This window comes from Panthera onca, chromosome A2 (genome assembly GCF_046562875.1).
Source record: "Panthera onca isolate mPanOnc1 chromosome A2, mPanOnc1 haplotype 2, whole genome shotgun sequence".
NCBI classification, from domain to species: Eukaryota; Metazoa; Chordata; class Mammalia; order Carnivora; family Felidae; genus Panthera; species Panthera onca.
In genome coordinates this window covers 137,477,823-138,385,365 of record NC_138340.1, presented here as the reverse complement: position 1 = coordinate 138,385,365, position 907,543 = coordinate 137,477,823, and the positions used below count along the sequence as shown (strand labels likewise).

Below are 907,543 nucleotides of genomic sequence, written 5' to 3'. Positions count from 1 at the left end.
TTTTCAGATTGGAGTTGAAACATTTTATGCATTTAAGTTTCCTGCTTTCCCCCTCCTTTACATTTTCTTATACTCAAGATTTTCACCGCTCTTAATCAGGATACTTACCTGTCATTTTGATGAATGTCAAAGGAAACTTACCTCAGTTCTAATAATTAACTAGTTTACTTTCTGTACTTTTATCTAAAATCTGGTGCTTTCAGTCTTCTTCCCTCCCACATTCCTTCCCTTCCTTCCTTCCTTCCTTCCTTCCTTCCTTCCTTCCTTCCTTCCTAACTTCCTTCCTTCCGGCTGCTTTTAAGATCTCTTAGATATTTTTGCAGATATTTTTGCGGTTTCTCAGGGGTGAATCTAGGTTTGTAGTTTCTTTCTTTCTTTCTTTCTTTCTTTCTTTCTTTCTTTCTTTCTTTTCTTCTTACCGTTCAAAAAAATTTTAAGCCATGCTTGGATTTGAAAGGATTGCTGAATCTCAAGATTAATGTCCTGTAATGATTGTAGGAAAATTCTCAACCATTTTCTCTTATGTGTTGCTTGTTTTCCATGTTCTCCATTATCTTTTAGAACATCTATGAGACACCTCTAAGACCTTCTCACTTTATCCTCCATTTTTTGGTCTTTATTTTATATGGTCCATCTCAATATTTTCAGATAACTTTTAATTTTTACAAATTCTATTTGATTCTTTTTGAGCCATTTTCTAATTTCTTATACATATTAAACATCACATGAACATAAAACAATCTATATTCTGTATCTGTTACATCCCAAACTGGACGTTTTATGGATCTTTTGTGCTGTTTCTTCTAGCTTTTGCTCATGGTGCCTATTTCTTTGTGGATTGTGATTTTGGATTCTGCACTCATGTTTCTGGGGTTGTAACTGTCAGAATTATCAGAGGCCAGAGTTAAAATTGAGTTTTCCTAGACAGTATTGGAATTTGCTTCTGCAAAAACCTAGGACCAGATTAAACTTTTCACTTAAAGTGTATTGGACTGCACAGATAGATTTCATTTGGCCTCAGATCCAAATGGCTTGGATTTGATTCTCAGAGGACATTCCCAGAAGAGATTTTGTCTTTCTTTCCTAGATTCCAAGGTCAAGTCAGCCATCAGATTTCTGACAAGTCAGAAATCTGACTTATGCATCAGATTTCTTCCTCATTCACCCTTACACTGGGAATGTAGTCCTTTAGGGCTTCAGATATTTGCCCCTGTTAGATTCCTTCTTTTAGATGGGTTCTTGGCTTTATTTCCTGACATTGGCATGCTGCACAGCTATAAAAGCAGGAGCTGTAGGTGTCCAGAATTTGACAGATAATCTCTTGACAAAATCCCACTTTGGCCCTCACTTATTTTTCAGGATACTCTCATTTTTCTTCTTTTTTTTCTTTTGTTCCTTTCTGAGTATTCCTTCATTTCCTACCCGTTCATCAATGTATTTGATATTTTTTTTTAACCTAGCAGTTTTCAGCAGGTGTTTTTTCAGAATAGCTAAAATAGCATGCTATGAGAAACAAGAGAAATAGAAACTGAAGTCTTTCATTTCAGTGAAAACTGAGCTTCTTCAGGGAGTTTTCCATTTTAGGGAAAAATGAAATAATAGGAGGATCCCAGTTCATTCAATATACATATATACTTCAGAAAAACCAAAACATAATAAAACTTACATGGTATGTATTTTAGTTAACGAATGTAATCCTCATTTATGGACCATGTATCACATGCAGAAAATTATACATGTACACACATACGATAGTTTCTTACATCATTAGACTGTATAGTAGGTGCTACTTGGGGTGCCTGCCCACTCACAACCACTACCGTGTTTTTTGGCAGTGCTCCTTATATACAGGGGTGATGGTATCAGGACTACGTTATTGTGCTCTCTGATCCTTGCTCATTAATTTACAGGGATGGACCAAAGCTGGACCTATTAGATGCACTCTCTTGGGATCTGAAATTGGGAGTGAAGAGACTTGGAGACTGAAGGCATCGTGGCAGATCTGCAGCACAATAAATACATGGTCCACAAGCTTCTGCTGCTTCTCCTTGCTTTCTCCCCCTCTTTCTCTGTCACTTTCTCACTAGTCACTAGTTGTATAACCTTGAGAAAGTTATTTTAACACTCTGTCTCCAATTCCTCATTTGTAAATGGAAATAGCAATAGTAGCTAGTGTTAGAGGGAAATAATACTGTCTATGCAAAGCACTTAGGTTGATGCCCAGTGAATGGTATGATGCAATAAATGTCAGCTTCTATTACCGTCCTCAATGAGTCCCCACCTAAGTTACTCAGGTTGTAGATGCTCCTTTGTGCTTCTCTGAATTTTGCCTCGTGCCCCTGTTTATTTTGTGGCTGGGCACCACCTAGAACTCTAGGATTGTCCCACCTCCAACTGTTGTAATGTCACTGTCATGTGAAATTCAAAGGAGAAGTGATGTGGGGAGGGTTATATCAGAGTACTACTTAAAAATGGATGCAAAATACGACTGTTACGGAGTCTAAGAGAAAGGAAATTTTAAAGCCTTCATATAGCATGTTTTCAGGCAGACCTTTGCCTTACGTCTTAAGATTCTGCTGCTTCTGTATCTTATAAAGAAAACTCGATCCTCAAATCTTCATAGTAAAACTTTGAAATAAAATATTTTCTTAGCTTTGGGCCAAGTAGTGTATCCTCTCTGACAGACTTCTGTAATATGGGAAGAAAGCAACTAAAATTCTGTCTTTACATGAATGACTCTAATTTTACATCTTTTAAAATCCATTGAGTCACTCACTGGATCAGTTATAAGCAGCAGGATAATAGCCTTCACTTTGAGTATCTCTGGATGTTTCCAGCCTTTCCTACTCAAAATACCCACTAAAAAAACTTCTAGGGAAGGTTCTAGTTTCCTGACCTTGTTTGTGGGTGTTTGCAATAGAGAATCTGGAGAAGAAGGGAGAAGGGAAGAAGACAACAGGGGATTAATGGGAGAGTGGGGGTTCAATGGATGGGAGAAGGAAGATATCGAACAGGGTGACAGAGAGATAGATATGAAGCTGTTATAAAACCATTCCCTCCAAACAAAGGGAAATTTGAGATAAAAAAATAAGAAAAAGCTTGAAACTAAGAGAATGAAATCCTCAGATGCCAGAAGTGAAAAGTAAACTCAAAGTCGCAGTAGTGAACAGGAGTTGGAGCTGAAGGAGTAGAGGGTTTATAGGCCTTAACTGTTGGGTCTTGGGTTCTGACTATAGCAGAATGAAGACACTGCAAATTTTGAAATGAACTTCTAGACCCAGGGTGGAGCTGGGGTGCCGTGTTAGCAAACTGAAACTCAGATGATAATTGTCACATCCCTGTAAATGTTGCTCTTGATCAGAAATGCATTATCTTCCAATCAGCCAATCCCCAGATGCCAAGTTAATTCTAGGCTTTATACTTACTTTCTTATTCTTTCTCATGTGAAGGAAGGTTGACTCCTTCCTTCCTGAAGGAAGGTGTGGCTCCAGCTACTCAGATATTTTTATTGTTTTCTTCTTTATTCTTTATTCTTTATCCTATAAAATCTTCCTGCTTTCTACCCCATTTTGCAGTTCTCTGAAAGGAGACTGTCCACTTTGTTGAAGTGTTACAGTTTTTTTGCTTTTTGATTTTTGTTTTGTATCATCTAAATTACCTTCTTTAATCTTTTTGTAAACACAAGCCTGGGGTCATATACTTGTAGGGAAACTAAAGATAACCATCTTGCAAAAAGCCAGCAATCTCAACAGACTGCTTCAGCGAAACTGACTGGGGAAACATCAAAGAAGCCACCCACCCATCTAAAATCAAGGGAGAGAAGGCAGCCCAGAGGAATTTAGACCTCAGACCTGCACCGTGCCTGAATGTCGAGTCCAAATTCATACTCCTCACAAGGTACAGAGACCCTTTACCAAGATAGTAAACATCGGTCTGGCCCATTTGAACCATGAGGGGGCCCATATAGGAGACAAATACGATACCCATTAGGATTGTGCCTCAAGCTAGGACACAAAGAACAACAACTTGTGTTGGAAATAAGCACACGTTCAAATATTACAAACCACTTAGGAAACAAAGACTCTGAGAGACTTCAGCAGCTAGAATAAACAGGGAATTCTAAATGTAAGTATCAGAAGTTATCATTGATGAAATCAACCCAGAAAGTAGAACAAACGAGCAAAGAGAAAATCAAAAAGATATAAAAATTGGAGGGTCAATCTTGAAGTTCCAATATCTGATTAATAGGAGTTCCTGAAAGAGAGAACAGAAAAAAAAATGGAGACACTAAAGACTATATGCTCTATCATGACATTGAGATGAAGTTTCTGAATAGATAAAACTAATCCATGGTGATAGAAGAGAGTGGCCACCTCTGGGGAAATCGGGTGCTTGACTAATCTCAGAACCCTTACTGACAAGAACTGTTTCTTATGCACTGCTCTACTGATAGCTTGCAGAAGGCCCTCAATTCGTACTTGTTGCATGAATAAATAGAAGCGGGACTGGCTGGATGAAGCCTTTCAAATCAGACAAACCTGAGTTTGAACACAGTCTCTGTTGTTTGTTCATGTGACCTGAACCAAGTTACTTAATGTCCCTAACATAGTTTCCTCATCCGTGAAATGAGAGGAAGGAAGGGTACCTGGCACTGTCAGAATATGGGGAGGCTCAAAGAAAATAATGAATAAGAGTATCTAGCACCGTGACCTGTGCAGAAATGTAATCATGAAACAATGTTATTTGTAGAAGTGACAGCACCATTAGGTAAATGGTCTAGTAAGTACCGGTCCAAGGGCATCGCGATGGGAATGTTTGCCCCAGAGCAGACAAATAAGGGAAATCGTTGTCTTTGGGATTTAAAAACAATAATAAAACTGACTTTTACAGTCTGCTTTTATTTTTACTATGTGCCAGCAATTCTAAATAATGTCAGTGATAAAATATTTCTCCCTGAAAAAAAATATTTTGTTGGTTTAAGTTCTAAACTATCTCTGAAGTTATGGTTGAAGTTAATAAGTGGCACTACATATTCCTGTTAAATAATGGCTTGGACAGAAACGTTGAAAGCACAGTGATTATAAAGACAAAGACATGGAACTTGAGTTATTTCAATTATAGAATACTATATGATCACTTGTTGGAGTTTTTCTTTGTATTTAAATTTTAAAACAGTAAAACGGACTATAAACTACCAAGTATGATATTTTTGCTCATCAAATGCAAATTTTAGTTCATACATGAAACATATTACTGAATTTAATATCTTGAAAATACAAAATGTATTATTTTCAAATTGTTATTCTTGTTTAACTGGTACTTAATTGCTATTATATTTTAATGTTATTAGTGCAACAAGCCCGTATGTTTTTCCTTTTTCAAAAAAATGCTTGAATATAATTAAAAGGAATTAATCTATTACTTTTTTCCTTTTCACTGTAAAATTAATTAATTAATTATTCATTGTAAGCATGATTATGTAATGAAGTTTAACAAAAGAAATTTTATACTGTCTGAGTTTCTTTTCTGGCCATTATCATCATTTATTTCATGTAATGATTATTTTTGAAAATAACTTTCTTGTTAAGGAAAGGGGTATATTGGGGCACCTGGGTGAGTCAGTCGGTCGATTAACCCACTCGACTTCAGCTCAGGTCATGATCTTACGGGTTCGTGAGTTCGAGCCCCATGTCATGTTCTGTGCTGACAGCTAGGAGCCTGGAGCCTGCTTCAGATTCTCTGTCTCACCCTCTCTATGCCCCTCCCCCACTCGCATTCTGTCTCTTTCTCTCTCTCAAATAAACATCAAAAAAATTTTTTTAGAAGAGAAAAATTTAGAAAGAAGAAAAGGGGTATATTAGGGAAATGATTTGCTTCATGTGTCAGATATGTTAGGTATGCTTATTAAAGGCTTCTCACAGAAAGCAAGTGTAAGTTTATTTGTACACAATGGTATCATTGTAACTATTTCCTGTGTTTGATATTGAAAGCCTTAGGCTCACTAACATTCATTTTCATGAGATTAGTAATTAAAGATAAATTATCTTTAAATAAAAAGATGAAAAACTTAAAGATATCTTCGTTTTATGACACGGTATGAAAATATTTCAGTGAGTGGGAGGAATTTTAACATTGCTGGAAAACATTTAAAGATTCTTCTTTTCTTTTTCTTTTGTCCTTTAATCAGTCAGGTGCTTGATGATATTGACAAGAAGTGGTATTTGGAAAATTCAAGCTTTTAAAAATTTTTATTTAAAACTTCATTTTTAATAAATCCAAATCATTAAGGGCCGAGGAAGCTTTATTTTGCTAGTAGAGGTACAGTGCTTTTCTAAACTTGGTTGAGGACATAAGAGTGTGAGAATATGACAATACAAGGCATTTTTACACTCTGTGTATAAATATCTTATGAGACTTACTACATTGTAGAATAGAACCTGCCTCCCCCATTAATTTGGAATTCTTCAAAGGTAGAGACTATGTTTTATTTATCTGTTGATCCACAGATCTGGCAGGTAATATGAGTTCAATAAAGATATAATGAATTATTGAATGAACGAATGCATGAACATCAAGCACAAGTTCCTAAGTTTCCAAGTTCAGATCAGAGGGGGCAAGATGAAGTTATCCTGATTGTTAACTACTGAGCTCTGTGAATAAAATAGGTTTCCAGTGGTCATTCAAACAACTGGACTGGAATGCTGAGAAGAATTTTCTAAACAGAAGCCTTTGAAAAACTCTAAAATTCAGGAGTAGATTGACTTCCAAAGTGGTTTTTAATTAGGCTTGCCTAGAGGAGGAAGCAGAGGGAAAATGAAAGTAATATGATAATTCATGGTAGTTTATATTTTAAAAAACCCTTTGAAAGCTAGATGTTAATCAAGGCCAATACATAGGCTCCTAGGGGACATGAGTAAGAATATTACTACAGTTCATTTCAGTAAACATTTATTGAACAGGACCTACCACCATTTCAAACATGAGCAAGACACAGTCCCTGTTCTTGCAGGATGCACAGCTTGGTAAGAGAAGCAGACGTTAGGGATATTATTCAAATACAATGTAGTACGTGCTATATAAGATGATCAAATTTTGAGGAAGGGACTAAGAGGAATTTACATAAACTTAATGAAGAAATGATGATTTCTTGGGGTGCCTGGGTGGGTCAGTCAGCGGAGTGTCCAACTTCGCTCAGGTCATGATCTCACAGCTCATGAGTCTGACCCCACGTAGGGCTCTGTGCTGACAGCTCAGACCCTGGAGCCTGCTTCAGATTCTGTGTCTCCTTCTCTCTCTGCCCCTCCCCTGCTGGCACTCTTTCTTTCTCTCAAAAATAAATAAACATTAAAAAAAAAAAAAAAGAAATGATGATTTCTTTGATGAAGAGCTAACTACAGATTAAACAAATATATAAAGTGCTGGAGACCAATATAAAGATGCAGTGGATAAAATATCCACATATGTAAGTACTTTGAAGCCATTAAATATTAGATTTTTGATGACTATCTGAGTAGATATTAAAGTACAACATATTCAGGAATTCTAAGCAGCTGACTTTCACTGATACAACCCTAATTGGTTATTTAAAAATTTAGATAATGTAGATAAAAATTTAAAAATTCGGATAAAATTTAGACACCTTATGTCATCAGGAAGCATGGAAATTGAAAGGAGATACCACTACCTACCTAACAGAACGGCCACAATCTGGAACACTGAGAACACCAAATGCTGGCTGGGACGTGGAACAAGAACTCTCACTCGTTGGTAATGCAGAACAATACAACCACTGTGGACAATGGAATATTACTCGGTGCTAAAAAGAAATGAACTATGAAGGCATAAAAAGACATGGAGGAACTTTAAATGCATATTACTAAGTGAAAGAAGCCGATCTGAAAAGACGGCATAGTTAACTCCAACTACATGTCGTTCTGGAAAAGCCAAAACTGTGGAGGCGATAACAAGACCAGTGGTTGCCAGGGGTGGGGAGGGGGATTGGAGGTATTTTAGAGCAGTGAGACTACTCTGTATGATGTTATAATGGTGGGTTCATGTCATTATATATTAGTCCAAACCCACAGAGTGTACAACACCAAACACGAACCATAGTTTAACTATGGAGTTAGGGTGATAATGGTGTGTCAACGTTAAGTTCATCAACTGTGACAAAAGTACCTATCGGTGGAGGGTAGTGATAGTGGGAGAGGCTGTGCATGTGTGGAGGCAGGGATTATGGGGAATCTCTGATCTTCCCCCTCAATTTTACTTAACTGCTCTAAAAAATAAAGTCTTAATAAAAAAAATAAATAAAACAAAAACTGAGATACGTCCACTCGTTGGTATATAGAAGCTTCTCTGAGTAACCAGAGCGTCTCATACCACCCTGGCTTCCCTGGTCCTTTCTATGGGATTATCTGGGGCTCTTCCATTATGTAACTACTATGGAGTTGAGACATAGCACCAGGACCCTGCTCCAGTCATGTCAGCCTCTGGGTTATTAGTTATTTTAAATACCGCTCCTGTAGCCATTATAAAGTGAAAAAAAAAAAAAAAAAAAAGATTACAAATACTGTGTGGAACATGATAGCACTTTGTAAAAAAAATGTGTATGTAGATAGATACTTATTTACATACAGATACATTTCTACTTAGACTGGAAAGTTAACCATAGTTACTTCTGAACAATCACAGAATTATAGGTGACTATTTTCTCTTTACAAATTTCTATCTTTTCCAAGCTTCAAAATTATTTTATAATCAGAAATATATATGTGGAAACAGAGAGAGAAAGAGAGAGACAGAGAATGAGAAATGAAAGCAATCATATTGGTAACCTATGTAGTGAATTATGTCTGTGCCCCCAAACTGTTCCAAGTTCTATAAAACTGGGCAAATATGTCGTAACTCTTCTTAGAATAATCAATTTTGTTCTCAAAAGTGTTTCATGCTGAGCTAATATTGCTGTCAGGATCAAAGTAGTGTCCAACTTTCAAAATACCAAGCCAAGTCATTAAGCAAAATAAGCATTCAGGATTCTAAGTCTCATTATCTAGTCCCATTACCGGCTGTGGGTCAGACACATAAAGGTCAGGATCTGGGGGAAGCAGATACACAAATAGGAAATGAGGTTAAGAACACAAGGAGGAAAGGATTATTTGCCAAGTTAAATCTCAGAACACAGGACAACATACAAAATGTTAAGTTGAGGTCAGCTGAGGTAGTAGAAATGACATGATTTGCATTTTTGGAGCTAAGTAATAAAAAGAGTCTGTTCTGAATGGCAACTTAAGTCCTGCTTCTGCGCCTATTTTCACTGTGCTGATGGCTGGAGGGGAAGATACCAAGAGGAAAAGTACCATCAGCGTCATTGGGTTGCTTTCTCATCTAGCTCAACATGTGAGTGTGTTTTTAGGACGGAAATGATGGAGTAAACAAGTACGTCTATATGCCATCCAGACACAGGTTATAAGTGGATCCTTGAGAACAGGTAACATTCATCGTTCTGTCCCTCGGGCCTTCATTCCTAATCAGACCACATTACAGACATGATTGCTAACCTATGCACCAGTGGTTCTCAACCAGGAGCGATTTTTGCCCCCTTGGGGATATTTGGAAATAACTGGAGACATTTTTAGTAGTCACGACTTGAATACGTACTACTGGCATCTAGTGGATAGAAGCCAGGGCTGCCTTTAAACATCCTGAGATACTCAGGACAGCCCCCTGCAGCAAATAGTTATTGGGTCCAAAATGTCAATAATGCCAAGGTTGAGAACACCTGCTGCAGACCGACGTTGTGGTTGAAGAGTACCCCAACATTCTTGGGTCAGTGTTCCATGCCTGTTAGTGACATTATCCCCCCTTAACGAAGTAGTGTTGGCCTAAGAAAATTGTACAGCAGAGGGCAGTGATAGACACATTTTTAGGTTATATTATCATTTGTCCTCCAATGGTTTTCTTTCTTTTTCTACTTCTCTAATCCTGAAAACAAAAATAATAATAGAAGCAGAATGAAACCAAAGAAAATAAGTGTATTTTTTGAGAAAAAAAGTCACCACATTTTATGCAAAGATGTACTAGAAATTTCAAAATAGAAGTTCCACAGATACAAGAACCATGACTTTTAAATTTTCTTAGTGTATATCCTGAGCACTGAATCTGCAACTTTTACTCATTTAAAAAAATTGCAGAGGCACCCGGGTGGCTCAGTCTGCTTAACATCTGACTCTTGATTTCTGCTCAGGTCACCACCCGCTCATGTCACAGTCCTGAGAGCGAGCTCCGCCCAGCATGGATTGTCTCCCCCCCCCCCCCCCCCCGCTCCCTCCCCTTCCCCAGTCATGTTTGTGCTCTCTTTCTCTCAGTCTGAAAAATAATTAGCAAACGCACCTAAATATTAGTAAATAAAACATATCACTGAATACCATCGTATAATTGATTGTACTTTTTTTTGGTAGACTATTCTATTATTTAATAACTCTTATTTTGTTGAACTACTAAACCAGTGCTCTTTACTATAAATATATGTTCTCTTACAGTTCATTTAATGAAACTCAGAGACGTTTACTGTCCTTACATCAAACTCTACCTGCTCAAGAAACTTTCAAAATATATGCTTAGCTTTTTTCCAAACTAAATAAATAATCATGGGGATATAATGTACAGCATGTTGGCCATAATTAATAATACTGCATTGCATATTTGAAAGTTGCTAAGAGTAGATCTCAAAAGTTCTCATCACAAGAAAAAAAAATCTGTAACTATGTGTGGTGACAAATGTTCACTACATTTATCATGATGACCATTTAGTAATACAAATATTGAATCACTATGTTGTATACCTGAAACTAATATAAGGCTATATGTCAATTATACTTCAGTAAGGAAAAAAGAAAAAGAAAACTACAGACCAATAAAACTCATGAACATAGACACTAAGAGCCCTTAAAATATTAGTAAATCAAATCTACCAATATATAAAAATTATTACTATAGTATAACCAGGTGAGGTTTATATCAGGAATGTAAAATTAGTTTAATCTTCAAAAATTAATCAGTGGAATTCACCATTTATCAGAATACAGGAAAAAAATCATACCTAATACCACAGGTTTAAATAAAACCTGCATAATAAATAAAATAAAATAAATATAAATAAATAAATAAAATAAAATAAAATCTGCAAAATTCAACACCAATTCAGGATTTTGAAAAAACAACCTTCAACAAACTTGAATAAATAAAAGGGATCTTTCTCAATTGGATAAATGCTATTTTCAACAGTCTTATAGCTGTCATCATATTTAATGATGAACTATTGAACACTTTCTCCCTAGGGCTAGGAATAAAACTGGAAAAATTTCCTTACTACCACTTTTCAACATTATTTTAGAGGTTCTACCCAGTGTAATTGGATACAAAATAGAAAAGAAGCGGTAAAATTGTCCATTTCAGTTTGCTAGGGCTTCTGTAACATAGCTCCACAGCAGAGAGGCTTAAACAATAGCTCTAGCCTTTTTTTTTTTTTTTTTTTTTTAATGTTTATTTATTTTTGAGAGAGAGAAAAAGACAGAGACAGAGCACCAGCTGGGGAAGGGCAGAGACGGATGGAGGCACAGAATGGAAAGCAGGCTCCAGGCTCTGAGCTGTTAGCACAGAGCCCAATGTGGGGTTCAAACTCAGGGACCTGAGCTTAAGTCAGACGCTTAACTGAATGAGCCACCAGGGCTCCCTGCTCTAGCTTTTGATTTAGCATTTTGGATGTTTTTCTGCTGACATATCAAATATAAGACATAATGTTTCCTATGAGTACTCCCAGCTAAATTTTCTGCATGGAAGAAACTGCTTTCTAGGTTGTCATGAGGATTTTCTCTCTCCCATTCACAACGCCTTCTACTTTAAAGCCATGTAGTGTCATCTGGTAGAAAGAGTTCATGATGATCTATGTGTGTCCACAATGTTTAGAACTATCTTTTCCTAGTTTATCTGTCATGACTTTGTTATTATTGTCAATATAATAAGTATTAGTATTATTACCAAGGGGAAGAATAATAGCACTGAATCTTGAAAAATGGCTCATCTCAAACTCTCTGACTTTTTTTATGTTGTTTTGGATTTTTGTTGACTTCTTACTTGACTGCCTTGTGGTCACATAATGTGTTCTGTGTTGTTTCTGTATTTTAGAATTTATTGAATTTTTGTGGCTTACTAGGTGATAAATTTTTGTAAGTGCTTACAGGGATTTTTAAAAAGTTGTTTTTGTTTTCGAGGATATTGAATTCAATATCTGTCTATAGGTTCTGAGGTATTGTTATTTAGGGCCTTATAGTCTTACTTGTTTTTCTATCTACTTGATCTATCATGTGCTGACTTAGGTATTGTTGTTTTTCTATGTCTACTTGTATTTTCTGCAGCTTTGGTTTTTTGAATTTAGAGCTGTTATTTGGTGCATAAAAATCCTCGAGAGATATGATGAATTGCATTCTTAATTGTTTGAAAGTGTTCATTTTTTAACACCTTTTGCTTTGCCTTAATAGTTTTCTAGTTCTAATATTGCAAATCCTACTTTTTCCAACATGATTTGTATTTGTTTGCTCTTTTGCTTTCAACCTTCCTGTCTTTTTATTTCAAATAAGTTTTTCACATCTGGTTGGTTGTTATTTTACAGCCAATCTAATAGATTAATGTACTCTATTACACTTAGAATTTGTTAGAAAAAGAGTTCATGATGATCTATATGTGTCCCTAATTTTTAGAGCTATCTCTTCCTAGTTGTCTGTTTTTTTTAAGAGTCACTTGCTTAAATGAATCTTCCCTCCCATTCTTTTATTTATTTAAAATTTTTAAAATTGTTTATTTGTTTTTAAGAGAGAGAGAGAGAGGTGAGGAAAGGCAGAGAGAGAGAGAGAGACACAGAATCTGAAGCGGGCCCCAGGCTCTGAGCTGTTGATGTGGGGCTTGAACTCATGAACCGTGACTTTATGACCTCAGCCATAGTCAGCTGCTTAACCAACTGAGCCACCCAGGCTCCCACCTCCCACTCTTGTAAGGCTCCGAGCTTAAAGTCAAGGTTTATTGAATTATTTAGGAAAATCTTCACTTCTCTTAAGTCTTACCGCTTACATAAACTTACCTCTAATGGGGACTGTGACTCTTTTTTTCTCTCCCCACATTCCCTTTCCAGTCTATGGTATAAACACACACTCATACACAACTTGGTTTTTAGGATTATGCAATCATACCTTCTTCCCTCAACAGTAAGCGTGAGTGTTATCCATCTTCATTATAAACTCTTAGAGATAGCGATGTCAGTAAATACCATTTGATGATAATAAATACTGAATACATAGTGCTGTACCACAAACATGTCATTCTTGTGAAAAAGTATTTTCTTTAAATTATTTGTATATTTTCAACTGAAGGAATAAATTTGGGGTGGGAACTTATCTATTTTAAGATCAAGATGATTAATTACTTGACTTATCAACAGGAAAATGGAATTTCCGTATATCTTCAAACTTGACTTTTAGCCCAGATTTGGACAAATACATACCTTCTCTTTTTAGTTCATTTCATTTACAGCTGAATTAGTCACAGCTTCCTCACAGTCTGCAAAAACATCAGCAGCTATTAACCATTTTATTTCCATTTTGTCAAAAATTTGTTTGAATTAATTTATGTCCTCATTACCTATTCCTCTGTCAGCACGAAGATCTCACATCTTTCAAAGTGATTAATCCTTAGACAAATGAAAGTTAAAAAATCTACTTTAACTTAACATTTTATTTGTGTGTGAAGTAAAAACTACAAGTTCTGAAGACCCATCTTTGTAATTGTTTTATATAAATTAAGACATACTAGAATTTCGAAAGGTTGCTTTTTGATCATTAAAACGGTGAAATATCTCTAAGACTGACTCTTATTCAAAGTGGTAGATTAGAGATGGTTTATTGCTTTTAATGCTACAGCAATATTAGAACATTTGTCAACATTAGTCAAAAATACATTTTGACTTTAATTTTTCTTAAACTTTTTATATTGCATTGTCTTAAAAATATACTGTGCTTTTCAAAAATTAATTGTTAATGTATTGATTAGTAGCATGCGTTTAAGAGTTGGACAGAATGGAATTAAATGCCTTCTTTATAACTCACTGCCTGTTACTTAAACTTTCCTTACCTTAGTTTACTTTATAAAATGAGGATAATAACACTTCCTACTTCATAAGGTTGTTGTAAAGATTAAAAGAGTAAATACATGTAAAGTTCTTAAACGAAGGCCTGACATTTATAAGCACTACAATAATGTTAGCTATATTTTTTCCCAACATATAGTTTAGTAATTAAAATCATGGGCACCGGAGCTGGGAAAACCTGGGGACCAATCCCAGTTTTACCACATGTCAGCATGACACTTATTTGTCTCTCTTTCAAGCTTGCATCTTGAGGGTAATAACTTACCCTCAAGTAAGGGTTACCTTGCTACAGTAGAAGAAAGTGTAAGCATAATGCCTACCATGAGTTCAGCACTCAATTAATGGCCCAGAAATTCCCAATATGTGTTAGAAAGTCTTTTACATTTTTTTTTTTTTCTGACAGAAACCAAAGAGCATCTTTTAATGTTAAGGTAAAGAGAGGCCAAAAGAACAAAAAGAAAAAGATCAGGGAGGAAGAGAGAAAAGAAAAGAAAAAAGACAGGAAAGGAAAAGAATGGAAAGGAAAGGAAAGAGAAAAGAAAATAATAGAAACTTATATTCCATGCTATTTTTAGGTGTATAGAGAATATTATTCCCTTCGATGCCAGTCTGTGGAAGCAGACAGAATGAAAATCCCTTTGACTCTAGTGAACATAACTCTGTGTTCCTCTTTCCTTATTCCAAAGCCCATTTAGCCTATGTCCTCGTTTATCCACATACAAATTCCGTGCTGATCCTGAGTTTTTGCAGGATTAACAAATGTCTATGTGGGGATGTGCAACATCCCCAAGGTAGTTTTTCAACAGACAAGCCACCATTGAAAGTATTGTTCTTTATAAAAATGCCTATTCCTTGGGAATTGTCCTAAAGGATTCTATTTTGTGAAATGGCTTACTTACTATCTTTTACAGCTAAGTGAGGAGTAGGGCACTATAGAATAAAGTTTGAATGAGGTACATGATGAAGACTATTTTAAAAATCCAGTTGATTTTCTGGAGGGTATGATCTGTTTAGCAGACCCTTGGAAGTTCAGAAAGTAACCACCTTTGAAGAATATTAGATGTAATTTTCTTTAAGTCTAAAATACAAAATAAAAATTATTGTTTTTGTAAATGCCTCTGTTTTGTAAGCACAGAAGAAACTCAATTAAACACTCCTTTAGAATTTTTGTAAATTTTTGTTAATTTATTGATCAAGAAATCATAACTTTAAAATAGTTCTCATTTTACAATGGCTAAAAATAAACTCTTGGGGAAAAAAGCCCAAATTCAGGACTAGAGGTCAGTACAAATAGGACCATGACTCACAGAAATCACATTAATGTTCCATCTGAAAAACAGGAGGAATAATTTGTATTTATATTTATACTATGCACATATTAGATATAGTAAGACTAATTCAGAGCATTAGATTTCTTCTCTCTCCAAAATTGGGCCACTTGTTTTTCAATCGTAGAGTCCCTTCGCTGTAGTGCCTTAGTTGGAGTGCAGTCTATGTGGGATGTATTTAGGCATTTCTTTCTCAAAGGACTCGCTGTTAATCGAACTCTGACACTACTAAGCCACGGATCTGAGTCACTGTCATGGCAACCCTTGTGCTTTGAATATTGAATGTTCCTGATTTATTGTTATTGTTCTGCCTGCCTCTTTACTGTCTTAATAATGATTGCAGTATGAATTATATATCTGTTGTGTCACAACAAATTAAAACTTAGTGACTTAAAACACCAATAAACTTTTATCATCTCTCATAGTTTCCATGTTGGAATTTGGGAGCTGCATGGCTGGGCAGCAATCCTGACTCAAGGTCTCACAAAAGGATGTAGTCAAAATGCCTGCCAGGACTACAGTCATCTGAAGGATTGACTGGGACCGGAATATCTGCTTCCCAGATGGCTCTTTCATGAGGATGGTAAATCGGCACCAGCTTTTAGCAGCAAGCCTCCACTCCTCTCCACATAGATCTTTCCATAAACCTGCTTGAGTGTCCACACTGCACAGTGGCTAGCTTCCCTCAGCACAAGTAATCCAAGAGCAAAACAGAAGCCACAGGGCCTTTTATGACCCAACATCAGTCTTCACAATTCAGCTGATCTAGGACCCAAGAAATCCAAGTCCTACTAGATACACACTTCTCAAAATTAAATTATCCAGGCATTAGTAACCATTTTCACTCCCATCGAACCAGTAGCCAATAAACTCTGGGTATCTTTTCCCTTCTCGGGCTTAATAGCATTATACTAAGCAGGCTAAACCTTTTTTTCTTTTGTCAGCTGGAGTTTTACACAATTTCCTTCTCTTGAATAAAGTATGTATGGAAATAGTAGAAAGAATATTAACTTCATTGAAGCATGCATTGTCTGGCTAACCGTAAATATGGAACTTTTTGTTTTTCCTAACTGTACCACTGCACTTGTTTTCCTGAAAATTATTATTTGTTTGGATCATAGGTTGTGACTCTCTATCCCAAGTTTACTCTAGAGAATAAGATTTTCATGGAGGAAGTTATTGCTTGCTTTTATTAAATTTAAGTTTTCTAGTACCCATTGATTCAAATATAAGTTTTCTTGATAAGAAACAATTTTACCTAACACTAGAATGATTAATGACATATAGCTCTGTAAATCAAGGCACTTATACAAGAATGTAGCAAAATGATAATCCTATAGCTGATTTAATCAGAGTGCCGTTATTACTGACAGAATTCTATAAGCCTAGAATTCTATAAAAGCAAAGATATTTATACAGAGAATTTGATAACTCATACACTACCATTAGAACAAAACATTGCTTTATTTTGTTTAATTCTCTAAAATAAGAATTACAATGCAATGCAAGTTATGTAAACTAATTATATTGGATTTAGATTTACAGATTTATTGAGCAGATATTAAATTTTCAAACCTGATGAAAGAGTAATCAATGGCCTAAATTTTTTCTAAATGTATATTTTGGAATAAATGTGTGATAGCTAGTATAAGTTAATTGATTCTTATTATTAATTTTATTTACTGTAATTTCAACTAAAATTTATTACTACACATTATAATGTAGCAAAACAAATTTCTTTAGGAAGTAGTTCCTTGCTTTCAAGTTGGAATCCTTAGAAGATATTATTAAACTATATATCAGTGACACAGTGAAATTCACAGGAGACAGCATTTCCCATTAAAAATTCCTGAAACAGCTCATTGAGCAAGCTATAGGAGTTAACTTCTGGTAATTTTTAGAAAGTATTCTTGAAGCTCATAGAATTAAAAATTGAAAATACTGGGGGAAAGGAACTGAAATACTTTCCCCTTCACTTCCACTAGTCCTAAGCTTTCAGTTTGCATCCTGCTGATCTTTTACCCATTTACCCTTTACAGTTAGGAAGGGATAAACAACAACAACAACAAAATCATATGAAAAGGTGAACAATAAAAGGAAGTGAAGAAGGAGAAGGCAAGAGGCTCTCTTAGAGTAATTAGGACTTGCTTAGAAGCTGTGCTATGGATTGAATGTTTGTGCCCCTCAAAATTCATATGTTGACGCTTTATTCCCCAATGTGATATTTGGAGGTGAGGCTTTGGGGTGGTACTCAGGTTTAGATGAGGTAATGAGAGTGGGACCCCATGATAGGATTAATACCTGTATAAGAAGAGGAGACCAGAGGCTCCTAGATGGCTCAGTTGGTTGAGCATCTAATTTTGGCTCAGGTCATGATCTCACGGTTTGTGGGTTGGAGCCCTGGGCCGGGGCTCTCTGCTGTCAGCACAGAGACTGCTTCAGATCCTCTGTCTTCCTCTCTCTCTTCCCCTCCCCAACTCATGCTTGCTCTCTCTCTCTCTCTCTCTCTCTCTCTCAAAAATAAACATTAAAAAAAATACTTATATATATAAAAAAAGAAGAGACAAGAGGCTTGTTTCTCCACCATATGTGGACACAGTGAGAAAGTAACCATCTGCATATTAATAACAAAACTCTCACCAGACGCAGAATCTGTAGACACTGACCTCAGACCTCCTAGGCTCCAGAACTGTGAGAAAAAAATGTTTGTTGTTTAAGATTTCCAGTCTATGGTATTTTTGATATAGTAGCCTAAACTGACTGATATAGGCAGATATCTCGAGGAAGAATGTTCTAGGCAGAGGGAACAAATAGTAAAAATCCCTGAGGGAAGAGCATGCCTGTTGTGTTACAGAAACAGAAAGGAGCCTGGTATGAATATAACAGGGTAGAAAAAAGGAGGATACATCAACCAATAAGATATCCTTAAACTTAATCAACCAAAGCGGCATCATTTAATCTATTAAGCCTATTGGCTTAGCATAAACCTATAACCAAGCAAGGGTGTGGCTGTCACTCTGGCAGTAGGAGATTTGGGGATTATCAGGAAAACTCTATCCACACCATTCCAAGACACTTTCCCTAGAGGACATTATATCTTAATAACAACCGCAGTAATTTTAACCTTAGAAGTTACTCTGTTTGTGTAATGTCCTACTCATTCTGAGACTCAACCTCCCCTCTTTTCTCTAGAAGAAGAAATCAATCTCCATAATAGTCCAAACAACATACCATGTATGTAGTTATGAGCTCAACAAACTAATAATATCCGTGTGCTTTACTTTCCCTGGACACACATACTGCGGCCACTTTAAAATACACTATCAGCACTCATTGGTATTCCTTTAAATAACTCCAAGTTGGCCAACCCATCACAAGTTAGCATAAATGCCATGATCGGTTTGCTTTGTGACTTGATATACCTAGAGTAAATCTCTTGATTGCTTCTTGAACATAACCTGCACATCTAGCGAGTCCCATTAGGGAAGTGAGGTTTGTAGAGAGTCTAGTTGAACTTGTGCGTGTCTCTCTCATTCTTGCATCCTTGTCAGTGACAAAGTCCAACTGTAAAATTTGAGTCTGTCATCTTATTTTCCCTGATAATTTGGTGAAGACTTGGGAGGATCATCAGATCCTGAGAGGAGCAGAGGAAACCTTAGGTCGAGGATCAGTGTGAAAAGTAAAACTCCCTGCTTTTTCACTTCCATTTCTACCTCCTAGCTTCCCCTTTACCACCCTGGGCTGTTGAAGCTATTTCCATCCAAGATCTGTTTCTTATTCGATTTAAAGTTTCTGAGCCAAAGCAGGTAAAGAAAAATGACAGAGAAGGAAACGCTCTTTTTTTAAATTATCAGATTTTTAAATATAATTTTATTTAAATCCAAGTTAGTTAACATACAGTGTAATAATAGTTTCAGGAGTAGAATTTAGTGATTCATCACTTACATATAACACCCAGAACTCATCCCAACAAATGGCCTCCTTAATGCCCATCACCCATTTTAGCCCATTGCCTCACCCAACACCCCTCCAGCAACACTCTAGATTTTGTTAAAAGTTTATTTATTTATTTTGAGAGAGAGAGAGAGAGAGTATGCACATGCACATGCAAGTGGGGGAGGGGCAGAGACAGAAGGAGAGAGAATCCTGAGCTGTCTTTGTGCTGCCAGCAGGGCTCAATCTTAAGAACTGTGAGATCATGACCTGAGCCAAAATCAAGAGTTGGAGGCTTAACCGACTGGGGTTAACCCAGGCACCCCTAGATTTTATTTTTTTAATGTTTATTTATTTATTTGAGGGGGAGAGGCAGAGGGACAGGGAGAGAGAGAATCCCAAGCAGGCTCCATGTTGTCAGCATGAGATCATGACCTTAGCCAAAATCAAGAGCTGACACTTAACTGACTGAGCCACCCAAGCATCCAAGGAGGAAAAACTCTTTTGTTTTGTTTTGTTTGTTTGTTTGTTTATTAAATTTACACCCATGTTAGTTAGCATATAGTGCAATAATGATTTCAGGAGTAGAATCCAGTGATTCATCCCCTATGTTTGGATTTCTACTCTAATCTTTATTATTTCTCATCTTATGCTGGTTTTAGGTTTTATTTCCTGTTCTTTTTCCAGCTCTTTTAGGCTTAAGATTAGGTTGTATAACTGAGACCTTTCTTCCTTCTTTAGGAAGGCCTGGATTGCTATATACTTCCCTCTTATGACCACCTTAGCTGCGTCCCAGATTTTGGGCTGTGGCGTTATTATTTTCATTGGCTTCCATGTACTTTCTAACTTCCTCTTTAACTTCTTGGTTAACCCATTCATTCTTTAGTAGGATGTTCTTGTTGTCTTTCCAAATTTTTTCTTGTGGTTGATTTTGAGTTTCATAGTGTTGTGGTCTGAAAATATGCACAGTATGATCTTGATTTTTTTGTACCTGTTGAGGGCTGATATGTGTCCCAGTATGTGGCCCCTTACATTCAAACTGAAAGTGTCTTTAGATCTAAAATGGGTCTCTTGTAAACAGTATATGGATGGATCTTGTTTTTTTATCCATTCTGTTACCCTATGTCTTTTGATTGGTGCTTTTAGTCCACTGACATTTAGAGTGAGTACTGAAAGATATGAACTTATTGCCATTGTGTTGCCTGTAGAGTTGGAGTTTCTGGTGGTGTTCTCTGGTCCTTCCTAGTATTTGCTACTTTTGGGGTTTTTTTGTTTTGTTTTGTCTTTTCTCCCCTCAGAGAGACCGCTTAAAATTTTTTGCAGGACTGGTTTGGTGGTTATAAACTCCTTTAGTTTTTGTTTGCCTGGGAAATTCTTTATCTCTCCTTCTCTTTTGAATGACAGCCTTGCTGGATAAAGAATTCTTGGCTGCATATTCTTCCAGTTCAGCACATTGAATATATGCTGCCACTCCTTTCTGGCCTGCCAGGTTTCTGTGGATAGGTCTGCTGTGAACCTGAACTGTCCTCCCTTGTAGGTTAAGGACTCTTTTTCCCTTGCTGGTTTTGTAATTCTTTCCTTGTCTGTGTATTTTGTGAATTTGACTTTGATATGCCTGTTGATGGTCATTTTTTGTTGACTCTAATGGGAGTTTTCTGTTCTTCCTGGATTTTGATGTCTGTGTCTTTCTCCGGGTTAGGAAAGTTTTCTACTATGATTTGCTCATATAAACATTCTACTCCTTTTTCTCTCTTTTCTTCTGGGTCCCTTATGATTCAGATATTATTCTTTTTTAATGAGTCCCTGAGTTCTCTAATTCTTATATTCTGATCTTTTGCCTTAGTTTCCCTCTTTTGTCTACTTTGTTATTCTCCGTAAGTTTGTCTCTATACTGCTGAATCGCTGCTCTGCTTCACCCACCCTTGCCACCATGGCATCATTTGAGATTGCATCTCGGTTATAGCATTTTTAATTTTGTCCCGACTAGATTTTACTTCTTTTATCTATGTAGAAAGGGATTCTATGCTTTTTCCAACCCCAGATAGTATTCTTATTATCATGATCCTAAATTCTGGTTCAGACATCTTGCTTGTATCTGGGTTGATTAAGTCCCTGGCTGTTATTACTTTCTGTTCTTTCTTTTGGGGTGAATTCCTTCATTTCATCATTTTGGAGGAAGAAAAACAATTAATAAAAAAATAAAATTAAAAAAATAATCAAATAAAGGAAGCTAGACTCTAGGTGTGTTTTGGTCTGGTTGTTTGAAGAAGCTTGATAGAATACAGAAAAAAGGAAAAGAAAAGAAAACTTAAAAAAGGAAACAAAAGTAGGAAAATGTTAAAAATTTTAAAAGATGTATACAATAAAACAGAATAAAACAAAATGAAGAAACTAAAATAGACCTAAAATTTACAAAAAATAAATAGTAGAAAAAATTAAAGAAAATTTTTTTTATAAAAAGGGAAGATAAAAATAAATTTTTTCTTTGGGTACCTGGGTGGCTCAGTTGATTAAGTGTCCAACATTGGCTCAGGTCATGATCTCATGGTTTGTGAGTTCAAGCCCCGTGTTGGGCTCTGTGCTGACAGCTCAGAGCCTGGAGCCTGCTTCAGAATCTGTGTCTCCCCCTCTCTCTGTCCCTCCAATGCTCATGCTCTGTTTCTCTCTCTCAATAATAAATAAACGTTAAAAAAATAAAAAATAATAATTTTTTTCTCTTTTTGTATCCAAGAATAAGAAAAGGAAAAAAAAAAATGAATAGATGGACCAGTGAGCAGAATGAAATCTGAACATTACATCCAGTTTCCCCTACAAGTCAAACTAGGAAGCACTTTATAGTACAAAAACTAAGCACTTTATAGTCTGTAAACTAAGAGACTTGTCATGGTCCTCCAGGACTTGATTAGCGTAGTTGGATGGGGCTTGGTGTAATGGCTCTGTTATTTACTAGGTGGTGCTGCTTAGCTTACTGGGGTGGATTGTTGTGGTTCGTGAACACGTGTATGTGCATGTGTGGGAGAGGTGAAAATGGTGTCACCCAGCTTCCCAGTCTCTAGCATCAGAGCTCTGCACTCTCGCCCAGCGCAATCAAGCGCCTCTCCTTTGTCTCCGGCTCTGTCCACTCCCTGCTTCTACACTGTCAGTGATCCAGGCTGTCAGCCTGCCAAGCGGCACCTCTCTCCTGAATTTTATCTCAGATGGGCCTGTGTTTCCAAATCCCTCACATCTTATTTTTTTTAAGTGCACTTTTTTTTTTTTGAGACAGAGAGAGAGAGAGACAGAGCTCAAGTGGGGGGAGGGCAGAGAGAGGGAGACACAGAATCCAGAGTAGGCTCCAGGCTCTGAACTGTCCGCACAGAGCCCAACACGGAGCTTGAACTCATGAACTGCGAGATCATGACCTGAGCTGAAGTTGGATGTCTAACCAAATGAGCCACCCAGGCTCCCCGAAATCCCTCACTTCTGAGGGCCTTGTGGCTTGGACCTGCTCCAATCCTCTGGGGGAAAGTTTTGCAGAGCAACGGCAGGGTGCTGCCCGCCCCAGGGGATGCCCATGCTACCACACTACTGTAGAGGCCCAGAGACTGTGGCCAGGTGCCAGTTTGCCCCAGAAAAATTTTGAGTGATCGTGTAGCAGCAGTGGTTCAAGGACTATGATAAATTACAACATGCATCTGGTGCCTTAGCGTCCTTATTCCAACACTAGCAAACGTAGCTGTAATCTGGGGTCCACTGGGACCTCTGCCTTTGGGGAGGTTTCACAGCCTCTACCAGATGTCCTCCCAGAAAGGGAACTACTTTTCCCTGTGTGGCCCAAGGACCCCTCAGATCCTGCTGTCTGCTCCTGGGGATTCAGCCTTCCCACCAGAGCACTGCCAGGTTTCAACTCTGCAGAGTTTCCGACTCTGCATTCCCCTGTTTATAGAGTCTTAATGGTACTGAAACCCTCTCCTTTTTCCTTTCTCTTTTCTCCCTTTCTTGTTCAGTTCCTTGTGGGTGTTTCCACTATTTCTCTTTCTCCTCAGCTGATTCTGGGGTGGACTGGTTTTCCCTCCTGTCTCCATCCTCTCTCCACAAAAAAATACAGCTTCCTACCCTCTGTGGCTTCTCTTTCCCTCAGGTAACCTCTCTGCGGTGTGTACCTGCTGAGTTCTGTGGCTCAAGTTATGCAGATTATTGTGTTAGTCCTCAGATAAATTTTCTAGGTGTTGAAAATGGTTTGGTGCTGATCTAGCTGCAATTCAAGAATGAGAGAAGCAGTGAACTTCCATGCCGCTCTGCCATCTTGGCCCCACCTCAGGAGGAAAAACTCTTAAGTAGACTAGCAACTATTAAATGTTGAAATAATGATGGAGTTTTAATGTAACTATTTGGCCACAATCAGTTCAGGCAAGAATCATCAAGTGGGTACAAGTGTAATGAGAACTAAGATACAGTATTTACATAGTCTCAAAATATCTCCCCCATAGTACTTATTAGTTAAAAGGGAAATATATAATTTTACAATGGAAAAATCTTGCAGATATTACCTAAACACAAGTGATTAATGCTAATATCAACAGAAATGAGGCAAACCAATATCACGTGTCTCCTGACCTGATGCTTTGTAAGAACTCAACATTAATTTTGTAGTATTCTTGCAAAAAATGTAGAACCTGAATCTAATCATGGAGGAATATCAGACAAGTCCAAATTAAGAATATTCTACAAAATAACTGGCCTGTAGTCTTCAAAAATTGTCTAGATCATGCCAGACAGAAGAAAAATAGCACAGACATTGTTCCATATTAAAAAAGACTAATACATAACAGCTACACAAAACATATGATCCTTGATTACGTTTTTGACTGGAATTTTTTCCTTACAGATGTTATTAGGACAACTGGGAAAAATGAAAAGGATCTTTTGATAATGTTATTGAATCATTGTTAATTTTCTGATTTTCATAATTGTACTGTAGACATGTAAGAGTGATGTTTTTTTTCCGGAAAATAAAGATATCCTGAAGTATTTGGGGCAGAGGGATTCATATCTGTAACTACTTTTAAATTGTTCAAAAAGTATATATATGTATGGTAAGATGTTATCAAATATTAACAATTAGGAAGTCTGAGTGAAGGATAAACTTGAAATATTTCAAAACATAAAGTTATACACAGAAAGTTTGGCTGTCCTATTTTTATTCAAGGCAGAGGAAATTTATTGTCTTGTGGGACCTCTTCGAAGGCCCCAGAAAAGGCTCTTGTGCTGGAATGGTGTGCCATAACAAATTACCAAAATCTTGGTGACTTAAAACCAGAGAAATTTATTGTCTCACCGTCCTGGAGGCCAGAAGTCTGAAATCGAGGTGTTGGCAGGGCCACACTCCCTCGGAGCCTCTTGGGGAGAACGCTTCCTGCCTCTCTGGCTGCCGGTGGATGTCAGCGTCCTCTGCGGCTGCATCCTTCCAGTCTCTGCCTCTCTCTTCACATCGTTTTCTTCTCTGTGTCTGGGTCTTCTCTACTCTTAGAAAGATGCTTGTCAGTTGTTTTAGGGCCCACCAGAGTAATCCAGGATGATCTCATCTCAAGATCCTTAATTACATCTGCAAAGACTCTTTTCCCCAGATGAGGTCATATTCACAAGTTTGGGGTTTAGGACACAGCTATATTTTTGGGGAGCCACTAGATGTGGTTACACATTATTTAATAAAATTTGCAAAAAAAAAAAGTTGTTTCAAATGCACTTGGTTAAGACTTATGTCTCTTCCATTTCAGTGTTTGTCATATTTTTTCACGTGTTAGGTGGCTTTGGAGTTGTAAGCAATTCAAGGATCTGATGGGAATTTGAGCTGGACATATATTTAATGTGAATCTAGGAGGATATATTTATGTATTTTGTCACTTTTTAAAAGTTTTTTTATAATTTTTTTAATGTTTTAGTTTATTTTTGAGAGTGAGAGAGACAAAGGGCAAGTGGGGGAGGGGCAGAGAGGAGAGACACAGGACCCGAAGCAGGCTCCAGGCCCCAGAGCTGTCAGCACAGAGCCAGAAGCGCAGTTTGAACTCACAGACCCTGAGATCGTGACCCGAACTAAAGTCAGATGCTTAACCCGCTGAGCCACCCAGGAGCCCCCTTTTGTCACTTGTAAGTACAGTTAAGTTATTGCAAGCATCCAGGTGTAGGGATGGCTTGTGGGAATTCTTTTGTGCCCACTATAGTGACTCACATAGCGTCATGGTACCAAGGTGCAGGGCCATAAGTATGTCACATATGAATGTGTCCGAGAGCAACCAGCACTGGAAGTATGTAAGTCAAGTAAAAGAGGTGGAGTCTTAAATTTGCGAAACAAGAAGTTAATATGTGGAAACTCCTTCCAATCATTGTAGGCAAAAGATTAAGCTCTCATCAAGGCCTTGTCAAAAAAATTTTTTTATTATCAGGAATATACTTAATAATGCAAAGTTCAGAATTATAAATGAACAATGTATATTTTTCAACATGGAAATTAAGCTTTTACTTATCAGAATGCCTCTGTATTTAGAGCACCCAATTTTAGTAGTACTATATGTGAAGTTACCCATTTTATACTTTCCAACATATTAGATTGTGTTGTCACATTAAGTAAATGTGTGCAGTATTAGAGTAATTTGATTACATATTATATAGCTCTGTACGTGGCAAGTTTAAAATATGCATTTCATTTAATTTCAGGTTAATTTTTTTTCCAGATTTATTGATTCCAGCAAAATTCAAATATGATTGTCAGGAAGTATTCTAGTTGAAGCAAAAAATATAAATAAATAAATGTAAATTTAAACAAAGAAGAATAGAAGTTTCAAAATGCTAAAAACTCTTTTATTGTCTTACAGTAAGAATCCTGATGGTAAATAAAGGGGATTAAGAGCACACTTATCTTGATGAGCACTGAGAAATTAACAGAATTGTTGAATCATTATCCGGTATACCTGAAATTAATACAACACTGTACATTAATTAACTGAAATTAAAAAAATCCTAATGTTTGAAATCACAAAGATAAGGAAAAGAATCAGAAAAATCTTAGAAAATATGGAAAATGAATAACATTGAAAAGACAAATGATGAGAAACAGTAAATGTTTAAATAGGAACTTAAAACATTGATTTGAGGAATAATGAAAAAGCAATTTGTATAAACATTAGTGACAAACTGGTTAATGAGTATTGTCAATATAAATAGCATTTAAGATTAGGAACTACACAGGAAAACATGAACTTCCCTAAAATCATCAGCTCATTTATGAAATTATTAGCTTGACAGAGGTTTTCTCAAATTTTACAAAAATCCTAAACATTTATATGACATTAGAAATAAAGTGAAGCTATAAGATGTCTATCCATATTAATATTTAAAAAAATAAATTTTGATCAACTTTTGAGAAGAGATGAAATTATCTTCCTCTTCTTTCTATGGAAACAATATTATAAAATTATCATCGTATAAAAAGTCAATTAGAACCATATGCAGCCAAAGATATAGAGAATAGAGAATAATTCAAAGACAGGTCAGACAAATCAATAGAACACATTAGCCCATCTTTTTGGATTTTGTAATATTTGTGATATTTGTCACTTTTTTAAGAATGTAAACTTAAGACTCTTTATTATGAATAAATACTGATTTTTGTATTGAATTTTTATATGTCTATTATTTTTCTTAATGAGGGCCTCCAAACTGTATATACCAGCCCAACTGCTCTCAGGGGTATTGAATAGCCACTGACATTTGAAGACGTATAAATGTTAGCGATTCCGGTTTAACACATAAAGTTATCTTTATTTTATAGATGCAGGACTTAATCTCTCAAAAGAGCACTCATACAGTATGATTCTTTTTTTTTAATTTATTTTTTAATGTTTATTTTTGAGAGAGAGAGAGAGAGAGAGAGAGAGAGAGAGAAACATGAGCAACGGAGGTGCAGAGAGAGAGAGAGAGGGAGACACAGTATCCAAAGCAGACTCCAGGCTCTGAGTTGTCAGCACAGACCGCTCGATCATGACATGGCTCGAATTCACAGACCGCAAGATCATGACATGGGCCAAAGTCAGCTGCTTAACTGAACAACCCAGGAGCCCCCTGCACAGTATGATTCTTAAACCATATTTTTAAAATTAAAATGTTCAGAAATTTCGATTTCTCTAATTGTAATTAATTGAAAATATGCCCTCCAATCAAGCAATTAAAAAGTACTTGATGTTTGGGATGCACGGGAGACTTAGTCAGTTAAGCGCCCAACTCTTCATTTCAGCTGCGGTCATGATCTCACGGTGGTGGGATTAAGCCCTGTGTCCAATCTGTGCTGGGCTTGGGGCCTGCTTGACATTCTCTCTCTCCCTCTCCCACTGCCCCTTCCCCAAGCATGTGCACAGGCACAGGCACGTGCTCTCTCTCTCAAAAAAAAAAAAAAGTACTTGATTTTTTAAAATGAAACACCTACTTGTAAAAATATAAAAAACTTGACTTTGAATTATTTTTCCTAAATGACCACATGTATACATTTATATGTAGTTAAAATATATATGAATTAAACAGTTTTGATTAAGAACCATATTTTCCAGCATAGTCTTAGCCTCAAAAATAAGATTTAATTTTTGGTTTGATTAAGAACAGGCCACAGGCTAAAGAATAAATGAGTAGCTTAATTATCACAAGTTTTTTTAATCCAAGTATTTTTTTAAAGATGGCAGTTTTAAATCTTGCCTAATAGCAAAAGCTTTGTATATAAAACAGTAAAAATTACGGGCAGGAGGTTATTCAAACCAACCTTACACCCTTCTTTCCGGCTCCTCTTTATTTTACATAACATTTTGGATGCACTTAATGCTCCTAAATTGTACCCTTAAAAATGGTTAAAACAGTAAATTTCGGGTTATGGATATTTACCATAAAAATGCATGGTTAGTATGTAAATACTTCATTTTAAAAAGCTTAAGAGATTTCTCCAAGTTTTTTATATGTTTGGAAAAATCTTTTCATAAGTCAGTATCAAAGATGGTGCCATGATCAACATGCTTTATGACATAAAATCCATCATCTTTTTGGTGGATATAAATCATAATCCCTAGGAAAGCCAGTCAAAGAACCTCACTTTATGGCTGCCTCCTTATTCCTTCCTACTTGTAGCCGTAGTAAATGGCAAGGTCTTTTTTGAAATCTTACTGTGTGTGATTTCATTCTCCCTAATGTTTTGTTCCCATTACTTCTGTTACATGGATGTCTGCTTGTATTTTTTTTTTTTTTTTTTTTTTACTAACTGCAGCCTCTTTGTTGCATTCACATTCTCAAAAAGGGAGTCATATGATCACAGTTAGTCTCTTTCCAAATCACAGCTTCTCTAATTAGTAGAGTTCTTAGAATTTGCTGGGCCACATGTCTCCTTTGGGTCAGGAAATGATCTATTCACCATCCAAAATGCTTTGAACAGGTTTCCAGGCACATTTGACACATGCTATATGATTGAGCATTAACCAACAATTTTGGAAGTTTAGTGTAGTAGTATACATTGGATACACAGATACATTGCATGTGCTGAACATTTGTATCAGCCACATTAAAATTAAGGCTATCACTAGACACATGCTTAGGCACACATTGTGAAATAATGCACTAACTGAAATAGTCAATCAAAATCCGGTGGGTTGGAAGACAGAGCAGTTTATGATATTGGCTAATATCATATGGCTATGATATTAGATTAGATTCCTAATCCAACTAAAGGCTTGAAGAACGGTGGCAAATTGTGGCCTATCGCATATTTGTGGGATCTCATCTGTCATAATGACTATATCTTATTCTTAATATATTTCATCACCATCAGTTGGAGTCATACTTTATCTAAAATGACCAGATAATATCACCACTACCAAGACCCTGGACCATAGCCAGTCTTCTGGCGTTTCAGTGATCCTTGATGCAACCCAACACCACTGTGAACGGGATGTTGAAGCAGCTGTTACAGTAAAGCTGAAAGGGGGTATTTGCAATCACTGAGCAGAAAAAACACACAGCAAATTGTACAAAGCAAGTTCAAGTAATGCAATAATGCCTTGAACAAAACATAATCTTCTTGGTTAAGAGTTAGCTTGTATAAGCTAAAGCAGAGTTGGAAATATAGTAGTCATTCCCCAATAAAAGTTCCTCCCTTGGTAAAATTAGAGAATTTGTTAATTTATGTGTGTATACGTTTGTGTCAAAAAGTACCCAACTCAGGATTTTAGCGCATGTGCTTTCTCAAAACACTCTTGTCGATTAAAGAAGAAAGAACTAAGCTTAGGAGTAGAAAAGGAAAGTAAATCAAGCAAGAGGGAGACCACTTTTCTTTCTCAGTTAAGGCTTGGAAAGATAAAGAATGTTAAAAGTAGGAAAACCTCATCCTTAGAAGAGGACTGAGTGAGCTGGGTCATGTACAAAATAAAGCTGATGGAGATGAACTGGGAAGATGAGGCATGAAAGCAGGGGGAGGGGTTGGCATGCAGATGTCAGCATCTATAAGTCATTAAATCAGAAAGGCGTTAAGCAAAAAATGTCTTCTGGATGTGAGATGGCAAATTTATTAAACACTGAATGGTGCTGGCCTTTCTCCTCCCCCTGATATACTAAAATAAATTCTGGCTTCATCTCGTCAGTTCCTCGCACCCCCACCCCCTATCCCCACTGATCTCCAAAAAAGGTCCTGTCTTGTTCCACTTGTCTTGGGGCTTTTGTGATGAACTATTAGATGAAGGAATGTGGACTGAATTTGAGTATAAAATGGTTTGAGGATTAAAACTTTCATGGAAGTTTTTCAGAGGAATTTTGAAGAGAGTAGCCCAGAATATGAGAGGAGCTGATGAGTGAGGAAAGAGTTCTAAATATTACATTAGAAATACGCCTCCCTCATGGACTTTAAGAAATACATGTGAAGGACTTAAATTTTTAAAAATTATCTCTTTGGTTGCATTCTGACGATATTGTGGATCTGAGCCTGGACCTCATGGTCTATGACTCTAGAAACATCCAACAGCTGTGTATATGTCTTGTTAAGGCTGCAGCGAAGAGAAGGAGCCTCTATAGTGACTTAGGTGGTAAATCAAAAATAATAGTAGAGAACAAATTATTAATTGCTTTCATGAGTCAATATTGATCTTATCTTTAACGATAAGAGTTTATTTTCTGCTTTGTGTAGTGAACATAAAGGTGTAACAACTTTAATTGGTTAATTCCTGACTTCAGTTATTCTATTTTTCTCAACTAAATTCTCCCCCACAGGAGTTTTTAAAGACATGACCTCTACAGTTAGCGAGCTACTCTTATAGTTTCAAACCTTTCATTTTTTATACGTTTTATTGCTTACCCAACCATATAGCTTTGTCTCTCCTTCCACGCATAAATTTCAGATATACCATCAACATACAAATAGGTATGTATATAGATGTGCCTTCATGCCCCAGTCTCTCCCTTTCCCCCCACCACCATCTCTGTTTTTCTCTCTCTTACACACACACACTTCACTTATTTGTTGGCACAGTTAAAAAGGTGGAAATAAGAAAGGATTAATAATGCATGTCCCTTGGCCAAAGTCAAATAATTGATGACAGTCTGTAAGCCTCATAATTTTAGCCATTATAAAAAGCCTCCTGTGGTTTAAAATATAGTTAGTGAAGGCCTAGATGTCCTGGCAAGATGTGACTTGAATATTGCTGTAATCTGAGTTAAGTAAGTTTGACAAGACACCTAGCTATAGCTAAAGAGCCTAGCTTCCAATGCTCTATTTATGGCTACATGGATCTCAAATATATAAAGACGATGAATGCCATAAAATGCTGCCAGGGAACCACAGCATTGAGTTAGCATTGGCTGAGCCCTGCCAGAGAAGCAACCTTTTGGAGGAGCCTGATCAGGTTCGACCCAGAGTTATTTACAAATTCTGTTCTACAATATCAACGTCTAGTGTAAAACAGCCTTCTCATTAACTAGGTGGTCTTACCAGAGGTAGGATTGTCAAGGAAAAACCAGACTTGGACAATACTTACAGCAGTGAAAGCAGATTTTATTCAGAAAAATTATTGCAATAGGGGAAAGACCTCAGTATAGAACTAGGCTCAATTCTGAGTGTAACAAGAGAAAGCGAGAATTTTACCCAAGGAGCCAGGCTGAGGGTTGATGCATGGATAATTACCGAAGGAAAGTATCAGGAGTAAGAGAGAATTCGGGCTAAACTGACCTAGTAGGGCTGTTGGTGAAGGCAGACCAGGGTGATCAGATGTCACTTGTGGAGTGGGTATCAGAGGATAAGGAAACTGATTAGATATTGAAGTCACATGATCAGATATCAAGGATGGGGGGCTCTGGCTAAAACAACTTAACAGAAATCTTGCTAAAATTGGACAATGCAGAGATGAACACAAAAACCCAAAAGTCAAGGATGTGTTGAAAAAGGGCTCAGAAGAGCCTGACTGAGGTTTAGACAAGGGCAGAATCTTTCATCGGGATGAACTGGTTGGGTCGTCTGTATCTGCACCCGTGTTCTGTGACTCAAGGGTTCAGAAAGGGTCAATATCAAGGGCAGCTTCAAAGCTTGCCCTTTCCATGGTCCCAGACATAATGTCAACCTCTATGAAGTTTTTTTTTTAGCTTTTGATAATAGATATAAAATTTTACTCATATTCTACCTCTAATATATTTATGAACATATAATTTGCTATTTTGAATTGTTGTTTCTTCAATCCTCTAATGAAACAGAACCTAACTAAAGATGGTGAGTCTAATTGATTTTCACTATGAGAAGTACCAGGAAAACCTATTCCCCTCAAGTTTTTGTTTTTCTACAAGTGTAAACTAGTCAACTAAGATGAACTCTTTACTCTCCCTGACTATAGTCTTTCTTTACACTCAAATTCCTGCTTCTCCCTGGGAAGTCCTGCAGTAGCCTCCATCAGTGAGCCTCCCCGAGGAAACGCTACAAGTTCAGTTCAATTTTACTCTTCACACACCTTCAAAAATACAATCTTTCGCCTCAGCCTTATTTGTAATGAAAAATCACTTCCAGTAAGGGACATCTGGGTGGCTCAGTCAGTTGAGCGTCTGACCCTTGGTTTCAGCTCAGGTCATGATCTCACAGGTTCATGGGTTCCAGCTCCCCATGGGGCTCTGTCCTGACAGCATGGAACCTGCCTGGGATTCCCTCTCTCTGGCCCTCTTGCACTGGTGCTCTCTCCTCTCTCAAAATAAATGAATAAATACATTAAAAAATCACTTTGAGGAGGATGATATTCTATCTTGAGAATTAAGGACTAGTGGAATCACTTTAGACAGAGGTCTAGTTTTCCAACCTCGGGCAGAGACACAGGACTGACCCCTGTAATGTGCTTGAAGTACCACTCCAGCACTGCCACAGTTTTGAAACCTTTGATGAGGAAGTGATATAGTATCACAAAGGCTCCTTTCCTTCCCTCCTAAGAGTACACAGTTCAAACCCTAGAGGCTTTAGTTTCTCCCAAAAAACCACTTGTTGCACTGTGTGCACCTTTGTCTAGCTAAACTAGAAGCATAATCTCTGATTCTTTGGTCATTTCTCTAAGAATGTGCGTGTGTCTGGCTTCCCTTCTGAAGGCCACTTCAGCTTTCCATCAGCCTTCTCATTTCCTTCTGTATGTGATATTTCTAGGAAGAAAAAGTAAATGCCACCGTGACATTTAACTGTGACTCCCATACCTCCATCCATTAGGGAGCCATGCCACTCAGAGGTTCATAGTGTTATCTTACACTGAATTTTGCTGGCCCGCATCGGTATTCTCCAGCTCTTGCAAGGATGCAAGGCCATGATATTCTACTTAAGTGGAGTGGGGCTGAAGTATGAGGGCTAGATCTGATGCATGTGTGTATCTTCCCTGCACCTCTTGCGTTGAGGCAAAGGCCTTCAGACTTTCTCTGCTGTATTAGGACTCCCAAACACTGAGAGACTGAGACATTCCATAGATCTTATCTCCTCAAGTGAGCCAGGAATTACTCAGGCCTAAATTTCAGTCACCACTGAGTAAGAGACTGTCTTTTCTGTGATTAACATGGCGTTGATGAGTCACTTACATATATCCTGTTTTCACTACCGTTGTTAAAACAGTTGCGCAGAAAAGAATATCTGGATCAGCACATTCTCCACTGTCTCCTTAAGAATCATTTCTTAATATTTGACATACCATCCTGTCTTCTCTGCAAAGATTGTTACTAAACAAAGATAACTGAATGTAGGCTCAAAAAGTCCAAAAATGAGAATTAACATTCTTTACAAATTTTTTTAGAGAAAATGAAAATCTCATGAAGTAACTCAATTTATATAAGACATTTTGTTTTATCACATAGGCTAGGATTTGGTGCAGTTCCCTTGCAATCAACGTGCTAATGGACAAACATTCATAATAATTTAACTTGATCTATATTTATTTGAAATGGAATATAAAATTTTTGAAAAATCACAATCAGAAAAAATAAATAAATAAATAAATAAATAAATAAAACTGCATGCCAGCAATATTTTATTTCATTTACCAAGTTAACTCATCGGTAAATTTTTTAAGAACATACACAGAAAAAAAAAAAGATAAATGCATGCCTACGTGAATATCACTATGAGAAGTCATTAAAGTATTTTTAAGGGTTCTTTGCTAGAAAAAAATTATGCAGGATAGAATTTGTTATTAACTGCTCTGTATTTGTAAGGATAGAGGCCCTGGCTAGCAAGGGATCACACAATCAGTTTAAGAAGGAGAGTAACTAGGGGCGCCTGGGTGGCGCAGTCGGTTAAGCGTCCGACTTCAGCCAGGTCACGATCTCGCGGTCCGTGAGTTCGAGCCCCGCGTCAGGCTCTGGGCTGATGGCTCGGAGCCTGGAGCCTGTTTCCGATTCTGTGTCTCCCTCTCTCTCTGCCCCTCCCCCGTTCATGCTCTGTCTCTCTCTGTCCCAAAAATAAAAAAATTAAAAACGTTGAAAAAAAAAAATTTAAAAAAAAAAAAGGAGAGTAACTAGTCAAAAATTCCAGAAATCTAATGAATGTCTATTCTTGATAGCCTCCTTCTATGTTATCTCTTTTTTCTACAGTAATCCTTATATTTTCTTAACAGATTCATTGAACTGGTGCCTTTTATGTATATATCTTTTGCATTGTGTAGCAATTATTTGTATTTTATAATAATTTCTCCTGAAAGATTTATTTTTATGTCACTAAAATTGACATATATACTTATTTTGAAAACAATTTTTAATTAATTCCCTTATTTTAAAAACCATGACACAACTTATCTTGGTCTTTCTAGTTTCAAAAATATCACTTAAACTAATTATTTAATGGGGTGCCTGGGTGGCTCAATTGGTTAAGCAGCCAACTTTGGCTCAGGTCATGATCTCATAGTTCGTGAGTTTGAGCCCCGTGTCAGGCTCTGTGCTGACAGCTCGGAGCCTGGAGCCTGCTTCGGATTCTCTGTCTCTCTCTGCCCCTCCCCACTCATGCTCTGTCTGTCTCTCTCTCTCTGAAAAATAAACATTAAAAAAATAATAATTATTTAATAAAACTGAAAACTTTTTGCTTCTTCTGACAAAAGAATAGATTTATTTCCCATGTACATCAAATAATGAAAATGGCACAAATGCTAACAGCTGCAAAGCCATTAACTTTCTGCTTATGCCACATAAAACATACATTTTTAAAGAGGCAGACATGTGTATATATAGGCATTTGTGAATTAAATGCCAAAGGAAGTTCTGTGCCAAACTATAGTCATCTCTTTCACCTCAGGGAAATCCATAGAAGTTAATGCATCAGGTTTTGTCAGCTATATATTTCTTTTAACCATAGTATGTTTGTAGTTACTAGAAAATATGTTCCTTTTTGTTAGCGGTGGTGTTTTTAAATTGATGTATAGTTTACATAGAATGCAAGTCATTCTTTCTGTATTTTGAAAAATGCACCACAATCAAGGTATAGTACAATTTCATTGATTCTCCCAAATTTACTTATGTCTCTTTTGTCATTATCCTTACTCCTACTCATTATCATACTCAGTCCCTGACATACAAAACCCCTGACTGCATTGTTTCCCATCCTTATAGTTTGCCACTTTCACAAAGTCACACAAACAGAACCGGACACAATGTAACTCTTTGAGTTGGCTGAGCAAATTCTTTTTACTCAGCATAATGCATTTGAGATTCACCAGTGTTGCTGCGTGTTATCAGCAGTGTATTCCTTTGAATGGTTAAGTAGTATTCCACTGATGGATGTACAACTGAAGGTCATGTAACTTGTTCCAATTTTTGGCAATTAGATAAAACTGCTAAAAATAAAATTTTTATTTTATTCTTACTGTATTCTTAAATCCCATTTAAAGTGAGGATAAATTCATGGCAATGAATTGCTTATGGAATGGTGTAACAATTCATTCCTATCAAAGCATTAAATATATTTTGGGGGAGATATTTTCCAGACAAAGCAATATATTACCTTGGATCAAGGTATAGGTAAGCATTTCTTTGTCATCTAGGAATTTTTTACCACTGAGGTTTAGGCCTAGAGTGTAATCCTCATCCATTTCGGACTCTGTTGTCCTCAGATTACATGTATATAAATTACTAAAACGTGAAGTAGTGTATCTTCCTTTATCTTTGTGTAATTTTTGCTTCAGTCAGTTGCTATCATTAGCATGTGTTAGTGTTCTAATTTATAGACATTTATCAAAATTAAGATCTTAAATTGTTCTCTGGGGAAATATCAGCTTACTTATCCCTGCATCTATAGCTCTTCTCCCTGCAGCAAATTCATGATTAATCAGGCAAATGTTCTTAATAACTGTCTGCCTTTGATAACTTAAGGATCCCCCCTATCTAAAGACACGGAATGAACTAGATGTCCTCTCATGTTCTTTTTGACTCTGTGCATATACTTATGTTCATATATTTACTCATCCATATTAAATTATATAAAACTGTGTGACACATTTTAGCCCCCAAAATTGTTCTCCCATATAACTCTTTCTCTGTAGCAATAGAGAATATTTTACAATGGAATCAAGTGAATGACAGATTTTCAAGATGTTTCAATTAGAAAAGTCTTATGAACTCATTTATGCACAAATTGAGAATCCTTCATACATATATGTATGCATATATGTTCAAATATCAGAAATATATATATACAATTGATGTAGAGATAAAGATGATGTAAGAAAATCACATTTTACCATCTTAAAATGCAGTTACCATTTTAAAGCAATATTGTTTGCTAATCTAGCAAACCATATTTATAACTATTCAATTGCTCTTTGATCTTATCCTTCTGTTCTTTCGGTTATTACATGTAATATTTCCTTTCTACCTCAGAACTTCTAAAGGATTCTAAGCAGCCTCTTTACACTAAAAAATTAATGCTGAGGAAATTAATGGGTTGAGTAATGAATGTCTTCTCTTTCTTTCCTCCTCAGAATGGAATGAGAACAGAAGGCACTAGAGATAATTTTCCATAGCAGTTTTAATTAACTTAAATATGGAATGAAATTAAAATATACAAAGAAAACTAGAGTTGTGTTCTTCTCTTCTCCATTGTACCAGGTGACCATAGCTATACAACAACAACAAAAATCTAGCATATCTTTCAACCATTTTCCCTTCCAAAACTGAGTTTGGAGAGGCAAGGATCAAATCTCTGTATTTCATAAATATTCCTAGTATACTGTCTTCTATACAACCATATTCAATAATCCAATAAATATGAGTTAAAATACCTCCTTGTAAATGTTTTCTGTAAATAATCCAAGAGTTTAATAAACAAATAATTGCTACTTGAGCCCCGAATGACAAAGAGAAAACAAAAGCACCCCCCTCTTCTTCCATTCTTTGATTTCCAGGAAATTTACTGAAACACATATTCTCTATATGTGATATTTTTATATGTACATGTGGGCAATCCATTCATTATGGAGGAATGTGGGATGTGGTCAGTTATTTAGTAGGGATTGAAGGATGGAGCTTGGCATATAAGAAATCAACATAGAACAATCCTGCTAATATACCTCTATAACCACACGACTTAGTAAATTACAGAATGACTTTATGGGCAACACCAATATTGTGATATGGGTACTAGGAATTGGTTAAGGGTGTGGACTTTGCAGTCAAACTTCTTGGGCACCTGTCCTGCTCCACTCATTAGTAGCTAGGGATGTTGATGAGTTAGTTCCTCTAAACTCGGCTTTATCATTCTTGATTGCAGTGTCTACTTCATAGGATCATGAAGATTACATAAAGCTTTGCTTGCCAAATGCTTGGCAAAGTGCCTGGCACATAGTCAGTAGTCTATATATGTTAATAATATTATTTTCTGGGCCATTTCTTGCATTCACGGAACCAGAAAAAGTATTTTCTTTGTATATTTCTGTTATGCTTTCATTTTCCAGGTACTGCAGTAAATTAAAAAACAAACAAATAAACAAAAACATTCAATATAGACCAAGATAAGATAAACAGAAATGTAGCTATTCACAGACCAAGTAAGCCAAGGGAAATTGTGACACTGAAGTAAATGTAATGGAAAATACTCTTTGGAACTGCCATGGATCTTGGAAAGTACTTAAAAGTAACAGCATCAGAGGAAGACAATCCAGAGAAGACTACCTTTGCAGCTTCTGGAGGACAAAAATAGCAATTTCAGGTGATCTAACCAATCTTTAAATTCTTTCTTGAGGGGTGCCAGGGTGGCTCAGTAAGTTGAGTGTCTGACTCTTGATTTCGGCTCAGCTCATGACCCCAGGGTCAAGGGATCAAGCCCTGCGTGGGGCTCCATGCTGAGCCTGGAGCCTGCTTGAGATTCTCTCTCTCTCTCTCTCTCTCTCTCTCTCTCTCTCTCTCTCTTTCTCTCTGTCTCTCTGCCCCTCTCCCCTGTGCATGTGCTCTCTTTGTCTAAAATAAGAAAAAAAGTTCTCTTTCTTGATATTACCACTATGAGGAGTGTGGAAATTTTTATAAAATATATGTATATATTTTTACTTCTGCCTGTAATAGCTGGTTGCTGTGACCCAGGGAAAGAGGCAGGAGAGGTGAAAAGATAATAGGAAAGGATGGAAGGGATGAGGAGAAAACTATTACCTTTATATTATTGTAAGCTTATGATAGCATGTTCACTTTTTTAAAAGTGGACAAGATTAGAGCAAAAGATAAGGAAAAGAACCAGCATTTATGAATCAACTGATATGTGCTAAGCACTCAGCTAGGTGTCTTATTTATATGATTTTACTTAATCCTTTCATTAATTTCACAGGGATATTCCGTCAGAACAGGCAACAACTGTGGTAACAACTCTCAGTGCTTAAAACAGCAAGATTTTATTTCTTTATTTTTTTAATGCTTATTTATTTTTGAGAGAGAGACAGAACATGAGTGGGGGAAGGCAGAGAGAAAGAGAGAGACACAGAATCTGAAGCAGGCTCCAGGCTCTGAGCTGTCAGCACAGATATGGGGCCCGAACTTACCAACCATGAGATCATGACCTGAGCTGAAGCCAGATGCTTAACTGACTGAGCCACCCAGTTGCCCCCCCTCCCCCCAAACAGCAAGATTTTAGATTTAACTAATTCTCAAAGGCAGCTCTTCTCCATGTGGTGGCTCAGACTTGCAACTCCATATCATATCCATACATATTTCCAAAATTGTCCCAGAAAAGAAATATACTTCTGTAAAGTCTCAGAATGTCAAACAATACTTTTTCCCAGAAATGACATATTACTTCCCCTCATATTTCTTTGGCCAAAGCAAGTTACAGCACCATGCATAATAACCTCAATGGGTGAGAGAATACAACTCCCTCTTGTGCCCCACAAAATTAAAGCCAGAAATTCTGGTGAGGAGCATTGCTGTCTATCAAAAAAGAAGTCTTCTTATTTTGAAGATGAGGAATTTGAGGTTCAGAGAGATTAACAACTTTGGCAAAATCACTCTGTTCTTGTAATGGAGTATTAGAATGTAAGACTCTTAAATCTATATTCTTTCAACTGCATGATGTTGCTTCACATATATTCACATTCATATTTACATTAATATGACACACAGAACATATTTTCCACTTAAATCAATGTAGAAGTGAGCATTGTAAGTTATTAGATAGCCAGCTACATGCTAATTACTGCATCTATTATTATAAACTACTAATACCATAATCATGTACTTCGGAGTGAGTTATTTTTACCCACTGATAATGAAATAAAATAGTTTCAATTTTGCAGCGTTGGTATATTTTTTAGTTGTTTTGTTTTTTTGTTTTCTAAAGTATTTTAGCACTCATGTGTCCTGAAGAAACCTCTGTTGTGCACTTACAGCATAATAAAATCCATGGCATGCAGTTCAAAGAAAGTGCACCAATTAGGCTAAGAACATTTTCCAGATTCAAGGAAGCCTTCTCCACATTTGAGCATGGTCTATGGATCAGTGAAGATATTAGTTCAAAGGCACTAGTCAGTTTAGTAAAATAAGTACCTTGGTTACCCATTAAATTTGCCTTTGTAAATAAAGTACAGCGAGTTTCCCTTTGATCTAATGAAGATAGTTCAGCCTGCTATACATAGCACAGACATGAAAGTAGACAAACCTGCTTTAAATGAAATATGCCACCGAGTGATATAAAGCTTTCAAACTCTTTTGAGCAGAAGCAGAAGTAATCCTGTAAGTAATGTCCTTTCTTTGCAATATTTTCTGAGGGCATTTGGCACTAATTTCAGGTTATTTTTGATAAATATGAATCAACAATAGGCACTGCATGGAAAATGTTACAAAACATTAGGCAGAACTATGATCAATGATTTATGATAGACTTCATGTATCTGTTTCCATTTCTTGAAAATTACATCTACCTCTCATATTATTTCATCAAGAATCCCTTGTCACTGTCCTCTCTGGCCAGAACATCAAATGTTTTAAATTTAATAAAAATGCCTCTATAACCTTATATTTTATTTTCCCCTGGCTGGTTGGTATGACTTGTCATTATTGATACAGGATGATGCATTTAAAAAATAGACAATCGGAAAAGTTAGATTGTTGTATTTTCCATTTCAATGAGCCATTCCTAGTTTCTAGTGGAGTTCTGATGCACTTCCTCTTCAAATGTCAAGTTTTACCCTAGTTTTTAACAAGCTGAGGCCAAGATTTTCACCAATATTTAGCTTATATTCTGAGAGCTGGCATTATAATAGAGGACTTGAACCCAAAGGAATAAGTCCTTCCTAGAAGAATTTTTAGTAAAGGTCATACATGAGGTGCAAAAAGAGGCCTGAATAGCGTGCAGTAAATGGCTCCCACTGGGATTATTTTTTAATTTAATTTAATTTTTTATTTTTTTAAGAGATCTCTACACCTAATGTGGGACTTGCACTCACAGCTCAGAGATCAAGAGTCATGAGCTCTACAGACTGAGCCAGCCAGGTTCCCCTCCCACTGACATTCTTGACACCTGTTTGGGAAGCTGACCCTGGTTGAGATATATATATATATATATATATATATATATATATATATATATATGAGATGATTCCTACTCCTGCTTTGTGGCAGTCTGATTTTATAATCTTTTTAAAAACTTGTTGAAGATACCTTATTTTTTGAAACCCTAAATTATTTATAAGGTTTGGGCTTTCAGTATTTACACGACTGCATTTTTATTTGACATTTTATAAATGTACCTATTTTTCAACTGAATCATTATCATAAACAATGTTTTCCAGTTTTCGTTCAGAAGTTATTTTCAATAAATTAAAATTACATTCATATTTGACAATGTGTTTTTTGAAGATTGAAATGAATTTTCTTCTGTATTTTTTAGAGAAAAATTACATATGGACAAACACAGATTTGTATTTTTGTATCTTTAAGCCAGACATAGTAGGCGGAATAATAGCCACCCCAAAATGTTTCTGTCCTAATTCTTAGAACCTCTGAACATATTATCTTACATGAATAAAGAGACTTTGAAGATATGGTTAATCTTAAAGACTTTGAAATGGGGAAATTAACCTAATCATATGAGTCCTTAAAAGAACCTTCCCAGCGGAGGAGAGAATCAGAAGGAAGAATGGATAGAGAGATAGAAGAAGGGGGCTTTAAGCCTACAAGTATGGATGACCTCTAGAAGCTGTGAAAGACAAACACACCATCCCCTAGAGGCTCTGGAAAGGAAGCAGTCCTGCAAGCCTCTTGATTTGAACCTAGGGAGACCCATGCTGGACTTATGAGCTTCAGAACTGTGACAAATGTGTGCCGTTTTAAGTTGCTTCATTTGTGGCAATTTGTTACAGCAGCAATAGAAAAATAGTGCTGATTTTGGTACCAGCAGTAAGGTTTGAACCCATGCGGCGCACAGTATACTAGTACCACCTTTCCATTAATTAGAGAAAAATAAGTGCGTAGAAATGCAATTGAATAACGAGTTCAAAACACAAAGCTACATATATAATTTCATTTAATAACTTCTTGTGTGCAGCAGTTCTGTTTCTTTTTGGTTTTCAATGAAAATAGCTTTATTGATTTTTCTAATTACATTCATAACATAAGAACATTAATGCCGAAAAAAAAAACCCTCAAACACAAACTAACCAAAATAATCTGAAATCTCATTATCTTGAGAAATCTTCCATTAACATTTTTATGATTGTCATTTCACACGTCTCTATTTTTATACATACATACACACGCATAAAATTTTACATAAATAGAATCATTACACTTGCCATTTTTATCATGGATGAATTATTTTTTTCTTTGAAATGTATCACTTGTATACAAACATATGAAGACACATAATTAATGTATATGTGGTAATAATAAACACCTGTGTCCTCACTACTCAGATTAAGGAATAGAATATTCATAGTACTTAGAAAGGCCCTGTGCTCCTTCCCAATTGCATTTCCCTTCCTCTCTTCCCAGTAGGAACTTCACTTTTTACTTTTATACTAAGCTTCCCTTGCTGAAAAAATAGATTCAGCATCTATGTATTCATTCTTAAGCAATTATTTGTTAGTTTTGAAAAACTGAGCAGCAAACCAGACGTATCCGTAAAAAGAAATCAATTACTGCCATTAAGTGAAGGTTCCCGGGAGGATGTAAACAGAAGAACATCTCTCCATCTCACAGAGTAGTGTTAGCTCCACAGAATCTATTATGACTTTCCTGGGGACTGGGTCATCTTTCACGAATTTGGAAGAGAGAATTAAGATTGAGGAATAATGGATCATGGCACAGACATGCAAAGAGTGTTTAGAAAGGCAGAATAGCTTCCAGGCCCATGGAACTTGACATCAACCTGATTTAATACGTTAACAGAATTTTTAAAAAACCACACACACACACACACACACACACACACACACACGCACGCGCATACCACACCTACCCACAAATGAGAAAAAGGATTGATCTGCAATGGAACCAGAGGGAGATGAGCATTCCAGGAGCAGATCCTGGCAGTGCCTTTCTTGTCTCCAACAGGGGCTGAAGCGGTCCTGGTCCACGTACGCAAACAACCCTTTCCTGGCACTGTGGCACATCAGATCTCTCCTTCCTGCAGAGATGGTTATCACCAAGGCTCAGGGAGCATTCATTCCCCGGTCTTTATGTGGAAGGATTCCCTAAGGGAAACACTCCTGGCCTCTCTTTCCCCAGTTTACCCCTTTTGGCAGAAGAGATGTCTTATCTAATAAGTGAAATGTGGAAGAGAGAGATGGCACTCTCTCAATCTCTCCCCTCTTTGGAAACCAGTCTTCCCACAGGATGCATGCATTTTGGTCTCTCTCCTTCCCTGTAGTCAGGAGTCTGTCTGCAAGGGTAACTGGGATTGAGCAGTTGTACTTGTGACAAAGTCAGTTGGTCTAATTCAGTGAAGAAATAGCGCCAAGCGCACTTAGTTGTGTAGCTAAAGCTGTGTCTCTAGCCTTCATTAGTAATAAAGCTGACATTTTGAGCTGTATCTGTTTGACTCCATATTTGCTTTTTAGTTAGTACCAAACTTCTGGGGCAGGAAAGGATGCTATCTATTACGCTCCTTCAAACCCTGGTAGGTAGAAATTATGTCATGCTGATGTTGTTAATTATCCAAGTCATATTTTTAATTTCTCTTATTCTGATTCATATTCACCAGGCAATCTTCAGGTAATAACTCACCTCTTTATGAGCCTTGATTAAAGGAAGATAATGTGTGCACCAGAAGATATTAAGGGCCTGGCTTCCTTACCAATCCTACTTCTCCTTGTAATTAACACATTGGCATTTTGTTTTGATAATTTACTTTTGTGAGCCTGGTTAGTGTGCATCTGCCCTTAAAAGATGGGTCTGTCAACAGAGTGATGTTAGAAGTTGTGAGCAAAATTGTCAGACAAAGCTCCAAGACATTTCAGAATTCAATCCAATACGGTTTTAATACCAGGAAGAGTTGGGTAGTTTGATTAGTGTGAGAAAATTCAGGACCTCCTTACATTCAAATGTCTTTATACCTAGATGTGAATATATTTACTTGTCTTAAGAACTAAGGAAAGCAAAATCCAATTAAGAGGCATGGCCACCTGGGTAGGACTCTAACCTGACTTGAAAATTAGATAATGATGTGATTCATTTCTAATGGTTATGAGCCCCATGAAGTTTTCTTCTTTCACTTAAAGTCCTTATTATTGTCAGCTATATTCTAAAGGGTTCAGTATGTTCCATCCCTGTCAAAGACAGGATCCAGTCTTATCAGGGGACTGGTCTCAATTCATTGAGAAGCTAAGAAGGCAGTTTCAAAAGTTGTATAGTGATATAACCCCTAAAATTTTGTGAGATGGTATATGTTTCCTTCGTGGAAAAGAATGTTACACATCTAGGAAGATTTAGAATTAATTGTAGAAATGTTTTAGAGATCCAGAAGCTATTATTAATCTTTTTACATTAATTAATGTATGCATACTTGCTTTATTAAATATTTGTAAAGTAGGGGCACCAGGGTGGCTCAGGTGGTTAAGTGGTAGACTCTTGATTTTGGCTCAGGTCATGATCTCATGGGTTCATGAGTTCCAGCTCTGCATTGGGTTCCTTGCACTGACAGTGTGGAGACTTCTTGGGATTCTCTCTCTCTCTCTCTCTTTCTCGAATTCTTTCTGCCCCTCCCATGCAATACTGTCTCAAAACAAATAAACTTTAAAAAAAATCTGTAATGGGGGCACCTGGGTGGCTCAGTCGGTTAAGCATCCCACTTCGGCTCGGGTCACGATCTCGCGGTTTGTGAGTTCGAGCCCCGCGTCGGGCTCTGTGCTGACAGCTCAGAGCCTGGAGCCTGCTTCTGATTCTGTGTCTCCCTCTCTCTGACCCTCCCCTGTTCATGCTCTGTCTCTCCCTGTCTCAAAAACAAATAAAACATTAAAAAAAATCTGTAATGTATAGGACACTTTTACACCATTTTAAAATGGCTAATTAAAAACTGATTTGTATATGTGCATCTAGACTGAATATAATTAATTTCATATACAGTATTTGAGCATTTAAGAAAACTTAAAGGAAACCATTTTCAAAGTTTTATTTGTTAATTTTCTAAGTATTGATTAAATACTTGAAAAGTGTGTTAGATAATTTATGTATGTGTTGAAAGAATTTGAGTGTGCTAAACGTATTAATGCAGTTTACAATGTTAAAAGTAGTTTAATTAACAAGGTTTATAACCCCTTTTAGATAGTAATTAAAGGCCTCTTTTAAAGTGTGAAAATTTGCTAGCCCTGTACATGGGATAATAAGGTTTATAAAGTGAACTGACAACTGTAAAGAAGAACTAATCTTTTTTTTCCTTATAATGATAATAAATTGAATATTTAAAAAACTAACAACCTATTAATAATTTTTTTCCCCATGTAAAAACCAGTCTGGAGGAATAAAAACTCTCATTTAACAGAAATAACTTCTAGTATCAGACACAAATCAACCTCCTGATATCAAAAAGTTAAAGCCAGTGCCTCAGTTAGGCCATGGTAAATTCACTAGAGAAGGCCAACCTCAGATGTCCCTTTGGGAGATGGGCAACTGACCTCTCCCATATGGCATTCTGACCACATTATTGGTAATTCCTTTCCTTTTTTGAAACTTCAACTTTTGTAGTGCTTTATTAAAGTGAGTTATTTCTTTAGAATAACGAATATCTTTTTATATATTTTTAATTTTTTAAATGTTTTATTGATTTTTGAGAGAGGGAGCACAAGCAGGGGAAGGGCAGAGAGACAGGGGGACAAAGGATCCAAAGTGGGCTCCACGTTGACAGCAGTGGCCCAATGTGGGGCTCAAGCCCACAAACCGTGAAATCATGACCTGAGCCAAAGTCAGATGCTCAACCAACTGAGCCACCCAGATGCCCCTAGAATATGAATATTTAAAATACAATGTATCATTGAGATTAAAGCACACACTTTAAAGTAATCACAGGTTCTTGTGGTTCTCAAGCAAGTCAGCTCTGATAATAAGGAAGATAGGCTTGTAATTTTAATAATAGAATTTACCTAACTTCTTAATGCTTTTTCATGACTTTTCACCTCAAAAGAGCTTTTGTTCTCTCTCCAGGTCCTCTCGTGATGCATGAATAGATCACTAGTTTTTAATGGAAAGAGGGTTTGGGAACCAGACAAATCTTGGTTTGAAATCAGTTAAGCCTTCCACTAGTTCTGAAAAATTGAGCAGATATTCAACCTCTAAGTTCTCATCTGTCCATTGGGAATAGTAATACCTACCTTAGAGGATTGTCGTGAAGCTTAGAGACATTACATGGGAAGAGTTGGCACACAACTGGCCCTCAATGAGTAAGACATGATTCTTATGGGTAGTGTGAAGTCAGGGTATGAATGTATTATTAGGTGAGAAAGGGTTAATTTCTGCAGTGGGTTGAGTGTGTGTGTGTGTGTGTGTGTGTGTGTGTGTGTCTACACAGAGGACCAGCTGCCTCAAAAACATGCTGCTGCAGTGAATCATGGCTGGCTGCCAGAGGCTCCAAAGACCCTTGTACAATGTTAGGCAATGATCTTCTTAGTGTAAATGATACCCTGCAGGAACTCTAACTTCAGACTTCATGGGGTTGAAACTCTGGCCTCATACAATCTCCCAGAGATCACATATCCTATATCCATTGGAGTGAGAAGAATCCCTAGGCCCAACAATTACCATACACTAGATTTGGGGCTGCCTACTTAAGTCCTTAAGGTCTCCTTCATTCACCAGCCAAATACCCTGGTGTTAGTTTTGTTCATCTAACCAATGGATGCTTGAGTTCTTCTTCTTTTTTTAACCATGATTATTTGCTGCAAAATATGAGACTTTGAAACTCTTGTGGAAACTGTAAAAAATGGTTGTTGTCAACATACTGTTGTGGTTGATGAAATTCTGAAAGTGTCATTTTATATCAGGCACCAACGCTAAACAACATTAAAAGAATCGAATACAATGATCTAGGATTCAGAGAGAGAGAGCTTGCAAAGATGTTGACAATACTTGGATAACAAAAAGTGAGACTTTTTTAGAGAGCTGTATGAAAGGGAAACAATCCCCTCTATTTTAGCCTTTGCTGAAATTCATTATTCTTCAATGAAGTCTTTGTACATCTAAAGACACCTTCTAAATGGAATAACAGAGATGAGATCTAGTGAATTACAGAAGAAAACTGAGGACCAACTCCGTGAACTAAAGAACATTGAAATTAAATACTTTGCCATCATCTGAATACACTTTGTTGACATTTTCTCTTTGGTGTGCCAAGAGCCAAAATTTTCCAACTGATAAACTGTATCCTTAAACCCTTCCCAGTCTGGTCCAGAGGAAACTGAATCTTTTAGGCATTGAAATATATGTTGATTGACTAACTTTAAATTGCCTTCAAGAGTTAATTATCATGTAGATTTTGATTGGGTGAAACTATTTTTATTATACTATTTTAAAGATGTTCATTAATTTAATTTGAAAAAAAATGTTGACAAAATCCCTACAGACAATTTTTAGACACTGAGGAGATGAACGAGAGAGACTGCCTTTAAGGAGGTTACAATCTAGTGGAGAACATAGACTAACAGGTAATTACGACACACAAGTTATGTGTTAAAAGAAGTTTCACAGGGTGTTATGGAAGCGTCAATGAGGGGCACTTAATTCAGCCTGGAGCTGTCAACAAGTTCAGTTTTAGGTGTATGTTGTTGAAAATGCCAGAGTTGTCAATAGAAGATGGACGTACGATGTTGCAATTTTGGAGCAAGTAAAGGTTATAGGTGGAACTCTTGGGACCATTCACAATTATAAAAACAATCAAAGGGCTCTAAGAAGCACTTGTATGTAAACGCTATGCTATTCCTTATGATTACTTCCAAGTGTACGTGAATATGCCTTTCACCTGTAAGTATTTAGAATGGCTTAAGAATTAAAAGAGAAAGACATTTGATGATAGATTTGGTCAGGAAAATACAGGAAGGAAGCAAAGTCTTAAAAAATTATAATTTCTCATTTCAATTGCAAAGAATCTTTTGACCAATCTGTACAATACAATTTATAAAATTAATAAAAATTAATGAAGTCATAAAATTATGAAAGTAATGAAAATTTGGTCACAAAGTTAATATAAACAGGTCAGATGTTTCAGTTTAATTTAGTTTACTTAAAATCTATATTTTGGTTATATCCAGACCTATTTAAAGCTTTATGGTGATTTTCTGATTATAACAGGTATATGTTATTAGCAGGAAATTTGGGACAATGTAGAAGTAGAAAATTATGAAGAAAATTAATTAATCACAATTTCACCTCTCTGTTACTCCCTTCTTAACATCTCTTAACGTTTTGATATTTTCTACAATATATGTATACACACCACACACACACACACACACACACACACACACACGTGACTTTCCTGGTCCATTTTAATTTGGGAGCCATAAAAAGGAGTCACTACTCCTTTAAAAACAGAGTAACAGTATAACTTAGTAAAAAGAACCCAAATTTGAACTAGCTAGATCCAGTTTGTAGTTATATGAAATTGAATAAATTGTTGAACCTTGAGCTGGTTCACCTGGCTTAAAATTCTAATGCTATCCTTCACTGCCATGTAAACTTGGGCAAATTTATTTACCATCAGAGACTTCAGTTTTCTTATTTGTAACAATAGGACAAGAATTCCTACTGTTTATGGAGAATGAATTGAGAGCAAATATTAATGTGACAAAGGCTGACAAAGTAGTTCAGTTGAGAGCTTGCCATTTTCTTGACTAGTCTGTTGGCGATGGAGACAGAGAATAAGATGGATTTGAGGTATATTTTGCAATAGAATTAATAGAACTTTCCATCAGAGTGAATTCAATATACGGATAAGAGAGAAATTTGAATCAAGGATAAAATTTAGGTCTCTGGTTGAAAAATGAATGAATGGTGATTCCACTAATACTTATTGAGAAGTGGTATGGTGTTCCATCACTGGGAGCTCCATTTTGCACACATGAAGCTTGAGATATTCTGCAGCTGGTTGAATACTGGCATCTGGAGTTCCCAGTAGAGACAGTCTGGGCTAGGGAGGTACTTTTAGGTGTCATCAAGGTATAAATGTAATTTAAAGCTTGAGAACTAATTGAGATTGTATATGGGAAGGGAGAGACTGTGGAGGGCAAGAAAAGGCAGAAAAATAACTAGAAGGGACAGAATGGCTCAGGAAATGCAGCTGCTTCTCATTCCATCATCTCCCAGTGCCCTGCAGGGAGAAAGAGCTCTTGAAATGAATCCCACTGTCTCTTTCTCGGGTTAATTTGGCTGGGTAGGGAGGGGACAGTAAAGACATATATGAAAGTCTTAAATAGAAGCAGCTGTTGACTTTTCTGGGTAGTAATTTGATGACTATTTATTTAGCTTCAGTGAAATAATTTTGTTGGGTAGATAAAACAGTTTAAAATATTCTTATGCTGATTGTATATACCTATATGTCTTACCAATTTTTTAATTGCACCAGTAGATTTACAGCAGGACATTCAGATGTTTTTAAGGTGCAAAAAACTTAGATATGCCATACGTTAAGTTTGAGTTAGCTGAATGAACAACATTTTTGCTAAAATTCTAAAGTACTACTTATCTGTTAATGAATGCTCATTTTTAGTTTTGCCTTCCACATTGTAATTACATAAAATGAAAATATATTGGCAATTTACAAATACTGTGTTGGTGATAGTAAGTGATTTTGGGTTCATATTTAATGAAAACTAGTAATTTAATAAGCCAAAGAGAGTTTAAAATTATTATTTTATGAACTAAGAAACTTTTCTTCATTGAACTTGTAAAACTGGGGACTTTTTCCTCCCCCTTTCTTTTTTTTTTCCCCCTGAGGAATGAAAGAGATGAAAATCTAAAGCATCCCTGTTATGGTTCACACCGAAGTTATTCAGGTAAAAAACAAGTTCAGCAAGTTTTAAAGAAAAGACCTGTTAGTTAAGTAGAAGGCAAATATTTTCATTAGTGCTGAGCGGAAAAGAGAAAGTTTCATGTGACACGTTCAATGTTCGATCACTTCTCACCTGAAGCCCTTTTAACTCTGAGAAAAGGCAGAAAACAAAATAATGAAGTTGAAACGAGGAGAGTTTACGTCAGCAAAATATTTTCTTCTCACAAAATGCAGAAAGAAGAGATGGTGCTCTTTTATTTAGCAATTCTGTAGTTTTTCACGTGAAATAGAAACACCCAATTATTTTGGATATGTCTTTGACTAGCATGGAACAATTAAAGATAATAACTAAAAAGAAGATGTTAAATGTAGTAAGGAAGATTGGGAAAGGAAGGACATTCTTATAGCCCACTGTGTGTGTGTGTGTGTGTGTGTGTGTGTGTGTGGTGAAGATCCAGACAACATTTTATCTCACGAACCTCATCTCACACCAATGTGGCGCCCAGAAGGTTTCATTTACCTCCTGGAAGAGATGTGAAGTCTGGACATGCCAGCGCTGAAATAAGACTTTTGGGATGAGCCTCTAGAGCAGAGAGGGATTTCTCTCAACAGTGGTCCTAGTCCTGGGGAGCTCAATTTGAAAAAGAGAAAAGTAAAGGTGTTTCATTTTAGACCTGCGAATGTAATTATTAGTGAGAAGAGTTGATTTCTTTTGGTTGTGGTACCCACAACCCAGCTCCAAAGGAAGCTTGCCCCACAAAGATAAATCAAGAACTCGCATAAAAAATTTGTACAGGAAAAGCCTGGGGTCCCAAACAACTGTGATCATGAACCTATTAAAAGATCTGTTATGCTGGCTGGAGAAAGACTAGCTCACTCCTCCACATACATATCCTTTTCCTCCTTCACCCAAGAGGGGAGTGGAAAAGACTGTGGGAAGAAAGGAGACACAATGGCAATGCAGTCATGCCATGATTTGCCTACATCTCTAGGGTAGAAATGGGTACTGAAATGGAGATCAACATTGGCAATGGAAGTTGAGCCACTGTATTGGCACCTGTGTCTGTAGAATAAAGTTCTAATGATATCCACAGACTGGGTGAAATAGGCTGGACCATTTCAAAGGAGAGAAGCGTATACAAGCTTACAGTTTAAAAACACAGTAAAAAAAAAAAAAAAAAAACCCTATGGTAATTATATTACTCCTTCCCCCTGAAAACTTAATTCTCTCATTAGACAAAAACTGGCAACACACATTCCATTCAGAGGTTATATATAAAATATCGAATACCATTATGGTTCAGATACAAACAAAGTAGCATGGATGTTGTATAGCCTTGAGACAGAACCTAGAGAGCACATGCTTCCCCAACCTTAATGCTGTATTTTCTAGACAGTGCAAAGATAATGAGAGAGTGGACAGGGTGGTTGGGGAGTCAAAGGCTCAGAGCTGCAGCTATTTACCAAGTAGTTCAGAGCTTTTAATATGTTAATGACCAGTATGGCCATATCAATGCTTTCCAGATGAATATAAGCTGATGAAATTAAATAACGGTTCTCAAAAGCTTCTCTCCTCTTAAAAACTTGAATCAATGGTATACAGCATATTTTTTTGTTTTATTTCAGTGAATGAATCTGAGCATGCTTTCTTAATTATTCATCAAGTATTTATTCTAGTAAACATCAATTTTGATGATAGAAAAGATTTTAGAGCCACTTATTCTGAAACTTTCCTTATACATCAGATCTATAATCAAAGCTGAGTATTACCAGATGGCTTTTATAGGCCCAAATCAAGATTTCACTCATGTATTGAAACGTTTTAATGTATACATGCATTTGAAATATCTCAGGACCATTACACATAAAGATTTGGGAAGAACTCATTTAGCACAGTCTTTCCAAGCATGGTTTTTAAAAATTTAATCAGCATAGTAAACAAGCTTTACTGATCATAAATTATAAAAGAAATTACTAGTAGGAAAGATGATTTTTTTTCTTCCACTGATACAAATAGGGGAAGAAACTGACTTGGATACAACTCAATCCTGCCAGCATGTCTAGGTGTAGTGCTGCCTTGCCTATCCACAAAGAGGCATGCACATTAGGTTGCTTTCCATCACTGAACTGAAGTTTGTTCCTATTGTCTTAGGAGCTCTCTGTTGATTAAGGGGGCAGCAAGAACTTGTGATCCTAAGAATCAAGACTGACTTGGTCCATTTAAGTGGCTGAAAGTTTTTTGGTTATGGAAGAAATGGAAAAATGTTATTAGGGAACTTGGAGAATTTTCTTTTTTGGAGAATCATAGGCAGAATGTAGTCTTCTCTTCCTATGCTTTTTCCCAGAGAAAGAAGGATTTTTTTTTAAACCATTGCCAAGTAGAGATAGATAGATAGATAGATAGATGATAGATAGATAGATAGATAGATGATAGATAGATAGATGATAGATGATAGGTAGGTAGATAGATATATAGATAGATAGATAGATAGATAGATAGATAGATAGACAGGTAATTTTTAAAAATCACAATGTGATCACCAATGAGTGATGAGTTCAGTCTTTGTCTTCTTGCTTCTATTTCAGCCACCTCGTTAACTCTCCCTTTTCTGGATCATCCTTCCTTCTTTATTTCTAACTTCTTCCCTCCCCTTTCCTGGTCTTCCTCCTTTGTCAAAATCTCTCCTCCATCTTATCCCTTCCCTTTCCTGCTTTCTCCCCCACTTCATTCTTTCTGCTCCAACTCTAGCCACACAATGCTTCCTTAATCCTTCCCCTCCTCCTGTAGCCCTTCAGCACAAATAACCAAGCACAATGTTGGAAATTTGTCTGAGGAAGTTTTGTGGAGTGTACAAGAAACATTTTATGATGTGCATATTGTAAAAAGTTTAAAGTGGTAGGGTATTCAGCTTTTCTGTAGTTAAGATCCTTGGAACAAAGTATATAAAAAGGATACAGATTAAACTAAATGTGCCTTAGTGCTGCTAACTAATTAAACTAAGTGAATACTCATGATTTGTTTTATCATTTTTGCATTAAGAAAATTTCTCAAATGGAGGATAATTACAGCAAGAGCCTAATTAGATGCTAACAGACCATACTCTTCTGTTCTGATGCATTAATGATTTCTTTTGTGTTATAATTGTTGCATTCATCAGGGCGAGTGAAGTGTTTCTTTTTCAGTATTCATGTAGAGGATGCCTGGTGCAAAGTGGGGAGTCTGACTTCAGAACAAGCCAGTTATATGAAATGAGTTTGATATTTCTAGTCCAATTCACTGCAGTTTTATTATCTGCATTGCAAAAATTTCTAAAACACTTGGCACTACTCTTAGTTTTAGCAGAAAACATGTCTTTTGAAAACCACCTTTCCCCCCATTCTATTCAATTGAGAATCTCAACTGTACTTGTACTGAGCTATCACTGATTACTAATGTACTAATTATTTTGTGATGACTGTCAAGTCATAAAAATTATATCACATTGTCATTTTTATCCTATAAATGAAAGAATGGTAGGTTAAATGCATCATGATTTAAGGTCTTGAATCTGAATTAACAGAGGAAATTAGTAGCTACCAATTAACACAGATTTATAAAGTACAATTATGTCTACTATGAATGTCCAATGAACAAAACATTACAGGACTAAGTATGAATTTGGATACATAATACAACTGTATGGTTCAATCACAGCCATCTTCCAAGTTGAAAGACAAAAGAAGAATAAGAAAGAAAGCAAATTTAACATCCTTAAAGCCTAAATACACCTAGAGGAGACGTGAGTATTTGGTTTATATAACACAAAGACTGTTTCTAAAGATCTCTTACAAACAGGAGATTATTTCTGTTTTTTTTTTTTTTAATTAAAAATAGTATGTAAACTAATATCGTAAACCTAACTTTGAATCTTAACAACTAGGATGCGATTTGTCATAATAATATCAAATTGCTCAACAATTGTTATCAATAGAATTGAGGGACATCCACCCATATCAGCACTTAGTGTTTAGATTTAAGAAAGGGATGTAAGGTCATGAATGTTTTGCCTCTAAAAAATTTACTATTTTTAGAGGGTAGTAACTTTTGTAAGAAGTAGGAAGGACAGAAATGTGGTTGAATTGTTCAAAGTTGGAACTATGACATTAAAATTAACTAGGTTAAATTTTTTTTTATCTCTCTAGATGGAGAACCATTAAACAACTCTAGGTTTCCTGGCTCAGGAAGAATCTGGATTTGAACCTCAGTCTTCTACTTCCCAGTTCAGTGGTCATTTCACTCACTACATAAGTGTGTAGTAAGCTCAGATACAAAATTAGACTCAGAAATATTGTAATCTGCTAAAAGTAAAATTCCCTTCACATATTTTCCCAGAGTCTTTTTTTTCCCAAAAAGTTAATGTAGTAGTAATCTCATGACCAGAAGCCACTGATCTTAGAACCTTAACTGTACAGAACACAGATGAGTAAAAACATGAAAATACACAACCATACATACAATGCTTGCATTAAGTCCTCATGCAAACACAGACATCACAAAATCCTTACACTTAAGCTCTCAGGGACTTTTCTAGAGTCTCATTGGAGTATATTTCCTCTGATTCTGAGTTCGGTTGCATCATTTTGGTTCTTCTGATTTTCTGCCCAGAGTAAATTAGAAAATTTGTTCCTTTGCTTTTGGTAAGAAAGAGAGCAGGGGATGGGCGGGAGGGAGGGAGGGCTATGCAGCTTGTTGCAGGCACACATTGACTAGCAAAAAATAACAAAGGAACCAGCAAAAACCAGTCTGACAGTGAGGCGACAGGAAGTTATGTTATAAACTCACCTAGCAGAGAAGCTAATAACCTGCTTATTTACATAAGCTGTGACATCAGCGCTGAGGACACTTTAGTGCATTCACTGTTAAAAGTCAAAGGTGTTTAGGCAAAACAAATACAGACACAAAAACCATAGCAATCCCTACAGGCCAGTATAGGAAAGGGCTGAGACAGTGCCCCAGCTCTTGGACTTGAGGTACATGTCTGAAGGGTCAGGCAGGAAACTTGCTTCCTGCTGGTTTTTGTAACTAAGAAGCTCCAACATCTTGTGTGTGTGTGTGTGTGTGTGTGTGTGTGTGTGTGTGTGTGTATGTGTATAAGTATGGAGGGGGGGGCTGATGGTGCACAACATCAAGAAAACCCCAAGTTAAGCAGGATGTAACACTGTGATGGTTTAAGGGTCCGATCCCAACAGGTCCCAGAAAAGTAAGAAAGCAAATGAAACATAGGGAGCAAGATCTAGCCTCTGGAAGGAGAGGTTAAGAAAAGTACTAAGGCCTAACCAAGAAGATGGGGTTTGGGGAAGGATTTCTGATTCTAAATATAATTCTAAATTGCAATGTCAGGTAGGAAACGCAGAAGCCGGAACCCGTAGTTAGTACTGGAGCAATAGAGCCAATAAGGATAGGCTGCAACTGGGGGACAGAGGGACTCTTGGAAGCCCTGGCAGCAAATAGGCTCTCCTGTCTTGTTACGGCATCTGGATCGCAATATCGGGGTTGTCTCTGCACCGGACTGGGGTTGAGCCTGCAGAAGAGGGGCATCAGGCATATAGCAAGCATCTGCTAAAGAAGATAGGAGTTGGCATCATTATCTTTGATGAGGCAGATGGGGAATTCTCTTCTCCCTCTCTCTTTCCCCCCCTTCCCTCCCTCCCTCCTTCCTTCCTTCCTTCCTTCCTTCCTTCCTTCCTTCCTTCTTTCCTTCCCTCCTCCCTTTCTTTCTTTCTCTTCCTTTTTCTATTTTATATAATTATTACTTTATCACCTATAGTCATTTTCTGTAGCCCATTATAACTTTGCTCCTACCCACCTCCTTTGTGCTGTCATTGACCAGTGTATTACAATTATATGACATTTCTGTGTGTTCTAGGCCCAACAATACACTTTACACACATATAATTATACATACTGAATGATTTTATATATATACATACATACATATAACTGTTTATATAAAATGCTCTTATAAATATAAATTGTGTTATTGGGTCTAGCACCTACAGCAACATTGGGTTATTTTTTATAATTTGGATCTTTTTACTCATATTATCTATGTGATGTGATACTGCCATCATGCCTTCCTTTTCTTTTTCGGTCATCTTTCTTTGGTGCTGTGAACATATTTATAAGGTCTACTTTGAACTCTTTTTCTGTGAGATCCGGCATCAGGTCACTGTCACAGGCTGCTGCTGTTGTCTGCTTTTTTTTTCTGGTATGTGAGTCATACCTTCCGGTTTCTTTTCAGGCCTCAATTTTTTTGGTCGGAAACCAGACATTTTAGATAATATATTGGAGCAACTCTAGGTACCGGCTGCTCCCTCCCACTTTGGGGCATGTTATTGTTATTCGGTTGTTTATTTGTTTAGTGATCAGCTGGATTATTTTGGTGAAATCCCATTTCCCCCACTTGGTGTTAAGCCTCCGATATTATTCCTCAAGGAGGCACAGTGTGGGGTGTGCCACAGCCACCCTGGGGTGACTGTGGCACTGGTAGAGTTGTCTTCTACCCTCCCTGACCGCAGCCAGCTGGTAAATTCCACTAAGTGCCTGCCAGTTCTGGTATTGTTTTCAACAATGTCCCTGGGCATACATTCCTCTACAAAGTCATCCAATCAAAATGTGATTTCTTGAAAGGAATAGTTTCTGAGGTCAGTGTTTGATATTTGTTCCGATCCCAAAATGACTCCCCAAAACTGTCATCATCCCAGGTTCTCTTCTGAAAACTAGCTGTCCACAGTCCACTGTATCTTCATTAGATCCATGAATCTCTTCACACTTGCCTCACACCAGAATGTCGCTCAGGGAGAGAATTGTGTGAAAGCTGAGACATCTGGGGCATAGTTTCAAAGTCGACTGTAAAACAAAATAGATAGCTTTGTCGTCTGCATGAGAAGTTACCAGGAATTTGAGGCTGGAGTATAAGCAGTGAGAGAGAAGAACAGGTAAGAGGAGTATCAGTCAACGTGAAAACTTCAGAGAAAGGCAACAAGGAACAAATAAGTGGTTCTAGAGTAACCAGACAATTGCTAATATTTGTTTTTGAGTTGTACGTGGTGCTCCTACAGAAATCCCTTCCCACTCTCTGAGATTTCAGTCAAAGGCAACTACGAGTGTAGACTTATGCTGGCCATACTTTGAGAGGGAAACAATCTTTTCTTGAAGGCTGCCGTCCTTCAGAGAAAAGAATAGCATGCATGGGATGACGAGATGATCCATAAATTGATCCAGAACTCTAGAAGAAGTGTGTCCCCTTCTTTTTCATCCAAATAATCCTCAGAGGGATTGCACGAGGAGAACAAGTTTATCCACTGCATGTGGGAAGGAGGCTCAACCTATTCTACTTAAACATCAAAGGACAGTGTGACCCCGGCTAAATTTAGGTCACTCACACCTTACATAATGCTCATGACCATTTTAAGAGGAAGGTACACAGATAAGGAAACTGAGACTTATGGAGGTAAGGACATCTGCTCATTATCACATTACCAGCATACGGTGAAGGGAGCATTCAAATCCAGGGCTGACTTCAAAACCCCTGAGGTAGGTTCCTTCTGTTCTTCTGCCCATATCAAAATCCTTTTGTGGCTGTCATTGCTTCCGAATTAAGTGCAAACTCCTCTGCCCAGCATTTAGGATCTTCCTTAATCTGGAAACCACAAACTTTTCTAATCTTAACATGATGACTCTTCAAACTAGGGACTAGAGGCATTTCTCTGGGACTGTGGTTCTTGCTCTCGAATCTTGCATTTCTAAGAACTGCATTCATCAGCCTGGACCAGCCTCCCTGCCGGGGCCTTGGCAGAGAAGGATTAAATCACCTTGACAGGGAGGGCAGCTTTCCTTGATTTTGTGAAGCTTTCCATGCTGTTTTGCTGCCCAACTCCTGTGCCCCTGACTTCCGTTTGTCTGCCAGGGCACCTGCCTCTTCCCATTTGCTGGGCTTCTCCGATGCTGCCATCTGTATTCCTGCTAGATTTCCACCTCGCGCTTGCCAGCACATTCCGCTCATACTTAGTTCCGCTCGGCTGCCTGAATTTACATTGCCTTTTGATGGGTCTTCACTCCAGTTCCAGTCACACCCTAATTGATTGCTCTAGTTTTTAGGTTCTGGCCATCCCTGCCCACTCCCATAACTGAATGAGGCACGTTTGTAAGACTGTGGATGTGTAACAAACATGATCAGTTCATGGGATAGCTAGCAACACTAGCCTGAATAGGGAGGTTGTGGAAGGGAGGGAAGAGGGGACGTGATTTATGATGCTGCTGGTATATGTGCAAGTTGGGAACAGTAAAAGAAAGTAAAGATCAAGAAACAGAGCACACCTAAGTAATGTAAGGTTTTGGCTGCTATGGACTCAGCTTTTACGTCTGATCCAAGGAATGGCTGTTGGGACCTAGTTAATTAAGTTAACATATGGTCACCCTTGCAGCCTACGTTGGCTGCTGCTATGTTTTAGGCCACCTTCCCTGGAGAGGGAACCAACTTGTCTCCACGTTGGCAGGCCTAGAAAGATTCTTCCCCATGACCCAGTGTTAATGTGATGGTGGATCATAAAACACCATCAATGTAAAACTTACACCAAAAAACCCCATATAATTTCCTGCAAGTCATTTGGGAAAATACATCTAAGTTTGCTGAATCGAACATATTATCTTCCGAATCTTTTTTTTTAAGTCAGTTGTGATGATAGACTAAGAAAGGCATTAAAATGATAGAGATGCTTGTATGTTTACAAAACTAACTGTATATGTTACACATGGATGTTTTATGTCTCTGACATGGTATCTCTTCCTTTATTATTACCATGAATAGAAATCATTTAATACTGCTTCTTAAGAAAGAATACTGACAATGCAAATACAATAAAACATAATGGCAATTGTCAGTTCTTTGCAATGAACAAAATGGATCATCATCGAAGCAGAGACATTAGTTTGTTTTTATTATTCGTTGGTCAATCCTCTGTGCGTTCATGCTATTAAATATGAAATGAAAAATTACTACATCTCTAGTGTGCCGTATACAGTTATACCCAATACACATACATACAAATAATAACATAGGAATAGAAAGTCCTAGTTGCAATGTAAACCTTTTGTAAAAGCTGAATTCTAACCACAAAATCACATTTTTTTTTTTTTTTTGGTTACATAAAATGGTTGGTCTATACATGGTAGGATGAGGTCATTAGTGAGTTTGGATTAGCTCATTATTTTAGAAAATAATTTCTAAAATTAAACATTTTTACCTAGTGTAAATAAATAAAGGTTTTATTAATGCACTTTTGGGCAAACCTGAAAGTTTTAAAGCACCGCCAGTGGATTAGAAGGGGCAGCAGATGAAGACAAATGTCTAATATTCATGGTAACTATCTTCCTCCTAGTCGTTACATTGTGGGCATTGCCAGGAGCTAATGTGGAATAATAGAATATTTCCTGGGGGATCTTTGTAAGAAAGGTAGGCTTTAGCAGCTGTTTGTAAATGGAACCTGTACAGCGTGTTTCAAAGAACTGTGAATTAAGACTTTCTGCAAAGGGAAAGAGTTCTTAAATTGTATAAATTCTGCTTTCTGAACAGGAAGTATGCTAATGAAGTTGTAAATTCTTTGAGAGTCAAAATTACATTAGAACTCCCATCAGAGTTCTGAGTTTGCAGTAACAATTCAATAAATATTTATCGAATAGGAATGGATTCTTTGCACCAATGCTGGCTGGTGAAATGTATCCAAATCTCTGAACTTTGTACAGAGGCTGGGTTTGGATAAACTTTCAGAGGAAAGTCTTCTAGGGGTTTTTATGAGGGTTCTGACTGAGGCAATCCTTTAATCAATAGTGTGGTGTACAAAGGCAAGTATGGGTGCAGGATGTAAGATTTCGTCATGAGATGGAAATGATGCGATGGAGTTTTCTTAAGATCCTTTGCCGTTGCCGATATGTTCCTGCTTCAGTGGTTCTCTCAGTAACCAAGGGCTTTGCCGAGTAGTGCCAAGAAACAGTTGGCTGACAGCTGGGTTGTTTTAGTACTGAACAGGAAAGAAGATGGTAGCATCCATTCTTTTCTCCACTCAAAGTTCAGGCAGAAATCTGCCTATGTTCAGTTATCTGTCCTCTGTTTGGCCATGTGCTTCCGAGAAGAGTTGCCCCAGACACAGGGAGTGCATTGCGACTGCTTTAAATCAGCCACAGCAGATTCATAGACCTTGCCAATAATTGATGCATACATGAGTATGACACGGGGTTCTAGGCAATGAATCACCAGGGATGACCTCCTACAAAATATTTGGGAGAGGATTTCTTGATCCTAAGGGAGACCCATGGAAGGGAATAGTTTCTTCCTCCTCTAGAAGAAGTAGTAACTGAATACAATGCCTGGATTTGCATAGCCATCTTGCAATCATGAGAAAAGGAAGCCAAAGGACAGGAGCTCACACCTTGCGTGGATCAGAAGAGCAAGGTGGAAAAAGAATTTATTCTTTGATATCATTGTCGAGTGGACAATGCTACTTTTGGTCTTATTGTTACGTGAAATAATGAATTTACTTATATCCTTACTCTTGTGGCACTTTTGGTTGAATTTTCTAGCTTGCAGAGGGTTGCCAGTTAGCAAATAAAAATGTACCTTGCAGAGTTAAGTTTGAATTTCAGATAAATGATGAATAATTTTTCAGTATATATATGGTTAATGTGGTATTTGTCCCATGCAATATTTGGGACATCCTTTGTCATGATTTGTTGTTTATCTGAAATTCTGATCTAACTGGACACCTTGTATTTTATTTGTCAACATTAAACTTGTTGCTGAGAGCAGTTTACCTGGTTCGGTGATGAAAGGCTTTCCTCGGGTCCTATTGGCTATGCTCTTTCAGAGGTAAAAATGTGAAATAGAGTGACGAGTTATACTTTGAGTATACATATTTGGAATTCAGGCTCATATTCTCTAGAACTGGTAAAAATGTCTAAAATACTTTTTTCTTGAGTCTTGTCAATGAAACCTTACCATGATTTGAAATATTATTTTAATGCAGATTAACTGTAGAAAGAGATCCTAAAGTCTCCATTTCTTTACTTACCACCTATTTGGGGCAATAGAAATCTACCACCTGAGTCTCAGTATTTCAGTATGTAGTTATGAAGAATTAATATACATTTTGAGAAGCACCATTCATGTCAGGTACATATTACTTCAAACATATTAACTCTCTTTCTTGTATTGATTGCTAAGAACTCTCTTAGGTGCACTTGTAAGAATATTATACTAAGAAGCAATAGAAACTCATTCATCCAAACAAGTACAGATGCTGCTTCTTCCCTCTGCACAAACCTGAGCAGAGTGAGTGCAGTAAGATGTGGACAAATGAGATGCTTTGTGGTGTGAGAACCTTGTACTGCATTACTGTATAGGTGAGTGGTTTTCTTCAATATACTTTTTAAAAATTTTAATGTTTATTTTTGAGACAGAGAGAGACAGACAGACAGACAGAATGTGAGCAGGGGAGGGACAGAGGGAGAAGGAGACACAGAATCCGAAGCAGACTGCAAGCTCTGAGCTGTCAGCATAGAGCCCAATGCGGGGCTTGAACCCACACATCCTGATATCATGACCTGAGCCAAAGTCGGACGCTTAACTGACTGAGCTACCCAGGCGCTGTTAAAATTCTTTTTAAATACTTGTTTTTTTGAGAGAGAGAGAGAGAGAGAGAGAGCACACGCGTGCGCACACACACACACACACACACACACGCAGGGATGCGCACAACTGGGAGAGGGGCAAAGAAAGAGGGAAACAGAGGATCTGAAGCAGGCTCTGTGCTGACAGCAGAGAGCCCAATGTGGGGCTCTAACTAACGCACTGTGAAATCATAACCTGGGCCGAAGTTGAAAGTCAGATGCTTAACAGACTGAGCCACCCAGCTACCCCTAGCTGAGTTTTACTCCTGACTCTGAAACTGGCACATATTAGATTGTTCATAAATTATAGCTGTTGTTAGTACCTAAACTAAGAAGAATAATTTTGCCTTTCCTTGGAGGATAGAGACCCATCTCTTTTTTAGTATCTTCAGCATGTGGCACAGTGCATTCCACACACCCACAAGGTATACAATGAGCATAAATGGCCACGGAATTGGGTTCCTACCTCATGGGCAATGCATAGACCATACAATCTTTCTAATGGGTTATTCTGTATTCAAGTCATCATGCCATTTTGATACTTTTTCTATCTTCCTTTTCGTGCGCAAAAGAAGTTATTCTCACAGAGAAAAATATAGAGCCCACAGAATGGCAGCTGTGATGTCAAGTCTTACCGTGCTCCTATAATCCTGATGAAGAAAATATTTGGAGAAGGAGGGAAGAGCCGCTGCCCTTAAGAAGCTGACGGCTGCCAGATGGGAGGACTGCTCATGCTGTGGACACTACAAAGCAGAACTAAAGTTGAGGGATATAAGATAAAGGGAGGTGGGGTCAGGTTTAAACAGTCAGAACTGCCTAGTACCGCAATGCCTCAAAGGTATTGAGGACTCCTCTCCTGAAGTATTGACTCCCAGACTGATGACCATTTACCAGGAATATTATAGCAGCTCTGTTTTCTACCTAACATGAAAAATGGGGATATTAATCCCAATTTATCAGCTCACAGATGAGGGATTTGGTCCAACGAAACCTGAAGAGACTCCTTTGCTGGTTTTCAGGCATCTGTAAATCACTAGTCGCAATGGTTTTCAAACTTGACTGCAGAGTAAAATTAACTTGGGAACTTTGAAAAGTCTAGATGCTTAGGCCACATCTGCAGAGATTCTGATTTAATTGGTATGGGGTAAGGCTTAAGCATTAAGGATTTTTTCAAAACTCTCCAACTGATTCAAAGGTACAGCACTTTTGAGAATCACTGAACTAGCGTGCTCAAAAATTATGACTCTGGATTGTAGTTTGGAATTTGATTTAGCCTGAGGTGTAACACTAAGCAGCTTCCTTAACTTCTCTTGGTTCCATATTCCTTATTTATCAAAAGGAGGTGGGGTGTATATACTTCTAAGGCACTGTCCTCCAAAATTTTATTATTCTAGGGCCCTTAAAAGTTTATGAATTATGAAAAGGCAACCTTACTGCTTTCTCAAAATAGAGGGGGAGCTGTGTTCAGTGACATGGGAATTCTTTGCACTCCTTTTTGTTAGTTATAATGGCACTCATAGACGCCCCTCAACATGGGGATGGTTCTGCCTCTCACAGGAACGTGTGACACCAACAGTGTTCGGATGGCAAGATTCTCAGTAGTCCCCTGCTGAGGACTGGGGTCCATCCTAATTTGCACAGAAACTGCTAGAGGATAAAAAAATAGGTTACTTTCCTCTTATCCACGATTCTAGGAGATACTTTATTGCCAGAGTAGAGTCATCTGATGGACTACTGCATGTTTTTCTTGGTCTTTTGTGTGGATGGCTATTTTGTGCTCTTTTGGGCTTGCTACCTTACATTTGGCTTAGTGACTTGCTTACCAAGAATTTTCCTGACCCTAACCTGGAACTCTCAGCTTCTCTTTTAGTCTTGGTTTTACTTCTACCCAAATGAGAGCGTGTGTCTCGTCACTCTGGTCATGCGGCTACTGACTCCAGACAGGAGATGATAGACACAGCACTGCAAACTTCTTCTTTTTCCCCTAAAGAAATTTAAGAAGGACTTCCATTATGAGGTTTTCCCCAAAGATGTTGCTTATGTTTCATGGAGTTTGTATTTGTTAGTCTAGTTTTATTTGCCACACGACGTGCACAAAAGTAATCATAGAAATGTGAACTATCATGGGGCACAAAACATCAACGTTTTATATGGAAACTATGATTGAGTGATTTTTTTTTTTTTTAAGTGTGAAACTTCTTACTTCCCAAAGGAAAGGTACTTTGGAAAGACAGTCTCCTATTGTTACTTTAATACTTCCTGAATTTCTAGTTTAAAAACAAATTTAAAGACCCGTTACTCTGCACACAATTCAAGATAAATCACCCAGGGGCTCCTGGGTGGCTCTGTGGGTTAAGCATCCCACTTCAGCTCAGGTCATGATCTCACAGTCCATGGGTTCAAGCCCGGCATCGGGCTCTGTGCTGACAGCTCTGAGCCTGGATCCTGCTTCAGATTCTGTTTCCCTCTCTCTCTGCCCCTCCCCTGCTCATGCTCTGTTTCTCTCTGTCTCAAAAATAAATAAAAACATTAAAAAAGTAAATAAAAAGATAAAACACCCAGTTAAAACTCAGACAATCTTATTGGGAGAAAATTTTGGAACCTTTGGGTTACTTGTGAAAGAGTTAAAAATGTTCTTTCTTTCTATTCTGGATATCAGATCCGGACACGTTTACTCTGGTGTTTACATAAATGCTGTCAGTGCACCATGGAAGTTGGAAAGAACTCTTTTTATTTTTGTCAATTTTATTTTTATTTTTTAAATTTTAAATCAGGAGGGCAACAAAGCAATAAAAAGGATCATAGGGCACCATGTTAGTGACAAATCACAGGAGGTGGTTCCAGAAAGGTTGTGAAAACTAGTTTCTCATTGCAGGAATTGGGTTGGGCCACTCCTTCGCCCCCCCTTCTCAAACACAAATATTTTCATATAATAAAAGCCTGTTTCCCTATGGTTATAACCCAGCCTCCCCTCCTCGGACACCACCATTTTAAAGGGGGTTACTGCGCGGACTTCCCCGCAGTGCATAGGTTTTCTCTCTTTCTGGGCCGCGTCTCATAGAGGTGAGGCGTCCCTTCGAGGGGCTCACGCCGGGTGAAGGGACAAGAAACACCCACTCGGATCCAACCCGGGCAGCCAGCGGCCGGAGCATGCGCTGAGAGTTTGTGCAGCTGGCCCTGGCTGCCGCCGCTGCCTCGTCCGGACTTGGCGAGGACTTGGGAGGGACAGAGGCGCTGGGAGGTGGCTTAACAGAGACTTTCCAGCAACTGCTGCCCAGGACTCTTTTTTTTTTTTTTTTTTTTTTTTTTTTTTTTTTCTTTTTCCCAGGAGGCGGCGACGGCGGCGGCGGGGGAGAGGAAGAGAAGGAAGCGTCTCCTCCTTGAGCCAATGCAGCCCTCTGGCTCTCCGGGAGGAGCGTCCCTGCCCCGATGAGCCCCCGCAGTGCGTCCGCGACCGTCCCCCGGCGGGAGTGGGGCGCGGAGCCCAGCGCCGACGGTGAGTGGCCGCACGTCTCCCGTCTCCCCAGCCGGCCGTCCCGCCAGCCCGCCGGCGGCTGTCCCCGGCGCTGTGTGCTAAACTACTTAGAGGCTGGCGGTGGGGCTCCCCCGCCGCCGGCGCTCCCCCCCCGCCCCCCCCACCGCGCCCTGCCGGGGGCGCGCGGACGCGGTGGCGGGGCGGGGGACCGCGCTCTGCTTTGTGCTGCTCCGGCGGCGCGGGGTCGCGGCCGCGGCCGGGGGAGGGGGCCGTGAGTGACTAACCCGGCGTCTGCACAGCTGCACCGGCCCTAATTCCCCCGCGCCCCTCCCCGCCCCCGCCCCAGGCTAATCCATCATTCCGGGCCGGAGCACCATTTCTCACGTTCTCCCCGAGAAACCCTAGTCGCGGGGCGGAATCCCAGCTCAGCGCCTCGCCCCCCCCCCCCCCCAGTGCCCCCTGTTGACACTTGCGCGGCGGGGTGGGGTGGGGGGTGCGGAGAGCTGGGGGGCCCGGGAGCTGTCCTAATGCGGGGGACGCTCGCACCCGCGGACTCGCCGGCGGCGCCGGTGACGTCTCCCAGGGGTAGTGCGGTTTCCAACCTTCGGGACGGTTCCGAGCTGAGCTGTCCCCCCCGGGGGGGGGGCGTGGACTGAGGGACGTTTTCCAGAGCGTCTCATCAGAATGCAGAGGACACCGCCGCGCGTCCCCCGAGAACGGGAGTTTACTGTGTGCCTTCATTCATCCGGGAGTCAATCTTTTCTCTTCTCAGCAGGTGTTATCTGAAGCCGGTTTGGAACTTTAGGGGAGTTGAGGTTACAGTTACAACTTTAACAAATGATTTTCGATGAAGCGATGTCTCAAATGACCTAGGCTTCGGGCCGGACCCGGGACCCAGCTGAGAGCTGCAGAGGAGGGGTGGGCTGCGGGGCGGGGGGGCGGGGGCGAGGAGCGCGGTGATGAGAAGTGCCCTGTTCTCCCCGCCCCCTGCAGACCGCAGCTACTTTGCCGGTGAGAGTAGGATGTGGTGAAAGGATGGGGCTTCTCCCATACGGGGCTCACAATGGCCAGAGAAGATTCCGTGAAGTGCCTGCGCTGCCTTCTCTATGCCCTCAATCTGCTCTTTTGGGTAAGTCGAACAGTTCCACTGCACCAACAGGTGGGGACGGCTGGACTCGGTCTCCTCCAGCCACACTTAATGCGCCAAAGGGCATGGCTAAACATTAATTAATTACAGAGGATCACACACTCTCTTTTTCAGAGAAGTCCATTTTGACCTTAAAATGCCTTTGATCTAGCTGAAGTGCCATTTGTAATTAGAAAAAAGAAATCGACGCCTGGATACTGGTGGCAGTAAAATTAGACTTGAAGTTAAGCTGGGGATATAAATAAATGCACGTGCTTGTGCTTGTAGATAAGAAAATTATGGCACACTACTTAGGGAACTGCTTGTTTTCAGGAATTTCAGATAACTGTCCAAGCCATAAATTGTTTCCTTACGTCATCCTAGCCTATAAAATCTGGTTGGCGTAAAGCAGTCTTACTATGTTTTCGTGAGAATTCATACATAGATAGCCTATCGAAAGACTGGGTAGATTTTTCTACCGGTAGAGATTCCATCCAGGCTGCAAAGGTGGTTTTCATGTAACTATTTCTAAGTTGGCAAAGTTTTAAGGAATTTTGTGTATGCTTTTGGAAAATCCCATAACCATTTAAGGAAATAAAATACATAAAATTTAACAAGCTCATGGAAATCTTTATGCTGTATGAGCTAGTGACTTTCTATGCTTTGCACCCAGGCATAAATTTTCATTAAGTGTTATTAATAAATCACATTATTATTTATAAAATTTATGAGGAAAATATAAAAATTAAAACTTTTAATGTTGCTTCAAGAAGTTGTCATCCTTAAGCAAGTAAATTTTTGCCAATTTTGTATTCTATTAATAACTTATATTCAAAATTTTCTGTTAGAATTTTAATGTGTGGTTTATTTATCTGGCCAACTGGCTGGCATTGACCAGCCTCCTTTCATAAGGCTAGAGCAAGTGGTCTCTAGAGGATGACATTTTGGTTTCAACTAGTCCCTATGGGTGGCTCCATTTTGAAGTGACAAATTAAGCCTTCCTTCCGTGAGTAATCTGAAAAGACATCTAAATTGGCAACTTTTTTTTTTCTACATGAGAATTAGAAATCATTGCATAGTTAAATTCACCACTTGGAAACGTAAAATCACTAATTGATCTCATTGCAGATGTTAATTCTAAATATGTACGTTTTTTCAATGGATCATTAAATCACCTACTTAGCTATAAAGTTACTAAGATTTTGAACTTTGTGGTTTTTTTTTTTAATGTGTGGTAATTATCACTTCAATTTACTGGTTTTTCACTTTTCTACTTTATGCTTTTTAATTATAGAATCATCATACTTTTATAACTAAAAAGGAATTTAAAGATGACTTGGTTGAACTTCCTTACTTTGTGAATGAGAAAACTAAGGGTAGGTTAGTGACTGGTCAGAGGTCAGATGGCCTGATGGTGACAGTTCCTGTAGCAGAACTCAGCTTTCTCGCTCCCGGAGAGTGCCTTTACGTGAATGATTACTGTGTTCTCAGTCTTGAAATTACTAGGACTTTTGTTGTTGTCCAAAGAACAATGATTTGGAAATTTTCTTAATAATCTGTATTATGTGGGAGGAAAGAAACCTCAATCTTTGAACAAAAATATTGCTCTTCTGACTACTGAATTTGCTTCAAAAAACCTATTTCTTAAATTCCTCCAGGGCTCTTTCTATTGCCCCAAAATGTAAAATGTCATGTCTTTGCTGTTATCCTGTACCTCAGCCTTCTCATTTTCTGTGGGTGTATTTTATTTATTTATTGAGATCCCTTCCCCCTTTCTCCAGCCCTCTTCTTCTGCCAACTTCCCCTCCAACAAAATAATCCGTGTTAACCTCTGTATCTTTTAAAATTGTGTACAAAGATGTATTTACTCATACCTGTCCACATATACCCATTCGTGTACATTTATATGTATATTCACAATATATTTTTGTTAAAATGGTTTTTTTCTCATGTGGGTTCAAGTGGCAGGAGTGGGATTGCTTTGTGGGAGGATATGTGATACAGACGACAACAAAAGAGCTAATCTTTATACAGTTCTTCTTCCATTTGCCAGTCACATTTAGTGCTTCAGTCTCCTAGCCTGTGAAATAGGAATGATAGTTCCTCTTTTCTAGCATTGTCCTGAGGATTAGAGTTAATGTACACAAGGGGTTTGAACAGTGGTGCCTAAATGTGCTATGTGGTGGCAGTAACAGTAGGTAGTAGTACTTGTGTTTGTTACCGCTGTTGCTACAGTAATGACGCTCAAGTAGATTATCAGGAGGTGGAGTGCTCACTCAAAGGAACCCCCGTGGTGGTAATAGCAGCAGTTGTTATTCCTGGGATTAATACTGCTACCACTGCTACATTTCCTTGACCCAGAAATCCCGCCCGGGGAATTTGTTCCCTAGAAAGAAGAACACCGATACACCCCATTATATGCACACAAATATTTCTTGCCATCTTGTTGGTGTTAGGGCACTTTGAAATTTTTGTCGGCTTGAAAGGTTTAAAGTGTTATTTTACTGTTGCTTTGTTTTTTATTTCCTCTCTTCTCCAATGAGCATGAGCATCATTTTCTTTAGACACGTATATATTTCATATATGTTATTTCATTTTATAATTCATATTCAGTAAGTATGTCATATTTACCATTTACGTTTGTCTTATTGTTTGTCCATTGATTTCATTTATGCTGTTACTATACAACAGTTCAACAAATTTTTATAGGCTGTTTTAAATAAGAGTTTATATACTCTTTCTTCTGTTCTTTCTGTTCTTATGTACTCTTTCTTCTGTTCTTCTGTTCTTTCAAAGCACCTGCCTTTCTTGTTTTAGTCAGGGTTTCTTTTTCCCAGTGGACTTTAAGCTTATTTGATATAATTAAAATTATCTGTTGGGATTTTTGTTGGAATTGTATGCGATGTATATCAACTTTGGAGAATCGGCATTATTCTTTCAGTGCTAAAACAATGTTTGCAGACCTTGTGTTTTCTTACTGAGTCAGATGTAGTTTTCAGCCTTGTGCTGGGCACATTCCTGGGCATTCTTGCACTACTGTCTCATCTAATTCTCACAACGGCCTTGGAAAATTGTTTGTTTCTTTTTTTTGGGTAGAGAGAGGTTGTTCAGAGAAGTTCAATAACTTGCTAGTGAGTGGCAGAACAGGCACTCAAAGTTCAAACTTCTTCTCCAAGTGTGATAGAAGTTGTAGGACTGGAAATGGGGGTGAATGTATTTGCAGTGGAGAGGTAAACACCCTCAGTAGGAAGGGATAAGCTACCCAACTCCTAACAAGTCCTCCAGAGCAGCGTTTCTCACCTGCGTGTGCCTACGAATTCCCCCCCCCCCCCACCGGCGTCTTGTTAGAATACAGAGTCTGATTGAGTGTGGCAGGGGCTTCACGTATTGAGGAGCAAGGCTTTAGTCCTTGTGTTCAGCTCTCATTGAGATTAGAAGCAGAACAAACCAGTGTAGCGTATGAGCCCAACTTCTTACATCACACTTCACATCCTGAGTATGGAGAGGGGATTATTCTTGCCTCTAGTTTTGCAGGATTGAGAAACCTGCCCTCTTTACCTCTGGGCTCAAAGCTGAAGCCTTTTACTCCTCATTTTGCATTTTAAATAGTCCCCCCACGCCCCACCTTCCCTATTTCTACTATGTTGCTACCATCTTTCCTTCTGTATCCAGAAGGATTTTAGGGAAAAGAAAACTAAAATCTTAACTGAGGACGTATCGAATTTTGCTTTGCTGTTCTGAGAGTTGGAAATCAGAGTGCTTTGTGTGTGTGTGTTTTAAAGTACATCCTGAGTATTTTTCTAAATGTGAGGCAGAGATATGTCTAAGAGGAAACAATTCAAGATCACAAATGCACTGCTTCTCTCCCTTGCCATGGATCCAGTCACTTTGATGTGTCATCTGTTAAGTGGCCCTTCCACATTCTGAAGAAGCGCAATCCCGGTATAGCTGTAGGGGAGCTGGCACACAGATATTGGACCTTCTAGGTTTGTCATGAGTGTTGTGGGTTTGTAATGGGAGAGGTCACATGGGACACGGTGCACGTGGGTGAACTGCCCCAAGAGCTCTTTTGTAACCATGATTCACATTCTGGCCACAAAGGAGCAAGGAAATGAGCTATTTTCACTTCAGTTTTATCCCACTTTTACTATTTAAATGGCATATTATTTGAGTAAATGAAAGCTTTCCTCCATTTTAAAGACAACTTCTGTGGCTTTATGATATGAATGCTTGCCATTCATAGATGATAATTTTCTGCTATTACAACTATGGATAAATATGGTTGTCTTTGGAAGTTCTTGAAGTTGGAGAGCACTTAACATTTATCAAATTTGTTTGCTTATTATTTTCTAAAAATATAATTTCCCATCTGTAGTTTTTAAGCCCCATTCTCACTGGCAGATAAGAGCCATTGTTTTTCACCTACCATTACTAAAGATAGTAGCAACAGAGAGGAACTACTCTAGTGAACTAAGAAAAGAAACTTATAAAAGAAAACCTTAAAAGTGGACAGGGAATCCAGTTCATACTTTTGGGATATATGCAGGGCAAATGAAATAACAGAAGGTTAATGTCCTGTTTCTTTTTCCTTGGCCATATGTAGTGAACCTTAGGTGTTTGACCCGTGGCAGACCCTACAGAGATTCTTGGCAAGTAGACATTTGTATTCACATGACATTTATGTAGTCATATAAAAATACAACTTTTTAAATTGTTACTCCTAACTTTATACTCTGAAAGTCCTTGAAGTTTTCTTTAATTCTAGTGACTAGGGGAGAGCTTTCCGACAAACGTTAGTTCTTTTTAAAAATAAATATTAAATAAGCTTTGGTCTCAGGGGCAAAGCTGGTACATGTTTTTCATACAGTGTGGCCCCAACTGAGCAAAGATGAGCCATCGCATGGTTCATAAGGACCACACTTTGGAGAGGGGTGGGGGGGATTTTTCGGGACATGTCCTTGTGGCAGAGCAGAATAGTACTGACCTTGGCCTGCCAGCCTCCAAATAATCAAGACTTGATTTAACTTCATGTTTCAGTAAATAACTATTTCAAACCTTTTTTTAAGACTAAGGCAATTAAAAAAAAATTTAGTGTTTATTTATGTTTGAGAGAGAGAGAGAGAGACAGAGTGCAAGCAGGTGAGGGGCAGAGGGAAAGGAGACACAGAATCCGAAGCAGGCCCCAGGCTCCGAGCTGTCAGCACAGAGCCCAACGCGGAACTTGAACCCACAAACTGTGAAATCATGACCTGAGCTGAAGTTGGACACTTAACCCACCGGCTGAGCCACCCAGATGCCCCAAGACAAAGGGAATTTTAAAAGCACCTAGTTCAATTCTCCATTTTCAGGATAAACAAAGGTTCCAGAAGTTTGAATTACTTGTCCAAGTTCTCTGCAGAGATAGAACTGTAACTAAATTCCCCATCTCTCTCCTGCATTCTGCTCTTTGCTACCAGATTTGACATAAAAAGTAAAGTTAAGGTAGATGGTTTTAAACATCTGTCAGCCTTAAACTTCTGCAAGAGAGCCTTGAACCGCTCTCTTATATGAGACTATAGATTATGGATGGCAGACAGTTGAAGGAATTAGTCTGTCTTATGACTAGGCCCTTATTATTTGGTGGAAACCAAAGGCACACATTTCATAAGTTTAGGGACTCTGCATACATGTAAAATTCTGATTGAGAAAACAACTTGATTCAATACTTATTTTTACATAATTAGATTTGAACAAACCCAGAATATATCTCCAGCAATAGCAAATTTCATATGTACAAGTATTTGTTGAGAGCTAGAATTTTCTAAATGTTTTTCAAGACAGAATGTGGCAAATGTCCTGCTAAGTAGTAGATCAAGCATATTTCTCTAGAGTAATATTTGGGTTATTTTCTAAGCATTTTCTTCAACTACAAATGATATTTTGCAATATTGGAGAAAATGTAAGGAGCTATATGCCTAGTTACATATGATAATTATAGTGCTCCTAGGAATTTAATCATAATGAATGACAGTTGAAGAATTATTTTATTTTTATTTGGAAACCTAGTGGAAAATGCTGTTTTTAGGAAGGGGTCCTGAATTGCTCGCACTATTTGTGCTTGTAGATTTAATAGCACGATTTGTATTGAGGTGACCTCATCTCCTTTTAGCTTTGTTCCTTGCTACAGCATGCACTCTATGTTGTTCACTGCTATGATTTTCTCAACCCCAGTGAGTAAAATCACTCTTTGAGAATGAAACTGTTTCCAGACATTTAATGCAGCTAGAAATAATGTCATAATAAAAAGCAGTTTTATTCTCAGAGTTGCTTGTTCGCCATAAGATAGGGCTTTGTATTGATATTATTTATTTTGACTAATGTTCTGGGCACAGCTGCAATGCTTGGGTAACTACTGTGCAAAAGAACAGTAGAGTCAAGTAGAAGCTTGTAGTTTAAAGGACGCTTGAGAACACTTAAACCAGCTTCTGACCTGATATATAAATCTTTGATCTTGTAATTCAGCAGGCATCTCTCTACTGGAAAACTTCCAGTGGTAGAAAGCTTAGTTCTTCTTGAAGCATCTCCTAATTTTGCTTAGCTCATCTAGCAAGTTGAAATTGCCTCCCTTTAGTTTAATCATTGTCGCATTCATTTCATCTAATATCTGTTGGGCCTCACTGTTGGGCCTGGTACTCTGCTGTGTGGTTGGGCTGTAGTCAGTGGTCTGTGGAATGAGATGGGTGGGTGAAAATAGGAAATAATAGATAATTTCTCTGTGAAGTCTGTCCCAGAGGGTAAGGAGGGAGTTGGGAGAACATCTTTATATGCTAGCTGTTTGAGCTGGTCTCAAAGGGTAAGGTTGAGTTGCTCTGCTGGGGAGGTTGGGAAGACTGGGGCAGGGTGCATTGGGAGGGAACTTCATGGGCAAAGACATAGAGGCTTGGGGGGATCTGCATGGTGCATTGCTGGAGAAGTACAGGCAGCTTTTTGTATCTGAGTACAGAATGTGTGTGGGAAGGAGCAGGCAGAGAACGGATTGAAGAGATCCTTTAAAGGTGACTGAAGAGGGCCTCTGTGCCCTGCTGAAGCGTTTAAACTTGACTCTCCGGAAAGAGTTGGGGGTAGTGGAAGCCAGAGCTGGGAAGGCCCCCCTCAGGGCAGCTGTGGGAGCTGTATAAGCAGAAGAACTCAATCTGTGTTTCCTAAAGCTAACTGAAGGATGAGTATGAGGTGGACTCTGTGAGCTGGAAAGTTCATTAGAAGGCGATTGTAATTACCTGGCAAGAGAATGAGGCCCTGAACTAGCCAGAAGTGGCAGGAAGGGGGGAGGAATTCACCAGCCGTGGTGCAGGAACTATCTGTAGGACTTGAAAATAATTAGATGGAGAACTGAGGAGGAGGGAGAGGTTCAGGCTGTCTGCCCAGTTGCCAGTTTATGTGATTGAAGCGTTGATTATACCATTTACTGAGATAGGAAACACAGTGGGAGGGACACGCAGGTTTCGAGAGGAATGGAAATGAGTACCTTCTCAGAGGTGTCAAAACTGGGAATGGCCATGCAATGCAATAGATAGCTATATCACAGAGCTTTCTTCCTTATCCGTGTGCCAGACCTTCAAATATCTGAAGATTCCATTTCTGAACTAATCTAGGCGTTGCCTTTTCTCTTAAGCTGACTGAGAAAGATTAAGAGAAAGCCCTGAGGTCAAAAGTGACTTGAGATAGTAGTAGGTAATATATATAAGAATCCTAGTCTGTCTTTTCATTGCATAAATCCTCTGTGAAGTCGGTCTTATTTTCCTAACAGTTTGTATGTGAGGAAATAGGCTTAGGAAAGATTCAGGGACACCCAAAGTCTTATAACTGAAAAGGAGCACAGGTGGAATTCAAACCAAAGCTTTTTGATTCAATGGCTTCTTATAGCCATTATGGCCAAGACTATATGCCTTAAATGGCCTCTGAGACCATGTGTTCTGGTCCCTGCTTGGCTTTCCATTCTTACCACATGCCAGTTTCCCTTCCTTGAACATGTCATGCAGCCTTCCATCCTGGGATCTTCGCTGTTCCTTCTGGCTGGAATGTACTTTCCAACTGCTCTTTCTGTAATGAACTTGTGTAATTCTCCTTCAGATCTCAGCTTTCTTAGAGAAGTCCCTTTGACTCCACGGGATAGGTCAGGCACTACAAATAGGATTCTTATAGGAACCAGTATTATTCCTTCCCAGAATTTATTACAGTTTGCAGCTACACATTTATGTCTTTGATGGGTTGATTAAGGTGTGTTCTCTTAGTAAATTTCACCACAGAATAGAGATGATGGCTTTTCCTGCCCATCCATGTGTCTCTACCACATCACAAAGGACCTGGCCAAGAGCAGTTGATCAATATGTATTTGTGAATGGAAGAATTACTTCAAAACCCATGCACTTAACCAAATCTACCCTGTTAGAAATGTTTTGGAATATGCCACTTAAAAGATATACACATTTTTTGTTATAAATGGAAGAATGTGTATGATGACAACCACTGATGATACACTATACCAAAATGAAGAATCTGATAATTTATTGACACCTGTCTCAGAGCTTAGATACTGAAAATTGGCTAAACAAGCCAGTAAGAAATTCGAAGATGGGGAAACCAAGATCAGTTATTACTTTAAAGAATGATAAAGAGAGGAGAGAATTATTTGTAATTGCACAAGAATTTGATGTAAATAAACTATCACATTAATAGAATTTTCTGGCTCCCGTGAAACTTACAAGGTATTTAAAAGGCCACATACAAGTCAAGTAGAGGAAGAGCATGCAGCCTTAGATATAATCAAGTAGTCCATGGTGCTCTGCTAGCCCTGTGTGTTTTAATAGGTTCTATTATTATTTAGCTATGGAGAAGTCAAAAGATCAGATGACTAGCACTGAAAAGATAGTTTATTATACTTACAGATCCTGAGAGAGAGAGTACATGCCTCATCACGAGGGCCAAGGGGGAAGTACTGGGGTCCATCACAAGGCAGAAACAAAGGGACTGGGCAAGTACTTTCATTGTGGCTACATCAAGAAGAAATGGGCAAGACAAAGTAAGTAGGGTCTGGATTGGCTACTTTAATTTCAGCAGCCTCTGGAGTATAGGGGCTGTCTCTGGTTGTCTGGCACCTGGACCTTGGCATGTTTATGGCAGGTGTAGAGTGGCCTAGAGTGAGAGAGAGAGCAATAAAAGAGGTGTTTGGGGTGTGGGGTCTGGAATGGTTGGTTTTTATTTGAAAATGACAAGTGTGAACCTGGGAGAAGACCTCTTCTCAAGGGTGGTGGAGGGCAGGAGGCCGAGGCAAGGTGGCTCAGGCACATTATCAGTTTGTTCCGACCAAGGTGTGTCTGGCTTGAACACGTAGAACAGATGTTAAAGCATCAAATTCACAGAAGCTAGAAGCATGATTAATAAACTGTGGCTGACCCATGGGGTAACTTTTATTAGTTTTTACTTTTACAGTCTTTTTATTCCTAACAGAAAAGAGGATAGTAATAACTAGCCTCATTCTTTGCTGAGCTGTGGTCCCAGGGTTCATAATCTGTTTTAGGCCATGACTCCTGAGACTCTATTCCCCAAAGGATATAGTTAAGACATTCAGACTTAGCCTGGCAAGTACAGACTGACCCCCATGTTATCCCTCCCTTTAAAAAAAAAGATCCCTGCATGCTGTGCAGGCTAGTCTCCTCACTGTGGAAATAGATACATTCATTTTTAAATGTTTATTTATTTTTGAGAGAGAGAGAGAGAGAGAGAGAGAGAGAGTGAGAGAGAGAGAGAGTGAGCGCACACACACCAGTAAGGAAGGGGCAGAGAGAGAGAAGGAGACAGAGAATCTGAAGCAGCCTCGGGCTGGAACTCAAGAACCGTGAGATCATGACCTGAGCCTGTTGGACGCTGAACCCACTGAGCCACCCGGGTGCCCTGATATGGTCATTTCTAAATTTGGAAGGCAGTTGGTGACTAAGCCGTAAGTTCCAAAGACCAATGGCTTGAATTTGAATCTTGGTTCTGTCACTGAGAACCTGTAAGACCTTGAACAGATTACTTCATTTTTCTGTGCTTCATGGTACTCTTTATAGTCTGTAATTATCTGCTTTATCTGTTTATTCCTTGTGTCCCACAAGAAGCTTCACAAAGGCTGGGATCTCGCATCTCTTATTTATTGTGGGGTCTCTAAATCTAGCACAAATAGTATGAGGCAGATAGTAGGTGTTGAGTCAGTGTTCAGTCACTGAATGTATTCAGTCACTGAATGAAGAATGAGCAAATTCATTACCTGATTTTCCGAGCCGGCAGCCATACTTCCCTGTACCAGAGGTCATAGAGCTCTACATGTTCTGTTTGCCTTTGAGCCTTTATCCAGAAAGCATTTTTCATGACCACTGCTTGACTCAGTCAGTACAGACTCATTCCTGTCTTGTATATTCATTATTTAATGAATTTAAAGCTAAATCTATGATGTATAATGGTAATCGATGTTCACTAAGATGACAGAAATTATTAAAAATCAAATTAAGTTAATTTTCACTATATGGTGCTTAAGAACATAAGTAGAAGGCACACTTTAGAAAAAGAAATCCATCTAAATAGGAGAGGGTTAGGGGTTAACCTTCAACTTTTTGAAAAGTTGAAGACTTTTCCTAGGAAGACTCGTTTCGAACATGTTTTATATAGTTGCTTTAAAAAAAAACCTGTGGGCAATTTAAAATATAGACAAAAGTTGAAAACACAATATAAGTAATCCTTAATTACCTATTACCCAATTGTCAACATAATCTCCACTTCCCAACTAAATCCTATGCATTATGATTATTTATTTAACCATTCAGCATATATCTCTAAAAGATAAGGATCCTTTAAAAAATCTTCATACCACTGTCATATCTAAAACAATAATTTCTTAACATTTTCAAATATCCAGTCAGTGAAAATATCCCCAGCCATCTCATGAATGTCTCTCTGTGATTGTTTTGTTTGAATCAGGATCAGGTCAACATATTGCATTGGGTAATCCCTTAAATTTCTTTCAATTTATAATAGTTTCTCCTTCCTTCTTTTTTTCCACTTGGCCAGTTTTTTTTAATTGAAGAAATTGGATCATTTGTCCTGTGAAATTTCTCATATTCTCAATTTTGCTGATTGCATCCCCATGGTGGTGTTTAACAAATTTAAATCTAGTCCCTGTATTTCCTAGAAACTGATAATTAGAGCTGGAGGCTGGGTTAGATTCAGGTTGACTTTTCGGTAAAAATACTTCAAAGTCATCTCTGTGTGCTTCCGATCGTATCACGTTGGGGGACACATTGTCTTTTCTTTATGACACTAAAACTAAGCAGTGGGTATGGCATTTTTTTCTTCCACTTGATTTCTCCTTTCTAGAAGCTAGCCTTTCACGTGTCACAGTTTGCACTCCTAACTACATATTAGAACGTTTGTGGAACCTTAACACATTTCTCGTGCCTCCGCCCCACTTTCAAGAATTTTTCCAGGGTGGTTCTGGGCTCAGTACTTTTTTTTTTTTTTTTTTTTTTTTAAGAGTCTTAAGTGATTTTGATGTACAGACAGGACTGAGAACTACTAACCTGATAATTTGGGCAGTTGCTGAGGATCTTTGCCTGGAGATCCATTATTTCAGTGAGGTTGTTAAATAGTGATACTCTATTATGCTTTCTGCATGTATTAGCAGAAATTCTTCTATAAGAACTTTCATGAAGTCTTCAGTTCTTTCCTTTGTACAGGAAAGGTAGGATAAATGTTTAATTCTTACCAGTTTTCTGAATAATGAGTATCCACCATCTTTACAAAGGTGACAGGTGAGTTTTAAGTATTATATGAATTCATAGATTTTAGCATGTGATATTTCAAAGCATTGCATTTATCATTATTATTATTATTATTATATTATTATTATTATTATTATTATTATTTTGGTGCTCAAATTGTTCGACTTTAGCTAATGGAAGCCCTTTCAAGTTAGCTCCTGTGACTTTCTTGGCAATATCGGTCATATGGATTTCATTGCTTCCTTGCTATTGCATATGACGTGTTTTAGGCTCATCTTGTACATCTGATAGTTTAGTCATTCAGTGGCCTCTTCATCCTGTGCAAATCCTGTCTTGAACCCAGAATCAGCCATGTAGGGAAAAAAGCATAATGGTTATGTAACAAAAAATCCTTAATTTTTAAAATTTTTAATCTTGCAGAGAATGTTGCATAAATCCTTGGTAACCAATTTGGTTTTTTTTTCTTTCCAGTTAATGTCCATCAGTGTGTTGGCAGTTTCTGCTTGGATGAGGGACTACCTAAATAATGTTCTGACGTTAACTGCAGAAACAAGGTAAGCTTTATAATTAATGATTGATTTCTTTCATCAGGTTTTCTTAGACCCTAGTTTCTAAGTAACTTTGCCCCTGTTTAGACGGTAGTACTCTTCCACAATCAATAAGCTTTGTTACATCTTCTAGCATTCTCATTAAGGTATGCCACTTGTCCCAGAGAAAACTTCTGGGTATGCTAATATCAGTTTGCTGTCCTCTGGAGAGTGGGTCAGCTGTGTCACATTTGCATGAAAAGGACAGCATAGCTATTTTTCTGTGGGAAAATCACTGCCAACATCTTCCTACCTTCATATCCCTCAGCTAAGGAAAACCAAACTCAGCATTGCCATTGTCTTCTCAAATTTCAAAAGGTTGATCCAGTAACATCACAAAAAGCAAGTTACTTAACCTCTCCCAGTCTCCATTTCTTCATCTCTGAATGGGGACTGTCGTGTATACCACTCTGAAATGTCAGAAGGATTAACTGAGATAGATTTTGTGAAGTCCTAAACGAAGTGGAGCTTAGTATACAGTAATGTCTAATTTTTTGTTATTATTACTCTTACTAGTATGGTTCTAGTTAATGATTTTTTCATAGCAATAAAGTTTTCTACCAAAATCATCTTCCTTCCTCTTTCTTTTAATATAGATTAATTTCCTTTCACGTAGCAGTGTTTCACATTGGGGGGAAAGATTAGTTGCTGAGCAGAGAAAGTGCTGCATGCGGATTTCCAGATCAGAGAAGAGGAGGGAGATCCTTCTCAGTGGGGCCTGTGTGTTTTGCTCAGGCTAAAGCTTCAGAGCAAATAATAGATTGACTTCTTATTGGGGACCTCTTTTTTCTTTTTTTTTTTTTTTTTTTTAAGTAGGCTTCATGCCCACTATAGAACCCAGTGCAAGACTTGAACTCATTACCCTGAGATCAAGACCTGAGCTGAGATCAAGAGTCAGATGCTTAACTGGCTGAGCCAACCAAGTGCCCCTGGGGACCCCTATCTTATATTTTAAATGAGTGGAGGTAGAAGTGCTACCACTTGTATAAAAAACTAAACAAAACATAACAAAAATAAGACAAGCAAGCAAGTCAGTGGTAGTGCAGTGATTTTGAAAATAGCGATACAGTCATCAGCTTTGAGACATGATGATTTAAAGGATTATTAACACGAATCTCAGTTGTGTCTTGTACTATGTCTTGGGTGCATTTTGGTTCTATTTTATGTATAACGTGACATTATCGTTCTTCTTTCAGGGTAGAGGAGGCTGTCATCTTGACTTATTTTCCTGTGGTTCATCCAGTCATGATTGCTGTTTGCTGTTTCCTTATCATTGTGGGGATGTTAGGATACTGTGGAACGGTGAAAAGAAATCTGTTGCTTCTTGCATGGGTATGGTGTTTATATCTTCTCTTTATTATGGGTAAAAAGACCAACCAGGACTGCATTATTTTTTCATCAGTGTACAAGATTACGTGCTTAGGGAACCGTGATAGCAGTACTCTAATCTGTGGTAATTGTTCAACATCCTGTGAGAAAGGAAGCGTTCTTTCCATGGGGGATGACTTCAGCACAAGTATTTGTTGTCCTCAAATGATGAGGTATGGAAATTTGGATGCTATTTAATTATTTCTCTCAGGCTAGGTGTTGACATTTTCATTTGAAAGTACGAGCTTTTTTCTTGTGTCATGAGCCTTATTACCACCCAAACAGGCTCCTTGGGACTAGAATGAAGAAGACATGACAAAACTTTGTTTCTCTCTCTCTTCCTTTTTTAAAAACAAACCTGTCAAAAAACCTATGTGGAAATGCAGGTGATGAAGTAGCAGACAGATATTAAAATCCCAGCACCGCCTTTACAGAGGTTAGTGGATAAAAATAAGTCTTCGTTTCCATAATCTTAGTGGCTTTTGTTTTGTTTTGTTTTGATTCTGAAAGAGTTGGACTAGGCGACTTCTCAAATTCCCTTCAGCACGCAAAATCTATGATTCTAAAATCTATGATTAGACTTTTAATTCAAAAAGTTAGTCAACTCTCTTTTAACATTAAAAATTTGAGTCAGTTTAAACTATAGCATACACACACACACACGCACACACACAGCTTTTTTTTGAAGCACGTTGCATGTATAAAATATTGCTTGTTAGTGGCACTAGGTAGTGAGGCTGCTAACATGTAATTGCAGACATCTCAGATTTTGGAAGAATTAATTCATTGGATATATGCCCTTCTTTGCAGTAGGATTCAGTATTAGCTGTGCATTGATTTCTTGTAGGGAACTTAAAAAAAAAAGTTTTAATGGTGTGTTGATACGCCAGATATCTGAGGAGAAAAAAGTCCTGATTTGTAGCATTTGAAGATCTCCATGGGTTGAATACTTGCAGCATCGTGGATTTCAGGCCACCAGAGTGGTGTCCCTGAATGCAGAGAGGGGAGAGATGAGCACAAGTGGCTGTCAGGAGCCACTCCCGCACGCCAGGGCTCGACCGGATCCCATCCCAAGCCAATTAAAACAGAATCTTAGTGCAAAACTGAACTAAAGCTTTGAATTTCACAGGAACAACCTGTGTTGATGTATTAGATAACTCTTGGCTTCATGGATTCTTCAGGTCCATGATTGGAAAAGAGAAAACGCTGCAGAAAATAAATTACACTCAGAGAAGGGAAACATGCCCATTACCTTACTTTTCTCCCCTTTCGTATATAGTGAGGAGAATGGTAGAAGGGTTTGGAATCTAACTTTGTCACTTAAGACATTTGGACAATAGTTTAAACATAAATTCAAGGACTTACTTTATATGAAACTCATAGCTTAAAGGACGGAGGAGGTATTTTGAACTTAAAAAAAAAATCTCAGAATCCTTTTTTAAAACCACAATCTTAGAATGATGTCCCATTACACAACAATTTAAGAATGACTAGTCTTCCCCCTGTCTCCAACTTGTGTGACTCTGGGTGGTCCCTGGACTGTGTGTTTGGGGAGGGTGGGATAGCATATTTCATGGAACCTCAAAGACTTTTAGGAACCCATTTTGAAAACCATTTATGCATTCCATTAGGCTGTTTGAGTGCTCATAAAGCAAGTTGACAAAGAACCAAGTAATTTGGTCGCTACTTGAGGCAGGATGAGTCACAGAGAATTGTGATGAGAGGCTGGAAAGAACCTTATGATGCAAAGGTGACACGGAGGACTGGAATCATAATAATGACAAAGATGCTGATGTTAAAGTAGTTAACATTTCTCAGGTGCTTACAGATGTTGTAGAGGTTTACGTGAATTTTTTTTACATGAAGAGTTTTACATGAATTAATCAATGTCGTCCTCTCCACAATTCTAATGAAATGGATACTGTTATTTCTATAATATGGATGAGGAAATGAGGCACAGATTGGCTGATTTGTCTAGGTTTGCTAGTAAATGGAGAATCTGCTGTATTCAGACCATAGCTGTCCAGTACGACATATATGTGACAACTTCACTATATTACTCTGCTGCCTTTTCCTAAGTGCTTATAAATGTTTCTCACATTCTATAAAATACTTTCTCTATGATCTTTCACTTCTTCAACTTGACAACAATCGTCTAAGGTAGAGAATTATAAATGAGGTTCAGAGTCCAAAGTCACTCAACAATAATGGGTGTTGCTTTGATTCAAACCTCAATATTTCTGGCTGCCAAGCCCATTCTCATTGGGTCTTTACTGATGTCTCTAGTAGATGTGTCTCAACCTTTGAAGCCCGGCACATTTACCTCATTATAAATTTCCTTGTTTTATAACCAGCCCAAACTACCAGACTACAAACAGCTTGATAATATGAACTGTTCACTTTGCCTATAGCTTCAGTAAATGTTTATCAAATTGAATAATGGACAGGACATCATTAGAACAGCGCAAGTAGGAGCGGTCAGCACCTCAGAAGGAAGATGGAACCAGGAAGGCAATGAGGAGAGTGAGATTTTAAAGGAGGAGTCTGACCCACTAAACTGTAATGATGCTGGAATTGAATCAAAGCAGATCTTCATTTGGGGGCAGCAAATAAACTGCCATCCTCGCCACCTTATCTTTGGATGTTATTTGAACATTGGGGTTGATTCCAAGCAGGTTTATTGCTTAAACTTATATTGTGAAATTGTTAAAGCGCCGTATAAAATGATCATCTTTAAAAAGCAATAATAAAATAAGATAAAATAAAGAAAGAGCCTATTAGATAGGATTCTACTACAAGGGGAATGGCTTCTTAAAGGAGGGGAGGGGTACTAATGCAAAATAGGACAGGATGTTAGGTCTTTGGCAAATATTTGCAAGGCAACTCTCATGTTTTCTTCCTTTGTGCCCTTTAGCTTTTTATCCTAATTAGTATTTAAAGAAGTTGAACGCATTCAACCCAACTCATTCATTTCCCTGTATTCAAAATCTTGTTTCACTTTTAAGAACTGTAAATGAGATTAGTAGGAAGAGGCTTTTTGTTTTTATTTATTTATTATTTATTTATTTTAAGACAACCAGTATCTCTGAGAGCTGCCATATCTTTTGAATGATTATCAAAAGAGAAACAAAAAAACAAAAACCAAAAAGAGCTGGCAACTGGGCTACGGTGCTGTTAAGCAAAAGTCAGAATGCCATTACTTATCAGACTGATCAAGAAAAAACGGGAGACTCTCAAAACAGGTCTTTATAACCAACCTGCCCTCTCCTTACACCACCCCCCTAAAATACCAACAACTGGGCAGGCTAAGAGGCCACCCATAGGAAAACATTTCTGGTGAACTTTGGTCATGAATTTCACCCTTCTATTGAGTTATAGATACGAGTTGTTAAAATACCCTAATTTAGGGTTCCTGTATAAAGTGTAGGACAGCTAAGTAAATTTGGATTTCAGATAAGCAACAAATAATATTTTAGTATAAGTATGTCCCATGCAATATTTGGGATATACATCCACAAAGCATTATTCATTGTTTATCTGGAACTCAGATTTAAATGGGCATCCTGTAATTTCATTTGCTAAATCTGGCAACCCTACTCTAACTAGATTTGTTCTTAATACATGTGAGATTGTCATAGAACAGAAACTTTTATATCTTTGTAAGAATATATTTTGTATATTTATAAAAATAAATTCTAATTATGTTAGGAAAACAAACCAAAAACGACTAGGAAAATAAACTTGCATATGCCATGACTTTCAAAGTGATTTTAGTAACAGAAATTCCTTCTCGTTTTTAAAGAGAAATTGCAGCTACATGGAAATCGGTTTTAAGCCTTAGATGGGTACTCCCAAGGCTTTTAGTTGTAGACTAAATGAAATTCATTTGTTATTGCAATTCTACCTTGCTATTAACACAGGCATTAGGAAAGCTGTGCCCTCTCAGGGGAATGTAAACAGATTGAGCGGACATGTTTACAGTATCGACAACAGCTGAATGTCACCATCAGGAGATCGTCACTTGTCAGAGCATGATGCTAATATACATCCAACCACCAGCAAATCACAAGTAGTCAGGCACTGGTCAGAACTGAAGTTGGATGCACCTAACAAGTTCAAGACCAAGTACCTTGTGTTTCAAATGGAAGGTTTTCTTTTTTTTTTTTTTTCCATTTTTATTACTCCAGAGAATTTGCATAAAGCTAGTGATTATATGGAAGCGCTTGTAAAGCTTTCTTAAAATATACAGTGATTGAACCGGATTTTTAATGATGCTCTTAATGGAAATCAAGTAAATTTCAATGGCCACAAGGACATTAACCATCCTTGAGTATTTTGTTGGTTGAAATCATAATGCAAAACCAGAATATCTTAAATGGTAATTTTCTACAGACTCTCTGTTTAAGGCCTGCTTTCAAGCAGTTATAAATTTTATAATTATATAGCTAGTCATAAGCCATTAAGTTAAAATTAAACTATTGAGTTAAATATCTTTATTATTTTCTGTTTATGATTTTGGTTGGTAGCCTAGCATCTATGTTTCTCAATTAAGGTCCATCATATTATTGACCACGTATTCAGCATCTGCCCAGTGTTTTACTTTGTTTCCTCAGAAAATACAGCAAATTTTTGTGGTTTGATTTATTGTACAGATGAGGGAAGGAAGGGTGCCCAAAGATTCAGGGCTGCTAGTTGCCATCATTAGCCTTCAAATAGAGTCCTTGCTCAAGCCCATGCCGGGTTCACTAACTACACCACACTACTGTTAAAATACATTAATAAATTATTGGCATTATTTCTCTAAGACTTAAATGTGCTTCATTTATAATTCCAAGGCATTCAGTGGTCATTTAGCCTTTAAAAATATACTCTTTTAATATCCTTATCATAAAAGTTCTACCATAGTTCCCTCTTCTTTTATCACAGAATCCAGCCATTTATCCTTTCCTCTTTCCTCCTTTCCTTCCCACTCCCTGTTTCTTTCCTTTTTCCCTCTTTAGACAGATGTCCTTTGGCCAGCGTGTAGTAGACACTTGAGATACAAAGATGAAAGGGGGGAATAGAAAGAAAATAACAAAATTTAATACAATATTAAAGTTAGAGGTAAATAAGTGTGGGAACACAGAATAAGGAGCGACTGGAGACTTATGACAGGTTTCGAAGGAGGGTCTTTATCTGAGCTATTGAAAAGATATTGAATGCATCAGAGTTTTCTGGTGGAGAAGGGGAGGGAGGGGCTCTAGAACAACATGAAAAGTGTGCAAAGACACAGAGGAGTAACTTAGAAATTTTGTGTGGCTGTAGTGTCACTGCACTGAGAAAAACACCTGAAGTAGCCCAGTTGTGAAGGTCTTTGTAGGAGAGAGTCTGATGTTGTCCCTTGGGCTATGAAGAGCCAGTGGATTTTTCTAGTACTTAGGGTTGGAGGCATTGGGAAGCCCCGTTAGTGATCACACAGTAGTCTTCAAAGCCATGGCTGGGGTCAGAACTAAGACTTTGGGGATGGAAGGTAGATGAATTCAGTAGACCTTGCTGAAGTGGAATTATGAATAAAGAATTGTACATGACTGTACAATTTGTATTACTTGACATCAGGAAGTAGGTATTATTCTACACTGATGCACTTTTCATATGATCAAAACACATCTCTGCAATACAGGCATATTATTGTGACCTTTCAACTAGAACTCTTTAAAAGCTATAGTTTTCAAACTTAGTTGTTAAACTCACAAAGGGTCTCAGGTCTTTGGAGGAAACTGAAGATGATGTAGGCATTTCTGGATTCAGAGGCTCTCAGTTTGCACAACTTGCTTTTGTATGCACAAAAGCCCAGCACAGAGTTCCATGACCTCTTCTGTTTCTTAAGTCATGTTGGTTTGACTACCTCTGATTATGCCCCAGAAAAGCACATAAGCAGATGTCTTTAAAAGTAAATGTGTCCAAGACAGGGGCTTGGGACAATTGTGTGATATTCATGCCCTTAGTGTTGGGTCTTTGTGACGGGATTTTGAGTGCTCATTGGACTTTCTGCTTACTTTGGGGTTTGAAGTGCGAATAGTTTTTATATTTCTGACCTTTGCATAATTTAGGTGTACTCTATCATAGTAAACATTTTAAGCTTTATTGTGTGTTGTTTCTTAATATATACGATGAGATAGCTTTGACTAAATATAAGCCATGTAAATCTATATCCATTAATTTGGTGAACGTCTTTAGTCTGCGTAGCATTTAAAGCCAGGTATTTCTCTGCCAGCATGTTCCATTGAAAGGTTCGTTCCAGCTGTGAATGCTGGTTACCGGTTCAGCAAATGCTCCCTTGAGGTCAGTTCAGCAATTGTGCTGTGGTTTTGCTTTGTCCTCTGCTTCCACATTGCCAGTCTGTTGGCTTCCTTTGGCAAATGTAAAACAGTAGGCATTTATGTAAAATCATATAGCTGTAAGACTGACTCAGGAATCAGTGTCCCTAGAGTACAGAGTTCAAGCAAGAGGGCAAATGACACACGTAAAAGGTGAGAGAATTAAGTCATTTCAACCATTGAGGAAATAGCTTTCAGATAAACTTTTTAGAAAATGATGTTTAATATTTACTCTCTATGCAGTGTCTCATGAAGTTAATGATGAAATAATAGCTTATTAATTAAATTTAAGTTTTTTCCCTTGAAATTTCATAAATTCAAAACCCTTTGTGATCCATAGAATTTTCCCTTTTTTCAGATAAAGGGTGATAACGGGTCCTGGTTATGTGCTCAGATTAAGATGTATCTTCTCAGTTCATATGACAAACACTGCTTTAAATTTTGTTTGAAATGTATAAGCATTGTTATATCACTATTTCTGTTGAGCAATATATTTGGGTTATTCTAAAATAAGTGGTTATCCCTGAATTTTCTTTAGATTACCATTCTTTTAGTTTTAGAACTTTAAAATTTTGAAACTACACATTTCATCAAAGTGATCACAGCTATAAAGACATTGTAGAAATATTGTCCTTAAGAAGATAGCATTTATGAAATGATATTTGCCAGTGTAACAGTTACTTCTCATTAAGTACAAAGATGATTTTTTTCAGCGTCTCTTCAAGGAAACTAGCATTGAAAATATTTTTGGATTTCATGTTCTGTGCAGGCTTTACAAACTGAGTTGAAGGCATGGGCTGACGTTTGTCTTTTATAATTAGAATATTTTAATTCTGTACGTTTTCTCTTTGTGTTATTAAAGTACTTTTCTAAAAGAGCTCTAAGGAACAATAACCTTGTTCTGTTGAGACCGTTTAATACACGTTTAATACACGGACAGGAAAAGGAGATGATGGGAGAATCGGGGGCAGAGGTGGGAGGTGGCTTACAGAAAGGTCCTTGCTGAGGGGGAAGGTACTCTGGAGGAACTGAAAGGCTGGTGGATAGAGCAATTGTAGTAAAACATTTGGAAGCTCCTGGTGTGTGTGGAGAAAGGCATGTGTCAATCATATGGGAAATGTGGGCCAGATATGCAGGGTAGAGAGGTGGCTCTGTGAGCTTTCAAGCCACATTATGGAGAGTCTTGATGTGTGCTTACTCTGCAGTTGGAAGTTCTGTGAGCCTAAGAGTCATGTGATCTATCTTTTGCAGTGTCCTTTCCTGCTTGCCCTGGGCTTTCTGCTCATTTACCCGGGAGAAAATAGTACCTGGTTTTGCCACTCTGGGATAAGGGGGCTTCACATTTTTAAATGATGAGCCTTCTTTAATGATACAAGAGAGAATGGAAGACAAACTTTATTCTAACAATGTGCCTTTACTGATGAAGAAATGAAGGTACTGAGGTGGGGAAGTCTAATGTCTTAGAATTTTCTTTTCAGATGTACATTATAAAAAAATTACGTGAATCTGGGTGTGTTTAGTTCAGGTGTCACAGCAAAAATATGGTTATCAGGTTAAAGTAGTAACCAGGAAACTGGGTGCAGGGCTAAGGTGTTCTTAGGGAGACAAGCCAGGTTCAAGGACTCTTGTGGAAGGGTCAGAACAGTAGTTCTTTGAAGTGCTGCAGCAATTTTCCAGCTTCAGGGGGAAAAAAAAACAGTTCCATAAATAACTAACTGGTGTCAGAGGATTATTGTAGAACTGCTTAACTTGTTGGAGAATAAACTTTCCAAGCGTGTTAGAAGCATTTACCCATAGATAATGGATATACTCCATTCAAATGATTGTTGGTCTGTTGATAAAAGCAGGTCTTGGAGGATTTCTACTTTTCAACGTTGGTGTAGCTCAAATATTTGTTGTGACAAGGGTGCATTTCTTTAAAATAGTTCTGTAATTCATGCTGTTTAAATTTTTTTTTTAACGTTTATTTTTGAGACAGAGAGAGACAGAGCATGAATGGGGGGAGGGTCAGAGAGAGAGGGAGACACAGAGTCTGAAACAGGCTCCAGGATCTGAGCCATCAGCACAGGGCCTGATGTGGGGCTCGAACTCACGGACCGCGAGATCACAACCTCAGCCGAAGTCGGACGCTTAACCAACTGAGCCACCCAGGCGCCCCTCATGCTGTTTAATTTACACGATTCCTTCTATCACTTAGGCTGAAATATTGATGTTTGAACAACTTTGGTGAGAATTTGATGATTTTTCTCTCCCTGAACATTAAGCATGACTTTCTTCTTTTAAGGAAGAAAGTATATTTTTGGCTTAGGAAGAATGTTTTTTTGCTTGAATAGATTTATCAAAACAAGAAAGAAAGAAAGAAAAAGAAAGAAAGAAAGAAAGAAAACAACCCTCTGTACTTATAATAAATATTTGTAGGTGTAGATGTGTACAATTGAAGGAAACATTTTATTATAATACTCTTTTTAACAAATAGGGTTTGTGGTGTTCTGGAGAATATACAAAAATAAGTTAAAGTGCATATATCTTGTCTCAAAATAAGCGTCAAATAATTAAAATAATGTGATTTAGAAGAAGATAACTTTCGCAGACATAGAGATACAAATAGGTTCAAAAGTTACTGACTGAGGTTAGAGTGTAAGTTCTCTTCCTGCCCAATAAAACATCTTTTAAAATTTCCAGTTTCTTAACCTGTTGTCTCATAAAAGATGCTGTCATAAAAGTGCCTGTGATAATGAACTCCTGCCCCTCGTATGTTCGGGAGGGATCTGACCACCTTTGGATGGGTCTATGTGAGAGGAGCAGTCTGGATACGAAGCAGGTCTGGCTTCGTATTTTGGCTATTGTTGCTTAGAATATTTCTAAAGCTCCTTCCTGTTTGCACTTTTCTGCCCGGGGTCTGGTAATGGGAACCCCTGTCTCAAATTCTGAGAAACGGCCCAATTATATGTAAAGATAGCCTCTTCAGAGACCAGTAACACCCTGTAAATCTTTGGAGATAGGGCTGAGCAGGCAGACTTTAGCTGACCTAGCTTACAAAGCAACAGAAGCTATATATGTGGTAACCTGTCTAGCATGTCCAGCTGCTTTATTGCCTCACCCTTAATGGTTTACTTCTCATGATATAGATCATTGACCCTGAGAACTCGTAGCCCTTGGCTAAGTCCCTCAGATTCTGGTGTAACACATTTCTCAAATAGTTTGAACAGCACATGAAGCAAACACGTACTAATTTGAACTTCACCAACATCCTTGATAAAGAAATCAGCCCAGCAATTACTGGAGAAGATAAAATTGAAAGGGAACATGAATTTAGATGTGCTATTAGAAATATTCCTCTATATTTATTTGAACATAAGCATGAACAAAGGACCGTATCATGCCCATATTTTCTTACCTTACCCTGAACTTTTGTATGGGCTCAGGAGTTACAAGATTATGTTTCTTCAAAAATTGGTTTATAGTTCTGGTTTTTTCCTAAATTAGACTGATCTCACTCCATTTGTGATTCTTAAAGGATATTTAACGTTGCCTTTTCTTTGAAGAATTTGTAGAGAGACATAGAATGTGGTGAATAATTAGCCATCAGAAAGTACCAAGCCTATGACATCGTTTTGAGACTAGGCTAACACAGAGGCTTTGTCTGGGTGTATATTTTAAGCAGCAAGTACTCTTGGACTGTTAGTAGTTTAGTCCCAGTGGATTCTTAACAAAATGTCGGCTGTTCCATTATCTTGTACAAATATTTGGCACTGGAATTCTCTTATTTACTAACTATAAGTAATATAATATTTTTAAACCTCCAATCACCAGGAAAGGAAAAATAAACAACTGACATAGAGATACTTAGCACTGAAAGCTTGCAGAGTTTAGTATTTGACAGGGTAGAGACTGGAGTTTATCATTTATCATTTCATGAATGTAGGCTTTTAATCAAACTTTTTGTTTGTTATAAGTGCTGGATATGTAGTGTGTAGATAGGAGTCAGAAGGCACCGTGTTTTAAAAATATTAAGATGTCCAGTAAAGTATGTTATATTTTGAAATTGTTTTCATTTGCAGGGAGGTGAATCTCAGGTTGTACTAATTTTCCAAGATAAGCGAATCTGACTTTTCTGGTTTTCAATATTTTGAATGTTTCTTAAGATAAAACGGCCTGAGTTTTTAGTTATAATTTTTTTTAGCTATAAATTAAGAGCGTAGCAGGTTAAAATAATTTTTACAGTGTCTATAATTTTTACTTTTCTCTCAGTGAAATATATTCTTACTGAAAGTGTTCTGTGATACTTGGCTGATTATCCTCTTGCTTGCACAGAGAAACTTATATGACAGTGTTCAAGGAAAACATTAGAATTTTGTTTTAATGTAAAAGTTATTTTCTAGTTGGTATTTATGTAGAAAAACAGTTTGGAAAATAAGTGCCTGGTTTATTTGTGGTAGGTTGGATCTAGGGCTTTTGGTTTCCTTTAGATACTGTATATCTCAGAGTCTTCTCTCTAAAGGTGGAAGGAATGAAGATAGAAGTTTTGCAGTAATAGAATATATTTTCTATAAGATGCTCTTAGTAATCAAAAATATTTTTTCCTCTATTTCTCACTGCTTATAAAACTTAAAACTCCCCAGGGGTGCCTGGGTGGCTCAGTTGGTTGAGCGCCGACTTTGTCTCAGGTCATGATCTCGCGGTCTGTGAGTTGGAGACCCGCGTCGGGCTCTGTGCTGACAGCTCAGAGCCTGGATGGAGCCTGCTTCGGATTTTGTGTCTCCCTCTCTCTCTGCCCCTCCCCCACTCATGCTCTGTCTCTCTCTGTCTCTCAAAAATAAATAAACGTTAGAATAAAATAAAATAAAATAAAATGTAATACTCTTCACATTTAAACACTCAATACATTGATTGCTTTTATGTTTTCATTAGACTGATCAAAGCTGGAAATGAAAATCTAAACATTACTCTCTTTTCCCAAAAGTGAAAATTATTTGGTATTTTATACAAAAATAAATACTACTTTCTTAGAAATTTTATTATTATTGATTGTTAACAGTAAAGAATTAAAGGTACAAAAATCACTTTCATTTATTAGTGCTTTCATAAAAGTTCCATTTAATGAACAGTTAAGCACTCATTGCCTACATGACTCGAGACTTCATTATAAAATTGTAAAATGTGAATAAGAATAAAAATTAATTTTACTATTGGAAAGAAGCTGATCTGACTGACTTAATAGAAGTTCAAAACATAAAAATAAGAGATGGAATTTCTGATATAACTTGTCAAGGATTTTACATAGCCAGTAAAACAGCATTTGTACCTTTAACTAGCCATTATAGATGGACAAAAAAAGGACATCTTTTTTTTTTTGCCATCTTTAAAATTTTGAAATTATTGGCAGTCTTTTTTTTTCCAGCTGGGAAAGGTCAAAGATGGGAACATAAGGTTTTTAGGTCATTCCCCATCAGTTCAAAGATAAGAAAAGTTTTATATAAACATATGTGAACATGTCCCTGTGTGCATGTATGTTCATAAGTTGGGGGTCTATTAAATGGTAGATTGTGAGATATCGCTAACACCACCACCAATATCCCTAATATAATAACATGCTATGTGCCAGCCAGTATTGTATGTAAATTCTCCCAACCATACCATGAGGCTTCACTATTGTTATCTGCATTTTACAGATGAGGACATTGAGATCTAGAAAAGTGATTTGCCCAACTATTAAGTAGTAAAGCTGGGATCTGAATCTAGGATGTTTGACTTCAGAACCTGGGCTCTGAAAAACTTAGTGTTCTATTGCCTCTCACTTATGTGAGAATGTGCCTAGCTCCATTTTCTCTTTTTAAAAATAGTGTAATGATGCTCTTGCAATATTTTTTGAGAAGTAAATTATATAGTATAGCATTATATAATTGTATATTACATATCATATAATTATATAAATTATATAGCATGTAAATCTCTGGCACAGTAAATTATTTATGCATGCATATGTGTGTGTGTATTCACTCACATACACATATTTGCATAGCTATATTAGTATACTTGATTTTTTTACACACATTTAATATACTTTTGTGCACTTACAATGTTATATACTCATGTGACTTGAGTATACAAATATCTCTCTCTCTCCAGCAAGTTAACTAAAACCAGGCCCCTCTCATTGAATGAAATTGCCCACAAAATAGAATTCTAAGCTTCATAATTTTTTGACTGAAATGAAATATCATGGAAAATAATCCAACTCACACTAATCTGAGAAGACTGTATGTGTGGTTTTAATGAGCAATGTTCCAGGAGAGATCCGAATTGCCAAACAGGATCTAGTAATACAGAGAGACCCCTGGGTTGGGTCTATAAATCACATTTAAGTATACACTTTTGTATTTTGTTGTAGCACTCCTATTTTAAGCTACTGAAGGTTCATTTAGCAAAAAGATGACAGCACCTGAGCATGAAGTTTCCATTTGCCACCCACCGCCTTTAGTTCCAGTAACCGTGAAGTATAATTGGGCCACTTAAAATTCGCCGCCTGTTTGAAAAACGTTTTCTATGTAGAACATAGAAAATCCTGTCTCCAAGCTTCTTCTCTTTGGTGTCAGGGCTTCAGGGGGACTATTGTTTGTTTTAATTTTGCTTTTATTTGTATCAGAGTGCTTCATGCACATAACTTACAGTTAATTTCATTCTCAAGGCCTTATTACAAGAAATAGTAGTCTTACGCCATCTTCCACTCCTAAGTGGCAGCTGCTCTCAATTTTGTTTTCACAGATTCCCTTGGAATTTACTTCCCCATCTCTAAATCTCATATTTATGTAAATTCTCATTTTTAAAAACTTTTAGCTGTAAGCACTACCCACTGACTTCTTATGCTCAAGAACTTATTAAGATGGAGAACTGGTGCCCTTTCCTGCCCTCATGCCCCAACCTTTCATGCATACTTCCTATCATATCTCAACACGGACGTGTCATAACTCTGGATAGATCAGTGCTTAGGATTAGGACTATGTAAATACTATTCACAGCTGGGCCAGGAAAGTACTGGGCTTAATTTTTCTTTCTGGAATAATACTTTGTTTTTCTTGGAATTAATAACTCTATTTTCTATGTATTTCTGTGTAATTCAACTCTAAACTCCCTCTGGTATAACTGTTCTCTTTATATGTCCAAATATTTGGGGCATTCTATCAATTTTTTTTTTTTAAGAAATCTCTCTCAGAACATTCTAGACATGCTCCAGTCTAGGCCCACTGAAGCTTTTGCATCATGGGCTATCCCTTTACTACCATTCTGGGATTTACTTTGTCTCTCTCTTATTTTAGATCCCTGTTTTTTGGATTCCAAGTCATTGCCATTTTCTGTTCAGTCTCTCATTTTAGGAAGCACATCTTTCAGTTGTTTGCTGAAGAGGAGACAATTTTTTGAAGCCTATACGGCTAAAAATGGCTTTATTTGCCTTTTCATGATAATTTTGATTGCTATGGAATTATAGGTTAGAAATCATTTTTTCCCTAGAATGTTGAGGACATTCCTCCACTGCCCTTTTGCTTCCGGTATTCTACTGAGAAAGCCAATGCTTATTTTGGTTCGACTGGAGTTTTGAACCTTTGTGGAAAAGGTGTGTAAATTTGAACTTCAATTCTTTTTTTTAGTACGGTACTTTATCCTCTACTGTATCCAGTGTCCCTAGTCCTGACACTCTGTTTTACTGTCTCCAGACATGAATGAATATCCCCAACTTCCGTATGGGTGGGGTTGGGTAGTCACCCAGCTACCTGGTGTGGGGAAAGGGACCTGAGGGGTCTCACTTCTTCCTAAACAGGTTTGCAACAAGTCATTCTTTAGCTCTACCTTCATCCACTTTCAGTGGTATCCCAGCTGCCAATATCTGAGCATTTGGGGGACCCTGTTGTTTTCAAATTTCTCCACTAGGTTACGACTCAGCTTTTGGGGGACTGTTGATAAATTTTTACATTTCCAAACTATGCTTGTTGCTATCTCCTTTTCCTTTACCTCTGGGAATATACCTTTTTTAAAAAAAAATGCCCCTCCCCTTTTTTTTAGTGAAATTTCAGGAGGGAGAAGGGATAGGGACATGTATTTATTAATCTGCTTTCTTTAGGGGGAAATCCTGGGGTGGATGGTATCAGGGAACCAAATCATTTTTATAAATAAATGTTTTTTTAGGAAAGGACTTCCTTGAGATTTTACTATTTTGTCTGTATACATATAATGAGATGAAATAACCTTTAATAGGGAGGAATAACTCTCCTTTGTTTCTCTTGGGGGATGCATTTACCCACAAGTCACCAAGGGCTTAAATAGGAAGGTGGGATTTGATGTCCTTCTCTTCCTCCTCAAATATTTCCAGTGGACAAAGGGAGTGGTTAACCCTATGCCATTCTTCCCATATTGTGGATATTGTGGCCAATCTTAGTTTAAAATAACAACTTGATTTCAGTCCTTTTTAAAGAGAAGTTGGGTTCCCCACCCACTACTTCCTCCTTGGCTTCCTAATAGAGATGTTTGGAAAAATACCAGCTATATTCGCATTAGATAGGGATTTCAGTAAAGATTTTGTCAAATAGCTTGTAGGATTAGACATCCTTTAGTGGGAGTGCCGCTGATAGAAGGAAATGAATCATGTTATTCACCATCCTCCTCTGATCCTAGCACATCTACTCAAGAAATAGGCCTTGAGTACGTGCACTATCCCAGTCAGTATGTTAAGTATTTAAGCCAGAATGATACGTCTTGTCCTCATTGAGTTTATACTCTACTAGGTGCTATGGTACGGTTACTAATAGCTGCTATTTAGGGAGTGTTTACAACCCAAGAACACTTTACCTGATTGAATCCTTAGCACAACACCGCAAGGTTATTTTTAACATTCTCATTTTACAAATGAGGAAACTGAGGCTTAGTGGTTTGCCCACATTCATCCAATTGATACGTACATGAGCCAGAATCTGGAGGCCAAGTCTATTTTATTTCAGATCCCATGTTCTTCTCATTTGTCTCGTTTAGAAAGAGTCAACAAAGCAACTTCACATACAGTGTTTTATTTGATCTTCTTTTATCTAACCTAGGGAGGGCTCTCAGTTCTTAGCTGACAGTAATTACCCTCAGCCTGAGAGATTTGGTTAAAAAAAGTCACTAATTAATTGCATATTTTGGGGGTGCGTGTCCTATTGCCCGCTTGCCTTATTTGATGCAGTTTTCTTTTTTTCATGAACATATGCTGAGAGATAAAGCTTATCCATAGAACACAAATTTTGGTTGAGTTACAGTAGATGAACTTAGCTATTTTAAGGAACTCTGTATTGGATCAGGTTTAAAGCAAATAAAATAGTTTGTCATGCAAATGATCGCATTCTGAATTTTTTTTTTTTTTTTTTTTTTTTTTTGTATAAACACACAGCTTCACATTCTTCATTTGTCGAAAATGTTCAGTTGTTGGTAGCTGAGGAAAGCTCCTCTCATTTAGCTTCATTAAATCGTCCCAATTGTTTAAAGGCACACCGGATTATCATATAGTAACCCACAAAAAAAGACCATAGTAAAACAGAAAGGCAACATTTAAAATTTCTTTAAATGTGTAAGCAGAAGTCAAGGGGAGTCAAACGTCAACAGGAAACAGTTCGAATTAGAGAATCTCAAGGAAATCTGAAATTGGTCTTTTTCATTGGTAAACTATTATTCCCACCAAACATTTATTGACTAGTTGCTGTGTGACAGGTACTGCTCAGGTACGGGGCATAAGATAATGTTTAAGAACAAGATCCCTGCCAGGGGCGCTTGGCTGACTCTGTCCATTAAGCGTCCAACGCTTGGTTTCTGCTCAGGTAATGATCTGAAGGTTCGTGGGTTCGAGCCCCATGTTGGGCTCCTTGCTGACAGTGCGGGGCCTGCTTGAGATTCTCTTTTTCCCTCTCTCTCTATCCCTCACCTGCTTGTGCTCTATCTCTCTCTCTCAAAATAAACAAACTTAAAAAAAAAAAGAACTAGATCCCTGCCAGGCAGAACCAATAATCAAATAGTTAATGAGCACTGTGTCTTATGTGTGAAGCACCTCACTGGTTTAAAAGCCAAAGCCTCTGAGGCCTGATGTACCACAGTGGGAACCCTGCCATACATGGAGGGAAGGAGAAAAGCAAAGTGGTAAAGAACGAGAGAGGAAATACTGGAGAACCATAATGAGGAAAAAAACGGGTCACGTTGTAGGTAATGCACTTCCTCTACGGCAAGGAAGGACAAGTCAATATTGGATTGCATTTCACACACTGGTTCAGAATAACATTTGTATAATGTTTTGCAAATTTAAAATTAAGACATTTTTCAAACCACCCTCCCATCAACCTTGATGATAATAGCAAAGAAGGCTTTATTTCATCTTGACCATACAGATGAGCAAACTGAAGTCAGGCCAGTTTAATGATTTGCCAGAGGTCACAGAGTGTGTTCAGATCTGGGTTTGAACTTCAGTCTTCCGACTCCAAATTCTGAGCTCTTCTCAAGTTTCAGGAAGGAGATGAGAGTAGCTGGTTGGTCTGCAAACTAGATTGGCGCAGACCACCTCACCCAGGCATGTGCAGGGGGATGGTAGATGTAGACGTGCAGGAGAGACACAGGCTAACGCCGTCAGGGGAGATATGCACATGTTCCCAATACTGTCGAGGACAATGGAGGGCTTTTTAGTGAAATGTGACACGTATGTGCACTTCATACCATAGCAAAGGTCAGCAGGAGCCATTGCTTTATTCTTTGCTACCTTTGTTCTGTTGAAATTATGGATTAGCAGATGCCTCACTCAGGTCCAGCCCTTAAACAAAATACTGGCAGAGGGATTCTCTGGTCAATAGTCAATCTGAGGATGACCATCTAAGACTCAGAGCTCACCGAAAAAGAAAAAGTAGGAGTAAATGGGGTTGATCTCTCTTTGTTGTGTTCACAATGGATTTGGCATTTAACATTTTCCTTGGAATTAGAAGACTAGATGTGTGAGGCCAATACAATGACAACAAAGCAAAGACATCTGACCATGAGGCTGCAACGTTGTTTGTAAAAAAAAAAACCAACAACATATATATGTATAATTTGAATTAAATTTTAGATTTAATTTAGTTCAAGGAGGTTTTACAATGTTGATGAAATGTGCGTTTTCAATCTGAAGCTGAAATAAATCTGTGCTCCCGAGTATAAGTAGAATAAAGACAGAAGTATTGTTTTATATGAAAGAACTTGCATCCAGTGACATCATTGGAAATCTGAAAAGATAAAATAATTTTAGAGTTTTCCCAGAGTTAAAGCAGTGTCCAACTTATGTGGACTTCTTCTTTCTCATGATAGATAATCTCAGTTTTGAGTTTTTAATAAGCAATTGTTTTAGTTATATAGGCTTTATTTATGTATTCCTGGAGATGCTTAGGTCATCATGTTGCTAGCCCATTGTAATGCTCACCATAAGAAATCAGAGGTGCTGGCGTGTGAGTAGTTACTACACTGTTTGGATCCATAGGCCTGGCACAGTTACCCAGGTATTACAAGTATTGCTTACATCTGGGCACTTTGCCCTGGGTTCTGTGCTTGGGGCCCTTCTGCTGGCCCTTCACTGGCCAGTGACTCCAGGAGGCAAGAAACAAGAGAAGCGACTCAAATGGAATTTAAAAGGATATAAAATCAATCCAGAAATCTGCCTGGTGATCTGCAAGGCAAAGTAAGGTTATCTCCTGACAAGCAACAGTGTCCATGTCTATGTTTTATTTTAGAGATGTCTTGCTTTTCAGGGCTGCTTTGGTCTTCATTGTAACCTAACATCAATTTTGAAAAGAGTTTATTAGATTACAGATTTGAGAAAACAAGAATATCCCATGGTATAATTTTTCTCTAGAGTCTTACTCTCTTGCAGGGTCTTCTCAAACGTAGAAAAAATTGATCTAGTATACAATTATTGAATATTTGCTCTTTGTAACATAAGGGGAAAATGTAGTATTGTTCGTGTCTAGAAATCTCTTAAGTAAGCCATGAAAGAGAGTTTACAGAAAAACTGACTTAGAGTACTGTGTTCACAAACTTTCTTCTGATCATCATTGTAAGGCTAAAATCTTTAAAGTAAGGCAATGAGATTTGAGTAGATTGATGCTGACCAGGAGTACTGCATATATTGAAAACAAAAGTGCTAAAATGGAATACCTTAACAAATATCACTTTATCTTTTGAACCAATTTTTATTTTCAAACCATGTTATGATCTACGAGATTACGCAGCTACATATTCTTTATTTTTTTATATGAAAGAAGCAAATTAAAACTAGTAGCAGTGACTGATGTCTTTAAATAACAGGGATATATCCTGGAAGTAGTAGAAAATCAGCTCAGTTTTCGAGATTTCTTATTTCCTCCTCCCCTTTCTTGGCAAAAATGATGAGCAAAGAAGCTCAGTGCTCAAGTGTTGATGGCTCACAATCCTGTATCAGCCCATCCCTGCTACCATGCTAGCTCAGCAATTGTTTTATTTAGCAATTTTTTTTGTTATCACACCTTTGCTTTCCTGCAGGTCGTTTTTTACAAAACAGCCAGAATTATGTTTTTATAATGTACGTCAGATCTTGTCACATGCCGCTGGATTTTGATTCCACTTTGAATAAAAGCCAAAATCCTTTTTACTGCCCATGAAGATCTGGCTCTTTACGCTCCTCATCGTGGTCTACTTACACTCCCTGTACCCACCCTGCCTCCTTCTGTACTCCAGTTACCAGGGAATTTTTAACGAAGTAGCGTGCTCAGAAAGGTGACCTTGCTCTTAATAGTTCCCCTTCCTGGATTGCTTTTCCACGAATCTTATCAGCATTGCCTTCTTGTCATTACTGACTCTTCCTAAAAATCACCTTCGTAGAGATCACCCAGTCCAAGGCAGCTCCCAGTCTCTTACAGTGATATCACTCTGCTTTGTTTTCATTTATTCTATTATATAACAAATCTTTATTGAGCACCTGCTTTGTAACAAGGGACACAGTAAAGTTCCTGCCCGTAAGGGAAATGTCATTCTAGTAATGGGGGTTAATCACTAATCATCACTGCCAGGGACCCCCCACCCTGACCCAGTGACGTAAGATGCAGAAAGCGCTGGTATTGTTTTATTTCTGCTGGAATTTAGTGAAGAGAGCTTTTAGATAGCCCTTTCTTTCTCACACTCTTACCTCCTATTTCTGCAACGGTACCTCCACAATGGGAGAGGTGTCGAGGTATGGCTTAAGGGACACAACTGCGAGGGTCTTAGCCCTCCAGAATTCGCTGTACACATTCTTGAGCAAATCGCACTGCCTACTTTCTGCATTATTTTCTCACTTATAAAATGAGGTAGTCCTATCCATTTCACAAGGTGTTTGAGTGAATTCATCATGAAAGTACTTGATAAAATAGAGCACCAGCCAAACGGCCCATGTACGTGAGTTGTTGGACGTTGTCTGCAGATTTCTCTAAATTTGCTGACACGTCTCCCATCTACTCCCAAGGGAGCTTCTTGACTATATGCCTCTGTTTTCTTGTCCACTGGATAAACAATGCTGAATAATATTTAGCTTGTGTCTAATGACTGCATCTCGTTTTGATTCTATCCTAACAGCATTAACTGTTTGTTCTCCTACAGTACTTTGGAAGTTTGCTCGTCATTTTCTGTGTGGAACTGGCTTGCGGTGTTTGGACGTATGAACAGGAGATTATGGTGAGTTCAAAGTGGGATACAGTTACAATCTGGACAATCTCTAGTGCAGACTTCTAAATCACATACTTTGGAGTTATTTAGGCACATGATTATTAATTTGAATGTTTATACTATATGATAACAATGATGGTCCCCATACCTCTGAAAATTAACATTTTCTTGTCTGTGTCTAAAGCATAGTTCCAAATCATAATTTGTAATGTTTTATTTGCTGTACTATATGTCTTTAATTCCACAGGTTGCTTAAACATGGATACAACAGACTACAAATAATAGGTGTCCTAAAATAATTGTGCCAACTTCTGAGTGTGTAATAGGAAAGATTTGTGTTTGCAACAGGATCTGGGAGAGCTTGGAAATCTACATGTAAGCCTCAGAAAATGCCCACTGCAGCTGTATGCTGATGAATAGGAAGCATGCAGCTTCTATTCGCAACAAGCTGAGCCATCTTCTACTTTAAGAATTATATTTGAGGAGTTGCTGTGTGTTTACTTCAGCCTAGAAACTCTCTGCTAGTTTGAGACTTGGCTACCTGAAAATAGCTCTGAAGCATTTTTTTTCTTTCATTTTATCAACTGAAACAAACTTTTATAGCTATGAATGAGAGAAGGAACAAGGGTCAGAGTCTCTGTCTTCAGATTTTACCAGTCTTGCTTGGTTAATCACTTGCTCCTCACCCTTGCACAACACTAGGCATTATTACTTTTTTAACGTTTGCCCACGTCATTGATGAAAATTGGTGCGTTTATCGCCAATGAGGTTGAACATCTCTGCATATTTGATTGCTGGCTGTTTTCATGGTGGCAGGCCAGATTTTTCCACTGCGAGCATCTTGGAGTAATTCTGTTTCAGGAAGATGATGTTTTTCAACAAGTAGTCCTTGGACTGTCTACAGCAGGAGTCACCCAGGGCAGTCTTTAAAATGCACATTATAGGGCACTAGGCCAGAATAGAGGGGAAAGCAGAGGAAGAAACGGCAGGCACCAGGCATCCACATTTGTGACAAGTTCCCCAGGTGAATCCTCAACATTTTAACATTTAAGAGCTTTTAAAAAGAGAGAGGTTATTTTGTATTTATTTCAGAGAGGCATTTCAGCAGTTGTGTAATAAAATAGACGTGTTTTGGTACCGATACAGTTGTTGAAGATTCTGTGGTGAATCTGTTACTGTCCTGTGAGACTGTTTTGAATCCTAAGCGGTAATTAGAGACTAATGGGTCCTTTGCATATGCTAATTTGCATGTAAACGATGCTTTGGCACAACCGCCTCTCTGAACCCCTCCGAAAACAGTAGTGCTTCCCCTGTCTGACAGCTCTTAGTAAGAAGAGAGAATTTACGATGATTTTTTTTTTCTGTTAAAAATTGAAAAGTCAGGGCAGGTTCTAACTAATTTTAAGAAAGTTAAAAACTTTCTTTAAAACGAAATCTCCTATTAAAATAGGAATGTTCTTGCTGTCTTTGAGAATCACGTTTTCACTCCATCCCTAGAAACATTGTATATTTAGGGGAGTGAAAGAGTAGTTCTTCCAGACTCAGTTTCTATGCTTTATTGATAAAGAGATGTTCTCTTCCAATTTTTTTCTTTCTTCCCAAGATACATATATCTTCTTGACATTCAAGCAATAGATAGTAGTTGTATAATTAACCTCTGATCCCGTCAGCTCAGCTTTTGATCATGTTCTTTTTGATAATTAAAGGTTTTTAGAAATAAGTTTGCTCTCTATGGATTTTAAAATGGTTTGTATAGTTTTTATGTCATACTGATATTTGATAAATCTCCCAAGTTATAACAAATATGAAATGAATTAATTTAAGGTATGTGAAAGTAACTGTTTTGATTCTAATATAATCTAATTCTAGAAGATACTTTCTTCTGTTGTGTTAAGGGACAGTCGCCACATACCTTCTTGGTGTCATAGTGGTACTATATGGATGCACACCGCCATTTCAGTTGAGTGCGTACATCACTGTTTGCTTATTCAAATCTTCCCCACTAAGTCATCAGGATAGAGCAGGGGCTGTTTGGGCTGTTTAAAAGAGAAACGTGGAAAATGGTTCTTTGGAAAAAAAGTTTGTCAGAATTTTTTTTATTGCTTTTGCTCTAATAGCAGTGTGAAAGAAAAGTGCCATTAAAGTTTATTAGCTGCCAAATTTTGCAGAACCCAGCCTTTGCATAGAATGGGCTTTGTGCTCTTAGCTGTTCCATGCAAGGAGCCAATAACTGTGTGTTTTCCTTTATGGCCAAATCACGGTATGTTGTGCCAGAACCTCAGTGATCTCTGTTTCTTGCCATATTTGGTCTCAGATTGATTGTGGTCACAAGAGGGAAACAACTTATATTTATTTTGTAAAATAAAATTTAAAATAAGACTATTCTGATAACCAAATCAAGAGATTTGACGTCAGTCTGTTTCCCTGTTATTTCTGTTGCTTATACATAGTTACCTCCTATTCGTTCTTTCTCTAGAAAAATCAATAATATTAACTGTTTCAGATTACAAATTTCTAGAGAATTTATTTCCTTTCTATGTATATTATGTTCAAAAGCATATGAAATAATAACTTATAGTGAGTAGCCTGAGTTTTGGTTTAGTTACCTGAAATATGTCGAAACCGTGCGAACATGGAGTATACCTGGTCAGACCATTTTTCGGGGGGAACAGAGTTGTGTGCCCCAGTGTTGGCATGTTTCCTTTTATATGCACATTTCCAAGTATTAAAAAAGAAAAGTAACAAAGGAAAACAATGAAGAATTTCTGTGGTCAGGAATTTTGAAACTACTTCTATTGGTATTACTGTCTTTTAAAAATAAGATTTCAAAACAGTCCTAATCTTGAGTTAGCGTCAAGCTCGTTTGGCTAAGTTTGGCCTGTATTACCCGATAGATCGGATATGGATATCTGTCCAGTTTCCCAGTTACGTATTGTAAACCTAATACCACATGTGTGGTGAGGCTATGATGTGTATGCATCAGTTTCTCCTCTGGCATTGTAGATAAAGCACTGCATGATATGCTGACTAGGTTTCTGGCCAACTGTTGGGTTGTGTACCTGAAGCTGTCATGATTAAACACTCTGTTAAGGGAGACTGTGCTAGGTGACTGGGGGCAAGAAGCACAAAAAGCGCTTTAATCTGAGAGGTTTTCTTTCTAAAATTCTAGCATGCACCCGAAACCCAATGTTTGGAAAGATAGTTACACACTTAATCCATAGTGAAGCTTGACTTGAACTGAATTCTTTTCCTTCTTAATTCTTATCCCATTATTTTAGTGCTATAATCTGCAGTCACTTCAAAGACCAACTCCATAGCATTCTGAAATCAAATCAGAGGACTTTTCTGGGCAAAGATCATTTGTTATGAGGAGCTCTTTAGCTGGATCTGTAGGATATACAGTAAACTGCTTGTTTTGTGACTTTCTAATGCTTGATATTAGCATTAAATGATTTTGCTTTTCTTTCCTTTGCTTAATGTAAAGAACTTCCTCATTTACTGCAAACATCTACACATAGAGATTGTTTAATATGTAGCTAATAACCTTGAGCTTAATTTAGGCCACAAATATAAGTTTAAAATAGCATCTGTTAATTGCAATACATTCCAAGTGTGTGTATGAGTCTGTGAGTGATTGTATTTATGAATATGTGAACGTTTGTGTTCCTGTATGTGTGTGTTTGTGTGTTCCAGCTGTTGATATTTTGTTTGTTATCTCCAGGTTCCAGTACAGTGGTCAGACATGGTCACTTTGAAAGCCAGAATGACAAATTATGGCTTACCTAGATACCGGTGGCTTACCCACGCTTGGAATTTTTTCCAGAGAGAGGTAAGTGCTACAGTGTCTGAGGCAGAGGGTATGGAATAAATGGCACACTTTCAAAACAAATGTTCAAAGCTTTGGCTTTGGTCATTTTCTCTGTGCTGAAAAGTGAAGCCTATGATTCAGTTACCCTGGGTGGAATTCTTTACTGAGAAATACCTTAAGTAACTCCATGCCCTTCTTTTCTTCCTGTGTGTACCATTTTTCCCTTCATTTCACATGCTTCACATATATTTTAAGAATTTCTTAAGAGCCATGTTGCTAACCTACTGTGAAGTTTTATGAGAGTTTCTTGATATATATCCAAGTTTTATTTGAATACATAATTTTTCACAACCTTTAGGGCTGTCTTTATTTTTAAACAGTTAATTTTTAAAAAAATAATGGTTCTTATTGGGGAATTAAGCATCAGTATATCATTGAGAACATAAGCTTTGGGGCACCTGGGTGGCTCAGCCGGTTAATTGAACGTCTCTTGATTTCAGCTCAGGTCATGATGTTGCAGTTCATGGGAAGGAGCCCTGTGTCAGGCTGTGTGCTGACAGCATGGAGTCTGCTTGGGATTCTCTCTCTCTCTCTCTCTCTCTCTCTCTCTCTCTCTCTTTCCCCCTCCCTCATGCTCTCTCTCTCTCAAAATAAAGAAATAAACATTTTTTTTTAAGAAGCATGAGCTTTCTAGTCAGATCTTGGTTCAGATTCTGGCTCTGCTCCTTAATATTACATGAGCTTCTCTCATTTACTTAACTTCTTTAGCCTCAGTCTCCTCACCTGTAAAATAGGGATAATAAAATGACCTGCCTCCTTGGATTGTTGAGAAGAATAAATGGGATCTTAAGCTTGATCTCATTTAGCTCAAGGTTATTAACTATAGCATTACAAAGCACAGACGCTTTCAGCTTTTCTTACCCAACTTCCATAAAGCCCCATGGATATCATCTTCTCAAACACAGACTATATTTAGATGCTTAAAATTCGGTGACTTGAAGTTAACCGCTGATCTTGCTTCAAACCAAGCTCTCTGCCCACGCAGTTTTCTTGTGATTGGAGATGCTGGGGTGACCAAGTATACCTGTTTCCTTTCGTTTCCTTTAGAGCTGGGCCACAACTCATGTGAGAGGCAGCGTCTTCCATGATAGATATCCAGCTTTCTGCTCAGTTCCTCTGTCTGGAATATGGGCAGAGGTTCAAGTACAGGATAATCTCCAAATTTGGCTCCTTGTGTCACAGTTGTCGAGATGGTGAAAATTATCATAGTGACACAGATTTCCTATTTATTTAAATGCTTCCTGACTTTGTTTGTTTACTGTTCATTTGTACTAAAGGCAACGTGAAGGGAAAAAAGGTGAGGCCTTAGGGAATTTATGTTAAGATGTGTTCAGCTACTGCCCTGGGTGGAAGCTGTCCAGAGCTCCTTATGTTCTGGGATTTCTGATGTAGACCAAGATAAAACAGGCTAGAAAGCAAGGTGAGTTTTTTCCCAGTGGCACAAAGAGGGGCTTTACTTAGGTAGACGAAGTAATGATAGTACATGTTTTTAGCTTTGTTGCCTGGTAAGTTCCCTCCTCTGTATCATAGGCCCAGTTCACCCGAAAGGAGAAGGCAAAGATCTCTGGGCACCCCGAAAGAGTCTTTTAAAGCCCCTATGTGTTAGTTTGCTAGGGCTATGGCCATAATAAGTTACCACTGGGGGCTTGAATAACAGAAATGCGTCGTCTCACCGTTTGGAAGGCTGGAAGTCTGAGATCGAGGGGTGCAGGGGTGACTTCTTCTGAGGCCTCTCTCCCAGGCTTGTAGACAGCAGTCTTTTCCCTGTGTCTTCACGTCGTCTTCCTTCTGTATGTATCTGTGTTCAGATTTCCCCTTCTTATATGGATGTAAGTCATATGGGAGTAGATGCCACCTTTATGACCTTCTTTTAATTTAATTACACCTGTAAAGGTCCTATCTCCAAATGTGGTCACATTTTGGGGTGAATTTTGGGAAGGGAGAACACATTTCAGCCCATAACACCCCTCTCCCAAAATAAATTGTAGAGCTAAAAGTGACCTGGTGGGGCCCCAGTTTTTCTGACCCTCATTCAGTGCAGTTCTATGCATGTACCTCATTTTAGTGGACTCTCACTCAAGCCTTAGTGATCTTTATTTCATATATTTTTTAAAAACTCATTTTTAAAGGTGTATTTACTTATTTATTTTAACTTAATGGTTGGAGTACAGGCTTTGGAATAAATAGGCTCCTGCCACATACTGGTCTCTGCAAGTTACTTGGCCCGTCAGAACCTTTCTTTATATGTAAAGTGGTGGTGGTATTTTCCAGTTTCACAGGATGCTAGCAAGAGTGGCCCTCTCTCAATAATGCGGTTTTAAAGGTGGTGAGAAAACCATGAGAAGAGGTAGACCAGTCATGCCTAGTGTCGTGGAGGGACCACTTAGGGGAGTTCTCAGGGAAAATTTCATTACCGATTTAGTATCTCCTGTTGACAAAGAAAAACAACTATGTAAAAAGAAAAAAAAATGACTCAGTGACTTATTAATATTAAAAAATATATCTGGCACTGAACATGGTATGCTTCAGTTATTTGGAAAAGTCATTTCTGTGGAGCACCTCATTTCCTGACCAGGCCAGATAAATGGGCTGTTCTATTGTGGACAGAGCTTGAGTTCCAAGAACTGTACTTCTGTCGTCAACATAGAAAAACACATGTCCTTAGGAAACGAGAGAAGTGGGTTTTCTCTGAGTGCAAGAATTGAAAAAGCCTGCCTTGGAAATATAGTAGTTTATGATTTTTAGAAAGTGAAGTCTTTTTACTACGTATGTTTTTTATGGCTACTCAAGGCCTTTTGTAAAATATATGATGTCAAATTATGTTTGACTTAATTTATGATGTTTATGGTATATCTGTAGCTTTTAGAACAAGTTTATAAAAGGAAAGTACTAAAAATATAAAAAATGTTTCTCAGAAAATTTTAGTATTACTCGTGGCATCAGTAATTCATCATTTACAATAGTCTGAAGATTTTTTTTTAATTAGTTACTTAGGCAAAAGGAAAAGTGTGAAATGGTTTTTAGTATTTTCCTTGTTTCATTTTACATGAGAAGTTCAAAATTCCTCATAGATGATTTTAGTTGGATTTTGAATGCTGGATGGTGCTAGTTTATGATACGGTGTTAATCCTGCACACAGATTGGTCTGTTGGGCTACATAATTTGCAGAGCCAGTCACTCTTGGCAAAGTTCTTTTCAGTGATTGCCAGGAGTCCTTGTTTTTGACCGTAGGGAAGAGTAACTCCCTCTATCCAAGGGCAGAAAATTATCATAGTTAATTATTCTGAATCTAATCTACATATATCCTTAAGCAGTGTTTCTAAACTTTCACCAGAAAAAGTTTTTGCTAATCCTTGGTGAAATCAGATAAAAAGACACAAAAGACAACAGTAATTTTCCTTCAATCCAATTTTATTCAAGCTAAAGGCATATCGTTTCTTCTGAGATCATGGTGCTAGAATATGATACTTTATTTCAAGATTCTCATTCAGTTAAATAAAAATTTGTTGTCCAAACCTGTGTTTATGTTTTGAACAATTTTTGAAAATTTAGTGGTTAATCAATCCAAGTTGGGTAATCTTTGCGATGTGGACTTTTGGTCAACAACTCTTTCTACAGAGATAATGGAAACTTGTAATTTAATGTCTGAAAATATTAAGCAGTTATATTAGTTAAACCAGGTGATATGCAAATAGATGGATCAACTGTTCTTTAGTAGCTAAAGTTTTAATGGTAAATATAGGATTCTTGCTAATGATTTTGTTACTGTGAATGTTCAGTCTGCTGCTGAATGATCACTTATGGAGGGCCATACAGTTGTGGAGAGATTCAGCCATGCCTGATCTGTCTGCATGTGTTATGAGCATTATTGTTCGAAGTGTTCCATTATAGGGTCCTTGGCCGCATTTTTGTCATCAACGTAGAATGTACACACATCGTTAGGTAATGAGAGAGGTGAGTTTGGCTCTGGGTACAAAAATTTAAGAAATCTAACGTTTAATCTTCTGTAAGTTAAGAAAATATTTTTGTAGTTGCTGAGCCTGACCAGTCATTCTTTTGCAGTTTAAATGCTGTGGGGTGGTGTACTTCACCGACTGGCTGGAAATGACAGAGATGGACTGGCCCCCAGATTCCTGTTGTGTTAGGGAATTCCCAGGATGTTCCAAACAGGCCCACCAGGAAGATCTCAGTGACCTTTATCAAGAGGTAAGGCCATATGTTGTGAACTTATCATGCATACAAGATTTCTTATAATGACTTTTAGGTAAAGAATCAACAATTTGCCAATGAAATTTTCCTCTTCTATCTAAATATAAAGGCCCTTAAAATTATTCTCTAATTTGTGGAGAAACAGGATAGCACTAAAAATCAGTATAAAATCATCATGTGTTAACAAAGGAAATCGGTGGGGGGGTAGGGGGTGCCTGGGTGGCTCAATCAGTTAAGCGTCCAACTTCGGCTTAGATCATGATCTCGTGGTTTGTGAATTCAAGCCCTGCACCAGGCTCTGCGTTGACAGCTCAGAGCCTGGACCCAGCTTCAGATTCTGTGTCTTCCTCTCTCTCTGCCCCTCCCCTGCTCACACTCTGTCTCTCTCAAAAATAAATAAACATTAAAAAAGAAGTTAAACAAAAAAGGAATTGGGGAAGACTAGATTTAGAATCAATTGGATTTTAAACCGTATTGTCTAGAACCAAGTTCTCTTGCCTCCTAGGGATCCTTTGGAAACAGGTGCATGCGGAGTGTATAAAGAACTCTGAATATTTCAGAAGACAAGGTTCGGAGTTCTTGAACAGACTATGTATTTTAGGGCCTCCACAGAGACGAAAACATATGTAGGGAAAAAAAATCCCACTCTCCAGGGAAAACGTTGTCCTCTACTCTTCAGTTCCCCCTACTGGCTAATGATCAGCGATATTAGTTTTAGTTAGCTGATTTAAAGAAATTAGATGCTCACTGGGTTTAAAATCAATCCTCACATGCCCAAGAAAGTTGCCTATCTGCGTTTTCTGGGAAAAATTTTCAGAATAACCAGTTATTCCTTTGTTAGCAGAAGCTTTCCTATTCCTTCCTTTGTAGTGGTGATTTTCAAACTTTGTTAGCAGCAGAATCTTAATTCAAATTAAAATCTAGAACTATACCATCCAGTACAGTCACCAATAGCTACATGTGGCTATTAAAATTAAAATTAAATTAAATTAAAATTTCATTTCGTTAGTTCAAATAGCTACATTTCAAATGCTTAAAAGCCACTTGAGACTTGCAGCTTCAGTATTAGACAATGCAGATATAAGACATTTCCACATTACAGAAAATTTTATTGCAGTCTTGATCTAGAGTGGAAACTCAAAATGTAAATCAGATGGCAGGGAGGGTGCTCAGGCTGAGGGGCTGGGATTATTTCCCAATAACATCTCCAGTCAAGCATCTGGGTATCCAAAAGCACCATTGAAAACCTCCGGCTTACCATAAAGCATGGTGATAAAGAGCAAAACTTTTTTTAAAACAGAACATCCAGATTTATATATATATTTATGTATTTCAAAACAGTAATCTCAAGAGGCTATATGTCTTTCCCTAAAAATCCTATTGTTCAAAACATCTTTTAGGCTGCCAAAGTCAATTGTAGAGATGCACAAAAATCAGTTTCATTAGTTTATGGTGTAAATTAACTTATTTGAGAAAAATGGCAGATTACCTCCACAAATGATCCATTGTATTTATAGCTTACGTATAAGTAGCTTTTGGCTGTTAAAGAATTCATCTCAGAGGACAAGACTATGCCACATTAAGCATATCCAAAATAAAGTGCTTTGGGCCCTGAAGTGCCACAAAGAAGTGTGCCAAGGATTTTTTAAGGGATTTAGAATTGTATTTGTTTCCTAGGGCTGCTGTAATAAAGTACCTCAAAGTGAGTGGCTTAAACAGGAGATACTTATTGTTTCATGGTTCTGAAAGCTAGAAAGCTTGAGATCAAGGTGTCAGGAAGGTTGGTTCCTTCTGAGGGGTGTGAGGAAGAATCTGTTCTATGTCCTTCCCTCAGCTTCCGGCAGTTGGATGACAATCTTTCGTGTTCCTTGGTTGTAGAAGCATCACCCCAATCCCTGCCTTCATATTGACATGGAACTCTCCCTGTTTGTGTAGATCTCCAGATTTCACCTTGTTCATAAAGACACAAGTCATGTTGGAGTAGGGGCCCATCCTCTTTCGGTATGACTTCATCTTAACTAATTACATCGGCAATGACTCTATTTCAAAATAAGACCACATTTGAGGTTCTGGGGATTAGGACCTCAACATATGCTTTTGTGGGGAACACAACTCAACTCATAACAAGAATTGTTGAAACCACTGAATTATCTAGGTTGCCTGTTTTATTAATTTATTTTTTTTTAACGTTTATTTATTTTTGAGACAGAGAGAGACAGAGCATGAATGGGGGAGGGTTAGAGAGAGGGAGACACAGAATCTGAAACAGGCTCCAGGCTCTGAGCTGTCAGCACAGAGCCCGACGCGGGGCTCGAACTCACAGACCGCGAGATCATGACCTGAGCCAAAGTCGGCTGCTTAACCGACTGAGCCACCCAGGCACCCCTAGGTTGCCTGTTTTAAAAGATAATCAAAGAATCATTCGCTCAGTGTCTCTGAGTTCTTTAGTGATTATGCTACATCTTTTTTTTCCAGGTGAAAGTCTGAAATAAGGATGGCCAGCTAACAAGTTCAATAGCTAAGGTCCTGTTCGTGCCATAGAACAGAAAACAATGCTTAATATTTCTAAGATATTATTAAATGCAAACATAACTGTGGATATTCAGATACATTATAACTTACCACTAGGTTTTAAAAACACAGATGATTACAGTATAGGTATTAAGTGTATATGTGAGTTGAAACCTATCAACTTTCCTAGTGTGAACTTAATCCATTTGTTAGTTTTTAGGAGTGGCAAGTCAGTATGGGAAAATATTGGGCTACAACACTATATATAATCTCTACCCTTTTTAGTGATTAATACTGATAATATGATTATAACCAATGTTGATCATAAGAATGACAAAACACAAATCAATTTGCCAGATCTTCCCATAAAGTCTGAATATGGACAGATTCACTTCACTTGTGCTTTGTTTAGTTGAAAAGCTTTCAATTAAACATTTGATAAGTTTTGTTGGTTTTTTTTTTCTGCTGTAAGAATGCCATTCATTTTTACTAGTTTATCTTAGATTATTTCCGCTGGTAGTATTTACAATGGAATACCTTACATTCAGGCTGTCTATAATTACTTATTCTATGGATTTTGAGATTGATAGAAGCCATATTATTGTGCATGTGCAAGTTGAGAAGCCAGATTATTTTAAAAGCTTTTTCATATTTTCATCAAAAGATTTTCAGCAGCAAGCCGACATTGCCAGTGACAAGATATTCTTTAGATAGACTTCCAGCAGAGATGGAGGTTCATTATATCAGAGTAGCTCTGCTTTTCCACTTTATAATTAATAACAGATGCTGGTATTGGTAATGATACAGTGCATAATTATATGCATAGTTGACTTACAAAAGTGGATCACTTAGTAGCTTTATGGTACAAGTACAATTAAACCCATCATTAAAAATAAGACTCAATTCCACTTTGCCCTGGAGAACATGTTTCCTAATTGAAGAGTGCCCAGAGACCATCCACCTGGAAGACGGAGGGGTCTAACAGGGAGGAACAAGTGAGGGACAGCTGGAGGTATTTATGTTACTTATTCTGAAGTAGCAGATACTAAGGGGGAGATATTTTAGATGTCTTCAAATATTTCAAAGTTCATCATTCAGAACAGGAACTAGACTTGCTCATTGTTGCTCCAAGGGCCAGACATTACAGGAAGGAAATTTTGAATCAATAGAAGGAAGACCTTGCTCATCAAAATCCGTCCAGTTGTGACACAGGTTCTCTTACAAAATAATGAGTGGCTCATCACTAAAAATATTAAAGTCAAGGTCAGATAACCATGTCATTGGCAGATAGAATGGGTTTTTAAATTAAGAGTGGATCTGGACTAGATGAACTTCAAGGTCCCTTTTATCTTTCATATTCTGTAAGCTCAGAGATAAGAACTGGCTTTCTTCCTGCAATCTTTCTTCAGGAGTCTGAAATCAAGGAAATAAATCATTCTCAACCATCTGGTGGCCTGCATGGTCCCTGACCCAATAATGTTTTATGACACGTTTGAAACCTGTGAAAAATGACAGAGCAGAAATAAAGCAACAATTGCACATTTTAGAAACATTCCCATCGGAAGTATTGTTGGATTTGGCACACAGCTCCTCCAATACCTGTAATGAGCTACGCACTTGTATACAAGTACAGATGCAAAAATCACAGATGAAAATGTTTCTGACCATCAACCTGGTTCCATCACATTCATCAACTCACAATGTTTCGTGAGTGCCAGATGCTATTGGAAATGCTGAGGATATAACAGAGAAAGTTGCAGACAAAATCTCTCCTCCTGTGTAACTTACATTCTAGTTAGGTATATAGACATTTAGCAAGAAAAAAGCAACAATAAAAATCATCTCAGGTAACGGTAAGCATTTTGAAGACTCTTAAGTAGGGTTGTGTGCTGGAGAATGGCTTTATTGGTGAGGGAGCTACTTTGGATGGTTAGGAACCCACTCTTTTAGGAAGTGACATTTGAATGATGAGCAGTCGGTGAGAAGGCTGCAGCCACGCAAAGATCCACCGAAGGGGCACCTGGGTGGCTCAGTCACTTAAGCATCCGACTCCTGATTTAGGCTCAAGTCATGATCTCGCAATTCATGAGTTCGAGCCCCACATCAGGCTCCATGCTGACAGTGTGTTGACAGTGCAGTGCCTGCTTGGGATTCTCTCTCTCTGCCCCTACCCCATGCATGGAACACCCGTTCCCCGCCCCAAATAAATAAATAAACTTAGAAAAAACAAAAAGATCCACTGGGACACCTGGATGGCTCAGTCGGTTGAGTGTCTGACTTCAGCTCCGGTCATTATCTCATGGTTCGTGGGTTCAAGCCCCGCGTCGGGCTCTGTGCTGACAGCTCAGAACCTGGAGCCTGTTGCAGATTCCGTCTCCCTCTCTCTCTGCCCCGACCCCACTTGTGCTCTGTATCTCTGTCTCTAAAATAAATAAACATTAAAAAAAAAAAAAAAAAGATCCACTGAAGAATTTTTTTTAGCCTGTGAAACTGTGAGTGCAAAAACTCACCCACAGGTAGACTAGTCAGTGATTACTGACTGCTTACTACCCTGTTCTTTGGGATTATTTGTGTAACCACACTCTCTAAATACCAGGTGTTAGACTTGGCCTCAGCAGAACATCAGACTCAGGGTGTATGTCGGTAGAATACAGGACTGAAATGTCTCTTCCTTCTCTCATCTGCTGAGTTTTCCACCATGTCGTTACTAAAGTTCTCTGTCTAGACTTGATCTGGAGAAGAAAAACAGAAAGACTGAGAAAGAAAGCTAGCAGAGAAAAGTGGGGACTGTCAACCTCTTGCCCATGGACCTGTGCTCTTCTTGGATGGGCTTCAAGGGAAAGGTGATAGTGCTGAAATTTTTTTCAATATTTTATATGCATTTTTTTCAATGACTAGTATCCTTAGCTTTCATCAGCTTTTCTTGGGGTTTCATACCAAAAAGTGTGAAGAACCACAGTTGTAGAGATAGTTGCAGTGTTTGCTACCCCTGTTAGGAAATGAAGAATAAACATCTTTTCAGAGGGATTGGAATGCAATTTTCTTCCTCCGTATGCCGCCTCAAGAAAAATGAATGCAAGTAAACAAGTTCACAACAGGCCCTCCTTCAAATGGACCAACTCAAAATGTAAAACAAAGAGGAACAGAGAGTAAAGTAAAATGTACCTCCAAAGATACATGCCTTCGTTTTGTAGTTGGGAGAAAGACCACTGTTAAAAGATATTGTTGGCTTCTTCGGAAAAGTAGTATTCACAGCAGTTTATGTGAGGGCTGGATAGAGAGATGGTTTCCACACAGCTGGGTGCCTTTGAAACACTTTCCCTCTATTTTACTTATCTTATTTATTTTTAATTTTTTTATGTTTATTTATTTTTGAGAGAGAGAGACAGAGTGAGAGCAGGTGAAGGGCAGAGAGAGAGAGGGAGACACAGAATCCTAAGCAAGCTCCAGGCTCTGAGCTGACAGTACAGAGCCTGATGCGAGCCTGACCCACAAGCCATGAGATCATGACCTGAGCTGAATTCAGATGCTTAACCAACTGAGCTACTCAGGCACCCTTATTTTATTTTATTTTTTTAAGTTTATTTATTTATTTTGAAAGAGAGAGAGCAAGTAGGGGAGGGGCAGAGAGAGAGAGAGAGAGAGAGAGAATCCCAGGTAGGCCCCACACTGTTGGTGTAGAATCTGATGTGGGGCTCGAACTCACAAACCATGAGATCATGAGCTGAGCCAAAGTCAGATGCTTAACCGACTGAGCCACCCAGGTGCCCCTGGAATACTTTCCCTTTAGACCCTTAGTCTTTATATGTTCCATGTGATGTTGGGTTTGAATAGCAAATATTCTTTATAATTCCCCAAGGAATTTTGCCCCAAACCACTTCTGCCTCTGAGTAACAGAAAACTTGTACGGATAGGGTGATAGGGAAGGCCAGGAAGCATGGAAGTGAAGGGATGTGATCTCTCTGAGCCTCCATTTACAGCACGAAGAACCCAGATGGTGACAAGCATCTAGAGGTCCATGGTACTCCCAGAAGGTACATGGACATATTAGGGATGCTCCCCCAGGTTAAAGGTGGGCCAGCTCATGATGAACCCATGTGGGATGGTTCGTTCTAAGTTTTTGTTCTCTCTGTTGTGTGTTCTCTTCCGTGTGAGCTGAGTCATGAACTCATGCTGTCGTCCCTCACAGATTGGAGGTCCTGTTCCTCCTTATCTCCTTTGTACCCTGTCGTGGTCAGCAAATGGTATTTGCTTCATAATCTGTGCATATGTACTTTTCTGGGCAGCATCTTAGCCTTCAACACCTTTGACAAACACTCTTCTATTAACAGTTAGAAAAGTGAGTCAACTCTGTATATAGTCTGCTTTGACTAATAGAAACAACTTTGATTTTATAATTTTCAGACACAACATCCTAAACACAGAAATATTTCCTTAGCAATTCTTTGTGGTGGAGACACGACATACATTGTAGATCCAAGAGGAGATGGTAGGGAATAGGGGTATGGCTTTCTGGCAAGTTCTACATAGTTATGAGATTGATTATTTTTCTCCCAGGTAACCCTGCTCTTAAATTACTAGTAGTAGGATTCTACTTAGGACCAAGTACATCACCACACACAAAAAACAACATGAGGGGCTAATGTTGAAAGATAAGTGTAAGACCAGAAGCCCGAGGTAACAGTTTAGACCCCTGGCTAGGGACTGGCCAGTTGCATTAACATGAAGTTAACCAAGTCTGCATAGTAATGATCCTCATACCAGTGGTTATAATAAGAGATAGGAATTAGTGACTTTAAACTGGAGCATAAGAAGGATCCAGACATGGGTAGGTAATCTTTAATTACCATTTTGTTTATATTTGTGAGATATGCATCGGGAACACAGAGGGGCTAGTCTTTCCCTGAGATAAGCAGGTGTTAGCCACGTGGAGAAAATATTTGGGTGGCACGGCCGGAAAGGGGCAAGCAAAGAGGCAATCGTGCCAAGTTAGAGCTGGAGCCTGGGGCGAGAGGGCCTTCCTGGCTTGCTGGCCAGGGCAGGCGCTGGATTACGCTGGATTACGAAGAGCCCCATAAATCCTGCTACCGCATGAATTTTATGCTAAAGTCTGTGAGTAGTTGCCAAGCAGAAAGGCAAGCACATTCACAAATTTGAGCCATTATTATGACAGGAAAGCTTAACGCTGAGTAGTCATGGGATTCTGATTTATTAATAATGAAGCTCCATTCTCAGATAAACACACACAGAACCTCCTGCACAGATAGTAATCGGTAGGCAGCTTTCAGGCTCAGTGGTTATTTAGATGGAATATCCCCAAGAAGTTCCATTCACAGCGTTCTTTTATATGAAGTCAAAGACACTCCCTCCTGCCTCTCTGCTGACTTCATTATCTCCTCAGCAACTGCCCGCAGGGGTCAGGTTTACTCTGACTTGGGTGATACCTGTTTTATCATTCAGAGCCCTGCAGGACCAGTTTGTGCTTGGTGGGGGGAACATCCCTTTTATCTTCAGGCTTTGCTTTATCTAATGGGGCCTTGAACTGTTCTGCTGATTTTGCCTAAGGTATACAAATGCGTTCTTCTTTTCTTTCCCTCTCTTTCTGGCACAGTTCACTTGTAGGTTTCCCGTTACCTAGTCACCGTTCAAATGACTTTTCTTCTTTTGCTTTGTTAATGAAGACTTGCAAGGTTTACCTTTACAATTTACTCATAAGAAAGCCATTTTAATATTTTGACCTGAAAGAAGTACTTCACAAAGTAACAATTTTAGATTTGTGCCTTGAAATTATTGTGTCGCCCTTGTGAAGAGGAGTGGAGCTAAGGACTAGGCCTTGAGGCCTGGAAGAGAGGTAGGAAACTGTTGCAGGTGATTCATGTGAGTGATGATAAGGCCTGGGATTCAGGTTGTGCCATTGAGGACAGAGGGAAGGGATGAATGTGAGTGATTTGAGGGGGAATAAACAAAATGATGAATTGGTTGTGCAGAGCGAATGACAGGGAAGCTGTAAGGACACTAGCCTTGGACTCGGATCCTGGTTGGATAAAGAAGCCATTTACTGAGGAGATAGGTTGGATTTGATTGGGTCCTTCTTGGAAATGCTGGGTTTAAGGTTCCTGTCAGGTACTTGGTGTGCAGAAACCAGTAGAAAATATAAAGCTCAGTAGACCTAATTCAGTCAGAGATGTGGATTTTGTGCGGACCGATCAGGGAAAGAGCTAATTCCATATGCAATGAGTTGAATAAGGTGGGAGTCTATTTTTCTCCCATAAACCAGTCAGGTGGGCCAGACTGCCAGACAGCTCTGCTGCCTTCATCCAGGGACCCAGGATAGTGAGACAATTCCACCTTTTTTTAATACCTGCCTTCCAAACTTGCTCCTGTTTTTCTCCAATTCCGGTCAGAGGGAAGGAAGACATGGGAAGGAGAACATCCGGTGTGTGCAGCTCTACACTCATCACCTCTGCTCACATTCCATTGGCAAGGGCTCACTTGGCCCTGCTTAGTTGCAAGGGAGGCTGGGAAATGTGGCCTCTGGCTAGGAGACTGCATTCCCATAGACAACACTGATTACTATGAAGAAGTAGAAAACAGCCTGGAGCAGGTGGGGGGGACTAACAGTTTACAGGTGTTATCAGTGTAGATGAGGCAATGAATGCATGGGGAGGAGATCAGGTCCCACAAAGACATGGTGTGACATATGCGACAGAGGACAAAATTTAGGGAGTGGCACCACTTGGGCAGAGGAGGAGCCCCACCTATTGTAGGCAGAGGAGAAATGGAAAGCGGTGTCCTGGAAGTCAAGGAAGGAGAGGGTTTTAGGAATGAGTTTTCTTGAGTCAGGAAGCAAGGCTCAGAGGTGAAGATCAGGCTCTGAAGTCAGACTCTTGAGGTTAAGTCTTCACTCTGCGCCTTAACTAGCTGTGTGATCGCGAGCAAGGTGTTCCTGTCTCTGTGTTTCATTCTTTTCGCCTGCAAAATGAGGATAACCAAAGTACCCATCTCACGGTTGTCTGGAGAGTGAATGAACATATTAAAGCCATTAGAACAGTTCCTGTTTGTAGTAAATCCTACCAGTCATAGCTAAGAGTTAAGGTAAATTAGGGATTGGAAAGTCCACCTAGGAATTTTTAAATAAGACACACATTTATATAGCTCTGTAAACATGCATTACCTCATTAAAGCCCTAAAATAGTTCCATTAAGGTGCGGTATTATTACCTCCATTTTACAGATGAGAAAAGTGAGACACAAAGAGGCTAAGTGACGTAGTCCTGTGTCATAGCTAGTCAGTGACTGAGCTTAGATCTATTTGATTCCAAAGCCCAGATTTTAGACACTAAAATTTTGAGATATGGAATACATGGTGAGGAATAAGCTGAATGTTTGTAGATTTTTTTTCACTTGTAAACCTCAATGACTTAATTTTTATAATGAGATAATAATACTACCTACCTCACTCTTGTATTACAAAGATAAATCAAGCTTTGTAATGAGAAACCCTTAGCAAACCACTTGGCATATAATAAACACAAATCTCCAATGCATGGCGGTAGCAAATGACAGTAATGACAATAATAGCTGTTAATTATTAACATTTATTAAAGTAAATAGAATAATTAACGATCTATAATTAGATCTTTAGCTAGCCAAATTGCACCCGGTTTTGCTAGTTAAAGACAGGAAGGGTAAGCATTTTCTGGTTCTATATATCTGTGCTGGCTGAAGGTAGATTTTGAGGTCAAGATTTTGGGGCCTTCATGTGGTTTCTGACTTCACTGGTTTTAACACCTCCCCTCTTCTTATAGATGAAATTTAGGCGGCCAAAGGGCCCAATGAGAGATAACGTTTGAATGAGCAGCTCGTAAATGTGCTTCTGCTCAGTCAATCAGGGAGTGCCTGCTGCAGGAGCCGGCCTCACAAGGGAGAACAGCACTGTCTGGGTTTTCTGACTCTATCGTCTCTTTACAACCACATCTTTCTGCAAAAATTGAAAAATATTCAGTAGATGCAGTCTTTTAAATTTGGTGATTCTGTCTATCCAATGGGGATATTGTGAGAATTAATAGAGATACCAGGGACCGTCATTAAGAAATAGGAAGACTTTTTCTACTGCATTTCCGATGCACGGGTTTGGTTAGCCTTACCCTTAACGAGAACAGAAAGTCCTATGGTGAATTTTATTACTTGCTATTTAATTTTTTTAAAGGAAGGATTCATTTCCCTGCAGCACTTATGATTATCAGTGGAGAACATTTGGTCCAACCTGTGTAAAGTTCACAGACGCACGAAGCACGTTCACTTTTTTAATTTTAGAAGAAATAAGGCTGAAGATTATATATTTGTACGTGATAATTAACACAGTCATTTCAAACTTGAGAGCCACGTTTATTACCAAACATCAATTAGAAAAATATCAATACTGGCATGTATTGGCACCTAGACTTAATTCATACTTTATCTTCATAAGCTGATTAGAAGTCTGCCTATTTTTTTTCTCTGTTGCTTGTGAATATTGAATAACAAAAAGCCATGGGGTGCTTCCAGTTTTAGAAAATCATTTTGGAGATAGATCAGAGCATAATTTCAAGTGTATCATTTCCTCAAGTAAAATGAGGCATCCTGACATGCCTTCCAATAGATTCTAGGAAACGTAGGGATTAGTGATTTTTTTCTCTAATAAAAAGTTAGTGTTATTATTTATAGTTAATAGTTGACCAGGATTTTAATACTGCAGCAAGTAAAGTAGGTTAGACCACATGCATATTCATACCTTTGAGTTTTCTGAAGTTATTAATGTAGGACTAACATAGCTTTATGTAGGAAGAAAACACATTCAAGGTGAATCAACTTAGAGTATTTTATTTTGAGAAAAGCAAATAAGTGTAATTGAGTTCTTTCCAATTCTGAATAAAACACCCTTTGTGAAATGGAATGCGGTTTTGAACTCTAACATTTCTGTTTCCTCTTTGACTCACTCAACAGAAATGTTTGTTTATGCAACTAAATCTCTGTGAATAGTACAATAGAGTGTATAGAGACACATCTGTATTTTTTTTTCTTCTCTAGACTTGGTGTCTTGGTTTTCAGCAAAAGTGTCCAAGTTTGCACTGAAAAGTGTAAACCTTATGCATGATTATCTGACTGACTGAAAATAAGCTCACAACTTGTGTTCAGACTGATTTTATTCAATGGCACGGAATGGAAGAGAGTGGCTAAGGGGACAATGCTTATATAGAAATCCAGAAAAATATTGTCCTCAAGAAGAGGACTATTCTTTTGGAAAATTAATCCTTAACTTTAAGTAATTGTGTAAATGATTCACAAATATTCAGCACGATGCCTGATATACTGCAAATTTCTACAATGCCCTCTGAATCATCAAAAAAATATCAAATTGTGTGCAGTATGGAGAGATTTGTATTTAATGAATTCTAATGACAAACTTAAGTATTAAAATTCTGTCTTGTTTGAGGGGTTATCTGTATGCCTTATAAACTAAATGAGGTAGTGATAAGGCTGACCTATTGTTACATAAATTGAGGAATCTAAGACCTTTGCCTTGAATAAACAGCTGTTGCCCACCTTGACGTGGAAATAATCTTTAGCGTCCCCAAGATCCAGAAGGAGGCCAGGTCCTTACTGTGTGTCATATGATACGATCCCATGTCCACACTTCTGGGGAACCTGACAAAGCTTTTTGCCCAGGATCCAAACTCATTCAAACAGTCTTGGTTGTCCTAATGTAGTAGTGAGTCACAGAGTCGGGACACCAAGGTTTTTCTTTCCAGGAAGCTGCTTTGTTCGTGTCAGCACGGGCTCAGAGGGCTAAGACCCAAAAGGCTGAGCCCTGGACGCAGTAGGGGGTTGCCTCTTGTACAATTTTTGCTCCTTTGTCTCCCATATATGGTGACATACAGTCTGAATGTGCAGTCTGTGTTACAGAGCCATGAGGAATGTCATGCATGCACACATAGCCAGGTTGCCTTCCCATGTCTTGAGATGTTCACCACATTCCTTAGGGAGGTGTTCTGGCACACTAATATTTTACTGCATTTTCTAGTTTTTAAAGTTAAAAATCAGTGTTATTTTCAAAGAAACATGGACCAAATTAGCACAATCCAAAAAGAGCTCAGTAGGCTGACGACATGTATATATCTGGAAAACTTGAGGGAATTGGGAATATTTAGTTTGGAGAAGAGAATAGTTCAAGGGAAAGTGATGGCTCTTCAAATATGACTCTCTACCTTATAGAAGAGTTTGAGAGCAGACCCAGGACCAATGCATCTTATTAAGAAGATAGGTTCCAATAAGGAAAAGCTTAAGTATTAATGTTGCTCAAGCGTGGACAAAACTGTCTAGTGGGGCAATGAATTCCTCTCATTCGAAGTGCATTTTCGTTGAAGACTTTTTTTTTGTTTGTATGGGAGTCATTCTTTCCTGTATCTTTGCGCACCTTGTAATTTTTGTTATTGTTGTTGAGAACTGGACATTGTAAATAATATAATGGGCAACTCTGGAAATCAGATTCTCCTCCCTCCCCAGAGTTTGTTGTTGCTTGTTTATTCATTAGTGACCTTCCTGAATCAATTCTGTAAAATCTGTATTCTTTGTCATGTGTGGCCACTAAAGTCTGCCCTGTTAACTTAGGGACAGTTAATGAATGATCAGAGATTTCCTTAAGATGCCTGGAACCAATAAGCCTCCCGGTCTTTGTCAAGGGTGCGCAGAGCCTCAAAGTTAGCCAGAGGTAAGATTGCAGGGCCTTCTTAGGTCTTCCCTTAGCATGCACATGGCCCTGAACATAAGCACTGCCCTGTTCTTGTGTGTAACTTTGGAAAGTTCCACAAGTATCCCAGAGCTTTGCCAAGGCCCCTGTGGACTTCTCATTCCCCCAGATTTTCTTTTTAAGCTTTTTGACCAGCTCATTGTGTGCAGTTATTATGCACTGCCTCAGGCAGCCTCAGTGTTCCTCTGGGTGCTTTTGACAAATACCCCCCAGGGAAAAGGCTGTTTGAGCTCCAACTCAGGTTCAAATAAAAACAACCTTGCAAATGAGGTCTTCCAGGGTACCGCCAGATAGGACAAATAATGACAGTTATCTGAGACTGGGGCTTTGAAGGAGCTCCAGTCATATTCTGTTGCCTCTGGCTTCCAGGCCACTGGTTTTCACCATAATTATGGGCTGTTGATTTTCAAGGCTGCTGCAGAGCTGGGGAGAGGGGATGGGAGAGGGCTAATTACAATGTGACAGAGCTTGCTGTTCTTACTGAGACTCAGGTACTTCTGAATAATGCTCCTCAGGTGGCTACAAGCTTTGGTTAATTTTCAGAGTTCTAAAAAAGTTGATTGTGACAATTTTTGCTAATGCTTTCATTACTTATGTGGAAGAGAAACTATATAGAGGTCCTTTCTCTGCCAGTTTTGTTGATGTTGTTCTGGAAGTGGTTTTTAGCCATATTTTTAAAGGTTAAAACTTGAACTTATTAACTTACAAGGTCTCCTCCCACTCTAGAACATTCAGTGTTAGCTAGTATATCACATCCCCCAAGCCATCCCAGAAGATATAGTTTACTATACCTTTTTTTACAAATGTGGTTGTTTAAAATATAATTAGGACAGACTTTCCCCAAAGCCAAAATATGAAACACAATAGACTGTAGTTTGGTTATCAGTCTCTGCTTGATTTTACTCACTGATTTAAACAAGAAATGTTACCTTTCCTGCACAGTTTTTCAAGTTAGAATGAGTTAGTCAAAAGGGGTGGGAGATCTTATGACAATAAGAACTATATATCATGATAATGCTACCCCATTCATAACATGGTGCCACAAAAGAAGAAGAAGAAGAAGAAGAACTACACAGGTAAAATTTGAGTACCAGTGACAACTGAAAAAGTAAAACTCAAATGATAATTGACTTATGGTATTTCACAGGATTGAATCATTAGCATATGTATTTCTTGAATGGTTTACATTTAATTCTGAAGTTTATTTTAATTATTATTACCAAATTATTGATTTATCTATTCTAACTGATCCTTTATTTACTTATTAAACATCCATTTTTATTCTAAGTACTGATGAATATAGGTAAGGAATTAACTAAACATAATCCGCTGCCATTTTATATCCATTTCCTTTTTCTAAAGATGGATGTGGTGATCTGGTACTGCCTTACTTAGCAATGATGTTAAATAATGTAGCTATATAAATTAATTTCCTGTTGTTTGAAGCTAAAGTTTTTAAATTTAACTATCTTTAATGTGACCCTTTCCAAACTATATAAAATGGCTTTTGGGGCGCCTGGGTGGCTCAGTTGGTTAAGCTTCCGACTCTCGATTTCAGCTCAGGTCATGATCTCATGGTTCGCGGTTCGTGGGTTTGCGCCCCACATCGGGCTGTGCTGATGGTGCAGATCCTGCTTGGGATTCTCTCTGTTCCTTCTCCACTTGTGCATGCTCTCTCTCTCTCAAAAGAAATAAATAAACCAAAAAGAAATTAATACTTCTCTGCTCCATGAGAAGGCTAGTGATCTAATGTATCAGTGGCAAATAATCATTTTAGATAGTTACTTCACTGCCCTGAAAAACAGCATCAGCCACTTTGGCTCCTGTGAGCAAGGGCTGTTGCATCAATACTCAGAGATGGCACAATGGTGTGATTTGGTATTTTCATTCTCTTTTAAAAAATGTTGTACCTTCCTTGTACCTGTTTATTCATACTTGCTTTTTATAGATTTTCTATCATTTTATTTTTTGATTTTTAATTAAATTTTAATTAAATTAAATTTATTTTTATTTTTACTTATTTATTTATTTATTTATTTTTTTGAGAAAGAGAGAGTGCCATTGGGGGAGTGCACAGAGAGAGGGAGACACAGAATTCTAAGCAGGCTCCAGGATCAAAGCTGTAAGCACAGAGCCCAACATGGGACTCCAACTCCCCAAACCAAGATCACGACCTGAGAAATGCTTAACTGACTGAGCCACCCAGGTGCCCTAATTTTTTATCTATTTTAATTTGAACTTTCTAATCCTTAGTGGGCCTGGTGTGGGAAACAAAGACAGAAGGAAATGGCAGATAGAATTTAATTTCCTTATAACCTGCAGCCCATTGACAAATACTTGAGGCTGGCAGAGTAAAGTGTTTCTCCAGGAACTCCCTGCTGTCTTAATGTTAATGCTTTGCTAGAGGGAAAAACAACCTTAGCTTGACAATAGCTAGGCCTCCAGTATCCTGGGAGTCTTCTTTAGCATAGGAAAATCTCACTGGAAACTTCCTCTGGACTTTACTTCCCCCAACCCCATAGTATAAACCAGTCTCTCCTCATGGTCCCGGGTAGCTTTTTCTGCCCACCAGTCCTGTCCCCGTGCTTTAATAAAATCACCCTTTTGCACTGAAGACATCTTCAAGAATTCTTTCTTGGCCATTGGCTCCAGACCCCCCCCAATCACCCCAAAAAACCTCATCAGGTTAGATGAGAAAACTGAAGCACAGAGAGATTAAGTAACTTGTCTAAAGTCACATAGCTTGTAAGTGGAGCAGGGATATGAAACTCAGAATTCTGGCTCTGCGGTTCATGGTCTTAACTATTATTCTATACTGTGTCATGCAAGGATACTTGTTAGAATTACACATAAACATAAGGGTGAGAGGGCTCTGATGAACTAGCTCAGTGAAATTCTTTGAAAAGTATTTGAACTTCGGTGAATTTTCTCTGTGACAGCTATTTTGGTTTCCCACAGACTGTGTGTGCATGTGTGTGCATACATGCATTTTGTGTGTGTATTAAAAAGGTAAGATGGCCAAAGAAGTGATTTTATTAAACCCATGTTAAGTAGTATTAAATTATAAATATTTTAAGTTCATTTTTGGTGAAATTGATGAAGTTTAGCTAATCTTTGGCTGTTAATTTGCATTACATGATTTACCAGAAAAAGTTCTTGAAGCATGTCTAGGACTCGTTTTACATGATTTTGTATTCCTTTGAACATAATGACTTATTGAAGTAAAGTTACTGATCAATGCCTTTGGAAATCTAAGAATTATGTATTGTTCATTCTTCTTCTCCAACATAATGCACAGATTCACAACTGATTCAGTAGTCTTGCTTCCCTTGATTTAGTTGAGTTCTTTGTGAAATCTAGAGAAGAAAACAAGGAGGCAATTTTTTAAAAAGTTTTTGTTTTGTTTATTTTTGAGAGAGAGAAACAACACGAGCAGGGGAGGGACAGAGAGAGAGAGGGAGACACAGAATCCGAAGCAGGCTCCAGGTTCTGAGCTGTCAGCACAGAGCCCGATGTGGGGCTCGAACTCATGAACCATGAGATCATGACCCGAGCTGAAGTTGGACGCTTATCCAACTTATCCCCAAGGAGGAAATTTTCAATGTAATTATCAATTTCTTTTTATTCAAGTAGCTGCCTCAATAGGGTAAGCAGAATGAATCACTGCACAAACTCAGAACAAAAGTTTGAAAAGTCAAGTTCTTCTTGTTGGGAGATAATTTCACATGGGTCTCTTGCATTTCTTCATGTCTTGTATGCAGAAGCAATGGATGCCTTTGTTCTGGACTATCTTTTCAAGGGCTTTTGCACAGAAACAGCCTTGAAGATAGAGATGGTGTCTCCCTTCAAAGGAAAGGGCAGGTTTATTTACTGTCCAGTATAATAAAGATGATATCTTTCTCCGATGCAAAGGACATTTATACTTACTGCCCATTATGAAAGATTAGGGTTCCCTAAACTTCAGGTTTCTCTTTCATAATGCAGTCCACTGTGTGCAGGCATTATCTGGTTGTCTCCATGTTGCACTTGGATCTCGAGGAACTGGCACATACTCTGGCTGTTGCTATTGCTATGAGTAATAAAGTCCTTGGCCTCTGTCTTCTGCCAAAGTCCATGAAACTGTGGCAGGCAAATTTGTTCTCTTCCAAGTAGAGCAAAGACTCAGAATCTTCCAAGTCCTTGAAATTTATTATTATAAAATTCTTTCCTAGATTTTCACCTTCATTTAGAATCAGCTTCCCTTTGGAAGAGGGAATTATCATTTCTTTGTCGTGGATTCAATAGAGACTTGGCAGGTTCGCTCTGCTTTGTTCACTGGAGAAGTGACTCGGACAATTGTTAGTTGCATTCTCCCTCCTTTCCTTTGCGCCTCCTGCCCCCGCCATTATCTTTAGTCATAGTTTTTCTTTCCCTTTTTTCCCTCTTCTCTTTTTCTTTCAGAATTCTCTTCTGTCTACCACAAGCACTCCTTAGCCTTTTATACTTTAAATACAAACAGAAACTTTGCTAATCCTTTTAAGTCAGGTGTCTTTAGCGTGTAGGGAAACTAAAGATACTTTTCAAACCCTTCCTTGGGGCACCTGGGTGGGTCAGTTAGTTAAGCGTCCAACTCTTGATTTTGGGTCAGATCAAGATCTCAAAATTGTGAGATTGAGGCCTGTGTCCGGCTCCATGCTGGGTGTGGAGCCTGCTTAAGATTCCTTCTCTCCCTCTCCATCTTCCCCTCCCTGGTTTGCTCACATATGCACTCTCTCTGTCTATATACAAATAAATAAATAAATCCAACTAAGACTCGATGCCATGCCAGGAACACCCCCCCCCCCCTCCATTTTGTATTTCTTCTCAGACAGTGGACAAAAGTGTGTGATGGTAGGTGAAAGGGAATAGATTAATTTCCACCTATCAGCAAGTTTCAGCAGCAGATTGGGCAAACGTTCCTGATCCTTGGGAAAAGTCTCTGACCAAATGAGCTGCCGGAGTCCAGCTCCAGCAGGTCCAGGGGTTCCCGAAGGATGAACGGCGTCGGCGAAAAAGTGAAAATAAAACAAAACAAAAATAAAAATGGACACAGACAACAGCAGTGTGCTGAACTGGCCGATTTATTGCAGTAAACGTGTCATTATATATGCTAGTGATTTCCTTGTAACATACGTCATCTATGTTTTTCTAACATTATCTAATTTTGAAAACGTTCCTTTGTATAATTACCCCATAAGGAATAACATGATTGTTTTGTCATAACGTTCCCTCCTGCCCTTTGCTTATTGATTAATTTCTTTTATTGTTTTTATTATGTATCTATGTTTATAATCTATAAAGTGCTTTGCTGTTTTCACGAAAGGTCATTTATCTCTCACCTCAAGTGGAACAGTTACAGGGACATGACCTATTAGTTGTTTCCCTGAACCATTCGTGGTTTTGAAGAACAAAAGTGTTCGCCTGTGTCCGAGGTGCCAGGAAGGGGGCCAAGAGGGCCTTAGAAACCCACGCCTTATACATTCTCAGACAATGCACCTAGGAACCAATGAACCATTCTGTACTTTAACCGACTAGGTTCAATCATCATCTGGAATGCCTCCGGGGGGCCAGGTGGGCCTAGGGGTCAGAGTGACCTGTGTCCATAGATACACTCCTTAGTTACCGGAGTGGGGCTTTCGGATCCATATGTCTCTCCTTCGTTGGCCGCCTTTGCTGGCAACTGCACGAGGCTATCCTTCCTGCAAGTAGGGGAGTCTCCATAGGGAATGGCAAGGGCTAAACGTAAGGCCGCACAATTTCTTGCGGAACCTTATCTTCTTCCCTAATGGTTCTTTTCCCAGGGGGCCTGCCGAGGGCAATTCCCCAACAGACAATACCCCAGGTACTTTCAAGGCCGAATTACCTAAAAGCGGGAGGACAAGAAGCTTCGCTGTCGGCGGGCCACCCTGCAGTCACCAGTCCGTCCACAGCCGGGGCTCTGCCACTCAGGCTGGGTAGCTGGGCTTCCAGCAATGAGCTATAATCTAACAGTGAATACCAACAATAATAAGGAAACATTTTTGCAAAATCTGGATCAGTCTATATCAGCGGTCAGCAATCTATGGCCTGTGCCCCAAATGTGGCCTACTGCTTTTTTGGTTCATGAGGTTTCACTGGAAGGCAGCCAGCCATATGCATTCATTTCCATATTGTCTATGGTGGCTTGCTTGTTACAGTGGCAGAGATGAGTGATTGCAATAGAGACCATATGGCCGGCAAAGATTTGCTTCAAGATTTACTATCTGACCCTTTACAAACAAAGACACAAACAAAAGGTTACCAACCCTGCTCTAGTTGTGTTTTGTGCTGGTGATTCTCAATGTCAGGTGGTGAGGAAGACAGAAAAAGGAGTAAGCTCATCAGAGTCACCTGGGCAGGCTTTTCAAAAAGTGCTCCTCTCCATCTCCCCTCCAGTTTCTCATAGGCGTTCCCTGCTGAGAGTCACTGTGTTAAACTGTTAAGATTCAAGTTGTTTGGTTCCATTAACTGGCACAGATTGTTTGTTTTCACTATTTGACCCTCCGTGACATACCCAAAGTAATACTGACTGTGTTATTTCTTTTACAGGGTTGTGGGAAGAAAATGTATTCCTTTTTGAGGGGAACCAAACAACTGCAGGTGCTAAGGTTTCTGGGGATCTCCATTGGAGTGACACAGATCCTGGCCATGATTCTCACCATTACTCTGCTCTGGGCTCTCTATTATGATCGAAGGGAGCCTGGGACAGACCAAATGATGTCCCTGAAGAATGACACGACTCAGCACCTGTCATGTCACTCAGTAGAACTGTTGAAACCAAGCCTGTCGAGGATCTTTGAACACACATCTATGGCAAACAGCTTTACTACACACTTCGAGATGGAGGAATTATAGAGGATGTCAAAGAAGGAAACTACAAATTTATTTTATTGGACTCGTGCATTCTTGAGCACACACTTATCTGTTTCAGAAATGTGTAGAAATAAAAATGTTGCCATAAGGAATGCCGGAGCATGTAATTTTCTACCCTTTAAAGTGAAGAGGGAAAAATTCCATTTTGTAAGTCACCACCTGGACAACGGTTGATGCCCTTTATAATGCTGAGGACAGATCCAATACCCACTTTATAGCCTGTGTAAGATTTTTACTGAACACAGTTATTCTTTGAGGCTCATGCTTTGGCCTAGTTTGACCAGCATTTCCGCATCCATGTAAACAAGCCATGCTCTGGTGGCATTGGAGCCACAGTAAAGTTTGATTTACTTTCATAAGCTTGCTCGTATATCAAGTACCAATGAACTGCTAACACAGGAAGTTAGGCAGTATTAATGAATTGTATTACTTGGTGACATAGTTTTTGGAGAGTGGGTTGATTATACATAAGAAAACTCTGAAGATTGGTGACTATCTAAATGTGATTTTTTTTCTGGTTACTAAAATATTCTTGTTACTTAACAAGAGCAAATTAACACATTGTCTTAAACTGATCAGAGATCTATGTGTATATAAGAGTCTGTGGTAAGTCTGTATAATTCAGTAGATTTCAGTTCTTACGATGTTAAGAATAACAATTGTGAGTGGAAAGGATAAATTTGTCCTGTATAGCACCATTATTGTTAACCTTTTCTGTAATAGAGCTTTAAAAATCCGTCTTGGGCTTATATTACGTACGTAACTGTTAATTTAAATACTTAACCACTAATTTTGAAAGATTGCCAGTGTGATGCATAGGAATCATTTTAAGTCAGAATGTCGTCTGGTCTCTAGGAAATATTCCAAGGAAGTTTGCACATAACGGTAGTTCATTTAGCAAAATCTTGGATGCTGCCTTTCTCCCAAACTAAGGCTCTTTTTGACACTCAACACTTTTTAAAGCCTTTGTCTTCTCCCAACAATAGGCAATAGTCCACAAGTTTGAATACAGCTCCACAGAGAATACTGTTCCTTCTCTCCAGCAAAATGCCAAGAGAATCGTTAAAATAAGTGACAATTTAGAGATTTTCTTCGCTTTGTTTCACTGATTAAGATACTGTGGTGAATTACACAGATTATTAAATTTTTTACAAGAGTAAAATATATTTATTTGAAATGGGGAGAGTGCATTTTACTGTATTTTGTGTATAATGTTTATTTCTCAGAAAATGAAAAGAAAATTAAAATGTGTCAATAAACATTTTCTAGAGAGTAATAATTTGTGTCTAATTTTTATACACGATGAACACTTTTACTTCTCACGATGATTGGCAAGGGGAGAGAAATATAAGAAGAAATGATTCAGTAAAGTAACAATAATGATTGCCAAACTCTGGAACTAATCTATAAGAGGATGTATCCTCAGTGAGAAAAGACAAAAAGAGGCCCACTTACTTTTCAGGTTCGTTTTTGAGCTAAATGATAAATAATGTAGTTGTTTGCTAGAACCTAAAAATATGCACATTCACGCTGATTCATCTTCTCAATGTTTTCACATCCCAGTTTCTTCAAGTAACTTTTAGAAGCAAATGAGTCTAAGAAATGCAACATTTGAAATTAACTGCCAGATTTTATCTCTCCCATAGATCCAAATAAAAACTGAGTAAATTCCTTGCTCAGTCAGAACCAAAAGTGTCCTTTTTTATAATTTCCTCAACATCCAGCTCCCCATAACTTCACCTAAAATGCCCATGGAATTGAGACAGCTATGACTATTATTTGAATTATTTGGATAATGGTCAAATTATCTAAATGGCTGCTTTTTGGTTGATGTGTCTCAGTCACAGGAAGAACAAGTACATATTGTGTTGACCTCAGTTGAAAATCTGCAAATTTTAAATAAAAGCCAATTTCCACATTTTTAGACTTTAGATTTTTTGATATATTACCTGACTTAGTACTCCAGAAGACTCAACATAAATTTAGACAGACATCTTATATATACTACACTTGCTTAATGGGAACAAATGACATTTATAGCCGTGGCCTCCACGGGCCTCTTACGGTGGCAGTGCACCTGGAAAAATAAACTGCAAGAGACTTTAAAAAGTGTACTTATGGTAGAGCTGAGGGAGTTCACTGTTTGGGTGTACTGCAAAAAAAAAAAAAAAAAAAAAAAAAAAAAATTGCTATTTCTTTGGAAGTTTTTAAAAGGTTTTCTTTTATAAAAAAAATCGCCACTTTTGGTGAAAATTTAAGATTATTTTCAGCCTAGTTAATAGTCCATTCAAAGTGCCCTGGAGATTCAGAAATGACAGTAGGAGATAGAGTCTGTCCTCAAGCACTGTAAAATGTGGTGGAGAGACCCTTGTGCTAGCCACAGATAAAACTCTTAGGAGAACATGCAGTGAGTGGGTTCATGCCGAGGAATGAGAGACTAAGGAGAGTGGAATTGAGGCAGCTACGCCAAAAAAAAAGGCCTTCAAGCTGAGTCAGGAAGGAAAGTAGAGTTCAGCTAACTCATGGAGAACATTCCGTGACTCTGAAGTTAATAAGTATGTATTATTTTGGGGGCAGAGCATGTCCTTTGATGTGGTTAGAGCACAGGATGCTTGAAGAGATACCATGAGAAAGGAAATGAGTGAAATTTAGGTTTTGAAATTCATTTTGTAAGCTAAATGGGAAGTCATTGAAGTACTCTCAGAAAGGATTTGCCTCTCAGAAACTTAACTGGATTAGCCAGTGAGCAGTGAGACAGGTATAGTTACTACACATCCCTGTGGGGCGGCCATTCTTTACCTCGTGTAGCTACCAGGTGTCCAGAGTTCTAGAACACCGGAGACTCTGACTCTGGAGGGGGGCTGGGTAGATTGCTGTTGCTGTGGTCCTGGAGAGGGAAGGAGCCTCACTAGGGCAATGGAAGTAAATAATAATAATAATAACAAATAAGGAAAGCATAAAACAGATTACAACAGGGTGAATCCACAAAAATGGGCAGCAAATTGAGTGTGGGTTGAGAAGCAAAAGACCTGAAATGTCTAGAGTTTGTAGCTAGTAAATTGGCAATGGCATTAGCCTAGATAAAGACTGGAGGGGGAGCCGGTGTGTGGGAGGGTAATCAATTTGGTTTGGGACATACCAAGTGGGCCAGGCCTGAAGGACGTGCAGACGGAGATGTCTACAGGCAGCTGTAAACTCCAGTCTGGAGCTCAGAGAGTTCACTGGGAGCCTGAGAATTTTTATGCATTGCTTTCCCATCTCAGGAGGCCTGACAGAAAATGGGCTGAGAACCAAACCTAATATGAGGAGAATCTTAAGTAGGATGCTACAAGAGCTTCCTTTTGTCTGAACTCCCACTCCTGTGGATGAGTCAAGCGAGGTAAAGAAAGGAGAAACGAATAAACCACTGAATCTTCTGTGGCAAAAGGAGCCACCCCTTTTAAAACAATACTGCCAAGAGCTATGTTGCTCATCCAACCCCACTTCCTGTTATCATCCTGTGATTTACAAGCAGATTCCTCTTTCCTATTAACCGAATTATTTCCTCGCCTCCACGCACCTCCTAGAAACATGTTGGGGAGAGTCTCTCGTGCCATTTGATAGTCATTTATTTTCTCTTAGAATGTTACTGCAATCACTCATCTCGTGCATTCGTGGGTGCCCATGAGGTGCCAGGCCACAGGGTGCGAGGTATATTACACATATTTTCTCTGCTTTCTACAACCGTTTTGCAATCCATAGGCATCATGATCCCTGTGATACAAATGAAGGAGAGAGACCCGGAGATATTGAAGAAATACATCTAACTAGGTAAAGTGGCAGTGCTCTACCCTCCCTGCCTCACCACTTTGTGACACGGTGTCTTCATCAGCCTGGGGTGAAGTGCAGCTGTTGCCTTACACAGAAAAGTCAAGTCCTCCTCCATGGCCATCAGTATCTCTAGGCCCAATTTGCCTCCAAATTCTGTTACTTCTTCCTTCAAAATGAGCCTCTTTTCTGATTTCATTCGTCCTACAATTTCCCAGAACAAGTTCAAATTATCTAAAACTTCGATTGAAGTGCTACATTTCTCTCTTCTCTCTTCTCCCATCTCTGGTCTCCTTCCACTGATCTATCTTGCACATATACACAGCCAAATTAATTTCTTTAATCAACTTTATTGAGGTGGTAAACTATATATATTTGTATTAGTCTTGACAAATCTATAGACTCATGTAACTACAACCACAATCAAGATACGGAACGTTTCATCATCTCAAAAATTCCACTACATGCCTTTGCTGTAAATCCCTTACAATCCCCACTCCTAGCCCCAGGTGACACTGTTTACGTCACTCAATTTTTATAAAACACAATTCCTGTCATGTCATTTCTTCGTTCAAACCCTCCCAGGAGTTCTTGGCTTTGATTAAGACAGAGGTGGGGGCACCTGGGTGGCTCAGTGGGTTAAGCGTCCGACTTCGGCTCAGGTCATGATCTCGCGGTCCGTGAGTTCGAGCCCCGCGTCGGGCTCTGTGCTGACAGCTCAGAGCCTGGAGCCTGCTTCAGATTCTGTGTCTCCCTCTCTCTGACCCTCCCCCGTTCATGCTCTGTCTCTGTCTCAAAAATAAATAAACGTTAAAAAAAAAAAATTAAAAAAAGACAGAGGTGTCCAGCTCATCTGTGTATATGGCAATTATGTGGCGCGTTGGGATAAATGAAGCCAGAGGGGACTGGCCATCCTAGGTTTGCCCTAATAAGTGAGGGCTGCAGGAAAGTGATAGCTCAGCACGTAGGTCTGGCTGCAGTCCAGTGCTTTAAACAAAATGGAAGTGATTTTATATTTCATAAAATGTACCTGTGTGAGTAGCCCAAGGTACAGTTGCCTGAAGGAGTCAGGGACTCAAGCCCTTTTCTCCTGCCGCTCTGCTGCGTTAAGGCATTTCCCACGCTCACATGGCCCCAAATGGCACACTCTACTCTCACATATATGGCAGCAGGAGGGAGAAAGTGGAAAGTGGATGGGAGGAGACGTGCTTCTTCCCTTTCAGGGCATACCCAGAAACACACATAGCTTCCATTCACGTCTCACAGCTATAAGGGGGCTGGGGGAACAGTCTTTATTCCAGGCACCCATGTATCCAGTTGAACCAGGAAGTTCTATGACCATAGAAAGAGGGGAAACTGGTATAGGCGTCACTTAGCAATCTCTGCCACATTCCTCAGTACTTGCAGACTAAGATCTTCCGCATGAATTTATTTTTCCAAACCCGTCCCCTTGCACTTTCCCACAGGTCAATACACACGAGCCACACAGGCCAACCAGGGTCTACTAGTTGCCGCTAACATTGTGGGATATATCTGAGGCCTCCTTGATTTTGCTCACATCAGGGTGTTCCTCTAACATGCCTTCATGTCCACCAGCTCACCCTGCACTCAGCCCTTAGGTCCCAGCTCAGCAGCTACTTCCTATGTGCAGCTTCCTCTGACAACTCCAGCCCACAGAAAAGCTTCCCTCTGTGAGCTCAGCATTTGTTGCCATGATATCTAGTTTGATCCTTGTGTTTTCTGTTTTATAACACTATTTTTCTTTTTTTAATTTTTTTTAACGTTTATTTTTATTTTTGAGACAGAGAGAGACAGAGCATGAACGGGGGAGGGTCAGAGAGAGAATGAGACACAGAATCTGAAACAGGCTCCAGGCTCTGAGCTGTCAGCACACAGCCCGACGCAGGGCTCGAACCCACGGACCATGAGATCATGACCTGAGCCAAAGTCGGACGCTTAGCCAACTGAGCCACCCAGGCTCCCCAACACTATTTTTCATTTATATTATTATTTTCTCTTTGTATGTCTGGTGTCTCTTGAGAACAAATATGCTCTTTTCTATCCCACTCAACACTGCCCAGGACTGGGTAGTGTTTCTTAGGTATCAGTGCATATCTCTTCACTATGTGTATGAATTAATACATTCATGAATTATGAGTTAGTTTAATGAATCAAAAGCTATTATCCAAAATGATTTCAATAAGGAGAAAGTACTCTAAAGGAGGCCATCTGTTCTTGACTGGGGTTTACACTGGGTTCTCATGGGCTAAGTACTCATTTAGCTGTAAGTGGATGTAGATTAGATCTGTAGAATGCGGTTAGAGCTCAGTCAAAGTCTTATGAATGTCTGAGTGAACTATCAAGTTGTATTTGTGGTCTAATACAATAATAGAGTCTCACATTTATAAAATGCTTTTATGCCTACCCGCAAACCCTTTAACTTTTGAATCTACACTTGTTAAACTAGAAGTGTACACAGTAAAATCTGAGTTCACATACAGCACTGAGAAAAATCTCTGGAGAATTAATGATTATAGTAGATCACCACTAATTTTGCAATTTTCATGCAATTCTAGAAAGCAACTTAAAAAAAATGTGTGGTGGGGGCATCTGGGCAGCTCAATTGGTTAAGCGTCTGACTCTTGATTTTGGCTCAGATCATGATCTCACAGTTCCTAAGATTGAGCCCAGAGTCGGGCTCTACACTAACAGTGCCTGCTTGAGATTCTATCTTTCTCTTTTTCTTTCTCTTTCTCTTTTTCTCTCTCTCTCTCTCTGCCCCTCCCTTGCTTGTGCATGAGTGCACCCTCTCTACCTCTCTCTCAAAGTAAATAAACAAACATTTAAATAATACATGGCAACCAAAAGTTCTGTGCTGAGTGCCTCAAATACAGTTTTCTATTTACTCTTCTCATAATACCAATGATGTAGGTTTTATAATAAAGAAAAAGGTACCTATGGATCAGAGATCTTAAGGAACATACCCCAAATTACACAGTGTGATTTTAACCAGGTTTGTCTAAATTCAAAGTCTTTGCTCTTAACTACTTTACAAGAGAGCTAGTATATTAACAGATTTCCTAGATTATTCTTAATTTCTTGGTCATGACATATTATTTTAATATATTGCTGAATTTTGCTAATTAATGTTTCTTTAGGAATTTTTTTATGTATTCACAAGTTATATTCATTTATTTTGTTGTTAACTCATTTATCTTTGATAGATATTATATCAAGGACAAGCTAGAGCCTTATAAATGTATTTATTTTAAATTTCATTTTAGTCTAAGAATTTGGAAGGTATAAATACTGTATTTAATTTGTGAGATAAAATTTTGTTTAATATATCTATTATCAACATTAAGAATGCAAAATGAGACTTCTACTTCCAGCCAAGATGGAATAATGGGGATCAAATGTATCTTTATGCCTGAAATATGACAATAAGAAAAAAATGTTTGAAACAATGATTTTTGTTTAAGATACTGGATATTAGGCAGTAAAGACCATGATGTGTAAGAGGCTGGTAACAAATGAGGTGAGTCTAGTGGTTTCTCCAACTTCCTTAAGAGAGCTTCCAGTATGTGGTGAAGGAGGGAGAATCTAAGTAGAGCCTGGATTTCATATTTAGAGGAGATTAAGCTCAGAATACAGGGAGACCAAGGCAGTTGAGTTTGAGAGTGATGGAGAAAAGAAATGCATGGATCAAGAGCTCAGCAGATATGTAGAATGGGTATTCAGAAGAGTATCGATCAGCACATTCAAAAGGACTAGAGAAAATGGTACCTAGTGTCCCTAGAGGGCTGGCAATAGTGCTATTCTCTCCAGCCAGACCAGAAAACCCATAATTCATAGGGCGGTGAGTGGAGTACAGAAAGTCCCACCTCAGTAGTGAGAAATCATTAATCTTTGAATAAATAGGGCTCTACTGGCACCAAACAAATCATAAAAGCAAGACCATAGATTATTATACTTCTTCCATGTAATATAACTGAATCCAGTACAAAACTGAAGAATATTTAATGATATAAAGAAATAACCAACCCTCAACAAGGGAAAATTTACAATGTTTGACAACCAATCAAAGATTACCAGTTATGCTAAAAAGCAAGAAAACATGACCCATAACGAGGAAAACATCAGTTGAAATAGATCCAGAACTGGCACAGATACATTAGCAGGCAAAGAATTAAAAGAGCAATTACCTTGGTATTCATGTGTTAGAAAAATTAAATGGAGATAGGGAAGAAATTTTGAAAACAATCAAATTGAAATTTGAGAGATAAAAACTTCAAAGCTTGACATGAAAAATATGCTGCTTATAACTAACAGCAAGTAAGCCATTGTGGAAGAAAAGATTAACAAGTTTCAAGACATAGCAATATCAATTATACAAAAGAAACCTGAAACAGAAAAATAAATTAGAACCAGTGAAAAATACATCACTGAACTGTGACAATGTCAAGTGGTCTAATACACATGTAATTAGAGTCCTCAAGCAAGAGCAGCAAAAGAAAGATTTGAATAAGTAATGCTAGAAAATTTTCCAAGCTTGATTTTCAAACGTCCAGGAATATAAAAGGACCCCAACCACAAAAAACTTGAAGAAAATGACACCAAGTCACAGTATAATCACTTTAGTTAAAACCAGCAATATATAGGAAATCTTTAAAGCAGCCAGAGGGGGGTAGGGGGGAAAGTCATGTTATACAGACAAACAAGCATCAAGATAACCACTGGAAATGGTTACTGGAAAAAGTAATGCATGCAAGATGACAGTGGGATAATATCTTGAACTGAAAGAAAAAAATTGTCAAATTAGGATTTTCTACCCAGTGAAAATATCTTTTCAATGAAGGTAACATGAAGATTTTTCAAACATACAAAAGCTGAAAAGCACTCCTTGCCAGCAGACTACACTACAGGAAATGTTAAAGGAAAATGGAGGGTCTGCTATGTGGTTAAATATATAAGGCTTTTTTTCCCCCTCATCATATAAGGCAGGGAAAAGAAATAAAAGGCATCCAGTCTGTCTGCCTGTCTTTTTTGCAGAAAGTCCAGTAGAATTTACAAAAGTACTACTAGAACTAGTAAGTGATTTTAGTAAAAATGAAAAATACAAAGTCAGTATGAAAAAACAAATTGTTTTCTAGCAAAGAACAATCAGAAATTGAAATTACACAGCACCATTTACAATTACATTAAAAATACTAAATACTGAAGGATGTATCCAAGGGGAAAAAAGATGTGCAAGACCTATACATTGAAAATTATAAAATATGGCTGAGAGAGATTAAAGAATACATAAGTAAATGAAGACTTACAGCATGTTCATGGATCAGAATGCTTAATATTGTTAAGATGATAATTCACCCCAAACTGACTTTTGGGTTCAAATTCCAATCAAAATCCCAGCAGAAGTTTTTGTTGAAATTGGCAAGCTAATTCTAAAATTCATTTGAAAATGCAAAAAACCTCTGGTAGTTTTAAAAAGCTGAAAAATAAGAACAAAGTCAGAGGGCTAACAATACTACTGGGTTTTAAGACCGTGTGGTACTGATTCAATAGAATAGAGAGTCCAGAAATAAACCAACATATATGGACAACTGATTTCTGACAAAGATGCAAAGACAATGCAGTGGTAAAAGGATAGTCTTTTCATCAAATAGTACTGGAACAATAAGATATCTATATGCAAAACCAAAAAAACAAAACAAAATAAAACCCCAAAACTTGTTCTATATTTTGCACCATTAAGTAAATGGTACAAGACAATTACATGAAGATAAAATGGTGTAATCCAAAGTGAATCACAGGCCTAAAGGTGGAACTAAAATAAACTTCTAGAAAAAAAAAAAAAGAAAATCTTGGGTTGCCTGGGTGGCTCAGTTGGTTAAGCATCTGACTTCAGCTCAGGTCATGATCTCATGGTTGGTGAGTTTGAGCCTCGTGTAGGGTTCTGTGCTGACAGCTCAGAGCCTGAAACCTGCTTCGGATTCTGTGTCTTCCTCACTCTATGTCCCTCCCCTGCCCGTGCTCTGTCTCTCTCTGTCTCTCAAAAATAAATAAACGGTGAAAAAAAAAACCCCAGAAAATCTTTACGACCTCAGATTAAACAAAGATTTCTTAGATATGATAGCAAAACATAATCTTCAAAATAATAAATTAATAAATTGGAATGGTGAAAATTAAAAACACAGCTCATTGAAAGACACCATCAGCAGAATAAAAAGACAAAGAACTGACTGGGAGAAAATATTTACAAAACATATATATGATAAAGATCTTGTATCCTGAATATATAAAAACTCTGAAAACTTAGTAATATGAAAACAAACTCCATTTAAAATGGGTAAAATATTCGAACATTAACTTCACAAAGAACATTTGCAGATGGAGAATAAGCATATGAAAAAAATACTAAATCACATTATTCATTAGGAAACTGTTAGTTAAAACCACAATGTATCACTTGCGAGAAAGGCTAAAATGAAAAGTTTGACAATACTAAGTGTTGTTGAAGATGTGGAGGAACTAGATCTCTCATACATTGAAGGTACAAATGTAAAATGGCAGAATCACAATAGAAAACAGTTTGACATGGGGCACCTGAGTGGCTCAGTCAGTTGAGCTCCTGACTCTTGCTTTTGACTCAGGTCATGATTCCAGGGTCATGGAATCAAGACTCCTGTTGGACTCTGCGTTGAGCATGGAGCCTACTTAATATTCTTTCTCTTTCCCTCTGCCTCTCTCCCCTGTTTGCTTGCTCTCTCTGTCTCTCTCTTAAAAAACAAAAACAAAAACAAAAAAACACACATTAGTAAACAGTTTGACAGTTTCTTAAATTGCGAAACATACACTTAGTATATGACTTAGCTGTTCCTCTCCTAGGTACTTATTTATTGAAGAGAGAACAAAGCATATTTCTATACAAAGACTCACACATGAATGTTTATGGCAGCTTTATCAGCAATAGCCCCAAACTGGAAACAAGCCGAATGTCCATGAGCAGGTGAATGGACAAATTGCATTAAACCCATATAATGGAATATCACTCAATAATAATATAAAAAGAATGGTCTATTGATACCTGCAACAACATAGGTAAATCACAAAGTAATTATGCTTAGAGAAGGGAGCTTAGCAAAAAAAAAAAAAAAAAAAAAAAGGAATGACCTATTGATATATACAACAACATGGGTAAAAATCAAAAGAAATGTGCTGAGTGAGAGAAGCCAAACAATAAATAATGCATATTACATGATTCCATTTATATAAAACTCTAGAAAATTCAAATTAATTGACAATGACGAAAGCAGATCGGTGGTTGCCTCAAGAAAGAAAGGGAGGGAGAAAAAATTAAAATAGTCATGGAGATGATAAGTAATTGAAGATGTGTCCCAACCTCTGAGCATGTAGAGGATTGGTTAGGTCCCTACTTGCCTATTGGGGCTTTCGTCACCTCTGACCTTTCTCTTGCTTGAACTGGAGTTCTCAGGCCTGGCCTGAGCTTTGCTGATATCCATTCTTCACTAACCATTTGGGCAATTTATAAATTTAGTGTTTAGTAGCTGATACTTTATGAGGATGTGGCTAAATTTCTCCTGTTTAGTGTAAGAAAATTTCACCTGGACAGAGATGAACACATTGAGTATTGAGCCTGCTCTTAAAAATGATCCTTTAGAGCCTTGTAACGATTCAGCAAGATAGGCAGTCAGATACAGCATCTCTTCCATTTCTCAGGGACTTCATTCTACTCCAACGCAGGGTATCGCTACTCTGCTTCCAGGACATATTTTTTTCCTATTCTTAAAAGAAGTTTTAACAAAATAGGCCTATAAATAATGACCTTTGATTGATCTAGCAACAAAGATGGAAGGCATCTGTAACTGAGGCAGGAGAGACTTCCCTTTGTTTTATAATTTGTAGTTCAAATGCTTGTCAAAGGGCAGGTTCCTGAAGCTAGAACAGTTAAACAGGGAAAAAAGTTGCATTTTCCAGAATTAAAAACCACACCTCAGACTATTACCTCTTATGGAGAAAGTGTGTGAGAATTTAACTGCCCTTGTGTTGTTAAGTTCTTCACACATGCAAAACTTAAAAATCTATTCCCCTCTGGAAAGCTGTGCTCTGGCAAAATTGGAGAAGAAAATTGCTGTGACGAAGGTATAATGTGCTATATGATTCTGCTTATGGTTCAATATGAACCAATCTGACAATCGGATTTCTAATGATGGCTCCTAATTCCCTTCTATTCTCTCTTAGTTTTCCTTGGAATTCATCTTATTTTCTCTTGCCAAGTTTGAGACCAATTCAATTCAACTTAGTAAGATTCATTGAACATCTGCTATGTAGAATAGGTTGGGCTGGACACTGTGAAGAGCAGCAAATAAATAAATAAGTAAATAAACTAAACTATAATCGCGGCCTCAAGAAACTCATAGTGTAATTGGAGAGATCAGGCAAGTGGACATGGAACAGTTAACCAGTGCCTGGTACAGTTTCTGGCAACTGAAGGTACTCATTAATGTGTGAATTGAATCAACAATACTGAAAATTTGTACAAGGCTGAAAGCAAAAGTATGTGGTACAGATATGGATTTCAGAGAAAGCAAGACATCAAAGCGGGCTGGAGTTTTGGCACATCATGGGAAAATTATACTTGTGGTGGGGCAGATTTTAATGAGAAAAAAATGAGAAGCATATTTCAGGTTAGGGTCATTATAAATAAGCCAAAGAGACAGGCGTTAGCCGGGTGTGTGTTCACAGCAGGAAGGAGCCCGTTATGGTTGGAGAAGGTAGGACAGGGTCAGATAGAGGAGGGCTTTCTATGAATTTTGGACTTTATTCTGAGGCTATGGAGAGCCCCACGTGGGTTTTTATCAGCAGGGCCTATTTCTGAAGTCTACATTTGCATAGCATGGAGAAGAGACTGAACAATTAAAATACTTGAAGACAGAACTGAACATAGCAATATGAAGAACTGGATCACGACAACTTGAAGTACTATGTTTGCAGCATTGTTGGGAAGAAAGAAACCAAGCATGGAAGGTAAAAAAAACAATGAGGTTCACAGATTACAAAGAGGAAATAAAATCTGACTCCCTGATTTCTAAGTCAGAAAGACCATTAAGAATACAGTGCCAGAGACAGAAGAGAAAACTAGAAAGGATAACTGTTGTAAAGAAGATTTTGTTTTGGATTCAAGTTTGACATTATCATGGCAAATTCAGGATGCTATAAGTTTTTAAAGGAAAAGCTCAGGTTCAAGACAGTTGTTTGAAAACAGTTGGATTGTTTTCAGTCAACTCAGCAGTATTTTGTATCCTCACTGTCCTATGTTACTTAGGAAAAGAGTCTTCAGAATTTCCTTCTTATATGGTTTCAGGGTAGATCATTCCATTGAGAGCCACTTTCATATGTTCAGAAGGCTCAGTCCTTACTTCTTCCTATAGCAGCTGTCATCTGGCTTCTCATTGGTGGCCTCACGACTGGGAGAAATCACTTGTAGATTTCTGGCCATCTCCCAGACTCCTTCTGATTCTTCCAGCTCTAAGGATGTGTATGCTTGTAATTACCTATATTTCAAAATTTCTACACTGGAGACCTCTTTCCTCATGAATCGTAACACAAAAGCGTATTCTGGGTACAGAGATTATGGGCAATGACTTGACTGAGCCTTATTTGTGTGTGTGTTGAAGAAATAGAGTCAGTGAAAGACACAGAGAAGGAATGGTCAGAAAACTAAAAAAAAAAAGAGCACACCTTGTAAGAGAGGCTACATAAGGGAAAATTGAGACATGATTTTTTTTACCAGGTAAAGGGGCAAAACAAAGACAGTGAGATTGCACAAAGAGAAAAAAGTGTAACGTTTGTCAAGGTGAGGGGTGACATGCAGAAATTCAGCTTCAGTGTAATAGTATTCCCACACATTTCATTCCAGGGCCAGCTGGAACTGTGCTACCAAAATAGTGGGCCAGCGTGATGTTTGGTGGGTTGGTAAGATGATGAAGATCCCTAGAACTTGGTTACCACAAGAGCCAGAGTCTTCAAACCACAGGGTTAATACAGGGCATCTATAGTACTGCCCCTGCAACAGAAAAGTAAATTGTTTGCTAGTTGGTCTAGAGGAGAAAGTTTTGCCAGATTTAATGATGGCATACTATTAACCACAGCTTGAACAACCATGCAAGTGGCAATGCTACCTGATTACATTTATGATAATCCACATAAATCTACAAACCCATCTGTCCTTGGCATAGACTACATAGGTGAATTAATTGGGAGAGGTGACAGAAACACCCACCCCCCCATCTCTGAAATTTGATCGCGGCACAAATTTCTGAAGTATTATTGGTGATTTTCGATTTTTGAAGGGAGGGAGTATTCCAGCCATTTTCATTTGATCCTTCCTGCCTTATTGTCTTTACTACATAGATAAAAGAGCCGAAGTAGGTAAACTTCCTGTTGTTGAATGTATGATTTGTATTCAGAAACTATGTGTTAAGCACAAGTGAGTTGATAGACCCACTCAGTCCACTGTGAGATAGACTCTGACTTTCATTCCTTCCTCTGCATTGTAAGAAAGAATTTCTGGCTTCTCAACTCCATTTAATGTAGGTCACTGACTTCTTGTGTCCTTATTCTGACTACCGGGCCACTGACTTAGAGAATTTCCCTGAATTTGTGTTAGCTCCTCGTCAGTCCAATAGTCTCTGAAAAGTCTAAATATTTCACTTTCTCCACTACACAGCCACACTAGTAAATGATTGCTGGTGCCTTTGGGCAACTCAAGAAGATTTACACAACCTCTAATGGTACTGTGGCAGAAACATGCTAGCTAAACTGGAAGGAATCTGGTCCTTTCATTTAAGGAGCTCATGTTTACAAACTGGCTCAAGAATGGGGGTTATGTGACACATTGTGGCTCCATTGAGTTAATTAAAGTCAAGACCGTTCATAAGAATTAAAGATTAATGTGTTTTCCTTAGAGTGTAGCCCGTGCAAATATATTTCTTTGAGGAGTACCATAATCAATTAGCTACTACCGAAGATCTCCTTAGTTTAAACTCTTGATTACAGCTCTAATCCTGCCGTCCATGTTGACAATCACCTCCAGCTGTGCCAAAGGACCCCAGCATCAGGGAGCTCATTTCAGAGGGAGCATCTCTCAACATCATTACGGGCTTGAAGTACCTTGAGCTTTTTAGGACGTAGGCCCTAAATGTAGGTCCATTCTTTACCAGTGTATTTTTCAATGTAAAAGTGAAGGTAGTGTATTCTGGGTAATTCCTTAAGACAGAGTTCGTGGGTGGGTGAGTGGTTCACACATGATAAAACCATTCCAAATTCCTGTCTCCCAGCCTTTGAATCCATTCATCTATAATAAACCAAAGACATTCTGGTATCTGAACTTTATTGACTTAATCTGCATACTCACATATATAGAACAATGATTAAAACACAAATGAACACTGTAAGGTTTAAATAAATCTCAGGGTAAGGTTTGTGTATGGAAAAGCAAGGGTGGAATTGGAATCTGGAAAGTTTTACCTGTTATTTTAATTCTTCATTTTCAAAAATAGTAGAAATATCTGAAACAAACAAGTCAAAATATGAACATTTGTTGGATCTTAGTGGTGAGAATGTAGTGTTTGTTTATTTTTCCTACTTTTCAGTATTTTCAAAATATTTCATATTAAAAATATTTTAACATCTGAAACACTTGAGATGAAGCCAAAAGTGGCAAGCAAACATGTTGTAGTATAGATTGCATTGCAAAACATTTGCTAAAGTTCAGAAAAGTGATTCTTAAAATAAAGGCCCTTAAAAAGAATTGATCACAAAAAAATTAACTTCTAAGAAGACAAAGACAAAAATAGATGAAATTTACGTTCTAATTTGAAATTTTTTTATGAAGAGATGCTAATTCTGCATGTTTCTTTGACTGGTTAGGTAGATCAAACTTGTCATTAGGATGGTTTTCTTCATTCACTCCTAGAGACCAGAAGTTTTCCCTAGGAATGCCTTCTCCTTTATATTAAAGGCTAGGAAAGGCTAAAGCTAAAATAATAGTAATAACAATAAGTCTGATGCCACAGTTCCCTGAAGAACCAACTAGGAGCACATATATTTTGTTTATACACATTTCATCTGTGATGATTTTTCAGAGTGTAGGTTTTATTTATAAATGAACTTTAATATGATTATCTGCTTACATTCAACTGCCATGATTAGTGTGATTCTCTTTAATGATTTCAACTCAGAGAAATAAGTGTAGAAAATTGATGCTAAAAACGCCAGCTAATCCACAGCTATTCCCTGAGATTTTCTGTCTTTAATCTAGATAAAATAGCTCGTAAAGAATAATCAAAAAGGAGAAGGAATAAGCTCCTAATGATCACTTACAGCGGTAAAACAGGAGAATAGCTGAATAGAGTGTATAGGGCTATCTAGGGATACTCAGGTAGAATTGTGTGCTTTGGAGTAAAATGTGCTGAGCTCATACAACATATGAACAATTTGAGAGGAACATTCAGGGTCACCTGAATGTATTCTATCCTCAAACAAACCATTGTCCTCTATCCAGCTATTCCTATCCACATACCAATAGCAGAGGGAGTAGACAGGGATGGCCTGTGTGATCAATCTAAAACCTTGTCATTTAAAAAGTCTTTTCACACATATTATTTTATTTAACTCTTCATCCGTCTGTGAAGTGGGCAGAACTTCGTTTCAGAGATGCAGACATGAGGCTCAAAAGGCTGGATACATTTCCAAAGCCCACAGCCAGGTGTGGGGAGAGCCTGGCCTTCTGTTCTTTCCTTTAGATCTCACTGACTCTTCATTCTCCTTACTCTCTGTATGTGGTCTTGACCTTTCAATTTCAGGGTGATTGGGGAGGGTTTAAAGTAATTCCTGTTGGGAATACTTTACAAAACCCATAGCATGTTGACACCAACCTCTAGAGATTGTGTTTCATTACCAGGAATACTATTGGAGGTAGACAATTCTTTGACCCAAATAGATGAATATGGAAGATGTTAACCAGATGGGAGTCCATGCCACATGTTCTCACTTCTTTGTGGAGAAAAGATGATATCGACTCTGGTCTCTCCAAACACATTTAACATGTTTGATTTCTTTTTTTTCCCCCTTAGGAATAAAGTAACAAAACTATTGTAGGGGAAGCTTATTATTCATAGCTATATAGCATTTGTTGTCTCCATTATGCTGATGAATTAATTATCTATTGCTTCTTAACATTTTACCCCAAAACTTGGTGGTTTAAAACAACAGACAATTATTATCTCATAGTTTTCGAGAGCTGCTCTTCCGGGTGGTTCTGGCTCAGGGTCTCTCGTGAAGGCATGAGATGAGGCTTCGGTCATCTGAAGCCTCAGATGTGGAGGCTACATCCAGATGTGGAGGTGTGACTGGCAACACAGGATCTGCTTCCCAGTTGGTTCTCTCACATGCCTGGCAAGTTGATACTAGCTTTTGACTGGAGTCTCAGTTCTTCTCTGGGCCACTTCGCAATGTGGTAGCCAGCTTGCCTCAGCAGCCGGTGATCCAAGAGAAAGTGAGAAAAAGCAAGAGAGAGCACCCAAGATTAAAGCTGCAATCTTTTTATAATCTCATCTTGAAGTGATAGCCCATCACCATCACGAATTCAATTAATTAGAAGTGAGTCATTAAATGCAGCCCACACACAAGGGGAGGGAAAGTCAGCCCCACTTTTTAGAGAGAGAAGTATCAAAGAACTCATGGACACATCTTCAAACACCACTGCAATGCCTCACTCTAATTCTTAGCTTTGCAGAAGAAAGCACATAAAATAGATTTATTTTTTTCAGCTGGTTCACATGCTGGTAAAACTGATATAAAACTCTCTTGCTATTTCTGACCCTTCAATGATAGTCTCTTTTCTTTGCTGCCCCTCATCCTCTGCCTGAAAATGTTGGCGAGTCCCAGCTGTTCACGTCTTCTTCATGTATGTGCTTACCTGCTAAGTACCATGGTGTATGAAGCACATTTGTCTGCAGCCTTGACCTCTCTCTGCAATTCCAGGGATGCTCCTCGACATCTCCACATGGCTCCACAGGCATTCAATATACCGTGGCTAAGAGAATTTTGATTCCCTGCTTTACTCCTGGGCTTCTCTTTCTTAGTGAGTCCACCCAGTTGTCCCAGCTCTTCCTTGTCTTATGTCTAGTCCACCAGCAGGTCCTGTTGTACTTTCTTCATGATCTTTCCTGCACCTACGAAATTTTCTTCATCCCCTTGGTTAACCATCTAGGTCAGGCTATGTGTCTTCCCATCTGGACTGCTCCAATAGCTATTAATGGGTTTTCTTACCTTTTCTCTGCCCTTGAGAGTATTCTCTGCAGTACAGAGAATATATGGTGGCACTGTGAAAATGAAATCAGTTCCTGTCACTCCTCTGTTTAAAACTCACTGTGGCTTTCTATTTCATTTAGAATAATAAACCCAAACTCTTTGCTCTTATAATTTTTTACAGATTTCTGCCCCTGCCCACTAGCCAGGCACACTGATTACACACACACACTCACACACACTCACACACACACACATACACTCCAACACACTCACTCACATGTAATATATGATTTGGTTAAAAAAGCATGTAACTGGAAATTCTACCTTATTTCAATTGTAACTAAAAATAACACATGGTTTGAGTAGTAATTATGGGAAAGAATTGAACGAAATAACCCAAAGTTAGGAGTATCACTATAAAAGTGAAAGAGATTTTCTATTTGTGCATGTTATATCAAAAAACCCAAAACCAAACAGAAACAAAAGAACCCTCCCCTCCCCAAGAAAAAAACCATGAGGAGGAAGATTGGGATCAGTAAGCTGGGCATACCAGTAGGAAGCTCTAATTCAGTGAACGATAAGCTGATCAAGATGGTAATATAAGGGTTATTAATAAAGGTATATTCCATGTTAAAAATACACAGTACTTAGGTATATTAACACACATTGTATGCACATGTGTAGATACATTTTGAACGTGTGTGTGTATGTGCATGCTGTGTGGGTGTGTATAATGTACATGTGTCTCAATGTGTTACTGTATTTGACTATATGCACATGTGTGTCTGTGTGTGCAGGCTTGTATGTGTATCTTGGTATGTCTCTGTGTAAGCAGGGACACCCTGATTGATAGGTAGATTGGGTAAAAGAGCGTTTTTGAGAATACTCAGGGGCCACAGATATTGTCTCTCTCAATATGGATGTTTCTCCAGAGATTCATTAAGTTGAAGTGAGCTCTTTGCAATTGCAAATATCCTGGGAGTTGCATCTGTCATCTGTATCTTCCTACAAGTTATTGCAATTAGACTGTGTTCCTCCTAGCATAGACTGACAATAATCAGAGGTAGGAAGGAGTGCAAAGGGCTCCAAAAAGGACACCCAGGGGGCACTTTGCTGTGTACACAGAGTTGTGTACAGCCGTATCTAACTGTATGCTTAAAGGGACGTGAGAGGTCCCTGGATGTTGAGGTATCAGGCTTTGGAGTCAATACCTGGAGATCAATCCCAATTTTGCAACTTATTTGTTGAGTGACCCTATGTACGTTATGTAACATTTCTGTGCCTCTGCTTCTTTATAAAGTGGAGAAGCTGAGTATATATTTTATAGGGTTTTCCTGATGATAAATGAAGTAATACATTTAAAGCACTTAAAAGCTATGTCTGGCATATAGTCGGCATTTAATCAATATTTGCTAATTCTTCATATTGTTGTTATTTTCCCTCTCCTCTGGGATGATTCATGGACATGTTCAAGCAGAACATCTGATCTCCTTGGCAAATGACACTTTCCTCCGCTCACCTTGTATCAGAAATTGACAGCTTTCCTAGAATTTTCTCATGCTGCTATCAATCATTATCGAGTCTCCTAGACTTTAACTCTATGTTCTTTAGGTCATCCAGTCCTTTCAGGTGCCTCTCTCACTCAGCCATACCTTGTTGCTCACTTGAGTTACTGAAAAGGTTCCCTACTTGTTCTCCCAGCTTCCTTTTGTGCTTTTTTTCCAACTCATTCTTCAGCCTAAAGCAACTAGAGTAATTTTTTTAAAAGTTTATTTACTTATTTTGAGAGAGAGAGAGAGAGAGAGAGAGAGAGAATCCCAAGCAGGCTCTGTGCTTTCCACGCACAGCCCGACACGGAGCTCAATCACAAATTGTGAGATCATGACCTGAGCTGAACTCAGGAGTCAGGTGCTTAACTGACTGAGCCACACAGGCGTCCCTTAAGTAGGGTGATCTTTAAAAAAAATTTTAATGTTTATTTATTATTGAGACACAGAGAGAGACAGACTGTGAGCAGGGGAGGGGCAGAGAGAGAGGGAGACACAGAATCTGAAGCAGGCTCCAGGCTCTGAGCTGTCAGCACAGAGCCCGAGGCAGGGCTCAAACCCACAAACTGAGAGATCATGACCTGAGCCAAAGTCGGACGCTTAACCGACTTAGCCACATAGGCGCCCCAAGTAGGGTGATCTTTAAAAAGTGTAAATTTCAGGGCACCTGGGTGGCTCAGTTGGTTGGGCAGCCGACTTCGGCTCAGGTCATGATCTCACGGTCTGTGAGTTTGAGCCCTGCGTCAGGCTCTGTGCTGACAGCTCAGAACCTGGAGCCTGTTTCAGATTCTGTGTCTCCCTCTCTCTGACCCTCCCCTGTTCATGCTCTGTCTCTCCCTCTCTTAAAAATAAAATATTAAAAAAAATTTTTTTAAAAACTTGTAAATTTGATCATGTCACTCCTCTGCTCAAAATTCCTCATGGTTTCTCGTACTGAGGACAAAATCCAAAGCCCTTAAGTAGAAGGGTCTCTGAATTCATCCATATCTGCCACATCCATCTTCCCTCTGCAGTCACCCCACCACTCACTCACCAGGGCTCAACCACTCAGGCCTCACAGGTTTCCAAAAGCTGCAAGAGCTGTTTTATATTGTGGGATGCAATTTTGCTTCTAGGAATGTTTTTCTCCCCTTTGTAGATAATTCCCACTTCTCTGTTGGGCCCCCATAAATGTCACTTCCTCAAAGAGAACTTTGCTGAATTTTGAATCTTGACTGAGGACCTCTCTGTTAGCCCGTTTTTAGTGCCCCATTATTTCCCGTTGCGGCACTAATTTCAATGCTACCTTATCTGTGTGTTTATTTGCTTAATGGTAGTCTTATCAACTAGATGCAAACACTGTAATGACAGGGATCATATTTGTCATCTCAGTGATGAAAACACAATAACACAAATGTAAGCAAGTCACAAGATGTTCCTAAACTTCTTACCTCGAAATCCAGAGTTGCATGCTATGCTCAGATTTAGTACTATTCAATATTATTGTTAACAAATGGGAGATTCTGTTGGGCTAAATGCCCAGGCTTTGCAGTCAAACGTGGGTCTGAATTCCATCTTAATCGTTTACCAGTCCTGTGGCCTTGGGCAAGTTGCTTAACTTCCCTTGACCTACGTTTCCTCACTTGGAAAGTGGTTATCTTAACAACTCTAAAGTTGTTACAGAGAAATTGAAAGGAAGTGAATGGCTCAGCTTGTGTTGATTGCTTAATGAGTAAACGTTAGCGGTCATTTTCACAACAAGATGTTTATTCTGGCACTCAGTTATGAAAGGGAAAGGAATAGGAATTAATAGTGATAAACTGTTAATTTCTTTAAAATATCCAGAAAAATGTGGCCCCAAATCATATAGAGACCTGAGATAACAGACACTAGAAGGGAAAAATTAAAACCCATGAAGTTTTCTGAAATCCAACTGATTGGCTCTTTACATTCCCAGGGCAAATGTACATGTGCTTCCCAGCCTGGAATGCTCTTCAAATTACTCTTCCTTCTACAGGGTCACACATGTCTTTTCCTACAGACTCTTCCTTTACCATCATATTGAGCATTTCCCCTGCTCACCTCCTCTATCATCACCGTGTCTTTGCTGATCTGAACCCTGTATATTTTTTCCTAGAATACATGTCACTATGAACTTCATATGCTTAATTATATTTCTACCTGTTTTGGAGTCCAAGTCAACAAGTAGACTATGAACACTGAAGGGTAGCAGAGCCCATCTCCCCAAAATACAGCGGTAGGAGTTCAGGACCCCCCAAATATGCCACTTTGGTATTTTGATTACTTTGAGCTGTAGGTATGTGAACAATAGCAAATGCAGAGAGCCTTCCTCTGATTTCCCCTTATGTGCCTAGAACATCCAGGCAAACTTTGTCACAAATGATCATACTTTCTATCTATTCTTCTTTCCTCAATATCATTTACTGTCTGCTAAGAGACCTATATCACCTTTCTTTTTTCCTATAAGGTGGTTGTTTAGTCCTGAATTCTAGGCCACCTCGGATGGTTATTCACTTTCCCTGGTATCTCTCGCGTATATTTGAGGTATACATGTGAACGAACATGTTTGCTTTTCTCTTCGTAATCTGTTTTTGTTACAGGGGGTCTCAGACAAGAACTCAGAAGAATGGAAAATGTTTCTTTCCTCCCTTACAGGACCACCAAGGGCAGGATTTTGTTTTCAGTTTGTCCCCAGCACCCAGCATTATATGCCTAGAGCATATAATGTGCTCACAAGGAAAATGAATGAGAAGAACGGCCATCTCCACAGCCCGAGTTTCATTATGCCCCTTTGCAGTCCTGTTTTCATCATAGGCGAGGTATAATGCAAAATCATTCCTTAAAAATGTCTCTTATTAGAAGCTTTTTTGAAATTTGTGTAATCTTAAACTCTGGGCAGGTTGCCTGGGTGGCTCAGTCGGTTGAGCGTCCGACTTTGGCTCAGGTCATGATCTTGCAGATTGTGAGTTCAAGCCCCACGTCGGGCTCTGTGCTGACAGTTCAGAGCCTGGAGCCTGCTTTGGATTCTGTGTCTCCCTCTCTCTCTGCCCCTCTCCTGCTTGTGTTCTGTCTCTCTCTCAAAAATATATAAACATCAAAACCTAACAAACTGTGGACATTATTATACAGTCCATTAAGGGAGCTTCAAACAACTTTCTGGAATTGCAACACACTGTTTAATATTCAGGATGCATTAACATCCCCCTTGAATGAGAGAACTTGCTTCCTTCCTCTTGGTGTCCCCAGTTCTCCACAGAGCGTCACATACAATGATTAACGTGACCCAGAGAACATAGGCATATGTATACTCTGTGATCCTTACAATTTACGGAATCCAGAGAAAGTGGTTTAGCCGCTTAAAATGTAGGAGGAGACAGGGTAGAAGTTCACAGATACATCTTGAAAGCAAGAATTTCAAACTCTTGGTGTCCTTTCTAATGTCATGGCAATAAAATATGGTAGTTTTCCATAATTCCACTATTGGATATAATGACCTTCAAATTTAAAACAACTTTAGCCAAGAAATGGGTTAAATTTTAAGGAAACCTGTGTATTGTTTACTTAAAAGTCACCTAAAAGGCACAGATCCTTCCTCCATACATTTGCAAATTTCACGTGTGCTCTCCAGCTCACTCCTAACTTATTTCTTCCCTGTGCTAACTAACGCAGGTTCAGGCAATCACATTAAACTTTAAACATAGGTAATGCTGTTTGGTAATCCTAAGAATGCTGGTTTGTTTTTTTTTTTTTTTAAAGCTTATTTATTGACGTTGAGAGACAGAGAATGTGTGAGCACATGTGAGGAAGGGGCAGAGAGAGAGAGAGAGAGAGAATCTCAAGCTGACTTTGTGCCCGGTGCAGAGCCTGATGAGGGCCCCAAGCAAACAAATTGTGAGATCACGTCCTGAGCCAAATCAAGAGTTGGAGGCTTAACCAACTGAGCCACCTGGACACCCCCTAAAAATGCTATTTTTGATCCATCTTTTCAGAAAAATTTATTTAAAAAACTAGATGGCTACATTATAATTTTCTACAGAGGAAGAAAAACAGGCCCCAGAAGATACAATGTTACTGGCAAGAAAGTGTCCTTTAAGAAGTTCCTCTGTTTCATTAGGTAGTGACATAAATGGGACTCCACATTCCGCCTGTTTCCCTGGGTGTGTACCCCACCCTCCAACATTTTTCTTCTGAGTTTTATCTGAGACATGAAAGACATTTCATAATAGAACCATTACATAAATTATAGAGTAATCTATGATTAAACACAGAAATGTACATACAAGACATTTTTAAGAAATATTTCTATTTTATAGTAACATTTTATATTACTTACATGTTTCTATTATGAAGAATGCATTGGACGCTTACATTCACTTATTTCTTTGGCTTTCTCTCTCTCTTTTAAATGTATTTATTTTTATTTTTTAGAGAGACAGAGAAAGAGAGAGACAGCATGAACAGGGGAGGAGAGTAGAGGGTGGGAGAGGGAGAGAACCTTAAGCAGGCTCCACATTTGGCACAGAGCCAAAACAGGCTCGCCCATGCCCCTGGGGTCATGACTTGAGCCCAAGTCAAGAGTTTGATGCTCAACGGGCAACTGACTGAGTCACCCAGGAGCCCATTGTTTGACTCTCTCTGATATTGTAAAAGCCATTTGTTGAGGCTATGCTATAACACATTTTGGATATCAAGTATTTTTTTCTGCTATAGGAAGGGAAATGCAACTATTTAAAAACAAACAATAGTACTTTTAAAGATCATCTGTATTTAAATTTTGACTAGAGTAAGGAATTGTTATAGAAATATATTTAATTAGAATCAGAGATACTCGGACACATAAACTGAGGCATTTATACCCTCACTTTTTGACTGACGGCCTTAACCTTATTCTCCTAAATTGAGTTTATTATAATCATTTTAGCATTCAGTCTACACGTATGTTGAGATACTTATAATTGGAGGCTCTAAGTGATGGGGGAAATGACTTGAATTAATTTCAGATAATCCTAGAAAATTCATAATCTATGTCTTATTAGACAGTAAATAACTGCGGTGTAATCGAACTAAATTCTCAGGATCTTTGCCAGGGAACCGAACAGTAGGTATGATAGCCAGAGAAACAGAGATGCTGTTAAATTTGGTTTTTCAAACTCTGTATCTTCCAAACTCTGTATCAGGTTTCTCTGGTCACAAATGGATCCATTTCTTTTAGTCTCTCATTAATGGGCTCATATATCCTTGGATGAATAAAATATTTTGTTTTGGACACTAGTTGAGCCATCTGATATTATATATATGTCTCTTTTTCAAAATATACTGTGATTTTTTTTTTTTTATATTAGGGTTTACCTGATGTATATTCCTACTTTGGAAAAAAAACAGACATGCGAATTTTTACCCTTCATTATCATCTTCAGTAGGATTTGACCATGATTAACCATATGTAATATTAAATTTTCATTACATTTCTTTTTAATCTTAATTTTGACCTAAGTTTTCATGGAAAAGAATGGGCACAATGTTAATACTTATGATGACTAACACATTTACCTATGGAGAAGTAGGAAAGGAAAGAGTGAGATGGACGGTAAAGAGATATTATTAATAGCCCAATGTTATTTTGGAACATAAAACAAGCAAACGATGAAGCCCAAAGAAGAAGTTTTATGACAAGTAGTTATATCCCAAGTACCATTTTAAAAGGTACATTAAATTTTCTACAGTTCTATATAAATCAAATGTCTGTGTTTACACCTTTATTGAAGCTCTGTATTTTATTAGGAGCAAATAAAAACTATCAACGACCTGCAGAAAAATTTTGGAATTCTTTGTGAAGATGTGAAACTCCAAGGATATTTTAAGTTATATCATCTTAATTTGGGATACTGAATTATACAGTTATGTTGCCAATCCAAATCTCTCTGCACCTTATTTCACATGCCAATGGGCACTTCATAGCCATCCTCTGGGATTTTTGCCTACAAGAATCTGAGGAAAATATAAAAGATAATGAAAGATGGGAACTGTGGTTATTGACCTGAATTCCAAAACATTTCTGTTCCATTATTATATGCCTCCAGGAGATGAGTTATGAGCCAATGAGATGCCACAGTCATCACCACAGCCCTGATCAACAACCTTGAACATTTTGGCAGGCCTTGTTCAAAAAGGGAAGCAAGTGAGAGATAATGGATGTCCTAACACATCATTATTTTTGTTACTGGAAAATTATCTCAGTGTGTATGCCACGCTATGGGGTTGTTGGAAAAATCTTTGTCAACTAGGACACTGGTATATTTCCCAGCTAGGTTTCATTTTTATTTTAATTCACCAATAGTCAATCAGGAATAGCTATTAGTAGCATGCTTTTCAAGATAAGAGAAATTTAGAACAATGAAAATGGGAAGAAACAGTGATTGTCTTTGATAATGACATTGCAACCAACACAGCATGGTTATAACCAGGCTTCTTCCTGCCCCCATTTTCTTTAAGTTCTATTTTACACTAGAAAAACAAATGTCATCTATATTTCTACAAAAGGGAACTTTATCCAGAAATACATCATTTAATTCAAAAATTTATATTATCTGAATAGGAATTTTCAGAGCCATCATTTTTCAGTGTTAAAGTTTTCTCAACAGAAATTCGGATAATATAATTACTTAATGGACTGATACATATAAAGTCATGAGCATAGTGCCTGGTATATATTCAGAACACAGTAGAAGTTCGCAGTCATTATTACTGTTGTTATCTTTTCATGGTGGCTATAATCATAATTGTTTACTGTTCACTGTGAACTTACAGAAGAAAGAAACTGTGTATTAGAAAGGGCAGCTTCAGGTTTAACTTCTGTGGCTTGTCCATTGGTTCCTTACCAGGTGGCTGGGAATAAAAATAATGCTCATGAAGTCCAGATAAGTCGTATGGAAACATGTGATGAGCATGACATTTTTACTTTTTAAAATTTTATATCCAGTGCCTCTGATTCGGAAATTTAACAGATTCATCTTGCCAAGGTCAAGGTTCATGCTTTGGCTCTTTCAAATCTCTTTCCCATTTCTCAGTACCAGTTCTATATTCTGCTCTTTTAGGGTTTTGTTCTCTGTTGTACAGGGAGCCCAGGAGATCTCTGAGCAATTTGTCTATGCCTGAATAGTAAAAACTGATAATAGATTAAGATAATACCTTTTGGTGTTACGATTTGTAGCTCTAACAAAGCTCTAACTTGATTAAAGTCAAAAAGGCTTTGAATTTAGAATCAAAGCCCAAAGATGCCTCTCTACCACCTTGAGCCCGTGTCAACACCCACATCTTTGTTCTAGGGTTCCTCTAAATCTCTTTCCACATCTTTGATACTCTTCCTTCAATACCCTTCTTCAGCCCGGCTCATTCCTTGGAACTGACACAGACCACCTGGGCCCACCTTTTTGGTGAGTGCTGCTAATTACAAACTCACCTTCCTTTCTAGACCTGCTGCTCTTATTGTCAGAGTGTCTCTCAGATATTTCAAGGGGATTAAGCAGATGAATGAATTTGGGGAGGGGCAGTAGGATTCACAGCAGTGTTATGTGAGACTCTTCCTGCAAAGCTATTTCAATAGTTTTCTTTATAATCTGGGGCGCTGGTAGGAAGGGCAGAGTGCAAACTTGGGGAAGTCTAGTTTTTTACCATGCTCACATCATAAATGTGAAGTTCGGCCTCTTTTCTTGTTTTGTTTTGCCTTGCCTTGTTTTCTGATCTCTCTCCAAGCAGGCAGGTGGGGATTCATGTGCCCTTTCCTGCATCCCCATAGAAAGAGGACCATGGCCCACACAAAGATTTTAATCATATGATGGGAGGGTTTTAGAAAGTACTTTGAAGAACATTATCTCAATGTAGCCTCCTTCAAAGACATGTTTTCAGCAGATTGAAGCAGAAAAAATTATTATGGCAGAAAGAAAAATACTTGCAGTATAAGACTATGCCTAGCAGCGTAAAGCAGAGAGCATGTTAAGCTGTTTTCCAGTATATAACTCCTTGAGGAGAGGATTTGGTTTGGATTTTTAATCTCTATTTCCCCAACACCTATCACAATGTCTGACCCATGTGATGCACTCAAGAATTTGAATTATATATAGAATGGGCAGTAGTTACCTAGTGGATTTCCATAGAAAAAAAGCAGGGGAAAATGATTAGGGGAAGGGAGAGAATAATCTAGTAAAAGAATGGCTTGAAGAGAAAGGAGGGAAAAGGTAAAGTGGACAGTAAAGAACAAAGAATTAGAAGATAGTGATGTAATATTATTTCCACTGAAAACTTTTGCAATAAATACATTTTATAATTCTCTTAAGCAAATACGCTGTTGTTCAAAAGTAATAATTCCTCACATGTAAAATATCTTACTCTTTTGAGAATGTTTTGCTACCCTAAACGCAACCAGCTGATGTATATCTAACTTAAGCTCTTATTTTTTTTTAAAGTACAGTGTGCCTATGCAATTGTGCTGAAAATTCTGATGAAATTTACACAGTGCAGAGCAATCATTTTTGTACCTGTGAGTTAATAAAACAAACACCTAATAACACTCCAGGGAAGAGGAGATGCCTTTCTTATGAAACTCTGAGGAGTCATGTATTTGATATGAAGAACCCTTTTTATTCTTTTGAGTAATGGTGCCGGCAGCCACTGATATAACTCCCTGGAGGCTATTTCCAAGCCAACACTGTAACTCAGTTGAAGGAATAGGGAGGTGTGTTAAACCTTTTTAACGCAGGATTGGGATCTCAACAAATCAAAGACTATAAAAGAAAAGAATTAACAGGAACAAAAAGAGACTATCCACCAAGAGCATCACTAGTTATCACTATTCAGAATCACTGTCTGTGATTTACTCTGAATTTTCCCCTCTTCTGATAATCTCTTAAAATTTCCTTGTTTTTTGTTTCCTCCTGAAGAGAAACCGTCAGATGTGCATTAAAAAAAAAGGAATAAAAATCTATGTGTAGGTATATGAATAAATACATATAAATATACATATACACACACATATAGCTAGACAAATATAACACTTTGTTTCCTAAATTGAAAAGAGTCTTTGGCTGGGAATCTGATTGAGTTCTCACCAATGTCATCAACTCAGAGCTTCACTTTGTTTAAGTAGTGGTAGTCAAGAAGTATGTAAGGTTCAGGCACCAGCCTTACTTCTCTGTGGACCACGCTGTCCAAGAGGCATGTGGGATGTAGGGTACTGGCTAATAAACTGGGTCATACATTGCAGAAAGCATTCTAAAAATATCACATATACAAAAACAACTGATTTTAAACATACTACCCTTTTTTGGTAATGACCAACAAAACCTTGTAATATACTTAAATTAGTAGCTATGGAGTTGTACTTGCCAACATATTTCCAAAAACTATCATCTAAAGCAGTGACACTCTTTAGGTGATATTAACTTTTTTGTTTCTTAAAGTCTCTTCCTCAGTTCCCATTGTTGGCAGAAATCTACTATCTCCACTGTTCAGATTTAAGTGTTACTCACAATTGACGGGTTCTTTGAGTTTGTACATGTTACAAGGTTCCCCCAAATATGAGTATGATGTAGCCTAGATTTTGGAAAGGGAGGGAGTGTAAGAAAAAAGAGCAACAGTCAACCATGTTGTCCTGTTCAAGCATGCACATGTTTTATTTAAGTATTCTCCAAAGGTCTATTTTTTTCCAGCATAATGCAGGTATTATGCTATCCTTTGAAATAAGATATATGAATTTCAAACAAAATTGCCAAAAACAATGACCTTGGTTACTCCATATGGTACACAGAAATAATTACATTTCACTTACGATACAGATGCACTTAACACAGTCATCAATAGTCATTCACCACCAACACAGTAGATTTTTAAATCACCTAAAACACCAAAAATTTTTTTTTCTTTTCCAAAAATCTAAAGAAATTAATAGTTTGGGATAAACGATAAGTTGAAAAGGAGGCAGAATTGTCAACTGAAATCATCTAACTTCGTTTTTTTTAAATGTAGTATTAAGAACATGAAAATAGAACTTTTCATTGGGAATCAAAAGACCTAAGTATTCCTGATTGTGGTTTCCTTAGTCTACTTTTTAGGAAGTTTTTCAACCACTGCCATCAAAGAAGTTTCACTATATATTTTCTCTAGAAGCATAAAGTGACATGAGGCAGGTGTTAATATAATTGTTAATATTCACGCTCCAGGAAGATTAGTAACTTTTTAAAAGACATACTAGGTATAAAGCCAGTTCTTCCCGAGAGATAGTAGAGTTTGCCTTACTTTTATGAAGCAAATGTTTATTAATATCTACTGTGTGCACAGCACTGTTCTAGAAGCTATTCTAGAAATGGGAAGCAAGAATTTCTGGCTTTACTCGAAAATGGTTGGATTAAGTCTTTTTTATGATAAATTATGATAAGCATTTTAAAATCTCTATAGTAGAGGGATAATTATTAATTCTTTCCATGTACAGAAGCTAAACTTTATTTCTTACAGTGGTGGTTTGGAATGAACGAAACTTTTCATTTGACATACAACTTTTTTACACTGTCACGTGCAGACATGTCTGCTGATATAGTTTAAAGGTGAAAAGGTATAAAGACTTTTCACTTCAATGTACATAGAGATCAACTTTGCATCGTCAAACTCCTATCCTCCTGATTTAGTGGAGAAAATTGCTCCTTGCAGTCTACAGGAGCCTTCCTCAGATAAATTTGTGCTGCCTTCTCCAACGGCATAGAAAGCGTGCTTTCAACAAATATTGCTACATAAAGCACTCTAGTTTATCTCTGCATTTCAATTCACATTAGTTATTCTCAAAATGTATTCGAGATCTAAAGTAAAATAAATAATACATCAAGTGAGACTCTGGGATCACCGATTTTGTGATATTCATCCCAGCCTACTCTTTGCCTGAAACACAGAACGATATATCCAGTGTCTGGGCTTTTCCCTAACAGCAAAGAAGTTAGAGATCATTCATAGATGTCAACTCCTTTTTCCTAATTTTTGACAAGGGGATTGATGATGGTAATCTACTTACAAGCTAATATGTGGGGGAATACAAAAGTAGGAAAGTCATTTGAGCTACAAAACGTTAGTCCAGTTGATGACGATAAACCCACGAAAAGGTGCTATAGAAATACAAGAACAGATAATGCACTGTCACACGAATACAGAGGACCAAAGAATATTACTGAAAAACATTTATGGCACAATAGTTTTGGATTAAAAAGTTATCTAAAATCTGGCCACACCAGAAGTTTCTCTATGTATGTGGCTCTTACTGTATCTATGAGGATCTGGAAAGTACAACAACAACAAAAATCCTGATTCCTGATACAACAGGTGTACAATGAATTATTGCAGTTGTAACAGTATCTAGGTGCAAGGTAAAATGATAATTAATACTGAACTATCCGAACGCTTTAGATTTACTAATGAGCATCCCCATGAGAAATACCGCAGCTCTGAAAGGAGTTAATTTGCACAGCCCACCATGGAACATGAGCAATCAGCTTGTTGTAAGTGCACAGAAAGTCCCCCTTTCTACAATTATAATTTATCATGCCTATTCTGAAGACAACATAAGGACACTGAGATCACTGCTCCAAAGAATTCTAGCATGCATTATGATGGTTTCCTTCAGTCAATACAAATGTGTTGTATGAGTTTTTTTTTAATACGTAATAATCTTCATCATAGCCAATGTTCATGGTTTTAACAGGAAAAATTTTTATCAAAATGTTTTCCATATTTTTTTGTTTTGCATTCAACTGGAACATTATGTTCAAAGATTTATTTTATTTATTTTATTAAAAAAGAGTTCAGATCATAAGAAGCATCGCTAGGCGGCATTTCATTGTGCTCAATCACAAAGTCAAAGGGTCACAGACTACTTCTCTGTAGAACAGGTCAGACTCTGTCTAGAAATGCCATTTGGTGGTTTTATTTCCATCCTCAAGTTTGGAAGCTTTGTTTTTATTTCACTGCCAACCTTCTTGCCTTGCTGTTTTCATCTGCAAAAGGTTTATTGTTTCTTCTTTCTTCCACATTGGAATTCTTTCCACAGCCAGAGCTCAAATTCTCTTAGACCTGGTTCCAATTGTCTTACAAAGCAGATACTCTGACAATATTTCCTCCTGAGTACTCAGGAGATTCTGGCCTGTCATCTCCTTCGGGGGTGGTTACTGGAGGTGTTGGGATGCTTATTATTGCTGTAGTCACATAAGGTTGTTCACAGTTTAGTTTAACACACTCTTCCATTTTGGCATTTAAACTGGATCGGCTGATGAGGAGAAAATAGATTTAAAAAAGTAAGTTGTTTACTTAAAAAAATTTCCCTGCAACTGAGGAATGTATTTTGTCAGTAACATTTCAAATATCTAATTACAGTCACCATGATTTTTAAAACATGAAGCCCTAAACCTTAATATATGTTGAAATGAACATTGGTCAGGTCATTAATATTAAATGAGTGTCTAACAGCCAGCTCAATTTGGCTCAGGCAGTGTTTATCAAAGTGTTTCCTACGAAAATGCAAGAAAGAGACTCAGGCCAGTTTTGGAAAGCCAGGGTCAGGCAAAGTAAAATCGTCTTCTTTAAGACAGGACCTCTGAGAGCTTTGAGATGCTCCAATGAAAGGGATGTACCTCAATTACCTGTGAATGTGTCTCAATTCTTTTGACCACAGAATCATTTTACTATCTTGTCTCTGGGAAAGACGATGCCCTTTAAGCTCTCAAGTTACTGACAGCCAATGTTAAGAACCCTAAAATGTTAGCCATTACCAATAATTCAAGATTTTCCTAAGTAGTATTCTTGCATGACTTTTATACTCTACGTGGATAGAGGGAAAAGGAGAAAGGAACAAGAAGGGTATACATGATATACTTAAATCTAATTATTTTCATGGAAATCTTACTTAAAATGTTTATGTCCTAAAATTTTCTTTCTAAGTACTTCTCTGCTTGCTACTTAATTTTGCAACGCAGAGGTGGAACATTTAGAGACAGAAATCTTTCATTGTTCTAAAATTTAATATTCTGGTCCCAGAGACATCTGATTTATGTAAATCAACACAGCCTGAATTCAGAATCTCATCCAGGTTTTTCACAAAGATTGTTGAATGAGAACAAAGAAGCAGTGCTGAATTAATGGATTGTTAATATAAAAACATAGCTATTTAATCTGAAGAACAAAGCAAAATTATTTTGGCAGGAATTGATCATTTTAATGAGTTGTAGAGTTTAAATGGATTACTTTGTGTTGCACTTACATGTTTGTGGGAAAAACAGAAAGCAAATAAAGACAAGCAAAGGAAAATACCATCAGAAAAATTTCACTGAAGTTGTCCATAAACTAACCACAGGTGAACAATTGTAGCATATCACTTATCTTTTTTTTGTGTTGGATTGATTTTTGTGCTTCTGGCAACTCAAAATATCTTTATGATCAAAATTATATATTGGTTCAAGAGACTTGTATAGGCATAGTTTTATTTTTCACTGTTACGTTGAAGGTGTTGATTTATTTTAGGTGCTGCTGAGTACTTTCCAATGATACCAGTGTCAATCTAATTGGTCTCCTTTAGTAAGTGTTGAACATCTATCATTTAAGGCTATTTGCATTTACATAAGGGGCTCCTGAGTATAAAGGAGTATAAAGAAAAAGTTGTGGAGGTAAGGAGGGAGAAGTACACTTGTTTGTGCCTGACCATCTTGTCTTCTTTCTAGTTTTCACACTGTACAACTGCTACTTTTGACTCAAATGAATATTACAGCATACTTATTACGGCATTAGCTTGTCTCATACTAAACCCTAGGAACTAGGATTTAGATGCCACAGGACTTCTGAGGTGTATTTATTAAAAATAAATAAAAATTATTTGCTCCCCCACCGCGCCCGCCCCAATACCAAAAAATGCCAAATACACCAAGATAGCGACATGCCTGCAGGTGGAGATACGCTCTGGGAACAGGCACAGGTGTGTGCACCCACACAGATTAACCTCGGGTACCTGTTAGACAGCGGGGTTCTCTCCACACATCTGATCTGGATCGTACTGAGTTCCTGCACACTGCCTCGGTGGCTTCCTGATACATTGGCATTAGGGATGCGGAAGGTTTTTTTGTGTCGTCGTGAACAGCAAGTGCTGGTGACTCCTTGTTGTGACGAGAGAGAAGGGCTGTGACTTGAAGGACGGTTTCCAGTTGCAACTTCCATGCAGCTTTCTTCAAAGACTTGCTCATCCACAAACTCGTGATTCTGTTCCGTAGTCGTGAGAACATGCGAAAAAGGCAACAAACACATTGTGATTTTAAGAAAGGAAATGAATGGCTTTATTTTTAAAACCCAAATAGGCCCATACACTTAGACTATCCAATGGGCAACTAGCCGCTTTCATAAATACTGGAATATCAAAGCCAACTCACGCTGGCATTTGTGTGAAAATAAAATCTCCCTGTTAGACTTTGAGATGGACAACTGCAGGCTGATTTAGTGTCTCTTTATGGACTAACCTTATCCTGAAATATCATTTATTAATTTAAGCATCATTTCTGGAAGTTCAGAGGCAAAGAAAAAAATGGTTGAAAATGCATGTAAAATAGTACCCACAGTGAATGTGTAAATTCACATTGACTTTTACTTTTTAAACAGTTTGGAATTAAGAGGCTATTAAGAGGCTATTTTAATAGAATGTCCCAAATTATATTGTCTGTTTTCCATTAGCAAATATTTTCACATGAGATTGAAAACATTTTTTAATTAGAAAATGAGATACTTAAAACATTTTCTATTTCTTTTTTCTCTTTTCTTTTCTTTTCCTTTCTTTCTTTTTTCTTTTTCTTTTTCTTTCTTTCCTTCTTTCTTTTTCTTTCTTTCTTTCTTTCTTTCTTTCTTTCTTTCTTTCTTTCTTTTGAGAGAGTGCCAGCAGAGGAGAGGGGCAGAGGGAGAGGGAGGCAGAGAATCTTAAACAGGCTCCCCATTCAGTGCAGAGCCTGATGTGGCGCTCAACTTGGGGCTTCACCTCATGACCCTGAGATCATGACCTGAACCAAAATCAAGAGTTAGACTCTTAACCAACTGAGCCACCCAGGTGCCTCTATACTTTCTATTTCTTCAGATGTTCCTCTAAAATTTCCAAGTATAGAAAATGACCCATTAGTTAAATAAATAAAATACTGCAAAATGTGCCACTTTATGTTTGATTCAGAAGAGGTTAGCACTGAACTCTGAGGTCTCCTTTCTTACTTTTGTGATGCATCACTGGCTGTACTCCTCTTAGCTCTGCTTGTATTCATGGTTCTTCTGGCCAAGAGGCAAACAGTGATGGGCATCATTTTGTATGCCGCATTTTAGACAAAACACAGTGCAAATTTTGTGTTTATAGTATTTAATAAAGAATCGCTTCCTAAAATGCCTATGTAAGATTTTACCTCATAAATGTAAGAGAAAAAATTTTGGTCCGAACTGCTGGAGAATGACTTCAATTACTATTTTTTTTCATTGTGTAGGTGGGAATAATCTTATAATGGAAGGCTTTGCACATGCCAAGTTCCACATAACCATCTCTCATCCTAAAATATTAGTGAAACGATTGAAGCAATTCACTGGCCAATAGCAAATAGATTGTTTTAGTTACTCATTTTGTTATTTCTTTGCTGAGACAAGCATTTTGAGGTAACTGAAATTTAAGAATCTACTGTTTAAAGTCCAGAGAATAATATGACCAGATAAGATGGAATTTCATTAAGAAGTGAATTTCGATGTCAAATTTTATAGAAAAAATATAGCTCACGAAGGAGTCACAATCTGTTTTTTTCTTTTACCATGCACAATTCTCACACAAAATACAAGTATATAATGCATGAGATTCTAATTTTTCACATCAGTGATTGGAAGTGAAGAAGTCATTCTGTTGCTGGTTATTTTTGTAGGTAGCTCGATTTAAACTATGTTAATTGACGCTAGACAATTTTTATTTGAAAGGTAAAATAGTAAAAATAAAAGGTAAGATAGTAAAAAATGAAAATAAAAGAGAAGAGCATGGGGATAAATAGATTTGATTATTAATGTTACCATTTACCTTTGAAAGAGTATCCTAACAGCTATAGACCTTATCCTGTAAGTTATGGATCTTCAGTTAAAAACGCAAATATAGGGGTGCCTAGGTGGCTCAGTAGGTTGAGCGGCTGACTTCAGCTCAGGTCATGATTTCATGCTTCTTTGGATTCTCTATCTTCCTCTGTCTCTGTCCCTTCCCCTCTCGCTTACTCTCTTGCATATATATATGCAAATATAATCATGTAACTACCCTGTTTAAAGTCCTCAAGCAATTTTTCATTTATTATGAGATAAAGATCAAAATTACTCACATGCCTCCAAAGCCTCCATTATCTAGACTTTCTCTGTCTCTGCTTGAGTCTCTGTATGCTCTATCTTCTGATCACCCTCAAGTTCTTTCAGTTCCTCTTAGGCCAACTTCCAGCCGCCACCCCCCACCCTGCCCCCGGGTGCTCACATCACCCCTTAGCTCCTTCATTTCTTTGCCTAACTAGCTCCTAGGCATCCTGTGGGTCTCAATGCAAGTTCTTCCAGGAAAGCCCCTAGCGACTCCGCCCTCTGTGGCACTGCACTGTGGCCTCGTTTTTCCTCTGCAACTCATGACCCTTCTTCCGGTAACATCTGTGTTTTATCCCATATGTGGAAGCTTGATGGAGGCAGAAGCCACACCTGACTTCATGGTGTATCCAGGGTCTGGCTCACTGTCTGCCACATGATAGCCAAGTAATACAAATTTGTTGAATGACTGCATAAGGAAGTGAATAAATGCATGGGGAATATGTTGGAAATGAGAATACAAGTATGTACCTCTGGGGAGTGAGGCAGTAGACTTGATTCAAATATGGTGAAAGTTTTGTTTTGCCTTGTGGTCAAAGACTGTGACCCCTTTTGACAAGCCAGCTAGGGATAGGGAAAGGGTACATTTGCTAAAGTGGAGATCCGAATGAAAGCTTCTAAGCGAAGAAGTGCTGGCTCAATCGTCAGTTCCAACGGGCTTCAGCGATTAAATGTGTCATTTTTCTTATGGGAACACATAGTTTTTATTACCCATCTTGTTTATTACAACTTGTTTATGGAAAGATGCTTATATTCAGTTACTCTCTTTTTTTGTTGTTGTTATTGCTATTGTTTTTCCCTTTACCTAGATGTCAGTAATACATGAACTACATTGTTTTTTGTTTAATTAACATTTTAATGATCCGAGGAAAAATAATATTTTACAGGACCTGCAGTCAGCTGTTGGGAAATGACTTTCCATTGGCATTAAGCTGATATTTTAGACTAGAGTTAAGATAATCCCTGAAGATAAAAACATTTTAAATAATTCTCTAAAATACTTTTCAAGTTGAAATGTCACTAGAGTCTTTCAAAGCAATTTCAAATATTGTGGGTTTCTTTCTTTCTTTTTTCATTTTTAGTATATTTTCCAGCAATGTAGACAGTGAAATCATACTTGGAAACGCTCAGTATCCACAAAAGCAAATGGTATTACTGTCTCCGTACAGGGGCGGACAGTCATGCCTTTTCCTTACCGTGGTTTTTTCCAGACAGTGAAGCAGGTGGTGGTGCTGGGTTTCAAAGCTGGAGCCGGATTTGCTCATGAAGGTCTGCTCATCCTCTGAGGACTGTTAACACACAGAAGACAGAAGTACTTTCTATTTCATTTGCAAACAATGAGAACCTCAGCTACACATTTCCAGAGAGAGAGCTAGCCTATTTCCCGAGATTAAATGGCAGCATTTTAATTTTCTTTTAACCAAAAAGGGACAAATGTGCAGTTGCTTTTAATTTTGGTAATCAGCATTTATATTTCTGTCAAATTAGTGGTCTGAGCTTTTAGACTTGCCTCCCTGAATTGAAAATTTAAATCGGTTTTACTCATTCAACTACCAGCTACCTTTGAAAGCCTGGGAGCTATTCTTTTTGGATAATAAATTTTAATCTAGTACTTAGATAATCCTGAAATCATGATCGTGCTCACCTACATAAAAGCTATTTTGATTGCAAGATGATTGGAATCCTAAATATTAAAGGAAAGTTTTGAGGTAAAAGTGAAGTTTCTCTTGTATTTGCTACTAGTGAGCTTTAGAACACTGAATGGTGTTCCCCTCCATTAAGAAGTAAAACAAGACATCATAACCCCACACAAATGAATTTTAAGGAACATAAATAATTTTGAAATAAAAATAGGTACTTGAGTCGTTGAGAATTTTTTACCTTTCCCATGTTTCAATAAGGCAGTGAAGAAATATTGCCCAATCGTGAATGGGAGTCATGATTCACTGGCAATATTTCATAGCCCAGGTTCTAATCTGCTACATACAGCCAATGAGACTGTCCAGGGCAAGGTTATTTAAAAATGACACTTTTGTTGTTTCAGTAGCCATTTTCATAATTGCCCACAATAAAATTATATGGTTAAATAGAACTAAATCAATATTACACTAATAAATTGAACATTAAAAAAAGTGAAATGCTTGACTGTACCTGTAGTTGATTACTGAGTAAGCCGTTCCGTTTGCTCTGCATGTAAGCATTGGCACTTCCGCTTTTGGCTGCCCGGATCCTGGCGAGTCTGGCTTTCTATAAGCCAGAAGAGAAATAAATGTTAATACTCATGAGTTGTTTTCTTAAAACAGCGAAGGCACTCTGGTGTAATGCTAATGTCAGCATATATATTTTTTTCGTGAACTTTTCCAGTAAGATCAATTAACTACTTTGGAGTCGGTGCATTTAAGATTTGTAATTAAGTCGTTTTAGTAAGATCAAGTTATTTCATTGTTGTTTCTGTCAACTGTGTTAAGAGAAAGATGACAGTATTCCTTTATTTATATTTTCACTGATCTCAATCTGAGTAACTTAATGAAATCAAGACTTAACATACGACCTTCCAAGTCATTTTCATTTAAACTAATGTCTTTATAAATATTAGTAAATATATTCCAGGAATCAATTGCCTGCTTGCCTCTCTTCCTTTGTTTTTTCTCCTTCTCTCCTTCTTTCCTTCCTTACTTTTTAAAGTTTTTTTTTAAAGGTTTTTATAAAAATGTATTTTAAAAATACATTTATGCTTTGAATTAAACAATGGAGGGTAAATAATAATGCAGTGTATCTCCATTCTCAAATATCAAAAAGCATTTTTTGGAATTATTTTGTTAATTGGGCAATGTAGACCCCATGCCGAATAACATGTAGTCTCAAAAAAAATCCCTAATTCATCCACTTTTTCTATTGACACTGGCCCCTACTGCAGCATGCTTATCTGATTTCTATTTCTCTCTGGAATTTGTTGAGATGAGAACATAATGAGTCCCTCCAAGGAGCTTTATAAAATTATTTTTTAATTTTAAAACATTTATGTGTAGAGAATGTTCTCCAGTTTAGAGACTGAGGGTGGTTACTTCAATTGTTCACAGTTACAGTGATATCACCAAAGTATATTACTAAGCAAACTAACTATTTAGCCGGATATCTGGTATTCCATTCTACTTTAGAACTGATGCTTGTGTATGGAATGAGTCATGGAATGAGTCTGGTTTTCACTTCCTGGAGGGCACTTTTTGATGAACATTCTGTTTGTAAGATGTGTATCTAGCAAGTGTATATAAGAAAGCAACTGGGATGGCTTCCTCAAGTTCTTATAAAATTACCCCATAAAGACTCCTTCTTTTCCCTTTCTTTTTTTTTTTTTTTTAAATTTTTTTTCAACATTTTAAATTTATTTTTGGGACAGAGAGAGACAGAGCATGAACGGGGGAGGGGCAGAGAGAGAGGGAGACACAGAATCGGAAACAGGCTCCAGGCTCCGAGCCATCAGCCCAGAGCCTGACGCGGGGCTCGAACTCACGGACCGCGAGATCGTGACCTGGCTGAAGTCGGACACTTAACCAACTGCGCCACCCAGGCGCCCCCTTCTTTTCCCTTTCTAAACAACCCAGATGAATACTATCTGTAGTCTTGAACCCTGAGATTTTTTTAAAATAAAAATTTAAAAATTATCTAGCTTTTTAAAAATGAAAAATGATGGGGCGCCTGGGTGGCTCAGTCGGTTAAGCGGCCGACTTCGGCTCAGGTCATGATCTCACGGTCCGTGAGTTTGAGCCCCGCGTCGGGCTCTGTGCTGACAGCTCAGAGCCTGGAGCCCGTTTCAGATTCTGTGTCTCCCTCTCTCTCTGACCCTCCCCTGCTCATGCTCTGTCTCTCTCTGTCTCAAAAATACATAAATGTTAAAAAAAATTTAAAAAAAAAATGAAAAATGAATACATACATATGACAAAGATTTTATTAATACAAAAGTACATCAAAAACAAGTTAAGTCTCTCTGGACCCTGGAGCTACCCTACTGCTATGCTTCAGAGGCAACCACTGGCAATATTTCTAGTGAGTCTTGCCAGAAATTTTCTAGGGAGATAAAAGCATGTATGTGTGTGTGTGTGTGTGTGTATTCATACATTTATACACACATATTTTTACTCATTTGGGACAATACGCCTCACACTCCTTTGCACTCAGCTGTTTCCATTTATTACATACTGGAACTCCTTCCATATCTACATATATAGATCCACCTCATTCATTATAAATATATAATATACCAATGAATAAAGCACCATTTATTTAACCAGCCAACTACTATTAATTTTTTAAAGCATCTTTTGCTACTACAAGCAATGGGTCCTGCCTTGAACATCATGATGTGCTTTTCGGCAAGACAGTTTCTAGAAGCAGCAGTATTCCTAGATCAAAGGGTGTCTGTGTGTGTGTGTGTTTTACCAAACTTCCCTCCAAAGTTGTACCAAGATGCCCTTTCACTCACAGCATTTAAGAGTAGCACTGAGACATCTGAAGCTCTCAAAATAGCATTAAGATATCATCTGGCTTCAACTCTACCCCTTCTCTCTTCCTCTCTGAATTTATTCTTCCTGTTTGTTGATTCCAACTTAAAATAATACTTTGTACAAAGATCATATTTATAAATGATGGGAAAAATAGACACATTTCACTCTTTGTTGGCAGCATACTGTTTAGATCACTCAAAGCACTAGAGAATGAAGTGGGAAGGTAGGAAATTTTTAACTTCAAAAGCTGTGCTGCCCAGACAGGATTTCAGGCCAGAGTTGATAAAACAATGGGAAATGACAAGCATATTTGGAAATGACTTTGAATAGATGTAATAATTCAGAAATAACTAATTTAAATATACATTTGGTTTCCAGAAAGGGATTATTGTGGAAATTTAAGTCCTAAAGTCTTCTTGGTCTCCTGAAACAGTCAATGCCTTTTTTTGGGGGGGGGTCTCCCTCTCCCCCCACCTTTTCTCTCTCCCTCCTCCTTCCCCCCTCCCTTCTTTCTTACACCTCTCCTTCCTTCCCTCCTTCCTTCTGCAATTAATGCATGCAATTACATTGCCTGTATCTTAGTTCCTAGTCTCACATATGTTATTCTCCAAGCATTCAGCAGCAGTATTAGAAAACATTTTTTTTTCACAAATGAGACATTTATTTACATTAGCCAAAAATACTGTCCAGCAAAGGAAAATGACACATATTTTCCACATTGGGAAAGCCTACATACGGTGGCATCCACTACTACAGAAGTAGTTCTAAGCTTAGGGGAAAAGAAGCAGTTGTTGCAGGGACAGAATGGCCATTTTGCTAGGCCGCGTACTATGTTAGAAAAAGCCTCCCGTCTCAAATTTCAATCACGACTTGTCTTTCATTTTACAACAATAGTATATGAGTTAATTGGTTTAATCGGTCTTGTGGAGCACCACACCAAATGCCTGTTGAATAATGCCAGCTTTTATGACCTGTGATTACATCTTTGCTTTCAGTAGGTAATTGAGGAAATTTCTTTTATGAAGATATTTTAGAAAATCACTTTACTTCTGACCCACTCAGTATGACGATCTTGGCAACTGTGGCTTTGTAGATGAGAGGTTAAAAGAAAATCACCGGCTAGTAAGAGGAAATGTATTCCTTGCAGCCCCCACCCCTATTTTGTAGGAAATACAACTTCTTGGCACAGTCAAGTACCAGCAAATACTATGGCGTGAAAGTAAAGTCTCACTAAATACTGTAGCCTATTTGGAAAATAGGAGGAGGCTTTCAGATTTTTAATTAAACAAAAAGCTTATATTGTCTATGTAAAAACAAACAAACATAGCTTTGAAGTTATTTTCAAATTCTTGAGAAACACCGATGGTGTTGGTAAAAATAAATTGTCTCATAAACACATTTCCCCCCAAGCATCTCAATTCTTCATAAATTCAGTTTTCATCTAAATTCTCTAAATTCAGCAGGATTTCTCAAAGTTGGGGTCCAAGGAACTAGTAAGTGTTATGGGTAAAATCCAAACCAACCAAATGAACAAACAACAGGTTCTGTGGTCAAGAGAAGTTTGGAAATGCCCAGAAGTCAAATAGGTTTCTTTGCTGTTGGATTCCTTACAACATATTGTGGATGTTCACTGTGAAGTCAAAAGGGGGATATGGTATATAATTTTTCTCAAACTAATTTGACATGGAACCCTTTTATTGTAGAGTTTTCAGAGGCTAGAATGCAGTGGTTTTTAGCAAGTGGATTGTTTTTTAATTGTACCAAATGACATTAAATAAACTTTACAATGTATTTCCTGAGACAGCAGGGGACCCAATCAGAGATGGTATAAGCCAAAAACCACTGAGATAGCAATTTTCTTATATGTGATCTATCTTCTAAATGAAGTGGGAGGTAGATTGTGAGGAGTTATTGGACCATGTTGTTGTCAAATCACAAAATGTTTTCAATACCTTTGAAAAATAAAGGTATCCTAGGTAGCTTTACAAGTCAGGTAGAGAAGACCTTTCTCCTTTGTAATGTGAGGCAATTCCTTACTCTTCAAATACCAGCCGGCATGCTGCATGTACCTTTTATTCTGGAAATTTTACTTAGACTTGTTTCTTTCATTTAAGACTTAGTAAAATGCCTCATGTGGAGGTAGCAGAGTAAGCGTTAACACCTTTTACAGATTTAAGGATTTATTGGAACCTTTCCATTTGTTAAGGTAAATAGCTCCCCTAGAAATGAGACAAGTTAGTGCCAAATACTAATAAAAACAGAGAGAGAAGAAATCAGTTGAAGATAGTGCAAAACTGTCAGCTCTAGAGCTTGGTTAATCCTGGTAATTGCAGGGCTGGGCAGAAACAATGCCGGCAATTGGGTCAGTGGAAGGGACCCTGAAAGAAAGGGTCAGTGAAAGAGAGGGCCACGAGAGTTCTCTAGGTGGGAAGAGGTAAGAACTGAAAGAAGATGTGGGAGGGTACCAAAGACAAAACTCATGCTTCCCAATATTGTTTTCAACTGGTCCTAGGACTGTCCACCCAACCTTAGGAATGGAGGACACTGTCAAGGTGAACAAGAGTTCACTGTTCATTCTTTCACTCATTTCACTAATTGTTAAGTGCCTATTTTACGCTGGGCACCACACTCAGACAAATGGAGGAGAGGGAGAATATGTATAATACATGATAGTAGAGTCCGCGTAATGTTGTAGAAGGGAAGGTGGAGCAATTAATGGTGTCCACATCATTTAGAGAAATCTTCATAAAATGGGTAATATTTGAGCTGAGTATTGCACCCCGAGTAGGGGTTTGCCAGGTGGTATGAAGATGGAATGGAGACTTAAGAGCAGAACTCAGTAATTCAATAAGACTGAAACATAGAGTGGATATCAAGAAGTATATAACCTCCAGACTCTTACATGTGTTGCTAATGGGGGTTCTTAAACTATAGATAAACATCTAGTTATCCACAGAGATGTGGGGTAGGGCCTGAGTGATACTTTTTAATATTGGATAATCTAAGAGAGATCATACTCAGGCTGTATTTATTGTTATTTATTGTATTTATTCTAGAATTGTATAAAAATTATTTGATTTGGACATTAATTAATGTACTAGACAATCGTTCTCAAAGTATGGTTTCCAGACCAACAGTATCGCCATCACTTAGGAAATTTTCAGACTGTAATCCCACACTATTGAATCAAATGCTACAGGGGTGGGTCTAACAATCTATATTTTATATTCTATTTCAGATGATTCCAATGAATCTAAAGTTTGGCAACCACCAGAGTAAAGTATGATAAAAGACTGAGTATTGGTAACTTCTTTCTGTATCAGTGCCAACATTTTTATGTGACAAGTAAAAAATTGTACTTACATTGTCCATTGGCTGTACATGGGCTCATTGATTCAAAACTTCTCATTGTATTTAGAATTATCTATAGGAAAATCCCTAAAATACATAACTCTAATGATGCCAGAATTTCTTTGTCTTAGACTTTAATCAGTAGGTGTGCATGCATAAGACAGTCATCTGTAAAATGGAAATAATAACACTTCTGTGTGAGTTGATTGTGAAAATAAAAATAACAGTTATAAAGAACCTGGGATATACTAGAAACTCTGGAGAGGGTTGTTGTTTTTGCTATTAGTACTATTAAATTATAATTATAATTATGATTACTATTATACATGAAAATTACTTACAATTAGCCTTGTAATCACACCTTGATTGACTGGTGTGATTTGTATCTTAAAGCAAGGTAGGCTCCCTACTTCAAAATATCAACCCTACCATCTGTCATTGTATCAATTTAGCTTTATTTTGGCAACTACTTTCTTTTTAAACAATTTTTATGTGTATTTATTTATTTTGAGGGGGAGAGAGAGAGAGAAAGAGCTCATGCAGGAGAACAGGGGAGGGGCAGACAGAGAGGGAGAGAGAGAGAATCTCAAGCAGGCTCCATGTTGTCAGTGCAGAGCCCAACAGAGGGCTCAAACTCAGTAACCTCACGAACCATGAGATCATGACCTGAGCGGCAATCAAGAGACTGATGCTAACCGACTGAGCCACCCAGATGCCCTGGCAAATATTTTCTAATCAATAAATACCACTGGATAACTGAAATACTATTGAATAAATACATCTATTAAAATACAATTACTAGTGGTGGGGGTGAAAGGAGACATGCTCCAGTTTAAGTCTATATTGACCCACAGGTCGGTGTTTAGTTAAGAAATGATCAAGGATGGAGTGCCTGGGTGGTTCAGTCGGTTAAGTGACCAACTTTTCATTTTGGCTTAGGTCATGATCTCATTGTTCATGAGTTCAAGCCCTGAGTTGGGCTCCTCGCTGACAGTACAGAGCCTGCTTGGGATTCTTCTCTCCCCCTCTCTCTTTACCCCTCGTCCGTACTCTCTCTCTCTCAAAATAAATAAACTTAAAAAAAATGATCAAGGGTGGCTAGAAATGTGCATTTCTTTTAAGAGTGGAGATAGGTAGTGAAAGCAGGAAGAGTACTTGCTGGGGGGAAGAGCCTAGAAGAAGGAAAGTATCCTTATGTGCCAAGGAGAGTGTTCTTAAATGTATATTTAAAATTTTTTTAATGTTTATTTATTTCTAAGAGAGAGAGAGAGACAGTGTGAGCAAGGAGGGGCGGAGAGAGAAGGAGACAGAGAATCTGAAGCAGGCTCCAAGGTCTGAGTTCTCAGCACAGAACCTGATGTGGGGCCTGAACTCATGAATTGTGAGATCATGACCTGAGCTGAAGTCGGATGCTTAACTGATGGAGCCACCCAGGCACCCCTCAGATGCATATTGGATATATTTCACACTTTTGCTTGAGCTTAGAGTTGAAAAAAGGACCAAACGCCGAAAAACAGGGACTAAAAAAGTGTTTTGTAATATTCCTTATTATTCAGCTTGACTGATGTTTTTACTAAATGGACTGTTTGCTTGACTGAATTAGTGGCTAATTTTTCATAACTTCGATACTTGTCAAATCACCTCATTCCAGATAAACCTAAACTTTCTTTAACTAAGGAATAAATTCTATATTTATTTATGCAAAAAGCCTTCTAAATTATTCTAAGACTTTCTTTACTGATCTGATTGTTGCAGATGACAAAGTTTGAAGAAAATACAGATATTTTGGTGTTCAATTTATCTGAAAATCAGATTTGTACTTCCTACGTTTTCCATATAGGTAGTCCCCCCGCCCCCCCCAACCTCCTCCACTGGGAAAATGAATTATAGGTAGCTCTTATGCTCTTATATCAAGGAAGGGATTTCTAGAATGAAGATGGATGGGTCCTGGGCATCTAAGATTTTTGTAGGATTTTGTCCTTTTAAACAATGTACATGTGTGCCCAGTTAGAAGGATTGTAACGTGTGGGCAGAGCCACAGTTGTGAGCATGAAAGTCCTGGGGGAGGGGCCAACGGTGGTCACAATTTCTCCATCTCCAAAGATATACCTTACGTGAGACTACAAAACTGCTCAGAAGGTGCCTTTTGCTAGCCTCTGTTTATTGAATTATCAGTTCCAAAGTTCATATTAATTGGACTACTCTATTCTTTACAATAATTAAAGGCTAGGTACCTGTCCAAACTTGGGGGAGTCTATAAAGCAAGAAAGGACAAGGCTGAAAAAGTGACTCTTTGCAAAAGGTAGAGGATCTGTGATGTTAGACTTGAACATGTTCTTTGGACAGTATGCTCTGTGACCACACTGATTACCCTGAACTTTCCCGAGAGTTACTTTTTGAGATTTTATACTCGACTAAAAGACCAACATTGTTCAAAAGCATACTTAAAATCCTGTTCTGGAATTAGCTACAAAGCCAGTAGCTTTGAACTGCACCCAAATGTCTCATGATAGTTTAGAGTTATACTACCTTACCGGCATTGTGGATCCATTTTAGTCATGGTTGTGGATATTAAAAACTATCTATCCATAAAGGACAACGATGGAGTATCCATGAGGAATACTGGAAATCTAGTGCCATGGTCTTAAAGAAACTACACAAGAGATTTCCAAAATTCTTTCTTTTTTTTTTTTTTAATGTTTTTATTTATTTTTGAGACAGAGAGAGACAGAGCATGAGCAGGGGAGGGGCCAGAGAGAGAGGGTGACACAGAATCTGAAGCAGGCTCCAGGCTCTGAGCTGTCAGCACAGAGCCCGACGTGGGGCTCGAACCCATGGACTGTGAGATCATGACCTGAGTTGAAGTCGGACGCTCAACTGACTGAGCCACCCAGGCGCCCCTCCAAAATTGTTTCTAAGCAGCAAGGGCCCTGACTCTAAAGGTGACTATTTTGACAAAAATTGGAGAAGGGAAGTGTGTTAACATTTAGTCGGGTTTTCTGAGAGGCAGTCTACCATAATGTTTATGTGTATGAACCTGGGTGTCAGGTTGGCTTAGATTGAATTTCTCAATTTCTGCGTACTTTAGGATCCTTATCTAAAAAATAGGAATAATAATGTTGACTCACTCCTAGACTCATGAAAACAATATGAATTATTTAAAAAAAACACCAAACCAGTACCCGGCACATAGTAAAGCCAGAAATAAATGTTAAATATTGTTACTATTATGATATACTCATATAGATTTATATAAATTTTTGAGGTAGGTACATTTTCCCCATCTTACAGTTGTGTATACACCCTTACTCTTAGAGGGATTAATAACTGGCACGAAGTTCAGAGAAACAGTAAACTGGGCCAGGAATAAAACTCAGCTATTAATGATCAGATTTCTCCTACTTCCTGGGTCAACTATTTAAAATATCTGAGACATATCTTAGTTCCTTTTAATAGTCCTTGCTTACTGGAACCAGCTTGATCCCTGATGGGCAAAGACGAAATGAATTAGATCTAGAAATCTGATTCTGATAAAATTTGCCAAGAATCTATCTTTGATTTTACTACTATCATTAGTGCTGTTTACTAGATAATTCTTTCTCTCTGCCTCTGATTGCACAGTAGGATTATATTCCCCTGCCCACTTTGAAGTTACACACGGCTATGTGACTTACTTTGGCTAGTGCAATAGAAATGGAAGTGACCTGGCCCACTTCCAGGAGGAGGTTTTAGGAGTCAGTGTGATTCATCATGTCCTGTTACCCCGGCTTGAATGATTGCAGAATACCTTGTCAAGATGGAGTTTCTATCACTGGACCAGTAATGGACCCGCAGCATGACTGAGAAATATTCCTTGTTGTTTTAAGCCACTGAGATATTAAGGTTCCTTTTTTACTGTAGTATAACCTAGCCTGTGCTGACTTATGCAACTATTGACCAAAACTGGAACACTGAATAGCCAGTAAGGGATTTTTAAAGCTCACTATAAAAAGGGGGAGATGTTAAATCATGATTGCACAGAGCTGAATACACACCTTCTGTGCTCTCCGTTTGTCTGCTCGTTGATTTTGGTGGTAGATCCGACTGAAGTTAGATACGATCACTGGAACAGGTAGAGCAATGACCAAGACCCCACTCAGTGAACAGATGGAACCAAATATCTTCCCTGCTATGGTTTTTGGTACCATGTCACCATACCTGGGTTAGAGAAAAAAACATGGTTTTAAGTCACAGAAATTTATTTTCACCTGCTACAAATAGCTTTTTACCCAAAGTCAAATGATTTTTTAGACCAATCTATCTCTACTTCATGACTACCATACACATGGGTTAAGACCTTAATAAACCAGAAATTATGAATATCTGAATATGAAAAAATTATCTTTCAATATTGCAGGAATTGATTCCAATATTTAGATATCTCTTTGATTGGAAAATGTTCTAAGCCAGATGATGTAATGATAGCTCTTCAGTTTGTCCTTTATATAATATGGCAAAATTCTTCACATTTATTTAAAAAAATTTTTTTTAACATTTATTTATTTTTGAAACAAAGAGAGACAGAGCATGAATGTGGGAGGGTCAGAGAGAGAGAGAGGTAGACACAGAATCCAAAGCAGGCTCCAGGCTCTGAGCTGTCAGCACAGAGCCCAAAGTGGGGCTCGAACTCAGGGACCGTGAGATCATGAACTGAACCAAAGTCAGACGCTTAACGGACTGAGTCACCCAGGCGCCCCTCTTTACATTTATTTATAGTTAGTATTTCCATGCTGAATTTCATAGTCTAGATAACATCTCTTTCCACTTAATTTTTTCAGCATTAGATTGGTTATGAAATTTAAGTAGAAAAAGTGTTATATCACATTCTTTTTATCAGATATAATCACTTAAAAAAAGCTTTCCAAGGTCTCACTAACTTCCACTTGTTAAATACAATGGTTATTTCTTCATGGTCATCTTATTCAATCTCTCATTTGTACTTGATTAGTTTTCTCTCTTCTTGGAACACTTTCCATTGGCTTCAGTATTAGAAAATTCCCTTCGCGGTCCTCCTAACTCAATGGCTGTTCCTCTATCTTCTTTTCTGGCTCCCCGCTGCCCCTTATCTGATTTTTAAATCTTGGAGTAATTTAGCTCTCAGACTCTTACTGTCTCCATATAAACCCTTTCCTATGTGATATCATCCAATCTCATAGCTTGCAGTTGTTGCTGATACCCTAATTTATGTTGACAACCCTGATGTCTACCTAGAAAATCAGACTCATGTCTTCAGTGGTCTCGTCTGATTTTTCCTACCCCTGGATTTTTAAGAACCAATTAAGAGCCAATTAAAACAAATTAGGCAATAAGGAACTTTTATTTCCCTAGCTTCCTCTGCCACCCTCAAATCTGTTCCTCCCAGTCTGTCACCTCCAGTTCCATGGAACTGCAAACCACTCAATTGCTCACATCAAAATTGAAAGAGTTACCTCAATTCTCAGTCACGCATCTCATTTTTGAGCTAGTCTTATTATCTCTGACCAAACTGAATTATGTCCTATTATGGTCTCTTTTCTCAACCTCCATTTTGTCACAACAACCCAAGCAATCATCATTTCTTGCCAGAGTGATGGATAGATATAGCTTCTTACCCTAACTCTCTCCTCCATATTTACCACTTTACAATTCATGCCAACATAGCAGTTGGAGTTATGGTTTTAGAATGGAGAGTGCACTGGTGCCACTTCGCTTAAACCTTCTAATAGACTTGGAACTAAAATAGATCCAAACTCTTCAGTTTTATCTCCAAGGGCCTATATCATTTAATTACCACCTGTATCTCATACCACCTTGCACCAAGTCCACTGTCTTCCAGCTATGCTGGCCATCTGGCTTTTTGTCCACAATGTGCAGCCCCCAGATCATCATTATTCAGGTTGAGACTTAAATGTCTCCATTCCAGAAGTTATTTTCTGGCCACCTTATCCATAGTGGTCTTATTCTCTCCCCTAGTCATTCTCTTTAACATTTTCCCATTTAATGACCTTCACAGTACTATTAACACATGATATTTTATAACTTATTAACATATTTATTTTTTGACCACCCACCTGCCCTGCTGACATTAGAATATAACCTTGACAAAGCAAGATCTGCTCTATTTAGTCCGACTAGCACAAAGCTGCCTCAATAAATATTAGTCAAAGAATCCATTTTCTCTACCTTATTCTAAGAATTCATTTCTGGAGAGGGGGCAAGAAGGATGTCTTTTGATCGTATTACTGCAGAGGCTGCCCGGCTGTGCCTGTAGAGCCCCAAACTCTCCATGTTCACTTGAGGGGTCTGGGGTGCTCAGCACTCTGAGAGGAGCTCAGGTTTTGGAATCCAGACTCAAGGAGGTTTAGGAGGACATGGGGATGCATTACATCTTGAAGGGTGGCCCAGGAAACGATCACTCTGATTTTGTTTTGTGGGAAAACATTTGTGTGTCAATGTGGGAGAGGGAAGTTGCAGGGTAATTGGCCCAGGAAAGGCTGGTGGTGACAGCCTATTCGATAACCCATTCCAGGCTCTGGTCCCAGTTACTCATTCTTGTCAGTGTTTGTGGGTGATCAGCTGTTGAGCTAATTCACTGTAACTAAAATTCCCACAGGTTTTGGCATCAGAATGGCGGTATTAATTAATAGTGAGACAAACAGACAGACAAAAGAATAGAATAAATCCAGGAACTGGAATGCTGTGTCCATATGAAACAGGGTATTTTTCTGTAGTCCATCAGGGAAGTTAAGTTATAATCTGAAGTTTATGTTAGTAAGGAAACAGTCACACATAGAAGAATTTATAAGGTGAACGATCAAGTCTTGAGGACTTTTGTCCTATAGAGATCTGTCAGTGCAATTGGAAGATCAATGTTTTATACAATGCTGTGAACACATGAGCCGATTTCTATGTTTGCCACAGTTTACATTGAGTGCCCAGCCATATTTTAAAGACATCTTTTTTCTCTTTGCACTGATTGTACAGTAGGTCCTGGATAAGTCTGAAACACACAAGCAGCTTTTCAAAAAAAAACAAAAACGGTGAGGGGTTGATTTTAATGTCTATCAATCAGGATCTAGAAAGATTTTCTAAAAGGGGAAAATAAATAAAGCTCAACTATGTTTGTTGTGGCCAGAATAGATAAGCATTGAGTCCATGCAAATAAAATAAACCTTGTAAGATATAAATACATAAAATAAAATAAATAAAATAGCTAAATGAACACAAAATAAAGTTTTTCCTGTCTTTCTCTAAGAGATTTTTAAAAATTAGTATTTATCAGCTATTTTTGTATCCTAGGCTCACTATATAATAGAGTAGGCAAGGCTAGCACTCTTGTAATTATTAGAGGAACTTAAGGGCTAAACTGTGTGGTATGGACCCAAAGCTCAGTAAGACTTTAAGAAGACAGAAGGTTTGTAAGTTCAAGTAGCAGGCTGTGGTGGTGGTAGGGATGGAGGCTAATCATATGTTCGGAAAGACCTTACCTCAGAGAAGAGGAGAGAAAATAGACTCTGAGGGACTCAGTCAAAGGAATTCTGAGCCAATTGATAAAGCACGTTTTCCTGGGAAAGCGATTTTTGACAAAGTGCCCAGGATTCAACTAGAGAAATAATCACTGCAAATCCTTTTTGAATATAAACAGAGATTATAATATAAATAAATACATAAAGCAGAAAGTGAACTTGGTACTCAGAGGGGAAAAAATGGGCAAAGTGAAATTTCTTGTACAGTTTGTAACAAAAGGGTAGAAAGTAAAGATATGAGCCAGCTTGCTGAAAGGCAGAAAATTCATAGTCTAGAAGGATCCATAAGAAAAAAGAGATAACAGATAGAATAGGGGTACTTTAATGTCATGAAATTGTGCTAATCTGCATCAAATGCAATTACATTTATTATTTACCTCCACCGTATTTTTTTTACAATCCAAATTTTCTTCTCAATCAAAAGCAAAGTTGACCCTTGAGGTGACTGGCCAGGACTGCAGTGATCACGACGGGAAGCAGAAGGGACAACAAAGTGCTCGTTGGAAGGGGCATCTTCTCCATCTTTTACTCTTGAGTCAAAGGACAGATCTTTCTCAAGATACAGAAAATGAGGATGGGCCCCAAGTCTCCGCTGTTGTGAAACTAGGGTAGAGGGAGATGGGAGGAGGGCACAGGGAGCAGAGAGGGCAGGGTGCTGCCGTTGGGGCCGGGGGGAGGTGCGGGCTGCCCCTGATTGCTTGCTAGGACACCCTCAGGCTGATTTGCCAAGAAGCACCTGCCATCTCCTTCCACAATCCCCTTGGAACTGTATCGATTGCCCTTACTGCTCTTCTTCCTGTTCCCCACTTCTTTTCAAGATTGGACTGCTGTTGATATTTGCAATATTTTAAGCATATTTCACTTGTTTGAATATGCTGGAGAATCACCACAAATACACAGTGTGATTTGTATCTATTCTTACATTGTCCGTTGTGTCTCTCTTCTCACTTAGGATAACCTTGAGAATGGAAGTTTTATCTGCAAACTTATAATTGGGCACAGAATCTACTGGGGATAGGAAATAGCTCTCTGGCAAAACCCTCTGCTTTCCTTTGTTTAACAAAAGATCTTTTCACTAGTATTCATACTTGTAGTAAGAAGCAAAATAGCATTATACACCTCAGGAATCATACCTCAAACTCGGTGGAGGAAAGGCTTAGAATAGAAAGCTTCATAATGAGAGGTGACACTCTAGCTAACTGATCATGTAGTTTAAGTATTGCCTACAATACTGCCATCTTTTAATGATTATTTCTATCCAAGGCAAGTTGTTTACTGGTTGGTATTTTATTCTTTTTGTTCCATATAAAAGCACGCCTCATTTTTCCTGACTCCCTACTCTTAAATTTATGCTAAGCCCAGCAATATTATATATTCTAGTCTTTCTGTTTTTCTTCAGAATTTAATATTATTTCTCAAGTCTTCAAAAATCCATTTCCCAAGAAGATTTACACTAAAACTTTATGTAGATGTGGTTTTGTTTTCATAGAGACATTTTTTCCTATATTTAAATAAAATTTATTAAAAGATTACAAGGGGCTTCTAAGGTCTGCTAAGATAAATATTGAATTCCTAAAAGATAGAAGAAAACGGGAGAAGATAGCATGATATAAAAGGAATCACTCTCCAAAAGTTTTGCATAATAAAAATAAGTAGACTTGACCTCTGTTCATTGAAAGGAAGCTTTCCCCATCTTTCTACTTTCTTCCATTTCTCACTTCCTTCCACTTTTTCCTACATTTACCATGTAGAGCCAGTCCTGTTTCATTCTGCTTTTTTTTTTTACCCTGGACATCTGCCAAACCTGATATTTACTGCTCCTTTCCCTCCTCATATCAGTTAAAAAGGTACAACATGGAATTGTTATTCACGTAAAAATATTAATTCTAAATTTTCACATACTGCCCCAAATACTTGTTTAAAATTATATCATTTGTCATGTGTTAAAGACTATATTGAATGGAAGACCAATTCCCCAGAAAAGATTCAGTTATTGGTTCTTGAACATTTTACTCTTAAATATCATTGAAAAGTTTCTGCAAAGTACTTAAATTGTGCCATGCACTCAATGATAGAGAAGGGGCTAAATTAGGTTAATTCAGACAAACAGGTAGAATGCATATATCTTCCATCCATCCATCCATCCATCCATCCACCCATCCATCCATCTATGTATCTTTAAACATAATATATTGCAAAGCAAATTTTATTAATTTCCACACAATTTTTCCCTTTTTGGCATTTGTCCAGAAATCCTATGACTAAAGTATGCTTGTCTTTAGATCTCAAATGGAGAAATAGTTCCTGGAATTTTCTTATGCAGTGTTCAAACACAATACTGTTAGCTTCCTAGTCCTATTCATATAGTTTCTATTTTTTCTTCTCTTTTTATTTGAAGAGTATAAATGTAGGCTCATTTTATAAAAGAGAAATGTTATATAAGCAAACCTCCCCAGCTAAGGAATGACTTTTCATCTGTTAAGCTATTTCCCATGGATACTAAGAAAGAAAACAAAAGCTGTGTGTTTTATAAACACTCATGAAGGTAGGAAAGATCTTCAAATAACAGGAAGGAAATACTTATTTAAATATAAACCTCAATGCTTACTGTAACTCAATCTCTCACTCTCCCTCTTTCTTTTTCACAATGAAAAGGTCTTAAATTGCTAGGTATAAGGACTCGAGTGAATGGATCCTATGCAGCTGCACAGAACTCTGGGAGCACCCTGTACATTGTGTAGGGCAGGTGCTGGTTCAATAAAGCTGTGCTTCAACTACTACATTAGGGGGAAAAAAATCCCACAGCTTCATAGGGGACATGAATCTGTATTTGGAAATGTAAGTATTCGAAAAATAGGTATCTGCTATTATATGTCTGAATGTGTCTCCCCCAGATTCATACCTTGACATCCTAATGCTTAATATGATGGTATTAGGAGGTGGGGGTTTGGGGAGGTGATTAGATCATGAAAGCAGAGCCCAAACAAATGGCATTCTTATAAAAAGAGGCCCTACAGAGCTATCTAGCCCCTTTTACTGTGAGTTCACAGCAAGAAGGGCAGTCTATGAACCAGGAAACAACACCTCACCACCACACTGAATCTGTTGGTGACATAATCTTGAACTTCTCAGCCTCCAGAGCTGTGAGAAATACATGTCTGCTCTTTATAAAGTACCAAGTCTGTGGTATTTTGTTACAGCAGCCTGAATGGACTAAGACAGTATCCTTAAGAAATTAGATGAAAGTGATATGTATAATAATAACCTGGTAAAAGCTATGAACTGTCCGTGTGTGTGTGTGTGTGTGTGTGTGTGTGTGCATGTGTGTGAGTGAGTGTGTGTGTGTGTGTGTGTGTGTATTTTACCTACTGATTTTGTGTTTGAATTTTCTCCTAGACATGACCACTGGTCAGAGAAGTCTGTGAACTCTTTTCTTCTGACCTGAAATCTGGATCACTTCTCAACTAATCATTCTATCCTTTAGGGTCTTAGTGGCTAGTTATTTATGGATTTTCTGATATCAGTTTGGCATCCTAGAAGGATCATAGTTTGATGGCTAATTTTTTTATAGTAGCTGCAATGTTTGCAAATAGCAAATGACTTTTCTTTAAGTGTTGCTGTATAACACCTGCTTGTGGTATGCAAACTGTTTGCCAGAGAGGCCCTCATATTACTTTAACAATAGACAGATTTCTCTTTGACATTTTAAAAATCAATATTTGCCTAAAAAGCTGCTTTGATTTTGTTTCCACCTCCCTTGCCTGTAGGATTAATCCTACACTATCCTAGCTGCGTTGAAAACTTGAGAAGCTTTTGGATTATCTCAGGTATCTAGTTATTTAAGATACTCTGTGTTCTCTCCTATTTCTTTAAGTCTAAGCCAAATTTTTAGCTACTGTTCTTTTAAAAATGTATGTTTCCTTTTCCTGTTGTTCAAAACGTTAACAATTTTAGCATCTACTAAAAAAGGGGGGCAGCTAGAGGACACCTCAGCTTCATTAGAGGTTCTTAACCAGGAATCAATGGACTCTTAAGGAATTCATGGATAAAATTCAAGTGGTTAGAGAACTCCATGACAGTGTGTCTTCATAGGCATTTTCCTAAAAGTTTTCAGAGCTTTTATTAAATTATCAAAAGTTTATGGCTCAAATAATGTTAAACACTTTGGTTTGACTATTTAAGGGCTTATCAGTCAATGTCCTATATTGTTGAGATAAATGTTTGAACACATATGGCACAAAGGAAATGCTGTAAAAATATTATTTTACAACTGCATAAATCCCAAATACCCACTAGAGGGCATAAAAACCTAAATGAAAGTTGGGAAGCCAACCAGGATCTTTTTTGGTTTTCCTAAGCTGAGAGAAAAGTATTTCCAGTAAATTGCCTGTACCAATTCCTTATCTTTGCCTACACACATCCAATATTTAGGATATAGTTTGGGCATCTTATACCTCTGGAAATAGTTTAACAGGACAAAACCTCACCAATTTCATAGATTATCTATTTTCATGGTGTTTCCAAAAAGATGCAAAATAATTCTGACAGCTTTTTCTACTTCTTTCAGAGAGACAGGGACATTTCTGTAATGTGAGATATCACTAAAGCATAATTTTAAACACGGAGCCCTTTAACCAAGACCCTCAGTGTGAAAATTAGGGTAAATTAAAGGATTGAGTTTGCATGTAGAAAAGGGGAAAATTGAGGAAAGGGCCAAAATGCTTTTAGCACATCTATGCACATTTATACTCTGAGCTCTCTCAACGTTAGATTTCAGTCGGGCTTGCTAACTGTGTGCCTCTGGCTTGTGCCTTTTTCTAAAGCAAATTCTTTTCTGACTCCTGATTTTTGTCTTTGCTTTTAGCCTATTATATGATCACATGAAGCTTTAAAGGTTATAAATGAAACATATGATTATGACCGAATATCCTAATAAAGTGCTTTTTACCAAATGAATTATCATCAGTAAAAGTCTTTATAGCCTCCTTTAAAGAGTGTTTTCTTATTTTCAAAGCATGCTAATCAGAGCCTAGATTTGTAACATTTACTTTATTCTTCATTTTTAACAAAGCTATAAAAATGCATGTACGACTGATTACTGTGAGGCACACATTATAGAAACACTGGGGGTTGGCTTCCCCAGCTGTAGGACCACCGGAAATGTATTCTCCCGCTTTGGGTTTTGAGTCTTTGTTGCCTGGAGCTATCCTGTCACCCTCACAGAGCTCAGAGTCTGATCCTGTCATTCTCTCTCATGAAAGCCTTCATTGTTGCTCTATCACCTGCAGGAAAAAGCTCCAGCTTTTTAGCATGACACACACAGCTCCTCATGACTTGCTCATCCCATCCTCCACTGCTCACCCACACACACCCTATGTTCCAGTTGGAACAAATCACTTCCAATTACTGGCATGACTTTCCATTCCTGTGTCTTTGTATATGTTGTTCTTTCTAGAATATTCCCCCCTCTCATAAATCCTTTGGGTAAACTCCTAACTTACAGTGATAAAACTCAAGGATCAGTTCTTATTTGGAGAACTTCTTGACTACGTTACCTCTGTCCAACCAGAGTAATGTTTTCCCTCTCCAGTGCCTCCAACGCTGCCTGCAACTAATGGAGTACAATTAGTTTCGTACAAGTCTGTTTGCTCCTGCTAAACTAGGAGGTCCAGGAGGTCAAGGATCATGTCATCATTATAAACCCAAGTCTAGCACAGACCTTGTCCAGAGCTGAGCAAACAGTTGAAGCCCAATAAATGTTTATTGCTTAAATAAATCCTCCAGGGAGAGGTCTGATGGTAAACAATAAATATGGGAAGGAGTGAAGGGGAATACACATCCACTGCTCTTTTTCTTTTAACCAGAGTTCCTTTCTTTCTCCAAGCCTGGCACCATCTCATTTCCTCAATATGTCTAAATTCCTCTTTGGATACTTAGATGATATGCCCAGAATAACCTAGTTCTACACTGTCAATTAATCTCACTTTTTATACCCAGAGAAATCATTTTTAACCTACATGATTTTAAATGAACAGAAAAGCCGAGAGAACTGACAGTTTTCCAATGCCTACTTGTTTTTCATTGTCATATGCTTAGCCAACACGTACCCTGCTAGAATTTCAAACTACAAATTCTCCCAAATTTGACAGATTTTGCAATCCTCAGATGCCCAGCAACTTGAAGGAACAGGACTTGTGGTTCTCTGAATCTCACATATCATTCTGGGAAATGGCTGGGTCTTCCCATTTCTCTCTAATCTGCTCGAAGATGATGCTAATCTTAGATAGTGAACACTAGCAATTCTCTGAAAATTCCATTGTTTGGTATCCATTTTCTTAACAAGATCCTTTCTGGTTATGCCTTGGGAGTTTATTGGAGGAGGTATGCTTGTCTTCCCTCAAATGAAAGTTAATTCATCAAGCATATCAAGGTCCCAGCAAATGTCTGGCCATGTTGGCTTTGGGCTGATTGCACCAGCTTCCAGAGGATGCCTATCTTGGTTTCACATCCCAGGGGTTTCCTCTTCATCACTATCAGAGCTGCTCTCACACCGGGGGCTTTCTTTAGTTAGCTGCTGCTGTTGCTTCCTCTCTTCCTGTCCTTTGAAAAGTAACTGTTGGAGGAAGCTCCCCACCGTGTGTGAGTCCGGGTCACTGCTTCTGCACTACAGGCGGTCACACAAGGAGCCAAATCCCAGTGCCATTTAGACAGTTCTGTTTATAAGTTTGTTTTTTTATAACCAGACACCCAGCTCACTTGCTGATACCACCAAAATTATTCATTGCCTACGACCCATTCAAAGACTCTTAAGTGCCTTTGCCATGGGAAGAAGGGGGAGCTGGTCCCAAGGGTTACGCTTGCAGGGCCAGTCTTATGGGAGAATTCAGCTTGCAGCTGACAAGCATGAAGTGGAGATGTTTATCCTGAAAGTTTTCATTTCTTTCCACCTGAGTTTACACAGTCTCAAACCTATTAGCTATTACAGGCCTCATGACACCCTTAAGATGTCTTTAAGTATTTACCTATTTTATTTTGGACTGCACTTTTAAAATTACTTATAGATTATCTAGTAATGACCTAAGATATCTCTTGTTTCTAATTCTGCTCAGGAAGGCCTGATAATTTTGCCACCTCTTGTCTACTTGAGCTTTACTGAAAAGAATGCACAAAATTCTAACTGTACTGGAGGTTAACACTTGACTCTCTATTAGGGCAGGGAATATGGCTCTGTTTTGATAGCGGCAGTGTCTGACTGAGACTCAAAAGCAGGTTGTGTCCCTCCTGCAGATCTGGAGATTGGGAAGTCCAAGGTTAAGGCATTGATAGAGTTAGTGTCTGATGAGAAGTTACTTCCTAGTTCATACAGGGTTGTCTTTTCACTGCATTCGCACATGGTGGCAAGGGGAGGAAGCTCTCCAGACATTAATCCCACTCATGAGGCCTCCACCTCATGACCTGATCTCCCCCAAAGGCCCCATTTCCAAATATGATCACATTGAGTGTTAGGATTTAACGTAAGAATTTAGGGGAGATACAAACATTCAGTCTGTAGCATGATCTAATGGCATGAATGTCCCATGAATGTCCTAACACCCTTCACTCAACTGACCACCCTGGGCAGAACCTGGACTTTTCCTGTCTTGTGGTAGAGGTGAGGATCTGGTCTGTAACTCATCATCAAGGGCAGTTTCTCACAAGTCATACAGCCAGGTGGTAGACCTACCTTGTTCCTTCCTCATCTATGCATGGTTCTGCCCAGTCACTGACTAGGGACTTCTTTCCTGCTGAAAGTTCCAAAATTCTTTAGGCATAAATAATTTAATATGATTATCTTCATGTAAAGAATCACAGCTGTTTAAATACAAAAGGAAGGGAGAGCAGAGAAGCTGTGATTTAACTTCCCAAAGACAGCCAGGTATTTCTACTAAAATTCAAGTCTTCAATTTAACCTAGGAAGTTTCTATATCCTTAAACAAACTTTGTTTTTGATGAGAATTCAAGGGACTGTATTTACAGTAGAGATGCTTTTGGAGAACAATTCTATTTTGTTCAATGTGAGACAAAATTATTTCCTAAAATTAAATGAAGGTATTATATGCATTTTATATTTAGATTCTTTTGCCTTTTCTTAGGCAATTAAAACATTGATTGAATGGTCATTCTTTCTATGAACTATGTAAATTAGGGTATATCCCAAATAAGCATAAATGAAGAGGGTCTTAAATGAATTCATATCTCTACCTCTATAGCTCTAACTGGCCAGATTTCTATATGAAAATGCTCCTGTGGTTGCATTCTGATTGTATCTAATTAAAATATAGTAATAATAAAATAAAATAAATTAAATGAAATAAAAAAGTCCACCTGGTTAAACATAAATGAACTGGGGCACCTGGGTGACTCAGTCAGTTAAGCGTCCAACTTTGGCGCAGGTCACGATCTCATGGTTCGTGAGTTCGAGCCCTGCATTAGGCTCTGTGCTAACAGCTCAGAGCCTGGGGCCTGCTTCAGATTCTGTCGCCTCTCTCTCTGCCCATCTCCAGTTTGTGCTGTGTCTCTCTCTCTCAAATATAACTAAACATTAAAAAAAATAAACATAAATGAATTAAAAAGAACCTGCTATAAAAAATTATTTTGGGGGTGTCTGGCTGGCTCAGCCAGTAGACCATATGATTCTCGATCTCCAGGTTGTAAGTTTGAGCCTCACGTTGAGTGTAGAGATTATTTAAAAATTAAATTTTTTAAAAAACATTATTTTCCTGATGTATCATTTTAAGGAAAAAGAGGAAACATAGTACTTGAAAACAAGTTGAAAATTAGAAATTAAATTTAGAAAATTGCAGAATATATCCCACACTCCAAGCACATAAAATACATAATTTCTTACCTCTCTCTCTATGTTCCTATCTACCTGTAATTTTTCTGGAAGTGAGATTAGATTATAGAAACAATACCTCACTTTTAAAATAGTATTGTCTGAATTCAGGGTCTAAGCAGGAAAACAGAAAGCACCCCAATTATTTACAGCAGCATGAATTTAATGAAAGGAATGAAGGGGGCTTGGTGTGGTAATGGAGTTGCTGAGAAACCATCACAAGGCTAGAGATGAAGCAGGAGACAGTAGCCCCCACAACCACTGTGGGGCTGGAGAGGCAAAGGAGGAGACAGCTTTCTGAGCCCAAGGCAGAGTTCCAGGTAGAATCTGGATCTTTACCAGATCTTTAGGGAAGGAACTAGAGCCATCGAAGAGGGTCAGCTGCTGCCTTAGAAGATGCAAAGAAGGACAAATACCCTGGCTACTCCTTCCCACCCCTATCCTCCAATTTCCTGCCAATGATTCCATTGTCCAAACTGGCAGAAAATCAGATGACAGGCCAGCCTGGGAAACGCAGCCCATAACCAAACTGGGACCCAGGGATTTCCCCCCAAAGCTGGGCTCTAACTACCTCACTGTAGTTCATTGCTAAGATACGTTCTGGCCTAAGATGTTATGACCTAGATTCAGAGCTGTTATTTTGTTGACTGACTCCAGTCCTCCCCCTAAAAGCAGAAAATTACATTTGATCAGAATTAGAATCCCAGTAGTGAGACTGATGGGTCCTCTCTGGGTGGTTGCACCGTGTGTCACGTCACCCTGTATTTTGAAACATCACAAGCATATCAACCTTCCTACCTTAAGGATGGAAGGAAAGTTGGATCTTCTTCTAGGGCAGGCTCAAGGCTTTTCAGTTTCTGTGCATTTCAATCCATTGTTCATTGAAAATAAGTTAAAGAACTAAAATATCGGTTTTGTCAGAGTGAGGGAAAAATGCTAAATATGAAGCTACATTATAAAGATGTCCAATTAGATTCGATGATTGTAAAATGTTCCACTTGTATGAAATGGGCACAGAGTGTAATAAAAGCTGGTCCCTGGGGCTTCTAAGCCTCGTGGTAACTAAGTGCTAGCGAGAGGCTCTTAATTAGAATAAATCATTTCAGAGTTGTATCCTTCAACAGATCATTGAGAATACCATTAGTAATAAATTAAAGCATATTTTAAGGGCAGGTGAGTATATGTAAAACCAAGTTGCCTTTAAAAATGAACATGGCTCCACAATTAGTGCAGTTGCTCATGACCCTCTAGTTGCAGGAGTTTTTCTTTGTTTCTGTTTTTTGTTGTTGTTTTGTTCTTTGTTTTTTTTATTACAGTAATGAAAGTCTATAGCTAAACATGTCGGAGCCTGGCTGCTAGTTATAAATTTAAATAGAGAAAAAAATTCTTATGTTTAAAGGGGAATATAAGATGGCAGATGAGGATTTGGCAATAAAATGAAAATATACAATGTGTGCTTTGAATTAAACACAAGAAAGAACATAGTCGTACCATTATGGATGTCATTAACATGGATAGTTAGACTACTCTTTTAAAATTTGTTTGACAACTTGATGTCCCTAGCACTAATGAGAGCTTATGATAATGGTGTATTTACAGTTGTAGGGTAAAGCCTTCACAACACAGTGTCTTACCCTCTGAGAGCAGTCAGTATGGGATCAATGGGGGTTGGTTTTCATTATGAGAAACAAGGCTTAGACGTGAAAGAGCTGAAGAAACATTCCTTGAAATAGCCCTCAAAACATTTGCTGGTTTCATAAATACAAATAAAATTGTCTGCAGGAATAAAGGTAAAGTCAATGACAAAAGCTGAAAGCAAAAATTAGTCTTAAATATATTTTCCTTTCTTCTCGTCTCCATTCCTTCTTTCTTTCCTCAAAATTTTATCTAGTTCTTCTATTGAGTGAGGTGGTTTCACACTGGGAATAGATTTAATACTTGGTTCTTTTTTCCTCCAAAAAGATCTCACAGTTAAGGAAGGAAGTTAGAGTAATAAAGAAATAACTGAACTCTCAGGATCTCAGGTTTCTATATATTTATGTATTTTTCCCCCTATTTTCAAGATGCCTAAGGTTATCGCTTGTATTGTGCTTTATCTGATCTAACTGCTAGTATAAATAAGTGTTAATTCTCTTGGTCACACCTGTGCTATTCACACTAAGGAGGAACACACCAATGGCTTACTCTCTTCAACCATAAGTGAATCTCCTTTCCTCAGGCTTAATTCTTTCTGAACTATGTCCTAAATTATTTTAAATTTATATACTTTTGAGAGAGAAAGAGAGAGTGTGTGCGTGACAGAGAGCAAGCAGGGAAAGGGGCAGAGAGAGGGAGAGAGAGAATCCCAAGCAGGGTTTGTATTGTCAGCATGGAGGCAGAAGCAAGACCTAAACCCATGAACTGAGAGATCACGGCCTGAGATGAAACCAAGAATCTAATGCTCAACCGTCTGAGCCACCCACACGCCCGTCTGAACTATTTTTTTAAGGAGATATAAACAATGTCATTGGGTTACTTTGTTCCTAAAATGCTCATTTAGAGCACTCTTTTTTTAAAATTTTTAAATCTTTATTTATTTTTGAGAGACTGAGAGAGACCGAGCATGGACAGGGAGGAGGCAGAGAGAGAGGGAGTCAGAATCCAAAGCAGACTACAGGCTCTGAGCTGTCAGCACAGAGCACCTACACAAGGCTCCAACTCAAAAACCTCGAGATCATGACTCAAGCCCAAGTCGGATGCTTAACCAACTGAGCCACCCAGATGCCCCCCCTTTTTAACATTTATTTATTTTGAGAGAGAGAGAACATGAGCAAGGGTGGGGCAGGGAGAGAGGGAGAGAGAGAATCCCAGGCACTGACAGCACAGAGCTGGATGCAGGGCTCAATCCCAGGAACTGTGAGATCATGACCTGAGCTGAAATCAGAAGTTGGATGATTAACTGAGTGAGCCACCCAGGCGCCCCTAGAGCATTCTTTTTATAAAAGGCAAGATGGTAATATTTTAGGCTTTGCAGGACATATGGCTTCTGGTACAACCACTCGACTTCGTTGTTGTAGTGAAAAAACAGCCCTAGATAATCCAAAATGAATAAAATGACTATAATCCCACAAAAATTCAGTGTTCATAAATAAATAAAAATTATTTATGGACACTGAAATTTGAATTTCATAGAATGTTATTTGTTGAGAAACATTCTTATTTTTTTTTCCTAACCATTTGAACATGTAAATATTCTTTTAAGATCTCAAAAAATATACAAACAGGAGATGCTGTATTTGACCTGTGGGTAATAGTTTGCCAGAGACCATTCAGAGGGACCATTCTTTGTGTAATCAACTCACAGTGTTAACCATTGTTTCCCTGTGGAAGAGTTTGAAGCCATTACCAACACTTTAAAAACAAAACATTACCTCAATACCGTTAAACATATTTCATCACACATTTTGTACTTCTTGACTGTGGGAAATGTACATCCTGGGAAAAAGAGAAGAGGGGAACCTCTGTATCCCAGCTCATCTACCTCTATTTCACTACTGTCCTCTCCACCATTACCAGTTGCCTGGTGTCAGTGGGCATCTAATAGATGGAAGGGGGAGTGAGCTGATTGCCCTGGTTATTGTCTACTATTTACATAATTTTGGAACAGGGGGTGGGAGAAGGATGTATAACATGCCAAACACTGTGCTAAATGTGGGAAGGCAGAGATTAAAGGCAGCGGTCCTTGCTCTTAGTGACTTCTAGGAGGGAGAGAGAAAACACAGGACATAACAATGAAGTGTTATAACTACCATGATAGATACGATTGTGGGATTCCTCGAGAGTTGAGTGTACTTGAGAAATAGTTCCAAAAGGAGGCAAGATTTGAACTGAATCTAGGAGATTAAAAAGGAGTTCACCAAACAATAAAGAGAAAGAATGTGTTGTGAGGAAGCTTTCAGGCAACTCCCAGCACAGGAGTGTTCTTACGAGTAGGTGGGGCCAAGTCCCTGTCTATGATGATATTGGAATAACATTCTGATAAATGTCTCTCATGCTCTTTGAATGACTTAAATCCCAAATTAGAGGCTAATTCCGCCTAAGAATTCTTGTCTTTGCTAAAATACAACTATTCTTGAGAGTGATAACACATTAAGCCTTTGAACTCATGAGTATCTCTTTGGGATTGAATTTATACATCAAATTATTTTCTTGAAGGCAGGTTTTAATGGGGAGAGGTTGGCAAAGTCACATTCAAAGCAGGGAAGAGGGCCCAGAAATGAAGCCTGCAGCACTGAAATGCAAACTTGGACCGTTTAAAAGTTTTACTCAGGGCTAGGTTGTGCCTAGAAAAAGCTTTCCTCGTGAACTGACTTTTAAAAGGGCATTTGTTTGTCTAGCAAGAGTGAATGGAGCCAGCCATTATGCCTTAGAGACCCTGTATTGATCTTCACAGACAAGCCACTAAATAGGACTTGACTGCTACACCATGGAGGATTAATTCTCTTTTCCACATAAGCCTACAGTGGGCATGTCAATGCGCATTTATGAAACCTTCCTCTGTGTGGAGAAGGGAGCACAGAATCTAATAAGCAAATTAATGTAGGGAAGTCAAAAGGGGAATGTGACCAACAGGTTTTGTTTTTCTTACATTAAACTCTATTAAATGAAGTCAGAAGAAAAACAAGTTTTTATACAACTTTCTAACTTTATTCACGTTTTTATTTACTGTGTATGCATAGTATGTTGCTAATTATTTTATATTTTAGAAAGAATAAAACGTAAAAAAAAAACACTTTTTTTTTGCCTGCGTGAACTTTCTTGTTGAAACAACTCAAAAGATTCTAGATTTGAAATGAGTGAATCATTTCAAATGTGAGCTCTCTCTATCCTAGAAACATGTTAATTTTGAGTGGAAATTTGCTTAGTCTTACTAAAGTGAGAAAGTAAGAAATTTCTCTTAGCTAATTATTTTTCTGAATGAACACAAACAAATTTCACATTTAAAAAAAAGTAGAGCTTTTTTTTTTTTAAAACTAGACTGAACTGATTAGGTATGAATACAAGTTTAGCTCCCTAATTATTAATTAATGACAAAAGTCAAATGAATCTACAAGTGGTTTTTAGGAAAGATAGCAAGTAGAGAACATAGAAAGTTACATGTTGAGGGTGCCTGGGTGGCTCAGTTGGTTAAGCGTCTGACTTCAGCTCAGGTCATGATCCACGGTTCCTGAGTTCGAGCCTTGCGTGGGGTTCTGTGCTGACCGCTCAGAGCCTGGAGCCTGCTTCGGATTCTGTGTCTCCCTCTCTCTCTACCCCTCCCCCACTTGCACTCTCTCTCTCAAAAATAAATAAACATTAAAAAAAGAAAGTTACATGTTGAATTTAATATAAAGTCAGAATATTTTGGTTGCTATGAAGCACTGTCACTCTACACCTACTGAAATATGGTGCCATTAATGAAAGAGGATTTTAAGTCCTATCATCAGGGCACCTGGGTGGCTCAGTTGGTTAAGCGTTGACTTCGACTCAGGTCATGATCTTGCGGTCCGTGAGTTTGAGCCCCGCGTCGGGCTCTGTGCAGACAGCTCAGAGCCTGGAGCTTGTTTCAGATTCTGTGTCTCCCTCTCTCTCTGCCCCTCCCCTGCTCATGCTCTGTCTCTCTCTCTGTCTCAGAAATAAATAAACGCTAAAAAATTAAAAAAAAAAGTCCTATGATAATTATCATGATGTGTGCTGTGCTGTTTTAATTTGTTTTCCTTCTCAAAAGCAAAAGTAATCTTGCACTGTAATTATAAATCTAGGGTACTAACATTGTAAGTAAGTGACTTTGAGGATAATTTAAGAAAGTTTGTTTTCGCTGTTTTGCACCTTTGTATATAGAACATCCATCCTTCACCTGGCAATGTCTTCTACTGATAGCAGGAACATCTCACTCTCACAGAGTAAGGGATTCAGATAAGAAATGCAGCCAGCAGTTAAGGTTATTAACTGGAAGCAAAGACAGAAGTATAGAAATATTTTCTATGCTTTCATAACTTAGGTATGTAAAGTCTGAGTAGTTTTAAAGAAGCAAAATCACTCTTCAACAAGTTTGCCCGTTATACAATTATCAGTTTTCTTTTTTTTTTTTTTTTTTCAAAACTAATCTTAACATCTCTAAAACAGAATAAAACAAAACAAACCTTGGGGACATCAGAGATGATCTTATTTTAGGCACCCTGCCAAATCCCTGCCATGTGCAAGCCAAGAGATGTGTGTCACCCACAGCAACCCCTCTACCAACAAAGATCCTTTTTAATAAGTCAAGTTTGATCACCAGTGATAGTGTCCTATCTCCAATGCCTCAGAGGATGAATGCCAAGGAAAGGCAGGGAAATGTATGGAGGTATATTGGGTATATTTGGTCTGCACTATCTTCAGGCTCTAAACTCTTGGTTCACAATGATCAATTGCTAGTATCTCAATAAGTCTCTGATTATCTTAAGGGCTATTTACTATTTCCAAAAAGCTTTTTCATGATCTAATTTATATTTAATTCACTTGAAAAGTATGTGTGTGTGTGTGTGTGTGTGTGTGTGTGTATATATATATATGGAATTCTCCTCTCTAATTAAAAATGTGTGCATGTTATAAAATCAAAACATCAAGAGAAGGACGTCTCAATTCCCAAAAGCTAGGGATGGCTACTGTAATGAGATTTTCCATTCTTATGCTCTATTTCATTATGCCGTATTGCCCCCCATGGGAAGGTAAATGTCATAAATATTAAATGTGAGGAAACAGGATGATACAGAAAGAATAGACAAAATGTATCTGAACATTGCTAAATTCTTATGATACCAGATTAATATACAATTCTGGGAACAAGAGTTCAAAGATCAGAAATAACAACTGGTAAACGACACCCACGTGATCAGTTGTATCTACGGATAGTTATTTGTAAGCACAATGTTGGCTCATCCTGTGTTGTAGTACAAACAAATCTATGAATTCTAGGCGAACACTTTTTATATGTTAATTACACTGCGTTCTATAACCAACATGTTTTTACTTACATAATCAGATAAAAACAGTAATTTATTTTCTTTGTCAGAACTTCCTTATCACCTAAAGAAAGCTTTATCTTATCAACTTAAAAGGTAAATTAAAATTCTCAATGATTGAACATGTTAGTACCATTCTCAATGGGAGCATGTATGGGAGGAAATGACTTTTTTTAAGGATGAGAACAAGTAAGCTTGTTTAGGGAAACTGAAGGACCATAGGGCTCAGAATTACATATTAAATGTTTCATTTTCTTGTGTTAATTACATATCTATTACCATTAGAGATTAAATAATAATTGATGTGCTCAAGAGAACAGTATAACAGATGTACCACCCCCCCCCCTCCCCCAAATATGAGCAAAAACCTCTTTTTATTCTATAGCTTTCCCGGAATAAGCTACTGCACAGACAGAAATCCTTGCCATCGAGCCACTATTATTACTGCTATGTCAGAATTTGCTTCTGATTTTCCCAAAACACTAAACCAAACCCAAACAAGAATAGTATGTAACACAATCCAGACCTTCCGAAGTCCTTATCCTCACATTTAAAACTGTGCAGTTCAGATAATTAATAGCATGACAGCAAAACCTCCCAATGACAATGAGGTCTGCAAATCCCCGTGGCACATTAGTGGGTTTCAGAAAAAAAAATTGATGCAACTAAATTTCCGATTAGCAAGAGATGACAGGATCATTTGAATGAGGGCTTTATGTGGAGGCACTTGTCACGACTCACGTCCATCTTTGATGGCACATTTGCCCAGATTTGTGACCTGCTTAAATAAAAAAAGGCTACTGTTAGTGATTGTCAAATGCTAATGTATTATACCCCTTGTTACTGTTTGCTGGTTGATGGCATAATATCTGCATCAACATGATTGTGAGTTATTTCATTTTAATCTTGGCAAGACATGAAGTCAGAACACCTGCCGTCAAGTTCAGCTCTATGTCCTACCAGCCTTGTGATGTTGAGTAAAGAATCTAACCTGAGACTGTTTACTTATGTATCAAATATGGGATGAGCATAGCCATTCTTTCTACTTCCCAGTTTACCAGGGAGGTTTTTACTCCTAATTGTTTTATTCAGGTGGACTCCTTGCTGTTGAGATGAGTTGGTGCCTGGAGTCCCCATAGACTCCCAAGGAACTTCCCTTACAAGGGTCTGAGTGTCCATGAGCCTGGTCATTTCTAGTCTACCTTGGCTAAAATAGTAAATTCATTTACTAGACACTATTGTAAGAAACTCATATGGAAAAACACACTTATAGTGAGCTCATAACCCCACAATGAGGTAGATACCGTGACCCCATCTATTTTACAAATAGGAGAAAGGAGTCTTCATGGGACTAAGTGCCTGGAAGGACAATCACAGGAGAGGCAAGAAGGGCTAGGTGGGCCGAACCTCACATTCTTCAAAGGGTTCACACGTAGTCAAAAGATTTACAAATGATACTGTACAGACAGATGCTGTGCATGATTAACGTCAGAGCCAAAATCTGAGCCCAGGCATTCAGGGCCTTGCAGATGAAATACAAGTCTTCCAAAGAACAAACAGGGATCAATCCTCAATCTTTTCAGGAAATTTAGGTTCAGCCCTCACTTCAGGGACCTGTAGCTGGTTTTTGAACTTCCAATTTAAGATGACTATTTCTTTTAGTTTCCTTCTGTTTTAAAATCAAATTAAATTTATTTTCTTAGATGGAAATGCTTTCCTCTTTTCATTATGGACTTCTGTTAGCTATCCTTACCTAATACTTCTTTTATTCATTTATATTCTTCTTAGACTATAAAGCTAAGTTAAAAAATTCAGAAATCAAAAATTCAAAAGGAAACCACAAAACTGAAGCGTTAAAAAAAATAAAAAGGCTTCATGGATACGAGTACAAATTAGCCCTACCAGACCAAAAAGATACAGTTTTCTTATCTCATTTGTTTTAAGGTCCATGTTGACAAGGAGGAGAGCCAAGAAGCATCAGCTGAGCCTGTTCACATCAACTTTTAATCTTTTAAATTGGAAGTATCTGAGACATCAACTATCACTCAGAGCATAGATACTCAGTCTTCTTAATTTTCCTTAACATTATTTAGAGTCTCTGTTACACAATAAGGTCTTTTACTGTCCACTCGTGTATTTTGATTTGTTCATTTATTGAGTTGCCTCATTATAACCTGGAACTTAAAGAGAATTATGATCCTAACCATAAATACAGACTTTGATGTACCCTCATATTAACATGAACCCAAATAAAAAATAATCTCACTCCTACAAATCTGTACCAAGCTGCTTTTGCTGAGAAACCAAAGCCTCAAGGAATAAAACTAGCATATTCTCTGCGCTAACTTTGAACAGAATTTGTACAAAACATAAACACCGTTTGAAATCTTTTACTTATTCCAGAAATACAAAGAATTCATGTCAAATCCTCAGTGACAAGAACGGCTATTTCCTTGGGGCACCTGGGTGGCTCGGTCAGTTAAGTGTCTGACTTTGGCTCAGGTTATGATTTCACAGGTCATGAGTTTGAGCCCCATATTGGACTCTGCTGTCAGCACAGAGCTCACTTCATTTTGGATCCTCTGTCCCCCTCTCTCTGGCCTCCCCTTTCTCTTTCAAAATAAATAAATAAACTTAAAAAAAAAAGGATGGCTATTTCCTTAATGTGGTCTAACTTAGGGAACACTACTGGGCTCCTTTTCACGGCATGACCCTCTCTCCACAGCCTATCTGGCTCTGGTTGTTTTCATAAGAGAACATGATTTCCTCCAGTGCAGGTGTTTGATGCCTTTCAAGTTATGTTTGACAAAGAACATCTTCATAACCATCAGACATTGAACTGTTTTACGCATCCCAGTAAAGCGAATGTAAGTCCTTCAAATACAATGTTGAATTCACTGCTTTGCGTATACTAACCTTTGATTATATCGAGTAAGTAGTAAATGTTATACAGAATGTGGAACATAAACTTAGAGATCTAAATGTACCTTTGGCAATATAATGGTGAGATCATTGTCTTTGAGTCTTTAATCAAATGCCAAAATCAGTATTTTCTTTTCTTTTTTTTGTTTTTTTAAAAAAAAGTTTATTTATTTTGAGAGAGAGAGACAACACGCATGAGCTAGCAGGGGAGGGGCAGAGAGAGAAGGAGAAAATCCCAAGCAGGGTGGGCACTGTTAGCATGCAGCCTGACGTGGGGCTCGATCTCACAAACCCTTGAGATCATGACCTGAGCTGAAATCAAGAGTCAGATGTTATAAGACTGAGCCACCCAGAAGTCCCTAAAATCAGTATTTTCGGTGAGAGGGTATGATATCTCTCACACAATTAAGGACTCTACTTTGTCATTTACATTGAATCATTTGTAAATCATATGTAATATATATTAATGCATATAAAATGTGATATATATTCTACATTTTAATATATTTTTGTATCACATATATGAATGACTAAGGAAAAAGTTTAGTACAAAATTTTCGAATTGTAGTGAGATTTAAGGAGATATTCTGTGTATTTATATCTTCAGATAAATAGTGGCAGAAATGTTTAAAAAATGTGCGAGAAACAGTGTAGACAGACAAAAAATGTGTACCTCAGGGCATAAGAACGTAACAAAGCTAAGTGATGAATGTAAATGTAAACAGTCAGACAGAGTGGGGGAAAAGGATACAATAGCTCTAGCTCAGGAGAAGCACACAGGTATTATCATCCCGGTATCTCTGATTTTAGTGAGCTTTCTGAGAATGAATGGGCTAAGAACGCATGCTCTGCTAGCCCTGGGTACAGATTCTAATGCTGCCATTTACTAGCTGTGTCAATTACTCGACTTTTCTGAGACTACATTTTCTCATCTGCTGAACAGATCAGATAACCTCAGTTTGTTAATTTTCTTGATACGGTCTGAGTAATGGCTCCTTAATCCAGGGCAGTCTCAAGTCATGATGGCAAATATGAAAAACTGTCTTTGGTAGGGTTGCTAGAGCACATGGGCTCAGAGCTAGGGTTCATGGCAGGGAAAACTGGGGAAAAATGCAAAATCAGCCCAGACACAAAGAACTGTGAGGATGGCTGACCTTGTCTGTAATTGGCTCTCTCTTCAACAAGTGCTAAAGAGTACCATGTCCTCCTGGCTCAAATACTTGCAATTGCATTATTGTATAATTTAACTTTTATTCAATTTTAATAATGAAGCAGAGGAGAAAATATTGCTGCACTAAATTACCTGCTCCCTGCTCAGATTTGAATATTTAATAGCTCAGTCAATGGCAAAGCAATTATAAATGTCTGCAAATAAAAATAATTCCTTATTCCTGGTGTGCAAGCATATGTATCTGCCTCCTTTACTAGTTACAACAGAAGTCTGAAAAAAGACTTGGGAGCTATTTGTCATCCTTCGTTGTCCTCACAGTGTACTGAAATCAGGTATCTTTATCTTATTATTATATGTTTCATTGCTGTGAATTTGGAGTTTGTACATGGCACCATCAGGTACAGAGCGGTGACACACAGTACATTAAGACAGTATACAGGGCAGCCTCATCGGAGTGTGACCTGTGCAGCAGCACAAGGCCAAGTGCTCACCGGGGCCCCTTGCCTGTTTTAACGCTCTGCTACTTAAGTTCTTAATAATTCTGTCTTCGATTTTTGTTTTGCAAGTGGAATCCTGTGGGACAATGGTGCACGTGTGTGAGCGGAGGAGACGCACACAACATTTGGGTCAGCTGTTCCTTGCTGCTGCATTTGCATATGGCGCTCCACATGTCATCCGCACACAGAATTCTGGGGGCTTCTCCATACGCGAGAATTCTGTATACAAGGTGAATGTTCATATTTGAATATAAGGCTGTTACTACACCATATAAAGATAACAGTAAAATTCATGGTAATAATTTAAAGTTTCAAGTTTTCTTTACTTAGAATCACATTCGGTAGCAAATAAAAATTATGTCAAGTGAAAGGGAGCTGTGGAAGAAAGGCTAAAGCTTTACAGTTTAATACCATTAATGACACTTCTCTACTGCTTTTTTAATAAGGGATTGCATTAAAAAATTGTTTGAGAAAGAGAGAGAGACCGAGTGAGAGGGGTAGAGGGAGAGGGAGGATCTCAAGCAGGCTCCCAGCTCAGCACAGAGCCCCATGTGGGGCTTGATCTCACTATGTTGAGATCAGTACCTGAGCCGAAATCAAGAGTCGGACGCTTAACTGACTGAGCCACCTACACCTAGGTGTCCCAGGGCTTGCATTTTAATTTTGCATTGAGCCCTGAAAATAATGCAGCCTGGCTGGCTGGATAGGGTAACGCATTGGTTGATTCCGAAGGCTTTGAAGGTCCTGAGAGCTTGATTGGAATCATATTCTGCTTCTTAGCCATGGCTCCACTTTTCTCATCATTTGGTTATGTAGTCAACTTACATTCACTGAGCCCACTGAGTATACTCTGAGGAACACAACAGACTCTCTGCACCATCATGGACCTTACATGGTAAAGTGGAAGATGGAAAGTAAACCAATAAACAAAAAATAATTGCACGATTCCACATTATGATAAGTGCTGTGAAGAAAGTCCAGGATATTTGGGGAAAAAAAAGTTGGGGAGGGTGTTGAGACAATGTATTTTGGGTGGTGAAATATTTAAGTTGAGACACAGAAGATGAGTAGGAGATAACTGGGAAGAGAATCGGGAACGGGAAGAAGTGAAAATACCTACCTCACAAGAAGTCTGTGAAGCCTACGTGATCCATATGGAAAACAGCACAGTCCTGGCTAATAATGAATGCGTGAGCAGCTTTTGTCATTACTAGAGGGCTGATATTAGTCAGTCGTAAAGTGAATTTTAGCCTTATCCTCACCATTGTTTCATATTAGGCAATGTGTGTGTAAATATTTTTCTAGAAGGTTCATTAGCAACATAATCACTCATTTAATGGTATTAGCAACAAAATCACTCATTTAATGATATTTAGCTGACCTTTAAGTACCTAATACAATTGCATTCTGTTAGTTCTCTTTCCTTGGAAGAGGTCCTTCGTGGACACATACATCAGTTTCTAATAAATTTACCTAGGAAGCCTGTAGTTCATGGTGTGAATGTATATGTTGTCAGACTCAGTCTTATTTCAGTGTATTGTGATCGCACACTTCCCCTTCCTTGGGCATAATAGCATTTCACTTAAAAAAGCTAATGAAGAAGGTCTTTGCTTCTCATCTTTAGTTTTTTCTTACTTGTCATTGATTTTTAACAACTGTTATGAAAATGAAAAAAAAATGTCTTTCTTCTCTATGAGTTGTCACTTTCGTCTCCCCCTTTCTGCCAGTCATGGAATTGGTGTCTCCCATAGGCCTCCTTTCTCTGAAAACAGCCTCTTTTGTCATCTTAACTGATGGAATCCCAGGCCTGAGGTCAAGTTAACTAGTTTCTTGCTAGAGCAGAGGCATGTGGGAGATGCTAGCAAATGTAAATCGACCCCTGGGGAAAGTACTGTAATCAGTGAAGTTGGTCTTTGCTGTAACTTCATCTACCTCGTCACGAGCTTTCTTACAGCCTTCTTTCCTTGAACACCCAGACCCCTTAAGGTGACTGAATAGTGTCCTTCTACATCAGCCTGGCTTGTTTTCTCCCATAGCATCCAAATGCTTGATAATCCCTTGTTTATCCTAACAAAGCATCAACTTCAGGCGCTGAGAGGATGTCTGCTAATGTGTTCACAGAGTCATGCATATATATGTTTAATTCTCCAAAGTAAGGTATTGTAACCAGTCCAGATTAATGCTGCTGTCTCTTTCCATTTCAACTTTCTCTCTTTCATACACACACACACACACACACACACACACACAATTCCATTCATCAGTGGACACTTGTGCCGCTTCTTTATCTTGGCTATTGTAAATATTGCTGCTATAAACATCAGGGTGCATGTATCTTTTTGAATTAGTGTTTTTGTATTTTTGAGTAAATACCCAGTAGTGTAATAACTGGATCATAGGGTATTCTGGATTTAGTTCTATTTTTAACTTAAAAATTTTTTAATGTTTATTTATTTTTGAGACAGAGAGAGAGAGAGCACAAGTGAGGGAGGGGCAGAGTGATAGGGAGACAGAAGCCGAAACAGGCTCCAGGCTCTGAGCTGTCAGCACAGAGCCTGACATGGGGCTCGAACCCACAAGCTGTGAGATCATGACTTGAGCTGAAGTCAGAAGCTTAACCGACTGAGCCCCCCAGGCGCCACTATTTTTAACTTTTTGAGGAACCGCCATACTGTTTTTCACAGTGGCTGCACAAGTTTGCATTCCCACCAACAGTGCAAGAGGGTTCCTTTTTCTCCACATCCTTGCCAACACTTGTTGTTTCTTGTAAATAATTATTATTGTTATAGCTTTCCTGGTGTAGGGACTATTTCCAAGAATACACCTATCACCCTCTGTGCCTGTCTCCCTGTACCTGACACAAAGGCACAAGGTTAGAATCTGTATCGATATATAAATGTGTTGGAAATCACCTGGCACTGGAGGTAGGTAGGTTTCTCCCAGACTAGTCAGAAGCTCGTCTGAGGAAAATTCTTGCAATCCTTATCTGTGTAAACTAGTAAGCAAAAAACTTCAGTTCTAATTAATGCCAGGTCAAAAGACAAATTCTCTCCTGTCAGGGATAGAATTGATAATTCAGGGTTCACTGCATCATTCACTTTTAATAGAAAATTTAAAGTAGAATTAAACTTAAATACATTCTAGAAAGACAGAATACTTTGTCTTTTAGGAAACAAACCTGTAATTGCACAACAAAAAAATATGTCTGTTATATGCATCTCAACTATCAATGAGATAAAACCAAATTTCGGTCAACCTTGCAATAGGAAAACTGTTTACATTGTCTCTGAAGAAATGTTCCAAATGTTATTACACAAAGAAGTGATATAAGTAAGTATGCAACCTAAATATGTAGGGAAAAAGTACTAGATATGTGTGATAAGCAACGAATTCATAGAAATATCTTCTGAACTTTGTGACATCTTTGTTACTGTTCAACTTCCTTAAAGTGTATAATTTGTTGTACTTTCTTTTCTAATTCTAAAAAAATTACTTTTCGATACAATTTTGCATTCATAGCTTTGCTTTTTTGTCTTAAAGACAGGCCTCATAATGATATTGGCTTCAGGATCCATAAAAGCTATACCCATCCCCAGCTCTAGCTCTGTACATCTTATCAGCAGAAAACAAATGTTAGGGTGGCAATAAGCATTTATGTTGTCCTTTGTGCTAGTGCTACGTTGGGGTACTAGCCTCTGCTATGTACCCATTCCAAAGGGTCTTCCTACAACCTAACTCTGTGAAGTGGACAGGGGACTACATGTCTCCACCCTCTGGTTGTAGCACCTCTCCCAGAGCTGAAAGCGAAGTAGAAGTTAGTAAATCAGGGACCCCGTGTGGGGATGAGAGAGATGGAGGGGGAAGTTCCAGGCAGCTGTGAGCATTAAAGCTGGGAAGAGAAAAATGATCTCCCAGAAGAATATACATCACATGAGCAGAGGGAACTTTATTTCTGTTTGATTCCCACTTCCACACCTTCTGTCTTGAGATCCATGGAACGATCTATAACCTTGTAACCCCATGATTTACATCTTCCATTTATTGGGATTTTAGTGACTCTCTATTCATGGCAATCAAAAATGTCCTGAAAAGTCAACATTCCCAATGATGTTGCATTTTACTGGAGGATTCTGGAAAATAGCTATGATTAATTGAATGCTGGCCAAATTACCTGAATAGCTACACCATCTCTAATCTTTACAACATTGCCAGCAGGTAGCTAACATCAACATTTTGTAAGTGAGAAGACAGCCTCAGTGAAGGTGAGTGGCTTACTAAAGGTCATGTAACTGGAAAACCAACCTGGATTGGAATTCAGTTTTGTCTGATTCCAAAATGTGCATTGTTTCTATTATACCATACTGCCTGCCAATGTCTAAAACCAAAGGAATTAATTTCTGCTGATGGAACTTTATACATGATTTTGAACACATGGTTGTTGGATGTTAGAAGCCGTACGGATAATCTAATCTAATCCCTCAGTTTTGCCTTAAGGTCACTAAGGTTTTATATGCGATGTCGCTCAAGGTTCCAGAGTTAAGTGTCCAAGCTGAACCAAGAACAGGAATCTTGTGGATTCCTTCCATTAAAATTGACCTATTCCAAAAATGAATGAGAATAGTCTAATACTATTTCTGCTTGAATAAAACTATTTGCCTTTGGTAGATTCACACCTAATAATTTACATTTTTTTATTTCAAAAAAGAACCCTAATAGGCAATATTAAAGGAACTGAAATACTAATTCCTTTAAAAAGGGTTTAAGTTTTATTCCACATGTTTATTCATATTGAAGGCTTTACTCTATATGTCATCTAGTTTATTTAAAAACTAGAACAATGGCAATAATATTTGCTATCTATAGCACCTGCTGTATCAATACCTCATAGTGTAGTATTGTAATAAACTTAGATAAATTAACTAATACAGGGCCACCCAAATGGTAAGAGGCAAAAGAGGATTTAACCCAGGTCTTAGTTGACTACAAATAACAAATATTTTACCGATTTGTTAAAGTTTAACATATGTAAAATTAAAAATATGGGCATTTGGACATGGCTTATAGTATGCCCTTATTATTTTGTGTTTCTTTTCTTACTATCTGTGAAATGATTATGGCTTGGCATTGAAATCAATGATCTGGTCAATGGCTTTTAAATATTCCTACCACAGAAACCTTGGTGCATAAATATTCAGGGCTGTGAATTTTCTCATTGAGCAGGAATAGCCTTTGCAAAAAAAGATACTTTATAAGAAAAATAACTCACCTGACCAGGGTTTTAAGATTTAAGAATCATTTCTATATTTTAAACTGAAGTTCAAGGATTTAGAAGATTTACTTAAGCCCCTTGAAAAAAATGTGTTGGGAATTCTACTGTCCTGCATAATGCAGCCTCCCAAAATAAATCAGAATTTATTATGAAATTCTGATATTTTAGAAATGCCTCTTCTAAAATTTGCTTCTTGGGTATGTTATGGGTGATTACACTGATATTGATTTTTGTTTTTCTTGAATAAACAGATAGAGGTTATGAAAGGTAATATTCCTTATGTAGACATTTTCACTCAGGATTCTATTAGAAGGAAAGTAGATAGAACTGGATAGTATTCGGCCAATAGCCATTATAATGTGAGATGAAATGAAAATAAATTTAGCATAGTGCCTGGCATACAGTAAAAGCTCAATAAGTGCTAGCTATTGCTATTTTTATTATTGGCTATAGAAAGATGCCAGGGAAACCATCAGAGATGTGGATGACTTCCTAAAACGAACATAGCATTTTGTCAAATGTTTCATGAGACATCTGAGTGTGCTAGGCTAGTGGTGAAATAAAGGGCTTTATGTAGCTACAAGATGGGATTTGGTTTGTACCTGGCTTTGTGCCAGCCACGTCAGAGCCCTTGTTGATTACTGTGGAAGTTTGACCTGACCTGCTGATGTGACATTGCTGACACCACAGTGCGGCCAGTGCCACCTGCAATGTATCAGCAATTTTCCTCCAGAAAGTGCCACAGACCTCTAATAAATATCCAATTTCCCAATTGGATATATTTCCCAAAAATTCCAATCTGCCTCTTCTTGAACTGAGGGCCCCCATTTCGGTTCTAACATGACAACTGTTCTGAATGTTACAGCAGATGAGCAGGCTCATGTCATTTTCCACATGTAGTTATATCAAAGGAGAAACTGGCAGCCAAATACACTCTGTCAACATAGCTCACAATTGCTCTCAACTGCTTTAACTATGAAGGGTGAAAAAATCAGTTCAACATCCAGGTAATTATTCACTACTAGGATTCACAACCTTTGACAAGCAGTTTGCCAAAGGTCTTGAATATCACCATCTGGAGGGTGATGGCTAAATGCTGACTCCTGTCATGAGAAGTAAGAATGGATGAGCACTGACCTTGGATAATTCCTGAAGGAAGTTGCTAATGAAGGGTAGGGGAAGCTGTGATTTTGTTGTTAATTTAATAGGCAGTTAGTTGCAGCGACGTATCCAGTTGTAGTTGGATCCAGTTAACATGCCAGTGAAAATTGGCATGAGTGAAATTTTGACTCATGTTCGGATACCTTCTGTCTTTTGACAGCAGCCATTTAAGTGTTCCTCAATAATGCCAATTTAGCCCCCCCATATCACTAGACAGATTAGGACATCTAGATTATATATTCCACATTTGAGGCTAAGTTTTCTACTCTTTTCATGGACATATTGGAATTGTATAAATGGAGCGAAGACATTGAACAATCACGAAGTGAACTAATGCAACTTCCTAGGCAGCTGATTTAGGAAGATGAACTGTCCTTTCAGTCCCTTAGGACATGACCAATAAGTCATCCTAGTTTCCATCCTAAATTCATCTAGAACCTATTTCACTTCTTTTTCCATTCCCTACCAGGCAGAAAGGGAGCTTGGGAAACTTTAAATCTTCATGGTGAATGGAACCCTGTGGCGGAAATTGCTACCATATCTCATAAATTGCTATATACTTGATATAGCAAATATATGTTTTCCTTAGGCTAGAACTAGAACCCTAATTTTTAGCTAAACATTGCAGTCATCCATCTAGGTATTAATTCAGCTAGGTATTACCATGTGACTAAGATCTGGCCAGTGAAATATACACAGAAATGTTGGAAAGAACTTTGGGAACTTTCCTTAAAAAGGAAAGGTAACATCTTTATTTCCCCCCTTTCTACCATCCATTGCCTGGAACATAAATGTAGTAGGTGGGAGGAACTCTGTCAGCCTTCTTTGTCATGAGGAGAAGGGCCACATTCTAAGGATAGGAGAGCAATGATCTGGAAGGAGTCTAGGTCCCTCAACACTTTGTGAAATGTTCATATTTTAGAGAGAGAGCACGAGCAGGGGAGAAGGGCAGAGGGAGAGAGAGACAGAATCTTAAGCAAGGTCCACGTTCAGTGCAGAGCCTGACGCAGGGCTGGATCCCATGACTCTGGGATCATAACCTGATCTGAAATCAAGAGTTGGACACTCAACTGACTAAACCACCCAGGAACCCCTGTTGTCTTAACTTTTAAAACAAAAATTTTTCTATTTTAAGTGCTCAAAAGTTTGCATGTTGACAGGGATCATAATGTGTTAATTATGATTTATATCATGGTAGTAAGATCACATCTAAATGGAATAGTGACTTGATGTGAAGAAAAAAAAAACAAGAAACAGCTTATTTATCATGTCATAGTTTCATCTGATGGTCACAAATAAAAATGTGGCTTTGTAAATTGAATAGGCTATCACTCATTTTGAGATAATGTCTCATATAGCTTCAGTAAGGCACAGTGATACTAGGTGGAAACTTAATATGGATACAGGTAACATTGCAGGTGTTCTTTTCTAAAGTATAATTTGCCTTATATGAATTAGCCATTTCTTTTATTTTTTTAAATTTACTTATTTAGGGCCACATGGGTGGCTCAATCGGTTAAGCGTCCAACTTTGGCTCAGGTCATGACCTCACGGTTGGTGGGGTTGGTGGGTTTGAGCCCTGCGTCAGTGCTGTCCGGACAGCTCAGAGCCTGGAGCCTGATTGGGATTCTGAGTCTCCCTCTCTCTCTGCACCTCCTCCTCCCCCGCCGTGTCTCTCTGTCTCTCTCTTTCAAGAATAAATAACATTAAAAAATTAAAAAAGAAGTGTACTTATTTATTTTAAAAGAGAGAGGAAATGTGAGTGTGGGAGAGGAAAAGAGAGGGGAGAGAGAGGGAATCTCTGCACTGTCATTGCAGAGCCCAAATGTCGTGCTCAAACTCACCAACCACAAGATCATGACCTGAGCTGAAATCAAGAGTCGGATGCTTCTATCCGGGTGCCCCAAAGTTTCTCCCTATCTACTGGCTCATTATCTGCAGGAAATATACATGATTAAATTATTTTCATTAAAAAATGACCCTCTTATTATTAGTCAATATCTATCTATTTTACTGTCCTATTTATCTCCTTTTCTTTAGAGATAAACTTCAGCAAAGATTAGTCTAAACTCACTCTATATTCTCACTTTCATGAAGCTTTTCTGATCTGTTTTTTCTTGACCAACCTTTGGCATTTGCTACTGTTTCACACATCATCACTGAAACTGTCTTGATTCTCAGCTTCCATGGGATTTCTTGTCCTGGATCTCTCAGTTTAGTAGCCACCCCTCATTCTCATTCACTTGTGTCTTTTCTTCCACGATGCCTAAAATATTGGTTTTTTGTTTTCTGTTTTTTTAGGATTCTATCTTGAGTTTCTTTCTTTCTCACTTCAAATACCACCTATTTTCTGATGACTCATGAGTGTACGTTTTATTTCCTGAAATTTAGAGTTGTATTTCTGTAATCGTTAAAAAGAAATCCACAAATCCAAGACTGAATTCACCCACCTTAAATGTCAAGCTGTTGCCTCCACCTTCTCATCCAACAGTATTTTCTTTTGGGTGATGGCATCATCGTTTTCCTTGTCTATCTCTCTTTGCCTTGGAAAGCTCATTCATCTTTTAAGATTAATTTCAAGTCTCGTCTCTGCTTGGAAATGTCCCCGACCTTAATGAGAGTTTTTCCTCTTTTGTGCTCCTGCTCTTTGTCCCTGTAACACCAAGGTCTTGCTTCTGTTTAATATTTTCACCCTGAGTTGTCATTTTTTTTAAAAATAATTTAATGTTTATTTATTTTTGAGAGAGAGACAGAGCGTGAGCAGGGGAGGGGCAGAGAGAGAAGAAGACACAGCATCCAAAGCAGGCTCCAGGCTCTGAGCTGTCCACACAGAGACCGATGTGGAGCTTGAACTCATGAGCCATGAGATCATAATGTGAGCAAAGTCAGATGCTTAACCGACTGAGCCACCCAGGTGCCCCTGAGTTGTCATTTTTAAATTACTTATAAATCAACCTCACTTCACTGTTAGTTCCTTTTGAGCTGAGCTTTGAGTTGTTTATCTCTGTGTCTTTAGGATCTACTATAGTGATTCATAAACGAGCTCAAAAAATCCTTTTAAATAAATAAATGAATGTTTCCTCAACCTTTGCAAGTAGAGCCATAATTTGGATCCGTTATTCACTGATTTCATCCCATTTTTCATTTGTGAGACTTTAACCATCTCTCATCCCAACTAGTCTTCTTTTTATTTTTTATAAATTAAGTCCTATTAATTTACAGACATTTTTACATAAAAAAAAATACCTACGTGTGTAGGAAAGAACTGCAAAAGGATGGTAGTTGGTTTTTTTTTTGCTTCCTCATCTTTTGAACCCAGAGAACACGGCCATTTTCTTGGTCGTAAGGGAGAAATACATGTCAGATTCCAATCCCAAATTCCTTCTACAGGGTAATAATTGTGATTAGAAACCTGGCCTACTGGTGGAGTCTGACATTGGGATTTACTCTAAACTCTTGTCAATCTATAGCTTGGTACTCACTAATATTTGTTGAATGATTTTATGCACAAATAACTTTATCCACTTTTCAAGTTGAGATATGATATGCACATGGGCTCATACCTCATGTTGATCACGAAAATTTGACGTTTACTGAGAACACAATATGTGCCAGGCACTCTTTCTTACGTTTTTTTTTAATGTACTATCTCATTTAATCCTCATAACTGCCTTATTAGATAGATTTATTATTATTTTATCCTTTAATAAATTGGGAGAGTGAGCTACAGAAAGGTTTAGTAAATTGTTTAGAATATTACCAATAACAAATGGTGGAATTGAAACTAAGCCCAGCAGTGTGGTTGGTTCCAGCTTGCATGCTCTTAAGTATTCTGTAATAGCTGTTCTGCAAAAGACAAAGGGGCTCCAAATATATATTTAAAGTAAATTTATATAGCCAGATATGCTTCCCTAAAATATGAGGATTATGGGTAATCTGAATAATTATTCCTTGACATTTTTTCAGGGTATAAATATAACGATATTTAAAAATCCACAACCACAATTGGGTGAACAATAAATAAAGGCTCCTTATTATTTTCTAAAATGTCCAGTAATTTTATTTGAGAGCAGCTGATGTAGGATGTTAAAAATATTTCTTCCATTTGAGGCCCTGCTGAGTGTATTTCATTGTTTAGTGGCAGGCTACTTTCACTTTAACTGTATTTCACAGCTTTGTTGATTGTTGTTCTTGCCATTATCCTGTCATTAGCCTCTCAGCTTCTAGTTTTCACTCTCTTACAGTTGGTCCACTGGGGTAAATCTACTGCTTCCTCACTCTTTTGAATTTTACATGCTCTCACGTTTTTATGAAACCTCTCTGAAGGATAATCTGTATATCCCTGCATGCATGACTTACATATTAGAATATACAGAAAAATTTATACTCTGCAAAAGCTCTTAAAACCTGTTTAGCATATCAGACTGGGGACTCTTTATTATGAGGTATCTTGGTGTTCTTTTTAAATATCCTCAAGCTCTTCTTTAGCTTCAAAAACAAATAATTATAATAAAAAATTCCTCTCACACCCAGATAAATCTAAAAGGGAATTATTTTACCCATCTAAGCAGAAAAAATATTAACTTTTTAGGGGTTGGCATTCTAAAAATCAACACTAGAAAGATGCTTGGTTAAGTAATGTGAAAATTATCAGCTGCAGTATAAAAAGTTATCCACTGATTACTTTACCTCTTACTAATCTCATTTGAAAGGAGAAAACACATAAACCATATCTGTAATTAGAATGCTAACTCACTCATTTATCAGTGTTTAGGGAAGACTGATCCCCACAATACACTCTCTTCTTAGGTGAAAATGGTAACACTTTCACTGACTTAGCAGTTCAAAGCTGTATAAAATAGAATGTATTCAAGATTTTAAAAAGGATAATGTCATTATTTTCAAATGTATGTAACTCTTAGTTTTTCAAACATTTAAGTAATTACATTTGCTTGATAATCTGTAAGGATTTTACTTATTTGGTCAAACAAGGTAATTTAGGGTTTAGGTTCAATTCACACAGTGTTGTAATATGACCACTTAAATACGGAAAGATGACCCAAGAGGTCACAATATACTTCCATCGAAGTAGTACATTTTGGGTGGGGTCCTAGCAGGCCACTCCTAATTAGTGATGGGAATGGCTAAATTAAACTTGGCTCTGGCATTCTTACAAAATGCCAACGTGGCCTTCAGTTCAGCAAAAATGTTTCTCAGTTAAGAAAAAAATATATATAGTGAAATGATTTCCTTTTACCCATTCAGTACCAACAAAGAATATCTGTAACCTATATGTAAAATAACTTCATATTGGATTGTCCAGGAAAATAAAACCAGATTTTTCTCAAAGTAAATTACAATTGGAGTTAGGTAGCTTTACGCAACAGAAATGTTGCTTGGGATAATGACATTTCTGGCTGGTTGCCTTGTGTGATGCTCCCAGAAGTGGTTTCCATTGAGACTATTAAATAAAAGGATTGATGTGATATGGAACTCCAGTCAGTGGTGCCCCTTGTATGAGGATTAGTTGACTCTTTGATTTATTCTGGCATTTCATTTTACACCTCTTTTTGAAATCAACTAATGGCAGTGTGGCCAATCAATCAACTTCCATCTGCAAACTACTCAGTGTACTTCTACTTTGAGATACTTTATATGTATTCTGATTAGTCTTATATCATCTCAAACTTTACTAAAAATAAATGAATCAAGGGTTCTAAATGCAGAGGGGAAAAAGTGGAGGGCTGTGTGGGTAAGCAGAGGAAAATGAAATTTCCATTTCTACTGTTGTCATCATCATCATCATCATCATCATCATCAATAAATATATTTATTAAGTTCACACATGCACTTGTCATTTTCTGTTTTTTCTTCATTATAGTTTCACTTGAAGGCATACACATTTGAGAATTATTAAAACATGTTAATTTAGAGAGTGTCATCAATAAATGGCACTGGGAAAATTGGATATTCACATGCAGAAGAATGAAACAAGACCTCTATCTTTTACCACTCAACAAAAATTAACTCAAATGTAAAATTTAACTCAAATGTAGAAAAAAACCTTAACAAGCATCTTGGCAGTGATCTTTTTGGATACGACACCTAAAGCGTAAGTCACAAAATTAAAAAAAAAAAAGAAACCAAAACAAGTGGGAGTACATAACATTGAAAGCTTCTGCACAGAAAAATAAATAATGGGCAAAATAAAGAGGCAACCTATGGAATGAGAGAAAATATTTGCAAACTACACATCTGATAAGGGATTAATATCCAGAATATATAAGGAACTCTTACAACTCAATAGCTCAAAAACAAATAATGCAATTAAAAATGGGCAAAGGACCCGAATAGACGTTTTTTTCCAAAAATGACAGTCAAATGGCTACCAGGTATATGAAAAGATGCTCAACATCACTAATCACTAAGGACATATAAATCAAAGCCACAAGCTATCACTTCATAACTGTTAGAATGGTTATCATCAAAAAGACAAGATAACAAGTGTTGGTGAAGATGGAGAAGAGGAAACTCCTGTGCTGTGTTGGTTAGAAGGTAGATTGGTACAGCCATGATGGAAAATGGTATAGACGTTCCTCAAAGAACTCAAAATAGAACTATCATATGATCCATCAATTCCACTTCCGAGTGTATAGCCAAAGAAAAGTGAACTCACTATGTCCAAGAGATATCTGCACCCTCATGTTCACTATAGCATTATTTACAATAGCCAGGGTATGGAAATAACTTAAGTGTCCATTTATGGATAAATGGATAAAGAAAATGTTATATATATATATATATATATATATATATATATATATATACACACATATATATATATACACACACACACACATATACACATACATATAACAAATATTATATTTATTTTATATAATATTATAATATACAATGTTACTCATATCTATAGTTGAGTACTGTTCAGCCATAATAAAGAAGGAAATCCTGCCATTTGTGACAACATGGATGAAACGTGAGGGAATTATGCAAAATTAAACAAGTCAGAGAAAGACAAATATTGTATGATCTCATTACATGTGGAATCTAAAAAAACCCAAAACTCTTAGAAGCAGAGATCATATTGGTGGTTGCAAGAATCAGGGTATGTGGGTTGGGGATTTGGTTCCAGTTATAAGATAATTTCAGGGATATATTGTACTGCATGATGATTATAGTTAACAATACTGTATTATATCTTTGAAAGTTACTAAGAGTAGATCTTAAAAGCTCTTATCACAAGGGAAACTTTTGGTAACTATGTGAGATGATGGATGTTAACTAAACATCGTGGTAATCATTTCACAATATATACCTATTATCAAATCATTATATTGTACACCTTAAATGTACACAAGGTCATATGTCAATTATACATCAAGAATTCTAGAAAAAGAATTGTTCTTTTTATTACAAATAACTTTAAATGTAAGTATTCAAGAGTATTGTATTTTACCCCTTCCCAGTTATTTCTACCTATAAATGAATATGTACTATCTTCACCACTTTTTATCACTCTGATATCACCAACTTTGAGAGATTTGGATTTCTAGGCAACATATTTTAATTAAACAATCTTCACCGGAAAAGAATGTGCTAATTTAAATCTAGCCTGATTTCTCTCCTAGTTAAGAAGTAGCAGATAGTGTGGTAGACGACACTGTCACTCTCTCATAAAAGATGTGACATAAAGTGGGAAATCTCATTGTCTCATCAACAAAGAAAATAAAAAAAAACATTAAATTTAGCATGTTTTCTATTGTCAAATGTTCTTGTCTTTATAATTAGAGTGGAACATACTTTTTCTGCATATGCTTGCTGTTTCTTGAAATCAAAGTAAACCAATAAGGCAGAAAACTTCTAGGATATGTATGGTTTGAACTGATCTTTTTTTCCCCTGTTTTTATTGCTATAAAACAAAATTATGCTTTATCATGTGTTCAGCATCATGGCACTCAATAATAGGTTAGGACTAAATCCCTGAGGAATTTGTAAACACTGTTGAGAAGCAAGAATCTGGTCATCAACCCAGTTTACAATAAATGCTAAGATGTGTTGGGGAGACCAAAAGTGTTATAGAAAATTAGTGGAAAGAAATCAGATTTAGAGTAGGCCTTGAAGGTTAAGTAGGGTTTGAGAATGATGACAGAGATCCTAAATGGTATTCTATCCTGGAGGAAAATCTTGAACAAAGGTAGAGAAACACAGTGGAACACAGGCCAGTTGGTATAATTGCAGAAACAGGTGGTTTCGGAGCATTGGTAATCTAGGTCATATATTAAAGCTGTATTTTGTAGAGACTTTCTTACTTGGAACAGTAAGTTATGTGACTTCAGAGCATGCCCAATACTGAGGATTAACTATATGTCATCAATTAACCAGCACAGGGCAAGGGCAAACATCTCAGAGCATTGTAGCCATCACAGTGGATAGTAATACCAACATGAAATAGAATTGCAGTGGCACATTTAACTCAGTTTAGATTTAATACTTTTTATAATTGGAGGCTGCACAACATGGTTAAGGAAAAATTACCCATAGTTCCATGGGAGCAGAGGGCAGCTGAATTTGAACTTGTCATTGTTTGAAAGAATTTGTCATTCTTGAGATAGTTGTCCTTGAGATAGTTGTCCTCCAACTTAAGTATGTATCTGGCCATTTCCAGTAGAAGAAAGGATTTCAAAGTCATACTTAGTTACTTCTAGATTGTGCCTGACTTAACTAACCACAAACACCAGACTGTGTAGCCCATGTGAACATGACAATGCTTTGTAAAGGTCACTTGTGAGTAATAGATGTCCAACGTGAAGGGCTGTTCCCGAAAATAACAAGCTGGGATGGGCCTGCCCCACAAATGTGTAGAGATGGGAAATGGAGACAACGTTTTTAAAGAAATGTAGACAATAACTGCATCAAGCTGGAGGCACTAGCACAAATGGGCTTGGGAAAGGAAGCGTCAACATGGGTGGCAAGAGTTGGTTCTGAGTCTACATCCTAGAAAGAAAAATATTTTTCTTCTATTTTAAAATGTTTATATTTTTCATCTTCTTTCAGGCCTTTCTCCACCATAATTGCTACTCCTATTGTCCCAGCATAGTAGGAGGGAAAGGTACAGATACACTGGATATTCAGACGGGATGATGTTCTAGCTGCAATTTGCCAGTTGTATGACCTTAACCTCTCTGAGTGTCATTTGTTTCTTCTGTAAAATAGGAATGATAATACTTAGTTTTTTGGTGAGGATTAATTGAAACAGCAAATATGAAATAGCTAACACAAAGATAGACAGGACATAATCACATACTGGAAGTTATTTTAGTTCCCTACTTCTCTCCTTCATTCCCTCTTCCATTTTCTCTCCTTCTCCCCATCCCTCCTTTTTTGCCTCCTTCCTCTCATTCTTTAGTGAATATTTATTGAAAATATTTTAACCACTTTCCATTTGCTAAATATTATGTATGACACTGAGGATAAGTTGGAAAACAATCCCTGTTCTCATCAGCTTACAATCTAATAAGAGAGACAAACATTAATCAAAGTAGGACATAGTGAATATAAAAAAATATAACTGTATAAAACAGAAGTATATGGCGCTATGAGAGTGAATAATTGTAATGTTAATATCTTTTCCTTTTCCCCTTCTACTAGGGGAGATTGGAACACAGAAAATGAATAGCTAATATAAACGTCTAGATGTTGATGGATTGATCTTGAAAATGTATGACTGTTGGTACTTCTGTATTTTGATATTCTGGAATAAGGAAGGTAAATAAGAGAGAGCACAACCTAAAATATTTCTATTTCATGTTTGCATCTTATGCTTCTTTTGTTCTTTTTATTTTTGGATGAGTAGTTGTTTTAGTGAACTTCCATAGGTTTATTCTTCCTTTGATTAAATGAGTAGGAATTCCTTTGTTCTTAGGGAGAAAAATGAACTTTGGAATTCAAAACAGTGGGTTTCTCCAAAACTCTATGTTCAATCACATTACAACCACTCAATAGAAAAAAAAGCTTCTTTCCTCATAGGAGTTTGATCATAATGAATAGAGCTGAGACAGCTTCACAGTATGGAATGCCCTGTAGGGCTAAAGCCTCTCCCAAGCCCTGTGGCTTGGACAGAATAGAGAACTCAAAGTCCCCATCTACGTAAGAACTCTTGCCATGAAGAGACAAAAGTCAGCAGTCACAAACAGCAAGATACTCTCTTATTGGATAATAATTCTTTTTCTTGTTAATCCTAGAAGGGATGGGTTCTTTGCAGGGGGCCTTGGAGTCTGGGATAAAATTAACTTTTTATTAAAGGACTTTGCCTGGGAAATCTCCTTTCTTCTCTTGTCCTGCCTGCCAAGGCGGCAGGATTTGGGCCCTGTCAGTGTGTTTATGTCATATAAATATAATCTAGTGTAACATTTCCTGTCATTATAGTAAGTGACTATTTTATGGACAAAACCAGAAGAGAAAAATAGAAGATAGTTACCAACAGTCTGTAATAGAGAATTTGGAGTTAAATGATCCATGAAGTACCATAGTCAAGGACTGTCATTTCAGAAGTGCCAATCAGCGATGGTGATTGTTGCACTTGGAGATGGCCTTCATGTAATGTACTACACCACCTGCACGCGCATGCACATGCATGTGCACGCACACACACACACACACACACACACACTTGTTATTTCTCCTCCCACTACGCATCACCAAATAAATAAAAACTTTTGATTCCACTTCCTTCTCCAGCTACCTCCTCATTTCTTTCCTCTTCACAGCAACATTCCTCAAAAGAATTGCCATCTTGATCACCTTTCATTGTGTCTCTATCATGTTCCAATTGGAAACTTCACCAAAACTGCTCCTTTGAAGGGCCTCTAAATTGCTATATCTGAAGGTCAATTCACGGTGTTTATGTTACTTGGCCCATTTGACATACCCGACAACAAGCTCCTCTTTTACACATTTTCTTCACTTGGCTTTAGGATCCTGCCTTCCTTGGTGTTCCTCCTACCTAATTGGCCTCTGCTTCTTACTCTCCAGGCTACATCATCCCCTTTGCACTGGAGCCACACAGTTCTCACTCCCTTGGTGATCATATTCAGTGACTGGCTTTCTAACATTTATACTCAGGTCACACCCAGATGTGTCGCTCCAGGCTAGATCTTTGCCTTGGATTTCAAATTCACATATCCAACTTCCCATGGGTCATGTCCATTCAATGTCTAGTAAGCATCTCAGCATTAACATCACCCAAACTCCACTCCTAATCCTCCCCTCCAGCTCTGTTGCCCCCTACCTCCCTGCAGTTTATTTAAGGGTTCATCATTCCTCAAGTTGTTCAGGCCAAAAACCTCTGAGCCATCGTAGACTTCTTTCTCCTACATTCTCTGCCCAATCTGTCAGAAAACTGTGTCAGCTCAACATCTGAGATATACTGTCTGTCCAATCTCTTGTCTACATTTCCTCTGCCAACACCATGGGTCCAGCCACAATCTTCTCCTCCTGGATTACTGTAATGGCTTTCTGATTCATCTCCCTGCTTGTCTTTGTCCCTCACAGACCCATTTAGTCTAGTAAGAGATCCTAATAAAGCAGACATTAGAAATGTGGTATAGTTGTTACTTCTTTGCTTAATATCCTGCGTTGGCTTCTAATATGACTGTGGATAAAACCATAGTCACTGAAGTGGTCCACAAGGCCATGCACTATCTGATACCCAGCTAACTCCCTCACCTCATTCCATACTAGCACCAATCACAGGCCTCCTTGGTACCCCTCACAGACCCCAGACATGCTCCTGCCTCTGTGCTTTTGTACTTGCCTGGAGTTCTCTTTCCCAAGAAATTTCCCAAGACCTCTAGGTCTTCATTTAAATGTCATCTTCTCAGTGTGGAATTTCCTGATGCCACTACTTAACATTTCAACATCCACACTTCTTTCCAACACTCTTCATATTCATTCGTTTTCTTTTTCTCTATAGCCTGCATCATCCTTTAACATGCCTCATATTTTCCTTATTTATTTTGCCTAGATCTGCCTTCACCACCCCCTCCTCCTACTAAAATGTAAGTTCCATGAAGGCAAAGGATTTTGTTTCTTTTATTCACTGCTGTATTCTCATTGCTCATAACAGTGCTTGACCAATACAAGTAGTCAACAAATATTTCTTAATTGGACAAATGTGATTGTCAGAAATAGGATTTATTATTTATGACTCTAACATTCATCATTACCCTGTTTAATGTGTTTGCACTTTCCTATTCTTATCTACTTCTCATGTACTGTTTCAATGACCGCACCCTCACTGGCTAGATGGGTAGGCAAAAGTGATGGTGTGAATGATGCAAACAGGATTATGTCACTGTATGGGGTAGTAGATCTGGTGTCTCTGCATGTCTGTGCAAGCACATGGTTCTCTCTCTACTACCCTGAGGCCACCTTTCAATGATACCTGGAAACAATAAATGTTATGTGTCACAAATTCGAAAAGATACACACATCCTTAGATTATTGGATCATTATTTACAACAGCCAAGATATGAAAGCAATCTGTGTCCATCAATAGATGAATGATAAGGAAAGTGTGAGACACACACACACAAACACACACACACACACACACACACACACACACACTAGAATATTATACAGCATTAAAAAGATGAGATCATGTCGTTTGAGACAACATGGATGGACCTAGAAGGTATTATGCTAAGTGAAATAAGTCAGATTGAGAAACACAAATACCATCTGATTTCACTTATATGTGGAGCTAAAAAAAAGAACATGAATAAACAAACAAAAAGCAGAATCAGACCTATACAGGCAGAGAACAAATTCCTGGTTGCCAGAGGAGAGGGGGTTGAGGAGAAGGGAAAAATAGCTGAAGGGGAGAGAGAGATACAGACTTTTAGTTATGGAGTGAATAAATTAGGGCAGTAAAAGGCACAGCATAAGGAATACAGTCAATGATACCTTAATAGTGATGTAATGGGATAGATGGTAGCTGTATTGTGGTGAACATAACATAGTGTATAAACTTGTCAAATCACTAAGCTGTACACCTGAAACTAATGTGACATTGTGTGTCAACTATACTCAAATAGAAACAAACAAATAAATAAATGCTGAGTGTCAAGATCTCTCAAAGTTATTTGTGGATTTTTTTCCATTACAATAAGTACTACATGCAAAGGTAATAGAACTATCTTTGTGAGTATACATGATTTATTTTTACTTTTTAAGTATTATTCATTTTTTGAAAGAGAGAGAGAGAGATAGAGTGCTAGTGGAGGAGGGGCAGAGAGAGAGGGAGACACAGAATCCAAAGCAGTCTCCAGGCTCTGAGCTTTCAGCACAGAGCCCGATGTGGGACTAAACCCACGAACCATGAGATCATAACCGGAATTGAAGTCAGATGCTTAACTGAATAAAAAAAGAATAAAAGGAATTTATTCTTTTTAACAATTTTTTTTTAACGTTTATTTATTTTTGGGACAGAGAGAGACAGAGCATGAACGGGGGAGGGGCAGAGAGAGAGGGAGACACAGAATCGGAAGCAGGCTCCAGGCTCTGAGCCATCAGCCCAGAGCCCGACGCGGGGCTGGAACTCACGAACTGCGAGATCGTGACCTGAGCCGAAGTCGGACGCTCAACCGACTGAGCCACCCAGGCGCCCCAAATTTATTCTTTTTAAAAAAGAATAAATCATCTTTCAAAGTCATTTTATTTAAAAAAGAATAAAAAATCTTTCAAAGTCATTTTAAAGAAGGTCCATGCCTTATACCTGCATAATACATTAGCTCTTCATGGGCAAGTTCCAAGGCACATATTTGTTTATTGAATATCTATCACTGACATCATATTTCCATTTTTTACTGAAAAATTATCATTGGAAAAAGAAACCTTTTCTAATGCCAGAATCACATAGAAAGATTTGTGGTATAATTTATAAGGTGCCAAAGAGAAGATGAGGAAGTATCGAGCAGTATTGTTGGTTTGATTAGAACTACACACCCCATGGCAGATGGTTAAAAGGGTTTAAGAGATGAGTACTCATAAATACCCTCTCAGCTCTCCCACTTTCCTCCACTGCTGCAGAGGCCCAATAACCCTGCTGGTAACCAGAGGATGCTCTGGGGTGTTATGTAATGGAGAATATTCCCAAGACACAAAGTTTTTTAGTCTCCTACCCTCATTTTATTTATTTGTCTCTGAGGAGAAAAAAATAGAATTGCAAAATGAAGTCGACCTACACAAACTCCATGCTACAAAGAAGCACATTATTGCAATTTTCAAGTGTATTATGCAAGTAGTTTTTGAAAGAAGCCTAGGGATGATTTATGACCAAGTTTTTATATAAATCATAATTACTAAAACAGAATATTGATCCAAAAATAAAATGAGGGACAATGTGCATCATAAATTTTATGATTTTGGATTTATTATATATATTTCAAGTAAATATTAGGTCCAAATGATACAGATGGTGACTTTAAGTCACTTTTTTTTTTAAACTTACTCTTTATAAACAAAAATCTAGCAAACTACGAAATTGGATTACTGAGCTGGAAACATTTCAGTTCAAAGAAAAAATTAAACCCCTATTTCAATGTATGTATCTGAAGCATAAACATTTAAAAAATTATTTGCAGTATTATTCACTGTGACTCAAAATTGGTGACAAGAAAAAAGCAAAGAATGCCAATGTTTCCTGGTATTCTGAATGGTGCTTGTTCAGTATTTTACTTTTGTGTCCTGTGTTGCATTTTTCTCTCCCAGAAAGTGAAAATTCAGTGTGATATTGCAAGTTAGGCCATGAGTTAGGCCCACTACTGTGCATTTTTCAACCCATGGTATTATTTTTCATAAAACTGCAACATAGTGACACTATGTATGTATTGTAAGTATGTTAAGGTTCTCTAAAACATCTCGAGGGATGGTGAAACAGAGGGGGGCACCAGTTGGAAGAGAGGATTGATTACGTGGAGTCTGCTTTTGGATACATTACTGAGTTATCCCATCTGCAAAAAAAAAAAAAAAAAAAAAAAAAAACCTTCTTTTCCCCTTCATATTCAGAAGCTAGCTATTGGCATACAGGAGGCAAGACTTCCCTTCCTTGTGTTCAGTCATATATAAAAGATCTTTTTTGAGAGCAGTAACACTGGGAAATAGGGACAAAAGTATTTTCAGAGCAGTGCAGGTAGCTTTATTTTTAAAACCATAACAGGCCTGAGTCTTAGTCTTCAATTTTTTTTTCTTCAAGGATTATGTTCCAGAATCAAGATGGAGTCTTAAAACAAAGAATGAGGAAGAAAAACATGGTTTTCAGAAGCTCAAAGATGAGGACAATGAATTATTCATTGCTGTGTGTAGCATCTTCAGGATCTAGGAAGACCTCCATCTATACAGCAAGGTTGGGCAAATTGCAGCCCATGGGCAAATTTGGTCTGCCTCATGTTCTTGCCTAGCTTGGAAGCTAAGAATAACTCTTAAAATTTTAAATGGCTGAAAAAATCAAAAGGATATTTTATGACACATAAAAATGGTATGAAATTCAAATTTCAGTACCTATAAAGAAAGTTTTATTGGAACTCACACATGTTCGTTTGTTTGTATATTTTCTGTGATTGCTTTCACATTACAACAGCAGAGCTGAATAGACAGACAGCCCGTGGACTGCAAAGCTGGAAATATTTACCCTCTGGTGCTTTACAGAAAAAGGCTTGTGGACTTCTGGTACAAGTTATACAACTCTTCCCTAAACTGACATGTAGATCATTTGCAATTTTTTACATTAGATATAAACTCAGGGATAAATATATCTGTTACATAGTATATAGCTTTAGTTTTTGCAGTCCTAACTGTTAAGAAAGCCACATTCATCCACATACTTGATTGAATCTGAGATCCAGGAACGTGTTCTCCAGATTACAGTAGGGCTTCAGACGCATAGTCCAGACTAGATGCCGAATGTGTTCCATACTTGCAATATTGCCTTGTCTACCCTTGTCTTCCTATTAAAAGTACAATGAAATAGCTGAACCTCAATAACAAAAGAGATACTTTTGAAAGAAATGAGCTTTTTAAAAGGTAGAATGTTTTAAAAGGCAAATTTCAATCCCTATTTCACTAACTGTAAGGATTATGTATTTATGCACCCTTAATCTCACAGGAAACCTTGATTAGAATATGGCTAATTGTGATTCACTATTTAATCTTAATTTAGAATCAAGATATTCCTAAGTGAGGCTCCAGAAATGCAAGCAAGTTTGATGTAAAGATCCTCCATATATCCCTCAGGGACCAATGTCCTGACATCTTCTAGAGTTTTCTAATTGCTTTCTGCTTAATGTACAGAAGAGCATGTGGAGAGAAGGGGAATGATTAATCTTTTCAGTCTCTTGAATATGCTCCCTGAGACCTAGGAATTCTTGCTTCTTTTCCCTATAAAAGATTCAGTGGAGAAGCAGAAACAGATTCTAGTAAAACAACTCCTGATCACCAGGGGAGTGGGGGGAAGCACGAGGTTTTCGTCTCATCGGAATGCTATCAGTTTCTACTTTTTCTTAGTGAGAGAGACTTCTTTAAAAACTGCCTTGACCAGAATGTTCCTTCGAAACTGCTTTTTCAAAGAGCTTTCTCTCTTATGCAGAACAAAACCTACTTTATCAGGATTCAAATAAAGCTGTAGCGTAGAAATTTAACTGCTTTTGTGACAGCAGATATGGAGTTGACACTGAAATGCTGAATGGAAACTAGATTCTGCAATGACAAACGGCTCATAGAACAGGTGTTGGCTATGCTTGAATTCGGGTATTTCTGTCTTCAGCTGTGTGATCCTGCATTTATCTCAGAATTCCAAATTCTGCCAACCGACACCGTGGCATCTGATATCATCCTATCAACTTGCTAGTAGCACCGTGTTCCTCACACATTGTCAGATGGTTGTCCCTATACAGGTATTCTGATGGGAAAGAAGTATTTGTGAGAACCTGGGCGGATTCCTGGGCCACGACAGGTCTAACAACTCTGTAGAATCCTTGGAGTTTATATGACCTGGGTGCTTAGATAACTACCAAGTCTGTAGGGGGAATCCTCTTTCTCCTAGTCTTGGTGGAGACATACACGGAGACACTACCTTTATGCACTCATCGACGTCGCCACCTCTGGGCCTTGCTGTAAACTTCTTCTGACTCTGAAGGTCTGCCATGTTGTCTATAGGAGTCTACCCAGGGTAATTGCCCTGGGGCACTTGGTCTAACCAGGGTGTGTAACTTCCTTTGTATCTGAAAAAATAGTCTTGGAGTGCAGACTGACTTAAAATACAAGCTGGGGAGAATAAGATGAACAATATTAACCAATCTGCCATAGTCCTTATTATCTAAGAAGAAATTCACATACCCTATTATCATATTCCAGGAGTGCTTCTTGTAATTTTTTTTATTATTAATCTTGCCTCCTTGAAAATAACTTCTACTTACATGGAGTTGCTTAAGCCATGAGGCCTGAGGCATTGAAATGCACTGTGCTAACTTGAACTTCATGAAATGTATTTTAGCAAAGATGAACTTGCTATTTTTGAAGGCCCCAGGTGTAAGGCTACTCCACGCTAGCATGCACACAGAGTTCAATCCTTTGTACAAAATTAGGCCTTGTCTTGGGAGAGGCTTTCTAGTTGATGAGCAGCATCCCTTTTGCTTTTAGGTGATGATGAAGTACTCCATTTTCTTATTACAACTATTTTACTACATAAAGGCTCTATTTGGAGATGGCCCCTATTATCCCAATGGCTCATGTAGGAAGCCAGAAAAACATTAAAAAGAGAGAGAGAGAGCGAGAGAGAGCGAGAGAGAACAAGATGATTTTATACAAGCTTCAGTGGAATCATCTGTGTTTACTCCACCATACCTACCATTACTCTATCCGTATTTAAGCTCTCAGACCTCAAGTCTTCCGAGTCTCTGAAGCACTATTTCCACTTCTGATTTATTTTTCTTCTTAAGGAAACATGAAAGGGATTTAACTTTTTGATTATTTAGAATTCTCTTCCTCTATTTTACTTAAGTTTCTGAGCTAGAACTTGCTTTTGTCATAACTATGCCAATCTGATCTGGTCATTGATTCTAGTGCTGTTTTCATTCTCCCTGATTTTCTTTTTTTCCTGAGCATGAAATGTCCTAATTGTGTTACAATATTCAAGTTGTACATATATTAAATGCTAGTGTAATATTATTTTAATAATTATTCCTTTTGCTAAATATCTTAGAGAATAGAACTTTCACATTTGTTTTGGGTGTTTGCTTCTTGCACTGACTATAAAGATGTGACCAATATCTTTCCAATTAGTTCTTTTGATGTTATCCTTTTTCACAGAGGATAAAGCATTTCTGAGTTTCACTGACAACTTCCAACACTGTACCCTACAGAGTCTCCAGGAAACTCATTATTAGTGTGTCCTCTTTCTGACTTGTTTAAGAAATGTCAACCAGTACGTCACTGTGGACTAAAGTTCCTCCTCCATCTCTCCTCACAGTGTCACCATCAGAGAAAGCAAATCAATAATTGTAGGACTTCTTCATTTATTCATCAAACATGCACTGGATGACAGGCACCATGCTTGGTGCTTGGCATAGAGGTTGGCTCCGATGGCTAGGAGGAAGAAATAATTAACTCTGGATGGCTTCTCTACTATCAGGATTGGTAAAAAGTCAGGATTTAACCCCCAGATTGTTTTGGTGAAAAATTGCACTCCTATTAAATTTTGGGTGTAGTTATTGGTGTTTTCTTTTCCCACAGTCATACTCCTTTTTTCTTTCCTAAAAGAAGTCCAATTTTGCTCAGGTGTGGGCTAGTGTTTTCCTCTGAAAAAAATAAGATCCACCCAGTGTTTTGTGAGATAAACCATATGTTGTCCAAGTCCATCATGGCAATCCCATTTGTCTTTGCCAAGGGTTGGTTTGACAACGACTGGACATAATGAAGCAGTTTTTGCCAACAGGCCAGTTGAGTAGTCTGCAGGAAGTCCCTGACACAAGGGAAAGCTGACACTCCTTTATTCATTTGGAAGTCGTTCTGTGAAGATATGATACAGCTGCCGTAGTCATCCTAAAGCCCAAAGTGGGGATACTACCAACACACCAAATGAAGACAGAGCAGAAAAAATGGAACAAACATTATTAAGCTACTGAATCAACCATGAAACTGCCTAACTCCAGATTTCTTGTTAAGAGAGATAATAAATGACTATTTCTTAAAGTACTTTTAGCTGAGCATTGTGTTATATACAGCTAAAGAATCTTAACTGATATATGTTACCACCATGTTTAGCATTCAAATAATCCCGAGTCATTGCTTCCTTTCTGAAGCCTTCCCTCAGCTTTAGCTGTGTAATGCTGTTATAATAGAGAGAGTGCTGTCTTTCAACAATAATTAGAATGGCTGATCAGTAGGATGGGTTTTCAATACTATTAGTGAAGCCCTGGGGTAATTTTTGGCCGGTTCCATGGAGTCTTTGTGCTTTTTGGATATATTGGTGTCTTATGGAAAGAATAGCGCACCATATGAATCTTAACTCATTTTACATTCTATTTTATTTTATTTTATTTTTTTTATTTATTTTTTTTTTTTATTTATTTTTGGGACAGAGAGAGACAGAGCATGAACGGGGGAGGGGCAGAGAGAGAGGGAGACACAGAATCGGAAACAGGCTCCAGGCTCCGAGCCATCAGCCCAGAGCCTGACGCGGGGCTCGAACTCACGGACCGCGAGATCGTGACCTGGCTGAAGTCGGACGCTTAACCGACTGCGCCACCCAGGCGCCCCTTTACATTCTATTTTAATTCACAGTCCTAGACTTTAATTTACTCTGTATTCTATCAATTAGGAAAAGTGACCATTACTGAAAATGTATTGAAAAGATTGTTGATTTTAATTTTTAAATATTCCAATAATATAATTTATTGTGTGCATCAACAGATGTATTATTGCTCTAATATTTGTTAATATTATCTTTTATTCTTCCACATATCTCTGAGGGAAATAACTGATATAATGAAAACAACCTTCACTTAGAGAAAACATACAGAAATTTTGTGAAATTGTGTTTATGTCCTTAATTTGGAAAAAGGAAAACCAGGAAAGGTTACTATTGCATTGATGAAATGAATTGCTTGAAGTTATGATAACTTATGTTCTAGCAGAGTTTGAGGTTGTGTTTTTGAAAATGAGACGATAAACTACAATTAAAGTTAATTTATATTCATTACATTATGTTGGATTTTATCATTTGCTTTTAAGCAGAGTCTTTTCTATTGCACTATTATCTACTTAAAGTTTAACTGTGCCTTTTTGGGAGTTTCATTTAATTATCTCTAAGTCAGTATTAGCTGCTTAGTTATTCTAATTATGTTATTATGTGATAAATAAAATGCTTGTATATGGACATTCAGCATAGGATATTTCTATGTATGCTATTAAAAATAGCTCAATCTTTGATATGAAACCAGCATTCACATACTCTGTTTTTTCTTAGAAATATTGCTGACAAGTAGGCTTCTTGATATTCAACAATGAAAATATGAATAATTATGACCAAAAGATAGAGGGAAATTATGAAGCCCAAAACTCATTTACGTAGGCACTCTAGTTTGAATGCAAGTAAATGGAAAGAAGGTTTGTAGCTTTCTACCAAAATCATAATGCTTACTCCTTCATTTTATAGAGATGGATATAGAAATTATTTGTTACTGATGCATTTTAAATATTTCTAACAGAAATGTCACCAGATGTCAGCGCAGGTGAAGAATGATGCTTGCAGAATGAATGTGTTTAGTTAGAACATGTTCGTCTTATTTTTTCCTTCATCTTCCCCATTCCTCTCACTACCAAAACCTTCCTCACTGACGATCATAGAATCTGGAAGCATTACAGCTGGAAGGGATTTTATAATCCATGTACACCACCTCTATACCCCCCATACCTCTATCCAGGGAGGAAGAAACTGAGACACATAAATCCAAGGCTCCTAAATTATTTGGTAGCAGCAGAGGTCCTGAACTCCTAATTTCAGTCCAGTTCTCTGAAATAAATATTCTTGGGCAGTTTCAACTCCTTAGGGGCCACGTATCCCATCCAAATGCCAGTGTGAAATGTCTCCTTTGGATAATTGCTTGTTTATACAGCTTGAGACGCACTACGTATGAGTAAGTTGTTCAAAACAACTCAGTGCTTGGATATGAACTATGGGATATCACCTGAAAACACTAATTAGCATGGTATTACTGATAGTCCAATAGCTACACCAACATGTAGGACCACATTAGCCTGTCAGTCAGGGCCCTCAGGACCATAGGAGACTTGCCCCTTTTGATCTGGTGTTGGGTGTTTATTAACTCTACCTGGATGACTTGTCAGTGCCTAAATCCTTTTTATCTAAAATTAAAGTCGTTACCATTTCCTACAACTGTGTTTCTTCATTTCTTTATTCAACAAGTATTTATTGAGTACTTCTTTGTGTTAGGTAGTGCTCTAAAATGAAGGATTTTCACAGCACTGAATAAAATAAACAAATTCCCTTTTCCTTCTTCTAGGGAGCTTACCTAATATTGGATTAGACTAAAAATAAATCAATATTTAATATAATAAAAGGTAGCAATAAAAACTTTGCCCATGAAGAAGTGTGAGTGGTCAGACAGGTGGTGGGCTAGGGAAAAATATGCACTGGGTGGCCAGAGAAGGCCTCTCTAGTATGACAGTTAATTGAAGATCCTATGTATGTGGCACTTGGCATGTGTTGTTTTGCCTTGTAATTTGTTTTATCCCTTCATTATTAGGTACCTTTTTGTTGTGAGGCAAGCTGCCTGGTATTACACTGGATGAAACAGTCACAGGTTGTTGAACTCACAGGGATCATACTCTAGAATCAGAGATATCACATGTGTACACAGGAATAGCTAAAACAGGGAAGATAATGGTAAACGAAGGAGATAAATATTGGTAAAGTGCCAGGGGGTTCAGAAGATGGAAAGAAAATGGAGAGAGAGCTTATCTGTATTAATCTTGTCTTCCCAAACACATATTAAGGAGGTGGGCATGATACATTTTTCTTCTTTTTACTTCACCTTCCTAGCACAGTACCTTCCCCGTTTGTGCTTTGTTTGGACTATAGAAGTTTGTTGTAGATGATGAGTATTGTTTTAGTGGCTGCTCTCATTTAAATTGTCCTATAGGAGGCAAGTATTCACATGTAAATGAATCATGTCTAAAACGAAAGGCAGCTTTTTCTTTTAACTCTCTTATCTGAGTCTACTCAAATTTAAACCATCTCCTGACTTCTTCCTCTGTCTTAACCTATCAGTAGGTGCAGTGTGAAGAGACTTCTCTGTGTCCTGTCAATCTACGCAGGTATTAGGGGCACATGCGCAACACATGTATAAGTGAATAAATGAAAGGACTTCTTTTTGGGAATTGAGTTCGGCATTATTCAAATAACTTATAAAATGGACTTTTTATGACTGAAGGGAACAGAGAAATGGAGAAAATTTTAAGTCTAAAAAGAAGCTCTTAAAGGCGATACACAACTTGGACTCCATGGTTATTTTTATTGGAGCAATAGACATCCGCTTCTAGTATTTGATTAGGTCACCATTTTTTAAGCAGGTAATCATAATAATAATTAAAAGAACATAAGTAAGTATATGCATAAAATATGTTGCCTGTGCATTTAAAGACAGCAGGACTGTCTCTTTTGTGATCTCTTTCGAATCCCAAGTGTCTCATTTTAAGAAGAATCATTTTAGTTCCTTTTTCAGTCAAAAAATTAAACTGTTTTAATTTTCTGAGGGAAGAAGCCCCCAAAGCCACATAGAAGTTTTTAATCCTGCCCTAATGTAAGCTGAATTCTCCAAAATGCCTGCCTCTGAGGTAAACAGAATCCATTAAAAAGTAGTTATTAAGCCCTGTGAACAGAAAACAATATTAGAAGCCTAAAAATGATAGCTTTGGGGCAATGAAACTCATTGGAAGTAGAGTACAAAGGCAGGAACAGGAAAGGGAGAGGGATCCTTCAGTATAAAAAAAGATTATGATGAAAAATATAACTAATTTGCATTTTCATTGTTTCTTTCAATAAAAATCTCAAGAAACTTTACAGGACAAGTAGGGTGATAAAATGAAGCCTCAGGGTAGGCTACCAGATGGAATAATATAGACAGGAGGGAAATGTATACAAATCTGGAAACTTCACTGCTTATGTAAGCTATGTAACTGCTTAAGCATGTTTTCTGTCTATATTCCCTAGCACATTTAGTGCTTTTAAAGGGCTACTGTTTAACAACAATATACATATTTTAGAAAGAACTGTTACCTTAGAAGTGTAACTCAAAAGTCAAGTACAATTGGGTCAAGTTTCTATGTTGTGAACTAAAACTTACACACATACCAAAAGCTGGACTTTTGTTTCAGAGTATGTCCTTGTTGAGAGAAAATATAAATATATATAAAATATATAAAATAAGTATGAGAAAATGAAATATATGTATTATACAAACACATACACATATGTATGTGTGTCTTAAGAGTTCTAGGAAATAATATATATATATGTACACACATATATATACATACACATATATATATATACACACACATATATATACACACACATATATATATATACACACACATATATATATATACACACACACACATATATATATATACACACACATATATACACGTTTTTTTTTTTTTTTTTGTGGTACTAAGTCCTATGCAATTGAATACAATACAGAATCAGAAATTCACAATTCTTATTTAGCTTCTGGTATAAATGTAGGTGATGTTCTTGCTAAGGTTAGATTCCCCTGTCTTACAGTTAATATTCAGAAATCATAATGAAGTTAAATGTAACCCATGCTAACACAGTGCATGTGTTCTGTTCAGATAAGGCTTATTTTCAATAAATGGCATAAAGGATCAGCCTCAGTCTCAATTCATTAAAACCCTCTATTGCACTGACAATTCAACAAAAATGGCTCATAAATTAATGATTATATTTCCAATAAAATATATAGATGGAACACAGATTAAGCTATATGGACTACTGATTAGTTTCATGAACCCTAAAATAACACTTGCTATACATATTCTTACTGACCCAGAAAATAAGCTTTAATCTCCTTTTAAAACATAAGCCAAACTTAGTCAACTTAGAAATTAAAGGACTCATTCATATTGCAATCTTTTTCTACTGAAACTAGTCTTTGGAGTATCTTAGCATTTAGAAAGCAAAAATGAAAGTACTAACATCACATCTAACAATCGGAGATGATGTTCCAAGGACTAAAGAACCTCATCTAATTTATGCTCTTAATGTCTCTGAAAGTAAGTGTTCCAACATCCTATCTTCTAGATATTAAAATTTTTGTTACATTTAGATCAGCATTGGATCTTTTATATATACTTGGTGTTCTCACCACCAATTATAGATGGTCATGGAAGTTCAACTCAATAGCAGACCCACCTCTGTCCTTAACTATTTCACAAAAATTAGCTGAATAGGGAGTTTGGGGGGACTGGCAAATGGTCTCTCTCATCTTATTTTCATCAGTCTTTCCTAGATCTTATGAGTTTCTTGGCTTATTGGCTTACTCTTCCTTGGAACTAATTCATTCCAAGGTGACTGACTACCCACAGGCACTCTGATGTCACTCATGTAAATGTTGTATATTCCCATTTACTCATAGTATCTTTATGGTAGCTCTGTCTCTATTGCCATCAATTCTTTAAAAAGGAATAGGCCCATTACCTATAATTTCTGCCTTTAGTCAGTTTCAAGGGCTTTGTTATAGTCATCCTCTGATCCTGACAGTCTGATGGCTGCCAGGGTCTCCAAGATATGAATAACAGTTTTCATCTTACTGTGATCATGCACTTGTTTGATTTTTCCATAGTGATTGGCCACTGAATCAACAGAATGCTTATTTAATCAGGACCGAACTGCACTATTTATGATATTATGATCTCAGGTTTCTGTCTTTCAACAACAGAGCAAATTTGATTGCTTCACGTAAGTCTTTTTAAAAAGATACTATTCTTAGTTCTTATGTAGACTGTAGTCACCCAGATTTCTTTTCTCCTTTCTATCCTGAATCATCAAACAATTGGATTTGTACGCATTTTAGTCATTGAATTTTGAAACAGCCAGAGACACAGGGGAAGAAATATTGTAAGAAAACTGGAAAATAAGTCTGGTACCATGGTAAATATATGTACAGTATTTCTCAAGAGAGATGTAAATCATTGATCAGGATTTTTGCTCACTTCTTAACTCATCTTTGTTATCTTGAAGTATATCTATCTTCAAATGAATCAGATTATAGTATTCAATGCATTATTAAAGAAATATGAGTTTGTGACCAATATAGAATTCCTGTATTCTAAAATGCATGAATGTAGTGGTAAACCAGAGATGGAAAATATTCCAGGTAATGCTACAACCCATACAATTTAAAGTCATCCAGAAACTAAAATTAGTGCAGTTAAATTCAATGATGCAGAGCTGATCATAGTAGGACTACATGATGCCTAAACTGCAATTCAACAGAGTGAAATTCATTAAAAATGCATTTTCAGTTAATGATAAAATTCTCTTTAACTGCAAAAAAGAAAGGGAAGCATTTTTAAAAAGACCACACACACACAATCGTAGAAAATCCTTTCAACATTGGCAATTGAAATCTATCTAGCCAAAACAATTCAATACAACAACCATTTATTGAGCATCTCTAAGAGCTAGTGCTTTGGTGCTGGGAATAAAAAAAAATGAGTCAGTGGATACAAAGTAGCCAAGGGGTCCACAGCCATATAGCTCATTATTATACTATGATAAGTGAGATCATTGAGGAATAAGCAAAGTGTCATGAGAGCATAATAACATTTGGGGTCATTCTCATTCCTGACATCCACGTTCTAGCTGAATGCATATAGGCCTGAGATGGAAATAGGTATGTGGCAGATGGGTAGTCTCTCTACGATTCATTCTTATACATATTCCAGAAACTCAGACATATGCTGCACATAAGCATGCATTCACCATATAAAAACAGGGGAAACTCAATAAAGAATCATAAAGTTAAAAACCCACAGAGTTACTAAACTTCAGTAGTGTGAACAGAGTTCAACAATTTGTATTGATTCTAAATAACTAGATAGATGAATAAGTTGTCATTTGATGAAAGGCTTATAGGAAGAACAGGTAAATAAAGCCATATTTCCGAAAAAAAAGCTTCAGATGAGAAAAGTTTGTTTTGTTGTTTTTTTTAACTTTTTTTAAAACAAATTTTATTTTTTTAAGTATTTTTAAAATATTTATTTATTTTTGAGAGAGACACAGAGTGCGAGCAGGGGAGAGGCAGAGAGAGAGGGAGACACAGAATCTGAAGCAGGCTCCAGGCTCTGAGCTGTCAGCACAGAACCCAACATGGGGCTTGAACCCACAAATAGTGAGATCGTGACCTGAGCCAAAGTCAGATGCTTAACCGACTGAGCCACCCAGGCACCCTGTTTTTTTTAACTTTTAATCAAGGCTGGGATAAGATGAAGTTTTAGTAAACGGTCATCATAAAAATTCTGTAAAAATCAAGGAATTACTTTATAAAGCAATGTACACTGAAGGTATATTTATTTTGAAGTCAGTTTTGTTTTAAAGGCATACTTTACTATTTAACTTTTTTTGAGAAAAGAACACTCCCCCAACACATATACTCTGGGTGAAATACAAGTAGAATGCAGCAATATTAATTTGAGGGCCTTGGGCCTTATGGGCATATGTGGTTGACCATGAAGCCAGAAGGTTTAGGAAACTGTAGAACTGGGAAGACATACCAATAAATTACTTTTAGAATGTGGCTCTAATTTTTTAATTGGAGAAGGGAAAATTTAATAACTGGAAGGATTAGGGTATTTATCTGAAAATATTTATCTACAAAAATTCTCAGACACATAGAATATAACCGGGTCTACTAATGGCTTTCCCTCAGGAAATTCTAGATACAATTTAACATGTCTAAACCTACACTCATTCCTCAATTTATTCTTCCATCAATTTACATTTATTGAACTCATATGAGACCCTTAGGATGCAAAGACAAGGCTTTTCAAAGACGTTAAATCTAGTGCCTTAGATCCATAGGTAAAGTATCTATTATTGGACTAATGTATATAAAATGCTGTTGGGACTCATTAGAGGTGCACGTAGATTAGGCTGGCCTGCAGTAGGCCATTTAAGTAAGGCTTTTTACAAGGGTCATCTGTGTTGACTTTTGAAAAAAAAATAGAGTTAGGTAGGTGAAGAAGGGACAAAGGCATGGAAGGAGGAGCAGTTAACATGCAAACACTCCATGTTGTTTAGGAAGTCTGGAGTGCAGACTAGGGAGGCCAGTGACACTGATGTGTCCCTAGGTCATGGAGGGCATTTTACGCCATAATGAGAACTTGGATTTTATTTTGTAGGCTATGAGGAAGCATCAGAAGATTTATAGCAAGGTCACGACGTAATAAGATTTGCATATTGGTAAGCTCATTCTGGCTGCAGTGCAAAGGATTGATTAGAGCAGGGCAAGACCAGACAGGAGACCAGTTAAGAGTCTGTTGAAGCATTTAAGTGAAAAGTAACGGCATGGATAAGGAGGATGGGCTTGACATCTGTAGGATTAACATGATCTGGTAACTGAATAGGAATGGTGGTGAAGAAACTGAATGTACCAAAGAAGACTCCCAGATTTCTGGTTCAGCAACTGGTTAGATGTAGATGCCTACCATCAGTGTGGGACTAAAAGAAGAGAAGCAGATTTTGAGAGAGATAAAGTGAATTTAATTTTAAACATGTTAGGTTTGGGGAAGTTATGAAGCATACAGTTTGAGATAACTAGAATGCTGTTATATTTATGGATCTGGAGCTGAAGAGAAGAATCTTGTACTAGTTTGCTAGGGTTACCATAACAAAATGCCACAGAGTGGATAATTTAAAGAACACAAATTTGTTTCTCGTAGTTCTGGAGGCTAGAAGTCCAAGATCAAGGGGTTGACAGATTTGGTTTCTTCTGAGGCCAATTCAGCCCATAACAGATCTGATCTACAGATAGATTTGAGACTCACTGACAATTGCTGCTAATTTAAGAACCATAACAATAGATGGATCACCCAGGGAGAATGTAAAAATTATATTTGGCTCTCAGGATTGACCTGGAAGATGAAGTCCAGGGAACTCTATATATAGATCATGAAAAATGATACAATAGTCTGGATGGAAGAGCAAATTGGAAATTTTTATGTCAAAATGCAATTTTATCTATGACTTTCAAAGCTCCAGAGGCCTATGGCTCTACAGAAATCCTTATATACTATTAACCTATCTTCATTTTTATAGACAGTAGAGTCATCTTTTGAAACAAATTTCATTGAGAGTGTATGTGAACTTTTTCCTTCATATTTCATTATCGTTGCTGTTATTACATGTGTTAGTGTATATGAGACTGGTTACTATGGAAAAACAGATGATTAAAAGGAGACTTAGTATGGGATAAGTATGGGATAAGATCTGAAAGGTTTCTCTTAGCTTCTTATCAGTGCTGTAGACTTCTTAACTCATGCAAGCCACTGGTGAAAAGACTTTGCTTCTGGCAGTTGCCATTTCTATATTCTAGTTAAGAGAGGCTCAGGGTTTGGGAAATCGTGGAATTTTTTTTGTCCTTTTCAAGTTGGAGACAGCAGTCCTAGACAGCGTTCCAGTGGGGTGTCTCATGGTATCTCTTTACCTATGCAGAAGCCTAGTAACCAAGATGGGGTCAAATTGCTTGTTTTCCTTTAGCAGGAGTTCTAAGTTAGCAAACTGTAGAAACAGTGTTTCATCATATCCATTATTTTCTCTTCTAGTTCTCTGAATTTATCTAAAGTCCATTGGCAATGACATTCTAGGAGGTTAGGAAAAAAATCACAGAGTTACTTCAGAAGCCAAATAAATGTAAGTTCTATACTCCTGTTTGTATGATACTTTGGGTGACCTTGGAAAAGGACATGGTTGAAACTCAAGAGATTTGTTTGTACCCTATATAGAATACTACTCTTGGATAATTTGTTGCTATTTGGACCTCAGTTTTACACATGGGAGATAATGAGGCTAGACCATCATTATTTTTTTCCTCATGGAAATAAAACTCTGTTTATTAAATCCTGTTCACTTGGTTCTGCTAAGATCCATTTTCAACGTCTTAATATTTTACAATTATTATGGCTTCCCTAAAAGGAAAGAGATTTACCAATCCATTTATGCACTGAATTAGGAAGAATGGACTGTTAAAGTTCCCTGAGAACAGCTGTTTAGAAACAAGATCATCATAAAATACTTTTAGAAGAAACCAATCAAATTTGCAACTGGCCCTGGATAACAAAGAAAAACGTCAATGTAGTGAAAGATAAAAATGAAATGATTTGGTACCTCTATCATCATAAATATCAATGAGCACTGTAATTTTATGTTGCTGAAATTGGCACTAGGGCATTATTGATTTTCTGTATCATCTAATGGTTTCCTGCAAATATCTTTTATAAAAGTGCATTATATGTCTTCTTAATAATCTTTTCTTGAGTCATATACTATCAAATCTTGCAGAATACTATTCATTCAGCAGTAAGTTAAAGCCATCAAACACATTTCTATTAACATTTTATTAGACTTGAACTAATACCCTGAAACTGATACAATGTAATTTTACTATTCATCCAGCCATCTTGATTATTTTATGTAAGAAACATTTTAAAAATCAGAAACACTTTTTAAAAGGACTATTCAAATTTATTATAATTTTACTTTTTGGCATTTTTAGTGCAGGGATAATTATTTTAAAGGCCTATTATGACACCTTTCCTTTCTCAGGAAAGCCCTCTTCTCTTCCCCCACCGCCCCCAGGGCTTTCACTTGGGCAAAGAAGATATTCTCAGATCATGACCAAAGTGAAATGTATGTGTTAATTTTGTTCAATCCCCTGCTTTATATCTTGACATAGAAGAATCACTGCATCACACAATGTTAGAAATATAGAAGATAGAAGATAATTACTGAACTTTATGTTACCATTGATGTGTGAAATTTTTCAAGGAAGAAAATCCATTCATTTGGATAACAGGCACACTGGTTAAATGCACAACTTTCTCCCATGAAAAATTTATTCTTAACACTTTTTTTTTCTCTAGTAAGCCATTGTTTGAGAGTGCTTCAGTGAATTTTGATTTCATTTGGAGGATATGAGACACTCATATTTTAATATGTATATTTTTTCGGTCTCTCAGAAATGGTAATAAACTTTTTAGTTGCCGAAGTATTTAAAGGTGCCTTGTGCTTCTATTTGGGGCAGTCAGTGTGCAATCAGTTTACTCTGGTCTTACATGTCGTCTTTACCTTCTTACTCTTGGGAAGAGGATTTGTGTTACTTGTGAGGGAAAGAAGCTGAGGTCAAGTGGAGGGATGTGTCTGGCCCAGTTGTCTCTTTCTTCACTTTTTCTTTCTTTCTCCTTTTTCTGAAGTTCAAGAAAGAGACAAGTTTGGGTATATTCACGTCTGCTGAGTGGAGACAGAAATTGGATTACTAAGAGGAGGTTAGATATATTTAGTTGAAGAACTCTAATATTTTTAGATAAAATGAGAATCATGAGGTATTTCTCATGCTCTCCAGTTTTTCTTAAGACCACTTGGAAACTGAATTTGGGGCTGCAGTCCCATTAATCTCATCCATTGTGTAGTTTCTTCCATTCTTATTACATACATGAGTTACTCTGGCCCAGAATATGTTGCTTCTTAGTTTTTGATCTACATACAGCATAAAGTTCATATTTTTCTTCGTCATTACTATAATTAACTAGCAATGCAACTAAGACAATGTGTTAACCCAAACTTGGATTTATGGATGGCTGCATGGATTCTGGGACCACCTCGAAGTTGTATGCAAACGATTTTGTATGCATGCACATCCACACTTTTCTGGGGGGAGGTACAGAGCCTTTACTAGAATTTTAAATGTCTCCCCAAATTAAGAATCTTTGTAAATGGATCACACTGCTCTAACTAAAAGCCATGCCAGGTTTCCCTTATCAAATTTAAAATGAGAAATCATAGCCTATTCTCTTTGCTATAGTAAGTCTTGCTCTACTAGGGAGAAAAGAGTCTAAGTTTATAGTCTGCTGCTTTCTGCCTAAACCATAGATTGTAGATTGATGTCCAGTTTGCGATATATTTTCTTTTATACAGTCTTTTGTAGGACTTACATAGTCTTCTCTCTTTTTCTCTATTTCTTTCTGTTTTTTCCTCCCTCTCCTCCCACTCTTCCCTCACTTGTCCTTTGTCTCTTCTTCTGTGTAGCAGAAAAGGACAAATTAGAGAACTGAGACCTAGTGTGTAAAAATTTGGCCCTAAAATTTCTTTACTGCTAATGTCTTAAGTGTTGAGGGATTCCCCTCACCCCCTTGAATTGCCTAGAGAACTACCTGTCAGTGGTAGGTAAAAAGGGACAGGTTGAAGCATTATCCTTTGCTGCAGTTTGGTTTTGGGTGTAGTGGAGGAACCTAGTGGTTAAGGCTAGGCTATCTGTGGTGACTTAGCTTAGCAAACTCTGGGGTGGGTCCAGATGGTATGCATTGGAGATGCTTCTACAAGAACTTACACATATCTCACAATTGGACAAAAAACAAGAAAATGGGGACATTCTCACTTGCACATATGTTAATTTATCCTTGAATAAATACGGATGCAAAACTCCAATCTGAATTTCCTAAGAGTAACCTACGATAACACGTACATTTCATGGCCTGGTTTTATCAGAATTGCACTATTCTAGTGTGTACTAGATTGTACATTCTTTAAGTCAAATAACTTCATCTTTTACAGTAGTATTTTTAGAAACTAGTTGGCGTGGGCACCTGGGTGGCTCAGTTTTTTAAGCATCCAACTCCTGATTTGTGCTCAGGTCATGATCTCGTGGTTCCTGAGTTTGAACCCCGCTGATCTCCCAGTTCATGACTTCGAGCCCCACATTGGGTTCTGCACTGACAGTGCAGAGCCTGCTTGGGATTCTCTTTCTTCTTTTCTCTCTGCCCCTCCCCCTCTTGCATGCATGTGTTCCCTCTCTCTCTATCTCTCTCTTTCTCAAAAATAAATAAATAAACTTAAAAAAGAAAAAAAACAAAAAGAAACTATTTGCATACCTGGCACATATTAGGTATTAAAACCTGACTACTTTCTTTTTTGTTTTTATTTTTTTATTAACATTTATTTATTTTTTTGAGAGTCAGAGAGAGACAGAGCACAAGCAGGGGAGGTGCAGAGAGAGGGAGACAGAATCGGAAGCAGGCTCCAGGCTCTGAGCTGTCAGCACAGAGCCCGATGCGGGGCTTGAATCCACAAGCCATGAGATCATGACCCAAGCCGAAGTCGGTCACCCAACGGACTGAGCCACCCAGGTGCCCCTACATTTCTTAATCCTATGTGGTAGGAATTCACTTTTTCTCCTTGCTGATTATGGTTTTTCTGTTCATTCCTGATTTTCAAGGTCATGAATCACAACGTTCTTTAAATCTCATTTGTCCCTCCCCTTTCCCCAAAACTGTTATACTTAGAACAATGGCTGACAATTTATCAGATTGTTCCAATTAGAAATATTTTACAATATAATGTGGGATGGCATGATGAACTCACGTGTGAACACTTATCAAACCTGCTTGAGTTTTTATTTTTATTTTTTTAATGTTTATCTTTGAGAGAGAGAGAGAGAGAGAGAGAGAGAGAACGAATAGGGGAGGGGCAGAGAGAGAGGGAGACACGGAATCTGAAGCAGGCTCCAGGCTCTGAACTGTCAGCACAGAGCCCCTACATGGGGCTCCAACTCATAAACTGAGATCATGACTTAAGCTGAAGTTGGATGCTTAACTGACTGAGCCACCCAGGCGCCCCAAACCTGCTTGAATTTTTAAAATAAAATCCTTTCAAATTTCTGGAAGACTTGTACTCAATCATAGTTTTCTTAATAATTCTGTTCTCCCCTCCGATATTATCTTCTGATTGATTTGAAATTCTGTCCAATCAAGAGCTTAACATTTAGTATGTTCAGGTATTCACAAAAATATGGACCATAATTGAAATACTACCTGTAATTACTAATGGAGCAATTGTAGATTTATCCTTGATTGGGTGTGCATGCTTATGGATAACTTTCCCATTTGTTATCTGAATAACTGTACTTGTAAAAGAAAAGATACAACCACAGAAAGATCCAATCTAGTTTGATCATTGCAAAACTATTTGAAGAAAAAGAGATGGGTTGTGTGAGTCAATTATCGTAAAGAGAATGGAAAGTAAATGACTCCAGCGATTTCTTTTAGATTAGTAAAAGCAGTACAGAAAGCCTCCCAATTCCCCGTCTTCCTCCTTAACTAATTTTATGTTGGCTTTATTGCTAGCTAGTTCACAGGCATACACAACACCTCTCCTCCATACCCTGAAGGAATTAAAGCTGTTGACAATATTTGGAAGAAAACAGAGAACTTGAATCTCTTTTGGTGCTATACAGGCATGCGACTCAGTAAAATAAAACTAGCTAATGAGGAATTAACTCAATTTAAGATAATGAAAAGTGCACTGATCTATCAAGGAAAGGTGTGCATGTAAAACACATTGAGCTTGGGATTGCCTAAGAGAGAAGTAGATGTGTCTTATTCAACTTAAATATCCGGTGTGGTTTTTAAATGTAGAGCTACAAAAAGACATGAATGATTATCAACTCGTCAACCAACTAACTCATAAAATCAGATTATTTCAGCAATTTCTCAATAGTTTGTTTTATAATGATGTTACACAAAGATTATTTCCCTCCACCTATCATCCCCTTACATATCTACTTGTTTGCATTATAACCAAGTGGCAATAAGTAATTAAGTTTATAAACTGGAGTGCCACTGCCATCCACACAAAACTCAACTTTTCTGGAAATATTATCAGTATTTGAGTCCCTGGGTTTTAAAATATGGATAATTAAAACAAACATGGCTTCATGGATCTTGTAAAATAAAAAGTAATAATCCAGAACAAATTACATGAAATAGTATATTCAGTTTCTCTGTAGACAGATACCCTTTTATTTTTCTGGGTATGAGGCCTGGGACTGTAAGACGAAAATTTGGTAAATATTCTGATACTATTTGGTTTGAAAGTTATGGCAGAGTTTACCTATTTCCAAATACCCTTTATGGATATCAGATTCTAGTGTTGCTACTTATCTTTGAGGTTTTGTTTTCTATGTGTAAATCAACTTGATTCTGAATTCTAGTTTCCTTGGGTACAACTCTCCAAACTTCCAATTTTTTATGACTTTTGACTCGGAATAACTAAGAAAAAAAATTGTCCTTTTCCCGAAGTCCTGCAAACTTACTGTGAATGACTTGATATAAACATCAGAGAAATTGCCACAATAACTCATGTTTAGACAATCTTCATGCCTGTTGCTATGTGGGCTACTCAGAGAATTTGCCTGAATCTTGATGATATTATCAGAGACATTCAAACCACAAAAGATGCTTCAACCCTGATATATAGAAATCTTCACTGGCTGCTCCCTGGGCTCAAAAACTAATTTATGATTTGTTCCAACAATTAACCATCCTTTCCTTCTGTTTTTGTAGAAATGCTTTATTAAATACTTGACTTCTTGTACAATAGAAGCCTAACTTGAAAGGCCAGGTTCATCACCACCTCCTAAAATAAGACACAACTCTTAACTGAACTGACCTATTTTCAAGACTAGCAGACTAATCAGTGAAATAATGGAGCAATCTACCAGCTCAGGTTTTACTATATGAAACTTCCAGGGAAGTTTCAAAGAAGGGAACTGATGGGGTTCAGAGCAGGCTGCCCCATTGCTTGACACTTTGGCATGTGGATTATTTTGAGCTGAAGATAATCAAGGCCAGAAAGACCCAGGAAGAGCTTTTCAGCTCCCCTTCAAGTGCCTAAAAGAATTTAGGTAAAGGGCCTGATCTTGGAAGAGAGCTATCACCAGAGACAGCTACAAACAGTAGGGGCTAGGTGTGGTAAGCTGGGGGAGTTCAGCCTATTTATTCAAATTCCTCTCTGTGTCCAGTTGTCTCTGCATGGCATGCCAAACATTTGCTTACCAAACATTTGGTCTTCCCATCTTCCTGTGATTTATCCTCCTTCCTTTTGATGTCCCAGATTCCTACCTTCTTCTTAGCTCAAGATGGCATACACACTTCAATTGCCTGACTCAAATTTGCTTTTCTTTGGTTAATCCGTCCTATGTCAGTTTAATTAATAGACTAGCCAAAAGAACCTAAAAAGGTAGAGAAAACTTTTTTTCTCCCCTAATATGTAAACATATTTTTGTGAGCATAGAAAAAAGTGAGGAAATATAAATAATACATAGATTAGTATCAGTTACATCAGGGAAATGAAATTGGAGAATGTTAGGGGTAAATGATTACACTGTTTTCTTTATTCTTTATTGTAATTTTATTGTTATAGCTAGCTGTTTTGCTCTTAGAATAAAAAAACTGAATAAGAAAGCAAAAGTTTATAAAAATTTGCAGTCATTCTTAAAGTTTCATTCATCATAAATTAGCAAAATCATTATGAAATTGGAAGACTATCATGGAGTTGTCATCTTTTAAACTGTCCCATTATTTCATAAAATAAAAACATTTAAATATCAAGCATGTAGGGAAGGCATAAAGTCACTTAATCAAAAATCACATTTTTATTTTGCATTTCTTATTGCTGATTGATGAAATCTGATCAAAAACTGACCTCGTTTGTATCCTCTCCTTTTTGTTAAAATGGTCAATGTGGACTGAAAGTGGATTCCAATATTAAGAAAAGTGATGTTATTATTTCCCTAAGACAAGTAGTTAGAAAGTTCTCTAAGAAATTAGAAGAGGAAATTAAATTACTTTCAATATACCGTGTACCATCATATGTACAAATTTATCTTCCCCAGTCATTTTACGTATTAGGTATCCTCTAGAGGAACCTGCTCTTTCACAAACTGAGGTTCGGCCCAGATTGGAGCACTCCAAAGGATTTCTGATACACTAAAATAGTTCTAGTTATATACCTGGGTAGTCATCCTTATAAACAAACAAAGCTGGGCCACATGTTAAAAGTTCTTCCTAGCCTAAAAGCATTCGGATAAATCAGTCAAGGTGTTGGCAGTCACTGCAAGCTAAAAGTCTTTGGAATCCATTGATGAAAATGAATAGGTGTCAGAAATCAGGATCAGGTTCAGATCTTTATTGTACCCTTATCTTCTGGTCTCATATCTTTTCTTGTGGGTCTTTTGTTTTAGTGGATCATCTGGTGCATAGGTGCATTTTATTTAGATGGTTGAGTTATTTGGAGCAGGAAGGTTAAGAGAATTTGAAGGATAATTTCGTCTTCATTTAAGAACAAAATAAAAGAACACAGGGTGTCTGGGTGGCTCAGTTGGTTAAGCGTCCAACTCTTCATTTCAGCTCAGGTCATGATCTCACGGTTCATAAGATAGAGCTCTGTGCTAACACCATCTCTGAATTTTAGATTTTCCTAGAGCTCTCTCTCTGCCCTTTCCCTGCTTGTGCTCTCTCTCTCTCTCTCTTTGTCTCTCTACCTCAAATTTCTCAAAATAAGAAATAAACATTTTTTAAAAAAGAGAACAAAAGAACAAATATTTCTATTTTATATGTCAGCTCAGTTTGCCTCCACTGACATGTTATAAATAGCATCCTTTTTTTGTAAAGCAATAGAAAAAGCCAACAACAGTAAGAGAGAGAGAGAGAGAGAGAGAAAGAGAGAGAGAGAGAGAGAGAGAGAGAGAGAGAGAGAGAAAGCCATTACAAATTGTATTGTAAGGAAAGCAATATAATCAGGTCACTGAATCATTCTTTGGGAGGTATGCTGGCATATAGATATAGCTTAGTTATACAGAATTTTCTGATACCCCAAATAATAATTGTTATAACAAGACTTTTACATGACTAAAAGCAACACTCTTTAAAATGCTTAAAGATATTTAGAAGATTATAATGCTTATTCGATTAAATTTAATGAAAACAATGTATGAAGTACCCACCAATTCTGTCTAGAGCAAACACTGTAGTAACACAGAATGAACACTCTATAGAAAGTGTCCAAACAACAGGCAAAAGCTTAAAGCCCAGTCATGGGATAGGTTGGCATTAAGAAGCCTTTCATCACATTATTTTACTTTCTCAGGTATCATTCATTATAATAATTGGAAGCACCATCCACCAACAGCTTGTGTAGATCCATAGACCCTGCTTCCCTCTTTTCTTTTACTTTTACTGCTTTGTGTTCTTCACTCCAAGCCTCAGCCCCCTGTGCCCATGAGTATCACTACTAATGGCACCTTAGAATATTGTGTGTTTAAAAGAATAACAAACTGCTTCTTGACAGCAAATGTTTAGACACAAGAGAGGTTTATGCCTCGGCTTCTAGAAGCAGCACAGATGACTCATTTTGGGGTTTAGGAGAGTCAGTCCCTCCCCAGTCTTACCATTCAGGTTCAGGTATTTTGAGCCCACTTGCGTTTATAAACTATATTAAGGTTAAAAAGCCTTATCTAAATATCATTTGAGAAAGTTTCCATATAAAATAGGATTTACAGAAAATGATACTCAACCCTCTCAGTTTCTAGGAAAAAGGCTTGTGGGATGGTTCCTTTTTAAATGCTGGGTGGAAAAAAGCTATATGATATGAATACATTTTTTTTTATAAATACATCATTAAATCAAACTCAAGAGCACTCTAAGTTCTTCATTGGAACTACAAGCCTGTTACAACATACTCTTCCTAAAAATCTTTAATGACTATACTAATACCATTGACACTTTGGTATGCAAGCAAGCCTTAGTTCATATTATAACGATCTGTGTTTGCACATTTGCATATAATGGTTTTCCAAGGCCACGCTGGCAGTCTTATTCTAATCAATAATAATGGCACAGTTTGTGTTTTCATAGCAAATTAAGGTTAAACAAACTTAACATAACAGTTATTTCCATTGAAATCCAACCAACTGGAAAGAAATAGGAGGTCATGATGTATAGGGAAAATAAATGATCCGTTCTTAATTGAAGATTCCTTTTTACATTTACTTTTGTTTTATTTCAGGAAAAGACATTTTTCTTGATTAGGAGCTTTCTTCACATGACCAGTGATTGTTTCCCCTTTGAAAATTAAAAAAAGAAAGGATGTATACATTTTACTCAGAAGACTGAATGTACAATGGTCAGTGCTTTTAATTGGAAGAAAGACTTCGGAACTGATATCAAAACTTGCTTTCCTCTTGCATACCAGTTACCAAGTTTTTAAAAAGTTAATTGAATCTGAATAATGTAAGTAAAGTTATGACATACTCATATGTTGCAGTAGGGGTAAGTATCTATAACAACAGGTTATATTCCTTATAACAGACCAAGAATGACCACCCATAATATCTCACTCACATGTAAACCTACAGAATTCTGAAGGGTGGTAATTTTTCCTTGTGATCTCTGAAGGAACTAGAAAATCTCAAAGTAATCTTTCTTGCTATATTTGCCTTGTGGAAATTAGTTTTCTGTTTAAATATAAATGACTCATTGGATTGACGTGTAAGGACAGTTGCAAATTTACTTACTATTTTCTCCTCATGGTATGCAATCAAAACTACAACATCTTAATCAAAGAAAAGTTTCACAATTGCAATTTAAATATATGAGGCAACCATGCATTTGCCAGTCATTTTCCACCATTGTATATATAGAATTTGAATATGTCACATAATCCCGCACACAAATACTTCTTTGCAGGTGGTGTCTTTGATATTATTGCCATGTGCGTTGGACTAAGGTCTCTGATCAAGGAAACCACGTGGTTATGTCATCTATATCAGTAGTTGTGACTCAGATTCAAGGTAGTATAGAGTTTTTAAGAGGGAGTTGGCTCGTATCAGCTCTAGTGTAGGATATATGGTAGTTCAGATCCACTCATGCTAGAGCTATAGTCCAAAGATATACCGTCTACATACCTTTGCACAGATGAAGACATGACAAATTCAGAGTGAAACTGTGAAATCTCTAAAATTTGAATGATCATTTTTCTTTGCTCCCCTTTCCTCCAGGTGGCATATTTTTTTCTCCCTTTCCACAATCTAAATTCACCATCTCTGAATTTTAGGTCTTCCTAGGGTTTTCCTGTTTTATAAAAATCCAATCCTGGTAAGAACTATTGCAAGAGAATGAATGTTTATGTCCGCCCAAAATTCATATGTGGAAACCTAATACCCCATGTGATGGATGGTATTTGGAAGTGGGGCCTGGATGGGGTGATTAGGTTATAAGGGTAAAATCCTCATGAATGGGATTAGTGTTATGACAGAAGACACCCCAGAGAGCTCCCCAGTCTCTTCTGCCATATATGGCAACAGGAAAAGATGGCCATCTATGAAAGAGGAAGGAGCTCTCAGCAGACACCAAATCTGCTGGTGCCTTGATCTTGGACTTCTCAGCCTCCAGAACTGCAAGAAATAAATTTCTATTGTTTAGAAGCCATCCAATTTACTGTATTTTTATTATAGCAGCCTAAATGGACTAAGACACTACTCATTCTGTTAGTCACGCATGTAGGATTTTTTCATACAAAGTCAGGAAGGTTTCAATCCATGCATATATTTTAACTCTCTTACTGGTATTTAGTTTGAAGGAAGGGTTCAGTTGTATTCATCTTTGTATTTTTCTAATACTCGACACATTCTTGCTGGGTCTTATAGACCCATCCCACAATGCCTATCAAGTGCTCTACGACTGTGGAAGGAATGTGTATAAGAAGCATACCTTAAGTTAAAGCATTTTAGTGAGTAGTTGGACAGGATTTTAATGTGAAGCAGTAAAAAGATTATAATAATGATGAAAAAGAGTGAATACCAGAGCAAAGCCCCTGGGGCTAGGACCCTGTCAAGTAACCACTCTCTGTTTGGAGGTAAGAAATCAGGACTTTTTCTTTTAAAATTTGAATATTGGGATGCATGATGGTGCTACTGATATGGATAAGGGTATCTTTTTTATACCACATTAGGAAATAAAGCCAAAGTTGAAAAACTCCCCAAAACAGGTCAAAATGAGGGGAAGAATAACACCAAGAAAAAAAACCTGAGATGCTTGTTGAAAATAATGCTAATTTCAATCACATATGTGATGAACTGTTTATTACTTATGCCTATCAGCCTGCAGACATTATGCATATGGTAAGTATTAGACAGATTAAATTTGTTCGAATAAAATAATAACATCACTTTTACGATGAGCACTGGGTGTTATATGTAAGTGATGAATCATTAAATTCTACTCCTGAAACCAATATTATACTACATGTTAACTAACTAGAATCTAAATAATAATTTGAAACAAACAAACAAACGCACGAAATAATGAAGTCACTCATATGGCTTCATGTTTTGGGGACCATTCTGCATAGTGGTTGCATCTAAACTGTGAAAGAGTACAAATACAGGAAATATTCTAGATGTTGGGAATATAGCAGGAACAGAACAAACTCAATTTCTGGCCTGTTTGGAGCTTACATATATCACTACTGATAACTCTTCCTCTTGAAAAAAATTTGTCCCTGTCTAAAATATCAAGAACACATGTGCAATTTCTTTGAGGTTGATTAGGGAGATTGATCCCATTCTGATGGAAATATGGATTAGGTATGAGGTTAACCAGTGTCCAGGCCAGTTATCTTTCTTAGTTCTATAACAAGCTTAAGCATGAATATTAGTAAAATCCTTCAGAATGTGTTTTACTGCTTAGGAGCAAACCCAAGTAACATAAGCCTACATAAATCTGTCCACTACTGAAAATCAGCCACAAGGCAAACACATGCCTGAAGAACATAAATTAAGAATAAAATCTTCCTACCTACCAAGTCAGCTATAGACTCAAATGAGGGACACTATCATAATAGCAGAGAAAATTTGATATATGTGTTTATCAACACCTGTTTGGTATCTGTTATGGGTAGAAACAATCTAATAACATAAGCTCAAATTATTTACTCTTTTTGATGGCAGCTTACTCAATTTTTTCAATGGCCTTTGTATATCAGAATTGGACAATCTTCCCAGAATTAGCACTAAGAATACATGGAATTGAACTCCATCCCTAAGCATATTTGGTCCAGAAAAAATAACTCTCTTGTCACATGGCTATAGCTGCTTATTTCTCTGACATGACAAACTCCCGGAAAACACAATGTTATTTCCCTCTGTGCAAGCTCTGTTAAAGAGCTATTTCCCTCTGCCTTTTTGGCAGAAAGTTTTCTCGGGATGTGAGTTTGCTGCATTTGCATGTGTGGCCCAGAGGTCCCATACAGTCTCAGCTGGATAGGTCCCTTGGAAAGGGAAATAGCTAACATATCACATTTTATGATGAGGCTGCCAGATTGTTGTTCCTCTGTATACACCTCCTAGTTGTTCTGCACGAGAGACTCCCTAGGGTGGATGGGAGAGATAAATGAGGTGTTGAGGGGAATAATAATTTTGCACAAGGTGAAAGGATAAAGGAAAAGTGAAAAACATTCCTGCTTAGCCACAGGATAAGTCATATTAATTAGTCTGCATAGGACACAACTCTACAAGTGGAAATGAAATTTATGAAAAGAGAACTATTAAATGGATACACCTCATAGATAAATATCACTTGAATGTTACACTTCACAGCTTTTCCACATTGTGTAAAATTACTTCATTATTCATGACCTTATTAAAACACATTATAGATACACTTGGATATGAATTCTAAATACTTAATCTCAGTATGCTCTGTGTATTTAAAAATATAATAAACGATCCATTTCTACCATTTCAGATTTAGACATTCGCTTTACAGTGACAAATTATGAAAGGAAATAGTTTTCTATGGTTCATTTGGTTAAATACCTATGAGTCAAGTCTAGTCCACAGTAATGTAAAGAGTCAGTGATGTGCATAATCTAAAAAGCACGAACACACATTTGCCTCTAGAATATACCCTTAAGTACTTTCTGCATGTTCACCTTCTGAATTTTGTTTGGCTTAGGATATTACTAAAATCTGTATTTATAAATGTACCTCAACTGATGACCAGGAAAGCCAGACCATGAAAAGAGATACAGGTGAGTATGGAATGCCATTTAGTATTAAATACATGATACAGATAATCCATAAGAATATTAAAAGTTCTCTTTCTTTATTAGCAAAAGCATGAACTAAATATAATTTTAAACAGAAAACCAAGAAAGTTTCTGGTTTTTAAAAGTTTTTTAATGTTCTTATTTATTTTTTGGCGGGGGGAGAGTGAACATGAGGGGGGGAAGGGCAGAGAGAGACAGAGACACAGAATCTGAAGCAGGCTCCAGCCTCTGAGCTTCAGCACAGAGCCTGACTCGGGGTTTGATCCCAAGGACCTGTAAGATCATGACCTGAGCTGAAGTCCAACATGTAACCGAAGGAGTCACCAGGCAACGAGGAAAGTTTCAGATTTTAAGTATATGCAATCAAGACATAGCCTTGCTTCATTAATATTGTTTTGTATAATTATATTGATTAGATTAGATTGACATACCTTTATAGATAACCCCAATTGTAATTGTAGGCAAATAATAATGCTTATGTTTTCAACTTTTTGTAAGTAGAATGTAGATAATTATTCACATTAAAGAGGCAGATTTTTCCTTGCCTTTTTCTTTCTCCTAACCCTCCATTAGTTATTTTTTTAATATTGTGGTTAAAAAACTAACACAAAATTTACTATCTTAATCATTTTTAAGTGTATAGTTCAGTAGTGTCTTCTCCACCAGTTTGTAAGGAATGTTTGTAAGAAAGCTGATAGGTCATTAACAACCTAGAATTTATTATTAAATTGACTTTATTTATCCACATTTTTCTAGAAATACTTGAGGACAAGTTTACTGGAGATCTGAACGCTCCTTTAAGAGATGTGTTTGGCTATTAATATATTCCCCTTAAAATATTGTATATAAATAAATTTTTCAACAGACTAAAGTTATATTTCTTTAAGATGTGCCTATATCAGCATTGTTTCTCTTGTATGATGAAAGGAGTAATCACTATCGTATAATAATTACCTTTTTTTTTCCAAGCAGTAATTAGGAATGCAACCCTGAATAAGTAATGGTGTGTAAATTACTGCTGGTGTCCCAAGGATACAGTAGCTCACACATTCTTCTTTTCAGAAGTTTTTTCTTTGATTATTATGCCTCATTTATGCTATTAAATATAGGATTCATCCCTTTTTTTATAGCTGATGCTGCTTGTTTTGGAGTAAAGTAATTGAAGTTTATTGACTTCCTGGGGGGGAAAAGTAATTTAAAGATTTAAAAAAATATTTTCCCTCCAGAAAAAATTCAAACTTTCCTCTACATAAATATAAAGGTGGATTAACAAGTATAACTCTTGTGAATTTACAGAAAAAATTTCCAACATGACAGTTATTACAAACATGGTTTGAAGACCTTCTGTGTTTTAGGCATTTTTGTTAACTCATTTAATGCATTTTTAAAAATTGAGGGACAGCTGATGTACAATGTTCTCTTAATTTTCAGGTGTACAACATAGTGATTCAACAATTCTATACACTACACTATGCTCACCACAATTAAGTGTAGCTACCATCTGTCACCACATAACATCATCACAATACAATTAACTATGTTCCCTATGTTGTACTTCTCATCCCTGCGATCTATTTATTTTACAAATGGAAGTTTGTACTTCTTAATCCCCTTCACTTATTTTGCCCAGCCCTGCAACCCCCTCCCCTCTAGCAAGAACCGGTTTATTTTCTGTATTTATGAATGTTTCTGTTCGTTTGTTCATTGGCTTGTTTTATTTTTTAGATTTCACATATAAGTGAAATCAAAGGATATTTGTCTTTCTCTAACTTGTTTTACTTAGCATAATACTGTTGGGTACTTAGGTTGCTTCCATATCTTATATATTGTAAATAATGCTGCAATAACATAGGGTTGCATGTATCTTTCCAAATTAGAGTTTTTATTTTCTTTGAGTAAATACTCAAAAATGGAATTATTGGGTTGTATGGTACTTATATTTTTAATGTTTTGAGGAAACTCCATACTGTTTTCCACAGTGGTTGCACCAATCTACGTTCTCACCAACAGTGCATGAGGGTTCGCTTTTCTCTACATCCTCACCAATACTTGTTGTTTCTTGCCTTTTTGATACTAGCCATTATGACAAGTGTAAGGTGATATCTCATTGGGGTTTTGATCTACTTTTCCCTGATGGTTAGTGATGTTGAGCATCTTTTCATGTGTCTTTGGCTTGTTTAGTATATTTTTAATAGGAATCCCACATAATATCATGTTCAAAAAGGACAAAGGTATATGTAATAATAAGTGGATATTTCTATTTCACCTCTTTCCCCTGTAACCATTGTGACTATTTCTTGTATATCCTCTTAGGGATATTCATACACAAGATTATATAAATGTATGTGTGTGTATCCATATCCACATCCGAAGCTACATTTATATTTACAACCATAAGCCTACCTCTTTTTGCACTAATGACTTTATACTACACTTGCAATAGGGAACGTGGCAGTTTTGCTTATTATATTAGTATATATTGTGCTGTCTCTTTCTTTTTAACCATTGCATAGTATTCCATTGTATAAAACTGTTTGAATATATATTACATACAATACCTGAAATTATCTAATAATTCATTAAGCCAGTCCCTACTTTGTTGAACATTTATGTGGTTTCTGATCTTTTGCTATTATAGCCACTACAGTAAATATCCCTTTACATATGTCACTTCATAAATGGTCAATATGTCTGCAGAAAACATTCCTAGAATTAGTGTTGTTGAAATATAAACCATGATTGCTATTTTTAAATCACTCTCCATATTAATTGTACCATTTAACATACCAACCAGCAAAGAATAGGAGTGTCTAATACTCCTCACATTCACTAACAGAGTGTTTTATGCTGGAAGTACAACAAATACCTTCTTAATTCGACATGAATATGATGTTTTGCATTCTGTAAAAAAACTTCTTTCTTATTAAAAATATCAAATATCTTGAATTCTTGGGGTGATCCTAGGATATGGAAGAAACAATCAAGCACAACTTACTATTGAACCCAACTAAAGAGTCATGTGACAGATTTCAACCACCCCTGCCTTCTCTGTAATACAACAATATAATTCAATGTAATGGAAAAGGAAATTAAAATAATTTTTAATAATAAACATCTGTTGAGCACTAACCATACAAGAAGTACTGTAAACAGAACCCAGACTTGGACATGATCTGCATACACTTAAGCCACAATTTAAAGATGGTAGAGAGAATGTATACAAAAACACGTCTTTTGTTTGTTTGCTTGCTTCAAGCTTTTATGTAAATTCCAGTTAGTTAACATGCAGTGTAAGATTAGTTTCAGGTGTAGAATTTAGTTTTTGAACACTTACATGTGATACTCGGTGCTCATCACAACAAGTGCTCCCCTTAATCTTCCTCATCTATTTCCCCCATGTCCTACCCACCTCCCCTCTGGGAACCATCAATTTGTTCTCTATAGCTAAGAGTCTGTTTCTTGGTTCTCCTCTCTCTTTTTTTTTTTTTTTACCCCCTACAAAAACATGTCTTTTTAAAGTCTATTGCTGGGGCGTCTGGGTGGCTCAGTCGGTTAAGTGTCTGACTTCAGCTCAGGTCACGATCTCACGGTCCGTGAATTCGAGCCCAGCGTCGGGCTCTGGGCTGATGGCTCGGAGCCTGGAGCCTGCTTCCAATTCTGTGTCTCCCTCTTTCTCTGCCTCTCTCCCATTCATGCTCTGTCTCTCTCTGTTTCAAAAATAAATAAAAACGTTAAAAAAAAAATTTAAAGTCTATTGCTTGTTAACTTGCCTCAAGCAAAGTTAATGGCTTCTTCATCTATATTCTGATTGTGTTGTATTTATATGGCTCCTCTTCTCACTGTGTATTGATTGTATTTGTCCATTGACTTCTCAGCACCCTTTCTGGACTCTGAGACATTGAGGTCAGGAATGTGAGTTTTTGTGTATCCTCAATATTTTGTGTAACAGTTGGTACATAGCAGGCCTCTAACTATGGTTTGTTTTATGACTACATAGGCATTGAGCAACATCTCTTTTTATTCTCACAATAAATCTATGATATAAATAATATTCTTGTTTTAGACGAGCTAATTGACATCTATAAAGAATAGCTTGGGGCGCCTGGGTGGCGCAGTCGGTTAAGCGTCCGACTTCAGCCAGGTCACGATCTCGCGGTCCGTGAGTTCGAGCCCCGCGTCAGGTTCTGGGCTGATGGCTCGGAGCCTGGAGCCTGTTTCCGATTCTGTGTCTCCCTCTCTCTCTGCCCCTCCCCCGTTCATGCTCTGTCTCTCTCTGTCCCAAAAATAAATAAAAAACATTGAAAAAAAAAATTTAAAAGAATAGCTTGTTCTATGTTACATATTAGGTAGTTGCAAAGGCAGAACCCATGTCTTAAGACTTTCCGATACTAAATTCAGACTTTGGATGAAAGGTGAGATACAGCCTGCTCGGGAACAAATGAATTAATGAAGGCATCTCTTGGGCCAAATTTAGATCACTAAGTGGACTGTTATTTAGGTTTTACAAAGTCACTGAGATTTGGTCTCAAGTCTTTCCTCTAATGAGCTTTGGCTATTCCACTGTCCCTGGGGGTTCTTTTCTATGAAGGAGGATTGTAGAGAAAGTGAGTTTCTCCAGCCATCTCTGTTCTTGCTATCATCAAAAATATATCCTCTATATACTAAAAGTTTTCCTGCTTATCACCAAGAGATAAAAGATGGGGTAAACAACATAATAACAAAATGAAGAAATTATGAAAGATCTGAAAACCTTAAAAGTTACTTTTCTTTTATGGTATCTAGATATCTCAGGTTCTTTTTTTCTCCAAACTCAACCCATGGCAGATTTCCTCTCTCCAACAGAAAGAACCAAAGTTAGAGCTATGATGGACAAAGGTTTTAAAGAGGTGAGCCTTCCAAGCATCAACTTAAGAGGTAGCTCATGGAACAACAGAGAGAAAGTTCATCTCCATTTACTGCCACCGTAATCCATTTAAGATCATTTTCAGAAGTCTTCATAGTTTTCAAGGGCCATACTCCCAGACTACACAAGGAAACCTGAGCTTCTGATCAGTTATGTCCACTCTCACAGTCTCTGCGTTAAAGTTAATTATGGGTCCCTCCATTATTTTTTAGTTTTTATTTTTTTTAATCACTGAAACATACAGAGAGCTGAAGTCAAGAAGCATGAAGGCATCTAAAGCAGAATCACATTCTTTCTTTTTTCATATTTTTTAAAATGTTTATTTGTTTTTGAGAGAGAGAAAGAGGGTGCGAGTGGGGGAGGGGCAGAGTGAGATGGAGACACAGACTGAAGCAGGCTCCAGGCTCTGAGCTGTCAGCACAGAGCTAGATGTGGGGCTCGAACCCACAGCAGTGAGATCATGACCTGAACTGAAGTCGGATGCTTAACTTCCCGACTGAAACACCCAGGTGCCCCACATTGTCTTTCTACTCTTTTAGTTCTTCTTTTTTCTACTCTGACCCATGTCCCATTACATTTATTGTACTATCTGCGATAGAGGGCTTTTGGATAATTTGGGTGCAGCCAGGCGATTCCCCTTACACTAAAATGAACAGATTTCCATTAGCTTTGATAAGCTGGATTGAAACATATTATTCACCAAAAATAGGTAGAATTGTTAGTATATTGATAAAGTCAGAAATGTGTAAGGTGTTCGTGGGGGACTAAATGCTTTCCTTTTGGGAAGACAAACAAAGATATGCTTGTTTATTTTAAGGTGGAGGATAATGTGCTTTGAATAATTATCTTAAAATGATTTATGAACTCAAATTTAAAATTTAGAAAAAGGAAATGGGATAACAATGAGAAGAAGAATGATGTAAATTTGTCACTCATTAATTCAACAAGAACTTTTTAAATACCTACAATGTGCCCAGCAGTTTGGTGGAGATATAGAAGTAATCAAATCAGACAAAAATTCCTGTCATCTTGGGATATATTTTCTTGAGGATGAAAGAAGATCTAAGCTAGGAATTAGGTTAACTGGATTCTAATCATAACTTCAAGACAGACTCACTATATGAATTTAAGCAAATCACTTCACCTATGTCTAACCTAATTTTAAAACCTGAGATTTATTCTACTTGTCTCACACATTATTGTATAAAAATAGATAGTGAATGTGAAAGCACCATATAAAGCCTATCAAGCTATACCAAAGTAACTGAATGATACTTATTTTGTATTATTCATTATAGGCCTGTACATCACAGCACTATGAGATATTTGAATCAACTACTGATTTGGAATTCTTACCCACATTGGTAATCCATTTTGATCAAAATGTCTAGTTGAGTGACCATCAAAATAATCAAGAAGCCAGATCCACTATGAAATGGTGGTTTTCATCACTCTTTGTAAAATTCATACTCAATGTATGAAACCTTAGGTGTAGTTCTGGTGATCTATTTCTATTTGATTTTTACGAACTCATAAACATGAGACTTAATTCAATCTAAGTCCAGTGTTAATTAATTTCCTTTATTTCTCAATAAAATATTCTTGCCCTGTGGAGAAAAGATAGTTTATTAGGTCTCTCTCTCTCTTTCTCTCCCTGTCTCATTGTCTCTGTCTCTCTCCTCCTGCCACTTCTTTCTATTTACTTAAAGCAGACATTCTTTAAATATGCTAGTTTTCATCCATGGAACATTATTGTTTTACTTATCTTAGACGATTCTTTTTTCTTCTCTGTAATGAATTTCAATTTTTCACTATCTCCATATCATAAAAATAGGCCGTAGGATTAAAAAAATTCTATCAGTGCTAATGTGCAAGTAATGATGCATTTCTTAGATAATAATATAGACCTACATGAAAAAAAAAACCCACAAGACTACAGATCTGGATTATAACTGGGAAAAGAACTGTTATTTTGAATTCTTGTCCATAATTCTGCCACTAATTACTTATATGTCCTTGGGAGAGTCCCTTAACAATTGTAGGCTCACATTCCTCAACATTTAGATGAGAGGTTAGGATTAGTCTATCTTTAAGATCTTTACTTCCAGTGTCAACCAGTCTATGAAATGACTTGTTTTTGTAATAGGTGCATTTCAATTTGCTAAGCAAAACCTTCATTAATGTGATTAGATGGCTTATGAGTTTTTAATTACATTAATGTCATATAATAAAAATTGACTTCTGAGAAATCAGAATATAATTTGCAGTGACTTTGTAGTATTACTAAGAGTTATAAGTTATAAGAACCACAGTAACCATTTATAAGAAATGCTATTCCATTTGGAATACACGGAGTGAGTTATGTTTTGGGGGTTCCATAGTAGACTGTATATACAGTCTGCATGGAAGTCTAATTCTTCAGGGTTTTCAAGTGTCTTGTTTTGTTTGTTTGTTTGTTTTTGAGAGGGGGGGGTGGGGAGCGCTAGTGGAGGAGAGGCAGAAGGAGAGGGAGAGAGAGAATCTTCAGGCTCCACACTCAGCACTGAGCCTGATTCAGGGCTCAGTTCCACGCCAGTGAGATCACAACCTGAGCAGAAATCAAGAATCGGACACTCAAGTGACTGAGCCATCCAGGAGCCCCAGGGTTATCAAGTCTTCTAATCTACATGGATTATTATTTTAAAAAGCTTAAGGAAAATTTAAATTTGAAATTCAAAATCAACCAAAATTCATTAATGCATATGGAGGCACAGAGCTAATACAGTGGTCCAGCTCACCTCCTCTTGCATTGAGATGTTCCTTCCATTTTCCCACTGTTCAGATCCCTCCCTGCCTATGTCTGCTAACCTGTGCTGCTGGGCCTTACCTGCTCTTTTCAGGATCCCTCTTCTTTCTCTTACATCTCGCTACAACTGTGCTCTTCCTTTTTACCTCCTTGTCTATCTTCTCATACTGTTCTTCTCTAGTTTGATGTCTTTATATTAACATATATTCCTTCATTTTATTCTCTTTTTCTTCCATTTGCTTACTCTGCATTTACTTTTCACTTCCATTTCTATGACACCCCAGAGTTGGGCCCCTATTTTCCTATTACTACCTTTTTAAAAAAAAATTTTTTTTAAGATTTATTTATTTTGAGAGAGAGACAGAGTGTGAGCAGGGGAAGAGCTGAGGGGAGAGAGACACAGAATCTGAAGCAGGCTCCATGCCCTGAGCTGTCAGCACAGAGCCCAACATGGGGCTCGAACCCACAAACTGTGAGATCATGACCTGAGCTGAAGTCAGACGCTTAACCAACTGAGCCACCCAGGCGCCCCCTATTACTATCTTTTTTTTTAATTCTTCTTCTGTCTTCTACTTTTTTTTAATTTGCACTATATAAAACTCATTCATCCCAATCTGTGATTATCATTACCTTTACTTATTCATTCGTTTACAAAATTTTTTTTAATTTTAATTTTTTTTTTAATTTTGTGAGACAGAGAGAGCAAGAGCAGAGAAAGAGTCTCAAGCAGGCTCCACACTGTGGAGCCCAGTGCAGAGCTTCATCTCATGACTGAGATCATGACCTGAGCGGAAACCAAGAGTCGGACACTTAACTGAGGCACCCCTACTTACTCATTCTTTTAATCAAATACTTACTGGGTCTCTGCTATGTGCCGTTAGGCTTTTATGTCTCTCTCCATAGGACTAAATATTAGAGAATAAGACAAGTATTTGTGAGGAAAAAAAAGAGATTAAAAAAATCATATCCTTTGTTATAAGTATGAAACCATTCATCCACTAACTCATTCGGTAAAAAATAAAAAGCAATTTCCATTGCTAATATTAAAGCTGAATATTCAAACAAGCGTGGATGTGACTTCATAAGCAAGGCAATACTTTTGTAAGCACCTATATATAAACACACACAAAAGAACCATATCCATATCTATGTGCATAGCTAAGTCTATAAATATGCCATATATGCAACAATAAAATCTATATTTTCTGATCAATGTTATCACTAAATTTATTAAAAGTTGTGAGTATATTTCCACATTAAGTAAGCATAAAACTATGAATGCCATATAGTGTACATGCATACACATACACAAATAAACAAACATGAATGTCAAAACTAATGAAAACTTACAACAAAGTTAACCTGACAGATATTTAATGAAGTACATTAATGTATTATACTAAACAACAATTAGACGTAAATGGTAAGCTATTCACGTAAACGAAATGGTTATCTTTCTGGGGCGCCTGAGTGGCTCAGTCGGTTAAGCAGCCGACTCTGGCTTATGTCATGATCTCACGGTTCATGAGTTGGAGCCTGCATTGGGTTCTGTGCTGCCAGTTCAGAGCCTGGAACCTACTTTGGATTCTGTGTCTCCAGCTTTCTCTGCCCATCTCCTTCTCATGTTATGTCTGTCTCTCTCTCAAAAATAAACATTAAAAAAATTAAAAAGAAATAAAATGATTATCTTTTTTCCCATACCCAAATCTGTCAACAGTTCTTGCCTTCTTAACTTGACTAGAAACAAAAAAAGTATATTTTCAAAGTGGCAATAAAATAATTACTTTCCTAAAACAATTAATGTGTTTATACAGGAAGAGAGGAAGATGAGAAGAATCTCAGAGTGTAGGATACACAGAAGACAAACGGTTTTATCAGCCATGAAATAAAAATAATGGCATGTGGTCACTGAGTTGCTGTAGAATAGTAGCATAGACAGGGGATGTCCATGGTGATGCATCCTCTACCTCTGCTAAAAGCCATGGCAGCTGTGAATTAACTCTTTGAAGGTACTATCCCCTTACCTCACCAGCCACAGACAGCTGTGTTTAAGGGCAGTCAGGCAGCCTGGGGCTGATCCAGTGAAAGTAAAGTCTATGCTCTGAAGGTTGATATGATGTTTAATGTAAGGCAAATGATGATCACAAGTCTTTGATTCTGGAAATATTTGATCACTGGGGAGAGTCACTGTACACAAGGGTAGAGCTGAAAACAGAAGAAACTTAAATCACACTGGAAGCCAAGTTCAAGTTGCAGTAGTATAGAGACTATTACTTCATAATGTTTCAGATGAAATAAATACTCTCAACCTAACATCTTTTTCAGTGAACACTTTATCATTTAGGCTGTCTCTTAAAACTTCGTGTATCTGAGAAAAGGAACTGAAACTTTAAGAAAAATATGGCCTTTTGAGTCGTTTTTCCGTAAGATCAAACACACGAGTAAATGCAATCACAAGGAAATGTTCAAAACCCAAAGTGAGGCTTGTATTTTGGTTAACAGAAAGTGTATATTTCTTATCGCTGCCTTTTTAAAGGAATGTGAGTAGCCCTAATTCAGTATTGAATCTCTTTGCTAAGATGAAAACAAAATTACTTAATTCTTTTCCCACTGGTAAGATATCTGTAAATTCCCCTGCATTTTGCTTAAAATAGCTTCTTTGTTTAGAAACTGAGCTCTAGGGTTTTTTTCCCTTTTTGCCCTCCCACCTCCCATAAAATGAAAGCTCTGTGGCTCTTTATATAATCTCGGAACGGGAAAGGTCTTTCACTGCATGTTGGTTTGGGCAGAAATCAGAAAGAAGGCATCTGAGACATCTGACTACCTACAAAACAAAGGTAAAGATGAGAGTTGAGACAGAAAACAAATCACAAATAACAAGACTGCAAGACAGATATCTAATTTTAGATAAATAACTATCAACAAAATCACTAACAGAATTTCTGTTTTTCAATGTCTTTGGGCATGATTATATCTAAGAGTAGAACAAGTCCAAGCTGTGGGAAAGGGAATAGAGGGAGCCATCGTCACTGGAAGGAGAGGAATAGACAGGAAACAGGCCCAGGGGAGATCAAGAATGCCAAGGCTGTAGCATGGCTTTTGGGAATGCTTTTCAAGTTTTTTCTCATTGCTCATTCAGAAGGAGTGAGCCACTTCCTGGCCTGTGTTAAATGCATCACATATGGTTGGAGGAAGAAAACCTTGGGTCAGATCATCAGAGGGAAATGTCTGAATTGCAAAATAATTCCAGCAGATCTCAGTTTTTAATTTCCTAGTGTCACATTGTCATCCTTCTTAAGTGATCTCATGGTCCAGATCTGCACAAAACATAACAGAGCTACATCCTGGTGGTGGATGCTTACACGATGGTATCTATTTTCTCACCTCACTAAATGTGAAGGCTTCCAATTCTCCCTAAAAGAGAGGGAAAATGGAACTTCATGGCTTTATACAAATGAATCTTAAGATGTCTGGCCATTGGACACATAATCCTAGATTAGCATGCCATTTATCACGTGGCCATCCACTGGAAAGGTAACCCTCTGTAACGTGCCATTTATCTCGTGGCCAGCTGATAGGCAGACTTTTATAGCAATGGAGCCCAAGGCTACAGTTCTGTACAATCTCTTCATTTAGTTGTGAGGACTAGAACTATTTCTAAACTTGTATCTGTTTTACTAAACCAATTTCCTGAGTCATTTAACAACGTATAACAAATGCCCTACTGAATGGGGATCATTGCAGTAGGCACAAAGAAAGATTAAAGGCAGATAAAAGGACACATACAAAGTTTGCAGAAAGGCAGAACTTCACAGGAAAAAACCCCAGCAACACATTAAAAATAGAATATTTATTCATTGTCTATTACAGTTCAGATACTGTTAGCAACCATCAGTAAAACATGGCCAAAATACAGTCTGATTCTAGCCTATACACTTAGACAGGATCAAATCCCAACCAGAAAACACAACTATGAGAGTTTAGAAGAATTACTAAGAAAGATTATTTTGAGTTCAGAAGATATTAGGAGAAGGGATAAATATTATACACATACATAATTTCTGTAGAAGGCCTTGCTCTTAAGTAAAAGTGTTCTTAATTAACTTCCAAAGAGAGGACCCGGCTTCTGATAGTGTTGAGCATTCACCAATAAACAGAACTTAAAGTTATCATGAAATTATTAAGTGAATTTTTGTGATGTGCACTTCCTTATCTTTGTGGAAAAGACAGACATTTTCTACCCACGAGGAACATTTAATCTAGTTGAGATGAAACTGGATGCTGTCATCTTGACCAGAAATAAAATCTTTGCTAATGATTTCTTTGCTTTGATATATTTTATGCTAACATTATTTAGTATTATAGAAATTAAATATGGCCATTTCCTGGTACTCATTCTTTTCTAGAGGTTTGGAAATTGATTTTTAAATCATTTATCCTAGCAGTTTCCTTGGTGGAGTTAACAGGTCTATCATTTATAGTGTTTACCTCTCTAGAATCATCAGATTTTATTTGGTAATATTGTCTGGCTGGAATCTCTAGGCCTCAGAAATGGAACTAGGTTCAAGTATGTGGCTAATATATTTTCCAGTAGACTTGAAAATAGGAATGTCCCTGAAATGGATGGCTCTCCCAAATATAATGATTATTATTTGACACTCTTCTATTTTCTTTCTCTTTATGGAATATTCTGAAATTCCTGTCCTAGTCTTTAAATATTACCCTAAATTCTCAACTGTGGGAGGTTGCATCCCAATAGAGATTTCATTCAGTTTCTTAAGAACTAGGATGTTAACCTTTAAACATATTTCACTTTAAAAACATATATACTTTCACCAAAGTTCATTTTGAGAAGGTTTTTTAGTGAGATAGCATGAGGAAATAAGTCTAGATTACTTGTAGTTTTTGGATGATCTGCCTTAAAATAGCTAATAATGAAATAACATATAAAGCTAATAACATTATATTAAAAACCATACAATTATTTTATTATAAATATCAAAATAAATTTTTTAAAAAAGATTATTATGATCCTTATTTGCCAGTCTCCAAGCAAAATTGGTCTTTAAAAGGACACTGGCTTCCAAAGTATTGAAATGATTTCCCCAAAGTCTGAAATAGCGTTGAGTCATTTATTTTCCTAGAACCCTCCATGAAAATTAAAAATGAAACACTATATAGTTTGAGATATAAATATCTATAATTGTGATCAAATCATATGCACTTGGGGCACAGAATATGCTTTTACAATTGAGTATTATATATTTCTAAGTGAATGGTTTTGAGAAATATATGGAAGTTTCAATAGTGAGTGATTAAGTTAACTTCACAAATTAGAGTATTTCTTATTCTATGTTGACCCTCAACAACTGCAGCCTATCACAGGAAGTCTGCTTTTACATTTTATTCTTATTATGTTAATGTGACTCAAAAGATTAAAACTGCATTTCCCTCGGCTAATACTCTTATTTCTTGACTTAAGCCAAAAAAAATATTTATATGTGGAATAAAGAATGGCTTTAGAAGATAGAACCTTACTCCATCAGAGATTTCATTATATGCTGCTCTGAATTTGTCATTCATTTAATTAGTGAACACTTTTTCATGTGTACTATGTGCAAAGCTAGGTGTAGTTGCATCTGGAAGAATTTTTGTGATCGATTTTATAGAATAACATGCTTTGGAAGTTGGAGAGTGCCGTGTAATGGAAAGTATTATTATTGCAGAGTTGAAACTTTTTTTAGAGAAATTCTGATCCATACTGTAGAAAAAAGCATGTGACTTTGGTATGACAACATGATTAAAATCCTAGTTATTTTGTTTTCTAGACATGTAATCTTAGCAAATAGCGTGAAGTACTACTTTTTAAATCTACAATGACTAGTTCAGAGACAATGTTAGATTTAAATAGACAAAGTATGTGAAAATGTTTTGTAAATTCTGATGTAGTTTATAAATGTTCATTAATATGATAAAACATAGTTCTTGCCATAAAGAAGTGGACTTTCTACCGAAAGGGAAAAAAAGTCTGTTAAACTACACTGAAGCATCCTTATTTTTCTTTAAAGTATTTCATTATAGCTATGAGGTATATTTTATATAATAAGAAATGTATATAAAAGACACTTTATATATCGAGTAGATAGTAAAAATTTGTGTAACATTATATTTTTTATTATATAAAAAGGCAGATCTGGATATGGATTTCTCTTTGAGGCCAAGGTCAATATCTTTGATCCTGCGATGTATTTGTGATGTAAATAGGGAAAAGATAAAAAAAAATGTGGCGATAGCTCTCATAAGGACATAGAGAAAATGAAGCACCTTACAAAGAGAATCTCAATAGCAAACATCCAGAAATATTTTAATTATATTCTGATTCAATAATATTTTTATTGTCTAAACTTAAACTAGGTATCAAAATCCCAGCAACCGTGAGGTCAAAGGTGCTTATCTCATCAGGAAATGACAATGGCTGGTTTTTCAGGCTACGTGTTAGTAGGTGGGTATGAGAGTGCTGTGCTTTTCTTTCTTTTTCATTATCTTTTATCTTTATGCTCCATAACACAGAATACTGGTTACTATTCCCAGGAACTTTTTATGATTGGATTTTTAAGTATCAAATATGAAAAAAAGGAAACTGCTCAGAAAAGTTTTAATAAGATTCTCACTTTAAAAGGAATATCCAATTGAGTGATGTAATAATGACATTAATAATGTCTTATTTCATTTCATGTCATTGCATGGATATTAAGCAGAGACACTTTGAAGTTTTATCCATCAGCCCATTGCATCTGGGGGGCATTTCTCCTGGGGTGCCCACGTAGAAGTCCAATTAAAGCCAGTGGGAGTCAGGTACCCAGAGGAAAAGAGAGGCAGGCACTTGGAGAAAATGTCCATTATCAGTGTGATTTACACAAGGTCATGGATTATTTTGGTCTCTAAAAGCATGCCAGTGGGGGGAAAGCTTGGCTGGAAATCTTCTTGCCTGCCTGTCTCCAGGGAATCTGGAGGGCACAGGGTGTTTTTGAGTAGCCATTCCAGAAAGACTATCTCGTTTCATTTTCCCCATGTGTTCTTCTTAGGTTCAACATTACAGGATTAGCTGGGGGCTGCCCAAATGACAGCCCCTGAATGAGCTGATGCCCCATCTACACGGAGTCTAGGTAATTGGAACTGCTGGGTTAACTAAGTAGCTAGCCTAGATGAAGCCCCGAGGACTTCAATCAGATTCCATTTTAATTCTCTGGATAATTAGACAGCCCACACTGGTTTTGGAAATAGCATTCCTCAGCTATCTCTCTTTCCCTTGTCTTCCTTCGGTAATCCTCCTATGAGAAATGTATCCCATGTAGCAAAAAATGCAAATCGTATCACCAACTTGGTCCTCAGCTAGATTTCTCCAACAGTTGAACAATAACTTTTGGAGCAAAAAACCAAATGAAGGATTTACACCACGAGCTATTGGTAATAACCAAATTCACAGAACAACTAACATAAAAATTTTCCTCTTATAAGACATTTTTGAAGAATTTGCATTATGATATTAGGCTGTTCTCAATGGAAATATACATTTATACAAATATAGATCATTTAAATATATGGAACTACATAATGCTGATAAACGAGATTTACAATGCCTCTTATGTTTAGGATGTATTTTTATGCAACACAACCATTTAATGGAAGGGTTCAAAAAGCCTATTGACATTTACTTTTCTTCTTACCATATATTTATTAAGCCTGAATATAACATTCACATTAACATCAAACACACGTAAAATATGAAATTGCTGGAGAGGAATGATGACATATTTTAGCACTTTGATGGTGGTGCCAACATTTCATTTAGGATATTTATATGTGTCATCTAAAAAGGACAATAAATTTCAGTGAAGGCTCAATATATTACAAGACTTTTCATCAACACACGCCACAGGGTAGGCTAAAACCACAGAGGGAAAGAAGAAATACTGCTGAATAATCAATCTTTGAAAGCATTCAATGTTATTAAAAAAGCTACATTTAAACTATCCATAAGTCTAAAAAATGGATGTGTCGGAAGTAGTGTGATGCATGTGTGTGGATGTGAGGGTTGTAGGGAGCACCTACCTTCCTTTCTATTTTTCAGTATTAAGATTATTGGGTAAACGAAAATATTTTTTTTTAATAAATGGGATATTGGTGATGCTAAGGCTTTGACACAAACCCCACCCTTGGGGGGTAGAAGAAATCTCTTTGTGTGAAGTGTTTGTCAGTTTCCAGCACCACCTGCGCTTCCTAGCTGGCACAGAACGATTCCCCACATGACCCAAACGCGTAACAAAACAAGGCCGACAAACTTCTCACTTTTAAGAACGGATGAGTTGGATCAGATACATTCATTACTTATATGTGCTGCCTACATTTTCTGTATCCTAAATTTGCACTGACTTTGTGGCTAATATCCCAGTATGATAGGCAAGTACTGACAGGAATCCATAAAAATCCACTATGCCCATGCTGCGGTATGTGACCAACAGCAATGGGAAGAATGGGAGAAATACAGCTTTTCTCCCCAGGGGTGGAGTTACACTGTTCCCTGCTGGAACTGGGAGTATCATATTTTAAAGTGAAGAAGAGGCCCGTGGGTGTGCCCCTCGTATCCTTTGGAAGGAATCATTTTACTCACTATAAAAAGACCAGCTTTACTGTTTCCTAGGCTTTATTCTCTGGTGCTTACAAATCTATCATATTGAAAGGAGAAATTCCCTAAAATCCCACAGCAAAGAAGACCTGATTTCTGTTCTCTTCTGGAGTTATTCTTTTTCACTTGTATTTGCTCTGTGAATAAAGTCTCAAAAGTTGATAAGATTTTCCCTCTTCTAATGCCAAGAAGATCTCTTCCCCATGATCTCTCCAATACTATCAAAGCCGTTGTGGTATGTCCTTCTCCAGGCTTTAGTCAGTAACACCAAAGTGTGTGTGCCTGCTAGCATCTGAAGCTCTCTCGGGCATATGTGAAGCACCAAAGGAAGACCATCCCAAAAGTCACTCAAGAGGAACCTGGCAAAGGGACAACCTACAAATTTTTGTTTTTCACTTTTATAAGCCTCTCCCCCTCCACACGCACCCGTGCACGTACAGACACACACACACACACGCACACACACACACACGCCCTCTCTCTCAATGATAGTATGATTTTAAATAATTTATGCATCTTCAACACTTTTAATGGTCTCTTTCATGTCTATACAAGCCCAAAGCATGTATGAAGCACCTGCTGGGTACAAACACACTTTTGTGATTTCCAGAGAGAACTTTCCATTTTGAAGTAGAGGGAGGTATGTAAGCTTTCTCAGTATGACAGCACTATTTACAAATAGGACTTTTTATTCTCAAAATCTTAAAAAGGAAATTATTTGTCATCAAACTGAGAACCATACATATATCATTTCTACTCCTCTCCTACAGGGTAATATCATATTCTATTCAGAGGACTCTTTTAGGATGAAATTTAATACTCAAGAAAATAAACTTAAGAGTTGGTAAATATCTAGTTATTAATTAGGTAGGGTATCTAAATCCCTCCCCAAAATCATCTCTTTTGCAACTTAGTTTTCTATGACATCTATTATGGTACTGGCTACATCCCTAGAGGTGCCCTTAGGGGTTCTCTTAAATTTATGATACTGAATATGTCTGTCCTTCAGTCAGATTGTGGTTCAATGTGTCTTACAGATGCCAAATCTCTTGAAGAGTGCTAGTCATGGAAAGCCCACACCGAAGATGTTTTACAACTCTCCATTACTTTGTATTGGGCTTCACGCTGGGAAAGATAAAAACAGCTCATGAGCATGAAGGAAATAGCTTCTTTAGCAGCACACAGCTAAGAAATTCTGAGGGAAGACCCTAATCCAAATTTACCTGCTAAACTTTTTGCTCTGACCTTGAATTGACTGCAGCCACTTTCTTTCTCTTCTGCTGTGTGAGCCAACACAATCTACCATCTCAATTTTAATGCATTTCTTTGGTTTATCTTTAATGTTTCCCATATCAGTTGTGTTTGTGTCTTTGAAGAATGATTATCTTCCAGTGTCTGCTTTTTATACTTTATTTTAGCTCTGAAGCAGACATTCCGCTGGGTCTTCATTTTCAAACTCTCAGCAAAAGCTACCCAGGAGCTAATCTCTTCGAACTGGGTCTGAGAACTCTGTGATAGCTATCGGACTCTTCAGACTATTGATAGGGATAAAACACTTCAAGCACTGCAATCATCTTAAGAAATTTGGAGAATATATTTCCCAACTCTGACTTCATAAAAATTCACCATAGATAGATTTCTTTTGCACCTAAACAGTGATTAAATCAAGTTAAGCTCCTTATCCACATACAAAATAAGCACTGGAATGGTGAGAGAAATTGTGGCCTTAGGTTAATGCTTATATCAGAAACGGAGAGAAATCGGATCTTCTCTGTGCTTATAGACTATTGTTGATGCTCAATTAAAGTATTACACTACTGTTGTTTCTTATTCCTTAAGTGGACAATTACCCTGAATACACGAGAGATGCAAAACTTTTGAAGAAAAAATTAAGAAAGAATAGTACTTTCTCAAGCCATTACCTATTTTGAGTCTAAGCACAACCTTTTGCCTTGGCAGGACAGGTATTATTATAATCCACGTAATCGGGACTCAAAGTTTTGGATTTATCCGGCAAGTAAGAAGCAGAGGATAAACGTGGTCTTCAGACTTAATGCTGGGATTCTTTTTCTTATGTTCATCAATTTATTTAATACTACTTTTCTTTAGAAGTCTATGAAAAAAAGCTAGATTCCAAGTTCTAGAGATCCGATTAGAGAACTCCTGAGACTCAAAATTTGGCAAACATTTATTGGCATTTATTACGTATTTTGAAATGTGATGTAACTATGACTCAAAATTAGTTACTCACTTAGTCTAGACTGTATGTTCTTCAAGGGCAGACACCACTTCTTACTCGTCTTTGGCTCAGAGAGTAAAGTGCTGGCACAGAATGATACACAATGAATGGCTATTGAATGAAATTACACAGTGGACCTTGTGTTCGGATGAACTGCCTTCTCTCTCGGGTTGGTTTCCATGATGGAGCCACAAAGATGGACTTTGTAAGTGCCAGTTTTCCTGCTTAGAGTTCTGCAAGTCCCTAACTGTAGAGTATTTGCTTGTCGATTTGTCAGAGGGGAGATAGGCATAGGGTAGAAGGACTGAGCTACGATAGATTTGGTGGGTGGTGGAAAAAGAAGTTGCCAATTTAGGGATCCTGCAAAATGCTTATTCTTCTACGTGTGTTTTTAAACCTAAACGGCAGTCTTAATAGTTTACTTCACAAGTTTTCATAGCCAGCTCCTCAGCACGTGCTTTCATGTCACCAAGACATTTTGTTAAGACTCATCTCATTATATTATTATATGCGCGAAACTTCAGATATGAAGGGAGCTCCATTTCTTCATGGTGAAAAGAATGCAACTTCATTTAGTAAGGAGAATATTGGCAAACACAGAAAAAATCCTAGTTAATCACAAATTTTAACCACTATCTAGTTGACATGTGCCTGCTGTGCTAATTGCTTCATTACTTAATTATGCAAAAAATAATAACATCCACAGCAAATACAGTCCATGAAGCATTATTAAAATACAAAGAAACATGCTCTAGACTCTTTAGTGCAAACATAAATATTTTATAATAAGGAAGAGTGCTTATATAACAGTAATAGGAAATTTGAAGCTAATTTGAGTTCTTCCTTTCAGTAAACCTGAAATACTCTTATGCATTATGACTTCTGCTGTTTGTGGTTATAATTTTGGATCTTGCTTTGACTCCAACCTCACAAGGTAAAATTTTTTTTGACACTGTTAAATATTCCTTCTCTAACACATAATTTCTGATCACTGTGTATTTGTTAAATAAAAGAATAAATGAATACACAAGTGCATCAGTCAGCGAACAAATAAACCAATCAATCAAGAGAATTAGCTGTGGAATTAGAGCTGAAGCCCAGGAAGCACTTAACTCAGACACAAGGTAGTAGTTTCTAGAGTAGGAAGGCCTCAGCTGTGTTTTAGAGTTTAGCAATAGTGTTCTTGGTCTAGGGATTGTTTAAAAAAAAAAAAAAAAAGCTAATTAATGTTGTCATTTGAGATCTCCCTAATCCATTGCTTTAAATGTTTTGGAAATTCTGGGGCTTCTGGGTGGCTCAGTCAGTTGAGTGTCTGACTTCAGCTCAGGTCATGATTTCGTGGTTTGTGAGTTTGAGCCCCATGTCGGGCTCTGTGCTGACAGCTCAGAGCCTGGAGCCTGCTTCGGATTCTGTGTCTCCCCCTTTCTCTGCCCCTCCCATGTTCATGTTCTGTCTCTCTCTGTCTCTCAATAATAAATAAAAAAACTTAACAAAAATGTAAATGTTTTGGAAATTCTTTAAGAATTTTTTCCTAGAGAGCTTAAAACTCACCCAAGAAATTTGGTTTCATTATTTTTCTACTTTCTCCCCTCAAACTCTACAACAATATTTTTTCCCTGAAATGATCCTTACCATATGTAGCTTTTAAATTTGGATGGCTTAAGAATTCAAAATTCAAAGGTACACTTGAAAGTCAAACATTTGCAATTGGTGAAGGCATTCCAAATAAGTTTTATGACCCTGAATATAATTTTTAGGAAAGGATTATCACATATCATAAAGCACAGAGCACCCCCAGAATAAATATATGTGCTGCAAGGAGTCTGTTCTGAAGGAAGTAACAAACATTCATCTGATGACCTCTGTTGTATTTTCAATCTTCTACATTTTAGTAAACAAATTTCAGTCCTTCCCTTATAACTACTAACATTTGTGTAGTTCTTACCATGCTTTCATCATTTTTACTAGGTCTCCAGGCAGAAAAAAGGTAGTAAGGTATTGTCCCTGCTCTCAAACTTTATATGAAACACTAAAATATTTGACAAGTTACAGTAGCAACCACAGCCAATGCTTAGTTCTACCAAGAGGTCTCAAGATGAAATAGATTCCTATCCTAGTCAACTGAATGGTCAGTACTGTTATTTTATTCATTCACTCACCAGTCACATCAGACAATTTTTGAACATCCATATATGTATGATGACCTGTTATAGATTCTAGGACTACAGCTGTGAAAAGGACAGACAAACTTCTAATATAAGAAACTTAAGTGTCATGACTGTTTTCAGAAGGAAAGTGAAAGGCATTAGATTCTCAGCAACAGGCTGATGGAACTTGGTGAGAAGAACTGGGAAAGACCTTTTTAAGGAAGTGGTGTCGACAAGTAGATTTTGAGGATCAACAGGAATCACCCAAGGGAAGAAGGGCTAAAAATACTTCAGAAAAAAGGGAGCAGCATGTGATTGCGATATGAAGAAGAGATGGTGTGAGATAGTTCCTCAGCAATTTCAAAATTGCTGATGTCTAGTCCTGTAAAGTAGGAGATAGGAGAGTAGCCTGAGATGAGGATGGAGTAGAGGGAGGCAGAGTCACGCAGCACTTGGGCATTACCTTAAGGCTAATGAGAAGAAATTACGGGATCTTGGGTAGGGAGGTAACACAGTCACATCTATAATTCTACAACTTTGGCCCCAGAGTGGAGAATAAAGAAGTGGTGGGCAAGAGAAAATGGGATGGGTCGTTCAGAAGTTACTGCAAGTGCCAGGTGAGAGATGACAGTGGCAGTAGTCATGGCAAGAAATGGGTGGCTTTGAGAGCTAACTGGGGTATAATTAACAGACCTGGTGATGGCCAGGATATGGCAGGTGAGTTGAGGGAGGTCACAAGTCTAACACCCAGGATTCTGGATTGAATATTGAGTGCATAGTAGCACCAATTCTTTTGCTAGGCAACACGGTGAATGGACCTAGCATTGGTCTTATTAAATATGAGACATATGCATGGAGACCACAGGGAGCAGGATCTGGAGTTGTCAAATGATACTATCCGATCCTTGGATAGAATTTTAATGTGCTCACAGCACGTTTTCTCACTTAAAACTATAAACCAAATGTTGATGTCAGAAGGTATTATATTAGTTATCATTATTAAATTAATATTTGTTGCCTGTTGAATATCCCCGTTTTATGAATAAAGCGATTGAAGCTCAGAGAATTGCAAAGTATTTCTTGGCCAAGTTTGGGATACAAGCTTAGACTTTGTAGCTTCAAATTTTATAGACTATTAGATCAATATTACACTGTCTAAAACGAAAAGATTTTACAAATATAAGGATCAGGGTGATATTAGATAGTACTCAGCTGACTTGACTTTTATAACCATAGTTTTCATACATTTAACACAATTTGTTTTCTTGAACTCAAATAGCTTCAAAATACCTCCAAGATGTTCATATTTGAAATCCTTGCTATTTTATTGAATTTAAAACCTGATGTATTCGCTAAATGACATAAGGTCAGGCTTATGTATTTAGTTAAGTATAATGCAAAGGTTGCCATTTTGTGATAAGAAACTACTAATCTTTCTCATTTTATACCACGTGATGAATTCAGAGTGGCAAAATAGTTGAGAATATGGCTATGAAAATGAATTCTCTGAGTTCTCATGTTTGGTCCACAGTTTGCAAATAATTTTGATAAAGCTCCTAAACTTTCTTTTTCTTTTTTTTTTTTTTAATTTTTTTTTTTTTCAACGTTTATTTATTTTTGGGACAGAGAGAGACAGAGCATGAACAGGGGAGGGACAGAGAGAGAGGGAGACACAGAATCGGAAACAGGCTCCAGGCTCTGAGCCATCAGCCCAGAGCCTGACGCGGGGCTCAAACTCACGGACCGTGAGATCGTGACCTGGCTGAAGTCGGACGCTTAACCGACTGCGCCACCCAGGCGCCCCGCTCCTAAACTTTCTTAACTCTAGCTTTCTCATCTGTAATATGGGAAATAAGAACACTCATGAGCCTTTTTTTTTTAAGGAGAATTAAATGAAATAATCTTGATAAACATGTGTTTACTTAAGTTTGGCTCTCATTACAATCGGGACGGGTCAGCATTGCCATAGGAAATGTTCTCTTTCTTCCAAATGTATTGTTCTTTCTTAACCATCCATCAAATTCCAGCATTAGGCTTGATTTCTCTCTCTGCAATTCTATTGTAGATTCAGTTCATGCCTCAATATTGTGATCCACATTTGAAAAGTGATTTTCTCTGTATTGATAAATAGCTACCCCAAATGGACTAATCTCTTTGGACTCACCTGCTAAGCTTGCCCTAATGGAAACTTTATAACCAGTAGCACTGTTCTTCTTTAAACAGTTCTAGTGAAACGTAACCAGTTGTAAAAGCAACATTGAACAAATAGACAATTAATTTAAAATGAAAGGCAGACATTGTTAACCCTACCTCCTCTCAATTCCTCTTTCCTCTGAGAAGGAAAAGAGACCTTTCTCTCAAGGTTCTATTTGTGTGTTTTACAATGGTTAATAAAACCTAGAACTGCGCTGTTACCAATGGAATTATTTTAGTTTGACTACCAGTGTGAGAATTGTTGCAGGGTTTAAAGTCTCTACTTATGCTAAGATTGGAGATTCCACCCTAATCTAGGTTCTTGCTGTCTCTTTGCAAATAGGCTATAGACAGTCAGGTAGATGTTGGCCTAGATAACAGTGAGTCCTAAGTTCAAAGGCTATCTCTAATGGTAGCAGAGCAGGGTATTAACCCCAGCTCTTCGCTCTTCACTCTGGGGGCAGGCTGCTTCACCTCTCCAGGCCCATTTTCTCACCTGTGAAATGGTAAAGAACACCTCGTGATGTTTTAAGGATGTTGGGTTAATAATCTATGTAGTGTGTACAGCATTTAGTAAAACTCATGGTTATTATTATTTAGTAAAATCACATGAATAAAATAAAACAAATATAGTATGAGAAATTGTGGTCAAGTATGTTTTTTCTCATTTTGTAATGAAAAGGAAAGACCTCCATATATCAGTAGCAAAAGATATATTCCGAATGCTCTTCTCACAAGTCAAATAATTCCAGAGAGAGCCCTTCTCTTTTTCTGTATGCTGTGTACTACTCTTCTCCAAAGAAAGTAAACTGTCATTTACAGGTTGTAGTCTCTGGCTTTAAAAATTCTTTTCTTTTAACTACTTCCAATTTCTTAGATGTAAGGTGTATACAAATGTAAGACAGAATTACTTATTTTTTGGAAGCATGCCCTTGTTTTCCACTGTTCAGCATGTGTGCATATATACTGCTGAAATTACATCCTAATGATAGCAAATTGCAGAATTATGAGATATTCTGTACCATCTTTTTTTTAGAAATAGAAAATTGAGAGACTTTAATAGCAGATGCTGTATTATGAATACAATTTACTGGAATTGCTCTTCTCTAATCATATAGAAACCATGTTATGTCCCAGAGAGGTTATAAAAATATACAGATATCCATTTATCCTCCAAGAAATTGGGGTCTTAGTTAGAGTAATGACAAGAACCTGAAATCGAGTTGGGAGCCCTGACATCATGAATTGAGACAGTGTCCTAATGATTTTATTCTGTGAAGCTACAACATACTGAATACATAAATAAAATAAGGACAATTCTTGCTACATAGGATATCGATCATTTTAATCTTTGTCTGTTGTTCCTTAGTAAGAATTTCTCCAACTAGAGTTTGTGCATTTGTACAATGAAGAGCTTATAATCCCCATTTCTAGGCTAAATTGAGAATAATGAAGTACTTGATGCTCTTATGGGCTGATAAAATAAATTATGCATACATAAAATTACTTTCCCATATTTTCTATTTATAGAAATAAAATCCAATCTATGCAATGTAATATGTGGCCCAAACAATACTCATTCCTTTCCTATATTGTACAACATTCTAACTCCATAAACTAGTTAAATATGCTGTTTTAGAAAGCATTGCATCAAGTAAACTATGCAATTTTATTTCCTATCAGAGGAAAACTCTAACGCTGATTTCTGTTTATCCTCCTAAAGAGTAAAAAATACCCATATAAAGCTTGATTTTTAATGTTGTCTTTTACATTATTTAATGTTGTCTTTTACATTATTTTAAGTCTTTATTTTAAGCAAAGTAGTAACTTTTAATAACTTTGGACATGTTTTGATTTTAAAAATCACTGAGTCTCAAATAGAAACGCTGTTACTATCTGAATACTGGGATGCTTCATATGGCATATTCACTTTTTTTTTTAATTTCTAGACAAATACAGAAGCATCTCAGAAAAAAAGAGTTGTATAGGTAATGCCTTAATAGGTAAAGACTGTAAGAATATCATTTATACTTGCAAAACCTGTATTTCATGAAACCCTATGTTTCATTTAATGCCATATGAATTAACAAAGGATCAAAATATTACCTTGGTAAAATTTTCAGACATTTCTCAAGATAATAGGCATTCATTTCCTTTTCTATCAACAGCTTTGGAAGCAGTTGTTAGAAATACATCTAAGCTCTTAAACTGCACTTCCTTAAGGCTGATGTGATCACTAAACCAATGATTTTCTAATTTACAGATTTACTTAGCAGATGTAGTTAGCACTATTCTCATAACATTAGCAGGCATATATACCTAATTTCAATTTCTTCCTTAAAATATTGTTGTAGTCTGCTTCTGGCAAAAATAATTTTCATATTAGCACAACAACAAATGAAAATGCAAAACTTTAACTAGGATGTTTTAAAATTGAAGTGATTTATCCTAGAAAACCATACTGTGAAAAGTACATATGACTTAATAGCCTTTAAGTGAGATGCCACAGTTATTCTTCTAGTAGCTCGGGAATTCCCTAAATGACATAAACAATAAAAAGAGATTTTGTTAGTATTGGATGAGTATTTTTATTTGCCATGTTTTCCTAACAGTTCATTTATAAAAATATTTATAAGTTGCTATGAACTAAAAAGATCTGAGCTTTTGTTATAACAGTTCCTACCATTCATGTCTGAAAGAATGGACTTGATGAGCTCATGGCTAGATATTTCTATAAGTAGAATAATGGAAATTGACACCTAAAATTTTGGGTAGTTTGGAAAAAAAACCTTTCTGCACATTACAGAAATGCAATGGCAACTCTGACAATTTGGATCACTGTCTATGCACTAACATTTTGTCTCACATGTCTTTTTTTTTAAGATATCAGAGTGCCTTGATCATTTCCAAAATGTTAATGAATTTGTACTGGTCAGAGAGTAACTGACATTATTGAGGTCAATAATGCATGGGTCTGCCACATCCTAATGAAAGCGACTTGCTAATTGCCTATCTATGAATGGTTCAATGCTGAGCGCTGCAAGAAAACTAGTTTACTGTCTCTTGAGTTCTTCCCCCTAATGAGAGAAATGCCAAGACTGTCTGCTCATCTTCTTTATTTTCCTTAAATGTCAGTGCTGGGACTTCTTTCCTTTGGCATATTCACTCTTAGGTCTTTAATTATGATATCTATACTAATGACTCCCAAATTTATAATGCCGGCCTCAACTTCTCCCCTAAACTCCAGTCTTGTATATATATCTGCCTACTTAATATTTCCATTTAGATACTCCACTGGCATCTCAAACTTTGACCTCATTTGCTTCATGTCTTCTCCTTTAACTCAATTCATCCTGTTTTCCTTGCTTTCCCTCCACCAACCACCTGAAACTTCTTTCTGATACTTCTTGCCTCAGAGATCCTTAAACTTATTTTTCTGCCTTGACAATTCTTTTCACAGATATGCACATGGTTCTTTCTTTAGTTTATTTAAACTATTTCTGAAATGACACCTTATCAGGCAACTCTTACATAAGCTCCTGTATAACTCACTTCCTTACCCTGCCCATTTTTCTTAATAGCTTCATCAAATTATTCATCACATACTTGTTGTCTTCATCCTCTGATTAGAATATAAGCCCCTGAGTTCTGGATCTTTCTGTTTTCATAGTGGTTTCATCAGCACATAATAACGGCACAAAGCACAAAGTAGGAATGCAATAAAAATTTATTGAATTAATTCAGAAAAGCTGCATGAAGTGATGCTGAGAAGAATGTGGTAAATATGGATTTAATTATAGAAGTTTCCTGGAGTGCTATCCATTTATGTGTGGTTGGAACTGGGCACTTGGGCTTAAAGGATATACTCTTTCTATAGCCTTTAGAATTCCTAGGCACATAAGGGAAAAAAATGTTTCCCCCCTAGAGGCACGGTTAGTGCTGTTTCATTAATGTATTTTTATTCATGACAGATCTCTGCCAAGGGAAATGGCATTCTTAGCCCGTTCAGTTTACAGACCTGCAGGTGTACTTTGTCTCCAAATTTGACTTATTCACCTGAAGAAACTATCATTAAAATCTCCTCAGAGGAGATTTCCTGTGGGACAGTCACAGTCATTGGCAGCATCATAGTTAGCATTGCCTCAGTGTCTGGTAATGTACACATTCCTTTGATATTCGGACTGTGGAAAATTTACACTGCTTTGCTCACTCTGTGCTTGATGCGGTAACTCTAAGAGTACCTGGGCTCCACCTCTCAGGTGACCTTATTGCTGAGAAAATAGCGTAGATTTTGATTGGCAGATTTGTTTGGTTTGACACCTTTAGTTTTTTTTTCATCATCGTTTATCATGGTTCCTTATGAAAGGAAACAATCCAGTCATCTTAATTATTTGGGGTCTTTATTTATTTCTTTATAATGAATCAATACCTTATAATCTGGCTTTTCTCCTTCCAATTATCTTGGTGCATTTGCTGCCTTCAGTTCTTCTTAGATTAAAAAAAAATATGCTCCCGTATTTCCTCAGTGCCAAAGATTCCTGGAACCACCTTGTGCATTTTTTACGTCAAACTTCCTGTGCTAGCTTACTTTTTTAATTTCTTAAATTACTAATTATTACAGATTAATTGAAATCTTAACTTTGGATTCTTTAAGGACTCCCTAGCAAAGGCAATAAAAACAGCATTTATTATGTGTCTGCAAATAATTAGATGCTTGCCCTACCTGTTTATAATAAATTAATATATAGTTTTTAATATCATATGTAATCTATTATAAATGTATCTGCACAGCGACTATGTAAAATTCTATAAGCATGAAAATCTTTGATTAAACTATATCAGCAAGGCTGTAATCTTCCCACTTTAAATGGTGAAATAGTCCAAAACATCACTTAAATTCAATAGAAGGGGTTAGCTCACCAAGAATATTATAAATTTCACTACTAGTAGGACATTGACAAGAAAGTCAAATTATAGAACAATCCCTTTAGAACTAAAACAAACTATAGTGGGTAACATTTAGGATGAACTTTACTTTTCAAAATAGGTATTTATTTGAAAAATTGACATAAATCAACATTATGAATTGTATTGTAACTTCTTAAGTCAAATAACCTCATTCCTAAAGTAAATAAAAATGTCTCAGTTATCCATTTTTAAACAATCATATTGAAAGTAGGATGGCTATTATATGTTCATTTGTCTTTCTCTTCAACTAGATGAAACTCCCTGGAAGGTTAGGAACTGTCTTCTCTCTGTTCCAGTGATGAGCACTATGCTGGACACATTGAAGATGCTTAATAAGGGTTTGTGGAAAAGTAAATTCATTTCCAGTTCCATCTAGGTTGCTGCTGTACTGGATACTTGAAGTTATATTGGAATATAATGGCCTTGTCGTGTGTGATGAAAATCGTACCGTGCACAAATGGGAGTCAATGTTGACCAACTCTAGATAAAATATTACACAAACTCAACGAGACTGAGACTTTGGTGCGTGTCACAGCACTGGAAGGGAACATGGGGATCATGAAAAAACAAGCATGATTTTCTTCAGGAGTTTCTTTGTAGCAATATTTCTTTAGTGTACTATGCTTTTCAGAGCATATTTTCTGTGAGCTTTATTTGAACTTCCAAATAACATTATGAGTTGCACTGGGCAGAACCAAAATCTCCTTTTTAGAAAATAGGAAGAAAATCTTGCAAACAGAAAGGCGGTGATTTGCCCACCTGAATCAGCTTTCAAATCTTGAATACAATTGCGTCTTAATGTATAGTGCAGGCTACTGTAACATTTATTTTCAGATAAGTTCCAGTATTCCAGAAAAGATTGGTACCATTAATTATGGACTGACTTAAGCATGTGCTATATATTTTTTTGTTACTACTGGTGGAATCAAATAGCATTGATCGATGATGGACTTAAACTACAACCACCCATCATGTATTCTATGCAAAACATTAACCTCAGGAATCACCTTGATCAGCACCACCAATGATTACTCTTTTAACTCACATTTCATTAGAAATATATACACTAATTTACACAATGATAATTGGCATCTACTTTTATAAATCCTTGCTATATCTCAAATTGATTATATGATACTTGAAAAAAGAGGCCATGCCCTTTCCTTTACATATCCTCCACTATAATGCTTAATAGCAAAATGTGTTTTCAATAAATTTTTATTACATGTCTAGAACATTAACTTACTCTTCTTAGAGTCCAGTTTTCTATGTAGAAACAAAAATGAATCAGGCAAATTTATAAACTATTTATTTATGAAGCAATAAAACAGAAAATGCAAGAAAAGTAAGTGATTAAATATTAATGCAGATGACACATTCTTAGTACTGATATTAAATTTAAAATAAAAACTATTCGGGGCGCCTGGGTGGCGCAGTCGGTTAAGCGTCCGACTTCAGCCAGGTCACGATCTCACGGTCCGTGAGTTCGAGCCCCGCGTCAGGCTCTGGGCTGATGGCTCAGAGCCTGGAGCCTGTTTCCGATTCTGTGTCTCCCTCTCTCTCTGTCCCTCCCCCGTTCATGCTCTGTCTCTCTCTGTCCCAAAAATAAATAAACGTTGAAAAAAAAAAAATTAAAAAAAAAAAAAAACAAAAAAAACCTATAAGGAGTATAAACAGTGTTAGAACAACTGAAAATAGGTTCTCGTTTTGGATTGTAAGATGTCACAAATTTTAGAGCACCTTATCTATATATGAAGAATTATATTCTCCCAGAGCTATATTATACAGGCAATTTAAAACTTCTCTTTTTCAACTTGCAAAGTTAGGACAAAATATTGATGATTTTATCATAATCAGTGATAGTAAACTGTAAAACTGGAATCACTAATGAATCCAAAAAGTTTTGTCTGAGACCATAATTCCCTCAACTTTTCCATAAGAAAGTTATTCTCGTGAATTTCTCATTCAGATTTCACAATTTGAAAAACTGACGTATGCTTCTGAATATGCTTTATTACAATAATCTTTGGAGTTCTTCATGATTCCTATTGAGTCTCCCACAAGTAAAATAGGTTCTTCTACCTTATATACAGTATGAATTAATGGACCCTTACCTGAGGACTTTTCTTTCTGAATTAAATAAATTACTTTACCTCAGTTTAGAAGAGAGAGGGGAAACAAGAAATCAATCAAAATACTGATATTGGACATGGAATAAGACAACCTAAGTATGAAACCTATAATAAAGTTCTAAAACATATTTCTATTTTACATTTGAATTACAGTTACAATTATGTGATAGTAGATAATATTTTTGCAAAGCCAAGAGAAAAATTCAGAGATGTGAAAACTGAAATGGAGACTGCACGCAATGTCTTTAATGAGATCATTACATTTTTCTCTTAATGGCAGTTGCCTTGCTTTGCTATTTTACTATGGTTTTTCTTTTTTCCTGCCAATTACTTACTCTGCTTCATTGGTTCTAAGTGATACAACACACTAAATCACTTGATCTTAGACATCACTTATGAGGGCCACTCCTCGGTTAATTTTATGGCAGCCGTATACTATAGTTAGATGTTAATACCATCCAAGATGGGCCAAGTCTCATTCTATTCCCCACCCCTCCCACCCCCCGGAAATGAATCACATAATAGGCAAAATTACAATTAGATGCTTTCAGATATACATTAGTGAGTGATTTTCTCAGCTGTGAACTTCAGAGATTTGATCAAAACTTGTGTTGATTCTTTTACAATATAATCAAAATTGCTTTCCAAAAACATGACTGTTGGCTCCTTCAATCATTAAATGTATTATTAGATAATTGCATATTCTATTTTTGTATTTTAATTTTTAGGAAGGATAAATGATTGGCCTACTTCTTCCCTCATGGGTTATTAATAATTTCATGCATTAACTGTTTAATAGCAATATTACTAAATATGGGGAAATAATGACAATACACACTAAATGCAAGTCTCCCAATAGAATGCAATAAGTTATTTTTGTGGTTTTTTTCTTTCTGGTGGTAAAGTTGCTAGAGATCTCAAAAGTCTGGAGATGCTCAAATTCAGGAAAGCTGCACCATAATTAATGTGTTGTATTGGTAGAAGAATCCACGAAGCAAATTTATCTTGAGACCAAAATATACTCCTGTCTAACTGCTTTCAGGCTTAGTTAGAATATGATTTGACATAGCCACAGGAATAATATGTATGTTTGTTTTATATTTGATGTCAAATTAAAATCTTGGAAGCTTAACTGAATACACGGCCAGAAGCTAAAGTTAAGAGCTTATTGCGCCTCCCACCTTCTCTTCACCATCAACCACTTTACACGCCACCACCCAGGATAACTTTCCTAAAACCAGAGTGATCACTTTGCAGATTGCTCAGAAATTCTATGTTTGTTCATTGCTTGTTAGACACACATATGCATCAACCAACATTTTCTAACTTACTTAAGTCTTATGCTTTGGACACACCAGTTGTACTAATCCCTGAATATTCCTTATGTTTTGCTCTTTCCACAATTTGCCTCATGTTCTTCTACAAGTCTAGAATTGTTTGTCATCCACTCTGACCATTCACATCTTTGTAATTCTTCAGGACCTGAGTAAATTCTCACTTGTTCCCTAAAGTTTTCTGTAATTCCTTCCTCTGAACGCCTTAAAAAATGTTTGCTTTTGTATTTAATTTGGCACTCTATGTGTTTCATGTTACCTTTTAAGCTCAAAAGATATTATTGAATGTATAAATGCTGTAGGGCCTTGATCAGAGGAACCAAAAGCGTTGTTGAAAATGCAGAATCTGAGAACCCTGCCTAGACCTTCTAAGGCAGGATTGAAACACTATGTAACGAGATCTCCAGGCAATTAAAGGTGGAAAAGCACTGCTGGGGAGGATACACACAGGAGCAAATCATAATACTTGCCCTCGTACAGTTTACTAATAGCACAGCATTAAATAATCAGGGCAGAGTGAAAGTAAGGGTCAGGGGAGAAGCATAAACAAGGTTTCCAGAGCAGGGCAATACTGTAGGGAGAAAAGATCACAACCAAATACAATTATAACTATTAATGCCATGAAGTACTATTAATAATAATTAATACTTATTTGCTGACTCTAGGGTCCAATGCTAGGCTTTTAACATCCTCTGCTTCTCATCATAGTGATGATGTTACAGATGTTCTCATTTCACATCTAAACAAAGGGTTCAAGAGGTGTTATGCTAGCCAACTACTGTCTTGGTCAGGATTCCGATCCACCTCTATTTTCTCCATTCTTTTGGGTGTTTTTTTTTGACATTTCCCTGCTTACACTTATTTATATCATTACACATATTTTGCCTTTCAACTGAATATGTGTTATTTCCCACAGAATTGATTGCAAAGACTTTTAAGTCTTTGTTTATTTATTTATTTTGAGAGAGAGCACAAGCAGGTGAGGTCCAGAGAGAGAGGGACAGAGGATCTGAAGCCAGCTCCACGCTGACAGCAGAGAGCCCAATGAGGGGCTCGAATTCATGAACTGTGAGATCATGACCTGAGCCAAAGTGGACACTTAAATGACTGAGACACCCTGACACCCTTGAGTCTTCCTTATGCTTCTTTGCTTCTATATAGTGATTAAAGGTACTGAATAAATATTTCATTGATATCTGAAAATAATTCTCGTAAGGAAAATTTTTTTCAGTTTTGGTAATATAGGGTATATACTGGAATGGTTTGCCCAAACGTGTCTAGATGTAAAGGAAGGAGGTCTACAGTGTGTGTGTGTGTGTGTGTTAGGAAAAGGATGAGTTATTTTAAAGCCTGAGGGAATAAAATGGCAGTTGTGTGAGTGTCCCAACATTCTGTAAATCCCAGAATATGGTGGGAATTTAGGATATGTTTTATATATTTACTTACTTAAGTAAGTTAATATATTTACTTACTTAAGTAAGTAAATATATTACTTAATATATTTAATATATATACTTAATATATTTACTTACTTAAGTAAGTATCATTGCTTACTTGCTTAAGTAAGCAATGATAAGACTGTATATGTAATAATTTTGTGTGGATTATTTTATTATTAATTAATTTTTTAAGTTACCTAACAACCTTGGTAAATAATCTTTGGGTAAAAGCTCCCCTTCCCCGACTCATAGAGAACCTGACATACCTATTTTGAAGTAGCATCAGGCTCGCTTTCTTAAAAAAGAATCCTATAAACACAAATATATTGGTCTTCATGCATCTCTAAACTTTGACGTTGATGTCTTAATAATTAAACCATTCTTCTAAGAAAGCTTAACATATGTTGAGCTTTCTTAAAACAAACTCAGACACATCAGTTCTAGGTTATTTAAAATCCAATATAACATGACAATAAGCCATTTGTGTAACTGGAGGATTATTTATTTTTGAGTGAGTGACATTTTTCTTTTGCTTATAATCCAGTATAACATATATAGTGTGTTGTAAGACTTTTAGCGATCATTTCATTGGTTAAGTCATAATAAGTTAATGAAAAAAAAAAAAAGAACCTTGGAGAAAAGATTCATTGTTTCATTCCACACCCCAAAAAAGATATCCCTTCATTTTTAATATACTTGAATGCCATTCTTCACAGAAGTATCAAGAGTAGCTGAACTCTTTCAGAAATGATGCACAAAAGAGGAAAAACCCTATTCATACCACTCCTAGACTTTGTGCCTTCATCAGTCAATAGTGGTTGAAAATAAAGATACTGAAATCTACTCTTTTAATCTTGTTTTCTTCTTGCATTAGGCCATGCAGTGTTTTCCATTTTCTTCTTTTCATTCAGTCACAGAATGTGTTTTTCTATTACCAACTGTCTACCTGTTTTGAATTATTCGTACTTGGTGGCAGCAAAGTTTAGCAACTTCATTTTGTTATTAGGAAAAACAGCCTCACATTTAATATCACCAATATTTTATAAAAGAGATAACATTTTGTAATAAGGAGATCTTAAAATTAAAAAAAAACATTTTAATGAAAAGCTCACTTCACCGTCTGTATCGTTTAATTTTGTCCCTGTGATAATTAAAGCAGTTACCATAGACTTCAGAATATATTGACCTGTATTTGGGAGTCTCTGAGTTAAATGATACAGGCAGGTGCATTGTCCCCAGAGTCACTGCAAAAATCAGCACCTCATCCTACAATGTGTTTAACAGAAACACAAATGAAAGGTTAAGGGATAACTTGGAAGAACGGGAGAAAGGCCCAAGGTGACAAGATACCTTCAAGGTATGTTAAAAATCATTTTTTAAAAAATTTTACCCAGGATGAGTCTGGGTTTTCCCAGGATCCAGACCTTTACACATTATGGTTTTTACTTGCCCAGTATCATCTAACTTATTTGGATCAAGACCTTACAACTTAGCAAATCAATTCTTGGTCTTCCTATCAGCAGGAAGAAGTAGATTAATTCTTAAAATTATGAGTTTTTACAAACTCCTGAACAATAAGTTGATAAAAATTCACTTAGTTTCCCCAAGAAATCCAAAGTCCTTTGTATTAGGACATTACAGGAAAAAAAAAATGCCTGGTAGAACTGTTCCCATGCATTAAAAAGACAAATGACTTTATCATGTTTAGTTTTCCTGAATTTAGTTTTGTTCCTTCATTTATTCAAAATATAGGAACAAAACATATTAACTCCACTCCCCCTACTAGTCCTATCACTAGGTATTGTGCTACAGATACAACAGTGAATAAGATTAACATGTTCCCTGCCCTCCACATTTACTCTGACTCCAAAGTCTACTCTTTCATGGACCACACGTTATGGATGTAAATGAATAAATGACGGAGGGCCCCTTAAGAGTAAGAGAGTTTTTCTGCAGTTAGAATTCTGTCAGTTTTCATATGAGAGAGTGAATGACAGCATTTAAATGAAAATCTCATGATATTAATTTTTAAGTACTGCTTAATTGAGATTATTTATATTTTATAATTAACAAACCTATTCTGTATTTATGAAATCATTCTTAAGAACCTCATCATTTGAGTCAATGTAAATAGTTTTTCATAAGTAATTTTTCATGTAATAAGATAGAAAGTGTTCATTTCTGAGACATTAGAAGGATACTCATATTGCCTGAATATTACCTATATGAATCAAGCTCCCACTTGATTAAATTTATTCACAAAACAAATCCTTTTCAGCTTCCTCTTTACCACATACTATCTTGAATAGGGCAGATATAAATCCTGCCTTTGTCCTTCTGTTTCACAAATTCATAACTTGATGTTCAGTTTTCAAAAGATCAATAATAGGCCAAGAATAGTCATGACAATAAGAAAAATAAAATTAAGGCTTCCTGACTGGTGGGCTAATGCTTTTCAAGGAACCATATCATAAGACTATCTTCTGATTGTTTACTTTCAGTTGCCATTGTTACAAATTCTATTTCATGATTGTAAATTATATTTTCTAAGTTTGCATGCATAAAATACTATTTATTACACCAGTGGTTGTTTTTCTGGTTTCTTAAATTCATGCATAAACTGCTAGCTGTTTCATCTCAACTATTCACATTATATATATGAAGTTATGCATCTTAAACATTTATATTTTGAAGCTTGTTAAAGATGTTTACCTTCATGAAAGATCCATATATATCTAGTCAATAGGCCAGGTAAATTAGAGTAAAAAGCCAACTTATGTTTTTGTTTCGTAATATGATAATTATTTCATTCCTCAGTAATTCAACAAATATTTAAGATAAGAGAAAGTAAATAATGACTTTCAACTTCTGCAATTCCCTTGGCAAATCTTCCTAAAGTCTCTAATGTGAGAACAGAGGACATCATAAAGACATACTTTGTTTATGTGTTTTTTTTAACTGATATGTCTAGCCATATGTCCATATGTCTAACTATATTAATTATTGATAAACTTCTATAATAAATAAGACATTTATAATTAGAGACCATAAAGTTAATGCAATTGTAATTCAGTTTAGAGACTCACTTAGAAATTCTCCATTTTAAAGAGACACTATTTGAGGAAGAAGACAATTAGATCAAATATTGAGCAGAGAATTTTGATAATTGTCTACATCATCTACAGATTTTGAGGCTTATGTGAATATAATCTTTGGTTTTTAAAATTCAGATAGAAAATGTTTTAAAGGCAGGATGAAATTATCTTTTATACAAGAGTCACTTGACTCATGCAGGACCTATATTCTGATTCTGGTTTTAAGGTAAGAAAATGGATACGTTGGCTTAAAGCAGTTTCATTATGGAAATCTGGAACACACATTTATTATAATTTCAGTATAAGAGGGGCGCCTGGGTGGCTCAGTCAGTTAAGCAGTATAAGACATCATGTGATAGCACAAAGTCTGGCATGGAATTGGTACTTTGGATATTTTCCAGAAGAATGTAATTACTAGAAGCACTTGGCTCTACCTGTTTCATGTATAACATGCTCCAGGTCATAGCCAAAGGGCAGTATGACAACGAAACTCTGGAATATAAGTCATCCACATGGCACATCTGGAATTCAGATGCATACATCTTGTCTTCTGAACGTGACATTTATGTTGCTGGTGGGGTTAATATGCAATGATTAATGTGATCATCAGAGTTACTTAGTTCATTTTTTTAATGATTAACCCTGTGGTCTGTTGCATGTGCAAACATTGCTGTTGTGCCCAAATGTTTGGGAAACCAAGCAGACAAGGTAGAATTAAAACCAGAAAGGGCTGAGAATCAAAGACACTGGGTAGAACTAAAAACGGGAAGGGCTAAGGAGACAACGAGGCATTAGGTTCTGAAGGATGCTCAAGTGTGACCCATCTTGAGAAAGGTAAGTTACAGTATAACCTAACACACATGTATGCATGAAATAAAGTTTCACAAAACTTCTACCTTTAATAACCCTAATTAAATGAGATGAAAGGTGTATTCAATTTTCTATTTTGTTCTATTCTTTTTCATTAAAAAATATTACCAGTCCCTACAAAACTAAGTAGATTTCACTTCACTAATAATGAGTTGTGATGTGTAGCTGGAGGGAAAAGTGACTAATTTTAGTGAATGGTTCTTAATATGCTGTACATGGATAGGTTTCAAGAGCTTACTTATTAAAGACATAAAATTATTTGAGGCGAGAGTCCATTTCCATCAAATTCTCAAATGGATTCATGATATCCTCACAAGATAATAAATAAAAGCTAAAATATATAGAGCTATTTATAGTTCAAATAGTACATAATACACAAATATTATACTAACACCTTTGTATGTGTTATTTGGTCCTTACAAACAGCCTTTTAAACATTTTTGTTTTGTTCTGTATTTTGTTTTTGTTTTTGTTTTTTTTTTTTGAGAGAGAGAGAGAGAGAGCATGGGCATGGGAGAGGCAGAGAGAGAGGGAGAGAGAGAATCTTAGGCAGGCTCCACACTCAGTGTGGAGCCCAATGTGGGGCTCCATCCCATGACCATAGGATCCTGACCCGAGCCGAAATCAAGAGCCAGATGCTTAACCAACTGAGCCACCCAGGCACCCCCAAAACAGCCTTTTTATATTGGTACAAATTTGTATCCAGATTTTCTAGTTGAGGAAATTAATGCTTAATGGGAGAAAATAATTTTCCTTACATTATTAGTAAATGTCAAAGAGGACTTTAATACCATTACCATCAATTTGACTCCAGATCGTATTTTTAAGCCTGTGAAATCCAGTAAATTTTCCTTCCTTCCTCCTACCCTTCTTTCCCTCCTCCCTCCCTCCCTTCTTCTCTTCTCTTCTCTTCTCTTCTCTTCTCTTCTCTTCTCTTCTCTTCTCTTCTCTTCTCTTCTCCTCTCCTCTCCTCTCCTCTCCTCTCCTCTCCTCTCCCCTCCCCTCCCCTCCCCTCCCCTCCTCTTCCTTCTTTCCTTCCTTCCTTCCTTCCTTCCAACAAAAAGATTTATTTATGACTTGCTCTGTACCATACACCGAGAACATATAAGTAGTTGACTTCCCTGATACCCCTTATAGTCAAGTGAAAGATAAACGGAAGTCAAGTCTGAGGGACATTTTACACCTACAGTAAGAGACAGAAAAGCAGAAATAGACACAGGTTGACCATGAGATGAAGGCAATTTTTTCTTTAGACAAGAAGTTTTTTGTAAACTTCATGATAGAGCAGGAAATAAGGCTAGATTTGTCAGTTTCAAAATATGCAATCTATGAACCTGCCACATTTTTCTTATCTCAAAATTTTTGGTATTAGGCTGTACATGGCATACTGGGTCACTCTGGACTGTCCTTGGTTGGGACTAAGGTTCATTCCTTGAGCATTCACATGTTCATTCTAGAGTTACTGTTTGCAGTCGTTGCAACCCATGCTGAAAACTGAACGAACAGTCACTGGTAGTTATCTTAGTTGTGGGGAAAGGGCTCAGGTGGTGAACTGCTGCAATTCTTTACGATGGAACTAGTTCTAACAAAGGTCAAGTTCTCCAGGTCTGAATGTAGCTTGTGAAATTCATAATGTGCCTGCTGACTTCTCTGACAATATGTTTAATATAGTTTCATAATTATGGAAAAACAGAACTCTACACAGAGTCATTCAAGGTTAAATTGCTTATTACAATGGACAAGAAAACTCAACCTATTAGCTAAAGACTTATCTTCCATTATCCATTTCCCATAAATTTAAATGGAAACATTTTTTGCAGTAGACGGTGGTTAACACTGGTGGTAACTGTTAGGAACACATGGAATGTAGGTAAAGAATCTCACAGTAATTGATTCAAATTGGTGTTATCTGTTGAACATTTGGTGTGATTTTAAAGTTTTAAGATGGTAAGAACATGTCCAATGTGAAAAATGTCCAATGTAGAAATCAAGAGTCAATTTGGGAAGCTACAACTAGTTTCAATCATTCTGTAATTATTCTTTAAGGATTATTTTTTTAGCCAGTGATGAGTCATATGGGAAAATACATCTACTTGGTTTATAGTCCCTCTGTAACCTTTGTCTAATTTTGATCCTCAATAAAATCACTATACTTTGCTTACTGAAAATTTGGTTAGTTATGAAAAATAATTAATCTTCAGGGAAGAAAACTTTTCATCATTTAAAAATATCCTATAAACTCTGGAAGGTAATTCCAAGAGAAGTTTCCAAAAGCACTGTCAATAAAGCTAGCATTTCTGGAGAAAATATGCAGTCTCCTAGGGGGATTGTTTTGAATGGAAAAAGCACTTGTTTGGACATGTAAGTTCTGATAATGTTGATAAAATTTCTGCTATGAAAACATTACAGTGTAAAAACACTTAACAGTAACAGTAACTTAAAGGAAAGAAAGAAACCTTCATACCCCTTGGGATATATTCCTAATGCTTCTGTACTGTTCATTTTCGCAGAGTTGATATGACATTTAAAATAGTATCTAAACGTCCAGTGGGCCCCCAGGTGTGAACACTTCTGTCACACCGAACAGAGGAACAGAGAGAATTGTTTGGGTGAAGGTTTGGATGACTGTCTACCAACTCTGAGATTGGGATGGGATCTCTTAGCCCCTTGGTCATCACATGAGTGATGATGCTTCTCATACTATGGGTATCTTCAGACACCTCAAATTTGATATGGGCAAAGCATAATCTTAAACTTATCTTTCCCATTCTTTTTCTTTTCAGTAAGTATACCCAGTTGCTGAAGCCAGAAATCTGAGATTACTCCCTTTTTCTAACCATAGAACTCTGAATTGTCAGAAATTTCTCTATAAAATATAATCTTAAATCCAGCAATTTCTTTCCATGTCTATTTTTAGCAGCCTACATCAGATCATACATCAGTTACCTCCTAGCCATTTCTCCTTTTCCCTCTCCTTTCCACAAACCATTCTTTACACAGCAAAAAGATCCTCTTAACAGACAAATCTAAGCATGGGGTTCTCTTTCTGCTGAAGTTTATTTCACTCAGAACAAACTCTGGTCTTTGTCATGCCTTATATAGCTGTGAATGATTCTCTCCAACCCTCTCATCCCATTCTTGTTTTTCTCTCCACATCATTTGAGTCCCAATTGCACTGGTCTTCTCTGAGTTCTTTGAACCAGCAATGCTTCTTGATCCTTTGAATGTGCTCTTTTCATTGGTTGTGTTGAGATTCCCACTCTTCACATTAGCTGAAATACCAACTTCTTAGAAAGCCCATTCTTTACCAACCTATTGAAGGTATATTCTCCTAGGTTACCCTGTATCCTGTTTGTTTATTTTCTTTCCAGCATTTATTAGATTTTCTTTGTTATATATTCTTCAGGAGCAGAAAGTAAACTTCATTAGGACAAGCATCATACGAGTCTATTTTATCATGCTATAACCCAAACACAGAATCTGACATGATATCAGATTGGATACCAGTTGGATATGAAAATTGGATATTGAATGAATATCATTGTTTCTTGGTGATATTATTGTAGTGGCTAAATGTCCCCCTCTTCTGTGCTACTGCAACCCCTCCACCCTTTTCCTGTCACCAGGCTCATCTTCATGAAGCCGACTAGAGAGTATTACAACTTTGTTTTCTCCAAAATATTTATGGTTCTCCTAACTTATAGAATAAAATCAGAGGTACTTAGATAAGAGTGACATTCAAGATTCTCCAAAATTCCCTGGGACTGTCTCCATTATATTGTATCTCCTCAACAATCATGCACCTTGTGTTCCAGCCCTACTGACCTACCTAACTCACTTGTTATCCAGTATAATAATAATGTCCCAGGTATTTCTCACCAGTAACCCTGAATGTGTTTTTATTTCAACTCAGTGGAAAATACAACCTACCTGATTGACGTAGAACCAAATTCTATGAAATAAGAACTCCCTGAATTTTTCAAGTCAGTGTGATGCCAGTCATTCTAATATGTCATCACCGAACATCAAGTAGCTCCAAGGCAAAGCATTCAGTCTTGAAAGCGGGAGATGTTCCTTCAGAAAAGGAGCCCATACAGTTTGATGCAGTTCCAGATCATGTGTTGAAACTATAATATGAGGAAACCCAAGCCCTGGAGAAGCAATTATTTGTTACATTTTACTCTCCTATTTTCTAGTACAAATAGCAGGCAGTTAAAACAGTGATTTATATAGAACTAAATTCTGGTAACCACAGGCAGGATTTACAGGAGAAATGCTGAAGGAAACAGCAATAAACAACATGGAAGAGATCTTGACTATGGGGAAGAAACAGCAGCACTTTAACATCTTGTCACTCTGAGACAGGGTTGCCCCTTGTCAAATAAGAATGCACCCAGGAAAGCTACAACAAGTGTCAGCCTCCAGGAAGACAATGGGCACATTACCTTGGAAGGGAGCATGTCTCGTTATTTATTTGTCCTTTAAAAGAGTAACACATTGGACCTCTACACTAATATTACCTTCCCAGGATAGGCTAGCCAATTCTCTCCGCATAAGAACATCTTATAATGAGACCATTTGGCCTTCAGAAACTGAGCCCCTCTCAGTGGGGTTTGTAACCTTTCTGCCAACTCAAATTTTGTTCGTAAATAATCTTGGAGCCAGGCTCCAGGCGATGATTATCAATGGCAATGCCACTTTCTATCAATATTGTTGATTCTGGTAAGTCCTCCTTCTGTTTATAGATTTCTGAAGCAGAATCAAAGAACAATGAACATGTCCAAGTTTTTAGGGCCTCCAATTCTTCATGTGCACATGAAGTCTTATTTACATATCACACATGTTCTTTCTTGTTCTGAATTCTATGAGTCTATGGTCAAGCATCTAAATTTTTAGTGTGTGCCATTTGAAAAGAAAAAGTCAAGGTATAGCATGATGAACCTAACACTTATTAAAGGTTTCTACTCTGTTTTCTCCTAGACAAAGAATGGTAAATATCTCCCTCTGAAAATTTCTTTGAAGTCCCTTGTTTCATCCTAAAAGTTATGCAACATTGTATTCTACTCCTACCTTATCCTTGTTCATTTTAATACAAAGTAATAAATATAAGTAGGAAAACATCAGGACAAAAACATTTGCACCATGCCTGTCTTGTGACATTGACTATCCCCTTGGCACACATCAGGTGAGCAAATGAAGTTTCAATCCAATGTTCATCACATTTTAATTGAGTTTAGCTGGGGAACATGTAAATATAAGTGGGAAAGGAAGATGTGTGTATGGGGAGAGAGTGTCGGGAGGTGAAATCCAGATTTTTGGCAAAGGAATTGAATGAAGCAGTGTACTTCTACAAATGCAGATAAAACTGGAAGAGGTAAATTTTTAGGTCTATAGACTTTATTACACATGAAGGGGCCCTGAGGTTCAAATCAAGCAAACATCAACATGATTCCCTATTGGAGCACTTTGTGCTGACTGTTTTCAGCACTGAGCTCTGCGTGTAATCTTTTCAAATGATTCCAACAAAGGTTAAAATGCTTTATTAGAGATTTGTCTAAAGGGCATTTTATATACAAATGATATTTAGACTCCAACAACAACAAAAAAAGTAGCATACCTCTTATAGTTTAAATGTACTAGGATGTGAAATGTGGAATTCAATTTTGGTTAGTTTCTTGATAGGGATGTAGGAGGTGACTTTTAGGAATTTTAACCATCAAGAAAATATAGTGAGGGCTGTAATTCTAGCCCTGAAAATGACAAAGGACCTCATAAGGAAAATGAAGGACCTCCTTCCTCAGCCAGAATTTCCCTTCCACATCAGGGATAAAATTACACCATGGTATAATTCAAGGAACAATTCAAGGAACAGGAATTTGTTCATTGTGGAGGAGAAAAAGAAACAAATGCTGAATCATAACTGTCTTTAATTATGTAAATGGTTGCCATCTTTTTTCTTGAGGTTTTTAGTGGTCCAGCTGTCTGCAGGCACAGAGTTAGACCAATTGACCTTTTGAGTGTCTGTAGTATGCTGTTTTTCTGAATCACTGTATAATAGCTGGTAGATGTCCCCCAAGCCCAGCCCATTCCAGAAAAAAAAGGAACATCCAGTTTTCTACTGTACAGAGTGCTGAATACCTCTCTCTACTTTTGTGGCTATCTTTGCACCTTTCCTAAATTCATATGCATACTATTCTATAATAAAGTTTATTTGAAAAAGTTTTTACTTTATAATTTGAATTTATAAAATGATTTATGATACAAGGTCTGAGAACAACATGCCATCCTTTTCAATAAATCAATTGGAATTCAGTTATTTTAATATCTTTCTTCAAATGCTTAAAAGAGTAACTGAATGACACCCATGTAATGGTAATACTCATGAGTTTATCAAACTTGTTATATATAAGAAAGGATAAGGGCTAGTTACTAGAATAATTAAGGATACAAGAAGAAGAGCCTCATTCTTTTCAAAATTAACCTATAGGATCAAAATGCATGTTCTTTAGGTTTATAGATCACCCATGAACTACGGATGACTGGAATCTTGGTGAGTCCATACAGTAAATATTCTGAGTATTCAGAGCCACACTATAAAAAGGGCCAAACTTAGTTATTTGAAAAATAATGTGAAAGAATGTAAAAGAAATATGCATGTCTCCCATGAAATGCAGCAAAACAGACGTGGCTGTATTACTTTTCAACATATTCCACCATAATTTATTTAGTACCTTAGCAGCACACCTTATGTGTTATTACCTCCACTGCTGAATAATTCTTAATCACTTTATTTAATGGGAAACACTACTTTACACAAAATAAGTGTTGTGAGGGGACGTAGCTATGGAACCAAAGTGCAACATTAGCATTTTATTTCGTGAACTAGAAGTTTAAGTGTTTGGGCAGAGGGGATTTGAAAGACGAGTTACATTTTTTTTTCAGATACAGTTGCTTGTTCAAATTCAGCCTGAGATGTTTATCAATGCTTTATATACAAATTCAGGGACAAATTAGCAACTGTGCAACAGCTCTCTATCTGCTCATTAGTAGTAAACAATTCACGAAAGACACATCTCGGGTAGAGAGAGCTGTTGGCTAAATGTGCTGTCGAGTGGATGGGGAAAGCCATAAGAACCAAGTTTCTGCATTCGCTGTGAATAAGGCACATTTAAGAGTTTAGAGAACCCGCATTGGTTGTGCATAAACATACTTTTGCTGGTAAAAGAAAATTGCACAGAGCTATTACTGCACAGCTCTACCTATGGAGTCTACAACCATGGGCCAAAGACTTCTTCCTATAAAACATCCTTTTTCTCTTCTAATCTCTTTTAATGGTCTTTCCCAAGGAAGCACAGGCAGCAGTCCTGTGATGATCCCAGGGTTTTGTGACCTTTGATGAAATTTTAATATGATTACAAGGATGTCCAGAAAGGTCATTTGATCAGGAGACTTGCCTTGGAACAGAGTCTGTTTTGCTTTTTGTTGTGGAGAACAGGAAACGAAATCTTTTTAGATTGGTATCTCTCAGGTTTTAGTCTCCACCTCCTTACTCATCTGTTTCTTTCTAATCGCACCAGCTCAGTTAGGGTTTTCTGGACAGAGTAGAGCCGTAAGAACAATTCTCTCCCACTGCCCCTTTAACATCCTTTACCCCAACTCTAATCAAATTAATATCACAAAACCCACTCAGCTCCTTTCATCAAAAGTTCATTTCTGTGCTAACCTACACCCCCAGAAAACAGGGGGCACCAAATCACAAATCTTCTATGGCTGGGCCAGAGGAAGTCTACAGCCTGCTGCGAGTTACCAGTGAGAGGTCATGTCCAATTATTGTAGCTTTCTTTAGGATTCTATTTCTTAATACAAACTTTTGCATTTATAACAGAACTGCTTTCAGCTTCACATTTTAGGAAAGCACAAGATATGATGACAAACGACGTATATAATAATTAAGCACTATCTGCAAACTGTCCAGAGTTTGCTAAATAACAGCAGAGAGGAACCAGGCATTAGTCATCAGGGCGGTCTCGTCTATTACTAACTTTTATTTAATGGCCTGGTTCAGTACTTGTAGAGGGCTGCTGTAGGCTGTAGGACATTGTATTTAGTAAGCAATTATCCTCCCTTAATGATGGAAGAAAGACTTAGATCATTTGTGACTTCTTTGGCGTAGCAAGATGGGCGTTTTCAGAACTGATGTGAGGGATGACTTTTGATAGATGCGAGGGTGGAGTTGTTCTAAGAACAACAGCTGAGTGGGTGAAGAGACTAAAAGGGCAGAGTAGTTCGTAATCCTGAAAATACACATTTGCCCACATAACCGAGTGATAAAACAAGGTCAGCAGATGAGCAGCACGCTGTTAATGTTCCTCTTCAGTATGAAGGTACACATTTTTTTAAGAAGAGAGAATGCACCTTCTTTAAAGATGATATAACCGTGGAATGACTATACAAAGCTCTGAAAGTAATTAGTTTCCTCATGAATAGTGATTACATAGTGTATCTATGCTGTGTTTATTTCAGGCAGGTGATTGAATGTTTCCTCTAGAGCCTTGCCTCTCAAGCATGGTCTGCAGACCCTCAGTACAGGCGCCTCTCGAAACCTTGTTTGGAAATTCAGAATCTCTAGTCTTAACACACAGTGGAATCAGATTCTGCATTTTATTGAGCTCCTCAGTGATTCATGTGCATGTTAGAGTAGGACAAACACTCATTCAGGAGATTCTTTACTTCTCCTTCACTTGGGGATGGAGGTGGTTAAACCCAGCTGCCCTGCATAAAACACTTGGCTCCAAGACTGTGAGCTTTTCAGTTATTGTGGAGGGATCTGGCTTCTTGCTTTTAAAATGTTTCAAAGATGGTTCTGTAATCCTCAGGGAGCCCAAGAAGTGCAGCTGGTTCACCTAAGAGGTGGCTACTGAAGCCTGCCTCACTTACTTTCAATATTTCTGTACCTTCAAGTTAAAGGCATTACAGTTAGACCTCTGTAGTTTAATCACACATGCCATTGAGTATTTGGGGGTTTTATAAGGAGTAAATATGATAACATATCTGAAAGCACTCGGCACCTAGTAGGCACTGCAATAGATATGTGTTATTTGTGGGATAATACTGTATTCTTTCCAAATTACTGCCAAATAGAATTGCATACTTAAATACTCAGTGTTTCTGCTTATATGAGCAGGATGTGAACTTCATTAAGTCCAAGAAGGATGACGTTCATACTGTTCTTCATTTATAGTTATTGAAAGAAGAGCGGCTCTCTGGAGGTGGGACCTGTGCACCTGTGCAGGGCCCTGTGCTTAGAAAAGCCCCACATGTCTTCTGCCCATTTCTTCACTGCATTATTTGTTTTTCAGGTGTGAAGTTTGGTGGGATCTTTATAGATTTTGGATACTAGCCCTTTGTCAGATATGTCATTTGCAAATATCTTTTCCCATTCCGTCGGTTGTCTTTTAGTTTTGCTGATTGTTTCCTTTGCAGCTTTTTATCTTCATGAGGTCCCAATAGTTCATTTTTGCTTTTACTTCCTTTGCCTTTGGAGATGTGTCAAGTAAGAAATTGCTGCAGCTGAGGTCAGAGAGGTTTTTTCCTGCTTTCTCCTCTAGGGTTTTGATGGTTTCCTGTCTCACATTCAGGTCCTTTATCCATTTTGAGTTTATTTTTGTGAATGGTGTAAGAAAGTGGTCTAGTTTCATTCTTCTGTATGTTACTGTCCAGTTTTCCCAGCACCATTTGTTAAACAGACTGTCTTTTTTCCATTGGATATTCTTTCCTGCTTTGTCAAAGATGAGTTGGCCATACTTTTGTGGGTCCAATTCTGGAGTCTCTGTTCTATTCCATTGGTCTATGTGTCTGTTTTTGTGCCAATACCATGCTGTCTTGAATAGACACTTCTCTAAAGAAGACATCCAGATGGCCAACAGGCACATGAAAAGATGCTCAACATCACTCCTCATCAGGGAAATACAAATCAAAACCACACTGAGATATCACCTCACACCAGTCAGAGTGACTAAAATGAACAAATCAGGAAACTATAGATGCTGGAGAGGATGTGGAGAAATGGGAACCCTCTTGCACTATTGGTGGGAATGCAAACTGGTGCAGCTGCTCTGGAAAACAGTGTGGAAGTTCCTCAAAAAATTAAAAATAGATCTACCCTATGACCCAGCAATAGCACTGCTAGGAACTTACCCAAGGGAAACAGGAGTGCTGATGCATAGGGGCACTTGTACCCCAATGTTTATAGCAACACTTTCAACAATAGCCAAGTTATGGAAAGAGCCTACATGTCCATCAACTGATGAATGGATAAAGAAGTTGTGGTTTATATATACAATGGAATACTACGTGGCAATGAGAAAGAATGAAATACGGCCTTTTGTAGCAACGTGGATGGAACTGGAGAGTGTTATGCTAAGTGAAATAAGTCATACAGAGAAAGACAGATGCCATATGTTTTCACTCTTATGTGGATCCTGAGAAACTTAACAGAAGACTATGGGGGAGGGGAAGGGGAAAAATGTTACAGAGAGGGAAGGAGCCAAACCATAAGAGACTCTTAAATACTGATAATAAACGGAGGATTGATGGAGGGTGGGGGAGAGGGGAAAGTGGGTGATGGGCATTGAGGAGGGTACCTGTTGGGATGATCACTGGGTGTTGTATGGAAACCAATTTGACAATAAATTTCGTACTAAACAAAAGAAAAAGAAAAGCTCCACAGTTGGTTTAAAGCTCAACTGTAGGGGTGCCTGGGTGGCTTAGTCGGTTGAGTGTCTGACTTTGGCTTAGGTCATGATCTCACGGCTCGTTAGTTCAAGCCCCGCGTAGGGCTCTGTGCTGCCAGCTCAGAGCCTGGAGCCTACTTTGGACTCCATATCTGCCTCTCTCTCTGCCCCTCCCCCACTCTCCTCTCTCTCTCTCTCTCTCTCTCTCTCTCTCTCTCTCTCTCTCTTTCTCTTTAAAATAAACAAACATTAAAAAAAATTAAGACTCAACTGTGGCGACCTTGAAATTTTCAAATAATTTTTGTAAAATGGGAACTGCATTTTCATTTTGAAAACTATGCAGCTAGACTTGTGTGGAAGAGAGCTAGTGGTAAGCAGAGCCAGCTTCTAAAATTCAAACCACATATTCTGTCCTTAAATTCTCTCGCTGCAAACACTTTAGATGGGAGCATTCTTCAAAAATGGTTTTTGTCCTACAAAATCAGCATCACCTTTAAGTTTCAAAAGTTCACAAAACTCCAACACAAAATGTTTTTTGCTTTCCATGACAATTGTAGGCAAATAGTGGGTAAGGTCAAAATATCCATACTACTGCTGACCTTGAACAATATGGATTTAAACTGTGTGGATCCACATAGATGCAGATTTGTTCAATAAATACAGTACTGTAATGTATTTTCTCTTATGATTTTCTTTTCTCTGACTTATTTATAAGAAGATAGTATGCAATACATATAATGTGCAGGATATGTGTTAATTGGTTGTTTTTATGTTGTTGGTAAGGCTTCTAGTTAACAGTAGGCTATTGGTAGTTAAGTTTTGGGGGATTCAAAAGTTATCTGTGGGTTTTTCACTGCGTGGTGGGTTGGTGACCCTCACCTCCACATTGTTCAAGGGTCAGCTGTATATGCACGCGTCTCTAATTCACCATATATTGATGCATACACAGCAATGGGTCAGTTTCTGGCCAAGTCTCAGTAACTCTTATTGCTAAGAAATATTTAGTCAGTGCCCAGGACTGCTTCAAACTAGTGTGAACAGTTATGTCAGAGTTGACAGAGTGCTATGCCACCCTCTCCCTCTCATCAACGAAGTGAAAAATGTTGGTTAGCAATTTCAGCCAATCTATGTTCTAAGATATCACAGGGGAAATGGAAGCTTTTTTAATTACACGATCTTAGTCTCCCTCAACTTAATAGGCTATGGACATTATCAAAGTTCTCAAGACAGTGATTTAGTAGCTGCTGCAGTATTGCATTCTTAACTGTGCAAGAAAAAAGTCCAGAATATTATGAACGGCCTGACACTACCAGTGCTGTGAAAGATGATTCACCTACTGAAAACCAAGGTCATATCCCAGCCTAAGTAGGAAACAAATCCCACAAAGACCCAGATGTTCTTTGTGTAACAGGCAACTGAGCCGTGTAAGTGTGACTCCTTAGAAGGCACCACATCTAAATGGTCAGTTACTTTTTTTTTTTTTTTTTCCTTTTTGAAAGGAGGCAATTTAATCAAGAAAGCCAACCGGGCCTTTGGAAGTCTGGCAGATTGACTGTGCTGTATCAGCCACTAGTTCAAACTGGGAAGGATTTTCTCAACTTCAGGTGTTTTGAGGAATTGGTAGCCATATTTAACTTTAACTGTTAAAGATTACTAGTCCTCCCGATGCTGTGGTAGAGTGAATAAGGTACTGGAAATCATGTAATTCTGGAGACCTGAGAGTAAAGAATAGATGACTGTGGGAAGCTCAAACAGGTGAAGTGAGACGACAGAGGAAAACAAAGAAAAAGGACTTTGAAGACTACAGTGGAGCTCAATTTTGAACTTCTGGAAACAGAACAAGGAGAGGCAAATTAGTCCACTGTGCTGGGATTAGAGGTATTAGAAGTTAGGCTTTAAAACCAGAAGGCACCATAACCAAGGACTCTGTGAATAAATAACATGGTAACACCATTAATAACCCTTTTATATACTTGCAAATGGAAGACATAGCTGGATACTTTTATGTCTGCCATGGTATCCTATTGCCTGGGACTTTCACTTGTGCTCGCACATGCAATATATGATTACTGGTGCTAAGAACCTCTGAAAAGCAAATAAATCTAAAACAAAAAAAGTCATAAAATAATCAGAAGGCTCATGCCTCCATCCCTTCTTCATCCTGCATTCCATGCTATTGCTATTTTGGATTTCAATGTATAATTCTCCATCTTTTTTATACTGCTATCTTTTACCCTGATGCTGGATTGCATTGATCACAGTATATCCTTCAACTACATTTCTCAAATATTTATATGAAAATTAATTTTTCTGGAGTATAGGTCTAATCATGGGATCTTCAACAATTCTATGCCTCCTGCAGAAAAAAAAAAAAAAAAAACATACCCACACTCATTAGACTGGCATTAAATGTACTCTTTAGTCTAGGCTTAATCTTTATGTAACCATTATTTGTCACTACTCTTTCAAGACAGTTACAGCAGAACAGACTTACTTCCCCCTTCCTTGTTAGAACTAGAGTTTTCTTCATATCCATGCCATTGTTTCTACTATTTCCTCTGCCTGAAGCTCTCTTCCTCCGTTTTGCATATTCCCAATCCTACTCATGCTTTTTCCAAAACAAATGGGCCCAGACTCTGTGTAGCCTCTCACACTTAAGGAGAGCAATTATTCTCTAAAAATAGAGCAATATTCCTTTATTCTTTTTTTTGAAAATTCATTATCTGTCTCTTTTTTTGTATATATCATGTTTAACATGTATTTTAGTTACACACATGTCTTACTTCATCCCCTTGGGAATAATTTGTATTTGTTAATTTTGTATCCACTGAAAAGTTTATCACTGTGCCTTAAGCTTAGAAGGCACTGCATAAATATTTGAAGCAGTGAATATAATGAATGACTATTTGGCTGGGATAAAGGGATAAACAGAGGCAAATAGTAATATGAGAATAGATAGCACCAGAAAATAAAATTGAGAGCGTGTAGGTTCCTTTCCCTACAAATGTGTTAAACTGAATATTCAGGACCATTCAGCGTCATCCTTAAGACTGCTTTAACGGACTGACGTCAGTGGAATGGCAAAGTAGGACCTCTGAAACCTTATCTCCTTAAAAGCAACAATTACACTGATACAAACTGCCAAAATACATTTTTCAAAAGTCTGGAAATTAAGCAAAGGCTTGCAACAACCTAGGAAGCATTTATTACAAAAATATGACTGAATCTCCATAAGAAAAGTGAGCTTTGTCATATTTTAACCAGCCCTATTCTCATTTCCTTCTTCCTGGCTCCATAGGACTCTTTAAAACCATTAGCTCTATAACCACAATGAAAGCTAACAGCCTGACAGGAATACAGGGTCAGTTTAATATCTGAAAACCAATCACTATAACACAATATTAATAAATAAGGGATAAAAACACACAATCATCTCAATATACGCAGAAAAACTTCTGACAAAATCCGACACTATTTCATGGTAAAAACACTCACCAAACCAGGAATAATAGAAGGGAATTTGCTCAGCTTAATAAAGGGAACTTATGAAAAACCCACAGCTCACATCATCCTTAACAGTGGAATATTGAAAGCTTCCTCCTAAGGTCAGGAAGAAGACATTTTACTGGAGTTTCTAGCCAGGGCAATTAGATAGGAAAAAGAAATAAAAGACATCCAAGGTTGGAAAGGAAGAAGCAAAGCTATCTCTATGTGCAGATGACATAATTCTACATATGGAAAACCCTAAGTAATACACACACACACACACACACACACAATTAAAGCCAATAAAAAGCTCAGTATGATCACAAAAAACAAAATCAATAGACAAAAATCAATTATATTCCTATATAATAACAGTAAACAATCCAAAACCAAAATTAAGAAAGCAATCTCATTTACAATAGCTTCAAAAAGAATAAAATGCTTAGGAATAAATTTAACAAAAGAAGTGCAAGCCTCGTATACTGAAAACTACAAAACATCATAGAAAGAAATTAAATACCTATGTGAATGGAAAAACCTCCTGTGTTTGAATAGCTATGGCCATACTCCCCAAATCTATAGATTCAACAAACTCTCTCTCAAAATCCCCACTGTCTTCTTTGCAGAAACTGACAAGATACCCTAAATTTCACTTGGAAATTCAAGAGACCTGGAATAGCCAAAAGAGTCTTGAAAATGAAAAACAAAGTAGTAGGACTCACACTTTCTGATTTCAAAGCTTACTACAAATCTACACTAATCAAGACAGTTTGATGCTGGCATAAAGATAAATATACGTAGATCAATGGAATAGAATTAAGAGTTCAGAAATAAACCCTCACATTTACAGTCAATTGATTTTCTATAAGAACACCACATGGCAATTTAACTGAAAAATAATAGTTTTTTTCAATGAATAGTACTACTTTTCAACTAGTAGTAATAGGACAGCTATGTATCCTATGCAAAGGTGGACCCTGTGCACATTACATACAAAACTTAACTCAATATGCATAATATCTAAATGGAAGAGTTAGAAGTACAAAATTCACAGAAAAAAGATTTAAGTGTAGATCTTCATGATCTTAGATTAAGTAAAAGATTTTTCTAGATACAACACCAAAAGCACAGGCAATAACAACGATAGATAAATTAGATTTCATCAAAGTTAAAATTTTTGTGCTTCACTGTCAAGCAAGTGAAAATATAGCTATGTAATGGGAGAAAAAAATTACAAGTCATATATCTGAACAGGAACGTGCGTCTGGAATATATGAAGAACTCTTACAATCCAATATAAGACAAATAACTCAATTGACAATACACAAAGGATGTGTATAGACATTTCTTTAAGAAAGACACACAAATGGCCAGTAAGTATGTAAAAAAGATGCTCAACATCATTAACCATAGGAAAATGAAAATCAAAACCACAACACTACTTCACATCTACTAGGATGGGTATAATAAAAAAGATAAATAAGTGTTAGAGAGGTTTCGTGGATTTGGAACTCTTACACATTGCTAGTAAAAATGTAAAATATTGCAGCCAGTTTGAAAAATAATTTGGCAGTCCCTCAAAAAGCTTAACATTAAGTTACCATATGACACATCAATTCTACTCCTAGTTAAATACCCAAGAGAACTGAAAAGATATGTTCACACAAAACCTTATATGTGAATATTAGTTAGTAGCAGAATTAATCATAAAAGCCAAAATGTGGAAACAAGCCAAATGTCTATCAACTGATGAATGGATAAACAGAATGCAGTATATCCACATAATAGAATATTATTCAGCCACAAAGCTGACTGATACATTAATATATGCTAAAATATGGATAAACCTTGAAAACATTATGCTGGTTGAAAGATGCTGGATACAAAAGGCCACATATGGTATGACTCCATTAACATGAAATGTCCAGGATAGGAAAATTCACAGAGACAGAAAGTAGAAGATTAGTTGCCAGGAACTTGGGGAAGGGAAGAGTAAGGAGTGACTGCTAATGCATATGGGGTTTCTTTTTGGGGTGATGAAGACATTCTGGAACCAGATAGTGTCACGGTTGTGTAACTGTTCCAGACACTGCCAAATATAGCGTGTGGGTCAAATTTGCCCTACTGAGAACCACTGAACAGACCTATACATATTGATGTGGAAAGATGTCAGAGTTGTGTTATTAGATAATTATAATAATAACAAATGTAAAACAACAAAAGACTGTATTAATGTTCATTTCAAAGTTAGATCGCACTTCAGGAAAGAAGCAAATTTCAACTGGATAGGATAGGGGTAATGTGAAAAATAATTTTCTTATATATATAATAGGTATTAATATTCTGACCACATCAAAGGTATGCCATAATGATTAAGATGTCACATGTATGAGTATTTTTCTTTTTATAATTGTCAGATGAAAGATGATTGCATCATAAAAAATATTTTTTCTTGTTACATTCTGTACTTAACACAGTTTTGCAAAATATTCAGTCTGTTTTCCACAATGATTAAAGTATAATTATATAAAGAAAAATAAATCAGGCATTTGCATATTTGAGACAAGAGAATGCAAGGAGCACCTGTTTTCAACTTTAATTGCCAGAGAGAACATTGACTCTAAATTGGCTTCTCTAAAAGAAGAGACATCACCTTAGTTTAAAAATACTAAGGCAAAAAGAGAGAAAACCCAGAGCTTCTTTATCAAAGTTGACCTAATAAGAATAATAATAGAGAATATAGGAATCACTAACACTGAATAGTGCAGAATAATAGTAATCATCTACATTTTAGAATTCATTGGAGGGCTTTGATCATGTACTGCTTATATTAAATTACATTTAATTTCATGATCCTATTAAGTATGGCTCAAGGGATCATTCCCATTTTATAGCTAAGGACACTGAGGTTTATAAGATTCAGGACACACAGGCAACAAGTGGCGAGACTGGGTCTTGAATTTCAAAGCCCCTATATTATACCAACCTCCCATTATTTTTTTAAAAAGATGTTCTTAAATCTTATGAAGAATTATTGAAGGGGATTGACAGTACACTTATCATGATGAGCACTGAGTAATTATAGAATTGTTGAATCACTATATTGTTTAACCAACCGAGCCACCCAGGCACCCCTTGAATCACTATATTGTACACCTGAAACTAATATAACACTGTAGACTATACTGGAATTAGAAGAAGAAGAAGAAGAAGAAGAAGAAGAAGAAGAAGAAGAAGAAGAAGAAGAAGAAGAAAAGAAGAAGCAGAAGAAGCAGGAGGAGGAGGAGGAGGAGGAGGAGGAGGAGGAGGAGGAGGGGGAGGAGGGGGAGGAGGGGGAGGAGGGGGAGGAGGGGGAGGAGGAGGGGGAGGAGGGGGAGGAGAAGGAGGAGAAGGAGGAGGAGAAGGAGGAGGAGAAGGAGAAGGAGAAGGAGAATCATTAGTATAGGAAAAAGTATATAACTTATATTGCATTCTTATTACATAGAGCTGAATTTTCATGCTACCTTTGCCAGTAGAGATAAAAATCACTATGGTAAGCATCTTGCAAATATATTTTCATGAAACAAGGACCAAAGACAATTTCAACACAGGAATTGTGGTGGGCCCAGAGAAGCTCAGGATATGATAGCTGGCTTAATTCAAAGAGTCAGAGCAGGAAGTCAAAGCCAGAGATGCTTAATAAGTGTGGGGCCGAGATTGAAACCTAGGTCTTTCTCACTATTGACCTTGTGCTCTTTCTCTAGCACCATGCTGCTTCCCATAATCCCGCAAAGCAGATAATACACATCAAACACAGGGCTCGGCACCAGCCCCAGACCCCAACTGTGCACACAGAGTACAGGCAGAGAACTCAGCACCGCATTTACCCACTGCTCAGAAAAGCTGAAAGCCTCGCTCCAGGAAATGATCTGGTCTGGGGCCCTGATACACGTGCAGCCCACTTGGGACACTTGAGAAGTTACTCTTTGGAAGGAGGAATCATAGATTCCTTCTAGGTGGAGGAGCTATACACGGTGTGTCTATATTTATTATTATATTTGAGCTTTACACCAACCCATTAAACAGTAATCAAGAGTCTATTATGGTTTTATTTTATATATGAAGGGATGGAGAGTCAGAGAATTTAAGTGACTTCTAGTAGGTCACATGTCAATGAATGGGGAAACATGCATCTTTTCATTCCATAGGTAGTGTTCTTTTTATTACACCAGGCTCCTTATGTAGTCCTCATAATTTTTTCCTAGAACATGTTTTGCTCGAATAAAGTATACCAGTCTAGGCTAATAATATGTGCATCCTTCACACAATTTGTGTTGAGTTCCTTCTTGTCTTTCTCTTAGGAGTAGAAAGGAACATTTCAATAGATTTCTAAAAGCAATATTTACTCTCACAAACTGCTTCTGAATTGGAGTCTTTATTTCTGTCTGCTCTACTCTATTTCGAGAATTCCTTTAAAATGTTTCCATAGAAACACCTGGAGAAGAAAATGATGAGCTATATAACATTCTCAGTGGATGTCTTTCTGAATTTGGACATTCATTCCTCAAGAGAGTTGAGGTGGGTTTTTTTGACACAAAATACATTTCTAAAGGGGATTCTCTTCACATGTCTCCTGAACACTTTAGGTTATAGACTCATACTCTATCATTTTAATGAAGTATTCTAAAAGTTGAGAAACATTCAAGTTTTATTAGGGTAGCTGAAGGAGGTGACCTCACCCATGTTACCTGCATTAATGACTCTCTGCTTAGCATCTCCACAACTCCCTAACGACCCTTCCTAACAACCTTAGGGTTGGGTCATGGAGCACTGCAAAGCACGTAGCTCTGCCCAGGCCTATTGGACAGATGACTGCGGGAAACCTATGCGGCTGAGCTGGATGACAAAGAAGAAAACAAACAAGAAAAATGTGCACTAGAGCTCAGTGGTGTACTTGTAGAAGAAAAGAAGAAACAGACAGATTAATCTTGATACTGGGAATTTTGCCACACTTACAAATCCTTGAGACCCAACATTTTCCTTTAATAACACATTTAACACCCAATGAATTCTCTAAAATGAGGAAATCCGATAAATGTAGAGGATTTGAAATTTCACTTATTGCTGTTTACATGACTTTATTATTTACATCTGTACCACAAAAGGCTTGAAGTGGAGGTCATAATTCTGTCAGTAGGTATGGAACTCTCAGCTTTTGTTCAGCGTATAGGGAAGAGCAATAACTAATGCTGTCTACTGCTGCATGTCCTAAATTATATGCTCTTATCTTCACTGGACAGTTTTATATTTGAAGATTTCCCTTATCCCCCTCTCGAGCTGATCAAATTGCAAAAATCACTGAATGGAATTCTATGTTGGCCTCTCACATGACTAGGCAGACCTATAAATTAGCTAAGTGAGGAGGGGTTATGTATTCCAAGGGATACTATAGCTCACTGCTGGTGAGAAGCTTTAACGCTTTTAGTCGTGGACTCTTACAGGGACTGTTTGTGAAGAAAGGTAAAAGGACTGAACAGGGTGGTTTTGCAGCACAAAGGACTGTTCTACAACTCTTGAACTGCACGTTACTAGCTTAACATGTTGCATGCTATACAACATAATGCAGAGTTACATTTCTTTAGCTGTCACGTGTATTTCCTACAGAGAAATGGATCCTAAGCAAGACAGCTAAATCTCTGTTCCCTGTCCTTAGATTACCTCTTATTAACAAGAGCCAGTTTCTGCAACCATTGTACTACATGGTAGAGTCATCTGTCTCTTGGAAACCACTTTATCTAGCACCAGGGCACCTTTGCTTATGCTGTTCCGCTTTGAACTCTCTTTCTCTGTCCCTTCCTCTTCCCCTCCCCCTCTCCCTTCCTCCCTCCCTCCTTCCCTCCGTTCCATCCTCCTTCCCTCTATTCCTTCCTTCCTTCCTTCCTTCCTTCCTTCCTTCCTTCCTTCCTCTTTCTTTCTATGTGATTCAGTTCAAATGTCATCTCCTTAAACAGACTGCTCTAGGAAGAACTGGTCAGTGGATCCTCTGTGCCCCTTCCACATTTTTTTTAGAGTTCTACTACTGCAGTATCAGGCATGTAAATGCATCTTATGTGGCAAACATTGTTTTAACACAATGGCCACAAATATGAGTAAATACAATGTATTCCTACTCTGGGATTCATAAGATTTGCATACTAGCTATGCATCTGATTCACCCAGTAGAAAAGCATATAAACTGGAGAAGGTAGACATTGTGTTTCATTGATGTTTGCAATCTCAGCACCTCACACAAGGATTTGCACAGGAAAAAAAAATGTTTAAACTGCTTATTGACTGAATTTATAGTACCAAAAACATATATTTTATCAGATAAAAGGTGAATCTTAATAAAAATGTACAAATACAAAAACTTAAATAAAATTGGACCAAAATTAGGGAATTATACATGACAGACTATTTAAATTTTTAGTGAAAAATAATACATGACTCATTGATCCATTGATTCATTCAGTTGTTCAGTTAACTTTCATTGAGATAATACACAAACCGCATTAAGATATTTTCCCATTTCTGCATATTATATTGAATTTGAAAATCACATAGTAAGTTTTTTAGAATTAGGAATAAAGAGAATTTTGAAAATCACATAGTAAGTTTTTTAGAATTAGGAATAAAGAGAATTTAGAATCAATTTTCCCAAATGTCTAATAAATAATGGAAAATAATGTCTTAATATAAGCAATGGCACTCATCTGGTTATTAGACATATTATTATTGTTAGTCCCTTCTATTTTGAAAAATTAGTTTACAATTTACTTTCATAGTCTGTTGGTTTTCTTTTGAATGAACACTTAGTGGATTATATGAAATTAAAAGCTGATGAACTTTGAGCTCCACTTGCAAATGTTGGCATTATTAAGTAGCTACCACTCTGTCCACAGAAGAACTCAGTAGAAGTGCCAATGGCCTGGGGTTGATGCATTCTTTCTGGAGGAAAATTAGCTTGTTGTTCTGGATGGGGCAGGGTGGGGCTAAATATTTTTGTGGAGGCAGTTTTTAGCATCTGTAAACAAATCTCCCACACCAAGTGCAGATGGTCCTCTGGACTAAAAGAAGAGTCCTCTAGAGACAGAGGCTGATACTTTCTTACTTAAATCACAGTTTATGGCAATTTAGCACAGACTGTCTTCTAAGACAAAAAGGCAACTCATGAAACAAGAATGACTAGGCACTGACTCTCATGAAATTTAAAAGTATTTACATTTCCCAAATAGCCTTCTTCAGCATGGAAATGTAAAAGAAATAGAATGTTTAGCTTTGGGGATACTCTCCCAGGATCTTTAGGACAGAAATTGTTTATGTTGTCTCACTTTCCCAGAAGACGGTTCCCAGGTCTTTGTCAGTCAGGGTGTAATGAAAACTGCAAAGCTCTTTAAGGTCGAGAATGTGCTGCACCCCCAAGAGTGTAAGACCCCAGTAAGGAATGGACTTGACTGTGAGATGTGGTTTAATTAAGGGACACTAAACAACACGTGAGTCTTTTCATACATGATAAATAGCATTTTTATCAGCTGACTTTCCGCCATGAATGTTTTTTGAGTCATTTTTATTCCTAAGTCTTAACTGATTAGAAACCTTATTACACCTATGAAATCTCTTCCTTAAACTCAACATGTCAAAACTTAAACCCATTTCTCCTCCTCACAAATCTCTCTCGATTCTATATTTTCTACTTTTGTTAAAGATATATATCATTCTTCTCTTCATCTGGGCCAGAGCCCTTGATCTTTGACCCCTCCTTGTATCTTATCAACACTCCTCCTGCCTCCTCTACCTCTGATCAGGCATCAAGTGCCCTCATTTCTCTCTATCAAGTATCTCCTGTGTACTTCCTTCCCAATTCCCCTGCTGCCATGCTAGTTCAGGTCCTTAACATCTTTCATGTGGATTACTGCAGTGACCTAACTGATCTCTCTTATTCCAGTCTCTCCTTCACTTTCTAACCTGAGAAAAATATAGAATAGTAATTAAATGTAAGAGTGCCAGAAGTAGACTGCCTGATTTGAACTTCATTCCTGGATAAGTTACTTTGTGTCTCTAAGCTTCCACTTTTAGGGTTTCCTGTGAGGCTGACATATAATTGGTGCAGTTGCTAGACACAGGTTAACTATGATTATTTACCTCCTTTTCAGGTCTTAACACAAAATAGTATGATCGCTTGTGCACTGTTTTACCCTTCCGTGGAGGCCATGAACTTCTTTAGGGTGGATGTCAGATCCTACTGGGTTTTGATTAAGCAACAATTGCATGTGAGCTAACACACAGTAAACATAGTAGGATGGATTTTATTTATCAGGCATATGAAAATCCTGATCCAGATTATAATAATATTTACCTGAAAAGAATGTAAGCTTTGATGTCAAACACACTGAGTTCAAAATCTGACAACATACAGAGACTTCTTGAAGATTCAGGACCTTTCTGTGCCTCCTTCTTTACGAGAAAAAAAAATGGCGTGACATTCTCTGCAACATAGCTTTTTGTCATTTTTACTAACATAAAATGTTATTTTCTCTCTTAATATATAAATCCCTACTACAAATATGCATATAAATCCCTAATATTTTAGGAACCAATGCATTTCTGCTTTATTACTCTCTAAGCATATATTGGTTGGTATCATCATTTCCATACATGAACAGCAATCTGGCAATAGTTTGGCTAAATGCTTAATTCATTAAAAAGTCCAAAAATTAACATAATTATAAAAGAGTTCTCCAGGGAAAGGTGGATGGATACATCTTGCCTTGCATTCTTGAGAAATACAGCAAATCCAAGTAAATAAAATAGAGACATTGTTATACCTATGAAAAAAGAGACTATCTGGAAAAATTCACTGAACATCGTAATAACGAAGAGGGTAAAATATTTTACCTTCTCATTTCATCATTCATTCATTCATTCATTCATTCATTCATTTATACACTGACTTAACTTATTCCCTCTGTCCCTCAGTCCCTCCAACTCCCTGCCTCCTTTCTTTCCTTCCTTCCAGATTACATGATTTGAGTGCCTTTTATGTGTTAAAAATGCTATAAATACAAAGCTTTACCTTTTAAGGAACTCAGACTGTAGTTTTAAGGGAAACTTACTTGATCATTTTAAGTAACCTCTACACCCAACATTGGTTCCAACTTAAGACTCCAAGATCAAGAGTTGCATACTCTACTGGCTGAGCCAGTCTGATGCCCCTACATTTGATCATTTTAAAATTCAGTTCTTTTTACACTGTGGCCTCTCAAAAGTGGGATAAAGAAGTATCATTAATACTGCTTTTACTTAGCTATTTCTAAGATCAAATGTATTCTTTGAGATATTGGCAATGACAGGACAATTTCTTTAAGAGGGATTCTTTTAAGCACTGATTTCTATTATGGGTTTTAGTGGGGATTGAAGAGGGACTGTTACAGTTGGAATACAGGAGACTCAGGCAACATCTCTCTGAAGAGGGACACTGTATACTTCTGACATATGACCTCCTGTCTGTTACTGAATGTTAAAGGACCTCTTTAACTGTCTCTCTATGTTCGAAGCAATGAAGTAGGTGTTCTACCACAGGAAGAGAAGGACTGTGGTGTAAACTCTGATTTCTAAATGCTAATCTGTGTATTAGGGTTCTATATCTGCCTAGGAAGTAATTCAATAACTATTTTTTGCACCTTTACTATATGCTTTTATTGTGGGGAACTTCTTGAAAGTACAGATTTCATGAGATCTACTCCTAGAACTTCACATTAGGTTGGTCAGAGATGATACCTCCAGGTAGGGTTTACCAGATAATTCTGATGTTCCATGAGGTTTGGGACTCCCTGAGAGGGTTTGTGGGTTCCACATAACTTTATGGACCAGAGCTGCCCGGTGTGGGCAGCCGGTTCAGAGGCAGCAGGCAATGGTGCCCAATGGAACATTCAAGTAAGGGGGCTACACTGCTCTAATGATATGTGAGAAAGTGTTCCCTTCTCTCTCCTTGAGGAATATTTGGTTTGAGAGGCAAGACTACAGGCAGGGTTTCATTTCCTTCCAATGAACTAGGCAAGGGATCAGAGAACCAACATTTGGTTTCTGTTGGTGTCACATTTTTCCTTTGGGTGTGGCTAATGGTCTGGTTACACCTTTGCTAACTTATATCTGGTCATTTGTATATATTTCAGCATTCTTTTCTATTACTTTTCTATTACTATAACTCTATTGCTACAGAATACCATTAACATGGCCCATAAGAGAAAGATCTTTTGCTCCCAAAATTGTTTGGATGAATTTTTCCTACCTGGTTGTTGGTGAGGATATTTGTGACTAGGAAGTGGCTTTCCTATCACAATCAACTGCTTGGTCTGGTTGTGATAACAGTGGGAAGTGACAGGGAGTTTATATTTGAAAAGATTCTGTGACATTCTGCTCAGTATATAAAAGGACAGTGCCTATGGACCTCATTTGGTAGAGAAATTTACTTAGCTCCTTGCTTGTGCATTTTAAGTTAATTCTGTTTGGAGAATCAATCAGAAGGTTGTTCTATCCCAAATCAAGTATTCCTTAGGAACAATGAGGAGATAAATTAGTATGTGAGTGGATCAGCTGTCAGGTATTACATCTTATGTGGGTTCCAGTGCGTGCTCTGGGAAGGAATATTTGAGAAGTTTGAGTTCTTCTTTCATTTCATCTTAGTACTAAACTAAACAAGGTTTTCACAGGATTTTTTGAAACAATGTTATGTTTGTTCTTACACTGTCAAACTGTTTTTGCTGGTATTTGCGATGGTGAATTTTCTGTGAACATTTGAACAAAAACTGTTTGCTTGTAATGTTTGATATTTCTCGGTGCATACTGGCAACAAATAACTTCACTCTCCCAGAGAATATGAGCATCAAGAGCGTTTATCAGGATCACGTTGTAATCCAAGCAGACATTTCCTTCTCCTTTTAAAATGCATAAATATACAGCGTACATTGATAGGACATGGACTCTAGTGAATAAATTTTGAGTAGCCCTTCAAGGAGTCTAATGATTTTGCATCTTAATTTTCTTCAGATCAGATTGAACTTATTTTTATTAGACTAGGACTCACTAATATTTTCTAGTCATTGCAATTTGTGTAATTGTTTCCAACTAGATTTAATGTATAATAAAGGGATTGTGAGCAAAGGCTCACCTGTGGCGCGCCTACTGAATCGGATGTTACCAACATGTCCTTGTGATTTTCCAAGGAAATTTGGTCACTCTCTGAAATTGTGTATGCAACTAAAACCGTAACACAGCATTCTATTCCGTTTGCTTCTGTAGGTAAGGAGGGGACTCTGGCTCTGTTTCTGCAGGGCTGTGTTTTGTCAGAGTTGTATACAGCTGGACTACGTGCTTGGGGACTGAACACACCTGACGGCACAATCATGTTAGCAGCTGCCTCATTAAAGTCCCTCCACTGTACCCATTGCCATTAAACTAAAATTGGGTGACTGGGATACTCTGAACAGCAATTGTTAAATTAAAACTTTTTCCATTACATTTTAGTGCCTAAAATCTCATTAATTATTGTTTATAAAATCTCCTCAGTCACCAATTGCTGTAATAGGGAACAATTTACACATATATATCTTAGCTTAATAAAACGGCTTGAAATTTCATTTTGTAATGCCTACTAACTAAGGACAAAGCAAAGGAATTACATGTTAATAACAAGGGCTAATGTCTATTGAATTTCACATATAGAGGCAAATACTGAACTAAAGGGTTTTACTGGTATTATCTCATTTATTCCTTTTGACAACCTGCGAGAAGTCTGAGGGACAAGCACGCTCCAAAACTTGCCCAAGATCATGCAACGAATAGGTGGTGAAGGCAGACTAAATAATAGACTAAATAAATTTATGACTTGAAAACTTTATAGCCACAGGTTCAAAGTACAAGGTTGAGCATGGCTCCGACTCTATTAAGCAGGGTAGTTGGGGAAATCGACTTTTTCGTTCTCTTTCTCTTTCACTCTCACTTCTCTCTCTGTGATCAGGGCTCCCTCCCCATCAGCAGCACCTGCAGCTCTTTTCTCCCCCAAATCGTCTCTCTGCATTTCCTACCTTCCAGCTCTTTTCTTCCCCAAATCAACTCCTGCAACGCCTACCTTCCATCGTATGACCATTTTTCTATCTCTACATGTGCACTTTGTTCTCTCAGTCCTCAATTCGATCTCTTGGGTGTTCAGAGTGATTTGACATTTATCTAGCTGTGTTCGAGGGATGAGGCAAGCCTATGGTTCCCCTACTCTTCTGCCATCTTAACTCCTCTTATCTAAGTCAACTTTTTCAAAGTGTGGGTTTTGTCAATACTTTGTATTTCTATACCATTTTCCACTGTACTATTTACCCTAGCACCCCAATATTATGAGGTATATAGGTATAGTAGTATTGTCTCCTACTTATGGAAAGGACTTCTGCCTGAAGCTGCTGAGTGTGGACTAGAATCAATCTTCTAACTCCATGAGTTGGGGAGGGGAGGGGCACTTTCTATTGAATCATATTGTCTCCCTCTGTAAGCCAATCCAGTCTTTTGCTAACTATGATATTCAGTGGGCAATAATTCAGAAAAAAGCAAGCTACCAAGAGTACATTTTAATACCGCTACATGTTAACCCCAAATTTCCAAATATCTCATAAGCGTTCACTAAATTTGTAAAGAAATGTCTTATTTGTAATCATAACCAAATGGGTGGACATTTGAGATGTAACCTTTTAAAATTATTTTTTAATGTTTATTTCTTTATTTTTAGGGAGAGGGGGAGAGAGAGGGAATCCCAAGCAGGCCTGACATGTGGATGGGTGGAGTGGTGGTGGGGGGAACCCTCGAGATATGTCATGAGCTGAAATCAAGAGTTGCACGCTTAACCAACTGAGTCGCCCGGGCGTTTGAGATGTAACTTTACTGAAAGACACTGAACATGAGTGGTGGTATACACTGGGAAAAGTATGTTCTGTTTTTACTGTTTCAAATAAAATATGTGAGAAACCCAGATAAAGCAAAACCATCATAGCAAAACACTCAATCCATAGTAAAATTTTCTATGTATATGAATTGTATATGAATTGCAGTATAGATATTCTAGCAGTCCAAAGAAAAAACGTTTACCTGTCTATAAGGTAAACACAACCCTTCAGAACTTTTCATGACACTAAGGTATAAGTAAAATTTATTTTGTCAAGTCCTCACAACAAGACTATTGTAAAACGTATTGTAAAGGTAGTGCTAGACAATGACCTACGAAAGAAACCAGATGGCAATGAAATGGTGCCAAAACTTCATTCAGTAAAAAATTCTACCACAAGGAACACCGCTACGGTTCCCATATACAATTTTACGAAGGCCTGAATTGATCTGAATATTAGAAGACTCAGAAAATCGCACCACAAATGTGTCTGTGGGGCCACCTATACTTTTGAGAATCAGATGACAGCTATGATTGGAAGTTCTCTCTCTAAAACAGACACAAAATTACAGCTGCAATATATTTAATGAAAAAAAATTACATGTAGAACTAAACACTTAGTGGCATTCTTTATTCCCAGAAACCCATTCCTCACATCCCTCCAATAAATAAATGGAGAGTTTAATGTCCCATTAATATTTGCCACAAGCAGGCTTTTGGTAAGAATTAATAAGGATTTGAAGGCTGAAATCTGACAAAACTCTGTATTTTTTTGGTGACTGATCAAAGGAAGATAGAATCCACTGTGAAGGGGACGAAGTTAAGAGCCTTTATGAAAATTAAGGAGCACAACCAACACATGAACTTTGGGCCTCTCTCAGACTACAAGTGTATGAAATGGCAGTAATAAGAAGAACAATAATACCATTATTGAACACTTAGATGCTCCCAACTCAGGTTTCCATTCAACTTCATAACATTAATTATTAGCTACTAACATATTCATTCTACATAGAAATAAACTGGAGAACAGTGAGGGCAAGTAACTCGCCCAAGGTCTGACTCCAGATATGATACCTGAATTAACACAATTCATTTTGAAAGATTTCAGATCTACATTTAACAAAATGTGGTATTTATTCTCCCTAGAGAATAAATTGTTTTAAAACAGATTGAACTCATAAAAGACAAACTTTTGTATTAAAATGGATGTCAAAATAAAAAAGTAACAATCATAAAATTTATTTTACTGCCTGCTGCCTTGTCCTACTACTCAAGGATTTTTAGGCTCAGTGAGCTGGAAAGCACTTCAATAGTGACTCTGTCCCCTTGCAAATGCTTTGACTTAGAGTAAATGGTTGTCAAACGTTCTTGGTCCCATGGTTTTAAAAAATCTATAGCCTTATCTCACAAAACAGTCTACCAAGTTCTTCAATATATTTATGTATATTGTATATTATATGTACATTTTGGTGACAGTGGTAATTAAAATTTAAAGTCTAAGTTTCTATTTATTCATGTGCTATGCATATTCATCATTCATGTCAGATACTTATTTTGTGCCATGAATTTATCATATCCTAGTGAGTATTTATTCCAGTATGTACTTATGATTCTATTATTCATTATTTATGTTAAATAATTAAATTCTAATCTCAGAAAGAAGATTCTCTAACTATTGTGTGACTGAGTTCAGCTTTGTTCAAATAAGCATTGCCTGCACACCTGTGCTAGCTCCTAATTTTAGGGTTCAATACTATGTGTCAGTTTGGGCCTGTGTCCTCAGAAGAATGCTTCCGGGCTGGCTTATGAGAAGGTGTCTTTTGATGAATGTTTTATTGCCTTGCTTTATGATAGCACACATTTTGTTTTTCTTTAAGATAGCACACATTTCAATTTTGGTTTTTCAAACTTAGCACAAGAGATAATGCTCTGAAACCCGAGGCATTGCTATGTGAAGCATTATTGAGTAAAATACTGCCAGACAGGCAGGTGGATAATTATGTCCCAAACCCAAAGAAATTAAATAAGGAAAATGTTAAAATATACATTAGGCAACGGTATAAAATTAATTCAGCCCTCTTCCTGTTCCTGTTTCTTTTGTCACTCCTTCTTCCACCCCCTTATAAAGTTTTCATTGTAATTGGGGAGTGAGTGCAGTTTTCTTTACAAGCTTGCGTTCCTGTGGCCCATGTTGTCAGGAGGAGGTGGGAGCAGATGCAGCTGTGAAACAGAATCAAGTCCCATCTTCCCCAATAAATAGTGGGGTGAACAGTGCTCTGCTTTCTATAAGCAGCTTCCTTTTAGATTCAGTTTTAAGATAATGGGCCCAAACCAAGTTTCGATCCTGGATTCTAGTCTGAGAGACACGCTGAGGAGAAAGACGCTCATCATTGTTGCCACAAGGGCCCTGGGTATAAATCCTGGGGCATCCAAGAACTAAACTAGCCCCTGAGGACCTTCGCCTCTAGATGTAGAATCCAGTCCCTTGCCATACAGGCTTCATCTGGACCACTTTAGGTTTTTTTCATTTTTATTTTTCTTAATTTTTTTAAATTTATTTTTTGAGAGACGAAGCCACAGCATGAGCGGGAATGGGGCGGAGAGAGACACAGAATGGACCACTTTGTTTTTAACATACTGACAGATCAGGAATCAGAGGGCGCCATTCCCAACAACCCTGCTGTGTCCCCTCCTGGTCGTCTCCATCCATCCAAGGAAAATCACTGCCTGATTCCTAATCTCAAACATTCAAACCTGAAGTTAAAAAAAAGTTTTTGAAACACATACATCAAGAAATCTGCATTTCTGCCATCTTTTGAGAATCAACTGGGGCAACTCTGAACACTGGGTGTGTGTTCTCTGGAGGCAGCAGCCGCTAAAGGTGGGGAGGCTGTCCCTTGGAGAGGCCTGGACTCTCCTGGTCCACCTGCTCCACACCCTTATGTTGTCACCTGCCCGGCCCACTGGTAGAACATCTCCCAACATTTGCCTTTTTCCATCTTTCAATCCCAATTTCAATGTCTTTGTAGTTTTGGCCACTCTGAGCCTTCTGTACAAAAGGTGGTATTAGATAAATAAATAAGGAAATCAAAAAGAAGAAAAATATAACACACACACACACACACACACTTGCATAGTTATTTCCCTTTATTTTTATTCCTAGATGCAATAAAAATAAACTATCACTGTATATGTCCTTCAAAGGGATGCAATTCATTCATAACATTTTAATTCTGGTATTTAGGATTACAAAATGTGAGTTATAATGAGACAGGGACTTTTAAATTACCTTCCATACACCTGTTAGAATATAATGAAATAATAGTAACATCACTTAAAGTCAGAAATGCCACTAATTCCTCACTTTACTTGGGTAAAAGTCTAATTAATTTTAATGTGAATTTTTATTACATAAAGAGCATAGGATCATGTAAATCATAACTGTATAAACATTCAGCTGAGGAGAGGGGAGCGTTGATAAATAAAAATAGATAGTTCTGCTATTTACTGGGCAAAGAGGTGGAGAGGTTGTCCTTTCTCTGACTGACATTTTTGTACTCATAAATGAACAGAAGTACAAACATACATTGTAAAAGTATATGCTACATACCCTTAGCTTCTAAACACAGGTCTTGGCCTTCAGGATCTATCACAAAATCTATAGGAGGTATCTATAGATTAGCGTTTGTGAATCTTACTAAATTATTTTTCCTATTATTTGAAACACTAAAAAATTAAAGTGACAAGAATAAATGGGACCTGTAGTTTGGACCACACGCATAATTATAAAGGCAGGGTTATGCTTCATGAAAAGGGGGCCTGGTGAAGATAGAAGCTTTATAAAACTGAAAGTGGTTGTTTTTCATCATTACATAGCAAGCACAGAGTGACTGATGTTACAAAAAGAAATGTTGAAAGAGAAAGGTTATCTCATCTCTGATTCACTTAATTTTCTTCCTTTCTCTCTTTCTTTCTTTCTCTTTCTTTATTTCCTTTTCTCCCTTCCTTCCTTCCTTCCTTCCTTCCTTCCTTCCTTCCTTTCCTTTCCTTTCCTTTCCTTTCCTTTCGATTCCTTTCCTTTCCTTTCCTTTCCTTTCCTTTCCTTTCCTTTCCTTTCCTTTCCTTTCTTTCATCCAAAAGACAGATATGTCTGTTAAGAAATCTGTTCACCTGGAAAAAAATCCTGTAAGTCATTAGAATATGCATTTCCTTGTCACTTATAACCACATGAATAAACCATTGTTACTGATCGTGAAACAGATCAAGAAGAATAGTATATAGCTGCCTTCAGGCTAAAATTTTGAAAAATTATGACACCTTTGAAAAAAATTAGTATTCTTGGTGTCTACTTGGCTAGGTTAGAAATGGAATCTGGGAAAGATTTCTATTTCCGGTTTTCCCTTTCTGAATCTCTGACTCAATATATTTCCCAGCTAGATTTGGTGCATTTTAAAGAAATATCTGTGGCCTGAATTAGAGGTCTTGGAAACTTTAAGAAAAATACCATACTCATCACTAGTCTTTTAAAAGATGTTTGACTAAAATTGCAAAAATAGATGCCGGCTTCCTGTTTGCCCTTGTAGAAAATGTTTACAGCAGTCAGGCATCAAACATGCTTAATTTATAGAACTAAAATAGTGGATATATTATATATATGTATGCAGATAATATCCCCTTATCTCCTGAAAAAAACTATTAATAATCCATGTTTGTATTTCAAGTAGAAATGTAAAGTTAATTTAATAATGTGGTATAATATTGGATCTATTCCAAAAACAAAGAAATCATCTATATTTAGTTACTTTGGGGGCCTGCTTAGGAAGTTGTGCCTGCTTCTTTAATGAAAACAGAGTGTTATTTCACCATGATAAAGATCTTGAAGAAACTTGAAAAGTAAGGGTAGGCCTAGTCTAAATGAAACCATTCAAGCAGGGCTATGAATGTGCCTTTGGCAGAGATTTATAACATCTACTTAAAATGCTACCCTGGTAGGAAATGAGAAGAAAAAGAAGAAAAAAAAATCCTCTGAAAGTCAGGAAACCATTGAGAAAGCACTGAAAATCTTAACAATAAAATACTGCAAATCACTAATAATTTATCTTTAGCTGTTTGACAGTTGGTCTGCAAAATGCACAATTGTGTAGACTTTTACAGAGTAGAAAAGAGAGAATTATTAAAAGTAACAGAGTAATTTTATGCCTTACAAGTTCTGATATTGGTTCAGTTTATAGTAATTTTGATAATAACACTATATCTTACAAGTTCAATTGTGGATAAGGATTTTGGTGAATGTCAAGTGTAACTAAAAATCTCTTTTTTCCTTTGACAAAAACAAAGGCCAAAAAAAAAATAATGGTGAGAATTTCAGGATTTAAATAGAAAAAAATGAGAATTGAAAAGCCTTCAGTAAAAAATAATGAGGGTCTGTATCACTAGTTTAACTTCAGAATATTTTTCTTTTAAAAAAAATTTTACGTGAGTATGGCTGACACAGAGATATTATATTCGTTTCAGGTATACAGCATAGTGATTCAACATCTTGATACATTAAGCTATGCTTACAAGTGTAGTTATCTACATATGTGTGATTTTCATAGGAAATGAGTACAATGTCTTTATTTTGTAATTACCTGGATTTTATGCACGTGCACATACATGTTTGTATGTACTTGTTTATAGGCAGTGTAGGTTTTGTATTGTATGATATATAAAATATTTAGGATTCTGATAGTATAATACTTACAATGGAAAAATAAATTCATATAGACATCAAAAAGAATAGTCCTGGCATTTTTCTTAAGAAAGGATTATAAGAGTGAGTTCAGAATTTATAGACTCAGCTGGACTGAGCCATATGACTATTAAAAGATCAATCTTAAAACACTACCAATTCAACCCAGTGAAACCTGAGTAATTTTCTCATTAATGTGGAAGAAATGAATAGACAGTGATGGCTCATAGACAACAGGAAAGATGATCTATTTTACCAGAGATGAATTTACAAGAGATTAAGACACATTCCTATTGCTTTCAAACATCACTTTTGGTACATGGGTCCAAATATAGCTTCATGTATCACTGACTATGTTTTGTCTATAGTCCCCTGATCCAGCTTCTTCATTCCCTGCCTTACTTCCTGTAATTCATTCTTTATCTACTTGTAAGGATGGCACCTGCCCTCTATTTGTTTCCTACCTTCCACTCTCCTCTTAGTCCCTAGTGTGTGATTTCTTCTCTCCTTAATATATGGTGCAAACAAATCCTCCTCCAGTCTACCTGAATTTCAGGCCTTGGCTTCCTCTACAAAGTCCTGACATGGTATATTTCTCTGCATTCTTTCCTCTATTTATTCTGTCTGCCCAAGGCGTGCCTGCCAAGTGAACAAACTCACAAACTTCCACTTTCACATGTTTTAAGAGTTTCAGGGGTGCCTGGGTGACTCAGATGGTTAAGCATCCAACTCTTGGTTTTGGAGCAGGTCCTGATCTCATGGTCATGAGATCGAGCCCTGAGGCAGGCTCCACACTGGGCATAGAACCTGCTTAACATTCTTTCTCTCCCCCCTTCCACTCTGGCCCCCCTCTCCCTGTTGCTCCCTCTCTCTCTCAAAATAAATTCAAATTGGACCACATTAACCCCGTGTTAACTATGATGCCTTTCTTTACCTTTCACCTGTTGTCCCCCCTTCTCTGCCTGTGCTCTTCCATCAGTGTTTCCCTGTGAATCCAAGGGACAGATAGGTGAATTTTATACTACCATACTATTTCCCAGCATGTTTTCTTTTTTATGTCCCCACACTTCACGTACACAAAAAGCAAGCATTAGTAATGTCACTATTATACTTGACCATTCCCAAGAAGGAGAGGCACACCATGTAGGTATCAGGAACTCAGAAGTAAATTTATAGTTTGACAAAGCCCTGTCTAACACAAATTTTCTCACTTGCTGTCATCCGAAAGAGGGTATGCTCACCTAGGTGAAAAAAGTCATTGCTCTCATTCATACAAATATACAAAAAAAAATCCTGTCTCCGTATAATTTCCTTCTCTTTCTACCATTGAATGTTTTTCATTTCAGTGATGAGCATTACAATAAGTGTTTTTAACAAGCCCAATACAAATGCACATTTTCAGCTTTTTGTTTGTTCATCTCTTGTAGCTAATATTTCATCTTTTACCCAAAGTGTGCATGTGCATGTGCATGTTAAACACGGAGATGTGCAAAAAAGTGAGTCCATGTACTTAGGATTCCCAGTAAGGGTTAGAATTGCTGAGAGTCATATTGTGTTTCTGTAATTTGGGGAAAACTGGGGGAGTGTCTTTCCAACACAAGGATGTTTTGCAGGCAGCTAATGTCTAAATGGGTCCCTTTATATTGCTCCCAATATACTTGTTTCAAATACTAACATGTTCAGTTTTTTTCACTGATAGTTTAGAATGGCACCGAACATAAAATCCATCTTAGTGGGGTGAATGCTTTTCTTCTTACTGTTAAGAGAGTCGGTTTGGAAAATTACAACATGAGTCATCTAAGAAATAACAGCAGGGATACCAGCAAGGAAACTTTAAAATGTGCTGAAAGAGCCACCAAAATGTGAGACTAAAAATGATCAGTAAAAGCCATGACCGAACACAATCAATAAATGACCCAGGTCCAGGGACAGTTTTGGGAAATGGATCTGCATGGAATGCTAAACTAGTGATACACAAGGGCAGCATATGTGCTATGAGGTAATTCAAAACATAACTTATGCTCCCGAAGAGGATAGAAAGCTTATTTATATTATTAAAGCATGCACTCCATATGTCTCTGTCGATTGTGCATTCCAGATATTTACCTCAGTTTCACAAGAATTTCTCAAGGGAATAAAAATTGATATGATTAACACCTTCTGAAATTCTACTGGGAATATTAGCTGCTTCCTTTTCCTTCCCAAGACAGTGTTGGATCCAACGACCTCCCTGATGTCCTGTGGTTTCTTCCCAGTTGAATTCTTCAGACATTAGCCTGAATGGTTAACTAAATTTTTGCATGGTTCTTTTTCTTCTGCAAAGCTTAATGTATTCCTATAGTTTCTTGTCTTTAAGAAGGTATTTTTTCGTGGGGGGGGGGGTGGCGCCTGGGTGGCTCAGTTGTTTAAGTGTCCGTCTTTGGCTCCCAGGTAATGATCTCCCAGTTCATGGGTTTGAGCCCCGCGTCGGTTGCTGTGCTGACAGCTCAGAGCCTGGATGGAGCCTGCTTCGGATTCTGTGTCTCCCTCTCTCTCTCTGCCCCTCCCCCATTCATGGTCTGTGTCTCTCTGTCTCTCAAAAATGAATAAACATTAAAAAAAATGTTAAGGTTTTTTTTTACTTGATTTTCTTTCACCACACACACACACACACACACACACACGGTGATTATGGACTGAACTCTATTCTCAGTATTTCAGAATGTGACCATTCGGAGACAGGGTCTATAAAAAAGTAATTCATTTAAAATGAAGCAGTTATGGTGGGCCCTAATCCAATATGACTGTTGTCCTTATAAGAAGAAATCTGGACACAGTGAGGTACAGAAGGAAGACCATTTGAAAACATAGGAAGAAGACAGTTACCTACAAGCCAAGGACAGAGACGTCAGAAAAAATTAACACTGCCAACACCTTGACCTTGGACTTCTAACCTCCAGAATTGTGAGAAAATAAATTTCTGGTGTTCAAGCCATTCAGTCTCTAGTACTTTGTTATGGTACAACTAGCAAAATTATACAATATATAACACACACATGTAACTGTGTGTGGGTTTGCTCCAAATCAAAGATCTGTAGTTCAGTTTCAAAAATTAAATAACATTATTACATACTATAAAACTCAGAAGGAAAAATATTTTTATTACATCTGTGGGAAATTTGTGAAAATAATCAAGAAGATGAGAAAATGTTGGTGAACATGGAAAGGATTCTGCATTGTGGAGCATATTGGTCAGAGTAGGGTCTGAAATAAGGCAGGAAAATGTACACTATATTCCTTTATCCATGCTCCTAACATGGATTGAGTTCTTATCAATTACCATCATGATTACTAGTATCTATTCAACAGTGACTATGGGTAAGTCACTCTTCTGGGTCTATAAACAAATATGTTATATGTTTTCTGCCTTGCAGCAGTATACAGTGAAGCTAGGAAGAAGATATGCACATGTTACACACGCACACAGATACAGAGAGAGCTCCAGCGATGGAAACCAGGTAAGAGAGATTAGAGTTAAAAGCTAAGAAAACTATAGGAAGCCATTTGAAAGTTCCCTGGGTTATATAGTGGCTGAAAGCGAACTTGGAAAGGAAGGAAAGAAAATGAACACTATAGAGAACAAAACACCTGCCAGGCCAGCACTGAGGCCAAAGATAAGACAAAAGTTGGCCAAAAGATGAAGAGATGTTTTCAGGGAAAAATTATTTACTTACATATATTTTTATTATTCTTTAAAGATTTGCCGGCCCATCAATTTAGTCCTTGGGAGTCTGGAAGTGGATAGGGTCTCTGAGGATGAAGGTGAAAGGGAAAAAATGAGGACAAAAGTAAAGGTCTTTAGGGAAAAGCACACTTTATGGAATGGGTAGGTAGAGAAATACTCATGAGAGACACAGAGGAGAAGCAGTCTGAAAGCCTAGAAGAGAATCAAGACCTTGGGTGTGACAGCGGAGCCTGGGTGGCTCAGTCGATTGAGCATCTGACTTTGGTTGAAGTTGTGAACTCACAGTATATGAGTTCAAGCCCCATATCTGTTCATGAGTTTGAGCCCCTTATCGGTTTGTGAGTTCAATCCCTGTATCAATCAGGCTCTTGTTGTCAGTGCAGAGCCCACTTTAGATCCTCTGTCCTCCCCTCGCCCATCTCTCTCTCTCTCAAAAAACAAACAAACAAACCATAAACATTAAGGAAAAAAAACACCTTAGATGTGACAGAATCTAAGGCATGGGAGAAGCCAGGAGTGGCTAAGAATAGAAAATGCAGTCAAAAGTGAAGGAAACCACAGACTACTTTAAGGAGCAGGTGATCACTTTAAGAGCAGGTGATCATTTGTGACTTTAAAACAATATTAATACAGGATGAGGACAGAAACATAACTGCAGAATATTAGAATGTGGGGGTCAATGTGATAGTAAAAAAACAAAAGTTTAGGTCTGCTAGAATTAAAAAATGGAAGAGGAGCTATTAGGAGAAGGGTCACATGATTTTTTTTATCACGATGGAGAGGTGTTTGGATCTCTGAGGGGGTAGCCAGGAGGAAGTGATGAACACAGTTGCAGTACTGGGGCTAGAAGAGGTCATGGACAAAGGTTTCGAAAAATCCAATGAGAAAAGGTCAGGAGCAATGACACTGCATTTTCCAGATGAAGAGTGATGTATATTATCCTTAAATATTAAGAGGGTCAAGGGCTTCTTTTCTTTTTCTGTTACATTTTGGTAAGTTGTAAAGATCTACCAATTTTGGATTCCAGGCCAATAGTTTGCTGCTTCTCCACCTTACCCACTCTCTGTTTCAGCAGAATACTAAAGTTACAGGCCACATTTTTCTTCTGTGAGGAAAAAATGTAGGTGGAGGATTGCTTCTCTCTACACAGAAAGGAACTGAATTGCTACTATTTCTATTTCTGGTCCTTATTGTATTTTATTCGTCTTTTACGGTCTAATTAGATCTCCATCAGGATACATTTTTTACTCCTCAGCACAAAATAAGACATTTTAAGGTAGGATTGGATAAGGACTTTCTGTCTTAAGCTCTTCAATTCAATCCATACCCTTCTGTGTAGTACCTACTGGGTGCAAGGCACTGTCTGTGTTAAGGGCTGACTATGATAGAACTTTACAAGAGCCAGAAATTAAGTATTTTCTATGGGGCTTCTATAGGCAAGTGAGAAACAAACTATAAACTTGCTTTTAGAAAAAGGAACATTATACTGGCTCTAAAAACTACAATCTGCTGACACTGCCACTAACTTAGAAATCTGGTCAGAACAGAATGGATAAGTGAGTATTCCTTACTATTTCATTTTCTAATTAAGCATTACATTAGGAATCATTTAATCTTGAGTTCCCAGAAGTTTCAGTTTCAAATTCCAGTTCAGCAGACTTATATATTTTATTTATGTCATCTCAATAATTTGGGAAATAGTTGTCATATATGAATTCTTAGAGTTGAAATGCAATGTAGACATTATTTCATCCAGTCTTCTACTGAATTTAGGAATCCATGCTCAACCATCCTCACATGAAGGTCAATTCGCCTTTTATGTGTGTGTGTGTGCGTTTAGAGATGGGGAGCTCACTACCTTTTCAGGTTGATCATTGTGTCAGAATAAAAACAAGCCCACATACTAGAGTGATACAAGTTATTTTGGGCTGCATATTACAAAGCAGAGAGTATAAGATATTAAAGTACTTTGTCAGACATAAAAAAAAATGGCTTCCTATTAGTTGACCATGTCTTTCTCATTAGTAGAACACAAGTTGTAAGAAAAGGTGAATTTTGTAAATGCGTTCAAGAATCAAAAGAAACCATTAGACATTTGAAACAGGGGTAGGTGTTCATCAACAACACAGGACGGTCTGCATAACTATCATTTTGGGGATTCAGTGTCCTAATTCTGATTAGTGGGTTCTGCTAGGTCCCAATTTTGGGTCTGCTTTGCTGACTACATGGGGATCAGAAGGAGGGCGAGGGGAGGGGAAGGGGTAAAAAGGGTGACAATGAGAAGGGACAGTTCATCTGTCTTCTGTATCATCTCACCCTCTCTTCCTCTTCTCTTTAGGTTTGCCTTGCCCTACTGAGAAGGGTTAAGCTCTATTGAAACGCAAACCCTGATGGAGATAGTAGGACTGCCTAGTATCTGTGAGAAGTGGGATTTTCATGTGAAATGTTATCCATGGGCATGACTATAATCAAGGGAACACTGGCATATCTAAGACTCAGTCCTAAACCACATACTTCTCAGTATCCAAGATGGAGCCAGGATGTCCAGCCTTCGGTCACCTTGCTGGCATAGCGCATATGTAGGTCCTCTCCTCCATTCTCTCAGTGATTAACTTGTCTTCAGCTTTAGCGTACTTAGCCACAGGGAAACTTGCCCAGTTTTACACTATACTCTTTCTATAGTTTATTGTTGGTATATAATGGTTAAAACAAATGCTTTTTATTTAACTTGAAGTAAAATTAGAAATATATGAACACTGTACATCTTTGGAAAAACATCTTTATTAAAGTGCTCATTTAGGAGTGGATCTCTAGGGGTAGTTTTCATTTTATAAGAAGAATAAATGTAGACTTTATAAACTTTATTTCTTGAGTGGTATATCTTATTACTCACCTTGTTCAGGATAGAAAATAATTATGAAGCAATTATTGGCTAACAGTAGGCCTGTGGGGCTACCATAAGTGATAAGATTTAATGTGTTAGATTATCATTTTTTATGGCAATATAAAACGTGTTGAATTTTAAGTTGGTGCTTCGTTGCTTTGCAAGAGGATATTTTTTGAATGAATAAAATTTTAACTGGATTGTTTTTTTCTTAAAAATACCAATTTTTTTTTAAGTCCAGGAAGGCATAGTTAACTTAGTGTTGCTTAACACAGGCTGTAATGGCGGGCAAGTGGGTCTCCATTCTTATTTCTGCAGCCATGAGAAAGTCACTTAACGGAATTGTAGAAATGATGTATGTTCCAGGGAAGACATATTTCACAATTGGCACTTTCATAATAACTTATGAACAAAAAACTTGTATAAATCAAAAGGGAAAAATCTGATGACCTTCCAGCTTTACTATTTCTGCTCTTTTTTACCTTCTCAGGTTTATCATTCGGTTTTTCTTAAACTGCGAAATTGATCATTTAAGATCTCCAAATGTTAAAATAAAAAAAAAACATTCTTTTGTTTATTCTTCATAAGTATATTGGGACCAAAGCCCTTTAAGAAATAGTAAGACATTATGCCATAAGCACATCTTTATTTGGCTGTAATCATCTGTGGTTTCTTCTCAGCTTCTACTGCTGGCCTGACTGGAGGAGACTATTTCTTGGGAGAATGAAGAAAACAGGTTTAGAAGTAAATCTTTCATTCATGTATACAATTGAACAAAAAAGTGATACCATTTTAGTGAGAGTGTGGCACGTAAGGCTCTTTCGCGTGCTGTTAGAGGAAGTTTAAATATATTAAAAAAAAAACCCACAACCTGAAAACTAGTTTGGCAATATGAACAAAGAACTCCAAAATATTCATACTCTTTGAACTCACAAACCCAAAACTCTAGCCCAAGGAAATAGTTAGAGGTAATTAAAGGCACACAGTTGTTTCTTATAACATTATTTATGGCTACAAAAGCATTGAAAGCACCTGAAATGTTTAAGAGTAGGGTAAGAACTAAGTAAATTTATAAGATGGAACATTTTGCATTTGTTAAAATATAGTATTGTAAAATTGCAGGGTACTGGAAAATATTTTTGTTATAACTATTAAAGAAGAAAGAAGTCCTCAAAATATTTGATTGTTAGTGGTAAGATTATTTGTGATTTATCAATTTCAGTCAATTTTTTAATGCAACCTTATATTATGAATATTAATTTTTGTACCTACAACTATATACACACAATCTAGATAATTCTTTGAGAAATGATTGGATGCTCCTCATCAGGGAAATACAAATTAAAACCACACTCAGATATCACCTCACGTCAGTCAGAGTGGCCAAAATGAACAAATCAGGAGACTATAGATGCTGGAGAGGATGTGGAGAAACGGGAACCCTCTTGCACTGTTGGTAGGAATGCAAACTGGTGCAGCCACTCTGGAAAACAGTGTGGAGGTTCCTCAAAAAATTAAAAATAGATCTATCCTATGACCCAGCAATAGCACTGCTAGGAATTTCCCCAAGGGATACAGGAGTACTGATGCATAGGGGCACTTGTACCCCAATGTTTATAGCAGCACTCTTAACAATAGCCAAATCATGGAAAGAGCCTACATGTCCATCCACTGATGAGTGGATAAAGAAATTGTGGTTTATATACACAATGGAGTACTACGTGGCAATGAGAAAGAATGAAATATGGCCCTTTGTAGCAACGTGGGTGGAACTGGACAGTGTGATGCTAAGTGAAATAAGCCATACAGAGAAAGACAGATACCATATGTGTTCACTCTTATGTGGATCCTGAGAAACTTAACAGAAACCCATGGAGGAGGGGAAGGAAAAAAAAAAAAAAGAGGTTAGAGTGGGAGAGAGCCAAAGCATAAGAGACTCTTAAAAACTGAGAACAAACTGAGGATTGATGAGGGGGGTGGGAGGGAGGGGAGAGTAGGTGATGGGCATTGAAGAGGGCATCTTTTGGGATGAGCACTGGGTGTTGTATGGAAACTAATTTGACAACAAATTTCATATAATGAAAAAAAAGAAAAATGATTGGAAAAGAGTATGCTAAAATGTTGGTGGTGAAACAAAAGACATCATTGACTTTTTCAATAACTTTTTCTATTCTCCACAATGAGAATGATGTGTTCACCATCAGCCAAAGATGTGAAAAGAAAATGGAATGGACAATCTGAGCATTGTTAAAAACATTAATTCTGACTTTGTCAAAGCTCATTTATTTTAGAGATGAGAAACCTGAAGTAAGAGATGAAAACATTCTTCCAAGGGCATGTGAATTAGAAGTGCACTTGCCCATTTAGTGATGCCAGGGTCACCAGCTTGCTTCTGGTCCCACCAAACACAGCTTGAGAATCAGGGCTGAATAAAAGCAGCTTCTCCTGGTTTGTAAGCCTCCAAAACTCTCAGCACCAGAGCCAGGTGTACAGACTCGAGGTAGCCAGAACCGTTTTGTAAGGAAACTATTATATGAGTAGTTGTTTATTCATTTGTTTTTTATGTTTATTATTTTTATTTTTTGAGAGAGAGAGACAGGAGTGTGAGTGGGAGAGTGGCAGAGACAGAGGGAGACACAGAACCCCAAGCAGGATCCAGGCTCCGGGCTGTCAGCACAGAGCCCGACGCGGGGCTCAAATTCACAAACCGTGAGATCATGACCTGAGCCAAAGTCAGATGCTTAAGCGACTGAGCCACCCAGGCGTCCCTCCTTTGTTTAATACATCTCTTTGTAAAGAGCGGAGAGTGGAATTCAAGTTCATAGTATGGGTCGGATTTATTTATGGGTAAGGAAATTCTGGACACTTCAGAGGAAACAGCTACAGAAAACCATCATATAGTTCCCCCAAAGGCCAAACTACTGCTCTTTGTTTTGTTGAAGTCGCAATAGAACAGTCCAATAAGAACAATCTCTGAGAGTAGAACTCAGGCACTGTTATTTGTTATTTTTTTAATGCTCCCCAGGTGATTTTAAATTTCAGCCAAGTTTGAGAACCACCAGTCTAGTAGCTTCTGACAATGTCTTTCAATTCTTTGATACTTTGTCTTTTGCAGCAATAGCCTCTCACTAAACACCCAGGTTCTCTCTTTTAAACGTTTGGGTCCTTTGTCAGATAGTGTAACCAAGGGCACATTTACTACTATTTTTACTTTCATTTCTTTCTCCTCAAGTATTGTCATTGCTGTTTTTAATCATTTTTTATTTTTATTTTCACATATGACATGTGGAACTTGACTAGTGGCAAGAATTTCTGTTCGTATGCATGGTCACAAGACTCTCGGCAGTGACTGAGTTCAAGCTACCCCAGTCAATTTATACCTAAAATCAACGCCTTTTGGAGGCAATTAAAAGGATGTCCTTCAGCTTTTCAAACTGAGTACATTTAACCACATTATTATAACTAACTGTCAGCAGTGTCATTTCTATTCACATTCCGGATTAAACTCTGTGATGGAAAAATACAAATACGATCTTCTTTTTGTGTGTGTGTGTGTGAAAGGGCAAAAACAGAGATCTTACACCTTAATGTTTCCTAGGATTCACTTAAGTTCATTCTATTATTTCTTCATTCTATAAAGATCTTTAACTTAACCTCTCTTCAAGTAACTAATACTAGCACAAGAATAAAAGTGCAGAGATTTTTAAGTGTTAAACAACATACATATATTTGTAATGCCCAAATTTAAGTTCTTTGAAGATGAGAACGGTTTACAGAACAGTGGAGATAGACAGGAATTGCTACAGGATTCTAAATGCCAACTGATAATGCATTTTCCATTCCCTTTATTTCTTAGGAAAAATGTCGTTAGGTGCCTTGGAGTAGTAGGAGAAGCAGTCCACACATGGTGAGGAGAAGACAATAATTGTGAAATAAGCTGAAGGGGGAGAAAAGCAAGTTGCAGAACAATTGTTCCAGGAAAAACCTCGTTTCAGTTTGTAGTGCTGTGGTAACTTCAGATGGGCTAAATTTGGAACTGTGTTTCTGCATTTCTGGTAGAGATGTTCAACATTTTAGTCAAACCTTGAGGGCAATAATTGCTGATAGCTTCCAGTGTGCTCTGTACAATTGCATCTGAAGTCTGACTGATAATGTGTAACGAAGAACAAAAAAAAAAAAAAGGAAAAAAGCGAAGCATTACAACATGTGTTACAGTTATTTTTCTCATATATGCAATGTAAGTGTTGTGAGAGATTAAAGCACTCCAGTTTTGCTGATCTAGTAGAAATTTTTTTTAACTTAAAATTTTTTTTTAGCGTTTATTCATTTTTGAGAGACAGAGCATGAGTAGGGGAGGGATATAGAGAAAAGAGAGGGAGACACAGAATTTGAAGCAGGCTCCAGGCTCTGAACTGTCAGCACAGAGCCCGACGAGGGGCTCAAACTCACTGTGAGATCATGACCTGAGCTGGTCGGACACTTAACCAACTGAGCCACCCAGAAGCCCCTTAATTTTTTTTAATGTTTATTTATTTTTGAGAGAGAGAGAGAGAGAGAGAGAGAGAGAGAGAGAATGAGTGGGGGAAGGGCAGAGAGAGAGGGAGACACAGAATCCCAAGCAGGCTCCAGGATCTGATTTGTCAGCACAGAGCCCGACTCGGGGCTTGAACCCATGAGCCATGATATCATGACCTGAGCTGAAGTCAGATGCTTAACCAACTGAGCCACCCAGGTGCCTCTCTAGTAGAGTTTTTAAAGGTAAAAGATAAAATTTAAAGAACTATAACTGAGAAGAAAATACCATAATATTTCAGATAGAATATTTTGAGGGATGCATAATCTGAAAAGAATTCTTACAGTCTAATAAATCGTTTCGCATCAAAACCTGGAAGTATTTCATGTTAAACATGTAAATGTTTTATAAATCAAAAGGATAATAGTATTTTAAAAAACAAAAGACCTCGTGTGTTTGGTGTTTGTGTTTATGTGTGTGTGTATGTGAATGTGTATATGTTATATAATTGTTAATCTATGTCTCCTTAGTTCTCATTTGAGACTACTTTATTAGACTGGTTGATAGATTATGTTCACATTTTCCTAAACTGCCAAACTGTAATAAACCATCTCAAAATGTCATACTGATTGACGCAATGTATTACCTGATATATACATAAAGCATTTGAGTAAGGAATAAACCATATAGAAATTATATATGTAGAAAAATTATGGAAAATTATATATATTATAATATTATATATATAGAAAATTATATTCGGAGTACATGTATCTAACTTTGAGGAAGACCAGGCAGGTGAACCATATTATTGGCAAATCCTGGTTTAGTTTTTAATAGTATAATGGGTTTCATTTAGCCAGATGTTTAGTGATGTATATTGTACAAGGTGGTTCATTGAGAAAGACTTACATAGTTTTTAAAGGGAAGACAGATGTTGAACATGTGAAGGGACCCTCAGGAGTAATTTCTTGCCATGATGTTTTAGCAAACCTAAATTGTTTCCTGCACATTTTTTAAGGACATAGTGAGAGAGGCATGAATATCTAGTCTATCCTCAGTCCAGGAACCGATTCCAAGAATAGCCAGGCTGTCTTACTTTTCACTGTTTTCTTTCTCTCCTTCCCTCCTTCCCTTCCACAAACCCACTATATAGAATAACTTTTGTGCAATACTTAGAGCTTAAAGACTGTGCCCAAGTTAGGCCAAGATTCTTGGCATATTACTTTTTCTGATTTAAGTTTTAATTCATTTATTAAACCTAATAAGGTTTTCCTTATAAATCCTTTTCTCTCTCTCTTTTTTAAGTAGGCTTCATGCCAAGTGCATATTTCATTGTGGAGGCTTGAACTCACGGCCCTGAGATCAAGACCTGAGCTGAGATCAAGATAGACGCTTAACCCACTGAGGCACCCAAGTGCCCCTATCCTTTTTCCTCTTTTATTCATATTTCAGCTTCTCTCTTTAATTCAAAGCTATAAAGCTAGCTACATATATTAATCACAAATAAAGGCTAAATATAGTAAATGCTGAGCTAGGAAAAAGATGGTTGGGGACACATAGTCCATATATCAACTATGTCATAAATACCTGAATGTGGGTAGCCTCGGAGAAGAACTCAGAAGCTCTGTTTTGGTGAATGGTGGGGTGCAGGCAGTGGCTATAAACACAGGAAAAGAAAAGAGGTAAAGATATGAAGAGTATGGCCAAAGTCCTGTGAATTGACAAAATTGCAGTGGTATTTGTATCCTGGTGACACTTTTTATTTTTCAGACCTTCTTAACATGACCAATTTAGGACATATGTAAGAAATAACAACTGTTTATACCACTTCAGATATTAGCCGGGAAAGGAAAAACCACACTTAGTTTTAAGAACAAGACTGGTGTTTTTATATTTGTGAAAGAAATACTGCTTTGTGATTGGAATTTTAAGAAATGTGAAGATGAAGGTAACACTGGAAGAAAACTGTAATAGAAATAAAACTAAAATAAAAGAATGGTCAAATCCTTCATGATAAGCATCGTTAGTGAGAAAGGTAGTATTTATACATGGATATAGCAGAGAATAGCCAGAGAGTTAGTAAAAATTAACTGTTTTTGAGAGAACAAAAGAGAAAAATGCAAGGTTTACACAAAGATTATCTGAAATAGAAAAATTTAAAAAAAGGGGAATCTCAAATATCACTAGAATTCAATTGTTAATTTCCAAGAATCTGATTTCCTTATAGTATGCAGATATCCTGAAATAATGTTCTAACAAACACAAATTATTTACAAAACGTTAAGAGGTAAGAGGAACATCATTTAAAACAAGTAGTATTTACACAAACAGATTGACACTTCTGTAAATACCCTTAATGCATTACCTAACAGGGACAAGGCTCGGACCATTTCAGGTATCTTTTTTCAACCATCATTAGCATTTGTCAAATAAAAATCAATCCCCATCTGAAAGGTCCCCTGTCACTATTACAGCTCAATCAACCTGTCACTCTTGTGGCCCTGTGAAGGCTGCTCTCCAATAACAAATCAACCTCAACTGTCCTCTATCTTAGAATCTCAATTTATAAACAAGGCTTCACAGAATCATCTTACAGAGATATTATACTATGTTTTACAGAAAAAATAATTTAAGCTAAAAATTATTTTTCTATTTTCCAAACTAGATTTTCTTTAAGCAACACCTGCTAAGTATATAGTTGGCAAACATAGGGAAACTTTCCCTTATGACAATGTTTTATATTTATTGATGCAAAGTCAGTTTTGTTTTTTTAGAATATTGATTGGATTTCTTTTTGGTGATGCAAGAGCATTATGTGTGGGGGTGAGCAGGAAGGTGGCAGACTGGCTTGTAATACAATAAGCAGAAGACCAAAGGCTTTTTTACTCCAGTCTGAGTTCTTAATTTTGTTCTTATTGAAGTATAGTTGACATACAATAATATATTAACTTCAGGCATACAATATAGTGAGTCAGCATTTATATAAATAATGAAATATTCACAATAAGTCTTGTTATCACCTGTCACCATACAAAGTTATTCCAATATTATTGACTACATTCTCTAGTGCTGTATTTTACATCCCTATGACTTATTTTACAATTGGAAATTTGCACATTTTAATTCCTTTCACCTATTTTGCCCAGCCCCCAGCCCCCTCTGGCAACCACCTGTTTTTGTATTCATGAACCTCCCTTTTATTTTGTCTGTTCATTTGTTTTGTTTCTTAGATTCCACACATAAGTGAAATCAAAGGGTATTTGTCTTTCTCTTTCTGACTTATTTCATTTAGCATAATACCCTCTGGGGCCATCCATATTGTCACAAATAGGAAGATCTCATTCATTTTCAATAGCTGGTTAATATTCTATTGTATATATATGTACATACATACATACATATATATACATAGAATGCATATATATTCTATTGTATATATATATGCATATATATATATCATATTTTTATCTATTGATGGACATTTAGGTTGCTTCCATATCTTGGCCATTGTAAATAACACTGCAGTGAACATTATAAGGTGCAGATATCTTTTCAAGTTAGTGTACTTGTTTTCTTCAGGCAAATATCCAGAAGTGGAATTACTGGGTAGTATGGTATTTTAATTTTTAATTTTTTGAGAAATCTCCATACTGTTTTCCACAGTGGTTGCACCCATCAACTGTGCATGATGGTTCTCTTTCTGTCACATCCTTGTTAACACTAGTTATTTCTTCTCTTTTTCACACTAGCCATCTGACAAGTGTAAGATAATATCTCATGGCGGTTTTGATTTGTATTTTTCTGATGATTAGTGTTAAGCATCTTTTCATGTGTCTGTGGCCCTCTGTATGTTTTCTTTGGAAAAATGTCTATTTGGGTTCTTTGCCCATTTTTATTTTTTTTTTTTTATTTATTTTTTTTTTAAAATTTTTTTTTCAACGTTTTTTATTTATTTTTGGGACAGAGAGAGACACAGCATGAACGGGGGAGGGGCAGAGAGAGAGGGAGACACAGAATTGGAAACAGGCTCCAGGCTCCCGGCCATCAGCCCAGAGCCCAACGCGGGGCTCGAACTCACGGACCGCGAGATCGTGACCTGGCTGAAGTCGGACGCTTAACCGACTGCGCCACCCAGGCGCCCCACTTTGCCCATTTTTAAATCAAGTTGTTGTTGTTGTTGTTGTTGTTGTTGTTGAGTCTTAAGAGTTTTTTATAAATTTTGGATATTAACCCCTTATTAGATTTATCATTTGCAAGTATCTTCTCCCATTCAGTAAGCTGACTTTTGACTTTGTTGATGGTTTCCTTAGCTGATGGCAAATAAAAAAAAAAGTAGTCCAGTTTCAGTCTTTCTACATGTTTTTCCAATTTTTCTAACAACCATTTATTGAAGATACTGTCTTCCCCCCCATTGTATATTCTTGTGTCCTTTGCTGTAGATTAATTGACCATATGAACTGTGAGTTTATTTCTGGGCTCACTGTTCCATTAATCTATGTGTCTGTTTTTGTAATTTGTACTACTAATAATATGCCCCAAAGTTAAATAAATAATTTGGGATATTAAGTTTTATTTATAAATAAGGGGTTGCAATCAGGAAATAATTAGGTAAATAATTCTCAGAGTTAACAATTAACAGTTAAAAATTGTGCTGTTAGGGATATAGCACTTGGAGAGTATTTTGATTCTCTTATCATTAATTGAGGAATGAGATTAATCAAGGAATTAAGTCTGGACTTAGAGCATTCACTTATTGGTAAAGATTTTTTTGTAATGCTGTGGTTAAAAAGATACTACCTAGGACATACATACAGTATGGTCACCTCAGAAATATCTTTATGTGGATGGGATGAGCACAGCATCAGTAAATTGAAAAATAAATGTACGTATTAATGCAATCTTCCTTCTGGTTCAACTTGAAATCAGAACTACGCCCAAAGTTAACATTTTATTTGTTATACTACTCCTATGTGCTCTCCCTTTCCATCTGCTGGTGGTGCTAGTGAGAAATAGGGTGACTGCAGGTGAAAGGATCTTCTACTTACTCAGCCAAAGCTATTAAGCATTGATCTAGAAAGTGTGAGGGAAAACAATTTTAAAAATCAGATAGGTCCCACCCACAGATAGATGAATGCTCAATTCCAAAATACCAAATAATTCATAGTGATCCTTATCATCTTTATCATAGCCAACACTTTCACAGCCTGTACTAAATTAACTCATTTGGTCCTCATAAAAACCCTAAGAAGTGGATCCTCTTACTATCTTCATTTTCCTGATTAGAGAACTGACGATACAGAGAGGTTTAGTAACAGTGCTGAAGGTAACAAAGAAATATTAGAGACCAAGCAGTCTGGCCCAGAATCCATGCGCTAATTTCTCTCTCAATACCAAGTGTAATCCTGATTGTTCTAATCCTGATCGTTAATTGTACTTCAAAATCATATTTCAATGATTGGAACATTTGCCACATAATCTTAAGGAACTCTTTTGAAAGTCCTGGGGTTTCATTTTAATAAAATCTTTGCCCTAGAGTAAGGCAGAAATGTGTTTTGAAAAGAAGTGTAATCCCTTAATTTTTCATTCATTTACAGTCATTTGAGTTATTTGAAGTTCAGTAAGCCTTTTTCTTTGATTAGTATTTTATCCCAATCCTGGGAATGTACATTTTGGTAACAATAAATAGGAATCTGTTAGAAACTTGTTAGAAATCTTGTTAGAAACTCACTAGCTCTAGAGTCAAATGATTTTTAATTCATCACAAAATATTTACAGAGATTTAGACCTGAGATTTTTAGTTTAATATATAGCAGTCTTATGCAACCCCACTGAATTTTCTACATTAATCTTCAGGGTTAGAAAAGGGTTTATTTGCTGCCTGCCTCAAAGTCATTAAACTTAGTTCCTCCACTTATGTTGAGAAAAAGACTTATGTAAATGCTCCTGGATATTTTTGCAATGCTTTAAATTGAAAACTGATTTGTGTCAACCATTTTTCTTGTAGGTCTATTACCAAAAACATACATAAGAAAGTGCTAAATTAATCCTTTATGCATATGTTGGCTAAATTCAAAAGTACTCCACGCATCATTGATGCAACATACACATAACTACAAAGGTACAAAAAAAAAAAAAGCGCTTACCTAGTTTAGTGCTACAGATTGTGATCTTATCTACAAATATTTACTTTTATTCCCTAAAACTTGGTTTTCTTTACTAGCACAAAGGCATGCATGATGTTGGGGTGCAAGGTTTAAAATCTGCGGATTTTCTGCAGGCAGAAATATAAATCTTAATGAAAATGTTATACTGCATAAATATCATGTTGGGAAGCAATTATAAGCCAGGCTTTATATTGGTAAGAGAAAGGCATTTATTCATGTAGGATATTTGTGTTTCTCTGAAACTGTTTGCATATAAAAAAAAAGTGATGCAGAAGTTTATGAGATGTTCTCACCTTGGGAGCTGAAATTCTGCAAGTTCTCCACCATACTGCTCTCTGAAATAGAGAATTGGAGCTCAAGATTCCTAGGTATACCTGAGTGAGAATTAGCTTCTGAGTTCTAAAGCATGGCAGATGTATTTTCTTCTCAGATCCTGGGCTATTTTCAGATGACAGATACATGGATTTCAAAACAATGAATATACCTGAGGCAGTGATGTGTATCAAGTGGAGGGAATAATATAACAAATATAAACTGAATAACATTTGTATTGCAATTTTGGATTACCAGGGAATTATATTAAGTATACACAATTATATATGGCTGTTCATGAATTGAGTAGCTAGAGCAGAGCACAGTTATGTTTATTATAGAATTTTTCAAAAGGAGAACATTCATATTGTATGCAAAATGTGGCAATCATTGCAGTTACTGAAGAGATAATAAAAGGGTTGATTCCTAGGTTTTTGAACCTAGTTCAGTACAACCGGAGCAAGAACATGGGGATTCTTTTGTAGGATATTTTCCCCATAGAAGTAAGTCTGAAATGGGTGTTCTGATGAAAGATAATTTCTTATTTCTAAAATGCAAAGCAGGTTTATATACGAACAAAATGGTATTCTTCAATGCTCTCTTTAGTAAGCATAATCATAAACTTTGTAAGTGAGCCAGCAACTTAGCTTATTGCTTAAGATTTAGGTATGAATGTAAATATATTTAAATTTATTTGGGGTGCCTGGGTGGCTGAGTTGGGCATTCCACCCTTGGTTTTGGCTGTCATGATCTTGCAGTTCATGAGTTTGAGCCTGGTGTCAGGTTCTGCACGGACAGTACAGAGCCTGCTTGGGCTCTGTACTTCTCTCTCTGCCCCTCCCATGCTCCTGCTCTTGTGCTCTCTCTCTCAAGACAAAATGAAATTAAATTAAATTAAAAAAAATTTTAAAATAAATATTAAATAAATTTATTTCTATAAGGTTCTCTATGAAAATCATGTATGAAGAAAGATATAAACATTAAGAATAGGCACTATCTTAATATATGTATATAAATATATATTTATATATATATGTATATACTTTTATATATATATGTATATATGTATATATACATATATATGTACACATATATGTACACATATATATGTATATATATGTATATATACATATTCTGCTGTTATGCTGATTTTTTGGACTTCTATGAGCCTCATTATGTCTGATAAAATAGTAAATGGAAATTCTTGCTAAGGAGGTAACAAATAGTTTAAAGATATATTAATATCTAGACTATTTTACCTCAAGTTTCCCCTAGTTTTTCTCCTTTACCCTAATCTATGCATTGCTCTGCTCTTTCAGCATGGAAAAATACAAATGCGAAAGTGGCTCTTTCAACATGCATGTCAGTAAGAAAAAACATGGTAAGTTCCTGAGCAAGAGCAACTTTTAATAGGACCAGAAATTCTCAGGGTCTCTTCCTATCCACGACAACCATCTGTCATCCCCTGTGGATAGCTGTTATGGTCTGTGCGCCCTCAATATTAGGTCCCTTAAGTTTGCTTTGATGAATAGGATGACGTGTACACTCAGGAATTAGAGAATAATTGTGTAATCTTTGTGTTAGATCACTGGGAAATAGACTAATCATTCTCACTTTGACGGAACTTCTGAAAGTTAAAATATTTGTCAACAATGCAGACTTTGATTTCCTAACTAGGACAGATGCAGAGTCTTGCAAATTTCCTCTCAGGTATTCTACAAGGATAGACAGCTATAATTTTATCTCTCAAAGAAGAAACACCGTAGGAAGAGAATCCCAAACCTCTTTTTCCTGACATAACAGACCTATACTTCATTTTAAAAATCATGGAATCTCAGGAACCCTCATTCTTATCCAGAGAACCCTCTGTCACATCACACCTGTGCAGAAAAATTTTTACAAACATAATTCCCTAAACCAACGGTGTTAGGACTTACTGGATGTGTAATGCAGCGGTACTTTTGAAAATATCCTATATTTCCTCCTGAAATTCCAATTAGCAACCACTCTCAGATGTAAAAAATTTGCTTCTGTAAATTAAAATGATTTAATATGCAAGAGAATGTCATAGCCTTCCATCTGGAAAGCATTTGGAGCAGTATTTAGTACAGGCTCCTTGCCCCAATATGGACCTCGATGTCTACAACCATTAGATACCCTGTCTGAGGTCACAGAAGTGGCAGGACAGATCTCCTCAAGTCCACTGCAGATCTCTGCTCTCCATTTTCCAATATAATGCCAGTAATAAAAAATAGCCACACAGAAACAATATTATCTTTGTCTATTATGTGGGTACCTATTCATAATATATAGAGTCCTATTTAGAACGTAAGAGAAATATATTATTTATATTATTGTACTTGAGTATGAGTGAATACAAGATTTGAAAACGAGACTCACCCCCATTACAAACGTCTACAAATGTTACTTCACGTGAACAGACATGTTCAGTAATCTATTAAATATGATTTAAAAATACAGTATCTTTTGTAAGAAAATAAGAACGAAGACAGGCACATTTCGTAGAGAGGATTCTAAAGAGTGAACTGATTAAAACCTGTATCAGAATCATTTGAGGTTCTCATTAAAATGCAAATTCCTCAGCCCTGAACTAGAGTACTGAATCAGAATTTCCGGCAGTGGGAACATTAATTATATATTTTATTATCAGTCTTAGGTGAGAATTAGGCTCAGAAAAATTGCGAATCAGATGTTTAAGGCTTGTATGACTACATAAGGATTATTAGAGACAATTCTTGACATTTCTCATGCTTCACAGAAAACAAATTTGTTCCCTTGATTTTCATATATTTTTCTCGAGTGTATGTAAAACCTTCCAAGTTAAAACTTCTAACCCACTGTAATTCTATGGAGAAAACCCCAAAGAGTTAATTAATTCTCATGGTTTTGAGGTTAAGTCTGATTTTATTACACTCTTTTAAGAACTGTATTGCAGAAGTATATGCATTTATATCCTTGTTGAGTAATGTCTTTATTAACCAAACAGCTGTAATTTATTGAAGCAAATGCTTAGTAACCCGTCATTAATTCGTGGGCTACTATTGTGGTTTTCTCCAGGGAATCCTTTGACTGATAGACTGCCAAAATGTGGATGGGAGAGCCCAGATCTGCAGTATGGAGTTCTGCACAAGAAGAATAGAGCCGGATCAGGCTGCTTGAAAAGCGGCTGTATCTATGGCACCATTTCACAAGGAATCATGAACAAGAACAAAAACTACAACAATATAACATATATTATATATTAGCATCATTATTAATAGGTTCTAGCTTGCTTATCCCTTTTGATCTTTTCAGTAATCCTCTGCTTTTATGCATGACAAAAATAGAGTATCACAGAAAGTTGTTTATCCAAATGTTTTGTGTATTATACACAAAGGTAAGGTTTTCCCCCATTCGTTTATTCATTTATTTTTTTTCCTGCTAGGTAACACACCTAATGTAAGGAAAGACACACTCTTGATCCTTAAGCAGCTTCAAATAGGAACATAGAGGCAATGTCAGTGTAGTCTTATAAATGTTCAGATGTGGTAAGTATAGGCTGTAATGTGTGCATATGATAGATACCTAACTCATCTTCGGGGCACTGCAGGGGGAGGCCTGAAGGAGAAGATACCTATGTAGACAAATTAAAGAGTAACAACCCGGTAAAAAAGTGGGAAAAACAAAGTTAGGGTATTCCAGGTGGAGGGAACACTGTATGTTCACTACAGCCTGGACGTAGTGGTGGAGAAAACCATGAGTCAGATCATTAAGGATCATGCACATCAGGTTGAGATATTTGGACTTCAATCTGCTGGTGAGCACAAGACATTGAAGATATTAGATTTACATTTTGGAATGATCCCTGTGAAATGTGGAAAAGGGACTGGGAAGGAGCAGAATTGAAAGCAATGTGACCAGTTTGAGGGCTTAAAAAATAACTCAAATCTAGGTAAGGACAGTGGGGCTACAGGTGACAAATAGGTTTAACATATAGAAAGGGAGTAGAATTGAAAGGGCTTAGTGATAGATGTGGGTGACAGGGAAATAAAGAGTACAGAAAGGTATCTCATATGCTGGGTGATTAAATGAACAGTTTTGCAATCTGAGATAGGAAATACAAGAGGCAAGGCTTTCATGGTAAGAATAAAGTCCTTCACTACTTCAATATTTTTCTTCTAAATTATTCTTGAACTTTGTATGTGCATATTCTTCCTAACAGTGGAAAAGGTGGAAAGTTTAATTCCATTTCTAAGGGTGATCTGACTGTAACATGTTATAGCATTCTTCAGCCAGCTCTTGATTGAACGCATCGAACCAGACAAGCACTCCTTTTATTTCTTTATCACAACACATATATCCTTAAAGAATAATGTTCAACTTTTAAGAGATTGCATTTTCTTACAAAGGAGAGTGGTGTAACATCCTTTGGTTACTAGGGAAAATAGTTATATTGAGCCTTCTAATAGATACGCCAGGATTCTATTTTAGAAGAAACACTAATTACAACCTCTAATTATGGTAAACAATAAATGGTTTGATCGGGATCTAAGATAAACCAAGGATATAAAAATTTCATATTGTTTGACATTTGAAATTCAAATTTGTTTGTATCACAGACAGTTGAAGGTTTTTCCTGAACATTATCATAGCTTTCAAATAACTCTACACAGATCTACTTTATCTCATAGAATTTATTAATGGCATATAGTATCTTTCATTACTATACATATTGGCTCATTACTGATGTACATATTTGCTCATTACTGGTGTTTAGAGTGAAGTGTAGTTCATGGTATTAAGTACATTTACTATAATACATCTGAGTTTTATTTTATGCAATTATCTTAGTTTGCAGCACATTTTTTTATGTCTCAAATGATGGCAAAGTCGTCTTTTCAAAAACAATTTCATTTTGGGAAAGTAGCTCACCCTTTCTGGGTCTGTTTCCTCATCTGTCAAATAAAGATGGGACTAGTTCTACTTTATAGTGTTGGTTTGAGGGTAAATTTTTATAAATGCTTAGAACAGTGCCTGACATGGTATATATCAGTGATTATTCATCTTCACCCTTTCCACCTTCTCTTGCGTGCCTTAAATCCAATCTTGCAATTTTATTAATTGTGTTTCCTATTCACCCTTCCTTTTGTCCATCTTCGTGTCTACTGCTATCCCTGAGAGCAAGGACATAGTGGCTTTTACTTCTTTCCTTGCAGTGCCCTACCCATAGTAGGCTCTCAGTCACTATTAAGTAATAACTAAGTCAATGCATCTACGTTGCAAAATCTGACTCTGAACCAGGGGCCCCAAAACTCTTTTTGTCAATCACTGGACTGTTGGTAGATCCTCTTAAAGTAATTGCTTAGAAAGATTGATCATTTGGACATAAGCACATTGGCGTATTTGTTAATAGTCCTGCCGTTTGTAAAACTGCTACGATGTCACAGTACTAATGGCCAGTTCACCGGCTAATCAACATTTAGGGTAGCAACTGAACATTTTGCTCCCTATTTCTGTGGCATTGGGCAAGTCACATACAGCTTCTCTTGAGTTCCATTTTCTTTTCCTCTAAAGTTAGTAGTTGGACTAGAATTATCTTCATGATCCTTTAACATTTATGATTTCAGTGGATTTGAGCAATTATTCAACATTTGAAATATAAGACACTGAGAAAAACACATCATGTAGAACATTTCAGGCAGGGGGATATTAAACTAATGACCTTGATTTCTCAGCCTGTTGCTCAGTTCAATGAGACAGGCTGGTAGACAGGATTTTCTAAAAGACAGTTTTTAAATTTAATTCTGCAAGATCTCCCCTGTCTTAGCATTCATTTACATCTCTTTCAAACACCAAACCCTTCTCTCCAAAAACTGCAAAAGATTTTAGCTTAAGCTGGTTACCACATTAAAGTTTTGACCTTGAGTCCAGAAAGGGCTCTATAGAAACTGAATCCCTATCATTTAAGATTATATTGGCTCTTAAAAATGACTAGTTCCAATATTTTATTGTCACTTTTCTCCTCGATTATTTGATTGGAGGTTTTTCAAAAGACAAAATATTTTAAATCAAATTTGATTCATCATTCCACTTCAAGGAGCAAGTCTTAAATGTAGTCTTTAAAAACTACCGAATATCTAAAATTTCTTCTGCTGATTAATGTATGGGAAGCTTTCTGTGTAGGAAAAATGGACTGCAAAAATGGTTTCTGGGACCTGGGAAAAAGATTTTCCTAGGGAACCAGCAGTGTTTATATCAATGTTGAATTATTTATGAGTCAGTCATATTAATGCTAAATTTTAACTGAGAACAACCCAACAATTTTGGCCCACATGCACTGTTTGCTTAAAATTGTTATTTTATGAAAGGCAGTCACGTTATGATTTCAGTAGAGAAATAAGAAAGTCATTCCAATTCTATCATGGTCCATAGAAAGTTGTTTTGAATGCACCATTAAATCATTAATTTTACGTGAGTGTTGTCCTTCATCTGACAACGTTCTGCTCCAAAGGACTGTGGATATTTCACAATGCATCCTGAGGAGATCAGCGTTACTATTTATTAAGGCCTTGATTAATCATCTGATGGCTATCATTAGGAAATTAATTCGTGAACTCATATTTTGATGTGAAAGATGAACATATCGAGTTTCACAAGCACACTTAACTAGAGCCCGATGCTGATGTAGGGCAGCTCAGCTGCATCATGGACCAGACTGAATGGCATACTCTAAAACACAAGCTATATCACAGCGATAACTTTCCAACAGAGGCTCAAGTTCAAACATACTGCCCTGCTTTCTCCTGAATATACTTTTTTGTTCCTATCAGACTGTTTGCCTAAATGTTTTCATTTAGAAAATGTTGCCATAACTAGATAGATAATAATGAAATGGTAACCTCTAGAGTAAATCTTTAAGGGTGGTGGCTAATATTTAGCCTTGTGTCCCTGGTCTTCCCCTTTCTACTTTGATGATCTTGAGAAGATTCTGTTGTCTGCCTAAGCCTTTGTGCCCTCACTGTAAAATGGGAGAACTTGATTACTCTTCATTACTGCTTACCATTTGGGATTGTTTGTCAGATCAAATGTGAGAAGGTATGTGCAGGATGCCTGGCAAGTAAAAAGCAGGCAGATAATTCTAGTTAATATCATTAGTAGTAGTACTACTATGGTTATTATCATGAAATTGAATTTAAAAATATCAGAAAATATGTAATTTTGTTAATGGTAGCACTATGGCTATCATTTAATCAAGGACTAAAGTTATGCAATTAAGGTTAATGATGTTCTCATAAAAGGTGACTCGATTTCTGAGGAATATATTAACATTTACAGTTTTAAACCAATATTTATGTCTACATGTCAGTAATGCAAAAAAAAATGTGTTTACTCTGTGAACTCTGGCTATCTCACTTATCAATCATTCATCTACTCAGAGAATTTATAAACCAAAGGGTCTTGGCATGATGTTTTGGACTACCTACCTCCTTCTGTCCTATTGTGCCCTGTTGGATATAATGATTTTCTAGATATTTGCATTTGTTTCTTGCCAGACTAGGCTGAGTCTACATAGACAAAAGGAATAGATATTTCGAGGGAACAGACAATTATAAAAAAAATAGGAATTTAAGATCCAAATTATCCTGCAAATAAAGGATAAATTCATCCGCTCATCACTTGAAAAGCTCAGGGAACAGCTGACTCAATCTGTTTCACCATAGGACACAGACCATTATTTTCAATGAAAGAATCATTCAAGTGAAGATATTATAAGAAACAGGGTGGCTAATTAGTTGTTCACATATATCCTACAGATCCCATTTAGTTCTTCCCAGAATCCCAAGCTATGCACAGATAAAATTAATTTAATTCTGAGCTGAAAAGAAGGTGTTAATGTCCCCCCTCTATCTCTGAGGGTGAGCAGTTAGGGGGAGGGTGTGTCTGTGTGGGGGAGGAATAGGTTTCCAGAGCTGTTAATGTCACCAAGTAAGCTATAATTTAAGGGTGTGATGGTTGTCCTTCTCTGACTGTCTTATCCCAATACCTCTGATTGCAATGCCCCTCCTTTTGTGATTCATCAGGGCCATTTATATTCTCTCCCTTGTACAGTTTTCTAGCTACTTTTATTATTTAAGTCTGGAATAAAATCTTCCCTTATGAGAATCAGATCATAATTTTTTAGAGGTGTACCCTTTTGTTGAGTTCTAAACTATATGGAAACATAATTAAATATGCTTTGAAAATCTATGTGATAATTTTCTAAAGGCCTCTGGATATTTTGTAGAGTTACGAAAAGAAAATTAATAATAAAGGCATCAGGGGGAAACATTAGTAAAATTTTAAGAGGCCTATATTGTTAATTTTCTCAGCCAGTTCACAGGAAGTTAGCCAATTAAGGCATTTGTGAATATTCAAATCTTCTATTTCTTCAGTAGTTTGGTACTTGAAAACCACAATACAAGAATGATTCTTTTTTAATTGCTCATTATTTCTTAGGTGTCTCTACAACTGCCACAAAACTAGGATTAAGCTGGGCATTGATACGAAATTTAATACAAATGATTTTTACTGAGCACTTATTAAGTGTATTAATATTCATTAAGTGAAATTCAGGAACAATAGAAAACAAAATCCTGAACTTCTATGCAAACCAACTAAAATATGGATATGTTTTAGTAGGAAACCTGGAAGTATGTTATTAGTATACTAAGTGGGTTATTAGTCATAAAAATGTAGAAAAATTATAGAAAAAATGTAGGTGTTGAGGAGTTAGGAAGCACTACTTGGAAAGGTGGGCTTTGTACTGGAAGAGGGAAATAAAGGGGTATTTCAGGTGGGCCCAACAGCATGATTAAAGTCATGGAAGAGAATCTGAGATATTACTTATACAAATTGTTTTCCACCATCATTTATTATGTTTTCAAGATATGTGTATACAATCTTTTTAAGGTGACACAAAATATTCTGGAAAGTATTTCTCATTGGTAGGAGCAAGTGCTATGTTATCTCACATAGGCAAAAGGAAACGCCAGCAGCTAGATGTCAAGATTCAGAAATGAAAGTCTGGATTACAAACCTCAAGAGGTGGGACCCCTTACAGATTAACACACTTGTTTTAACAATGTGCATGGTAACACCTGTAAAATGTTAGTGCAAAATGTCCACCTAGGATGAAGGTAATAGAGAGATTCCCTACCCATGATAACTCTGCGCTATGCAATGTTAATATGTCACAAATTCCTTAGAGTGATTTATATTACATGTCTATTATACAGGTAAATCTGTTTTATTAATATTGTAAGTCTAGGTCGTTTGCCAGCACATATTTTTTTTCAGGTAATACTGTTTCTCTGTGCATGTGTGCAATAAATCTTCTCTCTTCCAAATCTGGGCTTTAGTAGCAAGTCCTCATTCTGCATCCCAATAAAATGAAATGTCATAGTGAATAAAGTACTATAGCTACATTTCTGATGAGATCCTAAAAGAACCTGCCAGAAAAAGACTTTGAAATAGTGATAAAAAAAAAAAAAAGCAAATTCCTAGCTAGTGATCTGTCTGTTCTAAGGAGAGAGGCTTCAATGTGGAAACAGTGTCCACACAGTGGGACCTTGTGCTCTCCTTGAGCAGACTTCTGTGCTTCTTGAAGAGAGTATCCTCATTCTATTGTCTTCTTCTTTCTAGTAATACATACAGAATAGCTGGGTCACCTTAATCTGGTTGAAATCAGAGGCTTTCTGTATATGCACTCTGGGCAGTTAGGCTTGCAGTTGATTTAAAGATTATTCACTGTGAAGAAGATTCCTTCTCAATGGCTCACCAGAAGAATTTATCCATTTTAGTGTTCTTTATATCCTTCACTTTTGAAGCATTGAGGGATAGAAAGACAACAGTGTTGGAGGTTTTTGGGATTTTTTTGTCATTGTTTTTCACTTAATATCAATCTTTTTTTTTTCTTTTAATGTTTTAAATGTTTATTTGAGAGAGACAGAGAGACAGAGAGAGAGAGAGAGAAAACGAGCTGGGGAGGGACAGAGAGAGAAGGAGACACAGAATTCTGAAGCAGGCTCCAGGCTCTGAGCTGTCAGCACAGAGCCCGACATGGGGCTCATACGCATGAACTGCGAGATCATGAGCTGAGCCGAATTCGGACACTTAAACGACTGAGTCACCCAGGTGCCCCTATCAATCTCTTTGGAGGCAGCTTCAAGATGATGGTGTAAAAGAGTTTGTATAAGTAATCAATACTCTACTGTATCTCATGCATGCTAATTCAAGTTTGCCTTTAATTCACAAATTGCTGAAGAGCCAGTAATTTCTAATACTGTTCTCAGTTTTAAACTCCCCCTTGTTTAAACATCAAGAACTACAATCCTTTAATACAAACAATATAGTATATTTAATGTATTTTAATCTATTTTCTTTGAATCATTTTGGTCCGTAAGGAAAAGCATCTCTGAATTTTGTTTATGGATATACTGATTTAGCAACTACATACTGTACTAAAGCCAGAAAGTTTTCTGGTGGATCTGCTCATATTCAGGGACATTGAGCAACTCAATTGGAAACTTAATCTGACTTAAATGTTCCCTGAAATAACTGTCATTACCTTCGCATTTGATTTACACTGTATACCTGTTTAAATATATCTTTAAATTACAATTCTTTGGAACCACAGACAGCCTCCTTTACACCCAGATTTTAATCTCTACAGTTATATGACACTAAATCCTGGGCAAACAGCTGGATTTGGTAGGGAGCTCTCTGTCTTAAATTTGTAAGAAGTTGGCCTGATAGATCTGATTTTCATGGAGAAGACTTTGCCAATCATTTTACTTTTTTCCAAGAAAGTACAAAAGAGGAAAAAAAATTGTATGTCTATGTTTGCCCCCCAATTTGAAAATGATGGTCAGTATCATGAATTATTCATTATTACCATCTCTCCAACCCTAAATCCTCCCTTAGTTTACAGTTTGTAAAAATCGACATAGGAGTAGGGGATGGCATCTCGAGCCACTAGGGGTCAGCAGACACCAGGAATGTGTGGCATCATTGTCACTGTGAGGGAATCAGAAGATAAAGGACCTACAGATTTCTCGGTGGGGGTACGGCCATGTCCTTCCCTGGCACACACTTCAATTTTAATTCAGATAGATATAATGAAAGAAAGGTACCACACATCTTAATGTGGGATCTATCAGAACTTTATAGATTCTCAATGTTCCATCCTTAGATTTACTGCCTTTGATTATGTAAATGAATAAATGGAGGAAGAAGATTAGAAGAAATCAAGAAAACCAGGCAACTGCAAAAAAAGAAAGGTGGAACCTGCTATATTGGAAGCACAGCTAGCTACGTTTCATTCTGCACCTAACTCCAAAGATCTATGGGATCTTCTTTTGTAATCCAGAGGATCTCAATGTGTGGTACCAGGACCCGAAGCATCAGTATCTCCTGGATAGGTAAGAAATGTAAATTCTTGGCATCACCCCAAAAGTACTAAGCCAGAGACTGGGGGACTAAATACTGGCAATCTGTGATGAATGAGACCTCCAAGTGATTCTGTTGCCAGTTAATGTTTGAGAACCACGACTCAAATTTATAAGTTGAGATGATATGAAACTGGCCAGGAGTAGCAGGAAGGACATATTGTATTTACTTTAAAAGATCTAATTGAGTTGATTCTTTTAACTACTATGTGAGTGACTGCTTCTTGGGTCCTAAGTGACTCTTTACTATTTGATATGCACTTGTGGCCAAGATGGATATATGAATTATTTCCAGTTCAGCTGGAAAGTCGGCTAACCCTGTTGGGAGTAGTAACAAAATACTAGTCATTCCCACATGAAGCACATTAAATGTAAAGGCCTATGGGGATGTGAGCTGCTTATCAAGGTCAGTAAGTCACAGAATGAGATGGTCCCAGAAGACCTCCAGCTTTTGCCTAAGCAGTCTGCTTAATAATTTTTTTTTTTTTTCTTGAGGGAAGAGCAGAGAAATTAGCAATGCCCAGGATGGGAGCCTCAAGGATAGCAAGCCCAGGATGGTTCACACCTGTTCTGAACCACGTGACGCAAGTCCAAAAAGCTGCCAGACTCTTGTTTTCTCCTGTACTTAATTCCAGCCCATCTCTTTAAAATCTCACTCTGGCCAATATGCCCAGTGATCTAATCTCTGTGCTCGCAGGTTGGCCTAAAATCATCCCGAACAGATGCAGACCGTTTCTCTATTTAGAGATGGATCAAGATGATAATTTATCAACCTTATCATTAGCAGCTGTAGCAGCAGGAATGGCATACTGAATACCCAGTATGCGGAATATTTTGTATGAGTGCAGGAGCCAAAAAATTTAGGGACCTACTACGGAGTTGTAAAAGCAAAGCAGCACTTAAAAAAATTTACAGACAGCAGTGTAATGTGTTCAAAGGAATGGTAAATGGCAGGAATAGGTGGCATGTACTTGTAAAAAGTGTGGATTTTAACAATTTTCTCCCACCATGAGTTACTCCTTCACAGCCAATACATAAACAAACTGCCCATTCTCTTAATCCAATAGAAAGTAACTTCTGTGAATTCTTTTGGTCCAGTATAATTGGAATTTTAATACACTCGGGTCTCACTGTAATTTACATACATGCTATTATAAGAAAACATTCCATTCTAGGATTTGCATATCCTTATAGGAAACTTTAATTTCTCTTGCGAGGGGACAGTTACCGCAATCTATAGTCTTAGAGTCTATATGCCATTTGGTTTCTGGTATCCTGTGTCTCAATCCCTGAAGAAGGTAGATGGCAATGCATTATAACCAGTACTAGCATTCTGTCTCTGGCTATCCATTATCTTCCAGGAAGTGCTATAACTCGAGAGGCTACTTGAGCACAAGGCTTTTGTCTCATTCACCTTCATTTTTTCAGTACCTGAGAACACAGTGAGTGTCTGGCTCATAGTAATCCATGAATATTAGATGAATGAATGGATCCACAGATTATGCACAATGGCTATCATACAGTGCTATCTTTTTTAGAGTAGACACAGTGTGATAGGAGGAAAAGTAAGAATGCCTTTAAAAATCTGGATTTCTTACAGTTTAGCTAATGAGGAATCATGTGGCTTTTACAAGAATATTCTGCAGCAAATTTTTTTAAGTGTGAAAGCAAGCTAACTTTCAATAAAACAAATGTGATGGCATGTCCTTCTGTGCACTGAGAAGATGCGATGAGCTCTCTCCAGTGAAAAACCTGACTCACAGGTACAATGTTATCACCAGATAGAAATGCAATTTCACCTTGCATCATTCCACTTTCTATCTCCAACACCGAGTACTGTGCCTGGCACAGGAAGGTACATAATAACTACTGATGAATGAGTAAATATATATGAACAAATAAAGGAAACTCAGGAGGTATGTGCCCATGTGTTGAATATTTTTACTACTAGGGGCTCTCGGGGATCTGCCTTTAATAGATAAGAATGATTTATAATTATGTCGTAATTTATTTTAGTGGATTTTTTATATGCTTACAGACAGTGGGAATAATTTTTTTTCTTAAATTGTTCCAATATTTCCAAGTAACAATCTGTTCCCTTTCTTTCTTAGAGTCCATCTTTTAAAAATAGTATGAAGAAGAACTCTATTAGAGTCCTAAAAGTTTATTAAAAATTCTGAATGAATATAAGAGACACTTAGGAGCTTTCATTGTACTTAAATGTTGATTGACATTTTTCAATTTTCGGTTCTCTACAATAAAGAATTGCAAAGTCTCTTTATTCTTTGCTCCTCTTTCCTTGTGGGTTTCCAACATAACACAATCCTCTTCTGGGGCTGGCCAACCCCGTGCTGATCATAATGCCCCAATTTAATCTTTTTAAATGAGGTATTTCCATTTGAGAACTGCAATGTAAAGTTTGCTCCTCCACCTCCATTCATATGTTTATTTGACCGGGAAAGTCCATAAGAAGATGACTTATTACTTTGCCTCTTTCCTCAAAATTTGTTCTCTCTCAAACTGATAGGAAGATTCCACAAACATCAAGGTAAATCGTTCTTACTCTAGAGGCAGGGAGTTAAGGCATGTTTTATCCTCAAAGGGCTCCCTGGAGATCTTGAAGAGCATGTGTGAATACAAACAGCACGAGCTTCCTGTGGTTGACTACAAAGTGCTTGGTGGCGAAACCATTTCCTGTTTCTTAACATAAAATGGAATCAAGTACAGTCAAGTACCATTTGGAAATTCTGCAGATACATCAGCCCACAGTGAGATTTGGTCAACTGAATATTATTTACTCTGTGTCTTTAGTTTGGCCACATCTTGCGGGTCTCCCAGTTTTAAGTAAAATATGAAATAGACTGATGGGGCAATTCTAACCGTTTCATTCTGATCACTGGGCTATGACATAACAATCTCTGGTCAACGTGTCATTGAATCTTGTGTTACCTCATTTTTTTTTCCATTTGTAAAACGGGAATAATAATCCTATTAGTTGTATGTCTTCACTAAATCATCTTGATAACATACTTTACTTTTTAGAGGTATTTAAATTTTAAAGAAGAGAAAAAATTAACTCCAATTTTAACACATCCCCACCCAAAGGCAATAGAGCAAGAAGAAGCTGTGAGCACTGTGTCTGGGGGGGCGCCGAGCAGACCTCAATTCCCTGCGCAGAGGCATCTTCTGACTCCAGCTATGTGTGAGATTGGCTCTCACTCAGGGGAGATTGCTAAATTATCCATGCTTTGATCTATTCCTCCCAACTATCCTTTATTGTCTTTATGCCCTTTATTATAATCGCTTTGGATATGGCTAGCTTCATTTTGTTTTGCCAATACGATATGGAAAAAAACCCCAAACCTGACAGTACGACAAATGATGTGACACTTAGAATAGCTGAGGTCAAGAAAAGAATTCTCTCTGAAAGAAAATATTTCCCCCAAAAGCAGCCCGAGAAGATGATATTCGCACTACTTCATGGAGTACTTGTTCAGGCAACTCCCATTAATGATAATGGGAGCTAATCGGTGAGAGAATAAACACCTTATAACACATTACATTTAAAACTCAGCATGAACCGAAAAACAGCTATTTTACTCAGTTAGCAGGATGGATGCTTTTAGAGTAAAGGGAAAACCTGCTGTTGAGTTCACAATTCCTCTAGGTATCCAGGAAAGAAATTATTTTAAATGTTATTTGTATCTGTAACCCACAACAGCGCTCCAGCTATAATTTGCAGCAACACGTCAGTTAAGTAATAACAGATACACTATAACGCTGTTAATCAACACGCAAACACCAAATGTGCCAAGGCTGACGCCGCGGCAGGGGCACACCATTCCTGAGAGAAAACGACTCTATTCTCCATCTCTTTGCTTTCTCTTACGCCCTCTCCCCATTTAACTTTTCTCCACATCTCGCTGTGTCCTCAATAGAAGACGGCTAATTTCTGCAAATCGTGACTGATCTGTAGAAGAGACAGGCATGTTTTATTCAATGACCTAGCAGGATAGAGGTTCCCTTTAAAATGGCATGCCTTCTGATTTCCACCCTTTCCCAATTACGGTGTAGTATGAAGATGCCCTCCCTTCTGGATCTCCATGTCTAAAGTTGATGTGCTGCTTCTGATTCCGCTTCAAAAGGACCACCCTTTGCTCTCTGGCTTTTTTGACCTCTTAATGGATGTCAGATCAGTTTTTCCTGAGATACTAACCTTGTTAAAGTTCAATGCCTGCAATTGAAGTACGTCTTTTGAGTCTAAAATCTAGTGAAAAGATCACATAAGAATGCCCCAACCGAACAAAAATGGTCACTGAAACAAAATGTTGCCCTAGGGTCCATGAACTCAAAGCCCTTTTGGGGCAGAGCTCTGCGGTGGATCCCTCACTTACCCTCCTGTCCTGTGCTCAACACTTCCCTTGCCAGCTTTTCTGGTTCCCCCTTTTTACAGTCTTCATCAGCAACATGTAGCCATGGAACTGGTACTGATATAATCCCCTGCTTCTTCCCCAACTCACTGCACCATAACCTCTGTACCAGAGCACCTCCATCAGGCTCTGCTTCCTTCCTGAGGGAAAGCTACAAGAGCCCCATTCTTTCTTTTTAATTCATTCACTCAACACATATTTAATGAGCATGCACTGCTAAGGTACTGTTGTGGAACCTTCCTTACACACTAAGAGCTTTATGGAGGCAAGACCTCCCTTGTTTGATTGAGAAAAAAAAAAAATGAGTCTCTTGGAGGGATATGGGCTTGCCAAGAGGAGAAAGAATCTGGAAGGGAAGCAATTTTAGAGGAAATAGGGCTTTCACATTCTCCTAGTTCAACCCGCACAGACACTGAAGACACCATTTTAAACTAAGGAAAAATCCTGTTTACTGTCCTAGTAAAATAAAGGAAGCAGGGTTCAGCAGTACTTTTAATTAGTTCATTTAGTTATAGATAAAATTACCTCCTCCCTCCATTCCTTCTTCTCCACCTAACACTGATTTGGGCTGGTTTCATTCTGACACAATATAAGGCAGACTATGAAGACTTTACAAATGAGGCAGACTTCAACAAAAGTGAGAGCTTGGCTGTTCTGAATGAGTCTCCAGACTCCTCCTATGGTTCCTGAAGTGGGTCTTGATTACCCAGGTAAATGCGTGCTCTGTTGGAAAACCTACCAGCTACTTCTTTCAGACAATTCTCTGGAGCACCCAGTTCCTAGCTAGGGAAACACTTTTTTTTTCTTTATAGCACTGAGGGAACTACAAAATGCTTTAAGGTCATATAGTAGGAAAAACTGTTTCAATATACAAATGTGGAAACTGAGTCCCCAAGAGTTTAGATCTCTTAGTTGCTGTCACCTAACTTATTTGTGACAGAGTCTGAGGCCAAAGCTCTGTCTGAAATACTATTGCTTCCCTTCATCCTGGATAAGGCTGAATCTAAAAATCTCTAGGGCACATAAAGGTGAACAAAGCTGACTGCCTCACATTCTCAGTATATTACTCAAGTCCGAAGTCACTATTAATGTAGCATCAATCATGTGATGATACTCTACACCACTGACAATGCAAACAGCATTCAGGAAGCACCTGTTAGTCCTCTTTGCACTTAAAATTAAACATAGAAGAACAGCATAATTCTTAGTTGCCTAGAGTTATTTTAAGTAAAGTACTTTTTTAAGATGAGTGAATAATTTATTCACATCCTCAGGCTGACTGTGAAATCCATATCACCCCTAGATGTACTGGACCCTTTAATAGTAACAACAGAGAGAGCAGAGGTAACTGTGAGTTCTAATAGCTTCTACAGAACTGCAACAAACATACCCTTGAGTCTCTGCTTGTCATTTTGCCAAGCAATAGGGGAAGAAAAAATTCTTTTGCAGTAAGAAATGAAAAGAAAATGGAGGCTCAGGGACAACATGACCCACAAAAATCCACTTCCCTAGAAAGGGAAATTGGAGGCAGAACTTCTTCAGTTACCATTAGAAATAGAGAATGATTTCAGTCACTGGGCTCTTATTGAAGGTCATGATGCAAGCTCAAGGGATTTGGGCCAAGTAATTCCAAGGCTGGCCAGACTTGAGTCATTCACAATTTGCCTGTCTTGGACATTCTAATAGTCATTTTAATTGAACAGAATGAAGACTCGAATATAAGTAACTAGTGGGGACTCAAGTGAATTTCTTGTAACTCTGTGTATACTATGTACTTTATTTTCAATTAATTGTTTTGATAATAGTGCCAGTGCTTATAGTTTATAGTTGGTAAAGGACAGTGATTCTAAGATGGTTGTTAACATTTCTGATTTTGATCACAAAATCTAGATTTCATGAGAAGAATGAGTTAGAGGATACAGATGGAAAAATATAAATATTATTTTATTTTGACTGAGAATCCATAACATGAAGGTGTGAACAATTAAAGCATGATATTTACACTTAAGAGTACATCATAGATTGCATGAAATACATATTATACGAGATTCTAATGTACAGAAGGGATAATTTCTCTTAAGTGGTAAATATAGCTTAAAATCTGTATTGCATTCCTAGCCACATAGACAATTACTTTTTGAGCATTCAACGAATTATTTATCGTTCAAGAGTTATCAACCCAACTCTCCCACTCATAATTTGGATTCATTTGTGGAAGATGTTTTCTAGGAAGCAGAATAATTTAAAACAAAAGGCCATTAACTTACAGTCAGAAGTTCTGGTGGATTCTAGCTTTGCTTCTCCGACTTAATAGTCATATGATTTGGAGAAAATCATTCAAACGTTGTGAGTTTTGGAATTATAATTTTAAAAACAGTAATAGATAGATCTTCTTTCTCTTAACTCACAGGGTCATTAGGAGGACTATGTAAAATAATAGGATATAAACCACTTTGAAAATTGCATGTAACATGATTTCTCTCAAATGGCTATATATATCCCTTCTCTGAAATTGAAAGAAAGATGAATGTTATTGTTGATGTCCTTATTCTACGTATCTTCTCCTTTTCAACCCACACACACTGTTGCATTGAAAGGGCTAGAACTGTATTCAATAAACAAGTATTGAGACCCACCAATAAATTCGATTTTCAAAATAGAGAAGATAATTACTTTCCTGAGTTATTGGGCCCCATTGGGCCAGAGACAGAGGTCAGATGATCACCATTTGATGTTTATCTCGCCAAAATATTGGGAGGAAAATCAAACATTTACATTTATTGTGCATAAGCTATTATATATTTTTAGCTTTGCATGTTTTCCTTTAAATTTCTTAAGCAATCTCTCCTTGTAGACTATGATCTTCCCCCTTTGTTTTAGTATATTTCTTAGTATATGGTCAACTCGAAGTCAAGAAGCTAACCCTGGATTTGAATTCCATGATCTTTGAGCTCTAACAGCTTGCTAAGAAAGGTTTATTTCAAATTTGACTTTTACTTATTTTTTGTTTTTTTGATAAAAAGAGTTCCTGAATGAGAGGTTAGAACGTGTTCATCATTTATTTTCAGGATGATATTTTTCTGTAACTCTATTTTTTTAAAACTGCTTTGACAACAATTATTTCTATCTTGTTTTCAAAGTCATGCTTGCTAAACCCTACATTTCATTTCATAGTGTATCAGTCCTATATTGGCTGTTGATCTATTATTTGCAAACTGCAGGTACAAAGAGACTCTACACAGCTTATACCTGAAGTTTAAATTAGATCAACGAGAAAAATTAAAAACAGAAAAACAAATTTCTGCCTAAAAGGTTAATTTATCATAGAAATTGTTCTGATTCTTTCCTTTAATAACTTTCAAAGATGACTTGGTAAATAGTAGAGTAAAGCTTTATGGAATCAGGAAAGGATGTTTTGCTCATGTAATTTACATAATTAAAGTCTTTCTGCAGGTATTTACTCCCCATTTTCTTATTTATGTAACACCTGTAAGACATAATTTAGTACTAAATGTGCAAATAATCTTATATTAATCCACTTTTTTCTATGAGACCTGGTTTATCTTCAGTGAAGGTAGATTAGGAAAATGGACATCTGCCTTGTTATTTGATTGTACTCATTCTCAGTGCCTAACTACTGCAGTGGTAGAAATGCAGAGACGTATGGGTGGGAAGTAGAAGTAATTTCCACATATAATGACAACATGAATCAAGTTACACTTGCAAGACATTTTTCCTTTCAAAGATGTGTCTAGGACTAGAATCTAAATATTTAGTTTACACCTATGGCAATGTTTGGTTTGATATACATGGGAGGGAAGGAGGGAATACGTTTATAGAAATATGAAAAGATCTCTAAAATAGGTTGCAAAGCCATGAAAGGACTACTAGTATTGACTATTTTAGGAGGCTTTCTCTTAAGTAGGAGTTATCTAGATTTTCTTACATTCAGGCTTGTTCTTATTTTCAAGGTAACTTATGGAATTCTCAGCAAACTTAGACCCAGTTGCTCTTATCTCTTATCACCTGACTTCCCAAGATAACTAGATGATTTTGAACTCCTACTTTGCTTAATGAATTAGCTTTAGCAGTCATTGAGGAATTAAGCGAAGGTCATTAAAAATGACTTTTTTGTGGGTACAGGTATAATTCTTATTAAGGACAGAAATGCAGAAGAACAAAAATCTCTCCTGAGGATCTGATCCTGCTATTGTTGAATTGATGTTTGCAGGTGCAGCCATGATTCCTAGATTTTTTTTTTTTTTTGTAAGGATCAACCAATGGCAAAGCTAAAGTCAAGATACCACTGCTAACTTTAGGTTGATTATAATCTTTCATGACATTGTTTCCAGAATCTTGTGAATGGTAACAAATTTTAAAATGTTTCCTTAGATAAATTTCACTTCGGGATAAAACAAATAAGATATTTTAATGATGATCCTACTTTTTATAATTCTATCATTAAGAAAAATATTAAAGCATACATGTAAATTAAATTACATCATTGCTCTCAATTGTGCATGAGATAAGGTTTGTGCCTATATTATACAACAGAATCCAAGCATGAACCGTTTCTTAGAATTCCTGCTAATCCTCCCAGCTGTATCCTGCTTTGTTTCCTACTGCTCATAACCTATTATAATTTGCCTTAACATAGAACATTATTCCTTTCATGAAATTGATTTTCCACAATATACTCTTGCCTCAATTAAAACCTACCTTTTTTGGGAGTAGCCAGTTCAGGGAGGAATAAACATTTCCATATGAATTCTAATCTTTTGTAATTGTCAAACCCATAATTCAAATTTGTCATGGATAGAAGCATGCTTTCTTGGGAGTCATGTGATCATCACTTCCTTGTTTATACTTTGTCAGTTTCTCTGAATGACTGGTAAGTGTGGTGGTCTATTCCAACTACACGTTATAACCAGGAAGCTCCTATAAAGCGACACTTTTTTAAGGAGATTATAGTTGCCTAAAATGCAGGCGTCCATCAGAAATGGATAAGAGTTGGCTGCATTCAATATTATCTATCATTCAGAGGGCAGATTGGCTGAGAAAAAAAATTCCAAGCTTCTTTGCAAATTAGATGTTCAGATGGGCAATGCAACATTTGCTTAAAAAGAAAGATAAAATACAAGGGATAGATAGATTTTTGAGAATCAATAGGAGTTTCAAATAAAAAGACACATCCTGTATGTAAGACAACTATCTTTGACTCTTAAATTTCACTGATTTAGATGTAATTTCTACCACAATAAGATGATGTTACATAGTGGGAAAAAACATATAATTAAAAAAAATTAACCACTTTATTCAAATGCTTATTAAAATACCCACTAATACTACTAAAATGGTTAGTAGTATTTTAACACATACTTAGTAGTATTTTAACTACGTAAGCACCTGAACAAGCTACCTCACCTATCAGAACCTCATTTTTAACTTCATTTTTCTTATCTGTGATATGGCAATGTGACAAAGAATTTTAGAAGAGAAGAGTTTGCATCCTCTCCTTCTTCTCCTATCTTTGAAGCAGAAAGTTGCCAGTCCTTTGTTGAATTGGAAAGGGATAGGAAAGGCTTGCTCTCCTCGGGAAAACTGAGGAAATCCTGGAGGGTATGAAAGTGGACTGAGGAGGAGACGGTGGAAGCAGCCAGAGAGGGTAGTGGACAGAACAGAGCAAAGCCAGAGGGACTGATGCTGGAAAAATAAAGAAAGAGCCTGGAAGTTTTGGAGATAAAATTGGTTAGATTTTTTTAGAAGAATTTTTGTGACACAGTGCATTGGAAATATCTATAATCTGCACAAAAACTATAATAAACATCTACACTATTTTTCAATACTTTTAGAGACCAGGATGAGTGGTGTGCATGTGTGTGTGTGTGTGTGTGTGTGTGTGTGTGTGTGTGTGTGTGCGCGCACACAAGCATGGGTATATTATCTTTTATCAGATGCAAAATTGTCAAAGTTGACTTTGTGAAGTGCAAGTAGGATCAAACGGTCAGTTAACAGGGATAACCCTTCCCTTGCAGGACTGTTATAACAACTAGAATTATTTATTACATTGCCTGACACATTGCAAGTGAGCAATAAATAGTAGCTATTTACTGCAACCTAATGCAAAGAGTTGTTACAACAGACATCATTTCAATATTAGTCATGCTTCCCAAGCCATGTGCTCAGGCTTCCAAATTGTATAGGATGCTATCAATAGATTATCAGAAAGGTCAAGACGTCACTCCTCTTACTTAGGAATACATTCCACTGGGTTTTGGAGGGGTCAGACACTTACAGGATGTATTTCATTAAACAACAACAACAAAAAAGGAAAGATGCTGAAGTGAAAAGAATAGAACATGGAGGAAATGGTTAGGACATTTCAACTAGAACGATGTTAGCATTAGGTCTGATTCACTAAATGCTGTTGCTGTGCTGGAAGTTGGGACTCTCATCAGGGTAATTTTATTATTTTCCTCATACTATGCAGAAGCAGTACATTAGAAATCCTGTGTTATTTGGGAAGAAATAAAATGAGTAAATTTCTTTTAAAACCGTGTTATCCTAATAACACAACGTGATCATTAGCCAAGTGAACAGTGTCAAGTGCTGTGACTGTTTCTCCCAAAGCCAGTTATAAAACTGATTTTAAAACACTTAAAAGGTGTTGACCTTTGAAAATGAAATAAAATTACCCAGTGTATGGTAAGTGCTTACTGTAATGAATTTGAGTCTAATCCAATATATTGATATTGTTGTTTGATGGCTGAGACTGACACGGTTTTTGATTTATTTATTACCTTTCAAACTGGAGAGCGGAGTCTTGAGGATTTGAAATTTTGGGATCTATTTCTAGCTCCATTAATTCACCAAGTTGTATTAAGCAAATAATTACCCACGTTCCTGATACTAAAGCATTAAAAAAGTATTTAATAAATAGTCATGGAAACATTACATTGAACAAATAAATGATTGTAAAATGGTATATGTGTTTAAGGAAAACTTTATAATGATCTATTTCTTCATCATAAAGAAAGATGCTAAAAAAAAGACCTAATGTGACATTGATTATTAAATATTTTCTGGGGCGCCTGGGTGGCTCAGTCGGTTAAGCGGCCGACTTCGGCTCAGGTCACGATCTCGCGGTCCATGAGTTCGAGCCCCGCGTCGGGCTCTGTGCTGACAGCTCGGAGCCTGGAGCCTGTTTCGGATTCTGTGTCTCCCTCTCTCTGACCCTCCCCCGTTCATGCTCTGTCTCTCTCTGTCTCAAAAATAAATAAACGTTAAAAAAATTTTTTTTTAAATAAATAAATATTTTCTAAAAAATTTCTCTGGATGCATGTGGATTTATTTTCAATTATACACATGTACATAAAATTTTCATGATTAATGATATAATATGGTTCATTTCTCTTTCTTCCTGATCAGAAGAATTATTACAAAATGTTTATGCAGCCCACTAAAGCCAAGATCCTCCTCCTGCTCTCATATCATCTCGTTCTTCCAGGCTTGTGGCCAAAGACAGCTGGAAAGTAAGCGGACAACGACCTGTCTTGGTGACCGCCAAATGAAAGGACTTATATGCTTAGATGATGCAAGTCTCATTCATGAGTGCAGAAAAAACTCTTCCAGACTGAGGATTCTGGAATTTGGACTTTTGAGCTCTGTGATCTTCCTATACTTCAAGAGGTATTATTGCAGCTACTTTTGGTGTGGGTAGATGCATTCCCCACCCTAGTCTATAAGGGAAATTATTCCAATCTCTTCTACCTTCTGAATAAATTTTCTCAGTCAGAATATCTCTTTCTTAGAAAGCTTCCCAGTGGTGATTCTGCTGTTCGGCCAGATTTGAGAACAATGAATCTACTCTCTATCAGTGGTACTCAAAGGAGCTAGGGTTCTCCCCTTCTCTTCCATTTAAGTTGAGAAAAGGATAGAAATGGAGATACAGGTTTAAACATTTAATAGCACTTTGATGAATGCTTTTATGATTATTGAATCTAATAATTGGTAGCATTCTAGATGTCTTTGTTTATTTTTCTAGTAATTTTTTCACTACGTTTAAAAACGTATTGGGGGAAAATACTGAAATAGAGCATACGCCAGGGTAGAGAGAAGTTAAATGAACAATATTGTTGTAAGTTCTGTCATCCCAAATTATTTTAATAAAAAATAATTTTCAATAAATTGGACATGTTACAAAGGAATAGTCAGACCAATTTGAAACTATCAAGTTGGTAAATTAACCATTTTTCTCCTACAGAATATTTTTGAGCTATGTGGACAGAGACTAACCCATTCAGCCATTCATCAGTGAAAGCTGTTAATGTTTCTTTTCTGGTGAAGCAGAACCAATCCCATTGAGGGAAATCATTCAAGAAACTCAACATATTCTTTTGATGACTTTGATCATTATTTTGACTGACTTATCTACTACAGTAGTTGAGAACCACTTGTGTAGATAAGTCATCCTCCTAGAAGGCAGCTTTACTGGGTATAACTTCTTCTGTAGTTGTCCTACGTGTGTGAAATTTGAGCATTACTCTGTATATGAGTATTTACCTAAGTCTTTGGCATCATTCAAATGTCTGAGACTCTAATTAAGAAAAATTGTGGGGCTCCTGGCTGGCTCAGTCAGTTAAGTGTCCGACTTTGGCTCAGGTCTATGATCTCAGAGCTTGTGGGTTCGAGCCCCACATTGGGCTCTGTACTGACAGCTCAGAGCTTAGATCCCGCTTCAGATTCTGTGTCTCCCTCTCGCTCTCTGCGCCTCCCACACTCATTCTCTCTTTCTCTCTCTCTCTCTCAAATAAATAAACATGTTAAAAAATTTAAAAAATAAAAATTGTAATGTCACTCTTAAATTTTGACATGTTTTAAAACACAGTCAGAACTAGTGTTATCAACAAGGTATGACAAAAAGTTTCTATATATGGCTCTTTTCAAACCAGATAGAGAATATTTAAGTAACTATATTAGGACATGATACTAAGCCTATATGAAAAATACATCATAAATTTGTAGATCTATCAAGGTCTGTAAACTCATATTAAAATTTTGATAAAAATTTATACCGAAAGCCTTAAAGAGACTGACGATTTTGTATCACAAGGTAAGGTTAAATAGCATTTTACTTGTTACAGAACATCTAATACCTACTGCTAAAACATTTTAAAAGCACATCTTATTTTATTTGATGTCTTAGCTGTTTCATTTTCTAATTCTCATACTATCGGGTTCACCATGGTGAAGGCTTGCCCTTCTTGTAGAAGAAAATTTTCTTCAAGAAAGAAGTAACCTTTTCTTATTTTCATCTCTGTAGTGCTACATATCATTGCAGTTGTGATACTAAGACTTCAGAGTTAAAGGGATGTCTAGCTGCTTTAGATATTATCTCAGGTTAAGACGTAACACCCAAAGCTGGTTTCTATGTCTCCATCAGTGGGCTCCATTTTGGGTGATGCTTCAGTCATATCCTCAGGAAATACATGGGGGATACCGCTTAGTGTCTCTAAGAGCCTCTTTTTCCAATCTTCCTTCCATGGTTCTGCTGCCCTGTGCTCACTGTTCCTTAGCAAACTCAGAGTGAGCACCCTGCTTTTTTTATCAAATGCACTGCAGACATTGATACCCCTGTGAGGAATCAGCAAACTGATCATAAGTCCCAAAGCTTTCTTCAGAGCTTTCTCTTCAGTGACTTCGGTTCCATGACTTTGAAAGCTTTTGGCAACCAAATCCAGAGAGTTGTCATAAATGTCCCTGAACTCCTAAGGCAAATATGCAAATTAACTGAAACAGACAGTGATGCTAGGATTTAATTGCTTCTGAGGAAGACTAAAGATAAAAGTATATGTATATGCATCTGTAATATATATCAATTGATAATCTGTTTATTTTACTTTTTGGTAATAATCTCCCCTTTTGTTCTTGCCTATAAGATATATTATGTATTGATTTATATACCTATAATGTATAACTAATATGTATTATATTAATATATTAATATACAATGCATAATTAATATATATAATTATTTTCTGTTAAAAAATAATTTAAATGGATGACTACTTAACTAGTGACCACATTACCTGGAGGTTTCTAGCACAAAAATGAATAAAAGACAAGAATTCATAGACTATATTTTCTTTTCGATTATCTTTCAGCTGTGCCACACATACACACACACACACACACACACACACACACACACACATTCACCCACACATAAGTAATTCAGCACTACAGACCATGCTGAAGGGCCTTGTGGGGATCATGGACTATCCTCCAGTTGGATCCCTTTATCCTGCTACAGATAGTACATTAATTTCCTTCTTACTATCATCCACAAATGATACAGTATAATTTTAAGATGGTTGCTCCATTTGTCAAAACATTAACACCAAATATTCTGTTGGAAATTATGAGAGTTAGAAATCCAAATAATTTTTCTGAAATCCAAAACATTGGGAAAATAATTCTTGTAAACACTACTTTGTGAGAAGTGTGTTAGATTAGTCAGAGTCAGGTGCCCAGGACCTGCTTTGCAATTAATGTGTGCTCTTACGTAAATGATTTAACTCTCTCTGCTTCAGTTTCTTCCTTTGAAGAATGAAGATTTTGTAGCAGGTGAAGTCTACATTACCTTCCAGCTCCAAAATAAACTTCACTAGTAATAAAATGTCCTCATCTAGTTGTTGCACAAAACACTCATTAAATAAAAGTCTGTACAATAGTCTACAATAGTTTTTTTTTTTTAAAAGAAATCAGAAACTGTAATGTAACAGTAGAGAGGAAGATAATATTAAACAGTTGATGACTAAACTGTGGGTTCGAGTACCACAGTTGTACTCACAGATTTGTGTGTACAAATCAACAGAAGCAAACTTGCATTGTTGATCTGTGTACATCAAATGAGAAAAGCCCACAGAATGTGTATATATTGTTATTTGTGAAAGAGAATAATAACAGAAGTAAGTCATACTTTAGCTACAGCAGAACGAAGACATCCAAAGGATATAGAATAGCCCATAATTCTCCAGAAGATTACTATAATAGTAAGGTTTTACTGAGATTCATCCACTTTCCCTCTTATTTATTGAGACATGTATTTCAACTGTATTTGTAGCAGTTACAGCTCTTTAAAACCAAAGACTATACATAAAACACAATCTTGCTGGAATGATAGAATGACTTTCTAGAATACATTCTTCTTTAACCAGCACACTGTTCATTTAAAGAATATTACATATCAAAGATCAAAAATTATTTCTTTTGCCACTCTATTTGATGTGGTATGTGGAGTATTTTTTATAAATGTTAAAATATTATTTTATACTGGACAGTATAAGAGACCTTTTAAATTTAAATAACTCTTAGATTTTGATTTAAAATAGATTTAGATTTATAGAAAGTTGCAATGATAGCACAGAGTTCCTATCTACCCCTTACCCAGTGTCTACTGTTGTTAACACCCTACATTACTATAGTACGTTGTCACAATTAAGAAACCAACCTTCGTGCATCGCTAGTAACTAAAATCCACACCTTGTTCAGATATAATCAGTTTTCCCCTAATGTCTGTTTTATGTTCCAGAATATACCACCTCACACGTAGTCATCATGTATCCTTAGGCTCCTCCAGGCAGGAGCACGTGCTCAGATTTTCCTTGTTTGGATGACCTTGACAGTTTTGAGGAATATTAACTGAGTATTTAGTAGAGTGCCCCTCAATTTGGGTTTGTCTGTTGTTTTTCTTGTGGTTAGACTGAAGTTAGGGTTTTTGGGAATAAGACCACTGAGGTAAAATGCCATCCTTACCTCATCATAAAATGGCACAGGCTATCGGTAGGACCTATATTGATGATGTTAACCTTGATCACATAGCCGAAGCAGTGTTTTTCAGGTTTCTCCGAATGTAGTTATTCCCTGCTTCTTCTGCTCCTTCCACAGTCTAGGCCAGATAATAGCTCATCAAACACAGCTACACTCAAGGAGTGGGAGTTATATTTCACTTTTTGTGTAGAGAGTGTCTACATAAATTATTTGGTCATCTTCTGTACAGGAGATTCACACAATAGACATTTATAATATCCATTTTCCAGACTACCATGAAATGCTATAAAACAAAACAAAGATTTATTTTCAAAATCCTTGAGCTATGGTTAACATAGTGAATCAGGGAGTTGGAGAATTTTTCTTGGTCTTATCATTCCACTTTTATTACTGGGGAACTGTCAATTCTTTAAACTGGTCACTTTCATTGCTTATTCTGTACCAATTATTATTCATCCAGAGTCATATTATGTAATTGATATTCAAGGTATTAACTCCCTTTACTTACTGTGGCTAAAAGAGCACAAAGAGAGGTCTGTGAAAACATTTATATGTCAAGATGGAGGGAACCATGGACAGATCTTGGCAAGATGAAGTAGGAGTGGGATATTGTAGATCCAGTTATCCAATTCATATGAGCTATGCTAATTTTCCCACTAACCAACATATTTCTCATTAATCTGAGATTAAACATATACATGACTTAGTTGAACAGAAATTATTTTCAAATATTAGTAATGGATTTATATTAGTTCATATATATGCCATCATTACTAAGAGCAATACCAAAATTTGTTAAGGACCTTTGTAGGTAGAGCTCTGAGTTAGATGCAGGTATTTTCCATTTTTAAAACCATAGCTCTTATACTTAGGAAAAAAAAATTACTGAAATTAAAAACTAGGCCAGAAATACTTTGTAAAAGTGTGAGATGACCGATACAGAAAGTGTGATGAGAATCTATGGAAAGAGAAATCTCCAAAAGGTAGGCTGATTTCAAAGACCTCCTGGAGGAAATAAGATGTGAGCAGCGGGGCGCCTGGGTGGCGCAGTCGGTTAAGCGTCCGACTTCAGCCAGGTCACGATCTCGCAGTCTGTGAGTTCGAGCCCCGCGTCAGGCTCTGGGCTGATGGCTCGGAGCCTGGAGCCTGTTTCCGATTCTGTGTCTCCCTGTCTCTCTGCCCCTCCCCCGTTCATGCTCTGTCTCTCTCTGTCCCAAAAATAAATAAAAAACGTTGAAAAAAAAAAAAAAAAAAAAAAAAAAAAAAAAAAAAAAGATGTGAGCAGGACCCTGAGGGCTTTGGCTAAAGGTAAGAATGTGCACAGTGCCTAAATATCAGAAGGTAGACCTCTTTGGTTGGAATAGTTTTAAGAAAACAGAGAGGGCAGAAAAATGATTGAAAAGTTGGTAAGTGGAATAGACGTCAGAAGTTTTTAAATTCAAGGTGAAATAAGTTGTAAAAGGGTTGAGACTAAAGGTTGTAAAGATAACTGGTGATTTATTTAAATAATATATTGACATTAACTTTTGCTGATATTAAAATCAAGAATACTGACTGAAAAAAATATAAAAGATGGAGAAGCATGGAGAAGAGAGTAAAATCACTTGTCAACTTTCCATCACAGAACTACTGAAAACATTTACCTTATATCTTCCCAGGGGAGTGTGTGTGTATGCTGTGTGTGTTTACATATGCATATATTCGTAACACATTGTAATGTGACTATATAGTACTTTATCCTATGTCTTCGTTTTATATTGCCCTGTGAGCATTTTCCTCTGTCATGACTCCTTATAATTAAAGTTATTTTGTCTTAAATAAGACTTGTGTAAAAGGTATATATTTTCAGTTGGGCATTTTATTCTATTTGTTTATTTCATAGCTGATATAGTCCATTTTACTTTGTCGTCTTGTTTTTTCCTATCCTACTGCATCTCTGTATCATTCCTCCATTAAGCTTTAGTACTTTTACTTACCTTTTGTTTTGCAGTGTATTAAGAGGAACATATGATTTTTTTTTTTTTTTTATTTCAGGCTGGGGATACTTTCATTTTCTGTAGTTAGGACTTAATCCTGATTTTCTCAAATCGTGTATGTCACAATTAACTTTGTGAATATCTTTTAAACTAAAATACAGGATTTTAGAATCAGGATATAACAATTTTAATACTATATCATTTATTTTATTAGAATATTAAAAACAACTATTTACCTTAGGTTTAAGTAATTTTGAGGTTTACTGCCTATACTTTAAAACTCGTTTAGCTGTGAACTTATTTATTGATTTACTTCTCTGTAGCCTTGTCACATGTTCACAGGTATTGATACTTGATATTTTTAAAGAATATTGGCATAGATTTAATTTTTAACTTAAAAGAAATAATGATGATGGATTCAAATCACAGGGAAAATTTCAGCATATAATCGATATGGTATAACCACTGCATACATTTAACAAGAGTCAACTTTTTCTTTGATTTGGTTTTTAAAAATCAAATTTAAAATTATGACTTAATCCCCACACATCATACATACATCAAGAGTTCTGTTTGATATGCCTACTGGACAGCAGAGCAGAAGTCAGAGGAGAATTTGAAGCTGGAGGCCTGAACATTTATGCAATATTTAAAGCCATAAGACTGGATAAGATCACCTACAGAGTAAGTGTAGATTAAAGAGAGATGAGGACCAAGGTCATACAGCTGCAGAACTCCAACATTTCTTGGAAATAGGAAAAAAAAGAACCAAGAAACAAGATTAAAAGAGAAGCTATTCAAATAGAATGAAAACCGGAAAGGTGTTGTGGCATGGAAGCCATGTATAAAAAGTCTTCTGTAAAGAAGGTGGTAATTAACTGTGTCAAAAGGAGCCATCAAGTAAAATGGAGCCTGAGATTTGGCCTTGATGTCACTGGTGACCCAGAGAAGAGACCTTTCAAGAGGATAGTGGGCTTGAAAGCCTGATTGTAAAAAACTGTCAAGAAAGAACGTGACAGAAACAACTCTTTTGACAAGTTTTTTTCCATAAAGGGTGACGGCTGGAGAGGAATATAGAAAAAAGAGGTTTTTTTTTTCTAAGGTGGGGATATTACAGAAAGTGTATATGCTGATAGGAATGATCAATCAGCACAGAAGAAAGATAAAATTAATTACAAGAGCAAGGGCTGAGTGCATGAGAAAGGGTGGGATGCCATTTAAGTGACAATTAAATCAAGACAGCTCATCCATTGAAACAGGAGTAAAAAGAAGTATACGGGTAAAGGTAAAGTGGGTTGGTAGATTTGGTGGTGAAAGAATTAGAAAGTTATCATCTGATTTTTTTAAAAATCAAGGTAATCAGCTGAGAGAGTCAGGATGGGGGAGGAAACACTTCAAGTTTGAGGACATAAGAGAAGGTATCAAATAGTTATTTGAGTATGAGAGCATGAGTTGACCACAGAATTCCAGTAGGATTTCTGGGCAATGCGGAGTCAAAAATCTGTGGCCATAAATGTAACATCAGTCAGTATGACCGTTAGTTTCCTCCAACTTGGTCAGGGTTAGATGTAGGCTGGTAGTAGGAGGAGAGCTCCATTTGTAATCAAAGCTGGGGTCTGACAAGTGAGTTTGATAAGGGAAAAACAGGCAAAGAACATGAAGAAGTATGCAAAGGAGTGATAATTATAATGATGAATCATGTAATCCAAGTTATGTAAAAGGGCAGTGACTGAGGTGAAATGGGGTGAGGGGTAGTAAAAAAAATGGTAGCATCCATGAATTGCAGGACCTGTGGAATCAAATAATATTTGAAATTGGGCTAGTGGAAGTGAGGTGGTGGGGTAAATAGGTGGTGATCGGAATGGAATATTTGAAACTGAGATCTTAGAGATGTTGGCTCTGATGACAGGTATTGACCAAGTCTGGGGAGACCCTGGGAATGGGTGTAGAATGTGGGATGGAAGACAAGTTAGTTACAAGAGATGACTTAGTATCTAAGCATTAGATGGAAGACCTTCATGGACTCACCAAGCATGATGAAAAAGTAGAGCAGCTATTAGCTTTTCAAAGAGCTGCCTTTGTACGTGGAAACTATGTCACCTAGCTACCACACACCAGGGTGGGGGGTGTAGTCATCAGCCACCACATGCTTGGAATAATCTGCTTCAGAAGAGAAAGGCATGCATTTCTGAGTGAAGCCGAAGTAATCAAGGATATATGACATGGTAGATTTAGTCCTGATCACTTGTTAGGAATAGTCTCCTTTTTGAGGCTAGTCTCCAGCAGTTCATAGTGCTGAATACAGTAGTGTTGGTCATACTGGAAGCAGAAGGAATCTGCTCCTTAACGGCTGCTGTGAACTGTGCCCGGTCCAAGGAGACAGGCGGGTCATTTAAACTGAGTTTCAATTTGAATTAAACACTGAACGCCTATGCACAAGAAAATGACTGTATTCATTAAAACGGACTATGAAATAATCCTGGTGGTAGGGTGTCTCTTCTCATATTGGGGGTGAGCAGTCTATTTATTTAGGAAAGGCACTTTTGCTACTAGCTTGATTTGCTCTTTGGGATTTTACTGACATAGTTGAAATTTAGCCAAGGTAATAGAGCATTTCAAATTCAACTGGAAGAAAAGCAGCTGGAGGGCTGCCATGAAAAGCTTTCTAGAATAGAAGAGGGTGAAGGTGAAATGGCCCAAGTTATATCTGAAATCCTGGCATCTTTTACATTCTAATAATTCAGATACTTAGTTTCATCGCTGAAAAAGCCACTAGGAGAGTATCTTTCTCATTTAAACTTAGACACTTGCATAATGTCAAACCTTAATACAACTGGCATTATGGGAAACTAAGAGGGACAGGGAAGAAAGGAAACAGGACCTTGGTTTCAAAATGGGTCCAGTTCTCCCAGATAAGCATTCACCACACACATTTTCTGTATGCTACCTTCACTAGAGTTCCTTAGTAGTGAAAGATACCAACAACCACAGAGGAAAAATATAAAGTAGAAAAGTTTTCCAAATGTTGTTTTTAGGAGACATCAACTCATAATATCTACCTTTCCTATATTGAATCCTGTATTAGTTGGTAGTAGAAAAAAATTATAGGAAGTAATTAGTTATAGAGGTTTATAAACAGGTTTGTTAATTTGGAAGTTCCCCAAATGCCACGGCTTTAGTGCCCCATAGGTCAATGCATTGGAGTTAAGAGACAGTGAAGCTGAGAACAGTGGTCAAATTGACTGGTGGTATGACTAGGAAAGAGTTAACTTCAGGATGGAGTTGAAAATTATTTTTTTAATTTCTAAAAATTTATGTATTTATTTTGATAGAGACAGCAAGTGGGGGAGGAGCAGATAGAGAGGGAGAGAGAGAATTACACTAAGAGTGTGGAACCTGACGCAGGGATCAAACTCAGAACTGTGAGATCGTGAACTGAGCTGAAACCAAGAGTCGGACGCTTAACCGACTGAGCCACCCAGGTACCCCTGGAGTTGAGAAAATATTGTGATACTATAACCATGGTTATAAAGAGTGTAATCGTTGCAGTGAAGTTTGTCTCACCTTTGTGTTTCATTTACTTATTGTGGGTTATTTCTGTAAGTTAGTCAATTTCTGTCCCATGATCTGGAAGGTGCTGGCCAGTCCGTGTATATTAAGATGGAGAGAGTCCAAAACTATGGAAAATATTTTACTGCTGTCTTCATTTAGTTTACTTTAAATGATATATAATACCTTACATAACCATGAATTAACATTTTGTCTAAATTGTATATTTAATTAGATTGATTCAAGAACCTCAAACTAGAATAGCTCATTGCAAAGTGACCTTCTAAAATGTCATCAATTTAGTTTTTTTTTTTAATAATGAATCACTTTCAAAACCTCTTCTACACATGTAACAACTTCTCCTTTGCAATCTAACCTCTAAATCATTCCCCACAGCAAGAAAAACTGAAAATTTAATTTTATATTGCAATTGAGAGTCTAAATTCTATGACTGCTGTCATTTTTAAAGAAGCTTTCTTGATCCAATTTAAAAAGCAGTGTTTGTATAAACTACTGTGAAAATCATTCTTCTTTCCCTGAGGGTCTGAGAGTATCAGAACAATGTTTGTCTTAGTAGCAGAAAAGTAATAAAATCACAGGGAAAAAGTTAGTATATCAGAATTGTTGTAATACATTATTGTGTAGCACAATAACAAAAATCACAGCTACATTCAAAAAATGTATTTATCACTTTCCACAATTAGGTCACAGAAACTCTTTGTGATCAAAACAGATGGATAAGTATCCCTACTCTACAACCTGTCTGCCCTTCATCCATTAATTCACTTAATACATATTTCCTTATACTTCCTGTGTGCATATATTTCCATATAAAGATGGATTAGTCATTGTCCTGATCTTTAATTAAACAAGGGTTCAGTGTGGGGAAAAGACACATTATAAACAATGCAGGCTACAATAAATGCTGTGTAGAAGTTTAAGCAAAGAACTATGGGAACACAAAGGAAAAAGTAAATATGACCTGGAGGAATATTAAAAAGTACCTTAGCGGCAGGTGACTGGCTTCCTAAACTGGGTCTTAAAGGATGCATAGAATCCTTTAAATTTTTATAGCTTATATTGATTATAAAGGTAATACAAGCTACCGGTTCAAGATGGCTGATTGAACATCTTTCCTTTCAAAATCTCTGAAGCGGCAGAAGAAATATAAAAGTAAGTCCATAGAAGAACTGTTATGGTTTATCTTTGTTATGTTGGCTAATTTTTTCTTAATTTCTGTTAGGATGGGGAAGATGTGCTTTCAACAAGGGAGTCTGTGAGGGATTTCTGGAAGACACCATACCGGTGGGAAGAAATGGACTACTAAGTTCATCAGAGTTAAGAAACCTGCAGCTCCATACAGAGGAAAATCAAGACTCTCAACATTTTGAGTTCCCTTGAAGAAACTGAAGTTCATTGCCTGGAGGAGGGGGTTGGGCGCCGTTGACAGAAAAAGAAAGTGAATGGACTATGGGCTTTTTAAATGTGTTAAAATACTGAAGTAGGCTAATGCCAAGACAACCTCATTGCATACACGAAAAATGTCTGTTAAAAAATGTAAACTTAGGATAATCTATACTAAGGAATTATAGATAAATTATGTACCATCTTGGGATTTAAAAAAATAATGAAACCATTCACCAAAAACAGTGGTTAAATACACTAGTGTATTCATTCTAGGCCACAAAATGGAACTTTCATAAGAATGTGGTCTATATATATTTAAATTAAAAAAGACCCATCAGAATAATAAGTATAATAGAATCCCAGAAAATGGTGAATACATATGTGGTGGCATAGAATATGTATACATTCTCTCTCTACATAAGTCAACAGACATATTTCTAGAAGAACACATAATAAACTGTAAACAGTAATTACCTGAGAGGGTAGAGTTGAAAAAGGAGGTTGGGGGAGCGTGGGAGCAGTGAAGACATTACATTTGAGTTTTTGCTTTGCTTAAAATGTGCATGAATTTATTTTGTAATGGCAATTAGAAACATACAGTTGTTTTAGAAATTGATAAAATACATAAATGTTTATTATTTAGGGAACACAAAAGGTTTCCAGAGTTTGACCACTCCGCATGCATTTCCTACCAATGATATGTTAAATTCACATCACTGGCTGTAAAGCTTTCTCAGGACCAAGTTAATATATAGGGCTAATGCATACGGAGCAACCTCATTAGAAATGTGATGTCCCTGAAGTCAGGAGTCTTCAGGTGTTTGGCAGTTTTAGGGATGCCCTTGAGCCGAGTCCAACTAACATGCAAGAAGTTATAAAAAATATGACCCTTCAAATGTTTTATTGATTTCCAGGAATGAGGTCCCTAATCACCACTATACTTCGCTTGCAACATGTTTTATAGATGTTTTTATTAAAGTTGATTTAATTTCCCTCAGTTCACGTGTTCTTGCTAATTGAATCATTTCCCTCAGTTCCCAGAAGACCATAAAATAGAGAATTTATTATATACTGTTCAACAGTATACATTAGGGTAAATATATCGATGTGACTCCACAGCCAGCACATTGTACCGATCTGATAAAGTGCCACCATAATTACTCCGTGAATCTGATGTACTTCATTATATTATCATGAGCTCTATTGGTTGCAAAAGTTAAAATGATCCATTGTTGTTATTATTGAATTCAAGTCAAATATTTCATGTGCTCTCAGGTACAGGAAAGACATATTATCCTCTTCTCAAAATTGATACTGGGTGCTTATTTGGGGGTTCAGCTTATGGTCCTTCAGATAATGAATAAAATATCAATAGAAATTGCAAGATTGAAAAACATCAGAATTCTCTATATTGAAAACAGGTATATCCAGTATGAATATCCTGACATTTAAAAAATAAGTATTAGAACAATTACAAATTTTAGATCAATGTTTCATATAATGGTTAATTACCAAACCTTGATATTTAAGGATCAAATTAATTTCTCCCCATAAGTTTCATTTATCAGTTATTTTGTTGGATTATTAGACACTTGATATGTGTCAAAAATGAACAAATCAACAAAATATCAGGCTCCAACGAATGCAGTCTGTTTTCTTTGGGGGTACATGGGTTACTGAGTACTATCTTTGAAGTTTTGGCTAGGTACAACTGGAACAAAAAAAGGTAATAAACTTCCTTAAGACATGTATTGTAAGTAGCACTTACATCCTTACATTTTTACCTTCAAGTATAATCTTACTTCTCAATATGAGGAGACAACCTCAGGAAAGTTTAATGGAATTATTTCCCCCTAAAGCCACATAAATTTTCATACTTGGGTTTCATCCCAAACCGTTTGATTTAAGATCCATTTCTCCTTCTTCTACACTCTACCATCTTTCCAAAATGTTCAATTGATATCGATTAGTTAAATTCTGAATTGAGTCAGGATCAAAAAGTAATGTCTGATGAATTGTACATAAAAATTCATAAAAGAGAATGTGCAGAACACTCTCCTATGTCAGCATGGTAAAAGAATGTGATTGGCAAGAATGCTTTGCATCAAAGTAAAAGGCAGTGACTTCCATCCTCCTGTAGAGAAGATTTTAGAGAAGGAGGGAAATCCCATGATTATGGAGGGAAATTATCATTTGTTAAAGGAAAAGAGAAACATGCTTGGCCAGGCTGTGAGCATTAGAGATACACATTAAACATTTAGGCTACAATGTGGTTATTACTATGGGGAAATTGAATATATTTCTAAAGGAGAATTCAGACAGGACTGTGTGCATAGTAACAAATACAAGAAGTCCCAGTTCGGCCTTGCTGAGGTAGTGTGAGTCAACTGGGCATTTATGATAGGTTTTCTTTTTTCACTCATTAATTTTGCAAATGATTACTGAATGAATAAATAGCATTACAGAGGCATATGGTATTCCCTTGCATTGCTGAGTAAAAGACTGTATAATGTTAAATTTTGGAAAGTTATATGAAGGGTGTAGAAAGATTTGTGAGTCCTTTCCATTCTTGTAAAGGCATGAATTCACCAAGTATGTAGCCACCTGGGGAAAGACTGGGATTTCCTGCTAGATACTTTAATTGTGCCCTCAGAATAGTAAGCAGGAAGTCTGAATTTATTTCACTTACACCCGCTTCTATTATGCTGATTTAAGACTATACAGTCATAGCATTCTGAATATAAGTTAGTGCCCCAAAATAAAATAAAAACATTCCCAGAAAGCAGTAATGTAAGTATTCAGAAACTAAAATTCCAGAGACTCAGAGGGGGTACATTTCATGCCTCAGTACATTTTATGACTCAGGTTCAGAATCTAAAAATCTCAGTCTTCATTCTGGAGCTCTAAATTTTAAAATTTCTTCCTCAAATCATCGTTTGTAGATATAAGTAAAAAAAATTTTTTTCCAAGTGGTTGACACCTTGAATTTGTACAGAATAGAAAAGCAACATTTGGGGAAAGAATGAGTGGACACCACAGACTCTGGGAATCTATCCTGAAACTAACAGTAATAATAACAGTAACTAATATAAGATAGAAGCCGTTTAGCCTAAAGCATAGTTCAAGATCAATTATAATACTTCATTAACTTGGAATGACTAAAGAAAGGAATCAGGAATAAATGAAGATTGTTAAGTATTTAAAAAGGAATACAACGTTCAAGTCACACTGTACAGGTAGAGCGCACAACAGCTTTGCTATCCTAATGTTGAATACACTCCCAAGAAAGTAAACCTTATTAATTATCCCTTAGGATAATTTGGTATTCTAAACTAGCTAACCCAAGCAATTTGTTGGCAAAAAAGCATCTCTTGTGAGTATTTTAAGTTTCACAGAATATGCATTAGGATATTGACTAGTCCCAGCATTATCAGAATAATTAAGAGCTAAACTAAAATTGTCAAAATAAATGAATAAAGTACATCCTGAGATAAAATATCCGTGACTTTTATTGTATTTGTTCACATACTTAGTAATTTGCAAAATTCAGCAATTGTCTCCCTGTCATTAGCGTGAATTAACAAAGCCCTACCGTAATAGCAGTTAGGATGGTAATTATGGAAAATGAAATTACATTTCTAAACAAATGAAGGTTATGTTCATATTTAGTGCTGCCTGAAGACTAAGTGCCAAAGGAAAAGCATTTTAGGTTATATTTTAAAAGCTAGCATGAAATTAAAGCAAAAACTTTAAAAAGCAATGTAATAGTTGCACATTTTATTTTACTCTCAGGCTCTATTCCTATTTCTCAGCCCCTATTCCCTTCTTATTCTTAATACAAGTCATTAGTTCTTTCTGACTCTGGCCTTTTTAGGACATTAGCTGACTCTCAGGTTTGTAATTCAAGAAGTATTGATTGTCAGAAATTCTCTCATGAAATGTCTATACTTCTGATATTTCACTTCTCTTGATTCAGCAGTTTTTGTTTTGTTTTGTTTTGTTTTGTTTTGTTTTGTTTTGTTTGTTTGTTTGGCTTGCCAAGAATTGCAATATTTCTACTTCTCATTGAGATATTACAAAATGCTGAATTGGTACATTCTGGCTTATGATTACTTTTGTGTACAAATCATGTCAACCAAAAAAAATTTGTTTTAATGTTTATTTACTTTTGAGAGAGACAGAGTGTGTGTGGGTGAAAGGGGCAGACAGAGAGGGAGACACGGAATCTGAAGCAGGCTCCAGGCTCTGAGTTGTCAGAGGGGCTGGAACTCAAGAACCATGAGATCACGACCTGAGACTCAGTCAGACGCTTAACCGACTGAGCCACCCAGGCACCCCGTATCACGTCAGCGTTAAAAAGAAATCCATGTAAACCCTAAGTTGCTTGTCCATGTAAAGACATATAAACATACACAGACTGCTACACATAAATAAAATCGTAAGCAGTGTAAATATTCATTTACTTTATAAAATGACAAAACTAAAAACTGAGAACTGAGGGTTGATGGGGGTGGGAGGGAGGGGTGGGTGGATGATGGGTATTGAGGAGGGCACCTGTTGGGATGGGCACCTGGGTGTTGTATGGAAACCAATTTGACAATAAATTTCATATTAAAAAATAAAATAAAATAAAATAAAACAAAATGATAAAACTAACTTGTTCTGCAATGTCTGGAAGTTTGCTTCATTATTTAGGGCACACATAGATTTTTGTCTCCATGGATTTTTATACAACACCTTTTCATGCCAGGAAGCACAGTTAGAATAGAGTGGTCATGTTAAAGAACATATAGCTTCCAGTAATCGAAGGTAGAACCTAAATGGGGATAGTAGAAACAACACAATCACAATACTGTTTACCACACCTGAAATGTGAAGGTGCTCTACCACATGCTTTACCAACTGAGCCAGGCAGGTGCCCCACATTGCTTGTCTTTTAATTATTAAACATTATTGGTGAGTCAAGATATAAAAGTCATGCATTGGTCACTTTTTTTAAATTTTTGTTGCTTTTGGTTTTGTTTGTATTTTGTTTTGTTTTGTTTTGTTTTTTGGTCACTTTGAAAACAGAAAATTTGAAGCCAGATTTGATGCCATATAATTTTATGTTCTGGTTCTGTGTTCAGACCAGAATGTAATGTTTGGGCTCAGTTTGGATTAGTTACTCTTCCAAAATAATTCTTTCATTGAACACCTTAATTAGTTATATACTTACAATAAACCAAGTACTTTTTTGAGAAAAAAAAAAATGATCAGAACCTGCACATAATCCTGCAGGGCTGAGGTTTTCTTTCTCTGAATGTTGAAGAAAGGATTATGGAGAACTGCTCTTTCGGCTGAGATTTGGGCAGAGTTTTAGACATGAAGGAAATTGTCACACTTGTGGGTACTTCAAATAATTTAGCCTGGCTAATTTAGCTCAGTGTGGGTAGGAGGGCCTGATGGAAAGTGAGGCTGGAAACTGAGGCAATGGTCAAATCATGACAAGTCTGTGTAAGTGTAAAAACTATACATTCCAGTTTGCCTAGGACAATAGCTGTCTATGCCTATTGTCACAAAAGTAATTAGCAACAGTGCCTTACTTTACTCTAAAGGGTAAGATAATTACTCTGTCCTCTCTACTTAGTAGCTGTAGACTTGGTTGTTATCCTATATAGAGTAGGAAGCAAAATTCTGGTTTCTGAGTCAGAGATGAATAAATCATAACACTGAACTTTTAGAACCTTGTACACCAGTGGAAGATTAGATACATACACAATAACTGTAACAGGAAATGGGAAGTCGGTTGTTTCATAGGAGAATTATAGCAGTTCTAAGCAAGCCATTTCTTCCCCTGGATGAATCAGGGACATCTTTATTCGAGATCTGGCATTTGAGGTGATCTTCAATGAGAGCTAGGGGGTTAGACCTACAGTCTCTTTGTACCCAGGGGTGCAGCCAGGTCAAATTTACATATAGGGCTAACTTACTAATCCTCTTGGTTACTTATTATAAACGTTTAAATATCAGTATAAAACTAGAAGGCATAGAGTGAATTAGTATCCTGAAAGATTTAAGAGCTGAAAATAAAGAAGACTTTAAAGCTGTACTTTAACCATAGTATCCTTGATTAGACAGTCAGATCTGTGAAATCCACACATACCCAAATCACTTTCAGTGTCAAGACTTAGAAAAGTGCAGCTGTGTAGGCAGGGGAAGTAAATTAGCATAAATGATTAGGTTTATGATCCCCCCCAACCTAGCTGATGAAGAGGGGAGAAACAGATAGTAGCAAACCTTCTGAACTGTGTATCTGTTGCAAGATTTACAAGTGTTCTTGACATCCCCAAGGTAATGAGGGGTTGTTCTCCACCCTTTGTACTGTCCCTGCCAATAAATTATGTTTTCATAGTCCAGTCTGATATTGTACGTGAAAATGTTCCAGGTTTAGCTGATGGTTTGTAGCACCATGACTCTAAGGCTTGCCAGATCACGGTAGGGACAATTTGGCTTCCCTCAGCTTTGCATGTGGCTTTATGTTTTAAATTCATTTATGCACACAGCCTGCATTTAGAAAGCATTTCCTCATACTACAGAATCTGATGGATTGAAGACACTGTTTCATTCATATACTCAGGCTCTGGGTTTGCTATCTCTGGTGCTACAATTTAGGAAGAATCCAGTGGAAAAAAAAGTCTATGAATTCAAAATAAGAGTAAAAAAGACAGGTATGTCTAAGTAAAAAGGGAGGAAGCATTATGGAAATTGGCAGAATACAAGGATTCCCTATGTTATTTAGTATTTCCATAAAATGAGCACTTTACAGAGATTTGCTTTATTATTCATGAAACCAGCACTAAATTTATCAGCTTTTGGAGACACAGACCCTGAGACCTGTCACATTGTGATTTTCCTAACATTATTAAAAAACTCTATCAAATTGAGTATTTAAAACATAAAGAATCTAAATATTCACGACTTTTATTTACCCTTTCTGGTCCATCTGGGATGATTCTTAGTATTGTTGTTATAACATGCTGAAGGATCCTTTTTCCAGGATTTGTAGCAGTATTTGAAAGTGAACAACTCACCTGGTGATCATAACAAAGCATATTAGAATGGCTCATTTCTAAAAGCAAGGAGAGAATGTGAAGAAGTCTTGTTTACCCTTCTGCTTCCTTCCAAAGACCACTTTGCATATATTATCCCATTGATCTTTCAATATCTCTATCTTGGAGTGAGTAACTAATGTAATTCCCTTAGCTAAAGCCTGATGAGATTAAGCGCTTCACTCAGGGTCATGCCATAAGTCCTTGGTTGAGAAGTCAGTCTTTGTGTATCCTGTTTTAATGCTGTACTCTGTGTCCAACTGGGTAGATTAACTTAGATTTTTGAATAGTGCTTACACAAGGCCTATTCTAGAAAGCCCAAATGAAAGCTAATATGGAGAACCACAGCAAAAAAAATAATTTCACTTCTCAACAAAAGGCTGAGGACAAGAAAGGCAAATGTAGGTATACAAGAGAATGATTAGGAAGAGATGCAGGGAACATAAACGGAGGTGCAGAACCAAGGCTGAAGAAATAGAAGCTGAGACTAGAAAGGGTGAGTTGCAGCGTTGTGTGTGAAATGCAATTCCCTATCATTTTGATTGTACTTTTACACCAAATAATAGAGGTCGATGGCACTCTGAGAGATCACCGGGTGCAATACTTGCCTTTAGGCAACTACACAGCTGATGATACAGAACAGAGGGATGTCAAGACTCAGAAAAAAAAGGCCTTTCTTCCAATTTACCTAATAGATTCTTCTGCTAGTTTTCATTATAGGTACTTTTGGTATGCCTGTGGTGTGTTTGTGTATGTATACAAACTCCACACACACACACACATGCACACACACACACACACACACACACACACACACACCCCAACACAGATGGATGACAGATAGATATTGTATTTACAAAGCATTTTCTAAGTAAATCCTCTGTCCAGGGTGGGGTTCGAACTCATGACCCTGAGATCAAGAGTCACATGCTCTACTGACTCAGCCTGCCAGGTGTCCCTGAAGTATTTTTAATGTCCTAACAACTCGCATATCTTTCCCTTCATTTGAATCTTGCAACAAAAACCCTATGAGATAAGTAAGGTGTATATTATTATTATGCTCAGTTTAGAAGTTGGAGAATAAATTCCCCCCAAGTGTTAACTGAATATACTTAAAAATTCAATTTTATCTATTCCTTTGCTAAATGTTACCCAGTATCCAGATTTAAATATTGTCAATGTTTAATCAAAACCAATGCATTGATGTTTTTGAAAGTCCAGAGATGATAAAAATATTCTACATATTTAAGATGATCTGATTATGCTTATAAAATAAATCTGATACAGTAAAAGATGCTTGCTCTATTGATTTAGAAATGACTCCCTTGATTTGTAATTTAGAGTTCCAAGTCAAAATTAAAAGAAACATTTGAGGGGCACCTGGGTGGCTCAGTCAGTTTAAGTGTCTGACTCTTGATTTTGGCTCAGGTCATGATCTCACAGTTCATGAGATTGAGCCCTGCAGTGGGCTCTGTGCTGGTGGTACAGAACTGCTTTGGATTCTCTCTCTCTCTCTCTCTCTCTCTGCCCTTGCCCTGCGCTCTCTCTCTCTCTCAAAATAAATAAATAAACCTTAAAAAAACATAAGTGACTATCCATTGTTTGGAAATGACCGGTTGACCATCCTCAATAAGAAGGTGGTGTAAGTTACCTTTGTTCAGTAAATTTTTCACCAATTTACATAGGTAAATTCAGAAAACCCCAAAACTTAATTTTGTCACAATTTTGAAAGGGCCACACCTCTTAAGGTTATATTCACAGTAACTAACATATATTATACATATATATGTATATATACAATCAGAGTACTAACAGTAGCTTACATGATGAACTGCCAAACTAACAGTTGAGAGCCAGCATATTCATATTTTTATAGCCATTACATTTTCTTCCTATAAACCTAGTCACTTCAAAAGTTAACTTGGAATCAAAAGGTTTATTGAAAGAACATGAAAAGTAACAACTTGTTAATTCAAATATTTAATGGATTAGACTAAGGTAACCTGATGAACCCAATTATGCAACAATGCTAACCCTACCAGTGAAGTCCACTAGTACCTCATTTGCCATATTGTACTAGGAATTTGATTTTTATATAAAGGAGCTTTTGTTTTTATGTGTGAGTTAATTTATAGTATAACTTTCCTTCCCTTATCCACTCATTCATTCATTCATCCAAAAATATTTATTAAATTCCTATTAAATTACCTGTTTAATATTTATCCAAAAATATAAATAAATATATATAATAATATATATAAATAAATTTATAAATAAACAAATTTATATAAATAATTTATATTATATATAATATATATATTATATAAATAAATAAATAAATAATTTATATAAATATATAAATAAATATATAAATAAATTTAATATTTATCCAAAAATATTTATTAAATTCCTATTAAATCACCTGTGTTAGGAATTTAATACTTATTAAATTCCTAACACAGGTAACAAAGACAGAGCTGTCTTCCCAAGGTTTGCAATACATTAATTATCATGTTAATCAAATAATCACAAACATGAAAGTATAATTACAGACTGATTTAAATAAGTGCCCCTAAGGAATGAGCATTATGTGAGTGAACATCCAACACAGTAGATCCTGAACTATAACAAAGGTGTCAAGCTGCCATCTGAAGGATAACTGGGTCCTAACGTGACAGATGCAGCAGTGGTGCAGAGAGAACAGCGAGAGCAACAGCATGCCATGTTCGAGACACTGATCGAAGGACGATGAAGCTGAAGAAAAGAGAGTGAGAATGTGAGAGCCCTGAAAAGCAGCTGGAAAGTCTGGTGGGGTATGTAGGTCATGCCCAACCTTGTTAGCCAAGTTAAGAATTTTATCCTCTAACCTCAGAGCTAAATAGAGCTATTAGAAGGTTTAAGCAAGGCAATGTGGGCAGATCTCCTACTGAAATCCGTCATTCTGACCACAGTGGGATGTGAGGAATGGACTGGAGGGAAAGGGGGTGACTGTTGCTGTCATGCAGAAGAGAACTGAAGCAGCTTGGATGAGCGCTGGTAAAATGAACTGCAGAGAATGGATCTTTTAGTGATTTCTATGAGCACAATCTCAAAGGCGAGTGCTTTCTTCCTCACTTTCAAGGTTTTTTTTGTTTGTTTGTTTTTTATATTTTACTGTGAGCATAATGCAACACCTATTCCTGTCCAAGCTTAGACTCCATCAAGTTACCGAATTACGTGAGTTGAAAGACTATAATAAAAAAATTTTTTCAAATGTTTATTATTTTTGAGAGAGAGAGAGAGAGAGAGAGAAAGAAACAGAGAGCAAGCAGGGGAGGGGCAGAGAGAGAGGGAGGTACAGAATCCGAAGCAGGCTCCAGGCTCTGGGCTGTCAGCACAGTGCCCGACTCGAGGCTTGAACTCAAGAACCGTGAGATCATGACCTGAGCCAAAGTCAGACACTTAACTGACTGAGCCACCCAGGCACCCCAAAAGATGGCAATCAGACTTAAAGGGTTTAAGAAATAGTCATGATGATGAGATATTTATTTTTATTGCCTCTCAAATAAAATCATACAAATTATATAACTACAAATTATTTGAAGACACAAACAGAAGAGCAATCACCATAATTCCAATATTCAAAAGAACTATTAATATGTGTATATATTCTCTTCCTTTTCAAATCTTAAATATTTAAAATAATTATAACCTTAATAAACTGTATTTTTATATATTTTCACTAAGATCATAATCTTATGAGTTGCTATATACTCCCAACAATCTTTTATGTAGGTGCATTATATTTTCTTGAGTCTGTATCCCAGGACTTGGGTAAGCATTTCCCTATTGTCTAGTTTATTTCAGTATTTTTGTTACCATAAATGACACTGCAATGAATATCCTTATGCATAAGTTCTTCATATTCAGAAGTGTTTCATTCAAGTAGGTTCTCAGAATTAGGATTATTGAAATAACAATGTTCATTACGTACCACATCCTCTGCTAATTCATATTATGCATAAATAACAGACAAAACTATTTAAAACAGGACATTTTCCACCCATATTTTAATTATTTTTATTCTTATATGGTAATTATTATTTATTCATTAGAAAGAACTATTATTAATATATTCATTGTGGAAGTGTGCTCGCTCACTAAATTAATGAGAACAACCATTAGTTTTGAAAAAATAGTTTCACCATGCAAATATTGTGATCTTAAATAATTATGATAATTTGTAATTTATATTCATGGCTTACCTGATAAAATCATTATATGTCTTAACATTAACTTTGATTGCATAAATAATACATTAACTTCAATCACATAAGAATTTTAGAAACTATTTTAAATAAGTATGAAGGTAACGAGTCAGGCTTGAGTGTAAAAACCCTAACTATGCAAGAGTAGATTTTTTTTTTTAAGTTTTATTTTGCCTGATGATTTTGTTAATGAAGTAACACTTTCATATGAAAGAGAACTGAGGAAAGATACATACTCGTTTTCTATTGATTCCATTGTAAATTAGCACCAATTAAGTGGCTTAAAATAGCATAAATGTATTATTTCAGTATTCTAGCTCAGAAGTCCCCGTAGAAGTTGCTGGTTTCTCTGCTCCTGGTCTCACAAAATTGAAATCAGAGTGTCAGTTGGTGGAGGTTCTTATGTGGGATCATGAAGTAAAATTCTCGAGAAGAAACCATTTCCAAGCTTATCCAGGTAATTGGCTCAATTTAATTCCTGGTTGCAGGGCTGAGGTCCCTCCTTCCTTGCTGGCTGTCGGCCAAGAGCCACACTCAGTTCCTTAAGGCCACCTGTATTCCTTGTCACCTTTTTTTTGAGTATACGTGCTACTGAAACAAACACTGTTTGTCACCTTATCTCTGTTTTCAAACTAGCATGTCCAGCCCTGGTCAGGCTTCAAATTTCTAAGACACTCTCTTCTGTGGCATTTCTTCTTCCAGTCAGAGAACGTTCTTTGCTTTAAAAAGGTCATGTGAGTAAACTGGAACTACATGGAAAATCCATGATATTTAATACTCCTACTCTTAATGACATCTGCAAAATCCCTTTTGCCAGGTTAAGAAATGTATTTACAAGTTCCAGGGATTAGGGCGCTGACATCTTTGGGAACCATTACCCGTTCTATGGCAAAACGCTATCATATTGAAACAAATTGTTGTTTCAGTGCTTCAGTTCTCATCTATTTACTAATTTAGCTCAGATTCCATATTTCTTACCTATATAACAAATATAATGAAATTTAGATTCATTCCAAAAATATTTTCTACATCATATCCACATGTTTATAGAATGAATTAATATAATCTGTGTATATGTCTTCATTTTTAAACTTTATTCTAGCAGATGGTTTAGTGTATTGATGAGTTTTAGGGATAAAATTGGATTCCAGTGAAGTTAAGAATTGTGATGGGGTGCCTGGGTGGCTTAGTCGGTTAAGCGTCTGACTTTGGCTCGGGTCATTATCTTGCAGTCTGTGAATTCGAGCTCTGTGTCGGCCTCTGTGCTAACAGCTCAGGTTCTGCTTCAAATTCTGTGTCTCCCTCCCTCTCTCTGCCCCTTTCCCTCTTGCACTCTGTCTTTCTCTCTCTCAAAAATAAGTAAACATTAAGAAAATTTGAGAAGAATTGTGATAATTTTCCAGATGACTCAAAGGGAAAAATCGTAAGAAGTTACTTGTTGATTTAACATATTATCCTTTGTCTGATACCTAAGATATTTGCTTCATTTTGTTCCTTAGTTTATTTTTTTATGTTTATATATTCATTTTGAGAGAGAGATAGAGAGAGCGTGCACAAGTAGGGGAGGGGCAGAGAGAGAGAATCCCAACCAGGCTCTGCACTGTCAGTGTGGAGCCAGATGGGGGGCTTGAACTCATGAGCCACGTGATTATGACCTGAGCTGAAATCGAACGCTTAATTGACTGAGCCACCCAGGCGCCCCAGTTCTTTAGGTTATTTTAAAGTAGTGAACATTTGTCTCAACGTCTCAACTGAATTTTTTAAAAAATGTTTTTATAATGAAAACCATTGAGAGTCGACACTATATACTCAAATTTCTTTTGCTAGGAAAGACTCCTTAGATAGACAGAATAAGGATAGATTTGCCTTAGAAAAATGTTACAGCAGAATCTTTCTGACTATGAGGTCACACATAAAGGGTCAAGTATGTTACACAGGTGCAATTTCCCATCCATTTTTTTAAAATTTCCAGACCTGATGCTTCTTTTTTATAGAAACAAAACCACAGATCCCTATTTAACACATCTTTCTTCAGGCACAGATGACTGTATAGTCTCTAGCCATGAAGAAGCTATACAATATGCTGCTAATACATGGCTGAAATTAGTATACCCCAGAGAAGAACTGTATAGGAGATGCAGGGGACAAAATGGTTTCTTGCGTCTTTTAAGAAGGCCTGTGGCAACAGTAGTGTAAAAAATTTAAATCTGTGCTATTTAACTAGCACAAGAGGTTTTAGATTAAGAGTAGTATGAGATTGAAAACTGGTTATGATATGCAAGAGGATTTCTATTTAAATGACTCCTGAAATGAACATACTTATAAGTTATTCACATTACATATATATCGAAGACAGATAGAAATGATTAAACTTGACAGGCATAGTGTATTCATAATAACTACCCTTCACTGAAGGTATGTGCTAAGCATTTGACCTCTTAGTTTTTTAATAGACATAACAAATTTAAGAGGTGGATATTAGTCTCCTAATTTTGTATATTGACAGGTTTGGAGAAGTTAAATAATTTGTCTAAGGTTACATAGCTAGTATGTTAAGGAGACTGTAATCTTTAACCCAAATCCTGTGCTTTTTTACTGTTAGGCTACACTGCTTCTTTTAGAAATCAGACACTAAATAATGACTGTGGTGACACTTCACAGCTTACTGATATTAATTATAACTTGAACTTCAGCTACGGATAGTATTAATAAGCAACAGTTACAAAAATAGTTACAGAAGATGCGATTCTGACTCAACAACTATACTGAGAATAACATTCTCCCTACTTTCTTCAAAAAGGATATTGAATACATCATTAACAAAGTCTAACTCTCATCAGTTTTAACTATGATTGTGCCTCATGCAATACAGATCAATTCACACACCAAAAATCATTACTTGTAAAATTGTGTGCAAATCCAATTGTGATAAGTGGAATTGCTTTTTAAATATGCAGTGGGGTTACTTTAATAAAAGCAATCGTGTTGTCAATAACTTGTAAAATGAATAATCAATTCCTAGTTTACCTCTGTTTCATTGATTAGAACCTGACATGCTATACATAAAATTATTTCACTGGAACAAATGATTTCCTTTGGAGCAAATGAAATTTTGACAAGTTATAATGCTGATTTCATACTTTTCAGAAAAATCTCTAGAGTTTTATTTAGAATTCTAGGCAACACTGTTTAGGGCCTATCCAAATTAGTTGTTGGAGAAAGACCACACTGTGAAACCTTTCCATCCATTAAAAAGTCTTCCTATAGCTCTGAAATGTAGCAAAAAAGGCCCTCCCTGTTTGAATCTATACATGTGTATTCTGTATGTATGGCTATGTATTTGTGGGTCCCATCTTCTGTCAAGCTAAACACAGGCTATTTATATTAATGAAGTTCAGCTGATTCACCCTCATGAGCTCAACTTACAGCACTTGGAGAGTCAGGCAGTACATACACTGGCTTGTGCCAGTAAATCACTTCTGGATGTGAGCAGCATAAACATCTTCATCCTGAACCTCAGTTTCTTCCCCAGCTTTTGCTTGCACTGGCCTACACAACTGCTTCCTTCAGGGGGCTCAGCTTTGGAATACCATCAGGGGCTCTTTTCTGGGATTCTGTTCTCACTTCCCCTTAGTGAAGAAAAGGGTAAACCTGGCTAAGAAATAATAAATCTTCAAAAAATTGAAGCAAAATTTGCATAATTATATAGACTACTAAAAGATTAATTTTAAGAACACTCTTCTGTGTGTATTTGTTTGGATACATGTGTTATCATAAGCATACTCAATAAAATCCCAGAAAAATTATTTGAAGTGTCAAGTAAAAGAGAAACTAATTTTCTAATGATCTTCTTTGATAATAAAATATTCAGTCCTTATAATTGAAAAGGAAAGGGCTTTGATTTGGGGGAACTTATATATTCATTTATTCAACAATATTAATTGAAATTTGGATCACATGAATCATATCCAGAGATTATTCTCAAGGATCGTAGAGACTGATAGAAGATAAGATAATACAGAACACTACATTAGAAGGAAGAAAATGCTAAGTACCTGAAAAAGGCTTAATTAAAATGCTAAGGTGCTGGTTATTAAGTTATCATCTCTCAGCGTCGCACGCACCCTTCTATGGTGTTTTGCGATGCTGGAGTTGGCTTCTCTTCCGCCATCTGGCTCCCTCTTAGTTTTTGCCCACCAAAAGAGTAGGCGGTTGAAGGGGAGAGAAGGCATGTGCCCCTCTACCGTTCTGCTTCTTGCTCCTATCAATGTCACCCCAGCAATGGACTCTTCACCTTCACGTCATCAGTTAGTTCCATCTGCCATTTCCCTCGCGGTCCCTGAAGCAGATAATAGCCCCAGAGAGCCGGGATGCCTCATTCTCAGAATTCCAAGTCCCCATTCTGTGGGGGGACCTCCTCTGGGTTCCTGCAGCAGCAGCACAGGGATGGGACATGTTCCTTTCTAGACGTGGAAATCCCAGCCCCACAGGGACCTTCCTCCGAGCTGCTAGGTTCTTATAATCCCAACCTCTTTCCTGGCTGTTCTCCCAGCCCTAGAGATAATATCTCCTTCCATGTGATTATTGTCTTCTTATAACCTCAAGGTTCCCCTCTCCTTTTGCCCTAATATACCTGTTTAATTCTTAATTAAATTCTCTCCGGTAAGCAAGTGGCATGCGTTGTTATTCTGCCTGGATCCGGAGTGACACGGCCATAAAAACTCAGAAAGGAGGGGCGCCTGGGTGGCTCAGTCGGTTGAGCGGCCGACTTCGGCTCAGGTCATGATCTCGCGGTCTGTGAGTTCAAGCCCGCGTCGGGCTCTGTGCTGACAGCTCAGAGCCTAGAGCCTTGTTTCGGATTCTGTGTCTCCCTCTCTCTCTGCCCCTCCCCCGTTCATGCTCTGTCTCTCTCTGTCTCAAAAATAAATAAACATTAAACAACAGAAATTTGTTAAAAAAAAAAAAAACAGAAAGGAATGCACACTTCGGGATGCAGCGATCAGGAAAGGCTTTACAAAATATCTGCATTTCCACTGGGCTGTGACAGATAACTGATGTTTGCAGTGAGATTGAAGGTCAGGAAAATAGAAGAGGAGATGGCAGAGGCAGGAAAGCAGGAGTGCACAGAGGGATGATCAGCAGGTCAACCGGGCTGCGGGGAGGGTACATGAACAGGAAGAGTAAGAACAATTCAGAACTACTTATGGTTTTTGGTGTGCAAATAACACAAAGTACAGGTTGGAGACCTTTTCATCTTATAAAATAATACGAATAGGTTTAAAAATGGAATAAAATAAAAAAGGAATTTAAGTAGGAGTGAACTTCCTGATTTCCAAATTCATTCGGAAGTACACATTCCCTATCTAATTTGTTGCAATAAAAAAAAAAAAAAAACAAAAAACACTGTATAAACAAGAACAAAACAAAACAAAAAAAAGAAAGCAAATAAGAAAAAAACCCACAATTTTACGTGATTGCATACTGGAATGTCCTGTTTAAATATACTTTATAAGCATTTATATTAGATAAGGATATACATTGTAATTGAATAAATGTGATGTTTGATTTAATCCATAAGAACTAGATATGAATCCTCTGGGCATAGTGTGACATATATTTGTAGGGTGCTTATAACATGGGCGTTTGCAATTTATATACTGTCTTTGAAAAAACTGAACCATGACTTCTGCTTCACAACTGATTTCATGTTCTTTTGGCAGTTTTTTCATATTTTTGACAGTTACAAAGCATTCTTTGCCTTCTGGGTTTTTGGTGTGGACAGGTAAGAATATGAGCAGGTCATTGGTCGTGAGCTAAACCTTCAATCATACCAGTTTTTTAATGTGAGAATCAGATTTAACTTATATCATTTATATTTGCAACATCTCTTCCAGGAAACTGTAGGTATGAGTACACTGTAGATTAAAAAATAAATCATTATGTCAATTGCCTAGTCCTTCCAGTGTATGTTTCATTGACCTAAATGGAAGCAACATGTACACATCCAAGCCCAGAATTTGGGCCATTACTGTTAACAAATTCACATTTAAATGCTCATTAGTACGTTTAAATTCTTATTAATAACACATTGAATGTTAGTCTGTGTGTTTTGTTAAACATGGTTTAAATCACACTGTCTTCAAAACAATTATTCAAGTATACAGTAATTTTAAGACCTTTGGTTGGATATTTTAAATCACATTATTAGTTTCTTAAAATAAATCTTTTCACATTAAATGTGATCTTTATCGTAATGATATATTTTGCTACACTTACATATGCAAACAGATAAACAAATGATTGGCAATTAGGAAAAAAAAATAACACCAAGTGTTACAACTATTTAAAATAGAACAAGGTTCGGGGCCCCTGGGTGGCTCAGTCAGTTGAGCGGCCGACTTCGGCTCAGGTAACAATCTCGCACTCCGTGAGTTTGAGCCCCGCGTCGGGCTCTGTGCTGACAGCTCGGAGCCTGGAGCCTGTTTCGGATTCTGTGTCTCCCCCTCTCTCTGACCCTCCCCTGTTCATGCTCTCTCTCTGTCTCAAAAATAAACGTTAAAAAAAAAATTTAAAATAGAACAAGGTTTTTCTGTATCTTTATCCGCATCTATTTACATGTATCTATCTAAACCAAAGCAACTGGTTAATTCCATTAATTTAATATAATGAGAAGATCACTTCAGTGAAAAATATCAGTCCAATAATTTGTTTTTAAAAATGGAGTACCTTAGTCAATGAAAATGTTAACCTCACACAGATACAACCTAAATCTGTATCATAAGTAGCAAAGAGAATTTAAAAGCTAAATGAATAGATAATAAAAAAAAATTTTTTTGTGAAAAGAAAAGAAAAATAGTGATGTAACGTGACTATTGATTGCCTATACTGGTTGGCCTCAAAGTCTTAAGAGGTTAAACCTTACAAATGTACATTTCTCAAAACATGCTTCAGAATGTGTGTGCATAGTCATTAGAAATTTGTGAGTTGCTCAGGTTAATAGATTAAGATATCTCCATTGGGTTTCATTAGAAAATTGCTCTATTTATCCATTTTGAAGAAACTTCGAGCACATCTCAAAATTGCAATTCTTAGTTGTTTTAGAAAGTCTCTATCTTTCCTCCCTTTATAAAAAAGGACAAAAAAACTCCCCTCTAATTTGTTATAATTGATCCTAACATGCATGTATTATATACAAATAACCTCATCAACATTCAGAAAGGACTATCTAAATGAACCTGTCTACATATTGCTCCTTATAATGAGACCCCACAAGACTAATGACTTATTAGTGTCATGGGCAATGAATGATTAATTAGTTGATTCTAAAAATATATCTAAAATTAGTTGATACTCTAAACAATTAGCGAATTGTTAAGAGTATAATTGCTACCTTTTCTTAATTTCTGAAGGTTAGAAGAAATTAATGTGATGCTAATAATATAGCCCAATAGATTCAACGAAATTTTTTATCAGCAAACTCAAAAAATCATTTGAAAAACTAACCCCAATATAATAAGAACTTTAATATTTATATTGAATTAATATTAATTAATAATGTTCAATATTTAGTATTTATTAAAAATAAAGTATATATTCAAAATATTTCTTACTATTGTATCAGTTATTTCTTTTTAATATATATTTTTCATCAATATCATTAACAATTTTCAATGTAGATGTATTTTTGTACTTGCATTGTATTTTTTGAAATGGATTAATTCTTCTTTATTCTTTTGAAGGTTGGCAAATTCTGTGCTTTGAAAAGTGAATTGAACCACGGATTGTTGATCTTCCTAAACACAATCAACTCTCAATTATTCAATGTCAATGAAGGGAAGCATTGGTATGAATAAATAATACAGGTTGGTAATTCACAAAATCTGGACTCAGGCAAAGGCAATTTATCTCAGGTTGCTCGAATCATCTGAATGAAACAGAAGCGTAACTGGAGAAACTCCATTTGTGCCAGGTTTGGGAAGTGGTAGACAGGGGGGGTTGTTATCATATAATACAAATGGGCTGGTCTGGGATCCTATTCTGTCAGGGGCATGCATGCTCTCAGTGATGAAAGTTGTATATTAGCCTGACATTTCCTATAACTTTAATTTAATATCTTCAAGGTATTGCTCTTCACCGAAATCTGCAAGATATGTGTTATCATCCCCACGTTACAGTTGAGAACACAATCTCAAAAGGTAAAGAAAAAAAAAACACAACAAAACCCTCACACATAGTCCCACAGATAAAAAAAAAATGACACTATCAGAATTTAAAGCCAACTGCTTCTGCAGTGCACAAAATGAGATAGTAACAATTTACTGCATTCAAACAATGTAGAAATCTTTCTTGGGATGAATAAATTACCAAGGAAGAAAGGAAGTATTATTGATAAATGTATCCCAGTACACACTTCATAAGTTATACAACACTTTTTAGATTCACTTATTCATTCAACAAATACCTATTGAATGCCTGTACTGAACCAAGTGCTAGAAATACGCATTAAACAAAACTAGTCTCTGCCCTCAAGAAGATCACATACTTGGGGAACAGGACAAAGAAAAATTAAAGTACTAAGAGCATAATAATTTCAAATGGTGATACGTTTTTTGGGGGGAAACAAAGCATGGTAACAAGGGTTTGTGTTTATAGGGTCAAGGAAGATCGGTGGAGGTATCCTGGATTAGGTGATTTTTTCAGAAGAGGTGTGGAAAAAGTGAGAATGAACCATTGGAGCGCTCTAGGTGAAAGCATGCTCCAGAGAGACTAACTGTAATGCTCTGAGTTGGAGTGTTCTTGACATGTTCATGGAACAGTAAGGAGACTACAGTAGGTGGGAACGAGTGTACAAGGGAGTCAGTAGTTAGAAAAGAATTCAGTGCTCATTAGGTATTTTCAAAACCTATGGAGGACTGTTAAAAGACACATGTCAAATAATTCCCACCCCCTTGACAATCTTCAGGAAACTGGAATCTAGAAAAATTGTACACTTTTATTAATGAATAACTTGAGACGCAGTGCCGTGAGGACTTCTGGCTAAAGGTGGGCTGGAACTTAAGTCTTCAAGTTCCCCAAGCAACGCTTTCCTTGATATGTTCACACATGGACAAGCTTCTGGGAGGCAATGTATGATGAGAATTTGGATCCACACTACCTGGATTCAAAACCTGGCCCCAACACTTAGTCGGTTATCTTGGACAAGTGAATTAAAATTCTGGCCTCAGTTTCCTCTTCTTTACAATCAAGTTAATAACGATGCTAGCCTCAGAGGGTTTGTTAAACATGAACTTTAATACTTGTAAAGTACTTATAACCTTAGCTGGATGCCTCTGACAACTAGAACATGCTGCATTTCATATGCTGCCATCAACCTGTTTCAGTGACAAGCGGTCTTTGAGGTTAGCCTGAACATTAGTGCTGGCGATGCATGCAGTAGGAAATTTGTGTCACGTAGGAAAAGCATAAACATTACTTTGAATACTAAAGCTCAAAACTCATAGGGTGAAAGGGACTGATTTCCCATAGGATTTAATGATTCAATGGTTCAACACAGGAGAGAGTATTTTCACTGCACCAGTTACCATAAAGCTCCTGTTATCTGGCAAGTGTTTGGCTAGAAAGAAGAAGCAAAACTTACCCTACATCAAATCAAAACATTGAGTCCTAAGTATTTTATATCTTACTGATGGAATTGTGGGACTTATTTTCTTAATTAGAGGTAAAATCCATTCCAAGTATATGACCGTAAGTTGGCAAATATTTTTGCAACTAGATTGTCTTATGTCGCATTGAAATAAACAATAAAATTATTGCCATTGTAGCGACCTGTCAGTACGTTAGGGTGCACTCTCCATTCCATGAACAGATAGAACATGAAAACATCAAGATGCCGTTTGACTGTTAACAAGCTACCCGGTTCTTCTAGCACGTTGCCAAACGAGGTAGAAAGCTTGATCTTTGTGAAGCTTGTGAACTGAAGTGACCATTCCAACCCTGGATAAGAGATTATTTATGAATATTTAACTCTGGGTAACAAATGTTAACGTATTTTTTTAAATGTACTTTTCATTGTGGAACTGTTTTAAATCTCCAGAAAAACTTTAGAGACCATAGAATTCCCAAATACCCCATGCTCAATTTCCCCTGTTATTAATATCTTACATTAGTGTGGCACATTTGTTATAATTAATGAAGCAATATTGATACATTATTAACTAAAGTCCATCATTTATTCAGATTTCCGTAGTTTTTATTTAATGTCCTTTTTCTGTTCCAGGATCCCATTTAGGATACCACATTATATTTGGTAGTCATTTTTTCTTAGACTCTTCTTGGCTGTGACAGTTACCATAATATTTTTACATTAAAATATAATTACCAGTAAAATAAAAATCTTAATTGATACATTCCGTATGCTGATTTGAAAACTTCTTGGCAGAAATATCGCTTCCCTGTTTGCCAGTTTATGTCACATGCATATTCACAAATGTGTTTTGTTTCTAATATTTTATCAGTGGGTTGTATTTCATCAGTATCCCGTATTTCATTTACGATTTAATCTGTGCCAGTCTCTGGAAACAGTGGGGCTGGGGGCAAAGCCAGGGGAACTACTGAAGGAAAAAATAAACCATAAAAGGCAATTTCTAAACTGAGAGTGTGTACTTGGAGGAGGGTAAAAGTAGATTCACCTATTTTGCTTCGGTGATAGATAACATAAGTGGATGCCATAAGGTCGGCAGAAAAGATACATAATTCCTCTGACAGAATAGGATTTCTATCATTCAGAACAACGGTATGTACTGTTGGGGCCAATTTTTAAGGTGATTAATAGAATCTAGGGAACAGCGAAAATATGCATTTTTGAAACTTGCATTTGTGTTTTTTTCACATTGATTTGACTTTGGCTTCCTTTTAGACCGTTGGTGAAAGACCATTAGAAAAGGATTACTAGAGCAATCATTTTGGAAGACATAATTTAATTTTTAAAATAGCACTTGCTTTCTTTACACCTTGCTGTGAATAAGTAGTGTATTGTAGCCAGAGGGTAGAATGAGTGGATGAATCATATTCACAGCTACCTTCCTTGAAACCATTTTCCTAACCACTTCCTTTGAGCATGGAATCTTCAAAATCTCTCAGTTCATTTTAGACGTTATAAACAATAATAGAGTTCTTGTTTAGAGTTTCAAATAATGTTTAAATACTCTTTTCTGACTGAAATTCTCAGACCCCCAGATAACAGAAATATACTAAATTTTTTTAACAGTCCAGCTTTCTATGTAAAACTGGATATCAGCAGAGGACATGATAGTCATAACAGAGAAAGTGATTTTTAGATTATAAATAACAATTTTTGATTTGTTCTAAAAATATTAAAAAATCAATTTTAAACAAAGGAAAAAAAAAAACCCAACCAATTCTTCCTGTTTATATTTTTTTTAATGTTTATTTATTTTTTGGAGACAGAATCCGAAGCAGGCTCCAGGCTCCAACCTGTCAGCACAGAGCCGGACACAGGGCTCGAACCCATGAAGCACGGGATCACAACCTGGGCTGAAGTCAGACACTCAACCAACTGAGCCACCCAAGTGCCCCAGATAATTTTTGTTTTTTAATAAAAGATCAATTAAAATTTTGTAAATGTGCCTTAGTTTGAAATGGTGGCTAATAATGAACAAAACTCCAAATTTCATTCAAACGATCAAAGTGGCAATATAGACTCCTGATACCTCTTAACAACTCTAAAGAGAACAAGCTTATCATTAAACTAAGGACAATATAGTTTCAAAATAAACTTTCAAATATTTCACATTTACCACCAGTGGGCTTATTTTTATGAAATGTTACCATGAAAATCAATTTACAGATATATAATCCTACTACCATGTCATATCAAATGTGCTTTTTTATATGTTGCTTAAGTATAATTTGGAATGAACATTAAAAGAATCTTAAAAAAAAACAGTGACTTATGTAAGATAAAAGCACATTTCTTTTTTATCAGAAAGTCCACAATTAAGTAGTGTAGGGCTGATAGGAGTCCCAGGATCTAAGGGACCCAGACACATTCTATCCTGATATTCCATAACACCTAGGCTCCCCTTCTCAAGGTCACTTCATATTTCAAGACAACTCATGAAGTGTTAGTCATCAGGTATGCATTCCAACCTACAGGGAAGAGGAAAGAGAATGAACATGCCCTCTCCTATAAGGGAAATTTCATATAAAATGCACACTCAAGCATTCTTACATCTCATTGGCCAGACTTCATCTTTTGGTCACACTTAACTGCGAGAAAGGTTGAAAGACATAGTCTTTATCGTATGTGATCATATACCCAGCAAAAAATTAGGGCAATAGCAGTAATGAAGAAGGAAAGGACAGATATCCTGAGGATAACTAGAAATCTCTGCTACATCTGTTAGTACAGAGAGATCAACAAATACCCCCATTCTCAACAAATTTGATAAGTGACCATAAATCCTGTTCATAAAAGATCTGTTATAGATACAACATCTCCATGCTGCTATCCTTTTCAAGTCCCTGTTCTTGAAGAACAAAACCAAGAAAAACTATTTTTCTAAAATGTTTAATATAATTGATTAAAAGATGAAGGCAATGGTCTATGATCACATACGTGCTTACTAAATAATGTAAAATAACTAGTTTGGGGGCACCTGGCTGGCTCAGTCAGTTGAGCGTCCAACTTCGGCTCAGGTCATGATCAGAAAGGTCCTGAGTTCGAGCCCTGCGTCAGGCTCTGTGCTGACAGCTCAGAGCCTGGAGCCTGCTTCGGATTCTGTGTCTCCCTTTCTCTCTGCCCCTAACCCACCTGTATTCTGTCTGTCTCTCTCAAAAATAAATAAACATTAAAAAATTTTTTTAAGTAACCGGTTTGTTTAACTGAACCAATTAAATCAACTGGTTAATTTATCATTATAAAACAATGCATGTGCCATATATATTATAGATATAAATACATAAACACAGCTTACGATATTTAGTCGGAAATGCGATCCTTAGTTTCTTATTGTTTATTTCCCCAGAAAATGAATAAATAAAATGATGATTATGAATCTGACACCAATTAAAGGCTTATGCAAATAACATAGATAGTAATTAAATAAGAAACTTAAAGAGGACTTAACTGATAATTTTACGGTGGGAAATTTTGTCTACAGATAGTTCAGCTGCCACCAAGGAATCTCTCTACTGCACAAATTATTATCTTTGTATATTTGTGTCTTTTATTCTAAATCTAAATTCTATATTTAGAGCATGATTTCTAATAAATGCATTAGGGACTTTATTAAATTTCCTTATGCTATTAAAATCATTTTACAGTTTTAAATATTTTCCACATTACTGAATTAATCAGCAATTTTGTTTTCAATGAGTTTCATAGGCTTAATACAAATAAACTTTTTGAATGTTTGAATGGTCTTATGACATACAGTCTCAAAAAACCTTTTCCATTATCTTCCACTGAGTTTTTGTACTCTATAGATCTTTGCTGTATGCTCGTTCAAATTCCTTTTGGCAAGAGATAGAGTACAAACGCACAAACCCATGAAAGTATCTAATCTGTATGCAATCTATGGCTATAGAACAAAGACGAACTAATTGGTCCATAAGTGGAATCTATGATCTTGGCATCATTTAGTATGCTGCTCTAATCCAATTAACCAGGCACTGCCCTTGTCTATATGCAGCTCAAGGGTATGAATCATATTATTTTTGTGTACCCAGCATCTAGCACATCTCTTGGCACAAGAAGTGAAACTCAGTATTTATTAAATAAAACTGTAATGCCATACTATCCACTTTAAAAACTGTCTGCTGTTTTCACGTATTTCTTCTTATTTCCAAATTTTAGGGGGGAGGAAATTAAAAAACAGAAAGAGAAGGCAAGATTGCCATTTTTCCTTGTGAGGGCATCAAATCAACAATTAGCTCACATTACTGAATGCAAATATAATGTAGAAATGACTTTTAAAATTCTCTTATTAATATCAAAGAATGAAAATATCAAAAATATTTTATTTGCTTTCCTTGATAGGAAGATAAATTCAAATGTCAGATGTGCTTTTTTTCATTACAAGGTCAAACAAGGAGTTAGAGGTATGGGCAAGTAGCACCTAAATACTGAACGGTGGGTAAAATCAGATGGGAGTAAGTAGGTCTGGTCCTTGTGACCCTACTGTTCTTTATCAGTTCTTTTGTCTCCTTTATCTTTTGTATGGACTCTGAGTGGAGAATTTTTCCCACTGCACTAGCTATTTGTGCATCATTCTAATATCTTTCTGGGTTTAGGTAAGCCCAGGGAGAGCCGCCAAAGCTAGAAAGTGTGTAAGCTGACATCGGTCCAGGGGCAAGAGACTTCACTGAAAGTGAGATTTTTGATTGACTTGATAAAATTTGATTTTAGAAAAAAAATATTGTTTTATTTGGTTATTTTATTATAAACATGCAGCTTCTCTGTATTTTCCTAATTTTTACACTATAAGAATATTGGTCTGGGGGTGCTTGAGTAGCTCAGTCACTTAAGCCTCTGACTTTGGCTCAGGTCATGATCTCCCAGTCCGTGAGTTCGAGCCCCACATCAGGCTCTGTGCTGACAGCTCAGAGCCTGGAGCCTGCTTCAGATTCTGTGTCTCCCCCTCTGTCTCTCTAACCCTCCCCCAGGCTCAATCTCTCTCTCTCTCTCTCTCTCTCAAAAATAAATAAACATTAAGAAAAAAGAATATTGCTTTGCCATAACACTAAAATAAAAACAATTGATTTTGTTTTTTAGAGTTGTATTTGCAGCTGAAAGCTTTACTTTAGCAGATACAAAGTTCCATTTTTGTCTTGGTTTGTTTCTTTTGCTCTCTGCCCTGAGATTCGTTTTTGAAGATTCCTAAGATAGACGTCAAAGGGAAGAAGGAGAGAGAAGACAGGTCTTTTATTTCAAAAGGGTGCATAGTTTTTTTTGTTTTTGTTTTTGTTTTCTCTTTTGCCAGTTCACGCTCATCTTTGCTTGACATATTTTTACTGAATTTCAAAAATAAAAGAATAAAAATAAGATAATGCTTAATGATGTTACTCAATGGTAGCTAGCAGAGCAGTTGTTTTATATTCTGTAAGAATGAATTTATGACTCTAAATACTGCCCAAGCATTTTTTATTATTTTTTAAATTGGGTAAAATGTTATCTTTAAGTGAAGAAAATATTAACCAGAATTTGGGCCCTTTATTTTAAAAGCTAAAGTGCTTTATATTGTGTAATAGGACAATATTTCTTAACGTCTCATCCAATATCCAGATGCTAACAATATTTACCCACCAACTCATCTGCTAATAAAGAGTATATCAATATTAATGAGTGATCTAGAATTCTACCAGCAGAAGAAGGATTCATCAAAGTCCTACCACAGGTACACAAAGTATACCTGTGTATTGTAATGATATTTAGAAATTAGGCCTTTGGCTGAACTCAAACTTTAGTAATACTTTGCAGAGCCTTCCATAATTTATACAACTACCACCCATCTTTAATTCAAACGTGTATACCAATATTTTTCTAATTTTAATGACAATTGTACCACATGGTCTTTCAGTATGGCAGGCTGCCTAGAAACTGTTTCAGTAAATTACACACCAAGATGATCTACTCTTTGGATTGTCTCCAGAACAAAGACTATGATGTATAATGAAAACCAACTAACAATTAACTGTCATCAAAGATAACATGAGGGACAAGCATTATAAATTTAGTTATTTACGGGGGGGGGGGGGGGGGGGGTTCCGGAAGATGGCGGCGTAGGAGGACGCGGGGCTCACAGCGCGTCCGGCCGATCACTTAGATTCCACCTACACCTGCCTAAAGAACCCAGAAAACCGCCAGAGGATTAGCAGAAGGGAGTCTCCGGAGTCTAGCGCAGACTAGAGGCCCACGGAAGAGGGTAGGAAGGGCAGCGAGGCGGTGCGCGCTCCACGGACTGGCGGGAGGGAGCCGGGGCGGAGGGGCGGCTCGCCGGCCAAGCGGAGCCCCCGAGTCTGGCTGGCAAAAGCCGAGGGGCCGGACGGACTGTGTTCCGACAGCAAGCACGACTTAGCGTCTGGGAGGTCATAAGTTAACAGCTCTGCTCAGAAAGCGGGAAGGCTGGAGGACAAAGGGAGGGAGAGCTGCTGAGCCCCCGGACGGCAGAGCTCAGCTTGGCGGGGAACAAAGGCGCCAGCGCCATCTCCCCCGCCCATCCCCCAACCAAAATCCCAAAGGGAACCAGTTCCTGCCAGGGAACTTGCTCGCTCCGCGCAAACACCCAACTCTGTGCTTCTGCGGAGCCAAACCTCCGGCAGCGGATCTGACTCCCTCCCGCTGCCACAGGGCTCCTCCTGAAGTGGATCACCTAAGGAGAAGCGAGCTAAGCCTGCCCCTCCAGCCCCCGTGCACCTTGCCTACCCACCCCAGCTAATACGCCAGATCCCCAGCAACACAAGCCTGGCAGTGTGCAAGTAGCCCAGACGGGACACGCCACCCCACAGTGAATCCCGCCCCTAGGAGAGGGGAAGAGAAGGCACACACCAGTCTGACTGTGGCCCCAGCAGTGGGCTGGGGGCAGACATCGGGTCGGACTGCGGCCCCGCCCACTAACTCCAGTTATACACCACAGCACAGGGGAAGTGCACTGCAGGTCCTCACCACGCCAGGGACTCTCCAAAATGACCAAACGGAAGAATTCCCCTCAGAAGAATCTCCAGGAAATAACAACAGCTAATGAACTGATCAAAAAGGATTTAAATAATATAACAGAAAGTGAATTTAGAATAATAGTCATAAAATTAATCGCTGGGCTTGAAAACAGTATACAGGACAGCAGAGAATCTCTTGCCACAAAGATCGAGGGACTAAGGAACAGTCACGAGGAGTTGAAAAACGCTTTAAACGAAATGCAAAACAAAATGGAAACCACAATGGCTCGGCTTGAAGAGGCAGAGGAGAGAATAGGTGAACTAGAAGATAAAGTTATGGAGAAAGAGGAAGCTGAAAGAAAGAGAGATAAAAAAATCCAGGAGTATGAGGGGAAAATTAGAGAACTAAGTGATACACTAAAAAAAAATAATATACGCATAATTGGTATCCCAGAGGAGGAAGAGAGAGGGAAAGGTGCTGAAGGGGTGCTTGAACAAATTATAGCTGAGAACTTCCCTGAACTGGGGAAGGAAAAAGGCATTGAAATCCAAGAGGCACAGAGAACTCCCTTCAGACGTAACTTGAATCGATCTTCTGCACGACATATCATAGTGAAACTGGCAAAATACAAGGATAAAGAGAAAATTCTGAAAGCAGCAAGGGATAAATGTGCCCTCACATATAAAGGGAGACCTATAAGACTCGTGACTGATCTCTCCTTTGAAACTTGGCAGGCCAGAAAGGCTTGGCACGATATCTACAGTGTGCTAAACAGAAAAAATATGCAGCCGAGAATCCTTTATCCAGCAAGTCTGTCATTTAGAATAGAAGGAGAGATAAAGGTCTTCCCAAACAAACAAAAACTGAAGGAATTTGTCACTACGAAACCAGCCCTACAAGAGATCCTAAGGGGGATCCTGTGAGACAAAGTACCAGAGACATCACTACAAGCATAAAACATACAGACATCACAATGACTCTAAACCCATATCTTTCTATAATAACACTGAATGTAAATGGATTAAATGCGCCAACCAAAAGACATAGGGTATCAGAATGGATAAAAAAACAAGACCCATCTATTTGCTGTCTACAAGAGACTCATTTTAGATCTGAGGACACCTTTAGATTGAGAGTGAGGGGATGGAGAACTATTTATCATGCTCCTGGAAGCCAAAAGAAAGCTGGAGTAGCCATACTTATATCAGACAAACTAGACTTTAAATTAAAGGCTGTAACAAGAGATGAAGAAGGGCATTATATAATAATCACAGGGTCTATCCACCAGGAAGAGCTAACTATTATAAATGTCTATGCGCCAAATACCGGAGCCCCCAGATATATAAAACAATTACTCATAAACATAAGCAACCTTATTGATAAGAATGTGGTCATTGCAGGGGACTTTAACACCCCACTTACAGAAATGGATAGATCATCTAGACACACAGTCAATAAAGAAACAAGGGCCCTGAATGATACATTGGATCAGATGGACTTGACAGATATCTTTAGAACTCTGCATCCCAAAGCAACAGAATATACTTTCTTCTCGAGTGCACATGGAACATTCTCCAAGATAGATCATATACTGGGTCACAAAACAGCCCTTCATAAGTTTACAAGAATTGAAATTATACCATGCATACTTTCAGACCACAATGCTATGAAGCTTGAAATCAACCACAGGAAAAAGTCTGGAAAACCTCCAAAAGCATGGAGGTTAAAGAACACCCTACTAACGAATGAGTGGGTCAACCAGGCAATTAGAGAAGAAATTAAAATATACATGGAAACAAACGAAAATGAAAATACAACAATCCAAACGCTTTGGGATGCAGCGAAGGCAGTCCTGAGAGGAAAATACATTGCAATCCAGGCCTATCTCAAGAAACAAGAAAAATCCCAAATACAAAACCTAACAGCACACCTAAAGGAAATAGAAGCAGAACAGCAAAGGCAGCCTAAACCCAGCAGAAGAAGAGAAATAATAAAGATCAGAGCAGAAATAAACAATATAGAATCTAAAAAAACTGTAGAGCAGATCAACGAAACCAAGAGTTGGTTTTTTGAAAAAATAAACAAAATTGACAAACCTCTAGCCAGGCTTCTCAAAAAGAAAAGGGAGATGACCCAAATAGATAAAATCATGAATGAAAATGGAATGATTACAACCAATCCCTCAGAGATACAAACAATTATCAGGGAATACTATGAAAAATTATATGCCAGCAAATTGGACAACCTGGAAGAAATGGACAAATTTCTAAACACCCACACTCTTCCAAAACTCAATCAGGAGGAAATAGAAAGCTTGAACAGACCCATAACCAGCGAAGAAATTGAATCGGTTATCAAAAATCTCCCAACAAATAAGAGTCCAGGACCAGATGGCTTCCCAGGGGAGTTCTACCAGACATTTAAAGCAGAGATAATACCTATCCTTCTCAAGCTATTCCAAGAAATAGAAAGGGAAGGAAAACTTCCAGACTCATTCTATGAAGCCAGTATTACTTTGATTCCTAAACCAGACAGAGACCCAGTAAAAAAAGAGAACTACAGGCCAATATCCCTGATGAATATGGATGCAAAAATTCTTAATAAGATACTAGCAAATCGAATTCAACAGCATATAAAAAGAATTATTCACCATGATCAAGTGGGATTCATTCCTGGGATGCAGGGCTGGTTCAACATTCGCAAATCGATCAACGTGATACATCACATTAACAAAAAAAAAGAGAAGAACCATATGATCCTGTCAATCGATGCAGAAAAGGCCTTTGACAAAATCCAGCACCCTTTCTTAATAAAAACCCTTGAGAAAGTCGGGATAGAAGGAACATACTTAAAGATCATAAAGGCCATTTATGAAAAGCCCACAGCTAACATCATCCTCAACGGGGAAAAACTGAGAGCTTTTTCCCTGAGATCAGGAACACGACAGGGATGCCCACTGTCACCGCTGTTGTTTAATATAGTGCTGGAAGTTCTAGCATCAGCAATCAGACAACAAAAGGAAATCAAAGGCATCAAAATTGGCAAAGATGAAGTCAAGCTTTCGCTTTTTGCAGATGACATGATATTATACATGGAAAATCCGATAGACTCCACCAAAAGTCTGCTAGAACTGATACATGAATTCAGCAAAGTTGCAGGATACAAAATCAATGTGCAGAAATCAGTTGCATTCTTATACACTAACAATGAAGCAACAGAAAGACAAATGAAGAAACTGATCCCATTCACAATTGCACCAAGAAGCATAAAATACCTAGGAATAAATCTAACCAAAGATGTAAAAGATCTGTATGCTGAAAACTATAGAAAGCTTATGCAGGTAATTGAAGAAGATATAAAGAAATGGAAAGACATTCCCTGCTCATGGATTGGAAGAATAAATATTGTCAAAATGTCAATACTACCCAAAGCTATCTACACATTCAATGCAATCCCAATCAAAATTGCACCAGCATTCTTCTCGAAACTAGAACAAGCAATCCTAAAATTCATATGGAACCACAAAAGGCCCCGAATAGCCAAAGTAATTTTGAAGAAGAAGACCAAAGCAGGAGGCATCACAATCCCAGACTTTAGCCTCTACTACAAAGCTGTCATCATCAAGACAGCATGGTATTGGCATAAAAACAGACACATAGACCAATGGAATAGAATAGAAACCCCAGAACTAGACCCACAAACGTATGGCCAACTCATCTTTGACAAAGCAGGAAAGAACATCCAATGGAAAAAAGACAGTCTCTTTAACAAATGGTGCTGGGAGAACTGGACAGCAACATGCAGAAGGTTGAAACTAGACCACTTTCTCACACCATTCACAAAAATAAACTCAAAATGGATAAAGGACCTGAATGTGAGACAGGAAACCATCAAAACCTTAGAGGAGAAAGCAGGAAAAGACCTCTCTGACCTCAGCCGTAGCAATCTCTTACTCGGCACATCCCCAAAGGCAAGGGAATTAAAAGCAAAAGTGAATTACTGGGACCTTATGAAGATAAAAAGCTTCTGCACAGCAAAGGAAACAACCAACAAAACTAAAAGGCAACCAACGGAATGGGAAAAGATACTTGCAAATGACACATCGGACAAAGGGCTAGTATCCAAAATCTATAAAGAGCTCATCAAACTCCACACCCGAAAAACAAATAACCCAGTGAAGAAATGGGCAGAAAACATGAATAGACACTTCTCTAAAGAAGACATCCGGATGGCCAACAGGCACATGAAAAGATGTTCAACGTCGCTCCTTATCAGGGAAATACAAATCAAAACCACACTCAGATACCACCTCACGCCAGTCAGAGTGGCCAAAATGAAGAAATCAGGAGACTATAGATGCTGGAGAGGATGTGGAGAAACAGGAACCCTCTTGCACTGTTGGTGGGAATGCAAATTGGTGCAGCCGCTCTGGAAAGCAGTGTGGAGGTTCCTCAGAAAATTAAAAATAGACCTACCCTATGACCCAGCAATAGCACTGCTAGGAATTTATCCAAGGGATACAGGAGTACTGATGCATAGGGGCACCTGTACCCCAATGTTTATAGCGGCACTCTCAACAATAGCCAAATTATGGAAAGAGCCTAAATGTCCATCCACTGATGAATGGATAAAGAAATTGTGGTTTATATACACAATGGAATACTACGTGGCAATGAGAAAAAATGAAATATGGCCTTTTGTAGCAACATGGATGGAACTGGAGAGTGTGATGCTAAGTGAAATAAGCCATACAGAGAAAGACAGATACCATATGGTTTCACTCTTATGTGGATCCTGAGAAACATAACAGAAACCCATGGGGGAGGGGAAGGAAAAAAAAAAAAAAAAAGAGGTTAGAGTGAGACAGAGCCAAAGCATAAGAGACTGTTAAAAACTGAGAACAAACTGAGGGTTGATGGGGGGTGGGAGGGAGGGCAGGGTGGGTGATGGGTATTGAGGAGGGCACCTTTTGGGATGAGCACTGGGTGTTGTATGGAAACCAATTTGACAGTAAATTTCATATATTAAAAAATAAAAAAAAAAATAAATTTAGTTATTTACAATAAGAACAAACATAAAGCCTTTCAATGAATGATAAAAGTAGATCCATATTCTTGAAGTTACAATTTTAAGGTTTATATAAAATAATAATGAAACAATAGAAAGCTAGTGTTCCACATTTCATTGTGTTGAAGTAATTTTGTTAGCATAATAAGGAACTGTCTAAGAACTCAAAAATTATTCTATTTATTGCATGTTTTGAACTAAAGCATTATTTTAAGAGACATAGTAATATTACTTTGGCATCATTATTAGTTATATAAGTGCGAGGATGGTGAATGAGCCAAAATTCTGTTTTTGTACACTATATCTGTGCATACCAAAAAGAGTTACTTAATTACTGTGATGTAGCTTTTATATTTAACACCCACTTAAGAATCAGATCTTGAAGATCTGAACTAACAAGCTTCTTTCATTATTTATTCTTATATAACCTAGGGGAAAGACATAGAGAAGCAGCTCTCTAATTATGACTGTTTTAGAAAGATAGAAGAGAGGAGTAAAACATTTTTCAAAGCTTTTTATATGTGGATGCAGAGGCGGATTTGCTGGGGAGCTCATGAAGCTTCAGTGCCCCTGTCTTGCAAGGGTCCCTTCCAAGGTCTTGAACTTAATTTTATATTCATTAATTCGTATTCTATTTCTATTGCTTAACATGTTTTCCTCCCCTGCACCACACTCTTCAAGTTGTATAAGGCTGCAGGCTTCATACCAAGTGGACCCACCAGCATGTATGCATGAACATCTGAAGGTCTTTTGCAGTCTTGAATCATTGGGGACCTCAGGATTGAGAAGGGACTAAATACAGAAAATACTGAAGAATTAGGAGAATTGTCGGCAGGTTTTCATTGTTGTCAGAAAAAATAAAGAAGAGGAACAAAGGAAAGAATGCAGGAAGTTGAAGGAAATGGAAGGAATGGTGGAGGAAAGGAAAGAGTAAGAGAGAGGATTTTCTGCAGAAAGAGCAGAAAATCTGACACACATATGTGAGTCTTAGGGACTAAGAGTCCCCAGTCTCACATGTAGTTCTTGTCCACAGCTTCCAGCTCTCTCACTTAAGACATGAATTTGTAATCTCCAGCTTTAAATCATAACCTTTGTACTATTTTTACATGGGTTATTGTTACTTTTATCCTGGATATGCCATTTGATTTTATTTCATAAATAAAATATGAATTGATGAGAAATCACACATTATGCAGTCAACATCTGACCCTCATCTTCCTCCTCCTTCTTTTTCTCTTTAAATTTCATCCATTTGAGGATGCTTGCAAGAAAACTAAGTGACTGAAAAGAAGTAGATTAGATGAACTTTAACAAGATGTTAAAATAGAGTTCAGCCTAGACCCTAAAGCAATAGGTAGCAGATAAGTAAGGGGGTATATACCCTGTAAGAATTTCAAAAAAATCAGCAGAACCTGAAAAACCAGCTTTGCCTTGCCTACTTCGAGCCTGCAATTTGGTTGGGAAAGTAGATAGGAAATGTGAGATTTGCACAGTAGATTTCCTTTTATTTTTTTTTTAATTTATTTACTTATGAGAGAGAGAGAGAGAGCATGCGCGTGCAAGTGGAGGAGGGGCAGAGAAAGGGAGAGAAAGAATCCCAACAGGCTCTGAGCTGTCAGTACAAAGCCCAGCACAGGCCTTGATCCCAAGAGCTGGGAGATCACGACCTAAGCCTAAATCAAGAGTCAGATACTCAACTGATTGAGCCACCCAGGCACCCCAGCAGAGCAGATTTCTTGGAGACAGCTCTGCTGGGAGCCTTCCCGTTTCCACCTAGAGGGAAGGGATTGTGTTTCTACTGTACTGCATGTTGGGAGACAACATTTAATGGGACCACTTGGAAAACCTTTATACATTTCCCTGCTTTGGGAGACCCAGAGAACCAGAGTCCAACTTCTACTCAGGAAACCTAACAGGAAAGAAACTTGCTGTTTTGGTGCTGAACTGAAGGAGAGTGGCTGCTCTGTTGGGATTAGCTTGCATTCAAGAAAAAGAACAGAGTCCTGATTGATAAGGCCACCTGAGGGGGCAATGGACACTCAGCAGACCAAAACTGGAAGGGGACTGGTGAATTTCTAGTTCTGCTGAAGCAGTTAGCAGCCAGCTAGGGTAAAGAAACTTTCATCCAGACTGAGGGAATTTTAGGTGACAGACCCTCATTAAGTGGCCCATGAGAGAGCTTAACTATCTGCTAGGCTCAGGGAAGGCAAAGCCATCCTAGCAGTTGGCGCTCCTTACTGTTTTCTCCGTGTGCCTCTCTCCATCTTTCTGCAAGTATTTGGGGTCGGAAATCTTAGTTCACATGATGATGGAAGAGGGGGTAAAAGCTTGGGACAGGGTAAAGAGATAGGAAAGGCAATACCTAAATTATCTGAGTTAGTAGCCAGCCTTTTGCAAGCCCCAGCTCTGGAAGCTTTGGAAGCTTTGAAGGTGAAAAAATTGACCCTTAAATCAGAGTTTTGATTGTTATATGGAACGGAATGTTACATGGGACTGTTTGCTACTAAACAAGGTAGCAGCTATGGTCTTCCTACATTTTTAACCCTTGGCTAGAGAACTACCACCCCCCATGAGGAAATTTTAAACGGGTTGTAGGGACAAAAATAAAAATGTTTTTGGATTACATCACATTTGTCCAGCTTATTTGGAGTACGGCTTACACTTTATAGTTTTACAGATTGTTTTCTGTGAATATGCTTTCCTTAATTTCCTTGATAAAAACATTTTTAAAGTATATGTTCCTGAAAAACTTTAACTGTGTCAAGACATTCTACTTCTAGCCACCCAAAAGCAAATGTTTAATGGCAAATTAAATCTTAAAAGTGATTTTTTTTTAAAAATCTGAAACACCTCAGGAAATACAGAAAGTCATGGAAGGAAATATATGGTCTCATGAACCAACAGTTGGGATTCTCTAAAGCAGAATTGTTAGTATAGGCTGAATTTCTTATGTTTGTGTGTCTACATAGGTCTGCAATTCCCAGACTGGAAATATATCAGAGAATGTGTTCAGTTTAGAATCTCAATAATTCAAGTAGATCTTTATTTAAATATATTCTTCACCTTTTCAATAATTACTTTCCTTCAAAATCATATATATATGTATATGTATTTTTACATATATATAAATATGTATATCTATCTATATACGTATGTATGTATGTATGTATGTATGTATGTATGTATTTATTTGCAAAGGTAATCCTCTGAAAAAGCAGAGGATATTTCCTTCAGTGGCATTTGTTTCTATTGCATGGGCAAATGCGCAGGTTTTAGCCTGGGCATGAAAGAAATATGATAATTAAGTTCATTGCTCAAGAACCTGAATCACAACTCGTTTCTTTTCTGTAGGCAGTTATTCTCTCCTACAATGTACAAAACCTTAAGGGACCTGTCATATAAATATTTCTAAAGATCAGTCAATACCTGCAGCATTGTCATCCATCATTGCTGAACAAGTTCTGTTTTACACAGTAATCACATAAATCGAGTTATAAGAGATTATAATTCTTTAAGACACACCTCTTGGTCCTTGGCAAGGTCATTACTGTGCTGTGGGTCTGTTCCCCAATATGACATATGTCAAAGTATATACAATGGTGCAACTAAGAAACAAAGAGTATGAATTAACAGATTCTAGAATCAGTAATCTACTTACAAAAAAACAAAAACAAAAACAAAAACAAAAACCAAAAAAACTCAAAACATGGCTTTAGGGTTTAAGCTAACACTCAATGAGTTCTTATAAAACCTAGTGAATTTAGCATTGCACAGCTCACACAAAAAGAACAAACTCTAGCCAGAAGTCAAATACAAGATTTAACCATCATTTGTGGTACAACAGAATGGAAAGTGAATCAAAAGTCATATTATTTATTCTCAGGCTTTGGCATTTGGCATTATAGGTAGAAAAATTATCAATAATGATACCTAAACCCATATCAATCATAACTGTGGAGGTATATGTGTTTTAGAAAAGCAACGTTTAGGGTGCTTGGGTGGTCCAGTCATCTCACCTAATTTTGGCTCAGGTTATGATCCTAGGGTTGTGGGATCGAGCCTGTATTAGGCTCTGCCCTGAGTGTGGAGCCTGCCAAAGTTTTTCCCCCATCTCTCTCCCTTTGCTCCCTCCCCCTTCTCACACACTCTCCCTCTCTAAAATGAATTTATAAAAAGAAAGAAAGAAAAGTTTATCCTTGAAACAAGGGAAATATCAAGTTATGTAACTGGATGAAATTTTGCTTCCCTTTGGAAAGTTGCATAACATAAATAGTTTCAGGTTATTTTGCTGTTGTTATTGTTTGTTGGATTGGATGGTTTTGTTGGTGGTATTTATTTATTTTGGGGTTGAATTACCCCCCAGGTATTGCAGTTTTAAACACCTTGTCCCGAAAGTGTTTATTTGGAAGAATTTCAAAAATGTGTAAGTACCTGGGACTCTGTAACATGGAGATTGTGAAGACCCTCACAAATTTTGTAAGAACGCTTCAATAGTGAGGGCTCAAGTTAGATGGCCTCAGGATACACGATGCACTTTATTATCAGATAGGAGAGAAAGTAATAAGCACTATTAAAATAGTTATGGAAATCCAAAGTGCTTAGGGGACAAGAAGCATTCACTTATGTTTAAGATGACTGGTGAAGACGATGGGGACCGCACCTATCTGGGCCCTTCTGTGTGGGGGTTTAGTAAACCATAGAATTATCAGTCACTTCTCATCTCCGGATTGTGTCGTTGGTCCAAATAACATCTTCTTGACTCACACCAGAAGCTGCCAAAAATTCAAGTTAGAGACCTTTTCCGATCTCTGAGAGCAGTTTCTAATTTAGTAAAATGATTATAAGTGAACATAGTGCAAATCGGCTCTTTGGAACTAAGAAAGACCACTTACAAAACATAATGTTATGAATATGCCAACATAATCTAGGATGTCTTTAAATGTTGCTCTCTTTTGTATCCATCACTTTTGCATTTTTTGAAGGTTCACTATGTGTTGGGTACCCTGTGCTACATGGGGGCCGTGGTGGTACGAAAATTAATCAGATGGGGGTTTGTGCTCAACAAGTAAGTCATCTAGTGCTGGAAATAAGATGAAGGCAAAGCACTGTGACAAAACAGTATGAGCTGTATGGTATCAGATAATTACATGTGTAACGGAAAAGAGGAAGCCTTGGCTTCCAGATGGGGACAGCACCAAACATTTCCGTGACCACGTGTAAGCTGGGTCTTGAAAGTTAAGTAAAATTTGCTCTAAAAGAAGCATATGTGATGGGGAGGATACATGGGCAGAGGGGAGTGGAGCAAGTTGATGAACCTTCTAGATAAAAAGAACAATACAATTAAAAGCACCACACCATTTATAAGATTTTCTGTGATGAAAATTATTTTGTTTAATGGTTTTAAGTTCCTGGAAAGTAAGGCTGTACCTCTTTTAATGTGCTTTGTATAGATTCCAAATACAGCCTACAAAAATCAGAAACAAAATGTCTTTTTGCTACCAATGGTGAAAATAAGGAAATATGTGTAGTTTTTCCTTTATTTTGGAAATTTAAATATAAAATAAATGGGCTGATAAAGATTATTTTGTATTTGTTTTTTTAGTTGTTATAACTTATTTACAATAAAATATACAAACATATTTTGAACACTCATTAATTTCCATAAGCCTGTAGAAGCTGGCTTTGTAAAATTTCCCTTATCAGAGAATCCATTTAAATACAGCGCAGTATATAATGAGGTTTTCTTCCCTTTGCTTCAGCTGAATATTTAGCAGTATAGAAACTTGACAGGTTAGGCAATTAGAATATAATTTATGATATAAGGCTCATGCGGATGAACTGTTTCCTGCCTATAATTTTGAATGCAAGGCAAATCACAGATTTCTTATGTTAGTCTCAAAGAAAAATTTTCCTATGAACTGAATTGTATAATATATTAATAGTTTTACTTATATCTTAAGTGACTATGCTGGAACAGTATCTAGTACAATTCATTTGGCTTCTTTAAAAGAAATAAAAAAAAAAGATAAAAAATGTACACTAAGCCTCAGGCTAAGCCTCATGGACAACATTTATTTCCCATGGGTAGAGCTAATATGCTCAGGTTTCTATGGTGCTTTTTAATATCTTGTTCTCACTTGGTTTATCAAATGCTGTTCTAACAGCCCTTGTGAGCTACTGTGCCTTATGATGTGCCTATCTCGATGAAAGTGACATCTGATACTTAAAAATTGTTGGTAAATGGGGATCTGTTTGAAGAGAGATTAAATAAGGACCACTATGGCAAATTGGAAAAATTATTAAGACCTTGTTTCTTCCTCTACTCTTGTTTCATTAATTTATTTCTCTAAATACCTCCATGGTGATCTGTATTGTTTTGTAGCAGAGGCTCATAGGTGTTTTCTAGTACCCATAATCCTCTTTATCTACCATAGAAAAACATCTGAGTTTTACCCGAGTACATATACTCATCTGAAGTAAAACTATTCTCCCAGGCTCTTTTAAGACTATGTGAGTAATTTAGGTCAATAAAATCCAACTCGAAATGTCCTATGCCTCTGGGCTTCTGGAACACTTCTTAAAACACACTAGTGCTCTAACCTTTGCCATTTTTTCCATCATCGTGGATCTTGAATGTAATAGCTCCATTTGCCATCTTGGATCATGAGACCAATGGCTACATCCTTGGATGGTTGGAAGGTACCTGGGTCTCTGAGGACTTGTGAAGCAGAGCCACACTTACTTATGACATGAAGGAAATATAAATCTATCTTTTTAAAAAAAAAAAAACTATTAACATAATCCTAATTTAAATAACATGTAAACCTAATCTTATAAATTACCACTCTCTCTTATCTTTTTAAGCATTCTGAGAACTCACTTCCTTCAAAGGGTTTTCCAAGATTAAGGAAATTCACATACATGCCCTTATGAATATTTCACTTTCCATGTGGCTATACTGATTCTCCAAAGGATCTGTAAGGGCAAGATGAGCTCTTAAAATATATGTCACATGAAGGGGATCTGGGATCTTTCTGGCAACTGATAATAATACAATTAAAGAGCTCTTGGTAGCATTGGATGCTGTTACATGCTTGTTATTTTTATCTCTAAATGTTAGCAGCATCCTTTATTTTTCAGTCTAGTTAACAAAGAGAATGATTAATCAGTATTTTTACATGCTACACATAACACTTAGTAGAGAAAGGATATTATTATAGTCTCAGATATATGACAGTTCTTGTAAATTATCTTTATCTTAAAAAGAACCTAGACAAATTCAAATGCCATCATCATCATCATTAAGCCAGATTAATATCTTTTCATGGGGTTGGGTAATAAAATTTGTTCAGCTCAACAAGTGATTGTACTAGGGAGTACATGGTTTGTATACAAATTACCCATAAATCCAACTCTTAGGGAGGTTAGTCTCTTACAGGAAAAGTAAGACAAAAATAATTATTACACGAAGTACAGCATGATACCTGCTGTAAATTACAACAGAGATCTGTAAAAGAGAAAGGTCACAGTGAAAGAACAGGGATTAGGAAAAGCATCAAGAAGCAGGTGGCAGTAACACATTGTGCAAATAGCTGCATGTCCATTTACAATAAAATACATGGCCTTCTCATCTGACACTAACTGTGGCCTCAACCAAAACCAACAGTGACACAAAAGGGCTACAGAAAGAGGTTAGAATCCACCAAGTCAGTCTGAGGCCTGGAGATCTAAGTTCTCCAACCTCAGAGTCTATCAAGGCAACTTCCTCAGGTGGACTGATATAGGTTCATGGGACAGCTTTTGCCCAAGGAGATTTCAGAGCTAGAGCAGATCCCTTTTCCTGTTCTTAAACTTTTTCTTCAAACAGCCACTGGTCTTGTCCCTTTGATTTCCATAACTTTTAATCATTAATTTTGAAGCTACCCGTCTACATCAACCTGTTTTTTATTTGATTTTGCCTGTTTCTTGTATTAATTCAACCTCCTTCTAGCATTTCTTGGCTATGTCACATGCCTGCTGCCTGCCACTGATATGCTTCCTGTTACCAATATGGTAAATGAATATTTTACTTTTCCAGAGCCTAAGAAATATTTATCCTTCTTTTTGCTTTAAAGACACAATTATTGTTGGAGCACGTGGGTTGCTCAGTTAAGTGTCCAACTTTTCATTTTGGCTCAGGTCATGATCTCATGGTTCCTGGGATCTAGTGCCACATCAGCCTCTGTGCTGACAGCGTGGAGCCTGCTTGGATTCTCTCTCTCCCTCTCTCTCTGCTCCTCCCCCACTCGTGCTCTCTCTCTCTCTCTCTCTTCCTCTCTCAAAATAAATAAATAAACTTAAAAAAAAAAGGCAGAGTTACCATTTTAACACATTGCATTTGTCTAAACTCAGAGATTAGCCTTAAGGTGTGCAGAATAGAGCAGAGGTAGAATACTTTAATTGTTGTCTTCACTTTTCTTTCTAGTAATCCACTTTTCAGTCTTGACCTCCACCAGAATAAGTGAATGTAGTTTCTCTATAAATGACTTTTAGCGTATGAAATTTAGGAAAAAAGAATCTCAACTGAAGGTCTACATTTTCTTTGTTTTCTGGGTATGGGGAAAAGTTAATGGCATTAAAATGCATTAAGTTGATTGGCCATTATGCTAATACACAATCTGTATAGTTCTGGGTCAATAACACTACAGCTCCAACTATCCTGATTGAAAGGGACACAGTGACCTGGGCAAGTTGGTTTGACAGGCTTGTTTCTTATCACACAATGATAAAGTAGGTCTCATTGAAGAGCTGAATCAATTGAACTGGGTTCAAAAAAAAAAAAGTTGTCATTCTCTCCTGCTTTAAAATATCAAAGAGTGGGCTGCTGATATCTTTGGTTCTTTTTAATGAAATGTTTGATCTCATTAATCTTCAAAACAACACTAACACTGTGCTTAAAAACAACCCACATTATCTACTGCTTGTAGAATAGCTTTGAATGTTAGCTTTTATAAAGCATAAACATGAAGGGTTTCCAGGTTAGTATGCTAGTGAGAAAAAATAAATTAAAAAAACTAACATGTTTCAAAGATTTGATTATATTTCCAAAGCACCTATTTATTTCAGCAGCTTTATTATTACTAATGCACATGATTTCAGGGGAGTAGAAAGAAGCTGAATTTAAATAACTACTTGTGGCAACACAGCACCAATTATACACTCCATGGCTATTTATGTCCTCTGGTGATCAACTAGCAGTGGGAAATAAAATTGACAACACACTGTTACAATCACAATTATGGGTCAAACTTCAACAAGCCTGTTTAAATGGTTCCATTAGGTCCTACTTGAAATACTGATTTACATATATTTTGACAATTTTCAGACATGTTATCCACTTTAACATGCAGTGATATAATCATTTCCTATAAGGATGCATTCGTCTAGAGCCCTGGAAAATAAAATAGCATGTCATGCACACAAATTTCTGTAGAACTTAAATTGTATTAGAATACATCCCCAACCATAGTTTAGAAGATTAAAATATCATTTGAATTCCACAGCAGGCCTATTTAGTAGGGGATTCGGATATTCTTAGAATTGTTTAAATGGGCTTTTTCTTAGAGCACAAATGTATTTCTAAGGTAAACAAAAACTGTCCAAAAGACAGGAGATGTCTTCTTATGAAGACACATGACTTACCTAATTTTTATTATCTTTTACATTAGTCTGATGTAAACATAGCTCTTCAAAGTGATTTTTTCCTCCATTACAAATGCAACTTCTCTGCAATGCTTTCTAAATATTGCTTTTTTATTTTTATTTATTTTTCTAAATGCCTGTTTACTTATTTTAAGAGAAAGAGAGAGTGCACGTGCAAGCAGGGAAGGGGCAGAGAGACGGGGAGAGAGAATTCGCAAGGAGGTTCCGTGCTGTCAGCGAAAACCCCGATGCGGGACTCGAACCCAGGAACTGTGAGATCATGACCTGAGCCCAAATCAAGAGCCGGATACTCAACTGACTGAGCCATCCAGGCGCCCCTTAATAGTGCTCTTTTAGAAACACGTTTTAATGTACCACAGATATCTTGCTTATTTCCTTTTACATACAATGCCATAATATATAGAAAAAAATACTGTTTTACATATGTACATTTGTATGTAATGCATACAAAATTTTACGCATAGAAAACTATAGGGAAAATGATGAAAGGTACAAAGTAAAATCCATTAATTAACTTCTTATCTAGATATTACTGCTATTGAAACTATCTGATTGCTCCTTCTGGATTCCAACTTTATTATTATTTTTTAAATGTTTATTTATTTCTGAGAAGGAGAGAGGCAGAGCATTAGTTGGGAAGGGGCAGAGAGAGAGGGAGACACAGAATCCAAAGCAGGCTCCAGGGTCTGGGCTGTCAGCTCAAAGCCCAACATGGGGTTTGAACTCAAGAACTGCAAGATCATGACCTGAGCTGAAGTCAGACACTTAACCGACTGAACCACCCAGGTGCCCCTGGATGCCATCTTCCATGTTACTCCACTCCCAAAAGAAACGTGCTAAGCTTTTCCTTATGATTTTATTTCTTTAAAATATAGTTTGTACCCCACATACATGTTTTCCTAATAGTATATTTTTCAGTTTGGCGATTCTAAAATTTTCTAAAAATGATATTGTTCTATATAGAGTCAAATGACATTTTTTGCTTATTTACATTTTTACTATTTTATGATTCATTCATTTTGAATGTAATTACTTGTGGGTCAGTAATTTTTACTGCTTACTTAATATTCCAATGTATTAACACATCATGATTTATTTACCAATTGGATATTTGAGATATTTCCAGTTTAACACTATTCTGGGTTGTGCTCCTGTGAACACTCTGAATCATTTCTCATGATACAAACATGCAAGAATTTTAAAAGTGCTCGTATCAATATCTACTCCCATGAGGAATATATGAATTTGCATTGTTTCACATCTTCACCAACACTTGGACTTGTTAAAATTCTTAATTTTTGCAAATATAGTGGGTGTGAAATGTTATCCTGTTACAGTTTTAATTTGTATTCTTATTACTTATAATATTGAGAATATTTTTATTATTTCTGGTGTTTTTGTGTTTGCTTTGCTCTGAAAAGGAAATGCCTGTTTATATCCTTTATCAATTTTCTATTTGGCCATTTGCTTTTTTCTTTTGTATTTGCAAGAATTCTTTATGAAACCATACATTGTTTCTTCAGATGTGTGTGTCCATCGATTAAACTTAAAATCCTGGAGGGGAAGGACTGCACCTTCTTTATTCTTATCTCTCCAGGGATCAGCATTGTGATTCAATTAGGTAGTTTGGTCTTTTGCAGATAGTAACATGGTACTTTTGCTAAAAAATTCTTCTTAAATCATTAAGAAAAGAAGGAAAGTATTAATCATTGGTCTATAAGATACTTCTGAGATGATAGAATAGGACAGAGTTGTAGGAAGGAAACACAAGTTTCATACACACACACACACACACACACACACACACACACAAAATGATTCAGTGGAACGATAGCATCAAATGTTGGTGTAATAAAAAAGCTTGTCTACAAAGTGACTTCAAGAAATCCACCTACCTTAAGACTTTCTTTATATATCACACATTTTGTTACAGTTTTAGGTTACAGATTTTTTTGTGTGTGTGCATCTTTTACTTTTTACTAGATTCTCATTCCACAAGAATGACTAGAGATGGGAATTGAAGTCTTCCAAGATCTAGGAAAATAAATTACTTCTTATTTGATTGATAGCTATGAAATAGTGTGGTCAGGAAAATTCTAATGTCTGGAATAAATTTATGAAGGCATAAAGAAGACATTTTTTCACTTGAAAACATGAAATTGTAACTGCTATTTTGCACAGTATTAATAAAAAGTGTGATTAGACATGATTTAAATGGCCAAAGATTTAAATTAAAATTTCTACTGTTACATGAAATCTTTCAACGTTATAGATATTTTATTAAAAGATAACAAATCATAATTGCTAGGTTGCAATTATTTACATTAATTACATAATTGCACTAATCACACAAATGGGTAGTAGTAGCACTTTCAAGCAGCCCCTAATTGCTTCTAAAATTTCAAATGCATGAAATGAGATTTAAAGCTAAAATGAAAATGAAGAGATGGAAGAATTCTGAGAATTTATTTTTTTAAAAAGTAAGTTGATGTGTTTTCAGTACTTAAAACAAATCCACACATATTTTGCTAAGATCGCTATTATTCCTACGTCATTAACCCTGAAAGACATGCCTATTTCCTAGGGATCTCTGCACAGAACTTGCTCTGCTATATACTAGGAATCTAGACTCCTATTCCCACCTGTCTTGGGTCAGACTTTTTACCATAGTTCCAAGAAACTTGAAAAATAGTTACCTTTAATTATTAGTGATATGCTACCAAATATGTTAGGAAGGAAAGCCTTCCTATAGGAAGCCTTCAGTAGGAAGGAAAGCCTCTTTATACTATTAGAAAACCCTTCCTCGTGATTCCAGAATAATCATACATCTGTTCTGTTGCTGTAGGAATGACACAGCACCTCATCCATAGTGGGCACCCGGTAATGACTTGTCTCATTATTAACTGATATACGTATATTTCAGGGAACATAGTCTTACCCAATAAAAAACTTTCTTTCTCCTCTGTGGTATCTTCAACCCAGCGAACTCAACACAATGTACATGTTCATGTTTCTTAAATGCGATTTAGAATCTGATTGTGATAAAGCTGTATCATAAAAATTATCTGCTTATTTTTGAGTGTTGGGAGGTACTGCATCACTCCTGTATTAGAAGTGCAAATGGTAGTCTTCTTTCCTACGTCTTATCAACGTGAAAGCCCAGGACAGGTTGCTTAGTCATTTGGTCTCTAGCATCCATTAAGCATTCACTAAGTCCCTCCTCTTGGCTTGTTTGTAAGTGTGGCCTGTGGGGCAGGTACTTTATCCAACCATCCTCTGAATTTCAGTATCATTTCAGCAATGAGATGACAGATTTACTTGCTTGAGCAGAAATTTTATACCAGATGGTGATGACTAATGCTGAATATGGAGAAAAATATTATTTTCCGAGCTATCCATATTTTTTTGGTAAAGAATTCTTTTGTTCACTCACTCCAAATCCCTTTGTGACTATTTAGCACTTTTGCAATGTCCCAGGGAGTGCTTGAATATAGACGAGAGCCACGCAGGCATGGCATAAAGATCACTCTACACCTTAGACTTGTAGTATGATGCCACTGCTTAACCTGTACTCTGCATCCTGATCATTCTTAGCGATTTATGCGTCGTGAGCTCCTTTGGCATTTTGGTGAAATATATGGATTCCTTTTCTGAATAGATTTCTAAAATGCATGAAATGAAATGTATTAAAATAAAAACCATTAACACTAAAGTTCAGTTAGAAATTTATTAAAAACCCAAATGATGATATCTTTTTTATCAAGAAATCATATAAAATAATAGCTAGGATTGAGTCTAATAACTACTTAGATCACAAAGCTATGATGAGTTGAAATGTATATGAGAGCAACTACTATAACACAATAAGATACCACGACAGGATAGTGATATTACTTACTGGGTCTATTTCTTATATTCATCACTAAGAGAAAAGCTAAATAAATACCAGTGAGATTTGGGGGAAAATTAGGTTGCAATTTTGTTTCCTCCCAAGTTCACAGACACTAGATATTATTGAAATCTCGGATTCTTGTGAGTAATATACTTCAGGCCAGTCAGATTGCCCTCTGTCCAAGTGAGCTGAGGAAACAGTCATTCCCCTTGGTATTCACCCCCAGGATTTTTAGTCTTCCAAGTCACCCTGGGAAAGCCTACATTTTACACCTAGTTTAACTTAAGTGCTTCTTTGTTTAGAGTGACATGACTCTCCTGGTTCTCCCTTTTCTCTTTGTTCATCTGGCTGACCCACCTGTGGGGGTGGGTTATGGACTGAGTTACCATCTGAAGTGTTTTCAGATAGCCTCTGTATTTCTGCAAAAATTATCATAGAGCATTCATAATAGATATGTAGGTAATCTTTACTAATTTCTTAAATTTACAGGATCCACAGTATTTACTACTTCAGATCTCAGATGGTCCTTCTATGTCCCTTTGGGATGGGACATGAAGCCTAGTGCTTTCTTTAAGTACATAAAATGCCACTGCAAGATTAACACTGCTTCTGATAAGGCTGTGACTGAGTGAATAGTAGCAATTGAAATGAAAGCATTTTCATCTCTGTTGGAATCACTGTGAATGTAACATGGAAAAATAACTGTAGAATATGCTTCCGTCAGCATGTTGAATGATCCATCAGGGAGAGAGGGAGAGGAACTTTGTAATGGATGTGTAAAATTCTTGTGAAAATTATTTATTTAGAGAGTATTATGATGACTTTTCTTTCAGTTGGAGGTTTGTACCTTAAGTTGCATAACTGCGTCAATTGAATGGATGTTTATCTTTCACCAGGAAAAAAGAGAAATTCGCTAATCAAATAATAGAACTAATTTTCTATTAAAGTTACTTATATTTAATTTCTATACTATATATGTAAAATATGTACATTTATATCTGTACCTGACTCATTCACATACAGTTGAATAGAACTAACTTGCACAGAGTTATCATAATAACAGAATGATCTATAGATACATAGGTCATTTATATATGAATTAATTACTACTTATGCTAAATGTTTTAGATATGATGTATTAGTTACACAAATATAAACTATTCTAGATGGAAATATAGGATTATTTTGGCTTATGTTTAATATACAGAATATGAATATATACATATAAAGATTGAATTTATTTCTAGCAGGGTGGTAATTTTAATCAGGATACTTGTTAACATTTAGCTATAATTGTCAATTTATCTGACTGATCTAACATTCTATACTTTCAAATGGTAGAGGAAAATTGGACAGATTATTTAGAGGAGCTTATTGAATATGTGCTTATTTTTTTAAGTCTGGAAAATATACTTGCATTTAATTAGCATGCTAGATACTCAAAATAAATCACAATTCATTATGTTGGTTTTCCTATGTATATATTACTTCTATTTAAAGGATAATAATAAGGTTTTTAAAAATTTGTTTGCAAGTACAGATAAATGGACCAAGATGACAATTCATAAAAGGTGATACAAAATTCATGAATGAACATGAAATAAATTAAATAAAAACAATGAGAGTAACATTTTTTCCAAGTAAAAAAATTTATTTTACATTAACAAATGTTATTTTAATTTTTAAATAAGTAAATGATAAAATATACTCTTAAAACTTCTCAGAAAATAAAGCCACTGGTATATTACTTTCCTGACTCCCCCTCCTTTTTCAATTGCACATCATTTGCATGGGGTTCCCAAAATCAATAATTTCCAACCTGTTTTTTACATCTTGTGTAAAATCTTGAGATTCTTTCTATATTATTTGAAATAAGGTCTTACATAAGGTGAAGTGTAGGCATTTGAGGTGAGGTGTGGTTCCAATATTTCATTGTTATGCCCTTCCAAGAAGTGATAGTGATGCTGTCCAAACATGGAGTCTTTCTACACAACCCCAAGGAAGGGGAGAGTTTGGAGAGACCACACAGAGCGCTGCAATTGGGCCTCTTGTGTAAGTTCTTTGTAATTCACTGACTTTGGGGATAGTTGATGACATTCTTTTTTTTTTTCCTCTCTCTTTTCTGTATTCTGCCTCATTGTTTCCACTTCCTTCATTTTCCCCAATATTCCATATTTTAAGTAGTGTTCAATTTCCTCTACCTTGGGCTTCGGTGTGTAATTGTACCTGGAAGAGTGTCTTAGCTGTTTCTGATACTGAGAGCTAAATTGTTGCTTGCTCTAGTATTAAGGGCATCTTTTTTTCCTCCCCCTTTACTTAAAGAACATGCCTTATTTCTAGTAAAAGCTGTAAGCCTATTTGGCGAGAAAGCCAAACCTGTTGAAATTTAATTTATAGAATTGTGATGCCAGGCGTTGGTGGGAGCCAGACTGGATCACTGGAGTACTCCTGTGCTGTGCTTCTCACATTGGCTTCCAGTAGCTTAGCATATTGATTTTACAATTTATGGCTTTCAAAGCCATTTGCAGTCTTGATCCTTCTCATAGTTCCAATTTGCTTATGTCAGTCAAGAACACTGAAATTGTTCCGTGGCAGCATGTTTCCTTTGTAGCTCTGATTTTTTAATAGTTCAATTCATTTAAATTGGGATTGAAAGTTAACATTGATTTTCTTTTTTAATGTCTAGCATTCCTCAAGTTCTTGTCCCATATATTTCGGGCTTATTATATATATGCTTAAAAGGACAGCATTTGTAGGTAGTAGTACTTTACAAATTCCCTTTGCATTGTCTCAATTACTATAACTGACTCAGATAATTGGTGAGCTACACAAACCAGGATAAGGACAAAAAATAAATGAGCCAGACACAGGAAGAATCCCGGACTTTCTTACCATTCAGCATGGAAATTTTCACTCATTCTTTTTGTTTGAATTTTGATGCACTACCTGCATCCAGAATCCATGAATCCACATATAAGTTTTCTGGTTTTTTGTTTTTGTTTTTGTTTTATTTTGTTTTAAGTAGGCTCCATACCCAATGTAGGGCTTGGACTCACGATCTTGAGATCAAGAATCACATTCTCTACCAACTGAGGCAGCCAGGTGCCCCTCCATACTGCTTTTCTTATTCTACTTTTGTAGAAAGCAAACCTCTGGCCCTTTCTTCATACCTTGGTTGGCTGGCTAACCACTCCCTATCTTAACCTGCTATCAATCTCCCTTACCTTCCCCCTTCACCTTCAGAAAAATTTCGTCCCTGCAATTCCTAAGTGTTTCTAGAGTTCTGCAGCATTAATTACCATACATCCTCTTGGCTTCTATACCTTACAGGCTCAAGTTCCATTCTTTTCTGGTCTGCTAAGTCAATTACCACTCCTCCATTTGTTCTTGGTTTCCAAAATTTCTATGATATTCCTCAATCAGCATTTTTCCTATCACTAAAACTAATTTGAAAGGATATAGGTGCTTTTATATTTATTGCAGAATTATTTATAATAAGCCAGATATGGAATCAACCTAAGTGTCCATCAATAATAGATGAACAGATAAAGATGTGTAGCACATCTATAAAATGGAATATTACTCAGCCATAAAAAAGAATGAGATCTTTCCGTTTACAACAACATGGATAGAGTCAAGAGGATATTATGCTAAATGAAATAAGTCAGATAGAGAAAGACAAATATTGTGTGTTTTCACATTTATGTGGAAAAAAAATGAGCAAGCAAACAAAAAAACAGAAACAGACTCATAAATACTAAGAACTGGTGGTTGCCACAGGGAAGGGGGTGGGAAATTGACAAAATATAGGTGAAGGGGATTAAGAGGTACAAATTTCCAGTTATAAAATAAAATCCACAGAGATGGAAAGTACAACATAAGGAATATAATCAATATTGCAATAATGTCACACAGTGAACATTAAGTAATGTATAGAATTGTTGAATCACTATGTTGTACACATGAAACTAACATAACATTGTATGTCAACTATACTCCAATTTTTAAAAATACATTAATTCTTGAGTGAATGAGTTCTAATAGCTCAGTTCTGTTCATTAATTAATTTATGCATTAAAAATTATATATTGGACACATATACACATTAGGTGCTCATCATACATACAGGAACACCAACAAGCTCCTTTTTCTCACATAGCTTACTTTCTAGAAAAGGGAGATAGAAAATACAAAAACAAAAAAAGTACGTGTGGTGTTAACAAATGCTAGGAAAAATAATAAAACATTGTAAAGGGTCTGCAAGTTATTCTTTTTTAAAAAAAATTTTAGGGGCCCCTGGGTGGCTCAGTCAGTTAAGCATCCAACTCTTGGTTTCAGCTTAGGTCATGATCTCACGGTTCATAGGGTCAAGCCCCACATCGAGCCCCACATTGGGCCCTGCACTGACAGTGAGTCCCTGCTTGGGATTCTCTCTCTCCCTCTCTCTCTGCCCATTCCCTGCTTGAGCTCTAAATAAATAAGTAAATAAATAAATAAATAAATATTATTGAGAAGTGGGCAGAGAGAACAGGGGAGAGAGAATCCCAAGCAGGCTCCGTGCTGCCAGTGCAGAGCCCAACACAGGGCTCAAACTCACAAACTGTGAGATCATGACCTGAACCAAAATCAAGTCAAACGTTTAACCAACTTAAACACCTAGGTACCCCTGCAAATTACTCTTTTAGAAAGAATGGTCAGGGCAGCCTCTTGGAGGAGGTAGCAATTGTTCTGAATTTTCTTTTATATTTCCTGTTTCATACAAAAAAATTCTCTAGTGTCTTTCACATATATAGTACATGGTTTTATCCATAGAGAATCCAGTGGATGTAGGACTTCTGTGAAACATCTCAAGGTCAATCTTTTTTTGAGCAAATCGAGGACTTCTGTTATCCTCTTTTGTGTTTTTCAAAAAGCTATCGTCATATCTTTGTCCTTTTTCTTGGGCAGGCACTGTATTTCCATTCCCACACTTTGATATTTCATGTTGCCATGGAGTCAAGTCCTTCTTGCCATTATTTGAGGGGACAATAGAGATTTTCTTACCCTTGGATAATAAACTATTGGCATTTTAAGATTTGATATTTAGATGAGAGCTTTATAAGCTGAAGAAATAATGTCTAAAATACAACCTCGGTAATTTCATCATTAATATAATACCAACATACCAGTTAATGTTAATGGTTGTATTACATTAAATAAAAGATTACATTCTAGTTCAACCTAAGTTAAAAATAAGAACATTGACAAATTAGAAGTTTTCACAATATTGATTAAAATGCTAGTAAAACTTATGAAAAGATCCTCAATATCACTCATCATCAGGGAAATACAGATCAAAACCACAATGAGATACCACCTCATACCTCAGAATGGCTAAAATTAACAACTCAGGCAACAACAAATGTTGGCAAGGATGTGGAGAAAGAGTACTGCTTTTGCACTGCTGGTGGGAATGCAAACTGGTTCAGCCATTCTCGAATAAGGTATAGAGGTTCCTCAAAAAGTTAAAAATAGAACTTCTCTGTAACCCAGCAATTGCAGTACTAGGTATTTATCCAAAGGATACAAAAATGCTGATTTGAAGGGGCATATGTTTATAGCAGCACTATCAACAATAGCCAAAGTATGGAAAGAGCCCAAATGTCCATCGACTGATGAATGGATAAAGAAGATGTGGTATGTATGTGTGTATACACACACACACACACACACACACACACACACACACACACACTCAATGGAATACTACTCAGAGATCAAAAAGAATGAAATCTTGCCATTTGTAACAATATGGATGGAACTAGAGTGTATTATGCTAGGCAAGTAAGTCAGTCGGAGAAAGACAAATATCATATGATTTCACTCATATGTGGAATTTCAGAAACAAAACAGATGAACATAGGGGAAGGTAAGCAAAAATAAGATAAAAACAGAGAGGGAGACAAGCCATAAGACCCTCTTAAATACAGAAAACGGGCCCTGTGTTTCTGGTGGGGTGTTGAGTCTGGGGATGGGCTAATTGGGTGATGGGCATTAAGGAGTGCACTTGTTGGGATGAACACTTGGTGTTATATGTAAGTGATGAATCACTAAATTCTATTCCTGAAATTATTGTTACACTATATGTTAACTAACTTGGATTTAAATCTTAAAAAAAATGTTAGTAAAACTTATTTTAATTTTTTGCATATATAAAAATGTGTATGATATATTGTATAAACATATGTGTGTGTGTATATAATGCATATAAGCCTAGATCTTAGAAATAGGGTATGTATATGTGTGTGTATAATTTATTTTATTACAAAGAAAAAAAAAACAAAGTTATAAAGCCCTCATCTTGGCAGATTTTTTTTGTTGAACACTAAAAACTTGATAAATTTTTAAAATAAAATGAAGGGTTTCATAAATGGTAGATTCCATCTCTTAATTGGAGGTTCTGCAAGAACTTTGTATTATATATTTGATAGGTTACATAAATAGCAGTTAACAAAAATAAAAATACTCAGAATAGAAACAGTATTAAAAGGTATAATAAGCAAGTTTAAGTGGGAATGTCGAAAACAACCCTTTTAATCTTAGGAAAAAAGTGTATTTGTTAAAATGTATTTCAGTGTTTGTTGAAATACATTCCACATGAGAAATTTGTTGCTTTTTGGAAATGTATATTCCTCCTCTTATCTGTGTAATGAAATAAATTCCATAGCTGCATAACAGAAAGTAGATGTAATGCCTTTATATAATTACAGAAAATAACTCCAAAATGGGAGACATCAAGAATCAAGAAGACAAGACACCTGTCCACCACCCTGAAATCTTGCGTTAGCTATTTCTGAAGCCCTTTCTAAACCGGGAAGAAGAAATGAAGGATTAGGTGACAGTAACAATAGCTACTCAATAGGAAGTAGATTTGTTAGGGTCACATCAATGTGTCCTTCACACTTACTTACCCTGCTTCATTTCCTGTCTCCAAGGCAGTATTTCCTTCCCATTTCTAAAACTCATCTCTCCTAATGTTTACTAAAAGGTTTTCTTTTCCTATGTCTCTCTCCTAGGATCTTATTCTCATGAATCTCTTATTTGTCTTTATCTTCACATTCCTTTTTTTTTTTTTTTTTGCCTAGTTTTATTTCTCTTCTGCTATCACATACTCAAGTTTTGCCACGTTAAATTTTATGAAGCGAAGCAAAACAACAACAAAAGAATCTTCTCTGATTCTTCCCACTCAGGTACCTGCACATACCCATTCTCCCCTCCCCTGTCAAACTTCTAGAAACAATATTTTATACTCGGTGTGTCTAATTCTTCATCTCATATTTACTTATAAATCTAACACAGCCAGTCTTTCATTATGTTAGTTGTCTGAAATTGCTTTCTTCAGGGTTAGCATCCCTTTCTAATTTTCAATTTCTGGATCCTTGCCCTATCAAATATATCTGTAACATTTTTCTACTACTGCTTCTTTCTTCCGTTTCTAACCGTTGCTTGCCTTAACACTGCAGGCTCCTGGTTTTCCTCTCTCACTGGGATGAATCTTCTCAATTACCACTGCTACATTCTTTATTTCCCCCTCTCACTAAATGCAGATATTTTCAAGAATCCTTCACTGGTCTTATTTTTTAGCTTCCCATTTCTCTTTTCAGATAATATCACCTATTTCTGTTTTACCTATCACTTCCATGCAAATAACTTGCAAATCTCTGTGTCTAGTTCTGCCTTTTTAAAAAGCTGAAGGATCCAGACCTGTGTTCCAGTTGTCTGTTGAGTATGTCCTCCTGGTTATCATACTGGCCTCTCAAACACAATAGTGCAAATTCTAAATCATCATATTTGCTTTTCTTGTGTTTCTCTCCTCAACACTCCCTTTGTTGAAAACCACACACCTTTTAAGACATGGTACTAACACTACATTCTTCTTAAACTCTCTGATAATGTCAGTAAAAAAGGCTAATTAAGTATTTTTTTAATCAATCCTTAAGGTATACGGCCTTACAGCCCAGTGGTTAAGAATCTAAGCTTTCATATTAGGCAATCCTAGGCTTGCATCTCAGGTCTACGTGAACTTTCTCAAGCCACTTAACCTTACCAACCCTTGTTGTTTTGTTGTTTTTCACCTATTAAATGAAGATAACAAATATTCAATAAATGCCAACAAATATTATTATTATAAATAAAGTATAATTCTTATAGTATAGTATATGATCCTTGATGGCAGTTGGAGCTGGAAGCATCTGGTCTATCTTCTAAGCAGCAGGAAAAGAATAAAGAGAAGAGCACCCTCTCTCTCTTTAAAAATACTTCCTGGATGTTGCCTAACTTTTGTTTCTCAAAACACAGCTGCAAGGGAGTCTGTGAAAGGTATTCTTTACTTGGGTATAAGGCCATTGTGAATAAGGTAAGGAGAAAGAATGGATTTTCAAGTAGGCAACTAAGCTTGACTGCCCCAAGGACTATGGTAGTTTCAAGTTTAGCAAGATTAACTGATTAGACTTAATTATACTAGCTGTATAGCATAATTAATGCAATTAATTTATCCAGTGATTACTTCTGGGAGAAGAGCAGTTACAGGTAAGTTTTTAGATAAACACGAAAAATATGATGAGAGTCTGATTTCAAGGCTCCCTAGACTCACATTTGAACTAATTTGAGTAGAGTATGGACTGCAAGTTTAGATGCTGTGAGGAATGGGAAATGTATGTGAATGTGAAAAAAAAAACATCAATTTGGCCTTTAAAAGTAAGAAGAAAAGATTTTCACCTTATAGATTTCTAAGAGCTTTCAAGACAATTTTTCAGGCATCTAAAAAATGTCACAAAAAGTTTATTTTAATGACCAGAAAGAACTCAAGACATATTTTCCTCATATAATTCTGGAGCTAGTAATATTAGAAATAGCACAGAGATAAGAGAATTAAATCTGATGTAAAATATGACAAATGCTTGTATGTTATCAATTTATGAATTTTAATGGCAACTTAAAATATATCTTCTCAAAAAACTTTATTATGAAAAAAAACTAAACATAGAAATGGAGAGAGAAAAATAAACCAAACCCTCTTAAAATCATCAAATTCAACAGTTTTTATGATTTTGCCCCATTTGCTTTAACCACTCTCTCCCAATTTTTCTTAAGTATTTTATAGTAACCACTTAGATTTTTTTTTCTATAATGATTATTTATTTTTGAGAGAGGGAGAGAAAGAGTGCACATTCACGCATGCGTGCAAGTTGGGGAGGGGCCCAGAGAGATGGAGACCAAGACTCCAAAGCTGGCTCCCACAGACAACAGACAGCAGACAGCAGGATGTGATGCGGGGCTCAAACTGAGGAGCTGAACTATGAGATCATGACCTGAGCTGGACCAATTGAGCCACCCAGGCGCCCCTGAAGTATTTTAAAACAAATTCCTAGATCATGTCATTTTACCAAAAGCTATCTTTTAAAAGAGCTATTCAATCATTATTCAATCATTCATTGACAAACAATGTGTTTCTACCCTATGACTCTTTGAAGTTTGGCAACTTATGTCCAAAGTTCTCAAATGATGCCTTTATCAGAAAGGTAGAACATTTTGCATTTACAAATGCTTTGTAATCTCTATTATGTAGCTTTTCCTGTATTGCAGTTATCCACAGATCATGGTGTTAAAATACTATTCCTTCTGGACAGTGGAAGAAGAGAATTTAGCATATGCACAGACGCAGTTACAGTCAATATTCAACTTATTCTAATTGCCATATGAAAGCTGATCTATATGGTCAAAGAAGAGTCTAACAGAAGATGGCTAATTGTATCATTTTAAACCTTAAAGTCTTTTTTATGAATAAAACTCTTGATCACTGAACACAGAAGTTAATGTTTTTAAAAAGTTTTTTTTCAATGTTTATTTCTTTTTGAGAGAAAGAGAGAGAGACAGCATGAGCAGGGGAGGGGTAGAGAGGGAGTGGGCACAGAATCCAAAGCAGGCTCCAGGCTCTGAGCTGTCAGCACACAGCCCAACCTGGCGCTCAAACCCACGAACTGGGAGATCATGACCTGAGCTGAAGTCGGACGCTTAACCAACTGAGCCACCCAGGCACCCCAGAAGTTTATGCTTTGAGCAGGTATCAGCCTTCATCACCATTCTGTCACTACCATGTAATAGTGGGATACATCCCTTCTATATTTGAGTATTCTGATTCTTTCTCCCTTTAGAGAAGTATTTAAACATATCAGACAGAAAATACATGCTGTGAATTACCAGAATAAACATTTTAGAAATCTCTGGAAAAACACCAGAATGTATTTTTTAAATATTTCTTGAAATTCTTCTCCCATAAAAAGAAACTACTGTTGAAAATAATGATATATATTTTGAAGTTCATTACAGGTTCATTTTAAGGAGTACAATGTGGTTATAAACACTTCTTCTAGTCCTTTTGTAACTCCAAATGCTTACACTCCTTTCTTGTCTTTTCAGTTCACAAGTTAGTAAAAGTAAAAAGTATTTCAAAGTCAAGCTTTAAAACACAGTTTTTTCATTAGTTGATAAAACAGAGATTTGGATGTCTGATAACATACCTCTTTTAAAAATATTAGGTTAGTCTTATTATACAAGAGAGCTGATATTTTATGAATACCCAGTATAATTTTTGCCTTACCCTTATTGTTATACAGATGATTATGATCAAAATATTCTATTCAAATACATATGTTGGTAAAATTTGAGTAGATCGACTAAATCTGTATTTAAAATTGAAGTATTACTTTATTTCACATGAGTATGTTCTGTGTTTGAAATGAAAGCAAACAGGGATCTGTCATACATATCTTTCTCATAAACAAACACCAATATAGCTTCACATTGGATGTAGCTTAAGCTTCTTAGAAAAAAAGTTATGAGGTCTTGCTTTTCTTTTGTTTCTCCTTGATGAAATTGTATGCAAGAAACCTCATGACACATCTGCAACACTACAACCTTGAATTTTAAGTTGATATTGCCTGTAGTCAAGTGTGAGTCATGAATTTCAATACATTTGTTTCAATTGTTCCCTACAGCTAAGATGCAGAAAATACTTATTTCCCTGGTTAGTATCAAATTCAAATGAATTTTATCATTTGAACCATGGAGAAGACTCTAAGGTACTATCCTTCTTACAAAAAAATGCATAATGAGAAAGAAAAATATTAATGGTTTAATACATTATTAAATTAGAGAGGATCAAGTTTCCTTCTATTTTACTTGGATATAATTATAAAATCTCCAGTATGGTTATTTTCCCCGCTCGTCTGAGAAAGAGATAAAAGATTCTGTCTCTCGAGTCTGATAGAAAACATGATAGCCAGAGGCCAGTACAAGAAATTGTTATTGAGTCAGAAATATGAATTGTTAGTAAAGCTTTTTTAATTCAGTTATTTTCTTACAGCTATAATTATACTATTCAAAAACATTTAAACCAATCTTCACCGAGATCATTAGAGAGTTAAATTTTTTTTAGCAGTTCTTTATTTTTCATATTACATCAGGAAAGTATATTTTTTTCATGATTCATTATCTAAGTTGAGGATAAATTAATTTCCACTCTTTCCATGGGCCTCTGGCATAAAGAAAAAATGAAGACAGTAGCAGAACTTCGTTCTAGTGACAACCTTATTGTAAAGTGAAAATGTTACTGCACTTATTGGTAAGTTTTTTTTCCCCCTGAAAAATCATCAGAACTTATTGATATCAATGGGGGCTTGCTAGTGTGTCCCAGTGAGAATTTATGAGTGATGTAAGATCATTTAAATGTGTAACAGAGTGAAAATCCATGAGTGACAAGAGCACAGTTAAGAAGTGCCATATGGGCAAGCCCCAAGATGGAGGGCAGCTTCCTCCTTGCTGCTCAGGGCCCGCACCTGCTGACCCAGAAGCTGTTGACTTCCCCGCCACCCCGCTCTGCCTCTACCACAGGAAGACTGTTAATCATTATGAAAATCCTAGAAATGTGGGGACTCTTGACAAGACATAAAAAATGTTGGCACTGGATTGGTGGGGGCTCCAGCTTGGGGTGACGTAATGAAATGCTGGGTTCAAGTGGATGGAAAGGAGAAGACTGTGGTTGCCAGGTTTAAAACATTTTTTTTTTTTTTTTTTTTATGATTTGCCCAAAGTCATATGGGCTTTTTTTTTTTTTTAAGTTTATTTATTTTTGAGACAGAGAGAGACAGAGCATGAACGGGGGAGGGGCAGAGAGAGAGGGAGACACAGAATCGGAAGCAGGCTCCAGGCTCTGAGCCATCAGCCCAGAGCCCGACGCGGGGCTCGACGCGGGGCTCGAACTCACGGACCGAGAGATCGTGACCTGAGCTGAAGTCGGATGCTTAACCGACTGAGCCACCCAGGTGCCCCTAAAACATTTGGCTGTGGTTCTGCAAGTGCCTCTAGCTTGTTAGCCACTGGGACAACCATGGAGGAAACCCTGACCATCAAGAACACACATAACGCCAAGGAAATTTGCCTCCTCCACCCCCGTGAAACTGCACTTCTCCATGCTGACTGAAGATGCAATCAAGGCCGCCCTGGCTGATTACAAACTGAAACAAGAACCCAAGAAAGAAGTAGGGAAGAAGACATGAAGCCTCTGCCAAGCGTCCAGTAGGCCGTATCACTGTTTGCTCACTCGCCATCCAATCACCATAGATGTTTATTTAGAAGCTCCTCACACTACAATAAAAGAACTCGGAGACAAGCAGCTTTTGTTGGTCACGTTGCAGCTCTAATGCAAGCAAAATACAATTTACTTGTTCCAAATCCCGTCCTTTCTTTCAGCCCACTTTTATCGCCTTAACCCAGTTGGTGTGTATGTTGAATTGTGTGCATGGCCTCCAGACTGAAATCAATAACGAAGTCTCAAGTGTGGTAGTCCACAAAGTGCACAAATATTTACTTTCACCTAATTCTATTTTGGGGAAGATTACAAGTAGAAAGCCCTGCTATGATTACTTGACAGAAGCAATTATTATATCATAAATAAAAGATAGGAAGACCAAAAAAAAAAAAAAAGCTATATATAATAGGACTGTATCTTTTATGTTTGTAGCATGCTTTTTTTAATTTTAAAATTTTTATATTCTTAGAACATTTTTTAAAGTAATCTCTACACCCAACATGGTCCTCAAACTCACCATCCAGGGGTCAAGAATCACATGGGCTACTTACTAAAACAGCCAGGCACCCCTGTAGCATCCTTTAAGTAGTACAAGTGCTTTAGGACATATTTTCCATTTGGGCTACATTTAAGGGTGATCCTAAGAGTTAGCATAAAGATTATAATGTAATTGACTTTATAAGGTCAGTTTCTTATTAATTTTTGCTACAAATTGTTGACAAATTAATGTGATGCATGATGAATGAGTGATTAAAAGATTATTATTATTATTATTATTATTATTATTATTATTATATTGTTAGCATATAAAAGAGAGTCTACTCTGAGTACTTGAAAGGAAAAGCTGGTGATGTGAGATAAAATTGAGAGCTTTGTGACCTATATTTTGAAAAAGAAAGCAACTCATTAGTTTTAGCTCCAATTTGTGTGTCTTGTAATAATTATAGGTGTTCATGCTGATCTTAAAATATGGAATCCAAACATCCACCAACTGTTGCTGAATTATTCCGTTGGCCCTATATGACTCTAATTTACTCAACTCCATATAAACCCCCAATTTGTCTAGCATGCTTGACTACAATGCCTTACTCAGACCACCTGCCTTAGCAGACAGTTCTGTGCAATTCTATGCTTCCTCTTAAAATTATATATTTCAGTGCTTCACTGTTCAAAATGCCCATCTCAGATTCTTAGTACATAGTAAGATTGTCAGCATATACTAAGCTAGGTAGCTTACAGTAAAGCGGCTATATATAATAAGAGCTCTTCTAAACATATTTAAGCTATTCTGTTGCTGCTGTTACATCTGTATCTTAACTTCAGATACTTGATGCTAAGCCAGAGGGAGAAATATGCTAGGGTCATGGAACAATCTAACTACTTCTCAAAAATGTCCTGTGGTGATAGCTACCTAATTTAACACTTCAGTCATGAGATGAGGCCAGCCTTGCTGGTTGGCATTCGGAAAGGTTAAGGGCTGTGCAAAAATGTAGAGCCCCTTGTGATGCTCAAACCCAGCAATTACTCTTATGGTTTAGATATTGCTTTCTTTTCCTTTTATTGGTTGTAACTTTCTATTTCTATTTTATTAGGTTGTATTGTCCTCTAACAAGTCAGCACATACCTCTTTTGAAAAGAGAGAGGGCATAATGGATTTTTTGAAAGGCGTAAATATAAAATTAGTGAGGTCATGTACAAAAGCACTATTTCCTACCTACCCCCTCTCTTTCTTCCCACACAGACACACATGCAAACACACCATATAGCAGAAAAACACAATTTAATATGAATAAGGACAGCTCAAGCCTAAAGTATTAATTGAGTTAGAGGGCTTATTAGATGAATAGAGTGAGGTGGGCTGGTTGGCTTCATGTTGTCTAGTTTGCTTATTTGGTTAAATAGTAAGTATTCAATTAGTTGACATGTATTTGAAAGTAGCTTTCTAGGTCAAGGGATGATATAGACTCTGGAATTATAATAGTGAAGAAAACAGACAAGAATCTCTTGTTTCAGGAGCTTACACTCTAGTAATGCTTGGAAATTTCTTGCTCCATACCAGACACTGGGTAAGTTGGCTTATGTGTTTTAAGCCTCACAACAACCCCATCAGATAGGAACGATTTACACAGTGAGAAAACAGAGGTACTGAAGGTTAAGTGGCTTGCCTGTGGTCATGCAAATGGGAAATGGTACTGGGATTTGAACTGGGTTACTATCTCTCCAGGGTCTGTGCAGTCATAACCAAGGCCTCATGGAAGCTTTAAAAGGTTACCATTAATAAAGCAACTGTTTCCTCAAAATGAATACATTCTTCTCTAATGGAATGAAGAAGCATTTCTTAGGATTGTTTACAATGATGAGCATTCACCTTTGAAACCTGGTGCACTTTCCATCTTCCCATTACCATTTTCTGGCAATTTTCAGTATATGATTTGAGGCACCGCGGTTTGATTTAGCGGGAACTTTATCAGATTTTGCCTCTTTGTCCTTAATTTTAACCAAATTTAACTGAATCAGCCAGATTTCTGTTAACACAGCATTCAGCATTGTCACAGCTTACACAATTTACTGTAATGCTATGTGGCCATATGATCATTGTTAACATGAGGAAACCCGGAAGAGTAGAGCATAGTGACATTTCCTCCATGCATGTTATTTGTCCCTTCACCATGCTTTTTTATTTGACCCTGTAGCCAGTCATTTGAGCTCTGGGAACTTCAGTTTCCACCTCTAAAATAGTTACTAATGACCTTCCTCCACAACAACAGGGCTGGTATGATGATCTGATATAGAAAATGTAAATAAAAAGGCTTTGTAATTTTGAAAAATTATGCAAATTTTAAGTTGCAAATAGTATGAAGGAAAAGGATACAGCATTTAGCCTTCTGCATAGCAAGCATTATGCAAGATCATTACGAAGATCCTTATTTAAGGGAGGAGGAAATAAAATGATAAAGAGAAGTACTTTGCACATAGCAGTCACTCCACAACTGTTAGTTGACTTTATCTTTTCCCTTGATATAAACTGGAACATATTCCTATATATTTATCTATCCCAACTTTAAGAGCTAAATTAAAGGAGAAAAACTGAATTACCTCCAGCTTCTTGAGGGTATAATGTTTAAAAATATTAAATCCCCTTTTTCTCCTTTGCCTTTCTGAATGTAAGAGTTTCCTGAACAAAAATGTCTAAAAGGGATTGGCATTTATTATAGCAACAGTTCCCCTGAAGTGCAACGCACAATACTCAGTTTTGATATCTAAATCTAGGTCCTCAGTGGTCAAAAACAAGTCTTGAGGAGAACAGATAGATGATTGAGGTCCTGCTTCTCAAAGACTAGAATGAGAATATGGTGAGAAACACATGCCCTCAACATCCTCTACCCTCCTTTCCTGGAGAAACTAGATGAAGATCATGGGTGTTGAGGTGGGGAGATCGTGGTCAGGGCGGTAGGAAAGCTGAGGAAAGCAGCAAGGACAGAGAACGCTCCTGTTTCTATTCCTCATCAAGGATTCTGAAAAGAAGTCACCATTCATGATCCCACGTGCACCTCTGATGTCTTCCCATGAACTTGGCAGAGCAGAATGGCCAGGCACTGGGGAACTTGAGTTCCCATGTGGATGGAGTCCATGACCCCCATCTAGAAGCTGTGGCTAGGGAATTTCTGAGAGGTGGTCACTACAGAAAAGAGTTGGGGTAGGTGGCTTTGTAAAAAGGATTGTGCATTGCTCAAGCTGACAAGAAAATGTGGCAATCATGGAGTGACACAGGATTAAGGCCACATCACAAGTTATATGACTTCAGATTTCAGTCAAGAAGAACAACGGGACAAGTAGCAACTGGTTGGATAAACAGTACTACCCTATACTCCCAAGGGGGCAGAGGACACCTCCCAGGGATCCTGAATCTCCCTTCTCAGCAAAAGGTTGCACAGCCTCTTCCCTCCCCCAATATACTAGGTGACTAACGTAGGGAGGGAAAGAAGATGAGAGGAAAATAGCTGAGAGAGTACACATTTCATCCATGGAAGCTAAATATTCCTCCACACTGTTAAAATTATTAAATTAAAAAAAAAACACTTTTGATTGAATTAAAAGTTTTCATTTTTTCTTGTTAACCAGTGCACAGAGTGTACACGAAGGAGGCTGGGCTAATTATAGACATAATAAAGAAGTTATTTTACCTCCAAGCATGAGTTGGTGTTTGAGTGACATGTGCTGTCCTGATACAAACATAACAGGGCAGAAGAAAGTAGAAGTACTGGATGGGTGATGGGAGGAGGCCTTTTTGAAGACATGGTACTTGAGCGGCATTCTCAACAATTAGAAAGACTCAGCCAAATGATCACAGTGGAAAGTCTTTCAGTTGGAAAATGTGCAGAGCCCCTGAGTGATGAAACCTGACCTGGATGCCTTCCCATAATGATGCTTTCTGTTGCTGTCACCAGACACTTTAGAGTGGCCATGTGCATTGAAGTTAAGTCCTTTAAATTAAGTATAACCCATGGTTGCCCTGGATCACATTCCATCAACCACCAGTGTGACCACAAGCTCCATACCCAGCTCTCTCACATGGACCTCAGAACCAGGGACACTTCCATCTCTGGGTACTGCAGCTGATCCTCAGCATTTCCTCCACACCTAACGCTGTGGCTGTGTGCTGGCCCTGTGCAGACTCCCAGGGCTGGTCATGACCAGAAGACTCCATATTCTGGGATTAGTCTGCAGCCATCCTGGCTATTAGTACACTCCTAACCATCATTGTCCATCACAGCTGGATTTCATGTTGGTTTTGTTTCTGAATCCTGATTTATTAACTATTCACAACTCTTTGTCATCTCTTACCAACCTTTTTGTGGTTTTCAGCTTTGTGCAGATTCCCAGGTCCATGGCTACAGCTGTTCCTAAATATCTTCCCAAGTGTCACCACTTGTCCTTACAAATCTACCATTATTGTCAGTTTTTCCCCATTGTTCACAGCATTCTGTATCTGAGTAATTTCTGTTTTAAGAGTCTAGTTCAGTAAGTCTAATTATGGCCACTCCAAAGCTTGAACTTTTCACAAGACTGCAGGTTCCCTCTATAAAGTTAAAAAACCAACTAACTAACCAATCAACCAATCTACCAACTAAAATAACCCCAAACAAATTGTGTGTGTGTGTGTGTGTGTGTGTGTGTGTGTGTGTGTGCATGTGTTTGTAATTCAAGCCTCACAACAATATTAGGAAAACAATATTGCATCACTATTTTACATGAACTTGAGGGTAGGTAAATTGCCATAATCATGAGCTGATGACAAGGATTTGGTACTAACACAATGTTATTCTAAAGCCCATGCGCTTTCCACTGTGGTACAATAAAGGTTTCTACTCCAGCTACTCTTCCAGCATTTTCTTAGTTTGCTGTTCACTCATTCCAGAGTTTACACTATCTTGGCATATTCCTTGTAGTAAGCCCCCCCATGCCCTCATCACTTGGTAGCAATATAACCTCAGATAAATTGCATCATTTTCTTGAATTTTGTTTACCTTATATCTAATATGGAGATAATAACAGCAATAGTTATAGGGAGGTAATACTAGGCACATTAACAATGTTTACTTTTATAGTCTCGTTGTTGTTTTATCATTGGGCACATGTTCTTTGAAGATTTTACCATCCATGATGCCCCTACATCTCTAAAGGTATGTGATTCCTTTCCCTATTTGCTTTATTGAATGTTACCTTATTATTACAGTTCACTCCAACACTTTACGCTACTCAATAAGTACTGCAAAGAACAGTGGATGTTCACTCTGATATTTTGTAACTGAGGGTAGAATTGAGTGTCCTGTCCAACAGGGTTAATTTTCAAAGGAATAATGTTGTCTTGTCATCATCAGTCTCCTCATAACATAGATCCTGATGGCGGTGATTGTGAGGTGATAGCAAATTAAAGTGTTAGATTAAATAGCTTGACTATGAGTGAAGCAGATAGATAGTGACAGTAAAGAGGTCAAGTTTCTGGACACCCATTATGGGAATGCTACTCAAGTCAATAAACGTATACTTTGCAGTATCAAATGTGAGTGATTCCAGATCCATGGTGTCAACATTTCATCATGTATTTTCTATTTAGGGATAATTTGGAGATATTTGTAAAATAATCTTTTCTTCAATTACACATTTGGAGGAATGTATAATTCTAGTCAAAATAACCATAAATTGCTACTATTTATACATCTGTCACAATTAATTATCTTTGTTTAAGGATTTATAATATGAAACCATTAATGACATCTTTAATTTGAGGACACATAGGCAATAAAGATAGTGACTTTACATTTGATTCTCAAGAAGTAATACTAATAAAGAAGAAATGTAATCTATTCTGTCATATTAAAGCACAGTAGCTGACTCAAAAACATCCTTATTAACATTTTATATAATGGTTAGGTATGGTTTGCATATAATTTGGTGTGATGGCTGATTACATGGAATCTCAATCAACACGTTAACTCCAGTATCTTCCATGTCTATTAATGGTTCACTTATAATTTCTAGTGGTTTTAATATTACACACATACAAACACATTTTTTTCTTTTTTCTTATTTAAGTTAATGGGATGTATATGGGGAATTATTAAGCTCTATGACCAATTCACACACTGGCTTAACTGTGGAGCCCTACCAAGAACATCATTCAATAAATGGATATTGGATGCATTTGCCGATATTATATATTACATATATAATGTCAAATAATAATGCATGTATAATATTATGACAAATGTATTGAATTACAGGGGGTATTTATCTAGTCCTCTCTATTCCCCTTTGTCTACTATGATAGTGTCCATTCTATGCCTTTCTAGACTGGTTTTAATTCTTACAGAATTATAAACTCTTTAAGCTTTGAAAGGGAAGTTAAAGGTCACCTAGTTCCTTCTCATTTAAATTTATCATTTTTTTCCTGAAAACAAAACCAACCAAATAACAACAGCAACAAAAGCATATCCTCTAGCTAAAAGTTTATGGAAATTGGATGAGGAATTGGGGGAGGGGGAGTCTATGAAGGGAACAATAGTCTTTGCATGGTTACCTTTGAAAAATGTTATTAAGGTTTGTGATCTGGGACATAAAGCATCTGATCTGCATAAAAAAAAAAAGAGGTTGACATTAGCTGACCTAGAGAAGAGATAAATAGGCAGGGCACATATAATTACTTATGTTAAAGTGCTTGATGGTAGAGTGGAAGATGAAGTAGGAGTCTGCAGAAATACATGTCCCAGACTTATGGACATTACTAGTTGGAAAATAACAGTGCACAATTCATTTAACAAAGTGAGTACGTTTCATCCCTTTCTTCTGAACAGATACAGCTCATGGCTTTAGTAGTGGTGCCTGGTGTTCTGTAAAACTTGAACTTTCTTAATTTGTTATATCATCAGTGTTTCTTAGGAAGAGAGGTACTCTGTGTACTGATTTTCATACACAAATTTGGAAGAAATGTTAATATTGTTATTATTAAAAGGAAAACAATTTTAGATCTTATGCCACTCTAGAATTCTATGCTTAATATTAAGTAAGAATACGAAATGAAATTCTACTATATACCCCTACTATCAAAGGTAAATTACTAGCCATAATCTCAAATATCAAAATATAACTCAAACAATATTCTTAACTTGTGTAAGGAGCCAATAAACCAAGTGTGACATTTTATGCTACTAATAGGACTTTAAAATTCAGTCTTCTTATTTTTTTTCCTTATGAACCAAAAGATAGATTTTGAGTCCCTAATTTGAGTAACACCAATGCTAGTATCACGTAATTAGTTGGGTAGTTTTCAACTGAGCAGACTCATATCAGATTTATAATTATTTCAATCAGAAAAACACTCACAATTGGTGTAACAGAAAAGATGGGGGAAATTTGTGCTGATCTGTATTTCACCCCTGTTCATGGCCACAGTCCAGGGCTGCTAATTTGGCTTTTCACTCTGTCATATTCCACTTGAACCTTTCTGAGGGAATATCCTATGCATCTGGCAGATAAAAACAGACAGGGACGAAACTAGGACTTGAACTCCCAGTTCTCCACTACTGAAACAGAGCATTGGCTGATAATGACTTTCTAACAATATTAGTGTTGTTAGACTCTCCTGCATCCTTTTGTTGAAGTTTTCTGGCACCAGGGAGCTAAGAATGAACACACAGGACACATTTAATGCTAAAAAGCTATGCCTCCACTAAAGATATTTAAAATTCCAAATTGGAATTATATGTTGTACTTCACAGTGAAACAGAATTTAAATATGCCACTCATGGACAAAATCATGAATTCCATTTTACTTTCAAATACACATCTTTATAAAATTACATTCGGCTAATAACTAAACCTCTTCCATTACAGAGGTATGAAAAAGATGAAGTGCTGGGCTTCACGAATGAGAGGATCCAATTCATCTATGTTTTGTGAATTACTCATGCTTGACATTTGAGGAATTTATACCAATAAAATGCATAATGGATCAAAAGTTAGTAAGTTTTCAATTTAATTTTTAAATACAGGGGTTTTAAAGTGGGGAGTGGCACTTTGAGGATGAGAGGCATTCTGTGTGTGTGTGTGTGTGTGTGTGTGTGTGTGTGTGTGTGTGTGTATTATATCCATAAAGATCTTTCTAGAATCTGCTATTATTATCCAGGACCATGCTCCCTTAGTAAGTTCTAACATGGAAACAAGTGGGATTTCATGGTCAGAAGCATCCCTGTTTTCAGTCAGGGATCAATGAAGAATAAGCCTGAAGCTGGGCCTATATCCTGGGCAATCTCATTATGACATGTTTCTAGGAAATCAATCTGTCTGCTGTTTATTGCACATTTCCCAGATAGATCACATTGAAATTCAGCCCTAAAGTTCTTCAACCCTCATTCCATAGAAAACAGCAACACTGGAACCAATTCCCTGTTAAAAAAATACATAAATATGTAAATAAAACTGTAGCATATAGATAGGCTTGTTGTTGCTATGGATTCTAAAATATCCATAGAAGAATTCAATTTTCTAAAAATCTGTTATGGAAAATTAAGTTCCTAACTAGAAGTCACTTTATTTTTCTCCAAAAAAGAATGTTACAAGTATAAATTTGGCAGGTTTTGTGCAAATTATCAGCAGAAAGAACCATTACTGCAGTACTGTCTGAAGGATGCCACAGATCTGTACTGTGGATAACATAATGACATTAAGGACACTCCTTACGACAGTGTTCAGACAAAGCCATCCTCATTTCCCTATCTGCTTTAGAGAAAATCATATTACAGCAAAGGGACTCCAATTGTTATTTACTTTAAAGCTGCAAATAAATACTAATGCTCTATCTCTTATTCATATGTCTGTGAAACGAGAATGCAAGAGAGAGTTAAGTAAAGTACTTAGTTAATATTTACGAGGGATTTAAATGGAAAACAAAGAGAAAAGTCCTAATATATGAATGCTGTTTTCTGCACTTAAAATACTTAAAAATGTGGAATTAAAAACTTTCACATCCCATTTACTAAACCAGCTGCATGCATTCTCCCAGATACGGATTACTTTAGGGTATGCTTTTTCTTTAACAGAGGCCTGAAGCTTCTAGAGCCTACCTTGATGAATGCAAGTTTGTATATATATGCATAATTGTCATTTATCAACACTAATGTTAACAGTGAACTTCGTAAGTGGCCATTAAAAATTCTCAGTAAGGCCTGATTTTTCATTGCAAAAATACTACCAAAGTACCTTTATGGATTTATGTTCCAGATGGTAGTACCATCTGGGAGCTAACTTTCATTGTCTAATAGTTTCTTGCTACATTTACATGTATTAGGCATCAACACCCACTTCTGGTTACAATTGTTTTCTTTCCTGAATCAGAGCTTAGTAGAATGTATTGTGTATAGCTTATTATGCACTGATCTCAGGTGACAAAAAGAAGTAAACAGACTGGAAATTTCATATTGCTAATAATAGAATGCACAGCAATAAAGCGACCTCCATTGACCATTTCCAGACTTGAGATCAGTAGCATTTGTGCCTCACATATTTGCATGAAATGTGTATCCTAAGCAGGTTGGGTCTGCCACTCTGTTCCCTTGTGAATGTAGGCTTGCCAGATGGTTCTGGTGAAACTTTATTTTCTTGAGAGGCTGCATTTAAAGAACACCTGATGGCCTCCAAATGTACCAGAAATTAAACTGCTAGATTTTCTAGTAGATTGATAAAAACGAGAATAAAATGGAGTGAACAGGAACTGCCACAGTGCATTACCCTTTTCTTAGGAACACTGACCCTATTCTAGTTCAGTCTCGAGAATTAAGAAACTGATGGGTAGGCCTAGCTCTCTTATTCCACGTATCATGACTAAAGTTTGACTTATTTTTAGTCAAAATGTCTATTAGATGTAACTTTTCCCCCCGGTCCAATGGATCTAACTTCCATAATTCTCATCATATTGTCATAGTCTGCCTTTTACAATACTATGGTAGCCACCAACCCCCCTCCCCCAAGAGATGTCCACATTGCATTCCTTGGAACCTCTTTTTTATGTTTATTTACTTATTTTGAGAGAGAGAGGGAGAGCGTGTGTGTGCTAGTGGGGGAGGGGCAAAGAGAGAGAGAGAGAGAGAGAGAGAGAGAGAGAGAATGAATCCCAAGCAGGCTCTATACTGTCAGCACAAAGCTGGACACAGGGCTCCACGCCACAAACTGTGAGAGTGAGATCATGACCTGAGCCAAAATCAAGTGTCAGACACTTAACTGACTGAGTCACTTAGGTGCCCCTCCTTGGTACCTCTTCATTTGTTACGTTATATGGCAAACAGGAATTTGGAGATGTGATAGAGTAATCACAATGGTCATTCTAAGATGAAGACAAAAAAGTCAAAGTCATGAAAAGGAAACAGGATGATGGAAGCTGAAGTTGGAGCTGTGTGCTTTAAAGATGGACAAGGGACCACGAGCCAAGGGGTGTGGGCAGACTCAAGAAGTTGGAAATGACAAGGGGATGGATTCTCTCCCGGAGCCTCAGAAGGAAAACAGTACTGCAGGCAGCTTGATTCCAGATACTTAAGAATCATTTGGGACTTCTGGCCTCTAGAACTGTGAGGCAGTAAGTTTGTGTTATTTTAAGCCCAAAGTTTGGGGTAATTTGTCACAACGGCAACAGGAAAGTAAGGCACATAACCTTAGAGTCTGTGGGCTTGAGCACTGTTTTCACAGAATTATTGAATCATTTTACTATAGGAATACTCTCTAGAGAGGGACAATTTGTTACTGAGGGAGAGTAAAGGGAACATTGCCAGAATAATAATCTTGGGAAAGTAAGAACGGCTGGAAGCCAGGACACAAGTGGGAGGACTGTATTCAGCTAGGAACAGAGACAGTTGGCTTCATTTTTTTTTATCTCTAATGATAAGAATATCATAGACTGTGATATCATTGGCTGACAAGCTCTCTTAGTTTTCTTCCAAGCCCTCAGAATGGTACTACTCTCCATCTTTTTCCTAGGTTCATTTTCCTCCATCTTTGAATGTTTCCTATTCCCAATGATCCCATCAACAGACTGCTTCTCCTTCCTCATTAGATGTCTCAATACTCAGTCTTACCCTCTTCTAATTGCAGTTACCTTTGTTGATTGCTTAATTAAAATGAACACCTTCTACAGCAGTGGTTCTCCACTGGGGACAATTCTGCTCCGCAGAAGGCATTGGGCAATGCTTGGAGACATTCTGGTTGTCACAGCTTGCAGGGGGTAGGGGGGAGTGGGGGGGTGGGGGGTGGAAAGGAGGTGTGCTGCTGGCATCCAGTGGGTAGGACTCAGGGATGGCTGCTAAATATCTTATAATGCACAGAACAGTCCTCCAAGCAAAGAATTATCCAGGCCCGAATGCTAATCATGCCACACGGTTGGCTGTTGCAAAACCCTGTTTTAGACAATACACTATTCTTTATGCTATAGCATGGATTTTCCTTTAAGTCAAGCTTCTGGAAAGGGTAGACTCCACCCATACTGTCTGCTCTCCTTACTTCCTATTGTCCCTTTACTATACCACACTGATTTCAACTGCTATATCCTTATGCTCTCATTTGGGACGACTTTTTCATGCTCATGAGTTTAAAATATATTGCCAATATGCAAATTATGCTCACATCTTCTTATTTGTTCCAGTGTAACCTCCAAACCTTAGACAAATGGGTCTGTCTGACTGCTAGGCACCCCTACTTCTTTGTTTCAAACACCCTGATGAACGTATACAAACTGATCTCATCAGTTATCACTGAAACTTATTCTTCCTCCTGCATTTGCCACTTTCTTCCCCTCTAAATTTGATAGTGTTTTTCTTTTTGTGCTCCACTCATTGCCCCATTCAGTCACTTGCCAAATATGCTTATTCTTTAAAATTCTGTTCAAGTTTCTTTGTGTAAACCCCTCCTGACCTCTCCAATTACTAAGAGCTGAATCAGATATCTCTTCCTCTGCTCCTTCTTTATGGTCTTGTAGCATCCTCCTGTGATACATCATCTACACAATTTGCCATATGGTATTAGCAATTAGCCACACAGAAATAAAAAGTCTATGAAATTGCATAATATTTCCCCATAAGAACCCAAATTGGATATCTCTTGCTTGTTTTGATACAACCATGTGGGACTTCCCCAACTTCCTTCACAATGTGACCTAAACTTTAATGCCTCACTGTCTCTGTAACTTTATCTCCAAAATACTGAGGTTCAACCTTAGCTCTGTTAAAAACATAAAACAAAAAACAAAACAAAACAAAACAAAAAACCTCCTTAAGTGTACTGTGTAAAATTCCAAAGAGACCCCTATGACCTTTGCTCCCTGGTGTTACTCCTGTGATTATGTTACCTTACTTAGCAAAAGGGATTTTGCAGTTGCAGTTAAGATTACTAATTAGTTAATTTTAAAATAAAAAGATTACCTAAGTAGACTTAATCTAATCATGTGAGCTCTTAAAAAGTGCCAAGTTTTCTCTGGCTGATAGCAGAAGGAGATGTCAGAGACGAAGCATGAGGGCTTCAAGTGCCATTGATGAAGGAGTGAGGAGGGACCAAGAGAAAGAAGGCAGGTGGCCTCTAAGAGAAGACAGTGGCCCCCAGCCCCCAAGGAAACTGGGACCTCAGACCTATGGCCACAAAGAACTGGATTCTGCGAAGGACCTGGATGAGTGTGAAAGATTCTTCCCCAGAGCCTCTAGACAAGACCTGAACTTTGCTGACATCTTGATTTCAGCCTTGAGTGACCCAGTCAAATTCAGACTTCTGATCTAGAGAACTGTGAGATAATAAATGGTTGTTGCTGTAAATTGCTAATTTTGTGGTAATTTGATAGGGAGCACTAAAAAAAAAAAAAACAAGGAAGGCCCGTCTCCCTCCTCCTCAGCAAACGAATCAGTTCTTTTTCTATACTGTCGTTCAAATAGCTATTATGATTTTGACACAGACTTCTTTAATCTCTAGCTTTTAAGTCCCCTAAAGGTAGGCAGTGTGTATTATTTACATAACATCTAAGGAATAAGTAAACAAATGAGATTAAAAGAATTCATGTGACAAATAATTAGTCATACTTTGGTTTGGCTCTCTGGATATAAATGTTTTATAACCTTTAGCAGTCAAATCAAACTATCCAACTAGCCTGCAAGAATGGACTCAGCCAGAGGCAGGACCCCTGACAACCTACTTTGATATAGCAGTATAGTCTAATTGGCAGCTAGGGGAAAACCAGGCATTTCTATAATATGCCATGGGGTACATGCTCTTCTTGAAAGAAAAAAATCTCAACTACAAGAGAAAGATGAGAAATGTTTGCCTTATCTAAAGCATTCAGTCAGGACATTCTACTGCAATATATGTACCAGAATTCTTATCCTTCAAGAATGGACTGTATTGTTTTCTATATGTGAAGATTTTGCTTGTGTGGTAAAGAGCCCAATCCATGATCAGCAGTCCACTTCTAAGAGTAATATAATTTGCAGTGTCCCCTTCAGTTTTGATACCCCAGGATATAAATTGTAAAAGATGTAGGAATCAAAGATGCCTCCTTTATTTCTTTCTGCGTATCAAATACTCTGGCTACTAGTCAATTCAACCTGTAATTTACAACTCAATAGTGAAAACAAAAGACTAACAGCTGAATGATTTTGTTTTAACTACACAGATTCAGCACATTAAAGAATCTCTCATTCTACAGTAGGTCATAGCAAAATGTGAAAGAACCAGATGGAGTGACCCAAGTGTATAGAAGAATTCTGCTGGACACAGTGTATTACTTGCAATTCTTTATAATACAACGTGATTTGCAAAATAAAAATAAAAGCTTAATGTTCGGTTACACACCTATGTGTCTGACTCTATAGCTTACAAATGTGAAAAACCAAACTTGTTAAAATAACTTTAAAGGAAAGCACTTTAAGAATAGCATTGATTGCACTTACTTTGAGAGATCTAATTATTATATTCTTCCAAATTATATGAGTAAAGTTGAAAGAGAAAGGCATAATTCCTCTGTCTTGAAGGGTACAATATATGTGCCAAAGTTTAAAGTTAACTCATGATTTAATTATCTTAGCCTATGTAAGAGGAAGATTACGTTAAAAAAAAAAGTAGATATCACAACAAACCAGGAAGTTATATGCTTCCTTTACCAATCTCCACAGGATTTCACAAGAGCATAAATAAGCTTATGTTGTGCTAAGCTTTGAGATTTGGTGATTTGTTACTTGTAGCAGCATGCTTGATCTAAAGATGGTTGAGAAAGTAATCATGAGTAAACAAGTAAATGAAAAAGATGAAAGCAGAACAACAAACTAGTGCTCTCACTATTGCTCTTGTTTTTTGTATTTGGTATTTGTGTACTCCATTGAAAATATGAAAATCAATGGCAGTGCTATGGTTTTGTCTCCTGGTTCTTATTTGAAAAGTTCATTTCTTCATCTCTGGTGCCTTTCTAGTAGCTATATTCTTGTTTTATTTCTTTACGTAGAAAGGGGATGTACCTCTTCTGATGAAATACTTAACAAATGACAAAGTAACAAAGTAGATGATTATTTTGGCTCAGGGCAGAGTGTGTACATTTTCTTTAAAGGCATATCTTCAAAACCATTTTAAGGGTTTATATACTTGTAAGTATTATTCTATTAAAAGAACATTATTTGAAATAGTAATATTTCTTCCTGGCCAGAGACCCATTACCATTTGGTCTTCACTCTTTAAAATACACTTACCTGCAAATTGAATCTCAACAAGGCAAAGCTAAATGAATCTCAGAATCTAGAATTTAAACAAGAGAGTGGCAAATAAACCTTCTTTTAAATCTTCTTTTAAAAGGTTGATACTCTATTTGTATTAGTTTTCTCAAGTTTAATAACCTTGTTTATTGGATGCTATTTCAGATATCGAGTTGTAAGTATCTGTGGAAGGCCCTAACTCTTTAGACTCTTTAGAAGGCATACCACCACCACCAACAACAAAAATCCATTTTTTTTCCTTGGGCTGCTTTGGACAATACATTTTGAAGTCCGCTAAGGAAACAACAATAAAATTACTTACATAGAGAGCAATCAATACTAAAAATCTTATACATCCTATGGTATTGTGAAAATAATTTAACCTGATCATTCTTTCTGACATATCTTATATCTAAGTGACTTAATTCCCATTCAGATCGATGAAAATGATTGTCTTTTTGGTTATTTTTAAAGACGACACATGTTAAGGATTCAACTTTCTCGAGTATATTTTAAAATTCCTTGAATTTACTAAGCGTACCCACTGATTTGTTAGATCTGCAATGGAAAGCTACAAGTACAGGAGTGGGCAGATTATGATTTTAGAAAGGTGACAAAAGCAGAATTAAATGAGGGCAGAAATCTGTTTTTTTTTTTAAAGCAAAAATAGCATTATATATTGCAAAAATAACACAATTTCCATTAATCTACATACATATTTATAGTCTTCTTTGAAAAAGCATGCTGCACACACCTCTTAGAAAACTCTGACGGCAGAAGACTGTCAATTATGTAATTTCAAATAGCAGCTCAAATATTTTGCAACCTAAAGCCATATGCATGGTGAAAAGAATAACATGAATGAAAAGGAAACTAGAAAACAGAGCCATGTAGGTTTGAACAGGGCAGTGATGTAAGAATCTGTGGGTCTTCAAATAAAATGGAGAGGGGGGCAAAATATGTGAAATAGCAGTTGTATCCACCTGCTTGAAGACACAGTAGTGATGGAAGAAATGTTTTGTTGATATGGGGAAGAAAAAAAAAAGTAATTATAATTTGCTCTAGGAACCCTAGTGAAAACGTGCCTGCTTTTGTGAATATTTTCTATGAAGAGGACAGAAGCAGAGTGACCTCAGTGGCAGCCCTGACAAGTCACCAAGGCTAATTAGCTGCTATCCTGTCAATAGGTACAAATCATAGCAGGAGCTGGGGGCTACAATAGAAAGTTCCTTCAGCCAGGGTGCCTGGGGCAGAAGGTGCTAATGACACCATAACCACATCCAAGGAGGCCTTCAAACAGCACATGGTCTCATGAGAATTTTGGCATCCAGGAACAAGGAAGGTGCTGGGTGACAGCAGAATAAAAATTACACAGTAGGTTTAACAATAAAGCATGAAGTAGAAACAAGGGACACATTTTCCCTTTTGTGCAAGTCATATATCAAAGAAGCAGGAAAAAAAAGGCTTTCTTAACTATCTGGAAGGTATTCATTTTTTCTAATAGTCTATACAAAGAATTACTTATCTTGGTTGAATTTGTAAAGAAGAGTGTCAAGCCTCTTAAATTTCTTTTGTCTTCTATGTGCTTCATTTTGTTTAGATTGAAAGAAAGTGGTCTTTCTTTGAAAGAGGCAATCACCCTAATTTGAGGGTTCAGCCTGCCCCTAGTTTCTCTTTAGCCTGTAAAATATAATCAGCATCAGCATGTAGATGTCCCTGATACTCCCACAGACTTTTTAGATTGTTTTGTAACTTACCTCCTTATATGTGTTCAGAGTAGATAATATTTCTATGGTTTATATTCTAGATTCAAATTTCAAATGTTAAAAAAAGGGGGAGGGGTCTTGGTGATGACACATTCTCTCAAGTTTTTTAGCAACTTAAGGAGCCTTAGGCGGCTGAGAACAAAACTGCAATGATGAAAGAGGAGACAGGATGCATGAAGAGGTATTTGCAATCAGGATGTAAGGAAGTGGAAGGAGAACCATTTTCAGAGTCAGGCCAGTGTGAGTTAGGATAGAAGTTCCTCCCCTAGACAGCTGAGTTTGGGCACATTGCCTATTTTTGTCCAGCTTCCATTTTCCAAACTGTAATGTGGGGTTAATAATTTAGATCTCTAATATTGTTTTTTGAATAAAATTACACTACAGCTTTGCAAGCTCCTAAAGAGTGTCTGGACTACCGTACTTATTTGATAAAATTCTCTAAAGGGATCTCCACTTACTCTACAAAAGAGATAATAATGTTATGCTTAGTTATGGAGGAAGTTGGTGACCTAGGACACAGTTAAGAAAAGAATTTTCTTCTTCCCAAGTTTGAAAAGGGAAAAATTCCCTCCTAATTGGGAGCATTTATGTTTCTGCCTAGATTAAATTCTAAGATGAGACTCATTAGCAGAAAGAAGCAAAAGGAAGAAAGCATTGAGAAAGAAACACGTAGAAGATGCAGTTCAAGTTATTAAGATGCTCTTTCCTTGTTCTTTTTAGAGGACAAGAAAAACATCTTTATGCTGGCATTTATTTGGGGGAGAAGGAGGATTCCTGGACTGTATTCACAAGAGTGATGATGAAAATAGGATGCTGAAATAATAGATTCTAAAATTAAATTACTAGGAAAATAAATTCTGAGGCACAAGGCGAAAAAGTAAGAAAGAAAAAGAAATCTCTATGTGTTTCTATCCTTCAGTTGGGGTTTTTATTCAAACATTTATTTTACAAAAATTTATTGAGTGTTTACTATATGCCAGGAACTGCTGTTTTAGGCACTGTGGATACAGCACTAACCAGAGAGATAAAAATTCTTGCTCAGATGGAGCTTACATCCTCAGGGAAGAGAGATACAAACAATGAATAAAATAAATAAACAAATGATATAAAATATCAGATAGTGATAACCGCTCTGAAAAAAATGTAAAGCAAGGAAGGGATGGGGAATGCCATGCTGGGAGTGGGAGCAATCATTGAAATTTTTAATAGAATGATCAGAGAAGGGTTCACCAATAAGGTATGGTTGAGTAAAGACTAAAGGAGGTGAAGGAACATGCTATGCAGATCATTTATGGGTGAACTTTCTAGGCAGGGGGAACAGACAACAAATTAAGATCAAGTACTGTAGACAGAAACACATCTCCTATGCTGGAAGAACAGACAAGAGGGAAGCTGTGGTCAGAGCAGTCAATGAAGAAGGAAGTGGCCAGAGCAGTAGTGATGGAGGCGGAAGGCCAGGACTTGTTGGGCTTTTAGGTCACTCTAAGTAGTTGGGCTTTTTTGTTGTTATTTTGTTTTGTTTTGTTTCTGTGAGTAATTTAGAACTATTGGAAGGTTCTGAGACACATGCTCTGACTTCCATTTTAATTGGTTCATATTGGCTGCTTTGTTTTGCAGACAGTAGGAATTAGGAAGTAGTAATAATGATGATGACGATGATGATGATACTTTACTAGATACAAACTGAAGAAGAGTCAACAGGATTTGCTGGTGGATCAGGTAGAGTTGTGAGAGAAAGAGAAGAGTCAACAAAATCCAAGGATTTTCTATGTAGGAAGAACATTCGATTCATTATCTTCATTTAAAGTTAATAACTAGACAGTTCTCAAATAATTATGGTATATATTTCATCCTCTCAATTTTATGTTCCCATACCTCCTATTACACAATTTCAAAATTTCATTTAACCATTACCCTAACTAGGCTTTGTTCTTCTTGAAAACAAAGAATGTGAATTATTCATTTTCATTTTCTTGGGACCTGATACACACTGTGTGGTTATGGTAGACATAGAATCAATAACACTTTTATTCATTTTGCCCATCCACCATCTGAATCCATTTTTAGGTTGTTGGAACACTCTCATCTAATGAGTCCTGGTTGACGTCAGAGACTGTCTGACTTACAGAAGGTAGAAATGTTAAATATTTGTTTCCACAAACTCCCTTGTGTCTTGGGCCCAGACTCTTGTTCTGGGGTCCTCCTTACAGAGGTATCCACAAAGAGCATATCCCGGAGAGTCAGTGCACAAATGCAGGGAACGTTGGAATTTTCTTCTCTCAGCTGCCCTTTATCAGATTAATGGTGAGGTATGGTTTCAGGTGTAATTTTGGCTGCCTAGGCCAATGCTTGGTTCTCTAAAATTGTCAACTGTTCTGTGAATTACCTAATATCCTTTTATGAACTTCCTTTTTGCCTAAATAAGCCATACGTAGCTTTGTTACTTGGAATAAAGAACCGTCACCAATGCAATGCTCAATAATCATTTAATGAAAGCATGAATATTACAATCTACTTTAAGAAATGCATTACCTTACCCTGAGATAGAACAGAATAAAGGGGCTGCAATCCCTACTTCTTTCTTCCTGTTTGTCATTTGCAAAATATGGAGGAATATACTGAAGAATAAAAACAGGTCAGGTGAGATAGGAAGCAGATGAGAGGTAATAGAAACAGTTTCTGATTTTTGGGTCACTGACAATTGAGAACCTGCTAAATAGTATGGATTCTTTCCATATGAAATTGCACATAAGCAAAAACTCAGACATTTTTCATGAAATTTTAATGAGATCAAATGCTTTGGCATCTTCTCTCTGTGATACAATTTTATATAGTTGCCAATAACACATTCCAAAAGGTGATATACTACACTAAATCTATTCTTAATGTGCTACTTTACACATGTTATTAACATGACTATAATTTCAAATTTGTAGCAAATACAATAATCAGTTTCATAATAATGAAATTGCCTTTACATATTGTGATATTCCTAGAGAGAAAGTAAGCCAGGAAAACAGAAACAGCTGAATTTCTCTGGGTACTATATGGATACAAAGATATTAGTATTGTAAAAACCCAAAGATAAGCACAAAGTTTGAAGTGCTAAAGTAAGGCCAAATAATTAATACCAATTAAAAATGGATTTTAAGAATTATACAGATTATTAAAGATCATCCAAACTGATGTCATTATTTTATACAAATGGGTTTCAGAGAACTTAGGTAGATTGCCCAATGTCATCCACCTAGTCATTACTTACAGAGGAATATCCTTTCATCACATCAGTTGTTTTAAACCAGAAAGCATCACATTACTCATTCAAAATGAAATGTTTCAGCCAAACCCATGCCAATCTTCTCTAAGAGGAGCATGGCTTGAAGCAGTCTTTTGTTATTAATCTGCAATAATAGATTTAACATTTTTTAATTTTATTTTTTGAGAGGGACAGAGTACAAGCAGGGGAGGGGCAGAGAGAGAGGAAGATACAGGATCCAAAGTAGGCTCCAGGCTCTGAGCTGTCAGCACAGAACCTGACGTGGAGCTTGAAGTCACAAACCTTGAGATCATGACCTGAGCTGAAGTCAGTGCTTAACCAACTGAGCCACCCAGGTGCCCCTGCAATAATAGATTTAAAAAATAGTCTCTATGTGTTCAGGTCTAAGTGTTTTCAGATACCTTTTCCCACTCAATCTTTCCATCGAGCCCCTGCCGAAAGTACTACTGATTAACTCTATTTTACAAAGGGACAAATCAAGGAGTGGAGCTGTAAGTAACTTGCACAAGAAAATAGAATGGCAGAGCCAGAACTTGAACCCAGAGATTTTTGACAACAAAGCTTGTGGTCTATTCTATTTTCATATTTTTCTTGCCTCTTTTCTATAAAATGAGCTCTTAGATAAGAAGAAAGTGATTGAATTAAAAAGCCTTTTGTCAGTAAAACATCTTTTACTGACTTCTGTTATAGTTTGGTTAATCACAGACATAAACACTATGCAAACAGTTCACAAAACAGAAAAACTACTCAAGATGGCTCTCTTGACTTATCAGTACACATGGGCTTAGCCTGTGACTGGCTATTTAGAAAATTCATCTAAGCTACTGAGATTTCTAGAATTTTAAGTGACATGGAAGCATAGCAAATCAAGAGTTTAGATCCTTCTGGGGTTATGCTGGCATCAGAATGGTGAATAGACTTCATTTCTCTGGGTCAATGCAGATTGATTGGTTGTGATTGTGTTGTGCTTGATTAGCAAAGTCTAAAATGGGCACAGAAGGGGAGGTGACATCACTAGAGTCATGTGTTTACTATTATGTTTAAACCTTGTGTCAGTCATTTGGGCTTTACCCGTCTACAGCAAAACTGTAGTCCTTATGCGGTAATAGGAACTTGTCAATCTGTAGTTTGAAGGTGTTTGAAATAATTGGTGTGATAAGTGTATATAGCACATGGTACAGTACCTGACCTATAATAATATATTCGATGAATACCTATTATTATTTTCATTATTTTAATTTTTTAAGAAACATTTAAGTAAGCTATAAAACCATCGATTTCTAACTTTTTAATTGATTTCTTACTTTTTTATTGATTTCTTATTTCTACACTTCTTATATAACAAAAGTGTCTGCCATTCAGATTCCCCACTCTGTCCACAGAGGAGTACTAAATGTATTTTTTTTCGTGAGAACTGATGCTCCCCAGAATCTAGTGATTTATGGGACATTAAAGTAAGCCAAGCAGTTGACCAGTTTCCTCCTATAGATTCCAACCAATTGCAAGCAGACACAGAGCACCACATAACAATCTAGATACAGTATTGACTTTTTATTGGTACATGCAACAATGGAAAACTTGAACCTCCTACCTCCATCCCCAAATGGACTACTGCAATGGGAAAGTTCTGTCTGAGCCACAGGCAGACAGGGAGCAAAGGGAGAGGCAATGCTTTGAGGAAGATGCAAGAGAGAGCAGGAAAGAGGGAATGAGAAAAGAGAGGGAATTAGAATGAGAATTACAGAGGACCACTTTTTTACTTTTAGTCAAAGGAAATTCCACTGATTTTTGGGGCCCAGCCCAGTGGTTGCCAGCTTCCTCCATATCGCCAACAAGTAGTAAATCCCTCTATCTCTCCTTCAGGGAATGCTAAGTAGTAGAAGTATTAGTAACATTCACCTTAATATCATTCCCTTCTGGACAGTGGATGAAATGTCTCCTTCCCTTATGGAAATATGAGATGAAGGAAATGTGCTCTATCCCAAACATAGCCCACAGCCTACAACTTTAGATATCTGTATACTTACCCTAAGCCAAATCCTATTTCCTTAGTGTCTTCTCTTAATACCTCTAAATCAAATCACATGGCACAGACTACAGAATGCACACTGCAGCTGACCGAGAGTTCCAGTCTGTGTTCATGCGTCACTGCTGACTCCGCTTCCCATAAATCCACAAAGAGCTTTTCACCACTGTCTTTGGGAGCCTAGTCCTCCTGTTGCTGTTTTTGCCTTTATTACTCTATCCCCTCTCCTTATGCACCACCCCCTCCTCAAGCATTCAAATCACCGAACTTTTATGGCACTCCCCATTACACACTTGGGTGGAGAATGGGTACTTTTCTTTACTTGAGTCAAACACGTGTATTTAAATAACATATGTAATAAGATCTTCAGAGGACATTAGAGGATGTCTCCCTGTAGGAATTCTTACTAATTTGGATGTTTTTTCGCAAAATTTTATATTATAGAGGGTGACTGTAGTGACATAGCTAAACCTCTGAGTTTTGCTCAATGGTTTTATTTACAGAAGGCTGAAACTGGCACTTTGTCATTACAGATTCACATTTGAAATAGGCTGAGCAAGCTGTAGTGTTATGTGCTTTGACGTCACAGTTGTCAATGCACTGCAGGTAAATTATAGAGTGAATGGCAGGCTTAACTAAAAACCTTCTTTTTTTTTTTTTTTTTTTTTTTTTGCTTTCTCCCCAGGAAGTGATAGTCTTATCTTAATGGTTCAGAAATTATTGTAATGTAATAATGTAAATAAATCTACGTCTTCATTTCCTAGCTTATCACAATGAAATTAAAACTCAGCTTTTTAAAATTTTTTTTTAACATTTATTTATTTTTGAGACAGAGAGAGACAGAGCATGAACAGGGGAGAGGCAGAGAGAGAGGGAGACACAGAATCCGAAACAGGTTCCAGGCTCTGAGCTGTCAGCACAGAGCCCACACAGGGCTCGAACTCACGGACTGTGAGATCATGACCTGAGCCGAAGTCGGACGCTTAACCGACCAAGCCACCCAGGCGCCCCAAAACTCAGCTTTTAATAAAAACCAAAACTCTTAGCTTTAAATGAAGAGCGTTTTTCCAATATTAAAAATGCTCAGTGACTAATGAACCAATGTTTTATTAAAACAAAACAAAAAAATAAAACAAACTGGGAACATATACTCTCTTACATAGAATCTAAAATCTCCTTAAAGGGTGGTTAATTCTTATCTTCAATCTGATGAGGGAAAAGCTAGTAGGACAATGTGGGCAAGTATGGTGCTGTTTGAAAACCAGATTTTTAAATTTGGAGGAAAGATTTACATTTTCTCATGTATGATTGTTTAGGTGAGAGGGGGGCTGGTGAAATCTGTATGACAGACATACTGACATACTAACACAAGTTTAAGTTTAATTTAAATATAAAACCGGTGGGGCATCTAGGTGGCTCAGTGTCCTTTAAGCCTCTGATTCTTGATTTCCACTCAGGTCGTGATCTCATGGTTTGTGAGTTCAAGCTCCATGTCAGGCTCTGTGCTAAGAGTGTGAGACTGCTTGGGTCTCTCTCTCTCTCTCTCTCTCTCTCTCTCTCTCTCTCTGCCCCTGCCCTGCTCTTGCTCTCTTTCTCTCTCTCTCCCTCAAAATAAATAAATAAACTTTAAAAAAAATACAAAAAAGGGAATAAAATGGAAATGTACTTTCATTTGCCTGATTATTATATAAGAATGTCAAATAATTCAAATGGATCTATATTTTTAAAAATAAGGTTTTCTTTGTCAAATCTGCCAATGCAATTTATAACATATGCTGCAACTAACAATTCATGAATCAAAGTGGTGATCTAATCTAATAATTAGTGATGCTTATAAATATTCAAGGGGATCACGAATTTTGCTAATTGGAAGAAGCAAAAGGTTATATTTTATGACAAGATATAAGAGTTGACTAAGTTTTAGAAATTTATATTTTAGAAATTTTAGAAATTTATAAATATAAATTTATATTTTATATAAAAATAATTTATATTTTTGTAAACTGAGAAATTTATATATCAAAACCTATATATATATTTTATATATAGGTTTTGAGCTATAGGTAACAATATCCAACAAAAAAGCTTAAGCAATAAAGATTATTATTCTCGAATAAAAAAATGCATATAAAAGGAGGTACAGGGTCAGTCCAGAAGCTTAAAAATACACATCCTCTAAATAGTTTTTTCTGTAATTCTTTTGACTTTTTTTTCTTTTTTCAGTTGCGGCTACAGAAGCTCCAAGCATCACATCCTCACATATCAATATCTAAAATTAGGGACAGAACTGGGCCTCTTTTAATGCATCTTTCTATTTTTCCCCCAGGGTACAAAATTAAAGACCCAGAATGCATTTCTGCTACTCCTGTTGGCCAGATCTAGACTGCGTCCTCCATCCTTTCCTTCAAGGAAACCAGGAAAACAACTGTTATGCAAACAGGCTCTCAGAAAGGAAATGGGTGTCAGGTTTATGCAAACTATGGGGTCCACCAGAGGTAAGCTATGGTAGTTATGAATGTAGTCTGGTCAGACTTCCTGGGTTTGAATCTGGCTCATCCATTTCTAACCTGTGTGATCTTGAGTAATTATTTAACTTCCTGGAATTTCAATTTCCTCACCTATATAAAATGGGGATAAAATATTGTCTCTTTCAATTAATGTGAACTATTACTTACAAAATATTTGGTGATAATTTATGTAGTAAAATCTACTCTACTAAAATTTTGAATCTCTTTAAGTGACTCTTTAGAGAATTAGAAAACGAAGTACACTAATTTTTTAGAAATGCAAAATACATTAAAATAGCAAGTGAAATTATATTGGTTGGTACTTAATGGTCTCCATAACTGATTAATAGCTGTGTTAGACTCAGGAAACTCCAAGGCATTTGCTCTGTCATCCCCCACCCCTTATAACAACAGAATCTGGATATAGGACCAACTGACTTAGTCTCCTCTTGGCCTATGAGTACAAAGAAAATACGTATTCATTCAGTGTCCCTGAGTCAGAAGCTAGAATCCTGCCCCAATTTCCCAACTTCATATGATGTGTGTGTGTGTGTGTGTGTGTGTGTGTGTGTGACATACAACATGCAATATTACAGATCTTTCTTCCTTTAACATTGAAATAATTCCACTCCAACACTGGAACAAAAAGCAAATAATTAAAGTAGAGAGATTAATTCGGCAGGGGAAGAATCCTAGTGTGGGTGTTGGTAGTTATCAAATAATAATTATTTGTTGAGGACCAACTGTGAGATGTTACAAAGAAGTATAAATTGACTTCTGCCCCCAAATTGCACCTGGTCTAGTTGAAGATTCAAATTTGATATGCAACTAAATCAATGTAGTGCTAAATTCTATTGTGCTGAATCTGGTTGCAGGAAGTTCGAGGAGGCAGAGATTAGGGTGAACTAGAAGCGCTGTACAGGAGGAGGTGAGGGAGCTCCAACTCTTTCTCAGATGGGAAAGACGAAAAGATCAAAGGCCCCAGAGCATGGTTAAGGATGGTTGGGTTCATTGGCTAGGTGGAGAAATAAAGTGGAATGTTTATTTTGAGAAAGGCTGGATTGAATTAATTTTTACTGAGTGCCTACTATGTGCCAAGACAATGTTAGGTAATAAAGATGAAGGATCCAGTTGGAAATGGTCCCTCCTATCCTCAAGCAGGTAGACTGAATGTCTGTGTTGGAGTAAAGGAGGAGGGAGGAGGTAGATAAAAACATTTCATGGGGATTAGTGAGTAAGTCCTATCATTGCTTATTTATTGATATTTATGAATTAAGAGTCCTCTAAAATAGTTATAGAACATATGTGTTACATTTATATACTTTCCCCTAATATACAGTAAAATAGACTAATCAGAGCAAATATACTTTGAAAGAGCATCATAATAAAACCCACGTGATAATTGGCTTAGTTTATGTTTATTTTCCATTAGAATATCTATCATATTAATAATAAATGTCAATATGCTAATGAACATTTTTTTGTACATCACCATGTGCTAAGCACTCTCAAAAGTGATTTAGGGGTACCTGGGTGGTTCAGTGGGTTAAGCGTCCGACTTCAGCTCAGGCATGACCTCATGGTTCATGAGTTCGAGCCCCGCATGTACAGAGCCTGCTTGGGATTCTCTTTCTCCCTCTCTCTCTGCCCCTCCCCACTTGTGTTACATGTTCTCTCTCTCTCTCTCTCTCTCTCTCTCTCTCTCTCTCTCTCTCAAAATAAATAAATAAACTTACAAAAAAGTGATCTAAACTTATTATTTTAACTTTGCAAGAATTTTATGGAGTAGGAATTCCAGTACTTTTAATTAATCGATAAGGAAACTGAGGTTCGGCAATGTTATATAACTCACCTAAGGTGACAGAGCTGGTAAACAGTAGAACCAGTGTGTGAACAGTCTGGTTCCAGAGACTGTCCTTTTAACCACTACTCTGTTTTTGAGCTATAAAATTTATTTTTTCAAGTTCATTTACTTATTTAAGTAATCTCTACACGGAACATGAAGCTTGAACTATGACCCTGAGATCAAGAGTTGCATGCTCCTCCTATTGAGCCAGCCATGTGTCCCGGATCTATAAATTTAAAATGAACACACAAACCAAGTACTGCATCTTTTCCGATATATAGTTCATCCTGAAATTTTAGAGAACACAGTTAATACATGACTGTTTTTCAATAATGTTTTTTTCATTTGTTTAACTAAAATTTGTTTTTTTTAATTTCACATTTTAAGATGTTTTATAAGTATGTCTATAACTTGTGTCCAAAATCTTATTTTCAAAGTGAGTATATATCAAAGTATATTGCAGTTTTTGCCTTCATTGGGTGATATCAAGGATAACAGAATCAATTTTACTGTAAATACAATGTGTGAAGAAAGATGTTCAACATCAATGCTCTAGTCATTCAGCCTGACATTTCTTTGTGAAGTGGGCAGAAAATTAAATTGCCTCAAATTAGAGAAGAAAATCACACACCATGAAGAGTAACATGTCCAATGACAGTTGAGGTCATGCTTCCACTGAAGTGTGTGTGAATTTTACCATATGAGTTTCATTGATGGTAATGGGAATTGTGCAATTGCCCTTCTTAATGTGCTCTGAATCATTACCCCTTAACATCCCCAAAATATCAAAAATTTCCTGGCATTTTATGTCGGTTTTATAGTATGACATTGTTATTATATATTTGTTTGAAAAACTGAAGTTGACCTCTTAAGTTTCTTTAGTTTTAATTTTTAAGCTATTCTCATCTAACCACCCCTACCCCCAAGCAATGTTCTGATATTCTAGATCTTGACTCTTTTGAACTCCTCTAGGTTTTAAAGTGAGCACTAAACATTGGAATACATTAGTCATTATTTTCACTATACAAATTTTCACAGTAAATATTTTTTGAGACCTGTTTGAGACCCCAGTGTACTCTGCTGGGGTACTTAGTAAAAAAGAAGATAAATTAGATGCCTTGACTTTAAGCAGTTACTAGTCTAGTATACAAGGTAAGAAATGTATGGCAAGTCTAGGCAATAACTAAGTCAATATATTGCCTTCATGAAAATTAATAAAAGGGCTTGTACTTGAGATAGAAATAGGTGAATGCTCAAGGTCTAATAAGATTAGAGAATTTAGATTTCACCTCTAACTTGTCCTTTGGTGGGAGGAAGAGGGAAAAGGTAAATAAAGGTAGCCTTTGCAAATTCAGTAAGTTTCAATACCACTCACTATGAGCAAGGAAGCACAACGTTAACTGGAAAAAATACACGTAAAGCAAGTAACAAGACTGCCTGGCATGTGGTAGGCGCTTGATTATGAATTGCCTTGCGAATTTAGGAGGAAGGAGAAATCTCTTTGAACCAGAGATAGAGGTAATTTCATTAAGGCATCATAAGTTAGGGTATTAAGATATGAGGGAAAGACATTTCAAGTCAAGGAAGCAGAGTAATAAGGAATGAAGGCAGGAAAACAAGTAAAGTTCAAGAACAGATCTTGAACAGGAATACAGTATTACCACTGGGGGTTTAGAAATGGGTGCGGGCATTTTTGGTTGTCACAATGATGGAGAGGTGCCATTGGAGTTTTCTGTGCTAAAGTCAAGGATTCTATAATCAGTGTCATCACACGGAAAAATGTCACCCCTCCAAAAATGCTAAAAGCACTCTAGTTGAGAAAAAACTGGAGGATATAGTTTACAAAAGGAAGCAGTGATAAAGGAAGTTGGAAAAGTGGGCTCCAATATCACACTGGACATCAAATGCCATGCAAATAAATGTGTCTTAATAGGCAATGGGAAGTCTTTGAAAATTTTGGAATTGAAGAATGATATGATCAATCTTTGACAGTGTTGAGAATGAGTATTATGATTCAACAAAATAAATTCAGTATTCCTTGGCAAGGTGATTGAGTTGGGGGAAAACTGGCAATGGGGAGGGAGGGAGACCAGTCAGGAGGACTTTATAGACAGAACGGATAGGAGAGAAATGATGGCAATGTCAATTTCTCCATGGAAGGAGGCTGAGACTCCAATACTTTCTTTATATTCTTTTCTTCTGGAGGACAACTGTTTTCTCTTTTCCTTGGAAATCATTAGCTAGTGAAACTTTCAAGTTTTTCTGAGGGTTTAGTGCCTGGGAAGAGTAGAAAATTCTATCTAATCTTTCAAAGCCAGAATTTCTTCTACCCCAGTCTTCAGTCTGTCACAGTAACATTGCCTTGGGGGAGATAGTGGGAAAGCAAGCATCAGATATGCAATTTCAGCAGCACACCTCACCCTGATTATCAGTAAAAAGCAAGCACACTGAACTGCTTCTCTGGGTCTACCTACCTGAGGTTGACCATCAAAACTGACAACAATCCAGTTCATGATTATGAGCCGCTAGCCCAGAAATACTAGGAAGTGATAGAATGGCAAGCACACACACACACACACACACATATGCAAACATGCATGTACCCACACACCTACTCTTGTTACACCTGTTTTCCCCTAGAGCAAAATATAGGGAGGTAGCCAATTTATGATCTTGAGAACATTCATAGATCTTATATTTCTTCTTTTATTTATCTTTAGGTAAAAACCCAAATAGATGAAGACTGTTTTTTTTTTTTCCTGAGCTTGCTTTAAAACAAGAGCTGGAAATGATGGACACACATGGGCAACCACACTGGCCAGCTCTGTATAGAGGACACTGATGGCTATGCAGAGAGCATGCTGTCAGAACCAGTCACATAGCCATTTCGTGTTCTTGAAAATGCTGTTGTGTAACTTCTCAGATGGGTGTCTATAAAAATCACTTGATGTGTGTCATGTTAAACACACTCAGCAATTAATTGCTGTCCAACTATGCAAATCACAATGTTCAATAGGTTAATTACACATTGTTTCAAAAAGGATTTGCTATTTTCTCTTTTCACTCTGCTAACTTTTAGGTCCCCACTTACTTTTGTGTGGCCTTTTGTCCTTTATAGAATTCTGTAGTCTCTACTTATTATTTTCCTCCTCAATTAAAGAAAGGCTGTCCTACATCAAAAGTTGCAGACTCAAATCAACAAACTTAAGATAACAGGTCACAGAGGAGGCTGTAGTATACTAGGCAGAGCATGCCTAACTAAAAATATTCACAATTTAACAGTCTCCATTCTGGACACACACCACGTATGTGCTGACTGTACTGGGCCCACAGATTGCAAGCTTGAGATCCCAGACCATAATGCTTCCTTCAGTCCGTTACTCTTAGGGAGACTCTCCACAGCACAGTCAATGGAGGGTTCTCTTTGTTGGTTATACATAGTGTCCCCTGATGCTGGAATTTCTAAACTTGTTTTGTAAATTGTGGGGGTGATATGGTTCTTGTTTCAATAGGAAGGAAGCATATGCCGGTGTCCGTGGTACTTTTTACCAAGAACTGGGCTTTGTTCTGGATTCTGAATGGGCTTCCTTGTCTGTCAGATAACCAAAGGGAAAGAAAGGATAAGGAATAGAGACTGGGGAAACTTCTTGGATATCAGCTGGCTGTCAACTTGCTGGCAGCTTACACAAACCCACAACAATAGCCAATGTGCTAGAAAGAAATTTACAGCCATGGGCAGAGTATGGTAACCATAATCTTGAGCACATACATTATTTTCTGATAAACTTATTCCCTGAAGCACAGTGATATTTCCCTTAATTAATTTTAGTTCCATATCTGGCCATTTGTTAAACTCATTCTGCAATTAGTTGTTGGTGTAGGAAAATCTTCTACAGGTTAATTACGTGTTGTATAAAAGAGGATTTTCTATGTCCCATTTTCTCTGGGTTGCCTGTTAGATACCCATTTATTTTACCAGTCATTTATTATTTTATAAACTATTATTAAGTGCATACTCATTCTTTACATAAAGAAAAAGTAAATAAAACCCACCCTGCCACTCATTCCCAGTATTAAGAATAATCTCTGACTTTGATAAACGAGGCTCAAAACCAAAGAGCTGTTTACTAAAGAGTAATAAGAATAGGATTGTGCCCACTTGCTGCTGCACCACATAAAGAAAATATATATTAAAATCTTACCATGTGCCAGGTACTCCTATATCTCTCATAAACTGCATAGTAATTCTCTTAACAACTTTTAGGCATATTTTCTTAATACAGGTGAACAAAATCTGTAACAGAGAAGTTATATAACTTCTGCAATTTCACAAAACTGCAAAGAAAAGACTCAAGACTAAAACACAGATCCCTCTGGTTCTACAGAACACTCTTCAATTTCAAAATATCCATAAATTATGGATTCTCTCATTAACTAGTTTTGTCTTTCCAAAGCCAGGCAACTGGTCTGATCTACTTTGTCTTCCATGAAATTGCTGGTTGTAGTGTTATGACAGGTGCTCTTGTATTATTTTATTTCCATGTACCCATGTCATCAGCGTGGGTAACTGGAAATGGAATCAACAGCAAGAAGGCTCTGACTGCTTCTCACTCAACTGAAGGATTGCTAAACACACAGAAAATGGTACCCTCAAAATTTGAGCATTTTGGGTTACTTGCTTATTGAAAAACAACCTTGGTATTAAAGACATTCTTTATGCAAGAATAGAATAATTGAAGATATATTCAGAGATGAGCAATCCTGGAAAGATAAAACCTAAGAATACACAAAAGCTCACCAAGATCAGAAACCCTGGGATTCAGAGCATCTGTATGGGCGCACTGCAGGAGGAGGCATATATAAGTACAATTCAGTGTGTCAGAGGCTGGTTCAGGTAGGGAGCTGCTTATGCACAGAAGTTCTGGAAGTGCCTCTCTGGGAGGGAAATGCGTGGAATAAATGAGATACAGAAGTTCTAAGTACACATTTTTGGTCAACTACTCTTCTTTAAAAACAATTTGTTAGTATCTCATTACCTGACTTCATTCCCTCAGACAATTTCTGAACAGTGAAGTGAATTCACAAACTTAAAATAACTGAAGAAAATCTTGCTTTATATCTACATGAATAAAATGAAATAAATTCTTGCATTCTTGAAAACTGTTCATCATCCTTCATCTGAAAACGTTAGCCATCTGCTTTAATTTTGTAAACAACCTCATCTAAAAGTCAAAGATTAAATTATATTTCATTCCTGTTACTTTTCCTTCCCTAGAACATGAATATAAAATACAATATTTGTTTTCAACAATTCTTTAAGGAGAGCTAACTGAGATCACGGAGCTAGCTTAAGAATTTCTTTACTGGGTCCTGATTAATATAATTCTATAATAAAAGTAAACACAATTCAAGAAATCCTAGACTTCACTTATAATCTAGTAGGGCTTATTTGATGATACATCAAATGTAATTAGTTACTATCTAATATCACTATATCTACAGGAGATTGAAAAATAATGTTTTGTAATGATGAAGTCATCACTATAAAATCCTCTGTGCCTTCTGAATCTTCAAACATTGGATTATATTTAAAATAGCTTGAATTGTGACTGTTATTTATGACTTTCTAGCTTCTGGTTTTAGCAGAGATTCTAAGAGGTAAATACAAGCATCTGACACGCATACAGGCAGCCATACCAGAGAACAGGAAAGAGGTTACTTAGGAACTAGGTACATTCGAATCTTACGACCAATTTTGTATTTTCTCTAAAACTCTATAATGTAGAAAATGCCTAATGAACCAATGATTCAGACAAATTTTTATGGTACAATTTCAGGAGAGAGATTGTGTGAAATACAGGCGCATATATAAACCAAAATTATAAATTCTGAAGAGAGGCCTTGTCATTTCAGTTTACTGCTGTACCCAGGCTTAATACCCTGAATGACACAGAATAAGGATTCAGTTAATATTTAGTATTTAGTGGTGATGAATACATGATTTAACTGATGCTGGAGAATGGGAATCCAAGTACTTCTCAGAGTTTTGGATTCATGCTTTTTATAGGGACAAGATGCCTCTGTGTTTAGAGCTCAATTATTCCTTCCAACACTACTATTTTGATTAAATATTTCAAAACAAAGTGCTAAGAGAAGATCCTTTGACCTAAAACCCATTTAAACTCTATTCTAATTGGTAGGCTCTAGAATCTGGAAAAAAATCCATTTCAATTATTTTCTTAAACATGGCACCTGCAACATATATTTGAAACACAGTGCACCCTAATTTCCCCTAAAATGCAGTTCAAAGTTCAATTTATTTAAAAATATAATGTCTGCTTTCTTAATAAAGTGGAGGCTTGATTCTCCCAGTCTGATATTTCATTTATCGAGTAAAGGAACATCAGGCATGATATTCACTATTAACCTTCCCTAACTAAGACCTAGCCAAAATGAACAAGAATACAGTTTCTAGAACAAGGTTCTGGTTCTGGCATGAAGAAGAAGGTTGATATATAACTGTCAATTGAGGAGTACATGAATAGTATAGGAAAAAGCTGTTTAAAACAATATAATGTGGCTTATAATTTCAATAACTATACATAAAATATATAATATATATATGAATTACAAATGAATAAAAGCAAGCTATGAGTCCAGCTGAATGAACACAATATCTGATTTACTTAGGGCTACAAGAATCAAAGCCGACAGAGAGATATTCTGGAAGACCACTTCCCATTCTCACTATATGTTTTTTAATGTTTGACTTTAGGATTTCAGATCATTTTAGATTTAATTGGACCATAGGAATTCTCTTTATGCATACTATATGGTTTTATTACTCTTATTATCATGAAGTAACTACAATAAAAACAAACCGGCTTTAGTGCCTATAAATGTCCTTCATAAATATCTATATGCATCCATATATCTATCTCTTTCTCTACCTAATTATTGTTGTTATGTTTGGAATACATTAAATTGACCTATATGAAATGATTCCATTTAAGGCTGAATGAAGTAAACACAATATTATAAAGTGGCTACACCAAGAATCTTACCAATGAGTATAAGATGTTCCAGGAGAGCAGCAGGAAATTATTCTATCACTGTGACCAACTCCTGATAACATCTGGATTGAATTTTTCTCAATTACTACTTTATCTATGAAGTGAGATTCTGGATACCAAATTAAGCACTTGATCAAATGCTGTTGCACATCCAAAATTGTTTTCTGGAGAAATGAGGCTGCCTACTGACACCCTTGTTTTGAGGTGGACTAGTCCTCTATAAAGTGTTTCAGTTTCATGCTTGCCAAGCATGGCAGTTGCTCATCTGGTTTCCAAAGCATGTACCTTATCTTCTATGAGCAAAATGAAGGCCAAACCTTCTAGACTTTCATTATGTAGTACAATCCAGAATCTCTGCTCTTCAATTTCTAATTCTTCAAGTCAGAGAAGTGATTTTTAGGGAGCATTATCTAAGAGGCACACAGTCCCAGAAGCACTCAAAAATTTATTATCAGATAAAGTTGGATCACATTTGCTTAGCCATTCAGAATTTAACTACATAGAGCTGCATTCTAATGTGATAGCTTCAGTTTGTTTCCAATGGTTACTACAAGAAAAAAAAAAGTTTCAAATCTAGAAATGTATTTGCTATAATTACTCAGTATCTGATATGGAAATAGGTAAAATAAATATATCACTATATTGTTACTATCATATATATAAATATGTAATATAGGATTAATTAATTTTATTCGATAACTTGAAAATTATCTCTAGGAGGTTAGTATATTATTATATTACCAATGTGAATTCTGTGAGTAGTATTTTTTTTTAATCTTATGCCTCTTCCCCTAACTCAGATGGTTAGAATGTTCCATACTCATTGTATCAAGTAGTTACCGACATTAGAAATAAGATTTAGCTATTAGATTTTGAGTTTCAAAACCCAAAACATATGGAAGATTGCACAATGAGTAAAAGAAATTGTTCTTCCTATCTCAGCTCCCTCTCCAGGGCAAAATTTCAAAGGGCTAGGAAGAGAAAGAAAAGTGGACACAAAAAAGATGAATCTAAATGTTTTTGACATCATTGAGAAAGGGTGCTTGCTTTACGGATGCCCACAGAACAAGCCCCATTGTTGGGAGAGAATGACAAAATTTTCAGATGAATTGAGGATCTCTAAAAGCAAGATCTGATGGGGCATGTGGGCTGAGAGCAGCTCACAGAGTTCTCCTTAGCCTAGAGCAGTACAGGGGAAGCAAAATTCCTCCAGTGAAAAATTCACAGAGAGCCTGCAGGCTTAATGCGTCCTTGCCATGAGGACAAGGAGGCTGCAGTGACAACCTGCAGGGACCAGTGACCACAGACCAGACAGAAAGAAGGAAGTCTCTGTGGGTACCGGCAGGGATAGCTGATGACACTAAGGGCCAGATGGCCCCCCACCTGGCATTTTGTAGACATAGTCCTGGAGGAGAGTCAGTTAGGGCTGATTGAGATTGAGTTTCTGCCACTTGATGGAACTGGGGCTCCAAATACAAATTAAATTCAGCTAGAGAAAAATGCAGAAAACTGGGTTTCTTGCATACTTGAATACCTGTGCTTATACACTGAGATTTCTCTCTGCTGTGTATCTACAAATGACATATAGGACAATTCCTATTGATCAAATATTGCGTTCTAACTACTGTATTTACATAATATACCTAATTATTTTATTTACCTACTACTCTCTGTTTCTTAACTAAACTACACATCACAATTACTTTATTCATAGATTACCTTTCATTCCACAATCATGGTATATATTAAAATCTACTATGAGAATATTTGTCTACTCTATCCTGTGTTTCCTTTCTGTTTTTTTTTTTTTTTTTCTTATCCTCCCCTTAAGCTTGTCAACAACGATGGCGAATTTTTACTGGAAATAATGTATTCTTTTTCTATATGATAACAGTAGTTTATCAATCTCAAAAGTATATTCAGTTAATGGCCTTCCCTTCTCTTACTGTTCGTGTGTCTCTTTATTTTGGTTTTAGTCATTATAATTCTCAAGTCTGTAGTTATATTGTAATTGATTCTGATCAACATTTCAGCCTTCCCAATCCACTCTTAGACCTATTTCTTAACATTTTTTATCTGATTAGACCAGATACCACATGGCTGCAGATTCTAAATTCTGAACCCTAATTTTCCTTAATATAGTGCAGAGTACCTTAATGGTGCAGCCAACTCTGCTGGGGGCAGGGGGGCGGGCCTAAGAAAACATATCCATTGCCCAAATACTCAAACAAACAAACATATGGCAGTGGAAAGGAAAGAGGGGAAGAGCAGAGGATGGGCTGCAATGAGGCTGGCTATTCATACATACAATGGTTATATATGCCAGAAGAAATTATAGTTCAGTTTAGTGGTTTAGATCCATTTTAAAATTATATAACAATAATAATTATTATTATCATTATAAATTATTATTAATGTTCAAGCTGAGTTTTGATTAGTCCTAAATTGTATGAATGCATACTTAATTTTTAAGTAAGTTTCTTCATTTATTATAACCATCATTACATTATGCATTATACTATTTGCTATAAAAATGATGAGATAATTTCCTTACTTTGTATCTAGTTACTTTTAAATTTTAAGAAACATTGGCTTTCTAAAGCATAATGCAAACGAGAAGGAATGAGAGGGTTAGCTAGTCTAAAATTTATTTTTTCTATTCTACACATAAATTTTAATATTTGCAAGATAAATTATTCATGTTTCCCCCTACAGATTAGATGTGAATAGTTTTCTACCATGCAAATATATCACATTCCTTTAAAAAAAAAAAATAGTCTGTCAGTCCTGTGAGTCTTGAATAGAAGACAATGTGTCCTCTGACATCTACTAATGGACAATGATCACAGACTAGTGCAGGTGGGAAATGCTATTTCAGGGTAATAGCTCACACCTGGAAAGGTCTATTTTTTCTCTAAGATCTTTTTACACAGCAGTGAAAATAAACTAATTAGGTCAAAGCGTCACATTGGGACCCATGAGCTTTCATGGTCTCTCTCTGTTGTATCCCCACAAGAGGCAACTGTCCAAAGGCAAATAAGCAATAAATTCCAGCCAGAATAGGAGCTCTTGATTCAACCATTTCTCCTTTTAGTGTAGCCGCCACTGTGTTTCATTGCATTTGAATTCATGCATTTTTCACAAGGGAGAGAATAGGTATAGAGGAATAAAGAAGATGAGAGAAAGAAAAGAGAAATCAGGAAGCAATAGTGATTTCTACAAACTATAGCCTCTGTTCAGAATCAAGGACCATGAGACCCTGCTTAGGAGAGAAGGTTTTCACAACCAGGGCTCAGGAGCTAGATTCTTTGGCTGCCCCAGGCATCTATGGAAACTATGCTCAAGGCAATGGGAAGTCCAGACGAGGACACACCTGCTTTTATTCCTTTGATAATTTCACCCACAGAACAAAAGGGAGGAAAAAAAAAAAAAAAAAAAAAAAAAAAAAGACTAGCAAGGACTAATCATCTTTCCTCTGGTAGATCCTTTCTGTGGTTTAGTCAGACTCTCCCTGGAGGCTCGGCCTCACAACCACCTACCCTTAGAATAGAGCTGGGGGATCTGAGAGAGTTAAGACATCCAATAGTATTGGACTAATTTTTACATGTTTCACCAGTGCTTCTTAATGCAATGAAGCAAGTTAGGCTTTGATTCATTGAGGTCCCTTAACAAAATATTTTCTGACTATTATTTCCCATACTTATAATTTAGGCACTTAAATTTTCCATTCACTTAATAGATGGGTTATTGATCATATATGGCACACATACACTGTATAAAATGTAAGGAGATGCAAGATTGTAAGATGATTGATTGTAAGATGTAAGATTGTAAATGTAAGATTTAAGACATTCTATGCCCTCAACAGTGAGTAAATAGTAGGACACACACTTACTCTACATTTAACACAGGCTTAAAAATACATTTCTTTAAAAAATATTAAGTTAATAAAACATAATTTTAAAATTAGATAGTCAATCTCATCACTCACCCTAACATGTCTTATATTCATGCTTCTTTACATATTTTACCTGTTTACAAAAACTATGCTCTTATATTTTAAACTTGTTACACTGTATAATTTCACATTTGCTGATGTGCTTAATACTGACCTTATTTTTGATGATTGTAAAAGTGCCATCATTCTTCTATTGTTTAGAAGTAGGTTAACTGTTTTTTATTATTCATCATTTCATTCAATAGTCATTTATTGATCACTTAGTACATGTCAGGCAATAGTGCTGATTGTCAGGGATACATTGTGGTTTCTACTCCTAAGGAATAATCTAAGTACGAGACAGATTTATAAACAAAGGATTAAGTACAGTGAGATGTGTGCTCATAGATCTACAAGTAAACCACAAGGAGTTTACTTAGGACTAAAAAGACCAAATAATAGCCTATTTGATATAGTTCAAACCAGTATAATGTATATGGAGCCCCTGATGATAGGAGACAGGCAGGGCTTGAGAGAAGACATAATATTTGGGCAGAATTCTGAAAGAAGCTTTGGATTCATACAGTACATGGGCAAGGAGGGCAGTACTGCTCCATCTTTGTCTATTTTACTTCAACTAGGGTCATGATATCCTCTCAGCATTAACAATGACTCATCCCTGTAATCACACTCAATAAGTGGTCCCCACTCCCAATGAGGAAATGCGAACATCTCTAGGAAGGGGGAGGAAAACATTTTAATTTGAAGAAGCCTCTAGATGATAGTGATCACTATCCCCTCCTCTTCCTACCCAAATCCCCTTTCTACTATCTCTGAAAAGTCACAGCTAGAGGTGGGAGACCTACTCATCCAGTGTGATTGAAGCCCGGAGCAGCAACATGGGGAGTGGTAGGAGACTGAAGTGGAAACACAGGTAGGATCCAGGCTGGGAAGGGCAATGAGAGTCAGGTTAGGAGGTTTGGCCTTGCAATTGATGGGGGACCATAAAAGGTTTTGAAGTGGCACAGTGCAATGATTACATTTGTACTTAGAAGAGGACTGACAAGGAAGGGATTTCATATGAGACAAATAACTCTCCAACAGAGAGACAATGATGTTCAAGCTAAGGCAAGCGTAGAGGTGTTTTCCTTTGTTAAAATGATCAGGAATGGTGTTGCTTGGAAAAAAGTTATGACTATTCTCATTTCTCTTAAAATATATTTTCAATTTACTTCAAGTTCTGTGAGTATAACACACATATATGTATGTGTACAATACACACATATAAAAGGTATGAATAGTACTCCATTTTATGACACGCCTCTCTAAAACTGAGTATTACCCATGCCATACTAGCCAAATAAGCCCACTGATATAATATATACACTGACAGGATGCTTTCTCAGGTTATCAAGAAAAATGTAGTGTCTATGTCAATAGTTCTAATGTACATATATAGTTGCAAACACATCTGAAAATGCAGTATGCAATTCTTGGCAGTCTTTATAGAGTCATTAGTATACCAGGAAATATCTAGAGAGGAGCTATCAGGATGAGTGAAGTATGAAAATACCTTCTCACCTGGGAACTGCTTGGAAAGAATCCTGGTATTTATACTGGGGGACAAAATACTAAAAGAACAAGTATAGACTATCTTCAAATATTTGAGGGTCTGTCAGAGTGAAAATGTTAATGTTTGGTTGATTCATAAGACATATATAGGATGAATGAGCATACGTTTATTGCAGTTAAATGTAGATTCATACTGAGGCCATGTATTTTAGGAATTAGAACTGAGCAACAGAGATTTATTCTGTTGTATGAAGTAATAACCCTCTTAACACTGCATATATCTAAGCTCTCAGGAACAGTTGGGAACAGAAGACTCTGTGTGTGTGTGTGTGTGTGTGTGTGTGTGTGTGTGTGAGAGAGAGAGAGAGAGAGAGAGAGGGAGAGATTGTTAAAGTAATCTATCTTTGATATCTATCAACAGACATAATTCAAATGCAGTGCCAGATAACATCAAAGTACAAGTCCTGGTTATTTATGGTAAATATGAAACTTAGGGTTATGGGCAACAAAAATAATGATGAGGCAAAATAAGCCAGAAGGTTTCCTTCCCCCAAAGTCACTGGAGGACTCTTCTTTCTCATCTGAGATAAGGACTGGAAAATGATCCATTCCCTGATTTTGAAAAGGCAGAAAAGCTTCCTGTTCTTGCACTCATTCCTTGCCCACTGCAGTCCACTGACTACGTTCAACAAGTTCACCATAAGCAACCTCCTTGATGGAAGGGAGTACCTTTCTGTCCTTACCTAATTGAATCCTCTGCAGTCACTGACACTTACCACTCCCTTCTAAAAACTAGTTTCCCTGGATTTTCAAAAAAAGTTGTTTTTCCACTCTCTTCCACTGGACTCTAAGCTCAGTGAAGGCATGGGTCACGTTTATTTCGTTTATTTCTGTGTACCTAGCTTTCAGCATAGCATGGGACAAAAAGTAGGCTTTCCTTGTCATTCTCCTTTGTCAGTCCATCCTTCTCTATCTGGCCTATAAATACAGGTTTTCCTAAAGCTTGCTTTTTTTTTTTTTTTCTCTTAAATCAGATAGTGATTTCTTCTTATTTGTTCTTTGACTTTGATGAATCATCTTCAGGATGAACACATATCCACATATCCAATAATATATCCACATATCTAAACACATATCCAATATCCAAGCTGATATTCTAAAGCTTTAGATGTTAAACTTTTTGCTCTTTATAACCTTTTGGACACTTAAATGAATGAGGAACAAAGAGTTTTTATTTATGTGTGTTGTATTTATTAATACTTAGTATATTAGCTATTAAGCCAGAAATTTTTTAATTCCTTAAAAATAATAGTAAAAAATGTAATTGGTAATTGCCTATTTAAAAATGTTTTTATGATAAATATCTTAGAAAATAAAAAATTAGTGTAAGGTTGTGGTACATTTTTGTACATTGTTGTACATATTTGTAAATGTGTGGCTTAATAGAAGACAGTTGGATACTCATACCCGCATTCAACCTCTTATGATATGCTGTTTTGGTTGAAGTATATTAAGGAAATAGATGGGAAAGGGATTAATATTTCAATAACCTTAGTATGAATTATGGATACTTGTCTTTGATATTACACTAAAATTTGGCAGGCAGTAGAAGACTAAAAGTTGATTTCAACGTGAAATCTGAAAACAGATTGTTATGGACTGAATTGTATCCTCCAAAATTCATATGTTGAAGCTCTAACCCTAACCCTCAATGGGACTGCCTTTGGAAACAGAGCTTTGAAAAGGCAATTAAGATTGAATGACTCACAAGGGCGCAGCCCTAATCTAACATGATTGGTGTCTTTATAAGAACAGGAAAGATACCAGGGTTGTATATGCACACAGAGAAAAGGCTGTGTGAAGACACAGTGGCTAACTGTAAGCCAGGGAAAGACGACTCAGGAGAAATCCTATCTGCCGGAACCTTGATCTTAAACTTCCAGCCTTTGGTTCTATGAGAAGATAAATTTCTGTTGTTTAAGCCATACAGCCTGTGGCAGTTTTGCTTTGACAGCACTATCAAACTAATACATAGATCAATGAAATTTTAGAACTCTGTAATGTTAAAACCCTTTCTATCTTTCTCTTTGAGTGGATCATATATCCATGCATAATTTTGAAAAATTACCCACAAGTCATTTGGAAAATACTGACGGAGATACAGATTTTCCAAATTTTGACATAATTCTTTATACTAAATCAAAAGTCATATTTTTTTAACTTATCATTATAATCTCATGAAGACTGTCTTTATTGGATATCAAGCTTACAGTGGCAGATGCTAGTTTTCCAACTTTTTTACATTTACCTGAAAACTTGAATTTTATTATTGTCCACAAATGCTGTCAGTGGTTTCCCTTGAAGTGAGGGACTGATTGTATTCAATTTCAACATGTCAGCCAGATAACGAGCAATCATGATTTGTCTAGTGGTTGTTCTCTCAGATAAAAATGGTGCACCTTGAAAAAATTGGCTAGTTCAGCTTGCAACTGAGACAATCACATAAGTATTTTTGTTTTCTTTTTTCCTGAATACAATCTGTATGTGTGGCAAGTTCTTTTTGTGTACTTCCCATTTGCTCACAAGATTATTAAAAAGATAAGTACCCAAGGATTGACATTTGACATTTGATAAAACTAGTATTTTATTGGCTTTTAAAAGTTTTGTTTTGTTTTTCTTTTTGTAAGTGAAGAATATAATGACAACTGACTACGGCTAAACTGCCAAGAGTCGTCGCTGGCATGGCGTGTGCACTGTGAGCAAAAAGACCAATGCAGTGGAAAACAGAAAATAACACCTTAGTAACGTTATGAAATTAGAGTTGATCGTGTAGATTCTCAGAAACATTCCGGGAGCCTTAGAGGTCTGTGGACCACACCTTGAGTTTGGTTCTTCCACAGCAATCTCACATTCAAAAGATCCAACATTGAGCTAATTTTCTTCCCACTTAGGTCTGAGCCTCTTTCTTATTCTCACCTTGTTGGTAGGTACTGCCACGTACCTATTTACTTAAGACTGGAATCTAGCATCGTCTCAATTCCCTATTCTTGGGTTTTGTGATGGGGAATCAGGATAAACAGAGGGTAACAACAGTAGAGGCAAATCAGAGGATTTTTATTTAACTCCACCTAACTGTTCATTCTTTGTCATTTTCACATATACATCAAACTTTACGATAAAGCAAAATAAATATTCACTTTCTTAAGTATGCTATTCTTTCTCTTTAGACTCCTAGTCAATGCTTATGTTATCCTCTCTGAGTGAAGCATTCTTTTCTCCTGATATTCATTTCCCACTCCTGCCCTTTTCATGCTATGGTCTCACCATAGGTAACACTTCATCATTGTCTGATTCTGCTCCCATAGCATCTTTTATCACAGAATTTATTACAGTATATTGGAATTGACTGTTCCATTGTATGTGGCCTCTGTTGTATCTTAAGCAATATGAGGACAAGTACTGTTAGAAGTTGTCACACAATCACCTAAGGCAGTTAGCTGTTGGTGTGGTTTTATAGAATTTTAATTGTAGAATAGATTTGTAAAACCTGAGTTGATATACATAATATAAAATGTCAAGTTGAGGATGATAAATATGCTTTGTTTTAATGCCCTTTGTTCAAGTGTTTATAGTAGTCAAATTGAAAATATAGTTCTGAGAATTTAATAGGAGTTGTTTTATAATTACACTGTTTCCATTCCCTAAACTTTCAAATAAGATATAAACCAATTAAAATACCTAGAGCTTGTCAGATTTACCTTATAATGTAGCTCATTGTTATACAAAATAGAAACAGGAACAATTTTATGATCATACAAAAGGATACCATTGCCACAGAAATGTATAGTCTTGAAAGACTTTCAGACATGTCAAGGAGTGAAAGGAGAGCTAGATATAGGGATCTTTCTCAATTATTAGATAACTGTGTTATCTCTGTTGAGAAAACAGTAGAAGCAGCAATGGAGTAAAAGAATACTCTAGTAGCAAACAACAGGTGGATTTTTTAATTAAAATACATCAATATTATCTTTTTACTAGAGTTAAGCAATTACTTGATATAAACTTTCTTATAAATATGGATAAACATTTCTCACATTTTTTGTATTCTTAGATTTTAATTTTTGTTTCTCATATAAAAATATACATTTGCTTTCAGCTTTCAATACTCCAGTCACAATTTGCTGCACTTGATACCAGAGCTTTGGCATTGCCATAGTAGTAGGTGAGTCCTACTACTATGTCCTTCCCATTTGTAATGGTTAATGGTCTGAAGAGCTTTCTCATGTGGAGACCAAACGTGGTTAGTCCAAAGCTCAGGCTAAACTTCATCAAGAGGTCCTGGTGGGCTGAATTATACTTGAGTGTGCAGTGTGGTCCAAGGGGCAGACTGACGTGGCTCTGTTCACACAAGGACATTTCTGAACATGGCAGGGGCTGTGAGAGAAGGGGTGGAGAAATGAATCATGTCCCATGCGTTAGGAACTCTGGATCCACATGGGGTTTAAATTTGTATGAAATATTGACAGGTGCTGGTTGATGACCAAAACAGTAAAATGACACTGACTTAGGAAAAGGAAACAGGAAAGAAACTATTAGAAATACACTTGGGGATTTGCCCCAAGACCATTCTCTATGGCAAAGAGAGACTCTGAAGACTTGAAAAAAACATGATGAGCTTAATATACCAATCTGGGCTTTTTCCGTATCCTTTAGGTGCACTTGACAATGAAGACAATTCCTTTGAAGATTTTGTCACTGGCAGAAGTAATATGTAATAAAAATGCAAGGAAGACTTGCAAACAAAGAGTACACCACCCCTTACAATATTCTCTAAAGGGAGTCAGTCATGCATTCTAAAGTGGCAGGAAATATGATGAAAGCATTTTAATTTAGCTTTGTTACTTTTTAAGAGTCAAACCCAAAACTGACCATCAGAATTTTAAACCATATTCCAATGTTATGTAAGTCTCTTAAAATACGGAGAAATCCTAAATTGTTTCTTCCATCTGATCTGTGTGAAATGAACATCTCTGTCTTTTAAACATAAGAGAATGTTATGAAAATTAAATTTGGACAGTATTTTATATTTTTGAGAGTTAAAATTTAAAAAAATACATTAAGTTTAAGGAAAGATATGTCTAGGCAACAGAATTTAATTTTTATTTCTTCCTTTTATTTAGTGAAGCATTATCATTGCACACAAATTTAAATATGTGCTCTCCTCCTTTCAGATGTAGGAGGTATCTTCTTATTCATTTTTTTAAATATGGTCGATTTCTTTTCACCATATCTGAGGATTTATTGTTGCTTATAGTTCAGAAGATCACATTCAAAACAAAGTTCTAATAAGAACTGCACAGATTGGTCTGCAAGTAAAATATGATTTACACAAACAAAACCCACAAAAAACACACACAGCTGGCTGTCCCAGAGAGGTGCAGAGATGGGACAGAGGCTGCAGGCTGCCATGGTTTCTGAAAAGAAGTAGGAGGAGGGCCCAGGTGGTGACTAAACCACAGACTTGTAACAAGCAGTTCAAGAGTGCCTCCAATATGATGCAGGGAGACCTGCAGGGTCAGGGTCGGGTGGTCCCTGTCCTCCTCCAGGATGCTCCAGGTATCCTTAAACTTACTGGTCAAGAGCAGGAACTGACCCAGCAAGTCGCCGGACATCAAACTTGCCGAGTTTCCGAAACTCATGATACACTTGCTGCACGCTGACCCCAGGCCATCTCCGGACACTGAAGAGGAGGACGAAAGGTTGGATCCTGGGGTAATCTGGACCAGAAAAGTTAATGTTAGGGACCCGGGCTTGGATAAGATTCACCTGGTTCACACAGGGAGCCAGCTCATGGATACAGCAGAAAGGAGACCTCAGTCATGGCACGAGCACCCTGCACCCTCCATAAGAGCAAGTGTGTCCCTTTCAAAAGAACTGATGCAAATCTATCAGTCACAGCCTTACAGGGGTACTCGGTCTCAGTGTACAAGTTTCACACTTGCTTGCATGAATAATCACCGACCCAAAATTTTTGGTAGGATTCAAGTCATTGTTTAGGACTTCATAAACTTATAAAAGATTTGACACCCTTGGGAAATTCACTTCCTTCCAGATATCCTTTGTCACATTGTCCATGTCGATGAGAACAGGTTGTGGATATTCAGCTTGAATTGATCACGATGTGGTTTCCTCACTTTTTCCACTATTATTCCCGGGTTTCTCAGTCCTATCCAGATGTCAGGGATGGCCTGCCTCAGCACCAGCTGGACCTCAAATGCCTGGAAGCCAGCAATACCGGGGAGAGTCATCCAGTCGCCCTCCTCCACCAGGTCCAGCCACCATGTCACCTCATCAATCACCACCTTGATCCAGTCTTTATCCAGAGAACTGCAAACTCTCCAGTTCCCAATCAGGATGTCGTGTTTAATGTTCTTCTCCTGTTCTTCATTCATATAAGGGATCCCATTTTTGAGAAACTTGTAGTCGAAGCCATACTGATTTATATATAACAGTTATATATAAACAAAGAAGTTCACAAGTATTATTTTTAGGACATTCCCTTACTTCTAAAAGAAAATTGACAAGTTCTAAAATACACTAAGAGGACAGGAATGGAGAATGTAGAAGAGAGAGGAAAGTAGAAGTTGTTGAAATTTAGAGGAAATTTTTTAAAATTTTTAAAAAAGAAAAGTATCAGTTGAACTGATTGAGAAGATAAATCTGCCTATTCCCCCACAAACCAGGTATAAACATAATCTGGCATGGCACCAGGGCCAGGATTAATGTGCTTCCTGTATGTCTATGAAAAGAATAATGTAACTTTGGTGAGGATATAGTCTAGATAGCATTCCCATTCTGGGATTTTGTAGCACGCTCCTGGCACAGTGTTGTTATGCTAAACAACAATGGGAGAAGTTGAATAGAATTGCGTTACAGAGGAAACCCCATGACAGAGCATCAGAATGGAAAATTGGCTCAGTATGAAGGTAGCTGGATGGACATCAGTGGTAGCTGCCTATTATATAGGTGATGTTGGCACTGGAGTCACCATGAAGGCAGGATTCATGTGTTTATTTCAAATACTTCATCACTGAATGTCACATTCCTTAACATATTAATTCCTCAAAAATAGTTACTGATTGAATAATGTTGAGAAACACTGTCTCAGCCAAGCATCACATAATCTGTGGCTGTGGCAAGGTGTGTGTGTGTGTGTGTGTTATATCTTGTGTATTCATTCCAATATCCCTTTGCTAAGTGGCAAGATGTTCTGTATAATGGGAGTGAGTAGGGCGAGACGTACTTCTAGTAACCTAGACAGAGGGGGCGAGCTAAGAAATTACTGTTTATTACTGCATTTTTTACTCCATTATATGCTCAGTTTGCACCTGTTATATAAATATAAAGATAGCAGAGAAGAACATAAATAAGAGGAAAAGGTATATACAGATTTGCAATACAAAAAAAACTAATTATGTAAACCTTTAAAAAACAACAGGGAGAGAGAAATGATTCTGAAGTTTCACTATAAAGATGGAATCAATTTGTTCCCCTTTTTAGTCAACTCTGCCTTGAAATATTTTTTTTCAGGCCAAATCTGTGATAGCAGCAGATATTAACTGTGGAAATAAACTAGCAAAATGCATGTTGCACTAAAGGACAAATATAGCTTGCTCTGTCTCAAAGCTGTGGAGAAAAAATGTCCTTCACTAATTTGTCTCTAGATTAAGGGGTAGATTAAACTTGATTTCACATCTATTGTCAAGTAAGTTAGCAATTTAGTTGTAACTTCATTTATTTTTATGCCTTTTCTTATTTTCCCAAGTAGCTAGGTTCAGATTTTTTACATGGGGCTGATTTGTGGACTGTGTCCATTAAGTAGAAGATGAGGTCAAATCCATCTGTAGGAAGACGTTATTTATTAGAAAGGGGATCTATTTCAGGAGACATTGTAGGAAACTGTATAGCTCCAGATTAAATATATCTTTCTTTCTATGGAGTCTCTTCTTGGCTTCCAGAACTTGGCTGATAGCCATTAATGGAAATGAATGTGACCAAAATACCTCACCACTTTAATTTGTTGTGATTGATCTGTATGGCAGTGCTGATAACACCATCTTAATTAGTTGCAGCAAATTGTATCTGACAAACCATTAGATAACATATTCATTCTTTCCATAGAGGTCTTATGCTGAACCAGATTCTTTACATTCTTTATCTCATGTATTCTTCATTCAGTTTTGCCAAGTAGTAAATATTATCTGCAATGTGTGGATGATAACCTTAGAGAAATTATTGACATGCATGGGATCACAATCCCAGCAGTGGCAGTGTTGGGACTTGAATTCCAAGGATCTTTCTGAAGCTCCTCTTCTTAGCCACCAAGCTACAGATAGTCAAGTGTATGTTGAAATAATACCAACTTGTCATCAATATTAGCATAAGCTGTCACAGTTTCTCACATCATAACTAGAGCCAGAATTTAGAGGAAATAGAGTAATTAACCATTTGCTGAGTAGTCTATAACATAACATAGCTTTTCAGTATTTTTTTCAAGTGAGAAGAATTGGGGAAATGTTTTATAGTTAAGCCTAATACGAGCAGGCAAACTGGATTTAAAAGGTTGTGAGAATTTATATATCTAAAATTGTTATATCTTATTTTGTTCAAGTTGGGTTAAAATGCTCTGGTAGGAATGAAGAGTAAAATCACTAAAAGAAGCAGTTTGGTTTTGATAGAAAGTCAAATTTTAAAATGCCAGCAATATGTACCAGAACAGGAAGGGTTAGTAAACAAGGCAATAAAATGTATCATTTTGTTAAAAGAGCCAGTAATGCTGCCTGAGTGTAATGGGTTCTTCCAGAGAGAGAAATATTCCCTGCCTGTCATGGAGGGTAAAGGAAGACAAGTTAGCCCAGTTTCAACTGTGTCCCATCTTAAATAGGGTGATTCTTGTGTTCAGACCATGTGAAAAATCTACAAGCAGCATTATGGGAGAAATACAAACAAACAAACCCAGGCATCAATTTCACTGTGATCTATGAGATTGATCTTTAGGAGGGCAGTATGTTCTTATTTTTGCGGTAAAGCTGAAGGTTTGGTCTGACAATCTACATCTGACATCTCCAAAGAACTGCCTACCCCAGAGCCTTGCATGAAATCCAATTTAAAAGGAAAACCTTTTAGATAGTACTGAGCCAATGAGTAAATCCTATTCACCTGCAACCCTCCCAATGGTATGCCCCCACATTAGAAAGAAGCACTCATAGGATAGTTGGAGGGGCCAAAGAGACTGATAGGGAGAATTTTCTAAGACAGGAAGGTAAGTAAATGACTACCCTTCTGGTGGAGGGGAAGTACTTGGGGGCAGAGCAAGTCAGAAGTCAGACATCAAGGTCTCCATTTAGAATCAAAACAATAAGGTGGTGAAAACTGACCAGATGAGTTTGGGAAAGTCTCACTGCAAGGGATTTGTTTCTTTCTTCTCCTCTGGGTGTAACCCATAATCACTGCAAGTTGCTGAGGGAAGTCCCATATTCAGCAGGGCTCTGACATTACGTGGCAGCAGTTTAGAAATGGGTGAGGAAAGTTATCAATGCAGAATGGAGGCTGGGACAAAGACTGCCTTGCAGAGTGCTCCTTTGCAAACATGGAACATTCTGAGCAGAAGGAAAATAGCAATTAGGTGAATTTACTCTGATATTCTATCTTGACTCCTGACATAGAAGACATCCTCCAAATCTTGCAGAGTCCCAATAGGTATGGGGGAAAAGCTGTGTTGAGAGCCAGAGGACAGCCTTGGAGCTACCTTCAAAACAAACAGAGCAATGAAGTAGCCAAGACTATGAGCTAGAAAGCCCAAAGCAGGGGCCAAACAGAAGAAGGGTCTCAGCCTTAGGTTTTGCCTCATCTGTAAAAGAAGAGGTAAAATACAGAGAACTGGCTAGGAAGGATGGGAACATAATGATTCTCCCCTTGGTTAGTTTCAGCATTAGGGGCTGCAAACACAGAGTGTTCAAGAACCAAAGCAGGGTCAAAAATGCATTAGCAGTTACCAACAGATGCCTACAGAAGAGATGAGACCCGCTGTACCACATGAGGGTGGGGCAGCATAAACCTAGGAGATAGCCCAAGCCAAATGGATCCTTCTCCAATCTCAAAGAATAATTGCATAAATGAAGGAGGGAGAACATGGGAAAATAGTTCTGAGGGTGACTTGGGATTTGAATTGATTGCCTATTGTCTCGGGACTGTTTTGACAGGTTTTGAAGAAGAGTAACAAAGGTTTTAAATAAGAAAAGTTTGAAAACCTTATATTCGTTTTCTACCAGCCAGAATGGTAAGGCTCATGAGGATATTTAGATCACTTATAGAACATAAAGAGAGTACAGATTTTGGCTTATCTGCATTAGAGTGCAAAATTTCAACCATGCTACATATGTCAGACCCAGATGAGAGGATCCACCCCTTCACTCTTTTTCCACATTTAGCATTTCATAAACTTAGTAATTTTCCTAAAGATTTTGTAAGGAAGATGCACTAAACAGCCTTCTGCTATTCTGCCATCCTGCTGGATCTCTACAGTAAATCTCCCAGCAGCCACGCCTCTGACATGGTGGCCCCCCAACCATGCACAACTTTCGAAAAAGTGACCACCAGTCCACCAGCTCCCACTGCTTTTCCTGAGGGGAGCAGTTTTGTCAGTCTAGCTGGTACCAAGATTGTGGATAGAAGGGTTCTATCTTGCTATCTAAGCTTTAAGTACAATAGCCTACCATTTTGAAACTTGATACCTCAATAAAAGGACACAGCCTGAAATGATAACTTACTATTTGTACAGCTGTCACTAAAAATGGAATGCTGTATGAACTGAGGTATAGGAATACAGGAGGTTGACTGGTTCGGGACAGATTCACGTCAAATAGTGTTTCCAAATGATGAGCTTTCAATGTGGCTGAAAATTAACAATCACCCATGGATCTTTGGAAAAAACATTCCTAATGCCATCATAGAAACCTGGTCCAAAAACATAGTAAAAGGTTTATAACACTTGCACATTGTTTTTCTCACAAAATAGCACTGGATGAACATGCTGAGGTCTCCATTATTCAAAACAGAAACTTGAGTTTCGACGAGGTTGTCATGTGTGCAGGTAGGTCACTTGACTGGAAATGCTGATGTATCCCAGCCACAGACAAGGGCTTTGTTCTGTACTTTTATTTCTAGGTAAATAGTCTAACCTTTCTGAGCCACAATTTTATCATCTCTAGGATAGAGGTAATTATCTACATTTAGAATTACCATGACAATAGTGATAACAGTGCTCAATTCACATATAAAGGACATTGACATTATTGTTGTTGTTGAGGGATGATCATCACCTCTCAGCCATATCTGACATTAATGAAAATGGCAGGTACTTGAATTGCATAAGCTACAATTAGGATATCTAACAATGTCAAGTATAATCTCATAACTTAAAATGTATTTCGGTGACATATTCATTACTGTTATTGATAGTTTTCTGATAGGTTTGAATACCTGTCACATTATTAGTGATCATAATTATAATTGTAATTGTAACAATTATAATACACTGTTATTGTTATAGCAATATCATCCAGTACTCCAATTTGTTCTCATGTTTCCGCTCTTACATAGCTCATGATTTTATGTATGCCAAATGATACAGTAAATCCTTGATTCCTATGTTTTTAGTTTTCAGAGGTGTATATTTGCAGCAATCAGCTGGAACATGTTTTTCTCTTCCTTTGATTTTTATAGTTTTTTTTTTTCAATTTGAATTCAATTTTTCCCCTCTTACCTATACTCAGGCAATGAAAATTTATCTGGTCTCCTTAGTCATCAAGAGACAAGGTGACAACATTATGGATTTTGCTTCACTGTCTACTGTGAAGGTTGATCAGATACCTCTTTGAGATACTACCCCTCTCTCCCTCTTCATTACAGGTGGATATGTACCTCCTTTGCTCATATTGTAAGCATGCAGTGTCTCCCTGTTGTTCTGAGGTATGACTGTCTCCCAACTAGTTATCTGAAGCCAAACCCATAAAGTATCCTGGAAACTGCTGTTTCAAGAGGCACCACTGTCCACCTCTTCCTCTTTCCCCTCTTTAATTTCTCATTAATTCTGCAAATAATTGTTGAGCACCCACAACCTACCAGGCAATGTTATATTGAGTGTCTTCTATTTACCCACTAACTATAGGAGGTAGTAGGTTCTTGTTTATGAATTCTTTGTTTCTCTCCGTTTTCTATAAGTTTTAATTTCTGAATAGATATAAAAATAAGATAGCTATAATATCTACTAATAAAAATATCTTTCTTGCAGTGCAGTATTAATCATTACTAATTACAGAGTAATTATTCTAAACTATGTACTAACTAAAGGCTTTGCATGAATTGATCATATATAGTTCTCCTAACAACACTAATACATATCTTTTGTCATAATTTTTAGAAAAGAACCAGATTTAGAGAAATTAGTTAATTCCTTAAGGTCAAACTGTAAGAACCCAGTAAAAAACAGAAATCAAATTCAGAGAACTGGACTTTTAACTATTATGCAAAACTGATGGCTCTTCAGTTCTTGATGCTCTTCCCAGAGTTCAATTAGTAGCACTCAGGGAGAAGCAAAAAATAAAATTAAAAAAAAAATAATAATAATGATAATGATAATAATAAAATTTAAAAAGCATGCTTTCATTTTTTTTCCCACAAGCAGTGAGGGGCACTGGGACTGAAGTTTATTTAAGCCAACAAAGTTTATTTTTCCCAATTCAGTTTCAAAAGCCTGATAATTAGTGAAATTAATTCTTAGGTTCTGACCATAGGTTGCAAACATCAGTTTTTGATGGTGTTTTTGGTTTTAACTTTTTCTGTGTCCTAATGGGAGAGGATCTATTGGGTTAGATAGACAGAAATACAGTCACAGGTATACACACATAATTCCATGCCTATATATGTGTATGTGCGTTCCCAGGCACATGAGCACACAGAATTGGCATAGGAGAGCATCTTCATCACTGCGGAGTTTTCCAAGTCCCACTCCTAGATATCATTAAAATGCCACCTGATGACTAATGTACACATGGAATTCCAGGCCTGTGTGTGTGTGTGTATGTGTATTATATATACTCATAAATCTCCCCCTACAGCCATTCCCCACATTGTCAGTTAAGGTGCTCCAATAGTTATGGACCCATTGTGGATTGGCTTCCAGAGCGGCTTCATATTGGATCCTCCTGCTAGTCAGCTGGATTCAAGGGAGATTCCTTTGTACATACAAATGCCTGTAACACGTTGCCAAGACAAATGGGATTTGTCTATATTCTAAATATACTTAAATCTCACAGAAATCATTTATAAAGGGTTTTCTTTTCTTTGACCATTTACATTTTATTTCCTAAAAATTGCAGAAACCATGGGAGATTCACAGAGGCCCCTTCAGCAATGCATAGCAGATGGGAATCAGAAGCTTTAATAGATGCAGGAGGATAAAGTTGCCCCTCCCTAGTAGTAGACCTTTTATTTCAGGATAGACAGTGATCCAGGTTTAAAAATGACTTGTGGGTGATATATATAGGAAGTACAATATGTTCCAATTTGACAACAGGAACAGTACTTTTTTAGAAGAAAATATAATGCAGGGATTCACTCATATTCAATTATATATTTTTAAAAAGGCAGAGGGATTCAGTGGTACAGTGATGAATTATTTCACCAACGGAGGATTTGGGGAAGGGCTATCTGACTGAATATTCAGGAGAGAACAAGTGTCAATGTAGCCAAGCAAGTGATTTAACTCATGACTTTTTTCCCACTGAATTTCCTGCCTGCTGGAATAAATTAATGCCTTATTTTAGCTATGGGTAGGATATTAAATCAATGGGATCTGTTTAATGGAACAATTAAGTGAAAAAAAGAGTACAATCGCTGGTGGGGGGTGTGGGTGAGAGACCAGATGGCATTCTCAGTTAAGTTTCAGATTCTCTAGGCCACTGCTTTTACCTGAGTGCCCGTCCTCACTTAATTGATACAGTGGTGAGGTGGGGTCAAGCATCTAGCCAGGCTAAATATAAGTCTGGTTAAATGTAAGCATAGACTGGGGAACTAATAAAAAATACCCATGTCAGGGCCCATTCTGAGACCAATTTCAGCAGAAACTCAGTGGGGAGCAGGTGATGAATGGGTATTTCTAAAAGCCACTCTGTCCAGGGTGATGCTAATAAGTAGCATGGGTTGAGATCTGTTGGTGTGCTGGATGTGAAGGTGGACCTTGGTTGCTCAAAGTTGTCTGTTCTTAAGCTACATTTTTCTAAATCACAAGATAATCTCTCCTTAGCTTTTCTCATTTATCAGGTTGCAAAAATAATAACACGTGCTTATAAATCTTACCAAACACTCCATTTTGTGAAATCATGGCAATTAATGTATGAGCCCCTTTCTTCATTATCACAATGAAGATATAACCTTCTGAAAGGCATCCTTGTTTATATCTAGACAAATGCTTGCTGAGATCTTGGCATTAAGATGATAAAGTTAAGCTTCTACTCTCTCTTAATAGGATTTAGAAAGAAATAGATTAATATCACAACTGAGATAGAAAGTAGAATTGACCTTTTGTATTAAATGAAGGGCAATCTGAAAAAGTTGTTCTATCTTAAAACAAGTAAAATACTTCATAATCCAACCAAAATAATTTCTTAGATCAGTTTTTACCAAGTGGCTTTTTAGTGGTTTCTTTGAAGTGAATATTTTATCATATTTCTGAAATTTGTGAAAGGCCATTAAAAGAAGTCTAGAATGCCCAGTGTTAAATCTACACAGCAGGACCTAGATACCTGGTTCAAAGAAATTAAGTTTATATCCACCATAAGCCAGATCTTTTTCTCTCTTTGAACTTTGGATTCTGTGTTGTGCTATTCCCACTGACACCGTAAATTAAAGGATAAAATGGTGACTTTTCACTCTGCTTCCCATAATGATGTATTCTTAGCTGAGCTTAGGTGAGAAATTTGAATGTTTCAGAAAACCAGATTGCTTTCTTTCCTGCCTCAGGGACCAAACTGGCACAACACAGGATCATATATCATTCCAAAAAATTTATACTTGCTTACAGTATTAGATTTTGTTTTAGCCTTTTATTTCTTCTCAACAGATTTTTCACAGCCACAATACTGGAGGCTGTTTCTGAAAACTGCTAATTTTTAAAAATAGACCAGTCAACCAAATTAGCAGGATGACTGAGGGAGAACTTTATTAGGGAGTGAACAGCCGTAAGGTTTCAATAAATCTTTTCAGTCATCTGAAAAAATGAAAAGCTTGGAGGGAGGAGGGGGGTGGGGCATGATTAGCTCAGATTTATTTAAACAACCAAGAAAGTAAATGCATGATTTGGTATAAGTCCCTTTGAAATTTCATTTCCATAGACTATTTCTTGCCTGAGGGGCACAATCATTTTATGTGATACTATAGATTTAGCAAGTAGATGTCCTATCTATTAGGGATTATTTATTTTAAAATACTTATCAGGCTCACTCAACCTTTCCCTCATCTGCAAGCTTTCTAAACACCTGCATTATATATAGCTCATTGCGTTATAGTTTTTTAAAAGTTTTAAAAGTTTTCCTTGCTAGTTGAGTCCCTCCAGTACAGGGCTTATGTCTTTCCTTTATGCCTGGCATATGGTAGGGACTTGAAAAAACATTCACTCAATTGAAATAAGGGCTGCGTTACTCTTTGAAAGTACAATTTCGCTTATTTTTTTAATGTGGATGACTTCCCTGATTGTGAGATTTTCAAGAGCATAGACTGAGTCTAGCATTATAGTAGGCACTCAGTAAATGCTTATTTCTCACGAAATTGTATCATTATTTTGATATATACTTAGAATTGTTAAACCAGCTTTTATGGGAAACATTTATAGGGTATTGTAAATTTATAGTATACTTCCAAAGTCAATTGCAGGAGACTAATCTTATTTGGAGTGTCAAGGGAGATTTCTTTGAAGAAGTGATATTTGAGCCAAGATCATAAAAACAGATCAGCAAGAGTGGTGGAGAGGGATGTATGTGTGTTGGAGGTGAGGAAGCACAGATGAAATAGAGGCAAGAGTATGTGCAAAGGTCCTGATGTAAATAGAAGGTTGATACATTAAAGAAACTGATAAAAGACAGTGTTGCTGGAGCACAAAGTAGGGAAGGATGGTTTTAAGCAAAAAAAGGTTAATAATAATACTTGCCTTTCCAACTCCGTTATATATACAAAGAGAGAGCCCTAAGAAAAGATGTGGCCAGATAGGACACTACTGAAGCAGTCCAGGCAAGAGAAAATGGTGGCTTTAACTTGGGTGTGATAATGGTGGTGATGTTGAGAAATGCAGTGCCTCAAACATAGTCGAAGGTAAAATCACTAAGGCTTGCTAACGAATTGCACTAAGCGTGAAAAGAAAGAAGATGGTCAGGATGTCTCCTCTTTCTGGCTTTGTAAACAGATGGATGGTTGTACTTTTCATTAAGGAATGAAACACAAGAGGAAGGCAGGAGTGCAATATTGTGAAACTCGGTACATATTGACATTGACATGCTTCTGAACTTCAGGTGGTAATATCTGGAAGACAAATGATGTACTTCTCCAGAGATGAGTAGAGAACTGGGCTAGAAATATAATCAGAGTCATTGGCATGAATGACTGGTTTTGAGCTGAAGCCATACACTGGGCTGAATGGCCTGGGATGAAGTATAGGATGGAAAGGAAAGGGGAGGCCTTTCAATGAGCCTGCACTACCCCAACACTTACCAGAAAGAGAAAAATGGGCAAGCAAAGAAAATTGAGAAGGTGGGTGCAGAGACGGAGGAGGAAAATGATAAAAAAAATTATGATGGTATAGGCAAAAGAACACTACAGTGCTGCAAGAAGGAAGGTGTGGTCAGCTAAGCAGAAGACCCAAAAACTTCAACTATATTTAATAACATGCTGGGATAGAGTGGATGGTGCTGATGAGAAAGTCACTATTGAATAGGTCCCTATACCTGTTCACTTCTCTGTATCCCATATCAAATAGAAAACTTTTACACGTAAGAGGATTTTGTTTTATCTTGCTTAGGTTAGGTTGTGTATGGGGAATAAATGGAGGAAGAGGGAAGCTGGGGTTTCATAGAGAATAGAGAAGGCTTGAAATAATCTTTTCAGAGGGTGGGAGACACAAAATGTGGTGGCAATGATAGTCTAGCTGAGGTTAATAAATATATAATAATTACAGTGGTACTAATTTTATGTGCATTGTTATTGTGTCTAGCTGAGCCCAGCTGCACACATGCAGGCCAGATAAAGCAAATAGTTGGCTTCATCAGTGGTTGATGATTTTCATGATCAAAAAGTCAAAGCCTTTGGGGCAAGGGAATTTTGGATATTGACATAAACTTATTGACATAATGATCCATCCAATTTAAGCTGGTTAGAAGAAGATAAAAACAGAAGGAAAGAGCAGGAGCAGCTAATGAATAAGGTGAAGCCTATGATAGTGATATGAAGTTGCCTGATATCATGAGAGTATGGCAGAATGATCTTATGGGGAAACTTCAAACATCAATCTGATGAATAAAGAGAGGCCAATAATAGAGGTATCAAGGAAATGGAGGTCACAATGAAGTAGAAAAATAATCATATAGGGAATACTTCAACAATAAAAGTTAAACTCTTCAAAGTATGATGCTTAATTAGTGATTTCTGGAGGAGACAGATTTTGGGGGGATACCTGTAGAGCATGGCTGTGCAACTGGTTGCCCAAAGTGTAGCAAAGAATGTTATGGGACGTGAGGAGGTCAAAATGAACACTAAGCTCTAGTAACTAGAGTATTGTAAGGGTCATCATATGAACGTGTGCCAATGAACATGGTAGGAAGGAGACTGCAGATGAAAACTGAAATAAGTACACTCAACACATTTTTTTAAACATTTTTTTTAACGTTTATTTATTTTTGAGAGAGAGAGAGAGAGAGAGAGAGAGAGAGACAGAGCTTGAACAGGGGAGGGTCAGAGAGAGAGGGAGACACAGAATCTGAAACAGGCTCTGGGCTCTGAGCTGTCAGCACAGAGCCCGACGTGGGGCTCGAACTCACGGACCGCAAGATCATGACCTGAGCTAAAGTCAGACACTTAACCGACTGAGCCACCCAGGCACCCCAACACATCTTAATTAAATGATCCATGATAGCAAAATAGTCAGGGTAAGGGTAATTGAAAAATTGGTAATTATTTTTTTAATATTCACTGGAGACTTTCTGGAATAATCCCAAATGGCTTTTCATCTAGGTGAACACAGAATCATCTGTTTAAACTATTAAAAAACATAATATCTTAAGTTCTCTGTCTCTGGAACCAAATTTTCTATATAAATTAGCTATTAAAGGGATTCTTTGTTATTATTATTTTTGAAAGCATAGTACAATTCTCAATATAAAATTTTAAAACATACCAGTAATGATAGAGGATGAGAAGTTTTCCTAATAGAGGCTTTTATTCTGTATTGTCTATTTCTTCTCTGGCAAAAAAGAATTATAACCTCATCATCAGATTTAGCACAAGAGGGAAAAATTGAACTTCAGTCTAATAGATTAACTTACTGTACATGTTCTAAAAAAAAAAAAAGGAAATTGCTTTAGGAGATATCTGAAACATAATAAATCAGTTTGAAGAATAAAACAGTACTATATATTGTAATGTCAAAAAAACATCCTAGAAACATTGATTTATCTAAGTCTTCCATAGTAAAAAGAAAAAGAAAAAGTAGCTAGCCAATGTCAATCACCTAATATGAAACATTTATTTAATATACTCAGATAGGAAATATCAACTAACAGACAGTAACATGAATTTCTTTTCCTATCAACTTGAAGAAATTTTTTGGTATTTTATTATAAACCATCGTACAATGCTACTTCAGAATTCCAAGGATAACTTACATTAAACAGGATCAATTGCTACTAATATATAATTTTGATATGTTGTACATGACAGTTTGAAATTATTCTTTCTCTAGATGTGTGTGTGTGTGTGTGTGTGTGTGTGTGTGTGTGTATGTTAGTGCTATATACATATTTTGGAAAATTGAATTAGTGATGACATTATATATCAAAGAAATGTCAAAAAGTAAGCACACATTCTTTTTCTTTCTTTCTTCTATGAGAGAGAGAGACAAAGAGAGAGAGAGTTGGGGAGAGGGGCAGAGGGACAGAGGGAGAAAATCCCAACCAAGCTCCATGCTTATCACAGAGCCCCACGCAAAGCTCCATCCCATGACCCTGGGATCAAGACCTGAGCTGAAATCAAGAGTTGGTCGCTCAACCAACAGAGCCATCCAGACACCCCACACATTTTTTTTCTAAAATAATATGCAAGGGGCACCTGGGTGGCTCAGTCAGTTAAGCTTCTGACTTCGGCTCAGATCATGATCTCCTGGTTTGTGAGTTCGAGCCCCGAATCAGATTCTCCATTTTCAGTGCAGAGCCCGCTTGGGATCCTTTCTCCCTCTCTCTCTGCCCTCCCCCCCCTCCACTCTCTCTCTAAAAAACAAACATTAAAAATATGCAAATGTAGACATATTTTTATAGACAAATTAACCCAGAAAAAATGATGGTTTATTTAGTACCTGGTAACTCTTTTGCTATTTGCTATTTTCCAATAGAAAAAATAATTTATCTAGGGATACCAGGGTGGCTCAATCGGTTAAGGGTGTGACTCTTGATTTCAGCTCAGGTCATGATCTCACAATTTGTGGGATCCAGCCCTACACCAGGCTCTGTGCTGATGGCACAGAACCTGCTTAGGATTTTCTCTCCCTCTCTATACACCTCCCCGGCTTGTGCCTATGCTCATGCTCGCTCTCTCTCAAAATTAATAAATATTAAAAAAAATAATAATTTAGGGGTGTCTGGTGGCTCAGTTGGTTGGGCGTCCAACTTCAGCTCAGGTCATGATCTCACAATTGGTGGGTTTGAGCCCTGCGTCGGGCTCTGTGCTGACAGCTCAGAGCCTGAAGCCTGCTTCAGATTCTGTGCCTCCTCCTCTCTCTGTCCCTCACATGCTCATGCTCTGTCTCACTGTGTCTCTTGATAATAAAATAAACGTAAAAAAATTAAAAAATAATAATTTATCTAAATAAAATATTAATGTTTGATGCTGTAGATAGCTTAACCAGAGTTAACCATATATATCGTTTCAGTAATTCTTGAAAATTTTATTATGCTCAAATAGTACTTTACCATTTCATTGGATTGTTCAGCAGATTGCTCTTAATTACCCACTATCAACTACATCAATGTTGTGAGTGTTGAATCTTCCATTAAATATCTTACATTTTAAATAAATATTCTTCATAATTATAGTAATGGGAGGTTGGTGCTAGTAATCACAATTCCTACTCTACCTGTATCACATCAAATTTCTTCCGCAGGCATTTTCATGCTTTTTCATTGGCTGAGATTTCATGGAACTAACAAAAAGCAGGGAATTTATGTTTAACATATGAATGCATAACACATGATCTGGTGTAAAGACATACTGGCAAATCTTCTGGAGAAGTTGTAGATTTCAAAGGGCTGCTGTTTTAGTGTGACCTAAAGAATCTTAAGACAGAAGCATTAGGAGGTTGGGCTGACATTCCACGATATTATTTTCTGCCAGGAAGCTAAACTGATGGAGTTTTCTGAGAACACTCATTGTGTGTAGAAAGCACAATGAAATATATTTCAAACACTACAGCTTCAGTGAATGCATTGTTTTAGAGAAGACTAGCAACACAAAAAGGTTTGGTGAACACACAGGTGGAGACAGGGTGCAGAGCTCAGGGATAGAGCAACATGAGCCATATAATTATTTTAAGGCATAAAGGAGAAAACCAGAAACTATAGAGAAGGAAACTATGTAAGAGACAAGAGGGGTGGTGCAGGGCATATATCATATGTAAATTTTTTTAAAGGAGCAAGAAAAGATGAGAGACCCAAGGTGAATCCAAATAAGAAAGTAAAGCCTTGGTAACAGATTAACTGCAAACTATATAGTGGGATTCATAAGCTCTATGCCACACATATGAAAAGGAAATGGTACACTAAGACTTTAAAAACAAACAAAAAAACAAACAAACAAAAAAACAGCAAGAGCAGAACTGGGAATAACCTAGTCAAAAAACAACTATTATTTATTTCCAAGAGAAAGAGATCCAGTATTAAAACTAAGCTCTTATTGGGGCGCCTGGGTGGCTCAGTCCTTTAAGTGTCCGACTTCAGCTCAAGTCATGATTGCATGGTTCATGAATTCGAGCCCTGCATTGGGCTCTGTGCTGTCAGCTCAAAGCCTGGAGCCTGCTGCAGATTCTGTGTCTTCCTCTCTCTCTCTGCCCCTCCCCTGCTCATGCTTGCTCTCTCTGTCTCCCTCTCAAAAATAAATAAACATTAAACAAATTTAAAACTAAGCTCTTAAAAAAAAAATAAATTAAAAAAAAAATAAAATAAAACTAAGCTCTTGTCAATTCAAGAATTCTGGATTTAATCATTTATTTGTTGAGCTAAATGTGTAACTTCTTAGTGATTCAATAATAAAGTTTAGCCATAATGAGATTAAGTATTCATAAGTCAATACATTTTCACTTGTCTCATGATTGAGCAATCTTACTGAAACATTCCTGCGAAGATCCTTGAGGACCACATAGAGCAAAATAAAAATAAAATATAGTATAATATTGTTAGAAGTAAAACACATTAATCCAGGTTTACCAAATAACTGTTTGGCTACTACACAGTACTCAGGCAGGGATAATTATGTCTATGTATATCTGTTCAAAGATGCAATTAGTTACATGATTTCAAAAAGCCTATCTAGGTAACTTAGGAGGCAACCAGTAAATGAAAAAGAGATAGGAGTCACAAGGCCCAAGCAATGATACATCTTTTGCTACTTACTATTTCCATAACATTGGGAGAGATACTATATTTCTAATCCTCAATTTCTTCATGTTTAAAATAATAATTAATATAACCTGCACAATACATAATACAAAAATATTTAAAAACAAATATTAAATGTAATTTTCTTGCCAGTATATTTTCAAATACTGCCTAGATGTCTTGATTCTCTTCTTTATTTTTCTACAGGGACTTTTCTTTCTGTATACTTCACCCAACTTTTTTTTCTCACACATATACAGAGTCACAACCCAAAAGTGGATCTGATGAGGCTCTCATTGCCTACTTTCCAATTTATTTTCCAAACTTGATAGAGAACTGTACTGATAACAGAAAGCTTTCTTATTTTTAACTTCTTTTAGTATTGTTAAATTTGAACTATAAAGCATGTGTTAAAGTCACCAATATCTGTGTCTGAGGAAAAGTTAGGAAAACTTCTTGAAAACAGTGATGGCAAAAAGACAGGTTAAGCTAGTCAACAAATACCCAGGTTTCAAGTAAAACAAAAACCAAGAGATATGTGCTTTTCCCTATGGATATTGTCTTGACAGTCTTCAAGGATAATGGGCAACTAGAAATCTGAATTTAAAAATGCCACATAGAGGAGCCAAAATGGTGGAACACCATGGAAGTTTTTTTTGTGTGTTTCGTGTCCATGAAATAAATGCAGCCAGATCAACACTAAACCATCCTGCACACCTAGAAAACTGATTTGAGGACGGACACAACAATCTGCACAACCTAAACCACAGAACTCAGCAGGTACATGGTGTGGAGAGGCGAACTGGGGGAGAGAGAAGCTGCAGAGGATGGGCAGCTGCTTTATCTTGGAGAGAGAGGATGGAGACAGGGGGAGAATTCAGGAAAACACCCCCCCGCCACCAAAAGCAGATGGAAAGAAAGTGGAAAAGTGGAAACAGCTGCAGGGACTGAATGAAAAAGGGAGAAAGTAAAACGATGGGTTCAAATTCCACTAAGACTCTATAAACGGGGAGAGCACAGAGTCTGAAACTCTGCAGCTTGATACCTGGTGGTGCTCTGGTGGGAAGAGCGTATCCCCAGGAGCAAAGTGAGGTCTGGAGGTCCACGGGCCACAGGAGAGAGGTGGTTCCCTGCTGGGAGGACATTTGGTAGCGGCCCTGTGGCCCCCCAACAGGCAAAGGTGCCAGCAGACACCAGAGAATAACCATATTCGCTGGTGCTGGAACAACATAATTAAGGGTGAAGCCTGGAACCAGATGTGTGTTGAGATTTTCCATAATCCCTGAAACACTGCTGCTACATGATTGCATGAACTTTTTCTGGGTTGGGCTGGCACCCAGCTGCAGTCTCTGGTCATCAGCAGCAGCACGGTCCTGTGAACCTGGGTGTGGCCAGGACCTGGCCATGACTCAGTGAGGACTTCTCCAGGAGGATGTGAGCAGGAAAAAGTCACAGTCTCTCAGAAGTGAGGGGTCTGGAAACACAGCCACATCGGAGATAAAACTCAGGAGGAAGGTACCGCCTGGCAACCTGATGGCTTGGTCACAGACAGTGTAAAAGAGGAGAGTAGACAGAAGCTGGGGACAAAAGACAGGTGCGTGATTGCTCATTGGGGAGAACAGAGTCCCAATACTAGAGACTGGTAGGTGGGAGACACTGTTTTCACCCCTCCAGCAAATGTGCATACACACCTACAAGCGCCACGTCAATCCACCCCAGTAAGCTAAGCAGCGCCATTGAGCGGCAAATAGAGCCGTTATAGTAAGCCCTGCCCAGTTGGGCAAACCTCACTCTTCAGGAACACAAATCCTCCGTCTGCTTAGTTTATGGACTATAAAGTGCTTCACAGTTTGACTTTTAGAGGAAAATGATGTAATTTCAATCATATTTCAGTCTGTTCACTGGTCAAACTATTCAATATTCTTTTTTCCCCTCTTTTTCTTGAATACAAAAAGAGGAAAAATGTTATTTTTATTTTTAATTTTTATTAAAAATATTTAATTTTTCAATACTGTATTATTTACTTTTTTGTGCATCTGTCAAATTCTATTTTACTTCCTTCATTTCATTTTATTCTATTTCATTGTATTCATTTTTCAACTTTTCAAACATTTTCTTTTTCCCTTTTTTTCTCTAATCTATCAAGCTCCTTTCAACAACCAGACCAAAACACACCTAGCATCTAGCAACATTTATTTGATTCTTTTGTGTTTATGTTTATTTAATTCTTTAATTTTAATTTTTTTACCTTATTAGTTCCTTTTCTTCCTTCAAAATGACAAAACGAAGGAATTCACCCCAAAAGAAAAAGCAGGAAGAAATGAAAGCCAGGGACTTAATCAATACAGATACAAGCAAGATTTCTGAACCAGAATTTAGAATCACAATAATAAGAATACTAGCTGGGGCCGAAAATAGATTAGAATCCCTCTCTGCAGAGATAAAAGAGGTAAAACCTAGTCAGGATGAAATAAAAAATGCTATAACTAAGCTGCAATCTCAAATGGAGACCACAGCAGCAAGGATGGAGGAAGTAGAGCAGTCAATCAGCAATACAGAAGACAAACGTATGGAGAATAATTAAGCAGAGAAAAGAGGGACAATAAAGCAAAAGAGCACGATTTAAGAATTAGAGAAATCAGTGACTCATTAAAAAGGAACAACATCAAAATCATAGTGGTCCCAGAGGATGAAGAGAGAGAAAAGGGGTAGAAGGGTTATATGAGCAAATCATAGCAGAAAACTTTCCTAACCTGGGGAAAGACACAGACATCAAAATCCAGGAAGCACAGAGGACTCCCATTAGTTTCAATAAAAAACAGCCATCAACAAAGCATATCATAGTCTAATTCACATAATGCTTAGGCAAGTAGAGAATCATGAAAGCAACAAGGGAAAAAAAGTCCTTAACCTGCAAGGGAAGACAAGACAGATCAGGTTTGCAGCAGACATATCCACAGAAACTTGGCAGGCAGAAAGGAGTGGCAGGATATATCCAATGTGCTGAATTGGAAAAATATGCAGCCAACAATTCTTTATCCAGCAAGGCTGTCATTCAAAAAGAAGGAGAGATTAAAAGATTCTCAGAACAAAAATTAAAGGAGTTCGTGACCACCAAACCAGCCCTGCAAGAAATATTAAGGGGGACTCTCTGAGGGGAGAAAAAACAAAAACAAACAAACAAAAGCAACAAAGACTAGAAAGGACCAGAAAACACCACCAGAAATTCCAACTCTACAAGAAACATAATGCCAATAAATTCATACCTTTCAGTACTTACTCTAACCGTCAATGGACTCAATGATTGAATCAAAAGACATAGGGTAACAGAATGGATAAGAAAACAAGATGCATCTATAAGCTGTTTACAAGAGACCCACTTTAGACTTAAAGACACCTTCAGATTGAAGGTAATGGGATGGAGAACCATCTATCATGCTAATGGTCAACAAAAGAAAGCTGGAGTAGCCATACTTATATCAGACAATCTAGACTTTAAAATAAAGACTGTATCAAGAGATGAAGAAGGGCATTATATCATAATTAAGGGGTCTATCCACCAGGAAGACCTAACAATTGTAAAAATTTATGTGCCAAATGTGAAAGCATCCAAATATATAAATCAATTAATCACAAACATAAAGAAATTCATTGATACTAATACCATAATAGTAGGAGACTTCAGCACCCCACTGACAGCAATGGACAGATCATCTCATCAAAAAATCAACAAGGAAACAATGGATTTGAATGACACACTGGACCAGATGGATTCAACAGATATATTCAGAACATTTCATCCTAAAGCAGCAGAATCTTCATTCTTCTCCAGTGCACATAGAATATTCTCCAGATAGACCACATACTGGGACACAAATCAGCTCTCAGCAAGTACAAAAAGATCAAGATGATATCATGCATATTTTCAGACGACAATGCTATGAAACTTGAAATCAGCCACAAGAAAAAATTTAGAAAGGTAACAAATACTTGGAGACTAAAGAACATCCTACTAAAGAATGAATGGGCTAACCAAGCAGTTAAAGAGGAAATTAAAAAGTATATGGAAGTCAATGAAAATAATAACACCACAACCCCAAACCTCTGGGACAGAGCAAAGGCAGTCATAAGAGGAAAGTATATAGCCAGCCAGGCCTTCCTAAAGAAGGAAAAAAGATCTCAGATACACAATCTAACCTAATGGCTTAAAGAATCAGAAAAAGAACAGCAAATAAAACCCAAAGCCAGCAGAAGACATGAAATAATAAAGATTAGAGCAGAAATTAATGCTATCAAAACCAAAAAAATGGTAGAACAGATCAATGAAACCAGAAGTTGGTTCTTTGAAAGAATTAACAAAATTTATAAACCACTAGCCAGTTTGATAAAAAAAAAAAAAGGAAAGGACCCAAATAAATAAAATCAAGAATGAAAGAGGAGAGATCACAACCAACACAACAGAAATAAAAACAAAAATAAGAGAATATTATGAGCAATTAGATGCCAATAAAAAGGACAATCTGGAAGAAACAGACAAATTCCTAAAAACATATACACTACCAAAACTGAAACAAGAAAAAATAGAACATTTGAACAGACCCATAACCAGTAAAGAAATCAAAATAGTAATCAAAAATCTCCCAAAAAACAAGAGTCCAGGGCCATATGGCTTTCCAGGGAAAATTCTACCAAACATTTAAGGAAGAGTTAACACCTATTATCTTAAAGCTGTTTGAAAAAATAGATATGGAAGGAAAACTTCCAAATTCTTTCTATGAGGCCAGCATTACCTTGATTCCAAAACCAGACAGAGACCCCACTAAAAAGGAGAACTAGAGACCAATTTCCCTGAGGAACATGGGTGCAAATATCCTCAACAAGATATTAGCCGACCAGATCCAACAATACATTAAAAAAATTATTCACCACGACCAAGTCGGATTTATACGTGGGATGCAGGACTGGTTCAATATCCACAAAACAATTATCACATCAATAAAAGAAAGGACAAGAACCATATGATCCTCTCAATAGATGCAGAGAAAGCATTTGACAAAATACAACATCCTTTCTTGAAAAAAACCCTCAAGAAAGTAGGGACAGAAGGATCATACCTCAAGATCATAAAAGCCATATATGAACAACCCAAAGTTAATAACATCCTCAATGGGGAAAAAACTGAGAGCTTTCCCCCTAAGGTCAGGAACAAGACAGGGATGACCACTCTTGCCACTGTTATTCAACATAGTATTGGAAGTTTTAGGCTCTGCAATCAGACAACACAAAGAAATAAAAGGCAAACAAATTGTTCAGGAGGAGGCCAAATTTTCACTCTTTGCAGATGACATGATACTCTATATGGAAAACCCGAAAGTTCCACCAAAAAACTGCTAGAACTGATTCATGAATTCAGCAAAGCTGCAGGATATAAAATCAATGCACAGCAATTGGTTGCATTCCTATTCACCAACAATGAAGCAACAGAAAGAGAAATCAAGGAATTGATCCCACTTACAATTGCACCAAAACCCATAAAATACTTAAGAATAAATCTAACCAAAGAGGTGAAAAATCTGTACACTGGAAACTATAGAAAGCTTATGAAAGAAATGGAAGAAGACACAAAAAAATGGAAAAAGATTCCATGCTCCTGGATAGGAAGAACAAATATTGTTGAAATGTCAATACTACCCAAAGCAATCTACATATTCAATGCAATCCCTATCAAAGTAACACCAGCATTCTTCACAGAGCTAGAACAAATAATCCTAAAATTTGTATGGAACCAGAAAAGACCCCAAATAGCCAAAGCAATCTTGAAAAAGAAAACCAAAGCACGAGGCATCACAATCCCGGACTTCAAGCTATACTACAAAGCTGTAATCATCAAGACAGTATGGTAATAGCACAAAAACAGGCAGATCAATGGGACAGAATAAAGAACCCAGAAATAGACCCACAAATCTATGGCCAACTAATCTTTGACAAAGCAGGAAAGAATATCCAATGGAATAAAGACAGTCTCTTCAGCAAGTGGTGCTGGGAAATCTGGACAGTGACATGCAGAAGAATGAACCTGGACCACTTTCTTACATCATACACAAACATAAACTCAAAATGCATTAAAGACCTCAATGTAAGACAGGAAGCCATCAAAATCCACGAGGAGAAAGCAGGCAAAAACCTCTTTGATCTTGGCCACAGCAACTTCTTACTCAACATGTCTCTGGAGGCAAGGGAAACAAAAGCAAAAATGAACTACTGGGACCTCATCAAAATAAGGAGCTCTGCACAGCGAAGGAAACAATCAGCAAAACTAAAAGGCAACCGACAGAATGGGAGAAGATATTTCCAAATGATATATAAGACAAAGGATTAATATCCAAAATCTATAAAGAACTTATCAAACTCAACACCCAAAAAACAAATAATCCAGTGAGGAATGGGGAAAAGATATGAATAGACACACTTCTCCAAAGAAGACATCCAGATGGCCAACCGACACATGAGAAAATGCTAACATCACTCATCATCAGGGAAATACAAATCAATACCACAATGAAATACCACCTTACACCTGTCAGAACGGCTAACATTAACAGCTCAGGCAACAACAGATGTCAGTGAGGATGTGGAGAAAGAGGACCTCTTTTGCATTGTTGGTGGCAATGCAAGCTGGTGCAGCCACTCTGGAAAACCGTATGGAGGTTCCTCAAAAAATTAAAAATAGAACTACCCTATGGCCCAGCAATTGCACTACTAGGTATTTATCCAAGGGATACAGGTGTGCTGTTTTGAAGGGACACATGCACCCCCATGTTTATAGGAGCACTATCAACAATAGCCAAAGTATGGAAAGAGCCCAAATGTCCACTGATGGATGAATGGATAAAGCAGATGTGGTATACATATATACAATGGAGTATTACTCGGCAATCAAAAAGAAGGAAATCTTGCCACTTGCAACTATGTGGATGCAACTATTGGTTATTATGCTATGTGAGATTAGTCAGAGAAAGACAAATATATGAATTCACTCATATGAGGACTTTAAGATACAAAAGAGATGAACATAAGGGAAGGGAAGCAAAAATAATATAAAAACAGGGAGGGGGACAAAATGTAAGAGACTCTTTTTAAAAAATTTTTTAAACGTTTATTTATTTTTGAGACAGAAAGAGACAGAGCATAAATGGGGGACGGTCAAAGAGAGAGGGAGACACAGAATCCAAAACAGGCTCCAGGCCCTGAGCTGTCAGCACAGAGCCCAACCTGGGGCTCGAACTCACAGACTGCGAGATCATGACCTGAGCCGAAGTTGGACACTCAACTGACTGAGCCACCCAGGAGCCCCCATAAGAGACTCAAATATGGAGGACAAATAGTGGGTTACTGTAGGAATTGTGGGGGGGGGATGGGATAAACGGTAAGGGGCATTAAGGAATCTACTCCTGAAATCACTGTTGCACTATATGCTAACTAACTTGGATATAAATTAAAAAAAAAATTTAAAAATGCCATATATGGTAGCATCTAAAACATTAAATGCATAAGAATAAACTTATCAAAATATGCTCAAGATATTTACATTGAAAAATATAGAATATTGCCAAGAGAAAGTAAAAATGACATAAATAAGTGTTGGGGTATACCATGTTCATGGACTGGAAAACACAGTATTGTGAAGATGCCAATATTCCCTAAATTGATCTATATAATTAATGCAATATCAAAACTTCAGAAGAAATTTTCATAAAAAGTGACAAATTTAATCTAAAATTTACATGGAAATACAAAACGCCTATAATAGGCAAAATAGTTTTCATGAACATTTTGAAAGAATTATATTATTTCATTTAAAAATATAACATAATGCTATAGTATGAAAAACAGCATAATGATGACATAAGTACAGGCATATACATTAATGGAACAGAATAGGGAGTCTAAAAATGGACTGATAAACATTGGTCCAATGATTTTCAACAAAGAGCAAAAAAGATAATTCAATGAGAAAGGGTGGTATTTCCAACAAACAACACTATAACAGCCAGATATCCATATTCAAATAAATAAATAAACCTTGACTATTTACCTCATGCCATATAAAAATAACTAGAAAATGGGGGCACCTGGGTGGCTCAGTTGGTTAAGCATCTGACTCATGATTTAGGCTGAGGTCATGATCTCAGGGTTCATGTGATCGAACCCCAGGTCAGACTCAGTGCTGACAACACAGTGTTTGCTTGGAGTTCCCTCTCACTCTCTCTCTCAGCCCTTTTCCCCCCATGCTCTCCTCTCAAAATAAATAAACTTCAAAGAAAACTATAAATGGATACTAACATAAGAGCCAAAAGCATAAAATTTCTAGAAAAATATATGATATCTATGAGACTTCATGTTAGGCAACTATTTCTAAAATAGGACAAAAGCAAAAGTTTTTATTTAAAATTTTTTTTAATTTTTAAAAATTTTTTATTTATTTTTGAGAGAGAGAGAGAAGGAGAGAGCACAAGCTGGAGAGGGGAAGAAAGAAAAAGGGAGACACAGAATCCAAAGTAGGCTCCAAACTGCAAGCTGTTAGCATAGAGCCTGATGAACTGTGGGATCACGACCTGAGCTGAAGTTGGACACTCAAGTGACTGAGCCACCCAGGTGCCACCAAAAGTAAAAGTTTTTAAAGAAATAAATGATAAACTGTAGTTGATCAATATCTTAAAACTTTGCTTTTAGAAAGATTATTAAGAAAATAAAAAGGCAAGCACAGACTGAGAGAAAATATTTGCATACCATATATATGGTGAAAAAACAAGAAAACAAAACACAACAAAAAAACTTGTTTCTAGATTGTATAAAGAGCTCTTACAACTGAATAACTCGAAGACAAATGACCCAGTCAAATTAATGGGTAAAGATCGGAATGTCATTTCAACAAAATACAATATACATAGCTAACAAAAAAACAGAAACCAAACAAACTGTGATAAGATGCTTAAAATGGTGAGTCTTTACAGGGGTAAAAATTAAAGCCACAGTGAAACACTACTTCACACCCATTAAAAAGAATAAAATCACAAAGGTTGGCAATGCCAAGTTTGGTTAAGGGTAACTATGTTATAACAACTGGATCTTAATACACTGTTGGTAAATATGCAAAATGACAAAAAAATTGGAAAAGCAGTTTGACAGCTTCTTATGCAGTTAAACATAAATTTATCATATCCAACAATCCTAAACTTAGATATTTTCTGAATGGAAGTGAAAACATGTGTTCACAAAAAATGTGTTTACACATGTTCATAGCAGTACAGTACGTTAGTATTGACAATCCAATGACTATCAGCTGGTGAATGGATAAACAAATTGTGGCATATCCATTCAATGGGAACAAACTATTGACACAACAGCATGAATATGTGTTAAAAACATTATTCTAAATTAGAGAAGCCAAACACAGATGATTACATACTGTATGATTCCATTTATATTAAATTCCAGAAAATTCTATATAATGATAGAAAGCCAATCAGTGGTCACCTGGGTGTGGGTTTGGTGGAAGGAACACAAAGGAACTCTGGAAGATTATACAAATACTCTCTATCATGACTGTGGTAGTAGTTAAAAGACTACATACATTTGTCAAATCTCAACAAAGTTTATCCCTAAAATGAATGAATTTTACTGTTTGTACCTCAGTAAAGTTGATTTCTTTCAAATCTACATAGCAGGATATAGAGCAGGAGGACTAATTATAAAAAGTTCTAGTGTTAGTCACCAGAAGAACTCCAGGTTAGTAGTTGCTCTAAAAATTTCAAAGTTAAACATAATTGGAAATCACATTTATTGAACACCTACTCAAAACTGGTAGTGTATAACTATTTAAGTTACCATAAATTAAAAAAAAATTATTCATTTGATTTTAGCTTTTTTATGTTGTGGCACTGATAGGGAATAATATTTTATGTTCCAATAGGGTAAATGGATAAGACTACTAAAACTAATTGTAGCAGGTTTGTGGACTATAGACCGCCTAGTCCCCACATGGATTAGCCCTAAAGCTTGGGAGTTCCTACCTCAGCATACCTATACCAATGACTACCACATACTATTGGGACAAGAATTACTTAATATAAGTCATCATAAGTTGGTTTTGTTTTTAACTTTTTTTAATGTTTATTTATTTTTGAGAGTGAGTGAGAGAGACAGTACAAGTAGGGGAGTGACAGAGAAAGAGGGAGACACAGAATCTGAAACAGGCTCCAGGCTCTGAGCTGTCAGCACAGAGCCTGACATGGGATTCAAACTCAGGAATGGCAAGATCATGACCTGAGCTGAAGTAGGATGCTTAACCAAGTGAGCCACCCAGGCGTCCCCATCATGGGTTTTTTTAAGTGCTTTACCTATACTGTTTTATCATCCATATTATCCCATGAGGTAGCTTTTATTTTGTAAGATATTTCATATGAGAAAACAGAGACTCATAGAGGTTAAATATCTTGTTTCAAGTTCCTTCCCAAGAATGAGGCCATACTATAAATACAACTTAGACCTATCTAAACCCAACATTTCATTCCACTCTGTCACAGTACTTCCCAGCAGTAATATGTCTTCTAAATTGGAGTAAGTCATGTATATTGCCTCAGTCTTGATTAAAATATGTAGCAATGATTCTCAGACATATGTAAAAAAAGGAGCAGATGTATTTGCTCTTAGCATGGTTTTCCAGGCTTTTCCCTCTCAGGAAACATGTATAAGGTAGGTCTGACATATCATTATCTTTTTTTCTTCCCCTAACACTTTCTTGCTCTTGTGTTTTTGGGCTCAGTTCATGTGATTTAAAGAATCCACTTAGTGTACATTAAAGGCAATGTGTTTTATGGATAGCAATCTTCAAATATGTATTAGGGAATTATTTGGGAAAAGAAACCCATAAAATAATGTCAGTAAGAGAAAAATAGAGCACTCTATACATGATTGTGCTTCTCAGTGAACAAGGACACCTAAGTTCCTATGTGTGTGCAGGCTAGAGGCAATGGTCACAACTAACTTGTGAAGAAATGAGAAAGTCCCATTTTGAGCAGAACAATGATAGAGTATGTACAACAATTTCTTTCTTTTTTTTTAATGTTTTTATTTTTGAAAGAGAGACAGAGCATGAGCAGGGAAGGGCAAAGTGAGAGGGAGACACAGAATCCAAAGCAGGCTCCAGGCTCTGAGCTGTCAGCACAGAGCCGGACACGTGGCTTGAACCCACTAACCGTGAGATCGTGACCTGAGCCGAAGTCGGACACTTAACCAACTGAGCCACCCAGGTGTCCCTGTATAACAATTTCTAATAACACATTTGGATAATGCTAATTTTGATATCTTTCTGTTGTATATTCATTATTTTTCCCAGATTATGTCCTTGGTGGTCCTCTGTTTTCACTATAAGGTCTGTGTAAGTGTTCTCATCATTCCTCATGTCTTTGCATGCTATGTTGTTACATAGCAGTGAGTTTCAAACCTTTACCTCTAGATCAGATCTCTCTTCTGGGTTCCAGATATATGTTTAAGTGTCTTTTAGATATATCACTCTGTATGTACCTTTGGGATCTCAAACCCCAAACCACCACAGTTTGATTTCACTATTTGTCTTCTTGCACTATTCCTACCCCTTCCCCGTTTTGCCCTTCCTTTTTTTCCCTAAATTGATTAGTGATGTTGCTTTTCTCTCAGTTTCCATAGCTACATACTCAACATCCTTTCTCAACTCCTTTTTATCACTTCAATCATCAAGAATTGAGGATTATATTTCTTTTTTTGTTTATTTTTGAGAGAGAGAGAGAGAGAGAGAGAGAGAGAGAGAGAGAGAGCACACAAGTAGGGGAGGGGCAGAGAGAGAGGGAGACACAGATTCTGAAGTAGGCTCTAGTCTCTGAGCAGTCAGCACAGAGCCCGACCTGGGGCTCAAACCCACGGACCACGAGATCATGACCTGAGCTGAAGTCAGAGGCTTATCCGACTGAGCCACCCAGGCACCCCAAGGATTATATTTCTTAAATATTTTTGAGGTAGACCTTTTTTGTCCATTTCTGCTGCCACTGCCTTGGTTCAGGCCCCCATTTCTTAAATGACAGATTACAGGAGTCTCTTGGATTGTCACTGGGATGACCTTTCAAAAATATAAATCTGAATATGACAACTTTCTTCCTGTAATTCCTGTAACCTTTCCTTGGCCTCCCATCACCTACACAATAAAAAATACGCACACACTGAAAAGTCTTCAGTATGACTCTCTAGCTTCATCTTTTATCTCTTACACCTTCATATAGTGTCCTTCAATAACATCAAATTATTTAAGCTTCTAGAATACACGAAGGTGTTTCATACACTGTGCCTCTATCAGGCCTTCCTGGAAGGCCTTAGCCCTTATGCTTCTTTCTTTACCTTTCACTTCATGAACTTCTGCCTTTCCTTTCAAAGGTAGCTTGGACATCACTACTCTGTTAATGCTCTTACTTTATATGCTAACTATGAATATTTACATAGGACTTAATATGTACCAAGTACTCCCAAAATGCTTTATATACATTAGCACTTAATCTTAATCTTAGCTAGCTGAAGTGGGTTATTACTTTCTCCATTTATGGATGAAAACATTTAGCTACAGGATGAGCAAGTACTTTATCCAAGGACACATAACTGGTTAGTAGTGAATCCAGAATTCAAAGCCTAAAGATTCAAATCCAAAGTCCATGTGCATAAACTCTACAGTCTTACTTTTGCATAATCTTATTATTGCATTCATCTGAAGGATGTTACACTAATTTTTGGATTTGTTTATGAATACACTCTGAGCTCTGTGAAGACAATGTCTATTTGTACTTTATCTCTACATCCTTATGCTTCAAGCTAGTGTTGGTATACAGTAGAGTTGAATAAACTTTCAGTTAATCAAACATTTGTTTCCTTCCTATTCAACAGCAATCAACACTGGTGTTTCCTAAATTTTGTTCCATGTACATTTATGCTGTAGGATGCTCCACAGAACAAGTATTTCATAATCAAATGAACCTGGGGGCTCATCTAGCCTATATCCTCCCCTTGGGACTTCACAATGCATATTAATAGATTAAGGGCTCTATGAAGGCCTGGTATAAGGAAATTTGTTTGCTTTTTTTAAATTAAGAATTTACCAAATATACTGAACTTCCAAATTTCACTCCTATCCTTACCCACCCCCAGGTATAGCTATCACATCTGCTGGAACTTTTTGGAGTTTTGAAGACTGGGTTCTGGGAAATACTGCTTTTAAAGAATAAAGTCAAAATCACTTAGCCAGACATTCAAAAGCCATTATACCCTGACTCTAAGCTGATCTAGTCAATCTACTCCCTACATATACCCTTCATATATCCATACTCACTCTTATCTAAGAAATCATTCTACTTTCTTATCTCTCCACCTTAGCTTTGGGCATTTCTTGAGCCTAGAATGACTCTCTGGCCCTAACTCCAGGCTTCATTACTTGGCTCAGTTCTAATCTTTGGATAATATGTAGCTCATCTCTGCAGTGAAGTAATCTTCTCCTATATACTCTTTTAGCAATTATTCCCTAACCCATTAATTTTGCTATTAATCATGCACTACTTTGTCACATATTTCTATTTTTGATTAGAAAGTTATTTAAATTTTTAGCATGCATATGTTTTGGCTTCAAAATAAAATCTATAAACTCTAACCCATCCCTGAATTCTCTCCCTGTTCACTCAGTGCGGTACATATAAGCAGGCACAGCATAAATGGTTGATCTTTTGCTACTGCTTCCAAACCAGCAGAAAAGATTGACTAAAATCATGTTTTATCATATATTAATGCAGTGAAAGAGAACCTCAAATGATGGGGGTTTACATATTTTATATTGTACAAACTAAGTTGATTTTGAGATTCCTAGAAGAAATAATGTATATCTTAAAGATATCACTTTGAATTTTATTTGAAATGATTATCCTTTACCAGGAAAATAGAACTGTATTTAAGAAGTAAGAGTAAATTTCATCTATTATGATTAACTATTGATGCAATAGTTAATTCAGCAGATACCTTAAACCTCTCTGATTCACTGGAGAGAAAACAAATTACATTACAATATTTTGTCTGTGATTAGAACTGAATTCTAACGTAGCTCCTTTCTACCTCCTCCACAAGACAAATGTACCTACTAGAAAGCACATAGCTGAAAAATTAAAGCTACAAACAAACAAATTTTCCTTCATTTTTATCACTGACCAATACCTACCATACCATGACAGAAACCAATAAACACTCAATGCAATTGATAGTCTCAACTAGCATATGGTATTTTCCCAGGAACTTTCTGAATGTCTAAACCACTACCGTGAAAAATATCGACTACTCCTACTTCTATTCTACATTTAATATGTGTCATGATTCTGCCTTTAGGAAGACAAATTAGTCATATGATGACAAGTAGTTCAGTAACTACCTGACAAATCAGATGGCTTTTTAAAAAATTTTTTCTCTTAATTTTGATTCTGAGGTGACATTTAATGTTAGGAATCTGGCAGATATAACTTTATAAATGCATGCATGCATTTTGGTGCTTATTTTTTTATTTGAAATATTTATGTAAATATTATGGAAATGTGTTATTTCTTTAATCTCACATAAAATTATGCTGTATTTTTGGTAAGTCAACAGAATAAGATGCCATCTTTAAGTGAGATGTATTTTCCATCACTCTCTCTTATTTCTAAACCTTAGTTATATCTGTATCAATCCACACCACTCCGTAAATCTGGACCTGCCCAGTGATCAGTCACTCTTGAGGAAATGTCAGGAGAAGACATTAGGGACTCACCTGGGATTCACCACGCTAGATATCTAGAGTGACAGGCTTTGTAAAGTTGGCTTGAGGTAGCGCATGGGAAATGTTAACTTCAAAATTGAAAATAACAAATGATATACTGGACTCACTTTTACACAATTTTATTACTTGCTTTGGCCTTTAAAATACAAAAGCTTTACTAGGTATTTTTATTTCCGGTCTTTTTGAAAAATGTGGATGCTTTGCTTTCTCAAGACGAGTTATGAAATTTAGAGAGGTATTTAAATTCGAAAGCCAGCAGCTCTTCTTCAAAAGCTTTTTTAAGTGCATCTTTTTAACTGAAACTAAACAACATTCAGATTTTGTTAAATTCTTTCCCAAGGGGGTTTTCTACACAATCAAATATGTATTGGGGGTGAGTGAGTTCACTTACATAGAGTTACAATATTATCTCATCTTTACACATAGAGAATGAAATTCCATTGTATCTGCAGTTCCTATCACTATGCTTGGCATTTGTTACTTGCTCATTCAATGTTTTTGAGTAAGAAGGAAGGGAGGGAAGAGGGAAAGAAAGGAGGGGGATACAAGAGAGGAAACATTCAAAAAGGGTTCTGAGAAAATCAATGCTAATAAAAAAAGAATCCTAGAATTCTTTTCCTATACCACACATGTCAAAAATGAAACTAAGAAAGGTTAAGAGTAACACAAATTCTTATTGGCTGCGCTGTCTAGAACCCCAGCCTGAGTCACATGTTCTTTCCCTTCCTCATCAGATATTGCTTCCCTAAGATATAAGGTTGACAGGGAACAAGTACTTCTTCCCATTCAATGTATTAGCATACTTTTTTTTCTTTTTTTTTCCGCCTACAAAGTCCATGAATTTTTCTCATTTTCCTTGCTTTACACTATTTCCTCATCTTTAAAACATGTTTAGAAAATTTTACAAGCTATAAACAATTTTTTTTATTAAGAGATGAGACAAATGTAGAGATATTCAATGTGTGCTGTATTCTACCAGCAATGCTGTAAAGGTTAGAAAACTGACATGTACTAATAAGACCCGTGGCACTAATGAGAGGCTCTGGTGCCATCTAGTATCTTAAAATCCTCCCCAGGGTTCATTACTATGCCATGTTGATCATGTCATTTTTAGTAAATTCAAGAGTGACTCATTCCTGGCTGACAGGTAAGTGCAGATACTGTTATGCTACCTCTGAAGCCCTGTCAGTGAACCTGTCAGAAAATAAAGCAGAGCATACTTATTAGAAAAACATAAAGGTCCCAACTTTCTAGTTTTTTGTCTTAATATACTGAAATTTCCTGTATGCTCTGCTGAAATAAGTAATAATCAGGGTCTGAACAAGCAAGCTTTACAGAAAAAAAAATCATCTTTGTAGCTTCACACAAAGGTTATATTATCTTTTTTGTTTATCTTGGAAATAGATATTTTTACTTTAGTTTCAATGATATGCAAAAACATCTTAGAGACTCTTGTAAAAAGATACTGATGTTTTCATTTATTTATTTGTAGAAGAAAAATTAAATTTTCTATTTTCCTAGACAGAAAACAATCATTGTTTATATCTGCACAAAAGTATCCTAGAATGTCCCTTTGGTAAATAAAATCTGCAATGTAAGCATTGCCATGTAATTATTAAGCATAAGTTGATATGTAAAAGATGACATTATTTTATGTTGCTTTCAGAAAATTAAAATTCTGCATATGGCATTGTTTTCTATCACAAATCTTACTTAAAAAAATAATTTATTCCATGCTAGTGACTAGATTATTTGGGTAAATTTCTGCACCAATCCGTGGCTGTAATCTCTTGAGGCATCTACTTACCTACAAGCTAGAAGTATCCTCCACACACCCATGGCTACAAATCTCTCTCGCAGGGATGTGAAACTGGGATTCAGATATGATAGTTCAGTTTGGGTTAATCTCTGGAAGGAAAAGCTTGTAAACTCTTGGGTGTTTGGCCCAGCCATCTTGCCATATGGACAATACATTAGACAAAGCCAATGGGTAGATAGAAAGAAACACGGAAAATGTGAAAGAGACAGAGATGAAAGAAGGGTGCACACCATTCCCTGAGCTCTGAGGTCCTGGCCACTTCCCAGTTCCTGTAAACAATCACAATGCCATTCTGTATGCCTTGCTTTTCTGAGACAGTTTATTTCTAATCAAAATTACTACCCCCCCCCCTTTTTTTTTTGCTTTGCCTTGCTTTTCTACTTCAGCATTCTTGAATTAGTTTCTCTTACTTATAAATAGAGTCTTATTGGGTATTCAGGTCTCAATTGTTATTGTTGGTGGTAAGGTGTGTGTTTACATGTGAAATAAGAATCAGTACCAATTAAGTTTTTGTTGTTATTGTTGTTTTTAAACAAATTTGACTGTCAGAAATGAGGGTCCAGTAGAATGGGACAGACTACAGATTAGCAGATTAGATTAGTAGATCCAACAGGTTAGGCCTATCAGGGAAGATGTCTCCAGATGTCAGTGGATAAAATCCTGCCATGTAGAATATTTATTCAGGGAGTTTTACACACAGCTGGTTCATGAAAAGAGAGGAGGAAGAGAGGATATTCTGCATTATCATAGCAGAGATCCTACCATGGTGATTAAGATCTAGAGAAAATATACTATTTAAATTTGGGGCTTCTCTGAGGTAATTTTTGGATACAATTACAGGTATTCTAATAGGGGCCGTCAAAGTAAATCAAGCTACTCAAAGTCGGTTATAAAACAGAGTCTTAGTTTCAAGAAAAAAGTTAAGGGGCGCCTGGGTGGCTCAGTCAGTTAAGCATCCGACTTCAGCTCAGGTCACGATCTCATGGTCCGTGAGTTCGAGCCCCGCATCGGGCTCTGTGCTGACCACTCAGAGCCTGGAGCCTGCTTCCGACTCTGTGTCTCCCTCTCTCTCTGCCCCTCCCCGTTCATGCTCTGTCTCTCTCTGTCTCAAAAATAAGTAAAAACGTTAAAAAAAAGTTAAGTTCTCATGTACCGTAACCCAGTGTTCCCGATCAGAAGTGACTTTGCCCCACTGGAAACCATTTGGCAATATCTGAAAACTTTGGAGAATCTGAAAATATTTCAATTGGAGTAGGGGTTTGTTAATGACATCCAGTGGGCAGAGGCCATGGATACTTCTAAACATCCCAAACTTCACAGGATAGCCCCCTACGATAAAGAAAAATTTGGTCCTAATGTCAATAATGCCAAGGTTGAGAATCTCTGCTTAACCAGTAAATACGCTCAAAGAATTTTTAGATACGCCATAGTGAATCTCCAAACTCCATGGATCTCATCCATGGAATTAAATGAGTTTCAGATTAATGAATACAGGTTGTGGAAAGAAGAGCTTATCTCTGATTGAGTCAAGGTCAACGTTCCAACTGGCACATTCATTCACTGTAGTTATTTTTATAAACTATATTCTTAGCATGCATCTAGCCTACATATGTGGCATCCAACCTAACTGTACTTCAGTAGCCTCAGAAGCTTTTCAGGACTGTGCTTCTTGAAGGCTTGAAGCAATTTTACCATGACATACTAAGCCAAAATGCAGGCTAGGCACCATGATCTGTTTAACTGTATGGCAGAGCAGAAGGACTAAGATAGGAGCACCATATATACATTATAACAAGAATATTGCAGTAAAAGCAAAAGCTTGTAGGACTTCTAATTTGTTATCTAATAACATGTGAGGAGTGAATATAAACTGAAATAAGCGAATGGATCTATATCATTTCGCTTTTAAAAGGAAATGCAGGAAAACATTGCTATGTCAGTATAGAAGTATTTTATCTACCCTATCTCTGCATTAGGCCTCAGACTGGGTAGCTATTTATACTTCCCAACAATTATGAATGATGCAAAGTTACAGAGAAGCACGCTTCCACACATTCACCCACATATGGGAATTCAGCAATGTTGTTTGACTGACTTTCTATGAAACATTGTAAGAATGCCTCTCTTTGACTCTAGTATTAACTGTTTCAGTTTCCTATTGCTGCTGTAGCAAATCACCAAAACATAGCTTAAAAAAACACCAATTTATCACCTCATACTTCTGAGAGTCAGAAATCTGAAATGAGTCTCACTGGGCTGCATTCCTTCCTGGGGCTCCAGGGAGAACCTGTTGTCTTTCACTTTCCAGATTCTAGAGGCTTCTCATAATCCATGACCCTCTTCTATTACCCAAACCAACAATGATGTGAGTCTTTCTCAGGATGCTATCTCTCTGTTTCTGATTCTTCTGCCTCCTCTTTCCCATGTAAGGACCATTGGTCCAACAGGATAATACATATAATCTCCTTATCTTAAGATCTTCTCTTTTCCATGTAACAGAGCATACTCACAGATTTTGGAGATTGGAATATAGACATCTTTAGGGAACATTATTCTTTCCACTACACTCTCTAAAAGAGCATTTTACAAATAAGTAGATACAGCTTATTAAGCTGTATTAGTCACAGAATTGAGATATGGCATTTGAAAGGGAATAATTACATTAGACATTTAAACAAAGATTGTAAGCAAAAACTTGAGGCTTTAGAAGAGTTTCATGAATCTTGTATAAGATTCATTTATTAATAGAATCTATCTCCTAGAATATTCACAAAACAATCGAAATTGTAATTTAGAAATGAAGGAATCTCAAGATAACATTACAGTATCAAATAGCTATTAATTTTATTGTTATCATAAGATTAAGTATGGGATTTCTAATTTTATTAATCTTTGGTATGTCACAAAATGCTCCCTACACTCCAGCTTGCCACTCTTAAGAATGCAATTCTCTATCAAAAGCTGCAAAAGGTAAAAATACTCCTTCCTACATTGGGAACAAAATCAAAGCGAGGGCGCTAAAGGAGAGGGTGAATACTGTGATACTGTAGGTGATCCTTCATATTGGCAATGAAGAATTCTGAGATTACATTTCAAAGATACGGACAAACTCAGGATCATCAATATCAATAATAAAGATGATCATTTTATAAATTGAAGTTACCCCTTGGAAGAAGCATGCCTTCGCCTTTGACCCACATATTCATTTAGTAGTAATTTAGCAGAAAGTGCATAAAAAAAGCACCTAACTGCTTCACACATATTTAGGAGAAAAAATAAAAAATGACCTAAGAGTAGGTCAGTAATGCATTTTTTCCAGGAAACCAAGGGATTTCCATCACATCCATTCTATATTGACATTTTCATTTTGAGAATATCACAAACACTGATGCACATAACGATGCCTCTGAATAGATTAAAAACACACTCAATTTATTTCTTTTAAGAAGTCAGAGAAATAAACTGCATATAAAAATGCTTATATCCTAAAATAACAAAATGATAATTAGGAATACAATGCATCTTTTATCCCTGAAAAGGATTTTCTTTTATTCACAGTACCTAGTTATTTTAGAGAACAAATATCAAACAAACAAAAACAAGCGAACAAATCTTCTCTGAGGTACAAAGAGCTCATGAATTTAAATAACAATTTAAAGCTACAGAACAGGCGATATTATATGGTATAAATAATTGTAAACTCAATTGTTAAAAAATAGGGAATGTGAGATGTGCATTATTGAAAAATAAATGCAATATATCTTATCTATGTATCCATATATATATAGGTGTCCTGTGTGTGTGTGTGTGTGTGTGTGTGTGTGTGTGTGTGTGTGTGTGTGTGTATTCCTGATCTAACCAAATGTACTTTGAGGTTTTGGAAGGCTAAGAGCATATCTACATTTCTTACATCCGTCACAATGCCCCAACAGTTACTTGATCTTTATAGTAAGCAACATGGTTTTCTGTTTACTGCATTCCCTAGTACTGAATATTGACATTATCAGATGTAACAAAGTGATGAAAGGACAAAGAACTCTAACACAAATTTTTTAAACTACAAATCTACTCTTATCTGAGTTAGGCATATTCTATATTTCAAGTAATGCTTCCCAACTTTATTTACCACATTCATCTAATTAAACACTGTGGGCCTAGAGGAGTGAGCACTGATTCCCTAACTCAACAATCATATCCTAAGAAGATTTTACAAAGCACTTCAATGAGATTAAACCTCATCCACTGCAAGCTCGTTAGTCTAATAATTTAAAATATGTACATTATATAAATAAACTCCTTGACGAAAGATAAAGTACATAAAATTTTTTAAACTGCAGGTACATTTTGAGTCCCTGGGAGCATTAAAAAAAAATGCTGAGATTTATTTATCGAAGTTTCCCTTTTAAGCAACAAAATGAATCATCTTTGGTTGAAAATGAACAATTTCACTCTCAGGTACAGTAGCATGTGACTAATAGCTTTAAAATAGCAACCAGCTTTGCAATAACCAAAGAAAGAAATTACTGCAGTATTAATTCACATAACGTAGCTGATTTGATATTGCCTTCTCCAATCTCTCACATCTTAACATAAAATCCACCATACCCTGTTACAATTGAGGCAAAAAGAAACTAGTAATAAAACGAACCCTCAGTACATAGAAAATAAACATTCATGGTTCTTGAAAGCTGGACTGCATTAGGTTGCTAAGATCACCAGGCTGTCCTAGCTATTCCTTGCTTCCTGTGTTCTAGCAGCATCCATTTTGTGGGGATGGGATGCACTCGGGAAGCTTCCTTAATTTAGTTCCTTTCATCTGAAGATTTCAAAAGGTTTGCTGATGGCTATTATTTACAGTCGCTGAATAAATGGGAGCACTGAGCCAATGGGAGGCTATAACCATTCTATAAATGAATTACAAAGCAGTAGAATCTTGTTAAAACAAGTCAGGATGTAAAACATCTTGGGCGTTCTGCTCTATTCTGAACCCATCGTCCATTTTTTAAGGCAACTTTCTCAATTTTTTTTAACTTTTCTCTTACATCCTTAGATGAATAATGACCTTGCTTGCTTATTCAGACACAGAGTCACAGGACCCTAATTATTTAAAAAATCTAGGCCTGCTGGTGTGCAACCTATGTGGGTATAGAGAAAAAGGTGGGAGGGATGTGTATGACACTATGACATGCAATTTGAATATGTGGTAGGGTATAAATTGTACAAAGGGGAAAAAAGAGAAGAGAAAAATAAGTCTTTAGACTGAAAAGTGACAGAAAGGGGAATAAAGGAAATCATTATAGTTAGAAAGTTAGACTATCTAAAGCAGCAAGTCTGTAACAAAATAATTTTGGACAGAAGGCTACTAAGAGACAGATGAGGAGAGATGTGTGCAAGAGGCAGAAACGTGTGGTTAAAGATGGGAACTGGGGAATATGGCTCCTTATAAATACAGTAACATTTTTCATTAATGAAATATCTATGAAGGCTTTTCAAAGTCATGACTCCCATAACCAGGCCAATCATTTACATCCCCTAAAGAGCATTCATAAATCAACTCCCATTGTGTGCTTCCTCAGATACTGATTTATTCCATCTGGCTTTAATCAATCTGAACAATATTTTTCAAAGATTCTGTGCTGAATCTGAAAGTATAAATGCTTTAGAAGATCTAAACTTCCACCATGGCCAGTACCTAAAGAAGCAAATCCACTCTGGGAACAGAACATACTTTACTAGTTCCCATCCACTGACACTGAGAAAGTTGACTTTTTTTTAAGTTTATTTATTTATTTTGAGAGAGAAAGAGAGAAAGTGCACATGCATGCAAGAGAGCACATAAGAGAGAGAGAGGGGGAGAGAGAGAATCCCATGCAGGCTCTGCACTCAGCACAGAGCCTGATGTGGGGCTCAAACTAATGAACTGCTAGATCATGACCTGAGCAGAAATCAAGAGTCAGATGCTTAACCAACTGAGCACAAAGGCGCCCTGAGAAAGTCAACTTAAAATAGGAATTGAGGAAGCAAAGGGTCTGTCCAGGTATCTGAAGTCACATTCAAGACTGTTTCTGCTGTCAGTGTGCCTGCATGGTCTGTATGTTGAGATGCCATTCTGTTACTGGCCTAGATTTTGCCCCCTGCTTTTTTCTTGGTTTGAACTCTTGGATAGTGAACCTAGTGCAGCCCAGCTGGAACCCTGCATCCTTTATCTGTATCCTTAGGTTGTCCCATAGTCTACCCACATTGCCAAGTTTGTCCTTCTATTAATATTGACCTCACGACTCTAACAGGCACAGAATCCGAAGAAGTTTGAGTAAAGCTTTCACCAGTATGTCTCAGGCTTTCTCTTACAGAGCCTCCCTCCTCATTCACTCTGGCTCTGTCAATTCAGAACCAGTGAACAAAGGTTAGTGATTTTGCTGAAGTTTACATCAATCAAGAAGAATTCTTAATAACATTGATGACATTCTATTCATGTTTTTAAAGAATTATCTTTGCCCCTGAATCAGAAACACTGATGTCCTTGTTAAGACGCACATTCTCAGGTTGCATAACTTATTGAGTTAGAATCTATGTGTGTAGTAGTAGTAAGGGATCTGCATTTTAAAACTAAGTTCTGGAAGGTAATTATTATGCACATTCAAGTTTGAAAGTCATTGAAAAACACAGGGGCCATTTAATTAAATAATTATTTACTTAATTAATTGATTCCATAAACAGTTTATCACCTTACATGTACTAGATACTCAATGGGCTCTGGGAGCATAGAGATAGTTTGAAAAAAATTATCTCATTCTATTTTTTTAATGTTTATTTATTTTGAGAGACAGAACAGGAGAAGGAGAGAGGCAGAGCCAGAGAGAGAGGGAGAAAGAATTCCAAGCAGGGTCTGCACTCAAAGTGCAGAGTTGGATGCAGGGCTCAATCCCATGAACCATGAGATCACAACCTGAGCCTGAAACCAAGAGTAGGACACTCCACCGACTGAGCCACCCAGGTGCCCCAAGAATGTATTTCATTCTGATAGGAAAGACAGACAAGTCAGAAGATGATTGCAATAAAGCCTGATAGGTGCTATGATAAATAAACACAGGGGTCTCTAAACTCATGGAAGGGTTGCCCCACTTGGTTGTGGTGAATCTGGAAAGTTGTTGTTTGACAGCTGTGTGCTTGGATGACACAAGTTTGCTTTATTGAAGTGTCAGTTGCTTGCTGTGTGTTTTATAAAATGTTTCTTAAACACGGCCTTATTAAATTTTTAATTTATGTAATTACCTAGGGATAAATTACCCTAGTGGCAAAATACACACAAAAATTATTATGTGAAGAATAAGAGGAATTATAAAAACCAAATCTTTGAACTATATATACACTGTTTGTTGCTAAGTTTTTCCAGATGTTGAGTTACATAAGGTTTTAGCAAACATGGGCTATTTTAATACAATACATACAACATTATACAAAGAGTTAAGTTTTATGTCATATCACATAAGTGACAAGACATCTAATATTTAAAGAGTAAAAGTAAAACCCAAGTTTTTTTTCAAGCGTCAGAAGCCCATAGTCATTGATTCAAATAATATATACATTTTTCCCTAATGTAAACACTATGAATATACCATAGACTCTGCCCTGAATCCACTGTGTTATAAGGGAGACAATATGGTGTGATAAGTGCTTGATAGTTACCACTGAACCAAATGTGCTATTAAAATATCAAATATCATGTGATATATAAATATTTAAAATATTGTGCTTGGGGCACATGGGGTGCTCAAAGTGTCAGATCTTGGGGCGCCTGGGTGGCTCAGTCGGTTGGGCGGCCGACTTCGGCTCAGGTCATGATCTCGCGGTCTGTGAGTTCAAGCCCCGCGTCGGGCTCTGTGCTGACAGCTCAGAGCCTGGATTCTGTTTCGGATTCTGTGTCTCCCTCTCTCTGACCCTTCCCCGTTCATGCTCTGTCTCTCTCTGTCTCAAAAATAAATAAACGTTAAAAAAAAAAAAAAAAAAACAAAGTGTCAGATCTTGATTTTGGCTCAGGTCATGATCTCACATTCTGTGGGTCTGAGCCCCAAGTCAGGCTCTGAGCTGAACTGTATAGAGCCTGCTTGGGATTTTTCTCCCTTCATCTCTCTCTCTCTCTCTCTCTCTCTCTCTCTCTCTCTCTCTGCCCCTCCCTCATGTGCTCTCTCTCTCTCTCTCTCTCTGCCCCTCCCTCATGTGCTCTCTCTCTCTCTCTCTCAAAATAAACAAATGAACCTAAAAAAGTTTAAAATATTGTGCTTATACTACTGCATATAATGCAGTATAGCCAACACTCAAGGGAATACAAGATGAATACCCCTATGTTGAGGAAGCTGGATGAGACAAAGGCATTTGCATTATAATTTTGGTTAAAGTAAGGTAGATATCAAAAGGAAGTACAAACAAAGAGCTCAAAATCCAAAGACAATCCAAAGACTCACTTTGGATAGAGTCATAAGTGAAGGCATCATGGAGGGGAGGAGACTGAGATGACTTTATCACTGCCATTTATTAAATGTAACCATAATAACAACAATCTTCATTACTGCTATCACTTACTGAGTGCCTTCTATTAAGCAGCCATTTTACTAACCGCTGGGATAAGTTCTTATTTAATATCCCCGTATTTGAACTAGATGTTACTCTTCCTGTTTTACAAGTGAAGAAACTGAAGTTTAAAAAGTTTAAACAATTTCGCCAATTTTGCCACGTATTTTCTGCCATATTGCCCTGCAGCCCTGCCCTAAGGACTGGACCTCAGTACAGACAAATCTGTGAAAATAAAAAGCATATTCAGATAGATTATGGTTTTCAGATATTTGGTGTTATAATCTACTAAAAGGATCTAATGAAAGCATGTGTCTTTCTCCCTAGAAAAGTGCTTATAAACATTATCGGCTTATAGTTTTAAAAATTATCCAGGAATCTGAGATGACAATCTGCTGAAAACTATAGATCCTCATCTCTGAATTGTTGTCCATGAAATCAGGGCATTCATGGGTTCTCTGAGGTCTCTGGAATCTTTTTACCTCAGGATTGGGGTCTCAGCAGAGGATAGGACACTAGACACATAAAATCAATTGGGAAAGGAGGTTATTCTGTGATGTTTCTTTGCAACCTCAGACCTTTACCCTCCTCCTACCTCTTGAAGCAGCACATCCAGTGGACATGATTGTGCTCCTTTCCACGTCCACTGCCACTAAGACTTGGCTGCTATCACGTGGCATATTTCGTTGTTTTCTTTCCAAAGTTTCTCTTTCACTCTGCTCCATACTCTACTCTGCCATAAAAGTATTTTTCTTACATAAGCAGTTTGCCGCTCCTTTATTTAAAAACCTCTTCTGGGGTGCCTGGGTGGCTCAGTGGGTTGAGCGTCTGACTTCGGCTCAGGTCATGATCTCACGGTTCTTGAGCTCAAGCCCCGTGTGGGCTTTGTGGAACCTGCTTTGGATTCTGTGTCTCCCTCTCCCTCTGCCCCTTCCCTGCTCATGCTCTGTCTTTCTCTCTCTCAAAAATAAAGAAACATTAAAAAAAAATGTTTTAATTAAAAATCTGTTTGATTTTTACACTAATTTCCAGCACTTCTTAACAAGGTATGGGTTCACTTCACATTCCATAAGATGGACCTCAACCTCACTTCTCTTTCACTTAAAAAACAAATAAGCAAACACCTGTTCATTGTCTTCATTATATAAATTTGTATTGGTTTATTTTTATTTCTTCCCTCACTTTTCTATAAACTCCTGCTCATACTACTAGAGCTTAGCTCAAGTATGATCTTCTCTGTGAAGCTCCACCAACTTCTCCACTGACTAACTTGTATAACACTTTGTTTAGGCATCTCTGGCAGTGACATTTGACAGAAATGGACCTGCTTTATGGAAGTATGTTCTGCACAGGTGCAAGGCTGAGGCCATGGCTCACTGACCCTTGTATCCCAGTCATCCAACACAGTGTCTAGAACATACTGTGTGTTGGGGCGCCTGGGTGGCGTAGTCGGTTAGGCGTCCGACTTCAGCCAGGTCACGATCTCGCGGTCCGTGAGTTCGAGCCCCGCATCAGGCTCTGGGCTGATGGCTCGGAGCCTGGAGCCTGTTTCCGATTCTGTGTCTCCCTCTCTCTCTGCCCCTCCCCTGTTCATGCTCTGTCTCTCTCTGTCCCAAAAATAAATAAAAAACGTTGAAAAAAAAAAAAATTTAGAACATACTGTGTGTTCAGTAAACAAATTTTTACAAATGTGAATGACTGATGAATGAATGATCATAGAAGTTTCATATTACTTCTAGAACAGTTCTCACTGTATATGTTTTCTACTTTGCTTTTACAAAAATTTATTAGTGTTCACTTTCAATAATCACTTCCATCATGTTACTGCAATTATTTTATTGTTAAAGGAATACACACACACATACACACGCACACACACATACACACAGTGTGTGGATATATATGTATATATACATATGTATGTATATATACATACATATGTATATGTATATATGTGTATAAGCTGTTCAACCTCTTGGAAGCAGCAGTTCAGTTTTTAGAAATTTGTCCATCATGAATAATTGTATTTAATTATTCAGCTCTAATATTGTTTAGTACAGCAATTTTTAAATAGATAAAGACTTAAGATATATATAATTTCTAACCAGCATGACAATATAGAATACTTAATCATATGGGGAAATGTTAATTACACATGGTTAAGTGAACACTGAATTACAAAACAATATAGACACGAGGAATGACAGATATTTGATTAATATACACATTGTAAAGTCTAGGAAGACAGTCAAAAGGAAGTAACACTGGGGAAAAAATTAGAAAAATAAAAGAAAAATGAAGGAAATCTTTTAAAATTAAAATATATCACATAATTAAAACTGGTGTTAGATATCATTCATATATTTGATAATAAAATCAATTTAACATCACTTTAAGTAGATATTTTAAGGATACACAGAAGTGTAAACACTAATATAAGATTTCCACTACATATAAAGCTCTTAGAAATCATGTCATGCTTCATGTTTTCCCTGATCTCAGCTGAATAATTTAATAATTTTAAAAAATGAAGGGTAAAAGTATCATTTTATTCCTTCCCATGTATCATATTTTAAGGTGAAAATATACCTAACAGCTTATAATGCAAGGACTGTCTGCAAATATTTAAGAATCATTAAAATGTGTAGTAAGTACTGGAAAGATATAAAGGTGGCCCCTATGCTTGCCAAAATAGTTTCCTTTATATGTTCCAAAGCAAATCATGTTTTTTAATGTTAGAGATTTAAAATTGGCTATTATTTTCCCAAGCACAGTATATAAAATGTGTGTCTGTGTGTGAAAGTTTAATGAAAACATGCCCCACATGCTAACATGCTATAAAATAATTATCAACGTATGATAAATGTTCATTTTTACGAGAGCTCCCAGGTAACTTCAATTACTAATAAAAACACATTAATACCATTTTATTCATTCATTCTTCCATTTATTCATTCAGTAATGTGTGAATAAGGGCCTAATGTGTGTCAATAATGTGCTAAGCTTGCTAGCGGCCAAGATACTTTCACTACCCTAAGGATTCCAAATTGTAGCTGGTAAGCAGTGCCAAAGAAAATATAATCATATATATTTATAAGGTATTAAGGAAACTTATGTGGGTGGGAGGATGAGTTAGAGAACTTGAAATGAACTGGACCTTAAATTTTGAATTAGGCTGAGCTGATGGAGAAGAAAACAAGTGGACCCAAAATAGGGAGCAAGAGCAGAGGCGGTAGATGCCAAGTAAATAGATCAACAGAAGTGATGACTTAGCTGTTGATGAGCACATTTTAAAGAAACTGAAGAGTGCTATTAAACTTGGCAAAATATAGAAACTACTTGTAATACTAGAGTTGAGAGCTTCAAAGTCCTTAATTTGGACAGGACATTATAGAGGAGAAAGAGACACATCCTTCGGGATTTCTAATTTTTATTCTGTATTTTGTAGTTATGGTCCAAATACCTTAAATACAGCAGTGGAACAGGGAAGAAATACCGACTACTGACCGAGTAAATGGAGAGTATGTTGAAAACACGTAGTCAAATCTACCAGGGACAGTAATAATATTCTTGGATCTATTTTGCATCTTATTAAAATGACATTTTCTACTTTGGTGAATAAGTTTAATAATAAAACTACAAATTCAACTTGACTTTGCCAATATTAGCTGTTAAATGGGCACTCATATTGGCTAAGGCGTATTCTCTCTCATGCTAGTGCAGAGTTAAGGTGATACTTTGTTTTTTCTTCTATGGAGAATTAAATGTACATGTAGATATAAGGCCTTCATTCCTAGGAACATGTAGATAAACTAAGAAAGAAAATCAGATAAGCAATGCAGGAACAACTCAGGAAGATTAACTTAAAGGAAATTGAAAATAATTAAATGTCGATAGCTTGGTTTTCCAAGCGCCTGGAGGGACATGCTAAATTCTGATAAAATAAGACAGTAAAGTCATTTAGCAAGACAAGTTACTCAGAAAAATAACAGCAACAATAGCCACTCATTTCTGATCTGCTGTATAATATGATCATGACATTCTATGGTATGTCAGACATGAACTTAGAGGGTTCTTGTGTTACCATTCTGCCTCCCTATGTATGACCAATGGCTCACATTTATTAAACATAAAGAAATCATTTAAAGAGTTCTATCAGGGGACACACACACACACATGCGCGCATACACACACACATTAACTTAAATTACTAAACACTGAGTAGTATTAACTGAGTTGGCTGTAAGTCACAAGTTTCCTGATGTTAACAAGAACTCACAAATGATAATCAACCTAACTAGTTAAAAACACAAATGCAGTGAAAAATATAAACTCAACTCAGTTGACTAATGTTCTATTTAAATGAAATCATAGAATAAAGTCTTATTATTAATGTTTACATATAACTATTACATCCAGTCCAAAAGAGTAAATCGTTTTGAGTTGTTCCAAGCCAAGTTAGTAGGGTGCCACGAGCATTAAATCTAAAATATGCTTCTTGACCCTGAGGATAAAAATCAGTAAACTGTTAGTTAAGGCACACCAGTTGATTCTGTGAAGCTTCACAGTCTCACATAATGTCCTCAACAATTAGGAGGAAAAAGCAATTGATCTTATGATTAATTTGAGCAACACAGAATGCACATTTAGGTTAAAGAGTGAATACTGGGTTTGACATTGACCAATTTAGCTATCTACATGGATCAAATTAAACAAGTAATTGCCAGCATGTGGATATCTCAGACTGTGGGCTTCTATCTATTAATCTGACTTTATTTGGAAGTTCAGCAATTAAATTTCAGGAAAATATCTATTTTCCATTTTCCTCAATATATGGATAAAATTGTAGGATTTGCTTTGCTGGAAGTCCTAAGTGAACATAAAAGGTAGCTCAAAGTAAAAGGCAATTTACTTATATAGAGAGTGTGGTGAAGAAGGAAAAAGTGCAATTTCTATGTCATTGGAAAAATTGCTTATTCAATACTCCAAGTCAATGTCAATGTTTCTACCTTGAAAATGAAATAAAGAGTCAAAGAACTGGAACCATTTTACTAGTTAACATTTACTTACATTGAGTTGTATTGAGTTTGAAATTAAATATTAGAATAGTTACAGAAAACTGCCTCAAATATATTTACTATGTACAATGTAAAATTGTAACTAAAGAACATGGGGTAATCTTTTACACTACATTAAAGATTTTTAAAGAATACAAACAGAGTCATATTCTTTCAGAGATAATGTCTCCCTCATTGATATGTGAAACAAGACGTCTCCAAGAATAAACTCATCAGTAGCCAAATATGTAACATATAAAGATTTGAGGAGTTGTCCTAAAAGAGTTTCAACAACAAGGAATCTACACTTAGCATCGTTAATTTGAATAGCAAAGAATAGCACCTTTCTGACAACCAAATACCCAAAGAAGGATCTATCTGCTTCCAGGAAAATTAAAAGAAACTCCTTTTCTTCTCATTCAGCCAAAGGCAGGTAAAAGCAACATTAATCTTTGAACATGTATGACCATTTATTTGATTTCGGTGGTTTAAATGGTGATTTGACCGCAGGAAGTTCAGATAATCACAAGTTCCTTCCATTTCAGATTATTTTTCCTAATATAAATTCATTATAGCATAAACTTAGAATAATTATTTATGCTCTAAAAATATAATGGATGATCTACCTATGTTAACTTATTACTTACTCTATCTTACGAAGTCATATTTTTTCAGTAGTTTAAAAAAAGTTGCTTCCCTTCCAAAAATGTCACCACTTTGAAGTGTAGAGTGATTAGAGAATTTTATATCTTTGGTTATTAAACATAAGAGAATTGCAAGAAATTTCTCAGAACAAATTTCAAAAAAATGTAAAAATAGAAAGTAATTGCCCTTAATTCAGCCAGGTTGCTTAATGGCTTTATCTGGAGATGTTTCAATGAGGTGCTGAGAAAATCATCACATGAAACAATTTGTAAGTAACCTAAGCCCCAAAACAAAGTAATTGGCCTGAAATTTCTAAATCTTAAAACTTTATACATTTTCATAATCAAATATCATAGGATGTATGATGTTTAAACAAACTACAGTTTATTAAGAATACATTGGTACATGATAAAGAGGGAAGAAAGTACACAAAACATTGCAGACAGCATGTAAAACTTTTTAACAATACATATGTGCATTTTGCCTGCTTAAAAAGGAATGAAAAGTCAATGCATTGCTAGAAGATACTAAGAAATTCTCTTTCTGAAGGTATCTAAGACTAAGAGTTGAAGGTAAAGAATTTTGAATGACTTTTTGATGCCAATTAGATAGAAGAAACTAATACAGTGTTTCCTCTGAGCCTGGCACTATGCTAGGCAATTAATAAATTGGTATCTGGTAAATAAATTTAGTTATGTCCCAATATACAAAGTCAATGTACAGAAATCCACTGCATTCTTATACACTAATAATGAAGCAAGAGAAAGAAAAATTAAGAAAGCAATCCCATTTACAACTGCATCAAAAATAATAAAGTACCTAGGAATGAACTTAACGAAGGAGGTGAAAGACCCCTACTCTGAAAACTATAAAACACTGATGAAAGAAATTTAAAACAACACACACAAAGGGAAAAATATCCCATGCTCATGGACTGGAAGAACAAATATTGTTAAAATGTCCATACTACCCAAAACAACCTACAGATTTAATGCAAACCCTATCAAAACACCAAAAGCATTCTTCACAGAACTAGTACAAATAATTCTAAAATTTGTATGGAACCACAAAAGACCCTGAAGAGCCAAAACAATCTTGAAAAAGAAAAACAAAGCTGGAGATATCACAATTCCACATTTCAAGTTATATTACAAACTATAGTAATCAAAACAGTATGGTACTGGCTCAAAAACAGATACACTGATCAATAGAACAGTATAGAAAGCTCAGGAACAAACTCAAGATTATATGGTCAATTAAAAGAGACAAGAATATGCAATGGGAAAAAAAAAACAGTCTCTTTAACAAATGGTATTGGGAAAATTGGACGGTTCCATTCAAAAGAAGGAAACTGGACCACTTTCTTATGTCATACACAAAAAGAAACTCAAAACAGATTAAGGGCCTAAATGTGAGAACTGAAATCATAAAAAAACTAAAAGAGAGATATAGACAGTCATTTCCCTGACACTGGCTAAAGCAACATTTTTCTATATATGTCTCCTGGGCAAGAGAAATAAAAGCAAAAATAAACTATTGGGATTACATGAAAATAAAAAGCTTCTACACAACAAAGGAACCAATCAACAAAACTAAAAGACAACCTACTGAATTGGAGAAGATATCTGCCCATGATATATACAATAATGGATTGGTATCCAAAATATAAGAATAACTTGTAAAACACACAAACAAAAACAAATAAACCAGTTAAAAAATGGGCAGATGACATGAACAGATATTTCTCCAAAGAACACAGCTAGATGGCCAAGAGACACATGAAAAGATGTTCAACTTCACTCATCATCAGGAAGATGCAAATCAAAACTACAATGAGATATCACCCCATACCTGTCTGAATGGCTAAAATCCAAAACACAAAACACACCAAGTGTTGGCAAGAATATGGACAAAAAGGAAAGCTTGTGCACTGTTGGTGGGAATACAAACTGGTGCAGCCACTGTGGAAGGCAGTATGGAGGCTCCTCAGAAAATTAAAAATAAAAGTACCTTGTCATCTAGTAATTGCACCACTGGGTATTTACCCAAAGAATATGAAAACACTAATCCAAAAGGATATATACACCCCTATGTTTATTGCAGCATTATTTATAATAGCCAGATTATGCAAGTACTCCAAGTGTCCACTGATAGCTGAATGGATAAAGAAGAAGAGATATATGCATAATGGAATATTATTCAACCATAAAAAAAGAATGAAATCTTGCCATTTGCAACACCATGGATGGAGCTAGAGAATATAATCCTAAGTAAAATAAGTCAGTCAAAGAGAGACCATATGATTTCACTCATATGTAGAATCTAAGAAACAAACAAAAATGAACAAAGTAAAAAAAAAAAAAAAAGACACAAACTGAAAAGCAGACTCTTAAACTATAAGGAACAAATTTGTGGTACCAGAGGGGAGGTAAGTGGGGGTATGGGTGAAATAGGTGAAGGGATAAAGAGTCCACTTTTGATGAGCACTGAGTAATATATAGAATTGTTGACTCACTATATTATACACCTGAAACTAATATAATGCTGCACGTTAACAATACTGGAATTAAAATAAAAAGTTTAATAAAAAGTTTTAATAAATAACATGTTTTTTTTCTGATTTATTTCTCCCAACAAGTTTTATAGTTGTATGCCATTATCCTGGTTTCTTAAATATATGTAGACTAAAGCTTATAGAAATTAAATATGGTGCAAGGGCACATAGTTAATAAATGCCATTAGGTGGGATAAGAACTCATTAATTCAAAAGGTCTATATATTTTGGGCAGTTCAGAAAACAAAGGAAGAGAAAATGAAGCTATCAAATTTATATCAACTTTTATTTTTCATATTGAGTGTCAAACATCCCCTTTACACTATTTGAGGAAAAAAAAACAGTGAAAGCAATATAGTATGGCAATAAATATGTAATTTTATATGATAAGTGTTTGCTTTAAACATACATTCTGACCACTGGACTTTATATAGAACAAGAAAGTCTGTACGGCAAATAGTTTAGGATTAATAAGGTCTTGCTAAATTTTATGATATTGATACTTATCATTTTAGTATCCTAATACCACAGTTATGTTAAATAAAGACAATCTGCTCTGTGCCTATGAATTAACTGCTTGTAACACAAACACCACAAGAGCAAAAATGATGTTATGATAGTTCAGGTAGAGCCATTCTGGAATAGTGGAAGAACCACCTCAGTGAAGAAACAGTTTTGTAAGTTATTAATGTGGGCTTTGGTGAAAAATAACTTTTTACATAAAATAACCAAAGAAAAAGTTAGCAAATACAAGGACAAAATTACTCACAACATTCAAATAATGAATCTGGAACCTAACTATTAATAGGTCTGACTTTGAGGAGATTTCCTCTTTTAAAATATTGTTTGTCATAACCAAGGTTTTCATATTTGATATTTTGGATATTTCATATTTGGATGCATTTGGTGAAAAGGGAAGGAAAACAAACCAACATCTTTCACTTCTAATCGACACAAATTTTGAATTTGGATTATCCAGGGAGTGATGAATGATATATAGATATCGTGCTTGTCTATTGTTGAATACTTTTTAAAAATTAACAAAGATATACTTATGTATTGATAAACAAAATGAAGAAAACTAAAAATCATAATTATCTCTTGTGGTAACATTATTTAATACTATATCTTAAGCATAAATATACTTTAATCTAATTTTTTAAACAATGAACTCTTTTTTATTTGCGAGAGTGTGTGCGCAAGCAGGGTTGGGGCAGAGGGAGAGGGAAAGAGAATCTTAGGCAGGCTCCACGCTGATAGATCAGGGATCTACACAGGGAGGGATCCCACAATCCTGGGATCAAAAACTGAGCCGAAATTTAGAATCATACACTCAACTGACTGAGCCACCCAGAGGCCCTAATCTAACTTTTGAGGAGAAGAATACAGTACAGGAATTAAATGGAATCCGCATCCAGTTCCACTGTGCAAGAACTGTGTGACCTTAGAAGACTCCATTTATTTGAATACTCAGTTTACTTATCTGTGAAACAGGAATAATAAGCAAACCTCTCTCATAGGGCTACTGTGAGGGTCAAGTCGGATAACATGTGAGTGCCAACCACATACCACACGCCATATGACTGGCATGTGTCAAGTTCTATGTAAGTGACAGAAATCATCATTATCATCATGATTAGAATCATCATCCCAAAATTGATCCCCATAATCAGGGAGTGTGTCATTTTTAAACTAATTGAGTCTTATGCATTTTTATATTTCCATTAGTAGTCAATGTAACATCTTATATTTAGGAAACCAAGTAAAAGAAAAGCAACTCAGAAAGTATTTGGTTTAAGAAATTACTAAAAATATGTGCTTATTTCCCCCTCATTAGTTAATGTAACCTTAAAGATTCTAATAGAAAATAATAATTTCCACAAATTATCCAATAAGGACCATGAACATGAATTTATAATGAGATAAAAAGTCCCAACTAGCTCTCTTTCCTTAATAGCTGACCAAGGGAATTTCTCATGATTCCACTTCTTAAACTTGAGAAATGCCCAGAGCTCTAAATAAAGGTTTGAAAAGAGCTCTACATAAAGGCTTCAACAACCCAGAACAGGCTTGACTTATTTCTATATTGTATAACTGTATTTAAACATAAACATAAACGTATGTTAAACACTCCTCGTGTTTACAATTGTGATAAACCTAAAGTAACTAAAATGCTACAGTTTAAATGCAACAAAACTATAAAACCAATAAAAATCAGTTTAACATTCTAAATTAAATTAATATAAAGAATGATTTCTAAATGAAATAATCTTTAACAATTTAAAATGTGAGTAATTGCTAAATGATGACCTTTGGAATTCAGCAAGCCCATCCTAACAAATATGCTAAATGAAGATGATTCTCCCACTACACTCCCTACTGGGCAACGTAAAATCTTTCAATGGTGTGGCTTAAAGAAATTTGGCATCTCTTTAGCGAAGATGCATTATTTGTGTACTGCGTACTTCTCTCTTTTCTCAGTAGCCCTAGACAATTAAATACAACAACATGGCGCCAAAATGTTTATACATACAAATTCCAAAGCAAGAAGTAAAATCTTGCAGCAGAATATATACATACATAAAAAAGAGGCTTATATTAACTTATTTCAGATGATCAGCAAAGATATCACTCATTGCAAAACAAAATTATTGTAGTGAATACACATCTATGAGAATATACGCATGGAAAGCCCATACTTATAGGTTTTTTCTAGTTCATCTGGACTGGTTTCCATAGAAAAACCTTCACTGGGGTAGGAGTCTTGCTTTCAGTTCGTTCTCATTGCTTTAAAGCTTTCTACTTGTCCTTTTATTTCCAAACTTCCTTGTTTGGGAGTCTAGCTCTGGTTCCCTTTGGTCTCCTTCCTAAAACTACAAACCAGTATCATCCACACCCTCATTACACCCTCTTTGATCCCAGTGTGAGTCAGAGACCCAGGCCTCTGGCTGGCTGAGCAGAGACTTATGCACACGTTATTCATTCAGCATACACTTACTGGGAATCTACTTTGTACAGAACCACATGCTGGTGCTGGGGGAAGGCCAATGGATTACGCAGATAACTGCTGGGCCCAAAGGTCTCCTACTAAACTCTCATTTGCATCAGCAGGTATATTTCCCCAATTACAGAGAACTCTACACAGTTGAATTTAAAAGTTGGCTTTTATTCAATTATAGAAAAATACTTCCCTGAGGGAAGAAGTTAATTTCTAAATCACCATAAAATTTTCTACATAGCCAATAATTTAAAATAGATATCAGACACATTAAATTTCCATTTTTCCCAGAAATAATTAGTAAACACCCAAACTGTAACCGACTTAATGAAAATATTAAGTAGGGGCGCCTGGGTGGCTCAGTCAGTTGAGCGTCCGACTTCAGCTCAGGTCATGATCTCACAGTCCGTGAGTTTGACCCCTACTCAGGATCTGTGCTGACAGCTCAGAGCTGGAGGCTGCTTCGGATTCTGTCTCCTTCTCTCTCTGCCCCTCCCCTGCTCATGCGCTCTCTCTGTCTCAAAAATAAATTCATGCTCTCTCTCTGTCTCAAAAATAAATTTAAAAAAATTAAATATATCACAACTTTAAAAATTTAAACACATTTATGATAATCTATTTTTGTGGAAAACAGACAACAGTTAATACGTATACATCAGAATTCCATGAATATATGTTGGTGACTGATATTCATTTGTAATGATGACCAAGAGACACTGTAAAATTCATATTAATGTAAAAATAATAACCTTTTATCACCAGCATTTTATTAAGAAGGGGTACAGCACTAATTCAGAAGATGTTTAGTTTTGCACCGTAAAACTAAAACAAATAGAAGTTTCACTACTACTGAAAAAGTAAATCCTCAATTGTAAAAGAAAAACAGTTAAGAGAGAATATCCATTTAGTCCAACTGTCTGATGATCCAGGTTTTCCTATCTCTGTCATTCACAAAAAGACATTTGAAGAATTATTTTCCTAATCAATTAATAAAATACAATTTGGATTTCATGCTGCTTTCTTAATAGCTTCCATAATGAGAAGACACAGGAGTATAGCTATAAGGAGTACCATGTGCTTAGAAATTCACTGCAAAAGTCTCTATTTGGTTTATGGAATGACATATAGGCAATAATACAGCCACTCAAATGCAAAAAATGATTTAAAAAATACTCTTCATAAAACCATTTATTAGAATAGAAAAACAATTATAACTTTTGCCATTTGGGGCAATTTTTCCAAGTCATCATCTTTACTTCTTTTAACAGACAAAATGAAGTAACATAAACTTCAATTTATAACAAAATATTTTGACAATAATTGAGAAAATCTCATTAATAACACGACATATTAAACAAATATCACATGTATATTCATTCACTATGTCATTTAACTGTTTGTTGAACACATTTATTAAGAGTCTGCTATGTGGCAGACATAATTTTACCACCTGCTGAGAATTCAGTAGTCATCAAAACAGATTAAAGTTCCTATCTTCAAGGAGCTTACATTCGAATGGGGAAAGACAAATGATAGATGAGACAACAAAAAAAAGTACATAGTATGTTAGACAGTGAAAAATACCCAGAAGAAAAATAAAGCAAGTGATGATGGACATGGTGATTTAGTTAACTTAGTTAGAATGGCCTCAGTGGAAACACAGCACTGAATAAAGAAATGAAGTTGATGAGGACAGAAACATCCTTTAATTGTTGTCATAATTTGATTGTAGATGCTTATTAAAATCATGTATCAAAAAGTAATTCTTCAATATTTTCCCCTCCATTTCCTTCAAAACAAGACTTCTGGAGAGTAGCTGTAACATAAAGAATGTTAAGACAACATTGATAATATTAAGACAGGTCTCTTTATGAGGGGTGAAGAACAATCAAATGTTTCATGGAACAGTGAAATATGTGCAACTGTCAGAAATTGCTGGTACAATATAAATGTAAATGGTTTTCAGTTTTTACATTAAAAAGCTAAGAATGACATGATCCCATAAAGATTTCTAGTATAGAAGAATTTCTAAATATAGAAGAAAGGGATGTCAATTCTGACTCTTCGGGCTTTTGAAGAATTGCTAAATGATTACCAAAGAATATTGAGGGGCCCGAATGGCTCAGTCAGTTAGGCATCCCACTGTGGCTTAGGTTATGATCTCACTTAGGTTCAAGCCCCGTGGCGGGCTCTGGGCTGACAGTTCAGAACCTGGAGCTTGCTTCGGATTCTGTCTCTCTCTCTCTCTCTCTCTCTCTCTCTCTCTCTCTGCCCCTCCCCCATTCGGCCTCTGTCTCTTTTTCTTTCTCTCTCAAAAATAAATAAACATTAAAAAAAACAACAACTCTATTTAACACTTTGTTTTGGCCATTCTCATGGACCCCTTCAGGGCTACTTCCTGTGGTTCCCATCCAGCACTGAAATACCTACTGACTTTCAACACAACCCTGTGTTTGAAAAGCCACTGAGGAGGAGGTAAGGAGATGGAAAACAGTCAGAGGAGAAAAGTGTGGGCAAAAGAAACTGTTAACTTTGTGATGCATCAATTACACATGATCATGTAAAACTGGTCTCACAAATGGATATGGAATAAACATAAAAATAAATAAGCTTTTTATTCTTGAGAAGTGTTTCCATACCCTGAAATATTCTGTCTTCTTCCAAGCTAAAATCGGAGTGGAGTGACTCCTGAGGTAAGCCCTGTACAAGTGCTTCTGACTTTGTCCAACCATCAAACCTACATTTTAATGGCTGTGTCATTCTGACAGACTCCTGAGGCTAGACAGAAAAGGTGAGGCTTGCACTGAATTCTTAGGATCAATACAAAGGAGTGTCAAACCAAAAATAATGTGTGCTCAGTCTTAGAATACAAAGAAGGCTAGATGGAATCAGTATCATCAGGTGGGCACTGAACTCATTTCCAGTTGAGACTGAAAATAACTATGTGCTGGAATGAAAATAGCTCAATGCAGAATGACTGGAAACCAGTGTATACGCCAACTGAGCTATAATTGTGAAGAAAAGGAGAAACATACGAAAACACTGGTATACGACTGATAAAACTGTGTATATCAAGAACATTTTTCTTTCCTCAAAATCTTTAATGTTGCCTTTGGCTAGGCATAGCTCACAGTTCAGCTATTTCTAGAACATTAATGAGTCTACAAATGAAAACATCATATCCTTTGGAACCATGCATTTTTTTTGCTGCATAAATTATTGGCTTTGGTGGCTGTTCCTTAACTGACTAAGAATTTGGAAGAACTGAGTAATCTTTCCTGTGCCAAATAAGAAGTTAAAGTTGCCCCTTCTCAGTATTCATCTATTTGCTAATTCTCCTTGCTCTAGAGGTAAATATGATTGGTGATGACTTGGATATTTCAAAAGTTGGAAAATCTGTCCTATTAACATTTACTAAGTACCTACTTTTTTTTTGGCCAGGCACTGATCCCAGTATGGGATATTCAGAGACACATTAGGGGATTCTCAGGTTGAAGAAACTCATTATTAACAAAATGGTAAGATTCCTGCTTTAAGTAAAGTTGTGTACAAATGGCTTTGTTTACACAAAGAAAAGAGTAAACAGTCTGGGAAGGTATGAGAGGCGACTAGGTTTTCCTAAATATCCTTTCTTTCTTTCGTAAAAATCAGAGTTTGGGCTATACGTAAGTCCCCACACTTAAGGTACATTACCCACCATCTCTGCAGCGAGCTATGGCCACTCTGGCCATGTGATTAAATTCTGACTACCTGATTGTGATCCAGTCCTAAATTTTGCTCTCAAAACGGCCGAGAGTGTTATTTTCAAGCTAAGATTCACTGAGCCTGTTACCTATATCCTTTCTAATATCTTTCAGGCAGAAAAAGAAAAGATTTTGTGTGTCTCTGTAAAAGTGATTTAGATTAAGTCATCTAGCGGATGTAGGTTCCAGTGGTACGTAGTATTCGGCGTACCTGAACCAGTCTACCAGCACATGAGTGCACCATCTTGGATGTGGCGTCTTCAGCCCCCAAGGGGAGATACCCCAGCTGGTGCAGCATGGAGTGGGCCAGCTACACCTGCTGAATCCTGCCCGAACTGTAAATCAATGAACAAAAGGAAGTGATTGTTGTTTTGAGCTATGAAGTTTTGGGGCAGTTTGTTATGTAGCAATAGACAACTGATAGACATGCCCAGTTTAAAAAACAACAGTCCCATAAAAATTAATTTAAAAACTTTAAAATGTATTATTCAGCCATATTCAGGAGTTTATAAAATGAAGGGTGAAGTGTACTTCATCTTAATAATTAAATATTATTTAATACTGTCAGAAATGTCCTTTTTATGAAGTTTTACATTACAGTGTTTTTCTTATGAGTTGAGATATACAGGGGTAATATGGCACATAAAGCAATGTGTGTGGGTGCATGTGTACACATACACGCATATATACAAGTAATGTATTTTATACACCACACACCAAATGTGGGGTCAAATGCTGCTTATCTATTTTTATATATTCAATAATGTACTGAAGTCAAGTCCTGTCACTTATTTTACCATTGTATATGAACAGGACTTGACGTTATATAAGATGTATATTGTTTGTATTTTTTATAGTTTGATACATATATTTGAATTTATGTATATATTATAGTTGATATATAGATAGATATTTGAATTTTAGAGCATATCAGTGCTAAACTTTATGAGTGGACTATGCATTTTCTCATACTTTTTTAAAGGCTCCCAACAGTTTACATAATTACTATTTGCTAACCAAAAAGAAGAAAAACTTAACTTTAATATTATTCACAATGTTTATTTTCTTTAACTAAGTAAACTATTCAGGTAAATTAATGACCATAATGTGCTGCCACGATAGTAAGACAGTAAAGAATTAATGCAAGTATAGAAGCAATCTTTGTAGCTTGGATTCTGTTGGCTGATACAGAAGTAGACAAGACAGAAAGGAAATCTGGCTAGAGGGTAAAAAGAAAAGGAAGAAAGGAAAAGATAGAGAGGCAGTAGCTTAAATAATACATTGAGAATCCAAGGGAAAGTGACTTTATTGAAAGAACAGTGGTTAGATACCATTCAAAATTAATTTCAGAACAATTCTGTAATATCTAAACATTTAAACTCACTTAAAACATTTTCTTCAAGAGAAACAATAAAGTCAAATATATGCCTTAGAATCATGTGAGTCCCAGGTCAAAGTTGCAAACTTAGATGTGACTAAGGGTTCAAAGGGTTCAATGTCATGTAAGATAATAGGAATGGTGTGCTCAGCAAACACATCTATTGAGTGACACCATTGATTTTTAAACTCTGAACAGGAATAAAGAAGAAAGATCATGGGTAACATGCACTGCTTATCAAAACCAAAATATATTCTTTAATAACACAGAAAGATGATCTAAAACATAATTAAAGAGTAATCCTTAGCATTTCTCCTTAGGATTTCTTTCCAGGAAGGAGCCCCAAAGTCTTCGTAATATTGCAATAGAATTCAATTTGACTATTACTTAGCTGAAGCTACTTTTTAGTTACATGAAAGTTAGAATTCATAGATGAGAAAAATATACCCGTGGACAGACACTTAAATTAATCTTTGCATGTTAATGCTGATCATTGACTCAGAGTAGCAAAAGGTAAGAAGTTAATAGGAGTAATGAACACACGTTTCTGTTCCAAAGTGAAATTTCAGCAACATGTTGCAGTGGGACTTAAAAAACAATCACCAAGTCATTACCTTTGTATTTGAATTCTAATAAGGGTAAACATTATTAGTTCATTTGGGACCAAAAACATATGCATCATAATTATTTGAAGTTGAATAGAATGCTTTTCTGTTTGCACTCTTCCAGTAGCTTAACAAAATTTACCATGTTCATGTTCCCAGCATGGAAATCTATGCTATATAAATTTTTCATTTGTGCTTTTAAATGCCCTAATCAATATTTGACTAATTAGGATTTCCATCTTATATTCAGTCTTTAAACAATGAGAAGATTATGTGGGGAGAGTAAAAGAAATCCTATTTCAGATTCTGAACATTTCTCTGCTTTCTTGACTTAAAAAAGAAACGAAAAAACAATATACTTTTTCTACTAGTTGGAATATGTCTACGGCCATACCACCCTGAACACGTCCAATCTTGTCTGATCTCGGAAGCTAAGCAGGGTCAGGCCTGGTTAGTACTTGGATGGAATATGCTTCATAATCAGCCACATATTCTTTGAACTCCTCAAGGAAAGATAAAAATATGTTCTGCATGACAAGGTTGACTGAACTCTAAATTACCTATAAAATCAAGTAAATAAATCACATAAAACTACAAACTATCCTAACTCTTAAATCTATAAATACAAAATTATTTGTCAAATGCATTTGACTTTTAAGTTTTATCATTGTTTGGTTAAACAGTTTTCTGTTTAACCTAATGAGAAATTACCAGTTCCCTTCTTTCTCTTTCTAAAAATTAAATGGCATAGTCATGTTTAAATATAAATTCTTTTTGCATACCTAAAAATACTTTTCACCAGAAATAAAAGTTTAATCTAATTAAACCTTACAATAATACATCACAGAAACTTTTCACTCACAGTTTTGGCATACTTTGTTTCTTCATAATTTTTACCGTTTTTTTTTTTTTTTTGCTAATATTTGGGAAGATCCTATCTCTGAGGATAATTGAATCTTCCTCAGTTATACCTGAAATTATTAACAACATTTCTATGTATTATTCTATCCCATTAATTTACAACTTATTTTTCCATGTAGCACTAGAAAGGCTTTCTTTCATCCCTCTCATTAGATGAAATTAAAAAGATAATGAAGAATTTGGCAGAATGTAGCAACAGATAAATCTGTCATGTTTTATTTTCGTTGTATATCATATTATTATCAATAAAACTTGAAATCACTTCCCTTAAGCAAAAAACAATTATAATATATAATTACCTTTTACAAAATAAGATTTTTATTATGTGTAATATATTGTTATCTGATTTCTTTAACAATATACTGTAAAAATATTTCCTACCTGTAAGCTTTGTGTAAATAACACCTTGGAATTTTTGATGTGTTTGACACTCCTTAAGAAATCATTTTGTGAATTTAAAATAATTTATTTAACTCACAGTTGTTGGTAAGTTGTCACTGCTCTTGGGATAAATACATCTAAAATAATTTTTAAGAACATATAAATATGTATACTTAAATTCTGCAAAACTGATAATATTGCAGGATTCTGTCTCAGTTTAGGTTTGGGGAACGGGCTTATATCTATCTTTCTTTATCAGTGTTCTATATATTGTGGCCCATGATTTGTCCCTAAAATAGTCAATGCTTGCATAATGACTGGATAGTTTGCTTACAAAAATATTTAATGTGGTGTCATTAGTAAGTTGGTAGCTCTAAAATTTGTTCATAACAAAACCACAAAAAACAGTAAAATTTATTAAAGATCATCCATCTAATGATGATTTAGATTTGAAAATCTATTGACTATTTCAATTTCTATGTATTGTCCTTAACTTTTATTTTTGTTATTTCCCAAAGTCATGCTACTTAGGAATTTGTGCTACGTCAGAAGCCATTGTAGGTCCTGAGCCGTCAAGCTCCAATTCATCATCCACACACTCCCTGACCTAGACCCTACTTACTTCACAACAAATGCAGTGCTTTATAAATGGAAGAGGAAAGACACAGATGAATGGACAAAGACAATGCCATCCTACAACACACAGTCACATAAATGCAGTCCTGATTGGGTCTTTTTCTAGGATTATTAATGATGATATTGGTAAAACAATACTGGAAAGGTTTTATACTATTCCCATAAAAATACTTATGACCACAAATGTCCTTTTCTTTGTGCAGTAGGTACTTCTGAAAGTTTTCTACAATTTGAACTGGCACTATGATGTTTGCAATACTTCTATTTTCTATAAATTCATATTTTTGCATACTAGATACATGTAATGCAGTCATAGGTCCTTCAGGGAAAAAAAAGAAAAAAGAAACAAAGATATACATCAGGACAGAATAGGTTATGTTATGCTGCCAAGCCCCAAAGTTCAGTATCATATAATAACATTAGAATTAGTATCAATGAGAATTTAAACTTCATTGACATATAAAGTATTTTAGTGTCTGTAATACTCCAAGGCAGATACTGTGCATATGATACCCTCAGTGATCCAAGCCAACATGAATTTGTGTCTCTATCATCTGGACATGCATCTCAGTTTGCAGCTACAGGGCAGAGAGAAACTGAATAACTAAGGTTATCTCCTTGACTCTGCCCACATGTCACACGTACTTCCCCAAATCACGTTTGAATACTGAAATCACATTTCAACATAATGTAGTCTGATTAACTCAAGACATTTGGAAAGTCTCCTTTCATGTGTACTCAACAAAGACTACTAATGTTTTAGAAAAAATTCTTTTAGAACAATTTCCAGGCCACAGACAGAAATAGGCAGTGCAGGCATTTTAAGAATGACTTTACGAAAGGCAAATTTGAAATTTCCCTGGAAGTCACCCACAGACATTTGTGTATATTTCATTAAAATAAACAATGTTCAACATATCATTTCTCAAAGTAGTATAGTCAACAGGCAAGAAAAGTAGGGTCATGAAATTTAAGATGAAATTAATCAGCTGTGACCTTAAAGCATGACACATTATCTAATTTTTTTTGTGCCACCATTCCATCAACCAAAGTTTAGTAATAATAATTCAGTAATCATTTCTATTTCCCTGACATATGTTATTACATATGGATGAGGAACTTCTTCCATGGCTGCATGCCAATAACCAAAATATTATCAGTGGTATTTTCAAACTCAACTACATTACCAAGATTGGAAATTCCATGGTTCGTAGAAGAACCATGGAAACTGTCTTAGTTTCCTGGCTTATGCTATACGTCAGAATCATTTTATTCCATTCTTAAGAAAGAGTTAACCTTGAAGAAAAAACACACTGAACATTTTTTATATAAAAAACTTGCATGGGTAAAGATCTGTCTGCTTTTAAATAACTATTAAAATTTTCTGGCCGCTTATTCCAGTTTTATTGTATTTTCAGTTACAAATGAGTTCTCCTCTTAAACATGCATATAAATTCCCAGCATAGATTAAAGTAGAAGACACGAGCCATTTGCTACTGAGAAAAGTAATATTACAACTAAGATTTTTATCACCCTCTCAGTCCCTAGAATAGTTCTATATATGAGGTTCTATATTTTTAAAAAGTAAGAGTCTTAAACAAAAAAGCAAATTATTCAAGGAAACTTTCTATTTCTTGATACATTTTTGAGATGTTGGCAGTTTTGAGCTATTACTTAACAAGGACCTCTTAAAATTATGTTGAAAGCAGAAATTATCCCTAAAAGATTTATATGGATAGGTAATCCAGTACAAAAAAAAAAAAAATCACATTCTTGTGAGCCTGCTTTGCATGTAGTTTTGTCCTAAGAATATCTATTATTCTAGATCTTATAGAGCTAAAAAAAAAGGGCTTATATTTTATATAATTATTATATTGTATCATATTATATTCTGTTAAATTACTATACGCACTTAAAACTCTAGGTATTATGTGTCACTAGAGAAAATACATGGAAACTAAAGGAGTTCTTTAGCTTATTCTTAATTCCCACAAAATATTCCATGGAAAAAAACTTCCCTCCACTTTGCTTGGGTGAGTTTGCAGAAGAGATCTGCAAACCTTGCGACTACTGGTCTAAAGTCCGTACTCTAAACGTCTTTGCCAAGATTTATACTGATTGAAATAAAGCAATAGTTTAATTCTTAGATTTTGATGTATTTTTGCACTTTTAATGAGTCAACTTTTTATCCCTTGAAATGTTAATTATGGCATGTGGCAATCATATGGTAAGTTTTTAAATACTGCATATACAAATACCTTAAAAATCATTTTAAAATAAGGATTATATACTTATATATCATATACAATTTTATATGTACATAATTTTAACCACAGATACACAGCATATATATAAACTGCTCACGTATGTTTTTTCCTTTTTTTTAATAATATTTTTTTTTTGTTTTTATTTTAGAGAGAGTCTGTGCACAAGGAGGGGAGAGGTAGAGGGAGAGACAGAGAGAATCTCAAGCTGGCTCTAAGCTCTGCATGGAGCCCAAGATGGGGCTCCATCCAATGACGCTGGGATCATGACCTGAGCCAAAGTCAAGAGTCTGAGGCCTAACCGTCTGAGCCACTCAGGTGCCCCTGTTTTTTCTTTTTTTTAACAAAAGGGGAAAGAAAAGACAAAAGAACATTTTTGCTTGCCTTAAATGTTAGGCTTAGGTGTTTTCTATATTCATTCATTCACTAAGTAGGAAGCTAGTACTTGCTATGCATCACTCTCTTTCTTCTAAAAGCATGCCATCTAGTTGGGAAAGGATTAGCAAACAAAAAGCTGTAAATAATTTAATTGCTTCATTGGGAGTTACATTACAGATGTAGTGTAAACACATGAAGGGGGACACTTAAGCTGGTTGACTGTATCACAGAAGACATTATTAATGATATCCTACATCCCATGATAAAACTGAAAGGATGTACTGAAGTTTTCTAGGTGGATAGATTGCATAAGAGTATTCCAGGCCCAAAGGACAGCATGTGCAAAGCCATGGAAATATAATAAAACAACCTAAGTTCCTAGAATATTTGCCATAGTAAGGGACAGTACAAAATAAATATACTGGCTCCCACTCTTACAAAAAAGGCAGGGTTTAGGAATCTAAGTGACAAGGCTAAATATAAATTTATGTCTGTCCAACCCCTTAAACGACTGCCTTGACACTATATCTTTTTTTTATTAGGTTAAGGGGGTAGAGAATGACACATAAACAAAATTGGAATCTTTAAAAACTCTGTCATATTGAGGAAAACTACTACCACATTACTCATAGATTTTAAAAATAGAATATGCTTAAGAAAATTAGTCAATGGGGTGAGAGAATCAAATTTTAATAACCCTAGCATAAACTCTTTCTGGATTTGAGGGCTTGAGCCCACTACACTTCTAGTTGCTTGCCCTCTCTGCATGTAGTTTTCATGAAAATGCCTTAAATTAAGAAGTAAACTCTAATATCCTGAGGCAAATGCTTCACCTATATATTATAATTTGCTTTTATTTTTTATTTTTACTTTTAAACATTTTTAGAGAGAAAGAGCGTGCATGCAAGTGGGGGGAGAGGGGACAAAGGGGAGAGACAGAGAGAGACAGAGAGAGACAGAGAGACAGAGAAAGACAGAGAGAGAGACAGAGAGACAGAGAGAGAGAGAGAGAGAGAGAGAGAGAGAGAGAATTTTAAGTAGGCTCCAGGCTTAGCATGGAGCCAGACACGGGGCTTAATCCCACAACCCCAGGATCATGACCTGAGCCAAAATCAAGAGTCTGACACTCAACCGACTGAGCCACCGATGCAACCCCAAAATTTGCTTTTAAAATTAAATCTGTATCCTATAGTTCTCTGATCCCTCTAAAAAATTATCAGAGGGACCTAAGAATCAACAGTATTACTTTCAGTGGTAGGAAGACAGAGTTAACTTTTATAAGAGTTAAGTAACCTGTCTAAAATCATGCAGCTGTTACATGGCTGAGCCAGAACTTGAACCCAATTTTTCAGATTTCCATATCAGCACTTTCTTCAATACCACATCTAATGTTAAACCAAAAATCCAATTCTTATTTGAAAATGTCCTATCTTCATTTGAGTCAAAACATTAGGAGACATTGTGTGAATAAAAGACCTACACAAAAAGCCTATCTCCTATGTGAGAGGAAAAACCTGAGCCATAGTTTCTGTCAATACAATATCAGAACAGCTGATCAAAAACAAATATTGGTGAGTCATATACATGCCTTACAAGAGATAATAAACATGTAGAAATTTGAAAAAGAAAAGAAAGCTCCGTATGGATAACATTTTAATGCTGTCATTTTATTTTAAGTTTTATTTACTTATTTTGAGAAACAGAGAGGAAGGAGCAGAGGGAGAGAGAGAATTTTGAAGCACACCCACAATGTGAAGTTGGAGCCCTACACAGGGCTCAATCTCAGTAACCTGAGATCATGACCTGAACCAAAATTAAAAGTTGGACCCTTAACCAACTGAGCCACCCAAGTGCCCCAATGCTGTCATTTTAATATCCAGTTGAGCCTAACTTTTTTATGATTCTTGAAAGGTAGAACTGACTGATGCGCTGAAATACAAGGAGTCAATGAGCAATGGCTAACTCAATATCATCATTCAGTTCAATACTTCAAAGAGGTAAGTTCAGGTCTAGGGATTCTAATAAAATGCACATATATATACACACATGATAATATTTTATATTTGTATTCATATTAAAAATTATTTTATATTTACATTTTATATTTAAATAAATTTATATGTTTTTATATAAAATAAGAAAAAATCTTTAAAAATAAAAGTAGGGGGATATCAATTACTGTTAAGTTAACATATGTAAGGTCTTTCAATAACTTTATAATAAGGCAAAAAAAAAAATCTGGAATTAGTTCTTTGAAAGTTGCTTAAAGGTTTTTGCAAGGATTATCTATTCGTAACTGGGTTATTGGCTCACAGTGTAAATGTGGTCTCCCCCCACTCAACAGCACCCTTCTTATGATAACTGGAATTCATCTAAAATTTAACAGAATTTTAGGAAAGGGACTAGAGTACAGATTAAAAGTCACTGGGAGTTTTTGATTTCCCTTTTTTTTAGTTTGTTATTTGAGAAACAAGGAAGACGTATCAAATATTAATGTACTTCTACTTAAAGTAGAAATATACTAAGGGTGTGGTAGGGTCTGTGCTTGCTTGGGACTGGATAATTAAAAAATAAATAAATAGATAAGTAAGTAAATAAATAAATAAAATTTTAAGCCAAATATACAACTTGGATTCCAATAAGACATGTTTGCTATGATAAATAATTTTCCTTACAGAATTATTTTTCCCCTTAAAGCCCTACATATCTTACTTTGATTAAATGAATATGACTGTGTCTTTTTGTAGGTCGTGCTAGCCTTAAATGGGGGCAGAATGGGGTTATTTTAAAATGTTGAGAAATCGTGTCATGATCATTACAACACCCACACAAACAGACTTAATTCATTTATAAACTTGAGCTTCATCAGGAAAACACTACATTAACTGGCTTTTCAAATGCCAGAGAATGGTTCATTAGCTTTAACTGTAATATTATGATGACAATTCATGTAATATAATGGGGAACCACATCTTTTTATCTGCATAAAAAAATGTAGTCTCTGATGAATTTAGGATTTCTGACAGTTCAGCCATCAAGCCTTGATATACACTCATGTAGCATATTGAAAAGGCATATTTCCACTGTTATGCTACATTTAAACTGACAAGGAATAGAACTGAACAATGATTCTTTGATTTAAAAGACTATTTATGGTATATAATAAGCATTAGGCCATGCAGCATTTACATATAGGAGACTGAAAGGAATCTAAATTTCCAAGTATATTCTGATTAGAAGTGACATGGACAGAAGTTCTCAGTTAATAACTTTTTAAATAAGCTGTTATTTTTAATAATGGTTCATGAAGAAAAGGGTAGGTATTTCACTTATTCTTTTAAAAATGTATGTTCCTCTGGAAACAAAACATATCTACACAAATCATAAACACCAGAGTCTAAGAGATTGCAGCGATTTAAAATCAGCTGTTGTGGAATACTCATTAAACGACTACAACAAAGTAAAAAAAAAAGAGAGAGAAACAAAAACAAAACCACGTATTCTGTATCTAATAGGTTCCCGGCACGATGCAGACTGTAGGGCAGGAGGCTTCTCTTCTAAGCAAGCTCAGGTTCCAATGTGAGAGATGATTACAAGGCAGAGATACGGTGAGTTCCTTTTCAAGGAAGGCTCAAGAGATGTGTAAACACTGGAAAGAGAAGTATTTTGGCTTGAAGAGATGAACAGTGGTGAAGTTTATCAGAACAAATATGATCAGATTTACATCTTAAAAGACTATTAGTATAATAGGGAGGGTAGATGGTGAGATGCTCTAGTAGGCAAAAGTAAAGGTATGGATATGCCAAAGGGCAAAGCGTATTTGGGAAAAGTACTTTAGTAATTTACAACAAGCCCTACAGGCTTTGAGGATGGAAGAAAAGGTGGGGCCCTATAAGAAAGGACTAGAATTGATCATTAAAGATTCTACATTTTTATCTTGAAAACAATGTGCAATCTTTAAAGAAAGTCTCTTAATTAAGATCAAAGTATATATTAAGAAGCTTAACTTGTTGGCAGTTTGGGAGATGGAATTGACATAGGACAAGGCAGAGAGAGACCTATATGGAGGAATTTACAGCCATTCAACTAATACTTATTTTAAAACAGGCATAGCAAATATAATTGATTCAGCTAACCTTTAGCTCACACCTACCTGCTGTTTTGCCTCCTGTAATAAACTGGATTATAGAGGGATGTAGGCCAATTAAGAATTGTAAAATGTTCATTTAAAATCCTTATCTTTTGAGTGATTACCAATAAATACCTTTTAGTTCCCTTCAAATTTTTTAAAAATATTTTTTTACTTGCGTATCTACTAAGGGGTAAACCTTGTTAAAAAGAAAACTACAGGTCCAATACGGCCTCAGGCCAACTCATCCAACTGTACCCAATACCTTACTGATATACAGTTCCAACCTACTCCAGAAATGTAGTCTTAATTGGTCAGTCAGAATTTTTCCAAGAAGCATCTATGAAGTAATCTGTCACAAGGGCCCTCTCCATTCCCTAAAGAAAAATGAGGTAATCTGAGTAAGATCCCCTGTGCTTCGCTAAAAGGGAAGGTGATCCTACCTGAAACAACCCTTTCTTTTCTTTTGCTAATAACTTCTTGCCCTAGTTACCTTCCTATAAGAACCTTCCATTTGCTACAGCACCTTGGAGCTGCCCTCTACTTGCTAGATGGGATGCTGCCTGATTCATGAATACCTTCCTAAAGCCAACTGGATTTTCAAATTTACTCCTTTGAACTTTTGTTTTTTAATAGCATTGTAGTGGGGCGCCTGGGTGGCTCAGTCAGTTAAACATACAACTTTGGCTCAGGTCATGATCTCGCAGTTCTTGAGTTCGAGCCTCCATTGGGCTCTGTGCTGATAGCCTGGAGCCTGCTTCGGATTCTGTACCTCCCTCTCGCTATGACCCTCCCCTGCTCTCTCTCTCTCTCTCTCTCTCTCAAAAATTAAAAAATAAAAAAGAATTTAACAGCATTGTAGTAAGGATGAACATATGTAAAGGTTAAACAATTCCACGATAATCATGTGGATTAAATGCTAAAAATCACATTTAATCAAAATATGAGTAATCCAAATCTGGATTAAAATAAAGAAGCTTCTTTTTAGGATAGATGAAATAAGGTAAAACTTATTGGAAAAAGGCAATCTTACACAATATTTTTAAGTACTTTCAATTTATACTTTAAAAAAATTATGCTAACTATAAAACCAACTTTTTCAAACAGAAATAAACTAGTAGTAGGATCAAATATTTCAATTGTTTAAATTTCTGGGTTTATTAACTAGCCAGAAAACATAGAATTATAGAATATGAAATTACTGTCTATATTTAATTTTCACGTGACTTCAAATCTTACTGAAAAAATCAGTATGGAGGGGCACCTGGGTAGTTCAGTTGGTTAAGCATACAACTCTTGATTTCGCTCAGATAGTGATCATGTGGAGGTGAGATCAAGTCCCATGCAGAGCCTGCTTAGGATTCTTTCTCTCCCTCTCTCTCTCTGCCTCTCCCCCACTTGAGTGCAAGCTCTCTCTCCCTCTCTCTCTCTTTCAAAATAAATAAACTTTAAAAAAATCAAAATGGAGATAGAAAAACTTCAGAGTTGTTTAATTTAAATGACACTGCCTTAGTTCTTCAGCAGTGGATAGGAAAACTTGTCAGCAAATTTCCTGTGGTATTTTTCACAGCTCAAACATGATATTGAAGGGGAGCAGAATTTTCCACCCCGAATATTTCTCTTTGGAAGGATTATTGTGAACTGATTATTTTTAAGAAAGCAGATACAGGAGAAGCTCTGAAAACCCAGCAGAAGTTACCCTCCTGTAAGACACATTTACATTTATAAAAGAAATCTCCACTTGTAAGGGTCTTTTCTGCTTTGTCAGGAAGAGTAAGAAAACTAGATCCCTAGAAAGTATTTTCTTTTTTTTTTTTTTTAATTTTTTTTTTTTAACGTTTATTTATTTTTGAGACAGAGAGAGACAGAGCATGAATGGGGGAGGGTCAGAGAGAGGGAGACACAGAATCTGAAACAGGCTCCAGGCTCTGAGCTGTCAGCACAGAGCCCGACGCAGGGCTGGAACTCACGGACCGCGAGATCATGACCTGAGCCGAAGTCTGCCGCTTAACCCACTGAGCCACCCAAGTGCCCCTAGAAAGTATTTTCAATTAAAGGACACAGACTTAAATCTGCATAACAACCTTACCTTTGTTTACTCTGGTTTGCCTGATAACCTTCCATAACTGCCCCACCCTCACACATCTATTGTCTTTAGCTGGAGAAGGTATTTAAGGTTATGGTTTGAGCCACTTCAGGGAGTTGCTCATTTTTCCTGGATATCTCAGGTATACAGGAGGCACACATGCTACTAAACTTTTGTTTTTCTCCTGTTAACCTGTCTTTTATTACCTGAGTGGCTCAGCCAAGAACCTAGAAGGGTAGAAGAAAAAGTTGAAGAAGGAAATAGATGGTTAAGCTGGCCAAATAAATTTTGATAACAAATAGACTTTAATTTTGTCTACTGCCTAATTTATCCATAGATCTAAATGTTGAAATGTTAAGTGTTTACATTCATGACCACTTTCTTCCCTGTGTGGAGACGGTTTTTTTACAAATTCCTAAAACTATGGAAGGTCCCTCCTTACAGTAGCACAGATATGCCAGAAGAACAAGTTCATCATTACTTTCAAAAATGAAAAAGCAACTCAAATCTGAGTCAATTCTAAGAGGCAAAGAGCTTTTCAGATTTGCATATGAATCACGTCTTATAAAAGAGTTTCCTGCTTTCTAAGGTGACATGATAAATGACACCAGTTATTCTGGATTGAAATGTGCCAGTTAATACAGGTTAGAGATAAGGTGGGGCTTAGGTGCAGGTTCTGGTCCTCAACCCAAAAAGACCAGTTATTGTATTTTTCTACTTTCTTCATGGGAGAAAAAGGAAGTAAGTCAATGTCATAATTAAAACTCTAGTACTAGATCAGAGGAAAGCAAAAATAAGATGAAAACCTGCCAGTATAGAAATAATCTCTACAAAAATTAAATAAATTACACCCAGAATTTTATCATTAGTTAGATACGGAAGGAAGAAAGTACTAGAGCATTGGCAACTAATATAAAAATTCTGATAGGACTCAGGCAGAAGTCACTGAAAGGTATCATTTTCCAGAGAATATTCTAGTGAAGTTACAGGAACCCTGAGGGGAAATGAAGCTAAGGGCACCTATCTGAAGTAAAACTTTATAAAGGGAATTCAATTGACAGACTTCTAACTTGGGTCCAAAAAGTCCGGGTTCATAAAGACTTGTAGTTGAAAGGCTGGTGGTAGGTATTCCATTTTGGAGACTGAGCAGAGAGCTTTGATCCTGGAGTATTTGACAGTGCTAAACTTAGTCTTGTTCCCCTATGGAAAAAGACACCTATCAGGAAAGAAGTTTATTAGTAAAATAAAAAGACAAATTTCTATTCATAGTTTTGACTATTTGGGCGGAAGTTCTAGGATTACAATTTCAAAAAAGGAAAAGAAATGAGACTTGTTATAAAATAAGCCTACATTTCAATAAGATGGTTTTTCCCTTGTGAAAAATTGAAACTCATTTCAAATTTTGTGATTTTGTGTGTGTGTGTGTGACATACAAAAGTACGTGTTTTCATCTTAAAACAAAATGAAACCAAAAAAATAGTTCACATATATATTGAAGTAAATTATTTTGCAAAAATAAAATCAATTCAGATTTTAAACACTGGCCTTTATGGTATAATGGAATAACAACAGTAATGTTAAATTTTGAAAGCAACTATTCCTGACAGAATTCCATATTTTTCCCCTTTCAGATCAAATGATTTATAGCAAATTAAGATATACATGAGGGGCGCCTGGGTGGCGCAGTCGGTTAAGCGTCCGACTTCAGCCAGGTCACGATCTCGCGGTCCGTGAGCTCGAGCCCCGCGTCAGGCTCTGGGCTGATGGCTCGGAGCCTGGAGCCTGTTTCCGATTCTGTGTCTCCCTCTCTCTCTGCCCCTCCCCCGTTCATGCTCTGTCTCTGTCCCAAAAATGAATAAAAAACGTTGAAAAAAAAAAAAATTTAAAAAAAAAAAAAAAAAAAAAGATATACATGAAAGTCATTGGGGGGACATGTAATTTAAACATAAATTAGATCCAATACTTTGGACACTGGAGAATCTTTAGCAAAGCGAGTACTTCAAGAAATAAATGGGGTAAACTACTCTCATAAAAGTATCATAAAATTATTTTAAATCTCAAGAAAATTTCTACTATACAGCTCGTAACTCATAGCTAAAACAAAACTAGAGCCTCCTTGAGGAGTGAACTAAACAAAACAAACAAACAAAACTACATATTTTCTGACATATAAAAAAAGTCTCTTTTATGACATGCAAAACTTGCCACTTTCCACCAAACAGCCCATTCCTAGGAAGGCCTTGGAAAAAAATCATTTCCATTGATCCAATTTATCCATTTATAAAGATTTTCTAGAGTGAAGCAAAAAGAGCCAAAATTAAAGTATTAGAGTCACTGACATATACCACTTGCTTTCAGGACAACCTTGATTAAATGAAGTCAGCTGGTTTTGAGGTAGCTGTTCATTCATTCATTCACTCACTTATTCATTCTGTGAGTTTTGACTGCTTTTCTTTCTTTCTTTTTCTTTCTTTCTTTCTTTCTTTCTTTCTTTCTTTCTTTCTTTCTTTCTTATTCTATTTTTTAGGTCATCTCTACATCCAACATGAGGTTGAACTCACAAACCCAAGATCAAGAGTGACATGCTCTGCTGACTGAGCCAGCTAGGAACTCCTTGACTGCTTTCTATTTGCCAAACACTATGGTGAGTAATAAAGAGAAAATGCTTAGAATACGCAGCCCTTGTTTTCAATTCTATGGGAGAAATGTACAAAGTGATACAACTTTACATATGTCCTCTAATAAAAGCAGAAAGGTATAATAGTGAAATAATAGTTTACTTAGGTCCTACCAATTCTCCCCTTCATGAGATACATACAGCTAGCTGAAGTTCAGATTACCCACCAATATTATAGAGTATGGCACTTTATTTTCCTTCAGAAGAAATGGGTTTCATGGAATGTTAGAATGCATTTGCTAAGAAAAATTCAGAGGAACACCCCTCCCCTTCATCTCCCCCCACTGGGCCCCAGTCAGAAAACCTATCAATCAAAATTTTGAAGGGTTCTCTGTCTTGGTACTGGGTGAGATAGTGTAAGCCATCTCCCAACTCAAGGAATGAATCAGCTATGCTGTGTGTTGCTTTATCTATAGGTGGTTCCAACCCAGGAAAATGCCAACAGATTAGCACCTGCAAAGTATGTAAGCATGAATGTAGTGTCATTGTGGTGGATTAGAATCTACTCACAATTTCATGTTCTTCTCTATATGTGTATACCATGGCTGTGTTAAACAACAGTGGTCACATGACTTGCTTTGGCCAATTAAAGGTACACGGAGGCAATGTGTGTCTCTACTCAATAGAAGATTTAAGAGGCAGCCTATGGCTTGGCATATTCTCTTTCTCATTTATGATACAGACATGCCCCAGATAATGGTTGCTCCATTGGCCTGAGTTCCAGAACGAAGACAGTATGAAGTGACGTGCAGTTGGCTCTTGAGAGACTTGTGACACCAGGGAGAAATGAACCTTTGTCGACAGACTGTGGTCACTCTCCCAGCATAAACGTAAGATATTACTATCTGAGGTAATATAATCATTCCCCTTCAGCACTGCCAACATTTCCCATATTTATTATGTTTTCCTTATGAAGAAGTAAGAGAAGATTTATTTTAAAATAAGAGGTATCAGTTACTCTTTCTTATTTTGGATTTTTCCTATAAATAATTTTGCTTCACTGTATGAACTTTTCAGGTTATGAGCACATACTCTGAAATGCCCCAAATTAAATTCCACTCTGTCCCTTACAGCTGTGTGATCTTGGGCAAAGAACTTCATTTTCTGTGCCTCATATTCCTCTTCCATAAAATGGAAAAAGTAATAGTTTACCACCGAGAGGATGTTGTAAGGATTACCTGAGTTAGCACAGGCAAAACAGAGAAGTATCTGGCACATGGCAATGCTTTGGTTATTAATATCTACTATGAGTATTACTATTATTTGCCATAAATATTATTTGACAAGATATTTATGGTTTCCATAGGTAATACGTGCAGTTTTAAATTTTACATCTTTCTGAACTCAATTCTAATCCATTAAAAAATCCGGTTGACTCTACATTCAAAATGTATCCAGAGTCTAAATAAACCAAACGATATCACTTCTGCACTCAAAATTTGCAGTGGCTTCCCAATATTCCCAGAGTAAACTGAGTCCTAACAACAGCCAATTATGCCCTCCAAGTTTTGCATAAGGCCAAAAGCCTCTGACCCATCTCTAATCTCATCTCCTGCAGCTACCTCTTCACTCAATCTACTCCAGACAACTGTCCTTCCCCTCTTCCTTAAACACTCCAGGAAATGCTTTTGCTCTTGAGTATTTGCTCTAGTACCTTTCTCTGCCTGGAACGCTCTTCTTCCAAGCATCTGCACCACCAAGTTCCTCACCTTCTCCACAGCTTTGTCCAAATGTCACCTTCTTAATAAGGCAAACAGATCATCGTTTTGAAATTGTTAACTCTCCTCCCCACGCCCCAACACACTTGACACTTGTGACTCCCCTTAATCTTGTCTACATTTTCTCTTTTTATTTTTGCTAAGGCACTTATCACCTTCTGTCATACCATGTGATTTGCTTATGATACACATTTACAATTAATATCTTTTATTTCTATAAAAATGTAAGCTTCATTGGGTAGAGTCTGTAGGGGAGCAAAATTTGCCACCCCAAAATAGGTCTCTTTGGCGTGTGAATTATTGTAGGCCAATTATTTTTAAGAAACAGAAAACTCAAGAAGTTTTTCCTTTTGCTTCCCCACTAACTGCCTAAAAGAATTTAGACAGAGGATCTGTTCCAGGATAGGAGCTATCATCATAGATAACTACAGTATAAAAGGAACTACCTGTGGTAGACAGAGAGAAACCTAGCAAAGTCCTCCCTCTGTGGCATTGTCTCCTTATGGCCCAGCACACATTTGTTTACCAAACATTTGCTCTTTTCATATTCCTATGAATTGCCTTCCCCCTTTTTGAAGTCTCTGACTTCATCCTCTTCTGCCTAGCTCTAGAGAGCATAGAAGCCTCAGCTGCCTGTGGGCCTCCTATTCTTCTGGAGTACCTGCATGTACATAATTAAATCCGATTTTCTCCTGTTAATCTGTCACATGTCATTTAATTCTTAGACCAGCCAAAAGAATCTTAAAGGCTGAATGAAAATCTTTCCTCTCCAACAGGTCCTTTGTTTTATTCACTGATTTCAAGCAATTAGAGTAGTGCCTGGCACATGATAGATGGTAAATAAATATTGTTAGTTGAGTGAACCCACAAGTTGAGCAAATGTGTAAATTTCCTTTTTGCAAACAAAATGTTTATTTAGCAGTTAACTATGCCATCATAAAAAGTTAACTTCTAAGAAATTATGCCTATTAAAAGAGATAAAGTGCTAACAAGTAAATAAAGCCCAAATGATGAGGTGTAGAGACAGAATGAGCGATTTTGTATTCATGCAAATTCTACATTTGGATTGAAGAAGGTCAGTTATTTCAGGCTAATAAGGAAATCATGCGCTCAGAAGCCCTGAGACTGTAGCACTGTTTAGATCTGTACTTTAATATTTAATTTCATATATTTCCTGAAGGAAACTGATTAATAATTGCAGCCAGTGAAGCATATACTTTAAAAGATTGACCCCCGCAAGCTGTTGTTTTTTGAAGATTAAAATAGTACCTTTTTTCTTATAAAACAAGTCACTGATGTGACATCTTTCTAACTTCACAGAGCTGAAAATAAACGGAGGAAAATATGAAAGATAGCTAATTAGCCACATGCTTTGCAGGATTTTTTGTTTTTATTTTTGTTTTGAGACAACAACAAAGTGGATTGGTGCACATTTGGAAACTTTGAGTTGATCCTTATAAATATTAATGTGAAATTATTATGCTTTTCAAAATTCCTTTCTATTCTAACCAATTTGCCTCAACCCCAAGAACATTGTTAACTCTCAAACTCTAGCTCATATACATTTATCAAAGAAGAAGGATCGAGGATAATAAAACCAGCACCAAATACGGTTTCTACTGCACAGCCCATCAGCATCCTCATATGTGTGTCCAATCAGTGGCTCCAGCTTAGTTTAGGAAATGAACAGCTGGAGGCTATCCACAGAAAGTAGAATCTTTTAAGGACGATGAATAAATGAAATCTGATGCAGTAAATTGTTTGAGGAGAAACACAGTGGTTCTATTTCTCCTCAGTGCCCTTTTAATTTAAGCTTGTCCTTCATCTTCCATGAAAGCCTTCTGTGTCTTCGTTATAGCTCTCTTCCCTCTTCAATTTTTAAATTCTTAATGGAAACCAATAATTACTTCCAAGAGATTTGGCTTATAGTCAAATTTCCTATAAACACCTTCATATTATTAATCAAACTGCAAACGATAAAAGAGAATTAGTAGATATGAATGCTTCTGAAAAGTTAAATGGAATGTACAGAGGGCTTATGCACTTTGGGTTAGCTACATTTGTACGCTTTATTAGAAATTAAAATGCTGTCAAATATTCTTAAACTTATAATCAGATTTCTACTAGCAGGCAGAATTAACTGTTAGAATAAAAGAAAAAAGATAACTGGTCTTTTCCATGCTTACTGAGGGACACTTCAAATAGAATTTTAAAAATTTATATTAAGGATACTGAATTGTTTTCTTTCAATGTAGTAGTTTGGCTTCCACACAAAAAATACTCAAACTGTCCAAAAAAAAAAAAAAATACCCTGAAACCCAAGAAACTTACACTGAAAATAAAAACTCTCTACCCTATTGACAACTTGCAATTAGCAGTTTCATCATTAATGAGAAAAAATGTCTCTGGATCTGCAAGAAGAATCGGAAGAGGAATATGATAGAATTATCAAAGGTTAAGGAATTCTCAGGCTTTACATCAGGAAATTTCTTTCATTGGAGCCAGTGAGAGGTAAAATCTAGAGTTGAAATGCTTTGGATCAAATGAGCCTTGACATAGTACTATAATCTGAGACCAATCACAGTAGAAGATGAACAGTGCGTTCACACATTTAGATGTTACACTCCTGGTTATGGCTTGCCCAGCTGAATTAGTATCAAATAAAACAACTATCCCAGGCCTTTTTACACTCTGGCAACAAAGATCCCAAAGGAACTTAAAGCTTTAAAGCAGATATTTGTCAGGGTTGATGCAGCCCTTCCCTAGTCACCTTGCTAGGACAATGAAAAAGAAAAAATTAGCTATTAACAGCTGTGTCCTCATTGCTACTTTTTCCTTTTGAAACAATTATGAATTGGGCACTATTTTCTGAAATTAATTGATACTACAGACTGAGTCTCCAGGCTTTCTTTTGAGAAGTAAACCCATAGCTATGTAGTAATTAGAATGACAGTTCTAAAATTTTGCAAGGAAATCCCTCTATCCCCCCATCCCCATTTTTAGTGCTTTAAATCACAGAATAGTTCTCACTGGGAGGAAGCCTGTTTAAAATAATCTGTGGGGCTTTTAAAAATTATGCATGTCCTGAAATTCCCCATATAGGTGCTTCCTCCTCAACACCTACTTTTTAACAATTATTAGAACTTCAGAATCCTAGTATGAGCTGTTACAGTGATGCAAATATTACAATGGAAAAGAAACACCATTCTCGAAATTATCTCCCAGGTCTACCCCACAGAAGTAGCTATTCAGACCCTTTCTTCAAAGGGAACATAAGAGTAGCCATTATATTCACTCAAAACAGAACAGGAAAATCCAGCTGCCTTACCCTTTTGGTTCACCTCATGGATCTGATTCTCTTAAAGCCACAGGATATAAGCTTGACAGAATGGCATCAGGCAGGCCTGGGTTTGAATCCTAAATTCTGCTATTTAAGTTTTGACCTTTAACGTATCCCTTTACTTCCATGAATCCCAGGTTTCTCATCTGTAGCAAAGGTCTGACAACCACCTTGTCGGTTTACTATGTGTATGTGAGGCGACATATTAAAAACACACAGCACCATGCTTGGTGCAGAATGTGCATTCAATACCTGTTAACCTATACTCCCTTGGAAATTGAAATAATACCTCCCAGTTATATGCCACATTTTGAATTCCTGAAGTGTTTTCACAAGTGTTATCTCATTCACTTCTTAGAAGAAAGAAAGAAAGGAAGGAGGGAGTGATGGGTGAGGTTAACAACTATTATCCCACTTAAAGAAACAGTACGGAAAAGTTGGTAGGGTACCCAAGGTCACACAGGACTGACAATGTTTCAGATTCTGGAAATAATTTGGCTCAACCTATTCTTTTAACAAATGAATGGATACAAGTTCAGAGAACTTCAGGAGAAAGTTAAAACCAAACTGTTCTGTTTTCTAGTACAGTTGTCTTCTAACTATACCCCTTTGTTTCCTCACATGTTGGGTTCCAGCCAGACAGCAAGGTTGGTAGGAGAAGACAGTGCATCTATTTCCCCCAGAGCTTGGGAGAAAAAAAAGTATTTACACTATTCTAGAATAGTCAGGAACTTCTCCCAAAATCCTGACCCTTGGCTACTTTCCATATCCACATCTGGGGTAGTATTATCAGCCTGAAAAATCAAAAAAGCAATTATATAAGCCCACATGTATGATTATGTTTTGTAATTCTATATTCTAAAATAGTACTAAGCCCAAAATAAAATAAGGCTAAGAAGACCAACACAGTTAGAACTTTCCCCATGTTGACACTTTTAACATTTGCAAATTTAAAATGCAAAATTAATTTAATATATATTGTTTAATAATCTCTGCTTTCCTGGTGTTCTAATCACTGGTGCCCAGTTGGCCAACTGGATAATCCAGCACTTTCTATACATTTGTCTTCAGCTCCTGAACACCCTGACTAGGGCTGAGTCCCTTCTCCAATCCTTTTTCTCTCCTTAGTCCCACTATTTGTTCCATGTATACTTTCTGCCTCGGATTCCATAGAGATAAGGACTCCCTGCCTTACCAGCCCCAAGGCTAAATCCGGACTGATGAATTTGCTGTATCACTGAAAGAGGATTTTAAAAGATAATATCTTGATGGTATAAAGTTATCTATGGTGCATCAAAATACTGCAGCTGGAGGTAAACATTACATTGTAAATCCTCAGTCATAGAATTTAACTTTGGGACAGCAAGTGGCCTCTTGGTTTTGGAAGTCTGGATTCAGTGCAGAAAAATTACAGGAGAAAGGAATATAAAAGCTAGTTAGATGGAGATAAATTTAATAGGTCATCATCCCTTTGCTTCACCCCTCAAAAGTTGTAATGCAATCTAAATAAAAACCTCCTTGCTTCCTGGCCTGATGTTCCTCATACACATTACCCTGCCTGTGTTTGGTCATCAAACTCATAGATTTCTCATCTATCAAGATGAAGCTTACTTTTCCACTGGACTATTTGATTCACCATGATGCCCTCTGCTAACTGCAATCATTTCCACTTGTATTCATAATTATCTATAATTGCTTACAAGTAAGGGTGCAGCCATTGGCCTCCTACAAGCCTTCCTTCTCTGAGCATTTTAAATTAATTTGGGGATAATAATTTTAAACTTCTATTAAACATTCTTAATTTATTCTTATTTAAATTAGCACAGAGTTCTACCCCTTATATTTTTAATCATATTTACAAGTTATTTTTAACATGATATATGATTCTTTACCTAAATATCCATTTTTCATATTTCTGATTATTTACATTGATACTATAAATACAGTTCTATTTAGAACATGTGTGTCCTGTTCGAAAAATCTCGTGTATCTTTTCTTACAGGTCCATTTTCCATTTCTTCCTTTTCTGTAGCCCTAACCATGTGCGTCAAAAAGTATTAAGTAATTGCACAATTGACATGCTGGTATTTTTCTCATCTCTGTGTTCATTCCCCACAGGCCCAGCACCTCTGCCCTCACCTTAATCAGGAGAAGGCAGGATTGTTTAGGGCACTGACTAAATCTCGGCTGCAATAAAGGCAAATACATCTCTGTCTTGAGTAAACACTGAAAAAGGAAATTGGAGCTCCAACAGAGACACCGACCTTTTGCCTAACTTGTGCCTGGACTTTCAGTCTCTCTAATCCTGCAGGTCGTCACCCCATATTCAACCTGCTGGATGGCTACTGTCTGACATAACGCCCAGTCTTGTCTCCTCTACCCAGCCTTGAACTTTTGCTGCCCATATCTAAGAGTGATTGCTTGGCTCAAAACACATTTCCAAAGCAGACTTTTTCAATTAGTACTCCTGAATTCCTTCCTTCCTTCCTTCCTTCCTTCCTTCCTTCCTTCCTTCCCTCCCTCCCTCCCTTCGTTTCCTTTTTTTCCATCCTATCTCAAAGCAAAATATAAAGAGATAAGTAACAGCTGTGAACTTTACCTTGACTATGTCATAACATCACCATCTTATTATATTTTTAAATGCTTCTTTGTAGACCTTTTTCTACAATATCAATTTCATATTCCAATATATTATTTTTGCCATTTATAACTCTTCGTTTTGATTCTTACAGTCTTTGTTCTCCTCCTGTCATCATCTTAGTTTATCTTGTCCTTAAGGCATGTCTCCTAGTCTGTGGATGGTTTTGCTTTGAAAGGTGACCTACTCACTTCACTGTTTTTCTCCAAAGAAACCTGGGTATCAAAAATGCCTCCATTTACTACACCAGGCTTTCTTCTGAAGAACACTTAGTACAGAGCTGTTGATAGCACATAGAACAATGGTAAGGTCCTCCTAAGAGTACTTGGCAAAATGAAATACAAAGCTGACGTCAGGGCTGAATTTATAAACTAGGCACACTATGAATGCGATTAGCAACTGAGCAAGCAAGACAAATCCCAGTGGGAGAAATATATCATCTAAGATTAATACAGTTGACTCTTGAACAACATGAGGGTTAGGGGCACCAATTCCCATACAGTTGAAATCTGCATATAATTTTTGACTTCCCCAAAACCTAGCTAGCCTAAAACACTAGTAGCCTACTGGAAGTCTTGTCAATAACATAAACAGTTCATTACCACATATTTTGTATGTTAGATGTGCTATATATTATGTTCTTATAAAGAAGTAAGCTAGAGTAAAAAATGTTAATAAGAAAATCATAAAGAAGAGAAAATATATTTGCAGTGCTGTACTGTATTTATTGAAAACAATGCATATAAGTGAAACTGTGCAGTTCAAATCCTTATTGTTCAAGGGCCAACTGTACATTCAGCAAATATTTACTGAACAGATGTTCAGTATGTGCTAGGCACTGTTCTAGATGCTTGGGATGCATCAGTGAACAAAACAGACAAAGGTACAGGATTCAATAACATGGTAAGGCAAAAACCGGAAAAGGTGATGCAGTTAGCCAACTGGATATCTAGAAAAAAAGTGTTCCAAGTAAAGAAAAAAAAAAAAAGGCAGTAAGAAGGAAGGTGGGGCTGGAGTGGAATGAGCAACACAAATGGTGCTGGGGATATATCAGAGGAGCTGAAAGGTAAGGAGATGTCAGAGAAGAGTGTCAGGATGGGAAATCATAGAGGGCCATGTTGACTATTATAAAAACTTGGGGTTTCATTCTGTTTCAAATTCTAAACTATTGCACAACTCTGTGCAGAGAAGTAACACAACCAAACTCAGGTTTGGGCAGGATAACTCTGGCCACTGAAATGGCGCAAGGATCAAGCAGGGATTCTGGTTAAGCAGCTGGTACCATGATGCAGGTGAGCGATGACAATGGCTTTGACCAGTGTGGCAGCAATGAGAAGTGGTTGCCCTCTGACTACATTTTGAACATAAAGTCATAGATTACAGGTATGGGAGAAAGAGACTGAAATCAAGGATGACTCCAAGATGTTTCATCTGGAAACTGGAAGAATGTGCTTTTCATCATCTGAGCGAGTTAAGATATCTGAGACAGCCTAGAGGAGAGTGTGTGGGGAAGATAAGAAGTTTAATTTTGGGCATATGGACTTTGAAACTTTATTAGACATCCAAGAATTTAGACCATAGTCATCCTAAAAGACAAATCTCTCTCTTCTCCCCTTTAAGTCCTCCTTTTCCCAGTTACTGTTCCTCTTTAGGTCCAAGTTAGTAATTTCCTACAGAAAATACTCTGCTTGGAGCTTCCTGGTTTTGTTCATCCTTGGTCCAACCTATAGTCATGTTCAATAGAAAGGCAGGATATATTGTATGATTTCCAAGATAAAACATATTTCATTGTTGAACTGATTTTGATAGTAAGCCATAATATATAGTCTATGTCATGGAATTATAGGCTTTTAGGAATCTCAGGAGGAATCTACAGGAAGCTCCTTTTTTTTACACTGAACGAAGCTAAAGTCTGGCAAGGATAAATGACTTTGAAAGGGTCATTCATATAGTTATTACAGAGCTAGAGGTAGAACCCAGGAATCATGCAATCTACTTGAGCATATGGCCCCTCAGTTGATCATATGCTTTTGCTGTTATGCATATGCTACAATATTCACATTCTATCTCCATGTTTTTATTTGGAAATATAATTAAGTACTAGACTGTTAGCATAAGGTTACCACTTTCCTGGCCTTGAAAACCAAACTTTTTTCTTTTCCTTCCTTTTCTAACTAAATGCATTTTGAGATCTTTGGTTAACCTCAAGATGAATAGAAGTATAGATTGTAAAACGTCAAGTAGATAAATGATCTGCCCCAATAAGATGGCCTGGGATTTAAACCAGAGAAAATGTAACTTCTAACTTTTAAAGACGTTTAAATGAGTAGAGCTGGGCTATATAAAAACCATGACATTACAATAGTTCCGAAAAATCATTTATGGAAACAGTGCCGGACTATTGCAATTTTGAAAAAGAATTTACAGCAGCATTTTTTTTTTCTACTACACATCTAGTTATAATTTCAGACTGAAAAGTTTGGGGTCAAATGAGAACAAATAATAGATTAAATCCCACCCAGTTAGGTAATACTGAATAGCTTTCATTATAACCGTCTATAGTTACATGAAATGGAAGATTATTGGTTTGGTTATCATTTTTAAGCTCTACTTTCTATATCTTCTTCAGGAAATCCTCATAAGGCCATGATGTTTATTGGACTCACAAAGAAGGCATTAGATTTATCGAGAACTGCAAATCCTTCTATTTAGCTCTGACAGTATAGAAATAGCCTAGACTTCTTTACGGTGATTAGTCAGCTGCACAATAATCTTTAAATAGAATTATAACTTACTTTGGAACTTCCTCTCAACCAGGTTCTCTCATTACATTAATGAGCCAAATAGGGATTAATGGCGATTATAGCAAATCAGTACGTGAAATTGTTGAAGCTGTGTTTTTAAGCACTTCCGCTTTTGCCTTTCTGCTTCTCAATCTTCAGTCGTGGCTCTCTCCTTTGCATGCAACATGTTCAACATGCAACTCACTCACCAAGCCGTGTTGTTGCTCATTTTTCTCGCCTGCCCTGAACACCTCAAATCACAATTCTCCATCCTCAAATCAATGACTTTTACAAATTATCCTTTTCAGCTCAGGAAAGTGATTTATTAAAAATTTAATGTAGGCAGATAATCTACTGAGAAATTAATTTGTTTTATTTCAAAGTTGTAGTCATTAAGGGAAAAAAAGAGGGAAAATTGTGTCTCTAATACTACAACAAGAAATTATTCCTAAAGACTAAGCTCTGCTTAGAGCAAGAAGTGGGAAACAGAATTTTTGCGTGTGTTTCAGAACCAGCAAGGAGAATTTTTAGGCTGGGATGGGCTAAAGGCAATTCATTAAGCAGCCCTTGGTTTCAAGGCTTAGGTCATTGTATACTTGGGTCACATAGTAACTTGCAGCTTGCAGAAATAGAGGCTTTTGACAGTCAAAACAGAAGGGCCACTTCTGAGATTATGTAATCACCATCCAACTTGTGTGTAGGCAGAGAGAGGGGTTCTCTTGCAACAACAAATGACCAATACTGAAAGTCCTGCCATATGTGTGTCGGTAGGGAAAGGATGGGTGTTTGAGCTGAACTTAATTTGATTTAAACAAAGATATATGTTAGTGCCTGCACCAATGTTTTAAAAGAATCCTACTTGTTGCTTACAGATAATAGGCCCATAAATAACACAAAGTAGAAAAAGAAAAAACGAAAAATGATCACATCATTTTAAGTCTTTGATGAAGTAAAATGAGTCCAACACCATTTCCATTTTTTGAGCTTTGTGAATTTCTTAAAGGGTTCCACTGTTTTCTTGTATCTAAAATTTTATTTTTGTTTAAATTGAAATGTATGTGATAATGGATCAAGATTTAGAGGTAAAAACCAAATCACATTTCTATTAATAAAGAAAGGCTATAGAAAAAAGTGTCTGTGACAGGGAAAAATAAAATGTCACTGTGTCCCCAACCATCTAAACCAAATGCTTAATTAAAAACTTAGTTGGAGCCACTCAGTCCACTCATTCTACTTTCCAAAGTGAATGTTATAGAGCCAAACAATATTGATACAAAGGCATCATCTTTGTACAGAATTTATATATATTTTGTTAAATTTTTGCAGCTTTTAAACTTGATAGTTTTCCAAAGCTTGCAGATCAAAGGCTGGAGTGTGATATGATGTATTAAGCATATTGCACATGCAATAAGATGAAGGGTAGCAGAGAGAGTTTTGATAAGCTTTATCAATCACGGAGGGCTTTGGAAATCTTTGATCAGAAAAGTTACTAGGCCAAAAGATAACTCTATACAGCTACTTGAGATGAACACATGTACCTCTTTGCCCTCTCCCTGCAAAATATATCAGTCTTGGTACATAATAAAGGTCTAAAAATCTGTTGTACTGAATTATAGTGAAAATGAGTTGAAGTAATCATCAGCATCATTCTCAGTAGCCTAATTGCAATTCTGCATGAAGAGTTATCCTGTCCCCAAAGGAAAAGGCCATATTTATATAATTTCCACACCTGTTAATTTTCTGGTTAAGAAGATACAGAAACTTGTTACCACATTAAAGCAATTTTCATTATCAAGGAGAAGTTTCTAAAGTCCACCTGCCTTGTTTATAATTGACCATTCCTTTTTGGAAAAGATAAGGGAACAAGGAGGAACAGAATTTATCTTATCATTTATAAAAAGTAGACATAATTTTTTGTTTATTTCATTTTAGTTGTAGGTGTACTAAACATCGTGAAGACACCTGAGATCTTAAAATATCATGAGGTTTCATAGTATCTGAAATGCTTAGAGGTCTAGCATTCTGTGGCCTATAAAAGTGTTGGTACAAACCATGGTATGTTCAAAAGGTCACCAGAGAGGCAAATATAAAACAGTTTCCCTTCCTTCCACATATTACCTTAATAATTTTTAATGTACAGAATGTGTCTTGTTATAGAGAGAAGGAATACCTTCACTGGCAGAACATTCAAGAAAATGTTTAAGCACATGACATAAGTTCTTTCCCAAAGTTGCCATTTATAAGCAGCCTTCAGAGAGAGCTCAATCTGTTGCCATTAAAGGAAGCACTGAAAACCATAACCTGACTTATTCCAATCTGTAAAGTACCACTACTACTAGTCCCTCGTGAAGAACAGGAAGGATTAAACACTCAGGATCAATGAATGCCTCCTATGGCTTGTGAGGGTCTTTCTTTTTCTCTCTTTTAAAATATCTGGGGGTGCCTAGGTGGCTCAGTCAGTTAAGCATCCGACTTCAGCTCAGGTTATGATCTCATGGTTGGTGGGTTCGGGCCCCTCATCAGGCTCTGCGCTGATAGCTCAGAGCCTGGAGCCTGCTTCAGATTCTGTGTCTCCCTCTCTCTGTGTCTCCCCTACTTGTGTGTGCACGCTCTCTCGCTCTCTGTCTCCCTCTCTCAAAAATAAATAAACATTAAAATAAAATAAAATAAAATAAAATAAAATAAAATAAAATAAAATAAAATAAAATAAAATAAAATTAGATTAAAATAAAATAAAATAAAATAAAATAAAATAAAATAAATATCTGATCTATATGCTGCAGAATCGTCCCTGTTATTATAGTCAACAAAAGTTTACAATGTATCTATCATAATCCCACAATGCAATGTAGGAAGTAGCAAATAAAATCCCTAGCTTTAATCATGAAGACAAAATTTATCTGCACAATATCCAAAGATCTATGAAAGCATATAATCAAATCCTTTACTGAAGAGTATAGTTTATAATTTAGGTTAGTAAATTTACAGATAACAAACCTCAAGGAAGACTGACCCCTATAGAAACTAAACTTGAAGGTAGACTTTCCAAAACAATTAATGAAGAAGAGTTGGGTAGAGCACTTCAGACAAGATAAATCCATGAACAAATGCATAAGACTTTACATGTAGACTTACATACAGGGTCTTACATTAGGGATACTGCTGATATTGAGCTAGTAGAAATGGGTTAGGCCAGGAGAAAGGATGAGATAAGGTTGGATAGGCAAAATATAACAAACTGAAGGCATTAAATCACTAAAATGAAAAGTCTGAACGCAATGCAACAGACCATGGCAACTGTTTACCTCATGTACCAGCAAGAGATCATTTTAGTTTTTATCAATCTGATTAAAATTTATCTTTGATTTTCAAGCCAACACAACACTTTAAAGTCTCTGTTAGATTCTGTTGTGGATAAAGAAGGAGGGAGGGAAAAATTTCTAACTTCAAGGACTATCCTAATACCAACTTTGAGAGAATTTTTGAAAGCATCACCATTTGTAGTAACACAACTTGCCAACCTGTTATATACACCAGTTACACACACCTTGCTAATTCCTATACAAGTACCTTTGCTCTTAGAGTTAGTTTCCATCATAAGAAATACTCTTTCTCTTGTATCAAAATTTTTTCCAGATTACAGTCATCCATGAAGTTCTAGTTTACATCTCTTTTTCTCCAGCATATGTGTTAGAATCACTTCCAGCTATACTATACTCAACTCTCAAATTTATAACACCTACAGTAACTTTTTTTTTTTACCTCACTGGAAATAATTGTCATATTTGCTGTCTATTATGCACTGAACTATGTCCTCCCAAAATTCATGTTGTAGCCCTTCCACCCTGCGTGACTATATTTAGAAACAGGATCTTTAAAAGGTAACTGATGTTAAATGAGATCAAAAGGGTAAGGCCTTAATCCACAGCAGTGGTGTCCTCACATTGAGGCAAAGAAACACCAGGAGTACAAGCAAAGAGAAAAGCCCATGTGAGGACACAGCAAGAAGGAAGCTATCTGTAAGTCAAGGAGAGAAGCCTCAAAAGAAACCCACCTGCACACACCCTGATCTTGGACTTCAGCCTCAATTACTATGAGGAATAATTTCTGTTGTTTAAGGCACCCAGTTTGTGGTATTTTTTTTGTGGGAGCTCTGAAAAACTAATATACCACCTGTATTTAATTAATACCTATCTCCCTGTGTTGACTGACATGGAGGACAGGAAATAAAATTATCTAATTAAAAAAAATCTCTCATAATGCTTGATATACTTATTTGTTGCAATAATATTATAAGATTATGTACCTGCATACATAAAGGAGTGAATTTCAGATTCTTACAGAGGAAAATACTTTTTAGGAAGATTTAAAATACTACAAGGATAGAAAAGTGAAAACACACTTAAGAATCCCAGGATAAAACAGGAAAAGCACATTGGAATGGAAATGATTTTGACTTGGGAGTCATAAAACCCTGACTTTGAATCCTGGCTCCTCAGTTAATAACTGTGCAGGCTGGTTTTCAGTTTTTACTGAAATTGGATAATAATAATAATACTTTTTTTTTTACAAATTGGATAATAATAATACTTAATTTCCAGTATTATTAGAATTAGAAGAAACTGCTAGGCCTGGACTCTAATTTCTGACACTTGCTTAACAAATGTTGGCTGTTTTGACAATTTTACATAGTACAATTAGAAAGGATATAGATTAGGGGCGCCTGGGTGGCGCAGTCGGTTAAGCGTCCGACTTCAGCCAGGTCACAATCTCGCGGTCCGTGAGTTCGAGCCCCGCGTCAGGCTCTGTGCTGACGGCTCGGAGCCTGGAGCCTGTTTCCGATTCTGTGTCTCCCTCTCTCTCTGCCCCTCCCCCGTTCATGCTCTGTCTCTCTCTGTCCCAAAAATAAATAAAAAAACGTTGAAAAAAAAATTTTATAAAAAAAAAAAAAAAAAAGAAAGGATATAGATTAGGGAAAGAATAAATCTGGGAAAAGGGGTAAATGTATTACAAGAGCCATGAGAGGCGGTGGTGAAGCACAGAGAACAGGAAAAGAAAAAGCTTACTTGAGGGCAGAACAGCACTGCCAAGTGCAGTGCAGTCTAAAACCCTAACTTTTTAAACATATCTATCCACAGGGTCATGCACTTTTTTCCAGCAATGCTAACTAGCCTGGAAATAACAAAAGAAGAGAATGGTTGGACTTACACTGAGTTTGAGATTAGTCTGCAGAATAAGACCAAAATCAAAGAATGTATAGAAAGGATGAGAGTCCTATGAAATATTAGATACTTAGTCCATGTTGGATAAGGAAATATGGCAAGACAAGAAGGAACATAGCAAGAGACAGCATGGACAGGGAAGTCGTAACTCTTCCTGTTCCCATTTCAGTTGTTTCTGACTTCACTATGGCTTTTCAAAACTCCACACTTGATTACACCCAAACAGTGAATCAAACCAGGGTCCTCTACTCTGATCAATTATTTTCACAGCAATGGGATTTTGACTTTATGATCATCTCATTTCTTACCTATTGTCATGATACACAACTGTGAGACCTGTGGTCCTTCAAAATATTCATTTACGATTTAAAATTCCCATTAAAATATCTTTAGATTTTATGTGTATAAAGACAAAGCCTACTAATTGCTCTTATCCTTAAAGTAGCTATATTCTCAGCAGTGTAGAGTTTATATGATGTTAAATGCATATGTAGGAAAGCACACATTATGTCATGACATTGTGAAAAATGTTCTAATTATACAATCACCAAGGATGGCATTCCGTCTTCTCAGGGAGCATATAACATCCCAGTAGTTTTCCATTATAGCATCACTGATATGGGGTTGGCATAAAGAATTAGGTGCCCTCCCTTGGTTCAAGGTTAACACATAGGAATCACAGAATTCATACTCCCATTGAGACTGGTTTGTCCTTTCTCATAACTTTTCCTCATCTAAATGAGTTATTTGATACCCTAGGAGCTCTTACCTTTAAATTATGACACCTTAAATATCCCTTTCTATAAGAATTTAGAAAAAACAGAAATACAATGTTCTCTGTGTATCTAGGTAGAAGTTAATTATGCGGATTTGCTCAAGTGATTAGAGAGATTTTGATTTATAAGAAATTTTCATGGAGGATTTAGAAACACTAAGTAAAAGTTCCACAGAAATGATAAATAATGATAAAAAATGATGAATATGTGATTTCTGCTGCATGAATTTTCTACTAGAAGCATGTTCGCTAGCTAGTGAGGTTCAATAAAAAAGCAAGCAAGGGAGAGAAGGTCACTTCTTGCTTCTTTAGACTGATAACAGCTTAAGAAAGAAAAATGATGTTTACCAGGATATTGACTTGATGACTACCTCATTCCTTGCAAAAACATGTGCCTTAATATTATTCAACTGAACATATTTTTTGGATACTTAACAAAACTGAAGAATATTATAATTTACATAATGAATATCTCACACGTAAAATGTTTGTGAAATTTTCTTTAGAGAATTTCTAACTGAACTTGCTAAAGTAAAATAAATAATCCCTCAAAGCATCTTTGCCTGTATCAAGTAAGGGTCTCCTTAGTCACATGATTCTTTATGTGCATGTATCCATTTATGCAATGGATGTCTCATATCAAAGACCACAAGATTAGTTAAAATAAACCTCAATGAATGCCAAATGGCTGAGACTTTTCCCTAGAACTGAGGCTGAAGCCACTTCCACATCAACTAATATAGTTTAATTTTTTAATTTAAACTTTTTATTAATTACTTTAAAAAGAATATTAAACTCATTACTTGTTCACATAAATAACATCTTTATCATGAAAAATAACTATGTTTTCTAAAATAAATTAGAAAAGTGGCTTTTTTTGCATTTTAAAAAATCCCTCTAATGATGGGCTTGATAGAAGAGAGTGGGATTTTCATATCTGCTACTGTATTCATCTGTTGAGATATGCTATTTTGGCTGAAATATATGAAGACAATCCTGACTCACACAGATAAATATTTGGGAAGGAATGGTATATTTTAATAGCATTTTCAGATAACTGTGGATATTCTATTTTGATACTATACCAAATCTTGACAAGTGGCAGTTTCTAAAAGATTAGTTACAAGGTGGAATCTGAAACCATATCAATGAATTTTTCACTTTCTCTTACATTAATTGGGTTGAATGGGTTTTTTACCCATGCATAATTTTATAACCTCCTGCATTGGACATCTACACAATATTAGTTACCTGAGTTATATTCAATTTTCAAATGTTGATAGATTTCTACATGGCAGTACCATATTATATATATAAACATATGTACATATAACACATACATAAAAAATGTTTCAACACCACCACTAATCATATCAGAAAATTCTTCAAGTATTGGGAAGTTGTTAAACTCATAGTAGTGGTTATGACAGGCTCAGTTAATGAATTTTTGAGAAAACGTCTGCCAAACACCTGAATAACCACAGTTGGCATGTCAGTTGTTCTTTCAAAAAAAAAAAAAAAAAAGTATTGTATGAAAAAAGTAGCTACTTTAGTTTGCCACTTGAATAAGTGTACAAGTGTTTCTTCTTGAGAAAGCCAGAGTGTTTTGTTTAAAGAAATGCATATGCATATTTAGCATTTCATCACACAACATATTTAAATATTAAAAATTTCAAAAGTTCAGAGCTAATGAAATTAATAGCTTTTCACTGCTTCCACATTATTAAGAGAAACTTATTTTTAATTTTATTTTTTTAAATTTTTTTAATGTTTGTTTTTGAGAGAGAGAGAGAGAGAGAGCGCGCGCGCACCAGTGGGGGAGGGGAAGAGAGAGAGGGAAACACAGAATCTGAAGCAGGCTCCAGATTTTGAGTTGTCAGCATAGAGCCTGATGCGGGGATCAAACCCACTACCTGTGAGATCATGACCTGAGCCGAAATCAGATGCTTAACCGACTGAGCCACCCAGACGCCCCACAGTTTTTAATTTTAAACACCAAAATGTGGCAATGAGGAATATGACAATCTGGTGCCACTGCCTTCATTTGTGCTAAGGTACCTTTACTCACTGCTTTGGCAGCATCAGTGCAAATATCAATACAGTGAAAAAGGCAAATAATATCCTAGAATATTATTTAAATAGTTTGACTCTCTGAATTCCCCCAAAACATTTCAAAAACTCCCAGGGGTCTGTGGAGCACAATTTGAGTAGCTCTGTAATGAAAACTCTGTCGTGAGGTCTAGACCCAAATGTTCAATGGTCTAGCAGATGTCCTATAGGCACTGCTATTTCAAGAATCTTAATTTATGAACGGTCATATGATCATTGTCATTCCTCTTACCCCAAGCTGTTCTTCTTTCACTTCCTATCTTAGGTAGCATCTTTATACAAGTCATTGAAGTTGGAAATCTAGGAGTCACTCTTGATTTTTCTTTCTCCTCAAACCCTTGCATCCAATTAGTCACTATGTTCAATCTCTTACATATATTCATTTCTGTCCAACACTATTACGATTGGGTTAGTTCAAGCTTTCAGCGCCTCAAAAAAATTGTCCTGTATTTAGTTTTCTTTGCTCAATCTCCTTCTCCTCCTACTCATACTTCACTCATTTCTAAAGTTAGCTTTTGAAAAAGCAAATTTAAATGATGCAATATTGAGAGATGAGGCTTTTGTCACACAGCACTGGCCTCAATTCCTTACTCTCTCACTTCCCAGCTGGGCAACGTTAGCAGTTACTCAGGCTCTGTGTGTTATACTGCGTGCCTTTATAAGAAAAAAAAAAGGTAAAGATATTTATCATATATGGTTGCAAAGGTAGAGATAATTCCTATAAAGCATTATCTAGGTGAATACACAGAAAGTATTATCACATACGCTGATGTCTGCAAGTTGTTGATAAATGTTAACAATTATTGTCTGTTCTTTCCTTAAAATTCTTCTCACTTTGTTGTAAAAATTATCTGATTATGCTTTTCCCGCTCCTGGACTATGTCCTCCTTTAAATTGGAAACTTAACTTCTCCTCACTTTATGCCTAGGGCATGGCACATCATTTGAAACATAATTGGTACTTTTTAAATATCAATTAATGAATCTAAGTTTTCTCTGAATTATCTACAATGTGGACTTAGTTTATTACTATTTGAAGTTTTTAAGTCTCAATTCTTTAAGATTCTACCTAATTACTAGAGGAAAATATATTGTAATATGTAAACACACACAGTAGCTAAATTATATACTAGGATTAATCTGCCAACATATTACCCCGATTGGCAAAGTCCTGAGCCATTTTTAAACACGTGTCTTCCAAAGACTCGGAAGGACAAAAGTCAACTTGTCCAAGGGTTGGCTGGAAGATACATGAATATTCTGTATACATTTGGTGGGGGGGGAAGAATGTCTATTGCTTTCTTCATATTCTCAAAAGAGGTCTGTGACCCAGACAAGGCTAATAACCGTTGTTGTAGAAGATGGCAGAGAATTTAATACCAGGAGTTGGCAGAGTCCATGACAAACTGATGTGTATGTTTTAGCATGCAAACATTTTGGAACATGTCAAATCACAAAGTGAAGACAATTGCCTACCAGGTCTATATTTATTTGAACTTTGAAAATAAATCAAAGGAAGTCCACAACCCTGAACCCAAGTACCTGACTGCTGAACAAGAGCCACTAAATAATATCATTAAATCACCATGCCAGTTTTATTGCACACTTCTTTACAGTGTGTTTTGTATTTGTTGCCAACACTGCTGGGGGCTTGGAGAGACCCTGTGCTGATTATAACCTTGATTTTTTGTTTGTGTATATTCTCTTGGATTTTATAAGTGACCCGATATAAACAAGTAAATTGAAAAACATATATATGATACATAATATATAACATAGAATAGGTACTATGAATATACCTTACAATAAAACAACATATATAATATAAAATGTGAACTATAATACACAATATGAAGTATATGTGATATATAATGCATAATACATAACAATGCTTTCAATAATTAAAGTCCATTATTTTTCTTATTATACTTAAATATCTTTACAACAACATTTAATAGGGATATATCAGCTAAAGGTCTATTTTTCTTTGGACTCATTTTTGTGTTATTACAGTTTATATGTGATTTATTGTTTAAATACACAAAGTGGACCTGAGTGTACATTGCTTAAATCAGTATTTATCAAAATACAAGTATGATTGGTACCATAATTTAGAACTTGGTAATTAATTTTACTTGCAGTATATGTTAAAAGGTGTTCAATTACAGGCAATCATGTGAATAGAAATCGGCCCCTAAGTTCAATTTTTTTAGGTAGAAATAATATGGATATGTTATAAGTATTAACATCCTGAATCAAACACACTGATTAAAAATTCACAGGATTGCCTCTAAATTCACTAATGAAATAGTCATCATACTGAAATAATCATTATCAACTTTTCCACCTTTATTATCTGTGCTTGTCTGCTTCATAAAAATTAGAAAATTAAATGCAAAATCTTTCCATTAGTGCACTGTTAAAGCTGTAAATTTAAAAACAAATCAGAGAATATGAAAGTTAAGATCCTCTTAGTAACATTAACTTGTCCAACACTGATTATATATAATTCCTGAATTGCTGGTTAGTGTTCTAAATGTACACTTTATTACAAGGCATAAGAAATGTAAGGAAATTGATGTTGTTATGAAAACTCTAACTTTTTGCTTTCTTGAGTTATGAAGGTTAAAATTTGCAATCCTAACATTGTATTAGCATGGGATTCTGTGATTTAATAAAATAAACTGGTTGAAAAAATGAACTATGCTCACTCAATAAAAATGATGTCTGTTTTCGTGAATGGAACACTCACAGCACCTGCATTTAAAGGCAACGGATGAAAAGTTTAATAATTTACTACTTTTTATAAACACTGATAAAGTTACTTCATAAAATGGTATTATTTTATATGCCTGCAAAATCCGCAAAACTTTATTTATGCAATGTTTTATAAAATTATCAAAATTCTTAACCACTAATGTAGACAAATTCATAGAGTGTATATACATATGAAATATGTATATTGCATTGTATCTTCATAGTATCTTCGTAGTATAGTATAGTATCTTCATAGTATCTTGCATAGTATCTTCAATAATATAAAAATTGGAAGCTTCCGTTTTAATTGATAGGTTCCCTGGAAAAGATTTAGCAGCATATGGCATACCTGAGGAACCAGCATAGGAGCTACACACTCCAGGAGGTTAGGGTGGGGGGAAGAAAAGCCAATCAAATATGTCTACAATGATCCACCTACAGATATTATTGGAGACTTGTGGCTGTACATCAGGCCATTTTACTCAAGCTTATCTCACTAGGTTAAACAGCAAAGACAGATGCATTAATTCCAGAAAGACAGTATTAAAATGTCCACATTCCCTGGGAAAACATTGTGTGTGTGTGTATGCGCATGCTCGCACACTTGGGGTTGGGGGTGTAGCTTAGACGTGGAAGAGATGGTCGTGGTGATGGCCTTATGCTTCTCATACAACCTCAGATGTCCATCTAATTAGCCCCATGAGAGGCATCAGGAAAGCACGGTAGATCTTCCTTAATTGGATGTAGAAGAACAAGAGTAAATTTCTCTGGACAATTGAGAAAGAGACTATGACAAAAATGGGAGACATAGTGAGATATTAAAGAAGTGGAATGATACCCATTCTTGTATGGGTCAACTAAAATTATTCTTCAAAACTTATAGCGCAGATACATGTGCCAACATGTTCCTTCACATATTCAACAAATACTTATTGAGTATTAGGCAGGCTATTTATGTTCAAATCCTGCTGAGGGATATGCTGAGGAGGAAGGCATGACACCCTTCTTCCAAGCACATTATAATAATAAACTATAAGAACTAAGTAGTAACAGTAAAACAAGTATGTGTGTGTATGTATATATATATATATATATATATATGTATATATATATATATATATATATATATATATATATATTTAGAAGTACACAATCTTCTTATATTTCTAAAAAGCAGAGATATGAATAATCCCTAAACGTATCTTTGATAATGGCTAAAGCAGCATTTCCTAAGGTGCAGCAGGATAAAACCTGTCTTTTTGGTCTCTCATGTCACTTGTTAGAGAAAATGCCTCACCTGAGAAAATGCACTTATTCACAGTAAGATTGTACGTATGTCTCATGGAGGATAGAGCAGGCTGGCTCCTCTGATCTCGGTTCGTATCAGAGGAACTGCGTCTTAGCTACCTTGCAGGTACAAAATTAGTTAGTGCTAAACTCCTGCTTTGATAAGATCTGGGCTTTATCAAGGTATATATTATCTTGGCACATGGGCCACCTTTGTTTGGTTCTAAATCAACTGCCTTTTCAATCTTTAAATATCGTTTGAACAATAACATAATTATGAGAGGCTTTAATAACATGATCAGAAATGGCTTCTTAACGTTCTGCCAGAGAAAGGCCACCAAAGAAAGTCAGTGTCCCCAGAAGCCATGCCTCTATTAACCTTCTTAGGCAGATGTCTTAGTCTGTTTGGGCTTCTATAACAAAATACCATAGATTGGGTGGCTGATGATAACAAAATGTATTTCTCACAGTACTGGAGCCTGGGAAGCCCAAGATCAAGGCATAGCACATTCAGGGGCTGGTGAGGGCCTGCTTTCTGGTTCTCAGATGGCACCTTCCAGCTGTAATCTCGTACAGCAAAAGCGAGCCAGCTCCCTGGGGCCTTTTTTCACAAGGTCACTAATCTTGCGGACTATTGATGGAGATATAAAATGATGCAGCTGCTACAGAAAATAGTAAATCATTCCTCAAAAAATTAAACATAGAATTACCATATGATCCAGCAATTCCACTTCTGGGAATATATATGCAAAAGAATTGAGAGCAGTGTCTCTAAGGGATATTTGTATCCTCGTGTTCCTAGAAACATTATTCACAATAATTAAAAGGTGGAAATGTCCATCAATGGATGAACAGTTAAATAAAAGGTGGTGTATACATACAATAGAATATTATTTGGCCTTAAAAAGGAAGGAAATTCTGACACATGCTAAAACATACATAAACCAGGAACACATTATGTTAAGTTAAATAAGGCAATCACAAAAAGACCATCACTGTACGACTGCACTTATGTAAGAGATCTATAGTAGTTAAATTCATAGAAACAGAAAATACAATGGTGGTTGCCAGGGGATGGAAGGAGGGGGAAATGAGGATTTGTTTAATGGGTATCAAGTTTCAGCTTTGCAAGATGACAAATGTCTGGAGATTGGCTGAACAAAAATATAAACATATTTAGCAATACTGAACTATATATGTAAAATGGTTAAGAGAGTAAATTTTGTTGTGTGTATTTTGCCACAATTAAAAACAATCCAGACTTTGATTTATAAAAAAAATGAGATGTCTTCATCCTACTAGTTATGCTGTGGAAAAGCATACCACCAGGTGAAAAATTATTGATAATAATACCATCAATTATTTTCAAATAGGGTTGAAGCAATCAGCCAACAACTCATTCCTCAAATTTTAGCACTTTTCATCCAGACGGTTCTCCTAAATTTTAGGCATCTGAACTATATTGTTTTGGTTCTTCAAAGAAATTCTCTCTCAGATATCTGCATAAAACTATGCATTGCAGTTTTTTTTTTGTTTTTTTTTTTGAGATAAGAGAAAGTTCTGCTCATTTGTCTTTTAATCTTGACCTATTCATACTTTCAGATCAATTCAACATTTCTCCCCCTGTGAGGTCTTCTCTCTTTGACTGTGCTGACACTCTTTCCTTTGGGCTACCATTATGTCTTGCAAGTGACTCATTTATTGCATTTACTGCCCAATTAGATTTATACTAGCTGTGAGCTCCTTAAGGGTAAGGATGCTTCATATTCATCTGTGTGTCCCAAGAACTCAGCAGAGAGCCAAGCAAGAAATAGAAGTTCAGTATTTATTTATAGGTTGCTGCTGAAGCCATCTCTTGTAAAAACTGCCTTATTAAATAACTGTGAAATAAGTTCCTCTTAGAGATCAGGACTATGGGAGAATAAAAGCCCGCCTGCTCTTTTTCACTAAATAATATATTATTTTAGCAAATAATATAATATAGCTCTGTTTTTCTTTTTTGACTTGGGTGCCAGGAAGCTAAATGCCAAACGTTTGTCCTAAATTAAAGTTTACCCCTAGCATTAGTAATCTAGTATGAGTAATCTGGTTTTATTCCACCACTACCCCGTCTTGTCTTGTCCTTACGTCTATGCTCTCGTAACATTATCTTGTTATAAACTGCCTCAAGTCTATTTTGGAAGAAAGTGAGATATGATTAAAATATGTAAAATATGCAATATGAGGCTAAATATGAAGGTGCTGTTTTAAAGCTGTTCTCTTTAGTTTCCTTTCTTTGTTCCATGAATAATGTTTCCTACATTTCAGTATAATCCTAAACAGCTGTGCTCTCATTACTGCAATATCTGTTCTTATACACTTTATGTTGTCTGGTTCAGTTCTGAGTAGGTGGTATAGTCTGTTCTCCACAATTTGTTTTCCAATGTATATCCACTTGTGTGTCATATTAGTTATTCTATTTTTCCTTAAACTATGGCTAAATTAAGCTCCTTTTCAAAGTAATAAGACAATCTAGTCAAGACCCTTTCTATGTAAAAAATGCATGCTTTAGTTGCTATAATTAAGAGAATAGGAAATATGATTTCCTTCATAGCAATCTTAAACCACAAAATTTATTAGACCTGTATCTAGATGTAGACTTAGGGTAACTGTGGCTCCTTAGAAAAGTCGTTTGACTACTTAGGATTAGAATACCTCAAAAGTTCTTTCAAACCCTAAAATCTCATGGGTCTATCAGTAATGTCCAGGGCTAAACCCTTACCTAGCACTAAGCATAAATACTCTTTTGCTTGTGCACATGCATATGTTTATACATTGCTCTCTGTAAAAAGAAGCTACCCTGAATATAACATAAGAATATTTCTCCAGATTAATATAAAATAAAAAAGTCAAATTGTAGATCTCAATGTTATACTTGAGTTTGTTATAAACCTCTTACATAAATACACTGTCAACATCCTGTTTCTTATGGTTTAAAATAACATGGCAGCAAATGTAGCTTCTAAATAATCACACAGTCCCCATCTTGGTATCCACTATAGACTTCAGTATTGTCCAACTTATCTATCTTATCTATATATGAGAGTTTCTTATGCCTTAGTAATTAATGCCAATTCCCCACTCAGCCTAATTTCACCATTGAAATGTATTGCAAGTTCATTCCTACCCTCACTGCTATTCACTCCCTGAAAAACATATTCACCCAAATTTCCCATCTTGCAAAGCATACCACACCACAATAGTTTATCCCTCCTGTGAAATATCACCTGCCTATCTAGAACCCAGATAGCTTAAAATGATCCATCCATTTTCTACATTTTTATAATACCACAGAGTTCATACTTTGACAACTAGGAGTACATCAGCTCTAGAATAGACCAACTAGTTCATCTATAAGCACTTCTTCTCCTTGGTGCACATTTAGACTGCATTTCCCAGGCTCTTTGCATCTGGGTGTATCATTTGACTGGTTCTGGCCAGTGGCAAGTAGGCAAACATAATGTTCACCATCCTGAGGCTGACCTATAAAATGTTTTAAGTGCTTCATGCACTCTCCTTCTTTGTACTCTTCTACTGGCCACATGAAGAGGATTCAACAAGGACTACAAGATTCTAGGGAATGGCAGAGCTCCTGAGTGCCTCAATGACTGCATGGATGAAGCTTCACCCTCCACCCCTTGTTTTTCTTGGGTCATTTTTCACTTCCCTCATTGATCGTAAAGACTAGAAATATATCTCATGCTTTTTAAAATTCTCTATACAACCAACTACAATTATCTAATAACACTTATTCAACATCAGTATATTTTTAATAGAAAATACATACTGTCTTCCAACTTGTCACAGTATCATTCAATTATATGCATTTCAATACTCATAAAATATTCTAACCATTATTTAATATATGTATATGCTATCCAATGATAATGCTAATTATATATCTGCATAATTTTAAAATGTAAAACAAAAAAATTAATGCTTGCTTAGTATTCACTAAAAAGAACATGATAATGTCCAGATTTTCTTCTTTTGACTGTTGTTCCCACTGGTGTTATAATTAGTAATATAAAGCCAGAAATTGAGAAAAAGAAACTAAAAGTCCACAAGCACATTCTCAAGTCACTGAAATAACACACATTTGGTGTATGAATGAGTTCATGAATCATTTATCATTGGTGATAGAAATAGACATTATTTACCTCAGAAGTCTTTGTTACAGTACCCTGTAAAGATGTTCAATATTTGAATCTCTCTTTTAAGGGAGGGATCTAACATTCATTGGATGCTTATTCTATGCCAGGTGCTTTACATAAATCATTGTTCTTAGTCCTCACAACAACTGTGAAGTACTGTTTTCTCCCCATTGCAGAGATGAAACAGCTTAATGAAGAAGTCAGCTCATAAATGGCAGAGCAGTGATTGGAACCCAACACCTGTCTTATTCTTTCATGTTTTTTTTCTTTCTAACACACAACTCTCTCTAGCATTGCTCATTACATATGTTTTTGTGACACTTTTGTTTGAAGCACTTTGCTTCTCTATTTTAAATATCAACACTTAAGTCAATTAGCTATTATTATTTCATGAGTTTCTACATTATGTTAGCCGTACTAAATTTTTAAAAACCACATAAGAGACTGCCTTTTATCAAAGTGGTCACATTAAAAGGTGGCTGCTTCCATTCTTATGATTATTTCTATACTATTTTTCTTCCCTGTTCCCTATAAATTCTAGCTTTTACTCTACTGGAATCAGATTATATTGTTCATTACCTTCATTGTTGCAGTCACTGGATGATCCTTCATGTTTCTCAAGTGTTTTAGCTCCTGTCTCTCTTTCCAACATGACTCTTGATTTAATGATAGACAATTTCAATATATGATCTTCCTTGAAATTTGGCCTTTTGATCGCTGCTCTTTTTTCCCCTAAATACCTTGTCCTCCATGTTATTTCAACCAATCAATGCCCTGGTCATTTCTAGACCTATTCATTACAAGCAATGCCCAAACTTTCATAATCTCTGTTTCACGCATCCAGTTCTCTGACCATCATCTGCTATATTTTCAGCTCATTTGTTCTAGTGTCTCAACTCTAACAATCATTTGATCCCACTGGGACCTGTCATCAATTAAACTTAATAAACACCTCAGTGCCCTTCAACAACCTTTTCTAGACCAAATTACAATCCTACTTAAATCTAACTCTTCGCCTCTTCAACACCTGCACTTGTGCAGCTAAATATGCGTGCAGAAATAAATAGCTCTGAAAGATCTCACTTTAAATTCAACTTGACAAACTGTTGGAGGACCCTTAAGGCTGCCGACAATCAACAATATTTCACTAGTTCATGTACTTTCTACTATCCTGGAGAACTATTTCATATCTTCTCCTTTCTTCGTGAATTTCTAACACCTCCATCCTAATACTCCAATTTGATGACTTTGCTTTTGTTTTTCACTGAGAAAATTAAAGCAACTAGAAATTAATGCCACATATGTAAACCCACAACTGAACCCGTATCTCAAATGCTCTCTCTCAAATTTCTGGAAATAAATGATACTTACTTCTTTCTAAAACCTACCTTTGTGCACTAAATACAATTCCCTATCACCTATCCAAGAACCACATAATGTAATTTATTCCCCTTTATCTGCATTATTGTTTTCTTATGTAGTAGGGATAAACACCACTAGCAAAAAAATGTTGTTTTTCTTCCATCTTAAAAGTAATCCTCATTTAAGCCTCATTTCACCTAAAAACTATAACTGATTATCTTTTCCCTTTTTCAGCAAAACATCTCACGATATTTGACTATACTCAGTAATACTGAATTCGATTTCTCCTATTCTTCTTTAATCCTTGACAATTAGATTTTCTCCTGATTATTACACCAGAAATGTTCCTGTCAAGACCACCAATTATATCCAAACTCCTAAATTCAGTGGTCACTTTTCAGTTGTTATCACACTTGACTTATCAACAGCAAGTGTACTGCCTGTGATATATTTTCTTTACTTGGCTTCCATTACCACATTGTTGTTTCTCTTGTAACAACATTTTTGTTCCATCTCAATCTCCTTTGTTGGTTTCTCTTCCTCTTCCAGACCTCTTAACATTGGGGTTTCCTAGATCTCAGTTCTTTATCCTTTCCTCCCTTTTAGTTGCTTAGGCAAAATTCTTGACTTCATTCCAGATTTTTCTTTCTCACATTCATGTCCAATTTGTTGGGACTCCTGTTATAGTATCTTAAAATATAGCCAGAACTCAGTCCTCAAAATTTCCATTGCTATTACCTTGATACTAAGCCATCGTTACTACTCCAATGATCACTATAATTATTTCTTGACTGGTTCTTACTTCAATCTATGTGTAAACTTTTGCAACACAACAGCCAGACTGACATTTGTAAAATCCAAATCAGATCAAATCTTTCCTCTACTTCAAACTGTCTACTAGTCCCTCTTTTCAGAGTAAAACTCAAGTCACAACAAGCCACTACAGTGACTTCAAGATCAGGCTCCTCTTCCTTTCAGATCTAACCATTTACTCATTCATTCACCTCCAACCACCTGACTTTACTATCCAGTGAACAGAGTTGGCATATGTATGCTTTATAGGCTTGTGCAAGTATAACTCCTTCTTTAAATATTGTCCTGTGGATATATGATTATTCTCTTGAAGTATTTCAAGTCTTTGCCAGATGCTATGTTCTCAATGAAGCCAAATTGACCGCCTAAGTAAAAAATGCAACCTGATTCCCTTTTCTTTTCCTCTGTTCTACATTTTCATTAGCACTTATAACCTTCTGCTGCCTAAATAATTTGTGTGTATATGTTCCCCTAATGTAACCCTAGTACCTAGAACAGTGCCAGACACATGGTATTTTCCCAATAAATATATAAAATAATAAATGTATAAAATAATATAGTGTAATCTTGGTCAAACCCACACACACGTGTGTGTGTGTGTGTGTGTGTGTGTGCGTGCACACGCACACAGCTCTAAAAAGAACTGGAAATTTGTCCTTGATAAGTGAAATACGATGATCCACATCTAAGGGATAATTAATAATTTTGTATATAAAACAATAGACTCTCAAAACTGTGAAGAATTTTAAAGGTTATATAATTCAGTCATGTGTGTAATGTTTATTTCTTCTACATGTTTTCCCATACTAATTTTCTAGTCTATTCTTGAATACTGCAGTAACAGGGGGCCTTTTACATGGTCTGCAGTGAGAAAATTGGAAAGTCAAGATTATTTAATGTTGCCCAAGATTACACAGCAATTAAAGAAAATAGCAATGTTAGAATCAGAAACCAGTTCTTTTGCCTGCTAGACTAGTACCCGTCACCATATTCTATTGGGTACACAAAACCTTTAATGCATTTAAATATGTCTGCTGAATAAACCAAGTGACTATTTTAATCACTGATGATTTAAAAATATTAATACAACTAAAGTCAAATTTAAAACTTTATTAAGAGTTTGTATATGTAGACAAACCTCAAAAGAACTTGAAAAACATTCACTCATTTTGAAATTTAAATTATTTTGGAAGTTTTGTCATGATAAATCAATGATACTGATAAAATAGTACCAGCAAGAGATGCTATGCCTGAAGAAAGATAATTCATGAAAAATATGAGGTAGAGAATTCCACCGGTAAGTTCAAAACACTATTATGCTATGCTCTAGTAAATCCACCTCACGTTGGAAAGATGAAAACAAGAATAAAAGAATGGACATAATTTAGGTGAAATAAAGACTTTGAAAAGTTTCCCTCCCCAAATAATTTAGGCAAAGACTGATTATGTCACTTAGAGAAATCACCGTACTTTCTACTACTAGAGGAGTTGAAAGAGGTACTAAGAAGAAAGAAAAACTAAACACCATGTCTGAATTACGAACATGTTTCACATTTTAATTATGTTTTGTATTTCTGCTCAGTGTAGCACACTGTGATTCAAATAAATTTAAAAGAAACTATAAAATTATAAGAGACAATGAAATATTCATAATTAGGATGCCTAAATACAACCCAGAAATAAATAACAACTTGAAGTACTCAGTGATATCATTAAACTCTTCGAATTTCTAAAGATCTTCATACCAGAATTCACTTGTGTAAAGATGTTATATTTAATGGATTAAAGGACAATTTTTATTACTGTGAAACTCTGAAATGTAAAACAGCTTGACATTTTTGATTCACCATGTCAGCTTATCATGTTCAAATAGACTTTATTCTGTGCAGCTCAATAAAAACTTTTAAAGCTTCAAAAGAACAAAGTGTCTTAGAATCATTTCTCAGAAGGAGCAAGTTCTTGACACCATGTCAGAAAATAGAAAAACTTTGTTTTCAAAACAACAAATACACCTCATTAAAATTTCTGTAAACTGATTCTCATGAGTACTTTTCCTCCAAAGACTTCCTAAACTTGCGTTCTCGTTTTATCATTATATATATACTTTACGTGCATATGTTTGATTGAATGTATTTTTATACACACATGCATATTAGCTTCTTGAAAAATGCAAGTTATGTAAATACAACTTAAGAATGGGAGGGAGGGCAGACTTCAAGCTATATTACAAAACTCTAATCATCAAGACAGTATGGTACTGGCACAAAAACAGACACTCAGACCAATGGAACAGAATAGAGAACCCAGAAATGAACCCACAAACGTATGGCCAACTAATCTCTGACAAAGCAGGAAAGAATATCCAATGAAATAAGAACAGTCTCTTCAGCAAGTGGTGCTGGGAAAACTGGACAGCGACATGCAGAAGAATGAACCTGGACCATTTTCTTACACCATACACAAACATAAACTCAAAATGGATGAAAGACCTCAATGTAAGACAGGAAGCCGTCAAAATCCTCGAGGAGAAAGTAGGCCAAAACCTCTTTGATCTTGCCTGCAGCAACTTCTTACTCAACACATCTCCAGAAGCAAGGGAAACAAAAGCAAAAATGAACTACTGGGACCTCATCAAAATAAAAAGCTTCTGCACAGTGAAGGAAATGATCAGCAAAACTAAAAGGCAACCGACAGAATGGGAGAAGATAGTTGCAAACGACATATCAGTATCCAAAATCTATAAAGAACTGATCAAACTCAACACCCAAAAAAACAATAATCCAGTGAAGAAATGGGCAAAAGACATGAATAGACACTTCTCCAAAGACGACATCCAGATGGCCAACTGACACATGAAAAAATGCTCAGCTTCACTCATCATCAGGGATATACAAATCAAAACCACAATGAGATACCACCTCACACCTGTCAGAATGGTTAACATTACCAACTCAGGCAACAACAGATGTTGGCGAGGATGTGGAGAAAGAGGATCTCTTTTGCACTGTTGGTGGGAATGCAAACTAGTGCTGCCACTCTGGAAAACAGCATGGAGGTTCCTCAAAAATTAAAAAATAGAACTACCTTTGACCCAGCAATTGCACTACTAGGTATTTATCCAAGGGATACAGGTATGCTGTTTTGAAGGGACACATGAGCCCCAATGTTTATAGCAGTACTATCAACAATAGACAAAGTATGGAAAGAGCCCAAATGTCCATCAATGGATGAATGGATAAAGATGTGGAATATATATACAATGGAGTATTACTCGGCAATCAAAAAGAATGAAATCTTGCCATTTGCAACTATGTGAATGGAACTGGAGGGAATTATGCTAAGCAAAATTAGTCAGAGAAAGACAAGTATCATATGGCTTCATTCATATGAGGACTTTAAGATATGAAACAGAAGAATGAACATAAGGGAAAGGAAGCAAAAATAATATAAAAACAGGGAGGGGGACAAAACATAAGAGACTCTTAAATATGGAGAACAAACAGAGGGTTACTGGAGGCGTTGTGGAGCGGGGGGATGGGCTAAATGGGTAAGGGGCATTAAAGAATCTACTCCTGAAATCATTGTTGTACTATATGCTAACTAACTTGTATGTAAATTAAAAAAAAAAAAAAAAAAAAAAAAAGAATGGGAGGTAGGGGTACATGAGTGGCTCAGTCAGTTAAGCCTCGTACTTCAGCTCATGAGGTCATGGTCTCATGGTTCCTGAGTTCAAGCCCTGTGTAGGGCTCTGTGTTGACAGCTCATAGCCTGGGGCCTACTTCCTATTCTGTGTCTTCCTCTCTCTCTGCCCCTCCCCCACTCACGCTCTGTCTCTCTGTTTCTCTCTCTCAAAAATAAGTAAACATTAAAAAAAAGAAGAATAGGAAGTGAATTTACCAGAAATCTATTCAAACCTCCTAATTTTACTGATGGAGGAACAAAAATGAAAGATATTTAAAAAACCACTTCTCAACAGAATTCAGGTCTGCTTCATCTTACTGCAGTGTTCTTTCTAGTATTCCACATTGCTTCACTGTATACACTAAGCTGATAGTCTTGCTACAGAGTCTTTGCTAGACTCTGATATTTTATGTCATATACACATTAAGTTTGATAACCTCTGCTTGAATAGATTTAAAAATGACATCAACTTCAAGTGCAAAAATTGCTCCCTGGACGAAAATTCATTCACAATATCCTTCACGTTTTAAGTTACCTGTACGCAAAAGCTAAATAAATGAAAGAACTGCAGCTGTTTTTCCAGGAGAAGGAATATTATATAGTTATTCTTGTTTCAAAACTAAAAAAACAATATTTCAAAGATATGGATCACATCATGCAGTGTGATAAATATAAATACGTGTAAAGTGTAAATGGACATGTATTATTTTTCTGTTGTCCATACATAAGTTCCACCAAGACAAAAAGGGAGCTCAAACCAAATGCTTACTAAACAGTTGCAATGCATAGTCAATCTTCTCATTTCAAGTGGGAACACAGAGTTTAGGGATGTTAACAAATCATCACTGGAGAGAAAAGAACTTCTTGAACTAGTGTTTATTTTAATTTTAATGACCCTTTGAAAATATATAGAACCTTTCAAAAAGACCTCAATATAATAAAGGCCATATATGAAAAACTCACAGCTAACATCATAATCATAGCAATCAAAGAAGAAAAAGGAAAAAAGGATATCCCATTTGGTAAGGAAGGAGTAAAACTTTCACTATTTGCAGATGATGTAATACTATATATAGAAAACACTAAGATTCCACCAAAAAACTACTAAAACTGATAAATGAATTTAGCAAAGTGCTGGTTATAAAATTCATACACAGAAATCTGCTGCATGTCTGTACACTAATAATGAAGTTACAGAAAGAGAAATTTAAAAAACAATTCCATTTAAAATTGCACCAAACATAATAAAATACCTAGGAAAAAACTCCATGAAGGAGGTGAAAGAGTTGTAGTCTGAAAACTATAAAATATTGGTGACACAAATTAGAAATGACACAAAGAAATGGGAAAAAATGTCAAACTCATGGGTTTGAAGAACCAATATTGTTAAAAATGTCCATACCAGGGGCACCTGGATGGCTCAGTTGGTTAAACATCTGACTCTTGGTTTCAGATCAAGTTGTGATGCCACAGTTCTTGAGTTTGAGCCCTGCATTCACCTCTGTGCTGGCAGCACAGAACTTGCTTAGGATTATTCTGTCTCTCTCCCTCTCTCTCCCCCTCCCCTGCTTGCACATTTACTCTTTTTCTCTCTCAAAAATAAATAAACAATTTTTTTAAATGTCCACACTACTCAAAGAAATCTACAAATTTAATGTAATTCCTATCAAAATATCAACAGCATTTTTCACAGAACCAGAATAATCTTAAAATGTGTATGCAAATGCAAATGACCTCCAAAAGTGAAAGTAATCTTGAGCTGGAGTTATCACAATCCCAAATTTCAAGACACACTACAAATCTGTAGTAATCAAAAGAGTCTGGAACTGGCACAAACATAGACACATAGATCAACGGAACAGAATAGAAAGCCCAGAAATAAAGCCACAATTGTATGATCAATTAATCTTCCACAAAGGAGGCAAAAGCTTCCCACCACTATACTGTAGCAGACACAATTCTGATTAAAACTCATTTATATAAAATTAAAATGATTGCATTTACATGACATTTTAAAATGAAAAAATTTTAAACATACTAACACGTTGTTAAGACCTGAAATGCCAACAGATGTTTGGAAAATATTTTGGAGGGGCCCCTGGGTGGCTCAATCCGTTAAAGTGTGCAACTCTTGATTTTGGCTCAGGTCATGATCTCACCGTTCGTGGGTCTGAGCCTCACATCAGGCTCTGCGCTGACAGTATGGAGCCTGTTTGGGATTCCCTCTCCCTCTCTCTCTGCCCCTCCCCCACCTTTTGCACGTGCACACACGAGCATTCTCCCACTCTCTCAAATTAAATAAAAAACAATTTCTAAAAGTACTTAAAGTAGGGGCACCTGGGTGGCTCAGTCGGTTGAGCATCAGACTTCGGCTCAGGTCATGATCTCCCAGTCCATGAGTTTTAGCCCCCCATTGGGCTCTGTGCTGATAGCTCAGAGCCTGGAGCCTGCTTTGGATTCTGTTGTCTCCCTCTCTCTGCCTCTCTCCCACTCATGCTCTGTATCTCTCTCTCTCTCTCTCTCTCTCTCTCTCAATCTCTCTCTCTCTCTCTGTCAAAAATAGACATTAAAAAAAATCTTTTAAAAAAGTGCTTAAAATATATTTTGGAAAACGGCCCTCAGAAATTGTCTAGAAATGCATGAAATGAAATAGTAGTTTGGCAACAGTAATTCATTTTTATTAATGCTAATAGCTAATTCTACTGAATCTAGTACCAGTATTATTATGGATGAAATGGCTAGAGTATCTGTGTTGATCTAAATAAAAGAATTATAATATGATCAGCTAAAATTCAGAGAGCAAAAATTTGTATAATCAGTGGACTGTATTTTGGAAAAAAATAATATTTAGATTCTTCCCACAAATTTTTTTCTTGTATTTTTCTTACCCTTCAAACTGCGCCATATGGCAAAGGTCCTAAAATGCTTTCTTGGAAACTGTCTGTTGGTTTAAGATTTGGGTTGCTTTTCAATAAATGGGGTAGAATTTCTAAGAATCTGTCTGTGTTTTATCATCCATTTCTTCCAGGATTAACAGCAACCATCTTCAAGTGTAGAAAGAAACCAACCTTTCATGGGACCCAGCCAAGCAGTGAAGTCTCATTTGAATACAATTACATCAATTAATCTGTAGTTATAATCTTTTGTTTGTTTGGAAACAAAAAATATTTCATTTATTACTTGCAATAAACCTATGAAAAAGTCAAGGAATAAATTATTAATCTCTTTTCCAGATAACTGAATCCTCTCCAGCCTCAATTTTCTTACCACATCAGAATTAACTTACATAAGGGACTCAAACAGAATCAGACCCAGTTCTCTATTCTTCTAGCCCCATGCACCTCCAGTGGACAGAGGATACTGTATGGAATGCTTGTCATAGAGATTAATTTCAGAAGATATGGAAAACACTAAAGACTGTTCATAGCAACTGTGGATGAGTATATTGATTTACATAATTTAAAACAGTATGTGGAGTAAAGCAATTTTGAGTGTGTTAAAAAAGCTGTCTTTATTATCTTGGCTAAACTTTTGTTTGCTTCATTTCAAAAGACTGTGTACTTCTCTTTTTACTTAATAAAATGATTTTATGTGAACCTTTACATAAAATTTTCAACTATTTAGCCTCTATAACCTAAAGTAGGTCAGTGATTAATCCCATTTTTTTCTTGTAAAAAAGAAAGAGGGAAAGAGAAATTTTAAGCAACCAAGTAACAGTAAGCTTTTATAATTTGTTTCTCTTTTGTACAACTCTCCATGTGGTCCTCTACAGCGGGTTTCCGTCCCAAGTTTTATGAAAGACTCCTTTAAAGGAAGCTCCAAACTGGGATGCCAGAGTATTAAACATTCAGCGAAGCATTTAAGAAAAGTACAGGATAAAATGACTTCAATAGCCATTCATTTGTACTGGAAACACGACTTGATTAAACGAAAACCTAACTGCATTCGGATTTCTTATTTTTAATAAAGAACCTTCCAAGAAATGTCAGCCACATGTACCTACTTTTTCTTACTTGACACAATTAGTACCCTCAATCCTGTTTCATAATGTTATCATTGATTTATAAGCACAGATAAAATACATGTGACATATTGCTTTATGCCTTATATTTGACAATGTTGAAAATAAGCTTTAATATGCCACAATCGGAGCTGATAATTGGCTTAAAGTTAGGAGCATTTTATTTTACTATTTATATATTTTTATTTTTTAATGTTTATTTATGTTTGAAAGACAGAGAGACAGAGTGCAAGCAGAGGAGGGGCAGAGAAGAGGGAGACACAGAATCCAAAGCAGGATCCAGACGCCGAGCTGTCAGCACAGAGACTGATGTGGGGCTCGAACGCATGAACTGTGAGATCATGACCTGAGCCGAAATCAGATGCTTAACTGAGCCATCCAGGCGCCCCAAAGTTAGGAGCATTTTGAAGATGATTCCACAAGTCGCTATATGGTCTTGAGGAGTAACTGTTTTATTATTGTTTCAATTAGGTGGAAGATGAAGATCTGCTTCTGATGTTTGCTTGCTTACTTTACATTCTACTAATAATCACCGCTGTGGATGTTGGAGATAATCAGTCATACCAACTTAAATTCAATGGGGCTACAGGTGGAGGAGGTGCTGGCATTTAAAATGTTAAAAGCAACAGAAAGATCAGGTAAGATGAGCATACAGAAGGCCTTCACAATATCCCTGCTTCCAAAGAGGACATGATTAATGGGATAAAAGAACTGAAAGCAAAGAAGAATGGGACACAAGTGAAATTTTAAAAGGAGACACAAAAAGGTGGGAGGGGGGCCTCTGGCTAGAGAGAATGGGGTAAAATAAAGGATATCTTACAATCTTAGAACTGAGATCCTTGGCTAACCAGTCAGTAGAGCATGCAACTCTTGATCTTGGGGTTGTGAGTTCAAGCCCCACACTGGATGTAGAGTTTACTTAAAAGAGAGAGAGAGAGAGAGAGAATCTTAGAATATTGTACTTAAATGCACAGCCAAAACATCAGGGTGACTTTTGAGAGTCCTTTGGATTCTTTCACTTACTTCAGAAGAGCTACAAGATAACTTATTATGGCTGTATTTTTCTTTTAATGACAAATACTTATATGTTGTTTCAGAAGATAAATTTAAGCATAGTTACTATGTCATATTCATTGTTAATTTCTTCAGTTACTTGTGGTATTATGAAAGCTAAAACAAAGCAAAAACACTTACCTGATTATTTCTATAAGTTAAATGCCAGTAAAATGCCTTTCTACACACATCTTCCTCTCTCTCAACTTCTTTCTTCCTTTCTTTTCCTCCTTCCCCATCTCCTTCCTTCCTTTCTTTTCCCTCTCCTTCCTCATTCCCACTCTCTTTTTCCTCATTGTGTTCTCTCTCTCTCTCTCTCTCTCTCTCTCTCTCTCTCTTTCCCTCTTTCTGTCTTATGAAAATCACTCCCAGGATCCCAGGTCAAGGAACAAATAATTTTGAAAACAACCAAAAGTTTATAACCATTAAAAACATAATATTTTTAAAGAATAAAAAAATGATCCTTTTTCATTACAAATTACAATCATTAAAAGATTAAATTATAATTAAATATATTAATTTATTGAATATTACTCTTTATTTCTACTAATAAAACTGAGGAAGTTCAATAAGACATATGATTAAAATTTAAATCTGGAAAAATATAGTTTCCTTAAATGTTTCATGCTATTATGGCTGTTAAATTCTAATAGTGTAAAAAGCTAAAACAGGAAAATAACACTGTTTAGAAATCTTAAAAAAAATGATAAAGAACAGAAAAGTCACAACGTGATTTTTGTTAGAAGGTTATTTTCAACTTAATTTTATCTTCAGATCAGTTGTAACCTGTTTCTTCCCTCATTTCAATTTCGGTTACATTAGTATGTGGATTTTATATAGTTACATTGATGCTTTATACTTTATTTTTAAAATCCTTTCTGAGGTGTTGAAAGCATCATGCTTTATTTAGAAACAGTAGCATAAAAATAATGAAATACCCAAATATCTACATTTATTAATTTCTCTGCACCTGCACGATTGTTCTATCATTTTTCACATTCTAAAATGGAACTCATCCATCACTTTGATATAAGTGCACAAGTACAGCTTCTTGTGCCTTTTTCTAATTTCATCAGCTTTTGTGTTGGAGCTTGATAAAAAGAATTACTGGCTTTTTTTTTTTTTCTTAATGTGCCAGGCACTTTTCTAAGTATTTAAAATAAATAGACTCGTTTTGTCCTTAAAACATCCATCTACAGTAAGTATTTTATGATCTTAATTTTACAGAGGAAGAAACTGACACATAAAAAGTTTAAGTAGGGACACCTGGGTGGCTCAGCTGGTTAAGCATCTGACTCTTGATTTTGGCTCAGGTCATGATCTCACAGTTCATGGAATCAAACTCCCCCACCCCTCCACTATCATCACAAAGCCTGCTTGGATTCTCACTCTCCCTCTCTGCCCCTCCCCTACTTGCACTCATGCCTTCTCTCAAAAGAAACAAATAAACTAAAAAAAAAAAAAAAAAAGTTTAAGCAAACTTGCCCAAGGTTTACATATCTAGTGAATGTGAAGCTGGGTTCTAACCCAGGCTGTATAGTTCTAGAGACAGAATCAATACGCTCCCTCTATAGATCTTGTTTTATTTAGAGCAAAACAAAATACAGATGAAAAATACTCCTAAATGGTGAATATTAATGGAGCATTCTATTAATCTATAGATATTCTACAGAAATACAATAAATTATAGTATACGCTACTTTTAAAATTATGAATAAACAGTGTGGGGCCCGGAAAAATCTGCAGCATAATCAGCAAGCATTTTTCCCATTTTTATAAAATCAGAAATTCATTGGACTCTGTAAAACTCTTAATTGTGTGGATAATAGCAGAAGTAACTTCCTCCACTGCCTACACAGAATCAGTTATTTAACATATAGAAAGCTCAGTTTAAGGACAGTTTGGAAGATTTTTATCAAATCACTGCAAATACCAGAGCTCAGAATAGAGTTCATTCATTGTCAAAAAGGACTTGAGAAAGGCATGCTAGCATTCAGAAAAGACAAAATGACCAGAAAAAGGTATGTGTCCTCATTTTATTGGCCAAGAATCCTCCATTTTCAATGCAGAAAAGCAAGAATTCTCTCATTTAAAATTCATTCAATTTTGTATTTTCATGAAAACAGCATCTGAATAAATTCTTGGGAGATGTAACTTAATTTTGAAATGGCAAGGAAAATTCATATTAAGGTTCTGAATCAGAAACTATGCATGGGCAGAAAACCATAATAAGGTAGTTATATTTTCATTATCTTGTAGTGTCATCTTACCACATGATAATATTTTATTTCCATGAGAGTACATATCAGTAGCTGCCCATTAGCTTGGTTAAGGGGATCCATAACTGAATTAAGACAGGCCAAATAAGTAACCAATTGAACAATTTATAGTTAGATATTTTTATGGCATTTCCCAGATGACTTTAGTGAGATATAAACATAATACGTTAAAAAGTACTGAAAGCTGAGTTTTCACAAGTATTAAATATATAAGTATTAAAATATCATCTGCTAACTAATATAATTTATATGATAAAGAACCTATCATTGAAACAAATTTGAATGTATATTAGACTCCTCATACTTCAGGGAAAATAAAGGCTATAGTACGCCTATGCTTCTCATACACAAGCTCAAAAAAATATTTGCTATTTTGAAGCTAAGAACCAAAATGTAAAAATCAAAGGTAAGCAACCTATGGATCAGAAAATATTCCCCATTTCATTATACTACTTTCCTGACTTTCTTTACTTTTGAGATATATTTTATGTACTAATTCACCCTCTCATTCATTCATTCATTCATTAAGATAAAATATCTCCTCTTGAGGCTGTAATTCCACATATCTGTCTATTCATAGCACAGACCTTAAGCATGCTTACACTGGAAACAGATAATCCTGGTTAGATTCTAAGCTTTACTATTTATCAGCTATATTGTCTATTGCCAAATTACTTTAGAACCACCAAGGTCTTCACTTAGAAAGTGAGAATAATAATACTACCTACCCAGCAGGGTGGTTCTTAAAATTAAATGAGGTAAGGCAGAGAGTCTACTATGAAGTTAATACTCAATAAGGATTATCGGGGGCACCTGGGTGGCTCAGTTGGTTAAGCGCCTGACTTCAGCTCAGGTCATGATCTCATGGTTTCGTGGGTTCGAGCCCCACGTTCAGGCTCTGTGCTGACAGCTCAGAGCCTGGAGCCTGCTTCAGATTCTGTGTCCCCCTCTGTCTCTGCCCCACCCCTGCTTGTGCTCTGTCTCTCTCTGTCTTTCAAAAATGAGTAAACATTAAAAAAAAAACATTCAATAAGTATTATCGGATATTGAGTAAAAAGAATTAATAATGAATTTGACTCACTGAAATCGGGAACAACACCATATCTGTAGACTCAGGGATACAATTGTAGTGGCACACTTTCAAACTCAACCAAAGAAGAAAGCACTCAGTGGGATATTAATCATATTATGTAACAGGTATTTTCACAAAGTTTTTTATGTAACTCAATTAAAAAATAAATTCCAAAAACTTTCAAATGATCTTGGGCAGTTTGTTTTTTAAAAGAAGTTATGTTTAGGGGCACATGGGTGGCTCAGTCGGTTAGGCATCTGAGTCTTGGTCTGTTCGGGTCTTCATCTCACATCTTGTGGGTTAGATCCCAGTGTTGGGCTCTATGCTGACAGAGCAGATTCTGCTTAGGATTCTCTCCCTCCTCTCTCTGCCCCTCTCCCACTCATGCACTCTCAAGATAAACAAACAAAACTTTAAAAAAATTGAAAAGGTTATGTTTATAACTGTCTAAAGGAAGTCACTTTCTACAGAGGGAGTGATTATCTCTGTGCTTCTTTCAAAAATCTGAGTTTGCATTTTTTTCCATTCCTTCATGATGAAACAGGGTCGAGTAAATACAACAAAAACTACAAAGGTGTCAAACAGTATATTATGGGTCTTATATTAGAACTTATTATTTCCTATAATTTTATTAATTTATAAGTTTCTTTAGTTGCTGAAATTGGGATTGATTCTAGCAAACAAAATTTTGTCTACAGTCTTGTGATGGTGAATCCTCCTATTTAACTTTTCAGGAGAGTAACTCTTGATTCAGGAGGAGAGGGAGATAAAATTCTAAACATTCACTACTTTATATGAGAAATGTTTTAGATAAATGTGGAAATGAAAACATTTACAAACACATTCTGAAGTTAGTGATCATTAAGGTTTCCTCCTAGAGCTGTGTCTGACAACGCATGTTGGGACATCTACATCTTAAGGGTTTAATGGAGCTCCTGCGTAATACTACCTGTAATCTCTAAAGGCCTTTTACGCTAATAGGTCACCATAAGTAACTATATACAAGTTCACACCCTTAATTCTGGAATATAAACTGCCAGGAATTCTTAGGCTACATTTTCTTTACCTTCCTCCTTTTGAGCTTAAACTTAAGTCATTTGGTGATCTTTATAGACTGCATATTTTATTGCAATGTGGAAGATTGATTACCAACCAAGAGTAACATTTTCACATCTGAAAAAAAATGTCATTGTTTTCCTACCTATCATGGTGCACAATTGTTATTAAATATTTATTGATGTAAGTATTTGATTTTTTATCCTACCCTCACCCTCTCAGCTAGACATTAAGATAGCAGGCTACACTTATTTTGGTCAACAGCATATATCTAACACAAAGTTCAGTAACTGGCATTCATTCATTCATCAATGTTTATTGAATGCCTATAACTGTGTAGGCATAGCTCATAGTGCAGGGTATAAGGTAGTAATCAAGGCAGGCCATGTCACAGCTTTCTTGCAGTTTATATTCTTGTGGGTAAGAGAGAAGATTAACAAATAGGCTCTCTGTACATATTTGCAAAACATGTGAAAGAACGAATTGAATAAATATTTGATATATTGTTTTATATCTCTATTCTGGTAGGATTTGATTATCTATGACTTCCTTGAAGAGTTCTTGTAATTCTCCAATTTGAAGGCAAAATAAATTTCTGCTACAATAGTAGGCTACCATTTATTCTTCATTTTAGTTCCATATCCATAAATATACATCGATGTTTATGCACATTTATGCATATTATTGTCATTGAACAAGTCATTTAAAAGGTAGATTAATGCAAATATTATATGCAATCACTTTTCCTTTTGAAGCTTTTGGAGGTAAGTCAGAAATTTCCACTTTTTTTTTTTTTTTTTTGGCCAGATGTCCATGATCAAAGTATAAAACAAATGTCATTTTTCTTTTCCACTCTGTCATAGGGTAATTAAACATTTATCATTGAGCTATATTAAAAAGGTTACATTCAATTTATGAGAGTGCTCTTCTCAGGCAACTCCAAAGAAAAGTAAGCAACATCAGTGTATACTGTTCTGTATCAGTCTTTCCCAATCAAGGAATTACACATTCAATACATTAATTGACAGCCATGTATTTACTCAACATAAATATTGAAATTTATATACAAATGATAGTCTAATAATATATTAACTTAAGAAAACAGAATTTGCCCAGAGATGCTTTCATTTATAAGTTTTCATGTGAGCCCAACCACATGTCATTTATCAAACTCGTGTTTTTAAAGAAATCAGTTTGTACAATTAAGAAAAACTTTAAAAACCAGGCTTCCTAATTTCACTGGTAATTGAACTATTATTCTCTTGCTTTCTTTTTGATGTCAGCTTTCTTTTCCTACTGTGAGTACTGGGAACCTTTATGACCAAAGGTCGACCACACGTGGAAGCACCTGTCAGCACCACTGCATCAATATTAACCTCCAATGATCTCACAGCAAGCCGATAGTGTTATTTTCCAATGGCTGATTCTACTTGGAAATACTAACAAGTTTTCTTCCAGGTCATTATTTTAACCTATTAATGAAAGCCAATAGACTGATACATGACCTTGTTTAAGAACTGTTTTATTTTTTTATTACATATCCGAAATTTACCTTTATAGTAAAGGATTACTTTTGGTAATATCTAGAGTTTAGTTTAAAATTTTCAGTTTAATGGCCCTAGGGAAAAAAAGGCCATGTATTTATTGATCTAACACCTAAAAGCCATTTATGGGAACAAATTATCTGTTACCAAAAGACAAAGCTATTATGTGTCTTGCCAATAACGCTACTTTTACTCGTCATAGAAAATATTAATAATGAATGAGCTAACAAAGAGAGGATGCCATCTTTTACTCTCACAGTGACCTAATACCCAGGTAACAGGATATGAAAATTTTCTAAATGTTAGATGTCAGTGGCAAAATTAAAATATGTATTTCTTTCCTTAAATGGATAGATTGTCTGAATATACATAATATCTTATTTAACCTACGCAAGACTAGAATAACAATCTCAAGGCAAGTTATGTTATAATAATTAAAAATCATTTTGTTTGCTTTATGAACTGTTTCCTTTAAAAACCTTTCAAGTTGGGGCACCTGGGTGGCTCAATTAAGTGCCCAACTCTTGTCTTTGGCTCAGGTCATGATCTCACTGTTTGTGAGTTCGAGACACATGTAGGGCTCTGCACTGACAGTGCGGAGCTTGCCTGGGATTCTGTCCCCTTCTCTCTGCCCCTCCCCAGCTTGTTCTCTATCTCTCTCTCAAAATAAATAAAAAAACTAACTAACTAAAATAAATTAAAGTCTAACATATGACATACATATCAATGCTGCATAACAGAAAGAAATATGGACAAGGGCAGGGAGTTGGATTTTGTCCCTACCTCATAGGAAGCATTTAATATCCTTGGATCTCAGTTTCCTCATCTGCAAAATAAGGAATCTAGAACAACTGAGCATTAAATTTCCTTACATTTCTAAAACTTATAAGCCCATTAAATAAAAATAGCTTCTGATTGACATAAAATGTATTATGAATTAGACAATTTTATGTACTGAATTGATAGCAATTTTTTGTTTGTTTGTTTGTTTGTAAACTCTATCCCCAATATGGGTCTTGAACTCATCACCCCAATTCATGAGTTTCATGCTCCACCAACCGAGCCAGCCAGGTGCTGGTATGTCAATTTTTTAAAGTAATTTTTTCACAGAAATACTAATTTATTTCACCAGAAATTACATTTTTTAACTTAGTAAAAAAAGGTAAACAAAGGCAAAATGGAGGTTTTAGACTGTTTCTCATGCAGGTTTGTTTACAATAAAACCTGAAGTTGGTTCTCAGAGAAGTAAAGCTTTTTTGTCAAATTACTACATTGAAAAATGTAAGAATGACCAAATAAATAATATAGGGACAATTAATCTGAGCTATCAACTTTAATCATGAACCTCCTCCTCCTGCTTCTAATTCCCTTTCAAGTAAATTATGACTTCACAGATACACTGGATGTTTCACGATAGCTTCTCTTTAGGACCTTATAGAAACTTCATGTAATGGAGTGGGTTCCAAAACCTTTAGAGTGTGGATTAAATCATTCCGTCAGTGTTTTCTTTTTTTGTTTTGTTTTATTATTCAAATTGCCTTTTTCCCCACTACTTAATCACTCACCCTATACTTGTAGCTTAGTCAGTTCAACAGATATTCTTAAAAGGTTTCTTATACTCATTTGTTCAAAATCATCTTGTCATTTACACTTCTGAAAAAAATGTATCTCACAAGAGGCATATTTGGCATGCCCCAAATGAAAATATAAAACTCCACAATTGTTCGTGCTGCTTGATGAATATTTGTTTTTTGCTTTGTCTTACTTTTACTCATTAATTCTTAGATCTATAGGCAGTGTGCACTTTACTAATCCCAGTATGTTTTCTAGTTTTAAAACATACATTTCAGTGACCACATCTACTTTAATTCATCTTCCACATTATTTAACACGCTGCTAGTAATTATCTTTCAATAATACTGATAACAATGAAAGACAAACAAACAAACATGGTTGTTAAAATAGAATTACTGACTTCTGGAGATAAATTAATCTCCCCATTCCTCTTTAGCAGATGTCCAATCTCAATACTCAATAATCATTTTCCACGAACACAGATAAGTACTAACCCATCCCAATTCAGAATACTTTCCATAAAAGTTCTTCTTATCAAATACCCTGTATGCCTCCCTGTAAAACATACATATTCAATGTGCATTTTTTTGAAACTACACACAAGCACGTGTACACACACCACACATGAATAAAATAGAGGTTAATAATTCCATTAAGCACTAAAATAACTATGTGCTAATATGTTCATCATCTCTTCTCTTCAGTTCATCATGTCTTATATGAAAAGAGGCAACTTTTTTTTTTAATGTTTATTTATTTTGAGAGAGAGAGATAGAAAAAAAAACAGAGAAAGAATGCTCTGCATGTGCAAGTGGAGGAAGGGCAGAGGGAGGGAGAGAGAATTCCAAGTAGGCTCTGTGCTGTCCACCCCACAGGGGACACCTTCTCATAAACCATGAGATCATGACCTGAGCAGAAATCAAGAGTTGGAGGCTTACCCGACTGAGCCACCACCTCCCAGGTGCCCCAAAAAGTGGCACCCTTTAAAACTGTGTGCCCGTATCATTCTGTTTAAAATAATTGGCATCTCTGAATGTCTAACAAATAAACAAAACAAAAACAAAAACAAAATCCTTAAATTTCTTGCTATGACACAACAAACCCTTCACCATGCGACATGGTCACCTTTCTCAGCCTACATGACCTTTCTTCTATGTGTGCAGTTCTCTGGCCACACAGAACCATCTACTGCATCCAATATACTTACCACTTTATGCCTATGAGTCTTTGAACTTCTTCTCTCTGCTTGTAATATTGTTACCCACCTTTAATGGGCATTTTTGAGCAATTTCATGCTCATATTTTCTCATTACTATAAATGTCACCTCTTCTGAGTTTCTGTAATGCACTTAAGGCATATTTTATGTACCTCAGCATCTCCTGAATATTATAGCTTTGGGTACTCAATAAATGCTTATTGTGTAAATGATTAATAATGATAGGGATTGATGAGGACAGAAACAAATCCTAAATTTGGCTTCCTTCTCTCAAAGACTTAATGATGACGTATGGAACAGTGAGTGTGTTGGATATAACTAGACCATTAGACAACAGATGTGAGGGGGCTAGAAAGGAAAGTAAAAAACATGGAAAACAACGTGTTGATTGCATATTCTCTGCTAGGCACAAAGTGATGTACTTTCACATATGTAATCTCCATTTCTGAGATATTTTTCAATTTAAAGTATAACCACATTATTATAGTTTTAATAATGGACTACAAACAACAAATACCATTTAAATAGAAAATGTGAAGGACAATAAAATTTTCAAAATGGACTACAAACAACAAATAACATTTAAATAGAAAATGTGAAGGACAAAATTTTCAATAAGCAAAGATTATTAATATCACAAAAATAAACACCTTAGACAAACTGTGGTTAAAATCATTCGTTTTCTAACAGACAAATATTCCAGTGATGTACACAGGAAAAGCATAGACAGAAATACAACTATGTAATAATTATCTAAATGTTTGTCCTAATAGTTACATAAATGCAACTATTTTTTTTTGAATGCAGTCAATCTGCACTTACCACACAGTACTCTGATTGGTAGTTTACTTGTTAGTATTCTCTGCTAAGTTAAAATAGTGGAGGGGCACCTAGGTGGCTCAGTGAATCAGTCAGCTGAGCCTCTGACTCTTGATTTTGGCTCAGGTCATGATCCCAGGGTCATAGAATGGAGACCCACACTGGGCTCCACTCTGAGTGTGGACTCTCTCTCTCCCTCTATCCCTCTCCTGCCTCTCTCTCAAATAAATAAATAAAATAGTGGAATGTTGGTTTGTGGTCTTTAATGATGCATCCTTGTGCCTACCTAGCAAAATCTACAAACATCTGCCGAATGAATTTACTAACGAATGCACGAATACATGAATGGAAATGATAGCACTGAAAGCTAGGAAGGTATCATGGATTGAGTACTCTGAAACAACGTGCTTTGAACATGGATTCCAGGCATAGCAACATAGGCACACTGAACAATCCTTCGTTCATTCATAAAGTATTTTGTTGTAGGTTCCAAACATCTCCACCTATATTAAGGTACTTTAGCCTTAATACAAAACAAAAAGGAACTCCTTTTCTTTAACAAAACTGCTGTTCTTGCATTCTCTGTCTTGTTCTACCCTGAGTCTATCAACCAGGTTAGAGAGAGCAATCACCTTCCTCCTGCCAGCTCCCATTTTCAATAAGTCACTCCATCCTTTTGCTTCTACTTTCTAAAGGTGGCATCTCTCTCCTTTACTACATCTTCATTTGCATTGTCTTCCTTTTAAGCCATTACAATAAACTCTTAATTGGCTTTTCTACTTTCAATTTCAAACCACTTCAATCAATTTTCCAAAGTGCAGCCACATTGTTGCTTCTTGACTTGAAATTCCTTAGCCGGTCCCTGTCTTTGACAGGATAAAGTAAAGGTCCTTTTGTAGAATGACAGGCATTTCCTTAATTTGCCACCCATGTGGCTATGCGCGGGCTGAATGATAAACTTCACATTCACACTGAACCACAAAGACATACCAAATTCTCACACTTACAGGTTTTGCATCTGTTAGTCCCTGGACACTTTCCAATCTTGAACACCTGGCTGTGTCATATCCATTCTATCAGGGACCCTTCTTTTGTGAATGTTTCTTTAATTCCCCTCTGCAGATATGATCACTCTTTCCCTTATAACACCCCTGTGCCACCATATAATTCATTATTACACTTCCTATGGGTAGATGTCAACTATTCAAGTTGTGGGTATCTCTAGTGCCTGGCACATACACACAGTTCTAAAACACTCAATGTTTATTATCATTTAAGTGGTACCAACTGACGAAGGAGCTCGAGGTGGGTCAGAATCACTTAGACAGTCTGACTCAAGGGTTTTTAATTTCAGTATATTTAAAACATGATTTTCTTTTGTATTTGCATAGCCTAAACTAATACATGTACTTTAATATTTAATGCTATGATATTGTGATATATAAGAAAAATATATTTGATAATTCAGATGACCAAAATATATTTCTCATACATATTTGGTCTTTGTCCTTATTTCCAGACTCACTGCTCCCAAAACCTTAGGAATTTCCTAAGTGTTAAGAATAAGAAAGTTAGTTTTTGCTATGTTAATGAGGTGACTTTTGGAAAGCACCCAAGGATTGGGGCTGGTTGCCAGGAGAATTGACCATGTGACTGGAGGATTGGAACTTTTGGTTCGACCCCGCCCCTGATCTCCAGGGAGAGGGGAGGGGCTGGAGATTGAGTTCAATCATCAGAGGTCAATGATTTAATCAACCATTCCTTTATATTGAAGCCACGATAAAAAAAAAAAAAAAAAGATGGGGCTCAGAGAGCTTCCATGTTGGTGAACACATGCAGATATGGGGAGAAGGCATGCCAGGAGAGGGCATGGATGCTTTGTGCCCTTTCCACAGACTCTGCCCTGTGCCTCTCTTCCACCTCACTGTTCATGAGTTATATACTTTTATAATAAAACTATGATCTAGTAAGTTAAATGTTTCTCTAGGTTCTGTGAGCCTCTCTAACAACTTAATCAAACCTAAGGAGGGAGTCATGGAAACCTCTGATTTCTAGTCAGTCAGTCAAAATTACAGGTGACAACCTAAGCTGGCAACTGGCATCTAAAGTGGCGAGGGAGAGGCAGGTGGGGTGGAGGAGAAATCTTGTAGGACCAAGCTCTTAACCTGTATACAGTGTCAAAGTGAGTTGAAATGTAGGACAAACATCGGTATCTGAGGCATTTCTTGTTGTATGTGTGGCAAAATCCCCCCTCTCCACATACTGGCATTGGTGTCAACCTTTTAAATGCCAACCAGCTAATAGCTGCATGCTAAGAAAATACTTCATGGCTTACAACATAGTATGATATAATTAGTATATGCAGAAACATGAAGGGTAACATTGATTCTACTGGCTTCTATTACCTTAAATGGAGAGCAAAAATGTTTCTATAGTAAGACTTCACATAATCAAGATATAATTATATTAAATCTTATCTCTAGTTCTTGAAATACATATTGACTTGACAACATAATTATCTAAAGGATATTTCTTATTTCTATTTTTTTTTTATTTTGAGAAAGAGATAGATAAAGCTGGAAAGAGGGGAAGAGGGAGGGACAGAGAGAATCTTAAGCAGGTTCCATGCTCAGTGCACAGCCCTACTCAGGGCTCAATCCCATGACATTGGGATCATGACCTGAGCCAAAAGTCAAGAGGCAGACGCCAACCGGGTCATCCAGGCGCCGCTGAAGGATATTTTTTAAAATGAATCCAAAATGATTTGGACATGATTTTTCTGTTTCAATGTCTCAATGCATGAAGAAGACATAAAAAAATGACACATTTTAGACTAATTAACTATAGCATTATTTATTGTGACCTACCTTTAGAAGCAAGAAAGAATTTGATTCTATATTCCATTTTCCTTCTATTTCACAGCTCTGTTGATAAGCTTATCTACCTTATGAGGAAATTTAAATGCCCAGAACCTATGCCTAATGTTAGTAAAAAAGTCTATTGTAATATATGAAGTATATGGAATAGAATAGTGAATGTAAGATCTGTGTCTTATTTTGGGGTTAGAGTTTTGTTTAAGAAAAGAGTAATTTGGTACAGTGTATTACTATTCTACAATTTCTCCTTTAAAAATAAAAAGCTCTACAGCTACTCCCCTGTTACTTCATGGCAACTTTGGAGGAATGCCTGAGATTATATTTAGAGCCCCGTAAGAAATAGGGAAAAAAATGAATAGCAAACTTAGGGTTCATTCAGAAGAAAGGTATTAGAATCATCTCTAATAACGAGGTTAATGGAAGGGAACCACGGCTCAGAAAATATAAAACTAAATGCTCTAATGCTTCCATGCAGTAATGCTATAAGGAAGCAGAGGGTGAAAACAGTAGGGGAAAGGGAAACTGCTCATCTATTGAACAGTGATGATAACAATAGCATAAATTGTCATAAATTACAAGTGAATAATTTAAAATGCAAATAATTTTTCTTTTATATGAAATTTATTGTCAGATTGGTTTCCATACAACACCCAGTGCTCATCCCAACAGATGCCCTCCTCAATGCCCATCACCCACTTTCCCCTCTCTCCCAGCCCCCATCAACCCTCAGTTTATTCTCAGTTTTTAAGAGTCTCTTATGGTTTGGCTCCTTCCCTCTCTGTAACATTTTTTCCCCCTTCTCCCTCCCCCATGGTCTTCTGTTAAGTTTCTCAGGATCCACATAAGAGTGAAAACATATGGTATCTGTCTTTCTCTGTAGGACTTATTTCACTTAGCATAACACTCTCCAGTTCCATCCACGTTGCTACAAAAGGCCATATTTCATTCTTTCTCATTGCCACGTGGTATTCCATTGTATACATAAACCACAACTTCTTTACCCATTCATCAGTTAATGGACATTTAGGCCCTTTCCATAATTTGGCTATTGTTGAAAGTGTTGCTGTAACATTGGGGTACAAGTGCCCCTATGCATCAGCACTCCATTTATCCCTTGGTAAATTCCTAGCAGTGCTATTGCGGGGTCATAGGGTAGACCTATTTTTAATTTTTTTGAGGAAACTCCACACTGTTTTCCAGAGTGGCTGCACCAATTTGCATTCCCACCAACAGTGCAAGAGGGTTCCCATTTCTCCACACCCTCTCCAGCATCTATAGTCTCCTGGTTTGTTCTAAAATGCAAATCATCTTTAAAAATTTGAAGTCCACTATATGCTGACATAGGGTTAGTTTGTTTAGTTTCTAGAATCCTATGAGATATATCAATGATCCTTTGTTTATTTATTTATAAATGCTTAAGGCATTGTCTCAGAGCAATACAAATTTGTTGAAAGCCATCTTTTGAATCTGGTATGCTAGCATTATCAGTGAATTTTATTTGTTTAGATTGACAAAATGTGTTTCCTCGTTCTTCATGATGTGAAGCCTGGAAGAGAGTCTTCAAGTGCTAAAAATGTTACATGTGCCATTGAAGGAAGAACTTTCTCATCAGCTTTTGTTTGGTTCCCAACCTCTGGATTTAATCACGAAGGAGTTATTTCAAGGTTTGTTCAAGGCCATATGAGCTTAGTAAGCATTACCATTAGAGCAAACAGATATATTGCATATACATATAAAAGCTGTGTTAAAAAATTTAAAAAAATAAAATAAAAAAAAAAAAAAGGGGCGCCTGGGTGGCGCAGTCGGTTAAGCGTCCGACTTCAGCCAGGTCACGATCTCGCGGTCCGTGGGTTCGAGCCCCGCGTCGGGCTCTGGGCTGACAGCTCGGAGCCTGGAGCCTCTTTCCGATTCTGTGTCTCCTTCTCTCTCTGCCCCTCCCCCGTTCATGCTCTGTCTCTCTCTGTCCCAAAAATAAATAAAAAAACGTTGAAAAAAAAAAAAAAAAAAGCTGTGTTGATGTTATGATTAAATGTAAAGTATTATAAAAAGTATTAATTAATTCAGCACATGTTTTCAGTCATTATGAATGACCTTAATCAACAGAGAATTCATCTTTCATATGGAATCAGTAAAAGTGATTGACATTATTTCTGAAAAAGCTGATGACTATGATCTAGATATAACAATGAGATCAAATTTTATATTTAATCATTCCTTGACTTTCCTTCCTATGGCATCACTGTGAATTTGTACGGTTACACTTTTCTATCTTTAGGCAACTCAACACGTACACTGAGCTCTTAGGTTCACTCATTTTAATTGTGTTTTTTCTTGTGTGTTCTAATTCGAGTACTGATGCTAATTTTAGATGTGAGAACTTAAATCATTCGTATTTTCTAGGTCTCAACAATAAGTAGGAAAATTGGACCAAGATCTACTCTAAAGTTCTTTCCAAATCTAACATCCCATAACTCCCCTACACCTTAGAGTACATGGTGGCAAATACACAGCAGGTGCTTAATGAATGCTTGTTTAATTAATATGGGATAGCTTTTATTACTTCATACATCTAGGCCGACTGCAGGAATATTGTTTCTTAAAGTTTTTCACAAAACTAATGGTTGGAACATCTCAGAACCCTCTGCAACTGATTGATTTGAAATCATTGGGTTTATATTCTTCCCATAAAACTGCAGGTTTTTACAGCTTTATAGACAATAATGAGTACACTTAATTACATATGCACAGTAGCAATAATCTCCAAAGACAATTTAATTTCTGAAGCCCTGTACTGTAATCTCAGCCAAATCACAGATTCACACAAATCAAACTGGGATGAAGTTTAAGAATGAAAACAATCTGTCTCACTAAACCTTTCTTTAAATCTTTGGTAACTTGTAACTTGTGACTCATATTAGGACCAACATGAGTATTTTTAATTAGAGTAAGATATTCTCAGGAAAAGACACATAACTCACACGATGCACAGCCGCATTAAGAAAGCATAGCTTTTATGAGAGAAGAAAGTACTTATAGAAAGGACACAAACTTGGAGTGCCTGGGTGGCTCAGTTGGCTGGGTGACCAACTTCGGCTCAGGTCATGATCTCACAGTTTGTGAGTTCAAGCCCTGTGTCGGGCTCTGTGCTGACAGCTCGGAGCCTGGAGCCTGCTTCGGATTCTGTGTCTCCCTCTCTCCCTGCCTGCCCCTCCCCTGCTCCTGCTCTGTCTCTCTCTGTCTCAAAAATAAATAAAACATTAAAAAGAAATTTTAAAAAAAAGGACACAAACTTACTAAGTGTTAGATACATATGACCTATGTACATTGTGGTTGAAATATCTTAAAAAATTAATGAAATATATTAATATAAAAACTATCTAGGGGTGCCTGGATAGTTCAGTTGGCTAAGGAGCCAACTCTTGGTTTTGGCTCAGGTCGTGATCTCATGGTTCATGGGATCATGCCCCACATCAGTCTTCATACTGACAGTGTAGAGCCTGCTTGGGATTCTCTCTGTCCCTTTCTCTCTGCCCCTCCCCCACTCACGCCCTTTGTCTTTCTCTCAAAATAAATAAATAAACTTTATCTAATTATCTAATCTGAATTATATAAATTATCTAATTTAAAATTAATGCATCATTTAGAGGATCTGATGCCATGTTTTGATGGTTTTATTTTTTCTAAGACCATTTATCATTCAGCATAACAGAGTGGTATACAAAGTGTTCCTAATAGTTTCTTAAAGAAGTCTGAAATATATTTCTGTTCAATAAAGCACTGAATACATAAATGATTTACAAAAAATGATCTGCAATTAATGTCATATTCTGATTTTTAAAAATCCTGAACATCAAATATAATAAATGAGTACAATAAAAAGCTATACCATTTCATTGTCAAATGAAAAGCATTAGCCTTAGGCTGGTTTTGTTTTGTTTTGTTTTGTTTTAGCAACACTTAACGTGAAAGTTACCATCTTAACAAAACTTTTAAGTGTACATTAAAATTTTATTAACTCTATCTGTTATAAAGCAGATCTCCAGGAAATACTTACCTCATATGAGTGAAACTTTGCTGTTTTGATGTTTGCTCAGTAACAGCATAAGTAGCCAATATGTCAACATGGCTTTAAAATAGCCTGTTAAATATAAATCTAAAATTTACATTAATAACTTTAGCTGTAGCTTAATAAACCCATTGGAATAAAAAGAAAATCTTTGCACCAAACTTCAATACGTAGAAACAGGAACGCTACACAAGTGTGATGTTGAAAGCTTCAAAAGTCTAAGAGAAATAAGTTATTTCAAAAATGAGTTTTGATTTAAATGTAAGCTTGAGGTAGTTATGAAAAACATTAGGGGAAATTGGAAAGACCTTGTTAAAATAATTGAGCTTACAGCAGCAGTGATAAGAATGCAAATCTGAAAATTGCCTCTGCCTCACATTGCTAGCTAAATAATCCTAGAAGTGGAATCATTTTTCTTTCTCTCAAAGCAAAATTGGAACTTTAATAGGTGCAAAGAAAAGTGGTATGGAAACCAGAAGCATCTGGATTTCCACCTCTTGTAAGACACGGTAAAGCAGATGAAAAATGGTTTTACCTTTTTAATTTCTAAAACTGGAGATACTTTTAGTTTTCTCTAATAATGTATTATGACTTTATAACCACAGATATATTTAAATTTTGGGAATAAATAAAAAATATTTCCAACTTTTCCCCCTTGGAACTACATAAACTCTTTGTTGATGTATTTATGCATTTTTTTTCCTTCCTTATGTTTCAAGGTGTGCCTACTTCTTTCAGATGGCTGGAATTTGGATGCACCTACAAAAACTCCACTTTGGCAATGCCATCTAGTGATTTAATCATATACGATTTTCATCGGTCAGCAATAGATAAGTTTCTTCTTAGTGCGATGCTGAACAATTGATTGGACAGCCTGGTTCACCAACTATAATAATTGTGACAGCAATGGAAGAAGTGACACAAAAATATCAGTAAGGCTATGTGACATCTGCTAGGTTTCTTTGAATGCGGAAAGCCAACATAAACATTAAGTATTGCTCATAGGAGCTAGGTGAAAGCACTTAAGAAAAATAAACAGAGAGTAGTTGCTTAGAGTAGTTGATTAGAAAAGGACTCATGTCATCAAACATGCATGCATCATGCATGAAATAAATGACTACTAGTCTTAGAGGGGGGACCAGAATTCTGGACAGTTCTAGAAAAAAATGTGTTATTATTTTTCCCAAATCATTCTAGGAGGTGACATTAGCAGATTCTGTGCTATGTATTTGGTCTTCCCACTTCCTATGATGAACCTGCTCAGAACTGAGTGAGCACCACACATTCTCTTCTGACTAATACTTTGCCAAGAGGTCTTACTGCTGCGGAGATCTGTTGGCATTCTTCATCCCATTACCTTTGATTTGGCAGTCCTAGATCTTAATATTTCAGGTCTTGTTGAACCTATCTTAATTTGCAGTATGTTGAGGAAAACTCTCAAAATCCATGCTAAATATGGCAAAATCCCAACATCTGCTAATCTGCCATCCCTCCAGAACTCTACATTAATATGTACAGTCTAGCAAGCACTGCCGCCAGAATTCCCCTGAGGGAAACACCCACACCCCTCACCCCAGAGCTATATACAATTTTTAAGCATGAAATTAATTCACACAGTTCATTTTCTCCAACTATGAGTGATCAAAAGTCCATCTTTGCTATGGTCACGTCTCAGCAATGAATTGCTAGGTAGTTCTGTCCAAATAAAAAGTAACAATGTCTTGAGCTCCGTCTCACTTTTTGTAATCTTAAACTACTTCTTACAACATCAAAAGCCAAAAATAGATTAAAATTGTTGCCATTGTAAAAAGTCCAGTGACGTAGCATTAAGAGAAAGTAAATTTATCTTGTGTTTTACTTTTATTTATTTTTTACAGTTTGTTTGTTTATTTAGAGGCAGAGAGAGAATCCCACACAGGCTCCATGCTGTCAGAGCCGAGCCCAATGCAGCACTCGAACTCATGAACAGTGAGATCATGACCTGGGCTGAAATTAAGAGGTGGACACTTAACCGACAGAGCCATCTAGGCACCCATCTTGTGTTTTAAAACCGTAGTTGTCCTGATAACTTCTTTTTCCTAGTGGTTTGATTTTTACTTTTAGGAAAAGGAGTCATAGCTAAGAATATGTATCAATATTATCTATCCACATACTCATTTTTCTTAGATATGAAAGCCCAGACAACAGTACCTAAGTTAGAATTCTGAAAATCTTTTTCTTCCAATTAATTAGGGAGAAAGTATCATGAAATTCATTGGTCACAGGAATTCCAATAAAATGAAATTACTTTAACTATAGCTCTTCACCAAAATTTGTTGTTTCTCAGTCACCTACAAATTAGAATAGGCTATGTTGGTGGTTATGAATGCCCCTTAGTAATAGGGAAAAACTTTAAGAAGATGTAAGAATTCTCAGAGAGTCTGGAGACTAAAAAACTAGTTTTGATTGATAATTCCATTTGTTTTCCAGCTGCATACTATATCACACAGATAAAAATTATAAACTTATTGCTATACTTTCCAAATTGTGGAGTGTTACATAGTCCACACGCTACTTATGATTAAAAAAACCTAAGAATTATTATTTTGAAAGAAAGTTGAGGTTTTATTCATTCTTTTAATGACTATTGAAACAATTTTTAAGCATTCCCTGAAGAGATCATTTTAACTTGGAAATTCACCCAAAATATTTTAAATTTGTTTTTTACCTAAAATACTTAATAAGATAATAATTATCTAATTTTTAAGGTGAATATAGGTATAATTTTAAATTTTAACTAATATATAATATGATAATATATACCTAACAAGGTAATTTTTGTGAACATGTAAGGGTAAAAGGGAATTATAATTATTAAATATAGTCACTGCCATTTAAAATATTAAAATTATATATTATTGGATCTTCACAACTAGAAATACTTCTAGAGTTAAATACGATATGTGTAAAAAGTACATAACACATAAACAGAAGCCATTGGTTCAACACAAATTCAACATCTATGAGATGCCAAAGACTCATGGTTTATTGCATATGTTTTCCTTTAATTTAAAGATCCGTGCATTCTAAAATATACAGCATCATTGCATTTCAGTTATCTGCTTACTCTCAAGTTGAAGCTAGTCATTAACCCATAAAATTATTAAGTAGTAGAAAGAAAAAAAAAAAGAAAAAACAGCACTCATGGAAAACCACAAGGCACTGCATGACTTGAGCTGCATGTTGCACTGCATGACTTTCCTTACCTTTTGCAACATGGGTTTAGGACAATGAAATTTACAACATGGTGATATAGGGAACATTATCAAAGCCAGAGTAACTCTTATATTGTGAGGCTTCAGGGACTATTCCATAAGAGTGCTGCCAGATTGTCAAATATTTCATTGACATTAAATATGTGATTTTCTATGTCTAGCAAAGGAATTGATGCTGAGAATCAGCATCCTACCTATTGTAGGAATAGATAATTTCAGGTATCATTTTGCTTCTGAGTCTTCCACTTCACTGCAGAAAACTCAGGTCCCACAGGCATCCCATGTTTCTGGTTCTGCCACGTCACCCTAAAATAACCTAGCAAGGTTGAAACTCCTAGAGACCCTGAGAGGCATCTACACTATGTATCCACAGGACTTTTCAGATTAAAGGATAATTGTTAACTCAATTGCGTTTCCTGTGAATGCACCAATTTCTACAGGAAATTCTGGGTCTGCTCAGACTCTGCTTTTGTGAGTGGGAGTCAAGGGTATATATGTGGTGGTGGTGGGGATGGCGGGAAGCAGCAGAGGCCCTAATGAAATACTGAGCAAGGTTCATTCTTTCAAGGTTGCATGGATACGAAATAAATCATATTAATAGGCGTTTTTTCCCCCTCCCTTCACAAAGCAATTTACACTGTACTAAGCTTTAATCAATTGGTAAATTGATAATTTACTTCAATATATCTTTCAATAATTGTACTTTTCATATTCACAGATTATGTGTATCAGTACATGTATATTTGTATTTGTGTGTGTGTGTTCCATTAAAAGTCTCAGTGGTGATAACTTTCTTCAGCAAAGAAAAACCTCTATGACTTAATCTTCCAATGTAGCTAATGGGCATATGCTATTTAACACAACTGACATTTTATAATATGTCATTATTTTTTATATTTAATGTAGATTTCCCTGTTTGTATTCTATGTAGAGATTATTATGAATTTCAAGCCACATAACATATATCTTGGTTATTGGTTATAATTACATACTGGTTTGCATTGTAATATATACAGGCAACAAATTTGTAATTATTCAGGTATTCTTTATGACCCATTGCTTATGCCAGTCCTGATACGTATTAGATGAATGAATGACCAGTCAAGCCTCTAAAGTCTGTTTCACTATGCATAAAATGGGATTTATAATTTCTTCTTTATGGTACTGAGGGATAGTCAGAATAAAATATATGAAATGCCAAAGAATTACTAAGGACTAATTTGATTATGCAATTTATTCCTCCATATTGCTTATAAATTATCTATTTTACCGATTAGTCTCTTAAACCAAGAGTTAGAGAAAAAGAAGTCCATATGGCCTTTGTCTTACTTGCTTGACCTTAAAGAATCAAATGAAACAAGAAATGCATTTGGAAAATAAATACATACATGTCCCACATTACCTATAATCTGCTTTCACAAAAGTAATTTCAAAAAATATTAAGTTCACTCAATCTGAATAGTTCTCTTTCCACCTGCATTTGTTCTTTTTTAAATCCTCATATAGGGGTCTTTTTGAATTGAGAAGAAGATGAAACTGTGTTTTGGTGGGTTTTTTTTTTTTTTTTTTTTGTATTTATACAGAAGAAATAAGAGTGTCCTACTGGAGGCTTAAAATAGAGATTTAAATTCCCAAGATTACTTATTATTCAGCTTCCTGGACAGGGATGTGTAAACTGTTGGCTTATGTCTCACAGTATAATATCATAGGATTCTAGAAATATTGCATGTTTCTAAAGAAGTACACTTCTCTTTAAAATTACAAAAAAAAAAAAAAATCTTTGTAGACCTCTTGAGCAGAGTTTCTAAAATACAACAAAGCTTATGCACTCCACCAGCAAGGGGAGTCCTAGAAGCAATCTGGAAGCTACCAGCAGGGCATGCTATGGGCATTCAACAAAGACCCAGCTGCTTACCACTTCGCGAAGTCTTCCTATCTTTGCCATCTACATCTTGTAATTACTAATGAAAGGAAAAACAGAAGGGACAGAAAATGTCCAGCTAGAGCTATGCTTTATCTATTTAATACTATTGCAATGTGCTTTTAAACTTTTAGTAATATCATTTCTTTTCACAAGAAAACGTTTACTAACAAATGCTTTCCATCCCTCAAAGTCCTCACCTTAACAATGAAACAGGCTGCCCACTATCTATTTAATTTTCATATATAAATTTATATGTGTACAATAGAAATAATGTATCTGTTAGGATATTAGCATGAACAACTGTCTTTATTCAATTCATTTGCTTAAGATAATTTTCTCTAGTTAGCAGTAATAGAAGCTAAATTTCTATTCTACAAGCATCTCTATGTATCCTTCAATTCAACCTTCTACTGAATCAGATAAAGAATATTTCTGATGAAATTTTCATGAGATCACAAATTAAAGTGGAAGTATATAAGTAAGTAGACAGTTCTGGCCCTATGGATGCAGAAATAATTAATAAAGTTCTAAATGGACCAACAAACTGTCATAACTAAATTTCCTTTTTCAAACTTCGGCAATGGAAAAGTCTTCAGAAGATCTTTAACACCCTGTGTCATATTAGGTGCTTCCAGACCAGACGTACTATCAGAGCTGAAAGCCTAAGGTTTGTGTGGACATGTTGGAAAGGATCTAATCAGACTTAAAAAAATAATAATAAAAAAATAAAACAAAACAAAACCAAAACTCCTTTCTGATTCTCTTGAAAAATTAGCAGAGAACTATCCATTCATACATCCATTTCCTCAACTTTATTCTGTGGTTATTATCCTTTTATTAATTGTCACTATTATCACCATATCTATTTATTTGAGGATTTGTTTTCTATAATCCCAATAATCATAATGCTTCCTCATGCTTATCCATTAAAAACTACGCTAGAAATATCATTGAATGAGTTAGGCAGAGAACAACACCCGGGGAAATTAGTTAAGAGTTTAAGTAGTCCTTTTGAGGCTGGACATGTGGGTGTTTACTGCCATAGCCATGAAAGCAAGTTTTTGAATACCCACAACTGAATCAAGGATCTTCTACACAATCACTTTCTAGCTGCATGAACTTAGTAAGTACTTACACAATTTCACATCAGTTTACTTACCCAAAAAAAAAAATGTGCATAAAAGCATTATCTGTAGCTTAGTGTTCTAAGAATATGAGGAGATAGTCCATTCAGGATAGTTACTGAAATACTGTAGGTGCTCAATAAATATTAGCCCTTGCTATTACTAAAAGGAGTTTAGAAACATTGGCTTTATTCCCAAGTCTTCCTCAAATTAAAATGTCACATTCTATCCCAATTGCCTATACAATTAAAGTCTTCACTATCATTGGAATGGAAAAGTCTAGCAAATATTTAAAATATTTATATTGTAGTCTCTGATTTTATCTTATAACAAAGGGCATTTGAATAATTATCTACAAAATCCTTCAAAAAAATCTTTAAAATATGCATTTTTATTAAGATACCACTCAGCTTCTTGAGACTTCTATCAAGAAGTATGGGTAAGGGTGCCTGGGTGGCTCAGTTGGTTGAGTGTCTGACTTCGGCTCAGGTCATGATCTCACGGTTCCTGAGTTCGAGCCCCATGTCGGGCTCTGTGCTGACAGCTCAGGGCCTGGAGCCTGCCTCGGATTCTGTGTCACCCTCTCTGTTCCTCCCTGCTCACTCTCTGTCTCTCTCTCTCAAAAATAAATAAAGATTAAAAAAAAAATAAAAAGAAGTATGGGTATGTCAGCAAAAATTACCAAAGAGCATAGTTTTGCTTACAAGAGGATGTGGCACATGTCTATGCTCTATTTGTCAGAAACCTAAATAAAGAAGTGGGGGGAAATTTGTACGTGCTGTGAAAGAATATGAGGCTAAGGTACCCACCAACTCAATGAAATATAAACTACAATATATATTTTAACTTCTTATAATATACATTAGCATTTCTTTAGTCACATTATTTAAACACTATTTTATTTACTAGTAATTCTATAGCAGAAAATAAAGGCACAGAAACAGACTCAATCCTCTGTGTCATTCTGCATATCTTAAGCCAGAAACTGATGTGAGCTCTTTGTAAATAATAGTTGACAGGTGTTAATTATCTATGGATAAGAAAAACGTTTCTTTTAAAGAAAAACATAATGCAGGATAAATCAAGTTAAATTGTTCTTCATTGTTCCTTAAAAACTGTAAATACTATGTACCATGCTACTAAACTGAAAGAAAATTACAAGTACCATAAATTTATTTGTTGAGATTACAAAATATATATAATTTTTAAAATTTTAGCTTAACACAAGTGACTTAGTTTCTGATAAGTCATTTATTCTTTATTTACACATTTTAAAGCTCTTCTTAATCCTAAAATTAACATTGTGTGTTATTAATGGAACACTCTCTTTTTCTCCTTTCCCCTTCCTCTCCCCATACTATAATAGAAGAATGTTCCATGAGCTCTGCAAACATGGGGAGAAACCAAGACAGTGGTTCCTCTTGGGAAGAAAGTCAGGAAAGGAGTCACAGGAGAAGTAACAATTGAAATAAGATTTGAAGAAACAGTAGAAAGTCTTCAAATACACAAGACTTTAAAGAAAGAAAGACAGAAGGGGTACATGTGTGAAGGCAAATACGTGTGAGGGGATTTTTTGCTGGTGGCAAAAATTTCCCATGCCTGGTGTTCAGGCAACAAAGAGTCATTCTCGTATGCCAAAATAGAAAAGTTTGAATTTTTGTGTATAGAGAGTTGTTACTGAACTGTTTTAATCTAGAGAGTGAGAAGATCAGAGATTGGACTAAAGGGACAAGGGGAATCTGAAGGTAGGAGACCAATCAGTAACACCACCTCACATGGCCCTACCAGGAAGTCCATGAGCTACTATTTGTGAAGTACTTGGAACAGAGCCTCGCACACAATGATCTAGTAAGAGTTAAATACTTCATATTTCATTCTAACTATTCACTCCAGAAATTCTTCCATTCTTAAGGACATTACTGTCTTCTTCCTCTAGGGATGTATCCAGTTACATATAAAATAGTATGTCAACCTTCTGTAAACACTCTTATTTTTAATATGATGCCTCACCTCTATTCTCTGTTGTACAAAGCTTCCCTTTCTTCAAAGGCTTTCTGGTTGAATTTCATGAAGAATAAATATCTTTTTTTTTTTTTTTTTTTTTTTTTTTTTTTTTTTTTTTTTTTTTTTTTTTTTGCCAGGGTCAGGAGAGTAGTTCTTTGGATATACAGAGTGAAACACTGGGACTGAGTTCTAATCATTCTCCATTAAAAACATTGAGCTCATTCTCCACCCATATCTTCCAAAGCACCAAGTACTTCCACTTCCTGAGCCTTTATGGTTTCCTCCTGCACATACTGGCTTGTTTTCTGTTGGTATTCCCTGTAGAAAACACTTAGGTCTTAGCCTATTTAATTTATTGAGTCATTTACCCCATCCACATATTTCCCATCTCTTAAACACTTATGAGAAACACTCATTTGTTATCACCTAGCTTTTGCTTTCAATTCCATGAGGTCTCAGAAAAGACTAGAGATAAATGTATCCAAGTTTATATGTAAACTAGAAACTCCGGTTTGATTTACTCAGGTAAGGAAACAGAGTCTCTCAGTCACATAACTTACCATTTACACAAGGCAACTTTCTCCTACCTCCTATTTCTTAGAACAAAACAAATATGATTTCTTGATAAGGAAGCCAAAATTATCATATCCAAGACATGTTTAGTAATCCGTAACAACTGAAAACAATACTTCAACCAACAAGTCGTATCGACCAATATTAATTTGAGGTAATTGTGACGATAAACCTACAGCTCCAGTGCCCCTTGAAACCTTAATTCTATTATTTTACCTTTACTTGAGTTTTTGTTCACTTAGTGTTAAAAAAATAATTGTAAATTTTGCTAAGCCCTGAAAGGACAAACAGAAAGAGCTCTCTTGCTGATAGCAGGAAGAATGGTAATGTATCATCTCGGCGTGGTACTGCTTGGAACTATTTCAGTAAACAGGATAAAGCTATGTTGGACTAGAAAAGCTGGTGCCCTCCTATCACCTTTACAGGCGCCACACAGTGATTATGAGAAGTATGGACATAAAACCACCTTTATAATCATAAAAGGTTTTACATCATTTTTAGCTGGACTATGGATAAGGCTAAAGGATCTTTTTTTCCCCCTCTCTTTAGTAAAGCCCTTCAGCAAGTGATATTCTAGGAAAAAGTACCAGAAGAAGTTCTGGGTTTAAGGTAGTTGCTTTTCAGCAGCTGCAATGTTAAACTGGTAACTGTTCACATAAACAACTCAAATATATCTGTTTACTTTACATGTGCTCATGGAAAAAGAAAAAAAAAAAAGGCTTGCATCATAAAATTCTAAAACCCACAAGTTTTAGCTCTTCTGTCACATCTCAGTGCATTTAATATCCTTCTGCTGTATTATTTACGACTTCACAAAGAAAGTAGTTATTTCCTATTATCTGTTCAATAAATAAGTAGAGAAATGCAGGCTGCAGAGATACAATTTGTTAATGAAATAGCCCAGAGAATCTTCACGGTGTCTAGTCTCAGAAGCTTGCGCAGCATCTATTAAAGCTTGCTTCGGTTTTAAAGAGTAACTGCAATTTTTACACATTGATATGTTCCGCTCAGATGGCTGAGGCATGCTTTCTCAGTAGATTATGCAACATGAGTAATGCATGCTGTGATACAACATATATCTGACCACACAGGCATGTTTAAATACTTTTCCCTACTTGTTCAACCTTTTTCTATTACTGGGAAGGCTGTCTCATTTCAGAAACAAGGTGGATGTAGAATTTCCAGTCTTGGAACGATCTTCAAGAGACAGAAGTCTTGCTTGTTGTAGTTCATACCCCAGTATCATGGCACTATGAATGCTCTATGTTAAAGAGACAATACAAGTTACTGGAAGCCTATAAGGTAGGCATAGAGTACATAGGTACATCACTATTCCATTATTTGTAAACTTTACCACCTTGCGAAACAACAAAAATTCTCATATGTTTCTAAAAGCATTCAACTTGTGGTGATAATCCCCTTTGATGAAAGAGGAAATAAAGACTAGGGAAAGAAAAAAAATCTAGAGGAAAGAAACATAAAAGACACGAAAACTTCTAATCTTAAACACAACATGGATTTTAAAGGCAAACTTAAGAAAAATAGACTTTGATTTTAATCAAAACCTTAGAGTGACCAAACATTGCTTAGGTCTGATACTCTTTCTTTTTCACTATTTAAAGTACAGCTTAATTTTGCCTAAGAATAAATATCTTTTGCTAGGGCTGGGGTAGAGTAGTGGCTCACCTTCACAATTTGCATGACAGACTACAGTGAAAACCTCTGGAGACATTCAGTACAAACACGTGTCACTAATCTTGATACTGAATATTATTTGTGAACTAATAATATTCCCTTGGAATTAATTTTTTTAATGTTTTTATTTTTTAATGTTTTTTAATGTTTTATTTTTAATGTTTTAATGTATTTAATGTTATTAATGTTTTAATGCATTTTATTTTAATATTTTTATTGAATGTTTTAATGTATTTATTTAAATTTTTTTTTAATGTTAAGAGAGACAGAGCATGAGCGGGGGAGGGGTAGAGGGAGAGAGAGAGAGGGACACAGAAGCTGGCTCCAGAAGCTGGCTCCAGAGCCTGACGCAGGCCTCGAACACAGAGCCTGATGCAGGGCTCGAACCCACGAACTGCGAGATCATGACCTGAGCCAAAGTCGGATGCTTAACCTACTGAGCCACCTAGGCATACCTCCCTTGGATTTAAAACAAATACTCAATTGTATTAATATGTAGTTAGGTAATGTCCAAACCCCTAAAACAATTTTTCATCAATTATATAAGAAATACATACTTTATTTTAATGGCAGTAAACATACACGAGCAATTGTGAAAACACATATTTCTTATCAGTGGATATATGATAACAGCCATTAACATAAAGATTGCCTTGACTAAGACTTTCATTAAGAGTGGTCATTAATATTTTTGTATAGTTTCTGTCCTAGAAATAGTAACATTTTACGTAACTTACTTTGAAATTCAGCTACTGATACACCTAATGATTTCGTATAGAATGGCTTATATATTACAACATGTTATTTTATGTTCTTCAGAGAGTCCCCAATTTATATTTAAATAATTGAGTTAAACACGATTAAATTCCCTTAATTCATTTTAAAAAGCATTTTTGAAACTTCCTTCACAAAATTCTCTTCTCTTTCAGATACTACCTCAGATAGCTAGAAATAACAAGAGCCATAAGTTCTTAGTTTGAAATAGAAATACCTGCAGGCTATTCCATGCCCAAGAATCACCGGGAACTTCTCCACTGTGCACTTATTTGGGAGGAAGATTTGTGTTTTTCATTGTGAGAGTTTGGTCTTCCCTATTTACTGGAGTTATTATCAATTTGACAGGAAAGACTAAGTTTCTAAAATATGATTGCTTAAAAAATACACACACATAGATACACACACATATATGTATATCCCTGATTTTAATAGTTGCTACTCATATATGACTTGTGATTTAATATTTTTATCAGTCTCTGTGCAATTCTCACTTTCTAGTCACTTTTATTAATCTGTAGAATACTCTATGATAATACAATGCCCTGGAAGGTAAAGCATTCAGTTATCAATCTAAAGAGTGGTATAAATATTCTCTATTTCTCTGCTTTATCCCATTCCTAGATTTATCTCTCCTTTTCTTTCCCCTGTCTCTAGCTATACCTGGAGATTTTTCATGGCTTGCCATACTTTTGAGTTACTGGAAATAAAACATATTTGGGCTGAAGGAGAGAAGAAATATGCAGAAGGTGTAGAAGTCAATATTTGAAAAAGTTCTATATGTGCTACATACACAAACCACCCCCACCACACACAAACACACACATAAACATGCAGTTTTACAGAGAAGGTTTTTAAGGAAACTGGCAATTATTAGGTGATGAAGAACATGGCCTCATAAAGTGAGAGAAAATTTTTGCAAAAAAAATCTGTTTTCTACAATGGTAGGAAGAAATATAACTAATGACTGTACGTTAAATATTGTTTATAGCACAGTGGGACAAGAAATTTTCTGTAGTATTTCAACTTGTCTTACAGTCTCTTAAATTTTATTGAATTTTTAAAATTTAAAACTAAATTCACCAAAGATCATTGAATATTTTTTATAAACAGGATATCATAAAGAGCTCAAAAACAATAACTAAACAACTGTTCAAAAATATTAATTTTTAACATAAAATCATGGATAGATTTAAGAAAAGAACATAATGGACTACCAATAAGTCATAAAAGATCTGTAAATTTTGTGAGACCATGTCTAAGTGGTGTTTTATGGAGGAGGAGACATTGAAGACAGACCATAAAGCAACACGAGGTTTCCAATGCTAAGGGAAGGGCCATAAAATTCTTGGAGGAACAAGTCTGGGCCCACTATCTGCTAGCCACTTTGCGTATACCATTGCAACAAATCCTCAAAACCTCTACCCTAAAGGCATTTTTGTCCACATATTAAGTTTAGTAGCATCCTTACAGATGTTAAGAACCTTGCCAAAAGTAAAAGCCAGATATATTTGAAGATTCTCACAAACTGCAGTGGTTGGGCCATTAAAACAAAACAAAACAAAACCTTCAAATTCAGAATTTAAAACATTGCTCATGAAGTCAAAATTAAATTAGCAGTAGAAAAAAGAGCTTATACTAAGAGCTATTACTAAGAGCTTATAATTCCTTTAACTCCACAGAAGGGTCCCAGAAAACCGGGTAGACTTGGGGCAGACAAGTTTGGCTTCATTTAGGGAGTAGTGGAGTTTAAAGATAGAAATACAGGGAGGAAATATTTCAAGGGGTGAACCTGTAGATCTGCAAAGTCACTGAGGATTTTGAGTTGGAAAATGCAAGTGGAACTGTGTCTTGAGAAAAATGAGTTCATGGTTAAAGGAAACTAACTAAAGACAGAAGCAGAAAACCAGGAAAGGCTTTATCGTGACTTTATTAAGATTTAAGAAAAAGTCTCTTACTGTCTCTGGATTGAAGGTATGTCACCTACTTAATTTCCTTTATTGCAGGTTGTCTACTTTTTTAACTTTACCTTAAATCTAGTCATCTCCTCATAAAGCCTTCAGGGTGAGATAAAATGTCATAGCACCATAGTAAGGGCCACAGGGGGGAAAAAGAAGGAAGGAAGGAAGGAAGGAAGGAAGGAAGGAAGGAAGGAAGGAGAGAAAGAAAGAAAGAAAGAAAGAAAGAAAGAAAGAAAGAAAAAGAGAAAGAAAGAAAAAGAGAAAGAAAGAAAGAAAGAAAGAGAAAGAAAGAAAGAAAGAAAGAAAGAAAGAAAGAAAGAAAAAGAAAGAAAGAAAGTGAATTTATGTCTGGCTTAACTTGGACACATTTTCAACTGAATTATTTGAACCTACAGCCTCATAATTTTCATGCTCTTGAAAAAGACACTTGTAAAATTATTTTCTTGCTACTTTTCAAAGCTGTGGTTCAGAAAATTACTACCCTTTTGATGTGAAAGCTGATGTAACTAATTATAGCTAGGAAGACACAATTCCTCCTTTAATAATAAAGAAACAGCAATCTTTCACCTAGAATATAACACAGTGTCTGGATTTGAAGCATGAAAGATTAAATCAGTAAGCTTTGAAATTCTATTATATTCAAAGAGGCAATGTCTCCAAGGACAATAATATTGACAATAGGAGGAGGTTTCTCAAGAGCATTTCAGCCTATTAGCAGACTGCCGTGCAGCAGAAAGAATGCCGGGCTAAAGGCGAAGGAGACATGCATTCCTGTTCAGGCTCATCTAATAGTCAGTGAGTATTTAGGTCAAATTAGTCAACTTCTGTAGTTTAACAATAATGCAATGACTAGCTTCAACCACCAATTCCTAGCAGGCGGTAAGGAGGAACAGAAAGGGAAGGATGAAGAGAGAAAGAGGGATAAGGAAGGAGAGAAAAAGAGATGGTGCAAAAGAGAAGGGAGACCCAAAGACAGGCAGTGAAGGAAGAAGAGAGCGAGAGAGGTCAAGTTATGTATTAGTGGTTCTTAACTGTAACTGGCATCAGAATAAGTTGGAAGGCCCAGATTAATGGGCCCAACCCCAGAGCTTTTGATGCAGCCTAGGAGGGTGGGAGTAGGGGTGGGATGTGAGTTAGCATCTGTAAATTCCCAGGTGAGGCCGGGGCTGCTGGTGTGGGAGCCACACTTTCGGAATACTATGATAACTCTCCATCTATATGGAGTCGTGCCTAGAAAAAAACAGGTGTAGTTCAGTTCTTAAAATTTAAGAAACCTGTTCCAATTGCCACCTTTGTAAAAGTCATTATCATTTGTATAAGCTGTGTTATTTTGTTTCAAGACACTGAACTTCTCCTACCTAGGCATATGATAGAATCTTTACTTCTTATATTTGTGCTATGATTAAATGGATTTTATATTTCACTACATATCAGAGATGGGAGAAAAAACCCAAGGTAACAGTACACATTTATGCCGATGGGGTAGTGAGAGATCAAATGGGCGTCTCATTCACTGTTGGTGCAAGTATAATTTGGCCTACTTGTTTCAGATTATCTTCTGGTGCCATGTGAAAAAAGCCTTATTAACTCAACAGCTAAAGGCACCACTGCAACCACCATTAATAACAACAGTAATTGAACATTACTCTGTGCTAGGCATCTGGTTAGTGCTTTACACGTGTTAACGACTGATATTTAACCCTCCCAAGAACCCTAAGGGGGAAAAATAAAAAAGAATCCCAGTACATTTTTCTTAGATCAGTATTTTAGTTATTCATCAGCGCGGGCATTATTTTAAAAGTGACACTGACACAGAAAAAAATGGAGGTGTACACATAGTAAGAATGAGGGTAGAAAGGTACGTTCTCTATTTCACCCATCTAAGGATGCTCAGGAGGGCAGGAACTAAACTTATTTTCTCCTGCTCTGGATGAATATCCATGAACATAGTTCTCATTCTTGGAATGTCTAAAGTGATGTCAGAGTTGTAAGAGGGATTCCCCTAATCTGGCCCAAATCAAAACTTTGTCCCTGGCAGAACACTGAGCTGAAAAGAAAGGAAACTCATGTTTAAAACTTTACTCTGCATGCTAAAAATGACTTAAGATGATGCATTTAAGAAAAAGCACATATGCTATATCATGTCTTTTCTGAGTCTGCAAGGACAAGTATTTATCTTATTGTTAACATCTTAAACCTCCTATTCCAAAAAAAGGAAATAATAGATCTGTTTGCAAATGTACTTCTCTACTTCTTTGGGAAAAGATCACCAATTTTGTTGTTTCATAATCTATAGACATAAGACTAGCTGTGTTTTTCACAATTATAGGTGACTTTGATCATAGATCTCCAGGAATAAACCTCATTATCTACTCTTTCTTGAAAACTGCAGTATCTCTCTTCATAAAGTAATTGTCTCATCTCTCCCTGCTGTAATCTATGAAAACTTTATTGCCAATTTTATTGACTTGACAGTTTTCAAGTCATTTTGACTTGTAATATCCATCTCCCATCTTTTCTTTATAACAAGTGTCTGCCAAAGTAAAACATATTAGCAATAGAACTTTGAATTGTATAACATGGAGCACAGGTAACAACGTGTATTATAAAGGATGGGAAAGAGGACTGAGGATCTAATATCTTGTTTTTACTTCTACTCCCTCTCTGCCTCTATATAGCTGCATGACCTTGTAAAGATCACTTCACCTCTATGCCTCTCATTTCTCTCGTATATAAAATGAGTGCATTAGATTAGGTAACTTTAAATTCAACTCAAGCTCTCCAAATTTATAATTTATTCTGATAAACAGTAGTCCTGAGATGGTTACAGGTTAAAAGACGTTATGGATAACAAATAAAGTTCTTAGTTCAGAAATAGGCTTTTAAATAGTTTTGTCCATGAGTTCTAACAAGAAGACATTATATTCTCTGATAGAAATGAAATTAATAAGCCCTTTTTATACTACTCTTTTAGATTCAAACATTCAGCCATACATAAAACATTTTTAGGACTCCTTTTATTTTTTAAATATTTTTAAATTTTTTTAATGTTTATTATTTATTTTTGAGAGAGAGAAAGACAGACGGTCTTTCTGCGAGTGGGGGAGGGTTAGAGAGAGAGGAAGACACAGATTTCAAAGCAGGCCCCAAGACTCTGAGCTGTCAGCACAGAGCCCGACGCAGGGCTTGAACTCACACACCGTGAGATCATGACCTGAGCTGAAGTCGGATGCTCAAACGACTGAGCCACCCAGGTACCCCTAGGACTCCTTTTAAATAGTACCTTAGGGTACTGATTAATATTACTTAAAATACAGGGGCGCCGAGGTTGTTCAGTAGGTTGAGGGTCCGACTTTGGCTCAGGTCATGATCTCATGAGCCCCCACATGGGGCTCTGTGCTGACAGCTCAGAGCCTGGAGCCTGCTTCAGATTCTGTGTCTCCCTCTCTCTCTGCCCCTCTCCTACTTGTGCTCTGTCTCTGTCTGTCTCTCAAAAATAAATAAATTAAAAAAAATTTTTATATTACCTAAAGCACATAGTATATACAATAATTCACCCATTCGATCACAGTAAAAAATGCAGCCAGTTAGAGAACTGGTTTGAATTTTTAGGGAGTCTTCACTAGTGATATCGGTTATTGCGGATGAATCAGCTAGGTAAATTGTTCTCTGTATCATACATATTGTATATATAAATACATAAGATACACAGAATCTTATGGCAACATATGAAAATAGTAACATGTGTGGCTTGGTGTTCTAATTTCTAACAAGTAAACGAAAGCTATGTATCTAGACATGAAACACATGATGCAGAGATGTTGATATCAAACCTATGATTCTAGCAAAATGGGTGTTGGTAAAAAAAAAAAAATGTCATCTCGTTACCTACTTTAATTCTCTATGTTTTCTTCTTCAAGTAAGCATTATGGCTATGCAGCTATAGCCATGGCAATCCGATGGCAGCACATGTTTTTTATTATTTTTGTTAATTAATTAAAGATATATTCAATTTATGTTCTCTATTTTAACCTTAACTTACAGAAATGCTACCTTTACGTACATAACTCTAAGTGCATACCATAAGCATGTACCTCTAAAATGTTTACATTGAAAAACTTACATACTATTTCCAGCCAAGATAACATCGGCATAATAAAATTTCAGAGGTGGCCATATTTCATTCCTCTGAAGAACTGTGCTGCCATCGGATTGGACCCAACGTGGTGGCAATTTTCATAGTACTCGTTACGAAGAAAGTTGGCGATTCCACAACTTAATAAATTGGCAGAAATCATTCTTGCATTCCATTAAGCTTAGAAAAAACATCAGCGACAAAAAATCCTGTAAAGCTTGTTAAAGCTTTTGGATGGCAATCCCCCCAAAATAAGATATCTGGTAAGTGTGGCCGCAGAAATTCAACATCACCCGATTCTAATTCCGCTGAGGAGATAATGATCTAGCGCCTGCCGCGTTTTCATGTTTACTGCTCAGAAGCAGGTATTTCCATGATCTGGCCTGGAAGTGGAAGATGGAAGAGACTCCCTAAGAGGGGAAGGATGATAATACTAATAATACTCGCCTCTGAAGTTTGTTGCAAGAATTAAATTAGTTAATTTGTACAAAACACTAATGACAGCATTTGCTCCCCAGGTACTAATATAGAAGTTTCCGGTACTGTTTGCTATACGATATTGTTTGATTATAACATGTATTCAACATGCCAAATGGAGGTATTTGTTCAGATTCTTCTTTGGATATTCAGGGGTATACTACAAATTCTGTGGGCTCCAGAGACTTTTGCCATTGTGGGCCTCTTCCTCCCCCCCCCCCCCCCCAGATTTTAAATTACATTTTATAACTGTGTTGGTGCAAATATAAATATATTAATAATAAATATTCATACACAATTATGAAGTTTACTTTTACTTCTTATTTTAAAAGTAAATAAGCCATTTTCATGGGTCCCCTAGAAGTAATGTGGGTCACAGGCACCGTGCCTACTGTGCTTCATACGAAGTTGGCCTACATATCAGAATCTTAGTGAACTTGAGAGTGTGTGGAGGAAAATAGTTGTTAGAAAAAAAAAAAAAATTAAAAAAAAAAAAAAAAGAAAATAGTTGTTAGTTAATTTTTTAGATGATAATAAAGGCTTTCACTTAACTGCAATTATGTTTTTTTGGTTAAATTTATGAGAATATTTTATAATGTATCAGTAACTCCACAAATAACCTCATCAAAAAAGAAAATACAATTTTCGCACATATTCACCACTCAGTGTTGTTTCCTGAGTAGTATCCACGTTCATTATATATTTTAAAGATAAACAATATGCTTCAGATGGTTCTGAAATGAAGACAACACATACCAGTATTCTTAAATAGCAATCTAAATGCTCTTAGTTGATTCTCTAAGTCTTTCTGCCAAGTCAGCAATCAGAATGCAAATCCAGTAGTCAAGGACATCATATGAATTTATGATTTATTCTTGTGGAAACACCATTTAGTTCTTTCATCTATTTCTTGCAAGGAGTTCGCTATGAGTTTTTAGTTTTATCGCCTGCCTCTTTTCTGGACACGACACAATGGATTTATAAAATTATAAATAAATTTCCTATGGACATGAATTACTACATTCTTAGTTAAGTCAATCTAGTGAAGTGAGTCTTTTCCAAATTATTCTGTAAGAAGAGTTTGTCCTTGGGACACCTGGTTGAGCGTCTGACTCTTAATTTCATCTCAGGCCGTGATCCCAGGATTGTGGGATCAAGCCCCGTGTAGTACTCTGTGCTCAGCATGTAGCCTTCTTGGGATTCTCTCCCTCTCTCTCCCTCTCTCCCTCTCTCTCCCTCTCTCCCTCTCTCCCTCTGCCCCTTTCTGCTGCTCATGCACATGCTCTTTCTAAAAAAAAAATTAGTTAAAAAAATAAAAGAATAGTTTGTCCTTTATCAGGTATATTTTTTGATTAGGGCCTGGCCTCATTGTTTCCATCTATGGGACCAACCTTTTTACACTGGATATTTCTTAATGCTGACTTTGCTACAACCCAGCACATATATTCTTGGCCAGTTCTGTAGTTTTATTTGCAGAGCTTTGTATATATCATAAATAGTTCTAATGTATGCCAGATAATAGTCTATTTCTACAGTAAGCCAGGAAAGTCATTCTAGTTCAACATTATTCTCCAAAAGGAAACATTACTGGGACCTAAATATTTCATCTCTTCTATCAAAAAACCCCTGGATCAGCTACCTTACAGGGAGGCATGACCATATTCAGACTTATGAACAAAAATTTTCACATAGAAACTACCCAGAAATCTCTTCAGAGACATGTAGCATAAGGATTTGCCCCTTTCTTTCCTTTTCTTCTCACTCTCCAGAATGCAGATGTGATATCTAAACCTCAATTAACTGTATTGATCATAAGGTAGAAGCTATGTGTTTAATTTGGTGGAGAACTTGATAGAAGAAGTCTGAATCTCTGATGCAGAATTAGTGAAAACAGCTTTGGAATACTGATGTTATTTATTTGAGAAATAAAGACATTGTTCTCTTGTTTAAGCCATTTTAATTTCAAGTTTTCCCTTATTTATAGCTGAATCTAAGTCTAAACTTCATGTATGTGGCATTTGAAAATGCGTACTAGTTGGGACGCCTGGGTGGCTCAGTTGCTTAGGTGTCTGATGCTTGGTTTCACCTCAGGTCATGATCTCATGGTTCATGAGCTCAAGCCCCACATCAGGCTCTGTGCTGACAGTGTGGAATTAGTCCACACTGGAATTAGAGCCTACTTGGGATTCTCTCTCTCCCTCTCTCTCTGCCCCTCCCTTGCTCACTCTTTCTCTTTCTCTCTCAAAATAAATAAATTAATTAAAATAATTAAAATTGAGTATTAGTTAAATAGTAAGATAGTGAAAAACTCAGACATCCAGGAGATTTTGACATGCAAAAGCTCATCCCCCCCCCCCCCCACACACACACACAGAATGTGGAACTGTGATAGCTATGACCAGTTCCCTCCTTATCAAGATCCTTGTGACTCATGTATTTAATGGCATTTGGTTTTTTCTTTTACCTATAGTACAAAATACCACTAAGAAAACAAGACAAAACAGAACCATCAGTAATAAAGTGAGGCTAAATGATATATCTTGCATTGACTAGCAAATGTGTCCTCCACTCTTTCACTTGCATGGGTAATTCATCAAGAGCCAATGGTTATATCAGATATAGCATAAGAGCTACACTTTCTAACAATGGTGCTCAATCATTATTAACTTGTACAAGCAGAATAAAAATGGATCTTAATTCTGTGTGTGTTTTTTTCCAAGATTAGGCATTAAGAGGTACATTTCCTACTTCGCTTCCTACATATTGTTTTGAATTCATTAAAGCAGAAACTAAAACCAAGGCTTACATCAACATCCTAATCTCAGAAAACCTTTTTGTGACTAGTTCTCAACACTTATTTTTAGAGCTTATTAGCAGGAGTACCAGAAATGTATGGCTGAATAGGAAGTGCTCTCAATCATCCATCGTCCAGATCATACTTAATATTCAATTTTAATCAGGAACTCATCAATCACTAAACAGCCAGACTGAAGAGGTATTAAGTGGCCAGAAAATTTTAGTCAGTGGCCTGGTATATTTCATATTTCTGGTTGTTCTGAATGTAAAAACATTTTAATTTTTTTTTAAACATTTTAATTTTTAATAGCACCATAGCACAATGACATGGCTGGGGTATTCTAGTTGAATGAGTTCCGTTTTTTGGTGATTGTTCCAATTTTACAATGAAATTACCTGGGGACAGGATAGCCCACGTAGAAGCCACCAATATGTATGTATATGGAGACCTTTCTTACAATTGCACACATGTTGAAGCTACTATCCCAATGATGCATCTTTAGAAATACAGAACTTCACTAGCCACACAGTTAAAATACATTAACTGCCACTGCTCTATCCAACAAGGTAGCTGCTAGCTGCATGTGACTATATAAATATTAAATAATTAATATTAAATGATATTAGAAATTAAATTTCCTCATCACCCTGGCCATATTACAAGTGCTCAACATCCACAGGTAGCCAGTGGCCACTGTATTAAACATAACAGATACAGAACATTTCTATCATCACAGAATGTTCAATGGGATAATGCTGAACTAGAATTTCATGTATCAACACACTTTGAAAGAGTATTAACTTAAAACTGAAAAGTTAATGTGTTCACAGTGACTTTTACTCAAATGAACAAACTAAAATACCAAAACAGTCTCCAAGAGATTTAAGTTAGAGGCCAGGAGGCTTGAAACTCCATGAGAAATGACAGCTATTCATAAAACAGCCAAGAGTAGAAATGTTTAAAAAAGAGTTTCTAAAAAATAACAATGATACAGAGAAGCTATTTAAAAATAATCTGATTTAAAAGAGGCATCATGGAAATATAAATGCCAAGTAAGAGCTTTCAACTAATAAAAAGGACAATGGAATCATGTCTCCTTATCATATCAAAATTGCAATTCTTAAAAACCAATAGCTTAAAAAATTCTTAGAAAATAATTGCTAAACTGGATAAAAGGTTTATTGTTTGGGTATTCTAATTGTTCTTTCTTGGCTCCTTTTATTGATGTCTCATTTCCAAGTCTGGCTCTGGTTTCTTTCACCCTAGCCAACAAATCCAAAGACTATTTCAAATGTTTGATTCTTCATTTCTCTGAGTATTAGAAAACTGCTTCTCTCAGTAACTATGTATAGTACAGCAGTGCATTTAAATTATTCTTCCAAATTTATGTAATGAGCACCACCCAGATAATTACAATAGCTATAAAGAATTCATTCATAGTCTATTTTACTATGGACTAAAAGAGGCTTTTTCAAATAAACAATTAGTATTCCCGTATGATCACACTATAGGCACATCTTGAGTTCCGGTTTTGTAAAAATGAAGGATAATATGAAGCTAATTATTAGCACTAAGTCTTTCTCAGGAGAATTATTTGAAATAGGAAATTCACTTTAAGAGATTAAATTGAAATAGAGATTTCCTCTCTCCATGGTCCTAGGAATTAAACTTAATGAGATCCAGCACTTTGAATCCTTTTGAAAATTTGTGGGACAACAGTCACAATTAGAAGCATGACCTCAAACACTTCTTCAGTTGGAAAAACTGGTGTGTAAAACACAGCTTTCTAGAACTCGAAAAAAATGTCATCCTCAAATGCAACACTTACACTTTTTATATTGTACATGAATGCAATCCTGACCCTACCAAAATGAGACTGAATGACTATATATAAATCCTCCATCACTAGCAAGATATATGCCAACCTTTTCAATGTGTGAAAACAGAATTAAATCTTTAGTACTATACATTAGAGAAAAAAAATTCCTTAAGGTTCTCCTTGAGTATTCAGTGTTTACCTCAAAAATCTCCATGAACCCTTGCTGTGGGGTTCCAATCCAATTGTTGTGAATCTTTCCTTGGGGAATAGTTTATAGCTGCTCTCAATTATTGGGAATATCCCAACCCCAAATTCAAGAGTGTATAGGAAAGCTTAATAGCAGGGATTCTGGAGTCAGAGGCCTGCATCTGAATCCATGCTTTCCTACAATTGGACTCTGAGTTTGCATTACATCATCTGCAAAGCAGTGATAAAAGTTGCACTTATCTACAAAGTTGTTGTAAGGCAAAAACAAGAGAATCCATGTCAAACCATCATCACACTTGCAAGTCCAAAGTAAATATTAAATACATAATACCTAATATTTGTATTGTTGCTAAAATATCCCACTTATCCCTTTGTTTTTATTATTCCCTCAATCTGTAATGACCTTCCCAATCTCCATCCCAATATTTTTTGATAGCCCATATGCATTCTTAAATATTTCATTCAAGACTCACCCTCAGCAAGCCTTCTATGAGATTCCCAGCTAGATTAGGTGTGTCTCTTTAGGGATTCCATAATTCCCTGGTATAACCTTATTACTATACTCTTTGTACTTTAAGGTAGAATTTTGTGTGTTTGTGTAAGTGTGTGTGAGTGTGTATGTACATGTGCATAGGTGTATGTAAGACTACTCTATGGCCATTGCCTTCAAGGCAGAAAGTATGTCTCATTAATTTGTATCCTTAACACTTAGCAAGAGCATGCCCAGAGAAGGTACTCAAATATTTGCTGAATAAATGAAAGAAAAGAATCTTGATATTTTCTAATAGCTCCTGAAACAGAACATTATAATATTCTTGCAGCCAAAGCTGAACTAAACTGATGTTTTATTGAGTTTGCTTCCTTGCCATCAATATGAATTCTTAGTGCTACATATTGAAAATCATTATCTCCAAGCCAATTTCCCTTTATAAATAGAATACTGCATATTTTTATCAAGACCAACATAACTGTCAGCAAAATAATATATTCAATGCCCAGAGTATTAGATCAAATTAAGTTAGATACAGGTCTTGACCTCCAAGAATTCATAATAGGAGAAAGAGAGTATGAAATGAATAAATATAGATATTTTCCAAATATATTTTGTATGTATTTGTGTGTATATATATCTACAAACCTATCTATGATATGTATATAATAGAAACTTAGATAATTAAATGTACAATAGGCCTGAGTGTTTACTTAAGAAGCATATCTTTCTTGCAATTTGCCACATTAATGTTAAAATATTATTTCATAAAAATAAAATTAAAATAAAACATTATTTCATTATAGGAATGACTTTTAGTCAAGTCCTAATTAATTTTAAGTAAATTCTGACACCATTCTAAGATGCTTATTATATCCTATATATATGTCTTCTCTAAATTTTAAGTTAGATGAAAATGTCTTTAGAAGTATGTATTTTGTAATCACATCTTTTTATTTTCTAGGGCATTAATTATAATAAGTTTTTGTAAATTAGAGATAATGCAAATAAATAAAATTACTTCCAGGAAGAAAAATGAAATTACGATTGTTAAAAATATTGCTTGTCTGTATATCAAGCTGACATCATTTTCTGACTTAATATATGCCCATTATTGCTGACCTGGCTTAAGTCAGATAAGGGTTCACAACTAACTTCTCCTTGTGTTCAATACAAACCTTATTTCTAAAGTTGTGACCTAATCAATCCTCTCTGCTATAATGAATGCATATTTGATCTGGTCATGTATTATTTCAAATATGCTGGGATGATGACTTCAGTTAGAAGATGATAGAAAACATGTTAGAGAATTTATTCCTCCTGCATCAAGATAGCTCCACCACCTACCTACTTTTGACTAAACTATTTTAGAATGGCTGTGTTGAGGACTGGGTTTCATCTTGAGTGACCTCAATTAGGAAACCCACAAATCACAAACCAACACATGCCCAGAATACTCTATTATCACAGTCTTGGTAAATATACTTTGAGAGTAGAAAATTTAGTTTTGTCATTGCTGGTCCTGACACACTTTGAACCAAGCCTTTTCTATAGCACTTCTACCTCCAGTCGGACAGTTACATTCCTACTGCTATTTATTTAACATAACTTATGAGCCTACATGTTTCTGTGGACAATGCACATGTTTCAGAGACAGAATTGACACCAATTCTAAGTCACATTTTGCTTACCTATGAAGTAAAAGCAATGTCTTATGTTGTAGAATCACATGTGATAAGAGATAATGTATGTAAAGCATAGCTGAGCAGAGTGCCTGACCCAGGGTAATTACTCATTAAATGAGAGCTTCTGTCATGATGATGATGATGACTGCCATTTCATCCCTTGGAATGAATTTGATCAAATAAAAGGGAACAGGAAAGCTGCATGTGTCTGACCCTTTTCCTCTATCCATCCCAGTTGTCTTAATAGGCTCATTATTGATGATCCTCCTAGGGACTGAAGGGAAAAATCATCAGAAACCTGAATGAACCTCAGCCTCTGGTCAGACAGAATCAGAATATCCCATGGGTCCCTGAACAATTCAGTTAGGATTTTTAATATGCTCTTTCTTTCTCTTCTCCCTCACCTACTGGATTTTAAATGTCTAGATAGATGCACTCAGGTACAATGATCTAGATAAACACCTCCATTGATGAAAGGACTCCTTTATAGCTTTTCCAGAAGAACATCATCTGTTATGTGTTCTGTTTCATTGTTATAACACAATTAAACAGACTCATAGAGAAGTTTGAGCCATGTAGCTAGGTAACACTCAAACAATGCATTTTTATTAGCTCATAGAATGAAATTTAACAAAGATTTTAAAAATCTGACAGAATTTATCCTTAAGTAGTAAATAGTATAAGTAAAGAGAAGAAAGAAAAGGTTTTATAGTATTTCAAGTAAAAATAAAAGACCTGTTATTTTACCACAAGATCGATAAAAGTCATTGCATTTAGGCCCTATTCAGAGATACATAGTGTTAGTGTCATGGCAGGTCATGATCTCAATGTACTTTCTTCCAGTAGGATCAACTTCAGAGGATTTGAGATCAAGGCAATGAGGGGGGTCCAGAAAACACATTACATGGCAAAGTTTAAATGACTTAGGAAAGTTCACCCCAGAAGAGAAAAGCCTAAGGAGGGACATGATAGCTCTCTTCAAGTACAGTTCTAGAAAGGATGTGAAAAAGAAAATATATTGTGTTCAATCTCTAAAGCCTAATTTGGATAAATGGGTGATAGAGGAAGGTGTACATGTCAGCACAATCTTTAAAAAACTTCATAAAAATTTGATTCTTGCTGCAAAGAAATGGACTGCCTTAAACTTCCAATTACACAACATTCAAAAAGTTCATAGAAGGCCATATAAATATAGAGAATATACTAGAGTCTTTCAACTGGTAGAAGATTGAACTAGGTGATCTACGGGAAAACTGTTACTTTCAGGATTCTATGGTTGTAAGAATAGAAAGAACTACGGTTTGAAAAACCCCACCTAAATGTCTGTATCTATGAACATGCTGCTGAATTTATTTAAGTATCATGGTTATGATGGCATAAACGACCAAAACGAAATCAAAAGGGATTTAGATACCATTGCAAATGAGTGAAAATTGGGACACAGGGAGCAAAAGCACTAAGAAAATTGAGAAATAATATTTAATTTCCTTCTTGTCATAGAAATGTGTCTTTAAAAAAAACAACTAGAATAGGGAAGCCTGGCTGGCTCTGTCCATGGAGCATATGACTCTTGACCTCAGGGTTGTAAATTTGAGCCCCATATTAGGTGTAGAGATAACTTAAAAATACAATCTTTTTTTTAATGTTTATTTGTTTATTTTGAGAGAGAGAGAGAGATAGACTGGATGTGCAAGAGGGGGAGGGACGGATAGAGAGGGAGTGGAAGAATCCCAAGCAGGCCAGGCACTGTCAGCATAGAGTCCCACATGAGGCTTGATCTCAACAAACCTTGAGACCATGAACTGAGCCGAAATCAAGAGTCGGATGCTTAACCAACTGAGCTACCCAGGAGCCCCTAAAAATACAATCTTAAAAAAACAAACAAAAACCAAAATATACCTAGAACATTTACAATAAAGACTTGTTTCATGTGTTTCAATGTAATTATCTCTGAAACAACATATTTCTATTAGAGAGCAAATATAACATTCTCAATAGTAACACTGCATCATTTATCCATTTGCTGTGCATCATTTAAAACTACAGTAGATATAGATGCTCTCAAACTATTTGGAAAAAAGCAAATATCAATTATGTTTAACCAACAAAAAATAAGAGAAAAACAACTGGTATAGTAATCAGCTCAAAAGTTAGCTTACATGCATGAATTTAAATAAAAACTTAAAAACAAAATAAATAAAAATTCATAATTAAAGGATAAAATAAAAGCTTACATGCATCCTAGCCATTTTTTCCTATTTACTAGGATGGGCCTAAAAGGAGGAAAGGAGGTACTGAAAGGACAAAAACCATGTTCAAATATCCTGGCAATTTCATATGCTCCATGGACTCTAACTTCACTACAAGAATTGATGGCTGACTTTTGTTCCTTCCAACTCAGGCAAACGATCGCTCATTTCAGAGCATTAAAAAGTTCCTCACACATTTTATATCATACAAACACAAATATATTTTTAAACTGCCTCCAGGCTCTGCAGAGTCAGCCAGTGAGAAGAGCCAGGATTTAAAATCCCAGCTTTGCACAGAACATACTCTCTCATACTTATATCGTTTCTTCATAGTGCCAAGTATATTTTCTGGCACATAGGAACAGTCAATAAGTTGAGTTAAATGAAATCTGGATTCTGTGTTTACTTGCTAGGTTTGTATATGACTGTGCATTTGTTTTTCTGTGTTTCTGGGCATCATATTTGTTTCTGTTAAACAACAGTGTTCTGGTATGTTAGACTGTGTGCAACACCTAATGTACATCAATTTCATAGATTATTACTAAATACCAATCTTAAGGTGACGGTGAGAGATAGTTACAGAGAACCTTATTATAGTGAGGTAAAGTAGGTAAATCTGTCATGTCACAGATTATTTGGGGGTCTCAAGTGTTAAGACCATAAAACAAGATTCAAATGTCATCTAAGTCAATCTCTTCTCCATCCTCCTGCTAAAATTATTTCTCCCATTTCATAAATATGAATCAAATTTTTATGTGCTCAGAAAGACATTTGTAATTTATTACTTCATGCATTCCATGGATAATTATTGATCACTTATGAAAGTAAAAACACATTAGAAAGGTGAAAGCACAAATACGAGTACTAATATAATTGTTAAGTGCAGAGATCATTATTTATGTTATAATGATTACTTTCAAATCCACTCATAGCAGAATTTATTAAGATTTAAAAAGTGACAAGTGACTTGTTCGGTCAACATTCAACAGACATTTTAGTGCCAAAGTAATCTACACACTGTGCCCAGAATATGCCCTTAATTTTTTTTTGCCACTGAGACTTTGCTTATGTCAGGTAAGGAAACTCTCCTCTATCCCCTACTATGACTGTCATCACTAATTGGTCATGGCACCCATTACTGGTGACCCTGGACATGCCTGAGAATTTTTCTCATCAGTCGCACAGGAAACATCCAAATTCTAACAGAGTTAGCATATAAGAAAAACTTCTAATATTTATATTTTCATAGTTCTTAATAATATGGGATAGTGAGTAATGTGCCAGCTAGACAATACTCTATGTCTAATGGTTTTGCATTAGATTTAGAAATATTCTCTATATGGCCATTACTTATGCTGATTGTCCATAAAAACTAAGGGCATAATATTTCCTGACGGCATAAATCAGGAAATTATTGTCTGAAGCTCAGAAGCATGGCCCAGGGTAGATATGTATAGCTATGAGCCAACAGCATAGAGGTGAAAGAAACAGCACAGAAATTTAGGGGTTTCTTTTAATGGTTAAGGAAAATGAATAAGGATTTGGAAAACAGTTTTATAGAGGAACCAATTAGCATATTTTGAAAAGTGTCTATGAATAAAAAATAAAAAAGTATCAAAACTCTAATAGTTTATTTCACATATCATTTTTTTAAAATGTATGTTTGAGCTGAAGACTTTGCACTTGTGGAAATTTTACTTCTGTATGCAGATACTGTTGTGTCCAAGGATGTGTAATTGAGAGAGAAGTAGCTAGAAAGTACAGGTGACTCTTGAACAACATGGCTTTGAACTTTGAAGGTCCACTTACACATGGATTTTCTTTGATAAAAACAGTAGAGTATCTTAAATGCATTTTTTCTTCCTTATGATTTTCTTAAAAACATTTTCTTTTCTCTAGCTTACTTTATTATAAGAATATAGTATATAATACATACAACATACAAAATATGTGTTCACGGACTGTCCATGTGTTCATAGACTGCTCAAGTTACTGGTAAGGCTTTCAGTCAACAGTAGGCTATTAGTAGTAGTTAAGTTTTAGAGGAGTCAAAAGTTATATGCAGATATTCAACTGTGCATGAGGGGGGCATCGGCACCCCTAAACCCCACATGGGCTTCAACGGTCAACTGTATTATGAATGATGTAAGTTCCCAAGATGAATTGGACCTTTAACTCTACAGTAAAAAGAAAAAAAAATAAAATAAATCTTTATTCAGCATCTGTGATCTACAAAGCAATGTTCTAGATATTGTTATAAACCTGTGGGGGAGAATTCAGCTCAAGTCTGACCTTCTTCGAAGAGAGAACTTTTGTCAGCAGGCATATTGAGGCACTTTAAACACAAGTCTACAGGTAGAGCATTACAGATCCATGGATTTCTTTTTTTCCTTATTTGGCTCCTAGAGATACTATAAATAAACAGAAATGCGATGCAAGCTATGCCTAGCTCTTCAGTAAAACCAATTCCTCTTAACTAAAATACAGATGAACGGGAATTATAGATCCAACTAAAATGTATCTTGGATTGAAAGTGAAAACAAAACAAAGCATTTGTTTCCATTATTCCAGATTCCACTAGCAGGTCACAACTTGCAAGCATGGTATGTGTGGCATTTGGCTGATGTTTAAGTCTGGCCTGAGGTGCAGGGAAGGGACAGCTAGTGCTGTCGGCCAATCCACTGATCTTTTCTGCAGGAAGATAAGAGAACTTATTTATTTTGTGGCTCAAGGCTCAAATCTTTGGTAGAAGCATAAAGTTCTTTTACTGGGATACCTGATCAGGGACATTAATTTTCTGCTGAATCTTTTCTGATATTCTCCCAGAAGAACTTCATATATCAAAATTCACACTTGTTTCTCAGAACATGTTCTATTATGTTTGGCTCTAGCTTTTTATTTTAGCTAAAAGGGTTTGCCTGATTTTTAAAAGTTACTTCTAGCTGTTTGAACTTAAACATGTTTTTACTAGAGTAGTCCAATTTTGGTGTCATGTCTTCCATTTTATTGGGTAATTATTTAGCATATTTTCATTTATCTCTTGCCAGTAGGAATCAAAATGTGGTAAAGCAAGGGAGACAGTTGATGCATGGTATGAAAAATAATACTGTTTGTGTCTAAACTTATGGTGTCTACCACAGAGTACGGGCCCCCTTCCTTGCTCCATTGTAACAGATTATCTCCTTACACATCTTTCTCCATTTCCCTCTCCGTCTCCATGAATATTCTGTTCAGGAAGAGGCATTACAGAAGGATTGTAAGACTTTCCCTCCTATTTATCTGATTTAGGATAAACATGCATCATCTAAATTATCTCACTGCAAACCAAAATTTCAAAATGTCATCTCAGACCTTCTTACCTTAATACTAAGCAACATCTGAATTTGCATGACATTATATTTATCAGAACTTTATAACTGAATTACAACTTTTGACTCTAGTTTTCTTCTTTTTACGAATGATGATGACCAGAAATCCTGTAACCATAGCTAATCAGATGGCATCCTCCAAGGCAAAAAGTGAATTTCAATTCCTGGCCATATTAATCTTCAATCAGCCTTTCACAAGGTAGTTCTCTCTGCACCTAGGTTGTGTGAGAAAAGGCTTATTGCATACTTTCCTAGATCTATCAGGAAATAACAGAAAGTAGTTTTGGTCAGGCTAACATCATGAAGAGTCAATTAAAAAGCTCAACATCAAATCAGCCATTCAGTAGGTTTTTACATAAAACCTCCCTCTATGCTCCATTATGATCTAAGAATCCACCAGTAATTTGATTTCTATCTTTTTAAAAAATGTTTATTTATTTATTCTGTGAGAGAGAGAGAGAGAATATGCACAGGTGGGGATGGGGGCAGGGTGGGAATGCCAAGCAGGGCTTGAACTCACCAACTTTGAGATCATGATCAAGGGCTGGATGCTTAGCCCACTAAGCCACTCAGGTGCCCCTATTTTCTATCTTTAGACCCTCCAGGTTGAAATTTTTAGCATGTGATTAAAAATTATCCTCTTTGGAAAGAAAATCCTTGCAAATCAACTTCATGGTTATATATAAGGCAAAAGAGAAAAAAAAGGGAGAAAAAAGAACTTAACTGAAGAAAATTCTCATCTCATGAGATTTAGATTATCTTTATGAATGGTGTTGTTTTGTTCCTCATAAGCTCTTCCCTTCTTCTGAGTCTCTGATCCAAGACACCACATACTTTACTTTCATTATGATCAATTGGTCAGTTAACTTGGGCCTCCACTCATCCCTGCCAGTTAAGAAATCAATAACTTTAAAAGGTTACAACTTTAAATTCCCCAAAGGAAGCAGTGTCTTCTTTATTCCAGTTGTTCTCCAGAATACTAGTACTAATGGTTATTATCCATGAAACCTTACTTCTTAGCACAAAATAGAACAGGGCTTTTGCAAAAAATAGTTTATCACCTATATTGAAGATTATTGAATTTCTATCTATGTTTCTCTCTATATATGTCTATTAAGTAATACTGAAAACCATCACTTTAGCTACTTTGTCTGGAACATTATTTTACATGGTTTGTTTTTTTACCTTATTTGAAAATTCTAACTCAACGTCAGTAATATTCCAGGATGATAACAGTAGAGATAGGCTCAAGATACATTCTTCCAGATCAGTGGTTCTTAAAATTTGATGTGAGAAGCAAAAATGCAGTTGTCATGGTTCCCATCTCCAGAGATGATTTGTTTTAGGTGAATGCGAAGAATATGCATTTTTAATAAGTGACTGAGTTGATCCTAATTCTGGTGGCCTTTGGTCCACAGTAAGAAACATCACTCAAAATTTGCTGAACTCTACATATGAATCTTGTTATGTGGAATTTATATACATTTTGATCATGTCATTTATATTTCCTATGGAAATGCCTTTATCTCCTTACAATATTATGTACTTTTCATAAAAAGTGCCAAATCAAAAATAGTTCTAAATATTTTGTGAAAATATTGGTGCAGACACTGTTCACTAGGTTGGTAAATAACCAGCTTACAAGGATCCACATGACTGGATTATCTTAGACTCTACCTCTTCTAAAAAAATAAAAACAAAAACAAAAAACCTCATCAGAAAGTAAGATACTTTCTTTTCTTGGATAAACAGAGCTGTGAAACATGCTACACTTTCCCTCTTTTCTTTGGCTGCCAGGAAATTCAGAGCTGATTTTATGCTCACTAATGCTTTATTTAACATAATTATTTTTCCCCATCATTTCCGCTTCATCTTTAATACTTGGCACTTATTTAATCCTTTGGTTCATTTGACAGCAAATTGTTGCATACCCTCTCTGAAAATTGGCAGATATAAAAAAATAATAAAGGAATGATTAAGCATATAATTTTAAAACAAGTTTGCCAGAGATGTAAAATTTTTATCATTTGGTAACCCAAACTCATTAACTATTGAATTTTCAACAGCAACAAAAAGTTTTATAGGATGACTCAGAATTCCAGTTTCTAAATAGGAAATACCTCTTCACTTAAGGTGTATGTTCAATCAGTATCTCTTCATTTTCAAAAATCTTCTCCTGCCTAATTGTCCATTGAGTGATCCACTAGGAACTTTCTTCCCTTCTATTCTTAGTTTCCTCCCTCTCTTCCTTCCTTCTTTCCTTCCTTCCTTCCAAGCTGTACATACCTAATGTCTACAATTTGAGGAGTTTGAGGATAATTATACACCCATGAAACTATCACCACCATCAAGGCCACAGACATATCCATCACCTCCCAAAGTTTCTTCCTACTCCCTTACTACTTTGTCTTATGCAAAAAGAAAAAAAAAAGTACTACATTTAATATTATTAATATCATGTATTTAATAATAACAATGTAATAGTAATCCTTCATATAGAACCTATGTAGAAGGTACTGTTCTAAGAAGTTTGCATATTTACATTTAATTTCCACTGACGTCCTATGAGATAGGTATTGCTAATCTATTTTTAAAAATAGGGAATCTCAAGTAAACAGAATTTAAGTAATTTAACCAATATCATGGAGCTTGTATTTAAATCCAGGCCGTTTCTAATATATTACCATCTATATTTAAGACCTTCTTGCGTGAATCATCAAAAGGGTTATTGTAGGAGAAGAGACCTAATTTTAAGTAACATCTGGTAAGATTTTTATATAGAAAATATATGAAGGGAAAGGCCTCAAATGTCACCAGAGAGTCTTTTTCCAACAGAAGTTCTGCAGGCTATTGGAAAGAAAAAAAAATACAAAAAGTTACAAAATGAAGTATAAAATTGTTCCCCCACTTCATAAAAGTATTATCACCAATAATTCATTTTGTGTCCTCCCAGAAAAATAAAAGGAAAGAGTATGTGTGTATCAACTTATGTACGTGTATGTAATATTTATTTACATATTCATACATTTTGTAATCACGTATGTTTGTGCCTTTAAAAAGTATATCTGAAAAAAAAGTATATCTGAGTATATATTATACATTAACACATTTTTTAGTAATATTTAAAATAACAAATATAGATCCAGTAACTGGACACTGTCGAATTGTGGAAAATAATGAAGAGACAGAAGTAAAATAATGTGATTTATGTGAAGTGACTTTTTAGTTTATTCAATGTTTGGCTTCAATTAGTATATTTCAGAACACATTGCTAAAATTTGCTACCTGACTAAAAACCAACTCTGTTTAATTTTGAAATAAAATAATCTTACTTTTCATTTAGGTGAGTATGAAGGTATTTGGGCCCTTCACATGAAAATAATAAAGTTCTCTGTGAAATCAATAGGCACTTTAGTTTTTACTGCTCTAAAACCATGCCAATCCTGAATAAAGTGCCTGTTTCCATAGAAAAGAGTTTATAGCCATTTTGTAAATTACATTCTTTTCTTTTTTATGAGAATATTTACTATTATCTTCTGACATTTTATATCAACTTCATGTAATTTTTAAAGCCAAAAGCACAAATACTATATTTTTAAAAATAAATGGATCAACATATATACACTGTAAGTTATCTATGCATTTTCAAAACACTTGCCTTCTATCGCAAACAAAAAAATGCAAGGTCATCCATGAAGAACTGGAAATAATACTCATTTTAATTTCCATAATTAAGAATTTCCTGAAATGGAGGTAATTTCCTCTTGACATTTATTCATACATCCTGTTTCACAGTAATGTATCTCCTTCTAAATGTCTATGAGATGCCTTGAAATTAGCACAATTTTTTCTAACTGCAGTAATATTGTGATAAATTAGACAATATCAATGGAGAGATGTGAATAGTTTCTTGATTGTACACACTTGTAGAAAGTTATATGTAACATTTTATAAGATGCTATAAAGTGTCAGAAAACCAACTGAATATCAATTTCAATCCTCATTCTTAATTTCAGATGAAAGAGTAAACCAAGCTTTGCAAGATATTTTCAGGTCTGATGTTTTCATAATATTGGCCTTGAGTTCAAACACAAAGTTGAAGTTAACCAAATTATTTCACCTTGTGAAACTATAAATGCAGTGTTGACCAAAGTAAATCTTTTTGGGTTGAAAGAAAAAGAAAAATCCAAGTACAAACCATGGAGTTAAATACAGTACAAGTTAGGATTGCTACAATTATATTACCTTCTCATTTCAAAGAGATCAAGGTAAAAATAGTGCCAATATAAAAACCATTCTTAATTTCTTCACAGTGACTTATATCTAACCATATGCACTTCCTCTTCCCATTACATCCCACTGCCTCATAGAAATCTTTTTTGAAATTCTCTGTATTTATTTTCAGCTAATGGAAGCAACTTTGGGAAAACTGGCTATATCTCCAAAGTGGAACATTCACACCTATGACCCACCAATTTCATTCCAGGTTATATATGCAAGAGAGACATTTGCACATGCCAACAATTTGCATATAAGCACTCTTCAAAAAAATCTAGAACCAACTTGAAAGTCATCATCAAGAGAGTGGCTGAATAAACTGTAGAATAATCACATAATGGAATGAGATATTATGTAGCAGCCAAAAAATAAATTACAATGCATAGAAACCTTGATGATGTATTACATGAAAGAGCCCAAAAGGCTGTGTACACCATGATATACTTTCATAAGGTTAACAAAATCTCCCAATTAAATTTTTTTTAACGTTTTATTTATTTTTGAGACAGAGAGAGACAGAGCATGAACGGGGGAGGGGCAGAGAGAGAGGGAGACACAGAATCGGAAGCAGGCTCCAGGCTCTGAGCCATCAGCCCAGAGCCCGATGCGGGGCTCGAACTCACAGACCGCGAGATCGTGACCTGAGCTGAAGTCAGACGTTTAACCGACTGAGCCACCCAGGCGCCCCAAATCTCCCAATTAAAAGTATCATTTTAAGAATGATAAATATAGGATACAGGATGATGGTTATCTCCAGCAGAGAAAGACAGCGGGACACAACGGAAAAAGAGGTGCTAATGGTTAGCAACCACTGTAAGTCAATACCAATGATATAGCTTTAGTTTGGGGATAAGTTCACTTGTCCATATTACATTACTAAAATGTATTAAATAAAATGATAGAGGACTATGAATGAATCAATGATAGAAGTGTATTATGAAAAAGGATAATAATTAATTAAATTCTATGTATGTGGAATTAAACAAAAGCAACTTGGTTTACCTCTTTAAGCTCACAGTATCAAAGGCTTAGCTCTTTTAAATACACTCTATTGAAATGTAAGGTATTTTCTTATGATTTATCAATTAGGCTTCATCTTGAAGATTTCTCCTAAAGTACTGGAGGTATCTGCTTATTACCTAATTTTTTCAGAATATTAACTTGTTCAAAAATTCAAAGGAATTAAAGAAGGAATTGTTTTCCCTACAGTAATTCCAGGGATATAAAAATGACATATAAATGTATATAAAAATGACATTTTATATGTTTTTCAAATTGGAAATGTATTATTGAAGCAAGCTTGAGACAATCTCCTCAAAATATATTCTTTATTATGGTGTTTAAATGAAAAATATTTTAAGATATTCTTTCATTTGAACCTTAACATGTCTTTTCATTTAATGAAGAAAACATAACATGATCTTTTGGGATCAAATTAGGAACACATCTGATATTCCAAAATTTGAATTGCAACTTTTCAGACAAATGATTTGACACTGATTTCACACCCTGCTTTCAACACCGCTGATAATAAAATTAACAAATCATAGCTTTAGATAATTGTCTAAAACTCAGAGTTGAGGGGTGCCTAGGTGGCTCCGTTGGTTGTGTCTGACTCTTGATCTGGGTTCGGATCATGAACTCATGGCTCCTTAGTTCGAACCCCACATCAAGCCCTGCACTGACAGCACGGAGCCTGCTTGGGATTCTCTTTCGCTTTGTCTCTCTGCCCCTCCCTGACTTGTGTGTCCTCTCTCTCTTTCAAAACAAACAAATAAACATTTTAAATAAATAAATAATAAAATAAAATTCAGAGTTGAAACTTCAATTTAATAAGTAATTCTCTTTAGTTTGAACAAGATTTAATAAGTAGCAGATGACCTAGGGAAAAATGACAGGATAAGATTGTATGAATTTATTAATCTGCATTACTAGCTCAAAGTCTCCATTAGACAATAAGTTTTATGTATATAATTTATTGTCTAATGGGGATATATATATATATATATATATAACTTTATATAACTTATTGTCTAATGGGGATATATATATATATAAAAATATATATATATAAATATATATATATATATAAAAATATATATATATAAATATATATATATATATAAAAATATATATATATATAAATATATATAAAAAATATATATATAAATATATATATAAATATATATATATAAATATATATATATATTTATATATATATGGAGGACTACGACCTAGTCATATATACGTGTATGTGCACTAGTTTTACTACTTTATTTTGTTTAATGATGAAAATAGGTTATACAATAAAGAAAGAAATATGGAGAAAAAAAGACTTCCAGTGAATTGTGCTCTAAAGAGCATTAGACTTCAAAAGATCCCCCAGAAATCAAGCTTTGTTTTTCCACTAACTAGCTCTGTGATTTTGTTTCCTAGCATTTTCCAAGCATAAATTGATAAGTTTCCACAAGATGATTTCTAAAGATCCTTGCAAATCAAAATTCCATGATTTTAATACCTTTAGACTGAAACAAAAAATCAAATATTAGTGAAATCCATAAGATACATTCTTTTCTGATCCAGTAGTGTCCAATGTGAATTACTAAGTTGATCTAAGTTAAGAAGAATACAAATACATGTGTTTGCTTTTCATTCCCAAACACCACATTTGAGAAGAATTGGAAACAAAAGTTCCACAGTGTGATCTAAAACAATATGTATAAGGATTTCCCTTTTCCAAAATGTATTAGAATGGTGTAGGGTTATAATAGTTCCAACTTCCACAATGAGATGAAAACAAACTAGCTCCCCATTCAAAAAAAAAAAAAAAAAAAAAGTCTAGTAGTTTGACAATGTAATTGTCATTATCAACTTCACGTGCAAAGAACAGGGAATACCAGTACTTTTTCCTTTGTTATGACCCTCATGAATCCCAGCTTACAACCCTCCGAAGTCAAGTCTCCAGATAGAAGTACTGGTCGGGATGCAGAATGATGTGTAGGACAGATGTTTTAATGGAAGCAGAATGCCACAGTGAGATGGCATGTTGAGTGCCCTTAGAGTCAGGTACTATTTCCATAAGTTGCTTGTCTAGGAAACACACTTTTTTTTTTTTTTAATTTTTATGTTGGCAATCCAACTCTTGTTCTTCCAAACCCAAGTTCTCTCCATGATTATGCTTTATCTCCAGCATGGTGATTCTTACCAAAGCACTGAAACTCTATTAAGTTTCATTACGTATACACATCTGCTACATGCATGGTTCCAATTTGATTTGGGCTTAAAAATACATATCCTCTGGCAATTTTTAAGACATGTAAACTATTTTTTCTTTCAAACTCACAACAAAACCCCTGAACATGGACACATGTACCTACCGCAAAGTGAGAAAAAAAGAAATGGAAATATTCTTGTAGTATCAATGCAGATATGATATTCTTGAAAATTAACATTAGAACTGATAACTGTAAGCCGGAAAATCTATATTCAAAATAAATAATAATCCCTAGTCACTTCCTAGATAGCTCCACATCTATTGAGAAACACTTTTGTCCTTTCAGCTCAAGTGTGGAATTCATTTTCTCATTTGAACTAGTTTTATTTTTGTCTGTTGGGAATACTTTAATCATGCATTCTTATAAAATACTGCATTTTTTCTGGAAAATCTCATGAGTAACTGGATATAAATTTTAACTTAAGGTAAGTATAATGAGTCTAACTAAGGATGAGGATTTATACATGTGAAGAAATTAATGTTAAAATGACCACTTAAAAAAATGTTAAATGTTTCGGAGCTTATGCACATTTTAATACAAAAATCATATCCTATCTTTACCATGCTCATAGTTCTCTAATGTGTCCCCATTATGTCTTGAATAAAACCAGAAGTCTTTACTATGGTCTACAATGTCCTGAGCTATCTTGTCCCTACTACTTTTCAGACAGCCTTTGCTACCAAGCCCCTCCTTCCCTTTGTTTTAATTACCGTGGCCTTAGGTGGAATACAACAAGTCTCCTCCCTCCTTGAGGTCTTTTTACTTATTGCCTCTCTTCACCAAAAGCTCTTTATCCAGATATTCACAGAACTCACTCCATCCTTCCAGTTAGCCATTCCCTTTACAAAGGTCTGTGTCTCAAATATTCCCTTTACAAAGGTCTTTGTCTCTTATCCAGAACAATACATTTCTTACCCCATGCTTATTTTATTTGTAGCACCCACCAGTACTTGGTGTGGTTTTCTTTCTGCCTTTGTCACTAGAAAACACAATTCTTAAGGTTAGGAAATTGGCAGTTATGTTTACTGCTGTGGCCAGTGACAAGTAGTAAGTGATCAACAAAAGTCTATTAAATTGAAACCAACTCTATGAGTCATATTTTGATTTCCTGAGAGATATGCTACTGGTAAAACTTTGGGTTTCCAAAAGCACTATTATTGTTATTCTTAAAAGCAAAGGGAATGAGGAAGATGGCAGAATCATGCCCACATGAGAGCAAAAAGACAAGACCTTTCACTTTTTAGAACAAAACCTTCCCATTCTATTTGACATTATTTCAACAGTCATCCTACTCTTTCAATGTTATTTTTTCTCATTAGTGACTTCTGATAATTCACTGCCTATTCTCCCCACACTTTTTATAATTCAGATCTTCTTTACATAACAGACATGTCAAAATTCCCAATGCAAAATGCAGCCCACCATGCCAGAATGTGGATCCACATATATGTGTACATTTTACATACCTGCCTTTTAACCGCTTCAAATAGGAACTTCTCTCTGATAGACTACATTTATCGTGTATTGTGTATGTCATTTATAAATAACACTTCACTATTTTTAAACATTTCCATTTTATGCATTAATGAGTGGGCTTAGATAAAGAAAAAAAAGGGCCAGCTCATGTTTACTGGGGGAACTGAGGTTGAAAGAGAAGGCAGTAAGTACATTTCTGTGCTGATTCATTTGCATTATAAGATATCTCCATATGCTTCCCAGAGGATTTTCAATTTACCAGCCTTCACCAGAAAGCACACTGATTAAGGAAATAACCATCGACAGCCATTAATTCTAACTTTTGAAGAAAATCAGTTACAGATCAAAGAGTGGAAGAGTCTCATAGCCCTCCCAAGTCCAAAAAGAAAAATAAAAAAGGCAGATTGTAGTACAAAGACAAAATGTTCAAATAATAAATTCCAGTTTTCCCTAACATTGAACAAAGCGAAAGATTACATTAGTAGATGATGGCTGATGTCAAGATGGCACTGTTCCAAAACGAAGGAGCTCTCCATGGTGTGCAGGTATCACCTCACACCATGATTTTGCAAAGCCTTAATGTAGATTTTTCTACATTTAGACACTGCACTAATAGGTAATAAGTCCCCAAAAGGTATGGACCCATACTAAAAGCCTTTCAATCTGGTTAGGAAGGCAAGAAGTAGAACTGTAACATATATAAAATAACATTACTAATGTCAAATGTAATTCCAACTATAGATGGCATAGGCATGGGAGGTCGAGAAGGCTTCATGGAGAAAATCACTGTAAAGACTGGTTCTCAAAGGAGAAAACTAAAGGGTAAAAATTCCGATGGAATCTACTGAAGCAAGAAGCAGTGTCAATGTGCACAGAAATGTGGAGATGCTATTGCAGTACTGGGCTTCTTTTCAATACCACACTATATCCCACATTGCCAAAACTAGCTGCTGAAGCCAGTGGTAGAACAATGGTGATACACACACACACACACACACACACACACACACACACACACACACGTAATCAGAAAACAGTATAAGACATATGGAGAATGGGGGGGGGGAGTAAAATCATTATTATAGCTCTGAAGGATAAATAATACTTCCTTCTCAGTGAATATTCTTTTTACCATTCCTGCTCTTTCAATGAAATAGAAGTTAAATTGTATAGTTTTAACAACTCGCAGGCCAACTCTTTTTAGGTAATTCAAGCAAAATAATTGATTTATTTTCTTCTTTATTAGGCCAGGTAAAATACTTACCACCATATAGTTTGCTTCCAAATAGCCTAAGAGTTCACTGAACAGGAACACATGGTTTTGTTATGTCAACTGGGTACCATCATGCTAAAACCCAGTACTATGTAAATAAATGCAGGACTAACAGTGATGCTGAGAAATGTACTGTGAGTCACAGAGAGCAGAACTAGCAGAGAAATAGAGAGAAAGTTTATTCCTTTTCTTACTCTGTAGTATCAGCAGTAATTTCCAGATAGCTATTATTACATATTCCTAGATAATGTTTTATGGTCTTGAGAGGAAAAAAAAAAAAAAAAGAGTGAAAAATGAAATAACAAAAATGCTGCTGCTAATTGTGTAACTATCAGTAAGCCCCCAAAAGTCTTACATGTAGAAAATGATGGACTGTAAATGAGTAACAGCTAAGTTTCTTTCCACCAGAAGTTTAGAAATTAGGTAATAAGACATTTGAAGTTCATTAACTCATTTTCAAAGATGAGTATTGGGACATGACATCAGAATTAAATGAAGTAACTCTACAAATAAAATAAGACCAAGCTAATCTGTAGTCTAAAGGGAAATCCTGAAAGGATAAAAAGTATCCGTATCATAACAGACCCACTGAAAATTAGAACACAATCCCACTCTAGTTATGCTGTGCTGATAGAACACATATTATCTCTTCCTGACATACCTCTGTTTGGCAACCAAGTAAATACTTGTAAAAAAGAAAAGGAAAAATGCTAGGTAAATACACACGTTTAAAAGATACAACTGTATGTCATGTCAAATACTGTCTATATTTAAATGATGACTAAAACAAAATAAAGACAGTTAAAGTTTGGTTACCTTAATGCTAAAAGAAGAATACATATTACATGTCTACATTTCTTTAAAAGTTCATTTTCAACTCCCAACAATTAACACACTCTATAAAGAATTTAATAAAAATATATATCATGGTATGCTAAAATAAAAATGGATGTTACTCATAGTATGGCTCTTTCATCTGAAAGAGAAATATTTGGTACTTCCCACCTTGTAAAGATGTATTTGATTAACATGCTAGCAATATTTTGGGCAGAAGCTGGTGCAGGGGAAAATAATTCTACCCATTTTTAGTAATAACTGCGTAAATGAAAAGTTTCTATTTATTTAAATGATTCTGCAAGATATACTCCCAACATTCCCCAAAGCTATGTAGTCAGGATAGTGATGGCTAGCAGGAAAATATTTAAAAGCTCCTTCTTTTTCATCATGTATACTTAACAACATATATGTGTTATGTAAGGTATATGTTCTATATTATATGATATATAAAATGTAATACTTTAATATATTTATATATTGTATTTGACATATATAACACATTTGTATGCACATAAAGTATAACATATGTGGCATATTTCTACATATAATCCCTCTCCAATCATGCCACTCCAAAAAGAGGATACACAGATACTGACACAGTGTTAGGAAAACTGCAGTGAAAAAAACTATTTTGCTTCTTTGTTTCACAAAACAGCAATTTAGTAAACCTATTAAAATTGAAATATTATAGTGCTAGTTTTTTTAGAGTTATAAATGGACAACTACACTAAGTTTTCTGGGAGCACAGATGTAATTCTACCATATTTGTCTCTGATGACAGCACCCTTCTTGTTTTCCTAGATTGGTTCAGAAATCAGAATATAATTTCTGTAGTTAAAATCATAAAGCTGCATGTTAAACAAAAACTTTACAGAAATGCCATGTAGTAGCTTTCTTTCGCAAGTGAAAACTTTGATAAAAGCAACTTTGTTTTAAAATTAAAGGAGTGGTGGACCACAGAAATTAAGTAATAAGAAATTTCTCAAGTTCTTAACTTTTATGTCATGAGTAATACAATGTTTTTTTTTTTTATTAAATGTATTTATTATTTGAGAGAGAGCGAGCGAGAGAACGCGTGCACACGCAGGGGGAGGGCAGGAGGAGAGAGGGAGAAAGAGAATCCCAAGCAGCCTCCCCCAACGCGGGGCTGGATCTCGCTGAGATCATACCCTGAGCTAAAATCAAGTCACACGTTTAACTGACTGAGCCACCCAGGAGCCCCACAATCTGTTTAAAAACAAGGGTCTAAGTGGTTAGTGATCGTGACCAAAAATGCAGGTGTTGCTACCATACAAGCTCCTCAGATTATTTAATGTGCCACCTGGTACCACTTCTAACTCACAAGTCACAAACCTGAGGTACGATAAATGGTAAACTGATGCTGGACCTTGTTAAATATTGTTTTTACAAAATCTTTTTTGATCACTGATAAACATTTGAAAATTTCCTAAACTTGGTACCATTTGAGTACTACCACCTGGAAGAAACACCACTACTGCATGCTATCTGCCAAGGGTCATTAGAACAAAAGAGGAGTTCCAGGTTCTTTTTCTCCCAAGGCTGTTTAAGGCAGCAATTAGAGTTTACGTTATGGAAAGGAGGGAGGTGGGGGGAGTAAAAGGGCACTGAGGGCCAGTGAAGGCCTATGAATATGCTCCGAAGGAAAAGATGAAGTGAAAAAACAGATACACTTGACCACTCAATCTAAACACTTTTCTAAAAATTCTTTCTGATACTCTTTCTTTCACTGATTTTTTTAAATTGTGCTTTTAAGGTTTCTTACTTTAATAGGAAATGGGTAGGCTTAAAATTACACTTCAAAGCATTAATTTTAGCAGCAAATAATTGGTTATATAAAAGCATGGTTAAGTTATGGTATAGTGATATATTTGAGATTTCAGGGAGCATAAGAATGAATGATTCGATGAACACACAACAGTTGTAAGACAGACCCACTCATTTCTTCAGCCCAAAACCGAACTGAAATTGTTTCAAAGGACCCGAGAAGTAGATAATTCTGTCAGTCCTAAATTACAAAGGTCTTGCCTTTACTTCTCATGTAGATAATGTTTATATGAGCTAGGTTTTCGATAACCACTGTTTAGGATTCCGTTTTCACTTCTATTATCATTAATTGATGAATATTAGCTCCATCAAAAATAACAGCCAAGTAAAAAGAGTTCAGAAAATGTACGGGGAAATTCTTGGTCATCTATCAGACACAGCTTGATCTTAACTCAGACTATTGCATATTTTCCAGAAAGTTTATACCTAACACTTCAGCCTGTAAGTATAAAACTAGAGTGAAAAAATAAATTCAGACAATGGCTTTTGCTGAATATTTTCTGTTCTTAAATAAAGCTGTTGAATCACAGTGCAACCAAAGACACCAAACAGGCAGGATTTAAAACAAAATCTATTTCTCCAGGAAAATAAAATACATTATAAATATGTTTTGATGAGGAAACTGAAGACATCTAAGAAACTTTCCATATCATAAAGCATATACTTTCTTAAATGTTCATATACATTTTTCAATACATGGATTGTATTTTGATTGCATCCACATTTCTACATCTTAAAAGTATGACTGCTATATTTCATCAGGATCATTAATTAACTTAATTTCTTGAAAATTAAAATTTTCAACTTCAGTGAAACTTACGTCTTAAAAGTAACTTCCATTTTGTTTCCAAGTTTTGAGAAAGTATATATAATTAATTCTTCTAATCTACTTACATACAGAACATATGAACTAATAAATCCATGTCATAGATTTGACTCAGGCATTATGATTCAGTTTCTTAAATGATTTCAAAAATATGCTTATAAGTATTTTGTTTATATAATAAAGAAAATGTCATTAATGGTTAAAACTTCCTCTTTTTTTCCCTGAATTTAATAAAAATAAACTTCAAAAAAAAGTCATTTCAGGAAACAAATTTTAAAATAATAGTAACTTCTCATGTCTAGAACTTATAGCCAGATGAAATTAGCATCTCATCAATATTCATTATAATAATACCGATATTCAACCATATAGACAGTATATGGTATTAAAATGATTCACTGATTCTTCATGAAAAACACTACCATAGACACCAAGTTTTATATGTAAATGCATATACATGTATATATATATATATATATGTGTGTGTATATATATATATATATAACCTTTTAATGTTTCTTTTATTTCCTCTTAAAACAGAATTCTCTTTTTATTCATACACATTTCTGATTTGACGTCCTGATAGTGATTTGCACTATCCAATTGTCCTTAACAAAGATTTCAAATGATAAAAAGACAATAAGCCCCCAAACCACACACATATATATAATTCTCTTTGATAAGAAATAAGCACTTTCACTGTTAAGGTATTCTGTTATCACCTTCAAAATTTGTCACAAAACTACCAACACGATAAAAAGCACATAGAAGCAGTAGGATATAGATTTTCACTGATTCATTTTTCTAGTGCACCAGTAGGTCTTAAAAAATATGTGAGACAAAATCAAAATCATACTATGGTATTTTAGCTTAGTATAAATTCTTAATTAACTTCACCAGAAATTCTTCACATATACGATATTCCATTAGCTGGCCATATGACAACATGAGACTTTCTGCTGAACACAATATGGCTAATAAAATTAAGTTGACTTTAACCACATGGTCATTTAAAGAAGACAATTAGATTAGCCAGACACAAAACTTAAAAAAGCAGCCTTGGGAATAACTTTTTTCCTACAGCCATTACCAAAGCCTTATTGAACTGATTAACTATGCAAGAAAAGCAGCAAAGAAAAGCTGAAGAAAGGGCACTAACATCACTCACTACTTGGCTTACCTAAGAACTCATAAAAGTAAAAGACTTTAACCATTTTATTTTATTAGATCCTATAATATGTAAATTCTGCTACTTTTCTGCAGCTTGATTAACATTAATCATTTCAGGGGCGCCTGGGTGGCGCAGTCGGTTAAGCCTCCGACTTCAGCCAGGTCACGATCTCGCGGTCCGTGAGTTCGAGCCCCGCGTCGGGCTCTGGGCTGATGGCTCAGAGCCTGGAGCCTGTTTCCGATTCTGTGTCTCCCTCTCTCTCTGCCCCTCCCCCTTTCATGCTCTGTCTCTCTCTGTCCCAAAAATAAATAAAAAACATTGAAAAATAAATAAATAAAAAAAATCATTTCATACTTTTCCTTTTTTGTACCATCTAAAGAAACCTTAATTCTAGCTTCATATTTATTTAAAAAAAAAAACACATTAATTTGGAATATGCCCATTGGGTTGCAAAACACCATTATCCCCAAATAAAAGAACACACAGAAGAATTCTAGAAGGAAATTACAATGCACAAAATTCTATAATACGATCAGCCCCTGATGACCATCAATCTCACCAGATAGTGTTCTACCTTCTAAGTATATTTAATGGTCATAGGCCCATTGCCTGATGGGATCTGTAGTTTCTAAAAACTGTGTGAGTGATAGTTACTGACTTTTTTCTAAAACTATGAACTTATAGTGTAAGATATGTTGCAAATATCATTCTACTTCATTTTGTAGGGTTGATCAGTTTCAGCCCTGATATTCTAAAACCGCATAACCTATCATCCAAAATGAAAATGCATGTATATGAATATGTATATACATATTACAAAATCCTTGGGTAATGATACGTATAATCTGTGTTTTATAATGTTGTAAAATAAGAATTATGGTTCTTAGGAGGAAAATGCATGCCACAAGTATCTATTTATATGAAAATAATACTTCAAATATACATGAAAACTTTTCATTTGAATACACTGGAACTCTCTCTAGGCACTTCAATACATATTATGCATATTCATACCTTTACTGGGCACCAATTTTGTGTTTTTCACTGTCATATCTTTATGTATTGATATATATATATATATAATATTATCCTTCCCTATATTCAGGAATTCTAAAATTTCTTTGTGTGTTTGTCACCTTCAGGCATCCATACTCAACACCGGCCAGCAAATCCCTAAATGACTTCAATCTCTGTATCATACCCATTTCGTGGATAAGGAGTTACTCAGAGCCACTTGGATAATGCTTTCCTAAACCCACTTAGAAAAGAGAAAAAAGCATTTCCTCTGAACTGTAGAACCTTATTGGGTCCACGGTCACCTCACAGATATCCAACCTCCACCCCATTTCCCTTGACGGCACCTACCCTAGTGTTGTCATGGTGACGATGGTATACCAGAAGGCAGCAGGGATGCTGGTGAACTTGCTGGCCGAAGACCCCTTCTCTGCGTAGAACATGACTGTAGCAAAAATGATGATAGCCATGGTGAGCGAGAAGAGCAAGAAGCCCAATTCTGAGGCACAGCTCTTCAGCGTGTACCCCAGGATGCGCAGGCCTTGAGAGTGGCGGGAAAACTTAAAGATCCGGAAGACCCGGAAGACCCGGAGCGTGACAAAGGCTCCGCTGACATCCTCATTGTCTGTCATCACCAGCCCAATGTAGTAAGGCAGGATGGCCACCACGTCGATGATGCTCATGACACTACGCACAAAACGGTAACGACTGGGTGCCGCGGCCAGGCGAAGCAAGTACTCAACTGTGAAGATCATGACGCAGGCTGTATCCAAGCAAAAGAAGGCCACCGCATACCGCTCCCCACAAGGCAGTTCTTTAATGTGCCCGGGACTGGAGCCGCAGGGCACTGTCTCTACCACGTTGGCGATGACTGAGACGGCAATGAAGAAGCCTGTCACGTAGTAGAACACCAGGGCCATCGTGCTGGTGTGGGGGTTCTCAAACGCCCGCCACACCCTCTGCCGGGCGGTCATGGTGGGCAGCGCGCTCTCTCCCGTGTTGTCGGTATCGGCGTCGTCCTGCAGACGCTCCGCGTTCTCCCGCCTGCGATCCTTGTACTCCTCGTAACAGCAGTCCCCGATAATCTCCGGGATGAGGCCAAAGAAGGCCAGTTCCTCATCATACGCAGAGATGCACTCGTGGCGAGGGTAGTGCAGCTTCCCGGTGCGGTAGAAATTCAAGATATGGCGGAAGATGTCTGGGTCACGGTCAAAAAAGTACTGCTGAGTTTCCGGGTGGTAGAAAAAGTCCCTCTCCGAACTGCCCAGCAGAGTGTCCGGGTAGCGTTCCAGGGTGTCCTGCCACGTCTGGAAACGAGTGCCACTCACATTGAGCACAATCAGGGCATCTTGGGTCCTTTTTCTCTCCTGCCTTGGGGGAGCCGGCATAGGCCCCGAGGCCACGGGCATCCAGCCAATGGCTGCTGCCCTAGCAAAGGGCAGCCACGCGGCCACACCCGCCGCCATGGTTCCTCGAAGCGGAGGCACGAAGGGCGATCAGGCTTCTACAGCGGTTCACAGTCGCCACACTCACCCGCTTCCGGCCGTCGAACCCAATACTGAGAGCTGCGGTCTGGAGGTATCACTCCTACTCCAAGGCGGGGCTCCTGGTGAAGTCACAGTTCTCGGAAAGGTAAGTTTCCCTCCAACGCAGGGATTTGTAAAAAGAAAAAATGTGTGTATATATACAACGTCCTTACAATCACACCCAGCAGAACCTCACCAGATCTCTTCCAGCAGCTGGGCCAGGCCACTCCTGGCACGAATAAGTACACAGGTGACTTTAGGCGCAGCAATTTCTTCAGACAGGTGTCTGATTTCTCCCCTGACACAGTCCGGATAATGTAGGGCCAGTACGCGTCGTGTAGGACAGAGAAAACGAGGGACAGTCATTCAGTGGTGTTCTTCTGATGAATTCGAGAACCCTACCACCTTCCCTTGCAGCTCTTCCAAACCTCCCCTTTCCAAGTGGCCCTTCCCGCCAAAGGAGTCTCAGAAAGGCGACCTGTTGTTGTAGCTTCCGAGATGCGGTCACAGCCGCTGCCCCATATCTCTTTGGGAGTCCGGTGGCCGCCTCCACTCCTCGGGCCGTATTTGCAGAGATGGAGGTGCTGTGGCGGTGGGCACGGTGGGGGGCGTGAAGACAGATCCGCCTCCCCCTCGTCTGCAAGCACCCCTTGTATCTGCCAAAAGCGTTCGCCCAATGGCCCCTTCACTCTCTTTTCAAGTTCAGCCCAGGTGCAGTGTGACAGTCACAGAAGCCGGGAGCTGGCAGCCGCCGCCGCCGCGGCGGCAGCAGCAGCAGCACCTGCCTCCGCGCAGAACGCGCCTCGCTCGCGGTACATACCTGGCAAAGTGCGCGCCGGGGCTGAGTTGCATAGAGACTTTCTCCTCGCCGTGCACCCGGAAAGGGAAAAGCCGAGAAAGCAGCTCCCGAGCAGCCGAATCCGATGCGCCCAGAGGGCATAAATAAAGCTCAAGCGAGCTCTTCTTCCCCTTCCCCCATTCCTCTGTGCTTCCCTCCTCCTTTTCACCTTCCAAAAGCCAGGCGCAGGCGAGCCGAGCAGCAGCAACAAGTTCAAAAGGTGCGGGGGAGGCGAGAACGGAGGGGACTCGCTCCTGCCAACTTACTGCGCCGCCGCGGTCGCCGGGGCCCGAGCGGGGCGGTGCGGGGCTGCGAGGCTGCGGGGCTGCGGGGCGGCCGGGCGGGCGGCGGCGGCGGCGGCGGCGCAGCGGGGCCGGAGCCGGAGCCGGGGCCGGGGCCGGGGCCGGGGCCGGCGAGGGCAATCGCCGGAGCGCAGAGGCAGGAGGCGCTCGGCAGCGCGGGGGCGCGGGAGGGCGGCTGGCTGCTTCCCCGCCAGTGGGTGGTCCTGCATCTCCCCCGGCTCCCCGCGCCGCTCTGCTCGTGCGATCAATAAATAAGGAGAAAATAAATAAATAACCGCGCGCACGCCCCGCCACGCAGGTTATGAAAGGCGTCTCCTGCCTTTCCCTCGGCTTGACCTTTCTCCGCCCCCGCCCCCTCCGGCTCCTCTCGCTCCACCCCAGCCACCCACCAGCCCCGGCGCAAAATGTCACCGAGGGAGAGCATCCAGGTGGATCTGCCGGGGAGGAGAGCAGCCTGGATGAACAAAGGGAAGCTTCACGCGCTCGGCTGCGGTGGTTTGGTTGAGGAGAGGAGGAAGGGGACCGGTGCCTTGCTTCTGCCTCCCTGGGACTCGGTTCACGGCGAGCGTGGGAAAAAAAGGGAAAAAAAAAAAAAAAAAAAAAAAAGGAGAGAGAGAGAGAGAAGGTGGGAAGGAGGGTGAGCGGAGCGGAACGCGCAGGAATTGGTTGTCTTCTGGGGGCTACTGGGTAGCAAGACCTGCAGAGCCCCGCGGCGGAATTTTTTAAGTGTTTTTCCCTCTTTCTTTCTCTTTTTATTTGTTCAAACCAGATGTGAACGTTGCAGGAGCTAATATGTCATCTGTCCAACTTGCTGAAAAGTCAGACAGTCTCCTCGCTCTAGGTCTTGCCACAACTCCTTTTCCCGTCCTTTGAGAATGACAGGAAGGATTTAGAATCCTTTTCTAAATGTCAGCGTCAAGGGGCGTGAGGCTCTGTGAGTGTGCGTCCCCTTCCTTCTCTCTGCGCATCTCTGCGGATCTCAAAAATGGTTAAAGCAGTTAAAGGTGTCCGTGTGATGGCTAAATGATGGGGTGAGAGACTAGGAAATTGTCGCGGCCAACCGTTTTGTTTTTCGTGTACCCCCCCCCCCCCCCCGCGTCATTAGGAATATTTCTTAAAACCAAACCTATACCACTTAAAACCACTAGATGGCGAGAATGGAGAGAAGTTAAATCTACACCTAAGGTTCAGATGCTTTGTAAAGGTGAAGGATCAAAATGAAGTGACCCAGCAGAAGAGCAGATCACAAAAACATCCTCAATCCCCCACTCTCCATCCACCTTTTTTAGTATTTATATGAGATATACTACTGAGGTTTGAGTCTGCATTTCCATGGCTATGGGAAGATGTGGAGAGTCCCCTGTTGAAATACCTTTGAAAATTAAACTTAGATTACTGAATAACAGTGATTAAAGGCCCTTAGAAATAGTGAGGTTTTATCTATACTGATTAGGGGAGAAGTCTAATTTTTACCTAAAAGTTACATTTTCAAGGCTTGCTTTGTTCCTAGTTTGTAAAGTAAGAGGACTGTGATGTATAGTCTTGAATTGACTTTAAAGACTTAGAGTTCTTAGGGATGATGTGTTAACCTTAAAAATCTGAAATGGAATACCTCAAAGAAAAGATATTAACAAGAAATAGAGGATACAGAAACTTACCAGAGAAGGAGAAAAACAAACCTTCTAATGTGCAGGGGTTTTTGTTTGTTTGTTTGTTTGTTTGTTTTTTGTAGAGATGGAAAGGTATTTTTGTTTACTTATTTACTGGTATAGAGGTATAGGGAATCCCATATTAGTAGTTAATGAAATCAGAGCCAACGCACCATGAAAGTTTGGAAACACAGAACTGAAAACACCTGCTGTTTATCTGTTTGTATTAGTTGCAGTGAAAGATGCTTGTTAACAAATCTGTATAGCCTGCATACCCGAAAAAAATGTTAACTGGAAAATAAAAAGGAGGGCACTACTTAACAATTACTATAAGAAAATTAACCCCGTTCTAATCCTGACAATAAGGTACAAGCATGACAGGTGTCTCTAGAGAATGAAGAGCCACGAATATTCAATTGATGCCAAACTGGCATGACCTCCCATAGAGATGGGGCAGGTGAACTAAACAGAGCCTTTAAAACTTCCCAGCAGGAAAGTGAACACTTACAAATATAAACATAGATGTATAACTTTACAAAAAGCCCTTAATAAGTAAGAATATAAAACCTGCAACTTCTTTTTTTTTTTTTTTAAACATAGTTTTCATGCCCAGCATGGAGCCAAAGCCAGGGCTTCAGCTCATGACCTGGAGACCAAGATCCAAGCAGAGATTAAGAGAAACTTAACAAACTGAGCCACCCAGGTGCCCCTAATATCTACAATTTTTAAGAAGACTTTGAGATCTACTCTCCCCCACTCTCCACAAGCTTCTTGATACAGTAGAAAGAATGTGGCCTTAGAAGATAAACACATGGGGCGCCTGGGTGGCTCAGTCAGGTTGAGCGGTCCGGCTTCGGCTCAGGTCATGATCTCGCGGTCTGTGAGTTCGAGCCCCGTGTTGGGCTCTGTGCTGACAGCTCAGAGACTGGAGCCTGTTTCGGATTCTGTGTCTGCCTATCTCTCTCTGCTCCTCCCCCACTCGTGCTCTGTCTCTCTCTCTCTCAAAAATAAAAACATTAAAAAAAAAAAAAAAGAAGATAAACACATCTTGGGCGCCTGGGTGGCTCATTTGGGTAAGCATCCAACTTCCACTTAGGTCATGGTCTCATGGTTCGTGGGTTTGGGCCCACATGGGGCTTTGCACTGACAGCTCAGAGCCTGTAGCCAACTTCAGATTCTGTGCCCCCTCCTCTCTCTGCCCCTCCTCCACTCACACTCTGTTTCTCTCTCTCTCTCTCTCTCCCTCAATCAAAAATAAACATTAAAAAAATTAAGAAAAAAGAAGATAAACACATCTAGAATCAAATTGTAGCCCAAGAAATTACTCATAGGCTGTTTCATCTCGCAAATTACTTAACTTCTGTTAAGAAATTGCAGATAACAGGGGCACCTGGGTGGCTCAGTTGATTAAGCATCTGACTTTGACTCAGGTCATGTCTCATGGTTCGTGGGTTTGGGGCCTGCATCGGGTTCTGTGCTGGCATCTCAGAGCCTGGAGCCTGCTTTGGATACTGTGTGTGTCTCTCTCTACCCCTCCCCTGCTCACGCTCTGTCTCTCTGTCTCTCTCTCTCTCGAAAACAAATAAACATTAAGAAGAATTAGAAATTGCAGATAAAATTTAACTTTTTAGGGCTATTGTGAGGATTACATGGGATAATACTTCTGAACACCAATGTAGAACTTAGTACACACAAATGGTACTCAGTATCAATTCCTTTTTGCTTTAATATCTAATGGAAATGCAAATTATTTTATCCCTCCTGTATCTGATATTCTCACAGATAGTTTTGCTATGTTTACTCTTGCTTCTGAGTTCAAAAATTCCCTTGTTGTGATATACTGGTGACTCTGATATTTTAGTCTTCATTCATGTACTGAAACACTATGTGAGGAGTATAATATACAAAATCCAGCTGAACATTCTCACTCTAAGGTTCTCTTACCCAGGGATTCCTGTTCTTCCTTCTTGTATTCTCATTTTATATACTCTGCCTGGTTGATGGAAAACAAACTCAGTAAGATCAAAATTGAATTCACCACCTCTTTTCTTCTTTACTCAGGTAGAAACCTCATGGTCATTCACAGACCCTGTCCTGTTCTTCACTACTTCCCCTACCCCCCAAAAACACACACATTCATCCAGTGATCCAATAAGCTGGTATAGTCTACCCTCATTTCCCATCTATCTTTATACTGCACCTACAGTGATTTTTTTAATTTTTTTATGTTTTATTTATTTTTGAGAGGCAGAATATGAATGCGGGGAGGGACAGAGAGAGAGACACACAGAATCCAAAGAAGGCTCCAGGCTCTGAGCTGCCAGCACACAGCCTGACGTGGAGCTCGAACTCACAAACCGCAAGATCATGACCTGAGCTGAAGTCAGATGCTTAACAGACTGAGCTACCCAGGCACCCCATTTACAGTGATTTTTTAAAAACTATTTTAAGATAATTATTGATTCATGGGGCGCCTGGGTGGCTCAGCCAGTTAAGCATCTGACTTCGGCTCAGGTCATGATCTCACGGTTTGTGAGTTCGAGCCCTGCGTTGGGCTCTGTGCTGACAGCTTGGACCCTGCTTCAGATTCTGTGTCTCCCTCTTTCTCTGTCCTTCCCCCACTCACACTCTGTCCCTCTCTCTCTCTCTCTCTCTCAAAAATAAATAAACATTAAAAAAAAGATAATTATTGATTCACATGCAATTGTGAGAAATAAGAGATCCCTTATACTAATCACCTAGTTTCCCCAGACGTAACATTTTTCATATTACAGTACAATATCACAACCAGGAAGTTGACATTGATGCAATCCACTGACATTACTCGGATTTCACCAGTTTACATACACTAATTTTTGCATGTTTATATTTTGTTCTAATTTTATCACACATACAGATTTGTGCGACCACCATCACAGTAAACACATAGAAGATTTCCATCATAAGGGTCCTCTTTTATAGACACAACTGTCTTCCTCCCTCCTCCTTCCCTATTCCTTGTCAACCATCGATCTCTTCTCCTCTATAGTTTATCAATTCAAGAATATTGTGTAGAAGGAATCATGCAATATCAATTTTTGAGACCGTCTTATTTTACTCAGTAGAATTAGTTGAGATCCATCCACATTGTTGCATGTATCAACAATTCTTTTTTTTAATTGCTGACTAATACCACACTTTGATTAAGCATTCACCCCCTGAAGGACATTTGGAGAGGTTCCAGTTTTGGTCTTTTATTAATAAAGCTACTATAAGCATTCATGTACTGATTATTGTGTGAACATACATTTTCATTTCTTTGAGATAAATACCTAAGAGTGCAATTGGTAGGTTATATGATAAGTGTATGTTTAGTTTTATGAGAAGCTGCCGTAATCTTTTCCGGAATGGCTATATATCCCACCAGTAAACTATATGTTATCTGGTTTCTCGGCATTTGTCATTATCGTTTTTTTTTTATTCTGTTTTAGCCTTCCTGATAGTGTGTTGTGACTTCTCACGGTGGCTTTAATTAGTATTTCCCTAATGGCTACTTTTGTTGAACATATCTTTATGCACATATTTACCATCTGTATATTCTTCAGCAAAATACATGTTCCTTTGATCATTTTTTAATTTAACTTGAGTTGTTTGTTTTTTCTTTACTGTTGACTTTTGAGAGCTCTTTATATATTCTAAATAATGGTCCTTTGTCAGATATGTCCATTGCAAATATTTTTTCCAAGTTTATAGCTTGTCTTTTCATCCTCCTCACAGGATTTTTTTTGCAAAGTCAAAGTGTTTCATTCTGATGAGGTTCAATTTTTCAATTCTTCCTTTTATGGATCATGGTGTGGGTGTCAGCTATAACAACTCTGCCTAGCTCTTTGTCCCAAAGATTTCACCTGTTTTTTTTTTCCTAAATGTTTTATAGTTTTACATTTTAAATATAAGTCCACGATCTATTTTAAGTTACTTTTTGTATAAGGTATGAGGCTTAGGTCAAAGTCCATTTTATATATATTTTTTGGCCTATGATATCCAGTTGCTTTAGCACCATTTGTTGAAAAGCCTAGCCCAGTTGTATTGAATTGCTTTGGCATCATTGTCAAAAATCAGTCGGGTATATTTTGGCGGTCTATTTTTAAGTTCTTTATTTTTTGTTTCAATAAAACCATAGTTTCTTGATTGCTGACGTTGTATAGTAACACTTAACATCAACTAAAGTTATTCCTTCCACTTCATTATTCTTTTTCAAAACCGATTTAGCTATTCTAGGTCCTTGTCTTTCTATATACATTTTAGAATAAGCATATCCATGTCTACAAAAAATCCTGCTGGGGTTTAAATAGACATTGCATTATACCTGCAAATCAGTTTGGGGGGAATGGACATGTTTACTATGCAGAGTCTTTGAATCCATGATCACGTGATGGATCACGTGATGGTCTCTCCATCTACTTAGCTCTTTTTTAAAAATTTATTTCATCAGCATTTTGCAATTTTCAGGATACAGATCCCATGCATGTTTTGTTAGATGTATACTAAGTATTTCATTTTCTTTGGGGAAATTATAAATATATAGTATTTTGTGTTTTTCTAAAATCTCAGTTTCCATATGTTCATATTCAAAATACAGGAATACAATTGGTTTTTGTGTATTGATCATGTACCTGCAATTTTGTTGAATCTCCTTATTAGTTCTTAGATTTTTCTATGCAGACAATCATGTCACTCAAAGATAGGACCGGTTTTATTTCTTCCTTTGAAATCTGTATGCCTTTTATTTAGAGTATGTTTTTAAAAAATGCACTTAAAATCATATCACTACCCCTTTCGATAGTCTTACATCTTTTTCAGAAATCAGTCCTCAGCAGACCTTTCAGGATCTCAGTTTCCTCTACCCTTTAAGCCTCATCTCATGCTGTCTTGATATTAGCTTACTTCACTGTCTTATTCAACTAATTTTAGTTTGCAAAATTTGGTGTGTTTTATCTTGATTCAGGATCTTGGTTCACACACTTCTTTCTCAGAGCTCTCAGGCACTCAGCTTGAGTCCCAATCACTAGGAAGCACTGCCTAACCTCTTCTAAATTACGTCCATATCCCATGCTCCATCAGAAACCAGAATAGCTCAGAAGAGATGTGTGTGTTTTCATTTTCTTAGGCAATAGACTATAACCTCTTTGAAGAGAAGGCAATGGTCTTTTATCTGTATATCCCTGGGATCTACCATTGTAATTGGCATATAGTAGAAATAAAGTGAATATTTGTTAAAGGTCTGGATGCTCCTATTAGATAGTTAATATGCACTTTTTCCCCATTATAGATTACTATTGCAACTCCAAAAGATTCACAGAGAATCAAGCTGATTTTTCTACCAAGATGTACAAGGGAAAACAAATTACCTTAACAATAAGACAAATGATCCACATTTGTATAGCTGTGGAAAAATGCTTTCTCAATATACCTGCTATAGTTGGCTCTCATTTTACCCAAAAAAAGAACAAAATTTAAGAAGGTTAAAAGATTTCCCGAGATTATATCATATAACTAAGTTGCAGACAGATGCATCCACTGTGGCACATCTCTGAGAGGTCTCTGGCCAGCACAGGAAATCAGTCTGTGTCATACAGAAGGGGAATACCTCATCTGTTCACCCCATATTTTAACCAATTATGCTAACTTCCCAGAATGATAAACAAATTTTAATATCTCAATTATATATTTCATATAAGAGAAGTTTAGTATTTCTAACTACATTCTTAGAACCTCTTCTAAGACACTTCTTTCTAAAAGTCTGTATTAGGTTATTTCATTTTATTTTTATCTATTTTTTAATTTAGATATAATTGACATATAACACTGTATTAGTTTAGGTGTATAGATTAATGACTTGATGTATGTGTACATTGCTAATTGATTACTACAATAAATTTAGTTAAAGCCCATCACCACACATAATGACACATTTTTTTCTTGTGATGAGAACTTTTAAGATCTACATTCTTAATAATTCAGTATTGTATATTTGAAAGTTGCTACTGCTAGGAATTTACCCAAGGGATACAGGAGTGCTGATGCATAGGGGCACTTGTACCCCAATGTTTATAGCAGCACTTTCAACAATAGCCAAATTATGGAAAGAGCCTAAATGTCCATCAACTGATGAATGGATAAAAAAATTGTGGTTTAGGGGCGCCTGGGTGGCTCAGTTGGTTGAGCGACCGAGTTCGGCTCAGGTCACGATCTCGCGGTCCGTGAGTTCGAGCCCCGCGTTGGGCTCTGTGCTGACAGCTCAGAGCCTGGAGCCTGTTTCGGATTCTGTGTCTCCCTCTCTCTGACCCTCCCCCGTTCATGCTCTGTCTCTCTGTGTCTCAAAAATAAATAAACATTAAAAAAAATTGTGGTTTATATAAACAATGGAGTACTACGTGGCAATGAGAAAGAATGAAACATGGCCCTTTGTAGCAACATGGATGGAACTGGAGAGTGTTATGCTAAGTGAAATAAGCCATACAGAGAAAGACAGATACCATATGGTTTCACTCTTATGTGGATCCTGAGAAACTTAACAGAAACCCATGGGGGAGGGGAAGGAAAACAAAAGGGGGGTGGGGGGTTAGAGCGGAAGAGGGCCAAAGCATAAGAGACTCTTGAAAACTGAGAACAAACTGAGGGTTGATGGGGGTGGGAGGGAGGGGAGGGTGGATGATGGGTATTGAGGAAGGCACCTTTTGGGATGAGCACTGGGTGTTGTATGGAAACCAATTTGACAATAAACTTCATATATTGGAAAAAAAAGAAAGTTGCTAACTATAATCATCATATTGTGCATTACATCCCCATAATTAGTATACCTCATAACTGGAAGTTTGTATCTTTTGAACACTTCAACCTATTTCCTAATGACTCTTTATTATGTTTTTTAAAACACAGTATCTTCTTTATTAAAGAAAAAAATTCCTACATTAAGAAAGAATTTAATCAATTTGTGAAATGAACAAAAGTTTTATCCAGTAATTGAAATTAGATGTATTAAATCTTGATTTAGCAACTTCAATTTTTTTTTGTAAAGTAACATATTTGCTTATACTGTTAAATATTCAGAAAAAAGATCAACATTTTTACCCTAGAATATTTGATTAAATTTCTGATCAATTTCAAATTATAAACAAAGAAGTATATAGTTTATTTTTATTCACTTTCTAGGTTCCATATTATTTGAGTTTAGCAAATGTACTTTATCCAAAGGTAATTTTGGTTTGGTTTTGATTCTCTATTCATTAGAAAAAGTACACAAGCTGTCCCATTTTTATTTATTTTGTTCCCCAGGGAAATAAAAATAAAACCTGATATACTAGTTAAGATATGGAGGACGTTAGAAAGTCATAGCATAGGTAAGGCTAGATAAATGCTTAAAACATACTTGAGATTTCAAATACCTCACAGTATCCCTAGAATATGGTCATCAGGGAAAGGGCAATGACCTGTGTCTTTTTTTGGACTACTATTAAAAAGATAGGTTGGCAACCTGCGCTTAACTTTTTTCTAACTTCTTTTTTTCCTTTTATTAATACTGCAAAGTCCTTTTCAAAGTCCTCTTCAAAGGATCTTCCCTTTTTAAAGTTTCAGACCTTGAACATCTCCTATTAAAAATAACCCATTTTCAGGGACTTTATTCCTCATATCCAGAACATCTTAAATATATTTTATACAATGAAATGAACTTGACTTTCTAAGTTCCCACAATGCTGTTCTGAGCCCCTGTCCAATTCTGTGTGATTGGAACTCTGTCAGCTAAACACATTTTGTAAATAGACGTACAAAATCTAACCATCACGTTACAACTCCAATCCTGCCTCATGGCATGGCTATCATTACAAAGAAGCAGAGTGCTTATTTTTAATATAAATAATATATTTTTGTTGTAAAAATTTTCATGAAATTACAGATGGTAATGCACATGTTGTTCCTATGATCTAACAAGGCAGGGGACAAATTAGAGGGAAAAATCAGTTTTGAACACATTGTTATTATCAACCACCTACAACATGCAAAGCATGAAGTTAGACATTAGCATGACCCAAGTTATTGAAGAACAGCGGCCCTCAGGAAGTTTGACACCGGGGATGAAAATAAGAAAGAGCATGGTAATCTCTTTTAATCCAAAAGCAACCTTGCTTGTGAGTTTCACTTCAGAGTATCTTCCCTAAGTGTTTTGTCCTGAGAAACCATTTATTCGTTAGAAATGGAAAAAAGAGGGAAGATAAGAGGGAACATATAAATTTGCTTCTTGGACTCATTATCATATTTATAACTTTGGGATTAATCGCCGTGGAATAATTCCAGTGCCATAAACTGAGAATTGTAACCACAAACAGGAAAGCAGCAGCAAGAGTTCCAAAGAAATAAAATCCTGCTTTTTCTAAAATTGGAGAAAAGTAAATTCTTGCATATGTTACTGATGTTGGCAAAAAAGATAAATTACCCCAAATGGTTTATGGTCATTGAAAATCTTGAAGAAGTCTATAAAGTTTTCATCATTTAAAAAGCCACATTCTGTGAGAAAATTGGCAATTAATTTGCTTGTTTACTTTCTTTAAAACTGCTTGATATGCTCTAGCAAGCCACTTTGATACACAAGTATATTTGCGTCATTACTTCTATACATAATTATGTAGTTGACTTTAATAAATCACTCAAAATAGTGGAGTATACAGAAAAGCAGCATAATACAATACTTTAAAATATTTGGTTCATAGAAGATCCCTGCATTACCCCACTTTTAGAAATTGATACTATGTAAATCTTGCTTGTTTACAATTTAACCTGCATTGGATTTTAATTTAAATAAAGAAAATTATTTAATAGAGGGTTATTAAATAGGTTTTACATTGCAGCTGTTCCAGTCCCTCAGGTAAATACTTATTGAGAGAGCTTAATAAAGTTTGTTCTACTTATTTATGTTTAAATTATTTTTCTTCTCCTCTCATGTGAAACCTTTGTGGGCCAGAACTCCCACTGATTTTAAAAAGAGTCCTGTGCATATAGATTTGGGAAGAGTAACATGCTTGGAATGCTTACCAAGTGACTGCATTTGATGTTTTAGTCTATATGTGTCTAATTTTCTACATCATTTCTTTTTGGGAAACAGGAATTGTATTATGAATAAAGAAATTTGGAAATCTCAGCTTTTCTACCCTAGCAAAGAATTCACAGTAAGAAGGGGGAATAAAGAATTATATAAACATTTTAAACATACTTAAAACATTTTATAACATTTAATTATTTGTTTATTTATTCATTCATTCATTCATTCATTCATTTATGGGATGAGTGGGTGAAGGGCAGAGGGAGACGGAGAGAAAGAACCTTTTTTAGTAGGCCCCACACCCAGCATGGAGCCTGACGCAGAGCTCGATCTCACAACCGTGAGATCACGACCTGAGCCAAAATCAATAGTGGGATGCTTAACTGACTGAGCCACCCAGGCATCCCTATAACATATAAACATTTAAAATATCTGAAATATGAAAAGACAAGTTTAGACAATGTGTGATATGAGGTGAAGCTACCCTAGGTGGAGCAGCTATTGTATGTATAGAAAAATAAATTGTGAAGGTATAGGGGAAAGAAGTTGGAAACGGTACTCTAACACTGCTCTTACTCCCTCTCTATAACTGACTTAAAGAGGAAATAACAAATATGCTTTGTTTTGTGATAGCCATGTGTAGGAGAAAGCTAAAAGAGAAGAAACTGACAGCAAAACAAAGGTTACTCCAAATAAAGGGTATAATAAAAAAGCAAATGAAGGATGGACATAATAAGACAGCTTTTGAGGAAAAAAAAAACAAAATTAGTATGTGTTATTATTTGACAGGGAAGTCTAAGGGGAAAAAAAAGGCGACACCAATTTTGAGCCCAGTGACTGAGAGTACGGATAAAAAACAGAAAAATCAAAGGAAACATTTAGAGAAAGAAGATGCTACCTTCCATACTGGCATGTTAAGATAGAGGTTATAGTAAGTTTTACATGCAGGAGATAGAATGGTTTATTGGAATACCTGAGTTTACAGTTCCCCATCATCTGGAAATTTTTTTTTGATATTAAACTTTTGGATATTAGTATCTTGTTCCCAATCTGCAATTTCACTTCTAGTTCTCTTACATACAATAAATTAATCTTGAAAGGGTGAAAATGAAAACCTTTGAGAACTTGTTAGAGATCAAGAGAAATAATGCCTTTCACTGGTGCTCATATTCTATTTACTTAATAACTTTTCTCTTCCTAATGAAGGAATATATTTTTATCAAAATAACCAATGGACTATTTGGTTAGAGTATTTAAAATTGTTTACAATTCTCTTATATATTAGGGCCACTAAGAATAGCAACATATATGTAGCCTACTAAATTGTAAATATCTAATTTAAATATTTATGCAAATATCTATCTACCTATCTATCTTTCTATGTCGGTTTGTGTTTCTGTTTTCCTGTCTGTCTCTCTAAGAACCATGAGTTTCCCCTGTTACTCCCAACCCAACCTTATTATCTTCCTTTCCATAGTTGTAGTACCCTTCTGACAGTGAAAGTCCTGTTTCTAATTATCCTACACAAGTTCACTTAGTTTATTGATCCTCTTTTATCAACCAATCTCCCATGGCTGCCTCCAATACTTTCTGCAGGACACTGTCCACCACTGTGTGGTCACCCCACCTCCCTTCCCCAAGATCCAAAATCCTGCCTTGGGCCTTTCCCTGTGTGGCTTCCCCCATTACCCTCTAGGCTCTGACACAACATGCTGGGTTGTCTTCCCATAGGGATGCCTTCCTCATCATACTTGGGCTTCAACATCTTGTGCTATTCTACTCCTACCCTGTGCAGTTCTATTCCTACTTCCTTATCTCACATAGCTCTGAGACCCTGCCTTGGTCCACCACAACTCAACCTGCTTCCTTTCCACCTCATATATGAACACATACTTTGCTCTGCCTTATTTAATGATATTATGAATACATTGCTCAGGAAAGAAGAGATGGGAAAAGGGGTGAACTATATAGATTTTAAACCTTAAAGAAAAGGGACTTGATTCATTATTTAACTTTTTACAAGCTTTTTCTAAGTGCCTACTATTTTTCAAGTTTTCTTTCTTTCTTTCTCTCTTTCTTTCTTTCTTTCTTTCTTTCTTTCTTTGTTTTTGGTGCAAAAAGGTGATTTTTTTAAAGCATGGGGACAGGACCCATGGGCAGGAAGAGCTGCACTGGGGTCCTGATGGGTAACTCATTTTTTTAAAATATAATTTATTGCCAAGTTGGCTAACATACAGTGTATCCAAGTTTCATGTAAAAAATAATCAGGAGTAATATGGGAGAGAAGCTAAATATACTGGTAATGGTACTCCAAAGTAGAAAGTACTATGAGATATATAGGCATGGGGTCACTGAAGATCAGTAGCTAACACTCGAGGAATCAAGAGACAGAATCCTTAGGGGGCTGCTTTTTGTGCAAGGGGAAAAAAAAATTACCATAGCAGGCCTGAGACTGCTATCTATAGAAGGACCTGCTTGAACCATTGGCCCTTGGCTTGCATCTGGAAACTTGGCCCCCAATACATAGTTAACTGATGAAGGTTCACTATGCCTAGACTGTGCAACCAATAAGCTTTATGCTAAACGCCTTCATCCCTTCTCGAAGTCTGGAATTCATACATGCTAGGCAGAGGGTCCTGCATCATCTGCTCCCGGCTAGGTCCCTAATGGGCTTCCCTGGGCAGGAATGTTGCACACAGGTCACTGCATTTCATTACTGAAAGAACAGGACACCCTATGTGACACCTCATGGGATGGAGAGAGCATAAGAAAACCACCACATAAATTCTTCCAGACACTGCACCTCTTTTGCATATGATCCAGCCATGTGTCCTCATGACATCACTGTATAAGTCTTTGTGGTGAGTACACCTATGTGCTGACTCCTATGAGTTTTTCTAGCCTGTCTCTGAAAGTGGGAGTGGTCCTGGGGACATCAAACACACTCCTGAACTGAGTTTTAAGTCCACTGAACCAACTTTGTAAAGTGAAATGGCAATTTAGGGCATTTCTGGACAGAAGAAACACCTTAAACAAACCATAAGTGGGAATCAACACGTCATTGAGCAGAGGGGGATCCATAACTAATTCATTGTTACCTCAGCAATAAAGTTCAAGGAAAGCCTTGTCCAAAAATATAAGAGAAGGCAGATCTCAAAAGCTCTTCTATTAAATGTTACATCTTAATAGTTTAGGAAGTATTCAGAATGGGGAATAACTAAAATTGAGTGTTTTTTTTTTATAATTTTTTTTAACGTTTATTTATTTTTGAGACAGAGAGACAGAGCATGAATGGGGCAGGGTCAGAGAGAGGGAGACACAGAATCTGAAACAGGCTCCAGGCTCTGAGCTGTCAGCACAGAGCCCGACGCGGGGCTTGAACCCACGGTCCGCGAGATCATGACCTGAGCCGAAGCCGGACGCCCAACCGACTGAGCCACCCAGGCGCCCCTAAAATTGAGTGTTTCAATGGATATCTTGGACAGAAAAAGAATGATAGGTTTTTATCCTTATTATTCACACCTTTGAGTAAAAATCTATGTGCTATTATCAGTAAATTATTAATACTCTGAAAAATTATTAACCAATTAGCTATTTGGTATTTTATATTTTCAAAGACAGAATCACATAGAAGTTCTCTTCAACTTAATAACTTTCTTGCAATAGACTATGATACATTTTTCCCTTATTCATAAATTCTGATAAATATCGGAAGAGGCAATAAATTTGACATTCTTTACTCAGTGATATTACCATTTTGTTTTATATGTTTTGGGGTGTTTGTCAGTTTTAGAACCACCTTATAAGTTTCAAAATATAATACATCTACAAAATGAAATTTATCACTTATGTATTGTATGCAATATGAAATACTCTGTCAACAACTTAAAATACAGTGTCTGTAAAATATAGTGTCTGTATGGATGAGGCTGTTAAATGTTTGCCTTTGAAAAACAAGGCTGTTCATCTTCATTCTTTGCTAGACCACCTTGAGAAAAAACATTGAGAGCAGTCGGTTGGATCTAAATACATTTGTGGTAGGTTTTGGTGTTGTTATTTTATTTAATTATTCTTAGGTTTGTTTTTTTTTTTTTTTTCATTTCAAGAATTTCTCATAGGAGATAATTTCAGAGTGAAACCGGACTAACTGCAATTTCACATTAACCATAGAGTATTTCTGGTTTTAAAAACACAGATCTGTCTTTTAATAGACTTTAAGGTATTTACTGCATTAGATAATTATTTGAATAAAATAAAACACAAAATATTATTTTAATGAAATTTTATATTATTTCATAAATATTTCTTTTTGTTTGACATAGCATTTCCATAAATAGGCCAGTATTATCATTTTTAATGTTTATTTATTTTTTAGAGAGAGAGAGAAAACATGTAGGGGAGGGGCAGAGAGAGACAGGGAGAGAGAGAGAGAGTCCCAAGCAGGCTCTACACTGTTAGCACAGAGCCCGATGTGGGGCTCAAACTCACAAACCATGAGATCGTGACCTGAGCTAAAATCAAGAGTTGAACGCTTGACCGACTGAGCCACTCAGGTGCCCCAATAGGGAATATTCTGATAATTTAATAAATTTAAGTTTAAAAAAATTTAAATTACAGTTGAATTTACTGAGCCACTGATTATAAACGACAATAATCAATGGATGGTTTTGCTATTTTTTAGAACATATTTGAATATCTTTGTGGGAGGCTACTCAGATTCATCTTAGATAATTTTCTAGTACAGAAATAAAAAATGGCTAATAGTATCATATTCAGTGACTTTTTATCCCATAATTTTTCTCACACTGATTTTTATGTGCCTCTGCCTATTTAATGTTCCTCCTTGTCAATCACACTTGGAATGAGCTCTGCATCACAATGCAGAGTAAATAATAAAACATGTTTCTTAGTTATGGGATCTTTCCCCAAAGCCTTATGCATTGCTGAGAGAGAATATGCTTTGCTTCAAGTCGATAAGATGGAAAACACATGGCTGAATCTGAATCTCTGGATTGATATTGTCTGCAGGGACCTTTTCATCTAGGAGAAAACATTAAGACATGCCTAGTTTGCAGCCTACATTATAAATGAAGAAATCAGAAGGATCGTTGCTTTGGGGGAGATAACATAGCACATTTTAAATCAAAATTTCATGATATTTGAAAGAACACATAAAAATACATTTTTGAGGGGCGCCTGGGTGGCGCAGTCGGTTAAGCGTCCGACTTCAGCCAGGTCACGATCTCACGGTCCGTGAGTTCGAGCCCCGCGTCAGGCTCTGGGCTGATGGCTCAGAGCCTGGAGCCTGTTTCCGATTCTGTGTCTCCCTCTCTCTCTGTCCCTCCCCCGTTCATGCTCTGTCTCTCTCTGTCCCACAAATAAATAAAAAAAAAAAAAGTTGAAAAAAAAAATTTAAAAAAAAAATACATTTTTGAGATATTTAAATCAATTCCTATATCTCAGGAACTAGTAAATAAATAAACCAAATACAGACTATTAAATCAAAACTTGGTATGTAAAACTCAGCAATATTGTTGAGGGTCAACATAAGTAATATATATTTGAAATGAAACATGAACTGAATGTGACATAATGGTATGCATTATATTTTGAGAGTCTCATAGCTTTAAGTGTACAAAAATGGTTTTTGCTAATTCTTATGTATACTAACATTTTCATCAATTTGGGTAACGTTCTGAAAAATTTTAATTTGCAAGCACTTTTGATTGCATAAGTTTTTCAAAAGCTTTTATTATCGTGTATATATATATATATATATATATATATATATATCATTATAAATTCATCATTACTTTATGTACTGAATACTATGGGCCACCCCCTGTACTAAGGACCAAAAAGACAGAAGCGAACCAAACAGCAGTGCTGCTGTTCTGGAGGTCACATTTGCATTATAAAGAAATACTCTATAATGCAAAATATATCTCTTATTAATGCTTTGTTTACTTTCGTTCAGGTTACTATTGCCTTTTACCAAACCACCTTGGGGTGCCTGGGTGGCTTAGTTGGTTAAGTGTCTGACTCTTGGTTTCGGCTCAGGTCATGATCTCATGGTTCATGATCAAGCCCCTTGTTCTGTGGTCTGTGCTAACAGTGCAGAGCCTGCCTGGGATTCTCTCTCTCCCTCCATCTCTCTCTGCCCCTGCCCTGCTCGCTCTCTGTCTCTCTCTCAAAATAAATAACAACCTTAAAAAAATATACCTCAATACCACGAGGGCTCAAACAACAATCATTTCATTTTGCTTGTAAATGTGTAATACGGTTAAGGTTTGGCAGGGAAGGCTCACCTTTAAACTCACATAGCTGACAATTGGCGATAGTTGTTGGATGGAGGCTCAGACAGAACTGAGGGCATGTGGCCACAGTTCCTTTCTATGTAGAGCTCTCCACGTGGCCAAGGCTTCCTCACAGCATGATGGCATTCAGAGTGAGAGCAAGACAGCTCTACCACTTACATGACTAACCTCAGTCATCACAGAGTGCCACTTCTACTTCCTTATTGCCCCAAGAGGCCCACCCAAGATCAAGAGGAGTGGACGCAGACTCCGCCCTGTGATGGAGGAGAGGCAAGACTCTAGAAGATCACATAGGACTAGAAATATTGTAGGCATTTTTTAAAAGTACACTCTATCACAACTACAATGAATGGGAAAATATTACCATGTATCTGAAGTATAAACTATCATATTTATGAAATAATGAATGACACATGCTAGAGACTTGATTTTTTTTTTAATAAAGGTCTCAAATTAAAATAGCCTTTATAATCAAGGTATAGTTACAGTAAGTTCTCAGAACTCCATACTCAAAGCCTTATTAATAAACTATGGTACAATTAGGTATATACTTTTTTTCTAGTGTTCTGTCATTGACATGATGTTGTTTAAATGTATTAATACTCTATATGACCAATAGTTTGCTCTTAGTAGCAATGATGACTTGAGTAAGTCAGGTTAAACGTTAGATATGATAAAACTCTTCATAATCAAAATTATAATAAAGTAAATATGAAAGACTTTACATGAAGATATTTGAGAACAAGAGAGAATTCTCACATTGATGGATGGGACTTAAAGGCATGATTATTTTTTGTATACAGATATGATTAAAGATGAATAAAAATCATAGACTAGGGATTCTGTGTTAGATTGTATCACAGATAAAACTTGGCGACTTCTTATCACTTGGAAATAACATTATGAAAATAGGTTGAGTATGAATCAATTATTATTCTTTTCAGTAATATTTATCAAGTATTTATGATAAAAGATCTGTCACAGATTGTCAAACATGTCAGGGTCCCTACCCTTAAGGATCCTTTAAGATAGTAAATATAGCAAAGAAAACAAAAGCTAGAATAGAAGGTGTAGGCAATATGGAACACGGGCGCAAAGAAGGAAAATAAATAAATTCTGACCTGGGTGGAATGATGAAGAGAATCAGAATGATGTATTAGGATATGTAAGTGATTTAACAATATGAGTCATTTTTGGATAATGAGGTAGAAAGTTTGGATGAGGAAAAAAAAAGTGGGACTTCTTCCCAAAGTAACAGTGTGACCCTTGGCTGTATAAGAAAAGTTTGATTGAATAGGGTAAAATAAGAATTTGAATTGAAATACTTGTAACATTTTCTGTGTTGAGTCAACAAAAAGTTTACAAACTACTTTTGTAAGTAAAGGCAAAGTGCTTTTAAAAAGATATAGGGGCACCTGGGTGGCTCAGTCTGTTAAGCATCTGACTCTTGATTTCAGCTCAGGTCATGATCTCATGGTTTGTGGCTTTGAGCCCTGCATCTGTCTCTGTGCTGTCAGTGTGGAGCCTGCTTAGGATTCTCTCTCTCTCTACCTCTCTCTCTGCTCCTCCCCCACTTATACTGCCTCTGTCTCTCTCAAAATAAATAAATAAACTTAAAAAAAAAGGTACAAAGTTACTCTCAAATCTGCCCATTCCTTTTCATTCCCATTCCTTCTATAAACTCTCTTCCATGTGGCTTATGACCATAATCTCCTAACTAGCCTCCTGCAACAGGTTCTCTTTCTACCCAGGCAAGATCTACAGTGCAGAGTGATAGATTAGAAATTAAAAATTACACAAAAGAAAAACAGATTCACTTCATTCCTCTGCTGAATCTTGAAGAGCTTATAATTATCTGGAGCATAAAGTTACCATGCTCTCTGCAATGACCCCATTTCATTTCCTGCAATCTGCTCATCTCCCTCCCCTCCTCATACCCCCGAAATGGTTACCAACACATGCATACTGTAATATAGCCATGTCAGAATACTTGTAAATTTCAAGATTTTTCTATTTATGTCTTTTTGCATGTTGTGTCTGTATCCTCTGATTTAAATGCTATTTCTCCCCTTCTCTATCTGGCAACTTCTTACTCAAATACATCTTGCTCTTTAAAATTTTTCTTCAAAGCCGTAAGTTGCATGCTTCCTCCTCTTTACTCCTATAGAACTTATGTCTGTATAATGATATCTATCATGTTTTAAATTCTGCACGGATGGAATGGTATTCAATTATCTTCACATCTTGCTTGGTAAACCCATAGTTGGTGCTATCTTCTGACCCTAAATACAGTGATTTTTTTTTTTTTTTACTGTTCCATTACACATTACTTCTTGAGAAAAGGAAACCATGAGAAGCATTTACCAATTTATTAAACATAATTTAAAACACACTAAGTTATGAAAAGGTAACAGAACACCACCTTAAAAGAACTTTGACTCTATCCATCATTTTAGAGGCATGTTTATAGGCAGAGATATTAATGAGAGATTGCAGAATTGATTGAAGGAACTAAATAGCACCATAAAAATATTTACCAGTATAAATTTAAAGCTAACATTGCTTGTATATGGATTTCTGCTATATAATTACCATATTACTTGGAACTGGTATTAGGATTTAGGTACATGGTGACACTATATTTTTCCAAATTCATTAAACTATATGTACCTCTCCTTCCTCAATGCTTTGGTGGCATTAATCCTATCAGTGAATAGAGTATTGTTAGTAGATTGCCACTTATAGTCAAGAAATGTATTTTATGAAAGAAAAATAAAATTTGACTTCAAGTCACAAGCTGCAAAGTGTCTAGACTCTACACAGATCTATTCTCTCATCAATTTCAGTTTACAAAACATGCTCATTGTTGAATTTTTATGTCTAGGCAAACTTTTATAATCTTTAGAAGGATTACATTAAGCTGTTGAGCCTATTCATATGTATAGTCAATAGGGATATCTCCATCCACATGCGAGTTTATACTGATTCGAACAAAATAAAAAATCTGCAGGCAATTTATAATGTCCAAACGGCCATGTTAGAGTCTGAATAATTTAACACATATTATATGAGTCATAATGTAGATTTAAAAAATATGTGACAAGAAAATCATGATTAATGCTCAATTTATCAAAGATTTTTGAATTGGATATATAAACAGACACAGCAGATTACAAGCCAGCCAGTCCAACATGGTCAATTTAAGGTGTGCATCATTAAGCTGGGCATCACAAATAAACCGTCTGGATAACATATGAAAGAGTGAAGGTAGCCAGCACCACACACAATGTGGTTCTCACTTTTATCGGATGAAAAGCTAGATATGTTCTGCTTTCATTCCTGAATTATTTTCTGATGGAGTATCAGTGAAACACATCTGCATTTTGACTTTTACAATAATGTGAAAACACTTCTAATAAGAACAAACATGAGCATTAAAAAATACTATGGTGTCTTTAAATTGGTGGAAATAAGGTAAAAGTTATCGTATTCTATTGGAAATTGAATAATAACTATATGACTTGTCTAGTCTAGACTCTGTGGCCATAGTTACTGCCTCATGATTAATTCCATGTTTATGGACCCAGCAAAGGAGGTAATTTCTGGAAACAGAAAGAAGCAGGGTGGAGGGTGGGGAACATTTGGAAGTAATTCAAATTTAAACATATTTCTGATAGAATTTGCTTAAAAATCTCCATAAATCCCTTTAAAAATGTATTTCAGGTTGGACAGAATATAATCACTGATTACTTGTGGAGTTTTAAGCATTACCATTTTTTAAAAATATTCAAACAGATAATTATCATTTGAAATATAATGCATGAATAGCTTAAACAAAGTATACATTTTAAGTACAAACTTTAATATCATTAAATTTATTTCCAGAGGAGAAATGACAGCAGGATTATGGATATATGTACATAGATTTTTCCTCCACTAAGTTTGAGGTGTCCATTGTGAGGTATCTTGGAATCTTGGTAGAGACAAGGATATTGCTTAAGAATGTTGGCTCAGATCTTCAGGGCTCACCTAGGTGAATTCACACCATAGAATATAAAAAGATGTGGTAATTTGGACATGATTAGTTGATTTCAATTAAGATCATATGCAAAAAACAACACCTGAGATAAATGTGACATTGAATGTCACCTATATTTCAATTAAAAAACAAAAAACAAAAAAAACGTCTGAGGGGTGCATGGGTGGTTCCATCGGTTAAGCATCCAACTTGGGCTCAGGTCATGATCTCATGGTTGGTAGGTTTCAGCCCCACATCATGCTCTCTGCTGTCAGCACAGAGCACACATTGGGATCCTCTGTCTCCCTCTCTCTGACCCTCCCTTGCACTCTTTCTCAAAATTAAATATTAAAAAAATTTCCCTGAAACTTTTTGAAATAAAGTTCAGTTTGATTTACATACAATATAATGTCTCATTTAAATACACCTTATGAGTAGTGTATATTTTATTATTGTTTAAAGTTTATTTATTTATTTATTTTGAGAGAGAGAAAGAAAGAGCACACGTGAAGGAGGGGCAGAGAGAGAGGGAGACAGAGAATCCCAAGCAGGCTCCATGCTGTGTACTCAGAGCCTGATGTGGGGCTTAATCCCACAAACGGTGAGATCATGACATGAGCCAAATCAAGAGTTGGATGTTCAGCCAACTGAGCCACCCACCACCTTGAGTTAGTGTATATTTTAAATTTTTATTTTTGAGAGAGAGAGGGAGAGAGAGAGAGAGAGAATGAACAAGGGGGCAGAGAGAGAAGGGGACAGAGGATCTGAACCAGGCTCTGCGTTGTCAACACAGAGCCTGATGCAGGGCTCGAACCCACAAACCATAAGATCATGACCAGAGCTGAAGTTGGACGCTTAACCTACTGAGCCACCTAGGTGCCCCGAGTAGTGTGTATTTTAATGAGTAGTCAAAAGCAAACTGGAATACCAGTATCACCCAAAAATATGCCCAATGTCCCTTCCCAGTCAATTTAAGCCCTTGCAATCAACCCCAGGCAAACAAACCTCAGTTTGTTTGTTTTCATTATGAATTTAGATTTCTCCCTTCTAGAGTTTCATATAAAAGCAATCATAGAATATATCCCTTATGTCTGCAAAAAGGTCCTAGAAATATTTGTTTACAAGTCTTTCTGGGACATATACAATGCTTTCATTTCCCTAAGTAAATATCTAGCATTGAAACTTCTAGGTTTTATATATATATATACATATATATATATATATATATGTATATATATATAGTTATTTAATAAACAGCTAAAAAAGTTTTGGAAGGTGGTTGTAGAATTTATATTACCCTCAGCAAGGAATCTCACCAATAGTCGGCATGGTCAATCATTACAAATTTAGCTATTTTAATACCATGTGTGTAGCGATATCTAATTGTGAATTTACTTTCCATTTCCCTGATAAGATATGTTGAGTATTTTCATATACATTTTGTTCACTTATAAAACTTTTTTATAAGCCATCTGTTTAAATCTCTTGGCTACTTTGTATTAGGTTATTTACTTATTTTTGAGTCATAACTTTTTAAAAAATATTCATCACACAAATTCAAAGTTTGATACATGTAATGTGAATATTTTCTCTTGGTCAATGGCTTGCTTTTACATTTAATTATAGATTCTGTTGAATTTTAAATTTAGGTCTGTGACTCATTTTGAGTCAACCTGTACCTATGACAAGAGCTAAGGGTTGAAGTTGTTGGGTTTTTTCCCCCATATGAATAGGTAGATTTTTCCTAGGACCATTTTATTGAAAAACTTTTTTCTCCCATTGAAGCACCTTGGTAACTTTTGAAAAGTAATTGACTGTACAAATGCAGGTGTATCCCTAGATTCTGTGTTCTGCTCCACTCATCCATAGCTGTATTTTTGGACTACAGTAGTAGCTTTATACTGGGTGACTTCATACATTTTGAAAGCAGCTAGTCTACGTCCTCCTACTGTGTTCACATTTTCAAAATTGTTTTGCTTATGCCAGACCTGTTGTATATCTATATAAACTGCAGAATCATTTTCTTAATTTCTACATAAAAAGCCTATGGAAGTTTTGTTGGAGCTGCAATAAATGTATAGATCAGTTGGTGATAATTGTCAATTTATGATGAGTAAAGATAGTATAGTCCTCCATTTATTTAGTTCTTTAATTTCACTCAGCAGTGTTTTTTTAATTGGCAGAGGATTTTGTGAATTCATACCTAATTACTTTGTATTTTTGAATGCTATTGTAAAGTATTTTTAAAGATTTTCCATTTCCAACTGTTCCTACCTAGGATATAGAAACACAATCATATTGGTATTGATCTTGTATCATGCAAACTTACTGACAAATCTAGTAGTTTTTTTTGTAGCTTGTTTGCTTGCTTTTTTCAGTGCACATGGGCCACAGTCTACATATAAAGATAATATTAATTCTTTACAATTTATAAAACTTTGACTTATTTTTCAGGGGCTTGGGTCTCTAACACAATGTTTAATTGAAGTGGTGACAATGGGCATTCTTGCCATGTGGCTGATCTTAGAGAAAAAGCATTCAGTCTTTTATCCTTATGTACGATGTTAGTGGTATAGTTTTTCTAGATTACCATTACAAGGTTGAGGAAATTCCCTTTTATTCTTAATGTGTTGAGCATTTAAAACAATTTTTTAATGTTTATTTATTTTTGATGGGGATGGGGGGCAGAGCCTGAGTGGGGGAGGGGCAGAAAGAGAGGGAGACAGAATCCGAAGCAGGCGCCAGGCTCTGAACTGTCAGCCCAGAGCCTGATGCAGGGCTCGAACTTATGAGTTGTGAGATCATGACCTGAGCTGAAGTTGGTCGCCCAACCCACTGAGCCACCCAGGCGCCCCAATATGTTGAGCATTTTTATCATGAATGGGTATTCAATTTGTGAAATTATTTTTCTGCATCTTTGAAATATTAAGATGTTTTCTTCTTTATACTCATAATATGGCAAAATACACTTTGATTTTTTAATATGAAACCAACATACCATGCCCAAATAAACTTGATGGTTTTCCTTTTTACATGATGCTGGATTAGACTTGCTAATATTAGATTTGCTAATAAGGATTTATGCATCCATGGCCAAAAAAAAAAATGGTCTTCAACTTTCTTATAACTGTCTGGTTTTACTATCAAAGTAAACCTGGCCTAATAAAAATGAGGTTCCTCTTCATTTGTTTTCTATAAGAGTTGAATAAATTGATGAAGAAATAAATATTAAGATAACTTTTCTAAGGGGTGCCTGCCTGGCTCAGTGGGTTAAGCATCTGACTTTAGCTCAGGTCATGATCTCGTGGTTCGTGGGTTCTGAGCCCCACATTGAGCTCTGTGCTGACAGCTCAGAGCCTGGAGCCTGCTTCAGATTCTGTCTGTCTGTCTGTCTGTCTCTCTCTCTCTCTCTCTGCCCCTCCCTCCCCTGCTGACACACTGACTCTCTCTCTCTCAAATAAATAAATAAATAAACATTTAAAAACATGAAAAAAAAAGATAATTTTTCTAAGATTATACAATTTGTAAGTAGGTGGCAAAGCTGGATTGTTAAACCAGGAAGTCTGGCTCCAGAACCTATATTCTTCTTTTGTAGTCTACCCTAAACCTTAAGAGAGCTAGAAATACAATTCCATGTGAGTTCAGAAGAGACAAACTGGCTTCTGTGCTGACCTTAGAAGCAAAGGTCAAGACTTGCCAGAGACAATTAGGAAAGAATAGAGGCAGGGGAAATTATCCATTTGTCATTTTACTGACATATAACTTAGGAGCTGAAAAGAAACTTAGTTGTTATCTAGTGCAAGACACTCTTTTAAATTAAGAACATGGGACATAGGAATGATAATTGATTCTAAAAAGGTCACCCAGCTAATTAGAGAGAAGTCTGGGAATAGAACCTAGGTTTCCTGACTTCTGGTTCAGAGCTCTTTCTACAAAACCTCCTACTTTGCCTACATACTGAACACATTGTTCTAATATGTGCTATTTGCACAAGTCTTTCTTTTTTAACAGGGATATTCATCATTCTGAGGGTAGGGGCTACAGCATATAGAGCCTAGTTCCAAGCACAAATATAAATGATACCCAACAAAAACACAAGGAAATATTACCTTCATATATATATTTATATATATATTATTTTATATATATAAACATATATATATGTTATATATATATAATTATATATATATTACATATATATATGTTTATATATATATGTTATAACATATATATAACATATAACATATATATATGTTATATATATATGTTATAACATATATATATGTTATATATATAATTATATATATATATAATATATATATATGTTATATATATATTATATGTTATATATATATAATTATATATATATTATATATATATATAATTATATATATATGTTATATATATAATTATATATATATAATTATATATACTAACATGTATGGTACGATCACTTAAATTAATGAAATGTAATGTATTTTCAATAATATTTTAGTAAGTACATAGTATTTTTTGGCAAGGTGATGGAAATATAAACTGTGAAAAGATAATTAAATATACAATTGATTAAACATGTCATCCTACCTCATTGTTTGATGAGTTTGCTTGGAATGCTCTCCCCCATAATATCCATACCATTGCAAATGTTTTCTCCTCCAAGCCATTCTTAACTCCAAGACCCAGTTGGGTAGAGTTTAAAATTATACCCTTTGTATCCTCTACCCACTTTGTCCCCACCTCTATTACACCACTTAGCAAACCATATCACATTCTGTTGTGTAAAATGTCGTTCCTATGAGACTTGGAAGACTTGGAAGTCACATTCTAATTTCCTTATTCACATTTGTATCCTCATTCCAACAAAATCTGACCAAACTCCGACACAATAATTGACACATGGTAGGAACTATATAAACTAGACAATGTTGAAGAAATAGTAATCTGCTTTTGCCTTAAAGATAGATGGGCTTAATAATCAATTTGGAGAAAGTGTTTTCTAAAGTCCATATGAATTAAATCAACGATAATAAAAAGCTGACCATTTATTCACTTGGTTCTTATATCTCCTTCCACTTTCAGATATCAATAAATTATAATATTTACATAGAGTAAATTAATAGAAACTGGGTTTACCTTAATTTAAGTTTGAAACATTTCCAACATTCACTTCTGAAATTGATCATTAGGTGTGCAAGATCTCTCACTTGGATAATACAACACAAATTTATTGAATGCTCTCATATTTACTGATCTGGGATTTCAGTGACACACAGATGACCCAGAATAGAGTTACTAAGAAAGCCAAGAAAGTGAAAATCCTGAGAGATAATTTAAAGGAAGAAATAGTAAGACTGATTGGCATATTGCATGAAGCAAAAAGATGAAGGAAACAGGAAAAATCTATGTCTAACCTCAGCAATAAGAATGCTTGTTTCTTAAAGGAAAATTGAGGGGTAGAGAAAAAATACATATCCTGGGGAGGAAAGGAGATTTTATGTATGGACATATTTATTTTGAAAAGAAGAGAGGAAAAAATGGTCAACGAGATACTTTTTTTAAAAGTCCTAAAACTAAAGGAAATGTTGCCAAACAGAAAGGTTGTAAATACTCAGCGCCTAACAAGACAGATGAAACAAACTGAGGAAGACAAATCATTAAAAAAATTAAGTAAACAGGAAATCAAGAGAAAATTATACAAGTTTTCAAAGAGAGAAAAGCATAAAACACAGACACAAAGTCTCAATGAAGTCTGGCTTTGGACATCTAGACAACACCGTTAGAATTTAGAAGGCAATAAAAGAAATGTCCTTAAAATTCAGAAGGGTAATTCTTCCCAACTAGAATTCTATTTCAGCCATGTGTGAAGTTAGGATATGTGAAGAAAGATCTAAGAGACCCTAATTGAAGAGAGGCAAGAAAAATACTCACAGTGTTGGTAAATGGAGATCCCAGAACATTACTACACATCAGGAGCAGATGACATGCCTGGAACAGGTCAGAAGGCTCAGGGAGGGTTACCCCAGGAAGATAAAATCTATGAAAGTCACATGCTTCTGAATGTCTTGATAGGATATTTTACAGGTTTTTTTGGTTTGTTTTCTTTTTTATTTATTTTGAGAGTGAGTGTGTGTGTGTGTGTGTGTGTGTGTGAGCAGGGGAGGGGCAGAGAGAGAGAGAGAGAGAGAGGTGGAGAGAGGGGAGAAGGGAGAGAGAGAGAAAGAGAGAGAGAGAGAGACAGAGAGAGAGAATCCTAAGCAGGCTCCATGCTGCCAGAGCACAGCCCAACACGGGGCTCGAACCCATGAACTGTGAGATCATGACCTGAACTGAAACCAAGAGTCAGACCCTTAAATGACTGAGCCACCCAGGTGCTCGGATAGGATATTTTTTTAAAATAGTAAACAGTTTGGGGTTAAAAAAATATAATTGCATAGAAAACTAAGCAAAAACAATAGTTTTGCTAACTCTAGGGAAAGTGAAAAAATTTTCAGGATAAAGTGAAAGTAAATTTAGCACTCACTATGAATTGGTTTACATATGGTTGATAATGTGAACATTAAATATTGACTTAAGCATAGTAACTATAATGAATACATGAGAAGATGGAAAGCATGCTTGTGTGGTGCTACTGGGTAAATTACAAATAGCCTTTTATATCACCTTTCTAGTAAGATGTCAATAGACAATACCTGTTTAGGGCTGGAATTGTGTCCCCTCAAAGTTCATATGTTGAAGTCTTAATCTCTAGTACCTCAGAATGAGGCTATATCTGAGATTTGGCTTATAAAGAGGCAATTGGGGGCACCTGGATGGCTCAGTCGGTTAAGCATCTGACTTTGGCTCAAGGTCATGATCCCATGGCTTTGTGGGTTCAAGCCCCACATCGGGCTCTGTGCTGATAGCTTGGAGCCTGCTTCAGATTCTGTGTCTCCCTCTCTCCACTACTCCCCTGCTTGTGCTCTCTCTCTCAAAAATAAACAGTAAAATAAAAAATACAAAAAACATAGTAATAAAGAGGCAATTGGTAGAATGCGGTAACGTGGGTGGACCCTAACCCAATATGGCTGATAAGGTCACGATCTCATGGCTTGTGGATTCAAGCCCTGCTTCGGGTTCTGTGCTGATAGCTCAGAGCCTGCTTCGGATTCTGTGTCTCCCTCTCTCCACCACTCCCCTGCTCATGCTCTCTCTCTCTCTCAAAAATAAACAGTAAAAAAACATTTTAAAAAATAATAAAGAGGCAATTGGTAGAATGGGGTAATTTGGGTGGACCCTAACCCAATATGGCTGATGTCCTTATGAGAAGAGGAGATGAGGACACAGACACACATGGCCTGAGAGGCAACCATGTGAGGACATGGTGAGAAGCTGGTTATGTGCAGGCCACGGAGAGAATCCCTAGAGGAAACCAAACCTAAAAACACCTTGGTCTTAGACTTGTAGCCTTCAGCCTTCAGCCTTTCTATGAGAAAATAAATTTGTGTTGTTGAAGCTACCTGGTCTGTGATATTTTGTTATGGCAGCCCTAGCACACTAATAAATACCTGAAACTGAACAATCAAGAAGTCACAATACAAGAATGTTATGAGCAAAAAAGATCAATTAATGCTAAAAGAGAGAGATAACCAAGGAGAGTAGAGGCGTGAACTATTATTTTCCACAACAAACCTTATATAACTGACTTGTTAAAACAGAAACATGAATAATTTTGACAGCAATTAAAACTAAACCTTGAAACTATGCACTTTTCTTGACTGGTTAAATAAATGCATCATGTAGAGCAAACATTTTTTTTTTCTCTGACTTTACTTTTAAAAATCTAGAAGGCTTTGAATTAGTGAGCCCCCAGAAAGCTAAACCACTCTGGATACCATGTCACATTGAAGCAGATGAAAACATCATAAAAAACTAGTATGAACGCTATAAAAAAAACACATGTAAATTGACCAAAGATCTACCCAAATGTAAACTGCTACTCTTATTGTTATTATTATTATATTTTTATATTCAAGTTGGACAAAAAGGCCTCCAATTATGTGGAATGTTTTCCTTTTGTCCCTCCAGGTACACGTTTCATCTTTTCGCTGGCCCTGTGCCCTGACAAACTGAACATATAGAATATGTCTATGAGCATCCATGCCTTCTCTATCAGATTGGATTTTGAAAATGGGCAACCACTCTAAGAAATCAGAGGGAAGGAGGAGAGTGAGGTCAGGGTATTTTATGTGGCTTTACTCCTGCCAGGATGCCTTGGTTTGCCTATACCTCTCAAGTGAAGATTACTGTTCATCCCAAGGCTTTTGATTCTCCAGGACTCTCTTCTCCCAGATTCTAGCAACGAATCTTTGTCCTTCTCCCTCTGATCCCCAGCTCACTAACTCCAGGTGACTGCACTATCCAAGGTTCCTCTACTCCTGGTCCATAAACAGTCCTTGAAGTATACCTATTTTGAGTGTGCTAATGGATTTCTGTTGGGAATCTGACCGGTATAGTAAAATATGATTAAATATATCAGACATTAAACAACCACTTCCTTACCTTCTCATTTTATGGCTTATTTTTTTTATGAAGTTTATTTATATTTTGAGAGAGAGCAAGTGAGAGAGAGCACTGGGGAGGGTCAGGGAAGAGAGAGAGGGAGACAGAGAATCCCAAGGAGGCTTGGGACTGTCAGCACAGAGCCCAACACAGGGCTCGATCTCAAGAACTATGAGATAGTGACCTGAGCTGAACTCGAGAATCAGCAGCTGAACTGACTGAGTCACCCAGGCACCCCTTTATAGCTTATTTTAATACGGATAGTAATTTCAAAGCTACTTTTAACTTTAATGTGGTTATTCAAAGAACAAATACTATTTATTAGTATATCAAGATTTTCAACTAAACAATAAGCAAAGAAACTGTAATAATTAATTTCATGTAAGTCATGAGGTAAAGCAGGAAATGATCGGGCACTGTGATGAAGCTACTACAAAGTATCATTGCATAAAAAGCGGATGTATATAATTATCATGCATCATGTCCAATGCTTTCCCTTCCTCCCTCCCTCCCTCCCTCCCTCTCTCCCTCTCTCTCTCTCTCTCTTTCTCTCTTTCTTTCTGCCAATTGTTATAGAACCCAAGGGAATAGCTTTGTTTTTAACATAGCTGTATCACTTGGGTAAAATACAAAAGAAAGGCAAAAACTAAAGTGGCTAAGTAATGTATCGCCTGATTTAAGTCCTTATTTCTTATTATATACCATGGTGTTGCTTTTAACTTCTTAATTGAGAAAAAAATGCGACAAATACTCATTTCCGCTCTATTGGTAAACTAACACAGAAGGATTGGGAGGAGATTGAAGGAAGCAACATCAAGCCTTAGAAGCAATTTCTGCTTAAATTTGACCTAGTGTACTCGTGTGTAATTTGCAAATCCTAATGGGCTCCCCCCCTCCTTTTTCAAGCAAATTTTATTCCCTGGAGAACAACTTTGCTAGCATTCATTTAGGAGGAATATTATTTACTTCAATTCACCTAGAGATTATAGAAATAATGCTCAAAAAAGAAACAACATTTCAAAAAATGCCTTTAAAATGTACACAGGAGATCTTGGGTAGGGCTTTACATCATTTAACTTGCGGTTTTCTTTTTTGCATTCTTTCTTGCTTACTTTTCCTTATTTTTGTCTTACTATAGCTCTTGTTTTCAGATTTAAAAATTATAAGATTGTATGAAAAATATGGAAAAGTATAAAAGAGAAATAAAATGCACACTAAATTGTATCATATTCTGGTTAATATCCAGTGATTATGTGTTTATAAATGAGGCCATGCTATACAGTTTATATATATATATATTTACATAATTTTATATAGCGATATTCATCTCATGCTATTATGAACTTTAAAAAACAAAATGCAAAATGTATTCATTTTTAATAATGGCAGAGATCAAACCTATTCATAAATTATATGCACATTTAGTATTAACTAATCAGAACTTGATTACTTTTTTCAACCTCAGTACATAATTTGGAAGGAAAGGTAATGGGATGAGAATGGAAGAGTGGTAGTGCTAGAATGTGATGTCTAAGGAGATCAAGACCAATCCAGCTAAATATGGTGGATAGCCCATTGGACTAAACACGAAACATCATGTGTTACAGATCTGATGCTACAACGTACTAACCACAATTGGGTAAATCAGTCAACAACAACAAAAATTTAAATAGTTGCATGCTCATGCATCATGTATTTATTACATAGTTTATATAATTTATTCCCTTATGATGGATATTTGGTTGATTTCAGTTTGTTAATGTTAAAAAAAATATGTGAATGTTGTTGTATACAAATGAGACCCTAAAGTGCATTCTTGACCACCTATTCCTGAGAGACTATTTTTGCTGTTCTTCCTGTTTGTTCAGCCCTTTGATATAGGTGCAAATATGAAAAGGTAGTGAATCTCAGTGGAAAGAAAAATGGTAAGTCAACAAGATCAAGATTGAAATTCGTAGTCGTCTTTCAAGGTATTTCGACATTGGAGATTTATTTAATTTTTCCTCAAAATAATTAAGAAAGCATTTGATGAGATTACAAATAGGTTTTTCACTCCTCTTCCCATGCACTGTTCCTGGACATATATATTCTACCCCCTGAGGATACAGCATGTTAAGAGCTGCTGGGAGTTGTGGTATCTGGCAAGATCACGGGCTTCAATGATCATGTGGCTCTTACTGCACCCCTTTGCTATATAATGGTTTCTTAGTCCAAAACAATGACAATGGTAAAAACAACGTCATGCTGGGTCTATCAGATGATTAAATACTTTCAAAGTTTTTAAACAGTGGTGCAGAAAAGGCAAACATATACCTCAAATATGAGTTCTTTCTGTTCAAAGTTAACTATTGACTGTTTCAGGGTAGAGGGAGTCAAATGTAATCAATGTGCCACCAAGTGGCTGATTTGTTTTCTTTAGGTAGGGTGCCATATCAGGACTGAAATGCTGATATTTATGGCTGGGAAGCTGGATGTTTAGCAACAGCAGTGGCTAAATCAGCTTTGTTGAGTGGGAGTTCATTTCCCATGTACATCTTCCATCCTTACTGTCATTGAGTCTTCCTGAATCTATTATGCCTGCAGTGGGGTGGACAATGACAGAAGCCAGCTGATCAGGTCAGAATTATTGGTCAAGTAATTCTATCTTCTTGGCTGTTTAGTGTATTTTTGTAGTGGATGCTTTTTGGTGAGGGTTAATAAGAAATGCCAAGACCCTCATCCTTAGTGCCCATTTTGATAATGCTATCAGCATGCCTTTTTGTTGTACTTTCTTATCCCTGATCTTCAGAGTTTTCTCTTTCCAGGCCTGGACCAATTAGCCAAGCCAACTGACCCTACATGTGTCTTTAAATATTCTTACCTTGGGCACTTCTCTTTTTACATAAAGCAAGACTGAGCATGCCACCTGAAGCTTTGCTCACTGAAATAATTCCCCTTATTGTTCTCTTCAGTGGGACAGAAGTACAGCAGTGGACCATTTCATCCTACATTCACGGAGCCAAACTATCTCCGAACAAAGTTTTCTATTTTTCTTCCTCTGGCATCTAGTGATATAAGACTGCATTCCATCCCATGTGGCCATAGGTGAAAGGCAGAGAAAGGCATTAGTGAAACTGTAAATGCAGCAGGGATCTGGGCCACATGCTTCTGATGTGGTATTGCAGGTTTACTCCATCTAAGTACCAGCTATCTCCTTTAGTCAATGGGATCAGGGTCTGGAAATAGGCTCAGATCCATAACCTTGGTGCAGGATCATGACTGAGACAGTGGGCTTCCATTTCCTGATAATTCTCTCCCTTTTCTCTTCTCGTTCCTTCTTTGCCCCCTCCTCTTCCTCTCTTCCTCTTCCCTTCTCTCTCCCTTCTACTCCTCCTCACCCCTTGGTTGTGCAAACTGAACAATGAGGTCATTGGCTGACAACTGTCTTGACCCTAGAGATGCTGTGTTCTATTAACTATATCCATACCTCTTTGCAATCAAGCTTTCTTGGCTTTCATGATAACCTTGTCTCTTACTAGGATTATTGTAACTCTACTTGCTTCTGACAATGAAATGCTTCTACTTGGCCTCTATTCTGGGGACAGGGGGAATGTGCAATCTCCATTGCTATCAGTGAGCTTAATTATAAAAAAGTACCTATTATCATCAGCCCCTGTTTTAGAGGACAGTGACCATTGAGGTTTACTGTAATATCAGTGTTCCTCTCATTAGTGTATTCTGTACCATTTTGGGGTGCTCTTCATTGAGGTCCTTCTGCAGAACATAGCTAACTAGCAGATTTTTCAGTCTTACATAGTATATCCACCCTAAACTACTTCTCTGAGCCTTTTGATCTTTTCTTTAGGCATCTGCCATGGGTGTTTCTATTTAACATAGCATGGACCATTACTTTCTCCATATTTCCAAGAGCAGCATGTTAATATTGTTTCCTGAGATCCTTGCCAGAGTGTTATATCCTGTATCATAAGAGAATGCCCAGAACTTCCCTGGGCATATTGTGACTTGGCTTTAGTAACTGGTGGTTGGCAATGAGGGCAGGTATGGGTTGATCCCAAAGGGTATACATGTTTCTTGAAAGGCAGAAGCTTCTGCTATAGCTTTTAGACAGCTATAAAGGTAAGGTAGCCTTATCCTCTAAGAGTAAGGAATGGGCCACATCTGCAGGTCCACAGAGAGTTCAGTGGAGTCTGGAGTCCCAAGGTTTTTGAGTGCAGCGGACAGATATCCTCAAGCCAGGTATCGATATCCCACTCTTTTCAACCATGCTTGGCACAGCACATGTGGAACATGTAGAGGGAGCTAAGAATTAACCTTCTGTCAACTTTGCTACTCATATAATTAGGTCCTGGTCCAATTCATTAGATTTCTCTTTCCTCTCTCCCCTGGAAATCTACTACTCTTTCTAATTAAGTCACAGACTTCTTCCTTAGGTTTTTCTGCCCTCTGGCTGTAGGAGATGAGTCTCTTTTTATGCTGCCAAGGAAGACTTCTTCCTTAGACACTTACTTTCATTCAGTGATTAATCACCTTCTACTTTTAATGTCTTTCTCCAGTACATAAATGGCACCTAGCAAGAGTTATCAGAATACAATTGTTCTTATAATTTGCACTTCTAAGGAACTTTAAAAAATATTATACCACCAGTGCATATTTATCTTATCTCAAAAATATTAACTATTGGCAAAATTTCACAGTTGCAATGCAACTGCCTGCAACCAATGGGGTCTCATTTTGCACCTGGGTGTTACGTGGTCCAGTTCCAAAACCCTGTTTTAGAGTCTGCTTCCTTGGACCATTCCTGTAACAACAGTTTTATAATTGTTTGACTGGGAAAGAGATTATGAGGCAGAGATTTTTATGCCAAAAATTTATAAGGGACTACCCTCAGGGTCAACATCTGTAGAAGAATAAAGGAAAGAAGATTGGACAGACAGAAGAACCAAACTATATATGTATTTGCACCAAAGGTCTCAGTCAATCTAATGGGGACTCTAGAGATGGGATAATGCTTTGGGATTGCTCCAGTTTGAGGCAAGAGTACCAAGTGTTTATATCTCAGTATCAGCTACTCATTGAATGCATGCTGACCTCCACGAAGATGTGACCTCAGACAAGGATATTCTTTTCAGCCAAAGACAATTTCCTGAGAGGGAATCAGCAAAGAGCTATTCGTAGCCAACACTCCCAGCAGCTGGGGAAAGGTGAGTCTCAATCTAGGAGGGGAATCTAAGTGGCACATGCCACCACTCCAGTAAATAAACATATATTTTAAGTCAGATTAATATAAATAAGATTTGTTTCACATACTTTGTCAATCTTTCTAGTACATATTGCTAGTATTAGTATAAAATGTCACTAACAACAAGTGAATGCACCATTGTACATGGATACACACACACACACACACACACACACACATATAGCCATCATAAATTAGATGAGCCTTATACATTTATTTGTTTCAAATAGCCTAGAAATATACAGATAATTATGACAAACTGTTCTATTAAGTCATTAGTGTGATCCTATAAAAATCCGAGTATGGTTCTATTTTCTATTATAATAAAAAATTGATATTGAAAGTAGAAAAAAAAGAAGGAAAGAAGAAACAACAAAGATATGTTGTATTATTTGTAGTTTTCAGTACAAGGGGGAAAAAAGCAGAAATAATTCATGGTAGCCAAAGGGTTTGAAGAGAATAGAATTTTACAAATACTTTGGAGAAAAGGGAGCATAAGATGTAAGGAAGGGGCATTAATAAATAAAGACTAGTAAGTTAATGATGATTCTGAAGGGTCTGAGCTATTGAGCTCATTTTTAAAAATTCATACTGGAAAGAAATAAAGGAATGGAAAGCTTTGGATTATTTAGCAATAATCAGATAGACCTTGGAGAATTATGGAATGAAAAGAAAATATGGTTTACAGAAGAAATTAGTGTTAACTTAAATAAAAATATTAATAACTGGCCTTAGGTTTCTCTCTTTCACTCTCTTAGTTTAAATAATTTATAAATTGATAGCCTCTACCTCTCATTTCCTCATTCTTTGGTCCTCGATTTTGATCCTTAGGCTGTTTCTTTTCAGCAGTGATTTCCACTCCTCTGCACTGGAGGGTACACTATTCTCCCCAGACAAGTGACTTCTTTCCTGTGGTAGGCAGTATAGCAGTTGACTCTTCCATTACAAAAATGTCAGAGATCCTCTCTCTCTCCAGTGACGTGTGTTTGTCCAGCCCTGGCACAGTCTTCAGACAGAGGTTGCAGGCAAATATAACACTAAGCTCTCTAGAACTATGACATGATATATATGTAAACAAAATAATCTTGATCTAGTAATTTTCTTTCCAGTAATCTTACCTGTTTGCCAGAGCTCTACATTTTATAAAGTAAATATCATCGCTGTAAGAGTTCAGTGTATTTTCCACTCTGAATTTGAAATGAAAGTAAAACAAATCCTTGCCTGAGGAAAAGGTGAAATAGTCATACTATCCTCAACTAATATTCTCAAGTGCACAGAATAAGTTCTTTCAGCTCTCCCTCACATCCTGGGTAGAATGACCAGTGCCTGCTTTAACATATATTACTGCTACCAATGTTGAATATCACTGAGATATTTTACTATAAGATCTATTTTTAAATTATTTTAAACCTATTTTTTATTAAAGAATATGACATGAACAAATTTCATTCATGACCATTCTTATTTGCTCACTCTCATTTGTCCAAGAAGTGCCCACTAGAGTTTTCCTTTACCAGAGTGACTCCGGGGCCATTTTTATACACATCACAATAAAGAGTAACAAGCAAAAGTTGTGAGACCAGCACACTGGAAAGAGTAGAGAGCCTCTAAAAAGAACAGAGAGCATCTAGTAAATGGTAGCTACAGGACCAGTAAAGGTATTAAGGGCTGACTTGTGTCCCCTCCAAATTCAGATGTTGAATTCCTAACCCCTGTACCTTAGAATGTGACCATATTTGGAGCTAGGGCCTTTAAGGAGGCAATTAAGTTAAAATGAGATAATTAGGGTTGTTCCTAATCCCCCAAGACTATCCAGAAAGTGGAGATTAGGATGTAGACACATACAGAGGAAATACCAAGTAAAGAAAGGTAGTAGACAGCCAACTCCAAGCCAGAAAAGAGGCCTCAGAAGAAACCAACACCTTGACTGATATTAGACTTCCAGCCTCCAGAATTGCGAGACGATAAACTTTTGCTGTTTAGGCTGCCCAGTTTGTGGTCCTTTGCTATAGTAGCTCTAGCAAACTAATACAAAAGGAAAAATTCAAGATGGCTTAATATAGGCTGTGTTCTGAGAGACAGCTTGTGGTAGTCTAGAAGGAGGAAGAACTGAAACTTTAGAGACAGCTGCCTTGTGGTTTAGAGTTTAGGACAGGGTTTACAAATGAAGACTGTAAAGCAATTTGACAGGTACTAGCTATGTGATCCCTACTGGACTCTTTTTTTTTTTTTTTTTTTTTTTTTTTGAGAGGTTATAGCAAAACATACTTTCAAATTATTTTAATTTGCTTTTGTATATTGAATAAATTTGTTCTTTGAATTGGCAGAGTTTTAAAAAGCCACCAAGTGCTTGATTTTGTACTTATTACTAACCCTGATTAGCTATCGGGTACCTAGTATGTGGCAAAGCTTTAAATACATTACTACCTCTAGTCATCACAAAAAAATGTTTCTAGGCCAATAGATGTGAAACAATTTGTCCAAATTAACCCAGAAATTATACTCGAGAGCTAGAATTTAACCTAGATTAATCCTATTGTAACAATCAAGGTCTTGCTAAATTATACTGCACGGTTTCTCAAAACTCTTTTATGTAGGTTTTGGAAGCAAGTTGGTGGTTGTGGTAGGCTGTTGTTGCCTTACCAAGATCCCTTTACTGGTCTGAGGTCACCCATCTCCCAGTTTCTGAGAGTGGTGGCTGCTAAAAGCTGAGTTCCATTCCTCCTTATAATTACCCTCAGGGTATGGGAGATACTTTGCTTCAGGGTAGGATGGCTCTGTGGACATTCCTGTGCAAGAACTCCCCATGGGATCAGACTGAAGCTGGAGTTTTATCTATACACACAGGTTTTCAAACCTTCCCCTCACCTATTTTTCCCCCTTATATGTTTCATCTGAGAATAGCACCTTAATAACTCACCGGCTCAAGAATCCCCATCCAGAAACTAAGCTTCTAGAGAATCTAAGATAAGGTTGTAATAACTAGCTAAATAGCGATATGATTCAAGTTCATTACAGGTTAACAACAACAAACAAACAAACAAACATCGTTTTCGACATATAAGTATGTATGTGTCACATCTCAGTGAAATGATAAATGAAAAGACACAATCTGGAAAAATTGCTTAGTAGGGTCTATAATACTATAAAGAAATTAAAGGCATTATTTTTTAGCATAGACCAGTGCAGTTTTTGCCAAAATATATTGCATAGTACATAAATTTCACAGGTTTTTATGTGTCAGGACTATTTTGGATGACCAGTGATACAATTTCAATTCAAATTAACTTAGTCCAAAAGAAAATTCATTGTCCTTTGTGTCTGTGGAACTCAAGGGTAAGTTTCCTTTATAGTTGGACCTAAGGGTTTCAGTTACTGTCTCCATCCTTCAAATTTATTTAACTTTATTCTTCATACATATAAAGATGCTTCTGTAAAGGTAAGTTTTCTTTCCTATTTCCCAGGAAAGATTCTAAGGAGCCATGCCCATAATTTTGAAATAATTTTGAATTTTTTTATTTTGAAATAATTACTGGGTCCTACAGTATGTGGGACTCTCATTGAACAACCAGGGTAGTGCATCTACCATTGCAATGGGAAAAGGCAGATACATAATTGATAATTACTGTGGCCATACACAGCAGGGAGTCCCCAGTGAAGCCATGAAAAGGGAAAAGTGAATGCCTAGTAGGCAGACAAAAAATACTTTTACAATAGTCTTCTAGCAATAGTGTATTAGTGGAACATGAAAAAGATAGTGAGGTCCAATAAGTTTGGAAAATGCTGGAGTAATCATGTTGGAATGCATTTATTACTATACAACTGTTAAGTTCCCTAAAATGCTACTGGGAACTTTGAATTTCTACGATAGATATATATTTCTACATTATTTTCAAAACTTATTTGACCTTGGGACCTATTTTTCATGATGTATTTTATGGAATCCAGGCTTGGGTTCAAAAATAGATGGCTCTATTTATTAGCTATATAGCTTTGGAAAATTCGTTAAATTCTCTGGGCCTCAGTTTCTTCAGCTGTAAAACTGGAATAACTGAATGTGCTTAAGAAGTTTATTATGAGCATTAGGGAATATGCATTACAAATGCTTGACTTTATAAAATTGGTTTGTATTGGACCAGCTAGTATCAATTTAGAGACCATGAATGACTCCCAAAAGTATTAAAATGTTCTCTTAAAATTAAATTAAGTACTTTTTGTTTTTGTTTTTCAAAAGCTGCTGACCAGAGAAGACGGTGTTTATGAGGATTAATTTATGGATTGGGTGTAGTTTGGATTGGATTTGGGGTGACAAGAAAGAAAGGAGCCGCCAGAGATATGGAGGACAGTCGAGAGGTTATTGTAATAAATTCTGAATTGATGGGTACCTGAACCAAGGGAACATCAGGCAATACTGTACAACTATTAAGAATAAACCATAAAAATGATTAGAAGACTTTCAGAATGACCCAATTCAGCAGTTTACCGTGAGAATTTTATTTTTCAAATAGTCTATTTAATTTAATAATGATGGGTGCTAAAAGATATGCAAGGTGTCCCCTTCTCTCCAGGTTAATAAAATAATACCCTGTGAAACACAATAAAATTTCAGAAACTTAATCATCATCAGTAAAATCTTCCTTTATACACAATTACTTATTTTGTATAGCCCACATTTCTGTTAATAGAGTAAGATATAAGATAGGGATTTTACTTCATATGGTGATCATTTAAGAATAGTCCTATTTTAAAGTATGTACTTAGATAAAATGCCATATGCAATAATGATATTTGAGATAATGCTGTAAAATTAAGTAGTCTATTTTCAAATATGTTAGCTGAGTAATAACCATACAAAAACTCAAGCTTCCTCAAACATAGGAATGCAGTTCTAATCTAAGCAGTAGAAATTAAGAAAAGAAAAAAATTGAATTAAATATCTGAAAAACACTGCACTGATTTATTTAATAGGCTTTACAAAATTTAATTTGACCTGCATTTGGATCATTTCTAATTGTTTTAAAAATACACTAGAAATTGGGCCCCTGGGTGGCTCAGTTGGTTGAATGCCTGGCTTGGGCTCAGGTCATGATCTCGTGGCTCGTGGGTTCAAGCCCCGTGTGGGGCTCTGTGCTGATAGCTCAGAGCCTGGAGCCTGCTTCAAATTCTGTGTCTCCCTCACTCTGCCCCTTCCTCTTTCTCTCCCCAAAAATAAATAAATGTTAAAATTAAAAAAAAAAATACACTAGAAACAAATAAAGAGTTTGTATTGCTTTCATAAATAGATTTTTAAGTTACTGCTCTCTTAAGTAAGGTATTGTTGGTTTCAAAAGAGGAAAACCAAAAGCTTGAGTTAACTTAAGCAATAAAAGAGAATGTCATGGAATCAAAGGAAATATCAAAAAATAAAGGTTTCATAATGGACAGAAAATGGGACAGTTTTATAGTTTATAGTGGCTATACTATCAATATGACAGCTTCCAGATATAACTTGCTGTACCTGGTTTTTACATGTGCAAAGTAATGAAACTAGCCCAACTTGGGTTAGATGCCAGTCTATTCAATTGGCTGTGGCCAAGAGTCTTGGTTCTGTCATCAAGGGATCCATGTGCCCTTCTCAACAAAGAGCTACTGAAGCTAGTGCAGAATTCCAGCAGGTTAAAAGGACATTTGCTAATGTCTCATCTAATCAATGAGTTTATAATTTTATCTTTAAACAAGGTTAACAGAGAAAAGATATGCATAAATTGTTAGCTTAAAAACATCCTGACCTCGAGGTGCCTCATTGGCTCATTTGGTGAAGCGTCCGGCTCTTGATTTTGACTCAGTCATGATCTCATTTAATTTAATAGTGATGGGTGCTAAAAGATATGTGAAGTGCCCTCTTCTCTCCAGGTCCAAGGCATAGGGCCTTCCTATGGGACTGTGCTGACAGAGTGGGGCCTGCTTGGGATTCTCTCCCTCTCTCTCTGCCCCTCCCCCACCCGAGCGTGCTTTCCCTCTCTCTCCAAATAAATAAAGAAGCATTTAAAAATAAAACTGCTGAACTTATAATTGCTGTGTTTTTTAAGGCAAATTTAGAGCTGCCCCTTAGTGCAGCCAGCTGTTCATTAATCTTATTATCTAAAGGTCTTGAGTTCCAGGATGGTTGATGAGTATACTTTGTACCTAGGAATCACTTTTAGTAGTCTCTATTTGGAAAAAAACAAAACATAGTACTATATTTTGTACTGAAAACCTATTGTTACTGTTGTTTAGTTATTGGAACTAATTTTAAAATTGTATTTTATTATTTAAAAAAATTTTTTAGTGTTTATTTTTGGGAGAGAGAGAGAGACAGACAGACAGAACACAAATGGGGGAAGGGCAGAGAGAGAGGGAGACACAGAATCTGAAGCAGGCTTCAGGCTCCAAACTGTCAGCACAGAGCCCTATGTGCGGCCTGAACTCATGAACCATGAGATCATGACCTGAGTCAAAGTCAGATGCTCAACTGACTGAGGCACCAAGGCACCCCAAAATTTTTCAAATGTAATCTTAACATCAAATCCCAATTTCAATATCAATAAAAATGGGGTTGTTTTGAGGCAATAGCGTGGCTCAGTTGGTTAAGTATCTGACTCTTGATTTTAGCTCAGGTCATCATTTCCTGGCAGTGGGATGGAACCCTATGTCGGGCTCAGTGCTGACAGGGTGGAGCCTGTTTGGGATTCTCTCTCTCCCTCCCTCCCTCTCTCCCTCTCTCTCTCTCTCTCTCTCTGCCCTAACCGTGTGTGCACAGGCTCATGCATCCTCTCTTTCTCTCTCTCAAAAATAAATAAACATTTAAAAGATAGTGTTGCTTTGACTGAAGTAAGAGGAGACATTGGATATTGGATATTGGATATTGGCATTCCTACTTGATTCTATGCTTTCCCCTATAGTAATCCCAAAATTCATTTCCAGAGACCCATATCATTGCAAAATACAATCTGAAAATCACTATTGTAGTTTTAAAAAGAAAAGTAAAGAAAGAAATAAAATGAGAAAACAAAGATATAAGATTTTGAATCATAGGATTGAAGTTTTATAAAATGCTGATTTGGCACATATTACTTGAAGACAGACTAAATCACTTAAAATCTGCAAATCTTCATTTCTTCAGCTGTTAACTGTAAGTAATACCTGTGCTATATAACTAACACCTGAATGAGACGTCACCCACAGGAAACCATGCAATGCTCTACACCGTTGTACTTGACATTGATTTCCCTATATTCTGAGATAAGAATCCAGACTGCTAGTTCTTCTAAGGGTTTTCCTAGTCCCATTGACCACTACTCACAATTTCAACAGTTTCTTCTCCTTTTAAGTAATTATACTGGTTTCCAAGGATATACTACTCAGTGACATGTATATCCTAAGAGAACATCAATTATTCAATTATTTTGATATCATGTAGCTCCCTCCAAAATTTGCTACTGGTTATTTCTCTTCTTCTGTGGTCCTAGAAAAGTGGGAAGAATAAGCATGAGCAGAGAGAAGGCTGCTGAGTCATTGATTGGACCCCATCCCTGGAGCTCATGCAATCCAAATGTGAATAGCAAACTCAGTCACCCTCTAAGGTTCCTCTGGGGATTGTTCGCGGCGATACAGAAAAGTACCTAGGGGAAATGGAGCCTGAGGAGATAAAAGTACCTTCTTAATAATATTCACTCGAGAATGATTCTAAACCAGGAGATGAGTGACAGACAAAAACTGCTTGAGTTGAGGCATACATTTTCACTCTATTTTGGATTCTGGTACTCTGACAATGTATTTTGAGCTCAGCATTTTTTTTTTTTTAATTCTCATTCAGCTGTGTGAAAGCCATTCTTCTCAAGACCGAAGCTTTTCTGTAGTAATGTTGTCTGTTCATATTTGAAGTCACTAGGGCCCTGGCACATATGGCAAGAATACTCTATTTTTAAAGATATATTGTGTCTGTTAATACAAAGGTCATGATGTAGATTTTTGCACTTAGAATCAGCATGAGAAAGTGGGACTGTTCTTGCAGATCTTGGCTCCATCAGCAAATAAATTAAAATAAACTGGAGGCTTGAAATAGAAATAATCCTCCTTCCAAGTGTTTCATTTAGAGAATGACATCCTGTTTTCTTCAGAATATCATGGCAATTCTGCATATGAATGAATTTGGGAATAGAAAAGGCCCAGCAAATGAAGTACACGCAAAATAACTTTTAGAATTTCAGGCTCCAGTAATAAAAATAAGTGATGATGCTTTTCCGTTCAAAGTGTGAAGGGAAAAAGGAAACCTGAAACTTACGTAAGTTTTAGAATTTTATACCAACTTGTGATTGCATGGTAAGCTCAATTCTCCCTATAAGAGAATAGAGTGCATCTTTAGTACAATTAACCATTTATCTTGTAAGGAAAATTTTGACACAGTTGCTTATTAACTTCTAATTAAAGAAGTCAGCTTTCTGATTATAGTCATAACTGGAAAAGGTATATTTCAAAAATGACTGGACTCAAGCATCATTCACCTGAAAATACCTTGATTAGGCTCCCAACTGAGTCTGGAAGAGCTTTAGCTGAAGTCCAAAATAACTATTGTCGAAGTTGTAGAAAACCTTAGTTGTCAATGAAACCTCATCACTATAAAAAAAAAAGTATTGTGACAAAATACATTAAATTAAGAAATAAATTTGAATTTGTAACCTTAAATACACATGTCTTCAATTATGTCACTACTAAAACTGACCCAGCAGTTGTAGCAACCTTGGCCCATGTCTATACCTCATGCCTTTATGTTTGATTTTATTACTATTCTCCATTTAAAAGGATAGGGAGATGAATTCCTGTCTTGAGTAAAGAAAAAGATTAAGAGAGTTATTTTATATGTTTTCATTGCCTAGAATCAAACATGACATCTTTTCAAAAAATAGTATTAAAGCTTACACTGGAAATGGCATGGCAAGTTTTGTATCAGGATGATACTGATAATGATAAACAATAATTCTGTGGAAAAAGCTGAGTCTGTAAAACCCATGAGCTTATGTGAAATTTATGTAAAATGTTGGGCAGATGCTCACTAAACTTTTCCCCTTCTTGTGAGTGTAGTTAAACAGTTTTCTCATCCCTTTGATTATAGTTGGATTTGTATGACTGGTTGATACCAATGATATGTCACTTCTGGTATAAGGCAGTTAGAAGCTGCTTCGCGATCTCTTTTTACCCTCTTCTATTGAATGAATTAATTTGAAGCCATGTATTAGAGATGGCCAAGCTTTCATTATACTGGTGTTCTGAATTTCTCCACATAGAAGAACTTTTTCTCCCCATTCTTGGGGACTATGCTGTACTTTGACATGAATGAACAATAAAAGTTTATATTGTTAATCCTCCGAGATTTGAGAGTTGTTTATTACTCAGCTAACATTATTTACCCTGACTGGTATCCTCAAAATCGAAAGAGATAATAAAAGGAAATCAAAAGTTATTGGGATACAAAAGTTGGGTATAAAAAAAGTAGGATGTAGGCAGGAATTAGTAAGCATGAAAAACAAACAATAATGTCAGGTATTTCAGAAGCAATCACACTTGTTACAGGGAAAGGAAGAACATGATAAGTAATGGTAATATCAGTTAGGTAAGACAGATTATCCTGGGGCCCAACAGTTAATCAGCATTACTTGTCACAAACAATGAGCAGAGAGGGACATCTGGGTGGCTCAGTTGGTTGGGTGTCCAACTCTTGATTTTGGCATAGGTCATGATCTCATGGTTCATGAGATGCAGCTGACAGCATGGAGCCTGCTCAGGATTCTCTCTCTCTCTTTCTCTCTCTCTGCCCATCTCTGCTTGTGTGTATGTGTGCACATGCAAGCATTTTCTCTCTCTCTCAAAATAAATAAACATTAAAAAAACAATGAGCAAAGAGAAACAAAAAGTTTAAATTTTGTGATTGAAGTGTTTTCTTGGCCAAATGTGTCAAAAAAAGAATTGGTAGGGAAGACACAAGTCCTCATCTCCTAGGAGACACATTTTCTAAATGATACTATTAATTATAAAATACTAATGAGGCATGTATATTTATTTATTTATTTATTTGTTGCATACATTTTTAATAGTGCTGGCAGGACAGGTCAAGATATCATATTAAGGTAATGGATTTCATATTACTGGTAAAACAAAATTTCAAATGGATGGTATATGTTTTGAAACTCAAAGTAGGCTTTGAAAATAAAACTTCTATAAATCATTAAGCAAAAAGTGCCAATTAACAAATTAATACATTTAACAAATATGTGCTTGTTAATTGAGCACTCACTACTTTTCAGACTCTGCTCTCCAAGTTTGGGGTATGGGTACCTACACCCTACATTTTAATAAGTTTAACTGTTAAACGCTAAACTCAGCCTGATGGTGAGTATCTCACGTTCGAATCTCCAAAGGAAAATAATCCTAATCCTGTATTCAGACGAGAATCAGTAGAGGGATAACTCAAATCCCTAGCTAGTTTGATTTGGTATTCTTTTACCTTCACTTCTAGAATAATGTAAACTTCTTATAAAGTATCAAAGGTATATTACAAGAAGAATCATAAGGGATATCAAGCAATTAAAGCTGTAAGCAAAGTTATAAACAAAATATTAGATATAATGAACATATATACTTCCCATGATGGTTATATGTTAAGTGATATAATATTTTAAGTTTTTAATACTAGTTGTTTTTGAAATTGTTTACCTGCTGTTTAGGATGTTCAAAGGTACTGTAATGAAAAATTATATTCACTTTAAATTTAATCAATACAACCAATAGGTAATCTGTAAAATCTGTAGGTAATGCTTAAAGAGTTAAGGAAATTTGGTTTTCGCTGTTTCATTCATTTGGTCTGAACTCCAGGGAGATCTGGTTATATGATTCTGGATTTGCCTTCTTAAATTTTTTTAATTTTTTTAATTTTTTTTTTTTTTTTTTGAGAGAGACAGAGAACGAGTCAGGGAGGGGCAGAGAAAGAGAGGGAGACACAGAATCTGAAGCAGGCTCCAGGCTCTGAGCTTCCGCACAGAGGCTGACACAGGGCTAAACTCACCAACCGTGAGATCATGACCTAAGCTGAAGTCAGAAGCTTAACTGGCAGAGCCACCCAGGCGTCCCTGGATTTGCCTTCTTACAACTCTGCCTTCTGAAGAGTACTGAGTTAAGATAATGTGGAATGTTGATTAGTTCATGCTGTATCAAGTAGCTTGTATTCAGGTATCAGAAGTGTTCATTGTTAAACCTCTGATTGGTGGGTTCGGCTGTACTCAAGTGGCACATTCTCCAAGAAGTGTAACTTGCAATAGTGCAAAAGTTATTTGATGAATGATAGAGGCTCATAAACTGAAGTGGTCCATACATGCTTCAGTTTCATCTCTTGCAATAGAATGCCTCTTCTGAGGCAGAGGGCCTAGAATCTGCACCCGAGATGTTGCAAGAACTCTTGATACAATTGCTGTTTGTCTGAATGCTATATCACCTTGTTTGTGTATTTTGAATTTAAATAAACTGGGTATGTTTTGTGTCCTGTGAATCTTCTAATTCCTAAAGCAAGGCAAGTTGAAATGGCGTCAATGACTGTATATCACACAGAGTTTACATTTAATGTATTTAACAAAGTAAAAATAATGCATGTATGAGTATATTATATATATCTATGAGTATATAATATATATATACTCATATATAATATGAGTATTTCCTGTGGAAAATAATCATTGGCCATAACCAAATCCATGTATAACTGTATGCTGTTTTCCCAATTAAAAGTAATCCCAAGGTTTCTACTATACTTGAGGTTAGCAATAAGAAACAAAGATAACTTATTCCTGCTAACCCCTAGCCCATGACTGATTGTGGAAGCTGTGGTCTATGATGTTTGCACCTAACATTAAACTCTCCCTCTCCCTTCCCCTTTCTTTCTCTCCTTTTTGTCTCCTTCACCTTCTCCCTCTCACCTGTCTCCCTCAATTTGTCTTTCTTTTGTTTTCTCTTCTGTTTCTATCCAGGCCACCAGAAATAAAGGATTTAGCTGGACTCTTTTATCAAAGGCAAACTCTATTATATACCACCCCCTACTCATGTATAGATTCCTGGTAAATATTAACTGGACTACATTTCACTCTACAAAGAAATGCTAGTTCTATGGAATAGGAAAGTCCACCTCAGTAGTTTACACATAGTCCTCTAAATTAATTTTATCATGTAAATTCTTTCTGCTTCAACAATAGGGCTTGAGTTAACTTGAACTTCTATCATTGCAATAATAAAATGTAAAATATGTGAAAGGGAAAGATCATATAAGGATTCTAGACGAATATGGTTTAAAATGAATATCTTTTTTCCCACATATCAAACTGAAAAAAGGATATAATCCTATTGCGTGTTAAAGGAAGTATATATCCTTTTGTCGAGAGAGAAAAAAAATTGCTGCTATTCAATTATTAAAGAATCATGCATATCATTACATAAGGGCATGCCTATGCAATCTTCTTTATTACCCATTTCTTCTACTGAGCTATATAAGTATTGAAATATAGAAAAATGTCAGAGTGTTAAAATAATATGGTTCAGTTAGGAAGATAAAAACAGGAATAAAACTTAGGGAAGATAGAATAATATGTACTTATCCTTTTTTTTATCTTTCTCAAATAATGATGATTTGAGTCAGTTTTTCACAAGAGCTGCTTATAGCACACTCAAAATTGGTGCCTTGGCTAATACTAATATTCTGAATGAATATTATTCATTATACATTATTTTGATTTTCTATTTTACAATAATCCAATGAAATAAAACAGCTTATTAGCCCCTTTTGTAAAAATCAAGGTATTGAGACACAGCGCGGTTATGCAATTTGCCCAAAGTAACATAAACATGAAGGGGCAAAGCTGAGATTTGGTCTCAGGTAGTCTGACTCTAGCACTTTCACCTCAGATTACTGTGCTATCATGAACCATTACGACCTGGGTAAGGGCATGTTCTGGTTACTGGTAGGGGATCCTGTGCTTTCACAGAACCACTATAAATTAAGTCATAAAAGAGTAAGCCAGCATCTGCTTCCCAGAATTGCCATCACCTCTCAATCTGAAGAACTATTTCTAAGGAGGCCATAGGCTAGGCCAAAGCTGTCCTAAAAGGTATCTTTATATTTACTCAAATAATGGGCTGACGCCCTCAATTTCAATGTCATAGATTGAAGAGATAATTTAGTATTTAAAATTTTAAAGTTAGGTATTAGACATTAGACGCTTTAATTGAAATAGAAATTATTAAGCCTATCAACATAGGGCCTGTCACGAAATGTTAGCTATAAAGAGTTCCACCCCCATTCCTAGGTTATTAAATAATTGACCTGTCTGAATGAAATTATTTAGCATACTCTTTTCCAAGACTGCAGTCAAAATTATTATGTGGAGTTTTGGTACAAGTGATAATGCTAGGCTATTTTTCCATTATTAATTTTCTTGTCAAGCAATTACGTTAACCAATTATTAAACTATCTGTAATCGGTGCACAACCGAACAGAAATGGCTTTACTTTCTCCAATCACTGCCTTGTACTACGCTGGTGAACTTCCTTTTTTTTTTCTTTTGTCGTTCCTAAATGATACCTCTGGAAAATCCAAAGATTTTAATCTCTTTTTCATAAACTTCAGTCTAGTCTATTTTTAAGTGGTTTTTAAAAATTGTTTGTTTGTTTTTCAGAAAGAGAGAGGGAAAGCCGGGGAGGGACAGAGAAAGAAGGAGAAAGAAATCCCAAACAGGCTCCACACTGTCAGCACAGAGCCCAACACAGGACTTTGTGTGATGCTGACTGGAGCTGAAACCAAGAGTCAGATGCTTAACGGAGCCACCCAGGCACCCCTAGTCTAGTCTATTTAAAAGTTCCAATTCCATACCCAGTTTAAAGCTTTGTGACCTCTTCCTTTCTCATCCACACTAGTTTAGACTTATGCTCAAATGACCCGGAATGCAAAAAAGTCCTCCTGAAATAGTTTAATGCCTTCTCTCCTTCCTCTTCTTGTAGTCTACTGCTCTAGCAGGCTGGGGTGAAGAAGGGGAATGGCAGAGAACATTATACTAACAATGGCTGTCTGACAACAGACTCTGTGGGGCAGCTTTCCAACTACTGAGCCGTATATATGATTGTTATGGGAGCACAGCAGGGAACCTGCAACTGAACAATTCATTGTCCTTGAACATTATCTGTGATCAAACTTCTTCACCCTAAACTCCATACCCATCTCCCACTACTGCAGTTGCCTACACTTCACCCACAGGAAACTTGTATGTACTTGTCTTACCAGTGGGGGTACGGTAGACTGTTCTGTGGATGCCTCACTAACCCATTTTTCTCCCAGTCTCTTCAGACTTTGTTCAAATGAGTACAGAAGGCAAAGCACAATTTACTATATAAAAAGATGTCCAGCTATCAACTAAGATGGCACATTCCCTTTCATGTTCGCACCCCCCACTCACTCCCCACCCATCAGTCCCTATGAGTGGTTCTCTTGGATTCTCTTTATTTTCCTTGAAAGGAGCCCCTTTACTTGACTCATGTTTAGAAAGGGAAAAGATATTAGTCATCCTCTTCCTTAGTTAACATCTTCTTAGAGTCATGCACACATATATCAAAGGGAAGATAAAAAGAAGGTTAGAAGAGTAATTTGAATTCATATCCTTGTAAATTCTGTAAAACATGTTTGACCCTCTTCTCTGCATTTACTCTCCTGAATTAATTGGTATTTGATATTTTGACCTCATGGTATAGAAATGTAACTTATTTTTCTATGTTGATTTTTTTACCCTGCAACTTTACTGAATTCATGTAGTAGTTCTAACAATTTGTTTTTGTGGAGTCTTTATGGTTATATATGTATATTATATATAATATACTTATATATATTATATGTATAATCATGTTATCTGCAAACAGAGACAAGTTTACTTCTTCCTTTGTATAGATATCAATTTGGATATCTTTTATTTATTTATTTTTTCCTAATTGCTCTGGCTAGGACTTCCAGTACTATGTTGAATACAAAAGGTGAAAGTAGCATCCTTCTCTTTTTCCTGATCTTAGAGAAAAAGCTTTCAGCTTTTCACCACTACAAATGATGAGAGCTGTGGTCCTGTCATATATGGCCTTTATTATATTGAGATGCATTCCATTTGTATCTAATTTGTTGAGTTTTATCATAAAAAGATGTTGTATTTGTCAAATGCTTTTTCTGCATCTATTGAGATGAGCATATAATTCTTATCCTTCATTTTGTTAGCATGGTGTGTGATATTTATTCATTTATGAATGTTGAACCATCTTTGCATTCCAGGAATAAATCTCACTTAATTCTGGTGTACAATTCTTTCAATATGCTGTTAAATTCAGCTTGCTAATAGTTTGTTCAGGATTTTTGCATCTAAATTCATCAAGGATATTCTTATAGTGTTCTTGTCTGGTTTTCGTATGAGGATAATGCTGGGCTAGTAAAATGTGTTTGGATGTGTTCCCTATTCTTAAAATTGTCAGAAGAGTTTGAGAAGGAATGACATTAATTTTTCTTTAAATATTTGATAGAATTCACTAACAAAGCCATCTGGTCCTGGATTTTTCTTTGTTGGGAGTTTTTTGATGATTCAGTAGCCTTAGTCATAATTGGTCTTTTCATATTTTCTATTTCTTTATGACTTAGTCCTGGTAGGTTGTATAGTTCCAGAGATTTATTCTTCTTCTTCCTGAGAAATACCTATAATTTTTTACTTAGAAGTGTTTTTGTTGGTTTTTTTGTTTTGTTTTGTTTTTGACATATCTATCCCCTACAATCCTTGCATTGTATCTTCTTTTTCATTTTCCTTTTCATGCTACAGAAATCCACAAATTTGTTATCCATCATATTGATTAAAGCATCTCCCCATTCAATTAAATTTTTTGTTATTTACCTATCAATATCATTTACTTACAGTGCAGATTTCAGACATAGTGTATAAAACAGCACATTGTGTGCAAATGTGTAGGAATGCACATATTTGTGTATGTGTGTGCATATTTCAAATGGATGGCTATCTTTTATTCTAGCCAACATAGAGCTCTCTAGTCTAATATTAATCCAAACTAAAGATCATCACCCAGTTTTATGTTGATATAGAATTTGAATCTTGATAGCAGCAGCAGTCAGCAAGGAAGAACACTCATATATCCTTTTTGATAGCTACTTGACCATAGTAAGGTTTGTTCCTATGGTATTTTATGTTCCCTCTAAATTATCTATGAAGATTTAGCAAAAAGTCAAAGCACTCAGAATTAAAGATTAAATTCCAAACTACTGCCAGATTTTCAACAAAATTGCCATCTCATGTAATTGACATGGGAATTGCAATCTGGAGCTAATGTAGACTCATGTTAACTCCAAAAATATTGATTGCTAGCCAGACATCATATAAAACTGGAATCTGCTCAGCCTTCTGTTGCCCTAATGTTATACAATAGTAGTACACACATATCCTGTACAATTTCTTCTCTCTTGTACTCATTAAGATACACCATGCAGGGATACCAGGGCCTAAATAGCAAATCAAATTGCTTATAGAAAGGTCCCCAGAAAAGAAAATCACTGTACTGTCTTCTTTATCACAAGCGTCCAAAATGTGGTGGGGCTGTACAAAGGGCCAGGATGAAGTACAACCTAGAGGTGATAGATGGTTAGGCTCTTTCCTGAGTCTATTAACAATTAAGATGATAAAAACCATGTAAGCAGCATTAAGGATGTTATTTTACATTATGGCAGGAGGGCAAACGTCCAGCACATTTAAAATATGTATATTAATTTAATTGCTTGGTAAAATAAGGCAAAGTGATAATTTAGCCCTAAATTACACAATTTGAAATTGGAATTTCATTTATCAGGAACTATTTTCTCTTTATTCTTATGTTAAAACAACACCAGAATACTGTATATAAAGGTAAGTCAATAACTTGATGTGTGAGTCATCTTATTTAACTAATAGATGTTCTTGGCCATTTAATCAAATGCTGTGACACTTAGATCGATAAATTATATGTAACCTATATTTACAAATACTTAACTATATATACATAGAGTAGGGTAAAAGTTGTATATAAAGCTTTTTAACTCTCAATCTAAGAAACGGGATTTGTGGAATATCCTTGAGAAGAAAATAAAGCACAGTGTGTTGAATAAATATTAAACAACCTAAAGTGTCTACATTTTATTTATTTTTGTTTTACATATTTTATTTTATTTATTTTATTTACTTCAATCATGATAAGTGTACTCTTTAATTCCCATCCCTTATTTCCCCCATCCTCCCCACCCAGTACCTCCTCTTGTTTCTTGGTTGCTTCTCTCTTTTTTGTTTGTTTGTTTAATTCCACATATAAGTGAGATGGTATGGTATTTGTCTTTCTCTGATTGACTTATTTTGCTCGGCATTATACATCTAGCTCTATTTATGTTGTTGCAATTGGAAAGATTTCATTCTTTTCTTATGACTGAATAACATTCCATTGTATATATATGCCAAATCTTTATCCACTCATCAATGGATGGACAATTGATCTGCTTCAATAGTTTGGCTATTGTAAATAATGGTGCAATAAACGTAGGAGTGCATGTATCACTTCGAATTAGTGTTGGCTTTTTTTTTTTTTTTTGTAAATGCCCAGTAATGTGATTCCTGGGTCACAGGATAGTTCTATTTTTAATTTTGGGGGGAACATCCATAGTGTGTTCCACACTGGCTGCATGAATTTGCACTCCTAAGAGTGCACCAACAGTGCAGGAGGATTCCTTTTTCTCTGCATCCTTGCCAATACCTCTTGTTCTCGTGTTTTTGATTTTAGCCATTCTAACAGGTGTGAGGTGATATCTCATTTTAGTTTTGGTTTACATTTTCCTGATAATGAATGATGTTGAATATCTTTTCATGTGTCTGTTGACCATCTGGATATCTTCTTGAAGAAATGTCTGTTAATGTCTTCTACCTATTTTTTAATTGATTATTTGGGGGAGGGGTATTGAGTTGTATAAAACCCTCTGCAAAGTAGACCTAGAGGGAACACATCTCAATATAATAAAGGCTTTATATGAAAAACCCACAGCCAATATCATACTCAATATTGAAAAACTGGGAGCTTTTTCCCTAAGGTCAGGGACAAGGATGTACACTCTCACTACCTCTATCCAACACAGTACTGAAATCCTAGCCATAGCAATTAGACAACATAAAGAAATAAAACACATCCAAATTGGTAAGGGGGAGGTAAAACTGTCCCTATATGCAGATGACATGTTACTATAAAGTGTCTACATTTTAGAGAAATAGGGAGATGCTTCTCTTGATAACTCTTCAAACAACTCTTTCATATTGATTCTAGAGTTACTGTAACTGAATGTTTAAGATTTAAACAAATTTGGGTCATATTTAAAAGTTGATTTTATACGTGTATTTTATTGCTTAGGGTTACAAAATTACAATTAGATGTTTCCAAAGGAACACTTTAGGAAAATAATTCTGGGTCTTTAAACAGAGATATCTTCATCAGTGGAAAATTTTGCTCCTCCAATTCCTTTCTCTACATTAATTATATATTATTGTATTAATTATATATCAATTAATTCAATTGCCTTTCCATGGTGTCAACTGTACTAATTATATTTGTATTAGTACAAACATACAGCTACAAATATATTCTATTAATTATACACTGATATTAACTATAAAATTAATACACAATATCACAGCCAAAAATTCTTTACTTTAAAAAAATTTTTTTAACGTTTATTATTTTTGAGAGACAGAAAAAGACAGAGCATGAGTGGGGAAGGGGCAGAAAGACGGGGAGACAGAGAATCTGAAGCAGGCTCCGGGCTCTGAGCTGTCAGCACAGAGCCTGACGTGGGGCTTGAACCCGCGAACCATGAGATCATGACCTGAGCCAAGTGGGCCGCTTAACATACTGACCCACACAGGCACCCCTCAGCCAAAATTTCTTTTATGAAATCCAGTTTATTCTTGCTAAGTTACACATAAGATATTTAACATTAATAAAGTATCCTCTGACTTGGAGTCTACTTGCTGACATTTCCTGATTTTTAATAAATGGCCTATAAATATTTTAAGAAGAAATGTCCAGTATTAACAGTCATCTTAGGAAGGAAGGGGCAAGAGTTCCAGATGCTTAGCCATGGGGTAAAGAAAGCCAAATTCATCCTGTCTTAATTCTATTCATGTAGTTAGTGAGGAAGCCTTTCTTGAAAGTAACCTTAGAGTAGAGTGACTGTTGACACTGAGTGCACATGTGCTTCCTTTTTGCCTTCTTAATGATCCTACCTACTCATATAAACTTACACTAAAGGAGGAAAGAATACTGATAATTAAAGTAAATGTTTAAGGTGAGGTTTCACTTTTAATGACATAAAAGCAAATTTTTCATTATGGAGATATAAAGTGACTAATATTTGAACAGTCAACTGCAATAATTTCATGACTAATAATACTGAATTAGGAGTGAAATAAGTTTTCAAATACTCTTATGATTTACTTTATTAATGCAGTGATATTTTAGATTTAAGGACAAAGGTTTGGAGAAGATGCAAGAGATTGTTATTACAATGTTGTTGCAAAGGCCATCGAAATGCATAAAGACTAAACAAGTTGAAATGATAGCACATGAGTATAGTTCGATATATTTTGCCCCAAATTTATGAGCATTGTTTTCTGTATGTCTCTTGGGTGGATTTCTTTCCTTTATAACACATAGATTAGAGAACTGAAAACACTCTCATCTGCAGAGGGGAGAATGGCACATCAACTCTATGTAAGGAGTCCATGGAGGTTGTATTTTGTACTGAGAATTCTAGGTATTACCTGTGTCTTCAGTGCATTAGAGGAGAACTTTCATTTTTTTTCCAAGAAAAAAAAATGTAAAACATTTATTGTACAAATATAATTTTTGCCATCATATATTCTATGACACTTTCTGTAGTTTTCCAATTGTACTTTAACTTATTTAAGTTTAGATTGAAGATGTTTCTTTTTTCAGTCACTACTAATACAGTATCTTAAACTTATATAAAACACATAAAAATAATTAAAATATAATCTGTGAAAAAATTTAGGTTATAAGGTAACATTGGTGACATAGAAATGAATTATTTGGAATGGCATACTGTAAAGATGTGGGATAGATATCTCATCTCTCCTTTTTTGTTTGTCTTCTAAAGTATCCCAAGACTAGAGTAATTGGTCCAATAGTAAATCTAACAGGAATGGTTTTATAGATTGTGAAATTGAGGTCCAACAATGTCAAGACAACAGGTCATAGAACAAATCAATGGATCAGAAAGGACAAGAACTTGGTAATTTCTCTAACTCTCACTATTACTCAATGAAAACATGTTGAAAAATGAGGTTAAAAGCTGAAAGTTGTTTGATGAGTTAAGATTGTGCAGATGGTCAATATACAAAATTTTGGACATGCAGTACTTCCATCTTTTTGGTTTTTTAATTTGGCAGTTTCTCTTGATTATATATTTATATTTGGTTTCTATTTGACAATTTCCCATTTTCCTCAATTGTTTAAAAAAGCCTTAGGCTCACACATCTCTTTGAGTTGGACTTATCAAAAACAGAAATAAATAATAGGCAGAGGCAATTACAATGAAGCAGGAAAACAGGCCAATAAACAGAACTCAGTACCATATTTGTTGCGATTAGCTGGAATTACTGGCATTTTATGTTTTAAAGAGAAAGAGTAAACTATTTCATGCTAAGTAATCACGTATCTCTTCAAAGAGTATAATAAAGAATCCTTTAGCTACCAAAGATACACACACACACACACACACACACACACACACACACACAATTTCCATGTGCATGTATATATTTATATGAATCTCCATATTTGTGTTTTGTTTCTATATTTCATTTCCCAGTACAGTTATAAAAAGTTAAACTTTGACACCATAAAAATGGGGGAAGTAATTGAAATCCCAGGTCTTCTTGCAAAGATTTCTACTTCTGAATGATTTGTTTCACCCTTTTACCTTAAAGCTTCTGGACACTCTCAGAACAAGATCAACTAATGAAATTGCCTACTCTTTAGTGAAGTCCATCCTGATACAACAAGTACACATCCAAACTTGGAATCAGAATGGAAAGCAATATTGGGTTCTAGAAGACAATGGAGTCATGACTTCAGGTTTCTGAAAGCATTTAATTTTCAACCTTGGATAGTAAATTGGAGACAGACAAAATTGACGATAAAGTATACTAAATAAATTCAACTTAACACAGTATTTTAGAAGTATGCTAACAATATGAAAAAAAAAAAGATGGCTTGAATTTAAAAATGGAGCCCAAAGTACAGAGAGTAGGAAAAAAACCAAACAGGATTATAAGGTATTAAGAAAAAGAATGTTCTGTTTCTCCACAAAGATTTTAAAGAGATACATAGTAAAACAAAACAAAACAAAACAAAACAAAAACAAACAAAAAACTGTTGAAGCATGAAAAATAGAGCCCAAACCTCAGTTCACTTGGTATATTATAATGGCATTATGTGTAAGCAGTCTGATTTGGGGCGGGGGGAGAAGTGAGCAGATCTGTGGCTCTACCCTGAGAAAGATATTGGGTGGAAAGTTAGGTGAGGTCAAAAGGTGGATCAAAAATAATTAGTTGTACAGTTAAATCCCAGCTTGTACTTTTGGGAACTTCTGGGTACTGTAGACCTTTTGTTTCTCTCATGGCATGGAGGATGATGAGCCTCTCTACATTGCTTTGTCTGCTACCTGTCTGTATTCCTTCAAGGACAGGACTTATGTGGGAAGGCATTAGGTTTCTTGCCTTTGGCGGTACTTGTCAGCTGAATCAAGACTATAGCTCTCAACAGCCCACTGTTCCCTATGGCCTCTTTTTTTTTTTTTTTTATTAATTTTTTTTTAACGTTTATTTATTTTTCAGACAGAGAGAGACACAGCATGAACGGGGGAGGGGCAGAGAGAGAAGGAAACACAGAATCGGAAGCAGGCTCCAGGCTCTGGGCCATCAGCCCAGAGCCCGACGCGGGGCTCGAACCCGCGGACCGCGAGATCGTGACCTGAGCCGAAGTCGGACGCTTAACCGACTGAGCCACCCAGGCGCCCTTCCCTATGGCCTCTGAAGAGGGAGAAAACCCACTGATTGTGGGGAGATAGATATCTATGGTTGGACAAATTCACTCAAATGAGAGGATACAATATAACATTTTTAAACATGCAAGGAATCAGAAAATAGTAATTCTTTTGTAATCCTTTTTAGAAGAGACTGGAGAATATGTCAAGGAAGAAACATAAAAAGAGATGACATTTGGGGCATCTGGGTGGCTCAGTCGGTTAAGCATCGGACTCTTCATTTCGGCTCAGGTCATGATCTCACAGTTCATGAGTTCCAGCCCCACATTGGGCTCTGCGCTGACGGTGTGGAGCCTGCTTGGGATTCTTTCTCTCTCCCTTACTCTCTGCCTCTCCCCCACTTGTGCTCTTTTCCTCTCTCCCTCTCTCCAAATAAATAAATAACATAAATAGATAAACTTAAAAAAAAGAGAGATGACATTCATGAAACAATAGATTCCCAAATGTGATGATGGAAGGCATTCCCAGTAACAGCTGCACAGTCAAAATTAGCATAGGAAGATAGCTATGGAAGGGTGATGTGCAAGGAAAAAAAAGGAACCTGATGGCCTAGGCATTTAGAACAATTGTTGTGCTTTGATAGATCTGTTAGAGAAAATTAAAAATTCACTACAGATAACCAAAATAAGTAATTAATAAATCCAGGGGAAAGAGTTTTACAAGAATGGAAACTTAATCCTAGCACATTACACAGTTAATAGTAATGCAACCATCCAACAATTTCAATATTGATGCAATGGGTAGAGTAGGGGGTTTGAGATTCAAGATGGAGCAAAAGGTTTGAGATAGCTAAATAACTCATAATAGGATATCAATCTTTGAAAGTATGTGCTTATCTTATTAAACAAAATAATTTTTTAAAGTAAAACATGAGTGATCTATATATCTTAAGGATGCATTTATTTCACAGTGCTTTCTTGTCCATCCTCAATTCTAGTAACTCAGTTATTAGTTCATAAGGTTTGGCAGCGTGTATCTCTTATCCAGTTTTCAGATAGGAGTCTGAGCCTTGAAGAGGCTCAAATAAATAACTTGCCTAGGGTTACATTTTCATAAATGGTACAAGAAAAACCTGAGCCTTCAGAGTTAGTGTTGTATTGACATACACTGCTGCTAAGATGTCGGTTGCTAGTTTAATGTGGTTTCTACACAGGGATATATTTTATTGGAAATGTCTATATACAATGTTTTATCTCCACTGTGAAGTACTTGTATAATATGATATGTCAAAACAGATGAAAAAATTTATCCACTTAGCAATTCTTATTTAAATTGTCAAAAACACAGGGACTTTTGAGTGGGTCTAATCAAGTTTAATAAATTTATAAGTACTCTATATCAATTTTCAGCTGCGGAGAACTTAATCTTGATTTTTTAAAACATTGAGTTCTAGGAAAAATGTGTTTTATGGCAAGTTAGAAAACAAAAGAAAACAAAAGAAAATGAGCTGTCCCTGTGGAGATGTGTACTGTGTACAAGGATAGATCTCTCTTGTCCTGTGGTGTTAACATCAAGGATGCTCTAGACACCTACTATATGTACTATCAACTGTGCTCAGCAGCTCCTAGAATTCAGTGTTTTCGAATTCAGTGAAGTTATGGAAACGAGTGGGCTTAACAAAAGACAATTTAGGTTCTTGGATCGTATATCTGATTATGTCACAGTCCTTTTGTTCAAGCTTGATTTAAAGTGATAAATTGTGGGATGCAGAGCTGAGAGCTACTGCATATGTTCAATATATGAATGGAAGAGGGGGATTTTTCTTTTTTACAGAAGAGCAAAACCAAGGAAATAAAAAGCACACACAGTAGATTTAGCTGATCTCTTCTCCCTGTTTTTGGGGTTGCGAGTTTTATTTTCTCTTGCCTGATGAGAAAACAGTTTTACCCACTACAGAGAGATGTGTTATGAAAGACACATTATTTAAAAAAAACTAAGTATAAATATCAAGACAAAAAAATATATAACATATAGATATATCTAAAGGTGGAGTTGTGAAATTAATTACCAAACTAAGGGCATTAGGGATATTCTTTAATAAGCCAATTCCAAATCAGTTCACATTTTTCCAGGTAGATACTTGAATAACAGTAATATCATGACTACAAAGAATTCTGTACTTTGCACTTGTTTAAAGTTAAGATATTAATATGCAGAAACTTTATCAACTTATATTGGAATAGTTTTATTTTTCCATTCTTACTGTTATTGAGATTTTGGAGGTACTGGAAACATGACTTCTATCTAAGTGCAGATACTTCTGGTAATAACTTCTCTTGTAACTGAGATGGGGCAATCTCAGAATTATTGTCTCAAATCATACATCCCATTCTTACCTTGCCACTTTGGCAAGTATTCTTTCAAGAGGCAGTAGCTGTGAGTAAAAATGATGGAGTTTAGTTCTTTACCCATTTCATCACATTTATATGTTTTTTTGTATACATAAGAGAAAAGGTCAGTGACATAGGACCCATATTTGCTCCAAATGTTTTGCCAAAATTTTATTAAGACTTTCTACTAGTCAGCTTTTCTATACATATATTCTGAGTTTCAATGATGAATTCTGCCCACGCTTTGTTAAAGAATTTCTCCCCAAAACATAGGAACACTTAGAATATGCTGTTTTGAATGCTTGGGTTTAGCTATATAGGTGGGGGAAGAGCAGTCAAATGAGGCAATAGGCAAAATCAATTTAAAAATTGTGACTGGGAATTATTTTCGTTGTGATTTTGAGGAAATACAAATTCTAAAGTATCCTCTAAATTATTAAAAGATATTTATTTTCAGTAGCACTGTGACAAGCAAATTGTAACTTCTTTGTTAATTGACTTTTTCTTAGTTTCCTAGGATTGTCTACAAAATATTACAAATTTGGTGGCTTAAAATAACAGATATTTACCCTTTTAAGTTCTGGAGGCTAGAAGTCTGAAATCAAAATGTCAGAAGGGCCATGTTTCTTCTGAGTGTTGTAGGGAAAAATGGCTCCCTGCCTGTCCTGGCTTCTAGTGGTTGCTGGCAATCCTCAGATGCCTTGGCTTGTTGCTGCAACATTTCAGTCTCTTCCTCTGTTTCCATATGGTCTTCTTCCCTGTATGTGCACCTATGTCTCTGTGTCTTCACATGACCTTTGCATAAGGGCATTAGTCATTGTATTTAAGGCCAACTCTAATCCAGTATGAACTCATCTTAACTAATTATATCAGCAATAACTCTATTTCCAAACAAGGTCACATTCTGAAGTTCTGGGTGGACATGGATTTTTGTAGGAAACTATTCAATCCACTACATTATTTGTAGCTTAGAATACTAAATAGATGCTTCGTGTTAGTAGAAATTATCATTTATTAGAACAAGAAAAAGCTTTGAAATTAAAGACATGGGTTGAAATTCCTTCCTTCCCATTTGACCTTGGGCCAGTTCTTTGTAAAATCTGGATAAGAGGTATCTCAGATGATTTCAGATAAACTAATTTATTTAAAGCCAAGATGGTGCCAAGTAGATGTCCTCTCCTCCCTCCCTGTATCTGCATTTCCAAAGGAAGAGAGAATATAACAAATCTATCCAGAGATAAAGAAGTGATTCTTGTGCCAAATTGGGGAAGGTAATGCAGAAGTTAATTGGACTGAGTCCATACATTAAGAGAATGTAAATTTTTAATAGGGTAAATCATATTTAAGGAAATCCCTTACCTTTAAAGTGGGAGAATAATCGCTATGCAGAAAAGGCTTGTTCTCCTAAGCATTGGCCTAAGACCTGAAGTTGTCAGGACTCTGCTAAAAATCCCCATTGCTGAGACTTTGACCTCATCCTCCAGAGATGAATCAAGCATCAATAATGCAGTTAATATTCATTTTTTATTTGTCTGGAATGAGGACATGATGTAATATAGACAGGGATTTTTAGGGAAACTTCAAGTAACTTGCTAATGGACGACTCACCATTGCTTGTATGTCTCCTTGCAGTAATATCCTAGTGGACTTAACCTTATGTTGCTCTAAGTTATTACCCCATCCACTTTCTTTGACTTTTTTTTTTTAGCACTTCTTACCCCAAATGCCCCTGTCAATCCAGTCAGCCCCATCATACCAGATTGATGAGGATTCTCTGCCTATGCCCCTTCTCATCAGTTTAACCAATGATAAGAGCTGAGTTATCTGATTTATACTTTTATTTCTGTATGCAACTTTTAAAATAACATTTTGTTTGACTTAATAGAAAAACTTTCTTCAATATTATCTTTACCTTTTAAAAAATTCCTATAACTTGACTTTATTGCCTAAGTTCTTTTTTTTCAAAAGTCCAGTAAGATACACATATTCACTGTCATCTGGGACAACATAAAGGGTGGGGGGAAGGGGCAAGAGTATGAATCTACCTTTTCTAATTCCTAAATTCCTTTCCTGGGGTGAGGGTGGGCTATAATACGTGAAAATTTTAAAAAATATTTAATGTCTTTTATTAAACTGGTCTTTTTTGCAAATATTTATATACATGGGAAATAAACTATCACTAGGATATTCTATTTACCAAAATATATAATCAAATAAGCATTCATACCAAGAAATTATATTTTTGGTAGGAAATTCAGGAGTTATAGCTTACATATTCATAATCAACTTTTTATTTGAAAAAGAGATCCTCATTTTTATATTTTTATATTTGTGTTTTCAGACTTGATGATTTTGGTATCTGTAAGCAAGTAAAATACAACCCTTTACAAGAACTCATGCCTCAGTAATGCTACAACTCTTTCATATGGTGCTTTCAGTAATAAAACTCTTGAAAGCCATAAAAATATAATGCCAAATATACAAGTTTTGTATATTATGCCAGAACTAGTTTGGCCATGCTGCGGTCCCAATGTATGCATAATGAATATAAAATATATCTTCTTGAAATACTAGAAATGCATCCTAGTAAGGAGCACTTAAATGTGACATGATCAAGGTGAGAAGAGTTGCATAGAAAAATCATACAATTTCATTTTTGTCATACACGATGTATTTGTGGCCCATGTGTTATTTTATTAATTGCTTTTTCTACTCATTCATGAAAGATGAATAAATGGAAAGCAGAAGCAGATCATCTACCATAACTTAGTTTCAGTTTACTGTTGGAATATCATTGTTTTTGGTGAGAATATTTAATTAAAAAGGTGAAGTTATATAATCATTGTTATAAAACCACTTTCATGTAAATAGTAAGTCATACTGTGTAAAATTAAAATATGGCGTCTTTATTCTTTGCTCACATTACACTACTTGAAAATGATGTATTTAGATTACGTTAACTGTTTTACAGGGCCCTCAAATAGCAATGTCTATCATTTTTAACTACTTGGTGTAAGAAAATGTTCATGAAAAAGGATGCTTTTGCAATTTGTTTTAAACTCCCAATCAGATGGGATGTTTTAAACTCCCAATTAAGATGGTACCTTAAATGTTTTTTCTATGATAGCTTATATTTAAAAAAAAAATTATAGGAACATCATGTTTAATACTGGAAGGAGCTTACTAGAAATAAAACATTTATCTCATCTGGTCTGCTTTTCTTTGCTAATTAATATTATATAATCTTTTACATTGTTCATTTTGCCTTGGCTGCCAAGAACCTCAGAAGAGTCACAGGAGTAGAATGATTAATTGTAAGAATTATTTTATCTTGGCTCTAATATAGTTACTGTATTTGTTGTTGTTTTTTAATTTTTTAAATGTTTATTTATTTTTGAGAGAGAAAGAGCATGAGCAGGGAAGCGGCAAGGAGAGAAGCAGACACAGAATCTGAAGCAGGCTCCAGCTCCAAACTGTCAGCACAGAGCCTGACACAGAGCTTGAAGCTTGAACCACAAGCTCATGACCTGAGCTGAATTTGAACCAAATGAACCACCCAGGCACCCCTGTATTTTTTTAACTTAAATTATCATTTAATTACCCAGGTTGAATGTGTAAAAAATATATTTTAATTAAAAAAAATTACAGACAAAATATTATCCACAAAGCCTACACTAATCTCACATGGTGACCAAAGTTGTATCTTTAAGTTATCTTTCTCGAACTTACCTCTTGTTTCATTTGTACTAGTGTTTCTTTAATTTAGATTCTGAGATATGGAATCAAATATTTTAAATGCCAATAACTGCTTCCAAATTGCCTTCAGAGTAACTGCAACAATATATATGGCAATATCCATGCATCTGCTAATTCATTCAAATATATATATATATATATATATATATATATATATATATATGTATATATATATTCATGTATTCTTCAGTGCTATACCAGTTATAACATCTTTTTTTGCTTTCCAGATACATCATATCTTTTGTGCCCTGTTCTCCGCTCCAGGAGGATCATCTATTTAACTGTAGGAATGGGCTTCTTTACTCTCTGGCCTCAAATTGGGTTCAGCCTCAAAGATGTGACAAAAAAAGGCAGAAGGAGGGAGGAAAGTTAAGTTAAGGCTCCCTTTCTGTTTGGCTTCCTTGAGATGAGTATGGCTCTTGTCTTGTAAGGAATATACAGCTTCTCTCTTCCAAATTTCAGTAATCACTCTATTCTGTTTGATACTTTGGGTATGAATGTTAGCGCCACTAGACCTAGGCACTGAGATATTCCTTAGGATCCCCTCCTCTACCTTATCACACCTATTTTCCCTTCATTAAACATTCCTTGAATTATATTAGCCTAAATAGAGTATGCCATCTATTTCATGCTGGGACTCTAACTGATCCAAGAACATTTTAATTACAAAAGTCTACTTTAACTGCTGGAAATATAGTGGAGCATGGGGGTTGGGGGATGGTGCATACACACACCCACACAGAATACATTCTCCCTCAAAGAACATCCCAGGGCCCATGGTGTCACTGGTGAATTCTACCAAATATTTAAAAATGAAAAAAAGAGAAAATATGAAAGACAAAGGTAGACAAGTAGAGAGATCATTTTATAGAAAACAGATGGTTTAAAAATAATTTATTTCATTTACAATTCTGAGTAAACTATTTGTGCTAGGCTCTGATGGGTGCTTTTTTTGGTCTTGGCTGAGCTCGCACATGTATTTTCAGTCAGCAACTGGCTGACTGAACTTGGGCTGGTCTCTGATGGGCTCAAGTGGGAAAGATCACTCTTTTCCATGTGGTGTCTCAATCCCCAACAGGCTAGCATGGACCCGTTTACATAGCAACCAGGAAAGATGACATACAAGTTTCCCAGATCCATGAGGTTGGAAATGGCATGTCATAATTATTCTACATTCTCCTGGCCAACGGAAGTCACAATACCAGCCCCTCTCAATGGGAGAAATTGTAAAGTCATATTGTACCAGTTGGCTCTCTGGTTGTTCTGGGTATGATACTCTATTGGGATCTCAGAGACAGTTGCTGATGTCAACATACTGGATGCTTAGGAGTGGTTGTATCCAGTTCAAACATGGTGAGAATTCCATGTTAAACTGAAGTATAAACGGTAATTGTTATCATAGCTATTTGTTCATAAACCTATTGATCAACGTTGGTGTACCTGAATAAAAAAAAACGGCTGATTGATATGAAGTGGATCATACTGTCCACATGAGACTCTTATTCAGAAGATTTGGTGAGTTTTAAATGAGACACAGCATTTCTTGCAATATGAGCAATTTCCTTGCCTCTAATCCTTCAGTCATATTTCTTTCAATTTATGAACACCTGACCAACCTCTTAGCTATTGCCCATGAATTCATGCTTCTCTTTTTCTGGACTAAGTAGATTGTGAGGTAAACAAGTTGAATTTGTAACTATTGGTAGGATTTTCATTCTGCCCTACTCTTGAATAAAGTTGCCTAACTGCAGGACTATCAATCCAGGTGATCTAAGCATATTGCCAAGAACCTTTTGTCAAGCAAGATCCTATTTTTTTCCTCCTTAATAACTTGGATATTGTAATAAGCAATACTTATGAGGCTGTACGTGTGATTTGAGGACAGTGTGGCAGGATAGCATGAATAAGTATACAGGAAGTATACAAATACAACTGTGTTTTTTGGTGGAGGGTGGTAAATGTCAGGATTTGTCATCCTATAAAATGATGTTATAAATAAAACATGTGAGATAGAATGCATTGGTTTGGGCATACTTACAAAGTATACATGACACACCAAGAAACCCTGGGAATTCACTTTTAGTTCAGGCTAACCATTGAGCCTATATACCAACCAACTAACAAAACCAGAAATTACATCACGCACTTTTTTGAATTCAGAATCCCTGGCACATGTATCCAGACTAATAAATTTAGCCCTCCGGTCTATAATCTTAGAATACATTCCCACGCATTCCAAGGTTTTTCTCAATATTAATTAGCATATCTTGAGATGTGAGTTCATACCTTCTTGGGCTTAAACTTATATCTTCCTTTGGGGAATACTGGACTCTGACTCTAGAATTCTAGAAGGGTGTTTGCAAGTAAGCGATGAAAAAAAATTGTTTCCCTTTGCCAATAAATACCTTAGAGACATCATAATAGTATCTTCTGGGAAGCTATCGAGACCCTCATAAAATAGGAGAAGGAAAACTTTTCCTGTTTCCAGTGGAGACCCTGATTTCTCTGTTATGCCTCCCCCTCAATTCATAGGCACTTTTCTTTTCACAGATGAGTCTGGTCATGACTCTGAATTTAGTTGATGTTGTAGTTTAGTAAACTATAGATTAAATGTTACGGCTACAATAAATTCTTTTACAAAATCAGAGAAACTTCATTTGTGCTGGTTAGATTTTGAGCTGAGAATTTTGGATTTTAAGTTTAAAATTCACTTGCTTTAAAAAATTTCAGTGTAGCTAGAGACAATCAGCCCACTAACTTTTTCTTGAATTACTCATTGCCATACATTAAAAAAAATTTTTTTTCAATGTTTATTTTTGAGAGACAGAGAGAGACAGAGCATGAGTGGGGAAGGGGCAGAGAGAGAAGGAGACACAGAATCCAAAGCAGGCTCCAGGCTCTGAGCCATCAGCACAGAGCCTGATGCTGGCCTCAAACCCACAAACCGCAAAATCGTGACCTGAGCTGAAGTTGGATGCCCAACCGACTGAGCCACCCAGGTGCCCCTGTCACACATTTTTTAAAATATTGGCTTATTGGTCCTTCAAAGACTTGCTTTCAATAATCTCTTCATTCCAGATGACCAAAGGTTATTTCTTACAATGCAGAGATGTAATGGAGGTCACATTCTCATTGTTAAAAACCAATAAACACATTTTACTATGAGGCAGGAATACATTAGATTTTGAGTTCAAAAGTAAGTAACTTGATTTAATTTTTAGTATGCTCATTCTAGACATTCTGCTAAGACTAGATTGTAGGAATAAAGATAAAAGCAGAGAAGCCTGTAAGACATCTATTAGAATGATACACTGACAGTTAATCGTGAATTGTACAAGCTACAGTAGAGATAGATAAATTTGAAGGTAGAGTGAACAGGATTTGATGAGTAATTGTGGATGGGATATGAGAGAGAAGAGTCATCGGAAAGGATATTGTTGCTATTTATTAATATGGAGAAGACTGGATGAGCAGCAAGATGAGAAAGGAGTAGGGGGATGGGAAGTTCCACTCTGACACATTAAGTTTGAGATATCTATCAGATATTCAAATTTAGATGTCAAGGAAGTGGTTGAATATTTGAGTCTAGAATCCAGGATGCGGTTTAGGCCGGATATACTTCTAAAAACTGACAGGATATAGATGCTGTCAATTCATTTCGTCATTCATTCTTGATAAAATCATATGGGATCCCCTAAGAAATCACATAGACAAAGAACTTTAAGCACTAAATCTAGGAGCACTACAACCTTTATAGCTGCTAGCACGGGAAAGATTAATTGAAATGTTAAAAACTTGCAGGCCATAAAGGCAAAGAAAAATGGAAAGACATTGATGTCCTCTGAGAGGAAAGTAAGTCTTGCCAGGAGGAGGGTAATCTGAGTGTCAAATGCTAAAGATAAAGAAAATAAGATGCAGGCTGAGAAATGACCACTGGGTATGGTAACATGGAGTTCAGAAAAGCAGTTTCTGGAGAGCAGGATGAAGGACTGACTGTATCAAGATTAGGAGAGAAACACAGAGAGCGAACATAGCCATTCACAGTTTTGCTCTAAATGGGTATCAGAGATGTTGAAGTCATTCCTTTTTCTTTTTAAAACTCTGTTTCTTTTTTTAATAGTTAAGGTATTATTTGTATAATAGTTCTATTAAAATATTTCTATACTAATTTATTATTATTATTAACTCCCTGCTAGGAAAGATGAAATTATTTGCACTATAACTTTCACTGCAATGATTCCCTTCCTACAAATTCCGAGTTTTTAAAATAGATTTAATTAGTCAGAGTTTGTAGTAGTCACATTTCTGGTGTGTATCTACAATTCTCCTTATTTTGAAATCTTAGTTTTATATTTATAGGATTTCAATATACACCATCAGTTCTTCTAAATGGCATCTTCATTTCCAAAGTGTGTATTTTGACTATCGGTTAGCGAAATTTCAGTTCTTCCAAATAGTTTTTCCAAAAAGTACTAGTGAATGCTTCTTCTTTGAGGTTTTTCATAATTGAGTCTATCTTCCTTTTGTGTTTATACTTGAATGAAAATTAGGCTAAATATAATTTTCTTGGTAATAATATTTCCTCAGTCTTTTAAAATTTTGCTGAACTATTCTTGGTTTTGTGAATAAGTCTGAGTTCAGCTCAATTTTCCCTCTGCAGGTGACTCTCATATTCTACCTGGATGAACCAAGTACACTTTAAAGCGAGTCGACCTTTACAACATTCAGCATATAACTCAATGCTGATTTTTATCTTTTAATTCATTTTTGTATAATTGGCATAATTTAATCTACTTATGCAATTTTTCACTTCAGGGAAATTTTGCTGTGTCATTTCTCTGAATACATTTTTAAGGTTTCAATTGATGCATTCTCCATTTTAGGAAACTACTGTGAGGTCATCAGTCTCTTTGTACCTATTATCTCATTCTTATCACTTTAGTCTCTTTGTCCTTTTCCTCTGTGTCTTTCTTCCTTGCTGTTTCTAATTTATTAGATAAGCTATTGTACTGTTTCAGTGTGTAACTTGTTTCCTTTGCTCTGTAATCTTTTTCCATCACTGTTCATCAAACAACACATATGCACCAATGGGTTTGCATTTCTGTACACGCTTGTGAAATTTTTAATATCAAAGTGGTTTTCTGAGAGCGTTTGTATCATAAGAGACTTTTTCCCTTTTAATCTAGTTGTGTGCCTTTCATCACTCAGTTTTGCTTTTTTCTTTACAAAAAAAGAAAAATGTCAGAAAAATCAGGTTAAGTTATTTTAGTCAATATGTAGATTGACATTAGAACCTGAGTCTCCTGGGGCACCTGGGTGGCTCAGTCTTTGGACATCTGACTTCGGCTCAGGTCATGATCTCGTGGTCCATGAGTTGGAGCCCTGTGTGGGGGCTCTGTACTGACAGCTTGGACCCTAGAGTCTGGTTCAGATTCTGTGTCTCCCTCTCTCTGCCCCTCCCCTGCTTGTGCTCTCTCTCTCTCTCAAAAATAAAACATTTTAATTAAAAAAAAAAAAAAAAGAAACACAGTCTCCTTCTTTTCCTAGTCTAGGTATTATTCTATGATTTTTATGCTCCTTTTTAAAATTTTTTTATTTTTTAATTTAATTTAATTTATTTTTTTAATTTTTTTATGCTCCTTTTTTTAAAAAAAAACTAATCTCTAAGCCCAACATGGGGCTCAAACTCACAACCCCAACATCAACCTTGGTGCACCTATTATTTTATGTTCTTTTTAAAAAAATGTGTGCGTGTGTGTGTGTGTGTATAACACACGCACACATTTTTTTTTTTTTGAAAGAGAGAGAGAGTGAGAGAGAGAAAGAGAAAGAAGGAGGAGGGGAGGAGCAGAGAGAGAGAATCCCAAGCAGGCTCTGCACTGACAGCATGGAGCCTCACTCCGGGGATCTCAGGAACCGTGAGATCATGACTTGAGCCAAAATCAAAAGTTGGGTGCTCAACCGGTTGAATCACCCAGGTGCCCCTATCTTATGTTCTTATCAGAGCTTGGATCATTCAAAATGTATAAACTTTCAAAAATTATACCATTCCTCAAGTTTTGTCATTGTAGTCTGTGAAAAATAGCTAGATAGGCTAGGTAGGTTCAGCAGGTTACTACTTCTGTTTGAGGTATATGAGTTAAAGTTTCTTCTTTCTTCTTTTTGACCTGGTCTTCTCTATCGTGTTTCAGAAGTCAAAGCGACTACAAGCCATGGGAAGTACATTTAAATAAGCATTATCTGAACTCGGGTATTTCCTTACATATTCTGACAAATTTATGATTAATCTGCCTAATTTCCATCTGCAGCATCTCCTAAGGGCTACTTCACGGAACATGGATGGATGGATGAAAAATACATGTGGGAAGGAGGAATGAGGCCAGGGCAACAGAGATGGGTCAACTAGGAAGCTAGAGAAACTTACATTGCAGGGCCCCTAGTTTGGCTGGATCTCTGCAGAAACAACAACAACAACAACAACAACAACAACAACAACAACAAAACCCCCATGTTTCATTTTTGTAACAACAGGAGTTCTAGCAATGTTTTCTTGGATCAGCTCCTTTTGTCAAGTTTTCAACTAGAAGATATGTGATCCTTAGTCTCCCCTCCACCACTTACCAGTCTGGGTTCCCCTTAAGACTCCCTCTTGTCAAATGGCATCACAGTGGCTGCTGAGATTTTTGGGGATGTGAGTTGGGGATATGTTTAGTTTGGAAGTACATGAGATTTGTGATTGCATCTGTTTTTGCTAGGAAAAAAACAATGATACTACTTATCTGCAACAATTTTATTAACTTTGAAGCTTCCACCCTAATGTGCTCACAGCCTGGTGTGGACTCAAGACTTCATTTCCAGATCTTAGCCTCTCTTTGGCATTTGACCCAAGGTGAAGCAATTGTTTGCATTGATTAAACCAATCAATGCAGCTTATATTTTGCTTATTTATTTTGTTCCTCCTGGTGTTTATTTTTTCCCATAACCCAGAAATGCTATAAGAGGTATGCTTGTAGAAATTCAAAGCTATTAGCATTGTATATAGTCTTTAAGAATCAGAAGTCTCTTAGCATTTGATATTTTGCACACATATTTTAACCTATGTTGTCCAAGTATGTATAAAATTAATCAGTATCTATATTCTATGTCTCAGAAAAACAAACAACTAACACCTTTTTATTGTCTTAGATATCTTCAGTCAAACTGGTCAAGGATAGAGTGCCATTTCCTTATCATCATCAGTGTTCACTTCTCCTAATGATTTTCTCTGGCAATTTATTTCCAGATTTATTAATTTTTTCCCATTTGTATGTACTTATACGTATGACATTTAGCATTTTGCTTTACAAATTTCATTGCTCCTACTATCTTCCTGAAACCTAATTCTTGGATTAAAGAACTGTTTACTCTAGAAATTCTTCCACTGGGAATTCACAGGTGATATACTCTCTTGAGAATTTTCATGTTTGAATAATTTTTACCTCAACATCCTACCTGCTTAGGTATAGAATCTGATAATTCTCCTTTGAAAATGCTATTCACTGTTACCTAGATTCTATTTTGATGAGAAGTCTGATGTCTGTTTGATTCTGGTTTAGTATAATTAATAATGTGAGATTTTTTTTGTTAATGTTATAAGTTTTGCCAGATATATATTTATTTATGTGTTTATTTTATTGATTGTATCTTATTATCTTATTTAATTTTTTCCCCTGTACCGTCATGTCTTTTTAATTTGTGTATGCCTCTCCTCAGTTTTGGAGGCTATTTCTCCTTTTTTCTTTAAAGAGAACCTTTTTTCCCAATCTCTCTTTTCTCCTTCATTCTCCATTAGATTTAGAATGTCTGCTTCAATTTCCTATTTCTCTTGTCTTTCTTTTCCATATTTTGCATTATCAACCCCTTTGTGCTGCATTTTGGAAAGATTCCATCGCTAGATCTTTTAGAAAAGTAATATTTTATTCAGCTTTAAAAAATAAACCCAGCATAACTACTCTTTTACTATTTAGCATTTAAGTATTTTAAAACAATTTCAACAACCACTTAAAATTTTCAACTGTATTTATCTATCTTTTCTTTGACGAGCTGTCTTTTTGATTTTATTTGTTTGCACTTAATTTAAAATTGCGTTCATTTTAGAATCCCATAGGTACTTCTCTTTCAGGCTTTAAAGTTACAAACAGTTATTTATTACAAATCAAAATTTATCAGGGTACCTGGTTGCCTCAGTTGGTTAAGCATCCAACTTCGACTTAATTCATGATCTCACGAGTTGTGGGTGTGAGCCCCCCATTGGACTCTGTGCTGACACCTCAGGGCCTGGAGCCTGCTTCAGATTCTGTGTCTTCCTCTCTCTCTGCCCCTCTCCTACCTGTGCTCGGTTCTGTCTCTCAAAAATAAATAAACGTTAAAAAATTTTATTTTAATCAAAATTTATCTAAGCCCCTGGAGAGACAAAGTAAATGCATGAATGCATTATTTTCTGGCCCTACTCCGGAAGTCAAACATATACATAGTATGAAAAAATAATAAAAGTGAAGGAAAGTTCTAACACAGGGTCAACATAGAAGGTCTAAATTGAAACTTTGAGATTATAATATGTAGGGGTTGATTTAACTGTTTCCTCATGTTAGATTTTTATACTAGTTTATGCAATTGTAATTACTTTCATTTGTCACTATTGGCCTTTTATGTTATTGGCTTTCCTCATATGTTTGTTGAGTCTCGATTGTACTTTCTTTGTATCTGAATTTTCTGTTCTATATGCTTTTGTGTCTGTTTCCACAGTTTATCTGTTTGGATAGTGCTACAAGTTATTGATGCTTTTTTTCTGCCTATCCTTCATGAGGAGAAGGGTAGGAAGTTATGCAGAGAGGCAAGATCTGCAGGTAACTTCTGGATGGGGTCTTCCTATTCCTCTTGTAAATTACCAGTCACTTGAGACACTGTTTTGGCTTGTTATTTGTAGGTGCATCCTGTACAGGAGGGAAGTGCTTCCAGACAGAAGCTCCATGATGCCAAAAGGAATGAAGAGCAGCATAAGTGACAAATATGTAAGCAAATATGAAAAGTATTATGAATAGGCAAAAAGAAAAAAAAATTAACTATGGTGTGTGAGTTTTAAAACAATTAAGTAAAACCTATAATAATAGCACAAAGTTGAGGAATGGGGTAGACAGCATTGAACTGTTGTAAGGTTCTCAAGTTGTTTGAGACATGTTAAGAGTGCTTATTTAAGGTAGACTATAGCAGCAAAAGTTGCATATTTTAATCTCTACATTACTAACTAACCAGTAAAAGAGTAACACAAAATAGCATAAATAATGTGTTCATAAAGGAGATAGAACCAAATAATAAAAGATAATTATTCAAAGGGAGGCTAAAAAAGAATAAAGAAATAAATCATACATGGAATAATTATCAAATAAATAGCAAGATGGTGATTTAAATCTCCCTGTATCAGTGGTTAAATTAAACATGAAAAAAATACCCCTTCTAATTAAATTACAAAGATTTTCAGAAAGGATTAAAAACAAAAGACCCGATTATTTTATTACAAAAGTCACACTGTAGATGAGAACATAAATAGATTTGAAGGAATGGTGACTGAAAAAAAGGATACTGTGAAATATGCAAATCTAACCAGAAAAATCATTCGATATAACTAATAATAATATAAAATACTTTAATGTAGGAAATACTATTAGGGGCAAGGAAAAACATTGTATCTGGGAAAATTGTCCTTATAAAAATGGAGGTATAACAATCCTAAGTCTGTTTCAAAATGCAAAAAGCCAAAATTTGAAGATATAAGAAAAATAGGTAAATTTATAATACAAATGAATATCTGAACACAAATGTTAGTAACTATTAGAAAAAACTGACACGAGGGAGCCTGCATGGCTCAGTCAATTAAGCCTCCAACTTCAGTTCAGGTCATGATCTTGTGGTTGGTGAGTTCCAGAGCCGTGTCAGGCTCTGTGCTGGCAGCTCAGAACCTGGAGCCTGCTTCAGATTCTGTGTCTCCCTCTCTCTCTGCCCCTCCCCCAGTCGTGCTCTGTCTCTCTCCCTCTCTCTCTCTCACTATAATTAAACAATATATATTTTTTTTAATTTTAAGAAAAAGCTGACACAAATTTTAAAAATATATAATGTTTGAACAACACATTTATCCAACTTGTCCTATTTGACATTTATATAACCCTACACTCAAAGAGAAGTAGAATGCATATCATTTGTGATAAAGATGTGACAATTCTCAAAATAAATTCTAGACACTTAAGTATAAAGAAATTTCAAATGATTAAAATAATACATAAGACTTTTGATTAAAGTGGAATTAAATTGGAATTTATTCAGTGTAATAATAGAATAGTTATGAAATCCTCCAAAGGTTAGCCATTAACCATAAACTTCAAAACAACCCATGGGTCAAAAAAGAAATTGCAATGGCAATGATAAAATACTTGGAACTAAAAAACAAATAATATGGCTTATCAAAACTTGTGAGATGCCCCTGAAGCAGAGCATATGGAGACAATTACAGCTTTAAATGCATATGTTGGAAAAAGAAGAAAGAATTAAACATTTCAAGAAGATACAAGTTGAATAGTCATGAAATTTCCTGTGTTCCAGTCTCATTCCACATACAGAATAGTTACTCTCAGCAAGGATCATAGTTTTGTTTATAATTTATATATTTTCTATTGTCACAATGATTTCAACTGTCTTAAAATGAAAAAAATCTATACACACAGCAAGGAAAGTTAATCACTATTATGATAAGCGTGTGATATGTATATAATATTAAAACTACATAAAAATTCATTTTTTTTTCAGTGAAGATTATTTATCTATTGTTTGTCAGCTCTAAATTAAACCTTCTCTAGTCTAGTCTGCTTGAGTTTCTTGGCGTTCATTTTGTTGCGAGCTGGCTTCAATTTAGGTTAGATAGTAGGCACTAGAGAAATCCTGGGAAGTAGGAGTTGTGGAGAAGGTATTTACTTCCTGTTTCCCGTTTTTAGCTGTTGCCCTAGAAGCAGTAGCAGGCAAATCTCCATATTTCCATTATTTGTCATTTTCAGAGCCAACCTGACTGTGTTCCCCATAGGTTACAGAAGCATTGAGAAGTATCCCCTACATAAAGGCTTGAAAATCAGCTCTATTGGGTCCCTTCCTCAGTGCTACTAGGTTCTTATAACTCGACCTCCTCCTTTTTTCCCTTAGACTTAGAAGTGGTAGCTGCTTCCTACAATTGTTAATTTTTATTTTCTCTTAATCCCTTTTTCAACTCTTTATGTCGTGCAACAAGCATGTAACCAATATTCCTTTTTAGAACGACAAGAGTGGTTTCCAATTTATTAATGGATCTTGACTGATTCAATTCCTGTTAAAAGAGGAAAATGAAGACTAATCTAAAATCTTCCCTAGAAATTTACAGAATTAATGCTAATATTTGCTGATGTCCATAAGTTTGCTACAGAGCAAAAAGTAAGTATTCTCATCATATCTGATGGTATTAAATAGTGCCCACAGATGGGATGAATGAAAAAAAAAAAACAGTCTATAATTTGAGCTGGTGAAAGTTATAGCAAAATGGTGACAACACCAAAGGCAGATGCACAAGAGCAAATAACTAGGTGATTCTTCAGGTAACAGAGTTCTCTGAAAATATTTTGTGAACTGAGTTACAAAATATTAAGATGGCATCCTATGCCATGAGTTTTTATTCAACAATAACACATAAACTATAATGATTAATTTAAAATATTATTTATTAATATGATATACAATGTAGGTAAATAGAAAATGAATAAAGTGAATGGTTTTTGGATTGGATACTGTATGAAATCATGTCCAGAAAAGGCACCTGTTTTAACACTTTTTAAAAAATAAAGATAATGCAATTTATCCCAAGTAAAAGGAATTTACTATAATGATTAACATGCATCAACTCTCCCCCCCCCCCCCCCCACACACACACAAGTCAAATAACAGGACTTGGGAAGAGTAGAAAACATAGGCTGGAATTTTGCTATAGCTTTGATAATCACTGGACACGGGCATGACTCCATTGCTCTATGGTGATTTCTTTCTATCCTGTCACCACTGGTTTATTCTCTGCTCTAATATCTTCTCAGTTTCATAACAGTATATGCACATTTTCTGATTTGTGTTTTCACAAAACTTAGTTGAAAGAGAATACATTATGTCTGTCAACTTTTTCTCTATATTGTGATTTTGCGGTTTTGTTTTGTTTATTTTAAAATTTATTTTGAGAGACAGAGAGAGAGAGAGAGAGAGAGAGAGAGAGAGAATATCCCAAACAGGCTCTGCTCTGTCAGCACAGAACCCAACGCTGGGCTCCATCTCACAAACAATGAGATCAGGACCTGAGCTGAAATCAAGAGTCGGATGCTTACCCGACTGAGCCACCCAGGCACCCCCTGACTCTGTAGTTTTTGATCCTACTTGTACCTACTCACTCTTTTTGTGTTTTCTAGTTCCCATTATTAAGAGAATGATGTTTACTTTTTTTTTTCTTAGATTACATTTCAGTCCACAATATTGGTTATCATTGGTGTTAATTCAGGTACCCAACATCGTTTCAATTAACAATGACTAGGGTGGGGGTTAGTTTTCAGTAGCTATTGGAGAATAAAGTTTTAGACTCCAAGATGGATAATATTTAGCAAAAGCTTGTTTGAGATAATATTTAACAAAAGCTCTATTTAAAAAAAAAAGTTTGATTCTAAACTTATAACAGTGTCTCCTAGGTAAGGTTCATGGATATTTGAGTCAGAACATTCTGTGGCTCTTGTTGAAGATACATATACTGGATTCTACTCCAGATCAATTTTATCTGTATTTTTGTGGCTAGAGTTGGAAAAGCATTTTTACCATTTCTATAGCAAAATTTAAGTACTAAAACACTCAGAAACACTTCCAAAAAAATAGTTAACAAAATGCTATTCTAGACCATTTTGAGTGCAATGTGTAACACCCACTCCAAATACTCTAAAAGTCACCCCAATGAAAGATCTGTGTTTGGGTTCTTTTTGGGATAAAAACTGCACACCTAGTACTACAGATTCTTAAATATTTGAAATATAAACACAAATGTCAGACTGGCATCAAAGTAACAGTTTTCTTGGGGCACCTCACTGGCCCAGTCAGTGAAGCATGCCGTTCTTGATCTTGGGGTTGTGAATTCCAGCCCCACGTTGGATGTACAGATTACTTAAAAATAAAATCTTAAAAAAAAGTTTTAGTTATGGGAAAGATTATATTAGATTAAAAGCTGCAAAAATAAAGATTTCTGCCACCTTTCCCAAAATCCAGATCTGTGACCCATGCATAAGTAAATTTGTCTGCAGTTGGGAAATTTACTCAGGCAGCCTAAGATAAATCACTCTTTTATACTCCTCTTGTCCTGAGAGTGGGGATAAAGTAGGCTGCAATTCAAACTTGCTTCTAAAAGGCAGACCCTAGACTTGTACCCAGATGTGCATATTTCATGAAACCTACATTCAGTGAAGAATGATCTACTGCCATAAGCTAGCCTAAAAGTGAAAAGAGAAAACAACATTGAAACAGTCATCTTTAACACCTCTGCCCTTCATAATAGAGAAAGGGATCCCACTACCTGTGAGATTCTTGTCATTCTACAAATCAGAGAAATCACTCCACCTGAGTAACAATAATCACAAGGGTTAAAGGAGAGGAAGAAATAGCTTTCCTGATAATCCCGAAGGGAGGAAGTTTCCATTATAATAATCCAAAGAATTTGAAAGAAAATTATTCACAGCCCAACTCTCCAAGTTGTCTACCCGGACGATATACTTTTGGAAACCTTCAAATTTGTTTTACTTAACTATATTTAAATATTATTTTTTTGACTATGTAGAAGAATATATAAGAAATGACCAAAGAAATTCGTTATGATATTAATTACAAAGACATTGTTGAGAAAGTTGCTCAGTGTGTCATAACTGTCTTAAAGAAGACCCATGGGGGAAAGTTCACTCTTTCCTTAGTTCCAGAAATCATTGTATTTCTCCCAAGCAGCCTCCAACCCCATTTGTCCAAAATGTAACTCACTTCTCCTTCTTCCAAACATACTCCTCCCGCCTGTTTATTAATCTTGGAGAATGGTGCAATCAACTAAAGATGCGGATGCGGTACTATCCTTTCTTGGTTCCTCTTCTTTCTTCATATTCCATAAACAAGCAATGACTAAATTTTATAAATTCTACCTTTTTTATATCTTTCTCTTCCCACTGCAACTCCTCAGTTGCCTGGATCACTTTGACAGCATTCCAACATGTTTCACTGCTTCCTATCTTGAACTATATGATAGGCCACATGTTTAAGCAATTTATCACAATATTTAGACAGTGGATTGAAATTGTCTCCATATTTGTCCAACAGATTAGACTGTAAGTACTAAGAAGGTAGGTATCATGTCATAGACCCTTTAATTAATATAATTATTGGACCTTCTTATGGTAGACATTTGTGAACTCATCCTAATCTGTGTCAATTCTAACAATGATGGAAGACCTCATGTATTATTTTAAGTAATAACATCTCCATAGATGTACCATATTTTGTCAACTTCTGGGTATAAGCTAAGCTATTTACTCAATTATTCCTCTTGAATGTATTTTAAGTCCAAATCACTTTTGGAATTATGCAGGATATAAATAAATTAAATACTTTAACATTAATTCAGCCGAGACACCTGGGCTGGCAGATAACCTGTGATGTCCTTGGGGACCACCAGTCTCCTGTAAATCACATTTGGAGAACTATAAATCCTGTCCAGTGCATGTCTGTGAGCTTCTATGTCCTTCTTACCAGTAGTCTCACTGATAACATGCTTCAATCCAACTCTGCTCCTAACTGTAAGGTATTAATACATGTAGCCATAGAATGCTATATTACTTCATGCTTCACATGCTCTATGTTTTTGACCTTTTAAACATTATTAAAAAATGTCACAACTCTGTTTGACCTCATCCTCTTTAAGAGACACTTCTAAAAGCACTGCTGAGAGGCATAATATTGAACAAAAGAATTGGAAAAAAATGCTGCTGATGACCGATAGGCATACAAAAAAAATGAAAAGTAGTTTCTCAATTCTGTTACCCAGAATCTTTGGATTATTTGGAGATATTTTGGGGGCTACTGTGAGAGAGGAAAGAGCAGATAATTGGCTAGTAGGGTATTTCTCCTTTCCTTGAGTTCCTGCTTCAGTCATAGTATTCCACTCTCTGGAAATTGGTGGTGGGGAGTTTTTTAAAAAAAAAATGTTTTAAAAAGGACTAAAAATTTCAGATCTATTTAATTTTTAAAAGCATTTTTTGTTCATTTAACAAATTTACTGTTTTTATTTATTTTCCAAGTAAACATGCAACCTAAATTCATCTTCATAATGCTAACACAATGAAACAAAAGCATTTTTACTTAATCAGGACTTCTCCCTCTTGGTTTTTCCTTAGAAATCTTACCCACATATACCCAACTCACTGACTGTAGTCTTTATTATTTTCATCTCCTCCCCAAGGCCCTCATTCAAAGTATGCTTATGTTTTAGTTAATCACAAATGGGCCTCAGTTTTTACTTAGGGTGTAGTAGGATGAATCACTCCATTCAAAAACATATCCATCATCTATATACCTGCAGAAGGGCTAGAATCTTGATATATAATTCTTTGAAAAAGCTATGGATTGGTCTTATATCACTGATTTTATATATGTTGAAGAGAATCACATCATATTAAAGCAAAGTTAAAGAGGGGAAATATTAAGTACACAAGAATTTGAAAAAGAAGGCATGAAAATAAACATTTTTTAGCAGTTAACTCTAATTCAATCTGTGTTGCAGATCAATCTGGAACTGAGAGGAGTATAAATTGCATTCTAAGTGCTTTTGATTCACTTAATCAGGAAAACTTCAAAAAGCAAATATCTCAGGATAAATTGCACTGGAGAACAGTTGTTACCAAGCATCTGGCAAAATACCTAAAGAGGATTATTCTCATTAACAAGATTTTTTTAATCTACATTTTAAGACCATTAAACGAACTTAATCTTAAATTGCATGATCACTACTACTCCATTATCTATTTAAGAAGATAAAATACAAGAACTAGTGTTTCCTAGATGAACCAGAACATTTCCAGAATGATGAAAAGTATTCCAGCCCACTGAGTATAAAATTAGATTGCTGAATGACTGTGGCTGGCTCAGATTCTGAGGTCATGATGACTCTTCCTTATGCTAAGCAGATGAAATGTCAGAATAAAATCATAGCCTGGCTTTAGTTATGAATCTTAAATTAAGTGAGATAAAAAACCTTTTGAAGTGTCATGTACTATGATTAAGTTTTATCTCTTGATTCTTATCCAGGGTATGGGAAACCTTATTATGTACCATGAAGACAACTTGCTAGCTAAAATGACTTTAAATGAGCTTGTACTCACCTTCTGAGACTAAGGCAGCATCTTCTCAGTGCAGTTAGTTTACAATCAAACGCATGCTACTAGATTCATATCTTGTTTTACTTTCTTTGTTAATATCACAATTGGTAGGCAGCAAAACATTCAAAACCCAGAACATCATGTGGTACACAATCAACTACAGTTTTATTTCCTCCTTCCTGTCTCCCCCAGTGGCAATATACATTAAAGTACACTTTGCTTTTGTTTTAGGCACTCTTTGTTGGCCAAGAGTCTCTAAACGTTTTAGTCAAGGCTACCCCCATTATACCCTCATTGTATTTGGATATAAGAAATTATTACTATCATAGAATCTCTAGTGTTGGTAAGATTTTCATAGATTGGTGTCCCACTGACATCTGTTACTCAGGCTTCTGAAACTTGCATATTAATATTTTAGCAGTACCGAACTTTCATTTAAAATTTTCCCTTATCCATGTCAACATTTGGGGACAAGTAACACTCTCTGTAGGACTAAGAATTTCAGAGCTAAAAACAGGAACAGTGCCCTCCAGGTTTATCTCTTCCATTAAGCTTTGCCTGGAAGAAAATAAAAAACTAGGCTTTTCAAGCACATAGCTTTCTAACTTTCTCTTTTCTCTCTTTCTGCTTGTCTCTGCAAATATTATATCCTTTTCCCCTGATGGAAAAGTATGTATGTCAACATATAACTATAATATATGTGCACATACACATATATAGTACTTAAAACAATAAACAAAATTTATATCAAATATGAAGTTCAGTTTTGAGGTTTATTTCATCAAACACTCCAGGGTTCTACTCATATGTTTAGTGTTGTATTATATAGAGACAGATCAAGTGTACTCTGGGATCTGAATTAATTGTCTTTAAATTTTCTTTTTAGTTTATTTATTTTGAGAGAGCACAAGCATGGGAGCAGCAGAGAGAGAGGGAGAGAGAATCCCAGACAGGCTTAGCACTGTCATCACAAAGCCTGATGTGGGGCTCAATCTCACAAAGTGTGAGCTGAAATCAAGAGTCAGATGTTCAACTGACTGAGCTACCCAGGTGCCCCTGAATTAATTTTTATATTAATAGGATATTAAGAATATTAGCAAATAGAATATTAAGCAACTTTACTTTATATATCAAATTTTTTAACCCCCTAATTATATCTTCCTAATTAATTTTCATCATTTTTTACTATAGAATTCTAAATGTACTTGTGGGTATTCCCTTCATGAATTGAATGGGTTGCTTCTATCATTTTAAATAAATTGATTAATACTTTCATGTATCATCTTGTGAAAGTCTTTCTAGAATTTTAACAGATACCTTGATTCCAGTCAAATGTGACCCAATATGCGACCTTAAGCCTGAGACAAATTGATGATAACCATAAGTTTGATTATAGTAGTCTATGGGACCAAATTATTAAAGAAATATAAAAAAATAGATCATAGTAACTGTTGTAAAATAAGTTAAGCTGTATGTTAGACATTAAAAGTATAAAACAGAGAGTAATGAATTGATAGCACCTCTCAAAAATAATGTTTATTTTCTAGAATATTAGTTTCCATAACCTGGTTGCACAACAGAATCACCAAGGGCAGTTTATAACAATACTGGTGTCTAGATCACAACATTTCTGAAAGGGAATCTCTAGAAATTTGTTTTTCTAAGAAGCTTCCTAAATGGTATTTTCATAGTCATTCTGATTTTAAAAAAATGTAAAAAGCTAGGCCTTTGGAAACCACTAGTTAAGAATTTTATGCTTAAAAGCACTTAGTTACACTTTGAGGTTCATTTCTTAATTTAAAGAACTTAAAAGTCATCACATCATCCTTACAATAAGAACAAGATGGAAAAGTGAAAGTCAGCAATCCAGGACAAATCAGAGAATTGAGGGTACAGAGTTTCAAATCTGTAGAAACAGATGCAACCTGTCTAGCCAAGAGGTCTATTTACCTGAAGTAAGTGGCATGGGAACCATAAACTGGCAGGAATTACTTACCGTGTAATTTCAATGCATTGCTGAATGTGCACTAGTGCGAGAGGGAGAAAGTCCTCAGGACCACAGGCTTACCTCTAAAATATCTCATTAATTTCTCACTGTGAGGATCCAAGAAAGATACCTTTATGTCTCTGGTAGAGAGAAGGAAAGAGTATCGGTATACAATATATTCAGAGCCTTCACCATAATAAAGGCATACTCTCAAGGAAAGAACTTAAGTACAGTTCTGACCCTAATCTTAGCCCCATTCAGCCTTCCTGTTTTAACTGAAGAGAGAAAAACAGAACCCGGAGGGCTCTAGAACACTGTAGCTAGAGAAGGAAATAGGTGGCTGGGGGATTGGTTGTGGGTGTGGTGGAGGCTATATCACTGAAGAAACAGATGTGAAGGTCATAGTTCTAAGAAATAAGCTCTTAAAATAATGAGATTTACGGGGCCCCTGGGGGGTTCAGTTGGTTAAGTGTCTGACCTCAACTCGGGTCATGATCTCACGGTTCACACGTTCAAGCCCTGTGTCAGGGTCTGACAGCTCGGAGCCTGGAGTTTGTTTCAGATTCTGTGTTTCCCTCTCTCTCTGCCCCTCCCCTGCTCATACTCTGTCTCTCAAAAATAAATAAAACATTAACAATTTTTTTAAATAAAGAGATTTAATTGGAAGACTATTCTCACCCTCCTCACACCTCATTAACCTACTGAAATGAAATACAAAGACAAAAAAAAAAGAATGAGGAAAGGTAGAACAGAGTAAGAACTTCGGGACAATTTCAAAAGTATAAAATATGTGTAATGAATGACAGGAGAGAAATGGGAGAAAGAATCAGGATTAAAAAAAAGTATTTGAAGTAGCAATGGTTAAGAAGTAGCCATTGATCCAAAAGTCCTGACAGATATGAAACGACAGAACCAGGAAGCTCAGACAACAGCAAACAGAATGAATATTAAGACCAACATAAACAAGCAAATAATAGCAGAGTCTAAACTAAAACAAATAAACCTGCTAGAGCTAAATATATCATATTCCAATGGAAGACAAGACAAAGAGAAATTATAAAATAAGCCAGATGAAGGGTGCCTGGCTGGCTCAGTCAGTAGAGCATATGACATGTGACTCTTGATCTCAAGTTCGAGCCCACAGTGGGTGTAGAGATTACTTAAAAAATAAAATAGAATAAGCCAGATGAAAAAAATCACCTTACTCACTGAGGAACAAATATAAAATTGCAGTGGACTTCTCATAAGAAACCTTTGAAGAAAGAAGGTGAAATATTTAATAATATTTATATACATATTCAGACCTTGAAAAAAGAATGTATGTCTATTGAAACTATCCTTCAAAAGTGAAGGAAAAATAAAGATTTTTCTCATGAAAAACAAACTGAGGGATTCATTGCTAAACAGACTTGTCCTGCAACTCTTAAAATGTATGCTAGGGGCGCCTGGGTGGCGCAGTCGGTTAAGCGTCCGACTTCAGCCAGGTCACGATCTCGCAGTCCGTGAGTTCGAGCCCCGCGTCAGGCTCTGGGCTGATGGCTCAGAGCCTGGAGCCTGTTTCCGATTCTGTGTCTCCCTCTCTCTCTGCCCCTCCCCCGTTCATGCTCTGTCTCTCTCTGTCCCAAAAATAAATCAAAAACGTTGAAAAAAAAAATTAAAAAAAAAAAAAAAAAATGTATGCTAAACACAGAAAGAAAAATGTATAGGCCAGAAACTTGAATCAATGTAAAGAGAAAGAACACGAAGAAAGGGTAAATGAAGGTGAAATACCTTATTTTAAAATTATTAATCTTAGAGGCAATTGCTTGCTTTAATATAGTAGCAATGTTTTGGGGATTATATCATATGGATAAGTAAAATGAATGACAGTGACATTACAAGGAGTGAGAGAAAAAAATTAGGAATTCTCTATTTTAAGTACTTGTACTACTTGCAAAGCAGTATACTGTCATTTGAAGGTAGATTTAGAGTAGTTAAATGGGTTATTGAGTATTCTAGAGAAAAAAAGAAATTTCTAGAGCAACAAATAAATTTTTTAAAAAAGCAGTATAATTGATGTGCTAAGAGAGATAATCTTATAAAATGTTCAAATAAAAAACAAACAAAAAAAGAAGGGGTGCGTGGGTAGCTCAGTCAGTTAAGTGTCTGATTTTTTATTTTTGCTCAAGTCATGATCTCATGGTTGTGAGATTGAGCCCCGTGTCGGTCTTCACACTGGGTATGGAACCTGCTTAGGATTCTCTCTCTCCCTCTCTCTCTCTCTCTCTGCCCCACCCCCCTCTTTCTACCTCAAAAACAAAACACAGTAAATGTAAAGAGGGGGAAATGAAACAAAGAACAAATGCAAAAAATAGTTATAAATATGGTATATGGTATATATTTATTAAATTATATCAATAATTAAATATAAATTATATTAAATACATCAATTAAAAGATAAATTGTCAGAATTGATAAATAAAAAACAAGCTCCTATGTTGTCTAAAAGTAACTCATATTTTACTTTGTTTTATTTTATTTTATTTTAGAGAGCAAGAAGGAGAACATGAGCAGGAGACAGGGGTAGAGGGAGAAATAGAGAGAGAGAGAGAGAAAGAAAGAGAATGAGAGAGAGAATCTTAAGCAGGCATGGAGCCTGACAAGGGGCTCGATCCCAGAACCCTGGGACTATGACCTGATCCAAAATCAAGAGTCAGATGCTCTACTGACTGAGCACCCAGGCACCCCTAAAAGTAACTCATTTTAAATATGAGGAAACAGATATAAGGACAGCAAAGAGATGGAGAAAAATATTTTATGCTAACACTAATCAAAATAAATCTGAATTAGCTATATCAATTACAGACAAAGCAGACATGAGCAAGGACAACTATCAAGGATAAAGAGGTGCATTGAATAATGATAAAAGGGCAATCCTCCAAGAAAATAAAACCCCCCAAATAATATAAACCCAACAGTAGAGTGTCAAAACACATGAGAAAACAAACAAACAAACAAACAAATAAACAAAACGCATAGAACTAAAAGTAAAATAGGGGCACCTGGGTTGCTAAGTTGGTGAAGTGCCCAACTTTGGCTCAGGTTATGATCTTACGGCCAATGAGTTCACGGCCCACTTTGGGCTCTGTGCTGACAGCTCAGAGCCTGGAGCCTGCTTCAGATTCTGTGTCTCCCTCTCTCTCTGCACCTCTCCCCCCCCCCCCCACCCCGTGCTCTGGCTGTCAAAAATATACAAAACATTTAAAAAATTTTTTTAAAAAGAACTAAAAATAAAATAGCTAAATTCACTATTTTAGTTGGAGGCTTTGGCACTTTTTATTCAGTGAGTGACAAGTCAAACAAAAAGAATATCAGTAGGATATAGTTGACCAAAACATCAATATAAATATACTGTTCTAAGCGGCATTTATAGAATGCTCAATCTAACCACAGCAGAATATACAATATTTGCATTTTTCTCAAGTTATATCAAATACTAACCAAGATTCACCACCTTTGGGGCCATAAAATATACTTTCATAAATTTAAAAACAGAAAGTATACAACTTTTATACAAATTATACAAATTGGAAATTATTCCAATCTGTTTGTTCTCAGAACAAAGTGGAATTAAGCTAGACTCAAAAACAGAGATAACTAGAAAACCTCCAAATAATTAGTAATTAATGAGTCAGAGAAAAATTTATAATACAAATTAAAATATTTTGACATAAGTGAATATAAAAATGCATTGTATAAAAATCCATGGGATGCAAGAGCAGTGGTTAAAAGAAAATTTATAGAATGAAACACATATATTGGAAAAGAAGGTTGATCTCAAATTAGAAACCTAAGCTTTCACCTTAGGAAACCAGAGAAATAAGAATAATTTAAGCCTAAAACAAGTGGAAGAAAAGAAACATAAAAAAATAGCATATAAATCAATTAAATTTAAAACAAAAAAAAAATAAGAAAAAGAAATTTAACAAAGCCAAAAGCTAGTTGTCTGAAAATTACAATAAAATTGATAAACTAGCTAGGCTAACAAAAGTAATTTTCATCTAGAAAAGATTAATTTTAGAATATATTTAGATTTACAGAAAATTTGTGAAGATATTACAGTTTCCATATGTGCAAGCCATTTCCTCTATTACCAATATCTTACATTAGTAATATACATTTATCAAAATTAATAAAATATTACAGACATGTTATTATTAACTAAAGTTCATACTTAATATTTTCTTAGTTTTTCCCTAAGACCTTTTGTTATTCCAGGATCCACTCCAGAATTCCACATTCATTTAACAAAAGCAATTAGGAACTATGTGATGTTCTATCTCTGAAATTCACTGTCAACCTCAATTTTGATTAACAAACTTATATTTTCTCATGTATACTTGTTTTAATGTTTTTTCTACACCATTTACTTAAAGAGCTTTCTTAGTTTATACTCTATTGTTAGTTTTAGATATTTTAAGCATATATGTTTATTTTATTAAAAATTGCACTTGAATTTATAATTCAATTTCTTTTGATTAAGGCACTTACAATTATAAACTTAATTTAGGGGGCGCCTGGGTGGCTCAGTCAGTTAAGTGCCTGATTCTGGATTTTGGCTCAGGTTATGATCTCACAGTTCATGAGTTTGAGGCCCATGTCGGGGATCCCTACTTGGGATCCTCTCTCTCACCCTCTCTCTCTGCCCCTGCCCTGCTCACTCACTCTCTAAATAAATAAACTTAAAAAGAAACAAAACTTAATTTAGCACAGAGATTGTCCTTAGACATGACACTATAAGCTCCTTGTTTTAGAGATAGTAAGATTGAATGCATACTAAGTGAACTGCATTGCAAGGATAACAGACCGAGTAGTGGCAGAGACCAGACTAACACACAGATATCTGAACTCACTTCTGTGCTTTTTCCTCTTTCCAATATCGCTAATTTTCCATCTTCATTTCTGGTCTTGTTCTTCCAGCCTCAGATATAAATTAGGACAATCCCTCCAGTTTTGCTCCCATATAACGGAATAAATTAGAATAGCATCTGAGTAATCTCTAAATATATATATATATATATATATATATATATATATATATATATATATATATATATATATCTTTCTAAAAAATTTATGGCTGCAAAATATTTTTTGAAATATAATACTTTAAAAATGTTTGGAGATTAAATTTTTTCAAACATCTCACAAGTGATTTCTTCTTGAAAATGTATGCATTTTATTTTTATGGCATCTTTTATAGTAAATCATTGCAGTGCCAGCTTGATATTTTTATCTTTGAGATATTAAAAGCCATTTTAACCAAGACATGGCCCATACTTACACCTGTACTGACCTAATAGACAGTAATGACTCATTTGTAAGTTTTATAACCTAAGGGTTTAATATTTCACTGGAAAGACTCTAATAGGCTTTGGCAAGAGAAAAATCTATGGAGGAGTCAGATGACTCTTCATAGATTATTAAGTAAATAACAGTAATTTGAAACAATATACACTTCAGTACCAGGAGATTATGTAAATGTTACAGAGATCTTTTTCTTTTTTTTTTCCTAACCAACTGCTTAAATTTCTACTACATTTAAAGTTTTCTATCACAGTTTTCGTTTATAAGAGGTGGATATGCATATTATAAATGATTGTGGAGCGCATTCGCTTAAGAGAAGGAACACTGAGATCATTTAAGCCCCGTTACATCATCACTGTCTCTATTTCATTTAAATTACATTCATTATAACAAATGTTTCATTACAAAACATAAAGTGGTGATTTCAAATATTGGTTTTTATAATTAGCATATAATAAAGTGTGTGCTTAATTCGAGTAATTTTTTTCTAATTACTTATTCTGCCACCCTACAGTTTATCAACACATTTTATTGAACTTTTATTTTATACACTTAGCCCATAGTTACACTATTTATTCACAAAATTTTTGAAATATTTTTACTTTAAGATGTTTTTTAGAAAATTATTCCTATTAATGTCAAGCAATTTTTATGTAAGTGGCCCCACCTGACAAAACTCTATGAAAGATCTGACTAACCACAGCATATTGACCTACTTATCATTGTGGATGTCAGACAATCCTGTAGAACCAACAGGATCCGCCATACTCCAAAGAGAGGAGTATACTCTGAAAAACCCATCATATATTATTTGAGACAACAGATACATGTGCATGGTCTGGAATGATTCCATTTGATTTTAAAAGATTCTAAAGATAAGCAAAAGATAATGTTTATTGAGGAATTATATACATAAGCAGTTTTGAGGGAATCAATCTCTCAATGAGGCAAGGAGGTAGGGGTGATGAAAGAGACAACAGGGTGAATAGCCATATAGTTGCTGATCTTCGTTGGTTCAAAGGAAGCAGAGAATAAAACAACTCACTCAACTCATTCCTACAGGAAATTCTTGCTTTCTCAACATGACATTTATGGAAAGCTCCAACCAACAACAGCAAAGAACACATTATTCTCAAGTTCATATGGAATATTCACCATGATAGACCACATTCTGCACCATAAAACATAGTTCAATGAATTTAAAAGAAATGATACAAAGTATATTCTCAGAACACACTGGATTAAACTATAAATCAATAACAGAAAGATCACTGGAAAATTCCAAAATATTTGGAGATTAAACAACATATTTCTAATAGAATACACGATTCAATGAAAAGTTCTCATAAAAATAAAGTATTTTGAATGTATTAAACATGTAAAGGTAACTTATAAACCTTTGTGCAATGCAGCAAAAGCAGTGCTTAGAGGGAATTTTATATCATTGAATGTATATATGAAAAAAAAAAGAAAGATCCAAAATCAATAACCTAAACCTTCCCCCTCAGGAAATTAGAGCAAAAGAGCAATTTTAAATCTAAAGCAAACAGAAGGAAAGGTATAATAAAAATTATAGAAGTAATACATAAAATTGAAAACAAGACAATGAGGAAAATCAACAAAACCAAAGCTAGCTCTTTGAAAAGATTAATAAAATTGAAAAACCCATAGTCAATCTAACAAAGGTGAAGGAGAGAAGACATAAATCACAAATATCAGAAGTGAGAGAGTGTCACCACTTCTGATCTCATGGATCTTAAAAGGATTATAATAAAATAATACTAATAGCTCCATGACCTTAAATTTAATAATGTAGATGAAATAGAATAATTGAAAAGCACAAACTACCAGAACTCAAATAAGGAGAAATCAATGATATGAATGGACCTATATGTATTAAATAATTTGATGAATAATTAATAACCAGAGTAGATAAATACATTACAAAAAAGAAAAAACTACAGGTCAATATCTTTCTTTAATGTAGATGTAGAAGCTCTCAATAAAATATTATCAAATAAAATCCAATAAATGTTAAAGAATAATACTCTACAACTGAGTAGGACATTCTCATTATGGAAGGCAGGTTTAATATTCAAAAATCAATTAATGTAATGTACCATGATAGGCTAAAGATAAAAAATCACATCTTGATATCAATAGTTAAAAAAAAAACTTTTCACAATTACATGTAAATCTACAGTTGTCTTTACAAAAATACAAAACAAAAAAGACAAAAAATGGTATCCTGGGATACAAATCACATAAAAAATTTGAAAAACACGCCATGATTTTTGGTCAACTCCTTAACATCCTAAACAGTTTAATTTTTCATAAGTTTAGATATAAATTATATATAAGTTTTCTGTGGCTCAATAAAATACCAAAAAGCAATTTTTGGACTTAGAAACACACATATGGATATATATGTCAAGCCATTAAATAAACTTCAAAAAAAGAAGAGATTATGTGGCTTATCAGAGTTCAATATAAAATAGTAATGCCATTAAAATATGTTTAGAAGTATTTTATTGGTAAATAAATAGAGTAGAAAGGCCAAAAAAATGCCACAATTTTGAATTTAGTGTATTATGTCAGCGGAGAAATACTTGATAAATAATGTTGAGACAACATGAGTGTCATCATTAAAAGCAAAGTTCCATCCTCTTCTGCCACCTGATACATTTCAAATTTCCAAATTGATCTAAAATTTAAATATGAGAAATTAAACCAGAAAAGTTCCAAAAATATGGGATAATTTTATAATATTGGAGTAAATAAGTCTGACACAATATCTAGGCATCATAAAATAAAAGTGATACCTCCATATACTTTTTGAAGATCTGCATGAAGAAAGAAAGTGCATAAAAATGACAAGAGGAAAGATGAGAATATATTTGTAATTCATATCACGTAAAAAGGGCCAAATTCTCTCATTGTTAAATGCATTTGAAAGGTGAACATGATATATCCATGAACACAATAAAAAACACAACGGATATGAACAGAGAATTCAATTAAAAGCCAATACAAATAGCTTTCAAATATATAGAAGTGTTTGATCTTACTCATAACAAAAATCAAAATCACATTATGCCACTGCTCACAGTTTCATTAGGTATAATCATATTTTAATAACATGCTTAGAGAAAGTAAGACGATAGGCACTGTTGTACTTGGATGTTTGGAATACAACTATAATGCAGTTAGAAATATTTATCAAAATTAATTTTGCATACCCTCTGATATAGTAATTGCATCATTTGACCTGTATTATTGTAAGATGTGACAATATTTAACCCTGATACAGCTATACACAGGTGTACATAAATATGCCTACAAGTGTAGCTGTTAAAAAGTATATAGAAGCTGCATACATATTTGTACAAAAATTTCAACATATATCACTTATTAATAAATCAATGTATAGACTACTGTGTAGAGTGGGCTATATTTTGGTGTATAAATGTGCCTATGTGTATAAATGTTTGTGCATATATGGCTATATGTACCTAAAATAATTTGAAACCATCTTTGAAAGCACTACCAAGGACAGATAACAGTGGCTGCCTCTGGGAGAATAATAAAAAAAAGAACTAGGGGCAGTGTTAAGACAGAATTTTGTTTTTCTATATTGCATGTATTACTATTGCCAATGGAAAAATAAATAAAATATTAAAAGAATTATACCCTTTGTTTGCTATCATTAGTAGAAAATCTATTTTATTTACTTTCAAATACAGTATTGCTGCTTTACTTTGGTCATCTCCTCCTAAACACAAAATGTATCTTTTTTCTAAGTTTACTTCTTTAAGAGAGAGAGAGAGAGACCATGCACATACATGAGCAAGGGAGGGGCAGAGAGAGAGAGAGGGAGAGAGAGAATCCCAAGCAGGTTCCATGCCATCAGCACAGAGCCTGATGCAGGGCTCCATTGAACGGTGAAGCCAAGAGTCAGACGCTTAACTGACTAAGCCACGTGGTGACCCAAAATATATCTTAAAGGAGTTTCCTCTGTTTTATACTCTAGAAGTACTATTTATTTATTTATTTATTTATTTATTTATTTATTTATTTGAGAGAGCTTGTGAGCATGAGTGGGGGAGGGGAAAAGGAGAGAGAGAGGGAGAGAGAGAGAAAGATAGGGAGGGAGAGAGAATCCCATGCTCAGCACAACACAAAGCCTGATGCAGGGCTAGATCCCACAATGGTGAGATCATGACCTGAGCCAAAATCAAGAGACAGAAGATTAACCAACCGAATCACCAAGGTGCCCCGAGAAATACGTCTTTGAAATACTACCTTTGTCCTGATTGTTCTTTCCTATTTCCATGTTAGCAGATTTAAATTTCACATTATTATGTAGCTATGAATTCATATGGTCTACTTTTATTCTTTTTCCTATTCTATATAAACATTTAGAAAATACAGCTGTAATTATTTCTGAAAGTTGGCAATGTGATTTCCTGGACTCATTTACCTTTTGAACTTGCTTTCCTGAGAACATTTCTATTTATTATCATTAGTAAAAATCAATCTCTTGAAGCTCGCTTCTTTAACGAAGTAATTTCCCCCGTTCTGTTTATATTTAGAGGGTCTTCATTCAAACTTGCCTCTCTCCACCCTTGAATAATGCCTTATATGCCTTTAATTAATCCTGTGTTATATATACAACTAGTACTCTATAGCTAATGTTTTTATCCTTATTTGATTCGAAAGAAATGGGTATCACTAGTCATTTCTAAACAATTTCTTTATTATTTATTATTCATCTAAAAAGTCAGGAGTGTATAAAGACATTGGCTTAGTAGTAAGGAAACAATTTGTTCTGTTTGAAGGCTTTTTTTTTTTTCATCTGCCTCCTTGATAGCTGGAGGAAGATTTAGTTATATAAGCATAACACTCGATTCATAATTCTAAACTGAAAAGCAGGTATTTTCAAAGGACTAATTAAAAAAATCCTCTTTTTTAAAAATGGGGTGTCACCCTTATTGTGTTTCATTCCCATTATTTCTCAAGTTACCTTTCATATCTTGCATTTTTTACATATTTACCATAAAATAATTGGTTTCTTGAACATTCTTCTTGACGTCTTTGAAATACTAGGATAGAGGCTACTGAATGGATAGTTTCTCTTTCTCATTATTAAATATAGTTCCTAACTGATATAGAAAATTATCATCCTAACTAATACAGAAAGTGGCTTTTTGAAGCAGGATTCTGCCTTAGCAAAACCCAAAAATATGTGGCATTGACTTAACAGCTGCATGGCAAAAAGTGAGAAAACTAATATTGGAGATTTTAAAAAGAGTAATCCATGTTTGTAACAGCAAAAGATTTACTTAATCATCATCTGCGATAAGGAAGAAAAAAAACATGTATTTGCTGGGTCAGCTGCTCCAGGGGAGAAGCTAGAAACGGGACTTAGAATACCAAACCTTGTTAGGTTGTGTTGACTTCCTGTGGGCTGGATTTAAAACACTTGTCATTAGAGATGGGTTAACACATGAACAAGCTGGCCAGTTGACAGTCAGAGATGAAGGGATAAAGTGTCTTTCAAGCTGAAGCCACTGGTTCTAACTCCAAACAAAGGGATAGGAAAACCAAAGTTTTGGTAAAATATCTCTATTGAACAATGTGTAAGAAAGAGAGACAAGAGAGGCAGAGAGCACAAGGGAGTGCTCAAATTTGAGAAATTAGTTGAAGATGGGGCGCATGGAAGCAAAGTGGCAGAAAATAATGCAGATTTGAGACCTACGATTTTGAAAACCTTGGTGGGTGGTTAGTGACGGATGTGATACTAGTAAATCTGTAAGGGATATTATTAGTAAAATAACCATAATGTTGAACTAAAAACACCACTGAATTTTAGAATCATTTAGATCCCCAGTCGTCCATGAGTAGTAGGCTTTAAAGAGGGTACAGTAACAAGGATGGAGTGCCCCCAAATATTCATTCATGTCCACTGTGGTCAAAGAGCATAATGGATAAGGAGGAGTTTCTCAAAGTGTAGAGCCAGGGCTCATGACAAACAATGGGCAAGACAGTTCCACCCAGAGAAAAGATTCAGGGTTTAATAAATGCTGGTGTTGATCTTTATTGTTACAGCCCAGTATGGGCTCTTGTTAGAAACCTGAGTTTTAATTATGGTCAAATTAAAAAACAGTTGACTTGATTCACTTAAATTTAAGAAGGGAAGTCATTTCAAAAATGAACCCAAAGGCCCATATCACTGTTATTTCTTTATCATTTGTACTCTAATAGAGCCTAGATTGTCTATACAAGGCATACCTTTCTCCCTCTCTTTTACTAATATGAATATGTTGACAAACTCACACATGCACATACCCATACATATTCATATTTAATTCTCTAAGAATATAGCTACAAATATAAGTGTTGAGGATTGTAACCTGTATGTGTACAAATACGTACCGGTCTCCTTTGCATAAGGTAGTACCAGAATATTTTGTCTACTCCACATAGGCAGTGCTAACTATGAAAAGAAAATTACTTTTAAGAATAAATAAGACTTTGGGAAACAATATTGGTGATTACACAGGGATGATATGGGGATTTCTCAGTGAGGTGGAAATAAACATTTATATGATACTTATTATGTACTAGATACTCTGTTTTGTGTTAAGAAATTGTACTTCCAATTACTAAATGAGATATTATTATCCACATTTAAATAAGGAAATAAGGCACAAATTAATTTTTTCACTTTGCACAACTAATAGGTAACAGTTTGAGATTTATATCTAATATTTTATAAGTGAAAGAGGAACTGAATTGACCCAATTTAAGGATGACACAAGAACAAAATCACCTTCAGGAAAATCAGTTTTCTCAAAATGGATACAGAAGTTATTTAGGGGTCATTTTACAAAAAAGAGTTGAAACAAGTAGGGAAGCTAAAGGGACTCCATTTTAGAAAGGCCCCATCTCTGCTGTTTTTCTGCAAGGCTTCATTGACTCTTGTTCCATATTTTGCCTCTGAATAAGCCAAAGAAGTTATGTTCCTACTTCAAAAGTGAAGCAAGAAAGCTGATGATTCTGTGAGTTGTCTTAGCCTCCCAATACCTGACAACACCTAACAAGAGTCAGATCCCAAACATGTTCCAGGACATCAGCTTCAAGCAAACCTTGGCTGACACTGGCATCAACACCCTTACCTTAGATTATTTGTGGAAGAACGCCTGTTGTCACTTGAGGCTTGCCTCGATTGGACCCTACCCTGGATTCCTGGAGGAACACATACCCTCTCCTAATATAAACCGCTAGCCGCAAGCAACGATGAGGCTCATTCTCCTTTCCTTTCTGAGTCTTCCAGACACAGCATCCAATGTTCTCTACCTGTCACTTAACACTATTCAATAACCTCTGTTTTCAGTTTCTCTGGCTCGTGTTTGATTTTTATCCTCAGTGAAGTCAAGGACCCTCTTGTTGGATTTTCCCCCAGGTTCTTGGACTCAGCTGGCCTGCATCAAAACTATTACTATATTCTCTTCTCCTCATTACCAACTTTGTGTGTGTGTGTGTGTGTGTGTGTGTGTGTGTGTGTGTCGCCTGAAATTTAGATCAAAATACTGCATATTAGTACAAATACATTCATTTTTGAAATAAATTTACCTTTTAATCATCATAGAAATTATGATTTAGTATACAATGTTTTATTTGTTTGGAAAGTTATCGATGCATATAACTGATTGCAGTAGCTTTTAAAACCCTGTAATTTAAACCCTGCCTAAAATCTGGACATTAGACAAATTATTGAAGGAATCTTTTATAGACAATGACTGATTTTGTGAATGATTTTGTAACCTATTAGTCCAAACTCTTTTAGACAGTGACTGCTAAAACATTGTCTCTAGGTAAATTATTGATGTGTATCTTTAATGAGAATGTTATATGCAATTCAGACACCAGCTCATTTAGCAGAAATTATTTTTTTAAATTGGCTCAACCAATGATTGAAACCGACAATTATTTTTTCCTTTCAAGAATCTAAACTGAGGGGTGCCTGGATGGCTCAGTTGGTTAAGCATCAGACTTAATATTGGCTAAGGTTGTGATCTTGCAGTCATGAGATCGAGCCCCATGTCGGGCTCCACTCTGAGCACGGAGCCTGCTTGAGATTCTCTCTCCCTCTCTCTCTGCCCCTCCCCTGCTAGTGCTCTATCTCAAAATAAATAAATAAACATTAAAAAAATAATCTAGGGGTGCCTGGGTGGCTCAGTCAGTTAAGCGCCTGACTTTGGCCCAGGTCATGATCTCACAGTTCGTGAGTTCGAGCCCCGCATCAGGCTCTGTGCTGACAGCTTGGAGCCTGCTTCTGATTCTGTGTCTCCCTCTCTCTCTCTGCACCTCCCCAGCTTGTGCTCGCACTCTGTCTCTGTCAAAAGTAAATAAACTTAAAAAAAAATTAAAAAAGAATCTAGAGTGAAATCCCAGACATATCCATTAGGCAAATAGTACTTAAAAAATATGTACTAATCTATTTGAGGATTCTAAAATATAGGCAGCAATGTAATACAAAATTATAAAAAGGTAAACATTTAGATGGATTACAGATACAGCCATTTCATTATACTGTACAATATTATCGTAGAAAAAAATATTTGTTTTCAAGATATTTTAATAACAAAATATTTCTGGCAAGAAAAGTGAAATTTTAATTATCTATATCTGCCATGCCGTATATGTATAATAACTGACCTTGAAGCACAATGAGTTACAGCAACAAATGTTTGTTAATCACTCACAGATCTATGCATGTTTGGCTGCTTACTGTGATTTGCTGAGATTATTTCTGCTAGATTTGTCTGTGATTGGCCACAGACTCAGTGTTAGGATTAGTCTGTGCCACATGTCTCCCCATTTTAGGACACAAATCGAAGGAGCCTGTCTCCTCTGGGACATGGAGTTTCATGAGAGAGGAAGAATGCAAGAGAAGTAAATAGAAACATGCAATGCCTTTTAATGTCTCTGCTCACAATTCGCATAGATCACCTCAGCTCGAGAAACCTCCTTGCCCTCATTCAGGAATTCATTGGGAGCATTTCTACCCTGAAGTTATTTCAGATTACAGTTTTATCAACTGTTGTTCCACTATTATACATGGGTTGAATATTTTCTGTCTACAATGGCTGACTACCGTGTACCTCCAATGCCAATGTCACACAGCTAAGGTTTTGTTACGGCGACATTCTACATCTGGTGTCCCCTTCTGTATTAGTATGGTTTTGTTATAATTATGCACAACATTCTACTGACAACTCTGATGTTTACAATGCCCTGAATTTATGTCTTACTTCAGTGTCTGAGAGTTTATTGTGACTGTTCAGAACTCTTCGGGGTTTATCTTTGGTGGATGTGGATGCAGAATGCAAGTTGGGTGAAACACTGCTCCATGTGTCTCCTTGCTTTGGGAACCATCTTTTTTTTTTTAACATTTATTCATTTTTTGAGAGACAGAGAGAGACAGAGTGTGAGTGATGGAGGGGCAGAGAGAGAGGGAGACACAGAATCCGAAGCAGGCTTCAGGCTCTGAGCTGTCAGCACAGAGCCTGACATGGGGCTCGAACTCACAGACCGTGAGACCAAGACCTGAGCCAAAGTTGGATACTTAACCGACTGAGCCACCCAGGCACCCCACTTTGGGAACCATCTTACGTGAGATGTGTTATCATGTGGAAGAGAGAAAAACCAGAGTGGTGAATGAAACACACAGTGTCTCTAAAAATCTCTGCTCTCCACTGATCAAAAATAAAATCACCTGGCCAAGGCAAAAGTTAGTGGGAAAATAGATTTTTTTCCTACCTTAAACCATGGCAAAAGTGAGAAAGAGAGAAAGTATCATAAATAAATAATACAATCTACACATAGAGTAAACTAATAAACCTTTGCATTTTTATATCCTATTAGGTCTACTTTATTTCAGAAATAAGTACCATTGAAAAAGTATTTCATGAAGTTCGATAAAACCATTATGAAGTTGATTCATTTGACTTTCTGTTTTGTAAAATTAATGTTATAGTCTTGGATACAAATTATCCATTTTAAATATATAGTTTTCAGGGCACCTGGGTGGCTCAGTTGGTTAAGACTTCAGCTCAGGTCATGCGTGAGTTCAAGCCCCATGTCGGGCTCTGTGCTGACAGCTCAGAGCCTGAAGCATCTTCGGATTTTGTGGCTCCCTCTCTCTCTGCCCTACCCCCGCTCATGCTCTGTCTCTGTCTCTCTACCTCTCAAAAAACAAACAAATAAAAAAATTTAAAAAATAAAAAAATAAAAATATAGTTTTCAATCTCTATATAATAGAAGCTTGATATTTCTGAAACCAAAGACTAAGACAATTACTATTAATTTATTGTAATTATAGTGGTAAATATTTAAAGTGTAAATGTTTCCTAACTATGTTGTGTGTTTGGATAACCAATTTCTCCGACGATATGTTAGGATGTGTTGGAAGATAAAATTACCGATATTTTCAGCTCTCTAAGGGGTTGGAATAGAAGGGGGTTTGAGGATTCTTTGTTTGTTATATTATTAAATTACACATAAGCTTACTGAAAATAAATGAAAGTGTCCTTGCCTACATGCTCAGCTTCATGAATTGTATCACCCAGGAAGAAAGTGTACAATGATTGCTATTTCTATATTTCAGCTTTGACAAAAATCTAGCCATGTTATAACTTAAAATGATTCTGTAATAATTTTGAAATGAATCTATGCTCAAGCAGTTAGACATGACTACATGAGACATCTTGCTTCTAAACTTCTTTGAATGTGACAAGTTACTAATCGCTTTACATTAATATTTTATGAAAACATGTCATAAACTAGATTTAATTTATATATTGGAAACTAAGTTCCTTGTTCATAAGACTAGTCAACGTTTGTTAAGAAACACAGTGGGAATGAATACTACACATATTGCCTTTTAAACTTATGCCAATCTCAAGAATTCTAACATTACATGAAACTTTTTAAACCTATTAGTAACTAAGCCCTAATCATTTGTTTATGGAACAGTGAGTGGTCCTCCAAAATGTGTCTTTCCTTCTTTCTGGTAACATGGTAATAGTTTACTTCCCACTTCCTTGCAGTGAGGTGTGTCTATGTAAGTGATTATCAATGGAATGTGAACAGAAGTGATGTTTTCCAATTCTGTGTTTAGTCTTCAAGATAGTGGCCTTATTCTTTCCATTGACAGAACAGTCAGGACCCACAGTGATTCAGCTTTGAGAAAATGGAAATGCTTTATGGGATGTGGCTGCACCATGATGTGGAAGATATTCAAGTTTTTGAATGTTCATGCAGAGCAAAACTGTCTTGTAAACACTTACTATTAATTTAGAACTATTACATAAAATGAAATAAACTTGTCTGTTTTTTCAAACACTGTAATTATGAGGCTTTTATAAACACCAAGGAACTCATTATGGTCATTTCATTTAGAAACAAAGCATAGTAATTTTAATACTACCTTCTTATATAGCACATCCACAAAGAGATGTTAAGATCGAATCCTCTCATCAAATATAGAGTCTCTCTCTTTTTTTTTCACTTCTTCCTCACATGGTTTAACTAGTAATATGGTTTTGATAATGAAAAGCATAGATCTCATTTTACATTATTTGGCTAAATCACACAAAATAAATATGCCAAACATCAAAATAAATATGCCAATTATATGTATGTAACTTAGCAGTTACTAAGTTACATACATATAAAAGCACATCAGTTTTGGTATTTCCCATTTTAAAAAAATTTTTAATGTTTATTTTATTTTTGAGAGAGAGAGACAGACAGACAGAGCGTGAGTTGGGGAGGGGCAGAGAGAGAGGGAGACAGAATCCAAAACAGGCTCCAGGCTCTGAGCTGTCAGCACAGAGCCTGATGCAGGGCTCCAACTTATGAACTATGAGATCATGATCTGAGCTAAAGTCGGACGCTTAACCGACTGAGCCACCCATGTGCCCTTTGATATTTCTCATTTAAAGTTAAAGTAAGTTATTTCAAATTGCTTTTCAACTTCATTTTTAAAATTTACCTTTTCAAAATTAAGTGTTTTAAAATGGAATGTAGTAGAAAATTCACTAGAAAACAAGTAATATTCCAACTGACATTTGGAAGTGTAAGGATTATACACAAAGTCTAAAAATTCTTATTGATAATATACAAAGAATTTCGTTCTTCTATGTTTTACCTACTTGTCTTGAAGTGTAGTTCTTTAAGCTCTAGGGAAGATAATTGTTAAACATGAAATGAGATGATCTATGCTGTACAAAGGTTGGGTTCTTTTCTACAACTTAAATCTAGAAGGGTACTTAGGAGCAGCAGGGAGGTAGGCACTGACATAAAGCACAAGGATGAATACACACTTCTGCACAAAACATATTTGAAATCTATTAGTACTTTTAAAGTATTGACCCAGTTACTTTAATGAATAATTTTAATGGCTCCCAAATTTGTCTTTTTTCCCTAATGCTGATGCATAACAAAATAAATAAAGTTAATTTTTATGGGCTTGGTCATTACCTTGAATATGATGAAATAATAAGCATTGATTGCCCAGAGGAAATATCATCATCGATGACTTTTAAGTCTCCATAGTTTGGGTTCTCCAAAGTGTAGTCCTGAGAAGCACAGGCAAAGAAGTGGGGAAAGCAGGACAGAGAAAAAGCTAACAGAGTGTATTAACGAGGAAGTTGCTCCTAAGAGCAACTATGGCTCAATCCTGCCTGGGTGCAGGGCCCTCTGAGAAACATTGTGGAATCAACCTCAGGACTGTCTTACCAGAAGGCAGACAGGTTCTAGCACTTGTCTACGCACTCCCATCCTGCTTTGCTGGAGCATTGCCCTCAAGGGGGAGCACAGGATAGAATTGCATCAGATGGTGGGGAGTAAGCTCTCAAGCAGAGAAGGGAAACAGACGCAGGGCATCTAAGTTAAGAAGCATTTAGCAAGTTGGAAACTGTCTGTAGCTATAGGTGACCTCAGATAGCCCAAGGCAAATGTCCTGGTTCATCAATAGCATCTGCCACTCTCTATTATTATTACCTTGTATTTGTTTATTCATCCAATATTTATGGAACACCTTTTATTGGGAAAGAGATGTTCTAACTGCTCAGGAAACAACAGTCAACAAAACAAAATCCCCACCCATGTGGAAATCACATTCCAGTGGGGAAGACAGAATTTAGAAAAAAATGAATATATAATTAAGTGGTATAGACAGAATTGTTAAGATTTTTTTTTAATTTTTAAAACATTTTATTTTTGAGAGAGACAGAGCACAAGCAGGGCGGGGACAGAGAGAGGGGGACAGAGGATCCAAAGTGGGCTCTGCACTGACAGCAGAGAGGCCAATGTGGGGATCAAACTCGCGAACTGTGAGATCATGACCTGAGCCAAAGTTGGTTGCTTAACTGACTGAGTCACTCAGGTGCCCCTAGAATTGTTAAGATTTAGATAGTAAAACTATCTATATACTCTTCCCCCAATCCTCCAAGCACCTGAGAATGACACCCAGCAGGTTTGGGTTCATTACAAGTAAATATCTTGCTCTGCAGGTACCCGAAAACAATGAAACAGACTGCCTCTTGAATGAATTTTTATTCATCAAAGGTAACATAGAACAATTACTAGATTATATGAGATGTTTGATTACATGATAAACTCTTTTATATCTTTGAGAGAAATAGTGATTTAATTTTAAAATTTGTTTAGATAATTGATTTAACCTGCAAAAATTCTTACTATGTTTTACAGTTAAAGAATGATATTTGAAATAGTTCATGTTACCAAAGAATATGCTTTGATTCAAGTTGGATATACCTTTTCTTGCAGGAAATCTCCTTAACTCTGTCCAGAGCATATACATTTATTATTAAATCTCCATCTCCCAGCATAGCACCTGACATGTAATACATGCTACATTATCTGTCCAAAGTACATATGCATGGACTTATTTTAAGCATCAATTTAAGTATCCTGAAATTATTATTATATAAGCATTTTAATTTCCATATTTGTTATCAAGCTATCTCTGCATACATTTTTCTTCCACATATATTTAAATTTTGAAAGTTAGCAGCAAGAGTTGAAAGAGAAAAAAAATTATCCCAAAATTTAATTGAGAGTGTTCTGCAATAGAAACTGTTCAAGTAAAGTTTTCATTACAGTGATATTTAATTTCTTTTGAAACTGGTGGTTGATAGTGAAAAGCATACCCCAAATACATAGTTCCTAAAATTTCCTATATAAAGTGAGTTTTATATGTAAATACCAGAAACTTTAGGAGAAGATTAGATTTATGAGATGCATATATAATAAGTTAAAGAAGTTGCTGTCTTCTTTTGATTATTTTTCTATGAACCAGAAAATAATATTAAAAAATCATAAGCCTCTAAATAAATAGTGGAGATTCTTGCCTCCAGGAATAGTTTTAATAAAACAATAGTGCTATATAAATATAGCCTCTCTTGTTTCTTCTTCTTTGAAAAATATGGTGTAGATTACCTTAAGTAAACATTTTAAACAACTGAGAAGGCACATATATTATAATGCTAATAAAGCTTCAGACATTCCAAGATACTTACTATATATACTACATATATACCCACATACACACATATGCACACATACACACACATTTACACACATGATGCAGAGGTGTTAAGTTCTCCAATAGTTAACAAAGTTTGTATAAAAGCACTATAATTCAATACTTTCAAATTAAATTTTTCAAAATATTTACATATATATTATAATTGATATAATAAACTGACAACTTCAAAATATGGTCATGGAAACATTAATTACTTTCCAGAAATCATTTCTATTAAATATAAAACTTTATAATAGTATTTGTCAAGCTACATTTTTTAGATTTGCATAAACCTTTGATATGTATGTTCTAAAAATTTATCTACATATATATATTATATCATACATTATAAAAGAGAATTATTATAAAATTAGAGATTATATATTTCTTAATCTACATTCAGAAGGTATTCTTCGTGTTTAATTGAGGATTCCTTTGGATCTCCAATATAGCTCTGTGTAGATTTGTTTTTAATGACTTGAGATTCTGTGAATGGCCTTCCTTACGATGACATTTTCATTCCAGATTCCTAAAATAGAAGCCTGGAAGCAAGTCACATTTCTGCTACACAAATGGGTAGTGTCATGCTATTGGGCAATGGTGGCTTGGTGTTGAATAAGCGTTATGACGAATATGAGAAACTGTGCATTATGAGGAAAAAAGTCTAATTCTAAATAGAAGTGTGATGCTTACTGAACATATGTTAATATTTACCTACTTGTCTTAGACATATCCTCAACCAAGTTTGCAATAATTTATCAAGAGAGTGAAAAAGGACCTTATGCCCATTCTCAAATATCTAATTATTTTAATAATTTTACTTTACTTAGATCATATCTACAAAGGTGATGTAATCTGGGACATTTAATATAACAATAAAGCCAAAACATGCGATCCATTCATTATATCCCAATCTGGTCAAATGTTTATATTAATCATCTTTTCTTTCATTTAGCTTGGGTTTAATATGTACACAGTTCCTAGCATTGTGTCAAATACTGAAAAGGACATGGGATAAGTAAATGAAACAATAATTCTTCCCTTCTAGTAGTTAATAACAGCTTAACATGTTTTACCTGAGGATAGCCACCATGGCAATAAACCTTATTTTGTATTGATGGATACTTGGTAGGACACAATTTATTTGGGTTTGAGATAAAGAAAGTCACTAGAAGAAGTGTTTCCTTCCTCCACCTTTTTTTCATTATCTTTGTATTCTTCCTCTTCCTGCCCACCGCCCCCCAACATGTTTTCAGCTTTCCCCTTCTTGTCTCCTTCCTTGCTCACCTCCTTCCCTCCTTTTCTCCCTTGCCTAATTGCGTTCTATTATGGTCAGGAAAACAAATAAGAAAACCCTGCTATTTTTCTCTACACATTATGATCTATCACTTTCAATTTCACTAGCTCTGTCTTTGCTGTCTTTCCCACCAATGTGTTCTACAAAGGATAAAGCAGTTGATGGGCTCAAAGAGATTAGGCTTCAGTCCATCATCCACTGGCAATTTGTTTTTCATTTATAATTCCAAAATAACATTTGGTTAACTCACTTCTGAATACATGGTGCTTATGCCATATTGTTTCTTAGAGAGAAATTATCTTCTTCAACTTTTACCACATGATACTTAAATGTTTTGAAACTCAGGCTCGAATTCACTCTGTAACACAGACTGTATGAAGACAGAGGACAGGGGGAGAGACGTGCTTGCAAGCACACATACACAGAACAGGGAATATGTGGTCGCTGTATTAATATGTGAATTCCTGTCTGCCAAGTGCTGAAATTGAACTGAAAACACAGATGGAACAGAAGTGAAGGATATTAAATATTCCATAAGTTGTTATTAAACACTGAATACATATTATTGAGTCCTAAAGTGTATAAAAGAATGCCACAAATTATTTAATTCTCCCTTAACTGAGATTTGGAGTGTATTCTTATTCCTTTGAATCTGGGCTGGCTCAAAATGATTTTGACCAACAAAGGTGACAGTCTGTGTGTAAGCTCTAAAATATGCAGCACCTTCTAAGCCTTTTGGAATCTGAGTTACCATGAAAGATATCCAATTGATTAGGTGGAGACATCATTTGGAAAGGCCCTTAACCTATATGGAAGAAGGATCCAGCTGAGCTCAGCCTTCAGTCTTTCCTTCCCAAGGTGCCAGACAGATGAATGAAGCCACCTTGAACCATCTAGATCAGTCTGCCAGCAAAATACTATCACTGGGGCATTGCTGCCACATGAAAAAGGAAAATCACCCCATATTTATACCTTACAAAACAGTGAAGCATATTAAAGTGGTTGTTGTTTAAAGCATTTAGTAGTCTATGGCTCATCAATAAATATAAAGATCATGCCCTATGAACATGAGAGATATCTACTTAGGCTTCTTTTAGTTATTTATATGACTACTGAATATCTTTCACATTATCAATAACATTTCATATCTATATATTGTAGTTGTGACTTGGACTGGGTATGAGTTGAGGAAAGAGGAGGGGATAGCACTGGATGGTTTCTTCCATCAAAAACCTTGATATATTCCCTTGTTCCCTTCCTTTGAGATTCCAGAAAAGGAACAGGCCTAGGGCAGGAGTGCACATGTAAAAATAGGACAACCTTAGAAGAAAGGGTCAAAAGCTAGCAAGTTGTTGTCAACTTTAGCACAGAACTAAAGGCTAGACACTTCCTCAACTAGGGTTGGAAGGTGTGTTTTAGTGAATGTATCACTGCTCATAACTCTCCCAAGAAGTTACTGGAGAAGTCATGATCCATTCAGGCAGCTCACCATAAGTCTGAAAACATTTTCTATGTTTCAGCAACTCCCAGCTCTGTGACACAGTTTCAAATTTTGCTTCAGTTTTCCTTTGAAGCTTTTTTTTTTCTTTCTTTCTTTTTTGCCTAGTTTGCTGCTTATAAAGACCCTCTTTCAGCTTTTAAAAAAGATAAAAGGATTGCATGAAAGTCAATTATTTTCAAAAGAGTGATATGGAAAACAATAATAGGAAGAGGGAAGTTGGGTGAGACGCAGTTTTGTGACCTACTTAAAACAGGTCAAAACATTTGAGACTTCTTGATGTCAACTGTTCAAAAAGAGTTTAATAACATGTAGTCTCCTAGTCCGTGTACCATATAGAATTCTGTTCTGTAGTTACATTGCACTGGGAAAACATCACCGAAATAAAACACATTCTGTGGATATTCACATCATTATCTGTCGGCTTATGCTGGCTTACTACTGACTCATAACTATAGAGGACTGCTCCCCTGAACAGTGTGACAAAACGATATTTCAAAAATATCTTCTGTACTGTGATCAAATAATTTGAAAACATATGGAAAGATTAGTTGGTTTATTTTGTGATCATGAAAAATAAAAAGTAAAAATCAGAATTTAAGATGTCACTAGACATTGCACTACCCAGTTTTCACAAAATATTTCAAATTCCTGAGAAAATACTAAAGAGCACCCCAAATTTCTTCCTTTGTAAGAAAGGCAAACAGTCAATCTATTGCCAAAACCTTAGATGATTTTCTACTTTCTATTGGTTTGATAAAATATACAACAAAAATAAAGAAATTCTACTACAATTTGATATAATGACTTCTAGGAAGGGCTATTCAGTTCCAATTGAAATACCCATGAGAACACAGATAGAGATACAACACTGTAAAACTACTAAAAACTGAATCACTTGTCAAGAATTTTCCAGGTCCTAAAGAAACTGTCACTAATTATAGCACAAGTAAGGACCCTAATACAAAAATGAAAAATATTGATAAGATGATGGCAGATTTCCATCCAATCACAGAGAAACAAATCTTCCAAGACTAGAAAGGAAAAAAAAAATCTAATCCTTTTTCTAGCTGAAACATACATGTATATACCTGACAGGAGTAGCCTTTGTTTGTTTGTTTGTTTGTTTGTTTGTTTTCCCCAAGAATGTGTACCGCATTGGATGCTCTAGTTCTCATCCACTTCCGTTTCAGAGCTGAGGTGAACATTCAATGACCTGTTGCAGTCTAGGATGTGAAATCCACCACAGGGAGGGCAAACATGGAAAAACCTGGAGTGTTCGTATGTGAGGGGTTACAGTGGCTCATGTACTGTTTCTGAAAAGGAAAGAACTGTAGCCTACTTCAAATATTACAATAATAAATCCCTGTCATTGAAAAAAGGAAAGCCCTTTCATTTCAATAGAATGTTAGTTGAGGACACATTTTACAATCCAGATTCTTTTCTGACTCAAAGAATTAGAAAAGCAGAAACAATTTACCCGTTCTGTTTATGTCAAAACCTAAGCCAAGTCGGAGCTCTCTCCATTTAATAGTTGAGAAACAAAGAACTCCTGAATTCCTTACTAAAATCAATGAAAAAAACCAGCATAAAAACTGAAATAGCAACAAAGGTAAATATGAAAAATATAATTGAGTACTCTTAAAAATTCAACAAAACGCTAACTATCTAAAATAGATAAAAGATGAGATGATAACAATTAATTCAAATGAAAAAGGTAAGTAATAGAAACAAAGCCCAGGGGAGTGGATAGGGAGAAAGGGTGGGAGAATATCACTGGGATATGAAAATATTATATGAGAAATTTTTAAGTTAATAAAACTTGACCTATTTTTGAATGAAAACATCAAATTTAATGAGTGATGCAGATGAGAATCGCAAGGATGTCCTTTTAGTCCGGAGAATAAAGACACATAATTAGAATGGGAGAACATTAGTATATTAAGTATGGGGTGCTGATCATGCAACAATAACTAACACATAAAGGACAGGGAATAACATGCAACTAAAGGATAACATGGATCCTTGAAAATAAAAGAAAAAATGATATAAGTAATATAAACATGGATATGAGTAAGAAATATAGCAAAAATAATTCCTGAGAGGGCACAAACATAATAAAAGTATTCAATAACAATAATCTGGCTATAAAAGCTATCATTTTTATCAATAGAGTCAAACAGAAAGTAGAATCAAATGTATATATGTTAAAGTATTCCTAATAAAAACTCCAATGGTGATTTAAATTTGAAAGAATGAGGAAGAATAAATGAATAAGGATATCTAAGAACACATTTTAAAAAAAGACCATATGAGTACATTTTACACCAAAGATTAATATGTATTATAAAAATATAATAAATAACCTGATTTGAGTGAATGAAATAAAATAGGGGGTAACTGGATAAAAATCAGAATTTATCACTTAATTCCTGCTAGGCACTATCCTTAGTGTTTTACACAAATAAACTCATTTAGCATGCATGATAATTTTTTCATGTATGCACTTGTGTTAGTCTTCTGTTGCTGCCATTTGGGGGAGCAAGAATTCCTGCCCCTTCAAAAGTCTTCCTACTGGACTGAGCATCAAATTGACATGAGACAGATTAATAGGAGAAAATCAAATTTAACAGGTGTACTTACAGGGAGTCCACACAGACATGGAAATACCAAAGACAATTAGGCAAAATGAGGTATATGTCATTCTGAATTAAGGAGAAGGGGAAAAGGGTCTGAGATTTCAGAGAGAGGAATACATTTCACAGGGTGATAAGAAGAACAGATGGCTGGTAATTAGATGTTTGCCCTACCATACAGATGGGTTACTCAGATAAAATTTATCTCTGTTAATAACCCTTATTCTAGGAAAGACCCCCAATTTAGATTCTTTTGTGCGGTTAAGGGAGGGACAGAAGTTTCTCTTGAGCCCACAGGGCCTCAAGTGCCTTCAACTCAAAATGATCTACATGCCAAAGCAGCACATTGGCAGGGGGGCAGGGGAGCTTTCTTTAAACCCTTCACTGCCATGACAAATTACCTCAAATTTGGGGACTTAAAACAACAAACTTACTATTCATAGTTTCTGGAGGTTATTCATTCATAGTTTCTCGAGATGTTCAACAAGATTTCTGCCAGTCTAAAATCAAGGTGTTTCAGGGCTGTGTTCCTTATTGGTGGCTCTGGGGAAGAATCGACCTCCAAACTCATTTAGATTAATGTCTCAATTAACTTCCTGTGGTTGTAGAACTGAGGTCCCCATTTCCTTTCTAGCTCTCAGCCAAGTACCACTTCCAGCTTTTATTTTATTTATTTTATTTTATTATTTAATTTTAACTTTAATTTTAATTTTATTAGAGTCAGCAAGTAAGGGGGAGGGAGAGAGGGAGAGGGAGGGAGAATCTTAAGCAGGCTCTATGTGGAGCCTGATGCAGAGCTCGATCTCATGACCATGAGATCATGACCTGAGCTGAAATCAAGAGTTGGATGCTTAACCAACTGAGCCACTCAGGTGCCCCACATTTTCAGCTTTTAGAGGTTACCCACATTCCTTGACATGTTCAGAGCCAGCAACTGTGGGATGAGTCTTTCTTATATATGGAATCCCTCTCCTGCTTTCTACTTTAGCCAAATATCTCTGGCTGTGTTCTTCTTTCCTCTTCTGAATTGAAGGGCTTATGCAATTACATTGAGCCCACCTGGATAATTCAAGATACTTTCTCTATTTCATCTGCAAAGCCCTATGACAGTAGTACCTAGGTTTGCATTTGATGGAATAACCAGAAGGTGAGACTCTTGAGGGAACATCATTACAATATTTCCTGCCATAGTACTATTTTTACCTCAATTTTACAGATGAGTAAACTAGGCACTAAGTGATTAAATATCCATCAAGGACATAGAGCCAAAGGTAGAGAAGCTGGATCCTGAACCTGAGTATTCTGTCTCTGGAGTCTGTGATATCTGTCATTATATCATAAAGAATTGTGCCAAGGAACAAATCCTAGCATAACACCATGTTAGTGATAATTCTAATGACATCACAAATGAGGACAATTACTGGAGCCCTGTGACAAGGCATTCACTAACATTAATTCCAGAGGCATTAAATATTTAAGTATAAAAGATAATATTCCAAAAGTACTAGAAAAAAAGTGCCAGTGAATTTGTAGGTCATCTTGAAATGAAAAAAATACATACATAACTAAAAGAAAAAAAACACACAGAATAAAACATTGATATCTTTGACTATATTAAATTTGTATTACATTTCCAAACCTATAACAAAGGGAGAAATTCAATCTCTAGGGAAAAGCTTTTAATAAAATAAAAACATATAGGCATTGCCTGTTTCTATAGAATCCTCCTAAAAATCTTACATCAGATTTCATACTTAAAGGTGAGATACTAGTAACATTCTCTTTTAAGTCAGGCAGAAGGAAAGAATGCCTTTCATTACTGTATATACTGAACATTGTAAAGGAGGTTCTAGTGGGCACAGAAAGTAAAGAAGAAAAAGATAAAGATTAATCAGAAACAAAACTTTCATAATTTGCTGGAAAAATAATTGCTTATATACAAAGCCAAGCAGACTTTACAAAAAAAAAAAAAAAAAAAAACACACATTATAATAAAAAAAGGAGTTCCACAAGTTTTCTGGAATAATACAAAAATCAATTTACAAAAATTATTTGTATTCCTAAACACCAGCATAAACAATTAGAAAAAGTTACAGATGAAAAAGGAATTTTCCTGTTGTCCATAAATTTTGCCTATGACACAAGACAGAGGACAGCAATGTGCACCCATTGAACAAGATGGCCTTAACCTTCCCCTAGGCACAACTAAACTTTAGACAGGATTCTTCCTGACTGGAGGCCCTGACCTCCCTTGGTTTAGAACATTTACTTTAGAAAAAAGTGTACTTGTAAATTCTTTCTCAGCCCTGTTGACATGTAAATCTTTTTAAAAGCCTCTTGCCAGTTTTACAACCTAAAATGTTATTCTAGAGGACCTGAGAGCCATCCTTTGAAATGTACTCATCAAGGAAGACAGAGCACCTATCAGGAACCAAACTTTGGTGGGAGCCTTGCTCCAAGTTGTAAAACTACTTCCTTCTGTGAAGAAAGAGAATGTCTACTTTTCCTATGGGCAAAGCCAATTAGCAAACATAGATGGCCTAAGACCCACCCACTCCAGCTCTTAAAAACTCTCCAATCCTTTACTGAGCTCTGGCCACTCTGCCCTACTGCAACAGTCTTGAATAAATACTCCTTTCCTGTTCAACTTTGCTCACTGCCATCTTTTCTTTCACATCACACTTACATCAGAGAAGGAAGGGGAACCCAGAAGTTGTTGACTGGCTGGGGAAGGAATGAGGAAGGAAGAAAGAAGTTTCTACTCCAGGCATCCTGGGCTTAAGTTAGCCCTGAACCAGGGAAAGGGAAAATCTATGAACTTGACTGGACATTTAAATTTTTAATTGGATTCTACACTGGAGCCATCATTTTAATACCTCAAAGTGAGTTATAATTACGGAGATAAAATTTGTTTCTATAACTAAAAGTGTTCCTGAAAGTGATGGCTTCTATCTTAGCAGTCATTTATGGCAGGGAAGAAAGATTAAACAATTTATTTAAAGGCAGTTGTTAGATAAAAACAGAGATATTTCTTGAAGTACGTTTCTAATTTCAGTGCATTTAATCAGATATTTAAATTCCTTTTGAAAAAGTACACCATTTCCAGTATTAACACAGGAAATTAAGTACCTATAATAACTCTAGCAAAATATGTATAGGACTTTATTGGAAACCAAAAGGAAACTAAAATAAATGAAAAAAGTATACTCTAATTCATTATTAGAAGACAAAGTAAACTACAAACAAAAAAAGATAGTATATGAATTCTCTCCAAATACATCTTTTATTTTTAAAATTCAAATTAGACTGCTCATGTTTTTCTACCTTTTACAATTTTTACTCCAAAATAATGCAATCCACATGGATTAATGGATTATATATAAAAAGTAAAATTTATAGGGGCATCTGGGTATCTCAGTGGGTTAAGTGTCTGGCTCTTGGTTTTGGCTTAGGTCATGACCTCACGGTTCACTGAGTTTGAGCCTTATGTCAGGCTCTGCACTGTTAGTGCAGAGCCTGCTTGGGATTCTCTCTCTCTCTCTCTCTCTCTCTCTCTCTCTCTCTCTCCCCTGTGTACTTTCTCTCTCTCTCTCTCTCAAAATAAATAAATAAACTTTTAAAGAAAGTAAAATTTATAGAATAAAATATGAGGATTTATTTTAATCATTTCAAGTAAGGGAAGACTTGTTTCTTGGTTTTTTGGTTTTTAAGTAAGCTCCATGTCCAATGTGTGCCTTGAGATTGAGAGTGAAGAATTGCATGCTCTACTGACTGAGCCTGCCAGGTGCCCTGAGAGAAGACTTTTTAATGAAAGATATGAAAACTACAAAGCCTGTGGGAAAAAACTGGTGAAACTGACTATATCAAAAACTAGAATATTTGTTTAAGAAGTGTATGAAGTAGGTAAAACACGGATACATTTTATATACTAGGAAAATGGCAGTGAAAAAGACAGGTCTAGTCTGTGTGCTGGGGAACGTCAACATTGATGGAGCCTGGATTCAAGACTGTCTTCTTTAACACCAAGCTCATGTTTCTTCACTACACCAAAGTAAACATTTGTGCTTTATTTTTTTCCTTATAGGTCTCTGCCCTCTTATAAAGTAGTTCATCAAAATCTCCACCTTGCAAAAGAAACTCAAACTTCATATACTTTGCTAATAATCCAATTAAAATCTAAATTATCTGGATGAAATACTTCTCTTCTATGTATCAGTTAGCTGATGGCCACCTGTTTACACTGTAATTAGAAAGGTGCCAAACAAATCTATCCTTTCCACTTGGTAATAGGAAACAATTTCCAGGCCATCACCGTCCACATTATGTTTTATCTTGGCATTAATTTTAATGAAATAATAATGTACTTGGCACCAGTATATCATCTACCATCCAAGGATCTCCAAGTATGTAACAAACATTAATTAAGTAGCACAATAGCTCTGTAAGAGAAAACATCATTATCACAATCCTGGAATTGAATAGATTGTTGAACAGGGAAATAACGATGGGGAACCCATTTTGAACTAATCAGAAGGGGGCACATTGCCAATTTGAATACTTTCAGTTCATTACCTTACTCAAAGAAATAGAAAAAAGGTTGGGGATGAGTGGGGCTGAGTTCATAAGACAAGGAAACCCTATTCTGACACTGAGGTTCCTCACATCTCACTCCTTCACTTAGTTAAGTATACGAATATCATGTAATAATTAATTTAAAAAGATATTTGGTTAACAATTTAAGAAACCTAAAAATTTTATGTTTAAAATCACAAGAAGCCCCTAATTGAAACCTAGTCCTTAAAAGATGGTTTGTAACTGAGGTAACTAGTTGAAAGCCAGGCTTATACAAATCAATTAGTTTAAAAAAAAATCATTGAGGCTGATGAAAAGGACTCAAAATTCAGTCTTCTGAGATGAATTAAGAGATATTTGCTTAGGAAATACAACATATGTTTAAAACTAATGTATAAAGTTAACACCATTGTCAAGGTTAAGACACATTTTTAAATGAAAAAACGTTAAATTGAAAGGCTTTTTTAATAAAAATGTTCTATGTTATATGAGGCTTTTAATCGCTGGGTAAAGAAATCATTTTGATCATTTTCCATTTGTCGTGGTAACATGTGATTCCTCTGTATCCAAAGGCCAAAGATAGTCCCTATCCCAGAAGAAAGGGTCAAATAAGAATGTCACTAACATGTTATCTGCACCCAATAGATTTACTTATAAGAAAAGATGTCTCATTCTCTTTATCAAGCAGCTTTGTTGTATTTAACTCTATCTAACTTTAATGTCTGCTGGATTTGGGGGCACGTCCACTATAAAAAGATTTCACACATTTGGCTGATTTGTAATCGGTAGTACCTCTCAAAGGGAAAGCTGTGAATATCAGAGTTAAGGGGCTCATGTTTTGCTCAGGTAATATATTACATTTGCATTCCCTGTAGCTCTTGTAATTTGCAGAGGTGTTTTGTGTTTGTATGAAAGATGATCTTAGAATTACTTTCATCCTTTTAAGCACAAGGACTTGAAAAATGCTGAATGAAGATGAGATTGGTCATTAAGCTATGGAATATGCAGATGATGTTCGAATGCATTTCTGCATTTGGATTATGTCATCCATAAAAAAGTTTCTCAGTTATTTTGATTGCCTTTTCAAAAAATACTTGACAGCTGCATGCTGTTAATATATGAGTTCTTGGGAATATGTATGTTTGCTTAGTTATAATGTAATAAAGTTAAGATCACTCTATAAAATACTAATTAAATAGCTTATTGGGAATTCTAAACTGCTTAATATGAGTTAATTTAATCTCCTAAAAAGAGAACTGTTAATGTTTTAAGTGTCGCACTTAAAAACAGAAAGGTATGGCACAAGAACAGACACTCAGATCGATGGAACAGAGAACCCGGAAATGGACCCCCAAACGTATGGCCAACTAATCTTTGACAAACAGGAAAGAATATCCAATGGAATAAAGACAGTCTCTTCAGCAAGTAGTGCTGGGAAAACTGGACAGTGACATGCAGAAGAATGAATCTGAACCACTTTCTTACACCATACACAAAAACAAACTCAAAATAGATGAAAGACCTAAATGTAAGACAGGAAGCTATCAAAATCCTACAGGAGAAAGCAGCGAAAACCTCTTTGACCTTGGCCACAGCAAATTCTTACTCAACATGTCTCTGGAGGTGAAGGCAACAAAAGCAAAAATGAACTACTGGGACCTCATCAAAATAAAAAGCTTCTGCACAGCGAAGGAGACAATCAGCAAAACTAAAAGGCAACCGACAGAATGGGAGAAGATATTTGCAAATGACATATCAGATAAAGGGTTAGTATCCAAAATCTATAAAGAACTTATCAAACTCAATATCCAAAAAACAAATAATCCAGTGAAGAAATGGGCAAAAGACATGAATAGACATTTCTGCAAAGAAGACATCCAGATGGCCAACCGACACATGAAAATATGCTCCACATCACTCATCATCAGGGAAATACAAATCAAAACCACAGTGAGATACGACCTTACACCTGTCAGAATGGCTAACATTAACAACTCAGACAACAACAGATGTTGGCAAGGATGCAGAGAAAGAGGATCTCTTTTGCACTGCTGGTGGGAATGCAAACTTGTGCAGCCCCTCTGGAAAACAGTATGGAGGTTCCTCAAAAAATTAAAAATAGAACTACCCTATGACCCAGCAATTGCACTACTAGGCACTTACCCACGGGATACAGGTGTGCTGTTTCGAAGGGGCACATGCACCCCCATGTTTATAGCAGCACTATCAACAATAGCCAAAGTATGGAAAGAGCCCAAATGTCCATCGATGGATGAATGGATAAAGAAGATGTGATATATATATACAATGGAGTATTACTCGGCAATCAAAAAGAATGAAATCTTGCCATTTGCAACTATGTGGATGGAACTGGAGGGTATTATGCTAAGTGAAATTAGTCAATCAGAGAAAGACAAGTATCATATGACTTCACTCATATGAGGACTTTAAGAGACAAAACAGATGAACATAAGGGAAGGGAAACAAAAAAAATATAAAAACAGGGAGGGGAACAAAACAGAAGAGCCTCTTAAATATAGAGAACAAACTGAGGGTTACTAGAGGAGTTGTGGGAGGGGGGATGGGCTAAATGGTTAAGGGGCACTAAGGAATATACTCCTGAAATCATTGTTGCACTATATGCTAACTAATTTGGCTGTAAATTTTAAAAAATAAAAAAATAAAATTAAAAAAATAAAATAAAAAATAAAAATAGAAAGGTAAATTGATTCTTAAGAGTTAAATTACTGAGATGCCTGGGTGGCTCAGTCAGTTGAGCATCCAACTTCGGCTCAGGTTGTGATCTCACAGGTCATGAGTTTGCACCCCACGTCAGGCTTTGTGCTGCCGGCTCAGAGCCTGGAACCTACTTCCAGTTCTGTGTCTCCCTCTTTCTCTGCCCCTTCCCCGCTCAGACTCTGTCTCTCTCTCAGATATAAACATTCAAAAAATTCAAAAAAATTTTTTAAAAGAGTTACATTATTTAAAATACATCATAAAACTGCTTTTTGAAATCTTCTACCTGAAATTTACCTTACTATATTTATTCTTATTTCATCATCCTTAATTTAGCTAGAACAGTACACATATAAGCCTATTACTTTAAGAGACTATTACTTAGGAATCAGGAGTTTTGTGGAAAGAATATTGGGAAAAAGGAATTAATTTTTTTTGCTTAAAATATTAGTCATAATATGTAATGCCTATTAAACAAGCTTTTATTAGGCATGTGGCGAATGGTTTTTAAGCATTTGCTCATTTAGTCCTTATAGAATCTTGTAACATAAGCATTATACTATAGTTAACATTGTTTTACATATGTATTTGGGTACCAGGCACAAAGTAGTGATGTAATTTACCCACAGCTACAACAAGTGGCAGATCTATACTTTGAGCACAATACTGTGTGTGTCTTGCTAAGTAAATGGGATCCACAGGGGATTTCAGCCACCTGTAGGATAGATTAGGGAGCATGGGTGGTTCTAGTTTCCTGAGATTTACGGATTGAAGTAGTGACACAGGACTTTGGTTTTCAAAATTCGGTAAGAAAATCTTAAGTCTAGATTTTAAGACACCAGTGATAGTGTCTATATCTGAAAAGGGCTGGTAAGTGTTGAAAACATTATGACTGGTATGTATTAGTAATTATATTTTCCAATGTTATTTATACATTATTAAGCCAAGTATCTCTTTCTGTTTCTATGTTCCCGGGAAGGAACATTTTCCAGAATTAGAGCATGAAATCTCTTTCTGCCTCTTATAGATGATCACATATGTCTTCTATAAACAGACCTGGATAAATGGATCCCTGTGACTGCTTGCGCTGAAATAACTGTAACTAGTAATCTCAACTACAAATTATGGTCACAATGACAATCTGCACAGTGTGAGCTAAAAAATTCTAGGCTACTGATGCTAAGTTTCAAGTATATTGCAACTCACTTTCAGGTTATAGTTATAATTCAATAGTCAAACGCCATGCAATACTTATGAACCTTACAGGAAAACTCTATAGCATTTAAACTAGTAATAAATGCTTCCACAGAATAGTATTGTAAACTAGAGCAACATTGTGACAATCAGGGCAAATTGCACAACTTGCCTGTGTGTCAGCATATTGAGCAGAACTACTCTGCTATGATTGGTGCCCAAAGCTAGTGCATTCTGGTTGCAACGAAGTCCTTTAGTAGTTGCACACATCTTGTCACACATAATATTTGCTGGTTAGTATTTAGAGCGGCTTTTCTTGTTTGGGGCCTAACTTTCCCCCCGTTTTTCCTTTCTTTTATTTGAAAAAGAAATGTTTTGCAAGTAGTATCTACAGGTTTGATTCATGTAGAGCAGATAGACATTTATTGGAAAAAACCTAAATTGCACAAAGCAAAATGTTGCTTGGCAATATAGTTTTCTTAATTTAATTGAGATACTGTCATTAAATATAATTAATATTTTTCAACATTGCTGCATTTGAAAGAGAGTAAGGACATAATTATGATAAAAAATCTTGGTCCTAAATTTTAGTTTCTATGTTCATGTACCCAGCAGACAGGGCAGCTTTTTAAAAAGAATACAATCATGGTATTTAAACTTTGCCATATACAACCACTACTCAAGAGTGTAATCTAACAAAATAATATTGTATTAATTAACACATCAGTAAAGTTCTTATTTCACTGGTCAGTTTATTTCATAATTTCATAAATCATGTTCTGTTAATGCTTCCCACAATAAACAATGGTAATTACGCACAGCATTTCCTAAAATTAGGAAAATGAAAAAGAAAATAGGAGGATGAGGAGGTCAAGGAGAGGAATATTTTGTGATGTATTCTATATGAGATAGTTGCACAGAGAGGTATGTAATGACACAGGTAGTGGAACTGAGATCTGAACCCCCATGATCTGGCTTCAGGACCTATGTTCTTAACTACTGTATTACACCACCCTTTCTATAACTTTGGAAAACGCTGTTTCCCTAACACTATGTAGTTCTGTGAACTGTTTTTGGACACAGGAATCTACCGATTCAGGGATGGAATATTTGTTCTAAGTTATTTTTTTTAATTATAGTGATGGAATCACGTTGTCCATTCACATGCTTGTAATCACTTATGGTGAAAACATATACTAGCAAGATAATCTATGGTATCCCATAGCCTTGACTATATTTATAAGACATATATATTTATACATATAATCTATATATAGACATACACACACACACATATACATACACACATATTATGCTTGGCCCACTAAGATAAACAACATAGGAAACACCTCATTTTAGAATCAATCAGAATAACTTTAACTCTGAGCCCTATAGATTTTCTGAAATTAGCATTAGAAATGCTAAGGTTAAAATAAATTGCTTCAAGTATTTATATGTGAATGACTGCCTATAGTAAGGGTTGGATAATATATGCTATACATTGAAAAAAAATATATATATATATTATTTTTTTCATCTGATAACTATTTTACTGGCAGCTACTGTTGCCACAGACTGTGTTCTGTTCTAAGCAATGCATTGCAGATACTCCTCTCTTTGTCCTCAGGGAGTTTACAATTTAATAGGGGAAGTCAATCATTTAACAGATCACTGTAAGTGTAGTGTCTATCTAAATGGTAAAGTACAGATTGCTAAGGGAGCAATCTCTACTTGGGAGAGCTAATTCAGTCTAGGACGCTCAGAAATCAAGAGCATTGAGATCTGAAGAGCACAATTATCAACTCAAAAGATTTGAGGGGATGGTAGGGGTAGAAAAAGGAGGAGAATGGTCCAAACAAGTGATGCAATACTTTAAGGAATTGCAAAACAGAACAGCATGGAAGGAAGATTCTTCAAAATGTATGAGGATTCTTGAATGATAATCCAGGACTAGATGGTTAAGGGCTTGAGGGACTCCAACTGCTGTCAGTCAGAAGTCTTTGTGTTTCATTCACACTTTTGCAAAGGATAGAGAAGCTTTTGCAGCAGGCCCTAAAGAAGGCCATAGTTGTAAGAGGGCAGAATTCTTCTTGCCTGTTTTACTCCACCTTGGGCTCCAAACTCGTCAACAGAATTTCATTGTCCCAACTATTTGCCCTCATAAAGCACACCCTTTTTCATAAGAGGGGAGAGCTGCCAGAGCTGTGCCCACTTCTTACAGTACAAGTGACTTCCTCCTTCCCACTGCCACATCTCCCACTCATAGGCACTCTCTGCCTCCATGTCTTTCCTTGGATGATGTAGCAGAGATGACTGTTCAAGGTAAAATCAAACCAGTACCTGGGGTCAGAAAGATTAGCTTTCAATTTCTTCTTTTTCTTCCAGTACAGAATCATTTTCTGTATGTGTGTGTGTGTGTGTGTGTGTGTGTGTGTGTCTGCATCTGTGTCTATGTCTTTGTGTGTGTAAGAGAGCCATACGGCTGTGCTCTGCCTAGGTTATGTTGTAGAGTATTCTAAAAAGAAGGAACAGATCATGTTTATGAGGAAACCAGTATCTTAAAATATTTAAGATCCTTGGACATAAAGAAAACAAACTTGAATCTAGAAATTAGTAATGCACACTGGCTTGCATGGTAAAAGCTACAAGCTATCTACCAAAATGTTTTTTCTTGTTTTTCACCTGGGCAACGTTTATTGCTGTCAGATATGGCTATAAAATTCAGCTATAATTGAAGTGATGTGAAGGGAGTGATACGTGCTAACTCTAGCACAGACCCTTAAATTTTTCTATGTTCATTCCTCCATGATCTTTTCCCTTTTGTTGCCTAGAATTAGAGAAACTATATATTGAAGATGGAAGAGTTCCTATCGGTCTGGGATTCTGAATGAATGCTTGGAGCAAGATTTCCCCACTCCTTGCTACTTCCCTCATCGCCACACACACACACACACACACACACACACACACTATTCTCACTGACCTGGAATACCAGCACTACACTATTAAGATTAGAGAGAAATATGTTTTTCTTTCTGTGAGTCTTTAACATTTTATATATTAGCTTCTGTAACTTAGCCTACCCTAACAGACCCAGAATCTCTAAGTTCTCATTCTACATTTGTGAAGCATTTTATGTTGCAGATAAATAAAACTTTATAGCCTATTAATATGATTCACTTAACCTCTTTATCAATTAAACTCCTTTGATAATACAAAAAATAGTTCTTTGTACATTTACTTTACTTTTACAGCTAATATTTTAAATTCATACAAGCAAAACCTAGAAAAGAACATTCTTCACCCAAGAAAAATGTTTTAAAGGAAATTTCTTTTATAGGACACTTTTTGTTTGAAGTGTCCTACTACTCTTAATCACGTATTCCGAATATATGAAATTGAGTTCTTATAATGTTTCTCTATAATCATCAAAATAATGATTCTAAATGATAAAGCTTTACTTTGGACCTGAAATTTTCTCTCTTATATTTCAACACATATCATATAAGTGTGCTGGACTTTAGTGTGTTCTTCTGAAGCACAGTTATCAAAGTTTTTTTACATAAAAATTTAAACATTTTAAAAATGTAAAACCTATTAATAAGCCATAGTGCTGTATATTATTAAAATATCTTTGCACCTAATTGGAAAATTATTAATACTGGTCATGATTCTAAAGTTGCTAAAATTTCCCAAGATGTTCCAGAGGAGCTCTGATTTATCAAGCTGTACATATTATGCCATGAACATTGAAGGTCAAGGTCCCTGGCAGCCCTTGGTCTAAAGCTATGCATATGAAGGAGTCCCATGGGCCTCCATTATATATGCCAAGGCAAATTTCTTCCCATTGCATTTATCTTACTTTTTGTACAGATAAGCAAAAACAAAACAAAGCAAAAAACCAAAAAGCAAAATAACACAAACAAACTCACAAAAATCCCTTCTTTGGGTAGTCATGATCCAACTAAAATACCTACAAAGATCTTTTACCAGGACTTTCATTAAGGCTCAGTTTCCTGGGGCGGGGGGGGGGGGGGGAGACTTGTGCATTATTTAGCTTGAAATAAAATTTAAAAATTGGAACCTGGCTTTCATATTGAGTAAATTCATTGTTTCTTTTTTTCTCTTAAATCAGAGATTTCTTGTTTGTTTAGTGTTAACTTGTTATAACTTAGCTAAGTCGACTTTAATGCCATCTAGACAAGTTACCAGTTTCCTCTTGTATCCTGAACTGAAATTAGGAGAAGAAGTTTGTTGCCTATATATTCTTTCTGGGAGCCTGAAAAAAAGACTAAAGCAACTTTAAAATATATAAATGTATGAAAGAGATGAGAAAGAAAATTAAAGATTTTTCTTACCCCAATAAACCGTAGGAGACTATTTTGATATATAAGTGCCTGAGAATGAGCAGTTAATTGCTGGTTCTTCAACTTGGCCACTCACTGGAATTACTTGGAAGTTTTATAGAAACTATGGATGCCTGGGTCCCATTTTCAGAGGCCAATTGGACGAGGGTATCACCTGGGCATCAGGAGTGTTGAATGCCTCACAGGTGAGGAACCAACAATTTGAGGAACCAACAATTAATCATTCTTGGTTGAGATGAAGCCAGAGGAATGAAACTCACTTACTTAAACAAAGATGGCTTTAGAAGCATTTGATGTATTTCAGATTGCTGAATAGATGCTGTTGACATAGATAAATGAGTTAACACACAAACCGTTAAAAGGTGGGTGTGAGGATCCATCTTTTAATGCTGCTTAACTAAATGATACGAGATTTGCTAAAGAAGCTACATTTCTTAGAATGAAGATGACCACTTCTCCTCAATCAATAGATTTGTTCTCATTCTGTCTTAGCTCTCTCTTGTATTATCTTCTCTGACACAAAGATATTTATAGGGATATTAACTAAAACAGAGTATATGACTTTTTAGACACTTCTTCCAGATACACTGTTCTGAATCTCGTATCAGGACTGAAGTATGAAAATGGAACAGAAGAATACTTTCTGACCATGTCTGAAATGGTCCTCTGGTAACCAACCTCACACTAACATCCAAATATGACAGAGTTCTGGCTGATGGTTGGGCATTCTCCCCAGAAACGCTATTAAGAAACAGTCCTCCAACTCCAGGGACCAGTTAACAATGAAGAGATACGTAGAAAAGCATGTTTGATGACCAACTCTTAATCTTCTCCAAGGGATGGGGGCTGATTCCAATTACTGAGCCAGAATGAGCCCTATTTTCGCTTGTTCTCTAGCCAACATTTCTGTGTACCCAATCACAATGATTTATACCCATGATGGAAGGACTAAACTCACAGGGGTAAGATAATCTTATCATGTGAAAGCCAAATGCAGATAAGCTGATTATCATGGAGGGTTTGAAGCAAGAGAAACTGGATACAGAGCTCTAAACATTTCTTATTATCAGCAAATGTGCACAGCAGCTGCTGGTAATCACCAATCACAACAAGCAGATAAACAGAAAAGGGGAAAATATTGTGGATGCACCCAAATTCCAAATCTTGGCACCTAACTGAATTTAGCACAGAGCATCAGCATGAATTCAAATATGTGTGAATCACAGTAATCATGTGAAGTGCTAAATCATACATTTCATGATTTATCCAAGCTATCAAAAACATTATATTCCATGTACCACGTTCTAAGCTTTTAAGGGTCAAACTTCCAGAGTCACATCAAATTCACACACACACACACACACACACACACACACACACACACACACACACTTTACAACATGATTTGTTATAGTATTATATAGAAATTATTACACAAAAAGCAAACATTTGGACATATAAAACAGAAATACTGACAAAAACTGTAACCAAAATTAACTTAACAAAATACCAATTCAAAGAACTATATATGCATATATATGTATACATACATATGTCTATCTATCCATCTATTCACATACACACACACAGACATACACGTGTGTGTGTGTATGATCAGAAAATTTACTATTGAATATTGATTAAACTTACCAATTGGCCATATAAACTCATGGAGTTTATTATACAGGGAAAGTTAACAATAAAGGTCAAACTGAGAAATCCTTGCAGCAATAGGATTGTTCTGTTTTTCGCTCGGTTGGCGTTACACAAACTTACTTGTGTTAAAATTGCATAAAACTAAATACACACACACACATACAAAGTTCACATAAGTCTGAGTAGATCTAGGTAAGATCTTTAGATTATATCAATGTCAATATCCTGGTTAGGATACTGTGCTTTTACAAGATATTGCCACAGGGGGAAACTGGATAAAGGGTACATGATATCTCTGTACTCTCTTTCCACTGCATATGACTCTACAATGATCTGAAAACAAAAAGTTTAATTACAACTGAAATGCAAAGTGATAAGTGCAAAGACAAAAGAAAGCATGAGTTGTTACAGGGCACATAGTAGGGCTATAATAATCAAGATTGGCAGGTTAAAGAGTTTGAGTAGAAAGAAATTAGCCAATTAGCAAGTAAAATTAAAGCAGTCCAGGCTTAAAGATCAGTTTATGCAAATAATGTAGTTTAGTCTAGAACATACTATTTCTGAGTATTGTTAAGTCATTTTGAATATCCTCTAGGCAAGAAAAAAGATTCTGTTGGAGAAAGAGTTACTGGCCAATTCCTTAAGTAATATTAATTCCACTCATGCTTATGGATCCAAACTTTAAAGGATATGTGAAGCCCTTTAAAATTCGTATCTAGATGCTGGAGAGGATGTGGAGAAATGGAACCCTCTTGCACTGTTGGTGGGAATGCAAACTAGTGCAGCCACTCTGGAAAAGAGTGTGGAGGTTCCTCAAAAAATTAAAAATAGATCTACTTTATGACCCAGAAATAGCACTGTTAGGAATTTACCCAAGGGATAAATGGAGTGCTGCTGATGCATAGGGGCACTTGTACCCCAATGTTTATAGCAGCGCTTTCAACAATACCCAAATTATGTAAAGAGCCTAAATGTCCATCAACTGACAAATGGATAAAGACGATATGGTTTATATACACAATGGAATACTACTTGGCAATGAGAAAGAATAAAATCTGGCCTTTTGTAGCAACGTGGATGGAACTGGAGAGCGTTATGCTAAGTGAAATGAATCATACAGAGAAAGACAGATACCATATGTTTTCACTCTTACGTGGATCTTGAGAGACTTGACAGAAGACCATGGGGGAGGGTAAGGGGAAAAAAAAGTTAGAGAGGGGGGAGCCAAACCATAAAAGACACTTAAAAACTGAGAATAAACTGAGGGTTGATGGGGGGTGGGAGGGAGGGTAGGGTAGGTGATGGGCATTGAGGAGGGCACCTGTTGGGATGAGCACTGAGTGTTGTATGGAAACCAACTTGACAATAAATTTCATATTAAAAAAATTTATATCTAGAGACGTTAAGATGATCTAATGGCTGTATAGCGAATGTTATGGATGAGGCTAATAAGATGGAGGCACGAGCAACATAAAATTGCAAAAATCCAGGTGAAATTCAAAACATAGTGCCTATCATAAACTGGGAACTGTACAAATATTTGCTAAATGAAAAGGAGACAGTGGTTGTAGAGATGGTAAGAAGGGGATGCATAGCCTTGCATATCCAAAGTAATCAAGATAACTCTGAGATTTCTCCTTGGGATAATTCAGAAGGAAATGATTCCAGGGTTACAGATATGCATCTTAAGTGTTTAATCATACCCTTTACCTCCATATAAACACAAGTTTTACCTCGTAACTCCTTTTCTCCTTTCTTTCTCCTTTCTCTAACAAAATGTTGTGATTCACCTTGTGTTGGACAAATTGAGTGGACATCAAAGATTACAAGGCAACAAGATAAGCAATTCAGTTCTTTGTGTTTAGAGTATCTCAAATCATGCTAAGCCCTCCAAACACTGTAAGGTTGCATTACATTTTTCATTTCACTTTGGAAAGAAGTGTATACTACACGTTTTGTTCCAAGTATTCGAATGATACGTTCCTCCTGGAAATCAAAAGTGTAACAGTCACCTGGGCTATATAAGCAATGACCCTCAATAATTTGAAATGCTTTGAAAACTGCCAAATAGGTGGCAAAAACACTTATTTTAACTTCAAGATAACATATTGTATTTCTTTTATGATATCCCTGCAGTGGTGAAAATGGAAATTATTGACTCTGGGAACCAGGCCTACAGTGCTGTTAATCACTATATTGCTATTAATTGATTTCTTTAGGATTAAGGCAGACCCAGGACATTACTTACTAGACCTCTCTCCCACTCATAATACAGCGATTTTGATATCGCTTACAGAGTTTTTAGAGGAAAATATTTGGTTTCCAGAGCAGAGATGCCTTTGTATGAAACAAATAAGAACCAATCAACTTAAACTACACAGTAATGGGTTGACTCTTTGAATGAGACTTGAATTGTTCTTTCCTCTTTTTCAGTGTTATCACAAGTAAACCATTTGAGGGTATGCATTCAGTTCAGTTACCTTGCATGTGTGTGCACAAACCTCAAGACCTTTTGTTATTTTGAAATAACATCTGGGGACCTTGCTACTTTGTCCAATGTATCTAGAGAAATCATTTCATTTTGTCAAACAAAGCACCCAAATTTCCAAAAGCTAGCAGCTAAAAGCCACTGCTTTATTTCTTTTTTTTTCCAAAATCCGTAACTGGCAATGGAAAGCATGAGATTAGATATAAACAAAACTATAATTCATAAGAATATATGATAGTATATTCAAAATAATAGAACTCCTATGCTAACATGAATATATTTATGTATGTATTTAAATAATGAACATATGTCTGTCTATCCTTACTGGGCAAAATGGGAGGACTATTATCCAACACATTAGAAAGTTTGATTGATTGATCATTTTGCCCTTATTCTTAATAGACTATTACAGTAGTAGACAAAGGAAGAAATAAAGTGCCCAGCCAATTGATCTGTATCATATTGGAAAGGTCAAAATCGAATTGTACATTATGACTGTCAGAAATACATAAAACATTAACATTTCCATACTATATTCTCATCACAGACATTATAATGGGGACTGAAAAAGACACAATATCTCTCCATTCCTATGATCAAAATAGCTATTAAGTTGAAAATAGAATGGCATAAATCTAATGACAAGAAAGGTGCTGACTAGAAGAAAATACTATGGATTCATTCCTTTCTGAGATCTCATGCAAGCCATCCTACATGAACTTGGATATCTTTCCTACAAGAAACACGCAAATTGACACATGTGTAATCATGACCTCCAAAGTAACATCTCTGTTAGAATTAGTCCCAGGCATGGGGCACCTGGGTGGCTTAGTCGGTTAAGCATCTGACTCCTGGTTTCAACTCAAGTCATGATCTCATGGTTTGTGTGTTGAGCCCCATGTCAGGCTCTGCACTGATAGCACAGAGCCTTCTTGGATTCTTTTAGTGCCCATCCCCTGCTTGTGTGCTCATGCTCTCTCTCTCTTTCTCTGAAAATAAATAAACAAAAATAAAAAAAATAGGCCAAAGCATAACAAAATGCTAATAATAAATATAATAAATATGACAAAAATAAATGTAATTAAATATGTCAGCAAGAATTACATTTTGCATCTTAAAATGATGAAGTGTAGGACCCTGAAAAGAACTATACATAAATGTAAATATTCTATAAATAGCTTCAAATCTAATAATGACATTTTAAAACATTCTTTGTAATTGTTAGCTACATAGTTGTGTTATCCACAAAGGATTGTATAAAATACAGTATTTCTTATTAAAATCTGTATCAACACAACATAGACTTTGTATTGTATTATGTGGGATTTCTTAAAAATAAGAGTGTCAGCGTGAGTTGTACGCACATACATGCATACATCAAACCATGAATTACACTACTTATTTAATATGCCTAGCAGGACAAAACTATTGGATTCACAGAGCATATTTTTTTAGAGATATGAATTCTAGGAAGTATTGAAAACTTGAGGTCCTTCTTACCTTGAAGGCAATTTGTATTCTTTTTCTGCCTCCTGGCAATTCAGTTTAAGCTGAAATTTATGTAGGAAACACCTTATTATAATTCCTACCTCTGAAGAAACTCAGTAATGATACCTGCACTGGAGGCCTCATTGTTATTTTAAAATACCCTTACTTTGAAAAAAAAATAGACATTACATTCTGGGTAATTGCTGAAGACACAATATTTATGAAAATGAAAACTTCCAGCAAAGGTTTTGTTTTAGAAAAAAAATTAACTTGAATATAAATATAAATCAGTAAATATTTGAATGCCTAGAAAGTACAGCACTAATGTATTATGAAATACACACATGATAAAAAATGGGGGGGGGGGGGATGTTCCCAAGGAGTTTATAATCTAGTACAGATAAAATAAAAAGGCTGAATACCATCAATGCTACAAAAGACATTAAAATATACAGAAGGGAAAGTTTGAGGAAAAGAAGGTAATATGGGTGAATATATCAGAAAATGCTTCATGAAGGAAGTGAATAGGGCTTAACAAGCAGAAATGTCAGAGGAGAAAGCTTGAGGTAAAGAAAATGAAGAAATAAGAAAGTGTGCAAAATAAATGGGGCTAGTGTACGAAGTAACTGTGAGCAATACAGGTACATTAGACGATGGCTTAAGCATCTAAAGAGGTACTGGAATATGGAAGCTGAAAAGTATGGTTGAGTCATATTGCTAATATCTTGAAAGTCAAGCTAAATGTGCCAGGTTTTACTTGATAGGGAATGGAGAAACTAAAACTGTTCAAATAAGGATAGGAAGAAGAAAGTTTAACACAGTAATTGTGTACAGAATGAATTGCATGAGCCATTTGTCCAAGTCATTTATCTTTCAAAGACTTTTATGTGGATTAAAGAATAATCCTCCCATATAGGAAAATGTATTCCTAAATCTGAGTTCATCATTTTACTCTTTCCATATCTATATATGCCTCATATGACACCTTGAATGCACTTATTTACAGATTTTGGTATAGCCTTTCACATCCAAAATAAATGCAAAATAGTGTTTGCTAATGATTGAGAATAAATTGTATAGAAATGATTAAAGTTGTTTGAAGACCACTATAATTCTCTAAACAACTAAAAATTAAGGCATGATGGAGAAAAGAGAACCCTCTTACACTGTGGGTGGGAGTGTAAACTCATGCTATTCCTCAAAAAGTTAAAAACAGACCTACCCTACCATCCAGCAATTGCACTACTGGTATTTACTCAAAAGGTACAAAAATACTAATTTGAAGGGACACGTGCACCCTGATGTTTATAGCAGCACTATCAACAACAGCCAAATTATGGAAAGAGTCCAAATGTCCTTAGAGTGATGAGTGAATAAAGAAGATTTGGTATATATATAAAATGGAATATTACTTATACATAAAAAAGAATGAAATATTGCCATTTACAATGACATGGATGGAGCTAAAGAGTATTTTGCTATGTGAAATAAGTCAGAGAATGACAAATACCATATTATTCCACTCATACGTGGAATTAAAGAAAGAAAACAAACAACAAACCTGGGGGCAGGGGGAAGAGAGGAAAAACAAGAAATAGACTCTTACCTATAGAGAACAATCTGATGGTTACCAGAGGGACGGTGGGTGGGGTAATGGGTTAAATAGGTGATGAGGATTAAGAAGGGCACTTGTGATGAGTTGTGTGTTAGTGATAAATCACTAAATTCTACACCTGAAACTAATATTACACTGTATGTTAACTAACTGGAATTTAAATTTCAAGCTTGGGGAAAAAAAGAAATTAAGGCATGAAATAGGATAGGGCAGTGGTAATAAATACAAATACTGAAATTTAAGATAAAAAAAGGAAATCAAAGGTTTGATCCCAAGGGTTTGATCAGGAGGACTTAAAAGAATGGAAAACAAGTCATCAAAATACAAACTAAAACACTGTAAGAACAGTAGAGTCATTGGTGTTTCAGAACCTGCTAAATTCCAACTACACAGGAAAGACTGAGGGGAAGCTAAGTAGGATAAAGTTGTAATCAAAAGACAGGGTTTCTGGAAAAGGAAATTTCTAGAAGTGAAGTTTTATTGATAGTCTACACTACAGAAATGATTGAAACAATGGAAGTAAATGTTACTCAAAGGATAGAAACTATAAAAAAGAAATTCAAAGATGTTACTGCTTAGAATGCCTAGTTTAAATGAAAGGGGGTAAGCAAAAGAAAGAAGTCAGGCTGAAGAACAAAAATATTGGACTGGTGATGCACAGAACTTAGATGATATTGCTGACAATGAAGATGGAGATCACATTACATGCTAACCATGGTGCCAGTTATTTCTTTTAGTGCCAATCATTTTTAAAGCTTCTTCAGATTTAACTCCCAGAACATATCTATGAGGTCTAGATTATTATTTTTCCTTTTTCTTTCTAAGTATTAAGGAAGTGATGTCCAGAGAGTTTAATGGAAGAAACAGCCTTAGGATTCACAATAAAGGGTATTTTTGAACATAAGGACCTTAGATCTTAACCTTAAAAATATTTCCTTTACGGGCACCTGGGTGGCACAGTTGGTTAAGCATCTGACTCTTGATTTCACCTCAGGTCATGATCTCAGAGTTTTGGGATTGAGCCCCGCATTGGGCTCTGTGCTGACAGCATGGAGCCTGCTTGGGATTCTCTCTCTCTCTCTCTCTCTCTCTCTCTCTCTCTCTCTGCCGCTAGGGAGAGTGCACATGTGCGCATGCTCTCTCTCTTCCAAAATAAATAAATAAATAAACACTTAAAATATTTCCTTTAATAGTAAGAAAATCAAAAAAAGGAAAAAAACAACAACAATAAACCTAAGGCTATACCATCACAAAATCAATCCTCAATGAAAGTAGGATAAACCTGCAAGCCCAGCACATAGTATTTAAATACATGAGACAGAAAAATGCATAATAAATGACTTAGGAAAGAGGAAGAAGTCATACCTAATTGCTTTCAAGTTGGGGTAGAGGAGAAAAACCTAGCATAACCTTTGGAGAGCTTCAAGAACTGATGGAGTGCTGTGAGAGTATGGGCAGCAGTACAGAAAATGAGAGCATGATGGGAAGTTGGTTAAACCAAAAAAGGCAGTTGAATTTTGTCTCCTATGTCCTATATGTGACATAGGTGCACAATATGGAAGTCTGCTTTTTGCATTAGGTCAGTCTCTGCCTATCCACTCTTTTTCCTAAGCATATCCAGAAAAACAGCAGCCAGATTTATACCACACATGCAGGAGGTCTGACGGCCTTACAGTAAATTCAGTGCACATAGAGCTTCCAATCAATTTTTAGTGCCTCATTGGTAAATATAAATGGGCTGCCAACCTTTAAGGATGAATGATCCAGACAGAAGCAAGCAAAGAGGAAAAATGGTGACAATGATGGAAGGGAAAAATATATTAGTGATATCTTCAGAGCTAGCGGAGAAGATACAGCAGCTATTAAACAATATTTTAAAAATCATTCCGAGAAAAAGAAAAAAAACTTTGGAAATTTCACATAGCTGTAAAATTGTAAAATGGTTGGAAGAAAAGTCAAATCTTACCTCTCAGGGAAAGAAAAAAGATGATGATTTTCAGTAAGAGAAAATAGAAAAGGAAATTGGTATAGAAATTGAAGTGATCCAAAATCTGGCTAACAGAACTTCAACAAAAGGAGAAAAGTGAAACTAAAGGAAAGGAACTCTTGAAAGCAATCATTAAAGCAAACGAACTTGGAAGCAGGGGCAGGGGATTCCACAGTGACAGGGTCCAAAACATGCTCAGCGCAGAGAATGAGAAGTAGACCCTTATTTAAAGTGTATTATCATGCACTTACAGAACACAAAAAGTAAGGGGAAGGTCGCACATAGTGGAGAAGTCCTAAAATAAATAACATTTGCTTCCTTGACATTTGGTAGAACTGGGGTTGCCTCGAATGTCCTACAGTGCAAGTCCCTTCTCACCCCATTCTGCTGCTATACCCTTAACAAAGGGAGCAGGCACAGCTCCTGCTTATTCTTGAGTAGTGGGTTTCAGTTCATGGATTATTTAGGCCCATGGTGTTATTCAAACAAGATAATCACGTCCTTCTATAGGAATGAAGGGAACCCTAACTTCCTGGTCCTGAAAAGCCTGCCTCCCACAGCTTCTTGTCTTTACTCTGTTCCAAAATGTACCCCTTTGTGGCCCTGCAGTACCCTCCTCCCCCTGCACTGTAAGCACATGTGCCTTATAAAATGCTGTGAATCTCCTCTGCTTACTGTCAGGTGCCACAAGTTCAGACATCCCTGTAACCACAGAGTGAGTCCTCCCCTCACTAATGGGGTGAATAAGGTGAACAACTGAAACACTAAAATATTTCAAAGAACAGAAAAGTCAAATAAAGGGGTGCCTGGATGGCTCAGTTGCTTATGTGACCGACTCTTGATTTCGGCTCAGGTCAGATCTCACAGTTCATGAAATTGAGCCCTGCAATCAGGCTTTGTGCTGACAGTGTGGGGCCTGCTTGGGATTCTCTCTCTCTCCCTCTGTCTCTTTGCCCCTCCCCAACTTGCGCACGTACACGCCTGCACACACTCTCTCTCTCTCAAAATAACTGAATAAAAACTTTAAAACAGTCAAATAAAAATGATGATAAATCAGAATATCAGATTTTTCAGATGCAGCAGTACCAACAGGAAGAAAGAAGTTTGAGCCAGTTTTCCAAATTCTGAGGCAAAATATATTTACAACCTAAAATTCTTTTTCCATTAGATATTCTAACACATATCAGAGAATAAAAGTCCTTGAGACTTTCCAGGTATAGAACATTTGACTCTCTGTACCTTTTTAAAGGAAGCTATGTGAGGATGATTTCTGCCAAAGCAAGAAAATAAACCAACATAGAATTGTGATCCAGGGAACAGGGGACTCAACACAGTAGAGAGATGAAAAAAATTCCCGAGATCATAGCAAAAAGGAAGTATCCATGTGGTGGTGGTAGAGTAGGAGAAGAGTACACAGGGTCATATTTTAGCAGGAAGTCAGACGTCTCCATTAGGCATGTGTTCAGCAAAATAAAGTATGCTTGAAAATGAGATGAAAGCTGTGACCATATGGAAAATTTTATAATGAGGCATTTTACAGACCTTTGGAGTGTTTGGAGTGACTTATTCATAAGTTCAAAGAAAACCAAATGAAAGCAGGGTGGGGGTTGTCAATTTTTAACTTCTGTAACAAAATCAATGTAGAGGAAGAAAATGTAATCAGAACACATTTCTTGTTCACAGTGAACAATATCTGAAAAGCCATCATGGAAATACAATGTTTTTAAGAAAAATTAAGGTATACTTATATTGAGAGGAAAATAGAAGGTATAAGTGAGACAAAGACCTAATAAAATCTTACAATAAGAAACTGTCAGGTAACATTTAGATTGATTAAACAAGACATAGATAGCAGTATATTCATATTCTTTAGAGCTACGACGATATTACCAAAGAAAATAGCTCAGTATTTTTTTTTTTTAATGTTTACTTGTTTTTCAGAGAGCTTGAGCAGGGGTGGGGGTGGGCAGAGAGAGAAGGGGACAGAGGATCTGAAGCAGGCTCTGCACTGACAACAGTGAGCCTGATGCGGGGCTCAAGCTCACAAATCATGATATCATGACCTGAGCTGAAGTCAGACATTCAACTAAGCCACCCAGGTGCCCCCCAAATAGTTGAGTATTAAATGTGTTTGCCTTTGAGGTATAGGAGAGGTCTTAAAGAGTCAAGGAAACTTTTGGGGATAGTAATCATTTTGGGAATAGTTAATTATTTTTTTAAGTTTTTTTTTCAAAATTTATTTATTTATTTTGGGAAAGAGAGAAAGCATGAGTGGGGGAGGAGCAGAGAAAGAGAGGGAGAGAATCCCAAGCAGGCTCAGATCTGTCAGTGCACAGCCCAATACCAGGTTCGATCCCACGAACCTTGAGACCATGGTCTGAGCTGAAATCAAGAGGTGGACACTCAACCAACTGAGCCACCCAGGGGCCCTGGGGATAGTTTACTTTAAACCCGTTTTATCTAATACATTTGTTGAATATAAATTAATTTTTAAAACCAATCTGGCTTTTATTTCTGATTATTCAAAATGTGCCCCATAGTTATACCCACTGACAGATGACTTGGTGTTTTCCACTATTTTTTCTGGTGAAAATATAAGTGTAATTGCCTTCACCAAGACAATTTTTGTTATGTTAATTCTCCTTCTTCCCTCCCTTCTTTTCTTCCTTCCTTCCTTGTAGTGCTTCAATTTATTCCTTTGTAGCCCACATGGTAAATTAACTGGAATCTTCTTAAGAATCATTACGATGCTCTCATTAAGATTACCCTTTTGGGGGGTTCCTGGGTGGCTCAGTTGGTTAAGTTTCTGACTTCAGCTCAGGTCATGTTCTCATGGTTCGTGGTTCAAGCCCGCTTCTAGCTCTGTGCTGACAGCTCAGAGCCTGGAGCCTGCTTCAGGTTCTGTGTCTCCCTCTCTCTCTGCCCCTCCACCGCTCATGCTCTGTCTCACTCTCTCCCTCAAAAATAAACATTAAAAAAAATTAAGATTACCCTTTTGGGATCAAATTGTGTTTAAAATAAAATTATTCTTGAGTTTTATTTTATCTCTAGTTTATGACAATTGGGAACCGAATTTATCTAATGATTATCACCCTGAATTGCTAGGCCATGTGTGGCAATGAGTGCCTAATCAGTTTTTAGGATATTTTATTTCCGAAGATTCTAGTTGTAACTTGAGATATAAAAAAACAAGTTGATGATTCATTAAAAATATATAGCCAAGTTACATTTAAAAGCTACTCTTACAGAAAGCCTTTTATTATTTTTTGAGGTATAACTGACATACAACAATATATTATTTCAAATGTAAAACAATGAATCCATATTGTATATACTGCAAAATGATCACCCTGATGTCTAGTTAATATTCTTTACCACATATGGTTGCTTATTTTTTCTTATGAAAAATTGTAAGATTTACTTTATTAGGAACTTTCAAATATGCACTACAGAATTATTAATTATAGTTGCCATGCTGTACCTTATATCCCCATGATTTATTTTATAACTGGACATTTGTACCTTTTGACCGCCTTCACCCATTTTGCCCACCCCCTACCCTCTGCCTTTGGCAACCCCCAATCTGTTCTCTGTAACTATGAGTTTGTGTTTTTGTTTGTTTAAATTCCACATATCAATGAGATCACATGGTACTTGTCTTTCTCTGACTTATTTCACTAGCATAATGTCCGTTAAATTCCACTGCAGAAAGCTTTTTAAATGTCTGATAATTCACTTCAAGTCTAAGTGATAAAGTGATATAATGATATAATGAGAGGCCATTATTAGACTTGAGTCTGTAAGTCTACATTTAGAAACTAAACATTACCTAGGTATTACCCTGGATCCTAATGTGCATCCAAAAATTATATTCAAACCCTTTTTTTTTGGCTATTCAAAGATAATACTAATATTAAATATGGCTTTACTTGTCAAAAAAATAATCCTTATATTTTAAGAACATGTATATGCTGTTTGGTTCTAAAGTGATGGTCACATGAAGATCTACATAGAAGTGAGTTTAGTTATTGTGGTTACATTTAATAGAAATCTGCAATTTGCCACTGTGGTTAAGGAATGAGGGGGTCTCTATCTAACAGCACCTATATTCATAACTGTTGATGGAAATATAAGCCATGAGAAACTCCAGAGAGCTGTGCCCCACTTGAGAGTATAACAGAAAGAGGATACACTTCTTTAAGTGTATCAAGGGGTATGAAATAGGATTGCACACTTGAGGTGAGGCCAGGCCAGGGTAATGAACATGTCAAAAATGAATCCTTATATTCATGTCTTATTTTATGCAGAACACTTTTTAATCTAATTTTTAAAAATTATCTTGTGAATTTAGATAAATCTAAAATATTTTATAATTTGAGAAAACTAACAATTTAGTAGTGAACACTTACATGTGAACTATAGAACAATTATTTGATTTTGAAATTAATATTTGCTAAGCTAAATGGATTGAATTTTTCTTTTACACTCACAAAATAGGCTATAGATAAAATATCAGATCTGAGAGGAACCTCCAGTAAATTACATGAGTAAAACGAATACCTTAAATATTTAAGGTATTTGTTTCAGACTCATTTTACCCTTCAAATAAGACAAACATCTAAAAAACAATGCCTAGATGGCTCAGTAGGTAGAGCATGTGACTCTTGGTCTCAGAGTTGTGAGTTTAAGCCCTACGTTGGGCCTAGAGCTTACTTAGAAAAAAAAAAGTAGCTTAAAAAAGGGGTCGGGGGCACCTGGGTGGCCCAGTCAGTTCAGCATCCAACCTTTCGTTCCAGCTCAGGTCATGATCTCACAGTTTTGTGAGTTCCAGCCCCACGTCGGGATCTGCGCTGATAGCGAAGAAACTGCTTGGGATTCTCTCTCTTCTCTCTCTCTTTCTCTGCCCCTCCCCTGCTCATGTTGTCTCTCTCTCAAAATAAAGAAATAAACTTAAAAAAAAAAAAAAGGTAAAATAAATAAATAAACAGGATAAAAAAACAACAATTCTAGTGCTACCTCATATACCAAACCAACTTACAGAAAAAATTGAAAAAAGTCATACGGATGCATACAATAACTTACATACATGTATGCAAGTAAATATTTATCTGGTATAATTGAATTAGGATTCTAATTAAATATCAAAAAATACTACAATATCATATCAAGTACCAACAGAATAAAATACACATCAAATGATTCCAATTCCAAAATAGCCAATTAAAACTGACAAGGTATGGCAAAGAAATAGCACATGTATTTTACAGCTATTTCAAATTATTCCAAGATCTATAGGACCCAATAAACTAGTTTCAGGGGCTTCTGTAATCTAAATGGCAATTCTCATCACTTCAAATAAGATATCTAGGCGCATAAATTTGGTTTTATAAACGGCTAGGAATATTTTTCTTAAAACCTAGTCATAATTATACGAATCATTATTTCTGATTTTTCCTTGTTTAGCTTCATCTCTACTGAAGGTTTACTAAATTCTGACAAGCTATAGTACAAAATAATTGGCACTTTGTCATAACACACAGAAATAATATATACAGGGAAGACTGGTAATTTAAAACTGACAGCTGAAATCTGAAGTTAATATAGGAATCATCATAAAACCTATTGACTCTCAATCAAGGAATCTGATAGGAGTAATATCTCCTTTATGTTATCACACCTATACTTCTGCAATGTGTGAACTGCCCAAGGACAGTGTCTCAGGGCATGGGAGTGTCCAAGTATAAGGAAGAGTCAAGTCTTCCTGATAAAGAAAAAACAAATAAACAAAGCATACATATGGCATACAATGCTATATGTAACCAGAAAAAATTAAGTGAAAAGTTGCAGTCCCTATCCAGATAACTTATTGATACTTATCATTGGAAACTGATAAAAGCACAAGTAGCAGTCATGCTGCTTCTAGTGGTCCTCTGCTTTTTATTTTGGTTCTGGTGAGGCTTTAGAAAGTGAATTTTAACCCTCACATGTACAGGACTATGACTAACAGATGATGTGTCCCTTCCTTCAAAAAAAACCAACCAAACAAACAAACAAAAAAACCGAGCTCATTCTTTATTTCTAAAACTGTAAAACTCCTTTCTCTGCTAGGGCTCAGGCCCACACTGGCTGTCATCTCACTGCAGGAAGAGGCCTGTTCGTCCCTGCCTGGAGGGATGAATAGAATACCTTGGTTTGTCCTTCTGATACATCAGTCACTATCACTCAGAAAACACAATAGCAAATTGACACATACTGGCATTGTGACACTCTGTCTTACACTAAAGCTTTCCCTCTGAAATTAAATATTAATTTTTTGTAGATGGGAAATTGTCTGCAAAATAATAATGTCTTGAATTATCATTCCACGAACAGATATGGAGTTTATTCATAGTTTCAATTGATGTGGTCTGAGAGGTTTTGCAAAATGAATAATAAAGGCCAAGGGTAGTGAGAGGACATTTCAGCATAACTCACAGAGTTGCCATGTTCATTTCAGACAAAGAGTCCATAGAAGTGGATTTCTGAAGACAGTGGTGGCTGGGCCCTTATGGAACACCTGACTGTCCCTAGACAGGCAAGATTTTGAGCCTAATGACATCCTCATAATGATGTGACTATTTTGTTTTACAATCGACTGCTACCAAAGAAGCTTTGACACTCTTCAGAAAACACTGGAGAGATGCCAAAAACAAGAAGAAGGGGAAACTTATGAGTTAATGCGGGTTGGGGAGGGGCGGTAAACATAACCCAAAACCTGACATTCATCTTCAAGAAAATTTCGTCATACCTATGCATTAAAATGTGTATAAACAACAGTTTTCCTTATATTACAAAATCTCATTGTGCAACTATACTGAAAATTACTACGAGCTAAATTACTCTGTATTGTGTGTTACTAATTTAATAAGCACTTCAAGAGTAAAATTCTATCTTGGTAATGAATTGTATTAAATTAGTAGAGCTAAAGATGTAATCTATCCTTTTCCTAGTGATTCATGCTATCATTTTCTTGGGGAACCAAACCTAGAAGATTTATCTTATTGCTCAAAAATATGTAAATGTTCAGACCCCAAAGGGAATTTAAATATATTTAACTGAAATTTCTAATTTCTCAAATGAGGTAATTATAGCCCATATGGATGATGCTCATGCTTAATGGCATGGAACAAACCACTAACATCAAACTTCCTACTCGTACCTGACACTCTGTTCTGCTGTATCACATGTTGCCGGTGCTTGTGTGAAGCTGAGAAAATGTCTAATGTGATGTCATGTGATCTCATAATACTGGTTAATGAGCATTATGAAAGCTCAGTCCCATATTTAATTTCTTTTCTTCCTTTTTTTTTTTGACAGAGAGAGAGAGAAAGAGAGAGAGAGTATGTGTGTGCATGCACACACACACGGGGGAGGGGCAGAGGGGGAGAAAGAGAGAGAATCCCAAGCAGGCTCCATGCTCAGTGTGGAGCCCCACATAGGGCTCAATCCCACAACCGTAGGATCACGACCTGAGGCGAAATCAAGAGTCAGACACTCAACCAACTGAGCCACTCAGGGGCCCCAGTTCCATATTTCATGTTGTCTGAATATCTGATGCTAGATACCTTTAAGTTTTTCCAAAGCAGAAATTAGTTCTTTATCAAATATGATATTCCTATTCTCATCCTAGTGATTTTGTTTACATGAAATGTTTGAGTGAAGAAGATAAAAAGGCCACCATTTCAAAACAGTACAGTAGGGAATTGTGATAAATAGCTTTTCAAAGACATGCTGACAGATGCCATTAAAAACCACAAGCTATTAAACCTAGAGTCTCATGTATGCTTTGTTCTTGATTTCTAAATTTATCCCAGGTTGTTTTCAGAAGTTAAAACACAGTCATGGGAGGTTGGTGATTAGAGAAACTATTTGAAGTTTCACAATCAGAACAGCTGGTCCAGAGATGACAGAAGATGATGCTGAGTTGTATGAAGCAAATGCAAAATAGTAAGTGGAGGATGTTTTGGCAAGTAATGAGAGAAACCATCAGAGACTTATTGCAGGTGTCAAATCGCATTTAGGTTATATGTGTTTTCCAGACCTAGTGTTTCCATTGGCCCTCTTACCTCTAAGTGAAAAAGCTCTATGATGATTTGAGAAATATAAAAGGAATAGAGTTTTGATTTCAAAAAAGCATAAAACAAATATATGGCATTAGTATTAAAAGGGCAAGTCACAAGTTCTAAGGGCATAAAATTGTCATCATCTCTCACCTAAACTACTATAATTACTCCCTAACTGGCCTCCCTAAATAAATCTTCCTCCCTTAGAGTTTAGTCTACATAGACAATACAGAGTGGCCAATTTTTGATTCAGGCCATCTAATTATTCTACCCCAAATCTCCCAAGGCCTTTCATCACATTTAGGATAAAATTCAAATCCTTTCCCTTTGCCTGCATAGCCCTGAGATGTACATGTATTTTGTTACATCTATTTGTTTTTTACATGTATTTTGTTATGCATCTATTTGTTTCATGTACTCATTATCTGTCTTGTGAACTTGAATGTAAACTCCATTAGATCAGATTATTGTCCGTTTCATTTATCTTATATCCTTAGTGCCCCAAACAATGCCTTGCACACAACAGCATTCAATAAATATCCAACGGAGTAAAAATGAATAAAGACACTTTTATATTATATAAGGTTTCCAATGTATTCCATATGCTTCTAAAGTAGTTAAAGCTCAACTTAACCCAAATATAACAAGACTTTTAAAGGCTTGGGGAGGAGTCGCATTTTATTCCTCTTAGTATCATGATAGACTATACTTATGGCCCAGGATTTATCTTCTGACTTGGATGTGGCTCTGATATAATCATACTAAGGTCTTTTTTAATGTCTTCTTTTGGACCATTACTTATTATCTTGGTATACCATTTGAAATTATATTCATTTCCCAGTGTTTCTTGTGGAAAATGATAGATTTCCAGTTGCCTCTCAAACACCATCTGTTTCAACAAGCAAAATATATACACTAGTCCTCCTTTCCCCAAAGCTTTCTCCTAATTTTTGTCCACACCACACCAGCCCTGCACCCTGATTTGGATAAAATCTTCAACTCTGACTGGTAAAGCAGAACTACCCCCAGCGGGATCACATCTCTGATTACATCAGAAACAGGGCTATACACTTCTAAGATATGCTCTAAAAAGCAGGAAATTATATTATTGTCATAATGTTTAATTTATTTAAAGTGACAACATGTATTACTACTTAGCAGTTAAAACATTTCTTACTCTCTTAAACCAATTTGTATGCTATCTCAAATTCATTGCATATTCTAAACAACATAATACTCAAATCAAAATTGATGAAGTCTATATGACACTTCTTTAAAAAGGAAGGCAGCTGCTACCATTCTGGCAGATATAGGCGGTTCCTATAGCTGCAGGAAGAAAGTTAGCCTGAGGATAACAATTGCCTCTCCCTGGGCATTTATGTTGCAAGATCTTGATCGGAGGTCATATTTTTGTTATCACATTGTGTTTCCTCAAGGTAAGTAGAAAAGTATGCTTAAATGGCCTAATTAAGGTAAATCTATTTCACTAAGAGGCTAAGATATTTCTAAAGGTGGTTTGCCAAAAGGGCTGAATACAATTGAAAATATCAATGTTTTATATCTGGTTCAGTATCATCAATGTCCTCACTACCCTCTCTTTTGCTGAGGCACTGGAATGCTCTCTCAAAGATGAAGAATTATTATATAGGCCAGTCAATTCTGAGGCTTAGTATTAATGCCAAAACCCATTTTCCATGTTTGTATCTTTCTTCATCATATGTGAGCTACATTTATTTTGCCTGTCCTTCCAGATACATGTTCACTCTTCCCCTATTCTGCTTTATGCCCTGGGAGATTGACCTCTATGGATTTCACTAAGGGGATCCTTTGTGCTACAGTTAAGACTGGAGAATAAAGAGTACTAGTAGAAATACCAGAAGAGTTAGGAGAATAAGGTAAGTCCTGGTTCTCTTCTGTGGGGTCTGCTTTGGCTGGCTATATCTCATGACTGACTCTCTCTCTCTCTCTCTCTCTCTCTCTCTCTTTCTCTCTCTGCATTATTCTGCGAATCCCTCTGCTCACCACTTAGGCTTCAGTCTGTTGTTGGTGGACTACTGCTAGCACAAGGACAGTCCATTACTACTTGCATTTTCCTTATTTGGCTTCTTGCCCATATTTTGGTAAAATAGTATATTTATTAAACTCTCTTGCAATTACTCAATATGAGGGTCATGTTGGAAACCTGACATAATCATCCAAGGCTAGTCATGGGGAAAAGACATTTATCTTTGTAAAAGACAAATCCTCTGCCTGCTGCAGAGCCTTAAAGAACCATTTTTGCAGGGCACCTGGGTGGCTCAGTTGGTTAGGCATCTGACTTTGGCTCAGGTCATGATCTCACGGCTTGGGCGTTCGAGCCCCGCATCAGTCTCTGTGCTGACAGCTCAGAGCATAGATCCTGCTTCAGATTCTGTGTCTCCCTGTCTCTCTGCCCCTCCCCTGCTCATACTCTGTCTCTGTCTCTCTCTCTCAAAAATAAATAAACATTAAAAAGAAATAAAAAAAGAACCATTTCTGATCATAACTTTCCCCTAGGAGTCCACACTTGACTCTGAAGCAGGAATGTTTTCACATATATATCACAAATAAAAATCAGGCTTATGGAAGTACAGATGAGTAACAAAGTTATTAAAATACTCTTTGGTGAGATACGTCCTTTGACTAATTTTAGCCAGTTTAATTTTCAATCATCTTTTGAGATTCTATTGCCTTGCTAATTTCAAGCAAGTCTGGGAAAGTGACCTTAAACATAGTAACTTTAAGGTATACCCCTCCTCTTCCCTCTCTTCTTTAGGACATTGAGTTTAAGACGATTTGTTATATGAATTGTGTGAAAAAAAATCAGAGTACTTGGGATGTATAGATTAGTCTGGAAATGACAAAGTTTGCTGTTTTAAAAATATTTTTTTAAAGATTTTATTTTTTAAGCGATCTCTATATCCAACATGGGGCTCAAACCAACAACCTGAGACCAAAAGTCAGATGCTCCACTGACTAAGTCAGCCAGGAGCTCCTAAAAATATTTTTATTCACTGATTCAAATAAGCTATAATCTGCTCAGCTATGATAAACTCATATATGTATTTTTCAAAAATAATGTTTTTATATTTAGTAAAATTATTTTGTTATTTAAAACTTCTTCTTTGGTGTGTTTTAATTTTAAACTTTTAAAAAACTATTCCAATTTTGCTATTAAAAACAATGCAACAAGCATATATGTATAAATACCCTCATACATTTTGATCAATATAAACTTTGGCAGACTTAGTAATTCACTCTTCACAGATGTATTAGGACTTCTGTATGTATAATGTTTTGAATCTTTAGCTTTTTAGATAAATAGATAGACATAGATATCCATATCCATATCCATATAGATATACATATCCATATGTTATCTCTGGTATTTCTCATTGCCTTTTATGATATATCGTCACTTGACTGCTTTCAATTTATGAAAGAGAAGGCATCAAACTTATTAATATTCACACTTACCCCTGTGTGGAAACCAGTCTACCTCTATTCATTGCATTGAAATATGAGATTTAATTATTTATTTTAATTCATTTTTTTAAGAAAGAGAGAGAGCGAGCTAGGGAGGAGCAGAGAGAGAGGGAGAGAGGGAATACCAAGCAGGCTCCACACTGTCAACGCAGAGCCCGATGTGGGGCTTGAGCCCATGAACTGTGAGATCATGATCTGAGTCAAAACCAAGAGTCGGACCCTTAAGCGACTGAGTCACCCAAGCACCCCAGCATTGAAACAAGAGATTTCAGGTTAACAAAACCATGTCTACATCATGGCTATTTTTTTCGTGTGTGTGTGACAACAGAGTTCTTCATAAGAACTCATAATGATCTGTTTCCAATTATAAACTTTTTTCCTGAGAATTCTCAGATTTCAACACATTCTTATATAAGAGAATGAAAATAAATATTCTTAGGAATTTCTTCATAGTTTTAAAGAATAGTCAAATACCCCTGAGTCATCCCCCAAAATGCTGAATTTAAAAATGAAAGACGTTCTTCAAATTTCAGCATCTGTCTCCATATTCTTTATACTGTAGGTACAGGATGAAAGGAATCCTTGGTCTCCCTCCCATTTCAGGGCTCTTGTTTATTTAATTCTGCTCTCCCCAGTGGCATGTTTCCTCAGGCTCACCTCAGATTATGTTCCTGTTCTGCCCGTAACCGTTTGCACTCTCTCCTTTCTCTCAGAAAAGACCACTTTTTCTTTGATGGATATTATGACAGTAATTTTTATTTTTGTGGAAATTTATGTTTTTGTTGGGGACTTATAATTTATCAGAAGTTTATTACAAACAGTAGAGTATTTCGTTCATATTCTTTATTTACAGAGGGGGAAATTTAAGTTTAGTGAAGTTGAGTAACTTTGTCCAGTGTCCCTATAGCCTCTCTTTTAATCACAAATTCCAACCCACAAATGACCCACTGCCATGTATTAACAGTGGGTGGTAAGACAGAAGGCCTCTAAGTTCAGTTCTAGAGATTCTTAGAGGCGCCACTCTCACTTGACTCCCTGGAAGTGGTCAATTATGGGCAACTATGCTGTTTCCTGAAGATTCTCTGTTTCTGTTTGGAGAACAAAGAAACTCTTAATTTTCAATCCCAAATGGTGATAGTAAATTGTCTCTGCTCACAGCAAAGGAACTAATTCCATATGTAGACCTGTGTGAGGAACAAGATGAGCCCCATGTTTCAGTCTCCATTTGTCTGGATGAGCTAGTTTTGAGGAAAATGTAATTCATGAAGTATATGTTTTCCCTGAAATACAATAACGATTTCTTTATGCATGCCATGCAAATTAAGCATATATACATATGCGTGTGTGTCCATATATAGGCTTTGTAAATATAAATACATTGACAGGTAGATAAAACCATAGATATAGATAATGGGAATGGGCTTAGATAGTACAGAACAATAGTTCAGCATGGCGTCTGAGTCAGACTCCTTGGTTTTGAATCTCAACTCTCTAACATGTTTCGTATTTTTGAATTGAGTTGATAACCCATCTGAAGTACAGTCTAAAGGCAGAAATAAACAATACAATGCAATACAACAAAACAAACAAACAAACAAAAAAGGAGAGAAAACAAAACTTTGAAGGCTAATAGCCTGGATTCAGATCAGAGTCCCACTACTTACTAGAAATAAGATATTGGATAACTTTTTTCACTTCTTTGTTCTTCACTTTTTGAATCTGTAAAGAAAGAATAAAATTCCAGTCACCTCAACTAGCTCTGAGGAATGAATAAGAGTATAATTTAGAAGTTTACCTGGTACATTATAAGAGCATTAGAAATGTTAGCTATTAATTGCCATCAATCTATTCAGAAACCAGGAGACAGAAAGAGCTACTGTTCATTGAGGGCTTCAGGTTTAGCATATGCTTTGCAAAAAACACAGTCTCCACTGGAAGTGTTTTCTACTTGAGTATGAATGAATATGCAAGGAGGGCTTAAACTGAAGGTCTTTGACAATGACAACGCTAAAATTCTAGTAGTGAACAGTGATACAAGTACTCATAAAACAAAAACAAAAGAAGATGTGATTGAATTATAATACCAGCTGAAAACACAAGAACTAGGTTATACGACTGACAAACTAAAGTTCAGTTTCTGCAAGATAGTGGAGTCAAATACTAAAAGCGGATGGGAGTTTATATCCACCTCTTGGACCAGCTAGGCTGGCTTTGAAAATTAAGGTTAGTTCAAGATCCTAGACAGTCCCACTCTCTCAAACGTGATATCCTATGGAAGCAGTAATATGGGTTCCACTTGGTAAGTTGTTGTCAGAAATAAATGTTATCTGGTAAAAATGTGATTATCAGACATGACCTAAGAGCATCTGGTTTTATCTAAGTGATTACCTTGGAACTCCAGTCAGCTACCACTGATAAGAATTCCTAGTAAACTCTAACATTTATAAGAATTTGTAGTAAATTGTAACAACTTTTTAATCATTTCCCCCAAAGTGATCAATTCAAAATAAACTTTTAAAATTTTACATCTTCACAGCATAAAAATTGTAAGGACATGATATAATTTTACAAAGAAATATCTAATAAAAGTAACTCAATACTGTTATTTCCTCGTCACTGAAATTTTTAAAAATATAACTTTATATAAATGTTTAGTCCAAATAAAATTGCTATCCTAAAATAAATTAGGGGATAATTTTGATGTCAACCTTTAATATTTTGTTTCTTTCAGAAGTAAAACAATGTAAGCAAACTAACAGTACATCAATGTATTCTGATTTAATTCTCTCAACACCCTATAGGTGACAATTATAAAAAATATGATATGAATGTGCAAAATATTTTTGTACATTTGCTTATATGTGTAGACACAAGTGTATATATTTGTTTTTAATACATTTGGGATGACATATACTTTCTTATATGTAACTTTGCAACTTGCTATATTACTTTTAAAAAAATCTTGCATCCTAAGCATACTTTTAGATCTCTTTGCTCCTGGTAATTATATTTAATGATTTTATAATTTTCTCTTATATGAATAATTCACAGTTTATTTAAACATTCCCTACTAAGTGGATATGGATGTCATTATATTATATTGTAATATGTGGCCATTATAAACAATGTTATAGTGAACATTCATATATATGCAAAAATTTTGAATATTTCTGTAGGAATCAACTTTTCAGATAAAATATCACCCTAATATCAATACTTCTGTGTATTAACAATCTTATATTTTCAAATATACTAACATATGGACAATTTAAACTTTTAATTTTCACTAATATTTGGTAGTTTTGTTGGGCATCTCTGTTGACAAATTATAGTTTATTTCTTTAAATCAACTGCTTATATCTTTCCTTTGTCCTGCTAATTTTCTGTACTTCTGGAAATCTTTATATATTGATATTTTGCCTTCTATATTTTTTTGTGAATATTTTCCCCCTAAATGTTGCTTGTCTATTAGCCATATTTAAATACAGAGAATATCTTCATGTTTATGTAAGCAAATCTGTTGGCCTTTTTGTTGATAGTTTCTGACTTTCATTTTGGCTTTCCTAACCAAAATAAAATTGAGCAGCAAGAACTCTGGCTGAAAAACTCAATGGTGAACACTTTCATAAAGCAACTATAAATTAGTAAGTGGGATTATAATTTTTGTAACATTAGTATTATACCGAAGGCATATTAGCTAGGAACGATGTGTAGGCTGAGAGTGTCTCACTGCTGATCAGACACTGCCATTTGACGATATGTCTACACAGATCTCACAAGGGCTCTACTTTACCATTTTAGACTAATAATTAGCATATGCTTTATATATAAATCTTGTTCTTTCACATTTAAACCAATTCACCTTTTGATGTGCTAATGTTTGCCAGAACTACAATCAAACTCTAATAAGAACATATCTTAGTATATTTTTTTCTTAGCGATATCTATTCACAAAATATTATAATTTTCAGACCAAATTTTTGCATGCTCCTGGTTAATTATTCCTACACTGTGCCATCTCTATGTCTGTCTTTTTGAAGGAAAACAAAAATGGATCTGATGATGCTAAATTAGTATAAGGTGCTATCTTAGCCCAGTTGGGCTACTATAACAAAAGACTGGGTGGTTTACACATGGAAATTTCCTACAGTCTGAAGGCTGGGAAATCCAAGATTAAGGTACCAGCAGATTTAGTGCCTGGTGAGAACCTACTTTGGATGGTTTTCTTCTTGCTGTGCCCTCACAGAGCACAAAGGGTAAGATAGTTCTCTGGGGTCTCTTTTATAAGGGTAATAATTCCATTCACAAAGACTCTACCTTCATGGCCTAATTACCTTCCAAAGGTCCACTCCAAATATAATCACAGTGGGGATTAGGTTTCAATATAAGAATTGGGAAGGGGGTGGTGAGCACAAACATTCAGTCTATGGAAAGTGCTAGGAAATTCATTTATCTCTTCTTTAGTGTGTTGCTAATGTTTACTTGATGATCACAGGAAGAAATATGAACTATATCCTTTAAATATTTGCAAATAGAGAAAATGAACTCAAATCCAGGTTATCTTATTCATGGTCAGGTATTTTTATTTATTTTGCTTTTTTTCCCACTGTATAAAATAAGTTCATAAATTACCAACATAATTTGAACACTGATTCTGTGAAGGCAAAAAATTACACTGGACAAAGTTAGTCAGGCAAGGAAGATTTTAAAGGCTATCGTGATGGGGGAAGAGAGGGTGGAACTGAGTCTAAACTTAATTCCTATGAAGTAGAGGGAGGGAGTATTCCTTAGGGCTGGAGTGAGCTTGTGGAAATTTATGGGAGAATGTTATAGGTCATCTGCGTTTGCTCAATTGGCTTATCCAGAGGAAAAATAAGCTTGTCATATCTTTACAACAGAAGGTAGTTTCACAACTTGGAGCAAGGCACCTGCAGAAGTTAGGTCCCCATTCTCTCACAAAACTGAGAGATAAGAGTACTGTCACCTTTGATGATCACATTTCAAATAAATGCATCTCACTTCCTTGAGAAAACCATTCCTGGGGTGTAAAACTTGCAAGAGGCTTTTAAAAAGATTTACATCTCAACATGGCTGAGAAAGAATTTACAATTACAAGTTTCCTAAAGTAAATGCTCTATGAAAGGGGAGGTCAGGGGCCTAGAATCAGGAAGAAGCTTTCATTAAAGTGTAGTGATGATGACCGGGACCATTAAAGGCATCTTGATTGATACAAACTGAAAATCTCAAACAAAAAGATCTTCCAAATGATGCCCCTTGTAACCTCAGCATGAGATTCAAACCCCTCTCACTGAGGGATGTTTAAATATCAGCTGCATTCAGAGATATGCATATCGACTTTCAGTCATTGGAAAGGTGTAGATTTTTGTTTTTTTGATTGAGTGAACATGTGTGGTTGCAATTCATCTTTCACAGAGTGTAGAACTAAATAGTAAAAAACAATTTATCCTTCTAAATTAAATAATTTATTCTTCTAATTTAATAATTTAGATAAACAATTCATTCTAAATTTTTTTATTCTTTACTAAAACATTAAAAATTATAGTTCACTAAGGCTTTTGATATTTTAAATGACGCAAGCTGTGTCATTTGTATTTACTTCGAAAAACCAGGTGGCTGTGGTATTATTGTACTTTTAATCATCTTAGTCGTTTTTTTTCCCCTCAAAATTGCTTTTCAACCAAGTAAAATTATTTGGTTTTATCTTGAGATGTTTTACAGCCACAAATGTTAATATCTAACTCTCCACATTTTTTACTAGATTGTAACTTAGATATATGACTTGTAATGATAATTTTTCAATTGATTATGGATGATTTAATAAACAATAACTAGAAATATATATTAAATTATAAATTTGGCATTTGCTGGAAAATGTCTAAGAGATGTGGTATCAAAAATAATGTGTTAGAAATGACACCTCTCTAGGGCACTGTGTAACAATAGACTGAAATTTCGCAGCATTCATTGCAGCAATTATCATACTTGCTATGCCTTTAAATGTGTCTTCACTTATAAATCTTGGGCAATTAATGTAAACAACACCAACATATTTTCTCCTATCAAACACCCCCACATTTTTCTAAGCTATTATAAAATTCAAGCACCTTACAGTGAAAAAAATTACACATTAAAACTAGAAAGAAAGAACAATAAGTGGATATATTTATATTCTGTAATGTAAAAGAGACAGAGGTAGTTAAAGGATTAAAAACATTAACAACTAATATTTGTAAAGGAAGCCAAGAATATTCCATGAAGAAATGACAATAATTAGGGCTGGGAAAATTGAAACAGGATCCCTATCTTATTCCATTAAAAAAAAAATTAACTCAGTGACGCCTGGCTGGCTGCTAGTGGAGTGTGTAACTCTTGATATTGGGGTTGTGGGTTTGAGCCCCACGTTGGGTGTAGAGATTACTTAAAAATAAAATCTTTAAAATAAATAAAAATAATATAAATCTTTTTAAAAAATCTTAAAAAAGGTTAACTCAGAACAAAGACTAAAATATAAGAAGTGAAACCAGAGAGATCCTAGAAGAAACACAGGGAAAAATCTTTTTGACATGGGTTCTGACAATGATTTTGTTTTTGATATGACATCTAAAACACAAGCAACCAAATTAAAAATTAAAAAATGGAACTATCAGACTAAAAAAGCTTTTGAACAGCAAAACAGATGATTAATAAAATGAAAAACAATAAAATGGGAAAAATATTTGCAAACCATACATCTGATAAGGAGTTTAAAAAAAAAAGCAAGAAAATGATTTGGTCAAATAATGGGCAAAAGACCTAAAGAGACATTTTTCCAAAGAAGATATTCAAATGGCCAACAGGGAGTTAAGGAGTATGCTCAACATCACCAATTATTAGGAAATGTATATCAAAACCACAATGAGATATCACTTCACACCTGTTAGAATGGTTATCATCAAAAAGAGAAAAGATAACAAATGCTGGTGAGGATATAGATTCTGGTTATGCACAAGTTCTGAGATCACTCTCTGTAACCCAAAGTATGACCTACAACCTAGTAGTTTTCCTACAGATTCTAAGAAAACACAGCAAATATGATCCCATATTCCTAAAAGTGTTTAAGTTGAAAGGCATATTTAAAGAAAATTAATGGCTTTCAAAACATGGTTTACTGATGTGGGGTCCAAAGACAAAAAAAATTTAGAACAAAGTAAACTTCCTTACTACTTAGCCCATTGACAAGTACTTGGGACAGAGTGACCTTCTTCAAGAAGCTCAACTTCTTCAATGTTGATATTTTGCTACAGGCAAAAAGAAACTCTAGCTTGACATTGGCCTGATCTCCAGATCCTATAAGTCTTTTTTAACATACAAAAATTCCTTTGGAGACTTCCTTTATCTGTACCCCCCAATATATATGTTAGCAATCATCCCCCAAACATATGACCCACTGATATACATCCGAAGGGTCTCATAAGTAAGAGGTCATTACTACTAGACAGTAGTAAATAACCTTATCCTAACAACAGCTAGTCCCTCAAAGTCCTGGAAAACTGGCTTACAAATTCTTTGGAGACATATATGATACCTAACCCCATCACAACTTGAAAGTGTATAATTAGTCACTCCTCACAATCCCAGTGCAATTCTTTCTGCCCACAAGTCCTGCCTCTGTGCTTTAATAAAACTACCCTTTTGCACCAAAGATGTCTCAAGAAATCTTGACCATTTGCTGCTGAACCCCAACGTTTCACATCATTTATTAGATGAAGAAGTTACTGTACAATTTAAAATATCAGCAAATTTGAAAATGTGTCCTTATTCCTGAACTTTTTAAAGTAGAGTGTAAATTAGATTCCTAATTAGACAGATGAAATTCTGAATCTTCTGATACAGATAATATTAATAGGTAATAAAGAAAATACTAAAAGAAGCACCAACCTTGTACTAACACTGTACTAACCATTTAGAATGTATCACATATTAAATATGTAAAAATATGCATTAAATAAAACTATCATACAAATAAGGTAATGTTGATATATGATAGGATAAAAGAATACTAGAGTACATATTATTGCTTTAAAGATCTTGGCCAACATTTGAGCTGAACAGTAATGTAAAAATGGCAGAACTTGGAGGAGGGGCCAAGATGGTGGAACACGATGGAACGTTTTTTTTGCATCTCTCATCCCTGAAATACAGCCAGATCAACACTTAATCAGCCTGCACATCTAGAAAACTCATTTGAGCATTAACACAACAATCTGCACAACCTGAACCAGAGAACTCAGCAGGTACTTGGTGTGGAGAGGTGAACTGGGGAAGAAAGTTGAGGAGAGCAGGGAACTGTTTTTGCTTTCAGAGCGAGGACAGAGACAGGGGAAGAGTACAGAAAGCATCCCCCGTTCCCCCTCCCAAAAGCAGCTGGAGAGAAAAGAAAGAGTACACAAGGGACTGAACAAAAAAGGGAGGAAGGAGAAAGAAGAGGGTTTAAATTCCATTAAGACTCTAAACAGGGGAGTGCAGAGTCTGAAACTCTGCAGCTCGATACCTGGCATGCTCTGGTAGAAAGGGCAAATCTTTAGGAGCAGAGAGTGAGGTCTGTAGGACACATGGGAGAGGGGGTTCCCCTGCTGGGAAGACATTTGGTAGATACAGGCTGTGTGGCCTCCCCACAGGCAAAGGTCCCAGTGGACCCTGGAGAACAATCACATTCACTGGTGCTGGACAAGGTCCTTAAGGGTGAAGCCTGGCACCAGAAGTGTGTTGTGATTTTCCATATCCCTGAAACGCTGCTGCTACACTATCATGGGAACTTTTTCTGTAGCGGCCTGGGATCCAGCCACAGTCTCTGGACATTGGCAGCAGTGTGGTCTCCCGATCGTTCCTGGGGGTGGGCGGCATCTGGCCATTGTTCAGTGAAACCCTCCCCCAGAAGGTCCCAGTGGGTCAAAGTCACGGTCCTTCAGAAGTGAGGGGTTGGGAAACACAGCCATATCTGAGATAAAACTCAGGAGGGAGGTGCTGCCTGGCAAATTGATGGCTTGGTCATGGACAATGTAAAAACAAGGAGTGGACAGAAGCCAGAGACAAAAAGGGTGTGCAACTGCTGGTCAGGGAGAACATAGAGTTCTGATACTAGAGACTGGGTAGCTGGGTGATGCCATTTTCACCCCTCCTGTGCATGCACATACACAATTACAGGTGCCACAACAATCCATCCCAGTAAGCTAAGCAGCACCATCTAGTGGTGAATGGAGTCGTTACACTAAGCCCCACCCAACTGGGCCAACCTCACTCTTCAGGAGCAACATAAATGTCTCTGCCTGCTTAGTTTATGGACTATAAAGTGCATCACAGTTCAACTTCTAGGAGAAACTGATGTAATTTCAATCGTACTTCAGACTGTTTGCTAGTGCATCAATTCAATTTTTTTTCTTTTCTTAGTCTTAACTACAGAAAGAGAAAAAATTATTTTTATTTTCCATTACTATTAAAATATTTTTCTTTAAAATTTTTTCTACTATACTTATTACTTTTGGTAAATTTTTCAAATTCTACTTTTTGCTCCCATCATTTAATTTTATTCTATTTCATTCATTGTATTCATTTTTTCAAATTTCCGAACATTTTCCTTTTTTATTTCCTTATCTTTCCCTTTTTTCTCTAATCTATCAAGTTCCTTTCAACACCCAGACCATAACACGCCTAGGATCTAGCATCCTTTATTTGATTTTTTTGTGTTGTTTTACATTTTTTAATTTTAATTTTTTCTTTTATCTTATTAGTTCCTTTTCTTCCTTAAAATGGCAAAAAGAAGGAATTCACGCCAAGAAAAAAAAAAAAACAGGAAGAAATGACAGTCAGGGACTTAATCAACACAGCTATAAGCAAGATGTCTGAACGAGAATTTAGAATCACAATGATAAGAATACTAGCTGGGGTTGAAAACAGATTAAAATTCCTTTCTGCGGAGATAAAATCTAGTCACGATGAAATAAAAAATGTTATAATTGAGCTGCAATCTTGAATAGATGCCACAGTGGCAAGAATGGATGAAGCAGAGCAGTGAATCAGCAATATACATGACAAACTTAAGAACAATGAAGCAGAAAAAAAGAGGGAGACTAAGGCAAAAGAGCACAATTTAAGAATTAGAGAAATCAGTGACTCATTAAAAAGGAACATATCAGAATCACAGGGGTCTCAGAAGATGAAGAGAGAGAAAAAGGGGTAGAAAGGTTATGTGAGTAAATCATAGCAGAAAACTTTCCTAACCTGGGGAAAGACACAGACATCAAAATCAGGAAACACAGAAGACTCCCATTAGATTCAACAAACGCCAACCATCAACAAGGCATGTCATAGTCAAATTCACAAAATACTCAGGCAAGAAAAGAATCATGAAAGCTGCAAGGGAAAAACAGTCCTTAACCTACAAGGGAAAACAGATCAGGTTTGCAGCAGACCTATCCCAGAAACTTGGCAGACCAGAAAGGAGTGGCAGGATATATTCAATGTGCTGAATTGGAAAAATATACAGCCAAGAATTCTTTATCCAGCAAGGCTATCATTCAAAAAGAAGGAGAGATTAAAGGTTTCCCACACAAAAATCAAAGGAGTTCATGACCACTAAACCAGCCCTGCAAGAAATTTTAAGGAGGACTCTCTGAGGGGAGAAAAGACACACACACACACACACACACACACACACATACAAAACACCTAAAGCAACAAAGACTATAAAGGACCAGAGAATACCACCAGAAACTCCTACTCTACAGGCAACATAATGGCAATAAATTCATATCTTTCAGTACTCACTCTAAACATCAATGGACTAAATGCTCCAATCAAAAGACATAGGGTAACAGAATGGATAAGAAAACAAGATGCATCCCTTCAGATTCAATGTAAGGGGATGGAGAACCATCTATCATGTTAATGGTGGACAAAAGAAAGCTGGAGTAGCCATACTTATATCAGACAATCTAGACATTAAAATAAAGACTATAACAAGAAATGAAGAGGGCATTATATCATAATTAAGGGGTCTATCCACCAAGAAAACCAATAATTGTAAACATTTATGCTCCAAATGTGGAAGAATTCAAATATATAAATCATTTAATCACAAACATAAAGAAACTCATTATTAATAATACTGTAATAGTAGGGAACTTCAACAGCCCACGTACAACAATGGACAGATCATCTAAACAGAAAATTAACAAGGACACAATGGCTTTGAATGACACACTGGACCAGATGGACTTAACAGATATATTCAGAACATTTCATCCTAAAGCAGCAGAATACACATTTAACCAAGAAGTTAAAGAAGAAATTACAAAGTACATAGTAGTCAATTAAAATGATAACACCACAGCCCAAAACCTCTGGGATGCAGCAAAGGCAGTCATAAGAGGGAAGTATATAGCAATCCAGGTCTTCCTAAAGAAAGAAAAAAGGTCACAGATACACAACCTCCTTACACCTTAAAGAGCTGGAAAAAGAACAGCAAATAAAACCCCAAACCAGCAGAAGTCAGTAAATAATAAAGATTAGAGCAGAAATCAATGCTATCGAAACAACAACAACAACAAAACTGTAGAAGAGACCAATGAAACCAGAAGCTGGTTTTTTGAAAGAATTAACAAAACTGACAAACCCCTAGCCAGTTGGATCAAAAAGAAAAAGGAAAGATCCCAAATAAACAAAATCAAGAATGAAGGAGAAGATATCACAACCAACACAGCAGAAATACAAACAATAAGAGAATATTATGAACAATTATACACCAATAAAATGGGCAATCTGGAAGAAATGGACAAATTCCTAGAAATGTATAAACTACCAAAACTGAAACAGGAAGAAATAGAAATTTGAACAGATCCATAACCAGTAAATAAATTGAATTAGTAATCTAAAATCTCCCAAAAAACAAGAGTCCAGAGTCAGATGGCTCTCCAGGGGAATTCTACCAAACATTTGAAGAAGAGTTAACACCTATTCTCTTGAAACTATTCCAAAAAATAGAAATGGAAGGAAAACTTCCAAAATCTTCCTATGAAGCCAGCATTACCTTGATTCCAAAACCAGACAAAGACCCCACTAAAAAGGAGAACTAGAGACCAATTTCCCTGATGAACATGGAAGTAAAAATCCTCAACAAGATACTAGCCAACCAATCCAACAATATATTACAAACATTATTCACCATGACCAAGTGGGATTTATACCTGGGATGCAGGGCTGGTTCAATATCCACAAAACAATTAATGTGATTATCACATCAATAAAAGAAAGGACAAGAACCACATGATCCCCTCAATAAATGCAGAGAAACCATTTGACAAAATACAGCATCCTTTCTTGATAAAAACTCTCAAGAATAGGGATAAAAGGATCATACCTTGAGATCACAAAAGCCATATACAAGAAAACCACCACTAATATCATCCTCAATTGGGAAAAACTGAGTGCTTTTCCCCTAAGTTCAGGAATAAGACAGGGATGTCCACTCTCACCACTGTTATTCAACATAGGATTGGAAGTCTTAGCCTCAGCAATCAGACAACACAATGACATAAAAGGCATCCAAATCGGCCAGGAGGAGGTCAAACTTTCATTCTTAGCAGACGACATAATACTCTGTATGAAAAACCCAAAAGATTCCACTAAAAAAACTGCTAGAACTGATTCATGAATTCAGCAAAGTTGCAGGATATAAAATCAATGCACAGAAGTTGGTTGCATTCCTATACACCAATAATGAAGCAACAGAAAGAGAAATCAAGGAATTGATCCCACTTACAATTGCATCAAAAACCATAAAACACCTAGGAATAAATCTAACCCAAAGAGGTGAAAAATCTATACACTGAAAACTATAGAAAGCTTAAGAAAGAAACTGAAGAAGACACACGCAAAAAATGGAAAAATATTCCATGCTCCTGGATATGAAAAACAGTTGTTAAAATGTCAATACTACCCAAAGCAATCTACATATTCAATGTAACACCTACCAAATAACACCAGCATTCTTCACAGAGATAGAACAATCCTAAAATCCGTATGGAACCAGAAAAGACCTCGAATAGCCAAAGCAATCTTAAAAAAGTAAACCCAAGCTGGAGGCATCACAATACCAGACTTCAAGCTGTATTACAAAGATGTAATCATCAAGACAGCATGGGACTAGCACAAAAACAGGCAGATCAATGGGACAGAATAGAGAACCCAGAAATGGACCTGCAAATGTATGGCCAACTAATCTTTGACAAAGCAGGAAAGAATATCCAATGGAATAAAGACAGTCTCTTCAGCAAGCGGTGCTGGGAAAACTGGACAGCGACATGTAGAAACATGAACCTGAACCATTTTCTTATACCATACATAAAAATAAACTCAAAATGGATGAAAGACCACAATGTAAGACAGGAAGCCATCAAAATCCAGAGAAGAAAGCTGGCAAAAACCTCTTTGACCTCGGCCACAGCAACTTTTTACTCAACACGTCTCTGGAGGCAAGGGAAACAAAAGCAAAAATAAACTATTGGGTCCTCATCAAAATAAAAAAGCTTCTGCACAGTGAAGGAAACAATCAGCAAAACTAAAAGGCAACCAACAGAATGGGAGAAGATAGTTGCAAATGACACATCAGATAAAGGATTAGTATCCAATATTTATAAAGAACTTATCAAACTCAACACCCAAAAAACAAATAATCCAGTGAAGAAATGGGCAAAAGACATGAATAGATGCTTCTCCAAAGAAGATATACAGATAGCCAACCGACACTTGAAAAAATGCTCAACATCACTCATCATCAGGGAAATACAAATCAAAACTACAATGAGATACCACCTCACACCTGTCAGGATGGCTACCATTAACAACTCAGGCAACAACAGATGTTGGTGAGGATTTCTTTTGCACTGCTGGCGGAAATGCAAGCTGGTGCAGCCACTCTGGAAAACAGTATGGAGGTTCCTCAAAAAATTTAAAAATAGAACTACCCTATGACCCAGCAATTGCACTACTAGGTATATTTATCCAAGGGATACAGGTATGCTTCAAACGGGCACATGCACTCCAATGTTTATAGCAGCACTATCAACAATAGCCAAAGTATGGAAAGAGCCCAAATGTCCATCGATGGATGAATGGATAAAGAAGAAGTGGTATAAATATACAATGGAGTATTACTTGGCAATCAAAAAGAATGAAATCTTGCCATTTGCAACTACGTGGATGGAACTGGAGAGTATTATGCTATGTGAAATTAGTCAGAGAAAGACAAATATTATATGTCTTCATTCACATGAGGACTTTAAGATACAAAACAAATGAATATAAGGGAAGGGAAGCAAAAATAATATAAAAATAGGGAGAGGAACAAAACATAAGAGCCTCTTAAATATAGGGAAGAAACAGAGGGTTGCTGGAGGGATGGTTGGAGGGGGCATGGGCTAAATGGGTAAGGGGCTTAAGGAAATTATTCCCGAAATCATTGTGCACCATGTGCTAAGTTGGATGTAAATTATAAAAAATAAACAAATTATAGAAAACAATGGAAAAACTCAACTGCAACACTCATTTTCTTTAAAGATTAAAATAAACATTATAAATATAAAACTTAAAAATGGCTGCTAACAAATTAACATGATTCTAGAAACTAGAAAAACTGCCAACAGTATTGGCAGTCACAATTATTGAAGCCTACAAACCCAGGGGAACACAGCATAGGCAAACAGAGGCCAGGAAATTCTTAATATTAGCTTCAAATATAAAGAATAAAAATCTGAAGTTTGTCATCTTACATTTATTAAGAATGTTTAGTTCCAGAAAAACCTGGCTACATAAGTAAATACCTGTTCACATTGGTATTTATAGTACTTCTCTGAGGACAGCAGATGTATGTCTTACCCAGTAGCAGGCTCAATCCTATGTCTTGCTTAAACTAATAAAATATGAATGAATGCAGTGTGCCAATTCCAGTTTTATGTAGCATTGCATGAGTTTGCTCATTCAATTTGAAGTGTGAATTTCAAAGTACATAATGAATAGAAGAAACATCGTGTAGCAGAAGGGTAATAAACACCCAATTATGTGACAGGTATTCTTGTCTAAGATAGTTATTCTTTGTTTTATTTAACAATCATTTGTTGAGACCTACAGTGTGCCAATATGGCAGGCACTGAGGACATAGCGTGTGAGCATTAAGCATCATGACAGAAACCAAAGCATACCCTGGGTTTTCTAACAACACTTGCATACTGCTTCACTCAAGCTTTTTCCTTTACCTGTCATGCTTTCAGGCTATAGAAATGTGGTTAAAACAGAAAATTACTTGGTATTCAACAGTAACAAAGTAGGAAAAACAAGCAACATGGTTATGGTGAGAACATTGTCAAAACAGGTCAAGGAGCAAAGAAAAGATCTGGTCAAAGTTACCCAAGTGGGAAAAAAGTGACAAATACGGAACAGTAGCAGTGCCAACCAATATATGCACATGAAACAAAGGATTTTATCATGTACAATGCATATTAGTTTATGCTGACACAGAAGACAAATTTTCCATAAATGATATGAACACTGTAAATAGTGTAATAATATATCCAATAAAACAGTACCTCTACAACAGAATTTACAGAGGGAAAAAGATGGGATTTAAATGTAACTTGCAGGTTAAAAAAAGGTCAAAGACAAAAATAACATCTGAAAAAATAAAATTAATTAAAAATATCAAGAAACAGAAGGGACAAGGCAACTAGCATAATCACATAGACTCTTTATGTCCTTTATATTATAAAGAAACATTACAGAAATTCAAGTTTGAGGAAAAAATTATTGTAGCTACCAAATAGGGGAAAATACTTGCATAAAGGGGAACAATTCAACATAGCCTGAAACTTCTAACACCAGACACTGCACTGATGAAAACCTTGAGTGCAACCTAGGAATACTGTACTCTTTAAAGAATGAAGAATATGCAAACCTTAAGTCTGCATCTTATCAGGTATTTTCAAAAATATGTTGACATTATTTGTGTCTAATAATTAGACTGTATTATACGAAATACCAGGCCCTTTTCAAGTTGAAATATTTCTTTTTTTTCAAGTTGAAATATTTCCAACCATACTTAGCTGATACTTAAATAATACTACCTTAACCAGTTAATGAAAGCGTGGTTGTATAATATCAATTGATTGACAGGGTAATGTTCCTGCAAATGGCTGTCTTGCCCTAGGTAGTTCTCAGTTCATAAAATTATGTAGTCTATTTGTTATAGGTCACAATTATTTTTATTTATGGAAAAAAATCAACTCAAGTTTTGTAAATCCTGATGTATAAAAAATTATAGAAAATGAATATATGCATCATCAGGGAGAGGACTACTGACACAGATCAAACCAAGAAACTAACCATTTTGTTAAATTTTTTCTCTTCCTTTTCTTCTTTTCTATTCCTCTCTTTTTTTTTTGTTTTTTTTTTGTTTCTGTTTTTTTAACATTTATTTATTTTTGAGACAGAGAGAGACAGAGCATGAATGGGGAGGGTCAGAGAGAGAGGGAGACACAGAATCTGAAACAGGCTCCAGGCTCTGAGCAGTCAGCACAGAGCCCGACGCGGGGCTCGAACTCACATACCATGAGATCCTGACCTGAGCCGAAGTCGGACGCTTAACCGACTGAGCCACCCAGGTGCCCCTCTATTCCTCTCTTAAACACACACACACAAAACTTACAACTTCAATGGTCCCTCTTTCTCTGCCACATACATGCACATCCACCCACTCATTTCAAGTTTTAACATTTTCTTGTAGTTCAGAAACAGAATGATTGAATCTTGTAGATTAAAACAGTATTCAAGAACCCCTAATATAACATCTTCTACCATTCCACTAAAATATCTATTAAAAAAAGTGAGGAAAACCCACAAATGTAAATACCAGAATAAACAGCAGCATACAATTCCAGAATCTTGTTATATGAGCCCATATCCGAACCCTAGCAATTTCATCATGAAGAATTTACCTAGCTTCCCTTCATTACATAGGATGTTTCTTTTGTTTCTTTTGTTACTTCTCTGTCTCCCTCTCTCTGCCCACGTCTTTTCCTCTCACCCTTTCTCTTTCTCTCACTCTCATTAAACAGCAGCTGCCTGGAAAATGATAGAAGATGCTTTAAATTTTTCTTATGGCCTATCTACCACCTCAAAGAATCAGTCTTTGATGACATGAAAACTGAGCAGCTAAATATATTTTGGCTGTTTGCGGATTCTTCCTAGACAAAGTATTGACCTTTCAGTTACCTACCATTTTTCACGTGCATTCAAAGGTAGTGATTCTCAGGATAGAAAAGAAATCACAGAGGATAAAAGAAGAGTGTGTGTGTGTTTGAGGGGGTGGTGGTGCTAACGATGGCATTTTAAATTCTCAGCTATACAGTACCCACAAATAAAGCTCTAGAAAAGAGGAGTTGACAGAAAAAAACAGTTCATGCTTGTTTTGAAAAATCTTTCTCATGTCAAGAGTTACAGATGATCAGATAGTAGGGTCACAAGAGGGTGCTGCCTCATTCAAGGAGAGATGTACAAGGTGAGATTTTTGAGGGAAATTATGGATTGTACTTGGAGCTCTCGATGATAAATTGTCCTTTAAAATGAAACCAAAAAGGGAAATGTACAAGTGGGTAGAAAGCAAAGTGCAATAATGACTACTCATGTAGTAATAATTATTATAACTATTATAATAACAGCAACCACTAAAGTTACTAAATATTCCTCAATTCTAAAGCATTGTTTTAAGTACTTTGAACATATTATTTAATTCTCAAAATAATCAAGAAGCACTGATTATTACTAACCTCATTTTATAGATCAGGAAACAGACACACAGCGTTCAATCAATTCACTAGAGTCACACCACTGGTAAACAAGCAGAGACCTTGAACTACAGGACAATTCTAGATTACTGATAGAAGGTGTGATTTTAACAACAACAAAATACCCACTGTATAAAATTTAAATACAATCTTTATTAGGAATAATAAATACTATATAGCCATGTATTGTTTGGATATGAACTATATTCCAACCTTGAAAACTGCAGAAATTTGTTTCATTCTTTCATTCTTTTTCGAATTCTGTATTCTTTTCTTAATATTTTATTTTAACTGTTCTAAGAAATTGTCTAATTCTTTGCAATCCCAGGTCTTAATTTATTTCATCTTTAAATACAGAACTGTTAATGAGCCTTTTTTCCCTTGAGAGCTCTCTAACCGGAAACCCACGAATACCATAACCTTTTTGAAAGTGTTTCTAATTGATTAGCAATTACAAGTAATTCAATTAAATGAGCTCATTTTTATTTTTAATGAAGTTGTTACTGTAATAATTATTTTATGAGCACTGTACTTCAAGAATCTAAACATACTTCTTCTATTTGCCCTTGTGAAATTTAAAACAATGCCTCTTTCAATCCTTAATCTTTCCCTCAATAAATAATCCTTTTGGTAACCACAACATTCAGACAGTCATGATATTTTCAGATAAAAACAACTGTTACATGGCTTTATTAAATTATATAAAAATAGAATATTTAAACAGGGGTGTGGAGAATCACATGGCTGCTATTTTTTTCCAGTATTGAAAGATTGTCTGTAATGATAACTCTTGCCATAGACAGAAGATCTGCAGAGCAATTGAAGTGTTAATTGTATACTTGTTTCCTATATTAAATGTAATTAAGGACTAAAGGAAGAAAGAAAACATGCCTTTAGTAGTAGTAGTAGTAGTAGTAGTAGTAGTAGTAATAATAATAGGAAGCAAGAGAAAAAGACTAGAAAATTTTAAAAATGAGAATACTTCCAAGTTGCAAATGTACGGCTAATAATTTAATTTACATGTTTTTTCTGAGAGGGGGTGATTTCTAATAAAGGGGAAGGAATGAAACACATCTGAGAGTTAGAACAGAGCTTAGAGAAATTAGGTTATGTGTAATCTTCTCTACATGTATCTGTATCTCTAAAATATAATCATATGGAACACAAATACACTTAGCAATGCATGCTAGTACATAGAGGCTCAGTATGAAGAGAATCCAGAAGACACTGTATGAACTAAGAGAAGCTAAAGAAATGAATGATACGCTTATCCCAGACCAAAGATATGTTGTATAAGAGGTGTAGGCATTTCCAGGGGCTGTAAGATGAACTGGTGATTTGGGTGACTGAAACAAGGTCAATTTCCTCCATTTGTTGAACCAGGTAGACAAGGGATAGTGATTAATGAACTAACTTTTGCAGACACAGGCAACTGAGAAATGGTATTGATGGGACAAGGGATGGAAGGTGATTAACTCAGTTTCCTTAGCTTATTTTTTTAGGGGATGAAGACAGAGCAGTTATCATTCAAGAAAGGGCACTAATATCAGAAGCAAAAGAAAAACATTTTCTGACCCTTTAACTCCTTCAGAAGATAGCACTTTTTGTACAAAGAGAAATAGTTCAGTGAAGTGTACATTATTATGGAAATTTATTCAGTACATTGGGTGTGTCTGATAATGTAAGATTGGATGATAGCAAAAAGATGGAATATTTCCTTCTTTGAATATTTTCCTAAACTATGAATGACAAAATACTTCATTGAAACATTCTCAATACTTTAGTTTACTCCAAATGTGAAGGCAACTCCTGTAAAAAGGGAAAGATTTGTGATTAATTATTGGAGTAAAGCCGTATTGCATCTTGAGAACAAGAAAGGAAAGTCTTTATGGCGTACAAAAGATCTCCAAACAAAAATAGAAAAGAAATGTGTGTGTGTGTGTGTGTGTGTGTGTGTGTGTGCGCGCGCGTGCGCGCGCACGCATGTGTTTATAGATAACCTTCAAGGATTAGATTGGCTACAATGGAATAACAGTCTGTCTTTCATTAGGAAAATAAATGTACTTCGCTAACTCTCAGGGGATAAGTGCATTCCAGAAAGAAAATTAAAAAGCATCAGAGAATAAAGCAATGAGCTACAGGGAGAACAGGTAAGCAAGTAAATCAGTTAAGTATATTGTTAATCCATATAGCTATATTTTTAAACATGGCAATTAAAATAATCCAACTTGATGTTTTTAAGAGCTAGCTGGAATTAAAAATTTAGATATTGATCATATAGAAATTAGCAAAGAGAAACTTGAAAATTAAAGTAAGCTTTTAATTTATGGATATATACATATTGATATATATGTATTTTTTGGTTAAAATTTAAAGAAAAAAAAACCCTGAAAGTATATGTAGAGGTATATACTATCCAAACCAATAAATTAAGAAAAATGAAAGTTAAATCTAATAAGTGTTAGAGAAATCAAGAAAGGTGAATGAAGCAAGCAAAAGAAAATTTTAAATACAAAACACAAAATAGTATATTTCAAGTAATCCCACATAAATCAGCAACTATAATAATTATGCGTAGTTTAAATGTTCCTTTAAAAAGCAGAGGCTCCTTTTGGATTAAAAAACTATCAAGTAACTCCAAATAAATCAGTAATCATAAAAAATGAAAATGTTATAGACCTCTCAAAAAGCACAGGTTCCTTCTGATTAAAACCTCACAAATGTCTTAGATCAAATGGTTTAAAACGAATAGAGATACTTTGACTAGAAAGGCAGAAATTAGAGAAAATGAGTATAATCAACTTCTTCAAAGGAGATTTGCTGCAAATACTAAACACAGTAGCTGGTGGGAAAAGCGGGGATAAGAACAGTACTTTTTAAAGGACTGTGTGTTTGTTTATGGAAATGATCCAATAAAAAGGGGGAAAAATTGAGGATGGAGGGAAAAATGTAGATAATTGTGTTTGCTCATGGAAATAATCCAATAAAAAGTGAAAAAAAAATAAGGATGGAGAAAAAAAATGTAGATAATTCCTGGAGCAATTTTACATTTATACAGGCAACAGTGTCTACTAACAGTCTATAAATTAAGAAATCAAGCTTTAATATAAGATTTAAATCATAAAAATAACCCTTATAAGAGGAAATAAAAAAATCCTCATAAAAAATACCCTCAGTGATATATATGGGCAGAGTAAGGAATAACAGTTAAGATGCAACTGTTCTAATTCATGATGGCACATCAATAAATACTCTTACGGAATAATAAATTATAAAATAGGCTCAAGATAGGCAAAATATTGTACATACATATGCACATATAATATACACATATATACATATATACAGAGATTAGAAGAGCTAAAAACAACAACTTTTAGCACTGGTTTCCTTTGTGAGTGAGAAAGATGAAAGGTACTTTTATTTTGAATTCTATATTCTTCTGGGCCACTTGAAAATTATTACCATTTGTATACATCATCACTATGTTGGAAAAAATAAGTTATTTTTATGCTAATGAATTATAATGCATTTTATCAATGGGATGTAAAGATGCAATTACATAGAATAAATCTATATATGTTGATCAAGAAAGATATTCCAATATATTATCATGTGAAAAAATTCCAGTTGCAGAAAAATATGTATTAAATTCTAAATACATACATTTATTTGAGTACAGGATTGAACTGGGCAGGGGAAATCTACTTTGAAGTTGGATTTTTTAAAAACCATGAGCATGGATTACTTAATTATGCTTTTAACTCATAAGGCTTAGTAACTAATACAAATTCTAGAAATCAGGAGTTTATGAGAAATATATATATATACACACACACACACACACACACCATTTTGGAGTATAAAACACTTTCTTCCTTTGAAAGAATAAGGGATAAGGTCATGAAGACTCCATTAACTTATATAAATTTGATCACTTTTAGTGACATCAATTACTGACCACTGAGAAATGAGAACCTATCTTTCATTCTGAATTACTAAAGAGATGAGAACAGGTCAGAGCTATCTTTTCTGCCTTGACTCTCTATAACCTTGAATCCCTACATGTAAATTATGAGAATAATTTCAATTATTTCACAGGGCCATCAGATGTTTTTAAATTACATTTGTTTGTAAATTAAACACAAACTGAACATTTTTATTATACAAGGTAAATGTTTTAGACATACTAAATTAAGGTTGTATTAATCATTGCAATGTTATAAAGTTGTTCCATCTATGTTTTGAAGCTAAGTCTAGCTGTATATTTCAGAGTTTAAATCTATAGACTGATAAGCCAGAGAGTACCTAAAATCAAATCTTCTTGGTTCTAATATTTATCAGCTGTGTGATTTGTTAAAGCAAACAAACGATGAAACACCACTAACACATCTGTGTGCTTCGGTTTCCTCATCTATAAATAAGAATTAAAAGAAAAACAATTTATAACACTGTATTCAAAATCATATTAGTATTTGTAAAAGTACTAGGAAAAGAGCTTGGCAGGTAGTACATGCTATATGAAGTGCTTGTTAAATCTATTAAAATATAAATTAATAGGAAAAGGATTAAAGTCTGGCAATGTAATATGCTGTATCAGACATGGTCCAAATTTTCTCTAGTCCATTTCCAGTTATAAATTTCAAATTTTTGAGAAATTAAGTTTTTGAAAGTAGATATTAAATGAATGGACACACACCATGTATACAGTATTATGTATTTACTTCCTTGTATTTTTATAAATTAAACAGCCATCATATTATCTCATGTTAGAACAATAGTGACAAAGTTATGCTGCAAGGCAATTTCTGCCAAATGAGAAAAGAAATCTAGTATATTAAAAATATCAAAGGCATCTCTGAATAAACCAAAGAATCATGTTAACTGGTTAAGAGTTGGCTTCAAAATGTGTTCCAAACCTAGATAGTCACAGGGATCACATGAGCAATTTTAAAAACGGATATTCAGACTCTGCCACAGATACATGATCCAGAATCTCTAGATGTCTAGGGCCAGGACTACAGCTTCCTTCTTTAAAAAAAGCAAAATAAAACAAAATCTTCTCCAGGTGTAATTATAAGCACCTATGGGAACCTCTGGTTAAAACAAAAACAAAAACAAAAATAAAAACAGAACACATTTCTTAAAGAATTCTTTCAAATATTTACTTCTATCATTGTTTTATGTAAGACTGTGAATCTGTGTATGACCTAACCTCCAAGTACTAGTTTAGGGCCAAAAACCTTAAGTTATGCTTTCCTTGTTTTATCTGTGCTGCTCATTCCACCCTTAATGATCCAAACACCACCAAGTTCAAATCAACATACGCACCTGCCATCAGTTCCCATGTGCTCCATTTGTATGGTATTGGCAATATGACTCACACGGAAACAGGGGGCTCATGAAGGTAAATAAAAGACTCTTCATTGTTGTTAAAAACTAAAAGTATATCGGGGTGCCCGGGTGGCTCAGTTGATTAAGCGTCCGACTTCGGCTCAGGTCATGATCTTACAGTCCGTGGGTTCGAGCCCCCCATCAGACTCTGTGCTGACAGCTCAGAGCCTGGAGCCTGCTTCGGATTCTGTGTCTCCCTCTCTCTCTGACCTTCCCCCGTTCATGCTCTGTCTCTCTCTGTCTCAAAAATAAACATTGAAAACAAACAAAAAACCCTAAAAGTATAGGTGCTACTGAAATAGGATCTTGCATTCAAAAATCACCATCAGATGATTAGGTCATTACCCAGTGATTCACTGAACTTGAATATAGCAACTATAGAATATTTAATTTTTTGTTTAAGGACATGGGTAGGGGAGATTGCCATTCTAGTTCAGAATGGGTCAGCTGACAAAGCTCAAATGTATTTGGGGATCACGCAGGGAAAAGTGGAAAAGAATATAGACTTTTATATGATTTGGCAAATCATGATGTCATAGTGCGGTGCTATTTATTTTCTAGATAAAGAAGACTTAGCTACATCGTTAATAAAAATAAGGTATGTGACTATCAAGAGATGATTTAAGAAATATTAGGTACAAGATCTCAGTAGGCAGATCACATAAATTCTCTTGCTTTTTGTACCAATTTGGTACAAGTTGCTGGTCATGGGACTCAAGTAAATTGTAAGCAGATGGTTTATTGGGAGAAGTTCACACTGAAGTGTTGACAAACATTCCAAAAAGACTGTAAGGGGTTCCTTTTCATAGTCAAATTGGCTATAATTGTCTATCTTTCATTAACCTCTAATAAGGAGATGCATTTTAATAAGGTATAATTGGTTTCAGATTTCCATGCCATTCATCTCTTTTCCATAAAGGTTCTGGAAGTATCCTGGAAAGGTACAGATAATTCCTTCTTTCCTTTGGTCTTCATTCAGTGATATTTAACATTAACTCTACTGCAATTGGTTTCTATGGGAATACTGTTTTTGCTAAAATGAGGGAATATACAGAAGGACTTAAGAGTCTTTCATCTGCTGTCCTAACATGTTTGACAAGCACAATGAATTGCTGTTTCTACCTGCATGGTTTTTTACCAGTACTTCCTTCTGTGGCTCAGTATTTTTCCCCATTAGGATTCCCCAAATTTTATTTTTGTTCAGTTCTGTGATTTCCTTGCCTTCCATTTAACTTTTATATTAAGAAAATATATTTTTTAAGTCAAAGTGCTGCTCATTTTATGTTTTCTTTTCCGAAATCACCAAGAGTAAGCAATAAGAATAAGAAAATCAAAGAGATTCAAGCTAGTCTTTCCAGACTGGATCAAAAAAGTGATGTGATTAGGTTCACACCTCACATTGTTGGTCTGTCTCTGTCTCTGTCTCTCTCTCTATATATATATATATGGAATCGCAAAGGCACAATTTATTTATTTATTTATTTTTTTTTACAAGGCAAAAATTATATGGACATTTTATGCTGTCAGACCCCATTTCACTTGTTTTGATATGTAGGTTTGAAACTGCCTTTTTCATAGGACAGCAGGGAAAATAGTGCTATTCTAAATCCTCCAGTAAGCACCCTGCTGGGTTTATTTAACCTTGCTCAGGCTAAATAAGTCTGGTAGTCTCAACTAGGCAGATAGGGATCTGGTGCCACTAGGCTCTCAGAAATCATTCTTTTTATTTCACTTTGATTCTTTTGAAGTAATCTCTACGTACAATGTGGGGCTTGCACTTGAGATCAAGAGTGCATGCTCCAATAACTAAGCAAGCCAGGTGTCCCTCAAAAATCACTCTCATAAAATTTTATTTTTATTAATAAACATTCAATTTCCTAAAGGTTTAAATAGTAAAATGTTAGAAGATAATGGAGAGCCATTATGACTGTCGCATGTCTTCTTTAGCAGAAGGCATGTATCTGTTCCAATACTGATGGACTGTGAACTGTGGACATACCTCTTATAAAATCAAGAAATGGTAAGTATATAATTCATGAGAGAACAAACTTGACATGATTCTATACCTGTTGTAATGAGTAAAGAAGCCATTCAGGCAAACCTTAGGCAATCCTATTCTTTGAAAGGCCCTGTTATTTGAGCACCAGACCGTTCATGAAATCTCTATTTTATAAACGGAATTTAGAGAAAATACTTTGCAAAATGTTTTTATTCTGAATTAACTAGTAGCTTTGGTAAATCAAATGACCAATAATTTATACAAGATTTCAGTAATATAAAAGTACTTTACAATTACATAATTTAATTGTGATCATATATATGTCAGTAATATAATAATACCATCTCCTATTAAATTTTCTACCTGCAGTCTTCCATTCTTTCCTTTCCTTCCTTCCTCTCTCTCTTCTTTCTTTCTTTCTTTCATTCATTTTTGGGTCTTTGATGATTTGCCAAAAGTGGATTAGTGTGTAAAAACTATATAATTGTTTGTAATTGTGTTGTTAGCTGTTCATGCTTTTTAAAATTCCTGTGATGATAAAGTCTCCCTGGCAAGTACATTCTATGTTATACACATGAGAAGAGAAACCATACTGTAGAACACTATAAATTATACCAGCTGAGCTTTAAGTGCTATACAAATGTAGCTGATGAGTAGGTTGAACTCCCACCTGCTGTATGAGCACAATACTAGATATGAAAACTGTTCTCGAATTCTAAAGATGAACAAACATGGAAAGAATATAGAACACCAGCTAAAAAAGAACTGAAGGAAGCACATCTCCCTTTTTCCCAAAATAGTTTAAATGCAATTATTCAGTGGCATCTATGATGATGAATACATAAATAGTTTAATAAGAAGAACAATAAAAATCCAATTAATTATTTTATATAACTAAATACACTTTTCTCATAAAAATGGCTACTTTCCTGGAAACTATCAATTTCAATCTAGTATTTCTTGATATTTACTATGATTTAAAATGTCCTAAAGATATAATTTTAGTCCACAATATAAATGAGAGCCATATTCCAAAGTAAAACATACACAGATAAAAAAGTAAATAAGAATGCTAAGAATAGACAATAAACTGAATGTTATGAAAACCTAATGATTTACAATCAGTAACATCAGTACTTATCAGTCAGTGTCTGAAAACAGACATTTCATTTCAACAAAGGAAAACATACATTATTTTTGAAAAGGAATACGGTATCTAGAATATGGGAAGAGTAGGTGGCAAAGCAGCATGATGTATATTTTGGTACTATGGATAGAAGAAAACTGAAAATTCAGTAGCAGATAGGTATAGTTTCTTCATCTTGGCCCAAATCCCTAGAAATAAGTAAAAGTTGTAAAAAAAATAAGACATATTCATAAGAAGAGATACTTGGACTTGAATGAAGGAGGAAACCACAATTCCAAATGAGCAGGAGCATTTATCTAACGCAAAAGATAAAAGACATGATTTGCTAGTCACCGGAGTCAACATTTGAGTCAACCTTTGGAGTGTTGCTGTAGAATCTGCCAAGCAAATAAACATTTTGTTAATAATGTCGAATAGGATAGCAGAGATATTGACCCCCAACCAGGATCAGTGAGTGTGAGAACCAGGGAAAGAGGCAAAGCTGGTTGAACAGCTGATGAATCCAGGAGTATGGAAAAGCCTTCTAAGTCAGAGAACAGGTATTGCCACAGAGGACCTAGCAATAGGAGCTAAAAATTGCAAAGCAAGAAAGACTAAAGAAAAAAAATTAGTAAGCCCAGGAATTCATTTAAGTTATAGTGTGCATTATGTGACTGTTGCTTTGAAACTATTACTCATACCCTCTGTTTCTTGTGATAACATCTTCATTTTCTTTTGAAAATCTACCCCTCCTTCACTCTCAGTTCCTGAATCTCATGAGGTCTGGAGTTGCTCCTGCTGTCCTCTTAGAGACCACAAGGAGAAATATTTTCTGAAAACAAAGGCAAACAGTCTGAAAAGCTTAGCTAAGAGACATGAAGAACCAAGTTATGCGACTTTGAAAGTGCATCAGGTCCATTTGTAGTCAATATTACTCTTGACTTTCCATTTAGATGAGCTTATGAATTCCTTTTCAGATTGAAGAAGTTTAAGTGATTATTTGCCATGTGCAACAGACAGACTCTAATATGTAGTATAAAAGTCAGTAGATGAAAAGAAAGAAAAGTTCAAGAGATTGGGGCATTGATGTGGAGGTACAAAATTTCTAACTTGCTTTCTCATAGGAACTCTTGGAAAATACAGTTTTTAAAGTGATAATAGAGAAAATCAAAATTGGCAAAATGCAGGGAAAAAAATCAGGGTCAACTAAGCGCTAAGCAGGATGAATAAATGAAGACACATCTAGATGTTTCACAATGATAGTTTAAACTGGCTAGAATTTAAAAATTCCAAATTTCCAAATGTAGAAATGTGCTTGCTCTGCCTAACTCCATTCAAATCTACCATTCTCTCTGAGGATACAGTTGTTGGGCTTCTGAACCCAATGCAATACCTATCATAACCCTCTTCTAAAATTCTTTAAAGTTTTTGTTTGATGTCCTGTTTGAGAATCTTTTCTTCATGTGCATCACCTTGCCTCATATATTTGTGAAATCAGGATTCAAGTTCTAAATATCTTTCCAGTTTAATCTACTTGTTTAGATTAACAAACTCAGTCTACACATTTGATTTCCATCTGCCACCTTCCAGTTTCAGACCCTTACTGCTTTGGGTAAACTCTGCATTCCATTCAAATTTCTTAGCCCAGGCTATCGGAGCTATATTGTGGTCAGTGCATTCTCTAGATGTGGACAATTTCATTTTCTAAGAGATTCACATTGTTTTGTGATTTAAACATTTTGATCTACTGGAGCATATAACAACTGGCTTCTGAATATCAGAGTAATGAAAAGTTATTGCAGTTCCTTAGTTTACTAGCAACATGTACATCAAATGTACTTATAAGCATTTTAAGAAATTTTAAAGTTATATTCTGCAAGAAAACTCTAGGAATTCTGCCAAATACTCCATGATTTGGCTGATATTCAAGAAGAGCTTTATGGGACACACTTTTATTACCCCATTCTACATGACATTGATTTGCCTTTAAACTCAACTGAAGTCCGTTACTCCATAACTTAAGTTAATGGGTATATGTATAGGAAATTTCCTTACCACAGCAGTATGTCTCTCAATATTTTTTATTTATTTAATTTACTGAATACTCAAACTCCATCAATGTCTAGTTGAAGTCAAAGTATAATAAAGTATGATACTGAAATGTGTACATCACTGAAAGCCTACTATAAAATAGAGTACCAGAGGAGTTTTCCATATAATGTAGATCACAGTTTTTTTTTTTTATCTTGTTTGTCTGGTTGCACAATTTTTAATTACCTAATATTATATTTTGTTCAAAATATTCAATAATTTCAAAATAAAGTAATGACAGATAACTGGTCTATAAGTGGTTGAATGCCCTAGGGTCATAATCATATACATTCATTTGTAATTTTGGCTATTTTATGATGCACCAACTTTTCAATGAACTATCTAAAAGCAATACATTTAACAAAGGAGATTTAATCCTAGACCTGAGCAATACTAATAATAATTGAGAGCTTTAAAATGGCTCCTTTAATATCCATTTGTGAATGGCCACTAATGAAAGCACACATTCTGAGAATGAACTGCATTACATAAGACAATCAGAGCTGATATCCCAAAGGATCTGCAAACTGTCCTCTAAGGCCAACTGATCAACTTCCAGATAATGTGCCTGATGTCCAAATGCTCTATAAGAAATCTAAATTGCATTTTGTTCTATACTGCACAAAACATTAAATTTTAGCTAACAGAAGAAGTTGGAGGAAGAGAAGAAAGAGGAGATCCATTTTCATAGTTGAACACATTCATATAATCATCCTTTACATTAATAAATAGAATATTCCTGGGGTTCCTGGCTGGCTCAGTTAGAGGAGCATGCAACTCTTGATCTCTGGGTTGTAAGTTTGAGCCACGCATCAGGTGTAGAGGTTACTTAAAAATAAAATCTTTAAACAGAACATAAACAGAACATCCCCATCACTCAAGAAAAACCTTCTTGAGTGCTTCCTTCCCTCACTACCACCTCCAAGGGTAACCGCTTTGCTGACTTCATACAGAACTGAATAGTTTTAACACTGTGTTGCACCTGGCTTCTTTCACTCAACATTATTCTTATGAGATTCAACTCTATTGCCACACATAGATGTTTCATTCTATTTGCTATATATCATTCTATTGTGTGAATTTGCTAGAGTTTAATTTCATTCTACAGTTGATAGCCTTTTTGATTTCTACAGGTGGTGTTGCTACAAAGATTGTTCTATTTTACCTGACTATTCTATTTTTATTTTGGTATTTCCTATTTGGTATTTTAGTATATACCTACAATGGAATTCTAGGTCATAGAGTATGTATATGTTCAATTCTACCTGATATTGACTAACACTTATACAAACTGTTTATATTCCTACCAGCAATATATGAAAACTTAGGTTGTTCTCTATCAGAAGCAACATTTAGATTTTACTATTTTTTAATATTTTAAATTAATTAATTTATTTTGAGAGAGAGAGAGAGAGAGAGAGAGAGAATGTGAGCAGAGGAAGAGCAGAGAAAGAGGGAGAGAAAATACCCCAAGCAGATTCTACATCATCAGTGCAGATCCTAACATGGGCTCAGACTCATAAATTGTGAGATCATACTTGAGCCAAAATCAAGAGTGGGATGCTTAACTAAACCATCCAGGTGCACCTAGATTTTACTATTTTTAAATTTGGCAATTTTGGTGGGTATGTAGTGGTATCACCATAAAGTTTTAATTTGCATTTTTTTCACAACTATATGAGGTGGAACATCTTTTCATGCTATTTGGTCTCCTGAATATCCTTTTGTATGAAAAGCTTTTAAACCATATTCTTTGCACATTATTTCTAGTAGGTATACTCTTTGACTTATTGATCTGAGGGAGTTTAAGATACACTATAAATAATAGTTATATGTTAGATACATTATTAATGTATCTTTCCCACACTGTTCTTGTATTTCATTCTTAATGCTATTATTTGATGAACATAAGTTCTTAACATTAATTTGTTTCAGACCCATCTATATGCTGTTTACAAGAGACCCACTTTAGACCTAAAAACACCTACAGATTGAAAATAAGGTGATGGAGAATCATCTATCATGCTAATGGTCAACAAAAGAAAGCCGGAGTAGCCATATTTATATCAGACAATCTAGACGTTAAAATAAAGAGTTTAAAATATCAAAATCAAGGGGTCTGTAGACCAAGAAGACCTAACAATTGTAAACATTTATGTGCCAAATGTGGCAGCACCCAAATATATAAATCAATTAACCACAAACATCAAGAAACTCATCGATAGTAATACCATAGTGTAGGAGACTTCAACACCCCACTCACAGCAATGGACAGATCATCCAATAAAAAAATCAACAAGGAAACAATGGCTTTGAATGACACATTGAACCAGATGGACTCAATAGATATATTCAGAACATTTCATCCTAAAGCAGGAGAATATACATTCTTCTCCAGTGCACATGTAACATTCTCCAGAATAGACCATATACTGGGACACAAATCAGCCCTAAGTAAATACAAAAAGATCAAGATCATACTGTGCATATTTTCAGACAACAATACTATGAAACTCAAAATCAACCCCAAGAAAAAATTTGGAAAGGTAACAAATACTTGGAGACTGAAGAACATCCTACTAAAGAATGAATGGGCTAACCAAGCAGTTAAAGAAGAATTTAAAAAGTATATGGAAGTTCATGAAAATGATAGCACCACAACCCAAAACCTCTGGGACGCAGCACAGGCGGTCATAGGAGGAAAGTATATAGCAATCCAGGCCTTCCTAAAGAAGGAAGAAAGATCTCAAATACACAACCTAACCTTCTGCCTTAAGGAGCTGGAAAAAGAACAGTAAATAAAACCCAAAACCAGCAGAAGACAGGAAATAATAAAGATTAGAGCAAAAATTAATGCTATCGAAACCAGAAAAACAGTAGAACAGATCAATGAAACCAGAAGCTGGTTCTTTGAAAGAATTAACAAAATTGATAAACCACTAGCCAGTTTGATCAAGAATAAAAAAGAAAGGACCCAAATAAGTAAAATCAAGAATGAAAGAGAGACATCACAACCAACACAACAGAAATAAAAATAATAATAAGAGAATATTATGAGCAATTATATGCCAATAAAATGGGCACTCTGGAGGAAATGGACAAATTCCTAGAAACATATACACTACCAAAACTGAAACAGGAAGAAATGGAAAATTTGAACAGACCCATAACCAGTAAGGAAATGGAATTAGTAATAAAAAACCTGCCAAAAAAAATGAGTCCAAGGCCAGATGTCTCTCCAGGGGAATTCTACCAAACATTTAAGGAAGGGTTAACACCTATTCTCTTGAAACTGTTCCAAAAAATAGAAACAGAAGGAAAACTTCCAAACTCTTTCTATGAAGCCAGCATTACACTGATTCCAAAACCAGAGACCCCACTAAAAAGGAGACCTATAGACCAATTTTCCTGAAGAACATGGATGCAAAAATCCTCAACAAGATACTAGCCAACTGGATCCAACAATACATTAAAAAAATTATTCACCACGACCAAGTGGCATTTATACCTGGGATGCAGGGCTGGTTCAATATCCGCAAAACAATTAACATGATTCATCACACCAATAAAAGGAAGGACAAGAACCATATGATCCTCTCAATAGATGCAGAGAAAGCATTTGACAAAAAACAGCATCCTTACTTGATACAAACCCTCAAGAAAGTAGGGATAGAAGGAGCATACCGTGAGATGATAAAAGCCATATATGAGTGCCCCAACGCTAATATCCTCTATTGGGAAAAACTGAGAGCTTTCCCCCTAAGGTCAGGAACAAGACGGGGATGTCCACTCTTGCCACTGTTATTCAACATAGGATTGGAAGTCTTAGCCTCTGCAATCAGACAACACAAAGAAATAAAAGGCATCCAAATCGGCCAGGAGGAGTTCAAGCTTTCATTCTTCACAGATGACATGATACTCTATATGGAAAACTCAAAAGATTCCACCAAAAAACTGCTAGAACTGATTCATGAATTCAGCAAAGTTGCAGGATATAAAATCAATGCACAGAAATCGGTTGCATTCCTACACACCAACAATGAAGTGACAGAAAAAGAAATCAAGGAATTGATCCCATTTACAGTTGCACCAAAAACCATAAAATACCTAGGAATAAATCTAACCAAAGAAGTGAAAAATATATACACTGAAAACTATAGAAAGCTGATGAAAGAAATTGAAGAAGACACAAAGAAATGGAAAAAGATTCCATGCTCCTGGATAGGAAGAACAAATATTGTTAAAATGTTGATACTACCCGAAGCAATCTGTATATTCAATGTGATCCCTATCAAAGTAACACCAGCATTCTTCACAGAGCTAGAACAAATAATCCTAAAATTTGTATGGAACCAGAAAAGACCCCGAATAGCCAAAGCAATCTTGAAAAAGAAAACCAAAGTAGGAGGCATCACAATCCCAGACTTTATCCTCTACTACAAAGCTGTAATTATCAAGACAGCATGGTACTGGCACAAGAATAGACACTCAGATCAATGGAACAGAATAGAGAACCCAGAAATGGACCCACAAACGTATGGCCAACTAATCTTTGACAAAACAGGAAAGAATATCTACTGGAATAAAGACAGTCTCTTCAGCAAGTGGTGCTGGGAAAACTGGACAGCGACATGCAGAAGAATGAACCTGGACCACTTTCTTACACCATACACAAAAATAAACTCAAAGTATATGAAAGACCTCAATGTAAGACAGGAAGCCATCAAAATCCTCGAGGAGAAAGCAGGCAAAAACCTCTTTGATCTTGCCCGCAACAGTTTCTTACTCAACATGTCTCTGGAGGCAAGGAAAACAAAAGCAAAAATGAACTACTGGGTCCCCATCAAAATAAAAAGCTTCTGCACAGCAAAGGAAACAATCAGCAAAACTAAAAGGCAACTGACAGAATGGGAGAAGATATTTGCAAATGACATATCAGATAAAGGGTTAGTATCCAAAATCTACAAAGAACTTATCAAACTCAACACCCAAAAAACAAATAATCCAGTGAAGAAATGGGCAAAAGACATGAATAGACACTTCTCCAAAGAAGACATCCAGATGGCCAACTGACACATGAAAAAATGCTCAACACCACTCATCATCAGGGAAATACAAATCAAAACCACAATGAGATACCACCTTACACCTGTCAGAATGGCTAACATTAACAACTCAGGCAACAGCAGATGTCGGCGAGGATGAGGAGAAAGAGGATCTCTTTTGCATTGTTGGTGGGAATGCAAGCTGGTGCAGCCACTCTGGAAAACAGTATGGAGATTTCTCAAAAAACTAAAAAATAGAACTACCCTACGACCCAGCAATTGCACTACTAGGTATTTATCCAAGGGATACAGGTGTGCTGTTTCTAAGGGGCACATGCACCCCCATGTTTATAGCAGCACTATCAACAATAGCCAAAGTATGGAAAGAGCCCAAATGTCCATCGATGGGTGACTGGATAAAGAAGATGTGGTATATACATACAATGGAGTATTACTCAGCAATCAAAAAGAATGAAATCTTGTCATTTGCAATCACGTGGATGGAACTGGAGGGTATTATGCTAAGTGAAATTAGTCAGTCAGAGAAAGACAAAAGTCATATGGCTTCACTCATATGAGGACTTTAAAAGACAAAACAGAAGAACATAAGGGAAGGGAAACAAAAATAATATAAAAACAGGGAGGGGGAACAAAACAAGAGACTTATAAATATGGAGAACAAACAGTTGCTGGAGGGGTTGTGGGAGGGGGGATGGGCTAAATGGGTAAGGGGCATTAAGGAATCTACTGAAATCATTGCTTCACTATATACTAATTTGGATGTAAATTTTAAAAAATAAAAAATAAAGTTAAATAAAAAAAAGGTTGTATTCCTGAAACTAATATTACATTTATATGTTAATTATACTTTAATAAAAAATAAAGAGCTTTAAAAAAAACAAAAACAAAAAAACCAATATTAATTTGTTTCAACACTTTTTCTTTTATACTTAGCACCCTGTCTTGTTTAAGAAACCTATTTCTATCTGAGGTCATGAAGGCAAATTCATTGTTTTTTTCTGTAAATGTTTTGTTTATATTTAATATTTAGGTATTAAATCTACCTATAATTTATTTTTTAGAATGTGTGAATAGTAAAAAGTGTGAATAGTGTAGGGGCCAGGATTCATTTTTATCCCATTGGTATTTCCAATTGACATAGCGTCTTTGTTGAAAAGAACCTTTTTATACCTACTACGCTGATGTGCTTCCTTTGTTACAAATTATTGCAATATGCAATAATGCAGATTATTGCAAATGTGTTTGTTTCCTGACTCTCTATTCTGTTCTACCCTTGTGAAAATATTTTTATAGCTTAGGCTAGATATCTGGTAATGTAATCCTCCAACTTTGGTATTTTCCCTCAAATTACCTAGGCTATTTCTGGCCCTTGTGAAATGAATTCCTATATGAATTTTACAAATAGCATTTGCCAACTTCACCCCCTCCCCCTCCCCCCAAAAAAAAACCTGCTGAGATTTTGAGAATGTGTTAAATATTTTAAATTGGAGATAATTTAGCATGTATGTCTACTTGAGTTTTTCAATCCATGAATATGGTGTATCTATTCATCCATTGTTTTCAATCTCACTCATCAATATTTTGCAGTTTTTAAGGAAGAAATTTTGCATATATGTCCTTAATTTTTTTAAGAATTATTTTTAAACAATCTCTACATCCAATGTGGGACTCAAACTCAAAACCCCAAGATCAGGAATCTCATGCTTTACTGATGGAGACAGCCAGGTACCCTCCCATATTTATTAGATATTTGATAATGTATTTTTGTTTCTTGTTTGATGACACTGTATACGGTATTTTTGCCCATATGTTTTTGCTGGTATATAGAAATGCAATTTTTTATACCAATTTTGTGTGCAGTGACTGTGCTAAATTGACTATTATTCCTACTAGTTTATATTTGATGGCATAACCACAGGAAAAGATTCTGAATGTTATTATTCATTAGAGACATGCAATTTTTTACCATAACGGCATGCCACTATACACCCACTAGAAAACTAAAATGAAACTGTACCAAATATTGGTAAAGATTTAGAGCAACTGGAACTCTCAAACTTCTGGTGAGAATGTAAAAATATAGTTCATTGGGAAAACAGTTTGGAGGTTCCTTAAAAAGTGAGACATAAACCTACACTACTACTCAGCCATATCACTCCCACATATTACCCAACAGATATGTACACATACGCAGAAGTAAAATATATGATGACAATGACACAAGCAACAAATAAGGGGAAAAGGAAGTATATATTTGTATACTTACTCCCTATGTGAAGTGGCACATATTATCTAAACACTGAATATGTCTGTCTTCTATCACTGTGAATAATGCATCGATGATGTAATACACATTAAAACTAAGTCTGTATTTTGTGTTTATTGCTGAGTGGTATTTTATTGTATGGGTGTAATACTATTATCATTTAGAGGACATTTTGATTGTTTCCATTCCCAAATGGAATGGAAAGGTTATATATAAAAACACTAAACAACTGCAAACAGGTTTTTTGATAAGCATGTTTTAAATCCTCCTCTGTAACTAGCTAGTGGTGAGATTGCTGGGTCAAATGAGAAGTGTATGTTTAACTTGATAAGAACCTGCTAAATTTTCCAAAGTGCATCAGTTTGTGCTCCCATCAATCATACATGATTATTTCAATTACTTCACATCTCCATCATAACTGGTACTTGCAAGAATTTTTTTTTTATTTCTAATAGCTATGTAGTGATATCACTTTGTAATTGAATCTGCATATCCTTAAGAATTAATGTTGTTGAGTATTTTTTAAATGTGCTGCTTTGCTATAACAATAGTTTCCTGGTAAATTGAATATTCAAGTGTTTTGATTATTATTAGTGATAGTGATTTGATTATTATTAGTATTAGTGATTCATCACTTATATATAACAACTAGTGCTGATCACAACAAATGTCTCCTTTATACTCATTACCATTGGGTGATATGCCATTGAATTTAGCCCATCCCACCTCTTCTCAAGCAGTGCTGAGTTTGTTCTCGATAGTTAAGAGTCTCTTTTATGGTTTTCCTCTTCTCTTCTTTTTTTTCCTTTTCCCTATGTTCATCTGTTTTATTTCTTTAATTCCACATGAGTGAAATCAGATGGCATTTGTCTTTCTCTGACTTATTTTGCTTAGCCTAATGCACTCTAGATCCATCCATATCATTGCAAAAGGCAAGATTTCATTCTTTTTGATGGCTGAGTAATATTCATATATATATATATATATATATATATATATATATATATATATATATAAAATGTCACATCTTCTTTATTTATCAGATGATGGAAATTTGGACTCTTTCCATAATTTATCTATCGTTGATAATCTGCTATAAACGTTGGGGTGCATATGCCCCTTTAAATGTGTATTTTTGTATCCTTTGGGAAAATACCTAGTAGCACAATTGCTGGGTCTTAGGGTAATTCTATTTTTAACTTTTTGAGGAACCTCCATACTGTTTTCCAGATTGGCTGCACCAGTTTGCATTCCCACCAACAGTGTAAGAGGGTTTCTCTTTCTCTGCATCCTCATCAACATCTATTGTTTCTATTGTGTTGTTAATTTTAGCCATTCTGACAGGTATGAGGTCGTATCTCATTGTACTTTTGATTTTTATTTCCCTGAAGATGAATGATGCTGAGCATCTTTTCATGTGTATGTTAGCCATCTGGAGATGTTCTCTGGAAAAATGTCAGTTCATGTATTCTGCCTGTTTCTTAACTGGTTCATTTGTTTTTTGGGTATTGAGTTTGATATGTTATTTATAGATTTTGGATAACCCTTTGTTGGATATGCCATTTGCAAATATCTTCTCCCCTTCTGTAGGCTGCCTCTTAGTTTTGTTGATTGGTTCCTTTGCTGTGCAGAAGCTTTTTATTTTGATCAAATCCCAGTAGTTCATTTTTGCTTTTATTTCACTTGCCTCCAGAGACATGTCTAGTGAGAAGTTGCTATGGCCAATGTCAAAGAGAGCCTGTGTTCTCCTCTAGGATTTTGATGCTTTTTTATCTCACATTTAGGTCTTTTATCCATTTTGAGTTTGTGTGTGTGTGTGTGTGTGTGTGTGTGTGTGTGTGTGTGTGTGTGTGGAAGTGGCCCAATTTCATTCTTCTGCATGTTGCTGTCCAGTTTTCCCAACATCATTTGCTGAAGTGACTGTTTTTTTCCCATTGGATATTCTTTCCTCCTTTGTTGAAAATTAGTCGACCATCTAGTTGTAGGTCTATTTCTGGGATTTTTATTCTATTTCATTGACATGCATCTGGTTCTGTGCCAGTTCTGTACTATCTTGATGATAACAACATAAACTTGATGTCCAGAACTGTGATGCCTCCAGCCTTGCTTTTCTCCTTCTAGGTTTCTTTGGCTATTTGGGGTCTTTTGTGGTTCCCTTTGTTCTAGCTCTGTGAAAAGTGCTAGCCATATTTTTATAGGGACTGCATTAAATGTGTAGATTGCTTTGGGCAGTATACACGTTTTTAAAAATATTTATTCTTCAAATTCACAAGCATGGAATGTTTTTCCATTTCTTTGTGTCCTCTTTCAATTTCTTTCATAAGTATTCTATAGTTTTCAGAGTACAAATCTTCTACTTCTGTGGTTAGGTTTAGTCTGAGGTATCTTATGACTTTTGGTGCAATTGAAAATGGGGCCAATTCCTTGATTTCTCCTTCTGCTGCTTCATTATTGGTGTACAGAAATGCAACAAATCTCTATATGTTGATTTTGTATCCTGCAACTTCACTGAATCCGTGTATCAGTTCTAACAATGTTTTTAGTGAGTCTTTCAGGTTTTCTACATAGAGTATCATGCCATCTACGATAGTTAAAGTTCAACTTCTTCCTCTCCAATTTGGCTGTCTTTTATTTCTTTCTGTTGTCTGATTGCTGAGGCTAGGACTTCCAGTACTATGTTAAATAACAATGGTGAGAGCGAACATCACTGTCTTGTTCCTGACTGCAGAGGAAAAGCTCTCAGTTTTTCCCCATTGAGGAAGATATTAGCTGTGGGTCTTTCACATATGGCCTCTATGATGTTGAGGGATTTTTCCCTCTATCCCTATTTAGTTGAGGGCTTTTAACAAGAATGGGTGATGTACTTTGTCAAATGCTTTTTCTGCATCTATTGAGAGGATCATATGGTTTTTATCCTTTCTTTAGTTGATGTGGTGTATCAGGTTGATTTGAAAATACTGAACCACCCACTGAAGCCCAGGAATAAATCCCACTTGATCATGGTGAATGATTCTTTTAATGTACTGTTGGATTCAGTTTAATCGTATTTTGTTCAGAATTTTTGCATTCATTTTCATCAGGGATGTTGGCCTGTAATTCTCCTTTGGTGGGGTCTTTGGTTTTTTTTTTAATATTTTTTAATGTTTATTTATTTTTGAGACAGAGAGAGACAGAGCGTGAATGGGGGAGGGTCAGAGAGAGAGGGAGACACAGAATCCGAAACAGGCTCCAGGCTCTGAGCGGTCAGCACAGAGCCCGACGCGGGGTTCAAACTCACTGACCGCGAGATCATGACCTAAGCTGAAGTCGGAGGCTTAACTGACTGAGCCACCCAGGTGCCCCAGGGGGTCTTTGTTTTTTGAATCAAGGTAATGCTGGTCTCATAAAATGAGTTTGAAAGTTTTCCTTCCATTTCTATTTTTTGGAATAGTTTGAAGGGAATAGTTATTAACTATTCTCTAAATGTCTGGTAGAATTACCCTAGGAAGCCATCTGGCCTTGGACTTGTGTTTGTTGAGAGATTTTGGATTACTGATATAATTTCTTTGCTGGTTATCATCTGTTCAAATTTTATATTTCTTCCTGGTTCAGATTTGGTAGTGTGTGTGTGTGTATTCTATGTTTTTAGGAATTTATCCATTTCTTCCAGATTGCCCAATTTGTTGGCATATAATTTTTCATAATATTCTCTTATAATTGTTTGAAATTCTGTAGTGTTAGTTGTGATCTCTCCACTTTCACTCATGATTTTACTTATTTGGGCTCTTTCTCTTTGCTTTGTGATAAGTCTGGCTAGGAGTTTACCAATTTTATTAATTCTTTCAAAGAACCAGCTCCTAGTTTCATTAATCTGTTCTATAGGTTTTGTTTGTTTCTATCCTTTATTTCTCCTCTACTCTTTCCCTTCTTATGTTGGCTTTAGGCTTCATTTGTTGTTCTTTTTCTAGCTCCTTTAGGTATAAAGTTAGGTTGCATATTTGAAATGTTTCTTGTCTTTTTTTTTTTTTTTTGAGATTTTCTTGATTCTTGAGGTAGGCCTGTATTGCCATATACTTACCTCTTCTGACTGCTTTTGCTACACCTCAAACGTTTTTGACAATCGTGTTTTCATTTTCATTTGTTTGCATATTTTTAAAATCCCTTCTTTAATTTCCTGGTTAACCCATAATTCTTTAGCAGGATGTTCTTTAACCTTCATGTATTTGTTCTCTTTCCAAGTTTTTTCTTGTGGATGACTTCAAGTTTCATAGAATTGTGGTCAGAAAATATGCATGGTAGGATCTCAATCTTTATTTGAGACCTAAATCATGATCCAATATATGATCTATTCTGGAGAACATCCCACGTGCACTCGAAGAGAATTTATTCTGCTGCTTTAGGATAAAATGTTCTGAATATATCTGGTAAGTCCATCTGGTCCAGGGTGTCATTGTTTCCTTGTTGTACTTCTGCTTAGATGATCTTTCCATTACTGTAAGTGGAGTGTTAAGCTCCCTACTATTAATGTATTATTATCAATGAGTTCCTTTATGTTTATTAGTTTATATATTTGGGTGCTTCCAAGTTGTGATCATAAATATTTATGGTTGTTAGATTTTCTTGTTGGATAGACCCTTTTATTATGATATAGTTCCCTTCTTCATCTCTTGTTACGGTCTTTTGTTTAAAAGCTCATTTGTCTGATATAAGTATGGCTACTCCAGCTTTCTTTGAAGTCCATTAGATTGATAGATGGTTCTCCATCCCCTCACTTTCAATCTGCAGGTGTCTTTAGGTCTAAATGGGTCTCTTGTAGGCAGCATATAGATGGGTCTTGTTTTTTAACCCCATGTCTTTTGATTGGAACATTCAGTCCTTTTACATTCAGAGTTATTATCGATAAATAAGAATTTAGTGCCATGGCATTACCTGTTAAGTTGTTGTTTCTGGAGACTTTCTATTCTTTGTTGTTTGTGGCCTTTCCCATTCACAGAATTCTCTTTAATATTTCTTGCATAGCTAGTTTAGTTGTCATGACCTCCTATAGTTTTTATTTGTCTGGGAAATTCTTTCTCTCTCCTTCTATTCTGAATGACACTCTTGCTGGATGAATTATCTTTGGTTGTATATTTTTCCCATTTAGCACGTTGACTATATAATGGCACTCCCTTCTGTCCTGATAAATTTCTGTGGAGAATTCTGCTGCTAACTTATTTGTCTTCCCTTGAAAGTTAGGGACTTCTTCTCCCTTGCTGCTTTTAGGATTCTTATTCCCTATCTCTGTATTTTGCAAATTTTGCTATGGTATGTCTTGGTGTTGGCCTCCCATTGTTGATTTTGATGGCAGTTCTCTGTGCCTCCTGGATTTGGATGTCTGTTTCTTTCCCCAGATTAGGGAAGTGTTCAGCTATAATTAGCTCAAATAAACCTTCTGCCTCTTTAACCCTCTCTTCTTCTGGGACTCCTATGATACAAATGTTATTATGCTTTATGGAGTCACTGAGTTCCCTAAGTCTATATTCATGATCCAATATTTTTCTTTCCCTCTTCTTTTCAGTTTCATTATTTTCCACAATTTTATCTTCTGTATCACCTATTAATTCCTCTGCTTTTTCTGTCCTTATGGTCATTACATCCAGTCAGTTTTCCATCTCAGTTATAGCATTTTATAGTTTGTCTTGATTACCTTTAGGCCTTTTATCTCTGTGGTAAGGGACTCCCTGGTGCCTTCTATGATTTTCTCAAGTCTAACTGGTATCTTTATCATTGTTGTTTTAAATTCTGGATCAGGCTTATTATTTATATCTGTTGTGATTAGATCTTTGGCCATGATTTTTTTATTTTTTATTTTTTGGATTTCTTCTTTTGGGATGAATTCTTTTGTCTTGGCCTTTTGTCTAGGTCTCTGTCTTCTTCTCTGTGTTAGGAAAGCCTGTTATGTTTCCTGCTCCTGAAAGTAATAGCTTTACTAAGAAGAGGTCATATACGGCTGGTCTTTCCCTCAGGCTAGGCCTCTGTAGTTTCTCACTTGCAATGGGGAATCTTTTGACCTTGGCCAGAGTGTGGTGAGTTTTAACTAGGTGTGCTCTGGTCTGCTTGTTAAAAGAGGTCTGGCCCAATTTCCACTAGAACTGAAGCTTTGCAGCACTCTATGATCAATAGACTTGGTGCATGTGAGGGAGGGGGGTTGTGCTTTTCTTTTTGGGGAAGGGCCTGCTGCTCTGGTTCCCAGGTACTTGTCCTACTAAAGAAGTACCTGCAGAGCACATGTGGGTGGAGTTTGCTGTAAGTAGCTCAGGCCTCCACTGTTGCAACTGTGGTGCCCACTGAAGTCTCTCTGTGCTGATGGGTGGGGGAGAAAAATGGTGCTAGCCCTCTCCCTCTTCTCTGGAGAGGGGAATTCACATCTGCTGCTGACTGGAAAGCCCTCAAAGAAGAGCAAACAATCCCCCCCATGTGTCCCGGGTGCCTCTCAGATTGCTGTCTTCACCGTGTCTGCATCAGGGCTGTCGGCCCACCCAGCAGCACAGCATACCTGTGTTTTTTCTCAGGCACACTGGCTGAATTTCAAAACTCCAAACTTTAGGGACCCAGCGTGTTGTGGACCTTCACTGGTCCTCTGGCGGAGGGTCTTGCCACACTGGTGCTATTGCTGGTCTGTCCTAAAAAGGCAGTCGCACCAATGTGCAGGAGCTTGGAGTTTAGAATCAAGCACAGCAAAAAGCCTGAATCCAGGTTAGCCATACTCAGTAAGTGTCTCTGACCCTCTGTTTAGGGGTAGGAGAGCTTAATGGTGCCTGCTGGCTTCTTTTGTGCCCTGGGAGGCAATGCCCAGATGTGTTCCAAGAAGGGAAACGTCTCTCCCAGTGTGTCCTAGGGGATCCTCAAATCATGCCCTCAGCTCCAGGCTTCTGGTCTCCTTCTCCACAGAAGCACCACAGCATCTGCCTGGGCTCCACACTGGCCACGGGACAGACTTCTAAAACTCCAGTCTTTGAGTTCCATTGGTTATAAAAACTTACAATACTCAGCCCCTCTCATTTTCCTAGTCAATGGTTTTGGGGAAGTGTTTTCCCTGTGTGATCCCCTGTGCACTGCTCTCTCTCCTCTCTCCCTGACCAGGGCTCTCTCCCCTCTGCAGCACCTGTGATCCTTTTCTCTCCCAAATCAAATCTCTGCACCTCCTACCTTCCATGATGTGGCCTCTTCTCTCCCTCTAATTGTGAAGTTTGTTCTCTCAGTCATCAGATCGATTTCTTGGGTGTTCAGAATAACTTGATTATTTATGTAGCTGTGTTCGAGGAACGAGACAGGCATAAGGTCCTCCTACTGCTCTGCCATCTTAACTCCCTGATTCTTGCCCATATATTTTAAAATTATTTTCTTACTACTGACCTTGAAAGTTCTCTATATAATCTAGATGCAAATATTTATCGAATATGTTTTTGAAATATTTTCTCCTAATCTGTGTCCAGTCTTTTAATTATCCTAACATTGCCTCTTGAAGAACAGGCATTAAAAAAAGTATTTAATATTTCTAAGATAGGTAGTAACGCCTTCTCACAGGTATTCATTATCTGTGATTTTTCTTTGTATCTCTTTTATTATTAATCAGCCTGAAAAGTAGAAACATTCTTATCAATCCACTGATTATGTCATTTTTAAACAAAATGATGCTCTTAAGCACAAAACCTTTGGTACCTTTTCTCTAGCTAGGACCATGCATAAACAGAAAGAAACTTCTCCATAAGAATTAAGTGTATCTAATGACGAATAATTTCAGTGACTACTGAAAATTTTTATAAATGTTGAAGCTTACAGTCCTCTGCAAAGTCACCAAAAATTTCTCTTATTCTATTCAAAAGCCCGACTGCTGTTATATCTGAGATTCAGTATTATTTGCTTCAGGTTGTTGGGCTTTGTAAATGAACAACCACTAGCTTTCCGGGATCTCATAAATAATTCCCTTTGCTCTATTGCTATTCTTACAGCCCCCTCAGCCAAACTGTGTTCCTTCAACACATTCCAAAATATATCTCAGTGAGTCTGTAAACACACTCCTCTCCATCACTTAAATTATCACACTTGTGTGGTTTATATCCTCCACTTCACTCCTTATTTTTTCTTTCATTCCCAGCCAGTAATCCAAAAGATCTGTGTGGTCCAAAATGGTCTGGCATCATCTGATAAGAATCTGGTGTGTTAAATACTTTGGAAACACTGGCCAAATTATACTTGGGCATTGAGATTGAGCAATACTAGGGACTATTTCTTTTGATAATTTCAAATGTCTGCATCTGAATGATGCAAAATTTAGATGGTATTCTTCAAAATAGGAGGAGTTTATACTTTGGAGAGCTGTATTGTTCCTACAAAGTGAAGCTAAGAGCAGTTAGGAATGCAGAAGGATCACAGCAAAAATGAGAAAAAAACTTGAAGTATTCTCATTAAATATAAAAATAGAGGTAATAAAGCCTATTACTGTTGCCATCATTTAATTTTTTATAGAAGTTATTAAAAGTTAAATGATTCATATAAAAGAAGACTATTATAGAAGGAGGGAAAAAATAAAGTACAAGGAATTTGATAAATATAAATGAATAAAATTAACATCTTTCCTTATACTAGCAATAATAAACTAGAGAAAATATTTGGGGTACCAGTTTTTTAAAAGGAACAAAAATGTGGCTAGTTTACACATAAAAAAGTATTGAGAAATTTAAAAATATGTATTTTAGTAATTTAGAGATGCAAACCATGTCTCTTACTTACACATATCAATTTATATGTTTCATCATTCCCAAGATAACTTAATATGATTTTTTAAGTCAAATTAGCCATTCTCAGAAACACCTACAAAAACATTCAGGTTTTAATAAAATTCAAAATGTTAATTGTGATAAATGTAGGATATGATTGATGGATATAAAAATACTCAAAACTATATTACTTAAACTTGAACACAGCATCAAGAGTCAGAATAATGAAAAAGACGTGTGTATATTAGATTATTCCACAAAAAATTAGCAAAAAAGTTCCATTCCCTATGCTTATGCTAATAATTGAGTTTTCTCACATACTTAATTATGTAGTCCTATCAATTCTAAACCTCAAAAAGGTCTTCAGTCTTTCAATTCCTTCCCATCTATACTGTCTCTACTCCAATGAAAACAATCATCATGTATAACAAATTATTACAATAGCCTTGCAAAAATCTCAAATGCAAAAGAGTGATCATGAGTCTTGGTAAGTCAAATAAAATAAAGATTCAAGCATAACAGGACACACAGTAAGCTTTACGAGACAGTTAATATTCTCACATTAAAAGTCTGTTAAAAAAATAAGTCTGTTTTAGACTAGATTTAAAAAAAACACACCAATTTTTGCAACTCTCCTTATCAATGCAAAATGGAGAGCCAGAAAACCTAAAACATTTAAGGCAATGGAATAGAGAGGAAGAGGAACATCTAAGGTAGTAGCATTGATGATAAGCAAACTAAGAATAAACTAAATGACCACTCAACCATATTCTAGACTTCATATTTTAGCTTAATAAACCAGCATTTAGCTATCCTTTTTAGAAATGGACTATACTTTCTTGTCCCTGCAACCATTAAAAACAAAGTGATGTGTTAAATATACACCTTAAGGGTATACTCAAAATAAAATAAGACAAATTTTATATTAAAAAATGAATCTTTCATAGGATGACCTTAGAAAGATCTTTGCTTTTTAAAGTTTCTCATTGAAGAATAAAAAAAGGTGCACATAAGAAAGTAGAAAGGAAGACTGGATGAGCAGTATGTCTTCTTTTTGCCTTCCGTTATCTTCTTCCTCAGTTTTAAACTTGTATCACTATAATAAAATGTTATCACTTTAATTCATGCCTCAAGTTCTGTTTCCTAGAGGACCAGAACTAAGAAAATAACCTTTCTGAAAGTATAATGAAGATAAAACAAGAACATTTATTCTTGTGTTCTGTAACCCAAGATTGCTTAATTCAACCTGAAAGCTGGTAGGGTTGGACAAGACCAATTCCAGAAACCAAGACTGTATTATTAAAAGACAAGTCTGGGCAGGTTATAAGATAACAATATGAAAGAAGATGGATTTTCCTGCACTTTTTTAATGCAGCTCCTTCCATAAGCTCCCTAACACTGTCAGAGAGATGCAGCCTGTACTCCTTTATAACCCAGCAGGCCATTATTTCGAATTTCCCAAGACAGAGGTTAAAATGGATATAGAGAACAAGAAGGAGCCAGTGATGTAAATGGAAACTATAACGTGAATACTAATAGGATAAACAGGGCACAGAAGACTGTTGATTAGAGAGAGAACTTTGTAGACAAAGAATTAGATCTAAGGAGTATAAGTAAATAAGATCTTCGACATTGCTTAATAGCAATGGATGTCAATCGAAATAAACCAAGAAGGTGATAGACAGACACAGACACACACACAAAACCAAAACTAACAACAAAAAACACTTTTAAAATCTAAGGAAATTGTTATTCTGCAGACTGGTATACAAAATATCTGTACCAGCAAAACCCTTAGGCTACTATGTCTGCCCACCTAACCATTCTTAGAAGATACTGGCTCCTAAGAATCACACTTTGCAGAATGGAAGGCCATCTGTATGTTTATGTTAGATATGTTCAAGATGGATCAGAAAAGGAGAGTACAAATGTAAAATGCAGATGATGTAAAACACACACACACACACACACACACACACACACACACACCCCAAAATAACAGCAACAATAACAAAACTTAGGTCATTGCCAGTTTAGGAAGTCCTTTTTATTTTATATTTTAGGATATATGTGCTATGAATTAGTAACAACGATGTCATGTTTTCTATCCTCTCTTCTCAAAAAGTTATCTTTTTCTCCAAGATGTTTACTACATATTGTGGCTGATTAAGTAACTTAATTATAGGTTATCAAATATTGATGATTTATAATCTGAGCTTAACATCACTCAAAAATCCTGGATCTGAAGCTAGATGTTATGACTAGATAAGATTATTATAAGTGCTTTTAGAACCATGAATATATGATATACATACATGTACACCTATTATATATGTGAATGCGGTCAGTCAAAAGTATGAAACTCTACATAGTTCATTGTTAAAACTTTTGTATTTATTGGTTGCATTGAGGAATATAAAATGCAGGGTATCTTGAAGAATCTGAGTGTACAGCCAATTGAACAGAAGTGTCAAAGAATCAGGAAAACTGGTGTCAGGTATTTGAGCAAAGAACTCAGCTCTACTTGAACTAATATTATCTCTAGATTTCTTAGGTAAGGAAGGTAATGAATTCTGTTATTGATCTAACTAGTGTGAACTGGATGTGTTGCCACTAGCAAGCAGAGAGATATTAGTAACAACAACAACAAAAACAATAAAAAAACAAACAGAAAAGAGCAAGGAAAATGATTTGGTACATCAGTTTATTTGTGTTGTTGGTGATTAATCTCTTTAGTCACTGAGACTTCTAAAGAGGCGTGTATATTGCAATATTCTAGAAATAACCTCATTTAACTTGTGGCCTCACTCATCACTTCAATAGTAAATAAACATATACCATGACTCCTCAAAATATATAATACATAAATTTTCAATGATATTGTAAAAATCACAAAGATGTTTTGCTCTCCTCTTATTACATAGAATTAATACTCTAGGAGGACAAATTATATTTTTTTCTTTAACTTTCACAGGGGACTTATGATAATGACGTATTTAAATATTCAATATATTCAGGTGATTAACTTTTATACTAGAACAGAAGGCTCTGTTGAATAGATGCTGTTGAAGCCCCCCCCCCCCCAAAAAAAAGTGGAAAAAAAAACTATTTCAGATGTGCTTGTTATAATTGTGTCCACTTCAGCCAGGTAATGGCTACAGCTAAAACTGTAATGCTTACCTTCAAACTTACTGGCTTTCGATTTGTTTTACAGTGAATGGAGTTTCAATATCTTTGTGTTTACAATAAACAACTTGCAATACATTCTATAATTTGGGAATTATCCTTGGTCCATGAGCCAGAAATACTATACTTTTTGGCAGTCCACTAGCCCCCGGGACTTCAGTTAAATAAGAAACAGTTTGAGAGAATATAGAATTCTAGGGTGAGAAAGCCCAAGAATTTAAATGATTTGGTTGTTGCAAATGTCTTCTCTGGGAAAGCTGGAAGAATGCAAATTTGATTTTTGTTTTTTGAGCACTGACATTGCATTTGCTATCACACACAAGCACACGCACCAGACTGTTTTATAAGAATTTATCACTTTAATGGCTTCACTCAAACTCATCTCAGGATGTATTGTGAAGACCTTATTTTATTTGATTGAACCTTAGACATCATTCTGTTTATGAACTAAGGGCAAAGTTGCTATAATCAACTAGAAAATCTGGCCAGGCAGTACGTAATAAGTATGGAAGAAGTAAAGGTTCTACACTGGCAATTAGTTCAGAAATTCAGTGGGCAGGAGGTCAAGAACTATCGATTATCATCTCATATTTGAAGACTTTTGTTCCAAAGCATAAGAAACACATAGGGACTTATCTGATAAATAGACAAATATCTGTATGCTATTTTGGTTATAGCTGTTCTTTAAGTCAGGGGGAGACACTCAGGACTGCCAGAGCAAACAGTATATTTGACTGTTTTTACTCTACTGCAAAATAGCTATTTCTTCCCAAAATTAACTTATCAGATATCTAATGGATTCTATATTTCCTCATAAATTAGCTATGTATAGATAGTTAAATAAAGCTTCATGTTGAGAAATATCTACAAAGACATGACACAGTAATACATGATCCGGGTGAAATTTATTAGAATTTATGTTAAAAAACCCTGAAATTCTGGGGCACCTGGGTGGCCCAGTAAGTTGAGCATCCGGCTCTTGATTTTGGCTGGGGTCATATCCCAGGGTCGTGGGATTGAGCCCCACGTTGGGTTCTGAACTGAGCATGGAGCCTGCTTGGGATTCTTTCTCTCTCTCCCTCTGCCCATCTCCCCTGCTCAGGCTTTCTCTCTCTGTCTCTCATTCTCCTAAAAAAAGAAAAAAAGGCTAACCTTCAAAGCTGATGTACATTTTTAAAAAATCTGAAATTCTACGGTTATAAGTTTTATAAATGATTTAAATTTTTTTAAATAGTGAAATTTCTAACATTAACAATAAATATATCTGTGATTCCCTTAATTAAATAGAATGAGATGTGTACACATATGAACTGGGCTCTCATCTTGAATGACAAATTGATTTTTTAAATATCATCTGAAAAGACAGATTTTTAAAATTTATATAAATATTTCCAAATGTAGTTTTGAATGTAAATGATTTTCAATATGATATTAACTACACACACACATACACAGATACATATATACATAAGCATGACAAGCAAAGTGGTGAATGAGTTAGCCATTAGCTTAAAAATTTTTGGTCAAGTGCATCTATTTTTAACTAGGCCATGAAACTCTGTCTGCATAATAATAGGAAGCTTTCTTAAGTCTCTTATTTATCAAGTGTGGTCATATATTTAGTTTTTCTTCTGTGCCTTCACAATTATATATCAACCTATGTCACAAATGTTTGAATAGTCATTTTAGCATTATTAAAGTTCAACATTCAAATATAATCAAAATAATTAATATTTATATGAATCACATTTATAATTAATTTGGGCTGAGGGGGGGATTGGGGATGCTAGCAGCCATATTTAAGAAAACTTGCCTCTGACTTACTAGATTTTTAGCCATGGCAAGCTATTTAACCTCTCTAATCCTCAGTTTCCTTACTTGTAAATCTGGACTTAAAAATGGTCATCCCTACCTCTTCAAATTTTATGTATAGCTTGCATGAAACCATGAAAGTATACTTTATAAACTGAAAATATATAAAAGTGAGGTGCTAACCTAGAGGCAGAATACTATATTAGGCAGTAAGTACTAGCCATTAGTAAGCCCTCAGAACACTTTTGCTAATTAATTAGATTATACTTCACAGACTGAAATAGAAATATTAAAATTGGGAGTATTTTCCTTCCTTCCTTTCTTCCTTCCTTCCTTCCTTCCTTCCTTCCTTCCTTCCTCCCTCCTTTCCCTTCCCTTCCCTTCCCTTCCATTCTCTTCCCTCCCCTCTCCTTCCTTCCTTCCTTCCTTCCTTCCTTCCTTCCTTCCTTCCTTCCTCACTTTCCCCTTCCTTTCTAGCTGGTACCCTTAAATGAAAGGGATGGTCTTTTTTTCCTAAGGCAAACCATGAGGAGTCCACAAACATTTTCCATATTTTGAGGATGCCTACAAAGTTTCAGGCATAAGTGATAAGGATAGATTTCAGCAAATCTTTTCCATCCTGTCTTAAAGAATAAAAAAAAAATACAATCTAATAATTTAAGAGCTCTTAAAGTATTTAAACAAGGAGGCCACTGGAATGAATGGCTCTATATAATGCCTTGGGAGCCTATGCAAGCAAACCAAAACCTAAGCCAGAGTCAATGCACTTGAATCCAAACAATGAAACTTAAGAAAACCGAGGAAAAAACAACCAACTAGTTTTCCCAAATAAGGCAATTGTTTAAGCCATAGCCAACTGAATAACTTCTTTGCTTTACTTCCAGGTCTTCTTTATAAAACTCCCTCCCATAGCTCCAATCTATGGAAGGTCCCTAATCATCTCCAGTTTGGCAGTGCCAGACTGGAATGGATGTATACACTAATAAAACCTTGGAGATTTTAATGTGCCTCAGTTTACATTTTCATAGCATATCTCTAAATATAGATATGTATTTCAAAAAGACCTGTTTAAAACTTCAAAAAGTTTTAAATTTTAAAACTGTCATATTTTCTAGAAATCTTAAACTCTAAATCTGGAATATTTACATGTTAATTTTATGAATACAAGTTTTCAAGTACAACATGCTTTTACATTTTAAAAAACTAATTCAATAAAGTAACTTCTTTATATATATGTAATGTTATGTGAAGCAGCTATATATTTACTATCATGCACATATCAGTATTATTTTCTGTTCAGAAATTATATTTTTAACACGTGGCATTTTGCCAAGATTCTTACTCATTTGTCATATCTAATCATGATTGAATTTATATCTATAAATTGTTTTTCTTTCACGTTATGGATTATATTCAAATGTTATTATGAATTAAAATATTAATGATAATAGACATTAGTGGAGTGCCTATCACTCATATCAAAATAAAATATTTCGGTCCTGCCATATCAGCATTGAATCTTATTCAAAACCATTATCCTTTCTTTCTCCTATTAAAATTGATTACTTTGAAATTGAACATTTGAAGTCATGAAAGGAAGGACAGTAACATTCTTGATTATGTCTCAGGGTCAGGGGTTCAATCCTGAAGGAAAATACTGAGGTTACTCTATAAGGTAATGTTCCACAGTGATAGTGAAAGCACTTGAATTTTTTGGAACAGAACACAAAGATATACAAAACATTTGGCAAAGATATAAACAGAACTTATTGCAAGGTTGGGTTCATTGATAGTAGTCACATTAATTTCTGCTGCAGAAAATAAAAGAGTGTCTTGAGAGCAAGGGCAAATTTGCTTCATAAGGAATTTTCCTTTTATTGTGTGAAAACTGCTTCAATACTCAAAGCTTAAGGGCATTTTACCCTGGCATCACTTGCAAAATGCCTCCTTCTGCTTCAGTTACCAGAGGAAGCCTAAGCTGATCTCAAAAGTGTTTATAGACATTGTTTTTATGTTCACAATCTATCAAATGCTCCTGGTGCATTATTACAGATCTAGGCATTCTCTTGGCATAAAATACCATGGAATTTCTCTTTACTGAAGCTAAATTTTCAGTTTCATTATTTCTATTTAATATTTGCATAACAAAAAACATTTACAAAATAAACCATGAAGTGATCTAATTGATCATTTAAATTAGTATGTCAGAGTTTATAGATTCAAATGGAGATCATGATTTTGCCAATAACTTACAAAAAAATTTTGCAGTGGCCTTCAAATCATATTGAATATCCTTTTGCCTATCTTCAACAGAGATAAATATATAACTTTGCTTTCTGTAAACAGTTGAGCTTAATTTGGAGTCAAACTAGTAAATGAGGGATCAATGAAACTAATCATATTTCAGTGATAAAATGAAATGGACTAGAAGCTAAAACTTGCTTCTCTCTTTTAATACAAACCTTTTTTTAAAAGTTTATTTATTTTTGAGAGAGAGAGAGACACAGAGCACGAGTGGGGGAAGGAGCAGAGAGAGAGGGAGACACAGAATCCAGGGCAGGCTCCAGGCTCTGAGCTGTCAGCACAGAGCCCAACGCTGGGCTCAGACTCACAGACCATGAGATCATGACCCAAGCCCAAGTCAGATGCTCAACTGACTGAGCCACCCAGGCACCCCCAAAACTTTCTTCTCTTTATTAGTTGTATATCTATGCCCTGTGATAGGCAGAATAAGAAAAAATTAAATAATCCTGGATCATACAGCTCAACTGTGTCAAAAGAAGAATATGTCCTCTGGAACTTGGTGGTCTAAATCACAACACAAATGAGACCTGGCTCCTCCAAGAGCTAAAAAAAAGGAGTAGCCTATGTTGGTTTGCCAAGTCATTTGTCAAACTCATAGAAAATATACTAAGTAGTTGTTGTATTGAAATAAATTGGACTGAGATGAAACAGAGGGTTTTCTTTCCAGAGAGGGTATTAGTTGGTATTTGATTAAATTTCTCCTTTATTTCCTATTAACAAATTTATAGGCAAATAGGATGAACTATCTCTTCTACTTCTGAAATACTTAAAACTCACCACCTATGTGAATACTAAGGGAATAGTTAAGAATTAGTTATTCTTAATCTCTAGGTTTCCATGGTTTTCAGCTGGGTATATTCATTAGTTTTATTAGAGGACAATTTTTGTTTTCACTAAAAGTCCATATACTAAATGACGCTTAGAGGTTCTGTAAAGAACACCACAAGATGGCAGTATTTCAGAAATTAATCCTTGGAGAGAACATTTCTATATAGTACCTAAAATAATATAATATATTTGGGCTGTATTTTTAGTAACTAAAAATATTTGAAGTCATCACTACAAGTGATTAAGAATTAATGACACTAGGATATCTGTTTAGTAGTAAACAAGTTGTTTCCTTTAAATAATATAACTGTCAGTTTGATTGTTCCAAAACATTAGTGAGCTTCATCAACATATAAATGAGTTGATGGTAAAGGATTGTCAGTGGATTCATAAATCTCATAATTGCTTACATATTGGTCTATAACTATAAACATATTTTAAAAATTGTTTGAAAAAATAAGATTCTAATAAGACATCAATTATATTTTATTTCTCCATGATTGTTTAATAACCAGTTTTAGAACAATAAATTGAAATTAGCAATTATACATATTAAACACATCATTTATATTTTTCAAAACTGTTCAGGATTGGGGATCAGCAAGTTTTTATTGTAACTACTCTCATAAAAGTCTAAATTACTGCCTGTAAAAAAAATATACGGTTTTAACAAAAAAAGCAGCCTAAAAAAACAATGTGGAATATTTTATCATAGAAATTGTATTTTTGCACTGTCACTTTTCTTATACAGGGGACTGCTCTTCCTGTTATCATCTTTACAGGAATCACATATAACTTCTGTCCTTTAATCCATTGTTTAACTATATTAAATGGACCTAATTCCCTCACTTTCCCTCCCCACCCCAACTTTTAAGGTGGAGTCATCCCAGAAAGATATGGGGACTAGCCATATTAAAGAAGGTAAATTTATCCTTTTTTGTTTTCTTAATTATTCAACTGAAATCTGGCAGTACTTAATACCAATTTTCCATTAATTCATTTTGAAGTTATGTGTATTTTTCTTTTTATCTGTTTTTAATAGTCCACTCCACTTCTCTACTCTTTGAGTTAGAGGTTTGTACAAGTTCCATATAATATTGACATGGAAATGTTGGGGTTCCAACCTGAGAACCAAGAAAGAATTCTTCAGATGTTTTTGGTACAAAAAGCTGGTTTTATGAAAGTACAAGGACAGGGCCCATGGGCAGAAAGAGCTGCACTGGGGTTATGATGGGTGACAGATTATATACTTTCAGGTTGGGGGGAGTTAGGGATAATATAAGTCTCTAAGGTATTTTGGAAACAAGGTTTCCAGGACCTTGAGGGGGCTAGCTATTGTTAGAAAAAGGTAATTTATCACTGTTTAGTAAAACCTCAGTCATGAGACCCTTCAGTTATATATCATTGGGCCAGAAGTTTGGAGTATGATTGCCAACATATACCTTGGGAAGGAGAGGTAGAGATAAAGGAAGTTTCCAAAGGAATTCTTATATGTTAAAGTAGATGTACTGGATCCTGGAGGTTGGGATGTTAAGCTAGGATTGCCTTTTGCCCTGAGTAAAGTGTCCACATCAAGACAGCTGAGCTTCTAGAGGAATGTCAATCACGCTGTCTGTCTCAAGGACTTGTCAATGGGCTGTAAATTGTAAGGAAATTTTTTTCTTTTGCCTTTGTTTCCCACATCAATATTATTTCTGCTACTTCAATTCTGAAATACTTAGCTGTGAAATAAATTCCTGGATCTGACTCAGTGATTGGAGATCTTCAGTTTCATCCAATGATGACTTCCAAATTATTAATTCCTTTAATGTTGATTCTGCATCCTTCATAGAGAGTAGGTAGAGCATCCCTACTGAGAACATGTCCACTTTACTTATTGTTTTCTTTTAGATTTTGGTGATATTCCTTGTTGTGTTTTTAATATTAATCCTATTCATTTTAACCTGAACATACACATAAGGTGCTCTGTATCAGAGACAATACCATGGTTATCCTTATAAAAAGCAAATAATGACAATGTGTTTCTCTATATCCCTATTCTTAACATTAGGTTGACAAAATGAAAACCAAGTCAAATATCTTACTGATACAAAGTCTGTAATATAGGCAACAAATAGGAAAATGGGTTTTCTGTGCTTACATACAAAAGAAAGAGATAGCTGCCTCCCACTACCCGCCTGAAATGAGAAAAACTTTTGTTCCTTGGAGACAAAATGGATAAGATCCTGAGTTCTCACTCTAATCCTCAAGAAAAGAAATACATCTCTCCAAGGGGTAGATAAACCTGGGCATATCCAATCTGTAAGACTTAAGAAGTTTTTCTTGGTCCTGCCCTCATTTTCCCTTGAAATGGAAACATACACATCTGGAGTTAAGTAAACCTCCCCAATTCTCCATGTAGTTGTAAATTAATTTGTCAAGATTTGATCTTAAGAATTTAATCATATTTTGTATCAACTATATGTGTATTTGTACTATACCTTTTCTATGTTGCATCCAGGAAATTATCATCTCTTTATTTCTCAATTACCAATTACTTATCCCCCGGCCATGATGATATTATCAAAACAGTCTATTATTGATCCATGGGAGGGCAGAATTTGCCATCCCGAAATAAATCTTTTTGGCATAAGAATTACTCTAGGCTGATTATTTTTATTTTTTTTTTTAAATTTTTTTTTCAACGTTTTTTATTTATTTTTGGGACAGAGAGAGACAGAGCATGAACGGGGGAGGGGCAGAGAGAGAGGGAGACACAGAATCGGAAACAGGCTCCAGGCTCCGAGCCATCAGCACAGAGCCTGACGCAGGGCTCGAACTCACGGACCGCGAGATCGTGACCTGGCTGAAGTCGGACGCTTAACCGACTGCGCCACCCAGGCGCCCCTACTCTAGGCTGATTATTTTTAAAAGACAGAGGAAAAGCTCCTAAAACAAAGTAGAAGTTGCCTTACTGTAAGAAATATTTACATGTGCAAGGAAAATCACCATTTGTAAGGGTGTCTCCCTCCTTTATTAGGAAGAAAATTCTCTAGAAACTGATCCCTGGAGAAGGCAACAGCTTCCATTTGTACAACAACCTTATCCTTGTTCAGTGTATTATTTCCTGATAGCCCCCCTGAACTGGCTACCCCTTCCAACATCTTTTTGTTTTTCTTTTTGTTGTTGTTGTTGTTGTTTTTTTTTTTGTTTTTTTTTTTTTTTAAAACGTTTATTTATTTTTGAGACAGAGAGAGACAGAGCATGATCGGGGGAGGGTCAGAGAGAGGGAGACACAGAATCTGAAACAGGCTCCAGGCTCTGAGCTGTCAGCACAGAGCCCGATGCGGGGCTCGAACTCACGGACCGCGAGATCATGACCTGAGCCGAAGTCGGACGCTTAACCGACTGAGCCACCCAGGCGCCCCTGTTTTGTTTTGTTTTTATCTGGAGATAATATTTAAGGTGGTGGCTTGTGCCTTTTGGGGGAGTTGCTCAGTTTTACTGGGCTTCTCCCATGTATACAAGAACTATACATGTTACTAAGCTTATGTTTTTCTCCTGTTAATCTGGCTTTTTATTACAAAAGGTTATCAGCCAAGAACCTAGAAGGGTGGAAGAAACATTTTTTTCCCCCTAGAACTTCTTTTAAATTCTGACTTAAATTCTGTTTATATAGCTTGTTATTACCAAACTATGCACCCTTTTGTTCATCTAGTAATTGTATATAGGGCCCCTTTCCTTGTGAAAACAAAGTGGGCATAATTCTCTTATGCTACTAGTATTGCAAAATTTACATTGTTTAAATGTATAATTGACATGCATTTTTCGGGGCTGTTTGAAATCTGATCTTCTAATTATCCTTTGTTGTGAAGTAAGCCTGTTATTTCAGTGACATTTTCTTTTTTTTTAATTTTTTTTTTTTTAACGTTTATTTATTTTTGAGACAGAGAGAGACAGAGCATGAACGGGGGAGGGGCAGAGAGAGAGGGAGACACAGAACTGGAAGCAGGCTCCAGGCTCTGAGCCATCAGCCCAGAGCCTGACGTGGGTCTCCAACTCACGGTCCGTGAGATCGTGACCTGAGCTGAAGTCGGACGCTCAACCGACTGAGCCACCCAGGCGCCCCGACATTTTCAACGTTTTTTTTTTTTTTTTTATTTATTTTTGGGACAGAGAGAGACAGAGCATGAACGGGGGAGGGGCAGAGAGAGAGGGAGACACAGAATCGGAAACAGGCTCCAGGCTCCGAGCCATCAGCCCAGAGCCTGACGCGGGGCTCGAACTCACGGACCGCGAGATCGTGACCTGGCTGAAGTCAGACGCTTAACCGACTGCGCCACCCAGGCGCCCCCCGACATTTTCTACTTAACACCTGAAGTCTCCTTTCTCCCCATTTGAACCATGAAGTTTCCAATAATTTTTGCCCCCCATTCCCTGACTTTTTTGGGGGTTTGTTAAAATTTAGAGGAAATAAAAGAAAAAAATTCTAAGAAAAATGGAAAAACCAAAACTCCTCTATTTCCCAAAGGTTTTCTTTACTAGCCAAATGGAAAAGTATATGGACAATTGTTTAATCAGAAATTTTTCTAAAACACTATATCTTCCAATCCTCCTGACATTATATTGATGAGTATTTATAGTTTGGTCTGATCTTAGGTGGTCAAGATAGCATTTAGTTTTATCTATTTTATGTGCTGTTATGTTTTGTTTCTAATTTTCCTGAGTTTTTTTTTCCTTCCCCAAATAGTATCCCTCCCTATTATACACCCATAAATTAGTGATTTTACAACTTAATATTTTCTTAATAGCCATCCTGAAAACAATCTCCATTGTTCCATCTCTTGTCATTTGGTCACTGCTCTTCAGGAAACTGCATTTTTACCTCTTTTCTCTCCCAATGACTAACTTGTTCTTTGAGTTACTTTGAGTCTTTGAGTCTTACTTTGAGTAAGTTACTTTGAGTCTTATCTACCAATCATATTGATTTTTTTATCATTTTTTTTTACCCCTGTGTTTTTGTTTTGTTATTTAATCTACACCTTGGTTTTAATACAAGACCCTTGTTTTTCTAACAGGGCTTTCACAACCTTTTCTGATTGTCTGGATTATACTAGTGTTTATATATTATTAGCATAAAATATTTTCAGTTAATGGCATTTTCTTGTTTTCATTCCCCCCTTTTGTCCACTAAATTACTGTTTTTTGTTATATACATTCTTTCATGCTATCCATAGGTAAAACACATTTTGTCTTTAGGGATACTCCTATTATGAATTTCAAGATTTTTTTTCTTGACATTCATAGATAATGGCTGAACATACACGTGCAAGCACATTTGTGTATGTGTATGTATGCATAAACATTGTTTTCTTTTTATATTTAATTTTTAAAGTATATTTATATTGTGCATTTATTCACTCATTAAGGCATCCACCCATCCTTCAACTTTTGTTTTCTATAGCAGCTATAATAATACTACTTTAGTTTTGCTCTGTTGGCGATACAGATCTCATTATTATCTTTCTAATTTGTGCTGTTCCATCTACATTCAGAGGTCAGTCCTCTATACCTCTCCAGTTTGTATTAGTATATCCATTTGATTCTTCCATAATGGTTACTAATTCAATGACCTGTTAAGGTTTCTGCTGACTTTATTCAGTTCGGACTATTTATATTTCCATTCTTTGAACGCCCACTTCAGCTGAGACTTGACAGTGTTTTAATGCACGGCTATTGCTTTTAACTTTTTGTTGCATCTGTCACCTGTAGATTTACCTTTTTTTACATTGGAGTATAGTTGACACACAGCATTACATTAGTTTCAGTTGTATGCCGTAGTGATTCGACAGCTCTATATGTTACACTATGCTCATTGCAAGTGGAGCTACCACGTGTAGCACCAGCATTGCATGGTGACAGATCTAGCTTTACTTCTCGATCTGCCATTAAAACCAGTGTCTTTTCTTTAAATAAGTAGAAGCCGTGGAGCTTTTGATTTTCCTGACTCATAGCGGAATCCTTTCTTCATATTTTGTAGCTCTACCCTGATGTAAGAAACAAAGGTAAATAAAAAAATAAATTTCCTTACTGCCTACAGCCCATTGACAAGTCCTTGCAACAGGGACAGTGACGATCTTCCAGAAGCTCAGCTGCCTCGATGATGACACTTTGCTCAGGGCCAAAGGCAATCTTAACATTGTCCCAACCTCCAGAATCTTGTAAGTCTACTTTAACATATAAAAATTCCATTGGAAACTTCCTTTATGCCTACCCCACCCCCCCACCAAGGTATATGTGGGCAATCATACTCCAAGCTTATGGTCCACTGATACACGTCTGAAGGGTTTCATGGCTGAGGTTTTACTAACCAGTAATAAATCACCTTTTCCTAACAATACCTAGCCCTTCAAGGTTCTGGAAACCTTGTTCCCAAAATACCTTAGAGACTTACACTATCCCTAACCCCTGGCAACCTGAAGGTATAAAATTTCTCACCTGTCATAACCCCAGTGCAGCTCTTTCTACCCATGGGTCCTGACCCCTGTGATTTAATAAAACCACCTTTTTGCACCAAAGGCATCTCAAGAATTCTTTCTCTGCCCTCGGCTCCAAACCCCAAAACTTCAAACCACATCATTTGGTGCCTTACCATGGGGCTGAGCCTTCTCACGTGGACTTTGAGCTTTGGTACAAATTTGGTGAGTAATTTCTCTTCCCTTCCTTTCATTTCAGGGGCTTTTCAAAGAGAATGGTCTTACTGGAAACTTTCATGTTGATTGCTCAGGCTGTAATTCTCTAGCCTTTGGCTACTCTATGAGAAGGAGAAAGCCTGCCTTTTGGCTGGAAGTTAGTACCATAGCTGGAATGGTAATAAGACCCAGGACCGTTTTGCCCTCTCTATATTCCTGTCCTTATACCAAGTTATCTCTCTTGGGCCATGGACAGCCACCTAAGTCACCAGGATAACTGTCAATCTTAAGACTCTTGTGTGAAGCTTCTTCCTTATTGGTCTAATGTGATCCCTTTCACATCTCTGGTCTAGCTGCTTCTGGCCATGAGAACTCTGCTTGGAGCAGACCAAAACAAGTACCCGACTGAAATAAAACACAACCGGGACAATTTCCTACAGAAGTTGGCTGTAAAGACTACATGTGTTGGAAATTTGCTTCTAGTTTTACTGTTTCCCATTAATGTCCTCTACTAACTACTTTAACTACAGAACTGGGTAATTTCCCCTTGTAAAACTTTTCTACTGTTTTGCACGGGTTAAAAAAAGCAGCACAACCTTCCGAGCAAGGTAACAGCGGGGCTTTTGCAGGAATGCTTAGACATGGTAGGTATGGTATTTCAGTCCATTCACTAGGCTCCCATCTTTAGACCCACCTTTAGAGTTATCAGCATTACATATGAAATTGTTATTCTACCAAGGTTTACTAAAGGTCAAATAAGCTCAATTTATCTCTGTTGCAATTTGTCAGCAAAAAGATGACTTAAAATGATGGTTTTGTCTCTCTCAAAGTTTTCATGTGTAATTAAGATGGCTCTCAAAGCCTTTGGTAACCTGAAACATCATGGGGTGCCTGGGTGGCTCAGCTGGTTAAGCATCTGACTCTTGATATCAGTTCAGGTCATAATCTCATGGTTCATGAGATCGAGCCCCACATCAGGCTCAGTGCTGACAGCATGGAGCCTGCTTGGGATTCTCTCTCTCGCTCTCACTGCCTCTTCCCTGATCACATGCATGGTCTCTGTCACTCAAAAAAAAAAAAAAAAAAAAAAAAAAAGGTAATTTTGTCTGTCTCAAAGTTCTCATGGATAATTAAGATAGTTCTCAAAGTCTTTGGAAGCCTGAAACTTTACAATTTTGCTTGGCCAATAAATTAGATTGAGTTTGTTGGACATCTAGGTCTTTTCCAAATAGGATAAAATATTACAGCACTGAATACTAAATATAAGGTTTATCTGCTTTTGATTTCTTATTGCAGAGAAACTAAGGATATATGGGTCTGTTGGAAAACATGATGCTTTGTGCTTGATTCATGAATTTGCCATCTAAAGAATTCTGGTGTAACAGTTTACAGTTGGTTACTACTTAGTTTCCACTGTAGACTGTTTCTAAGAGTTAAGACTGACAGAAATAAGGGATGCAACTCTGTATGTAGAAAAGTAGGAAATGTGTAAGAAAGATATAAGGAATGGAAATACATTGTTTGAAGGTAAAAGAAAGTAATTTTGTTCTTTTTTTTTTTTTTTTTTAATTTTTTTTTTAACGTTTATTTATTTTTGAGACAGAGAGAGACAGAGCATGAACGGGGGAGGGGCAGAGAGAGAGGGAGACACAGAACTGGAAGCAGGCTTCCAGGCTCTGAGCCATCAGCCCAGAGCCCAACGCGGGGCTCGAACTCGCGGACCGTGAGATCGTGACCTGAGCTGAAGTCGGATGCTTAACCGACTGAGCCACCCAGGCGCCCCGAAAGTAATTTTGTTCTAAGTGAGACTGGTTGCTTGGGGAAAAATGGCTTGGAACAAAATGTGAACGTACAGGAAAGTTGTAGAAGGTTTGTGACGAGAGATCCTTGGAAAGGATGTGTGGTCAGGACGGACTAAAGTTGAAATGAATGGATTTTTAAAAGTGCACTGGTACTCTGTTTTCTCTCTTTTAAAAAGACAAAGTCTCTTGAATTGTTGGCCTGCTCCTGATAAGAAATGTAAACAAAGTTGTTTTCTCTTTGCCTGCCCAGAAAAAAACAGTTTCTAGGTTTTGTCTTTATCCTTTGGTGAGCTGTAATCCTATTTAGGCACACTCTTTAAAGCTTTCTAAGGTTTTAACAAACATCCCCAAGATTTAAATTGTAAATGAAGTCTTTTTGACTAATTAGGCCTGTTTACTTGGTACATTACATTCTGCTATAAAGTCATTACTCAGTATTCTTATTACTGAAGTGTTCTGTGTCACAGAAATAACTGAATTTCCTTGTCAACTGCATCCTAATAACCTATCATATCAGATCATTAACAATGTCCATTTCTGAATTTTTTTGTCATTTATGATTGTTCTTATGCTCTTACAAAACATGTTTCATCTTCAAGGAGATTCATAAAAAGGACTTTTAGGACAAATACAAGTATTCAGTATCTTTAAGATCATAAACTAAAATGGGTAAGAATTTCCAGAACTAACTAAAAAGCTGCATTCAAACTCAACAAGAATTAGTAATATGGGACTAAATGAACTGGAAAAAGATTATTATAGTTTTTGTGACTCTTGTTTGAAACACTGCTGGTTCTCTAATGTTTGCTCTTCCAGAGTAAAGAAACTTTCTCCTACTATATCTGTATCTTACAAGAATGTGATAAATTATTTGTTTGTGAATAAACTGAAGCATTTAACTTTTCTCTCTACCTGAACCCTCTGAAATTCAAAAGTCTCAGTGAGTATTCTTCCTTCCATAGCAATCATAATTATTTGCATAAGTTCAATAAGAATTTGTTCTCCTTGTAGTGAGACACCACTGGGAACATTGGTTATTTTACCAACGCTTTCACTGGAAATGTCATATTTGAGAAAGACACGCATAGACTCAGATATGACCAGACAGCCTTAAGGAACGAAGATTGACTTTAAAGCCCCTTGGAAATGTTGGCTTGATACCCTGCTTACAGAGTTCCCAGCAGCCTTCCCAGGTGAGGAAAGAATGTCACTTCTTGGCACATGCTGGAACCTCAGGATACTTTGGGGACCTCGTGAAGAGGAAGTCATCCAAAGCTACAGGTACTGCAGCTATGACTGATGGCAAGTACTTGGCTTGGCTTCTGGCCTAGAGAGGCTACTAAAAGTTCAATCTAGATTCCTTATAAAATTCCAGCAAAGCAGACTTTAAAAAATCTATATGGCCAATTGCTATTCTTGCTAAACTTATGTGAACAAGTTTGTTAAAATTGGACTTGTTTTACAAGTGAATTAGTCTTAATTCGGCTATCTCTGGAAATAAGGGTAATTATAGAGAGAAAAATTATGTTTCAATAACATATCTTTGTGGATGTTAAATTGTAGTTCTGATTGTCTTTGAATGTTTGTTGTTTGAGTAAGCTAGACAACTTGAGGTAAACTTCAGAGAAATTACTGCAATAGTTCATGTATAGACAATCTTCGTGATTGTTATTCTGTGGGGATAATAACAGGCCCCATGGATATATGATTATGTGAACAGCTGGAAAATGGGATGAATTCCACAACAATTGTATAACTCAAATATCACCCTGACCAATTCTGTGTGACTGATGACAAAATCGCTTCTTAAAAGTTGGAGCACATCCCACTCCATCAGGTTACCTATGGGCTTGTGGAGATAACGACAACCCCACTTTCCTTTTGATTGTATGGGATGATGCACTCAGGGTTCCCCTTATCTCCTAAGACAAGTCTTCTCCTATTTGCCAGTGATTCTTCATAATTAGGATATTGTCAAGGCTAGACCTCAAACAAAGAGGGCTTCTTGATGTTTTTCTCCTTTAGCCATATTTGTCTCAGGAACTACCTCTATGGATGTACAATTGCAGATAGAGGCTTTAGCCAAGCGTGTAACAGTCCTCCTGGTAGAAGAAGCCTCAACACTTACTATGGGACAGTTTCTGACAGTAATGACTCCACATCAGGGCCAGAGTGTTTCAGAGAACAGAGACCATAAATGTATAATGGGAGGCCAAATTATTCAATACCAGGCTATGCTTATAGATACACCTGAAATAATACTTAACACCTGTCAAACTTTAAAGCAAGCCATGAAAAACTTTAAAGCTTATGCCTGGGCCTGACCATTGTACTTGCATGTTAGACTATGACTGCTCAGATTATTGATCTTTGTTCTAGCCAACCAGACTTAAAAGATTCCCCTACTGAAAATGCAGATGACAGCTGGTTTAGTGATGGCAGTTATTTCATGGAAAAGGGGGTAAGAAAGGTTGGGTACACTATGGTGAGTCTAATGCAGACTGTTGAGGCCAAAGCCCTCCCAGCAGATATGTCTGCCCCAAAAAATCAATTAATGGAACTCATTCATGCTTTACAATTGGCAAAGGTCCTCAAAATTAATATCTATTCTGACTCTAAATAGGCCTTCCTAGTCCTAGGTGCCCATGGAGCAATTTGGAAGAAAAGGGATTATAATCAAGCCATAAGTTCCCAGCCCAAATATGGGTTCAAAATCATTACTCTTCTTGAGGCTGTACACCTACCTAAGGAGGTAGCTGTAACTTACCTCAAAATACATCAAAAGGATATGATCTTAGACTCTAAAGGAATCAATTTGGCAGATTGCACAGCCATGCAGACAGCACAAAAATAAACAAATACTGTCTTACACCAACCAGTCTTAAATAAAATCTCTAATCCAGTCTATTCGGACCAAGAAATTCACATAGCCCAGTAATGAGAATATTCAAAAAATGCACAGGACTAGCTTGTTAATAATGAGGGAAAAAACTGTATATTCCCCCCCCCTCCAAAAACAACAACAACAACAACAACAACAACAACAATGTAAGGTAATATAGGGTTTACACAAGGCTACTTATTTGAGTAAAAAGCCCCTGAGCTCAAGCCTTAAAAATTACTATTTACATTCAGCCTGGCATCCACATTCCTCTGGAAAGGTGGCCCTCCAATACCAAATGGCCCTTGATATCCTGACTGCAGTTCAAAGAGGCTGAGAATTAGTTAGACTGGAAACAGCTCTAACTTGTAGCCATAGCTTCCCCAGACTAGATAGGCTGCTGTAGTCTGGGTTTTGCCTGGATGCATTATTAAAACCATCATCATCAATCCAGCCAATCTTCCAAATTTAAAACAACAATGGACATGTTCTGTGTTTCACTAGCATGACCATCTCACGTTCATCTTTGTTCCCTATTTAGGACTGGAGGATATTGTTTGGAACATGGAAACTCTTAATAAGTACATGCCAAAGCCATAAATGAAACTCAAAATGGCATTTTCCTATTAAATACTGAACACAAATGCATAAAGCAGTTTTACCAAATAGAATGGCACTGGATGTTTTAACTGCTGCACAAGGCGAACCATGTGCTATCTTAAAAACAGAATGTTGTGTATACATTCCAATTACCACAAAAATATTTCTGTGTTTCTAATTGACACAAATATTAAAATTAACACTTTAAATGATAATTTTCTTCCTTTAATAATTGGCTAAATTCCTAGACTGGAAGATGACTTTTGTCAACTATCAAAGGATGCTTACTTGGGCTTCTTTTTCTTTCTGTTCTAATCACATTTTCCTGTTTTCTCCACTGTTTTTCCACCTGGTGCAGAAACTCCTTCACTGCCATAACTTCCAGCTGACAGATGATCCTTTCCAGTCAAAAAGATCCATACATGTGGTCTCCCTTAGATTCAACTGCCTCTGCCTTTTGTAACTCCTATATATATAAGCCTCCAAATGACCAATGTTGACCCATAGGTAGGGACATCTTTATGCCCCTCATTCAGCAGGAAGAAGTTACAGTGATGAGACCATCCACCGCTAGCAACCTTAAAGATTTAAGGGTCAAATTGTTCAGGGGGTAATGATGTGGGAAACGAAGGCAAATGAGAAATTAAATTTCCTTACTGCCTACAACCCATTGACAAGTCCTTGAAACAGGCAGAGTGATATTCTTCTAGGAGCTCAGCTGCCTTGATGATGACACTTTGCTCAGGGCAAAAGGCAATCTTACCTTAACATTATCCCAACCTCCAGGATCCTCCTGTAAGTCTACTCTAACATATAAAAACTCCTTTGGAAACTTCCTTTATTTCTAGCCCCCCAAGGTATATATGGGCAATCATGCTCCAAGCTTATGGTCCACTGATACACATCTGAAGGGTCTCATTGATGACCTTTTTCTAACAATAGCTATCCCCTCAAGGTCCTGGAAACCTTGTTTCCAAAATACCTTAGAGACTTACACTATCCCTAACCCCTGGCAACCTGAAGATATAAAATCCGTCACCTTCCATAATCTCAGTGCAGCTCTTTCTGCCCATGGGTCCTGTCCTTGTGCTTTAATAAAACCACCTTTTTGCACCATGGAAGTCTCAAGAATTCTTTCTTGGCCATCAGCTCCAAACCCCAACACTTCAAACCCCATCATGCCCTAATGCATGCTCTGGTTTCTAGGACTTCTGTCTTTGGCATTCCTTCTGCTTAGGATCTTTTCTTTAAAATCATTGCTCTAGCTGGTAGGAACCAACCATCATCATCCTTTATCCCAGGCAGACAATCAATAGAACTAGGACCATATGACTATCATTGGGTAGACAGTTGAGCTTTTACATTTTAGTCTCATATTCTGCCTTTCTGTCTCTCACTACGGCATGGGGTCTCTAGCCTTAAGTTTAGGACATGAAAAGATAGATGATATGGAGAGACATCACTGATGACAAATACACACTTGTTTAATGTAACATTTACATTTTTGTTCAACCAGCTGAGGTAGTAAACCAAAAGGAGGAAGGACAATAGGGACACACTATGTTATCAGAAATGGTCAGACTTTCATTGCCTTTCAGTCCCAGTCACTTTGAATCCCAACTCTGCTAGCAAGATTTTCTTTTTTTGGCCTGAAAAAGACACCGGAATTGCTTCCCAGTTAGCATGTCACCATCTGCAGAACATCTGATTCTCCATGAGAGACACGGGGAGATTAATGTTTGAAGCTTGAAGCATAATGGTGGTATGACCATAACATTAAAACTTTTACTAAGGGACTCTGGGGGATTGTAGCAGCCAGGCACTGTAGCATAAATTCTTATTACTGTTTCCCTGTGCTTTCTTTCCAAATACAAACATCTTGTTTATATTACACACTCTTCAGGTAAAACACTCTTCAGTGTTTTCCACTATTTAACTTTTCTCAAACAATGTTCAGAAAAAAGTTTTCAATAAACATGTTTACCACATTTTCTAAGAACATGTTTCCATTTTGCAAAGTAAGGTGAAAACACTGCCATTTCAAATAAGTTCACATTTTATGGGACAGGAGATGAACCATCCTTTACTCATTTTCATGCAAATTATACACATTACATATAAGCCTATATTATTTATGTTACATAACTAGTTTAAAATTTTAATTTTAGTGGGATTTTAATAAAATTTTAATAAAATGTTTAATAATTTTTAATAATAATAAAATTTTTATAACATTTTAATTTTATGTTAAAGTTAGTGGGATGTATTTTAGATTTTTTTTATATCCCCAAAAGAAAGGCAGTTGTTTAAGAAATCAAAGCTAATGTAAAAATATTAATCAACCTATTGTAAAACATGGTCTCTATTCTTAGTCTCTACTTAACTATCAGCAATTCTCCAATACTGAAATTCAAGTTGAATGATAAGTGTAATTACCTCATGGTTCTGGATTTTGGAACACAGAATTTACCCCTACAAAACAAAAAAAAAAATCATATTATTGCTTATTTTAAGTCCCAATCATTTATTTTTTGATATACTTCCCTTACTTTACTTCAAATAATTGGAATTGGTGTCCATTGTATTATGTTAGTTTAAAATACATTTGCTTCTGGGGATGCCTGGCTGGCTCAGTTGGTGGCACATGCAACTCTTGATCTTGGGGTTGTGAGTTCAAGCCCCATGAGGAGTATGGAGATTGCATGAAAGTAAAATCTTTTAAAAAAGTGTGCCGGGGCGCCTGGGTGGCTCAGTCGGTTAAGCGGCCGACTTCGGCTCAGGTCACGATCTCGCGGTCCGTGAGTTCAAGCCCCGCGTCAGGCTCTGGGCCGATGGCTCAGAGCCTGGAGCCTGCTAACGATTCTGTGTCTCCCTCTCTCTCTGCTCCTCCCCCGTTCATGCTCTGTCTCTCTCTGTCTCAAAAATAAATAAACGTTAAAAAAATAAAAAAGTGTGCCTATTTTTTTTTTAAACTTTCTATTTATTTATTTATTTATTTATTTATTTATTTATTTATTTATTTAGAGAGAAAGAGAGATTGAGTGAGTAAGGGGTAGGGTAAAAGGGACAGAGAAAAAGAATTCCAAGCCGGCTTCACACTTAGCACAGGGTTTGAGTCCACAACCTTGAGATCATAACCTGAGCTGAAATTAAGAGCTGAATGTTCAACCCACTGAGCCACCCAGGTGCCACCAAAATGTTTGCTTCTTTAAAATAGTTCCTAACGGGGCACCTGGGTGGCTTAGTCGGTTTAGCGGCTGACTTCGGCTCACGTCATGATCTCAGGGTCCGTGAGTTCGAGCCCCGTGTCGGGCTCTGTGCTGACAGCTCACAGCCTGGAGCCTTTTTCAGATTCTGTGTCTCCCTCTCTCTGATCCTCCCCTGTTCATGCTCTGTCTCTCTCTGTCTCAAAAATAAATAAACGTTAAAAAAAAATTAAAAAAATAAAATAAAATAAAATAGTTCTTATTAAAAGAGTCCAATAAAGTTATATATTTATTTTGTATAGTAACTATTTTGTTGGTGGTATTATAACAGGTAAGTTTAGATTAACCTAACTTCATAGAGAAGCATGAATACTATTTAAACTGTGGTCCTTTCTCTACTTCACAGTCCATTTCATATTGACACTTATGGGTAATTTCATTTATTAGAATAATTTAATTTAGAGACTAAAGACATTTAAGATTCAGGCTAAATTCAAATCCCATTTTCCTCACGTGTTATAGGCAAGTTACATAAACTTTAATCTTGAAAATAAAGGTAGTTATAAAGGTAATATTTATCTTTTTGCTCTGTTCCAAGGAATAAATGGGGAAGTATGTGATAAAATACATACTTAAAACATTATTTTCTGTCATTTTCAGATGCAGAACAAAGACTCAGGATTCAAGTGACTTTCCCAAGTCCATCCAAATAAGTGGTAAAATAAAAATCAAGTTTTGTGTTAAATACTGAACATTTAGACAAAATGACCATATTGGTAAAAAAAAGAAAAAATATTGCATGCTTTTATTAATAAATTTTGGGATGGGATAAATTATTTCTACCTCTCTCTCTCTCTCTTAGGGTATCTCAGAAAAGCTCACTCTTATTCATTTTTATCTACACAATTTGTTAACATGACTAAAGAACTTCTGATCTCAGAAAAAAATAGTGGAGCTAGTATTTCAATGTAAAAAACAAATACTGACTTTCAATACTAAATTGTTTCCAATACATCACTAGGTTGTGTGTTATATACTAGGACAATTTAGCAATGTACCCAATAGGGTTACTGCTTATAAATGGACAAGTTTATTTAGGAAAAAGAGATAAACAAAATAAAAATTAATGTGCAGATGTTATAAGTGACATCTGAAGACAGTATGAAAGCTCACAAAACAGGATGGGGTTAGTTGACAAGTGAATGGTATAGACAATGGACATGGCATGAATCTAAATGAGGAGAAAACTTCTCTGTCATGGTCTTCAGAATTCAGCTAACAGTTGAAGTGACAGGTTGGACAGGCTCACACCAGTTCTCTATCTAGGCTTTATTTCATATCAGCCATTAACTTCAACCTTTCCCTTTGACAATTTTTCCTGTGCTTCTAAGAAGAAAGTTAAATGAACTGTTGGATTTCAACTTTGATTATGTGCTATGCAGTGGATGTAGTATATATTTTCATACATATGCTCTGCCAATGTTCATTCCTTTTCCTATCAGAAAGATTCCCTGGCAGAAATGTAGTCCTTGATTGGCTGAACTGTGTGCATGATCTTGTACATTCAGAATTGCATTGATTGGTATCATAATATTCTTTGATACTAGGATCAGACTAATACATCAATAATGAACTATCAGAAAGATAAATTAAGAAATAACCCCATTTACAATGGCAACACAAATAAAATACCAAGGAATAAATTTAAACACAGAAAGTAAAGACCTGTACATTGGAAATTATAAGACACTGATAAAAAAAAAATTGAGGACGACACACATAAGTGAAAAGATATTCTGTGTTCATAGACTGGAAGTATTGTTAAAATGCCCATATTACCCAAAGGAACCTACAGACTCAATGCAATCTCCATCAAAATTCCACTGGCATTTATCACAGAAATGGAACGAACAATCCTAAAATTTGTATGGAACCATACAATGTAAAGACACAAAGTAACCAAAGCAATATTGAGAAAGAAGAAACAATCATATCCCCCAATTTCAAACCAAATTACAAAGCTATAGTAATCAAAATAATGAGTACTAACACATAGATCAATGAGGCACAGACACATAGATCAATGGAACAGAATGGAGTGCTCAGAAATAACCCCCTGCACATGTGGTCAATTAATTTATAACAAAGTAGCAAAGAATATACAACGGAGAAAGGACAGTCTCTTCAACAAATGGTGCTGGAAAAAACTGGAAAGTTACATGCAAAATAATAAAATTGGACCACTATCTTATAGCATACACAAAGATTGATTTAAATAGGTTCAAGACTTCAATATATGACCTGAAACCATAAAACTCCTTGAAGAAAACATAGGTGGTAAGTTCCTTGACATTTGTCTTGGTGATGATTTTTGAAACTGACTCCAAAAGCAAAGACAATACAAGCAAAAATAAACTAGTGGGGCTACATCAAACTAACAAGCTTCTCCACAGCAAAGAAAATCAATAAGGAAATGAACAGACTACCTACTAAATGGGAGAAAATATTGGCAAATCATATATCTGATAAGGTGTTAATATCCAAAGTATGTATGTATATATACATATACACATATAAACTCATACAACTGAACTGAAAAAACAAAAACACAACAAAATCCAGTTAAAGAATGGGCAAAAGACATGGATGGACAGTTTCCAAAGGAGACATACAGAGGACCAATGGGCACATAAAAAAGATGCTCACCATTACTGATCATCAAGTAGATGCGAATCAAAACCACAGTAATGTATCACCTCATCCCTGTAAGAAAGGTTACTCCAAAAACAAAATAAAAACAAAGCCAAATAACAAGAAATAACAAGTGTTGGCAAGGATGTGGGGAAAAGGGAACCCTCCTGCACTGCTGATAGAAATGTAAATTGGTGCAGCCACTATGGAAAAATAGTATGGAGGTTACATACATACATACATGCATGCATATATACATACATACATAAAATAGAACTACTGTATGATCTAGCAATTCAATTTCTGGATATTTATCTGAAGAAAATGAAAATACCAATATGAAAAGATATCTGCACTACCATATTCAGCGCAGCATTACTTACAAGAGCCAAGAGGGAAACAACCTGAACGTTCATCAACAGATCAATGGATAAAGAAATTGTGGTGTATAGAAACAATGGAATATTATTCAGCCATAAGAAGAAGGGGATCTTGCCATTTGTGGCAACATGGATAGACTTTGTGGATATTATGCTAACTGAAATAAATCAGAGAAAGATACCATATGGTCTTATGTATATGTAGACTCTAAGAAAAAGTTTATAGATACAGATTATAGAATTTATAAGCACATAGAGAACAGATTGGAGGTTACCAGGAGCAGAAGGTAGGGGGGTGGGTGAATTCAGCAAAGCGTATCAAAAGGTACAAATTTTTAATTATAAAATAAATAAGTCCCGGGATGTAATGTAATATTTGCATTGCATATTTGAAAGTTGAGAGTAAATCTTAAAAGACCCCATCACAAGAAATAATTTTTGTAACCATCTATGATGACAGATGTTTACTAGACTTACTGTGGTCATCATTTTGTGACATATGCAAATATTGAATCATGCTGTATACCTGATACCAGTACAATGTAATATGTCAATTTTACCTCCATAAAAACAAAGGGACATCCAAAAAAGTGTTTATTAGACTAGATTTTATAAGTATATAGTACTTATAAGGCATTCATAAAATATACATTATGGATGGATGGGTAACTTCTGTCTGGGCATAAATTTGGACAGAAAGCATAGGAATATGCTTAAATACAAGGATTCTACTATCAAGGAAAACATGAGGACATCTGAGGAGAGACTGAGTTATGTTGTGGTAATAGACTCAATCCAATTAGTGTACTTATTCATTTGCATGTCTAGCATGGATCAGCAGAAGAGTTTTGCTCATCATGGTCTTTCAGACACCCAGACTGACGACTACTAACTCATACACTACTGATCACAATGCTAGAGGAAAGAAAGAGAGCTCAGGAAGGTAGGGCATTGGAATTTATTGCTCCACCTTGAAAGTGACACATAATAATTCAGCTTACAAAGGATAGATCAGAATTAGTCACGTGCACCAGCCACCAGGGTGCTAGAGAAAGAAGCAGGGAGATAGAACTTATCTGTATCAACACTTCAACTAGAAGAGTGGCTTTGCCCAACCCATACCTTTCCCAAGACTGATCACATCTAGAGACTAGAAGAGCTAGAAAGGTCTGGCCACCTCAGATCAGCATGAGGCAACTCCACCAGGCAATACTCTCCAGGTCTTCCCTAAGTTGGGCAAAGCTCTGACAAATTTATGTAATAGCTTGACTTTATCCTCTGATCAATTCTGCTTCTTTCCCCTTCCCTTCAGAGATATTGATCCCTAATAAAGGTCTCGTACTCTAAACTTCAGCAGCTGCTTCTGGTGGACCCAACATGTAATAGTGTGAAATTGGTTCAGACTTTGTGAATACAGCCAGTTTACTTTGTGGAAGATTTTTTTCTTTATTATACTAATTGTCTTTAAAAAAAAACATTTTTTTCTTTCTAATTAACACTTGCCTTTTCTAGGGGCAAGGAAATACATATGCCTACTATGTTTTCTGTGAAAATAAAAACAAATTGTATTTTATTTGCTGAAGGTCAAAGTTTGGTTTTACCATTTTTCTAACAAATGTTTTATAAAGTTAATTTAATTAAAACATAATTCTATGTTTTATATTCTTTTTTAGTATAGAGACTGGCAATTAGGACTATTCCTTAATATCCATTATGTTCATGTATGTGAGAGAAACTAGGGATTTTGTCCCCTAAAATCTCTTATTCCTTTCTTCTACAGTAAAGGAGCCTTTAAATTTATCAGTTTTTACACTCAGAATAGATTACATTTCCCATCATTCCTTACTATACACGGGACAGAGATCATTTTATAGCCAATAAAGTATGCAGGAATGTGATATTACAACTTGCAGGACAGAAAAGGAAGAAGATACAGCCCTTATCTTCATTCTGATCCAGTTTCTTAAAAAATGGAAACAATGGGGGCGCCTGGGTGGCGCAGTCGGTTAAGCGTCCGACTTCAGCCAGGTCACGATCTCACGGTCCATGAGTTCGAGCCCCGCGTCAGGCTCTGGGCTGATGGCTCGGAGCCTGGAGCCTGTTTCCGATTCTGTGTCTCCCTCTCTCTCTGCCCCTCCCCCGTTCATGCTATGTCTCTCTCTGTCCCAAAAATAAATAAAAAACGTAAAAAAAAAAAAAAAAAAAAATGGAAACAATGGCTGACATTTGGCTATTGTGGACAATGAGGGCAATCTATGAATAATGAAAGGAAATAATGAAATTGCTGGATTCTGGGCAGTGCAGAGAAAATGCATCATCCTTCAATGCTGAGATTTGGACTTGTTGAAGAGGACTTGTTTCAGCCACTATTAATTTGAACATACTCTTGTATGTAGCCAAACCTAATTCTTACAGATAGTTTGTTAAATGTTTTACATGGAGGTATCACTGATTCATGAAAAATTATTCAACTAAATCAATATATTCACATAGAACATGGCATAATGATTTAAAGGTTAACTTTCTGATTCACTCTGCAGGGGTTCAAGTCCTAATTCCAGCATCTACTGGTTTCTGGCCTTAGACAAGTTACTAGGACCTTCAAATCCCCACTTTTTCAGTTTGTAAATTAGTTTCAGCAATAATCCTTGCCTTTCAGAGTTTTTTGGGTATACTGAATGCAGTACTAATATGTCAAATACTGAGCACTAGGCATGGGACATATTAAAAGCTATGGTTAGTTGTTACAGATTTTCTTATTATATACTTCTGTAACAATAAACTATCCTCAAAATAACCAATAGCCCATTTCTGGGTATAGGCAAAAGATATAAAGAAATAAACATATATACTGGAGGAAATAGCCATAAGGCTATTTAGTACCCATGCTTTTAAATCATGTAGGAACAAATGATTTATATGCTTAAATGGAGACTATACAGTTCATGATTTTTAAAAATCTTCTGCTTTCTCTAGCTATGATGGATTTTTTTTAATACTATATTCATAGAGGTAGTGTATCTTCTTTAGTACTCATAAAAATAGGGCACTTGCTATGGGCAAGAAAAAAAGGAGTTGACTCCATTGAAACACAAAAGCCTTTTAAAGATTTCCTGATACATCTTCTCACTTATTTAAATATCCATGAATACGTGCAATCAGGATTCACTTCTTTGTGTAATTGAAAGGACTAAATTTAAAGTAATCAATCCTGTTCTCTGAATGCTTAGCTCCTTGTCTGTTGTTCTGGGAGAATGATCTTCAGATTGTCCACATTCTTTATCAGTAATAGAGATTTAATAATTTTTTATCATATTTCTTTAGAGATAGGACTCCCTCTTGGCCCTAGATCACAAATTATATATATATTATATTATGTATATATACACACTAATATATATATATATATATATATATATACACACACACACACTCTAATATATATATTAAATATATATATATATATATATATATATATATATATATATATATATATATATATATATATATATCCGAAGGGGGCAGAGAAAAGGGAATTAGAATTTTGATTTCAGTGTTAACATTTGTTGCATGGCTAGGGGTCATTTCTTAAGATTGGTTCAAGTTGTTTCATGAAAATAAAACATGTTCATAGACTATTGTAGATCCAACACTATCTAGAATTGGACCACATTATCAGAAATATGTGCAATTCTGGGGCACCTGGGTGGCTCAGTCGGTTGAGCGACCGACTTTGGCTCAGGTCATGATCTCACAGTTTGTGAGTTCAAGCCCCACGTTGGGCTCTTCACTGACGGCTCAGAGCCTGGAGTCTGCTTCAGATTCTATGTCTCATTCTCTCTCTGCCCCTCCCCCACTTGTGCTGTGTCTCTCTCTGTCTCTTAAAAATAAATAAATGAAAAAAAAAATTTAAAAAGAAATAAGTGCAATTCATAAACCTAGCACTAAATTACATGGGTTTACTTAGAAACCTACACTTCTAGTTCAATTAATATTTTTGATAGAAAATCACAAGGAAACTTTGTGATACATACAAATATACTTGATAGGCACTAAAATTTTAAAGTTGATATATATATATATATATATATATATATAAATTTATTATAAAAATGTGGTATTCTCTTTGAATAGTTCAGTGATTTTGAAAAACCTGTGATTACTGCAACACCAAAGCAGCTCAGCTCAGAATAAATGAGTTCATTCTCTCATTACCTCCTGCTGTGACCTTGTATCCAGCAGGAGAATTATTATTTGCATATCATTGGACATTTCAGCTATTTTATTTTTTCTGCTAAAGCTTCAATATCCTAAATGTCGGATATCTTGCCTTATATTTTTTTTAGAATTCTTACATCAATGTGAATTCATGAATTAGGTTTTAAATTCTTGGATTCCAAAAATATTCTGATAAAAAATAATAAATCTTTTCAACACTTTGTTAAAACAAAGCTATGTGACAGCATTAACATGAAATCAGTTTCGACCTTGTACTATTATTGCCAAAAAATGCATTTCTTTGAGAATAGGAAGGTAAAGATATCAACAACTAACTTCGGTTGGTCAAATCATGCAATTTGATTTGCACAGTTTATATGAAAAGTATATTAAGACATAAGGCAATGCAAACTGGACAAATCACACATATCACTTTATCTGATGAACTACTGAAATCTTTTTCTACCTTTCATGCTGTTGTCCTAGACCTAAAAAAAATACGTTTTTGGTTTTTTGTTTGTTTTTTATTTAGACCAAGTTTATACATTTCTCACTGGAATGTTACTAGGACTTATTAGGTCATGCATGTTAACACGAAAAGTCGAAGTAGATGATTGGAGGATAAGAATGTATTTATAATATTTGCTTTAAAAATCCCTTTCTGAGGGCACCTCGGTGGCTCAGTTGGGCAAGCATCCGGCTTCAGGTCAGGTCATGATCTCATGGTTTGTGAGTTCAAGCCCCATGTCAGGCTCTGTGCTGACAGCTCAGAGCCTGGAACCTGCTTCAGACTCTATCTCCCTCTCTCACTGCCCCTTCCCTACTCATTCTCTCTCTCTCTCTCTCTTTCTTTCTCAAAAATAAATAAACAGTAAAAAAAATCCTTTTCTGCTATATACTATGTTTAGTTTTTCTCCATATGTTTCCATTTATTATTTATGGGTCAAAATTTCTGGCTTTTTCACTTCTCTAGTAAAATTTAATTGTGCGTTAGACACTATATATGAGTCTGGATTGTGTGGTCTTCATTTAGATACTAAATTTTTTTCTGGTAGGAAGATAATTTTTACTTTTCTGATTGCCATCCAACATATACACACATCAACATATACACACATATTTTTTTCTATGTTAATCAAGGTCTATTTCCATTTTTTCCTCCCACTGCATAGTCCTAGGACATGTTCCTTACTCTAGACTTTGGTCTTTCATCATTTGGCATGGCAATTCTGGGATTTCAACTCTGTGAACAAGATGAACAGCTCCTGGGGCATCTGGGTGGCTCAGTTGGTTAAGCGTTGACTTCTGCTCAGGTCATGATCTCACGGGTTGTGAGTTCGAGCCCCGCGTCGGGCTCTGTGCTGACAGCTCAGAGCCTGAAGCCTCCTTCGGATTCTGTGTCTCCTCCTCTCTCTACCCCTCCCATGCTCATGCTCGGTCTCTGTCTCTCAATAATAAATAAACGCTAAGAAAAAACAGATGAACAGCTCTTTTGTTTTAGCGTGCTTCCTCATAATCTCCTTACCAACGGCCCTAAACCTTAATCTCTGCCTTCTCAACCCAGTGAGACCATCATACCATTCTGGTTACCTGCAACATCTTCTGGTTCCTTTATCCCATACTTTGTTTTTGAAACAAAAACAAATTTTGTTGTTTGAAACAAATGTTTCAAAAAACATTTTTGAAATGTGTCATAGGCACATAACTGGGTGAACATGGGGCTCATTTTACTTTGTCTTCTCTTGAAGTTAACAGTTGTCCAATGACTAAAAAGGGTTTCCTTATATATAATCATCACTTAAGACAGAAAGGTAAATATGCTTCCAATTATACTGTCATTGCGATTTATAAAACCATTTTGCCTGTTTTTGAGATTTAAGAGCTTATATTTAGTCTTTCAGCATTTGGATATAATTTATTGGTTACAGAAGTTAACTTACCTTAATTATTCAAAATCTGGCTGCATTTTGGGTAGCTGCTGAGGGAGGGAAATCCTCAGATACTAAAATATGTGGCATTACACAGTCTGTAAGAATGTGACGAAAAAGGCTAAATTGGAGGTAATCCCTTTTGGCTCTGACAATGTATTTGGTACAGTGTCATCTGTGATTTCTTTGAACTTCTTCTTGAGCATGTATCTCTAGTGCAAGTATTTGGAAAAAAAGTAAAAGAAAAAAAAAAAAAAAAGGGAAATCTCATGAGTGTTGCCTGCTCTCCAAGAAAGAATTTGCCAAAGTTCTAAGTAGATATGCAAAAAAAAATTAGTCTACATAATTGCACTGCTTTTAGTTCCTTAAAACAGACAGAAATATTATTTAAAATGTCTATGCAACCATAGCCAATTAAGACTATTTAGTTGAGCAAAGTTATTCTGCAAGGCAAAGATCAAAATACTAATAAAGCTTTCCCACCAAAATTATTTTTAGATTATGTAGAGAGAAGCACATTTAAAAGGAAATAGAGAAATTTGGGAGTAACAATAAATTAAGTATGAGGACAATGTTATTGTAACATGGTCTTCACAGAAGCCAAGTAGGTCAGAAGCCTACATTTTTATCACATTACTAAATTTTATAACATTAAAAACAAAAGCTAAGTCTTTGAACCTTAAAACCACTCTTGGGTGTCTAAATCTGAACAAGCAATAAGTGTGACATAAAGGGTAATAAGGTATTAAGGAAGGAATTTGAAGAAATTATAGTATTCCAACATGCTATAATTACAAAGAAAAATAAAACAGGAAATTTTTTCCCCACATACTTTCCTTCATGGCAATCTTATTTAGAATATAGCAACCATTAGCTCATACTTTTCTTTAACCTTCCTGCTTTCTTCTTATACTCTAAAGTCAAAAATCAACATCTTGAAATGCCTACAAGGCCCAATATCCTCTAACTGTAGCCACCTTTTACTGTTGTTCCAACTTCTTGGCTCCTCACTGTTGTTCAAACATTCCAGACATATTTCTGAATCAGACTCTTGACATTGGCTGTTATCTCTACCTGGGATAGTTTTCCAGATATTATGTGAGCTGCAGGGAAATTGTGAGCAAAGGATTAACAAAGCTTCTTTTCCATTTTGTGAGAATGTGAACTTCAGTTAAATTGTACCATTATAAAGGTGTTCCTGTGGGCAAAATTATTAGGCAATGTTGCTTTTAATAAAAAATGATCCCTGATTGGGCAATTTTATTTGCAATGGGAAGAAACATACGGACTAAAATATCTGAGGAGGACAATGATTTAGAATTGTCTACATGCAGCAACTTTCAGTGACTCCTGTAAATGAGTAAGTCCATTGCAGAGTCCCTAGACACAACGTATTTAGAAGTTAAAAAGAATAAGTTTTTGGCTCTTGGGGAACATAAAACTTTCAGGTGAAGCAGCCCCTGTCCACAGATCGTTTCTCCATGTACCATGTGCTATATGGACCGCTGCAGGAGATATTCACTCATGGGGAAGGCCACGCTGTGGCTGCTAATCTATACCTGAGAAGACTGGTGCCAAATGTGGCCTAAGAGAATCTAATAAGTCTTAATGTTCAGAGGAACCAAAGATGACCTCCTTGGTGGTTAATGTCATGGTGGTTATGTACCATCTACAGCTTTCCAGTGAAGCCAAAATAATTCTCAGACAAAATCTACTTTCTGTAAATCTTCCATACTTATAGGTATTACTCATGCCATAAGGGTGCTTAGGCCAAGTCACTGTTACTTCTGGGTCATGTTCATCCAAAGACTAGCTTTTGACAATGCCTGTTTTCATCTGCCTCCGCCAAATTGGTATCTGCGTGGATGATTTTGATTTTGCCAGTCTCAAACACAAAGCATTTAAACTAATTTCACTTGCCTGGAACTCTGTTGCAAATGGTAATTTAACAGCCTACTCCTTAAATTTATGCATATTTGTGTTAATTTTTTTTTTTTTTTTTTACCTTGTTACAGACTCAGACACACCAACAGACATAGACCTCATATGCTGTCTACTTCACATCTAAGGTCTCTGAGTGGTAAAACTGTTTCAATCTCTGACTTCCTAGCGCCATGAAGGCCTGGCTTACTGTGATGGTTTTTGTGTACCAACTTGACTGGGGCATAGGGCACTCAGATATTTGGTTAAACACTGCCTGGGTTTTATTTGAGGGTGCGTTTGGAAAGATTAACATTTAAATAGGTAGAGTGAATAAAGACTGCTCTCCCTAATATGGTGACCTCGTCCAATCAGCTGAAGGTCTGAATAAATCAAAAAGACTGATACTCCTATCACCTTCGCCTTACTGCTTTAGAATGAAGAAATCAGGTTTTTGTGCCTTCCAACTGACCTATCTGTTCCCTCTGAATCTCATGTAAGTAAACTGGCTTTTATGTTGAAACTATACCATCATCTCTTCTGGGTCTCCAGCTTGCTGATTCACCCTGCAGACCTTGGGACTTTATATGTGTTTATATTTTATATAAATTGTATATATTATGTAAATATGTAAATACTCCACCAAAACTGTTAGAATAAATTCAGTAAAGTAGCAAGACAGAAAAATTTATTGCATTTCTATACAAACTATCAGAAAGAGAAATTAAAACAATCCCATTTACAACTGCATTAACATAAAAAAAATACATTGGAATACATTTAAACAAAGAGAGAAAAGACCTGTGCAATGGAAATTATAAGACACCAATGGAAAAAAAATGAAGACACACATAAATGGAAAGATATTCTGTACTCATGGATTGGAAGAATGTTAAAATGTCCATACTAGCCAAAGGAACCTACAGATTCCATGCAATCTCTATCAAAATTCCAATGGCATTTTTTACAAAAATAGAACAATTTTATTATTTATATGGAACCACAAAAGACCCCAACAGCCAAAGTAATCTTGAGAAGAAACAAGATGGAGGCATCACACTTTCTAATTTCAAACCAAATTACGATGCTATAACAATCAAAACAGTATAGTATTAGTATAAAAATAGACATATCTGTCAATGGAATCGAATCAAGAGCCCAGAAATAAACCCATGTATATATGGCCAATTAATTTATGACAAAGCAGCCAAGAATATACTCTGGGGAAAGGACAGCTCTTCAATAAATGATTGTGGGAAAACTGAACAGCCACATGCAAAAGAATGAATCTGGACCACTATTTAATACTAAAAGAACTCAAAAAACAATTCAAAAGAAGCACTTCAATGTAAGACCTGAATCATAGAATCCTGGAAGAAAACATAGCTGGTAAGCTCCTGGACATCAACCTCAGTGAGGATTTTTTGGATTGGACATCAAAAGCAAAAGTAAAAATAAATAAGCGGGACTATACTAAAAAGCCTCTTCACAGCAAAGAAAATCATTAACAAAACGAAAAGGCAACCTAGTGAATGGGTGAAATTATTTGCAAATCACATATCTGATAAGGGATTAATATCCAAACTACCTGAAGAAATCCTATAACTCAACAGTCAAAAAAAACACCCAATTACAAAATGGGCAAAGAACCTGAACAGGCATTTTCCCAAAGAAGATATACACCTAGCAAAAGGCATATTAAAAGGAGTTTAACATCACTATTCATCCAGGAAATGCAAGTCAAAACCATGAGATATCATCTCTCACTTAGTACAATGCCTATTATCAAAAACACTAGAGATACCAAGTATTGACAAGAATATGGAGAAAAGAAACCTTTGCACATTCACGGCTTGTGGAAATATGAATTGGGGCAGCCACTGTGGGAAAATGGTATGGAGGTTACTCAAAAAATTAAACACAGAACTACCATACAATCTAACAATTTCATCTCTGGGTCTTTACCCCCCAAGACCCCAAAACACTAATTTGAAAAGATATCTGCACGCCCATATTCATTACAGTATTTATAATAGCCAAGACCTGGAACTTAAGTGTCCATTGATGGATGAATGGATGAAGAAATTGTAATGTGTGTATAAACACACACACACACACACACACACACACACACACACACACAAGAATACTTTTCAACCATTAAAAAAAAAGGAAATCCTGCTATTTGTAAGAACATGGGTGAACCTGGAGGATATTATGTTACGTAAAACAAGCCAGACATTAAAAGGACAAACATTGCATGATATCATTTTATGTGGAATCTAAAGAAGTTGAACTCCTAGAATCAGAGAAAAGAACAATATTTTCCAGGGGCTGGGAGGTAGGGGAGATGGGAGATACTGATCCAAGTGTACAAACTTCCAAGTTGTAAAATGACGAAATTCTGGGTATCTAATGCACAGCATGGGGACTATAGTTAAAAATGCTGTATTGTGAAATTTGCTTGAAATTTGCTAGGGGAGTAGATCTTAAGTGTTCTTACCATACACACACACACACACACACACACACACACACACACACACGCTGGTAACAATGTGAGGTGATGGATATGTTAAATAACATCATAGGTCACAAAATAAACATTGAGTCATTATGGTGTACATTGTAAGGAAACAATTTTTGCTTGTCAGTTATGACTTGATAAAACAAAGATGAGTTGAATGTTGAAAATTAAAAAAAGAATTCCATATAAACTGCTACATAAAAAAGATTACACTAAACACAGTTTCCCACATGTGTCCCAACTGTACAATGCATCCTGAAACTTCTTTTCCTTCCAGTCTCCTGCATGATAAAACTCCACGAGAACATGAGAAAAACACACACGAATATGTGATATTACTTTATAATATAGCCGACGCCAGGCATTTTACATGAATTCCTGTATGAGCCTTGGCTTCTGTTAACTTTCAGCCAGCAGCTTTTTTCTTTTTTGTTACCAGATACAAAAAAAAATAAATAAATAAGGATAACTTCTACACCTAAATAATTTTCCTCATGAATAATTGCTCTGCAAATGCCAGGAAAGACACATAAAAAATGTGTCTCTGTGTGTATGCATGTGTGTTGTATAGATGTGTTATAAATTCTCCAGAGCATAGTTTTTATGGGTAAAGAAGCTACTTGCAGATAGCAGGTAAAGAAAATAGGGTATATTGTTATATTCATTGAATTAGAGCATCCTTCTTTCAAAGAGTAAATAATAGTTTCTTTTTTCTGTTCATACCAAGGTTGTTAATTCCCAAGTGAACTAGAGTGAAGGGTTTGGGCATCAAGCCAGCAACTACTGTCTGATCTTTTCATTCTTTCAAGGTAGAAAAGAAGCAGGTGGTGTTTCAGCTTTTATTGAATAGGTAGGGAAACTGAAACAGAAAATATAACCTTGTTCTTGTTTCTCAAAGGTCATACAACTAGCCAGCAGTGCCAAATATTATAAAGTCTGTTTATTGAGTGTCTATTTTATCAGAGGCACTTTGTAGCTATTGTACATTTTAATATACATTTTTAAAAAATTTAATGTTTTTTTATTTTCGAGAGAGAAAGAGCATGAGTGGGGAGGGGGTGGTGGTGGGCAGAGAGAGAGAGGGAGACGCAGAATCTGAAGCTGGCTCCAGGCTCTGAGCTGTCAGCACAGAGCCTGACTCAGGGCTTGAACTCACAAATCGTGAGATCATGACCTGAGCCTAAGTTGGTTGCTCAACTGACTGAGCCACCCAGGCGCCAAAAAACACCTTTTGATTACACTATTTATGGTACTAAGAGCACACATTTATAAGACAGCAGAGAACAGAAAACTGCAAAATTTGGCAATAGAACAGCTTTAAGAATGACAAACTATTACTCAGGCTTCATGAGTTCTATACCCAGGGCGACAGAGTACAAATTTAACATTGTTCTGCCTATGGAGAAAAAATTTAAGAAAAAATTCCAGAAAATTCTGAGAGAAAAAAGTTTGCTTTGGGGCTGATGAAACTTTAAAACATAATTAATTGCCACAGGAATGCTTTGCAAAGTGGCCACGGGAGTTTTGTTTTCTACTTGTAATTTTGCCATGCATGTTTAACATGCATAAAGTCCTTGAGAATTTGGTAGTTATTTTAGCTCAACCTCCCTTCTGTGCCAAATGTCTATAAATAATTTTAAAGTCCTAGATGAAAAGATCTACCTACTATGATTACTCCCGCTGGAAGTAATCTACACCAATTACTCCCAACTTGTATAAAATTTGTTTGTACCACTCCACAACAGATCATAGGCCACTCTAAGCTGTCTCCTTAACTCCCCTATAGATACTATATTTTAATTTTTTAATGTTTTATTTATTTTTAAGAGAGAGACAGAGTGTAGGTGGAAGAGCAGCAGAGACAGAGGGAGAAACAGAATCGGAAGCAGGCTCCAGGCTCTGAGCTGTCAGCACAGAGCCCAACGCGGGGCTCAAACCCACGAACCATGAGATCATGACCTGAGCCGAAGTCGGATGCTCAACCGACTGAGCCACCCAGGAGCCCCAATATACATTTTAAACCTTTACCTGCTATTTTTCTTTAATAAAAATTATGAAATGGAGGCTCAGAGACTCAATAACTTGCCTCAAGTTATTTTGTATTGCCTCACACGGGTAGTAAGTGGCAAAGTTTGGAGTTTCACAAATAACTATGCCCCCAAAACTTTATAATTCCCACCTCCCAAATAAATGGGCTATATTGCCATTGAGAGTTCAACTATATTGTGAATGCTAACGAAAACATTGTAGAGGCTAGTGATAGGAGATACTATTATAGTGGATCTTCACACGATTTTTAAAGAAAAGGCAATTTTAACATTTTCAAGTTACACAGATGCTTTTTATTACTGGGGCTACTATTGAAGCCTGGGTAATTTGGCTAATAATAATAAAAATCATATTATGTTTTTCAAATACTCCAAAGTGCACGTTTGGGAGTAGCTTGTCTTTCTAGGTGTGGTAAAGATGACTGCCATTACTCTATTTACAAGTTTTTGTATTTTAATGTTTATTTTTGAGACAGAGAGAGAAAGCACAGAAGAGGTGCAGAGAGAGAGGGAGACATAGAATCCAAAGCAGGTTCCAGACTCTGAGCTGTCAGCACAGAGCCCCGACATAGGGCTCAAACTCCTGGACAGTGAGATCATGACCTGAGCCGAAGTTGGATGGATGCCTAACTGACTGAGCCACCCAGGCACCCCTATTTTTGTATTTTAAAATAATGAAAAAGGTACATATTTTACCAATCTTCAGATCACATCAGAGTTCTACCTACTGAGTAAGAATTAATGGAATTTCTCTTTCCTGTTTCCTTAACTAGTGTCTTATTTCCTAACATACCACAATTATTTGGATGAGAAGGGATTTCTTCTGCAATATGAAACAGGTAGAAAAACTGCTTTTTAAGTATCCCATAGGTTACAAATAATAGCTGCTTTATGAGCGGAAAAGAAGGTTTAAAATGTTTAATAACCATTGAATATTTACATAATAATAATAATGATATTTTGCATTTATATTGAACTTTTTAGCCAGAACAATTTTCAGAGACTGCATTCAGTAAATGAAAGGCAGTATGAATTTTTCTCTGTAATATACCAAAGTAAGGACCATAAGTGTGTCCTTCAAGTAGAAATTTTAATAAGCAGGAATAACTGGCAACTGAAATAAAGTTAAATAGCATATAAAGGTGAGCAGCAGAGGGATTACTTCCTAATTCTGTCCAAAGGAATATTTGCTAGAGAAAAGGGACTGTATAGTAGAAAGGAAACAACATTGCATTTGGATTCATAAATCTTAACTATGAGCTCTACCAGCTGTAAGACCTGATGCAGAGCACTTAACCTCTGTTCTTAATTCTAAAAGGAGAACAGACATTCTTGACCAACTTACCCTCGTGGTTAATATGAAGTCAAATGTATTAGTATGTAACAACACAATTTAAATGATAGAACTATAAAACATAAGATATTCTTCTGTTCATTGCTACACTGACTGTTAAGGTGGTTCTCATGGTCAACCAAACACTTAGGCAATTTGTGAAACTACTAAAGTATTATTTAATCCTAGTATCATTTCAGCAAACTCCTGTAATTCACTATATTCAAAATGAGTCTATGTGCCAGCCGTAAGCAGCTACCATGAATTCGCATTACCAAGATTCATACAAAACAAACAAACAAATGAACAAACAAAAAAACAAGTTCTGGCAATACACCACTGGCTTTGTTAGGAACAAATACACAACTCTTTGGTTGGAACACAAAAGTCCTGAAATTAACATGTATTTGATATTGACTGAGATGCCTTCTTATTTATAAAAAGGATTATTCTCATTCTTAATGTTGATTTTCTGTAATTATGGACAGAATTATGCACCCTACAATTGGTTCACAATATCCAATAATAGAAAGGTGCACCTTTTCCTGCAAAATAGGTCTAAAATACTCTTAAAATCATTGAGGCTTTTGGGCACCTTGGTGACTTGGTTGGTTAAGTGTCCAACTCTTGATTTAAGCTCAGGTCATGATCTCACAGTCATGGGATCAAGCCCCACATTGCGCTCTGTGCTGAGCATGCAGCCTACTTAAGATTCTCTCTCCCTCTCTTTCTGCCCCCCCTCCCCTGCTAGCATTCTCCCTCTTTTTCAAAATAAATATTAAAAAAATAATCGAGACTTTTGTCTCTTTAATTTATATAGATGAGCAATGCAAGAATTATGATAATGAACTGTACAACAACACTTTACTTTGGGTCTATATGCTACTGAGTCAAACTCTTTTCATAATGCTAGATGTTTCTTCAGTGACCTCATCAACATAATACTTGAGCAGGTATTGCCAATAAAATGCCATTTAATCAAATTTGCTCTATGGTTGTCTTAAGAAGTAAGTCATAGAAACAGATTTTTAGTTCCTAACTTAGAGAAACCATGTTCTTACTAGAATTCTTTTTTTTTTTTTTTTAATTTTTTTTTAACGTTTATTTATTTTTGAGACAGAGAGAGACAGAGCATGAATGGGGGAGGGGCAGAGAGAGAGGGAGACACAGAAGCGGAAGCAGGCTCCAGGCTCTGAGCCATCAGCCCAGAGCCCGACGCGGGGCTCGAACTCATGGACCGTGAGATCGTGACCTGAGCTGAAGTCGGATGCTTAACCGACTGAGCCACCCAGGCGCCCCAAGAATCCTTAAATATCTTTCCTTTACTGTGATTCCCTATATGCTGTGACAGAGAACAATAGTTAATTTTTAATATATTCATAATTTTCATTAATTTAAAATATTTTTACTAAAGGTATATTATCATTGCTGAAAATAAGTTATTCACTGAGTCAAAACAAAAATGTAAAGGATGAACAAGAATTTTGCTTTCATCCAGGGAAGTAAAACCTGGTAGAACACTGTTCAAAATTTATGAAAGTTTTCAAAACACGGACTCTAGGCAGTGAGGCTAATATCTGAAAGCGATATTGGGGTGAGCCCACAATCACAATTCCATGATTTGAGACAACTTCCCAATGTGACATAGAGAAATTAAATCCAAGTAGAACACAGTTGTCCCACAAAGCTGAAGATGCAAAAATCAGAATTTGGTGTCACAGTAAACACGTATCTTTAAATCTTAGTATCTAGGCATCCTAGGGATAAGCATCATGATTCAGACCTGCTCTCACAAGGCCTAACAAAGCATTGACAAAAGCTCACAATGGGATTAAGTCCAGTAAAGGTAGAAGAGATTGGAAATCTAAGTACAAGAATAACACAAGTTCAAACTGATTATCCATTATTTCAACTGCCTGCCATACAAAGGATAAGATTTTTCAGAAGAAAGTGGTAAAAGTCAGAGCTTGTGCCAAAAACTATCAGAACTGTCCAATATTGCATCAAAAATTAATAACTTGTGGGGCGCCTGGGTGGCTCAGTCGGTTGAATGGCCGACTTCGGCTCAGGTCATGATATCGCGGTCCGTGAGTTCGAGCCCTGCGTCGGGCTCTGTGCTGACCGCTCAGAGCCTGGAGCCTGTTGCAGATTCTGTGTCTCCTTCTCTCTCTGACCCTCCCCTGTTCATGCTCTGTCTCTCCCTGTCTCAAAAATAAATAAAAACGTTTAAAAAAATATTTAAAAAAAATTAATAACTTGTGAAGGAACAAAACTAGGACTCATAATCAATTAAATTAAAAAAGAGACACCTGGCTGGGTCAGTTTGCAGAGCATGTAACTCTTGCTCTCAGGTTTGGGAGTTTGAGCCCCATGTTGCAGGTAGAGATTACTAAAAAAAAAAATTAAGCTTAAAAAAATAACATCTACCTTTAAAACGACGACGACGACAACAACAACAACAACAACAACAACAACAACAGGGGTGTCTGGGTGGCTAAGTTGGTTAAGCATCCCACTTTGGCTCAGATCATGATCTTGCCATTACCATGTTTGAGCCCTGTATCAGGCCCTGTGCTGACAGCCCAGAGCCTGGAGTCTGTTTCAGATTTTGCGTCTCCCTCTCTCTCTCTCTGCTCCTTCTCCACTCGCACCCTGTGTCTCTCTCTCTCTCTAAATAAACATTAAAAAAATTTTTTTTGAACAGGCAACAGAAACTGAATCCAAGATGGACTAGATAGAGATATAACAGGTCAAGATTTTATTTATTTTTTTAAAAAAAATTTAGCAGGTAAATATTTTAAAGTATCTGTTATATTTTTAATTACATAAAATATATTAAAAATAATAGATTCTTAATGAGTAAAGAGATAAAGGATCTCTGCAAAGTAATGAAAATTGTAAAAAATATAAAAGTAATTTAGATCTAAAAGATACAATATCAAAAATGAAAAAACTGATGAATGGGTTTACCATCAGACTGCAAATGGTGAATGTTGCTGTTGTTTTAAGAGAACTGAACAGTCTTTGTAAACTGTGGGACAAACGGGAGTGCCAGAATGAGAACAGTTAAGAGAATTCTTTTTTTTTTAATGTTTATTTATTATCGAGAGACAGAGAGACAGAACATGAGCATGGGAGGGGCAGAGACAGGAGAAGACACAGAATCCGAAGCAGGCTCCAGGCCTGCCAGCACAGAGCCTGACGCGGGGCTTGAACCCACAAACTGTGAGGTCATGACCTGAGCCAAAGTTGGACACTCAACCAACTGAGCCAGCCAGGCGCCCCAAGAATTCTTTTAAGATACAATGACGTATATAACTTCCAAAAGCTTAAGACTATCAGTGATTTACATATTCAAGCAGATAAATTTATAAACAGAATAATACCTAGACATAGAATCATACAGCTGAACACCAAATATAAAGAAAAAAATGTAAGCAGTCAGAAATAAGATACATGATCTATCAGCAAACAAGGATAAACAATGATAGCTGTCTTCCCACGAGAAAGCAATGGAATAAGATTTTTAAAACAGCTGAAAGAAAAAAGCTATGGTTGCAATATCATGTCAATATTAAACCTTTTTTAAAAATGACATGACACATAACCAATTAAGAGAATCTACTGTAAGCACAAATAACACACTATAATAAAATCTAAAGGATGCCTTTAGTTTGAAAGCAAATGACAGCATACAGCAAATTTCACCTTGGAAAAGAATTAACAATGATAAATGTACAAGCAATTACAAAATAATATAGTTTCTCTTTTATACTTTTCTTGAAAGAAAAATCAAGTATTTGAAGCAAAACAATCCAAAAAATGGTATTGAAATATATATGTGGAAGTCAAATATACTTTATAAAAGACACACAAGGGATATAGGCCATGTAAATGGAATTATAGAGTTCAATGGTTATTACATTTGTACAGTGGCAAACTGGAAGCAGGAAATGGAAAGTGGAGGTGGGAAATAGAAAAACAATCTACTGTAAACTGAGAAGGCTGAAATGTCAGATGTAGAGTATAAGGTATGAAACTTTCAGTTCAGGTGATGCTCTCATGGTTGTGGGTTCGAGTTCTGTGTTGGGTTCTGCACTGACAGTGGAGCCTGCTTGGGATTCTATCTTTCTCTCTCTCTGCCCTTTTCCCACTCACATGCTTTATCTCAAAATAAATAAACTTAAAAAAAAAAGAAAAAGAAAAAAATACCTAACTGTAAGTGGACTAACCATCCTAATCTACAGTCTGAAATACAATTAAAAAATAAATGCGATTTACACAATATAAATTTTAAATAAAAAGACACAGACACGTTGAAAATAATTGAACAGAATATGAAACACCTAGTAACCAACAAGCATAAAAGAACTGGCCTGGCTGTTTTAATATGACACATAGTAAACTTCAGAGCAACTTCAGAGTATTGTAAGACATGTGTACAACACATGTATAACATATATATACATATATATACATATATAAATTATATATTATATTTAAACCCTATATGTTATAGAAATAATTATAATTATACTATGTTATATAATAGATCAATTTACTAGAATAGAATATAATACCTATTTAAACATCAAAAATCCTGAAGCATAAATTTTCAGAACTAAAGACAAATTTACAATAATGTTGAAGGTTTTCAGTCTTTCTCCAAAATTAATTCATTAATTTTTTTCCTGACAAAAAATTCGGAACTATATAGAAAATCTAAAACAAATACATGAACAAACCGTATCAGTCCCATGAACATTATCAACCACTACATTCAACAACTGTTGAATACAGGTGTATTAATTTTGGAAGAACAACTGGAATGTTTAATAAGATGGACTATTTCAGGAGTATAAATCTCAATAGGTTTCAAAAGAGTATCTCACAAGGATGTAATTAGAATTAACAGCAGTTAATTTGTTGTATAAAAACAACAACAACAAATCCCTGCATATATGAAATTCCCATACTTGTGGGAAATAATTCATCTAAAGAAACAGGAGTCAAGGAAGGATTATAAGAGAAGTTTTGAAATGATTTTAAATAAATTATTTCAAAAGAAAATTTGAATATGGCTAAAGCAGCAACTAGTGAAAAAGTAATAGAAATAAATGTCAATACTGCAAAGGATGAAAATCTTAAAATGACTGATCTAAGTGTCCAACTTTTCACCTAGGAAAACTAACCCTAAAGTAAGTTGAAGAACAGAAAAAAAAAAATTATGATAGTTCAAAATTTTTTAAAAAGTGACAAATAGGAAAATGCAAAGCTAACTGGTTATCTGAAAAGAGTACGAAAATTGATAAAGCCCCAGAAATACTAAAAGAAAACCAATAACAACAACATTTTGGTCTTCTCAGGCTGCCACGACAAAACAGTACAGACTAGGGGGCTTAAACCAATGTGGAAATGTTGGGATTCAGAGCTGATGGCCAAGAAAGAATTCTTGAGACACCTTGAGTGCAAAAAGATGGTTATATTAAAGCACAGGGACAGGATCTGTGGGCAGAAAGAGCTGCCCTGGGATTGTGCGGAGTGATTGATTATATATTCGGGTGTTGGGGGAAGTAAAAGCAAGGTGACTTGGGGTGCCTCTGTGTGTAGCTCAGTCAGGTAAGCCTCCAATGCTTGATTCCTTCTCAGGTCACGACTGAGGCCTTCATCAGGCTCTGCACTGGCAGTGAGGAACCTGCTTGGGATTCGCTCTGTCCCTTCCCAATTTACTCTCCTCTCCCCTCTCCCTCTCTCAAGATAAATAAATTAACATTAAAAAAAAAAAAGGCAAGGGGAAGTTTCCAAAAGGATTTTCATATGTTAAAGACAACCAGCAGGATCCTGGAGGTCTAGCTATCATCAAGCTAAGGTTGTTTTTCCCTCTAGAAAAGCATTAAGACAGAAGTTCCTGGAGGAATATATTGCTCTGCCTGCCTTAAGTAGCTGTCAAAGGGCTGCAGGTTATAAGGAAATTTTATCTACCATTTCCTTCTGCCTTTTTCCCCCCTACATCAAAATAACAGAAATTTCTGTTTTGGAGGAAGTCCAAGATCCGGGTGCCAGTATGGTTGGGTTCCATCAAAAGCCCTTTTCCTGGCTTGCAGATGGCTATCTTCTTATGGTGTCCTCACATAGCTGAGGGTGTGAGCTCTGATATTTCTTCCTCTTCTTATGAAGGCACTAACCCTATCATGGGAATTTCACCCTTAAGATCTTATCTTGACCTAATTACCTCCCAAAGGCCCCAGCTCCTAATATTATAGTAAGGGTTAGGGCTTTACATATGAATTTTGGGGGTACATATTCAGTTGATACCAGAAACAAAATACAAATGAACAATATTTGAAATGAAAGTAGGGTTATCATGGAAAGTCTCACAGACATTAAAAGAATAAGGGAATATTATGAAATTTCATGACAATAAATTCAACAAACAGATGAAATGGAAAACTTCCCTAAAAGGCACAACTTTCTGAAACTGACACAGAATGACTAAAAATATAAATAGTATTATATGTGTTAAAGATTAAATTTAAAAAATCCCTAACATTTCTAGGACTGGAGTGTTTCAGTAGTCAATTCTCATAATAATTAAAAGAGGAATTAATGCCAATGCTATATAAAATTTTTGACAAAGAGAACATTTCCTAATTTGCTTTAATTTTATAAGGCTAGAGTAATTACGATATTAAAATCTGACACAGAAATTACAAGAAAAAAGTTATCAGGAGCACACACAAATATCCCTCAACAAAATTTTCAAATCAAATCCTAAAGGAGATAAAAATATAGTACTTCTTGATCAAGTGAAGTTCGTCTCAGGGTAGAATGTTTGTTCAAAATTAGTAAGTTACCAAAGTAGTTCTCAAGAAGAAAAATTATAACATAGATTCAGTAACTAGATACACTAAAAGCCTTTGACAAAATTTAACATACTCATTCAAGTTAAAAATTCACTGAAAATTAAATTTAGAAGTGTGGCAGTCAGACCAAAAAGGTGATTCCCAATAATCTCTATGTCCTGCTATTGTGAAAGCTCCTTCTCTTGAGTGTAGGTAGAACCTGTGACCGGTTTTTAACCAGGAGGATATGGTAGTGACAATGGAGTGTCACTCCCATGATTATGTTATATTCTACAGAAATTTTGCTAGCTGACTGGCTAGAAATGGTCATTGCTAGTTTGATGAGGAGACCATGTTAAGAAAGTCAACACGTGTAAGAATGCATGTGGCTTCTAGAAACTGTCAGCAAGAAGCTACTGCCCTAGGTCTTATAGCTACCAGAAAATAAATTCTGCCAACAAACAGTACACTTGGATGTAGATTCTTACCCAGTCAAACCTCCAAATGAGAACATAACCCAAGTGAAAACTTAACTGCAGCTTTGTGAAATCCCCAAGCAGAGGACCCACCTATGTGGAGCATGGACCCAACTCTCAGAAACTGTGAAGTGTGTACTGTTACAAGCCACTACGCTGGAGGTAATTTGTTAAGTATCAATAGAAAACTAATGTAAAGTTTGATACCAGGATGTGGGGTTGCTGCTGTAACAAATAACTAAAATGTAGAAGTAGTTTTAGAACCATGCAGAGGATAGAGGCTGGTGCAAATTTTTTTCTGATTAATTTGGTAATAAAACCACTTTAAATTCCTGTTCCCAACCTTCTACACAGACATAATATGTCATACTTGATACAGCTTTTCTATGTTATTGTTTTGCTTAGGGCTTTAAAAAATATATATATTTATTTTGAGAGAGAGCAAGCAAGCGTGCAAGAGAGCACATTCAAGTACGAAAGGGGCAGAAAGAGAGGGAGAGAATCCAGGCAGGATCCACACTGCCAGTGCAAAGCCTGATGCAGGGCTTGAATCCATGAACCATGGATCATGACCTTGGATCATGGATCCATGGATCATGACCAAATAGGCAGCAGAAACCAAGGGTCAGAGGTTTAACCAACTGAGAGACCTAGGTGCCCCTTGCTTAGGGCTTTTAACATCAATACTTCATGAGGAAAACTGACCTATACTTTCTGATATATTGGTTGAATTTTATTTTCTAATTAGTCCTCCCCAATAGAATGAAATAACTGTTCCTCCTGTTTCTGTTATTTGGAAAAATTTGGGTCAAATTGCAATGAACTGTTTCTTGAAAGATCACTATTTGAAGGCAGTCATTATACCTTTCTCATCTTTAATACTTCCAGCTTTTAACTAAGACTTAACAGAAGTAGGTAGTCAATAAATAGCTATAAACTGACTGGATATAAGACCCTTCCAGTTGCTCAAGAAACCTCTTAGTGGGGAAGGGTACTGGACTTCACTTAATTGATAAATAGTACATAATACTGGGAATACAAGTAAATGCCTCACACATATTTTACAATAAGGAGCTGTGATATTTTCATAAAATAAGCATAGAAGCAATCAACAGGATTTATAAAAACTGTTTGATATTTTATATAAGATATAAAGGATTCAAAGTCTTTATGAAATGTGGTACGGTTAAGTGGACAGAGAAGGAAAATATCTTGGGTAATTGTAAATTAAGTTAAAGACAAACGAACTTGGCATAATGAAACGTGTTTAAATTTCAGTTGCATTTCTTAAGAGCCATGTGATTTTAGGAAGAATTAAGTTCTCTGAATCTCTGATATTCTTTACCTGAAAACGGCACAATTATTTACGTAACAAGGATTTAATTAGGTTGTGTATTTTAGGCACCTGTGAACTATAAAGCACTATATAAATATAGAGTGTTATTAGAGCTGATTAGGTGTAAACTGAAACATGGTAGTTGAAAAGATTTTAATGAGAATATCACATGAGATTCTAAAATCATTGAAAGAACATTTTTTCATGTATAAAAAACAGAGTTAGCTAGATAATTACTGAGGCACTGCTTAGAAATGAAAACGAGGAGACAAGCTAAATGAGTATTTTAAGACTATGGTACCAGTATTTTTCTAATGGATTACCCACATGCAATTATTTACTACTTGGTTGGAGACAATGCATGGCTTATTGGACAATATTCAGTATAATTAAGTAGTATCCACTGAGAGGATACTGGAGGATTTCAGTGATGAAAGGTGGGGAGATGTATCTCTAAATAGGCAGCCTAAAATTAATCATGTCGTAGGTAGAATGGTCTCTAAAGATGTCTCCTGGAATCTGTGAATGTTATGTTGCAAGTACAGATATATTTAATGCTAAAGACCTTAAAATAGGGAGAGTTGCCCGGATTATCCAGGTGGACCAAGTTTAATGCATGACCCTTAAAAACAGAAAACGGTCTCCAGCTGGAAGCAGAAGAGAGCTGTAGAAGGAGCCAAACCTGAAAAATATCTATTGCGTGACTGCTGCTCTGAGATGTAGGATCTTAGGTTCAATGACCAAAAACAGGCCTCTGGGGATTAAATGCACCATTCAACTATTAGCTAGAAAGAGAATGAAGATCACAGCCCTAAAACCCCAAAGAACTGAACTTTATGAACAATTTAAATGAGCCTGGAAATGGATTCTTCACAGAACCTCTCAACAATCGTAAAGCAGGGCAACTTCATGATTTGGCCCCGAGAAAAGAAACTAGTTGATCTCATCTGGCTGGAGTCTACAGAAATCTGAGCTATTAACCTTTGGTTAATTATGGCAGCAATAGAAAATTAACACAAGCCATGAAGAAAGATATGAAGAGAATCAACTACAAGGACAGTAGATTGAGTGGTTAAAAATGTTTCTCAGGGAACACCTGGGTAGCTCAGTCAGTTGGGAGTCTTGATTTCGGCTTGGGTCATGATTTTACAGTTTGTGCGATCCAGCCCTGTGTTGGGGGCTTTGCTCTGACAGCACCGACCCTGCTTGGGATTCTCTCTCCCTAGTGTGTGCACACATGCATTCTCTCTCTCTTTCTCTCAAAATAAATAAACATTAAAAAAAAAAAGGTGTCTCCAGAGGCACCCAAGTGGCCCAGTCAGTTAACATTGGCTCAGGTCACAATCTCAAAGTTTGTGAGTTTGAGCCCCACGTGAGGCTCTGTGCGGACAGCTCAGAGCCTGGAGCCTGCTTTGGATTCTGTCTCTCCCTCTCTCTCCTCCCCTCCCCGCTTGTGCTCTCTCAAAAAAATGAATAAATGTTAAAAAAAAAAAAAGTGTCTCTGGATTTTATGCGTAGTCCTAGAGACTCAAGGAATAAAACATCCACAATAATCACCTTTATTATGGAAAAGATTTGTTGTGCCTAATAAGTATTAGAAACATTAAGAAATTATGTTATACCGATTATTTAGTTTTGGAGAGGGAGGTAAGAAATTCTGGCTTTTAGGAAAGTCTTTGAAAAGGTCCTAAATGACTATTATCAATTACAATTTTAAATCACTGTACTTGTATGGGCTTCTTTTTATCATAATAAACACTTAAATATTAAACTGTCCATAAACTTAAGCCATAATAATTAACAAAGGGAGAAAAGTAAATTACACATCACTTACACTTACAAGAATAGCACGAAATTATATCTCCCCATATGCAATGAAGTATCCAAAACGTTATAGTTATAGTGAGCTACAGTGTACCGAAGGAAGTGGAAGGAGACGGTATGGAATACAAGCCAGGCCAAGTGGTAACAAAAAGAAAAAAAATCATTGCTATGTGAGTTTTATTCTGAGTGGGAAAACACTAAGGAAAACTCTGAATCCTGGTGAGTGAGAGAATACGTTTCAAGGAACTAAAAAAAAAGAAGAAAAGAAAGGTCAGAAGGGGAATCTAAGGAAGACCATGGTCACAGTGAAGAGAGAGACTTCTTTGAAGAGGGAGGTGGCAAAGACAAACAAAACAAGAAGCAGCACTTAAAGTTCCACAAAAACAAAGGAGTATCTCGAAATTAGAAAACAATATTCACTTTCTCAAAAAAATATATGCCACCCATTAAAGAAGTTGCATTTGTATCAACAGAAAATCACAATATTGATTTAAGAAACCTGAGGAAGCCACTGGAATTCTTCAATACTGCTCACATAGAAATGCCTTTTATTTATGTTTCAGGAAAGTACTAGAATTTAAAAATAAGAAAAAAATTGGCAATATCATAAAATGGTCCTAAAGGAAGAAAACAGAAAATGATAAAGTATTAGAGATGATGAAAAAAATCCCCTCAAATCATCAACGCTGTAACAAACACCTCAACGTTAAATATTCCTAAGTATTGAGTGATATTAAGATTTCAAAACAAATTTTACTCTGTATTTAAACAGATTCTAAACAGGAAATAACTATGGAAGGGGTTACTGAAGCAAGTAAAGAACATAACAATACCAGAGATACTTACATCAGTAGTGAATGGTTAAATGGTAAGATGTGTGAGGGAGATTCAATTTAACTCAATAAGAAATAGTGAGAGAAATAAAACAAAGACAAATAAAAAAATCAAAAGAAAAAATAGAGGGACACCTGGCTGGCCCAGTCGGTAGAGCATGTGACTCTTAATATTGGGGTTGTGGGTTGGTGGCACACATTGGGTGTAGATATGTTTTAAAAATAGGGGAAAAATGAGTAGATAACATATGATAAAAAGCATAATTATTATAGAAGACAGGCAAATATCCAAAATTCAGGATACTGAGGAACTGAGGATCGAGGAACTGAGGAACCACAAGGTGATGAGTTCTCTGGATTTTCTTGTTGCCTCCTAAATCCCCGAATTCCTGGCCAGAGTGACTCAGAACCCTACAGGTGGGTTGTATTTTTCTTTTGCTCATGGTGGATAAAAGCGACTCCCATCCCAAAAACCTGTTCTCTCCAGCCAAAGGACCATAGTAAGACTGAAAACTTAAAAAATAACCACTAAACTCCACCCTAACCCTGGAAGGAAAATAAATCCCTATCTCTACCCACTCCAGCAAAGGCAGGTATTATGCTGTATTGGGAGTCTCTAGAAAAACACAATCAAAAGAATGTTTATCTCTCTATCAAGAGAGTTATTTTAAAGAACCGGCTCACATGATCATGGAGGCTTGGCAAATCCAAAATCTGATGGAGTAGGCTGGTGGACTGGAGACTCCGAGAAGAGTTGCAGTCCAAAGGCAGTCCGCTGGCAGAATCCCTCCCTGCTCACTGGAATGAAGTCAGCCTTTATTTAAATAAGGCTTCACCTGACTGGCTGAGGCTCTCTCACACTATCGAGGGCAATGAGTTTTACTCACAGTCCATCTATTGAAAGGTTAACCTCATTAAAAACAAAGAAACAGCAAAAATAAAACCACCTTCATAGAAACCTCCAGAACAATGTTTAACCAAATATCTGGTATCATGGCCCAGGCAAGTTGATACATAAAATTAACCATCAAAGACGCCTAGACTTCCACTTTGGCCAGGCTATACCGAGGTGCACCAATCACCTCCCTGACGTAGCTTTGAAGAGGCTAAGTAGCTGGGACTTTCATCCTAGGTGGTCAAAAGATGCATATTTACTAAAGTATGTTGTACAGACACAGACGTGTGCAAATTAGGTGTCAACATCTAAATGAATTTTAGCAGACCACAAGAAGAAATTGTACCTCTACCCCTAGCTGGCAGTAAGGAAACCTCCCCTCCACCACACTGGGTGGGTGCCAGAGGAGGCCTCGTGAAGAGTAAGTCTCATTGGAGTCCTAATGGGAGCTGGAATGGTCATATCCACTCAGGAATAATGAGGAGCTCTCCCCTCTCATTGGAGGCCCAATGGGGAAACTTCCACCTTCACAGCCAGTGTGGTGTCAAAACAAACCAGCTAAAACAACAACAACAACAACAACAACAACAACAACAACAACAAAAACCAGCTAAAACAATGTTTACATAAGATGTAGCATCTCATAGCATAATACCCAAAATGTCCATATTCCACTTGAAAATCAGTCATCATACCAAGAACCAGAAAAATATCAAATGACAATGAGAATATTAAGATACTGAACTTAGCTAATAGTGAGGGGAATTTATATTAAAACAAATGAGATTTAATTTCACACCAGATAGAGGCTTCATATTAATGTCAAAACTGTAATTAGTATCATACTCACCTGCCATTTATTAAAGTCAGGTCAATGTGCTGAAAATAATCTGACCAATAATTCCCTGAAGGCTCTCTCAGTCTAATTATTTTACTGAACTCAAATCATCATAGAGAAAACTTGCCTTTTTCTTAATTTTTCAAATACTATACATTCACCAAATTGATCAAAATCTTGTTTCTCTGAATGTCTTAAGATTCAGTTAAAAATGTTAAGTGTATTGCTGTGAACTATAATTTCTATGCATTTAAAATTTTAAGTGCTGAGCACATCACAATTAATTTTTAAAAATAGTTTATGGTTTATGTTTTCCAACACATTTTCAATCCGTTTTACAATTTTTCCCATTTTCTTAGTGCTTGAGTTTGCATTCTTCAATGGGAGAAAATGGGGAGAAGATATAAGTAATGCAAAGAATTCTGGAAACACTTTGCAAAAATAATATAGATAATTCACAACTTAGAACAAAATAAAAATGTGTTTCATATTGCATAATTTCTTCGGAAGCTGGGACACATCTTTATACCTTCCCAAGATCCCTTAAACCAGCTGGGACTTAATGCCTTTCTTTATCTGGTGAAAACATCCTCACCTGGATATAAGCCACATCTATTTTATAGTTCCTGATTCCTATAGTTCCTGAATTCCTCCCTATTCTTTCCTTGTATGTCCTATCCAACAGGTAATTTATATACCTTTGGGGTCAGAAACTAGATCTTCTATAACTTTGCGTCATTACCTACTCGTTTTTTTTCAATAAAAAAATAAAGGCTCCATAGTTTCTGCTTTAGTTAAGTTTTAGTATTTAACATTTGGAACAGAAATTTAGATTTCAGAAACACTTTTTAAAAAGTCTTGTCTGCAAGACAATTATCTTAAAGTTTTATCTATTTAAGAGGCTGCAGTTACCTGACTCCAAGTATGTATGTCCTGCCTCTCAAATCCGTGAATGTAGAAAATTATCAATTCTTCCTAAATGGTAGAGGAAGAGAAAAGAGTACACAACTTTTCAAAAAGATCAGTCTTAGTATGTCAAAATATTACTCTTTACAAAATTATTTGAACAAATAATGCACCTTTACCTTGGCACATGCAAAACCTGAATGTCACTTTCTCGTATCTCTATTGCTACCGTAAGAAATGATTATCAACACCAGTGAAATCCTTGTGGTAGCACAGAGCCTGGCTGCTACTCAGTAAGATAGTAAGGACACAGTTACAAACACAGAACATAGTGCAAAGTAAAATAGAGGATCTAAAATTTAAAAAGTGCAGTTTTTGTCCTCCATGAGTTCATAAACTAATGCAAGAAATACACCTATGTCTAAATACCAAACATACTGCAAGTTCTTTGATGGAAGTAGAAACACAATACTATGTTATATACCAATTTCAAGTGGTGCAATTTGGAAAGAATACTGAGAATTGAGTAATACTTAATTGGGTTCTAAGAGAAACAGAATATTATCTCCAGGCTCAAGTGAACATTAAAGAAATAGATAATTTAGGATTAATGTAGGAAAAAATATGTTGAGCAGAATGGGAACCAGTCTCAAGAATGTACTGGATGATAAAGATTGTTAAAATTCCAGTACAAGTAGCCTAGTGTGTGTGTGTGTGTGTGTGTGTGTGTGTGTGTGTGCATGCTGTATGGTTAATTTCAATTGAAATTGACTACCAAGATACAAAATACACATTTCCCTCATGTAACATATCAACTTTAACAAAGATTGGTTAAACCTAACTTGAAAACAGCTGTTCAATGTACTTGTCACAGATTTTATATTCAATTTTAAAAAACGTATAGTGACATAATGCATTCTACTAACACATCCCTCCTATCTACTTCTTCCTACTCTCCTCCTCTCTCTCCTCTTTCTCCCTTAGCTCTTTCCTCCTGTCTCTTCCCCACCGTTTCTCTCCCATTTCTCTCCCCCCCCAACATCTCTCTCTCCCCCTTTCCTTCTCCTTCTATTCCTCTCTGCTTCTCTCTCTTTCTCTGTTTCTCTCCCTCTTATTTCAAATACATCATCCATTGGAGAAAATTAACAGACTACCTCTGACCCACCATCCAAATTTGTTAACTTTAACCTTTAGTCCTATATATGCCTGATTTTTAATGCAATGTTTATGCCTTACAGCGATATATATTAAGAGCCCTGTTTACATTTCCTCATCCTCTTGTCAAAATATATCAATTTATCCAAATTTGAATTTTAGTATTCCAAAACATTTTATACCATACTATATATATATATATATATATATATATACACACACACACCCATAAAATATACATATTGTATTGTAGGGTTGCCATCATTCTGAAATTTGCTTCATGGACAACTGATTTTTGTGTTTTTGTTTCTTAGATTTTTAAACTGTATTTATTTTGAGAGAGAGAGAGAGAGAGAGAATTGGGGGGAGGGGCAGAGAGAGGAAGAGAGAAAATCTCAAGCATGCTCCCCACTATTCAATCAGCACAGAGCTCAGAGCAGGGCTCAATCCCAGGAACCGTGAGATGAAGACATGAGTTGAAATCAAGAATCAAATGCTTAGCCAACTGAAGCACCGAGGCACCTCTGACAACTGATTTTTGATCAGTTTATCCATGTCGATACATGTATGTAGCTCAAGTTCATTCATATTTACTGCTGCACATCATTTCATTGTAAAAGGCACAAAATATCTGATAAATATCTCAATTGTTTCCAAGTTATTGCTTTTATAATAGTGTGATCAATATTCTTGTAATATTTTCTTTTTTATTTGCATGACATACCAATAGGTGGAATTTTAGGATAATACATGATTTTTATCATTGATAAGATCACTCTCAAAAGTGGCTCTATCAAATTACATTTCTTCCACCACTATGTGACGTTTCCATTGTTTGACATCTAAGTCACATTTGCTATCATTATGTTTTCAAATTTTTGTAAATTATTTTTGATTTGAAATTTATTTTTGTATTTCATGGATTATAAGAAGGCTGTGAGCCTCTTTTTGTAGATTTTAAAAAAATTTTAATTTTCCTTCTTCTGTGAATTGTTAATTCACATTCTTCACTTTTCTGTTGGGTAATAATATATTTTCCTTATTTATTTGTATGAGATGTTGAAGTACTAGTTATAATTCCTTGTTAATTATTTATTGAAAATCAACTTCTTATGGAAGTATTTTGCATGGTTTGCGTATGGTTTATGGTGAGATTTTTAATAAAGTTAATGTAGGTAAATTTATCAACCCTTCTTTATGTGTATTTTGTCCTGCTTTTAAATGTTTGGGTCATAACAATATTCTACATACTTTTCTACAAAAATGCTAAACTTTTGTTTTTTTTGAAATTTAGAATTATACACCAACCAAAAATACTTTCTATGTGTAGTGTTATATCAGAATTCATTTCATATGGAAACAATTGACTTAGAACACTTTATTGGAAAGTCTATGTATTCTCCACTGGTCTCTGTCATACAAATTTTATCATGAAAGTAGTTTTCATCTAGATTAGAAGTATTTGTTGATCTATGAGCCAATATCACAATGGCTTAATTATTACAGCTTTATTATTTATGTATATATAACTTATATTAAATCTTGCTTTGAGGAACAGCATGTGCTATTCTTTTTTCAAATAGTTATTCTTTCTTAAAACAGCATTGGTGATTGTTAGCTTATGTGCCATACAAGTAAATTTCTCAGTTTCCACAGAAAAAAGTGTTTTAAAAAAATTCTATTAAAAATGTGAGCTTAGATTTGGGAAAATAATTAATATACTAACAAAGTTCAATCTTACAGAGAAACTCCTACCTTATAAAGTGGTATTATTTTACACACTAATGTTAATGTTGAAGAGTTTCAATGGCTGTACATACACACTTGCAAAAATTGTGTGTATCAGGCTATTTAATTTTACGGATAGTTTTAGTTTTTAAAAGTTTATTTATTTTGAGAGAGAGAGAGAGAGAGAGAGAGAGAGAGAGAGAAAGTGGGGCAGAGAGAGGGAGAGAAAGAATCCCAAGCAGGATCTCCTCTGTCAGTGCAGAGCTCAGTGCAGGGCTCAATCCCATGAACCATGAGATTGTGACATCAGCTGAAATCAAGAGTTGGATGCTTAACCAACTGAGTCACCCAGGCTCCCCAATGGATATTTTTAATTCTGAGGGGGTATATAGTGGGTTTAACGGGTTTTTTTTAAACTTCTAATGGTTTTATTTTTAATTTCTCTATTATCTAGTACTACACACAATTTTCTCTGTTTATTGGCCATTTTCATATCTTCCTTCCTGTTCAGGTTGTTTGGTCATGTGAAGATTGTCTTATAGTTATAAATTTATAAAAGTTGTTTATGTATTCAGAACACAATTTCTTTTTCATATCCATATACTTTTACCTATTATAAACACATATGTAAACATGTATTATAAACAAATAAATTATGAATATTATCAATATTCATAAAATATTTTCTCCAAGTCCATGTCTTATTATTTCCTTATTTACTCTCTTAATGGTGTCTTTGATGAATAGAACATAGTTTTAATGGATATTTTTGCTGAATATAGACAATTTTCAATTTATTCTGTTTGATCTTTTATTCTTTCAGCATTTTAAAACATTAAATTTTATGTTGGCTTCTATTGTTTCTAGTAAAAAAGAAATCAGTCACCATCATCATTATTGTTACCTTTTGTAATGGGATTTTTCTCTAGGTGTATTTATCTTTAACTCTGGTTTTCAGCTATTTGCACATGATGTGCCTGGATATCTTTTACTTTGTATTTATACAACTTTAAATATGTAGAGCTCCTTAGATATCTTGGTTGATATTTTGCATCAAATTTTAAAAATTCATGGCCATGGGGTGCCTGGGTGGCTCAGTCAGTTGAACATCCAAGTCTTGATTTTGACTCTGATCATGATCCCAGAGTTGTAGGATGAAGAACTGCATCGGGCTCGCCGCTGGGTGCAGAGCCTGCTTAAGAATCTCTCTCTCTCTCTCTCTCTCTCTCTCTCTCTTTCTCCCTCTGCCCCACTCCCCCACTCATGCTCTCTCTATATAAAAAAAAAAAAACAAAAAAAAACCCCAAAAAAACCACGGTCATTATTTTTCAATAGCTTCTCTACTCCGTAATCTCACTCTTCTGCCCTTGGAATTAAATTAAATTTTGTTAAACTAATCTTTCTTTTTCTGTGTTCAGTATGTTGTTAAACCAATTGTCATTTCCTTCTTATTTAGAACTTTTATTCCTTTCCTCAAATCTCCATATCTTCATTTATTATTCCCTCTTTTCCTTTATTTTCCATATTTATAATAGATGTATCAAAATATTTGCTAATTGTGGTAAGTTCATAAGTAAAGTTTGTGTATTAAGTCAGTTCCTATTGTCAGTGTTTGTACTGATCAAGGTTACCTTTTTCATGCTCCTTTACATATTTTTTTATATTTTCATAGTTTTCTCCCAGATATTGGTTTTAAAATAGTAGGGAATTATAATTGTTGTTTTGTTTTGTTAATTTCCCTAGGATTGGAAGTCTTTCCATTTTATGGTGATAGACCAGAAGGTCTAATTATTCAGATTCTTCCTGGAGTTGTATGAAGCAGATGATGACCTGGAGCTATAATTAGATTGAGTTCACCTGTGATTAGACCAACTTTCAAAATCCTGTGCCCTCAACAGTTTTTTGACCTTGTAAGTAAGTATTTGAATAGGGAGATCAGTGAGCTGCAATATTACATATTTTTAGTGCATATATAGATGCAAGTCCAGCAAGATCCTAGGATTCAAGAATGGAAAAAGAAATATATATATATATATATATATATATATATATATATATATATATATATATACAGGATCTTACTATTTCTTTCTGTTTTCTTTTCCCTTGTATAGGTAGATTATTTAGGACTAGTTGCTTGTTTTTTGTTTTTAATTTTTTTTTTAACGTTTATTTATTTTTGAGACAGAGAGAGACAGAGCATGAATGGGGGAGGGTCAGAGGGAGGGAGACACAGAATCTGAAACAGGCTCCAGGCTCTGAGCTGTCAGCACAGAGCCCGACGCGGGGCTCGAACTCACAGACCGCGAGATCATGACCTGAGCCGAAGTCGGCCGCCCAACCGACCAAGCCACCCAGGCGCCCCTAGTTGCTTGTTTTTATATTTGATACCCTTCCATGTCTTGATAAACCATGCTACCATTAACGTTTTTGCTGGTTTCTCCATTTCTGTGAACATTCCCACTAGCTTGGCCAGGCTGTTCCTTTGTATGCTGTATATAACAAGTCAGGCATACATCCTTGAATGGAAGTTGCTACCAAATATAAATGTTTATTTATCTCTAGAATTGACTTAGTGAAGGCCTCTTTGTATCCACTGTTCTTTGTTAGGTCATAAAATATTTTGACTTCTTAAGATATTCTTGTGATTACCATAGATGCAAAGGTTTTCCGGATTCTTCTATATCCTGCTCATAATCAAAATCTCTACTGTCTAGTTTTAAATTATTTTACCTGGGATGATACTGAGAATGCTAGTTATAAAATTAGTGATTTACTGGTTTGTATCATAGTTGAGTGTAGCTGCTGCCTTTTGCCTTCATTTACCCATTGCTTGCTGTCAGCATTCAAATCAAGATATTATTTTTTAGGAGAAACAAATCTGAATATCCTTGACTACTTTCTTTGTCCTTCTTAGTAGCTTAACAAGGAAGCGTGTTTGAGTATCATTTCAAAACAAACTGATATGAATGTAACTACTCTGGAGGTCCCATTTTCTAACCAGGTCATTATTAAATAAGGAATCTCCCTTCCTCTGAAGTCTGCTGACAATTATAGGTATAGGATTAGTTTTCCATGGAACATAATTCATATTGTGTAAAATTTAGTTATGGCCTGATGCAGCATACATCTCTATGCAATCAACGAGCTCCCCCTTTATCTTGCATGTTATGCAATACTTCCACTTCTTTTTATTTTTTAATTTTTTTCCCTTCTATTTTCATAGGGAGAGAGAGAGAGGATGAGTAGGGAAGAAGAGACAGATAATCTTAAGCAGAGCATGGAGCCCAACGCAGCCCTGAGATCATGACCTGAGCCAAAATCAAGAGTCTGATGCTCAACCGACTGAGCCACCTAGGCGCTCCACAATACTTTCACTTCTAAGTTTTATCCAATAAGCTCTTTTTAAGATTGAAATATAAAATAGTTCACCCAGTACTGGGTGTGTGCATGTCTCTTTTGTAGGACAGATGTTATTTTGTGACCTTCATATAGGACCAGGCGTCAACCTCACTTCTGAATTTCAAGCAATAACTTTGACATTAGCCTATCATTCTGCATGAATCATCTTAGGAGCCTTCATGATCGACCACCAATATCCTTCATGATTCAAAATCCTGATTATCATTTTTTTGCTTCCAAATATGACCCAGTGTGCCTTTGGCTATAGTCCTACATCACCATTTTGCACTTATTGTCCTTTCTGTCTCCTCACTCCCAGAAAATGTTTAATTTGTTTTTAAATGCAACAAAAAATAAAGACCATGAAATCTAGATACAGACTATCTTAGAACTGAATTCCCCCACCACTATTAGCTGCATGATATGAGATAAATTAAATAATAAATATCAAAAATACCTAACTTATAAGATATCACGGGAATTAAATAAAATATGTATATGTTCAGAGAATACCTGACACATTTTAATCATTACCAACAATAATCATTTTTATATTATAACACCTCTATCATTAAATATTTGGAGTGGAGGGGGATTAACAAAAAGTTTTTTTTTTTTTGGTGTTGCATCTATCTTCCTCTATTCTCCCCTCTTTCTTCTATTCTTTAATTTTTTATATGTAAACACACACACACACACACACACACACACGTCCAAAAACCAACCAAACAACAACAACAAACATGTACATATAAAACCATATCATTAGTTCTAAAAATCTACCCAAAATAGTCAAGAAAAGATTATCACTCCACGGGTGTACTAGATATTCTGGGAGCCCTCCTATTAAACTACATTTAATATTTTGGTGCATTCTTATATTTATTAGTAAGCAATAAAATTTCCAAAAGCCAAAAAAGTTAAAAAAGAAAGAAAGAAAGAAAGAAAGAAAGAAAGAAAGAAAGAAAAATAGGAAGGAAGGCAAGGCAGGAAACATTGAATTAAGTAGGTGAAATCTATGCAGGAAGCAGGAAGCAGTACAAAGAAAGCAAGATAAAAAATAACAAGCAAAGTTAACCTCACGGTGAAAGTCTGTATCAGAATGGACTAAGCATTTGTCCCAAGGGAGATGGGGAAGGGATGCTTGAAAAAAAACTAAAATGGCTCTTAACAGAAGCAAATGAAATGCTTCTCTGAATAAAAGTATCTTAATATAGGCCTTTAGTATACTCACGATCAATAAAATATGAATTCATACTAAATTAGAAATCACAAGAATCTGAACTCTGTCTATAAGAGTGACCAGAAACAGCAAGCAGGAGCTGTAAGCATCCATAGACTCTAGATATGTCATGACCAAAAATAATACATAATGCTAAATATATCATTCCACATTTGAAAACCTACTGGATGGTTTGCACAGTAACTTAGATACAATGGCAAAAACCACTCAGAATGTAGCACAGAGAGACAGAGAACGAAAATGTGAAAGAGAAGTTAAGTGACCAAGAGGATAAAAACCAAAATCAATATGCAAATTGTTTGAGGTCCAGAAAGCAAATACAGACTATGGAGGAGAGGCAATGAATGAAAACATAACACTAGCAATCTTCCAATACTATTCGAAAGTATAAATTTATAGTTATAGAAATTAACTTTAATATTAACAATGTAAAATTGCTCAAAATTCAGGTATCAAATACATATTTTAACATTCAGTAATAAGGACAGATCATGTACCAAATAGAAACAATTAGGCTGATAATACGACCGTTGTTATTATGTTGAAAATAAGAAGATGATTTTAAGAAATTCCAATTAATCTAAAATTGTGGACTGACAAAGGCGAAACAAATATTTTCAGGTGAGTAAAAATTGGTAGATTTGTTTCATATATTATCCTATGTTTAGATTATCACATTATACCTTGTTTCCAAAAATTCCCTCTTTATAAATACGTTTTTAAGTGGTATATATTGTTTACTCTTTTTGCTGTTACATTCTAAGCATTTTGACTAATGCTCAATATCTTCTATTCCCCATTACAGTCTTATACAAAATGGTTTCACTGCACCAAATTCCCTGTCTTAACCTATGCAATGCTCCCCAACACAACTCCTGGAAACTACTGATCTTTAGCAGTCATCTGTAATATTTACCTTTCTCAAAATACTACATAATTGAAATCATAAAGTATCCAGGTTTTTCAGACTGGTGTTTTTCACACAGCAACATGCATTTAAGATTAATTAGTCTTTTTTAAGGCTTGGTAATTTATTTTCTTATTGAAGAATACTATTCTATTGCGTGTTGCCACAATTGGTTTATATGTTATCCACTATCCAACCCATTGAAGGAAATCTTGGTTGTTTCAGATTTTAGTAATTATGCATACAGATGCTATGAATATCCATGTGCAGTAATTAGTTGGGTAAATACCTAGGAGCAGGATAACTTGATTGTAAGAAAGATTATGCTTAGTTTTTAAAACTGCCAAACTGCCCAGCCAATTTCACAGTTTTGAGTTCCAGCACCAAATAATCTATCTATCTATATCTATATATATCTATATATCTATATATCTATATATCTACATATATATATATATATAAAAATAAAATAAATTTAGTAAATAAACTTTAAAAAATATATTTTCCCCAATCTATGACTTGTCTTTGTATTCTTTTAACAGTGTCTCTCAGAGAACAGAAAATTTTTATTTTAATAATGTCAGACATCGTTTTTTGTTTTTTTTTTTTCTTTTAGGGATTGCATTATTGGTGTTGTATTTAAAAACCCATCACCAAACTCAAGTTCATATAAATTTTTCTCCCCTCTTTCTTTCAAGAGTTTTTACAAATTTTATATTTTACATTTCAGTATAAGATCTATTTTAGTTAATATATCTGTAATCAATAAAGTTTATGTATATTTTTCATATAGATAGTCAATTGTTTCAATACTGTTTCTTTAAATGACTACTCTTTTTCCATTGAATCATTATTTTTCTTTCATTATCATTTGACTATATTTATGTGGATCTATTTCTGAGCTCTTTAATATATTCCATGGATAAGTCTAGTTTCCTGACCATGCCTTTTGTCTATACTTTCACTAATAACACACTATCTTCTTTAATGTAGACATATGTATGTCTAAAAATTGGGTAGTGTGTGTTTTCCATCCATGTTCTTTACCTTCAATACTGTGTTAGCTATTCTATATCTTTTGCCTTTCTATACAAACTCTAGAATTGGTTTGTTGATATCTAGAAAATCTCTTTCTAGGGTTTTGTTTGAGATTGCTTTGAGTCTACTGATGAAATTCAGAATTGACATCTTAATGATACTGAATCTCCCAGACCAGAAACACAGTACATCTTTCTACTTATTTAAATTTTAATTGATTTTTTTAAATGTGTGATTTTTTTAAAATGTGATTTAAAAAATGCGTTTTGTAGTTTCCCACATATAAATCCTTTAGACGTTTTATTAGGTTTCATTTTTGCAGTTACTATAAATATTATTTAATTATTTTCAAATTCCAAGTCTTACTGTTGGCATATTGGAAAGCATAGAATTTTTATGTTAAACATGTATCCTATAATGTTGCTATAATTACTTATGAGTCTCAGGAATTTTTTTTAACTCTTTGGGATTTTACACATAGACAATCATGTCATCTCTGAGCAAAGACAGTTTTATTTTTTTTCCTGTTCTGTCTGTATACTTTTAATCAATTTATTTTACTGTTCTTGTAGATTTTCTACATAATGTCATCTGAGAACAAAGAATTTATATATACATATACCTTTATTTCCTTATCTTGAAAGGAAATAGGTTGGAACATTATTTCCCTGTACCTGATCTTAGTGGGAAGGCTTTGAGTTTCTCCCCATTAAGTATGCTGCTGGCTGATTTTTTTTTTTTTTTTTTTTTTTGTAGATAGTCTTTATTAACTTGTGGAAGTTTTCTCCATTTGTGGTTTACAGAGAACTCTTAAAATCATAAATGATACCGGATTTTTATCAAACGTCTTTTTTGTATCTATCGATGTGATAGATTGTAAGAATTGATTTTTTAAAATTTTTAATGTTTATTTGTTTTGAGAGAGAGGGAAAGAGGGGGGAGAGAGAAAGACAGTAAGTGGGGGAAGGGGAGGGGGGGGAGAGAGAGAGAGAGAGAGAGAGAGAGAGAGAGAGAGAGAGAGATGGAGAGAGAGAATACCAAGTAGGCTACATGCTGTCAGCACAGAACCCAGTGTGGGGCTTAAACTCATGAACTGTGGGATCATGACCTGAGCTGATATCAGGAGTTGGACGCTTAAGTGACCGAGGCACCCAGGCACCCCCCAAAATTTATTTTTTTTTATGTTGTATCAACCTTGCATATTTGGGATAAATCCCACTTACTCACGGTGTATAATTCTTTTTACACATTGTTGGATTCAACTTTATGATATTTTGTTGAGGATTTTTATATCTATATTCATGAGAGATAGTGGCTCATAGTTTTCTTGTGGTGTTCTGTCTGGTTTTGGCATTAGGGTAAAGCTGACATCATAGAATGAATGAGGAAATATTCTCTCTGCTTCTATCTTCTGAAATAAATTGTAGAGAATTGGTATAATTTCTTCTTTAAATGTTTCAGCCATTATTGTCTCACATATTCCTTCTGTTTCATTCTCTCATTCTTCCCCTGCTCGTATTTCAAATACACATATGTTACATCTTTTAAAATGATCTGACAGTTTTTGGATTTTCTGTTCTGTTTATTTTTTCTCTCTTTGCATTTCTATTTGTGAAATTTCTCTTGACAATATATTAAAGCCCTCTATTTTGTTTTCTTGGCCATGTTAAGTCTACTAGTGAGCTTATTAACAGCATTCTTGCTAACAGTGTTTTTCATTTCTAGCATTTCCTTCTAATTATTTTAAAAAAAATTTCTGTGTCTTGTTGCATGTTGTTAATTTCTCCTACTAGAGCCTTTAACATATTGTTTTAAATTCCCAGTCTACCAATACCAATATCTATATCATATTTAAGTCTTATTTTGATGCTTGCTTGTCTTTACCAACTTTGTCTTTTGTTACCTTTTGGCATGCCTTGTAATTTGTTGTTGAAAGCCAAGCACTTTTTTTTTTTTTTTTTTTTTTTTGAGTGATAGTGATTGATGTAAAGGAGGCTTCTGTCAATCCATCTAGGATTTAGGCATTGTTTAATATTTGCAGTAGCTGTATATTCCAGAGACTTTACATTGCTCTATAGTTCTTGTCTCATCAATTCTTTTGAGTTTGAACCTCCCTAAGTACTCTTTGTAAGCGAGAGTCTGTGTTTTGCAGCTCCTTCAACTAAAATTCACTATTACGTTGGAGCTCCGTTGGTGTTGGTAAGATGCACAGAGAAGCATTCTATAGTCTTACAATTAAATCTAAGTTTTTTTATTGATTAGTGCCTCTGGCCCATGACATTTACATGTTTTCTTTGTGTGTAGCCTCCCTCTCTGTCAAGGCAAGACAAGAAGGCGAGAGTGAACGAGAGTGAAAATAATGCCCTTTCTCCACTGCTCTAGGACAAGGCTCTGATAGCAGTTTTTCCCCTGGAAAATAAGTCTGCATTTACTGAGAAGGTTCTAGGAGTGTTTCACAACACTCCTGCTAGAGCTGCCAGGGGATATTTATCAACTTTTTGCCACAAGAACCTGGTAGAATTCCTGGTGGTAAAGCCCAGGAAAGTGTCAGGGAACTTTTTCTGCTCTCATACTAGCAATTCAGTGTCTGGCAATTTGTCAAAGCCACCATTTAAGTATACCTATCAGTTTAAGGTTCTAGCTCTCGCAGCTTTTGCTTAGGTTTCAGCTCTGACTTCCTGGATTTGCCTCTGGGAACTTCTTTCTCTGACTGGTCAAAGAAGAGTCATTGATTTTCAGTTTGTCCAGCTTTTCTTTGTTGTAAGGAAGGGAGTAATAACTCCAAGCTCTTTATATGTCAGACCTGAGAACTGAAAATCCCAAATCGTTTTTTAAATTTAATAATAAAAATTTAAGGAAAACTTATATAGAAGAGAAAATCTTTATAAATAACTTTTGTCTAATTCCCATGTTATATCTGCTTAGTTTTAAGTCCCTGTATCTATGGGTCAACACTGTGGTTAGTTGTATTTTCATGCTGACTTAATAAAACCATGAGAGCAGAAGAAAAATTGGACTCAAATGACTTTGTAATTGAAATTCTGTAATTAATAATTTATGTTCTCCTTGTGTGGATAGCCAAGGAACTAAATCCTGGATTAATCTTGCTGCCAGTTACATTTCAAAGAACATTTGGGGGAAAATATGGCCTAAACTTAAAAATTAAAGAACGTTTTTCCCTTTTATTTTCTCATTTGTAACATTCTATTTCGCTAGTTTATTTATTCAGTATGTTCACATTTATAATCACATGTGAGTGGTGTTTCTATTTTGGCCTATTCTTTGCATGAGCTTAAATCAAGATAATACAAAACAACTGGTAACTCAGATTTTCTAAATTCTCTTTTGAAGTGTAGAAGAATAATAAACCCCAGGAACACCATGCTGCATTTTTAAGGCAAAGTATTAGACCAGCAGTAGACTTTGTCCTAATTTTCTGCCTCTGGCATTCTAGGGTACGTTTTTTTAGTCTGTGATCCCTATCATTAAAAGGTTGGAACTGATATAGAGCCAGTTCCACCCACTGCACAGATGCAGGAAATTATGGGAGAAAATGAGGCTGAAAATAAGTACCTGTGATTTCAAGGAAATACAGTTGTCTTAAAGACAATACATCAAGGCGGTGTGAAGGCAAAGTATGATACAAGTGCAGTATGTTAGAACACCAAAATGATTTAGTTTGCTACACATCGTGATCAAAATTGTCTACCCATTAGTTTCCAGAAGAAAAACAATGATTAAGAATGAAGTACTCATTTTGAAAATATATCCTTATTGTTTACATATTATTTGAAAATGCTTTTCTGTTGATCAAAGCCCATATTTTAACATTAAAATAGGGAGGCAGTGCTGGATTTTGAATATTTTCTAACAGGAAGGAGTCTTGGGTAAGTTGCATGTGTTGTCTTCCTGCTTTCTTTGTATAAAAATAGATATTAATTGGGACTGTGCAAAGCTTTGGGGATTGGGACTGGAAAATGATTTGACTGCTTTTAGGAGTGTGGGTTTTCAAAGATACACGTTTTGTTGTGGTATTCTGTTGAGCCTTTTGACCTCACTTACAGTCTGTGCTATTGAAACTTAAGATCAATCTACAGAAAGAGTCACTAAAACAATTTCAAAAGCTTCCCCTTCTGTTACTCAGAAATAAGCATCTCCGCATGAAAATTCTTAGTAACGTTATTTCCCTTTACTATGTGTTTACTGTTGTCAGGAACTAATTAACAAAGAAAAATTGCCCCAAGGGGCAAAAGTTTTGCCTCCCAACTGTACAATTTTGGCATCTTCACACAGGGTTCTCCAGAACATTGCTAGTCTCCTAAGCATTTCTGTGAAGGTAGATCACTGGCGCCTCAGGATAATGAAGGCACTGATTCCATTAGGAAGAAGCAAAGCTTCTCCCAAAGTGACTATTGAGCTGCTTGACAATGAGATAAATTTTCATGGAAAAGATTAATGAAGTTCAGAAAGAAGTACTGAGTTCAGTTCTTCTTGGCTTAATGTTGTAAAGCCTTTTCTTCTTCCAAAGACAAAAGCATTCAGTTCCCTGTTGCCACCCCTTTTCAGCTTCAATAGCCACTTCATTAAGTGAAACAATGCTGTCACCATCCATCATGTGCCAGGCTTTAATTCCCAGTACAGTCTGGTATTCTGCAATCCCAGCATACAGGTCACAGTTTCCATCTGGATTTGCATTTTCATCTATGAATTCATAATTTCCATGAGTTTTCTAAGAATATTAAAAACTCTGGAGTGAAAAGGAACAAGTACATGTTTCTTTTTGAAATTCAGTTTCTAACACAGTGAGAAATGCTCTTCATATTTATTTATTTATTTTGGAAAGAGGTCTTTTATCTTTTTTGTTAACTGATCTACTCCATTCTCTGAAAGCATTTCTTGGCACATAGTAAGCCCCTGACATACATGTTGCATTCACTGGAATAAAAATCCTATACTTGGAAAACACTGATACACACAAGGTGTTTATACAACAGTTCCATAATTTTAGCTTATTTAGTGCAAATTTAGTACTATTTAATAAAATAATGAGACTATTGACAATATATAAAACATATAAAACACAGATAAATGAATCCAAACTGAAAAGACTTGGAAGAACTATAATAAATAACTTAAACAACAAAAATACTTCATAAAATGTAGATGACTATGCACAACCTAATGGATGTTAGCAGTTTCTCTCTTTGCTTTCTGCTCTCCTTGTCCTAAGAGGCAATTCTCTTATTTCAAGTTGAAAGCTTACAGTTATTCTTAAACATATATTGTTTTTTTTTCCCCTTTATGATTAGACTCATGGTCAATTGTTTCCCTGGGATATTTGAAATTACAAAATAAGTAAATAAATTTACAACAAAGATCTGACTTGAGCTATAAAGCCAAAATATTCTCTTCTTTGTCCCCACTCTACTTACACAAATAACTGAATATTTGAGTAGAGAACTATCAGCTTATTCAACAAAATGATTAAGACGATGCTTCTAAATGCTTGCAAGAGGGAAGATATGGTGCTACAATGTCCTTATATTTTATTTGAGGATAAATGAGAATTCAGGATCAATTTTTCTACTGATTTTTTACTCTGTTCTCAGTGGTCAATCTTTATCATAGAAAATCCATTCCTTTTTGAACCTGATTCTGAGTCACCTGTTAGTCATTTCTCTTACAGATTGCATAGTCATAGCTATCTTAACCTTTCTCTGGGCAGCTCCACATCTGTTTTGACTGAGACCTTAACTAATACCTATGTCATAAAACTACTTATGAGGAAGAATACATGCATGCATTCAGCATATTAGAGTTTCATGGAGCCCATTGGAAAGGACAGCACGTGACTAAGGACAATCCTTCAAAGGCCGGAGATACTGCCCACTTGTGAAACAGAAGGAAAAAGAATACTAACTTTGTATCCTAGCACTGCTATAAAGAAATGTCACAGACTGAGTGGCTTAAATAGAATTCCTAACAGTTCTGGAGTCTAGAAGTTCAATATCAAGCGTCCACAGGGTTGATTCCTTCTGAGGGTTTTAAGGGAAGGCTCTGTTCCAGGCTCTGTCCTCTGCTTGTTGATGGCTGTCTTCTTCCTAGGTCTCTTCACATTGCCATCCTTCTACCTGTGTCTCTGTGTCCAAATCTCCCCTTTTTATAAGGATACCAGTGTTATGGGATTAGGGCCCACCCTAATAATCTCATTTTAGTTTGATTATGTCTGCAAAAACATCTCTCCAAATAGGTCACATCTGACACACTGGGAATTAGGATTCCAACGTATGAATTTTTATGCCACACAATTCAACTCATAATTAATGTTATGAAACTACATTTGATGTAGGCTTGTGAAATTCTGTGAACTCGGAATAGTATTCTGTGGCATCTTGCATGACAGCAGATGGTTCTTTTCCTCCTTCCTTCCTTTCTTCTTTCCTTTCTCCCTCCCCTTTTTCTTTCTTTCTTTCTTTCTTTCTTTCTTTCTTTCTTTCTTTCCTTCTCTTTCTTTCTTTCTCTTTCTTTCTTTCTTTCTTTCCTTTCTTTCTTTTCTCTCTCTTTCTTTCTTTCTTTCTTTCTTTCGTCTTCTCTTTTTTTAATGAAAGACAGTAAAAATAAATATGATAATTAACATTTAGCCTATGTGGTATTCTTTTTAGTGTTTTCTGCTACTGTTTATGTTATTGCTACATGTAAGTTGCCATACTCCTAACCCGAGGCTTTGTCTGAACCTTCTTAATATGTCATGCCAATGGCACATCACAACTCCTTGATAAAAGGAGGGATAAATAGAAACATCTCCTACTCTGTCCTCTTGACATCCTACTCTTTTTCATGAAGGAACAGGAAGTAGTTTGCTCCTTTCACACAGAAAGAGAATTTAAATCTTTGTTATTGATTTACAACCAAAGTTTTTATATATTTGTGAGCTGTACATCCCAAGACTCGGCAGCAGCATGACATCCCCTTCTCTTATAATCAAAATTATTAAACACTAAAGACTTTAAAAATGGGAATATTTAAGAAATTGGAAATGTGATGAGCATAATGCAAAAACCATGTCTCTCGGAGAGCACCTTTATTCTCTACTTTTTCATTCCTGGTCTGGACGAGACTGTATGTCTTCCAAAAATTCCTTCCTGGAGTTAGTGGTATTTTTTTTTCCCTAACCTTGAATTTACAGTCATTTTTTTCCTACGTTTTGAGGTGGCATCTCTCATTATCTATAAATATGTATGTACACGTGTTGTTACGAGAGGATGTCAAAAGTTTAACAGCCCTTTATTTGGCATCCACCGTGGACTGGGGTCATGATATAGGGCTAAGGATAGTGGTTCCTGACACCTTTAACAATGGGTCCTTAAGAGCTTTGATGGTCACAAAACTGTGGATCTCTTTAACTGCATTTTGTATGCTGCTTCAAGTCACTGGAATGGAGTGCTTCTTCCTGGAACTTTAATAAATTGATGGTGATATCTGCATTGTTTGGATCATAGACAACAGTGGAATCTTGCCTGCTCCCACATTTTCTTGACTGTATCACAAACACTAGGATGAACCTGTGTCTAGAATATATTTCCATATTCTGTTTCAGACTGCTAAGGCTAGGATGTAGTTTTCAAAACATCCAATCAATCCATGAAAACTCGTGACACGGGTAAAAATAGTTGGGGATATTAACCTAGATTCAAATTCCTTCAAGAAGTTAAAATACATATATATATTTTGCCCTACCCAAACTTAAAAAAACACCTCTTCCTACCCCCAATCTCTCCTTAAATCATGCTAACAGGGTCTCTATAATGATGCTTCTAAAATGCAAATGTGAGTCTATTA

At 36.3% G+C, this 907,543-nt stretch overlaps 2 protein-coding genes and 1 pseudogene across 5 annotated transcripts; 1 reads left to right on the top strand and 2 right to left on the bottom strand.

Moving 5' to 3' along the window:
* The first annotated feature begins 64,535 nt into the window (after positions 1-64,535).
* On the top strand, positions 64,536-129,517 carry TSPAN12 (tetraspanin 12). 4 transcript variants are annotated; one of them, XM_060632970.3, is made up of 9 exons: positions 64,536-64,664; positions 64,930-65,097; positions 66,070-66,205; positions 78,466-78,548; positions 79,778-79,913; positions 99,947-100,021; positions 103,734-103,841; positions 107,943-108,086; positions 127,974-129,517. In XM_060632970.3, exons 3-9 carry the CDS (start codon positions 66,140-66,142, stop codon positions 128,277-128,279), a joined length of 918 nt encoding a protein of 305 aa, XP_060488953.1. In that variant the 5' UTR covers positions 64,536-64,664; positions 64,930-65,097; positions 66,070-66,139; the 3' UTR covers positions 128,280-129,517. The 4 variants fall into 4 exon arrangements, with proteins under 4 accessions (XP_060488953.1, XP_060488955.1, XP_081651185.1 ...); XM_060632972.3 differs by lacking the exons at positions 64,536-64,664; positions 64,930-65,097 and adding an exon at positions 65,623-65,851; XM_081795059.1 differs by lacking the exons at positions 64,536-64,664; positions 64,930-65,097; positions 66,070-66,205; positions 78,466-78,548; positions 79,778-79,913 and adding an exon at positions 80,259-80,385.
* Positions 129,518-157,632: 28,115 nt separating this feature from the next.
* Positions 157,633-651,208, bottom strand: KCND2 (potassium voltage-gated channel subfamily D member 2). The gene is made up of 6 exons (XM_060632969.3): positions 648,348-651,208; positions 176,292-176,454; positions 166,556-166,651; positions 165,601-165,693; positions 162,021-162,268; positions 157,633-160,289 (listed from the first exon to the last, which is right to left on the bottom strand). Exons 1-6 carry the CDS (start codon positions 649,460-649,462, stop codon positions 160,112-160,114), a joined length of 1,893 nt encoding a protein of 630 aa, XP_060488952.1. The 5' UTR covers positions 649,463-651,208; the 3' UTR covers positions 157,633-160,111.
* On the bottom strand, positions 473,687-492,707 carry LOC144613667 (poly(A)-specific ribonuclease PNLDC1-like; annotated as a pseudogene).
* Positions 651,209-907,543: the final 256,335 nt, after the last annotated feature.

Coding starts and splice junctions, on each gene's coding strand:
- KCND2 (XM_060632969.3), bottom strand. CDS start 649,462: ATGGCGGCGGGTGTGGCCGCGTGGCTGCCCTTTGCTAGGGCAGCAGCC. Junction 176,455..648,347: donor GTCACCATGACAACACTAGG/GTAGGTGCCGTC, acceptor TCTCTAACCCAG/GTATGGTGACATGGTACCAA. Junction 162,269..165,600: donor ACTGTCTGGAAAAAACCACG/GTAAGGAAAAGG, acceptor ACTACGGAACAG/AATCACGAGTTTGTGGATGA.
- TSPAN12 (XM_060632970.3), top strand. CDS start 66,140: ATGGCCAGAGAAGATTCCGTGAAGTGCCTGCGCTGCCTTCTCTATGCC. Junction 66,206..78,465: donor CCCTCAATCTGCTCTTTTGG/GTAAGTCGAACA, acceptor TTTTCTTTCCAG/TTAATGTCCATCAGTGTGTT. Junction 108,087..127,973: donor TCAGTGACCTTTATCAAGAG/GTAAGGCCATAT, acceptor TTTCTTTTACAG/GGTTGTGGGAAGAAAATGTA.